Source organism: Triturus cristatus, chromosome 3_1 (genome assembly GCF_964204655.1).
Source record: "Triturus cristatus chromosome 3_1, aTriCri1.1, whole genome shotgun sequence".
NCBI classification, from domain to species: Eukaryota; Metazoa; Chordata; class Amphibia; order Caudata; family Salamandridae; genus Triturus; species Triturus cristatus.
The window spans coordinates 294,213,325-295,366,757 of NC_140583.1; the positions used below are offsets into that span (position 1 = coordinate 294,213,325).

Below are 1,153,433 nucleotides of genomic sequence, written 5' to 3' on the forward strand. Positions count from 1 at the left end.
AATTTTGCTCGAAGCATTGCTTCCGAATTAACTGCAATTCCGTTTTCTTTCACAACCCTACAAAAAGAACAGTTCCTACAGTGAATTTCAAACATTGCTACACTTAACAATTATTTAAATTTTAGTGGATTTTGACATGTATTTTTTCAAAACAAAAATAAATAACATCCTAATTTCAATTGAAAATGCACATTTCAAAGAGGAAATGTGATCTAATGAGTGTTTGATGCCCAACGAGTAGACTAGACTTTCGATACATTTTGCCTCCTCATAACCAAATTATGTGATCATTTACCAAAGTTTCTTCGCATTCGTACGTAGTTATTAAACATCACTCCCTCTACTGCCACTCTTTAAAACCAATACTCTGTGTAGGGATTTTGTGCTTGTTGCCTTCATTACATTCAATGGAAACGTGCATAAATATAGCTTTCTTCATTTCAACTTCAAAGTTAACATGTAACAAATAGACTCTCCCCATTAGAATTTGATTGGTTAAAAAATGTATTGGTTCGCCAATACTAAATAATAAACATGAGGTTATCAAAATAAAACATCACGTATATAACAGTATATTGTAACACTACAGGAAAGCAAAAGTCAATCGAAGCTGCCATTGTTCTGAGAGGAGGCTCCTGCACATTCCTCGCTCTCACTTCTGCTTAAAAGGAAAAAAACATACAGGTTCCTCAACACATGTAAAGAATCACTGCCAGGGAAGCAGCTTCGCAATGACACAATGAGCTACAGAGATTTCAAATCACAGGATATGTACGAAAATCGCTTCATTAAAAGGTGAAAAGTGCAATACGGATTGTACACCAACGTCGAAGAAACGCGCCGTTCTACTTCAAAATCAACTTTGAACAGTTGCTTTATCATGAAAAATATCCCCCCTCCCAGTTTATGGCATTAACATTCATAAGGTTGTTTATAAAAAGCATATTCACAAGGAATCAGCAGATAGAATACTGAATGAAAAGAAGACTTCACTCTTTGGGTACCAGGAAGGCAATACTCAATGCTATTGATAGTGTGAGGTGGCAGGACACTCCTTTGTGAATCAACCCGCTACGTCCCCATTTTGTTATTGCAATGATTCAGGGAGATGAAAACTAAGGCGAGGATCATACAAAGCAAAATGACTAGAGGTGGGCATATGTAACGGTGTGCACTTAGGAAATTCATGATTCCAACTAGGTTCCACTTTTCATGGTTGCAAATGCTGTGCACTGTTGTATTTTTCAATGTATACTATGAAAGAGGATTGGCAAAAACACATTTCTTTATACGCAAAAACAAAATAGACATTTCAAATCACTTATTGCGCTCAAGCTTTTGAAATCAAAACTCTCAAATCTAACTGAGCTTCTGTAGTGCTATATGACTGCCAGGGCTATATTCTCTGTAAATGGTTCAAATAAATAATGCTTACAAGATTAATTACTGCAGAGTGAACACTGAGAATAATGCTGCAGGTGGTGCTTATTTTCTCCTCCTACTTGAAGAGCTCAAACGTAATGCAACCTTTTTCATGAAATCATCTCCTCTGAGTGGCCATTTCTGAAATCATAGATTGATACGTAGGCTGTGGGAGCACAACCCATATAAGACAAGTTCTGATGATTCGACTGAACTTCGCTCCCAAACGTTCAATTGGAAGCAATGATCCATCTCAGCCTTTGGTCACTGCTTCATCGTAGTCTTCCTTTTAAGTTAAGCCCTTGACATACAGGTCACTGTAATACCTCAATTTGAAAACTAAGAGACCTTACTAGGATAGTGTAAGTTGGGAAGAGTGCTGGTTTCTGAAGAAATGAGTACCAAAATATAGAATATAGCTTCCACTACGTTTTATGTTGCTGAGCTGAGAAAACTGGCAGCAATTAAAAGGTTAACCAAAATCGCAATTCCGTATAATTCAATATACAGACTTACTACCTTGAGCTACATACAAGATCCTGCTTACACCGAGCTTTGTATCTATTAGTGTGCAGTAGCAGCAGCCCATGAATCTCATTAGTCTTTTGTATACTTTCATCTCATTACCATTAGTGTCTAAAAACAATTGTAGTGATATATTACTTTAGGTATACACAGTTGGGCTAATTATTTCTGTAGTCAAGATTTAGTTGCACAAATGAAATCAAGTTCTAAATTACTGCCACAGTCAAGTGATAACTGGTCGGGGACAAAGATGCTCAGCAGGACAGGTACGCTTTAGCGATTTCTTTTGAATGGAAGTAACATGCTGAGCAGCATCACTATAAATGGATGTATGTACCAGACAGCGATACATCCAAAGCTTTGCATCCAGGTTCATAGTGATGAATAAAAGAACAGGTTGGTCTAATCGAATGAACTGATAAGTCCTCAGAACCACAGAAACAATCAGTAACGCTGGGGCAGTTGATCCGATGCACTGGGTCAAGGCTTGCAGTGAGGAGTGAGGTTGCTTTGGGCTAACAGTGGCAATAAACACATCCAATCTTCAATACTTATGTTAATGAGCTCTTTAAATTTTTTTTAAAGTAAAATAGTAAGGGGTGGTAAGCTTGAATTAATCTCAGCTGCTAGTAAATATTCTGGGCTGCATGAAAGTCCATTGTCTTTTGCTCACTGTGCCGCTAAAGAAAGGTACGAAACATATGGGAATCAGGCTTGTTCTCTGAAGGCCCCTTTCCCTCACAGAGCAGCGACTTGTTTGATTTTGTACGCGACCTTCACAAAAACTTCGGTTCTTTATTCACAGGTCTTTATATTGCAGACTGAAAGACAGAATACTTCAAATTTTAATAGCACCTCCCCCTCCCCCCCAGTTAAAATGTTTCTTCTGTTGACCAGGTCCATCCTCTACCTTCACTTCCAACAGAAGAAAAGTCTGAAGGGGCCTTTTACGAAGTAATTGGCAAAAGGAGAAACCACAGGTGACAAACAGACCCAAATAACAGTCAATCCTCAGAGTAAAGACTGGACAAAATAAAAGGGTATAAAGTACGCAACAAAAATAATTCTCCAGTGGACGGCGATTTATTTCCCCCCATCATCACTCTGTGACTTTAGCCTAACAAAAGCACCATGACATCTGATGAGAGGATTGGAACCGAGGGAATTATCCTAAAGTTTTTATATACTGTTACTTTTGAAGATCTCCGATGTGTTTTATGTGAAGATGGTAAATGCTGTATCACTAACACTCAACCAATAGTAAATAGCATATTAATAACAGACTTGCAGTTCAACTTGTCCAAGCCAACACTGAACCGCTTTGTGCTCTTCTCAAGAAGTCCACCGACCTAAACTGGTCACCTGGACATATTTAGAAACAAGAGCCCCAGCATGCATTTCACGAAAGAAGATCAAACCACCGTCGCTCTCCTCCTATGTCCTGTTGATTCCCAGATAACACTATGACAGTGAGATGTTCTATGAAATTTCCAGGATGCCCAGACTCTTCTACTGATAATCCACCTCCTCCATCCCGCAGGAGTACTGAACTTGCACAGAGTAAGAAAGCCCTCTTCCTTCGGGCTACATTTTGTGACATCGATGGGAGAGGGGATAGTCATGAAGGTATACGGACACTTTACTAGAAGGTGTGTGTGTCCTGAAAGGATGCTGGGGCAAGATCAGCGCTGCGATCACTTAACAGTAGGGATCTTTAAAAAACACCTCTAGCGATCACAGTTTCCACTTCTGCCCCACCAAGAACAAACCAGCAGCAAAAGGGGCGTGAAATACTTGCTGAGTACACTAGCAGTTGAGGGGAGAAAAATAAAAAGCTCCAGCACATACATCTCTCTCTCCTGTTCCAAGTTACACAAAATGTTTTTTTGTTTTCTTTTTATATAAAAAAAATAATAAAATAAGTGAAACACGCAGGTAAAATTGTACATTATATGCAAAAAATGTCCAACACTGGAAAGGCGTGGTGAGCACAGCACAGAGACCCGATTCTGACATGGAGGGTGCTCCTTTGAATGTTGAAGAGTGCCGAGCCTTGTACTCAGCAGGTGGACGGATCGCAGCCGGCGAGCCCTTTGACAGGCAGGAGAAAGTAAGTCTTTTCTCAACAGGAATATGAACTGACTTGGCTTGAAAGTCCTAGCGCGCTTCCCAGTCAGTTCCTGGTGATCCAAAGTCACTACTAAAGCCCCTGTGGTTGGGGCAGTGCCCCGGCGCGGTCTCCTGTCCCAGGTGGTCACGCTGTGGTGATAGCGTTCAGGTCCTTCATCAGCCCCTCCAGGTGGGCCATCTCTTTGGTGAGCTCATCTGGCTCGTAACTCTGTAAGGGACAAAACAGTGAAAATTGTCAAGAAAGAGAGGATATAAACGTAGAGAGACTAGCGACAGACTCAAGCAGTCACTGAACTGTAGGAGGTTGTATAAGCATCAAAAAGAAAGAGGAAGAGTGGCATAATAAAAAAAAGGCCATCACTGGAAGAGGGCCTACTGACAAGTAGAGCACATCTTGAACTGTCAGAAGGTCATGATACCAAAGAGTAGGGGGCACAGGGTCATGAAAAAGAAGGACAGGTAAGAAGAGGGAAAATATTAGGGGAGGAATAGCACAAACAGATTAAAGAGAAAAAGGGGGCAAAAGGCACAAAATAATTATAATTTCAAATATAATTAGTAGGTGATGCATTTTCTAAACTGATTTATTTTCGTGTTAATCTAACGCAATAAACTTGCCCAGAAAACAACTGACAGTAAGTAGCCTAGCATTAACGAGTATCCTCCTAACATTACAGGTGGCGGAGGCTGGGTGAACACCAGGCATCTTTTGTTCAGTCAAATCAAACTTCGGATCTTTCATGATATCCAAGTTGTAAAGCAGAGATTAAAAAGGCTATTTTCTTGACAACCCCAAAAATATTAACTAGTGAAACATAATGTATGGATGAATTGACTGAAGTGGGCAAGTCGGTCTAGCAGACATAAAAAAGCATAGCACAAACTGTGTGGAGAACCGATCTTCTGCAGATTTTTCTGTTGCCCCCTAATGCGATGAAGTAACATCTGCACTATTAACTCGATATCCACCCATGCTAGACTTTAAGAACTAGCTTTTGGATGTCTTAGTAAAGTTGTCAGCCTTTGATTTACCTCTTTACACCCTGTCCCCAGATCAATGGTTCCTTGGATATTAGTGGGCTGCTTACTTTTTTTTTTTTTTTTTTTTTTTTTTTTTTTTTTTTATTCCTCATATACCAAGGTGGGCATTCCAGATGGAGAAACCCGCCCCCTCTCCTCTTCCCGCGTTATTCCAATCTCGATGTTTAGGGGTCTGAGGAGAGATGGGAAGGAAATACCCCTCTAGTAGCAACTGTTTTCTTATTCCACTCCATTCCATTCAGGCCATTTGACCCAATGTTTTGAAGGCAAAGAACCAACAGTGCCCAGGTGAAATCATTGGAATATGCTCATCTATTCCGCCATGCCACAAGGGCCGCCCAGATCTTATCTTGGCTGGTACTATCACAGGCCATATCAAATTCGCTTATATATATAAGGTACTTCAGGCAGTCTGCAAAGTTTGGGGCATTTTCACTCTTCCAGGCTTTACATATTTCTCGTCGCGCTAGGATGATGACATAAAAGATAAATTTAGAAGCCAGATCATTCTGTTCAATGTGCGATGTTACTCCAAACATGATCATCCTAGTAGTTACTACTAATTGTCTGCCTAGAACCTCAGCCAGGAACCCTTGTACTTTAAGCCAGTAATTTGTTAACATTGGGCATTTGTTAACATTGGGCTTGCCCAGAAAACAACTGACAGTAAGTAGCCTAGCATTAACGAGTATCCTCCTAACATTACAGGTGGCGGAGGCTGGGTGAACACCAGGCATCTTTTGTTCAGTCAAATCAAACTTCGGATCTTTCATGATATCCAAGTTGTAAAGCAGAGATTAAAAAGGCTATTTTCTTGACAACCCCAAAAATATTAACTAGTGAAACATAATGTATGGATGAATTGACTGAAGTGGGCAAGTCGGTCTAGCAGACATAAAAAAGCATAGCACAAACTGTGTGGAGAACCGATCTTCTGCAGATTTTTCTGTTGCCCCCTAATGCGATGAAGTAACATCTGCACTATTAACTCGATATCCACCCATGCTAGACTTTAAGAACTAGCTTTTGGATGTCTTAGTAAAGTTGTCAGCCTTTGATTTACCTCTTTACACCCTGTCCCCAGATCAATGGTTCCTTGGATATTAGTGGGCTGCTTACTGATCGCTCTTTGAAGAGTCCTTCCTTTATTGGCTCTTTCGTTCTAATCAGGTGTCCTCATCTCGCTAAAACTCATGGCTGCCCCATGGTTGCATCTTTCCTCTACCGCCTCATAAATACACGTTGCTTTCAGGTAGGTCTTACCTTTAATGTGTGATAATTATCTAGCAGCACTCATGACTCCAATCTCGAATAGGTCTCCCTCGGGTGTCATCAACTGCTTAATGCTTCACAGATCTACTACTACCCTCCCAGGTCACAATGCCTTCAATGCTTTTTGGTATTCTCACTCTAGTGCCATGCCACCTGAATTTTCCAATGCCGTGCACATATGGATATGTCCTATGTGCTGTCTTCTAGTGTATATAAAGAAGGGCGCCCTGTAAATGTTAGGTGCTCCTAGAACAGGGAATGACTCATGAAAAAAACAACATTCCTAGGTAGCAATGAATTTAAATTTATAGGTCTAAATTAACATAGGAACCTAATCAAATTGAATCAGTGTACTCTCACAAAGATAAAAATATATAAATCATTGTATTAATTTTAGATAAAAATCTGGCTATGTGTACATAAATGTACTGCAGACAGGTCACATGTAACAAACAAGACAACATAAATCAATCAATGACAGATAGTGATACACAAAATCAATACCTAACAATATATACAGTACAACAAACAATGGATTGAGAAACAGTTAGAAATGTTTTTTTCAGTAGAGCGATGTAATTTTCTACGCGCGTTTCGGCATATAAAACGCCTTCTTCAGGAAAAGCCAAAGAAATTTCAAGTCCTGGACGGGCGTCGATACGAGGGATTATCAATGAACGGCAACCGGTGGCAATTACAGTAAGTTATACCAGATATAGAGGAACCTGATAATAAAGATTGAGGATAATCATGTGGGATCCTAACGTTGTATCTCTGTAAAGATTAAGTAAATAGCAGGAATCTCTAAGTATTCGCGTGTTCCGTGGCTGTAATTAAATCAGTCATGGAGGGCGCTTGAGAACAAGTCACCGAGAATTAACGGTAACGACACAGATTGGGATGAATTTTGTCCTTTAGTCTTTTCGATAATATATGTATATCTCAAGATAGGATAGAGGACTCAGGCATCGATTCAGGGGTCTATACGGATAATGAAGGGTTCGATACGTGATGTCACACGCCCCTCTTACATTCAGGACGAAGATAGACATGTGCTGTCTTCCCAACAATTACTCATCAACTGCATATTCACTCAAGCCCTATTTCCGCTTGATGCCTCACGAGTTTGAAACTGCCTTCATACATCTTCTATAGTTGATCTATCATGGAATGATGATTCTATGGTCTTTCTCCATCATCCTCCCCATGGCTCAAATATCCAGCGTCCCTTCAGCCTCACACAAAACAAGTGCGTGTCCCTTTAACGCCTCGTAGGTCTCTGACAGACCTCAGTTTCATCTTCACTTTGAAGTCTTTACAGGTATCTGCCAGCACAAAGGTTCACCTTCTTTTTAATACTTTACATGAGCATAGCTTACCCTGCAAGTCATATTGCTTTAAAAGCCTTACAGGCATCCAGCGGCCTTACAGAGCAATTTCTCTTTAACGTCTTAAGTACCCAGCTGCCTTCAGCATTACGTTTCCTCTAGTATTTCATAGGTTTCCAATACCCTTCATCAGTGATTCTTGTAATGCCTTTTAGCTGCTCTTCTGGTCTCACCGGTCATCTTTCCTTTAATGCCTCTTGAACTGCCTACTGTCCATAGGGGGTATCCTACCTTTAATGCATTACAGGTGCAACAAATATATATCTACTGAATCCAGGTGTAATCCTCCCCCTCTGAAGCCCACAGGTCTCGCTCTGATCTGAAGTCCCACCTTCCCTCTTACGTCTAGGCAGGTATTGACCCCAATCAGAAAGCTTGATACAAACCGGGCCTTATTTTACAAACCAGTTAAAACTATGTGTGTATCCTCCCCATTGGACAAAAATGCTTATGTAAATCGGTTCCTTGTACATTTCAAAGATGGTGTGCTTTTTATATTAATTGCGCTATTTAAGCGTGTGGTTACATGAACAAGAACTGCTCGATTCTCAAGCATAAACGCTATCCTTCTATTGGGATTCCTTATACCATCCAAGCGTTGGCCATAACGAGCAGATACTTACGCTCTCAGAATCCTCAAGCATCCTGGAGGTCTCCTGCACATCTGGGGCACTAGGAACAATCACTGGCATGGGGGGGCGTGCTCTTCCCAGAGTCCCGATGGAAGCGGTCTTCACAGGAAGAACCTGTGGGTTTACACCTTAGGGATAAAAAGATTCATGTTTATTTCAAGCATTTTATCTCAGGAGAGAATTCCAGATACACCGGAGATGCAAACATCTGCTTACATGCAGTGTACACTAGACAGGCAGCAGGGAGGTTAGCACCTACAAGGAATTACAAGGACAGAGATGGAGAGAAAAACCATGGACTTCAGATTTGACACTTACTTGTTTGAGGGAGCAGTGGTGTATTCGGTAGGGCAGAGTCATGCGCAGCGCTGATGGTAACGGGAACCGCTGGTACAGCAAAACTCTTGAGAGGATGGGAGGGTCGGACATGGGCTGTCGGGACATTCGCGACACACTCTTCCTCTTGAGCAGCAGCCATATATGAAGCAGAAACAGGTTCAGAGTCCTGATGGTCTGCACAACAGGTCTGTGAGGAGGATGCCGGCATAGAGTCTGTGCTGGGCGTGTTACGGATGGACTCTGTCAGAGACAAGTTGTAGGGATTTAGCATTGGGCGTCATATTAGTACAATGCAACTACTAAAACTGAATGCAAGATCTAGATGAACCTCCCACCAATTATTTGCAATGTCACAACTGGCACGGACTACTCCAAGGGACGTCCATCTGGCACATATGTCTCTCACCTGTTGAGTTGGCCCTGTCGGAGTGAGACCCGGAAGATCCGGGGGGTCGAGGGCTGCTGGGATTGAGGAGGTAGTTGCGGGTGGGAGAAGCCAGGCTGCTGGAGTGGAAGTGATGATGAGGGTGATCAATGGAATGGATGGGATGAGCACTGATCATAGCTGTGGACGGACAAGTCAGAAATGCTTAATCCATGAAAAGAGATGGATAAGTAACAGACAATGAACAAAAAAGCAAGAGTTGCACCGGCATGTTGACGTTTAATAGTGTGCACTTCATACACTCCCATAAACAAGGGCCCAGTGACAGAACTGGCAGAACACCACCCATGCATTTTGCTTTCATCCAAAAACGGTTGGAAGGAGAAAAAACATTTACATTTACCCAGCCTGGCAGGAATTTCACAGGAACCGAACAGCCATTGCCCCCAAGGAGGCATACATGAATGGACAGATGTGCACATGCACACACAACACCATGCACAAAAACAAAACTGTGGATTTTATTAAAAACAAAACTAAGGATTTAATTAGCAACAAAATTGTAGGAATAGGCATACACAGACAGCAACTTCTCTGGTGAAGAGAGCAGAAGAGGTAATGTCAAGACAAGCACAGTGACATGGAAGAGATATGCTGGAAACATTTACTGTAGGAATGAAACTGGAGGCTGAAGACAAGGTGCCTTCTATCTACAAAACACATCCTCAATGACAAGTAAAACTAAGCACAGGAAGTGGTTTATTTTTTGATTAAACAAACCTCTTCGGTTTAGAATTGATCAACTGGAGAGTAGAAAAGGTACACTGGAGAATTTCAATTCTATACATCTGAGGTTCAGTTTATAGTACGTGAATGTGCCATTCTTCCATGACAGGCACATTGGTGGAACAAATTATAATGGACCCCTTTCACAGTGCTGCTCATTGGACAGCTCGTCTTTTCCTAAAGGGCGAGTAATTTGAGATACTACAGCACTATGCATTTTTCTATCATCTCCCTAATACTGACAGGCTCATTCACCTGCTATAATACAAGAATATTTAGCCACAAGGCGATTATGCTTAAAACACCCATCACACATACCTCTTCTTAATCCTAGCGAAATGCCACATGAAAGTTCGACCACCAACTCTGATCTTTGTTTTGATTGCTTTCCATGTTAAAGTATGCTTCTGGGGCTTGAGAAAGAAACCAGTGCAGAACATGCTGCAAGTCTTTGCATCAAAGCACGAACTACAGATGACTTGGAGGATTATAAGAATGCCTACCATTTTGTATTGATTCTACTCCAAGGACTTTGCAGCGCTACCAAGTCCGGTTGTCTTGGGCACTCGCATACCTTCACAGCAGAGCAAAGACTCAGCTGTTCTCCTCACCTTTAAGTACTTGAAAAAACTCCAAGGATTGGTTCATTGTAGGCCTCCAAACTGGGGGTGGAGACGAAAACAATATTCTCTTGTGCACTAAACTCCTCCTTTACCAGGACACTGAATCCACACAGTGGTATCTCCAAATAAAGCAACCACATGGGGGAATGGAGGAAGCTAAAATCATCACGACTGCACAAATGAACTTCTGGAGAAGAAGAAAAGTTACACTTTTCAGTTTGCCTTAGACTGTACGTGTTGATTAAATAACTTGCATTTCGAAATGCTCTTTTGGTGGATAATCTTTCTAACTGCAGATTCCTCACCTATAAAATATATCCCCAGGTGCCACAACAGATTCAGAGAATTTCATATCAGTGGAAGTGACAGAGCGGAGTCATACATAAGCCTCGCCCCAGTGCACTGTGGCGGAGGCTATTAGAATGACTTAGGCTAGGTTTGCTGTGATTTTCCTAAGAGCTTGAGGCAATCGAGGCAGTGATAGAACGCATACAGGCGACCATTTGTCCCATTGCAGTGGAAATACATCTCCCAGTGACTTTCTTAGAGAAAACTCCATTGTACAGCAGTTTTTACACTGCGCTTTCTCAATGGTTTTATATGTATCTAACTGGGGCACAGCCCACTGATAAAAGATGTGCCTTGCGACCTTTGGATGGAGATAGCCCTTGTGATCTGGCAGTCATCTGTTCAGTGTGTCTGCTCTAGCATTCAGAGATCCTGCTAGATGGCTGACAACCAGATAGATAGTCTGCTGGTCCAGCCACCTCCAGAGGTGTAGGGCCCACAGGCATAGGATACAGAATCCCACACTGCCCTGCTTGTTGGAATCGTACATGACGGTCATGTTGTCAAGCCTCCACTTGATGGATGGAATGAAGGCTTTCAGGGCCAGGCACATCACCCAACGCTCTAGAACACCGCTAGGTACCACTACAAAGTCCTCTGATCTCCCCAGGTGCATCTGCCACGTCTGCGAAGTCTGTGAAGCCAAGAGAATTTCTGTAATAGCCTCACTGAATGATATTAGCTCAAGAGAGGGTGGACCTGGTTGAAGGATCTCATCACACAAATTTGCCATAGGTTCAACAATAAGTGACAGTAAATTTGACACTTGCTGCCCTTAGCACTCCTACTGCAAAAAAGACACTTTCTTCTATTGGTGTCCCAAGTGTCGAGTCTAACTCAATTCCAGAGATGGATCCAGAACACTGGCATTCTGTTATCTTAGGTACAGCCCATCATCAGTATTGTGAGAGGGAAGCAGGTTGTTGGCTCCTCATCATTGTCATGGAGGACTGGTGCCAAGGCAGAGGCTCAAGATTGGAGTTAGGTTGCAAAGTGACTGGCTGCACTTTTGAAATTTTGTAGGAAGACATTGGCTTGGGACAGGCCAATGACTACTCGGGGTCAGACCCAGTGCTGGTGGATTCAGCACCAACACAGAAAGGACTGGTGTGGACTCATGGGCAAAAGTCTGAACAGGTGCCAGAATGGGTCTACGGACGGGTTTACCCGTGGTCAGTTGACACAAAAGGAAGTGCAACTGGAGTCTTTGGAGGGTTTGTGAGGCCAGAAAGCATGCCAGAGGGAGCCAGAAGTGTCAGTAAGAGCTGTTGCAAGGCCACTATTTGCTGCTATTTGTGGACGGCCAGGGAATCCTGGACGTGCCAGGACCAGCTGCAAGACCGGATCGATGTCACTTGTGAGCTATGATCTTTCGATTGACACCCTTGCGATTTCCCACATGATTTCAGGTGGTGGGATTGTGTTCAATCATACTTGACTTTCTTGTGCATCTTCGAATTACCAGACTTCGAGGGGGAATGGGAACTCATGAGGGACCACCTCCTTGAATAGGATTGCACACAGCTCTGTAACTTGGAGAGAGGACTTATGCTTCAACAGTGACCTGTTTATTTTGTTTGTTAATGTAGAGTTCAGTCTCCCGGATAACCCTTTGGTGCATTATGGCATATTTATCGCACAATTTTGAGCTGTCACCAAAGACGCACACTGTGCTGGTCTGTAACTGACACCTGCTTCTTGAAGTTACAACAAACAAATGATGGACGGAATGCTGACAATGCAGACATTCTCCCCCAGTCAAGAGATCTGGGTTAAATCCATCGTTCTTGTGCCCACTACACCACCCCAGTTTAGACATGGCCATATGCAAATCAGTCTTGACCCTGTGCCTCATGGGAACAGTCCAGCCCGAACTGCCAAGCCATGTCTTCCCTGGACCGGAATCAAGCATCCTAGGACCGGTTTCTGGCTATCAGCCGTCATCAGCCAGGATAGCTTGACTCCAGTGGCGTAGTGAGCACGGGTCCCACGTCTGGGAATACCCATCCCACTTAGGGCGAAAAGCGTTACAACAAACAAATGATGGACGGAATGCTGACAATGCAGACATTCTCCCCCAGTCAAGAGATCTGGGTTAAATCCATCGTTCTTTTGCCCACTACACCACCCCAGTTTAGACATGGCCATATGAAGTTACAGCACAGCTTGAAACCTGTTGCTTTGGAGGGAGACATCAACCCTGGCACTGTCTGATGTAGTCTAAAGACAAAGTAAGAAGGGGAGCTTCAGTTATGCGTTGCAGGGCTGGGAGAAAAAGGAAAGGAGATCAGTGCACATTGGTGGTGCGTATTCGCTTGCTCTGCCACTTCCGGGGTGTTACAGAGTCACAGATGAGCCACATGGCACCACCTTCTGGCGAGCAATAGCATTGCTGTATATTTGCCAGAATCAGTCTGGCACCATGAATATTAGAAAAGGCTAGGAATCTGCAGATAGAAATATCCATGTGTAAATGCCATTAAAAAAAATATCTGGCACAAGGGGATGAGTGAGGGACATAGCTAGATTCTTGTAGACAAAGGAGATCACCCTTCCACAAGCCATCAGATTACCTGTTTTAATCTCTGGAGATAAAAAAATAGGAGAGAGGGTGGGTGAAAGAATAGTAATTTAAGCCCACATTTGTTTGATGGCAGGGTCATTAAAATGAAATGACCAAGGACAAAGGAGCAAATTTCCCGCTCATGACTCAACTTATTCATAACATTCAGGGCTAACAGAGTTCCACTTGACACTGGTCATCAGCATTCCAGATTAAGAATGAATATCATCAAGGGACCCTGTGGTCTTTAGATTGGCTCTCAGAGATTCATTCTGTGCAAACCAGCTTCACGAAAAGGACTGCACCAGACAGAGGGGAAAAGTGTGCATCCCTACTCAGACTTAAACAAGCAAACACTGGTGTGGGCGTTAAGGCAAAATCGAGTTTGGCACAATAATACAACATACGTTTCATGAATGCGGACGCAGCACAAACCTTTTTAAGTGAACTTAAGTCTGGTACTTGACTCTATGCAGGCTGCAATTGCATGCCATAACCAACACTTTACAACACTTCTTGCTGCTGTTTCCATAACAAATGCTTTTTACGAAACAAGGTTGTTATGCCCAACCCTCGACCTGGAGGACCAGTGGATAGTCCTTTGACTATGCTTCGGCCAGCATATCTCCCCGGGTTACTGAGACATTGAAGCCCCTCAACCACTTCAAGTTGGTGATCCTAGGAGGAACCACTTTACCCACCTTAATGTGACATTAGTGTGTGACAGGCTTGGAGAAAGGACGTTCAAAGATTATTTTTCTTTGCATTCTGAGTTGTATTAGATAATTTCTCCTACTCCCAGTTCTTGCGTTCCACCTTCTACATACCCTTTCATCTTTCCCGGTTTCTTTACTCCCACTGCTGTTCAGTCTGTTTAACTGTGTATGGTGATTGCATGTTCACTAAACATATAGAAGTGTCCTTCCTAGACTAAAATTACTACTGATCTGCAAATAACTTTGGGCCAAGTTACTGATTGGTAACTCTTGGTGTAATACAGTGTACTCGTACTGGTTTGATGTGTACTTACTAATAAAAAACATTTAAACCTAAAATCCAGTTCCGTATTTCATTTTACAAAAACAACCATGCTGCATGAGCTAACTGGCCAACTGGAATACAACAACCAATAATCAGCAGCCACAAGACCCCTCACATTACTAGAGAAACTCCTAAAGGGCCTCTCGATAACCCACCACTTAATCTCCCAAATCTACAACACCCTGCAGGCTAACAGTCCTGAACCACGCCCCCCTGACAAGAGGGTTTGGGTAGAGGACCTGGGTGTGGTATCGGATTAACAATGAGAAACCATCCACACATGCATTACCAATTTTGCAAAGCATGCACAAGGGAGGGAAGTATAATAAGATTATTTACAGATGGCACTGCACCCCAGCACAACTTCACATAATGAATTACTGCAGATCCAGGTAAAGCTGGAGGGATGGGGACCATTTATCCTTTCCTGTGGTCTTGCCCATGTTTATGTCAGTTCTGGAAGGATGTCCTGACCGCCAGTGCCACCACCCATTTTTAGTGACTATGCATCAATCCTACTGGGGCTGCCTCAAAAGAATACTCCCTCAAAAAGAAGAGAATCTCTCACCTTTTCCTAGCAGCAAAACAGACCATACTGAGCCTTGTAGCTAAAGGCCTCACCACTAACACCACACTGTGGTTACATAGGATATGGCAATCAGTAGCCTACAGAAAGATAGCATATGATCTACAAGACACATCGGATAAGTTTACGAGAATTGAATTTAAAAAAAAATCTGGAGTGTGTGGTTACAACATTGGATTGTTGTTTCCATTGTATGTAGTTAGTACAAATACCATATTCAAAGCTGTATTTATTGCTACAACATCATGCAGCTAAAAAGCAACTTCCCACATCTTCCCCCAGGCCTTCCGAAATGAAAAGCTGCGCATCTATAATTCAATATAAAAGTTACTCCATAGGCCATCCTGAACTCTTATTCCCTCTTCATGTGACTGATATTTTGAGGAGTACCTTTTTTGAAGAATGCTAGCATCTTGCACAAGAAGGAATATGCTACTTACCAGTATGCATCTGTTCTTGGCATGTAGAGCTGCAGAGTCACACACTGAGGATAAGATCGCCATCTGGTGTTGGGCTCGGATGATTGCAGGTTGTTGTTGTCTTCGGAAGAAGCCTTTGGTCACGAGGTTGGTGACTCCTCCCCTGGACAACAGTGCGCATGGGCATCCACTCCATCGGCAGATTGTTTTTCGCCATGATGGGAAAAGATGGAGTATATAGAAAAGAAAGAAAGGATGTCCATGTGTAATGTCTAAGTAAGACGGATGCTGGAACAGATACAGGTCCCGGGGAGGCGGGCGGGCGTGTGTGACTCTGCAGCTCTACATGCCAAGAACAGATGCATACTGGTAAGTAGCATATTCCGTTCGAGGCATATGAGCTGCAGATCACACACGGAGGATAGATTATACAGCAGTGCTCCCCTTAGCGGTGGTCGCCTGTATCCGTTGCAGCAGCTTGAAATAAAGTTTTTAGGACAGCCTGGCCCACGGAGGCCTGTTGTTTGGCCTGCACGTCAACACAATAGTGTTTAGTGAAGGTATGCGTGGTAGACCATGTGGCTGCCTTGCAAATGTCTTCTAAGGGAATATTGCCTAAGAAGGCCATAGAAGCCCCTATTTTACGCGTGGAGTGCGCCCTAGGGGGAACTGTAAGTGTACGTTTAGCCTTGAGGTAGCATATTTGGATGCATTTAACTATCCACCGGGCTATTCCTGATTTGGAGATCGGGTTGCCTTTGTGTGGTGGCGCGAAAGCAACAAAGAGTTGTTTTGTCTTTCGAAAAGGTTTTGTCCTGTCGATGTAATAAAGCAAGGCTCTTTTAACATCTAAGGTATGTAGGGCCCTTTCAGCTACCGAGTCTGGATTTGGGAAGAAGACCGGTAGTTCTACTGATTGGTTAAGGTGGAAAGGGGAAATCACTTTTGGAAGAAATTTAGGGTTTGTCCTAAGAACCACTTTGTTACGGTGTAGTTGTAAGAAAGGTTCCTCGAGTGTAAGGGCTTGTATTTCACTTACTCTGCGGAGGGAAGTGATTGCGATAAGGAAGGCTACCTTCCATGTTAGGAATTGCAATTCACATTTGTGCATAGGTTCAAATGGGGGACCCATGAGTCTTGTTAGAACCACATTGAGATTCCACACTGGTGCAGGTGGCAATCTTGGGGGAAGAATTCTTTTGAGACCTTCCATAAACGCTTTGATGGCTGGTACCTTAAAAAGGGACAGGTGTTGCCTATTTTGCAAGTAGGCTGCCAAGGCTGCTAGGTGTAAACGTATAGAGGAATACGCTAGATTGCATCTTTGCAAGTGTAGTAGATAGCAAATGATGTTTTGGATGGAAGCATCCAATGGATGTATGTCATTATTAGCGCAGTAGATGGCAAATCGTTTCCATTTAGCGGCATAACACGCTCTAGTAGTAGGGCGTCTGGCTTCTTTTATGATATTCATACAGTCTGGAGGGAGATTGAGGTAACCGAACTCTAGGATCTCAGGAGCCAGATCGCTAGGTTCAGTGTTTGAGGATCTGGGTGTCTGATTTCTCCATGGTTCTGGGTTAATAGATCCGGGGAGAGGCGTAGCTTTTGATGTGGAACTAAAGATAGTTCCAGAAGTGTGGTGAACCACGGTTGACGTGCCCAAGTGGGAGCCACTAGTATTAGTGTTAGTGACTGTTGTTTCAGTTTGCGTACCACAAATGGAACTAGTGGGAGAGGCGGAAAGGCGTACGCAAATCTGCCTGACCAGTTCATCCATAGGGCATTGCCCTTCGACTGTGGGTGTGGAAACCTGGCGGCGAAGGTTGGGCATTTTGTGTTTTCGGGAGTGGCGAACAGGTCTATGTCTGGTTGTCCCCACTTTTGGAAGAAGGGGAGTAGAACCTTGGGGTGTAGTTCCCATTCGTGGATCTGTTGTGTGTGGCGACTTAGGAGGTCGGCCACTTGATTGTGGATCCCTGGGAGATGTTCTGCTAACAGGTAGATGTTCTGGGGAATTGCCCATCTCCAGATTTGCTGTGCCAGTTCGGACAGTTGGAGAGAGTGTGTCCCTCCCTGTTTCTGTATATAATACATTGTCGTCATGTTGTCTGTGCGTATGAGGACAGTTTTGTTCTTTAGGTGAATTTGAAAGGATTTTAGTGCTAGGAACACTGCTAAGAGTTCCAGGTGGTTGATGTGGAGCAGTTTTTGTTGGCTGGTCCATCTGCCCTGAGTGGTATGGTGAAGGAGGTGGGCTCCCCACCCCGTGAGAGATGCGTCTGTAGTTAGCACAACTTGTGGAAGAGGCTCTAAGAACGGTCTCCCTTTGGACAGGTTGATGGTGTTCCACCATTTCAGTGATCGAAGTGAGCGACTGTCCACCAACACCAGATCGGTAAGTTGTCCGTGAGCTTGGTTCCACTGTTGTGCTAAGCATTCCTGTAAGGGACGCATTTGAAGTCGTGCGTGTGGGACTATGGAGATGCATGACGCCATCATGCCTAGGAGCTGCATGAACACTCTTGCTGGAAGAGATGGATGAGTTTGAAATTGAGAGATGAGATTTTGTATACTGGCTATCCTGGCTGTGCTGGGATAGGCAATGGCTTTGGATGTATCTATGGTTGCTCCTAGATACTGATGTAAGTGGGAAGGTTGTAGGTGGGATTTGGGGTAGTTGATAGTGAATCCCAAATCGTGGAGAGTTTGAATCGTGCGATGAGTGTGGAGAACGCATTTTTGGTATGTATTGGCTTTTATGAGCCAATCGTCCAGATAGGGGAAGACATGGATCTGTTGTCTTCTGAGATGCGCTGCCACGACTGCTAGGCACTTGGTGAACACTCTGGGTGCTGTTGTTACTCCGAATGGGAGAACTGTAAATTGATAGTGTTGCCCATCTACCACAAATCGTAGATATTTTCTGTGAGCGGGATGCATAGGGATGTGAAAGTATGCGTCCTTGAGGTCCAATGTGGCGAGGAAGTCTCCCTGTTGTAAAAGTGGGAGGACTTGTTGGAGAGTGGTCATGTGAAAATGATCCGAATGTATATACTGGTTTAGTAGTCTGAGATCCAGTATGGGCCTTAGTGTTTTGTCCTTTTTGGGAATGAGGAAGTATAGAGAATATACCCCTTTTCCCTGATGTTGAAGGGGGACTGGTTCTATCGCATGTTTTTGTAACAGGGATTGAACTTCTTGTTTGAGGAGAGAGAGATGATGCGAGGACATTGGACGTTGTTTGGGCGGTATGTTTGGGGGGGATTGTATGAGTTCGAGGCAGTAGCCAGACTGGATAATTTGTCTTACCCACCTGTCTGTGGTGATGGAAGTCCAGACAGGCAGGAATTGTTGGAGTCGCCCCCCGACCGGAGTGGAATGGTCTGGGGGGAGTGGTGGCAAGTCACTGTTTGGTGGCTGGTGAGGTGCGGGTGTTGTTGTTGTTGCCCCGCCCTCGACCTTTGTTATTGTTTCCCCTATAACCTCCCCGGAAATAACCTCTGTTAGGGGATGTTTGTCCAGAATTTTTAAAGGTGGACGTGGTCTCAGTTGATGTGTTTTTGGAGCCTCCTCTATAAAAGGAGCGACGAAAGGAACCCCGGTTTTGATGAGACTGCAGTGCTCCCATAGACTTGGCAGTTTCATTATCCTTTTTCATTTTTTCTAATGCAGTATCCACTGCAGGGCCAAATAGCTGCTCTTGGTTGAAAGGTTGAGCTAGAATTGCGGTTTGAACCTCCGGTTTAAAACCGGAAATACGGAGCCAGGCATGTCGTCTGAGTAAGACGCTAGTATTGACCGCTCTAGAAGCAGTGTCTGCTGCATCTAAGGCGCATTTAATGGAGGCATTAGATATTAATTTGCCTTCTTGGATGAGGTCAGAGGCCTGGGACTTAAAAGGTTCAGGCAGATGTTGCATAAGGTCCTCAAGTTGGTCATAATGCGCTCTATCATACCTGGCTAACAGGGCCTGGGTATTCGCAATACGCCAATGGTTAGCCGCCTGCGCGGCGACCCGTTTGCCCGAGGCTTCTAAAAGCTTAGACTCTTTGTCTGGGGGAGGCGTTTCTCCAGTTGTCTGTGAGTTAGCGCGCTTCCTGGCATTTGATACGACTAGGGAGTCTAAAGGGAGCTGGGCCTTAATGTATGCAGGGTCTTGCGGGGCTGGTCGGTACTTTTTTTCGATGCGTGGGTTGAGAACCCTAGCTCGAACAGGGTCCTTAAAGACTTCAGTAGCATGCTTTATAACCCCTTTGATCATGGGCAGTATGTGAACAGTCTTTTGTGACTGCTCAAAGGTATCAAGGAGAAAGTCCTCTTCAAGGGCGTCTGTGTGCATTGTAACGCCGTGGAATGTTGCTGCCCTATTTATAAGTTGGCCGAACCCTAGGTGGTCATCAGGAGGGGAGGGCTTGGAGGGGTAGGTAGTGGGGTCAGGCATGTCAGGTATAGGATAAGACCAGTCATCCATGGGTGCTGGGTCTGGGAACGTAAAAGGGTCGTTTGGATCAACAGGATCATTAAATAAATCAGGGTCCGCCCCTCCCCCTAAGTCATCATTATCATCCTGTGGAGGAGGTGAATGATAGGGAGATGGTAAAGGTAAAGGTAAAGGAGAATCAGGAGGAGGAGGGGGGGACGGGTTAGGAGGTAAAACAGGAGAGGAAGGACGAAGTGGTGAAGTAGCACAGTCCTTTTTCCGTATGGGAGCTGGGGGAGGTGTAGTGTCCAGCTTCCGCTTTTTATATGGGATGGCAGTCACATGTCCCGTGTTAGGATTGATGTAGATCCGCTTCTGAGTAGGATCTGGTCGAAAAAGTTCATCTGGCTCCGAAGGTGGTGTCTGTGACGTCCGCTTCGGGTCTTTATGAGCTTTTTTCGGCGGGGACGCAGTTTTTGGCGTCGACGATTTTTTCGGAGCCGACTGAGTTTTCGGTGCCGACTGAGTTTTCGGTGCCGACTGAGTTTTCGGTGCCGACTGAGTTTTCGGTGCCGACTGAGTTTTCGGTGCCGACTGAGTTTTCGGTGCCGACTGAGTTTTCGGTGCCGACTGAGTTTTCGGTGCCGACTGAGTTTTCGGTGCCGACTGAGTTTTCGGTGCCGACTGAGTTTTCGGTGCCGACTGAGTTTTCGGTGCCGACTGAGTTTTCGGTGCCGACTGAGTTTTCGGTGCCGACTGAGTTTTCGGTGCCGACTGAGTTTTCGGTGCCGACTGAGTTTTCGGTGCCGACTGAGTTTTCGGTGCCGACTGAGGTTTCGGTGCCAACTGAGGTTTCGGTGCCAACTGAGGTTTCGGTGCCGATGGACTTTCAGGCATCGATGTTGAAGAACGTCTCGGTGCCGGTGGAGACTTCGGTGCCGAGGAACGTTTCTGTGCCGAAGGAGATTTCGGTCTTGGAGCCTGTTTCGGTGCCAACAGTGGGTGTTTGGGTGCCGAGGGTGTTAAAGGCACAATCAGGTGAGGTTTGCTCGAGCCCGAGCCACCCACAGGCTTAGATGTCTTCGGAGCCGGGCCCGAGGGCGGGGCTTCTGAAGAGGATTTCCGGTCGCGACTGGGCCCAGCTGGCGGAGTCTTGACCAATGCTTTTTTGGATGGGGCAGGGGCAGGGGGGGTGGTACTCACACGCTGCCCTGGAGTGATGAGGTCATCGGAATCGTCGGCCTCGGACACGATCTCGAGATCTTCGGTGTCGTCTTCGGGAACATCTTGAGCAAAGATGTCCTCCGGTTCTGGAGCTGGTTTGGCCATAATATGGCGTCGAGCTCTTCGGTCCCGGAGGGTCTTCTTCGAACGGAAAGCGGAACAAGCTGGACAGGTGGACTCGTTGTGTTCCGGCGACAGGCAGAGGTTGCAAACCTCGTGGTGGTCACTGTGGGGGAACTTCGCTCCACACTGGGGGCATTTTTTGAAGGGTGTCCTGTCCATCAGCCGCTTCCGGAACCGGTCCGAGTTGATGTCGACGTCGATGGAATGAAGATTAAAGAGTTAAATCGATTGCTGGAAGTTTTCTGCTGGAGCGGAAAAAAGTTCATCCGAACCCAATGGCGGAAAAAAACAATCTGCCGATGGAGTGGATGCCCATGCGCACTGTTGTCCAGGGGAGGAGTCACCAACCTCGTGACCAAAGGCTTCTTCCGAAGACAACAACAACCTGCAATCATCCGAGCCCAACACCAGATGGCGATCTTATCCTCAGTGTGTGATCTGCAGCTCATATGCCTCGAACAGGTATGTTTCAACATTTGAAAGCAGATTGTACCATCCCTCTTCATTCCTTCTGCCCAGGGTACACATACTCAAATGCCTAAGCCTCTTCTAAAAACTCTATAAACCATTTACTAGCACTGCAGCCCTTCTGTCCCATTTCTACATATTCATCTACTTTGAGAGCTGACCTCCATGCCATACAGAAATCCAGATGTGGCCTATTCATAGATGTGTACACCGATAGTGCAGTCTTCATTTGTGTGCGCAGTTCGACCAGCTTTGCATCCCAGTGTTATTTTTAACCTCTCCAAGGCATCATTGGATAAATAGCAAACCTCATTCAGCATCCTGAGGTCATCGCATATGATAATTCCACAATCACTCTGTTAGGTGACTTTTGAGGGCACCTCCTTTTCGCAACACCAAGTTAATATGAACACCTTCAACCACTTCAAAGATTTTCCATGCTGGCCATACTGACTGCCACAACTACCTCGAGGACCACCACTGAAACATCGACAAACCCAGAAAATTGGTTACAGAGAAACCACCTCCCTTGGGCTGGAGCGTGATACAGTTGGTGTACTACAGACAAATTCAAACTACTTCTTATCACTGGCAGCTAATTACCACATTCTAAAACTTAGCTGCCTTTTGTATCATCACAAACTTCAAAATCAACCACCAATCTAACAGTTTTACCTGCTGGCGCACAACTCCATCAAAGAATGAATCAGCAATTACCCCACCCAGCATCCGGCAAGCTAATTTCCACCCAATTGACATTCAACTATAACTGAACTAAAGTTTCACATTTTCAACCACTTAGTTGCTCAGAAGACCCCTATCCAACTGCCACATCAACCAAACAAAATCTCAAACCTGCAAGCATCTTTTTGCCCCCACCACTCCTCAAACCCCCATGATTTTTTTTTTATTTCTTTTTTAATGAATTTTTATAGCGCAACGTATACCCTAGGGTGTCTTGGCGCTGATAGCTAGGCATAGTGCGGGATTAGGTGGTAGAAGAAGCATATTACAAGTTGAAGAGCCAAGTTTTCAGAAGTTTTCTCAAAGTCAGCAAAGAAGAAGGGGATCTGATATGGAGGGGCAGAGTATTTCAGAGTCTAGTGGCTCCTGCAAGGAAGCTACTGCCGCCTAATTTTTTTATCTGAACGGAGTGACTGTGTAAGTGCCCAGGGATCTAAGGTTCCTATTGGGAATGTACCAAGTAATGGCATTTCTTAAGAATTTAGGTCCCATGCCATGTAGGGCCTTAAAGGTGAGACCAAGGGTTTTAAATCTTATGCAATTACTGACAGTAAGCCAGTGTATTTCTTTAATGGCCAGGAATACAGGCTGATGTTTAGGAAGATTGATAAGTAACCTGGCGGCTGACTTCTGTAGAACCTGCAATTTATCGAGATATTGTTTCTGCAGATTGACATATAGGCCGTTGCAGTAATCTATTTTGGACAAAATAAGGGAGGAAATGTCTGTTTTCCTGGCACTGACCGGAATGTAAGGGAGGATCTTTCTTATGGTTCTTAAACCAATGTATGAAGAGGATATGATAGAGTTAACTTGTTTGCCAAAGTTAAGTTTGTCGTTCAGAATCACTCCCAGGCTTTGAACCTTAGGGGTTGGAGTTGGAAGTGAGCCCATCTCTGCCGGCCAGCAGTCAGGGGTCCAAAAGTAAGGATTGTTACCAAAGAAGATTACCTCGGTCTTCTCTGAATTTAACTTTAAACAATGTCTGTCCATCCAGATTTCTCTCATGCAATTGTGAAGCTGCATGCTAGTATTAGTATTATTGACCACAATTAGTGTCTCATCTGTATAAGAAGTGAAAGACCGAAAGACTGTATCAAAGGGGCAAGCTCAGCCACATATAGGTTAAAAAGAGGGGTTGAGCGAGGATCCCTGCGGCACCCCAGATGGTAGTGAGAAAGTTTTGGCACTGAACTAGTCAAGTGTCACAGTGCTTTCCCTATTGTTTAAGAATGACCTGAGAAGACCTAAAGCTGTACCCTTAATACCCATTGCCTGGAGGCAGTGGCATAGTGTTGTATGATCCACCATATCGAAGGCCGCAGATAGATCCAGCAGAATCAAAGCAGCATTTCCTCCTTCATCAAGGGTAGCTGTAAGCTTGTCTGTGGCTTTGAGCAGCGCTGTCTCAGTGCTATGATCTGATCTAAATCCACGTTGAGTTGGATCCAACAAATTATGTTCCTTCACGAATTGGGTGAGTTAAACATTCATAATTTTTTCAATTACCTTGGCGGGGAAAGGAAGTCTAGAAATAAGTCGGTAACTAGACGGAATGTCAGGATCGAGATTAGATTTTTTTTTTTGAAGTGGTAGAATAGAATCCTTCTTCCAAACTAATAGAAAAATACCTGGTAAAAACATGTAATTGAAAATGTTGGTTAGACATTTGGCTACAGGCTCATAAAATTTGTTTAAGCACCGACAGAGGACATGGATTGCTCAGGGATCCTGATTTAGTAGACAGAATAAATGTTCTACCTGATATACAGAGACTTCCAAAAAGCTAGTCACGTTAGGCTGAGAAGTGTCCTTTACCAAGGTTTGCTGTGACGTCGGGTAATAGTTCCCTGAAGCATTAAAAATATTATAGATGTGTTCCACCTTATTCCTACAGAATAGGGTGATGTCGTCACAGAACGTTTGACTGCTAGTATTTCCTTTGGCTGCTGAGACTTTAGTGAGTTTGCTGATAGATTTGAAAAGCTCCCTAAGTAAATTGTTAGAGAATTCTATTTGAGCTGTAAAATATATTGTTCTTTCTTTAGAAAATAAATGTTTATATTTGGCCGGCGAGAGTTAGTACATTTCCTTCTTATGAGTCTCGTAATTAAGTCTCCATCTCCTTTCGTGTTGTCTGCACTTTTGTTTTTCTAGGCGGAGCGCCTCTGAGTACCAGGGCTCAGAGGGTTTAATTCTCCTGCATTTATTGGCTTTTCAGGGGTCAAATTGTGAAAAGGCATGATTTAGCCATGTCAAATAATTCTGAGCGGCTGTTTCAGAATCAGGTGAAGAAAAGGGCAGATCCTCTATTAGTTGAGATTGAAGTTGGCTCAAGTTTAAAATTCTTAGAATCTTGATAGAAGGTGGGGCTGTTTAGTGAGCTGAATAGGGATTTCCTTGGGTTCTCTAATCTCGAAGATGACAGAGTGGTCGGACCAAGTGAGAGGTAAAACCTCTGGATTTGTAACTATATCATGATTGCTAAAGATAGCATCCAGAATATGGCCAGCAATGTGGGTAGGGGTCTGATTTTTAAGTTCAACTTTTACAGCCACATTAACAGCACAATCATCTCAGTAACTGCCTAACATCTAAATTAATACCCCCATTGCAGCAAGCTAAATTTTCATCTGCGTCAACTATCATCTTAGCTACCACCTATAAAGCCCAAGCCATTGTATGGGCATGTGCCAAATTCATTCATTCACGATCAATAGTTTCCCATTACCTACCCAGACTAACTTCCCCATTAACACCCTCTATCATCCCACCACCGCATTAACTCCCTTAACTAATCAACACTACCTCACATCAACTTTCAGAGAAAAATAAGCTATTCAGTGTACAAACCTAGTTCATATTCCGAAACGTGTCTACTGCCAACTATGTCAGGGCTTATTTCAACGATCTCATGAAATCAAATGCTTGTGTTTGCATTCATAATCTTTTTTCCATTTTTGTAGTACTTAAATATCCTTCTGTATTGTCTGGTGTAAATGATTGTTTCACTCTATTATTTCGCTCTCAAAATATTCACTTTACTGACAACCTCATCTTTTTCAAACCCTAAACAGTATCATACACCATTGTTATGTAATGTCTTCTGCCCATCAAGGTGTCAAACTCACGTTGTGGAGGTTGAGACTCAAAAGGCATCATCATTTTGGGTCTCATGCCACGCCTTCCTGCCAGTGTAGACATGCTGTCTTCAGACTCGTGCCCTGAGTAGACAAAAAAAAAGTAATCAGGTTACAACTCTGTGGTCACCTAACACAACACAGACACCAAAGGACATTTTAGGGTAATCATAGGAAGAAATCGTTGCACTGGTACTATGTAACTATAGACTGCCACATCAATTTTTCATATTGAGTTGTTCTGCTGCAACATTTTGCTGCTGTTGATTTTGCTCCTAATAACTCAAGTATGGCAACCATAATCCAATACCTATGGCATTGCCAAATCAGCAAACACTTTACAGTGGGACCAAACCTTTAGAAGGAAATCAGAGACCCACTGCTGCAAAAAAGTATTCTTCTTTAAATTATTCGTATAGAGCTGACCCAACGTAATATCAAATGATCAAATGGATGGATAGTCACTGAGGTAAATTCAGTAGCTGAAGAAAATCTTCAGGACAGTTCTGGTAAACCTAACATGAATCCTAGTAAAATAATGATATAGTTATCAACATGATTGTGTAGTATGCAAAAATATGAACAGCTGCCCAAGTCACGTTCATACATCCCTACTACCTAGCTAATACCACAACAGAAGATACCTTGGACTAAACTGAATAAGGTCACAGGCTCCTGTGTCCCCCAACTCAATTACAAGCTTCAACAAGTAAAGACACACACGCTACCATTAATTTGGATATAGACTCCCTGCTCCCAAAGGTAAAAACCTCAAGCCACAATGCATAACATTCAAATGTTTTTGCACATAAGGGAAAGGTGCTCCGCACTTGGAGAGCTGCTTTGACGATTATACTTTTCCCTAATGAAAGTGGAAGATGTATAGGAACTCTTTGGAGCATGACCTAGGTATATTAAAAAGATGGTAGAAAAATGTGGGTTTATAAACTGCAGTACTTGGTCCTGATGGACTTCTGTCTGAAGGATAAGCATAAAAAGAGAAAGTTTCCTTAAGGTTAGGGGGGCGCTAGAGGGCACCAAGCAAGATGACCGCACTTGCTGTTCGGGGGCAGATCCGGCTAAAATCCTGTAAACTCGGGAGCGTGGACGCGCCCAGCACACAAAAACGAGCGTCGGAACATATTGGCAGCCCATATATGCTGACAGAACTGAGAAATTTGCTGGCGGTCCGGCGGAAATCGCTGAAGAGCTTCACCACGTCAGAGCATAAAAAGGCAGCAGCCGGCCACTGAAGAGCGGACCAGCGCGAAGCAGTGGACTCTAGTGCTGGAAGCTTGGCGGGACGGGAGGCCCCTATGCGAGGTCAGAGAGGGCGCCTGATGCCGGCCCGGGGCTTCCTGTCGAAGTGAAGGCTGTAATCGCTGCTGCTGCTAAGCGACCCAATGTGGGAGTGAGCGGCCGCCGGAGGTACGACTCGCGGGCCTGGGAATGCGGCCGCTCCGGACCTGGTGAGTGATCAGCATCTCACGAGGCCGGCGCTGCGGAGGCGGAGTGGTGTGTGGCTGGGGACTCCCGTACAGACATTGGCAGTAGCTCGGACCCCCGTGCGCAGATTGAGAGGAGGCGCTGGCTGCTAGACTGAGGCTCCCTTGCGCCCAGAGCGGTGCGTGATTGTGGACACGCTGCTGTGGCTGAACGCTCCATGTGAGGGTGAGCGGCCGCTAGGGAGACGTGTTGCGGACTCGAGATTGCTGCCGCGCTGGACCCGGTGAGCGCGCTCCGGCTCCTTGGGCCGGTTGACACTTCCGCGTAGCTGCGGATAGGGCTGGCGACTGCCTCTATGCTGCCCGCCCTGGGGGGGAACATTGTGTGCTGAGAGTGGGGGTGTCTGGGGGAACGGACTGCCGCCCCCCCCCACCCCCCCATGTCTTTCCAGAGACTAGAAACGCAGAAAGAGGCCCGGCTGCCATTGCTGAACCCTTTGACTCTCACTAATTATACCCAACTGTGCCCTGGTCACCCCTGTGTGGACTTTGAGCGGTGATCTTGCGGGGGCTGTGGATTAGACGTTGGGGGCACTGCCGTGGCATGGTCACAACTCACCGCTGAAGAGGTCATCACGCAGTTTTTTGTTCTTTTTTTTGCTTCATTGGCAACACTGAGGGTGCTGAGAGCGAGGGGGCTGCCCATACCAGAGGGGGCAGTGGGGGGAGAAGGACACGGCGGTAGCCCTCCTGCTTGGCATTGGCCTTGCGGGCAACGGCCCAGTCTGTGTCCACGCAATTGCTTGGGGCCTTCGCTGGATCGTACCGATCCCCCACCCCCCCGGTAACCATGGGGAAGCCAGATGCGCGCCAACCGAAGCTAACTTTTGAGGCGCAAAAGGGTACCCGATCTCACACGGATCCTGAGGAGGGTCCAGCGGAAGCTCCGGCACCTTCAACTGCAGACCTGAAGGAGCTACTATTGGCTATGGAATCTAGCCTCGCATCCATTGAATCTAAAATGGATTCCATGAATGCTCGTCTTGATGGGGTTACACAGAGTGGACAAGCATGAGGATCGCCTGGCGGAAGCGGAAAGACGCATCTCGGATTTGGAAGACTCCTCCACCGCGACATCGACGAAAACGCTTGAATTGGAGTGAGTCCTGAAAGTCATAGCGGCTAAGAAGGAGGACTTGGAATCCCATTCTAGGAGAAATAACCTCCGCATTCTGGGAGTACCGGAGTCCACGGCGACAGGCAGGATGGAGGACTATGTGGAACGCCTCCTGGTCACGCTGTTTGGCAGGGAGGCCTTCTCGATAATTGCCAGGATGCTAAATTACCGGGATCGGGAAACAGCTTTACGCCTTTCACGCGAACAGGGTCAGCTCCGCTATGAGGGGATGAACATTTCGCTCTATGCCGATTTCACCATGGCCGTGAAGGACCAGAGACGGAAATTCCTCCCGGTGAAGAAGCGGCTGCAGTAGCTCAATATTCCTTATGTGATGCTCTTCCCTGCCCGACTCAAAGTTACGTATCAGAGCAAACACCATTTTTTCAGCTCTCCACAGCTAGCGCAGGAATTTCTAAAGACCTTGCCGAGGCCTGGGACGGGACATTCCTCCCCGCCCCGCCGAACGGTGGATGGAGGGGGCACTTCTGATATAGAGTGAATGGAGAGTGCTGCGCCCTATGAGTGCATTATCCCAATCAGGGATCGCTGAACCACATTCCACGCTCCAGGGGCCGGGTTGTTGACAATGATGGGAGACAGAGGTTGGAAATTGTGAAAGTTGCCGCCACTTTGGAGAGGTCGCTGCTGGCCCCCTTCCCCACATGGGGAATTGAGTGTAGTTCTGGAATCATGGTGTCTCGGAAATAGCGCTTTAAGGAACTCTGACTCATGATCCAGGCCCAGCGGATGCCATAGGCAGCTCAGAATGACTACAATGCTGGGAAAGCGGACTGCATTGAACTTATCTGATACACCAGACAGTAGCCGAGTAAGCACCTGGTTGCCCTCTAGACGGCACCCATGGGGTGAACCCTTATCAGAGCAGAATTAATTTGTTGATAATGTTAATGGTTGAGCCACGATCCCACGTTGGGGTCATGGCCTTATGGGTAACGAGGGAGGGGGGGGGGGGGGAGGGCTGACAGTCACGGCAGGATTGGGCTGCTGAGGGGGGAGGGGGAAGGGAGTTGTTTCAATTGAGCCATAATGGAGCATACGTTCCGCCACGTGCCACTGTTATATTATTAACCTATACACCCAGATACCGCTGTCGACTTGAGTCAGGTCTTTCCTCACCAATGACATACCTGTGGGGTTACAATGACTGACAGCACTAGACCCCCCACTTATCATTTCCTCACTTGGAATGTGAGCAGACTGAGAGAACCCCGTAAGACACATACTGTCCTATTTAGACCGGCATGGGATACACTGTGCGATGTTGCAAGAAAAGCATTTCAGTCCCACTGCCCCCCCCCTCCTTTGCTGCACGATGGGCCAGTTACACCTGCTTCTCCTCATACTCATCATACGCTCGGGGAACATGCATCCTCATACGGAAATCTCTCCCCTACACCCCAATAGGCTCTATTGCGGACAAACAGGGGCGTTACGCTATCTTGTGGGGCAGGATGGCTAATCACTCTTTTACATTTGTGTCTTGCTATGGGCCGAATAATGATGACCCAGAGTTTTTCCTGATCCTGTGGGGCAAGATTTTAGAGATAGGGTCCACACATCTACTTTGGGGAGGGGATTACAACGTCACTATTCACCCTGACATGGATAGTTCCCACCCGCAACCACATCATTACTCACATGCGCAATCTACCCTCAAAACGATCATGACTGATTTCGGGTTAGTGGATGCATGGCGGCATATGCACCCTTTGGGGAGGGAAGGCACCTGTTACAATACGGCCCGTGCATCCTGGTCCAGAATTGATGCGTGGCTTATAACTGCGGGTCTTGCCCCCTTGGTTACAAACACCTCACATCTTCCCCAGACATATTCAGATCATTCTCCAGTGCTCATCGCTCTCAATCCACCGCATGTGGAATCTCCATTTCTTTCTTGGAGACTGAATAAGCTGTCCCTGCTGGACGCTGTATTCCAGTGGGAACTCGAGCAGGAGATCACGGATTTCTTTTCTCGCAATGTAGATTCGGTCTCGCACTACTCCACAGTCTGGGAAACCTTTAAAGTCACCATACGGGGCTTATGCATGGCTAAGAGTGGAGGGATCTTAAGGGACATACGTTCCACCTTACGCAGACTGGACGCTGACCTTAAGCGCATAGAGGCTGCAATACAATCTAGTCCCACGCCGGAGTTACAGGCTCAATTACGCAGTGTACTTAGTGAATATCAGGAGACGGCCGAGAGTGAGTGTAGGTTTCGCGGGAAATATTTTAAGGCTCTCAAGTACGGTGAGGGGGATAGACCAGGTAAAGTCCTCGCGGCTTTTTATTCGTCCTCCGCATTTCTCCAACATGGTCCTTGAGGTGGTGGATGATGATGGGCAGACGCACAGAGACACATGTGAGATAGTAGCGACGTTTCGCAGGTTTTATGAATGTCTGTACAAAACTCACAGAGACTGCCCAATTGATTTTTCCTCCTTTTTTGATGATACCGCAATCGCTTGGTTGGGGGATGGTCAGAGGGAATTCCTATTGCGACATCACGAAGATAAGGAAATAATAGAGGCCATAATGCAATTGCAATCCGGAAAGGCGCCAGGGCCGGATGGCCTTCCGGCCGAATTCTATAACGTTTCACCTATTACTCATACCGATACTGCGGCAAGTATATGAGGAGGCTCGCGAGACTGGGATACTTCCTCCTTCTATGCGAGAGGCGCATATAATTTCTCTTCCTAAGCCGGGCAAATCACCTCAATACTGTGACTCGTATAGGCCTTTGTCTCTAATAAACGTGGATTCCAAAATGTTGGCTAAATTAATTGCTAACCGCATCAGTCCTCTCATGCCGGCCCTGGCACTCCCTGACCAGTCAGGATTTGTGCCTACAAGGGGTACATCTTATAACCTGAGAACGTTGTTTGCGTTGCTACAGGACATTGACCCTGACGTTAGCGCGGCTGCCATATTTCTTGATGCCACTAAGGCGCTTGACTCTGGAGTGGGATTACTTAGCGTTTGCGTTGCAGCGGATGGGCTTCCCCGCCCGATTTTTGGCCTGGATAAACTTATTATCGGGTGTGCGAGCAAGAGTTATGGTGAATGGAATCCAGTCGTCCCCCTTCAAGATTACACGTGGCACTCGTCAGGGGTGCCCATTATCACCTCTTCTCTTCGCCATAGCCATCAAACCACTTTCAGCCAAAGTGCGACAACACTTTCGGGATCATGCATTGGTATACCCAGAACGGCAGATCTTCATTTCTTTATTTGCAGACAATCTTACTTTATATTTGCGGGACCCTGGCATTAGTCTAAACCCCATTCTCCGTCTGTTGATTCGGTTCGGCCACCTCTCCGGCATTAAGGTGAACTGGGCGAAGTCACAAATGTTCCCCCTCACAGACTCCACTTCTGTGTTTAGGCCAGATTACCCGTTGGAGTGGTGTGCGGATACCCTCAGATACCTCGGTACACACGTCTACCGCTGCCGGGAGGAGTTAATGCGCGCTAATTATGGTTGTACGCTTGAGGACATATCGGACAAGGTCACCAGATGGATAGCGCTGCCTCTTTCAATGGCAGCCATGATATCCTTGATTAAAATGGTGGTGTTACCTAAACTTCTCTATCTTTTCACCAACATTCCTTTTGCCCCTAGTCGATATTTTTTTTAATGCATTAACACTCAGATGATCCGGCTAGTTTGGGGTGGGAAGCAGCCCAGGCTGGCCTGGGAGGTTCTCACTCGCTCTTATGATTCGGGTGGATTTGAAGTCCCAGATATAGAATTATATTTTTTATGCGCCCAGGCTCACTTCGCTGCCTATTGGATGCACCCTCCTCCGTACACGCCCCATTTAGCAATAGAAGATGGGTACATGAGGCCCACTCCTTGTACAGCGTATATAAGCACTCTGGCTGTCCCTAGGCATATGGCGGCTACCACAGTACAATGTACCCTTAGCGCCTGGCGGGAATTAGCGCACAAAGTGCACTGTCCGGTACTTTACTCGCCTCTGGCGCCTTTAATGGGGAGGCACGACCTGCCAGTTACGGGGGAAGGGGGGTGTCGTTGAATGCTGCGCAAACTGTCTTGTCTCACTTGGGGCCAATTGTATAAAAATGGGAAATTCCTTACCAGCGAGGAGTTCTTTGGTGATACCTCCCCCACGCCATTAGACCTATTCTATTATGTGCGGCTCAGGCAAGACACGCGCTCTGCGACGCAGTGTTTTCCAATGGAGCCTACCGTCATGATTCCTCTACATATGCTGCTACAACAATCATCTCCGGCCCGGGCGGTATCAAAGAAGTATCGTGTAACACAGGGGGAGTGGGAGAGAGATCCGGCTCCGGCTAATGGAAAATGGGAGGCGGAACTAGGCAGTTCCATTACGACTGAGCAATGGGCCTTTTGTTGCCGGAAGACTGGCAATATATCTGCCAATAGTAGGTTGCGGCTGATACACTATAAATATATTCATAGGTTGTATTACACGCCGGCCCCGGCTTCACCGGCTGCATTTGTGCGACACAGACCGCTGTGATAGATATGGAGCAGAAGGGGCGGACTTTGGACACTGGGCTTGGGGCTGCCCGCCTATCAGGGACTATTGGAGGGAAATACTATGCGCGCTGGATGAAATGACGGGAGTACACGTGCAGGAAGATCCCCTCACGGTCCTTCTCGGCTATACCGAGCGTATCCCTGTTAAGGTGCAGAGGTACGCATCACTTGCTCTCCTTATGGCGAAGAGACGAATAGCCAGTTAATGGGGACGGGGTCGTGCCCCTAAATTCAAGGACTGGCTGGCTGACTTGATTTATTGCTAGGAGCTGCTCCACATTTTTGCTGACTTAATGCCACCATCCTCACGTCCTAGAGATATTTGGGCTCCTCTTCACACATATTTGTTAGCACACACCACACCTGTAGACACAATCCTTGAACCGAATCAGAGTGGGGGACATGTAGTGGACGGCGAGGGGAGACTGGGACTGTCCGGGAGATAGGGCTGCGCTGTCTACCTCACTGGGTTTTGGGGACTGTGCTAGTCCTGAAGGGGACATAAGACCTGGACTGGAAGGAGAATGATGGGTAATGGAGTAAAAATGCTCTGGCGCGTTTGGCGCGGATGGCTTTAGTATAGGGGTTTATGGTTTTCGGAGGGGGTTATGTTTTTTGTTGATGACCCGTGTTGACGATTGCCCATATGCTTGCCCACCAGACGCGGCCGTCCCCATGGGGTTGTAGGCGACTTGCTGTGTTTCCATCCTCGCCGCCCTACACCATGAACAGTGAGTGCTGCAGTGCCGGCCCGCTGGGATGTAGGCATATTGCTGTGATACTAAGATGCAGTGTCAATAAAGGTCTTTAAAAAAAAAAAATAAAAAAAAAAAAAGTTTCCTTAAGGTTAACCTTAGGGCCTGAATACCAGTCAGGCTAAGAGGTATAACCATGGGAGATGTATTCCATGTGATACTGAGTGATCTGTTGGTCCAGAAACTACCAAGCTCCACAATAATTCTGGGTCCAGAAACACTAGGGGCAAGGGCTGCAGGTAAAGTTGTAGCTTGTCTAAACACCTGACGCCTGAAATCTTCTTGGGGGAGCAAACAACGCTCACCCCACCATCTTCCAAGACTGGGGACTCCTCTCACAGACAATCAACTCTTAATTCTGGCTCAGAGCAGGCGGCAAATAGGAAAATGACCCAGAATTATATCCTAATTGTAATACATTCCGTTATGTTTACTGTATGCTTTAACAGTGCAAAGGAGTGCAACTAATTGCGGCCACCCTGCACTGCTCAACTCTTAATTGGGACCTTAGTTTGAAGGCTACTTTCCAATGTCAATTTGTTGGTACCCTGCCACAGTGGTGGGAACGGAAACTACTTCTACCTCATTTTATGAGTTTACCATGCCAGTACCATGTACATAAGCAAGACTTTTTCACCACTTTTATTCCTGAAAAATGAGCCAATCAGTGTGTTTTTGGGTGATGGTTGAGGGATTGGTGAGAAGGTTTTAATTAGGTCTGGCACTTTTCCATGCTTATGTGCAGGGAGATTCCACATCAATTAAGAAGGGAAAAGGCAGAACCAGATAGATTAAGTACTGCTAAACAGATTGCGGCGATCTTTTGGGCAAAATCGTGCACTGCTTCTGGAAGAAGTCTCAGGAGCACTATTTGGCAGAATGCATGCAGAGTGTAACACAAGACCACGCAGCATGTCTTTAACTCGTACATACTCGGAAAATGTCTCTGATGCTAGCTCGATCCTCAACTATAAATCATTTCAACCAAAGCAATAAAGGAAACCCGTCTCTAGGTTCAGCTTTTCAATGAAGGAGAAACTACAATGAATCACCAGAACTTTTCAAACAAGCTTATAGCTTTGGTCACAAATTGGAGGCATTACAGAAATAGTGAGGAGATGTTTATATGAGGGCCCGCAAGAGGCTACATTGGCAATGGTTATGTGCAAGGACCTAATGAAACATCATCCTGGTCACCAGCATTAATCCTCTAACACATATAATTTGTAAAATTATCCAAACGAACTGTAAGACTCTAAAAACAAGTTGCAATTTACCTGTCCCAAGATTAGCCAATCACCTGACATGCAACATCAATTGGTACATTCTTGGCCAAAACAGGTTATTAAGCCAGAATCCACAAGTTGGCATTTACAATCAGTGAGTACTATCTCATATATAGACATTACTGTATGTGCACACAAACCGTAACAAGCAGCCTTAATAACGTATCTCCATCTTAACCAACCTGCACCTGGACAAAACTGGCATGCCAAAACTTTGTGTTGATCAAACAGTTCAAACGTTATAACGGGTGGGAGTGTTCAAAAACAGTTATTCGGTCGCAAACTGGAATTTACCACTGAAGAAGTTTCATCATATGTAACTCCAAAACTTATGTTAAAAACATTTATGGCGTTTATTCCATCATTTGGAGCATTTTCATGATTTAGTGAAAATCTAACTAGCCATTTGGGAGATATACACCAAAACAGATGTGTCTAGTTTGTGTAACAAAGTATGCTTATTTTTCAGTTTGCTAGCGGTAGGTTGCAAGTACAAAGAATGCCATACTTCAGATCTGCAACACTTTGCTCATGAGCACTGAGCACGCACAAGACCTACCCTGTCCACTGGTCATGAACATCAGGTAGAAAAACAAAAACAAAAAAACATGAAGCAGCAAAACGGGAGAACAGAATATGCTTTATTAATTTGTTGTGCAGGCCTGGGAGACAGCCATATTTAAATTTCTCTTCCTAGCATTGCTGGCAGGCTGGGAGAGATCTACGAAAAATGCTTCAACCACTCCCAGTGTAGCCTGGCCAGGACCGAGGGAGGAGGGGTTTCACATGTCTCTTGGTCAGCGTGTTTTAAAATTAACTCTCATGGCCTTCCTAAGCATCGAAGAGGAGTTGTTGCCTCTGCCTTGCTTAATGGCCTAAGAGGGGTGAGCATCTGATCCCCAAACACTAAGCACCTTGCCCATGCACAAGAAAGAAAAGAAATGGCCACTACTCCAACCTGTACCACACAAGTGAGAGTTAACAGACGCTTCATAGGGCACATGGAGGGGATGCAGGACACAGAGGGGCATGCCGAGTTGGGTGGGGACTACAGAGGGCCTGGCAGCAGTCAGAAGATAAAAGGCACCCTCTGAGGAGCTGCTTGGTGGAGAGGTACAGGGGAGGCTGCAGGGGTTAAATAGGATAGGCAGGGAGTCAGACGGACATCAGAGGGGCAGGGGCACAGAGGAGATGCACTGCAGCATAAATAGGACAGGATGGCAACAGAGGGGATGCAAGGGGCAGAGGCACATCAACCATCATATATCCCAAAATACAACATCATAAATGAACACAAGAACTATCATATGCCACCACAGCTACATGGCCACACACCACACATCATATGCCTACACACTCACTATCAATCTCCATCACTCATAGATCAACAGACCCAATGTTGTAGGTCAACAGACCCACCACACCCACTGTCATACACAAACACAGAAACCATTCTACATCCAAATAATCATCATCATAGAACACAACCCTCATCTACAAGCCGCCCAGCCGCAGCGCCAGCTTTACCAACGCCATCACTGACCTAATCGCACCCCACGCTCTCGCATCCACAGACTACATCCTACTCAGAGACCTAAACTTCCACCTGGATAACCACAATTCAAACACTGCCTTCCTCCTAGAGAACCTTGCCAACATAGGACTGAAACAACTAGTCACCGCCCCCCCCACAAACACAACCGGACACACACTCAACCCAGTCTTCAGCGGAGGAAACGAATAGTTTACCTGTCGGTGTAGTTTTGCAGCTTGAAGATCTTTCTGGATTCACTATGCTGTGCATTATTCCGCGGTCTGGTGGTTGGGTCCGGAATCGTAGTCTTTCTTTTGTAGCCCAGATGGGTGTCGACGTCCCACCATTTGGTGCACTTCTCATGACGTCGTCCTGCTTCCTGCGGAAGTCCCACCTCGGGGCGCCATCTTCGGATTCTTTTTTTTTTGGTCTTTTTTTTTTAACCCTAGGCAATTTTCAGTATTTCTTCTCAATCATATCCTCTCTCACATTTCTTTTTAAGTCTCCTTTTGTTCTCCATTCTGTCTTTCCCCCCTCTTCTCCATCCTCATCTTTCTGGCGGAGGTGGGTGGGTTCGCTAGTGAATCCAGAAAGATCTTCAAGCTGCAAAACTACACCGACAGGTAAACTATTCGTTTTGCAGCATGAATCTTTCTGGATTCACTATGCTGTGCATCAATTTTGTAGCGGTTTGTCACTTTTGTGGCGGCTGGGTGGAAGATGAGCATTGGTCGTTGAATATATGTTGAAGCACCTTTTGTCCTACTTGTGCTTCCTTGTTCATTTGTATATCCACGCAGTAGTGCTTAGTGAACGTGTGCACTGAAGCCCATGTTGCCGCCAGGCATATGTCTTGAATGGGTGTGTTTGCCAGAAAAGCAATTGTTGCTCCTTTCTTCCTTGTGGAGCGGGCCCGTGCCCTTTCCGATAGTTCTTGCCCTGCCTGTTTGTGGCTGAACTGTATCGTCAGTGCGATCCATTGCGCGATGGTGCCTTTCGTTAATGGTCTACCCAGGAAGCTGGTTGCGAAGGACACAAAAAACTGCTTAGTTTTCCTGTGCTCCTTGGTTCGCTCGATGTAGTGCATCACCGCCCTTCTAGCGTCTAGAGTGTGCAGTGCCCTTTCTGCGCCTGTGGTAGGGTTCTGAAAGAAGCTTGGTATTTGTATTGTCTGGTTCATATGGAATGCCGACACCACCTTCGGCATGAAGTGTGGGTCCGTTCTCATTACGACCCTGTCCTTGTGTATCTGGATGTAAGGCTCTTGCAGCGTTAGCGCTTGCAGCTAACTTACTCTGCGCAGTGAGGTTATTGCCACCAGAAAGGCTGTCTTCATTGTTAGCATTTGAAGGGAGGCCTTGTGAATGGGCTCAAAGGGCGCCTTCATAAGTTCCGTTAGGACTAAGTTGAGGTTCCACGCCGGCGGCGGCATTCTTTTTGGTGGTGCTATCCTTTTTGCCCCCTCCAGGAACCTCTTTACAACTCTTGATGTAAAGAAACTTTCACCCGTCTCACCTTGTGTGTAGGCAACAATCGCTGCGAGGTGTACCCTTAGTGAGGATGAACATAGTTTAGCCTTTTGTAGGTGCGTGAAGTATCTCAGCACCGTTGATTCCCTTGTCAACTTATTTTGCAGTTTATTTTTCCTGCACCAATGTGTGTATCTCTTCCATTTTTCCCCATAGCATTTCCGTGTCGTCTGTCTCCTTGCCTCCCGGAGCACTCGCATAGTGCTTCGAGGTAGCTTAAGGTGTGCGAACTATGTCTTCAGGAGCCATGCCGCTAGGGCGAGGTTCTCTGGCTCTGGGTGTAGAACCTCTCCGTTCTGCATGGAGTGTAAGTCCTTTCTTTTGGTGAACTTGTGTGGTGGTCCCTGTGCCATCTCCACTATTTGTGAGTACCAGGTCTGTCTTGCCCACTGTGGTGCCACTAGGATCAGCGTCATGTTGCTGGTCCTGCACTTGTTGAGTACCCTGTGTATCAGTGGTATTGGTGGAAAAGCGTAGGCAAATGTTTTTGACCAGCTTATCCATAGGGCATTCCCCTTGGATTGTTTATCTGGTTGTCTGGATGAGAAGCGTTGGCATTTTGCATTCTGGTGTGTTGCAAACAGGTCTATTGTCGGTGTACCCCACCTTCTGAATAGCCTTTGCGTTTCCTGTCCATTGAGCTCCCACTCGTGGGACGCTGAAGTCTGCCTGTTGAGCCAGTCTGCTTCCACATTGTCCTTCCCTGGTAGGTGTATGGCCAGCAGGTCTATGTTGAGTGGGATGACCAATCTCCAAATCTCCTGCGCCAGGTTGGATAGGGGAAATGATTGTGTTCCTCCCTGCATGTTGATGTAGAACATCGTTGTTGTATTGTCTGTTTGTATCCACACCTTCTGGCTGTACAGTTTTTTCTGGAAGGCTTTCAGGGCTAGGAATACGGTCTTCAATTCCAGGTAGTTGATGTGTCTGACCGCATCTGCTGGAGTCCACAGACCCCTCACTTTGAGCTTGTCCATATGTGCTCCCCATCCTATCTGGGATGCGTCTGTGGTGATGGTCACCGTTAGGCTTGGTGGTGTCAAGGGCTTCCCTATAGTTATGTTCTCCCTGTTCCACCATGCTATCTCTTCTTGCACAGCGTGCGTTACAACCACTAGATGCTCCCAACTTCCGCTTGCTTGTGACCATTGCTGTTACAGCCATTCCTGCAAAGGCCTCATGTGTAGGCTTACATTGGGAACTAGGTGAATGCATGACGCCATCATCCCCATGATCTTGCTCGCTGTTCACTGTCAGAGCTTGCCCCTTCTGGTAGAGGCGCGTCTCCTTCAGCAGGGTCAGTGTTCTCTTGTCACTGGGCATCACTGTTCTCTGTAAGGTGTTGATCTGTGCCCCCAGGAAGATCTTCACCTGTTCTGGTTCCATAGAGGATTTCCCCCAGTGTATTGAGAATCCCAGCTTCGTTAGTGTGTTCGTGACCCACTGTGCGTGTTCCTCGCATCTTTCGCGTGAACTTGCCTTTATTAGTCTGTCGTCGAGATAAGGGTATACATGAATCCCTTCCCTCCGCAGGTACGCTGCCACTGCCGCCAGGCATTTTGTGAAAACCCTTGGTGCGGACTTTAGCCCGAATGCCAAGGTTGTGAATTGATAGTGTACCTTGCCGATAGCGAACCTTAACAGACTTTTGTGCTGCCTGTTCATTGGGATGTGCAGGTAGGCATCTTTGAGATCCACGGTGGACATGAAGTCTCCGTCTCTCATTTGCGGGAGTACCTCTTGTAGGGACGTCATTTTTAATTTTTGCGTCCTTACGTACTTGTTTAGGAACCGTAGATCCAGGATGGGTCTTAGTGTTAAGTCCACCTTTGGTACCAGGAAGTAGTTTGAGTACACTCCCTTGTTCCTTTCTTTGAATGGTACTGGCTCCATGGCATCCTTTATGAGTAGCTCTTGTGCTTCTTCTACGAGTTGCACTAGCTCCTGTCCTGAGTGTTCCCTCCTCTTTGGTTTTCTGTTTGGTGGTTTCCTTTCCAACTCTATGCAGTATCCGAACTGTATGATGTTGAGTATCCATTTGTCTGTTATCTTTTGCCATTCCTGAAGGAAACGTCTCAGTCTGCCGCCTACTGGTGTTGCATGCTTGTGGGTGAGCACTCTTTCCCGTGTGAAGTCACTTTGAGGTGGGTTGGTCTCCCCCTCTGCGTCTTTGGCCTCGTCTGTTCCCCCTACTTCGAAAGGACTGGCCCAAGGCTGGTACTGCCAGTTTTGATTCTGCTGGGCCTGCTGCCCGTGATTGTCGCCTTGATAGCCCTGCTGGAATGTTTGGTGTGACGTTCCCTGCTGGTTTCCTCCTCTTCCGTAAGGTCTCCGTGTCGGGGTACCTCTTCTCATTCCTCTGAATTGCAGGGCCCCCATGGACCTTGCTGTTTCGTTCTCCTTTTTGAGCTGGGTGAGTTTTTCATCCACTGGTGCTCCGAACAGCATCTCTCCGTTGAAAGGGGTGTTCAGGATGTTGTTCTGAACTTCTTGCTTGAAGCCCGAAATCCTGAGCCAGGCTTGCCTTCTTTCTATTATTCCAATTGCCATCAGCCTGCTTGAGGTTTCTGCTCCATCCAAGGCTGTTTTAAGGCAAGAGTTTGCTATATTCTTTCCTTCCTCCACTAGGTGGGCAGCTCTTTGTTGGTATTGCTCGGGAAGGTGCTTGATTAGTTCCCCCATTTCGTCCCAATGTTGGTATTGGTGCCTGTTCAGTAGGGCATTGGAGTTCGCCATGCAGCAGTGCATTGCCGCATTTCTCTCTATTTTCCTCCCAGTCAGGTCCATCCTCCTGCTTTCCTTGTCTGGAGGTGGTCCAGAGGTTGCCGGGACATTTGCTCTCTTCCTGGCAGTAGATGCAATGATTGAATCTGCTGTGACGGATCCTTTGATGTATGGAGGGTCCTGGGAGGAGTGTTTATATTTTTTCTACGTCCTAGGTGTGATGGACCTGCATGTTGCTGGGGCCTTGAACGCCTCGTTCCCCTGGTTCATGACACTCTGGAGCATGGGGAGGAACTGGCTCCTAGTTTGGATGGGGAGCAGTGTCTCCAGTAAAAAGTCTGCTTTTGGCTTTTCTTCCTCCAGCTTAACACCAAAAGCTGCAGCCGTGCTTTTGACTACCATATTGTAAGCCCCAATGGCATCTGGTGGTGAAGGCCTCGAAGGGTAAGTCTCCACAGGCTCTTCTGGATTTTCGGCGTCGAGGTCCTGCCACTCCAGGTCCTGTGTCGTCGACGGCGCCGAGCCGTAGTTCGATTGTTGTTCCTCATATTCTTCTCCCTCATAGTAAATGTCCTCTTCTTCCTCTCCGGGAGTCTTCGACAGTTCTTCTGCGTCGAACTCCTTCTGTTCCTCGACTTCGACGAAGATCGATGGTGGTTTCGTTGGGATAGTGAATTTTTATATCTTCTCGTCGAACTCCCTTTTCCTTTGAAGGATGCTCTCCATCTCTGCCTCCTCTTTTTCTTTTCCATTTCGGAGGCGTGTTCGGCGTCGAGCGCTGGTCTTTTCGATGGAGCTTGCGTCGACGCGACCTTATCTTTCGAAGTCGAACGCCCACTTTCTTGGCCTTGCTTCGACGACCTTTGCTTTTCGGCGGTCTTCGGCACCTGGGAGTCCTTCTCGAAGGATCCGCCGGGCCTTTCGTCCTTGGCTCCGCTCGCGGTCGTCGAAATCTTCGGCACCGGTGTTCCTTTCGAGGACTTTGACTCTGTTTTTCGATAGTCTTTAGTGCTCGACGTCTCTCCTACCTTGTCAGACGTCTTCTTATCGGTCTCTACGACCGTGAAGTCATCCTTATCGGCCTCTACGACCGTGCAGTCATCAAGTCCCTCCGCGACGTTGTCTTCATCGTCGGTGGAGAGGCCCAGTTCGTACATGCCCTCCATGTTGTAGTTGGCTCTCCTCTGTCACTCTCTCACCCGGAGCGTCTTCGGTGTGAAGGCCGAACAGGCGTTGCAGTCCTTGCTCTCGTGGTCAACTGGCAGGCAAAGGTTGCAGCCCGGATGTTGGTCCTTCTGCGCGTATTTATGGTGGCAGTTACGGCAGAATTTAAAAGGTGTCTTGTCCATTCAGGCGCTCAGTGTCCCCGAGTGCGCATTCTCCACTGGACGTCGAAGATCTCGAGGTTCTCCTCCTTCTTCGTCGTCCTGGCTTGTTGTTCTTCCTTTCTGTAGTCTTCCTCAACTTCTTCTTTGATTAAACTCGTGCTTTTTCTTCTTATCTTCGCAAAAAACTCTGGAGCTTCTTGGTGACGATCCAGACCCAACGGCGGAAAAAAGAATCTGAAGATGGCGCCCCGAGGTGGGACTTCCGCAGGACGACGTCACGAGAAGTGCACCAAATGGTGGGACGTCGACGCCCACCTGGGCTACAAAAAAAAAAGAAAAAAGACAAAAGAAAGACTACGATTCCGGACCCAACCACCAGACCGCGGAATAATGCACAGCATAGTAAATCCAGAAAGATTCATGCTGCAAAACAGTGTCTACTACAGCCACACCACGGAACTCCTCTGGACAGATCACCACTGCATGGTACACATGCACGCCACCGTACACACGCACGCCCACTGCCTCCCCCGCAGAAGCTGGAACAAAGTCATTGAAGACCAGCTCACCTCCACGCTTGTCAGCACCCACCACCAACTACGTCAGACGCAAACACCGCAGCACGCAACCTCCACTCCTGGATCACGAACTGCGCCGACACTCTCCCCGCCTCAGAAAGCCACAAGAAAGCAAGCTGGTTCACCCCTTCACTCCAAGAATCCAGATGCTCCTGCAGACGACTCGAAAAGACATGGTGGAACAACAAAACCCCGGAAACACGCGCCACCTACAAAGCAGCCACCACTGCACAACACCAACTCATCAAATCCACAAGGAAGAAATCTCTTGTAGATCGAATCTTCACCAATGCACACAACACCAAAGAGCTCTTCTCCATTATCAAAGAATTTGCCAAACCCTGCAGTAAAACAGATGTCCCACCCTACCAAGACCTCTGCAACAGACTCAGCTCCTTCTTCCACCACAAGATCAAGATGAACTTTGACAACCAAGACCACCTCACCGCTCCAGCACGCCCCTCAAGCGACGCCACCCAACAGACCCTGCACAAATGGATCCCGCTTACGACAGAAAACACCTTGAAGACAATTAAAAGCATTTACTCTGGAGCACCCTCAGACCCCTGCCAACACCACATCTTCCACAGAGCCACCTCTGCGATCGCACCTGATTTACGTCGAATGATCATCTGCTCCTTTGAGACCACCACCTTCCCAGACGACTGGAAACACACCGAAGTCAACCCTCTCCTAAAGAAACCATCCGCAGACCAGACGGACCTCAAGAACGTCAGACTCATCGCCCTGCTACCCTTCGCAGCCAAGGTCACTGAAAAGGCCTTCAACACCCAGCTAGCAAACTTCATCGAAGCTAACAACGTCCTGGACATCTCCCAATCGGATTCCGAAGCAATCACAGCACCGAGACCTCCCTACTCACCGACATCCGCTCCCTCCTCGACCAGAGCGAAATGGCTGCCCTCATACTCCTGGACATCTTGGCTGCATTCAACACCATCTCGCACTGCACCCTAGCCACCAGACTCCACGATGCCGGCATCCGAGGCAAGGCCCTCGACTGGATCCGCTCCTTCCTCACTGGCAGATCTCAGTGGGTCAGACTCCCTCCCTACCTCTCGGAACCGACAGAGACCAACTGTGGAGTACCCCAGGGCTCCTCCCTCAGACCCCCCCTCTTCAACGTTTACATGGCCACCTTCACATCCATCGTCAGGAACCACGGGCTCAACATCGTCTCACAGGCAGACAACACCCAGCTGATCCTCTCCCTCACCAACTAATCCAACATCACCAGACACAACTTCCAAGAAGGGATGAAAGCCGTCGCCAGCTGGATGAACAGCTGCCTGAAACAACTCAGAAAAGACAGAAGTCTTCATCCTTGGCTCCACCTTCTCCACATGGAACGACTCCTAGTGGCCCTCCGCCCCCGGAAATTCCCCCACCCCGACAGACCACGCACTAAACCTCGGCATCCTACTAGACTCATCGCTCACAAGGAATCGCCAGATCAACGCAGTCTCCTCAACCTGCTTCAACATCCTCCGCATGCTTCGAAAGACCTTCAGATGGATCCCAACCGTATCCAGAAAAATTGTGATGCATGCTCCATCAGCAGCAAACTAGACTATGGCAACATTCTTTACGCCGCAATCAACAAGAAACTCCATCACAAACTACAGACTGCCCAGAATGCCGCAGCCAGACTGATCCTCGACATCCCCCGTCACAATCACATCACCCAACAGCTCAGGGTCTCCACTGGCTTCCAGTCGTAAGAAGAATAACCAAACTCCCACATTACTCCAGTTCAGGAAGGACCTCAAGACCTGGCATTTCGGATGATCCCAGCCCTCAATGGAGCCACCTCCCCCTTGAGACTGTCATGGGTGAGTAGTTGCGCTTTACCAACGCGGATTGATTGATCTATCCGCAAATGCAGCATGACACATCCCGAGAGCAACCTAAAACTTAGATCCAGCCACCAACATGCGTTCTTTTTAAATCATTTTTTTCCTACTTTAAAAAGTCTTTGCACAGGTCATCAACTGGTTGAATGCAATTATAACTGAATTAAGAAAGGGCACAGTCAGGGTATTTGCTATATCATATGCGAATCTGGAGGGTATTCAGCATAATAATGGCAGTAAGAATGCCTCACCACCTTGTCACCGATTATTGTGACCAGTGATATCGACTACAATGGTTAGCACTCAAAGTAACGATCCCTGCACACCATAAATAATGTGAATCCACAAAAAATACTTACCACGGTAGGAATTTCGACGTTGGTGGATTGGGCCATCCATGGCATTATCAACAGGAGTAACATCCTGGGAATTGCGTGGTATCGGGGTGTCAGTCATAATTGGGTTTGGGTCGGGTGATTTGTCGGTGGGTTTCAATTCCAACCTCTCGTGGTGGATCCAGAGGTCTGGAGGTTTCACATCCTTGGAGCTCCCTTTGTACTTATGAGACCCATTCACAGATTTACATGCTGCTCTTTTCCTATTTAAAATAAACATGTAAAATAAACAACAACAAAATTTAGGGGACGCATCACAGAAAAAGTTAACACTCACGACCCATATGGCAGGGGTCAGAAGTTTAGAATTATGAAAAATTGCAAAGCAGTTTTTTGGAAGCATACCATTCTGTAATATCACCTTATCTGAATTTATTGGAGTAATGCCGAAAAAACACTGCTATCGAGTTAAGAGGTAAAGGGTGTATGGGAAGCAGAGAAAGAAAGACTTGTAAATTAAGTTGAGAGCATAAAAGAAAGTAAGTTTGGAAACACAACAGGAGAAGGGTGGGAGAAAGTCGCAGAGGTGCTGATGAGCAGTAAAGCTGAGAGGGTGAAAGGAGACAGTGAATTCGGATAAATGACGGATGTAAGAGGGTGAAGGTTGTGAGCGTGACGGGAGGAAGGAGGCATAGCCACAGAGCGATTTGGTCAGAAAATTACATCAGAAACTACTGCTCCTGGTATTTAGTCCCTTTCAATTAATTGTTCTCTGCCTAAATCCAGCAGACCGTCCCAGTAATCCGACAGTTTTTCACAGGCAAGAAGGTATCCAGTTCAGAGATGAGAGATGGAAGGAGTGATCTGCAACTACTTCCAAATAGTTTCATATGGTATTCGAAAGGCTGGCCTCTAAAATAATATGGTAACCTTCTCCTGCACAATCCTTGCCCACAATATGACATACAATAGCAGTAATCATACATTTTCATGGGTGCTGGTTCACCAGACAAGAAATCATTTCTATTTGCAAGGCATTCAAGGGAAGAACACCTTGAGACAAACCAAAAAACAAAGCCAGGATTCAAATTAACCCGCAAAAGTCTCAAAGCATTATAACCTACCCAGCCTCTGACAGCACCCACCAGATCCAGTAAATCTAACTGTAAAACTAACCGAAAAGTATCCTTCAATGTCTGCTACTGGAATCTAAACCATTCACCTTATCTGTATTTACTGGTGTTGCTTTAATAGCTTGTGAAAGTAGTGCACCAGAATATATACCTACAAAGATAAACCTGTAAAACTATTCAGAGTCAATATATTTTGCACTATTCTGAGATCGCTCATATACGCTTAATTTTTAAGATATACAAAACACGCTCTGCAAAATAGCAGAATAAACAAAATAAAATGAGTATCATAATTCGCTAAAAATAAATGACAAACTGTAAAAGCTGAAGGATGCAGTTTACAAAAAGAAAGACTTAGTAAGTACTCACCAATAATTTGGCTATTTAACATTAAGGCATGTATCAAGAGCTTAAACTTTTTTTTGATTCTGGTAGGATTAGCTTCTTGGTAATTAACAATCGTTGATTTATAGAAAAATAAACGAGGGGCGAAATATCTAACATGTGTATTGTAAAAGTGGCAGATAATTCCAGGATTGAGAGATGTGCAATACAACTGATACTTTCCTTAAATGCACCCAACAACCTTTCCATTTTGAGAAATTTCACAGTATGCTTATTGCAGTCATTCATCTTTTCTTCATGGAGAAAAACTTATAGTCACAAAGGTTTAGAGACATGAGCCAATGCTCATAAACACACATTTCCGATACAATACCGGTGAATTTGGAAATGCTGCATAGCATTGTGAATTTGTTCAATAGGTGAAGACACCTGCTGAAGTTCACTGAAGCAATGTGAAAGTCACAGTGGTAACCAATGTGAATCCTGGCGAGTGCAAATTATTTTAGTCCCTAAAACCAAATTATTTTGGGTTAAGGTAGGATCGAAATTTTATAACTTCGAAGTTAAAGCAACAATTAGATATCTTAATGCATCTGCATAATATATCTGGGGGCACAGGCATAACTTTAAGATGATGCTATGCAAGCATGTTACTTTTATTTTATTCCTGAGTTCATAATTTGCTCATCCGGAATTAATTTCTTAAAGTATGCTAATATTTACTAACTGCTATGCTCCAAATACTGGCTTATAATAAAGAATTACTCAAAGATTTAGGGTACCTGCATTGTATGTACAACATTTGTTAAATGTTATTGATGGAGGACATCATAACACTGAAGATGCAACCATTTGATTCCCTTACATATCAACTGAAACAACTTTCAAGCAAAGGAATCTCTCCCAAAAACTCTTCTTGCTTAAACCAATTTAACTGGAAGTTTTTAGCTAGAATTTTGGAATTTATGGGTCTTTACGAGAATCCCACTCAAACACACTGGGACACAGGAAAGACAATCTAATGGCAAGTCTCTGGGCTGGGTACATGGGTATGAAGGCTGGGAATGGCTATGTCAGGAAACAAAATCAAATATGTCTCAAACAAAGGGCATGATGCCAACTAGCAACAGTGCTAGGCAGGCCACTACTGCATCTGCGGTGCTAGAAATGTAACTAAGATTTGGTGTTGCAAGTGGAGCGAGATAGTTCTGATATCCCACTCTGCAAGGTTCATACTTTTTCTGTTGACAGGATGACGAGCGGAGAGTGCACATGATAGCGACTACCACTGCGATGAGGACCGTGATAGCAGCAACACAGACAATGATGATCAGCATGATGTTGTTATCCATGCCAGTGGGGCTGCCATGGGGGCTGTTATTGCCTGCGGAGAGAGAAATATAAACAAAATGTCAGTGCACAAACCAGCAGCCCTGCACATTACAAATATACATCATCAGTAGAGACCAGATCACATCCTTCCAAGGCACGTGCAGCACATGTACAAGCATAGGAAAAGTTCAGTGCCATTATCGTGAACACTGTCAAATAATCATTTAAGGCATTCCTTGACATGCAAATGTTTTAAGAACATTCAGTCCCCCTATAATATTCTAGTACAGGCATATCATTCAAGTGGCAGTGAGCAAGGACTGAAGGGAACTGAAACGCAGATTAAGTGTCAACAACTCTACGGGGAGACACTTAGCAAGGATTGAAACTTTCACAGAGACCAGCTAGATGTGGTGATTGGAACGCAATCATCTTGGAAGGCTATTTCAGCGAGATTGAAATGCTAGAAAACAAAGACCAACTCCACAATAAGCAGGTTAAATGTTTTTAAACTTCTCCTGGACCTGTTATGGATTACATGAACAGTAACTAAAGAACAAGGGACAGGACACAGTAGTTTTAATGTCTTGCTATACACAAGCGCAACGAATAAGAGATTGGTATAAACGTGTGTTTCTTTGGCCAGTAGGGCAAGATCAATTACTTGTAAATCCTATTCAAGATAATGTTAAACATGGAGCGAGTGGGCTCGTGACATTGCTGGCCTTTGGTGAAAAAAAGGAAAATGGGGTCATGCCAATGAAAAGTTTGTAAAAACCGGATGTAAATGAAGGCTGCATGCCCCAGGCACCTCACGTTAGGCACCTGAAAGCAAGCAAGAATTTACAGGTAGAGGCTAGGAGCAAACCATACTTTTACAGGCTCTACATACAGAGGATAGAGTCCTCTGAAAAAGACGATTATCACACAAGTTCACATCATGAAGCTAAGTCCTACCTCAAGGTGAGTAAGGTTTTATGTCACTCTCTGTTAACATACTCCCTACTTTAATATACACATTCCTCACCACCCGTGGACCTCGAAGGCATGATACGAAGAAAAGGTACAGCATCAGAGAGACATTACCGCTGGTGGATGCTCTGTTGTCAAAACCCATATCTGGAGGTCGAATTCCTCTTCCCTGTGATCCCGAGGCTAAAGAAAAAAAAATTGGGACTGTTAGCTTGATATTTAGTAGTTCGTCAAAACTCACAAAGACAACATTGGAATACTAGGGGCCACCTCTAAAAGAGATAAATGTCATCTCGAAAAACAGCAAGTCCAATTTTGATCCTTGCTTGATTCTTTACAGTCCCAAATAACAAGAAAACGTGCAAGTTAAGTATGATTCATAAAGCACAGTGTCTGCCAATGAATTGGACACAACAGTAATGCCCTACTTGCCTCCTTGGGCAAGAGCGTTCTGGAAAAGCATTATGCAGTAAACTCGTCCATTACAAATGACCATACAGGCAAAATGTGACTGTGGTGCAATACAATTGTATTGTAATTACATTAATATAGCGCTTACTATCCCTGATAAGGCGTCAAAGTGCTTTTTTAGCGAGTATCACGCTACTCCGGAACCCTTAAAGGATTAGTGGTGAATTAGTATAGCGAAATCTGAAATCAATTTGAGCAGTAGATATGTTAGTCTGCTATTTGGATTAAGAAGGATAGTGAAGGGATATAAGAGGGAAAAGGTTTGCATTTACATAGCGCTTGCTACCCCTGATTAGGTGTTGAAGCGCTTTTAGGTAAGTAGCACGCTACTCCGGAACCAAAATAGATAGGATTAGTGGTGAATTAGTCTGGGGAAATATGAAATTCATTTGAGCGGTGGACATGTTAGTCTGTTATTTGGATCGGAAAGGATAGTGGAGGGATGAAAGAGGGAAGTGTTTGCATTTATATAGTTCTTGCTACCCCTGATGAGGTGTTGAAGTGCTTTTTGGTGGGTAGCACGCTACTCCTGAAACCAAACAGGATTAATGGGGAATTAGTATAGGAAAATATGAAACTAATTTGAGTGGTGGACATGTTAGTCTGTTATTTGGCTTGAAAAGTAATAGAAGAGGGAAGGGTCTTGAAAGTTTTTTTTTTCTTTTTGGGGAGTTCATAGCAGCAGGAGGGGGTTTGAAGTGAGTTAAGAGGAGGTGGAGGGGAAGAGTCAGAGTGAAGTTTTGGACGGGCTAGTTTGTGAATAGTAAAATAGATATGAGATGATGCAAGGAGGGGTAGAGTCTAGAAAGGGTTATTTTGGGGATCATAGCAGTTGTATTGGGTTTGGGATGAATGAGAGAATGGAGGTAGAGGATATATTTGAAAGGGTGAGGAATAGGGTAGTGCATTGGAAAGAGTAGTAGAATGAGGTTTGAGATGAGTTAGAGGATATATTGCAAGAGATATAGGATGATATCTGGTAGTGCATTAGATTTGCTGAATTAGAAGCTCAGTAATAAATATAAAGATCCATAAGTACATGGAAGGTAACTATATGCCTTAGGAAGGTAATATACGTAGAGTAAAGTTGCATTTAATAAACCCAGACTTTCAATTGTAGATAAATAGTTATGATAAAAGATTTAGCACTAGATATATGAAAGTATTTTACAGTCGCAAACGGTGCGAATCGCAAAATTTGGCCATTTGCGAATACAAAATGGCCTTTGCTTATGTGCGAAAGGCTTTGCATTCGCAAGTTAGGCAATCGCAATTTTTTGTGATTACCTAAATTGCGAATGCAAATAGGGAATCGCAATTTGTGAATCCCTAATGCACATGTAAGAAGACTTTCCTAAATGCGAACTGTGAATTTAGGAAACGCTAATTACCATCAACTTCAAGTTGATGGTAACCATGTGTGAATTTTGAAAAAGGCACAAAAATGCATTTTTCTAAGTGCCATGTTGGGCACACATTTCCCCATAGGCATGTGTGCACTTTTGTTATATCAAAGCCAAAAGAACTTTGTCTATACCGCCTAGAGCATATTCTACTCGGAAAATAGGAGCATCCATGGCCTTTTTATGCAACATTCCCATAGCTGACAAAAGCAGCTACCTGGTCCAAGTCACGCACCTTCTTTATGGGCTCTTTGAACAAGAGAGCTTGCACTACCTGCAGTAAGACTTTCAGGTGGCTCTTCTAGAGCTGCTCTAATGTAGGTGAAAAATATAGCATTTTGAAAAGTAATGGCAGGGTGTATCCCTGTTGGAGAATTTAGAGGACTCATCTGTCCAATGTAATCCGTCACTGCCCCTGGAAAAAAGTGTTGGATCAGACCTCCTCCAGGGTGGTTGTGATTTGCTAACAGCAAACTAAAGTGGTTTGGAGGTTGTTGCCGCAAGGATGATGGCGGAGCGGAGGGTACAGAGAAGATCAGTGTCCTGATCCCCACTGCCTACCCCTAAAGGGCTGGGTTGGGTGCGGAGGCGGTGGGGGGGGTGGGGGGGGGGGGGGGGGGGGGAGGGACCTCCATTGTTTATAGTCCAACCATCTGTTAAAGCTGTGAAAGGTATTGGTTTGCTGAGAGGAGTGCCTGGCAAGAGCACAAAGGCCCAAGGAATGCGACATGGCCTTTCCTTCCTTAAAACGTTACAGTGCAGAATCTACTTTACTACCAAATAGACGAGACCAGTCAAATATGATATTAATAACAGAGGTCTGGACATCCCCAGAAAAATAAAAGATCTCATCAAAAATAGAAACTAGGACCACACTGGTACGCGCTGCTTGGCCTCAGCAACAAGTGGTGTTCAAGCCAGACCAAGGGACATACTGAGACCCATACTGGCCATTCTGAATGGTTTGTGCCAGGGAGGCCAAAATGTCAAAGCCATGTCCCAAAGGCCGTGCGTTTATCAGCCGAGTAAACAAATGGTGTTGACTGAATTCAAAGCCAAGGTGGCACAGAATAACACATGTTTCCAGAATGCTTCGATCCTTTTTGACTCTGTCCGGGGAGTTGTGGAAAAGAGTTAGGATTCTCTTTGCCAGTAGACCCCTGTAGCACCAGACTCTCGGGAGTGGGATACTGAGCCAGAAAATCAGGGAAGCCTAGCTTCAGCCTGTGGCATTTGACAATCTGCCGGTTCACCGGTGGGCATGAACAAGGCTTTGTCCATGTGCCCATCAAAGTATTAGTCAGGGCCACATTAAAGGGAAACGAGCACAGGGGAAGCCTGTTCTGGTTGCAGAACCTCTGTCAGTAAGTTAGTTTTAACCTCCACAAAAGGAAGTTTTAGGCCCTAAACTTCTAATGCAGGTCTAATGACCACAGCGAAGAAAGCACTTTCTTGGGTTGGAGGCCCAGCTGAAGTAATCAACCCAGTTCCCGGGGATGCATCAAGCCCATTGGCCTGCCACAAGTCCCAAGTCTGAATTGTCGCCATCAGCACGGTCATCTCCAAATGGCTGCGGGATATAATCACTCTGAATCAAACAGTTAGTAGAACACCTGAGGCTGGTGTGGTGAGAAGAAACATTTTACTTACCCAGTAGACATTTGTTTGTGCCATGTAGTGCTACAGATTCACATGTTGTGCATGATCCTGCCATCTAGCGTTGGGCCTGAATGTTTGCAAGTTGTTACTCTTCAAAGAAGTCTTTCGAGGGATGAGGTACTAAGACTCCTCCTCTTGCATGAAATGCGCATAGCCATCGACGCAATTCTTTGTGAGGACACATTTTAAAAACAAAGTGATGTATAGAGAGATGTCCTTGCAAAAACAGAAAAGTAAGCTAGAAAGATTACTGCATTGGCCACAGGTATACGGGGAGGAGGGTGGAGCCACAGAACTACATGCCACAAACAGATACCTACTGGGTGAGTAACATTTCCCCTTCGAGGCATGTATGGCTGTAGATACACATGCTGTACACAGACTGTAAAGCAGTCCTTTGAAAAGCAGTAGATAGCAGTGGGCTTTGCAGAATATTGAGAAAGTGTATGAAGTACTGCCTGGCCAATGTTGGATTGTTGGTGGGTTGGCACATCCACACAGTAATATTTGGTAAAGGTGTGTAGTGTAGCTGCTTTGCATATGTCAGCTATTGGAATGTTTAGCAGGAAAGTCATGGAGGCTCCTTTTTTGCGAGTGGAGTGGGCTCTAGGAGGAACGGGCAAGGTAATCTTAGCTAAGCACAGCACGTCTGGAGGCACTTTACTATCCATCTTGCAATGCCTGATTTGGAAAGGGCTTTCCGTTTGTGGGGTTAGGAGAAAGCAACAAAACCTGTTGTGTTTTTCTCAAATGCTTAGTTCTGTCAATGTAGTACATGAGGGTTTGCTTAACATCCAAAACATGGAGCGCCCGTTTCGCAACCCTATCAGGTTGTGGGGGGAAAAAAAGGGAATTCAATGGCTTGGATAAGGTGAAACTGAGAAACCACCATGGAGAGGAATTATAGGTTGGTGAAGAGGACAACCCTTTCCCTGTTGACCTGGAAAATAAGTTCTTACAAGGTTAGTACCTGAAGCTCACGGACACATCTGAGCGAATTGATGGCAACCAGAAACGCCACCTTCCAAGATAGAAAATGAGGGGGACAGGAATGGAGGAAATCGAAAGTCAAGACAATGTTGAGGTTCCAGGTGGGAGCTGGTGGAACCAGAAGGAATGACCCTCCATAAAAACCTGATGACTGGAATTCAGGAGAGCGAAAATGTGTTGGTCTGTTTTGAAGATAGGCAGCGACTGCAGCGAAGTGTACCCGTATAGAGGTTTAGGCCAAACCCGATCCCTGCACTTTGGCTGAATCTCTTCTACTTGGCCACATAACAGGCACAGGTGGTAGGCCATACAAGCTTCCTTGAGAATTCTCATGCATTCAGATGAAAGATTATGGTACCCAATCTCTAGGAACTCAGGAGCCAGATTGCAAGATTGAGAGACCTGAGGTTCTGGTGCCTGATTTCGCCATGGTTCTGCGTGAGAAGGTCAGGCCTGTTGGGGAGCCTCTGGTACAGAACCACCAAGAGCTTGAGCTGAGTCGCGAACCAGGGGTGGCAAGCCCAGGTAGGAGTCACCAGAATGACGGTGAGAGGTGTTTGCCGAAGCCTTAGAACCACAAAGGAGAGTCATGGGAAAAGAGAAAAAGCATAGGAAAATCAACTTGACCAACTCATTAAAAGTGCATTGCCTCTGGACTGTGGGTGTCGATATCTGGAAGTGAAGCTTAGGCATTTGAATTTTCTGCTGTGGCGAATAGGTCTATCTCTGGCAAGCCCCACTGGAGGCGGACTTGAGGGTGATTTTCTCACTTGTGGACTTGTTGATGCATCCTGTTTAGGAGATTGTCCACTCCCAGAAGGTACTCTGCTAGCAGATCGATTTTGTGTCACAGAGCCCAAAGCCAAATGCTCTGGGCTAGGTGAGAGAGTTGGTGAGATCGGTTGCCCCTTGCTTTTGAAGATAATATATTGCTGTCATGTTGTCTGTCTTGAGGAGGACTACCTTGCCAGTCAGGTGGAGGACGAATGTTTTTGATGCAAGGTAAACAGCTAGTCGTTTCAGGTAATTTATGTGGAGACTCTGGTGGCTGGCTTCTCACTGACCTTGGACAGTCAGATCCTGTAAGAGCGCACCCAATCCCGTAAGGGAGGCGTCTGTTATGGTCCCCTGTGGAACTGCGTCGATAAAAGACCGCCCCTGCAACCGGTTGTTAGCGTTACACAACTGCAGAGAGAGCGACAAGTGTTACAGCCGATGAACACTAGATTTTCTCAATGACTCTCCGCTTGAGACCACTGGTGTGTAAAGCACTCCTGCAACTGACGCATCTGTAATCTGGCATGGAGGATTGTAGCAAAACAAGAGGCCATCAAGCTGAGGAAGTGGATAACTGTCATAACTATGACTTGTCGGTCTGGTTGGAAAAGAGGAATGAGTGTTTGAAAGGACTGTTTCCTGTAAGTATTTGGATAGGCCATACCAACCTACGAGTTGAGGGTTGCCCCTAGGTAGGGCTGGATCTGGAGTAGTTGGAGGGGGGATTTTGTGGCATTGATATTAAAAGCAAGTTCGCGAAGTAGGGTGATGGTGACCTGTGTGTGCTTGCAGCATTTCTGATGGGTGGCACTCTTGATGAGCCAGTTGTCCAGATAAGGTAAGACGTTGACGTCTTGCCTGCGCAAGTGAAGGCAACAACCATGAGGCACATGGCGAAAACCCTGGGCGCTGTGGTGACTCTGAAGGGGAGCCCCTTGAATGCTGGTAGGTCATGGAGGCATCTGGGGAGGTGGACTTTGTGCCTCCATGAGAGTGAGTGCAACAAAAGAAGCCACGATTCGCTGGCATTTGAAGGGCGCCTAAAGCCTTTGCTGTCTATGTATCCTTTTTGATTTTTTACAGCATCTGGTCAACTTGCAGGCCGAACAGATGTTGACAACTAAACAGCAAATTGAGTACATTTTGCTGGACGTCCGGCTTAAAGCTTGAGATTCAGAGCTAGGTATGCCTGCCCAGGAGGACACTGGAGTTGATTTCCCTCACAGCACTGCCTGTGGCATCTCGGGCACTTAGTATGGTGGTATTAGAGACCTGCTTCACTTCAGCAACAATCTCGTAATCCTCCTTTCGGTGCTCCTGTGGGAAATGATAGCGGAGCGCCTTCGTCTTATCCCATTGGTCATAGTCATAGCTAGAGAGAAAGCTGACAGAAATGGCAATCCGCCAGTGGTTGGGCGATTGTGCAGCCACTCACTTATCAGCTGCATCGCTGCCTTTACTACCCTCATCTGTTGGAGAGGCATCACCAGCAGCTGGCAAGTTAGCTATCTTACAAGCACTTGCAACCACAAGGAATCGGATGGGATCTAGCCCAGTAGATTAGTAGGGGACGCCTTATATTCTTGTCCACCCTGGGCCTGATAACCCTGGCGTAGACGGGATCCTGAAACAAATCAGGGGTGTGATGGAGCATGCCCCGGAGCATGGGGAGGTACTGGGTAGAAAGGTGAGTGGAGGAAAGGGTTTCAAAAAGGAAGTCCTCATCCAAAGGCTCAGTATGGAGATTCTACCTTATGGAAGATGGCATTCCTATCAATCAGTTAATGGTACGAGGTGGACTCATCGGGGGCAGGGTTGTGCAGGGTAGAACTCTAGGTCTATGTTACCTGGTGGATCAGCATCATAGGAAGCCCAGGGATCCCCTTGTAGAGATGTATCAAAGGTATTCCCTTCTCTGTGTCTGAGTGAGGAGACCCATGAGTTGTGCAAGGATGCGGGTTGCATGATAACAGGCAGAGAAGGGGAAAACTGTGGAGAGGGGCTGGGTGGGGAAGGAGAAAAGGGCAAAGGGGCTAATAGCCATATCTGCTATCTTGCAATGCTTGGGCGAAAGGGTCAAGTCCAAAGCTTCTTCAAAAAAAAGCTGCAGCTTGGAGGGTTGAGCACCAGAACCCAGAGGGCCGGCTCGGATGCAGCCCATATGGGGATGGATGAGATGTTTCTAGCTGGTGGTGTTCTCCTCTTGCAGCTTTTGGTGGGTTGGTTCGACAGCATCTGAGCTGAGGCTGGTCTTCGATGTTGACTTCAAGATTCTTGGCTCCGAGGCTGTTTACGACTTAGACATTGAAGGTGTCAGCTCCAGTGGGCGGGCCGGCGCAGTGTGTGCTGGCGTTGACTTTTTTTCTGTGCCAAACCGATGCTGGGCAGACATCTGAAGGTGGTGTTCAGAGGAGACCATGGGCCAAAGGCAGTAGTGTTCCGACAGCCGTACTGGAGGCCCCAGAGCAGCAGGACGATCCTTATCCTGGATCTGCTCAACATAAGAGCAGTGGCAAGGGAAGTCTGTACTTATAGTGCATGCTGCGCTGGAAGGAAGTCCTCGATCCAAATCAGAGCTGGAGCTATCAGAGGGGGAGAAGGTCCCCTCATCTGATGCCCAAGGTTGAGGGTGATGTACCCCCTCATGATCTTCAGGGGCCGATGGGGTCTGGTGTGTAGTCTTCACTTCTTCACGACATCTCGTGGCGTCAAGCTTGAAGGTCATGGAGGATCTTCTTGGATCAGCAGGCCTTGCAGGTAACTTCGTTATATCTGGGAGACAGACACAAATTACAGACTTGATGGAGGTCAGTCCTAGGGTACTTCGTGTGGCAGCGAGGACAGTAATAAAAAGGCATCCGTTCTATTACCATTGCGACATGGTTAAGGGACAGGAGACAGAAGGAGGGCCTGAAGTGCAAAGGCCCACATGGGCCAAAGTCGACCCAAGAGTTCCCCGGAGAAGCTTAAGCCATCGACCAGAGACAAGAGACAAATGGAAAACGTGTTCAATAACAATACCGACAGTGGGGAAGAACCGTGGAGAGTGAAAAGAGGACTGCAGCAGTGTCAAACCAGAACACGAGAGCACATGTCCGAACCAGACGGCAGAAAGAAAACAAACTTCAATGGAGTTGATGAACATGCGTATTATCAGCAAGAGGAGTCATCGCAGCACTTCAGGACTCAAAAGACTTCTTTGAAGAAAAACAACTTGCACACATCTGGGCCCAACACTGGATGGCCGTAGTATGCACAGCTTGTGTATCTACAGCAACATATGCCTCAACATGAATAGAACTGCATGAATGGGTGTGCCTTTCTGACTCCGCTCTACAGTTGGCTGGTTTCATTTTTAGTTTACTACTGAACCAACAGATTAGTTTTTGACTTTCTAGAAACGGAAGGCAGCACATTGCTCATAGCTGGTATGAAGTGTTCACGCATCATATTAAAAGCAGAATTGAGAGAGAAGAGACTAGTATAAGGAGCAAGGACTCATTGAGTCAAGGAGGAAAAATTAATATTGTGGATTGAGATCTTATAATCATCCTTGGTGGGGAGAGAGGTAAGAGGGAGCTGAAAGTCCATCGGACATTGTCTGACCAGGCAACTAGATGGATGGTGTCAATCCTCATGTAAAAATTTATAATGAAAACTGCATCTAGTCTGTGACCTTTGCTTTGGGTAGGGTTGTGTACTGAGTGAAGCCTATATCAAGACCGAAGGTAGTAAAGAAGGCGGCTACTCATTGGAATGGATATTGTGACGCAAGTCTACTGATACTGTAAAGGATGATGTCATTGAGAAGAGAGACGCCACTTTTTTTTTTACGTTGTTTAATATTTCTATACTCGTTACTGGAGGACAGAAGCAAACAGTTTTGGTGTGTTTATAAGAGGTAGTAAGATTAAAATGCATGACACACACAACCTGATACAGCGACAGGTTAGGATGGGTATAAATGAAAATGTTCATTTGTTTGATGACGTCAGCTGAGGCCCTGAGAACCACTGAGACATCATTCACAGGATGGCCCCTTCAAATGAAGTGGATTTGTAAGAGGATTGCCAATCTGCACACAAAAGGGATTAGATTATTACAGAGTGTGACTCATATTGGAACAAGTAAAACGTTTCTCATTTGGTGGTGGCACTTGAACTGCACATTCACAAATAAAGGTACGTGCAGCACAAGCTAATTGTACGTCAGGACAATAAAGCGTAGCCATTCTCATGATCTATAAAACTTGATCATAATCCCAAAACAGATTAAACACATTATTGAACGAGGAACTAATAAATTAAAAGACAAAACTAATTGAAACATTAATTCTAAAGTAGAAAAATAACTACGAGGATGGTGTTAAAGCTACAATTATTTCGTCGTTCCCACACCTTTGAGTTTACTGGTATAATCATCTCATGAAGCCAAAATGTTGTTTAGAAACATTTTAAAAAACATTTTAGATTTAACCGCTAGGTGTCAGAGCGCAGAAAGCTGTACATATACGAACATGCCAACGTTACGATTGGATATTGGAATATCCAGCTAATTAAATTTTGTACATCTAAACATGATGCTCACGAAATTTGAAACATTTCGCATTGCACATTTTGCGTTACGTGACTACAGCAAAGGTTTGTATTACGTAATTTCAGGTCACTTTTCCTCACGTGAAACTGGTTTGAGCAGACACTCTGCTTGAACAAGTCTTCTAGTGGTATCTCGTTGGTTTGTTTTTTTTTGAAACGTTAATCCGTCACGTGTACCTACTAATCCGCCACGTGTTACAGTCCACGTCATTTTGTGTAATCTTCGCACACCGCTGATTTAAACCTGTGACTTGTAAACTATACCAAGAGTACTACTGCAGCAGGAGCGTTCGCACTTTTAAAGACCAAGCTTCACTTTATGTTCACAAACCAATTGGTGCATTTTTGTCTTGAGGCTGACAAGCGTTTATGGCCCCAAAACACTCGCCTCTAATCCTGATCTCGATACAGACCTAGCACTGGTGATGCACGTGATGTACATGGAGCTTAGGCGTGGCCGTGACCCACCCCAGGACCATCGGTTTTGTGTGCAAACCTGCACCGCTCATAGCCACGGAGAAAGCATTCTGAAATGCCTTTGTCATGTGAAGCAAATCTGTAGAAATCTTGTCAAAAACAAAATATATCTGCTACCGTGAGGCTGGGGGCAAGCAGCGCTGGGAAGTGGCAGGTCGACTGCAGGGGTGTGTGCGTTTTAAATTCCAATTTAAACAGGACATTCTTGGAAGGCAGGGACACAAACAACTACTGTCCGAGGTCCAAGCCCAGAGAACAGTGAGAGGAGGCCACTGAGGCCTACTGCGGGAGGGTGAATCTCCAGGGAGAGTGACTGAAGGGCACGCCCCATACCCAAAGCACCCAGAACAATGCCAACGACTATGCATTTTAGGGGAGTGATTTGTGTTGTCAGGTGTGATGCCATTAATAGTAGCTTGGGGTGAGGAGCAGCTGCGATTCTAACAGCAATTAAAACAAGCATTTGCAATGCAATAGGTCTCGCAATTGCGAGAGTTTGAACTCTTGGCGTTGTAAATAACAATGCCTTTTATTTGTGTGTTGAATCCGTGCAAGCGGTGCATACACACGCACTTTGTACTTATAGTCTTAGGTTACGAGAAGCAAAGCTGGCAGTAAAAGAGGCGCAGTTACTGCCAGCCTTGCTTCTCACAAGCAACAACTATAAGTACAATGTGCTGTTTAAGCACTGCTTTCAGGTTTTCAAAACACAAATAAAAGGCATTGTCATTTATAATGCCAATAGCTCAAACTCTTGTAAATGCGAGACATATTGCATTGCAAATGCATGTCAATCTGATATTAGCAAAAACAAATCCACATAAGCCTGCATAGATTTGTGTCTTATAGAGACGATGTGTAGTCATTGCCAGATGCAGTCAGGCTCTGAATGTAAATTGTGCTGCAAACCTTGTTTTGATTCGATAAAGTTTCTTCAAAATTAAAAAAAAGGTGTTTCCTAAACACGAAGTAGCGTTTTACTTTAGGGCATCACATTATGTCACTGTTTCGAGACACAATTATTAAAAAAGAGTTTTTAAAATGCACTGACAAAATATTCTTACCGCACTATGATGACAATTTTATTAGTGAACCCAAGTCCGTGTACCCTATGTTTTAGGCCTCAGCTATCACACATGGAGCAATTTTAGAGGCCATATAAACGCGCATGAGTTTTTTTGTGTACAGCATAGAGTTCAAATTAGGCCCTTCCCCAAATTGTGCAGCCCACATCCCGTAGGCAAGTTTGCCACAGCTCTTTTAGAGACCCCCCCACTATCCCCAGTTTTTTTCGTCCCACTTAAAGCCCTGAATATGAGAGCGGATTTTAATGTGAAAGTTCCCCTTTCTAGCATAGACAATGCAGCGCCACCCCACAAAGCAAATAGTTTCTCTCAATACCTACACAGGATCACACAGAAAGTGGTCCTAAATCACACACAAACACCTTCATGCCATCTAGTCATAAAGACACGTCAAACTTGTTAAATATTATACAGTAATTATATGAAAAATGTTATAACTCATAACCGACGCTCCACCGGTTATAATTGCTACAGACATAGTTCCGATGTGTGATACCACAAAATAACAGCCTCTAGCATGCACATACATCAACGCACTTGTATTGTATGTGTAAGTGTATGCATCAGTGTACTGGTATACACCCATCTCTATGTGCTGACTGATTCGCACGTCACCATTTAACTTATCGCTGTAACGTCTTTGCCCCAACTTAAACATATTTAACAGTACTTTCGCCAAAAAGGCGGCAATGGTCCTTTTACGTTGGGGTGCACAGCGTTTGCAGTGTGTATACTCACACAGTGCTTCTCCTGCTGGCCTAGTAGTCCATGGTTTGCAGGAAACACAAGGGGTTTCATACTGAAGAGGCATGCACAGGGCTGGATTTAAACATCATGCGGCGACCCTTTGCCCATTTCTAGTCAAAAGCATTGTGGTAAATAAACAGAGGCAAGAGAAAGAGGCGAAGGTGAGGCGGGCTGCTGCTGGCGAAGCATGGAGAAAACCTCACACAGGCGCGGCAGAAAAGCAATCTAAACAGGGGCTCCAGGCTCCATTTTCAGCAGGCTCCTCGACTGGGCATCACCGGCGGCAGGAAGGCGTGGCGGAGCCCGGTGCAGCCAGCATTCCTCCGGGAGGACGAGAGCATCACCGGCAGCGAGGGATGGCAAGGCGAGGAGGAGGAGACAGGGAGCCTCAGCTAAGATGGCTAACGGCGAGCAGCGCTCCCTTCCGCGCTGAGGCAGATTAGTCAAGGCGCAGGCACCAGCCTCCAGCCGAGTGTGCACAATAATTCACAGTCGTGCGGCACTGATGGGCGTTTCATTTAATTACGCCTGCCCCTCACACCCCAGACATGCATGTAGCTGGCCAGCTCCCTCTACCACGAGCGCGTGCGCACACACACACACACACACACAAACACACACCCTTAGCTATCATGCCAGGATGCAATAGCCCCAAAATAATGACATTATCGTGCTTACTTTGGAAGACCTTGTCTGCAGGCAGTTGGCATAGCAACGCATAAGAAAGGCCATTTCCTGGATAACGAACAGGCAGCCTCCCGTCCCACATTGTAAAATAAAATATAAAGAGGTTCTCGACCTTAGGAGGCACCAGGCATCGCTGCTTCCTCTGCAGGCTGCGGTGCCGGTCAGGGAGCCAGATGCAGCCCGGATGGATGCTCACCGGTGCCTCCTTCCGCAGCCCTTCCCTCCTGGTACTATAAAATATTCAGCCCACAGAGCAGTCACGAGCGCAGCCGGGGCATTGTTTGAGTGCGCATAAGTGAAAGCGCGGTGGGAGAGCGTGCGAGACGAAGTGAGCGTGCACATCTGTTGGGACGGCCGCAAGCTGACATTGCCAGAGAAGAGACCGCATGAGCGTGCACATCGGCTTTCTGGGCAAGTGCACATCTTCTGTCCCCCTTCGGCAACCAAGTCGATGGCAATAGATCTTGCCAAGGTGAGCAGCACATGCGCTGCGTCGCTCGGCGAGACCTAAAAAAGAGCTATTTTTTTCTAGATTCGAGTTAAAACCATAACTTTCAATTATCTTTAGTTTTGGAAGGGAATTTTAATATTATTTATATATACATAGCTCTCTTTAACAACTTTTGATTCCAGTGAATGTAGTGATTTTGCAATTATGTACACGGAGTCCTCGACAAAAACAAAAACCTTGTGTGGGCCCTCAGGTCTGCATAGCAAGGTCAGGGAAGGGGGCAATGGCTGGGCCCTGCTCCCAACCCCTGTGAACAACCCTAGACAGTGAACATTCTCCAGGTGGAAGGGAGCACCCAAGGGGCCCTGCACCCAGAACCGGGCTTACATTCAAGCCTAGCGCCAGGACATCCTGCTCGTGGATTCATTCTTTCATACCACTCACACCAGTTGTGCCTGCCACCCAGGCCGTGGGCAGTTGCACTAGGGACTTCTTACTTGTGTTTTTGCAGGATTTATGAAAGTTCTAAAAAATTGTAGCTGAAAATTCAAGGCAAAATGCCAGTTCATAGGATTCACCAATCGAAGACTGCATCTGCGAATCCCGCAGTGAAACCAGGAGCTTTATTTCATTATCTCAATTCCTTGGAATGTTCTCCCCCCCCCCCCCCACCTCTCCCCAGCTACCTAGGGTCAGAGATGTTGCTCCTGACTACTTAAATGCCTCCTTCACTGTGCCTGGCATCCTGCAAAGCCAGCAGCAACAAATATTTTCTGTTGCGACCAGCTGAGGGGCAAAATGTCAACCTGTTCAGTCGCATTTATTTATTTCTTCTAATTTACCATTCACGAACTGTCAAGACATCACTCTTATTTATCCAATGGAAGCCCAGGCAACTTTATATAAAGGAAATGGCTCAAAATCTATTGAACAGATTAATGGCAAACCACAGAAGTTTTTAGCCCGAGAGATCTGGCCATCTGCCAAGTTTGGTGTAATTTCATTCTACAGTTTTGGCTGAAGCAGAGAGCAAAAACACCTATCAGACCAAAAATCAAAACTGCTCCTTTGTGACAAACACTACTTTTTCACCTCTGGGCAGATCGGATTAAACCTTGAACTATAGAAGATGCAGTAACCGGCTAATTTTGTGGGGATCCGTCAAACATTGTAAAACTGATTTAGCAAACCCAATAAGATCTATTCCTAAGGAAAGTGAGATTTAGCCGTAACTAAAGTCCCTATTTCTAAATCTATAATATATATTTTAATCAAAACATCTTATGTTTCCTTTCTGAACTATTTGTATTGTGTACAACGTTGCCCTTTAAGTAGTTCCAATACTTCAAACGCATCTTTCCTTTTTTAATAAGAAAATAATTTGCTCTTTACCAACATGGGTTTTAGTTAGATAATTGAAACTTTTATCACTACGTTCACTTTTGTTTGTCCAGAAAACTTTTGTCATGCAGAAATCGGACTATCACGGATTCATTTTAATTAGCTCTAGGTAAAAAACAAAGCACTTTCCTAAGGCTTCCCACTAGTTTACAAAATATTCTCCAAATAGTACGCTTTAGAAATTGGGGGGATTGGGGGAGGAATTGCTTCCATGTTTGGGCCACTGCTTGCAACTGTATTCCAAAATCATGCGTTAGAGTGAAGAATTAATCATTGAGAACTTCTAGTTTCTTACCTATCGGTGTAGTTTTGCAGCTTGAAGAATTTTTTGGATTCATATGATGTGCATTATTACGCCATCTAGTGGTTGGGTTTGGAATCTGCTCCCAAAAACATTTGTCCTACTACTATTTTTGTGTTTCTTGTTGGTGGATGTCGACTTACCTCCATTTGGTGCTCTTTCCGGCGGCGTCGTGCTATCTTCAGTAGCTCCCACCTTTGGTCGCTAGCTTCAGATTTCCTTCTTTATCTCCCCTCTCATCTTCTTGGCAGGGGAGGGTGGGTTCGTTTGTGAATCGAGAAAATCTTTCAATCAGCAAAACACGACGTTTTGCAGCGCAAATCATTTCTGGTTATACATGCTGTACATCAACTTTGTATCAGTTTTTACTACAGTGGTGGCTGAGTTGAAGATGAGCAATGATATGGTAAAAACCGATGTTGTAAGACCTTTTTTCCTACTTAAGCTTTTTTTTTTTATTAATCTGAATGTCCACACAGTAGTGTTTTGTGAATGTGTGCACTCATGACCATGTTGCTGCCATACAAATGTTTTGAAGTGGAGTATTCGTTAGGAAAGCAATGGTAGCTCCCTTCCTTCTTTCTTGTTGAGTGTGCACCAGGATTGCTTTGCAGTATCACACCTTCATTTCTGTGGCATAACTGAATTGTTTGTGCAATTCATCTTGCAACCGAGTACTTTGTAACTGGCCTTCCCTGGTAACTTCCATTATCTTATGCAGTAGTAGCTTTAAGGGTCCGAACTCCAAGTCTTCAGGAGCCATGCTGCCAGACTTGAAGACTCTAGCTCTGGATAAAACACTTTTCCTTTTTGCATTGACAACAGGTCTTGTCTGATTGGTATGTTGTGAAACATACCCTGTGACAGGTCTATCACTACTGTGAACCGAGCCCGTCTTGCCCGCTGTTGTGCAATGAGAATTAGTGTCATGCAGCTTATCCTGCATTTTGCACCTTGTGAAGTAGTGCTATCGAGGGGAAATGCATGCGCAAATTTCCCAAACCAGTCTATCAACAGTGCATTCCCTATTGGTTGGCGCAGATCTACAATTCAAGTTTGACAGAGGTAGGACTTGGTCCCTCCTTGTTTGTTTATATAAAACATGGTGATTGTGCTGTCTGTTTGAACCAATACTGATATCTCCCAGAGCTCCTTTTGACAGGCTTTTAAGGCTAGGAATACGGTCTTTAGTTCTTGAAGTTGATGTGCTGTACTGCATCCTGTTCCTTCCAGACTCCCCCTGACTTTGTGATTGCTCATGTGTGCCCCCATCCCTCTAGCGTGGGCTGTGTGAAATTCCTTCCGTGTAGTATATGTGCTCTGTTCCGCCACGCTGTATTTTCGTCTATTTTCTGCCCGACAACCAATAGATCTTCCTAACTCCCTGTTGATTGTGACCACAGACACTGCAACCATTCCTGAAATGGTAGAACGTGAAGCCTTGTGTTTGTTTTTAATGGAACGCAAGAAACCATCATTCCCAGCAGCTTCCCCACTGTCCTCACGGTCAGAGCTTGTCCCTTTGGGTAAAGCTGTATCTCCTTCAGAAATGCTATTGTTCTCTTCTTGCTTGGTAAAACTTTCCCCTGTATTGAATTTATTCTTACACCCAAGAATATCTTTTCCTATTCTCGTTTGGGTGATAACTTTTCTCTGTAAATTGAGAACTCTAGTTGAAATAATGTTATCACCTGTTGCATATGCTGTTTGCATTTTTGTATGAATTTCTTCTCACCAGCCAGTCGTCCAGATAGCGATAGACATGTGTTCCCTGCCTCCACAGATGTGCCCCTAGTTGCTAGGCGCTTTGTGAATACTCTTGGTGGTGACTGTATTCCACAGGCCAATGCTTGAAATGGTGGTGTTTCTTGTTTACGATTAATCTGAGGAATCTTTTGTGCTTTGCATTCACGGAGATGGGTAAACAAGTGCCCTTTAAATCTATTGTGGCCCTAAAATCCCCCAGTTGTATTTCTGGTATTACCTCCTGTAGTCATTTTTAACTTTTGAGTTCTTATGAATTTATTTAGACACCTGAGGTCTTGAATTGGTTTGCCTGACCCATCTAGGTTTGGAATTAAGAAATATGTTGAGTAGTTTCCCTGGTTTCTTTCCAGTCTTGGCACTAACTTTATAGACCCTTATGTCGGCATCCCCTCTACTTCCTTGAGTAGGTGGGCTGACTCTGGTTTTGAATGTACCTTTTTTCTTGGAGCTTTACTTTCAGGCACTTAGTTTAATTCTATGTAATATCCAAATTATAATAGTTTTAACACCCATTTTGTAATCTGCCTCCTACTGGTGTTTAGTGTAGGAGCTCTTGTGTTTGAACACTTGTTGTACTCATGGGTGTTGGCTGAGTGCCCCTTGTGAACTCTGAACAATCACTTGCTCACTGCCCCCCCTACCTACCACTGTGGTTGTTCTCTTCCGCATGGACGTCCGCAAAAGCACCTTTTACCTTGTTGGTGCTGCCAGCTGTGTGATTGCTGCTGCTGTCCTGACTGGTTACCTCCCTGAAATGACTGTTCTGTTTGGTGAGATTTTGCTGCCTGGAAGGAGCCTCTTATTGACTTTGCAGTCTCATTATCTTTCTTCAATTGATTCAGGGTCTCGTCCACTGCACTCCCTAATAGCTGTTCTCCATTGAAGGGTGTATTTAGCATATTAGCTTGTACCTCCGGTTTAAAACCTGAGATTCTTAGCCAGGCGTGGTGTCTCTCCGTGATCCCCATCATCATCATCTGCCTTCCTGATGTTTCTGCCACATCCAATGCCGATTTTAAACATCAATTGGCGATGTTTTTACCATCTTCCACAACGTGAGCTGCTCTCCCTTGGTACTGCTGTGGGAGGTGTTTCATCAGCTACCCTATTTTTTCCCATTGCCGGTAGAAATGGTGATTTAGCAGTGCGTTGGAGTTTGCGATTCACCACTGGGTTGCAGCACTTCTTTTTACCTTTCGTCCCATGAAGTCCCTTCTTTTCAGCTCCCTATCTGGAGGAGGTCCTGTAGTGCTTAGGACATTGGCTCTTTTGCTTCCTGTATATGCTATAATCAAATCTGCTGGTACAGTTCCTTTATATAAGTTGGGTCTCTTGAAGAATGTTTGTACTTCTTCTCAGTACTAGGTGCAACCGCCTTACATGTAGCTGGTTCCTTGAAGACAGCCTTTGCATGATCCAAAACACTTTACAGCATTGGTAAAAATTGGCTCCTTGTTTGTGTAGGCAGAAGAGTTTCAAGAAGAAAACATGATTGTTGCTTTTACACTTTCAGTTGTACACAATATCTCTCTACTGTCTTCTTTATTACCCGATTATAGATACCAATTTTAGCAGGTGCTAATGGTCTTGAAGGGTGTGTGTCTACCCCTTTGTGAGTCAGTTTCTAGATCTTGCCATTCTACATCCTGAAGCCTCAGAACCATGTAAACTTGTTCTTCCTCCACCTCTTCGAAGATTTCTTGTCTTGATCTTCATGAGGCTGAGGAGTTACAGGGGGCACTAGTTCCTTGAGGTCTTTGTCCCTTTGCTTTTTCAAAGTCGATGCTTGGGATTCCAAATATTTGAGCACTTTCGTCTAAGTCTTTCTTCCTTGGTAGGATATTGGCCATTTCCGCCTCTAGTTGTATTCTCTTCTTTTCGATCTCGGCATCTTGATGCTGGCTAATCTTCGTGTGTTCATTTTTCCGACTAATTTTTAGAAGACAATGTATTCACTGAACCTTGTTGTTCTGCCTTTGACCTTCCCTGTTTCGATGCAGAAGTGTCTTTTCCTCGCCTGTTCTTCGATATCCTGGATTTTGACGGTGTCCTTTTCGAAGGATCCAAGGGCCTCTATCTTTGGACATTCTTGCGGTCGTGGAGTCTTTCAACGCCGACGAAGTCTTCAAACTTTTAGCCTCTGATTTTTGTGTCTCGGCTACCAACTTTAAGGACGCTCAGTCCCTTACCTCTGATTTCAAAGTTTTCTTACGGCTTTGGTCGGTGTCCACGTACTAGATGTCAGCCTCAGCGTCCCCCTCTGAGCCTTTGGCAACGTTCTCCTCCTCGTCGCTAGATAGGCCCAAATCTTGTAGAGATGGTGTTGAGTGTTGGCTCTGCATTATATTGTGGGCTGTTCTCTGCTGCTGCCTTACCATTAGTCTCTTTGGGGCAATACTCAACAGGTGTCACAATCTTCGCTAGGATGATCCACCAGCAGGCAGAGGTCGCAGACCAGATGCTGGTCCTTATTTTGCAAATTTATGGTGACCGTTCTTGCAAAACTGGAATGGTGTCTTCTCCATCACAGAGTACAGGGAGAACCCTGCACGCACATCTTCAGCATTAGTCAATGAAAATATCTTGCTCTGGTCCCAGAACGTGTTGTGGTATCTTACATCAAGAACTACTTTGCTCTGGTGGAATTTTGGGGATTCTGCCCAGATTTTCGGTAAGTTTCTTCTTCAGGTCGGAGGAGGTCCTCTTGAATGCATACAGACACAATGGAGGAAAAGGGAATCTGAAAATGGCGACCAAAGGTGGGAGCTTCCAGAGGAAATAAGACGACTTCACAAGGAGCACTAAATGGAGGTATGCAGACACCCATTAACAAAAAGCATAGTAGTAGCACAAACGTTTTTGGGAGACCATTCGAGACACAACCACTCGATGGCGGAATAATGCACAGCATGTGAATCCATAAAAGATTAATGCTGCAAATGTAAACCTTACTTAAATCTAGAGTCCATGATGGAGAAGTAACAACATCGGATGTAGCCTTCAACTTCTCCAGCCAAACCAACAATCTTCCTTCTCTGTCTTTCAAAGTCCTGGCAGGGAAGGTTCTACAAATCCTGCAGTCTTTAACCTTGTGAGTTGGGTAAAGACAGTAAGGCAAATGCTACTTACCAGTATGCATCTGTTCTTGGTATGTAGAGCTGCAGATCTACACACTGTGCATAGATCGCCATCTGGTGTTGGGCCCGGATGTTTGCAGTTGTTTTTCCTCTTGGAAAGTCTTTGGAAGTCACGAGGTCTGTGACTCCTCCTTTGGATTGTATTGCGCATGGGCTTCGGATCCATCCTCAGATTGTTTTTCGCCAGAAGGAAAAGATGGAGCGTAGTAATAACAGTGAAGATGCCCATGTGTGTTGTATCTAAATAAGATAAACTGAAACAGATAAAGGTAGCCGGGGAGGCGGGTGGGCGTGTGTAGATCTGCAGCTCTACATGGGAAGAACATATGCATACTGGTAAGTAGCATTTGCCGTTCAAGGCATATGAGCTGCAGATTACACACTGTGCATAATTATATAGCAGTACCCATCCTAAGCGGCGTCCACCAGTATCTGTTGCAGTGGTTTGAAACAATGTCTTGAGTACAGCCTGGCCCACACTAGCCTGTTACTTAGTTTGCACATCTACACAATAGTGTTTAGTGAAAGTGTGCGGTGTTGACCATGTAGCTGCTCTGCAGATATCATCTAAGGGGATGTTCCCTAAAAATGCCATGGAAGCCCCTATTTTACGTGTAGAGTGGGCTTTAGAGGGAACAGATAGTTTTCGTTTTGCTTTGTGGTAGCAAACCTGAATGCATTTGACAATCCACCTAGCTATCCCCGACTTGGGAGATGGGGTTGCCTTTGTGTGGTGGTGAGAAAGAGACAAACAGTTGTTTGGTCTTACGAAAGGGTTGTGTTCTCTCGATGTAGTAGAGTAAGGCTCGTTTGACATCTAATGTGTGGAGAGCTCTTTCTGCAATGGTCTGTGGTTGCGAGAAGAATACTGGTAGTTCCACAGATTGGTTTAGGTGAAAAGGAGAAATGACTTTACGGAGGAATTTTGGGTTAGTACGGAGAAGAACCTTGTTATGGTGCATTTGGAGAAAAGGTTCTAGAATGGTAAGTGCCTGTATCTCACTAACCCTTCTGAGGGAAGTGATGGCTACAAGAAAGGCGGTTTTCCATGTTAGGAATTGAAGTTCACATTTGTGTAGAGGTTCAAAGGGAGGCCCCATTAGTCTGGTGAGAACGATGTTTAGGTTCCACACAGGTGAGGGTGGTACTCTGGGGGGAATTATTCTTTTGAGGTCTTCCATGAAGGCTTTTATGGCAGGGACTCTAAATAGTGATAGATGTTGCCTGTTTTGTAGATAAGCTGCTATTGCTGCAAGATGAAGTCTAATTAACGTGTAGGCTAGATTCCATCTTTGTAGCTGTAGTAAATAGCCTATGATGTGTTGAATGGACACATCTAGGGGATTGAAGTTATTGTTGTGACATGGTATGGCCCATCTCCATATGCTCTGTGCTAGCTGAGAGAGCTGCAGAGTGTGTGTGCCTCCTTGTTTCTGTATATAGTACATGGCTGTCATGTTGTCGGTGCAGACTAAGACAGCCTTGCCCGAACATGAGTTTGAAAAGCTTTTAGTGCTAAGAATATGGCTAGTAACTCCAGATGTTTGATGTGGATTAACTGTTGCTGAGGTGTCCACCTGCCCTGCATGGTGTGATGTAGTAGGTGAGCTCCCCAGCCGGAGAGCGATGCGTCTGCTGTCAGTACTATCTGAGAAACCGGGTCCAGGAACGGTCGCCCTTTGGAAAGGTTTGTGGTGGTCCACCACTGCAGAGAGCGATGGGCCTGACCGTCTACCAACACCAGATCTGTCAATTGACCCTGGGCCTGGTTCTATTGGTGCGCTAAGCACTCTTGGATAGGACGCATCTGGAGTCGTGCGTGGGGTACTATGAGTATGCAAGAGGCCGTCATTCCGATTGGTTGCACGAACACTCGAGCTGGAAGAGAGTGTTCTGGCTGAAATTTGGCACGGAGAGCCTGAATGCTTGCTATCCTGGCCGGGCTGGGGTAGACTAGCGCTTTTGCGGTGTCTATGGTGGCACCGAGGTATAGTTTTACGTGGGATGGTTGCAGATGGGACTTCATGTGATTTATTGTGAAGCCCAGGTCGTGAAGCAATTGGATAGTGACGTGGGTGTGTTGTACACATTGGTTGTATGAGCTGGCTTTTATGAGCCAGTCGTCTAGGTATGGGAAGACATGAATGTGTTGTCGTCGCTGCCACTACCGCTAGGCACTTGGTAAACACCTGTGGTGCTGTGGTGACTCCGAAGGGGAGCACTTTGAATTGATAGTGTTGGCCGTCCACTACAAATCTGAGAAACTTCCTGTGAGCGTCGTGAATAGGAATGTGGAAGTAGGTGTCTTTGAGGTCTAAAGTGATCAGGAAGTCATTTTGGGAGAGCAGTGAATGTACCTGCTGGAGCGTGACCATGTGGAAATGGTCTGAGTGTATATATTGATTTAGGGGTCTGAGGTCTAGGATGGGCCTTAGAGTGTCGTCCCTTTTTGGTATGAGAAAATATAGGGAGTAAACTCCCATATTTTGTTGATTGGTAGGCACTAGTTCTATCGCACCCTTTTGTAGGAGGGAGGATACCCTCCTGTTTTAGTAGTGTTAAGTGTTCCCGTGACATTGGGTGTTGTTTGGGTGGAATGTTGGGGGGAAGGGGAGGTAGATGTTAGTTTGAGGCAGTATCCTGACCGAATTATCTGGATTACCCATTTGTCTGAGGTGATGGTAGTCCAGACGGGAAGGAAATTGTGGAGTCTGCCCCTGACCGGAGTGGGATGGTCTGGGGGGAGTGGAGGGAAGTCATTGGGTAGGGGTGGAGGCAGAGCGGGAGGTGTTTGTTTTGCCTCTGCCCTTGTTATTGTTGCCCTTGTAGCCGCCTCTTTGGTAACCCCTTGTAAAGGTGGATTGGGTAGGGGCTTTATAGGAAGTGGAAGCGGTGTCGGAGGAGTAGCCTCTGGATGTGCTTCGAAAGAAGAGCGGCGAAAGGCGCGCCTGGGAGGATGCGATTGTAAGGCTCCCATAGACTTAGCCGTATCTGTGTCTTTCTTCAACTTTTCTAGGGCCTCATCCACTTTTGGGCCGAACAGATGTTCCTGATCAAAGGGGTGGTTCAGAATGGAAGCTTGCACCTCTGGTTTGAAACCTGAAATCCGTAGCCAGGCATGGCGACGGAGGAGAATGCTGGTATTAATTGCCCTAGAGGCGGTGTCAGCTGCATCTAGGGCACAGCGGATGGAGGTATTGGTGATGGTTTTGCCCTCCTGGATTAGCTCATTGGCTCTATTTTTATATTTGTCAGGGAGGTGTTGCATTATGGCTTCTAGTTCGTCATAATGTGTCCTGTCATATCTTACCAGAAGCGCTTGTGTGTTGGCGATGTGCCATATGTTGGCAGCCTGGGATGCAGTGCGTTTGCCCGATTCGTCCAACAGTTTGGACTCTGTCAGGTGGTGGTGCCTCGCCTGATGCCTGGGAGTTTGCCCGCTTTCTTGCAGTAGACACTACTAGGGAATCTAGTGGTGCTGGCCCTCTAATGTAGATGGGATCTGTAGGGGCGGCCTTATATTTTTTGTCGATGCGAGGGTTGATGACCCTGGATCTGACCGGGTCTTTAAAGACCTCCGGCGCATGTTTGATAACGCCTTTGAGCATGGGCAGAATGGAAGTGGCCCTGTGTGTTGTATCGTACGTATCAAGAAGGAAGTCCTCCTCCAAGGGGTCAGTATGGAGATCCACACCGTGGTAATGTGCAGCCCTTTGGAGTAGTTGGTTGAACCCCATTGAGTCTTCCGGTGGGGATGGTCTCGAAGGGTAGAGATTATCCTGTGGGACGTTAGGGATGTCTGGAATGTTATAGTCGTCCCGTGGGTCTGGGGAGCCTGTAGGAGTGGGGTCCCCTGTAGGGTGATCGTGGGGTTCGTCCCCTGTGTCATCATATACATCATCCTCATCATCATCATCCGGAGAAGGTGTGGGGGAATGATGGGGTGGGGGAGGAGGGGGAGGTGGAGGTGGTGGAGGAGGGGGTGAAGGTATTCTCAAAGGGGAGGTAGCAAAGTCTTTCCTCTTTGGAGGTGGAGCTGGGGCAGGCTTGTCCAGCTGTCTCTTCTTGATGCTGAGCATCAAATGTCCAGTTTTAGGGTCCTTGACCAGTGTTTTTTGTAATGGATCAGGCCTAAATAGTTCTTCAGAGAGTGCCCTCTCCGTCGGTGCCGAAGGCATCGGGGCCGTAGGTTTTTTTTTTTTGGAGTCTGCACCAGTTCGTTGTTTCGAACTGTGCGGCTTTGGAAGGACTGGTTGGTCACTCGGTTCTGAGATGTTTTTCGGCTTCGAGGAGTGGGTGTCGATGGTTTTGTGTCTTTTGCTCGGCTCCGAAGACGTTGTCGGCATCGAGGAGCCGGAGCTGGTTTTCGGCGCAGAGTGCTTCCATGTAGAGCTCGGTGCCGAGGAGGAGGCCATTTTCTTTTTCGGCGTCGGTGCGGAGGAGTGTTTCTCGGCACCGACGGTGGGCTGGCTAGAGCCCGAGCCGCCTGCAGGCTTGATAGGCTTCTTTACCGGTCCCGAAGGCGCAGTGTGGGAAGCAGTGTCCTTGATCGTGCCTAGGACCGAAGGCGAAGGCGTGACCGAAGCCTTTTTCGATGCCGTCGAGGGTGTGGGGTGGGAGGGGATGTTGGTACTCATGACCCTCTGTGCCAGAGTGATGTCCTCGACATCTGAGTTGTCGGCCTCGGAGGCGCTGACGAGGCCTTCCTCGGTGTGCTGTCCTTCTGGATTGTCGACTCCTTCTCCGAAGATGTCGTCTGGGATCGCTGTCGATGTGTGCCATGGTTCTTCTTGCCCTTCGGTCTCGAATGGTTTTCTTGGACCGGAAGGATTTGCACGCCGGACAGTCTCGAGCCTCGTGTTCAGGGAAGAGGCAAAGGTTGCATACCTCGTGGAGATCGGTGTGGGGGAATTTGGACCCACATCGAGGGCACTTTTTGAATGGAGTCCTTTCCATTAGCCAGGACCAGAGCTTGGGTAGGCCCGAAGGCCGTCGTCGACGACCAGAATCGAAGATCTAGATTGATGAGTGTGGAGATCGCGATCGCAAACAATACCGCGAAAATGGGGGGAGGATTGCGCGTCGATTGAAGAACTGGAAACTGTTCGGAACCGGAGCGCGAAGATCACATCCGAGCCCGATGGCGGGAAAAAACAATCCGAGGATGGAGCCGAAGCCCATGCGCAATACGATCCAAAGGAGGAGTCACAGACCTAGTGACTTCCAAAGACTTTCCAGGAGTAAAAACAACTGCAAACATCCGGGCCCAACACCAGATGGCGATCTATGCACAGTGTGTAATCTGCAGTTCATATTCCTCGAACATACATTTCTTGTGGGGATCTTCAAAACGTAGTCTCTTCTTCCCACAAGGCAAAAACAAGATTTTCTTAGAAGAATCAGACATAGCTACTCACAAAGTTCAACCAAAGATGTAGAAAACTGAGAAGAGCTCAGGGAGACTCCCTGTCACACGACGTGCGATAGAAAATCTGGGGGTTTGCCTCTCTGTGGAGTGTTCTAAGAGGGTGCTGCAACCTGATTGGCTGTGTTCCAAATTTGGTTCTTTTTACAAAATGGACTAAGATAGGCTAATGTAGTGACTTTGCTGTCCATAGTAGCCTATTGTGTAATGTTCTTTATGACTATTATATATATATTTTATTGTACCGCAAGACTCCCACCTCATCGGCGGGGATGATTCATAGCATGTGAATCTATAAAAGATACCCCAATACTGGATAAGTAGTCTTTGCTTAACTCTTTTTAGGTATCTATCACAGGAGCCTATATCACATACATAACCCTCAATAATACCTCCCCAACACATATAAAAGGTTCTCTCCATTTTCTGCTCCATTTCTTCTCAGATTACAACTTCAACAGGAGCTCTTGGTGCTGAGCATTAATCTATGGGTGAACGGCTGTTAGAACATGACCTAGTCATAAAAGGGCAACGACCATGATTAGCTTGTGGTGATCTCATCTTGAAAATCATTTACAAAAAAGTGAGGCAGATACATTTTTTTTAACAATGATAAATTAAAAACTTATTCCAGGACCACGTTAATGAATAAGGACTACTATAATGTTAGGAATAATTAATAAACGTTTGATAGACATCTACAAAGATAAGGAAAATGTTACTTACCCTTTAAGTATCTGCCCATAGTGTGTCATGCTGTACATTCAACAGTGTTCTCTAGTGTTGGGCTCAAACATTACAACTTGCTTTTCTTTGAAGCAGCTTTGAGTCACAAAACGTGCTGCGACTCCTCACTTAGTCTACAATGTGCATTAGCACAGACTCCAAGTAAGACTGTTTTTGTTTCTGTGAAAGGTGAAAGTGGAGTGTAGATTAAGAGTACTATGATGGGCCGTGCGCTTTGTAAGTTGTTAAATACTGTGAAAGTGAGAGACTTATGCCAATAAATGCCAGGTTCCGTGAAGGAGAGTGGGAGCATGTGACTTTACATCACTATACACCACAAACATATGCTTGCAGGGTAATATTTTCCATTGTTAGTATGTTTGGCTGTAGATATGCCTGCTCTGCATCAGCTGTAAAGCAGTGTTATTTCAAAAGGTGAGAGCGGGCTGATGATGCAGATGTTTGGAATAATGTTCTCAACAAAGTCTGGCCAACCATAGACTGCTGATGGGCTAGTATGTCCACAGAGTAGTGTTTTTCATCGGTGAATGGTGTAGATCAGGTATCTGCCTTGCAGATGTCTGCTAAGGAGATGTTACTTGGAAAATCCACAGCGTCTCAGTTCTTACATGTAGAGTGTGCAATGATTGTACATTTAGTTTTGACATAGCAAGTCTGGATGCATTCGACAATGCACCTTGCAATACCGGTCTTGGAAATGGGGTGAACTATTATGGGTTTTGTGAAAAGCTACAAAGAGCCGGTTAGTTTTGTGGTAGGACTTAGTCCTGCCAATGTAATAAATGAGTGTCTGCATGACGTCCAAGGTGTGCAATGCCCTTACCACTATTGACTTTGGTTGTGGAAAGAATACAAGCAGCTCAGTAGCTAATTTGAAAAGGGGAGTCTGCTTTGGGCAGGAACAGTGTATTGATTCTAAGGACATCCCTGTCCTTGTGCACTTGAATGATTGGTTCCTGAAAGGTGATTGCTTGTAACAAACTGATATGCGTGACACAACGTATTGATGTTAAAAAGGCCACATTCCAAGAAAGAGACTAAGCTGCAAGTGTGGAGGAGCTCAAAAGCAAGCCCATAAGTCTTGCGAAAACTACATTAAGGTTGCACACTGGGGCTGGAGGTGTTCTTGTGTGTATCAGTGTTTTGAGTCACTCCATAAAAGCCTTAACCACAGGAATTCTAAAAACGGTTGACTATACCCTTTTCTGCATGTATACCGTACAAAGGATAGGTGAAGGCATGTGGAAGTACAGGCAAGACGTACCTTCTGAAGGTGCAGAGGTATTAGGTGATGTCTTGCACTTTGACCTTGAAGGGGTCTAGTTGCATGGCAATGCAGCAGTGGACAAACTTGTCCACTTGGCTGCGTAAGTGGGTCTACACGCCTTGCGCAAAAACATCATGCACTCTGGAGGGAGGTTTATGTAGCCAAGGTTAAGACCTCAAGTGACAGATTGCTGTGTTGAGCTGTTTGAGGTCTGGATGCCTGATTTAGCGTTGTTGTGAGAGGGGGCCTGCCCTGATCGGCAGCTTCTCGTGAGGCTTGATGGACATCTCTAGAAGCACTGAGTACCAAGACTCTGACGCACGTTGGCTCCACCAGGATGAGGGTCAAGAATATCTGCCCCATTTTCCTCCACACATACAGGACAAATGGGAGAGGAGAAAAGCGTAAGCAAATATACTGGACTAGTACATCCATAGAGTAATCCACATGGATACCTGGAGGCTTTTTCTGTGAAGCGAATAAGTCAATCACTGGGATTCTCCACCACTGGAAGTGCCTGTGGAGGACTTTTGGGTGCAGTTACCATTCTTGGACTTGTTGGCGACTCCACCTTAACAGATACACAGTCATTGTCCACCCCGGTTAGCGTTCCACCAAGAGATGGATCTTGTTGGGGTTTGTGCAGTGCCAGATCTCCTGTGCTGGGGCAGACAACTAGGGTTTGGGCATCCCCTATTTCTGTATTTAATACGTGGCGGCCATTCAGTCTTTATGAGGACCACTTTGAATGAATGAACGAATAAATAAAGGTATTTGTAAAGATTACAGCTGCACCAGGGAGTATCCCAGCACTGGCACTTTGCTATGACCTGCTGGGAAAAGGCTTTGAAAGCTAGAGGGATGACCAACAGTTCTAGCTAGGAGATAGGTCTACCCGGGCTGAGAGTTGCCCAAGTACCTTGCAGAGTCATGTTGCTGTGATGTGTACACCATCCAGTGAGCGATGCACCGGTGTTAACAGTCACCTGTTAGAAAGGGTTCAAGAACGACTGGCTGAGCATCTAGGTTCTGCTGTTCCACTACTGCAGAGAACGGCGAGCATTGGCCTTTAACAATACTAGATATTCCAGCTGACCCTCCACTTGTGACCTTTTGCTCATAAGACACTGCTGGAGTTGGTACCTGTGTAACCTAGCGGGTTATGCTGGATGCTAATATACACAAGAGCTTCATTATAGTTCTTACTGTTCGAAAGCAAGAGAACAGAAGAAGCAGCAGCAGTTCTTGGAATGCCATCACCCTCTGATGGTTGGGTTATGAGTTCAGGAAGGGCTGGATCTTTAAGGGTTGAAGGTGGGACTTGTCGCAATTATGGTGAACCTTTGGCTGTGAAGAATTGTTATGCATGTGTGGTAGTCATTGTTGCCTGCTGCTGCTCTTAGCCAGTTGTCGAGTTACAGGAGAACACAGAAGCCTACCTTTGTATATGGGATGCCACCACTGTCAGACACTGGGAGCTACAGTGACTCCTTAGGGAAGAATTGTGAATTGGTATTGTTGTTCACTCACCAAGAACTGAAGGTATTGGAGATGAGCAGGGTGCTTGGGGATGAGGAAGTATGCCTTCTCAAGGTACAATGATGTCATGAAGACCCCTTGGTAGAGCAGCGGCATAAGGTGGTTATATAGAGGAGCCCTGCTGAACTACTGCTACCATCCACTGATCCGAGGTGGTTTTCTTCAAGTGAGGGTGAAAATCCGTGACCTGGAGCCCCCCCTCTCCTCCCCCGCCTCACCCATCAGTGTTGTGTGATTTGGGACAGAGAGTGGGAGAAGAGAGTTGCAGCATGAGTGAGTCAGTGCTTGGAAGCAGAAGCTCCTTTACCAGAGCCACCTCTGCCCCTGCTCTTGCCATTGCTATCCTGTAAATATCCCTTGAGTATCCTCTGCCTGCCTAGGACTTGTGAAACATCTGCTGTATGTGTAAATAGATTTGTGACAGGCCAGAGGGCAGGTCAGTGGGGGAGGAAGTAGTGGCAGTGAGTGTCTGGGTGTGAGATGCTGGAGTGGAGGGCTTGATGTCTAGGCCTGATGCTTCTTGGGCACCAGATGTGGTGACTCGAATGAGAGCTCCTTCACTAATGTCAGCATTCGTTTCTTGGGAACTGGGGACAAAGTGGTTGAGGCTTTTCCTAGGGCAGTTGTGGTGGATAAAGAGCCTCTTGTGCCTGGAGGTGAGTTTTTATGCCTGGATTGGAGTGTCTGATTCTCTGATCTCGTCATCTAATATGCTCAATTTCGGCCTTGAAGTTGGAGCTTTGTTGCCTTTCTGAAGATAAGGGGTGATTATCATTGAGGCTTCACAACCTGAGCTTGATGGACTCCAAAGCATTATTTGGGTGCCAGTCAGAGCTTGAGAGGAGTCAGAGGCTGAGATTTTCTTTCTGCCCTGCTAATGGCTCGCTGACCACGGGAGCAGTGCTCTGCCTTGGTGTGGGTATGCTTAAATAAGCAGGGTTACGGCACTAGGCTTTGCGCTGGAATAATACCCACACCCCTCAGTGCCTTAGTTGTGTGTGTCCCTCTTGATGTCAACTCTTAGAACATCCCGTCGTGATCTTCATTGGAGGCTCTGGAGTCGCAGGCCTCGGTCCAGGAGATGGGAGTAGAGTACTGCTCCCAATGATAAGAGATCAACTGGGCAGTGATTGTTATCAGTCATCAGTCTCAAAAAGTGGAGCAGCTTTCCCCAAAAATCCTGCAAGGATTACATTTTGATCTCAGAGCTATTGCTGAACACGTCCAAACCTGATGGCAGAGAAAAACAATCATAGGTGGAGTTGGTTCCCATGTGTATTGTACACTAAGGGAGGAGTCACAGAACATCTAATGATTTGAAGCTTCTTTAAAGAAAAATGTATTGTAATGTCTAATCCCAATACTAAACGGCATGAGTATGCAGAGCATGTGTATCTACAGCCAAACATGCTACAAGCGTAATGTTTCCTAATTATATATGACAGTAAATTAGTATTTTTAAATACAGGACATCATGGCCGAACTATGCTCTAATTTCTAAAATGTCTGATGTAACTTGACTTTTATAATTTGAGAGTTAAATTTAAGTCAATCTGGTAGCTAGTTCACGTGTCAGTAAAGGACAAGGATGTTGTGCATTTCAAGGCAAATTGTGGCCTGTGCATACAACACATTTCTCAATCTCAAAAATGTGGCAGAGAACAACACAGGGTTAACCAGAGATTGCATTGCAGTACCTAGAAATTACTCTTGATAGAGATGAGCATGGCAATATATTCTAGCACCAATATCTTTCTCTAACATACTAAAAGGTGGATAGATGTTGCAGACCAGACACTGTCTGCTCTTATCACTCTTGTTTCAGCGAAGCATGTTTACAAATCAAGTTCTAGGCATCTCAAATTTAGGAAAACAATTCAACCTACAACAAAGAACTCGCAGAAGCATGACAAATTCGTTTTTACATGAAATGGTGGCATTTTTGAAAAACAGCTTCATGCAAAACAAAGTGTAAAGAAGATAAAGATGTAAAAAACAGAATCTCCCTCTTTTGAAAGCGCTTCTGGTAACAGTGAAGTGATGGCTTGGTTTGTTAAAATCATCACTGTAAGACGAGGGTGTGATAGTGGAGACAAAGCATTGCATTACCTTGATCATTGGGCATTTTATCAGAAGATTCGGCTACCAGGATAAGGCCAGCATGAAAAATTTGAGAAACAAAGAAAAGAGGTCAATCTAATTCTGTAAGGATATTACTACAGGAAGCTGATTTTCGACAAAGTGGCAGAGGTGGTGATGTGCAAACATCAAGCCTACCATTATGAAGATACAAAGAGACCAGTCCTACCAAACACACCAAACAGTGATTATCTACAACACCACACCTAGCATTTTTACAGATTAGAAATAGTAAAAAGTATTTACCTGTAAATTTGAATATCCTCCCTCCCCATACCTTCCTGGGAATACTGGCAAATCACATAGAAATTACCAATGACAGTATAAAGCTAACCCTAGAGGTAATTCTAGAGGTAAGACTGCTTTCTGTCAAAACATCTACCTCGTTCATTTATCCCGACCCCCACATTAGACTGAGCATAGATAACTATACTACTTCAACTCCAATGGGATCATGAGTGCATCAGATGTGAATCTATAGAGCAAACTAATGCCTGGGGACTAGAACTAGATTTTTAGGACGCAAGCAAGCATGGAAAAAGGATTAAAAAATATATGTCTAGTGTTAGGCAAACACGCATCCAAAGCACATGCAAATCTATAGCACTACAAGCAGCAAACTAATTGTGACAGGTAGGAAACCTTTTTTATTTGCTTCATGCGTAGCGGTAGATCACATGCTTTGCAAAGCCTGAAAGCTTGCAGGTAGAAGTGGGAGACGTGAAAAATAAATATTTGCCAGCTTGTTATTTCGGGCACGCTTGAATGTCCACACAGGAATGTTTAGTGAACATGTGGAGAGTTGACCAAGTAGCAGCTTTGCAAATGCTTGCTAAAAGAATGTTTCAGTTGGAAAGCCATAGTGGCCCCACTTTTATATGCAGAAAGTGTCCTAGGTACAGATTGTAAAGTATGGGTGCCATAGCATGTTATAATCCACCTACCTATTCCCAACTTGGAGATTGGGATGCCAAGGTGTTCCTGTTCTAATACAACAAATAGCTGTTTTATTTTCCTAGGGGACTTGGTATTATCTACAAACTACAATATAGATCTAACATGTAGAGTATTGTAAAGAGCTTTATATTGGTGACTGTCACTGCGGAAAGAACCAAGGCAAATCAACAGAAGGATTACCATGGAAAGAAAATACAGGTTTAGGAAAGAAACCATGGATGGGTCCGGAGGACAACCCAATCCTTTTGAAGCTGAATAAAAGGTTCTTCCATGGGCATTGTATGAAGTTCACTGACTAAATTGTAGTGGACATGAACTGCGGGACTTAAATGGATGTCTCATAAGTCTAGTTAGGACTATGTTAGTTTCCCACCTGTTCCTTCATGGAAAGGTGAGGGAGGTGGAGCCTTTAACCCTTCCATAAATGCCTTAAAAGCTTGCTTCTGAAAATAGTTTCACTATGCTCGCTTTGGAGGTATGCTGTAATTGCTGCTAAATGCAGTTGGAAAGCAGAGTATGCTGACTTTTACAAGTGTAATAAGTTACATGTGATATTTAGTACAATGACTTTCATTCAAACTATTTTAGCAATTTACAAATCTCTTCCATTTGGCAGTGTAACATGCTTGTGTTGCAGGTTTCTTAACTTCCCTCAAGATTTCCATGCATTTATCTGGAAAGTGCAAATATACAAATTCTCAAATGTTTACAGGTGCACAAAATCACATAAGCTTGCCTCTCTCACATATGGTATGAGCGTTAATGGAGGAAACCGATAAATATCCTTGAGCAGCTGATCCATGCAGCACTGCCTGGGCAATGCAGGTGAGGATACCAGGATGTAAAACTTTGTCATCTGGCATTCTCATATGTTGTGAGCAGGTCAATTGTTGGAGTGCTCCAATGCTGGAAGTATTCATGAGGCACCTTTGGACTAATCTCTCATTTATGTGTATGCTGATGACTCCTGCTGCAGTCCACTCCGGAAGATGTTTTGCCAAATCCTTTGTGCAATATGGGACAGCTGTGTTAATTGCGTACTACCTATTTTTGAATGTGACATATTGCCATCTATTCAGCTAAGAACTACTTAGTTGTGAATGTGAAGCACAAAAACACAAAGGGATAGCTAGGCGGTCATAAGTTCCAACACAGTGATGTAAAAGATGTTCTTGCAGAGACCACTGACCCAAACCGGTGAGGTGTAGAATGTAAGCACCCTAAACTATGACAGAAGCATCTCTGTTGAAGGTCACCTGCGGTTGAAGGTTGAGAAACAACTTGCCCAGTATTAAGATCATTATATTTCACAATTGTAGTTTGTGCTGAACAATGGACTGTTATTACCATTTGTTCTACCCAGTTGCTTGTGACTACTGTGTGGACATATCAAAGAGCAACTATGCATTTGTTACTACCATAATAAAAGAGGGCATCATACCTAGTATCCTCAAAACTATTCTTCCCGTCAGAGGATGTGACATGCTGTAAAGGGGAAAAAGTATTTTGAATGCCATTACACTGGACTGTGGTAAGTTTTGCCAGTCAATCCACTGAGCATGGCTGACAAGAAAGCTTGTGCCTGTTGGATACAAAGATGTGGGTTTTTTCTGATAGACTTTGAATCGTAACTGAGGGCGAAACAGTATTTGCTGAGTGTAAGTAAGACACTGTGCTTGGCTGCGCCCATTTATCAGCTGGTCAGACAATGGCTGGAAAAGACTGTATTGTTAATGCACGGCCACAACTTTCAGACCTTTGGTAGACATCCTTTGAGCCGTTGTGACGTTGAGCAACAGATCCATCATATGGTAATGTATTCCCCTTAACAAAAACATTAGGCACTGGCAGTAAGCAGGATGATGGGTATATGGACATAGGTATCGTTGTGATCAAAGATTGCCATGTAATCCCCTTGTTGAAGAAGAGGCAAGATGTCTTAAAGAATGCTCATCTATTAAAGACTGGATTAGACTTAACAATTTAGCACTGTGAGATCGAAGGAAGGCAGCAGAATCTTGCCTTTCTTCAGAATAAGAAAGCAAAGCGAAAACACCCCTTTTCCTTGCTGTTGTGAAGGGATGAGCTCTTTGGCTACTTTTTAGAGTTCTGCTTGGACCTACTCAATGATACAAAGTTCTTGGGCCTGTAGGAAACCGGGTTTGTGTTGCCGTAGTCCCCTCACGTTTTGCCTGGTATTTGATGATGTAACTTTGACTGAAGTGCATTGGGTTCCTGCTAACCAGATCCCCAGTGCCAAAGTTCTTTCCCAAAAACAAGGTAAATGGTCTATTGAACCCCAATAAGCCAGGCCTTTGGCACCTCTGTAAGTCCCTAATAAGTGGTACCCCTGGTACCTAGGTAGTAAAGAGGGTCTCTAAGAGGTACAGCATATGTTGTGCTACTCTAAGGGACCCATGCCTAACAAATGCAGACTGCCAAGGTGCTCTAAAAGGAGAAAACAAAACATGGCACACACCCTGTATGCTGTGTCCCCTAACATTGCATGTCATATTTATAAGCTGTCCCTCCAGAAGGCCTTACAGCCCTAAGGCAGAGAGTATTATATTACATGTGAGGACATTTCTGCATGAGCAGATATGCCTCATTTACTGACAATACAAGTGAACAGGGTAGCCATTTTAAGGTACACTGGTCAAACAGTTTCCCAGCTACATAATGGCTTCACTGGAACCTATGGTGTTTGGTAACAAACACCTCGTATTAATAAACCCAAACTGATTCCAGTGATGGATTTATTAATACATGCACCCAGAGGGTACATTAGAGGTATCCCCTAAAAGCCTACTGACCTCTAGTGTACTGGTGTTCTGGTCCTGTCCAGCCTGGTACCACAGACTCGTTTCTGACCCCCTGGAGGTGAGCGCTCATGCTCTTCGAGTTCAGGAACAATGCCTGCTCTGGCAGGAGGAGTGCTCCAAGCAGGATGACTAGCAATGAGCATATCAGGCATGAGGCTTCAAAGGTCTCCACGCCTTAGATATGTGACCTTGGCTTCCTCCAGACAAGGGACATGCCACCCCCTTCCCGAAGGCCCTTTTGGCACCCGGACAGGTGGGAAAATTAGCTAGTCAGGAGGTGTGTTCACCCTCAGGCTAGTACCACCCCTAAGGTGTGCTACCAGAAGTGAAAATGACTAGGAAAACTCCACTATCGTGGGTTTTGGTGGAATTAGGTCCACTGGGTCAGAGTTATGCCCACGTCCCACAGGTAGTGGTGATATATATAGGATGTAGTCACCCTAAAGGTGGGTAGCCCATTAGCTACTACCCGATACTCTCTGGAACCCCCCTAAATACAGTATTTCTGTGGCACCCCTGATGCCAGGACTTCAGATTCGACAGACAAAGAAGGAGTGGACAAAGAAGATTGCCGACACATGAACAGACGAGCAACTGCTGAATTGGCGCCAACACTGCCAGATGCACCCGACCCTCATTGAGATGCACACTGGTCCTGCTGCTGTGCAGACTCCAGGGAACCCGTAGGGCTGCCAGTGCTTCGTAAATCGCCAGAGAACTCTTGGAGTAAAGAAGCTACTTCAATGGACCTGCAGGCACCAACGAAGCAAGGTCCGGTTCGCCGTCCTGCTGCTTATATGGACAACCAACACTGCAGCCGCCCAGGAAAAGGGTCACAATGCTCCTACAACAGGTCAGATCCATCCTCCCTCCAAGGTTGGGGGATGCCAGGACCGACTGGAGCCTCACAGACAAAATACCTGGAACACTGGACCCCTTGCAACTACCAATACTTGTTGTGTCCAGCCTGGACAACACTGATGGAAGACCGACCTGTATGCCAAGGGACTTCAGGGACAGTAAGAACCCCATTGAGAGTGGCTCAGCTGTCCTTTTTTACCCCTTTTCTGCAGAACCAAGACACATCGTCAGCCTCCAACCGCCACCTCAAAGTACTGCTGCACCCGTGCCCCACAGACTGAGTCCGAAGGAGGTGACCATGCCAATGGGATCCTAAGATCCTCAAAAGCTGAGCCCACCCTTGAATTTGCCCAGACTGGACTCCCAGTCGCTGCCTGCAGCCTCTTTATGCAGGCCCCCTCAACCGAACATGTCTCCTGCTGTACGATCCAGACACCTAAAAGTATCACTACTCCCAAGTCCCACGGCCCAGGGAGAAGTGGACCAAATGTCCCTATGTGCCCGAACATCTCAAGGACTAGGCGCTATGTGGGTTCGCCCGGACTGGGGCCCCCAGCCCTAGCTTGGAGCCTCTTCACAACCAGACCATTCCCCATTGAAGTGAATGCTGCACCCAACACTGAAATACACCTCTACACCCGGTCGCCCCAGTTCTGCCCAAGGTGACCTGTTGGTATTGCCTTGGACCTTGACCCATGCTCACCTTAAGCCCGGGAGAAGGGTCCCGTAAGTCACTGACAAGTGCCCAGACGCAGTATATATTTTTTGCCCATGGGATAACATTACAGCTCCAGAATTTGCACTATGTGAACTTTTCAAACCTGTAAAAATTCCTAACTTGAAAAGTACTTACCTGATTCGAATGATCTTGGTATCTACATTCATATAAACATCTGGGTTATTTTATTATTTTATAAATTGGTGTTGAATTGCTTTATTGAGTGTCTCTCTCACTTATTGCCTTTGTGTCAGCAATAAGTGCTTAGCACTACCCTCTGAAAAGCCTATCTGTTCGCCCACATTATCACAAAAGAGCATTTAGGTTATCATTCGTGCCTCTGTAAACCAATTGGGGTTTACCTGGACACTCTACACAGTGTACCTCGTTTTGGTCCACTATATGAAGAGCCAATTTCCTACAGAGCTAAGCTGTATGTGTGGGACAGGGGTGCCTGTACCTTGGGCACCCACTGCCTTTCCTCATCGATTTCCATGGAAGTCTCTTCTTGATATTGCCAGAGTTTCGTCTGATTATCTGCGTGAAAGGATTTCTGTAGTAACTTGTACTGGGATTTAGATGCAAAGGAACCTTCTTTGAAGGCTGCTGCCTCTTCCCTGTTGACATCTTTCTTAATTTATATTTTCGCTAGAATCTCATAGAACTGGGGACTGAGAGAGATGGATTCCAATGAGTTGTTTATTCTCTGGTCTAAAGCCTGAAGCTTCAAGCCAAGCATGGCATAGCATGGCTTCTGAGTAAGATGCCAATACTCACCTGTCTGGAAGCTGTATTTTCTGCATCCAAGGCACAACATTTAAGATGACTGTAGTCTTGAACAATCTCTTTTGCTCTCTTCTGAAAAGTGTCATCCCTCTTACGTCTGGCAAATAATGTCATGGAGTCTGTGGTACACCATTGTGCAGCAGTTCCCAAGACAACCCTGTTTCGCTGCTGCATTGATCTTCTTACTTTCCCTGTCTGGATCGCATGTGCCCGGTTTGTGAGCTCATTTGCATGCAACCACCAGGAAATCCCTTTGGGCCCATGGATGGAGAGGGACTTGAGTTGCAAGTTTATTGTTTTCTCCTCCAAAGGAGTAACCACCGAGTCTTGAGGGGATCTTTGAAATTTTAAGTAAAATATTTTAGGATTGTTTTTAGCATGAGAAGTAACGGAGGAGACTGTTCAGTTTTTTGAAGGGTTTCTACCAACAAATCGTTCTCTTAACATGCATTGGAACTTTATGATTTGCAGCTGCTCTTGCAATAAAAGACTGATATGCAGTGGGATCATTTAGCAACAAACTACGGAGACAAGATTACAGAGATGAGTAACCCTGAGGATCCATTCTAAAGTTCTGCCAAGCATCCTCCTGATCATCAGCCCTTAAGCCCAGTCTCTTGATTAGATGAAAGTGGATCAGAAGAATGTTCTTGATTAGACTCTGAAAAGGAATTATCTGATGAAACCTATACTTGGGATAGAGGCAGAATGGAGTTTGCTTTTTTCTTGGAAATATGGTAAGTTGTTATTTGCATGTGCATGTAGCTGTACTGGTAAAAAATTGGTCCGGACAGGAGTTGGCAACATCGGGGAAGCGAGTAGCGACTCTGATTCAATCCTTCTTGTTTTCTCAAATATGCAGAGAACTCTTCAACGCTGGGCAGAGACCCAGAGTCTACAAAGTGATGGTTTGGTTTGCATACAGCTTGTTCTTTAGCGATTTCGAATAATTCTTTAGGTCTATTTTTAGCATTGTCCAGTTTCACCCTAAAGTATTCTGCTTTGGAACTATGTATATGTTTACCGTAGGAACGTCTTGATGTACTCAACTGTTTGAGGTTAGTAATGGAGGGAGATATTCTCCATGACCTTTCAGCAAGGCTTAGTCACACCCTTCCTCATTTAGGCAGCCATTAAACCAGGGTTTGGATCCCCTAGTTGGTATTCTTTTTAGAATACCATTCTAAAAAGGAAACGGGTCCTAAGGAGATCCCACTCCTTCTTTGAATGAGTTACATCTACCTTGGGGGTTAGTAACTTCTTAATTGTTAGGGGCCAGAATTACAGTCACAAACCATTGGTACATAAGGTACCAATTCTGTATTTGGAAGGCACACCCACAGCAGGCCCCTTCAAAGTACTGCCTCTGTATCAAGTTGCAATCCCATTTCAGGAGTTAGTACAAATAGGAAACTTTTTTTTAAGAGCACAAACTCCGACTCACGTATTTGCAGCCACAGAGAAGTAAGTACATCTGGCTATTAATAAGTTCCTTGAGTCACCGTAGGACTGAAATGGATTAAAAGCTAGCTTCGAGAATTTTAGCATGGTATGGAAGCAAAGAAAAAGGTGCAATAATTTCCAGGATACTCTTGGAATAAGAAGAAAAAAAAAGAAAAGGTCTCACCATAGCGGACTTTCAAGCCTCTCAAACCTTAACTTGGATAATAGACTGATTAAAAAGAAAGAGCAGCTCAGTGACCATTTGGAGAGCCACATGCCTCATTACTGTTGCAGGACAGATATTGGTAGGTGAACATGTAGATCTAGCAGCAGAAATAAGGTCAGCCACTGCCGTTTCAAAGATGGATGCATATAGTGCGAGCAAGCCATGGAGTCGACTTTGTTTTCTGTTCTGATCTTATTGTTTTTATCAGTGCAAAAGTTAACTTTTCACACAAGTCTTGTGAAGCATTTAAAAGTTTTAATTAGGTGTAGGCAAAGATAAACCTTTGATCATAGCAAATAATTCTCTAGCTAGGTTTGGGGTGTGTGTAGTAGTAGTGATGTTTAGTCAAATGTTCTATTAATATTTAGATAGTGCATACTTCTATGTTATCATGGTGTCGTGATTATTGGCTGGTGCTCTTTGGTAAATCAATCAATAAAAATTTGTTTATCAAAAAATATTTAGATAGTGCTTGCCGGTATGATAATCTGGCCGAATAATATTTTAATCTACATTTACTCTTAACTCTTCAAGCTTAGATGTTTAACAATGGTCAACACCTCGTTTAAACAACCTCTTATATAGCCAAATTTTACTAGGTGCCACCTACCTTTAGGAGTCCTGAACTGAGCAGCCTCAGACATTGGCCCCATTCCCTTGGAATTGCGAGCTTGAATCTTGAAGAAATATGTGGTGTCAAGGGTCAACTCCTGGATCTGGTGAGTGAGTCTATTGCCCAACACTGGTTCAATGACCCAGTCGTGCAGCTCAGCATTCACATCAGTGCTGTAGTAAATAATATATCCTACAAAGTGGACAAAAGGAGAGATGTTAACAGGAGGCAAGAATGAACTTGTGTGCATGAAATGCCAATACAGGCCACGTGATCAATGCAAAATTTGAGTCTGTGCAAAAGGACAGCTCCTTACTGCTCACACTACGTATTTGCGATGCTTGGGAAAATCACATCTGTCCAATGTCATGTTGTTTAAATAGTGGACCCCTAGCACCCTGACAAGCATTTCATACATCAACATGTCTGCCATGTTATAGTCAGCAGATTTTCCACATTTTTGCAACAATGGTCCTGTTGTTCTCTTTTAACATTCCTCGGGTACTGCCTCCAGATAACTACAGCATTCCCAGAGTCCACGGCTGAGCCCCAGAAGCACCAAAGAGTCCTCCGTGGCTTGAACAGTACCGTAAAAAACACCTTGAGAGGGGATAACCTTATTTAGTGTTGCCCTATCGCCACTGAGCCCTACATGCTCTGTAGAGTGCTACAGCATACGATTGGTATGGGAATTATGTTCAGACACAGTAGCCACTGGCAAGCTTTCAAAGTGATGGGGCATAAAAAACCCTGTTACAACTTGTGTTCTTTAATGACTCTTCCACCATAAGGGCTGGTGGTTAATTTATTCTCAGAAAGGAAGTGATTGGAATGAGAAACGTAGCATTTCACGAAAGGAACCGCAGTGGGCAAAATGTGGCCGTCACCTGACCTAGGTAAGGACAATATTGCAGTCCCATTAAGTGAATAGTGGGATTCTAGATGCAATGTCTCTTAAGGACTTCCACTGGTATTTTGACTACTTACTGTTCTCCTCAATTTTGCAGGTCAGCTGGTACATTGGCTAAATGCACCCTTATTGAAGAGTATGCAAAGGCTGCCTTTTCTAGATGTTTTAAGCATCAGATGATGTCTTGAACCGAGGCCTATCAGGGCTGCTTGTGGAGACTGCGGCAGTATGGGGCAAACTGTTTTCATACTGGCTGTGCAATAGGCCTTTGTGGTGAGCATATGGCCCTCCTTAAGAATTTGCAAGACTTAAGGTGACAAATCTGATTATTCGGGCCGTAACTGTGGGATGTTGCAGCAGACTCGGATGTCAGCGTGTGATGAGGTCTGAGGGAAGTCATAGCTTTTCGTGGGAATGTATGGAAACGTCCAGAAGTACGGAGTACCAGGGCTGTCTGGGCCATGCGGGTGCTATGAGGATGAGCATCATGGGTCATGCCATATTTTTGTTACTACATACGGCATTGGTGGAAGTAGAGGATAATCATTAGCAAATATGCTGACCAATTTGTCCATGAAGTATAGCCTTTGGACTATGGGTATAGGTACCCTGAGACAAATGTTTGGAATTTTGTATTTGTGTGTGGCAAAGAGGTACACTACAGGAGTCGTGCAGTGGTAGAAGCAGTGTTGAAGTACCTGAGCACTGGTTTCAAAAGTATGTGTTTGTTGATACGTCCTGCTCAGCAAGTCTGCAAAGAAGTTGTTCACACTGTGGAGGTGTTTCACCGGGAAGAGGACTTGGTGAATTGCCCAATGCCAGATTGCCTTCGCTAACCTGAACCACTGTGGTGAGTTTGTGATACCTCGCATCCAGAGGTAGCAAAACGTGGTCATGCTATCATTGTGAATGAGCACTCTTTTGTGCAAATCATGTTTTACACTGAGCAATACCTGGACTGCCATAATTTCCAACACAGTGGTGTGGAGACTCCGTTGATGAGTAAACCACTGATTTTGCATGGTCAGGTGGCTCAAATGTCCTCCCAACTCTTTGAGAAAGAAGACTTTATTGATGGCCACTAGGGGCTGAATGACTCGCTCAGTTGCTCCATCACTACAGTTTGTGCTCAACACAGGCTCTACCAATACTAGATCCTGCCACTGGCTAGTCTTATGACCACTGCCTTGCAAGGCACTCCTGCAGAGGGTACATATGTAGCCAAGCACTTGGTACTATAGCATGGAAGGTGCCATCATTTCCAACATTTCGATTATCATTATCACCTTAGTTTTTATGTGTGAATATACATTTAGTTTCCTTAAATGTAACCGGCCTTAATAGCATATATTTGTGTTCTAAACCTGTCGAAAGCACATACCCTTCACCAAATCAAATCTAAAACACAAGTTTGAAAAGACAAATGAGAAAGCTATGTGATGCATTGCAGATTAGTTCTCCATTACACATTGCTACAGAAATGAATTCTACAACAGTGGCCACCTGGTTGTAGGTTGCACATCATGAATCCAGCTAAGCCAAAAGAGCAGAACATGAAACACCTCTGAAGATCAAGTGACTTACTCAAGAAGTGAGAAGATGAAATATCCATGAGAATGTGACTGCCCCTTGTTGTGTCAAAAAGTATCATGATTCACAGTGCTAACGAACAATATTCCTACATCTCACACTTACCCGTGATCTTGCCATTGGCCTCAGACGGGGGTTGCCAGTTTACAATTATTGTGCGCGGTTTCCCTTCTTTGCTCACCACTGTGACATCTTTCGGTGGTGATGTTGGAACTAGTGGGAATAGAAAATATAAACAGCCATGCATAAAAGAAGGTACAAATAGGGAGCTGGCTCTTTAAATAGTGGACCACAAAAAGAGTTTCACTGTGTAAACAGTCCAGGCAACCCTTGTTGGTTTACAGAGGCAATAATGATAACACTAAATGCTCTATTTTTAGGCTTATCAGAGGATAGTACCAAGCATTTGTTTTACTCAAGGAAGCAATACATGAGACACTCACTCGAGGATAAATCCAAGATCAACTTTGAAAAATAACTTGTGCTTTATATACATTTTTATACAGAGAACTTCGTTATCAGGCACTTACTTTTTTTAAAATTGAATTTCACAGGTAAGTAAACAATTTACTTAAATGTGAAAAATGTGTTGCATACAGTTATTCACGGTCAGTTTATGTGGGTCTCCTTTGGTACTTAGGGTTGAAGGGAGCAAAGTTCCAAAGTACCATCAGCAGTTACTTGCTACCTACCCATGGGCATCCAGATATAGAGATGCTGGTCCGGTTGGTAGCTGTGCGCGCTACGCCGGTGGAAAGAAGGGAGGCCACCTAGAAACAGGCTGCAAAGGGGGACTTGGGTACAAGTCTGGGGGCTCCCAATGGGTGGCTCGGGTCACAAGGGTCCTGGGAAGAAGGGGGCACAGCCGGTTAGTTGGTATTTGACCTGGGGCGCTCAGGCTTAGAGTGGATAGGTCAGCTGGGCTCTGTGCGTCCAACGGTCTTGCGGTTGTCAGTCTTGCTGGTTGAGGATGCAAAATCAGGGCAGCTGAGCGACTCTGGAGGTGGATCTCTGCAGTGCTGACATCCCTCGATGGCTGCTCGGTCTCGGTGTAGAGGGAACCAGTTGGGACTCTCAAGGGCTCAGTTTTCTGCAAGGGGTCTGGTACCCCGGGTATTGGGCCTGTGTGTGCCGCTTGGTCCTGGTGTCCTCTCACTGGGTGGTGGGACAGATCTGTGATTTCAGAGGCACAGATACCTCTTCCTGGGGTGCTGCTGCGTCGGGCTGGCCAGGGAGCGGCAACTCGTGTACCGGACTTTGCTTCTTTGGTGCCTGAGGTCTGCAGAGGAGAAGCACCTCTACCCAAAAGAGATTGCAATAGCCCTTGGCAATTTGCGAATGGCTAGCAGTCTCCCAGGGTTCTTGGAAGATGTTCAGCTGCAGGATGAGTCGCTGGTGATAATTGCTGAGATTGGTGCAGACAAGCAGGGTTTGGCGCCAAAAGTCCACAGCAAGTCTTCAGTTCTAGTTTTTCTTGCAGCTTTTCTTTGTCCTCTTCTTCTGGTTCCGTCAAATCCAAGTTCTGTGCATCAGGGGTGCCTCCTAAACCTTAAACCTAGGGTCGTTAAGGGGAGTGACAGGTAGTAGCCAATGGGCTACTTACCTTTAGGGTGACTACTCCCTATATATGACCACTTCCTGTGGGAAGTGGGCATAACCCTGACTCAGAGAACCTAATTCGCCAAAACTAAGAACATGGAATTCTAAATTTCGTGTTCACATTAGGTAGCCCACCATAGAGCTGAAACTAGCCTGAGGGGGAATCATGCCTCCATGCCTAATTTTTCCACTTGTCCTGGTGTTAAATGGGCCCTGGGCAGGTGATGTCATTTCCCTTGTCTGGGGAAGCCTTAGGTCACATATCTCAGGCAGCAAAAACCTTTGAAGCCGCCTGCCTTGTATGCTGATCACTTAGCCATACGGCCGGAGCAGGCATTTTTTCTGCCTTCAGAGAGCGCCTGCTCTCACCTGCAAGGGGTAAGAAACCTGTCTGTGGTGGCGGACTGGTCTACACCAGTCAGCCAGTACACTAGTAGTCGGTAGGTTTTCAGGGGGGCCCTCTAAGGTGCCTCTGAGTACATGTATTGATAGATCTATCAATGGAATCAGTGTAGGTTTAGTAATACGAGAGGTTTGATTCCAAACAGCTCTAGTTTCAGTGAAGACACCATGTAGATGGGGATCTTGTACATACCAGTGTCCAGCACATGTTCGCAAAATGGCTTCCCTGTTCACTTATAATATCTAAGAATCGACTTAGACATCACCGGGCCATATCTGCTCATGCAGATACGTGCACACATGTAGTATAGTGCTCCCTGCCTTAGGGCAGTAAACCCTGCTGTAGGGGAGGTGTGCCATGTCGTGTCTTTACTTTTCTCTGCACCATGGCACGCAGCCTCCAATGGAAGTTTGCATGTTGGTGCGGAGTTGTCTCTTAGGGTTGCACAATACATGCTGCAGACCTCTTTAACCTAGGTACCAGGGGTACCATTTACTAGGGACTTACAGGGGGTACTAAAGGTATTGCCAATTGGGGGAACAATTGGACAGCTTTAGGGAGAGAGAGCGGGCACTGGGGTGCTGGATAGCAGGAACCCAGCGCACTTCTGTAGAAATTGCATTAGATACCAGGCAAAAAGTGGGAATGACCATGTCAAAAAAGGGCACTTTGCTACAGTACACACTGCAGAAGTTCTGAGAGGCACTAAGAATTTTAAAAAGTGATCTGAAGGAAACAATAGTCTCTGCAGTGGTACGCTACTTACAGCGGGCTTGGGATATTAGATCAAAAGGGCTTTCTGCAGGGAATCTGTAACCTTGATTAGAGAAGGTATAAATTCCATATGGGCGCACAATAACATCTCTTGGCACCAGTGGGATAGATCCAATATTGTAGTGCTTTCCAGACCAAATATATTTTATCCTACAGAATAATTGAGAGCAGGACATAAAATTCTAACTTGTACCCTTAGTGCTGCTATTTGTAGGGTTTGAAAATAAGGGACTACCAGGTGTTACTTGACAACTGCAGAGTAGCCTAGAATAACGTATGTTTTATAGTGGTCATTTTGCTTTTACTCCAGATATCTATTATGTCATTTGATTTTTTGTCTATTTTATTAGGGTTTAACTAATTGATTGTGGACCATGTGACACTGGTACGACTCCTAGTATCACGAAAAACTCCTACTGGCATGGACTTTTTAGACAACATGACGGACCCTTTTTAGCCCACTTTTAGGACTGAGGTTTTTGTTGTTAATGGTTCTACTTGTCTAAGCAGCAGGGGCATAACGCAGGCCCCCTCACCTCCTGCGGTGCGGGGGGCCCCCAAGCTCCAGGGGGGCCCCCTCAGCACAGCACTCAGGCCAGAGAGCTCCTGATAGAGTCCAGAGAGGGCCCCTCCAAGTACCTTGCAGGGGTGCCCCCCTCAAATTTCGTTACGCCACTGCTAAGCAGGAGGATGCTGCATTATTTAGGACCCTATTTGATGTCTATATATGGGGAATTGTTCCTTGTATATATCAATATCTGCAATTTTAATGTGCACTTTTATGGCAATTTGGACGAAAAAAGATTAACTAACACAGCAGACATTCCGATGAAGAGCATTACTGCTATCTGCGCTAGGTCTGTGTGATCTGTATATCCTTTGACGTAGCAAAATCAGAGAGAGGTGAAAGATTACCTTCATGGCGATTGTCATTTTGTTTATTCTTTAAAAAATCTCCAAACCTTTATTTACGAGAATTCCTGAATACATGTTATCCCAGTTTCCCTTATGCCTCAGTCTTTCCCACCAAAATTCTACATGATTTATTCAGACTTGTGAGCTTGCAGCAATGAATGTGCTCCGAGGATGTGCCTGTGCGAGTTGTGGACAGAGGGAGAGCAAGGATTAGAAGTGCCAGAATCAGCATAAAAGTAGTTTTTTCATAGTTCTGCTCGTCTTCCTTTCCAAATCGTTGGACATCTCACTGCGCAGCCTAAAATACTAGGTGAGTGAGAGCGCATACTCTCCTACAGCGGTGAAGAGAATTAGCAGACTTTTACTCAGATGTACACAGCAGGGTTACATAAAAACTCTGCTAGATTCTGTGGAGTTTCGCAAATGGGCGGAAACAGGCATGTTGCGCTGCTCGAGCGGCAAGAGTACGTTATGTGCTGAAAAATCAGTACAAACTGCACCATGCAGCGTGTCAGAGGGCGCAGGTACTCAAGCTGATTTTGCTGCCGCTCTAGTAGATTTTCTACCCAAGTGGCTGACTTCTGACAAACAGTTGTGACCACCCCCATTAGAAAACTCTTGCACTCTTGCTTGGTGTCCTCCTAGCACCCAGGAATCACGCTAGGGGACGCCAAATCTCTCACACTCGCCAACTAACCGTCACAGAGCTGCATGCAAGAAAATCATTCTGTCAGATGGTGATTGGCAGAATTTGACCAGAACTCCGCATCAGAATATTTTGCCCACCTGGACCCTCCTGCCCCATATACAGATCACCTTACTTGGAATAATCTCAGTTCTGTTTCTCCAGAAGCCTGCTTTGTTGCCAGTTCTCCACCTGGCTGCACCAGGGGCCCCCAAGCTCTCCACATTTGTGCAATATTTCTTTTGGAAATAACGACACCTAAGCCCACAAAGGACCTCTGATAGCGGTCTAAGTTCCTTCCAGAATATTTAACAGAGCTATTTTGAGGTTAGGATTATAGTGTAGTGTCTTATTTTGAACAATGCCCTCCCAAATCCCTTCCAATATTTCTGGAGTATTCAACACCACCAGATAAAGAGCAAGTCACCTGTATTTTCCTCGCATATGGGGGATTTTTGTCTACTAGGCACCACAGTTTCTCTATTGTATAGTATACTTGATATTAATGTTTAAACTGTACTAGCCTGTATTGGACCGAAATTGCTATCTCTCTGGGTGCCATTAGTGCCGTGTGCTCCTTCCATTTCAACTTTGGTGATATTTTTGGCAAGATTTGTACTTTGACCGAACAGAATATTTAAAAGTCCTCATCTGTAGATGTAATTTAGGAAGCAGAGTCATAGGATGTAGAACAAATCTTAATGAAGGCTTTATGTGATCTGTGCTCAATGCGTTGTGGAGCATGCTACAAGTGAACATTTGTCAGCAAAACTGGAACAGTTTATAGCCTCCTAAATTGAAGGTATCAAAGACTGAGTGAAGTCCTGTGGTACCAAAGACAGACAAAACTACTGCTGCCTGACTGGTGCCCAAAGCCGACATGTATGTCACCAGTAACAATTACCAATTTTGTTCTCTGCTTTAACTTTCTTCTATGCTCTATGTTTCTGTGCAAAAAGAATCCTATTCCAATTCGGTTTCTGAAACACTCAAACATGTATTTTTCTAATTCTCTCTCTCTCCATCAACTTGCTCTGCAGCAGATATGGACTTGTACAGAAAGGCGTTTTTCCATACTATTCCTAGCAGCTGCACAAGTCCCAAGTAACACTACAATTAAATGGTACAGAGACATGAGGAAAGCAAGCTAAATATCATCTTAAATGGATTTTAACATAGGCAAATCCACCTTCTTAAGAGACTTACTGCTAAGAATCTCTTCTACCCAAATGTTTCAGAATTGCTTGTGGTAGAATTCCACTACAGGAATACCGCTCCACGGCAGCACCTTGTAATTTTATATACTTATTGATTCATGCATTGTTAGAGTGCTGTCCAACCACAGGGTATCACAGAGCTGTACACATAAGCAACAACTGTGATGTTTTCAACTCTGACACTGAATAGGTAATACATTTCAACACACTAAAGAAAATACTTTTGTTTTGTATTCTTTGGAAAAAAATTATATTCTCAGCACATCTAGTGTTGACAGGAAGCCAATCCCACAATAAAGAGATGAACTGGAGAGGGTTTGAGTTCCAGCTTGGTAAGTTACAGGAGTTTTACCAATGATGCTTCAAAACAATGTCAGGTACCATAGAAACTGAAGTTGTTCAACACAGTGTTTTCCCAGTCTGGCAACTCACGGGTACCAATAGACACTGCCAACTGAATACCTCAAATGTCACAGCTTTCTTGCAGCTACAAACTCAAGGGTCCCCTTCAGTGCCCATCACTTAGACATAAATGATTTCTGTGACCTCGGCAGCATAGAAGGAAAATAACTCACTGTGTGCCTGTACTCCTAAAGACAGAGCACAGGATGTACACTGGTTAGCCAATGAAACTGCCTACTACATCCTGTGCTCTTCTTGAAGCTCGTCCTGAAAGGAGCACACATTTTTTAAAGCCAATTACAAACGGCAAAACGATAAAACCTACACATGGCGAAAGAAACAACGCAGCATCTGAAAGGCTGAAGAAGCACATTTAAAAATACATGTGTGATGTTGGATCTGCAGCAAAAGAGGATCTCACAGGGGTTTACTGGTTGTCCAACAGGTGGGAGAAGGCAGGTTCACAAGTAAGGAGCATTTATAGTTCCAGTAATGCTCCATTAAACATTGGACTGTGAACACATTTTTCAACAAACTTTCCAATTCCACTTCTTGGCATATGCAATTCCCAAAAAGTTTGAGTCATTTCTTAACATAAGCTCATGGTCACACTAACTGCAAATTGTATTTTATCTGCAGAGGCACTGTGTGCAATTACAACAGAAGTTTAAAGAAATGTACACAGTTACATTTCAGAGCTGGAAGTGCTACTGACCCATATAACACTGAACTCGTGCATGTAAATATGCCTATTTGAAATGTAACTGTGTATATTTTCTATTTTTTTAAGATAAACTTCTGTTGTAAATACTTTGTCCTGAAAAAGGTGTTGTTTATCAAGTCTTATCCACCAAAACGCTGAGTCGAAGCCTTGTAATTTGTAACAGACTATAGAATCTTATGATATCTGTTATTAACTTATTTGATGGTGTATATTTAATTTTACTGATGGATGAACTTTACTTGTCATATATATGGATTAATGTATTTGCTTCATAACAAGAATCACAGGGAAAATATGTTGTATAGGAAAGGAATTTTAATAAATTAGGCATTTTGACATATAACTATGTTCAGTTTTCAGATAACAGAGTGACTGGGAGGAAGGATGTATTGAGCCTGAATGAGATTGTATAAAATTATCTTTTAGACTGGAGAACTAGAGTGAGTGACAAAAAAGGGACTTTTTTCTGTTATTACCATATATCAACCCTGCCCCTTTTGGTTGTAAGGGCATCTCTTCCATTTTGTGGGGATTCTAAATACGTGCCACCCCTGCCCGCTGACATAAGTTGATTTCAAGGCTGTCTTTGCCCCAGACGCAAGAGCAAACTGGTTGCGACTAATGCATACAGTTCAATCACAGACTGGGTAGGATGAGAGAGTCAGTGAGGAATATGCAGAGTCTCTACCAGAAAGAAGGTTACCAAAAGTAAGTAACAAGTTCTTCTGAAAGAGACTTCTATCTGCAGAATCCTCACCTCCTGAACAGGTACCAAAGCAGTATCTACTTGGAGGCAGGTCTGTGAATGGACTCAAACCAGAAAGTCCTGCAGGACCGAGCGGGCAAAATGCCTCTCTCGGTGAACTTGACTGTCCAGACAATAGTGCTTCATGAACCTATAAAAGGACGCCAAAGTAGCTGCTTCCTTAGAAGGGTGACGTGAAGCAAAGAACACTGGTAGGGTGATAGCTTGACCAATTTGGAGCGACGCCATAACCTTTGGTAGAAATTATGCTCACGCCTTCAGAACCAGTTTGTCTGGGAAGAAGGTAGTGTTTTGACACAAAGAGCTCGACACTGACTGACACGTCGTGCCGAGGTGATGGCGACGAGGAGCACAGTCTTACTAGCTAGAAACCGCAAGCGATTGCTGTAAAGCGATGCAAACAGAGTGCACATCAAGTAAGTGAGGACGAGATTAAGGTCTCACTGGGGCATTACAAAGGGAGAAGGAGAAAATATATGATGTAGCTCTTTTGAAAACTGAATCACAACTGGTAACTTAAACATGAAGGGATGATCTGCAAACAGTTAGGAGGCCAAAAGGGCATAAAGATAACTCTTAACCGTGCACAAAGCAAATCCTTGGCAGATAAGAGATTAAAACAGAGCTTCAGATAACTTGTCGTGGAGGGAGGGGAGGGGGGTATTGTTGACTCCAGGAACAAACTTTTGACACGGACCGCAGCAAGTTATGGTACCGGCGAGGAGTCTTTTTATGTTTGGAGATGTAAATCTTTGCCTCGTGGTTCCTAATGGCCTTTGGGTTCATTGACGAGCATTTGCTGCAGGCCTTGGAGTCATGATACGACTCCAGATGCAACAGACATAGCTGGTGGGGATCTGCCATAGACATTTGCAACAGAGTCTACAGGGCTAAAAACATACTGTTTTTGAGGGAGATCTCCCTTGCACACTGAAGAAAAATGTCTCTGAGAGACACGTAGGGTGGTCCTGATCTGCATCTGGTGGCCCCAAAAGAAAGGAACTGGTGGTCAGCAAGCAGGGGTGACACCTATATAGGCTCTACATGTTATTTCAAGCGGGGGACAACATCAGTGCAGAGCTGCACAGAGCCACCTAATGGCGCGAAGAGATTGCTGAAAAGTTTCCAGATGCAGTATGATGCCTGAGGAATATACGAAAGGAGATGAATCTACAGGTAGAAGTCTTGATCTGAAAGTTAGGCTTCAGATTGTAAAAATGGAGATTAAGATTATGTAGCCCATTGATTCATAGAGTGCACTATTATATGGCTCATACTATGAGACTAATAATATATCATTAAGAAAAGAAGGTGAATCTTCATTTAAAAGGAATGTCAAATCTAAATTTGAGACATGCACGTCATTTAGGGATTGAAGCTACAACCCCTGGATTGCTCAAGACCCCAGCCTCAGGAGGTGGCAAAATCAGGAATAGAATGGCAGCTCGTCCTTATGGACATAGGTTGGGACTCCACACTCTTTGCTTTCTGTCTTGTTTATTACACTAATAGATAATATATTATTCACTATTAGTGTAATAAAAATGGAGCACAGTTAAGCTGAAATATGACATTCCATGGCAGCTGAGGCAAGTAAAAATGCCTTTAAACGTTTGTTGTGTACTTACTTGGGAGCGAGAGAATGTTTGTGAGAGAGAGTGTCTAAGTGTGAATCTTTGTGTATGTGTGTGTGAGTGAAAGTGGAGGTCAAAGGGTGTGTGAGGTCGCTTTCCCGGTCCATAGCATTTTAGTGAATGGACACCCATGATTTGAGAAGAGTCTTCAATCAATGACTTCCAATTACAAAGTGTCCAATGTTAAGAATACCTTCTTGGAAACACAAAAATCATTTCCAAGGTGCAATCCAAAATCTCTAAATATGATCACATGACACATCCTAAACAACATGCACACTGTCAGTAGAAGTAACAACTCTGGCTCCATGCGTGTTACAAATATTACAGAAATACAATTCCAGTATAGCACAACAGCCACTCCTGCACTTATCCCAGAATGATTATTTCTTGAAAACAGTCAATGGATTACTATTATCATGCTGACTGAGTGAAGAGAGATAATTCATGAGTAGAGTCGAACAACATACCTAATTCAAATGTTGTTCCATGGGCAGTCATGCTCCATGTGCTCGACCTTCTACCTTTGGTAACCATTACAGAAAATTCATACAATGTATTTGGTTTTAGTCCAGTAACTAAATATCCCAGAATTGTTGTGTTTGCCATCTGAAAAACAAGGAAGTTACAAGAGATATTTGATCTCTAATAATCATGATCATTGCCAATTTTTAACATTTTCCCATGTACCAGGACTTATCAGTGACTCCATAGACACCTTACAATACACAGTCTGTTATGCTCAAGCCCATCAGTTAATCTATACTTAAGGTACACGTGTACATATTAGACACAATTTACACTGTTAATCAACAATGTCTTTTTTCACAAAGGGACACTTATGATTCCTAGACAGGCAGGCAACCTTTCTGCCTTTAAACAGGGATGAAGCTGTTTGCATACAATTATGTCCTCTCCACAGGCTGCTAAATTCCACCTCTATACATAACTTTTTAATACCGATTGGCTCTATACTTCGGTGTAAGCTCCTTGGCTCTCCACCTCAACACATATTCTGCTGGTCATTGCATATCCTCAACTGAGCATGCTTCTACTAAGCTACTTTACGATTTACATATGGGCATATCGGGTGTACACCTCTTCCCAGACCAACTTATCTCCTCCATCAATTCTCCTCCTGCTCCCTAATGTTATTCTTCATTTAAAAATATGCACAGCTGCAGTTTCTTCATTTCCTACTTCACTAGTTTGTGGCAGTCTTTTGTACCTGTTCCCTCTCTAGTACTTTTTGTGCAAATATACCCCTAACGGTTTCTCCCGCTTTCATCAGCTGATATTGTACAGCCTCTTAGGCAAATGCCTTTACTTACACACGGCTCTGCCACCTTACACCAAAATAACCTTGCACACACCTAGTTCCTCCACTTACACCAAACCTCTATATGATGCAGTCCAAATACCAAAATGTTGCTGTTTGTAACCATATGCACATGCCAGTCTGCTCTCCTTCAAAAAAGGACCATCTGCATAAAACTGTCTACAAACTCTCTACACAAGCCCCTCTGCCCTACTCCACCTTCTGCACTGGCCTCTTTACTGCTGCTGCCCTTAATCTGATCCTTGAACATCCACCCAGCCTAACCTAATCCTCACCTTGTACTTTGTGTTGGCCGGGATGTTCGTTTTCCAGCGAACGGTATAGAAGCGGGCATCATTGTTCTTCTGGCTCTTTGGCAGCGAGTTGTCCGCCCAGGAAATCCTTATCGTATCATGGGTGAGTATTGAAGCTTGAACTCCCACAGGAGGCATCATGGGGGTAGGATCTGGCACTGGAGTGTATGGAGCATTAATAACAAATGAATCAACTTCGGATGTGTCTGGGCAGACGGGAAATTAAGGGGAGAATGGTGGGAAACAAAAAGGGCAGGAGAACAGGGCAGAGAGAGCATGCATATTTTGGGGGAGTAAGGCAAGGGAAGTGGGATTGATAGGAAGGGTAGGGGGGAGACAAACATATATGACAATACAAAAAGTGGGACAAATTATCAAACCAGAACGAATAGCAATAATAGAGAAATACGAGAATCCAGATGAGGTGAAGGCAAGCGGAGGAGAGAAAAAAAGAGTCTGGAGTTAGTAAGCAGCATTAGTACAGAAAGACTCCAAAAACATCCTCAGCCTGCCCTTTCCACTATGCTGTCCCTTCTGCAGCAACACAACAGTTCTCTTATAAACTGGTCCCTAGACTTGCCAATTACTGAATACATTTTAGTTCATGTTGGTGCCTGTGCACCAAGCTTTGAAAACAAAGGGTGTATGCAGAAAACATGCCACCACCAAGAGGGCTGAACTACCCGAGACAGGGCAGAGACACATGCTGAGGCCACACGACACTTAGCAAGGCACACTCCATAAGCAAGACAGTCTCCGTTATGGGAACAAGGCCAAATAAATTGGTTTCTCATCCCTACGGGTTTGTCAAAATCCTTATCAGGTGGCAGCCAGCACTACATAAGACATTCTTTAGAAATTGAGAGAAGTAGACCAGCACTCTTCCATAAAACATATGTGTAGTAGGCTGTAAGAGGAGTGAAGTCTATCATAGTGAGGGGTTGGGCCACTTAGGGTTCTGTGTTATGAATACATAGTTCTACAAAATGGATTCTTGGGACATTCAATGTTCAGCAATACTAAATTCCAGAAACATCAAGTGCTTTTTTAAATTCCCAATGTTACTTCTGCTCTTTTTGCCAAAGATTAATAGCTGAAAGTCAACACAAGGCAGCAGCCATCGTCTCCCTTCTAGGTATTCCCTTGACGCATTTTAAGTAGAAAGAAGATACTTTGTGTGGAGCACACCTTGCAATAGATCCACAAAGTAACCAAGCAGAGGGCCCATTCTGAGAAGCGAATATCAGAAGACCTTCTATGCATGGACAAAAAGTGTACATTCCCTGTAGTAGTAGTAGTATCCAAGGGAAATTTTATACTTTCACATACCTGTATTGGTTCTGGTCACTGCGCTCTCATAGAGAGGAATTCCTTCACCCACATTATTGTAGGCCTTCAGCGTGATGACGTAGTGTGAACTGGGATCTGTGGAATACACAATGCATGCAAACACAGAAAAACATTATCCTGGATGACATAACATAGGCTCGGTATGACAAATCTGAACAAAATACATGCACTGATCTTGGAGAGTTGCTTGCAGAGTGGTCATGTCGGGAGGAAGTGGGGCAAAGAGAAGACCGGATTTTCCACTGAAAGCGGTGTATGAAATTATTGGAAAGCAAGTATACAAATATATCGCTGTGTGTCCACAGCCTATGGGGACTGCAAAGAGAGGAACTAGATACACAGCATGGTAAAGCTCAATGTCTGGGTACCCACCAGGCACATTTGTGGGTGGGAAGACTGGGCACTACATGTGGTGAATGTCTGCAGCTGGTATGAAGACTATGTACAGTACATCACTCAGTGCGCGTTCTGGGGGTGTCAAGGACCCACAGAGGATGATTCCAGGGGAGGGACTTCACAAATTAGACAAATGTAAATTTGACATATATAGCTGACCTATGACAAAACACTGAAACAGGTGCCAGTTCTTGAAACCTTCCAACTACAGGCCCCCTTTAAAAAAAAAATCTTACAAAATACAAGTCTTCGTCTTTTAGAGAGCTGAGTAGAGGTAGAACATTTCACCTGGAATACAATAGTTCTGAATTCTGTCTGTTTACCCAATGTACAAAGTTATGTTAGCAGAAACAATAACACTATGCATACTGAAATACAAAAGGCTGAAATCAGATATCTGGCAGCCAGAAATGGAATATGCTACTTACCAGTATGCATCGGTTCTTGGCATGTAGAGCTGCAGATCTATACACTGTGCATAGCTCGCCATCTGGTGTTGGGCCCGGATGTTTGCAGTTTGTTTTTCCTCTTGGAAAGTCTTTGGAAGTCACGAGTTCGGTGACTCCTCCTTTGGTTCGTATTGCGCATGAGCTTCGGCTCCATCCTCAGATTGTTTTTCGCCAGCAGGGAAAGATGGAGCGTAGTAGTAACAGTAAAGAAACCCATGTGTATTGTATCTAAATAAGATAAGACTGGAACAGATACAGGGGAGGCGGGTGGGCGTGTATAGATCTGCAGCTCTACATGCCAAGAACAGATGCATACTGGTAAGTAGCATATTCCGTTCGAGGCATATGAGCTGCAGATTATACACTGTGCATAGATTATATAGCAGTACCCAACCCTAGCGGCGACCACCGGCATCCGTTGCAGTTGTTTGGAACAGTGTTTTTAGTACAGCTTGGCCCACACTAGCTTGTTGCTTGGTTTGCACATCTACACAGTAATGTTTTGTGAAGGTGTGCGATGTTGACCATGTCGCTGCTTTGCAGATGTCATCTAGTGGTATGTTTCCTAGGAAAGCCATAGAAGCCCCTATCTTCCTTGTAGAGTGGGCTTTAGGGGGAACAGATAGCGTTCGTTTTGCTTTGTGGTAGCAAATCTGTATGCATTTTACAATCCACCTAGCTATCCCTGATTTAGAAATAGGGTTGCCTTTATGTGGTGGAGAGAAGGAGACAAATAGCGGTTTGGTTTTCCTGAAAGGTTGTGTCCTTTGGATGTAGTAAAGTAAAGCCCTTTTAACATCCAGTGTGTGTAGAGCCCTTTCCGCAACGGTTTGGGGTTGTGAGAAAAAGACTGGTAATTCTACCGACTGGTTTAGATGGAATGGAGAAATGACTTTGGGTAGAAATTTTGGGTTGGTGCGGAGTACAACCTTGTTCTGATGCATTTGGAGAAAAGGTTACTGTATAGTGAGTGCTTGTATTTCACGAACCCTTCTGAGGGAAGTGATGGCCACTAGAAAAGCTGTTTTCCATATGAGAAATTGCAGCTCACATTTATGTAATGGTTTGAAAGGGGGTCCCATTAACCGTGTGAGAACTATATTCAAGTTCCAGACAGGTGAGGGTGGTACTCTGGGTGGAATTACTCTTTTGAGGCCTTCCATAAAGGCTTTGATGGCAGGCACTTTGAAAAGTGAGAGGTGCTGCCTGTTCTGTAAATAAGCAGCAATTGCAGCGAGGTGTAACCGAATGGAAGTATATGCTAGGTTACACCTTTGTAGATGGAGTAAGTAACATATTATGTGCTGTATGGATACATCTAAAGGATTGATTGTGTTGTTGTGGCAGTAAACAACAAATCTTTTCCACTTTGCCGCATAGCACGCTCTAGTAGTAGGGAGTCTAGCTTCCCTGATAATATTCATGCAATCAGGGGGAAGGTTAAGGTATCCGAATTCTATGACCTCAGGAGCCAGATCGCAAGGTTGAGCTGAGCTGGGTCCGGGTGCCTGATCTCTCCATGGTTCTGGGTTAGGAGGCATGGTGAGAGGTGTAGCTTTTGGTGTGGTACTACTGAGAGTTCCAGCAGTGTGGTGTACCACGGTTGTCTGGCCCATGTTAGAGCTACTAGGATCAGCGTTAGGGAATGCTGTTGTAGCTTTCGCACCACTAATGGAATTAGTGGGAGAGGTGGAAAAGCGTATGCAAATTTGTTTGACCAGTTCATCCATATCGCATTGCCTTTGGACAATGGGTGTGGATATCTGGCGGCGAAGCTTGGGCATTTTTTGCTTTCGTGGGTGGCGAATAGGTCTATGTGTGGATGCCCCCACTTCTGAAAGAACGGGTGAAGAACCTGTGGGTGAAGTTCCCACTCGTGGATCTGCTGCGTCTGTCTGCTGAGCAGATCTGCCACGGTGTTTTGGACTCCTGGGACGTGTTGGGCCAGGAGAAAGATCTTTTGTGGAATTGCCCATCTCCATATGCTCTGTGCTAATTGAGAGAGCTGTGGAGAGTGTGTGCCCCCCCGTTTTTGAATGTAGTACATGGCAGTCATGTTGTCTGTGCGAATGAGGACTGCCTTGCCTGAAATCTGCGTCTGGAAGGATTTTAGGGCGAGGAAGATTGCCAGTAACTCCAGATGGTTGATGTGGAGTAACTTCTGTTGCGGCGTCCCTGTGCTGTGAGATGTAACAGATGAGCTCCCCAGCCGGAGAGCGATGCATCTGTTAGGATTATTTGTGGGACCGGGTCCAGGAACGGTCGACCTCTGGAAAGGTTTGTGGTGTTCCACCACTGTAGAGAGCGATGGGTGCGACCGTCTACCAACACCAGATCTGTCAGTTGTCCCTGGGCCTGGTTCCACTGGCGCGCTAGGCACTCTTGGAGAAGACGCATTTGGAGTCTTGCATGGGGCACTATAAAGATGCAAGAGGCCATCATCCCTATCAGTTGCATAAACACTCTTGCTGGGAGAGAGTGTTGACATAGGAATTTTTGACGCAGAGCCTGTATTTTTGCAATCCTGGCAGGATTGGGATAGGCTATGGCTTTTGACGTGTCTATGGTGGCACCGAGGTATTGTTTTGTGTGTGATGGTACCAGGTGGGATTTTTGATGGTTCACCGTGAAACCTAGCTGGTGAAGTAGTTGGACCGTAGCGGCGGTATGTTGCACACATTGTTGGTAGGACGTGGCTTTTATTAGCCAGTCGTCCAGATACGGGAAGACGTGAATGTGCTGTCTTCTGAGGTGTGCAGCCACTACTGCTAGGCACTTGGTGAATACCCTTGGTGCTGTTGTTACCCCGAACGGGAGCACCTTGAACTGGTAGTGTTGTCCGTCCACCACAAATCTGAGGTACTTTCTGTGAGACTGGTGTACTGGGATGTGAAAGTATGCGTCTTTCAAGTCCAGAGTGGTGAGAAAATCGTTCTGGGAGAGGAGTGGAAGAACCTGTTGAAGGGTTACCATGTGAAAATGGTCTGAATGTATGTAAGTGTTTAGAGGTCTGAGATCTAGGATAGGTCGTAGAGTCTCGTCCGTCTTTGGAATCAGAAAGTACAGGGAGTAGACCCCTAAATTTTGTTGATTTATGGGGACCTGCTCCATGGCTCCTTTTTGCAGGAGGGAGATCACCTCTTGTGTTAGTAGCGCAGTATGTTCTTGAGACATAGGGCGGTGCCTGGGTGGAATGTTTGGGGGGGGGGGGGGGGGGGGTAGATGTTAATTCTAGGCAATACCCTGACTGAATAATTTGTGTCACCCATCTGTCTGAGGTGATTGTCTCCCAGACGTGAAGGAAATGTTGTATTCTGCCCCCGACTGGAGTGGAATGGTCTGGAGGGAGCGGGGGAAAGTCATTGGGCAGGAGGTGTGGCAGAGCGGGCGGTATTTGTTTTGCCTCTGCCCTTATTATTATTGCCTCTGTATCCGCCTCTTTGATAACCCTTTGTGAAGGTAGATTGAGGAGGGGATTTGTAGGACGTGGATGCACTATCCGAGGAGTAGCCTCTGCCCGTGCCCCAAAAGGAAGAGCGGCGAAAAGAGCGCCTGGGAGTATGTGACTGCAGGGCTCCCATGGATTTCGCCGTGTCCGTATCTTTCTTCATCTTTTCGAGGGCTTCATCTACTTTGGGGCCAAATAGATGATCTTGGTCGAATGGGTGGTTTAATATAGAGGCTGGTACCTCCGGTTTAAACCCTGAAACTCTGAGCCAGGCATGGCGACGGAGAAGGACACTAGTGTTTATGGCCCTGGAGGCTGTATCTGCTGCATCTAGGGCACAGCGTATAGAGGTATTAGTTATTGTTTTTCCCTCTTGAATCAATTCATTAGCCCTAGTCTTGTACTTTTCAGGGAGATGGTGCATGATGGTCTCTAGCTCATCATAATGCGCCCTGTCGTATCGGGCCAACAGCGCTTGCGTATTGGCGATACGCCATATATTGGCAGCTTGTGACGCAGTGCGCTTCCCTGAGGCGACTAGGAGCTTGGACTCTTTGTCAGGTGGTGGTGCTTCACCTGACGCCTGAGAATTTGAGCGCTTCCTAGATGTAGGTACCACTAGGGAATCCAATGGTGCAGGGCCTTTAATGTACGAGGGTTTAGGACACTGGCCCTGACTGGGTCTTTAAAAACCTCAGGTGCATGTTTAATTACGCCCTTTAACATAGGTAGAATGGCAGTAGACCTATGTGCATCGTCAAAGGTGTCTAGGAGAAAATCTTACTCCACTGGGTCAGTATGTAACTCCACCCCGTGGTAGTGTGCCGCCCTTTGTAACAAGTGGTGAAAGCCTAAGGAATCTTCAGGTGGGGATGGCCTAGATAAATAAAGGTCATCCTGTGGGACATCTGGGATGTCCGGATTGTTATAATCGTCCCATGGGTCTGGAGATCCAGTAGGGGTGGGGTCTTGTGGCACATCCGCTGGATCATAATAAGGGTCTCCCAAATCATCTGGGACAGGAGACAAGGTGGGGGAACGATGAGGTGGAGGGGGTGGAGGTGGGGAGGGTGGAGGAGGTGGGGAAGGCACCCTGAAAGGAGAGGTAGCAATGTCCTTTCTCTTTGGAGGTGGAGCTGGTTTGTTCAAGTGTCTCTTTTTCGAAGACAATGTCAAGTGTCCAGTTTTTGGATCCTTGGTGAGTGTTTTTTGCAGAGGATCCGGTGTGAAAAGTTCCTGCGACACTGGTTGTTCGGTCGGCGCCGAAGTTTTCGGGGCCGACGGCTTTTTAGGCTTATCTAAGCCGTGCTTCTTTGGAACCTCCGATTTTTTGGTCGGTGCCGAAGGCGGCTTCGGCACGGGAGTGTCGGTGCCGAGGGTCTTGTGATGTTTGGTCGGTGCCGGAAGAGCAGGTTTCGACACCGAAGGCTTGGGTGCCGGGTTCGGTGTGGAGGTGGAGGCCGATTTTTTCTTCGGTACCGAAGGGAGTTTTTCGGCACCGGTGGTCGGCTGGCTCGAGCCCGAGCTGCCGGAAGGCTTAATAGGCTTCTTTACCGGGCCCGAAGGTTGGGTGTGAGAAGCAGTGTCCTTGGTCTTGCCTAGGCCCGGAGGCGAAGGTGTGACCGAAGCCTTTTTCGGTATCGGCGTGGGCGTGGGAGGGGGTATTGTACTCACGACCCGCTGCGCCGGGGTGATGTCCTCCACATCTGAGTCGTCGACCTCAGAAGCGCTGACGAGGTCGTCGTCCTCCTGTTCGATGTTCTGCTGTCCCGGAGCTTCGACGTCGTCCCCGAAGATGTCGACTGGAGCGGAGGTCGAGGAGTGCGCCATGTTGCGTCTAGCCCGTCGATCTCGAATGGTCTTTTTAAAGCGAAAAGACTTGCAGGCGGGACAGTCTCGGGCCTCGTGTTCTGGGGAGAAGCAGAGGTTGCACACCTCATGAAGATCGGTGTGGGGAAACTTGGACCCACATCGAGGGCACTTCTTGAAGGGAGTTCTTTCCATCAGCCGAGACCGGAGCCGGAATAGGCCCGAAGGCCGCCGTCGACGACCGGAATCGAAGAAGTGCCGAAGAGAAAGGTGAGTAAGATGATTTATTATCTGAAGAAGCTCGATGAGCGAGGATTTTTGCGTTGATCGTTGAACTGGGAAGTTCGGAACCGGAGCGCGAAGTATTACATCCGAGCCCGATGGCGGAAAAAAACAATCTGAGGATGGAGCCAAAGCCCATGCGCAATACGAACCAAAGGAGGAGTCACCGAACTCGTGACTTCCAAAGACTTTCCAAGAGGAAAAACAAACTGCAAACATCCGGGCCCAACACCAGATAGCGAGCTATGCACAGTGTATAATCTGCAGCTCATATGCCTCGAACACATACTTCATACGAGAGCAGGGTTAATGACTAGAACGAAAGATCAGGAGCTTGAAGCAGGTGACTGACATAAAAGCACTACACTAGAGCTAGAAGACCCACAGGGATAAGCAAGAAGGTCAATGCCTAGGATGTGGATTCCTGATTCTTATCTCTTGGGTACAAGTTTAGGTAACCAGATAACTCAGTTCTGTGATATACAACAAGGAAACAATTTCTGTACTGTGCAATATGCATAAAGAATGCCAAACTGTGTACTAATAAACATTGACTCTTACCCAAGTTTTCAATGGTGTAATAGCGCTGCTTGTGGTCCACCTTTATAGTTTGTGCGTGGGGGCTGCCAACACCATAGCCAATAGCATAGCCTCTGACCACGATATTCTGATTTTCTGGTGGTGTCCAGCTAACCACAATGCTTGTGATCAGGGGGCGTACATGAAGGGAACTTGGAACATCAGGCACACGGGTTTCTAAAATCAAGAGTCATTTATTCAGAGTAAGAACAGATATAAATAAAGCTTTGCCACTAAGCCACTTTACCTACGTTAGTGTGCAATTATTTACATTAAACCTATTTTGCATTACATTCTTTTTAATAAAAGGCTGTAGTTTAATATCTCAACCAAACTCAATTTAGGTCACACAAAGTAGTACATAATGTCCTTGGTGCTCACTCCATGAACAGCTGCAGAATGCCCACATGGTGTTTACAATGATGTAATTACATGCTGGGATTTTATTGAGCCCATACAATGTTTAACGTGAAACTAAAGTGCTATGGATCAAAAAGGTAGGCCTAGATGGAGGTTTACTGTTAAAGGAGGCTACTTGTAATCTATCCCCATATTCTTGTTCAAATACACACGTTTTTATGCCACCATGCAGGTAAGCAGACTTGTCGAAAACGAAGAGGCAAATCCATTATTGTGACAATTCCTGACAGGCCAACTGTGTCTGGCCTCAGTAAATCACCAATCTGACAAACTCAAATGCAGGCATTAAAAACACATAGAATGATGTTAATTAAATAAATGAACAGTGATGTTGTCACTACAGAAACTCAAATTTCAAATCCCTGAATAATTTAGTTGACCAAAAGGGAAGGTAAAAGGAAGCTACAACAGACAATATCTTGGCCAACATCACCTGGAGCTTGCAGCACCTTATTGAGCAATCTTCAGTCTAGACTGATTTGTATATAGCTGGGTCTGAACTGAGGTGGCGAAGTGAGCTAAAGAATGATGATCGATTTAACCCAGATCTGTGAATGGGGTGAGTGTCTGAAAAGTTTAAGCGCTCCATCCATCATCTCCTTGTGTATGCAATCTTCAGTCTATACCACGAAACTCCGGGTATCACTTGAGTTAGGATTGTATAATCTGGCAAGGTATAAGAGCATTTCTGTACTTTGTGGTCTGCTTACCATCTAGATCACTTTCAAAGGTTTCTGCAGATGCCCACTCTGTGGCTGGTCCAGTGCCATTCACGGTCAATGCTGCTACACGGAAGTTGTACTCTGTCCCCCTTTCCAAACCTGCAGTCATCACAAAATGGAAGTTACATTAGACATAGGAAGACAAGCACTCGTACAAACTCAACAAGTATGAGATGGGGACAAGCAACCTGTTGGAAGATTCAGCTGTAGAAAGAAGATAGGAGAACAACTTGACTGCCATGTAAGGAAGAGAACTAGGGGAAGGTAAGCTACATGCAAGAACGCCATGAGTGGAGAAACTGCAAATGTGTGGTAGGTGTAAGTTTGGCGTGAAGACGAAGAAGATTTTGCAAGAAGAATAAAATGTTAGAGAGAGGATAACGGGAGAGTCATCATGGGGTTAGGCAGGGTGAAACTAATTTAAGTTAGGGGGAAATAAGAGGTGTCATGTGTGAGAGGGATCAAAGGCAAACAGGAAAACATGCTATTCCCTTCCTCAGACTTGTCCCACTGCCATGGCATCAAATGCAAAGTAAAGTTAAAATGCATTATCTATGCCCCGAGAGTCCCTAGATGCTCTCCCAAAGTAGCCATAATGGTTATCATTACATGGTTAACAAAGGTCCTAGAGCTGCTAATTTGAATGCAATCATGCAAAACGTAAGGCATTTGTATTCCTATTAAGCAAACAATGAGGATCAGGAACAGAATCACTAAATTAAGCGCTTTATAGAGGAGAGTATGGTCCTTCTACAAGATCAGAGCAACTCCCACAGTTTGGGAAGAGGAGGGAAACAAGCAAAATAATCCCTAATCGTTATTTGTTGGAGGCACAGAACTATGCACAGTCCGCTATTCATAAAAAAGAGTAACAATCACTCAGGGTACTTGCAGATGGAGCCTTGTCAGGAGCTAAAACTATTTTAAGGAACAAAAATGAAGGAGAGGAGCATACCAAATTTCAGCAGAAAGAGGCAATATATACGAAGGATGGAGTAGAGAAGCTTTATTTGGACAACACTGTAGTAACATCGAACACTGAGCTTTCCAGGTCAGGATTTCAGTAGGAGCGCCCCAAAAATACGAAAATCTAGGCTGGCCGCAAAAAGAGCAGCAGGAGTTGGCAACTCACCGTCTATCTGCTGGAACAGCTGTGCCCCACCAATGCTTTCAGTCACGTCACTTTTGCGGGACACCTTTCTGTAGCGAATTTTGTATCCGGTGATCTGACCATTGTGTGTGCCTGGAGGTGGTGGTTGCCAGTGGACAATGATACTCTGGAAAAGAAAACGCCAGAAAGCATTACACAAAACTACCAATGAATTGCAGATTCCTTTATATTCTAATCATAAAGACTGGCCCAACCTGATAAGCAAACTAAACAAGACCACTTCTCATCATAGATATCAGATGGTAAGGCCACAACCACACAATACGTGCAGCTAGAGAAGCAGCACTCTGCCTTATCTTACTTGGAAGTACAATAGTGTATTTATATTACTATTGCCTTTGATGAGGACAGACATGCAGAGAGACAGACCATACTGTGGCAGAACAAAATGTAACACAGTTGAGCCAGAATCTTAAACAGAGGAACAGAAAAGTGATTAAAAATATAAAAACCTGTACAAAATGCAACATTGTTATGGATTAACCATCAACATGGTGGAAAAATGTACGGATGTATACATGTCACTTTTTAGGACTGTGAGAAGACTAGTAAACGTTAGTTGTGTTAAGGCAGGCACAGAGAATTTCAGACCCATTCATGTCACTGTTTAGAGTAACGTTTAAAGTTGATCGTTTTAGATCCTACCAGTGAATGCTCCAATTTCTCACAAATACTCAGGTAGTGCATTAGACAGAGAAAAGCCTGATCTAATTGCAGATGGTGTATATGTCTTCAGCAGAAGAGTGATAGTTGGTGTGATAAAAGTTGACTATTTTGTGACTTGAAAAATGTGGGAAATGTTTGAGATCAGACACTATTTCTGTGGAGTTCAGACAAGTCCTCAAAATCATGTTAGCCTCTAGTTAACTTGACCAGCTACTGCATCCAGAGCACCATTAACCCTTGTGGGAAGATAGATTTTCAAAAGCTGGTCACAGGGTATATCTATCTCTGTTTCAAAGTCCCTTAGTAGTGCACTGGCTTATGGGCCAGGAACTGCACAAAAACAAATCTCACAACAGCACTTGAAACTTAGTAAATATGACCAAAAGGAAGGACCCATCAAATGCATATCTATGAGGGAGCCCTGGACATCGCTGGAGAATCTTGTGTAATGCATCCCCTTGTGACAACGAAGGACAATACCAGTACCAATTGCCCTCTCCAGACAATCTGAATATCCATACATTTGCAAATAACTTTGGCATGTTCTGTCCATCATGGATTGTGTGGGCAAAATAGGCCCTAAGGTCTTCCACCTAGATCTCGTTGTCCCCAAGGTCATGTGTGTAGCAGCCCTGCAAACTAACAACATTTAAGAAGCACAGTGCAAAACCGACTGAACACAACATGTGCATGCCAAAAGTATCAATCTACTTGTATTCCTTATCCAGAGGAGAGGTAGGAAATGTGTTAAGGTTCACCTTACTGGTCAAGACCTATACAATAGGACTGAGTGGGGTGCTTGGTAAGAAAATACAGGACAGCAGATGTCAGTCTGTGACGTCCGGTTATCAGCATATTCACAGGCAGGCAGGAGCAAGGCCACAATCAAATGGCCAACAAAGTATCAGTTAGGACATAATTAAAAGGAAGCCAGGGTTTGGAAGTTGCTGGCCCCTGCCACAGTATCTCAGTTAGAACATTTGTTTTGGTCTCAACCGAGGATAGCTGCAATTCTAGTGCCTACGCTGCCCTCTGGACCACCACTGCAAATGAGTAACTTTTTTCCATTGGGGGCCAAAATGGCGAGACAAACTCCCCATCAGGCAAGGGCATCCAACCCACTGGCATTTTGTAATTCTATTGATAAAACATTATCGGTGTAGTGAGGGGGTGAGTAAGGCACCCCAAATCCCCAACATCATAATCACCAACATCTTGGGATGTCTCCATCTCTGGCATAGGATCAGAGTCTGAATCAAAAAGATAATGCAGCCTCTGCTAAAAAGCGTGATGTAAAAGAGGCACTGGGTCAAAGTCAGGTTGCATGACGACGAGTTGCGCTTTTATGATCACATAGTGATATTGATCGGTCTCGAACCAATAAATTTGGTGCCTGCATTGGGTCATCCTCCAGAACTGGGACCCAAGTGGGCAGACGAACAGCGCTGTAGAAACATTTGTCAGCAGGAGCCAGACTGGAGGCTTCTGCAGTAGCACAGAATCCAAAGGCATGCCGAAAGCACAGAAAATGTGCAGCATGGCCTCCTTGAAGGCATCCATCTGCTGTGAGGTCAACCACAGCCAGGGAAATTCAGGACATGTCGGGACCAGATCAGGCATCTGTTCTGTGGTCGAAGACCTCGAGGGGGTGCCACTAATATTGTGACATTCTTGCACTTTCTCTTTGCAATCGGAACGGCGGGATGGGTTCGAGACGCACGTAGTTTCCTTGTGCTTGCACTTGGAGTTCGACTTACTGGAGGATTTGATCGGCTGTGAGTCCACACCTGTGACTTGGACTATGACCTACGCAACGGCTACCACTTCCTTTGTTCTACGGTATACAGATTCATCTCCCGGTCTCAGATTTCTTTTGGGTGCATGCGGGGGCTCTTTTCATGCAATGTAGTCGTGCCCCGAGCCGAGAAACCAAAGGCACACCTTGTGTGGATCTGTTTTATGTAGTTGCAGAATGGCTTGTGAACCATTTATTTTTGGTGGGACTATAGTAACCTAACAAACTGGTGAAATAGTTTTAGACAGTCGGAAAACCAACAAAGTTAGGTGCGAAACTCCAGACGCATGCCGGAAGGCAAAGGAAGAAAGAAATGGATGTCATCACGCAGGGACACCACCTAGCGGTATATAGGCACACTACTATTGAAACGTTTTGTGGATCCAATCTGACGCCCGGGAGTAGCTATCACAATGTTGTGTTGGCACCACACTAGATACCTTTTAATTTCAAGGTCTAACCCTTTCTATTGGATGGTTCACATTCTTCCCTTATGATATTAAATGCCTTCTCTGGTAACTGCAAGTGACGGAACTCAGTAGTCTCAGAAAGCACATCTTCAACTGCAGTTCCATTCGATTAGGTTTGAAAACCTTAGCTCCTTGCATGGTGAGCTTTTCATTATAGCAACGAAGGAGTATGCAGTTCCTGTAGGGCGGGGAGGAAGAGAAAGGAGGCTAGGTTGGTCTCTTCAGCATCTGTGTTGGAAGATGGCTTTTTTCCTTGTGGCTATTACTTCCGCCCGCAGGGGTTCACATCTCCTGAGGCGGAAAGCCGGGAGACGCTCTTTTTAGATTGTGTATTTTGTGTATTTTAAACTTTACCTGCTGCTATTTGCTTGGTTGCACCTCGAGGGCTCCGTGTAGCGGATCAAGCGCTCACGTGACGCCCTCCTGCCGGCTGGCCACGCCCACCTTCAGGCCACGCCCCTTTCCCGCCCTTCTTAAGCGCCAGTTCTCGAGCGCTCACTGGGTTCACATCTCCTGAGGCGGAAAGCCGGGAGACGCTCTTTTTAGATTGTGTATTTTGTGTATTTTAAACTTTACCTGCTGCTATTTGCTTGGTTGCACCTCGAGGGCTCCGTGTAGCGGATCAAGCGCTCACGTGACGCCCTCCTGCCGGCTGGCCACGCCCACCTTCAGGCCACGCCCCCTTCCCGCCCTTCTTAAGCGCCAGTTCTCGAGCGCTCACTGGGTTCACATCTCCTGAGGCGGAAAGCCGGGAGACGCTCTTTTTAGATTGTGTATTTTGTGTATTTTAAACTTTACCTGCTGCTATTTGCTTGGTTGCACCTCGAGGGCTCCGTGTAGCGGATCAAGCGCTCACGTGACGCCCTCCTGCCGGCTGGCCACGCCCACCTTCAGGCCACGCCCCCTTCCCGCCCTTACGGCCACCTATAACAATGTGCCATTTTAGAACGCGCAGCGGACGAGCGCAGCGGGAGCGCCGACTTCGCGCCGAAGTCGCGCATAAGTCAAGCCCGTCTGCGCCCGTCCGCGGCCGATCGGGGCCAGGGGCACGACACCATGCCAAAATCCTGTCCTATTCGCCCAAGGACCTCATCGCCCTTCAAGGCCCTTGGCCACTCCCGGATTCCGTCCATAGACTCGTCTCTTCACTAGGCCTTGCCCCTACCCTCCCCACACCTCCGCTACCCCCGCTATGCACCCCCCTGTTACCCTGCCCCCCCCTCGCCGATCCCTGTCCCACGACCCCAGCACTGTCTGTCATCCTACTTAATACCAGGTCAGCGGTCAAGCACTACCACGAGTTGTACGCCCTACTCGACACCGAGAAACCGGACTTACTGCTCCTGACCGAAACCTGGTACTGTGACTCCTCCCTCCCCGCCCTCCTGGCTACCCTTCCGCCTTCCTACGTGGCCCTACGTGCCGATCGTTCGGCGGGCAGGGCTGGCGGAGGGGTCGCCTTAATCGCCAGGTCAGATTTGCATTTTCTATCACTTCCTTTTCCCCCTATGCTCCCTGCTGACTTCTTAGTAGTCCGCTCCCTCTTATCCTCCCCTCCCATCACTTGCCTTCTTGTGTACCGCCCTCCTCAGCCCTCACCTTCATTTTTACCTGCTTTTCAAGACCTACTGGCCAATCTGGTGGTCAATTATGCCTCGGTTCTGGTGCTGGGGGATTTTAATTACTGGCCCTCAGACCCACACGAGTGCCCTGCCTCAAAGGAATTTACAGAATCCTTACTATCTTTCAACTTCGTGTCACATATAACTGTCCCCACTCACTCTCACGGGCACACACTCGACCAGGTCTGGTCTCTCAACCTTCCATTGGCCTCGGTGGCTGTCTCTCCATGCCCCTGGTCTGATCATGCCCTCATCTCCTTCTCCATCCTCCACAACCCACTTTCCAAAACCCCGCGTGCCAAAAACACCTGGGCGCGGAACTGGAACAGGCTGGATCTCCCCTCCTTGACCTCCCTGCTCCGCAATTCCATTCCCTCCTTCTCTGGCCTATCATCTGCCTCTCAAGCCAAGGCCATTAACACCTGGCTGGCTGGAGGTTGCGACTTAGTGGCTCCCCTACGTCGCATTTCCATTCGCCGACTCAAGGACTCCAATAGATGGTTTAACGACCACCTAAAAGAACTCAAACTGAGCGCCCGACGGGCGGAGAGGCAGTGGAGGAAAGATTATAGCCTTTCATCTAAAACCCACTTCCTGGCATCACTGGCTAAATATAAATCAGCAATCCTGGCTGCAAAAACCGACTACTTCTCCACGAAAATAACGTCTGCCGACAACAAACCCAGGGTAATCTTTGGCATTGTGAATGACCTGGCATTCTCTGACCGAACTTCGTCCCAAATCCCTCCCTCCCAGCCCCTCTGTGATCAACTCAATCACTACTTCTCGGACAAAATCACAACTATCAAGGCTAATATCCCATTACCCTCGTCTGCTTTTGTTGATCCCTCCCCCCCCACCGTCCAGAACCCTCTCACCCTCATCCCTCCCCTCACTCAGGAATCTTTTCTGGCAATACTTCCCAAAGTAAAGTCGGGGTCTCCGGCGGACGTCTGCCCCGCACGCATCTTACAGCAAATCTACTCTAGCTGCCCTGATCCCCCTATCGCCTTTCTTAACAGCTCCTTGGCTCAGGGTGTTGTGACCCCTGCACTAAAGGCCGCCACCATAGTGCCTCTGCTGAAGAAACCCGGCGCGGACCCTTCCATCTCGGCTAACTTTCGCCCCATCTCCCTGCTGCCCTTCCTGGGCAAGGTGATGGAACGCCATGTCACCGCGGTACTGAGCGCTCACATCGAGGCGAATGGGGGGCTGGCCTCTCGCCAGGCAGGATTCCGCCCCAGGCATTCGACCGAATCGGTCGTAGTCTCAGTCCTAGACAACCTCAGAAAGGGTATGGATGACAACAACCACCAGGCACTGGTCCTCCTTGATCTCTCCGCCGCCTTTGACACGGTGGACCATACCATCTTACTTGCCCGTGTCAAGGCGGCTGGCATCGGGGGATCAGCTCTGGTCTGGCTCTCCTCCTTTCTGAGGGACCGCACTCAGGCGGTCCGACTAGGCGATTTCACCTCCACCCCTCTCTCTGTCACCTGTGGTGTTCCCCAGGGCTCCTCTCTCTCTCCCTTACTCTTTAATCTCTATATCTTTCCTCTTATCTATGCACTCCAGCAGCTGGAGGTCACTGTTTACAACTACGCGGATGACCTCCAGCTCATCTTTGATCTGTCCCCCTCTCCTCTCTCGGTCTCTAATTTCCAGTCAACTATGACATTCATCAGGGACTGGATGAACCACAACCATCTTAAACTGAACCCTGACAAGACCGAGCTGGTTCTCACTGGTGGTTCATCCAGCCCCTGGAACTCTCTTTTCTGGCCCCCCTCTCTTGGCCCGGCACCATCCCCCTCCACCGTGGTCAAAACACTGGGTGTTAAAATGAATAATCAGCTCACTCTTCACTCACAAATCAGTTCCGTGGTTTCCTCCTGTTTCCTCACTCTCCGAACTATCCGCTCTGTCTCCCGCTTCTTCTCTCCCCAGGCACTTAAGATCATCATAGCCGCCCTGGTAATCTCACGATTGGACTACGCCAACGCCCTCTATCATGGCATTCCAGCGTACAGCCTGCGTAGACTCCAAACCATCCAGAACCAGGCGGCCAGGCTGATATACAGCCTTCCACGCTACCACCACTCCACCCCCCTTCTAAAAAAGCTTCACTGGCTCCCCGTGAAACAACGCTCCCTTTTCAAGATCGGATGCATGGTTTTTCAGGCCCGCCAGGGCACTGCCCCCGCTTTCATCGCCTCACTAATTAAACCCTATGTCCCCGCTAGAAATCTCCGGTCTTCCTCCAAGTCCCTTCTCCAGACCCCCCGCTTCTCACGCAAAAAGTGGGGCGGTTCTAACTTCTCAACTCTGGCCCCTACTTTCTGGAACTCACTTCCAGACAATCTCCGTTCTGCAACTCAGTATCTCTCCTTCCGTAGAGACCTGAAAACTTTCCTTTTCAGCCAGGCTTTCCCCGCCTAATACTTACTCCACCCTTCCATGGTCCTTTTTCCTCAGTTACTGAACCTCCAGCGCCAAGAAACCGCAAGGTGTACGCCGCGCTCTACAAGTGTTTTAAATTAGAAATTAGCGAAATCGCCGCACTTTGCTGTCAGGAGCCATACACAGTTTTTCATGCATCTAAAGTAGTTATGAGGAATCCGAGATTCCTCCCTAAAGTGGTTTCAGAGTTTCATGTGAACCAGACAATTTCCTTACCTACCTTTTTCCAGCATCCATCTACTCCAGCCGAGAGACCTCTTCATTCCCTTGATGTCTGAAAGGTTTTAAAATTCTATCTGGATTCAACTAATGATCTAATGAGATCTGACCAGTTATTTGTAAATGATGGCTCTCTGTGCAGGTCTAGCGTCTTCCAAGCAGTCCTTCTCCAGGTGGATGGTTCCTGCATCTTACTCTGTGACCAAAAAGCGAATACGCATCTTTTCAGTAAGCCTAAAGCTCACTCAACCAGAGGGAAGGCAGCTACTGCGACCTTGCTTCGTAATATACCCATTGTTGAGATATTCAAGGCTCCCACCTGGAAATCAGTTCATACACTCACTAAACACTACTGCCTGGGCAGTCTTCCCTTCGGAACCTATTTTCTTAAATCTGCACATCATTTTTCTCTGTCTCTTCCACCGCGTTCTATAGGGATGTGCTTGCTAGTCTATTCAAGTGCTTATGACTATACATGGAAATCCCCTAGGAGAGAAGGAACAGTTTCTTACCTGTAACTCCTGTTCACTCGTAGGGGTATTTCCATGATAAGCCAGAGCAACCCTCACTCCTCCTCGGTGGAATAGACAGAGGGATCCATAACATAGAACATGCATTCATTTCTCATCACCCTCAAAAAGAACTGAAGTAACTGCCCGTGGCTGTGCAGGATGGGATACTGAGGGTCACTGGATTCTTAAAGGCACAGCTTATATTTTTAGGACATATAATGGCAGCCTATAGGGCTATTCTGTCCTCTCCTTTCATCTCTATCATGAACAAGCATTTGCAATGCAATAGGTCTCGCATTCATGAGAGTGTGAGCTATTGACATTGTAAATGCAATGCCTTTTATTCGTGTTATTTGTAAAACAGATAAAAGGCATTGTCATTTACAATGCCAATAGCTTAAACTCTTGCTAATGCAAGACCTATTGCACTGCAAATTTGTTCAGCACCCATGCTATAAAAAATAATAATAAGCGTTAGGAGAGACCTTGTCCTGCCAGCAACAGCAGGCAGGACAAAGCAATTTGAGAAAATAGCGCTCGGAGGCTGAAATTAAAGCCTACCGAGTAGCCTACCTACATAACAGGGGGTGTCACCATGGGAGGTTACATAATGAGACTAGGTGGTACTAAGGAGGGACTACTAAGCTTATTGACCAATGACCAGCCACAGTTTACAGTGTACAATGACACAAGTCAATGAAAAATATAGGCGGAGAGTGGGCACAGCTTCAAGTACCTGAATACAGCATGCCTTGCAGAGCAGCGCATGCACTACCCAGGCTCGACCTAAAAAAAACACCTGTGAGACTGCAAATTCCAGTTTACAGTCCTAGCGCTAGCCTTTCTGACATAAGATCGGAACCATTATCAGGAAATTGCCCTTAACGCCTCAAAGTAGATGTTTGGAGAAAGTCAATTCATTTTGAACTTATTATGTTATCTTCACATTTTTTAGGAACATACTTTGCAGCGTAAAATGACCAGTTTCTGTGCCGGCCTCTATCAATTTACAGAAAGATACCGCCATCTCAGGCTACATGACAGTTGAACACTGCCTTCCCAATGGAGACCCAATCCTACCTCCCTGGGAACTGAAAAATTCGGACATTACTGGAGTATTTGCCTAAATACCAGCCTTCATTTCTAAATTACATGTTTTAAAGACCTATAAAATTGCGTTTGGATAAATGGCGCAACAGGACATTGCCTAACATGCGTTGTCAACTTCTGACAATGCCAGGATCACAAGGCAGTGTAATGGAGGACATTTCGTGTCTCTGGACCAATGAACTTTAAAGTGTGTTTACATTTCTCACTGACCAAAAAAGGAAAGATCCTCAGAGAAGTTGTGGGACAAGGGATTCTGTTGTTTAAAAAATAATATATGACAAACTCTCCTTTGATTTTTTTTTCTTCGTTTTAAAACAGCTAATGACCATAAAACACCTTCATTCTCCTGAAAATAATAAAAATCGACCTTTCTGTAGTGCTTAGTATGATTTGAATCGCCTCAGTAATGCCTAATTTAGAACGGTCAGTAAGTTAAATATCTGTTAATTATGCAAGGGCCAGATTTGAACCTGTGACCCTCACAGTATGTATAGCTGTCTGCGGAAGGTGCATTCACCCACTGTTTCTTAGCAGCTTTTTGAAGACAGCCTTTTTGAGGAAAGGACATTGGTCAGGAATTACTGCATGAACCAACGTATTTGCTCTCCATAGAAAAAATGCTCATGTTTACACCTCTATGTGTGCCTTGCCTAGCGCACAGAAACTGGATCTGCATTGGTCTCTACCATGTACATATTAGTGTTTAGAATGCAGTATATATTTGATTGCAGTCTAAAGCATCAAATGTTTGCCCTTTATATCATCACTTTCTGATGAAAGTTTTTACGCGCCCGCTGTTCCTGACGGCAGTGATCACATACATGGGGTGGTTTATGCGGATTAAAATAAAAGAAAAACAATGTTCATTCAATCGAAAATAAATATGGAAGCTGTGTTATGTTCAGAGGAATTAGTTAAACTGTTTCCAATTTGCCATTGCTGACGGGGGAGAGAGAGGGAGGGAAAATGAAAGTGCAAGCGCGCCATGCGCGCGTTGTGCTGAACGCGCCAGCCATATGCATGCACATCTCCTGTACCCCTTCGCTAGCAAAACCGACAATAGATCTCGCCAAGGCGAGCAGCGCATGCGCTGCGTCGCTAGGCGAGACCTTCAAAGGGAGTTTGGTGAAAGGGATTTCTCTGTGTGTTAAACACCACACAAATTGCACAAAATATAGTACACTGGCTACATTTTTTCACTTCAAGATGAAGATGCGGGCAGTGTAGCCTATGTATTTAGGCTGCATTACTGTCTCTTTATCTCTTAAGTGTCTTTGCAAGCCTTCCTGAAGAAAGGCGAAAAATACCCACATAAGAAGATATAGCTTAAGAAGGGCTCTGGCATCCGAGCACGTGGGCGGGATTATTCAAGTGCTTATGACTTTACATGGAAATCCCCTACGAGAGAAACTGTGGTTATGTTTTAATTTAAATCTGAAACACTTTCAATGCCCTATAGATTGTCTTCAGCGCTAGGTCACTGATGTGCCTGGTCACCTAATGACTGGACCACAGTCCTCTTATCCTGAGCTGTCCCATATGTGTCCCCAGACACAATGTGATGCATCAGTAATGAGGGCTGCGATAGAGATGTCATGACTGGCCGCCCCCTTCAACATATTCACATTGCTTCACCATTTTATCTCTTTGCTGACTTCATCTGTTACAATCACTACATCCTTCCATCTGCCCATTGTGACCCAGGTTGTTCAACTACTCTTGAATAGGTCTCCTATGCAATCTCGGTTTAGGATAAAATGAGCACAAGAAGCCATCATACCCAACAGTTTCACACCTTTCCTAAACATCGAAGATGACGTCTAGTAATGGCGAGCTTAGTCCTGCACTGCCTGAAGCCTCTTCATGGCAGGGTATGCTATTGGTTTCACTAGGTCCAAATCTGCTTATAGGAAAATGCTTCCTTCTCTGGGTCTGGAGAAGATTTTTCTAATTCACTGTGAACCCCAGCTGATACAGCGGCCTCACCACCTTCTGAATGTTTCTTTGACATGTTTTCTAGAAAGCTCACCTTTACCAGTCGTCCAGGTGAAGGTACACATGAGTGACCTTCCCAAGTGCTAGTGTTTTGGTTCGGATTTTATGCCTGAAAACAACACCTTGAACTGATAATTTACCCTCAACTGAGAAATCTCCTGTTTGATTGGTGCATTGGGATGTGCAAGTCGGTTCCATTAAGTCTATGGTCACAAAGTAGTCACCATCCTGCAGAAACTGTATGGCTTCCTGGAGGGTGGTAATTTGGAAGCTTTGTATTTTAATAAATCTGCTCTCAAACCGCATTTGAGGGGAAATGAGAAAACAACACTTCCTGACAATACCAAGCTTCTACAACCACTCCCAAAACCAAGAAGAGAGGGAGAGATTTTACAAAAGTACTGGAACGAGAAACAGGACTCGGATTAATGAAGATTACTGGTAAGTAATTCAGATATTACCTCTTCATGCGTTCCTCTACTTTACTATATGCAAGAACACCCAAGCATGAGAGAAAAAACACATTTGACAGAAATCATGCCGCAAATGTCTTTAATAACCAATTAGAAAAAGAAACCGCATGACCCAGCCAAAATTCGCTAAAGTTTTATCTCTGATTAGCAGTAAAAACTGCCTTACCTAAAGCCAGCTCCGAACCCCGGGTTAAATTCAATCTGTAGTGCTCAACAAATGTCGCCGTGGGTGCCCAGGTTGCCGCAGTGCAAATGTCTGAAGGAGAATCAACCTCTTCCTGGTTAAGAGGCAACCATACCTCGAGTTGACCGAGCCTGAACAGGACCTGGGGGAGTCTGGTTAGCCTTGGCATAAGAAATGGAAACTACCGCCTTTATCCACCAAGCCAAATTAGAAAAAGAAGATTTCTCCCCCCAATCTGCATGAGCAAAGTTAACAAAAAGCGCATCAGTCTTCTTAAACTCAGAAGATCTAGCCAGGTAGATCTTAACTGCTCTGACAACACTTAAAAGTGAATCAGTATCAGAGAGCGAAAGAAGGACAGGTAAAACTATTTCCTGAGACTACGAAACTTAAGAGTTAAATTCAGGCACAAGATGACGGCCAAGCCTCAAGCTTTCTCTCTAGGTATACCATTTCTATAGTGTCTGTTTGAATGTCTGCCTGAAGCATCTGTATCTGGCCCTTTCAGTGCCTGTTTGGCGGCATTGTAGATGTTTTCAGAAACATTGTATGCAACACCCATGTTTTAAAAGATTACGTACCCACTTGCATGCGGTAATAGACCCCCTGCTCCCAAGCATTTAGTAAGTGCTTTATCCTACCCACAAGATGGATTAAGAGTATGGCGGTGTGGGGGATAGGGGTGGAGGAGTGGCAGCATGGAGGACTGAGGGGCTGAACCCCAGAAGTGTTACTTCTTGTCTTGCCCTGGTCACTAAAAAATGTATTTAGTTGTTGAGGTTACTGCCACCGTTTAGCTTGGCTGAAATACCTATCTGCAGGATGCCTTTGAAGCGCAGGATTGCAGAGTGATCTCCCCTGTCCTCTTTTGTCAGTGATTACTCCCCTTTTAAAGGAATACTTGAAGGACTGCAGAGCCCCCATAGCCTTAATCATGTCAATAGTTTTGTTACGCTCTCTAGGACTTGGCCTACATCTGGACCATATAGTGGTTGCCCATGAATGGCATGTCAACAATGTTTGCCTGGACTTCTGGTTTCAAACCAACATGGTTAACCAGGTGCCCTTGAACAGTACAGTGCCCAGCTTGTGCCTGCAGAATTTATTGCCAATATATGGGACAAATGAGCAATGCCCTTCTCAATCATGGTCTTGGCCCTCTTCTGGGACTCGTCAGCCAGGTGGTACATAGGGCCCTCCATGTCCTTCCTGTGCTGATGAGCATACATGTTTCTGATCACCACCTCCAGTCTTACTTTATTTGTCTGGTATTGAGGCTGGCGACATACTCCCCTCTCTGGCTGTAGAGACTATGAGGAAGTCTAGTTAAACTTGTGACTCGTCGTATTCAGGGCCTTGATCGAATATTTATTTTAATTTGCAGCTTGGATAACTTTGTCTCGCGACATATCCAACAGCTTTTGACCTTGGGGCGCCTTGGACTTCCTTAGAAAGTCTGATTTTTTTTTTTTTATGAGCCAAACCTTCGACCACCAGATCAATTTACTCAAGGTCCGAGTCCGCCTGGTGTTCATGCTGAGCTTCCTCAGCCCTGAGCTTGATCAACCTCCTCTAAGAAACTCATGTCCTCCATCAACAGAGCATTTCTCTTCTGTCTCTCAAGTTGGGAAAACCACGTATTGGGCGAGTAATACTGGGTCCCCTTAGTGGCTTCCACCTCCTTCTGTCACTCCAGCTTCGGTAGAATGTTAACACCAGCTCTGGAGTGGGACCATCCTTAGTATTTTATTGTTCCTTGGGATATGAGTTGTGGCAGCTTGCTCTGGTTTGTGGCCGGGGCGCAGTACTAAGAGGCTGCAGTATAAACAGCGCACAAGCATACCATTCATTAGACGCAAGGTCCTCAGAAAGGTACAGTATACAAGCTAGATGTTAGTCCAAACTTGAAATGGCAGCCTGGCCTGAATATGAAGATCATGCCCCTACTACAAAATGGGGTCAAGGAAACTCAGGGACTCCACCTGCAGAGTATTTCATTCTCTCACTATATCACAGTACTCTCCTCCGTGGATATCATGAAAATCTCAATCTAGCATCGATCCTCACTGATCCCGTGATTTCATCGGGAGGCGTCTCTGAACGCCTACGATTGTGCTCACATTAGTGGGTATGGTGGGCTTATTGTTGACGTATTTAGGCGACACCAGCAAGAAAAGTAACAAAATGTAATAATGCAGCACTTTCAAACTTGACCACTAGATGGCGGAATTATACCTAGCATAAGATTCTACGAGATAGATGATGCTGAAAAAATATTGGTTGCTGATACCAGTTTTTTTTTTTTAATTCAGATCATCATACTGAGGCACCCAGGATAAAAACTGGATGCATGCAAAAAGAACTTCATGGAATCGAAAGCTGTGACATGACCTTCGGCCCACAAAGCAGCCAGAAAACGTTTAATCTGTATGTGATATGAAAGTGTACAGCTCTTGTTTTTTTGATCTAGAGATTCAGGAATGACATAACATTGTGAAAATAAATAGTTGTCACCATGTATCGTAAAATCGAAGATTGGCAATGCCAATGTGGGAAAGTAAATTAAGAATGAGGACCAAATTGATAGAGTAACAATTATCAGGGTGAAAAATGAAGAGCAAAAGGGCAAGGGGTGCACAAATGGAAAGAATTTTAGAGGACATGATGGACTCCATCTAAGCAGATCTACTGGATCTCACAAGAGAGCACCATGCTCCCTTCTGCAGAAGGGCGCGCCCCTCCGCCTGAAGCAGGGGTGCTCGCTGCTGAGGGCGTGTGGCCGCGGCGAGATGCGGGGGGCGGTGGGCTGCAGCTCCAGGCAGCGGCTGTGCTGCATGAAGGAAGGACGGTACCCGTTTGTCTGAAGTGATTTTTGGGAAATGCATAATCCTCCCCCGACAGGTGATGTGTGGCACGTCACTGCTTGGCAGAGCCAGACTCTTGCTAGAGCCTCATGTACCACTACCCCTACAGTACCCTCTGTAAGATGCCCCCCTGGTGTACCCCCTCCCTGCTGAGCTGCTGGTGCTGAGCCTGCTGATGTCTCTGGTATGAGTCGGGCTGCTTAGGGGAGGGGTCTTAGCCCAGTCTCAGGGGTGGTGCATCCAAAAGGCGACGCTATATGCTGAAGCCTGGACCGCGCCCAAGGATTTGTCTTCATATATTTTCATAAACAATTTGGGCAACTCCTTGTTAACCTGCGGCCTGGGAAGGTGCTGCTCGCCGAACAGGAGATGAGGAGAGGCTGCTCACCTCAGGTTTGAACCCGGGGTTAAGGTGCCGGGCGTGGGGACGCTACTGTTGATTCTGCAGGAGGCGGTGTTGGCGGCATCCATCATGCAACAAAGGTTGGCATTGGAGACTATTTTACCATCCAACACTAGCTCCTCCCCTCTCTTCTACAACTGTTCATGGAGATGGTTAAGGAGCTCCTTCATCTTCTCCCACTGTGCCTGGCCATATCTAGATAGGAGGGAGACCGAACTGGCTGTGCGCCAAAGGGCAGCTGCTCCGACCGCCACCCTCTTGCCCACAATGCGTATTTCTTTTAATTCTCCCTATCTGGACGAGGGGCTTCGCCAGTGGCTGGGAGGGCGTACGCTTGCGGGCAGGGTGGACCTGTCCCTAACCGACACCGGTTCACCGGCTGGGGGGGGGGGGGCGGATATGGGGGGTGCTGAACGTCCCTCCTATGGTGACTACTCTGGTCTTGATGAGCTCAGGTTACTTCAATGGGGTAGACTTTGACATCCCTTTAAGTACAGAGAGAAAGTGGACTGAGTGTTTCGACTCGGAGAGCGTCTCCCTAAGGAACTCTTCCTCCATTCGGATTATATGCATGGCCACCTTATGGGACGCAGCCGCACGCTGAATTCAAGGTACGCAGCTCATCATCGGGGTGCAGCTCGGGCAGGACGGTGGTCTAGTCAAGGCCATCAGGAGGATCCTGGTTGATCATCCCACAGGTCTTCAGAGGGCCCCTCCCACAGTGGCTGGTCATGGGGATCAACTGGCTGGTAGGAACTGCCCTGGGGAGGACCGGAGACGGGGATTGAGGGAAGTGTGTAGAAGAGGGACAGGACAAGTGGCTGTTTCTTGGGTACAGTTTTCGGTAAAGGCGGCGTGCAAAGAGGTTCTTTCTGGAAAGAACGCTTCCTCTTCCTCCTGAGAGCGAAGGGCTCCAACAGTGGTGCTGGAGCTGGTAGAGGCAGCTTGGTATCGATCTTGCTCGTGAGTGGGTAAATGAAGAGACCCCTGCCTGGCATCCAGGTCCTGTGATCTCTCCAAGACTGGGGTCTCGACATTCGCTTCCATGGGCTCCACGTTGCTAGAGGCTTCCTTTTAATTGGGGACCTCTGTGAGGTTTTGGAGCAGACTGTGACTTTGGAATTGAAGTGGATTTTAGTGCCTAGGAAGCTTTTGGCACAAAAGGATGTGAGTGAAACGTCTAGGGTTTCAGAGCCAAGATCGGCTTTGGCATCCACATCGGTTTAGGGCTGGTTGATTGCCTTCGTTGGAGGCGTCTTAGTTCCTGAGGACTTTTCTCTGTGCCAACTGGAGCTGGAAGGCAGCCGTGGTCTGTGGGTGGACTTGCCTCAACTGCCAAGCTCCGGCTTGATGCCAGACTCCTGCTGGAACAGTGCTAGGCATTGGCGTGAGGTGTAAATGTCTTGGGTTTCCCCTTAGATGCTGGTATATTCATGGCTCAGCACGGTTTAGATCCGAGGACCAGTCTTCGGCACCAGGCTAAAGTCGGCTGGCTGGTCGACTTTTCACTCAGTGAATGCGGCTCCGGGCTGAGTGACCATTGCACAAGGGGGTAGCCCTGATGGGCCAGTTTCCTCCTCTTGTTGGTCCTGATGATGTCCAGGATACCGGTAAGGTCGTGTTGCTGAGTGGTGCTGGGTGCACGATGTTGTTCTCTGCGGCACCAAAGAATTTGCTTAGCGCAGAAGACAAGGCACACGGAGCAGTAGTGGTCATCGTAGTCGGGGAGAGGTAGAGATTGCACACCTGGTGCTGGTGAGTCCACAGGTATTTTGTGTAGCATCAAGGACACTATTGGAACGGTGTGCATTACATTACCGGTCGCACATTTTCTGGCGGTGGTCAGTAGGAAATAGCGTTGGACCCACAAAGTCTAGGCCTAGGAGCTTTTTCAGTGACTGTGCTCCGCGAGGCATGAAGGCTTTTTGACAAAACCAGAGACCGTGACGTAGTTTCAGTAAGTAGAGAAGAGACATTGACCATATGAGTATGAGGAGAACATGGCAAACTCAGAGCCTATTGAGTGAAAGCAAAAACCTGATTGCAAAAAAAATAAAACAATCTGACATAAAGTCGGAGCCCATTTGCACTGTCCATCAACAGGCGGAGTCGTAGCATATCCCATGACTCGCAAAACTTCTTTACAGTTACAAACGTCAGAGTCCAAAACTAGATGGCGTGAGTATGCTAAGCTAGTCTCCGTTCCTTGAAAGGGTCCAAGGTATAGCAAATCCAATGGCTTTTCCATTAATTGGACATATCTGTTGGCTCTTCAGAGGTCAACTCCATAATGATTTCCTGTGAATTTCTCTCAATTCTGCAAATGTTCCCAGTAATAGATAACCATAAATTGAACAGCCAATGAAAGAGCAGAGATATTCTGGTTTAATGCCCAGTCTTAAAGTCTCGTTGCCATGCAGCACGTCCATCTGATTGTTTACAATAAATATTACAAAGATCAAACAGTTGTAACAAACATTAAGCTTTCTTAGAGAAGAAAGAGAAGGACTGTCTTCAATTCGAAAGTGTTGACACGAAACTTCCAGTCTACCTTTGTATTTTCAGTCTACATGTGCATTTGCGAAGAGTCTGCGGTAGTGTCAGCTCAACAGATGATCCCATGCAGAGGGACACATTTGAGTCCAGCATCCTCTAATAAATACATTCTTCCTATCCTACTCTCTTAAGTCCCACTATCCCAAAGTATTCTGCTTTACATCATAGGTTGGATGAAGAACCAGGATGCCTGAAAGAGAGGCCCTTACCATGAAAACACCAGAACGGTATGGTAACGGAGCCTACTTAAGAACAAGCATTGTCATAGCCAATAGGTCTCGCCTTTGGGACCTTTTAAGTGTTTAGCTATAGCTAGTGGCTTTGCCAATGGTGTTAACGTTATGTTGTAGAGCAATGTGGACGGTGTCTAGCATGCTGAAAAGTTGTAATAAAAAATTGCTATAAGCATTTCTGTTTCCGACTAAAGTATAACGTTTGGACAGTTGATAGCTGTGCTTGGTATGACATTATCTTTTTTTGTGTGTAGTAGATTTGTGTTGTTGGTATGTAGTATGGCTACAGGTTTTTGTTGCAGAGGGGTGTTAAGAGAAGGTTTATAAATTAGAGTAGAGAGTGTAGTGCTATTGGCATTGCAAATGTTTTTAGGAGTGAATCTATGTGGTGTGTAGTGGAATTATGTGGTATGTTGTGCAGTGGATATATGTGGTTTGAAATTATGCGGGATTTAGTGCATAGGAATTATGTGGAGTGGGATTGTGTAATTATGTGGCATGGTGTGAAGTGGGATTTTTGCTATGTGGTATATGTTGGTTTTATGTTGGGTGTATTTATGTGGTAGTGAGTAGAATGTTATTATGTAAAGTTGAATGAAGTGGTGCTGAGTGTTATGCTGTGTAGGGTAAATATGCTGGAGGGTTTTGAATTGTGTGTATTACAAAATTAGAATGTGTAACTCCACCAGGGTCCTAAGTCATCAATTGTACGGACCTCCCCTGAAGCAAGGAGGTGACTTTTCAATAAAGGCAAGTACAACAACTCCCACAAAAAGTTTGAACCCTGGAGTACCATCACTTCCTATTCAGGAGCAAAAATGTTAGGAACCGGCTGGGTGTGTGGCTTTGTAGTTTAAAGTGCCTGGAAATCACGTTGGCATGTTAGGAACCTGCGGGGCGTGGGGCTTTGTTGTCAAAAGTGCCTGGAAATTAGTTTGGCCAGCTCCCATATGCTGACTCTCACTAAATAAATGTGAAACATGCCCCCCACACCCTCTAACAAATAGTTGCTCATCCCCAGTATCACAGAAACTGTAACTCACCAAGATGGTCCATGCTAGTAAGAGGATGTTGTCTAATGGCTACAGCCGTGGACCTTGAAGCTGAGGAACGAGGTTTGAGTTTTACAGGGACGCTCAAAATCCTGCGATTCTGGGCAAATCACTTAATGTCCCCATGCCTACCAAAATGAATGCGTTCGTCTAACTCAACTGGTGCTCATGTAAAGCGCTCTAATACCTCCGGGTCGAGTTCACGCTATATAAAACTCCCCCCCAAATAGCGCTATTTACACACTTGTATATCTATTTTTGTTCTAATTTGTATGGAAACACGCATACACATGGATGTATGCTTAGCAATGTAGGCACAGATATACATACATATAGTTTAAACTAGAGTGTCTCCCAGGTCAACCCTGTCCACAGAGCAAACAGCTTGCGAAGCTCCACGCCCAGAGCAAGGCAGGTCTGCAATACTATCCTAAACAAATGGGAAGGTGTACTGTTACAAGAAGTCTTCACTTCCGGTCTTGGTACGTCACTTAAAATCCCGGGAATGCCAGGAATCTGTAAGAGGGGACAATGGAGAGAGCCAAGGGGGTAGAGAGATATGCTCAGTATACTTGCTCCTGCTTTACTTCTCCATTTCCCCCTCCAAAGAGTTAACATAAACAACGTGCTGTACACCACAGTGGGATCGCTTCCTCTAAACAAAAGTTTAAACAAATAATATCTTAATGATGCCACCCCCCTCCGCCGTCCACCTTTTGATATGGATTGGTCCTTGACACATGGGTGGGATCCTCCGAAGACATCTAACTCTAAAAAAAAAAAAGTGATTTCTTACATAATGCAAACGCTTGATGTTGATTGAATCCCCACCCATGGTCAAAGAAGCAGCACGGACTCGCTACGGTTAAAGGAGAAGTGGTTCTGCCTTTTGTTGCCAACATTGTGAAGTGGTCGCAGTTAACGTGTGGCGCAGACGGCAGCGCATCATGGAGTTTAAATGTTGATTGAAGCCCCGACCATAGTCAAATAATCAGCGCAGACTCACTACGATTAAAGGAGAAGTGGTTCTGACTTTTGTTGCCGACATTGGGCAGTGGTCGCAGTTAACGTGTGGCGCAGAATAGCAGCGCATTGTGGAGTGGTAGAGCAGAGTCAGCTCTCACAAATGGAAATTCCTCCGTTCTCTTCGTGTTTATTTTGGTTGTAATGCAAGGAAAACCACCATTTTAAATGTTTAATAAGGAAGGAAGGCAGGACTAGCGCATAGTCACATGTACTTATGTGCACGCTTACTGGAAATACATTGGAAAAATTAAAGTAGTCTTGTGTGAAAGATAAAAGCACGGCGGCCGTGAAGCGGCACTGCGGTGATTAAGGGAAAGGAAACAGGAACGCTTGCTGTTTACAAGCACTCGTGCTTGTGCTGGCATCCGCCTTGCGGGAGCGAGCAGCGGCAGCGCAAGAGCCCTATGTTTTCAATTACCACGCGCGCCGCTGCTCGCTCCCGCAAAGTGGATGCCAGCACAAGCACGAGTGTGCTTGAAAAGGAGCAGACCGATGGCTAAAGGCCCTCCTAGAGCAGTGCATGCGCGCTGCCTAGGCGAGACCTAAAATGAAGTAATTATTGCGATGGGTGGTATTTTAAACCTTGTTTGTTTACTCCCACAAACTAGTTCAGATTACTCCTCAGCCATTTCAGGATTCTTAGATGAATCGGGGCAACTCTAAGTCACTATATTTAGTTCCGCTGAATTGCCTGTTTAGTGCGAATTAAAACTTTGACAAGAGTTGATGCACGCGTCCCTTCACTGCTGCTCTTCTCAGGAGTGTAAATATCAGAGAAAGGAGATGGAATCTAGTGACCACTCATATATCAGTCTGACCTATAAAAACAGTTCACATGATCGGTATGCTATTTTGAAGAGGCCCTACCTATGCTGCAGTCTTTGCAGAGACTCCGTATAATATATAATGTGCATCAGAGCTCGTGAAGCAATATATCAGGTAGAAAAATCTTTAGGATCAGATTAGAATTTGCTTTTGGCAAAGAGCTACTATTACTATTATTTTAATGTAACTATACACTGCTTCATGACTGCTCCTACAGAAAAAAACTCCAAGTGAAATATTTATAAACAAAAAATTAAAACGAAACTGTGTAATCCAGCTTGTTCACTGGTTTAAAAAAACAAAACCAGACACGGTGCGCAAGCAAAAGTGGTCAATGGTGCTGGCAGGCCACACCGTCTGCCTTGCACCTTTTAAAGCTGTATGTACTGGAGGCTCCGCTGGGCAATGATGATGGTCATTGGGGTTACACCTTTGAATGAGGGTCACTAATTAAACAGCTAGACAGCATGGAAAGAAATCATCAGAAAAGCAGTGCAACCAAAAATCACATAAGGGCAGAAAATGCAAACATTAAAAAAAGAATCCTATGCATTTAATTTTAAACAGTCACAAGCTGATAACATACAATGCGGAATGGCACAAAATACCAAAAATAAAAAGGTGAGGCAAATAAATTACAATAAAGCAAGTGAGAACATTTAGACAAAGGAATGAGTAGACTAAATTCGGGCTTATAAAATGAGAAGACAGAAGTATGTAAGTGAGGTATCACTCTAGGAATCCCCACCCCTTGCTCTGACAACTCACTACGTACACCAACTTACTCAGTACATTTCCAGCTGTGAGGTTAAGGGACAAAAATATCAAGATGAGCACTCTTACCTTGGAATTGCGAACTTCAAGAGTCAAATTTTGGGGGGCCGCGCTGGGAACTGGAACATAAAAACAGTTAGTTAGAATGACCCTATAAGGCTTAGTAAATACATCACGTTAATGCTCGACTTCCACAAGAAATGGTCTTGGAACCTTCAGGAGGTTGCTCATCTGATTTAGACTGCACAGAAGTCGGAAAGGTGCACCTAAATTTTGAAGTGGGAGCAGCCTGAGCATATGCATACAATAAATGTTTTCGTGCGACAAAGGACTCTTTAACAAAGGCAGCTCTTCTCCAAAGCTAATATGTGCTCAGAAATGCCTCATCTGGTTCACACAGGTAAATACACCTTTATCGAGTGTTTCATTTTCGATGCAAAGTCAATGGAAACAGTAAAGGTATCTCTGCCGAGGGATGTCACAAAAACCTCACTTACGTCTGTGAATATCTAGGCCCCCCATGCCACATCCCTCAAAGTGCTAAGGACTGGAGCATTGATTTGATCGAGAATTGACCTCAATCTCTACAGCAAAAAACATCTTCTGTACATCTGACTGATTACTCAGCCACCCTATAGAAGCAGCCTGGGAACAGGGGAGGTCCAACTGGTGAAACCCATCTTCATGGGTTTCTCGCTCTTTTTCTTCATGGGTTCTTGTGAGACAGTTTACATGCAACACATCAGGAATATTGATTTCAGCCCTATTTTTTATTTTTATTTAAAAGGACCACTTTCTCCTAAGCCATGCAAGCATTATTTAACATACCATCAGAGAGCGTTCTGACCACCGCATCCTGTGTAGACACACCAGGCCCATGCTTGTTGAAGGCGACAACACGGAACGTGTACTCGGTATACTTTTTCAGCCCATTAATAGTGTACGAGTGTCCGCCGACATCAATATCCTAAAGAATGAAGGAGTATGATCAAGATTTAAATGCATCTATAATGTGGAAAAAGCAGATAGTCCCCATCCAAGCACTAGTGCTCAAATTCCACAGCTTCCACGCAGAGAGGCGTACTAATGACTACATAGTACTAAACAAGTCTTTGTACATATACCATCAACCATCTAAAACGTCCACCAGGCCGACATGCTTTCTTAGGGTACTATCCCTCTAAAGGCCTTTGTTCAAGGTACTAATCTACTCATTCTCGCTCATATGTAAGCCAGCTAAGCAGTCTGTGACTACTCCAACACCACTCCTAGTTCATACATGCACATTCATATTACTCCACCCTGTTCTCGCTCCGTGCCACTTCAACCAACTAACCTACCTTAACAACCAACCCCACCAGCTGATTTGCTTTGTTTCTTTCACATTCACTCCTTTTCAATGCAATTCTACTTTTCATAATGTGTTCTGTATTCACCTTCCTACTCTTAATTCTCTGTCTCACCATCCCAAATTATTCTGATTTCCATCACAAGTCACCCACTTTGGCCCATTCAACATGCTCCTTCAGCTCCAAACATCTATCTGTTCATTCTACAATATTCCATAAACACCTAGTTCAATAAAACACATTCCAATCAGCGAAATCTTATGCTAGCTATTCCAGTTCAGCGTGTCATCATTATCCCAGTCTATTACTCAACACACAAGTCCAGTTATCCTTCTGCTGCATGTCTTCTGCCAATCCTCACCGATCCAGCCTGCTCATTCATCTGTCTCATCTCACCACTTCAGTTGTCGCTTTCTTCTCTCGAGCCTCACCACTACAACCTGCTAATTACTCTGTTCCCCCATCACACCAAACTGCTCTTTTTTTTGTCTCACCTCACAACTGTAACCTACTCATTCTTCTATCTCATCTCACCATTCAAACTATTTCATTGGTATCTCGATCCTCACCGCTGCAACCTGCTCAGTCTCCTGTCTCAACTCACCACTTCGACTATCTCATTCTTTAGTGTGTTCACACAACTCCACCCATGCCATTCTTCTCTCGATCCTCAACACTCCAACTCTCAAGGACTATCTCACTTCACCACTAAAGCTATCTTGTCTCTCAACTCCCAACAATTTGGTTCTTTTATCTATCCTCACCACTCAGCCATCTCATCCTTCTCTCGATCCTCAGAACTACAACCCGCTCAAGCTTCTCCCTACTCACAAATGCACCCAGCTCATTCTGCTCTTACTTTTGGCCACTCTCACCTGCTAAGTTGCATATCAAATCCTCATCAATCTGACCTGCTATAATCCAACCCACTATGCTCTTTCCAAAAACAATGTTCTGATTCCTCTCAGATGCCTTCTATGATATTCAGCTGATTCTTCTCTAACGTTTGGCAACACAACAAGTTGTTTTTGCTCTGTTGCTTACCAGCTCTAACTGCTAATTCACCTCTCCTTCCTTGGTACTCTAGCCAGGTTATTTCTCTGTATTACATACCACTCCAAATTACTCTTTTCTCGCTAGCTCAATCACCCCATCTCCTCAGTTATATCCTACTACAGCATAGTTTTCATCACTTCTTCAACTGTAATTTCTTTCTTGTATTCATTGTATATACCCTCAAACACTTCATACTATTCACTATTTTTACCTGCTCGTTTTCTGCCCCTTTCTCCATGTAGTACAGCTTGTAACTTTGAATCTCGCCATTGCCAGAGAGCGGGGTTTCCCAGCTTACTGTGATTGAGGTGGGAAGAGATGAATAAGCCCGGAGGTTGGGTGCCGGACCTGGAACCTGAACTGAAAAACAAATCAACAAAAACATCTAAATTTCACGTCATATATTTATGTTTGAGAAGTACTGTCGTAGTGCTAAACCTCTATGTCAGGAGGAGTCTGAGGGCACTGAAACATCTTTATTATTGAGCAACGAATGGCAGCACAAACACAAAGCAACAAAACAAGGTCTATCTAAAAGGCAACTATACAAAGCGATTCTCCTTTTTCGATCTCATAATCCCTAGTCAGTTGACAGCTGCTCTCTTTTGCCAACTGTAGTATCCTTGCCCTACGTATTAAGAGCCACTGCTTAGCTTGACTGTGGGATGTCATCTCAGCGGAATGTTTGTGAGTGGTAGGAATGTTGAGTATTTCACCCTGGTGGTGTGCAATTTACCTACATCTTATCTTAGTCTACAAGGACCTTAATTAAATTAAGCTACCTATGAGGACTCTTGAGTCTGCGCTTCTTCTGCGGATTCTATTCTGGTGACGAGATTAAAGAAAAGAACTCTAGTGTGAAAGAAGAAAACAAGAATCAGATGGCCCACCAGTGTCTTCATCATCAGACAGCCTCATGTTAAAGCAGAGGTTGGGAGAACAGCACTGTGAAGTGGTGCTGGGAATACAGCAAGCACGTGGGTGCTGGGGAGGGAATACAGAAAAAAGCGGAGAAAACAATCTGGAACAAAGCCCAGCATCATGAAACTGTTAAGATCAAAAGCAAAAATATGCTCCATACCCACCCAGTATTAACTGGCGTGTCAGCAAATCTGCCACTTGCTTGGGCCAGCGAGTTGTCAAAAACAATAAGACACAGCTCCACTACAAAGAAGGAAAACGTTTGACTGCTTTGGAAGTGGATAACTTACCATCATTTAATTGTAACACCGTTCTGTGCAGTTGTACAGGTTTATTTTTGTGTGCTTTGTAGGTCTTGTCTGATACAGCGCATGTGCTGTCACCTGTGAGACATTTTGTTAGCTTAGAGTTGCCTTAGAGCCCGCCTATTGCTTACCATTGGATCGCTTCACTGTCACACATTTGCTTGCATGGAATTTATTAACCAATGCAGGCTTCTTCTCCTCTTCTTGAGTTTGACTCACCCCTAGAGCATGGCTAAATTGCTTGTTTCCTTCCACTGCTGCTTGCGTTGTGACAGCTATTTTTTTCCATTTTCTAGAAGCACCTTGTGTAAGTGCATGTGTCTCTTCGTCTGCTTGCCCCATCCCACACACGCCCTGTCCTTGTGTTGTTTCCAGCCCACTCGAAGTTTGCCCTCCTCCTGCACAACAAAAAAAATGCTACAACGCGGCCACCGCTGCCCATGTCACAGCAATTTTTGTTTTTTAAACTTTTAGCAATGCCGCACAGAGAAAAAAAGTGTTCGATGACTGTTATGCAGATCTTTGACTGGAGTGAGTGTTTGACATTGATCAGCATTTCAACTGTATTTTTGCAGCTGTGGTGCCTTACAGTATTAAGTGGTGTAATGTCTTATGCTGTTGCGTGAATGGGAGCAAACTGCGAAACAATGGTAGGTATACGGTTGTGGTGCACTGGATCACAAAGCAGCGCAATGGCTGTTATTGCGCATGGGAACATGTAATGATGTGATGGCTGTTATGGCGCGTGGGAACAAATAATGACGGAATGGTTGTTAATCTATTATAATGTATGGGAGCATAGGTGTAATGTTTATGCTGTTGACCACATTGCATTGCAGTGACGCAGTTGTGGTGTGTGGAAGCATGTATTGGTCCTGTGGTTCAATTAGATATTTTACCAATGTATGTGCTGAATGCTATTGTTAGCCCTTAGTAAGGAATAGTGGTGAGTGTTGACTGCTGCTTAGGGTGAAGGCTGAATGCATGGGAACCGAGATCCATGGTAGTGGTATGATAGGCTGATAACAGCAAATACTTTACAGCATTGGTCTGGTGTCTTTTTGCATATAAGTTATATCTAGGTTGCCTTCTGAGTGGGTCAGTGGGAAGTATAGCAGTATTACACTTATGTGTTTTTAAGAAAGGGGGTGTGTTATATCCTTTCCTGAGAATCACTGCTTAGCCTGGCTAAGTAATGTCATGTGAATGGAATGTGTGGTAAGATGGAATGCACAGTATTCATCCACGGTCTCTGGCGGTGGCAGTGTCAGTTAGAGAAGGATGTTGAACAATAATGACGGAATGGTTGTTAATCTATTATAATGTATGGGAGCATAGGTGTAATGTTTATGCAGAAAGACATGTTGAGCAGAAAGACACTTTTGGTGGGGCATCATTTACTTACATCCTATTTTGACCTGAGACCTAGTTTAATAAATTAGCTACCTACATGTCTGTTGGAGTCTACACTTCTTTTAAAGATTCTACACTACCTTGACTTTCATCCCTAGAACCAGTTGGGCTTCTTCCTTCAGCTCCAAAGTACTAGGATACCGTCAAAGATCAGCAAAATATTATCCAGCTTTACTTCAGCTTTAAATAACGGAGGCTGTAATCCTCATATGAGAATGGCTCTTTCTATATTCCCTGTGTTGAAAAAATTAATTTTGTACCGACGTTTGCTGACTTAAATATTTCCCTTCTATCCTCTACTGTTCTACGGTTGATTCACTGCATGATTCCCACACAACCTTCAATATGCTCTGCATATTTATATTTGATTCTGCATGTACAAGAGAACTTTAGTTACGGTATTCAACCATTCCAAATTTTAAATGAGTATTTGGGTGCATTCCAACCGTTACCTAGGATTCACAGGCACATAGCGTGCACTATCATCTGGTATGGATAGCTCACTTTTTCTTATGGAAAAGTGTGATATATATATATATATATATATCATTTGAGGAAGGCTGATTGCCGAAACCGGTCATGATGAGGTCTCTAATAAACGTCTAGTGAAGCCCCGCAGTGTCCCTTTCTGAGAGGGAGTATGTATGTATATGTATATGTATATGTATATGTATATATATATATATATATATATATATATTCACTGAAAAAACCATAGGTTTCACACATGTTATAGTTAGCTGGAAATTTTACTGATAAAAAACCAATGAAATTCCCCCGTTATAGTTACTGTAGGCAACTATAACTCACGCGACCGTAATCCTCTGCTGATGCTAATACTGTTTTTAGACACTTATTTGCCCATGTCTTCTTCCATTAAATTTTAGCTATACATATATTACAAATATTTTTTTTTCATAAAGACACATATGTCATCAGCAGAGGATTACGGTCGCGTGAGTTATAGTTGCCTACAGTAACTATAACGGGGGAATTTCATTGGTTTTTTATCAGTAAAATTTCCAGCTAACTATAACATGTGTGAAACCTATGGTTTTTTCAGTGAATTTGTACGGTTTTTTAAATGCTAAGTTACTTTACGCCATTTGTGGCGTGCGCGCCCACTTAACGCAGTTCGTTCCATGCGCGCACGGTGCGCTTCGCGCACCGTGCGCGCACAGTGAGCACGCGGTGCGCTTCGCGCACCGCGTGCCCACATTACGCTAGATGGGCCATGAACGCACGATGCGCTTCGCGCACCGTGCGCACATGGAGGACATATGATGAGCAAACTCTTAAATCTGCTTTTCATTTATTTTTTTTTATTTTTTTTACCGTGCGCTTACCGTAAGCTTACGGTACGCGTACCCCGCGATTTTTTTTAAAATCAATAAATGTTTTTTTTGTACTTTTCTGTCCTTCTTTGACCCCCTTACAAATGTTAGGGGGTCTGTAACTCTCCTCATTGCCCCCTTTCCTTGTTTTCTCTGTTTTTTTTCTGAGTGAAACACACAAAATGGCGGCCGCCGCTTCCTGGTTTCGGCCGATTCGAATGTTTACTAAGATCTAAGAGCCAATCAGAATCGCGCTCGCGCACGCCATGTTTCTTCCGTACGCTTACCGTAAGCTTACCGTACGCGTACCCCGTGATTTTTTTTAAAAATCAATAAATGTTTGTTTTGTACTTTACAGTCCTTCTTTGACCCCCTCACAAATGTAAGGGGGTCTGTAACTCTCCTCATTGCCCCCTTTTCTTGTTTTCACTCTTTTTTTTTTCAGAGTGAAACACAGAAAATGGCGGCCGCCGCTTCCTGGTTTCGGCCGATTCGAATGTTTACTAAGATCTAAGAGCCAATCAGAATCGCGCTCGCGCACGCCACCGTACGCTTACCGTAAGCGTACGGTAAGCGTACCGTAAGCGGGCTCAGATATATATATTGATTTAAAGGCTATTTTCTCAGAATCTACTGAACAGATTTACACCAAACCTACAAAAGGCACTTCCTTGACCTAGGGACTACCTCTCTGCCAAATTTTGAGTAATTCTGTTCAGCCGTTCGGGCTGTAGCTCGTTCTAAAGGTCCTATGGAAAAATGCATGGGAAAAACGCGTTTTGGGACCCCCCTTTTATCTCAGCCCCCGCTTGACGAATCCCCCCGAGACTTTCAGGGTAGGAGCGGAGCGTAGCGCCCCACCTATTTTGAGAAATTCGCGAGGATTCGTCGACCGGCGCCAAAGTTATTCAAAATAGAATGTTGAGGTTTTCCTATGGAAACGTGGTCCTAACTATAACTACCTACTGGCGACCGCCAGTAGGTAATATATATATATATATATATCTATCTTTGCTGTAAGCGGGTGGTGCACAATAAACTATTGTGCAAAGTCCCCTAGTGTGCCGCTTTATTTCCTTTGGAGTTCTGGAGGAGATCGTTTGGTGAGGAAAATATATATATATATTTATTTTCCTCACCAAAAGATCTCCTCCAGAACTCCAAAGGAAATAAAGCGGCACACTAGGGGACTTTGCACAATAGTTTATAGTGCACCACCCGCTTACAGCAAAGCTTCTGTGATTCACCACAAACAATCTTCGGAATGACGGGAAATATATATATATCTATCTATCTATATATATATATATATATATTGCCACCCCCCCCCCCCCCCTGTCCCCCGCTCCCAAAAAAAGTATTCTTGTATTAACTACTGGGCCCAGTAAGCCACAGTAGATGAACAGTTGGCTAAACTGTGTAATGGCTTCATTTGAATTTGAGGTGATATACAGTACACAGGCTCACCTTCAGGCTGTGTTGCCACCTTGAGTGGGATGGAGCTCTCTCCTGCCCCATGCTTATTCAGAGCCACAACACGGAAGATGTAGATCGTCTCCGGCATGAGGTTCTGGATGGTCACCTGCATTTCCCCAGGATGACTTGTGTTCTCCACACGGTCTCTTGATTAACAAAATGATTGGAATGAAGGACAGAGCAATGATTAGAAAAACCAAGCTGCAAGGAGAAAGAACTGCAGACAAGACAAAGAGTGCAGATGGCATGGCAGTGAATGTATAACCTCTGCTCTACCGTCTAGAATTATAGCTGTTCTGTCATACCAACATTAAAGCTTCCTCAAGTCTGACAAGAAGGCTCGAAATCAAACTACCAAGAAATAGACATCATACCATAACATGTAAAGCTCTTAGATCTAGTTGCTAAAAACAATAGAATAACTATGGACTGTGAGGACACAAATAAAATGTAGGACACTGAAGTGACCAATGTAGGTTTAAGTACTTTTTAAGGTACATAATTTATTCCGTCGTACCCAAGATCTATTTATTAGGTAAAAACTGAAATTAAACATTCAAAACCTGGCTGCTTACTGTTAGATCAGCATTAGGGCTAGTAAGAAAGTTCAGTCAACTTCACTCCTAACCAATACTTTTTTCAGTTATAAAGTCAGATTAAGTGGTGGTCCATATTATAGCCAACATACCGAGTCATAATTATCAGTTCAATGTCAATATTAATTTATAAAATATCACTACTTGGGATGACGTGAACTTAGTACATGTCCGTTGCCAGGCCTTCAGCAAGACCAGCGTTTTTCATTTTCATGCTCTTTCACTACAAGTAGCCTCAATAAATGTAGGTAACAAATGAAGGGGCTTCCTGCACCATTTCCATTCCATCCTTTTCTGCACGCTTTCACACAACAGATGAGGAGCAAGAGCAGTCGCCATACCCACTGAATAATATCTCTCTCCGTCAAGTGAAATTCTTCTGCATCGCATCTTACAATATTCTTGATCAATCACTTTTATGACTGATTCAAACTCCACATCTATCTCTCCGTCCTTAGCGGATTTTCTGAAGGGCGAGGGGGTCACATCACCATGATATTCATGTTCAATCTCCATATTCATAGTATGTAAATATGGTCTCTCACACTCTCCCTCTCTCTAAGGGTTATGCATGGCATCTTCTGTCCCCAACCCAATGGATTCTAAGTTATTCGTACATTGAGCTCTCTCAATCAGAGGGTAGGGTACTGTACGTCCATGCGCTATATTTTGGTCACACGGGCTTAAGGGGATTAGGGACCTGTGAAGCAACTCTATTTACTATAGAATTTTTAATAAATAAATATCAGAGGGAGAAAAAAAAGACAGACATCTGCAAGGCTGTCAAACTTTTGCCATAAGAGAAATACTTTTAGAGGAGGGGTAAGTTCACGGCTGCACATGCTTCCAAACACAGGCAGCTGTCTTTGTATTAGTACCTGTATGTTGAGTGGGGAATGCATTTTTACAATTATTGTCCATACTGGTCTAGCAGGACCGCTTCTACAAAGGGCAATGCAGTCTAACTACATGAAGAGAAGTAATGCAAGGCATGGGTCATACCTGTTGATGCCTTCTTTGCCATAGAAGACAGAGTAGGTGAGGTTTTCTCCTTGAGGCTCAGCAGGCGTTCTCCAGGTCAATTTGATGAAGCGGGTAGAGACGAGGGAGGCTACAACATCTCGGGGAGCTGATGGCAGGGGTCCGGCAGGCACAGGTGCTAGATGGTCAGTAGTGGCACTGGTCAGTGAGGTAGGAGGGAATGTTGGGATGGCAACATCTGGGCACGTGCAAATATTGGGACACAGGGAGCGTAAACACCACCATGATTTAAACAAACAAAAAAGAAGAAAGAAAAGAAATAAACAAAAACCATGATGGAAAACAAAATAAACAGAACTGAACGTGAAGGCCGAGGAGGTCATGCAAGGGAATGGAGACACACAGCTACACCATAACTACTGGAAAAATAGGGGGAAAGCTCTGCGTGCTTTTCAGAAGAGCCATGGGGTCACACATTTAACTACTGTATGTACAGTGGGAGGTGGAGGAGAGAATGGCTGAAATGAAATGCTTTCAAAAAACACTGAGTAAAATTAAGCTTATCCACTGAAGAGAATTCCTCTTTGGGAGCCATAGAGCATTACACAATCACAGGCCTCCAGTGACATGCCATCCAAGACACAATTCATTAGGAAACAAAAATTAAGAAGCATAGGCCAAGGAATCGGCAAAAATTGCTGATTTTCTCTTAGCAGTGAAACATAAGGCCTGAATATGAGGCACACTTCAAGTACTGGAATGAGATTACGTGAGGTCCAGGACCACTGGGAAGGCCCATGGTGTCTGAACCCTCTGTTGTCTGGTAGGGCTAAGGTCTGTAAAAAGGGGACCTCATTTCGACAACACTGCTCCGTGCCAAGTTAGGGCTGCGAAAGGCAACTATTTTAGGCAGACAAACGTAAATAGGTCTAAAGCAACAGATTCTCAGGTCAACTTCGATAGGTATGGGCAGAATGGGTTAGCACACTTCCTCTGGCTTAAGAGAGAATGGTCTATGCACTGTTATGATGTTTGTAATGGACAGATGGACCACGCACCTTCATATAGCACTCCATACGAAGTAGATCTATTGGCTAGAATACTCTTGTGCTAGCAACAGCAGGTCTGTGAAGCACAGCTACTGTGAAAGATCAGGTTGTGTGAAGTAAACTACAGTGTTTAATGTACGACAATGTGAGAAACTCTTCGACGGTTAGGGAGAACATCGTTGGTGGACTTTCACTGGCAGGGTGAGGTCCTGCAAGAATATCCTTTCCAGAAAGAAGGTCCTGTCACAAAAGGAATGCCTATATTTGCAGAGTCAATGTGTGTAGTTGTTAATTTTCTAAAATGTTTGGTTTCTGTAACTAATTTTTTTATTCTGCTGAAGGCCCTGTACCTGCCTCTGCCCCCATGCGCTTCTGTTTAGGAGGACCAGTGCTTCTCTATTGTACAGACCACAATTGTAACATGAGAGTGGCTTGGCGGCACACAAGCCTACTAGTTTATACATGGAGACAATGTTTTTATTAAATGTGTCCACAGAAAATGTCAGGAAGTGCATGTTCGCCACAGTGCCTGCAGAGCACTGTGCTTATTTACAGTAGTCTGAGGAAAAACATTGATTTCTCTCCAAGTGCTTTCTTTCTCAGCACTGCTAGAACAGGGCAACCAATGTGCCACTTACATTCCGCTATGTCCCACAGCCTCTGATGATGCGTCAAGTATAAAGTAATATTTCCAAGGTGACAGCATCACTATACACTATTTTGGGAAGATATCTCCAACTTCATGGGTAACTACTGTGCAGCTAGTAGTGTTCTTTTTCCGATGTAATCAAATAATTTACAATGAAATACACAATATAAAACAATAAGACACTTAATTTAAAATATTACAGAAAAATATGGAAACCGGAATAAAAGAAAGCCTTTGAAAAAAAGCTACACAAACAATATTCATGTCGAGTCCACTTCAGATCCTGGTTTGGCTGATTGATATAAGATAATTATATACTATGGAACGGAATTTCAGGGAGCTACCAATCAATCTACTTGTAAGAGCACAGAAAACATACCGCAAGGCTTTATATATAGTTTTATACCACTTGGATCAGAATAGACAAAGGTATTTTTTTTCGAAGTTCTAATGAATAAGCGCACAGAAGATGCACGTACTCGAGGGTCTCGTCTTGACCCTTAGATTATCGACATAACTTGTTTATTAGAAGACGGAAGCCATGAGCCTTCAAATTGCAGAAACTGCATATTGGGTAAATTAAATCTTAAAAACATTTGTTAGGTTTGTATCGATATTTAGAGTCTCCAAATATTTTTTCCTATATTTCATATATGTGGATTGTAGGTAGATCGAGTGTTCGAGATTGCTCAATTGCCCAAGATCCTTCACATAATTGGCGTACTTTATTTTCAGCTTCAGCAACGGTTTGCCATGTGATCTTTCTATAGCAGAAAGTTCTGAAACTGGTGGTAACTACTAACTACTTCATTTGGTAAAATGTGGTTTCCAAAGCCTACTTTAACAAGAGAATACACAATGTTATTTTAATCCAGTCAGCTGCAGTTCAGTAAAATAAAACCTGTCTGTGCTTAATATCGCAGTTTTGCCATATCTAAGTGCAGTGCAAAATAGAAAAAAAACTGGGCTGAGGCTCACCCGACTAGGCAATTTACATGATCACAAGCCTCCTTAGCAAAGGCCTGGTTTGAAGGCAACCCTACTCCGCTTGCCAATAATCCTAAATGCTCAAGGTATTAGTTTGAAAGTGGAACAGTAACTTCCTTCCTAAAAGCCTAGTATTTGGGAGACAGCGCCTGCTCTAATTTCACAATTTCAAAGGAAGCAAGCAATGGGACAAGAGAGATTAGAGCTCTTAGTAAAAAGAAAGAGCCATACAATCCTAGTTCTAGAAATTAATTTGAAGTGTGATTGGTTACTGAAAAAGTCTAAATTGGTAGTACCTCCTCTCTAGCGCCAAGATTTTACAGATATTCTGGTGCCAGGTCTTTAAGCTCTATTAAAAGTGAAAACCATTGGCTTTTTAAACTCCCGAGATAGGTTGTTCCACAATGGCCCCTTCGACATTCAACATGCGGTGGACGCAATGGATCGCATCTAAGACTTGAGCTCCGGCCTTTAGTGTTTCAACTCCTCAAGCTTTCTTAACCCTTTTCTCCAGTGTTCAGGTCTGTCCTCCTGCTCTGTTTTTAAGACTGGACTCGGACAGATGCCCGCCCTGTGCTACAAAAGAGGTACTGACGCTGTATTGCAAAGAGGAGTCTGTCCCACGACACAGACGTGAGTCCCGGGCTCACTGTGCCACTGGAGTCAAGCTATCCTGGCTGACGAGGGGTGAAACCCCGAAACCGGTCCTAGGATGCTTGTTTCCGGTCCAGGGAGGACCTACCTTGGCAGTTCGGGCTGGACTGTTCCCATGAGGCACAGGGTCAAGACTGATTTGCATATAGCCAAGTCTAAACTGGGGAGGCATGGTGAGCAAAAGAATGATGGATTTAACCCAGATCTCTTGACTGGGGGTGAATGTTTTGATTTGTTCTGCATTCTGTCCATCAATTGTGTGTCTTTTGCTTCCACGACACAAACCAGCATTGAGAGAGTCATTCTCACTTTGACCACCACTGGCTTCGGTACTACAAGGGTCACACTCGGGCTCATGACCCGTACTGAAGCAGCTAAACGTCACCATTTGAACCAGCTATACAAATATCTATTAACTTAATATTTTTAAGAAACTGTGTTTAGTGTCCAATAAGCCTTCCCCTAACAATGAAATTTACTCTGATTATGATGCCCTACTGAAGAACCATCATCAGCCCTATGAATTTTCATAGATTGCTTAAGAGAGATTAGCAGGAGGGGCCAGTGGGCCCACCCTGCTAATCACAACCTTTCTTGAGTCATCCAAATAAACATTAACAAAGGATTTATTAACTCTTCTCACTGCTCCTGTAACAAGGTCAAACCATAATCCTAGCAATGACCCTGCTATGCACATTATAATACATGGATTTCATAAAATCTAACCGCGTTGCAGTGGTATGACTTGCCCCCAGTCTGCACTAACTACATTGGCTGGATGGAGAGAGGACTCTTTAGTAACGGACATCAAAATTATTTGAATAGGAATAAGGTGAGATTATAAAAAACAGGGGAAAGAGGGCAAGATTTGGACTCCACTAATCGCCAAAGATATATGCCCTGTTCACACCTGTTCAGTCACAGGGCCGGCTTTAGGGCAGTGTGACTGGTGCATCCGCACATGGCACTGACCTAAGGGGGGGGAGGGGGCTGTGTTTAAAAAAAAACATATGGGTTTAAAAGCACAAGCTTCGGAGTTGTGTGTGCCCAGTAGTTCTCAGAAAACCATACAAATGTCAAGATAACTGGTGATTAATGTTCCTGCTGGAGAGTGATCGCGTTTTGTCTTGTGGCAGTCTTGACTCAAAGTACCCCAGAGGGTTAATGTGCCTGAGGCAAAGACGTGCCCCATGCAGATCACATAACTAAGTGCGAGTGGACTATGAGCAGCGTTATGGGAATAAAATGCATGTCAGACAGGGGCTGAGGAGAGGTAATGGGCCTTGTTGGAGGGTGGTAGTGAGAGAATTTGTTAAGAAGAGGTTTACTGGGAGGGCGTCTCGCTAAAAATGACTGTTGCATCGGGCACCCCCAGCGCTAAAGCCAACCCTGTGGAGTCATATCCGTCAATGCGACCCTGTTCTCTAAACACTATCCAGAGCTGTTCATATGTGCACACAAAGATTTCAATCTCCACCAAAACTAGCAAATAAGTGGTGATAGAGACGTCTCCAATTGCACGATTGTTCCATTGAAAACAGTTTACAGGCACTTTATCACTTCCATAAGAGCTGCTACTGAGCAGCATCCTTCAAAAGCACATGTGTCTTCCATACAGGATTCAGCAGGGGTGCACCTCCATACTAAGGTGCATCTCTGGCAGATCTGCCTGCCCTAACTCAGAGGTGGAAGCAGCAGCAGGTTGCTTCAGCTAGGATCCCCTACATCGCCCGTTCACCCGCATTTAGCAGGCTTGGGGCATTTGAACAAAAGGCTCTTTCTGGCTGTGCCATGGCTGAGGCCTCCCCAACCTGTGTGTTCATAGATTCTTTCAGACAGGGCTATGAAATCTCCCAAAGTTTGATCATTTATCCGGTACTGTGGCCCTGCATCTTTCCTTCTCTGCTTTTCCTTTACAGCAATTTAAAATATAAAAATATAATATTCTTTTTTCTCAGTTGGACACTTTTTTCCAGAGCGTGCTTTATTTTATTCGTTTTGACCAAATGTTTACAACAATTTTGTGCTATGTATATTATGTTGAAAGCAATACAATTGCGCTTCACCAGTGCCTAAAATAAAATACTACACACAGGCATACAGTATGAACTAGCTTGTACATAATGGAGGGGCTGCGCCCTAATCAGCATTTTACAGCATAAAACAGTGACAGAAAGCGGCACCTCTCTACGCAACAAACGCTTTTTCCAACATTCACACAGAGCAGACCGAATTGCTTTGTTGCGTGAACACAAATTAAAATTGGGAGAAACCTGGAGACAAGCATGATTCACAACTGGCATGATAGGCTGAAACAGCCGATAAACAAATACAAACTCATTGCAGAGACTGCAAAATAAGATATCTCAAGCAGACCCTATTAGAAACCCACTCAAACCTATTGTTTTGGTAAGCATCATCCTAAAAAGGTCAGGGGGAGGAAAAACTCACGCATCTTGCCAGTACGGGGTTACACTGAAGGTCACACACAGTATGATGCTCCAGTGACGGGAGAAGAGGGACGCTCCTATCGAATGGGTAAACACCACCGCAACCGCGAACTCCCCTCACAGTTCTGTTTAGCCTCATTTAATAGGTGTTTAAATATACTGTGCGACCAAAAGGTCCAGAACAAAGGCTACCAGAGGGGAACGCCCAAGTCTTCACTATCAGAGGAGCGTTCAAACGAACAGGCGAGACCAGACGCACCACATATGCTAAGGTTTGTAAGAAGGGCGCATTTCTTACCACCAAAGTTGTGAGAAGTTCTTCTTGTTCCTATTTTTAACTAAGCGCCCCGTTTTTACTTTACCCTTGCAAAGTTTTTCTGAGGGTTTTAAGATCATTTGCACCGTTTAAATAAATGTCTCTGTAGTCGGACCCAGCTAAAATGCGTGCAGACCTTCTCAAGTTTACCCATCAGCAGTGCTTTTCCAACGTTATAAGAACACGAACTGTTCCTGAGAGTCATCTCCCATGTAGAATCATGTGGTTGCTGTCAAATTATAGTCGGCATACATTTTTTTTTAAATCAATTATTTTCCAAGCAAATAAGTCACAGTGCACAAGTTTGCAAAGTGACAAAATCTGCAACGTTTTCCATAGAAGTGCTTACAAGCTGACACACATTTGATGTGATGAAGAGCAGCACTCAGCGGGGATGTGTGCAGAGAAAGGCCTGCCCCAAGCCAGAGAGGATCTGAGAATGGACGCCTCCCAAGTGAGGAGCATGCGGCTCCCAGAGGCCCACACACTGGGACAAGCTTGGCCTGCAGATAGTTCGGCCAGGGAAGCAATAGATGCACAGGTGAGGGGGGGGGAAGGGGGGTGTGGGGAGTCACTGGTAAACCTCAATCAGTAATTGATGCAGTGCAGGGAGCCTGGGTTGGTTCCCTTGCATGGAATCAGTGCTCAAGCACATACCCCAGAATTTCAGGACGTGCCAGAGAACGTCTCGAGAACATACATATACCTCCCCAAGACAAAACTTGCAGGGGGCAAGGAAAAAGAGAGGAGACTGAACCTCACAGCAGCCTTAGAGATCAGTGAGAGGTGAAGGAAATTGCATTTCTATACCAATTAAAGGCAAGGAATTATGTCTTGACAGTGGGTTCTCCGTTTTCAACCAATCCTTGTACTCTGGAGGGATCAGGCCAGGAGTGAAAAGCGAGAGCGGTCTTGTTCCGAGTAAGTAGCCAAAGGTGTACGAAAGACAGGGCCATCTTTACTTACCAACCACTTTAAAGTCCAGCCAACACAATATGTTAATGGCATCTTAGTACAATTAACAGACAGTAGCTTACCTCTGAAGAGTATTATGATAATAATTATCTACATATCTACCAATCAATATTTTAAGAGCCTATTAATGTCACAAACCTCTCTACAGGAACTAAAAGGCAGGAAACAAAGCTTTCTAAATTATTTACAAAAAACAATTAAGCAGTGACATTAACGCCTGCAGAGCCCACCCTTTGGCAGAGAAGAGTTTAGCCTCCACTGAATCCAGGTGATACAGCGCAAAGTTTCCATGTGATTGGACACGTTCCAGGTCAAACAAGGGAGAGTGGGAATGGGTGGGGAGCTCATCTGTCCGCAGCACCTCCGGCGCCCACGGAGAGTATCGTAGAACCACGTCATTCACACACTCATAATGCATAGATAGGCTCAAAGGTCAGTTGCACCCTTCCTCACAACTGCTCTCCATTAGAAATAACAGGAAGGTGTACCGCTGTTTCTGAAGGGACCACACCGACTTTACACAAAAAGATCTGGACACACGCAGGGTGTCCCCTACAACAGGAGGAGTGTCCCCGGCCGACTCAGCCCTCCGAATATCTGCAGGCGATATGAGGCCAGAGGAAGGGAAAGGTCCTGCTCAGACCCTGCATTCCCACGGTTGCCTGTAAGCAGAGCACAGAACCTTAATGTGTGACCCACTCTCGACCGGCAGTGAACTACTGAAGGATCCCCGGGTCTGCATTGGAAAGCTGCTCTACGGCTACGTCTCCAGCTTACTTCTAGACAAATTATTCAAGTATCCACACAAGGTACGGTAGTTCCCGACCCCTGTTGGGGCTGGGACACTCATCACACCGCAACAGATGCTTCAATGTTTCTGAGATATTGGGGTGAGAGAGAGGGGGGGTTGGGATTTGGGCAAGTTACTCTATGTTTTTGAGAGTCATTTCTCTGCAATCTATATGCAGCATCCCAATTCAGTATGCCACTTCTGTACTATCTTCCATTCACCTACATCGCCACCAAATACATCACTAGAAATGTTCACACAACCATATTGTGGGGGCATAGCAACACCAGACGCGCAGGCGTACTATGCGGCCTCACAACTTCTTATCCTAAATGACTGGTGGTACGGAGACAGATGCGATCCTGCCTATGCAGTTGAATGCTGGCTGATGGGTAATATGTCACTCCACACGATCCTTTATACACACTCGACTTTGAAAGTGCTGCCGCCAGCGACTGCCGTGGTCTTCAAGATCTGGATATGGTCACTACACCACATGGGGTGGTGGGGTAGGCTAACGATGGAGACACCCCTCTGGCATAATGGTCTTCTGCCTCAGCTGATGGGACTATCTGGTTCTTCTGGCTGGGAGGCTATAGGTATATCCACAATAGGAGATGTTCTTCACGGTCAGATCTTATAGTACTTCCAAGAACAGTAGCAAGAGTATGAAATGCCCCAGTCACAATTCTATAAATACCTTCAAATTTCGTCATGCCTTCTCCCCATATCTCGCACACCAGGAAGCTCTGCCTGATTTCAATTCCATTGAGGCTAAAGTGTTCATGGGGGAACTCGGTGCACACAAGATCACCAAGATCTATCGTACATTAATGACAAATAACCCCACTTCACTAAGTAAAACACGCAAGGCTTGGCAGGAAGACCTGGGCCCCCTCGATGAAGACGACTGGGCAGAGGCATTAGAGTCCCCACGTGGTGCTGTTATTACGGCACGATTAAGATTCATACAATTTAAATACCTACATCGCGTTTATTAGGTATAGGCTCTGGCCTGCTGGGTTGAGTCCCCTCTCTGCTTGCGCTGCCAAGCTATGGATGGCACCCTCATGCACACCGTATGGCAGTGCAGTGCACTCTCCAGGTTCTGGCGGGGTGTAATCACAGGTCTATCACAAGTCCTGGGCTGGATATCCCTACTCGCCTCGGCTAGTCTTGCTCCACATTACTGATGGTATCGGGGGCAACATATATAAACGCCACCTATTGCTCCTGGGCCTCACTCTGGCGAAACGGGATATAGCCAGGGCATGGTAAGATGCCTCCCCGCCACGTGTTGGGTAAGGAAAAAGGGCCTTGATTTTTGCATGGGGCTGGTACTACCAATATATAAAGCGAGAGGATGCCCCCAGAAACATCCCAAGATCTGAAAGAGATGGGCAGACTATCGGCGATTACACTTGGAGCCTATCTCAACTGTATCGTTAGACTAGCGATGGGTGAAAAGGTGTTGCTGTGGGTGGGAAAACATGGCTGTTAATGTATAGTTATGCGACTGGGGTGGTGGGAAAAGACATGCACTGTATTGTATCTTAGATATATGACACTCTTGTTTACTGTTGGAGAAATGTGTTTGATTGTATTCAATTTTCAACTGTTATACTGCAATCAAAAAGTCAACATCATCAGTGCTACTTTGTACATTGTGCTACTGGATAACCTGGCCTGGCCGGGCTTGGTACGGCTGTTGACAATAAAATGTTGTTGTGGGGAAAAAAAGTATCCACACAAGTCAGATTTTTACAGAAAATGCTTATTTTATGACATGATTATTATTGTGCACAAGCATGAATTCCTCCCTGGGCAGGGCCAAGCAAGAAATGCACAAAGGACTAAAGTATCGTACAAAATAGGATCCCAATTTACAGAGACTATAAGACTCACGTGCTAGCAGCATGGTTTGGGATGGCCTTACTGCCTTCTCCCAAAGAGGCAAAGGACAGAGGGTAATTTATACATTGGCAATGGGTATGCAGCTGGCATCATGTGGAAACACATAATGGACTTTTACACCAGCAACACAGTGAGACTGCACCAGCAAGAGATAGGGCCTCTATCCACAGCCACCAATACAGACCGCCTCTAGCCCAGCAAGTACAGGTCTGTGATTTTACACCACACTGAACCTTTAGCCAATTACCACACTGGGTCTTTAATGGAGTCAGTACCACTGTGGGCCCAGTACTGCAGCCAGCACTACTGTGGATCCAGTCTCACAGCCTGCACTACACTAGGTCCACAGCCAGCACCACACTGCCCCCTGTTCCAAAGCCAGCGCCGCACTGGCCCCCGCCCCACAGCCAGCGCCGCACTGGACCCCGCCCCACAGCCACTGCCGCACTTGTCCCGCCCCACAGCCAGCGCCGCACTTGTCCCGCCCCACAGCCAGCGCCGCACTGGCCCCCACCCCAAAACCAGCACCACACATGCCCCACGGCCAGCAGCACACTGGCCCCACGGCCAGCAGCTACACTGGCCCCACGGCCAGCAGCTACACTGGCCCCACGGCCAGCAGCTACACTGGCCCCACGGCCAGCAGCACACTGGCCCCACGGCCAGCAGCTACACTGGCCCCACGGCCAGCAGCTACACTGGCCCCACAGCCAGCAGCACACTGGCCCCACAGCCAGCAGCACACTGGCCCCACAGCCAGCAGCACACTGGCCCCACAGCCAGCAGCACACTGGCCCCACGGCCAGCAGCACACTGGCCCCACGGCCAGCAGCACACTGGGCCCACGGCCAGCAGCACACTGGGCCCACGGCCAGCAGCACACTGGCCCCACGGCCAGAAGCACACTGGCCCCACGGCCAGCAGCACACTGCCCCCCCCACCCCCCCCCCACTCAGCCAGCTGATGGGTGCAATGCTTACCAGCAGCACACTGGGTCCTGTTGTGCCGCCCGCATCAACCTGGGCCTCTAACAGAGCAGGCAACCTCGTGCTCTCTAATGCACAAGGATCACAATGGGATTTCTAACACAGCAGACACTATAACAGAGCAGACACCCCCTTGGAGCTCTGTGCAATAGCCTCCTCCCCACAGGACTCTGCTATAAGCAGCAGTTGGATATGAGTCTTGCTAAAGAAGCACCAGCAAGGCCCTCTAGGTCAGATTAGAACCAGCCAGGGCATACTAGTCACCCAGCAGCAGTGTGTGAACTACCATGATCCCAGCAAAAGAAGTAGAGGGGCTATGCCAACAATAAGCACCAGAGAGCCTTACACTACCTCTATGATACTGTCCCTATTGTCTCATTGTTCATGGCTCTGTGACTGGCCCCCCACCCTGCCCCCCTTCCATAGAACCCACACTGCCATAACTTACCATGCTCCAGGATAATGAGCTGGGCTGCTGCCTGAGCATTCCCCACATCGTTCTTTGCGATGCACTGGTAGAATCCCTCGTCTGACTTCACCAGGCCCAGAACCTGAAGGTTGTAATCCTTCTAAAAAACAGACAGACACGAGGAGTAGTTGAGGAGATGAGAGTACGGTATAGGTGAGTGCAAAGAGGGAAATTAGCCAAGGAGAATGACAAGAAAGGCAAAAATAACTTTCTATGGGGCACCGCAAACATTGGATACAAAGCAAACTTCGTCTGTTATAACAGTTGGAGACATTTTGTACCTTTCAGAGTGACATGTGGGTTGATCTTAATGAAAATTTCCAAGACTGGGATCAGGAAAAAAACAAATCAAATTTCGATTAAATTAAGAGCCTAATACATATACACACATTACTTTAAAGCCTACTACTCGTTATTCATAACCATTTTGTTTTACTTTTCACCACAAACTAAAAGTTGCTTATGTCTATTCATAAATGGTCCCCATATACTCAAATGGCAGGAGCCACACACTGGTGTGGATTTCCTAAGCCAATACAGAAGAAAAGAAGAACTGAAGAGAATAGTTGTGTATGTTTGCATGCGAGTTTAAAGAGATACAAGAAGTGAACGTATTCACTCATTGTGTTCACTGATTTTAAGCTCAAAACTAGGAAAGCGTTGCCTAACTGCATTCTCACAGTGCGAGAAGCTACAACATAAAATGGTACTAACTTTCAGTTATTACCATTTTATGTTTGCTTAGCGGGTGGGCGGGGATGCTCTGTTCTCCAAGCAGGGGAGGAGCGGTTTGCCCACTCCTGAGTGCGCAAAGACTGTTTGGTCGGCCCTCTGGGGTGTCCCAACCAGTCATGCCCACTTAACCCTTTTCCATACAGCCTGTATTGCAGCCTGCATGGAGAACATGCCCACACCTCTAGACCCCGGCTAAGTGCAGTGTCACGGCACTCCAGACAAAACACAGCCCTGTATGCAGCATTGTGATTGGCTTGGGGGAGGGAGCCTGGCTGCCTGCTTCCTGTTCCTGTCGGAGGCAGAGGAGCAGAGAAGACGCGGGACCCGGCAGAAAGGTAGGTTTTTAAATATTTATTTTTTAACTATGACCCTACTCCTCGAAACCCCCTTCCCACCCCCGAGCCGTGCCATCCGCTAATGTAGCAAACAAACCATGTAGAAGTAAACAGAACTCCATGTGCACTACCTGCCTTAACCCAACTTTAAGTAGGGTATTTGTTTCAACGTGATAGCAATTAATTAAATTACAGAGAGTGGCTGAAAGCAGTACCAGAACACAAGATTCTAAGGCACTAAATAAGAGTTCGATGGAGTAGCCTCCTGTATGGAATCCCACTTTATGTGATTCTGAGTGGGCCAGTGTTCCAGCAACCGATTTTCCCAGGTGTTGGACCACCACACAGAGTTTTAAGAGGCGCTCTTCCACCCAGTAAAATCGCTTAAGGTATTGGTTGTAGCAGCACTCGCGCCTCTTTCCAAGGCCTTGCTTAGTAGCCATCTCCATATCTTATGTGAGCAACCTAAAAGAAGAGCTTTCAGGAGTACTACAGGTTGGTGAATAGGAGTAAATGTTTTGATTGAACAGAAATTGTGTGGTTCTACAAAAAAGTCCTTACCCTCCCAAAACCTGCAAATATTTGTTTATCAAGTTGCCAGACCTCTTTTATGAAATCTAGCTATTCTAGTATGACAGAGCGTGTCCTTTAGGTCAAACACTTGCTAATGCAATTCTACAAGTCTCCTAGAAAATTGTGGGATTTGTTTTTCTCTCGCAGCAGCACACATGAGAGGTGGGCATTCAGGAGGGATGTGTTACTTTATTGGATTTCCAGCCTAAGCCGAAATTTTTGAATTTATGGGCTGGAGAGACTCCAAGCTCCAACAAGTTAATTTAAATATTAATTGTAATTTATTATATAATTTTTATATATGATATTGCCAATGTTATATTTAATATGAAAATAATTTTTAACATAATTTACTTAATGCTACCCTTCCTTGAACCCTAATATGCCCTTAATGCTCCTTAACCCTGTCCATCCCTAAAGCCAAAAGAAACCTACTATTCCGTAACACTAGTTTCCTGAACTCTAAACAATCCTTACTACCCATTTACTCTAACTTTTAGTGATACCTAAGAACTTTTTCTACTGCTTATCGCCATCCTTTCCTGAACCCTAAAAAAAAAATCGTACTCAATTAACACTATCCTTCCTTGGACCACAAAAACTCCTTTCTACACCTTAAAACTATCCTTCCCTGAACCCTAAAAACCCCTTGCTGATCCTTAACACAACCTTTTCCTGAGCAGTAAAAATCCATTTTACCTCCTTAATAATGCCCATGCTTGAATTGAACCCTTACTACCCAGTAACATTGCAGTGAACCCTAAAAACCCCTTAATTCTACCCTTTTGTGTGTATGTAGTATTGCTGTATCGTGAACCTAACCAAAAGGCAGCAGAGCGCTGTACAGTTTCAAGAACAAGCATCAAGTCCATGAGTGATAGGAGGGCTACCCTTTACAGCGCCCTATAACGCAACGTTACCCATCTATGAACCCTAAAACACCTTACAGCTCCTTAAAGTCTCTTCCCTGAGCCCTACAAACCCATACTACCCCTTAAGGCTAACAATCCCAGAACAAGCACTGGCAAAGTTGGTTGATCTCACCTTAGGAGGTACCACGGAGGAGGGGTGTATTAAACGAATGAGCAAACAGAAACATGGAGGAGAGTTTGGGGGCAGAGTGTACAGAAGCACAGACTAAAATAGGCAACATGGGATGGGGTGGCACTGAAGCATGCAGATAAACAAAAGTAACATGGGGGCTCAGAAGCACATGGACCGATTGGACAACATGAGCGCAGGTTGGGAACAGAAGTGCACTGGCATGAGAAAGTGACGGGGGAGCACAGAACCTCACAGGCGAGAGAGACAGCAACATGAGCACGTGTAGGGGACAGAAGTGCATCAGTGATAGAAAGCGACATGAAGAGCAGAGGAGGCAAAGAAGCAAATGAAGACAACTGGTAACCACATGCCCCCTTATGGAGTGCTTAAAAAAAAAAAAGTAGCACCTAAAACGAGAGCAGTGGAAGGAATCACAAGTACTTAAGGCCATGCTTCAGGGGAGGCACAAACACAATAAGAGAAAGTAAAGCCCACAGAAGCTAACCAAGAAGAAGCAATGAGAGTGATAATACAACCAACCAGTGGTAAACAATGGGAGGACCTTAACTCTACTGTAACTTATTTATGCCTACCACCACTCCTGGGGTATAGGCCATCAACCTGGACTCTACAGTCATCTCTGTGCTGGGATTTTCTTTCAATCTGTCTCCAGGTGTAACCCATCTCTTTGCAGTCAGCCTTGAGGTTTCGGCTCCAGGTGTTTATTAGCCTTCCTCTTTTCCTTTTCCCTTGAGGGTTCCTACAGTTACCCATCCCTCTATCCTAAAAAATACCACTACTCCCTCTAAATGTTACCCTTCCATGAGCCCTCAATACTACAACCCCTTAAACTTTAAAACCCTATTCTGACCCTTAAAACGATCCTTACCTGAACCCTAAAAACCCTTTAGAACCTTTTTCTGGACTTTACAAACCCCTTAACAATAGCCTTACCTGAACAATGCAGACTATCACTCAACTAAATCCTTTCCTATACCTTACAAACTCCTTATTAACACTGAACCAGGGACTCTAGTAGGGGGAGACTAAGAAGAAATACTGGTAAGTATTGTGAATCAAACAACTGATAACCCCTGTAATTTCTCAATTATAGGGCGATCTTCGGGGAGCCACTTGTGATCTCTTTTATTTCAATGGTCACCTCTTTCACTGTCGTTATCAGACTCTGGTATCTGGAACTCAGGGGAAGGCCTGCTGGGTGCTACCAGGGATATCATTATAAGGCCGGGGCATCAAGCTACATGAAAAAGCAAACCTCTTTAAAGAGCTAAAAGAACGTTTTAGGACATCAGTGGAAGCATTTTCAGAGCTACATTCACACTGTACATGTTTATGTACAGTGGTACTCTGCTGTATTGCCATTTGGGAGAAATGATCACTGCCTCACTAATGGAGTCATTTACAGAATGTCAAATATTTTACTGCTGTTCAACAATTTGATAATATGGCTACAACAACCAGCTACCATGACATTTTAAAGAATTTAGAGAGAAATGTATGAGCATTGTTGCAGTCTTTTTCACCGCAGTTATTGGTGTAAAATAAGCACCTGCTTGTGCTCTGATACTAATAGGCACGAAATGCTCAACTTTTCTCTAAATGCAAAAATAGCTTTAAATGCACCGAAAAACATTTTCAACACATTTTACCTGAATTCTTATAGCTTCCCACATATTATAAATGACACCCAAGGTAGAATGTACATGAATGACAAAATACATAAAGTATCTGTGACTGACTACTTAACATTTTTCAGACTAATGGCCTATCTAGAAATGGTAAACTTACCTTTTCAGGTTTACCCGCGTTGAACGCGCAAAATCGCGCTGTATTTCTGCACAGTTCATTGGCCTTTTTTTCATAAGTTTGACTCACGGTAACTGCGAACGCACGCATTTACAGGCACATAATTCATGTTCCAACGCGCTGCGAGGCAGTAGCTCGGTCAGGTTTTCCCTGAGGGCGTTAGCGCGTTTTGGTTGGTGCATACCTCTCTGTGGCCCTTTGGGTTACCCACATCTGCGCAGCCTTGGCCCTGCCCCTAATTGGTTCAATTCTTGACCTGGTCAGTTGCTGTGCGCAGCACGTTTAATAAGGGGGAATTTCTTCATCTGTTTTGATACTTGTCTCCCCTTGGCAGATGGAGAGACAGACAAGAGTATTATTAGGAGGAAGACCAGGAGTACATGCCCTGGGATGATGATTTTTTCTATGCCGTGGACTCCTCCATCTATCGGGTGGTCAACGAGGTTGTTGGTCCTATGGAGCAACGGCTGTCTGACAGAATAGTGCAGGAGTGCAATAGATTGGCCGCTGCGTGCGCGCAAACCCCCCTACGCCCCCTGGTGAGCGTTCTGGGGAGGGGCCCCCACCGCCCAAGAAACATCGCCCAGAAGAGGTGGACGTGGATGCCTTTGCGCGTCTTAAGACTGCATTTCTGGTGAAAACATCGTCGGCCGTTCCCCCTCCTCCTCCAGCGGATGCCCGTCAGGATATTCCGGTTCCTCCTTCCCCCGGGACGGACAATGATGACACCCAAGGGGACACGGACGAGGAGGGGGGCTCCTCACGTCCTTGGCGCCCATCCACTACTCCCTCTACTTCCGCGCCAGAGGAGGACGCAGACATGCTTAACCCTGATGAAATCATGCATCCCCTGTCTGCGGCCTGGGTTCCCGGCGACAAGGTAGTCATATTTGTCACGGGTCGACTCCACAAACCTCTCGAGCAGGAGGCTAGGAGTTGTTTGCGAGCGGAGTGTCCGAGGTCTTCCCTGCCCAACAAGATTGCTTCCATGCCGGAATTGGATCCTAAAATGGCCACTTTTCTGGCTAAGTACGTGAAGGATCCTAGGAAGGGTATAGACAGATCATGGCGGTCCTGTCAGGACAAGCTCCTCGACGCTATCGGACCAATGACTAAGATATTAGACATGGCGGAGGAAGCCAAGGTGTCATGGTCTTTCATTTCCCCAGAAGTCCTCTCAAATTGGGCCCAGCGGGCTATTATCTTCATGGGCAACGCAGATTGTGCCCTTTCAACTGAGCGTCGTCGCTCGCTATTGATTAAACTTGACCCGAAACTTGGGGATCTGGCCTCCTCAGAGGCAGGAGCTGTGGCCCAGGGGGGCCTGTTCGGTGACCCTTTTATTAAGGAGTTAGGTAAATTTGTTTCCACATTTACCTTGCTGGACAAGGCCCAGTCCAGTATTAAGAGGGTTTTCAACCAGCGACTTTTCCGCGGGGCCGGTCGAGGCAGGGGCCGCTCATCCGGCTGCTGTTTCCAGCAAAATTCAAGGGGACAAGGCTCTGGTCGCGGGCAGTACAATTCAACCGCAAATTACACAAACTTCTATCCAACAGCGTTTCAGAGGCCACGGAGGTTTCAAGTCCAATTCCGGCGGAGGCAATTCCAGCGGTAAGTGTCCTCCTAGCATCGCAGGTTCACATCGGGGGTCGACTAGCGGCGTTTCTAAATGCTTGGACAGATGCATGGGTGCTTCAGACCGTTTACGGTTTTCATATAGTTTTACGGAAACCCTCGGCATGAGGCTCAGCCTCGACCGCTAACATTCACTTCCCCAGAAGCACAGTTGATCGATGAGGAGGTCTCCGAGTTGCTCCGCAAGGGAGCAATTTGCCGATCAACTTTGCACCCTCACGGTTTTCTCAGCAATATTTTTCTGGTGGACAAAGCCGACAGAGGTCTCCGGCCGGTTATCAACCTCAAGGAATTCAACGGTTGGTTGGTATACCGCCATTTCAAGATGGAGGAAATCCATCTGCTCCGTGACGTCCTTCTGTCTTCCGATTGGATGGCACTACTGGACCTGAAGGATGCCTACCTTGTGATTCCCATCCACCCGCCCCATCAACGATTCCTCCAGTTTTGTTGGAGAGATCTAGTATACAAATTCACTGCACTTCCATTTGGTCTTTCCTCAGCCCCTTGGTGCTTCACCAAGGTGCTTCACCCCACAGTGGAGTTCCTCCGAGCACAGGGCATTTGCGTTATCGTTTATTTAGACGATCATCTTCTCATGGCGCAATGTCCTCAGACCCTATCGAGGCAGCTCCGCCAGATGGTGACTCTTTTATAGAGTCTAAGTTTCATCATCCTCAACAAAACCAAGTCGGTTCTCACACCTTCTCAATCTAACGTTTCTAGGGTTTGTGGTTGACTCCATTCACACGACGTTAAGTTTTCTGTCGCGGAAGATGGCAAAAATTTCCCACGAATTGCGGCAGACAATTTCCAGGCCTTTCACCTCTTTAAGTTATCTATCGTCATCGATCCAGGCAATCTTTCCGGCCCCCCTGCATTATCTAGCCCTCCAATGCCTCAAAGCGTATCATCTGAGGAGAGGATGGTTGTACGACCATTCGGTTCTCCTCTCGGCAGAGGCCAAGGAAGAGACTGCATGGTGGCTGTCCCATATGGAAGCATGGAACGGACGCACGATATTCGTCTCTATTCCAGACCTTGTCAGAGTCAGACGCCAACAGGTCATGCTGGGGCGCTCGGTGCGGGGATTTTTCCATCGGAGGTGTTTGGTCCTTGGACGAACAAGACCTTCATATCAACTGCTTGCATCTTCTAGCGGGAACTTTTGCTGTTTGATGTTGGTCCAAGGACAGGGTGCAATCCTGCGTCCTTTTGAAAATGGACAACATCTCCGCGTTTCAGTATGTCAATCGCTTGGGGGATCCCCGATCCCGGGCATTGGTGAATCTGGCAAAAGACTTTTGGGGGTTCTGCCTGGATCATCATATCTCTGTTACGGCTGAATATCTTCCGGGCCTGAACAATCAGGTGGCGGACTGGCACTCGAGACATATATATGACTTCAGCTTTTGGAAGCTGGACTCTCAAATCTTCCAGTGGTTGAACACTCTTTGGGGGCCTTTTTCGGTGGACCTCTTTGCTTCTCAGCTGGATCATCAGATCCCTCTGTTCTTCAGCTGGAGACCGGATCCACTGGCTCTGGCCACGGATGCCTTCCTTCAGGATTGGAGCGCAGAACGGGGCTATGCGTTTCCACCTTTTTCGATGATAATGAGGACGGCGGCTCAGATCCGCCGGCAGAAGGCGGAGGTAACCTTGGTAACGCCTTTTTGGAGGTCTCAAGTATGGTTTCTAGTTCTTCTGGAACTTTCCAGGGATTTTCCAATCCTAATCCCCCTGTGTCCTCAGCTACTTATGAACCCGGATGGAGTTCCTCATCACCTGGTCACACAGGGGACACTCCGCCTCATGGTGTGGCGACTTTCCAGCAACGGTGGGCGCTGCCGGGCCTTTCGGGACAAGCCGAGACCCTCTTGTCCAAGGCTTGGGCAGATAGCACCACAAAACGTTACCGATCCGCCTGGACGAGATGGGTTTGTTGGTGTCTTCGAGGGGACCTGGATGCCGTGGTCTCAGGCGTCGTTCCTATCCTGAACTTCTTAGCAGAACTGGCGTCAGAATGGTTGGCGTATCGGTCGATAAACGCGATCAGGTCAGCAATTTCGGTGGGTCATGTTCCGCTAGACGGAGCTCCAGTTGGGGAACATCCGGTGGTCTGCAGACTTTTGCGTGGTATCCAGTTGTCGTTGCCTCCGGAACCTCGTTATTCCATCCTGTGGGACGTCAATCTTGTTTTGAATTAGTTTCTTTCTTGGCAGCCGAATAAGTATCTTTCTTTGAAGGAATTGTCTTCCAAACTCGCTATGCTTCTGTGCTTGATCTCCTGCAGGAGAGTTTCAGACGTCCGGGCTATGGACTTCTCGGCACGGACCTTTTCCCCTGAAGGGGTAGTTTTCACAGTAGGCCAGCGTACTAAGTCTCATTCCCGATCAGTTTCGTACCCGGCTTTTAGAGACATCCCGAAATTGTGTGGTGGATTGTCTGAAGGCGTATGAGGCCTTGACGCTAGAGCTCCGCCCTCCGGGCGAACAGCAACTCTTGATAGCTCTCAAGAAGCCGCATAAAGCGGTCTCTTCTTCCACCATAGCTAGGTGGGTGCGTTGGGTCATGCAAGAAGCAGGTATTGATATGAAACAGTTTGGGGCCCATTCATCTAAGGGCGCTATGGCCTCGAAAGCTTTCGCGCTGGGAGCACGTCTGGAAGATTTAATGCGTGCAGCTGACTGGTCTTCGGACTCTACTTTCAAAAGGTAGTATTTTAAACCGGTGCTGGATGTGGCGCAGTTAGTAGTAAGTAAGCTTTGAACTAGCATAATACAAAGCCTCCGGTCCTGACATTGAATCGGAATTTGCCTAGCATTGTGACAGTAAGTTCCAATTCTATTAAGGACATGGAGGCGAGGATTATCCCACCCGTGGCACAGTAGTGCGAACCCACACGTATGGTGGTAAGTAATCGGTTTATCCTTTTATGGTGGTTCTGGTAAAGTGTTTGCCTTTCTTTTGGTACAGTTCTTGTAAAATGTTTCGCATTGTGCATTTCATGTGACATTGGAGTTGTTTCTCGATCTTACGTTGTTTTGTCTTTTCAGGAATCGATGGTTCAAAACAAGACCAGTGATGAGATGGCGTGAGTTGCGCGAAGGAAGAGGAAGTGAGGAGACAAGCATGGGACAATGTACCTGGAACACTGGAAATACAGAAAGGACTATGTATTGGCATTCCTCCCTGGTTGTAGGGAGTTTTAACTTTTTGTAGTATTGTTGATTTCTTTGAAGATCTTTCTGGCTGCTACGAGTTTCTGTAGTAATAAAGCGAAGAGAGAAAAGCATAAGCCTCGCCTCCATGTCCTTAATAGAATTGGAACTTACCGTCACGATGCTAGGCAAATTCCAATTCTCCACTCCACAGGTTTAACTCATAGCAGCACAGAAATTTAAATTCCATTAGCGGAGGTTGCATTCCACCATTACCATGTAACACCTAATCAGTACCAAAGACTTAAGGAACCATAGCTGCAAAGCTAAATGAGAGGTCAAAGAAACCAGAAGCTCATCTCTCTCAGAAATGCAAAACTTGTAACCATGGGCTCTAGAGAGGACCTTCACACCTGCTATACACCTGGTGTGTGAATACAATTAGAGAGAAAGATCTTGTTATAAATTCATAGATTGACAAGCACAGTAGAGGAAGGCGTGTGGAAATTTAACAGTGTATGTCTCTTTGGTAGTGTATACAAACTTAGAAAAAAAGGCAAAATATTTTCCTAGTTAACATACAGAAAAAGGAAAATGTTCCTTTCCTAGTAAGCATTTGTTGGTGGCATGTAAAGCTGTCGACGTACATGTTGTGCATACTCATAGAATCTAGTGTTGGGCCCAGATATGTGCAAGTTGTTTTCCTGCTAAGAAGTCTTTCAAGCCATGAGGAACAGGGACTCCTCTTGAGGTAATGCGCTTGGTCATCAACTCCATGGTTAGATTGTTTTTCCACACAGAAGGTGAGGATGAAATGTGAAGCAAAGCAATGTATAGAGAAATGTCCATGCAAAGAAAGAAAAAAGTGAGATAGAAAGAAGACTCCAATAGTCACAGACATCCTGGGAGGAGGGTGGGCGCATGTGAATCTACAGCACTACATGCCACAAACAGATGCTTACTGGTTAAGTAATATATTTTTCGTTAGAGGTTTGTGTAGTTGTAGATACACATGTTGTGCATAGCCTGTAAAGCAGTCCTCCCAGAAAGTGGGGGCTAGCCTGTGGAAGTTGCTGTAGATGAGAAATTGTACAGAGAACTGCCTGACCAACACTGGCTTGTTGGCAGACTAGCTCATCCACACAATAATGTTTTGTAAAAGTATGTGGTGTGGACCAAGTAGCTGCTTTACAGATGTTAGGTTAGCTATAGGGATGGTCCCCAGGAAGGCTATAGAGGCTTTTTTTCTGAATGGAGTGGGAACTAGGAGGAACAGGCAAGGTACTTTAAGCTTTAGCATAGCATGTTCCGGATGCATTTTACAATCCATCTTACAATGCTGGATTTAGATAGGGTCTTCTCTTTTTGGGGTTTGGAGAAAGCAACAAAGAGTTACTGTGTCTTCCTAAATTGCTTAGCTCTGTCAATATAGTACATGTGCGCTTGTTTAACATCCAAAGTATGGAGAGCCTGTTATGCAACTGAGTCAGATTGAGGGGGGAAAAAAACAGGAAGTTCAATGGAATAATTGAGGTTTAACTGTGAGACTAACGTAGGAAGAAATCTGGAGTTGGTGCAGAGGACAACCCTATCCCTGTTTTCGTGGAAGAATGGTTCTTTTAAAGTTAGTGCCCAAGGTTCACTGACATGCCTGTATGAAGTGATTGCGACTAGAAATGCTACCTTCCAAGAGAGAAACTGGAGGGGCAGCTGTGTAGGGATCTGAACAGAGGACCCTAGAGTCTTGTCAATACAATGTTGAGGTTCCATGCCAGGCCGGTAGGACCTGAAGAGGAATGACTCTTTTGTGACTCCTATAAAAGCTTCAATGACTGGAATTTTGGAGTGGGAAATGTGGTACCTGTTCTGAAGATCGGCAGCTACAGCAGTTGGGTGTAGCCGTATGGATGTGAAAGCTAAACTACAAGTTTGCTAGTGAAGTAGGTAGCAGACAACATCTTGCCCTTACTTTGTCTGCTAAAGTGTCAATATGTTTTGAATGACAATAGCAGGCAAACTGCTTCCACTTGGCAGCATAACAAGCACGAGTAATAGGCCTGCTAACTTCTGTAAGAAATCTTATGTATTTGGTGTATGATTAAGATATCCCAAATTAAGGACTTAAGGAGCAAGATTGAGAGTACTGGGGTTTGGGTGCCTGATTTTGCCATGGTTCTGCGCGAGACAATGCGGCCTCTTAGGGTGCCTCTTGTGAGGCACCAGAGAGAGTTTGAGGAGAGTAGTGAACCATAGTTAACGTGCACCAGGATGATGGTGAGAGACATCTGCTGAAGCCTCCAAACCCCAAACGGAAAGCGCAGGCAAATATCCCTGACTAACTCATCCATTGTGCATTGCCCCTGGACTGTGGGTATGGGTACCTGGAGGCAAAGCGTGCGCATTTGCGTTTTTTGCCGTAGCAAAGAGGTCTATTTCCGGGAGTCCCCAAAGCCGGAAGTACTACAGGAGGACTTGCGGGTGGAGTTCCCACTCGTGGACTTATTGCTGCATCCTGCTTAAGAGGTTGACAAAGTTGTTGTCCACTCTCGGAAAGTATTCTGTTTGCAGATGGATCTTGTGTCGTAAAGCCCATCGCCAAATGATCTGGACTCAGTGAGAGAGCTGGGCAGATTTGGTTCCCCTTGCTTTTGAAGATAATACCTGGCTGCAATGTTTTCTGCCTTGATAAGGACCACTTTGTTAGTCAAGTGGGGAAGGAAAACTTTCAATGCAAGGTGAACAGCTAGTAATACCAGGTAACTGATGTGGAGGCCTTGGAGTCTGGGTTCCCACTAGCCTTGGACAGTAAGATCCTGTAAGCGCACAGACAACCCCACAAGGGAGGTGTCCGTTGTAATGGTCCCCTGCGGAACTGGGTCGAGAAAAGGTCATCCATGCAACAGGTTATGTTCCACCACTACAGAGAGACAACTGCGGCAGCTTATCAACACTAGATCATTCCAATGACCCTCCGTTTGGAACGACTGGTGCGCCAAGCACTCCTGCAACGGACACACATGTTACCTAGCATGGGGCACTATACCAATGCAGGAGGCCATCATGCTGATGAGGCGCATGACTGTCATGACCATGATTTGGTGGTCTGGAAGAATTATATCCTGTAAGCGTTTGGATATGCCATGCCAACTTGGTGAACACCCTGGTTGCAGTGGTGACCTCAAAGAGGAGCACCTTGTAAAATCCAAATATGTTAACAGATGGCCACCAAATATTATAATCCTTACTGCTCTTCTTCATGACATGTTAATACCTGAAACCAGCAAATCCGGACAGTCAACATTATTAATACAAAATTACAACTATTAAGAATGTTAAGTTGCCTTTCACAAATAGGCAGAGAGACTTTACAAAAGAGTGAGAATGGAAACATCACAGGCCAGATTCTGTAGGCTACTACTGCAAGAGAAACAATGTTCGAGATACCACCCATTTTTCTCACCAGTATGCAAAGTTGTAGTTGCAAGCAGTTAAAACACATCACAAAACTTGGGAAATAGTGGCGCAAAGAAATCGCTTTTGAAATAAATAGGTTTTTGAGCTCTAGTGGTTCCACTGGAGATAGATTTGATACTTCTCCATCAGTTTGACGGTTTACAGATAGTGTGGATTGACGTCTACCTGCCGGCTCTGCATGTTTCAGTGAAGCCACTTTCACAGTTCTTCAGCAGTCTTTGATTAGGAGGACTGCCCCAGGGATTTCCTGAAGTGATTGTCTTTAAGCCAGTTGACTCAGGAGTGTGAGGAAATTTCCTTTTCTGCATTGTCATCACCGCTGTCTGCTGCATTCTCTTACTGTTTTTAGGTCTCGCATGCGAACGCAGCGCGAAGCGCTGCTCGCAAGCGAGATCTATTGTTGCTGACTTGCCTCGGAAGTGGGACAGGAGATGGGCACGCGCATGGTCTCGGCGGATTTGAGTTGGTGTACGCGCTTCCAGCCACGCGGCGTGCACATCTCCTGTCCCCCTTCCCTCGCAAGCCAGCATGCAGTTTCACTTTCGTCCTCACCATGTGCAAGCTCACGGGTCTCTTTCAGTCAGCCGATGTGCACCCGCAGTGTCTCTTCTCTGGCGATCTCAGCACTTTTGCGCGCTCCCCCACGCTTTCAATTTCGCAAGTACTCTCTGCTGTTGTTTCCCTTTATTTCCGTCTCCCCCTCTCTCTCTCGCCGGCTCTGTTTCTCCCTCTCGCTGTATTTTCCTATTTGTAATAAACTCTTTTTAATGATCTCTTTTAGCTCCTTCTCTTCCAGTCTTTCTCTGCCTCGCCGTAGCTGTCTCTCCTCTCTCCACATCCTGCCCTCCTCTGTCCCTCTCCCCCTCCCCCCCCCCCCCCCCAGGTCTCGTATTCCCTCTGTCTGCCGTCAAACGCCCTCCGCAGGGTGCCGAGCGCCTGGAGGCGGGAGTTAAGTTTCACACACCGAGAAGGGAAGGAGATGCGGCGGCTGCCAGCGCTCCGCACACCCGGCATGTGAGTACCGATTCAGTCCTTATCCGGTCCGTGCCCCGTCCTGGCCCCCTCAGCCCCCCTATGCTGCCCGCGTGGATCCCGAGGCACCTTTTGGGGGTCTCATAGGGAGGTGAGGGCAGCCTCGGCCCTCTGGTGGGGAGGGATCGCCTCCCTACCCCTAAACTACAGCGAGGATCTAGGGCAGAGCCGCGTCCTTCCAGCCCCCCCCCCCCCCCACCAGGTACCCTCCTGTTGTCAGCCCTGGGTGCCCCGACCCTCCCTGCCAAGGCTGCACACTACAACATGCAATTTATCTGAAAGCTTCCATGTCAATTGCAAGCAAAACAAAGCCGTGGCTGGTAACACGCTATCCTTTAAACTGCAATTGATTTAATTACAAGTGAGCAAATGACGCACGAAGTGAAAAAGACGCGTGCAAATACTGAAACGCAGCATACTCACTTTATAGTGCACCATACCACCCCCTGAGCTGCCAGATGCCACTTCGGCTACTACCGCTTTCGCCACCGCGCTCGTATGTTCAGTGTTTGTTGCCGCTCATCGCCTCAGCTACCGCTTTGCCAGCGTTCGCGCATGCGTAAGCCACTGACTCACTCACACCTGTGGCTCTAAAGAGAAGGCGGAGGAGTAAATTGACAAACTAGACCACATACTACTAAATAGCTAAACAGGTGTGATGGCCATATTGGATGTAGCTTTACTTGCTCCGTGATTAGCTACCCAAGTGACCTTGCGGACGTGTCCCTTTTATAGGAGTTTGTCAACTAATGCTCCATCTTGGCCACTGAGCTCCCATAAAAGCAACTGGAGAGAATTGTTATTAAGAGAAAACGAGTGGACTAAGAGGATCCATGTAGCAATTGTGCAAGTAGACATGGCTGGTAACATGCTACCCTTTAGACTGCGATTAATTTAATTATATCACTTTATAGTGCGCCATACCACCCCATGAGCTGCCAGCCCCCACAACACTTTTCACCCTGGACTCTACGTTTAAATAGCCGCAAGTGTAAGGCGGCAGCTACATGTAATTAAATAACTGCTCTGGTGGCTCCTTTTTTACCATCATCTCGGACTCTGCATGTTTTTCCTTTGCCAAGCGATCAGCGGAGCTCCTTTCAAGGAGGGCGGGGGGCTTCAACTTCATTTAATCTCCCCGTCCTGTACCCCAAAATCAATTCCAGCCAGAGTATCGTAAGATTGCAGCAGCCATGTCGAGCTGTATGTGTAAAGGGCGGCAGCTACATGCTACAAGTAAGTGACTTAGTAATTAAATAGGAGCATTTCTTTTCAGCATGAATTTAAATGTTTTCCATCTTGGTTGGTACTTTTGTGAGCTCCGTGATTATGTACAAAATGGTATGTCTGAGCTGCTTTGTATGTGTTTTGAGGAATGCTATCTTTGACCTTCTGCAGTGTTTATGTTCACGAGGACTTCTAAGAAACATTGGCATCTCTGCAACTACATGTCCAAATGTAGCTCCGGGGGCTTTGTATATAATTTCTTTTTTTGTGTGCCGTTTTTTACAGCGTGAAATCGACCCCAAAATACTGAGGTGCTTTACATGAGGGATAGTTACATTACACAAGGGCACATTCATTTTTGGTAGGCACGTGGAGATTAAGTGATTTGCCCAGAATCACAGAAGCATTTGCAATGTAATGTGTCTCGTATTACTGAAAGTTTGAGCTATTGGTGTTGCTAATAATAGTTCCATTATTGTTAGCAACGCCAATAGCTCAAACTTTTAGTAATGCGAGACCTATTGCATTGCAAATGCTTGTTTAGAGACTGCAACTGTCACTCAGAGTGAATAGCCCTAATGAGGTGTGAAAACTGCTAACATGGCAGAGACAATCGCCTGGGTATTGGGGGGGGGGAGGTCAGGAGGGATTTGTTTCCTTGGCAGGATGGCCAGTGCCCAGAAACTTGTTTTACTTCAAAAAGGCCTCCCATGTCACAAGCGGATATCAGATGACACCTGAACGGGCACCTTCATTTGTCCTATCAGTCAGGCAGGCACTAAATCTAAATCCAGTAGTGGAAAAGCTGCCCCCAGGAATGGTTGGGAATGACCACAGAAGAGGGGCTGCTCATTACATCTGGGTGGGCATGCAGGCTCTGTACAAGTCTGCATATTTGATTTAGTGAGCAGAAGGTGTAACAGGATAGTTTGCAGTAGGGCACACAGGAACTGCTGGAAAAATGCTCAGGGTTACCTCTGACAACTTTAACTTATTGGTTAGGGAGGAGCTAGGAGTGACTACCACCTACAAGCTAGTGCCAGGCATAAATTTGGGACCCCAAGTAAAGACCCTTGGCCTCATTCTAGACAAGGATCTGGCAATGGCTTCTCAGGAAAAGAAGGTTGCAGGCACCTGCTTCGGCCTCCTGAGGTCTCCTCAGCAGACACTCAAATGGCTCCCCAAGGAATGTTGGAGGACGGTGGTTCACAGCCTGATACTTTCTCATCTTGACTTCGGCAATTCACTTTATCTGGGCAGCCCCTCATATTTCATCAGAAAGCTGCATGTTGTTCAGAATGCTGCAGCCATAGCACTGATGGGCCTGCCCAAAATGCGATCAGCACGTTCAGCATTTGTGCAGCTTCATTGTTTGCCTATAAACAAAAGAATAGAATTGAAGGCTGTATGTATTGCCTATAGGATAAACCATTCCCCTGCTCACACATCCCTCAACATCTCATCACTCCATACAGTGCCGTTAAGAGAGCTGAGCTTTACTGACTACTCCTAGAATTAGGAGAGCAAGAGGCAGAGGCCATTCATTCGGGGTACCTGATCTCTAAACTGAGTAGTTTAAATCCTCACTTGTCCTCACCTTGTTCTGTCAGTGCCGGGAAGCCTGCTGTGGGTAGCTGTGCGCTCTATGAGAACTTTTTTAATAACAATACCCTGCTGTTTGAGACTTGCAATAAGAACCAATGGGCTAGACCTCATCCCACTTGTACCCAGTACTCCTAAGGCCAGTTGACTGGCCTCCTGTGTGGCAACAGGGACACATCAAGCTGAAAGAGACCTTTTTCCCCCCGAAGTAAACAGCTGACCAGTACAAACTGCATCATGCTGGTGGGCTCTGCTGGAGTGAGTCTTGAATCCCCAAGTGCTGTTTCTGAGGTACCGGGACTCTTGACTGTGTCTAACTGCACTTCTACTTTCTCCTCCAACAACCCAGGACTTTCTCTAAGAGCTCCGGAGGACCAGGACTAACCTGCCAAGCTAATCCGTCCAAAGCACACCTTGATGGGATGACAAACTATTTTCCTCCACTTGGAGCTTCTCCGCAACAGCAAACTCATTTATGCTGGACCTCAGCAAAAAGGTATCCGGCTTCGTGGAGCCCTAGTCAGCCACAGCTTGCAGTTTTGCCCTACTGTAGGATTCCAAGCTCCGAAAGAGAAACTCCAAAGGTAAAAATCTTGAATGGGCGAAGGCACCAACAGTATTTGGCTGGTAATAGGACTTTCGAGAGTGAAATTCAATTTTTCCCCTCTCTGAGCTTTTCCCGCTAAAACTAACAGCTTCAACGAGACCACATCCAATACCTATCCAACATTGCGGAGACCTCCTCCGATACAACTTGCAGCCATGCATCGCTGAGTTATTCTGACTCCTAGAAATACGTCCCAAGATAAAATCAACAAACGAGTGGAATTTTATTGTGTTGTTTTTCAATTTAACTATTATGGTGTTTCTAAATGCTTTATACAAGTTCTCTATGTTAAGCTAACAGGGGTTGAGTTCAGGTTTGAAATACCAAACCCTTTAACTGGACCAAACAAGATAGGGACCTTATTAATTGTTGTGGACTACCATGCACCCCAATTAATAATTAACTTCCTCACAACGAGGGTGGAAAGTTTGCAGCGACAGTACCAGCAGTTACGATTGTTATGATACACCTGAATCAAAATGTGCATAATTTGGGAAAAAAACATGAAATAACTTTTCTCCTGCTAAAACAGAATAAACTGAAGAGGAGTGGGAGTAAACTGTATATGAAGCCTAGACGATGAGAAACAAGCACTAAAGTGAATAGACATATAAGGATTACATTAATACGACAAAACAATTAGCTCAACATCCAACGTTGGTAGGGTAATGGGGTGTTTCCACATTTCGAAATGTAAAGACGACACCCCCAGCAATTAAAAACTGAAAAATGTAGAAAACCAAATAAAACCACTGATGCTGTGACCATTGTAGGAAGCTGGTTCTGTATATAGTATACCAACGTAAGGTATAGTGTGCACAAAGTCCAGTGAATCCCCAAATGTAGTCTATAATACCTTACTCTCTATTTGTGGTAGTGTGGGCGAGCAGTAAGACTTTATCGGAGGGTAGTGTTAAGCATTTACTGTACACACTCAGGCAAGAAATAATTTCACACACTCACAGAGCTCTGACCAATTTGTTTTGTATGAAAATATTATCTAGTTGTATTTTATTTCTAGAACCAAGCCAGGCCTGGTGCAGGTAAGTGAAATACTCTACAGGAATAATACAGTAGAATGCAGTGGTATGTAATTGGTTTGGATACAGGTAGGACAATTATTCATAAACTGTTAAAATTACTTTCTAATTACTGTAGGATTACTAATTAGATTACTTTTCAAGTTACTATTTCCACTCAGTGTGATATGCCTAGATATCACACCAGGGCATTTCCAAAACAAAAGGTAAGTAAATCGGTTTTTTAAAGTATACAGTTTAAAGTTTCATACAATTTTCCAACTCAACACAAAGTTTTTCACAGAAAAGCAGTCAGTTCAATCCTATGAGTGGGGGTGGGGGGTGGGGGTGAGGGGGGGGGGGATATGAATCGGTTTATTTTTAGGAGTTGGTTTTCAAAGGTTAGAACAAGGGTTCCTCCAGGGTCAAGGATGCCCTCCAGGAGCACCCTCAGCAGCACTAGGGCGACTGGGTGCAGAGTGCCAAGGCGCAATGTTACCCAATGACAGATAGGGGGTCTCCGGTTGAGGACTGCTCACGAGAAGGCCACAAGGTTGAGGTAGCAAAGCTGCAGACTTAAGCTCAGGACAAAGGGGGGTATAAGTTAGCACCCAAGGTGTACCCACAGCGGCACTAGGTCGGCCGGGTGCAGGGTGCCGTTTTGGCATCGGGTGCCCTGTTACTTTCAATGGAGATTCTCCGGTTTGAACAAACACTGCAGGCTCAGGATTGCCAGAGAAACCGCTTTGTGGTGTTGAGCCACTGAAGCTCGGGCCGTGGGCTCGGGCGCTGACTCGTGGATTTGGTCATAGCCAGAGTCTGTGGGTGAGCAAATCCGGTGTTCAAGGGAGAAAAAGTCTGGTTGGGAAAGGCAGGGCAGGTCTTCTGGGATCTAGGGGGCTGCTGGTTGCAGGACACACCGGGATTCCGCTGGAGCAGTTTGAGGTTGAGACAGGCCCGTAGGGCTGGGGCTAAATCAGTTGATGTCCTCCTCTTCTTCCTTCAGCACTGCTTTATGGTCAATCTTCTTTTTCTTGCTTATTGTCTGAGGAGGCAATGTTCAGAGTTCGCCCAAAATATAAAATTTAGGGGCGTTTCAGGTAGGTACCAATGGGTCCCTTCCTTGGGGAGGGTACACCCTCCGATTATGCCACCCTCCAGTGGGAAAAGTGCTTAAGCCTCACTCTGGTTAGCTGGGTCCCCCCATCTTCAAGATGGGTGGACTAGGAGCTGTGTGTTGCCTCTCTTTCCCCACCTGAGGGGTTGGGTCGGTAAAGATGGGCACACCTCTCCTCCTATCTTGGTTTTCCAGCTGATTCTCCTGCCCAAAGTGGAGGTCAGAACCGGATGGGGCTAGTTGCTGGGAGCAGCAAATAGCTGGGGCAGCTCACAAAGGCGGCAAAACCTTTGAAGCTACCCCTTCGTCGACCCTCTCCATCCTGGGGGGAGGAAGCTTGGCACCTTTGCCCAGGACCTGCTTTGTTTAAGGACCCCGAGAACGGGAGGCTCTCGACCTAGGCGTTCAGCAACATATCTGGGGATGGCAGCTGGTGAGCAGCTAGTCAGCCAAGACACTAGAGTCAGGTAGTTTTTCAGCCGGCATCTCTAAGATGCCCTCTGAGTGCATTTTGCTATAAATCCTACACTGGCATCAGTGTGGGTTTAATGTGATGAGAAGTTTGATATAAAACTTCCCAGTTTTCAGTAAAGTCATTATGGTGCTGTAGAGTAAGTAATGACAAACGTCCATACCATATATTCTTTATGGCTTTACTGCACTTAAAATGTCTAAGAATGAACTTAGACACTGTAGGGGTACAGGGCTCATGCACCTGTACCCTCATTAGTGGCACAGTGCACCCAACTAGAGGGGTGGCTGACCCATTCCACAGGCAGTGGGTTGTAGGCATGGCACGCAGGGATGTGTGCCATGTCAACTCTTCACTTTTGTCTGCACTAAAACATGCAGCCTGTAATGACAGTGTGTGTGTGTCAAGGTACAGGGCCTCTAAGGGTGGCACAATATGTGCTGCAGCCCTTAGAGGGCTTCCCTGGGCACAGTGCCCTTGGTATTTGTGGCACTTTTTAAAAGGGACTTACATGTGGCCAGAGAGTTAGCAATTGGGTGTGCAATGGTACAGATTTAGGGAAAGAACATAGGCCTTGGGTACCAGGTTGGCAGGAGCTCAGAGCACACTTAGTCAAATAGCATCAAAATCACAACAACCATGCAAAAATGGGCACTTTCCTACAACCATAAATATGTGAATAAAAAAACCAATGAGAACTAGATCCCATCAGAATCAAGGCAGTGTCAACTAATGCACTGTATGAAAAACTTAAAAAGCCAAACACTGCCCCTGTATTGTTTCGGACCACTAACAAGGACTTTGCTGGTGGGCAAAGACTCTGATCTTGTTGATCTGAAATGTAGTGAACATACCTGCGAAAGATATTTATCAACCAGGATTTGCACATTTAGGCCACTGTACTAAAGCAAGCTCCTGATGAGACACCTTTTAAACTCTCCCATGAACCAAAGATGTAGACTGATACCAGTCCTTTCAGAACTTTGAACTTCACTGCTGATAGGAGTTGTAATACACACATCAACACTACAGTCACCGGATTCCTCTGATTTAAGGGTTAATTTAGAACATGTACTGGCAAAGATAAAAGGTTTTGTCTTTACAATGAGAGCTTCAAGCTACTGGTGCTGCCATAGATTATGTGTAAAATATTGTTGAAAAAAAGAAAAACATTTCAAAAGGTAGGTAAAGGTAAAGCAAACGCATACCTTGAAGGTGTCACCTAACTGTACACTTAATTCAATATCTTCATCTTTTATAAATGTCATGAATTTTTTCACTCTAGAAGCTTGTTAATTTACAAAATAATACCTTTAAAGGAAAACGGTTGTTAAAGTCTTATTTACTTTTCACAAGTTTCAGAACTGAAATAGGCTACGGTAACTTTGTTCTTAGCAGGTCCTCTGCAATAACCCAAGTAGAAGATTTATCAGCCGCCAGAAGAAGAGACGTCTTCTATTCAATCATGCATTTTACATCTTCTGCCTCAAACGCCAAATGAGTGACTGCTGCAGCCCATCCTTCAGGGATGATCAGGAAGGTGCCCTGGCACTCCAACCACCTCCAGAGACACAAGCCTTCTGGCATAGGACCCACTCGGTCCTGCTTGTTGCAGTACCACATGCCAATGGTGTTGTCTAGGAGTACCTGTACCAGCCTCCCGTTCAGGCCAGACACATTCCTCACAGCTCCAGTAGATTGATGTGAAGTTGGTCTCCACTGTAATATTCAGTGGAGAAGAGATCAGGCATGGCATAGCCTTTTTGAACAATTTGCAAGACCTATCTCCTAGACATAATAGATCGGCAACCCAGGAGAAAGTGCAGGATCCTGCCTCCAACTGGGTGGAAATGTGCCACTAAAGGCAGACTAAAGTGGTTTGTTGGCTGCTGTAGCAGGAGAAGTGGATTTAAGGGACTGATGTCTCTGCAGGACTGCACGCCATCTGCTGGTTCCACGTCCGCAGGCCCATAAGGACTGGTTTGTTAGTTGCATCACTGGTTGGGACAGGCTATCCCAGCCTATATGACAGCTCTCTGGAATAGCCCTTACATTTCCTTAACTGGTGAAGAAATTGTTTGGCAGGGGCCAACAGCCCAAAGGAATGTGCTGTAGCTTTGCCATCTTTAAAGCGTTCCAAAAGGAAGTCCGCCTTCCCCCCAAACAGATGAGACCCATCCAAAGGCATATCCATTAGTGAAGCCTGCACAATGACAGGAAATCCAGTGAACCTCATCCAGGCATGCCTAAGGAGGACAAGGCCTGTACTGACTGCTCTGCGAACGCAGTTTGTAGTATAAAAACAGGGCAGATAATATACATAAAGCCTTGCCCTTTGTGTAATGTCTGTGGCAAAGAGACCCAACGGTCCTGTGGGTGTGTTTATGTATGTGTGTGTGCACTCACATGCACCTTATTTCATACATTTAATAGTTACATGGGTGTAATACTGTGCCGGGAGTGTTAAAAGGCTTTTGGCATTTTTGAGCTCGGCATGGGTGGCACTATGCTAGTCCTATACTTAAAATCTTAAAAACTCTGCTAGAAGAAACAATTTGAGATGAGCAGTTTTACAGTGGCAATGGTGTTGCAGAATGTTCCATATAAAAGTACCTGCTATCCACCCAAAACTTGGGGGATGGGGGGGGGGAGGAGGAGAGGAGAGAGAATATGAATATATATGGTCCTAACTATAACTACATACCGACAATAGCCAGTAGGATATAGATATCTATCTACTGGCGGTTGTCGGTAGGTAGTTAAAGTTAGGACCATGTTTCCATAGGAAAAGCATTTTTTGACTTCCCTTTAACTTTGGCGTCGTTTGACCAATCTTCATGATATTTTCCAAATAAAAGTGTCAAATTGGGTCTTATTGTGCATGGAAGGTTTTAGGGTGATCCACCGAGGGGGAGGGGGCGTGGGGGGATGAGCAAGAAAAAAAAACGTGTGTTTCCCCTGTTAATACCCATAACATCTTTAGACATGCTTGCAGCCCAAACTGCTGGATGCAATTCCACCAAATTTGGCAGAAAGGTAGATTTTGTTACGGAGATCACGCTTTTTGTTATTTGGTGTTAAATAAAAACCAAATTTGGATACCTGGGCAGAGCACAAGCACAGATCTCTTGGTGGGATCTGATTGGCTAACCAATACTTCAACCAGGAAGTGTTAGCAGCTATCTTCGGACCACTATACATGATAGCACCCCATTGCAATGCATTGTAGTGAGTGGCAGGTTTTGAGGGTCACAAAAAGGAGAATGTATAAAGGGTGATACCAGATTTTAGTTACAATATAAATATTTTGTTGGTGGTACCATTCTCATTTTAGGAATTGTAGTGTGTTCTAAGGGGAATTCACCCTGTGAAAAAGGCTTCTGCTGGGATTTCATTAATCACGTTTGAGAGAAAACTGTTTTCTCATGAGTTTTCCATAGAGGTTCTGGTCAGTCGTATGAAAATGAAGTCTGACATTCTCAGTAATGCATATAGTTCCAATAGGAGCAGCCCGTGAGTAGATTCCCTTGTGTTTTACTGTGTCTAAAAAATAACTAAGGCTCTAACAGTGTTCCTTATGACAAAAGTAACACCTGAAGCCATGTTGATTGAATCCAACTGGTAAAACTTAAAACATTTAATTTAGAAAGGAACAAAAGGAGGAGGTTCAGTTTGTCGTAGAAATTATGGTTAGTGCTGTAGAAAGAAAAATTAGGACAGAGTTTAGGTGAGTTCTCAAATATCTTCCTCTTCTATTACACTAAACCATTTTGGCATGCAGACTGAAACATGCACTTTAAACACCAGCAGCAGACTGCCAGTTAACTCCATGGTGATCAGCAGCTTTTATTACACTGGGTTAATAAACAACTAGAATGCCAACATTCAGAATCTATGCCAAAAAGTGTGGCACGTCTGATCGTCATCGTGATGGAATCAAAGTGGAGAACTTAAAGCATTTTCTACTGAGGACACTGCAGTAAATGAGGAAATGAGCAAATCAGGGAGATCCACAACAAATAACTCTCCCAAGATGGCCACAAGAGAAAAGAAGAGCCTAAATATAGTCCAAATATTAACTAAATTTAGCCCAAGTATAGTCCAATGAAGGAAGAGTGCAAAACACTTAATTGTTTTGGTTTTTTTTGCAATTTTATATAGCGCAGATATGACCCGAAGGAACAGAAGTGCATTACATCAGCACAAGTTAAACAAGAACATATTAATTTTGGTTTTAGGCATGGAGAGATTAAGTGATTTGCCCAAAATCACAGGATGTCGATCTGATCCAGAAACTTGAACCTTGTTCCCAAGTTACAAAGTCTGGAATTCTGGCCGTAACGCCATATCCTCTCCTTTAAGAGTAATAAATAATTAAGTGGTTAACTGGATACAAAACACATTTGGATAGCAAATTATTAAAAAGTGCTAGGCTACTATTCCAGAACACAGAAAATATGCCTTCACTTAGTTGTTTAGAGCACTAACCAAACGTTCTATGGGAATAAGACCCTCTCATGGAGGAGGGTGCAGAAGCAACAAGTTGACCGGGCAGGACGGGGAGCAAGTGGCAGCACAACAGACTATGGAGGGCAGAGGAAAGGAGGGGGGGCAATAAACCACCATGCAGTGCAGACAAGAGAGGCTGCAGGAATGTAAAAGACTATTAAGGGCAGAAGGAAGTGGCAGTACAACCAAACATGCATACAGACCAGATGCAGGCCAGAGACTCATGATGTTTATAGGCCCAAAAGGGCAATAGTTCATATGTCTCCTGCCTAAAATGTCCTCTTTTTAATAAAAAGCCAATGGGAAAATCTGTTCACCAGGGTTTTAGTCTTTTTCCCCAAAAACTTCCATCTGACCAAGTTCAAAATGTTGGGAAGTAAGGTGCATTGGATCACAGAGTGCAGGAGGAATGGGAACAAGGCAGGAGGAATAGGAACAAGGCAGGAGGAAGTGGATAGGGGTTTGGCACAAGGAAAAAGGAGGGCCAGGAGAAAGGAGGCGGGAGCAGCAAGCTGACCATGGAGGGCAGGCGGGAGGGGCAATGGACAAATAACACAATGGAGAGCAACAGTGAGAGGGGGTCAGGGGCTGCAAGCTGACCACACAAGGCAGGTGGGAGGGGCGGTGGCAGTACAGAAGACCATGCATGTCAAGAGGAAGGTTTAGCAGAAGCACAACAGCCATGGAGAACAAGAGGCAGGGGCAAAGGACCATGGAGGATAGAAGGGAGGGGTAGGGGCTGGACATAGACAGAAAATGGCAGGGGAAAGGGCTTCGCAATAGACCACTCAGGGCAGGGTGGAGTGCAATTGCAGCACAACAGAGCATGGAGGGCAGAAGGGAGTGGCAGCAAAATGGACCATGCAGCAAAATGGACCATGCAGGACAAGAGGGAGGGGCATGGAACATGGACAGAAAGGTTAGAGATCGCAGGGACAGATAGCAGCCATCTGACCAGGCTAAGAAGGTGGGTGGGGCAATGGCAGCTCAACAGAGTAGATAGGAGGGTGGCAGGTTCATGGAGTATGGTGGGCAAAAAGGAGGGAACAGGCGCATGCACACAGACGTTGGAAGGCAGAGCGAAAGAACATAGGGGAAGCAAGCTAAGCACAGAGGGCATTGATGGGGCATAGAATTTGGCAACAGAGGGCAAGAGGAGTGGACTGGAATATCAAGCTAAATGGAGGGCAATGGCAGCACATCCGACCATGCAGGGCAGGAGGGGGTGCATGGACTCTGAAAACAGATTGTGAGGAAGTGGTGGATGGGGCAGTAAGTAAACTGTTTAGGGAAGGCGAGAAGGACAGTGGCAGAACAGCCACACACGGCTAAATAAAGGAGCCTGTTCATGGACTTGGACAAAGGATGGCAAGGGGCCGGGGAGGGGGGCTGGACAATGAGTTAAACCCCCACCCCACTGTGTGTTGTGATGAACATCTTACTTATGGTTAAAAAAAACTTAGTATTTCACTGAAAAAAACAAAGGATACAGGGACATTCTAGTTAGGCTCAGATTTCACTCATAAAAAAACAGTGAAAATCAGCCGTTATAGTTACATGAGCTAACTATAACTTATGCCACCGCAATGCAATGCACTGCTTATGACCTCACATATTGCATTACTCATTACATCACTGATGACATCTCAAATGCCATCACTGACATCATCTAGTGAATGTTTTCTAAACTTTTGAGTGTTAAACATATATATTAAGGAGCTACAAAAGTTAAATTACTATACGTTGTGTACTACTAATGAGTGATACAATTTCTAACATATTATGTGAGTTGCTGTGTGACTGTGTGTATCCGTGTGTGAGTGGATGTCTGAGTAGCTGTAAAGTTGTGTGAGTGGCTGTATGTGCGAATAGGTGAGTGTGTGAGAGTACTTGTATAGTCAAATAAGTGAGCGCGAGCATAACTATATGGGTGTGTGAGTGCCAGCATTGGTGAGTGAGGGGCTGTGTAAGTGGCTGTATGGGTGAGTGGGTGTGTGAGTGGCTCTATGGGAGGGTGGGTATGTGTCTCGTCTGTATTGATGAGTGAATGGGTGAGTGAGTGGGTGTATGAGTAGGTGCATGAGTGTCTGTATGGATATGTGAGTGGTTATGTGAGTGGCTATATGGGTGAGTGACTGTGGGTAATTGGTTGTATGGACGACTGAGTGGATGATTGATTAATTAATTGGCTGTGTGACTGGTTGTATTGGAGCGTGAGTGTATTTGTGAGTAGTTGTATGAGTGAGGGAGGGCACATGTGTGTGCTTGCATGGGAGTGAGTGCATGCGTGGATGGCTCTATGAGTGGGTGAGTGTGTGAGTGAATAATGGTGATTGAGTGGGTGGGTGGGTGGTTGTCTGAACGGCTGTATGAGTGAGTGGATGGTTGTCTGAACGGCTATATGAGTGAGTGACTGGGTGTGTACGTGGCTGTATGGGTAAGTGGGTGTTAGGCTAAGTGTGTTGGTGTGTGGTTGGCTGTACTGGAGAGGGAGTGTGCATGTGCGAGTGGCTGTATGGATGAGTAAGCGGATGGGTGAGTGCTTGTATGATGTGTGAATGGGTATGTAAGTGGTTGTGTGTGAGTGTGTGCATGTGAGTGGTTGTATGGGTGAATTAGTGGATGTGTCAGTAGCTGTATGGATGAGTGTGTTGTGAGTGGCTGGATAGGTGAGTGACTGGTTGTATGAGTAGCTGTATGGGAGAGTTAGCGGTTGTATGAGTCCTTACTAGCCTGCGCTTTTTATTTAAAATGTAATTAAAAGTTGTTCTTCCACAATATGGAAAGTTACAGTCATATGTAATGGTTTTGCAGTAGTAATTAATTTGTGTTTAGGAATGCTGTTCCTTTTCCAGTGAGCATCGACCGAGAATATATGCCTTTTGCTTTTTTCCCCAGTTTCTTACAAAATTTTAATGGTGTCATTGGCACACACTAAAACAAAAAGGCCTGCATGGGCTTTGGGTTTGAAAAAAGACAATGCAGCTTGGGGCCACAGTTCTATTAGAGCACGCCTTGACTTGACCTAAGACTTTAGGAAAGAGCCTGGCCACGCTTTAAAGCTGTCCCGAGAGAACAAGAGTCAAGGCTCTGTCCAAGAAAAGCCTATCCTGGCCTAACGGCTCTAGAAAATAACCCAGTGCGAGCTTTAATCAAATCAAATGAGAGCAGTATGGAGATTAGGCTTTATTAAAAGAGCCCAAAAAAAGTCCACGGATTAATGCAAAGCAGAAGCACAATGTTCCACAGTACGGAGCCTGCCTGATCCTAGTAAACCAAAAAACTCTGGAGGCAAGGTGCAGGCAATAAAGACGATGGTCCAGTTTAAAGCTTGGTCAAAGAATATATTCCTGGGCCAGTGCATCACAAAATAACAATCTAGTCTACGATAAAGCACTGAAAAAGATCCAAGACCAAGGAGAGAAGGGTGAAACAAAACAGCCAATATGGTGAAAAGCTTTAACAGACATGATACACGGCTACAGGGTGACCATTCAACAGATCTGATCACAGAATAAAGTTTTTGACATACACAACAAAGACGGGTAAGGGAGTAATAAAAAAACCCAGCCTGAAGCAAAAGACCCACAGTACAGGACATAGGCATATACTCAAGCACAGAAAGAAGCCATCTGCATTAACCATCAACACAAAGTCAATTACATGCGTTGGGTGAGTGTACAACTGTATTGTGCAAGAACTTAATCTACAACATGATCAGTGGAGGTACTCACCACAATCTTAAAATAATCACTGGGGATCACCATGTCGCCATTTTTAACCCATTTCACAGTGGGTGTTGGTTTACCAGACACTTCACACTCAAAGATGATATCCATGGACTCACGGGCATACAAACTTGCAGGGCGTACTAGGAACTCTGGCGGTACTGCAAAGAAAAAGGTATTGCACACTGTAGGTAAGCTCTTCAAGACACATTACCCGCTTTAAATGTTTTTTGTTTTCAAATTCAGAACCAACACTATTGTAAGCATAGCCAAGATTTTGCTTTGAGACGATCACAGCTTCTGTGAGGACTATGGAATGACAGGGAATGAAGACATACTTCTGTTATCCAACTGCTAAGCAGAGGGGCTTAGTAATGAAGGTCAGTGGGCATGAGGACGCAGATCTGCAATGTATAGGTCACACAATCCTCTATGTACGATCCTGTGACAAACTTCCAGCTGATACTTTAGCCCCAAAATGGGCTGCTACAAAACTGCTGATATTTCAACTGACTTGCACTAGAAAAAGGTCTCCAAGCAAAATGTACTGACAATGAATGTCAGCTAGTAATTAATTCAATTACTTGCATGTGCATACGCTCATAGGAAATACGCTGCACTATGCTATGTAGTCTTTATTTTATGTATGCTGTGTAAGGGGACATTCAGTAGAAATATCAGGGTCTCAAAAAATATTCAAACAAAGGTACATTCTAGAATTTCTACTATTTGCAATTGTTGGTGGAGCTGGAATGCACCTAACAATTCCGGTTTAACTGACTTGCAGATAAATGATACATTTTTCAATCAATCACTAACATTTTATTATCAGAAATGCAAAAATGTAATAGCTTATAGAAAATAGAAATCATTTAATTGACATGTTTTTGAAAAGCTGCTTAAAAAGTAAGGACATCCTATTCAGTCACACACCACAATAAGCAGCTGGTTACCCCATCTCTTAAGTTAAAACCTAAACCTTTCGCTTGACTTCTCAGATGGGGCTCAGCAATGAGTACTGGCCGATCTTCTACAGAAGCACAATTTTGCTTATCAGCATATGGATTATGTTACTTACCCAGTAAGCATCTGTTCTTGGCATGTAGAGCTGTAGATTCACATGCTTTACATACTCCTGTCATCTAGTGTTGGGTCCAGATGTTTGCTAGTTTTTGTTCGAAGAAGTCTTTCCAGTCACAAGGTAAGGTGACTCCTCCTTTCTGTGATAATGCACATGGGCCATTGTTAGATTGTTTTCCCGCAAGAGGGTGAGAAAGGAGTAAGTAAGTGTAGTAGAGATGTCCATGTGTGTGAATGTATAAAAAAGAACGGCAACAACTATAGGTGCCGGGGAGGTGGTTGGACACATGTGAATCTACAGCTCTAAATGCCAAGACCAGATGCTTACTGGGTAACAATCAATTCGAGGCATGTGTGCTGTAGATACACATGCTTTGCATAGACTAGGAGCTAGATCGCTCAGTTTAGTTCTTTGGGATTTGGATTCCTGATTTCTCCATGGGTCTGAGTGAGGAGCCTGGAGGGGAGATGCAGCTTTTGATGTGGAACTACTCACATCCAATAGGGAGGTGTACCATGATGACAGGTCCATGTGGGAGCTACCAGAATCAGATCAGTGTAAGGGATGTTTGTCTGAACCAGGCACAGAATGGGAAGAGAGGAGGAAAAGCATAGGAAAATATCCCTGACAAGTTCATCCAAGTTCATCCATAGGGCATTGCCTTTTGAGAGTGGGTGTGGGAACCTGGAGCCGAAATGTGGGCATTTTGCGTTGTTGATTGTGGCGAACAAGTCTATTTGTGGGAATCCCCATTGTTGGAAGTATGGAAGGAGAACATGGGGATGAAGTTCCCACTCGTGAATTTGCTGCCTCTTTCTGCTGAGGAGGTTGTCGATCTGATTGTTTGCCCTGGAAGATGTTCTGCCAGATGATAAATCCTTTGATGGATGTTATGTTATGTTATTTAATATTTATAGAGCGCGCAGATGCCACAGCCAAGCGGCGTCCCGGCGCTACAAAGGACGAGCAACATAACAGCCAATATATCAGACCAGCCAGACCACTAGACCAGAGGAAACAGGAATGTTTTTACAGCTTTCCTGAAAAGAAACAAGTCAGAGATAGAACGAATACTAACCGGCAATGTATTCCAGAGGCTAGCTGCCAAAACACTGAATGAGCGACCGCCCATTTTGGCTTTTTTTTTAAACGGGGAACTTTAGCTAAAAATTGTCCCGTTGAACGTAATGTTCTGGCAGGAGTATAGTATGATATGGCCTGAGCTAGGATAGGAGGGGAAGACAACTTCAGAATTTTAAAAGCCAGACACAGTACTTTAAATTGTATCCTCTGCTTGACGGGCAACCAATGAAGATCGGAGATAGAACGCCCGACTGAGCAGAACTTTGGCAGCCCGATCAGCATTCGAGCAGCTGCATTTTGCACACGCTGAAGGCGTGTGAGCTCTGCTTGATTGGTGCCCAATAAAAGTGCACTGGCATAATCCAATCTGGAAAGGATCATGGCCTGCACTATGAGTTGCCTGGTGGCAGCGTCGAAGAATTTAAAAATAGGCCTGAGACTCTGAAGAACGCCAAAACAGGTACCCGCCACTTTCTTTGTGTGGGGGATGAATGATAGATTGGTGTCGAACAGGATCCCAAGATTCTTCGCCTGGGATACTGGCGTAGGAGTTTGGCCAAGCTCTGACGGCCACCAGTCGTCTCCCCAGAGATGGATTTCTTTGCCCAACACCAGCACTTCGGTCTTAGCTGCATTAAGTTGGAGACGATTATCGGTCATCCAGCTTGCCACCTCTCTAAGAGCACTTTGAAAACTAGAGGCATTCAGCGCAGTGTTCCCATTCAGTGCGACCGCTAACTGAGTGTCATCGGCGTATGACACCATGGTTAAACCCCATTTGTTGGCAACCTCCGTCAGCGGTCTCACATACAGGTTAAACAGAGTCGGACTAAGCGCCGAACCCTGCGGAACTCCTTGGGAAATAGGGCGGGGAAAAGACTCAAAGGGGGGAGTGCACACTTTAAAAGTACGCTGGCTAAAAATGAGCGAAACCAGTCCAAGGCAGTGCCATCGATTCCGGCTTCTCTCAATCTCTGGAGCAAAATCGAGTGGGAAACAGTATCGAAAGCGGCACTGAGATCCAAGAGGATCAGTGCCGCCGTCTGTCCAGAGTCTAACAATCCTCGAAGATGCTCAACCATAGCCACCAAGGCTGTCTCAGTACTATGGCCTGCTCTAAAGCCATTCTGGGAGGGATGGAGGATACCTATATTTAAGAGATGGTCAGAAAGAATATTATTGACATGAGCCTCAGCGATCTTAGAGACCCATGGGAGCAAAGAAATGGGCCGATAATGTTCTGGTTTTGCTGGATCTAATGTAGCCTTTTTCAATATCGGCATCACCATAGCTTGCTTCCATTTTATAGGCACCGTCCCAGTATTAAGAGACAGCTTAATGAGATTGAGGAGAAACGGGAGGCAGAACTCCGCGGATTCCCTAAATTGTGCAGGTCTGAGAGGGTCCATCGGAGAACCCGATTTGACCTTCACCACCAGGGAATCAAATTCTTCCTGAGATGGCACAGGAAGCACTAATAATGAACTAGCGATGTCATACATAGATTCTACAGTGTTGATGGGTGTGGTAAGAGGGGGAAAGGATCTATAAATCGAGTCCACTTTTTCCACAAAGAATGAGGCTAGTTCTTGGCAGTGAGCCTGAGAGCCATTCCCCTTTGCATCAGTTTTCCTATTAGTTAGATCTTTAAAAACCTTAAAGATTAATTTGGTTGGATTGGCACAGTTCTTAAACTCTAAAGAGTAGAAAGAGGCTCGTGCTTTGCAGATAGCTCGATGGTATAGCTTAATGCTGGCTTGATAGGCCTGTTTAAGAGTAGGGTCATATGTCTTGCGCCAGGCTCTTTCTGCCCTTTTACAGGCGACCTTAAGGAGTCTGAGAGATTCATTGTACCATGGGCTAGAATGGCCAGGCCTGGTCTTACTCCAGCCTGCCGGTATTAAAGTATCTAGGGCCTGAGTCACCCAATTACAAAAATAATCATACCCAGAGGTAACATCAGTGGGAAGATCTGGTAGATGTTGTGATAAAAGCTGATGAAAGTTCTCCAGGTTCAAGTTCCTCCAAGGTCGTTTAAAAACAACAGGTGTAGGGTTTCTAAAAGGAGGGACGGTAGAAGTGATTCGAATATCAATCAGATAGTGATCTGTCCAGATTATCGGTTTGGGAGGCAGTATTTTCGCGTTATCTATATTCGTCAGGAAGGGGTCCAAAGTGTGACCCCCTACATGAGTAGGACCGCGAATTAGCTGATGTAGCCTTAGTGCCTCAAGATCTGTAAGAAAACTACACACCGCAGAGGATTGAGGAACATCCATATGAAGATTAAGATCACCTATTATGTTAAAGTTAGCTGATCTAAGGGCTAAGGAAGAGACCACCTTAGGGAGAGCTGAACGAAAAGCATCATCAGGACCAGGAGGCCTATAGATAACCAAACCAGAGAAAGTGAGCTGGGAGGTCAACGAAATAGCAAAGTGCGCACTTTCACAGCCCACTATACTAACAGCGTTCCATAAACAAGGATAGCATGTCCTTACCACAGCCGCAATCCCTCCCCCTCTAGAATTACGGTGTAGAGTGTACATAGTGTAATCTGTAGGTAAGGCAAGGTTTATCGCCGCCGTAGCATTGTCATGTAACCAGGTTTCAGTTAAAAAAAATATGTCCGGTTTTTCATCGGTGAGCAAAGTAAAAACATCTAAATAGTGACATACTAGGGACCTTACGTTCAAGTGGAATATTTTAAAAGTAGTTGGTCGGTGAGAGACCGGAGGACAAGTTGCAGTGTTAATGTTATTGGCGCTGGGTGGGGGCTGTAAGGCCCTAATAGGCATGGGAAGCTCAAACCTACACCCAGCGCATCGCACAGGTCCGGACAGAGGGTCAAGAGCCTGATGCACGCAGCCACTCACCCTATTTCTGTAGCTACGTAGGCTATTAACCGACAGCATGCTCAGCCTCCTGCGTAGCCTGCCCTAGCCCTGCCGAGGCGCGGACGAGCGCAGACGGGCAGGACTCTGGCGCGACTCCGGCGCAGGGAGGGCGCCCACCACTGCGCGTCACCGCTGCGCGTGCAGATGGCTGGGTTAAATGCACCGTCGGCGCCTAGACTGCCCGCCTACTCCCCCAATATGGCGCCCAAAAATGACCCGGCAATTTCCCAAGCCAAGATGGCGTCCGCAAGCCACCAACACTTCCCCCAGTGACTGGAGCCGCAAAACAGCGGTGCTGATTCAAATTTTAAAGTGCAGGTAAGAGGATCAAGAGGATCTAAATGCACATAAGAACAGGGCATAAGAAACAATAAACAAAGCAAATGTAAAAACGGGAGTTTTTTTAAAATTTTCAAAATAGCGCTGGAGTCAGAGGCAGGTTGTAGCTCTGTGACCTTGTCCAATTCCCAGTTCCCAATTCCCAATGGCTTGAGAGAGGCGTGACAGTTGGAGTGAGGTAAGGGAAGTATTCTGAGATGAGCTGCGACTACTGCCAGACATTTGGCAAATACTCTGGGAGCAGTAGTCACTCCAAACTGGAGTACTTTGAACTGGTAACGTTTGTCTGCTGTTACAAGTCTGAGGTATTTGCGATTAACTGAATGAATTGGAATATGAAAATAAGCGTCTTAAGTCTAGACTAGACATAAAATCTCCCTTCTGTAAAAATGGCAGTACCTATTGAAGGGTCACCAGGTGAAAATGCTCTGAAATATATATTGGTTTAACTCTCTGAAATCAAGAATAGGTCTTAAGGAGCCGTCCTTTTTGGGGACCAGAAAGTAAAAAGAGTGAACACCTGAACCTTGGAACTGTAGTGCAACTGGTTCTATGGCTCTCTTTAGTAAGAGTGATCACCCACTTGCCGGTTGTTACAGATTTCCAAATGGGGAGAAACTGGTGAATTCTTCCCCCGACAGGTGTGGAATGGTCGGAGGGAAGCATGGGGAAGTTAGGGGATGTGGTGCCCTTACCCCTGACTTAGAAGATTTTTCCTCTACACCCTCCTCTAAAAAAGCCTCTTGAGCAAGAGAACTGGTTATTAACTTTGTAGGAGGAAGCATTCAGGTCTGAGGGTGTGGTTTTGGCCCCTGCTAGGAAAAAGGAGCTGCAAATGGAGCCTATATTTGAAGGAGACTGGAGCGCTCCTATGGACTTTGCCATTTTGTTGTCTTTTTTCATTTTCCCAAGCGCCTGATCGCCCTCAGGACCAAAAAGATGGTCTGTCAAAGGGAGTTTGGGCGTAAACCCGGAAATCCTTTACCAAGCATGCCTTCTGAGTAGGACGCTAGTGTTGACATCTCTAGCTGCGGTATCAGCAGCATCTAGAGCACATCTGTTTGAAGAATTGGAAATTGAGATATTGGAGCAATTGCTCCATTTCATCCCAGTGCGCCTTGTCATATCTGGCTAAAAGGCCCTGCATGTTCGCAATGCCCTAGTAATTGGCAACTTGAGCAGCTATGCATTTGCCAGAAGAGTCTAGCAGCTTGGATTCTTTATCCGGGGGAGGAGCGTCTCAGGGGTTTGGGAATTAGCCCGCTTGCAAGCATTGGACACTACCAGGGAGTCTAATGGTGACTGCCCCTTAGTAAATACCGTATCTGTTGGCGGTGGGGATGGGGGCGGGGGGATTATATATATTTTTTTTAATCAACTCCACGAGTCCAGATGCGTGCACGCACAGGATCTTTAAACATTTCGTCAGCTTGTCTCCTCATACCTTTAAGCATAGGGAGTGTTTGGGTCGACCTGTGAGTGGGTCCTAGTGTCCCAAAACAAAACAATCCTCTTCTAAAGATTCTTTGTAAAGTACCACCCCATGGTATTCTGCGACCCCGGAAATGAGCTGCTGATAAGATACATTGTCTTCAGGTGGAGATAGCTTGACAGGGTAAAGGTCTGGATCATTGTCTAATAGAGGGTCAATTGTGTAATCCTTCCATGGATCTACTGGGAATTTCATGTCCCCCTCATCATTGTCCTTGTGGCAGTCAGGCTGAAATAGTGGAGAATCCTGAGGTGTGATGTGCAAAGGATTTAAAGTCAGAGAAGAGGGTGGTGGTGGGGATGGATGAAAAGGGCTGGTGCCAACATTACTCTTCTTTAAAGGAATCTTGCAATGACTGTTGTTATCAGTAAGCTTGTGCTTATGAGGCAGCTTGGTATGAATACGTCCCGTATCTGGGTTAATATTAAGTCTTTTTTGTTTGGGATCCAATTTTGTAGGAACAATGTCTAAATGTGGATCCGAAGTTTCGGCGCAGATGGTTTCGGTGCGGAGATGGGATGGCCTGTGGGCGCAGAAGTTTGCGGCTTCGAGTGCCATTTCTTTCTTCAGCGTGGAGGGTTTCGGCCCTGAGCGGATTTGGACTTCGAACCGGAGGGCTTTGGTTCTGAAGAGGATTTGGATCGACTCGGTCCCGAGCCAGAAGGCTTGACTGGATGTTTCGGTGCAGAGCCAAAAGGCAGGGCTTCAGAAACGTCGTCTGTGCCGACCTTGGCCAGAAGGCAGAGGTGGTGCTGAAGCCTTACGTTTTTGGGATTGGGTTGATGGGACAAGGGGTCTTCGGTACTCACATCACCCGGTCCCTGCGGAAGTTCTTCGATGTCAAGGTCTGTCTCGAACTCAGAATCCGACTACGGAACGGAGAAGGCCTCTTCCTCCTCCGCCGCTGATGCATCAATTTCTTCTTGCCTGGACTGTTCACTGGAGATATCCGGCGTTTCTTCGATGTTTTGACACTGCATCTCTCGAAGTCGAGCCAGACGATCATGAAGGGTTTTCTTCAACCAAAACAATCTGCAAGCGTCGCAGACTTCCTCTTTGTGCTCCGGAGACAAGCACAAGTTACACACCTGGTGTGAGTCGTTGTGTGGATACTTTGCGTAGCACTAAAGACAGAATTTGAACAGAGTCTGTTTCATCGACGGAGAGCTGGATCGATGTGGTTAAGCCCAAAGGTGGTCCACAAAGCTTTCCGACCGAAAATTTAGATTTCGTTGACCGAAACGATAGGCAGAGAAGTGGGAAACACGTACGAAACAATACCATCGAGGGTAGAGTGGATTGCGCACAGAGGGGAACCCGAAGATCAGTTTCGAACAGGACAGCAGTAATGCATGTCCGTACCCAATGGCGGAAAAAACAATCTAACAATGGAATCAATGCACATGCGCACTATCACTGAAAGGAGGAGTCACCTTACCTCATGACTAGAAAGACTTCTTCAAAGAAAAACAACTTGCAAACATCCGGACCCAACATTAGATGGCAGGAGTATGCAAAGCATGTGCATCTGCAGCACACATGCCTCGAACACTCTGGTTCCCCAGGGCCACTAACACCCTCAAATCATCTAATAAACTATTTATGGATTTTTCAGGCCTGCAGAATGAAGTTGACTTTAGAGTAACGTATTTCAACAATCACAGTGGATTTACCTGGGGCTGAGGTTCAAGTTGCCCACAGTTTAGTACCGTAAAATACGCCAGAAGCGGACTTTGTTATAAAAAGCTGCGCTATATATGGTTCGATACTAAAAGAACCCGACTTAATTAGAATGGCAGTAATTTCTCAATATTTGCCAAAGACAGACCATGTTACAGAAGTGAAAACAAAGTAATCAAACATATCTACGCATTCCAATTTGTCCGTTTATTTTTAATGCTTCTTGAAGAGAATAAGCATTGTTGACAACTAGCGCTTTACATCTGCCAGCATTCTTCCAGGTTTCTCATTTGGCAATAATCTTGTAAGGAAAAAACTAAGCTGTGCAAAGTGTTTTCTGTATGGAAAATTAACACTAGGTCATCAGCTGTTAACAGTTGGGTAGTCAGCATTACATTGTAGCAAATTCTTTGAAGGATCACTGATAAAAATGTTTAGGGGGAGGTGATCAAAAATGCACTGGGCTCAGTTATAGGGCCCAAGGTTCTAATTAGGGTGCCACTGCCCCAGACAGTGTAGCAAAATGGCAGTGCTAATAGCCTGGGCGCACTGCTGTTATTATTTAGTATACATTGGCTTGCTAAACGTATGTGCTCTGCTGAAAATAGGAACAATGCACAACTATGTGGTGGACTTATTTTAAAAAAGTGCTGTTGCTGCGCACCACAAAAAATAGCTCAAACTATGCAGTGGATATCAAGAATGCCTTAGGTGGCATGTGGGAATAATGGTACTGTTATCTCTGCACCGTGTCAAATTGAATTGGGGACTTGTCAAGGTTGCCCACCCACCGCTACCTTTTGCTTTGGTAATAAAACCTCTTGCCCCCTACACTCAAAACGGGATGCCACTAGGATGGGCTCTAGTTTGGAGGCCTGCCCTTCTACGTCTCCTTACAAGCGGGTGATCTTCTCTTTTACATGTAGGGTGAGCGCTAGGACATGAAGTGGGGCTATGAGCACGCTGGCAGATTTTAGTAACCATTTAGACCACCGGGTCAACTGTGACAAATCCACTAGACTCCCTCCAAAATAAGATGACATCTCAGTTGGGAGTCGGCCACGTTGGCTGTCCCTGCCTCTGTCCAGCATGGGTGGGGTCGCTTTATCAAAGATGATATTCCTTCCCTGTCGTCTTTATTGCCTTGCTGCCCTACCGATTCCCCAAACCCCTCTTTAGTGAGTTGGATAGGATTTTGATCTAACTCATTTGGGTAACAGAACACTGCTGAATGGCCCTGAACAAACAGCGCCTTTCCACAGGTGAGGGTGGATTAGCGATGCCAGACATGGAGCTTTACTACCTCACACAGCTGAACTGAGCGATCTACTGGAGAGACGGACCGTGGAGCTTGAGATTTATCTCCAACGTACCACCCTACTGGCATTACTGCTCACATCACAAACTCAGCTGAAAGCCGCCTACTCTGTACCCTGCAGTTGGTATGGATTTAGGTGCTTCAGTGCACTCAGATAAAGTGCCAGTATGTGAAATACCTCACCTTGACAGCTCTACTACACCTCCCGCACGCAGGAGAGTGGGCTGGACTACATAACTGGGAGCAGAGGGGCATGACATTTCTGGTAGACTGGTATGTGAATGGGCAACTGCAGAGCTTTCATGACTTGATGGATGATTTTGCCTTTTCTCGCGGCACTTCTTACTCCAAGGCCTAGTGGTGGCCACTATTCGGTGAGCGTGGGGAGGAGAGGGACTAGAACCCCCTGACCTTAGTTGTCTGAAGGCTATCTACACCACGACTGGCCGGGTGTGAGCGATCACTCTTCTTTATAGGTCCCTTCTCTCACAAACCAATTGTGGACTATCCCACATCAGAGACCACGGAACAGAACTAGTCTAATGTCCTCAGTAATAGTCCTTGTACTTCCCGCAATACCCATTGCAAGCGAATTCAAAATTACTTTAAAAGGGTGTACTTAACCCCGAAGCGTATCAATAGGATGTTCCTCAAGGCACGGGTAGCCTGCCCAAGACGTCAGCTAGGCTGGTGGACTTTTATCATATGGTAAGGGACTGTCCGATCCTCACACATTATCAGGACACTGCACTGCTCCTTATCAATGCTGCCACACACAGAACCTAAATAGAACCCCAGCTGTCTGTTTACTGGGGCAATTTCCTAAACTCCAATCCATGATCATTATCTCTACATTTGGTGATCTAGCTCTCATCCTGGCCCGTTGACACTTGTTCCTTCTTTGGAAATAAGCTACGGTTCCTCTCATACAGGGTTGGAGACAGGAACTGTCCAGGTGGTATGAATGCGACAGTGCATTGATGAAACTGGGAGGTACAGAAGGGTCGGCGTAGCCCCGACCACACACAGGCATGGGATGAGATACTGTAGGAATGCCGACTCATAGCGGAGGATGGGCGATTGCTTTCGATCTTGGGCAGAGAATCTTCCAGCGAGGGATTAGATGATGGTCCTCGGTGAAGAAGCCTTAATATGTGTATCTACCACACCCCAACCACGCATGGCTACAACAGCAACACAGTGTGTACATCTTATGATGACAATTATTACCCCCACAGCACATAGGTTCATTATCCCAGAAAGACCTGACCCTTCAGTGGTTGTTTGATTACTTGTGTTCAATTAGTTTCTTGTTTATTTTTGTCCCCCTCTTCCCATATTTACCCTGTCGTACTCTAAGAATTACCCATGCAGTTTGCCTGTATGATGTGGCACTATAAAACAATACTCCTGATTGAGGACTGCCATTCTGGCTTGTCTACAGATATTTCAGTATACAAACCTCTGTTTTGTAGAGGCTAACGTTAGCTTCACGCCTGTGGGAGTATATTCTGTACAATACTATTACTAATGAGGGATTGTATACCATACCTAACTACATTGTAAAAAAACAAAAAAATGAAGCACGATCAACTAGGAAAGAATATTGTATGGCGACCATGACAAAGATCTCGTCAACCCAACTCAATGAGGAGAATTGCTGTATTCGGATGGCAGCAGAAAATCTCCCAACTATTTACAGTGGAATCACTGAAGCTTATTTCACGAGCAGAGCCCATACCCAATTCCAAAGTTTTATTAAATAAAACAGTCAAGTGTGTGGCCCAGGTCATGACACTGAAAACAGTACAAAATCTCAATTTTTATGGCTAATAATAGATTTCTCATCTAATTTTAATTAAACTGAGCTAAAGGGATAGACAGATATTCCCATTCAGAAGGCCAAGATGTGCTGCTATGGCCAAATTCATTAAGTGGGGACAGGGGACTTCCTCTGAGATATTTCCGTAGCAACCGCCAATAAAACCAATCATTTTGTGCCGCAGGCATCTGAAGGTTTACACACGACAGGATAACAAAGACTTCTCTGTTTGTGACAATGATTATTTTGTATTTCTTCCAAAAGAGGTCTACATCTCCCTATGCTCCACAGTGCATCTGACAATTTCCAATAGTTTAGTCTGCTTTTAGCAACACTGCTGAGTCAGACCACCCTAACATGGAAGGCTTGTTCCCATCCATATAGAGAGTCTCTTAGATTTGATCCAACATATTTTTTAAACCAGACACAATATTCATTAGAAAGGAAAGGGACTTACTGATTTCTTGCAAGGTTTTCAGATGGGCACTTATGAGTTACACTGTGATATCCTAAGAACATAGCATCTAGCATCAGAGTCCCATCTATTGCTTAACCTCCCAATGGATCAAATACATCTTTCTTTGGTCTTTTCTCCTGCAGGCAAACTGGATATTCGTCAGTTCTGTTTAAGGAGCTCAGTGATACCACAGGAGTATGGTCACTCCTGTAAGTAACTAGATTAAGAATTAATCAAGTGTACTTTGGGATGTACAGCTACAGAAGAGAAGCCTTGCTAGAGAATCGCCATGTGCTGCCCTGAATTCAATACTTCAAATAGCAGCAATGCAACTTAGTTTCCAGGAAGGACGGAGGCCGTCTGTTTCTTGTATTCAAATACAAATGTGCCCTCTACATTTATGCCAGAAAATACAAAGTACCCGCTTGAAAGGAATTCAATTCTCATAGAATGATCAATATTATAAGTTCCTCCTTCAGTGTAGGTTCCTTATCGTCTCCTTAGAAATATCTAGTACATTTAGCATCAGAGAAGCTTTGCCTTTGGGTCCAGGTTTATTTTGTACATAGAATCTTTGCAGAATATGGATCATATTATGATGTAAATAAAGTACCTGCGCATTCCCCACTGCTCAGCATCATCTGTCTGCCATTATCAAAACAGCCACTCTAAATAAAACTCATGCCAGCAACACCCCTTACTGCTCTTCCCTGTGATTATTTAATTCCTTGAAATAACAGGTGCAACAACCTTACTTATAGGAATGATGGTAAGCCCATATTTCTTGGAAACACATGACATCAAATAAGGCAACCCACCACTTGCTTTAATTTAATTTAATCTGACAGGGTTCTGATTCAGAAGAGGAACCCCACATTTGTTTAAAATACACCACAGCATTCCCACATGTAAGCCTGTCTAGCAGCTAAATTAATGTTGACAGTAACTGAATATATGAAAATACGAATTCTGCAGTTATGGAATTTAGTGACAATGATCACTACCATTTCATCTTGTCTTATCCGAATAGCCTTGGTGTGTCTCCTGAAGGTAAATTTGACACAATGCCAAAGTCCTGAAATTCTCAGTCTTCATCCAATTATTTTCTGTCTTCAAGTCCAAAATGGGTCTGAATTAGAAACCTGTACCAATTCTCAAATTGGGCTGAATTCCTGAATCGAGCCCTTTCTTTTCAAACAGAAACTAACAATGCTATTTTCCCTATGCTATTGGGGAGAGGAGTTGGGCTAGGGCGGTCAACCTTTAATCTGGGGAACTGGGTTTGAGTCTCGGCAATGACGCTGAACATCCTGTGATTCTGGGCAAATCACTTAATCTCCCGGTGCCTAACAAAAATGAATGTGTCCTCATGTAATGCAACTGGTGCTATGTAAAGCGCTCGGATACCCAATTCGGGTCACGTTTGCGCTATATGAAACTCTGTAAAATAAAAATAAAACTATCTGGATTACTTCCTTGGAGGGATCCCTGGTGGAGAGGACTCCAACCAGAGTTAACAGCCATTCTACACTATTTCCAGCACCCACCTGTATCTGGTTTTATTTTGCAACTCTATAATGTGATAGCAAATACTTCATTCGACCATAGAAGCCAATGGTAAAGGGGAAATACATGTCACAGCTTTACTCAAGACAAAGGTTTTCATTAAGGCACAAGTTCTTGCTCAATTTGGGCACCTTTACTAGGAGGATGAAATTACGGCCAGTAAGAGATTTGAAACCTAAACCGCTAATGAAAGTGAAGGATCTCCTGAACCAGTTCCACCTATATCTTCATATTAAGCATCTCTTCATCAGTGTGATAGCAACCGTTTCCTGATAAAAGGTGTTTGAGAATATGCCAATAGGTCTCAAGGTTTCAAAGAGGTCAACATCTCAATATTAGTCCATGACAGGAACTGTGTGTGGTTAAGTTTGTAGAACGTCCTACAGCACTAATGAGCTGATTATAGAGAATCATGCCTTCATTTAAGATCTCCTGACTGTTCGCCCATTTCTCTCTCTTGTAGGAGTCCAAAAAAGGAAAAGTCAATGCCACCCAATAGGGCTGAAGTGCTTGCAGGTTTCATGGAGAAAGAGAATGACCTGCAGCCATTTCTCCATGTAGCATCAAGTCTCTTATGCTTCTTGTTAAATGGTACTATAGGTGTCATTTCTCAAAAGCAGAGATAATGAATGAGTCTGGCTGAAAATCTGTTCTCTAATAATGATGAAAAGTCCTAAGTTAATTCAAGAATCGAAGGAGTGACATCCCTGGAAGGTGAATAAGGCCATGAATATTTAGAATCTGACATACCATGTGGGTATCTGGACTTAAACTAGCTCTGAAGTGGCGAGTGACCAGAATCAATATGATATTTTAGCACATAGATCTGTTTCGACTTTGAAATGTCCTTCAATGCAGACCTTCTGGAGTTTTTTGGTGCCTTGCTAGAGTGCCAGTCATTGACAGTGAACATGCGGTCACAGTGAATGACAGACATCAAAGGAAAATGCCTTGATTTTTTTGGGAGGATGAGCCAACAGGGGGTCTTATGACAAAGTCCTTTGAGTTTCTATGATCAGCAGAGTCGGCCCTCTTACCTCACTCCCTTGTCCTTTCTGAAGTGGAATCCAGTCATCTTTATTCCTGCTATTGGAGCCAGATTTTTTTCTCTTCTTTCGAGAGTCCTCATTAAAAAGGTCAGACAGTGCTTGCACGTTTAGGGAAATTAGAATATGGAAGGCACACAATACAGAGACTGTGTGGATCAAAAATATATTTTTTTTTTTATACAAGTGCTTTGTAAAAGACAGTGGTGACTTTCTGATGAAAGAAGCATTTATTTCTTGTCTGCAAAGGGTATAAAACACCCAAGATGATCAATGAAGATTCTGAAAGGGTTTTCAGTGAAAAGAGCCTTGTATAGGCCAACCTCAGTGCTCCAGGATCACAGCAAGAGGCGCCAAAAAAAAGAAAACTGACCTAAATGCCATAGGTAGAGAATGATGGAAAACTGGAGGAAAGTACTTTCCTAAAGGAACATTCCAGTATTTCAGCTTTTGAGGCTTCAGCCTACATACCTGTGCTGTCCCCATATCCTTGTATTTTTCCTTTAAAAAAAGGTTTGTGAATTATGTGTTCTGGAAACTACTTCGTAAGTGGTGACTTACTGCATTAAGATTTCAATGTTTTGTTGTTCTTTAAAGAAAAATAAACACATTTTGGAAAACAGTCTGTAGATGGGTTTCCAAAATTAGATTCCATTTTTTCATTAGGCCTCAGAGGCTTTGCAAAATGTTTAAAATAGAAAAAACATACATATTTGGACTTCTGGTCAGGTAATCCACTACGTTAAGGGGTCATTCAAGTTTTGCTTCCTGCTATCACAGCACACATCAGCGGGTCACTTCGTAACCAGTTGTCTTACACTGAGAGTGAGTGCATTTTGCTTTATCACATGCACAGCTGTATAAAAGTGCATTTCAGGGGATGTATTTATTTTTATTTCTTTATATGTGTAACTTTTATAAATAAACAAAAAATCAAGGCAACTTTCTCAAGGCTAGTCAGACTGACTTTGCCAGTGCTTTTGTGGGTCACCTTAAGAAAAAAATATTTTTACACACTGGCATGCATTTTTACAGTGCTATGGGCTCCTACTTGTGGGTGGATCTAATCACTGCTCAGGGTGATTAATAAAGATCCCCTAGAAGAGAACAATTCTATCCAAAATTCAGCACATTAATATTACCCTTACAATCCAATCATTCACCTTCCATTACAGATTCAGCAAAGAAAGAAACAAATCAGCCTATTCCATCACTTTTGCTTTCCACATGTGGTTATATTATGTTATTTTAAATTTCTAAAGTGCACGTTCACCTGCAGGTCTCTTGGCGCTGGAATTGGTAGTGGAGTAACCGGTGTCAGAAAAGTTCTGTCTAATTGTGCGCTTGAGTGAAAAGCCAAGTCTTCAGCATCTTTCGAAATCGCAGATAGTCGGTTTCGAGTTTTAAGGTAGTAGGCAAGGAGTTTCAAAATTCGGGGCCAGTATTGAAACCGTGACCCTCCCGTCCGTTTGCATCTGAATCTGGGGACTACCAATAGATTCATGTGCATGGATCTTAAGGAACACCAGGCGAGGTATTTGAGAATTCTTGAAGAAATATACTCGGGACCAATGGCATGTATAACTTTAAACGGGATGCAACCTGTTTTGAACTGAGAGCGCTGCCCCACCGGGAGCCAGTGAAGTTCTTTTAGCAGCTGTCTGTGGTGACATCGTCTGTCTTGTTGGTAAATAATTCCGGCAGCTTGATTCTGTACCATCTGCAGACGGTGTTTCTGATTTTGCAGGAGGCCAAGATACATCGCATTTCCATAGTCCATTTTTGATAGAATCAGGACAATAGTAATTTGGATGCTGGCATCTCTGCTGAAAAATCTTCTGTTTTTCCGCAGTTTCGGAGTTGGAAATAGCATGCAGAGATAACTGAACCAATCTGCATGCTCATGGAGCGATCCAAGTCTATCTGTATGCCCAGGCTTTTAATCGTGGTCTTCGGGGTGAGTGCAGAGCCTATCTCTGGGGGCCAGTGTGCAGGAGTCCAATGCAAAAATGTGTTTTTGGGGAGAATGATTTCTGTTTTTTCTGAATTCAGTTATAACTGATTGCTATTCCTCCAAGTCTTGATGAATAGCATGGAGTTTCTAAGAAACTCCTCGGATTTTGTTGACTCTTCAATGTTAAAATCAGCTGCCTATGTCGAACTATGGTACAGCGATACACGCACTGGAAAAGCAAGTGGACAGGTGGAACAGATTGCCACTCTCAATTGCTGGACGAATCGCTCTGATAAAGATGGTGGTGCTCCTTAAATTTTGGTATTTATTTAATATTTCCATCCCATTGCCTAACCATTTTGTTGACGCTATCATTACTCATCTTATTAGGTTGACACTGGGGGTCAAGCGCCCCAGAGTTCGTTGGGAAATCATGACACTCCCATACCACAAGGGCAGGTTCAGTGTCCCCAATTTTCAGATGTAATATTTGGTTGCACAATGCAGCTATGCTCACACTTGGTTCCACCCAGATGCCTGGATTCTCTATTTACGCCCTGAGGCAGATCTAGTTCTACCAGACACACTACAAACGATCTTGCCCGTAGGCTTTCCCCGGGAACCACTCGACATTCAAACGGTCTCCACGACCAGCTGGGCCTGGCTGAAATTGGTCCGAATGTTAGGTTCCCTGCCATTATACTCCCCGAAACTTTCACTCCCGAACCCACGGTGGATTCCCATTACGGGGGAAGGAATAGTGCAGCGTACACTTTCACGATTCGACATGACATCCATTGGGGACCTTTATATAGAGGGGCAAATCTTCTCTATCTCTGACGGAGACAAATTTGCGGGGGCTTCGTTTATGGACAAGTTTAAACTTACGCGACTGAGTGCAGCAGCTAAGGCCAAACTCCCCAGTTACCCGGTGGAGCCTGACCCGTTCTCCCCATTAACCATAGTCCTAGACAGCGACACTGTGGAACATTTGATTTCTAAACTATACAAAACCTGTATGGAGATAGCTCCAGTGCGGGATGCTAAAGTACGTGCCGCATGGGAGGCAGATCTAGGTCACCCAATCACCGACGACCAATGGGTTGAATGTTGTTTACAAACTAAGAAGATATCACTCAATAGCCGCCACAAACTCATCAATTTTAAATTTTTACGTCGCATCTACATTGCACCTGTGATGGCCCACAAACTAGACCGAGACAGATCCCACTGCTGCCTAAAATGCAAAACCCCGCAGGCAGACTTTGTTCACCTCACATGGACCTGCAGCAAAATCAGCTCATACTGGAATGACATACATCAATTGCTGGGTGAAATTTCGGGCTTAGTATTGGCCCCACTCCCGGAAGTGGCCCTATTGGGATATGTGAAAAATGTCCCGAAAGCAGTTCGGAAATTCATTGCTATTGGGTTACTCTTGGCGAAAAGGGAAATAGCGCTGCGGTGGGGGCGGAGGGTGGCACCGACAAGTAAAGAATGGATGCGTAGCATGGCATACTGTAATTTGAACTATGATTTATACCCTCTACATTGCCCAGGACATCCCGCCCGCGTGCCATCTGGGGCTATACACAATAAGCAATACACAGCAACAACGCAGGCTGCTCCTGATGCACGACTGGAAGCTGGCCTGGAACCAGCGGGTATAGGCTGACCATGTACTATCCTCACGATAAGCTTGAACATTTAGTTTATGATGTTAGGAATACAACTGTTCATAGCATAAGGCACTGCTAGATGCGCTGATTTAGGTATTGGGATTGCACAGAGGGAAGCAGCGCATGTGGTAAATGTATTTTTGTGTTTTCAAACTGTTAACAATGATGAGAGTCTACGTATAGTGGGACAATGTTCATTGCTAGGAACTGGAACTGGTACGCTGTTATGTTTGCAATATGAAAAGTACAAATAAAGTTTTGGAAAAGATCAGCTGCATATCGTCAGCATAGTTGTAAATCTTGATCACCATCTGACAAAGACTAGATGTGAGCAGGCGAATGTGAACATTAAAGAAAATCGGAGAAAGAGAGGCGCCCTCCGGAAGTCCACAGCTCATTTTTATAGTAGGGTGAAAGCCACACTGATTGCTTATGGTCCTCTAAAAAAGATTTGAACCAACTCAGAACAGCACCTCTGAGGCCAGCTGCAGAAACGGACCGCAGGAGTAGCTCAAAAGAACAGACAGTAGGAGTAGGACGGGGCGGTTACAAATTACAGATAGGGGGGTGTGGTCAGCAGCCAAACATGGCGGACACACCTTAAGAGGGCTCCCGGGCCCACGTGGCCTTCACCTGCTTTAATCTGACATCCATTTCTATTGAGTGGGGCAACCCATCCCCATGCTCCGGGGCGGTTGCGCTGCCGGGAGGCCCCATCTCACTCCCTCACGGACTCCCTCTGTAGCCCGCCCCGCCTGAGAGGCCTCCAGGGATCGGTTTACGGGGTGGTGGAAGGCGGCAGACGGCGCTGGCCTGCGCCTGAAGTCGAGGTGATGGTGGCCGCATTCAAAGCTGCAGGAGATCCTGCAGGGTGCGGGCTCGCCCAATTCCAGGGACTGCCCGCTTTACGGGCACTGCTGAAGTGCAGAATCTCCCGTGGTCATCCACGTGGAGGAGAGGACGGGCTGCCAGCCACGGGGACAAGTTGCAAGAGCGGCGCAGTCGAGGGACAGCGGCGCTGAGGCCGCCTGAGGTGAAAGTTGGCAGCAAGAGGTTAAGAGGGCACATGACCGTGTGTCCCCACCCCTTGTCCACCACCACCCCCCCTGCCGCCTGTCGGCATGACTGCATTGTGAGTAGGCCTCCAGGATGTTGAAGGGCCCCCCTTCAACATCGGTTGTCTCATGCTGTACCTGCAAACTCCTCCAGTCTGCCTAGCGGATCTTTTGCCATGCAATCTTCAGGACCGATTTGCATGGGGCCCAGCCGCAGGTGGTAGCCCTGGGGGACCACTCACAAAGCAGCCATGCAGACAGGCTGCAGGGGGTGGACAAGAGGTAGGGACACACGATCACTTGCCGTCCCTCTTTGCTCCCTTGGTCCCCAGCTCGGCAGGCAGTGAGGTCGTGGAGTGGTTTACGGCCCTTGCAGGCGGCCTCTGAGACGCCAAAGAGAGGAAGAAAACGCAACAAAAGAAAATGCAGCGCTATGCCCTCCCTGCGCCCATACACAAAGACAGCGGGCAGCTCTGGGCGAGCACGACCGGACGAAGAGGCCCAGGAGCAGCCACTCTGGGAGATCATGGCGGCCATCCAAAGCATCCAGGGCACCCTGGAACCAAACGTTTATTCCGTTGTGGTGGTGGTGGTGGTGATGATAATGTCGCTGATGAAGAAGAAAGACAGCCTCTGCAACACAAGATGACAGTCATGGACATCAGCAATGCCATTGCGCAGCTCCAGAAATAGACACCTCCCTACTTAAGGACAATGCCACCATTCAGGCACGTCTGAAGGACATGGAAGGAAGATTCAGACAAAACAATATCTACCTGGTGGGGGTTCCGGAGAGAGCGGAGGAACCATGCACAGATCGTTTTGTTGAAAACTTTATCGCTACTCTAGTTCAACCTAGGGGCCTATCAAAATGTTTATCTGTTGAGAGAGCACACAGAGTGCCAATGGCTGCCCCCAGGACAGGGATGCCCCCTTGCACTATCATTGCACGCATATTCAAACATTGCAATAAGGATGCAATTATGAAAAGAGCAAACAGAGTAACTGCAGAGGGGAAAAAGTTTTTTTTTTTTACTCTCCAGGGGCAGTGCTGGAGGGCTGGCGCACTGCAGCGATTGGCAAGAGACAAAGGAACCAGCAGCCAAAACGTAACAACGGTAAGAGGGCTAGGGGGTAAACAAGGGCCTTCCGGTGACCGTTCGCCATGGCGTGGAGGGCCAGGTGGGGGGATGGGGGAGCAGAGATGCGGTCGGACCAGGCAGCGTCTGTACCGGGCTCCTGAGGCAGGTCAAGCCAGCCTGCAGCTCCACTAGCAGCAATGTGGCTCAACGAACTGCGACTGACCTCTACGGCATCCTGCGATCTGCGGGGGGACTCCGGGTGAGAGAGGGAGCCAGTCTGCAGGGACATTGATATCCGAGACAGATGCGCAACAAATTGTGATCATGTTCTAATGCATCTTGCACCTCACGTGGGAAGGTCCCTCCACATAGAAACACCTTGGGGGGTTATGGTTGCGCTGGGCCGCCTCAGCCACTTTAACCCCCCCAGTTGTAAGTTAACTAACATGTTTCTGTTTTTTCAGGGGCAACAGGCGCCTTGCCAGTTGGGATTAGGTGGGCAGTTCAGTTGCCACCGGGCAAGGGAAGCAGGGAAAGGGGGGGGGGGGGGGGTACCTTTGCTCCACGTGTGGTAGTTATAGCTGTGGTACAGAGCACCAACAGTCAATTGTTTGTAGTAGTTAAAAAGAACGGACAGTGGAATAAGGCAGGGGTGTGGGTAAAAAGAGCGGACAGTGGGAATAGGGTAATGATTTGCTAAAAAGAACAAACAGAGAGTAGGACAGAGGGACAAAAAACAGACATTTGAAGTAGTGCGGGGTTCGGTACAAAGGAGAGACAGCGGGAGTAGGGAGTGGGTTGGATAAAAAGAATGGGCAGCGGGAGTAGGGTGGGGAGGTTATAAAAAGAGCAGGCAGCTGGAGTAGGGTGGGAGTGGTTAATAAGAACAGACCGCAAGAGTCAGGTGTGGGGTGGAAAATAACAAAAGGCAGCAGGAGTACAGTGGGGGTTGGTGAAAAGGACGGATAGCCGGAGTAGGGTAGGGTAGGGGATGGATAAAACTCAAAGACAGCAGCAGGAGGGTGAGGTGGGTAAATGAAAACAGAGGGGTGGTTAAGGAAGAATAAACTGCGGGAGGAGGTTGGGGTGGATAACAAGAACAGACAGCGCGAGGGTGGGTAAATTTTTTTTACCGTGGGTAGAGAGCAAGGGAGTGGGCAAAAAGAATAGACATTGTTAGGATGGCTTGGGGCGCGTTAAAAGAACAGACAGCAGGAAGAGGGCAGAGGATTGTTTAAAATAAACGGACATTGCAACAAGGATTGGGGGATTAAAAGAATGGACAGCGGGAGGAGGGCCGGGTGGGTGGGTTAAAAGAATGGACAGCAGGAGGAGGGCGGGCGGGTTAAAAGAATGGACACTGTGAGGAGGGCCGGGTGCATCGAGTAAAAAGAACAGACAGCGGGAGGAAGGCCAGGTGGTTGGGTGAAAAGAATAGACAGCGGCAGGAGGGCTGGGTGGATGGATATAAAGAAAGGACAGCAAAAGGGTTCAAAAGAACGGACAGCGAAAGGGTTCAAAAGAATTGACAGCGGAATGGTTAACTGAGAGGGGTGGGTAAAAACAACAGCCCGGAGCAAGAGGGTGGGTGGCTGTACAAAAATAACAGACAGCTGGAGGGGGTTGGATAAAATGAACGGACAGTGGGAGGAGGGTAGTGGGATGAGTAAAAAGAACAGACAGCAGAAAAAGTTAAAAAGCACAGACTGTGGAAGTAGGGCAGGGGGTGGGTAAAAAGAACGGACAGCAGGAGTATAGCTGGGTGAGTTAAAAGAATAGGCAGCAGAAGATGGGCAGGGAATGGATAAAAAAGAACTGACAGAAGGTGAAGAGCACAGGGAGAGGGACTAGAGACATATGCACTCTAAGAATGCAGGTACCAAAGTAAAAATAAATAGAGAGTACCTACAGGAGCCTGCGGCCTGTGGAAGGACACTGACCACAAATGCGAAACTGTACTTGCAATTTTAATTATGCAGAGTTTTTACTCTGCTTTTTGGACATCTTGTGTACCTTGTACCTCTTGGGTATGCATTGCTCCCACTTATCTTTTCTTGTTTTAGCTTGGTCTGTTGGCTTTCATCAATGCGTGCGACGTTTCTTATTTTAGTTCTTTTTTTTTCTTTCGTAACTTTGTTTTTAAACATTTATTGTTTATTTAATCAGTATTCGGTTCTTGATATTGGTCCACAAGCCAGAAGTCTGCTGACAACCATGTCAGGTTCATGTTTCTGTACACCACCCTCCACCCTTCAGGGAAATTGCAGCATACTCCACTCTTCTATTTTGTTCACATCTACACACACTTGCCATTTGAGTGGCCATTAAAGAGCATGGTGGCGGGGGGTGCTAATGGAGCACCAACAGCAAGTTTGTCTGAACATTGGTCGGGCATATGCACAAGAACCTACCCATGCTAAACCAATCGTGACTCTCCCGCTCTGATTTAGACAAGATGTGTCAATGCTTGCAACACAGACCTTCAATTGAGTTCTTCGCTTAAAACACTGTATGACTAACTAATTCCACGGCCACCACCTTCAATTAAGTACTAATAAATGTCCATTGCCTCTCTAAACACCATCAGGACATGCATGACTTTCTCCTCGATAATTATGTTCATTGTCTAAAATAGAGAGTTCACTCAGCTCTAGCCCTTGTAGTACTCCTCCATCAAGAATATGAATATGGACAACCTAGTGCTCCAGGGTAATGGGGTTGCAACTATTTGCAAAGCAAGCTTTTTAGTATTTTTACGGACATACCCTCTTCTCTGCTTCAAAATCAGTATAACCTCTAAATTCACACTGACCTTCGGTGTAATCTATTGCTCTTCTTGTATTTAATCTCCTCGTTCACTTCTTTATGGTTAAAACTTACTTTAAAAAGGCTAATGCAAACCCAAAAATTCCAACTAACTACCTCCTCATTTTCTAACCCCTCTCTTTTCTAAAACTACCCCATGAATTAAACTACCAACTTACCCTGAATCCAGCTCATGCAGGCTTTCACCCTTGCCACAGTGCAGAGCATGTGCCAACAGCGGCGCTGATGACATTGGTTTACTTTGACACCAGGGAACAGTAACCCTGGTCTTTTTAGACCTTCGTCAAAACTCCTTATATACCTACGGGAAGAAGGGGTCATGGATGTGGCACTTGCTTAGTTTGCCTTTTTTCTAGAAAACTGCGCTAAGACCACTGGTCTTCCACCTTTTCAATCACACTTTTTAGATGCTGTATATGGAATACTCCGAGATTCAGCGCTTAGTTCTGCCATTTGCCAGCATATAATTTGCATTCCTGGCCAAACTAATCAGGGGAAATGGAGAGGAATTTTACAGCTACACTGATGAGTCTGCTCCCTTCATCAGTTCTACAAGATGTTCCCTCTTCCAGCTTTAACCAAACCTTGACGCAGCTTTCTTTGTTCAATTACAAGTCTATTGAAGATTCCGCAGGTAAGGAGGGCCCATACAAGAGGGCGGTACTTTAGGTTCATAAGCAACAGCAGACCCCCCAACGAAGTCACTGTTTTAGCACTAATCAAATAGCTTTTCATTCATTACCAAACTATCCCACCCTGGCTGTACAATGCACACACGGTGCAGAGTAAACAACAAACAGGAATCTTCAATATCTGGAGTACCTACACACACAAGAACATACACAAAACACACATACAGTATGGGCGAAGTGGGCGGATTTTTAGGGAATAACGAACCCATACTTTTTTAATTTAGGGAAAATACTTCCTCTACTTTTTGTGAAAAGACAACTGTCGCCGGACGGTTCGTTCTGACAGCAGAAATGATTCAGCCGTAGTGTAAGGTAGGCAGTCTCCTGTACTGTGAAACTGAGGGAGGTACACACAGCTAAACAAGCCTTTTTTTCAAGGTACCTGCTTTACTGAATGAAATGTAAATGTGTGCAACTGGTTAATCGGCATATGTAAAGGGTGCTTGGAAGTTGATATTGGCTTTAAGTGATGGAATCACTTGAAACTACCTGATGACAGATATATTCTTTTTGAGGTACTGCAAGGGAGTCATCAGCTCAGCTGTGAAGTGTGTACTTCTAAAGAATAGTTATATATAAACTTTGCACTGTGTTCAGTCTGGGTGTTCCTAAAGATCAAGTTATTTATCTTCAGTAACGCCTTTTCTGGTAGAAACTCTTTCTAGCCATAGATACCTTACCTTAGAATATTCCTCAGGCATCAGACTGGATCCAGAAGTTCGAGCAATACCCCTGCATGCTGGTAGGAGGCATTGTTTGGCTCTACGTCAGCAGCACCGAAAATGACGTGCACAGTGCCTATACAGGCGCCACTCTGGCTCACGGATGTGAGTTCCTTTCGCGACTTTCCACACCATGAGTGCGGAGCCACGATGAAGAATGACATCTGGTGTGAAATTCTAAGGCCATTAAAAGGGTGACCCTCCTACCAACCAACATTTGTACCCACACCCAACTCATTCATCCGGCGATACTGTATCACTTATATTTTCTCATTTTCCTTTATCCAAGGTGACATTTGATGTTTTGCTTTACTTCTACTCCTTTGACCTGTGATTTATATATTTTGTGTTTGAAAAGAAAAATCACTAAAGTTATTTAATTTAAAAAAAGGGTGACCCTCACACTGTAATCTGTTCTCAGGACAGGAGATACGGTAAGGAATCTGTGGCTAGACAGAGTCCTTGCCAGATATGGTGCTACTGAAGGTAATTAACTTGTTAATCTGATTGAGACTTATAGCAGCAGATTCCACATCTTAGAATAGATATTCAAGCAAAGCCTCCCCAAAGGTGGGTCTGTGAGGCCGATTTAAACTAGGAGGTTCTGCAGGACGGAAAGGGCGAGGTGTCCATCACAATGGACCTGAATGAACAGGCCGTAGTGCTAGGTAAACATGTACAGAAATGCCCATGTTGCAGCCTGACAGATGTCCAGGGCAGGGACACCAAAAACTAATGCAAAGGTCGCAGCAATGGCTGCGGTGGAATGAGCACACAAGCCCTCAGGGAGTTGCTTCCTGCCCACTGAGTAGCAGATCTTTATGCACAGTACTATCCATATTCAGATGGTCCATTTTGGCCAAGCCTTCCCTTTCTTGGCCCGTATGTACCCCACAAAGAGTGAATCGTTCACCCAGAATTATTTTATGCGATCAAGGTAGAATGCCGCCGCTCTGCTTGGGTCCAGATGGTGGAGTCTCTCATCCTCTTTTGAAGGGTGAGGTGGAGCAAAGAAGGTAGACACTGTAAGGTTCTGGCCTACATGGAAAGGAGTCACTAACTTTGTGAGGAAGGAGGCAAGTGTCCGGAGTACCAACTTGTCTCAATAGAAGGTAGTGTAGGGAGGTTGGACAGAGAGTGCCTGCAATTCAGTGACGCTACTGGACAGACGATGTAATGGCCACTACAAAAGCAGTATTCATGATTAATACCTTGGGAGCAGCTGTGCAGTGGCTCAAAGGGCGCAAACATCTAAAAGGTCAGAACAAGGTTTAAGTACCACTTGGGCACGACGAATAGCCTAGGAGGAATCATATTTTGTAAAACTTTGTGGAACCCAGCCACTGCAGGTGACTTGAACAACAAGCATTGGCATAGCCAATAGGTCTCGCCTTTGGGACCTTATAAGTGTTTAGCAAGAGCTATTGTGTTCTTAGGAACACAAGCAAAATCTGCAGGCACGACCAACTAAAATTAGAACACAGTTGTTCTTCCCTGTATGAGCAATCTGTGACCTGGCACAAGTAAGGACATAGTTGAAACAAGCCTATATTGCTGGGGGGCGGGGGGGGGGAGAAGGGCGCCACTCCACTGTTTCATAAATAGAGCAATTATGATTTGTTAAATATGAATTGATTAAAGAAAGACGGGGGCTTATTTTCAGTTCCCGATTAATTTTCCGGAAACTGTGTGTTGCATGCCAACTCTTAGAAAGTAATTTGCAATTTTGCTAAGAAACTCCACTGATAACAGCCAAGGCGGCCATGAACTTCCAACTTGTTATGTAAGTGCCCTGTCTAACAGAATAACTTTGTGTGCCCTGCACATCCAAACAACCAAAATGAGATGACAATGGAGCAGTCAGTCATTAGCAGATGCTACCATGATAAATTCACTACTTTGGACACTTTAAACTTGTATTAGTGTGCTGTGCTACGCGTGGTTTCCAAAACCCTACTAACTACATACTGTTTAATAAACCAAAATGCCACAGCTGCCACACTTCCTACAATGCATGTGAGTTCCATTTACACCACTGCTTCAGATTCCTAGACAATGAGCCGCCCCTGTAGTATCTTCCCAATAATCTCCCTACACCTTTCCCCAAACCTCTAGCTACATGTTACTACATTATCCTGCTCCTGTAAGCATACCAGTTAGTAAGGAGTGCATAGAATTATATGGGGTCACAGAAATCAGTTATATACATACTGATGTGAAAACTTTACACTTCTAAGTGTTATTCAAAGCACCTTCTTGCGTGCGCGCACACACACCAATTGCGGTATTAAAATCGAAATGATAAACACAAACGTACCCATCTAAAATATGGAAAACACTTGGAAGGACAACTGCAGGAGAAAAGGTTTTTATTTTATTATAAGGGTGGAATTTACTGAATTAAAATCTCCCTCTTTTTATCACCCACCAACTCCTCAAATACTGCCTATGTTAAGGAAAGATGGCAGAATATGTCCCAATTACAGAAAAAGAGAACACAAGCCAACCTGCAGAAATGCCCAAGAAGAGGATAAGAATTTGCATTATTAATAGTTATATAGGAATCGCTAGGCAGTAAATGTTTTGGGTGCACGGAGCTTTCTGGGGCACCAATTCCTTCCTAGAAGGTTGACAGCAGTAACACACAAACACTCTTTCGGTGAAGAAGCATAAGGTGGTGCTTATATTTTTTATTTCAGACACCCCACCTGGCAGGCAGATGATGTCCTGTACCAGGAGGGGGGATAAAACGTCTTAACTGCCCCTCGTCCTGCAGCTAGGCACAGGAGAGGAGTGTACCACGCAGCGTGTTTGGCGTTTGATGCCGTAATCCTTAATCCCATTTACCTAAAAGGGATCGAGGAGGGATACAGTACTATAATGCACTGTGGTCAAGCCTTCAGTCTGTCTTTGTTGTGCTACCAAGGGCTCAAGGCTGTCAGCTAAGAATGCCGGCGCACAGTCTATGGGCTCGGATCAATATAATATATATATATATATATATATATATATATATATATATATATATATATATATATATATATATATATATATATATATATATATATATATATATATATATATATATATATATATATATATCTTTTTTTTTTTTTTTACAACGCACAGATATCTTGGAGCAGTTAATCAACATCTGCCACACGTAAACACAAACGCGAGATCATGTTGTTTCTGTTCATATATGTAAAGCCACCTGTCCAACCATGCTGTTACACCTCTACCGAAGCTTTACATTTAAAGACCGACATATACATTCCCTCTTTGAATTTATTTTCCAGCGTTTGCAGTCACGGAGACCAGGTTGGCTGTATCGTGCGAGCAGCGCCTAAACACAGGCTGTTGTGGATGCAAAATGCGAATCATATGTTGCTGCCTTCTGATTTTACATGACCTTCCTGTTTCTGATTTCTTCGATTTTTATAGTTGGATGTAAGCAATGGGGATGCTGTTTCAACATATTAACCTCACACAAAATAAACAAACAGAGGGGAAACCACAGTCCATTTTCTGCTTACCTTAAAAATATCAGCCACATCCTTCCCTGCCAGTTATGAGCTCTACTCTACAGCAGCCCCCCTGGTGGACTCAGAATTTCACCAACCCACGGCGGGGAGCCCAGGCTGGGTGGCGCGCAAGCATGGTGTGTTTTTCGCTTCTCTACTCCTTCTCGTCGGCTCCCGGGCTGCTTCGAGCTGCTGTGTAAGACTCCGCTCCCAGTCACCCTGGCACCAGCAGGAAGAGCATCTTCCGCCTCTGCTGCTTCTGCCTGAGCATGTTGCCGGTCCCTCCTAGGGAGCACGTCACAGCTCGCGCGCGGTAGTGAGAAGGTTCAGCTCGGAAATCATATAGGAAGCTCGCGCAGCGCACTTCCTACTTCCCATCTGGGGCTTGCTTTTCAGCTACAGGTGATTAACTTAGGCTGGCGAAGGCAACCGGAGCCGTTTTTAAGAAATTTATGATTTACGCAGAGACTAGCTGCTGTTTCTGCGTGTAGCTTCTGTTTATTAATAAGGTTCTGTGAGAGTTATTAATGTTACGCACTTACAGCAGAAAATCTGCATCAATTCAATTAGTCAGTCAACCCAGGAAAGTGAAACAAGCCCGGGAGTAGTGTGCACACGCTAAAAGGATTATTTTTTTCAAAATCGCGAGTGGTGTGCGGGCGTGCACACTGCAAAGAATTTCAGGAATGCAGCAGGCACAGTGCGGGGCCGCTGCTCGCTCCCGGGTTTCCTAGGCCAGGGGTGAGAGAAGGCGGGACATGCACCCGCCTTTAGTCAATTGCGTGCTGTCTTTCTTAGAATGACTCACGCAAAGGCCAATTGCGTGTAGCAACAAAAAAAAAGCACTCCGAGTTCAAAGCCCTTACTAGAAGCCTCACAGAGCAACGCATGCACGCTGGCTCAGGCGAGACCTAAAAAAGCTTGGTCCAGCAACCGCAAAAATGATGAAACGGCCGATAAGCAGACTTTAATTGTGTACAGAGCAGAGCCCTGCTGTGCCAAAGATAGAACAAACAGAAGAACCTGAGAAAGGGATGAAGAAAGAGGATGCACACTATGCCACAAATCTATCCCAGTGACAGGTGTATACCGACTTGGAGAAAGGACACATTAGTGCTAGAGTAACATCACAGACTTCGAGAGGTAGGTCGAAAGCTGTTAACTGTCGCCGCTCAATCTCTACGCATGAAGATGAAGGGTCTGCAGGTTCAGGTGCAGGACTCCCCCAGTTGCTGCAACAGAAGCTCCTCTTGAAGAGCCAGGCTGAATGGGTAACCAATGTTCATGCTCAACTTCTTGGGATACCAGACTCGCTATGCCCTATCCAGAGACACAAGAATGACTTGGGCATGGTCGTTCCTGATCTTTTTGAGAACTCCACGCAGGACTGATATTGGCAGAAAGGCACACAAAAGTCCGGAGATCCACTTGAGATGAAAAGCATCTCCAAGAGGTAACTGCCTTGGAAACTGCTGTGGACATTGTGCATTGACAGAGTTGGCAAACCGATCTAGCCAAAGCTCTCCCCACTCTTGGAGACTCCATTAGTAATCCGCTAGGCTTTGTCAGCAGCGGTTGTCTGTCCCGGCTCTTAGAAAGCATGCCAGGCGTTGAACCACCAGGGAAATGCCCTGGCTTTCCAGCCATGTCCAGAGATGAAGCATCTCTTGAGAAAGGAACCACGACCCTACCCGATCTTATTTGTTCAGTACTACATAGCGTGTCTGAATACCTGAACCAGCCTGACCTTGATTGATGGAAGGAAGAAAGGCAATTAATGTCTGGAGCTCCAAAAGATTAATGTGAAGACCAGACTGCGCCAAAGACCAGAGTCCTCGGATCTCCTCCTCTTCCAGATGGCCACCACATACCAGGAGTGACGCATTGGTCACTACAGTCAGCTCTGGTTGAGGAAGGGAGAGGGGACTGCTAGTGACCCAATCGAGGTTAGTCAGTCACCACTGCAGATCTTTTGCAGTTCCTGCCGAGATCTGGACCAAGTTGGGGAGATTCCCCTAATTCTGTGCCACCTGAAACTTCAGGTCTTACTGCAGATCCCACAGATGCCAACGGGTAAGTTACAAGCAGAATGAAGGAGGCTATGAGGCCCAACAGCCTCATTCTCACCGAAATCAAGGCTAGAGGATGAAACATCGCAATATCCCGGACTCGCCACTCAGGACGATAGACCGGAAACAGCACTGTGTCCAGAATGGTTCTGATGACAGGGAGCATCAGAGAGGGTGTCAGATGTGACCGGCACGTTGATAGTGAACCCCAGCAAGTACAGGAGGTTTACCATAGTCTGGAAGTGGGGAGGCGACTGCCTGTGGCGAGCCTCCCTTTAACAGCCAATCGTCGAGGTAGAGGGAAGACTAGAACCCCTGGCCTCCACAGATGTGCCGCAACTACCGCCATCACTTTGGTGAACAGCACAGGGGTGATAGGCCAAAGGGGAGCACGGCAAACAAAGTGCTCTTGGCCCACCATGAACAGCAGCAGGTAACATCTGTGTCTAAGCATGACAGGCATGTGGAAATATGCGTTTGGCAAATCCAACGCTACCATCCAGTCTTCCAGGGCAGTCAAGACTTGAGCAAGCATAGGCATTCTGAATTTCTCCTTTTTTCCAGAAGGGATTGAGAAGGGCAGTTATAGGCTAGGACAAAAGTCTCTATCCTTTTTGGGCACCAGAGAGTAGCTAGAATAGCAATCACACCTACTTTGGATGCTGGCACCCTCTCAATGACTCCCCTGGCCAGGAGAACCAACACTTCTTGACAGAACAAGGAGAGGTGTTCCTCCGTCAGCAGGTCGTAAGTGGTTGGCAACAAAGGGCAGGGAGCAACCTCTTTAGACAATCTGTAAAAGCCAACAGTCTGATGTTACTGACCTCCAGTGCTACAGGTGATGCCGTATCTTGCCCTGACTGGATGCCCATGATGGTAGGAGGAAAAATTAAATCTGTTTGGAGGCTGTGGCTGCTGAGGGGGTGGGAGGTTGGCCTGACCTTTAGCTTCCTGTCCCACCTGTCTTTGGGAACCACGTCCTCTGCCACAAAAAGGCTGGAAAGCCTGTTGGTCGTGGCGGCTGGGAAAATATGGATGCAATTGTAAACCCCTTCCGTGGCCTAAAAAGCAGAAGAAGGCAGGCTCAGGGTTAGCGACGGACCATGGAGAAGTCCAAGGACCTGGCCGTTGTTCAGCCATCCTTAAAGAGCTCCAGCGCAGAGTTCACCTTCTTTCCAAAAAGACGAGAGCCATCAAAGGGCATGTCCATAAGTAAGGCTTGGACATCCCCTGAAAAGCCAGTGGTTCTCAGCCTGGCATGGCTCCAAAGGCCACCAACTATGAAATCCCTCTAACCAGCAAGTCTGCAGTGTCCAGTCCACATAGTACGGTGAACTTTGCTGCTTCTGTCCCATGAGCAATAGCCTGGGAGAGTATGGTTCAGCCCGCCTCAAGATCACAGGCAGCACTTGAGCAACCAAACCCCAGATCGTGAGGGAGTATCAGCCCAAGGCATGCGGTGCTCACTGATCACAGTGCAAGGCAGAAAGAAGAGAACATCCTCTTCCCAAAGGTATGCAGCCTATTGGATTCCCTATCAGGTGGAGTGGTAGGTAATAAACCAGGATAGGCCCTAGAATTGGAGGCTTGGACCGCCAAGCTCTTTGGGGAGGGATTGTGGATAATGAAACTGGGGTCCTCAGGAAAGGGTGCAATGGCAGCATTCAATGGTCTATTGCACAGGAGCCCCAATGCAGGACATTGGCCAGACCATGAGTAGGACATCAGTAATGGGTTCATTAAAGGGGAGCAAGGGTTCAGATGTGGCAACTCCCGGCTGAAGCATCGCTGTCAAGACATTTGCTACTGAGGGCGGGCCACTGAAAGTCCAAGATGGCAACCCTATTCAACACCACAGCAAATGGGGAATGCTCCTCCGTAGCCACGGTAGGGTGGAGAGACCAAGCCAGTGTCCAGTGAGGTGTCAACTCTAAGCGGGATCCGCCAGTTCCTCATGCCAGTTGTCCTCCGTATCATCTAGGGGGTGCTGGTTGGCAGACCCTTCCCATTTATCTCCCTCTCCTAGCCTTTTGAATGAAAAAGGCACGGTCTCTGACCCTGGAAGCCATGGTCCCTTTGGTCTCGTAGTTGGCTCCCTTCAGATTCAACACCGGATCCATGGGGCCTGACTGACACTGAGGGGGAACCCACTGGTGAGAATCCAGTGGGGCCCCCTCCTGAGCCAGTGGGGCCCAAAGGCACTGCAGAAGGGGGCCAGATATGAGATCCAGGCCTCACAGAATTCTTACAGCTAGGCAGGGCGCTTCCGCTCTAGGAAAGTCAGCGAAGTAAGCAGACCCTGACTCAGACTCCACCAAAGTGTATGGCATGGAGTGCCGATGCTACAGCTCCTTCACTGAAGATTTAGACGGTGAAGGCATAGGCTCTCTATCCCTTTCACACAAAAAATAGCTCCCACACATTGCCCCCTCTGCAGCAATGGTTCCCCCTGCTCTAATGCTAGCAAGGAATATGAGCCCTAATGTCCGTTTTGTAAAGATACCCATGCGCTGCCCATGGAACGCCCCCTTGATGCAAACTATCCAATGAAAATTCTGACTTGCTTGGATAGTAAATCCAAACATAACACTTTGCATCAGGTTTGCATCACAAAAGTAAAGCATTAGTAAATCTGGGTCCTAGAGCAGCACTGCGCAGCCTTGCATTACGTTTAGGTACAATCCAGTCCAAATCATGATTTGTGCAGGATTGTAAATACCAACTCACTTTGCGTCAAGTTTGTGTTAAAAAAGTAACGCAAACCTGATACAAAGTCTTTGTAAATCTGGGCCTATATAATTTGCTGCAGCCTGTATTATGCGGTGTGTAATGAAGTTATAAAATAATCCCATATTCACAGTGCTTTCTGACAAAGACAGGGTCCTTATAGCACTATAAAAAAAAAAGTCACTATTACCCACTGCACCAAGTAGGATTCAATTCTGTGACTCTGGTCAGACACATCTGCAGTGACTGCACTGACCAACTGAGATTTAATCCTGTTAGAGTGCCTTTCCAACAGAATAATTCCTTGCATGCTGGTTATTGACCCTGCCACCACAATGACTGACCTCTGCCCCATGGTACTTGAAATCACAGTTCCAATGCTTTTTTATCCTCTTTGGCTGCATGTAAATGAGGATCGCTTGGAAACGGGACAAATAAACAAGTTTGCGCTTCCAGGCCATCTTCATTTATAAGATTTACAAGTCTTTACTGAGACATTTGCGCACCTCTGAGAATACATCCACGGAGCCCCAGGGGGCCACGCCCCCCAGTTTGAAGACCTCTACTCTAGGGTAAAGAATCTGCAGCTACAAGTCTCTATCAGATACCTATATTTTGGAAGCAGTTTTTTTTATCGTAAACCTTTCTGCGCCGTTTTTAGCAGCCTATCTTATACTGTTTATAATGCAAGTTTAAAATAATGACTTTTATATTCACAGTGCTTTCCGTCACAGACTGGGACCTTGTAGCACTAAACATACACAAGTCACTAGTCTCTACAGCACCAACCAGGATTTAGTTCTGTAGCTATCTGGTTACACACACACATCTGCATTGCATTAACTAATGGAGGTTTTATAATGTACAACAGTGTATTTCTCACTGATTAACTCAACTGCCATTTATTTTTCATTTAAACTCTGCATTATTTTATTTGTAGTTATCTGATGGTGAAAGACCAAAAAAATGCACAGAATATTTTTTTACCACACTTTTGCCTTCACTCACTCAGCCCACCCCACCACCACTGCTTCACAGTTCCCATACGTTTTTTTAATGCACTTCAACGGCTTCACACACATGCATGAACACGTGCACAGCAAATCCAGAAATCAACCTTGCACTCCCAGCGCTGGCTTTCCACCACCCCAGTGAGCGCTAGAAATCCACCTCTCTGCCCAAAAGCTACAACCACATACATGTTGGTAAGTCGAGGAACACTCCATCCCTGGCCTTGCCCTCTCCATGGAAGAGTGGTGTTAGTGCACAGGAAAATGACATGATCAAAAAATGCACCATAGCAGAAGATTATTTCTCGCTTTACCATATTATTTTAAATAGCGAGATGGCTCTGGTTTTATAAGCTGCAGGCCTTGCCGTTTTCAATCAGGGTGGGGTAGTTCAGCCACTCAATCTACTGAGGTCATGTTGAGTCGGGTACATTGTAAAGTGCTCTCACGAACGTCAGGGATGAAGACTAAGTCCGGATATTGAATTGGTCTGCGCCTCAGACGTTGCTCAGCTATTGGATACCACAGGCCACACTTTCCGCACGGTGCACAATCGAAGCGCATAGAAGTCAATGCTGAGGCAGAACAGCGCAGATGGACAGAAGTCTGTACTCCCAGGCCGCAGGCCGTGAACAGAGGTACAATTCTGTACGAGAGAGGCGCGGAATAAGAGGGTCAAAGGGTCATTAGCCGAGTGCACTGCTAGAGACAGATATGATTAGCACCGAGGGGCCACTCCAGCCGGTCAACGCCTCTTCCAAGGCGAATCCCGCTCTAATGCAATTACTGGGGACGATGCGTTGAAAGCTCTCGGCCTGGGACTTGAGTGACAAGAGGACACGCCCCTCCCAAGACACGAGGAAACGGACGGGCTCTTGGTCATGCATCCGAGGCCGCGAGGGGTGAGGGGCGGGCAGATGGTACATACCTTGCATGGTCAGATCCGCTTGGGCCTCAATCGTCTCGTTGGAGTTCTCCGCTATGCACGTGTAGGTCCCAGCATCGTCTTCTGTGAGGTCGCTGATCCGCAGGCTTCCTCCCGCCAGCAGCAGCAACCTATCAGAGCTGGAGGCAAGAGCGAAAAGAAGTCAGCTCCTGGGAGCATGCGCAGAGAGGATGAACTGTATGCGCCTATGGAAGGGAAAACACGCAGCGCAGCATGGTGTGCACATTAAATTCTTCAACAATACTACTGACTGTGTAATTAGTATCTGTGAAACAGAAAGCAGACATTATTTATTACACTATCTATACACTAGCTTATTTCTCATTTGATTAAAAAATAAAATATATTGAATACAAAAATAATGAAAAATAAAAATATCTGCATGGCCCAAAGTCTCTTAGGAGGTGCTGAATACAGGTGTGCTGAACAGCAAGGGGGCTTGCTCTTGACTGCACCTCATGCCACTTTCTTCTACCACCCTACACTACCTCATTCTTGCATGCATTATCTGCACTTCTCCCTTTGCCACGGTTTCCCATCTTTCTCTTGTTCCTTCTCCCCACCCTTTCCTAGCATTCACTCTCTTGACGTGGTTTTAAGTTTCATGGTGAAAAATAGGTTCTGGTCAACAAATTAAAGTGCTGGTGTCCTGCACCCCCACAAACTGCGGAGGCTGAAAGGCCATAGCTCAAGTAACACTGATCCTGCACTCAGACCCCGGAAGTGGCATCAGGCACACTGCATTGGTCAGGTAGAGCTATTTCTTGGATATCGAACAGCACACCTCAGTAATGCTCTCACATTCCACTGATGGCACGCCTGGTCCAGCCAAGATCTACATCTCACGGGCTCAAATATCACAGCAGACAGGGAATTTTTTATGAACTTTTTTTATTGATTTCCTTGTCATATGGTAAGAACACGACACTGCAAAACGTCACTGTTTCCATAGGATATATAAAAATAAAGAAAACAAATTCACCTTTCCATCCTAGCTCTCGCTTCTGTGCTCCATATATTTCTCTGTCCATTACGCAGAGGCAACATGGAAATGACCCCACCACACCCCGTATCGTTTGGTGTTTATGTGGTCAACACTTGGCACAATGAAGTGGCTCAAGTTGAAAGCCTCTGTCCATACCCTTAGGCATACTTCTCTTAGAAGAACTGATGTGCTTTCCAATATTTGGCAAGGTTTCTAAGTAAAATGGATTCTCATTCCTACCACTGTCCACTCTTCCCTTGTACCACCACGACTAGGGGCAACAGCTTTGATGAGGGATTGAGTGGTTGCTTCAAGTTCAGTTGTAATGTCTAGATGACATCTTGCCTATACCTGTGGATCAACGGGATGAGCCATACCATATGAATGAAGTCGCCGGTCTCCACGTGGCATCTAGTGCAAGACAGGGAGTGACTAGTCCAGCTCCCAGATTCGTTTAGGAGTCTAGTATGTCCTATGGTATACTAATTAAGCTCAATTATGTGGAGTCTGGCTGATATTACTAGGTCTCAAAGACACATCAGACCGTCCCTCTAGTCGTATTCCTCAAGAGGGCTTGGATCTCCCTCCCACTCCATTGTTAGCACTGCAAACTAGGGGCGTTTGAGATAAGTGTCTGATATAATCTTGGAATTCCCCCTCTATCCAGCTGTCCAAAGATACATTTGGCCTCTAGAGGGTTGAATTCGGGAAGTGCACAGAGTTCTGTTAGGCATGTTTCCTGAGTAAGTCACAATTCCAAGTACCTACAGAATTGCAACTTGGAGTTTGTATTTCTCCTGCAGAGTTCAGATGGTTCCTCTCCTAAACATCACCTAGGTTGGAGATTCTGATGCAATCCCACTTGTTAAACTCTTCTACACTGAACATACATCTTAAAAGCTTATCTATTTAACAGGCCAGCTAGCCCTCAAATTACCAAGATTTTATCAACTTAAGTCTCAGTGATGAAAGAGCTCACTAGCATTTGAGTGCACTCTATTCTGCTTTCTGCTGTTCAAATAAAGTGTGCATTAAACAATTGTTGTGTTGGGAGAGCACGCGCATGTCTAGTCGGACTGAAAAGTCCCAATTGTGTTACTGGTATTATCCAGTCCCAGTAATGACATTTTTAAGTGCACATTTTGATTCTTGGGCTGCGCTTTGAACCTGGTTATCTCCCCTGTGCTCTTGCATAAACAATGCAAGGATCTTGCTCTACCCACTAGGATCGGCGGCGGACTTCAATGGAATAAGGAATCTGACGCGAGCACTCAAGGTAGTCCTGAGTTTAATAAAGTTAGTAGCTAATGTCATTCCATCGAAGGTTACATTCAGGACTGCTTAACTCTACCAAATTATAATTTAACATTGATTTCTTCTTGGCGGAGAACACCTCTCTGCTGATAGTGTGTTAAAGGCCAATCAATTTGAGGAGTGGGAACCCGACAGGTCTAGTACACTGCCTCTGGGGGTTGGGAGCCAGGGTACTATTGTGAAGCTTTTGAACAGTATCCTTAGACACCTTTCACAAACGTGCAAGGGACCCGCCTCAAGAGTCATCCACTATGAATTAGAATTCTCCAAACTGTAGGTGCAAAACAGCAGCTTCAAACCAATCTGTTAAACAAGGGTGGCCTTCAACACGCCAGCGCAAGAGGGTGGCTTCAAGCTGCCAGCGCAAGAGGACGGTCTCCAAGCCACCAGCGCAAGGGGACGGTCTTCAACTCTCCACCGCAAGAGGGTGGCTCCAAGCCGCCCGCGCAAGAGGGTGGCTTCAAGCCGCCCGCGCAAGAGGGTGGCTTCAAGCCGCCCGCGCAAGAGGGTGGCTTCAAGCCGCCCGCGCAAGAGGGTGGCTTCAAGCCGCCAGCGCAAGAAGGTGGCTTCAAGCCGCCCGCGCAAGAGGGTGGCTTCAAGCCGCCAACGCAAGAAGGTGGCTTCAAGCCGCCAGCGCAAGAAGGTGGCTTCAAGCCGCCAGCGCAAGGGGACGGTCTCCAAGCCGCCAGCGCAAGGGGACGGTCTACAACTCGCCACCGCAAGAGGGTGACTCCAACCCGCCAGCAATAGACAGCAATAGCAAACACAACAATTCAAGAGAAAAGTATTCGACCAGAAAGTGTTCTCTTAACTCAAGAGAGGAGCCAGTAACAATACTGCAAAAAAGAAGCAAAATAGCGCCCTGGGTACAATTAAGCTAAATAACAAACATTTCCATAACAGTTCTAGAGAGTACCCTAAACCAGTTATTATACGAGAGCACCAGCCGACCCAATGCATGAACAACGCAAGCAAGACTGAACTTAAAAGTGTTGAAAGAAATCTAACACTGAATTATAAGACAGTGACCTGAGTGAAGCTACAAGAGTGATCGAGAGCAGCAAAAGCCCAGTCCTCAGCAGCACAAGACAGAAGAACAATGCCTAAATTCGGCCTACACAGTACAGGACAGACTCTTGAGCCCAACATAACAAGAGAATAACAAGAACCCAGCTTTCAGAAGGCCATGAGAGAACCCGAAACCCACTCTTCAGAAGAGCAAGAAAGGAGCCTGAACACAAGACATAGGTTCAAGAGAGACAACAGAATCCGGCACACAAAAATACACAAAGCAGGATTAGGTAATGACAGTAAATCCCCAACACCAAATACCTTACTACAGCAAAGTCAATATAAATATCATTTTAAGTAAACCATAAAGAGATTTTTGTTACTCATTACATAGTGAATGTACAGCCGTCAACGTGAAACAACGCAAAAGAGAAGACCAGTGCAAGGGAGCTTCCCTGAGCCTCAGCCAGAGCAAGTGACTGGCCTAAAGACCACAAACCTACAGGTGAGCACTCCAGGTGTACATAAAAGCAGCTTTATAGTCAATCCATCTGGATGCAGTTACAGAAAGTCAAAACTAGGATCCTGAAAGGAAACTTAAGATAAAAGCATGAACAAGCATTGGCAATGCCAATAGGTCTGGTTTATGCATGGAAGTGCCTGTGATGTCCCTGATGGAGTTAGGCACTCAATAAGTAATCATACATGCATTGTGTCACTCATCTTTGCACATATGCATCAATTCACTGACTTATTCTTGCACTCCCCCTCTGATACAAAAGTAATCAAACAAACAAAAAATGAACAACATAAACAATATAAATTAAATAAATACAAGTAAAAAAGGATATGCTGGCAATAATGAAACTAAACATAGCATCAGGTGTCTTTTTTGATGAGGTATTGAAAGGAAAAGTTACTTACCTGAAGAGAGTTCTGCATCGTAGGAATCTTCATTAGAGTCATAAACCTTGAATAATTCTGTGCTGCCTGCACGTATTCCGAAAAACCTTAAACATACATTTAGAATGCAGGAAAATATCCGTATAGTGTTCATCACTGGACGTCATTTTCCATATCAATTTCAGTGTGGACTGTCTGAGATGTATTTCCCTGCAGATTACTGTAGAAGAGTATCAGAACACATCTACTGTAAAAAAGTACCTTTTAATATTTGCAACACATTGCCATAGAAACAAACTTTTGCAATGCAATAGGTCTCGCATTATTAAAGTTTTAGATATTGGCATTGCTAATAATAATGCAACACCAATAGCTCAAACATTCAGTAATGCAAGACCTATTGCATTGCAAATGCTTGTTTCCTCGTGCATTTGCACCACACTTGTACTATCCTTGGTTTATACCAACCGAGGGGTTCAAAAGCTTACACTGACCATCACTACAAACGTCACTGCAGAACTGCCTGGCACAGAGGAAAAATTGCTCGAAACCGATACTAAATAGCCAGGAGCCGATGTCATCTTGCTGGCACCCGTGCGATGTATGTGATCGTGCCTCATGTCTGCATTGCTTATCTATGAATAGCCCAGAGGTAAACTACATCCCTTCGCCGTACTCGAATGGGTGCTGTGCAGCTCGTACGGCCCAGGGAGGGGGCCGCCTGGGCGGCCAAGGAGAGGACACATGGCAGCCGAGTTGGAATTCCTAGCTGCTCTTGCGCAGTTTGGAGAGGACTTGGAGGTAAGAACCCCAGAGATGCTGCTGCTGATCAGGAGTGTTGTGGGTACTTGTGAATGCTGCCAAGGTGTGCTGTGATTGCCAGAGAGGAGCACTTACTTTGGCGCGCGTTGATGGACCGGCAACGGGAGGCTAACATAGCCTCGGTCATTGACCCCTGTTACGCTTGACTATTTCAGCAGCCATTGACGCGTGCTTTTATTACAGAAACCAATGTGAAAAGCTGTCTCCGTGGAGCCGAGGGGGTGGGCGGTGGTGGGGGAGGGAAAGTGAAAGTACCGCTGCGTGAGGCTTGCGAGGACGGAAGGTATGGTATGTATCAAATATTTGGGAATCCAGTAACAGACCGTCGCCGCTACCGGTGGCGAAATGTTCTTCCTTAGCAGCTAGGGTCACTGTTGCCAGACCCAGATTGCCATTGTGGAAGCATTTGTAACTTTATTCTGCTTCTAAACCAACTGTGTGCAATACATCCCACAGGGACAGATGGAGCATGTATTTAAATAATGTGAGGAAAAGTGTCCGGGCGTTAACTAGTCTGAGGGGGCGCCTGGAATTCATGTCCTCAATGAAGCGCTTTTCCCCCCCAAGGTGAAATGTACATACATGGAAAACACGTGTGAAATGTGCAGGTACTGCGATCATGTAGCGCTTGGTACTGAAGTTCGCTAGTTTCGATGCGCTCCCAGTTCTCGCCTGCAACGCATGCATTAGGGTCAGGATTTAATCGAATTTTATGGGATGTCGTTTTAATCGGGGATATAATAAGTGACTTAACAGGAGTGCTCTGTGTTCAAATGCGTTACATGTACATATAGTATGGTCTCAGTAATAGCATGCTCATGTATGCCGTACTTGAAAAGTTATATTAAATTACATGACGATGTTTCTATAGCGCTCTAATAATATCAAAATAATTGGTGCTTAGAAGAGGTATACGGGTGGTCTGAGACTGGAAATAATGGAGCAGGGACATTTGTCATCTAATAGGGACATGACATGATGACTACGGGTATGACGTGTTTTAGTCAAAGGCTGAGCGCGTGGACAGACCCGTAGAAACAACTTCATAAACTCAGTGCACCCTTCTCACAACAGCTAAGTTCAGATCTCTGAGACTGGGGTCTTGTTAGGTCTCGGGGAAAGCGAAAGTAACGCTGCATGAGGCTTGCAAGGACGGAAGGGGGACAGAAGAGGTGCACATCGCGTGGCTGTACGTGCGCGTACACCAACTCAAATCCGCCAAATCCTGCACGTGCCCATCTCCTGTCCCACTTCCGAGGCAAGTGATCAACAATAGATCTCGCTGGCGACAGCAGCACTTTGCGCTGCGCTCGCCAGGCGAGACCTATAAAGATGCCCTTAAGAGAAACGCCTTGACAGGAAAATACAGCCTGATGGTCAAAAAAAGGAAAGCCGAAAAAAATATAGCCTGTACATTTAAGCGCCCTAGAGAGACTATCTCACAATGCACTGTAGCGGCAGTTGGCCTGTGAGCTTCACTTCTTATTTACGCAAAAAAACACAGGATATATATATATATATATATATATATATATATATATATATATATATATATATATATATATATATATATATATATATATATATATATATATATATATATATATATATATATATATATATATATATATATGTGTGTGTGTGTGTGTGTGTGTGTGTTTATAACTTCAATGAAGATTCCTACGATGCAGAACTAGGTCTACTAGTAAGTAACTTTTCCTTCTGCATCATAGAACCTTAATTGAAGTCTTAAACCATGAATAGAGTAACAAGCTAAAGAGAAAAACTCTGTTCAGCGTCTGTCAGAGAATTCTAAACATACCCTATGAGACCATAATCATTTGGCTTGAGTCATATCAAATAGAAGTAGAGGAAGAGACTCATGAGGACAAGATTAACTATTTGAATAAGTTTCTTAATGTTTCTTGTTCAAATTTAGACTCAGCCTTCGTATCCATGTCTAGGCAGTAATGTCTCATAAATGTGTGTAGGGACCTTCAAGTGGCAGCCTGGCTTATGTCTAAGATGGGGACATGCCTCATCCAAGCTGTGGTTGCAGCTTTAGCCTTTGTTGAGTGACATTTTAGCAGAGGATGGTTTGCCATCTGGTAACAGAGAAATGCAAGTGACTATCCATCTAGCTATGGATTGTTTGAAAGTCATTAGACCTTGCCGCATAAATCCATATTTTTGAATAGATGATTAGATTTTGTAATGGACTTTGTCTTGTCTAAATAAAAGCATAGCACTCTTTTAAGGTCTAGTGAATGAATAGTGTCCTCTCGCTTGGAAAAAAGGTACACAGTGTGATAGATTATTTGATATGAAACTCAGACTACCTTCGGCAAAAACAAAGAATGTGTACAAAAAGATGAACGATTGTAAAGGGTTCAACAGAGGAAAGAGCCTGCAATTCACTAACTCTTCGAGGTGAGTTGATTGAAACTAAAAAGGCAGTTTTCCATGGCAAGTGTTGCAGTCGCCTTCAGAACAGCTTCAAAAGGAGGACCCACTAGCTTTGATAAGGATCTCTTTACTGGCGGGAAAACATTTTGAGTCTTTTCAAAGAGTCTTTGAATACTGGCACCTTGAAAAAAATATAGTTGCATCTGTGTTCCCCTCAAAGCAGTGATGGCTGCTAAATGGACGGTAACGGAGGCCAACTGGAGTCCTGATTGGACAAGGTATAATAAATAAGGTAGGATGAACTTTTCCTATGCTGTAATGGCATCATGGTTCCTAGCACGACACCATAAGCAGAATCTTTTCCATTTAAAGGCAAAGCATGCTCTAGTGGAAGGGCATTTAGCCACTCTCAAAATGTTCATGTAATCTGCTGGAAGATTTAAATGACCGTATTGTGTGACCTCAGAAATCATGCTGCCAAATTCAATGATTGAATGGTTAGATGGAGAATTCTGCCTTGAAGTTTGGAGCGGAGGTCTGGTCTGAGTGGCAGACGTTTGTGCTGGGCTATGGATAATTGCAGGAGATCGATGTACCACCACTGTCTCAGCCAATCTGGAGCTATTAGTATCATTATGATAGGAGACCTGAATACATTCTGTCATACTCGCGGGATCAGCAGAATTGGTTGAAAGGCGTACACAAATAGAGTTGACCAATCTATCAAAAGGGCACTGCCCAGGGACTGTGGTTCTAGCGCAGTCTGGGAAAGTTTTGTTTTTGATGGTGGCAGATAAATCTAGTGTTGGTATGCCTCAATCTTTGAAGATGGATACCACTGTATTATTGTTAAGGACCCACTCATAATTCCCTTTGTGGTAACAAATGAGAAAATTCACCTCTACATTTTGAATGCCTGGGATATGAAAGGCTGTGATAAAAAGTCCTCTGGCTAGAGCCTAATGCCACATTGCTTGAGCTTGAACAGAAACCGTCTCGACCTTGTTCATTTATATAAAACATTGAAGTGGTGTTTGTCTGTCTGAGTCATGATGGCTTTCATTCGAGAGATAGAAGAAAAGCTTTGAAAGCTAGGTGAACAGCTGTCCACTCTAGCAGATTTGTAATGATAGACAAAAAACCTTGAATGGCAAGAGGTGCCTGTAATAATAATCTGAGCTGGTGTTGGTTTCTGAAAGGGAACTCCTGACAAGGTTGTGATGGTTTGCCCACCATGAGAGAGATTGAAGTGCATTGACAGAGGAGAATTTGATCTTCCCAGAGACCTGTCCTTTGTGACCAGTGATCTTGCAGCCACATCCGGAGAGGTCTCATGTAAAGGCCTGCGTTTGACACTATGGAGATGCAGGATCCCAGAAGAGAGGCTCCTTGACGCGGACCTGTTCTGTTCCATGAGATGCACACACTTTGTTTGAATTGATAAAACTCTCTTCTCAGAAAGATACACTCTTATTTTTGCTGTGTTTAAAGTTGCTCCCAAAAAAGTGAGACACTACATTGGAGTTGATATTGACTTTTCTGCATGGACCTGCAGGCCTAGTGATGCCAGGAGATGTGCTGTCGTTGCGTAGTCTTATTTATTTATTTATTTATTTATTAAGCTTGTATAGCGCACAGATACCCCAACGGGGTGTCCCGGCGCTTGTGTGTGAACGTGTATACTGCTCGCTGTAAAGTGAAGATTTAGCAGAATAGATAAGTTTTCAGGGCTCTCCGAAAGGGAGGTTCGTCTTGAACGCTCCTAATGTACAAGGGAAGGTTGTTCCAGTGGGAAGCAGTGCAAACTTGGAACGTTTTCCCCCCAGATCGAGCCTTTTTAGCCCTTGGGGTAAAAAGAAGATGTTGAGAGCTCGATCGGAGTGAGCGGGCGTTACTGTAAGGGCGGAGACATGAGGACAGATGAGCAGAACCCTTCCCGTTGATAGCACGGTGGGCAAGGGTGAGGGCCTTAAATTCCGACCTTTTATGTACTGGGAGCCAATGCAGCCTGAGGCGGTGGGGGGTGATGTGTTCTCTAAGGGGGAGACCACAAACCAGGCGGACTGCGGCATTTTGAACTGTTTGCAAGCGCCTCTGGAGACCTTTAGATAGTCCCAGATAGAGGCCATTGGCGTAGTCAAGATGGGAGGTGATTAGCGCCTGCACAATTGTTTTCCTAGTTTGATTAGGGATGAAGTTGATGAATTTTTTCATCATCCTTATTTTAGAAAAGCAGGCCACAGATACAGATTGAATCTGCTTCTTGAAGGAGAGATCACAATCCCAAATGACTCCCAGGTTTTTGACGGAGTCCTTAGGCAAAGGAGGGGCGCTCAAGTCTAGAGGCCACCACAGAGTAGAATCCAGTGGAGAGGGCTGGTGAAAAAATATTACTTCGGTTTTGCCAGCATTAAGCCGGAGGCAGTTGTTATCCATCCAGTTGGCAATGCTCCGAAGACAATTTTTTAGTGGGTCGAAGGTAGACTCAGAAGGGGAATCATATGAGAAAAGAAGCTGTATATCATCCGCATAAGATGTGGCCTGTATTCCAGATTGGGAGATGATCTCGGCCAGCGGGGAAAAATATATGTTAAACAAAAGAGGGCTTAGTGAAGAGCCCTGAGGGACGCCCCACTTAAGGGGTCGACTGCATGAAGTGAAGGGGGGAGTGAATACAGCCTGAGTCCGATTGGACAAAAAGGAGGCAAGCCATTCCAAGGCCTTGCCCTGGACACTTTTTGCCTGTAGTCGGTCGAGGAGGATAGGGTGAGATACGGTGTCGAATGCTGCTGACAGGTCCAGCAGCACCAACACCGCTCTAGAACCCTCGTCAACTTTCCACCTGATAGCGTCCGCCATCTCCAGGAGGGCAGATTCGGTACTATGACCCGGCCTGAAACCATGCTGGGAGGTGCGGAAGGCGCCGCTCCTCTCAAAGAAACCAGCCAATTGGCCATATACAAGTTTCTCCAGCACTTTGGCTGGGGCAGGGAGCAAGGAAATGGGGCGATAGTTTGCTGGTTCAGAGGGGTCTGCGGTAGCCTTTTTGATGATTGGAACCAGTCGAGCATGTTTCCAAGAATCTGGAAAGATCCCTGACAGGAGAGAGTTATTCCATATTTCGTTCAATACTGGACTGGAGCAAAGGAGCAAGGGATTTGTACTGCTTCGCTGGCCACGGGTCAAGGGGGGAGCCGGATTTGCACTTGAGTAGTTCCGCCAGAGACTGTTCTAGGGAGATCGGCTCAAATTTGGAAAAGACCTTATCCGGATTAGAGCTAGTTAAATCTGCTATCAGTTGAGGTGGAGTGATGTTGCTGGGAAAGGAGTTCTGAATGAGAGCGATCTTATCTTCAAAATAGCTCGAAAGATTGTCGCAGAGAGCCTGGGAGACCAGTGGTTGGCGCTTAAGGGCCATGGGGTCGGTAAAGGCTCTGACCGCGTCAAAAATGACTCTAGATGAACCCTTAGCCCTGGTGATTTTCTCCTCAAGGTGTGATCTTTTATGATCAATGATTTTTCTTCTATACTCCTTGAGGGAGGTTTTGTATTTGGATCTACTGTCAGGAGAATAAGATCGCCTCCAATTTCTCTCCAGCCTCTTGCAGGTAGATTTGTGTAGCCGCAATTCCTCAGAATACCAGGGTGCCGAGGGAGAGGTACGAAGGGATTTAATAGGTCTCATAGGTGCTAAAAGATCCAGAGCCGAAGTGACCCAGTGGTTGAAACTGGCCACGCGAGAGTCCAGATCGTGGGCCTCCCCTGGGGAGGTCGTGGAGAGATGAGGGCCTAGACTCTCAAGAGAGATTCTCCCCCAATTCCGCCCCATGGTGTTGGACTGAGGTCTGGAGCGATCCGCCAAGCGGGAGGAAATGGAGAAAGGGATTAAAAAATGGTCCGACCAGACAACGGGGGTGGGCTTACCTAAAATAGTGTCAGTAAGGTTGGTACATATCAGGTCCAGAGTGTGCCCGCCCTTGTGTGTAGGGCCAAGGACGAGTTGCTTTAAGCCACCATCAGATAAGGCTGACAAAAAGTTGGAGGCATTAGGTTCATTAATATTGTCAGCATGCAGATTAAAATCACCCAAGAGGGTGAAATTGGCATAGCGGAAAGATGCCTGTAAAGCAAGATCAATGAGGGCCGGAAGATAGGAGATTTTAGATTTGGGGGGACGGTATACCAATAAGCCTGAATAGGTAAAGTTAGCGGCCAGTTTAATGCAGAAAGGTAATGCCTCAATGCACTCTATTTGAGGGTGTGGGAAGGAGGAGATCGACCAAATAGATCTGTATATAATGGCCAATCCTCCACCAGGGTGTGAATTCTGCCTATTAGCACACAGAATTTTGTAGTCGGGAGGAATAGCGAGACAGAGGGCAGGATTGGTGTCATCTCCCAACCAAGTTTCCGTAAGGAAAAGGATGTCCCACTTGTTATCCTCGAGTGATTGGGCTATGTCTAATGAGTGTTTTACTAACGAGCGACAGTTGATGAGTCCAACTTTGATAGAAGTGTTCCTGCCGCTCACAGGTTGACGGTGTACGGGCTGACGTAAATGGCAAGCGGGGTGAGAAGTATCATCAGTATGTCGTACGCAGCAGGGTTTGAAAACACGGGATGTCGGGTCGTCCGACAGTGCTTGGAGTGCCTGTGACCAAGAGCATGAATTTGAATTAAGGCCTAAAAGGGTTTCCCGGTTGTAGATGATGGGATTGATGAACTCCGGCGGCAAGGGGATAGAACTTGTTTATCTCTGTGAAAAGAATCTGCTCTTATCAGTCAGTCCTCCAGGTATGGATATATACGAAAATACCTTTCCTCCTTCGCTGAGCCATGCACTTGGTAATGGTACAAGGAGCTGACTTTAGGCCAAAAGGGAGTACTGCGTACTGGTAATGGTGTGATCCTGCCACAAACTGTAGCAATTGCCTTTGGTGAGAGATGATTGGGATGTGGAAGTACGTATCCTTGAGGTCTACTGCACTAAGCCAATTGTTCTTCCTTCCGTGTGGTTAGATTTGGTGCAGAGTTATGCTGAAATTTTCTTTTTTTATGAATTTGTTGAGGAACCTGAGGTCTAGTATTGGCCGAAAATAGTTTAATTGATTTTCCTTTTGGACAAGAAAGTATCTTGAATAAACCCCTTGGTTTTTCTGATATTGCGCAACTTTCTCTATTGCTTTCTTTTGCAGTAATAGGGAAGTTTCTTTTTTGAGGTTGTCCTAATGGGCTGTAGTGACCTGCTGTGGAGGCACAGGTGGTGGAGTACTTGAAAAGGGACGAGCATAGCCACATTGAGTGATGTTTAGCACCAGTTTGTCTGTTGTGATTTTTTTCCCACTGCTCTGAGAAAAATGTCACCGCTCCCCCCACAGGGGCTGTGCACCTCATTATTTGGAGAGAAAGTTTTTCCCTTTGTCTGAGAGGGCTTATGCAGAGAGGTGGTTCTTCTTTGAAACCTGTTCTGGAATGGTCTCTGAGATTGCCTTTGTTGTTGCTGGTACTGATGAGGCCATCTAGGGGTTTGAACCCTATTGTAGTAGCCTCGTTTGTATCTAGGTTTAAATTGATTAAAGACCCACTTTTTCTCTTCAAACCGGACTGCTTGTAGCGTCTCAGCTTCATTTTTCATGCGTACCATCTCCTCTTCTGTGTGTTGTCCGAAGAGAGATGACGCCGAAAATGGTAAATTAGCAATTTTCAATTGTGAGCCAGGTTTCAAGGACAAAGTCTTCACCAAGATGGAAGCCTCATTGAGAGCCCAGGTGAGAAGGCAGTGGCTGGCCGTTCTACAGAGTCCACTGCAGCACTGATGGCCCGAATAGAGATGAGAGCCCTCTTCAACCATCTCCAGGTAGTCTTGCTGTCTTTGGGATGGTAGATCATCGCTGAACAATTTCGCGATAGTATCTTACTACCAGAGCCGCTGAATTGGCATTGAGCAGATGGGTGGAAGCAGTGCCGTACATTTTCTTGTCTATAGCGACCATTCTTTTGCTTTCTCGGTCCAGCAGAGCTGTAGTTTCTGGAGCATAGGCGTGCCGCCTCACCACAGTTACGATGATCGAATTCGGTTTTGGATCAGATTTGAGAAACTCTGGATCTTGGTGTGGGGGCTTTTATTTTTTAAGTAGCCTCGGTGTTGCCTCCTTAACAGTGGCTGGATTAAGGAATTTCTCCTGTACGATCTCCATAAGACCAGGAAGCAGTGGGAGAAGAGGTGTAGATGGAGTTCTGGGATTAGAGTCTCTAGTATTACTGGCACCGAAGGTTGAGGAGCGGTAAATTGAATGTTAAGTTTAGTGGCTCCCTCACAAGAGCATCTAGGAATGTCAGAATGTCTTCCACCGGTGAAATTCTAGATGGTGACTGGGCCAGAGAAGTGGGCATATACGAAAAAGCAGTATCTGGTGATGTTGATTTTGTGGATGGTGCTATGGTGATACTGTTTTGGAGGAGGCGTTTTAATTGGCGAAAGGAGTCTTCCATTTGCGAATTGGTCACCTTGAGGTCGCCCTATTGCACTGTCATACAGGAGAAAGATTTGAGGGCTGCAAGTGCACTTGAAGAGGATCTTCTGATGGTATAGTAGGACGAAATGGTGAAAGATTTTGGTCTGAGGCGACAGCGCAGAAACGAGGCCTTCCGCCAGTTGCTGTTAATGTTCCATCATCGTACAAGCTGCAATATTTGTTATGTCATCATGAAAACCAAGGTATGCTTTGTGAACAATCTTTAAGACTAAACAAAAAAGCTTGCTTTTTCAGGAATTAGTTAAAAGTTAGCATAGAACTTAGAGAAGGTTTGAAGACCATATCAAATCATTAACAATTTTAGAGTTTTTGTTGCGGTTTACATTTTCCATAACATGTTTCACTGCAGTCCTTTTCATATTCCGTGTTGTTACAATTCACTTATTATGAAATTTTTTAATAAATGGCCCATTTCTTAGAGCACACCTCAAGTGTGTTATTCATTAATGGAAGAGAATATGTAGTTCCACTGTGTCTCTAAGCACATCTTGTGGGATAACAACCATAAAATACTTCCTACACAATATTGCTCTGTGTTTTGCGTACGAGTTGCAGTCCAACTGAATTTCTAATTTATATTGGCAAATTGACAAAGTTCTTGCACCAAGAGGTTAGCAATTTGAACCCTGCAACTTTGCTGGAACACAGCACTCACGTGGAACATGGCAAAAAAAAAACCCCTTCCACTGTATGCCTCAAACACCAAAATGGAAGAAAAGGGTCTGGGCGAAATAATAGATTCCAACCTCTCACTCCAAGTGCTTTCTACACCATGATGATACAGCACTAAATCTTTCTTCGCCTGGAATTCCCCTGAAGGGTCCACGCTTCAAGAGCTCTCGTACTGTTGCATTTTAACAATACCAATGGAATATACATTGACTGCAATTAATTTAGAATGCCCAAACTGGACAAGTGCTAAACCCGAGCAGACATGACTACAATTACATTGCCCCTAAGGCTCTACGGTACCTTCTGGCAGCAAAACTAATCTCACTTAAAGCTCTCTGCATTGCCCAGCGCGTAATTCAAGGATTAGGACCCATACTTCTACAGTCAAAACCCAGACTATTATATCAGAGGAGGGACTCAATATAGGTTGTTGTTCTCTCTTCATCATCACGTCTTAAGTAACACGTCTGGGAAGCTCCTTTTCTAGAGATATGGAAGCTTAGAAACATCTCCCCAAGACCAATAAGAATGACCACTTAGCACCTACAATGAAAAAAGCACATAAATTGCTGTTAACTAAATGTACTCTTAACTAACCTCAACTTACAACCAGCCTGCATCTGTAAACTGTGATCCTGTTTCTCATGCTATACGATCCTCACCTCTTATAATACTGTGCTACAACATGCCTTCTGCAACATGATTAAAGCACTTCTCCAAGTCAGAGGCACCTCATCAAAACACTACATGAAAAAGCCACACTTTTCTATCTGTGCATACCAGAATGAGGTACTCTAACTGATCCACACAAACACACCTTGAAGCCTCATAAGCAGTGATAAAGAACTACACAAATGCCACTATTGTACAATATGAACCTTCATATATTTGTCTGGGTGCCTCCATTTGTGAAGGACCTGCCCCAGTACTCCAATTATGCAGAGGGCGGGCAACATTCCTTGAGCAGTTAATACAACAGTGCAATGCCTCCAGCACTGCACACAAGGAGCCTGTTCCATCTGTGCACTTAAGTCACCCAGGCCTGTCAGTGTACACATGCCGTAACACAAACCCAACACAAAGGTGCAGCAAACATGCAATAGAGACCATTAAACACTGAACTGTGAGCAGCAGTGCACGTTTTCTCCCACGAAACATACCAAAATTACATAGCCCTGTACAGCACAAGTACCTCTATTTTGCCTAGTAGTGTTGACTGAAAAGTAAAGTTTAGCATTCAAAAGTTCTCATCTGGGAAAGGCCAAGAGTAGACATGATGCCACTTTAAGTGTCTCAGACCAAATATGAAATGAGCGTTCTCCAACACATCTCACTTACCTTTCTAGAGCTATTTCCTCCTCGTTCTTGGTCCAGTGGATGATAGGAGCAGGTGAACCAGCAGCAGCACAAGGGACAATAACACTCTGACCAACAACTTTGGTTATAGGAGTGGGTTGAACGAGGAATGACAAACGTCTATCTTCACCTGTATCTGTAGAGAAGGACAGCATCATTTTTAGACAATTATCCAAGATTTTGATTTCATTAGCGTCAAGCTGCAACATCCTAAACTGAACACACAGTACCAAAGTGTGACATAAGCATTTCCATTACCATTTTCAGCTTTGAACTTTGTTGTGAAACAGACAGCTTTGGATCCATACTATGTAGCACATATCTTGTGAATGGATGGCCATGTCCATAGTAATAAATTACAAAAACTATGAGTAAATTAACAGATTAAACAGCAACGCTTTTACTTTCAACAACATTTATTCATCCATTCATTAATGTCAATAGAAAGCAATAAGGTTCAGAAAATAAAAATGCCTTCTCGCTTCTTGTAATTGGCAATGTAGCCATTGGAAATTATTTTAAACGAGAAAAAAGAATTACATGTCATTGATAACCAACCAACATGAAACATATGTATACAAAGTCCCTGGGTTCTCGTCAAATAACGATGGAGCAAGCTGTCCAAAATCACAATTATTTTCCTCAACCAGTCCCTCTGTCAAATACACAAAAGTATGTCGTTCTTCCTGAACACTGTCACAAAATCTGCAGTGTTGCGTTTTTTTTATGCACAAGTGAGAAACAAATTACGGTCACACTGAGGTATAAAAGGGGAAGGTGGGAAAATATTTACAAGACCTTTTAAAATCTGTTTACAGTCAAAGATTTGAATAAGGAGGCCTGGTCAGACAGCCCCATGAAAGCAGACAAGGCAGAAAGATATCCTTTTAGAGTGCCCATAGCAGAGCCCTGCTGAACAAGGGTCAAAATAAAAAGTAAAACATCAGAAAGGAAAGCAGAAAGAGGATCACTAGACTTTTCTGTACAATATGACAAACGTTTTCCATCGGCAGATGTATGCTGTCTTGGTGGAGGGATGCCTGGCTGCCAGAATATTATTACAGACTTGGGGAGGAAGGTTGAAAGGTATCAACTGCTACTGTTCAATGTCCAAGCAAGAAGGTGAAGAGTTAACAGGTTTGGGTGGAGGTCCCTCCCCTGCAGCTGCAACAGGAGACCCTTCCTAAGTGGCAGCCTGATAGGAGGACAGATGTTCATGTTCAGAAGCTCGGGATGCCAAACTCTCTGTGCCCAGTCCGGAGCCACAAGGGGGACTTGGGCCCGGTCGGTCTTGATCTTCTTGAGAACTCTGGGCAGGAGTGGGATGGGTGAAAAGGTGTACAGCAGGCCTGAGCTCCACTCGAGATGAAAAGCGTCTCCGAGAAAGCCGCCTTGGAATCTCCTCAAAACTGCTGACATTGTGCATTCTCGGCAGAGATGAACTGATCTAACCAAGGCTCTACCACTGTTGAAAGAGACCTTGCGCCACCTCCAGGTGGAAACGGCATTCGTGATCCGCTGGGCATCAACTGCTGAGTTTGTTGAAGACGTTAAAGGGTTACGCCCTGCTGTTCAAGTCTTATCCAGAGACGCTGGGGACTCTTGGCAAAAGGGTTCATGACCCCACCACACCCTATTTGGTATAGTGCCACATGGCGGTGCTGTTGTCTGTGAACCAGTCTTCTCTTGATGGAGGGTGAAAAGGCTTTCAAATCCAAAAGGATTGCTAGGAGCTCCAACTGGTTGATGTGGAGACCAGATTCCAAAGGAGACTAGTGTGCCCTGGTCTCCACCTGTCCCAGATGACTGTCCCATCCCAGGAGGGAATCATCTGTCACTATTGTGCACTGGAACTTCAGGTCCCACTGCAGAGCCTGCATATGTTATCTGGCATGTCTCACTAGCAGGATGCAAGTGGCCATGAGCCTCAGCAGCTTCAGTCAGTCTCACCGAAATCCAGGATAGAGGCTGAAACATCTGTATCATAGCCACAATATCGTGGCCTGTCATGTGTGACTTCGGCATGTTGATAGTGAATGCAGGAGGTCCGCTGTAGTCTGGAGGTAGGAGATGACAGCCTGGGGCGCGCCTGCCATCTGCAGACAGTCATCGAGTTAGGGTTAGACTGGCACCCCTGATCTGCGTAGATTAGCTACCACCACCAACACCTTGGTGAACACCAGAAGGGTACTGGTAAGGTCAAAAGGGAGCAAGGTGAACTGAAAATGCTTGCGGCCTACCATAAACTGCCGGGAACACCTACTGGCAGGCAGGATGGGGATGTGAAAATAGGCGTCCTGCAAGTCCAACACTACCATCCAGTCTCCTGGGTCAAAGGCAGTCAAAACTTGAGCCAAAGTGAGCATCCTGAATTTCACATTTTTGAGGAAGTAGTTGAGGGCTGGGAGATCTAGGATAGGACAAAGGTCTTTGCCCTTTTTCGGGACCAAAATGCAGTGGGAATAGCAACCACAGCCTACTTCAGGCACTGGATCCTCTCCATGGCTCCCTTGGCCAAGAGAGCAATGAATCCTCATGGAGCAGTGACAGATGATCCTCCATCAGCCAATCATTAGATACAGGCAAGGAGGAAGGGGTAGACTCGAATGGGAGGGTGTAGAGCACCTTTGGCGATCTGCAAAGATGTTATGAACTGTCAGTGGTGGAGATGATGGCGGATCCTGCCACCAACTAGAAGCCCATGATCTAAAAGGGCAGGATTAGGAAGGTTTGGAGGCTGCAGCTGCCGGGGGGTGGTGGCTGAACCAGACCGCAGGCTACCTGACCCACAAATCTGGTATGGATTGTGCCCTGGTCCAAGTAGATGCTGGGAACTTTCATGGCTCGGTCACTGGGTTAAGACTAGCGTGGTTTAAAGTAGCTTCCGTGGCCATGAAAGGCAGACTAGGGACGTGGTGCAGCCAAGAGGCCCAATGACTTGGCTGTAGCCTGTGAGTCTTTAAAGTGCTCCAGTGCAGAGTCTGCCTTCTCTCCGAAGAGACGGGTGCCAACGAAGGGCATGTACATGAGGGAAGCCTGGGCATCCCCCTAAAGGCCATCGTCGATGAAACTGATCTGCCCAGCGAGTTGGTCATGTCCAAGCTACAGCATATATTGAACTTTGCTGCCTCTCCTGTCTGTAACTGCTTGAGAGAGAATGGCCCAGGCCTCCTCTGGGACTTGTGCCAGCACTTGCGCAACAGTTTCCCACAGCATGTGGGAATAGCAGCCCAATAAGCATGCAGTGTTCACTGACCGCAAGGCTGGCTGAAGAAAACATTTTCTTTCCCAAGCCATCCAGCCTCTTGGATTTCCTGTCTGGCAGAGCAGCAGGGAACACGCCATGGGAAGTAGAGGCTTGGACCACCAAGATCTCCGCGGTAAGGAGCTAGGTGAGAAAATGTGTGTCCCCTGGAGTGGGACAGTGGCAGTGGGCAGTCCTATTCACGGGAGCCCCTGTGCTGGGTTTGAACCAGGTTCCCAGAAGGACGTCTGTGAGGGCTTCATTTAGCGGGAGTAGGGGTTCAGAGGAGGAAACTCCTGGTTGCAGCACCTCTGTCCAGATGTTAGTCTGGACTACCATGGGGGTAACTGAAGTTCAAGGACCTCAGCCGTCCTCCGCACTACCACTGCGTATTTAGCGCCCTCCTCCGTAGCTACGGTAGGGGGAAGAAAGCATTTCAGTATCTGGAGACGTACCCAGTCCGCTGGCATCATCAAGTTCCTCGCTCCAGTCCATACCCTGCTCCTACTGGTATTCTAAGGGTTCCAATGACCCCTCCCATTCCTCACCAAGGCCTAGCCCTTCAGAAAAGGGCTTAGGCTCCGACCTTGGACACGGGGGGTCCAGTCAGAACTGGAATTGGCATTGGTCGACGCAGCTCCATGTCGTCAAGGATCAGAATTCCAGCAGTGCTGGGAGCGCCAGGCCAGTGCCAGGTAAACTCGTAGTGGCACGACCTGCGCCGGTCTGGATCCGTAACTGGGTCCATGTTGGCACCCCAGAGGCGCCGGAGTGGTACCAGATGGGGCCTCCTTTAACCTCCACAGGGCCCGACCAGGGGTCAGGCCATTCAACAATAAGGGGCATGGCCTCATAGAACTCTTTAATTTGAGCTGGGCTCGTACCAGCTCCCGGCAAACTGGGGGGGCGCCGAGTCTGTCAAGGCGTAGGTCCTGAGGAACCAGGCCTCTAACACTGAAATGCCTTCATCACGTCAGCTAACGGACAAGGAGATGCCAGAGCATGCTTCGACTTCTTGTTTTTTTGTGCCCCTACCTGAATGCCCTGATGATTTGGAGTGGGACGAAGAGGACTTATGACTTTTGGAATGGTCCAGAGACCTGCCTCTCGAGCAGGGACGGGACTTCTGAGGAGTCGCATATCAGGTCGCCAGCAGCTTCAGGGACCTCTCCCTCAAAGTCTTGGGCACCATGGCCCAGCATTCAGAGCACGACTTGGAGTCAAAGACTAGCTCCAAACACTGCAAACACACGAGGTGTAGGTCAGTCACCAACATGTTGCAGTGATAGGCGCCAGAGGATTTAAAACCGGTCTTCCTCAATTACATCTTCAACGCAACAGGAGGAAACCTCAAAAAAGCTCGCCAAAATGTCGCAACAATTCTATCAAAAACTGACAGAGGGGTAGTTATTCTATCGGATCAGCGCTGGCTGGTGCGGAAAGAAAAGAAATAATGTCAACTCACTGAGGTGGTGCCTATATAGGTGATGCGGACATCATCTCAAGCACAGACGACGCAGACAAAGCCATGTGGAGCTGACCAACTCCACTAATCGGCCCCCAGGGGTACTTACTGCTCATGAAAAATCTTCTAGATTCAGTCTGATGCCTGAGGAAATTCAAAGGAAAGGAATCTGCGGCTATATTTCTCTATCAGATACTATGTTATGGTGAGACATCACCTCAGGTGTGGGTGGCCCGGCAGCTAACTCCGTGGCCAATTCAGGAGCAATATCTAGGCCTCTAGCTGATGAGAGGCCCTAAAAGTAGCAGGGGATCCTGCCCTGGGTATTCATAGGGGAGACCTACCACAGGTTCTGAATCCATAACAAATATTTCATGAAAGTGTGCCTGGTAAGCTTCCTCCTCTAGGGCCACTATGCTTCTCTACAGGATTAAAGTTTTGGTTTTATGTCTGTCTGTGGCGTCAGTGACTCCGTACCTAGAGCTGATGGAGGCAGTAGTGGGGGAGGTGGCGGTGCTGGCCATGAAGATAACTGTGGCACCAAGAATCGCAGTGCTGGATCAATGCAGGGCAGAGGAGCCGGACCTGAAGGTGCGGCACCAAATGGAGTCCGTTGAAATGGCATGAACAGCAGGAGCTGTGCTGGAGCCATCGAGTCCAAAGGGGCTCCGTACAGCGCTGATGCCTTTGTAAAGATTTTATATATGGCATTGAGGAATGTCAGAGCCTACCATCGGAAATTCAGCGAATTGATGCATCGAAGGCCCTGGTGCAAGAGCATGTGCAAAAGGTTCCCAGTGTGGTGGAGGTCTGTCAAGAGCCAGTCCTGGTGGAGGAGTGGGGCTGCACGGAAGACCCTCCGCTGGGATTTCGACTAACTCTGGTTCCAAACACAAATGCCCTGTGGAGATCAGGGAACATTTGGGAAACTTGCCTTTGGATTTTTGGCATTTCTTGTGGTGTCTCCTCTGCTTGGTGGAGGAGGAAAATGAAGAACGGGAACAGTGTTTAGAACTCTTCCTTGGCCCGAGCCATAAAGAGCTTGGCATACTGCTCCTTGTTAGCCTTGGGGTTCATACTGAGACAGGGAGATCAAGATCTGGTGTCAGGGTCAGAACCCCAGCACCACAAACCTATTAAATGGGGTCTATGATGGACATCTGTCCATAATACAGACAGGGTCTAGAATCCGATTTCTTAGGTGGAGACATTGGTACTGCCATTTGAATGTTTGCACAAGGAAAAACTCTTCAGAGATTGAAGCTCCAGATCTGCGTTGAAGGAGTAGAAAAGGGGAACTGATGTTGATGGGCGGGAGCTTTATGGACTCAGGGATGTCGCCTGATGTCACTTCCAGCGCCCTCTACTGGCGGCATCGAGGCTATGAAGTTTTCTGGATCCAGCCTGATGCTTGAGGATTGTACTTGATACTACGATGTCACCTGGAGATGAAGGAGATACCTCCCAGACTACGGGTTAAAATCACTTGACATTTTATTTTTAATTATTGAGAGTACATACTATAATCCTATGAATAGGCCATAGTTGGACTAACTTTCCACACTCGTTAGGGTGATCTAGTAGGTCCTCGTTATCCCAGTTTCATTGTGAGGCCACTTTAGCTATTTATGTATTAATGTTTGCTAGACATTTATAGGAAATTAATACAAAACTGCAACAAATTCAGTATCTAACGCTCTGTTCGAGATCTAACAAATAAAGAAAAACAAGTGGCATCTAAAGCTATAAATCCATTAAGAACAAATAGAAAATTGAGATTTCAAATGAAAAAATATATAATGAAAATAGAAAATCAAAATATAGTAAGTAAACTGAACCACAGGGGTGAGGCAGGAGTACAGGAGGCAGAAAATTCAATAGAATACTGTCCTGAAAAATTAAATTGCCAGAAAAAACAAATGTTCTGTAAGTGGATTAGCCTAGTTTCCTCATGCCACCATAAACTTTAGATCACCTGGTTAGGAAAGACTGGAATGTGAAATCATCATGTTTGTAAGGGATTACCTCATAATATATTATATACCAAATGAAGCTGAAACATTGAATTCAGACAGTTGTTCAGATGAGCTACTGAAAATTAAGGCTAGATTTGATTAAGTTTTTAATGAAGGTAGCCATCTGAAAAAGTCAACTGCACATAACATGGTGAAGAACAGATATGTGGTTGAGAGCAAAAACACAGTGGTGGGCTGATCATTAGCATTGTGGGGTTTCAATCAAGTTGGGTTTGTAGGGTAGTCAAAGAAATGGGGTCACCAGATCATGGTGTGACTAATCACGCACTTGTAAATACAATGCCTTTACAGATAGGTGGGCGCAGGGGTGTCGGTTGGATGAGTGGTAGAGAGTTGAAAGGAGTTAAGTCTTTAAAGCAGAATATGGTTGGGCTTGTTGGTGTATGGATGTGTTTGCTGCTTGGGGGTTAGGTGTCTAAATAGGTGCCTAGTTATGTGGCATTTTAGTCGAGCAACTACAGCAATTAAGCAACATGTCACAATACATAAATCCACACAAACACATTTGACAACCAGAACACTCTTTATAAGCAGCATTCCAAGTATAATTTATGCACCGATGTGTCCAAATGACTGGCAGCCCAACTCAATTAAATCTCAAGATGCATGAGCATCAATTTCAAGATGTGCAAAAAAGTACCTCAAAAGGCACAAGAATGTATCTCAAAATGCATGATCCATTTAAAACAAAAGCTATACATATCCTGTGGAAGAAGATGTTCTCTATATAATAATGCTAGTGTGCATGTTTTTCTTTTTAATTCTTTGACACTAGTCATTAGAAGAGGTTACTCCATAAAGACCAGACCAGATCTTACATGGCATGAACATTAATTTGGAGGTAACTTTACATTGGTTTTAAATGCTTGTCTCATTATAACTGGTTTGCTCAAAAAGCAGTGGTGCATATTTGTAATTAAAGAATGAATTACTTACCTTTGCAGAAGCTTTTTCCAGTGGATACAGTATCTACCTGCAGATTCCTCACCTTTTGAATATCCCAGGAACCAGCTTGGACCAGAAACTTTGACAACTCTCCCACACTGGTAGTGGCTCCGGACTTCAACAATGTTCCACACTTGGCACCGTGTGATGTCACTGGAGCCATAAAGCACCCCCAGCCGGGATACTGAGTGGAGATTGAAGATTTTGCTCCAATAGAATAAGCACAAATACATTCTGGGGGATCCTCATCTGCCATGGAATGGCAGATCTTGATGTACAGGATAATCCATCTGAAAAGAGTCTGCTTGAGGACTACCTTGCTGTTCATAGTCCCAATAAATCCCACAAAGAGTTTGTCACGCAGTCTGAGCTCTCAAGGTCTGTCCACATAGAAACTGGCAGCTCCTTTAGGGTCAAAACAATGAAGTCTTTCCTCCTCTTTAGTTGCATGTGGAGAAGGATAGAATGTGAAAAAAGATTGATGGATTGTCTCAAGTGGAAGGGAGGTACCACTTTGGCAGGAAGGCTGCCTGGTTCACAACACCAACTTGTCAGGAAAGAAAAAAGTGAATGGTGGTTTTTCCCTCAAGGCTTAGAGTTCACCATGCCGACTTGCGGATATGATTGTTACAAGAACGACTGTCTTAAATGTAAACGGTATGTAAATGTTAACAGTAATGAGCAATTGAGAAGGGGTTCGAACAGGGAATAAGTGATAACTAAATGGAGTCCCACTGGGGCCTAATAAAAGGAGTGGGCGGGAATTTGTTTGTAAGTCCCTTAGTACATTTCAAAACAATAGGGGATTTGAATAAGGATGGTGATCAGGCAAACATACAAAAGCCGAAATAGCCGACAAATAACCTTTAACTGCGGGAACTGTGCAGCCCTGCTGGGCTAAAAGAGCAAAATAAAGAATATCGGAAAGATGGGCTTTTAGAGTTTCCAAGAAATTATCTTCGCACCACTTAGTAAACCTACTCCATCTGCCAGCATAAAGAAATAGGGTGAAGTATCTTCTGTAAGATAATATAACATCCACCATGATGGTGTAGACTCTGGAGGTGGGGCTATAGAACTTGCCCAAGTATTTGTGAGAGGTCTGCCCTATGAGGGAGACAGAGTGGAGGGTGCTGTGCGAGAGTAATCAGGTCTGAGTGCCACACGCCTTTTGGCCAGTACGGGGCAATAAAAATTACTAGGGGCCGGTCGAGGCAAATCTACCTCAACACAAAGGTATCAAGGGTATAGGAGGAAACGCATAAAGATGCCTAGATCCTCAGATCAGTCAAAAAACATCCCCCAATGCTCCCTGCATCGGATACTGGAGGGTGCAGTATGTTGGGCGATAAGCATTCTGCTGAGTGGCACATAGGTCTATCTGAATCCGTGGCGCACAGCAACATTTTGAGCCGGCCTGGCCCCCTCTCTAGAGTTATGAATATCAATTAAATTGGAAACAGTGGATTTTGCTTTGTGGTCCAGAATGTTTGGTCTTGGATCAATATTGGATTCAGTTAGGTCGTCCTGAAATGTGTGTGTGTGTGTGTGTGTGTGTGTTGCTTTCTCCACACAAGAGCGACAAGCACCACTGTGATAAATGTTCCAGGGGCCGCTTGTGACATTTTTGACTTTCCTGTCTGAGAAACCGAGCCGGGGTCTCCACGCCTATGTCTTGTGCTTTTCAACTTCCTGTTCTCATTGTTATCGCACAATGAGGCACCCTGAGCCTTGACCAACGCTTCTACATCAGAGCCCTTACAAGCTGCTCCAAGCCTCTCTCTCTCGCACATAACCCACACCTCCGAATGTTACTAAGGGATGTTTGACCGTGGGACACTTCAGGAATAAAACGCAGATAAACAACACAGAACAAACACAAAAATAGAGTAGACCATCTGTGCCACCTTACCTGTGAGCTTGCTTCCCTCTCCGGGTTACATGCATTGCCGTTATCCTCTTTCTACTCTGCCCATTTGTGTGTTCATTTCCATGTGTGACTAGTGAAAGTGCTCCAAAGCTGCCATCTGAGACCAGAATAAAAAATGCAATAGGTCTCGCCTTTCATTAAGTTAAAGCCATTTGCTTTGCTATACAATACCATTAGCAAAGCAAATGGCTTTAACTTAATCAAAGGCGAGACCTGTTGCATTTTCAATGCTTGTCTTTATTTATTCTGCTTTTGGGCATCAACTACAGGTGAGCCTTGCCAACCCTTGATGCCAAACTTAAACCCACAATGTCATCTTAATTTTTTTTTTACTCATTGTAGAGACATGTCTCGTACGAAACTATTCTGGGGCTTTGTCTTGCTGCTTGTGCCAATCCCTTCACTGAGAGGTGGGTGGACATCATGTGAATCTAAAAAAGCTTGAAGCTGCAAAACTACTGTTTCAGGTAAGTAACTTTTTCCTTTGGGGGTATGAATCCTTGCACAGATTATGAAGCATCATTATACTTCGCATGGGATTGTATGAAGTATATTTGATATTTACTGGCTCATTTGTGCTCCTCCTCCTTTGAATCTTAAATAACGCTTATAGCTACAAAACTATAGTTATACATTGTTACATGTAAATAACATTTTCCGTTTGAAGCTTGTATCTTTCCTGCATTTCCATGCCTTGCAGACATTATGAAGCAGTATTAACTTTGTGGGGATGCGGTAAACTATTTATGTGGTTATAAAAAAGTTATTTACTAACTTTCTTGTTCGCTTGTGCACCCGGACCTCCCTGTTTGCATGGATCTCCATACAATACTGTCACATTAACATGTAGATAGATTACCATGTGGCTCACAAGCATATGTCATCATTGTAAACATTTGCTAGGGTGTACCAAGACTGAATGATTTGAACTATCCTGCTTACAATGGTTCATTTTGATACTCAGACACCCATAGCGGGCATGGCATTTAAAAAAAAAAAAAAAAAAAAAAAAAAAACTCACTTTCATTTGTTTTGCCTCCTGTAAAAACATAAATGACTGTTCTCCTTGCATCTACCATGTGTAGTGTCTTTTCTGATTGAGGGTTTGAATATTAAAAGAAAACGGGAAACTGGACTGATTGGTTCACATGGAAATCTGATACCACCTCTGGAATTAAGTGATGGCTCATTTTTAATATTTAATACCTACAATTTGGTCACCTTACACAAGGATGTGATCACTATTAAAAATCCCATTTTAAGTGTCATAAACTGGACTCCTTTTTGGTGCGTCAGTTAAAACTAGGTTTCCTGAGCTCTGCCAGTACCAGGATTACGTTCCGCATTGAGCTGGGATCGAGCGTGGTGGAGAAATACTCTTCATTATCTCTAGAAATCTTTGTATTACTAGGGTGGTGAAAGGATTCTTTACCGAGGCACCTCACGTATGTGCAACTAGGGAAGGGAGGTGCACTCTGAGGCATATGATAGTTTTGCATCAATTAATTGTATTAAATATATCAGGTGTCTGACAATGATTGTGTCCCCTGTCAGGATATATTGTAAGGGTTCTTACATGCACCAGTATATAGATTTGTTTCAATTGGCTGCACAGCATTTGTGTGGTAGGGGACATTTTGCCACCCTCAGGGCTTCCATCTGGAAGGCAAGATGGCCAAATTGTAGGCTGGATGCGCCAGATGGCACACTTTCTACTCTTGTAGGGTTAATAGGATTTGAAACACTAGTATTTTTATCATTCTGATGGCTGGCATTTCTATATAGCCTATGAATCATGTTTGGCAGACCCACTGGGAGGCTATTCTTTCTTTCTTTAAATCTTTATTTCGGCAATATTTCAGCCATAAAAGAGTACACAACATATTATACACATTAAAATTACAATGTTAAAAGAGCATCTAAAATGACATAGGCAAATGCAAATCAGGAGTGTAAATCAATGTCAGTATTAATATTAATTTTAGGACACACATTGTATCTGTAACTAGCGTTACACAAGCAAAAAACATGCCCGGCTACTAGGCAGTATTAGATAGTATAAAACTCCTTTTAATCCAGAAAGCATGCAGATACTTGGCTAAGGCAAATACAATGTGACCTGCAGTTTCAGTCTAAAAAACCCTTAGTGCGTCCGAGCATTTCCTAAATCCAAGGTTCCTACAGATAGGTACGATCCAATTCTGCCTTGCTCTGCTATAGAGTGGACAGAAAAAAAGAATGTGACTTTCATCCTCTTTGGAGGCTATTAGGATAAGAGCCATATTTGTCTGCTTCTCTTTTTTTTTTTTTTTTATTAACATTGCAATCAGGGGAATCGGTTGTAAAGACATAGGCAACGATCCCAGACCACTATATCCACAGTGCATTCCATTGTAATAGGTGGTTATATACCTGGAATGAAAGCTTTGGCATTCTGCCTTTTCATGTGTTGCGAACAGCTCTATTTATGGTGTTCCTCAGGTTTGGAGGACTGTCCCTTGGTCAAACTCGCATATGGTCAAGATATCCTTTAGCCTGCTTAATATGTCTGCTTCTACATTTCATTGTCCCAGCAGGTATATTACTAAAAAAGATCTTTCAATGAACTGCTCAACTCCAGCTATATGTTGCTAAATTGGAGATGATGTTTTTGTGCCTCCATGTTTGTTTGGATACATTTCAGTTGTGTTGCCTGCTTGGATTTGTACTACTTTCTCTCAAATGTGAAAAGATTTCAGTGCTAGGAAAACTGCATTCAGTTTCAATACATTGTTGTGTTTTGCTGCCTCTTTGGGAGCCCAATGTCCTTTGACATTAAGGTCCCCCATGTGCATCTCAACCTGGGCTGGATGAATTTGTGGTGATGGTCGCTGCGGGGAGTGATTGCTAGATCTGCCTACCTTGTGTTAAGGTTTGTAATGTCAACCAGTGTAGTTCCCTGTGTAATTAATTTCTTTTACTAGATCTTTCCAATCCAATGTCGACTGTGGTCATTAACATAGCAACCACTCTTGGATGGGCCTGATATGTAGAATATGGTGGAGGGAGTTAAGGGAATGCACAAAGCTATCACCCCGGGTTTATTTGCTGCAACTCTTTTGGATCGATCAGAAAGGCTTAGTTGTCATTCATTATCTAGTCTGTGCTGTTCTGGCACAATTTGAATGAGTTTGCCTTTAAAGTCAGTTTTCTAGGTGGGGGTACACAAGTGTCCCCTGCTTTCACCTTTGAGTGGCCACCATCATGAGAAATTTCGTGAAAGCTCTGTGCCGACTTTATCTCAAACAGTAAGACATTATACCGGTAAAAGGAGTTCTTCACTGCAAATATAAGAAACTTCTTGTGGCTGCTGTTCATCGGGATGTGGAAATAGTTATCCTTGAAATAAATGATCACTAAATTATCTCTCTTATGAAACGGTAAGATGGCTTACTGTAGGGTGGTCATCTAGAATTTCTGTATTCTGATGAAACTGTTTAGGAATCGTAATCCCAGGATTGGTATTAATGTCAGATCATGTTTGGAGGAAGAAGTGAAACAAGTAAACTTAGTTTCCTCTCTTGGTAGTTTTTTTTATTGCCCTCTTCCTCAGGAGGTCTTGCACTTCCTGATGCAGCAGATTTAGTTCTTATGCTTTGCATACCCTCTATTTTTGGCTGGATGTTTGAAGGCATTTTTCAAACCTCTGGCTTGTAGTGTTCCCATCGTTTCCGTGGTGTTGTCATTGTTTGTGACCGGTTGTAGGAATATGTCCACTACTGTAAGAAATGTGATTATTATTTTAGAGGGGCGACTACCCACCTCAAGGAATGTGTTTAGGTTTATTATTTATCTAATGCATAGCTGCCCAGATAGGGCTTCTCAGTGCTGCAGACTGAAAATAAAGCCAATCCTAGGCCTACCAGGACTTAAGAGACCACTTTATTGCTGTTTCCTAAAAGGAAGAGCATTCCAGTGTCTCCCTGCCAGATATTTCAATAAGCGTATGCCTTGTCTTGATCTGTTAAATATAGCCAGAATGGCTAAATTAAAACGAGCAGAACGCTTGGATCTGGAAGGGTGGTGCAGCTGAATCAACTGCCTGAGATGGATCAGGCTAGATCCAGAGAAACACAATACAGACCATTAAGTTGTATTATTTTTTCCACTGGTAACCAGTGTAGGCCTGCAACCTGAGAAAATATGGATTGGTGTTTGAAGATGTGTAAAAGACGCAGGCTGCAGAATTCTGGATCACCTGCAGATGCCTAATGGTGGAACATGAGGCACCAAGATGTAGAACATTCCCATAGTCCGGGGGTGAGATAATAATTACCTGGACTACAGTCTTTTGGATAGGAAGAAGCAAAGTCCAGAAGAACTTTTGGAGACTTCTCAGAAGTTCAAAATAGCATCCATCCAATTTGTTGACCTAAATATCCATGGAGAGATTGGCGTCCATCCAGATCACAAGATTCTTGACCACCGGCCAGGCTATAAGAAGTGGGCCAAAGTCATTCGGCCACTCATAAGGAGTCCATAGCCGAGATTGGTTCCCTACCACCAGGACTTCGATTTTCATTCCATTGAGCTGCAAGCAGTTTGCCCCATTCAGTTGGATACTGCTGAACATCAGTTCCTATGTTGGTTTGGGGCACTACCAAGTTCAGGCAATAAGGAGAAAATCAGCTGGATGTTATTGGTATAGCATAGCGACATGAAACCAAATGATTCCGCCAGATCTGCTAAAAGGCATACATAAATAGTAAAAAAAAAAAGACAAAACCCTGAGGAACTCTGCAGTTGCCTAAACAGTCTCAAAAAAGAAGGGATCATCAATGGTGTCCGGCTATGGCCAAACTACAGGGTCCAGAATAAAAGTGTTATTTTGACAAGTCGAACTGCAGGGTCTAAATTGCTACAGTCAGGCTATAATGTTAGGCTTAAAGACATGCTTTACACTGTCATAATACAAAGACATAATGGGTACTGCAGGCCATTAGTGATATTTAACATAAAGGCCCTAGGTACATTTTGAAACATTCACTATGGACTTATAGGTAAGTTAAATTTACCAATTAGGATGGTGCCTTTCGGACCATGTTTGAAGTGGGAGCATGAGTACTTTACCACTGGTTAGGAGGGTTAAAATGTGCGGAGTTCTAAAGCCAGCAAAAAATTACAGAGTCCTGTAAAAGGCGAAACACACAAGATTATCATGCAAAAAGGCAGATTTCCTTCAATCGGCTTTCCCAACAGGCTCACCTGTGAAGGGCATGTTAATTATTAATGTCTGCACTTCAGGGCTGTAGCCTGAGAACCTGAGGCAAGCTGTCTGCTGGCTGTATCTCTGGCCCTCAGTGAGGACATCAGACATGTATTTGTAATAGTTTTACCCTACTGTATGACAGCTTTTGACTTCTTTATATATTGTTCTGGCAGGTATTGCCTGAGCTCCTTGATCTTGTCTCATTGCTAAAGATCTTACTGCAGAACAAGGCATTTAAGATGACAATACGCCATTGGTTGGCTGTTGACTTCTCCATCTAAGTCTGCTGCCTCCAGCGTTTTGTTCTCCTTGTCTGATAGTGGGTCAGGTACATTATCCCTCTCCCTGCAGTCGGCACAAGGAGCAAATAAACTGGAGCATTACCCTTTATCTATATTTGGCACTGGCTTGAAAGCTTGTATAGCTTTTCCTACCTTGGAGTGGCTACCTTCGAAGATGCTAACTCTTTTCATTCCATTCAGCTGCAAGCAGTTTGCCCCATTCAGTTGGATACTGCTGAACGTCAGTTCCTATGTTGGTTTGGGGCACTACCAAGTTCAGGCAATAAGGAGAAAATCAGCTGGATGTTATTGGTATAGCATAGCGACATGAAACCAAATGATTCCGCCAGATCTGCTAAAAGGCATACATAAATAGTTTTAAAAAAAGACAAAACCCTGAGGAACTCTGCAGTTGCCTAAACAGTCTCAAAAAAGAAGGGATCATCAATGACCTAAAAACTTTAACTGTATGAAAAGGAGAACCAGGCCAATACTATACTCCCAAGCCCAGAGCTCTGCAAGCGTCTGAGAAGTAAGTAATGAGAAATGGTACTGAATGCTGCACTGAGATCGCGTAGAATAACTACCACCAATCGACCCTGATCAAGCGCCTACCTCAGCTCTTCCGAAACGGACATGAATGCTGTTTCAGTATTGTGGAGTGGGAGCAACCCAGATTGAAAAAGAGTAAAATAGATTGTCAGTTTCAAAATAGCCAGCCATTTGCATATTGGTGTTTTTCTAGCACTTTGGTGGGAAAAGGTAATAAAGAGATAAGCCTGTAATTCCCGATCTTTGAAGCATCTAGTGGCACTTTAAGCAATGGCTTCACAGCGGTGTGTTTTCATACTGACAGCAGTACCAAGGTAGACCTAATTACATCCCTTGTCAGGGTGAATCCTCAATATCATTAAATTAACCGGAGCTCAACCTCCTGGTAGCTATGGGACATAACAGACAGACTTGATTTAGGGCAATGAGTAAAGTATTTATTCTGTACCAAAAACAGTAATAAAGTTAAAATGCAGTACAATAAAAGTTCCAAATTAAATTAGAAAGATCGAGTAAAATCTCAAAATCAAAACACCACCAAAATAACTAAAATCCATTAACAGGACCTGGAGATTTGAATTTTTAATGTTTTATGTAGAAATAGTGCCAGTGATGGTTCATCGGCATGGTAGATCGAGGCGCAATTTGACGCTGACCATGATGAATCACAGATCGGATACACCAACCAGGTCTGCCCTGATCAAAGATTTTATCTTCTGACTTTAGTCCTTTAAGCCCCAATCCACGTCTAAAAACCCCCATGACCTCAGGGGAAGCACTTAAAGGCTAATAGGGTGTCCGGCAAAGGCCAAACTACAGGGTCCAGAATAAAAGTGTTATTTTGACAAGTCGAACTGCAGGGTCTAAATTGCTACAGTCAGGCTATAATGTTAGGCTTAAAGACATGCTTTACACTGTCATAATATAAAGACATAATGGGTACTGCAGGCCATTAGTGATATTTAACATAAAGGCCCTGGGTACATTTTGAAACATTCACTATGGACTTGTAGGTAAGTTAAATTTACCAATTAGGATGGTGCCTTTCGGACCATGTTTGAAGTGGGAGCATGAGTACTTTACCACTGGTTAGGAGGGTTAAAATGTGCGGAGTTCTAAAGCCAGCAAAAAATTACTGAGTCCTGAAAAAGGCGAAACACACAGGATTATCATGCAAAAAGGCAGATTTCCTTCAATCGGCTTTCCCAACAGGCTCACCTGTGAAGGGCATGTTAATTATTAATGTCTGCACTTCAGGGCTGTAGCCTGAGAACCTGAGGCAAGCTGTCTGCTGGCTGTATCTTTGGCCCTCAGTGAGGACATCAGACATGTATTTGTAATAGTTTTACCCTACTGTATGACAGCTTTTGACTTCTTTATATATTGTTCTGGCAGGTATTGCCTGAGCTCCTTGATCTTGTCTCATTGCTAAAGATCTTGCTGCAGAACAAAGCATTTAAGATGACAATACGCCATTGGTTGGCTGTTGACTTCTCCATCTAAGTCTGCTGCCTCCAGCGTTTTGTTCTCCTTGTCTGATAGTGGGTCAGGTACATTATCCCTCTCCCTGCAGTCGACACAAGGAGCAAATAAACTGGAGCATTACCCTTTATCTATATTTGGCACTGGCTTGAAAGCTTGTATAGCTTTTCCTACCTTGGAGTGGCTACCTTCGAAGATGCTAACTCTTTCATACCTTCTGTGGCCTGGTCTTTGACAATAGGAATCATGGGACTGGTTCTTTATCTGGGATGTCAAAAGTGTCTCTAGTACGAAACAAGCCTCAGACTGAATTTCTCAAGCTAAATCCCCGCAGGTGTATGTTAACCTCTTGACCACTGCATTATACAAAGAGGTCGCCTGGAGTTGAGGGACGTGATAGAGGACCTCCGGAGAATTAACTTATTGATCCTGCCATATGTCTTTCATCTCATGCGTGCTTATCTCCAGTAAGTGTTAATCATATTTCACACACAGCTCTTTGTGCTTCTCCTTTTATGACCGTTATCACTGGGATTCTAGCTCTCCTGGAGTTGCATCTCTAGGACTAGCTCTAGGTCAACTACCGGTACGCTCTATCTTTTCACCAGCATCAGTGTATCTTCCCCAGTTTTGAAAGCTTTTTGAAACCGACACAAAGAGCGCAGGATCGTTAGTGACTTTTGGTTTCCACCCCAGGGCCCCTTTGGTGTTGCATCAAGTGTTTCTAGAATAAAGGCTGCTTTAGAGTCTTGGAGCGAGAAATGACTTAATTTTGGCCTTCTGCAACCATGGGGCATTGTAAGCACATACTTCTTTACTCTCTGCACATGCTCTGTGTGCCTTTTTCTGCCAACTTTCTGGTTTCCATTTCAATGAACAATGTCTCCTCTACATCAGATTCATGCTCTCCTTGGGCCTCTTCTGCCTCCTTTAAGACATCTTTGTCACCTGCCAACCCAGGTCCCTGAAGTACACTAGCCTTTTCTGAGATAAGGTGTACCGTGGCTTTCACAGTTCTTAGTACAAAGGCCTCACATGCCTTTTAGTCTTTGGGCTTATGATCCTTTGGTAAAGAGACTGAAAAACATATTCATGTTTTTCAGTGCCAATTTATGGTGTCAGTTGAGGAAATATCTATACAAAGAGGCAAACAAATAGATAGCACCCTCCCCGTTCCACGACACCATCATCAAAGCACAACATATCTTTTAAAAACCGGTCTTCGTGTGCGTTTTAGTCCAGTTTTCAACTTATGGATTTGCCACAGATTTTTCTACTCTGTTCTGTGCCCTGGATCGTGGCACCGCCTCTAGTCTTTCCTATGAAGATCATCAAAATGAAGCCATCAACATGACATCTGAATGCAACGGAGGAAAAAAATCTGATTATAGCAACCACCTATTGGGGCACTGTGGATTCATGTTCACTCAAACACCCATAAGAAAAAAGGGCAAGATAGAGAGAAATTCGGACAAGCATTGCAATGCTTACTGATGCAGCTCATCTTGATGAGATTCTTAATGATGCTTAATTACTGTATGCCTCAGTGGCCCTGGCAATAACATTTTAGGCCTGTAGCAAAATCTACAGATTTATGACTAACTACATGTGCCACAAACACCAACATTAGCAGCATACTCTGATGACCTCTAATTCAAATGGATCAAAAGATACAAAAAATCTGCATGTTAAGTTAACATTATTTCTGCAGGTGAAATGCTCTATTTGACTTGCCAGTCTAATAATCACCTGTTCAGACTTTTGGAAAGCTGAGAAAGTCTTCCCAGAAGACATTAATACTCCTAGTGCATCTTCTGATGGGTTAGTGCTATTATGCTTCATATTCAGCATGGGAAACTACTTCAGTTGGAAAACTGACTTTACTCAAAGACTTTCACCAATGGAGCAAGCTAGGCTCAAAATTAAACAAATGTGAACTATTTGAATATGATACTTATGTCTGTAGATAATTATTGCAATGCTGAAACCAGTTCATAATTACACAACAATGTCTTCAAAGGAGCAATTTTATGAAGAAGGCAGTCAGAATTTAAAATAACCACAAACATTTTACATAGCTCTTACTGGTCTTAAAGCATCTTAATATACTGCACTGAAGTACTTGACAACTAAGGTCAGAAGGGTAGACTTACATTTGAAATCAACAGAATAGTGGTCAGCAGAAAGTTGACTATCAGAATCATTGCCGGGGGCCCCGGACAACAGGCTCTAGCATTAATATTTAAAACCATCGGGGAAAATGTACCTACATTCTGAACCAGAAAGCAAACGCAAGTTAATCTAAGGGTTACAACCTCACAGTTAACACTACCATGAAAGCAAAAGGTTTTACTGATGAAGCAAAATGCCTTCTGGAAATTGGGCAAGATGGCCAAAGTACAAGGACAGATGCATGCACTGCGCTCAGGACTTTAAAAGGTACACGTGAATATTAGAAGGGTATTGGGCATAGTAAATTAAAAAATGTAGGGCATATAACAAATAGCATGATTAAGCTCTTTAGAGAGCATTTTGATTAACTTGATTAGCGTATAAAGGATTAACAAACTACTCCTGATCTTTAGAGTGTATTTTCATTTAAACGATTAGTGTATAAACAACTATCCCAACACTCCCCCCGGCAGTAAAGTATCCTCAATTAACCTAAATGGATACAAGTACAACAATTATCATGATAAAAGCTTAGGGTTCTTTTACATGCAACATCATTTCTCGGGCTAAAATTTACCGATATGTCAGCTTTCCCATTTGTTGCATACCACAATACATACAATGAAAACAATCAGTGCTTTTCCATCCGTTACAATGCATGGCACACCTAGGCAAATTCAATAAAGAGAAAAAACAAATCTTACCTGGCAAAACTTTAAGCTCCACTTCATCACTGTATTTAGAAGAACCAACATTCTCCACCATGCAGCGATACTGGCCCTCATCGCTCTGGGTAGCATTGCTGATTACCAGGGCTCCGTTGGGAAGTTTAACAACACGCTCATCAAGAAGCAGTGGCTCTCTATCCTGCTCCCATCTTACGAAGGGCACAAGATCAATGTTTATTTCACAGTTCAGGACCACACTGTCTCCTGCATGCACAGATGAAGGCTCAGGCTGACCAGTAAACCTTGGGACACCTGGAATTGTGAGAATACAAAACATCAACTGACTGAAATATGTATGCTGTAACACCAAAAAGAAAGTGTTAAACAACGCGAAACAAACCCCCTACTATAGGACAGGCCAATTTTTAGAAGTGAATCCTGAAGAACATAGAGACATCAGGAGGGAGGGAAATCTATAGCAGAACAGGGGTTTCTACTACCTTTTACCACAGAGGAAATTCAAAACCTGTAAGAAATGTAAAATTGCTAGGCCGTTTGATTATAACACCCACAGGACAGTTGGTTAAAAGATCGTATAGGAGCTAAAATTGTGCAATGAAAAAACGAAGGGATCTCTTGGACAATTACCATAAACCCATTGATTCCTATTCAGTATTCCAATAAACATGTAGGAGAGGCTGAAAGGCTCTGAAATAAATCTCGGTGTCTAGGTCTAGCCAAGGCTCGCCACCAGTAGCGAATCCCAGGATGGCCCTGCCAAGAAATTTCTATGTATTCCTGAATTGGATTCCTAACCAACTTTAACAGGCACATGAGTCAGGCCTTTGCATTTCAACCAAACTCTTGATCCTTGGCTTAGGAGATTCCAGATGTCCTTCCATAGACAGTCATACCACAGAAGTTGTAATAAAATTACTTACCAGTAACTCTGGGCCCGTGGTCCCTTTGGTCTGCATGTTATTACACACTGAATGTATCCAACATCATGAGGTTAGATGTGCTAGTAAAGTAATAACATTGAAAACCACATTGGTCGACAAACTGTCTAACCATTTAGAGCATTTCCCTACCAACTAACCTCCAGTGGCCCTTCTAACTCAAGCCACTGATTGACCTTTTTTATCGCACCAGCCCAGTGCCAACTATCATTCCTCAAAAATACAAATAAAGGGTAGAATTAATTAAGGACAAACTACCTTTGTGAGCAATCAGATATTTGTAGTCCATGGTCTCAAGCCTCCTCTTAGCTGCCATGTGCCAACACCATAAACAGGACTGGGAAAGGCTTTGTTAAAATGATTTGGTCCCTTTATATTTTGTGTGGCAGCACACCATGAGTGTGCTGCTACACAAAATATAAGCAGCCTCTTCAAGCACAGGTTCAACACCTACACTGCTGAACGCCCCTGCCCTTACCTCAAACACTTTATTCTGCCATTCCCGACGGGAATATGGATATGCTCCAAGCACAAATATGCTACTAACTTACCAAGAGAATAGATGTGAGTGAGCAAACCTCATTCAAATAGGTTGCACAAAATTTCCTGCATAAAGTGAGCAATGCTAACAAAACAGTCTGGAATAACCTACGCAGTGTACAATGGGAACATGCCTTTGGAAGGACACTGATTTTGCATTAACTGTGGTCGAACAACAAAGTACTGGAGGAGGCTATACCTCTCTATCGCCTTTGGAGTTACTGAATATCACCAGGTAGCAAAAGTAGGGTTTACCACGTTGATGCCATGGGTAACATTCAAGAGGTGACAAAAAGATTATCAATTTTCATAGAGGGTGTATGTGTTCCAAATCGAATTGAGGGTCTTTTGAGACATCTACACTGTGTACAGATTGAGTAAGAATTAAGTTATTGGTTGGAACATCAGAAGAACAATTTTCTTGTTTAGAAGAAATTTTGTTTTTTAGAGAATAAAGAAGGTGGCTGTTTACGGTGCCATATTTTCTTACAGCAAACTAAATACAAAACATTTAAAAGGAAGACGTTTGTCTATCCTTCTGAACAAGGTGATAGCGGTTTATGAAGGCTGTTTTTCATCTCACAAGGAAAATGGGATTAGATCATAAGTTACAATTGTTTAACAATTAAAGATTCAGTGTCAAAACAGAGCTGCCACGGCGGTGCACAGAAAGATGCTTCCTAGCGGAGAGAGGTCTGTAAGAATGTACAAACATTTTGTAGTCCTGTCACCCTGTGCCAGAAAAGCTTAGATACAATTAAAGGAGGGCTCTAAAACATTAAGTGATTTACAAGATGTTAGTGGTAAAAGCAAAAACCTTTATTCTTCTACTGTGGAGTCCTTTCTGGCAGCATACACAACAGCAGTGTCTGTTTCTTACAAATCCAAGTTAGCAGATGCTGCATTCCAGAAACCAGTCTGTTAAGGTGAGCAAAGGAAGGGAGCGCCAAAATCTGATCCTCTTGCTAAATCAGGTAATTCAGATCCTGTTAGAACATCTCCACAGTAAGGCAATGACTGTTTGTGTTCTCCAATTTCTTGAGAATCCTGTAAAGGAGTGGCGTAAGCAGAAAAGCATAGAGGAACTCCATCAACCAGTCAAAATATTGTGTTGGCATTTGAACAAGGTACTATTGCCACAACAACAGCTCTGTTGCACCGTGCTGACCATATCAGATTTTGGTAAAAGACATTTGTGTAGATGGTTATCTGAGCCGATTTGATGTATCCTGGAGCATGTAAGCCTAGTCAGATTTTGTGGAAGACTGGACGTTTATGATTGTTAAAATGAATGGTTGTAGAGGAGTCACTGATCTAAGAGTCGGTGCTGTGCCTTAAGGTCATGTAGGTGCTCCAGTCCCGTCAGTGTATGCGTGTCTTTCACTACTGCTAAGTGGATACAGTAATGCTGTGGAGTTGGACTAATCATTATTTAGTTCTGATCTCTATTCAGCTTGATTCTCACAACTACTACAGGACAAGCATTTGCAATGCAATAGGTCTCGCATTTATAGGAGTTTGAGCTATTGGCATTGTAAATGACAATGCTTTTTATTTAAGTTTGGGTTTTTTAAAACATAAATAAAAGGCACTGTCATTTATAATGCCTATATGTCAAACTCGTATAACTGCGAGACCTATTGCATTGCAAATGCTTGTTTTCCAAAGCATTCTGGGAAAGATGCCAACTAGAGCAAACTGTTAAAGAACACAGAGTGTAGAGGGACGCGAAAGAAGGATTGCAGGCTTTGAGGAAGAGGAGGGCCACGGACAGAGATCATGCGGTGAGAAACAGGAGGGGGCAAAGGCAGATATGGAAGACGACGATCCACGGAGGAGGTCAAGCCGTGGGGAGGCACAGGCAGAGAGCAGACACAGAGCAAGGGGAGAGGAGGAGACAGGCAGCCAGAAACAGGAGGGGCACAGACACCGTGAAGGGCAGAGGGAGCTAGATTGTAGGCGCTATGAAAGAAGGAGACGAGTTCAAACATTGGGAGACTGTGGAGAGAGGCACTGTTCAGGGCAAAGATATGTATTTAAAGGAGACACAGGCAGAAAGAGGTGAAACCGGGAAGAGGCAGAGGACAGATAGGGGGAAGGAGACAGGAAGTGTGAAAACAGAGCGTGGAAGGGGCAAAGATGCACGGGCAGGGAGAAGAGTGGCAGAGGCGGGGAGAAGAGTGGCAGAGGCGGTGAGAAAAGGGGAACAGGTAAGCGAAAGGCAAAAACAAAGTGTGCGGGGAGGGGGAAGGGAAACATGCATGTCCAGGACAAGCAGGGTTGTGCAGAAAGTGCCGATTCTGCGTGACAGGCACCGCCACAGCTCCGCCCCTCAGTCTCCGGCTCACATTTCACTTTAGTTCCTGTCCAAGCGATTGTTATAGCTAAAAAAACAAGCATTGGCCGGGATGCCTTTTGTTCTCGTCCATGTGCAGTACACGTCATGGCAAAAGTTACGTATGCGTGTACGGTCTGCGGTAAAAACAAGGCAGTGCGCGATTGGCTAAAATGCAGACAGAAAAACAGTATTTGCAGGGATCACTTGATCGCTGTGCAGGCTAACGCTTTGAAATATAATTCAAATCAATATTTTCGGAAAAATCTTTGCATATAAAAATGGTGTATAGCAGCTAGCCAGTGTATAAACCACGGTCAAAGATCTGCAAAATATGCAGCTAACAGACAACCAAACTTTAGAAATGGACACATCACAAAGCACCCTGCACCACACACGCACCACACACACCACCCACCCCTCGGTGATCCGCAACGGTTACGCCTCACCTCCATGCGCGGCTAGCCGAAATAAACAACAAGCAGGTGAGCTTAACTAGCCCAGGTGCAGTAGTCACTGCACCTAAAACGCAAAGTGGATAGGTGTACAACCACAGTATCACGACACTATACTGGTGTACACCTCGTGAAGTAGATGCGCGGAAATGACTGCGGTCTGCGGGAGGCGGGAGTCTCCTATATGACGTGGTTGTGATGTAATTGCGCATTGCGTTCTCTGCCATAGGTCGACTCTCAAATGTCGTGCTCCAATTATCGTTCTCTTGCAGTCACTGCTATCCGATCCAAATACCTACTGGCAGGTGGGTTTATGCGAGGTAGTCGATGACGGCAACATCCTCACAGGTTTTTAACAGGTTTATAACAAGCCCGGCGGAGCGTGGCGCGCGCGCGCTTGGGGGCGGGGGAGCGGACCCTTTGAAGTGCTCCCAAAAGGCGGATTGCATGGCGGCACGATGCGCGTGATTGTGCGCGTGCTAGCCATGCAATCCGCTTTTTGGGAGCACTTTTCAAACCCGCTCTCTATAGTCTCGCTTTGCGATCGCTTACGTGATAGCAAGGCGAGACCTAAAAAATCGCACAGCATAGTGCCTGGGTCGTTTTTGATGCACTCCAGATTAATTCTTACCATGTTGCTGAGGTTGACTGTAGTACATATAGCGTGGCTCATTCAAATCATCCAGGTGACATGAAGCCATGGTAACGATAGAGGCAACCCCTCATTCTCTAAAGCCATGTTGGCTGAAAAGCACAGCTGAAAAACATACACAAAAAGCACAGCTGAAAAACATACACAAAGCTTTCCTTGATACAGGAAGACTTGGGTGCTCTTTATGAAAAGAACGGAAAAGCTATCTTTACTTTAGGAGACTCCGTCCGTTTCCTTTGTGCGACTCGGGCCCCCAAATGTGACTCAGGAGGTATGTTCAGTCTTCAAAGAGCTCTCCTCCACAAGTCTGCTTACTAACCTGCTACAAATTTAGCTTATTTTCCAATGAAATAGTTCTTAAGATTAGGCACTCAATCCAGACACAGGCTTTGCCTGAAAGATAGCAAAGTCCATTTAATTCCAGTGCAGAATAAAGCAAGAATCTCATCATTTGCTCGATTGATGGTGGAAGATATGACAAACCTGATTAAGAGGACAAAGGACACAGGCTCAGCACAAGTTATCTTTAGTTGAAAAGCTGTCTTGCAACATATAGCAACAGTGTCTTGGCCAAATCCCTTTGGATCTGGGGGTACGATTTCATATTCTAAATCACACCAATCTAATTAGCCATCTTTACGAGACGGTAGTGAAAGGTACTGCCCTTGACATACCACTACCCTTGACATACAACTGTTTTTCTGCCCAGACCCGGCTGTTCTCCATCGGCATCAATTCAAAGTCTAATCATGCCTGTTTATCAGAGTTCATTGGTATGGCTCATGGAAAGCCTGGTCCGGAACCATTACCTACACAGATTCTCCTGCAAACCGACTCCTCAAAAGCGGTTGCATGTAAGGTATTTAAGGTTCTATCTTGCAGAAATTTCAGAGTGGGTGAATAAAGCCATTTGAAACTTAATGGAAGCAAGATCGAGATTTATCTGTGATACCACGAATACCTGTGCATCTAACTTCTAGCAGAAGGTTACTGGCCCCGGACCTCTGCCTTACTATGAAGTGAGCTTTAGCTAGGGGGTGCTTTTAAATGATGAGCTTTTGTTTGCTCCTCACACTAGCTATATAGTCATGGCCTGCCCAGTGCAGTGCTTTGTTACCAGAGGCTCAGTAATACCTGGTACGATCGCTACAGTTTGTTCCAGGGTAGACTACTGTATGAGTCGTTATCTAGGTTTGACCCAATATTTGATCCCTTAGCTGCCATACCATAAAAATTATGGTCCTTGGCTGGTCATCAGTGCCATTAAGTGCTCACAAACATCCCGTGACATGACTAGTCCTCACTGACTGCTTGACCACATGCACATTCAATTTAAGTCGCAGTAAGTAATCAAAGCCAGATAGTGAGTTGGTTTGCGAAAACTAAATTTTTCATCTGTCTACTTTATAGTGTTAGCTGTGGCTGGTGTGCCTTCAAAGTTCGGGCTGTGGAACTAGCTCCCCTTAGAAGTCTCCAGAGAAAGAAACTCAACAAAATGTATATATTGACCCAACTCTGAAAGATGTAGCAAAGGGAGAGTTAGGATTTCAGTTGTCTAACAGCTAGAGCAGCATTTTAGTAACTTTTACTCAGATCATCCCAAGTCTTTGGTTTGTCTTTAATATATATATAGCATTGATGAGGGGAGAGGCAACTGACCACTCTCTTTGCACAAAGGGGATGTGATCAAGGCAGACTGTGCAGGAGGATTTCCCATCACTATGGAAATGGACTACCCATGTCCTTTCCAAAAGCTTCCGTGCCAACTCGAAGCACATCTATTTTCAGAAAAAGAAAACAAAACCTGTCTGCTGCATCACTTCCCCTCCTTACAAGCAGTACCTCTCCCCTCCCTTGTCTTTGTAAATTATCAAGCAATAAGAGGGTCGAGGTAGGAATTATCCAGAATAAAATACATGAGAGGAAGAGATTCAGCCAAAAATGAGTAGAAGCACAAAAAACTAGAGCAATGAAGAGCAATTCTCCTAATTACTTCCTTACAGAGATCAGGATTACAGTACAAAGCCAGTGACGAAAAGAATTGTTGTATAGGCCTGCTAGCAAAAATAGTATTTTATCACTGAACAGCGTATAAAGAAAACAATTAGAAGAAGCAGCTCCAGCTAGCTCTAATTTCAGGGGTTTATTCTAGTGAATGGCTGTTATTTTTCTAAACAAGCTGGCACGGTCTAATTCAACCCATTCCATTATGTCCAAAGATGGCAATTTCACCAAGACAGGACTGCAAAGGAGGTATAGATAAGCAATCGGGCATATGGTTGTTTAGGCCTAAATATGCCTTCTTTATAGGAGAAAAACGATTCACTATAGATTTACTGTGCAGAGCTATGAAAATATTTCTCTTGCACAAACAGTAATGGCCCAGAGATTTTCAAAATGACTGATATTTCAGTTTTCACACCTTAACTCTAAATCAAAGAGGGATAATTCATAAGGACCAAGGGGCCAAAACTGGTGGATAAAGAAGTATAAAGAAGAAAATGTTGAATACCCTAGCGAGGTGATTTACTTTGAAGAACGTTTAATTTGTAGTGCTGGTCTAGTGAGCACATACTCTTTCAGCCCCTCCCACAATCTCAGCAAGAGCATCTGAAACTCCATATGTTCTTTCAGAGAAGGCGCAGCCCGAAAACCTGCATCTCCATGGTAACGCCCACAACTATGTGCAGAGACCAAGTTCACTGTGCTCTTGGGTAAAATTGTCATCTATTTCTAATATGCTGAGAGGTAAAGCAGGACATCATTTTTAAAGGATCTCATCCAGTCCACAATTTACGGGTTTTATATGGACTGCTTATCATTACTGTAACTGATCACGTGGATAGATTAACATTAATATTGAAAGGGCAGGAAGTATTCTGCTCAATAAACTAAGAATATGTAAGCTCATGCTTGGCAGTGTGGGCATCAGTGGCATAATTATACCCACCAATGGTGTAATTCTGGCCCTGGCGTTATTGCTCCTCTTGCATATTGCACATATCCCTAGCATGATGGCACCCATGTTCTCCCAACCCTAGCACAGTTGTGGTTATTCTTGGAATAGGGTGGGCATCCATGTTGTGATGGTGCCCTCACACATAATGCTTACCCTTGTATAATGGAAAGGATTAATAACATACAGTGGGCATTCATTGCCTCCAGCAGCAAGCCATCCCTGCCGGAGGACGTGACATAATGGTGGCAATTCTAGAACAGCCAACTGCTGCATAATGCTGCTACTAGTATAAAGATCATAATAACTCGCCTTCTGTGGACATGAATGACTATTCTAAACCAGCACTTGTCATAACGATTGTTCTACCTTAACTGGGGAAACGCTTGGGATATTGTGAGTTTCCATTCAAAAAATGGTACTAGATGAGCATGCAAGGCAGCATCTATCCCTGTATTGCACTAGTACATGCAATCACTTGATGAAAATGACAATTTGATGTTTGGGCAACAAACATGTGTTTCCAAAAATTCGTTTATTTGATGACACAAAAATGTCTCCTCGTGAAAACTCATAAATATGTAGAAGTGTGCTTATTGTTGCAACATGAATGGCATATATTTGAAAGCAAAAGGTGGTTATTTTCAAACAATAACGGCATTTTCGGCGGCAATGCTCCCTTCGAAGATTTGACTTCACTTCTACGAGTGTCGCTCGGGCTTTAGATTCACCCTTTCGAGTGTCTAGGGGTCGACGACTCCCTTACCTTCTTCGACGTCTTCTTAGCGACCGACGACCACAAAGTCCCCTGGTCCTTCGGCAATGTTGTCTTCCTCTCCACTGGAGAGGCCCAAGTCTCGGAGCGATGGAGATGGACCCTGCCCCTGCATGGTGTGGTTCGCCCTTCTCTGCTTCTCTCTTACTCTGAGTGTCTTGGCTGTGAATGCCGAGCACGCGTTGCAGTCCTCACTGTTGTGGTCGAGCAGCAGGCAGAGGTTGCAGACTGGATGCTGGTCCTTCTTGGCGTATTTGTGGTGGCAATTGGTGCAAAACTTGAAAGGTGTTTTGTCCATTCCAGCGCTCGGGAGCCCCCTGCGAGCGCATTTTCCGTTGAACGCCGGGATCTCGGTCTAAACCTTCTCCCTTGTCGTCCCGGTTACCTGACCTGAAGTCTGGTGAAGCTGAAACTTTGATTTTTGTCTATTTTCTTCTCTTTTCATGGATTCCTCTTCCAAAACTCTGGAACTCTTCGGTAACGATCCAGACCCAACGGCGGAAAAAATAATCTGAAGATGGCGACCAAAGGTGGGAGCTTCCGCAGGAAGCGCGTCAACGTCACAAAGGACACCAAATGGTGGGATGTCGACGCCCACCTGGGCCACGCAAAAAAAAAAAAAAAGAAAGAGAAAGAGAAAGAACTACGATTCCGGCCCCAACCACTAGATGGCGGAATAATGCACAGCATAGTGAATCCAGAAAGATTCACGCTGCAAAACTTGTAGCTGGCACTCGCAAGCTCGACCCTAAAAAGGGCCCATGAAATAAGGAGGAACCCGAGTAAGGCCCATAAATGTTACGGTGGAGGTGCCAGAAACACAAAAAAGAGGAGCAAGACAGAGTAAGTTAGCCAGAATGCGAAGAGACCGGACACAAAGAGAAGAAGCGGACCCTGACAGAGAAAGAGAAGTCGGGCACAAAATAGGCATAAAGGTGCAAAACTGACTGATTAATGTTGCACAGAAAGCAAGTGGAGAAAGGAAAAGAAAAGGTCATGTCTGACAACAGACAGAATTTAGGGGCGAGGTCCAAGCTCAGCACACAAAGTGGAAGGCCCTGGAGTGCAACAATTACATCATTAAGTAGTAGTACTAATATGTTAAACGTATTATTTTAATGTAGTGCCAGTACACAAATAGGTCTACGTGAATAAGAAACACTGGCTTTTTTAGTTTTGATATTAACAGTGATCTCTTAGCTGCACATGAATTGGTCGAGGGTAAGCATGGCAAGGGTTACAACATGAGACGGCTCACACCAGTCAAAAGTGAGTAAGGGAAAGTGCAGTGGAGTTGGCCAGGAAAACAGAAGAGGGCACACAAGTAGTGAATGAGGAATTCTTGTTCTGCTCTTGATTTGCTTTTCTCGCCCTTGCAAATATGGGACATTCCAATGAGGAGAAATCGAGAGAACTGCTCTTGGTGTACAGTCCGCTCAATGGTGCTCCCGTGAGCTGTTACATCTTTAAGGAACTTTTTGTTTCCTGCTTTGTGCTGTGTTTAGACCTTTTGAGTAATCTGTATTCACGAAGTAATCATCTTTGGATGTGCTTGACCCATTGTTAAAGATTTCTGTTTGGAATATTCAGATGGTGACATTAAAATGATTAATGGTCTAATTCTGGTAAGAGTGCTTTTTAGTATGCATAAGAGATGAAGGTGATGCACCTTTATACTCTAACTCCTTTTTAGTTTGACACACAGGGGAGGGCCAGGAGCCCGGCACACAAACGGAAGGGCCAGGATCAAGGCAAACAAAGAAGAGCCTGCACACAAAGCAGATGTGAGGGACCTGGTTACGAAATAAAGGAGTTGAGGAGCCTTGCACCCAAACAGGAGATAACGTGGATACACAAAGAAGAGGCCGAATGTAGCACTGAAAAGGAAAAGAACAAAGGAGCAGGAGCTATACAAGCAAAGAGAAGTTGGGTCAGAAAGGAGCAAAAGTTGGAATTAGAAACAGATGAGACTGAGAAAGAATTTGGAAGTGGCACATTTGGGAAAATGAAGAAGGGCCAGACTCAAACCTATAGAAGTAAAGGGGAGAGGAGGTGGTAGTGCCAGGCATAGAAGGAGGACAGAATGAGTACAGAATAATAAAACCAATAAAATATAGAATGAGGTGGTGGTGAACCTAATCATAGAAAGGGAAGAATTCTAGAGAAGCTCAGCACAGAAGGTGACGGTGCCAAAGATAGGAGGTGCCAGTTGGTGACAAAGCCCAGCATAGAACGAGGAGGTGAGTAGGACTGGCACAGAAGTGAAAAGGAGAAGTCAAGATGCGGAAGAGGGGGGAAAAAAAAGCACAAAGATGGGCAGAGAAATACAATAAAAAAATAAAGAATTAGTTGATTTAAGGACACCAGAGAAACATACTGATTCACATCTTTTTCGGAACTTGTAATTTAACACGTTAATTTCAAGCATAAATCAATACATGAGTAATGGGGGTGGCAAATGTTGCTTTCACCAAGGGGATCCCGGCCAGCCCTGCAAGACGAAGGTGAACAGAAGCAGATTTCACCCTTTCACCCAGAACAGCTGTTACTATTCAATTAGCAACATAATCTGAAATTCTAGTTTGGGGACAATTACAGTCTATTCCTATAAAAGCCAAGCAATCCACTCATCTATGCCTAGGTATGAAAAGATATATAGCAAGATAATTCCGCTATACAAATATTGGGGAGTCGCATGTACATATCAGCTATTGATTGGAACAAACCAAAGAAAAAATGCAACTGAACCAGAATACAAACTACCAAATTGCTCAAGGACAGGTAACTCAAGCTATTATTCCGCCTTAAAAATAAAGTACATAACATGTCAGAGTAAAAACATAGCTAGAAGACCAGGAGAAAATCTGCAGAGATCGAAATTCATCATTTGTAATAAGCAGCTGTTTTAGCATGGCAAATCCTTTCATAGAAGTTCTTTTCCCTGCTTGCTTAAGGGACAGCCGGCACTAGGATTGCTCTGTCTGGCTCCCCCACCCCCCAAGGTTGGGCCCAGTAATCCCAGCATGTCCCATGGCGCCCTGGAAGGAGACATGACAAAGTCCACATGACCAAGTATCCCCAATCAAACTACAGCACTATATATACATCTTTATACCAACGTTTCCCAAGATAGCATCTACCGGACATCAAGATCTTTACAATGAAGCTTCCCCTGTCTCCATCACCTCAATCTACACAATTTTGTTTAAGAAGGCTTCCCCTTACCATCTGCAGGCTCCTGAACAGACACTTTTATAATCAGGTTTTTGAAATCTGTCTTCAATTAACACTTTGTCAGTAGGTCTCATAAATCTCCCCACTCAAACTAATATATGTCTGTATAACCAAGCCTACCTTGACTCCAATACACATCTATATAATCAAGTTTGCCTCGACTCCAACATAAGCAACTATATAACTAATGCATGAAATTCATCTTCACTACAACCTACACATTTTTATAGCTAGGTCTTCACAAATCTGTTTCCAACCAATGTATCAGTTACACATACCTATCAATCTAAAGTCTGTCTCTACTCTAAAACACACATCTTTATAATCAAGGTTTCCAAATGAGAAACCTCAACACTTTTCGAACCAATCTTACAAGTATGTCTTCATCCCAACGTATAGAACAAAACTTCAAGCCTGATTTCACATTGATGGTCTAGCAAATATATTTAATCTAAGCTTTAAACATCATGGGTATCTCACCGTGAAATGTTTCCCAACATATAGCCCAGCATATTTTAACAAGAGGCAACAAGAAACCTAATCTTGCAAACATGGATTTGTTCGCTGCTGCTGCAGAGGTCAAACAGGAACCTAGGTTCACAGCTGCTGCACAGCTCAAACAGGAGGCAAGATATTAAGCCCTAGGCTCAGCAGTGTGTGTTAGAAGAACTCCACAAACCTATTGTAGGTAACATTACCTTGAATTGATCGAGTGAGAGCTTTAATCCATAGACTGTATGACTGCATTTGGACTATTATGAATGGATAAACTACTAATTTTATAAGTATCTATGACAGGCTGCAGGTGAAACTCCAATGAACAACCTCTGTTTGAACATCTTCAGGAAAGAGTTTATATATATGACATTCTGAGAGGAAACATGTGACCTAACAAGATTCACACGGTTACACCCAAATTACATCAGAAACGGATGTGCCATGTAATGAGTTAACAAGGTCTATCTTGATCAGAAAACAAAAGTGTCGGTCCTATATAGAGTAACCAATCAATGCACAGCACCATCTTCCATACTGTGCACTGACTGACTCATAACCATGTTGGTCTTACAGCAGAATCTTAAGTCTTCAACACGGACCAAAGAATACCTGCCTTTGTCCCATAGCACAATCCTATGTCACTATCTCTCACTTACCAATACCTGCCTAGGTCTCTTAGCAGAATATTGTGTCCTACCCTCACCTATACTTGCCCATGTTCTCACAACAGAATCAGATGCGCACCTTGGTTCTTAAAGTATAATCCACCAAAAAAAGTTAACAAGCCAGACCCACTACCGAAGCATCAAGCAGTCTCTTTTACGGTACTTGCCCAAGATAGGCATATGCCAACAGTGCCCACAGAAAAGGAAATTGTTAATTTCCCTTCATCACCAAAACTTCAACAGTGCCATTATGCTTCGTACTCCGCCAAATATTTGACTTTTGCCCAGTACAACAACCAGTTTGGCTAGGCTTTAAAAAGTGACACTTCACCTCCTATGGCCTCGGTGGTAGAATGCTTGGCTGATATTGTCAGTAAGCAGCACCATTGTGCTTCTTTCAAGCGTGAAAACTGTATTCCTTCTAGATGAGTGCGTCCTACTCTCCTCCGGATTCTCATGTTTCAAGGAAAAGGGAGGGGAATGTAGAGAGCAGCAATTGTTAACTTGACAGGTTTCTCTGCCACACACACAAAAATACACAGAAAATTAATTGTTCAGGCTATAGAAAACTCTGCTGTGCGACACCGGAGACTACCACATTTTCAGACCTCAATTATCTTGTGCTGCACAAATGAGGGCATAAATCAACAATTTACTCTTTCTGTGGTATCCCACATGAGATAAGGTTGCCAACCACATACTAAATTTAAGGTTTATGTTGCCTTCAGCTAGGACAAAGTGAGGGTACTATTTTCTTTTGGCAAACGTGGGACATGTCCTGCTCGACTCCTTAAGTCTTCAGGAAGAGCATCCTGCCACCTCCAGCTAGCAGCTGGAAAAAACACATAAAAAGAGGCCAACTATGGAAAAAGGCAAATACAACTTATGATAGTGGGAAAAGTGATCCCTCATTGGGACTGGTATATCCCCTGCAAAGTATGTAGGCATATTCCCCGCCCAAAGTTCTTAAACACGTATATATATATGAAATCCTTTTTTATTTCTTTTGGCCGTGGCATCACGCTAATCTAAACATGTGTGCAGAGGAATAAATCTGTCCAAGACTAGCAGAGATCCTGGACCTTTCCTGTGACCTGGAGGGGCACGCCCAGTGTGCCCTCAATGTTGACACTGGATTACGGTCTCTCTCGTGAGTTTACCGCATAGAGCGTTGGCGGTAGTACACTGTGGAATCCAGGCACCTGTGAGGGAAAGCCTGCTTTAGCCCTGATGGTTAGATACTTTAAAAGCAAAGGGCACTGACTGATTGGAAGTTGGCTGGTAGGATCTTGCCTCAAGCTTGCTGAACATCTTTTGAGCCTGGACTTTCGTGGATCCCACTGCCGCTCCCGTAATTTCGAGTGGAGTGCTGCCACGTTTCTTTCTGGCTAGAAATAAGCCCAATGGATTCGGTAGACCCTAAGCGGATGATGACCTTGCCTGCAGGATCGCGTGGTCCACAAATGCTGAAGAAATGCCTTGAAGCCGTCCCTACTACTCCCCGAGACCGAAGGAGATCTAACCCACAAAACAACCGGGTTCACAATCAAGCATCTGACTTTTAGCAGGACAGTAACCCTCCACTTTATAGTATGTTACTTGCGATCAATTAGTAATAGATAATTATGTATGCCAATATTGTTTAAACTGTTAACTATTTCTTTATTTTGCATTTTCAGTCAGGACTGTGTCAAAGTTCCCAAACATGTGGAGACTGAACTATATGCTGGATGGAGAGGATGGGGTCCACCTTCATTACTATATTATATTACATTATTGCTTTACTGCATTTTGTGTACTTTCTATTCAACTACAATTTCTCACTGTAAGTAAATTTATTTTGAGACTCATATGTTATGCATTCACAAAGCTGGTTGACCATGCACATCTTTGCTGCACCTGTGCTCTCAGTGATGTTCACTGCCTACCTGAGGCGATAAGGAGGCTTACAAAGCTAATTATTCCTCACAAACCAAGTACCAAGTCCTGTGTTCTGGTGAAGACCTGCACTTTCGACTTTGATAACGTTAACCATGACCGGGTCCTTGAAATTGTCCATGTATTGCTTTTCAGCATGGGCAGACTGGACAGATCTTCAAGTTTAAAAAACAGACTTGGACAGAAAATCATCCAACTACACGGAGCTTAACATTGTGGTGTTGCACCGCATTCTGTATGACTGCATGGTAAGCAGTGATGTCATATGGGGGATGGAGCCTTGAAGGGTAAGACTCTGGGTTGGGTTAATCAATGGATTCAGATTTTCTTACTAATAGGTCCCCCAGGTTTTGCCAGTTCCCTTAGTATCTACTACCAGAACCCTTATTCTATGGTGTTGCACGTTTTTTTTTGCCATTACTGTTTAATCAGTATTTAATGCACAAAGGTTCAGCACTATATAGCATATATGCATCATATCAAAATTCACAACAATTAGCACACAAATAAATCATCCAAAATGTATAACTCTTGAAGTGGTTCTTCTTTATTTTTCTTTAAAATATTTTCTTAATTTTCCAGAAATCAAGGGATCATAGCCATAGCCAAAGCGTTTCGTCTTATAACGAGACTTCTTCAGGGCTTCACAGTAAGACAGAGCGTAATTTCATATGCTGTTTTTACAATTCTGGTTTTGAGAATTCCAACGTTCCAAAACTTCTATGCAGTATACAGTTTCCGCAGTAGCATGGTAACCTGTAGCATGTGAGCTCCTTATGTTTCAGATTTTTTTTTCAATCTGAAACATAAGGAGCTCACATGCTACAGGTTACCATGCAACGTTGGAATTCTCAAAACCAGAATTGTAAAAACAGCATATGAAATTACGCTCTGTCTTACTGTGAAGCTCTGAAGAAGTCTTCTTATGAGACGAAACGCGTTGGCTATGGCTATGATCCCTTGATTTCTGGAAAATAAAGAAAATATTTTAAAGTAAAATAAAGAATAACCTCTTCAAGAATTATACATTTTGGATGAATTATTTGTGTGCTAATTGTTGTGAATTTTGATATGATACATATATGCTATATAGTGCTGAACCTTTGTGCATTAAATGTTATTGTAGGACTTGTTCCTAAATAAGGAGTATAGAGGGGAGTACTCCTTGGTTCTTTGCGCTATTCTGTAACCCCAGACACTGCTCATCTGCTGGGTGCGGATTCTAACAGCCTCTACCCTCATTTCTGTGTTACTGTTTAATCAGTACATGATTCCCCTGGCTTGCCTTACTGAACCAATGGGACTAACATTCGTTTCTTTATGAGGTTGACATTTTAATCATCACCAGACTAGAGTGTGATTTTAGCCAGCCTATGTGATACCTACTGAACTGTTTGTCTGAAGCACATGTGGGTTGAAAGCAAACGTTTTGAAATTAAAGCGGTTAAAACCAAAAAAATCGTTGTTCCACAAAAACTTTCTGCTTGCTCCTTTACTTTGCAATATTTTGGGCTAACTGTTTAGGACCCACCCCCACACTGGTCCCAGTCGTAAAAAGCCTCAGTGTTAAGATGGACTACTCCTTGCCTCTTAATGATTGTGTTAAGATGGACTCCTCCTTGCCTCTTAATGATCATGTCTCATTTGTAGTCAAATCCTGCTTCTTCCAGCTTCACTGGTTAATGTCCTTTACCTATACACACCTGCTCAAAAGGTTCTCACCTCAAAACCCTTTTGCTTCATCCTGGCTCGATTATTGTAATCCCATTTATCTTGGCCTGCCTCACATCCTCATTAACAACCTGCAATTTGTTAAAAATTATGCCGCAAGACTAAGTTGCGATCTCCAAAGTAGATCCCGTATCTCCCCTGCCTTAGCCCGTTTGCACAGGCTTCCAGCTATAGAGAGATTTCTATGGTACAAAAGACCATCTATACCCCTTTGAGGTATCCTCTTTGATCTCAGTTCATACATTATCATTGTTCATGGGTATGGAGATAGACCCATCATTGTAGCTTGGTGGTTCTCAAGTGCCACTGAAAAACAGTTGGCGGCCAATCTGAATCTCCAGTTTTGTTCCTCCTGTCCCAACACCTGGATTCTGGATGGCCTAGCCTCATCTCCCTTTGCACCGGTGAGGTACTCAGATATGTGGTCTCAGGTCTGTCTCGAGACTCCATCTTCTGATGCGCCCACCAGCACTTGCTCTGATAGTCTTCTTACACCTAAGGGCTTGCATGCCGAGCAGGTTGATACCCTGTGTTTCGGAGATGAGCACAGGTTGCAGACCAGGCACTGGTGGGACCTCAAAAATTGAAAGGGCATCTTCTTCTGAATGCCCAACAATCATTCTCAATACGACCTGAAAAAGAAAAAGTCACAAGCCCTACATAGTCGCTGATCCAGTTAAGAATATTTCTGTCTCTGTGGGTCATACCCTTGACATCTGTCACCGAAGGTCCTGGAAAAGACCTAATTGATCCCAGAGCTGGCACTGGTATGATGATTGACCGAACCTTAAGGTATAAAAAGAAAAATACAATCCGAGGTGCAATCTTTGTCCTGGTGGATTGAGAACTGAAAGGGGTCATAAGGTATCTTGTGACTTAGACCTTCTCTGAAGACAAACAAATTGCAAACATACACACCCAACTCTGGACGGCAAGATTATGAAAAGCATATGCATCTACAGCAACACATGCTACAAACATTTACCAAGCAGAATGAGAAGATAGGGACCGTGAGGTGGATCCACTGTAGCCTTATGGTTGTTGCAAGTGCCAAAGTTTAGGAGGGTCTGCACTGGTAGCCTCTCCTTTCATTATTTGGCATCCTACCCTTCCTTTAGGACTCACATTAAACTTTGCTTTTAGACATGCTCTGAGATCCTCATTTGCACTTCTGTAGTTCCCACTTCTCCTAGTTCTTAATACCATGAGGGCTCTTGGTATCTGCATGCTTTTGAAATTAGATAAATAACTAGCATAAGTGATAATGAGTTGTTAGATTTATCTCACGGTGACTTTATTGAATGCGCCCTGTAGCCAACCACCAGCTGGTGAAACACACAGTATTAGATTTATAATAGACTCAATGTGGCAAAACATCTTCTCTTTATGGTTTAGCAAGGAAAATGAAAAAGTGTCAAGAGGTGTGAAGGGTTTGAGGGGCAGCCTTTAATAAAGCTGATGTACATTATCACTTTGCAACTAGCAGAATGCTCAGTGTTGGAAGAACTTAGGAGATGGGGAAGGGCAACTGTTTTGAAATGTTAATTCTTTCTCTTCAAGCGCCAGTCATTTATGAGATGTTACCATGTCTTTCTCATTATTAAGGGATTATTAAGCCAACGATATGTACCATGAGCCTCTGTCATCCACTACTACCCCTTCATTCCCTGAGAATGGCAAACATTTGCTGACTGCTCACAGATTTCAAATCCTTATTAATTGGCTTTTAATCAACTTACTTAATCCAGGTACTTCCAGCAGAACTGCATGAAGTCTTTTGAAACTCATATAACAGAAAAATAAGTAGGCATTCTATGCAAAGATGCAAAGCATTTGATGCAAAGAAACATCTGCCCATAAAGAGAAAAGATGATCAATTGAGGATTTAAGGCCACTATTGCATTCAAACCCGTCCATTGCATCTCCCATCGCAAAACATGAGTGAATACTATTCTAACATCCTCAAACACCTAAGTTGTCCGTGCCATTTCTCTGCTACCATAAAAATGGCTATTTGTTACAGAACGATCCTTGGGAATATCTTACTGTAGCTTGCTACTGTGCATATTTTTCCTCACATTTAAACGCCCACAACTTTAAAATATATATTAGACTCGAACTATAGCAGTGAGTGGGTGGTGGCACTGATAATGCATTAAACTGAAGCAATCACAGCCTTCAGACAAAGATCACTGAAAAGGAGTTCTATCCTTTGTTAAGACTGTCAAAGCTTTGTTCCCACAGGTAAAAATTACTAAGAGTCCAGAAACTACTCTATGTATATTAATGGGAAACACACAAACCACCCTCTATTGAAATTCATCATTCAGGAAGCAACTCTGTATTCATGTGCATGTGATATTTGTACAGAGAAAACCTAGAAGAAAGGCAAAAGAGTGCTGTACGTAGCCAAAGATACAGTCAACATATTAAAGGAGGGGTTGCAAGCATTTCAAAGCGAGACTGTACTGTTTCTATTATCACTTGTAATGCTTTTTGAAGAGGTCTATTGTCAGCTATTCCCTAACTTGGGGCAGTCTTGGCAGACACAGGGATGTCGTTCCATATCTTCGGGACAGAGATTGACAAGGCTTGTTAACTTGAGCTTTTTTTTTGCATTTCTTTGTTTAGAGCGATATGGATCCTAGTTGCGGGTGTGCTGAAAGTCACTGGAGATGGAGAGACAGCAGGGTTGTCAGTAATTAAAAAAAGGTTTCTGGGGAAATCTGCTTCACTACGTTTAGTAGAGAGAGCTGGTACAAGGCCGTCTTGGTTTTCCTATTAAGATGGGTTCTTGGACACTGACCTTACCCTCAAATGAGTGACATGGCACTGGGTGAAAGCTTGGGTTTGAATCTGCCCAGGTTCATGCCATTACAACACATTTGGACCAGTAGTTGCTTACTGTTTTTGGTGAACAGCACGAATTCTAATTTGGCAGGTTTAATCTTAAAGTAGGTTCTGGACATCTTCATCTGGATGAGGTGGAAGTTCTAAGAGCTTTTGTTAATCTAATAGCAAAGCTCAAAAAACCTCTTAAATTTACCAACAAGTTCGGACTAAGCAGCCAGAGTGTAAATGTCATCAGCACTTACATTTTTCGCCTAATCTTATACATGAAATGCATACAGTCACATAACAAACACATTTTTGTCTATCACACCCATATTACCCTGTAACAGCTATAGTTATCCATGGCCTTCATATTATAGACCATTCATAAAACCACTATAACGGTCTGCAACTATCTATTCCAGTTGCCTCATCATAATATTTTTGCCTTTATACTCTGAAATCCCCTCCCCTTCTTTTATTTTTTATTTATGACTGCAAGTGCCCCTTTTCCCAGGAAGAACCAGTCAAAAATATCATGGCTCCCACCCCCTTCTCCACTAATAAGAGCAGGAAAACCTAAAAAGGGTTCACTCCACCATTATACAGTCAGCTGGTGACTGAGTTACCCCTGTACCAAATATTGCTTACTTATTTCTTACTATGGGGATCCCATTTGCAGCACTTCTGATACACCGTATTCTCTTTCTGGTCTGGTGTACCAAAACGTCCTGTACACCCATGGCGATACCCAAACCATTCTAGCCTGCATCATGGTAGAGAACCTTGCTTACCTTCTGGACCCCCAGATGCGTTTGTTGAATGAAAGACCGCTCTCTGTGCCCTTTGCTTCTATCGCAAACACAAGGGGATGATTGACGGAGCGCTGAAACTTTTCAGACACTCACCCCCAGTCTCTATTAGATCTGAGTTGAATCCATCATCATTCTTTAGCTCACTTCACCACACCAGTTCAGACCCAGACATATGCAAATTAGTCTTGACCCAGTTCCTCATTGGAATAGTCCAGCCCGAACTGCCAATCCAGGTCTACTTTGGACCGGAAACTAGCATCCTGGGACTAGTTTCGGGGTAACACTTTGCTTCAACAGTCATGGACTGGCAACTGCACTTTGGAAAGGAGCCAGTCCTAACCCCAGGATCATGAACCACTAATCCAAAGTAATTTCTGTTTACAAGGGTCGTAGCACAACCTTTGGAAGTCCCTGAGAGCTTCATCCTCTTACATCCAGTCTCCTCCTACAACAGTCCCAGAATGAGACCATGGCACTAGTGTGTAAAGTACTAGTTCTATAAATGTGGAATGGTTAGGGCTAAAAAGAACAGACTGTCAACATTCTTCCTTATTTTAAAGTTCTACTATTTGAACGTTTTATGAAAAGCCATATATTGTCGATTATACCCCATACTGGACATTTACATATACTGTGATCACAAACATATTGTGGGAAAACCTACACACCGTTTCCCTTGAGATGGGCCTTCATTGCTCAACCAAACTACCAAGAAGCATTAAAAGGGCTATGGAAGCCAAACTTTCCCTCGAAGACAAAGTACCCAGCATCGTGATCAGTATGCAGCGCGTGCGGGCTCTACTTTAAAAATTACTTGCGAGGCACTGGGAAGAGGTATATCGCTAAAAGTAAGCTGTCAATACAGATAGGTTTGTATTTATTGTGAACAAATATGAGAATCATGTAATCCCCAGGAGTATGCACAATAAATGAGTTACACTGATTTGCCAGTCTCATTTTCTGCATCAGCTGAACCAGGAAACCCTGGTTACTACATAAAGGCTACTTCTACTGCTAAAAAGTTAAAACTTCAGAAGAGATGGCATTTGCAAGCGACAAGCATGTATGCGCCACTTCCGTCCTGTAGTAGCTCTGCTCTTTCCCCCTGAACTCACCTGCCACCATCAGCTTGGCCGTACGGCTCACGATAGTTCCCAGGCTCTCCACTGTGGCCACACACTGGTAGTTGCCCTCATCTGGCTTGTTGTTCTTGAAATGTACAACGTTGCTGATAAGCAAGGAGCCATCTGGAAGCAGCTGCCGCCGATCGTCCGAGCCGAAGCTGAGGAAAGTCCCATCCTTCTTCCACTCAATCTTCGGAGGCGTCTCGGAGTGCGCCGAGCAGTTCAGTGTCACCGAAGAGCCGCGAACAGCGACGGTGTCCTCGGGCTCCACGAGGAACCGCAGAGGAGTGAATGTCCGTGTGATCGGCCCTGCAGAGAGGAAGAAGCAGACATCAGCAAGAGTCCACAGACATTCCATGCGAGGCTGAGGGTCACCCAGCCCCACAAACACGTTGCAACTCCTCGCCACCCAAAACATGATGGGAGTTGTTCTCCATTAAGCACCAACCTCCTCTCACCTGCTTCCCGTCTCTTATTCCCCCCCCCTTCCCTGGTGCTTCTACCCCACACCCCCGCCTTTGTAAAACATTATATTACTTTGAGATAGGTCTGTGCTGTACAGCCACTTCTATCCATACTATGAATTTGTGTAACCAATCAAGTGCATACACCTCGGCCTCCTTTCAATTTCTAAAGGAAAAGTGAACAATTAAGGATCACCATTCAAATGCAGGGGAAAAAAAAAAAAAGAACTGGCAAAACCAATACACCTAGATTTAATGTACTAATGCCTGCAGCAAAAGCAATAAAAGAGTGACAAGAACCAAACGGAGGACTGAACTGAAGGCTCCCTAGCGACTGATACAGTCTTGTTTTTGTCAAATAATGGTTGAATAGCAAAATAACCTTCAATATAGCCCTTTAGTGTCTATGACACAAAGATAGGAAGGTCTAAAACAAGGGGTTCACTGGCCACCCGACCTACTATTGGTAAAGAAACAAAACTAGGATGACACTTAAGCCAGTGGTGTGTTAAATTCAGTCCTCCTTTGGATTTTATTAAATCAAAAAGTACCCGGTACCGAAGCACTTACGAGAAGCCACTGGGATGGAATAGGGCAGAAGAGACCAGGAGCGCATAATGAAAGGAGGGGAGGGCGGGAGTTACGAAAGGTTGAGGGGCCGCGGAGTATGCTAGAGAAAGGGGATGGGAGGGACATGAGAGAATGACAGGTGTGGGAGCCAATAGATCTCGCCTATGCAGTAGCTATTAACTTTGCCAATGTGTTTTAGCTATATTCTACACCAGCATGGCCAGATGTTTGCGATATAGAGGGGGAATGGAGGCGAGGGGCTCCACACAGCGGTGGCGGGGCAAGACAGAGGGGGAGGTGGGGGCGGGGTGCGACACCGCGAGGGTGAGGCGAGCATTAGGGGGGCGCACAGAAGCACAGTGGGGCGCACAGAGGGGTGCACAGAAGGGCGCACAGAGGAGCTTAAAGCCGAGTACAGTGTCAGAGTGACGTATAGTGGATGAGCATAGAGTGGCATAGTGGAGTGTCGCAGATTAGAGGTGAGTGTATGTCGTAGAGTGAAGCAAAGAAAAGTGGAGGGTCGAGGCGTGGAGAAAAGTGGAGGGTCGCGGCGTGGAGAAGATTGGAGCGCCCCAGAGTGGAGAAGAGTGGAGAAGAGTGGAGCGACGCAGAGTGGAGAAGAGTGGAGTGGAGAAGAGTGGAGTGGAGAAGAGTGGAGTGGAGAAGAGTGGAGTGGAGAAGAGTGGAGTGGAGAAGAGTGGAGTGGAGAAGAGTGGAGCGCCGTAGGGTGGATTAGAGTGGAGCGCCATAGAGTGGATTAGAGTGGAGCGCCGTAGAGTGGATTAGAGTGGAGTGGATTAGAGTGGAGCGCCATAGAGTGGATTAGAGTGGACCTCCATAGAGTGGAGTTGCATACACTGGCAGAGAGTAGGAGTATCGGAACAGGGCACAGCGGAGCGGTGTAGAGGGGAGCGAGCGGCATAGAGGGGAGTGGTGCAGTGTGCAGTGGATTGGTGTAGAATGCAGTGGTACAAAGAGTGCAGTCGTACAAAGGGTGCAGTCGTACAAAGGGTGCAGAGCAGAGTTTGCTTTTCTAACGCTGTTATATTCTGGAATATCAGCACAGGTAATTTACAAACATTTACATTTTGCTGTGTGCTAGAAAAAAAAATACCTTTCAAAGCAAGAATGTCACATAAATCATCTCCCTCAGAAGACAGACGGACAGTTGACCTCTGTCTTTGAATACACAGCAAATGAGACAAGATGAGAACAAGATTTAAAGGCCTGTTTACAAAAAGTGAATACTGTGGAAGAATACAGTAAGCAGGGTATGCTCCACAGGAGAGACAAACTCAAGCTGGACAGCCTAAAACAAATAAAGCCAGCAAATAGAAAGCAAGCAAATGTGAGATACAAACCACAAAGGCAATGCTAAGCAATGGGTGGAATACATTCCCAAGGAAGCTTTCCGAATGCTCCCCTCCCCCCCAAAAGAGGTCCTTGGCAAACCAGAAAAATGAGCTGTCTGGTAGGCTTCAACCTAAACGTGGAGGGCTGAAGGGAACAGAGAGGCGCAAGAGAGAGAACAAGAAATCCATGGGAGCGATCCAGCAGGAGCAAACAGAGGGTCATATTTGTAAAGTAGTCCCTCATGCATGTTAATGTAAGCACTCAAGCGCAAGAAGAATGATGCAACCAAACAGCCAATAACATTACTCGAGAGAGAAATACAAAGAGATATTATTGACAAACATTCAAGCCAATAGCTGAAAGAAGCTGGTCGAAGTAAGCCAGTAGTTTAAAGGGGTGAATCAAAAGCCCACTCTTTGTATATTGTGAACAATAGGACTTTTAGACAGATTAACTATCAAAAACAACATCTAACAAGCATGATTTCTCCTGACTGCGTGTAACTCTCAAAGTGTGGGCAAAAGGGGAACAAGAATGAATTAGTGGGTAATGCTCATGATGCCAATTAAAGGGCTGTGGAGGTAGTGGTCAAGATGTTGAACTTGTACAGTGATATGGAGAAAGGGATAGAAACATTGGGCTGGTGAGAGGGGTGAACCGGCGGCCTGGTTTAGAGTTTGGCAGACCGGTACTCCATCACAAAGATTAATAGATATCCCGGACGCCTTATTACATATGCTTTAGAATACAATGCACTTGTAATAAGGGGGACAGGATATTGGTCACGTTTGTGATGCAGTACCCGTCCGTCAAACTAGAAATCAGGCGTCTAGTAAGTCCTGATCACCTAAAAGGGGTATGGTACAGGTCTCTTCATTTGAGTTTGTGCAGGGTGCCATTCCTGCAGGACGACAGTGCAGAAATAAACAAAAAAGCACACCCGGCTAGTTTTACAAATTCTTCAGCAGTGGTCTTAGTTCTGAGTAGTTCCAGACGTGCAGTAGATTTGCAGTTCCAGGCTGCAGCTAATGCAGTGCTTAAACATTCAGGTACTCTCTATACGTGGTAACAGAAATAAAACACTCAAGTGGGTTTTTCCTTTTTATCAAATGCTTTCAAACTGTGTGCCTCAACTATATTGACACCTCGTACCTTCTGTGGTTGTGGTCCCTGAGCCTGTGAGGGCACCCTGTGCAATCAACCGACTGTATATTTTGGAGATATTAAGTGCACAACTAACTACCTTCTCACACCCAGGATTGGAATGTTACTTAATAGTCTGCTAATGTCACCTGTATGCCACCCGGCGCTACGAGTCAATGGGGCCATAGCTATTTAAAAGTACTTTATTTCTATTGTTCATGAACATTGGGCATGATCAAATCTGTTGTGTACGACAGGAAGCCTGGACCTGCCCAAATCTAAGACCAAGGGACAGTGTGTTCGTTCAATGAAGTTTGAAGTTGTGCATAGCTGAAAGGGAATAAAGAACAATGGAATAATTACAATGCAATTCTTACACTGGCAATATTTCTAACTAGAGTACAGCCATCTAGGCTACTGGCTGACCATTAGCACTTGTATAGCTCACTGTGCCTTTAAATATGGCCTCTAGGTGCTGTTCATTGCTCCTGTACTCTAGTCTTCCTAAATTGATCTTAGTGTTACTTCAAAAGGTTTCGTACAGCGATCACTCCCATACCTACCCCCCCCCCCCCCAGATTCCAAGACCCTATAGGATAAATGTCTTCCAAAAAAAATGGAACAGTCGCCAATCTAATTAACACCATGTGCTCTAGATAGGTTGCACTTTTATCTGAATTCTCTCCGCTTGTAGCTGTTAAAAGTCCATGACTGTTCCTCTAGAGTAAAACTTAAGATGCTGTGCTTATCTCTAAATCGCCATGGAAAAATTACAATTTGAACACGGTCTTTAACAAAGATGGTTGTCGGGTTTATCAAAAAGTAGGCCGCTATGAAATTCTTATGACTAAAGTTCAAGAGATAAACAAACCCATAGACGTTTGGGATGCCACCATAATTTAAAGCAAACCTTGTGGACTCCGCCCCAACTCAATTCTTGCTCTAAACTTCAGTAGTCTTTAAGACGGCAAGTCATCTAAATGTCTATACAATGCTCTTTGGATATGGTTACGGCATATATGAGGCTTGTTGCAGCTAAACCTTGGTGATGCAGGCATTTGACTAGTTCTCATCAAGTGATCTCTACTCTGCTTCTCGCATTGCCCACTCCCTCACCTGGCCCTTACTATCAAGTGCCTAGATCAGGCCAGTACCTCCTTTCACACAACTGTTTTAAATTGGGGGTCTGTGCACTCCTTTTTGCTCAAAGTCATCCCATGCCTCCTCACAATTCCGGCGGACTTGGATCTGCATGCTTTGTCACAAAGTTTTCAGCCTTGGATACAGAACATCTTACTCACAGTACTCGTTAAGTCTCTGTTTGAGTACAGTGTTCGGTCTGTAGTCCTGGTGGCTTTCTGTTCTCACAATCATATTGTGTTCTCTGGTAATGAGTGCATCAGGCTTAAAGTGTTGGTACAACTGGAGAAAGGGTAAAAAAAATCTGACCATATTAGGTCATATTCTTTCCAATGACTACACGTCTGCACCTGCAAGCCTTTATTAAAACCATTTTCCTTAAGAAAGGGCCAGAATTTCTCCTCCTCCCCCAAGGGTAACGAACATCATCTATGTGCAGAGAATTAAGCTCTGTAATTCTGCAGATGAGACAACGTTGGCATTGTAATAGGCGCTGCAGCAGCATCACTTGCTATCATTCTCAATTGTACACAGAGCTCTACTTTTCAACTTTAATTACACTTTGAACATTCTGCTAATTAAAATTCAGTTTCTAGCAGAGAGCACAGAGCACTCAACTTTCAGCGCTTATGCAGTGAAGTGGAGAGGAGGACAATGAGCCAATGTAATTCCACCAATTGTAACATTAACATCATCATCGTCAGTGGCATGGGCTCAGCCGAGCGATGGGCAATTAATTGTAGGGGAGCAGTGTGGGACAGCCAAGACAGCACCACCTAATGAAAAAACATAGCCTGGCATTAGTCTTGGCATTGCAGGCAATTGTACACTGCGGGTGGGACCCGATGGCTGACATACAAGACAGCCTTCTTGTCTTAAGTGTCTACTCATAGTAACTCACACAAAGGCTAACACTTCGTGCCTGAAAAAACAAGCTGTCAAGAACAGCAGGACATGCCCTGGCTGCTGCTTGCAGGCGTCTCACAGGTCAACGCGATGCGAGTGAGCATCTTTGGCTTGAGCACTACGGGTATGTGCCACACACAACCCTGCACTACTGATTTTATCAATGTGCATGAACATCTTTGGGAACAGACATTTGCCTCCCACCACTCTACAATAGCGAGTTTATCCACATGAGCGAGCATCTTTAAGGTGACTACAACTAGCGTGTGCCTCACATAACCATGCACTGCTGCGTTTATCCATGTGAATAAGCATCTTTGGGATGACCACCACAGCCATATGTCACTAAACCCTGAAATCCTGTTTCTATGCATTTGAGTGAGATTTTTTGGGATGACCACTATTAATTAGCATGTGCCTTGCCCCACCCCACATCACCATATTTATCCATGTGAGTGATTTTTGTTTCAGGAAACGACTATGGACATCTGCCTCATGCCACCCAACCTTGTGAGGGAGCATCTATGAGATGGCCGTTAAAGGGCTGTGCCTCCCACCACCCTACAATGCACGGTTTATCATGCTTCCCTGTTATATGCTTAACACCACACCAAGTAATAGGTAATTAATGAATGAATGACCATGGTCGGCCCTGGCCACCAGAAGGGACAAATGCTGCTCTACTTAAAATACTTAAAACAATTAACGGTAACTGCAGTTGGTGCTTGCCTGTGAGCAGCTCTGCATCAACCAGTTATCAGAAGTGCCAACCTATCGCAACCCTTAAGAGTGAAGCAGAAGAAATGCTCAGATGCAGGGATCGAGAGCACAGAGGGATGCAAGAATACAGGACTGTTAAGTAAAGTACTCAGACGCACATGAGTGAAATACTCCAAAGGGATACAGAGCCACCAGCAGTGAAATACTCAGCAGGGATACTGAGATATAGGGAGAGAACTACTCCAAAGCAGGAAGGAAGAACTGAGGTGAAATACTCAAAATCGTGTATACTTGTGTGAGATTAAATATTGAAAAGTAGGGGGTGAAACACACAGATGCCACAGTACTGTGCTGAGAGGCAGCATACTCCGAAATAGGGATACAGAGCAGTGAGATTAAATACTCACCAGCAGGAAAAGGGCTGTGACATTAAAGATTAGGAAGACGACATGACAGCGGAAAAGGTCATTATAAATGGATTTTGTGTGAGAAGGAATGCTCAGAAGCAGGGTGAAAGATGTAAATTAAAATATTCAGGAATAGGTATACACAACTTTGAGGTTATAGACTCAGGACCAGCAGCACAGTAATGAAATTAATACTCGAACCGAGGGTGCATATTTGACAGATTACATACTATGAAGCAGGAACAAAGAAACTGTAAGATTAAATACATAGATACAGGGGCACTAAATAAGTGGAAGATGGGGCTGCCGACCTGTGAGATTACATTTGCAGAAGCAGGGCTGCAGCCCTGTGAGATTAAATGCGCAGAAGTAGGGCTACAGACCTGTGTGATTTATCATGGAGAAGCAAGGCTGCTGCAGCCCTGTGAGATTAAATACGGATAAAAACGGGCTTCACACGTGTGAGATTTAATACACAGAAGCAAGACTGCAGACAAGTGACATTAAATAAACAAAAGCAGAGATGCAGACCTGTAACATTAAATATGCAGAAGCGGGGCTGCAGACCTGTAACATTAAATAAACAGAAGCGGGACTGCAGACCTGTGAGATTAAATACACAGTAGCACAGATGTAGACCTGTGAGATTAAATATACAGATAAATGCACTCTAAAGGGGGTGGTTGGGGGGGGGGGGCAACCTCCAACCCCAGCCTCCCTAAACTGTCACTACCCACACAGAAGAGAGGTAGGAATGGAGGATGTGGTTTAATAATCTAGTGCATGTGGCATGTGCTCAATGCTAGAAAGCTGCCCTCACTCACAAATTGTGACATGCTTCATCGGGCTTGCTAATACCCCCCCCCACTTCTGCAGACCAACCCCCCCCACTTCTGCAGACCAACGCCTGAGGTGGAACAAGGGGGAGCGGAAGACAATACAAACATAAAAATATTTGCGGGTTCAACAAAACAGTAAATGTGCAGTTAGTGATACTTAAATCTAGCTCGAGTATATCGCGGTTCTGCTTTATTCCTGGACCACCCGGCCAGGGTTAAAAAAGAATAGGATGGTGGTGAAAGAAGATTATTAGTACCTGTTCACCCCTCCTTACTGCATGTGCGTCAACATGTTTCAGCCGGTTTACCTTAGCCCTCAAAAGGAGGTCTGCACGGCTTTCATCAGGACATCTAGATCCAGGGCTCGAGTCGGGGTACCACGCGGGTGGACGGCGTCCCCCCACTTATTTTACCGGGTTTTAGCGGGTGGACGCCGTCCACCCTGCCCAAAAGATGGAGCCGGTACCCAAGCCTGCGCGCGCGCTCAGCACTCACCAAACCTAACCTTCTATTGTCGAGAGAGGGCGAACAGAGCTCTTTAAGTTGTTTCACGTTGATGGAGCCGTTCAGTATGACAGACGGGCGCTCGTGGCCGTATATTAGAAAAGGTCAGTGTGTGTTTATGCATTTCAGACGGAGACCGGCAAATTTACTGTGGGCAATAAATACGCACCGAACAAGCGCATCTTTAATTTCCCCGCTCCTTTGAGTGTCAATACGGTGACTAATTCCAACGTAAACATTCTCCTTTTCCCTTTGAACCTGCCCCCATGCCTTCTAACCTTTGTTAATTAGTGGGGACTCCATCTCGTGACGTCACTTCCGGCTGTGAGGTCACTTCCGGTGACACCACCTAACTTGGAGCGTCCCCCCACTTCTTTTTTTAGGACTTGTGCCCTGTCTAGATCCCCTTAACAACCCTCCTGCCCTACTTTAATTTTGTAGGTTAAAAATGGGTATTTCTCTTTTCCATTTAGGGGATATTTAACACACACTCCTGTTGTATTGCTTTTCTTGGCTAACTACACGGTGCGAAGAGAGCGATGCTAGGCAGCGGTCTCACCTTGAAGAATGTGTGACTACAGGGAGTCGCTCCTACTCCCACGCCATTGCGAGCTCACTTACTGATGAAATTTGATACAACAGGAGTGTGTGTTATATATCCCCTAAATGGAAAAGGAAAATACCCATTATTAACCTACAAAATGTAGGTAAGACAGGAGGGGTCTTAAGGGGATATAGAGGGCCTGATGAAAGCCGTGCAGACCTTCTATTGAGGGCTGAGGTAGACCATCTGAAACATTGACGCACATGCAGTAAGGAGGGGTGAACAGGGACTAATAATCTTCTTTCACCACCATCCTATTCTTTTTTAACCCTGGCCGGGTGGTCCAGGAATAAAGCAGAACCGGGATATACTCAAGCTAGTTTTAACAATCACTAACTGCACATTTACTGTTTTGTTGATCCTGCAAATATTATACGTTTGTATTGTCTTCCCCCTTTCCCTTGCTCCACCTCAGGCGTTGGTCTGCACGGGGGTGTTAGTTAGCAAGCCAGATGATGAAGCTTGTCACAATTTGTGAGTGTGGGCAGTCTTTGCTTTATTTTGTAATTTTTATTATAAATATACTAGACTAGAGAGGGTCCGTGTTCATTGCATTTGGATTTTTGAGGCCACTTCTTCCCAAACTTGCGTTGGTGAGGATCGATGCTGTGAGGACGGCGACTTGGGAGACTTCTACTAAGAGACCTGTCCTGACCCATTTATTACATTTAGCTAGAATAGGTAACTATGAGAATAATGATTTTATATTGATTGCCTTTCCATTTGAACTAATTTTAGATAAAGTACCATCATTTTAAATACAGTGTTGGTGGTTATTTCTTGTCAATTATTGAGTACTCTATTGTGATTATTGTTGTTTAAATCATGACTCAAGACAGTGTCAATTAGGTCTCATCGACCTTGTTGTAGATGCAGGGTGTTTAGGAGGTTTCCTCTCTCATGGTTGGTACTGATAGAGTAATCTGAGTGTATGTTAGTGAAATGGGCCCAAGCGTATGGTGAGTGTATGTGCGTGTATCTGTGAAATTACTCTATCCATGGAAGTAGGGAGAATTTATATGCCCTGATCTGCACCAATTTCCTGGTAGCAGAATTTGATGGTTTTGATTATTGTCTTGATCTGATTAGATTGCTTGTACATTGGCTTTTTGATTTATTGATTATTGATTGATGTTGGTATATGTACTAATACTATATGTCGGAGTCGTAGTGTTGAGTTTTATGTAGTGCTTCTGGAATTTGGGAGCTGGTGACAGTTCTGTAGTAGGGCAGAGGGAAGTATATACTGTTCTCGGGAAAGACGGGATTGTTGGAATTACCTGTACGTATGCAGGAAAAACGTGTGACAATTGAAGTTGCGCGTCACATTGTCTGGGTTCGGAATTAGTGACATCGTCGTGTGTTACTATTAGGGATATATTTCTAGTATAAAAGGAGTGTGTAGGATAGCGAAGGTTATCTGTGAAACTCTGGTCTTAAGTCCCAGGGATCCGTAAGGTTTGCCGTTAAAGCTTATCACGGGAGGAGTAATAGGTATTCTCTGAGCTTGTCTGAAGGACTGGGCAGAGGTAAATGCTGCTTGGTTAATGTGTGATATAATTCTGTAGTGGGACAGACTGTTCGCTGTTCTCGGGAAAAGCAGGATTCTGTGTGTATGTATTATATTTTCTTGTATGAAAGTGAGTGAATGTATGAGCATTTAGTTAATTGTGAAAGCTCCTAGGAACAGTCCAGGAGGAAGCAGTTACCGGATGCATGTTAGAAGGGCAGAGTAGAAGAATGTGCTACTGTGTCAACGAGAGTATTAATTCCGTAGTGGAGCAGAAGTGAGTGCTGTTTCAGGGAAAAGACGGGATTCTTGTGAAAAAGATTTTCTTTACTATTCTATGGTTAGCGAAGCAGACAATGGAGATGTTTATATGTTGTAACTAATAGATTTTGTAAAATTTGACACGAAGTCTACTGAGAAGATTTTGTAAAAGAGGGGTAGACGAGTGACAGGAGACAGGAGCAGGAGCGACTGCAGCGACTGCTGACGTTATACAGACCGCGCTCTGATTGGATAGTCAATCAGAACAGTGCTCGCGCTAGGATTGGTGCGTTGGTGTGAGTCGCGCTGTTATTGGATTAAATATCGTACTGTACAGTTGTATTACAGAAGGGATTAGAAAGTTTTGGTAAACGCAGAAATGTATTACCAAGAAGAGAAAAAGAAGAAATCCTTGTTCGGAAAAATAAAGAGATGGTTTGACAAGGATAAAGATGTTAAAACAAGAGAAGGTGAATTGTTACCTCCAACGAAAACGCCTGCATCCTTTATGGTTGCGAGATATGGGTATCATACCTGTATATGGTTGGAGAATTGGGCTTGATATACTAAGGAAGATGGTGTCTTAGCATTCCCAGAACATGGTTCATTTAATTTGGCCGTGTTGAGAAATTTGCGAGAGAAAATGATGGGTCTAGAGCCTAGACCAAGGCCGTCACAGTTTGAGGCTTTGGTGGAATAGGAAGAGGAAGTACATGAGCGAGAAAAACAGAGGTCTGGAGGCAATTATAGATACATGTTTGGGAGGAAACATGATCGTGAAACTCATCATGATCGAATGAGGAGATGGCGAGATGCTAGTATGTCAGAGGGATTATATCCTATGAGAACAGTTGACGAGAAAGAAGAAAGGAAGGGTACGGAGAGGGTTCCTGAGGCAGAAGTGAGAAGATATGGAGTTAGCGATTATGAGGATGAGGTCTTGAATGACAGGATTTACAAGAGACCACCTCCATATAGACCAGAACCAGAAGAGAGCACACCAGTTGTTTCTCCGATAAGAGATACATTGCGTATCATTGAGACAGAAGTTGTGACACCTGAATTAAGAAGTGGTAACCCTTTTAGAGAAAAAGAGGGAGAGAAAAGATGTGGTGATGAGAATACGAGAGAATTAGCCAGAACTACATCAGAACTGACTGAAAAGATTAGGGAGCTGACGAAGAATCTAGAAGCTATTACGGTGCCTGTAACTATAGGTCCGGTTATGCCTGTTTTTGATAAACAGAGGATGGGTGAAAATGGTTTGGTGGTTCCATATGTTGGGAATAAGATAACAAGTTTGGCTGGTCCCTCAGGAGATTCAGGAAAAAGGACAGAAGGTAATGATGATTTGAGACAATCCAGACGTGACACATGCAGTAGAGGATTAGAGGTACAGTCTAATTCGAGATTGGATACTAGTGATGCTAGTTGTTCAGGGATGTCAATGTTAGAACCACAGAGGATGCCAGAAAAGGTGGTTCCAGTGAAAAGAACTACTGAAATAACAGCTGAAGATTTGAATGATTGGATGAGAGTCCTTCAAAAGAGGGATAAAGATTCCCAGGCAATTGATGTGGCCAAGTTACGCATAGAATTAGAGGAGCTTGTTGTAGGGACAGTTCCTACAGACATTCTAAAAAATCATCATGATGGAGAATTGTTATTCATGTGTAAAAACATTACCTGGAGAGCTAAAAATACGCATGACAGGTTAAGAGCAATAGCGAGAATAGCGAGTGAGCAAGGAGTTGACATTGATAAGGTGAAAGCATTGCAGAGGTCTTACAGGATGGATTTTACAGACAAGGATATTGAAAATTTGAATGGTAATGGTAGAACAGGGCAGATTAAAGAGATGATCGCCTTATTGCGAAAATGGGGTGACGTAGAAAAATGGAAGGATAGGTGGTATAAGATAAGGGAAGAATCAGTGGACAGGACTTATTCAGCATTTCCTGTGAGAGAAAAAGGGAAAACAGTGGATGCTTATCCTATGAGAGAAATACCTGGAGGAGGATATGTACATGTTTCCATGGACCAGACAGGATATTTTATCATTTACGAATGATTTCCCTCGACTGAGAGAAAAGCCCGTCGAGTGGTATAGGCAGGTAGACAGGTTTGTGAAATTGTCAAAAGTGCTGTGGATTGACCTGAATAGTCTGTTTGATATAATTGTTCCAGCAGATTTGTGGGCTGAGTGTAAAATAGTTGTAAGTTGGCCTACTGAGGAATATCCAAGAGATCCGAGAACAGGAGCACCAGATCCAGAGGTAATGAGGAAGTATGATCAGGTGATTGTATACCTGAAGAGTAAAGTACCTCCAAAAGAGACAGACTGGGTTAAGATAGATCGAACACATCAGGAAGCAAAAGAATCAGTTCATGCTTTTTATGAGAGGCTGATACTGGCGTTTAAACAATTCAGTGGGGATGAGCACCTGGGTGACAAAGATTTGAGTCATTTTGTATACAGATTTGTATATGGCCTGAGACCGGAGATAAGTGAGAGAATTCGTGAGCATACAGTGGATTGGCAGAGTAAGAAAATAGATGAGATTCTGAGACATGCAAAATACTTCAGTGATGAAATTGAAGCAAAACAGAGAAAGCTGATGAGAAAGCAATGTGGGCACAAGTGAAGGTTGCGGAGAGACAAGAAGCACAGTTGGTGGAACAGGCAAATAATTCAGGGAATAGGCCCAGATATGCAGGGAAAGGAAAGGGGAATCTTGAGGAAGCAAAGAAAAAGTTTCCTTGTCACAACTGTGGCCAACTGGGACATTGGAGATCTGAATGTACCAATCCACCATTAGCTAATAACGAGAGTAAAACCTTAAATCAACAGGTGCAGAACGAGGGGAATAATCAACAGCAGCAACAACAGAAGGTTGTGAGACAGCAGAGCCAAGAGCCAAAACCGCCCTTGCCGCAGAGTAGAGGGTCACAAAAGTGCAATCAGGATTCGGGATTCTACAATGAGGAGCAGGTAAACAAACCAAGGCGTTCTAACCAGGTACAACAGTATTTGTTAAAGAATGAAGGGAGTGAGTCTGAAGGTGATTATTGACGGTGCCGAGGAGAGGAGGAAGAGTGCATACTTGGTGCAACTCTAGAAATAGACCAGGCAGGACCATTTGTAGATGGGAAAATAAATGAAGAAAGTGTTACTTTTTTAGTAGACACAGGTTCGACGAGATCAACTGTCAGGTCAGCAGATATTAGAAATCTTCCTCTCTCGGATGAAGCAATCCAAGTAGTTGGTGTAGCAAATACACAAATCAGGACACGACTTACTGAACCAGTAAGGGTACAAATAGGGAAATTTTCGGAAATGCACAGATTTGTAGTCTGTGACACTAGTCCAGTGAACTTGTTGGGCAGGGATCTGCTATGTAAAATGAACTGTACAATTTTTTGTACTCCGGATGGAATAGCTTTTGAAACACAAGATGAAGATGTTTTGTACCGAATGACTCTAGATAATAGAGAAAGTGAGATGATTGGTACATATGCTGTGTTTAATCCAGAGGATTTGCCTCAAGAGCTGAGAGACACAGTGAAAAAGACAGTTTGGGATTTTACTGGAGAGGATGTGGGATTGATGAATAATGTAGATCCTGTGAAAATTTCAGTGAAAGAGGGAATTACTTATCCTAACATCCCTCAGTACAAAATGACACCAGAAATAATTGAAGGAATAACTCCTATAATTGAGAAAATGATTCAGCAAGGAGTTTTGAGAGAACTACTGAGTAGTCCGTGTAATTCACCGATAATGGGGCTAAAGAAACCTAATGGGAAGTTCAGGATTGTACAGGATTTGAGAAAAGTTAACCAAATTGTGGTGGCATGTTGTCCTATTGTGCCAAATCCGTCAGTGATTTTGTATCAGATTCCACATGATGCTGAGTGGTATACAGTGATTGATTTGTGTCATGCTTTCTTTTCAATTCCATTGCATCATGACAGCCAGCCGATTTTTGCATTTAGGTTAGGCCAGCGTATTTTAGCATGGTGTCGAATCCCACAGGGGTATACAGAGAGTACTTCGATATTCAATCAGTTATTGAAAAAGTCATTGGAGAGTTTGATCATGCCTGAAAACTCAGTACTAGTGCAGTATATTGATGACCTACTCGTGGCATCAAAGACACGTGAAGCTTGTGAAGTAGATACCATAGCTTTATTGAATCATCTGGCAGATGGAGGGTTAAAGGTATCTCCAGCCAAATTGCAATTTTGCAAGAAAGAGGTGCATTATCTTGGACACAATATTGAAAAGGGTCTGAGAAAAGTGACTGATGACAGGATCAGAATTATCAGAGAAATGAAAGCCCCAAAGACCCAGAGAGAAGTGAGGATGTTTCTGGGGATGGTGGGTTATTGTCGTCAGTGGATAATTAATTTTTCGCTGATAGCAAAGCCACTGATTAAGCTTACAAAAAGTGAGATGAAAGATCCATTGGAACTAGATGGAGAACAAATGGCAGCATTTGAGGAGTTGAAGAGCAGAATGTGTGAAGCCCCTGCTTTAGGTATGCCAGACTATGAAAAAGAGTTTGAGTTGTACTGCAGTGAGAGAAATGGATGTGCACTTTCAGTGTTAATTCAGAAACATGGATTACTGAGAAGGCCTATTGCGTACTTCTCATCGACACTTGACCCTGTAGCTGTGGGTTTACCAGGTTGTCTGAAATCTGTAGCTGCAACATGTAAAAGTCTGGAACAGAGTGAAGGAATCATAATGGGATATCCTGTAAGGGTATTTGTACCTCATAATGTGGCAATTCTTTTGACAAGAAGCAGAACTCAGTATATGTCACATAGTCGGCTGACTAAATATGAGAAAGTCATTCTGGGAGCATCAAATGTGACTCTTGAGAGATGTGTGAATGTGAATCCAGCAACATTATTGCCAGATAATGAAGGTGTGGGGATAAAGACAGAAGATGATCACAATTGTTTGGATGTGCTGGATTACTGTACAAAACCGAGACCAGACATAAGAGATCTTCCATTGCCTGAGAGTGATCATGTACTGTTTGTGGATGGATCATGTCTGAGGAATGATGATGGTGTGCTGAGTGCAGCATATGCAGTGTGCAAAGTTTCAGAAGTTATGGAAGCATCGCCATTGAAAGGAGTGAAATCTGCACAAGTTGCTGAATTGGTGGCATTGACGAAAGCTTGCGAAATTAGGAAAGATTTGAGAGTGACTGTGATGACTGATAGTCAGTATGGATTTGGAGTTGTGCATGATTTTGGCCAGCTTTGGCTACAGAGAGGTTTCTTGACGTCGAGTGGGGCTCCAATAAAGAATGCTGAGGTGATTGGAAAATTGCTTGAGGCGATACAGCTGCCTAAGTAATTAGCAGTTGTAAAATGTGCTGCTCATGGACAAGGAGATGATTTTGTGACAATTGAAAACAGATTGGCAAATGACATTGCACAGTATTGTGCTAAAAATAATCACTCGATTAATAGGGAACGAGAAGGGGAAATGTCTTTTTGTTCTGTGATGTTTACTAATGTCCTAGAAACGTGGGATGAGGTGAAACAGTTGCAGGATGAGGCAGGAAAGGAAGAAAAGAAAGACTGGATCAAGGCAGGTTGTGCCCCAAGAGAAACAGATCATGTTTGGGTCTATAGAGATGGTAGACCAGTCATGCCTAACTCTATGTTGTCAGCAATGGCAAGGATGTATCATGACCAGGGACATTTGGGAAGGGATGCGATGATCAGGTCTTTTAAACAGATTTGGTACAATGCAAAGTTCAGGACGATTGCAGAAAGCATTTGTCAAAGATGTTTGATTTGCCAGCAATTTAACACTGGGAAAAAGACAGTGGTGAGTCTAGGAACAATAGGCAGAGAAGGTGGTCCTTTTACCAGAATGCAGATTGATTTCATTGAAATGCCGCAAGTGAACAGATTGAGGTATGTTCTAGTGGTAGTCTGTTTGTTCTCAAGATGGGTGGAGGCCTATCCGACTAGGAGGAATGATGGAATAACAGTGGCAAAGTTACTGTTAAGAGAGTTGATTCCTAGGTACGGATTTCCAGTAACGATTGAGTCTGATAGAGGTGGACACTTCTATAATGAGCTCATGAGTTTGATTTGTGAAGCATTGGGCATACAGCAGAAGCTACATTGTGCTTACAGACCAGAGGCTTCTGGTGTTGTTGAGCAGATAAATGGCACAATCAAGAACAGGATTGGTAAGATGTGTTTAGCCACTGGAATGAAATGGCCTGATGTCTTGCCTCTCGTGCTAATGACTATTAGATCTACTCCAGATAGAACTACTGGTTTGAGTCCACATGAGATTTTGATGGGACGTGCAATGCGTCATGCATTTGTACCTGTCAATAAGTTGATGACAATAACTGATGACATGATTCTGGATTACTGTAAAGGCCTGGCTGACGCAGTTCATTCTGTGTTTCACCAGGTTGGAGAAGACGCTACTACACTTGAGAAGAAGCAAGCTCATGATCTGAGTCCAGGGGACTGGGTGAGGATTAAAGTGCACAGAAGAAGAAATTGCTTGGTTCCAAGGTGGGGAAGACCAAGACAAGTCATTCTGACTACGACAACTGCAGTGAAGTGTGCTGGTGTGAAAAACTGGGTACATGCAAGTCATACTCTGAGAGTTCCAAACCCAAAAGATGGGACTGGTAAAGAGTATTTTGAAGAGTCAGATTCCAGTGATGATGAAGAAACAGAACCAGTAAGGAGAAATCACAATTCTGGAAGAGCTGAAGGAGAAAGAGTCAGGTGATTCTTTCTTTCCAGGAGAAGCTTCAAGAGAAACATTGAGTTTCAAAAGGGAGATCAGATTCTGTGAGAGAGCCTGAAGTTCCAACAAGCAGTGGAAAAGAAAGAAGAGAAAAGAGCAGTTCCACAGAGACTACTCCTGAATCAGATGAGGAGGTTGAAAATCCACTTGAGATTACACTTGAAGTAGGGTCAGAAGAAGATAGAGAGGGACAGATTGCGGAAGACCCCCGAGGAGGAGTAGGGAACATTCCTGATAAGCTAGGTGAAGGGACAAGTAGACAGCAAGAAGATTGCGTGTCGGAGATCCGAGGAGGGAAAGAAATAGGGAAGTCTCAAACAGTGGTGATAAAAAGTGTGGAGCATAAGAAAACTGCTGAAGAACAAGAGGCATTTGAAACAGAATCGGATGAGAGTGAAAATGAGAAATCAGAAGGTCGAGTTCTGAGAAAGAGAACTTGGATTGGAGAAAGAAATAATAGAGATAAGACCAAAAAAAGGTTGTAAGAGGAGATCTTTGGCCTAACAACAGAGTAAAGAAGCTGAGATACAGACTGATAAGAGCAAATACATCGAAAGCTGAACAAGTGAATGAGGTGTCGAGTCAAAATGAAGTGAAGAAAAAGGAGCAAAAGGAATCAAAAGAACCCAAGGAGATAAAGAGAATTAGAAGACCCAACCAAAAGTACAGATCACCGGAATGGTCTTATGTGGCACTGTCTGAAGGAGGAGAAGAAGAAGAAACAGTGAATCGAGACAATCCGGAGGGGATCTTGAGAAAAGTGGTTGAGGAAAAGGAAAATTCTGTTGGAATCTTAAAAGTTAACCTGACTGACATTGGAGAAGAGTCGGATGCACAGGATGTTGTTGATGATCTGATACAATTTGATATTGCTGAAGAAGGAGTGAAGAGTGATGAATATCCAAATTGAGTGAGCTGAAGAAATCACTTGGTGAAAAGTGAAAAGGAGAAAGTCTGAAATTTGGCTGGCTGAAGTAATCCAGAAATAAAGAATTGCAGTAGTGGAGTAGTAGAGGCTAAGTCAAAAGACACAGTCAAAGTAGTAAAATGGATAACATAGAAAATAATCAAAGTAGATGTGCCTTTTTGAAAAGATGGTGTAGAATGTGCTGTTGCTGTACTGGATTAATAATGCTACTATGGGGTGTTTTAGCTTTATTAGTTACATTTAGAGTTACAATAGGTACATTTGAGATACATACTGAGAATGAGACTAATGTAGAGAAGAATTCACAAAAAGTAGTCCCAACTAGAATTAGTAATACTTTCATGCATAAAGATAGGTCAATTAATGATTTTTCTAGTAATGTTTTTTCAAAATTGCTATATGAATATGTGAAGACAATGGAAGTAAGGGATTACTACGTATGTATGCAGTTACCTGCATCCGTTTCAGAGGGTGTTACTTATCACCATTTACCAGCTACGTATGGAATTTCATGTAGTGTGTTGAGTAGTGTTTTCTATTTGTTAGGGAAAATAGATTATGTGATGTCTAACAAAGATAATATTTTTGGGCAATTGCCTATGAACAAAAGGCTGAATCCAGCTAAAGAGGCTAACATTTTTGGTGAGATTTTTTATTGAGAAAGAAGAATTAACATTAGATTACATTTTTAAGAATAATTTGACTTGCGGTTTGAAAGAAGAGGAGAAGGCTTTCCTAAACATGGTAGAGGAAAGGAGAATGAGCATGCATGAAAAGGCAGGGAAATACAAAGTGAGTGAGACAATTTGGGACATTGAGATGGGGAAAGAATTGAGGAATGGGGCTAGTCCAACGTTAGCTCTAGATGCACCACAGAAGGGTAAACTATGCATTACAAGGAAGAAATCCCAATATGATACATATTTTGTTGGGACTAGTGAGTGTCATGATACATACTTCATTGCGACAGGATGGGGTTTCAAGGGAGGAGAGGATCCAGTTTTCCCAGGAGTGTATTATGTTTGTGGGAACAAGGCTTATTACAGGTTGCCTGACCATTGGTATGGCACGTGTTATGTGGGCCTGGTCTTTCCAAAGATCTTTCATATAGATAGAATAGAAGATGTAGAACATATTAATTTATTAACACGTTTTAAGAGAGAAACTTGGTCCGAAATTGTAGGTGATATCTTTGGAGCTTTAATTCCAGCAGTGGGAATTTCTTTAAATGCATATGGAATTCGGAAATTGTCAACAGTGGTGGATCGCTTATCGACAAGTACCGCTGGAGGGTTTCTTTTGGTGAATACGGAGATGATTGCCGTACGTGCCATGTCTATGCAAAATAGACTTGCCCTTGATATTTTATTGGCCAAGGAGGGTGGAGTTTGTGGAATGCTGAAAGTTCAACATTGTTGTACTTACATTCCTGACGAAAGTAAGGACCTAAAGGTCTATATCAAAAATATTACTGATTTGCATGAAGAATTAGTACCACTGGAAGCTGAAAGTATCTGGACCAAAATAGCTAATAAGATAGTTGCTGTTAAGAGTTTTATTGCAAAAATAGGTAGTACTATTATAGGTAAGATATTGTTTCCTTTGACTTGTGTAATTGTTGCTTTATTGATACTAAGATTGGGGTGTTTGTGTTGTAAAAACAGGGGAGGGAAAAAGAAATTAATCAAAAGAAATATTGAAAAGAGAAATAAGAGGTCAAAAAGAGATCCACAAGAAATATAATTAGAAGAATTGAGGGAGAGTGTTTACTTGGAGACGAAGAGGGATGATGAAAGCGAGTCTGGTGTGTAGTGTTGTGAAAAAGAAAAAGACATTTCCAATTTCTCCTAAAATGGGACTAAATTTGACTAAATTTTTTTTTTTTTCGGTTGTTTATTTGGTGATAATATCACCAAAGGGGGGATTGCTGGAGCAGAGTTTTCTGTTGAAAATTTATCGGGTTTTTTAAGCTCCGGTTTTGTCTATAAGTCGTGATTAAAAAATACTAATTCATAATTATTAATTATTTGTTTTGTGTGAAAATTCTAATTAACCAACCTGATTAACAAGAGAAATTACACGTGGGAAAGCATACATGTTGCTTAATAATAATGTGCAGGTTTTATTAAATGAAAGTTGCTAAGTGCTGTTTGTTTTAAAGCACAAAACGCTTTTGAAATAACGTGTACTAATGCTTAAATATGTTGCAGATGGCTAGTTAATTACATACACATAAGGGTATTAGTGGGAATTAACACTGTTTAATCATTGCGATGATGTAGTAACGTTATTTGTATTTCTTTCGATTAAGATGGTTCATTTTGGCCTAAAACAAGATGGCTACCGTTTGCAGACTGTATTCGAGTGATCGAATTTTGATGAGAGGGCCTAGCTGAACATGGTCGAGAGTCACCTGACCACAGTCTTCGCCTGGTTTAAAAGTTTTCCGTGAGGACAGCAGTTCTGGCCGTAAGTCCAAGTGCCTTGGACGAGGATAAGGTCACAATGAACAATGACAATGATGCGGTGGCTCTGCTAGAGATATCAAGGAAGAGCGGCTTCGAAAGAAACATTTGTAAACTCGAGTTTCCTTCTTCCGTCTTTTTATTTTTGTGATTTTTCTGAGCGGAGATTTTCCAAATGTAGCCATGCTACATCCTTTCCTGCTTGCTCTGCTCAGCGGCTCAACGGAAATTTAGAACATTTTATGTTGCTTTATTTTGTAATTTTTATTATAAATATACTAGACTAGAGAGGGTCCGTGTTCATTGCATTTGGATTTTTGAGGCCACTTCTTCCCAAACTTGCGTTGGTGAGGATCGATGCTGTGAGGACGGCGACTTGGGAGACTTCTACTAAGAGACCTGTCCTGACCCATTTATGACATTTAGCTAGAATAGGTAACTATGAGAATAATGATTTTATATTGATTGCCTTTCCATTTGAACTAATTTTAGATTAAGTACCATAATTTTAAATACAGTGTTGGTGGTTATTTCTTGTCAATTATTGAGTACTCTATTGTGATTATTGTTGTTTAAATCATGACTCAAGGCAGTGTCAATTAGGTCTTATCGACCTTGTTGTAGATGCAGGGTGTTTAGGAGGTTTCCTCTCTCATGGTTGGTACTGATAGAGTAATCTGAGTGTATGTTAGTGAAATGGGCCCAAGCGTATGGAGAGTGTATGTGCGTGTATCTGTGAAATTACTCTATCCATGGAAGTAGGGAGAATTTATATGCCCTGATCTGCACCACCCGCACTGAGCACATGCACTAGATTATTAAGCCACATCCTCCATCCTACCTCTCGTTTGTGTGGATATTATATATACAGAAACAGGGCTGCAGCCCTGTGAGATTTAACATGCAGAAGCAAGGCTGCTGCAGCCCTGTGAGATTAAACACGCATAATAAGAACTTTACACCAATAAGATTAAATATGCAAAAGTGAGGTTGCAGACCTGTGACATTAAATAATCAGATAAGTGGTAAAAAGCTGCAAGAGATAAATTGGTCAAACATGTATACTAGACTGCAAGGATACTTAAATACGCAAAACGAGGGTCTACAGAGCTATTGAAAATGATATTGTGGGAGACAAGGGGATTCAACTGTGAAGACTGAAGTGAAAGCCCTCAAGGAGTCAAGTTTTGGGACGTGAAGGGTAAAGTACAGTTAGTCCCTCTTATCCTGACATGCCAAGCTACAGAACTTGTTTCCATGCAGCCAGGTCTATGGCAGTAATGAATGAATGAAAGGCAGATCTACCAGCAACAGACCCCAGGCTGTGAGAAGAGACAGTCTGCTGAAATGTTTTAAAACTTGAATGGGAAAAAAGGTGAAGTATGTGGGCAAAAATAAAGAAGTCTGCAGAAACTGACCTGAACACATAGATTACTGTTACTCAGTCAAATGGTGAAAATAATACAAAAGTGTTCACTAAACAGCACCCACTGCACTGATTTGGAGCCTACCCGAGTGCTTTCAGAGCAGGTTAACTGAAATCTAAGCTGCCTCCATCTACCTGCAGACACCTCTCCTCCGCCTCCTTTGGTGTACAAATGGTCGCGCAGCGCATCTCAAACATCTTCTGTGTCATGATAGGTCTCAGACCCTCTGAGTGACAGGGATTGAGAGCACACACGTGCTTATCACACAGTCCTAAGGGTGAGGAGCCTTCACTGGATGACTGTAGGAATCGGGTTAGGAGAACTCCCTGCATGAATTAACTCTACGATACAATAAAATCAGTACTCCAAACATTCAGTCCCTCTGACTCATTCTGATACTCAGGCACACTTTCTACCTGTAAATTCATGCAAATATAGAAATCTGTAGGGAACTGTGAAATGCACCGAGCAGGTATGGATCGTTCCCTAAAGGACATGGGGCAATATTTGCTGCCATAAGGCTCACATAGTGAGAAACAAGTCAAATTTTGCTCTGGGAAAGTTAAAGGACTAGCAGCAATCCTTGCATTAACAGTGGCATAACGCAAAATGATGGGGTCTGACTTCAGAATGGGTTCAATAGTCCCGGAAAACCCCTGTATCTCCAGATATTCGTAGGTAGTAGGGCTGACTGGGGGGGGAAGGCTGAAAGGTAGGGACCCCTTTGAGTCACAAGGGCCTGCGTTAGAACTCTGGTTATTAGTCTCGTTGTGAAAGTCCTTTATACCAAAAAAAAATTAAAAGCACATCAGGCAGTCCGTATATACAATTTAGTGACTGAGAAGTCACTTGATAGCAGCTACACACAATAGGCGAGTGATTCGATTAAGGAATTCAGAGGCTGGAATCAATAAAATGAATTTCAAACAGACAGATGCCACAGAAAACATAAATAAGATTTTCCTTTAACCACAGTAGTCCTTTTAATTAACTCTGGGCTTAAATATTTTTTTTCTTTTTGTATACTTTTTACATTCAAGGTTCCGATCACCGAATATCTTTGGAAATACCCTCGGTGTTTGGTTTTTTTTTTTTTTAGCAAAAAACAGAATTGACCATATTTACATCACTTACATATACTGAAACATTTACAGCAATAGGACATGTTTTTCACATAAATAAACATATCTTCACCATCAAGCACAATTAGAGAAGTGCAATCACTTCACATAAAAAGGTACTTTTCAACTTAACTATTCTAGTCCTACTGATTTGTGTGTACTATTGGGACGTTTATCATCCTCAATTTAAGCTATTCCCAAGGTCCTACAGAGGTCAGAGACTTTTTACAAATTGTTGTCTCGAGTGTGAACTTTCGAACTCAAGATGCCCAACAATTGGCATGTTATTGACCTTATTTGCTCTTAACCTCTTTATACATAAGTGCCAACGCGTTTTGACCTGTGTGAGGTGAGGGGGGTGGGGGAGACCAGGACGCTGTGTTTATGTGAAGGTCTTCGTCAGGGTAGGGCTGCTTTCTGGTAGGACATCTATTACCTTGTTCTCATGTCTCGCTGTGGTGCAGTTGTTCACAGCTGAGTCGTGGTGCAGAGGAGACTTCCGATATTAGTGGCCTCCTTAGCTTGTCTTATGGATCTGTTGCCTTCTACATGTTAACATTCTCATTTTTCCGTCGATGTGGCGGCATCCATTTAGATTTTTTTCAGTCTTCCGACTTCAGATATGTATTCTTCTACACTTCAGGCGTCACTTGAATCATCTACACTCAACTCCACTTTGATATTCGAACCTAACCACATACTAATCAAGAAACTCCTGAAAAGCAGCACTCATTCTCCTGGACCTTTCTGCTGCGTTTGACACAGTCTCCTACTGCATCATGCTCATAAGACTCCACAACATTGTAATCCAAGGAATGCCCCCAAATGGATCACATCGTACCTCACTGGCAGAACACAAAGGATCCGGCTCCCACCTCCCAGCCCGAGAAGATCAACTGCTGAGTCCCCTAAGGAATGTCTAGCAGCCTGACCCTCTTCAACACCTACATGCTCCCCCCCTCATCCCCGCCGCCCGGACCACACGTCAGATAACACGAACTGAACAACATCTCCTACTCCAATGACACACCGCTCATCCTCACGACCCGAAAACCGCTACACCACAAAAGCTATCTTCCACAGATGCAAGAAGAATAGGGTCTTGTTCCCAAAGATATGAGGATTTCATCTTTGGGAACACCACTTTCCCATGTAACGACACACGGTGGATTGCAGAGCTCGGCACGCCCCCACCACAACAGACCACGACCGCAACCTCAGCATCATCCTGGACAGCAAGCTATCCATGAAGAAACAAGTCAACGCATTCTCATCCACCTGCTTCCACACCTTTCGCATGCTCCGCAAGATATTCAGGTGGCTCCCTGGTAAACACCACACAGACCGTCATGCACGCCCTCATCACCAGCAAAACTGGACTATGGAAAAAAACTAAGTAGGAATCACGGCACGCCTTCTGAAAAGACACAGACAATACAGAACTCAGCGGAAAGACCCGTACTTGACCTCTCCAAAAAGACCCACATTACACCCCAACTCAAGGAACTGCACTGGCCTCCGATTCAAAAGAGATATCAGTTCAAGATAATGACCCACGCCTACAAGGTCTTACACAACGAAGGACCAGCATACACCAACAAAGGCCTGACCTTACACCAACCGGCCAGACATCTACGATCAGCTTCCCTCTCGCTTGCAGACAGCCCACGGATCCCCCGAGCCAACAGCGGAGGACGCTCCTTCTCGCACCTTGCTTGCTGGAACTGCCTCTCCCTGCAACTCAGGACAGCACCGTCGCTCCAGCAATTCAGAAGAGAAATAAAGATCTGGATGTTTGAATGATCAAACATCCACGCAGCCGCAAACAGCTCCAGTGCCTCGAGACCCCCAGGGGTGATTCGCTGCGCTCTATAAATGACTGATTGATTGAACCACACAGAATTGCTTTTTAATTGAAACCCTTGCATCTTGGGAGTTGCAGGTTTAGAATATCCCACACTGGCACTGCCATCAACTGGACTCTAACCTCCCAATGCACCTCACTACATTTTACATGATTTACTCGTCAAAATGAGCCGAAGTAATCTAAAGGGAACACTCTGAGGCTGGAAAATGCATGAACAAATTAAATGAATAATGGTACACCATGCACTAGTGAGCGCAGATTCACCCAAGGAAGGCCACGTTTACATTTAATTTCTTTTGTAAGACATTTTAAACTGTTATGCTGCGCCGATGTATAAATAAAAATCGATTTAAACTGCAACCTGCAGCACTGAACACATGCAAGGCGTTAGGTTTGCACAACCGCACAATGGCTCGGACATCACTTCCTAGGTTCACCCCCGCACCTCAGGTAACTGTATTTATACATTGGAACCGCGTGAACTCACAGGTTTCCGCTATCAGCAGACTGCACGCAGGGGGTCACGCCGGTCTCTGGAGACGCCCACCACGGGTCCTATCAGCGCTCCGCAGCTCCCTGCTTAAAATTCATGTGAAGATTCGGTCTTTAGGAAGAGCTGAAAGCCAGGTTGGGAGAGTCAGATAAGTAGCTCGGCTTTAAGGTTTCGGGAAAGCTTTTCTTCCCGTATGTCTTTGAAATACCAGACACCCCACAGTCTGCTGCTCGCCATGAGCCATGCAGCGGCTGACAGCACCGCGTGTGGGCAGTGACAGCGCTGGGGGAGTCGGGGTTTAATGGGGTAGCCCTTATAATCCATAAGACAATGTGTGGCAACTCTTCCTCCTTGAGAGAAATGTCACTGGGGCGGCCACGATGGGGTATATGCAATAATAGCATCGCCAGGAAACTGACAAGCACATTGAGTGTTCGGGCCCTCCCGCAGCAGTTCAACACATGCAAGCATGCCTAGAACTGGAGGTCGATCTCAAGGCTCCAAGACTAGAAGGAGAGGACAACTGTGCATTGCTTGGCACAGGCAGGGTCGGACTGAGACAGAAAACTGGGCCGGTCACCAAAACAAAACTGCCCTCAATTAGTGAATCAGAGAGGTAAAGAAAAAAAAACCAGGACCACATTTCCAAATCGGTATGTTTTGGACTTGTAATGACATTCTGTATAGGTCTTTGCAGGGCATGGGAGACTGCACGCATGTGTGCTTGCTGCAATCAATGTTTGTGGTAATATCAAAGGAATCAACAGTAAAAATCGGCCCACTGAACCATAAAACAGACACACGGAAATCAAAAAATATCGGCCACAAGCTGACCTGTCAGACCAGCTTTCTGGTACTACCAGACTGACCCTTGGCCAGTCTGACCCTGGACACAGGCCTGGTAAACTGCTATTTACAGACTATATAGCTTTGTGCCCAGAAATAACTGCTAGAGCATACCTATTCAAGAACAAGCCAGAGCCTCGTCCGCAATCACTCAAGCTGCCCCAAAATGGCCAGACAGAAAGTAGGAAGGGGTGGATCAACAGACTTGAGCTTCAACAGTTGGACAAGCATTTTCAAATCCAATAGGTATGGCGTTGGTGGCTAGCCTTTCAATTTTGGCAATCCTTGTTATTAGGGTCTGATTTTTGTAAAACTTTAGTGTTGGCGAATCTTCTGTTCACTCATAATATATTTGCCATTAGTGTGTGTGTGTATATATATGGCGGTCGCCAGTAGGTAGTTCTAGTTGGGACCTATTATCCATAGGAAATCTGCAACACGCTATTTGGAATAACTTTGGCGCCGGTTGACGAATCTTCGCGAAACTTTCAAAACTTGTGGCCCGCTCCGGTCCGCTCCTATCCTGAAAGTCTTGGGGTGATTCGTCAAGCGGGGGGCCGAGAAAAAAGGGGGGTCCCAAAACATGTTTTCCCCAGGCAATTTTCCATAGGGATTGTTAGTCGCAGCTACAGCCCAAACTGCTGAACGGAATTACACCAAATTTGGCAGAAAGGTAGACCTTGGTTCAGAGTCGTGCCTTTTGCTTAAATGGTGTAAATCCGTTCAGTAGTTCTTGAGAAAATCAAAATCACATATAAATCTATGGCAGCACTGGATCCGCGCACCCTGCCGAGCACGAGCTGTATGCTAATTGTCTGTCAACACTACAAACCAGGAAGTGTTGGCAGCCATCTTGTGCCTCGGTAGAACTGAGGCACAAGAAAACAGAAGAAAAAACACGCAGAACGCAAAAAGGGGGCAGGATAGAAACACCCTGACCTCCTAGGCCTGCTCAGGGGGTCCCACAAGGACCCCCAAGGCCCCCCCTCAATAATTTTAAAAAAATAAATAAAATCGGCAAAATTTGCGCTGGGTGCGCAGATCCTGCCGATAAAAAAAAAACGAAGCGCGTGCTCCCGCGCTTCGATGCTAATTAGCCCCCGGGGGGGCAAAACCCCGGGGGCATGTTCAAAGTAAAGTGGGGGGCCCAATCCCCATCCCCACACTGCCCCGGGGACCGCCACTCCCCGGGGCAAAGTATGAATAATTGCGGGGGGCATGAGGCCTCCCCCCCCCACCGCAGCCCCGCGGACCACCAATCCCCGGGGCTTAATAGTTAATGTTGGGTGGACCTCTAAGGCCCCACCCCGAGCCCCAGGGACCGCCACCCCCTGGGGCTCGACAATTTACATTGCGGGGGTACTATGCCTGCCCCCCTCCCCCGCAACCCCGGGGACCGCCACCTCCCGGGGCTTTTTTTAAACACAAAATACCCTGTGTGGGGGGACTCAAGCACCCCCACACGCACCGGGGACCGCCACCTCCACGGGGCCCTACATATGTAAATTGGGGGGTCCGTGACAGACCCCTCCCCCCAGCCCCGGGGACCACCACCGCCCGGGGCTTTGGAAATTGGTGGGAGGGGGGCCGTGTGGCGCCCCCACCCCCCCCCTGGAGCGCCACCCCCTCAGGACCGGCTCCTGCAGTGTCCCGGGGTGCCCACCCCCAGGACACTACTGTTTGGCTCCCGCCCTGCCATAGCAAACTTGGTTTGAATTTTGAAAGAGAGCAGGAAACCTGCTCTCTCTTTCAAAATTCAAACCAAATAGCTTTTCCACACGGGGAGCTGCATGTTAGCAGCTCCCCATCTGGAAAAGCAATGCCGGCTCCCGCAGGAGGCGGGAAGCCGGCAGGACCGTGGGGGGGATTGGGGACCCCCCCCATAGCCCCCAACGGAGAGGGCCAGCCCCGGGGGATGGTGTCCCGGGGCTATTAGTGGCCTGGGAAGGGGGCCACGCGGCCCCCCTCCCCAAAAGAACAATTTAAAAAAATGTTTTAAATAAATAAATTAGAAATGCCGGCCCCGGGGGATGGGGTCCCCGGAGCCTTAAGTGGCCAGAGGAGGGGGGCAACGCAGCCCCCCTCCAAAAAAAAAATATAAACTAAAAAAAAAGGCCATGCCCCAGGGGATGGGGTCCCCGGGGCTTATTAAGGCCACGGGAGGGGGGGCCACGGCCCCCTTCCCAATTTTTTAATTTTTAAAAAACAAATTAAGTGCCAGGCCCTGGGGGATGGGGTCTCCAGGGCCAAAAAGGGATAAAAAGAAGGGGGCAACGCAGCCCCCCTTCTTAAAATTTAAAAAAAAAAAAGAAATACCGGCATCGCGCCGGAGACCACGCCCCCTCCTTTCAGCACTCTTCAAACGCACCCACTGGCGCGTTTGCGGAACGAATTCCCCTTGAATACTGGAGGTCCCTGGGGGCCATCTAGCCCACCAGGAACCTCCAGTATGCGATAGGGGGCTGCGTTGCAGAGAGGTGTTCTGAGGCCACGCCCCTTTTTACACCTCTCTGCAACGCAGCTCTGTGGCGCTTAATGGAGGTAGCTGGTGGGCTAGTTGCACCCCAGGGACCCTCAGGATTCAAGGGGGTTAATCCCCCAACTTAAAAACGCGCCACGGCGCGTTTGCACAGTGGTGAAGGGAGGGGGCGGGGCCTGAGTTGACATGTGTGCAAACACACCCTGTGGCGCGCTTTAAGTTGGGGAATTAATTCCTCTTCAATCCTGAGGGTCCCTGAGGGCCAACTAGCCCAACAGGTATCTCCAGTATGCGCCAGGGAGCTGCGTTGCAGACAGGTGTTCAGAGGCCACACCCCTTTTTACACCTCTCTGAAACGCAGCTCTGTGGCGCTTACTGGAGGTACCTAGTGGGCTAGTTTGACCCTAGGGACCCTTAGTATTCAAGGGGACTTAATCTCTCAACTTAGAAAGGCCACAGGGCGCGTTTACTCAGTGGTGAAGGGAGGGGATGGGGACGGAGGTGACGTGTGCAAACACACCCTATGGCGCGTTTTATGTTGGGGAAATAATTCCCCTTCAATCCTTGGGGCCCGTGGGGGCCAACTAGTCCACCAGGTGCTTTCAGTAAGCGCCACTGTGCTGCGGTGCAGAGAGGTGGTCCAGGCCGTGCCCATTTTCTCTGCCACGCAGCTCTGCGGTGCTAACTAGAGATACCTGATGGGCTAGTTGTACCCAAGGGACACTCAGGATTCAAGGGGACTTTATCCCCCAAATTAAAACGGCCACAGGGAGTGTTTGCACACGTCAGCTCAGCCTCCCACCCCTTCACCAGTGTGCAAACGCGCCCTGTGGCGTGTTTTAAGAGGTAGTTTTAATCCCCCTGCCCTATTATATACTAGGGGCTTACAGAGGAGGCCATGCTAATAACAGGGGTACCCAAACGCATAGTGTTCCCTAGTGTATGTAGGTGTTTTAACTGTATTCTGAGTGTCTTTTAGCATAGCACTGGCTCTAGGACTGGTTAATCAGAGTCCGTTACCACCAGTACCCATCTGAAAAAGTTGAGGGTACAGGATGATTTTGCAACAAAGACTCTTTCTCCTCCTCTGTTTGTTCTTTCTGCACGTCTTCCTTCTTCCTGCACTTTTCTTCGACTTAGAGGACTTCTGTTGCTTCTTTCTGCATTTCTTTATCTTCTTTGTGTGTTTTTTCTTCTTTCTTCACATGTCCTACCTCTGTAGGCATAGTTAGAAACTAGCATTTAAAAAACCTTTCAAATTCACTTAAAAAACCATAGGTTTCAGGCACGTTATAGTTAGGCATTAGCATTTAAAAACCTTAGAAATTGACAGAAAAAAACATAGGTTTCAGGGGTGTTCTAGTTCGCTGGACATTTCACTCGTACAAAACCATTGAAATTCCACCGTTATAGTTAGTTCAGCTAACTATAACTTGCGTGCCCGCAATGCACTGATGATGACGTCACATATTACATCACTCATGACATGGTCAGTGACATCACTGATGACATCATCCTTGTAATAGAGTGGCAGACCTCCTCTCACCCTAATATAACCTTTGATACACACATTCAAAAATAGAAACTAAAATTTTCAAAAAAATGGACATACCAATATCAGTTACAACAACCTATTCAGTAATTCCAAGATCTACATACACATCCACTCATTCACCAACAGTCCTATATAGTCACTCATACATGTACTCACTCTTCATATGTACTCATACACCTATACATCCTGTTACACACCGCCACTCATTCATAGTTAATCACACACATAGTCACTCATGCTAATAAAGAATCAAATATCCATTTACTTGCATATACAGTTATACACACACCACTACACTTCTACAGAAACGTACACATACCTCTTAAACAATCACTTATAGAAACACATAATTATTTATACAGGAACTCTTCCAATCTCTCACATATACTCACTTATATACACCAATACTCACATATACTAGTTTAGAACATATGTCGTTACTGATAAAGACACTATTGAGACAGTCATTCACTCACTAACACACCCATACACACACTCATCCACCCATAGTCCTGCACACATGCTGTCTTCAACACATACAGTGAGTCACTCATTCATGCATCTATGCGCTAAGTAATACCCCCACCGAACAATACAGACACTCATACTGATACTCAAAAAAACAACTAATAACCCATATACACACTCGTGTAGCTACTCACCAACCCATGCAGCCACTTATACACAAAGTGAGAGACTGATACAGATATTTACATATTTAAACATTACTCGCTAACCCATGTATGCACTAAGATACACTTAGTCAGTTATACAAACAATTTTACACAAAAAAACATCGATTTAGACACTTATTTACCCATTTATTCTTCCATCGACATTCAGATATACATGTATAAAAAATATTTAATTTTCAGAAAGACACATTCACTGGATGAGGTCAACAGTGATGTCATTTGAGATGTCATCAGTGATGTCACGAGTGATGTCACTGACCATGTCATGAGTGATGTAATATGTGACGTCATCATCAGTGCATTGCGGGTGCGCGAGTTAACGATGGAATTTCAATGGTTTTGTACGAGTGAAATGTCCAGCTAACTATATCATCCCTGAAACCTATGGTTTTTTTCTGTGAATATATATATATATGCATGAATGTATATGTATATACACACACACACACACACACACACACACACACACACACACTAATGGCAAATTTGGCTAATGGCAAACATGTATTGGCCTCAAAAGCACATATTGTCTTAGTAGTCCATGGGTATCACTTTGTGAGTGCATGTTCTCCTTGTGATAGAACAGAGTGCAATCACTCGCAGTGAAGTTAGCAAATGACGGAAGCAAACTGAATCACTACAGCACCGTGAGTAATAGTGTGCGGAAGAAATAAGTTAACAATAGACGAAGACGCTATATGAAGAGGGCTGACTGAAAGCTCCTATAAGTATATAATTTATAATTTTAGTTAATTTAAAAGGTCTTGGCAGATTTAACGCTTTAAAAGGAGCAGCAGGATGTATACCACTTTCCGTAAATCCATTTATCTAAGAGTTGCTAGTTGGAGCTTTAAAATCCCACGAAAATTTCAAAGAGAGGAGGCTGGATCCAGCCTCGTGTAAATGCAAGTAGTTCTCTATCACTGCGAGTACACGGATGTCAAGTTTTGTCTCATGTTGGCGTGTCTTCCTTTAACCAGCCGTCTCCAAAAATATTACTCAAAGACAGCGGCAAAGATGAACGGTATCGCGTCCCCTCGAAATATCCTCGCTGTACGCGGTCTAAAATCATCAGTCCACGACATAGGATACATTGAAGGGAAAAAATCTACTAAGAATAACAATTATTGAATGAAAAACACAAAATGCTGGGAGCTAGGCTTTGTCCCACGTATGATGCTGTAAAACAAACCTCGATAAGAGAATTAACTGAGCAAAGAGGCTGAACGCTTCTGAGACACGAGCGCCGAGAAAGCCGCTCCAGACCAGCTCGACAGTGTGGCCAGGCTCTGGCCTGGAACGACCCTGCCACGGTTTGCTTATAGGGGGCGACATGGTGCTTTTAAAATAGTCCCAGCGGGTCTTGTCGTGGTAATGGGAAGTGCCAGGCCTTCCCTCAGCCGTGTCATTAACAAGCTGTCTCACCGAGCACCGCTTTTACTGTGCGAGCAAGTCACAACTGCACCGGCGCTAACAGATTGCCTGCACCCCTCTGACTGCATCGGCAGCATTGGCAGATTAACTCTAATGGCGCCCCGTGCCCCCTCCTACGCGCGAGAGGTGCTAAAACATTCCGCCAGGATTTGGGAAGGATGGGCTAGGGGTGACAACCGACGGCGGCTCCATCTTGTCGGAGCTGTGAAGGCACGCTCCCCGGGGGAGGCGCGAGGGCGCTCGTGCTCATTATCACTGGCTGCGCACGCGCGTCACACCAGCGCCTTCACAAATACCCGGGCCCATCTGTCAGGCGGGATAGGCCCAAACCCGTTCGCACCTGTTACCGTTCACCATTCTCTGGCATCTTTGGCCTCCGAAGCCAAGAACAGATTGAGGCACCGAACACGACCACAGCTTGTTTTATGCTCACTCACCAAAATGCAAGGGAAGTGTAAGCGGCACAGTGCACCCCCAATATCACATCAGTGTTTCACTGTATCAGGATTTAAAAATATTTAGGAAGGGTAAAAAAATAAAATTAAAATACAAATCTATTGGTTTTGCCAAAGCTTGTTGATCTTATGGCTGCCTAAATTACCCCTATAGGACCAGTGATAGCAAGGGCACTGCCAGGGATGCAAAAGTGCAAGTCAATGTTAACAGCCGGGACCCATAACTGACATTTACATATGTGAACGGATTGCTTTATGTGATACGGAGCTTCTCACAAAACGGCAGGACCATTCACTACCAACAAACACCCCACATGTTGCCCATCCACGATATTGTTCTCTACTTCCACATAGACAACTCAACCCTTGTCTCCTCACCAACACTAATCGCTACCTTTGAATCAACAAAAACCTGCAGCGTGAAGCCGTTCACTACAAGCTATGCTCAACCCTCTCCAACTCAGTCCCACCGGAAACACGAGCTCCGGGTGTGTCACTGTTGGATAGGGGTGCTTTAGCTTTTCAACATTTCTGCACTATCACATTCTCCTGGTTTCACTCACAAGGGGGATAGGTGCACAAATTTCGCAACCCTCGCTTTAACGAAACAGAGCATTGCACCAGATCAGGGATGGAAAGCAAGAGGATGAAGAATTTTAAGACATCAATGCAATATCTAGTGATAAAGATTTGAGTGAACCACATAAAAGAAAGTACAGATGAATAACACAAACTATGTACAACACAGCACAAACTACACACACATTACCTTCGTTACATTTAGTTAAAAGACAGAGCAAAATCTTTGGAGCTCTGCTCGAAAATATCAATCACTTGATAAAATATCAGAAAAAGGGCCATTATTGGTCTTCTGTACTAGAAAGCTGTTAGCAGAACTCTTCTGCACTGTAGCGCACAACATGGGTTTCCCAACCTGCTGCAGAGGATCGCACGTCATTTTCTGGGACGACAGACATTCATGTCATCTGCTGGCCATGAGTCGTTCATTCACTTGAGGTATCCCTCCAGCGCTACCATGACAGATTAAGGCTCAAGGCGCTAATCGTGGTGATTAGTTTCATAGCCAAGCGATCCACTACTTTTCATCATTAGATATAGGCAACACTAATTGCTTTGTTGAGGATGTGCACTTACTTGGTAACATCCGTTACATTTGGAGATTTAGTGCCTATGCAATATGTACTGGGGTCTGGTCATGAAACTGCAGCTCAGGGCACAGTGGACGAACGGTACGGACGTAAAGTAGAACTGTTAATAGAATGCAGGGATGGCTGAGCAACGGGTGTATAAAGGTCCTAGCTCCAGTTATCGAGCTCCCTCTCACTTCTAGTAGTCAAGCACAGTTCATTTCTGCCATGTTGAAGGGCTTGAGGGATAAGAACACTCAGCAAGTGAATAGACATGAAAACATGCAAAAGGCTAGACAAGACACTACTGACAATATAAATGACTCAAAACGCAGTCAGTCAGTATTTCTTTATTCGATGATTAAAAAACATCATAAAAGCACACATATACAGACAGTTAAAAAAACTATTAAATCATTATCCAGAATCCTGACTGCTACTACACATAAGTAAAAAAGAAACTAAACCACACATTTCATTTAAAAGGACAATCAGGTTGGTTCTCTAGTTGCCCTTAATCGTACCGCAACTCTAATAAAATTCATAATACTACAAAGTGTCAGGGGGTCGGTCGCTTTTTGCAGAAAAATTAGTGCATCTTTAGCGTGTGCTACTTTAGCTTGCTTTAAAATTCCTACTTAAAACGCAATTTCTTCAAACTTGCCCAACAGCATTAAAAAAAAGTTTTAAAAAAGTACGTGTGCTACTATGAGATAATTCCTTGTTGAGATGTCATTCCTGACAACCCTTCACAGTGATCATCTCAAGAAACTACGCCTCGTCCTGCCTATGAGGTTATTCTCTTACAAGTTCCTCAAATCTGGGAGAGGTGATTCACTACCGAAACAACACAAATTATCTTCCTTAAGAGCGCCCCTTTGCTAACGTCAGATTTAAAAAAAAAATGCAATTTTCGTTATTCTTTCTATGGTGCTTTTAGTCTGTTCATCATGGGTCCAATCCCGGGACCATGGGCAATGGTGTGCACAAAACGGGAAAGACTAGTTTATGCCAAGTTCACAGAATGCAACTTGGTGCGAGTGACTGTTTTTGTGTTAGCACCAAAAGTGGTTTTGCCTGTTTATTAGTAAACTAGGTTGGTACTCAAGAATGCGTGCAAGGGTTTAAAGAAAAGACACGAGTATTGTGAGTCTACAAGAGCATGTGTGTGGATGTGTCAGGGCAAATTTTAAAGAGTGCCCTTAATGCCAGCCTGCATTACAGAGCGCATGCTAGGTTGGGGGTGTGCCTTGGACGAGCAGGATTAGGAGCGTCAGCAGCATAATTGCATGTGCAGCTGAGAGCATGTTAATGTGCACGAGTAGATGGCAGCCTGCCAAGTGGATGACAGCATGTGTATGAGCGAATGGAGGGTCCAGGAATGGGCGGTGTAACACCCGTAATGATGAATGCCGTATGGTATGAGGGAGGTGCTGTGTGACACGTGATTGTTATGAGGTGGATCAGGCCTGGTTCTAGAGGGAGGGTCAGGCGGGCTAGGCCCACACAAGGAATACCCTGGCCAACACGGGGCCATTCAGAACTGAAAAACAAGCGTTTTACACCTTAATGTTACTTAGGGGCGTGCAGCCCCGTGGGCTCTGCCTTATCGTTTATTTTAGTGACTAACACCATTGACGTAGGCTACTTTCATGCCTAGGGAGAGGTATGAAGTCAGCAGCGTTTATTAGCTGCTATGATGTACAAATGACCAGTATTATAGATATACTGACAACTGAATTATGATTCTTGGCTTATTGAATCGTATTTTTAAACTTCAGTGCTTTGCAAAGTGAAAAGCTGCCAAAGTTTTTTAAAAACATGAAAAGCTGTAAAGTGGCTCTATGTGGCAGCAGAAACATTTCTGCTGCTGCACATGACCAGGAGCATGCTGCAGTCTGAAAGTTCTGCAACTTAAAAGATTTGGCAAGCAGGTACCTACCCTCCCCCTAAGCCGTAAGTACTTCAAAGAAAGCGAAGTACGTAGCGTTTTGGGTGCTGATTATTGTGCTAAAAATGTCAAAAGTCGGACAGATCACAATGCTCAACATATAAAATCGATTAAATACTTTGTTTTTTTAGCCAGTACTGACTCGCCTCCATGGCCCACTCAAAAGAAAAAATTCTAGAGCCGGGCCCGAGGTGGAAGTCTGAGACTGGATGTATGAGAGCGAAAGTGTTAACTTATAAGCACATAAACAAGCTAGACTTGTTTTGTTGTGGGCAAGCAAAAGCAGTAAAAAAAAAAAATGATGTACACGAGTGGTAACATTTTCGTGGCTACATGCTTTTGAGAGTAATGTTTACAAAACACATGCCATAGACCTAGTTTTGAACCTCTAGTAATTTGCAGCAACAAAGGCTCCAAACCTTGACGCCTCTTCCAACCTTCACATCAAAGTAACAGAAACCCTATAAGTCTCCCTGAACAAAACCCAGTTCTGCAGGAAAGTCATATACTATGAAAAACTTTAGAAAAAAAAGAATATCTAGAAGGAAAGACGCAAACTTGGGTTTACAAAATACAAAACTCTTTCCATAAACACTCACTTCAACCCACTACGCCACAAATAAGTTCCCTGGCTGCTTTTTTACGTAAGCATCCACCCACAACATCAGACTTCTCCAACGAGAAGCTCTTGAGCTACTGTTAGCTCTCCAGATGAGAGTAGCTCTCCTGTGTGCAGCCTAGCCTACTAAATCAGAAGCTTTTGTTTGGTTAAATTAATATATGTATACCAGAACTGAAAAGTGTGCATCCGAGATGGAAATATGTGTATTTTCAGAACCCATTGTTTCCAAAATATATGCAAAGCTGATATTTGAATGTTAAATCATGCAGCATTAGGAGACTTATTGGCTAATATTATTACCCTGGTTTATTACCTTGGTGCCAGGGGCATTGCAGCTGTGGCTTTTATGTATTACCTTAGTAGAACATTCTAAATTCATAAAGCCTTTTTCACATTACTGCTGGCAATCCTGAACTTAAGTGATTATGGCTGGTAATCTTGCATAGGGCGGCTACTAATGCAATTTTTCCTGGCGTGTGCCACACAAAACACATTAGTAGCTCTGCATGAATTTCTTTGAACATAAGTAGCACTTTTTAAGGAAAAGGTTGGCGACCCCCTGCACAACATCAAATTTCTGGTATCCCTGCTTTAATCTACAGTCTATACTTTTCCAGGTGTAAAAAACGTCTTAATTTCAATAAAACGCACAAACCCAAGTAGAGGAACATAAGACCACCTTCTTAACTACTACAGTTCAGTCTACAGCCCTTATTAATAGTTTTAACACCACTAATGTGTAGGCAAAACAAGGTATGAACTCGGGTCTCTAATTTATACCTATTCCCTAGATGTATTCCCGAACAATATATCTAGGAAGGACCAAGGACCCACAACAACTTGTAGCTGCTCGACAAATCATAAAAAGAAGATTAGCGCACCTCCTAAAAAGTATTAGAAGGTAAAGCTTAAAGACCAATAGTCAGAATATATGGCTACTGCTAGCAGTCAATCCAATAGTCTAGTATTCAAAACTCAGCCTATAACCATGTATCCGAGAACGAGCAGACTAAAGGCCAATATAAGTGCTCCTGCCTATATGATGACAAACCTTTCAAGTCAAGACCTACTATTAAAGAAAAAAAAAAACAACCCCACCATAACACATTAATGGTCTAATTTACAGTTTGGCATACAGGGTACTCTGCCACAAACGTGGCAGAGTACCCTATTTTAGAGTCAGATGGACGGTCATGTGTCTTCTGTTGGTGCCTCTGTCGGCTGAAGCCTTACACTTACAGCACAAAGGTCGCTGAACGTTGACATAAGTTCATATGCCTGCCCACCCGAATTATTCTGATGTACTTTTTTTCCCTTCTGCGGAACACCTACAAAAAAGCCGGCGGACCAAATCAGAAACAAATGACTCCAATAACCTGGGGGAAAATTTCCAGGATGTCAGGGTCATTAGTATAATGTTGTAAAAAAAAAAAAACTCCAGCTTGAGTTTCTCTTTGTAGAAAGAGTTTGGTGAGCAGCATCATGAAACATGATGGCCGCTCGAGATGTTTTTAGTGCCTTCAGAGGAGTCACTATGATAGTGACTGCTCTAAAGGCATAGAGATATCCGCCAGACGTTTGGATATCTCTAAATATGGTGGATCTTTCAACATATATGTGCCACTGAGAGGTTTTAAATGAGGTAAGCACACATCATCATTCATTTGTTATGGGTTATGGTGGCTAAATGAGCTGTATGTGTAGAATAAACATTTAGAAACGTGGGTATTATGATAAAAAAATAAATTGTCAAGCTATGATACAAAACAGACTGACATGTAAATGATTTATAGGAGACTGTAGGCCATTTTTCTATTTCCAAGATGAAGTGGGTCATACGAAATTAAGTAATGAGCATAAAAGAATCATTATATGTGAGTAGCCATATAGGCATGTTGGTGATGTGGGTGGGTACATTAAATATATCCGTACAAGTGAATCATATTGTGATTTTGTTGTATTACACCGTGGAAGCATAATATAGAGTATGAAATTAAATGTTATAAGTCTTTAGGCAGGATCGATTTGATTTTTAATTAATGTGTGAAAGTTTTACATTTTAGTAGGAGGGGGTTGTATTTTCATAAGACTGGTTTGTTTTTGTAGATTCTGCACTGTATGTATTTTTTTCTTGAATTCTGCTAAGAATATTTATCTAAATAAGTCCTACCGAAGGTAGATTTATATTTTCATTCCACTGAAACACGACGACAAAGAACGGTTGCATAATCCATTAGCACTGACTAAATCTTATGTGAAGAATGATATGTTTGCACAGTGACATGAAACGGTGGATGTGTAGGCTTGACGGCTAATTTTATAACTCATTAGGTCGAGCCTAACCCAGCGCTTGCGCTGGTCTGGCGGAGACCTTATGTAAGGAGGGCTTCAAAAAATGCTACCGCCGGCTACCGCATGCAGTGCATGTGCACGGGCTTGCACTGCAGGCTGTGGCCGGTGGTAGCATTTTTTCTTTGTGAAGAAATAGATGCTTGTTTCTATTTCTTTACTTTTGCTATAATCGGGCACCGGCGCTCTACTTTTAATGTTAAAAATAAAGCGCCAATGCCGCGATTATAGCAAAAGTGAAGATATAGAAACAAGCATCTATTTCTTTACAAAGAACAAGCATTGGCATAGCCAATAGGTCTCGCTTTTGGGACCTTATAAGTATTTATTTATGCAGCACAATTTCTTTGGTGCAACAACTGTTGCATGGCTAAACACTTACAAGGTCCCAAAGGCGAGACCTATTGGCTATGCCAATGCTTGTTTTTATATTTCTTCCTGTTTTACATATGGTGAATGATTATGTGATTTTGTATATTTGATTGTGTTTATGTAAAAAATAAATTGATATAATCATTGTAATAAGTATTTGTATATGGAATTTCAAGTAGTTTGGGTATTGTGTTTTAGTGTTTATGCAACATTTAATTAAAACTGTATGAGCTTATATGTGACTGAGTGACTGTAAAGTAAATAGTTGATCACATAGGGGAAATTGTTGTTTTTTTTGGTAATAATACACGGTTTCCTTGGTATTGAGGGGTTACTAATTTTCTGTATTTACCTTTTCTGTAGCTCAGTCATAATCGACAATAAATGTGAGACTTATAAAAGAGCAAATATATCAAGCAAAAACAGAAATAGACCCAAATACACTATTCCCCATAATTAGGGTGTTGTAAGGCCCTTGGACTTCTTGGTACCAATACAACTACACTAATGATAGCTCGGCCCGAGTAGCAGGCTGTCTCTTCTGCCTATTTCACCTCTTTCTCACCATGCCGAGCTATTACTCCAGTCTTCAAACATACTCTGTCCCTCTGATTTAAAAAATAAAAGCTCCCATGCGTTGCCCCTTCTTTGCAGCAAGGGTGCCCTCAGCCCTAACGCTAGCAAGGAAAATGAGCCCTCCAGCCACTTTTCTAAAGACAGTCATAGCTGTGATTCAGAGAGCTCATCATTCTCCTGGGCCCCAGTGCCACTGCTCTTGCTTCACCAATGATAGCTAGTGCATTGTGTCTTCTCTGCCCTGTGTTAAAAATAGGGGCCCGCGTCTTGCAACATACACCTACCTCTCTGCCATCTCGGATGCCCAGCTAAGGTGTCTCCTATGCTTTAATTTTACCCTCTCTTATGCCATTGGTCGTTGGCCCAAAGTAACATTGGCACAGCAAAGGTGTACTAGGCCCTGAAGCAAGCAAGGAAAGATAGTAAAACAGCCATAATTGTCGTTTAGTTGGCCCTTCACACATCTGGGCCACTTACGATGGCATGCTGTTTTGTATCAGCTTAGTCTCACCCCAGAAGTGAAGTCAGAGCCACATTCCGCACATTTCAATGCAGATCAACTTTATGGTATATTGACCAGATTTGTCAATTTTTTCGTGCCGTGTGCAAGGGACGATGTCCCCTCTAAAGACTGTAGGGTTTAAACCTTGCAAGACTTGCACGGACTGTCACAAACAGATGTGGGTGACAGACCGCGCCCACCAGGTATGCCTGTGGTGTCTAGGGTCTTGGCACAACTCAAAGTCTTGCAGTGACAGTGCCAAAATAAATGTCAAGACCATCGGGGACTACAAAGCCAAGCTCTATGTCGCCAAACACCATCTGAAGGTGAATAAGGGACGGTCTCAGTCAAAGTTGATGATGCAAACCTGTTCCCATTCTCAAGGCTGTTAACGTCAAAGATCCAAATTGACAATGTGGGACTCTTGTTTCTTGTCACTCGCAACAGGAGAAGTTGTGTGACCGCCAAGGTGACTCTCAATCAAATTCGGCATCTCCTACTCCGAACCAATGCCACAGCTTATACTAATCCAACCTGAATTTCTGGCTCCAACTGCAACGCCGCAGTAAGTTTCCCAATCGGCCTCTATTTGGATTACTGTTGGATGAGTTTTTGGTGCGGTCTGTGAATCTTTCCCCGCTGCAGGGTCGGCACAGACAACGCAGCCGATGCCCAACCCAACTTCAAAGCCAGCACACGATCTTTGTCAGTCCCCCTGCATGTCGACGTCAGAACAGACACCGCCAACTTCACTTCCGGAGCGAAACGAAGCTGCCATACAACACCACCTACTAGCACAAAGGAGAGCAATTCAAAGGGGAATCTAAGATTTTAAGTATCCATCATTAATAAGTACTCGTATAGCAAGTGCCTACACATGCATACATGAGTAGGAGTGTGCATGGCAAAGTATTTTACCAACAGTGATAAAGCGGATGTATGTGGGCGGGTGTGGGTTGGGGTGTGTGTTTTTTCTAGGCGAGCTGCATGGAGGTCTGCCTCTCAGTTATTTCTACTCATATTTCTGATTAGAGGCTGTTGGCGGAGGCATCGCTGCAACATTGTTTAGTAGAGAAGCAGGCTTTCATTCACTGGAGGGACATGGTGGAGGAGGGGGGATGGAAATACTGGGACGACATTTATGGTTGTATACCATTTAATTAGCATCTAATCAATGTCAGAGCCGCAGTTTCTGCAGCAGAAGGGATACAGTTAACAGCAACTGCTTGCATGTTAGATTTCTCTTCTGTTAGAGGAGGGGCCACCAGGGCTGGACTAAAGAGAGGAAAGGTGACCTGGTACCGAAGAATAAGCTGATTTACCTACAGAGAATGTTTCAGGATGCAGATCAATTCAGAAAATAAGATTAATTTCTATGGGCAACTCCCAGGACCACAGATCTTACTTCAGAGGACAAATGGAAATGCTATGTGAATACAAAAACATTCCACAGGCCGAGGAAGGAGGGCCGCTTTCAACTCCTTGCTCATAATATGGCTTTCTTTCTTCAGACCTTGCTTCATCACAAGCCTCCTCTTCCCTGGCTTTACACCTTAAACACAGGTTTATACTCTAAACCAGTGCATGGCACAGGCGGCCCACTCACTACCCCACCAAATAGGCACCGAACTATCCAGAGTATCCAAACAGACAAATAGTAGTCCTAACACCAGAGCACTAGAAATAGGGCATTGCCCGATTCATTCCTAGGTAACCCCAAAAACTAAAGGTGTGACTTATCAATAGGAGATTTGCTTATGTACTTCCGTACATCGTGCAGATCTTTTTCTTGAGTGGCGGTGAGTTTTTACAATGGTGAAGGGATGCTAAGGCTATGTGCTCCAGTGAGCTAGAGAGCTTATACTCTTCACAAAGACATTTTAGTACAAACAACATACATAACCAGAGACAGCCAATGGTGCAGAATGGAGTGCAGAAGGGACCCTTTCACTTAAAACGTACTCTTAAAAAGTAGACCACATTGGAAGTCTCAATCCCAATGTGCTATTCTGCAGAACTGCGCTGCTGAAACGAATGCACCAGGTAGGTCCCATCACTCTCCACCAGAGAAGAATGCATCACTCATGGGATGAAAAGTTAGCTGAAAACCATGGGCCCAAAATTCTTACAGCAGCCTACTTAACCCCACAGAATCAGTCCCTTAATACTGATCACAATGACGGACTTCCTATTTTCCTCCCATCAATCAGTCGAATATCTTTCGGTCCCTGTGTGTGACCGGGACATGCCTTTGAGAGACACATTCCTAACTGTATGAAGAGTCCATGCTGTCCTTTAATTAAACTTCCCCTTAAATGAAAGCACTTCAGGGCCGAAGAGAACATACCAGGAACTATGTTGCTCCAAAGCTGGCAGAAATGTAAAAAGGTGATGTAGACTTCTTCTCAGAAACAGATGTCAAAAGGCTATAATAATATGCAGAAAACTGATGAGAATGCAAAAACCTAAGAAACATTTCCACTTGGACAAAAGTCTGACTCAGCTGGGCAAAGCTCCATCTGACAGAATGTTAAGAAAACGTGTGGGGGCGTGGCTTGGACGGCAGAGCGAATGGCTGCCTGATCCTGCCGATGTGCCGTAACGGAGCAAGCGAAGGGAGAATACTCCGATAATAGCGAGTCGCACAAGAAACAAGCATTGGCATAGCCAATAGGTCTTGCCTATGGACCTTATAAGTGTTTAGCTATGCAACAGTTGCATAACTAAATACTTATCAGGTCCCAAAAGCGAGACCTATTGGCTATGCAAAGGGGCTGTGTGGCCGCAAAAGTGATCGCGATCACGATCAAACATCAAAGTGGCCGTGCGGCCGCGAAAGTGAAAGAATCGCGGTAACGCGCGGCGCGTGCGCCCGCGCACATGCACTGTACCTCTAGGCTGGCCTGGTAGCACATTTTGGGGCCCTCTCAATAAGTCTCGCCAGACCAGCGCATGCGCTGGGTCAGGCGAGACCTAAAAAGGACACATCCTGAGGAGTCGGAACACTCACGCCGAAGATTGGTACCACCACGGAGAGGCATGAACGCTCATAAGTACTAGCAAAAATAGGGATGCGGGACCCCCTTACGGAAGGTTGAGACAACCAAGATGGCGCCCACGAGAAGCAACGAAAGAAACTGACCTCAGCAACACAACAACGAAAGAGAAAAAACCTGCCGGAAACAACTTCAAAATAGAGACAAGGCGGCGCTCCGTTATCAGAGGTGAGCGGGGACAAGCTGTGGGAGCAAACGCTTAGTAGAAAAACCAGTGCGCAGTGTGGGAGCAGTGCAGATCTGAAAGGCCCCCCCCCCTCCCCGCACACAAGAAACGCGCATATCGTGATATCCATCCTCGCTAAGGGACACCGCCCGGAGCAACAAGACGGCAGGGCAGAACCACGTACAGTGGAAACGAGGAAGGGGACAATGGGTGAACAGATGAAGCGCGAATCGAGGGAAAGGAGAGACAAAATGGCGGCGGGTGGAGTGGAAGAGAAAATGAAAGCGAAACTGAGGCAAAGCGCTAACAAGTAAGAGGAGACCGAGGAGAAAAGCCCGAACTTACCACAAACACGGGGGGAACTAAGGACAACGAAAGCGTAGGGTAAGGATAACAAACCAAAGCAACCAATACAAACAAACAAATAAACCGAAAAGAAGAGCACAAGGAGGCGAAGGGGGCAGATCTCATAAGGCTCACAAGAGCATAATAACGCACACGAAGAAATAATCAGCGCAAAGAGGGGGCGCAGGCTTAAAAAGAAAGAAAAAAGAAAGCAAAGACACAACAGGAGAGGATAAGACAAAGGGATAAAGAGCTGAAAAGAAAATTAACAAGCAAAAAAAAAAAGCAGAAAAAAAAAAACATAAAACCACTCACAAAGCACATATTCCCAACATGGAAAGAGTATGAAAGGGGCTAACTAGTGCGACCTTGAGACCCCTGCCCCCCTCCCCCCGGCACATGAGCGTCTGAGGACAAAATAACGATACCTCAGAAAAGCTGCTACTGATACGCAGCGAAAGGAGAAACAGCGCCCAAGCTAGAACGGACGACCAAATACAAGAAAAATACAAGACTTTGAGGGTAACACAGGACGGAACAACAACTGAGAACAACGCTAGATAGGGGGGGGGGGGAGGGGAGAGAAGAAGAGCCTGGCGACGAGATAGGCAACAGGTAGCCCGAAGGAAACATCCAATAACAGAAGAACAAAAACAAGATAACACAGTGAGCTGAAAGGAAAAGGGCTGAGCTAAGGGACTAGAGGAATCAAGACGGAAGACAGAGACACGAGACAAGGACCCTAATAGCGACGCAAGAGAGGAACACGAGTGCCAACAACAAGAAATATGGCCGACAGGGAGAGCAGACTGCATCAGCAGCAAAAGAAAAGCAAGGGAGAACCACTGACATCTAATTCGCCAATCAAACAAAGGCCGGACATAAATAGTACGCTAGAAACGATGCTTAAGAAACTAGCAGAGGTGCATGACTTGGCAAAATCAACAAAGCTCAACACGGAAACAATCCAACTAGAGATTGCTGCGGTTAGAGCAGATCTGAACTCTGTGAACATCAGACTGACAGCGGCGGAACAGAGGATTAGCGACACAGAAGACACTGGTCAAGGCATGAGGAAAGAAGTAAGATCACTATCTGAAATCACGAACGCCGTACAAAAACAAGCAGCAGAGATGGAAGATAAGAACCAAAGGGGTAACATACGAATACTTGGGATCCCAGAAGGGGCAGAGGATACGGCAGGGTCTTGCTCCACATTCCTCGAGGACCGAATACCAAAGCTCACCAATCTAAAATTCAACCGACAATTTGAGTTAGACATATGCAAACCCTTGAGGTTACAACACGCGGAGGAGATTTTTAACTACGCTAGGAAGAACCACCAGATCAACTGGAAGGGCCACAAAATCATTCTAACTCAAGATTACTCGAAGCCCACCGTGGACACAAGGAAAGGATTCCTCGCTCTGCGACAAAAACTCAAACACAGGAACATACAATTTTCGTTTGTTGCCCCCACAAAATTCAAAATAATAGACAAAGGGAAAAATCACTTCTTCACGGACCCTCGAGAACTTCACAAATACCTAGAGGGCCCAATGTCACAACCCATGGACACCGCGATACATGGTACAGCAAAAAGAGGCCCGTCGCCAGAACACAATAATGGAGATACTGGGTAAAAGATTTTTTTTTTTTTAAATAAGCTAAGAAATAAGGAAACAAGGAATATGTCCAACACTACTACCTTGAATAACCACCAACTGCTGCCTCAAGACAACTACCTCAAGAATCACTAACTGCTACCTCACGACCTCAGGAAAAAACCCAGGGGAACAAAGAACAAGGTACCAGGAAAAAAGGAGACTGAAAGTGTAAAACTGGGGAAGCTCTGGGCCTACAAGTATCTTTTCCTCTGTTTAGAGACCTTGATAACACTAAATACATGAAAGACAATGTTGTCCGCAAAACAAAGGAGTACAGCAACTGGAAGCGATGAGACAATAAGCTCCGGGAGGCAGAAAGGCGATCCTGCCGTTGCACCTTCCGTATCCTAATGAAGAAGAGGGGAGGGCTGGGGGGGGCTTACGGAGGGATGGGGGGGGATTATAGAGGGGGGGGGCAAAGTTAGTACATCTCAGGTACTCACTCTTTTCCTTTTCCATTCTTTCCTTTTTATCAAACTTTATATACTCGATCGAATGCCATTGTACTGGTCCGAACAGATCTAGAAGGGAGGAACCTTGGCCAGAGATACCACTGACAAGTATACAGAATGGCTGCGCCTTAGAAATACAAATGGCTGGTAGCAAAAATCTCACACTAACTAAAGATCTTAAAATAACATCACTCAATGTTAAGGACCTAAACCACCCCATTAAACGCAAGAAAATAGTAAACTACCTAACAAAGACCAAGAGTGACATAGTCCTGCTACAGGAAACAAAACTAGATGAGGAAGACACCAAACTAATCAGAGCCAAATGGATAGCGCAGATTGCAAGCTCACCTGCAGATAAAAAGAAGAGGGGGGTGCTGACCCTAGTATCCAGGTGCTCGAGGCTAACAATACACTCCCACACACAAGACAAAGAGGGCAGACTGCTTGTAACAAGACTCTCCAGAGGGGAAGAAAGACTGCACGTAGTGAACATATACGGCCCCAACAGATGATCACACCTTCTGGACAGAGGTATCCGACTCCCTAGACAAATTGCCACAAGATGAAATCATTGTCGTTGCAGGGGACTTCGACTTACCGCTAGACACTCTAATAGACAGGCAGTCTCCGTGCAAATACCGCTCCACCAACTCCCACGCAGCACTACAAAATATATGCTCTAAATTCAATCTCAAAGACGCATGGAGGTTACACCACCCAGTCGAAAGAGATTACATCTTCTATTCCAACCCTCACAAGTCATACACGAGGATAGATTACATCCTAATCTCAGGGAGCCACACAGATATGATCTAAGAGTCTACTATCGAACCAAGGCTAGTCTCTGACCATTCAGCCATTAGTCTAAAACTAAGTGGCACACACAACGAAGCAAACCCTAAAAGATGGTGCTTTAGGAATGACACCATCAGAGACCCTGGCAACAAAAAGGAAATCAAGGAAGCCATAGAGGACTACATAACCAACAATGACAATAGAGAGGTTAGCACTAATACCCTATGGGAGGCACTAAAGGCAACCATTAGAGGTAAACTAATCAGCATCAAGGCAAGAATAAACAAGAAAGCGAATCTACAGTTGACACAGCTAGAGAAGGATATAAAAAAGTTAGAACTCAAGCATATAAACAAATAAGACAACACAACAATCTATACCCTAACACAACAGAAATATGCATATAACAAAATCATAAACGGAAGAGCGGGACTGTGGTTTGACAAATGCAAGGCTCTTAACCTTTGCGAGTCTAATAGAGCAGGGAAACTGCTGGCATCATACCTGAAGCACAAACGTAACCAGGTAGCGATCTCATCAATCACAGACAGACACATCAAAACATACACAAGCCACAAGGAAATACTCAAGACATTCAAAGACTTCTATTCAGACCTCTATAGGAGTCAAAAGACACTCGACAAGGAGATGTGCAAAAAATTCCGAGAAAGGCTGAAACTCCCAAAGCTAGATCAAGCGGACACCGCAAAACTAGGACAAGAAATCAACCACACAAATAGAATTGGCAGCTAAATCACTTTAAAAACACAAGGCCCCGGGCCCAGATGGCTTCACAGCCGATTTCTACAAAGCCTTCCTATCCCAACTAACCCCAACTTTGAAAAACGTTTTTAACCAAATAGCAACGTCTGGGGTTGTCCCACTGTCTATGACAGAGGAGACAATAATAGTCATACTGAAAGAAGGTAAAGACCATCAACATCCGGGGAACTATATACCCATATCAATGCAGACTGTAAAATATATGCCAAAATCCTGGCAGCCAGACTGAACAAGATCCTACCAAAAATAGTAAGTAACACCCAAGTCGGCTTCATGCGGAACCAAATGGCGAGCGACAACACACGGCTATTCTGTCATGTACTTGAACAAGTCTCAGAGCCAGACGCCGGCAGTGGCCATAGCATTGGATGCAGAGAAGGCCTTCGATAAGGTGTCGTGGGCTTTCCTAGAACAATGCATGTACAGTTTCAACTTAGGAGAGGACTTCGTCAGAATGACAATGGCCCTATACCAGACCCCCACGGCCCGTATCACGATAAACGGTTCACTTTCTGACATGTTCACGCTACAACAAGGGACCAGACAAGGGCGCCCACTCTCACCGTCACTCTTCCTCCTGGCTCTTGAACCTCTAATTAGGGACATAAAATTAAACTGGAGCATAAAGGGGATAAACTTTAAGGGAGTGAACATAAAACTGGCAGCCTACGCAGACGATATTCTGATAATGACAGAGCAACCCCAAGCATCAACAAAAGCGCCAATGGCCATGATAAAAGAATACTCAGAACTCTCAGGGTACAAGCTTAATAATGACAAATATGAGTGCAAGCCACTGAATATTTTCTGTTCCAGAGAAGTCCTGGGAGATTCAGGGCTGACCTGGCAGACAATCCACATCAAATACTTAGGTATACTATTTGGCAGCGACCTATTAACCACAATACAACACAATGAGAAACTTCTACTGATAAAGATAGAGAAACAACTAGAGGACTCGTCACCAAAATTTATGACGTGGTGGGGACGAAACGAAACATTAAAAATGATGATCACACCCCTGGTAAATTATCTATTGGGGATGAGCCCCATCTTCCTAACAGAGGACTTCCACCAAAAGGTGGATAAAATGTGCACCAAATTTCTGTGGAGAGATAAGAAAGTGAGGATAAGCATAAAAAAACTAAGACTACCAAAAAAACAAGGAGGGGTGAACCTAGCGGATTTCAAGCTCTTTCAACTCGCTTTCATTGCCAAACAGGGCAAACAGACACCAGAATACACACCGGTGTGGTTTCAAGTAGAAAAGGCCATTCTGAACAGCCTGAACCCACTAGCCCTACTAACAACAAACGCATACCCACACGCGAACAACCCTATATTGAGAAATACCAAAATAGCACTTTTAAAAGTAGACAAAAAAAAATGGAGGTCAGTATCAAAGGCTCGAAATCAGAAGCAATATGGGGGGAAAACAATCTTAAATACAAAGGGAAAACCCTTAGATTCGACGCATGGATAGAGAAAGGCATCTCGCACTCGCATCAACTAGAAAAGGGAGCAACACCAATCACATTCTCTGAATTGAAGACAACCCATAAGCTAGAAGACCTAGATCTGTACAGGTTTCTAAAGATAAAAGACAGCCATAACAAAATCAAAAATAATAGACACCACGCCCTAGATCTTCCAATACGTAGCGAACATAAACAAACTAGGCCACCAAGCATCAAAAATATACAAAACACTTTGACGCCTCAAGTCCAAACTGAACAATATAACAAAGGGATACTGGGACACACTCATACAACCCCCGCTAAAAGAACAGGAGTGGGAAAGGATATGGGCCTCGGCCACATGAAATAAAATCCCCCCAGTTCTCGCCCAAACCAAACTATGGCTGCTACACAAAACATTCTGGACCCCAGCACGGCTACACACGCTAGGCCTCAGAGATAACCCAATATGCTGGAACTGCAACATGGGGAGGGGGGGGGGGGGGATTTGGAACACCTGATCTTTCAATGCCCAAGGCTCAAGATCTTTTGGGATAAGGTGATGGACTTTATAGACAATGTTTTTAAGTGCAAGATTACAAGGAACTTTGCCTCACTCATCACAGCGTTCATTCGAACAGACCTCCCCACAGAGGGAGAGAGAGAACTCATGGACCTACACAGCGATCAAACTGGTGCTAACTAACTGGAAAGACTCCTCAAAAACATCCTACAAGAACTGGCTCAACCGGATCATCCACCTTAGGGGAGCAGACAACCTGGCAATGCAATACACCCCGTGGAAGGCGACATCCAGAGGCCTATGGGAAGCTTTGGACAAGGCGCTAATCCCTTATGACCCTCTGTAAGAAACAGCTCCAATCAGGAGCCATATCAAAGACTAGAACAAAACGACGACCTATCCATGAGAGTATATACAGTTGTGCTTCTATCCTATCCTCCTCCTCAACTTATTCCAATCTGTCCTATACACTCCCACTTTAAGACCTCTCTTTTCATCATAAGAATTTAGCCAGCAATGGGGGAGTCGACCAAAAGGTACCATTATACTAATCAATATAATGTTTTGTATGTTTATAAAACATCCTGTATAAAAACAAAAAAAAATTAAAAAAGAAAACGTGTCTGTTCTCTCGTGGCCACCTGCATTGTTTTTTCCACAAAACAGAAAATGTGCTTTGCCATTAAACAAATTAATAAAAACGTGGCTCTCTTACTTAATGAAGTGGTATCCCACTCAATGGCGTAGATTAAGAATGTTGATGAATATCAAAGAAGAGCCTCGCATTTTTAAAAAAAGTTTTTTTTCTAATAATACTTCTTTCCACTGGTGATTCATTATCTCCAAGATAAACACTGATCTAACTACTACCCATCTATTCATTTTCTTTTCTTAAAGAAAAAAATGCGAAATTTACTTTGCCTCTAAGGGACAAGTCCATCCTGACTTGAAATCATTTCCTCTTCATACCGTGAAGACACCACTCACTTCATTAACTCTCCTAACAAGGTTGCAATCTTCACACATAACTTTTAGTCTCTTACTATGCTGGAAAGAAGATATTTAACTCTAAAGATTTACCTTGTTTTCTATAGGTTTTAGAAGATTGATTATACTTTTTTTTTTTTTTATTCGGAGACATGTCAAGTTTTTTTTATTATATGCCTCACGGTATGGGCTATCTCTGACTATGTTTGTCAATCTATTCTTTATTACTCAATGTATTACCAGTTGAATATGCATCTTCAGTGAGTGACATTGCACTCAACTTAAATTTTATTACCAGGCCTGAAATTTAACAACTATAAAAATCAAGCCCATTACGATAGAAGGTACGCACTTTATGCCTGACTGGCCTAAAAGACAGAACCCCCCACCACCCAATTAGGACCATAGGGAGGCCTGTGGATAATAGATACGAATTCGCAAAAGTGCTAAACCGATTTTCACAATTCAGAAGGTTGCTAGGAACCACAGGGTTGACTCTAAACTCTTCTCTCACATTAAATTACATCCAAACACTCCCAAACAAACATTCATGCACCAGCCTGCAACAAAACTGACAAGCAAGAGCATTAAGAGACCACACATGGTGTGACAGCATGGTATACAAGTCTGAAGTTACAACAACAATTAAGGAATTTCGTGGATTTCGATTTAACAATTTGTATTATCCTGATATTTATACAGAATGATTTCTTCATATAACAAGATGACTTTAAAACGAATGCCTTGATGCACAGATCCATTTACCTTTCCCTTTAAGTAATAACCGAAGAACAGCATTTTTAGAGCGTTTATTCAGAAATAAATTCACCGCACACTGCATTGTGCTTGTCCTTTGGGAGTACTGAATCAAGGGTAGACTGGAATGACCATTATATAAACAAACCCTCCGTTTCTATTGACTTTGGACTTCCTCTCAAATTTAGCTCTGCTTTAGCACTATCGCCTGAATCCATACATAGATTATTAATTCTGCTGCGAATTCGAGGGAGCGCTTTTGTTACAGACACTTGGAGAAAGGGATTTTGTTGTGACCAAAGAATTCAGTCAAGAGGAATCTTAAGTGTTTAGAGGAGTATAGGATCTATAGGCTGAATGGCGCACATACAGCAGAAATTCAATGTTTTATAAAACTGTAAAATTGAGGGCGAACTCGTTAAAAGAAGCCAAAAAGTAACCTGAAAAGATTCTCGAAGTTCAAATGGCAAAAGTTTAAAGCAGGCTGGTATAAAGCCTAGTGTTCACAGACCAGGGAGTGGAGATGGCATATGAAGGAAGGAGCAGCAAGGCACCATTGTCCCCTAATGCAATAGTAGTGAATGAAGACACCTCCTTCCTCTGTACTCATTACATTGTGGGTTTCTATGATCCAGGCTGCGCCAGCTAAGTCTCCTGGAAGGAGTCGCAGCCAACACGCAGAAGAGTGAAAAGCATACGGACTAGATAAGTTGCTGAGGCGCTTCCCTCTTACTGGTCAGTGGTACCTACCTATTAACATTCGTGCAGGCTACTACGGTCAACAATAGGCAAGTGTCAAAGAAACTGAGAAAAAGTTACTCAGTAAGCATTCTAAAATTTCGACCATAGACCTCAATCAACCACTAATTGGTGTGAGTCTGGCTAGCTTATAGTGAGGTGGTTTGTACAGTTCAACAGGGAGAAATTGCTATGTAGATGGGGACCAGATCTGCTCTTCCATCTGGGATGGGAAGAGCAGATACCAAGTGCACAGGACTTTCCCAGCCACCAAGTCAAGTACTGCTTCAGCTCTTGAGGCACCAAAAGTAAGGTTGGTAAAGTTCCTGTAAGGAGACCCAAGCGAACCCCTTAATTTCTTAAAATTTCAAGCATTTCTTGACAGGCTCCACAAATGCATGGTAATGTAGCTTTAGCACATCCGAAGAATGAATAATACATACCCAGATCAGGGGAAACATAGGACTTGAAAGCTTTTCTATCAACCATATTGCCGTTGTACGCCCATACTGCTGATGAATATTAGTGTCCTTTTTCAGAAAAGTACTCGGTGCTCCATTTCCTATGAAGAGTCATTTCGGCCTTTAAAGATAAGAGCGCCTCAGTAGAGCCGATGCGCCCATTATCATGCCGTACATCTACACATCATGGGTCTGATCTGTATCTGGGTTGTAACAAAGTTTTATTTGTAAAAGTGCTAAACACCAGCTCCACCGCTACTGTGGAAGAAATTCCACTTGTGTTTTCCCTTACAAATGTAGCGCTTTCTCTACAAATCAGATCTGCTGTTATCCCTCATAGCTAACTCAGGCCCTACGCCTTCCGATAGTCTGGAAAGGGTTGGATGATGAGGCCTCAGCAGCATTTTACAGTGCCCGATTCTGCTGCTCTAACTCTTTCGTTTTCTTTTTTCAGTCCAACAAAAGGAAGGCCATGTCAGAGATTATAGTTGCCAGTAATTAGACACCCATTAAGGTATCTGGGCTTCCTCTAGTCAACCCTCGGAACAACTGGTACAAGAACAAAACTATCAGCTTTATTCACAGAGTGACCCTAGGACTACCAATGGGTTGGCCAAGCAGGATAGGCTGAAGATCAACTGACCTTAACTTGGGACTGAACCTCAGGGGGATATTGATGAAATCCCCCGCAAAAATAGCTACAATTTTATACTTTTAGAGCAGTATATATAATGTACTGAGTCCATGTGAGAGAAATAAAAGCACAGCTTACTGAGAACAGACACCCGGACTCTTTTCTATCAGACACCACACCACTCTATGGGACACGATCACAAAGGGGCACCTTGTGGCAGGGCAACTGAAACCTAAACCCCCCACAGTAATATGACACTTTTGGACTGGTATGGAGTGTATCTGGCTGTCCCAAATGCTATTCTCAGAAGGAATGAAAGGACCCAAACCAAAGTCTGTAGATCTAGGCTCTTACTCTTCCTATGTGCTCCTCCTGCATCGAGTCACGTGATTCGCCTTTGAAGAATCTTCCAGTATTTAATCATTCAAGGTGACAAATGCCTGCAGGCCAGGCTTTGACAGTCACTTCAGAAAACTGTAATAATTAGAATGAAAGTGACCTCATCTTGCAGGAAATGAATTCCAAATAATGCGCAAGGGCGGCCCCCATGACCATGATGGGGAAGAATGGTGAAGAGGCGGAAATGCAAATAGTACAGTGTACACACAGCACCCCGGCCTTGAAACCCAGAAAAATATGCACACATATAGACACACACCCTTTTACAAAACTCCTCATGGTAAAAAGCCAAATTACATTATAGCCCCTCAAGGCATTTAGGTCATTAATCTTCATTGCCACACAAAAATGAATTATTGCGCAGTGGGGACTGAGCGTGGTAAAACAGCAATCATATAATACAGAAGCGCCTCAACCCAAAGCTTTCTGCCCTGAAGAACAATTCTTACCGAAGGTGGTGTGAAAAATGCAGCTGGTCCTATTGCAATGCGCTCTGTGCTGCGTTCACAGGCTGCACTGTGGACAAGATTCCATGCCCTGTAAAGTGTTAACAGCTCCAGAATGGTTCTGATCCAGTTTGCTTTGTGCAGTGTACAGAGACCAGTGTTGTCCTGGTACCATGCTTTGTGCACTGTCCAGAGGGGCAGCGTACTCCTAATCAAGTTCACCATGTGCAGTGCAGAGTCGGAAGGCAGAAGTCTGTCTGATCAGTGTGTGCCTGGTTCCATGACTTGAGCAGTGTTCACTGCCTACAGTGGGATCCTGGTTCGATGCTCTGGACACTGTTCACAGGCCCAGTGTGGTCCTGATTCAGTGTACCATGTGCAGGATTGACAGGCATCAGAATGGTCGTGAGCCAGCATATACTGTCCACTGTTAACATACTGCAGCGTGGTTCTTAGCCAGGGCTTCCTAGTAATTGTGATTCTTTGCCGAGTTCAATATTTATAAGATGCACTGTATTTCTGTCACAATGCCATGAGGGAGTGTTCATAGGGACCAATGTGGTTCTGGCCAGAGTCTTCACTGCTTAAAGGCTGTAATACGAGTCCGATGCTGTGTGCAGTGTTCCTCCTCGCGCCCTTCCAACCGGACCCTTGAAACCTTAAGCCACTATCGTGTCTCTCAGTTTCAGCTCCAACCTCAGTCCATTCTGACATCTCCACCTCTTTCAGCTTCTCATACTAAAGCAGCGCAGACAACACTCTAGTGGCGGATCAAGGCCACTACACTAGTGCTCCCTGCCCACCAGACCTATATAACTGGATAAACAGCACCAAACACAACAACCTCACGTGTGAAATGGTTCTCATTCCAGCCATGTGCTTAAAGGGGCCATCTATAGCCAACGAAGTCCAGAACCTCGCAGTTCACATGGGTAAAAAACAGGTAGTGAAGTCCTCACTCCTTACACCCAGCATAATACGATTAACCCTCTCGGAGCCTGAGGCATCTCAATCACTTGTCATATACAGGACATACTCCATCCACGCAGGGCCTGCAGCAATCAAACTAGCAGAGTGCACTATGACCCCACCAATGAGAGCAATGCTCAAAACAAATGCCAATAACAACACTGTTCACAGTCAGCAGTGGAAACTGTATCCGATACTGCGTCCAATGTTCTAGACAAAGTGGGTGTTTGCCTTGTACAATCTCTACTCATTTATAGTACAGTATTAACGTTTGTATTTCGAATAAATAAGGCACTCGAGACCCTACAGATTTCTATTTACAGTATTGCTCCAGGATCTCCCCCCACCTGCCACCCCAGTGACACACAGGGTTCCTTCATGCCATATAAGTGTTTACAGACTGCAGCATGCTTCTAACCCAAAGCCAAGTTTTAAATTGAATCATTGTACTGGCCCAACGCTGAGCAGTGTTTGTAAGCCGATGTGTGGTGATGATGCTGATGATGGTTCACAGGCTGCAGTGTAATCTACAAGATGGTGTGCAGTGTGGCTCTGCGGGTCAATATAGTAATACAACAGGAACCGTTCAAAGAGGCAAACAGGGCTGACCTGAGGCTTCACACAAGGTTCACAGGATGCAGAGGAATTCATGCACTAGATGACCTTGAAGATTATTGGCTTTAGAGTCCATGCTCAACTGTGAGTTTTTGCCAGGCCCCACGGCAGATTCATGGTGGACATCTTTATATCATAGTCCCTTGCAGGGTTCAAAGCCTGATCTCGAAGGGGCGATATCCCTGCATTGCTCTAAAACAATTGAGGAAAATGTGACGAAAGTCGTTGAAAGAATAGCTGCCTTAAGTCTGAGAGCAAGCTCTGGAACTGCATCAATGGCGCAGGAAAAAGGGAACCGGTGTTAGGGCTCTAGTGGAGGCACTATAAGGCTCCAGTGACGTTACGGAGTCGTTTCTATTACCGAGATAGAGCCAGATATTGAAAAATTGCCAGACCCAGTCTAACACCAGAGTATGCAAAAGGTAATGAATTTGCAGGTAGAAGCATCCATCAGAAAACGTTTTTCACTTCATGTGAGATTTACAGGAGATGACCCAATAGCTCATATATATAGTTTGCAAGCAATTCACCCATCCTTGCTAACCTAAATAAGCAACGGCAAAGCCAATAATTCTCTCCTATAAGGCCTATTGACTTTGCCAATGTTGTATTAGGCCATATTGTACAGCAGGGATACTTCTCAGTACGGCCTGGTCATGTGTGGCCCTCCTGACCTTTAATTGCAGACCCCTGGTGAACAGCAGTACTAAATGGGCTGCTATTCACTTCACAGAGCACAAACATTCAGGAAGTCATGAAACAATTGGGCATACATAAGTTAACTAAAGTAAAGGTAAAGAAGAAAATAAGCTGTCCTAGAAAAATTATCTTTAGGAAACACCTTTAGTTTTAAATACACCTTGCACTTAACATGTAAAACATGATAAACTCTCTGCAAACTTCGAAAAAGTGTATTTTATTAGCATGCATGAGCTTTTTACCTTAGTAGATCAGATTATATCACTGCATTAAGAGACATTTATTAGCAGAGATAGTTTTCAAACATGATCTTAGAAACATTCATGCTCCCCCCATTCAATGCCATTAGTGAACCAAGAGGTAAGTAATTTGTCAAGTGCACCTTGTGAGTAGCCTTGGTTGTTATAGAATTGGAACACCATTATAGTTTATTAAATAAAACACAAGAGAAGGTTTTGTATCGCATACATCCCTAAATCATATATTTTAAGGAGCTCTCATATGTGGTAATGAAGAAACAGGAGGCAAAGTGAAATTAACCAACTGCCTAGAATCACACAATTTCATCAAATGGGGTAGCCAGGACTGATACCAGGTTTTCTGGTTTCACATTTTGCTATTCAGCCACCAGATGAGTATCTCTTTCCCTCGCATGTTTTACAATAGAAGTTAATGCTTTGACTTTAGATCTTGGTGCATAAGAATAGAGTTTTGGTGGCAGACTGATGTCACATGAAGGCTTGGTTTGTTGTCCACATCACGCATCTGCTTTGCGTCCCCTTACGTCCACCTTTCATCACTTCAACCCTCGCACTGCTGGCATCAGTGCTGCCCTCAGGTGTGCCACAGACAGTACTTTCTAGCCCCCTGGGAAGATGTTATGAGTACCCATGCTGTACAGCATCGCTGATGTTGTACAGCATGGCTTAAAAAAAAAAAAAAAAGTACTACGATGTGTTTATCGTACCATGTTGCATGTGGGGGCACATGCGCTCACCACATGCTGCAATTTTTTTTTTATTTGCCGTTCCAGCAGAGGCGCAACTAGAGCCAAATTTCGGGGGGGGCTGAGCAAAAATTTCGGGGGGGGCTGAACTTTAAGCAATAGGCAGAGTGGAGCTGCAGGGGCTCTTAGAAGGGGTGAAACACCAGCGAGGCCCCATTAACATGCAAATGGTCTTTTAAAGACCTGTGAAGTGCTCGGGTGCGGCTGCTTTTTTGCCCGGGAAGGTGTCTCATCCCGGGCTGCCACACACGACGGGGGGGGGCTGAAGCCCTGTGAGTCCAATGGGTGTTGCGCGCCTGCGTTCCAGGAGGGTTCAGTTATTTAAAAAAGAAACAAAGCAAATGCACTTTTTTTTTTTGTTTTTAAATGGAGTGTGAATGCGCTTTTAAAAAATGAAAACGGATCAGTGGGTTGAGGAGAAGGCAGGGGATTAAGCAACTCAATAGGTGGAGAAGCAACACAAGAGAACACACGGACAAAGGGAGAAACACACTGGCAAAAGAGGGCAACTTGGGGCGCAGGAGAGGAAGAGCAACACGAGAGTGGGTGGGGAGAGGAGCACATGGGCAATGGAGGGTAACATGGGGGAGAAATGCACAAGAAGGAGAAGCTGGAACACATATCCACTCTGATAGCGTGCTTACACAAAAAGAAAAAATTATAACCTAAAAGCGAACAGTGGAAGCAAAGAGGGCAACCAATCAGAGCGATAGTAGGGAGGCAGAGATCCATGGGAGGTACAAACCTACGATTGGCAAGCTGAGAGACTAAAAGTCAATGAATAAGAAACAAATGAATGAGAGTGACAGTAAAGCCAACCAATAGTACACAATGGGTGGAATGCAATCCCCTGTATTTTCTTTGTAAGCCCACTCAGCACACAATATGTCTTTTGGTAAGCTCGATCAAAAAAAAACACATTCAGACAACGCATTTCGCACCGACAGGGTGGGCAGTGCATGCAGCAGAAAGTAAAGGTCTCAGTAGGATTTCCAGCTTACTATTTAGTAGTAATCACCACCTCCTTCATGTGGGTATGCGTTTACCATATGTGAAACAGGCATGTTACGGCTTGCATTTTACATGGCATAAACGAGGCCTGGCGAGTGTTAAATATTTAATTAAAAGTTCTAGCCTCTTCTCATGGTGGCAGCTCGGGAGCAGGCCAGATTTACATTCTGCCACAGTGTGGAGAGCAATCTTCTCCTAACCCTTAGTTGATTTCCCAGTGGCCGCGAGAGTCCAAAAAGGACCACTCATTTAAAATGCATCCTCGGCTTCCACAAGAACCCCCTCGCTCTCGTCGTTCAGTATGCAATCTGTGCTACAACCAAGACGAGCCACAGATGTACACAACTGCTGCCCTCTGCACAGCAGTGGTATTCTAAAGCAATAATTGAACACGCCTTATCTTCGTCCTTCCATGAACCCCAAGTGCCTCCTTTCCATATCTGCCACCTCTCTCCGCATTAATGACAATCGAGCCATTTTAGGAGAGCTCTGAAATTCTGCAACAATAAACTTGACACGTCTAGCAAAGGACAAGGTTTACTTCTACAAATAGCCAATCTATTTCGAAGCCTGGAAAAAGGCCAGGGACTCAATTTATAAATCGTACGAAGCGTTTTTACGCTTCAGACTAATACTGACACTATGTGTACACAGACTGGATGGGGGATGTAAATACAAGCAGTTCTCTCCTCCCTCCTCCACGGATAAAACATAAACATGTTTTTGACATCCTGTCACAAACATGCAAACAGCGCGCATGGCGTGCCTGCAGCTGTCTACGCACTATCGGGAACATTCAGGGGAGTCTCCACCGAAGCCGCGCTCTCAGCACCTACTCCCTCAGCTCGAGGTGTACCCCCAGAGTAAAATGTGCACAGCCAGAGATCAACTTCCAAAGAGGCTCGCCTGTGACCCTGCGTAGATGTACCCACAAACTCACTATCAACAAGCCTGCTCAGTCAGAGCCGCACCCCACTCAGCCACCGGGGTGTACCAAGCCCTGTGCCACGACAGTTGTACTTCCACACAGGAGAACTTCCTCCCAACGTCTGCTCAGCCGCAAAGTCAGTCTGTATTCAGCTCCTTGATACCGGTTCATAGCTCACTGTGCTATATCATAACTGCAGCTTATTAAATGCAATTAACAAAAAGATCGGACATAAAAGCATTAACCAATTGTGTGTGTGTGTGTGTGTGTGTGTGTGTGTGTATATATATATATATATATATATATATATATATATATATATATATATATATATATATATATATATATATATATATATATATATATATCTTTGTAGTAGTAGGAGTCAAAACTGTGATTAGACAAAACTCAGATCTCTCCAATGAGAGCATTAACCACAAGAGTTCTCTTAGCGTTATATTTGCCCATTAAAATTGCAGAGGACATGAGATCTGCAGATTTCTGAGTGGGAATCTGTAGGGGGAGGGGGGGAGGTGGATTGTGGGCCTGCAGGGCTTCTAGGTAATGGAAAAGGTAGCCAACTCCAATGCCTCTGAGCCTAAACAGGGCTGACCTGTCGCCTTGCAGCAGCCCTCCAAGCACCCACACCCCTCTTAACCCCAGAAGCCCCTTTAACCAACCAGGACGGGAGCCTAATTTCGCAGGCTCCTGAGGTCCCCTGAACTCCTGCCACAATTCGAAAAATTCCATCGGTATTGCCGTTATCCATCCCCACCACCCCCGCTGGTCCAGCTCCTATCCACTTGGGACCCCCATCAAGTGACCCCCATCAAGTGTCCCTCTGTTTCATTATCACGTTTGTCCTAATTAACAAGTCCTGACAGCAAAATAAAAAAAATAATAGTCAAAGTATAATTTGACTGTCAGACCCTCCTTTTCAAGACTCCACCCCTCTTAGCTCTGTCCCCCCTTTTCGCTGCCACACCTTGACCACGAATTTATGGGTTTCAGGAGTAAATAACTTACACCTCTAGCAATGCTAATGACTCACACAGACGGCGAGGCCTGCACAAAGGCAGCTTCCCCTTACCACTTGTGCCATCATCACATAGTTAGCACCTTCAACACCTATCCTATTGGTGTAGCCCCACTCATCAGGGTGTACATGGCGGGAATAATTAATGTAGACCTGTCAAATATTGAAGATATTTCTGCATTTGAGTAGTGCCTAAGGCACTTTAACTTATGTCTTCCTCCTCCCCCTCGTTTCAAAGAAGACCTTGATTTTGAGGCTGCCACCGATGCTCCGAGAGGTTGTAGAAGCTATATAGGACATCGGCTGTTTAGACCCTCGAAACAATTAGCTAGTAACTTGCTTGTCTGTATGTGTTTGAAGCTTGGTGCATGCTGTGTGACATGTTTGCAACCCGTGTAAAGGGAGCCCCCACCGTGACAGACGGTGGCACCCTGTGAGATGGAAGCTCTATTGCTAACAGCAGCGTCCAATCGATCCGCGCCTTCATCGTCCATATCCCGCCATAGGTGTCTTTATGCTCAGGACATCAGTCCTCAGCCCCTGAAGACGTGCTCCGCGGTCACCCCAGCAGCGCTGTCTAACCCAGCATCAATCTAGGCTTGTCTGCAGGCCACATCCATGTGACAGCCAAGCACGGGAGCTCCGGAACACATTAAATCACTTACAGAAACATATGGGGCTCAGAAACACCATGCGTACGAAGTGATGATCTCTTCAAAGACCCCTGGGACAGATTCATTTTTCCGCAGGCGTAGCTGCTAACACGGGATTTACCTACGTGAGAGGGGGCGCAGTGGGGTCTGAACAGATGCCCCGTGACAGGGGCCGAGCGGGGAGACGAGCACAGCTCTGGGCGGAAGCATGCACCGTCGACCGACAATGCGCGAGAACAAACAACACTTGCTCTGACATTCACTGCTCGCAATTCGTTTCCCTTCCACATCCCCGAACCAGAGAACATCTCGGTCACAGTACAATCAAATAATTAAAGCCTAATCCCCGAGAAATCTACCATTAACAGTCGTTTAAGTGCTTTAGGCAGCGCTTGGCGCCGTTCAAGCCCCAGCACGCTTTCCTCGAGCGGCGACTCCGATCTCTTCAGAGCACTTTATCACTAGTGTAAGCCGCTACCCACTGTTTACAGCCTCCATCGTTCCCAATCTCCACTTTCTTTAAGAAAACAAGGACTCTGAATGTTCCGACCGGTGCCAATCGCATCTGCAGCCCCCACAGACCGACGCTGTTAGACGCGCTGTAATGGCGGCCCTGCTCGCCGCCGTAACGACCCCTGGTTCGAGGGTAAAAACAAACAACGGCGGCTGCTGCGCAGGCATCAGATGACGAAAACGAAGAGCGTCAACCCTGCCGTCCTCAGGAGGGTATGATAAAGATGCACAATAGTAACCCTACATTTATGGTTCTCCCGCACTTTTCCTTGAAAACAAGTCTTGGGGATTGCTAATAAATGTGGCACTATTAAATCTGCATAAACCCTTGCCCACCCGCAGCGAAGCTGAGGTTCGACAGGCCAAATTCGAAGCAGGCGTGTGCATGGTAAAATGTTGAAAAGGCGGGAGGGGTGCGGGAATAAGCATTTCCCATTTTAGCAGCTTTCGGGTACAGCAAGAACCCCTGAACGGATTTATACAAAACATGGCATGAATTTGCACTATTTAGCACGTTTAGCTTACCCTATTTTTAAGTTTTATTTTGGGTCTGTGAGATATGCAGATGGAGGACATTATGAAGATGTGGTGAGTGACGAGCACAAGTGTCTAGCAGAGTGAGAGACCGCAGAAGAAAGTGGTGTAAAGTGGAAAACAGAGTGCCGGAGACATTCTGAAGGCCATTACACTTTCCACAGACATTACTAATGCTTAATTGTAATCTCACTTACACATCAGATGTCCCCTGCACAAGGCACACTAGGTGGACTGTGCGGACACCTCACATTACAGGCAAATTCCTTCAGGTGACGTGGCTGGCACATGCCCTGGCCAGGCGTGGGACCCCTACCCACTGGGTCACCCAGCCTTACAACCAGATAAAGGCGGCAGATTACAGGCACATTCCTTCAGGTAGCTGGCACAGGCGCCTCTCGCTAGGCGTGGGAATTTACAGACATTACCATCCAAAGGCTATTTCGGGCACAACCCTGCTGCGAGTCCGAGTCTCTAGCAGACGGGCCTCACTCTGAAAACTGGAGAGCTGCCAAGGCCCTGGACTCCCGGGTGCCCATCCTAACCTCTGCCGATACTGATTAAGATAGCTGGGCCTGGCATGAGAGGCCGTATAGCTGGGCCTGGCATGAGAGGCCGTGCCAGCTCGGAGGCGTCTATTCCGAAAACAAAAGCTCGCCGATCATAGCCCCACCAGGTCGCACAGAGAGCGAAGCAAATAAGACACATTTTTGAGATTTTTTCGATGCAACACCTGCCTCAAAATCAGATATGAGCGACTCAAATATAACCTTAGCAGATAGGAGGTGCTCTTCCAGGTGGCATTGTTGGCGCAGTGTCGATGAAGCACTATTTTAGGGTGCATTTTCCATAATGTGTCTGCAAATTCGATTATTTTTACTGCAGAGAAACGAAGACATCTGTCGGGTTTGATATTTCTCCTCGCCTGCTGCTGGCAGGCAAGAGCATCGAAGAGCCGTGCCTTTTTCCAAAGGACACCATGTCCCCCAGTGATGCGGCAGGTGTTCTACATACAAACGACAGGCCACAAATCCAGGCCTGTCGGTTCTGGCTTTGCGCAGGATGGGAATCTACGTGCAACTTCAAGGAGTGCGATCTATGATAGGGAAGCTGCCTGTAAGATCTTATTAGGAGGGTTAGCTCGGCTGTAGAACGCGCTTGTAAGTTCCGATGACAATGAAAGCCAACTCTGCTTTCTAAGGAGCAAGCCTCTAACATCTAGTTACAATAGGGCTAGCTCTAAGAAGTAAACATCAAAGATCTAATAAAACATAGGGAAAAACCTTATCCTAAGAATGAAGCTTGTAAGAAAGGATAACACTGAGGACCAGCTCTACTGTAATGAATACAAGAGCTGCTTCTGCTAAGGAAAAGGCCAGGAAGGTCGAATTTCTACACTTGTTTTCTCTCAATCTTGTCTGGCCTATTGTTGTTGTGTCTTTCTTTGTTGTTATGCAACATTTTCCTTCTTTTTGGGCTGACATTAGCTTCGGTTGGACAATTTGTTTTTAACTTTTTATTGTAAGATGATGTTGCTCTATGTAGGTATGAATACATTCCATGCTTTTATCTGCACGCTGCCAGTATTTAATAATTCATTATTGAAAAACTGATAACAAGGGTTGCTCTGTGTAAGGAAGCAGCAGGTAGGCTCAAATAGCACTGAAAGCTAGCTCGGCTGTCTCTGGAATAGTCTGTACAATCTGATAATGATGGCTAGCTCCACAAAGAATTGAGTGCAAGGAGCATGTAGGAGCTTAACAATAAGAACTAGATCCGCTGTCTAAGGAACAAGCCCAGAGGTTCCTGTAATTAAAACAATGACCCTCCGCGTTGATGCCCCCTGAACTCATTTTTACTCTACCCATCTCCCCCCTTTCAAACAGCCAAGACCAGGCTTTCGGACTGCATCTCAATTTATGCATGCATGACCACATTAAACTCGAATTGTAAGTTCTTCCTGGATCCTAGTGAAAGCCAGGAATAAACGTCCTTTACACCATCAACAAGGCCAGCCAGCAAAAACCCTCGACACCTGGAGTACCTAGCACCCCACTACGCGCCTTAAGGAAACCTCCCCATGAGGTCTGCTCACCTCGTCAAGTGACAGATTTCTAAGTGGAGAAACATGGAGGCAGATCCTTGAGATACCAAAGACCACGAATGTGGAATGCTCCTAATCTCCTAAATCTGAGACCTGAAAGCAAATATGTTCAGTTCAGCAAACATGTGAAAACGTAACTACTTAGATTTAGGCATACCTTCAAATCAAAAATGTACACACACATGTAAGAATAACATCGGAGTCAATTGCTGCAATTCGGATCAGACTCAATGCCCCACTTTAACTTTTTCTATGAACTGATTCTAGCACTCTGAAGCACCTACCAGTTACCTAAAACGTTCAACACGTATAATGTAAAAAAATAAATGTACGCTAAGTGTTCTGAACACCCAACACAAATAAGTAGGGGTTGATCATATACGGATTTTAACCTCATAGCAACACTTCGTACAACAAATGGTATGAAATATGGCAGTATTGTATAAATGGAAACCTCAGAAGAATTTGGAACGTCATCCCAGGAGCAACAAGTGTTCTGCAATGTCACACCAAAAGCCAATGATTGGGCGCTAGCAAGAGCCCATTAAGAACAGCAACTAAATGAAACAGCCCTCGAATTTAAGACATTAAAGTGGTTAGTCATTAAAATTCGTGTTGCTAGACATGTCAAAGAAGTAAAAAGATAACCTGTGAGGAATTAATAACCTGTGAGGAATTAATAACACTGTTAGCAGCTGCCTAGAGAAATGTGAACAATACTGCAATGCAAGTGGGAGGGCGAGACCTTGCAACCGGGGGTTTTGGACTTTGAGGCACTTCAATAAGAACCAAAAAAGAAGGGCACAAATACATCCCAAAGTCAGTTTTAATGGTGAACAAAGGTCTGCATTGCGGAACAGAGGCCTGCAAGGCAAATTTCGGACTGGAAAGCCAGAGGGACAAGAAGTATTAGAAAGATGCCTGTGAAAACAACATTTCTGTGGGGGAGGGCAGGAGCTAAAGGAAAAAAGATCTCTGATAGGAAGCAAAATAACAGAGAAAAGGTGACAAGGAGATGCCAAAGAAAAAAGTTTTTTTTGCGAGAGATCATGTAGACAAGAGGTTTTATCTAGGAAAAAAGATTGGAGAAAAAAGGTGAGTGGGGCAGAGATAAGAAATCTTGGGTGGGGAAGAAGCACTGAGGACTAGACATCGATAGAGGGGAGACTGGGTCATGGAAGGAGACTAGTAACTTCTGAATGGTGGCTCAGAGGGCACAGTTTAATTCAGAGAAGAGCCATCTGTAGCAGAATCAAGCATGGACACTAGAGGGTTTAGGAGAGAAACACATGGAGACTGAAGTTCTATGGCGAGGTAGCACTGGGGGTAACAGCTTCATTTAATAGATCTTCAGATCAAAGGAGGCTCTTATCTGAGCCTGTTCCTAGTCACAAGAAATTCACTCATATATAGAACATTACTATGGTTTCCGATGGACACCAGGAGTACATGAGGGTCAGCCAGAGTGATTTGTTTCCTCTCGCACTATAGACACTAACACACAACACTGACTCTGCTCACTGACTGCCCAAATACCATTGAAGAAGCTTTAAGGTTGTCTACTGGTACTATATAAAACACCTAAAAAAAAATACATCTAGAAGGAAGAGACCACAATGGCAAAAGACTCGTGGAAGGTGAAAGATTAGGGACACAAATGTATCCTACAGAGTGGAAAATACAATATAGTTAGATAAAGCAATGAATCTTCTGAGGCAACTACGTGTAATTGAATGCAATGCTGGCTCATGGGTGTTGGAGATATGACAGTTTTAAGAATAACCAGCAAGTAATACATAATTTGCTTACGCAAACTAAACTGGGTCTCTCCTGGAAATCTGGTACGGCTCTGCAAGTCATGACTAGTGTTAGAAACATCAACTACACTGTAAGAACTATAAGTGTGGTGGGGTGTGTTATATAGTGCTCTTAAACTAATAAGACAAGGCCATCAGATCAATGAGTGGCAAAGTACTGCTGGGGTACTACAGAAGAAGGGTCATCAAAGCAATGAGTGTCAATGTACTACTACAGCACTGGTTCCAGCCATCAAAGCAATTACTGTTGGGCACATTAAAGGTAAAACAGTCAACTCAATGAGTGACAATGTTCTGCTGTTGTACACCACAGCAGGTAAATCTGTTGTACTAGGCACAATCTAGAAGGGATCATCAACAACTGTTAATGTAACCTGGTGTTATATTTACAGATGAAACGGATGAAAAAGAAGAAGACCAGACTGGGGGACGAGCACATCTGGACAGTAACTACCAGCATATCACACAAAGGGTGGCTTTAGCAGGCTGGATACAGTTTTTAGGCTTCGCCTAGGATATTGTATGAGCTGTTCGCAAAATCTTAAAGCATGCTTAGAACCCTCCCATTGCTTGGCATTGGTTAGCTCCCATGTCACTTGTGTTTCCTTGCTCTTATTGGTTAGTGCCCCAAGCTTCCTCCCTGGTTTCAGTGGATATCCCTTGCGTGAAGCATGGACCAAGTACAGTCTATTGTTTGCAGCCAGTCCTTCCACTGGCCACGTGCTCCTGAAGAGAGCGCGGGGTGCTGTGCAACATGGCTTAAAGGGAGGGGGAGTGATATAACGTGGACTTTACTTTACTTTAAGCCAAGTTGCATATAATATGTCTAAAAAAACAAACAAACATTGACAGAGCCAATAGACCTCGCATAGGCGAAACCAATTATCTATGCCAATGCTAGTTAGAAATGTTCTCTCCATTGAACACTCTAAGGATGCGGTAATGTGTAAGAGCGTCATACCAAAAGGCAGAACTTTACAGGAGAATTCACCCCTTTGTGTCTGCTTCCAACTAAGCACAGGATGCCGATAATGAATAGTTTAACCAGCGAGTCGGGTTGCAATGTGTGTAAATCTGAAAGCATATAAAGAGAAAGCAAGATCTATTGCGTGTTTACATCTTTTTCTTGCAATGGTTTCAGAGTCAGTACTTGCAGAAAACGTTTTTTTTTTTTTAACTACGAACAAATATTTTCAGTAATTACTATTACATCTTTAGACAGCAGCGGTGGGGGAAGAGAAAAACATTCACTATTGCATTAGTTAAGAGTAAGAACATCAAAGGAAAAAAGTAGTAGTTAAATTGTCGACCGTGGATGCGGGAGATCCAGGGTCTAATCCCGGCTACCTCACGCGATCAAATTTGATTCTATGCAAATTCATCCACTTGCACTTACATAAAAGACCCGGCTGCTGACACCGAGTTATAGTTTTATATACACGGCCGGGGGTGAGACAGTTTTAACAGGTTGGTGAGTTAGAAATGGAACTCTTTCTAGCACACGATGTAAACAGCAGTGAGCGCACACAACGCTAGACTCAGCGCCGGGGCCACTGGGGCTTCGAGGGGGCGGTTTCAGTTCACAGATTCTTAAAACGTGTGCCAGAGCGCTGGTTTCGAGTCGGAAACACATCGGTTACACACCAGCAGTGACGTCTGAGCGCACAAACACATTATTCTAATGCTCAGCATCCAGTGTAAACGCCGCGGAGGCGAGCTCCCCGCCTCGCCTCCCCCACGGCGCGCTCGAGATTGGCGGCACCGCGGCCTGGCTGGAATGTGCAGTATTAAATGGCCACCGAGCCCCTCGCTAACCACAAACCATACAAACCAGTCGCATGGCCCCTCGTCTGGAGACTGGAGCCGCGCCAAGTGCTCGGCTCCCTCCCTCCCCCACTGCGAGCAGCCAAAAGGCCTAAATGAATCCAGACTGCTGCAGTGACGTGCAGATTCCGGTGGAAAGGAGGGAACCAGGCGGCAAGGCACCGACGAACCCCAAGGCGGGAGGATTTCACGGGGCTCCTCGTAGCCAGTCGTGGTGTGAAGAATATTACATGAGACACAAAACATGCGCCAGGGTCAAGGAACAGAACCTCCGAGTCTGGTAGCTGATCATTGGCACCTACCTGCATGTAGTGGGCTCGAACAGCAATAGAGTGGCGCCTACAAGAGGCCACTTCCAACATTCCCACTATAGCACGGTAAGGACACTACATCATAATACAATGAACAGCTGCCACTGCAGGGTGATGGGATCGAAAGCAAGGAGTAAGCCTATTCCAGCCTCCCTACCCAGGTACAGTAAAGATGGCACAGCAATCTCCAATGGCAAGTAGCCACAGGAGGGGGATGAGACAGACAGCACGCTGAACTCAAGGAGTAACTGGACAACAAGCCTATTCCAGCCTTCCCACCCAGGTACAGTAAGTACGCCACAGCAATCTCCAAAGGCAAGTAGCCGCAGTAGGGTGATGAGACAGACAGCACGCTGAACTCAAGGAGTACCTGGACAACAAGCCTATCCCAGCCTTCCCACCCCGGTACAGTAAGTACACCACAGAAATCTCCAATGGCAAGTAGCCACAGCAGGGTGATGGGATGGAAATCAAGGAGTAATTGGACAACAAGCCTATCCCAGCCTTCCCACCCAGGTACAGTAAGTACGCCACAGCAATCTCCAAAGTCAAGTAGCCACAGCAGAGTGATGGGATAGAAATCAAGGAGTAATTGGACAACAAGCCTATCCCAGCCTTCCCACCCAGGTACAGTAAGTATGCCACAGCAATCTCCAAAGGCAAGTAGCCGCAGTAGGGTGATGAGACAGACAGCACGCTGAACTCAAGGAGTAACTGGACAACAAGCCTATTCCAGCCTTCCCACCCAGGTACAGTAAGTACGCCACAGCAATCTCCAAAGGCAAGTAGCCACAGCAGGGTGATGAGACCGACAGCACGCTTGACTCATGCCTATTCCAGCAATGCCCCTTCTGGTACAGTAGATGGCACAGCAATCACCAACAGCCAGAGCCACCGCAGTGTAATTTGATAGTGAACGAGTTGAAGTCAAGGAGCACTGGTGCATCATGCTTATTCCAGCAATGCCAACTATGGTACATTGCAAGGACACCAGAATGACCTCATGAATTTAACAGTGGCCTGCATCCACCTTAGTCACTTAGATGGTAAAAATGTTGAAATAGAGGATTACATGGATCACTGTTTTCTTATAATATGCAGATTTACATCTACCCACTCAGGAAATCATCTGTCTTAAAGCTGCCAACATTCCCCTACTATCAGTATCTTTCCACCGTTTGAGATGGTTTGTTACTACTCTCACTGGCACTACGCAACTTCCAGCTTCTCCAGCTTTCAACACTACTGGTTCAAAGAAAAACTCACTATAGCAAGCCTTTAAGGACCTCAACCAAAACTTCTACTAAACTCTCACTGCAACGAGCATAATAACTCGTGGAACACAATAATAATGGATATCCATGAAACACTTGCCCCACTGAAGCCCAGAAAAGCTACAAGCAGACTTACACCCTACTTTACCCTTAAACCATACATCCTGAAGTCCTGAACTGCTGTGGGGGTGAAAAGTTGTACAAAAGTCTTTACTGCAGCCAGTCATAACCTGATCTGTTAGTCATCCATCATCCCAACCAACCTTTGCATGGCCAATGTCCTGGGAAGCATCAACAAATATAGATGAATTCCTCGCCATTTCAGAAATTGGTTCTTTCACAAAAGCCAAAAGGACTGCCATATCTCAAAGTGTTGTACAGAGAAAAGTTAAACTATAAGAAGAACCTGGACTATAATCAGCTCCCCTAAGCAATAACAATGTATCCAACATCTTTACTTACCATTCCAGAATCACGATTTTCTTGTTAATCCCTATCAGAAATCTTGTACAAACTCAAACTAAAGACTTCCTTGAAAGCATTCCTTATACTTATTGCTACCATCAAGAATAATGCTACCCCTTTTTTCATTTGTACACAAAATATCATGCCTTCTGTCTCAAAAGTATATTACACAAATGCCCACACACATCTTAATTATTCCACTGCTTAAAAATAAACAAATAAAACATTACAGGTCACCATGTTCCAAGTCGTTATTGGCTAATCACCAAAACCCTCCTCTCCAAATCCTGCTCACTGAAAAAACAGCCATGATTCAAGTTAAAAGATCATAAGTATGTTCTACTAGAAACAGGTCTTTCAGCTTAGCTGTTGATCTGGAATTTACACTACTTTCATAGTGGAATAAAACTTTGACCTGATGCATTCACCTTTCATCTGCCTCCTACAATTCCCAACCGTGTGGACCACAGGATTCTATTCAAATGTATGTGCTTCGTCACCAACAGCTATGAAAACTCCCATCAGTGGTCAGTATTCCCTTTTATCGAGATTTAATTTGGTTTTAGCAGCTAAATACTGTGTCACAGACAATAGCAAAAATGACCGTTTTTCTAAAATCTACCCTAACGTATTTTCTCTCTTTACTAATTATGCACCACTTTGGCATTCATTTTCAATACTACACAGATATTTTTTTTCACCCGATACTTAAAATCAGTATCACAATCATACATGTAATTCTGCTTTTAAATGCTGGTTGTAACTGGTTTTAACTAAAGAGCTATGTTTCATCATAAGACGGAAAAACTATTCTTGGAAATACCCATATTGCTCCTTCAGTCAAACTTTCTCACTTAATTAAAAGTTCATCAGAAATTTGTTGAAAACTTTGGGGTACTAATTAACCCTAGACCAACCAAGCTGGCAGAAATCCAAGCTGTGGTCAGAGTTTGTTTCACTATCTTAAAATTCGACATTATTTTCTAAGCTTCCAAAGCCTCATCCACTAGAGCTTTGACTAGGCCTACGGTAAATCCTGGTATGGTTGCTATAGTGGTTGGCTTAGACTGCAGACATAGAAGAATACATCACATTCCTATTGCACAACTGTCTTTCAGTATGCTTCCAGGTAACCAAACACTGCATTTAAAATGTTGCACATCTTTCACAAATTCATACACGATAGGCTGCATCTTTTTGCCAACAGACTTACCTTATACAACCCTGGAGGATCCCTAAAATATGTAAACAGAATACTCTTTCTACCAGCTTTGTGTGGTAGTAAGAAGCAGATGAGGTGAAGCGAAGTCATCTAGTTTTCTTGCACACCTAGAACATGTAGTCTTAAAAATCTATGCTTACTTGTGATTTCAGAAACAGTTAAAGTGGTTTACTCTCTATAATGTGCCAAGAATTAAAGTTGTGTACTATATGTAGCAGAAATAAGACCATGTGTTTTTACTCGGTAAGATCTGGTTGACTTTGCACTAGGGTACTCTGAATCAAAGAGAACGCCAGGTAAGTAACGAATAGTTTCTTACCTGTCGGTGTAGTTTTGCAGCTTGAAGATCTTTCTGGATTCACTATGCTGTGCATTATTCCGCGATCTTGTGGTTGGGTCCGGATTCGTAGTCTTTTCTTGTTTTTTTTTTTTTTGTAGCCCAGGTGGGCGGCGACGACCACCATTTGGTACAACTTCCGTGACGTCGTCGTGCTTCCTGCGGAAGTCCCACCTTTGGGGCGCCATCTTCGGGTTCTTTTTTCCCTTTCTTTTTTTTTTAACCCTAGGCGATTGATTAATCCTTCTTGTCCATTTTTCTGTACGTTTTAATTTCTTTGATCTTTTTTTCATTTCACCCCCTCTTCCTTCAGCCTCATCTTTCTGGCGGAGGTGGGTGGGTTCGCTAGTGAATCCAGAAAGATCTTCAAGCTGCAAAACTACACCGACAGGTAAGAAACTATTCGTTTTGCAGCGTGAATCTTTCTGGATTCACTATGCTGTGCATAGACTTTGTAGCGGTTTTCCTAATTTTGTGGCGGCTGGGTGGAAGATGAGCGTTGGTCGTTGAAAATGTGTTGAAGCACCTTCTGTCCAACCTGGATTCATCTGAATGTCCACGCAGTAGTGTTTCGTGAACGTGTGCACGGATGCCCAAGTTGCCGCGAGACAAATGTCCTGGATGGGCGTGTTCGCCAGGAAGGCAACAGTGGCCCCCTTCTTCCTTGTGGAATGAGCCCGGGGCCCCTCCGCTAGCTCCTGTCCAGCCTGTTTGTGGCAGAATTGAATAGTGAGGGCAATCCACCTCGCGATGGTGCCCTTAGTCACTGGCCTACCCATGAAGCTAGAAGCAAAGGACACAAACAGCTGCTTCGACTTCCTGAGTTCCTTGGTTCTCTCAATGTAGTGCATCACCGCTCTTCTGGCATCGAGGGTGTGCAGGGCCTTTTCTGCGTTTGTAGTCGGGTTTTGGAAGAAACTTGGTATCTGAATACTCTGATTCATGTGGAACGCCGACACCACCTTGGGCATGAAGTGCGGGTCCGTCCTCAGGACTACCCTGTCCTTGTGAATCTGAATGTAGGGTTCCTATAGCGTTAGCGCTTGAAGCTCGCTCACCCTGCGTAGTGAGGTTATGGCCACTAGAAAGGCCGTCTTCATCGTCAACATTTGCAGTGTGGCCTTGTGAATGGGTTCAAACGGCGCCTTCATGAGCTCCGTCAGAACCACGTTTAGATTCCATGCCGGTGGCGGCAACCTTTTCGGCGGGGCCATTCTTTTGGCTCCCTCCATGAATCTCTTCACCACCTGCGAGGTGAAGAAGCTTCCACCCTTTTCACCTCTGGTGTAGGCAACGATCGCCGCTAGGTGTACCCTTAGGGAGCTCGAGCAGAGGTTACTCTTTAGAAGGTGTGTGAGGTACCTCAGCACTGTTGAGTCCCTTGTCATTCTGTTTTGCAGGCCTTTTTTCCTGCACCACACAGTGAATCTCTTCCATTTTGCGCTGTAGCATTTTCGTGTAGTTGGCTTCCTTGCCTCCCGTAGCACTCGCATAGTGCTCTGAGGCAATCTTAGGTATGCGAACTCTAGGTCTTCAGGAGCCATGCCGCCAGGTTGAGGGTCTCTGGCTCTGGATGCAGGACCTCTCCGTTTTGCATTGAGAGCAGGTCTTTTCTCCTCTCGAACCTGTATGGATTGCCTTGTGCCATTTCTTGAATTTGTGAGAACCATGTCTGCCTTGCCCACTGCGGAGCCACTAGGATCAGAGTCATGTTGCTGGTTCTGCACTTGTCGAGCACTCTGTGCAACAGGGGTATCGGTGGAAAGGCGTAGGCAAATGTCCTCGACCAGCTTATCCATAGGGCATTTCCCTGGGATTGCTGATCTGGTTGCCTGGACGCGAAGCTTTGGCATTTTGCATTGTGGCGTGTTGCAAATAGGTCTATTGTGGGAGTTCCCCCTCTCCGGAAAAGCTTCTCCGCTTCCTGGCCATTGAGCTCCCACTCGTGCGATGCCGAGGTCTGCCTGCTTAGCCAGTCTGCCTCCACATTGTCCTTCCCCGGTAGGTGAATTGCCAGTAGATCTATCCTGAGAGGTATGGCCCATCTCCAAATCTCCTGCGCCAGAGAGGAGAGAGGGAACGACTGTGTCCCCCCCTGTTTGTTGATGTAGAACATCGCCGTGGTGTGGTCTGTTTGAATCAACACCCTCTGGTTGAACAGGTGCCTCTGGAATGCCTTCAGGGCTAGCAGGATTGTTTTCAACTCGAGGTAATTGATATGGCGAACCGCATCTGCTGGAGTCCACAGACCCCTCACTCTGAGGTTGTCCATGTGCGCTCCCCATCCCTTTTGCGATGCGTCCGTGGTAATGGTCATTGTTGGGTTTGGTGGTGTCAGGCTTCTCCCTGCTGTCATGTTGTCTCTGTTCCACCAAGTTATCTCCTCCTGCACTGCGTGCGTAACAACCACTAGATCCTCCCAACTTCCGTTTGCTTGTGACCATTGCTGTTGTAGCCATTCCTGGAATGGTCTCATGTGCAGGCGTACGTTCGGCACCAGCTGGATACACGACGCCATCATCCCCATCATCTTGCTCACTGACCTCACTGTCAGAGCTCGCCCCTTCTGGTAGAGTCGCGTCTCCTTCAGTAGGGCATCTGTCCTCCTGTCGCTGGGCACCACTGTACTGTTCAGGGAGTTGATTTTTGCCCCCAGGAAAATCTTCACCTGCTCCTGTTCCAGCGATGACTTCCCCCAGTGAATCGAGAACCCCAGATTCGTGAGAGTATCTGTAACGCGTTTTGCGTGCTTCTCGCACTTCTCGCGTGAGTTTGCCTTGACCAGCCAGTCGTCTAAGTAGGGGTAGACGTGTATCCCCTGCCTTCGCAGGTGGGCCGCGACCGCCGACAGGCATTTTGTAAAAACCCTTGGCGCCGATTTTAATCCGAAGGCCAGGGTTGTGAACTGGTAGTGTTCCTGGTCGATGTTGAACCTTAGAAGTCCCTTGTGTCTTCTGTTTATTGGGATGTGCAGATAGGCATCCTTGAGGTCCACGGTGACCATGAAGTCTCCGTGTCTTATTTGGGGCAGTACCTCCTGCAGCGAGGTCATCTTGAACCTTTGTGTTCTGATGAACTTGTTTAAGTATCGCAGGATGGGTCTGAGGTTTCCGTCTACTTTCGGCACCACGAAGTAGTTTGATTAGACCCCCTTGTTGCGTTCTCTGAACGGCACTGCCTCTATGGCTCTCTTTTCTAGGAGTTTCCGTGTTTCTTCTCTGAGTAGGGTCAGTTCTTGAGCCGATCTTTGCCTTCCCTTTGGCTTCCTGTTTGGCGGTTTTTCCTCCAAATATACGCAGTATCCGTACTGCATGGTGTTCAGTATCCACTTGTCTGTGGTTATACGCCGCCACTCGTGAAGGTAGAACCTCAGCCTTCCGCCTACTGGTGTTGTATGCTCGTAGGCTTTTGATCCTTCTCTCCCCCTTGATGTTACTGTTTCGCGCCTCACCCCTGGGGGCCTGTCGAGGGTAGGCGTCCTCCTGCGTGCTGAGTCACTTTGATGAGGGCTGGTCCCCCCCCTCTCCTTCTCTGGCCACGTCCGTTCCCTCTCCCGCGAAAGGACTGGCCCCGAGGTTGGTACTGCCAGTTTTGCTTCTGCTGACCCTGTCCGTGACCTTCACCCTGCTGACCCTGCTGGAACGTCTGGTGCGACGGCCCCTGCTGGTTTCCTCCCCTACCGTAGGGTCTCCTTGAGGGATTGCCTCGCCTCATTCCCCTCAGCTGTAGGGCCCCCATGGACCTCGCCGTTTCGTTCTCTTTTTTCAGCTGGGTGAGCTTCTCGTCAACTGTTGCTCAGAACAGTGTCTCTCCGTTGAAGGGGGTGCTAAGGATGTTGTACTGCACCTCCGGTTTGAATCCCGAGATTCTTAGCCATGCATGCCTTCTCTCGGTGACCCCTATGGCCGTGAGTCTTGCTGAAGTCTCTGCCCCGTCCAACGCCGTCTTTATGCAGGAGTTGGCGATGTTTTTGCCTTCATCTACTAGGTGTGAGGCTCTCTGGCGGTACTCTTCGGGGAGGTGCTTTACTAGCTCCCCCATCTCGTCCCAGTGCTGGTACTGGTGTCTATTGAGGAGTGCATTGGAATTCGCCATGCGCCAGTGCATTGCGGCGTTCCTCTCGACCTTTCTTCCTGTGAGGTCTATCCTCCTGCTCTCTTTATCAGGTGGTGGGCCCGAGGTTGCTGGTACGTTGGCCCTTCTCCTGGCCGTGGAAGCTATGATGGAGTCGGCGGTCACGCTACCTTTGATGTAAGGGGGGTCCAGGGAAGAGTGCTTATACTGCTTCTCAGTCCTGGGCGTGATCGACCGGCAGGTCGCTGGTTCCTTGAAAGCTTCTCTCCCCTGATTCATCACACTTTGTAGCATGGGGAGGAACTGGCTCCTCGTCTGGATGGGGAGCAGGGTCTCGAGGAGAAAATCGGCTTTCGGCTTCTCTTCGTCGAGTTTAACGCCGAAGGCTGTCGCTGCGCTCCTGACCACCATATTGTACACCCCGATGTCGTCGGGTGGCGAAGGCCTCGAAGGGTACGTGTCCACGGGCTCCTCCGGGTTTTCGGTGTCGAGATCATGCCATTCGATCTCGTGGCTGGTCGACGGTGCCGAGCCGTAGACCGACTGATGGTCTTCTTCCTCTGCTTCCTCGTCATAATAGGTCTCGTCTTCCTCTTCGAGATCCCTCGTCAGGCCCTCGGTGTCGAATTCGTCCTCGACGACGTCCGTCGATGAAACCGTTGGAATCTTGAATTCCTTCATCTTTGCGTCGAACTCCTTCTTCCTTTGAAGGATGTTCTCCATTTCGGCCTCGAGCCGCCTCTTCTTTTTCTCCATCTCGGAGATGCTTTCGGCGTCGACCGCGGGTCTTTTCGCCGAAACTTGCGTCGACGTCGACCGTTCTTTCTGCGTCGATCGCCCTGAATCCTGGGTTGTCCTCGACGACCCTTGCTTTTCGGCGTCTTTCGGCACCAGGGAGTCCTTTTCGAAGGATTCGCTCGGCCTCTTGTCCATGGTTCCCCCTTCGGTCGTCGAAGTTTTCGGCGCCGGGGCTCCCTTCGTGGACTTTGACTCTGATTTTTTCGAGTCACCCTCGTGTCTTCGAGGTATTTTCTGTTTTGCGCTCGACGATTCTCTTACCTCGTCTTCTTTTTTCTTGTCGGTCTCTACGACCGTGAAGTTTTCGGCTGTCTCGGCGATGTTGTCCTCCTCGTCCGTGGAGAGGCCCAGATCGTAGAGAGACGGGGCCTTACCCTTGCCATCCATGCTGGCGTTGGCTCTTCTCTGCCGCTCCCTCACCCGGAGCGTCTTCGGCGCGAAGGCTGAGCAGGCGTTGCAGTCCTTACTCTGGTGTTCGACTGGCAGGCAGAGGTTGCAGACTGGATGCTGGTCCTTCTGCGCGAACTTGTGGTTACAGTTTGGGCAGAACTTGAATGGTGTCTTGTCCATTGCGCTCAGGGCATCTGAGTGCGCATCCTCCAGGGTCGTCGAAGAAAAAGGGAGCTGAACCTCCTTTCTTCGCGCTCCTGATGAAATATCTTCCTTTCCTGTGATATCTCTGCAGTATTTGTCGACGAAACTCGCTATTCTTTCTTCTTCCTTCAGTTGTAACTCTGGAGCTTCTCGATGACGATCCAGACCCAACGGCGGAAAAAAGAATCTGAAGATGGCGCCCCAAAGGTGGGACTTCCGCAGGAAGCACGACGACGTCACGGAAGGTGCACCAAATGGTGGTCGTCGCCGCCCACCTGGGCTACAAAAAAAAAAAAAAACAAGAAAAGACTACGAATCCGGACCCAACCCCAAGATCGCGGAATAATGCACAGCATAGTGAATCCAGAAAGATTCACGCTGCAAAACTCTCATGTTCACTTGCAGAGTGGCCAGGCGTTCAGTGGCTTGGCAACAGCAATAAAGTCCCCCATGATGTCCAACACACAAGAGTAAAACGTTGTTCACATTGGTAAAGAGAGACAGCCAGGTTAGTAGCATTGTGTCGAGTACTGAGGGTACAATCCTTTCAGTACATGCCTCGAGTGTGGTCTATAGACCCTCCTTTCAGTAAAATCCTATAAACCTTCCACAAAAGAACTGCCTCTAAACCCCAAGCATGTAGTAAGGTGTGAAACATGCCTACCGTGTTAAAGTAGCCCACTAGATGGCCAGCCTCTATTAAAGGAATATTTCAGAAGTCAAACTTTGGACAAAAGTCAGTCATTCTTTCCATCGGTTAAAATACTTTATTTCAGGAGTAACTGACCACCTCCATTTTAAACAAAGCTGCTCTCTGAATTAAAACGTTGTTCTTGCCACAAGATCTTGCGCCAGCATTACGCCGACTGACAGTTCTTCCCAAGGGCGAGCTGCATACAGGTGATTCCCTTCAGCTGGGGCCACGCTGGGAATGGGATGAAACCTTTTCTGCGCCTTGACCCTAACCAAGTATGCTTCACGTAGTAGTCTACGATCCACATTCATCTTTAAGCAAATAAAAGACACAAGTATCAATCCAGGCTAAGCCTGTCAACTCTACAGTGATGGTGAAGTAGGCCAGGAACTAAACAGCTAGGCACATTGGTGAATGTACCAGACTGACTAAGACCACAATAGCAGATGAGCAGCCCTGAGTAGGGACCCTGCCTCTCAGGCATCTGAGCTCCGCAACAATGAGCCTGCATGCTACAGGTAGAGCCTCCCTTAGCTACATAGAGCACTAAGCCAGGACCAAATGTGTGGTTAATTTACTTGATGCTTCCCATTCCCCCTCAATACCCTCACGCAGTTGAGGTTCAGCAACCATGAGGATGACCTTTGTTCTAGGTACACTATTCAAACAGGAGGCGTTCAGTTTGTTGATAAAGGGGTCCAATAGCTCCTGCACCTTTTGAGTAAGCTGGGAGGCAGCAAGACGGACACTTGGGCAAAGTCAATAGGTCTCACCTTTTGATCCACTCGCGATTAAGATCAAGACCCATTTCTGTAGTCCAGTATGACTGCTCTAACCCAAGGTACCAAAATCAACATACCCCCTTCTCAACCTCCCCGACTCACCCCTCTACCAGAAAATCCAATCAAAATCACTGTAGTCTAGTCCACCCTTTATGGAGACACAGCTTCTATTTTTGGTACTTTTACAAAAGATTGTTTTTACAAACAGTGCTACATTTCGAGGCACCTTTGCTTCTTTTCTTGCTAAAATGTGTCTTGGTATCCACCTGCTGCAACATATGAAGCAACTCCGATTTGTGTGAAGGCCAAGAGCAGCCTTCTAAGTAAAGGGTGACTTAGAATTTGAGAAAAGGAGTAACAACACAGCCCAGTGTTGTTCTGACCTTTGAATCCTCTCCATGGGTAGACACCATCCCCACTCCTTTATTATGAAGTAGAAGCGGTCTTGGATATATTGCCGCTAGAATTTAAAGCTATTTAGGATCAAATCTTGTAAACCATATCGATCAGAAACCTTTCATTTTGACGAGAGAGAACACGTTTAACTGTTCTATTTAATGAGTTTAATAAGGATGCATCACTTTCATAAGCAATAAGTCTCATCTGTCACCACTATTATTAATAGAAGCAAGTGTGTTAAGTTGGTAGCAACTGTCATACAAAGAGCAAGGCCATGACTCCCAACCACTACTAACACTGAAGACATTCGGGGTCTGCCCTTCACTGCAGGAATAGTATTAGTTACCCTTGAAATTGCAGAAAGCTCTCTGTAACCAGCAGGATCTGGGAAAAACTAACATACACCTAATAGATTAGCTGGTCAAATGCTGTAAAAACATAGGGTAACACGTTTCAATAAGTGGCTGAGCAAATCACATTGCAGATCTGGTGCAATATACACAGCTGACCAATAACATCACATATGTAAATACAGTATGTATGCACGGGTGAACGAACAAAACAGTAGATCTAACAGTGTACAATCGCAAAGAAAGTGCATCTCAGATCCGACATTGCATACGAGGGGTGTTTGATAGCATGGCAGGACTAACCTCACACCGATTATTAGCACTGAAGAGCTACTCCAGAATCAGGTCCATATATAGTGCACGAAGGAAGTAGCACTGCAACGGTAATATAGTATCCATGGAGACCAACACAATTTCGGTTGTGATGCAGTGTATATGTCTCAACAATTGGTGCATTATTTGAGAAAGCGCGACATCGTCTGGTGAACATGACGAGGGCACATGATTGTTTCAACGGCTCTACATCAGTACTTGAATCAATCTTTCTTTCAAGTACCCCAGCATTTCAAAAGCTTGGGTATTTGTAGAACCCTGTGGCGCTGGAACCTCCAGTAAACAGGAGCTCAAGGGTCACATCTTTCTCATGTCTCAAAGCATGTTGAAAAGGTTATATGACTTTACCACGTAGCCTTTACCAGACAAGGTAAGTATATTTAAAGTACATATATACTATATACACTGCTCATTTCTGCATGGCAGTTATAATTTAATTCATATTGTCTTTTCCACTTAGTAAGATTCCTAATCTTTCATGGATATATATTAGATGCTGACATACATACATACCTTCTATGTACTTATGTATCCTTATATGTATTACTTTACTATTATATTACTCTCCAATGCACTACCCTATATCTCACCCCATACCTCTCAATCTATCGTCTACCTCCGCTCAGACTACTATGATCCCCAAAATATCCCTTTCTAGACTCTTCCCTCCTCTACCCCTCCCTTGCATCATCTCAAAACTCTTATTATTCAGACCTCCCAAACAAGCCTTTCTAATCCCTTCCCTCTGATTCTTCCTCTCCACTCATCCCACACCTCCTCCTGCGATCTCCAAATACACACTTTCTAGACCGCACTCTCCTCTATCCTTTTTCAATCCAACTAACAGACTCACATGTCGACCCCTCAAATTAATTTCATATTTCCCTATACTAATTCACCACTAATCCTTTTTGGGTTCCGGAGTAACATGCTACTCGCCGAAAAGCAATTTGAAGCCTCGTCGGGGGTAGTAAGCGCTATATAAATGCAATTTACAATCACAATAGCTTTTCAGTCTTATAAAGTATTAATGGACAGCCAGCAGCATAACGGGTACAAATAGATGGTATAGAAAAGTGAAAGCATTACAGACCATACACATAGCCGACTAATATCACAGCAAGCCTAAAACAAAATACATGGCTTAAGATTAATAAATACCATTGCAGTATACGCAAGTGAAGACAGAGTACCACAGAATGCATGACCAAACGCCAATAGTACAGCAAATTAAAGTTTAACGAATAAATGAGCACGGGGTCAAACCTTAAATCTGGCTGGACATTAACAGGCCCCATTCATTATACAATTAAGACTTCGGTGTGCTACAGTGTGTCATGAAGTTGCACGAGATGGTATGAGACACTTCTAAATTAAAATATATATTCATAATTTCTCAGGGTGATGGCGTACAGCGCATTCAATTCATTGGTTTATAAGAAGATCCCTGGTCCTAAAGAGTATTACAAGGGTAACCAATAACGAGCCTGCCACAACAACGGAATGAGCAAAGCATTTCTAGTGTTCAAATTGTGACGTGCACATTAAAACGCATAGGTAACCTGTGAAGATCATCCAGCAGGGCTCAATTCCTCCATCGGGCAGCCCCCCTCCCTCCCCCCTATTAGTTTAATAGTCCTTGAGTATGTTACCAACTCCCAGATTCACCATCATCTCATTACAGTTTAGCACTACTGCTGTCACCTTTACCCATGTCCTTCTGCTGTTCTTATTCAGCTTCAAACGGATGTGAAGGAAAATAAGCAGCAAAGTGGAGCACATGGTGAAAAGCAAGAGGAAGGTTTGCTCCATTAACATCCCCAAAGCTCCACCTTTTATCTATCTCGCTACATGTCCGCCTCTGTCAACCCCCAAGACGGATAGGTCCACCAACCTCCCAGGAGGCCCACCTCCATTAACCTGCCCGCTATGCCACCTGCATCAACATGCCACCTGCATCAACCCCCCTCTACAGTGCCACCTGCATCAACCCCCCCTACAGTGCCACCTGCATCAACCCCCCCTCTACAGTGCCACCTGCATCAACCCCTCTACAGTGCCACCTGCACCAACCCCTCTACAGTGCCACCTGCACCAACCCCTCTACAGTGCCACCTGCACCAACCCTTCTACAGTGCCAACTGCATCAACCCCTCCACAGTGCCACCTGCTTCAATCTCCCTCGAGTGCTGCCTCTCGACAGGCCAGATCTGAGGTTTGTTTATGTTCTGCTGTATGCTGCTCGTGCCATGCTGACCTTTTTTTTTTTATCTCGCTCAAACAATACGCTGATGTTAACAACCAGGGGTGAAACCTACTCTGTGAAAGGAGGACACGCGCGGTGACGTAATAGTACCACTCCACGTCCCGGCATACCTTGAGGCCGCGCTACCGTCCGACCAATCAATCATAGTCGCAATTCTATTTGCACACACACATTCGCCCCCTGTGCACAATTACAGAGGCGTAATGTTCTGTACCAGCGGCGGCACCGGCGTCCCAACAGCTCCACGCCACTAATAACAAGGGCCATTCCTCAGGCACACAGAGGAAGGGGAGGGGGCGGGCTCTGGGAATCCCATGGCACCCGTCTCCATGGCTACGCTGGCTAAGCAAGGAGCATCCAAATAAGCAGGCGACTGATTCTCCACGGTCACTTCGGGGGATGGGGGAGCAGCCGAGAGGCTGTCTTCACGTGAGCCTCACTCCAAGGCAGTTTGTGCCCTCGGTGTGCGGGCCCCTGCTTTCTGAAGCTCAGTCATCTGGCCTCGGCACATGCTCACCCAAACACAGATGCAGTGTAGCTAGTCTGATGCATGGTTACCGGATGTTGGGTCCGGGACCAGATGCTGTAAACAACCCCTGTAGCCAGCGGGATATCTTAGTCAAACATGTAAGGGGGTACACGTCTGAGATTACACCCAAAAAAAGCAACGGAGTACCCAGTAAAAAATAAATCACTGCACCGATCCTTCACTCCTCGAGTAATGCAGTAATACTATGTAATAATGTCATTACTTATATATATATTCACAGAAAAAACCATAGGTTTCAGGCACGTTATAGTTAGGAATTAGCATTTAAAAAAACCTCAGAAATTCACTGAAAAAACCATAGGTTTCAGGGGTGTTATAGTTAGCTGGACTTTTCACTTGTACAAAACCATTGAAATTCCCCCGTTATAGTTAGTTCAGCTAACTATAACTCGCGCGCCCGCAATGCACTGCTGATGACGTCACATATTACATCACTCATGACATGGTCAGTGACATCACTCATGACATCACTGATGACATCTCAAATGACATCACTGATGACATCACTGATGACATCATCCAGTGAATGTGTGTTTTTCTGAAAATTAAATATGTTTTATATATGTATATCTCAAGGTCGATGGAAGAATAAATGGGTATATAAGTGTCTAAATGGATGATTTGTTTTTGAAAAATTGATTGTGTAACTGACTGATTAAGTGTATCATAGTGAATACATGGCTTAGTGAGTAATGTTTAAATATGTAAATATCTGTATCAGTCTCTCACTTTGTGTATAAGTGGCTGCATGGGTTGGTGAGTAGCTACATGGGTGTCTATATAGGTTATTAGTTGGTTTTTTGAGTATCAGTCTGAGTGTCTGCATGGTTCGGTGGGGGGTATTACGTAGTGCATAGGTGCATGAATGAGTGACTCACTGTTTGTATGTGTTAAACACAGCATGTGTGCAGGACTGTATGGGTGGATGAGTGTGTGTATGGGTGTGTTAGTGAGTGAATGACTGTCTCAATAGTGTCTTTATGAGTAACTACATATGTTTTAAACTAGTATATGTGACTATTGGTGTATATATGTGAGTATATGTGAGAGTGAGAGATTGAAAGAGTTCCTGTATGAATAAGTATGTGTTTCTATAAGTGATTGTTTAAAAGACTAAGTATGTGTAAGTTTCCGTAGAAGTAAGTATGGTGGTGTGTGTATAACTGTATATGCAAGTAAATGTATGTTTGATTCTTTATTAGCATGAGTGACTATGTGTGTGAGTAACTCTATGGATGAGTGGCATTGTGTAACAGGATGTATAGGTGTATGAGTACATATGATGAGTGAGTACATGTATGAGTGACTGTATAGGACTGTTGGTGAATGAGTGGATGTGTATGTGGATCTTAGAATTACTGAAGAGGTTGTTGTAACTGGTATTGGTATGTCCATTGTTTTGAAAATTTTAGTCTCTATTTTTGAATGTGTGTATCAAAGGTTATATTAGGGTGAGAGGAGGTCTGCCACTCTATCACAAGGATGATGTCATCAGTGATGTCATCAGTGATGTCATTTGAGATGTCATCAGTGATGTCATGAGTGATGTCACTGACCATGTCATGAGTGATGTAATATGTGACGTCATCAGCAGTGCATTGCGGGCGCCCGAGTTATAGTTAGCTGAACTAACTATAACGGGGGAATTTCAATGGTTTTGTACAAGTGAAAAGTCCAGCTAACTATAACACCCCTGAAACCTATGGTTTTTTCAGTGAATTTCTGAGGTTTTTTAAATGCTAATTCCTAACTATAACGTGCCTGAAACCTATGTTTTTTTTCTGTGAATTTCAAAGGTTTTTTAAATGCTAATTTCTAACTATGCCTACAGAGATAGGACATGTGAAGAAAGAAGAAAAAATGCACAGAAAGAAACAAAAGAAGTGCAGAAAGAAGCAACAGAAGTCCTCAAATACGAAGATAAGTGCAGGAAGAAGGATAACGTGCAGAAAGAACAAAAAGAAGAGCAGAAAGAAGCCTTGTTGCAAAATCATCCTGTACCCTCAACTTTTTCAAACGGATACTGGTGGTAACTGAGCCTGACTAACCAGTCCTAGAGCCAGTGCTATGTTAAAAGACACTTAGAATACAGTGAAAACACCTACATACACTAGGGAACATTATGCGTTGGGGTCCCCCTGTGATTAGCATGACCTCCTCTGTAAGCCCCTAGTATATAAGAGGGCATGGGGATTAAAACTACCTCTTAAAACAGGCCACAGGGCGTTTTTGCACACGTTAACTCAGGCCCCGTCCCCTCCCTTCACCACTGTGTAAACACGCCCTGTGTCCATTTTTAGTTGGGAGATTAAGTTCATTTGAATCCTGAGGGTCCCTGGGGTCCAACTAGCCCACTAGGTACCTCCAGTAAGTGCCACAGAGCTGCGTTGCAGAGAGGTGTAAAAAGTGGCACGGCCTGGACCAATTCTCTGCAATGCAGCTCAGTGGCGCTTACTGGAAGCACTTGGTGGGCTAGTTAGCCCCCAGGGGCCCTCAGTATTGAAGGGAAATTATATCCCCAATTTAAAACGTGCCATAGTGCGTGTTTACACACGTCACCTCAGGCCCCGTCCCCTCCCTTCACCACTGTGTAAACGCGCCCTGTGGCTGTTCTAAGTTGAGAGATTAAGTCCCCTTGAATCCTAAGGGTCCCTAGGGTCAAACTAGACCACTAGGTACCTCCAGTAAGCGCCACAGAGCTGCGTTGCAGAGAGGTGTAAAAAGGGGCTTGGCCTCAGAACACCTGGCTGCAGCGCAGCTCCCTGGCGCATACTGGAGATACCTGTTGGGGGCGTGTTTGCAGAGTGCTGCACGGAGGGGGCATGGCCTCCGGCACGATGCCAGTCTTTTATTTATTTTAGTTTTTTAAGAAGGGGGGCTGTTTGGTTCCCCTTCTTATTCTAATTTATTGGCCCTGATGACCCCATCCCCCAGGGCCAGTCTCCTAATTATATTTTTTTGACCCCAATCCCCAGGGCCGGCCACTGTTTTTTATTATTTTTAAAAAATATATATTTATAGACACACCTAGGACATGCTGGACAAACCGTACGTACCTATCACCATGACGATTTGCGTGATATTCATTAAAAGGCGACTATGCATGCAATGAATCCACGTGGAATGTATTTACACCACTAGTGAAGCTCTGACATGTCTGATGCCCTACCGTGCCTAATCCCGGTAGACACTCTTGTCGTTTATTTATACAAACTTGGGTAGCTATTGACGGGCACATTTAATACACATGCACACCAAGCCATTCAAAGGGGATTCGACAAAAATTCGACCAAAACTATGCAAGAAACCCCCCTCACGGTTAATAAAACACACATCCACTGCCGGATGTGTAATACTTTTTATTTTACTCTCTGGAAAGGGGACGAACATCACTTGAGAGTCACAGCGCGCTCCTGACAGAGCCCAATGCTGTGTTACACCCACCATTGCCTGCCGTGTGCCTCACACCTCTGTGTTGTATTCCACTAGCTAGTGCATATGCTATGACACTCTCTAGCCCATGTGCACTGTAACACCACCCCGTGAATATGTCATGCCACACTTGTCTTCGCACGGGTTATATTGCCCCATCTAACGTGCCTTTCTCGATGCCTATGTTATAACGCACAGTGCTATGCCATACATATTACAATCTGGGATCCATATCTTTGTCACAGTGCATATGCAACCTTACACTCCCCAGCACATATTTTATATTACAACTTTAGAGACTAGTTAGGTTACACAACACTGCCCTGTGCATATTACACTCCAAGGCGCATATCGCATAGCACGCGCTAGTGCCTGTGCTATCTCGCGCTCTCCAATGAATCTGTCATTGCGCACAATGTATTGCATATTATATTTCACGCCCGGTTCATCTTATATCACACTTTTTGGTGCATAGTTTATACCATACACTATATCTAGTTTTCATTTTCAATCGTGCTCTCAGGACTATGTTCTATATAACACTGTGTTCACCTACCCTTTTCACGGGCATTACATTTTGCGATAGGGGGTGGAGGGTCAGGGGGTGTTTCTGCCAAGTGAGCCCGGAGTCACAGTCACAAACGTCCTCTTCTTCCTGAATAAAAGTGAGATTATGCTGCATACTTGTTCATATTTTAAGTAGTTCGCACAGACACAATGTTTTAAAAACAATAAAGTTCCTAATACCCGCCTTCTCTGAACAGTTAGCTTGCTGCCCCATCCCCTTCCTCCCTATCCTCTGTTGTGTGAATCCATGGACTAGCCTCCTCCCTCCTGCCATGCATGGTCTGATGTGCTGCCACTGCCCTCAGTATGATGTACCAGTCCACTCCTCCTGCCCTCCATTGCCCAATTCTATGCCCCATCATTGACCTCCTGCTTAAACTCTGTGCTTAGCTTGCTGCCCCTATTCTCCTTCCCCCTGCCCTCCGATGTCTTTGTGCATGCCCCTGCTCCATCCTTTTTGCCCACCATGTCCCATGGACCTGCCACTCCTATCTACTCTGAGTGTTCTGTTGAGCTGCCACTCCCCTCCCACCTGCCTAGCATTGTCAGATGACTGTAACCTGTCCCTGTCACCTCCACCCTGCCTGTCCACATGCCATGCCCCTATCCTCTTCCTCCTGTCCTACATGGTCCATTGTACTGCCACACCCTTCTGCCCTCCCTGGTCTGTTGTGCTGCAGCTGCTCCTCCTGCCTGCCCCGTGTGGTCTGTTGTGAGGTCCCTTCCCCTGAACTTTCTTGTCTGTGCACAGGTCCTGACCCTCCCTTCTATCCTCCATCGTCCTTTGTGCATGCCCCTCCACCCTCCTTCTTGCCCATCATAGCCATTGTGCTGCCACTAACCCTCCCACTTGCCATGCATGGTCTTCTGTGCTGCCATGGCCCCTCCCACCTTCCCTGTGTGGTCAGTTAGCTGCCCCTGACCCCCTCCCACCTTCCCTCCATGGTCTGTGTGTATGCCATCACAGTCTCACTGTTGCTCTTCATGGTGTGTCTTGCTTCTAGTGCCCATCCTGCCTGACCTCCATGGCTATCTTGCTGCTCCTGCCCTGCCCCCTTGCCCCCAGCCCTACTCCCTCCCTCCTGGCTTGTCTGTTCCATTGTAATGCCCCTGATCCGTCCCTCCTGCCCTTTATGGTCTGTTATGCTGCAGCTTTCTCTCCTGTCTGTCCATTATGGTCAGCTAGCTACCATTGCCTCTTGCCCCTCTGTTCTCTGTTGTCCATGTGCATGGTCCTGTCCCCTCCCTCTTGCTTTCTATGGATTGTTGTGCTGCACTCCCGTGTGGTGTATTGTGCTGCTGCAAACCCTGATGCCTGCCCTGCAGGGTCAGTTTGGTGCACCTCTCCATGTCCCTCCTGTCCTCTGTTATCCAAGTCCATGTCCCTATCCCATTTCCTTCCATGATCCAATGTACCATACTTGCGAACATTTTGAACTTGGTAAGAGGGAGATTTTGAAAAAAAACTGGGGTATTGATTTTCCCCTTTGAGTTACATTGAAAAAGAGGATATTGTAGACAGGAGACAGATCAAATAAAGCCCATTTGAGCTTAAAAACATTGGACGTTTCCTGGCTGAATCGGGTCTGTTGGCATGTATGGTTGTACTACCATTGCCTCTTCCTTCTGCCCACAATGGTCTATTACATTGCCACAGGCTTGAAGGAGGGTAGATTTTGTATCACAGGGGGCCCCTGGCCCGTTCTGTCCACACCTGAAGTATGAGACCCTTGTCCTTGCCCTGCCAGCTGCATTTGTAGGCCGTATTAAATTGACCAGCGGGTCCTGTGTTGCTATATAATTATCCTGAGACATCCTTACCACTCAGCCAGTATAAAACCCCTGTGTAGGCCCTTCTGTTCAATATGTAGGCCTCTTTGTTAAATTGACCATAGCTCTGCAATTTTAGTGTATAGCAGTCTGAAGGCAGGTCTGCGAGGCCTTCTGCTCCAAACCAGTAGCCCCCACCCTACCCGAGTGCTCCGTGCTCGGTATCAAAGTTCAACATCCCCCTGAAGCTGTCGACATACAGTAGGCTGCATCCTGGACTGGTACTTGCTTCCTGGGCAGGTTTCCCGCTTTTAAGGAAGTGGCAACCGCAGAGCGTCAAGTTAGGAGAACTGAGGAGATTTTATACATGAATATATTGAATTCCCGTACAATACCCATTATTTTCTGCTTGCTCTATGGAACTTACGATAAGCGATTGGCCTGAGAGACTGACCTTTTCACCCAGTCCATTGTCAGCATTAAGTGGGTAAATGACGAAATGTCTGGTAAAATCTGCAGATGAAGCTTTTGGGTAGCATACGTAGGTAGATGTAGAGTGCAAAGGAGCCCACAAAATGATATAAAAAGGGAGCACCCACAGATATCGACGGACTACCTCGCCGTCTGTATGTAGGTTAACAGGCAGTGCAGGTTTTCCCCAAGAGCTGGGAGCTCTTGTCTTCCTTTGCTTAAAATGTCTTGCTCTGCTTTGCTTGAAGTATCTTATTCTATTTTACCTATATGAAATGTCATGTTATGTTTAACCATTGTTCTCTTTACTTTTGCATTTAAAAGATTTTGTATTGTAATTGCAGGAATGCTTGCTCTAAGAGTAAACGTGAGTGTTCCTAGGTAACATTTTCCTTGGTGTAACTTGTTTCTCATGATGCATTTATAGATGTGTTTTCTCTCTCTCTCTGTCAGTACATTAATTGAGATACAGAGAATATCATGACAGCTGTATGATTATCTGGATTCTGTATTTTGTACTTTATGTCTCTATTCTGCGGTTTCTTTGAAGTTGCATCTTCTCATTAAACTGCCATTGTATTCTGCCTCCAATTCCATGTCTCATATGTCTGTTTTCTTCATTTTTGGAGCAAGCGTTCCTAGGTACCCCGGCTCAAATTAAGGTGCCCCTTTTGTCCCTGACTCACTCTCCTGCTCAGTTCTGTGGTGGCTCCCGGGGATCTGGGGACCGCCCCTAGCTTCCTTGACCCGTAATAGATCTTGCCTCCAACAGCCTCTCTTGCAAGTCCTGTATTGTTGGTTTGTTGCCCCTGCCCCCCTTTCCACTGCCCTCCATAGTCTGTTGTGCTTCCACGGCCCTTCCTGCCTGCTCAGTGTGGTTAAATTGTTGCCTTTGCACCCTCCTACCTGCCTTCAATTTTCAGAGTCCGTGCCCCTGGCCTCTGCCTCTCAACAGTATCCTAATGAACAACTAGATTGCTAACATTCTATATTTATTACAAAAGTGTGGAACGCCTGACATCATCTTGATGTAATCAAAACTGTAATACCTAGAGCATTTCCTTTAGAAATTACATATATGAGAGGGTCTTATTGGCATCAAAATTATGGTTAGTGCTCTAAAAGGCTAAAATAAGGACATATTTTCTGAGTTTTCAAATAGCGACAAAGCACTTTTAAATTATTTGTTATCTTTATGTTTTTTTATCCAGTTGACCACTTGATTAAATGTTGCACTTAGGGGAGATGATGTGGTGTTACTTCCAGAACTGCAGACTTTGCAACTGGGGAACCAGGTTGAAGTTTCTGCTTCAGCTCGACATTCTGTGATTCTGGTCAAATCACTTAGTCTCCCCATGTCTACAACCAAAATGAATGTGTTCTTGTGTGATGTAACCAATGCTCATGTAAAGCACTCCAATACCTGACAAGTCTGCACTATATAACACTGCAAAAACACAAAATAATAAGTGTTTTGCACACTTCTTTCATTGGGCTATATTTGGGCTACATCTGGGTGATTTTGGGCTACATTTGGGCTCTTTTGTCTCCGGTGGCCATCTTGGGAGATTTATTTGTTATGAAGTTTCCTAATTTCCTCATGTACTGCAGTCTCCTCAGTAGGAAATGCTTTCAGTTTTTTACTTTGATTCCATCATGAAGGTATTCAGATATGTCACACATTTGCCATAAATTCTGAATGTTAGCACTCTAGTTGCTCATTAGATCATTGTAGTAAAACTACTGCACCATGGAAGTCTGCTGCTGGTATTGAAAGTGCATGTTTCAGTCTGCATGTCAGAATTTTTTTAATGAAATAGAAGAGGATTTGAGAAGTCACTCAAAATGTGCCCTCATTTTCTTTCTTCAGCATTAATCATAATTTCTATGGCAAAATGAACCTCCTCATTGTGTTCCTTTTTAAATTAAATGTTTTAAGTGTTACCAGTTTATTCCAATCAAGATGGCTTCAGGTGTGCCATACTTTTGTCATAATGAAGACAGTAAGCGCTCTAGTTGTTTTTAAGAACATTCTGGGACATTCTGTCATTGGGCTATACTTGGGCTACATCTGGGTGATATTTGGGCTACATTTGGGCTCTTTTGTCTCTGGTGGCCATCTTGGGAGACTTATTTGTTATGAAGTTTCCTAATTTCCTCATTTACTGCAGTCTCCTCAGTAGGAAATACTTTCAGTTTTTTACTTTGATTCCATCAAGAAGGCATTCAGATGTGTCACACATTTGCCATAAATTCAGAATGTTAGCACTCTTTTTGCTCATTAGATCACTGTAGTAAAGCTACTGCTCACCAGGGAAAACTGCTGCTGGTATTGAAAGTGCATGTTTCAGTCTGCATGTCAGAATTTTTTAATGAAATAGAAGAGGATTTGAGAAGTCACTCAAAATGTGCCCTAATTTTTCTTTCTGCAGCACTAATCATACTTTTTATTGAAAAATGAACCCCCTCATTTTGTTCATTTTTAAATTAAATGTTTTAAGAGTTACCACTTTAATCCAAGCAAGATGGCTTCAGGTGTACCATACGTTTATCATAAGTAGGACTGTTAGCGCTCTAGTAGTTCTTTGGAACACTCTGGGAAGCTGCAGTAGAACACAAAGGAATCAACTGACAGTCTCTGCCCTTGTTGGATGTACATGTTTTACTGAGAATGTCAGACTTCATTCTCACATGACTGAGAAAGATAATGTGAATTTACAGAAAATAAGCTCTCAGTTTAGCCTATAGATCACCTTCCAAACCTCTGTGGAAAAAGCATGAGAAAATATTTTTCTCTCAATCATGATATCCCAGCAGAAGGCTTTTTCACATGGTGAAATCACCTTAGAACATACCACAATTCCTAAAATGAGTATGGTACCATCAACAAATGATTTATAATGTAACTAAAGTCTTAAAACCTTCTATTAACTGCAATGCTTTTTAATGAGGTGCTATCATGTATATTGGTCCCAAGATGGCTGCCAACACTTCTTGGATGAAGTGCTGACAGCCAATCAGATCTCAGGATGAGATGTGTGGTTAGGCTCCGCCCACATATATATATGCTTTTAAATGCTATTTTCTCAGGATCTACTGAACAGATTTACACCAAACCTACAAAAGGCACTTCCTTGACCTGAGGACTACCTCTCTGCCAAATTTCAAGTAATTCTGTTCAGCCGTTCGGGCTGTAGCTGTGTCTAAAGGTCCTATGGAAAAATGCATGGGAAAAACGCGTTTTGGGACCCCCCTTTTATCTCAGCCCCCGCTTGACGAATCCCCCCGAGACTTTCAGGGTAGGAGCGGAGCGTAGCGCCCCACCTATTTTGAAAAATTCGCGAGGATTCGTCAACCGGCGCCAAAGTTATTCAAAATAGAATGTTGCGGATTTCCTATGGAAACGTGGTCCTAACTATAACTACCTACTGGCGACCGCCAGTAGGTAATATATATATATATATTTTTTTTTTACCGGAAGGCATTGTTTCAGTAACAGCTCAGCCCCAAGGTTCATCGCCACGTCTTTGATCTTAGTGAAATATATCAACAGTGACACATAGTTGCTAAAGGTTTCCATGTCACGAGCAAAACCATAACCCAGTGCTGGAATTTTAGCCAACAGAACTTGCAAGCTTGTTATTTTCAATAGTAAATGCAAAACTTCAAGTCTTTGGATGTGAAGTTGTTGGCGAAAAAGGCTACACTCATTGAACGTGCAGCACACAGTGTGCTTGGCAGCTACGACTGTACGAAAAGAGAAAGGCACACGACTTTTTAAACACTCAAAATCACTCAATGTTTTACAGATTTGTGGTTATTGGAGTCATCTACAGTACCTGCTGTAGACAGATGTAGCTCAGTGCAAGCAACACGCATGTGTTATCAACTAAACAGTTTTATATGTACAAAAAAAACACTTGTCAGAATCCCATATCCTATGTGAAAGGGCAAAGGAATGATGCCTAAAGAATATATGGAGGAGAAGTAACTTGGCCACTTATGTTTGAATATTAGCAGCCAGAAACTAACACTATTTTTATGTGTGTGTGTATGTATATATATATATATACATATATACACACACACACATTAAAGGGCAAAGGAATGATGCCTAAAGAGTATAAGGAGGAGAAGTAACTTGGCCACTTATGTTTGAAACCTCCGTCAGTCTGGCTTTTCAGCAGCAACACGTCAACCTGGAACTCACTACCAACCCAGAATATTAGAACCAACCAACAGACCCCAACACGAGAAGTAACTTGGCCACTTATGTTTGAAACCTCCGTCAGTCTGGCTTTTCAGCAGCAACACGTCAACCTGGAACTCACTACCAACCCAGAATATTAGAACCAACCAACACACCCCAACACGAGAAGTAACTTGGCCACTTATGTTTGAAACCTCCGTCAGTCTGGCTTTTCAGCAGCAACACGTCAACCTGGAACTCACTACCAACCCAGAATATTAGAACCAACCAACACACCCCAACATGAGAAGTAACTTGGCCACTTATGTTTGAAACCTCCGTCAGTCTGGCTTTTCAGCAGCAGTACGTCAACCTGGAACTCACTACCAACCCAGAATATTAGCAGCCAGAAACTAACACTATTTTTATATATATACATACACACACATATATATATATACATACACACACACATATTAAAGGGCAAAGGAATGATGCCTAAAGAATATAAGGAGGAGAAGTAACTTGGCCACTTATGTTTGAAACCTCCGTGAGTCTGGCTTTTCAGCAGCAGCACGTCAACCTCACTACCAACCCAGAATATTAGCAGCCAGAAACTATATATATATATATTACCTACTGGCGGTCGCCAGTAGGTAGTTATAGTTAGGACCCTGTTTCCATAGGAAAACCGCAACATTCTATTTTGAATAACTTTGGCGCCGGTCGACGAATCCTCGCGAAATTTTCAAAATAGGTGGGGCGCTGCGCTCCGCTCCTACCCTGAAAGTCTCGGGGGGGATTCGTCAAGCGGGGGCTGAGATAAAAGGGGGGTCCCAAAACGCGTTTTTCCCATGCATTTTTCCATGGGACCTTTAGACACAGCTACAGCCCGAACGGCTGAACAGAGTTCCTTGAAATTTGGCAGAGAGGTAGTCTACAGGTCAAGGAAGTGCCTTTTGTAGGTTTGGTGTAAATCTGTTCAGTAGATTCTGAGAAAATAGCCTTTAAATCAATATATATATCTGAGCCAGCTTACGGTGCGCTTACGGTGCGCTTACCGTACGCGTACGGTGACGTGCGCGAGCGCGATTCTGATTGGCTGTTCGATCTAAGTAAACATTCGAATCGGTCGAAACCAGGAAGCGGCGGCCGCCATTTTCTCTCTCGCACTCTGAGGGGGGCAGCATAAACAAAGTCAAAAAACATCTAAAGGGGTAGTATATTTAGTTCTTAACCACCCAGCATCGATATAGGTGTCCCCCAACAACCCCCAAGGCCAAAAAAACAATTTTAATTTTTTTCGAAAAATCGCCGATTACGCTTACCGTACGTGTACGGTTAAAATTATTTAAAAAAAAAAAATTATCCACACTTTCCCCACCCCGTGTGCAAATGGTGCCCGAAGGGCACCATTTGTGCATGGCATATATAACTCAAGGAAACTTAAAATGAATATCTTTCACAACGAAGCACATAATATGTCTCCCATGTGCGCACGGTGCGCGAAGCGCATCGTGCGTACATGGCCCATCCCGCGTAACGTGGACACGCGGTGCGCACAGCGCACCGCGTGTCCACCGTGCGTGCACGGCACTAACTGCGTAAAGTGGGCGCGCGGTGCGCGAAGCGCACCGTGCGCGCACGGAACGAACTGCGTTAACTGGGCGCGCACGCCACGAATGGCGTAAAGTAACTTAGCATTTAAAAAAACGTACAAATTCACTGAAAAAACCATAGGTTTCACACACGTTATAGTTAGGAATTAGCATTTAAAAAACCTTGCAAATTCACTGAAAAAACCATAGGTTTCACACAAGTTATAGTTAGCTGTACATTTCACTCGTAAAAAACCAATGAAATTCCCCCGTTATAGTTAGTGCAGGCAACTATAACTCACGCGACCGCAATCCTCTGCTGATGACATATGTGTCTTTATGAAAAAAAAATATTTGTAATATATGTATAGCTAAAATTTAATGGAAGAAGACATGGGCAAATAAGTGTCTTAATACAGTATTAGCATCAGCAGAGGATTGCGGTCGCGTGAGTTATAGTTGCCTGCACTAACTATAACTTGTGTGAAACCTATGGTTTTTTCAGTATATATATATATATATATATATATATATATATATATATATATATATATATATATATATATATATATATATATATATACATACATACATATATATACACACATATATATATATATATATATATATATACACACCTCAGAAAGCAGTTGAAAACATGGCTCTTTCCCAGATACCTACATCCTGTAACTCAACTCTGGAACTTAATCCAGAAAGGTAATAGAACCTTTATGTTCACTCTACAGCTTGCAACCCAGACATAGAACAACCCAGACATAGAACCACCCAACCACCGCACTACTTTGGAAAAACAGGTAAGATAAGTGTTGCTGACCTATGGCTAGCCTCAGTATTATATAGTAGTGTCAATTCAAATCTAACCATTCAAACCCACACTAATACCATAGAATTCAGTGGTCAACAGATAACTATAGCTTAATCGGATTACACTCATATAAGACAAATATGCCATGGGTCTTGTCCATCACCCAGTACTGTACCAGCCAATGAACCATCATCACCAACTGAATAGGCATGGAATAACTGACGAGATTTGTCATATACTGCTGGCCAACCAGAGAACTCTAATCAAATATCTCCAACCACTCTAATCACTCCCAACAGGCCATACACTGTATGACCCCTTCTTTACATCTCACAATGACATTCAGACCTGGGATGGCAGTAATAAAGCCGAGCCCAGCAGATCTCATCATCATTTCACTCTCACCCCATACCAGCACAGGACTCAAAACTTTAAACAAAATATCTGTCTGGACAACCCAGTGCAATAACCAGCCAAGAAGACTATCATAAGAAATACCATAAAGGGACCTCCAGAGCTGCTCAACGCTGCCAGTGTAAAAGAAACCATAAACTGTGTACTACTCTTTCACACCCCTTCATCACCACACTGCAAAGCGCTGTCTCTAATAACAAGATAACCGTACCTATTCATCACATACAACATGGAAAACTACCCACATAGTTCAAAAGGCAAAGGAAACAACCTCCCAACCACACACACTGCACGGCGTAGCTTGCTGCCCCATGTAGGGAAGCACTTCTGTGCCCCACATAGGAGTAGTACATGCTATATAAATGATGCAATAAACACATACATACAATAATGAGAGATGAGCAGTTTCACTTCAGAATTATAAGCATGAGCTACAAAGAATGCATGCAACATAATGTTGAATAAAATGTCAGTACTGGTTTATAGCATCATGACACTGGGCCACTAGGAACCTATGAAGGAGTAGGCTGAAATGGGATTCATATACAACCATTTTTAAGTTAGGTTGGCAACCAGAGATAGGTATGGATCGCCAGTAAAAACACAGAAGCATAATTTGTTCTACTGCATAATGACCTTTAAAATGCATTCCAGTGTTTGGATAGCTACCACGTGGCTCCTTGCCATGTGTGAAAATCAAGGGGCACTTCCAGCCAGTGCGGGCTTTGTAGCCAACATCACTTGCCACACCATTATTGAGACCACTTACTATGCTACATAGAAAATCCCAGTGAAAAAGTTGTGGACGCAAAGTGCTGGCTAGAAAGCCAAGAGTACATGAATGCACCAGCCACTTAGCAAATGTGCAAAATGACTTTTTTTTAATTGCATCAAATGAATAACCATATGCATGTACTAGCAACTCTCTCCCATATGTTAACAGCACGTTAAACATGTTTCATTTATCTTGAAATCCCGATTATGAATTCACAAGTTGGAGCCCTACCCAGGCCTTCTGACGTCAGTAAATTGAATACCACTGGACACTAGGAACATCCACTACTTAATGTGTTTCACGTGGCAGTATGAAGAGTTAATATACAAAAGGCATACCACAGAACTCCCAATGGGAACGTTTTATCCTCCTTTATTTCACCTTCCAAACAATGAAAACAAAAATCCATAAATGTCTACGGGATATAACACGCTAACACACACTAACACACACACACAATGTTCCTCTCTATTGACTTAAGTGAACTCACCATCTACAATCACCTGACTTCACCATTCTTCATGTTGCTTCTGTATCCTTGCTCTGATGTACTTGTCCCTACCCTGATGCCAGCATCTCTGTCCTGGTGCCTGTACATCTCTTCTCCATATCTGTGTCTCTCTGCCCCAATACCAGCCTCCACCTGTCTATGTATCCCTCTTTACCTGACGTAGAGTCAAAGTCTGGAGGTATTTAAATTTTGTTTCATGGCTCCAAGTCTGTGTAATTTTTCCTAGAGTCAAAATCTTGTATCCCAGTGTCCAGATCTCCTGTCTCTCACTATCAAGTATCTATGAATTCAAGTCTTAATATCCTGGTTCCCATGTCCTGGTGACTGGGTATCCAAAGTCGGGAGTCTACTAATCCCTGACCCCACTGTATCTCAATGTACCACAAACGGTCACTCCTTGTCGTAGAGTCCAGGTTTTCTTGCCACTGGTTATGTCTCTCCATTTCCTGGTTCCCATGTTTCACTGACAGTATCTGTGTCTCTGAATTGTGTCTTCCTGTCTCTTCGTCTGTCTTGCTAGCCCAGTATCCATGTCTGTTTCCATCTGCCAGCATCTGCAACTCCCAGTCCTCTTGAAAGTGGCTTAGCATCCCAGGATCTGCATTCTTGACACCTTGTCCTAACATCCTGTCCCAATGTCCGCTTTTTCCCCTGCAACCAACTCAGTGTCTTACTGTGGTAGTGCCTGTGTTGTTTTACTTCCCAGATTTACCTGGCCCAGTGTCCAGGTTTCATTCTTGCAATCCCATTGTCCCTGTACAATCGCCCCAATAGCACTAGAACAAAGTGTTGTGTGTGTGGCTTCCCATGGAGGAATTTTGATCTTGTGCAAGTTCAATGTAGTGGAAAGGGAGCACTTATCAGAGAATGTGATCAAGGGTATGCCCGGATATGGATCCCTTACTTTCTGTGTCACAGGAACCTAGCTACATCTCACTGACAGTGACGTAACATAAGCCCCTGCAGCGAAGGTGGACTCTGAGCTTCAGGGGGCCCCTCAGCAAAAGTGCTAGGTGGTGGGCTGGGGAGGAGGTGACCCTCCACGCACTTTGCAGGGGGGAGCCTCAAGTGTTATCACGCCACTGCAAACGGACAAGACCCAATAAGGCCAAACTGGTCTGGGGTTGCTTGTGTTCCTTTCAGGGGAGGGCATTGTCTCACAGATCAAGTTACAATCTTTCATCACAAAAAAAGGGGTCCGAGGAGATTTGGAGACCTGCAAGGGTTGACTCATCCATCTATAAGTCTACCACAATCAAGAAACCCTTGGGACTAAGAAAAATACAATTGTTACAAATAAAGATCTAGCTACAGAGGGGTATCCCTTTAAAAGGACGAATTCCCTTATTCACCAAAGGTGGCATGCTTCATTGGGAATGTTCCAAAATTCGACCTTTTAAAGGGATACTCCAACGTAGCTAGGCCTTCATTTGTTCCGTAGCTACGCCTTCATTTGTTCTGTAGCTAGGCCTTCATTTGTAACAGTTGTATATTTTAGATTAAAGGGCTTTTGATTGTGGTACACAAGTTACAATCTTCCCATGAGGACCAGGGTCAGTAATTATTTTCATAAGCCGGACCTTTCTCTAGAGTGGGTGAAAATCGATGGATTGGAGTGCTACCCGAGCGATCGCCAGTGGTTAGAAGGTTTGAAAAAAATCCTTCCACCTCCTTTTGTGATCCTCATTATGAGCACGTTATAGGATGGTGAATTCCCCATCAATAGTTCAGGCTGCGTATCATCACACACAGCAGCAGGTCAGACCAGCATTTACATGTCTATAAGCATCACATGATAGAGGAAGGTACAGGTTCCCTGGGATGGGAGCACAGGCAAGATGGAAGGTGGCCTCCAGATTAACCTCAAAGGTAGAATGAAATCAGTCCTAGTAGCCTAGATGACCGTGAAGTAGATGAAGCTGTCCTACAGTGGTGTTCTGCTGTGGAAGTTGTACACTTGCTGATCTGAGAGACAGGGTCAAACAGAAAGAAGCAGGGCACGAGATGTCTCACTTAGGACAAATGGACCAACAGCAGCTCACTTGGAAACAAAAGGACATGGGTGTTAACACCCTTGAAGAGACTATTCTGCTTACAACAGACTGGAAAGGGCAACTTACTCAGAGTGGTAGCTCACTGGATACAAACGGTGTCTCCTTCGATATAGACAGGTGAATACACAGTCTCACTCAGGAGAAACACTGCAAAGGAGGCTCAGTTAGATCACAGAAGAGTAGAGCAGGTCACACAAAAAGGACAGATGCAAAACTACACCCTCTGAATAGAGGGCACTTTTCAAAGATGGCCGCGAAGCAGGATGTTCATCAGAGACGGGTGTGCAAGGTCGAGAAAAAAGGGCACCTCTCTAGGAAAACCAAAACACGGGATGCACAGCAACAGCCTCCGAGAAGGTTGGACACACCAGAGTCATAGGGGGTCTGGAACACCCCAGAGCACACTAGTTCTAAACGGTAACCGAATGGCAAGCACTAACCAGCCTGTGAAGCTCGACTGCAGGTCTGAGAAGGGAGTTTGTCCGCACCTGCAGCTGGGGGCCGAAAGGACGTCGTTAATACATGTTAATGAGACGCCAACAGATGCTGAACAAATTGATTTGCTCCGATCTGGTCAAACGACCATTTAAAGAGGGGGAGCGTAAGGGTTTAACGTCAAAGTAAACAAGCGAATCCGCACAAACATCTCTGCAGTTATTCACTGGAAAGGAAGATGGATTCGAAACCAGGGTAGGCTCTCAAAGTGCTGTTGACACAGGCAATAATAGGCCGGGTAAAGTAATGAAGCGTCTGGATCTGTATGGAGAAAGGGAAAGCAGACAGAGCAGATGGGCGGGTGCAAGTGAAAGCAATGACAAATCCAACAGGTTTCCCTTTTGTGTAGTAAATGCACTCAGGGTAAACATGATCATTTAGAGTACGCACACACCCCAACAAACCTACACATACCAAGACCAACATAAACACTAGCATCCGTTTTCAAAATGCTAGGCAGACTTACATGCACTCATTCAACAAGGCTACAAAATGCACAGGCATCCATGCAGACAGACAGCCAGACAGACAGTCTTGCAGAGCAGGAGGGCACAGGGTTAAATGCCTCAGTGGAGCCCTTGGTGATGCACCTCGTGGGAGCCCCAGGCCCACACGGATGTGTAATGGGGCACAAGTTGAAGTAAAATACAGAAGACATATCATCCTGGATTATCGCTAGCAGTAATTTGCATGCTGGGATTTTTAAGCCCCTACTTTTGGCAGTACAAGCGAAACTGTAAGACACAGGATGGCAAATTCTGTTGGAGGAATAAACAGAATTGGATGAACACATCTTTATAACATTTCATCGTTAAAATGTTTATAACGAGAAATTTTTTTTCCTCCACTTTCCGCATCCCGAATAAAAAGTGCGTCTTAATTCAACGATTTCACACACCTTCACTTACAATGCTCCACTCAAAGCTTTTCATGTCAATGAATAGTTAAAATTTCATTCGATTTTATCTCAATATTATCAGATACTTAGAGGTCCACTGGAATTAACCACAGTGCACCAAAATACAGTAGTAAAAACGTTGAAAACGTTCAAAAATCTGTGTTGCTCGATCCGTTTTTTCACTTAGCATGCATATAGTCCAAGGGCGTAATCTTACTATCATGAGTGCTCCACACCAAATGTGAGGTTGCGAAGTGCTCAGATTTGGATAGAATTCCTAGGCTCCGTTCAGACTGCATGGCCGAAAGGGCGTGGTTTGTAGTTTGGCCTACATAGGTATGTTGGGTGAGTCGCATATGGTTTTAACGACATAGTTCAAGCACAGTGAACCTAATATTGTGCATATAATCCTGGGGTGTAGTAGAAAGTGCAAGAGTAGATGGTGCTGTGCATGCCGGCACTACCAACTCTGGAGTTTCCAGTTTCAAATTTAGAATCAGATGTTGATCTGCATCAGATGGGTCCACAAGGGTATACCGCCTCTACTCCGCTGCATCGAAAGGCCGACCCCATTGGAGGCACTGATTAGCTACCAAATGAGTCTACTCAGCAGCAACAGAGAGCAAGCTCCCTGGAGGCACGGTTAAATAAATAGCCAAGTAAGTGATAGAGTCCACCTAGGTGCGACAGAGGGCCAACCAATCAGAAGTGTCAAATCACTAGTTGAGTACTACATTAAGTTCATCCAAGAGTGATAGATGGCACAGCCATTGGGGGTACCCAGAAACAAACGAGGCGTGCGGAGGTAGGCAGATCTTTAGGCCCAAGATCTGCTAAGCTTAAGAGGCCCAAACAACCTCAACATCTCCACCCTTAAGGGATGTGTTTTGGTTATCTAGTGGCTTCCCCTTCCAATGTCCCAAGTTTAATAAATGTGGGGGGGGGGGGGGGGGAGGGAGAGAGAGAGAGAGAGAGAGAGAGAGAGAGAAACAGAGAGAGAGAGAGAGAGAGAGAGAAACAGAGAGAGAGAGAGAGAGAGAGAAACAGAGAGAGAGAGAGAGAGAGTGAGAGAAACAGAGAGAGAGAGAGAGAGAGAGAAACAGAGAGAGAGAGAGAGAGAGAGAGAGAAACAGAGAGAGAGAGAGAGAGAGAGAGAGAGAGAGTGTGTGTGTATATATACACACACATACACACACACGTGCAAGATCTAGGTCGGCAATGGTGAAAGGGCTTAACAAGAAAACTATAAGAAATCTAAACCGCTTACCTCCACTAAAATGCAGTTAAGTTGTGCACTGTAAATATTGTGTCTGGGTTAGGAAGAATAAGAAGAGTGTTATCTTTCAATATTGGAACTCTGCGCAACATAAGCCCAGGAATTGCAACTGTGCCATGTACTACAGGGCTCCTCAGTTTTCCGAGGCTTAATAATGTGCATTTATTTATTCATTATCTGAATAAATTACAATTCGTAAGAGAACTCTGCAGTCGTCGAGTGAGGTACCAATTCCTGCAAGTATGGAGATGACCTCTGGCCTTTGCCTTAAATGAGTCGCTGGATATAGTTTTGAGCAAATGCAAGATGAGGAGGAATATGAGCTTGCATTTGTTTTTACTCAAAGTGGCTTGATAATATTGCAATTGCTTTCTCCACACTCAAGTAGAAATATCAGCGCAATAAATTATGAATAAGTTAGCACTTGACTTGATCGGTAAACAAATGGAATTAGTCTAAAGGGAGAGAAATGAGGGCCATGGGAGCCTTATGCCTGAAAGAACTGATTTTAAAGTGAACCATGCAGTTGGTCTTTAGTCCTTTAAACTAGAAATTGAGGGTCAACAAGGCAAACACTTCCACACTTCTATAATACTGGACATTTGGGGTATTTGTTATTTATTTATTTTGAAGAGGGAGTGATTTGAGGACCATGCTGCCTTCATGCAGGGGGACTTAAGAAGCTGTAAAATCACTGAGGCTTTACAAATGTCACAGACTTAGACCATTGGATAAGATGCTCTGCATATCTGGCATAACATGGAATTGCTGCGTATGGGAGCAAAACCTTGAATCAATGAACACTGGTTATCTTCACAGTACCTGCTTAACCCCTTCGGTGCTCATGACGGAACGGTTCCGTCATGAGCCACGGTTGAGCTGTGCTCATGACGGAACCGTTCCGTCATGACCACGCCCGCGCAGGAAAAGATCAGCACAGCAGGGGAATCCGTCCAGCATGGAAGGGGTTAAGGACCCTCTCCTTGCAATGCACATTGTACATAGCGGTGGTTGTTCAGAAGGTGGTTCTGCCTTTGTCCATGCCTGTGCATCATCGCATTATGTTTTGGTCGAACGACATAGTTCCGCAAAGAATGAGAACAGCTTGCACACAGAAACAAATACCAGGATCATACACAACTCAATGATGACATTTCATTCGTCCGAGGTTGACTAAACGAGCAAGTCAGCAGAGGCAACCTTAAACAAACACATCCTCCCAGTTGCTTGGCCAGCAGATTGTAGTGGCCCACATGTTGGTAATGCAGAGTGAGAAAAACGAACATTAAATCCAACACAAAGTTACTCTCAGTAGTTCTGGGATGGAGGGTTTTTAGTAACTCAGGAAATGTGGCGCTATGCAAGTATACGCAAGTGTAATTGAGCACAGAAGTATATAGAGCAACTAGGTAAGGGGATAAGCTCTAGAACCCCTCGATTCTGGGTAGGAAAATCCTACACCGTTACAAATTTCAACATTAACCTGGGCACACATGAAGGTAACTATACAGTGTGTATGTGTTCACACAATCTTAATTATAAACAATGGTCAACGTCCTTGTTGGTAGAGAGTTGCTTTGTCTTTTATTCCATTTACAATGGAAAAGCAGTCCTGTGTGCACGTGAAAGCACACCGTGAGGCAATGACTGCCAGACGTGCAATATATAAAAATAAGATAACCCTGCTATAGGCTGCAGGTGGTGTACAGAAATCTACAGCATTAGCCTCCATCTAGACAGAGCATGCCACTGCCTGGACTTCGGGTTAACTGGCTTATACAGTTCAGCCAGATCTCCCTTTCCTTAAACATCGCAAGTGATCATGAACTAATCCACTATGAGTAGGATTCATTTAAGCTTCTTTAGTACAGCCTGATTAGAGTGGAATTATTGGATTTAGAGTTGGCAAGTGTCACGCAGAGCTGTAAATCTGAATATTTCAACTGGCACAACTGAAGTCTGGTATACATATGGGTTCCAGGCAATATTGGTCCTTTGGTGATGAAATATTTCAATCAGCAGGCCCATTAAACCACTGTCAACCAAACACTGACCCCTCTATTGCTGTTTCTTCAAACATGAGCTGTGTAAGAGTAGATATCTTTTTTTATTTTTAGACAGTTGGGATTGAAATGTGTATTGTAAACATTGTACTTCCACTGCTTCTTAACTAATGTTGCTTTCTAAAATGATTTAAACATTTCTAGGATTAAAACCGTTACTACTCCCTTCCACCAAAACCAATATTGCTGGGTCAACTAGTGGAAGCAGAAAAAATGTAAAAGCCTCAGGTAAGGATGTGTGTCTCTTCACTGGCTACCGGTAGTCAGCTGCATCGCTTTTAAAGTGGCATTTCCAGCGTTTGAATATCTCAAACGAACAGTCACTTTGCACTTGTGAGGAAAATTACCATGGTCCTTTTCAAAATGAATGCTTAAATCGGGGAAGCAAATACTTCCAGAACTAATCTGTTTTAGAAGGGGAACAGCCGATTTTCCATGTTTGGACCTCAGATTTGGAAACCGATGACGGAAGACATTAAACAGTTGTCCATTTTTTCATATCCAGAAGGAAGCAGAGATATTTAGTTGAATCTTCACTCATCGTTTTCGTATGTTCTGACTTTGTGATATGCGCAGGGAGGAGTTTTGGAATCTGAATTATTATTTCTGCTGTGTCTACTAGTGACTACCGATTTTGCAGAGTACGTCTAATGAATAAAATAAATGAAATATTACCAAGCCGGAGCGAGGCTAGCAGGACGCCAGAGGAAGGGTCGCCTCTCCTAGAAGATCATCAAGCGCCTCCTTCTTCAGCGTTAAGCGCTAGATCAATGCAGCGATACGTGGTGACGCCCTTCCAACAAATCATGCTGTGTTGAGGACTTCCTAAAAACATATTTAAGGGCTGAGAAGAGACTTCAAGCTGATGCATGGTGTGCTTTAGAAAACATAATAAATACATTAACTGTGGTATTATGGAGAATCTGGAAGGTTCAGTAGCGGTCATCCAAAACAGGTCAGCAGCCCGGAAGCAATTATTGTTGTGTTAGCCTACTCATCACTACCGTTTCTTCGACTCATGAGACTCGTGTTGCCAGAGCAGATAGGATGCTGCAGACGTTCAGCTAAGAGCAATAAGGAAGGAGGGAGATTTATTCCTGAAATGGACTATAATCTATTGGGCCAGTACGTGCATAATAGGAACCCATTAAAGAATGATATCTTACTGCTGAAGACTGTTCCAATAAATGTTTCTAATGTAATACATTTCCCACTCCTGTCCATAGTGGAGATCTAGAAGTACCAGTACAGAGTAAAGGTCAAATGCTATTAATATTGCTCTGAACCTTAATCTGATGAGATTAGGATAAATGGATATTTTATATTCCCTCATAAAAGTACTCAGAACAAAATATAGAGGAAAAAAAACAATAGAAGTGTTAATGGGTCATGATGAGGTTTCCATGTGTAAGGTTCTGCAATAAATAATCACTGATTTATAGAAGTCATTAAATGCTAGAGTTAAGCTGTTTCTAAGGACAGTAAATAATATGTGAAGCTATTACCCACATTAATGTTAGTCAACTTACCGCGCTCTGAAGAGGTGGGAGTCAGGCTCTATTCAAATTATAACACTGGGTGATCCAATACAATCTGCTTGGAATCGTGGGCGAGCAGCCGCCTGGCCAGCATCAGAGTCTCCAAAGATCACAAAATGTTGCTCCTTTACTCACAGGCAAGCGCTGGTAGGCGTCTACTGAGCCAATGTGAACCTCGTTCGTAGGTGTCGTCCTGCTTCCAGAGCAAAAAGCATTTGCAATGCAATAGGTCTCGCATTTACGAGTTTAAGCTATTGACATTTACAATGGCAATAGCTCAAACTCTTGTAAATGCGAGAACTATTTCAGTTGAAAGAATCGGCCACCATTGTCCGGGGCTGCTTGAAAGTGAAAGCGCGCATGGTGCGCTGAATGCAAGGAAAGCAAGTCATGCCTGCAGTAGGAGAAACTCTTTAAAGAAAATAGTGCTTACAGACTAAAGAAGACATACAGGGTGGCAACAGAAGTAAAAGGGCCAGTCACCATGGGAGGTTACACTAGAAGACCAGGAGGGACTAACAAGTCTATTAACCCCTTCCATGCTCATGACGGAACGGTTCCGTCATGAGCCACGGTTGAGCTGTGCTCATGACGGAACCGTTCCGTCATGAGCCCGCCCGCGCTCGAACCCTTCAGCACCGCGGCGGAATTCGCCCAGCGCTGAAGGGGTTAATGAATGAGAAGCCAGTATTTACAAAGGACAATGACAAAAGCCAACGAAAAATGTGGGGAGAGAGTGGGCGGGGCTTCAAAGCCATACTCCAATACTTCATGCCTCGCAGCAGAACATGCTCTGCCTGTGCTCGACCTAAACAGGACATGACATTCACTGAGCAGATTCCTAGGATATTGCAGAGTGGCAGAACCGCAGATATTCATTTTATACAGAGCCCTGGTTGAAGACTACTTTACAGTCGCCAGTTCCTCAAACATTTCAGAGGAGAGCCCATAATGTTAAAAGGACAGCTCCTCAGGAACCATGTGGTTAAATTAGAGTATTGCAACAATCAAATTTATCTAAGGCCAGGAGGGCACTTCTTTGGGGGAAACTGTGTTCCCTCTAATGAAAACGGAATAGGTCCAAAACACAGAATTGGTAAAGCCACCAGAAAGGCATTTAATGGCATCCGAGGCACTACAAATGTAGAGATGTCCCCTTCTGATCAACATCAAGAGTCCCTTACCTCACACAGAAACCTCTCCACCCGCCCATGCATGAGGATGGAGCTCTCCCTTCAGTTTTCACTTCCGCCCTTACTCCAATAAGTCTGTGGACAGAGAATACAGTAAGCAATTCAGCTTGCGTGCACTGTGCCAAAGAGCTGTATCTCATTTGCACCCCTCTGGAAGGTATACCTGAAGAGAAATATTGACCGTATCGAAGCCTTCATGTGTTTTCAGAATTTACTTTATGTAAAGTGGCAAAGATCTCTGCACCCTCTCACAAAGGACTAGTATTAGACAGCTGTGCTATTTAAGCACCTGAACGAGAAGACGATCATACTGCTGTTTCTGTGGCTCACAGCCAGGAAGTGTCTGCCAGTCTGGCAGAACCCGAGGTCCAGGTACACCACTGTGGATAGTGTCAGCATTCTTGCTTTACTATAGAACATGGGGATCTTCAAGAGGGCCTTATTCAGTAATATGGCTTAGGGTTGTGGTCTCTACCTGGAAATTACTATCAAAAGGGTTGAAGCTGCAAGATTTGTGAAATGTTCAAAGTAAATTCCAATGATCCAAAACAATACTGCTGCACCAGAGGGGAGAGAAAAAAAATGTACGAAGCACAGAGAAGTGATTGCAAGACATATTGTAAGGGCAGATTAGAGATGACCAGATGGGCGAGGATGGCAGTGGTGGAGAGAAGACCTAGACAGGGGAGAGAATGAACAATGTACATGGACAAGCTTCCTGCACCCACATCGCAGGATTCCCTGCACAACAGAGGCCATAAGTAAAACCAAGATGCAATCCTGTCGTGCTGTGCCCAAATATCCTTCAAAGCGCTACTCAAATCTAGAAGCATTCATTCTATGCTATTCAAAAAGCTTCAAGTCCACTTGGTACTGCACACTTATGAAATATAGCTGCAGCATACTTTAATGTCTCATGTGGCCATTCATAGGTTATTATTGGCCTTCAACAGCACTCATCTGTCACAAAAAGCAGAAATTAATCTCTACTAGAATGACATGGCGAACGTGGCACACATGTTCCAAAATGTTATTAAAGGTGTGTTTGTAAGGCTACTGGCGCTTACAGAAGCAGTGTTTGGGATATTGCTCAAAGTTACGTTGAATGGCACGCCAAGGATTGAAAACCTGAAAGGCCGCACTGTCCTCTGTGCAGCACTTTGTATACAAACCTTGGCGGAGACTGCTGTTCCAAGCCCAGAAAGAGTCAGGGTTCCCGTAACCCAAGAGTGCACGGACAAATACATCGAAGAGCAGCCTTCTGGCACTCCTTACACAACTCTAGAGCCTCCAGACTACAGTGTGAGCTTGAAACGGATTCAAAGCACACAACACATCTTGCATTCATAGAGGGGTCAAGCTAATATTATTCTCACTTCTTGTTCGGCTTCAGAGAGACCTTTAATCATTGGTCAAAAAACAGCCCTTTCAGAAAAATGATCGGCAAAACAACATTAGGAATAAATTCTCTTCCTATCTTTATATCTGAGAAACAGAATAAGAGGCATCCCTGGCGTTAAGACCGCTTTTGCCAAACATAGCTTTTCACATTCACATGCAAGGCGGGTTAGTCTGGGGGCACAGTGATTGTTACACGGAGGGACCTGCAAACTAGAATGGCAAAAAGCCTTGAAAATGCAATCTTTCCAATATAGAACATATAAACTCTACTGCTAAGGAAACGGTTCACTTACTAATCTGGCCAAATATAATATCACGTGCTGGGCTGTTTTAGAACATACTGGATGGTATAACAGATCAATCGCTAATCACAAGATACCTCAGCAGACCAGCCTTAACTTGCTGCATTAAACGGTTGATCCCGCATCGAGCGACTGTGGGCACGGAAACTAATGAAGTCTTTAAAAAAAAAAACAGGGACTAATAGGTTAAGTCTGAAAAACTTTAAGTCTTGAGGTGAAGGCGTTTATTATAAATTTACAAAATGCCAAGTGATCTAGCTTTTCATAGCTTTAGCTGCTATTGCAGTATTCTTGGAGATCTGAGCATGCATCCTGCATGTTCAGCAAACAATGACATATTGATTAGACAGGATTCTATTAAAGTTACAAAGTAGAGGCCCTGATGGGTACTGTATTAAAAATTGACAAAGAAAAATGAACAATATCCAGAAGCCATTACAATTCCATTGGACAGAAAGTTGTACAGGCAATTTAGATTCAGCTCTATTCCGGTGAATTCATTCACAGCATCCTGGGGGAACTCCCCCACTCGACTGGGATCTTGTCCAGGAGGTCTTTGAGCTCCGGAGACAATAGCACACATACTATTTTGCATGTCCACTTTACAGTGCCCCAAGGTTGAGATGCTTTAGCCCCTCTTTGCAAGAGCCTTGGAACTCGTCGACAAAGTAGCACTGCGCATCTTAAAATCGGATACCAGCTTGCTGGCAGTATGTGCAGTAGCCACGTTTTTAGGCAAGATGTGGGCTATTCGAAAAAAAATTCTAAAACCAATATTTGAGTATCTTAAGCGGAGGATCTCAGAGCCTACTGACCTTAATTTTTACCTGCTGGTGTTATTTTACATAGTTTATTTATTTAACACCATTTTATATGTTTTTTTTACCCGATACTGTAAGCGCCTTAACTTTATTGTACTATTTGCATTTGCACTTGATATGTTTCAAAGCCAGGGGGATCCTTGATGGGGTCAAAGTAATTTTGACTGGGATACTTCTCTTACAGCACCTTCATAAAGTAATGGAAAATAGAGTGATGCCATTTCAAGAGACTTTAAAGAGCACCAGGCAGAAATGGCTTAGACATCTTTTGCTACCTGGTCATGTTAGTATTTATATGTTGAACTTTTAATAGCAACATTGGTGTTCATTTGTACTCTTGTCATGTGTACACTAGTTTTTAAAGAGATATGTAGCTATCTATCAACTGTTCACCTTTGTATTTTTACATATTGGATACTGGAGCAAAATTGTGAGTGTGGAAAACGTTTTGGGCATTTCAGCCGAAATAAAGTATGATGAGGATGACTATTAAATAAAGATGTTGGCAAAGCAGAGTCAAGTCCAGCCCCCCATCACAAGGTATTTGCAGACAACAACAACGTAGTGGACGGTCTCTTTTTTAACACCATAATAATATATGCATTACCTTCCAAAAGAAGAGCTTTGCAATTCTAGGTCAGCACTGGAGGAGAAAATGATGCTTCTCTTTGCTTTATTTTAAACAGCAGCAGAGAAATCAACAAACTACACTTCCCATGAGTGCTCAAGAAAAGTTGGGGTTTAAACAGCCAGTCAACAGTATGGTCCAAAATGACTGACACCATCTTGGGCTTCCGCTTTCTTAGCTGCTTCGCAGCCCATAACTCCAGTGTTCTCTTTCACTATATTTTGATATGTGCAGATCATGGTACATTATGCATTGGCTGTTGCGCTTAGGATGATGTGGCAATACGCTCCTTATGCTGCTAACCCCCCTTTTCCATTTCAGTTGCCTGCGGGCACCCGCTTCATAATGGCCCAGTGCACTTAGAAGGGGTGGCCCGAGGTGCAGTCCTGAGGTGTGGTGAGGTCCTCCCACTAGGTAGTGGCGCCAGACGTCGCTTGCACGACCCTTACCCTCATTGAGCTTTGCTGCTCCACAGCAGTACCGCATTAACAGCTGCGAAGCAGAACATCTACAGGCAATCCCTGCAGTTAGCAGTAAAGGGAGTTATATACTCCTTCAGTACATTGAGTGGGTCAGTGATATAAATAGAGAACCCAGGTTTGGCACCACCTTGTTAGTGCCTCCGTCTTTAGCTCGACACCTCCTGTGGGAGGTCAGCATTACATTCATTGTAAGCGCACTGCACAGGCAAAGCAGTTACCCGAAGACAATTTAGTGGGGGTTGTGTCCTCACAGCTTTACTGCTGTCATTACACTGCCTTTCATACAGAATCTTCCTGTTCTTAGTCTTCTTTACACTAATCAGAGAAATAGGATTTTATTCCCCTTAGGACTAGGGTATGTCCGAGGCAGTGGATAGCTCTGTAAAGAAGGCAGTGATCGATGCGCTTGGATCCATTGGAAAGCAACTTCTTTAATTGGCTTTGTAAAAGACCCAAACCCTCCGTTGGAGGACTGCCTTGAGTTTCCTCCCAGAAACCCATGAAACTCAGAGCCCTCAGGGTCAGACTCCTGTCAAGTCTCATGCCAAAAGGAAAAGACGCTGCCCTGCTTAGCAGATGCATTTGACAGGCTCAAGCAGACATTCCTGACACAAGTCAACCTTTACTCAGCAGTGGCAGCTACCACACAGTAGCACGCGTGGGGTTTGGGGTGGGGGTTGGGGGGTCAGGAATGGAAAAATAAATTAAAAAGTTACTTACCTTGCTGTCCTCTTCTGTTCCTGCTTGGCGGATCCTGTGTTTGCTTCCTGCTTCAATGACAACACTGCAAAGCATATTTGTGATTGGTCTGAGCGCTGTAGTTCGGCACTCAGACAAGCACTATGAGCCTGTTCATGTTGCTCACCAGGCTGTGCATTACAGTTTGGTGGGGAACATGCAAAGTGTGCATGACTGTTTGGCCTGCCAAACCGTCATGCACACTTAAGTGCCCCAACCACTCCACCCCTGCTGGCTGTGACGACAGCCAAGCCCTGCACCGTAAACCTGCCCAACACGAAAATAAAATGATAATAACAGTGTTATTTCTATTTTTCTTTTATCCTCTGCTCAAAAAGCAGTGGGGCAGCCGCTGCCTCTAAGGCCAGCTTCTGAGGAATACCTAGCGTGCTGCTCCAGTAAGTCTCTCCATACGTCACTTTACCACTGGTGACAGCTTCTGAGGAATACCTAGCGTGTTGCTCCAGTAAGTCTCTCCATACGTCACTTTACCACTGGTGACACCCTGGCCAAGTTAATGCAGACACTGCCCCCGTCGATAGACCCCAAGCACCAAAAGACAGACGACCCGAAGATCAAACATCTTCTGCCATGTTGGAATTGGATGATGTATACCGCCCATGGTTGTCGGAATGGTTATCTGGGAAAAAAATGGCATTGTATGTGGCCAGCCCAAGATGCGTAGGCCCCTCGACTATAGTCAGCTGCAGGCTCAGAGCAGAGTGCCCTCACCCGACACAGCAGGCCACCGTTGCCTTGACACCCAATATTGATCACTGTATGGCTATCATTTTGGCTAAGTTAGAGATCATTAGATGGCCCTGGCGTTCATACTAGGACAAACCTCTGGATACTGCAGGACCCTAAATGGTTATACTGAACATGGCAGAAAATGCCAGAGTCGGGCATGCGCATCTCCGCTGAAATTCAATTGTCAGGAGCGGCCTAGACAACCAACATTTTCCTTGACTAATCCAACAGTGCTATGTTACCTGAGAGTAGCAGGTCACTGCTCCTAGTGGTAGATCCAAATCTGGGCAATCTGGCTATCTCGGAAGGGGGTCCTGTGGTCCTCGTTGGAGAGCCTTTTCCTTAAAGAACCAGACACATTAGTGTCTACTCTTGCCTCCTTGGACATCGAGCAGTCATCCATTAAGAACATTCTGTACATAAGGTTTTAGAAGAGGTTAGAAAACAAATAAAGTGTTTCTTTGGCCGCTTGTAGTTTTAAAGCTCTCAAAGAGGTCATGCATTCAGAGGAGGCTAGCGTTAGGATCAAACACGCTTCAGGATATTGGTTTCCTTCAAGAAGAAACACCCAAGGCCACTGCAATAGAAGACCCTTCAGGGGATCAGTCTCCTCTTGCTCTGGATTTACCAGCAAGTATTCTCCAATCTACCTTCGTAAAATTAGGAGGGATGTTAGTGGAGTTCATTCATAAGTGGCAGAAGATAAGGACAGAAGCAGGTGTCCTGCAGACAATATGGGGCTTTCACATAGAATTTTATGGTTTGCCACTGCAAGGCAGCAACCAATTCGGATTGTATTCTCGGACTCACAAAAACTATTGATAGACCAGTAGGCAGCAGCTGTGGAACTTAAGGAAGCTATTTTAAAAAACAGAATCCATCCCAATGGGTTTGTGAACAAATTATTCGTTATAGAGAAAAAGGACAAGGGTCAGCAACCCGTAATAAACATACAAGAATTCAACAAGTGGCTGATATTCCACTATTTCAAGATACACGGCATTCACCATTTACAAGACATTTTAGGCGAAGGCGACTGAATGGTACGCCTGGACTTAAAGGATGACTAACTGGGTGTTCCTATCTTCCCTCACCATCACAGATTCCTTCAGTTTATTTGGCAAGGAGTGGCAAACAAATGTATGCTTCTCCCCTTCGGACTCCCTTCTGTACCATGCTGCTTTATAATGTTCTTCCAGCAGGTAGTAGAGACCCTAAGAGCAAGGGGGAGATACAGGACGGTCAATCCAAGGACGTACTTCTGATGAACCAGTCCCAAACTTTTCAGAGCCAGGAGCTTTGCCTTACAATGAATCCGCAACAGCACCTGGGTTTCGTGATCAACGAAAGTAAATTGGAAATGAAGCCCAGTCGTGTCATGTCTGTTTTTGGGATCCATCAGACTCGGAACAGGCCACTTTGAAACTCCCAAAGAAGATGATGTTTCCACATGATAGAGGAGATGGGAAGGACATTAGTAAAACCCAAGATCTCACTACGTCAACTGACCAGAGTAGCGGGATTGCTCGCTTTTCCATCCAGGCCACCTTTCCTGGGCCACTGCACTATAGGGTCCTTTATCGTTGAAAAGCAATGCAACTCAGAAAAAGAACCAAGATGTACGGAACAAATTTCAGTCTCAGCAGAGGTCAGGGAAGGGATCCATGGTAGGCGCAACAATATGGTTGCACAGAATGGGGAGTTTTCTGGTTTAACCCTCACTGAGTCAGATGCCAGCAAATTGGGCTGTAGAACCCGATGCAGGCTTAGCCACAGGAAGGCAGTGGTCTGTAGCATAATTTGACCAAATTTGTCTTGAGCTTCTACTAACAGGTTTGTTTTCAGTCAAATCCTGGAAGAGTGAAATGCGGCATAGTCCTAAAAATGGACAATATGTCACTGTTCACTACATAAATTAACTGGGAGGCATCAGATTGAAAATAAAGACAGAAATTATCAAAGGCTTCTGCCATTATTATCTGAAGAACCAGATAGCTGTGACAGCAGAGTTTCTGCAGGGGAAGGAGACTCAGATGGCGGATTGGCATTCCAGATACTTGCAGGATTCCAGTGCATGGAAACTCTGACAGGAGGTCTTCAGAGCAAAAATGTAGAGATGGGGACTATGTTCTGGGGATCGGTTTGATTCGGCTAATCAACTTTCACATTATTTCAGCTCCAGAGAGCAGTTATGCATTTACCCTTTTCTCAAGGATTTCAAGAGTGATGACAGTGGCCAAGAGACAGGAAGCGGCAATCATCCTGCTAACAACGGTGTGGAGATATCCGGTATGGTATCCACTTTTGGTGGAACTTTCCTGGGATTCTCCAATCCGTCTTAAATTTTCAGATCTTTTCATGAACCCCGTACGAGCGAACCATAGAATGATGGAATAAGAGATTTTTCACCTTATGGCTTGGAGGGTTACCGGGAATGCAGGGCCATACCAGGGCTTTCTAGACAGGCTGCCGGTCTCATCCAATGTGCATGGGCTGACAGCACAAACTAATGATATAAGCCTGCATGTAACTATGGACCCATTGATGTATGGAACGGCATCTGGATCTTTTAAGGTCCAGTTTTCTCCACATCTCAAATGTGCTATCAGAATTGATGAAGAAATGAAGGTCGTAAAGTTAACTAAATACTTTTCTCTCTGCAATTCCAGTGGGTCACCTACTCATGGATGGGGTTCAGGTGGGAGAGCACCCAATAGTGCGTGAATTTGTAAAAAGGATACGTCTTTCAAGCCCTCCAAAACTCAGGTGCTTCTATCTCTGGATTTAAACAAAGTTCTGAATTTGCTATCATGTAATAATTGCTTCCAGTTAAGGAAAGAACTCGCCGATAAATTAGCCATGCTCCTATGTTCAGTATCTTAGAAAAGAGTCTACAATGTCAAGGTCTGGACATTCCAGGCTGCATATTTATCCTGGAGGTTGCTACCTTTACCACGTTCGAAGGACAAAAAATAATATTAGAACTATTTCTTACCCCACATTCAGAGATTGTTCAAAACTGTGTGGGCGAGTGTATGAAAAGCATACGAGTGCATGAGTGAGGAAATTTGTCTCCCAGTGACCAATCAACTGATGATTAAGATCAGGAAACCTCTCACAAGTATCTTCTCTCAACCACTGCCCACAGAGTCGGATCGGTGATTCAGAAAGCTGGGATAGATGCATATATCTTTGGTGTACAGTTGCACAATTTGCTTTCGTGTAATTCAGCTAAATTGTGGTAAAATTAAAAACATTTAGGCACATTTATGTGAAACGCAAATCTATCATTTCCCGCTACCTTTTAGTGTGAAATGCATCAGAGTCCATTTTTTGGCTCAAGGACGTACTTAGCATTTAAAAAAAAAAATGCAAAAACAAAAGCACAGCGAACAGATACTCATGTTATGTTGCTCCAAAGCGTCCAACTTGAACAGGTGCAAAACTGGGGAATTATAATTTTAGGAATTTTGCGTAGTAAGTAACACAAAATTCATGAAATTAGGCATTTTAGACTGGAGTAATTTAAATTTAACCCAGGCCTAACCATGACCTCCAGGGCAGGGGTGCACGTTTGGAGGATACAATGAATGCAGCTGTCTGGTCCTCAGAATCTCATTGAAGAGGTTCTATTTCAAACAGGTTGGCGACATTTTGAAATGGCCTACGGTGCTGACCAAGAATGAAAAACATTTTAACAAATGTGAAGCAACGTTTTAAAGACATGCTGGCAAGGATAATCTCACGTAGGGAACATTCCGATGGGATTTATTTGGAGTTATACCATGAGTGATGATGTTAGGAGTAAATGAAACATTACCGGAATCCTGAATGACCTATTTGTAAATGATGTGGCTCAAGCATGTGACTTAGGGAATTCTTTTTTTCTTCTTGTAATAGGTACCGATCAGAAACAGGAATGAAGTCAGAGTTAACGATGATGGGTCTGACATCACACGAAGGTTGAAGAAGTCCGGCATGTGGCCATGGCTTTTTTGGGTTTTACGGTTGACTGACTGGTTGTATAAAACTATAAGCTTCCACAAGAGCACCTGCAGTTTATGTTGTTTTTTTCTGCAGCTGCTAAAGCTAGGAAGAGAAGCTCACCTCTGTGTCCGTAGCAGAACTCAACCTTTCCCTTACATTTGCTAGGACATTTTTCAACAATAAACAAGGATAAATCAAAGCTGCAGCACGGAGTCCTTAAATATTATCTGAAAAACCGCAGAGCAGTGCTTTTCTAAGTGCACCCTGCTGAAATTGTTGATATTGCATTTCTGTCTATCCGGTTGCAAATGTATTTATTTATTTATAAAGTTCTATATATATCTTGAACATGACCCAAGAGGGTATCAAGGCGCTTTACAAGATGTCAGAAAGAAAGAAACAGTAAAACAAACAACAAAATTCCATGCTAAACAAGATGTGGTGGGTCCCAAAAAGAGGCAGAGGCCACAGACAGGACCAAGTCGTGACAAAATATACAAGATCATAGTAGTCGAGAACTATACTTCGGTATAGCAAATTTTTAAGGCTACTAAAGTGCAAGAGCCTTACAGCAAGAACTTTTTCATTAGTACCACTTGGACTTCCTTTTTAAAAGGATACCATCGAGGGGCTCAGTCGGATTTCAGGGGGCAGGGATTTCCAGATTCTCAGGGTAAATTTAGAGAAAGCTCTATTGTAAGTCTTCTTTTTACAGAATTTCTGTGGTTTCAGCAATAAAGTGCTCGAGCTTCCAAAAGATCTATAGCCACCAGAAAGATCCAGTTTTTGAGCTAGGTGCTAAGATGTAGGGCTTTATGGGTCATGTATGTGATTTTTAACTCAATCCTTTCTTTAAATGGGAGCCAATTTAGAGCCAGTAGATCAGGAGTGATATCTTTTAGATGCTGCGATGCCTTGCAGCAGAGTTAAAGAGGCCCTTAAAGGGGCTAGTGTGGATCTAGGTAGGCCACAGAGGGTTGAGCATCCATAGTCCAACCTGGAAATCATTAGGGCTTGAAACGCTGAGTTGAAGTTGTCGAATGAGGGCAAGGGTTTAATTTTCCTTAGGGTGTTCATTTGGAACTTGGCTCCTTTAGTGACAGAACTGAAGTGCTCCTGCGTGTTCAGATTCTTGTCAAGGGTTATTCCAAGTGATCTTGTGGAATCTATAATGTGTGGAAGGCGGTTAAGAGCTGTTAGTTGCTTCATCCATTCCATATATCAGGGGACTGTTTGGGTGGGGACATTTAAGAGGAATTCTGTTTTTTTGTGCATTTAAGTTTGAAATGGTTGCATGTAAGCCAGTTTTTATTTTTTTGGAGGGTTAAGAACTCTTTTCAGCATTCCTTTCCAGATAAAGAAGCAATTATGTTTTTTCAATTAGCATTAAGCACCAATACACACCATTTCAAACGTTAGGTATATGGATAACTTTCAAATGTGTTTTGATCGGCTCAAGAAAGTTTACTTTCTTTTGACTCTCGTCTGAACACATGGATTATCTGATTAACCTCCAGTCAGGTTTCCCCATCTACAATATGCCAATCCATGGTAAGTCTAGTTCACTGAAATTGGCATGTGTCCCTGCAACGTGCCCCAAACAGTGGCAAATTCAGTGCATCCTTTCTGATAGTGATGGATTGAATTTAATTACTGACATATAACATGCCTTAAAAGGTTTGTGTAAGTGGAACTTAAATGCCAAGGGAACCTGAAGCCCATCAAGTTCTCAATAATGAGAAAGCTCAGACGGCCTACACTGTTTCAGCACATCCCAGAACAATTTTCACTCCAGTGTGGTGTGGCTCACTGGTTAGAGGCGGCAGACCCAGAAGCAGAGGTCGGCCCGGGACCAGGGTTCAATACCCGACGCGGCAGGGTCTTGGGCCAAGGTCAGCGGACTGGATAATTCTCGCCTCGGTGCCTACTCTAACCATGGATCCCACTCAGCAACTCTGGGCAATGGCTTGCTTAATCTCCACTTACGGCCCCATCAGCGCCGGGGATGCTTGTCTTCACCTTGGAGATGCCCAGTAGGGACCATCTCACAGGGAAAGCCAGGATGGGTTCCCCAGCGGTATACAGCGCCGGGACGCCCCGTTGCTGGGGCAGCTGTGCGCTTTACAAGTATACAACAACATATACAACATATGTACCACTGCACTTCTGCTAGTGTGCCCTAAAGATCCTCTCTGCCTCATTGTAACAGGAATAAGGAAAATCAGGATAATAGAGGTTTGATGGGAAAAAAACAACTTAACCACCCTCATAATTCCCTAGCCACAACAATGTCAGGGACCAGAAGACCTGTGTACAGGGCCTCTGCGAGTTTTATGCTTTATGTAACAGCATTGTAGTTTGGAGTACTGAAATCCACGTTTAACTGTGGAATTAGCTTCTGAAATCTCTACTTGAGAAACAAGACCCCACTATCAGCATCATTTAGAAAACCAGTCTTCTTTCATTTAAAGATACATTTTCATAGTTGCCCATTGCCTAAATAAAATGAAGCATTTGAACATACAAACAAGACTGGATTTATAAGTAAAATGGCTGGATAATCGAGCACTAAAGTTGCCTCACACTAAGTGGATTCCATGATTTAGCACTTCTAATATTACCTGTTCCCTTTTTTGCTTAAAAAAAGATGGTGTGGAACACAGAAAATCTACATGAAGCATCATCTTACAGGAAGCGGCCTGGTGTTTTTAAGTAACAGATCTCCATCTGTGAAAACCTTTCAGGCAGTAAAGGGAGGCGGTAACACTACACCAACAGGGTACTGCATAACGTTTGCAGGACATATACACAGCAATGCGAGGCCAGTAGGCACAAAGAGCACCCAGACAAACTTAACTACAGAACAATGCACGAACAATGTAGCGCACATCAATTTTCAGCACTGGTGAGAAATGTATGCATGCCTGCCCTAATCTAAGTGAGCGAGCTTTGGGGTTAGGCAATGCAGTCACACAGCCTGCAGTTCAACAACCCATCCACAGCTGCCAAGGAGCGCCATGTCACGTCCCTGGTTGGGCGTGCGGAGGTGGGAGCCAGTACTTGAAGAGCCACTTACCTCTTGTTGAAAAACAGGGCAACTGCTTAGTAATAATAATAATACAGCCATTTGTAGAGCGCAAGGACGCTGGGAGTTACTGCGCACAATGCCAACAATGGATCCAGGAATAAGGCATACAGAGGTGGCACTGGGAAGAGTTCCTGCACACCGATAGGATGGTGGGGACAGACGCAAGTGGATGAAACGTTACATTACTTTACAAAATAAACAAAGGCCGATTACCGGTAAGGTAATGGCTAATCGAGATTAAATCTGCGCCCGATAATAGGAAAACTGTGAAAATGTTGGACACAATTTTGAAGGTGAATGTGAATTAAGAAATCCATATAATGACATTAAAGATACGTTTTTTCTTCGGAGTCGCAAGACCGAAACAAATGAGTGAACGAAAAAAATAAGAACAACCAAATACAGAGCATTGACGTTGTTAAGAAAAGGGTTTTCTGCTAACTACAAGGGAAGAGAAGGGAAACAAATTGCTTTGGCAAATAGTGTCTCACTTTAAAGTGAGACATTAAAATCACCGATATCAAATCAAGCTTGTTGTGACACAAATTCTGAAAGACACACTGTAAAGAGAAACAAAAAGAGGGGGAAAGGGAGAGAGAGTGTGAATGTTTGCTGTGTGTCGAGTGTGTGATAGAGAGAGGAAGGAATAGTTTTTCAACCCAGCATAATCTACCCTATTCATAGGCAAGACCCTAATGAACAAGCTTTTGAAAATACATTAACTATAGTTTAATATCGGTTTCAATATTTCCAGATTGGTTCTGGTATTATGATTTTCAAATATGCAAGATTTTTATAGTACATAATATTACTCCTACCACTAATTCGCATGCTGTGATCAATTATGATCATAACAACACTCTTCTTACAATAAAAAAAGAAATATTAAGAGAATACCCTACTCAAATGATGCTATTAACTAAATTACAGATTTTGAAAAATCAGTTCTCAGAATGGAAGTCTCAGGTGTCATAGTCATTCTAGCCCCTGGAACTAAAAGGTTAAATTAGCTCAGACAAGATCTGCTCTTTTTCTTTTCAGATGTGAGCCAATTAGATTTCAGCTATTAAGAAAAGCGGTTATATATCATTATACATGAAGGCATCGCATGCCAGGAACTGTGAAGGTGCATGCGGTGCATATTGCATACCCAATACAAAAGATCACAAATTAAGTGCATCTGGCTAGAGCAGTCCTTTATACTGCCAGTTCTTGCACCGATGTTAACGGGACTAGAATACTGTCACTGTGTATGTTGGTCAAGTTGGCAAAAGTGAAGATCGCCTTCGGGCAACAATTGCTCTGTTCACTTGAGTCTTTTTCACCCCTTCCTTATAACACTCAAAACGTTCAGCGCTGATAGGATTGACAGGGAGGTTGCAGGACTGATAGGACGACATATGAACGTCAGAGACGATTTTAGATGTTGGTGGTATGTATTGGGCTCTGAAATGGCATCCATGCTCAATGGCCAAAAAAGAATCCATGTTGCTCAGGCTGCCAGAATTAAAAATGCATGAGGCACTCCGAGATGTATATACACTTTCAGTAAGTGGTTTTAGTTAAGTAGATGGCATCCAATTTTCCATTAAAGCTTCACGCCTGTAATGTCCACTTCATCCACATCTTCAATGCTACACACATTCGCGCCCATGAGGCGGGGAAAGGATGGCTGGTTATCTGAATTGACATACTCGAAGCTGGTCCGACATCAAGGTTGGTGACAATGGAAAAAGAGTTCCCAAACCGTGCAGATGGAATTGGAGCCTCCATGTCAGAAAGCATCCAACAGCTACTCCTGGTAGGTGGATTCACCCTTCTCAAATTAAATAGATACACAAAACTAGTTAAATCGCCAACCACCCTATAGGACTCTGCAACAAAGTAATAGCAGTTAAGTAAATTTTTTAAACCCGAATCCAAAACAAAATCCTACACATAATACACATACTTTCTGAAATCACTATGATATTCTAATATTTTTAAATAATCATATTTACAATCACCATTTTTTCACCTATCCTCCTAGCTCTCCCTCCCCCAAACTCAAAAAACAGTATGGCTAACCTGGTGTAAATTAAACCCACGAGTACAGCTGCACAATTTAAAAAAATGATCCTAGATTTGGGAATATTCATGGCTTCATCCACTCAGTTTACATGCAAACCCGTATAGTTTTGCAGGTCTGATCATCTTTGCTAACCGATGTTTAATGACTTCCAGGTCCGAAAAAAGTATTTTTTTCCAGTCTGAGAACAACTTGCTTCCTATCTGTTAGAAGCGGAAGGAAGAATGTCTGATCAATCTAAAGTGACATTGGTAATAGCAGGGTACAGAACTTGCAGTCAATGGACCAGTGATTTTGACAGATGCGTAGGCCCACAATTTACATCTGGGAAGCAGATCGCACATTTCAGTTGGCCTATTCCAAAACCCTCGAAATCCTCTACAATACAGTTAAATGAACTTGATGATAAACTATTTTTCAAACCACATCTGAAAGAGAAATAAAATATTGTGACTATCAAATATGTAGAAAAAAAAATGTCTTAAGTCTCATGGTCCCATTCTGACAGCGGCAAAAAGGGACGGAAGAAATAAGCATTGGTGGGTTGTGCTTCAACAAAGCCTTGTGGCAAACCAAGATGTAGGCTTAATTGACGGTATTTGCATATTCCAGTGTAGATGAAAAATGAAAGTAACTTCCTGACAACACAATGGTACAAAAAGATAAAGTCTGGATGGGGCAATATTACAGGTCAGGACTGCTTTGGTATCATGTAAACTCGCAAACACTGACAAAGTAAACAATAATTAGCACCTTTCAACTAAATTTACGCTAATTTACACTTCACATCCAAGGCCTTCATCAACCACATCATACACGATTTTTTTATCTTCAAGACAAAAAAAAACAAGCCACTAGCACCTTTGTGCCACATTCACCTCTCATATCCAGGGACCTGATTCACATAACTTTCCTTCAACAGGTCAATAAATACCTGCCAATTGTAATACAAATAAATTTAAGACTGGTTCCCCCATATCAGTCACGTGATCACTAAGATCTGTTGCCACACTACATAATCTTTCCAATAAACTTCTGCTCCCAAATCTCACCAACTAGCATGAATTTACTGAAATCCTACCTGCCATGCAGTTGCAAGGTTATCCAGTCTTCTGCGTTTGAGTATAGTGGAACAAGTAGGAGGGCTTGCATGAGCAACTGACAAACCTGCTGCTCATCATCCATGGATGCTCCTACACAGTAGAAGTATCAATGCAATAAATAAGCAATTTAGATCCAGCCCACAATGACCTCATTAAGTTGATGAATGAGACTTGTTCCTGTGTTCTACTGGTGTAAAAAGGGGAGGGTGAAGAGACAACATTCCATCAACACCTCTGCGTTAAGCCATATAAAAACCTCATTTACAATGCAGTTCAGAGGAGGTTAACAGGACATCCAACAATTAATTATGTGGCAAGCCGAGTGTAAAGGTCTCGGTTCGGCAGAGGTGATCCCAAGGAGCTCTGGCCAGGATTGATTTTTGACACACTTGTGGGCTTTGAAAAAGCATGCTCATGGCTTCGGCATGCAAGAGCAGGGATCTCGGTCAGTGACTGCATGAATGAATGTGGAGGGGAAGGGGAGCTAAATTGCATTGAGCAGGAACATGTGGATGCATAGGGGACGATCGAGAAGGAGGAATGCGAGAGGGACTGCAGAAACAGGATTTGCTTCTTCATCTAGATCGTGATCTGAATAAGGTTAACAGAAAATTTAACTGGTATCGCCGCCTCCTTCCATATGCAGCTATCTGAACATTGCACAAGAGTAAAACGCCAGCGATGGTTATCACTGCAATGGTGCCGCAGGCCACATATCAAGCTGCTAACATGTTTTCCTCCTAATTAGTTTCCAACGATTCTTTTCCCAGTGACGCGGTCTTGGGCTCGGAGAGCTTCATCACCGACACAAAGACTGTCAGAATATGCGCGATGTGTTCAGCAGGGTGCAGAACTCCCACAGAGACCTACCCACAGGTGAACTGAGATGTGTTCTGCGATTAGACACAGAAGACTGCCAATCAAAGTAAATTCACTCTTTTCAAATCCTCTTTTATAGGTCTTCGAACCTTGATCAATGTTTTCATTGCTTAATAGCCCCCAATCAGGAAGGACGTCAAATCGCAGGTATTTATTGAGACACGCCATACAAGCACAAAAATATTGACTTTGAACCACAGGAATACCAACAGAGGTTCCTTGAGAAGAAAGACCAATTATTCAAGTAAGAACAATATTCTCAATGCGAGAAAAGGGATAAAAGCACTCCTGAAATGTCAACACAAAAGGCACAATCGAAATGCCGGAAGGGCTGAAATCCCAGCAAAGGTGGACGTGTTTATAATTCATTATGCAATGCCCCGAGTGTTCAAGAGAGAAAGCCATACTCCTAATTACAGTATATTTGCATTAAACAGGATGATGGAAGACTACATCATAAGCCTTGACATTGGATTTTAGAAAGCTACAGCATCTAGGTCGGCTATAAATAAACAGACAGTGCAAGTGTGGGGCAACACAAAGAAATTCTGTGCTACTGAGCTTCATCGTTGGGGTGAACTGCCAATATAATGCCACAGGACACTGTCCGAATGCACAGACGAGGTCTGTCAAAAATGTCCATTGCGGCTGCACCATTTCAATACCTTGTCAATGTCTGTCTGGGGTGCACCACTGAAATGCGATGTCAGACACTACTGGACCACACTACCAATATAGTCAGAGGAACACCATTGCAACACACAAATGATGACAGACTTCACCAATGTTATGCACTGCTAATGTCTACCAATGAATGCATTGCTAGGCCTGTTATTGGCACAGCTTTGGCACGACCTCCACAGGCACACCAGCGATACTCTACAAAAGCAAGTTATTGGATTATATTTGGCGTGCACTGCCAGGCCCTCCATGGGCACACAGCTGGAATGCCCGGTTATTGGGTCAGTGGCACGCAACTGAATTAGACAGCTAAAATATCCACTCGTACAAACTGCTGGAATGCACTGCAGCTGAGCTCCTGTGGGGCAGCTGTACACAAAAGAACTCCGTATGCAACCTTCCCATTTTGCTCAACACGAGCAGAGGAGAAAGAGGGGAGGGAGGCTGCATTAATTCCAGAGCAGAGAAAATGAACAGCCAATGAATTATGCATGGAAGGTTTCTGCTTCATGTCAGCAGCTTTGCTGGAGGAAGTGATATTTATGAAGTCCCAAAGGAGGTGCTGAGAAGTTAAAGATGGGCATAGGAAAGATGAGCATGCCAGTATCAAAACCCTCACTGAATGAGGCAGACTAGGTTCTTCAGTTGTTCTGAACCACTTTCGAACGGATATTGCAGGAATGGAAAATATCTTCACTTCAATGAGGTGACCACCCATACTAAAATATAGGACTCAAACGTAGAGCCTGTCACGTCAATAAGAATGCTCAAAGGAGAAATTAACTCTAGTGGCTCTCAAAGAAGACAGAACATGGTTTGAGCCATCTATGCAGTCTTAATAACACACTTTGCCTCCACATACCCCTTCAAGCCAAACCCCCGTGCAGAGGCCCACCTAAAGGAGGGATGGAACCGTTTTTTGTGGCCCACTGAGATAACTTATGGACACTAGTCAACATCTCTATAGCCCTGGACGCCAACTACTTTGGACTATGAGTATTAGGTTGGTTCAGAATTCAGGGGTCTCCAAATCATCCCTAACTATTCATACTTTAGTGTTGTAACAGTGTTCATATCAGACATGATTACGTTAGAGGCCACATTATGTAGGACTGGACTACCAGCAGTAATCCCCTCAGTGCACCAGGCAAGGTTGCCAGCAGTAATGTAAAAAGGTTTTGTCAATCTGGAATACCACTACATTGGTAACACATATCAACCATTGCTGCAATGCCCATGGCACCAAGGTATTGATATTAGTAACTGGTCTCCCCAATGCCACAGAAATTATCAATCAAATATCAGCATTACATATATTTACAGGTAGCTGGAGAGCTACCAGTAGCTCACAAGCTACTCGCTGGAGTCGGCCTGGCTCAGACTCGTCACTCAAGCAGATAGCCCTTCTTCTACCCAACTTAAGCCTTTCTTCACCGTCGCTTTTTACTGCATACTCTATGCTACGTTTTCTCCGGTTGTCTTCCTTTAGGGGTCTATTTTAATCAATTCCTCTCCCATCTGTACCTTCAACACATACCTTTTTAGTTTTCTGTGCTACTGATATCTTAGTCTGTAAATAATACATCAACAGCACCCCAGCTTAAGTATTCGCTATTAGACATAGATTTCTGGATGCAGCGGCAATGATTAAAGCTTAACCTGCAAAACCAGAGGTGGTTATTTTTGGGAGTCATTTAGGTGTGTCAGGTTTGAGTGTTCAAAAAGCTGACTTTAATGGGGGATGTACCAGTGCCTTGTACTGCTCAAATTAGTATAGTCTTCGCTTTCTGCTCTCGCAAACTTAGGATACTGAAATCAAACTTTCCATTCATTCTTTTTGAATGATTGCATTCAGACTATATGATGGGAAAAGGTGCACCTTGACCACTTTGCACCCAGCTTCCTCTCAAAACTGCAGAAGATTCTAAAGGCTACTGCAAAATAGTAAAAACAAGCATGGCAAAGCTAATAGTGTGGATTTAAAGTACCAGCACATGCAGTGTTACTAGACTAATGCAAGACACAAGGTTAAGACAAAGCAGCAGCTATAACAGTAAAGTAGTAACGAATGCAATTCAATGTATTTTTTTTTTTTTTTTTTTTTTTTTTTTTTTAGAAACGGAGAGGGAAGAATACAGCCAAACAGCCGACAGAATTATGTGCGAACGGTATACTCCACTACTCTCAAGCCGATGGCTTAAAAAGCTGGTCGAAGAACTCTAAAATTTGAAAAGGGTGGAACTAAAAGTCCACTCTGTGTATAGTGTAAGTAATAGGTCTGTGTGACAGATGCACTAGCAAATCTCAGACCTAAAAACCATAAGAGACCACCTGTCACTCTTTGGCAACCCTCGGCTCCCTTAAGGTGGCTAGCAGAGTAAACTAGATCAGTGGTTCTTAACCTGGGGCCGTAAGGCCTATTCAAGGGGTCTGCGACAGTTTTGTAAAATGCAATAATAGTACATTTAATATATTCAAATTAATAAAATATATACACATGAAGAAGCAAAATTAAAAATGTCAAAACCTTTGCTATATTTGATTATTTTATTTTAATTTATTTTGATTAAATATAAAATAGAGCATCACATCAATAAATCGTTTTCAACCAGCCATGTGCATATAGATTATCAATACAGCGGAGTATTACAATTGTCCCATGGAATTTAACACACTTCCCATTTCAACTTAAGTGTTGCAGGACAGGTACGATCTGTGAAATATTTAACTAGTCTGAGTTTCGACAATGTCGCTGAGTCTTTGGGGGAAGCCAAGGCCTCCAACCAGTCTTCATCCTCTAATATCCCCAAGTCTATGTGCCAACTTTCTCGAAGTCGTTGGAGGTGGTTAGGGGAGTTATTTATTATTTTTTGGTAAGTCAGGGTGATTGCACTACAGTTCAGGTAGTCAGTTAATAACCTGTCCTCCAGTGGGGTCGCTTCCGGGAGGTCACTTCCTAGCGGTATGGCATCTTGTATGGCATCTTGTATGGCGTGCCTAATTTGTAGGCATCGGAATGTTTCCGAATTTGCTAGGCCATATTCTCGATGTAGGTACACGAGTGAGATGACAACTCCTCTGGTCCACAGGTCTCCAACTTTTGAGATTTCCTATATGACCCCATCTGTCAAAACCTGGGAAGTTATGTAGTATTCTGAGTGCTTCAGTGTACCAGAGTGGTGTAGTTTGGGTTATTTTGGCATGCTATCCTAAACTGTTGTGTACCTGGTGCCAAAGTGCCACTGTGTGCGTCATGGGGCCAGTCATGTTGTGATGTTTGGGGTTGGTATACAGTGCTTGGGCGTATCCATCCGGTCCCAGAATGTGTCTGTCTATTCGATATGCAGGTTCATCTTGCGGGCGGTGCACCCATTGATTGATAATTGCTAACCGTGCCGCCCAGTAGTAAACCTGAATATTAGGTAATGCGATCCCGCCATAATACCACCCTCTCACAAGCTTTTGCGTGGCTATCCTCTGAGGTTTTCCGTTGCAAAGCAGGCTCCTAACCTCATTTTCTATTGCTCTGTAATAAGATTCGTGCACCCGGTATGGCGTCATCTGTAGCGTATAGAGGAATCTCAGAGCGCCATAATATTAAAGAGAGCTGCACGACCTAGTAAGGAGAGTGGTAGCAATCTCCAGTGTTTCAGGTCTCTTTGAAGTCGTTGCAAGGGAACTAGCAAATTATGGGCGTGAAAGAGATCAGGGTCTGTAGTTACGTATATACAGAGGTATCGAAAATCTTCTGCCACAACCGCTACCTCACATACTGTTTGCAGAACTGGGGTCGGACCTTACAGTATTAAACATCTGTTTGGTGTATACTGGTTTAGTATTTTTGTGTACTGTTTTGCGGGTAAAATCATAGAAATTACTTATTGTCTCAGTGGGGTTCCCGGGATTCCAGTAATTATTCAGTGGGGGGAGGAGGGGCACAGAAGACAAAAGATCAAGAGCGACTGAACTAGGTGTACAAAAGGAAGGTCCCCTCCACCCCTGAAAATCAATATTTAAATGCATCATTCCTGCTTGGCTCCTCAACATCGACAACAAGCAAACTGGCCATCAAACTGCAAATCCGTTCTTGTTTTTATGCAACCCAAAAATTAAATGTGACCTTCTATGCTCAAGCCACATAACAATCATTTCTTCCCTTTAGCCTTCAAGGTCACAGGACCGTCCACATTTTCGCAGAGCTGTTAAGTCATTCTTTACAACTGTGCCTTCTCTGCTGCAAAGTCACCACATGAAGAAACAACAATTGTAAAAAATATAGTAGATTAAAAAAAAAATTCGTCAACATAAAACAAAACGAAGGGCTCGATGCTGAATTTCATGTAGCTTATCCTGCAGTTAGCACTGGAGCATTTCCAAGTAAGTATAGTAGATGGGAATCTCGCAGGCGTCCTGGTACCAGTGTCATGCACACTTCCTGTCCATCGATCAACCAGCTGTAACACACAATAAGGCAGTCTCCTGCCATAGGAGCACTGCAACGTGTCACTGACTAATTAGACACACATTGGTGACAGTACGTGAGATCTGACCATATGAAGTAGCTACTGGGTGTGAGAACCACAACTGCAAACTCACTACCTCAAGAGGAGAAACACAAGACCAAACACCAATACACATCTCAAATGTTTAATAGCTGTTCTGCACGCAAATAAAAGGCTCTACCACGTTTTCGTATCATTCCAAATACAGATCTAAGTGGATTATGAGAGAAGGGCGTCGCAGCTTTGGCTGGTCCATTTCCCTTCTGCAAGGAGACCTTTAGAACTAGACAAACTGAAGATAAGGGGTCAAGACCATCCCACTTCCTTTGTTACAGCTGTAATGCCTCTCTCGAAGCACATCAACATCTTGTAGGTCTCTTCTGCCGCTTAATACAGTTCAGTCACTTCACAATTTCCACTGCCAGCCTCTTCCAAAAACATTAGAATCCAATGGTCACACTGGCACTGGGTCCCGACTTGAAATTTTCTTGAGCACGTTTTTAAGGAACTCTTAATGGTCAAAGTCCATTTGCCATTCATTGATGGCCTGGGCCAAACAAATGAAGACTTAAAAAAAAAAAAAAAAAAATTGTTTTAAATAACAAAGAGACGTCCAGTAATTTAATTAGTTTAATGAAAATAATTACTGAAGATGCATTTTTCGGTTCTCCCTAAAAGGCAATATTTGGGGAGCATAGAAGCAATACCAATGTTTTAGCTAACTAGTTTTCATCAGGTTACAGCGACTAAGCAGAGATAAAAATACCTGTGGTGCCGCCTTATATATTATGGTGACATTAGGGAGGACAGGGAAAGCGTTCACAGTGTTGCATACTTCAGCTGTTTCTGGATTTCAGACCTATCGTTGGCATGTGAGCTTGGATTTTACTTAACTGGAATTCGTCCTACTAAAGAGTACATTGCCCAAGAGATTTCCTTGTGGAACTGGAACTTGCCATTTGATATTATCCCAAGTGTCTCTTTTCTCTGCGTATGTTCGAGGTATGTTTCTATAGTTTTACAGAATGTGGGTGGGAACATGTAGACCTTGTTAAAAGCCAACAGGTTCCTGGGTATCTTTTTTACCAAGTTCAAAATATTAGTGAGCAACTACTTTTACAAGCAGTATTTTTAACTACTGAAATCTATCAACAACTTTTACTAGTATGTACTTCTAGAGCACTCATTTTGGCAGCCCTAGAAAGATAAAAGGACACCTCGACCACGCTGAGATTTGAATCTGTGACATCAAGGATACAAAAACACCTCATCCACTGCAGGCACTGAGGCGTCGGCTGGAGTTGAAACCTGTGAATTGTGGGTTGCACAGATCTTTGCAGCTTGAGATGGACCGCGTGGCTGTGTGGTTTTCCCATACGCCTGCAGCAGGACCATCATCCTGCAGAAGATGCCCCAGCTGAATTGGAGCCAGTGGCCTGTACATTACACGCAGATTTCTGCAAAGGGAGATCAATCTGATGAGTTCTTTTATTGGGACCGAATTTAAGACGTGCAGGTTTGCACCATGAGCTGGGCAGAAAGTATTCAACTTAAACTCCCCAGTTAATATTTGACATAAATCCGTTGAGCCAAGTATTTTAAGAGTGCTAGGAGTATCCCAGCCTTGAGACACAAGCGTTCATGGCAAGTCGAGAAGGCGGACCACAGCAAATCAGGAAGCAGGACCCCTGTAAGAGCACTGTGTGCGCGCCTCATTACAAAGACTCCAGTATGCAAGGTAAGTACTGATAGAGGTGCACTGTGACGTTTTAAGGTGGCCCAATACCGGGACTGTGGTGTAAGGAGAGTTATAGGCGAGAGGTGAACTCTTAGAACTCTGTGGATAATTCAGTAAAGAAAGAGCCGTTCATGAAGTGCATTAGGAGAGCTTTGAAAATGTGTTGGCATCTTCCTCTGTTTACAGGCACACTACTGAAGTAATCGCCCATAGGTTTCTCTGTGCTGAAAAACAACAAATCAGACTAAGGCTAAAATAATTTTAAAAAATTAAAACTAAATATGCCTTCAGTTCATCAAACATTGGAGTATATTTTGGCTGTGTAAAGTGTGTAGCAAAGAATTACATTTCACTAGATCCAAGGACCAGCAGGAGCAGTAATATAGAACTCTTCTACACAGGTTGTTCCAAAATCTTAAAACGGAACAATTGCAGCTGGATTTTTTTTTTTTTGCACTTCGTTTTTACTCTGGAAATAACCTACCTTCTGATAAGACACAGACAACCTAGAATGTTCCATGTTTTCCAATAGGCCTGACAATTCTTGCACTGGATGTTGTATTTGACAGTGCTGACTTTTACTACAGCAGGGCGCTATCAGAATATCGTTGAACTTGATTCCATAGTTGGCCACGAAGAACCCAACAGTATCCATGAAGGTCACCAGGAGGGAAGAGGGACTATTGCAGTACTCCACAGCTAACTATCTAGAAAAGTAGTTCAAGATCTGAAAAACTGGGTATGACTGTAGCGGAAGGAAGAGAACGAGCAGTATACAGTGCCCGTGAACTTCATAATTTATTAGATGTTGGTGAGGACTTGATATTCAATGATATTTTAGGTTGCTGAGAGGTTGAGTGGACAGGGTATGCCTTATCCACACTAGACTGCACTGTGTGCATCTTGAATGGTTGCAGGCTCTGTGCTGCATTTTGGCCTAAAGCTTTATTCGTAAACGCAGAGAAGGTCATTGGAATCAACTTGTTGAGAGGTCGGCTTTTCCTATTATTTTAGAGCTGAATTAAAAGACACTCTAACATAGAACATCCTGAAGGTGGGTCAGTAGATGTGGTGGATGAATAGTAGGATGGACGGAAGGTCTCAAATTTGTTTTGAAGTAAAAGTTTCAGTGATCAGAAATACATAGAGATTTATGTAAGCACAGTAATGGCTATATTTGCTGCATAGCAGCCTGCAGAATGAGCACGGAGTTGTGAGACTTCTTCCTGCATATCCCTCTGGGGCACTTTTGAAAGTGCTTCAGTGTTTGGGCAGGTCATATCCTGTGACGCCATTTCAGAGGATACTGCTTTAAGAGCAGAGGGGGCACAACATGTAAAAGAAAGTATCATGTGTAAGTATATAGGGCAGGGAGACATTTTGAAATTGCATTCAAAACCTTTAGAAAGCTGCAAATTTCTTAATTACAAAAAAAAAAAGAATAAATGGCTAAAAAAAATGGCTGATATAGCTCTCTAATGTTACATCTCTAACGGCTAAACAAAGTGATTGTTTCAAAAAATGTCAAGAAACTGGGTAGAAAAGATGCCATGGGCACTAAAGCTAGTATAGAAGATGTGCCTTCTTGACTGTCTTACCACTCATGGTTAAACAGTAAGAGATAGCCATATTTTGGGACGCAGGGGGCTACTCAAACATATGGGCCTTGGTGCCGCTGCACATGCTCCACAGAACTACACCCGCATGCATGGGTGGAGGCAAATGTAAAACAAGCATTGGCATAGCCAATAGGTCTCGCCTTTGGGACCTTATAAGTGTTTAGCCATGCAACAGTTGCATAACTAAATACTTATAAGGTCCCAAACGTGAGACCTATTGACTATGCAAAGCGGCCGTGGGGCCGCGAAAGTGAAAGTGATCACGATCAAACATCAAAGCGGAAAGTGAAAGTAATCACGGTAAAGCGCGGAGCGCGCGCCCACGCACATGCTCTGTAGCTCTAGGCTGGCCTGGTAGCACTTTTTGGAGCCCTCTCAATATGTCTCGCCAGACCAGCGCATGCGCTGGGTCAGGCGAGACCTAAAAAACTGATCACTTCCAAGTTTATCATCTATGCTTATGCCTTCCTTTGAACACCAGCTATGCATTCACTCAGTCATCTTATTACCTTGTCAACAGAATTGGCAGGCTGATGGCCAACCAAACCACAGCTCCACATGTGCTTGTACTTACTGCTGAAACAGAACTTCTTTCTGCAAGTTAGGGGTGGTGTAAACCCAGTGTAAATAAAGCTCAATTAACAAATTACCAGCAGTTCATTGAGGTAGGGGAAGACTGGTGTACCTGCCCTCAAAAAGGTTGGCTGCGACCACCGTCACCCCCTTTGTGAACACCTGTGGGGCACTGGTGAGGTCGAAGGGGAACACAGCAAACTGAATATGCCCCTGGCTCACCTTGATCCGTCAGTGGCATCTGTGGGCCTTTAGAATGGGGACATACAGGTCTAACACCACAATCAAGTCTCCTGGTTCTGGTGCAGAACCCAGGCCAGCGTGAGACTCCTGAACTAATCTTTCCACCAAAAGAAATTGAAGGGTCAGAGATCTAAAATAGAGCGAAAACTTCTGCCCTTTCTCTGCACTAGGAAATACCAAAAGTAACATTCAGTTCCAATTTCTGGGGTGATGACTTTAGCCAATAGACCTTGAACTTTCTGTAGTAAAACGGACAAGTGTGCCTTCTGAAAGTCGCTATGATGTGGGTGGAAGATACTGCAGGTCAGCAAGGAATTGTATGGCGTAACCGCACTCCCCCTCTCCCCAAAGTACTCGCAGAACTCACCAGTCGTAGGCTACGACCCATCACCCTGGAGAAAAAGACAGATTCTGCCTCCTACAGAGTAGTTTTGTGCCACCAAGGGCAAAGTAAAGCTGCTCGGAGGCTGTTGCCAGTGGGGTTGGGGGTTGTAAGGTTCATAGTCCCTGCGGGTCTTGATGTTGTCTGTTGGACCCCGGACCCCGTAAGGACTTGGGTGTCTGTTTCAGGAGTGGTAGGACTTGACACTGCATGTATGCAAAACCCCTGGCAATGCCTCAAAAGGGGGTGAAACTCTTAGGGATACTGTCTTGCAGGCATGGGGAGACCAAAGGAGCAGGCTGTGGGTCTGCTTTCTTTGAATTGCTCTACTGCGAAATTTGCCTTCTAGCCAAATATGCGAGAAAAAGAAAAAGCATATGCATGATCAGCACCTGAACGTCACCAGAGAAGCATGTGAATATCATCCATGTGTGTCGTCAGAGGGGCATACTAGTTCCGAACTGCTGGGAAGAGTTCTATGACAATGTCTCATAATGCATGGGAGCACCTACCCTGCAAGCAGCTGAAATTGATTAACAAAAGGGAAAGGATAGTAAAGGAGACCATACATTTTCCCAATGCGTTAATTCTCTTAGACTCTATCTGGGGAGGGGTGAATGTTGAGAATGGGATTAATCCGGCAACTAGAGCTTGAAATACCAGTCTCTCTGGAGTAGGGCGCTGCAGCAAGAAAGCTGTGTCAAGTGTTGTCATGCTAACTGTCTATTTACAGGTGGACAAGGTTTCATCAAGGTAACTGAGCGGGTTAGTTAGGGCTTCCTTGAATGTCAGGAAGGGCTCAGACGATGTCTGCCCATCTTAATACACTACAATGAGGATACTGTTTTCACTTAAGACAGCAACTGCAAGGCCAAGACTTCGGATGCTTCCCTGATATCTGTAGAAAGTGAAGCAATCTCTTCTATTGAAGAGCCAATTGGTGAACCCAGCCCCATGTCAGTGGAAGTATCCAATCCAGTGGCCTCTTGTACATTCAAATATAAATTGTCATCATCATATTATGGGGGCAATTCATCACCAACAGCCACCAAAAGCTGGATGACTGATCACAAAAGTTAAGAGTGCTGAAGGGCAGTATCTATGTAACAAGGCTATTTTATCAGAGTGAACTGGGTCCGGGTGTGTTGGAACTGTTCAAGAACGCAACCTCAGTCAAAGTGGATTTGGTTCAGAGTTGGACAAGGCAAGAGAATCAGCATATTCTAGTGTCAGCAGAGTTAGGGCCAACTTCGCAGTGGCTGGAGACAGCGTGGATCATGGTACTAGACGTGGAATTAGTTATGGAGTTAGAGCTGTATTCGACACGGGTTCAGGAGGTACATACGGCACAGTGGTGTGATCAGCTGCCAGTAACTCTAATTGATGCCTCCACGGATCCATTGGGTCCAAAGGCGCATCACACGGTGCCAGCAGGGTCTGAGATTTTTGCAACATGGTTTTTGAGAGTGAAACACTGGTCTGTGCTCTTGACATCAAGCAAGCTTTAGGAGGTGTTCTTCATAATACAGCTTGGCTTTGAAATCTCGTATCACCTTTGGATGCAGAAGGGCACACTCCTCACATGACTTGGGACCCTGGTCCAAACCTAAACACCAGGCACACACCTCATGGTGATCTGTCACAGACATCTGCTAACAAAAGTTCCTACAAGGTTTAAACCATGTAGTTTTAGGAGGAGGCATATTCTTTTGCACACTGGAAAATAATTTTGAGAAAAAAACTCGTCAACTGACAAGTTAAGAGACAGCTCTGGATCTGCATATTAAGGTGCGGACAGAGAGGAACTGACGTCAGCGTGCTTGGGTGACAACTATATGAAGCCCCAGTAGTCAGTTAAGGGGCGGAACAAGGTTGACTAGAAGCTGCAAGATTCTACCTACCAGCGCATAGGGGCTATGCTGAGAAATCTTAGCGTCCAGTCTGGGGATATTCTAAAGGAGAGGAATCAAAGTATCCATAAGAAAAAAGCACATTTCAACGAGAGTATTACTGAAAGTGGCCCTGAGAGACAGGGAGCCAAGGAAGGTTTGCAAGGACGCCTGGTGCAGCCACAGTACTGCCAGGGGTAGGAGAGACATCTCTAATTGATGTTCAGCAGTAGTGTAGTTCACCCAGCCACGGCCCAGCCATGTGATCCGCATCTGTTAAATGATACTAATCAATTGAGGCTGGAAATAGATTGAGATGCCACACAAACTGCTGCTGCAGCCCAAAAGACAAATCGATCTCTAAAATCTACATCATGGATTGCAACAAGGCCTCCGGCGGATTGCCACGCAGCTAATTGACCTCAGACGCCTTTTTGACGGAATGTTTCTCGCCTTCTGAATCGTTTAACCTCTTAAAGTCCCCCACTCGGCGGCCAGTGAATGTCCTGGGTACTAATGCGTAAAAGCAGCTTGTTCCTGGTTATGTTTTCCTTCTCAGCCCGCTATGGCACAAGTAGTGTGCAAACAGTGCGAGACGAGTGCCAGAAAGGTTACATAAGCCCACAACCGCTTTAAAGGTGTCAGACGGCCCTCGGTAAGAGGGATGAGGAGGATTCAATGACCAGATACCAAATTCACATACGAGCAGTCAAGCAGGACCAGAAGTCATCTGATCTAATGGACTCACATTATTTCCGACCAAATCGCTTTTCTTAAAGGAGACAGGGATAACATGTGGCACATCTTGCTATAGAGACTTCAAAACAACCTAATTCAGAGGTATACTACCCGCAGTCTGCAATATGGATCCTCGTAACTTTAAAAGCTATACCTAACCAACACGCTTGTGTGCTTCGCCAAATAAAATACTCCTGGATCTGGAATCAACTGTACATGGGTCACTCAGAATGGATAACCTGCAGAGAAAATAATTGGGGTTTGACTTGTGCAGAGGATGGGGCTACACATGATAAGCGAGGGTAGGGTAGGACCCAAGGCAAAATACACCTACTACATAGAAGACTTTCAACTGCTCAAAATACGAAGTTTTATTATTTTCCCCAAAGAAAAATCATTTAGGCATAGCATTTTGAGAAATAGTCACGAAATTAATCGGACACCTTTAGACGAAACACCTAACAAACAGAATACTGCTTTCCATGCATTTATAATTAGAGATAATTTTCGACTCATAAAGGCGTGTAAACAGTACCATGTTAGGTGGACTGTGGGGGATTCTGGGATAGGAGAAAGACAAAAATATCCAATTTGATAGAGCCAGTGAAGTTGGGCAGCACAAATGAAAGCCTACAGGGCATTTCATTGGGCATACAAAGAGGTGGATAGCTAAGTTCAGACCAAAGAAGGAGCTTTGAGGAGGTTAAGATGCTTAGTGATCAAAATCATGCTGGAAATGAAGGAACAGAAGTATAGAAAGAACAATGTGAATGATCTTTCGACTTTATCCTGCGAATCATCTTTTTAATCGTGGTCCTGTTCGGTCAATCAACATAGAATGAAGCGTTACCTTAACGAATAAACTGGGTTGTTGTCCTATTACCGAGCTAACTGTGAAGGGTGAGTGATTCTGCAACGGTTCACACTGCAATAACAAAACCTTCTGTTATCTTTTTAAAAATACGATAGCACGAGGAAGTGCAGCAAAATCGGTCAAAGTTTTATAGGAGACAGTGGAATCTGAATTTGAACGTAAAGCACATTGATTTCAAGTCTGTTGCCCCTACCCAGACTGCAACTCTTGAAAGTGTTTAACTGAGGTAACTTGTACCTTAATATGTTCCCAGCACATCCTACAAAGAGTTGAGGAAACTACTTTAGGGGCAAAATTGAATACCACAACTACTGTTTTAAAGGCTTTATAAATAACCACTGCATGCGACTGATTGCTTCAATGCCCAGACAAGAGAAACAGAGATAATGACTTTAATAGGCAAGAGCAACCAAGAATGCCACCAATTGTGTCAGAAAAGGGGGATCCAACACAGAGGATGAATGCCAGTTTGTTGACAAGAGTAATGAACACTTGCTGCCAGTTCCCATAGAACAGAGCATCAGGATTCACAGGAGCTCACAGCTAAAAAGAGTGGACAGCGTCTCTAAGGGTTCCCCTCAGGAAAGCCCAACCTACAATACTTAAGATGATGCCACAACTCAGGGCCTGATTTAGATCTCGATGGCAGGTTACTGCATCACAACAGTGATGGTTAGCCCATCCGCAGAAATATAAATCATATTATATCACATGGGATTTATATTTCAGCAGACAGGATATCCGTCATTTTTGTGACGAGTAACCGGTCCGCCAAGATCTGAATCAGGCACTTAGAAAACTGAACATCAAGGATCACATTAACTCTCCAGAAAGAATAACCAACAGTTTCCTATGTGTGCCAACAGTGCAGCCAAATGTTATGTCCTCTCATACAAGGATAACCAACAGAGTTCCAGGCCATGTCGGTGCCCATATTAACGAGCATCTAGGCATATACCGACTCACCACAAGAAATGGAAAACTGCAGTGGTTGTACTGTCTCGCAGATTTGAAGTGCAGAACCTAACACACACTAACAGAGCTCTGACTTGTACCATCTTTCATCTCTACTAAGAGGGCCCTTTACCGACTATAATTAGTAGACACCACCACTGGGTTATGTACTTGCTCTATTTGAGACAATCAAAGTGCGCATGTACCAAGATACCAATACAAGTCACATGGTTATGTGGCTATTCCTACTCTTAGGAGAATAGCAGGTCCCTCAGTGCTTGTACTATCTCAGACACAGAGTGCATTCCCCTTGTCTTTTCAGACAAAAGTACACCGTTCTGTGCTAATTTTTCCTCATAGTTCTAATCGCAGGGCCTTCCGATGTTCCAAGCGCAGGTAAACAAGCATTTGCAACACCACCTATAGGCTTTGTAAATGTTTTAGCAATGGCTAAGTTAGGGAAAAAGCGTTATGATGTGTCAGCACTGGCCAATAAAAAAAAATTGACAAAAACAAATTGCTCCTGCATAGACAACACCTATTAGCTTTGCCAATGGGGGCAAGGGGGGGGGGGGGGGGGGGGGGGGGGGAGGGTTGTAATCTGAACAAAAACCAAAATCCTCCCACAGCTGTCTGAAGCAAGCAATATTAACAAAATGAAACCAGCTGCTGCTGACCAATAAAAGCAAGAACAAGCATTGGTATAGCCAACAGGTCTCGCTTTTGGGACCTTATAAGTATTTAGTTATGCAGCACAATATCCTTGGTGCAACAACATCAACTGTTGCATGGCTAAATACTTATAAGGTCCCAAAAGCGAGACCTATTGGCTATGCCAATGCTTGTTTTCTTTGCAGCCAATGCCATTCTAGACGTACAGAGCACAAAAAAAGATAATAAGTTCTCGTTTTCTTTTACTATCTTACATTCTTAAGTCGCTCCTTCGTTCCTTTTCTTTTTTTTTTTTATTTCAAATCGTTTTAATTGAAATAAAACAGAGAAAAAAAAAGACAATACAGTAACTCTTCCGTACATAAAGGTTCGAGTCGGTCAATGTCGAACAATTACAGATAACGGAAAGTAATTAGCAAATAGCAAATAATATAAAGTAAATCAACTCCTGCTTGCATCATCGATGTACAGATATATATATATATATATATATATATATATATACAATGCTCAATTGTGGATGCGGCGCTTCTGGGCTCAAGAGGGTAATCGCAAACGTACTCTCAAACATCACCGATCAATGGATCCAAACCGCAATATAATATCTCAAGGCGGCTCATAGTGAAAGGAGGATGCGTCCAATGATTTCCAAAGCTTTCTATTGGATGGGCTCCAAGTAGATGCTTGTAGAGCCGGATTATTAGAACCTCTCAGGAATGATAACCACTCCTGCCAGATTTTGAAGCTCACCTCACTCGCATTTTTCCATTTGCATAGAACCACTTTACACGCCAATGTTAGCATTAAGTCCAAAAGCTGACGATCTTGAACAGTTGATATTTGTGGGTCTAGCGCCCCTAAAATGACATACACAAAGTCCTGTACAGGCCTTATCTTGAACACGTGATAAATGCAGTCAAATATTTTCCCCCAGTAATCCCCTAGAGAAGGACAGTTAAATAGCATGTGTGCAAGATCACCAGAGCCTGACTGGCAGTTCCAACATGTAGGAGAGTCCCTTAATTTACATTTGAAAAGCTTAGCCGGCGTCCAAAATGCTCTGTTGACTAGCATGTATTTTGTTTGGAATAGGATGGGTGAAACTTTGTGTGTAAGGGCCAACTTATGGATCACATCCCAGTCAAAAGTTATGCCTGTTAGATTCGGCTCAGCCTCCCATTTCGATTCCACCATTTTGTGTTTTGTCTTGGGTAAGGGCAATAATAGTTTGTACACCCTCGAAACGAAGTGGCCCGTGTACATAAGACGTGGGAGATTAATTATTAACCATGGTGTATATGGAGAGAAGTTACGAGCGGTTAGCATCGCTTTGATTTTCAAGAATTCATAAAAATCCATCGGGGTAAGATCATACTTCCGCTGCAAAATCGAGAACGGAAGTGGAGCCTTATCATCATACAGGTCCCTCACCAAGTTAATGCCCTTCTTGGACCAAGACTCCCAGAATAGTCCACTGCCATTATATTTGAGATGGGAATTTCTCCACAAGGACATAAACGATGACTTAGGGAATGTCAACTTTGTTTTATGTGTTTGGTCGAGTCTGAGCAAAGCCCGTCTAGTATTTAGCATGATATATTTGGAGTGTGGTAGATGTGACAGGTCCATAGTGAGAAGGGCTTCCAGAGGCGCGTGATCCACTAGCGACTCCTCAATATTAACCCATATTGGTGTATAAGTTGGGGATTTTATCAACCACTGAGCTCCCTGTTTGCAAAGAAACGCTGTCTGATAGTTCCTGAACGAGGGGAGACCCAGGCCGCCTTCGTTCCTTTTCAACAAAAGCTGACACCGAGAGGGAGCATCAGCTCCTGTCTTTTTATGAGCAGCCGTTTCCTGGTTAGCTGATCATTGACTCCAGAGCCAGGTGCACGAGGCCGAGCTCAATAGAGCTGTGTGTTTTTATTGCACTGACGTGACGGGTTTCCTTACAAGTTTTTTCGTAATAGCAGCAAGGTTAGCAGATTTATGGGAGATTTTAAAATGAAAGTAATGTAGAGCGCATGGGCGTCGCTTCAATTGACGATATGTTTCTAAATTTCGAATCTCTTACTTTTGGGTCTGTAAAATGTTTATTGCATCGGAGACTTGAACACAGTAATGTCAAATAGAAAGATGTTTAATGGCATTTTACTCCAGTTGACAAAAGCGAGTTTGAAGTGACGTTGCCTTGAGATTATGAAGCTATTTAGAGCTTCTGACTGGAGGCTTGAAAGATGAATATTGTCGAAACTGTAGTGTATTGTTTGCTCCCAAAGTTCCACAGCACTTGTTTGCTTCCGGATTTCGAGGTGACATCTGTTGACAAATTCTGCTGGGGGTATGGATGGCAATGCGTCCGTGAGACTAGCCCTGTGGTGGGGGAGGGACAGTTGTGAGAGGCGCCATGAGGAAACAATCTCTCGGCATGCTGTGGCGGGGGAGCGCATTCCAGGTGGGGGAGCGGACCCTTTGAAGTATGATGCCGAGGCTGTGGCTACACGTGCACGCGCCAGTGGGCTGAAGCGCTTCCCCAAACGGATTGCATGGCGGCACGATGCACGTGATTGTGCGCGTGCTCGCCATGCAATCCACTTTTGGGAGCACTTTGAAATGCCCCTCTTACTAGAGTCTCACATAGAGATTGCGTAAACGCAATAGCTAGGTGAGACCTAAAAAGGAGTGCGACAAGCGAGCCTACCAATGGCGAGTAAGAGAAAGAAGAGAGACAAGCAAGACTACCAATGGTAAGTAACGGGTGAGATCTAAGGCCCATTTTTAATTTTTGAGATAAAGTGAACAATAGACTCGCAAGAAAATGCATGTGTTGTCTCAGGCAAAGACCTAGAAAAGGAAGGAGGGTGTTCTGGCTGTACCCTCGTTCAGAGTCCTGTACTTATACAGGTTCTAAGGCAAAACTGCATGACCACATACTGGGACAGGCTCCCAGGAACACACTCATGGCCTTATAAATGTATTGGTTCTTAGACAAATGCTTCTACAGCTTGAGGTAACTACTTGCTTCCTGGCAAGAAAAAAGTCAATGGTGCTTTCCCTGGTAGTCCCCCTGATGCCCCAACAGCGCAACTGCGAGTTTTCCTTTCTGTGAAGTAGTACTAGAAAATAGACAAATAAGCACCTGACCTAAATCTCCTCTCAAACTAACCAGGACGTTCATTTAAACCTGCCTGAAACACGCTACATGAAATTCAGATTTGGCATGCCTGTCTGGCAAGCTCCAACACAACTGCACCAATGGTTTCTCAAGGGGAGCTAGACCCCAGTGTCAGTCTATACAGTGCAATACCCACCCCAGCAGGACCCCATGTCACGACACGTTAGTGTGATGTTTGTACTGTGTGTATCTATGTACTTCAGAACCACCTCACCGGTACCCCCAAAGAGAAAATGGCATAGCCTTCAATCATTTTTGAAACACAGTATATAAATGTCTAACTACCTTAATTTCTCTTTTTAAAGAGACACAAATCTAGACATGGCGAAACCTCTACATTCAGACGGCAAGAAAACCTGGCTGGTCCTCACAAGTCAACTGTACAAACTCCCATGTCACTGGGCAAGGAGGTGCCTGCATTGTAATTTTCTTTATACAACTGAGGCAGAGAATCAGTGAGCACTTGCATATGGTCCAAACCATCCTGAGCTGCACATTACCTGTGCACCAATAGTGCTTTGGCGCCTCATCAGGGGAGTGAAACACTACATAAAAGCAACTGTAAACAATGCAATCACAAAGACGTCAAGCGCATATGGTTACACCACAGCTGGAGTCTTGCACTGCACATGATGGGATTTTAAGGCTTTCTGGAGAGGACGATGTAAAGGTTGGATCTCGAGCCTAAAGACTTTAGAAGCGCCAGACTACTTCAACTTCAGATAAATGTCAGTCAATAAGATATAAGCAATTAGGCGCGACAGTGCAAACTGGGGACTCTGGGAGGGCCGACTATAAAGAAAAGGTGTTTACTTTGGGAAGAAGGGAGAATTTACAATGATTTATAGCACCTGCTTAAGCACTCGTTCCTTTCTGACTTGCAACCTGTCTGAATGTATTAGCACCTTGCACGTGGTGTCTGGCACTCAGGCAGGCACTGCAGCACCCGAGGTAGAAATCTTACAGTAGCACAGATGGCAGCGCTACGCGCCGACACAGCAACAGCTATTCCAAGAATCACTTCTTCTGGGACAGGAGTCTTGGGGCTGCTCTATACAGTCAGTTTGAGAGTTGTGGTTTTTTTAACACAGCCAGCCATACATGAAGGGTCCCAAGTGGAGGGAGAGAGGCTAGACAGAAGCACAATGACTCCCAGCGATACCTTTAAACATCTCTGTGCACCCCTCTAAAGTGGCATATTAGACTCTGGTAGAACATACCTACTCAGTTCCCTAAACAGTTTTCAAATTTTTGTTGTTGTTAGTCAGTCATAATTCCTTTATTGCATAATTGAAGTATTTGCAATATGTGTATAGAAACAGGAGAACAAATCAAATCTTATACTGGTACTCAGCAGTGCATCAGTGGTAAGTGCTTTCCAGGCAAAACCACCTTCACATCTTGTTTTTTCAGTGACAATTTCACCTAGCTCCTTGCTTACCCATGAAGGGGCTCAGTGTTCTAGGGTGAAAGCGCCTGCAGGAGACTGCACGAGCACCAACAGCTGTTACTTTGAACTATAGCTTAACACCACACTACGTGTTCACAGTGAAAACCTCGCTCAACTCCTTGCTTAACTATGAAGGGGCGCAACGTCCTCCTAGGACAAGATTGCCTGCAATAGACTTTGCGAGCAGCAGTGCCAGATAATGTGCACTACGGCACAGTATGTGCGGTAACAACACAGTATGTCCTCTCAGTGAAAACTTCATCCAGCTGCCTGTTAACCATGAAGGGTGCACAGAGTAACCTAGGGCAAGTGTGACCTGCTGAAGACTTCACGAGCACAGCTCATACCGACAGCTCAGCCAGGCCTGACTATAGCCTAAACCACAGTATTTCCTAAGTAAAAACGTCATCCAGCTTCTTTTTTAACCATGAAGGGGGCAGAAAGAGACCTAGGGCAGGAGTGATCTACTGGAGACTTTACAAGCAGCGGTGCCTATTCCGCTGCACATCAGTCTAGCACCACAGTATGCGCTCTCAGTGAACGCTTTATCCAGCTCCTCGTTTAACCATGGCGTTGCATGGCGTCCTCCTACAGCAAGAGTGATCTGAAGAAGACTTCACGAGAACCAATGGCTGATACGCTGCTGCGCATGTGGATGGACTGAACCACCAGCTCTGGCTGTCGTTACTACTTTCTCTTTTTACTCGGTCATCTTTTCTCTAGGACTTTTCTTGCCCGTTCCATTAATCTTCGTAGTGGACAATTGGTAGTGAAAGGAAAAGTCTGGAAATGATAACTGAAGTAAGCACTCTTGGGGGAGTTGTTGAATATCAGGTATATTTATTGGTAAAGAGAAGACAGCTTAAACAACCACTCCAGTCAGATGTCAGAGAAGATCTGCCAACCGTCCAGGAGTGGAACACAGAGTGAGAGAACACAACTAACATTCCACAAGTGGGGGGAGGAGCCAAGATGGCGACCGGAATGGCAGCGTAGGCTCCCGGCTCCGTGGACCTCCACATCCCGCACAGATATCCTGCATGAGATCCTTAGCCTGCGCGATATCCCCGTGTTGGTGAATGAGAGCGGCAACCGATCGTGTGACTCCGAAGTTTCTGGCGGCGGTACCGCCGGAGAAATATCCATTTGAAGTTTGCGGCCTGTGCAGCCCTGGAACCGGGACCTCGAGTGGACAACATGGCCGGGCGGCAGTTCAACAACAGCGGCCTTTGGTGACTGGGTGGAGTCGGACTACCGGAGCGGTGCGAATATCGGCCTACATTTCGCCGTGGTCGTTCCTACCACTAAGCGTAGCGGAACGAGTGCATGCCCGAGGTGGCAATTTCAAGATTCTCCGGTGATTGCCTCAGCCTTCGCCGGTGAGCTGCCCGGACGCCGCCCGTAACTCGCCCTGATTCTTGCGGGCTGCTCCCGGATTTTCGCGGGCGCTGGTCCGTGGTGGGGATGACTGTTGCCCGTGACCACACACCGGATAAATTTTTGCCTGCCCCCGGAACCCTGTTCCCAGTGACATGGAACTTCGAGGCGCTTGTCCCTGAGTCCCGGTCCCACTCTGGGTTGGACCTACCCGGCGGCCATCTTGATAGGACGAGGTCTACCATCCTGTCCACTAGGTCGCAGCAAGATCGGGAGTGTGCAACTATGAGGAGCGTAGCAGAGCGAGCGCCGGGAGCTGTGCTGGGGTACGGTGACCTTCTCGAAGCTCTCGGTGCCCTTCATTCCACCTTGGTTCATGGCGCCTGGGTATTAGGGAGTAAGCTTGATGGGGTGGCATCAGCGTCGGAACAGTTGCGGCCTGCCTGTCCCCAGGTACACAGGGACTTCCTACACTGCACACAGGAGGATAGTGTCGTGGCCGCCCCTGTGAATAGCGAACAGCTGGAAACTCCGGACAGTGAACTAACGTGTGATCGGCCGGCTGTGGGTTTGGTCTGTTCCGGAGGTCTTGGACCTGAGTGGGGGGTGGTGGCCTTGTCCCGTGCGCGGCCTCCGGCGACCCAGGCAATATACAAGCAACGGTCGCCTGCCCTGGCTGATTCCGCCTTCCTGGACCTTGTGTGCAGTTCAGATCCTGGGGCAGCACTGGGAAAGACGACCCTCCATAATGCTGACTGTGTTGGTATTCAGAGACTTCCACCCTACCTGTGTGTGTCGCTTCCTGGTCTTTTTTGGACGCTCCTCTTCCTGGTAACATTGTACATGGCACTGGGTCGATGGGTATGCATGGGTGGATTCGCAAAGAGTGGCCAAGGATGAGGCTAATCCTTCAGAGGTGGTCATTCAATAGGCGGGCGGGCTCAGGGGTTGCGTGCTCTCACGGCGTAACTGTTAGTGTAATAGGTGCATAATGCTCCCCATTTTTCTTTGACATGAGCGATTTTGTGTTGTTTATTGTTTGCTTTGGGGGAAAACATATTGTGCGGGAGGGAGAAGCCGGGGGCAGGTTTTGAAGGCCCTCCTCCAGTTTATTAATACTCTCTCTACCCCCCCGTCTGGTGGGGTTTCTTTTCTTACTCCTTTTTCTCTGTTTCTTCTATATTTCGGGTCTGGTTCCGGGGCGACAGGCACACTGCTGGGGGGGGGGGGGGGGGGGGGGGCCGTACTCATCTGCAGAGGTGCAGGGTGGGGGGTTGGGGGAGGGGATTCTTTAGTCTTTACCCCCCCTTTTTTTTTTTTTTCTCATGGCCTCCTTTTTCTTCTCTTATTCTTCTTGGTCTTTCTTCTCTGGGATCAGCGTGGTAGAACTCCTTCGTTGTTAATCACCGCATTTTCGTGTGTGCCACAATTTCCGTGGTGTTTTCTGGGTTTTAGGGCAGGGGACTGCAGGCGCAAATGGCTGTGATATTCCTCCACATCCTGAACTTCCTGTTTCAACGCCATTGATTAGATAGATTGCTGTTTATTGTTGACGTTTATTATTCTGCCTGTCATTTTTTGCTGCTGGGAAACTGTTTGGCACCTGATCCTTCCATCCTCCCTTATTATAAAATGAAAACCATTTGTATCCTGGTCTCCTACTTGGGCTGTTCAGTGGCCGAGAGTGTACTAGCATGGAGATTCTGCTCCCCGAGGTGCTGCCTGTGATAAAATTTGATTTCTGTTACTCTGACTGCTTAGCGGCCGGCCCCGGGGGTTGTAGGCCCATACTTGTTATTGGTTGAAATGTCAATAAAGGTTTTTCAAAAAAAAAAAAAAAACATTCCACAAGTGACATGTCAAAGTGAACAATATGAACACTACAATAACATAACTGTGGTAAGTTAATGGGGTAGAATGTGGGCTCTTTAATGGTTCTACTTTCTTATCTTCTTCATCTTTGTATTCTTACCTGGTGGTGTCCCTTGGCTAAGATTGTGGTTTGTATTACGTTCCATATTCTAAACGGTGTGTGTTGGACAGTTTCAATCCTGCTGCTTAGGCGTTTGGATCTCTTTTGAACCACAACATATTTGGCGATGAGGATGGGATGAATGTGGTAATCTGTCTGGAATCCTCCGTCAATTCGACCTGATAAGCCACCTTGAGATGAATAGTGGTTAAATACCTTGGCCAATACCTTATGTACCACGTGCAAAAGGATGACAATGAACCAAGGTATTTATCTCAAAGCAGCATAAAGAAGGATATCATTACCTTGTTATCCAAGATCGCTTGAGAAAATTTAGAAAATGCCTCAAGGATTCCCTCTGTTATAGATGGGCAAAGTTAACGGTTAAGTCAGACATGAAGCAATGTCCATCCACAACACGATACAATGCAGTTATTTGATGAGAAAATCCTTAATCTCTCAAGCATATCTGCAGTGTTTAACACATTCTTATACTCAGGTGAGAACACCTCATGCCTTTCACTGGGACTAGCAAGCATAGATCTTCTTAAGTAACTTCAACTTTAGAATGTTGCAAAGAAATAATGTTCTTATTTTAAAGAACATTCACAATTTACTGTACACCTGCCTGGACGGAGGAAGGTAAAGAAAAATCTGTGCCTTGTCATCACACTAATGTACCTAGAAGTGTGGTCAGTGCCTTCCTTCTTAAAAACATGCAATCGTACAGCAGTCCATATAAAGAACAAGCTGTCGGAAATCGCTCCCTCAGATGACAGAACCAAAGAGGTAGATCACTGGAAGTTCAGATTCCCAAACTCTGGAATTTCTAGACACCCAGGGAGCAGAACATAATTACCTCAGTTTAAGAAAGCTGAACTCTTCGAGAAAAATGGACAGTGAATGCTCCTAGCCCTTAGATTTGGTGGTACAGAGTAAAGAGTATCGAATAGTGGTTATTCCCCCATCTGATTGGTCTCCTGCTAACCCAAAATCTGGACTTTTACTCTGAGCTTTTCACTCCTCTTAGGTAACTGTGAGGCGACGTGTGGAGCTACAACAAATTCCTACATAAATAGATCATTAAAAATGTTAGTCTACAATGCTGGCAGCCAGATTTAACCCCAGCATTTTTTCTCTGGGCCATTTACTATGTGTGCTAGGGTTCGACAATATCAACTGTGTGCTACAACCATCTCTGTTAATTTACAAAACTCAAGAATCAAGAGTACCTTGTGAGAGAGGAGTCATGGTTTATTGTGTGTGCACACCCCAGTCACCATGCCAACCATTATTAGCTCGTCATCCATCACCTCATTAAAACTATTACCTCATCTGGATTATTACTTTGACATGCCACAGCATCAACATGGCCTAGCGCCAACATTATTTAAACTGGAGGTAGAACTATGAATATTCCTGGACGACATGAAGACAGGTCGATGTCATAGCCATGACGAGGTAATGGCAATAATGAAGTGATGTTGATGGCATGGTGGCTGATTCAGATGCAAATGAAATGAGGCGATTTGAGCTTGAAAATAAACAGAAAACACTCATTATTGAACGCTAGACATTAACTTCGAGATATAAGGTGAAATTGTAACCACATTTCCCTTGGTTTGTCACTAATGATTAAAAAACGGTGGCCCTGTGCAACTCTGAAGTATTTCAACTAGATTATGTCAGTTACCTCCATCCTGATTTAGCCATTCTATTCCATATCTATTTGAGGCCATTCAACCAAGCATTCACGGCTGTGAATTCATCCGATCTGGGATTTTGTTTAAATTATTGTTTACCCGGACCTTTGATGTTTGTATTTACGTTGTGCTTCTCCATAATTTTAAGTGATCCTTTAAAGTAACCGATGCTATCCTATGGAGCGAGATATTGGTTACCAGACATGCTAATCTTTGCCACCTGATGTAGCTCTATTTACATTTCTTATGTGATAGGCTTGACGTACCAGACTCGGGTTATGTCTGTGTTTGGTGTCTTTGGTAAATGCGGATATGAGCACGAAAACAAAAATAATAATACACTGAAGCAAGTGGTCAAGTGGGAAAGTCCGGGGACAAAAGTAAGTTCCAATGACCTAAAATCTACAAATCTGACTAGGGAAGGGTACGAAAAAACATTGGCGGGTAGAAAAGAGTGGACGTATGGGCAGTGAAAGGTACGTGGTACCCGTGTAAGGGTCTCCGAGTAAGCAAGATATATGCACTGACTATGAGGGGTGCAAAATATGAAAGTGCAGAAAATACCCAGGTGACCCAATGGTGTGTAAAGTCCCGAACCATTCACAAGCAAATCAGGAAACATCTGGAGACCGAGCTATATAGACTTGCTTTCAAATAAACTCTTCACAAATCGGGGTATGGGACTTAAGAACACTGGGTACTCTTCTGAACGGACTCCAATACCGAGCCTTCTTCCTCGGTAACAGTACCTTTCCGTTCTTGTATTTTTCGGCTGCAACAGTAATAGATATTTTGGAGAAATGCAGAATGGGGCAGTTCCTATCTGGCTGAGGGCGCCATCACTCCATCACACGCCGTGGGGCTGTCTGTTCTCACATCCCCATTTAAATGACATCCGACGAGGCTGCGCCGCCTGCTCGGGGCCCGGGCGCCTCTCGCGGGTTGCACGGCGGAAGCCAAGGCCGCTCTCTGTAGTCACGGCACATCGCTGGAGGGCACTCAGATCCGCGGCAGCCCCGAGGAATGGGGGGCGAGCTGGCTTCAATAATTAAACACAGCTCCGCAACGCACGCGCCGCGGCGGCCAGGAGCGCGAGCCAAGGCCTGTCCTCCCGGCACCAGCGCCGGCTGCTCTCCGCACACTACCGCCGCCGCCCAAGGGGCTATCCAGCCGCACACCAACTAGCTCTTTTTTAATTACGTTAATTTCTATTCAATTAAAAAATAAATTCTGACTTTTTTTATCCGAAATTTTATTGCGGAAAATATTGGAGTCGCACAGGAAAATCACATGGGTGCCCGTGGTAGCTCCGGCTGACGCCTGGCATATCCAAAAACGCCGGCACGGCTGTTCTAAAACCTCAAACTGAAGAAGGAACCGGAAATAGCAGATGGAATGAGAGGCCTACTCGGATTAGAGGTATTCCAGGGCATCAGCAGTCTCCAACATGCCACACACCACAGAGCTGTAGGAACATTACTGATATATTTGAGCGTGCTCTCACCAAAGTTCAGAAATAGCACAGATAAGGACTTTATCTACGCCACTTCGCCAAGCTCTCACCTGTGCGCAGGGCGATCCTCTGGGTATCTAACAGGGTAATCTCCTCTACAGCAGGCCCTAACCTCATGAGCTGCAGGAGCATCACTGACGTACTTGAGCCCGCTCTCACCTCGGTGTAGAAATAACACGGATAACGAATGCATCCTAGCAGCTCCGCCAGTGGGTGCATGGCTATCCTCGGAGTACATTACATGGATAGCCACCTCTAGGGCAGGCCCTGACATCACAAGCAGCATCAGTATGATTAATGTAGGGTAACGTGCTCTCGCCAAAGAGTAGGAATAGCACAGATAATGAATGCATCCAAGCCACTTCACCAGGCGCTCGCCTCCTCACCTGGGTTCAGGGCTGTCCTCAGCGTACAGAACAAGGATAACCGCCTCTACAGCAGCTTTGGTAGCCAATATACCTGCTTCGTGGTCATGTGTTATTGCATGCCTAACAATTAGGGTTGTTGGTTGCTCGGTTATTTGCCCAGCAATTCAGGCATGTCTGCTAAGAATAGTCAAACATCAGCGCAATCATATAGCGCTAAAATCTTAGGTATGAAAACCAAGAACCGAGCACGCTGGATGGAGTTACAAAACTTAGTCAAATCTGAATTTTTCACCCATTTTTGTGAACGTGACAGACTATTTAAACATTCTATGGCAGCTTCTTCCACAATCCAGCTGCCTCGGTATAAAAGATTTGTCCCTGAAACAAGAGAGTTTACATCTCCGGAGAGTAAAAACGTGATTGCCCAACATCTCCAGGAGCAACATATAGATCGAGGCAAGAGACCATCTGTCGTTCAGGAAAACTGTAAAAACCGAACTGGAGTAAATTTCAGATGCGCAGTGATGGGTATGGTGTGGTTTGGAGCGCTCTATTGTACTTATTCATGTAGCGCTTTTTGTCAATCTAGCGCTTTTTGTCAATCATTACCCGTTCGAAATCCGGAGGTTGTTTCATTGACCTGGGAATGATAAAGGCCGGGTCTAAACTTTGAACGTGCATTCAATACACAACCCTAAGCTAAGAGAGCTACCCTTGCATTGCTAACTCACAGGCATCTGACGCCCCCCACCCGACACTTTCGCTCCTTGGTTCTATTACGAGCCTCACTACTGCCCCCATCAACGTGCCTACGAGACAGAGCCCGTTCGCTGGAAGCCCATCGGGTAGTGAGTGCTTATTTTGCTGCCATCTTTAATCATTAACCCATTTAGATACTACCCTCAAGATTCTGCCCCCTCCCTGCTAGCCACCACACCCACAATACTGGCCCCTCGCCCAAACCTCACTTGCCCCGATTCTTAACCTTATCAAATCCTCAAGCACAACCCCCATGAGCGCATTTCTTTTCAGGGCCACTTCTGCGCATCCTTAGACTTCACTTATTAGAGTAAACGGCGCCCTGAGTGGCTACCAAGCCGCTGGTGGCCTGGCGCTGGAGGGGCCGTAATCTAGTGCAAAGACAACCGCCTGATGAGCACCCAGTGACGGGCTGTCCAGGGCGCTGCAGCTGGGAGGTCTTCAGTCAGTCATCCTGACAGCGAAGACGGACTACTTCATGTGCACCGCCGCCATTTCTCTAGCCACCGGCGCTAGGAAGGAAGAAAGCATTTAATGAAGAAACATGAAGGATTAGGAGGAGAAGCAGCAACTCCCTCTCAGGGAGGAGGATCACTCGGGGGCGCAGGAAACGAGGAGGAACAAAACACTCAATATTCACCGACCCTTACCTCGCGGCAGAAAAAAAAAATCCAGAACTATCTCCAAGCTCGTATAAGTCTCAAAATCTCCCTCTCCACGATTTTTAACATCTAGCAAGCAGTATGCTACTTTATAAAGTAGAATAAAACCTTGACATATGTATAAAAATAAATAATGTAATGGATAGGTCACAAGCTTTGCAACATGTGGACAGTGATGCTTCTACAGAAAGCATTTGGCAAGCTATGATAACAGCGCAGCCAACATCAAGGACAAGCACTAACAAAGGGAATAGGTCACGTCTTCAAGAACTATTGGCTTAGAAAAAGGGTCTAGTCATGCTGCACAGCATCCCCGGTGCCCTGCAGCATGGACTTTAAAGGACACCTCGTTATTGTGTAGGTGCGCGTACCTACAAATTGGCGCAATCAATGTTTTTTTTCTGTTTGCCAGTCGGAAATGGATTAGTTTAAAATAATTTAAAAAAAGGTGAGCAGGTCGAGAAAAACAGGAGCGGGTGTGCAAATTATAACATAGGAGTACGGGATGGAAAAGCAAGGAGGGGGTGGCAACCCTAGGGCGAGAAAGCTACACAGAAAGGATTGCAACAGGCAGCAAGCACAGCCGAGTGGATGACGTACATGAGCAAGACACCAGGAAAGCACAAGCAATCCGAGTGCGTACACAAAAAACAAAACAAGCATTGGCAAAGCCAATAGACTTTGCCTACAAAAGAGCTATTGGCTTTGCCAATGTGTTTTAAACATGTTGTAAACCAGCGTGACTGCTGTTCAGTGGTACACAATGCAGCAGCTTAGAGTACAGTGGTGTACATTAAAGTGTTGTGTGGTGCAGACTGCAGAGGTGCACATTAAAGTGTTGTGTGGTGCAGAGTACAGTGGTGTACATTAGTGTTGTGCAGAGCGGCACAGAGTACAGTAGCGTAGAGTGATACAGAGTAGACAACAGTACCATAGTTTGCAGTAGTGCAGAGTAGAGCGGCATAGAGTTCAGTGGCATAGAATGTTGTAGAGCACAGTAGTGCAGAGTAGAGTAGCATAGAGTTCAGAGGCATAGAATGTTGTAGAGCACAGTAGTGCAGAGTAGAGTGGCATAGAGTTCAGTGGAATAGAATGTTGTAGAGTGCGGTGGCACAGAGTGGGGTGGCGTGGCGCAGAGTGGGGTGGCGCAGAGTGGGGTGCAGTGTATGTGGTAGGGTGGAGCAGAGTGCAGTAGTGTGGAGTGGACTGGTGTACGAGGCCTTGGTGTAGAGTGTTGCAGAGCATAGTGAGTGCAGCGGCACAGAATTAAGCAGCGTAGAATGCAGTGAAGTAGATTAAAGTGATGAACGGTAGAGTGCATTGGCATACAGTGCAGTGGCGCAGAGTAGAGTGCCGTTAAGTGGAGTGGTGCAGAGTAGACTAGAGTGCCGTAAAGTGCAGTGGCATAGACTGAAGTGCTGCAGAGTGCAGTGGCAGAGCGTAGTAATGCAAAGTAGAGCGGCATAGAGTGCAGGGGCATGGAGTGGAGCGTCGTGTGAAGCAGAGTAAAGTGGCGTATAGTGGATTGGTGCACAGAGCCTTGATGCAGAGTGTCGACGAGTATTGCAGAGTATAGTTACTGGGATTACAGCGGTACAGAATTCAGCAACTCAGGGGCGTAGATTAGAGTGTTGTAGAGTGGAGTGGCGTAGAGTGGCAGAGAGTGCAGTGAGTGATACAGAGTGGAGTGGCGTAGAGTGCAGTGATGCAGAGGGGCGTAGAGTGCATTGTCAAAGTGCAGTAGTGCAGAGTAGAGTGGCGATGAGTGCAGTGTTGTAGAGTGGCAGCGTGTGCAGTGGCGAAGAGTACAGTGAGGTAGAGTGGCGTAGATGGTATAGGGTAGAATGATACAGAATAGAGAGTCACAGCGTGAAGTGTCGTAGAGTGCAGTGGGGTGGAGTGGTCCAGAGGGCAGTGGGGTGGAGTGGTCCAGAGCGCAGTGGGGTGGAGTGGTCCAGAGCGCAGTGGGGTGGAGTGGTCCAGAGCGCAGTGGGGTGGAGTGGTCCAGAGCGCAGTGGGGTGGAGTGGTCCAGAGCGCAGTGGGGTGGAGTGGTCCAGAGCACAGTGGGGTGGAGTGGTCCAGAGCACAGTGGGGTGGAGTGGTCCAGAGCACAGTGGGGTGGAGTGGTCCAGAGCACAGTGGGGTGGAGTGGTCCAGAGCACAGTGGGGTGGAGTGGTCCAGAGCACAGTGGCAAGGGCTGGTGTAAAACAGAGTGGTGCAGATTAGAGTGTAGTGGCGTAGAGAGGAGAATGCATGGTGTGGTAGCAGGAGGCAGTAGTGGTTAACAATCGCACCTTGTTAGAACAAATATTTTATGTGATTTACAGTACTTGTCACAGATTTACGGAATGGTGCTTTTTGGGTATCCCACACCTTACTATCAGAGGTGTGTGTGCACACTGGACCAAAAAAGAACCACTGTGTGTACATTATCAAACAAGGGAACCATAGCACTCAATCATTAGTCCAAAAACTGTATCAAAAGGTCCAAACAGTTGGGATTTGTGTTGAGCACAACTTTTATTCAAGAAATCGAGGATTTTCTGTTCTTCAATACATTTACCTTTTCATAATGTTCTTTGAACTTGACAGCAGCCAAAACATTTTTTGTTACGCAGTGGCTTTTTCAAGGCTGTGAGATTATTATGAAGTAAAAACATTTTTAAAATGTCTAAAGAAAAGCAGAGACAAGCGTATTGGGTGAGTAGATCAGTTCTCCAAAGAAGACCTTAGGCTGTCAGGCATATGGTTCTTAAAAGAGGTTCTATCTGGAAGGTTACCACTAAAATGTACCACATTTCATGAACAAATGTATCAAATATATTTTATTCCTTTTATGAATATCCCTTGTGATATAAAAACATTGTCCCTTCAATCTTAACTTCTGCTTTTAAAGTCCAAATAAAGTCAAACTTCACAGTATGGTAATATTCTATGAAGATAGGACCGTATGATGCGATCGGAGGTCCCCATTGCACTCTTGGTAGTGGCAGTGAATTGTAAAAACTGTGGTGACCTCGGATCCCATCATAAGGTCCTACCTTATGAAATATGACCATACAGCAAATTTTGAGAAAGAATCGGGGGTATTAAAACTAATGAAATTACAAATTAAGACGGCATGTAGATTAATGAGTCTAGTCCATAGAAAAAAACACCGGTGAATAATTCATATGCTTGACAAAGATATTATCATTGGGAAAAGTGGTACATTATTTGTCTCAGCCTCGAAGAAATGTGGTCCCCAGAACCACGTTTTAGCTAGCTCCAAACATCTAAATTTGCTCTGAAGACTCACTTCTATGAGACCAACAAGATCTTTACCTGTTTAAATACATGAATTTTCCATAATTAAAGACTGAGAAACTGTACCACTGAAATATATATATTTTTTTAAGGCGGGAATTATGATTTTTTGTACTTTATAATTAGAAGATGGTATATTTTGGTGATAAATTATCACAGAAATAAACAGTTTTAGACTGAAAAAACAGATGGGCAGTTGGATTTTCTGGCTTTTTTTTTTTTTAAAGATATGCAGAGTCGTTTAGGTTGGTAAGAACCTGTTTATTATGTATGTAAGGTTTTTAAAAGTGGCCGTGGGGTACTTTCAAGGATGCCTCCTTCCCTGTTGTCTGGCTGCCCAGTTCACCTCATCCTACAGGTGTTTACTGAATATGCTTTTGGTTAGGAATGATCCACTCTTAAGCCTCTCCCTTATGATTCGCTACATGACCATGAAAGCAAATGCTGTGAACTAAATAAACCCAGTGTCTATTTCTTGAGGGAGGAAAGTATACGGAGAGTGAAACAAAAACTAAAGAAAACAGAATGATTATCCTGAGCCCCGAGTAAAGATGAGCTCTTTCTTCTATAGAAGCAAAGGTATAACTGTAGAGCATGTGAGGCTAACGACTAAGGAGCCGGCAAGTGGGAATCACAATGCACATGTGAATGGCACATCACCAGCAAAAGAGTTGTACCCTGTACTGTTGAAAAGAGTAAGACAAATCCCAAAAAGAATCAACAGCCATGTTTGAACTATCCTAAAGAGAAGATTGTTAGGTGACAGAACAAGTACGAAGTCCAACCTCAGCTAAGAAATGAAGACCAGCCCAGCTCATGTGCTTTTCATATTTGCCGTTCACAAATCCCACTTGTCTCTAGCTTTACCCTGGCAGAGTACGCTAGTTTACAGCAAAATACTTTTCCTCTTGTCTGTGCTCTCATATACAGTTGACTTTTAGTTGACACTGTACCTTGGCAGTGGGTATCGGTACCCATTTAAGGCTTTCATGAGTATGCAAATAACACAAGTCAAGCTTACAACACTGTTTTCCCATATAACATTCAATGTCTAGACCAAAAGAGTCAGCTTCACCACACGGATATGCTACGCAGTCATGAATCCGAAATTGGTGAAGACAACTCCTTCGGACTTCTTGTTTGCATTCCCAACTTTGTATGAGAATTTTGAGTCGTCATACAAAGTTGCTCGGGTGTTGCTGAAGGGTTCTGCGAGAGGGTATTTTGAGAGGGCATTATTGAAATAAGGTGCAGCACCAAGGTGTGGTTCGCAGAGGAAAAGTGTAGCACCGAATCATTTACAGAGCTAATGGGGGAAATCATGGAGCAGCGCAAATGGGGGCAGAGACCCATCAAGGCAAATTGAACAAAAGTAAAGTACCGGTTTCTTTCCAGTCAAAGGCATCCAGAATTAAGATTTCTTCAGAACATTTGCTTTGTTGATGAACTTGTCAATAATTAGCAAAATATTGATGTACTTGCAGTACAATCCACTCTGCTAACTACACAACATCTACTCTCCTTGAAGTATGTTGCACTACCCAGGGGAGACTGGAAAATATATCATACTAATAGGGTCAATAGAGTGCCACCCTCCCTTTAGATAAGTACGCCAACTTCATGAAGAGTTTTATTACATTAATTATTTTTAGAGCTCTTCAACCTGAAATGTGATAACGTTTAAAGAATGCAGCTAAAAATTCTTTAAAAGTGCACATTTGTGAGAGAAAACAAAAAAAGCCCTAGTTTTTGTTGATGAACTGTACCACAAAACATCTTAGGAAGTAATTTCACCCATAATCAAGTCTTGTGAAGATGAAGAGGTTGGCAACTCCATGGAATTTGTCACCTATTCAAAATTTCGCCATTGGAAATATAATTCCACTCACCCCCAATGCAGAGCAATGCATACTTCTCAACCACTGGTGTTTAGACATGATCAAAGAACGGTCGCAACAAAACATTTTAAGCCTACATTTTCAACCAATTTAAGAACCAGAATAGAGGTGTCCATCGATGCATACCTTTTCATTATTCTAGTTCAGTATTTTGTTCACAGAAGACTCTTGTTGTGTACCTTCACCAATGTCTGTCCTCTTGCAGACCATTACTTAGATGAATGGAGACTGGAAACCCACCACACCTGGACTCATGCAGGACAAGGGCTGAATTGGGAGATACAATTCATGAGGAAATGTAAACACGATGGATCAACAGACTGAGCTGCCTGAAGGTATGAGCTTCTGTGCAGTCTTCTAATGTCAACAAGCTCTACTATATACTTTGCACAAATGTGCATAAAAACACCATGTCATAGCTCTCACCAATCACAGTGCACCCTCGCGTTTCCTTTCTGAATCGGAAGAAACAGAAATACTGAAATGATGTTAACTTGAATTTGAATTAATCCAGCTATTTTTATTTCCAGTAATTTCAGACCCGACACATAAACAGAGACTGCAATATGCTCTATGTGCACAGAGTAAGATGTTTATTGGCTAAATACCTCAACTGGAAGATGAACACAATCTACTTGAAGGGTATTGAGTGTATAGGAAGCAGTGGCACCCAGCAGGTTGGCTGGATTTGCTTCCAAAAAGAATAAAGAGAATTCATTATTATTGAAGATTTGGATTGATCCTGTTTTCTTCACGACATTATCTACTGGATTTTTGTATATGTGTGCACAGGATTACATTGAACCTCAACTGGAAGAATCGGTTGAATAGTTGTTAGAAGTGTGCATTGAAGTGCTTCTCAAAAGAGGACCCACCGACTTAAAGTGGGGTGTGGAGTCAACTCCTCGGAGGGGGGTGGGGTAGAGAGCAGAACTTTCCAGCTATCAGGACTAGAACACAAAACAAAATATGACCATGTGAGGCTTGTCTTTGATTTCAGGTTGCATAAGTGGCATTGGCTTTCTTTCCATCTGCCCTAGGGCATTGGCCTTTGGGTAGCATGTTTATGTGTAGATATATATATATATATATATATATATATATATATATATATATATTAGCAGAGCTTGATCAATGTTCAGTTAAGCAGTGATTTACAGAAATTAATTTGAAAGTGAAAGGGGTCTGATAGGTGAAGATCGTTGTAATGTCCTATGTTTATGAATGTGTGCGCTTAGGGACTTGTGCTTTCTTTGGAAAGGGTGGTCGGCTTGAGTAAAGTGCTGTCTATACACTTATCACGTTACAGGTCGGTAATTCTGAAGCAATGTTGCGTTGCAAGGATGTGGTTGGTTTGGTGTTGGACAATGGAGTTGGCTTGGCAGGGCTTTGGAAACCCTATGGCTGTGTTGGCTTTACATGCGAGTGCACTGCAGGAGTTGTACCTGCAATATTGACATTGATTGTCTGATGAGTATCATACCCCAAGAACAAGCGTTTCTTTGCCTCGCCAATCTCGAAAATCTTTAAATTCCTTTACAAAGTCAGCGGGAGCAGTGGAGTCTCCTGGGCTCCTGAAGCAGACGGAGACGAAAGAGTCCAAGGAAGGCCACATCCACAAGATGAATGCGATGGCTGCTCACACGGTTTATCGCTCAGCACGTACCTTGGGGCTGTCTCCATGATGCCTGCGGTGGGGGCAGGGAGGACCGGGAAGAGGCCTTTGGGAGATTAAGACAACACAGAGGCGCGCGAGCTTCACTCTGCACTTGAAAGGTATGCTGGAAAGGAGGCTTGCAGTCATTCACGGAGGCTCTGGTTAATGTAGCCAGCTACCACCGAGCAGGGGGGAGTGGGAGGCGGGCTCTGCAGTTTGTGGCAATGAAATAGAATACCAGACATCAGGAATCTATTTCCACCCAGATCTGCTTTCAGCGCCTGCTGGGAAAAGGCCGCCACTGGATCTGCAGCTCTGCCATGAGCCCACCTTCTAGCTCAGCACTATTCCCTGCTCGGAATCCAGGCCTGCACAGAGCCTTCCTGCCCGGGAAGCACAAAGGAATAACAGCAGAGAGGCACACAAGGGCATCAGCTCTGCTGCCCACCATGGATGCACGCAGGTTAGGCATCTGCTCAACCGCGGATACACACGGCTCGCCGGCGGCAAATTCATAATATCAAAAGCCCCGTGCCGCCATTCTACAACAGGCTTCTGCGGCCGTGCTCTGTCCTTTAATGGCTCGACACTCATGTGATAGTAAAGGAAAAGCGCCGCACAGAGGCAGCGAATAAGACGTGTAATCAAGGAGGCCAGGACAACAGACACTGATGCAGTTAATAAGAGTGAAGAGCAGTGTTGTGGCACACAGACTGGCACTGGCGGGCTCCAAGCACGGACATGGGTGTAGGAACCCCACAGGATGAACAGTGATGAGGCCGCTTTAGGTCGAAAACGGTCTGGCGTTTAGTGTACTTGTAAAAAAAAAAAAAAAAAACATGGCCTAACAGGCTACACTGTTCCTGTGAGGCTGAGATAAGACCAATAAGCCATATGTAGAAGCACATTGAGGCAAGTAAGCTTTGGCAACAATATCATCTCCTGCCTTTGGGACCTATTGGCTTTGCCAATGGTTTTTAGCCATGCTGCACAGCATCCCGTTGGAGAAGCACATGAGCAGAGAAGGCGTATAAGCAGGGTGGAGTGAGGGTACAGTAAAGAGAAAGCTTGTGCAGTGCTTGAATGGAAAGAAAAAAGTACCACCTGAACAAACAAGCAGAGAAAGGAAACAGTAATGCGTCCATGCTCCAGGGAGAGAAACACAAGAGGAAGGAAAGCCCACACATGCTCTGGAATAAGAAGCAAGCAAATGAGTGACAAAGAGGCCAACAAATGGAAAGCAGTGGGCAGACTCTGAACCGACTAGACACTATGTCTCCTAAAGGACAACGCATGTGCTGCTTAATAGGGAAGAACTATAAACGATGGACTAGAATGAAGTCAAGAGTAATTGCCAATGGCTCACAGTAATTCAAGCATGACTTTTTTTTTGGTCTGCCTACTGACAGCTTTAGCCTTGTCCCACCGCTCATGGTAACTCAAGGTACAAAATACAAGCAGAGACGGAATCCGATCATCCCCATTCAGACACTGACTTTGGTTCAATGGGGTGTCTGTGGCATTTATATATCAGCCCGTGACATTTTCCTCATGTCCACTGGAGTTTGGGACACCAAGTTGTCCTCCTGAGCAAGTACCCATGCTTAAAGCCTTCCAAAAGCCTAGAAGGAGATGAGCAAGGGAGGGCTGCGGCTGTAGAGTTGCTTATCTACTCCTTGCTGCTAGTCCCACCATCGCTGCACCTAAAAAGGCAGTTTGTTTTTACTTCTGTCAAAGGCCTTAAAGACTGTACTGCTAATAAATAAAAATCTAAAGATGCCTGCCACATGAACATGATGGTGTTGCATCCATATTACAGACGGGGATTCCCCACAGCAACCAATAGGTTTTGCTTGTGAGGGCTGTTCCAGAGAGCACCGTCTGGACAGTCAACAAGGGGGTAGCTGCAGATCATTCTGTGCAGCATGTTGAACAGAGGCTGCACCCGGAATTTCAATACCCGCAGTTGATGAAGTGTCCAGGGTTTGTATCACCTACTCACTTCAGCTGCTTGGACGAAATGTACATCTGCTGCTGATTCCTAGTTACCCTGCCTGTTCATCCTCTATGTCTATCCTGGTAGACATGCTATGGTACGCAGAGCTGACAATGGTAGCCCAAGGCATGGCCACCGATCATCCTTGTGTCCTGTGATAGCAGTCCCACCACACCCTGCCATAACTAGCAGCCAGGTTTGGGAAACTAGAACTTGCAGTCCGCAGGCATGTTCCAGAGGCATTAGAGAATGATGCAATGGATGGTGCAGTGGCAAGACTTCCCTCGCTAGCAACAGGAGTAGTGAGGACAGTGGGTGCGCAGCTGCTTAGCAGGAGCAAGAGGAGTATAAAGAGTAGTTCCTAGAGCAGAAGAGCAGGCCCAAGTTCAAGGTGCTGCCCCGTCACCACAGGCTCTGAAAATCTGCCAAACCAGACACACTGTAGGGGTAGCACAACTCACTCTAGCTGTGAAAAGGAAGGTGTTTGACATGACCAATGGCATCAAGATGTACAGTGAGCGAGCTGAGGGGGATCCCGGGTTGGCTGAAGCATATCTAGTAGGCATAGTGTTCTGTATTGACATTTATTTAGCACTTTCCTATCCACTTGTGAGGCCCACAGCGCAAGCAGCATACAAAAGTGTAAGTATACACCACTCTAGTAGGTACGGACTGGTTTCTAGAGTGCTGAAACTTGCACAAGTGTACATTGCCATAACATCATGTACACACGAGCCGTAAAAGCTGCAGAGGTGTCTGCTAATTCCCAGGACCAAGGAACGCAATATACAGATACAATATACCACACCAGTCATATCACAAAATACATATTGAATCAGTCATTCATCACCAATCATTAATCCATCCATTCAAGCTCAGCCTTCCATTCTGCTTACCCATGACACACTTTTTAACTCAACCACTCACTGACCCACACTACCACGCCGATCAATAAATTAACTCTTTCACTAGGACATAGCTCTTGGCTTTGCCAATGCTGCTTGTATTTTTCCCGATGAATGAAAGAAGTATGTTGAAAGAAACACTGACTAAGCACAGGACGGCCTGGCTTTGGCACAGGCAGGTTCCATGGTAGGAATCAGGCTGCAGCACACTCAATGCTAGCTCAAAGGAGCTACAATCACATATTGCAACAAGCATTGGCATAGCCAATAGGTCTCGCCTTTGGGACCTTATTAGTGGTTAGCCAGAGGTTTTGGCTTTGCCTCTGTTCTTAATCTATGTTGTGGAGCAGTGTGGCTGCTGTGTAGCATGTTAAAAAAATTATAATAAAGAAGACTGGCCACATTATTTTGTAGGCATGTGCATGCACTTAAGTATGCTTAATAGTTTGCACATTGAAATGTTGTTACTTGGCGAGTACACATCCTGAAAGCCACTGCAACCTTAAAAGGAATCCTACTTATTGAAGTGTATCCGGCTTTTTTTGGATCCAATACCACATGGCTTTCTCCTTGGTGTGCTCTTGAACGTACCATAGGGGTTTAGGAGTATAACGATGCTTAAAAAATATGACTGCAAGAATTTTCAGGAAGGGGAAACACCACAAGACAAAAAGAGCTCTAGAAACGCACGGTTGAGAAAACAGAACTGAAAACGAGAGCTTTCGAAGGTTTCTAGGTGGCAACATGAGGTAACACATTCCTAGGAGACGAAAGGGCAAAGGGGCATTCCATAGTGCCACACCCTGTGAAGGTAGTTTTTTTAATGACTGTTCAGACTGTTTCGTGTGAATTTACTACCAAAAGCAGGAAACCTTAAAACTGACTGTTCGACTGGCAGTTTTCACTTAAATCAACAATGCACTCGTTATTCGGTTCACTTTGAATGTAAACTGCAGATGGCTTAACTCTGTACAGAGTTGCCTTCTTTTGGGTAGCCCGGGATAGGCTCTGGTTATGAGAATTTGCTAGATGTGTATAGTACTTTATAATGTGAATGCGGAGTGTGTAAGTTGAACTGTACGAAACCCAATTACGCTGACCTGATCCCATGCATAAGTAATGAGCGTTTGACGTAATCTTCATGCTGGTAGCTGGTTTTGAATTTAGAAACAGTAACTGTGTGCAACCCCAGATAATATTTATAGCGTCCAACAAGCTCACACACCGATTCGTTGTCAATAAGAGAGACGGGTAGGTTAATGTTCGTTCTCCACTAATGTGGACGCCTACTTAGGTTCATGCACCTGCTGCACAAATGTTTATTTGCGCGTAACGTCACGGTTACTTTTACTGTAGGTTTCCTGGACATTGTGATTTGTGAGCCGCTTAAGCACGCCGAACTTTAAGTGCTGTACAATGAATACGAACTCAATAAATTACTCAAGCCTTAAAATCAGGGGGGTCTGGCAAAGCAGTCAAATAGCGTGGAAATTAGGAGGAGAAACAGGGGGGAGGATGAAAAGAAGACCCTTTCGACCACAATTAGAATATCAATAACGACGGCCTTATCTATTCTTCAAACAAGCTCGATCTAATTAATTACAACTTTTACATAGATTCCCCGCTGACATGTTTAAGCAGTCTGTCTCAGTTTCATACACCCTAGATCTTATTACGCTAGCGCTGAGCTAGGCGAGTCCTAAAAATGAGGTGGAATTGCAAAAAAAAAAAAAAAATGCACCTGCCCTATGACTCTAAAATACCTCGACAACCCTCAGTTATCCTCACCCCCTACCCGCAATTGTATAGCATTTCTTTTTCAGTTTTATTTAGCGGGAACGCTACGATCAGAGCGCATTACATGAGCACCAGTTACATTACACACGGACAGATTCATTTTAGGCACGATAATATTCGGTGACGATGCTTGAGCCTCCCGCCAGACTCGAACCTGGTTCCTCAGCTTCATGGTCGTCCGCTCTAGCCTTTAAAGCCACATCATCATTGTCTACATCAGCGGGCACACCGAACATGCTGCCCCTCCAGAAACTGTCAGTCTCAGCATTCAGCTGTCCAACCACCCCGCCCAACACTGCAACAATAATTGTTCCTGCAGTTATGCCTCATTTCTGCCTGCTTCCATGGTGGAGAGTAGTAAGCCTCTCATGGGGGCGGAGGAGCATTTCAGCAGAGGCGCGGGAGAGTTGGAGAGCCTAAGGTGCTGTCTTTTGTACATTTGTAATGGGGAGTACATTCAGTAGTGGAGAGGGAAGAGTCCCTCTCCTGGACGGAGGCGGGTGCACTTTCCGTGGAGGACGGAGGCGGGTGCACTTTCCATAGGGAAGAAAGACGCACGCTGCTGGTGGGTGACAGAAAAGTGCCCTTCTTGTAATGGAATGAAATACTTTGCTTATTGAGGAGGGGGGAGTGTGCAGCTTATAGGGGGGGGGGGGGGTAGTTGCTTCTGCGTGGACAAGAGGGAAGTGTGCTTCTGTGGGACGAGATGGGTCGGCACCTCTGGGGAAGGAGCGGGTATTTGTAGTGGCCGCGAGGGGAGTGCACATTCTGGTGAAGGGAGCGCGCTTAGCAGAGGGTGCTGCTAGTGGAGGAGGAGAGGGTGCACGTCTAACGGAGGGAGGGGGCTCCTGCCAGCGGTTGAGACAGGGCTGTGTCCGTCGCTCCTGCACGAGTGTAAGTTGTGGCGAGTTTCTTGTCAGCACTGCGGCTCAATGGGGCTGACAGCTGTGCACCCAGCCGGGCGTGTCACGAATAAACTCTGGAGCCTGGGTGGAGGAATGCAGTGCTTGTGAAGAGGCCAGTACTGCCTTAAAGTGTCGCTTCTGTCCCATTGATGTATAGCAGCCCTGCTGACGAGCGTTCTTACAGTGAGATTTAAAATCCGGTAGCTCTGATGAGAACCGCCACTGCCAACCACCATAGTGTAGCAGCTCTTCTTAAAAGTGTTGCTATTGTCTGATTAGAAAGTGCGGTCCCCCTCATGAGAAATGCAGGTACTGCCCCATAAAATTATAACGTGGCTACTGAAATGTACTGGCGTTATCGCATTAAAATAGAGCCGCCTTGCTGACAGACGTTTCTCCCATTAAAAGTATGTTAGCTCTACTGAAAAGTGCTGGTACTTTCCCAATAAAGTTTAGAAAAGTGCTGCTTTTGTCACATAAAAACGTAAAGCCACCTTCATGCACATTAAATGTGTCGCAGTCCTTTCAGGAAGTATTATTATTGCCACATTCCGAATACTGCAGCCCAGCTGAAAAGCATGGGTGCTTTATGATTAGTATAGCCGTCCTGTGAAGTGTTTGTACTATCACCTCAAAAGTAAAGAGGAGAGGTGTGGTGCAACGCCCAGGGCAGCTTACTTTGGAGCTCACAGTTCGATCCCCGGCTCCGGCGGCAGCTCAGCTTAGCACCATGTGACTCTGGGCAAAAGCTCACTTAATTTCCACAACGGGCCCCAGCACATTGAGACCCGTAAGGGTGAGTAGTTCACGCTTTACAAAAACGGATTTATTTATGTATTTATTTATTTATTTAAAGCCACCCTGCTGAGGAGTGCTGGTACTGTCATATTATTTAGAAGCACTTGAACGTGAAAAATTATTTTAAAAGTATGCCAGCCCTGCTGGGAAATTCTATTTTAAACCACCCCAAAAAAGCCATGCTTTGAAGGGCACGTGCTGTCTCCATAAATGGCTTCCATAAATTGCACACCTGATTAAAAGTGCGAGCACTTTACCATGCATGTATTTGAGGACTGATAAGAAGTGCTGGTTGCATCATTCATGCACTGCGGCCCTGTTGAGAAGTATGCGCGTTCCCCAGCTCCTAAGTGGCTCTGTTTAGAAGTGCTACCATTGTCCACTAAATGCTGTTACCACATCTTAAGTTTAGTGGCCCTGTTCCAAAGTGCCGGAACTGGGTCATTAATGTCAAAGTACGCTATTAAGTGCACGCACTAAGCGCCTGCCAGGGACTGCTAATGCAACGTGTTGCTTTCAAAGGTATGTCTACCTCCCCCTCCATACTCCTTAAAATATGAAGATCAGAAAAGTTCCTTTTCCAACTCGTGTTTCCTCTAAATACACTTCATAGGTCCTGCTTATAGGAAAGGAAAAGGTGGAAACCATGTAGCAGGAATGTTGACTCTGTCAATGGTAAAGCTGGTGACCGTCTGCAATCTGTACAATAATGAGCGACAAGAGAAACACCGAATGTTAAAATGGGAGCCCACGGGACATCTGTGCCCCAGCAGGGAGCAGCAAGGGGGGCATGTAGGTGCTGGTGTGTTGAGTGAGCGATCGGAAAACACCTGGTAAAGCTGGAGACATTGCAGGGTTGTCTGCTTGGAGGCAGTAATTGTAGGTCTGCGGTTCAGAGAGAGCTGGCTGTGACCTTGCTTCAGTATTGAGCGTGCAGTTAGTAGAGCCGGCGATCTACATGGGTTATCAAGGGGCAGGGATGCAGAGAGAGAAGGGATACACGGAACTCCCGGTGAGCTAGAGACCATTAAGCGTCAGGGGCTCAGATGCAAGAACACCGGGAAGGTTAAGGGTAGAGAAGGGGCCATTTAACTTCTGTGCATCGAAAAGAAATAACAAGCAGAGTTCAACAAAAAGATAAACAAAAGTGGAAGGACGAGGGAGGGAAGTTCGTTTCAGGAGCGCATGGAAAAAATGCAAACGTACGATCGCCGGGTAGAGAAGCACATCAAGCACGTTCAAAAGAAAGAGGTTTAATCGTGGACACCAGTCACAGTTAATGTAGAAATCTGGGATTTCCTTGCTTCCTTTGTAATAAGGCACACAGTCTCCTTATTAACAATGTGCGGCTTGAGCCAACACACAATCTGCTCAAATTGTCCTTTACAGATTCAATCAGGACTCGGCGCAGCAGAAAACAAGCCCGGGAGTGGTGCGCGCGTCTGCTCATTTTCAAGCACTGCACTCGTGCTTGTGGCACGCCCCTGCTCGCTCCCGCAAGGTGGATGCCGCGCACGAGTGTGAGCTTGAAAATGAGCAGAGCGACCGCTGAAGGCCCTCTCATGCAGCGCATGCACGCGGCGTGGGCGGGTCCTAAAAAGCACCTCGTAAGTCGCTTTCAAAAACTCAAATAAGGGAGGGCACAAGTGTGCTAGTTGCAAATAGATCATATATATGAAACTATTTTAGCAAAAATTACGGTTGTCCATGAAAATGGTGCTGGCCATCTTCAGTGACAAAAACCCCAACTGGAAAGGGTATGACAAAATCTTACCCTTTTACAGGCACAACATTTTACCCCCCCCTCCTCTCCCCCCCCCCCCAACGCCAACTCCCCCCTCATCCCCCCCCCCCCAGTCATTAGGTGGCCAAATGTGCCCACCTTACTAACTAGTGGCCTTTAATTAGTGTCCTTTGGGCCCCAGAGACAATTTGGCAAGTGATTCAGAGCCTGGGTCTTCAAGTGTTTTAAAGCACCAAGCATGTTTTGTAAAACTGAAGTCACTGCTGGAAAGCAAATGTCATTCCATTTTATTTATTTATTTATTGTTGCATATTAATATAGCGCGAACTCGACCCGAAAGTATTGGAGCGCTTTACATAGCACCGTATTTACATTACACATTCAGGCACGGGGAGATTAAGCGATTTGCCCAGAATCACAGGATGTGGACGCGACCTCGAGGCTCGAACCCTGGTTTCCTGCACCAGAGGCGGAAGCGCAGCAGACGGACCAAATCCTCTCAATTGATGCAGCTGCTCAGGTGTGCCACATACATTTGGCTTTTCTTGGTTTAAACGCAACCCAGACAAATTTGCTAAAATCACTGCTCCTGTAATCAGCTAAACCATTAGGAATTCAGCAAATTACTTGTGGCTCTTGGAGTCACAAAGACGCTGGTTCACTTAAAAAAAAAAAAGTGGGTGCCACGGCACTTTTGTCACTACCTAAATGTTTTTTTTTTTACCAGTCAGTGGGTGCTTTGTGACCCATGTAATCCGCAAAGATGTTAGAGTCCAGCAGTGAGTAGGTGCGCTCCAGGTCATGTAAAAGCAAAAGGGGTTACATAGAAATTGGTGCATACTTGGTGGCTCCTGGTATTAAAGAGAGCCTAGCATGTTTCAGTAATAGAGCTCTTCCTAAAATCACAGAGATTCTGGTGTGCAGTCTCTAGGTGCTGTGTGGCTTTTGTACTCACAGATCTTGGTGCAGAGTATATGATGGATGCAATGCAGATGGTGTAATCACAAGTCTTGTTATCCGGCAGTCAATGGGCTCAATGCAGCAGTCAATAGATGCACGACATTCTTAGTGTCCAGTAGTCAACAAATTGAACATAGCCCTTAGTCTCCAGTGGTCGATGGATGCCACACATCTCTTGCAATCACAGATCTTAGTATCCAGCAGGGAATGGATCCCACACGCCAGTGGTCGATGGATGCCAGACATCTCTTGCAATCACAGATCTTAGTATCCAGCAGGGAATGGATCCCACACGCCAGTGGTCGATGGATGCCAGACATCTCTTCCAATCACAGATGTTAGTTTCCAGCAGGGAATGGATCCAACAAAGTTTTTAGTGACCAGCGGTCAAAGGATGCCGGGCATCTCTTGCAATCGCAGACCTCAGTGTCCAGCAGTGAACTGAACCCACACAGTTCTTAGTGTCCATCATTCAACGGTTACCAGGCATCTCTGGTAATCACAAACCTTAGTATCCAGGAGTAAATGGGCACCAGGCATCTCTGGTAATCACAGATCCTAGTATCCAGGAGCGAATGAGCACCAGGCAGCTCTTGTAATCACATATCTTGCAACCCAGCAGTGAATGGATCCAAGCCAGTTCTTAGTGTCTAGTGGTCAATGGATGCCAGACATCTCTTGTACCCACGGATGTTAGTATCCAGCAGCGTAAAGGTGGCATGCAGCTCTTGTAATCACAGTTTTTTGTAGTCAGCTGAAACCGAGAGGCTTTTTTAATTAACCAGACGTTGGTATTATTCACTAGTGTGTGTGGTGCCGAGTACTTTATTGCCCAGATATCGGTACTAGTCAGCAGTAAAGAAAGCCCTGTAAGAATGTTATCACTTAGATGCCTTTTAATTAACAGGAGATTTGTGCTGTGCAGGTTGCATTACCAAAATAGTAGCAGTAGATGGAGGTTGTGTTGCTTTTATGACACAGATGCCAATATTATTTTGCAGATGTGTGCTGCACGAGTTTTATCACTCAGATGCTGGCATCATTCTGCAGCAGGGGCTTGCTGCACGGATTTTGGTATCGCCTAGATGTCTGCTTTAATCAGCTGCAGCCGAGTACTGGGCTCATGTTAGCGCTCACATATCGTTATTATTGAGAAGAAGGGTGCTGTGCGGGTGCTATTACCAATATGTCGGTATTCTGTACAAACATGTGGAAATCATTTTGCAGTAGCTCTGTGTTGCAGGACTACACCCAGGTGTCGGTATTATTCAGCAATAGATGGGTGGGGGAGGGCGCATTGTTATCGTTGAGTGTGCGGTACTTGAACCCAGCCAAAAGCTCTTATCTGCGCGGTGAGCGTGCACACGTGGCCTCATACTTCTCAATGACTTCCTGCATCTTTAATAATTGTTTCCTCACAGGAAATTCTCTGCAATTTCAAGCCAACCAGTCCCACATAAAAGGCCAATCGAGTCCAAGGAAGCTGCCAGCACCAGCCGAAGAGCGCACGCAGGAGGATTTGCAGCTGCGGCCTGAAGCAATAGCGCCAGATACGGAATGCTTTGACGGGGAGACCTCGGGGAAGGGGGGGGGGGGCACTTTCCAAATGCAAAGAAAGCACCGAGGTGGGGGTTACCCCAGCCCTTTGGCCACGCTATAGCACGCTGCATGGGACCTTAACTACCAACACCAAAATGGGGCGGGGAGAGCAGAAAACCTTCCCCTTGACTCCCAGGCCACGGTAAGACCATGCTGAAGGGCTCGTGACAGAACAACACCTCCCACAGACTCCCCATGGCCTACAGTCGCAGCATGGCTCCTCAATCACATAAGAACCACATAATAGTTGAGAGCACAAAGCACCTCACACTGCCCAACGGCCCCCGGGTAAGGGTACAGTGTTGTGCCTGCAGAACTTTCAGGGATGTAACTTCCATTTGTGCAGCAGGTGCACTGGCGCCAGTGCGCTGAGGGGTCCACTGACCCCGATTAATGTCGCACTTTATACTCCAAACAGCATCCAGATGTCCCTTTTTAGGTCGAAGCCTACCAGACAGCACAGCGGTCTGGTTTTCCAAAGACATCTTAGGGACATTCAGAAAGCAGACATAGGAATGCATTCTGTTCATTGTTGACTGTTGGCTTTGTGGTTAGTAACTCGCATGTTCTGGCTTTCTATTTGCTTGTTTTATTTGTTTTAGTCTCCGCAGCTTGAGTGTGTCCATACAATTGCCCAAACCTTGTTTACTGTTGTGAGAAGTTGGCCTGGTATATGCTGTCCACTAGTTATAGTGGGCACCTTGTACCAGTTCAAATAACCCTTATTGATGAATAGGTTTAAAGATAACCTTTATTAAAAGCTATCCTAGTGGTTGCTATGGAGAGCAGGATAAGTCTTGAAGGAGTGTAAAGCAGCTTGGTTTACCAGATTATAACCTCTTGAATCATTAAATGAAAGGAGATCCACACAAGGTATACATAAAATATATGTATTTATTTCTAAACACTCACTACTAATCTCTATATGAGATTAGAGTCCAAGATACACAATAATATAGTTCCAAAACAACAGTAAATAGCACAATATACAATGGGCCCCAGGGGCGGACCTAATCATATATAAAAATGTGGTATAAGAACCACGACTTGACTAGACACAGTGCCTAGAGCACGTAGAATCGCTGGGACCCCAAGGAACCACCCAAGGTAGTGACACAGGGGACGGGTGCAGTGTGAGAACACAGGCGCGAGCCCCGTACTATTCTATGGGAAAGTCGCAGTTGGAATTTTAGAAGTTAAGGACACTTAGGAGAGGACTTTGAGCAAACCCCTTTAGACTTAAGGGGTTCTAGGGCCAGCACCCACGGGAGCATCGAGATACCTCACCCAGGGAAGCCAGGTGCATAGGTGTCAAATGGTGTTGGGAAACGTCGTTGATTTCAATGGCGATCTGCTGCAAAGTGCTGCTGCCGGGAAGAAGAAAAGTGTCTGGTGTGATCCAAGCCTGGATCAAACATCAGAAGAACCTGAAAACAGAGGGGACAGAGTCTGGGTCACTTGCCAGTGACCAGAGGCATGATAGACGAATGCCCACCGATGTCGGGTGTTTCAGGTGCGAAGAGGTGAAGCTCGACTCTGCAGCCACGAAGACCAGGAGGCGTCGACGATGACCAGGAGCTGGATTAGTGCTGTCCCACGAAGGATGTCGAGTGCTGCGGTGTCGGTGCTCTGAATCCAACAAGCCTTGGCAACAGCAACCCACGCAGGAAGAGAAAAGATGCTTCGGTGCGGACCAGCAAGGTCCTGGGGACTCCCAAAGCGATGGAGAGTCAGGGCATGTCTGGAGCAACCAGGAAGGCCCAATCAGAGTTAAAGTTGCCTTCACAGGGACCCACCAGTTGACAGACCAGGGATTGCGAAGGGACCTAGAGAGGAATCACACAATACCAGCCCACGGGACACTCGGTGAGTGTAGGCCAGTAATCTTCGGTGGAGACACTGCTCGGGGTGTGGACTACAAGTAGCCCAAAGCACAGCCTCAAGGATCGACGAGAAGCATATGCACTTGCAAATGTGCACGGTGTCCAGGGGTTCCGGTTCCACGGTCCCCACGAGGGCTACGGGTCTCAGCTTTGCTGGGAACTCGGGTCGGCCTCTGGAAAGTCTGGGAACCCACCTCCTGCATTGCAAATTCTTTGAAGTCCAGCGGGAGCTTCGGAGATGCAAGCCGGTCAGATGAGTCTTTGGTTGCCTGCCTTGCAGGGGAGTAACTCCTTTACTCCAAGGGAGATTCTTCAGTCGTCTAGCGCCTTGTAGATTGTCGATGTTCCGGGATTATCAGAGTTTCGTCCAGGTAAATCTAAAGTCCTGTAGCTAGGGATTCCTATCTTATACCCAAGGAAGGGGTGGGACAAACTCTAGGGACCCACCTATAGGAGGGTCAGGAAAGAGGGGTTGCTACTCCCATTTCCTTTGTCCAGTTTCGCGCCAGAGCAGGGGCTGGTAGCACCTGCAACCGGTTTGAGCTGGACTATGCACTGGGACACCAAATGTGCCCTCAGGGCAGACTTCAAAGCACTCTTGGAGTGCACCCACCCAGCCTCAATACACTAAAGCCTGTCTGGAAGGTGGTGACACCTCCCTGTGACAGGAAATCTATTGTCCAGGCCTCCCCTGCCTGAGTTTCGTCCAGCAGCAGGAGGGCAGACTCGTGTCTGTCAGCATCCATTTTGTGATGCCAGGGTATGTTAAGCTAGTACCGGGTATACCGGTGCTGTCATGTCTCTCCCTCTAGAAGGGTGGGATCATACTCCCACATCAGTTACTGGTGTGGGGGTATGATTCCAAGGTGTTTGACGCCAAACACGACATTAACTTTTAGCCATGCTGAACAGCAGCCACACTGGTGTACAACATGACTAAAACACTTTGTGAAAGCCAATAGCTCTGGTAAAGGCAAGATCTATGAATTGCATCCTTCCACGCAAGACGAACGCAGAGAATCCTCCGATCACCCTTCACTTTGGAACATAAGAGCACTATCTGTGGCATCCCTCAAGGATCATCCCTCAGCCCCACCCTGTTCAATACATACAGGACGCCCCTGGCAAACATTGTCAGAACCCAGGGCCTCAACAAAATGTCTTATGCACACACCCAGTCCATCCTTTCGCTCTCATAAGACCTCTCCACAACTAGGACCAACTTCCACAACTGCATGAGGAGTGTGACAGATTGGATTTTTATTTTTTATTTTACAGAGTTTTATATAGCACGAACTTGACCCCAATCGGGTATCAGAGCGCTTTACAAAGCACCAGCTGCATTACATGAGGACACATTCATTTTTGTAAGGCACGGGGAGATTAAGTGATTTGCCCAGAATCACAGGATGTTCAGCGTCATTGCCGAGACTCGAACCCAGTTCTCCGTATTCAATGTCGACCGCCCTAGCCATTAGGCCAACTCCTCTCCCCAATGGATGAAGACAAACTGCCAGAAGCTCAACACGGAAGTGCTGATTTTTGGTAATAACACCTGATGGCCCTCTTGTTGTAATACAAGGCCCATTAGCCGAGCTTTATATATTCCATAGATGGTTTATTTAAGATTAGTTACATGGTAAGTTACAGTTAAGTAGGTAAGTAGATGATAGTAGATAGCCTCACCAGGAGCAGCTTCCCTGTTGCTCAGCCTACACACTCCAACTGACACTCAGCACATCACCGAGCACCCAAGCATTCTGTGACATCACCAAACATTCAGCATTCCAATCATCACCAAGCACTCCAGCGCTCATCATGGCTGAGCAGTAGGGAGAATGTAGCTAAGGAAAAGGAATGGCAACACAACAGCTCTGAACTCAGACCCACACCTACAGACCACAACAGCAACCTTGGCATCACCATGGTCAGCAATCTCACCATGAGACACCAGATCAATGCAGTCTCTTCTGCCTACCTTCACATGCTAAGATGGTTCCCAGTCGGTACCAGGAAAACGGTTACTCAAGCTCTAGCCAACAGCTATCTGGACTACGGCAACACTCTACGCAGGAATCACCACCCAACTCCTAAAGAGACTCCAGACTATTCAGAACTCAGCTTCCAGACTCATCCTCCACCTCACCGCCCCACCTCAGAAACATCCACTGGCTCCCCATCCAGAAAAGATGCCAATTTAAGATGCTGACACGCCTACAAGGCCCCCCATGACCAAGGACCAGCATACATGAACCACCGTCAACATCCACCAACCCTCCAGACACCTGAGCTCCGATTCACTTTTCCACGCACACACTCCCCACATCTCCAAGAGCCGCAGCGAAGGAGATTCCTTCTCCTACCTCACCGTCAAGCCCTGGAACAACCTTCCTCTTTTAACTTAATCCTCTCTCCCATATATCAGAAAAGGACTCAAGACCTGGCTTTTCGACTGATCCCAGAAAGAAGCTAGCGCCTGGATACCCTTGGGGGTCATTTGCTGCGCTTTGCAAATCAGAGTTGATGGATTGACCTATTGGCTTTGCCAATGCTGGTCTCCCTTGCACCGAGGACTATGACATAATGACTATGCTACTGAGAAATGTATGCATGCGTACTGCTTTCCTCAATGTTAAATCTTATGCTTTGTATCCAACAATTTCAATGTTTGGAAGTGGTATGAAACATGCCAGGAAAATGTTTGTTTATGCCAGAATAATCTTTAGTAATTTCCAACTGCTGTGTATCACAAATGGAGGATACAAAAGCCAGGTGTATAAATAGGATATCTTTATTGAGGCGTGCTTCCTGGATAGATGAGTAGGAGAAGATAAGAAGGTAAAGCGTAGCCCAACCAGGAGCAGCCTCCCTGCTGCTCAGCCTGCATTCACCAACTGAAGCTCCAAACACACACAGGCATCCAAGCATTCTATGAGGTCATCACACATTCCAGCTGAGCAGTAGGGAAGAGACAAGAAGTAGTTTATGACACATCCCCCTTCCTTAGGGAACTAAAACCGCAAAGGAGTGCAATAGTGGAAATGCCATTATAAATGTTACATCACAAAAGGGAAACAGAAACATTACAAAATGTACATGCATGAGAAGAAACACACTAAATAAACATGCATGAAATGTACGGGAATCATTAGGTAAGATATATCAGAAATAACATTAGCATGAAAAGAAACACTTCAAAGTGCATATAACAATAGGTGTAATACATCATGGAAAATAGAAGAACAATTACGTGACAGAATAACTAGGTGTAACACTTGAGGAAAAAAACACTACGCCCCATCCCCTCCCTTGGGGAAGAACAAAATTGCGAGGGCATGACTTTGGGACACACACTGTCTCCACAACCTCCCTGAAAAAGGATATACTCTATGTTTGAGAATACGACTGGGGCGCTAACCGCCCCTACAACCTACATTTAACATAGATTAGGAGCACAAACCGCTCCCACAACCTCCCCAAAAATGGGTACACACTTTGCTTGAAAATTAAACTAACTGGAATTGTGAGAACCTGTACATGACAGGGTACACTATACTCAACCTCCCCATATCAGGGTACCATAGGATATACGTCACCCTAGAAAACTGACCTCCCCATGGCAGGGTACAACTTCCCCAAACCAGGGTACACCGCAGAGTAAAATGTAAAAGGGCACAAAACAGCAACACAACAACTGACCTCCCATGGCAGGGTACACCGAAGGGTATAAGCCACCCTAGAAAACTGGGCACTAACAACCCACACAACCTCCCCATACCAGGGTACACCATAGGGTATTCGTCACCCTAAACTAAATTGGGGCACCCACTGCCCCCAAAACCTCTCTGTAAATGGGTACACACCTCAACCTTCCCATGTCAGGGTACGCTACATCCATAACCACTGCATGAGTGGGTACACACAGTACAATAAACTAAATTAGGCACCGACCGCACACTAAACCTCATGATGGGGTACACCCCCCCCCATAACCTCCCCAAATGTGGGTATACAATGCACTAGAAAACTGGATAGGGGTGTCCTACAACTGAAAAACAAAACATGACCGTAAGCACACACACACTGAAACAGGACGTGGCTTACAATAACAAGCATTATAATAAAAGCAAAGTCTCAAGCTCCGGTGAGCGATCTTTCACCAGTCGTTTAGACCCACAGAGAAACCCTTGTCCAAAAGTTGCATGTAGAGGTCGCCTTTCGATATATTGTTGCGCAGTAACTTCATTTTAGTTAGTGTGTTGTATAGCGTGAGAAACCGGATGTCTACCCCACGATTGTGACGAAAGTTGAGTTATGGACAAGGTCTATAACAAAAGAGAACCTGTAGCAATACCTGTGGAAAACCAGCCAAGGGATGTAGACGATCTGTACGATGTGACCTCCCTGGACACAATTCTTCTATACGTCACGAGGACACGAACTGGAGCTAAACATAACTTAGCAACGTTCCCAAAACTTTATTGAGGGAACAACGTGGTTGGCTTAGCGTGTGGAGCACATAGAGGAAACAGTAGGAAAACAGGAAGAATACGAACCGCAGTGGTGCTCCAATGCCAAAATGGTGGCACACACCGGTGACGCCACGCCGGGTGGCTCCCGACTTCACCGTGCTCCAAAACGTCCAGAACAGCCATGAGCCTTGAGAGGAAGCACACATCATAGAAGCATTGCAGGTTCGGTAAGGATGCGCGCGTTGAGTGTGCGCGCGGTGTGGCTCGTGAGATATTTGAATGGCAGCATTTCAACTGCCATGGTGAAGCGGTAACCACTTAATGCATCCAAAACAGCAAAATAAAGTGTCCTCACTCACCGGATAACATACAGCCACAGTCTCTGCTTCTCCAAACGTGCGGATATGCGGACTAAAGATTCCAGTCCAAACACAAGTCGTTACGCCAGTTCCTCTGGGGAAGTGCTTAGGCTCACACGCGGTGCCACTTTTCTCAGAGGTAGTCGCGCCTTCACATTAGTGTGGATGGCGAAAATACAGGATCCTCGCTATTCTCTTCGCAACACACCAGGCTGCCCACACAGTAGAAAGCACAAAAGATGCAGACAGGAGCAGGGTATACTAGATCTGTTGCGCCCCTGAGCAGCTTGTTACTGGGGAACTCTTCAAAGACTGTTAAAAGGTACAAGTCTTCAAGGACAGAAAGATGGCAGTAGACTCCTAGTGTAGTAAAATAACTAACGCCCAGGCTGTAGGCTGTCCAGATGGTAAAGGACACTGGTGGGGCTGACCAGGGCGTTTCTTTGAGGTTTCAATGTCTTGGTTCCTTAGTTACTTTGTAAAGGGCCTTCCTTACTCAACGGGTAGGTTCTTCAAGATCGTCGCCACATTGTCGCAAATGGATGATACACAAGCCAGGTGTATAAATAGGATATCTTTATTGAGGCTTGGTTCCTGGATAGAGGAGTAGGAGAAGATAAGAAGATAAAGCGTAGCCCCACCAGGAGCAGCCTCCCTGCTGCTCAGCCTGCATTCACCAACTGAAGCTCCAAACACACACAGGCACCGAAGCATTCTACGAGGTCATCACACATTTCAGCTGAGCAGTAGGGAAGAGACAAGAAGTGGCATAATTTTGCCCTTTTTGCTCAGTGTCATAAACTATTAGACCAGATAGCGTAACGGACATTTCAATTTGGAAAAAATCCTATTGCAGTAGTACTCTAACAATGTAAAGAACTAGAGTTAGAGGCCGTTTGTGTCACGTGAGCTTTTTTCTTTTTAGCATAAAATACATCCCTGTGTCGATTAGGATAGGACAGGATCAGACTGGCCTAAAGGCCAATCAGGCAGTGCTCGATGGGCAGGCCTGAAAGATCAGTGTGTGGGACTTTTTTTATTTTTTTATTTTTTCGGAAGGGGTTGGGGGGGGAGATAGCAAGCGGTGGGCCTGTTTTATGGTCTACTGGGCCAATATTGCCTACAGAAAACAAATGCATGCAGTTTCCTATATCTTTCAAAATATACAGCATGTCTTCACAAGTCCAAAACTGGCCTGATTTGCAAATGCGGGACACTATTTCTGGTTCGCTAATAGGGGACACTTATTTTGGTGCCTGGGCCTATTTTTTCTGTCTCAGTTCGACCCTGGGAAGAAAAGATGTATTTTGAGCTAAAAAAAAAAATATTGCAAATTACCTGTCCAGCTAATCGTATATTTTTTTTGATGGTATTTTGCATAATATTCAGAAAGGCAAATTTACCGGAATTTTACTGAGGGGCAGTCTGAATCTGTGAGGTCACTGCAGTTGGAGGCTGTGGAAGGCTGCGGCTTCGCGGGTCGTCAACTAAGCAATTCAACTACATTCCTATGTGAACATATCTCACAAATCTGGCGACGAGCTCGGGTCATACCGTGATGGAGCTGGAAAAATTCAAGGACTTCATGGTTGGATGGCACACCTTCCTGAAAATATTCTGATACTGTAGGCGATCTACACTTTCTATTCAAATTTTGTTTTTTTTAAATTATTGTTCATTTTTGTGTATTCTAACTTCTGGGAGAGTAAGAGTGCTCTGTCTCAAAAATGTTCAGCATGCGCACCGCTCTCCAAAGTGGTCGATTTAATGCAATGTATTCTTTAATTTTTCTGTTTGGAATATAGATTGAACGTAGCAGACATTTACATTAGGACATTTTGGATGTTGGCTGCTTCCAGGTGTTGATAATAAAGGAATTTAAGCATGTATGTATGAGGAGCATAACTTACATATACCACCCTATACAACTCCATCACTACCAACATACTACTAGGCGAGTATAGCATTTAAAACAGTTCACAGTGCACTATAGTGGCATCAAGTGTCAAGTGTTTAAATCTGGGTTTCAACAGCACAGCTGTCAAATATATTTATGACTAACTATATACACAAAGAGGGGCTTTCAACCACTTTCATCAACCAGCCTCTAACACCAAAATGGCTTGTGACTTTGTCAATGACAGCTTGGCTCAGACGAGTGGAGTTTTCATCCTCGTCATAAGCTAAAGGTACGTTTTATGTTCTTCCACGTGAACTTGTGTGCTTACACTGAACTGCTAAAGGAACTACTTTATATCTTAACTCTCTGTGTCCGCTCCTGGGGGGCTCTCCACTATGTGTTTCACTCTAATGTGCTAATACTGAATGCCTTAGCACATTAAACTGAAATCTGTTGGCTGTGTCTATGCTTAGTTTGCTTCTTATAAAGCTGTGAGTAAGGAGTTTAATTTCTTGAATTTGTGAACCTATCCTGTGCAACAGCAAGAAATAAAAACATGGCAAACCAGCAAGTCTACTTCCATTGTAGGTTTTATACCTGCATTTTGAGAAATACGTGAAAAATATGAAGAACAATGCCAACCATGCTCGTCCTTGTGTCTGGGAGAATGTAACTTTAGTGTGGAAGCAGAACTGAAACCAACCTCAATAGTATGGATCCAGGCTGTGGATATTCGCCATTCAGATAATTTCTGTTCCAAAACTGGACAATGCCTGCTACAGTCATTTGTAGTAAAGTGATGTCACTTTAGTGGGAGTAGTCATATACCATTTAGGAATGTACTCTTTTTTCAAAGACCTATCAGAAGCATGCAGCGGGTCTTCACCAACCTCTGGAGGTGCCTAAATCCCATAATGCCTCTCTTCACTGTCTCAGAAAGCAGGGCATAGAGTATTGCTTTCCAACACAAGCTGGCAAAGCTATACTTGCAGGGAGTTCGGCTGCCCTTGGAGAGAATAACTCACTTTGTTAAAATGAAAGAGTAAGAATGAATTTTGCGGATTACAACTAAGGTTAAGGGTGAGGATGTTTACACCACGATCGTAGTAAATGTATCTGTATCTTCGAGAGTACATCCTTCCTGGAATTCTGCATCCATTAACACCACAATCAGGAGCTGGATACACACCTGTTTGTCGTTGGGTTCAAGTACTGGATGAAATCACTGTCAAAACGATCTCCCTTTATTTTGTGAAGGTGTACGTGACAAGCATAAACAAACAAAACGACAATAAGTGCACATACTGATCAGTGCATAACCGTCCTTCTCAAATGATAGACCTATATCTAAAACTTTTGATGGAGTAAGGTCTCAGCGGAAGACAAAAGACTAGTAAAACAAATATACAGAGACTAAACAGGAGCAGAGGAAAGAGAAGAAACAACAACAAAAAGAAAAGCTTGAGGAAAACATTGACGAACCATAAATACATTGTGCACTAAACACCGCTTTGATTAGTTCAGTTCCCAGTGCAGACTCCAAGTTCTGGAGGGGATAGACTCATGAATCCCCTATGTGGAAACTCACACCCTTCCTTAATCATCGCCAGGTTGGCTGCTGCAGTTGACCAAGATTTCAATTTTCAACCTCTTAGCTAACCCACCAATCTGTATACGAGTAAGTTATGGGAGGCCATATTTAAAAATAGTCAATGCATGCCACAAACTAACCAGTCTGTGCAAGCTTTCATTTTCAATGATACCTCAGATGAACCAGAGCTTATTTGGCAGTGGTTACACTTCACAGGCAAGAGAGAATGTTTTAACTTTAAAAATGCATACATGTGCACAACAATGGATACTGACGTTTGCAAAACTGAATTGGATTTGCAGACTGCACAGTCAGCTTACAGTAGCGATAAATCATGGGTGCCAAGGAGAGACTCAGATTGCCAAGTGTATTTATGAAAATATTTTTTTATGCTCCCAAATGAGTCGATGTAAAACCCTATGAAGATCTGCCTTTTAATCTTAAACTGAAACACACATAAGCTAGCTTAGAGCAATTAGCTAAAACGTGGGCGGCTTGGTTTACAAAAAAGGGAGAACTTATACACTTTTTTGAAACCTACTACTACTACATATCTTATGTTGTTGATACGCACATTTAAACAGGCCCTCTGATTTACTGTACCACTGAGGTAAACTGAGTAAGAACCACTATTTAACAGGCGGTACAGATTTACAGTGTGTACATTTCGTGATTAATGAGGGAGTGGGAAAGCTATGGGCCCCGACAGCTTTATAGAAGACGAGTGCAATCATCATAAAACTACTGCAGCTCAGGTGATCGAGAATTTCACGGTATAAGATGCAGGATAATCCATTATAACAAGGAGAGTTGATTCCCCAAAGGTCTACAGCTAGTGATATTGTTGATACTAAAGAAGACAGTCACGCCACTATCATTTTAAGTTCACCATTTCTTTTTTCTTCAAAAGATAATGTTTGGCTAGGCAGTCAGTTTGATGCACGATGGATCAACAGGGCACATTGAATTTAAAAGATTTGTTCACCTCAACAGCTCCACTGGTTCAACAAATGCCTTAAATGAAGAAAAAGTTAATGGGTTGATTGCGAACACCCCCTGATAGCCTGAACAAGTCTAACTTAGAGATAGAAGCATTTGAGCTTAATGAGATTTCCAGTGTTAACATCAAAGAAAAGACTGGTCTCGTCTTTCCTCTCACACACCACTGAGACACATTTAACTCAAAGGTGCTCATAAGTGAGCGTCCATGTTGACAACAGCATTTAAACCAATCCCTCATTTATTCCCACTGGTTAATCAATGTTGTGTAAGAGAAGGTTTGCAAGGACAGAGTCTACCTCTATACTAAGTACCTTGTTTATGACTTGCTTGTTAGTTTGCAAGTACCTAGCTTGTTTGGGAAAAATCACCTGAACAGCGATCCCTTTATGAGATCACTATTTACAAGAAGGTAGATTTCATTCCAGAGCTGAGGCACTGCTCTGAGAAGGTTGGTGAATGGGTTGCAGACATCCTAAGCACACTCTAGTTGTAAACTTTGTCCATTTTCTCACTTCAGTTTATTGCGTTTCTGTGTCACTCCCACCCAACCTACTCAGTGTGCCTGGAGACAATTGAATTTCCATGCACCAATCTCCTCGGAAGCTTCATCAATTCTCCCGCAGGTTTAGTAGAGTGGAGGGTTTACGCTTTGAGGGAGAGGGCTGCTGCTCTTCCCCGCACACACACGAACTCCATGAATCCAGCAATAGCAGGGAGGGCGGATCACACACTAACTAATCACAACATTGATCAAGCTAAAAATTAACAGCGATTTTTTTTTGTTCTTGATGCGGTAGCAGGAATATTGCATGTGTGCTATACATCCACAGGGCCCTGGCCACCATCCCACGGATCGGCAGAACCACTGCTGGAGGAAGACACTTCTCTTACCTCACTGCAAAGAGCTGAAACTCCCTACCTGAGCACCTCAGGCAATCTTCATCTCTGCCTCAATTCAGGAAGGACCGCAAGACCTGGCTCTTCGACTGAACAGCAGATTCCCGCATCCGCCCCAGCTCCTTGAGACTCTTACGGGTGAGTAGTCGCGCTTTACAGGAACGCAGACTGACTGATCGATTGAGTGAGTTGAGGTGTAGAACATTATAAGGCAGGTAGCTTTAACTCTGAGAAAAAGTCACACAGATTAGCTGCCAGGGTTTAATCTAAATTTGACTCAGAATGTCACTTACTGAAATACTTTGAAAATTATAAATCAAGTGAGCTAACCCATTCCCTCTCTTTAATCCATATTTATCCTAGTCAGTCTGTCTTCACTTACAAATTTGAACGCTTCATTCTCTTCAGATGGGCAACTTGCACTAATGTTGAAAGGAGCTATGGTTCTAACCACAATGTGCAGTGATCACTGTACAGCAGTAACAAGAAGCCTCTGTCTCAAATATTCAAGAAACAATGGCAAACGCCACATCAACTGCATGCCCTAGTTTCTGAACTTTAAAGGATACTGAAAAATACTGCTGCCCCCTTAGGTTTCAATAAAGTTACTTTGGCCAGATTGTCCTTTGGTTCCTCTATATGATGAAACTAGAACACAGGGCTGAATGTGTTTTTGGCGCGGCATCTTTTGCAGAAGAGTCTAGTACAGACATCGATAATAGCTTCCTGTCCTTTATTTTTATCTTTTTATCACAGCTCCATGTTAGTTGCTGGCGTAAAACAGAGTACCATTACGTTGGCTAACAGTATCATCTAAAGGAATGGGACAGGAGTATAACCTGGATATCTGTGGGATCAGTAGGTGCATGAGCGCTGCCTCGACAGACTAACAACCCTGTAAGACACTATGCACTGCTGCCTTTCCATTTAACCCTTTAGTATGCAGACACGATCACCAACAGGCATGATGTGGCATAGTGATTTACTCCAGGTACTTCCTGGCGAAAGAAGAGCAAAGGACACAAACCGCAAAAAAGCAGGGAGCAAAAAACCTGATCTAGTATCTACTTTGTCTATGAGGATATCAAAGACGCACAGGATTAAGAATGCTTAGGCTGCTGCAGTATATAATCTACCTTCAACACTTCTAGGAAAGATTACAACTTGAAGCTTTGCAGTCGAGAATCTGGTACAGCGCCAACACACAGTAGCCAATCAAAGCAATTGGTGGGAAATACTGGGATCTCAGCGGGCCCCATAACTCTAGCATGACAGAGGATCTGATGGAGCAGTCCATTCCTTGCTGACAAGCGAAAGAGGTGACACCATATCAAATATGCCCAGCTCTATGACAGATTTCCAGGATAGCCACTAAGAAAATGAGCTCCGAATCGAATAAATGCGGGGAAATTTACCTTTTACGGATTTTCCGGATATGGGACATGCATCTTGCACTCCTGGGTCTACACTGGACATTCATGAATTCTATGACAGCGTTCCCAAAACAGTTAAGAAAACATACGGAACCATCTAAATACCAATACAGGAGAAATGGTAACAGCTTGGGAAGCTGCTGTGCCAAGATATCCCATTGGTGAGGTATATGGCAGGCAAGGAAAAAAATAAATCATGCTTAAACGAAAACACGGGTTATTAACAACTATCTAAAAAGCTGTTCGAAAACAAACGGCTTGCATCCGTGAGCAAATCGATGGCCCTGCTTTCCAGCATCAACCCGTAGGGCTTGGCCAAAAACTCTGCAACGCAGACGACTATAAGCGCTCCAGAGCATGCGGCCCTCTGGCGACCCCACAATGATTTTACCAACATTTGTAATGGCTCTAGTCCTGTTCATGTCAGACACCCGAGTCCTTCCACAGCAGGAAGATGCTTCCTCCAGCTGCAGGTGCTCAGTTTCCATAGCAGCGCTCCTCAACTCTCTATGACATTTTATACCTCGGGAGGGTGAAAGGTGAACGCTGAAAGCAGATGGCATGTTTCATTTACTACTCCACTGACAGAGACCTGTGGAGGTTCTGGCGAGGTTCGGAAAAGCACAGGTTACAGCTTTGCGATCTGGGGTCAGGACAGGCTCTGGTTACAAGGCAATTAGGTTCGAGGGAAGTCATGAGGAGTGGGGAGAAGCGGAGGCAGAACAATACTTCAATATCCCAGAACATGATTTATTGAAAAGAAAGGTCTGCATTCGAGAGAAAAAAATGTAAACCAAGCATAAAAGCTTCCAATGAGATAATTAAATCACACTAAAAATACCTCACTCCTGCAGTATCTGTTTGCCTCAAGTTTTAACTTTCGTTAACCCTGTGTAGTATATTGGTTGGGAACATTACTATGTCACGTGTGGAATGTCCATCATAGAATGATATGATGTCAGAGAATAGTACATAAATGGTAGCTATGGAATGTAGAGGGGATTCTAGATGTGCCGTTGTTGAGGATGCCAGCACCCTCTTACTTGTATGCAGATTACTTTAATTAAAGAAGAATTGATCCATACAACGCTTCCGTCTTTACTACAATTTTGGCGACGATCTGGCGAGTACTTTCCACGTGTTCAAACAAATTCATCGCAGTTGTCACATCGTAATGTGTAACCGAAGAAAAAGTGAAGGCGTGTTGTAAAGTTCATCTACCGAAGGATCGACAAGAACAGATGGTGTGGACTTCGGGAGAATAGTGGAAGTCGTGAGTTAAAGGGTACTCAGCTGTACTTACAGTTTGAGTTACCGTTTCCTGCACGCTCCGAGAATATTTCGAATCCCGCAACTTCCCCGAACGCCATCTTCGTACAAACGAAGCGTGTGACGGCAACGCGGCATTCTGACGTTGCTCTAAGCACGTAGGAAGGAACGTCAGACCACGCAAGTCACTGACACGGCCATTATCGTTACCCTAGCAACGCCGGCAGCATCGGAGCAGCGTTTTCAAGCGCAGAACAGCGAAAAAGGTACTTTTAAAATACAAAGCGGCGAAAATTCTAGAGGGTGTTGTGCAGGGGTAAAAAAAAAAAAATAACGTGGATAAATGCCTACCACGACGAATGCTAATGTATCCTCAGGGGATATTACTGGTCATCCCATGCAAATTAAATCTCCTAGAGAGTTTCTACCGATCCCAGGTGAGCCTACAGTTGCATGGATTGATTGGAAAGAATACTTTATCAACTATGTTGCAAATTTAGAGGATGTCAGTGGCACCTTTTCACCTGAGAGGAAAAAAAGAATCTTAATGTTATGCCTTGGTCCAGAAGGTCTACGTGTATACAACCAGTTACAGAAACAAGACAGAGGTGGTGATCTAGATGTATTCAAAGCGGCTATTCTGGATCTGGATGATCATTTTTCGCCTAATGTATGCATAGCAGTCACTAGACATTCATTTTTTCAGCGGAAACAAGAGAAACATGAAAGTATTGAAGACTATGTTGCAGCTTTAAAACTAATTGCTATAAAATGTAAATTTGCTCAACTTCATGATGAATTTGTACGCGATCAAATCGTAATGTATGCAAAGAACAAAAGCATACAAGATAAGTTATGGGTTGAAGGGGAAAGTTCATTGAAAGACATTATCACAATGGTCAAAAAGGCCGAACTTTCGGATCGTTGCGCCAAAGCTACATTGGCTAGTGAAAAAAAAGAAACTGAAATTGTGGGTAAAATCTCGGATAGTAAAAGTACTTACAAGTCATTTAAAGAAGTTAAGATGAGTGATAATAAGAAAGACAATGTAGAGAGTAAGAAAGAAAGTAATTTAATTTGTTACAGGTGTGGTAGCCAATTTCATTCCGCCAATTATCAGAAATGCCCAGCAAGATCAACAAAATGTGTTGTATGTGGTATCATTGGTCATTTCGCTAAAGTATGCCGGAAAAAAAAATATGTGAAATCAAAAGGGAAAGTTTCCTGTATTCAAGAACCTGATCTGGATCTTAACTCTACTTCTAGTGAAGAAGATGTATGTTTGCTAAGTAACAAAAAGAAAAATGTTGTTCTTAACATATCTGATAACTCTTCCTCTAAACCATTTTGTCAAATGTCGTTAGGTGGAGTATCTGTTCAATTAGCAGCTGATTCTGGTTCTCCCTATACAATCGTTGCTCAACGGGTATGGGAGGAACAATTTGTTTCACAAATAGGTAATTGGCTTGAACCACCAGACATTAACCCAGAAAGTTATACGGGAGAGAGAATTGATATTCTAGGTTTTAGGTTGCTAGTTTTTAGATTCAAAGGCAGACATGCAACATGTAAATTATACGTTGCCAAAGAAGGACCGTCCGTCTTAGGTTGGAAAGACCAAAAAAGCCTGTATATCATTCTTGATCCTAATAGTAAAGAGCAGGTATTGATCTCGTGTGATGGTGAAGACACTAAAAAATGGGTCCTAAATGAGTTCCAGTCAGTTTTCTCAGGGCAAATGGGGAAACTTAAGGGCTTTACACATAGAATCAGACTCAAGGAGAGTGCTGTTCCAAAAATACACAAAGCACGCAATGTACCCGTGATTATACGAGACGAAGTTAAAACTGAACTTGATAAGTTATTAACTGCTAACGTAATTGAACCAGTCGAAGCTGCAGAGTGGGTTTCTCCATTGGTCGTTGCCCGCAAGGCCAATGGAAAAGCCCGTTTATGTGTGGATTTGAGATATTTGAATAATCATATATTGGTTGATCAATATCCACTGCCCAGAATTGACGAAATGTTGTCACTTACACGAAAAGCAAAGTGGTTCTCCACTTTGGACTTGTCAGCTGCTTACCATCAAGTAGTATTAGACCATGATAGCAGACATTTGACAACATTTTGCACACCTTTTGGGTGCTTCAGATTTAAACGAATGCCTTTTGGCTTAGCGTCTGCGGCTGCAGTTTTCCAAAGGCTAATGTCTAAACTTTTTGGTCATATGTCAGAAGTTATATTCTTTCAGGATGACATCCTGATCATGGGTGAGAACAAGTCACATCATGATGATGTTCTCAGAAGAGTATTAGAAATTCTAGAAACTAATGGGTTGGTTGCTGAATTAAGCAAGTGTAAGTTTTCGGAGAAATCGGTCACGTATTTAGGTCATGAAATTTCCAATGAAGGAATCAAACCAAAAGCAAAACTGGTAGATGCCATTGTCAATGCTCCTGCACCAAAATCTAAAGATGAACTTAGATCTTTTTTAGGATTGGCAGAATTTTATTCAAAGTTTGTCAACCAGTTTTCTCAGAAGACATATGAAATGCGTGTGTTAATGAAAAACAAGAGTTCATTTGTGTGGAGTGAGGGGTGTCAGAGAGCATTCATGGAAATAAAAGAAGCTATTACTAATGCACCCACTTTACAAGGTTTTGACCCATTAGCTGATACGCTTCTCACCACTGATGCAAGTGGCACTGGGTTAGGAGCTGTGCTGTCTCAAGTTTCTACTCAAGGGTCAGAAGTGGTAATAGCTTTTGCCTCACGTTCACTATCTCCGTGTGAGGAGAAGTATTCGGTGATCGAACGTGAGACTCTAGCATGCGTATGGGCTATGGAGCATTTTCGAAAATTTATCTGGGGAAAAAAGTTTATTCTCAGATCAGATCACAAGCCTTTAACAAAACTGCTAACAACAGAAGGATTGTGTAGAGCCTCGGCAAGAATTGCAAGGTTGTCCATGAGATTACAGGATTATATTTATGAAGTTGAATATGTCCCTGGAGTTAGGAACGTAATTGCTGATTTCTTAAGCAGGTTATCGTTACCTCTCAAAGAGATTGATCATAGTTCATGGAATGACTGTTGTGTTGCAGGAATATTTTCGGATACTGAAGGCTTATCTATGGATGAGTGGGAGCGAGAGTTTTCTAAAGAGGAAGTTCTTAGAAGTGTGTTAGAGAAAGTTAACAATGGTTGGTCTTCAGAAGCTAAGTTAAACCCTCAAATCAGACCATTTTGGGAAGTCAGAGATGAGTTGAGTTTTGATGGAAAATTTTTATGTCGGGGCGAAAAACTCATTCCTCCTAAAGCAGTACGTCAAAAAATAGTTGAAATAGGACATGAGGGTCACCCTGGAATTTCTAGGACAAAAAGAAATGTTAAAGCTTTATACTGGTGGCCTGGGATAGACATAGAAATAGAAAGACGCATACGGGATTGTGCAAGTTGTGAGTGTGCTGATAAAAGTCAGAAAACTTTTAACCCCCCTATGTCTTCAATAGCGTGTCCCAAATTACCATGGGAAGAAGTAGCCTTAGACATTATGGGACCAGTTATGTGGCAAGATGGTGTATTTAAACACATTTTAGTCTTGGTTGATTTGTTCTCAAGATGGATTGAGGTAAAAGTGGTTGAACGTATTGACACGGATATTGTCATTAAATTTCTTGACGAGTGTTTTTTAAGAGAAGGACTACCTGGTTCTATCTTAACAGACAATGGAGTACAATTCAAATCAGAAACAATGAAAACGTTCATGAAGTCTACTGGGATTAAGCAAAGATTTGCAGCTTTGTATCATCCCAGGGGGAATTCAGTGGTGGAAAGAGTCAACAGGATCATAAAAGGGACATTGCAACTTGCTAACAAATGTAAAAAAAACTGGAATACGGAACTAGACAAAATGATTTGGTCTTACAGGATAACTGTGCATGATACATGTGGGGAGTGTCCATTTGGATTAATGAGAGGAAGATTTCCGTATTGTAAAATTAACCCCATATGGATGGGTAGGTCAAAAGAATACAAGTGGGACAGTACCAAGGTCAGAGAAAATATATGTATTTCGCAAGAGAAGAATAAATTATATTTTGATGAGAAACATGGTACTAAAGAAGTTTCCCTAAATGTTGGGCAAGTTGTAAGAATTAAAACAGCTAGAAAAGTGGGTAAGTTACAACCTCGTTTTTCAGAACCCAAAACTATTGTCAAGGTGATGCGCAATACTGTCATGTTAGATGATGGTGGAGTGCATCACATGAGTCGGGTTGCTTTGGCTAGATTGTCTGGAACGAATCAAATATCCAAAGAGAGGGGAAGGGGTTATGATTATTGGTGGTTGAGCCCCAGTTCGGGTTCTGATTCTATTACTGAGTCGGGACAAGATGCCTCTATAAGCAGTGACGTTGAAAGAAGGTCTGGTAACAGTGAGTCGGAGGGTGGTAGGGAACAGGACACCATTGTTCAAGATACTTCTTCCCCAACTCTTTCTGTTCCTACTATGAATTCGTGTCTTAGCAAGGAAAATAATCAGGTGTCTACCAAGTGTGGAAGACATGTGGTTACACCTAAATTTCTACAGGACTTTGTTTGTGATTAAAATGTTTCATTTTGTTGTATTTGTATTTGAAGCATTAATGTGTTTATTATTATTAGAAAGGGGGATGTGTAGTATATTGGTTGGGAACATTACTATGTCACGTGTGGAATGTCCATCATAGAATGATATGATGTCAGAGAATAGTACATAAATGGTAGCTATGGAATGTAGAGGGGATTCTAGATGTGCCGTTGTTGAGGATGCCAGCACCCTCTTACTTGTATGCAGATTACTTTAATTAAAGAAGAATTGATCCATACAACGCTTCCGTCTTTACTACACCCTGCTAGTATTTATTGCTCATCACCTCAAAACCAAGAAGTGCAGACCTCAACGCGGCCTTAATTCCCCAGCAGTCGGTATTCATGAGCCAGACATAGTTCATGTTCTAGATCTAATCTATTCTATTCTAGCACAAAAGCAGAATACAAAAATCTGAGATTCATTTTTCTGTGCAGCAAAAGGTTTGTATACTCAGTGAAAGTGCCAGAATGCATCACAATGCATCCACAGAAGAGGTGGTATCAACAACTCAAGACTCCATTCCCCACCCAAGAACCCCACATTATAAATGGTTCAGCAACAGGGCATAGAACAATTTACACATCTGCATGTTAGTTGTTATTGTGTTGTGTCTGACCTTAACTGTTGTAGTACTCCTAAATGCTGTAAACATTTTCTCTAAGTTAAGCCCGTTTGCTTTGTGCTATAGCTACCCAAGGTGCAGCTCAGGTTTAAATCACTGAAACAATTGACTCGACCTAACAGGCTAGTGACTATTGCTTGTGGTGGGCTAACAGCCCCATAGATTAATAATTCACTTTCTGGCAATGGGTAACTGTGTAATATGGTCCAATACTGCCATAGAGGAGTCCTGGTGACAAAACGCAAGGCTGAAGGCAGAGTGGTTTGCCCGCAGAACCCGGAGATGGCAATATTGGAACATATTATACGTGGAAGCCATTATGTATTTTTTATATTACATGTTTGTTTTGGGAAAGTTAATTTGAAAATGCTGTTATCTTCAAACACAGCTAACAATGTGCACTGACTGGAATTAGAATGTTTAGACTTTATTTACCTTTCTTGAATAAATGGTTAATAAAACAAAGGGCCATGATGAAGGGATTAAGCATATTCTATGGCTGCCGTGTTTAATGCAAAATTATAGATTTATTGCATTTGCCACATACATATATATATATATATATATATATATATACACACACACACACATATATACACACATATACATACACACACGTATCAAATATCTATCTATAAAGCCACCATGTCATTGAAAATAAATATGGGCCAATAAATCATGCTATTTAGAGCAAGAGGGCAAATAAAAGCACATTCACACATATATTACTACAGTGCAAATATTAAATTCAAGTTTATTACGACAGTACAGCAAACTCCACAAAAAAAGCTTTTACTACCTCACAGATGGCATGTAACAATCGGCAATGTTAATAAAAAGCCTATTATACTCTTCGCATCTGTGACTGTGTATTGTAGATTTTCTTTTTTCTGTAAAGTCTCAGTACATTGGAAACTATAAAAAAAAAGCACTGAATTTCCCATCCCTGTGCTGCTCTCACGCTATGAAGGCAGCAAGGGGATTGGCCTGAGCGAGCTGAAAAGACGCTCCACTCAGGCCAGGGAGTCTGTGGGGGTTTCTCCATCGCAGCTGTTTAATGCAGCCAGGCTGGAGAAACCTAAGTGTGCATATGTGTTTTGGTCAGCCAAACACATATGCACACTTAGGGAGCCTCCTCCTCCTTCTCCTTCTATTGTTTGTTGAAATCTGCAAATTATGCAATTATGAGGTTAACAATTATAAGGTAAACCACGATGCAAAAGAATTGCATAATTTCACAGAGTTAACATATCGTCCTTTCTTTTCAATAATCTATTAATGAAAGTTAAACAAAACCTAAACATTCCAGTTCCAATCAGTGCCCATGGTTGGAACACCTTCAACAGTCTCCATCTTCCATAGACAGCATCTATTTTACTTACAAAGGCTGTTTTTATTACAATTCGACATTATTGCCTACATAAAACAAAGTATGGATGTCCACAATAAAAAGAGAACCAAAGAGTATAGTTCAGTATTTTGCCTAATATTTTCCGTAAACAATTCTCGATTTCCAAAAATACCCTTTTGAAACTAAGTACTCAAAAGAAACAAGTAAAGTAAACATACATAACAGGTACTATGGCCCTAACTTGCCATTTCTGAGTTCTGGTGACATTTACAAACTACCAGCCCCTTTGGGCAAGGGTGTTTCAATGTATATGATATTTCTATATTGAAAACCTAGCCTAAAGGCAGTGGAGCATGGTACATGGTTAAAGACAAGTATGAAGTCAACAAATGAAGAGGAGAGGTCGCTGGCTTATGGATGGCTAATCCATTCTGATGTAGTGTTCTTTAAAGAGGCGAGTATTCAACTCTTTCGTAAATTGGAGCTTTGTTGGGGCAATCTTGATGGATATGTTCCAGGTCGCTGGTGCATAGATGAGAAAGGCCTGCGCCTTTATTTTCTTTTTTACACTTCTGTATGTAGTCTGTCCGTTTGTGTACTTGCTAGGTGTGTGCTGGGAACCACCAGAGATCGTGAGTTTGTAAGATAAGCGGGGGTGCTGGTCGTGATTGCTCAGTAAATGGCGTAGCTGGTTTTGAAGATTGTGCAGGCTGGCAAGGGGAGCCAATAGATTTCCATCAGGATGGGGGCTGTCTGACTGCTTTACCTAGCCCTCACAACTGTCTCAGTGAATCAGATCACAGGAATATTTTGGGAACTCTTATTTACGATGCAAGGAAGCCGAGCTCAGCCCAAGGTAGCATGCTAGCAGGAGGGTTTATCAAGTGTCTCAGGGGCAGGATGAAATACAGAACTTTTATGGCTTCTTCGTTTACCAGTCTCGGATTGGTACTTCTTCATACCTTGAACCACTCAAGAACTGGACGCACTGCTACTTTCATTGAAAGAAAGAGAAGTCAGAATAGCATGGGCATTCAACTGGTGACAAGATCCATTCTGCACACAGGAAATGTTGCTCAACAATGACACGTCCTCACTTAAACAACATTGAATCTCAAGGTAGTTTTCATTCCAATAATCCAAGAGTCAAGTGACGATCTTTTCAGTTTTCTACTACGCACAACATTCAGGCTGCCTTAAACAGAAACGCTCAATTCCAAATAGAACCAGATGCGACCGAGTTGCCAGTTCCATTGCAGATACTATTATGCAGCTCGAAAGGGACTCACGTCTATAGATACAGTAGCCAATCATCTGCGAAGATGCTAGTAAGTGCACTGCGACTCAGTGTTTTAGGCTTCTCACTGTGGCGATTTGACAGAATAAGATGGGTGATTGCGCGACCACGTTCATGCATCACATCATACCACTGAAGTTATTTGTAGACATAAAAAGAACAGATGTCTGCACAAAAAGATGTGGGGAGAATTATTGACTAATGCTTCTGAGCCAGAAACTTACCAGTAGAAATTCTTCCCCACAAAGCATAGCACAGAAGACAACAGTGAGCATATTTCACGCAAGCCCTGCAACAATAGACAGTAGCCAGCATCCTTCATGAGGCATTCCAAGACAGAAGATTCCCAGCTTGAGGCTTTCTTAAAGCTCTATGGCAGAGCAGCAAGCACTGCAACAGAAGACTTTAGAGCAACTGACCTCACTGGAGCTCTATAAAGGCCGACAATGCTTATCCTCCTCTGGAAGCAGTGAGAAAGAACACAGACAGAGAGCATTACCCAGACAACAGTGACCATTCTTCACAGCAGAGTGTGCCCTACTCCCTGAAATAATCAAAGGCCACTTCTTGTGTATCATCACCACAGCTCTGAAACAAAAGGCAGATCAGCAATTGTCATAGACGTGAGGGCAGCAGGTGAGTGGGTGATAGGGTCCCTTCAATACCATGTGAGTGGGAACATATCACAATGTAACCTGAATGTGTCAAACGTTAAGTGGTGTGATACGGTTTGGAGCCTTCAAGTGCTACTTCACAAGTGGAACTCAAAGTGCTGCAGTGCAAGCAAGTAACTAAGTGAGACTATTACCGTGACAGAAACTGGATATTGAGGAACCAACCTCCACTATCATTTGGCAGTGCTTCTTAAATATTACATCCCACTTGAATCTGCTTTGGTGAGCTGAAATAGGTAACAAGAGTGTGCCCTTAAAGGGGTCACCCAGAGAATGATGCTTTTTGTTGGTAATAGTTAGAGAAGCAAGACAGAGTAAAGAAGCACTTTGTTTTTTAAACTGGCTGGCCTCTTTAGGGGGTATCTAATGTGGCTAAGAGAGCTACATTTGTAGACGTTTACCTTAAGAGAGCATCACACTATGTGACAACAGGGCAGAAATAATGACTGATGACCACCAGGAGTGTGAAAGCGTTTGAACCCTTAACTCAATGCTTTTACCGAACAAGAGACTAAAGATGACCCCTAATCGAACTCAACTATTAACCTCTCATTTTGACTTAAGACCTTTGGCACTAGAAAAAGAAAGAGATACTACATTTCTGTAAGAGTCATTTCTTTGAAAGTCCGCACTGAACACTAGTGACACCACACCTGTGGAGAGATGCAGCTTCTTTTACCAGGAGGCTGAGATTACACTGTCGTTCATATAACATTGACCTCACAGCTCCGCTGTCCTAATGCTTGGTGGACGTTAGGTTTCAGATCAATGCAGACAGACTTGTACTTTCCCTCCTTGCAGAACACAGGCAGTTTTGTTTAAAGTTGTCAAGAGCCCAGGGCTGAGAGCAGGCTTTATTTTCCCTAGCGGTATCTGCGGCTCTTGCACACACAAGCTCCCTTGTGCCTGCCCCAGGTTGCATGGCTTCCCCTCGACACCGGCCCTTCTGTCTCTGCAATGGAAAAACCCTTCCCAACCCTTAACCTTCTACCCATGGAGGCAGCCAATTCAACGGTAAAGCAATCCTGCTCTAACACTTTGGCTTCGACAAGTGGCACATTCTCACACACTGGGCCAGTGCCAGAACTACTCCACTTACACTTTAAGGTTAGAAGTGGTTCGACTCATGGCTTTGGATTCTGAGATTTTGCTTCCTTGTTACAAAAGCAGCAACTATCAGATTAAAACGAGTGTGTGCCGCAGTCATGGTAACCATTTAAATAACTCCCCTTCTCAGGACTCTTTTTTTTAAATAAAAATAAGCATGACAGTACCGGTAGTGCTGGGATATGCTACAGAAGGGCACAAGCAGCGGAGCACCACCCCCAGGGGAACACAGATCACAGCTAATGTATACCAGCAATATGCCACCGAGGAGCATATTCAGTGGTGCCACTTGACAATAGGCTTGCAATCCTTTGGTATTCAGCATGGACCTGGAGATTATGATCCAAGAAAAAGAGTTCTGGCCCAGCAGCTGTTTTATTTACGGAGTTCATGAACTGGACTGAGACAGAACGGCTAGTTCGTCCTTTAAGTCTGGTGGGGGTTGAAGTAGCCGCCTATGGTTTCAATGGTGACGCGCTCTCAATCAACGCCACCGCCTTTACGATTTCTATAAGAGGCAGGTCTGGATAGAAGCGGTCATTGTAAAGAAAAATACTTTACTAAATTATTAAAAGCAGTGACAAATGCAATTTATTGCAAGTTTTTGGTTTATCTTCACTGTCCTGGGACTGAGTTGGACCCGTTCGCCGCAGCCCTCATTACTCAACTACAAACTCGTTAACTATACTATTCCAGAGCGATCTAGGAGTTTTCCTTTTGCAACACAATATCCGTTTGTTAGGTCTCGCCTGACCCAGCGCATGCGCTGGTCTGGCGAGACTTATTGAGAGGGCTCCAAAAAGTGCTACCAGGCCAGCCTAGAGCTACAGTGCATGTGCGCGTGCGTCGCGCTTTCCCGCGATTACTTTCACTTTCGCGGCCGCTTTGATGTTTGATTGTGATCGCGATCGCAATCACTTTCGCGGCCGCTTGGCATAGCCAATAGGTCTCGCTTTTGGGACCTTATAAGTATTTAGTTATGCAACTGTTGCATGGCTAAACACTTATAAGGTCCCAAAGGCGTAGGGTGACCAGATTCTCAAAATAAAAAACGGGGACAGGTCATAGACATAGAAGTAGGACTATGGTTTGCAATATCCCTCGACATAAAAGTAGGACTATTCGACAGCTGTCAGACATAGAAAAGGGACTACAATGACAGCTCCCTCCACAGACCGAGATGAAGCATTACAGACAACAAATCCGCGGTCTTTTATTGGCACCCCTCTCCTTTACACAGCAGCATTAGTACTTTTTATTACATTTACACTTTTAAGGACTATAGCATATATTTGCCAGAAATCAATAAAAAAATCACAGGCTAGCAAACGCCAGATTTACTAGCTTTATCAATGCTCGTTGCGATAGCTGAGCGTCAGCACCACGTAAAGTACAACTCACCAATGTTGCTTAGTTGCTCATGACAGAAAAGCATGGGAGGTAAACTGCGGAATTCTAAATTGCCAAGTGGCAGCCATGGACCAATGTAAAACAAAAAAAACACTTATCTCCAGGTATTACTGCCTTAGGGTCTTAAGGGTCGCAAAGGCTGGTCGACCACACAGTCCTCCCACATTTGCGTGGTCACTGCTGGGATGTCATGTTACCTTACTGGGGTATGTATAGTGCACTCTAGCCATTGGTATCATCTCATAGTGCAATAGTGTGAAGACCTGAGCAAAAAGCTCGAGCAGCGCTGCTCGCCTCTTCCACAGGCGTTAACCCTGCTCCTTTAAGTCCTTTCCAGCTAAACAGTTTGCCGTGATCTGAAAGGTCAGTCAAAAGGTCAAGTCATAGCTTTGATATGGAGAACACAGAGCATGCATCAATTGGTTAGGAATAAAACATGCAATGAGCAATGCATTAATCCTTGCACGGTATGCATAAGGGCTACTGAAAAGTTTATATGGCTATGAATACAAACTACAGGACGAAGAAATATTGTTTTATCTAAAGTAGAAACTTTGGCTGGCACGATGACGTAGGTGGCGCTGCGTGTAAAATGTCTCTCTTCAAAGGATTTCCCTTCTTGCTACAGTGACAACACATGCTGTAAACAGTGCAAAGAGAGCATGCGCGTGCATGCTCAACCGGAACAATGAAAAACAGGGACATTTCTTTGTTTAACTGGGACACTGTTTGAAAACAGGGACATTTGAGTCACTTGGAGAAAAGTGTCGGGACACGGGGACACTTCCCCAAAAACGGGGAACGTCCTGGGAAAACGGGGACGTTTGGTCACCCTACAAAGGCGAGACCTATTGGCTATGCCAATGCTTGTTTTTTTGTTGCCATTAGTGTTGAGGCTCTGGGCAGCTCTTGAGGTTGGCAAGCGGAAAGGAGGCAGAGATTTTATGCGGCTACTGTCCCCAGGGATGAGGGGGCATGGGGAGGCAACAGAGCACTCCGCGGACACCATTAGGACGGGACACTGTCCATAGCATGGCGCAAGAAGCTTGTAACTCTCGCTCGCAATGGCCACATTTTCCTCTCACGGACTTAAGAGGCGTGGCTGGGGGAGGGGCGTGCGCAGCGTTGGGTTACGTGATTTTGCTGCATGGCTGCTTATAAACAGAAGAGGAGTCAGAGGGCGCGCACCGGATCCACCTTTGCTCCGGCTCCCAGTGGCTGCAGCCCGGGGGAGGTAACTCACCTCGTGTAAGGTTTCCCTTTGAGAGACGCCGGCGCTGGCTGGGGGAGGGAAGACAGAAGGGCCTGAGGCTGTTTACCCACAACACTTCCTGATGCCTCCTGCAAAGGCCTTTCAAATACTTGGCAAATAACGATATAGCTGAAAAGTTCCCCTCTCCTGCTTCAACAAACACAATGAGACAAATGACCTAAAATAACGGGCCTTTAACGGAACACTTCCGTAGACAGGTCTGTGTAGTTGTATACGTTTTACATTGTATTTACAGTTTTGAAAAAGCAAAAAATGCAACTTGACTTACACAGGCGCCTCACTGGCGAAAGTATTCCAATGGCACGACCAGAGGAGCCTGGAGACTGCATTCGGTCAATGAAATCTACCAAGATCTAATGTATTACTCTGCTCTCCATCATCCACTCCCAGCCCTGTGATATATAGCGCAACGTATGCACTCGCAAGTAGTCTGTGGACGTTCAGTACAATGCCGTTTTCATCACTCGCAGCAAGCAGGCACTGGTCTAGACCCCATAAACCCTCAGTGTTATGTGGTGAAATGCAATACCTCAAGCGGACTTCCTTAGGATAAACTCACATCCCAATTGTACATCATATGTTTGGCTGCTGGTTTAACTACTAGCATGCTCGGCTTCGGGCAGCAACCCCAACAGACCCTTACTCCTTCAACACCCCATCCTATTACTGTTCATCCGTGTGCCATGTCTACCATTGATCGCACCAGCACCTGCATTTCTCTCCGAAACCCCCTTAAAATGTGCGCTCCTGTAGCTCCCATGGGGCTGCAGGACAAGTTTCAGGAAACAGCCTCTCACGTGGCAATGGAGGAGCACTGAAGCAGAAGAGGGACTTATTTTTAAATAAATTCGAATTTTACACAGCGCTTAAAATAGTTGACAGTTAGTTTCATGGGCTCTTTCCTGGTAGTCCCACTATTAGAGGGGCACTGCCACAATCTAAGCATGAGATTACAACTGATTTTAATGTTGTTTTTAGGTCTTCAGTTTGTATATTTTAATGTGGGTGTCAAGATTACGTTTTGACAATTAGCCGATACTGTATCTTCAGAATATATTTGCATATTTTATGTGCTCAAACACAAAATATACTATCTGTAGCGTTAACTACTCCACATACTATATTGCCAGTGTGTTCTGATGTTATATTAGCTAGGAAATGGTTGAACATCGTGAGCATGCGCAGTGCAGACCTGCCTAACAAGCATTAGTAAATAAATGCATTAGGTTGTGTGATTATTAATGATTCATTATTTTGTCCCCACATCCGTCACATTTAGGAAGCTAAAATAACTAGAGAAAGAGCATCAGAAAGCCTGTTTAGATTATAAACAGAATCTTGCTTACTTCAACTTTCCATGGTAGGAATAACCTGGTGCTGTTATGGTGCTGCATTCGCTGAAAGCAATGACTCTTACACCCCCTCCCCCCCTTTCCTTCCCCCCCCCCCCGCCAAAGCCTACAAGATCTGATTAAGATTCTGCACAGGATTTTTTTTTCCAACGACAAAATCAACGCTGAAGAAGTACACACGATAATAGAATCTTACCAGAGCAACCCGCTGGACTGGAGGCAGTATGCAAAGCTTGACCAATACAGGTAACTGGCGCGATTTCTCTTACAGAACCGCCGTACATAGCACAGCGCGTTTTTTGCAGACCTTCACGTGCCATGTACCAAGGTCAGATTCGGAGCTAACTAAGCGTTGTACCGAAGGGCACAGGAACAGTCTGCAAGGGATTGGTGAATCACTAATTCCTTGGGAAAAAGACATCCAGAGGAAAAAAATGACTAAAGTTATAACATATCTAAAACGAAAATACCTGCATCATAACTTTGGCTCTTCATGTTCGCGCATTTCTTTTGAATAGGGGAGTGCTTTATCTATTCTGCCTGGGTTTAAGTAGAAATGAACGGCGTTCAATTTGACTCGTACACTTGTTTTAAAACGTGTTAACTGAGGTGCTGCCTGCATCGCCGGGAACTAGGTGTGGGCGCACTGCTTTCATGTGTTTCTGAACGAATGAGATAAAGTGTGGGTGGTGGTGGTTTACGGGGAGGCGTGAACTAAAGTGCCTGGTGTGGGGGGAGGGGAAGCTTTGCTAGTAACCGAGCTCGTCTATTATATGATCGATTTAACATGCGTTTCATAGTTGACTCAAGAAAAACGTTGACATGTCAACCCAAGCATGTAATAAAAAGTGAACTACATCAAAATAATTCCATGTCTCAAAGTTATAGCTCAAAGATTTGCACACAAAAAAAAAAATTGCCATTTTAGGGGCATATTATCAAGAAACAGCGTTAAAATTATCGTCTCTTTAGCAGCAGAAAACTGCCGCTACAGCGGCGATAATGGGCTTGATAATATGCCCTGGAGAATTCCCATAGAAGCCCATGTTATGGTGTCAACATGGGCTTCTATGGGAATTCTCTGCGGTATATTATCAAGCCCATTATCGCCGCTAAAGCGTTGATAATTTTAACGTAGTGCTTGATAATATGCCCCTAAGTAAGTCTATTAAGTAGTTTAAGAAGCTTTAAGTTATCTTACTGTTCACAACTGGTTGAGCAGTTCCCAGCGCCAAAGCAGCCGAAGGAACCCTGACTCAAGAAGGAGTAACAGTATGAAGGTAGGGTCCAATTCCTAAACAGCAGGAGCTGTAAGCCTAAACACACATGGCACGCGGTGCGCCCAAAAAAGCAACGCTTCCCAAGATACAAAACACCATTCCTACAAGCATGATGCCATATGCAAATGTTTATGAGTAAGCGTAGTGTGTGCGGCATGCCGAGGAGAAAAAAAGCATTGCCTTTTGCCCAGAATCACAGAATGATGAGCGGTCACCATGACTCGAACACGTTTTCTATGTTGCAAAAATCACCAATAAAATGTAGCGGTAGAAAGCGGATGTGTGCATCATGTCACAACAGTGAACATCACGGGAGCACACTCCCGCTGTATGTAATTAAAACAAGATGGCTGGCACGTCTTTGGAACACAAAATTAAAATGCATTCCCTTTATGCGTTCTAAAGCAGCACCTGCCATCTTATTTTTTTCCTCCACATATGACCGGTCGAAGTGAATGTAAGGAAGCAATAGGCTCGGTTGATGTCATAATACGCCTTCTCACTGCGCACAAGGATCTTTTTTTTTACAAAATGCTATTAAATACACCTACACTTTCAACATAACTTTCTTACATTAAGTTTTAACAAGGCTGTTGATGCCACCACGCGGTGTGAATGCCGTGTCTGTATGTAATAAGAAGCCCTTCGCTGCCATCGTGCAGTGTGTACACAGTATGTAATGCAACTGGTGTTCATGCAAAGCGCGTTGATGCCTTCGGAGGACAAGCGGGGAAAGTAACCACAGATGCATGCTTTAAAGTATAAACTAGCAGCCATGTACCCCCAGACTCTTGGGGAGTCGGGGAGGAGAGAAGATGGCCTCTGCCCACTGGTTAAAAAGCATCGGAGAAACAAAAAAGATAAACTGTAAATGTTGTGCAGGCAAACCTAAACAAAAGAAGTCCCCCTCCCCCCCCCCACCAAAGCGGATGAAAAGGAGTACTTGGACCCTGGGAAACTGATCAGAGAAACACACAAGTAAAGAATGGCAAATAGTATGCAACAACCAATAGAAACGGATGAAAACTAAGTGGCAAGCACAGAAACCAATGAAAAGCAAGGGGCGGGGTGTAAGCCCCTTTTAAGATTTATATTGAATACAATAGATTAAAAGCGCTGTGCAGGCGAAACCTAAAAAGCAATGGAGCACTACACAAGGGGAGGGGTCTACATTAGAAAATTTGGTAAACGGTGCATGAGATGGGTAAACCGGAGAATGAAGGCACCGGGCTTTAGCAGTGAATACTGATCAATAAAATAAAACTCACAAAAAGGAAAACAATGCCAAAAGGGGCACTAGATCTTATGTAGCTGGTTGGCAACAGCCTTCTCAGTGATCTTCTCCAGGAAAGTCAGGAAGACCATAAGAATCCAGTGTGGGCTCTTCATGAGGGGCAGGATATAAACGATGGAAGGTGCAGAGACATTGCTGAAGGATGGCACAGGAACTTCACCAATCGGATCCTTCGTTATTAATTAATTGACATTGTGTGTTAGAAGGCCCTCACTGAATGGAAAAGACCTGTCGGGTCGTTGGTGGAGGGGGTTTCAAAGCAGCTCACTTGGGTACACCAAGGCGTGGGATTACTGTAATGAAGTCTGGTGCTTCTGTACGGGTTATGTGCTGTTGAATCTGGTATTTTTAGGTTGTTGCTTGCTGTATACTTCTACTTGAAGCTTTCAAGCGGTGCATCCAGTGTTCAGCTCGCTCAGTGCTTGCCAGCCTTCAAAGAGCATTGAGCTCCCTATGGAGAATTCACTCGGTCGCTGAGTAGTAGGTAGTCCTAACCTCTTGACTAGATTCTGACAATGCAGATATACTTTCCCTTAACACCATGCATAGGTTACACACTTGCCTCTCATGTTCAGTGCTCTATAAACCCATATGGCGCAGCCTGCACTATGTAAAATAGTTTTAAAAACCTGAAGTGTACAGCAGTACTGGGATAAAAATTCACAATATCTAAATTATTCGCTTGGAAGAATGCACATCTGTTTGCAGAAATAGTGTGTGAACGATCCTGGGAAATTTACTTTATTTTTTCAGCCTGTCACAGGTGAGAGCTGCAAGACAACATTCACCACCTCCACACAAGTCCCCAAACATACCAACGATATAACCCTTGATCAAAATTTATGTATAGGTCCAAATACTATGCATTGCAAAAGGAGCAGATGCCCGCCAACAACCTTTAAAGCAAAAAAGGCAGCTTTTCTCTTGTGGATGCATGCACAGTTACGTTTTTGCACTGAGAGTTTGGGATAAAACTCTAGGTAGGATGAAAATCTGAGTGTAAATTATGATAAGAAATACACATTCGGTTCTGAATAAAATAATATCCAATTAGGTAAACTTTAAGTAAATGCCTACTTGAGCTGAGCGACAGAGTAATTTGGTTGCCATGAATAAAAATGTCAGCCAAATAAATGGTGTTGGAAATGGATCTTTTTGCAGGGTTCCCCCAAAACATTTTGCCTCTCTCCTCCTTTTTCTGACCCTCTGTGTGTTAACTTTAGGACTCTGAGCACCCGTTCCACTACTAACCAGTGCTTAAGTGCATGTGCTCTGTTCTCTAAACACGGAATAATTGGTTTACATCGGTTTAGCCTATTTAGTTTACCTGTAAGCCCCTTGTAAAGTGGTATAGTATATACCTAGGGCCTGTAATCCAAATGCTACTTAGTGGGCCAGCAGCACTGATTGTGCCATCCACAGAAGTAACCTTTCAACCCTGTCTCTGGCCTGCCACTGCAGGTCCTGTGTGAGGTTTACTACAACTTCGACTTGGCATTTAAAACTACTTGTCAAGTCTTAAACGTGCCTTTTATTACACATGTCACCCCTAAGGTAGGCTCTAGGTAGCCCTATGGGCAGGGTGCTGTGTAACTTAAAGTAGGAAATGTACTTTTAAGTTTTACATGCCCTGCTAGTGATAAACAGCAAAATTCGTTTTTCACCACTGGGAAGCCTACTCCTCTCATAGGTTAGCATTAAGAATTCCTTAAAATACGTTTAAGCTGTAATACCCGATAAGAGAGTGGTAGTTTTTTCATGTTTTACACGTTTGGAATGGTAAGGATAAATCCTCTTTAGTGGGAAAGATAGGCGTGACAGAATGTCTCCAATACACGTCTGGGCAACAAGTACATTTGTGAATTCTCTCTAAACAGCCACAACACAGGACACTCAACTGCATCTGCATACTGATGGGTCTTCCTGAGCAAGAGGGAGCTGATGAGCTTACACTTCATATGAATAGGTAGTGTCCTGTCCCCATACGAAAGGTTGATTCATTCCCTTATCGCTAGGCTTGCAGACAGGACTGTGCTTAAAGGGGAACCTGTGCGCTTCAGAGAATTCTTTTTAAGTCACAACCACATCAAAGGCACTTTTGGGTAGAAGTACTAGCTCTCCGACGCCCTCTTGGTATACACTTTGTTGAACCGGTACCCAGACGCTACTGGCACTACAGATGCACATTGCCGGAAGGACTCCTGTGCCACCATGAAGGACTGCCACTTTGCCAATTGCTCTGCTTTGCTGGCCTGCTACGTTTGTGCTATGCTGAACTACAATTATTCTCCAAGGGCTTGCTGGCTTGCCCCCTGTTCGGGAGGTCTCAGGATCATCGAAGATCTTACCTCCTTCCACTGCAGTGGGACTTTGTAACTGGTGAGTCCAGCAAGTGGGTTTTGATACGGATCAGCTTGTGAGACGATTGCCGCCTCAATCTACGTACAAAGACCAGCTTTTCCTTTTTGTCGAGGACTCAGCGCTTTGCTTTTCTACAACCGGTATTGTCTACGAGGCTAAAGTTGTACAGACTGTGCTTGTGCTGATCTAAGTAACCGCCGCACTCCCAGCGGCTGCAGCGCCTGACAGCACGTCTCTACTTTGACAGGTTGCCCGGGTGACCAACGGTGTGTTCAAGGGAGCGAGGTTTGTCAGCTGTCATCACGCATACTGTTGTGGTCCAGATCAGCCAACGACGCAGGTCCTGTTCGAGGCCCACCGACAACTCGATTGAAAGGTACTGAGGAGTTGTACCCAGAAGTTCCAGCCACCAACCCACATGTTCACCTTTTTGTTGAATTTCCCCGGTCCTCAGGGGCCTATATAACAACGAGCCTCTGCCGCTATTATTGCGCACTGTTTTGGTCTTCCACGGCGAAGAAGTAATACGTCTCAGTAACCATATGATCGCACGTGCCACTAGCATGAGGTTTACCTTAATAATGGCAAAACGTCTTTTGTCTAGTTCTGTGAATACTGTGGCCATTTAATTTGATAACCTGAGGAGTATACATTATATTTTTTTGCCGTTTTGGTCTTGTTTTGTTTATATTACTATCACCTATATTTATAAACCTGTGTGGAGTCTTTTTGGAGTGTATTAATTTTGTTACCCTGTGTGTTGCACGAATACTTCACACATTGCCTCTTTAGATAAGCCTGGCAGCTCTGTGCCAAGCTACTAGGGTGTGAGACTATGTTATCTTAGTTGTATACCGTAGCCAATCAGAAACCCAATTTCTTTATCTTTTTTTGTTTGTTTGTTTGATGCGTAATTTTCTTTGATCTCAAAGTATTTTACAAATAATTTTTATAAGCCAAGACATTAGCATTTCTGTTACAGGGTTAGCCATTCGGAACCCTGTAACAGAAATGCTAATGTCGTTGCTTATAAAAATTATTATTAAAATACTTTGAGATCAAAGAAAATTACGCATCAAACCCAATTTCTAACAAATGGCATATTAAGTATAAAAATATTGGTTACTAGCAGTACGGTAATGAAAATCAAAGGGTAATTTTCGTAAAAGAAGAAAGTAGTACGTTTCTAAGTGGATTAAATTCATGCTGGTGGTAAGAGAAATGTAAAATGGGCAAAACATTATATGCGATCACTACACTAAAAGCTGCTGAAAGAACACCAGGCCCTCTAGCCACAAAGGATGTTAAAAGGAGCTTGGGAGAGGCAGAAAATGAAGACCGATCTTATGGGTGCAAAAGGCAGCAGACTAATACCAGCATGCATACGTTGATGCTATGCTCCCATTTATTGTCAACCAGATGATTTAATTTATGACTGTGAAAAGTCCAACAGAGTTATTGTTTCAAACAGAAACAGTTGAAATGGGTTTTTAAAATTTGAGATACTGGTGAAGCCAGTGAACAATCTTAGATTGCTAATACATCACTGAATACTTCACAGCAGGTGATCCATACCCAATTTAAAATGTATATATTTTATTCAATGTGTGTACTGTACGAAGCTCAACTGTAGATCAGTGATACTGAATATGTGGGGTAGAAATGGCAAAAATTGTTTCTTCAGTGTTCATAAGAACCTTTATTAATGAATGTACTTTTATCAGGCAGTGTGAGCATCTTGCCCGTCCGATATTTGTAAGGGAGACTACTTCTAACAAGGAAGCGAAAATGATGTTTAATTAATCTTTCCTTAATATCCTACAATCTATCGGCTGCACCTTTCTGCAATAATACAGCACCGACAGAACATTATTTTCTGTACCATGCTGTACTCCGGTACAAATGCTTTAAGTACCATTAGTGCTACGCAAACAAATGATGGAAGGAATGCTGAATAAATCCTACATTCACCCCCAGTCAAGATCTGGGTAAATTCATATTCTTTTGCTCACCATCCAACCCCAGTTTAGACCCAGCCATATGCATATCAGTCTTGACCCTGTTCCTTATGGGAACAGTCCAGCCCAAACTGCCAAGCCAGGTCCCCCCTGGACCGGAAACAAGCATCCTGGGACCGGTTTCGGGGTATTATCCCATATCAGCCAGGCTAGCTTGAATCCAGTGGTACAGTGAGCAAGGGACCCACGTCTGGGCATACCCATCCCATTTAGGGCGAAAAGTGCTACGCAAACAAATGGACGGAATCCTGAATAAATCATATATTCACCCAAAATCAAGGTGTCACCCTAAGTGGTAAGGGTATGCCCAGACGAGGGTTCTGTGCTCGCCACAAGCTAACCTGGCTGATGAGGGACGTTACCCTGAAACCAGTCCCAGGATGGCCGTTTATGGTCCAGGGAAGACCTGGCCTGGAAGTTCAGGATGGACTATTCCCATGGGTAACAGGGTCAAGACTAATTAGCATATGGCTGGGTCTAAAATGGAATGGCGTGGCGTGCAAAAAAATGGATTTAACCCAGACTTGTGACTGGGGGTGAATGTTTGATTAATTCAGCATTCCGTCCAACATCTGTTCTTTTTGATAAAGTAGCATTAGGGCACATTTGCATCACAAAAATAAAATTACGCAATTAATGAAGATATAATTTAAGTGACATGTGAATAGGTTTGTCCCTAAAGATTTCTAGGCTCCACATGCTTTATACTGCAGTCATCTATTCTATGCAATTGATGTTTGTACTGCACCCAACTCCAAACCTCCTCAAGCAGACTACTGAGATCATCCACATTCAGATTCATTTTGTACATATGAATCCAGTGTCATTGCTGTGCTTTCTTAGCTCCATCACAAATCTGTGGAGATCCTCACACACCCTAAGACATGGTGCTTAGCGTAGCTATGACGCTGCAGAAGTGTCCTACAGAGAACTTTCCCATTCCTGTCCATCTTTCATACTTCAATTCCCAGATTTAACCGTTTCGGCTACAAGGTCATACAAGAAACTTACTAGAGCCTACACACACAAATTCCCAGATGGTGAGAGACTACACAAGGGTCACATAGGGACCATCCACAATATGATCCATCACGCTCAATTAAAGGCATCATTAAGGGGTTCCCGGAGAGTGTACATGTACTTTTCGGTGAAGCTAAGCATTTAGGTACCCAGTTCTGAGGCCCTACTAGAATTTACCGGGGTCCTCCATATTTTTGTGTTTGACACCCCAACTCCCAGGTGCCACTATAGCAGCTTTGAGGCTTTTGGTATCCTTCATGTGCACCTCCACACCTCAATCCTCAGCACCAATATTACAATATCAAAGCTTTTTAGCCACATCCTAATCCACTGTGCTATTACTGGAGACTTGAGATTTGCCGAACCTGCACGTCTCTCTACTACTCAATACCTAGTGCCGTTAATTCAGCTTCAAGTCAGTGAGATTCTGCTTATACCGCTCCACACCTCAAAACCCCTGCAGCATCATGAGAAATCTCAAGTCTGTATATCCCCACTTACAGCATGGCATTCTGCTGCCAATCACTCCAGCCAAGATTCAAGTTCCAAAGCCCTCAGCGCCCAGACTCTCTATTCAAGAAAATGCACGTCTTGCCGCTTGATCACATGCCCAAAACATAACCTCTCTATCTCTCGGATAGAGTCCGATGCTCCCAACAAACTCCAGAAGTGGCTTCTACATCGATCAACTCTATCATTTTGAGCCTGGATGCTCAGTTTCTGCAAACTCCATGCCACAAGTCTGAAAATCATCATGTACACGACCTTTATCTTGACAACAACATTACCATCAACGACTGAAGACTGTTGATTGCATGCTTTGTGCACACTAGTGTTTACACTCACTTGCTATGCCACTTCCAAAGGCAGGCCCCGTCATTGAAGACTTCAAGCCTTTACATGTCCCCCCTGGTGGGGGACTTAGGATTCTTCTTCGTTCCCCAGCAATGCAATCAACAGGATTACAGTTACCCTCCAGCGCTCTAAGCACACAGCATAAATGAAAAATGTGAGCAAACCAGAAAAAACAAACAGTGAGTCATACCTAAAATCTCTCCTTTGAAAAAGTGTGACAGACGAGATTAGAAAAACAATCCGCGCCCTGATGTTCCAAGCATCATGGGATCTACCACAGCCCATCAGTATATCAGATGGGTACAAGCCTGGTGATAGTCTGATGCATTTTTATGTGATGCTAACAGTCTATGGGAATGAAATTGCACTAAAAGAATACGCTTGCTTCCTTCTCCTCGGAGCCAGTACTCACTTGCATAAACAGTAGCAAAGCCCTAAGAGATCTTCCTGGAAAAGCTAACACTGGGTCAAGAGGGCGCTCTCTCAAACCCACACAAGACTGCAAAATAAAAAATATATACAATTAGATCTCAGAGTGCAAGACCAATTCTTGATGAAATACAGAATAGCCTTTTGTAGTAGATGGTCCCTGTTGGGGACGGCATGCGGCCAGAATGGAATTACATTTTGGTTGGCATCCTTCAGTCATTTCAGAGTTATGCTAAAAAAAAACAAGGGAAGAATTACACTAATAAGCGGTTATTGTGGATCGAAGAATTTCCAGTCTTCACATAATTATTGGCTATCTGAGCTCACAAGAACAATCAAATACCAAACAACTTTTACAACACTTTTCTTAATTTATAAACCAGTACATTTCCATGTTTAACTCTAGAAAACAAATCGAATAAGCCTTTAACTATGGCAATTAAGAAGTGAGCTTGGGAACACAAACCCCCCCTCAGCCATGTACGTATCCTGAACGTTTGTGAGAGCCGCAGTTATTAAGAAAAGGAACTTAGGAGAGACGTACACGATTTGAAGCGTCATTCCGTCTCCCCCACCCTCACCACTGTTGGCAAAACACAGCTGCGGAGGCAGTGTTGAAACTTTCCTTCACCTCGTCGGTTTGAATGTCCAGTTACCAGTGCCACACTCTCCTGAGCAGAAAGCCTCCTCTAGATGCTGCAAGGTCTCCGCCATCCATCAAGCGCCCGAATGGCAACATAAAGGGGACAGAGTCCAGCACAGAAAACATGGCGATGGATGTTAGGTCCATGGGCTTCAGATACATTTTCAGCGTAGGCTTCTCCTTAAGGCCACGAATATGCTGTTCTGAGGCTGGAACTGTTTTCAAGCAGTGGTGCAAAAATAGCTTTAGGAGGTTAATGATCTAAGTACCGAGTGACCTGTGTAATGATCCAAGTACCGAGTGACCTGTGTAATGATCCAAGTACCGAGTGACCTGTGTAACCTACAAATATCATGGCTCATATCAGGAATCATGGCTCATATCAGGAATCATGTCCGTCATCCTTCGGAGGTCGACCAAATACACCCTACAGAATGTACACACCTAATAAAAGTAGGCAGCTGATCTAGCAAGAGTAAAACTTTTACCTGGGCTGCTCAAAGGATCCCTGAACAGCGCGCGGATAGGCAGCCAGCATCCCCACGACACTGCATTCTCGCACCCAGAGTACTCCACATACATTCTGCTATCTTCCCCTCGCCGCTTCCTTGTGAAGAGCACCACTCGGCATTATTCCGGGGGGCGTCCATGGTGGGTTAATATCACCAACAGACTAGATATTATAAATAGTAAATGCAAATGGATTCCAAAGAGCAACAGAGACACTACAACCAGTACATAGGCAGTGTCACTGTGGGGCGCAAACGCAACCAAATGAAGCTGCAGTCACAAGCAGCCCAAGTACATCACTAGGACGGCCAAGGCCACACATGAAACGAAGGAGGCATGGCTGGCTCAGAGCGTCTGGGTGCATTTTCCGAACGCAAGACTCAACGTACCAAAACAGAATACATAGGTCGTACAACACAGGGTGCCCAAAAACTTTCTACTCCCACCAATGTAGCAATTTTGGAAGAAGTGCATTCCACTACTGCAGAGCCACCACTTCCCAAAATGCACTAATGTACCTAAGCCGGAGCACTGCACACATCACTCAACACCAACAAACATGACTAAACTATGCAAATTCCCCAAGAAAGAAAGCACAATAATATGCACAAACTTATCATCACAACTTCAATGAGAGCCCTAGTGCTCATCAAGAAGCTCGAAAACTTTACGTTCCATCATTCTTATTAAACACGCCTTCTACTTATTCTCCATCTCTTAACGTCTAGGTCTTTGGCAACCCTAGCAGGTCATGCTACTTTATATCCCTATTGCCCAAACACATTAATAGCAATATAACCACGATTTAAATAATATATATATATTCATGAAACCACAAATACAAACAGGAATTAGGATTGTATAAGTAAAACCAAGATTGAGTTGGTCAAAAGATCACATTTAGTTCACAAATGGTTTTTGGATGTTTACTCTTAATGTTGTAGCTCTCTGGTATACCAGATCCTAAAATATTTCTCTATACACTTGTGGTTTGTAACTCTCCAAGATGTATTGAAAAGCCCTCTGACACGTGCTATATAAAACTGCACATAAAAAAAAATAATGCAATCTGCCTGAGGTAAAGGGATAGAGTAAATCAAATATTCAATCAACTTTCCATTGCCGTTAGGATTGCTAGTCTACAGTTAAATCTTGCACACAAACTTGGACTGTCTTGCTTGGCGAGCCAAGAGCCATTGTTAAAGCACAGTTTACGTCTAAGTCAGTTGTGTAGTGATTGCCCTTATCTAGTGTACTTAATGCACCGAGACCAAGCTGGAGCTAGGGTAAGAAATGTACAGAGAAGATACTTCATTATAGATATAGCTCCAGAAAAACAGCAGCAAAAAATAGAAGATACACCTGGCTGGTCTGGGTCTGCAACTGTAGTTTATTCAAGCATCTAAAAAAAAAAAAAAAAAAAAAAAAAAAAAAAAAAAAAAAAAAAAAAAAAAAAAATCGATACCACACTTCAACCCAGCTCGCCTCCAACCACCTCCCCTATCAGATGAGGATAAGTCCAGCAGAAATGGGGGTTTATCATTTATTCTTTGAATGTCTGAATTCAAGAATTTGCTTACAAAGGTATTTTTCACATAGACAGCAGGTTTTTCTTTTGAGTTAAAGGATCACGCAAATATATGATGAGGTTCTGTGATGTGTGTATTCGGAAATTCCGTACCCTTAATGGTTACACTTCTGAAGGGAAGGATACTTGATATAAAGCACACCACTGGAATTATGCGGAAGGAGAGCACCAAATTATGTGGCAGGGCTGACTAGCTTATGCATCAAGAAAAGAAATTATGCAGCTCATTTTTTGATTGCACTACTTCCTTATTTTATAATTTTTACACATGGCAATACTGTCAGTCAGTCAGTCAGAAAACTTTATTTCGGCAAAGTTGCCATAAAAGTGCAGACATCACATTTAAAAAGAATCAACATATATAACCAATAGTCTTAAAACCTCTCATAAAACAATAATTTAAATCGTGTGTACATAAAAAGTAAATGATGTTTAGCACAAAGATACAATAAAAAGATACATGGCTTGGAGAAAATAGGGAAAAGGCGTTACAATGCTAGGTGTTTTCTTGTTACCCACATAGAAAAAAGGTATTTTGCAGTTACTGTGGCGAATAGGGGTGAGGTGTCAGATTTCATTATCCTATGTAGGTCTCTATAGTTTCTTACACCAAGATTTTTGGCTAGTTGAATGATCCATTTTTTGCGTGGGTTAGTGTAAGCCTTGCAAAAAAATAATACATGGGCCTCAGTTTCTTCATTCAAACTACACCCTGGGCAAGAACGAATTATAGAACCTTGCCATTTATTCGTCCTAGAAAACAAAGGGAGAGATCCATGCCTAAATTGGATGTAAAGTTTCTTGGCAAGTAATGGTTGGATCAAATCCAGTGCGGGCTCAAAGATGTAGCTTAATTTCATTTCGAGGAATACAGAGGTCATGTTAGTGCTAGGCGCTAGGCGTAGCATTTGCAACATTTTGTATTCCTCTATCGCTTTTGCCAACTGTTTTTTTTGTAGGAGAACACAGGTCTCCTCTGGATTAAGCCAAAGATCCTCTCTACCAATTGCGCCTAAAAATTTTTTAATGTATGCAAGCCATGAAATGGTGCCAGCCCCTGGTAGTGTCATGATTGATTTTAATTCCTCCCTAAAGTTGGTGAGTTCTGGTGTGCTCCACAAACGGCGCCAATACATGACCGGGCGGGAAGCAACCAGGTCCGCTATTGGGTGGATTCCAAGATCCATTCTGAGGGGTTGGAGGGGAGTACTCTTGGGTAGAGCTAAAAGTATCATAAAATGATTTTCTGACCTTACTAAGGACTGGACTGCGCTATGGCCCCAAAGTTCAGCGCCATATGTCGCCAATCCTCTTGCCTGGACCTTATAAACCTCTACAAGCGGGCCAATTAACTTTATCGGGCTGTCCCGGTACATCTTCAGGATTCCCCCAGAGACTTGGACCAGTTTCAGATTAGCCTTTAGGATCTGGGCTCCCCAGTCCATTTTGTTGCTTAGTGTGATCCCCAAATAATCAAAGACAGTTTGTGGTATCCGCATGCAGAACCATGTATTTGGTCTTGTTGACATTGATGACCAGATTCCTGTTTCTGCAAAATGTTGCAAAACCCTCCAATACTCGTTCCATTCCCATTGCAGTCTTGGACAAGAGCAGAGTATCGTCTGCAAACATTAGTGCGGGTATTTTTCTACCTGCTAGCCTGGGTGCATCGATATCTGTCAGGGCTAGCAGTTCTTCCACGAGGCCGTTTAAAAAAAGAGAGAAGAGGGTCGGAGCAAGCACACAGCCCTGCCTCACTCCTCTATCGACGGGGAAGGGGGATGTTAGTTCACCATTTTGGCCATACCTTACCCTGGCAAAATTGTCTTTGTGGAGGGTTTCCATAAGATGGCGTAGGTAAGGAGGGACACCCATTCCCTTTAGGAGGTCCCAAAGCTGTCGTCGGTCGACCATATCAAAGGCGGACTTTAGGTCAACAAAAGATAGGTAAAGACTACCTCCTTCCAATTTAATGGATTTCCAATAAATCATCTGGAATCTAAAGAGTTGGTCTATTGTTGACATTTTAGCTCTAAAGCCCGCCTGGAGTGGAGTCAGAATGTTAGTCTCTTCCATCCATGCTTGGAGCCTCCCCAATAAGACGCGTGCAAAAATCTTCTGTGCCACGTCTATTAGGCTGATCGGCCTATAGTTAGCCGGATCCAGGGGCGAACCCTTTTTATGTATCGGAATGATCTCAGCCCCAGCCCATGTATGAGGCGGTGGCGTTCCTAAGAAAATAGCATAAAAAAGATTCTGTAAATAGGGGACCCATACAACCTGTTCGCTCTTGTACAGGTCACCCGGGATCCTGTCGAGGCCGGGGGCCTTATTGGGGAGGACTTTTTTCAGGGCCAATTCTACCTCTCCTAAAGAGCATAAAGCGTTATCACCCATGATCGTAAGGGGGGCTTGCCTGGGTCGGGATTCATAATGATCTGAGCCAATTAGGTTACTGGCGTAGAGGGCTTGGAAATGTCGGCGCCATACATCCTCCCCTAAATTAGGTTGGACTGCAGCTTGGGGGGCTGAGGACACGGTTTTAACCAGGTTCCAAAAAGCCCTGGAGTCCCTTTTTCTTAATGTAATAGAGATTTCCTCCCATCTGTTGAGCTCCCATTCCTTTTTTGCATCGGTGGTCACTTTCTTATAATGGCCCCTCGCCTCCTTAATCAAATCCTTGTTTCCCCCTTTTAGATTTGCTAGGAGTGATGACTTTGCTTCGCTACAAGTTTTAGTAAACCATAGAGATCTCTCTCTGGGTTTTCGTGGCTGCCTCCTTGTTCCCCGGTGGAAATGTCCCTCTAAGGTTACACATAGCTCTGCGTGAGTTGAGCCAATGATACCCAAATCAGGAGGGGTGATTCCCTCAGCAACGGGAACTAGAGATCGCTCTAGAAGTGGGAGGATCTCCCTGTACATATCACCAAGCTCAGTTTGGGATTGGACTAGCTTATCCCATCTTACTCTCTGACCTCCGCCTGAAGTAACCAAAGCGGAAGGAGAATTAATGGTCCTGGATTGTCTTGGGGAGTTGACGTAACCTTTCAAAGTGAGGGCAAGGGGATTATGGTCGCTTTCGGTGCGATTTATCACCTGGAAATCCAGAACCCAGGACCACATATCCAGTTTAATCAATATATAATCAATAACAGAGTTATAGCCATTCCGGTGGAACGTAGGTTTGCCAGGATTGTCCACTGGGAACCTCCCATTGCATGCCCTCAAAGAGTGAGTAAGGGTTAGTGTGGTGAGTTGCAGAACCAAGGGTGTCCATCCCTTCGTGGGATATGTGTTACTAGGGGGAATTGCCCATACTTCATCCTCATCTTGGGTGACTAAACTAGGCACACCATTCAGTGGTTCAAAGTGAATATTAAAGTCACCACCTATAAGCACATGTTCATGACTAGGAAGAATGCACAGCAAGTCGTCTAATTTTGACAGGGTGCTAGATTTTTGGCCATTCTTCACGGGGCGAGAATAGATGTTAATTACATTAACCTCGGGATAATCCCGAAATGTTAGGGCTATACACATAATGTCCAGTGAACCAGTATCAATTACTCTGATACCACAGTCCAGGTGTGTTTTCACCCACAAGCACAATCCACCTGAGGGTCTCCCTCTTGTGGCCCTTACTGCCGACACCCAGTACGTGACAAAGCCGAGGCGATGGCATGCTTGCATTGCCCAGGTTTCCTGGAAAAGGCATATATCGTATCCGTCTATGAACTCCGCCCAGTCCGGACAGTTCAACCGGTTAGCAATGCCTGCCAAATTCCAGGATAGAATTTTTAAGCCAGCTCCATACTCTGTATTTCGAGAAGTGTTAGCACTTATATGTGTGCCCGTGTGAGGCTGTGGAAGTTGGCCAAGAAAGTCCCCCCCGTTCACTGTAGACTCAACAGGAAGGGAAGAGCTGTCGGTCATTAGTTGGGTAGGAGCAATATTTGTGCTGGTCGTAATTTTATTAGGGTCATGTGTGCAAGCCTGGGGTAGTTCTGTGGGCTGGGAAGGCCACTGTGCTGTGGGAAAAGCTGCCTTTAGGCAATCAAGGTTCAGGTAAGCCTTGGTCTGTCCCAGGAAATTTTCCTGACTTCCTACCTGATAGTGGACCTGCCCATGGGATCGGGTGTTTTTAATAACCTCTTCCGGGGGTTGCAGTCAATCAACAAGATCAAGGATGCTGAACCTGTTGTGACATTGAATGGAGGGGCATGGATCATAATAGGGGGCTACTCCAGTCCCAGGGGGGCCCCTACACTTTTCCCTCAAAGCCCTGATTTGGTCCACAAAGCCTATATCAAGGTTGTTAGCTTTGGTAGGGTAGAAAAAGGAGAGGGGAAGAGATTGAATTCCAGCCAGGGGACTAGCCCATCCTCCATCCCCCAGGAACGAGGTCACCCCTGTGTCCCTAAAGGTTATAATAATGCAGTCACCCCTTATGCTTTTCACACTCCTGCCCACCCACTCCACTCTGCGGACCATTATAATTTCCCCATCAAGATGGGGTGGGAGAGGTCTATTAACACGGAGCCAATACATGACTTTGTTCTTCAAAGCCATGTATGGTTCAGTTTTGTCGGCGTGTAGTTCGGGGACACCAGTTAGAACCACTACATAAGGACTACACTCAGGGGGGAGATCCGGTCTTGGTAGTTTTGTTTTAGGGCATACATATTGATTAAGGGTACTATCAGGGATGGGCGCTGGTATGTATAATCGGGGAGAGTTCCTGTCCACCCTGGCATCAATAGGGACGTAGGGGGTTTGGGAGGGGAGAGTAGGGGCAGCAATTCTCTGACTGTTTTGCAGTTGGTCCCCATCGGGAACTGGTATGATGCAAGGTGGGGTTAGCTCTTTTTCTCGTGCGACCAGCTGGGGAACCCGATGTGAGGGTGTGGGTTGACAGAGACCCTTCTTGGGATGGGGAGCCGACTCGCTGCGGTTCGAATCCGCAGCGATGAGAAGTAGCCTTAGTTTTTCTTCAACAGAAGCTAATCGATTGGCTAATGGTGATAAACTCCTTGACAATAGAAGCTCCATCTTGTCCCAAAATGCTTCATCAATTGAACATTTAGAGCATTGATGAGTCTCTTTCAAAGTGAGTTCAGGTAGGCTAGGTGGTGTAATGTCCAATCCCGGTGTTGAGGGAGACCTTCCCTGCACGGAGAAATCACTATGGCCAGTGGTCAGATTAGGAAGATTTTTAGGTTTCTTGTTATTATTATGTCTCGTCGGGCCTCCCTCGCGCTTCTTGCCCTTCGAGGGGTTAGTTCTTGAGCCCTTGTTCCTCACAGACTGCTCCGATTTTGACCTAGTGGTGACAGTGTTCATGAAAATTGGAGCTGGTGGCAGTGGATCACTCCTATGTACAGATGGCTCATTAAGCCCTGGGTCGTTTGGTCTTAATGCCAAAGAAGGCCGGTGCGATGTTACTGCAACGGGAGGTGCCAGTGTGTGAGGAGCCCCCTGTGATTCTGTTGGCCTCTTAGCCGGAGAGCAAACTGTCATAATGCTACCTAAAGAAGAACGTTTCTCTAGTAGTGGGTCTAGCGATAAGCGGCGTTCAGTAGCGGCTATTTCATAAGCCAGGACATTACTGGCACGGGCTATAAAGTTCCCCAATGTCTCTGCCATACTGCCGCCTTTGCTCCTCGCCATATGTTAGTCGACGCCTAGTGAATAACTCCTACCACCAATCGGGCAGCGACAATGGTTATGAAGGTTGCAATGAAGTTACAACTCTTACCGCAATATCAATGATGCTTCCTCAATTTCGTGATGACGACCCAGACACAGTACAGATGAAAAAAGGGGGGGGCCCGGCCCGGTCTCGAACGGGCTCAAACGGGCCCGCCCTATGCCCGGGCTTCGCCCGGCGCTGCCCGCGCGCGTCCCGCGTCGCGGAGGGGGCGCCGGTCTTTCAAGCGCCTCCTGGCGCGTAGCCTGCGTCAGCGGCTTCCCTTGCCGCTCAGGATGTCGGGAGTTGTGGTCCGGCCCCGCAAAGTGACCGGAACTGCTGATGGTGGCAATGGCGGTAGCGGGGGGGCGGAAAGGCAGCAACCCAGCAAGGCGACGAGAAAATGGTGGGAAACACAAGGCCTTGTTACCTGTTACTTGTTTAATTCAGCTTCGCATTTGGCCGATGCCAGACGCGGACCGGACTGTTAGTCTGAGGATCAGAACTCGTAAGTCATTGCTCGTAAATCATTGCTCTATAAGTCATTGCTCGTTGCGGCCGTGCGGCCATACAGGGATGTATCCAATAAATGTAATAAAAACCTTGGTTTGGCTGACTGGCTGCTTTTTCTCCCTCTGATTGGGTCTAGTCCGGGTCTGCTTTTGGGTCGGCCTTGGGTGCAGCGGGAGTGGGAGAGCGGCTCTGGTCCCCTGCTCTGCACCGCTCACCCGTCGCAATGCGTGGGGAAGGAAGAGGAAATTATGAGCGAGCCTAGGGAACTAAGAGCGGGGCAGCGAGGGAGCAAGCGAGAACTGCCGCCGCCACACCAACCTGCGCGGCTTGACCCTGCTCGAACCCTCAGCTCGACCCCAGCTCCTCCAAACGCCGGCCCCGATCGCGGCTCCGCTCGGTCTGCACAGGCGACTGGCTGCAGCTGACTTCGCGGGACTCCTCCTCCTCCCTCACAATACTGTCTTGGCAAAGTTTTCACCTCATTAGTACCAGTGAAACTACCAAATACAGAAATAAGAAATGAAAGTTTACCAATTAACCTTTGCAAAGGGCCTTCCACTTCGAGTGAACACTTTGCGACGTTTTTAGTAACTTTTGATCTGTTTCAGCGACAAGCAATTCATTTTGTTAAAATCTGCAGATTATGCAAGAGATTATCAATTATGTGGCAAACATGACAACCCCATAATTATATGGAAAAAAGCAGAGGCCGCAGAATCCCATAATTCCAGTAGCCCTGGCTATACACGGTTGGGTACATTTGAGGGTTTTGGAATGCTGTACAGGGAACAAAGTCTGAGCAGCACGGTACAACACAGATGAGTTATTCAGAGCAAGGTTCTCAGGTATGGTACAAATATAAGAGATGTAGCCAAGCCATCAGAATAAGCATTCAGACAAAGTACACGGTCAACACTCCGAGCTTTGGACAGGAGAAAACAGTCTGCTGCAAGGAGCGGGGTCACGTCTAGAGACTTCCAGAACCAAACAAATCACAGAGCTCTCATGCTGCCCTATTAAAGGGAAGTCACTAATTTAAACATGTTAGCATGGCTAAAGACTCAACCTATGGGTAGATTTCTTGGAAGCAGAGTGATCTGAATCCACCTCTAGCCACTACATTTATGATGCGGTTTTGGTGCTTGTTAAATATGCTGGTGCGAAAAGCACTGAAGCTTGACTCCACACTATCATTTTATGACAATTAGTCAAGATGCCACTGAACCCCCCCATTTTTGCTTGGTGGCTTATCATATTGGAAGACGAACACCTGGCCAAGCAAAGATCCAAATAATAATTGAGCTTAGACTCCAAGTATTATTATACACATTAGTGCATTTTACGTACATTGGAAGGATGGAAGACTGAGATGCCTTGCTGGGATTCATACTCGTCCTTGTCTTTTCCTGGAGCACAGTCAGTTTGTGAAATTATAACACGTTTGGAGACAGTAGAGGACATGCCATCAAAATCATCCAGGAGGCCTCTGAGAAACCCAAACTTGTATACAATTGAGGAAGGAGGTGGTCAGGGGAGTGGCAATGCACATTGCAATTGGAGGACAGAGGTATGGAAGGCGCAAGCATAAAGCGGAAGAACATACAGTTTCTACAAGCCTGCCATAGGCCAGGAAGCTAAAGGTTGGTGGGGCACCACTTGGTATTAAGCTGCATAGTTCTATGGAGCACAAAGAGGTGCACATAGATGAAATAAAGAAACATGCTTGATGGAAGGGTGAGTGGCGAAGTAATTTAAAATACAGTTTAAGACATACGTTTGAATTCTTGAAAGGCCAACCCATTTTATTCTTCAAGGTCAAAATATTTAGTATCAAAATTGGAGACAAGTAAAGCTTGTTATTTACAAAAGTGTGCTAGAAAGCGCTGTTTTATCCACAGGTACACTATAGGAACGAACCCCAATGAGACAGAGGAAGGGATGCATTCGGTCTGGTACCACAGGAGTGAGGAGCAATTTACACCGTGGCACCAGAACCAGGCACCTCCGATCACACAGGAAGGCAGAAGGACGGGGCTGTGGTGACGACTGGCACTGTGGTGACGACTGGCACTGGAATAGTTTTATTCTCTCATTAACCTTCTTCAGAAATTTAAGTCGATTTACTTTTTCGTTCTATAGCTTCAAGAAAATCAAAACCACCATTTAAATCTGAGAAAATCGAAGTTTCTTAACTCGCAAGCCTAGAGCAACATTTTAAGAATCCAAACATTTGCAGCAGAGCAGCTGTTTTACAAACAATGACAAATGATGACCGGATAGGGCGGCGGATGTTTATATACGCTCAATAATATAAATATTAAAACAGAAATGACCCCAGATGGGCAGCAAATACCAGATGACTGCACTGGTTTATTGTAGAAGATAAACTCGGGTTCCTGCACAGTTCAATAATTCCAGAGTCCTGGAAAGAAGGCAGGAGACAGATTAAAGTTGCATTAAGTGGGGCACAGATGGGTTAATACACCTAATTTGATGGGAATGTAAACTGCGTTATTTGATACGGTCTATTGGGTGGTCTTCAACAAACGCAACAATCGTATTACCAGAAGTCACACTTTTACAATCACCTGGTTTTTGGAAGCCGTTTCTCTATATATTACAATAATAGGTACTGCCCAGTGTCTCACTGCAATAACCTGCTCGATTGCCCAAAGTAATACATTGTAAAAACGTGCTCCATCATCCAGGGAAGTAACCAGCTTCACGAGCTCCCGTTCTGTATATTTATATGTCAATAGCCACCGTTTCACGCAAGTTTAGCCCAAAGAGGCCATTTTGAGTCAAATAAAAAATCCCAGTTTATGCATAATTTACGCGCATTGCGACAATACACGTACCTGGCAGGCTCAACAAAGCCAGTCAAAGAAATCCCGTCTGCTTCTCCTAAACCCAGCAAATGCAGGCGGGCCTAATTTACGGAGAACTCAGGCTAGCGCACAGTGCAGGGCAGTAAACTGCAAAAGCAGCCATGCGCCAGACACAAAGGAGGCCAGGCACAGTGTGCTTCCATGATGGGTGGCCCTCCGTATCAGAACAGGTCTAGAGTCCTAGCACCAGCACCTATCCACGTAATGGACTGCCGAGTACCTTTTATCATATGTGCACCACAGCAAAGTACATACATGGAATTACAGTATTTACACTATGTCAAGGAGCCAAACACGGTGTGCTCCTAGAGGGGAACATCAGGACTCTCATAATAGATCATTGTGGATCTTCCATAATATATCCGAGCTGGTAAGTCATGTAATAAAAGGTGAGGCGTCTACCACACTATTTCTTCTCTGGATGCCGACAGAATATCCAAGTTACACAATATACAGACAAAGATAATAATCAAAACAAGCATTGGCAAAGCCCATAGGTTTCTGCTCTGCAAAATATATTGGTTTTGTCAATGTTTTTTAGACATCTTACACAGCAGCACAAGCTGCTGAGCTGCATGTCAAAGTTAAAAACAAAAAGCGCTACGATGCAACAAACACTGGGTGGGTCAGCGCTTTTTATTTTTTTAATTAAGGTTAAGACATGCTTCACAGCAGCTCACACTGCTGTGTAACATGTCTAAAAAAGTTGATAAAACCATTGGATTTCGCAGAGGCGAAATCTATTGGCAAAGCCAATGTTTGTTTAATTAAGCAAAGATTTCGAAACTGAAACTACAACTGAATCAACCTATCCCCAACAGGTTGGGCTCGGGCTGATCAGGAAGAAGGGAGTGCTTTTGGTAAGGTTTGTATAAGTAATACAGATTTTAGGGCACAGGATAAACTAGGATGCAAGCGACAAATTCCGTATACTCCCATGACTTGCAGGGGTCATCCGTGCAAGCCTGTCCGGTGTTTTAGGCCAGGTATCACTACCAAGACAGTACAGTGCTTGGCCCCATCCCACCCAGCAGCAACACCAGCTATCAGTATCATTACATTAATATTACAGAATGCTTCAGAACCAGGGATTACGTAACTCAGTGTGCGCATCGAAAGCACTGTGGGCTGGTGCGAGAGTGGGGGGAACCGGCCTGCAGATGCACTCGTATGGAGTGCTCGTTCCGAAATGAACCAAGCATTTGCAATGCAATAGGTCTCGCATTATAAAAGTGTGAGCAGTTGGCATTGCTAATAATAATGCATCACTAGCTATTGGCATTGTAAATTATGCCATTTATTTATGTGCTCGTTTTATAAAATAGATAAAAAAAGCCATTGTCATGAACAATGACAATAGCTGAAACTTTTGCAAATACGAGACCTATTGCATTGCAAATGCTTGTTTCAGTACTGCAGGCTTTTTTAAAGTTTTAGTCACTAATCAAAATGACATCCATTTTATCAGTGTTGCCAGTGCTCCTTTATGTTTAATGCCCTAAATGAAACACAATGTTCTAAGCAGATTGCTAAACAGCATCTCCAGCCCCAATCACAATGTCTCACTTCATGCTGGACAGTGGGCACCCTGTTTTTATGCAGCGCCAAGACGGGGTGAACTAATGCACAGACTGAGGTCTGCCAGCCTCCGAGGCTCAAAGCATTCCTTGCAACAGTCCGCTGTGTCAAGGTATTGCCATGTGTACAGCACACACTCTGCAACAGCAAGTGGTTTCAAAGTTGGGGGAGACTTCCCAAACTCTCCGGAGGTGTTCATCGTGTTTGGTGACAGCGTATTTATGCTGACAGGCCAAAAAACTGTTTGTGGTTGTGTGTGTGTGTGTTGAGTCTGTGGTTGTGTGTGTGTTGAGTCTGTGTGTGTTTGTGTGGTTGTGTGTGGGCGCGGTTGTGTGTGGGGGGTTGTGTGTGTGGGCGGTTGTGTGTGGGCGGTTGTGTGTGGGCGGTTGTGTGTGTGAGTGGTTGTGGTTGTGGTTGTTTGTGGTTTTGTGTGTGTGTGGTTGTGTATGTGGTTGTGTGTGTGGTTGTGTGTGTGTGGTGTGTGGTGTGTGTGTGTGTGGTGTTGGTGTGTGGTGTGTGGTGTGTGGTGTGTGGTGTGTGGTGTGTGGTGTGTGTGTGTGTGGTGTGTGTGTGTGTGTGGTTGTGTGTGTGTGTGGTTGTGTGTGTGTGTGGTTGTGTGTGTGTGTGTTATTGTGTGTGTGGTTGGGGGGATTGGGGAGGGCAGAGGTAGGGAAGGAGAATGGAAGGAGGAAAGAAGAGGAAAGGGGATTTGAAATTAGTGAGAAGTGTGCCAGGAAGGCAAAGAGAGAGATAAAGAGTACAGTGGGGATAGAATGTGAGAGAAGAGAAAGTGAAGGGGAAGTGAAGTGAGGACAGCAGTAGGAAGGTGTCGGATTTAGGAGGGGACTAGATAGGGGGAAGGAGAGTGGGGGCATAGTAGAGGAGATAAAATGGGATCTAAAGATAGAAGGGCGGGGGAGACGAGTGAACATCGATGGAAAAAGAGGAAGATGGAGGGTGGAGACCTAAAAGGTGATAAGATGAGGCAGGATCGGGAGGGGCGAGTACAGAAAGAGCAGAAGCTGTGGAAGGAGAGAAAAGAAAATAGAAATGGAGAAGCATGGGGAGGGGGCAGGAAAGAGATGGGGAGGTGAGAGAATAAAGAGTGGGAGAGAAGGACCAGGAGAAAAGGATGGAAGGTGGAGAGAAGAGGGGGGGAGTGGCTGAGATGAGGGTGAGGATGTAGGTGGAAGAAAAACTAAAAAGAGATGGGAGTGGAATGAGATTAGAGGAGAGGGAGGCTGGAGAAGAGAGGGGCAAGACATAGATAAGGAGGGCGGGGGGGAAGCGAGGCCAGAGGAGAGGGAGGCTGGAGAGGAGGGAGGCAAGAAAGATTTGGAGGCAAGCGAGGCCAGAGGAGATGTACAGGGGGCAAGAAAGAGATGGGGGGAGGGGAGGCCAGAGGGGAGGGAGGCTGGAGAGGAGAGGGGCAAGAAAGAGATGGGGGGGGGGGGAGCGAGGCCAGAGGGAGGCTGGAGAGGGGGCAAGAAAGAGATGGGGGGGGGGGAGGCCAGAGGGGAGGAAGGCTGGAGAGGAGAGGGGCAAGAAAGAGAGATGGGGGGAAGCGAGGCCAGAGGAGAGGGAGGCTGGAGACGGGGCAAGAAAGAGACGTGGAGGGCAGGGAGGGAAGTGAGGCCAGAGGAGAGGGAGGCTGGAGTGGGGGCAAGAAAGAGATGAGGAGGTTGGGGGTTAGCGAGACCAGATGAGCTGTGAAGCATCCAGACTGTCCTGAAGGAAATAAGGTGCGAGGTCGGGGTGAGGCCAGAAAGAGTTGAGAGGGGGGAGAGTAGATGAATATGTGGCGGTGGGGACAGAAAACGTGCTAGAAGCGAGCAGGGAGAGAATAAAAGAGGTGTGGAGAAGAGAAGGGTTTTACGCAGGTAGAGGGGTAGAAGGACGCTGCAAGGCGAGAAAAGAACATCGGAAGAGGAGAAAGAGGGGTGAGGGAGAATAGAAGGAGATGAGGACGTATAAGCAGAGGGAGAGAAAATAAGGACAATGAGGCAAGAGTGGAGAAGATAACGAGATACAGATGAGACGATGGCGGTGGAGATGAAAACAATGAGATACGGATGAGAGGATGAGACCGAGGCTGGAGAAGTGAAGGGCATGGAGGGCAGGAGAAGGGTGGGGGAGCGAGCATAAGAAAAGGGAGAGAAAAGGCTTCCGAGGGAATAGTGGAGAGGAGAAGAGGAAGGCCGTGAGGCGCAGAGGGAAGAGGTGAAAGAATGAAATGTGGAAGCGTAATAAGGGAAGAAAGGAAAGTGAGGGAGGGATGGGGCTCAAGGGTGGGATATTGTAAGAAATGAGTGGCAAAGAGAAGTGATGGGAAGGTAGAAAGTGGAGGAGAGAACATTAAAAGAGAGTGCTGTTCTAGAGGGGACACGAGGAAAGGGAGTACAGGGCATGAAAAGGGTGAGTGCACACTTAAGAGTGTGCACCTAAAGATGGGTAAAGGTGGTGAGAGGGAGCAAAGGGAGGGCTGGGGATGTAATGATGTGGAAGAAGTGAGACGTAGGCTGAGATGGGGGTAGAGGAGTATGTGCAATGGCATGGTATAATGAGGGGGAGTGACGCAGGAGAGAAGGAGCATGAGAGAGAGGGACGTGTGGTGGTGTGCACCAGGAGGTACTGGGACAAAGGCAGTCAGAGAACGAGGGAAATGACCACGTGTAGAAAGAGACAGCAAAGTGGGGAGGATGGTTATAGGATTAGAGGCGGCGCAGGTAGAAATGTGGGGAAAGAGGTGAGACGCAGAAGGACTGCATGGTGCACACGGGAAGGAGGGGAGGAACAAGGGAGGGGGAAGGAAGCACACTAGGTGGAAAGGGGGCAGGAGATAAAAAAGGAAGAACAAAAACTGAGGTTGGATGGGCAAAGGAAGAAAGAGGCGACATGCGAACTGTAATAAATAAAACTAAAAAGGAGGAAACAAGTATTGGCCACGAAAGTCATCGAGATCACGATCGCTGTGAAAGCGAAAGTGATCACGATGACGCGCTAAAACATGCAAGGAATGCGCGCATGAGCGCGCGTGCTTGTTGTGCGTTCTAGCAAGCTGGCTAAAAAGCTGGGGGGGGGGGATGTGCTATCGTCGGCCACAGCTTGCGCGCGCGCCCGCACACATGCACAGCAAGCTGTAGCCGGCGGTAGCATTTTTGGAAGCCCTCACTCGAGGTCTCGCCAGATCTGCGCCAAAGCGCTGGGTCAGGCGAGACCTAAAAAGTACCTCCAAAGTGTGTAGCCAGTGGAAGGAAACTAGCCAGAAGCCGGAAACTGTACTTAGTCCAAGTTCCACACCGTGGCATGTACAGCAAAGTAGGACGTAAAAATAAACAACATGCTGAACAATCAGATGTATATTTGAGCGATTTTGGAATAGGCAAAAGGTAAGTATTGGGCAGGTTCTAAGCCCCTTTTAAGTTGTTTTTTTTGGGAGGGGGGGGTAATACAAGAGATTTGGCAAGCGCTGCACAGGCGAAACCTAAAAAGCTACCAAATATATATATTTATATCTCCAATTAGGAAGCCTTCAGAACAAGTGTCCAGGACATTTCAGGTAGCAATCACACAATTGTATAGGTAAGCTAGCAGCTCTCAAATAAATTATGATGTGGTTAAGGTGGACCAGTATAAAGATAAGTAGTAAGAGTCTTACAATTCACGAAGAAAAAGTTTGCACCACACACTAACTAGTCCAGGCTAGAAGACCACTGCTCTTAAAGCATGTAATGGGTTTCCAAGTACTTGGACATCATGTAAGATTACACACATGGAAGTTCAAACAAAAATGCTGCTTGGGCAGGTAGCCGGTTCAACCAGGACACTGTATCAAAGAAACAAACATAGTGCGCCCGCAGCTCCATTACGTTTAATATCCATGTGCTGGATCACTACGCCTCTGTATCACGGTTACTGCTGGACAGTCATATAGCCGCCACCCAGACTAGTTACCGCCACCCTATTAGGTAATGCAGGGTAGGTTCAGTAAGGCTTGATCCATGCTATGTTTTCAGTATAATCACATAAATGTATGTAATTAATGTAAATGAGATTCCTTGAAAAAAATCTGTGACAATATTGAAAATGTGAGTTGGATCCCGCACTCATGGACCAAATTCGGACGAACTGGATGTAATGGGTCGATTTGTACTTCCATTATCTCAGTGCCATCCCATCAATGTGCTTGGTTGCTGTGCACCTTAATCACTACCACAATGCAGGAAAGCCTACTCAGCTGTTAAATCGCAGAGTGGCAGCAGTAGCCACAGTGCGTGCATCTCCATTATGTAATGTGTTGCTGAGTAACACTGTCATAATCTTGCGCTGGAAAGCTGTACATCCGCGTCACTAGTCTATGTACGTGCGGTCTATTCACTAAACAGGATATCCATGTAAAAGGGTTTTACTTGCATCACAGGATGAGTATATGCACCAGAATTTTATAATGGAGTGGCACGTATCTGCATCAATTACACTGTGCAGCTTACATGGGTCGTAGTTACGGCAAACCCACAGAACATGGGTGCATGTACCACTTAGACAAGCAATCGAATACTGGTGGGCCTGTGTTCAATTCATCAGCTAGAGCACTATGTACTGCACCATAGTCCAGTACATACATTTTATACACAAGAGAATGATTTTATTGCATGATAACCATGTATCACAACGCTAGAAAGTGTATTAGTACCATGTATTAAAGCACTGAATATGAATTATTGCGTTACTGACATCTAATGGAGCATCGAGTACATAAGTCCTGTGTGATGAACCTGAAAGAGGAATCACATTCATATAGTAAAACAATAACACATGCATCACATCTGTGTAAAGGAAACCATAGTGTATGTGCGAGATGTCCTGATATATGTTCAATCAATCAATCATAGCATTTATAAAGCGCACTACTCTCCCGTGAGGGTCTCAAGGCGCTAGGGGTGGGGAATGCTGCTACTGCTCGAAAAGCCAGGTTTTGAGGAGTCTCCTGCAGGTCAGCAGGTCTTGGGTCTGCCGTAGGTGGATGGGGAGGGTGTTCCAAGTCTTGGCGGTGAGGTGGGAGAACGATCGGTCACCGGTGGTCGCTCTTCGGATGCGGGGGACTGTGGCGAGGTCGGCAGAGCGGAGCTGGCGGGTGGGGGCATAGAAGCGGAGTCGTCTGTTGAGGTACGCTGGTCCGTTGTTGTGGAGTGCCTTGTGTGCGTGGGTGAGGAGCTTGAAGGTTATCCTCTTGTTTAAGGGGAGCCAGTGCAGGTCTCTCAGGTGGGGTGTGATGTGGCTGCAGTGAGGGATGTCGAGGATCAGGCGTGCAGTGGCGTTCTGGATGCGTTGCAGCCGTTTCAGGAGTTTGGCCGAGGCTCCTGCGTAGAGGGAGCTTCCGTAGTCCAGCCGGCTGCTAACGAGGGCATGGGTGACTGTTCTTCTCGTTTCGGTGGGGATCCACTTGTAGATCTTGCGGAGCATGCGGAGGGTGTTGAAGCAGGAGGAGGAGACGGCGTTGACCTGCTTAGTCATGGAGAGGGTGGAATCGAGGATGACCCCTAGGTTGCGTGCGTGATCGGTGGGTGTTGGAGCTGTTCCCAGTGAGGTTGGCCACCAGTTGTCGTCCCAGGCCGAGGGGGTGGATACGAGGATGAGGACCTCCGTTTTGTCAGGGTTCAGCTTCAGCCCGCTGTTCCTCATCCATTCGGTAACGGCCTTCATTCCTTCGTTGAGGTTGGTTTTGGTGGTGTGGGTGTCCTTGGTGAGGGAGAGGATCAGCTGGGTGTCATCGGCGTAGGAGATGATGTTGAGGTCGCGGAGTCAGGCGACGTGGGCGAGTGGTGCTATGTAGACGTTAAACAGTGTTGGACTTAGGGATGAGCCCTGGGAAACGCCGCAGATCTCGGTGGCTTAGGAGCGGAAGGGGGGGAGGCGGACGATCTGTGTTCTGCTGGAGAGGAAGGAGGTGGTCCAATCCAGGGCCTTATCTTGGATCCCGGCGTCGGGTAGGCGTGTGTGTAGTGTGCGGTGGCAGACTGTGTCAAAGGTGGCTGACAGGTCCAGGAGGATGAGGGCCGCGGTTTCTCCTTTGTCTAGCAGGGTCCTGATGTCATCTGTGGCGGCGAGGAGGGCGGTTTCGGTGCTGTGGTTGCTGCGGAACCCTGACTGGGACGGGTCCAGGATGCTGTTTTCCTCGAGGTAGTGGGTCAGTTTTTTGTTGATGGTCTTCTCGATGACCTTCGCCGGCAACGGGAGCAGGGAGATGGGCCAGAAGTTCTTGAGATCATTGGGGTCCGCCTTGGGTTTCTTGAGTAAGGTGTTGATCTCGGCGTGCTTCCAGCTCTCCGGGAAGGTTGCTGTCTCGAAGGAAATGGTGCGGGCATGTGTCTGACGAAGAGCCGCGTTGTTCATGATCTTGATGGTGTCGTCTATGTTGGTCCAGGAGAGCAGGCGGTTGGTGCGGATGGTTGTCGTGGGGGTGGAGGTCTCAGTGGTTGTCGGGGTGGTCGTGGCGTTGAAGCTTTCGTGGATGTCCGCGATCTTGCGATGGAAGAAGGTGGCCAGAGCGTCGCACAGGTCTTGCAAGGGTGGGATGTCGTTGGTGTTGGAGCTGGGGTTGGAGAGTTCCTTCACGATGTTGAAGTGCTCTTTGCTGTTGCGTGCGTGGTTGTCTAGGCGGTCTTTGAAGGAGGCCCTTTTGGTGGATCTGATGAGGTGATGGTGTCTGCGGGTGGCGTCCTTGTGGGCTGCCGAGCTGTCTGGTGTTCGTTCACGGTGCCAGTTCTTCTCTAGCTTTCGGCAGGTTTGCTTGGAGGCCTGGAGGTCTTCAGTGAACCAGCTGGCTTTCTTGCTGGTGTGGCTGTTGGAGGGTTCCTTGAGCGGGGCGAGGGTGTTAGCGCAGTCGTCGATCCACTGTCTGAGGTTGCAGGCGGCAGAGTCGGGGGTCGCTGGAGTCGACGGGTGGCCTCTGGGCGAGGGTGGTGGTTAGCTGGTCTTCGGTGATTTTGCTCCAGCATCGGCGGGGCATCTGTAGGGTACGGTGGTGCATGGTGGGTTTCCGAAAGGTGAAGTGGATGCAGCGATGGTCGGGCCAGTGGAGTTCGGTGGTGTGGTTGAAGGCGACGTGGGGGCGAGGTTGTCGATCAGGGTGGTAGAGTTGGTGTCATTGTTCTTGAGGTGTAAGTTCAGGTCCCCGAGGGCGATGTACGTCAGCTGTGAACATATATTCAAGACACAACACATGCACCTCATCAATGTGACCAGATGCCGCATGCGCATTTAAGTCCAGTATCTGCATCACAGCCATGTTATCAGATGTTGAGAAAATAGGACTAGAATGCCAGCATTAAGTGCATTTCATTTAGCACTGTTGCAACTTGCAGCATACCTTTGATACATTCAGCACAACAGGCTGCCCATCTGCATTTGGCAACCTAAAATAAGCCCACTGCACCAGTGCCTGGCTTCTGTCATAGAAGCACTAATGAGCCCATTCCCAGGATACAAACCACACCATTTCCAGCCACTGAACGCTGCCAATCAGCAGGTAAGTGGCCAAGTTACAGTCTATATATACCCGGGGCGAGAAGATCACTAAAAAGATGGAGCAGTACAAAATGCTGCAACAGTACTGTCTAAATCACGTGGAAGTGAAAACAAATTACGTGGCACATCGTGAAGAAAGGCAAATTACTGCTGCTATAATTTACCACGCAAACACTAAAGGAAGAAGGAAAGCTATATGCTTTAAAGAAGATTCTATTCACATTTTATTTACTAATAAGTTACCATTCCACCTGGAATGTCAAAATAGGAATGCCATTTTGTAAACCCTCTTTTCTACTCCCAAGTGTAAGACTGTGTAAGAGACAGACAGACAATATGCATCTTTTATTCAGTGCATTCCAGCTTTGTATAAAATGTGTTTTTCCGTTTCAGGTTTGCACTCTTTACTCACACTACAAGGCATCTGAAACAACTTTTCAACAAGAACAGCCATAATGCCTCACTTCGAGACACTCAAAAGATTCGAGACATCCAAAAGGTAAAGGTGCACTTAAGATTTCTGTAAACACACCCCACCCTTTGAGAGAGAGCCCGCTGAAACCACATGGGCTCCTAGGGCTTCCCACATGGCCTCATCTGGTAGGCCATCAGTGATGTCATAAATGATGTCATAGAACATGTCATGAGTGATGTAATATGGGAGATCATAAGCAGTGCATGGAGGGGGCTTAAGTTAGTTAGATCTTCTTACTGTAACTAGTGAATTCTGTGGTTTCTTTTAGTTCAAAACGATAATTTTGTCACGCACATTCACCTAACTTTAACGTTACTTTACACTGGTGGGGGTTTTTTCCAGTGGATTTCGAAGGTTTTTTTTATTTTTAAACAAAAACAGATCTTTTTATCACACCTAACTATAAAGTTACTTTAATCTATGCTTTTTTCAATAATTATATATAATCTCTCAAAGCTCCATGGTTCCCACCTGTGGAGACGCACTCTGACATCCACGGAGTCTCAATGTGGAGGCATCCATGGGGGATTGACAAGCCGGATGTGCGAGTGGAGGCCCATTGGTGGGCTTGAAACGTCTCAGACAGAGGCACACAACTGAGGCACACACTACAAGACCCACAAACCAATGCGGACTCATTTGAGTCGCCCATTGGAGGGTCATTATTTTCAAGTGGGAGGTGTGGCCTCTATGTCAAAATGACTGTCGCGCCTCTGTAGAGTGCAATGAGCACGAAACGCATATGGTGTGAAACGCATATGGTGTGAATCGACAGGCATGCTGTAAACTGGATCCGCCCGCCGATCCGGCTTTTACCTCATGAAGGTTGCTAAAGTGGATGTCAGAGTGCTTCTCCACTGGTGGGAACCTTGGAGCTTTGATATATATATACACACATATACATACATACACACACATGCCTATTTATCCGAATAATTTCGTAATATTGGGCACTTCATTGCTGCCCTTGCTAACTTTTGCAATTTAAGGTACAATCACACATGTTCAGCAAAGTTTGACTAAGGGGTCCTAGGGCACTCCCTCTTTCAGAACACTTTTTATTTTGCAATTGTTGCCCGACTGGCTTTTAAAGATCACAATTTCAGCCACTGTGGTCTGTAAATGACTGCAGGATTACAGGGGCATTTTCAGTAAGCACACACTCTCGTCTCTCACGCCCTTCCAACAAAGAAACTAAAGATGTAGATACTGGGCAGACACCACCCTTCACACTTACACAAAGATTAGTGGCATGAAGAAGTCCATTACTCTACATCCCCTTGGTGTTACCACGAGGAAGGAATTTATGGGATCGTTAACCTTTCCACTCGAGCTGCAAGGAATTCAGAGGGACCATATCTTGACAACCATCTACACTTACCAAGGAATTCTTTCAATTCACCCAAGACACTCTTTATGGAAATTTTCAACTTTTAATTAAGGAGGAGATGCAAGAAGTGCTGACCCCTATATATTACAAGACATCCAGACTTCAGGTTTGTTAACTGTTTTGTTACTGCTAGTCTGTCGCCATGCTGAATCCAATAAACAGAACTGCAGCAATGTGTTACACAAACATTCTATATGAAAAGCATGTAAGTGATTGGCATAGCTTTGCTAGGCAGTGTAAACACCATTAACTCCATCACCAATAATTGATATTTAAAGGTGTTAACCCACTCCCCCCACCGCCATCAAAAAGCCATGTGACAATCACTGAAAGAAACCAAATTCAAGAAAGGATATGGTTGAGATCTACTTAAAAACACGGAAATTAACCAGTTATGAATAACCATAACCGGCCTAAAACAACACCGATAAAGACCGACATTTCTGAGAAGCTCCATTTAGTATTTGTTTAAAACATGCATTCATCTATTACTTGAAGAGCTCAATTAGGACCCTGCGTGTAAATTTGTAGTGAGTGAATCAGTTCAGTTTTTAGCTTAGTCATGAACCAATTTGCAATATTTAATTCTAAAAAGAAAGTAAATCAACTGGTTGAGAAGACTTATTGTTTGCAAACTCAGACCTAGTTTGCGAACCGAATCTTATTCTACTGGTCAAGGAGAACTGAGATTCAGGCAGAAACAATTGAGTCCACAGAAGCTGACAAGCTTTGGTTATCAGGTGCCACTGGAATTATAACGCCCCCATGGTCATAAAACAACAAAAAGAAGCATGGTGCAGAATCATGGGTGACCACTTTCAGGGTGATGACATTAAGTAATTTGAACATGCAAACAAGAGTTTTGAGTCTGAGACATCACAACTCTGGCACTGGGTTCTGCACCCCACTAAAATCGCGACTGCTGCCAGATAGCTTACACACTTTGAAAAATTGGTTAGGTCTTAAGAAGGATCGAAAGGACCGAGTTCTAAAACCTACTGGGCCTTACACAACTCCAAGGACAACACTCCCCACGCCTACTAAACAAGATGGACGAGCAATTTGGGTAAAGACATCTACCCAAGGAAATGGGGCCTACTGTGGCAGGCATACCCAAATCCCTATGCAGTATCCCCCAAAGAGAATCAGCATAAAAAGTAATCTTCCAATGGTACCTCACCCCAGCCAGAATGCAACATATGTACCCCTCTACCTCAGGCCTTTGCTGCTGGTGCAATGAAGAAATTGGCACTTTAAGGCATGTGTGGTGGTGGAACTGCATGTTAATTCAAACTTTCTGGAAATAGGCCTTGGGGCATATGAAGGCCATCCTGGAATACCCTATTCCAGCTGACCCCGCTGTTGCTGTCTTAGGGATGTAACCAACTAGGATGTAATGGATGACGGGTCGGACTGGACACACGCACGGTATAAGATGGAGCAGACAAGCAATTGAGAAAGAGGATGTAGCCTTACAGCTAGAGCGGTCGACCTCAAAGCTAGGGAACGGGGTTCGAGTCTCGGCAACGACGCTCAACATCCTGTGGTTCTGGGAAAATCACTTAACCTCTCCGTGCTAACAAAAATGAATGTGTCCTTCTGTATCGAAACTGGTGCTATGTAACACGCTCGAATAACCAATGTTTTAGGTGTCGTTCGCGCTATATAAAACAAACAAACAATAAAAATACATTTGATTGCCCTTCACTTAAAGCTAAAACAACTCAACTCCCAAGCTTGTTATGGTTCCGTAGGATGTGGCAACTCCACGCCATGGAACAATTCACCACAATTTAGCCAACATAGACAAGAAGTTCACCCGCCACTGGCAACCTCAAAGACTTGATTTTGAGGCTTGAGGACAGCACCGTCATGCCACAGATGCTCAGGGAACTGCAACTCTTTTGAGTATGGCTTGGGGATAGGACTAATGCCTAAATTCTGGATGATAAAAGGCCCCCTTCTACCCTTTAACTCTAACTCTCCCTCTCCCTCTCCTCTCCCTTCGAGTCAGTCTACCCACATTGCTTTTACTGTTAACATGTCATGTAATCCTGCTTAGAGGTTAGATTGCGTGGTTGACTGAGGGGGCAGGCGAGCGGAAGTGGAACTTTTAAAGGGGAAGGAGGGCTGCTATTCATGTAACTACTATTAGCACCCTAATAAACGCCTCGCAAATGCGTTGCTTTTTCGTGCAAAATCAATAAAAAGATTTGTTTATAAAAAGAAGTATTGCTTCAGGGAGCACTTGTATAACTGATAACCATAACCTGACAACATGAGTGATTTCAGCATTTACATCTCACAAATAAAGTCCCTTATCTTAATAAACATATGCTCTTCCTCATTCAGATCTTGGATATTCGAGCATAAAAAGAGCGTACATGGCCTTCAAATACTCGTAGCTCAGTGTTCACCTAGCCCATAGCGATTAAAAAACAAAATGCTATGCCCATCTGAAATATTAAGATTCAAAAAAGTGGACCGGAGGAACCGATTAAAACAATAACCGACGTAAAGTGTGGCTTAATAGAGCATAATGTTTGCCAGCAATGCCCACTGCATTTTGTTTTCAAGAACGTACAAAAACTATTTCCAGATGTAATCACAAAAGCTTACCCACGAGGGTTAAAAAAGAAGAAATAAAATTCCGTTCGAAAGCACACCCTAATCCTTCTCCTTCCGTGACTATTTTTTTCAACTTTCTTTTAGTACTTGGCAAATTATCACGCAGCCGTAGACGCATTTAGTTTTGTCGTGATGACATGTTACACTCCTACATTCACCTACACCTACCATTGTTTTTGTCCACACACTCCACAATAGAGTTCCAGGAACGTATAAAATTGGCACTGCTGCCGTAGGCGGGTCTTCGGCTCTAAACAGAGGACAAAAAACACACGGCACGCAATCAGGAGACATTTAATTAGACTAAGTGGTGCCATTGCTATAAAAGGGAGAAATGGCAGGCATTCATTAGCAGCTCCAAATGCAGCTCGGCCACACCTTTTCAATTAGAGGATTAGCTTGGAAGTAAAATCCTTTCTGCTGATCCGACATCGCTTAAGAAAGCATACAAATGTGTTTGTCTCTACGGAGAAAACTGCATTCTTGCCCAAAAACCTGTTACTATACACAAACCGCAAAAAATCTCTGCAAATGTTACTCTCTGGAGTGACTAAAGTTCTCCATGAGAAACTGTTGCGAGCACAGCTAACCAGAGTCAGTTGGGCTTGGCCCCAGAAAAGCAAAAACATAATGGAGTGGATCCAGCAAAGAGTATCCCTTAAAGTCCACTCACCACTACCTATCTTGAGAGATACACAAACTGCGCTTCCATGCTGAAGGCAGCCTCTAAACTTCAACATCAAAGTGAGAACGGAGAGTGTGACTTGTGTAAGTGAAGGAACCATCTTCAAGCGGCTTGGATTTAGAATTACCCTCACTTGTATAGAGAAGTAATTTAGGAAAATCTCTTTCTAAACAAGCACTAACATTTGTTTAAGGTTATGGACCACAAAAGGACTCTGTGAGTGACAGATTACCATACAGTACGGATCTAAATTGAAGGCTGATCTGTTACGTTAAAGAGGCAGTGAACTACAATATTCAAAAAATGCATTTTTCATTTTTTCCAAATCAAGCTCCTCTGTTAGTGCAAAGAGGTTCCAAACGCTGGTCTGCAGTCCTTGTTCCAGTAGTGGTTACTATACCCCAGCCTCTCTTATCTAAACAGTAGAATTTAAACTAAAAGCACTTTGTTCTTGATGAAAGGATTGGCACAGACAGCATGTCTGCAACTTAAGATTCTCACAATTCACGAAATAAACATCTGATGTTGTTTTGTGGAAACTATGATTTTCAAGATCAGGGAGCACCAGAAGGCTACTCTGCTATAGCCTGAGACACCTTATAGATGACAGAAAACTTGGAAATCCCAATTGCCTAAGCTGGATTCAAGCATGCACACTGAAGAAAGCCTTACTGCATCTTATCTCCCTTTGGAAGAAAAACACTTCTCACTCTCTTCCTCCCTACTTGGCACAATTCTGTGAAGGATTTGGGTCAATGCTCAAACAGTCTGGTATTGCACTAATGCAGAGGAATCATAACCCACAACACAGCAATCATTCAGGTTCTTGGACTTTGAATGAAAGGACGAAGAGGGCAGTTCAGACTAATAAGGTAAAGCACGTTTAGGCATTTTCTTCTCACGTTGAAATGGGAGGAGAGAGGTGTATGAGAATGAGGACTACCAATATTTAGGAACTGCTTTTCGAACCAAAGATAAAGCAAAGTATGCTGATTCAGCCATTATCTATACACCCATTCTGTGCGGCCTGATTTCAAAAGCAGCATTCCAAACGCATGGCAGCCGGGGGAACAGAAAACAAGCATTTACAATGCAATAAGTCTCGCAACTGCGAGTTTTGGAGCTATTGGCATTGTAAATGGCAATGCTTTTAAAAAAAGTAAAAGCGGGGGCGTGGTCTCGCTATCAATGGACTGAGACGCGCGTTGCTGGGGCTCCGGGCCGCCGCCGGTGAAATCAGCAATTATAAGCGGTGCAGAAGCAAAAGGGGCGCCCCGCTTGGGGGTGGAAGCCTGGCGGAGAGGAGCGAGCGGCTGCTTGACGGCTCAGGGGCCCCGAACTTGCGCAGCTGAGGAGAAACGCCGTGCGGTTGAGGAGGCTCCGGCCGGGGGGGGAGGAGCGTGCCCGCCATTTTGTGAGCTCCGACCCGGCGCCCCACGGAGGAGACGGGCCCTGGGCTCTCGCGTGGGGGGCCGCTAGCGAAGCTCCGTGGGCAGAATAGCGAATCGCGGGATCGGCGGAGGCTGTTGGCACCCTGGTCTTCCTGCCCGGTTGGCTCGACGGCTATGGAGTCTGGTCTTCCCTGACAGGGAGGATTGCGCCCGCCATTTTGAGACTGGCACCCGGAGACGCTGAGAACCTCCGATTTCGGACCTGACGGTGCCACGGTGGAGGTCGGCCCTGTGGAGGTACCTGGGCTGGGGCGCGCCGCAGCTGCTGAATGGGGAGAGCCTTGCTGGGGAGGCTGAGTCCTGTCGTCACTGCCTCTCTGCTGCCGTTGCGGGCCCCGACCCTGCGAGGACCTGGTGAGCTGCGGGGCGGAGGGGCACTGCTGCTCTCAGGGGCTTCCATCTGGCGCCCCGCTGCTCTGGAGGAGTCTGGTGAGCGACCCCTTACTGCAAGTTCTACCCTGCCGGCGAACTGAGGGTAGCCTGGGGTGGGGGCCTGAATTGCAGACCACAGAGGGCCTGGAGCCTGCCGACTGGACTGCCCTGGTCTTGGTCCCACGGTACCTGGCGGGATGTAGACCTGGAGTGGGCCCACGCTGTCGGTGATTGGAGGGGACCTCGCCCTGGGGGGCCTCTACCGCCGCCGGCTCCTTGCTGCCCAGACTGTGCAACCCCCTGGATGCTGACTGTGGGGTGAGCCGGGGGCCCCTGAAGGTGCGGGGACACAGCTACCAGCCGGGGAAAGGCGCTAGACAAGGGCTGCGCAACGCGGATAGAACGGGGCGGGAGCCCTGCGTCGACAGCGCCAGTGGAATGAGCTGTGTGGGGTCCGGTGGTGGGGGGCCCACCGCCATTCTGGAACTTTGAAGCACCGGTTGTGGCGGAGCAAGTGAGGCCCGGTGGCGGAGCTTTGCAGGGGCGGCGACTGGAGGGCCCCGCACCCCGTAATCAGCCCCATCCCTGCCTTTGCCCCGGGCTCTGGTTGCCCGCTAGCCCAGCAGTAAATGCCCTGTAGCGCTGAAGGCCTTGGTTTCGGATCCCCTGGCTCGGAGAGGTGAATGGACTCTGGGCTGGGCACAGATGCATCGGACTGGCTGGGGGTCCCTACGCACCTGACCATATCTGGAAGCGGTGGCTGGGAAGAGAGGGCTGACGGCTCGGGCGATCTGGGGGTCCTGGTCTCGGCTGGCTACTGTTGACCTGGATACTCCCGCCCCCGACATCACTGGTGGAGACTTTCTGGGCCTCTGCGACGGGCCCTCACGGCGGCCTACGAGGGGGGACGCTCTTGCTCTAGCCACACGCCTTGAATACCTCACACTGGGGTGTGCGCGATGCCCACTTCTCGGCACTGCAACTTCATTTTTGGGGCGGTGGCCCGGAGCTGAAACCCGGTGAACTGAACCTGTAGAGATGGTGATGATGGACCCCCCACTCCTATTCCTGGGAGAATGACATCTCCGGGATAGCCTGTGCCGCTGTGCCTGGCCACTCCCGACTGGAATAGGCCTTGTTGGCCATGTTGGCTGTTTCAGAGTTTCATTTTTTCTCCCCGACCTTACCCTCTTTCGTCTTTCCCTTTTCCCCTTCCAACCCCCTGGCGGGGGGGGACATGAGGGCTTGTGGGGGAGCCTTGCGGGGTTAGCCCCCCCCAGATGATTAGTGTCAATGACGACCCCACCTTGCTGGAAGATTGTCTCCCTTAATGTGAAGGGGCTTAACTCACCTAGCAAAAGGCACCAAATCTGGAGATACTTGTTGCAACAGAATCCCGCTATAATTTTCTTCCAGGAGACACATCTCCTCAAGTCTAATGTGGCTCGAATGGCTCACCCACGTTTCCCTCACCAGTTTTGGTCTTCAGCAGCCACCAAGACAGCAGGGGTAGCCATTTTCTGCAGGGCGGGCTTTCTTCAAGGGGACTCAAAGGTGCTTCGGGACACTGAGGGTCGGTTTTTGAGGGTGGAGATTGTGCGAGGACACCGCGCGCTTACGCTTTGTAATATATATGCCCCCAATCAGGGTCAGGATGCCTTTCTACGCAGGTTAATAAGGGAACACATTGAGCCGGTGAATTCGGACCTCATTGTTGGAGGCGATTTTAACTTGGTAGGGATGCGGATCTCTATCGCTGTGGGGGAGCCTTCCACGGGGTCGGGGCCATGTCTGCAACAGTGAAAAAATCCCTCACTGCTTTAAATCTGGTGGATGTCTGGCGCTACCACTCCCCGGGGCTGAGAGACTACACATATTACTCACATGCGCATCGCTCCTACTCCCGCATCGACATTCTTTTTGTGTCCCATTCTATGCTTCAGGATACTCTGTCGGCGTCTCACTCGAGCATCTCGGTTTCGGACCATGCCCATGTGGAACTGCTAATCTATGAGCGTCTCACCCGCTTGCCCCGATCGCGTGGTTGGCGGTTTCCAGACCATATTCTGCGGGATCCGGTGGATAGAGAGGAAATTCAGGCAGCTATACTGGAGTATTTAGAAAATAATGATTTACCGGGGACTCCCCTCCCTCTCCTGTGGGATGCCTTTAAGGCTGCGATAAGGGGCACCCTCACGGCTATAGCCGTCGCTAGGGCGCGAGAAACTCAACTCTATGAAACCAAGCTTGCACGCGAAATCAAGACGCTGGAAAAGATGGACCAGGAGCGGCCTCTGGCGGCTCACAAGCGACGTCTAGCAGTCCTTCGGGGCCAGGTCCGAGTGCATAGAACGAATAAGGCTGAACACGCACTACTTGCACTCCGACAGCGCTTTTATGAAGGAGGTGACAGGGTAGGCACTGTCCTAGCACGGCGCTTGCGTACACGGGCGGCCAAGGCCCATATTGCAAAACTGCAGGGGGCATACGGAGCTTGGGCCATCAAGGAATCAGCGAAGCTCCAAGCCTTTCATGACTACTACTCATCTCTCTACACTGGGGATTCGCCGGAGCCAGATTTGATTTCAGCTACCCTGGGCGCATGCGATTGGGAGCCGCTGAGTAAGCACCACTCTGAGCTCTTGGAGGAGTCTATCACGCTAGAGGAGATAGCTGGTGCCCTGAAAGACATCCCATTGGGAAAAACGCCTGGGCCTGACGGGCTCCCGGTCTCGTTTTTTCGTGCCTTCCTACCGCAACTACAGCCGTATCTCCTACGTCTTTTCAACTCCTTTGTGGAGTCTGTTGGCCCCTCTTCAGATATGGCGATGGCTGAAATAGCCCTCATCCCGAAGCCCGGGAAGGACCACACCCTCTGCTCCTCCTATCGCCCCATAGCCCTGTTGAATACCGATCTCAAGCTGTACACCAAAATCCTTGCTAAACGGCTCAGTACCCATCTACCCAATCTCATCGACCCGGACCAAGTGGGGTTTATACACCAGCGTCAGGGTGCGGACAATGTACGTCGCATAGCCCATATTGTAGGGAAGGCTAAGCACTGGGGAATACCGGCCTGCCTCCTGTCGCTTGACGCTGAGAAAGCGTTCAATCGGGTGGACTGGGGGTTCCTCCGAGCAGTTCTGTGGAAGGTAGGACTAGGACCTAAAATGGTGGCACGCATTATGGCTCCTTATACCTCGCCGGTGGCTAGGGTGCGGGTGAATGGTCAGCTCACGCAGCCCTTCTCTATCCGCAGGGGCACCCGACAGGGTTGCCCCTTGTCGCCCCTGCTGTTTGCCCTAGTGGTGGAGCCCCTAGCCATCCTGATTTGCCAGTCCCCTGATATTAGGGGTGTCTCCCTTAGAGGTGTAGAGCACAAGATTGCCCTCTTTGCTGACTATCTCCTTCTCACGTTGTCTGACCCGCTACGCTCGCTCCCGGCGGTACACTTGTTGCTCCAAGCCTATGAATGCGCCTCAGGGCTTAAAATTAATCACACAAAGACTTGGGCGCTCAACATCACGATCCCAGAAGAGGAAATCACGGCACTACAGGCCTGCGTTCCCCATCAGTGGGCAAGCAGATCGGTGAGATACCTTGGCCTCAATTTGACACCGGACCTGACTACCTGGACACAGGCCAATTGGCAGGATTGTAAGCGCTCCGTCCTTGACGATCTGTGCACATGGAAAGCCCTGCCACTTTCCTGGCTTGGCAGCCTTAACGCAATTAAGATGTCCATATTGCCTAAGATCCTCTACCTCTTTCAAACCTTGCCGACCTCCATTCCGGAACACCAAATTCAAGGGTTGCAGCGCGAACTGATCACATTTATATGGGGAGGAAAGACGCCGCGATTCTCTAATAAAATTTTGAAGCTCCCCAGGGACAAGGGCGGCCTTGCCTGCCCCAACCTGCTAGATTATTATTGGGCGTCACATCTCCGCTTCATTCTCGAATGGCATGGGAGAGCGAAAAAGTGTGGTTTCACATGGATAGGGCAGTTACCTGCCGCCCGCTCTGGGACCATGCTTGGCTGCTCCGGGAGGCGCGCCACCGCAGTGCGTACATGGCTGTCCACACTAAAACGGTCCTCGAGATCTGGGACATGGTGGCAGTTCGTAGAGGCCTCACTACTTTCCCCTTCCCCTCACACACCTATTGCCCGCAAACCGCAGTTCCCGCCAGCGTGTCGCCCGCCCTATTTTGAGAACTGGACTGAATCCGGTTGCAGGACAATACGGGACTTATTTCTGAGGGGTGGGGGGGGACTTTAAAACCTTTCCCCAATGCAAGCAGGAATTTGGCTTAACAGAGAAGGACAAATTCCAATACATACAACTTCGGCACTGGATACAGGGCTTCTCCCTGACGCAGGCAGCCACGCGGCCCTTCACGCCGTTCGAGCGGTTGGCACGCACATTGGGCACATATAAGGGTTTAATCTCTCGAATATACAAAGTGCTTCAGCATACACAGCATCTCGATCCCCATCCTTATCAACTGCTGTGGCAGAACATTTCCTGCTCAGGTGTTACCCCTTCCCAGTGGAAGCGGCTCTGGAGCGACATCCCCAGAACCTTTCGTAGCATACCCCAACAGGAATCAGCCTACAAGGTAATGACCCAATGGTACTACACCCCCGCCCGACTTCATAAGATGTTTCCCAAGGTGTCTCCTCTCTGCTGGCGCTGTAGTCAAGCACTGGGAGATTTCCTACATGTTTGGTGGGCGTGTCCCCTCCTGGCTACCTATTGGAAAGAGGTCCTTAGCCACATCAAAAGGGTACTGGGATATCCCTTACCAGAGGACCCGCTCACGATCATTTTGGGTCTCAGGCCAGCAACCATGCGAGCTATGACGGGCCGGGACTGGCACCTAAGCCTCCACATGCTGGGTGCAGCGAAGCAGACAGTAGCATTATACTGGAAGAAGGCGGAGACATCTTCCATAAATGTGTGGTTCACCAGCTTGTGGCATGTGGTGGCGATGGAGCTGCTCACGGCCCGCCTTCAATTCAGAGAAACTAAGTTCCGGAAATTATGGAAACCCCTGGTGGATCACCTGGGAAAGATGGAGCATGCTAGGTTACAACCGCCACGGCTCCGGGCTTTAAAGTTGTTTGACGATGTGATACGCCCTACTGACCCGGGGGGATTCTGGAGGTCCGCAGGGCTGCCGCCCTCACTGTTGGGAGAGCCGCTAAATTCAGTTGAACACACCAAGATCATTACCTTCTGATACACTTTATACACCGCCACCACAGAAATATGGGTTCCCTTGGGGTGGCACTTCTAGATTAGTAGAGGGACGCTGGATCCCGGTAGAGAGGGGTCCTACATACTCTGCCTCCCCGCCATGTCCGCTCCCTTTCCCCCTCCCAGTCTTCCTCATCTCCCCTGTCGCCTCAATCCCCTACTTAAAAGTTGTTTTTCTTTCTTACTACACCTTGACTTATGAAATATAGTGGATAGATACTGCAACTCCGATATAGCACTACTGAAATGTTAAATACTGCCTGCCGATTGTTGTGTATCATAATGCACTGGGAGGTGTGCGCAACACCTGGAGAACGAGTTTAGAGCACAAACATTTTAGATCCTACGCATCCTTAACGGACTTTCACCTGGTAGCTTCTGGAAGAGAAACGGCGGATGAGGCCTTCATGCACAACCCATTCGTGCTGATGTTGATAGCTAGGATACACTTTCAGATGCGATTGTAAGGTATGATACTTAAGCTTGTACAAGCGTGGTTACAACTATGTCACAGGGGAATCTGAATGGATCTGTAGCTGTCATGATTGCTCTGTCTGGCGAACTGTGTTGTGCCTTGGTTAACTCGGCAATACTGTACTTACCTCGGCGGGTGCTCGTAGTATGGACTATGCAGGGCACAGCGCCCGGTGGGCGGGGGGACAACTACGCAATTGGCATTTACAACTGGGCTGGTGACGTGAGGTGCAGGATTTCAATGTCCTAACGTAACTGTCCTTGGCTGATAGGACTTTTGCTGCCGGCCAGTGTGGTTGTAGGCGAACAGCTGTGTAGTGTTGCCTTTTCAAACAATAAAAAGTTGGTTGTAAAAAAAAAAAAAAAAAGTAAAAGCCATTGTAATTTATAATTAAAAGCATCACCTATTGCATAGCAGATCGCGGTGTTTATGAAGACGGCGCCGTGCTGATTAGTCACTACATCAGAATTCCCAAAGTCAACAAAAGGGAATCTATACACTACAACAACACACCGTGATGTGAAGTTTGCAGCAGAATAAGGTCACATCAAGGCCAAAACTGACAACCATATTTTCAAGAAAGCAGAAACTCACAACCTTACCCAATGTACATCTCTACAGAAAAACCTCCCAAACTCGCCACAGCCTGTGCAATAAATATCTGGTGTGTTGACTAAGCACATTGTGGCGGGCTCACCTACAGACAGTCAGAGCAGATGACGGAATATTGCGGGCTGCAGCGCCCCGGGTCACTCCTTCCTTACTGGCACCTGTGTGTTGTGGGGTGACTGACTGTGCATCTACACAGCAGCACCAAGCATGCTGGAAATTGTAGTCCAGTACGTCTAATGGCAAAGGTTAAACTTTAAGCTTCAGCATGCTTGAACCTCCCGTCCCACCCTTTCCCCCCCTCTCATGTGCCTCAAACTGTTGGGCTAGCTATTGAGTCACCCGTGCGACCAAAGGGACTTACATTTCTGGCACCACACCTGACAACGGAGTGCTACGTATATAACAAGAGTAATTCTGACAAAAAAAATTGTTTTTAATATAGTATTTTCATATAAAAGTTTTGTTGTTTCTAGAAGCTGTATAACAATTGTTATCCAAATGAATGCTACACAATTTACCGAGCCGAGAAGGATTTATAGCGGAGGTGGCCTTGCAAGGATTTACAGCAATCACCTGCAGGTCAGAGCGTGTCAGCAGCGAGCGTTTAACTCTTCAAGATACTTTGCAGGTTGCATCTCCACCTGAAAAAATGTAAGGACCAGCTAATGGTCCGGAGGTACTTAGAGTATTAAATAAAAAAGTATTTTGAAGTCACACGAGATACGGCAGAATACGGGTTTGAGCAAAATGTCTCTCGAAGGGAGGAGACCTTTTCTGTGAGAACCAGCCTCCCACGGCCGAAACTTGGGCAACATTTTTACATAAGAGGAAATTTCCTAACTTTTGAGTATCGCCCAGGGCTACTCAGTGGAAATAGCTCAGGAGAGAGGAAGGTATCGTCCCTTCAACTTACTCAAACTGAAGACACCAACCCGGTAAGAGTGAGTGGAACACTTACTGAGTGCGCTCAGGATAGGTCCCTGCGAGAAGAATAAGTAATATGAAAGGCAAGAAAGTGACAGTCTTCTATCGTTCAAAATAAACATTACTCTGTCACACAAGAACAAAAACTGTAAAAGAAAAGAATGCACAACCACAGAAAAACGAACAGCCTGCCAAAGTTAACGATGCATTAAGACAGATATGAAAGAATCGGCCAGGTTGAAGTAAGGAGGGTGCAGGCTGTATTCATTTACCCCGGGGGTGCTGGTAGGCAGGTCCTGCCCTGGTGTTGAGCAGGGGAGGCTGAGCAGGAGCGCCGACAGCAGAGGGATAACCAGCCCGGGAGCTATCACTCTTGAGAGGGTGGCACCGGGGTAGCCAAGAGAGGCAGAGCGCACAGGAGCCAACAGGGCTGGTTCCGCTGTAGCAGTCTGCTCGGGTAGCGGGCACAAGAGCTGGCGTGGCTGGGTCCTCTGCTGAAGTCTGTCTGGGCAGGCAGGCACAGGAGCTGACGGGGCTGGGTCTACTGCAGCGGTCTATTTGAGAGGAAGGTCCTCTGTTGGCGAGGGCTGGGTTCTCTCTTGTGGTTTGCGCACGGCTGCAGGGTACTACTTATGGCTGAGGGCAGGGCTCAGACTGAGGTGCGGGGGTGCCGTGGAGAGCGCACTGCCTGCCCTGGGAGAGGCACAGCAGACTCTGGCGACGGGAGCTATGTAGGGGCTGCCTATGCTCTGGGATCTGGCCAGAGGTGCTGGACGGGCAGAACAATTGGACCTTAGCAACGAGGTAGTAGAGCATAGCTGCCAAGGTTTCAGAATGGACGCCGGGAGCGGAGCACACACGCCCAAGAAAACGGGTGTATGAAGCACTTACTCTGGAGACGGTGAGAGGCTGGTCAAAGTCCTTCCCACCGATGAGCCTGAAGCCCCAGGGTCCGGGCCCATCGATAACGATACGGATCATGCCAGACATGCTCCTTTCACTTTACAATAGATGCCGCCCACATATCACTCGTGGGGTGGGCCGGCAGCTATGTTTTTTAAAGTGAAAGCAGGATGCCAAATGAAACAAGAGATTTATCTGGTCAGTGGAGCATGAAAGCTGCTCGGCGCGAGGAAGGCGCAGCGTTCACGGGATGGGGAAGCGGGCGGGTGTACAAAACACTGAAAGTTCGATACGGCTGCTTTAAAAAGCAACAGCCAAAGAGCAGCCCACCTCTTTCCTTCTTTCACTTAGTTGCTTCCCTGTGAAATGGATCCAAAAAAGAAGAAGCTCGCGAGTGGTGCGCGCGCCACAGCGAGCCATGTGGTTTAAATTATCGCGCCCGTGTCTGGGCACGATAATTGAAACCACATGGCAGCGGTGGGCGTAAAAGACACCAATAGGCCATGGGCGGAGCAATGCGCCCGCCTTTGGCCAATTGCGTGCTGTCTTTGATATAAAAAAGACGCACGCAAAGGCCAATAGTGTGGGCCAAAAGGAAAAGCACACACACAAGCGTGTGCGATTCCTAGGTCCGTTTTCAAACCCCGTACAAGAGGTCTCTCGCTGCGCGACCAGTGTTACGCACTGCAACGCTAGGCGCGAGACCTAAAAAGGTAGCAAAAGCTTGAAAAATATATACACTGTTGAGGTACTACAAACGATTAAGTTACAGACAGGGAAGGATGCACACTAGCTAAATCTACAGTAAAATACATATTTTCTCTGGCAAGGTAACTTCAAAAGAGAAAGTTACAATTACTGGAGTCTTCCGTAGGAGAGAAGGAAAACAAATCACTAAAGTGTTGCCATGGAAGGTGTAGGATCAAAAGTCCCTAACTTTGTGTTGCTCGGCCCATTCTTTTAACATTTCTGACTAATTCGAAAAGTTTTCCTATACAGAATACACCTGTTTCAACGCCCTAAAACATGCTCTCATTCAGAATAAACTGCACACTTCTATATATCTTTTAAACACTGTTGATTACCATCTGCACATCCAAGTCATTTGACTGGTAGTGGAAGCTGACTGTTAGTTGTAGGGTAGAGACCTTCTTTCATGCTCCCATGGGGAAGCTGCTGAAACCCTTGTAAATCTGATTTGTGTAGTGCGTCGAGAGAGATCGAGAAGAGAGAGAGATTGTTTTTGCCTGTGTTACAAAAAATTATGTTCACTCGTATTTGCACGTAAAATCAGCATGGGGCAAAGTCCCTTTTTACTCTTTGCACTACATTTGCGTTGATTGGATGGTTTGATTTGCTAGATCAGCAAATGTTTGAGATCTTTCGTACATATACCATGCTATACACTGCATTTTGAGTTGAGGTACACCAAGCTGGAATTCCCTTATATATGTGTAAGGGCAAAGTCCCTTTTGCCTTTGATTCAGTTTGACAGGTTATGCATTTGGGCACAACACAAATCAGACGTTTCTGCTTTAGAGAAAAGCGCCTCTTTTTTTCCTCAATGGGAGAATGCACTACACTTGTGTTAATTGGATAGTTTGATATGATGGACCAGCAAATATTTGAGATTTTTTTTTATATGTATAGCATGTTGTCGACTACATTAAAATAGCGGTCGCTTACACCCTACTGGTCCCTGTGCTTCTTATCCTTACCCCACTTCCATCACAGGCTTCTTAAGTTGCTAGTTTCGCTTCGATAGAGTTCCTCAATGGAGCAGTTATGAACAATTTGTGCTCACCAGATTGAATCAGAGCAGTACTGACAAGACAGCCTGTGGGCTGCAAAGAAGAAATACCTTAAAAACGGTGGTCAAGGTCACTGCTATCACCAACACTGATTCGCCCCACTTCCCTTCTTTGATCAAATTTCACAGAAGAATTTTGAAGCCCAGCAGCAATTCCAGATAGAATGAAGCACTGCCTGAAACACTCAACATGCCCTGGTGGCAATAGGAGATGGTGACCCTCACCACAGCATTAGAGACAACTCAAATACCAAAGGGGAAAAAAAGGCCATGATCTTGTTATGTCCTGCTATAAGGAGTGAGAGAAAAGAGGCTCTAGTACCTTTTGGGATGAACCAATACTGTTGAATGGGTTGCCCAAGAAGCCCTTTCTTCCCCTTACCTCCTCTGTGGATGGCTTCCCATAGTTGTGTGAGCTTCAAGGTTGATGACCTTGCCTTTCTCTCTTTGTGGTGCTCAGGTCCTGCCCCAATTAACTACAGAGCCTGAATCACTATTGTGGCTGAACAACCTCTGACTTTTTGTGGATCGTGGGTGCTCTATTTGTGGATCTTGGGTGCTGCAGCACCCAAGAATCCTGGCTGCATTTCTATGTTTCAAGAGACCAGGATACTCCCCAGACAGCTGCAGAACCTATCACACATCACGCATAGCTACCACTACCTGCATGTGCCAGGGATTTCAACAGAGACTCTAGCGCTCAGATGAAGATCCCTGCATACCACTGTTTAGACTTTACTGAAATAACCAAGCAGGACTTTCTTACCCTCTTGCACAGACCAGACCATGCACATAATTGCTTAGCTAGAATGCTGATACAGTCAATCAATCAAATAGCATTTGTAGAGCTGCACCCGTGAGGGTATTCAGGTGCAGAGAAGCCAAGTTAATCAAAGAGCCAGATCTTGAGTTCCTTCCTGAAGTCCGTAAACGAGGGAGATGTGGGGGGGGCGCATTCTAGGACTTAGCAACGTGGTGGGAAACAGTCCTTTTGCAGATGCTGTTGAGAGCACAAATAGCCCACCAAATAATGAGTGAAGTCACATTTTTCCCCTGACAGCATGTGCTTAACATAATTTACTGCACAGCTACAAAACGTCGTACTAAGCGGACCATTTACTGAAAACAGTCTTATAATTTCTCTTAGGTATTGTCACTTCTTACTATTCTTTTTGTGGATCATTCCAAGGTAACCTAATCAGACTGTACCCGAATCCACTCCCAAAAGAATCACATTTGTTGTAGTAAGTGGTTTCCGTGGCAACGGGGTTCTATGACTTCCTCATGACTTGGAGAACTGGTCTGATGTATGCAAAGAAACAGCATGACACCAGGTAGTGTCCCCAAGTTTTCTTGAATCCTGCACTTTGCCTGGCCTGGACTACACTACCACATGCTAATGACACTTCAATCTGCAAGTTTGACAGATTTCAGATATCCACTACAATGGTATCTACCACCGAGAAAAACAAATAAGTGACAACAGGTTGAAGCCATATTCCAAGGAAACTCAGGCCAAAATAAATACTATCTCTTAGATGTTTCGTTAATGTTTTCTTTGTTTGATTAAACTATTCTCATGGTTATAGAAGTCAATAATTTAACATGATCCTCGCCATCACCCTTTCTCTGGAATCTTGGGTACTGTGCCAATGAGAATGGTTTCCTCTTTCAGTGGAAGCTGCAGGTGAGTTAGCTCTTGCTATTCTCCCAATCTAACAGAGCTTCTGAGCTCCCTTTAGATGTAAATGTAAGTAAGTATATGAGGATATGGTATTTCTATAGCGCCCAGCCAAAAGGCAGCGGACCACTGTTCATGGTCAAAGAAAAGCAAAAAGTCAACAAGTAATAGGAAAGGAAGCTGGGTTGTGGCAGATTAATGCATTGTGATGGGGTGTTCTTTAACTAAATGAGTCTTCAACTCTTTCCTACACTGGAGGAGCGTTGGAGCAGTCCTGGTGGATATAATGATGTTGTTCCAAATCCTTTGTGCATAGATGGAAATTAATGCTTTCTTATGTTTTCTTTGTTTCACTTAGTCTGCAGTTTGATGGCGTCCTAGCTGCAAGTGTGCCAAGAAACACTAAAGATAGTGAGCTTGTCTGCAAGATGAGTGGGGGTGCTGGTTGTGACGGTTTATAAATGAGCAGCTAGTTTTGAAGATGTGGGAGCCGACAAGTGGAGCCACTGAAGTTCCATGAGGATGGGAGTGATAGAATCACATTTCTTCAGGTCCTGGATGAGATGTGCTGCAGAATTTAGGATTGTATTTTACAGCTGCACGTAAAGGGCTGAAGCAGCTGCAAAATAATGCTGCCCTAATAGGTGCAGCGTTTTCCGAAACACTAATGGGCATATTTAGCTGGACAGTCTCTGTCGGACCTTTTTTTGCTACATTTGGCATATATACAATCTATCGTTTTGTTTTCTGCTGTGGAAATTTAGTGGCGGTGCTAGGACTCCCTGTTCTTTTGCCAAACTTTTTCCAGTGGTGGAAATAATTGAAACAGTAGGCATGTTAAATTGCTAAAGGTGTGTGAGCAGTCAAGTTTGGTAGCCGGGGGGGCTTGCTGTAGAGCTCTATATTCTTTAGCTGGTGACTGCTCATTTAGAACTGGAGCAGAGACCCTCAATCATATAAACCTCCTGCTCCCCACGCCTCATGCGCCACCTAAAAACATTGGCTTCCCCTGTTCTATTTCATCTCTAAACCACAGCTGGGTGATTAACGTGGAGCTAAACATTGAAACGAGTAGGGCACTGTCACTAACCAGATAGAAGAGTAAGAAGGCTTGAACAGCAATTCTAGAGTCGCTTGTTGGAAGAAAAGGTTTGACTTTCTTTAGAAAGAAAGCTGGTACCAGGCAGTCTTTGTTTTTCCTGGCAATGTGTTCCTTAAGGATGAGACTGGTGTCCAGGATGAATCCAAGTGACATTGCATTTTAAGGATAGTTAGGTGTGAAGCTGTTAAAATTCATGTAATTGAGACGGTTTTTTACTTTATCTTGTTTGTTCTTCTTGTCAAATAATAGAAACTCTTCTCTTGAATGGGATGAGCTTCATGGATATCCAGGTCTGGGTGATGTGCAAGCAGTGTTTGAGGAGTTGGATACCTAAAGCAGAGATTTCCAAGTAAAGTTGTGTACCATCAGCATATTATGAATTTTGATGCAGTTATCCGTGAGCAGAGCACTCAGTGGCTCCATGTAAAGTTTGAAGATGACAGAAGACAGCAGGAAACCCTAATGGATAGGGATCTTTAGTGACCTGAAATGTAAATGCGGAAAGGAAAACGGAGACATTAATGCTTGCCTGCCAACTATACTGACCTACCCTCTATCTCCACATTCTGAACTACAATATGTACAAACTATTTTGTCAAAAAAAACTACACCACCCCAACTCCAGAGCTAAAATATCCTTCAATAGGCTACTGTCAAAGTAACCTGTCTGGCTTTCAAATGTGTTCAGCCTAGACATTTACACGTGTGTACAAAAGTCCATCCCTACCTTCTTAAGAAGGACTTAGACACATGAAGCACTGCCACCTTCAACATCCCGAAACGACGATTACAAGCTTCAAAGTTCTGAAACATTGTTTAGGATCTACATCTTTTTGTAAACTGAATATTTTGCATGACGGAATACAAGTCAAAACAAAAAGCCTTTTCACAATCCTCTCTTCATGGCTTTCCACATTTCATTGTTTAGCTGTATGTTAATCACCCAGCTGTGGTTTAGAGATGAAATAGAACAGGGGAAGCCGATGTGTTCGGGTTCCTATGAACTGTGGAGGATGAGGATGCGTGGCGAGTAGGAGGTGAAAATGATAGAGGGTCTCAGCCCCAGTTCTAAATGAGCAGTCACCAGCAAAAGAATCTAGAGCTCTACAGCAAGCCCCCGGCTACCATAGTTGACTGCTCACTCACCTTTAGCTATTTAACATGCCTATTATTTCCATTTTTTCCACCACTGGAAACAGTTTGGCGAAAGTACAGGGAGCCCTAGCACAGCCACTAAACTTCCACAGCAGATAACAAAACGATAGATAGTCTATATGCCAAATGTAGCAACAAAAAAAAAAAAGGTCACACAGACTGTCCAGCTAAATATGCCCATTAGTGTTACGGCAAACGCTGCCCCTATTAGGGCAACATTATTTTGCAGCTGCTTCAGCCCTTTACGAGCAGCTGTAAAATACAAGGAAGTGATAGGTAGTATAAATAAATACATAAAATAATGAATCTCCCCTTCAGAAGCGATGCAATAAACCATTTTGTGAGATGTTTTTCATCTGTTACACAAAGAGCAAGCCTCTCTAAAGAGCAAATCTGCCTACAGCAGATTTAAAAACTAGGACCATATATTGATTTAATGCACGGGTGCAGCTGAAAGCAAATCTTTGCATGCCATTTGTCAAACACTAAATAAACATAAATAGGTCACCCTCCCCCAGCGTCAAAACGACATACAACTGCTGCAGAAAACTGCGAACCTCGTAGCCAAAGCGGCAGTTAACCGTTAACTCCCGCCATTAGAGTCTCGCACGCAAAGCTCTCGTGCTTGGTGATGGGGCATGTGTTCTCACGAACCGTTAATTTCTAGCCAGGAGGCCCTTAAGCCGGCACATGGGCAGGAGTCCTCCTGCAGGGCGGCTCAGGCGGAGAAACGCCGCGGCACAGCAGCATTGCGCATTAACGCCACGAGGAATTATCCCGTCACCGCACCACCACCGCGAACAGCAGTCAGCAGCGCCGGCTCGCGGGAAGGCAGCGTGGCAACGCACGGAGGGACGCGCGTCACCTGCGCCGAGCCCGTGGCAATAACTCATACGTCTGAGGTACCAGGCCGAGGCGTACCGAACCCCAGCCACTAGGTATCGCGTAGAGTGAGGGTGAACGGCGCACTCTCCTCTCTGTCCGAGCACCACAGCAGCTCGAAGGTCTCCCAACTGCCTAAGAGCACCCCGTGGGGGCAGGCAGTCGACAACACCAACAAGAAAAGAAACAAATCAGTTTCCTGGTTCTCTTTCACGGCCCGCGAGACAGTCAGAAGGAACGATTTCTTGCTAGACTGTAGCTGCGTCAGCATCTCATGGCAGATCCATCCCAATGCCTCAACGGAGATTAACGTGCTGAAGATGGAGCCACCAACATCTGGAGGTTGTTTGGAGGACGCCCTGAAGGCTTTTTCGGATAGGCCAGCAGCAGGAATGGGGGAAAGGGCCATTTTATTTTCAGGGGGGAAAAAGACTTTGGATTGGCACCTCCACAACGCCGCATCGCACGAGCTGAATGAACCCACTCCGAGGATACACACATGGTAATATGTGAGGCAGATGTATTGGGACCAGGCTAAGACTACAGAGATACATACATGCTGAGATTCAGGCATCATTAATGTATCACATTTACAAAAGGAAACCTTACAGAAGATAAAATCATGCACTGCACTATTCCTTACATATTGCAGAACATCAACCGCAACAAAAGGCAAAACGAAAAATTCAACAGCATCGAAACATGGCACAGAAACCCCAACAGGCGTCATACGCTGCACATTTTCCAAGCAAAGACATTAAAACACCCACAAAAAGGTGACATCACGCGCAACGTGCCCAACAAAGCAAGGGTTACAAGCACAAAACGCCCCACAATGTTGAACAGAAGGCCCAGCATTCACAAAGAACGCTTTGTTAACACCTCAATAGTAGAGAATGTGGATTCCTTTCTTTGAAACGCTCATGCAATGCCCGACACCTACTGATACGATGAGAGCAGATCATATATAGTTACACTTCAATCAGTTTCATCACAAGCATGGGACGTAACCATGACAACTGACTCGATATTAGCCACTGCATTCATATGCTTAAGATACAGTCCTGTGACTTTACAACTGGCACGTGGCAACCACCACTAGCCACCTAGAATAGGTTTCTCATACACCACTTAACCATGGGACTAATGAACAAATAGTCCTATACAAACAATTGGAAATGCAAAGACAATGCAAATACGCACCCTCAGAACTCGCTCATCGACTAGATACTACCAGATACACAACGTAGGACCCAGACACATCATGGAGGAATGCATCCTTGAAATTTCCTTCCCTCCCTGAAAAAAACTGACACAAGGTATAGAGGTATGGTAATGTCAGGACGTCTCCAGCCCCCTTATTCCACCAACCATTGAGAAGACTACGCTTACCCATACTCTCCGCATCTACTGAAGCAGAAGTGGAGGTCGGTCCTTCTCCCACATTGCAGCAAAGACCAGGAACAGCCACCACATGCGGACCATCACCTCACTTTCGGAATGCCGAATGCCCTCAGGACCTGGCTGTTCAAATAAGCCTCCGCGGCCTGCAAGCTCCTTGGATACCCTATCGGGCGATTAGCAGCACTTTACAAATCCTTATTGATTGCGAGTGGTTACTTTACTGGCGTTATCCTCAATCCTGAAGAGCGTATTAATTACACAAGGAAGTGACACCAACATAACCGGATTTTAAACTTGTTCATAAATGCTTCATAAGATGTTGTGATGGAACTCTGCACTCTAGGTGCACTTCCTAAGGCAGATTACTTTAGTGTTTTAGTCTTCGTAATAGCTAGTTTCAAGACAAAGGGTGTCTGAGCTCCAAAAAGTAGCCTTACTGTCACGAGACCACCTATGTTGTGGTAAACTCTTCAGTGTGTCTCTATGTAAGGGCTTTATGAATGATCTATAATAATTTGTAGAGACTCCTTGCTTCAATGGAAAGAAACTCAAGCGAGATCAAAATGGGTGAGATAGGATCTAAATTTCTTGTTGCCAACCAAGAAGCTGGATGTGGGCTACATGGAGTATAGGGGGTGTTAGGTGTAGTTTGTGAATCCCTAAAGGTAGTGAGTTACTGCAGTCCAACTCTGAAAACACCCTGGAGGGGGCTGGAGATGTTTGGGGGTGGTGAATTTAAGATAGAGGGATTTCGGTTGAAGCAGGTTTAGCTTCAAATAACCCAGGCCAGCTTCTGGGGAAGAAGTTATCAGAAAGATTTTAATGCTGCGATCCTAAAGGTGGTATAGATGATCAAGTAGTCTAGAGGAGGCAAGGAGTCCACGCGTACATTGAAGAGTGTCAGTGAGCCTTGAGGAACCTCTTGATAAAGCATACTGGGGCTGGAGAGAGTTGCCAGTTTTAATGCTTTCACAACTGTTTCCCGTTAGTAAGAGCAGTAAACGAGAAAGGCACCACTGAGAGCCAGAGCAATAGATAAAAAATGCACCACAGAGACAATCTCTTCCTAAAGATTTTCAGTAGACTAGAGTGGTTCTGGTAGTCGAAGTTCTCGGACAGATCAAGGGAGATGAGGTGGGTCAGAGCTACCTACATTTAGAATGCAAAGAGCATCAGATACTATTTTTAAGTTGTCCTGTCTGCTTGACATCCTGGCTTGATTTCCATGCAACTTTCTAAAACTTAGCCAGGAAGGGGGACAATTAGAAATTGGGAGTATACATACTCGTTGGATACATACTTTTATTTTAAAGTAAATGCGAGACCTGATTTATTTTAGGCATTCTGAGACCGTCCCTTGAAACAGAAGTGTTGATCAGGTTTTATCAATACAGCGTAATCGCTGAACTATTTCTGCGTTCTCAAAAATGAAAAGAATGTTTGATTTTGGCAATGTTGCATGGCTGAATTATTTTGTCATGTTTCAGGACTTTCAAAGAATGAGCAAAGTGAAGGTTAACTTTTCACACCTCCACAAAGAAGGTGAATGAATTAATATTTTTCTTTGCAGTTATTTGTGATTATCTAGGAGAAGGAGAGAGCAGGTTGCTTTGCGTCATCTAGGTCTATCCATTTGGCCTTGAAAATATGTTTTTGCACTAATTTCTTTAAAATCGATGTGTCAGGTTTTCATTATAGTAGATTTTGACCCCAAAACTGCTCTGAAGATTTTGAGTCCTTTATTAACTTTTGTGTATCACTGTGCGGGTATTCTGTTTTGTTTTTATAATTTTGGGAGCCATCTGGTCCATGATCCCCACCATGGTCTTAGTGTGTTGATCTTTAAGCCTATTAACCTCTTATATCGGAGGGATGGACCTGTGTTGATCTTTAAGCCTATTAACCTCTTATATCGGAGGGATGGACCTGTGGGAGTATATAACTTCAGAAGCCAGTCTGGAAATAAAGTGAGAAAGGGGCGAGGGAGTGATCAAAACAATAAAGAGGGCCCACAAAAATCAACAATGACTACCATCATGATTATCTACTCTATTACTAGAAGAACAGGACTAGAGACGTTTGCAGTCATGGGGGACATAAATAGGTGCATTAGGTTATTTATTATTAAGTATGAAGACAATGGACATACAGCAGAATTTCGCAAAGTCCTTCAGGAAGTTATTACTACCCCTGAAGATTAAGCATGCAGTGATAAATTCAATTAGTTGCTCAACAAAAGCTATTTTGCCGTCAAGTGATAGTAGGTGGTGTGAAATTTTGTAGGGAGTTTGGTCTATCGTTACTATTTTTATTCAAGGCATTGAAAAGTTGAGAATTGTTCATTTTCTTAGACTGGTGTTTTATTGAAACTTTGTGGCAAACTCCACAATCAGTTTTGTTAATTATAGCAAGCAGTATAGTAGAGTAATTTTGTGGGACCAGAGATCTAACATTTGTGGAGAGGATTCGTTCAGCCATGTTTCATTGAGAACAACTAGATTCTGGTTCTAAGAGGTTGAAAGGGCTGCTATTTCCGGGTAATTTTCACAGTGTACCTGCAGTTATACAAGAGGCACTTGAGAGGACTGCATAGTACGTCTATTAAGTTGTGGTGATTTCCACATTTACCATGATAAATCAGTAATTTGTTGCTTGTGCTCTCAATGGTGACAACGTAGGAGACCAGTGTTCTAACTGTGGAAGTTTTCGAGTCATATCCTTGAAGCAATTCTTCAATGTGTTTTGAGTAAGGGGCTTTCTGGTTCTGCTAGTGATGGGTTCTTTACTGCTGCATGGTCTGGACTGGAGGGAAAAGTGTGGCCAGAAAGTAGTTGGTGCAATCGTGAGTAAAGGCATAAGCTATTGACATTCCTTCCATTAGGAGGATGCCAATCCTGGAGAACTTTACACTTATTCAAGGGAGTAAATGAAAGGTGTTAAGGGATGGAGAATAACAGGGGGGGAGGGGAGTGTGTATAGATGTTGAGAAGGAGGAGATGATGTTCAATGTATGTACTGGATATGAATAGAGGAATTTAGCATTGGAGAAAGAGGCATTAGAGGTTGTATCAAACATGAAGAACTAACAAATTAGATTTCGTTAAAGTTAGGGAGTGCTAAACAAATCTAATACAATGAAGTAAAGTGGGGCCCAGAAAATAACTATTACAAGTGCAAGCAGGGAAAGTGAGGTGTGAACATCAAGGTGGCACTCCGTGTCGGATGTGAAAGAGCTAGGGATGCTGGCATTGACAGGATGTTATTATTGAAATGGGAAGAAATGTTTATTGGCAGGCAGTGGGGGCTTTATTATTCACTACTGTGTAATAATTTCCACGCAAATGATGTTTAACAGTATTAAAACCGCCACATCAAACCCACCCACCTCAAGCATATTGCTCCTCTTAAAATATCTACTGAGAGAACCTACATGAAAGACATGCAGTTTGCAACTGCAGAGATTCTGCATTCAGGTTAAAGGTATATTACCATTTACACTGATGCTTTGAGACATAGGCACAATATGCGCTCTGTATTTCTAAACTTTATATTCCACAGCCAGCTTCAATATGCTTATGCCAAAAAAATAGTAAGATAGATTTTACATAGAGAAAAAAGAAATCTTTTTACAAATTTCTGGCACGATAACTACAGACAGCCTACGACGGGGAACCGGCGCAGCAAGTTCCCAACCCAGCCTCATCATGCACCTGTATTTCTAATCAGACATACAAATTGGGTCATCGTCACTTTCTGAGCAGCGTGGGCTCCCTTCAAAATCTGTGCTTTTGTGAAAACACAAAAGCACTGTTGAAACCACCAGCTAGGTATTTGCATTTATCTTCCCAGGACTGGCGCCAAATCTAGGCAGGCCTGGGTTTTACTAAACACCATCTCTGCTGAAGTCTGAGCTTCGTAGTAATTGTATTATAGACACATTCATGTGGCCCCCCAACATGCTCACCGTTTTGCTGCGCCAATGGTCCCAATTTAACTCCATTGCTGCTCACCGAGGATCTCTTTAGTAGAAATTCCTAAACTCCTGCCTAATACGTTCTTCTGATCGAACATGGAATTGGTTTCTTCTCCTACTGCTTCCTGTGTCAAACTTGTGCAAAATGACTTTTGTAATTTGAAGAGCTAACGCCCAATATCAAAAGACCATAAATAATTATCGGAAAGTGAAGGCTGGCAGCAACTGAGTAAAGAAATTCTAAAGACTGCAGCCACACGGTGGCTTGTAGAGGTGAGCAGGTGTCAATCGAGAACGAGATTGGAGTCCAATAGCACGCTACAAATCCAGCCCACCACCACACAAGAACTTTTTTCGAAGAGATATGAAAACCAGAGCGTTCCAATACTTATCTTAGGAGATATACAACACGTTTAGCCTGCTACTTTTCATCAAAAGAAAGGACAGGCTCTACAACCCAAGATACAAGCCGGAAGCTACAAATAGAGGAGGAGAACAGAGGCTCTCCAAGGGGTTTGACCATGACCTCAAAATAAATTACAGGACAACATCCTCCAGTCCGGTATGCAATTTAAGTAAACACTGACTGTGTTTTGAGGTCTGAGACTTGTTGAGTAAAACTCAGTAATACAAATTTAACACAATTGTAAGTTTATTTATTATTCTTGATTCAAGAGGATCATTATAGGCCAAATGTTTACTGACTCTCCGGCAAAATCTGTCTATCAGTCATTGTACCAAAACTGTGAAAGCATTTACAACTCTAATGAGTACTACAGCTCGAATCCCAAATATATTTTGTGAGCATTATTCATGATTAATACAAAAAATACATAATCTTCCTCCATACATTTGACACTGTTAAAGATGTCCATATTTGCATTTGTGAAATATACATTATATGGCCCTGATGAAGCAACATGTGGTGAAACACGTGTTGACCTCAGTAGAACCTCTTGAATCAAGAATAATAAATAAACTTACAATTAATTAATTACTTTTTGATTACTGAGTCGTACTCATCAAGTCTGACATCAAAACAGTCCGTATTCACATAAATGCTGGATGAGTCACCTGTGTCACACGCATTTCAGAATTGAAGATGCTCCTCTGCTTAGAAATGTAATGCTATTTTCAAAACATTGAGTCTTATTGTTCCGTGACACCAGTCAGCCCCCCACCACTGTGTTACTCTCACATTTAGGTGAGGTAGAAGAAAAAAAACAGTATTCTCGTTTTACCATTCAGCTTTGTGAATTTCTTAGTATTTATATAAAAAAAACGAAAATCTTCAGCACCAGGAAGGTACAAGTTCTTAGTGTGGGTGTATGCATATGCATTGTGTGTGTGCATTTTTATGCTTTACCAGTGAAAATAATGATGACCCAATATCAATGTAGATTATATGTACCAATAAACACATTCAAAATGCTAAATGGAGATTTAAGTGAAGATTGAAAACAGAAGTGCAGCTAACAATCCATAAGGGGAAACAGAATGTTTGGATTTGGTTTACCTCTCATGAATGGATAGTTGATAATTAGGGCTTCCGATTTTATGGTATTTTGTTTTAACATTTTCGTCTCTATTTAAACATATTTCCCTTTTTGCCATCTTATCTATATTCAACTGTATTTATTTTGCTTTTTGTGAATTAAGTCATGACAAATATTTTCATATTTATTGAACCAATTATTGTGCAGGCAATCTTTGATGCCTGTTGGGGTTTAGTACATTAAGCAGCCAAAAAGAACAAAATAGACCTACATAAAAAATACTCGCAGTATACTACAAATATATGTAGAAATATTTTAATTATGTTAGGATATTTCATCCTGTTTGTTAACTCCCTAGTCTGTCAGCTCAGCTGTTAGTCTGGAATTCCTGAATGACAACATGGAGAATCATTCAAAATAATCTTAATTTTCTATATTTTCCACTTTAAAAAAATAAATATCAACTAGAAACACATTGTTTTCTGTCTGTACGTAATCAGTAAAAACGGGAAACTGGGAGGCTTATTGATAATTTCATTGGAATTATGTGATTTTACAGCTGCGGTGTTTACTGCTTAACTATGGACTTTCCACACCTCCCATATTACTGCCTGCATAATTTTCAGATTTCAACAAAACCTTGTTTTAGCTCAATTGGACCAAGATCATAGTGCCAGAAAATGTGTCAAATAATTTGCCTTTTCTGGCCACATAATGCAAGATAATACAGATGCATAATTTGGTCCTCCAATGCCACATAATCCTAACAACCGTAACTAAAGTAAAGCTCCCCAGAGTGGTTAGGAGGCTGTCATTATGATGAAAACCAGATTCACAGGGTCTCGTGAAATATTTTCCACTTTTCATGATCCTTGTACTCAATTTCATGCAATAAAAGCACAATAACATGATTATATTTATATACACACACACACACACACACACACACACTTTATCATAAACAGATCAGACCTTTGACATCAACCATACGTTTTCCCTATGAACTAAGGTCTGTAGTCTCTATCACTGCGTGTCATACCTATATATATCTATATATATCTATATTACCTACTGGCGGTCGCCAGTAGGTACTTGTAGTTAGGACCACGTTTCCATAGGAAATCCGCAACATTCTATTTTGAATAACTTTGGCGCCGGTCGTCGAATCCTCGCGAATTTTTCAAAATAGGTGGGGCGCTACGCTCCGCTCCTACCCTGAAAGTCTCGGGGGGATTCGTCAAGCGGGGGCTGAGATAAAAGGGGGGTCCCAAAACGCGTTTTTCCCATGCATTTTTCCATAGGACCTTTAGACAGAGCTACAGCCCGAACGGCTGAACAGAATTTAATGAAATTTGGCAGAGAGGTAGTCCCCAGGTCAAGGAAGTGCCTTTTGTAGGTTTGGTGTAAATCTGTTCAGTAGATTCTGAGAAAATAGCATTTAAATCAATATATATATCTGTGGCAGCTTACGGTGCGCTTACCGTGCGCGTACGGTGGCGTGCGCGAGCTCACATCTGATTGGCTGTTAGATCTTAGTAAACATTCGAATCGGAAGAAAGGAGGAAGTGTCGGCCGCCATTTTGTCACTCGCACTGTCAGGGGGGTGAATAAAAAAGGTGGATAATGTGAAAAGGGGGCAGGCTCGACAGTTCCTGACCCCCTAGCCTTGGTCAGGGGGTCCTAGAAGGACCCTCAAGGGCAAAAATGAATTTTTTTTTTTCCCGAAAAATCGCCGAATGCGCGTAGCGTACGCGCACGGTGTAAACTGCGAAATTCGCAGAATTACGCGTACCGTGCGCGCACGGCAAAAAAAAGGAAAGCTTAAAAAAAAATAAAAAAAATTGTGAGGTAAGGTTGGCTCTTATAAGAGCCGTTGGGTTAATACAGGGATAGAGGAAAGAAAGAATGGGAATATTATAATGGTCTACAAACATGCTGGTCTATCTTATTGTTAATAAGGGGAAGACTGATCTCCCCATAAACAATAAGACCACCACATCTTGTACACCTCATTTCAACCCTCCCAAATCGAGGGTTAATGTCCACAGGAAAAGAAGAAGGTGATGCTCCCACCTCAGAGGAAGGGCTCAGCTGAGCTGCCGATGATGTACTCGGCTGAGCATCTGAGGTTGGGCTCTGGTGACTTACTGAAGAGTTTTCTCCAGTATGTCGAGCAAAGGTCCTGGGATGTCTATCCTGCAGGTGTCTTTTCATAGAGTGATTTCCAAAGGAACATTTCTTCCTTGGATTTCCTCTAGATAAAACACGGCCACAAAGTGTGCAAGTGACCAATTGAGCATTCACCTTTTTCTCCCCCTCTGGAAAAGTAAAATACTCCCATACAAAAGAAGTCTTTTGTTTCCTCCTTCTCTGGATCATGGTGGTGCTGCTGGCCTCACTCTCAGAAGAGCTCTGCTGTTCTGCCATTGTATCCCAATGTCAATCCAGCTACTTCTCCTAAGGGATCTCAAGCAGTAATGAGGGGAATGGGTGTGGTGTTTGAAGTTTCTGGAACTGAAAGTAGTTTAAACCAATGAAAAGTGTTCTTTCAAGCAGTAATGAGGGGAATGGGTGTGGTGTGGGAAGTTTCTGGAACTGAAAGTAATTTCAACCAATGAAAAGTGTTCTTTGTGGATCACATGACCTACCGTGCGCGCTCCGTAAGCTCACGGTACGCGCTCGTAAACAAGTACGCATGCGCAATCGTGACGCTTACGGAGCGCTTACGGAGCGCGTACGTAAGATGCACTCGCGCATGCGCATTACACGCCCCTGCGTAACCGCGACGTTGCTTCCGCGTGTACGCGTACGTCACGCACGTATCACGTAGGCGCGCTGTACTTATGACGTGCTGAGCACGTAGCGTCAGCTTACGGTACGCGTACCCTATTACGTACGCGCACCGTACTTATGACGTACGGAGCGCGTACCGTCAGCTTACCGTACGCGCACGGAAAAAAATGCATTAAAAAAAAAAACCTTTCCATAATGCAGGATATAGTACATATATTATTTTATACATAGGTTTACAAAAAATGTCAAAAAAAAATTTGCATTTAAAAAACCGTACAAATTCACTGAAAAAACCATGGGTTTCACACACGTTATAGTTAGGAATTAGCATTTAAAAAACCTTGCAAATTCACTGAAAAAACCATAGGTTTCACACATGTTATAGTTAGCTGGAAATTTTACTGATAAAAAACCAATGAAATTCCCCCGTTATAGTTACTGCAGGCAACTATAACTCACGCGACCGCAATCCTCTGCTGATGGTAATACTGTATTTAGACAATTATTTGCCCATGTGTTCTTCCATTAAATTTTAGCTATACATATATTACAAATATTTTTTTTTCATAAAGACACATATGTCATCAGCAGAGGATTGCGGTCGCGTGAGTTATAGTTGCCTGCAGTAACTATAACGGGGGAATTTCATTGGTTTTTTATCAGTAAAATTTCCAGCTAACTATAACATGTGTGAAACCTATGGTTTTTTCAGTGAATTTGCAAGGTTTTTTAAATGCTAATTCCTAACTATAACGTGTGTGAAACCCATGGTTTTTTCAGTGAATATATATATATATATATATATATATATATATCTCACAACAGTCAAGATAAAATAGGACAAAATAACTCATGTGTACCAAAAATAGATTCACACATTTATTATTACGAAGTTTACTACACAGTAGAGACACTATGAGAAAATCACTTTACTGAGTAACAGACTGCATATTACAATTACTTTACACTGAAACAACTCTTCTAGTAGTCAGGGGGCATAACCAATGTAATTTTACCTCACCATAAAAATGTAATCTTTTATAAACTGCTTTTGGCTATATTTTTAGCCGAATATACACGAACAAATAGCATCAACTATATCATTTTCCATGCGGACGGCCCCCGGCGTCACGGTATGCATAGCATGGCCGGAGCCCGTCCGATTTGAGCACGCGTGGAATTCACCCGCACAGCGGGGGAATGTGCGTCGCGGCGTAGCAGATATATGAAGAATGTTATATTGTATTTATTACCATTGTTGAGTGAGGAGTGTGGCATCATGACCCATTCAGGCTGTCTCTGTTGTGCGTTATGGCCCCCACAAACATGTAACAATGCTAATAAATAGCGTATTACACTTTGTGCAATCTACATATAACATGTTTCAGTGTTTTGACTGCACAAAATACAGTGGTATAAAAACATTTTACAGGCAGCCATTCATGAAATTTGGAAAACATTTTAATACGCTTTTAACAATAAAGAGTTCGGAACTATTGCACCGGTCATAACTTTTCATCACAAACAGATCAGACCTTTGACATCAACCGTAAATTTTCCCAATGAACCAACTCAGGCCTGTAGTCTTTATCACTGCGTGTCATACCCAACTCAGTCCTACTGTGTCGAACATCAGCTTTCCCACAATGCAACCATCAGGAATACAGTCATAACATTTAAAATATATACACGACTACATCTGGCAAAACAACACGAGACTCCTGCTAAGAAGGGAAATAGATGTTTCACAATGGAAAATCTTCTGCCCCCAGAACGTGTTAGTTGTCAACACCAAAGTCTCAATCTTTGAGATTTTGAGTAACAAGTTACCTGTCTACAGCGTTTAAAACAATGTAATATGCATGAAGCCTTTAGGACCCGATTGTTTTTAAAAATGATTTTCACAATAAATAACCCAGGCCTACTGCCTCTGTGATAACTATCATAATAAGCAGGGCAGACCTATGATACTAAACATAACTTTTCTCAATAAACCAATGAGGCTTACAGCCTTTATCACTGGCTTGTCACCACAACTACCTCCAGCCCACTACTGTGAGTGTAAGCTTTCCCACAAGGCAACTATCAAACCTAAATCCTCACGCTTCACATGGAGCGCGAGCAAGATGGGAGGCCGACTTGGAATCCCCTATAACCGACGACCAATGGGAATTTTGCTGCCAGCAAACAGGAAGAATCTCGGCAAGCAGTAGACTGCGAATAATACATTTCAAATACCTTCACCGCCTTTAGTATACCCCTGTACGACTATGCCGGTTTGGGCTCAGGGAAAATGATAATTGTGACAGATGCGGGAAGGAGGAAGCAGATTTCTTACACCTAGCATGGGAATGCGCCCCTATTCAGTCATACTGAACCGCAATAACAGACCCATAGCCAGATGACAGAGCTACGCATATCTAACACCGCATGTAAAACACTATTGGGGCACACAAAAGACCTTGGGGTACCATTCAGAAGGTACATATCGCTGGGGCTGTTCCTAGCTAAACGTAGGGTGGCTTGTAAATGGGGGAGAGGGAGAGCCCCAAAGTTTAAGGACTGGTTGCGCGACCATGTCTTCTGCCAGGAGCAGCTGACGGTGTGTGGGGAACTGATGTCACCCGGGTCTCGCCCACAAGACATTTGGGAACCCCTAAGGGCATATAAGCGGGAGCAGTCTGCTGCAGAGTGGGAATCAGGGCAAAACACTGTAGACTTGGAGGCCGCGCTCCCAGCAATGGGATGAAGAGTTAGTCGACGGGATTGTAGTAAGTTGGAATGTAAAAAGGTAGAAACGTTATCCAACACATGTCCCCAGCGGGCATGGTCTGTAGCCAAACTGATGTATGTCAGCCGCAAACTCTGCGATTTTCTGTGTATACTATGCTTTCTATTACATTGATTGTGTATTGTTACCTTGTGAGGCTGACAAGATGTCGGCTCATATTTGTCTGTCTCTTGTTGAAAATTAATAAACAATTTTTTTTAAACTAACATAAATCCATAAAATTACAAAGATAAGGGTTATTTAAGATGAATACTATTGACAAAACAAAATAGAATGATCAGTGTAAATTTTCTACATTCAAGGCTTGTCAGAGTGGATTATCAACACCAAAAACACTCACCTACAACGGTCAGCTGTGAGATTGCATTAAAAAATCCTATTTACAGGCTTTAACAGTAAAATAATAATCCGCCCTACTGTGTTATCGTTAGCCTATTGGCTTAAATGCATGCTTTTCACAATAAATAAGTAGACCTGCCGCCAGTGATAACTTTCCATTATATTTAGATCAGACCTTTGGCACCGGACCTAACTTTCGGAGTGAACCAATGAGGCATATTAACTTAATAATCAGTTGATGGTCATAACCATCTCAGGACTACTGTACTGAGAACATTTTTCCCCATATCACTATCAGTCATAAAATACAATTGTATACAAAATCACAGTCGGCAAAAAATACAGTACTCAAAATAGAACCACACACGGATTAGCCCTATGCAATCTTCTTCCCCCAGTGTTTGTCAGCTGGAGGGCCTGGAAGTTCAGGCTGGACTGTTCCTATTGGAGCAGGGACATGACTGATTTGAATGTGGCTACAACCAAATTGAGGTGGTGTGGTGAACAACAGAACAATGGATTGGAAGACTATCCCGAGAAATTGCTCTCGGTTAGACTTATTGTAAGCATTCCTCCCATCACCTTTTGTATTGTTGATGCCCCAATCAGTGCAGCACTACCTGAAAGGGCATTCAGATATTTTGGATAAGTTTAGTGCTTAGTTGAGGAGCGTGCAAAGAAGAGATGCAAAGTATGAACTGCGGAGATCGTTCTTACCTCCAGCAGCACTTTGAACTAACTATGTCTATATGATTGCCCCCATCCCTTTCTTCTTGCTCCTTTTTAGGTCTCGGCTAGCGTTGGCTGCGCAGACATGCGCAGTCTCGCTGGCGAGATTTAATGAGTTAGGGTAGATTTCACTAGCGGGGTTTAAGCCCCGCCCCTCTTTTCCATTGGCTGGCGTCACCGTTTATGCTAAACGGTGGCCAGCCATTGGAAAAGAGCGTCTAGTGACGTACACTTTTCTCTTTTAGAGCTGTCCCAGTTGGACTGGCTCGGTTGCCTTACGTGTGTGGTAAAAGCTTTCTTATCTTTATGGGGCCATGTGTTTCAAACATATGGCCCCATAAAGACAAGAGATCGGCTACAGCGCGGTCCTCTTTCGGGACGCGTTGCTCTGCCTCGTTTATACTCTACACTGGATGACCCTTTAATCTATAGGGGAAATGGTGCTTACTGATCAAACAAACCATGCACGTACACATTCCCTGTACTATCTGACGCGCATGTTGACATTTATGGACAGTACTGGTGTCCTTGTATTAAAATACAATAAATGTGTAGTGGAAATAGAAGACGTCGCTGGCGGAGCCGGAAGTCTACGTACACTGCATGGGGCTGTACAGCCGCTGGCGTGCCGATGATCCTGCCCGCCGCCTCCCTCACCCCTTCCGCCCTATCAGCCAATCAAGCACACGGAATAGTGCTCCCGGTGCTGCGGCTTGAATTGTTTCATTCCCGGCAAGGGGCACATTTACTGTCTGAAGGAGGAAAAGCATGGAAGCCTCGCTGCAGCGGCAAACGCAAGACACTTGCACAAGGTTTCAGAGGTGGCGAGTCAGGTCCTACCTGGCAGTGCCCTCTGGTACACCGCCCCCTCCTCCTCACCACCTGGCAGCCATCTTACACAGCCCAACGTAACACCATGAGAGCTGGGCGGGACACGGTGTAGGCCACAGCTTCTGGCGACTGAAAGAGGACGGACTAATGTAGGGAATCTTGTTATTTTTCTACCACTGCATTTTAAATGTTTGCTTATTTTCCTGTCGCTTGATAAAACCAAATGCGACAGCGTATGTAGTAACTTAAGCTGGGCGTCTTTCCAAATGTTTTGGAGGAAAAATAATAATGTTTTCGTTGTAATTAGTCATTAACTGGTTTGAAGAATTGCATTTAACAAGATGGCGGACGCCTCGCTTTTAGTACAGTGAAGTCCCTTGCCGCAAACATCTCCAATTTCGAACGTCCCAAGGCAGCCACCGCTTTCCTACCAAGGGGGATATTTTATCCGAAGCATTAGATGCTGATCACGGGTGTGTGGGTGGAAGTTAGGAGACCTGTCCAGGGTATGCTTTTTTGAAGTCATTCTTCACGTTATGTGGAGAGCTAGCAACTAAGCAGCACTAGTTTTTTCTTTGCATTCAGGGTCACCCACTTACGGTGCATGACTAAACGTCTTGTGCAGCCAGCGAAGTACTCTGAGCTGGCCAGCCCCAGAATGCAGCAATGCGCGCTGAAGTGCTAGAGAACAACCACCTCGGCATGTTTTTTTGTTGTTGTCCAGAATTGCAAATCAAACACAATTGTTTTCCACGTCACTTCAGCCAATGCTTTTGCTTTCACTGCTGACGTCCCTTGAACTCACTTGGCTGCGTGTCACACACCTGGACTCTGGATGCAAGCTGTTCACCTGGACGTAAGCAAAGGAGAGGGTTCCAAAGCGCATGCGCATTGTTCTCGCTCTCCTTGGTGGCCCACCCAGCTAGCAGCGAGTAGACGTGTCTGGCATTGGCTGCCAAGACCCTTCCTTAATCGATAGTTGATGTGAGGTGACGGCGCTGGCACCCTCGACGCTCTTGGGGGTTACGTTGTAGTCCCGCGCAGAGCTAGAGGCTCACCAAACTGCAGATACCTTTTTGCAGCCAATTGTGTGAACAACTTTATATTAACTATTGTTTACTTAAAAAATAGCAGGCATTTAGGTATGCTTTCCTCCAATCCTCGTGTAGTTGCTTCTCTGGTCTTCCATTCCTTCCTCATGCTGCTTTCGCCTATCTCATCTACCTTCACCTGTGTTGCTTTCGCCTCTCTCCAGCCCTCCTGTGTTGCGTCCTCCCCCTCCCTGTTACTTCTGCTCCACCCCATTTGCTTCTGATCCTCACTTTACCGGCTGACTAAAATATAAACACTTTTGCACGTTTTGTTTTCATTTTAGTTACAGATTCAACTCGGTTTTGTAACTAAAAAGCACAAAAAGCGCAAGCATTAGTTTGCAGGTGCACATGTGTTGTAGGAGGGCCTACAAAATAACAGGCAGCCACATCACAGTTTTTTTTTTTTCAGGGTAACCTTTTCCCACTCTGCATACCATTGCTGAAAATCAATGGCATAGCCAATAGATAAAGGTGAGAACTACTTTCTTTGCCAATGCTGGATTGTCAATGTCTATGCTTTCATGTACTTCCAGTGAGCGAAAAAAGAACAAGCATTAAAAATGCAATAGGCCTCGCCTTTTATCAAGTTAAAGCCATTTGCTTTGCTATACAATACCATTAGCAAAGCAAATGGCTTTAACTTAACCAAAGGCGAGACCTGTTGCATTTTCACTGCTTGTTCCAGGAATGCATTTAAGTCTGACACAAGCAACAACATACACAACTCGCATGCTATTCTTTCACCTGCCATTTATCTCCTGTTCCCTGTATGAATTTGATGTGGCCCAGCGCTACAACAGCCAGGCAAGCGGGTTGGAGCCCACCAAAGCCATTCTACAAGAAGTGTAGCCCACAGCCTTTCATTCCATACTTCATGGCAATGTACGGTCTTCCACGATATGTTACACGACAGGACAAACTGGTCCACAATCTTCTACGGCCAGCAGCTGCTGCTGCAGGAACGCAACCTTCCTAGTAGATCAACCAGTCGTGGAAGGCCCACCCATCATGCACGTTTGTGAACAGTCACAGCACATCGACTGCCACTGCAGAATTTAGGAAATCATGCAACATCATACCCGTCTACATATCTGCAGCTGGCCATGCAGGGTCACCGCCTACCATAACACATGACAAACAGACATTAAGGGTTGCCATCTCCCCATAACACGTCTGCTTGCGGGTCTTTATCTTGGCCATGTAGGGACACAACTTACCCTAATGACAAACGGCCTTTTAGGTTGCAATTTGCCAAATACAAGTCAGTGTAAAGTGTACAATCGCCGACCACACCAGTCCATTTGCTAGCCATGCAGGTTAAGAGAAATCCAAAAGCTCACATTAAAAGATTCGCTGATAAACGCTTCTAAGTCAGCAGTCAAACAAAGCAGCCATCAGACGAGCGGCTCTCGGCGCAATGGATTGGACATCCCTAAATTCACACTGCACCTACGGCCCACCGGAACCGCAGCTCACGTCACACACTGAGACTTGGAGCAGGCGATTGACAAATGAGAAAAAAACTGCTCAACGCCCTCTGCACATACTGCATCACCTTCCAGAGAGGGTGAATTCCGGAAGCGCACAACCCCTCTGGGAATTCTGCACACTGATTAAATAACGCTGCAGGTTTCATACAGAGGTCTGAGCAGTTTTGAATAATCGTGTGGGGTTTTGTTTACAAAAAGCTGCAAAAAAGGCATTACATTTCTGCAGCCTTTTTTTCTGACAGATTTGTATAGAAGTCATCAACTACACCAGGTGATAATCGTATTTTTGTGAGTCTGCAGGATAATACTGCACAGAAGACGAAAGAAAGATTTTTCTAAAAATGTGTTCTTGCAGCCAAACGACAGTAAGACTAATGGGGACGAACTGCCATAGTTGGTCTGGCCCTCACACCGCAAGGGAGGGCTCCATGCCATCTGCAGGCTTGATGCGACAGATGTTCATAAAGATGGAGGATTTTTTCACCAAAAATATCACCTTGCACCACTTGAGACCATACAGAGGGTTTGCGCATAGTTTTGGAAAACAGACGATATGAAGCCTACCAACCACCCCTTATGCGAAAATGAACTTCTGACCTAATACCCTTAAAAGACTTCCAAGCCGTCGCAATGTGCCACACCTGAAGATACTAGATAGCACACTATACAATTAATCAATGAACAGGTAGGTAGGACAAATGCTGCCTCAAACTCATTATTACAGCTCACTTATCGCTAGAGCACTGACATGCATTCTGGCACTGATAGGCGGCCTATGGCAAGACTAGGCCTCTCAGAAACTTTTTTCACACAATGAACACCACAACACACACACAAGCAAGCATACAGATCCACCAGTAATCACTGAACGCAAATTTGAATGATACAAGGCCATTCTACCAGCAGCTTCGTGACATTCAAATGCAAGATAATCCAACACAAATAGCGCTACCACCCCAGCTGAGGTACTCAAAGGATACTTTCAGAATATCTTTGCAACATATGCACCAATAAACTATATTTGAGAATGGTCAAACTTCACAGTGAGATTAACAAAAATCGTTCCCTCCTCATCCAGCACAAGGGGTCTTAGCCAACACAGAAATATGAGTCTTTGTCCAAGTCTCTAAGCTTGGGGAAAAAACGAAATATAGAACTAAGACTATAAAGATTTTTAAAAAATCATCAATGTCCAAATATATTCACCTACAAAAAGTGCAAGACAAAACTACAAAAAACAGATTGTAGAGAGTAAAAATAACCTGCAAAAACAAAACGTGGAAATTCCTGTTTCGAATTTGCAAACATAACAACATAAAAGGTTTGAGGATTTGTAAATAAATATTTTCTGGCACAGAAGAACTACAATTCCAAGCATTAGTGAGTCAGCTTGGATCAACCACATAACCAGGTTACATGGGACTTTTCCCATGACCTACTCAAAAACAGACAATTTAAGCCAGGTTCTCGACTTAAATCGACTCAGCTATGATAGCAAGCTGTTGCGCCCCCGTAATAAATGAAGCAAAAAGTCAGATGGTTCTCTAGGCCCAAACGGTCTACTAGACTTTACAAATCAGATGTCAACTTTAGGTCCCAAAGTCGACTCCCTTGTATAACCAGTGTACATCAAACCAGATACAAGAGACTTGGGGATAAACTATTCTGAACCCTTTTTTTTTTTAATGCCCCTAAACCCCGCTCCCCCAGGGCGTCCTGCAAACTATTGGCTGATCATGCATTTGGACATAGAATCAAAGTTCTTCTCAAGCTTATTCCTTCAGGACCTGGAAGTATGGGGAGAACAAACATAACTGGCTTGGGCCCAGGAAGAGGCAACATTTCCTAGCTATGCCCATTTTAATTGACAAGTCCCAACAACAACAACAAAAAAAAAAAACCATCAAGGAAATAACTTTTTTCAAAATTAAATCAGTGGGGTATTTTTCCAATGTTCCTATGCGCAACAACTATTGTACCCTATGGGGTGATACGCTGTGCTTTATAAATCCTGATTGAGTGATTCATACTCTTTACACCTGTCAAACCATAAAGTTGGAAGAAGAAATGTACCTTCAAGGAGAATATTTACAAAAGGTAAGAATCCAGATGTGTTTTGCCCCGCTATTTAATTTACATGTAGCAGACTCAAATAATGCACTTAAACCAACAAACTGCCATCCTCCTCAGCTACCTCTACATTCATGTACAATACACTGATGGCATAATTTTATTAAGCAAAACTCACAGTGGTCTACAAGGTTCCATTACTACCTTTTCAGCCTATATCAAAACATGGAAAGGAAATCAAAAACAAATTTAAAAAGAGAAAAAGCTGATTGCTTTTGGCTCCCATTTTAAAAGAGTTGGCAAGTGGTATGTGGAGGAGAAAACTGCAGTCCCCATACACCTATCTTGGAGTAGCTTTGGATAACAGGCCATTTCAAGGATCACCTCAAATCTTTAAGAGCAAAGGCACGATCCTTGAAGTTTGCATTTAGATTTCTGCACAGAAAATTGCTAAATCCATCATTAACTAACTTAAGAGATCCAAATTGTTGGAGGAGAGAGATGTTAAAGCACTGAATACTCTATAAACATTTTTTACATGTAACTATTTATGCTTAGAAAACACAAATCACAAGCCCAGATACGTTTAGGGTTCAGTCTTGTAGAAAAACTCCCTAGACAAGGGTATTTATAAAAATCTGCAAGAAATTGCTTGAGACTCCAAGAAAACACCTCAACCAACCAAATCTAGGATGAACTTTCGAGCACCAAAGCACATAATTTCTAGCAATCATATTGGTGCTCAGGTTTGGGCACGACAAAACTCTACTCGTGGTAATCCCCAAACGCTCTAGCAGTATTAAAAAAAACTGGTAAACAAATAAGTAAAAATACTCTCGCATTTCAAGACAAGGATGAATCTGCAATTAAGTCCCATATTTGGATTGTGATAACTTCATGTGATTAATTAATTCATTCAACAGCAATATTTGAAGACTAATTTTTCTGCACATTTAAAAAGAAAGTTTATGTCTTACAGAATGGGCAGCCTCTGCACACAGGAATTTACTCTGAAATTGAAAAGGATATACGGTCCACTCCAACTTACAGGCTCTGTGGCTATAAAAAAGAAATCATTCTACATAAAATGTGTGTATGTCCAGGTTTATTAGAGCCTCGTAGAAACCTCTTATGCTCAGTCATTAATAATCTGCATATATGAACTTGCAAGCAAGATCAAATTCTGAGCCCGAATAGCCATCCTGCACAGTTCAAGTCCAAATTTGTGGTGAAATGTATGAATCACATTTCCCTGATGCAGTCAATAAATCTGACATACCAATCCCTTCATGATCATCTACATAGCAATTTAGAAAGTAAAATTGGTTTGCTTTAAAGACATTTTTGTCTACAAGTATTTATTACATGATGAATTGTTTTCCAACATTAACACGAAATACAAATTATTGTTTTCAATATGCAAATTTATGGTCAGGTTTTTTTGCTCTCTGCTTTTATAGGTTTGTTTTGAAACACGGATAAGCCATGCAATAAAGAATTACGTATATCTTTGCACCGAGAAAGTGTGATGGCTACATTTAGAAGCACATTTCGCAGATGGATCCAGTGACTGCTAGTTATTGAACAACGTTCATTTATTTGTATAAACTCTCTGCATTTTCTTAACAGTTATGTTTTCCATATTGAATAAGTCTCTGACTACCACTATACGATGATACCCAAAGCCACTATTGGAGATTTTCTGGCTGAGGTTGCTAACAAAATAGCAGAGGTGTGGAATTTTTTTAATAAGCATAAAGCTCCTGAAATCTGCTTGTCCTGTAATGAAAGCCACTTGTCCTACCTATGCCCTAAATCAGCTGCATAGCCAGAGCTGATACACCACTACTTTCTTTTAAAAAACTGGATTTTATTTTTGCTACATAAATATGTCTGCAGAAATAGGGTCTTTTGAGAACTCTTGGAAGTGACATAGGTGTAGATTATGAGCAATTTGTTATGTTTCTCATTTTAACCATATGCTGCTCTTGATCTAGGGAGGTGGCTAAATCACTTGAATTGAACTTTCTGAAATATAGGTTACATTCAGATCTATGTTGCAGGTGCATGAATCCACTTTTCTAGGATGTTGATTGAAACTTGTGACCAGTTACACAAAATGAATACACGGAGAACACTAATTTAGTGAGCTCTCTCACTGGGCAGAGAATATTTGACTTGCAGGGTAATAATGCACACTTGCTCATCTTTGTATTAGGTGTATTTAGCCATAGATGTGTGGCTTGTGGTTAGAACCAGTGACCTATTGACTTTGCAGTCTGTTAGTAGGTCACTGAACTAGTTCACAAAGGAGTGGTGATAGCTCATTCACATTTTTACTGTAGCAAGCTATTTAATCCGTAATTCTTTTATATAACACTCATTTTGCTGCCGCATTCTTCCCATATTTTTCTATATTTTGCTTTCCCCATCATGTATACTCCTGCGTGCATGGTGCACCGCTGGTGAACCGACAACTAGAGCATAATCGTCTTCACGGATCTGCTGAGTTTTAGTTCATGGTCGTAAAGAGGTCTATCAGAAGACAGTCGCAAAGAAACCACCCATGAGCTGCACACATGCTTGCAGATGCACGTATTGTATAAGTGCCTTGAGCAAACACACATTCTTCAGATGCAAACATACCCACAACAGTCACACATCCATCCTCCACAACACACACACATTCATGCAGACAAATACCCTATATACTGCCCGAGTTCCCCATCATGATAGTCTCCTTGCCGGATACACACGCATACATAACCATGCATAGTCACACACATACAGCCATCCAGAAGCATAATAATGGTGCAAGAGGCCCTAGGCAAGGTAACGTACCCCAGTAAAACTCAGTGGGGTATTTAAAACACTCCATTTTTGGGGCCAATGGACCTCTCACTCACTTGTGCCCTCATTCTTATTACACTGCATTTGCATACGAGTGTACTACTGATACAGACACCAATTTAATTATCTCAGGCACATGCCATGCTGGAAAGAGGTGCACTGACCAGCGTAAATAATCTGTGAAAGAAAAAACACACCTCACGCAGATAAATCCACGCTGCAGACACCCGTGCATGATGCACAACCTCCTAACACATACTACAACAGATGCATAACTGCAGGGGATGGTGACAGCAGGGAGGCGGATGGGGAGGATGGATGTTTAAACTCCCGTCATGAAGGAGATGCTGTGGGATGAGGGGTAGTGCAGAGGCTGTCCGTGTGGATAAGATGGGCAAATGCTGGGATGGTCGATAGTTGATGGACAGAGGACGAGTAGCTCTGCATTCATGAATGGAGGAGAGGAAATTCTACAAATCCAACGGAGCGCTGTACAGGGCCAAAGACAAATAGCACAAGCATACATACATGTTATAGGAAGTAGCATTGATAGAACATGTTCTGGAGATATTGGGTACAAATAAGTGCAACTAGGCGGATTGGGGGATTGTAATGAAAAGGATAGCAACATTTCACTAATTTAAACACTAATGGCTAAACATCTTTAAGAGACTCCGGCGGCCTTAGATGGAGGCGATAAGTAACTAATAAAATACTAGTCTCGGAGACACTATACTAGACTGTCACACATGGATTGTATCTGGAAAAAAGGGAGAGGTCCCACAAAGGCTGTAAATGGCCAACCTGCGCAGTTCTCAATCCCTACAGTGACACATAGGCACATCCTGCCGGCAGTCACAGATGGAGTCTTACTCTCCCCTCACTCTCCGCTCTCTTACTTTATTACTCCATCCCAGCTCCCAGCCAGTGCATCTTGGGAGCTTTGGACAAAGGTATCACGGAAGCACTGCACAGCTGAGGGCTTAATGAGAGACGTGTCAGAGGCCTTCAGTGATGGACGGACAGAGATAAGAGGTCCGGGATAGTAATTACCCTTCTACCACACATGTAATTTCTCCGGGCCCACTGGATGTCCATGGACTCTCTCTAGGGAGAGGCAAACGGAGACTGATGTTCCAACACACACCCCACCAAATTCCTCAGCGAACAGCACCACAATAAATGCCAGGGAGTCCACACACTGGCTAAATTCACCAATAGGATGAAAAGGTTTTTAAGAGGGTGTGCTCAGGATACAAACTGCCAATCATGGTGAAGAGTAAAGCCATGCAATTACAGACCTTTATACATCTCTCCTCGTCATAGGATTTCTTATGGGCAGCCTGACTGGCTGTGAACGCGAGTCTACTACAGTTCTACCTATTTATAACGTAATTAAATTCCAAGTTGTCCATCGGGCAAATTTAACATTAAGACTTCTTGTCCCCAGGGAAAATCCCCATGGCTCGGGCGTGGGTAATAGAAATTCCCCACCCCTGAAAACAACCCTTAGTTGAGAATCACATGTTCTAGGTTTCAGGAATGATGTGTCACAGATGCAATACCGGTTTAATTATGGTTTGGTTTTCTCTACCTGCTCCACCAGGCATTTCTCCATCCCATGTATTTATTGATTTATTTACACACTCCAGCAACATCAATGTCCTCATCTATCTGTGGTTCACATGTGCCAAGCTTCATATTCTGCTACATACTGCCTCTGCTGTGCACTCCTTTATCCTCCACTACCACCATTTCCTGTCCTATTATTCATTTCCTCTAAGCCCTCTCTTTCCTTCACTTCTTCTACACCACCCTCTCACCTTCACTTCCTTTATGCTCTCCTCTATCCTTCGTGTTTCTTATGCCCTCTACCATAATTTGCTTCTTCTATGCCCTCCTCCATCTTTCGCATTACCCATGTTCGCCTGTGTACTTCTCTTCTATGCCCTCCTCCATTTATGCTTTCTCCATACCCTCTTCCATTGTATTATATTATGGCATTTGTACAGAGCCAACTACCCTTTTTAGGGTACCGAAGCGATGGTCCACGCAGGTAGCACGCCACGAGACGTGTGGGTGTATGACTGGATGAGTGCTGTCTTTACTTTGAGTATGTGTGGGAAGTACTTCCATGTCGTGCACGAGGAACACTGAGGTCAGCTGTCGTGTCACAGTATGCGGTGCCTAGAGGGGCAATGGACCCGGAAGTGAGAAATACATGAAGTTTTTTTTAATGTGTGTTATACTTTCAACTTTTGCCCAAGACAGACTGCGTTATTGTCACTCTTTGGCCTTCTAGGATGTCATGGCTCAGAATATGTGACTATTTGGGGCCTGAAGAGTGACTAAGTTAGAGTTCTCTGGTGATGTGTAGATCTCTCTGGCCTCAGAAAACCTTTCCAGTAGCAGCTGTGTGGTTATTTAAGCAGACCTGTATAACCTGCATCTGTGCCACTCAGTGGTCAGCAAGGCTCCACAGTTCCTTTCATAAATATAAGCCTGTCCTGCTTACTAAGAGACCACGTAATGAATTGGTGTCTATTATATGGTGACATGAATTGTATCAACTAGAATCATGAACACCCTTGAACATATCACCAGAGAGTCATCATAGTCCATCAAACTAATTCTTCTTTTCTTCTTATGTTTTTCGTGTAGAATATGTTCTAGACAGCCAACATGTTTCATTACTTGATAACCCAATGGCTGTCAGGGTTAGAGAGAATACATACAAATATAAAATCAGTCCATATGGATTAAAACAATAGAAAATTATAATTTCCTTTAGCTAAGGACGAGAAGAGAGTATGACCAAACAAGTATCACCTATAGTGGTTGAAATTGGGTATTTGCAGTATGCCAGTAAATTTGTTGCTACGGGATACCCACTGTCTATTTGCTAACCCTGAAATGATCTGTTTTTCTTTCTTTAAGTGCTCTTATGGTATTGTACACAACATATTTAGAACTACTTGTCATTTTTGCCACTCCGGAATTCTGGGCTAGAATAATAATGATTTTCCATCATATTGATCCATATGGTCTGATTTTATATTTGTATATATTTGTTCTAGCCCTGACGAAGTTATTAATAAGTAAAAAAACACACATTGGCTGGCTAGAACATGCTCTGTAAGAAAAACTTGAGAATAAAGGAAGAATTGATTTGACGGATTATGATGACTCTCTGGTGATCTATTTGGGAATTTGGGCAATTGCAGTCAAAACTGAGTGATTTTCCTTTTCCCTATTTTGAGACCTTTTCAGTTACTGCTCCCCTTTGCTGAGTACCTGACCAAGGACACTAAAGACTTGCTGGGCACTTTTGTTACAATTTAAATAGAAGTGTGCCAACACTACTCTAGCATCTCAACTGTTCACTGAATTATATAAAAATTGATGTTGTCATGACTGTCAAAGACTAGAGTAGCTGTCCTTCATCTTGTTGGAGGGAGAAGATAGGGTAAACTTAGTTTACTATGCCTCTTACCAGTCGGGGAAGATGTGGTTAGAGATCCATATATCAATAGACAGGATGCAGGTCTTCAGGTGCGGAGATGCAGTGGGCACTTCTGTATTTATTGGAGAGGCACAGTTATATTTTACGTATATGGCATGGTCATCATGAGGTTATTTTGGTTGGATCTTCCCATTTTGGGTTGAGTGCATGTGTCTGTCGTCTTAGCATAATGATGTGGTCTGAAATGTTCCTTAGTTCTCAAAATGTGCTTATTCTGGTTGTAGGGTTATCGCCAAGAGCCAGTGGCTGATGCAACTAACTGGGGAGCAACAATATTTTCACTTCTCTTCTGAACTTTTTTTAATGCTCCTCGAGGCTTTGAATTTTTGCACAAAAAAAAAAAGAAGGAGTCTCAGAGCATGGCGACTCATACTGGAAAATCTTATTGTTCTCTGGCACAATAAACGTAGTGTTACCCTGGAGCGCAGTGCCCTTTTTGTCTGTATTGTTTACATTAAATTTGTAGAAACAGTTGTACTTTTCCTTGGGATGATCTACGGATAATTAAAAGTGCTTGAAGACTGATTGCATAGCTAGTCAGTAAAATGTTTGGATGACTTGTGTTACGTGTTCTCTAGATTAATGGTGGAACAGAAGCCTGGCTGCAGTGTTTTTTGATTTTGTTAAGCTTTAAGATCACAAGTATGAGGATACTTTGCAGTTTATGTTGGTATTCAAGATATCGGTAGATGCGTTGCAAGGTGTACATTGTGTGAAAGGTGTTCCTTTTTGCGTCATTGGCATGTGGTTTCAGAGACAAATCTGAGTCCATGGTTAATCCTAGGTTGCTCTATTCTCTTGGTGTCTCTCGCTTCCACCTTTTGATTCCGCTGTGCCCTCTTCTAGTCTTTACTTTCAAGAGATCTTCCTCTATCCATTGCCTCATCTATCTTCATGTACCCTTCTGTTATGCTGGGATTACTACAGCAAAAACTGAATCCATCCTTATCTTCCTCTGTGTCTTGTAGTGTTCTGTGTTTTATCTACGACCTTTTGCATCTATTGTACCCTCCTCTAAAAGGTGCTGTCTGCTATGACACCGTTTCCCTTGCATCTCTGAGCTCTCCAGTACCCTGTGCATTTCATGCTGCAAAATACACAGGACTTCCTTTGTGTATTCCTACTACTTTTGTTTCTTCGTGTCCTGATGCATGTGTTGCTTCAGAGCCCTGCCAGCATTCTGTGCTTCATCTAAACACTCCTGTACTTCTTGCTTCCTCAGTGCTCTCTAGTAGCCCGAGCTTACTGTGCGTTCTCTCACAGCCCCTTTTTCCTCTGTGCCCTCCTTAATCCTGTGCATCCACCTAGTCCTCCTGCATCCTCCTTGCTCCAGGCTTTGTTACATGTTTCGACCCCTCTGTGCCCTCCTCTCCTTCCACTAATCTCTCGGGTACCCGTTACTACTTCTGAACCCTCCAGCATCATTTGCTTCCACTATGCTCTCCAGTATACTCGGCTTCCTCTAGCTCTCCTGAATGCCAGGCTGCTTCTGTGCTCTCTTGTAGTCCTTCCTGCATACTCTGCTTGCTCTGTGCTTTGATTCCTCTGTGCCTGCCCTCCAAGTTCTCCTACATCCCTACCTCTGTGGTCTCCAGTAGCCTATGCTTCCTTATCACCAGCATCCTTTACTTCTTCCATGTCCTATTGCGTTCTTAGCTTCTTTGGTATCATCTTCTTATCCCTGGCTTCCTTCTGGGTGAGGCTGTTCTGTGTCCTATTGTACATGGAACAGGTTCAGCTAAGGCATCCAAGCCAGGGTTTGAAGGGAAGGTACAAGCTTTATATATACTGCATAGCTATTGATCAGCCCCTTTTAGTCACGGCCCATAAAAGCATACAGCCCTCCACCACAGATCCCTCCCTTGCTTTTCGTTCATGAGGTCAGTGCTTTTGTGATGCGAATTGCTCCCCGCACAATGCTCTACTCACGCTTTTTACAATGCAATCCATCAATGACTGAGCTGCGTTTTAGGTTGTCACCCCTCGCAACAAAGCAAAGCCCTCCCGCTGGCAGAAGACCCCTGCTGCTCCACACAAACGAGAGATGACAAGGACCACAAACTACGCGCATGGGTGCCATCTCACAACGCTCGCGAGGCAATGAAGCACTGCAAAACCAAATAATAAAAAAAAAGATGTTTCCACAGATGAGAGCCTACAAGTGTTTTCCTTTGAGCCCCTTTCCCTCGAAATCAAGGACCCTCGCGTGATGAAGGAGACTTACAGCAGTGGGTGTTGCAGTGATACGCCTAGGAAGCCGTGGGCATCGACCTGCCCATTCAGTTTGTCACACACACTAAGTGCAACAGCCCTGTGTGGACAGTGAAAACCGGGCTTTTCTATCTTTCACTGCCACCTCTGCTCCCAACCGCGTCCCCCTTTTTGTGGCATCCTTCGTCTGGCAGTGCTAATTTTGGACAGCAAGGCTTCATTCAGCCCCTCGGGTGAGTACGGGAAAGCATTTGTTGTTATATGCAATAAAAATCACAATCATTCCCCGCAGCTACCAAGAGCCCCGTAATGATGGAGATGCGTGCTTTAACTGAGTAAACTGAAAACGTCAGAGCGTAATATTCAAGGCAAGGAGTAGTGACCGCTCCACCGCCGCAGAAAGCACTCTGGTAGTGGTTACCTGTCGCGCCTTACTCCAGTTCTGCTCGGTCGTATTTAATTTATGGCAGATTTGAGTGTGACGTCATCCAGCTAAACAGAGCGAGGTGCACATAATGCAGACCAAAATAATAATAATCTTAAAATGCACATACGGAATCTGACGAATGCACTGCTTCCTCCCATGTGTAAATGCGACCAGACGGTTGCGCTCGCCTGCCTGCTTCACAGTACTGCGGGGACATCGCGCTGGCAGTGCGTATAGTTGTATTTCTCACACATGGAAGTCTGAGACTGAGGCTTCGTCCAGGTACTAAGTTACAACGGGGCGTTCAACAAAAAACTATGCACTAAAAACGAATCTTCAAACGGACCCACACACATCAATCACTGTTGATCACCTACATATGTTCCCAATAAAGTGTTTTAAGTGTATATCGCCATTGTAACACAGTGGAAAGGCATTTAACAAACATGGACAATAACATGACGCTTCCAATTCCTTAGACATCACCGCCCCTCCCTCCTTCAGTCTGTGTCCCTCCTCTTTACCGCATGTCGCCTCTTCCCTCCCATGACTCTTTACAAGTGGTTTCTGAACATAAATAAACAGGGAAAGAATAGCCCCGGGTCAGATGATGAGGCTGATGAAGAGACAGATCGGCGCGGATTTCCACACAGCGCCAACCAAGGGCACCGAACTACAAGAGAGGTCATTTTAATGAGATGGGGGGGGGGGGGGCTTTACAAAATGAGAGGATTACACAAAAGCGAACACTAGTAGACCCGCGAGAACATCATTTCAGTATTCCTAAATGCGCCTTGATTGACAACTCCGAATACCTCCAGTAACCTCAGATTGCATCCATGCTGACAGTGCATGGTCCACACCCCCTGCCAGGCCCCTCCCACAACCACAATCAAATGCTTTTCAGACGACGGCCACTAGCTGATTCTAAGCCTGCCTCCGATGCCAATTCCCATGGCTCTCATATCAACTTCTCACCGCAGCCTACAGTTTCCTGCCTTTCGTACGATTTATGCTAGCAATCCAGAGACCCTCTCCCATCACAATCATAGGGTCCCCTCATTAAATGTAAACACAATGCCTTACTGCTCCGTCCCTTTCCCATAAACAGCATTAGTTTATTTTGCAGCCGCAGTCATTTGAAGACGGTCAGCAGTCCAATGCTACCTACAATCGCAAAGGCCTTCTTTATAATCTGCCAAAATATATTCCGCGTACACAGATCCACCACCGTTATGTTAAATTTCTCATAGCATCCGAAATCACACCACAGCTCCCCGCGACAAATTAAAAGGGCTCACGGGGAGCTCAAGCTAACAATTGCAATCAGAAAGTCTAATGCCCAAATAAAACAACGACCCCGTCCCCTGGACAAGGACTACCAGAAGCCAGGGGTCTACAAACACACTTAACCGTGGCCCTTACAATATTGCATTTAGGTGCAAAGCATCCTGAACACACAACGATTTCAGAGTTCAAACGAACCCACACACAATACCTTCAGCACCACAAGCCTAGGGATAACATTAAAAGCAGACCAGTAGGATTCAAGGGTTCACAGCATCCCCACCGCAGTCCAGGGGTGGGAAGAGTACACATCTCCACAAATCAATCACGGGTTTTTCGAACCTTCATAACCTAGGTTTCCAAATGAAAACCATTACGATCCTAGATTTCAGATCACCTCTCACCGGAACCGGAGAGTGTTTCGCCCACAACCCTTGGGTGAATGCTATGCAGCCTCCTCCCTCCCCTTAATATTCACCGGGTTGAATAGGAGTGGACCCCCTCCCCCACATCACTTCCCCAAGGATCCTTACCTGGCTGGTGCTGGCCGCTTCTTGCAGCATTCGCCGGGTCCTGGCCCACTAGCAGCAACAGGAGGAGGGGGAGAGACCCCCAGAGCCCCCGCGCCGCCGACATTACCGCCCGCACACCGGGCCTCGGCTCTGGCTCTCACGGAATTCAGCTGGCAATCACTCCATCCCGCACTGCAAGCAACCTGAGGAGCCTCGCGCTAGCTCCAGCCAACCCTCCAGAGTGAGGGGCGGGGCACACACGGGGAGAGGGCGCAGGCGCGAGACGCAGGAGGGGGGTGGGTCACGCTATGGCACACTGCGCATGCGCGAACAGGACCGCCACATACAACTATACGCCTGAGAGGAGGGCGCAACCACTAGACAACTCAAGATTTAAGGAGTGGGTTCCGAACCTTTACCAGACCACCAGTCTGTTGTACTTTGCTTTTAGTCTCGCGCTCGAAGCAGCGAACACTGTTCTGCTACTAATTTACAATTCTAAATCTAGTCAGAATATTTTGGAAAAGTGTGATTTTCTTCCAGAACAGGCGATGAGGCTAATTCGAGAAGTCCAATTTTAGGGAATGCGGCTGACACTATGGGTTGGGTTGCGCGAAAATTGTGAGGCTGGGCGTTGCAATACTAATTCAGTTGCATATCGCCTGCTGCTCTGAGGATACAACAGCAAAGAAATAACGAGGATTAACGTGAGCCACGAGAAGAACCTCCGCGCATGCGCGGAACAGAGGACGAGCAACATGAGAGGACCCAGCGTGAAGGGCAGGGGGCAGCAGAGGGCACGAAGATACACTGCACCTAACTCCTGCTTTTAGGATGAGTCTCGAACGTATTTTAGGAAGCCAGGGTAGTCCTTTGTGTTGTGTGTCAGTGATCCCGGTGGTCAAAAATCCTAGATGGCTGCTTTTAACGATAGTGATTATCACCCGGTCGTTAGTCTAACCTTAAGGGACTGCTGCCCTGGACACGACTTGTCATGCGCGGTAGTAACAGATTCTTAATTTGTCCTCAGTCGGAAGGGCAACGCTGCTCCCCAGCCGCATTCCTGATGAAGTTTGCAGGGGTAAAGCGCCGAAGCACGCGCGTTGTTTGCTCGCACATCCACTACGGCGTTAATGGTCCTAGCTGGTATCGGGGAAATACCATTGTTCGGACTGCAAACATGAGTATTAAAGAGCGATTTTTTTTTCTAAAACACGACTGGAAACGGGACGGAAATCAAAATGCTGAAACTGGAATGTAGTGTGCTAAACTTTCTATTTTATTGTTTTGCTTTACGTAATTGTTATACTGTATGTTGAGAATGTCATCAGTATTATAAGGCGAATTTTTATAGGTTGCAGTTGTGGTGTTTAGGATACCTGGGGACTCCACTATGGATAGGGTTTCCAGATCTTGAAACCACAAACCGGGACATTTTGCAAAAACAAAAGGACTACAATTTTACATCATTGGAGCAGCGCAGAATGACAGTTTTCATCAACATACTAGGAACACAGAAGAGAAGAGGCACTAATTAAATAAATAAAATCTAATTTCTATAACCAGCATCATACCTGATAATTCAGTTGGTTACTTATAACAGTTGCGAACTAGCACAACTTTAGAACGCCTCTCACTGTTTTTAGTTGACCCCCCTCTAAAAACCGTGGCATGAGCTAAAATTGCTGAAACCTCTTGGGACAGCTGGTGGAAAACTGGGACTGTCTCAGGAAACGTGGGGAGAATGGTTGTCAGTTGGTGATGACCTTTTTGGATGTACGGTTGTTACTTGCCTGTTCCCTAATAAACCACCTTACTTACCTTACTAGGTGTACAGCGTCTTACTACAATTTGGCAATGATCTGGCATACGATACATCCACGTGTGTTCAGGACGTGGTTTGGGGAACAGGAAAACGTAGCGGATGAGGCTGGCAATTACTGCTGGAAGAACGCGAGTGTGGACAGCGGACACTCCTGTGAACAAGACATTGCAGCAGACAGAGGCCTTCTACAGCGCATGTTTGAGCCATGGTGAGGTGCACATGTCCCGTTGACCAACTTTGGGGGCAAGTGAGATGAGCGTGCACTAGCGATGGTTGGCATGCCTGGACGCAAGAGGAGTGCGCTGCGCGTGAGGGAGGCATTGTGCGATAGCAGCTACGTCACTACGTGACATGCCTGCTGCCATCCCCCCTAGCACCTTGAGAACCTCCTGGGTGAGTAGCGTGCTTTACAACCCCCTGATTGATTGATTGATCTTGAAGGTACTTTCCGGCCTTTGTGTGCATTGGTGATGATCAAACCAGGCTCCAGCACAACTCTACCCTGCTGCGCGACGTGCATACTGCAATCTTTTTAGCAATTGTTTTCGCCCTTTGTGTGCTTTGTGATGCGGACACCAGCCTCCAGTACAACACAGTATTGAATACGTCAGCATTTGGGCATTGTGAGCATCGTTAATGCGCACATCATTTCAGTCTTAAACCGGATCCTGTCGCTTAAAATTTAGCCATTGTGCGCATCAGTGATGCGCACACCTGCAACATTAGTCAGTAGAAGTAAGTCAATTTCCATTGTGCGTATCAGTGATGTGCACATCTAATGCAGCATTATAAGCCTGTATACATTGTGCGCATCAGTGATGCGCACACTTACAACGGCAGTAATTGGCAATGCTCATTATGTGTACACCTCTGAGATAATTTAAACCAATCCTAGACAGCAGTGATTAGTGACAATTTGGCTAGGGCTGGTCTTCTGATATTCCACCCAAGGATATAGCATTGTATTAATACTGTATTACTATTGGTACATTGACAGTGTATTTTTTGCTTTCCCAGCTATGAAATACACTTTGTTAGAGTTCCAATATGAGCATGTAAAACAACGGTTTGACCCATCTGGTACCGTTTCTTCCAAGGACGGGAGAACCTCAGCAGAAGTGGTGGGTTTGAAAAGACTACTTTCTTAATTATATTTTAGCTATTGTCGAAGAGAATGATGAGGAATTTTCAGCTAAAAGGAAAAAGAGAATACTGTTGCACAATCTGGGACCTGATGGCCTAAGGATGTATAACCAAATGGAAAAAAAATCAAGAATTGGTGGGAGCACAGATGTGTCCAAGGAGGCTATGGAGGACTTAGATGCTTAGTAACCCATGGTATGCGTAGCCATTGACAGACTCAATTTTTCTAACGGAAGCCAAATGAGGCCGAATCCATAAAAGATTATGTGGCAGAATTAAACAAAAGTTAGCCATAACATGCATATTTGGGGAGTTACATGATGACCTAATAAGAGACCAAATTGTGATTGTCGCGCTGGGCAGGTAATACGGGACAGCACAGGTTTGTTAGCCACTATTCTTTATTGTGTAAGGATAAACAAAAATTTCGAGAACGTTGTCCAGGCAACGTCTTCCTCAAGGGGATCGGTCTTCTCCTCCTTGGCGTCTCTTCGGAACGTAGGTCGTCGGGGCCAGTAGGGACGTGTTGCGAGGGAGAAAAAGAACTGCACTACCGTTGGTACTAAACACTGTCTATAGTAGGGGGTAGGTGTGAGGAAAGTTTCACCCAGTCGGTTCTCTGGACGGTGCAGGGAAGGGGCCTTCCCCAGAAAGGAACAGGAGTTTTACGCAGCGCAATTAACTCCCGTTTGTAGTGGGAACTCACTCTATAGGCTTCCCCGCCTCCCTGGGATGCCGTTTCTGCCCTCCCAGTTCCCCGAAAGCGAGCACGCACCTGTTCGGCTGGGCGTCACGTGTTGCCGTTGGCCTTCTGGCTACCCCTCGGTTGCTGCCTCGGCGGTGCTCAGGACTCCCGCTCCTCCCGTCTGTTTTTTGCTCTCCGGCTCTCTCTTGATCTCCCGCAATCCGCCTTCTTCCTCCTTCCGGTCAATGATGAACTTGTGACAGGCTCCCGGCATCTTATCCGTCATCGACGCTCTGTACTCCCATCCTCAAGAGACAGGGCCGGATTCGTCCTCATCCGTGGAGTTAAAGGGCCAGCTATGAGGGGTATAGGAAACCTCACGCTCTCCAAGAGGTATGTTCGTGTCCGTTAGCTGAAAGGGAGAAAAGGGGCATGTCATGCCCCGCCCCACAGATCAAAGGAGTCTAATGATTGTGTTCTATTCCTGTTTTGTTTTCACAAGCACGTGTCTAGAGGTATAGGGAAGAGGGATCACAAAGGAGGGTTCTGAAAGGGAGGGGTCGCTGTTGAGCTCTTCTGGTTTCTTTGCCTCCCAGCGTCGCTGGCGGTCGTTTCCTCGGGCGTGGTCCGGCCAGTCGTCCCTTCGGAATAAAAAGAAACACCAAGGCAATTATTACCCGTCTTTTCCTTCCTGTTGTTTTCCCTCCCCTTTTGTTTTAGGATCGTTTGTGGATACCCAACCCCTTAATTCCTCTATGGTGTGGGCTTTCCTGTTCCGTCTTCCCCGGGCCCTTATTTTCAGGTGAGTCCCGCTGGAGATGGGTTAGAGCCCGCCCGTTCGCCCACCCCTTCTTTACCCTACGGGTGGTTGTCTATAGGCCCGAGTAGGACTAATGAGCGCCACCAGCCCACGAGGGACCTCCCTGTTTTCCCGACCACTTGCCTGAAGCCGGGGCCCGGTACAGGGGTCCCGGCTGCCTCGTCCTCTGGTCCTTCCTCTGGGCACGTCCCGGCGTGTCCTCGGGTTTTCGCTGTAGTCTCTCCCTTGTTCTGCTTCTCGCTCCTCTCCTCGCTCTGCTCCTCGCTCTTACGACGTCCCTCGTCCTCTGTATCTGCTTCCGGTGGTTTTGAGTCCTCCAAGCCCCTCCCCTTGGGTGTGAGAGTCAGTACTGGTAGTAACGACCTGGTGCCCCCGGGGTCCTTCGGCAGCTCCCTCTCGTCACAGGGCCTTCCCTCCAGGCATGGCCGATCGGGCCATGTATCTACTGGGCTGTGGGAGAGGAAGTCCACGTTTGTCTGCAACGCTCCGGGTCGATGTGACACCTGGAAAGAAAAAGGCTGTAAGGCTAAGAACCATCGGAGGATGCGAGGGTTGGTGTCTTTATGTTTGGCCAGCCAGACAAGGGGGGGCATGGACGGCCCAGTAGATAGTATTGTAAGGCTTGGACCGCCCAGCGGATGGCCAGGCATTCCTTTTCTATGGTGGAGTACCTGAGTTCCCTGGGTACTAGTTTGCGGCTGAGGTATACCACTGGATGGAGCTCACCCGACGGGGTTGTTTGCGATAGGACCGCCCCAAGACCGCGGTCTGATGCGCCTGTCTGTAATGTGAATGGGCTTTTGAAGTCAGGGCACGTGAGCACCGGGTCGCTACAAAGTCCCGTTTTGAGGCGGTCAAAGCTGTGTGTTTGTTTCGGGGTCCATGTGGTGAAGGAGTTGGGGACTGATTTTTTTAACATGTCCGTGAGAGGGGCCGCTTCTTCAGCGAAGTGGGGGATGAACCTCCTGTAGTAGCCTACTAACCCCAGGAACGCCCTAATGCCCTTTTTTGTGGTTGGTTTCTCTAGGGTTGAGATGGCCTTGACCGTATCTATCTGGGGTCGGATCTGTCCGTTTTGTATATGGTAGCCTAAATAACAAAAGTTGTCGGTGGCTAACATGCATTTTTCAGGGTTGGCAGTCAGACCCGCCTCCCGGAGACTGGAAAAGACGGCCTGAAGATGTTTAAGGTGTTCCCCCCAAGTGGTACTGAAAACGACTATGTCGTCCAAGTAAGCAGCAGCATAGTCTTGATGGGGTCTAAGCACGATGTCCATGAGGTGCTGGAAGGTGGCAGGGGCTCCATGCAGGCCGAAGGGGAGGACCCGGAAGTGATACAAGCCTGAGGGGTTGGCGAATGCCGTTTTCTCTTGGGCCTGAGGGGTGAGCGCTATTTGCCAATATCCCTTGGTTAAGTCCAGTGTGCTGATATATCGGGCTGTCCCTAACCTATCTAGTAGTACATCGACACGGGGCATGGGATATGAGTCAAAGCAGGAGACGCTGTTGAGGAGCCTAAAGTCCACACAGAAGCGTACCGTGCAGTTGGGTTTCGGGACCAGTGCAATAGGGGAACACCAAGGACTGTGGGAAGGTTCGATGATTCCGTTCCCTAACATGTCTGCTACCTCCTTTTCCACTATTTGTCGTCTGGCCTCAGGGATCCTATAGGGTCTTTGTCTAATCGGGCTAGCCCCGTCTGTTAAGATGTCATGTTGAACGAGGGGGGTTTTCCCGGGCCTGGCCGAAAACACGTCAGAATAGGAATCGAGGAGGGACTGGAGGTCGGTTGTCTGTACTGGTGTCAAGCAGGACCCTTTGGGGACGTCTTTGATGTCCTTGGTGTCGTCTACTTGGGGAAAGGGTATCTCTAGTGGTTTGCTGTCAGTGAGAAACAGATTCGTAGGGGTTTGAGTCCTGTCTTCGGGATCAGTGGTCCACTTTTTCAACAAGTTGACATGGTATATCTGTCCTTTTTTTCCTGAATGGGGTACGGCTATGCGATACGTGACGGGTGTGATTTGTGCGAGCACAACTGTCAAGAATTCCTGTCATGCGAGGGGAGGAAAACGGTAACCAGCGAAAACGGACTACATCTCCCAGGATGCTTAGCGGTTGAGAGGTTATGTAAACAGGAGAGCTGTTACATAACTCAAGGAAAACACGCCCTTATGTAAAACAGGAGAGCTGTTACATAACTCAAGGAAAACACGCCCTTATGTAAACAGGAGAGCTGTTACATAACTCAAGGAAAACACGCCCTTATGTAAACAGGAGAGCTGTTACATAACTCAAGGAAAACACGCCCTTATGTAAACAGGAGAGCTGTTACATAACTCAAGGAAAACAACGCCCTATAAAGGGAGGAACCGGGAGGTACAACGCTGTCGGATATTGTGTTTACAACCGACGTACCTGCTTAGTGAAGAGCAGTGTTCCGGAGTGGTGCTCTAGTAAGGCAAGAACGGAGGTAGGTCGAGTCGTTACTCCCTGGGCCGTGTCTTGCCCCATCGTCACCTGTGAAGGACCCGGAAGCTCTACCGGATAACCATTGAGCTTCGCTTTTTGACTCGGCTGAGTCAAAGCGCAGTGGCGCTTTTGCTGGTTGGAGTCGTAACTCCCAGCCCGACCAGAGATACAGGGACTGCCAGCTGTAATGCACACCAGGAGGTGTTTGCCGCGTTACAGACTCGGAAGTCCACAGGAACGATCGAGCGGCTGCTCTCGGTTCAGTCTTCTTTGCTTGTGATTGGGGTATCGGTGACGCATCACCAGGAGGTGACTCCGCGTCCCGGTGCAGTCTGAGGAAGAGGTTGAGCGGCTGCTCCCTTCAGGTAGAGACCCCGGCTGGGTGTTTCCCTGACTCCTCGATTCTCCCCAACACTCTTCGTGCCCCTCACAGCCTACCGATTGGCATTGTCGGCCATTTCATTTCTGCCCTCTGTTGGCATACGCCGGGATCGGCGTATATGCAGAGGACGGTTAGGACCATCCGTGCTGTGGGCTGGTAACGTACTTAGCCTGGAGGATTCCAGTGACTATAACCTTTGTTTATTCCTTGTATTATTTTTGCCTTCATTAAAATAACTAAACCTTCACAAGTGGTTGCGTTCTCATTATCGTGTCTGTTAAACGATCCTGAGACGTTCAGGGCGTTACAAAATATCCGACCGTCCAAGTCTCCGGCCGCCTCGCCACTCTTCTTCATCCCGAAGGCTAATGGGGAGCTGAGAGCCTGTGTGGACTTTAGGGCATTGAATGCGATAACCGTAAAGAATCGGTACCCCTTGCCTCTCAACAGTGTACTCCTGGAACAGGTCAAGAAAGCTCGTATCTACACCAAGTTGGATTTGAAAGGGGCATACCATCTGGTGCGCATGAGGGACGGAGACGAGTGGAAGACCGCCTTTAAGACCAGGTTCGGCCTTTTTGAGTACCTCGTCATGCCGTTCGGTCTGTGCAACGCCCCGGCAGCCTTTCAGTACTTTTTGAATGAGGTATTCAGAGAGGAGTTGGATATCTACGTGGTCGTATATATCGACGACATCCTCATCTATTCGTCCAGTGTGGAGGAGCACGTACACCACGTCAAAGCTGTGCTCCAAAAGCTGAGGGAAAACATGCTGTTTTGTAAACTCAGCAAGTGTGACTTCCACGTCACATCCGTGGAATTCCTCGGAGTGATGCTGAGTCCAGAGGGACAGGAGATGGCAGAACGAAAGATCAAGGCGGTGAAAGAATGGCCGGTGCCCCAAAGCGTGAAGGACGTCCAAAGTTTCATTGGCTTCGCCAACTTTTACAGGCGGTTTATAGATGGATTTTCAGGATTGGTGGCCCCCAATCACACAGCTACTGAGGAAGTCCAAGGAGTTTGTCTGGTCCCCTGAAGCGAACAAAGCCTTTGAGGCCCTGAAAAGCGCCTTTGGTAAGGCACCGGTGTTGGCTCACCCCGATCCGGATCTCCCCTACGTGGTGGAAGCGGACGCATCGGATGTGGCGCTGGGGGCTATCTTGTCCCAACGCAACCACGACACAGGGGTGCTTCATCCCGTTGCGTACATGTCCCGCAAACTCAACGACGCCGAACGCAACTACCATATTGCGGAGAAGGAGCTTCTCGCAATCAAGGACGCCTTCACCGAATGTAGGCATTGGTTGATGGGGGCAAGACATGTGGTATCGGTGTACACGGACCATCGGAACCTACAGTTCATGACGGCCACAAGACACCTTTCTCCCAGACAGCTGCGGTGGATGATCTTCTTTGCGGGGTTCAACTTCCGCATCACATATCGGCCGGGGACGGAAAACCGGAAGGCGGACGCCCTGTCCCGTCAATCTGCAGTTAAGGAACCATTGCCTGCGACCGAGCATTCCATCATTTCCCCGAGGATGGTATTGGGGGTTATCCAACCGGATACTTTCCTGAGGGGAATAAAGAGAGGGATCAGGTCATTCGCATGGCGGAGGTGGCTCCTCAGTCACAGAGAATGGCAGCTGAAGGACGGGATACCCCTGAAGGGCAGGTGCCTATTGATACCCACGCCTAGGCTAAGGAAACAAGCATTCATCTGGTGCCATGACTCTCCATGCGCAGGTCATTTGGGCTTTGAAAAAACGGTGGCTAGCATGGGACGGCATTTCTGGTGGCCAACCATGAGAGTGGATGTCAGGAGGTGGGGACAGGAGTGTCCTACGTGTGCTACCATGAAGGCCGACCATGGCCGAACCCAAGGGCTCTTACATCCACTTCCGACCCCGGATAGACCATGGGATAGCATATCACTGGACTTCGTGGTGGGCCTACCGGTAGACCAGGGGATGACGGCAATACTGGTGGTGGTGGATTACTTGACGAAAATGGGGCACTTCATCCCCTGCAAGAGAGTCCCTACGGCCGGGGAATTGGCGTCACTACTCCTAAAGAATGTGGTACGACTGCATGGATTACCTGGGGTGATCGTGTCGGACCGGGGGTCGCAGTTTACTGCGCAATTCTGGAAGACTTGGTGCACTGCGCTGCATGTTAAGACCGCCCTGTCCACCAGCTACCACCCTCAAACGGACGGCCAAACCGAGCGCCTGAACCAAACGCTCAAACAGTATCTGCGATGTTTTGTGGACCAGGGCAGGGAAGAATGGGTCGACTTGCTATGGGTTGCAGAGATCGCCTATAACAACGCCACTCACAGCTCCACACAGTCATCTCCGTTCTATAGCAACTATGGCCAACATCCCAGGTTCTTGCCATTTCTACATCCGTTCAGAGAGGACAGGATTCCCGCCACAGCGGACAGGGTGGCACACATAAAAGACACGTTGATGCGCTCAAGGGCTGTCCTAATAGAGGCCAAGAGAAGATACAAGGCTGCGGCAGACAGGAAGAGAAGGCCCGGGCCACTGTACCGCACTGGAGACTACTTCTGGATATCCACAAGAAACATGAGGTTTCGAAAGAACAGTGTGTTCCATCCCAAGGTGTGCTTGCCCCAGTCATTGCGGATACACCCTGTCTTTCATGTATCATTGCTCAAACCAGCACCCTCCAAGCCGTCTGGGACACCTAGGCCGGTATGCGTGGAGTCGGAGGTGGAGTATGAAGTGTCGGGCATACGGGCGTCCCAATGGCACAGGGGGAAGCTGTGGTACCTGGTTGCGTGGAAAGGCTATGGCCCGGAGGAGCAGTCATGGGAACCGGCTGAAGGGGTTCATGCTCCGCGCTTGGTCTCCTTGTTCCATCGGCGTTTTCCTGCCAGCGCTGGACCCGTGGGGAGCCGCTGAGAGGGAGGATGTACTGTCAAGAATTCCTGACATGCGAGGGGAGGAAAACGGTAACCAGCGAAAACGGACTACATCTCCCAGGATGCTTAGCGGTTGAGAGGTTATGTAAACAGGAGAGCTGTTACATAACTCAAGGAAAACACGCCCTTATGTAAAACAGGAGAGCTGTTACATAACTCAAGGAAAACACACCCTTATGTAAACAGGAGAGCTGTTACATAACTCAAGGAAAACACGCCCTTATGTAAACAGGAGAGCTGTTACATAACTCAAGGAAAACACGCCCTTATGTAAACAGGAGAGCTGTTACATAACTCAAGGAAAACAACGCCCTATAAAGGGAGGAACCGGGAGGTACAACGCTGTCGGATATTGTGTTTACAACCGACGTACCTGCTTAGTGAAGAGCAGTGTTCCGGAGTGGTGCTCCAGTAAGGCAAGAACGGAGGTAGGTCGAGTCGTTACTCCCTGGGCCGTGTCTTGCCCCATCGTCACCTGTGAAGGACCCGGAAGCTCTACCGGATAACCATTGAGCTTCGCTTTTTGACTCGGCTGAGTCAAAGCGCAGTGACGCTTTTGCTGGTTGGAGTCGTAACTCCCAGCCCGACCAGAGATACAGGGACTGCCAGCTGTAACGCACACCAGGAGGTGTTTGCCGCGTTACAGACTCGGAAGTCCACAGGATCGATCGAGCGGCTGCTCTCGGTTCAGTCTTCTTTGCTTGTGATTGGGGTATCGGTGACGCATCACCAGGAGGTGACTCCGCGTCCCGGTGCAGTCTGAGGAAGAGGTTGAGCGGCTGCTCCCTTCAGGTAGAGACCCCGGCTGGGTGTTTCCCTGACTCCTCGATTCTCCCCAACACTCTTCGTGCCCCTCACAGCCTACCGATTGGCATTGTCGGCCATTTCATTTCTGCCCTCTGTTGGCATACGCCGGGATCGGCGTATATGCAGAGGACGGTTAGGACCATCCGTGCTGTGGGCTGGTAACGTACTTAGCCTGGAGGATTCCAGTGACTATAACCTTTGTTTATTCCTTGTATTATTTTTGCCTTCATTAAAATAACTAAACCTTCACAAGTGGTTGCGTTCTCATTATCGTGTCTGTTAAACGATCCTGAGACGTTCAGGGCGTTACAACAACGTAAGGGCCCTGCCAGCGGGCCAGGAGTTTGTTGTCAGAAGAGGGAAGGAGGAGTAAGACCTTGTCTCCCACCATGAACTGTCGAAGAACGGCCTGTCGGTCGTATAGTTTTTTCTGATTCTGTTGTACTGCATCTATGTTGCACCTCACCCTGTCCCAGAGAGAAGAAAGCCTGTCTTTCAGTTGTGTTGCATAGTCAAGTAGAGCCCTGTTTTCGTCCTCCTCTTCTTCCCACCTTTCAGCTGCCATGTCCACTAACGTCCGGGGCTTCCTCCCGAAAACCAATTCAAAGGGACTAAAACCGGTAGAAGACTGGGTATGTGTTCGGATGGCGAATAACGTCAGAGGTAGTTGTCGTCCCAGTCCCGTCTGGTCTCTGACACAGTTTTTTAAAGTATTGTTTTAATGGTCTGGTTATACCTTTCTACAAGGCCGTCTGGGGGTGGTAGACAGAGGTGCGGATTTGGCGCACCCCTAGCAGGGAGCAGATCTGGGCCATCAATTTCGACATAAACGGGGTTCCCTGGTCAGTGAGAAGCTCTTTGGGGAACACCACCCTGCTGAAGAAGGTCAACATGGCCTGAGCGACGCTATTTGTGGACATGCTGGTAAGGGGGATGGCCTCCGGGTACCGGGTCGCATAGTCGACCAGTACTAGGATATACTGATAACCCCGAGCTGAGGTGATAAGGGGACCGACCAAGTCCATCCCCACCCGGGAAAAGGGAATGCCAATCACTGGAAGAGGGCATAAAGGCGCTCTGGGTATATCAGGGGGGTTGGAAACCTGACCCCTTACGCAGGCTGCGCAGTACCTCCTTATATCGGAGAAGACCCCTGGCCAATTAAACCGCCGCAAGAGGTATTCCTCTGTTTTTTCTCGACCATAGTGGCCCCCTCCCGCCTGTTTATGGGCTAAGTAGAGAACCTGGTTGCGAAATGGTAGGGGGACTAGGAGCTGTCGGAGGGTTTCGTTACCTTTCTGTATCACAACCCCTTTGATATCACAAAACAGGGGCCTACCTGATCGTCTTTGTCGTCAATGGCCCGGGCCCACGCGTGTACCAGCGCTGGATCCTCTCTCTGTTCGGCCCTAAAGCTGCCTGTAGGCCCTGGTTCTTCGTCTGCACCTGAGGGGGTAGAAGGGATGTTAGCACGGCCCTGTAACACAGTTATCCTGTTTTGCTCTCTCTTTTCTCGAGGTGTTTTCTTTGTTTTGCACACACCTGATTCTATGTCTATGGTTGACAGTGGAGCTTCCGTGAGCCACCGTTGGGTCTCTCTCTTATCTATCTCCCTGGATAAGAGAGCGGTGAATCCCCCATAATCGGTACCTATGATCATGTCCTCGACCAGGTGTGGGATGACCCCTACTCAGATCAAGGCGGTCTGTTCTCCGAATCCTAGGGTTACTATAGCCACGGGATAGCGTTTCTGGTCCCCATGTACACATGTAATGACCACTCCTTCTCCTTCTTGCCACTGGTGTGCCTATACCCGTTCCTGTGTGACCACGGAATGACGACACCCTGAGTCAATGAGGACCCGGGTATCGGTGTGATTCACCTTGAGGGTCAGATGGTAAGCTTCCTCACCATCTCCGGCCCATAGCACCCTGCCTTTGGCATATCCAACTTCCATCGGTTCAATTGAAGCGGGTTTCTGTGGACAGTTGCGGGAGATGTGGCCCCATTCCGCGCAATGAAAACATTGGGATCCCTGACTACCGTCTTTCCCTCCTAGTCGAGGAATGAGTCTGGGATCAATGAGAGGGCGTGGGTTTAAGGGGACAGGGTTTGGGACGGTTGCCCTCCAGCGTTGTATGATGGAGGTGGGAATTCTAGGTGTGAAGGGTCGGGCCTCTGGTGACCGTTGGTGAGCGCAGGCCAGTTCTATGGCATGAGGTACGGTCAGGTTAGAATGCTGTTTTACCCAGGCCCGGGTCATCGTAGGGAGACCGTCCATGTATTGTTCCAAAAGGATCTTGTCAACTATTTCTTCCTTACAACTCATATGGGTCTGAAGCCATCGGGTTCCTAAATCTTGTATCCGATAGAAAAATGCTCGGGGGTTGTCCTGGGGCTGCCATTTCTCTTTCCGAAACCGACTACGGTACTGTTCTTGGTCGCATCCTAGACATTCCCTGATGGTTCTTTTAATAGTGTCATAGGGCGTGGTACCAGAGGGATTAGCGGCTTGATAGGCTGTCTGTAGTTCGCCTAACAGTAATGGGGCGATGTATTGGCCCCAACGTTCCATAGGCCACTGGGCCGTACTCGCCACCCGTTCGAAGTTCGTAAAAAAGAAGTCCGGGTCTTCGCCGGTTCTGTACTTTTGTAATACTGAGCTGGGTACGTTCGGATGCACCTTGGTGCTGGCAATAGTATCGGTCAGCTTTTGGATAGCCGTATCTTGGACCGCTTGATTTTGTACCAAGAGACCTGTTTGGGCTAGCAGGGCCTCTTGTAATATCTCCCTGTCTTTTTTGGCTTCTGTAGACTGGGCCTCGACGACCAGTTGTAAATGGCGCTGTCCTTCAGCCAGTTGGGCCAACATTTCGTTCAGACCTATGGGCTGCGTCATGGCGGTACGTGAGTGTCTTTCCGTGACCAAGGGGGACGATGAGTCATGCGCGGGCATGGTGGTTCGGACCTGGATCCCACTTCTGACACCACTGTCACGCCCCGCCCCACAGATCAGAGGAGTCTAATGATTGTGTTCTATTCCTGTTTTATTGTTTTCACAGGCACGTTTCTAGGGGTATAGGGAAGAGGGATCACAAAGGAGGCTTCTGAAAGGGAGGGGTCGCTGTTGAGCTCTTCTGGTTTCTTTGCCTCCCAGCGTCGCTGCGGTCGTTTCCTCGGGCGTGGTCCGGCCAGTCATCCCCTCGGAATAAAAAGAAACACCAAGGCAATTATTACCCGTCTTTTCCTTCCTGTTGTTTTCCCTCCCCTTTTGCTTTAGGATCGTTTGTGGATACCCAACCCCTTACTTCCTCTATGGTGTGGGCTTTCCTGTTCCGTTGTCCCCGGGCCCTTATTTTCAGGTGAGTCCCGCTGGAGATGGGTTAGAGCCCGCCGGTTCGCCCACCCCTTCTTTACCCTACGGGTGGTTGTCTATAGGCCCGAGTAGGACTAATGAACGCCACCAGCCCACGAGGGACCTCCCTGTTTTCCCGACCACTTGCCTGAAGCCGGGGCCCGGTACAGGGGTCCCGGCTGCCTCGTCCTCTGGTCCTTCCTCTGGGCACGTCCCGGCGTGTCCTCGGGTTTCCGCCGCCGTCTCTCCCTTGTTCTGCTTCTCGCTCCTCTCCTCGCTCTGCTCCTCACTCCGCTCCTCGCTCTTCCAACGTCCCTCGTCCTCCGTATCTGCTTCTAGTGGTTTTGAGTCCTCCAAGCCCCTCCCCTTGGGTGTGAGAGTCAGTACTGGTAGTAACGACCTGGTGCCCCCGGGGTCCTTCGGCAGCTCCCTCTCGTCACAGGGCGGTTATTGCCCTTGTTCCTGCTCATCCAGACCAGGGGAGCGTGGTCGGTGTATAGAATGAATCGGCTCCCCTCCAGGTAGTACCTGAGATTCTCCACGGCCCATTTGACTGCCAGGCATTCTTTCTCAAGAACGGAATAGTGTTGTTCCCGAGGAAAAAGCTTCCAGCTAATGAACAGGACCGGTCTTTCCAATCCGTCCTTCGAGAGTTGTGACAGTACGGCTCCAATGCCGACATCAGAGGCATCAGTGGGTAAGATGAAAGGGCAGCTGTAGTCTGGGGAAATGAAAACAGGACTGCTGGTAATCGCCACCTTCAGTTTCCTGAAAGCCTCTAGGACTGACACGGAAGAGGAGACCAGGGCATGCTTAGGGGTGTATTTTTTCAGCAGGTCGGTAAGGGGGGCGGCTATTTCAGAGTACTGAGGGATGAATCTTCTATAGTAACCAAGGAGGCCTAGAAATGCTCTCACTTCCTTCTTGGTAGTGGGAAGGGGTGTTGTAGTGATAGCTTTTATCTTCTCCTCTTGGGGTTCTATGCACCCATCACCGAGTAGGTAACCCAGGTATTTCACCTTATGAAATCCCACTCGGGGTTCTTGGCGTTGATATGTAGGCTTGCGTTCTGCAATTCACGGATTATCTGTTGACAGTGTTCAAGGTGTTTCTCCCATGTGGGGCCAAAGATGACAATGTCATCCAGATATGCCAAAGAATACGCGCGATGGGACTGCAGAACCCTATTCATCAGCCTTTGAAAGGTTGCGGGAGCCCCGTGAAGACCAAAAGGGAGGACGGTAAACACAGAGACCGTTGGGGGTGGAAAAGGCATTTTTTTTCTTGGTCAGATCTTTGTAGTGGTACTTGCTAATATCCTTTGGTAAGGTTTAAGGTGGAAATAAAGCGGGCGTCTCCCAGTCTTTCTATGAGTTCATCTACTCGGGTAAGCGGCTAGGCATCAATTTTAGATATAGCGCTCACCTGGCGGAGATCTATGCAGAACCAGACGGATCCATCCGGTTTAGGGACCATCACAATGGGAGATGTCCACTCACTCTGTGATGGACGGATTACCCCCATCTGTAGCATGTTGTTGACCTCACTAGAAATGGCCTCCCGTCGAGCGGCGGGTATTCTATACGGCCGTTGCCTGACCACCTTCCTGGGGAGCGTTTCTATACAGTGTTCTACTAGGGTGGTCCTCCCGGGGAGGTCAGAAAAAAGGGGAGTGAAGGTCTTTAGCAAGTCCAACAGACCTGTTTGTTGTTCAGGACTTAGTTCCTCGTAGGCCACTAGATTGCCAAGGGTAGATGAGTTGTTTTTAAGGGGCAAAGCCAGATGTAGATTGAGGGGGGGAGGGCCTATCCACTTCTTAAGTTAGTTGATGTGGTATGCCTGGTATTTGTTGGGGCCGAGCTGGAGCCGATAGCTGGTCTCACCGACTGGAGCCCCTACCTTAAAGGGACCTTTCTGTAGAGATGGACCTCAGCAAGGCCTACCAGTGATAGGGGTTCGCCCTTCTCTTCACAAAAGTCCTCAGACCAGAAAATAGAAGTTGGCACAGAAGCTGAAATAGTAAAAAGATATTTTATTAACCTCATGAGGTGCAACTACATTCACACAACACCTTCCGTTAGTGTATGAAGTAGCACAAGGAGTAGAAGAACCATGGGACATTTATACCCACACAGGAGCTCAAAAGAAGGCGGTACAAGCACACATGGGAGAGTTACATACATAAATGGTCATACAAAGAATGCACAGTCAACAGTAAAGGAGGAGCCAGCAGTTGCTGACTTTGGTAAAAACAACCTGACAGTTGCAGACTGGAGCAGGTGCATGGGCAGCTACAAACTCTTCTGCACATGTGCAGAGTAGCAGAGGCTAAGTATAGCCAGTTCTTTGAGCAAAGCACAAGGGCAAGCAACAGTGAAGAAGGAAAAAGCACATGATTGACAAAATGGCTGCCGGAAACAATATGGCTTCATCTAAATGCTAACAGCGATCTCTGCCAAAATTCCACAGACGACCCTTTTAGCGTTAGCTGAAGACATCTATAAGCTAGAAGAGTCTAGGTATAAATCATGTATGTCGATTCTCATCATCAATCTCTTTATCTAGTACACGCTGGGCATTCATTTGCTTAACATCACGTCTGGTAGGTGTACAAGCAGTGATACAGATGGAGCAAAGCATTGGACCACATTGTATACATAGGCAGCATGTCAGTAGAATTGCAAGTAATATGCACAGCACTGTTAATAGTTTCCAGACCCAGGTAGAGACCAATGTCCAAAACCAACTGGCCAAAGTCCATGTGCCAGTATCAGGGTGAATCTCAGCAGCTATTCTGTGTAGCTTGGATATTGCATCAAAAACTGAAGGGGCATGATCTGGAATGTACACGCAACAACTACTTCCGATGATGCGACATGCATCACCACGATCAGGCAGAACCACGTCCAGGACCATACGGTTTTGGAGCGCCACAATCCTCTGAGATGTTTCCAAGTGCCATAGCTGTCTGGTTGGTCACAGCTTCCACAACATGAGTTAATCGTCTGATTTTCCTGCTGTTCAAGGCAGCACCAACAAAAAAGAACAGCCCCAAATTAAAGTCAACATATTGCTGCAGTGCGGTGTCAGTCTGATCCACCTCATCATTACTTATTGTTCTTTTGTATCTGTTCTTAGAAATGTCATTAAACAGTCGATAGTCCTTGTGATATCATGCAGGTGCCAGAAACACAGGAGGTAGCAAACAGACTCCAGACCATCCAACAGGTAGATGGTGTCATGATTGCCGGGAACGACGATCTGCCGCTGTATACAAATCACCTGAAGCGTCTAGCTGTCGCGCATGCGCGATGGCGGCAGGCCAGTAGAAAAGCCTGACATCCGGAAGGCTCGGGGCTTCGCGTTCTAGTGTTTGCCCCGCAGGCTGTTCCGTGGACTTCCTGTTTCCTGTTTCCTGTTTCCTGTTTGCTCCTCTGGGAGTGGGCGCTTCGGCGTCCGTTTTGTGAGAACTGGACTTCCTTGTTTCCCCGTCCTCCTTGCGGGTGGTCGGAAGTACGTTCCTTTATCGGACGTATGAATGAGAGGCTTCTCTCATTTAGCAGAGCTCTGTTTTATACTTTTTGGTACCGCAGTCCTCTTTTTTGTCCCGTCCCTCCTTACGGATTAGTTGGCCTCGTCTCTTCCGGTTTGGGTCCTGGGTGCACAGGGATCAGAGCGCTCCGCCCACCTTGCCGGATTTTGTCCCGCGGGCCGGCCGGGTGTCTCTGCCCTGTCTCCCTCCAACCCAGATGTGAGCTGTGGTCCTACCAGTGACCCCTGAGGCAGGCTTATATCCAGCTTATGCCATATTCACCCCTCCTTCTTCACGAGCTCTTCTCCTGCTGTCTTGTCCGGAATCAACCAGAAGACGTCTCTCCAGGTGCCTTGTGAGACTCCCTAACCTTTGATGACCTCCGGATTCCCCGAGTAAGATAAGTGGGAAGGGGACTTTGGGATTCATTAGAATTTCCGTTGGTGAACTAGTCTAGGGTTTTCCCTTTTATGTTATAGGGTCGAACTGCATCCACTCCAGTATTGAAGGGGAATTACGATTAGCCTTTGCCTTTGCCTGACCTCTTCCGTTCTCCTGTGCAACCCTATAGATAGCGGAAGGCTTCTAGCAGTAAGGTACTCAGATAGGAAAAGCTACACAAGGGGGGCGTTCCCAGGGTCCCCATAGGTGTGTTAGAGTCACTTATGTTGTTCTTTTTACCATTTACAGAACACTGTTTTCACGGACATAGACACAGTTCCATAGACACAGCAGAAGGAAGAAGACCGCAGCTCCTGTGTTTCCCCCTCTATCCTTGTTTTGTTTCCCCTCTTTCCGCCACCACCTCTGTGCTCTAGGGCTTGATAGAGGCAGTAGGTTGGGGTGGAAGGTTGGGACTTTCTCTACATTGGAAGTTGGTGTTGCGTGACGTCCCTGCAGAACTTCGACCGGGTAAGATCATTACAGATGGTAGTATATCTTGTTTCCGCATATAAAGTATGTATTATGTGAAGACGTAAAACTGCTGTTATTGGTACCATCAGTAGTCCTTCCCACTGGAATTTTCCCCACACTTCTCACACATAAATCTGCTTGGGCTCGGGGGGGGGGGGTGGGGCATGAGCAGAATGGCCGCACTTCTGTGAGGCTCCCGCAGGCTGTCTCGCTAATCCGGTATTTATCCTGTCACATTCAATATAAAATGATCGTAACTACGGGTGAAATGATCCCAATCTGCTGCTGGTGTTAGCAGAGCGGAGAGCTGGCTGACTGATGATCCGTTCTGCAGGCGATCGGAAGCTGAATGTGTAGACCGAGGAGACCGCCCCTGTGCTGTGCTGTGGATCTGTGTGGTGTTGAGGCGGAGTACACGAGAGGCGCGGTCTCCGAAGCTTAGAAAGGCCGGGAGGCGAGATTGCTGATACCAAGGAGGAACGATTGCCTGCACTGACCCCCGGACCGACGCTGATTGGAGTGTAGTCCACGTCTGTCCTCATTGCATGGGGTAAGCGGCCCGGCAGAGACGCTGGAGGGGGAGGACACGAGCGCGACAGCCAGAAGTGACCGAGGCGCCATAAGTAACGGCTGAAAGGCGGCGGGCCCCGCCTACCCCGCATTGCTGCAGTTCCAGTGTTCGGGGCGACGGCGGTGAGCTCGTGTGGGGTGATTCTGGCCCAAAGCATAGCAGAGGCTGCGGTGGCGACCAGGAGGTGCCGCTAAAGGTTGACAAGAAGACTACTTGAGCAACGCAGGAACCACGGTACTGCCTGCGCGGAGGGGCGTACTATCAGGGAAACAGCTGAGGTGACAGTGTCTCAGCGTATGCCCATCGTTGTCCCGCGGCAGGTGTGCCATCACGCTTGACGGGTGCGGCGGGAGCAGGGGGAGCCTCTGCTCAGTGTCAGAGGGAGCGCGGTGGAGGGCTCGTCCCTTTGCGCCCAATTGGCGGATGATCTTCAGGCGTGAGTGAGTGCCAGGGTGCATGGAGAAAGAACCTACCAGGTTGTACCTACTCATTAGCCATACCGGGAACTAGCTGTAGAAGCAAGAAAATCTACACAGATGGTGTACGGGGAGACCCGTTGTTGGTAGCCCGCAAGATCAGCGTGCCTGCTTGGAACTGCTTCTAAACTTACTGTCATTACAAAAAATGGGGTTTTCCCAAGAAAATCAGAGACCTGGGAATCGAATTGATACAACAAACAATGGTCCTGACTCAATACTTAGTGAATCAGCAGTATGTCATCCAGTTAATTCTTTGTTAAGTTTAGAGCTAAATAACATTTCGCCAAGCTCAAAAAACTCAATTTTGACACTTCACCATGAAGCGAAACAACATCCACTATTTGATTAAACAATATTTATTTATTTATAACAATTTTTGATTATATAAAGTTCGGCGCATGGTTGCTCCAGAGGGAACGTGCATAAGATAAGGGTGCTAAGAAGTGAATGTGTAGGAAGAGAAATTCCAGAGAGCGATGAAGAATAAGGTGAGTAACAAAATACACGGTTTACAATTCACCGTACAAAGTGTCCTGGTCACGTATCAATAAATACAATCACAATTTTATGTACAGAATTAAATTCATATTTTTGCACGTTGGGTGGGGGGACGTGTACCAGGCTCAGTTATGAGGGGGTGTCGACGTTTCGACCCGTCTTAGGGTTCAAAGATAATTTGATGCCTTGACCGTGCGGGTCTTCTTCAGGACAACAAGGGAGGTGGGCAACCTGACGAGTTCCTCAGCGGACTTAAGGATCTAGCTGGAATCCAGGGGTCGTTCAACCATGGATCGCTAGTGGCAATAGTGTACTGACCATGTGTGTGGTCTGGTCGGATTATGTTTCACAAACACCGGAACTGCGACGCGGACTCAATCCGTTCTGCAGTGTTGTCACAAGGAAAAGGACTTCAACTTAAGTTTCTCATTTCCAGGGCGCTGACCATTCTGTCTCTAGTACAGAGTGTGCTTCTCGTGGCGTCTCAACCGGCGTCTCAACCGGATGAGACGCCGGTTGAGACGCCACGAGAAGCACACTCTGTACTAGAGACAGAATGGTCAGCGCCCTGGAAATGAGAAACTTAAGTTGAAGTCCTTTTCCTTGTGACAACACTGCAGAACGGATTGAGTCCGCGTCGCAGTTCCGGTGTTTGTGAAACATAATCCGACCAGACCACACACATGGTGGGGAACAACCTTTACAACGCAACTTTTACAACGCACTACCATTACAACGCATTTTTTACAACGCATAATCCATTACAACGCATGACATTACAACGCATGACACTACAACGCATTTTTAAAAACTACCTTTACAACGCATTCCATTACAACGCATACTACCATTACAACGCATACCATTACAACGCATAATATTACACTATACTATCCAACACTTACCCTACTGATGCACCCCCTGGAGTTAGAATAGTAATTTTTACCCCTATACTATCCAACACTTACCCTACTGATGCACCCCCTGGAGTTAGAATAGTAATTTTTACCCCTATACTATCCAACACTTACCCTACTGATGCACCCCCTGGAGTTAGAATAGTAATTTTTACCCCTATACTATCCAACACTTACCCTACTGATGCACCCCCTGGAGTTAGAATAGTAATTTTTACCCCTATACTATCCAACACTTACCCTACTGATGCACCCCCTGGAGTTAGAATAGTAATTTTTACCCCTATACTATCCAACACTTACCCTACTGATGCACCCCCTGGAGTTAGAATAGTAATTTTTACCCCTATACTATCCAACACTTACCCTACTGTTGCACCCCCTGGAGTTAGAATAGTAATTTTTACCCCTATACTATCCAACACTTACCCTACTGTTGCACCCCCTGGAGTTAGAATAGTAATTTTTACCCCTATACTATCCAACACTTACCCTACTGTTGCACCCCCTGGAGTTAGAATAGTAATTTTTACCCCTACACTATCCAACACTTACCCTACTGTTGCACCCCCTGGAGTTAGAATAGTAATTTTTACCCCTATACTATCCAACACTTACCCTACTGTTGCACCCCCTGGAGTTAGAATAGTAATTTTTACCCCTATACTATCCAACACTTACCCTACTGTTGCACCCCCTGGAGTTAGAATAGTAATTTTTACCCCTACACTATCCAACACTTACCCTACTGTTGCACCCCCTGGAGTTAGAATAGTAATTTTTACCCCTATACTATCCAACACTTACCCTACTGTTGCACCCCCTGGAGTTAGAATAGTAATTTTTACCCCTATACTATCTAATACTTACCTTAAATGTAATTTAATATTATGCGTTGTAATGGTATGCGTTGTAAAGGTAGTATGCGTTGTAATGGTAATGCGTTGTAAAGGTATTTTTTAAAAATGCGTTGTAGTGTCATGCGTTGTAATGTCATGCGTTGTAATGGATTATGCGTTGTAAAAAATGCGTTGTAAGTGCATGCGTTGTAAAAGTGTGCGTTGTAACGTCATACATCCACACATGGTCAGTACACTATTGCCACTAGCGATCCATGGTTGAACGACCCCTGGATTCCAGCTAGATCCTTAAGTCCGCTGAGGAACTCGTCAGGTTGCCCACCTCCCTTGTTGTCCTGAAGAAGACCCGCACGGTCAAGGCATCAAATTATCTTTGAACCCTAAGACGGGTCGAAACGTCGACACCCCCTCATAACTGAGCCTGGTACACGTCCCCCCACCCAACGTGCAAAAATATGAATTTAATTCTGTACATAAAATTGTGATTGTATTTATTGATACGTGACCAGGACACTTTGTACGGTGAATTGTAAACCGTGTATTTTGTTACTCACCTTATTCTTCATCGCTCTCTGGAATTTCTCTTCCTACACATTCACTTCTTAGCACCCTTATCTTATGCACGTTCCCTCTGGAGCAACCATGCGCCGAACTTTATATAATCAAAAATTGTTATAAATGAATAAATATTGTTTAATCAAATAGTGGATGTTGTTTCGCTTCATGGTGAAGTGTCAAAATTGAGTTTTTTGAGCTTGGCGAAATGTTATTTAGCTCTAAACTTAACAAAGAATTAACTGGATGACATACTGCTGATTCACTAAGTATTGAGTCAGGACCATTGTCTAAACTTACTGGGCACGAGACGAGCCAGGGGCTGCTTGTCTGTTGCACTTGGGACGGCGCCTCCGTGCTGCGGATGGGGAAGCTGTTACACAAGGTTGAGGTGCTGGGTTGCGGTGTGCCTCCATATTGACTGGCTGGAGGCTGGTGTTTTAATTATACGCTACCATTGAAGAGAACAACTCTTTAACCCAGTAGTAGATGGCGGCTAATATAATTAACGACCAGATGGGGAAGACGGACGCCCGCCAATTGCGGCTCACATTTGATGTCAAAAAATCGGCAAGACCGCCTCAGGCATAGTCTGATGTGAGGACGGAGTCGGCGTCAGCGCCAGCAACATTGGAACCCGCGACAGGTGATGGTATGGACGCAATTCTGTTGGAGATGCGGCGGGGGTTCACAGACATCGGAGGCAAAATGGACACAATGGTGATACGCATGAATGCAATAGCCCGCACCCTGGAAGGTCATGAGATGCGGTTGAAAGAGGCTGAACAACGTATATCCACTGTCGAAGACACTGTGGAGCAGGTACAGAAGACAACAGCACAGCTTGATAAACTGCTCAAAATCATCGCTGCAAAAAATGAGGACATCGAAGCGCGTAGCCGCAGAAATAATATACGCGTTTTGGGAATACCAGAGAGTACCAACACGGGGAGGATGGAGGAGTATATTGAAAAGCTTCTAAGGGCTGTAGTAGGCATGGACTTACTCTCTCCTCACTTTATAGTGGAAAGAGCTCATCGCTCCCTCGGGCCGAGACCCCCTCCTGGAGGCACACCCAGACCTATCATTGCACGCCTACTGAACTACAGAGATAGGGATGTCGCGTTGCGAGTTGCCACAGAGCGAAAGGACATGACGTATGAGGCGGTGCCCTTCACGATGTTCCCAGATTTCACGTTGCATGTGCGGGAGGAACATTGCAAATTCCTAGCAGTGAAACAAAAATTGAGACTGGCGGGGATAGACTATGCCCTCTTGTATCCGGACCGTCTTCGTGTCACGCACCAGGGAAAGCAGGCGTTTTACACCAAGCCGCAGCAGGTGGAGGAGTTCCTGAAGAAACTTCGACGGCAGCCAAAACCGGCAACACAGCCGGAGGATCCGCGACGATCTCCCTCTCCGAATACGGACTGATGGCAGTGGAAAGATTGGAAATCGGCAAGGTTGCGGACCCGTGCGGGGCTGTGGATTCTCACTCATGTGCATCTTGGTAACAAGTAGTAGGGACCATGCAATTCACACAAGTGGAAAGAACTACATGTAGAGAGAGAACTATTGAGTGATGACTATGAGACATGGACACAGACAGCCACCCTCGAACACTGTCCAGACACTAGAGAGAAAAGAGGGCGCAGCTGGACGGTTTCAAGGAATTCGTGAGTCACTTAGAGGTGTTACCCCATCGGGGTATACCCTCTTTTGTTCACCTTTTGGTTATTGCCGTTAGACCCTTCCTGAATTTCTTTCCCGAGGCGATATACCGGGGGAGGCTGAGTTTTGTACACCACAGGAAGAGCTAATGGGCATTGGGAGGGGGGAGGGGATACATACTTCTGGCATTTTGGGATGCTTCAGTGGGTGGAAGAGGGAGAGGGACGGGTGTTTCAAGATGGTTTTGTAGAATGGCAGTGGGTAGGTCCGTGCAAAAAGGGAATTTATCGAAGACAACAATGCTTAGGTACAGAGTATTCACAAATAACGATCCGGTCGGGATTGATGGATGGCGGGGATGCAGGGAGATAACGGCACATTGAGAGTACTGATCTGGAATGTTAGAGGGCTGGGAGATGCCCGGAAACAGAGGCAGGTGTTAGCATACCTCGACAGGCAACAAATACAGGTAGCAATGCTGCAAGAAACCCACATAGATCCAATGGCAGGTAGTAGTTTTGCGAGTAAATGGGCAGGCCACCGTTTATTTTCGCCCTACTCGTCATATGCTCGGGGGTAGCGATACTATTCAAGAAGCAGGTGCACTTTGAACAGATAGGAGTGGTAGAGGACTCGCAAGGCCGATACATTATTGTCTGGGGAGGCTGGGGAAAGACTCTATTACATTTGTAAACTGCTATGGCCCCAACCCGGATAGCCCACTGTGTTTTTACTGGTCTGTGGAGTTAAATACTGACCATTGGATCCACTCACATAATATGGGGGGGGACTTCAATGCTGTGCTTCAGCCCCACCTGGATAGATCGCACGCAGCGCCGCACCACTATACCAACGTTACAACAAAAAATGATGGACGGAATGCTGACAATGCAGACATTCTCCCCCAGTCAAGAGATCTGGGTTAAATCCATCGTTCTTTTGCCCACTACGCCACCCCAGTTCAGACATGTCCATATGCAAATCAGTCTTGACCCTGTGCCTCATGGGAACAGTCCAGCCCGAACTGCCAAGCCATGTCTTCCCTGGACCGGAATCAAGCATCCTAGGACCGGTTTCTGGCTATCAGCCGTCATCAGCCAGGATAGCTTGACTCCAGTGGCGTAGTGAGCAAGGGTCCCACGTCTGGGAATACCCATCCCACTTAGGGCGAAAAGCGTTACAACAAAAAATGATGGACGGAATGCTGACAATGCAGACATTCTCCCCCAGTCAAGAGATCTGGGTTAAATCCATCGTTCTTTTGCCCACTACGCCACCCCAGTTCAGACATGTCCATATGCAAATCAGTCTTGACCCTGTGCCTCATGGGAACAGTCCAGCCCGAACTGCCAAGCCATGTCTTCCCTGGACCGGAATCAAGCATCCTAGGACCGGTTTCTGGCTATCAGCCGTCATCAGCCAGGATAGCTTGACTCCAGTGGCGTAGTGAGCAAGGGTCCCACGTCTGGGAATACCCATCCCACTTAGGGCGAAAAGCGTTACAACAAAAAATGATGGACGGAATGCTGACAATGCAGACATTCTCCCCCAGTCAAGAGATCTGGGTTAAATCCATCGTTCTTTTGCCCACTACGCCACCCCAGTTCAGACATGTCCATATGCAAATCAGTCTTGACCCTGTGCCTCATGGGAACAGTCCAGCCCGAACTGCCAAGCCATGTCTTCCCTGGACCGGAATCAAGCATCCTAGGACCGGTTTCTGGCTATCAGCCGTCATCAGCCAGGATAGCTTGACTCCAGTGGCGTAGTGAGCAAGGGTCCCACGTCTGGGAATACCCATCCCACTTAGGGCGAAAAGCGTTACAACAAAAAATGATGGACGGAATGCTGACAATGCAGACATTCTCCCCCAGTCAAGAGATCTGGGTTAAATCCATCGTTCTTTTGCCCACTACGCCACCCCAGTTCAGACATGTCCATATGCAAATCAGTCTTGACCCTGTGCCTCATGGGAACAGTCCAGCCCGAACTGCCAAGCCATGTCTTCCCTGGACCGGAATCAAGCATCCTAGGACCGGTTTCTGGCTATCAGCCGTCATCAGCCAGGATAGCTTGACTCCAGTGGCGTAGTGAGCAAGGGTCCCACGTCTGGGAATACCCATCCCACTTAGGGCGAAAAGCGTTACAACAAAAAATGATGGACGGAATGCTGACAATGCAGACATTCTCCCCCAGTCAAGAGATCTGGGTTAAATCCATCGTTCTTCTGTGCTTCAGCCCCACCTGGATAGATCGCACGCAGCGCCGCACCACTATACCAAGGCGCAAGAAGCGCTCCAAGGCATTATTGGGGAAGGTGGTCTAATAGACAGCTGGCGGCACTTATATCCACAGGGGAGGGAGGGCACCCTCTTCACCTCATATAGGGGGACCTGGGCAAAGATCGATTACTGTCTGCTGTCGAGGGGGCTAGGATCAAACATACGAAGTGTGACACACTAGAACCTTCTCGGATCATTGTCCGGTGAAGGTAACGCTACTCATGCCGGGTTATGACACTCCTAGGCTGAACTGGCAGTTGCAACCCATGGCCCTACTGGATACGGTCTTTCAAGCGGAACTGGGGGAGGAGATTCAGGATTTCTTAGGAAGGAACAAAGGCTCGGTTGACAGTGTAGAAATAATATGGGAGGCGTTCAAAGTGACCATAAGGGGTTTCTGCCTCTCCAAAAGCTTTGGTGTACTACGAGACCTGCAACGAACACTACAAAGGCTAGAACAAGAATTGAAGGGTCTAGAACGACAGATGGAGGGAGGAGGGGCTGGGCACATACATAAAACCTTTCACGAGAAGCTAACGGAATATGAGGAAGCGGCACAACGAGAAGTGAAACACAGAGGGCGCCACTGGGTAGCTCGCAAATATGGAGAAGGGGAGAGACCAGGGAAGGTATTGGCGGAGATAACCCGACGTCCCCGCTTTGCCTCGCAAATATTGGAAATCCAGGTTCCAGGGGAAAAGCCAAAACGAGACTCGATGGATATTCTACACATATTTTGTACCCATTATCAGGGCCTGTATACATCTCAGAGATAGGGGGCGCTAGAGTTAGATTACTTTTTGGGGGACGTCGCACTAGGGTGGATCAGTGATACACAATCAATCAATAAATCATCGTATTTATATAGCGCACTACTTACCCAGAGGGTCTCAAGGCGCTGGGGGGGGGGTCCGCTACTGCTCGAACAGCCAGGTCTTGAGTTGCCTCCTGAAGACGAGGTGGTCCTGGGTCAGGCGGAGGTGGGTGGGGAGGGAGTTCCATGTCTTGGCGGCGAGGTAGGAGAAGGACCGCCCCCCTGTGGTGGCTCTGCGGATGCGGGGGACGGCGGCGAGGGCGTGGCTGGTCGAACGGAGCTGGCGTTTGGGAGCGTAGAAGTTGAGGCGGCCGTTGAGGTATCCTGGGCCTTGGCTGTGTAGGGCTTTGTGTGCGTGGGTGAGGAGACGGAAGGTGATTCTCTTGTTGACCGGGAGCCAATGCAGATCTCTCAGGTGTCCGGAGATGTGGCTGCGACGGGGGATGTCCAGGATGAGTCGTGCTGAGGCGTTCTGGATCCGCTGGAGTCTCTTCTGGAGTTTGGCGGTGGTTCCGGCGTAGAGGGTGTTGCCGTAGTCCAGACGGCTGGTGACGAGGGCCTGGGTGACCGTCTTCCTGGTCTCGGTGGGGATCCACCGGAAGATCTTACGTAGCATGCGCAGGATATTGAAGCATGACGAGGAGACGGCGTTGACTTGTCTGGTCATGGAGAGGGAGGAGTCCAGGATGAAGCCCAGGTTGCGTGCGTGGTCTGTTGGTTTGGGTGCGCTGCCTAGGGTGGGGGGCCACCAGGAGTCATCCCAGGTGGAGGGTGAGGATCCCAGGATGAGGACTTCCGTCTTGTCCGAGTTCAGTTTCAGGCGGCTGTTCTTCATCCATTTGGCTACCTCTTTCATCCCTTCGTGAAGGTTGGCTCTGGCGGTGGCGGGGTCGTTGGTAAGGGAGAGGATCAGCTGGGTGTCGTCGGCGTAGGAGATGATGTTGAGGTTGTGCTGGTGTGCGATGTCTGCGAGAGGGCTCATGTAGATGTTGAAGAGGGTTGGACTGAGTGAGGAGCCTTGAGGGACGCCGCAGATGACTTCGGTGGTTTCGGATCTGAACGGGGGGAGGCGGACTCTCTGTGTCCTTCCAGCGAGGAAGGAGATGATCCACTCCAGTGCCTTCTCCTGGACTCCGACGTTGCTGAGGCGTTGTACTAGGGTGCGGTGGCAGACAGTGTCGAAGGCCACAGAGAGGTCGAGGAGGATGAGGGCCGCTGTTTCTCCGTTGTCGAGCAGCGCTCGGATGTCATCGGTGACTGCGATCAGGGCGGTCTCGGTGCTGTAGTTGGCCCGGAAGCCAGACTGCGAGGGGTCGAGGGAGCCGTTCGTCTCGAGGAAGGCGGCCAGCTGCTTGTTGACGGTCTTCTCGATGACTTTTGCAGGAAACGGGAGCAGCGAGATGGGGCGGTAGTTCTTGAGGTCGGTGGGGTCAGCCTATGGCTTCTTGAGTAGAGCGCTGAGTTCGGCGTGTTTCCAGCTCTCCGGGAAGGTAGCGGTGTCGAAGGAGGTGTTGATGATGTCCCGCAGGTGGGGTGCGATGATAGCGTCGGCCTTGTTGAAGACGTGGTGAGGGCAGGGGTCGGTTGGAGATCCGGAGTGGATGGAGTTCATCGTGCGGACGGTGTCTTCGGTGCTGATCGGAGTCCAGGAGCGGAGGGTGGTGGTGGGGGGCGGTGGTTCGGTCGTGGTGCTCGTCGGTTGAGTGCTGAAGCTGTTGTGTATGTCCGCGATCTTGTTGTGGAAGTAGGAGGCGAGGGAGTTGCAGAGGTCTTGCGAAGGGGTGATGTCGTTGTTTCCGGCGTTGGGGTTGGAGAGCTCTTTGACGATGTTGAAGAGTTCTTTGCTGTTGTGTGCGTTGTTGTCCAGTCGTTCCTTGAATGCAGTTTTCTTGGTGGCGCGGATGAGTTGGTGGTGTTTCCGGTTGGCGAGCTTGAGGGCAGTCATGTTGTCCGGTGTTGGGTCTCTGTGCCAGGTTCTCTCGTGGGCTCGGCAGTTCTTCTTGGAGCTCTTGAGTTCGTCGGTGAACCATGGGGCTTTCTTGCTGCCGGGTCTGCTGGGCGGGGTCCTCAGGGGGCGAGCTCGTCTGCGCAGTCGCTGATCCACTTCGTGAGGTTGGTGGCCGCCTGGCTAGGGTTCGTTGTGCTGGTGGGGGGGTTCGTGCTCAGGGAGGAAGCGAGCTGGTCGGCTGTGATCTTGTTCCAATTCCTGCGTGCAGCCTGTTGCTGGTGGTGGTGGATCGTGGTTCTTGCGAAGCTGAAGTGGACGCAGCTGTGGTCCGTCCAGTGGAGTCCGGTGGCGTGGCTGAAGGCTGGATGAGAAGACGGGGTCGAGTGTGTGTCCGGCGTAGTGGGTGGGGGTGGTCACCAGCTGCTTGAGTCCCAGGTTGGCGAGGTTGTCCAGCAGGGTGGTGGTGTTGCGGTCGTTCTCCAGGTAGAAGTTGAGGTCCCCGAGGAGGATGTAGTCAGCGGAGCAGAGGGCGTGCGGGCTGATGAAGTCGGCGATGTCTTCGCTGAATTGTGTGCGTTGTCCAGGGGGTCTGTAGATGAGGGTGCCTCTGAGGGTGGTCTTGGGGTTGATGTGGACTTGGAAGTGCAGGTGCTCGGCGTTAGCGAGGGTGTCATCGGTGTTGGTCGTGATGCGGATGGTGTTCCTGTGGACGATGGCGATGCCTCCTCCGATGTGGTTGATGCGGTCCCTTCGGATGATCTTGTAGCCGTCTGGGATGGCGATGGCGATGTCAGGTGCGGAGGAGTCGTTCATCCAGGTTTCCGTGAAGAAGGCGACGTCTGGGGCTGTGGTGTCGAGCAGGTTCCAGATCTCGATGGCGTGCCTGTGGACGGAGCGGGTGTTGAGCAGGATGCATCTCAGGTGGCTGCTGCTGTTGCTCGTCGAGGTCTTGGGCGCTGCTGGAGTGGTGCAGGTCCGGATGCAGGTGAACTTGCAGGCGGTGCAGCAGAAGGGTCCGTGGGTGCGTCTCGGGGTGGCTTGGTAGCAGCCCGGGACTCGGCCTGCGTTGAGTGCGTTGAGGGTGGTGGCGTCGTACGTCCGGCGGGTGGATGGGGGACTGTGGGGGCCTGGGGTCCTGGCGCTGGGCGCGGTCCAGGCGCGGACGGGCGCAGACGGGCTTACCTTTGGCGCGCCTTCGGCGCACAATCGGCGCGCCCGCTGCGCGTATGCACGGTCGCCATTTATGGCGAAGTGGGAGGGAGGGCGGAGCAGCTGGGAGGTGGGAGCGGGGAGGGCACAGAAGGTAATGGGGCGTGGCCGCACGCAGGCGGCGGGAAGCGGGGAGCGGGAAGCGGGTGGGGGGCACAGAGAGCGGCGCTAAACAATGCAAGGCACAAAAAAGGAAAAATAAAGGGCACAGAACAGAAGGGCAAAACGATACAGGCAGCGCAAAATGAAGAAAACACACGCAAAATATGACGGCGGGGGCGGGGTCGACGGGGCGGGCTCAGCGAGGCTGAGGACAGTAGCGAGGGGACGCACACGCTACAGCTGGTGGCCGTGCGGCGCGGGGGTGTCCTGAGGTCAGGTCACACTCACCTGCGCTGCACGGTTGCCATTTATGGCCAAGTGGGAGGGAGGGCGGAGCAGCTGGGAGGTGGGAGCGGGGAGGGCACAGAAGGTAAGGGGGCGTGGCCGCACGCAGGCGGCGGGAAGCGGGGAGCGGGAAGCGGGTGGGGGGGCACAGAGAGCGGCGCTAAACAATGCAAGGCACAAAAAAGGAAAAATAAAGGGCACAGAACAGAAGGGCAAAACGATACAGGCAGCACAAAATGAAGAAAACACACGCAAAATATGACGGCGGGGTCGACGGGGCGGGCTCAGCGAGGCTGAGGACAGTAGCGAGGGGACGCACACGCTACAGCTGGTGGCCGTGCGGCGCGGGGGTGTCCTGAGGTCACAATGGGAGTTTCTATGCCTTCCGTGTTGAATTGGATGAAATAAAAGAAGCAATAATGCAGTTTAAAAATGGTAAAACGCCGGGGTCGGATGGGCTACCTGCTGAATTTGATAAAAGTTACATAGATATCATGGCGCCAGTGCTGAAGGAGGTGTATGAAGAGTCCTTGGAGGTGGGGATATTGCCCCTTTCAATGAGGGAAGCAGTAGTCACCAAGATACCAAGATATTGGCTAAAGTGTTGGCAAACCGTCTGTCCCTTCTTATGGATAAATTAATACTCCCAGATCAATCCAGGTTTGTGCCGGGTAGAGCGACATCTCATAATCTCCGGACCCTGTTCTCGTTGATTCAGACGGTGGCGCCGGAGTTCCCGCTTGCCGCGGTGTTTCTGGATGCCACCAAGGCGTTTGATTTAGTGGAATGGGATTATTTATTTGGAGTATTGCAGAGGATGGGCTTTCCACGTCTGTAGTTATCATGGCTTCAGTTATTATATCACCAACCCTCGGCCAGAATTTAGATTAACGGGCACTTATCTCAGCGACTTCTGATATCCAGGGGGACCCGTCAGGGGTGTCCGCTGTCCCCGCTGTTATTTGCTATCGCGGTGGAACCACTGGCCTCTAGGCTGCGGCAGGTCCATCAGGATAAGGCGTTCCGTTGTTGCCTCAGACAGTTATTGATATCGCTCTATGCAGATGACATCACGCTCTATGTAAGGGATCCCAAAGACAACATAAATCCTCTATTACGAGAATTCATACGCTTCAGCAGGCTGTCTGGAGTGGGTATTAATTGGGGGAAATCTCAGGTGTTCCCACTTACGGAGGCAGTCACTCCGTTCCCACTTGATTTTCCGCTGGAGTGGTGCCAAGCTGAGTTAAAGTACCTAGGGGTACAGATAACCAGGGATAGGGCTGAGACTATAAGAGCGAACTATGGCACAGCTATGGAGCGCCTAAGCACAAACGTGACGCACTGGATTTCCCTACCCCTTTCGCTGGCGGGGCGTGCGTCTATCATAACAAGCATTGGCAAAGCCAATAGGTCTCGCCTTTGGGATCTTATAAGTGTTTAGCCAGAGCTATTGGCTTTGCTAATGTGTTTAAGCTATATTGTGGAGTATTGTGGCTTGTGTTCAGCATGTGTCAAAGTTTTAATAAAAAAAGCTGAAGGTGAGTGGCCCTGCAGAAAAAGTAATGTGGGAAGGATGCTGCTGCAGCAGAATGTGTATTATGTGGATTTTCTCATAAGATGATGTTCATTTAGGATAAATTGTCTTATGGGTGTTGTAGGCATAGAAGGACTGTTTGAGGGTGGTGTGCTTCTAAGAGGGTCGATTCTATATGGAGCTTAGTTTTATAGGGCACGATGTTCTAACTGTAGTGTGCTTTTCAGTGAATATTGGTGGAAGTGTTTTAAAAGGGGAATCTTTCCCATACGAAAAATAGTTCGAGGGTGGGGGGTTGGGGGAGATTGTTAATGTGAAGGTAAATTTGAAGAGAGAAGCAGCAAAACATGAAATGTGAACTTTATTGGCTGCAATATCGGAAAACTTACCCTAAAAATGTAAGTTTGCATTCACAGTAAAGGGTGAATTAGGAGGGTTATTGGGCGCTGTACTGATGTTAATTTAGGGTGGAGTGGCTTTGTCGCTTGTTTACTAGCTCTGCCGCCAAAAAAGGAGGAGGCAGGAAGGAGCCGGGGGAGGAAAGGAAGGGGTAGGAGAGGAGGAGGCGGGGAGGTGTTTTCCAGCTTTAACAAGTCCGCGAAACCGAAAGCAACATTTGTAACATGACCCACACAGATGGCACCCAGCGAGTCTGCAGTGGTACAATAAAAAGAAATGTCGCCCCCTGGTAAAGATCGTTATTATTGGTAGGAGCTGTAATGTGGCTTTCATAAAGTTGTACATATGGATGCTGATTAAACAGCAAGCTGGCAAGTTTCTTACTGAGATGAGAATGTTGTTCGAAAGTTTCCATTCCGTTTGCGCTGTAACAGTTTCAAATGACTCTTCCCAACACTGCTTATTTTTTCAGACCCACTCTTTAAACATCCATGCTGACATTTAGACAAAGTCCCTCGGCCAGTTGTGATAAAATTGGTGATATCAGCATCTTGTATTCTTTGGCAACGCTTAGAAGCAACCGCGTTAATTTAAAATATGAAACCGGGGCAGTGGTGGGCTGCAGTAACACAAAGAGAACAAGCAGGAAGTGGGATAAGGGAGGGGGTAGGGGAGAGAGGCACGCAGGCTGGCAAATGGTGAGCACTTTCGCGGCCGCTTTGATGTTCTCAGTGGCCGCGCGGCTCACTGTGAACATCAAAGCGGCCGCGAAATGATCACGCAGGCTGCCAAATGGTGCGCACGCCCGGCGCACATGCACTGTATTTGGAGGCCTGAAAGCACTAGTTTGCACTTCCAAATCCCCCGTTTACTAAAGCTCTCGCCAGAGCAGCGCTAAAGCGCTGGCTCAGGCGAGACCTAAAAATGATAATACTCCCACAATTTCTTTATCTATTTCTTAATATACCCTACCATCCTGGGAAATTCTTCTTTCAGCGATTGCGCTCTGAGCTCATTAGATTACTCTGGGGCGGGAAACAACCGCGATTGAGATGGTCCATATTGACCAGGCTGTATGATCAGGGAGGGCTTAACATTCCTGATTTCGAGGTGTACTTTTTGAGCGCCCAGGCGCATTTTGCGTATTATTGGGTCTATCCCCCCGCTGTATGCCAGAAGTGGCGGTGGGGGATTGGCTTGCAGAACCCAAACAACTTAACGGCCTTATACACGGCTCGATGCGTGCTCGAGCGGAGCAGGCTACTACAACAACTGGCACGGTTGATGCATGGTGCCAGATAGCAAAGCACCTGAACATACCTCTCCTATATTCCCCCTAGGTTGCCCCTAACTTATCATTACAGTCTCTCTCTGTTGCAGGAGAAGGGATTCAGCGATCTCTGGAAAAGGGCTCGCATTAGCACGTGGGGAGATCTCTTTTTTGAAGGACAAATGCACACTCTCGATCAGTTCATACAGGAGATGCAGTACACGCCACTAGATGTGTTTTTATATGTGCGACTGCGAAAAGGAATGAGGTCGCACCTCCCCGACTTCCCGCAGGAACCGGAATGTCTGGGTCCACTACATCAGATGCTGGGATCCAAAGATGGATAGCACCTTGTATCTGGTCCATACCACACGATACATACACATGGAGGGCGAGTGATTGGTTCGGCTAGGCAGCATTGGGAGGAGGATATGGGGCGAGACATCACGGACGACCAGTGGCGGTATTGCTGCCTCCAAACAGTGCAGATACCGGCCAGCTGTAAGCTGCGAGTGTTACACTATAAATATTTACATTGATTGTATTACACGCCAGTAAAAAAACTTAGATTCCAGCTGGCAGATAATGACCGTTGTGAAAGGTGTAAGCAGCCGGGGGCGGGATTTATGCACTTGGCCTGGGAATGTGTGAAAATACAGGAATACTGGGACCAAGTGTTCACAGCACTGGAGAAGATGGTTGATATTAGAATGGTCAGGGACCCGCTTCTTGCGTTATTAGGCTATACGAAACAGTTGCCTAACAAATATAGGAAATTCATAACTTTATCCTTTTTGTTGGCAAAGCGAAAGGTGGCATGTAGATGGGGAAGGGGGCGTGCGCCGAAGTTTAAGGAATGGCTTGCAGATTTGATGTATTGTCAAGAACAGACCACCACGTATGCTGAATTATTGCCTCCTGCCTCTAAACCCAAAGATATTTGGGGACCACTGCAAGGTTATCTCCTGGCCCAAGACTCCATGAACACAACCTCGCCATAAATGGCATTGGACTTGAAAGTGAGTGGTAGATGTTGTTGGGAAGCGATATTATGAACTGATGTAAACATAAGATGGGGATATTAATAATACTGCTGGTATGCCACCGCCACCTGTACCTTGTTGTTTGACTGGATATGAAGTTAAACATTAGATATAGAAATGAAGGCTGTATACTCATGTATGGGATTGATTGCACTGCCTGACATAAAACTGCGTTGCTGTATCTTGTTAAAAGTTACAAATAAAGTTTTTTTAAAAAAATCTGCTCGGGCTCTAGTGACAGCTATAACAAATGGTCCATTACCTTTATCAGTTTGAGTATTTGGGTAAACATAATGTGCAGAAGCATTTCCTTGTCAGTACTCCTCCATCTCCCATTTAGTCCCTTTAGCTTGCGGATCACCTTCTTCATCAAGATAACATGCTTTATTAAGGTAGTAGTTTAATCTCCCTACACCCATATCAGTAATATTAGCCACTTGAGAAGCCAATAGAAGTGCAAACCAGGCTTGACAAGAGCCGTTGTGGGAAAAGGGAAGAGGAATGAAAGGTGTTCCTCCCTTTTTCTGATGAGCTGGCATCATTCCACACACCCAACAGTCAGTAATGTTCGTAGCATTGTGCGTGTGGTGCAACATCTGAATGAACGTGCTGTTCAGATAAGACTGTCTATGTTTTTGCTCATGGTAAGGGAGAGTAAAATAGTGGTGTTCAATGGGAGCTGGAGTAGTGACAGTCAGTATTTGTCGAGCAGGAGCCACTTCCTCTACAACCCAAGTTATCACTGCCATAGTGGTCATACTGACAGTAAACCCAACAACACACATAATCCTCTTGTCGTAAATCCTTGCAGCAGTTGATGCTTTCTCCATAGGCACATTCATCTTGTTGTTGAAGTAACAAAACCATTGGAGCTCTAAAGACCTGGCCAGCCGTTGGTTTCTTCTCTGAGTTTGAGATGGGTGTCACTAATAGATCCCCCCCCCTTTGCAGCTCAGTTTTTCACTAACCCAGGACGGTTGCTCAACCAGTCTCTTACAGCAATGTTGTTTCTCTCCGGGGTCGTAGCTGATATCGAGATGTACCAGGGATCGTGTGGTCTGGGAAGACTTCCTCAGATTCCTCAGGTGATATGGCTTGGCCTCTCTCTGTGTCCAGGATGTGTCGATGGTCGGCAAGTGCAGCAGGTTCCACCAAGGCAGATGGCACCTTTTTGCAGTGCGTGGAGTGCCCCCAGTTCTTCCGATTGGTCACTCGGACTGCAGTTCTCGTAGCGAGGAGGACTTGCTCCGGGCCGCGCCACCTAGGCTCCAAGCTGCTCGATCTCTGGAAGACCTTGACCATCACATGGTCACCGGGCCGCAGCTTGTGGCCTTCACCTTTCGACCAGTCAAGAAGAGCTTCTCGAACCTGTTGATGAATAGAAAGCAGACTATCAGTCAACTGCGATAGATAATCGTTCATCATAACACAAGGTACATCATGTATGGGGCGTGGCTTAGGAATCCCCCAAATATTCATAGGCCTACCGAATACCACCTCATACAGTGTGAGGCCAGATCGTGTATGCGGTACTGATCTAATGGACAGTAATGCCAAGGGTAGTGCATCAGGCCACTTCAGAGATGTGGAAGCCTGGATTTTAGCTAGTTTAAACTTAAGAGTAGCATTATATCGTTCGACTAGTCCTGCTGATTGTGGGTGGAAGGCAGCATGAAACTTCTGCTTAATCCCCAATCCTTTCTAGACATACTCAACAACTTGCCCAATAAAATGGGGTCTGTTATCACTCCACAAAAGTTTGCAAACACCAAATCTAGGGAAGAATTCCTTTAGAAGCACCTTCGCTGTAGTAAGAGTTGTATTATCTTTCGTAGGGTATGCTTCCATCCACTTACTAAAAGCACATACCACTACAAGAACATACTTTAAATTATTACAGCGTTCAAGCTGGATGTAATCCATCTGCAAAACCTCAAATGGCGCAGTTGGTGTAGCAAACCCTCCTGCTGGAGTTCGTGTCCCTTTTCCAGGATTGTGCTGGATACAAATCAAGCAGGACTGCACTATCTTTTTAGCCATGCCAGCAGTTTCTGGATGATCCCAAACTTGCGTAAGCAACTTCATTATTGAGGATGCTCCAACATGTGCTGGCCCATGTGCCATATGAATCATAGGATGTAAATAGGCTGTGGGCAGTCTCCATTTAGTCATGTCTTTATTCCTCCAACAGCCCTCATCATCCAATGTTCCCTCCTTAGACCATTGCTCAAGTTCTTCTGTAGAGGCAGATCGCTGCATATCAAGCACTTCCTGCCTGGTATCGTGCCAACATTCAGCCTGTGACTTCACTACGTATACTGATGTGTAGTGCTTGACTGCATTGCATTGCTATCTTCTTCGGATATGTCAAGGCAGTCAGGAGATTATGCACTAATTCTCCATGCACTTTTTGCGTTCCATGTGATGTAAGGAAGCCTCTTTCCTTCCAGAGTAGCCCAAAGTCATGAGCCACTCCAAAAGCATAGCGGCTATCTGTATAGATATTAACAGACAAATCAGTACTAAGTTCACACGCTCTTGTTAGTGCTATCAGCTCAGCTGCCTGGGTTGACTTCTGTAGAATACGAGCTGTCTCAACTACAGTGTGAAGCATTGTAATTGCATATGCAGCTGAAGTCGTACCATCTGGTAATTGTAAACAGGACCCATCAACCCATAATTCTCCATCAACCTTTGAAAGGGGTGTGTCTTGTAGGTCAACACGACCCATTGTCTGTTCCTCAGTAAGGAATATACAATCATGAAACCGGATATGGCAACAGAGTAGCCGGGTTAAGGGTTGAACATCTTTTCAGAGTGATAGGAGGGGCCAAAAGTGTCAGTTCATATCCTGTCAAACGAGCACTGGTTAAATGCTGCGCTTTAGTTTGGTTCAAAAGGGCATCAACTGCATGGGGTACTAGCACAACCAATCTATGTGACAGGACTATCTATTCACTCTGACGTATGGACACAGCTGCTGCTGCAACAGAGCGAAAACACCCAGGCAACGCACGATCGACTGGATCAAGAACAGCTGAAAAATATGCACAAGGACGCTGCTTATCTCCATGTGTCTGTACTAGAACTGAGAGTGCACAACCGTCCCTCTCGTCTACATAGAGTGTAAAAGCCTTAGTGTAGTCTGGAGTGCCTAATACTGGTGGTGAACATAAAGCTTGACGCAACTGCTGAAAAGCATTCTGACATTCAGTAGTCCATGGGAGGGGCATTGGAGTGTCTTTAGTCAAGAGGGCCAACAAAGGTTTTACAATGTGTGAAAAGCCCAAAATCCATTGCCTACAAAATGAAGTAAGACCAATAAATGCACGAACATCTTTCTGGGTACGAGGCACAGGCGTGTCTAAAATAACTTGAATGCGGTCTGGTGTGAGTGCACGTCCCTCCTTAGACAGGAGGTGACCTAAATAGGTAACCTGCTGTCTACAATATTGCAATTTCTTTCGAGAAACCTTGTGATGGTGTGATGCAAGAAATGAAAGCAATAACAGAGTTCCTTCTTCACACTGTTCAGAGGTATCAGCTGCCAACAAGATATCAACGACATATTGTATGAGAGCCACCCCTGTTGGTACAGGGAAAGAATCAAGCTGTTGTTTTAAAGCTTGGCTGTAAATATTAGGACTCTCTGTATACCCCTTGGGAGCCGTACAGAATCTGAAGGATCGATCATTCAAAGTGAAACCGAACAAATATCGGCTATCAGGATGAATAGGAATCGAGAAGAAAACATTCTTCAGATCAATCACAGAAAATGTAGTTGCAGTTGGAGGAACCACGGTAAGGAGTGTCATGATGTCAGAGACGACCGGGTATTGGGGCACTACAATTTTATTAACCCCTCGCAAATCAATGATAAACCTGTACATTTTAGTATCATTATCTTTCTTTAAAATGGGAAGGATAGGACTATTGCAAATATTGTAAGGGACTTCTTCCACAACTCCTACTGCAATCAGATCTTGAACAATACGTATTAATGCTTCTTCGCCTTCTCGGGAAATTTTGTATTGAGGCAATCGAGGCAATGAAGCACCTTCCCTCACTTGAATATGGACTGGTGGGATAACCATTTGTCCCAAATCGGTATCTGATGTCGCCCACAAAGTACTAGGGAGTGATGCCAAGGCAATATCTTCTCTAATGAGATAGGACTTCTCAACCATGGGATAGTTATCATTCAAATTAACACGCAAGCCTTTTGGGATACAACGTATCGTAGCCCGGAAATGCTTGAGCATATCAAGACCCACAATATTGTCCGGCATGTTAGGGGAAAGCAAAAATGGACATGGAGCAGAAAATTATCAACATGAAATGCAAGTGGTTGTGAGAGTGGGCTAAGGGAAGGAGTCCCATTGAAACCTATCAATGTGATTGTTAAGCCAGACAGGGGAGCCCTTGGAACCAATTGTTTAGACAGAGCGCTACAAGTAGCTCCAGTGTCAACCAAAAACCGATCAGTGGAACCTAAAACGTGTGCAGTAACATAAGGACCCTACTGATCTACTGGGACTTCAACTGATTCCTTACCCCATCCTAGGCATTCCTATGCATAAGCAGAATCTTTCAAATCAGCAGTCGGATAAGCAGACATTTGATATTGATTACGCCTATCAAAAGTATTAGAAGAATTCTGAGTATGATCAACAGCTTCAAACCTAGTGCGACAATCCATACCACCCCTATATCCTGAATTCCCTGAACGGCCTCTCATTTGTCCTCGACCACGCTGATACTGCTGAGTACGCAATTGTGGACAATCAGCAACCCAATGTCCAAGCTCCTTACAATTAACACACTGTTCAGAAGACAAAGTAACTCAGGGAAAAGAGGGTTCGCCAGGGCGGTACATCGCACGTCCGCCTCTGCCACCACCTCTATAGGATGGACCATACACCTGAGTAACATAACCTTCTTTTTTAAATCTTTAGTCTATTTATCCTCGTTACCCTTAGCTTCCAATTCCTGACGTTCATAATACTGAGCCATAGTCAAAAGAGAGACTGGAGATGACGTAATCCATGAACTCTCGCTGGCTTTTAGGCGACTAGCTATTCCTGGCAGCATGTTCGCGATAAATTTATCGACAGATGCCTGCCCGTGTCATCTGTCAATGACTGGCCACTAAAGTCGTGGAATGTCTCCTCAAAACGTGTAAAAAAGTCAGAGACCGATTCATCTGTCTTTTGTTTACAGGATGCTAACATAGTCCAATCTATCTTTTTAGGAGCAATGAGAGTTTTCAATTGAACAATTATAGCTCTTGGAAGGTCTAAAATCAGTTGTTGCGGTTTCTGTGCTGGCTCCCGTTCTCTATCTGTCCTCTCTAATTTCCTCCAAACATTTCCAAAAGCTGCCTGATCATCTACTTTACGAATAGATCTCCACATATCAGGGGGTAGGATAAGCCCAAAAAACATATCAATATCAGGCAAAGTCATAATACAAGAACCAATAGCTCCTTCAACTTCTTCGTAAAAAGCCGCCAAATTTTTCCGCGGGTCTGGCAAAGCAGTCTTAAGAGCCATAACATCTGCTCTACTCCAAGGAGTATAGACCCAATTATAAATAAAATATCCCTTCGCATCATCGGACGTTTTATCGTCATCCTTTCCTGTACCCTTAGGAGGGACATACAAAGGCGCAGCTTCACGCATTGGTTTCCCATGAACTACAATAGCCTTATCTGTCCCTGGGTTGCCATCCTGCGACACCGAGGGCTGATTTGTTTGTTCAGCTGCAGCGGCTGCCTTTTCCTCCTCCCGCAAACGGAATGCCTCAGCTCGCAGTTTAACCAAGCGTCTAATTAAGTCAGCCACCTGAGAAGGGAGAAAAAGACTGTCACGCAATTGTTTACAATCGTTTGCTATATCAACAGGCTCTAGTTCTGTGGAATGCTTTCTAAACCGTGCAATTACTTCTGTGGTAAATGTTTCTACAACATATAACTGTTCCCTATCCTGCCATTGTTGTACATCAGCTACAAGATCTGAAGCAGAAATGTCATCACGAGCTGCTTTGCGAGCAGCTGATCTAAGAGCGGCTGCACGATCAGCCGGTAGAATTGAGCGAGTCTGACGCTGAGCATCGGATCCTAACTTATCCTGATCTGTAGGAGAAATATCATCATCAGAATCAACAGTAGGGGCAGAGGGAAAAGTGTATGGAGGCGGGGAGAGATCTAACAAAATGGAATCGTCTTGTGGTTTATTAAGTAGAGGGTAAAGGGGGCGCCGGACAGGGTATTGGCCATTTACCTGTAAACGACGCTCCCTATCCTCTCTCTCTTTTATCTCCTTCATTTCTTTATTTTTCAGTTCCAGCGCTTTCACATAGATATTTTTGCATTGTTCTTTTTCTACCAAAGCTTACTCTCTTCTCACACTTTCACGCGCTTCTTTCTCCCACATTCGTACACAATCAAACATAGCCTGTCTACTTTTACGTTTAAACACACATTGCTCCACATACTGAATCTTTTTAAGATCAAATGACCCATTTATAGGCCATCGCAACGTGCTGTACATTATAGAAGAAATACCATTTTTAATATACATATCCCTATTTGGTGTCCCCTCTGGGGGAGCCGGCTGATTCCGTTCAAGATCCATGTTGGTACCTCCAAGAAAGCAACACATTCCACAAAGTGTGCTTGAAACAGGCATGCCAAGAATATTGTAGTATATACAATATTATACGCAAAGTAGCACTTAACTCAAAGTGTGCTGTCCAAGTTTTTCAAAATGTTCTCATTACCTGCCTATATAAATTGCAATGTATATATATCCAAACAAGTCAAGTTTTTGGCCAAATACTAACAAACAAATGTCGATGACCTTACCAAGCACAAACCATCAGCTTTCAACTGCCAAGTTCTGAATCGACCACATGGTGTCATACCTGTGCTCGAGAAGGAGTCGCGGCCGCATGCGTACTTCCGCATCCCTCAATATAAAACTCCTCGTTTTGGACAGCATGACGCTTCGCGTTCTAGTTGTGGAGACGACACGTCACTTCCGGGTATGCCCTTCCGCATCCGGAGCTTGATCGTCCGAGGAGAAGCGTCGCACCTGGATTCCTGATTCTTCCGTTTTGAATCTCTGAGTGAGCGGCCTGAACTGGAGTCCCTAGAAGCTTGTCGGACTGGTTCTTCGCGGGAACTTCACCACATACAGGCGGTAACGCGCTCCCGCGCATTTAGAGGGGCTTGTCCCTTCGTTGAAGTTCTCGCAGCAGGCTGTTTTGAAGCTCTCGTCAGTTACACTTCGTCCTTCCCTGAATCATAGTCTCTCGGGGTGGGAGATAGGGGCTTGTACAAAGACGTTGTGGCATCTGCATCTACTTATATGATTAGCCGCTACACATTTCTGCAACCCCAATTCCTGCTGTGCTAATCCCTACATGTTGTAGTGTCTTATATGTTTCTAAAACGTTACGAAAACGAATGCCCTTTTTTTGTTATGCTTTCCTGTGATGCTCGGTATGACAAGGAGCCATTAACAAGCATCAGAGGATTCCAATAGGATTGTGCCAAGAACAATCTACCTTATAGCATATGAGTGGACATTATTGGTTGTGCTAATAACAACCAAAGGGTTTAACGCTGCCACTTGACCGTCCTTGACACCGCTCCTTAAAAAGGGTAAGAAGAGTAGAGACACTCTCTATACATTTGGTTACAGCACATAAGAGGTATATACTTAACGCTATTGTTTCTTCGTAGGAGTTTCACACTGGTCGTTTAAGTCATTTGTCCTTTTGATTGACCATCCGAGGAAGAGAGGAGCATTACAGGTAGATCCTGGGTTACTTGTTGAGTCATTGCTGGTCTACTTATTAAGCTAACTGTCTGCTAACGTCGCCTTTTGTCTGCAGGACTTCATTTGGATCTCAGTGGTGGCTCTCGAGGTGCTGGAAGTGCGCTGGACCTGCCTTATTTCTCATTCCCTTGTCTCCCATCTTCCCCCCATCCACTCGTTCTGCTTTGTTGGGCGGACTGGTGGTGGAGGGACGTGGGGAACGGTCTTCTGTATCCTGCTTCCTGTCCCCGCAGAGACCTCAGGTGAGCCTGACACATGGTCTCTGCACGGCGAACACCAGAAAGAATCTTGGAGGGTCAATATCAGGAGAAGTGGAAGAAGCGCCGGGGCTGCGAAGATACGGGTCTCCTCACGCAGTGATCACCCGTAGCGAGATTCCAATCCTCCATCAAGACCGCTCCTTTGGGTATCCGAGTCGCCGATGAGCCCCATGTGACAGGTGCCAATTTGTAGAGGTGGACCTCAGCAAGGCCTACCAGTGCTAGGGGTTCGCCCTTCTCTGCACAAAAGTCCTCAGACCAGAAAATAGAAGTTGGCACGGAAGCTGAAATAGTAAAAAGATATTTTATTAACCTCATGAGGTGGAACTACATTCACACAACACCCTTTGGTAGTGTATGAAGTAGCACAAGGAGTAGAAGAACCATGGGTCTTTTATACCCACACAGGAGCTCAAAACATACATAAATGGTCATACAAAGAATGCACAGTCAACAGTAAAGGAGGAGCCAGGAGTTGCTGACTTTGGTAAAAACAACCTGACATTTACAGACTAGAGTAGGTGCATGGGCAGCTACAGACTCTTCTGCAGATGTGCAGAGTAGCAGAGGCTAAGTATAGCCAGTTCTTTGAGCAAAGCACAAAGGCAAGCAACAGTGAAGAAGGAAAAAGCACATGATTGACAAAATGGCTGCTGGAAACAAGATGGCTTCAGCTAAATGCTAACAGCGATCTCTGCCAAATTTCTACACTTCATCTCGCTTTTGACTTTGGCAAGAGAGGTAGGTAGGAGCACGAGTACCCAGTTGTTCACATGCAATGTTCTCCACTTTTTCCCTTTATCATAAAAATGTTTTTGGAGCTTCTGACTCCTCTCTAGGTTGGCATGGGCTAGGTCCCGTAGTTTCCCTATCTGTGACCGGAGATGTCGGGTGTATTCAAGCAGTTCGCTGGTGTTATTCCTTTCTTTCTTCCAAGCCTCTCTTGTCATCTCCAACAGGGTTTGAGGCTGCCGACCATAGAGCAATTCAAAGGAAGAACACCCCAGGCTGCTCTGGACCTGTCCTCGTATGACAAAGAGAGCGTGGGGAAGAAGGCGGTCCCAGTTTTTTCCTTCACCCGAAAGCATCTTTTATAAGGTCAGCTTAAGTGTTCCGTTGTATCGTTCAACTAAGCCATCGGTCTGTGGATGATAGACTGAGGTCTTGATGTGTTTTACGTCCAACATCCCACAAACCTGCGTCAGTTGGGTGCCTAGGTCAGTTAGGATCTGATGAGGGAATCCTACGCATGAAAAATATTCTAGCAGCTTGTCCGCTATATTAGCAGTGGTCAGGGCTCTGAGAGGGAAAGCTTCAGGAAACCGGGGGCAATAGTCCACAAGAACAAGGACATACTGGAACCCTTTGGTTGACTTTGGTAAAGGACCGATTAGGTCCATACCTACCCTTTCAAAGGGTTTGCCCATAATGGGTAAGGGCTGAAGAGGGACCGGAGGGGGTCGGTAAGGATTTTTCTTATGGCATACTGGGCATTCTTGGCAGTATTTTTTTATGTGAGCATAGATACCCGGCCAGTAAAAGAAACAAAGAAAGTTTTGTGTGGTCTTTAGGGCTAATAAGTGGGAGTGAACAAAGAAAAGTATTTGTTCACGGAAATCTTTGGGAACCAATAGCTGAGGGTTCTCATCCCGCCCAGCCACTCTATACAGTAGACCATTGGTTATTTGGAAACAGGGATAGGAATGAATGGGTCTAGCCTGGGAGATGCAGGCTTCCTGCCATGCGTGGGACAACGTAGCATCGTTGTTCTGGGCCCAGCAAAAGTCCTTTGTCGGTCTGCCACGGTTCCTGAGATAGAAGGGCTCTAGGGATGTTGCCTTTGGGGGCAGAGCTTGTAGGCTGTTCTTCTCGTACCTTGTTCAAGAACAGAGACAGGAAGTTGGAATTGTCTGTGCCCAGAATTAACTCCTCTGGCAGGGACGAAAGAACACCCACTGTGACCATGGATAGAGAACCACTGGGGCATTTAAGGGGTACTCGGGCTGTGGGATATGAGCGGACATCCCCATAGACACATCGTATCAGGACCTGTTTCCCCGGGACCACCTGACAAGGTCTGATTAACCTACTCTTGATCACGGACTGCCGACGCCTTGAGTCAAGAAGGGTGGTGACGGGGGAACCATTAACAGTCAGACTTACGTAAAAACAGGTCCTCATTTCCTCGGTGCACATAAGATTTCTGGGAACATAGCTGATGTCCACGGGCTCGTCTGTTTTCTTCCATGTGGCCCCACTCTCCGTAGTCGAAACACTGAGGACCACGGTACAAGGTGCTCATTCGGGTTCCTTAATAGACCTGAGAGCCTTCCTGGGTGTGGGTACTGTTCGAGGTGTCTTTTCAGGTTCTCAGGTGGAAATGCGGGGCTAAGCACGAGAGAAAGAGGTTGCCATGTCTACAGCCTGTTCCGCATTGAGGTTGGTGTGCTGTCTCAGCCAGCGCTGGGTGGAATAGGGGAGGGCCTCTAGGAATTGCTCCAAGTAGATGGATTTCATGGTGTCCTCCTTGGTACGGTCATTGGGTCGGAGTCACTTGGTGGCGAGTTTCGACTGAAAATAAAGGGTCTTGGGATTGTCTCCCGAGCACCCTTCTCCCTCCTGAAGTGGAGTCGGTAGGCCTCTGCATCCATGCCCCAGTGGTCCAATATGACCGCCTTTACTTCCTCGTAAGGCGTGATTCCTCCGTCGTTTGCGACCTGATAGCCTGCCTGTGCTTCACCTGACAATAATTGGGTGAGAAAGAAAGGCCATTTCACTATTGGCCACCCTGCGGCCCTGGCTGCCCTTTCGAAATTTAGTAAGACGGCGTCAGGGTCCTCGCCAGAAGTAAATTTCTGTAAAGAGACGTTGGGTGCTGCTGAAGAACCCCTGGTTGTTTTGTGACCTGCTACCTCCTGGGGTGGGTCTTCCGCTGCCCTCCGTAAGACATCCATCTGGGTTTTCATTAGGTCCTTAAATGTCTCGCGGTCAGCTTGGGCGGAATTCATCTGACGCTCCACCGCCCATTCCAGCTTCCTCTGCCCCTCGACTATGTGCTTTATTAAAGCTTCCATTTCGGGCTCCCAATGGACATCACACTGCCCGCATTCTCCACCACTTGTCAAGCTGGGCAGGTAATACGGGACAACACAGGTTTGTTTGCCACTATTCTTTATTGTGTAAGGATAAACAAAAAATGCGAGAACGTTGTCCAGGCGACGTCTTCCTCAGGGTGATCGGTCTTCTCCTCCTTGGCGTCTCTTCGGAACGTACGTCATCTGGGCCAGTAGGGATGTGGGGCGAGGGAGAAAACAAATAAATGCACTACCATTAGGGCTAAATACTGTCTATAGTAGGGGGGAGGTGTGAGGGGAGTTTCACCCAGTCGGTTCTCTGGACGGTGCAGGGAAGGGGCCGTCACCAGAAAGGAACAGGGGTTTTGGGCAGCGCAATGAACTCCGGTTTCTAGTGGGAACTCGCTCTATAAGCTTCCCCGCCTCCTTGGATGCCGTTTCTGCCCCCCAGTTCCCCGAAAGCGAGCCCACACCTGTTCTAGCCAGTCCCTCCAGGAACGTGACTGGGCGTCGCATGTTGCCGTTGGCCTCCTGGCTTCTCCATGGTTGCTGCCTCGGTGGTGCTCAGGACTCCTGCTCCTCCCGTCTATTTTTCGTTCTCCGACTCTCTCTCGATCTCCCGCAATCCGCCTTCTTCCTCCTTGCGGTCAATGACGAACTTGTGACAGGCTCCCGGCATCTTATCCGTCATTGACGCTCTGTACTCCCACCCCCAAGGAGTGGGGCCGAAGTCCTACTCATCCGTGGAGTTAAAGGGCCAGCTATGCGGGGTATGGGATCTTCACGGTCTCCAAGAGGTATGTTCGTGTCCAGCAGCTGAAAGGGAGTAAAAGGGGCGGTTCCGTGAGGCAGGCAGAGCCGACCAGGGTTCGTGGGGACGGGAACCCGACAGTGATGTATTCTATTAACAACAGTATTCAAGAACAATTGTGGGTATGTTGAGAAGCACCTTTGAGTGAGATTATTGCTATAATGAAAAAGAGAGAATTGTCAAAAAGGTGTGCAACGCCTACACTCAAAAGTGGAGGAGAAAGTGAAGCTGTGTGTAAAGTGGTCACTACAAAAGATTGTGATAAAAAGAATGACTAATGAGGAGGGAAAGTACAGAGCAACAAACAGAATGAAAAGTATACACCTAAGGATAGATGTCCTTTTTGTTTCTGGTGTGGAAATAAAGGTCACATAGACCATCAAATTAAAGTGTTCATTCTGTGAAATCATAGGGCATTTTACCAAAGTGTACTGGAAAATGAAAGGCAGGAATTATTCAGTTAAATGTGTAATAGAGAATGATGAGGATGCAGAACTATTGAGAGAAAGTGAGTCACAGAGTGATGACATATTTTAAGCATTGAGGATGCAGTGTTAGAAGTAATGGGTGCTACTAGGAAGAAATCAGTATGTAATATGATCATAGGGGCATTGACCTGCTAATAGTGGCTGATTTGTGCTCTTCCTACACCATTATTCAAAGATCCGTATGGGAGGACAAATTTGCCTAGGTGTTGGAAGAAAGATTGGAATCCACAGATGTGCATCCAGTGAAGTTTCAGGTGTAAGAGATAACCTGTGTTAGGATACAAATTGGTGACGTTCAAATTTAAAGGAAGAGAGGCACAAGGAAAGTTAAAAGTGACGGAAAAAGGACCTTCTGTATTGGGATGGATTGACCAAGGTGCCTTAGGTAGCATGCTAGATCCCAACAGTAGTGATAAGGTAATGATGTTGGGTGAGCCGGTAATCACCATGGAACGAGAACTTGTTAAGCGGTTCCCCAATATATTCTCAGGCAGGGTGGGCGAGTTCAGCAGATTCGTACACAGGAGGGGGTTGTGCCAGTTAGTCACAAGGCTAGTATTATATCAATAGGTGTCAGGACCAGTGTCGTGGAATATTTGGATGACTTTGAAAACAAAGGTATAATCGAACCAGTAGAGGATGCAAACTGATTGGCTCCTGTGGCGGTAGTGCGGAAACCGAATGGCAATATTAGAAGGTGCAAAGAACTTGAGGAAAAAATATTTGAGATTAGTCATTAAGTGCAGCTGAGCTTAGTTAGACTCAAGAAAAAGTTGAAATCACCTTACATGAGGCCAGGTGTCGATATGGAGACAGAAAGGTTTGCTAAGAACTGTCAGTATTGTAGCAATGCGGACAAAACCCAATCTACATTTCGTCCTCTATTAGGGGATAGGAGGTGCCCTGAAAATCCTTGGGAGGATCTTAGCATAGATATACTGGGTCCTATTCTTGATATGTGGGGATCATCCAAGTATGTGATTGTTGTTATGGATCACTATTCGAAATGGCCGGAATGTGAAGTGTCTACAAATATTGATGCTGATACCATAATATCTTTTTTGGAAAAAAGATTTTTACGAGAAGGTATACCAACATTTTTTATAACTGACAGTGGACCACAATTAACTGCAGAAAAATGTGGGACATTTTTAGCAAGGAATAGAATAAAAGAGAAGCACAGTACAAATTATCATCCAACCGGTAATGGAATGGTGGAATGTTTCAACAGGGTGCTAATGGGAAGTGTACAAGCAGCTATTAGTGCTGGCAAGGATTGAGAAAAAGAAATGTGCAAGACCATATGGGCATATAGAATAACAGCCACTGTGACGGGGGGAGAGAACCTTTAACAAAAGGTAATAGAGCCAGGATGGATTTGAAATTGTGCAGTAAGTGGTCCCCAGCTGCTGTGAAAAAGAATTTGCTGAAGATGTAAGATATATACAAAGAATATTATGACAAAACATGGTGTGAAGGAAGTATTTTTTGAACCGGGCGATTGGATGAAGGTGATAATCAGTGCAAGTTTGGTCAAGGTAACAGCAAATTTTCAGAACCCTTGCAGGTAAAAGAAGTGTACGCAAGATTGGCATTGTTGAGTGATGAAAAGGTGTGAATATAGTGAATGTATACCTAATTTCGGGTACATAGGAAATACAAGTCACTGGGATCAGAAAAGTCCTGAGGAATGCTGTTGTGAACCAACATTGTGGGCACTTGATACACAGCACAAACATGTTGATGATTTGGCAGTAAGGAGGGGTGAAGGAACTTCTAATACTTTCCTGTCACCACCACCCTTCACGTTTTTAACCCTAGTCAGTGGGTCTAGGAATACATTTTTGCACAAAGACACCACTGAACTAGTTTTAACCTTCACTGCACTTCTTCTTTCGGTGATCCCAGATTTACTACTATAGATCATTCTTTTCGTGTTTGTATTGTCTTCCCCTCCCTTTTGCTCTATCCCACGTGTTGATCTGCGCGGGTGTGTATCGAAGCAAGCCCAATGATGAAGCATGTCACAATTTTGTGAGTGAGGGCACCTAAACCTCACCCACTACTCCTCTTTGTGTGTTACAGTTGTGGTAGAAGAGGCTGGAGTAGTGTGTATTTGCTTTTCTCCCCTTCCATACGGGAAAACTTTAGCAGGATGTCTTGATTCAACAAAGTGCTGAATTGGAGGCATGACAAACATTAGGTGAACTTTCTCCTGTGTTATGAGTGGATGTGGGATGAGAGTGTGCCTATGCTAAATGCTTCTGGTTCCAATTGGGCAAATACGCTGAATGCTTCTGGTTCCATGGGTGCATCTAGGAATGTAACAGTTCAAGTTCCTGGGGCAGAGAGTTCTGGACTTAGTTGTGGGGTTAAAGCTACTTAGACAGACTGATCAGTGGTGTTACCTTCAAAGTTTAATGATTTTGAAATGGGATGATCATTGTATTGTTCCAAGATCAGGGTTGCTACCCATTTGTGGGGAAAAAGGGAGTGGGTTGTCACTTAAATGAGCATACACTATGATTGTCATACTGTTGGACTTTAATGTCCGCTCATATGTGAGAAAGTGGCTCTGTATATACTGTTCCCAAATAGGTACAGGGTGTACAGAGTCCACAGTCCCCAGAGGTTTGGCAGAGGCTAAAGTTAGATATAACCTTACTCTCTAAAGTGGTAGCTTGGTCGAGCAGTAAGGCAGTATCAGAGGACAGTGTAAAGCATTTGTTGTATACACTCAACCAGCAAATGGTCTCACACACTCAATAACTGAACTCTAGGCCTATGGTTTATATATAAAAAATATATGCTTGTTTTATTTTAGAACCAACAATAGACATTAAAATATACTTTCTCAGAATGAGATGCTTTATATAAATACTTTTGCAATCTGCAATTGACTTTTGTAGACAGTTACAAGTGGTTGCAATAGGCAACACAATTCTAAACACAATAATGCATTGAGTTCAATGGAAGTTTCAAGTTATTTGCCACAGATTACTTTTAGGATTACTTTTGGAATTCCAGGACTGGATCCTAGATTCAGTCCTGGGTCAGAACTTGGAATCAAGTGATAAAAGTCGACTTAATTACTGTGATGATTTTTAGACAATATTTTGCTATTTTAAAAGTTGACACTTAGAAAATATTTCATAGAAAACAGTCAATGATTCCCTATGGCAGAAAATTCAAGTTGCAGGTATAGTAGGTTCTCGTTACTTTTGTAATCCAGTACTGGGTGCCTAGACTCAGTACTGGGACCTTTATCCAAAACAGGTAAGTAATTACGTTTTCAGATATTATACGTTTTTTAAAGAATATTTAAAGATTGCAGAAATTGACAGAAGAAATTTCACAGAAAAACAGTCAATGATTTCCTATGGAAGAAAATTGGGTTACTGGTAAGTACAGTTGTAAGTATTTTTCAGAGTCAGTGCTGGGCACCAAGATCCAGCACTGGGAGCTCACCTAAGAGCAGGTGAGTATTTTCGTTTTCGTTACTCGGCTGATTTTTGGTGAATATTTTAAGTTTTGAAAAGTCCACACTTAAAAGAAATTTCAGGAAAAGCCAGTCTATGTTACCCTATGGAGAAAATTGAGGTATCGGTTTAAAGGTAAGTACTCGACTGGCAGAGTTAAGGTTCTGGGCATAGACTCAGGGGTCTCCCAGGGTCAGGTATGTACAGTTGGTTCACCCTCAGCGGCACAAGGGCGGCCGGGTGCAGAGAGAGTTAGGCCCAGTGTTATCCTACGAGCGGTATGGGGGCCTTGGTTGGTGGCTGCTGACTAGCAGGCCACGCGGCTGTGGGAGCTGGGCTCCGGGTCACTTACTCAGGGCAAGTGGGGAAGTAGATAGGTGTAGAGGTTGCACTGCCAGGGTCACTCGGGCGGCTGGGTGCAGGGTGCTTTTGAGCCTTCGGGCGCTCAATTGATTTCAATGGGAAATCTCCGGTTTAGAAAAAGACTGCAAGCTCGGGGACGAAGATTCTTCAGGTGCCACCACCACTTTGAGAGGTAAGTTGGGTAGTTGGAGGATAGGTAGGTACCCCGGGATTGGGCACAGGGGGCAGCGGGGCGCCGGGGGCAGGGGTGCCTTTTGGTGTTGGGAAATCTTACCCTCTGTTGATCGCGGATGGGGGGGCACCTTGTTCTGAGGCTGCAGGCTTCTTCAGGAGTGTCGAGGGAGGTCCTTGGGTGCCGGACTCGGGGTCACAGTCGACGTGGGGTCGTCCTCGTGGTCTTTGTTCACTCCGGCACAGGCCAGGCTTGGCTGTTACAGAGTGTGGTGGGTTCGCGGTTCCGGGCTGCTGCCAGGGATTAGAAGTAGATTTTGAGTAGAGCCTCTACTCATGGGAGTCCCAGGGGTTTAGAGTCAAAAGGTAGCCATGTCCTCCGGGGTTTGTGAGGTTGCTGGCCACAAGAGATGCCGGGTTGCAGCAGGAGCAGGTTCGAGGGTCGACAGGCCGGTAGGGCTGGAGCCAAAGCAGTTGGTGTCTTCCTCTTCTTAGCAGCTGCAGGGCAGGTCTTCTTTCTTCTAGCTCTTCTTCGGATTTTGGAATCTGGGGAAGGAAGGTTCAGGGTGCCCCTAAATACTAGATTTAGGGGTGTTACAGGTAGGTGAAAGGCAGGGACCAATGGGTCCCTGTCCTGGGGTGGGTACACCCCCTATCCTGCCTCTCTCCTGTGGGAGGGGGGCAGTATCTTAATCCTGATTGGTCAGGGCTCCCCATCTTCAAGATGGCGAGAGCCCGGGGATGTGCTTCACCTCGCCTCCCCCACCTGAGGGGTGGCGTTGGCAGGCTGGCACTTCCCCTGTCCTTATTTGGGGTTTCCGGCCAAGCTTCCCACCAGAATGGGGGGTTGCAGTGGCCTGGGGAAGCTCACAGAGGCTGCATGCCTTTGAAGCTTCCCCCTGCCCATCCTGGGGGAGGAGATTTAGTACCTCGCCCAGGATGTGCATTGTTGCAGACCCAGGAGAGCAGGGGCTCTCCTACCCAGGGGTCCAGCAACATGTCTGCTGTGTGGCAGCCTAGGCAGCCTCAGAACAGACGTGGATTGTAAGTTAGGTTTCAGGGGGCCTCTCTAAGATGCCCTCTGTGATGCTTGGTACATTAAATCCCACACTGGCATCAGTGTGGATTTAATGTGCTGAGCAGTTTGATACCAAACTTCTCAGTCTTCAGTGCTGCCATTATGGTGCTGTGGAGTTCGTGTTTGACAAGCTCCCAGCACCATGTACTCCTAAATGGCAGTGCTGGAGCAGGGTTTTCTATTGAAAATTTATTGAGATTTAAACTCCAGTTCGTGTTTATATGTCATTATTAAAATTACTGATAATTAATTATTAATTATTAATTTTTGTTGAAGTTTCTGATTAACCAACATTACTAATGAAAGAATTACACGCAGGATTGCATTTATGTTGCTTTATTAATACGTGAACTAAGTTGGTGAGCAAATTAATTAAATAAGTGTTGCAAATGTGCTATTTGTTTCGTGTTTGCGCTTAAAAATAACGTGCTTTAATGCTTCTATATGTCGCAGATGGCTAGTTAATTACATACACATAAGGGTATTAGTGGGAATTAACACTGTTTAATCATTACGATGTAGTAACGTTGTTTTGTATTTCTTTTAATTAAGATGGTCCGTTTTGGCCTAATCCAAGATGGCCGATATTTACAGCCTGCATTTGAGTAGATGAAATACGACGGGAGGCCTCGCTGAATATGTTTGGAAATCACCTGACCCCGGCCTCTGACTGTATTAAAAGTTTCCGTGAGGACAGCAGCTCCAGACATGCTGCCAGTTGCCCTTGGAGAAGAATAAGGCCACAATGAACTCTGATAAACTTGCGGTGGCTTCACTATGATTCCGAGGAAGAGCATTCATGTATGTAACATTTTTTTAGTTTGAGCTTCCTTCTTCCGTGTTTTTATTTTTGTGATTTTCGAGAGCGGAGGTTTTTCTAAATGTTGCGAGTCAACATCCTTTCCTGCTCGCTCTGCTCAACGGCTCAACGGACGTCCATAGTTTGTTTGTAACTTTTAATTTGTTAGTTTCCCTATAAATATTGTTAGACTAGAGAGGGTCTTGGGCCACTTCTTCCCGAACCTATGCTCGTGAGGATCGACGCTGATTGAGAGGACGGCGACTCGGGAGACTTTACTGAGAGACCTGTCCTGACCTAAATGACACTTAGCTAGAATAGGTAACTATGAGAATAATGATTTTGCTATTGATTGACTTTCAATTGAACTAATTTAGATAAAGATAACCTTTGTTTGAATTACAGTGTCGGGTGGTTATTTCTTTGTCATTTATTGAGTTTCAAATGTATTTCTAATGTTTAAAAATCATGACTCAAGACAGTTTCTTTAGGTTGCATTGACCTCGCTTTAGACGCAGATTGCTTAGGATTTCTCTCAAATATTCAGTGTGGATAGAGTAATAGAATGAATGTCAGTGTGATGGGCCCTAGCGTATGATGAGTGTATGTGCGTATGACTGTGGAATTACTCTGTCCGTGGAAGTAGGGAGAATTAATATGTTCTGATCTGCAGCAGTTTCCTGGTAGCAGTATGATGGTTAAGATTATTGTCTTGATCTGATAGATTGCTTGTACATAGATTTTTGGATTCATTGAGTTATTGATTGATGTTGGTATATGTACTAATACTATATGTTGAAGTCATCGTATTGAGTTATATGTAGTGTGTACGGCTCCTGGAACGTAGGGAGCTGGTGGCGGTTCCGTAGTAGGGCAGAGGGAAGTGAGTGCTGCTCTCGGGAAAGACGGGATTGTTGGCCCTGTAGGTATGTGGGGAAAAGCGTGTGACAATTGAAGTTGCGCGTCACATTGTCTGGGTTCGGAATCAGTGACATCGTCGCGTGTTACTATTAGAGACATATTTCCAGTATAAGAGGAGTGTGTATGGTAGCGAAGGTTATCTGTGAAACTTTGGTCTTAAGTCCCAGGGATCCGTAAGGTTTGCCGTTAAAGCTTATCACTGGAGAAGTAATAGGTATTCACTGAGCTTGTTTGAAGGACTGGGCAGGGGTAAGCGCTGTTTGGTTAATGTGTGTTATAATTCTGTAGTGGGACAGACTGTTCGCTGTTCTCGGGAAAGGCAGGATTCTGTGTGGATGTACTACATTTTCTGGTGTGAAAGTGCGTGAATGTATGAGCATTTAGTTAATTGTGAGACTCTTTGGAGCATTCCTAGAGGAAACAGTTATTGGATGCATGTTAGAAGGGCAGAGTAGAGGGATGTGCTACTGTGTCAACGAAAGTAAAATTCCGTGGTAGAGCAGAGGCAAGCGCTGTTCTAGAGAGAAGCGGGATTCTTGTGAAAAAGACTTTTCTTTACTATTCTGTGGTTAGCGAAGCAGACAATGGAGATGTTTATATGTTGTAACTAATAGATTTTGTAGAATCTGAAACGAAGTCTACTGAGAAGGCTTTGTAAAGGAGGGGTAGACGAGTGACAGAAGACAGAGTAGAAGCGACTGCAGCGACTACTGACGTCAGACAAACCGCGCTGTGATTGGACAGTGGATTAGAACAGTGCTCGCGCTGGGATTGGTGCGTTGGTGTGAGCCGCGCAGGGATTGGAAGGAGTACAGGGTGACGTAGATGCTCCAGGATTGGTGCGTTAGTGTGAGTCGCGCTGTTATTGGACAAAAGATCGTACAGTTGCGGAAAGGACTAGAGGGTTGTAGTAAACGCGAAAATGTATTATCAACCGGAGGAAAAGAAGAAGAAATCCTTGTTCGGTAAAATTAAAAGATGGTTCGACAAGGATAAGGACATAATAACTAGAGAAGGTGAATTGCTACCTCCGATAAGAACTCCTGCATCCTTCATGGTTGCGAAATATGGGTATCATACCTGTATTTGGTTAGACAACTGGGCTAAGTACACTAAGGAGGATGGTGTTTTAGCGTTCCCGGAACATGGTTCATTTAATCTGGCCGTGTTGAGAAATTTACGGGAAAAGATGTGTGTAGACCAAGGCCGACACAGTTTGAGGCATTGGTGGAATGGGAAGATGAGGTGCATGAGCGAGAAAAGCAGAGGAGTGGAGGCAATTATAGGTATATTTTTGGGAGGAAATATGATCGTGAAACTCATCATGATCGAATGAGGAGATGGCGAGATGCTAGTATGTCAGAGGGATTATATCCAATGAGAACTGTTGAAGAAGCAGAAGGGAGGAAAGGTGCAGAAAAGGTACCTGATGCTGAATTGAGAAGGTATGGGCTAATGATTATGAGGATGAAGTCATGGATGACATGATTTATAAAAGGCCACCTCCATATAGACCTGAACCAGAAGTGAGAACACCAGTTGCTACTCCAATAAGAGATACTTTGCCGATCATTAAAACAGAGGTTGTGACACCTGATGTGAAAAGTGGTAGCTCTTTCACGGAAAGAGAGAGAGAGGGAGAGCGAGAGAGAGAGAATCACATCGGTGATGAGAAAACAAGAGAATTAGCCAGAACCACATCTGAGCTGACTGAGAAAATTAGAGAGCTGACGAAAAATCTAGAAGCTGTTACAGTACCTGTAACCATTGGTCCGGTTATGCCTATTTTTGATAAGCAAAGAATGGGTGAAAATGGTTTGACGGTTCCCTATGTAGGAAATGGTTTGGTTGGTTCTTGTTCTTTGGAGGAATCAGGAATGAGGACGGGAGAAAATAATTTGAGACAGCTGAGACATGACACATGTGGTGGAGGGTCAGATGTACAGCCTAATTCAGGACTGAATACTGGTTGTTTAGAAAGATCAATTTTAGAACCACAGAGGATGGCAGAACGAGTGACTACAGTGAAAGGTCTACAGAAATAACAGCTGAGGATTTGAATGATTGGTTGAAAGTTCTCCAAAAGAAGGATAAAGATTCACAGGCAGTGGATGTAGCCAGGTTGCGCATAGAACTGGAGGAACTCATAGCAGGGACAATTCCTACAGAAATGTTGAAAAATCATCATGATGGAGAGTTGTTATTCATGTGCAAAAGTATCACCTGGAGGGCTAAGAGTACACATGACAGGTTAAGAGGAATAGCGAGTGAAATGGGAGACGATATGGATAAGGTGAAAGCTTTGCAGAAGCCTTATAGGGTGGATTTCTCTGATAAGGACATTGAGAATCTAAATGATATTGGCAGAACAGGGCAGATAAAGGAAATGATTTCCTTATTGCGAAAATGGGGTGATGTGGAAAAATGGAAGGATAGGTGGTACAAGAAAAGGGAAGATTCAGTGGACAGGACTTACTCAGCATTTCCCATGAGAGAAAAGGAAAAGACAGTGGATGCTTATCCTATGAGAGAGATTCCTGGAGGAGGATATGTACATGTCCCATGGACTAGACAGGATATTTTATCATTTACGAATGATTTTCCTCAATTATAGGCAGGTAGACAGGTTTGTGAAATTGTCAAAAGTGCTGTGGATTGACCTGAATAGTCTGTTTGATATAATTGTTCCAGCAGACTTGTGGGCAGAGTGTAAGATAGTTGTAGATTGGCCTGCTAAGGAGTACCCAAGAGATCCGAAAACGGGAGCTCCAGACCCGGAGGTTATGAGGAAGTACGAGCAGGTTATTGTGTTCCTGAAAAATAAGGTACCCCTGAAAGAGACAGATTGGGTTAAGATAGATCGGACACATCAGGAAGCAAAATAATCAGTTCATGCTTTTTATGAAAGGCTGATACTGGCTTTTAAACAGTTCAGTGGAGATGAACACCTGGGTGATAAGGATTTGAGTCATTTTGTGTACAGATTTGTATATGGCTTGAGACCTGAAATCAGTGAAAGGATTCGAGAGCACACAGTTGATTGGCAGAGTAAAAAGATTGATGAAATCTTGAGACATGCAAAGATTGAGATTGAGGCAAAACAGAGAAAGCTGAAAGAAAAAGCAATGTGGGCACAGGTGAAAGTTGCAGAAAGACAAGAAGCACAGCTGGTGGAACAAGCAAATAATCCAGGAAATAGGCCTAGATATGGTGCGGGAAAAGGAAAGGGAAATCTAGAAGAAGCCAAGAAGAAGTTCCCGTGTCACAACTGTGGACAATTGGGGCATTGGAGATCCGAGTGTACCAATCCACCATTAGTGAGTAATGAGAATAAATCATTGAATCAACAGGTGCAGAACGAGGGGTGTAATCATCAGCAGCAACAGCAGAAGGTTGTCAGACAGCAGAGTCAAGAGCCAAAACCGCCCTTGCCGCAGAATAGAGGGTCCCAAAAGTATAACCAGGACTCAGGATTCTACAATGATGAGCACGTAAACAAACCGAGACGTACTAACCCGGTACAGCAGTACTGGTTAAAGAATGAGGGGAGCGAGTCTGAAGGGGACTACTGACGGTGCCGAAGAGAGGAGGAAGAGTGCATACTTGGTGCAACTCTAGAAATAGACCAGGCAGGACCATTTGTAGATGGGAAAATAAATGGGGAGAGTGTTACTTTTTTGGTAGACACAGGAGCGACGAGATCAACTGTCAGGTCAGCAGATATTAGAAATCTTCCTCTCTCGGACGAAGCAATCCAAGTGGTTGGTGTAGCTAATACACAGATTAAGACTCGTTTTACTGAACCAGTAAGGGTGAGAATAGGGACATTTTCAGACATGCACAGAGTTGTAGTCTGTGACACTAGTCCAGTGAACTTGTTAGGTAGGGACTTATTGTGTAAGATGAATTGCACAATTTTTTGTACTCCAGATGGAATAGCTTTTGAGACACCAGATGAGGATGTCTTGTACAGGATGACTCTAGATAATAGAGAGAGTGAGATTGTTGGTACGTATGCTGTGTTCAATCCGGATGATTTGCCTCAAGAGATGAGACACACAGTAAAAACAGCGGTTTGGGATTTTACTGGAGAAGATGTGGGATTGATGAATAATGTAGATCCAGTCAAGATTTCGGTGAAAGAGGGAATCACTTACCCTAATATCCCACAGTACAGATTGACACCAGAGATAATTGAGGGAATAACCCCTATAATTGACAAGATGATTCAACAGGGTGTTTTGAGAGAGTTACTGAGTAGCCCGTGTAATTCACCGATAATGGGGCTGAAGAAACCTAATGGAAAGTTCAGGATTGTACAAGATTTGAGAAAAGTTAACAAAATTGTGGTGGCATGTTGTCCCATTGTGCCAAATCCGTCAGTGATTTTGTATCAGATTCCTCATGATGCTGAATGGTACACGGTAATTGATTTGTGTCATTTTTTTTAGTTGACATGTTTTTATTAGGGTTTTGCATATATTACATCACAAGAAACATTCACAGTTATAAACCTGAATCACTGTACTGTAACATCATAGGCCGTTGAGAAAGCTATAGGGTGTGGAAGCTGTAGTCCATTAGCTGTTGGGTCTCCCGTGATGGCCCGAGAGACCTGTCTTCCCTTATGCTGGTTCCGTCTGGCCCCCATGTCTACCGTCCTGGTCTTGCCTATATCTTCCGTTTCGAGCAGGGGTAACGTTACCTCCCCATCTCGGTCTATGTAGCGTTCCCCTTTCTTTTTTTTGTTTCTCAGATTCCCTATCATGTCGTGTAACAAAAGCAACGGTATATAAACCACTAACCGGGACTATCTTCGCCTACAAGGCGGCTTGGAAAGGGCCCTGGGGTAGGGGGGGGGGGGGCCCAAAACTGAGTATGATATGGGAGGGAGGGAGGTAGTGAGTGAAGTATGGGAGGGGGGGGAAGGGGGACGCGAGACCGGCAGATGAGGTGCTTCTGCGACGGAGTATGTATGGGTTGGTGGTAGGTGGTAATTGATTTGTGTCATGCTTTCTTTTCAATTCCATTACATCATGACAGCCAGCCGATTTTTGCATTTCGGTTTGGACAGCGTATTTTGGCATGGTGCCGTATCCCACAGGGGTATACAGAGAGTCCTTCGATATTCAATCAGTTGTTGAAGAAATCATTGGAGAGTTTGATCATGCCTGAAAGCTCAGTACTAGTACAGTATATTGATGACCTACTTGTGGCATCAAAGACGCGTGAAGCTTGTGAGGTAGATACCATAGCTTTACTGAATCATCTGGCAGATGGAGGGTTAAAGGTATCTCCAGCCAAATTGCAATTTTGCAAGAAAGAGGTGCATTATCTTGGACACAATATTGAAAAGGGTCTGAGAAAGGTGACTGATGACAGGATCAAAATTATCAGAGGAATGAGAGCCCCAATGACCCAGAGAGAAGTGAGGATGTTTCTGGGAATGGTGGGTTATTGTCGTCAGTGGATAAGTAATTTCTCCCTGATAGCAAAGCCACTAATTAAATTGACCAAAAGTGAAGTGAAAGACCCATTGGAACTGAATGCAGAACAAATGGCAGCATTTGAAGAATTGAAGAGCAGAATGTGTGAAGCTCCTGCTTTGGGAATGCCAGACTATGAGAAAGAGTTTGAGTTGTACTGCAGTGAGAGAAATGGATGTGCACTTTCAGTGTTGATCCAGAAACATGGACAACTGAGGAGGCCAATTGCGTACTTCTCATCGACACTTGACCCCGTAGCTGTGGGTTTGCCAGGTTGCCTGAAAGCAGTAGCTGCTACATGCAGAAGCTTGGAACAGAGTGAGGGTATAATAATGGGATATCCTGTAAGGGTATTCGTACCTCATGATGTGGCAATTCTTTTGACAAGAAGCAGGACTCAATATATGTCACACAGTCGGCTGACTAAATATGAGAAAATCATTCTGGGAGCATCAAATGTGACTCTTGAGAGATGTGTGAATGTGAATCCAGCAACTCTGTTGCCAGATGCAGAAAATGTGAATGTGGGAGATGATGTTGATCATGATTGTTTGGATGTGCTTGATTACTGCACAAAACCCAGACCAGACATAAGAGATTTGCCATTACCTGAGAGTGATCATGTGTTGTTTGTGGATGGATCATGTCTGAGAACTGATGATGGTGTGCTGAGTGCAGCATATGCAGTGTGCAAGGTTTCAGAAGTTATGGAAGCTTCGCCTTTGAAGGGAGTTAGATCTGCTCAAGTGGCTGAATTGGTGGCATTGACAAAAGCTTGCAAGATTGGGAAAAATCTGAGAGTGACTGTGATGACTGATAGTCAGTATGGATTTGGAGTGGTTCATGACTTTGGACAACTTTGGCTTCAGAGAGGTTTCTTGACGTCGAGTGGAACTCCAATAAAGAATGCTGAAGTGATTGGAAAGTTGCTTGAGGCGATACAGCTGCCTAAAGAACTAGCAGTTGTGAAATGTGCTGCTCATGGACAAGGAGATGATTTTGTTACTCTTGGTAATCGTTTTGCTAATGATATAGCACAGTATTGTGCAAAGAACAATCATTCGATTAATAGGGGACGAGAAAGGGAAATGTCTTTTTGTTCTGTGATGTTTACTGATGTTCTAGAAACATGGGATGAGGTGAAACAATTGCAGGATGAAGCAGGAGATGAGGAAATGAGAGATTGGATGAAGGCAGGTTGTGCCCCAAGAGAGACAGATCATGTTTGGATCTATAGAGATGGAAGACCAGTCATGCCTAACTCGATGCTATCAACAATGGCAAGAATTTATCATGGCCAGGGACATCTGGGGAGGGACGCTATGATTAGGTCCTTTAAGCAAACCTGGTACAATGCGAAGTTCAGGCTGATTGCAGAGAGCATCTGTCAAAGATGTTTGATTTGTCAGCAGTTCAATACAGGAAAGAAAACAGTGGTGAGCCTAGGAACAATAGGCAGAGAAAGAGGTCCTTTTACCAGAATGCAAATAGATTTCATTGAAATGCCCCAAGTGAATAGATTGAGGTATGTTCTAGTGGTAGTCTGTTTGTTCTCAAGATGGGTGGAGGCCTATCCGACTAGGAGAAATGATGGAATAACAGTGGCAAAGTTGCTGCTAAGAGAGCTGATTCCTAGGTACGGGTTCCCAGTGACAATTGAGTCAGACAGAGGTGGACACTTCTACAATGAACTAATGGGTTTGATTTGTGAAGCATTGAGCATACAGCAGAAGCTACATTGTGCATACAGACCAGAGGCTTCTGGTGTTGTCGAATAGATGAATGGCACAATCAAAAATAAAATTGGTAAGATGTGTTTAGCCACTAGAATGAAATGGCCTGATGTCTTGCCTCTAGTGCTAATGACTATTAGGTCTACTCCAGATAGAACCACAGGGTTGAGTCCACATGAAATATTGATGGGACGTGCGATGAGACATGCTTTCGTGCCTGTCAACAAGTTGATGACAATAACTGATGACATGATTTTGGATTATTGTAAAGGCCTGGCTGACGCAGTTCATTCTGTGTTTCACCAGGTTGGAGGAGACGCAACTACACTTGAAAAGAAGCAAGCCCATGATTTGAGTCCAGGGGACTGGGTGAGGATAAAAGTGCACAGAAGAAGAAATTGCTTGGTTCCAAGGTGGGGAAGGCCAAGACAAGTTATTCTGACTACGACAACTGCAGTGAAGTGTGCTGGTGTGAAAAACTGGGTTCATGCAAGTCATACTCTAAGAGTTCCGAATCCGAAGGATGGGACTGGTAAAGAGTATTTTGAAGAGTCAGATTCCAGTGATGATGCGGAGACTGAACCGGTGAGAAGAAAAAAGAATCCTGAAAGGGGGGAAGAGTTGGAAAGAGAGTCAGGTGATTCTTTTTTCTTACCAAGAGAAGCTTCAAGAGAAACATTGAGAGCTTCAGAGGAGAGTTCAGATTCTGTAAGAGTGCCTGAAGTTGTTCCAACAAGCAGTCGAGGAAAAAGGAAAGAAAAGAGCAGTTCCACAGAAACTACTCCTGAATCAGATGAGGAGGTTGAAGATCCACCTGAGATTATTTCTGAAGAAGTAGGGTCAGAAGAAGATAGAGAGGGACAGATTGCGAAAGACCCCCGAGGAGGTGTAGGGAACATTCCTGATAAGCTAGGTGAAGGGACAAGTAGACATCAAGAAGATTGCGTGTCGGAGACCCGAGGAGGGACAGTAACAGGGAAATCTCAATCGGTGGGGAAGAAGTCTGTGGAGCATAAGAGAATTGTTAAGGAACAAGAGGCGAATGAGACAGAATCGGATGAGAGTGAGAATGAGAAATCAGAGGGTCGAGTTCTGAGAAAGAGAACTTGGATCGGAGAAAGAAATAATAAAGAAGTGAGACCAAAAAGGAGTGTAAGAGGAGATCTTTGGCCTAACAAGATAAAGAGGCTAAGGTACAGACTGACACGAGCAAGTGCAAGTACAAGTTCATCGAAAGCTGAACAGGTGAACGAGGTGTCCAGTCAGAATCAAGCAAAGGGTGATAAACAAAAGGTCTCAAAAGAACCAGAGGAGATCAAGAGAATCAGAAAACCTAACCAGAAGTATAGGTCACCGAAATGGACGTATGTGGCACTGTCTGAAGGAGAAGAGGCAGAAAGTCAAGGAAATCCAGAGGGGACCTTACGAGAAGTGGTTGAGGAGGAGAAAACCGTTGGAATCCTGAAGGTTATCTTGACTGACATTGGAGAAGAGTCAGATGCTCAGGGTATTGAAGATCTGATACAATTTGATGTTGCTGAAGAAGAAGTGAAAAGTGATGAAAATCCAAATTGAGTGAACTTAAGGAGTCACTTGGAGAAGAGTGAAAAGAAGAAAATCTAAAATTAGCTGTTCGAAATAATCTAGAGTTCTAGACATTCAGTAGTGGAGTAGTAGAGGCTAAGTCAAAAGACACTGCCAAAGTAATAACATGGCTAACACAGAAAATAACCAAAGTAAATGTACCTTTTTGAAAAGATGGTGTAGAATGTGCTGCTGCTGTACAGGATTATTAATGCTGTTATGGGGTGTACTAGCTTTATTAGTTACCTTTAGGGTTACAATAGACACTTTTGGAATACATACTGAGAATATGACTAATATAGGGAAGAGTTCACAGAAAGTAGTGCCAACTAGAAGTAGTAACATTTACATACATAAAGATAGATCGATTAATGATTTTTCTAGTAATGTTTTTTCAAAATTGTTGTACGAATACGTAAAGACAATGGGAGTAAGGGATTGCGTCCGTTTCAGAGGGTGTTACTTATCATCATTTACCAGCTACGTATGGGATTTCATGTAGTGTGCTAAGTAGTGTTTTTTATCTGTTAGGGAAAATAGATTATGAGATGTCTAACAAAGATAACATTTTTGGGCAATTACCTATGAATGCGAAGCTGAATCCAGCTAAAGAAGCTAACATTTTTGGTGAGATTTTTATTGAGACAGAAGAATTAACATTAGATTACATTTTTAGAAACAATTTAACTTGTAGTTTAAAAGAAGAAGAAAAAGCTTTCCTGGACATGGTAGAGGAAAGGAGAGTGAGCATGCATGAAAAGGCAGGAGAATATAAAATGAGCGAGACAGTGTGGGACATTGAGATGGGAAAGGAGTTGAAGAATGGGGCCAGTCCAACTTTGGCTTTAGATGCATCACAGAAGGGTAAACTATGCATTACCAGAAGGAAATCCCAATATGATAATTATTTTGTTGGGACTAGTGAGTGTCATGATACCTACTTTATTGCAACAGGATGGGGTTTCAAGGGTGGAGAAGATCCAGTTTTCCCGGGAGTGTATTATATTTGTGGGAATAAGGCTTATTACAGGTTGCCTGACCATTGGTATGGCACGTGTTATGTTGGCCTGGTCTTTCCAAAGATTTTTCATATAGATAAAATAGAAGATGTAGAACAAATTAATCTACTAACACGCTTTAAGAGAGAAACTTGGTCAGAAATTGTAGGAGATATTTTTGGAGCTTTGATTCCAGCAGTGGGAATTTCATTAAATGCATATGGAATTCGGAAACTGTCAACAGTGGTGGATCGCTTATCGACAAGCACCGCTGGAGGGTTTCTATTGGTGAATACAGAGATGGTTGCCTTACGCGCCATGTCAATGCAAAATCGACTTGCCCTTGATATTCTATTGGCCAAAGAGGGTGGAGTCTGTGGAATGCTGAAAGTTCAGCATTGTTGCACTTACATTCCTGACGAAAGCAAAGATTTGAAGGTCTATATCAAAAATATTACTGATTTGCATGAAGAATTAGTACCACTAGAAACTGAAAGTATCTGGACTAAAATGGCTAATAAGTTACTTACTGTTAAGAGTTTTATTGCTAAGATAGGTAGTACCATTTTTGGTAAGATATTATTTCCTTTGACATGTGTAATTGTTTCTCTATTGATACTTAGATTAGGGTGTTTGTGTTGTAAAAACAGGGGAGGGAAAAAGAAAATTATGAGGAAAAATTCTGTTAAGAAACAAAAGAGGTCAAAGAGAGACCCACAAGAAATAGAATTAGAAGAATTTAGGGAGAGTGTGTACCTCGATTCAAAGAGGGATGATGAAAGAGAGTCCGGTGTTTAATGTTGTTTATGAAAGACATTTCAATTTCTCCTAAAAATGGGGACAACATTTTTTTTTTGGGTTGGTTTTTGTGGTGATATATATCACCAAAGGGGAGATTGCTGGAGCAGGGTTTTCTATTGAAAATTTATTGAGATTTAAACTCCAGTTCGTGTTTATATGTCATTATTAAAATTACTGATAATTAATTATTAATTTTTGTTGAAGTTTCTGATTAACCAACATTACTAATGAAAGAATTACACGCAGGATTGCATTCATGTTGCTTTATTAATACGTGAACTAAGTTGGTGAGCAAATTAATTAAATAAGTGTTGCAAAAGTGCTATTTGTTTCGTGTTTGTGCTTAAAAATAACGTGCTTTAATGCTTCTATATGTCGCAGATGGCTAGTTAATTACATACACATAAGGGTATTAGTGGGAATTAACACTGTTTAATCATTACGATGTAGTAACGTTGTTTTGTATTTCTTTTAATTAAGATGGTCCATTTTGGCCTAATCCAAGATGGCCGATATTTACAGCCTGCATTTGAGTAGATGAAATACGACGGGAGGCCTCGCTGAATATGGTTGGAAACCACTTGACCCCGGCCTCTGACTGTATTAAAAGTTTCCGTGAGGACAGCAGCTCCAGGCATGCTGCCAGTTGCCCTTGGAGAAGAATCAGGCCACAATGAACTCTGACAAACTTGCGGTGGCTTCACTATGATTCCGAGGAAGAGCATTCATGGATGTAACATTTTTTTAGTTTGAGCTTCCTTCTTCCGTGTTTTTATTTTTGTGATTTTCGAGAGCGGAGGTTTTTCTAAATGTTGCAAGTCAACATCCTTTCCTGCTCGCTCTGCTCAACGGCTCAACGGACGTCCATAGTTTGTTTGTAACTTTTAATTTGTTAGTTTCCCTATAAATATTGTTAGACTAGAGAGGGTCTTGGGCCACTTCTTCCCGAACCTATGCTCGTGAGGATCGACGCTGATTGAGAGGACGGCGACTCGGGAGACTTTACTGAGAGACCTGTCCTGACCTAAATGACACTTAGCTAGAATAGGTAACTATGAGAATAATGATTTTGCTATTGATTGACTTTCAATTGAACTAATTTAGATAAAGATAACCTTTGTTTGAATTACAGTGTCGGGTGGTTATTTCTTTGTCATTTATTGAGTTTCAAATGTATTTCTAATGTTTAAAAATCATGACTCAAGACAGTTTCTTTAGGTTGCATTGACCTCGCTTTAGACGCAGATTGCTTAGGATTTCTCTCAAATATTCAGTGTGGATAGAGTAATAGAATGAATGTCAGTGTGATGGGCCCTAGCGTATGATGAGTGTATGTGCGTATGACTGTGGAATTACTCTGTCCGTGGAAGTAGGGAGAATTTATATGTTCTGATCTGCAGCAGCAGCACTGCACTTACAAGGGCCCAGGAATGGACCGGGGTACTGTAGGGGCACAGGGCTCCTGACTCTGTGCCCACACCACTGGCATAGGGCACCCAGCTAGAGGGGTGGCTGATGTATGCCAGGGTAGTGTAGGTTGTGGGCATGGCACACAGGGATGTGTGCCATGTCGTCTCTCTGTTTTGTCTTGTACCCAGACACTCAGCCTGCCAGGGCAGTGTGTGTGTGTTAGGGGACAGGGCCTCTAAGGGTGGCACAATGAGCGCTGCAGCCCTTAGAGGCCTTCCCTGGTCACAAGGCCCTGGGTACATAGGGTACCACTTACCGGGGGCTGACATGTGTCCAGGGTTTGCCAATTTGGTTTTGAGGTTTTTTTGTCCAGGGAAGGAACATAGGCCCTGGGCACCTGATTGGCAGGAGTCCAGGGCACACTCAGTCAAAGTACATTCAGCAATTCAGCAAAAAGTGGGGGCATACCATGCCAGAAAGATGGCACTTTCTCATATCATATAGCTGTCAATTTCAGGTTAAATTGTACTACTGTTATTTTACAGTCTATTAGTAATTATAGTGTTACTGTCTCAACAATATGCGGTTTAACATCTGTATTCGTGTTAGGGTTCACTGTGTGTAAATTATCTAAAGAAGGGAGATGTGGTATCTAGGATACCTGGGGATTCCACTATGGGACATTGGGAAGACGGTTGTGTCAGTTGGTGGAGGCCTCTGGGCTGTAGGGTCGCTACCTGCATGTTCCCTATAAACGACTTACTTTACAAGGTAAGTAGTGATGACGTGTAGAATACCACAATGTCATTTCCCTGTTTCTGGAATTGACTAGTATGCTTTGTCCTGGTCATTCTGGTTTTCCAACCTGAGAGATACAGATGTGGGCCTCGAGTTGTGAATTAAACACTTTCCAATGAAGACTACCTGCTGCTGCATGAATCCTTCTTACTGCTCTGACGAGCCCATAACATATTGGCGATGAGGACCAGAAGCCTTTTGGCAATATTTGACCCACTGACAGTGTGGAGAAGTCTGTTCCTCCAGTCCAGGATCGATCACATGGTACAGAGTTGAACGGAGAGAAGAAGCATCTCCTCTTCTGAGAAGGGAGAGGCAGCTGGAGAAGAAACAATCCTTCTATCTTGGATGCCTGAAAAAATATGAATATTTTTGCAATTGGTTATTCTGCCAATCTAAAGGCTGCTTTGGAGCCAATACAGAGCTTAAGTGATAGAATCTGGAATGTGTCCCTTTAATAGAAACCTATACCTAAAAAAAAGTTATAATTTTCCCACGGATGAGTTTAAGGTGCATTTACTTTGCATTTTATGTGTGTGCATTATATTTTACATGCAGTCATCTGTGGATGAAGTGCCAACAAAGTAGAGAATATTTTATTCTTTAAGCCTTGTCTCTGATCCTGCCCCACCAACTCACTGACTCTGCTTCCACTGCACTCAGGATCACAGATCCCATTCTATTCTTTTTTCACTTTGACCACTAGATACAGGTGAATACAGAAAACCTAATATTTAATAAAGTGAATGTGCTTAATAGTAGAGCCCACAAACCAGCATCCTGTCTTCATGGATCCCTATCACTAACTGTATAGCTAGAAAGCAGAGCCAGGTATGATGGATGCACAATGAAAGTTCATTGCAACATATTAAGCCCATAAATGTGTCTGACGGCCGCCTGCCCTCCCCAGTGTGTTTGTGTGGTGGAGACCGCAATTTGAAGAATTCAAGCAACACAGGAAGGTTGGATTTGTTCTTTATTAATTACAAGAGTACACGTTGGAGCCCATCCTCCTGCGTCCTTCCAGTCATGTGGTTCTGCCGTAACTGCCCGAACAAACAGCTACTACTCGCAAGAGCATTGAACATGGAACCACATTTGGAAGATGCTAACCAGAGCGCAAGTATACGTAACAGCACAACACTGAATAACATGGCATTGAACATGGCAATCAAAGGTAAACAGGGAAGGAAAACATATAGTGCAACTGTGGAATACCACAGTCTGTCGCCCATTGCTGACACCGGGGAGGGTATGAAGGCCCCTCTGGTGCTTGCGCAAGAGGGATGCTTTTATTTTATTTTTTAGCTTGGGAAAAGATTCCTGGGAAGCACTAAGCTTTTTTTGGTTATAATGAAGATCAGCGCGCAAAGTGAACATAAAACGAGCCAATGGCCTAGCTTTACTTTCACTGCATAAGTGCATGGTGGCATATCTCTGCCCCCCGGGGCATTGATTGCTTTGGGTGAGGTGCCTGCCAGCACTTCTAAAATTACCTACAGTCTCACTTGGAGTAGAGGAGCTACTCCCCTGCAGTTCACAGGCACCGACATGCAGAGTCCAGTCCACCGCCTTGTAGCTCCAGTGCTGGACCGATGCCGCAGATGACCAGGAGAAATTAATCGTGCTCTGGAAGGTCAGATCTGTCTCTCCACCGAGTATGAAGATACCAGGACCAACCGGAGCCATGCAGCAGCAACCACTGGGGTACCGGATGCCCTGCACCAAACACCAACAGCGAGAGTCCAGTCCGGATTGGCACTGCACCAGGACCAAGCAGCCATTTTAAGATGTCAGCATCACTGAGACCCACTTCATGAGTGGCCCAGCTGCCTTGATTTTGACCCTGCCAGCTGTTTGTCCCTGACTTTGAGACGCATCTTTGCGCATCCAGCCCAGACGACCTAGCCACTCTGCACTGAGCCATCCCATAAGGGTCCCAACGAACCGGCTGTGCCCCCTTCCTCCAAAACCCTGGTTACCCAAGCCCCTGTTTGGGAGCTCTCGGACTTCTCCCCAACTCCTCTGTGCAGCCTGTTTTTGGGCGGCCCCCCCTTCTCCATTGTGCCAGTGATGGAGCAAGGTTTCGTCTAAAAGAAACATGCTTGTATGCAATCCTCTCAAATAACATGTAATCACGTAACCAATCTGTTTTGTAAATACTAATATTGCATTACACGTGACATACTGTATCTAGGGGAAGCTTTTATATGTGTATTACTAACAAGTAACCCGAGTGTCTTAAAATGGCCGCCAAAAACGCGGGAACTTCACTGCGCATGTGTCTACTGCATCTACGTAGTATGACGTCTTCTATGCTTGGGGTGAAACTTTGCAGCGGTGCAATAGCTCTTAATATGGCCGCTTGAAACTCACATGATAAGGCGCATGCTATTGCTTAAACTAAACCTTGTAAGTTGTACTAAACACCAATGCGAAAGATTAAAATAAGTAAATGGGGATAGATTAGAGATAAGTGGTATACAGTGAAATCATTTATTTCCTCATTCTAACGCGTCTTTTTCTGTCTTTATTATTAGTTCATATTTGGGCCTCGGAGGGTGACTAAAATCCCTACCCCACCTGACTTGCACACAGGCGCACAGAAACCTGCCGGAAACCATGATGGCACAGTTGAAACACAGCCAAGGTCACACTGGACAGAGACTCCTGAGAACTCAACCTATTGACCCGGACAAAGGAAAAAACTTAAAATAATGTTTCAAAATGAATTGATCACAATGTGAAATGCGGGTGGGACTAAAGATTTGGGAAAGTAAAATAAGGGGCAGAAACATAGAACAATGGTCTTAAGAAAAATATTACTTTTAGTATGGTGTGATGAACTCACCTCCTTGCCCTGTTCAATCAGAATAGGGGAAAACACAATATTGAAACATTGCGGGGTGGTACACGAACACAGATTAGTATAATTGAGGTAAGTTAGTTAGTTAGATGTCACTGACCCGTCTGAATCTGACCCAACACATATGCTGTCCCAGACGCTGTCTCAGACCTTGCAGATGCCAGAGACCCTGCTCGAGAGACCGAAATACTGATCGATAAACCAATCATCTAGAAGGGGAATTGAGGTAGAAGATTGAGGAGAGTAGTGCCAGAGAGGGGTGCGACGCTGGCGTTGCACATAGGAGAGGTCACCTTCCTAGTTCTGAACCTGTCCTGATCCTCTGTCTTCCACCTGTCCCGGTGGACTCCATCTGACCCATCTTCAAGGAGTTGGGTTCATCTATCACCTTAGGTAAATATAATTCTGTGAAACCTGTCTTTGTACCTGCTCTCTCTTTCCTCCCTTTACAGGTACTGTCATCACAATATTTTATTGAGACTTATTATCGATCCAAACTTGATTTCTTTCCTGAATGAAACTCGATTTTAGCATTGTATTTCATTTTTGACTCACAAAATTATTGATTAGATAAAGGTTTTAAAAACTTTTCGAGTTTGTGGTTATTTCAAAGATAAAGTTAATGTCATTTCTACTTTAAACTAACTCAGCAACCTAATTCATTGAGCAAGGGAAATCGAGTTGGTAAGATTTGGTAAAGGTGATTATCAAATTACAGGTAAATTACAAAATTGATGACAGTGGGTTTTTACTAGCTTACTTGTATGAATGTTATGGGCCCAAGTGAGTATATGGTATGTGTGAGTAACCCAAGCTGGTAATCCGCTCCATCAATTTTTACTTGGTAGCAGAAGCATGGTTAGGTTCTAGTTAGTTAGGTAGAAATATTGTGGATTGAATTATTGATTTATGTATTAACCAAACCCGTTTGTTATGTTTCATGTTGTCTAGAAATTCCCGGGAATATTGAATAGCGGGTGGTAAATGGAAGCCACACTGCAGTGAGGTTACTTGTCAGGATTCAGAAAGGTGCTGACGGTTACGCAGAACTAGAAGCACTGATTTTAGGGATTATTTCTTCTGTATGAAAGTGAGAATAATGGAGGGTAGGTCCCTAAAGAGAGTGTCCATTTTTGATTATTTCGGTATTACACTTAACGACAGGATGGACTGGGGAACCCAAATAAAGAAAGCCAACTTAAAATTAACACAGTCAATAGGTGGCATCTTGAAAGTTCACAAAAATTGCACCCATAAAGCGGTTGTCCCACCAGCAGAAATCTATAAAACCCAAGCAAGGGGAGCTTCACTGTATGAAGCTGAACTTTGGGGACATTGCCCATCCAATATGTTATCTGTTACAGAGAATACTTTTATTAGGCAGTTGTTGGGCCTCCCAAAAAGTACTCCCTTAATTCCACTTAGGATGGATTTGGGTATTGGACCTATAGCTGATCTAATTGCCTCTCGCCCTCTTCTATTCTGGCGTCACTTGTGGAGCACGCCCGAGCTAGCTCCCTATAGGGAGGAATTGAGGGATGTTATGTCCATATTGGGAGCAGGAAATCTACCTTGGCTGTCATATATTAGGAGTGCATGCCATTCACTGGGTAGGGCAAATATGTGGCTAACCCCAGAAGAGACCTGCCCCTCCATCCCCAAAAAGTCCTTATCCCTAGCTTTTAAAGAACACAAACTTGCCCTATTGACCCAGAGTATGAATTCATGCTGCCTGACATCTAGGTTTCTGGATGTCAAGCAACAGTACAAACTGGAACTGGCTCTGGACAGTATTCAACCATTCATGGCAAAGAAATAGTTTTTACAATTTAGGCACGGGACGCTCCCGCTCCGTGCATTTACAAACAAATGGAAGGGAGCAATCAAATTAGATTGTCCTGGGTGCATTTTTTCTGGAGAAACAGAACTTCATGTTATGTTTTTCTGGCCTGCCTATAAAAGGTCTAGATCCAAGTGGGTCCTCCAACTTAGTAGAAATCTGGGGCTTAGAAATTATATTGAGGTTTTTAGGCTACTTAAATATGAGACACATCCACTATTTATAGTCGCTACTTCGAAAATTTTATTTGCGATGTGGTGCATACGTAGAGGCATCATAAAGGGAAAAGAGATGGGCAATAATTTGAGTGTGTTCTCCTACTAGAAATGCTACTGTACTATATTTGTACATACCTTCACCTAGAGAAATGCTTTGAAATTTCTTTTTTTGAACGAGTAATTTTAATGTTTTTCTTTAAAAAAATTTTTTTTTTAAATGTTTCAATTCTAATTGTTTTAAATGTTTTTAAATTTTCCACATAGGAAATCCTGGGTATACTTGATACATAGGGTCGCCAATTTTAGGGGGTCGAGTAGTAGGGTTGATAGCAAATTATACAATAAAAATGTAGCATACTATCCTACATCCACTTAATGATATCTTGTACAACTATTTTGAGCCCTTACTTGTTGTCTATAATAATTATTTGTATTTTAAGTAATGTTACAATTATTTGTACTTTTATGGCTGTACAGCTGAAATAAAGTTCTTTGACTGACTGAGAATAATTGATAGCAAAGGAGTTTGTTGGTGAAACTTTGGTCTTATATCACCTAGAAAGGGTAAAACTGAAGGAGTAACAGGTTCTCTGATGTTTATGTGAAGAGTAAGCAGAAAGGTTTTACTCGTAGTGTGTGAAGAGTAAGCAGAAAGGTTTTACTCATAGTGTGTGAAGAGTAAGCGGGAAGGTTTTACTCGCAGAAAAAGAAATTTACTATTCTTTGAAATTTAGAGAATCTGACAAAGTAGCGAATGTTTATATGTTGTTAATTAATGCTAAATTACATGAAAAGTGTTGAGAAAATAAGTTGTCGTATTACCTTGTAAAGGAGGGGTCAGTTGCGGGTGCTGCACTGACGTCACAGAGAGCCGCGCTGGGATTAGTTGCAATAGCGGGCGTGTGACTGATGTGAGAATTGTAAAGGAGCGGTCAGTGGTACTGACGTCACTGAGAGCCGCGCTAGTATTAGCTAAACGCACAGTGAAAAACAAACCCTGATTGGTTGCAAGCCTAGAAGACGCACTAGTATTTAAGTAAAAGTGAACATTTGATTAGCTGTAAACATAGAAATCCCAAGGATAATAATAGATAGTGAAACTTGTATGTTCGATCCGACTTTAATAGAGACCTATCCAGATAGAAGATTTATTGGATATGCTTACGAACAGTATCTTGACCAGAATTCACACGCAATGTACGGAGAAAAGACGAAAATGTAATTTATGCAGAAAATGTAAAATTATGTTAAGAAGGATAAACCCATTAAAACTAGAGAAGGAATTCTTATCCCTCCCCCGAAAACGCCCGCATCATACATGATGGTGGAAAGAGGCTATCATACCTGTGTATGGTTAGAAAATTGGATAGAGTACACAAAAGATGATGGAATATTAGCTTTCCACTAGAATGAATTAATGAATGAATTAGAACCCAGACCCAGATTACCACAGTACAAAGCATTAGAAGAATGGGAGACTGAAGCATTTGAGCATGATAGGTCATGAAGTAACAGAAACCTAAGTAGGTATTATCCAAAATTTCCCCGTGAGACCCGAGATAGTCAGATGAAACAGTGGAGACAAGCCATGGTGGCTGAAGGATTATATCCTGTACTAGCGACTGAGGAACAGGTTGGAGGAAAATGCACAGAGAAAACAAAGCACTTAACAATGACAGGTAGTGGAGACTCAGAAGATGATTATTTAGAAGATATTTTATTGAAAAATCCTCCACCTTATCAAGAAGGCCCTGATAGAGCAACCCCGAGTGCCCCAGTTCTAGATACGCCTTTAATTCCACAGGTTGTACATGACAAAACAATGGAAAGGGTACTTCAAGAAAGAGAAAGGGAAGCGATAAATAAAAATAGAAGTGAATTAATACAGAAAATTACCCAGTTAAACACGCATCCTGAAGCTCTGACTATACCAGTGGCTATAGGCCCTGTTGTCCCATTGTACGGGGATACATCAAGTTGTCTTAAAACACCCGTCATGACTACACCCATTATTGAACCTAGAAAAGAGAAAATAATAATTGACAACCAAGCAAGTAAGTATGAGTCAGTGATTTCATTAATGGACTTACCGATAAGAGGGCAAATAACTGACACACCCAGGAGAGTCACACCAGGTTGCTCGAAAGAAGTATGAATAGAGACAACCAAAGGGACGAAGAGTGCCACATTAGTAACCCCAGAAGAAATAGAAAGATGGGCACAAGACATAGAGAAACCAAACCCACCACCAAAAATATTAGATATTTTCAAATTAAGAGTTGAATTAGAAGAAATGATAGCTGGGAATGTAGGACTGGATAGGTTAAACACATATAGCGAGGAAGAATTGCTGTACATTTGCAGAAGCATAACCAGAAACACAAAAATATTTCATGAAAAATTAGTGAATTTAGCCTCTGAAATGTGAATAGAAATAGAGAGATCCAAAGTACTGCAAAAACCTTAGAGAGCAGAATTCTCTGATAAAGATTTGGAAAACATGAACATGTCAGGAAGAAAATTGCAGGTTAAAGAACTTATGACGATATTGCAGAAATGGGGAGATTTAGACAGATGGAAAGTCCGGTGGACCAAGAAAAAGGAGGAAGCAAAAACGAGTCGAGTGACATCTGAATAGTTAATGAAAGAAACAGAGAAGGCAGGAAGGTTGTACCCAATGGAGAAGTTCCAGGAGGGGGTAATGTACATGTCCCGTGGACAAGACAGGATATTTTATCATTTACAAATGATTTCCCAAAATTGAGAGAAAAACCAGTAGAATGGTATAGACAGGTTGAAAGGTTTGTGAAAGTTTCGAAAGTTTTGTTGAAGGATCTGGATGGTCTGTTTGACATAGTGGTGCCTCCTGACTTGTGGACTGAATGTAAAATTACAGTCGATTGGCCTAATGATGAGTACCCGAGAAATGAAAAGACAGGAGCCCCGTCAGAGGAGGTTATGAAGAAATATAACCAGGTAATCACTTTCTTAAAAGGGAAAAGTCCCCCAAAAGAAACAGATTGGATAAAAGTAGATCGAACAACCCAGGAAAAAGATGAGTCTGTACATGCGTACTACGAGCACCTCCTACAGGTGATCAAACAGTATAGTGGATTTGAGAGTATTGGGGATAAGGAAATGACTCATTTTGTGTATCGGTTTGTGTCAGGGTTAAGAAAGGAAATATCCGAAATGATTAAGCAGCATAATTTGTGCTGGCAGGCGAAGCCCATAGATTAGATCTTAAAATATGCAAAATACTGTGGAGATGAAATTGACAATAGACAAAATAATTTCGAGGAGAAAGTGATGTGGGCTCAAGTGAAATGAGCAGAACAGCAAGAACTCCAGCTACAGAATCAGGCAGGAAATACAAGAAGAGGCAAAGAAAAGGATCCCTTGTCATGGGTGCGGAAAATTGGGGCATTGGAAGAACGAGCGTAAAAATATACAGAATAATAATGGCCCAAATCATAATTTAAATCCACAGACATAGAATGAGGTGATAATGAGTCAACCGCAGCAGGTTGTAAACCTACAGAGTCAATTGCCACCTGCACCTTTGCCAATTTTTGTGAGTCAAGCCAAGTACAGTGCGGACACCGGATTCCAAGAAGGAAGTGGTAAGAAAAATTATGTAACATCACAGTTTCTTTTACATGATACTTATTTCGAAGTCCAAGATCAATGATGGTGCCTGAGAGGGGAGGAAAAGGAGTGCATACTTGAATCATCCTTACCTGTTGATCAGTCAGGTATATATATCGATGGTAAGGTAGAAGGAAACAACATTACCTTTTTATCGGACACTGGTGCTACCCGCTCTACTGTGAGAACAGCAGACATCCCAAACCTACCCCTCTCGGGAGAAGCAATCCAAGTAGTAGGCGTTTCTAATAAACAATTTAGGACCCCAATTACAAAACCAATGGAGGTGTGCATTGGAAATTTTAAAGAGATGCATAAGTTCGTAGTGTGTGATTCTAGTCCTGTGAATTTGTTAGGGCGGAACTTGTTGTGCAAGATGAATTGCACCATATTTTGCACACCGAATGGTGTTGCCATTCAAACTCCAGATGAAGACGGAATATACAAAATCATGCTAGCTAAACAGGGAGCAGAAGTAAATGAATTATTTTCCACAATAACCAAAAATGACCTACCAGAAGAGGTCAAAACGACAGTGAATCCTGAAGTGTGGGATTTTACAGGAAAAGAAGTAGGGTTAATGACAGATGTAGACCCTGTTAAAGTGGCTGTGAAAGAAGGTATGGTCCATCCAAATACTCGACAATACAAGATGAGTCCTGAAGTAAAGGCTGGTGTTGCAGCAGAAATTGATCGAATGGTCGAGCAAGGCATACTAAAAGAAATTATGAGTAGTCCCTGTAATTAACCTATAATTGGCATTAAGAAACCAAACGGAAAATATAGGGTAGTTTAAGATTTAAGAAAGATAAACAAGATTGTTGTACCATGTTGCCCTATAGTACCCAATCCTGCAGTGATTTTGTATCAAATACCATGGAATGCAATGTGGTTTACTGTAATTGATGTATGCCTTGCTTTTTTCTCCATCCCACTGCATCCTGATAGTCAGTTTCTATTTTCCTTCAAATTCGAGGATCGTATTTATGTTTGGAATCGCGTTCCTCAAGGGTACACAGAAAGTCCTTTGATTTTTAACCAAATTCAAAAAAAATATCTTGAGACATTAGTATTACCCCGAGAGTCAGTCCTGGTACAGTATATTGATGACCTACTGGTCGCATCCGAAACAGGGAGTGACTGTGTAACTGATTCCATTGCCCTATTGAACCATCTAGCCAAAGGTGGACATAAAGTGTCCCCTGAAAAACTACAATTTTGCAGAAACGAAGTAAAATATTTGGGACACCAAATAGAACGAGGATTAAGGAGAGTGACCACTGAGAGAATAAAAATAATAAAACAAATGAAACTACCACAAACCCAGAAGGAAATAAGAATGTTCCTTGGTGTCGTGTGATATTGCAGACAATGGATTGTAGGGTTTTCTCTACTAGCAAAGCCCTTGATACAAATGACAAAGAAACGAGCAAAAGACCCAATAGAGTGGGATGATCAGAGCATGCAATCTTTTGTGAAATTACGAAATTGTTTGTGTGAAGCACCTGCTCTAGGTATGCCAGATTATTCTAAAGAATTCGCATTATTCTGTTGTGAGAGAGATAATTGTGCCCTATCAGTCTTAACACAGAGACATGGTCTAATGCGACGTCCTGTGGCATATATTTCTGCTACTTTAGATCCTGTAGCATCCGCATTGCCGGGATGCCTAAAAGCTGTAGCTGCAACGTGCTTGAGTCTGGAACAAAGCGAGTCTATTGTGATGGGACACGCTGTAAAGGTGTACGTCCCCCATGCAGTTGAAATTCTTTTAACAAGAACTCAAACTCAGTATCTCACTCCAAGCAGATTAACAAAATATGAGAGGATCATATTAGGAGCAGAGAATGTGACCATAATTTGATGTACTGTTCTTAACCCAGCTACCTTGTTACCAGATCCATACAATGAAGAAGTGAATGATGAAGCTGAACACCAATGTCTTGACGTAACAGAACTCAGTACTAAACCCCATCCAGAAATACAGGATGAGCCTTTGAAAAATGCGAAACATGAGCTTTTTGTAGATGGCTCATGTATGCGTCATGAGGAAGGAGGTTTGAGTGCTGCTTATGCTGTGTGTACATTGACTGGAACAGTCGACGCATCCTTTTTACCAGGAGAAAAGTCTGCACAAGTAGCCAAATTGATAGCTTTAATTAAAGCTTGCAAAAATGGGAAAAATTGGAGAGTAACCATTTACACTGACAGTCAGTATGGTAGGGGGTTGTGCACGACCTTGGCCATCTTTGGATGCAGCGAGACTTCCTGACTTCTTCAGGATCTCCCATTGAAAATTGAAATTTTGTTAAAGAATTGCTTGAAGCAATACAATTACCAAAAGAAGTGGTAGTGGTAAAATGTGTCGCACATCAGTCAGGAAATGACCGTGTGACTGCAGGAAATCGTTATGCTGACCAGGTTGCCCAACACTGCGCAAAATATCGAATGGCAGTAAACAGGAAAGTTGAGAATTGTGGAATCAGCGGCCAACTTATGCTATTGTCAGGATTACAAACATGGAGAGAAGTAAGAGAACTGCAAGATGAAGCAGAGACAAAAGAAAGAGAAGAGTGGGAGAAAATTGGTTGTCAGAGAAGAGCAGAATATGGTGTATGGGTTTACTTAGATGACAGGCCTGTATTGCCAGACTGTATGCTTGCACCGATGGCTAGGATGTATCATGGAGACACCTACATAGGCAGAGATGCAATGATTAGACTCTTCAGACGAGATTGGTTTAATCCAAGATTTAGGAGCATTGGAGAGAGTCTTTGCCAAAGATTCTTAACATGCCAACAAATGAATCCAGGCAAGAAAACAATAGTCTGTATGGGGAAAATCGGAAAGGCTGAAGGTCTCTTTATAAGACTTCAAATTGATTTCATTCAGTTGCCTGTTTGTCGAGGATTAAAATATGTACTTGTCATCATTTGTTTATTTTCAAAGTGGGTGGAGGCATACCCCACCAGAAGAAATGACAGCTTGACAGTGGCCAAACTCCTATTGAGAGAGCTTATACCTCGTTTCGGTTTTCCAGTAACTATTGAATCAGACCGAGGGTCTCATTTTAATAATAAAATAATCTGATTAATTTGGGAAGCATTTAAAATTGAACAAAAGCTGCACTGTGCATACCGCCCAGAGGCATCTGGAGTGGTAGAACAATTGAATGGCACAATTAAGTCAAGGCTGGGAAAGGTGTGTGTATCCACTCCACTGGACTGGCCTGATGCTTTACCTCTCGTTCTGATGGTACTTAGAAGTATTCCAGACATGAATACCGAATTGAGTCCCCATGAAATAATCATGGGAAGAGCAATGAGGCAGGCATGTATACCAGGACACAAGCTGTTGAATATAACTGATGATTTGGTACTGGAGTATTGCAAAGAGTTGGCTGACCGAGTGCGTTCTATATCTCACCAGGTTGGAGAAGATGCAGTGCCCAGGGAGCCGAACTAAGCGCATGATCTGAATCCCGGTGACTGGGTTGTAGTGAAGAATCACACTCGAGAATCTTGCCTAGCACCAAGGTGGGACAAACCACATCAGGTTATATTGGTTACAACAACAGCAGTAAAGTATGCAGGTTTGCCTAATTGGATTCATGCAAGCCATACTAAAAGAGTACCAGCACCTGGTGAGGAAGAACCTCAACTGACTCAAGCAGTTGAGGGGGCTAAACGTTACACAGCTGAATGATCCCAATTAATAGATCCTGACGTAGCTGACCAAGAACAACCAAGCACCAGTCAGGATGATTGCATCCCAATAGTAGATATACCAGAAGTGATTGTAAGAACCAGAAGCCAAACTAGATTAGCTAGTCAGGAAAAGAGTGATAGGTACAGAAGAACGCGCTTGGGAAATAGAAAACGCAATTGTTAGGGAGCCTGAGCAGGACCAGATAAGGAAAGCGCAATCTACTCAGACAGATGAAGTTGAAGTCATAACCCAAGAGTCTGAGGAGGGACAGTTAGGTTTTAGAGAACACGTTCAGGCAGATGAAAATCAAGAAACAGAAAGACCTGAGCAGGACCAGATAGGAGAAGTCAAACAAGTTCAGGTAAAACAAGAAGAAAAACCAATCAAAACTGAACCTGAACAGGGTCAGACTAGGGAAAAAGAACACATCCAGGCAAGTGACTAAAATAATAAGCCATGGACAAGGTCAGGTAGAGAGAGATTTGGAAGACATAAATAATCAAGTTGTGCCACAAACTAATGAAAATAAAAGAACACTTGAAGAAAGTGAAATTGCAGTGCAAACTAAAGGAATCAGGAAAGGTGATAATTGGCCTAGTGTTATAAAGAGATTGAAATACCATCTTAAAACCATAACAGAGGAACCAGAGCAAGTAGATGAAGCATCAAGTCGATCTGGACCATCAACTGAAACAGCAAAACGAAGAAGCTCAAGATTGAAAATAATAAATAATAAATTCAAAGGTCCTGAATGGACGTACGTTATTCTTGAAGATTTCGAAAATTTAGAAATAATTGGAGAAGATGATGAAAGCTTAAATGCGGAACAAATTGATGAAGAAGTGAGTCCAACTTGAAAATAATTTTCCCCCTTTATATTCTGTCACAAAATTAAAATCCTAAAGTAAAGAAGAGAAATGTTCCTATCCCATTTGAAAATGGCTGACAATAGAACTGCTGGAAAACCGAATTGTGTAAAGAAATGTTGTAGATATGTATATGTAGCATATTTTTAGTACTTATAACATGATGGGTACTAACAGTGGCCATTCCCTATTTGATGGTTACAAATGTACAGAATAGCACTGATACACATGAAAAGGTAGCTATCATCAAAGGAAATAGGGTAGCATTAGAAGCACCAGATGAGTTAGAGTTATACCACACTGTGAATAAGAATGATACAGACTTAAATGTTTTTACAAACCTATTAGTACAATATGTAGAGACCATGGAGGTTAGTGATTGTTACATATGTATGAAATTACCCGCATCTGTAGCATGTTAAAAGGATCACTGGAAACAATGAAGACAATAATGGACTAACGTTTAAAAAGAGCTAGTTTTTCTGAAATAGCAGGTGACATTTTTGGTGCATTGATAGCTTCAGTGGGAGTTCTTCTAAATTCATGGAAATTTGTCAGTTTTCTACAGTAGTTGATCGGCTATCTACTGGCACTGCTGGATGAGTCTTGATGATTAACACTGAATTAGTTGCGGTCAGATCTATGGTTATGCAAAATCGACTTGCTCTTGACATATTATTGGCAAAAGAGGGCGGAGTCTGTAAATTATTGAAAACGCAACATTGTTGCACGTATATTCCTGATAAAAGTGTTGAAATTGGAGGATATATTAAAAATATTACGAAATTAGAAGAAGAGTTAGAACCACTGGAAGTTGAAAGTGTATGGAAGAAATTGACAAATAGTATTTCTAACATAGGTAGTTGGTTTTCCAACATAGGCAAAGGTATTCTAGGTCAAATAATACTGCCCATAATGGGAATAACACTATTAGTATTAGCAATAATGTTTTGGCACAAATGCTGCAAAGGGAGAAAGAGATATGAAGTGAATGAAAGGGCCTAGAAAAGAAAACTCAAAGAAATATAGCTGGAAAAATTAAAAGGAGACTTTTACAAAAGAATAAGAGGATTACAATGCTAAAAGGAAAAAGAAAGAAATGAAGGGGTTGAGGAAAAAATTGAGATGTGCTAAAGTTGGCATCTGATTCTGTAGAAATTAGTGATGGCATTAAATGCCATCATAGAGGGGATTGATGGAGCAAGGTTTCTTATAAAAGAAACTTGCTTGTATGCAATCCTCTCAAATAACATGTAATCACGTAACCAATCTTTTTTGTAAATACTAATATTACATTACACACAACATACTGTATCTAGCGGAAGCTTTTATATGTGTATTATTAACAAGTAACCTGAGTGTTTTAAAATGGCCGCCAAAAACGCGCGAACTTCACAGTTCATGTGTCTACTGCATCTACGTAGTATGACGTCTTCTATGCTTGGGGGGAAACTTTGCAGCTGCGCAATAGCTCTTAATATGGCCGCTTGAAACTCACATTATAAGGCGCATGTTATTGCTTAAACTAAACCTTATAAGTTCTACTAAACACTAATGCGAAAGATTAAAATAAGTAAATGGGAATAGAGTAGAAATAAGTTTTATACAGTGAAATCATTAATTTCCTCATTCTAAAATGTCTTTTTCTGTCTTTATTATTAGTTCATATTTGGGCCTCGGAGGGTGACTAAAATCCCTACCCCACCTGACTTGCGCGCAGGCGCACAGAAACCTGCCGGAAACCATGATGGCATAGTTGAAACACAGCCAAGGCCACACTGGAAAGAGACCCCTGAGAACTCAACCTATTGACCCGGACAAAGGAAGAAACTTAAAATAATGTTTCAAAATGTATTGATCATAATGTGAAATGCGGGTGGGAATAAAGCTTTGGGAAAGTAAAATAAGGGGCGGAAACATAGAACAATGGTCTTAAGAAAAATATTACTTTTAGTATGGTATGATGAACTCATCTCCTTGCCCTGTTCAATCAGAATAGGGGAAAACACAATATTGAAACATTGGGGGGTGGTACACGAACACATATTAGTATAATTGAGGTAAGTTAGTTAGTTAGATGTCACTGACCCGTCTGAATCTGACCCGACACGTATGCTGCCACAGACGCTGTCCGATATGCTGTCTCAGACCTTGAAAATGCCAGAGACCCTGCTCGAGAGACCGAAATACTGATCGATAAACCAATCGTCTAGAAGGGGAATTGCGGAAGAAAGATTGAGGAGAGTAGTGCCAGAGAGGGGTGCAACGCTGGTGTTGCACATGGAAGAGGTCACCTTCCTAGTTCTGAATCTGTCCTGATCCTCTGTCTTCCACCTGTCCCGGTAGACTCAAACTGGCCCATCTTCAAGGAGTTGGGTTCATCTATCATCTTAGGTAAATATAATTCTGTGAAACCTGTCTTTATACCTGCTCTCTCTTTCCTCCCTTTACAGGTACTGTCATCACAATATTGTATTGAGACTTATTATTGATCCAAACTTTGATTTCTTTCCTGAATGAAACTCAATGTTAGCATTGTATTTGAATTATTGATTAGATAAAGATTTTAAAACCTTTTTAGTTAGCGGTTATTTCAAAGGTAAAGTTAATGTCATTTCTACTTTAAACTAACTCAGCAACCTGATTCATCGAGCAAAGGAAATTTATTGACAAGGAAATCGAGTTGGTAAGATTTGGTAAAAGTGAATATCAAATTACAGGTAAATTACAAAATTGATGACAGTGGGTTTTTACTAGCTTACTTGTATGAATGTTATGGGCCCAAGTGAGTATATGGTATGTGTGAGTAACCCAAGCTGGTAACCCGCTCCATCACCAGCTACCAACTTCACCAGCACCCTGCTCATTGTAGAACCCGGGCAGTACCTGAAGAACTGTTGGTAGTATTTTGGCCTTTGGCCCAGTACAACTGCGAACCCTGAAAGTGAATCCCCGAAACTGACTGTACCTACCTTTATGCATCTCTGACTTTTGCTTCCATAGCATTGCATTGTGAGTAAAGGCGCACAACTTTCTTAACTGTAAGTATTGCTTACCTTTGAACTAAGTTCTTGCTTTTTTTTTTTTTTTTTTTTTTTGTAAAAACCTTTATTGACATTTCAACAAAAGACAAGTATGGGCCTACAACCCCCGGGGCCGGCCGCTAAGCAATCAGAGTAACAGAAGCAAAGTTTAATCACAGGCAGCACCTCGGGGAGCAGATTCTCCATGCTAGCATACTCTTGGCCCCGGAACAGCCCAAATAGGGACCAGGATACAAAAGGTTTTCATTTTATAATAAGGGATAGAAGGATCAGGTGCCAAACAATTTCCCAGCAGCAAAAAATGGCAGGCAGAATAGTAAACGCCAACAATAAACAGCAATCTATCCAGGCAATGGCGCTAAAACAGGAGGTTCAGGATGTGGAGGAATATCACGGCCATTTGCGCCTGCAGTCCCCTGCCCTAAGACCCAGAAATCACCACGGAAATTGAGGCACACATAAAAAACAGTGATTGGCAGCAAAGGAGACCTACCGTGCTGACCCCAGAAAAGAAGACAAAGAAGAATAAGAGAAGAAAAAGGAGGCCATAGAAACAAAGAAAAAAAAAAAAAAAAAAAAAACTAAAGAATCCCCTCCCCCAACCCCCCACCCTGCACCTCTGCAGATGAGTACGGCCCCCCCCCCCCCAGCAGCGTGCCTGTCGCCCCGGAACCAGACCCGAAATATAGAAGAAACAGAGAAAATGGAGTAAGAAAGGAAACCCCACCAGACGGGGGAGTAAAGAGAGTATTAATAAACTGGAGGAGGGCCTTCAAAACATGCCCCCGGCTTCTCCCTCCCGCACAATATGTTCCTCCCCAAAGCAAACAGGAAACAAACACAAAATCGACCATGTCAAAGAAAAAATGGGGAGCATTATGTACCTATTACACTATTAGTTATGTCGTGAGAGCACGCAACCCCTGTGCCCGCCCGCCTATTAGACGACAACCTCTGAAGGATCAGCCTTATCCTTGGCCACTCTTTGCGAATCCACCCATGCATACCCATCGACCCAGTGCCATGTCCAATGTTACAAGGAAGAGGAGCTTCCAAAAAAGACCAGGAAGCGACACACACATGTAGGGTGGACGTCTCTGAACACCAACACAGTCAACATTATGGAGGACCATCTTTCCCAGTACTGCCCCAGGATCTGTACTGCACACAAGGTCCAGGAAGGCGGAATCAGCCAGAGCAGGTGACTGTTGCTGGAATATTGCCTGGGTCGCCGGAGGTTGCGCGTGGGACAAAGCCACCACCCCCCGCTCAAATCCAAAACCTCCGGAACAGACCGGACCCACAGCCAGCCGATCACACGTTGGCACATTGTCCGAAGTTTCCAGCTTTCCCCTATTCACAGGGGCGGCCACGACACTGTCCTCCTGTGTGAAGTGTGACAAGTCCCTGTGTGCCTGGGGACAGGCAGATCGCAACTGTTCCGACGCTGAAGCAACACTATCAAGCTTCCTCCCCAATACCGAGGCGCCGTGAACCAGGGTGGAATGAAGGGCACCGAGAGCTTCGAGAAGGTCACCGTACCCCAGCCCAGCTCCCGGCGCCCGCTCCGCTACGCTCCTCTTAGGCACACACTCCCAATCTTGCTGAGACCCAGTGTACAGGATGATAGGCTCCATCCTAGCAAGATGGCCGCCGGGTAGATTCATCCCAGATTGGGACCGGGACTCAGGCACAGGCGCATCAGGTTCCATGTCACTGGAAACAGGGTTCCGGGGGCAGACAAAAATATATATCCAGTGTGTGGCCACAGGTAACAGTCATCCCCACCACGGACCAGCGCCCGCGAAAATCCGGGAGCAGCCCGCGGAAATCGGGACGCGTTCCGGGCAGCGTCCGGGCAGCTCACCGGCGAAGGCTCAGGCAATTACCGGAGAATCCTGGAATTGCCACCCCGGGCATGCACTCGTTCCGCTACGCTCAGTGGTAGGAATGACCACAGCGAAATTCAGGCCAATATTCGCACCGCTCCGGTACTCCGACTCCACCCAGTCACCAATGGCCGCTGTTGTTGAACTGCCGCCCGGCCATGTTGTCCACCCGAGGTCCCGGTTCCAGGGTTGCACAGGCCGCAAACTTCAAATGGACATTTCTCCGGCGGTACCGCCGCCAGAAACTTCAGAATCACACGATCGGTTGCCGCTCTCAGCCACCAACACGGGCATATAGCGCAGGCTAAGGATCTCATGCAGGATATCTGTGCGGGATGTGGAGGTTCACGGAGCCGGGAGCCTACGCTGCCGTCCCGATCGCCATCTTGGCTCCTCCAAGTTCTTGCTTTTGAAACATATATAAAAAGAAGTGTTATTTTTCTAATTTGGTCTCAGATTTATTCTTTGAGTGCTTGTACCAGTTCTTCCCCTTTGAGTACAACAAAGGCTTAGCACTGACCTCTGATAAGCCTAACTGCTCGCCCACACTACCACAAAAGAGAACGTTAGTATTATCTATTTTAGCCTCTGAAAGCCAATTGGGGTCCCACTGAACTCTCTGTATAGCGTACTTCTTTTTAGTACACTATATAGAGAGCTAGCTTCCTACACCAACACTTCCCATAATCGATTCAGCAATGCTACAGCCCCAGCCGGGTCCTTATCCACATCTTTTAAGAACAATGGCATATCATCAGCATATAAGGCAATGTGAATAATCGAATCCCAGACCTCTGAGTCCCTGTAATAAGCACTGGACCTCGCACTACAGGGCAAGGACTCAACCATGAGCGCAGGACAGTGGGCACCGCTGTCTCGTCCCCCGCTCTACCGCGTACGCTTACAAAATCATTCTGTCAGTCTTCAATCAGGCTGTGGCGCTCAAGTATAGCAGCCTAGTCCAGCTCATAAAACTGGGGCCCCAACCCCTCCTTCTCCATCACATTTAAAAAAACCCATATTTTATTGTTTTCACACAGAAGAGACACTACAGCTGTGTTAGAACAGTGCATACAACACAGCATTATAGCATTTAACAGTCAGGAATCAGTGTTGTTATTGTATTCAGTATATTCAATCCAATAAACCAATCTCCCTCCCCTATCCTATTAACTATTGGAAATACAGACTCACTATTGTGTTAACATTACCGGTTGGCAGCGACCAAGACTCAATATGGATCATGTATCCTCGAATACAACTTACACAGACTTTCTCAACATACACTAATAAGGTTCCTGCGGGGTCTGTCAATAAAGGTGTCCATAGTACAATGGTATTGTTTCATAGCTAACAGCACTTTACTGCAGTGAGGGTTCGGCAGAGACAAACTGTTCCAACATTGCGTCCCATTCCAGTGATATCAGGGTTTTCCTTAGTCCTTTATTTTCCTCTCTTCTTATCACCATACTTTCAGCCCTCCCACCAGACTACTTTGTTATGCCATGTTAATGCCACCGGGGCTGTACAGACTTCCAACGCATTGTTATTGCCCGTTTCGCCAATATTAGTACCAAATTCGCAAACCTGTCCTGTGCTCCCTGTGTCTTTCGCTTTTTACATAGTCCCATTATGCAGTATTCCACTGTATCTTTCCCTATTCCCGGTGTCACCTCATTAATGAGTTTGTAAACTGTCGTCCAGAAGGATGTCAGTCTTAGGCATGTCCATAGCATGTGTAATAACCCAGCAGGTTGAGTATGGCAGCGAGGACAAGCATCTGTTTTGCCCAGGAACATTTTGCTTAGTCTATGTGGGGTCAAATACGCTCTGTGCAACAGCATGTATTGTATTAGTTTGAATTTAGGGTTACGTTATACTTTTTTAGGATATTCTATTATTTGCTTCCATTCCTTGTCCAATATTACACGCCCAATATCTGCGGACCATTTATCTCTAGCCTCCTTGCTGCATGTGATCGTATACTCCTATACAGCCATTTGGTTTGGTGTCCGCCATTACCCATGAGATATATCATATATACGAGTTCATGTGTTTGAGGTTCCTTGCCATCAGGTGACCAAGTGCATCACACTTATCTACTGATACTGGCATGCAGGATATATAGTGAGTTAGGAACCCCTTGCTCTCTAACAAAAGTGTTGTGGTCCATAAGCATGTGATCCGCAAATAGCATTCCAACAGTGGTAACTCCCTCGTCCGACCATTTGGTCAGGCCCTTAGAGGAAATCATTCCAGTCGGTGTAGAGATCCCCAACAGTGGGATATTAGGAGCATAGGGGCACAGGCCCTTGGTATATTGTATAGCCTTTTTACAATAGGATATGCCTACCTTCAATAGTGGCGATGCCAACGATAAGGGCCTACTTTTTGGCAACAATAGTCTGTGTAGTATGCCTGAGACATGCCGATCCCCTGTAAGTGGTGCTCGGCCAGCCAGTAAGATAGACACTGAAGCTGACTGGCATAACAGTATGCCTGGAAGGCCAGAACACCCAAGCCTCCCCGGTCTGTACACAGTTGTAGCTTTGCGAGTCCCACTCTCCTTCGACCTCTACTCCAAATCAGCTCAGTTAGCATTGTGTTTAGCGTTTTAAATATGTGCGTCAGGATTATTATCGGTAAATTGGTGAAATAGTAAAGTAATCGCCGGAACATAACCATTTTGGATATGGCCACTCTCCCTGCGACTGAAAGTGGCAGCGAAGTCCAGAATGTGATTTGCGTATTTAGTGCCTTGATTGCACGGCCTTTGTTACCCTCTAACAGATCCTGTGGCTTCTGCATATTTGTATACCAAGATATTTAAATGTATTGGGTGCAGTAAGGAATGTGCAATGCCCAAACTTAACACGGTCTAAACGGCCAGTGTCCTTGAAATAATAAGCGTAGGATTTGGGCTAGTTTATGGTTAGGCCAGATAGTGTTTGAAAGAGTTGGAACAACTCGGGAAGAGGCGTATTGTGGCCACGTAGGTTGTTGAGGTATAATATGATGTCATCCGCATAAGCAGAGAGTATATTGGTCGTGTCCGCTAACATAATACCCCTATCTCAAGCGCCAAAATGAACATCAGGGGTCACAAAGGGAGCCCAGTCTCGTACCCCTGGCCACAGCGTAAGGTCGTGAGATATGGGCTCCTGTCCGGGCCCGTGCTGTGGGATCTGAGTACAACAGTCGGACCCAGTTTATGTATTCATGTGGTATATCGAATAGCGAAAGGGCTCATAGCATATAGTTCCAGTGTAGAGTATCAAACGCCTGTCGCAGGTCCAGCGAGATACAGCCTGCCTCAGCATTTCCCGGGGGTATAGAGGTGAGTATCTGATGTAGTTGTCTAGTATTTAGGGAAGTACTTCTGCCTGGGGCAAAGCTGTACTGGTCAATGTGTATCATGTGCGATAAATGATGGAGTAGTCTACACACCAGTATTTTACTAAGAATTTTGTAGTCTGAATTTAGCAGAGAAAGGGGGCGGCATCCCGACGTCTGTTGGATCTCGTCCAGGTTTCGGCAATGATATAACCAATGCCTGTCTTGTGGTGAGGGGTAATAAACCTGTCTCCAGTGCTGCATGGTATACTTTTTTGAGGTGGGGGACTAATTGTGCTGAAAAAGTCTCATACAATTCCACAGGCAGGCCATCAAGCCCTGGGGTCTTGTTACGTGGAAGATCTTTTATTGCTGATCGAATTTCAGCTTTTGTTATAGGTGCTGCCAGTGTCTTTTTCTGTGGGTACTTAAGTTTGGTGAACTCCAGGTCATCAAGGAAGTCAATCAGTTCCTCCTCCTGGAGCTCTTCAGGTGGAGCATATAATGCTTCATAAAAGTTTCTGAAAGCCATATAAGTGTCAAATTGTGTATTTACCGTTGTTCCCTCTGGTGTATGGATCTCATGAATGGGGGTAGGTGATGGTGCGTCTCTTATAATTCCTGCCAACAGCGCTTCCGCCTTATCCGCCTCTGCATGTTGTTTCTGAGTGTAAGTGCGGTAGTTGATCGTCCTCAGTTGCTCTAAGAGTTCAGCATGTTTTATATGTGCTTCCTGCAGTGCTGCCTTTTGTGCAACATCTGATACCGTAGCATTTTCCAGCCCACCCAGATGGTCTTCAAGCTCCCAAAGTCTTTATCTACCATAGCCTGCACTCCCACCTTAGTTCCAATGGCCACCCCACGAATGACTGTTTTGAACGCCTCCCACTCCACCTGACGTGTACTGGCAGTATTCACGTTTTCTGTAAAGTAATGCGATATGGCCGTGGAGAGGGCAGTGCATAAGACGGGGTCTTCCAAAGCAGCTGGCTGCAATCTCCATGTTGGTATCGGCATGGGGACCCTTCCCCACTCCAGCGTCAATTCCAAGGGTTTATGGTCCGGCAGTGTCTGCCCTAGAAAGGTGGCATGGATAATACGTCCAAGTAGAGGTATAGAACAGAACACAATATCAAAGTGTGCATGCAACATATGCGTTGGAGAATAAAATGAGTATTCCTGACTTGTCGGGTTGTGCACCTGCCATGCACCACCAAGTGCCTAACCTGTCGCCCAGCTCGTTAGTGCCTCGGATTGCTTCTTACTGCTGGTCCCCGATATTGGTGGGTGCAAGCGGTCAAGGTCTCTATTTGGTATCGTGTTAAAATCCCCACCCACCACCCAGGAATAACCCTCCCATTCTGCCAATACTGTGTTTAAGGATCCCAGATATTTATCTTGGTCCACATCTGGGGCATATATGCTTCCAATTACCAGTGGTTCCCCTTCCAGTGTACCTCAGACCAGCACATATCTACCATTTGGATGTGTCCTTTGTAATGAAACTATGAATAGAGTACCGCTACTGATCCAAATTGCTGCCGCCCTCGCAAATACAGAGTAAGATGTACAGAATAGTTGGGGGCGTGGCTAAGATGGCCGCCGCGACGGACGTGCCTTGCTGAGGCTCCGTGACAGGGCTTTCACCTCGCCCGGTTTCGGAGAGCCTGGCTGGGTCGGACCTACGCCTGGGGGTCCCTTGGGGCGTGGAGAACCTGGTGCCCATGCTCTGAAAGCAGCCTCGGCTCTGAGAACACTGAAACCCAGAGCTCGGAGCAGAGCGGAGGCGCCGAGCGCAAAATGGCGCCCGCGGGACCCGCGGCTCCCCGGCCTGGCTGCTGATCCGGAGGGGGCGCGGGCACAGCGAGTGTACCGGAGGAGGCGTTCTTAGACCTCCGATCTTGTGTGGACAGCCTGGATGGTCCAGAGGATGGTGGAGACAGCGAGGGGGCCGTTTGCTGGTGTAGGCGTCCAGCGTGTGGTGGGGGCCCCCCCTGTATTGGGCTCGCCGAGGACACACCGCGGCCCACACGCGATGGGGGAAATCGGAGGCGCGCATTGTTGGAGAACGCCGCCTCCGCCTGAACTGACCTGCGGAGGCCCCATCTCGGGTCGGCCTGGAGGGCCGTGCGGCGCATTCTCGGAGGCCTGGAGGCGGGCGTGCTGCTGGACCCCGGGCGGCCGCCGGGGCGGAGGTGAGCTCCTGCGCTGGTGAAGGGGATTGGGGGCAGCGCCGGGACGGTGCTTTGCGGGGGCTGCTACCCCTCGCAGCCACGAGGTGCCTGCCTGACCCTAAGATGGCGGCTCAACATGCTCCAGCCTGGCGGTCTGCACGAGAGAGCTGAGGACCTCGGAGGACGGGGCATTGCTTACTGTGGTCCCGGGGCGCTGCCCCGGTGCTCGCCTTCACTGAAACGGCCCCCCATGGATTATTTGGACATTAGGGGAGACCGTGGAGGACTCGAGGTGTGCCGGCCCTGATCTGGCATTGTAGCGGCGACATCGCCAGCCCAGGCAGGAGGAGCTACCCTGGGGACGGAGTGAGGGACGGGCCCCCGCCGACGGGGGGGACCGCTGACATCCCGGTGGCTGCGTGGCGCCGGCGGCCTCCGCCACCAGAGCGGCCACATAATCCTCCACGTCCCCACCTACCCTACGGGCGACACTTCCCTGCAGTGGCACCCGCCTGCGCAGCAACGGAATATTGTGCCGGAGGATCCAACATCGGCTACAATTACGCCTCACCCCCACTAAAGAGTCCACTTCGTGCCTGCGGGGCCCCCAGCGGACAATATGGGCAAACCTAGAGCGGCGGCACCTGCCCCGGGGGCAGCGTCGGAGGTCCCGGCCAGCCAATCCGGCGGGGCCTCCAATGCCTCTGGATCATCGGGGGAGCCCTCTCTATCGGATAAGCTCGACAAGGTACTGGCGGCAATAGAGCAGTCGCGGCTCTCCCTGGAGCATCAGCTGGGCACCCTCACTACGGACATCAGCCTCCTCCGCGATGATCATCAGAAACTGTCGGATAAAGTCTCGGACAATGCAAAAGCGGTCACCGACATCCAACCTATGGTGCAGGCACACCAGGACTCAATGCACACCCTGATGGGTCGCATGACCACCATGGAAGAATGCATTGATGACCTGGAGGGGCGGTCATGGCGCTGCAACATTCGCGTCCTTGGGTTGCTGGAGGGAATTGAACGGTCTGACGCAGTGGAGTATATGGAGACATGGACTAAATCATTCACCCCCAGTGATGACCGCACAGCGTACTTCTCCGTCGAGAGGGTGCACCGAGTTCCGGCGCGTCGCCCACAGCCAGGAGCCCCGCCGCGTCCCATGCTGGCCAAATTCCTACACTTCAGAGATCGCGATGCAGTGCTCCGGGCGGCCCGGCAGTCGGGACCAATCCGTGTCGAGAACAAAACCATCATGATCTTTCCTGATTATTCACGAGCGGTCCAGCGCCAAAGGGCTTCCTTTCTGGAGGTGAAATGATGCCTACGAGCGGAGAAAATACAATACTCCCTGCGGTTCTCGGCCCGCCTGAAAATCATACACGATGGCGATACTCACTTCTTTACAACACCTGAAGAGGCGCATGACTGGGCGGATCAGAACTGTACTGCGGGCCATCGGGCAGAGCGCACCCAGGAGCAACGCGTGAGAGCAGCGGGCCACAGGAGGTGCCCCCGTGCTGCTTCCACGCAGCTTGGGATCCCCGGACCTGGAGCAGATAGTTCAAGAGCGGCGCCAGGCCCTGAAGGCGGCGGCGGTCCTTCGTCCTGCCTCCCCAGCAACAGACCTTGAACGCGCCCCCCACATATTCACGTCGGAGGAGGAAGGGGACAGTGAGGCGACGCAGTCCGGTGTGGACTTGGTGGCTCTGCCCTCGGTCACCCCGCGAACAGCGGACGACCTGATATGACTGGACCCTTGCAGCAGGTTGTGTATTAACAGCGGGGGGTGATGTCTTCAACCCATTGTTATTGCTGGCTCCCGCGCGCGTCCCCTCGCTGCCCCGGGCCTTAATACCCCCAGGTGCGGATCGACTGGCCAGAAGCTAGTCATAGATAGCGTGCACAGCCCACACGTTGAGCCCCTAGCAGACACGGGCCGACACCCCCTAAATTCTGTTTATGCTCTCGTACCAATTGAGAGCTAGTTTGGACGTATCGCCTTTGACGATATGTCCCCCGCGTTGGGGCACGTTATTTTCGCCTCACCCCAGTTTTCCCTTCCCCTTGCACACAAATTCTTTGCACTATGTCCTAGTCTACAAGTCGTGGAGCAGCTGCACTGACACACTAGGGGTGCGGTTATGGGGGAAATGGATCACAGCTGGGGGAGCCTGCTGGCCCATCCTGCGCTATGCGCTAGACATACGCACTGATGGCACACACTGGTAAAACCACAATACTTACACTGAATGTGCGCGGTATGCATACTGCACGCAAGAGATATTCCATATATGCGTACATTAAGCGACACCAAGCACAAATTGCGTTTTTGCAGGAGACACACCTCACAGCAGGGGAGGTAGCGAAACTGCGCAGGCGATGACGGGGAACCATATGTGCCACAACTTATTCAGCCTTCGCCCGGGGCACCCTTATATGGGTGCGTCCTGGGGTTCCCTTTCAGGAACAGTCTCATATAATAGACCCAGATGGCCGGTACGTTTTATTGCTAGGCCGGCTGGATGGTCAGGCAGTATTACTGGGCAGCATCTATGGGCCTAACGCCGAGCAAAATACATTTTGGGAAGCGCTGTCTACTCCCTTAAGCACATATACACAGGTACCCTGGATCCTGGGTGGAGATTACAACTGTGTGCAAAACATAGCACTGGACAGGTCCCACCCACCCCACCCGACGTCCCCCATTGTAGTGCAGGCAAAGCGGTTTGCAACATGGGCACAGCACTGGTCCCTGGCTGATGCTTGGCGAACCCGGAACCCTGCCACCAAACTCTATTCGTTCCACTCCAGACCACGTGACCTTAGAGTGCGCCTGGACTGTTTCCTTTGCTCCCCGGCCATCCTACCTATCGTCTCAGACACTGACTATCTAGGTAGAACCATATCCGACCACGATGCCCACACGCTAACGATCCGATGGCGCCTGCCACACCCTCCGGTCCCTAATTTGCGCCTCCCTAGGGATAGTCTGGACGTCCCGGTTTTTAAACAAACACTAGCGGATCACATCCGCCATTATTTCCAGGAGAACACAGGCATGGCCACTACGCGCGCGCAGGAGTGGAATGCTTTCAAGGTCGTAATGCGGGGTACCTGCATTCGCCACATCACAGGAGTCCGACGGGTCCTGGAACGGGATATCCAGAAGGCGGAGCAAACGCTGGCAGAGCTCCCCAAAGAGATCAACCCGGCTAACGCCACGCCGGCTCAGATAGCTAGCGCCGAGACTGCCTACGCGGAGGCGCTGGCAAGTCTGCGCCGGTATAATTTTGCGGCATATGCAGATCGGGTCCACAAAGAAGGCGACCGGACGGGCACGTTGTTGGCTTGGCTTGTCAAGCAGGACTCGAGCCTCCCACCCATCATGGCCATTCGTAACCCTCAAGGCACTCTGTTATACTCGCAGGACTTGATCCTCAAGGCCTTCCAAGAGTACTACGCAAGATTATATGCCGGCCCCCTCCCCCCGGTATCGGACGATGTCCTGTTCGAGTTTCTAGACCGCTTCAGGCTGCCTCGCATAGACCGTGACACACGCCAAGATCTCAACGGACCTATCAGGGCGACTGAGATTAGACATGCAATGAAGGCATTGGCTACCCACAAGGCTCTCGGTTTGGATGGCCTTCCACTAGAATTTTACCACGCCTTTGCGTCCCAATTAGTCCCTCAGTTGGAGTCACAATTCCAGGCAGCCCTAGACGTGGGGGCCTTACCCCAATCCATGTGCAAATCAGTCATAGTATCACTCCTCAAGCCAGATAGAGACCCACATCAACTGGGCTCCTACCGACCCATAGCCTTACTGCCAGCAGATTACAAAATCTATGGGAAGGTCCCGTCGGATAGGTACGCTACGATTCTTACGTGGCTAATCCACCCTGAACAGAACAGATTCGTCCCAGGCAGGCATACCTCTTATAACATCCTGCGGCTGTTCCATATACAGGACCAGATACGGGATTGGTTCTCCCGGGCAGCGTGTCTGGTGCTGGACCTCGAAAAAGCTTTCGACACTCTCTCATGGGCCTACCTGTTTCAGGTCCTGCAACGCATGGGCATAGGACCCAGACTGCAAGCCTACACTCAGCTCAGCTATTCCGAGCCCAGCTCCAGAGCGAGAATAGGCTCCCTCATTTCGGAGTCCTTTCCAGTCCGCCGTGGCACCAGACAGGGATGCCCACTCTCTCCCTTGCTATTCGCAATGGCGATGGAGCCGTTGGCGACTCTGCTCCGCGCAGAGGGCGAGGAATAGGGCATCCCAGTCGGCGATTCTACCCACTCAGAATCGTTATACGCTGACGATGTACTTATCTATGTCCGGCATATTACAGCTGACTTAACCCCTATATCGCGTATCCTGCACGACTTTGCGGAGGTGGCAGGACTCAGGGTCAGCTGGCCCAAATCCACTGTCTATCCCCTAGTGCAAGCTGTGCCCCACTGTCAAATACGAATGGGGAACGTGGACATCTCGTGGAGCCCCCAAGCGGTTCGCTATTTAGGAGTTAGACTATACCATACACCGCAAGATATCTATGAGGGGAACTACCGCAAATTGATGGGTAACATCCGCTCCTCGGTCCACTTTTGGAAAGATCTTCTGCTGGCAGTCACGGGGAAGATAGCGGTTGCAAAAATGATCCTCGTCCCGCGCCTGTTATATCTCTTCTCCAATCTTCCGGTGGTCCTCCCATGGTCTCTATTTCGCGAGCTCGACACCCTGCTGGGGACCCTCATCTGGGGCAATGGTCGCCGGCGTATTGCTCTGGCAAAACTGCAGCTGCCCCTTGTCCAAGGTGGACTAGCGGCCCCATCGTTTGAGGCGTATTTCCTGGCCGCCCAATTGCAGTGGGTGTCACGCTGGACAGCGGGCCGGGCACAGGGGGAGCTGATCACCACGACAGGGCGCATTCAAACCCCTACTATACACCACATGTTGCTGCCAGGAGCGGCGCCGCTGCTGACTAAGCCCCTCCAAGTAATGACTGCGTGCGCCTGTCTGGCGCGGGTTCATCGTATGGACCGGGATATGCCCCTGTACTCCCCACTTCTACCATTCATAGGGTTCCCCAGGGGCCGGGTGCATTATACGGAGGGAATGCTGCAAACATCGACGGATCACGCCGTGACAGAGGTGGGGATGATGTTTTTTGAGGGACACTTGCAGACTTTTGACGCACTGGTCGACGATTTCGAACTTCCCGGGGGACAGTTCCTACGGTATAGACAGCTCCTCACGGACTGCCGCAGGCAGTGGCGTACGATTGACACGGAACCCCCCACACACCCGGTCATCCATGCGATACTACAGATGGGGCCTGGACGCCACCTAGTCACTTGGATCTATAAAGCCATACGGACTCTAAGGCAACCCACACTTGCACCCCTCAGAGAGTACTGGGAGACCGACTTCCACAGACCACTACATGACGGGAAATGGGCCAGGGCCCTTGAGCACACCAAGAAGGTTTCCCGCAATTACCGCTTCAAGAATATACAATTGCACATCCTGCATAGGGCATACCTCACTCCCGAAAAACTACAGAAATATTTCCCTGACAGCTCGTTTGCTTGCACAAGATGCCTGCAGCCCACTGCTCCTTTCAAACACATGTTCTGGGATTGTCCGACACTTCACAGTTATTGGCACGTGATCCACACCGCCCTTCGCACGGTTACGGGGTTACAGGACTTACACACATGGGAAGCTAGCGCCCTGGGTATCCATAGGCGGCACAAGCATAAGAAAGTGGAGAGGCGGTTTGCTTCCCTGGTGCTCCTCCTGGCCAAACGGTGCATCACCATGCACTGGAAGACACCGGAGGGGCCTCCTCTGGCGGGATGGGTGGGCGCAGTCAAAAAGTGGGGTAAAGCGGAGGAAGCGTTACTCAGAGCGGAGGAAGCCCAAGGACGTCGTAAACACCCGATTTTTATGCCCTGGGCCATTCTAATGCACTCCTTCGCGCAGGAAACAATAATGGTGGCGGGCCCACGAACGAGTGGTCCCCCAGGGCCATGAGCGGCCCATGAGCACACCCAGGGAGACATACAAGGGGTCCAGGCGCCCGGCGGGTCGTAATTGGGACCTGCGATTGTTCCTTCATTATGCCTCCACACGGGCAGTGATCAGCGCTCCCGCCTCCCTCCTTCCCCTCCCTGCGCCCGCGGACAAAACCCCAACAATATACCCTGCATTGGTGCAGCTCTCAGGCGCAAGATAACTGCTGCTCAACATTCATGACATAGTGCATCCCCCCAGTTCACATATCCCCAGTTTGTTGACGGTTGACATATGGCTGCAATCCCATAGCCTCTACGGTAAAATGCTAAGTAGGCACACTTAGTGGCCCCTGCAGGGCGCGGTGACCACCATGTGCACTAGCTGGGTGTACCTGGGCACAGGCCCCGGACGCCTGACTGCCACTTATAGACTAAGTGGAGACCCACATGCCCTCGGCTCGCACGCTCCAAAGTCCACACAGGGTGCGATTGTGCGTTCCTGTTTGTAGGCCCATATCAAATCGCATTACCAGATGTGCTATTGTATGTATTGTTTTTCTAAATGCCAATAAAAAGTGTTTAAAAAAAAAAATGTACAGAATAGTTGTCCCCGCCATTTTTTCCTTAGATTAATGGCCTCAGCATGTGTGAGGTGCGTTTCTTGCATTAACACAATGTGGGCCTTTCGTCCTTGTATTTCCCCGTTGTAGACATAATGCAAATTATGTTGTTGTGTCATATTGCTCCTTATGCAGTCTTGGTGGCAGATAATACATATGCCGTGAGTGATTCTGGATGAACTAATAATAATCCCCAATACTAGGTTCCCCCGTCAAACAGCAGAGGACCAAACTATGATAAAAATAAAAACTATTAAGTCTAACGAATTAGACAACGTTGAAATGGGGGAGAGGGAAGGGGTGGCAACCGTGGTCAATAAGGAGCATAGCGTTGCAATACACTGGGGTAGGCGGATATCCAGCCAAGCCCGGGCCCAATATTAGTTATGTGTATACAGTGCCATAGTTATGTATCCAATCAGGAGCAGTTATAATTACCAGCAGTAGGTCCCCCAGGCTCCTGGTAATCAATTACATCAGCCCAGGTAGTCATTCACAGTCTGTTGAGTGATAGAAGGGTATTTTCAGAGTTTGAATGTGCAGCAGAATCTTCTGATGAGTCATGCGATCCCGCCGTCAAGTGTGCGTCTTGCTCGTCCATAGCCACAACCGCCTGTAGCACGGATTTCTGGCCTTCGATTATTTGCTCTTGGGATGGGCCTGTTGTAGCATCCGGTAGAGATGGCTAATTACGGTCTGTTTTCCCGTGTTCGGCCTTCAGAGCTCCATGTGGTTTCATCCTCGAAGTCTGGAATGGGCTTTGCGATGCGTTCGGCGACAGCGTAACTTCCATCCATTCCTCAGCCGGGCTATCAAAAAAGTGGGATTTCTGGTCATGGATCACTTTCAGCCTGGTCAGGAAGAGGAGAGCATATTTTAGGTTGTGCCCTCTGAGCTGCGTTTTGACCTCCTGGAACGATGCTCTCATTTTTTGTACCATCTATGGAAAATCTGGATATAGAGAAACTCTTATTTTCAAATTGTATCGGGGCATTTTCTCGGAATTTTCGGAGTAAAGTGTCTCGATCTTTAAAGTTTAGAATACGTGCTATCATTGGTCTACGTGGAGCACCAGCGGGGTGGGGCGCGCTGGTGTTCTGTGTGCTCTCTCCACACTAAAGAGCTCAGTGAGGCCCTCTGGTGTTATCACATCTCTGTACCATTGTTCAATGTAGTGGGTGGGATTCGAGCCTTCACTGCGTTCCGGCAGACCCACAATTTGCACGTTGTTGTGGCAGGCCCTCTCTTCCGCGTCGTTTAATCTGTCCTGTAGGTCCAAGAGCTGCCGCCGCAAGTGTTCAGTTTGTTCTGTGTGGGTCTTATGCTGTGGCATTAGCTCTACAAGATGCAGTTTGTTGCTTCGGACTGTATCTGCTAGTTTGCTATGGTCAGCCTTGAAAATTGTGAGACCAGTTGCAAGTGCACTTACTTGCTGTTCGATTGCCTTTCGTCAGTCTCGCACCTCTTGTAAAATCAGGTCCAGTTTGTCAGCCTGTTAAACCACAGCAGTCGGCGGTATACAGTCTGGGTCTGAGGCACTGTACGTATCTTCCTGATCTGAATGGTCAAGCCTCCCCGAAACCAGGGGCTAATTTTGCTTCCCCCTTGTGCGCTCCATCTTGTACCGTAGGTGCTGCGCAATGCGAGGGATGTAATGAGTGTTGTCTCGCCCCAGTTCGTGCCACACTCACCCCGTACAGCGCTGCTATATCTTATTAGTTTCAGCCCAAGCAGTCTGCAGACACAATCCACATAGGCAATTTGGCTCCCAGCTGTAGCCCAAGTTCCCAGCACTTAGTTTAGTGAGGCACTGTTCTTATAGTCAGCAGGAACCCCTTGACAGTGGACCATACAGCTTCCTTAGGGGCACCAAACAGTTCAGGGTGTTGGCCTTGCACGGCCTACTCAGGCATAGCTCTTACTGTTCGCTGCTTCACCAACATCCGGAGAAGTCAGGAAACCGCTATGCTGACCAAGTGACGGTCCCAATATCTGTCCCAGGTCGCTGTTGTGGTCCCAGGTCGAAGGCTGTTGGCCTTCCAATCCTATCTGGCTGCCGGAGCGTCCCACTGGGTTTTCTACTCGCGGCCCGATACCCACACTCTTCTGCTATCTTCGCACCAGCCCAGACCAGCGCTGCACTCACCAGTGTTCAGAGGGAAGGGGACATTATTGTATAACCCCCAGATTTCATTCTTTCAAGGGGGGGGGCGTCGACATCCTCCAGTCCGACAGCCCTCACAGTGGGTAGCACTCGTCCATGCAGGCAAAGGAGGCCGACCCGGTTCAAGTACCAGCCACGCCCTGCGTGGAGTTGATCAGCAGGGTTACTTCTACAGCGCCGATCTATGTCGCCGGTTTTCGATCGATGAGTCGTCGATTCGGGCGAGTGCCAGGGGGCAATTTCAGCTGTGGGTCTATCTGGACTCCTCCGAATACCCACCTCTGTGTCAGCCGCCTCCGATTTCGAACTGCGCAGTGCAGCTGCCACCCTCTCTGTAGCCCGGGCCGCAGCTCTGGAGACACTGCCCACAAACACAGCGGGCGTGACGACAAACACCTTTTTAATCCCCAGAGCGCCGTACTGGATTGCCGGGGGTCTGCTACACAGCTTTGAGGGTCAGATGGCCCCGTATCAGTGCAGGTAGTGTCAGGATTCAGGGCCCGGTCCGGAGCTCGGCTACAACACGCCGCCATGCTTGGCGGTTAGCCACGCCCCCCCTCCTTCTCCATTATATGATGAAGAAACCCTAAGTCCAGACCTTCTCGACATCTATCGCCATGACTACTGCCGCCCACTTATCAGAAGTGGCATCCGCAAACAGTGCCAAAAGTCTCCAGACAGTGAGCTTGGTGCAGCGCCCTGGGATAAATCCTGCCTGATACACGTGTATCAACCGAGTCATGTAGGGCAGCAGTCGTGTGGCTAGAACTCAACTCAGAATGTTAGAATCAACATTAAGTATCAATAATGGCCTATAAGCCTTCGTATCATCAATCAATCAATCAGGATTTGTACAGCACAGCTGCATCACCCATGAGGGTCTCGAGGCGCTGGGAGATCATGCTGCCTCTTCTCCTAACATCCAGGTCTTGAGGTCCTTCCTAAACTGCTGGAGCAATGGTGAGGCTCTGAGGTGCAGGGGAAGGTTGTTCCAGGCCTTAGCCACCCGGTGGGAGAAGGAGCAACCTCCACTTTTCGTACGGTGGATTTATCAGGTGGCTACTAGGAAGGTTGGAAATTCATTCTATTGTTGAGGTAAGGTGGGCCTTCGTTGCGTAGTGCCTTGTAAGTGTGAGTGAGCAGCTTGAATTGGCATCTCTTCACAAATGATAGCCAGTGGAGTTTCCAGAGGTGAGGGGTGATGTTCATCCATTTGGGGAAGTCAAGGATGAGTATGGCTGCTGTGTTCTGGATAGTCTGGAGTTTTGGCATGAGTTTGGCAGTGATTCCTACGTAAAGGGAGTTGCAATAGTCTAGTCTGCTGGTGACAAGAGCTTGGGTGACTGTTTGCCTGGTGTAAGTTGGGAGCCATCTGAAGACCTTCCTGAGCATTTGGAGGGTGAGAAAGCAAGTGAAAGAGATGGCGCTGACCTTCTTCTTTATGGCTAGCTGGCTATTGAGGATGATGCTGAAGTTGCAGGCGTGTTCGGGTGGTTTGGGGGTTGAGTCCAGCTCACGTGGCTACCATTCGTTATTCCTGAGGGTATCCTTGCCTTTCCCGAAGATTAGTACTTCTGTCTTGTCGGTTCTGAGTTTGAGGCAGTTGTTCATATAAGCGGCCACAGCTTTCATACATCTTTGGAACTTGTCCTTGGTAGTCGTTGGGTCGTTGGTCAGGGAGAGAATGAGTTGGGTGTTGGTGTAGGAGATGATGTTGAGTCCGTGGCTCTTGATGATGTTGGCTAGTGATGTCATGTATACGTTGAAGGGGGTTGGGCTGAGGGATGAGCCATGATGGAAACCACAGCGTGTTTTGAAGGAGCAAGGAGTAAGGAGGTAGGCTGACCTGCGTTCTTACTGTGAGTAGGATGTGATCCACTGCTCCTTGAATTCCGATCCGGTGGAGTCTGTTGATCAGAGTGTGGTGGGATACGGTGTTGAAAACTGCTGAAAGGTCAAGGAGGATGAGGGCTACTGATTCTCTGATGTCTAGCAGCGTTTGTGGCTGCGACAAGGGCTGTCTCAGTGGTGTGGTTTGCTCTGAAGCCAGCCTGGGAGGGGTCTAGAAGGTTGTGGTTCTCCAGATGTCTAGTGAGCTGGATGTTGATGGCTTTCTTGATCACCTTGGCTGGGAAAGGGTGCAGGGAGATGGGTTGGTAGTTCTTAGGTTCTCTTGGGTCCGCAGATGGATTCTTCAGCAGCAATTTCTCATCAGCATGTTTCCATTTCTGCAGGAAGTGGGCCGTGGTGATAGAGAAGTTGAGGATCATAGTGAGTTCTTTTCTGAAGGGTTGGTTACCGAGGTTGAATATATGGCAGAGGTCTTCAAACATTTTGATATCAAGACCACTTGTCAAAATGTTTTAGGCGTAAGAACCCCCTTCTAACTAAAATTTCTAGAACCTAGTACTCCTCATCATCAACAACCATAAACACCCCCAATTCCCACAGCAAATTATTTTTACGGCTGGGAAATATTATTAAACAGTGTTAAGCAAACCAAAGGTCAATGAGCGTGCGGGTGTGGTCAGAGGTGTAGCTAAAAATAAAGGGCCACATTTATGCGGAATTGGCGTAGGACCGCGCAGCAAGACTTCTTCCTGCGCTGTCCTACGCCAATGTGAAAGGGCAGGAATGCACCATATTTATGAAATACTGTGCATTCCTGTCCTTTCCTCTTGCGTTGGCGCACACATTGCTGCCTAGCACCAAATAGGAAGGATTGTTTTTGTGCAGAAAGGGGCACCTTCCTGCCTGAAAACAATCCCAAGAGGCGTTTTCCTCTTTCTATGTGAGCTGCAAAATGTAGCACACATGGAAAGAGGAAAAAATAAGGAGAAATGAAACCATTTCTCCTTGTTATACCTCCACTGGGGAGGAGTAAGTTTTTGGTGGTGCCCCAGGTTTACATAATTTTGTAAATATGGAGCAGCATCAAAATCCATGGGTATTAATGCCCCGTACTCCAAGTGTACTGGAAGCAGGTGATGCGGACGCTGTCGCAGTCGGGGGGAGTGTCGCTGGTACCGGAACCTAGACACTGCCTGCTGAATATATGGGAACCTAACGACCTCATGCGCCAGGCACAAGGTTGGGCTACGCTAGGGATTATGATAGCCAAGTGCAACATAGCCCAAAAATGGGGAACAGGGGAATCGCCGAAGTTAACCGCATGGGGAGCCGACATGGACGAGGCCATGTTTGCTGAAAGGTCGACCTTCATCAGGCGGGGTTGCCCTCGTAAATGGAGTAAAGTATGGAGGGCGTGGAACAAATTCAGAGGTGACATCTGTGACCCGCCCTCAGATCAAGATGACGATGCCTCGGACTCAGACTGATGTGGGGAGACCCCGAGGTGTGTGCGCGGGGAGGTGGATATTAAAGATGTATAGTACTGGGGAAATGCTTCCTGAGGGATTGTCTCTAATAGTTGCTACTATACTGTTCTATATTGTGGAAAACTGCATACTCAACTGTTGTTTTGTACTGCTGCTTAATGAAAAAATAAAAACAAATTTAAAAATAAAAAATAAAAAAAAATCCATGGGTATTGCGTGGGTACCCCCCACGCAACGCCTATGAAACACCTCCTTGATGAAGAGTAATGCAATGCAGTGAGTTGCCCTGTTTTGTCTTACTCCATATCTATGAGGCCATGCAAAGCCATACAGGGTGACTTTGCGCTGCCTCATATGTATGGTTGAGACACTTGAGTCGCTGGAGCGTCAAAAAAAGTGATGCTCTGGTGGCGCAAGCCTCTCATAAATAAGTTTCAAAATATTCTGTATGTTTTTAGGTCTTTCACCATCAAGTACCTACATATAAAATAATGGGCAGCGTGAATGAAAAATAAATAAAGTTGTTACTCAGTGGGAAATGCCTGAAGTACATTAAGAAACCTCTATTAGTTAATGCACTGCAAGGGTCTGTATGTAACCAGGGAGCCACAAAATTAAATCTTGGTCGGTGCCTAGGAGAATAGTGACTTCTGTATTTTTAGTTCTATAAGGTCACAGCCTGGGACAGAAAGCACTGTGAATATGTAAGTCAATATTGTATACTTGCATTGCATTACACACAGACAGACTGATACTAAATGTGTAAATAGTTTTATAATAAAATGTTGCTTTCAAAATACAGAGCTTGGTAATACCAGGGTGTATGTAATGCATTAGTTTTTTACATAACTGTCCCTTCAACACCCCCTTAGTGGTACTAAGAGCTGTATAAATGGTTAGGATTAAAAACAAGCACTTCACGGGGGGCGTGGCTAGCGCCCACGGAAGATGGCGGCGGAGCCCTGCCTCTCCCGGGACGGCGGCCGGAGCAGCGTCTCAAGCAACTTACCAAGGACCTGTGAGTGCTTTATTTTCGTCTGCATCAGCGCCGCTCATGTCGGTGCCCATGCCGCTGTGAGCGTTTTCAAGTGTGGCAGCGTTTTGCCTCATTTCTGTCATGAGCGTTTTTTCATGGCTCCGTAATTTTGACGTCCGCCATATTGGACTCGACGAACTTCTCCTCAGACGCGACAACAGGTGACGCCTCAACGCCGGCGTATGCTACTTTGAAGAATCCTTTACTCTTGCTCACCTCCTTTATGTGCTCTGCTCCCATTCTTTTTTTTGTTTTTCACTTTTTCCACAATTTTTATATTCTAAAGCAGAAAAGGCACGGTTCTTGTCAACGTTCTGCTGACAGAGTGCTGCTTGCAGTTTTTGGTCCTCCATGCCGTTATGATATGTCTTTTCCAGCAGCAAAAGTTTCTCTATTGTTATTTATCGAGCACTCCTCAGATTTTAATGACATACCTGTGACATTTCAAGTGTTTCTGAGGAATTAATTTTGTGTAACTCTCCTGCAGCTATTTGCAAAATCACTCCATCACTATAAACTGAGCACTAAATATATTTTAAAGGCTTACTTAAGTTTCTGCTAGCGTATTTGAGGGAATAATTTTGTGTAGCCCTTCCGCAGCTACATACATTTTGGCAGGGGTCCTCTCGCTCTTCCTCACATTGTGCTTAATTTTGTGTTGTGGACTGCCTCTCCCCAATACTACATTCTTTCTACCATAATGCTTTGGTGTGCCACCTGCGCTCAGTGGAGCTTTACTCTGCTACAGGTGCTCCGGTGTTGAATTGGTTACTTATCCCTTCCTCAGCCACGTAAATACCCCACTCTATTCAACCGCTATTTGCTGTCCTCATCGCATGGACTGGTAACTCGCTCTACTCCTCGTCTACAGTTCCTTCAAATGGATGACTCAACTAATTTACCGTCTAAGGGCACTCTGGTACCGACTACTAGTACACCCTCTGGTGCCAATAAGGCACCCAGCAAAAGACTGAAGAAGGATCCCCTTCTCCTCCTAAACAGTCCTCATCGGTTTCCATGGACCTCTTGTTAGAAGAAATCAGGGCTCTTCGCCCTTTTGTGGAAGAAACAAATTCCAAAATACAAGCTTTGGCTGATAGTTGGTCTCGGATGGAGGAAAAACTTACTATTGCAGAACAGAATATTCAATCTCTGAGTTCCTCCAAGACTCAAGTTGAGGTTCTTTCTTCAATCTCAAGTAACATCTAATCAGCAGCAGGTTGAAAATCTAGATAATAGAAACAGGCGGAACAATCTTCGCATTTATGGTTTACCGGAGGGCTCAGAAGGTTCTGAACTCATTGCCTTCTTCAAACCTTTCCTTCCGAAACTCCTCAATTTACCAGAGGGCCCTCCCCTCAATATTCAACATGCTCATAGACTGGGTCCTGAATCTGCTTCGTCTTCTTCCACCATGAGACGACCGAAAGGAGTTATCTTGTATTTTTTAGAATATACTGATTTGCTCAAGGTCCTGGTGGCTGCTAGGTCTCTTAAACAAATTTCATGGTCTGATAACTCCTTATATTTTTTAACAGGATTATGCAAAGTCTACTGCAGACCAACGCAAAGAATTTCTTGCATTACAACCACGCCTCCGCTTTATCGGTGCTCGATTTGGACTCTTTCATCCATGTCTTTTTAAAGTAACTTACAACAACAACACTATCACCTACGAAGATCCTACAAGACTGAAAAGTTTTCTCAACTCCTGTAGCGCAGAGACTATGGACACTTCCTTACCACGTACTACGTAGTTGGTTATGTTGTGCCTTCGGCTTTAAAATCTATGTGCTCATTTCAGAAATGTTCTATGTATACTAACTGCAGACGTTGTTGTTTACACCAGCTTCACTGATTGACTTTTTTTTTTTTTTTTTTTTTTTTTTTGAAACCGTTTATTACAAAGTTCAGAGAATATACAAAGATGGGCCTACAACCTTCAGGCCGGCCGCTAGCAAACAAGAGGAGCATAAGATACACACAGTAGACCGCAGGCTGCGGCAAAGGGAAACGTACAGGAGTTATCCGCGTTGATGGCCACACCATCCGGACCCCACATGACGGTTTCTTTTTAACATAAATAACAACAAACAAAATCAAACCACAAGGCAACCCACGATCGAAAACAGCAGCATGTGCTCCCCTAGAAGGGGGACCCTACCAATCCATAGGAGTATCAAGGGGGGGGAGAAGGTCAGAACAGGGACTGGGTGGACTCAGTGCCCGGTACCGGAGAGCTAAACCGGCTAAGGGGACGGGGCAGGCGATGGATCGGGCAATAACGGCGGGGCACAGAGTCCCCCGCGGTAGGCGTTCCAGGGGCCCCATACTTTCACCCATGTCCCAGGCTTACCTCTCGCTACATACACCACCTTTTCCCGAAACATGCACCAGTCCATATTTTCCTTCCAGGCCGAAACAGTCGGAGACCTCTGGGAACCCCACAGTTGAGCAATATCACGCTTAGCCACCATATATCCCAGAGTCACCCACCACGTCTGTGGCGCCGAATAGTCAGTTGGTTCCCACACGTTCAACAGGCATCTCCTCGCTTCGGGCAGCAGCGGCACACGCGTAACCACCCGCAGGACCTCATGCACACCACGCCAGAATCGCTACACCTCTGGGCATTCCCACAAAATATGAAGAAAGGTCCCCAAAGAACCACACCCACGCTTACACAACCCGTCCACAGCATAGCCCATACGCAATAGCCTTAGCCCCGTTATATAGATCCTATGGAGTATCTTGAGCTGGACGAAGCGAAGGCGGGCTGGTATGGCCACCTCTTTCGGGGAGGCCACCGCAGAGACCCAGTCCTCGTCGTCCAGTTCCAAGCCATCGGCAACCCAAGCCTCGCGAAGATCAAGCAGCAATCCCGCGCGGTCATTGATCAGTTTTTTATAGATTAACGAGATCGTGCTTTCCGGTACATGTCCATCCAGCACTCTATCCTCCAGAGGGGAGTACTCCGGGATGGAGGCGACGTCCGGGAAGGCGGAGCATAGTGCATGACGGATCTGCATATACCGAAAGTACTCCCTGTCTTGCAACTGGAATTCCGTCTGCAGCATCCCGAACGTTTTGAATCCCCCCCTCGTCCAGAGATCCCCCACCCTGCTGATGCCTATCATGTCCCACTTCTCGAAGCCCTTCGAGGTCCACAGGGAGCCCAACTGCTCAGATGCGTACAGTGGTGACGCCCGGGTCAAACGATCCTTCCACCCCATCGCTACATTAGCCGCGTGCCACACTCGTACCATGACACGCGTGGGGCCCGTCAGACGTGAGTCGAGCGAGCTGGAGTAGAGCGCTCGATTATAGTCACCACCCGGCAGTAGCATCTTATCCATTTCAAAGGCCGGGTTTAGGGCGGGCCCGTAGAGGCAGTGATTAATCGCAGCCAGCTGGGAGGCCCAATAATACCATTTAATATCCGGGAGGGCAATCCCCCCGTCATACCACGGGAGCGTCAGCTTCGCCAGGGCGATACGCGGTCTCCCGTCCCAGAACAGGCGGCGTTGCAAACTCTCCTCCTCACGGAAGTAGCGCGCCGGGACGAGGTCCATTGTATTCTGCAGAGCGTACAGGAAACGCGGCAGCGACATCATCTTAAACAATGCCGCCCGGCCGAGCGGCGAGAGCGGCAAACGCCGCCAACGCGCGACATCCTCCTTCAGGCGCTGGAGGGGGGGGAGCAGGTTTCGATCATACCGGGCCTCCGCGTCCAGGGTGATGAAGATACCCAGGTACCTAAATCCCCGCGGGGCGATCTGGATAGGACAGCCCCGCGGAAGAATAGGAGCCTCCCCAGAGAGAACATACACGCACGATTTAGCCCAGTTGATGACAAGGCCGGAGTTACGACCAAATGATTGCAATACATCAACCAGTACTATCAGTGATTTACGTGGGGAAGCCAGGTACAGGAGAATATCGTCAGCATATAGAGACACGCGGTCCTCATACTCGGGGGTCCAGCGGAGACCACGAATAGAAGGTTCCCACCGCAGCCACTCCGCCAGGGGCTCCAAGGCAAGCGCAAAAAGGAGCGGCGATAACGGGCAGCCCTGCCGCGTGCCCCTGCCCAACTCAAACGGAGCCGACACTCTACCGTTCACAACCACCTGCGCCAGTGGGCCAGAGTACAACAATTTAACCCAGCTGATAAACCCTGGGCCAAACCCAAATTTCGCGAGCGTCGCCCAAATATATGGCCATTCAAGTGTGTCAAACGCCATAGTGGCGTCCAAGGATGCCAAGATGGCCGGCTCCCGTATGAACGGGACACGTGCGAGCACCCCATGCAAACGCCGCAGGTTGAGGGCTGTGTTACGATGGGGAATGAAGCCGGACTGGTCCTGGTGGACCAAGTCACACACCACGCCGACCAGCCGATTGGCCAAAACCTTGGCGAGAATTTTGGGCTCCGCATTCAATAACGAAATGGGTCGATAGGATGTGACCCGGTCCCGTGGCCTCCCCTCCTTGTGGATAACCACGATGGTAGCCAGACGCTGGTCTAGCGGGAGGGAACCCACCGAGTGGGCCGCCAGGAACATAGCACGGAGATGCGGCGCCAGCGTATCCGGTCGCAGCTTATACAACTCGATGGGAAGACCGTTAGGACCCATGGCCTTGCCGGAAGCGACCGAGCGTATAGCGAGGGCAATTTCTTCGGAGGTTGGAGCGGCGTCCAACAACACTCTGTCCTCCTCCGAAAGGGAAGGCAGCGCGATATCTCTGAGCAGGGCATGGGAATCCTCTTCAGAGCGGGAAGACACGGGGGAATACACCCCACGGAAATAGTCCGCGAAGCAGGAGACAATTTCCTCCGGTTCAGTGACACACACACCATTCGTTTTCTCAATCAACGGGACAACTCGACTCGCTCTCTCTTTTTTATCCAGCCACGCAATCAATTTACCAGCCTTATCACCCACATCATACAATCTCCCCTGTTGCTCTCTACTGAGGCCCCTGGCCGCCTCCGTGACGGGGGCCTTATAGGCCGCTTGCTTGAGTTGGAGAACATGTAATTTGTCATCCGTCACCCCACATTCTAGATCACCCTCCAACTCGGTTATCTCAGCTTCAACACGGGTCACCTCCTCCCGCTCGCGCCTCCGGGAGTGGGAAATCAGGGACAGGGCCTCTCCTCGGAGTACTGTCTTGAACGCCTCCCACAGTGAGACCGCCGATGACACAGACCTCACATTCTCGTCAAAATAGCGCTTAAGGGATTTAATCAGCTCTGCGCGAATGGTGGGGTCACGCAGGTACCAGGGATTGATCGGGGCCACTCTACCCTCTCCCCTCGGCAAAATATCAAAGTGCAACAAGAGCGGGGAGTGGTCTGAAATACCCCGTGCCAAATGGCGCACCTCTCCCACCCTCCCCACATAAGCCGCTGGGACCAGGATATAATCTAGCCGTGAGAGACTACCATGAGCCCCTGAATGGAAGGTGTACTGTAGCTGCGTGGGATGCTTTAAACGCCAACAATCCACCAGCCCCAGGGTATCCAAGAGGCCAGATAACCACGCTTGGGCCCGGGGGAGATCCCTAGGGGGGTGACGATCCACAGTTCCGGAAACTACAGCATTAAAATCCCCCCCCACCACCAGAATCCCCTCCGGAAGGCCAAGGAGGAGGCGCCCCAGGTCTGCAAAGGTGGTCGTCTGCAGCCCCGGTGGGACATATACTGACACAAAAACGACCACTCTGCCCTCCATTCTGCCCACCACAACCGTGTAACGTCCCCTATCGTCATGGCGCACCTCATCAATCTCCAACGGGAGCGAGTTTTTAACCATAATGCCCACACCCCTTGAACCAGACGTGAAGCCCGAATGGGCCACAAGGCGGTAGCCCCGTCGATTCAGAGCGCAAAAGGAGTTGCCAATGAGGTGCGTCTCCTGCAGAAAAACTATATCGGGCGAAATTCGCTTCAAGAACTGCAGGACCACACCTCGTTTTATCCTGTCCCCCAGTCCATTAACATTCCAGGACAACAAACTCAGTCCCCTACCCCCCATCATAAACAGAAGTCATCACTCATCCCCCAGGGAGCACTGTAGAGGTAACACAATGATACGTTTGCCTTGTGGTGTAAACGAACAACACCCCACCCCAACCCACCCACTCCAACAAAACTCCCCCCTCCCTGCACCCCTGCATGAGCCCGGACAGCCCCCCCAACTTGCAGTGTGCCTGTCGCCCCTATAGAATGAAACTAGCTAGACCCCCTAGAGGAGGAAAGAGTACCCCTTCTAGACCCCACACAACCTCCATGGGAGGGGAATGTACAAAGACAGACGCTCGATCGAAAGTAGCATCGTATTCGTCCAGAGTGAGGCCCAATAGTGACCCCTCAGTCCCGATCCAGTGGGCCGTCTCCTCCCGCCGCCCCCCCCCCCCGCCATCTCGATCACGATCCCCAGACAGAGTGTCCAGCCAGTCCCCGGCCGCTTCGGGACGATCAAAAAAGTGCGTGCGACCATCCACCTCCACTCGCAGCTTGGCCGGGAAGAGCATGGCGTACTTTAAGTTCAGGTCCCGGAGTCGGCGTTTGACGCCCAGAAAGCTCAGTCTTTGCTTCTGGACCGCTTGGGTGAAATCAGGGTAGAAGTTCACCTCCATATTTTCCAGCTTAACCGGCCCATGTAATCTGGAAGCTTGCAGGATAGCGTCTCTGTCCCGAAAGTTAAAAATCCGGGCAATGAGAGGTCGCGGAGGGGCTCCGACCTTCGGCCTTCCCCCGGGAACCCTGTGGGCCCTCTCCACAGCAAAAAATTTACTCAGTCCCCGAGGCTGGAGATGGGTAGCGATCAGGTCCTCCACAAATAGATCCGCCGCCGCTTCCTCCCGTCCCTCGGGTACTCCGATGATTCGGATGTTATTCCGCCGGGCCCGACTCTCGGAATCCTCGAGGCGCCGATCCATAAGTGCGCTCGCCTGACTTAGCCGGCGTACCTCCAGTTGTAGTGCCGCCACCTCAGTCGTAAGGCCCGATGCGGTTTGGGCCAAAGAATCAACTCGATCGTTGGTCTTGGAAAGATCGGCCCTCACCAGGCCAACATCCACAAGGACCGCGTCGATCTTCTGTGCCAGGGTGTCGAACCGCTGGCCCACCGAGGCCTTCATCTCGGAAATGGCGCCCATGATGTCGTGGAGAGTCAGATCCGTGGGCAAGTCCGGGGCATCAGAAGGGCCCTCAGGGGACTTGTGCGGTCCGCCGGGAGATCCCCTCTGGAGGGTGTAGCGGTCCATGCTGTTGGCCTGATGGACGGTGCCACGCCGGGTCGACTTGGTCTTTGACCGATCCCCATCTTGTTTCGTGGCCATCACCGCTGATCCCACAATCGCACCAGCAACGCCGTAAAGGGCAGGCAATCAGGGCCACGAGCTCCGGGGGGGCCACCCCAGATCGGCGGGGTGGGCCACAGCAGGCAGGCAGGCAGGGTCCCCAAGCGAGGCCACACAAACACAAAAGGCTCCGCGATCCCACTTGCAGAGACGGTGAGAAAGCGAAAGCGAAAGTGCGGGGTACGCGACTCGCCAGGCCCGGCCCGCCGTTGTTGTTCACTTTGCCACTGGGTCACCCCCCAACGCAAATCCGGGGTTCGGCGAGAAGAAGGCCGCAAACTTCAATCGGTGCTCACTCCGGCACCCGAGGTCCGATTCGAGAACGGAAAACGGGTACCACCTCAGCTCAGGCTCACCAACACAGTCCCCTCAATCGAGGCAGGATGAATTCAGGATAAATGTAGGAGGTTGCGGAGGTCCTCGGGAGCCTCGCACCTACGTGGCCATCTTGGTTGCGCGCTAGGCTCCTCCCCTCACTGATTGACTTTAACTTTTTTTTTTCCTTACACTTTCGACTTTTGTCATGTCATGTGGCTCATCTGTTGTTCCTGTTGTTTGTTCCGCATTCCTCCCTGCCTTCCCTCATGGAGTCCGTGCGTCTCATCCTTCCATGTGGCTTCATCCTCCACCACCTTTCATATGTCTTGGAGTTTTTTTTAGGTATGTTATCTTTCCCCTTGGTACTTCTCTTCATCGTAATTGCATGTTGCTCTCCTTCTTTTTTTCGATTTTTTTCTACTTCTTTCTACTGCATTGCTCTATACCTTCGAGATTTCTTTATTTTTCCTCTTTTCCTTCTTCTTACTCTCTTGAGTTCTATTGTCTTTATTTACTCATTTGTATCATATATTTCTCTGAACTTTATTAGCATTACGGCTGATTCATAATGTTATTCGCATTGTTTTGATATCTTATGGTTCTAAAAATTGTAACGTGGAATGTTGAAGGCTTAAATTCTCCTATTAAGAGACAGCGAGTGCTAACATATTTATCCAAAATAGATGCTCATATTGTTTTGTTGCAGGAAGCACATCTTAAGGAAACTGAATCTTTAAAGCTTAAAAAAATTGGGTTGGCGAAATCTTTTTCACCTATCAATGGTAAAACAAATGGTGTCATAACCTTATGTCATAAATCGCTACACACTACACTTCTTTCACAGAATACAGATGATGAGGGTAGATGGTTGCTTACTAATTTAAAGATTGGGGGGGTTCCGATTTCTTTATTTAATGTGTATGCTTCTACTCATGGGGATACTTCCTTTTGGTATCATATTTACAGAATGCTGGCTCAATACCCTGCAGCTGATTTAATCTTAGCTGGCGACTGCAATCAAGTGATTGACCTGTTCCGCGATAGGAAATCTAAATCATCCTTTGTACCAACCAAAGCACACAAAACGTTCCTACAGTCGGTAAAGCATTTACACCTAACTGATGCTTGGAGGTTATGCAATACGGCTGAGCAAGAATACACTTTCTACTCTGCACCTCATCATACCCAATCACGTATTGACTACATTTTTACCTTACACAATATTTCCCAGTCCTTACTTTCCGCAGATATAGGCCCCATAATTATTTCGGATCATGCCCCTTTTTCCATTCAGTTGGATCTTTTACCCCACTCAGAACATCCCAAACAATGGCGCTTTAATAATTCCTTGCTTTTGGATCCTAATTTTAATGCTTCCTTTCTATCTTTTTTTCAAGAGTATTTTCATTGCAACACTACTGACACATTACCTCTTCATACAGTCTGGGACGCCTTTAAGGCTTCTGCATGTGATTTCATTATCAGATACCTTTCCAATCAGCGAAGGATATGCAGATTAGAAAACATAGAACTTCTTTCCAAGATTAGGAGGTTAGAACACTCTTACTAATCTTCCAAGTCGAAAGAGTGTCTTACTGATCTTATTAACGCTAAGATTCAGCACAATAAAGTTACGACAGACAGCGCATCTTTATTCCTATTAAAGACCAGTGCGAAATTCTATGGAGGACAAAACAAGTTAGGCAAATTATTAGCCAACTACCTTAAAACCAAACAGAATAGACTTCATAATAAATCTATAATAGATTATAGCAATAATCCCAAAATCAAAGACGCTGATATTTTACAAGAATTCATCAATTTTACACCAGAGAATCACCCCACTGAGGAAGATATGTCTTTTTATCTTTCCTTGATCCACAAGCCTACAAGCCCCTCGCCGACCATGGAACACCTTGAGACTGACATCACACAAACCGAATTGCTTACTGTTCTTAACACTCTTAAGAAAGATAGAGCTCCACGCCCGACGGTTTTACTGTTGAATTTTATTTGAATTTTACCCACATGCTTCTCCAAAAACTGCTCACTCTCATTTCTTCTTTTGTGATACAGGCAGTTATTCAGGAACCTTTTTGGAGGCCATGATCTGTTTAATTCCAAAAAAGGAAAAGACGTACGCTATTGTAAAAACTACAGACCCATTTCACTAGTAAATATAGACTAAAAATCTTTTTCTAAAACCTTGGCCCTTCGAATTGATTCACTTCTCCCTCACTTATTAGGCAAAGAACAGTCAGGCTTTTTCAAAGGACGTTCTATTACTGACAATACTTGTTTGCTTTTCAATATAATTTCCAAATCATCGAACAATGCGGAGCCTCTCGCTGCCGTCACCCTAGATTCAGGAAAGGGTTTTGATTGAGTCTATTGGCCTTTCATGTTCCGCGTACTGATGTGGTTTGTTTTTGGCCCGAAAATAATTTCCTTGATTTCCTTGCTCTACTCAAACCCTAAGGTGGCCATTTTTGAAAACGGTCTCACTTCATCTTATTTCGCTCTGCATAGAGGAGTGAGACTGGGGTGCCCCTTGTCGCTTTTCCTCTTTAATTTGGCATTGGAACCTTCCCTGTCTAGAATTAGACAAAACCAATCTATTACTGGCTTTGTCTCGAATGACCTACAAATTAAACTGGCAGCTTTTGCTGACGATGGTCTTTTGTTTCTTTCTCGGCCTCATCTTACCCTCTTTAATTTAAATTAAATAATGATAAGTGCGAAATTTTACCCCTAACTAAATATACTTTTAAAGCTGACTTTTCGATCTCCAACTTTACTTGGTGTCCTCAGCAGATTAAATACCTTGGTTTGTGGTTTACCCCGTCCAATAAATCGTCAATTTCTCAAAATTTTGATAAATGCATAGATAACCTGACTACCCTCACAACTAAATGGCAACCCCTATATCTCTCGTGGTGGGGACGCCTTGACATCATCAAAATGATGTTAACTCCTATTGTTCTTTACATCATCTCTAACATCCCCTTATCCATACCAATAGGATTATTTCATAAAATTAACTCTATACTCATATTCTTTTTGTGGCTAAATAAAAAACCCAGAATGTCTTTATTAAAGTTATCACGCCCAACATCTGAAGGTGGTGTTAATTTGCCGGACTTCCCCAGATTTCACAAAGCCTTCGTACTAAGACACCTATCCAAATGGATATCTGACACACCTCTTGCCTTCCCGTTATGGATTGACCTAGAGATATCTTTTCTTTCTCCCTTTTCATTTCAAGAATTTCTGTCTTTCACTCGCAAACCACAGAAATTCTGTTCACCTATTATTAATCACTCCTGCAAGGTTTTGAATTCTCTCCTTACTTCTGTGCCTTACGATATTGATTCATTCCTTTCTTCAACCATTTGGCATAATAGATCCATATGCATCAAAACTAAACCCATCTACTGGAAAACATGGAGAGACAAGGGTATAATATGGGTGCACCAATTGTTTGATAACGATACCTTCCTTACTTTTTCCACTGCATGTTCTCTTTTCCAGTTGCCTTCCTCTTTTCTAAATAATTGTTTAGCCCTACGCACTGCTATTTTAGAGTCGTATTCCTATTTCAGATCCCTAACTCCTCTTTCTCCACCACCAGACTCTACTTGGCTTAGCATACTTCGCAACACATCAAAAGCCTTTACTTTTTACCTTCGTCTATCACAATCTTCGATTGACAGGAACAAAACAAGCACAGAGCTCTCTTGGGAAACCGACCTAGACACACATTGGCCTATTCCCTTATGGGATAAGATTTGGTTGAAAATTAAGAAATCCTCTAGAACAGCCACTGCTACACAAACCCTTTTTTTCATTTATAACAGACTCCTTCTTTTACCAATTTCTGTACATAAGATGCATCCTGCAATTCCTGACACTTGCTGGTCTTGTTCATTCATGCATGCTGATTTAAAGTATTTATTATTTTCATGCCCACAGGTCCTAGACTTTTGGAGTCAAGTTTGGACACAGATTAACTCAATCTTTTATGCTAAAGTTCCTCTGACCCCTGGTAATATCTTTCTGGGCAGCGTCGCCACTGGTTGGGATATACGGGCAGCTCAACTACCAATTATTGATTTGCTGTTGGCAGCAGCGTTCCAACACAATCACTATAAACTGAGCACTAAATATATTTTAAAGGCTTACTTAAGTTTCTGCTAGAGTATTTGAGGGAATAATTTCGTGTAGCCCTTCCGCAGCTACATACATTTTGGCAGGGGTCCTCTCGCTCTTCCTCACATTGTGCTTAATTTTGTGTTGTGGACTGCCTCTCCTCAATACTACATTCTTTCTACCATAATGCTTTGGTGTGCCACCTGCGCTCAGTGGAGCTTTACTCTGCTACAGGTGCTCCGGTGTTGAATTGGTTACTTATCCCTTCCTCAGCCACGTACATACCCCACTCTATTCAACCGCTATTTGCTGTCCTCATCGCATGGACTGGTAACTCGCTCTACTCCTCGTCTACAGTTCCTTCAAATGGATGACTCAACTAATTTACCGTCTAAGGGCACTCTGGTACCGACTACTAGTACACCCTCTGGTGCCAGTAAGGCACCCAGCAAAAGACTGAAGAAGGATCCCCTTCTCCTCCTAAACAGTCCTCATCGGTTTCCATGGACCTCTTGTTAGAAGAAATCAGGGCTCTTCGCCCTTTTGTGGAAGAAACAAATTCCAAAATACAAGCTTTGGCTGATAGTTGGTCTCGGATGGAGGAAAAACTTACTATTGCAGAACAGAATATTCAATCTCTGAGTTCCTCCAAGACTCAAGTTGAGGTTCTTTCTTCAATCTCAAGTAACATCTAATGAGCAGCAGGTTGAAAATCTAGATAATAGAAACAGGCGGAACAATCTTCGCATTTATGGTTTACCGGAGGGCTCAGAAGGTTCTGAACTCATTGCCTTCTTCAAACCTTTCCTTCCGAAACTCCTCAATTTACCAGAGGGCCCTCCCCATAATATTCAACATGCTCATAGACTGGGTCCTGAATCTGCTTCGTCTTCTTCCACCATGAGACGACCGAAAGGAGTTATCTTGTATTTTTTAGAATATACTGATTTGCTCAAGGTCCTGGCGGCTGCTAGGTCTCTTAAACAAATTTCATGGTCTGATAACTCCTTATGTTTTTTAACAGGATTATGCAAAGTCTACTGCAGACCAACGCAAAGAATTTCTTGCATTACAACCACGCCTCCGCTTTATCGGTGCTCGATTTGGACTCTTTCATCCATGTCTTTTTAAAGTAACTTACAACAACAACACTATCACCTACGAAGATCCTACAAGACTGAAAAGCTTTCTCAACTCCTGTAGCGCAGAGACTATGGACACTTCCTTACCACGTACTACGTAGTTGGTTATGTTGTGCCTTCGGCTTTAAAATCTATGTGCTCATTTCAGAAATGTTCTATGTATACTAACTGCAGACGTTGTTGTTTACACCAGCTTCACTGATTGACTTTAACTTTTTTTTTTCCTTACACTTTCGACTTTTGTCATGTCATGTGGCTCATCTGTTGTTCCTGTTGTTTGTTCCGCATTCCTCCCTGCCTTCCCTCATGGAGTCCGTGCGTCTCATCCTTCCATGTGGCTTCATCCTCCACCACCTTTCATATGTCTTGGAGTTTTTTTTAGGTATGTTATCTTTCCCCTTGGTACTTCTCTTCATCGTAATTGCATGTTGCTCTCCTTCTTTTTTTCGATTTTTTTCTACTTCTTTCTACTGCATTGCTCTATACCTTCGAGATTTCTTTATTTTTCCTCTTTTCCTTCTTCTTACTCTCTTGAGTTTTATTGTCTTTATTTACTCATTTGTATCATATATTTCTCTGAACTTTATTAGCATTACGGCTGATTCATAATGTTATTCGCATTGTTTTGATATCTTATGGTTCTAAAAATTGTAACGTGGAATGTTAAAGGCCTAAATTCTCCTATTAAGAGACAGCGAGTGCTAACATATTTATCCAAAATAGATGCTCATATTGTTTTGTTGCAGGAAGCACATCTTAAGGAAATTGAATCTTTAAAGCTTAAAAAAATTGGGTTAGCGAAATCTTTTTCACCTATCAATGGTAAAACAAATGGTGTCATAACCTTATGTCATAAATCGCTACACACTACACTTCTTTCACAGAATACAGATGATGAGGGTAGATGGTTGCTTACTAATTTAAAGATTGGGGGGGTTCCGATTTCTTTATTTAATGTGTATGCTCCTACTCATGGGGATACTTCCTTTTGGTATCATATTTACAGATTGCTGGCTCAATACCCTGCAGCTAATTTAATCTTAGCTGGCGACTGCAATCAAGTGATTGACCCGTTCCGCGACAGGAAATCTAAATCATCCTTTGTACCAACCAAAGCACACAAAACGTTCCTACAGTCGGTAAAGCATTTACACCTAACTGATGCTTGGAGGTTATGCAATACGGCTGAGCAAGAATACACTTTCTACTCTGCACCTCATCATACCCAATCACGTATTGACTACATTTTTACCTTACACAATATTTCCCAGTCCTTACTTTCCGCAGATATAGGCCCCATAATTATTTCGGATCATGCCCCTTTTTCCATTCAGCTGGATCTTTTACCCCACTCAGAACATCCCAAACAATGGCGCTTTAATAATTCCTTGCTTTTGGATCCTAATTTTAATGCTTCCTTTCTATCTTTTTTTCAAGAGTATTTTCATTGCAACACTACTGACACATTACCTCTTCATACAGTCTGGGACGCCTTTAAGGCTTCTGCATGTGAATTCATTATCAGATACCTTTCCAATCAGCGAAGGATATGCAGATTAGAAAACATAGAACTTCTTTCCAAGATTAGGAGGTTAGAACACTCTTACTAATCTTCCAAGTCGAAAGAGTGTCTTACTGATCTTATTAACGCTAAGATTCAGCACAATAAAGTTACGACAGACAGCGCATCTTTATTTCTATTAAAGACCAGTGCGAAATTCTATGGAGGACAAAACAAGTTAGGTAAATTATTAGCCAACTACCTTAAAACCAAACAGAATAGACTTCATAATAAATCTACAATAGATGATAGCAATAATCCCAAAATCAAAGACGCTGATATTTTACAAGAATTCATCAATTTTACACCAGAGAATCCCCCCACTGAGGAAGATATGTCTTTTTATCTTTCCTTGATCCACAAGCCTACAAGCCCCTCGCCGACCATGGAACACCTTGAGACTGACATCACACAAACCGAATTGCTTACTGTTCTTAACACTCTTAAGAAAGATAGAGCTCCACGCCCGACGGTTTTACTGTTGAATTTTATTTGAATTTTACCCACATGCTTCTCCCAAAACTGCTCACTCTCATTTCTTCTTTTGTGATACAGGCAGTTATTCAGGAACCTTTTTGGAGGCCATGATCTGTTTAATTCCCAAAAAGGAAAAGACGTACGCTATTGTAAAAACTACAGACCCATTTCACTAGTAAATATAGACTAAAAATCTTTTTCTAAAACCTTGGCCCTTCGAATTGATTCACTTCTCCCTCACTTATTAGGCAAAGAACAGTCAGGCTTTTTCAAAGGACGTTCTATTACTGACAATACTTGTTTGCTTTTCAATATAATTTCCAAATCATCGAACAATGCGGAGCCTCTCGCTGCCGTCACCCTAGATTCAGGAAAGGGTTTTGATTGAGTCTATTGGCCTTTCATGTTCCGCGTACTGATGTGGTTTGTTTTTGGCCCGAAAATAATTTCCTTGATTTCCTTGCTCTACTCAAACCCTAAGGTGGCCATTTTTGAAAACGGTCTCACTTCATCTTATTTCGCTCTGCATAGAGGAGTGAGACTGGGGTGCCCCTTGTCGCTTTTCCTCTTTAATTTGGCATTGGAACCTTCCCTGTCTAGAATTAGACAAAACCAATCTATTACTGGCTTTGTCTTGAATGACCTACAAATTAAACTGGCAGCTTTTGCTGACGATGGTCTTTTGTTTCTTTCTCGGCCTCATCTTACCCTCTTTAATTTAAATTAAATAATGATAAGTGCGAAATTTTACCCCTAACTAAATATACTTTTAAAGCTGACTTTTCGATCTCCAACTTTACTTGGTGTCCTCAGCAGATTAAATACCTTGGTTTGTGGTTTACCCCGTCCAATAAATCGTCAATTTCTCAAAATTTTGATAAATGCATAGATAACCTGACTACCCTCACAACTAAATGGCAACCCCTATATCTCTCGTGGTGGGGACGCCTTGACATCATCAAAATGATGTTAACTCCTATTGTTCTTTACATCATCTCTAACATCCCCTTATCCATACCAATAAGATTATTTCATAAAATTAACTCTATACTCATATCCTTTTTGTGGCTAAATAAAAAACCCAGAATGTCTTTATTAAAGTTATCACGCCCAACGTCTGAAGGTGGTGTTAATTTGCCGGACTTCCCCAGATTTCACAAAGCCTTCGTACTAAGACACCTATCCAAATGGATATCTGACACACCTCTTGCCTTCCCGTTATGGATTGACCTAGAGATATCTTTTCTTTCTCCCTTTTCATTTCAAGAATTTCTGTCTTTCACTCGCAAACCACAGAAATTCTGTTCACCTATTATTAATCACTCCTGCAAGGTTTTGAATTCTCTCCTTACTTCTGTGCCTTACGATATTGATTCATTCCTTTCTTCAACCATTTGGCATAATAGATCCATATGCATCAAAACTAAACCCATCTACTGGAAAACATGGAGAGACAAGGGTATAATATGGGTGCACCAATTGTTTGATAACGATACCTTCCTTACTTTTTCCACTGCATGTTCTCTTTTCCAGTTGCCTTCCTCTTTTCTAAATAATTGTTTAGCCCTACGCACTGCTATTTTAGAGTCGTAATCCTATTTCAGATCCCTAACTCCTCTTTCTCCACCACCAGACTCTACTTGGCTTAGCATACTTCGCAACACATCAAAAGCCTTTACTTTTTACCTTCGTCTATCACAATCTTCGATTGACAGGAACAAAACAAGCACAGAGCTCTCTTGGGAAACCGACCTAGACACACATTGGCCTATTCCCTTATGGGATAAGATTTGGTTGAAAATTAAGAAATCCTCTAGAGCAGCCACTGCTACACAAACCCTTTTTTTCATTTATAACAGACTCCTTCTTTTACCGATTTCTGTACATAAGATGCATCCTGCAATTCCTGACACTTGCTGGTCTTGTTCATTCATGCATGCTGATTTAAAGTATTTATTATTTTCATGCCCACAGGTCCTAGACTTTTGGACTCAAGTTTGGACACAGATTAACTCAATCTTTTATGCTAAAGTTCCTCTGACCCCTGGTAATATCTTTCTGGGCAGCGTCGCCACTGGTTGGGATATACGGGCAGCTCAACTACCAATTATTGATTTGCTGTTGGCAGCAGCGTTCCAACACAATCACTATAAACTGAGCACTAAATATATTTTAAAGGCTTACTTAAGTTTATGCTAGAGTATTTGAGGGAATAATTTCGTGTAGCCCTTCTGCAGCTACATACATTTTGGCAGGGGTCCTCTCGCTCTTCCTCACATTGTGCTTAATTTTGTGTTGTGGACTGCCTCTCCTCAATACTACATTCTTTCTACCATAATGCTTTGGTGTGCCACCTGCGCTCAGTGGAGCTTTACTCTGCTACAGGTGCTCCGGTGTTGAATTGGTTACTTATCCCTTCCTCAGCCACGTACATACCCCACTCTATTCAACCGCTATTTGCTGTCCTCATCGCATGGACTGGTAACTCGCTCTACTCCTCGTCTACAGTTCCTTCAAATGGATGACTCAACTAATTTACCGTCTGAGGGCACTCTGGTACCGACTACTAGTACACCCTCTGGTGCCAGTAAGGCACCCAGCAAAAGACTGAAGAAGGATCCCCTTCTCCTCCTAAACAGTCCTCATCGGTTTCCATGGACCTCTTGTTAGAAGAAATCAGGGCTCTTCGCCCTTTTGTGGAAGAAACAAATTCCAAAATACAAGCTTTGGCTGATAGTTGGTCTCGGATGGAGGAAAAACTTACTATTGCAGAACAGAATATTCAATCTCTGAGTTCCTCCAAGACTCAAGTTGAGGTTCTTTCTTCAATCTCAAGTAACATCTAATCAGCAGCAGGTTGAAAATCTAGATAATAGAAACAGGCGGAACAATCTTCGCATTTATGGTTTACCGGAGGGCTCAGAAGGTTCTGAACTCATTGCCTTCTTCAAACCTTTCCTTCCGAAACTCCTCAATTTACCAGAGGGCCCTCCCCTCAATATTCAACATGCTCATAGACTGGGTCCTGAATCTGCTTCGTCTTCTTCCACCATGAGACGACCGAAAGGAGTTATCTTGTATTTTTTAGAATATACTGATTTGCTCAAGGTCCTGGCGGCTGCTAGGTCTCTTAAACAAATTTCATGGTCTGATAACTCCTTATATTTTTTAACAGGATTATGCAAAGTCTACTGCAGACCAACGCAAAGAATTTCTTGCATTACAACCACGCCTCCGCTTTATCGGTGCTCGATTTGGACTCTTTCATCCATGTCTTTTTAAAGTAACTTACAACAACAACACTATCACCTACGAAGATCCTACAAGACTGAAAAGCTTTCTCAACTCCTGTAGCGCAGAGACTATGGACACTTCCTTACCACGTACTACGTAGTTGGTTATGTTGTGCCTTCGGCTTTAAAATCTATGTGCTCATTTCAGAAATGTTCTATGTATACTAACTGCAGACGTTGTTGTTTACACCAGCTTCACTGATTGACTTTAACTTTTTTTTTTCCTTACACTTTCGACTTTTGTCATGTCATGTGGCTCATCTGTTGTTCCTGTTGTTTGTTCCGCATTCCTCCCTGCCTTCCCTCATGGAGTCCGTGCGTCTCATCCTTCCATGTGGCTTCATCCTCCACCACCTTTCATATGTCTTGGAGTTTTTTTTAGGTATGTTATCTTTCCCCTTGGTACTTCTCTTCATCGTAATTGCATGTTGCTCTCCTTCTTTTTTTCGATTTTTTTCTACTTCTTTCTACTGCATTGCTCTATACCTTCGAGATTTCTTTATTTTTCCTCTTTTCCTTCTTCTTACTCTCTTGAGTTTTATTGTCTTTATTTACTCATTTGTATCATATATTTCTCTGAACTTTATTAGCATTACGGCTGATTCATAATGTTATTCGCATTGTTTTGATATCTTATGGTTCTAAAAATTGTAACGTGGAATGTTAAAGGCTTAAATTCTCCTATTAAGAGACAGCGAGTGCTAACATATTTATCCAAAATAGATGCTCATATTGTTTTGTTGCAGGAAGCACATCTTAAGGAAACTGAATCTTTAAAGCTTAAAAAAATTGGGTTGGCGAAATCTTTTTCACCTATCAATGGTAAAACAAATGGTGTCATAACCTTATGTCATAAATCGCTACACACTACACTTCTTTCACAGAATACAGATGATGAGGGTAGATGGTTGCTTACTAATTTAAAGATTGGGGGGGGTTCCGATTTCTTTATTTAATGTGTATGCTCCTACTCATGGGGATACTTCCTTTTGGTATCATATTTACAGATTGCTGGCTCAATACCCTGCAGCTAATTTAATCTTAGCTGGCGACTGCAATCAAGTGATTGACCCGTTCCGCGATAGGAAATCTAAATCATCCTTTGTACCAACCAAAGCACACAAAACGTTCCTACAGTCGGTAAAGCATTTACACCTAACTGATGCTTGGAGGTTATGCAATACGGCTGAGCAAGAATACACTTTCTACTCTGCACCTCATCATACCCAATCACGTATTGACTACATTTTTACCTTACACAATATTTCCCAGTCCTTACTTTCCGCAGATCTAGGCCCCATAATTATTTCGGATCATGCCCCTTTTTCCATTCAGCTGGATCTTTTACCCCACTCAGAACATCCCAAACAATGGCGCTTTAATAATTCCTTGCTTTTGGATCCTAATTTTAATGCTTCCTTTCTATCTTTTTTTCAATAGTATTTTCATTGCAACACTACTGACACATTACCTCTTCATACAGTCTGGGACGCCTTTAAGGCTTCTGCATGTGATTTCATTATCAGATACCTTTCCAATCAGCGAAGGATATGCAGATTAGAAAACATAGAACTTCTTTCCAAGATTAGGAGGTTAGAACACTCTTACTAATCTTCCAAGTCGAAAGAGTGTCTTACTGATCTTATTAACGCTAAGATTCAGCACAATAAGGTTACGACAGACAGCGCATCTTTATTCCTATTAAAGACCAGTGCGAAATTCTATGGAGGACAAAACAAGTTAGGTAAATTATTAGCCAACTACCTTAAAACCAAACAGAATAGACTTCATAATAAATCTATAATAGATGATAGCAATAATCCCAAAATCAAAGACGCTGATATTTTACAAGAATTCATCAATTTTACACCAGAGAATCACCCCACTGAGGAAGATATGTCTTTTTATCTTTCCTTGATCCACAAGCCTACAAGCCCCTCGCCGACCATGGAACACCTTGAGACTGACATCACACAAACCGAATTGCTTACTGTTCTTAACACTCTTAAGAAAGATAGAGCTCCACGCCCGACGGTTTTACTGTTGAATTTTATTTGAATTTTACCAACATGCTTCTCCCAAAACTGCTCACTCTCATTTCTTCTTTTGTGATACAGGCAGTTATTCAGGAACCTTTTTGGAGGCCATGATCTTTTTAATTCCAAAAAAGGAAAAGACGTACGCTATTGTAAAAACTACAGACCCATTTCACTAGTAAATATAGACTAAAAATCTTTTTCTAAAACCTTGGCCCTTCGAATTGATTTACTTCTCCCTCACTTATTAGGCAAAGAACAGTCAGGCTTTTTCAAAGGACGTTCTATTACTGACAATACTTGTTTGCTTTTCAATATAATTTCCAAATCATCGAACAATGCGGAGCCTCTCGCTGCCGTCACCCTAGATTCAGGAAAGGGTTTTGATTGAGTCTATTGGCCTTTCATGTTCCGCGTACTGATGTGGTTTGTTTTTGGCCCGAAAATAATTTCCTTGATTTCCTTGCTCTACTCAAACCCTAAGGTGGCCATTTTTGAAAACGGTCTCACTTCATCTTATTTCGCTCTGCATAGAGGAGTGAGACTGGGGTGCCCCTTGTCGCTTTTCCTCTTTAATTTGGCATTGGAACCTTCCCTGTCTAGAATTAGACAAAACCAATATATTACTGGCTTTGTCTCGAATGACCTACAAATTAAACTGGCAGCTTTTGCTGACGATGGTCTTTTGTTTCTTTCTCGGCCTCATCTTACCCTCTTTAATTTAAATTAAATAATGATAAGTGCGAAATTTTACCCCTAACTAAATTTACTTTTAAAGCTGACTTTTCGATCTCCAACTTTACTTGGTGTCCTCAGCAGATTAAATACCTTGGTTTGTGGTTTACCCCGTCCAATAAATCGTCAATTTCTCAAAATTTTGATAAATGCATAGATAACCTGACTACCCTCACAACTAAATGGCAACCCCTATATCTCTCGTGGTGGGGACGCCTTGACATCATCAAAATGATGTTAACTCCTATTGTTCTTTACATCATCTCTAACATCCCCTTATCCATACCAATAGGATTATTTCATAAAATTAACTCTCTACTCATATCTTTTTTGTGGCTAAATAAAAAACCCACAATGTCTTTATTAAAGTTATCACGCCCAACATCTGAAGGTGGTGTTAATTTGCCGGACTTCCCCAGATTTCACAAAGCCTTCGTACTAAGACACCTATCCAAATGGATATCTGACACACCTCTTGCCTTCCCGTTATGGATTGACCTAGAGATATCTTTTCTTTCTCCCTTTTCATTTCAAGAATTTCTGTCTTTCACTCGCAAACCACAGAAATTCTGTTCACCTATTATTAATCACTCCTGCAAGGTTTTGAATTCTCTCCTTACTTCTGTGCCTTACGATATTGATTCATTCCTTTCTTCAACCATTTGGCATAATAGATCCATATGCATCAAAACTAAACCCATCTACTGGAAAACATGGAGAGACAAGGGTATAATATGGGTGCACCAATTGTTTGATAACGATACCTTCCTTACTTTTTCCACTGCATGTTCTCTTTTCCAGTTGCCTTCCTCTTTTCTAAATAATTGTTTAGCCCTACGCACTGCTATTTTAGAGTCGTATTCCTATTTCAGATCCCTAACTCCTCTTTCTCCACCACAAGACTCTACTTGGCTTAGCATACTTCGCAACACATCAAAAGCCTTTACTTTTTACCTTCGTCTATCACAATCTTCGATTGACAGGAACAAAACAAGCACAGAGCTCTCTTGGGAAACCGACCTAGACACACATTGGCCTATTCCCTTATGGGATAAGATTTGGTTGAAAATTAAGAAATCCTCTAGAGCAGCCACTGCTACACAAACCCTTTTTTTCATTTATAACAGACTCCTTCTTTTACCGATTTCTGTACATAAGATGCATCCTGCAATTCCTGACACTTGCTGGTCTTGTTCATTCATGCATGCTGATTTAAAGTATTTATTATTTTCATGCCCACAGGTCCTAGACTTTTGGACTCAAGTTTGGACACAGATTAACTCAATCTTTTATGCTAAAGTTCGTCTGACCCCTGGTAATATCTTTCTGGGCAGCGTCGCCACTGGTTGGGATATACGGGCAGCTCAACTACCAATTATTGATTAGCTGTTGGCAGCAGCGTTCCAACAGATAACAAAAAATTGCAAAGATGCTTCCAAACTCTCATACTTAGCTAGATGGTATTCTGTTTGCCACAACCACAGATTAGACACAACCTTTGTATTTCCTATGTCTCTTGCCAAAAAAAGTCTACAATTATAGTCTCCTATCACGCAATTTTTGGATGAAATCCTTAGAAATCCTTCTCCCCTGTTCCTTTTACACAGGAAGTTGTTAAGCCTCCTTGAATTTCATTACAATGTGTTTATTATTACTTACTGTATTACCCAGCTATACTTGTTTTAGTTTCATGTTTCATAGTGTTTAAGCCTTGCTTTTCATTCTCTAATTGCAGCCATCAGTATGAGTTTACGTGTTAAGTTCAGCCCTTAAATTGTTATCGAATCTCTTCTAACTGTAATTTTTGATGTTATACTTTGTGATACAGTGTTGTTATTTCTCTCTTTATATTTAATAAACTCATCTTTTGAAACTAAAAAAAAAAGCACTTCACAGCCCAGTTGTTAACTCTTTGCACAACCTCTCAAAATAAACCAAATGTTTGTCATCACATAGGTTGGAGTGATTCACGGGGTCCCAAGCACCCTTTGCACTTGCAGATTAACAAAAAGGGCACATTTGCATTTCTTTCAGGCGACCAGGCACACTGGCATGAAACCTTTACTCAGCACATGAGACTCAGATGAAGCATTTCAACGAGCGAAATTAGGGCTTTCTTTTTCCAAAACGAAAACAAACATTTTGGAATCCAGGCACAACAGTGAGGCTGGGGAATGCCCCTTCCCAGGAATCCATGGCCCTCCTGGGGGTCGCGCCCCACATATTGAAGACCTCTGGATTGTGTGCAGGGGTCTGCTGGGGAGTGGATGGATCTTATGATGGATGCCTTTTCGTTCTTAGTGAGGATGTTCCACGAGGTGAGCTGGTGTGGTTGTGTGTCAATAGGCATGATGTGGTTGATGCTGTGCTCGGCAGGAGATTGGGATGCGAAATCTTGGTAGATGGTGTTGATTTTCTTGCCTTAATACCATAGAGGCTGGTAAGCTGCCCAGGGTCAATGCCGCTCCATATAGCTCCACCACTTTGGGGACAAGGACATCAAGATACGTGGCATAAAACACCACCCTGAGCCCATCTGCCCCTGGTGCCTTTCTACGGGCCATATTCTTCACGGCAGCTTTAATCTCCGGAAGTGTTTATCGTTCCCTAACACCTCAGCCTCCTCCCAGGTAATCGTGCACCCTGACCATATACTCCTGCTAGTAAAAGCAACTGAGCTTTTCAACATGTCTTCCCAGTACTTCTTTGGTGTCCAGTGGCATCGTAGAGTCGGGTTCCGCAGCCTGGCCCTCACCAAGTCTCTCAGCGCCGCCTCCTGAATCTTAACGTCGCTCAACAAAGTTTGCCGTACTCCCACCACCTCTGCAATACAGTGTCCCCATATCGTAACTTTTAAAGCGTCCCACTCAAGCTGCGGTGTGGAATCCATGGCTGCGTTACCCTCAAAGTATTGCCTCATCTCCTCCTCAATCGACTGCTGAAACACTGGGTCCTCCAGTGCTTTGACCTTCAAACGCCAATCCGGAATGCGTGGGCGTTCCAGCTCCCATTTCAAGGAAAGAAAAATCGGATTATGATCGGAGAGCATTCTGGCTAGACACTCAACATGCTGCAAAGCCATAAGCACCCCGGGGATACAAAGGAATGTGTTGAGGTGGACATGCAGCTCATGCATACATGAAAAAAGAGTAGTCCCTGTCTTTCAGGTGAGTGCACCTCCATGAATCAACCAGTCCCCACTGGAACTGCCAATTTGCAAATGTCCATACTAACCAGACAACCAGGGAGTTGCATAAAGGTGGATGGAATCTATCCAGTGCATGGTCAGCAATTCTATTGAAATCCGCTCCCAGAAGTACAGCTTGCAGCATGTATGGGGCCGGGACCCTGGACAACTCGTCCAGAAACCCTGCTTGGTCCATATTAGTGGCATGGGTACTGACCAAAACCAGTTTCCGGACAGCAAGCCTGTCCATGAACATTACATACCTCACAGCTGGGTCCACTAGCTCCCCGGTCATCTGAAAAGGAACCCCGGTCGTATGCACAGGAGTACCTCCTTGCAAAGGCCGAGTACGCAATAGCACAGGTAGGACCACACCATTTATGAAATGCCAACCCTCTTGCAACAGTTAAATGGGTTTCCTGCAGAATGGCAATATGAACACCATGCCTCTTGAGATAGGTATGCTCTTTGTAATGACCAAGCATATTATTTAGCCCCCAGACATTCCACTATATAAACCTTTATGTCATGGAGGCAGCCATAGTTGGACAAAATGTAGGGAGCCCAACAACCAGGCAGGGGAACCTTACATGCCCAGGAACATGGCTCAGGGATAACATAGGCACGGCCAACCCAACAAAAACTTACCCAACTTCCCAACCCCTGGACAACAAGGAAACATCTCCACATCCAAACCAGCAAGTCAAACACACATGTAAACATCACCCACATACAAGCAGTAGGGGGGTACAACAACCCTGGTGCCTCCCAGTGTCACATCCTACCATCCAGTCAGAAGCAGGCAGATCACCTATACTCCCAACCAGCACTGCGTCACATGCAAAGTTGTAGAAGCCAAAGTCCACCCTGTAGCTCCCAATCACACCTTCACTCACTGTAGCAGCAACCAGTCGCACTCAGAGAAGATCATCCCCAGTGCAGGGTGTAATCTGGACCAAAACAGCATCCCAGTTCTTGATAGAGACCGAGGCTCAGTCAGAGTCCCTGTTCTTGGTTCTGTCGTCTCCTACAGTGGACAGAGGGCTCGCCCCCACCACCCTCAGAGTCACCATCACCGCTACTGCTTTCAGTTGCTCATGATAGGCCTAGGATTTAGAAGGGATCGCCCTGCTATCACTGCGCATCCACCTTCTGGATGATCTCCAGGAGGGTTAACCACCAGCAGCATTGGGGATATTGGCCGATTACGGGTGATGGTCAATCCAGTCCCATAGTTCCTGCGGTGACATGAAGAACTGCACCCTATCTACAGTTACAACTTGCAGTCTCACTGGGAAAAGCATTGCATATTGAACCACAACTGGCAACGGCTCTTTTTAGCCTCCAAAAAAGTGTCCCTTTGCTCCTGAACATCTCTCGTAAAGTCAGGGAATATCATAACCCTGTGGTTGTCAACAATCAGGTACCCCCTCGGCCTGGCTTGACTCAAAATATGATCACATAGCAGTTTGGCCACTATGGGCCTGGGGACTGCACCAGGCAGCAGGGATCAGGACACGGTGTGCTCACTCCAATGCAAAGAAAGGGGAAAGATGCTCAAGCGCCAAGTCTATTTTCAACTATAACTCCAAGAAGGCAATATATTGGGCCCCTCGGCTCGTTCCGGCAGGCCTATCACCCTGATGTTGTTCTCCTGGTCGTGTTTTCAGCGTCCTCTGCCCTATATTTGAGAGTCTAGACACACTTCTCCATGTCTGCCTGGCGCCCTCACAATAATTCCAACTCTGATGACGTCCCCCAAGGTATGCTCAGAAGTCGTGACGAGCTCTGATAGCCATGTTACTCATCTCGCAGAATCCCCATATCCGCCACCATGGTATCTATTTTCAGTTTAAGGACCTCTTGTGAGTTTGTGATCGCCTGCAGGATAGCATCCAGTGTGGCCCCACGTTATCCCCCAGCGAGAGCTGATGCATTCTGGCGGTCTACGTCTACATCGCTGGTCACAGGAGTAGTGGGTCATCAGGGATACACCGAATCCCTTTTCAGAGAGAATTTGCCCGTAGCGCAGACTTTCAGGGGTGTTTTAGAGCCCTTCATTGCGTGCCCACAGGTAACACCAGGCATTCCACCAGCCAGGCAGTAGGCTGTCCAATCCTCCCCAGTCATCAGAAGGGTGGTGTCTGCTTGAAAACGCAGGCCCAGGATGTCACCCACAGGGGTTTGGCAACAGTCATGGGGGGCCTCCGGAGATAAGTCGCCACAGCCCCTTGCGTACACCTATCCTCTAGGGGCTGCGGGATCTGCGTACCCCCCAGACACAGCACAGCGCCAGAGGAATCAAAGATGGAGCCATCCACCAACTACGGCCACCATCATGTAGGCCCAGTCACTCCACTCTCCTCATAGTTCTTGAGTCCCCACCGTCTCACAGACCCTGGAACCACCACATGCAGGGCTCACCTCGCCAGTATCCCAGAGCTCACCTCCATCTCAGCCCAGTTTGTCAGCCGTAAGAGCCATTCGTTGCACTCCTGATCCGCCTGCTGTTGGCTGCAGCAGCCCGTCTCTCCACTGCTACGCCCTTTGGATTCACAGGCCATTGGGTGAATTCACTGTTCCTCTCTGGGGTCCAAGTCAGTTGCAGGAATGTGTGTGCTCAGGAGATCGTTGTCCTAGCGTCACCTCTCAGTTAGTTTACTGCCACCAAAATCACCAGTCAGGTCTGCGGTGCTGCTGCCATTTTGCAAGGCGGGCACTGCGTTTCAGGCCTCTGTCCCCTGGGCCGGATTCTGTGCCGGGGGACATACAGGGCAGCAGCACCAGGCTGCTAATGTGGGACAAGGGCTTCCCATACCCAATATCAGGCTGACCTGCTCAGGATGACGAGAGGATGCCCCTGAAGGTGGTGCTCGGCCGGGAGTGCTGCAACTTCGTCATACTCCATTTGCATCAGGACATGACCCTGCAAGATGTTTGATAGTTGGCCATCTATTAAGCACATAAGGTCAAACTTTATTCATAATCAAATAACTCTTAAAAGCCTCGTAACGCTCTCTCTCCATGACTGGACTCTGACAATGTTTAACAACATCAACTAACGCAACCACACACTCAACATCCGAAATACATTCTTCTTACAGTCTGAGCAGGGTCACGCTACTGGTGACGCCTGTGATGGGTGGGTGTAAGAGTGTATGTGAAGCACATTCTTGGAACACTAGAACTTGTCCAGCAGAACACTACACAATCCAAGATTGATCGCAGGATACACAGGAGTGCAGAAAACATCATTTTATAAAATGAATAATTGTACTAGTAGAGCCCATCAGACAGCATCTTGCCTTCATGAATGCTGGTCTCCAACTGAAAACTAGCTGGAGATCTAGAACCAGAGTGCAGAGACAGATATGAACGATGCACAAAGAAAGTTCATTGCAACATATTCAATTCTCATCGTAAACAATAGAACTATATATTCTACAATTACACTATTAATTATATAATTATTGAGGATGGAACACAGTGCTCATTAAACATGTAGCAGTGCCAAGAGAGTGCTGCATTGTCAAGCGCAAGCTTGTTCTCACTTCAGGAGGATAAAATATCATTATGGTTGGTGAGGAAGGGTTACTAGTCCAGAAAGTATTACATTTCCTAAAATCTTCAAAATATACTCTGTGAGTATCTTTTGCCAATAACTGTTGTACTGCCTAATTTGAAAAGAAACATATAGACTAAGCCTACAAGTCGAATTTTAAGCACGACTCGCTGTTTTGTGGCTTCCCCTTCAGCGTTTCTATATGTGTAATAAGATAAAGGTGGTTGCGGATCATAGTGTCAATCATTATTAGAATGTCGGCATGCTTAAATGTACAAGGCGGCCATTTTGGATACAATTATGCATGGCCATTACTTGGATCGTCAATGTTCGTAAAACACTGTGGCAAACCATTGTTATTTGAAAAATGCTCTCACAACCATGATACTTCTACGAAATTTGATACACTGATGTTGGTTTTCTGGCCTTTTAATATTAATGGTGACAGTTTAGGGCGTTTGCTCTACATAGCGGGGAAATGTTTTAGAAAATGTAATCCTTTTGTGTTTTTCTTCACTTTTCTACTGACTCTTGACAGTGTAGCCAGTGCAAACAATTTGATTCAACCACCTTTTACAATATCCAGGAAAACCTGTCCTGTACTGGAATAAATGGTGTAAAGGCATTTGGAAATTACATGGTGGCAGTGGATTCTACCAAGTTTGAGTCAATGAGGCTTAATACATTTCTTTTCAACCATTTGGGTGATGCTGGCCAGCAAGTATTCAATAATTTACCAGAAATTGAATTTTCTTTTTCCACTTTTGGAACTTGGGATCAGTATAATGAAGCTGTGGTACAGGTAGCTAGACAGTATTCAGTAAAACAGTGATCTTACAACAATACTGGTTTGTTTTCAAATTAAACAGGGGCATGACGAAAATATAGAGGAGTATTCAGCAAAATCTCAAATGTTGTCTGCCAAGTTTGAATTTTGAAACTGTTTAGATATTTACTTATGTGACCAATTTGTTTTTAATTGTTATTCATGAAAAATAAAAGTACGTTTTCTCAGCTATGGAAACTCATCCATGGATGAAGTTTTAGACATAACTAACAGCATTGAGCGATCAATACTTTCTTCAAACCTTTTACTGAGGATTGAACAGAATTTCTCCAGTGTGTATGTAATGTGCATGAAGAGTATGATGAAACTGTGTGTGTAGTAACAAACAGCAAAGTTTGTTAGGAACCAAAGGAAATAGAATGTGTGGTAACTGTTTCAGACATCCACACTTCAAAGTTTCATGTTAGAAACAGTGCTTCATGACTGGTGCAAGAGAAGGGATGCAGTTTTTACAAAACCTAGGACACTTTCAGGCTGCGTGTAAGAGTTGAAGATACAAAATGAAGGTTAGTCATGTTGAAGAAAAAAATTAAAATATGTGTCTTAGTAATTTATTTTGAATGCATGAATTTGATGGTGAATACATGTAGGGTTAAGTCACTGGATGAGACTGCAAAAGATCTACTTTGTAGTGCATTGGTGAGGTCAATGTGAAAGTAATGGCAGACTCTGGATCACCCATTACCATTATAGTGGGTGCAACATTTGAGGAGAAGTGATCAGATGTGTATTGCCTACAAATGCCAACCCCAAAGCTCATGGTGAGTTTGATATTGATATGCTAGGATAACTTCCTGATGTTTTACTATTCAAGACTTGAGAAATGTATTTTAAAAGTGTTCTGTTACTCTGAAAGTGATAGATATTTTAGGATGGCAGGTTCAAGCTAGATTGGGAATCATACTCAAACCGGGATCAATTGTCCTGGGGGATGTGCCAGTGTTGTGTGTTGAAACCACAAATAAGATATATATTCGGAAACACTTCTAGGTAAGAATGCAAAATGTTCTGATGATAAACCTGGAACTGTAAATGGATTAAACACCAAATTGAGCTCAAGGCTGAAGCAAGGCCTATTGTACAGAAATAATGCCAGTACCACTCCGTGTCAGGTCCAAATTGAAATCACTCTTTAATAAATTGTGTGATCAACACATAATACAACTAGTGAAGTCTTCACAGCGTGTCTCAGCTGCAATTATTACACACAAGAAATAAGGAAGTATCCATTTGTGCGTGTTCTTTCAAGCGGTGAATGGAAATATTGTTTTTGACTGTCACCCTTTGCCCCTATACAATATATCCTAGCAACTTTAGGTGAGACCAAATTCTTTTCTACCTCTGATTTATGTTCACCGTATCATCAGGTACTACAGGCTTGCTATTATAGGTTGTAGGGTTGACATGTATAGAATACCACTATGTCTCTTCTCTTGACATCCTGGAAACCTGGAAATGACTATGAGGTTTTGTCCTGCTTATTCTGGATTGCTGACCTGAGAGTTGCTATAATGGGTCTGGAGTTATGAATATTACCTGTTGTAATGTGAATCGTTCTTACTGCTATGATAAGCACAGGGAAATACGTCCCAACATCAGATCACATTCTCATTGCCTCTTAAGCGAGCTAGTGTCATTCCTGTTGCGATTTAGCAGGGGTGTATTTGTTTCTGAAATAATGACTTCAACAGTGCTTAGGGCTGAATAAGTTATTTCGTTATTGTGCTGCCAACACCAAGGGTGGATAGCTCTGTGCCTGCCCAAGACAGATTGTCATCTTGCCCCAGAGCTGCATGACTTCACACAGTTCGCAATTAACCAGAACAGGGCACATTCTAGAATCTCAACAGTGGCCTTATGAAGGTGCCACAGACGCAGTACATTGTAAAAAATGCAAATAAATGATGGATCTGTGGATGTGGAACTCTATATAAAATTCTATTTCCTTGGGTGCGTCAATATCTAGGACCGGGAGTGGTGTAGTGCCAATACAGACTTTGGTGCTCCCCGACTAGTACGGTCTCTTTTATTTAGGAGGACTCCTACAATGATACTGAAAAAGTCTCAAAATAATGACAAAGATTCTTGTTTCAATGCTTTATATAGGAATTCATTGATAGAATACAAAAAAAGGTGCCAGGAGCATTTAGCAACAACGCATATAAATCACAAGTACAAAGAACTCATTACAGTTCTAAATGAAATCTGCCATAGATTAGCCTTTTAAGATGAGGATTAGGGAGTCTCCCTCTTGCTAGCATAATCCACACTCTTATATAGCATTGTAGACAAAGATGTTCATACATTCTGCGGGAAGACATGATGCTCAGGGTTTTGGAGGAATAGGAAACATCCTACAAGAAACATTTTACTGCAGAATACCTTTGAGGATACTAAAAGTATATATATTTATTTATAAAGGTTTGTATTGCATGATCAAGACTCTAAAGGGTATCAGAGCGCTTCACATTATAGGGTAGGTAGGATAAAGTTGTAAGAAAAGACATTCGTTACATATATGAGAGTAGCAACGTCACCCTGGAGTTCATGGTTGCACATCAATGTAGTGGTCAATCACGGCATCGAGATAGTGGGCAGGTGAGTAAACAATAGGACCTAAGGTCACTTAGAAACGTGTTCATTAGTATTGTTTTCACTTCTTTTTTTGAAAGAAGGGCTAGATGAGATTTTGCGGACATCCGGTGGCAGAGAGCTCCATATCTTCGGGGCGATGCCCGAGAAGGCTCTTTAACTCGTCCTCTTCTTGCGGAAAACCTGTGGTCTCAGTAGCAGTGAATTTGCACTTCGTGAGGATCTGCATCCCCCCGATAACTCTAGCTTTTGTGCCAAATATATGGGGGTCTTGAGATGTAGGGCTTTCTGAGTCATGCAAGCAATCATTAGTGTATTCTAGCTTTGTACGTCAACCAGTTTAAGGTTTTTAGTGCTGGGGATATGTGAACATTTCTTTTTGTACTGGTTATCAGTTCGGCCACGGCATTAAGGGAGGCCCTTAGCGGGGCCAAATTGTATTTAGAAAGACCGCAAAGAGTGGAAGTTCTGTAATCTAGCCTCGGCAATACAAGAGCTTGGACCACCATCTTGAAGTTGTCCTGTGTTAGGAAAGATTTTAGTTTCCTTAGTATACTCATCTGGTATTTAGCTCCCTTAATGGCATTGCTTATATGATTCTGCATATTCAGGTGTTTACCTAGTGTGATTTCAAGGGATTGAGCAGATTCAATAATGTGAGGAGAACAGTTGAAAGGCTGTTAGCTGTTTTTTCCAGAGGTCGATCTTGGGAGAGTGTCTAGGAGGAGCGAGGAGGAGGAATTGATTCACCTTGACTCTTTGGGATCTGTTTTGGAGAAATGAAGTATACCATTGCAGTACAGGCCTTGATAGACCCATTCTTCATTCAAGAATGGAGAGTAAGCTGTCGTGTGTAACAGTGGTGAAAGCAAAGGACAAGTCAAGTAGAGTCAGGACACATGATTCATTTTGATCTAGCATTTTTAAGATGTCGTCCAAGATGCGAATGAGAGCGGATTCGGTGCTCTGCCCTCGACAAAAACCAGATTGATGTTGATCCAATAGTTGGAATTCCTCAATGTGTGTGTAGAGTTGAATTTGCATGCAGTTTTCTAGGATTTTCACAGGAGTGTCTAGTTCAGGGGACTGGATGGGGTGGATATCGCTTAAGGAAAGAGTAGAGCTAGGAGAAGTTGGAGTCCCCCCGTACGTTAGTTGAGGTGTGCGAGTGACATCATGGCGATTAGGGTGAGTTGAGGGGTGCTGTGGGCTCTTATTGCTCACAGATTTCTTGAGTGTAAGGAAGATATTATCCCTTTTAGAATAATTGTCATTCGAAGCTTGAATTAGGATGATCCCATTGTTGTAAAGGGATATGGTAGCGTTTGCATTGAGAAAGGGCGAAGGCGAGGCCGATAGTTTGAGGCCATAGGAAGTTTTCCTGGTACCCGTTATGCAAAGCATGGAATAGAAGACATTCCTCCATCTTGCACGTTTTCTCAAGTAGAAGATGGGGTCATTGGTTAATTTACCCTTATTGGTTTAGAAATATATATCTGTGATAAGTGTTTCAGGGCTGGTTTTGAGTAGCTGATATTTATGCTTTTTATCAGCATTTTTAGATAGATTAGGAGGGTAGTTAATAGTGAAGGCATGGAGGCCTGCGGGATCTAGTTTTTTATGTCCATTATGAGGATGGCGAAGGTGTCACTTTGTAATAGTTACAATACTATATTATTTCACACTGGGACAGAATAAGCCTACAGGAGAGAGAGAGAGGAGGGAGAGATAGGAGTGGAGGATAGGCTTTTATTCCTCGTTTTATTTTTTTGGGGTGGTACATTGAGATTCAACCATTCTCACAGTCAAAAAGTCAAAGTGATTTTTCAATTATTCAAAGAACCATAGGTGTATTGAATAATCGTTTATTCAATACACCGGACCCTGGCTTGACTGAGACGCCTCTCGCTGACCCTCTACTCATTAGATTGTCCGATTCATCGCGCATTGCCCGCATCCTGGAATATGAGCTTAAATTTATTACCTCAAGATTCCCTGAATCAGCGCGCATTGCCCGCTTCCTGGACTATGAGCTTTATTTCACTTACCTCCAGATTTTGACCGTACAATTCGAATAACCGATGTATTGATCCCTCAATTTTGTCGACTATACAACTAAGCACCGCTTGAATATTGCAACCCGGTCCTGATGATGATCCTAATTAAACCGGATCGAAACGCCGTCGACCTGTCAGCTTAATTGATGGCACAGTTTTGTCCTATGGTTCTTTGAAGAATTGAAAAATCATTCTTTGTTGCTTAAAATTGAGACCAGAACCTTTGTTTTCATTGTATAATTACTCACCTTCACTTCACTTTGCGCCGTCCCTTGCTGATCTCACTTTGTCACTTGCGTCGTTATTCTTCGTGTCACGTACACTTTTAAGCACCAAGTACAAATTCGGGTTGTTCTTATGCTAATTGATTTTGCTTGCAGTGCTGCTACAACTGTAACATTATCCTGCTCATTTATGTTGATTTGTGCCCTTTTGTATTAATTGTATCTAATACTGGATGCTTTTTGAAAACTTTTTCTAAACTTATTGTTTGAGAGTCTTCCCTTTTCTTAATTGTAATGTTTCGTACATGCATCTTTAACTGTCTTTTTTTAAATGATACCAGTTGAGATTTTTTGTTGTCTCTTGCATATCTACCCTAGTCTCAACAAGGTTTATGGGTTTTTGCTACTGTTGCTCATTATAACAGACACAGTACAGCACAGGCGAAACCGTAAATGTATATAACAATAGGCAGTAGGTTACCAGATACCTCCAGGTCAACAAAGATGCAATGCACATGAGGGTTGTAGCCCCGATACAATTTGTGGGTCAGCGTTGTTACAAAGCGCTCTGCGATTGCAATAATGTTCAGCCGTTGATGGTAATATTCAGTATGCCTCAGCAAAAGTCCTGTATTCATGAGCTGGGCACTTGTGTAGTTGGATTGTCAAACGCATAAATCGCGACTTACTGTGCACTGCATAGTTGCGAAACAAACACTTTTTTTCACCATATATCTTGAGCGCAAAGCATCAGTTTTGAAATATAGACTGCAGCACATCAATAATCAAGTTTGGCACTTAAAATAAAAAAATCTACACTTCAAAAAATCTGCACACTTCAAAACATATAATTATGTCAGTCGATTATATTTTCAAGTACTTGAAATAATCAAGTTGAATGCCAGCAGAGATAACAATCAAATATCACTTAAAAGAGAAATTAATTGGATCAAAAAAGATAATAGTGTGTGCTCCACAGTTTTAAACGATTAGATCTAAGGGCCTGGTAAATTGTGAACTCTGTAAAAACATCTGTTTGCGCAGTGCACGTAATTATAAGTGCTGCAGTGTTTATCGCACCCACTAATTAAAAAGTCCGCATCCCTCATTACATTTGAGCAGGTCACGCCTGCCAGAGTTTAAAGAGTGAAAAGGAGGCAGAACAAACCAGAACATGCAGATTTCGATGCTGTGAGCAATTTTCGTGCATTCATTATCCCAGCTGACCCAAGGGCACTCAGTCAGATCCCAAATGTCTTGTTTTTTTTATACCTGCTTGATTGCATTGTTCGTTACGCCATTCACTCTACATTACCAGTTCCCTGTATTTCGTCACACCAGCAGACAAGCGTATAGACACGTTAGACTCAACAAGTCTTATACATAAGTAAACGTACCAGAATGAAGCTTGCGAGTTTCCTACGTCTGTGCACAGCTCATTTAGTCCAAGATGTTTGATTTCCCTTTTGTGACTTGCAGTTTAAATCTAATAAAGGGATAAACATTACTACAAATCCCACAATGCAAAGCTGAAACCTGGACTGGATGAGCTACTCACACATGGACCTGGGAAACTCGAGAGCTCTCTTAAAAGACAGACCACCACAGTATGTTCATACTGCTTCATATACCGCTAAGCAGTAGGCTGAGGGTTCAAATGCTGGGTACAAATTCGCAGGTAGGTGGATTGACCTACGATTATGGCAATGTATTTTTGGACTTTCTTTGTCTGCACGAGAAACTGCTTCATTGTGCAAGGCCTCCTCACCCTGCTTGGGTTACACCCAGAAGGTATTTGAGAACCACCCCTCGCCCACCCTCTGTATGCCCAATGGATTCCTGATCTCCAACCTCCTGTGCCTGTTTCTATCTGTCTCCTGCTAACTTATTCTGGCTTTCTGGCACAACTGTTTCTTTCTTATATTGCACCTGCTTCCAATGTGTAACAATTTAAAGCCATGTGACTACGTGGATTCGTATCTGGAGATCCATTGGAATTAGTAAGATGTACCGTGTATGGGCCTGTGTCTGAAGCGAAGCCTCTTTAAAGTACTCGGTGATAGCAACATGTAGGGACTTCGAGGCTTGTTGGCATAGCGTTTTCCCATAATGCCTTCTGGACACATCTGTTGTGCCTTCTATTTTCTCTTGCTTTGAGATGACATTAGTTCAGGGACGGACATAGGTTCCTTGGTGATTATTCAGTGTCTTATATTTCTGGATGCCACATGTGCTTGAAAACAGCTGGGCCGGCGAGTGGTGAGAAAAACTGCAACTCTGCATTTGGGTATCTTCTGGTCAGGTGCTGTGCCTTTCCCCTCATTGGTTCATCCTCACTGCCAGGACGCTGCTGTGGGTGGGGAGAAGGCTGGCTCCCTGTGTCATGTAAGTGGACATCGGTGGCATATTGTGAGACAATCCGTTGCAATGAGACAGCTGTTCCACCATGGATCTCATGCACAAACCTTTGCAAGATTATAACAATGGGCCAGCACAGGTAGCCGCCTCATATGCCTTTACTTGGTGAGACAGAAAGCTGAAGCAGATGAAGTGCTTTCAATCAGCAGATATTGTTAGGCACTCAGTATCTGTACCTCTTCAATCTGAGAGAGTTCCAGCACTTCCCAATAAGAGAGCATACTTTTAATGTGAGGGCAGCAGTTTTCATGAGCAAGGACGTACTCTGAATACCAATCACTGATACATTTTTCCATTTTACATTGAGCAGAAATTAAAGGATCAGGGGCTGCAGGTATGATAGAATGATCCCGATAGATGCCCCTTGGTATTATACCAAAAGGCAAGCAAACATATATAAGGGACTTGAACAACAACATGAATAGACAGCTTCTCCTTTCCCAGGATGTGGGAAATGCTTACTAAAGTGAAGGGGGTCAACAATACAGACTTACAGATTAAAGTCACATATTATGTTGCCCATTACCAACTTTTGGGTGCTTACCTTTATTGAAGAGAAGTTTTTGTTGCATTCCAATGATTAATGCATGGGTAGTTCAGTGGTCGCGCAGGCATAAGATATATCCAGAATGGCATCTTAATAACGGGTAAACTAGAAAGAACATGACAGAAGACTGAGAATGGTTTTAAGTATATTCGAAGAAAATGGATTAACAGTGCAATATAAAAATGCAGAATCATTATGCTTTCAGTGACTTAATTTAGTACAAGAGTTGGGTAACTGGGTAATGCGTTCAAACAAAGTTTGGTTTTCCCATCATGAAAGATTCTATCACTATCCAGTCAACTTGAGCTGAGAACTTCTCTTGGTCTTTCAGAATTGTATGCAAGATATGGCAAAACAATTACAAACTATTGTGAAAACAGTTCTATTCAAGTGTATTGAGAAATGCAATGAAGCTTTCGAGGTTGTAAAGCAGCCAATTTGTAGTGCAGGGCCTCTTAAAAAAGTACAACCAAAAATTGAGAAGCTGGTTGAATGCTAATGCAAATAATAAGGGAAAATGCACGACGTAACATCTCACGGTCTAGTGGTTATCTAGACGTCACACCTCATCCACGGGCCAGGCGTGGCCTGCGGGGTTCCTAATAAAAGGAGCCGCCCGCTCGGGGGCGTGGTCTCCAATCCGGGCACTGGTGTGGGCTGAGTGTGTCCGCCGCCGCGGAGCAGCGCGGCCAGTAATTAGCATTCCAGGGCCCATGTACGGGCCGATTACACTGGTGACGTGGCAGGACGTCGGAAGACCCGCGCCCTAGCTACCGAGCTCCCACTGCGCGTCAGAGAACAGAGGAAAAGAAAAAAAAAACAAAAGGGTATCGGAGCGCCGACAGGCAGCGCGGCCACGTGCACCAGGCCTCAGGGAAGGCACCCGACTGCGCAGCATTAGCATTGCCAGAGGGGGAAAAAGAAAGACAGTGAGTGCAGTCTCACACGTGCCCCAGAAACAAACAAGCACAAGGAACACCAACACACTGAGCCCCAAAGGAGGCTGCTGGAAACACGTGGCCCCAGGAATAAACAAGCACAAGGCAAACCAACACGTTGAGCCCCAAGGGAGGCTGCTAGAAAGGGGGAAAAGCGAAGGAGAAAACACAGGCCCACAGTGCACCCCACCTGGGGACTCATTACTGCCAAGCTGCAACAAGGGACAAACAAAAAGGGGCATAGAGTCACGCAATACAAGGCGTTGCCACTCGCTCTTGGCCACCACAACTGATATTACAGGCAAGCAAAAGCGAGGTAGGCCACCTGCCCCAGGGAAACAATGGAAGACAACGACCAGGGGGCAGTACCAGGCCCAGGGGACGCACAAGGTCAAGCTGCCGCACCAGCCAACGTGCCATTCCAAAACGCGGCATCTGGAGTTTTGCCCCCGTTCAGTGAGCTGGAGGACCCTGCAACGGACTCTCCCCGATGGAAAATCTGGATAGAGCGACTCAACAACTACTTTATCGCAACCAGGGAGACGGACGACGCAGTGAAAAGATCCCTACTCCTGCATTACGTGGGAGACAAAATATTCAAACTATTCAAGCACCTGCCCAACACGGGAGCAGCCGCTGATTACAACGTGGCGGTGGCCGCCCTCGATGCCCATTTTGACCCCCAATTGAACCCAGATTTTGAACGGTTTAAGCTGTGCCAGGCTCGACAGAGAGAAGGAGAATCGATGGACGTATTTTATGCCAGGCTTCGCGAGCTCGCCAGCACATGTACAGAAGATGATCAGCCCAAAGAAATACGCGCTCAACTGATTCAAGGGTGCCGAGACAAGACGTTGAGAGGACTCATCCTGCGCCAACCGAAAATTGCGCTCGAAGATATGCTAGTACTAGCAAGGTCACATGACCTGTCAGCAGCCAGAGCAAACGAGATGGACAAGGCGCTCACAAAACCCCCAGAACGGGCTGAGAATATTTAAGTAGAACGGCGGACGCTCTCCGAGCTAAGCCAAGAGGAGACTCGTTCAGAAATCAAAAACCTGAAGGGACCAAACCAAGGTGTGGGTATTGCGGGCATTAGCCGCACGCCGCAAAGGACTGCCCCACGCAAGGGAAAACGTGCACCAATTGCGGGATTCCCAACCATTTTTCCTCCGTATGCCGAAGACGCAAGAGAGGCCACGAATTTCGAAACCGTAGGCCCCTGACAAAGGCAGTACGACACCTGTCGGTAACAGAGGTGAGGCCGCCAGAAGACTCAAAGATCAAAGGGAGGAGATACCAGGAACGAGTGAAGAGTCATCGGACGATGATGAGGGAGAAGCGTACCTAATCTCATTCGCGCGGGAACTCAAGCTACGCCGCAGGCCTCAACCAACGTGCGTGGTCCACGTGGCAGGAACGGAAGTGCAGGCAGTCATCGACACGGGGGCCACAGTGAATGTCATGGGCCTCCAACAGTATCGACGCCTAAAGCCCTGTCTTCCGGTGAAGCCATCCAAAACCAAAATCTACGCGTACGGAGCAGACACGCCCCTTCCTTTGAAGGGAAGAATCACAGTCCCCGTCAAGGCAGATGACCTGGAAGTCACGACGACAATACATGTTATCGATAGGGAGGCAGACACCCTGCTAAGCAGCAACACCGCCGAAGACCTGGGTCTGATCTCTTTCGCAAGGAGGGTACAGGTCCACCAGGTAGAAGAGCTGCTCAGTCAATTCCCGGAGCTATTCCAAGGACTCGGACGCATCAGATGTAACCCGGTCAAATTACACATTGACAAGACCGTCATCCCGGTCGCTTTGCGACACAGGAGAGTCCCCTTCCACCTGTGGCCGCTCGTGGAGAAACAGCTAGAGACCTTGGAAAGACAAGGCGTCATTGAAAAGGTGTCCGGCCCGACGCCCTGGGTATCACCAATGGTCATCGTGGAGAAGCCGAAACAGCCGGGAGCGATACGCCTCTGTATCGACATGAGGTTACCAAATAAAGCCATACGAAGGGAACGTCACATCACGCCAACTATGGATGATATCATCGCGGATGTAAACGGGTCAAAGTGGTTCTCGAAAATCGACTTAAATGCAGGACACCACCAACTCCCGCTATCCAAGGAAAGCTGCTATATCACCACCTTCAGCACCCATCTAGGTCTACGAAGGTACAAAAGGCTCAACTTTGGAATATCGTCCGCGGCGGAAGTGTTCCAAAACACGATACGAGAAATGCTGTCCGGGTTACCTGGCGTGCTGAACGTAAGCGACGATATTCTCATTCATTCGGCGACGGCCGCAGAGCACTACAAACATCTCCGCAACACCCTGACACGCCTCAAAGAGCACGGGGCGACCCTACACAAGAACAAATGCCAGTTTTTCTAGCCATCGCTGGAGTTCTTTGGGTACATGTTCAACCAAGAAGGCATTCAGGTGGACCCACGAAAGTTACAGTCAATTAAAGATGCACCCGCGCCAACAACCCCAACGAAAGTACGCAGTTTTCTGGGTATGGCAACATACTGTGGGAGATTCATCCCCGGACTAGCCACGCGAGCAGAACCCCTGAGGGCCCTCACGAGGTTGGACGCAAAGTGGCAGTGGGGACAGAAGGAGGAAGAGGCGTTCCAAGGCATAAAAGATGCCCTTCTAGGGTAAGCCAAACTCGCATATTTTGACCCAGCAAAAAGAACAGAAGTTCTCGTGGACGCCAGCCCCGTAGGGCTTGGCACTATGCTGGCCCAGGAACAGGAACCAGGACGATGGGCAGCGTTATCGTTCGCCAGCAAGTCCCTCACCCCGACCGAAGCCAGGTACGCGCAAATTGAGCGAGAAGCGCTGGCCATTAGATGGGCCTGCAACCATTTCCACCTGTACCTCAAGGGACAACCGTTCACAATGGTCACAGATCACCAGCCCCTCGTGCCACTCTTCAAAGGGACGGCACCTCACCCGCCGCCGCGTATCGAGAGATGGGCAGTCCAGCTGCAACCGTATGAGATGGAGGTTGTATACCGACCAGGAGCAAAGAACCCCGCCGACTTCTTGTCCAGACACCCGGTCCCGGCCGACACACAAGAAGACAACGCGGATGTCGAACACTACGTACACCTAGTGTTCACAGCAGCCTGTCCGGTGAACATGACCCTAGAGGACATCAAGGAGGCGGCTACCGAAGACGCTGTTTACAGTAAAACCCTGAAGGCAGTCCAGCAGGGGTCGTGGACAAACTACCTGCGGCAAGCCAACTCCTGGAGACCGGAAGAGCGAGAATACTCCACGAAAATGTGACACATACGACATGAACTCAGCGCTACAAGCGACGGGATCTTACTCCGAGGACCCAGGCTGGTGATACCGCGGGCCCTGAGACACAAGGCGATGCAACTGGTCCATGGAGGACACCAGGGAATCACAAAAATGAAAGCCAGAATGCGAGAGAAGGTCTGTTTCCCGGAGCTGGAGAGCATGGTGGAAGAGTACGTCCGGCGATGCCCGCTATGCCAATTGACCGGAAATCTGGAGAGACCTGCACCGGTGATCACCGAAGACGCATGCGCCGTCCCATGGTCACAAGTAAGCATAGACTTTGGGAGCTTCCCCGGAGGAAAACACACGCTGGTGTTAGTGGATGCCATCTCGAAATATCCCATAGTAGAACCAGTGGCATCCACGGCATTTGCCCAGATAGAACCCGTCCTAGAGAAAGTGTTCACCATGTTTGGGTTCCCACAGGAGATTCGTAGTGACAACGGGCCACCCTTTCAGGGAGCGGAGTTCACCACGTTTCTAAGACAGAGAGGGATACGTCACAGGTGAATAACACCCCAGTGGCCACAAGCCAACGGCGATGTGGAACGCTTTATGCGCACGCTGAACAAAGTGTTCTGCATCCCGGGCGTAGAGCAAGCGGACCCGGAAAAGCGACTACACAAATTCCTGCGGGAATATCGAAGCTCACCACACTGCACCACCCAAAGGAGCCCGTGGGCACTGATGCTCCATGCCCACGGAGAGACCTACTCCCTACCTGCCCAGGGTGGTCGCCGTCCCCAATGGAGGCCGAGGACGTGCAAGCCAGAAGAGCCCGCCGAAACCAACGGGCAAGCCTTCACCGCCGTACCACGCCGAGGACACTCCGCACAGGGGCCACCGTCCTTCTGAAGGACCGCCGCCCTGGAGAAAAGTTCAAAACGAACTATGAACCGGGGCCCTGGACATTCACCGCGAATCGAGGGACCATGGTAACAGCCCAAAAGGGAGGAGAGGAGGTATCCCGAAACGTGTCCTGGTTTAAAGAAGTGCCCCCAGTACACCCCGAGAGACTCATGGAAGGGCCAAAAGGTAGCGCACCTACACCGACACCCGAAGTTACCGAGGCCACCACGACACTGGCACCCAGCTCAGGCCCAGAGAGCGGACCTCCCTGCGAGGTTCTCTGCAAAGGTACAGCCTGAGGCCAAATCCTCGCCCCAGCCAGCGGCTGAAGGACTTTGCCTGCTGAAGACATCCCGTGGCTGCCGACGGAGTGCACGCAAGTACCACCACCTCTGTGGTTTGAACTGTTTGAACGATTTGAGTTTGTGTTTGTTGTTTTCGTTGACTGATTTGGATAGGGATGTAACATCTCACGGTCTAGTGGTTATCTATACGTCACACCTCATCCGCGGACCAGGCGTGGCTTGCGGGGTTCCTAATAAAAGGAGCCGCCCGCTCGGGGGCGCGATCTCCAATCCGGGCACTGGTGTGGGCTGAGTGTGTCCGCCACCGCGGAGCAGCGCGGCCAGTAATTAGCATTCCAGGGCCCGTGTACGGGCCGATTACACACTATAGTATTTGTAAAGAAAATGGCCACACAACAAATGCGATAGCTTTTGCATCAAGTCCACTGACAGAAACAGTGGGAAAAGGTCCGACATACATTTGAGTAGGAAGAAGGGTGGGGGAATCAATTATTTCAGTTTTTGTGGCCATCTGAGTTTGCTAGGTGTGATTGTAAAACACTGGCTAAGTTGTTAAACACTAAATGGAATGTTGAGAGTTTCTGGGCATGTGGCTAAGGTGTCTGATAAGCTACAGGAATTCTGGTACAGTGTGTGTTCCAGGTGCAAGTAATGTCACAGAAGCTTTATTTTTGCTTATGAAAGATGAGATCATTAAAAATGAAAGGGGGGCGTGGCCAGCCAAGATGACTGAGCGCACCTAAATCGCTGATGCTCCGCGGCCTTCTGATGGAAAAAGTCACCTAAATGCACAAAATGAAGAAACAATTTTGATACAGAAGAGGCGCGGAGAGACCAGAAGTAACAGAGGCACAAGAACTTACCGGGGCCCCCCGCCGACATATAATGGGAATCGTCGAGGCTGAGGTGCTACGCTGCAGCCCGGGGGGCAACAGGAAGGCCTCGAGGAGGGCAGAGGCCAGCGGAAAGGAGCTGGGCTGGTCGGAGGGATGGAGGGCCGGCCCGACAGTGGGAGACGACAGGAAGGTGGAGGCGCCAAAGATAAGCGGGACCCAGGAGCAAAGATGAGAGCCCCATGCGCGCCTGAGAGGCATAACAAACGGAGATCACCTCCGACACAGCGGGTGCTGCAACCCCCGGGCGGGAGCTATGGCTGATTGGCGGCAGGAGCGCCGAGGAGACAAAAGAGAGAATCCCCCCACCACCTCCCTCCAGTCCCACAGAGGCCATCGAGGGAGCACGTGGAGGCTGTAGCCTGACTTTAAGATGGCGACCCAGTGAGCTGCAGACGGCCCGAAGCACTAAAGGCACAGGTGGTGCGGGCGGAGTTTGAGAGTGGTGGCCTGGAAGAAAGCATACACTGAGCAATGAAGGTGCTGGGGGGCCTCGCAGGGAAGACCCTCGAATTTCTAGGCACCTGGCCGTAACATGGCGGCCACTCAGGGGGCTTAGACCAACATCAGGCACTAAAAGAAGCACCCACAGCCACTGGTGACTGAGTAGGAACTGTCTTCATTCGCAGTGGTTCTGCACAAAGTCGACCATATAAAACATTGAAGAGAACTAACCCCTTCCCGCACGGTCATACATAATGCGGGAGTGACTCCCTAGACAGGGAGCAACGGCTTATATGGGGGCCCACCAAGTCTTTTGTCTGGCATAAGGGTGGGAGATCTGGCGCTACACAGCCCTTGGCTCGCTGCAGAAAGAGCCACCTCTATGTGGAGAATACCAACAGAGGACATGGGGATGCATGGACGGAGGGGCCCCATCCGGAGCACTCAAGAAGACGGATGGGGACACTGAGCACCACTGAGTCCCGGCGGGGGCGCTCAGTGAACACTGTAGACCCTATGCTACCCAAAAAGACGCATACAAACAGTGTCTCCAGCTACTTTTCCCTTACGGAGACGAGATGGACTCCAAAAGAAGGCATACAGGAAGGAGAGATGGCGCTCACCAAGGATGACCTGCTAGCCTCCTTGAGAGACTTCAAGAAAGAGCTCAGGGAAGAAATTAAGGCAGACCTTGAGGGTTCAATGGAGGCACTCCGTTCTGACATTCAAGGCTAGCTAATGATGCTACGACAAGATGTCGACTTCATGGGCAGTTGCACTCTACAAGTAGAATCTAAGATGCAGGAACTGGAGTTTAAAATGGCAACCATTCAGGCGGCTCAGTCGAAAGATGAGGTATCTTTTCAGGGCTTGAAGTGTGATCTGTATCAAGATGTGTCACCAGCGACACTGGCGTACCGACAACTACTTTGTCCAATCATGGATAAGCTACGATGGGATCACATAAAATACTGGTGGACTTATCCCTTTGGAATCACTTTCTCTCTACACAATAGGGGTGTGGCGCAGCGGCCAGGGTGCCTGACTCCGCAGCACAGGGTTCATGGTTCAATCCCCAGCTCCGGCGGCAGGTTAGCCCAGCACCATGTGACTCTGGGCAATAGCTTGCTTAATCTTCTAGACGGCCCCCAGCGCCGGGACACCTCTCCGGAGGTAGCTGTGTGCTTTACAAATGCTGGCATTTACATTTACAACAGGCACCACCACTGCACCTCCTATGTCAAAGCAGAAGAGCTTCTTGGCCTGGCACTTCCTGAAGATCCAGGAGATGGAGCTAAGGAAGGCGATATAGGCAGAAAGATGGCAGAGTAGAGACAAATGGAAAAGGACAATGGCATAAAAGAGCAAAATCACAAAAGAGGAAATGACCCCGCATGGGGGACAAGGAACAAATGGGGAGATGATATGGAATGGTCCATGTACTTTTTGCCAAGTTCTATTGATAAGGGACTGCACCTGCTGTACAGGACCACTCACAAGGTTGGAGGTGTCCCTGAGTGGTGAGAGACCAGATAACTACTGTGGGATAAGACAAGTAGGGGGAAAAGGTGAGACATCCCTCTGGGATCGGGGAAGATACAACTACTCAAAGCGATTTTCTGTGGATGGATGCCGGGGCTGGCCTCATAGGACTAAACTTGAGGTTGGTGCGTGTTTGGGGGGGGGGAGGGAACCAATATCAAACCGATGTGAGGACAAATGGAGTGAGAGCTGAGATGGCTTCTTGGGGAGGGGGGTATAGGTGGGGGGCATACACTACTCAAGGCCTTTTGTGAGACCACTCAGGAGCAAGTGACTTAATTGCAACACTCTATAGCGCACCATAAGCGGTCATGGACCAATACGTCCATGGTAGGTACACAACAAATGTACTTTATTAATGTATTTTATGGGAAGTTGGGTCAGGTTGACACCAAATGTTCTGATTTAGGATTTTTTTGTTATCATGGGTGGGAATGCACAGGGGATCTTAACCTCACATGGGACATGTACGGGGCGACAGCAGGCATGAAGGGGTGAACTTATGCGACGGGGGGCTGAAGGTAGGCGGGCACAAAAACTTACACCTTAAACACAAATGGTGCTTACCTCGCTCACGTAGAACGTAAAGGGGCTTCCCTGGCAAACACCAGAAATTGTGGAAATATCTCCTAGACCAGAGGCATGATGTCATAGTGCTGCAGGAAACGCACATGAAAAGGGCAGAGGACCATCGGTCGAAACAGAGGGCATACCATATTATCTATCGCTCCTCGGCCATGACTAAGCACAATGGGGTAGCACTGCTCTTTCATGGATCCTTGAGATTCCAGCCGTATAAGAAGGGCAGGATAGTTATAGTCAAGGGGAACTGTAGGGCCGCTGATGCATCTTTGCCTCCATCTATGCGCCCAACTCTAATCAAACTACTTTAATTTCTAAAGCCCTATCGTGGTTGGGGTGGGTTCGCGGATGGGGACATTTTCTTACTAGTTGATTTCAATTTAACATAGGAGGCGGGCATGGATAGCACACAACCCCAAAGGGCAATGTCTAGCACTTTCACTAACGCCCTAAAAAAAGATTTTAACGTGTTGGTGCTAATAGACACGTGGCGCACGATGCACCCAATGGATAGGGGCTACATTTTCTTTTCTCATACACACAGGTCTTATTCTAGGATCAACTATGTCTTTGCAAGTAAGTCCTTAACCCCAGCATTGTAGGCCCCTTCCATACATCCTATCACTATATTATATCATGCACCATGCACACTGACACTGACCTGGGATAGTCCCTCCTCAAAATACAAGAGATGGTTTTTGCCAGTGGCTCTTACTCAGGACCGCTTATTGCACGATTAACTAAGCAAGTACATTAAGAAATATTTTCTTAGAAATGACCCCAAGGATACCTCACACGCCACTAATTGGGATGCCTTCAAGGTAGTCCTCAGAGGACAATGCATCACACTTAATGTGGAATTGAACAAGCGCAGAGTATAAGAGATACAGGCATTGGTGGCAGAATTGAAAGAAGCAGAAAGGGAACACAGGAGACAACCTATTTTAAACCTGCAAAGAAAGGTAACAGTCCTCTGGGGCAAATTAAACACCATACATAGCAATAGAGCAGAGTTGACCCTCCTACACCTCAAATGCTCCACCTACGAGAAAGGCAATAAGGTGGGAGCTCACCTAGCCAGACTGCTGAGGATAAAAAGGGAAAGAGACTAAATAGGAGATATAAGCACATCAGGGGGGGGGCTAAAGCAACCACGGAGGCAGACAACGCATACGCTTTTGGCCAATTTTACCAAAATCTATACCAGGCAGAGTGCTACGAAACAACTGCACAAGCGTGATACTTGGAGAACGCAATACAGAATGATAAACTGGGAACACCGATAACACTTAAGGAAGTTAGAAGTGCTATAGCTAATCTAAAGTCACATAAATCACCAGGCCCAGATGGCCTGATGACTCAGTTTTATAAAACATACAGGGCTGAAGTTATTCCACATCTGGTAAACTTATATAACTCTATGGCGGAGAAGGGGAGGGTGATGAACTCAATGGGTAGGCCTTTATTTCGGTGTTGCCCAAGCCATGTATGGACCCTCAACTATGCGGCTCCTACCGAATGACAGCGCTCCTCAACCTGGACGCCAAAATGTATACTAAACCACTGGCCTGTAGGCTGGAATCACTAATGCCAGAACTGATTCACCCGGACCGATCCTGGTTCATTCCCGACAGGCAAACTCATCACAATATGCAGAGGGTCTTCCACCTCGTGGAAAAGGCAACTAAAAAATCAATACCAGGGGTCCTCTTGGCGCCAGATGCCGAGAAGGCCTTCGATTACATGGATTGCCCCTTCTTTTTTCAGGTCTTGATGAAGTATGGGTTTGGTGACAGATTTATGGCCATGATAAGAGCAAACTATGTATGCCCTAGTGCCAGGGTCCTTGTTAACGGGTGAGCTGAGCATTGTTCTCCTTGGAGAAGGGGACTCGCCAGGGATGCCGCCTCTCCCCACTGCTTTTTGCCCTAAGTATAGAACCCCTGACGGATAAAAATCCGCATGACGCCTGAGATACAGGGCATTAAATTCTAAGGGGATGAACACAAGATCTCCCCATTTGCGGATGATTTGCTCCTATTAGTCAAAGCGCCGGAAACCTCACTGGCTAGGGTGATGGAGGAACTCCAGCGGTTTGAACGAGTGGCTGGTCTATGGGTTAACCTTACTAAATCCTATCTGCGGAACCTCACATTGTTGCAGAAGCTTTAGTTAATTCCACACCCTTTCAATGGGCTGAAAAATAAATTGCTTATTTGGGAATAAGAATAACCCCTAAGCTTCTGGACCTCTATAAGGCAAACTATAACCCACTTATCCAACAAATAAGAGCGTATTTTCATAGATTGGCTCCCACGTATCTCTTGTGGATAGGCCGACTCGATTAAGATGATGACACTGCCTAAAGTTCTATAGCCCTTCCAGGGCCTCCTGATTGAGGTGGAACAGGCGTACTTCACCGTATTGAAATCGCTTTATCTGGGGAGGAAAAAGGGCAAGATTATCATTCCGACAACTCCAGCTTCCCAAAAATAAAGGGGGCTTGGCACTCCCAGATATGATTCTATATTACAAAGCAGCTCAACTCCGAGTGATCGCAGAATGGTCATCCAGGGTGTCAAACAAACAATGGCTGTATATGGACAGGGCGGTGGCGTGGAGTAGAATATGGTACCTTCTGTGAAAACCTAAAGCGGAGAATCTCCCTAATGTTTACCTAAGTACACCTACTAAAACTACCCTCAAGGTGTGGGACGACATCCACAGGCTAGCTGCCCCCACCACTTTACCCTTCACAGTTCACTCCAATACATTATAACCCAGCATTTCTCTCAGCAGGGGCTCCGGGACCTTTCGATGCGTGGAAGAAAGGGGGATGCCGTACGATCTTCGACCTATTTCATAACTGGGACATACTCACATTTGAGCATTGTCAGAGGGAGTTTAACCTCACAGCCAACGAATACTCCCACTACACTCAGCTGCGACATTGGGTCCTCACCCGGGGAGTCCGCGAAGCTGCAACTAGAGAGCTCACGCCAATAGAGAAATAAGCGAAAATGGAGAAGGGTACAAAAGGCACAATCTCGCACCTCTATAAAAAACTACAGTCCTCACTGCATACTGAGCAGTCCAGACACAGGCTATTCTGGGAGCACACTTTGGGGGTGAGTATCACAGACAAACAATGGGACAAGTTATATATGGACATACACAAATTCAACCACTCAATGGGAACGCTGGAGGCCCACTATAAAGTACTTAATGACTGGTATATGTACCCTACGAAACTTAAAAGGATTTATCCCGAGACGTCTGACTTATGCGGGAGAGACTGTGGTCTTCAAGGGGATTTTAGGCATTTCTGGTGGGACTGTCCAACAATCTGTCCATTCTGGTCAGAGATTCTGGCACAAATTAAGGATATACTGGGTATCCTATTTCATCCTATTTGGGGTCAACACTGTTGGGTCTTAGTTCTGACACCCTCAAACACCAAACGGTTAGTAATAGAACCATTCTCTGGCTGTGTCTTGGGGCAGCCAAAACGGCAGTAGCAGCAGCATGGAAGCAGAAGGAGGATTGTTCTTTGACCCAATGGCACGCTCGCTTATGGCAGGCTCTCCCAATGGAAAGAATGGCAAGCGTGTTAGCGGACACCTTTAAGAACTTTGAGTACACTCGGGGTGGAGTATCTATCGTGTGGTCTTTCCCTGTTTGCATGCCCTACATGTACCCAGGCACTTCACTTCTTCCAATTTTAGAATCCAGGGGGGAGAGAGGGGAGCTCAGGACGTCTGCGCTGAGTCAGCCCTTTGAGAGATATGGCTGCGTCGCGCCGATCTCCTAGGTAAGCCGCCGAAGAGGCCCTGCCGGATGAGCTGGTGTGCAGCAACCCAGCGCGAAGAGAGCGCCGATAGCAGCGCCCCCCAACTGGGGGAATTCTTAAACATCATAGCGTGCGAACGAGGAAAGAAATCCTGCTGGCCTCCTAAACACCTGCATGCTGTAGGCCAGGAAAAAGGGTCCGATCACCATCACCAAACCCCCATATGCAATTTGGATCAGCTAAACCCTAGCGCAGAAGCTCCGAGGGTTACCCCCACCAGGGAGAGACAAGTAATGAGCCCAAATAAAAAGCTCAGGCATCCTGCAGCCGAGGAGCCCGTGGTTGAGCCCAGTGATATTGGACATAGATCCCAAGCAACATTGATGCCCAGCACACGCAAATAGAGACTTGTTAAGAAGGGTGCAGTAGTACTGCCAATTATAACCTGACGGAGCAAGCAGATGAAATACTCAGTGACTGCTCATCTTGTGTTCCTCCTCTCCCTCTAATGCTTCTCTGATGCACAACCAGCCCCAAGGACCCTGTCTAGTGGTGAGGCCCATAGACACATGCAGATAGAACAGAATAACGGAGAGCACCTCCCTCCCAGAGTGGGAGAGGTGTGCAGTTCAGCAGAGGCAGACACAAGCACACCCGGTTAGGAAAAGGCATAATAGCAAAGAAACAAAGGGGAAGAAATCAATCATCGTGCCTAAATCCACCACGGGGCTGCTCATGACAACCGGCAGGCAACAGCAAGGATTCATAACAAGGCAAGGCTAATCAAATTGACAAGAATACAGTGGCGGTGGGCCGCGAATGGGGCGCTGCCGGAACCAAAACACCAGCCGGGGAAGAAGACCAAGCCCTAGACCCTACACTAAGAGGCATAATGTTGGCAATCAGGGACCTGAGGGGTACTCTGGAACCAAAACTGGACTCTGCAATGGAGGAAGTTAACTTACTTAAGGTGGATTTCCGGAAGCTCGCAGGCAAAATGTTGATAGCCGAAGTAGCCTTTGGGAGCCTACAGTCCAAAACGAAGCACCTGGAAGGGCAAGTGCCAACTCTGACCAAATACCAGACAGAAATATTGGCCAGGCTGGAGGACCAGGTAGGCAGAGAGCGCCGGAACAACATCTGGGTGGTAGGCATCCTGGAGGGTATGGAGGGGCAATCAGTGGACCTCTTCCTTGAAGACCTAATTCCAAATACACTCAAGCTTAAGCGCCTGTCCACCTTTTTCTCCACGGAATGGGCTCCCCCCGCACAATCATAGCTCGCATACTGAACTACAGGGACAGGGTCGCAATCCTGCAAGAGGCACGTTTGCATGGCGACCTCCAACATGAAAATGCCACCATTCGCTTCTTCCCCGACTTCACGCTCCAGGTCCAGCAACAAAGAAACACCTTTGATGCAGTGAAATGGACCCTTCAGGAACAAAATGTGAAATACACAATGCTGTTCCCAGCGAAACTTAAGGTTCTTGCCAATGGGAAATTCTACTCCTTCATGTCGCCGAAAGCGGCATTTGACAGGCTGGAGGGCTGGCGGACAGTGAGGTGGAAAGGGGCCAAAGCACAGACACCCACCATGAAGAAGCATGACTCGATGAGGCGAGACGTTGGCTCCCCGCCCAACGGGTCTGTCGAGATACAGAAACCAGATAAGTGACCCTCGGTGGGGATTATTAACAATTAAAGAATTTTCCCTCCTTCCTTTCTGTCTAGGGTGGGGGTGGAGGGACACGGAGATTGGAATGTGAAATGAGACAGCATAAAGGGGCATCCAACATTGAACAGTCAACTACCGAAACAAAGACTCAAGACTTTCTCTCAGAGTTCATTCATTATTACAGGGTCTGTTAACAGGTATACTCTCACGGGAAGTTCAGGAGTATTGTTATATCCACCAGTAATAATACTCTTGACGATGCTGGCGGTTTGCTCACTACCCCTCAACAGTTGTTACCATAGCACAGTTTGGGCGACAGGCACTCTGCATGTTGGGGAGGTGGGGGGTTTGTAACTCACCAGCAGGGATGCAGGAAGGGGGAAGTTGGGGAAACTGTTTAAATTTGTTGTTAGCAATCTAGCTGTTGCTCAAGACGGATATAGTCGCAATACGATGCATGTGGACACTAGGCCAACCACTTCACAATTCCAAACCGTCATGTCCAAGATATCAAGGAAATCTACCAATATCTGAGCCTGGACCTAGAATGTGAATGGGCTTAGGAACTAAATTAAACAAACACTTGTCCTTCAACATATCAAGCAACATTCCCCTGATGTAGTAATGATGCAAGAGACACACTTGAAAGGGAACCGCTAAAAGGCCCTAAACCGCTTTGGATATAAACTGGTAGCTCACTCCAGGTATTCAACAGATACCCGCGGTGTGGGCATTCTGATACGAAACGCATTGCCCTTCAACATAGACAAAACTTGTTACGATGATGCTAGCTGCTGCATGGCTGTGGCAGGCAGATGGGAGTGGCGCTAATTGCACTTTGCCAGAGATTACACCCAATTATTCTCCAGAAGATTAGCACGCTCTTGGTGGGGCTTCCCACAGGTACACTCTTAGTTGGGCGAGACGCCAACACAGTTATGGATCCCGACCTAGACCACTCTCACGCGCATATAGGGCAAAAGAGGGAGCAGACCCTTTTGAGCTTCCTGACGTCCATGGGCATGGCAGACCTCTGGAGGACGCACAACACCCACAGACGACAATATACATACTTATAAGTGCATCACAGCTACCTCAAGAATTGATTACCTAATCACACAGCACGGCAAGGTAGGAGGCTTTACACAGCTGACACATATGGCAAGGGGCATCTCAGATCATTCCTCAGTTAGCGCTACCCTCCAGGGACTGACCACAAGCAGTACAGCATTCCCGAGAATCGACCCCTGGCAATTACCAAACACTAAGGGACAAACTCCACGAAGGGACCGACCTTTACTTAAAAGAAAATGAAGGATCAGTCAAATCACACCAGCTTATATGGGAGGCCTTTAAAACAGTGTTATGGGGTCAAGCCCAGGCGCTGATAGGGGGAAAGAAAAAAGAGAAAGCATTAAAAATACGGACATTAGAACAGGAGATTATCACAATAGAGAAAGAGGCAACAGCCTGCGGGAGCGCTGCCCAACATAAACTAACCTTACATCAGCGGGAGCTACGTGCTTTGGCTGACAACGAAGCGCGAGCATACGCTCCAGCAACAGAACACAGATTGTATGATGTGGGCGATAAGGCTGCTAGGCTACTAGCCTGACTCGAAAAGAGGGATGGGGAGCGATCTTGGGTGGTCAGTAATAGGGACAAAACTGGGACACTCCAAACATCCAACGTAGGAATAGCAGAGACCTTCGCTTCCTATTACGAAAGTTTATACTCGCCTGTAAGTGAGACTGATTGTGAGGAGCTGCTGAGAGATCTCTCACTACCAACTCTGTCTGCTGACAGACATAAGGCCTTGGATGCCGATCTTACAGAAGAACTGTCCAGCGCCCTTGGCTCCTTGAGGTCAGGGAAGGCAGTAGGTCAGAACAGACTTCCTGTTGAGCTCTACAAAAGCCTCGCCTCTAGAATAGTACCACCATTAAAAAGAATGCTATTGGAAGCTGGGGAAGAGGGACAATTGCCCGCAGATCAGCACACGGGTACAATCGTAGTCATACACAAGTCAGGTGAACCCCCAGACCTATGCAGTTCATACAAGACAATCTCATTGCTAAATGTGCAAGCAAAGGTGTTGGTGAAAGCTCTAGCTAATGGATTAGTGACAGTCATCACCACCATAATTCATGTTGACCAATCCGGCTTTATGCCCCACAGAAGCACCCGCCACAACCTACGGACACTTGATGGAGTCCAACACTTGACAAAAAACCTTTCACCCCAACAGAGACACTGATGGCACTGGACGCCTCGATGGCCTTTGATAGTATAGAATGGCCCTATTTATGTGCTGTGCTTTCCAGGCAGGGCCTTGGCCCTAAGTTCTGTGGATGGGTAAAACTGCTTTACCAGGGACCAGTGGCCAGAGTGAGGGTTAACAGTGGACTATCCAGACATTTCCTGCTGCCGATGGGAACCACGCAGGCCTACCCCCTACCGCCATTGTTATTTACTCTGGTGTTGGAGCCACTGGCACACTAGATTAGGACTGACCCCTTGATCTGGGGGTATCACGGCGCGGGGGAAGGGAGGAACAAGTCTCTCTATATGCCGACTATATAATCCTGTATCTCTCAAGGCCATATCACTCCATAGCAAGGGTTCTGCATGTCTTCGAGTTGTTTGGGAGCTACTCGGTATACACAATAAATTAGACCAAGTCAGTAGTGTTCCTACTGTCGTGTCCCCCTCTGAAACTACCGGCAAGGTGTGAAGCCCCAGTCACTGTGGAAGGTTTTTAATACCTGGTATTCCAAATAACCCGCGACTATCAATTGTTCCTTCAGAGAAACCTCACCCATCAGCTGGATAGACTCCACACAGATATAATACATTGGCACACCTTGCCCCTGTCCCTAATGGGCAGAGCCCCCCTATACAAAATGATGGTCCTACCATGTCTCCTATACATCCTACAGAACACTCCATACCCAGTCCCCCCATCCTTCTACAAGCGTGTGACGCAAGAACTCTGCACATTGTTATGGCAAGGAGGCACACCTAGGACAGTCCTACACAAGTTGCAGAGAGGGGTGTATGAGGGCTACTTGTCCGTCCCTGATGTTAAGCTCTACTACTGGACCTCACAACTTCTGGTTATAAATGACTGGGTATATGTGGATAAGGGGAAACTGGACTACAGAATAGATAGAGATGCAATGCCGGGCGGAAACTACGAGCCATTCCTCTACATCCGCAAGACATGCCCAAAATGGCCAGCACATACAGCAGCTGTTGTTACATGTTGCAATGAGGCAAACAGGTTCCTGGGACAGCAGTGTTATATTCCATATAGGTACCCCAATATAGGCTAAGGTAATATCGTAACCTTTCACCTATATTCTTCCCTACATTACATACATAACGGTTCTTAGGGACTGACCTTTTACCTAGATACGACACTGCACACAGAACGCGGGATTTTCCCTGGTAAAGCCCTCAAACATTATGCATGAGGATTCTTGGAAACTCAGCAGGACTATCATCTTCTGTATAATATATATGTATAAAGTTCATTCCCGACGTCATCCTTAGTACGACAAGTGGAGCAGCAAGGTAGAACCCCCGAGGAGACCTTTGGGTATATAAACATCAGATCTTGCTGAGACAAACAGAGGAGATCAGGATTTCCCTGCTGACACACACTGAAGTGAGACGCTGAGGCTCAAGCATGCAGATACTCCAGCTCGCAGTGGTCTAACATCACTTGCGGAGTGTCCAACTTGAGATCAAGACGGGGTCCCATAGTCTCTCACTTCAGGTAATGGGGTTGACTTTATCCTATAGGGATTCTTGGCTCAACACCTACATACATGCTAGGTACACTTAGGTACATCTAGTTAGCATCGGTGGAGTATGTATTTTTATTGTCATGTATTTTATATACTTGCCTGTATTCATGGTTATAGCAAAATGGTAGAAATCTACCATCCTTTTACTTTCTTAGTGCTTCTAATCATATCTGTTACTGTCTCATGGTTGTTTCAGCACCCCTATCTTACACCAGAATAACAACAGTTCAATAAATGCTTATTGAAAAACGTCCATACCGTTTATTCTGTGTATCTCTCTGAGATTAAGTGAGCACGAGTGAAAAAGTAGTACACTGTTTCCACGGTCCTGATGGATCAGGGTTGTCATGTTCGATAGTTGCCAAGAACTATTCTCTCCCTGATAAGAGGAGTTTCTAGTGGCATTGTGAGCTAGCTGGTACACAGGCCAACATACCCGGTGGAGGTGTTTAGAATCAGTCTGACACCAATCCTACAGTGTATGTTGTCTGAATGCGCAGATCCTATATAGCTTTTATAGGAACTATGCAACAGCAGGGAAAGTTGACTGGCATGACGCCCCTATGGTTCGGAGACCGGCTGAGGGAGGTGGCCACACTAGTGTGATTCAGGGGTTGATAGACAATAGGTATTGAACATCTTGGGGATGTGTGGAGGAATGGTGCACCTCTCCCCTTTGACGAGTTACAACAAGAATATAGCCTGACACCGGTCCAGAGATTTCCCTACCTGAGACTCACACATGCCCTACAAAGACACATACAATGAGGCACGTCCATTCCAGATCCCTCCCCTTTGGAAGACAGGCTGCTGGTCGACCCCATCCATGATAAAGGGATGTCAACAATATTCCGAAAAGTCATAAACAATGCACCAGACCCCCTGGCTTTCCTTCGTAGTGCCTGGTAATATAGAGGATGACAACTGGACAGAGGCCCCGCAAAGCCCCAGAGAAATTGCAACCTCACACGATTCAGGCTGATACAAATTAAAATACTACACCCCTCCTATTAATCACGCACACTTCTTCATAAATGGGAAAAGGCACAAACAACGCTGTGTGTCAGGGACTGCTAGCAAGAGGGCTCCTTTTTTCATATCCTATGGGAATGACCCAAGATCAACTCATTCTGGCAAAGAGTCACAACAATAATGTCAAGGGTATCCAGGAAGAAGGTCTCAATGGACGCCAAATGACTTCTAATAATTAAGGGAGGGTTGGACTGGCCTAGGCGTACTAGACTACTAAACGGAACATCCCCGGCGCTGGGGTGCACCCCCCTCCCCTCAACCAGTGACAAAGTGGGAGAATGATTTGGACTGGTGCCAAGAGCGTAAGAAGTAGTATACAAAAGTAGGGGGTACTAGAAGAAATGGGAAAACATATGGTCTCCTTGGCGCAGATACAGAAATGCATAGAGAGGCCTGGGACCTGCGATACTGTTCCATTTATTTTACAATGTACGATAATGTGTCTGTTATAACTCGCCTTCTGGTCTTATACTATGCTTATTCATATGACGATTGTGTGTGTTTCACCCCTCCTACGCTGTTTTCTAGTTATCAATCAACCTTATGGTGTACATGCACATAAGCTTAATAATGTAGTGTCTTATGGGCTTGTTTAATAAAAAGATTTAAAAAAAAAATAAGAATGTGTTTATGTAGAAGGTAAAACACTAACAAGCATTTGCAATGCAATAGGTCTCGCGTTTGCTAGAGTTTGAGGTATTGGCATTTAAATGGCATTGCCTTTTATTTATGTGTTCGGAAAACCTGCAAGCAGTGTGCAAACACGCACTTCGTACTTATAGTCATTGCTTACGAGAAGCAAGGCAGCAGTAACTACTCCTCTTTTACTGCCAGCCTGGCTTTTCGTAAGCAAGGACTATAAGTATAAAGTGCGTGTTTACGGACCCGTTGCAGGTTTTCAAATCAGCTGAAGGGGGCAGGAAGAAAGACAACCCGGACAACAGGAGGGGAGTGGGAAGAAAGACAACTCGGACAACGGGAGGAGGGCGAGAAGAAAGACAACACAAAGTACAGCGGGAGGGGGCGGGAACAAAGTGAACACAAACAACGGGGACGGAAGGAAAGTGAACACGGACAACGGGAGGGGGGTTGGAGCAAAGTGGACATGGACAACAGGAGGGGTGGCGGGGGCAAAATGAACATGGACAATGGGAGGGGGCCGTGAGCAAAGTGAACACGAACAACAAGGGGGGGAGCAAAGTAAAACACGAACAAGAAAGTTACAAAAGAAGTCGAGGGATCACCCCTACTACCACAAGTACTTAATTGCCAAGGCACCGTAATCAGCACACAGATGGTCCATACAACAGTTACCACAAAAACCAAGGGTCAGGACAGAGCAAGGAGGCACAGACAAGGTTGATACCTGACCAAAGAGGCACAGAGCAAATGTCAAGCAGAGAGATAGCACAGAGTAAAGCAAAGAGAAATGGAAGGTATGGCAAAAAATGCCAAAGATAGACTCATACTGAGAGTGAGAGACAGATTGCGAGAGACAGTGTGAGGAGAGAGAGAGTAAAAGAGAGAGAAAGAGAGAGCGACCAGGAGAGAGGCGAGGCGGAAGCCTGGAGGTGCTGGAGTCAGGACTGAATGGGCCTTGCCTAGTCGGAGGACCAGGCACAGCTTAGTCCTGGAGGGGGCTAGGAAGATATCTGCTTAATAGTACTGTTAAATGTGTAACAAAGAAATCGATGTGACAAAGTGTGATGGTTAAGTGTACTGTTTAGGTGTATAATAGTCCCCCATACTATGGAATACACATTCCATAGCAGGCAGAATGATTACACCAAACTGCCAATCGCATAAGATGGGAAAAAATACTCGTCTGGCTGCAGCAGATCATTCTATTATTTGTAAAGAATTGGTAACAAAAGCTCTGACGGAAACAGCTAACCTTGCGAAAACAGCCTACCCTGCCTGACTGATCTAAAGATCAAGAGAAATTTAACATCAGAAAATCAAAATTTAAGTATGCTCTTTGCCCACTATCTTCAAGTTAGTTGGCCATACAGCTACCACCTTGCACCTACATCATACTGAATGTATTTTTGCCGCTGGATTTTTTTTTACTTTTCAAAGAGTGGCACTATCTCAAATGTTCCAATCATATCCAGGCTGTAGTCTTTGGTGCGCAAGAAAAGCAACAGCATCCACAGGCATAACAATCATGGGTATTTCATTTTTGCATGTAACCAACCACTCCATATCGATGGTTAACATTCCTTCATGTGTACTCTGGATTTGAGCGTTATTACCGTGGATGTTTTTAGATTTTAGACAGGTTTAGCACTTCTGACGTTGCACACGCTTCACAGGTGCCCAAAGAGGTGAGAGATGTTCACTCTGACTTTTGCTATTTGAAAATGAAGTGGTTCATCCACAACAAAAAATGTGATTGTCTGGACTCCCATCTTGCCTTCATTACATTGTTTTACTCGTCAGGTCGTGTGGTGGGTGTGTTCAAATTCCGCAGAGGGATTACAGCTTGCCTCGCAGAGAAGCGCATGCGCGCTGCCTCTAGGTTCGACCTAAAAACTGTGAAAACATCAAGGGTGGAACTGGTAGCTTAATAAGAAATTGTGATTGTTTTTAGGTTTATTAATTCTTTATTGGTTTTTAACATAAGAGTAACGCAGTAAGCTATTACATTCTAATTACCCTACTGACGTAGGGGTTTCAGTAATATTCAAACATTTAACTAACTCCAACTCCCTCCCCCCATTGGTCTCCTACCCCCACCAATAGTTTGTATTAACTAGGGATTCTTCTCAAGAAGCCACAGGTGGGTGGACATGAGTCTCAAGAGTCGCAGATATTTGGGGCATGTGAGCTCTCTGAATTCAGACGAGAGCAGCGCTAGGAGTGGCTTCTAAATGTCAGAAAAGGAGGCTCCTTGATTCGTTAGGGAAAGAGAGATGTGTTCCATGCCCAGGATGTTCCACATTCGTTGCAGCCACACCAGGTGTGTCGGAAGGTGGGCGGATCCCCAGTGTGTGAGAATATTTTGTAGGGCCGCTCCCAGTGCCAATCCCATCTGGCAGCCTCTGCGTGATCTTAGAGGGAATATCAGTGGATTGGGTACACCCATAAGGGTGTAGGCTGGGAATCTAGGAACCTGTGTGTTGAAGTATTTATCTACATCATCAAGCACTTGTGTCCAGTAGTTAGCAAGCTTGGGACAGTCCCACAGAATATGCATTAGAGTGCCGAGGGATCCACAGTCCCTCCAGCACTGGGGATTTCTTGCAAGGTTACCTCTGTGGAGTCTGGGGGGAGTAAGGTACCAATAGGTGGCTATTTTAGTTGCCGTTTCTATGCTTGCCACATTGCGCTCTGTGTGCCTGGCCCTATAGTATATGTCTTCCCATTCCTTTTGTGTGAATTCCCGACCTATTTCCATTTCCCACCTCTTTTCGCCTGGGGATTTAGTAACCGCTTGAGGTGACCTCACTAAGTTGTAAATCTCTGATATGAGATGGGAGTCTGAGTTTTTGGATAAAAGCCATTTTTCGGACATTGTTAGCTGTCGTTGTGCTTGGGGAAGAACCTCAGGGTGCATCTCCAAGTGTCTAATTTCCTGATACTGTAGCGGGTGCAAAGGAGGCACGGAGTCAGAGTGTGCAGTTACGGTAGGGTTTATTGGTTGTAACACCTTTTTCCTGTGAGTCCTGGGCCTATAATAGGGAAGGGGGACTTCGGCTTCCTGCTTAAGGGTTGGTCGCTGGTGAGGACTCTTCGCTCGGTATCGGCTCCCGTCCAGGATGTCGGCTTCTTCGGGCCGGTGCGGCTTTCTCCGGTCCCCGGTGTCGGCGTCCCCAAAAGAAAACAAGAAACACCGATGTCAGGCAGGTGTGCTGGGGAACAACTACGGTGAAGGGTCGGGAGTGAGGAATACACACAGTGCTCTTTAGGTCCCTCAAGTGGCGGTGAGGTGAGGGTATGGGAACGGGGAAGTGCGATTACTAAGGTTTCTTTAGCCTCCGTCGTCCCGCCCAACCATAGATACGGTCCCGTACCTGTAGGTGCCACGCTTCTCCGGAAACGTGGCGGGGCGAGTCGTGGGGTCGTAGGCCTCCAGGCTCCGTCGTCCCGGTCTCTGGTCTCTCGTCTTCTTCTCGGTCTCGTCTTTCCTCTACGCACGCTCTCCACTCTTCGTCTGCTCCGTCCGCTCTCTCCACTCCCGGTTGCTGACTTCTTCCTGGTTCGGGACTCCTCCTTTTATCCTCGTCATCCGTGTGGGCGGGGTGCGTGTCCAGCTCAGCCCAATTAAAGAAACACGCGTCCTCTGATCTGCTCGCATGCAGCGAGCTATCCTCTCTGGCTCGTACTTCTGGTTGCTGGGGACAAAGAGGGGAGAGGAGGGGATTCACACGGACAGTTAGTATAGGTAGGCCATCACCCCCTCTTAGGCCGGGCTCCTCGTGACACACCACCCCCCTTGGATTCTCCCGCTCGGGGAGAGGATGCCTTGATAGGTAGTCCGCACTGTTGTTCTCTATGCCTTTCAGATGGTGTACCGTGAACGAGAAGGGTTGGAGTGTAAGGAACCACCGCAATACCCGGGGATTGTGGGACATGGTCTGGCTCATCCACTGCAGCGGGGCATGATCCGTGAAAAGGGTGAATGGGTGGCCCTCCAAGTAGTATCTAAGCTTATCAACGGCCCACTTTATCGCCAAGCATTCCTTCTCGATCGTGGGGTACTTCACCTCCCTGGGGAACAACTTCCTGCTTATGTAGAGAATGGGGTGTTCTATTCCCTCCACGGATGTCTGAGACAATACCGCCCCTATTCCACAGTCGGAAGCGTCAGTGTGTAATATGAAGGGTCGGGTGTAATCTGGTGAGGCCAGGACGGGGTTGGTGGTTATCACCCTTTTCAAGGTGGAGAACGCGTTCCACATGGCTGGCGTGGGGGAATGAAAGAGCTGGGTGCTTGTCCCTTTCTTAAGGGTATCAGTGAGAGGGGTGGCTATTTCTGAAAACGAGGGTATGAATCTCCTGTAATATCCGACGAGTCCCAAAAACGCTCTCATGTCTTTTTGGTTTGAGGGAAACGGGGTATCTGAAATGGCCCGGACTTTCTCTATTTGGGGTTCGATGACCCCATGGCCCAACACATACCCCAGATATTTCACCTTGTGGAATCCTACTCTCGATTTTTTTGCATTCACCCGCAGGCCCGCTTTCTTTAGGGCATGAAGGACTAGGGTTAGGTGGTTGAGGTGGCTCTCCCATGAGGGACTAAAAATGATTATGTCGTCAAGATATGCGGACGTGTAGTCTTGGTGGTCCCGTAGTACCTCGTTCATCAGTCGTTGGAACGTCGCGGGAGCTCCATGTAGGCCGAAGGGCAAGACGTTAAATTCGAACAACCCGCTTGGGGTGGAAAAGGCAGTCTTCTTACGGTCTTCCTCTCTCAGTGGAACTTGCCAGTAGCCCTTCGTCAGGTCTAGCGTGCTGATATATTTGGCTTTTCCGAGGCGCTCGATCAGCTCATCTATGCGTGGTATCGGATATGTGTCAAAGGAAGAAACTTGATTTAGGGCCCGGAAGTCCATACAGAACCGGGAGCTGCCATCCGGTTTCGGGACCATCACGATAGGTGATGACCATTCGCTACGGGAAGGCCTGATTATCCCCATATGTAGCATTTCCTGGACCTCCTTCTGTATGGCAGGTCGCCGTGCAGCGGGTATCCGATACGGTCGTTTTGCGACGACCACTCCTGGGGTAGTCTCGATGCGATGTTCTATTACTGTGGTTTTCCCGGGGACATCGGAAAACACAGAGGAGAACTGTTCCAATGTGTCGTGTAGGCTCCTTTTCTCGTTTTGTATGAGGTCTTCGCTGATGACCAACTCCTGTAACGTGGACAAGGAGGAGCCGGTTGTCGGTAGGGCTAGATGTATGTCTTGAGGGGGGGGCCCAATCCATTTTTTAAGTAGATTTATGTGATAGAGTTGGGTCTTTCGGGGGGCCATCTGCAATTTGTAGCTGGTCTTGCCTACGGTGGCGATTACTTTGTAGGGTCCCCTCCATTCGGTCTGGAACTTGTGGGTCGCGGATGGTAACAACACCAAGGCCCAGTCGTCCACCTCCATCCTCCTCCATTTCTTCCCTTTGTCATATGCAGTCTTTTGTCGTTGTTGACTCCGTTCCAGATTGATGTAGGCCAAGTCACGTATTTTCCCCAACTTGGTTTTTAGGTCCTGAGTATACTCCAGCAGACCTTGGCTCTCCCCTGCTTCCTTCTCCCAGACCTCCTTTGTCATCTCAAGCAGTGTTCGGGGTTGTCGCCCATACAACATCTCAAACGCAGAACAGCCAAGGCTACTCTGCGTTTGTCCCCTAATGACGTATAGGGCCAGAGGTAGAAGATTGTCCCATTCTTTTCCACTCACAGCCAGCATCTTCTTTATCGTGGCCTTGAGCGTCCCGTTATACCGCTCTACCAGTCCGTCGGTCTGGGGGTGGTAGACCGATGTCTTGATATGCCGTAGGTCCACCAGGCTGCATACCTCTTTTATCAACCAGGACACGAAGGGGGTCCCTTGGTCCGTCAATATCTCCTTCGGGAAGCCCACTCTGGAGAAGAGCTCAATCATTCTCTCCGCTATGGCTCGTGATGTTGGGGCTCTCAAGGGAAAGGCTTCTGGGAAGCGGGTTGCATAATCCACCATAACCAGTGCATACTGGTTCCCTCTTCTGGTTTTGGGCAATGGGCCTATCAGGTCTAGGCCTACCCTCTCGAACGGGGTCCCTATGACGGGAAGGGGTCGTAATGGAACTCCAGGGGGCCTGTGGGTGTTTTTTTTTCTGGCAGAGCTCGCATGCCCTGCAGTGTTGTTTGATGTCTGCGTAAATGCCTGGCCAGTAGAAATGTCGCAGGACGTTTTGTGTCGTTTTTTCCGTACCAATGTGGCCAGCGAGGAGATGAGAATGAGAATAGAACAGGATTTGTTCCCTAAAGGAGAGCGGCACTAACAGCTGTAAGGGCTCCTCCTTTTTCCCCTGGCGATACAGCAAGTCATTGTGGATAAGGAAACGGGGAAAGACTGGAGAGGCGTCTCCCTGGGTGTGGTGAGCCTGTTCCCAGGCATTATATAGGGAGCGATCATTGGCCTGTGCGAACTTGAAGTTCCTATCCCCTGCCCATGGCTCTGGTGTGATGTATGCTGGACGGGACGTCTCTACTCTCGCCTTGTCCTCGTGGGGGGGGGTTTGTATATGTGTGGAATGTGTGAACAGGTCCAGGAAGTTGGGATTGTCCGTTCCTATGATCAGTTCCTCTGGTAGCGTGTCTAGTACCCCTACCTTCACGTGGTGTTGTCCACCCTCCGGGGTTTCTAGGGAGACGTGAGCTACCGGATAGGGCTTCGTGTCCCCGTGTACACATTTAATGCAAACCCGTGTTTGGGGAACCACTTGTCGGGCTTCTATGAACACCCCTCTTATCACGGACTGTCTACACCCAGAGTCTAGTAGGGCCCGGACCGGTCTCCCATTCACCCTTACACTCACGTAGAAGGAACTGCCCAGCTCCGCTGTGTAGAGAACCGGTTTGGGGACGTATCCCACTTCCATGGGTTCTTCCAAGGGCCTCCGGTGGGGACACAATCGGGCAATGTGTCCCCAAGCTCCGCACTCAAAGCATTGAGGTCCCTTGAAGGGGATGGGCTCAGCTCTCACGGGTTTATGCGGATAGGCTTCCCCTGTCGGTCGGGTTTTCCTTTCTCCTTTATGCGGCATGAGCCGGGAGAGTTTCTCATAGTCCCCAGGGTTTGTGCGAGGTTGCGCTCTGGCATAGGAAGAGGCCATTTCAATGGCTTGTGCGGTGGTCAAGTGAGAGTGTTGCCGTAACCATTTCTGGGTGGCGAATGGTACGGACTCCAGGAACTGTTCTAAATAGATCTTGTCCATTATCTCGTCTTTTGTGCTGGAGGCCGGGGTCAGCCACTTGTCTGCAGCCAGTTTGAGGCGTAGAAATAGCGTTTTGGGATTCTCCCCCATGGCGCCTCTCTCCTTCCGGAAACGTACCCGATATGCCTCCGCATCCATCCCCAGATGATCTAGGATCACCGTTTTAATGGTGGCATAGGGTACATTGCCAGTCGCATTGGCAACCTGATAGGCTGCCTGAGCCTCGCTCGTCAGCAACGGAGCCAGAAAGAAAGGCCATTTCTCCACAGGCCACCCACATGCTAACGCGGCCCTTTCGAAATTCAGCAGAAAGGCATCAGGGTCCTCGCCTGCCACATACTTCTGCAACGAGATCCCGGAGGGTCCGGGGTTAACGGGACGAGGGGGTGGAGGGTTGTCTGAACTCGGGTCCCTGAACGTCGTCCGTAGGCCTTTGAGGTGGGCGGTCAACGTTGATTTTAAGGAATCCCGGTCCGCTTGAGCGGCGTGCAGCTGTTGCTCTACGGCCCATCCCAGCTGTTCCTGCCCCTTGACCAAATGTTGAATTAGTTCGTCCATCTTTGCCGTACAGATGGGTGCTCCTACGCCCGCATTCTCCACCACTTGTAGCGGGTGCAAAGGAGGCACGGAGTCAGAGTGTGCAGTTACGGTAGGGTTTATTGGTTGTAACACCTTTTTCCTGTGAGTCCTGGGCCTATAATAGGGAAGGGGGACTTCGGCTTCCTGCTTAAGGGTTGGTCGCTGGTGAGGACTCTTCGCTCGGTATCGGCTCCCGTCCAGGATGTCGGCTTCTTCGGGCCGGTGCGGCTTTCTCCGGTCCCCGGTGTCGGCGTCCCCAAAAGAAAACAAGAAACACCGATGTCAGGCAGGTGTGCTGGGGAACAACTACGGTGAAGGGTCGGGAGTGAGGAATACACACAGTGCTCTTTAGGTCCCTCAAGTGGCGGTGAGGTGAGGGTATGGGAACGGGGAAGTGCGATTACTAAGGTTTCTTTAGCCTCCGTCGTCCCGCCCAACCATAGATACGGTCCCGTACCTGTAGGTGCCACGCTTCTCCGGAAACGTGGCGGGGCGAGTCGTGGGGTCGTAGGCCTCCAGGCTCCGTCGTCCCGGTCTCTGGTCTCTCGTCTTCTTCTCGGTCTCGTCTTTCCTCTACGCACGCTCTCCACTCTTCGTCTGCTCCGTCCGCTCTCTCCACTCCCGGTTGCTGACTTCTTCCTGGTTCGGGACTCCTCCTTTTATCCTCGTCATCCGTGTGGGCGGGGTGCGTGTCCAGCTCAGCCCAATTAAAGAAACACGCGTCCTCTGATCTGCTCGCATGCAGCGAGCTATCCTCTCTGGCTCGTACTTCTGGTTGCTGGGGACAAAGAGGGGAGAGGAGGGGATTCACACGGACAGTTAGTATAGGTAGGCCATCACCCCCTCTTAGGCCGGGCTCCTCGTGACAGATACCTATAGCGCTCGTATTCTGGGAGCTTCTGTTGCATTCAAAGGTCCTCACAGGCCAGGGGGCCTGTCTCATCAAAGAAGTACCATATAGATCTGCGACCCTTCCTTGTCCAGTGAGCGTAAGTCTCTTCAAATAGGCCAGGGGTGAAGCCCAGGTTGCCCACTATAGGTGTTAGTGGTGAGGGAAATGTTGTTAATGCACTCTTCACCGCCACCTTGTCCCAAGCCCCTCAGGAGGCCCAAGTAATGTAGGAGAGGTATAGCCTCGAGGGTCTTGACCTTTTGGGGAGGAATGGAATCTTCCACAGTGATTGCCCAGCCACTGCCCTATCAATGAACAACCAATGCTTTTCTGACTCAGAACGTGACCATTCCTCAAATGTCCTGACCTGGGTCACCCAGTATGATTCCTGTAGATTAGGGATCCCCAGATCTCCCTCTATTGGGGCTCTATAGCATAAGTTCCTGTGCAGTCGGGATTGCTTGTACGCCCATATAAATCACTCTACCTCTCTTTGTAATGAGCTCAGGGTGATCGGGGGTGGCTCCAATGGGAGAGTCTGAAAGAGAAACAATATTTTGTGTAAGATTGTCATATTTATGGCTGCTATCCTGCCCAGCCAGGACAGTGTGTGCGACCTCCCGCAGTGCAGAGTAGACCGCGTTTGATTGAGCAACATGGTGTAATTCAGGGAGATGGTGCTCTGATTAGACGCAGTGAGCTGTGTTCCAAGATATGAGATTGCTTCTGTAGCCCACTGGAATGGGTGAGCTTGTTGCAGTCCTGTCAGCAAGGGATCTTTAAGGGTTAAATTAAGGGAAGAGTACTTTTGAATATTAATCTTAAAGCCTGCCGCTAGGGAAAATACTCTAATTCAGACAGGAGGGCCGGGAGGGAGGTTCGAGTGTCCTCCAGCATTGCGATGGCATAATCTGCGTATAGACTAAGAGTGTGCTCATCTCCTCCAATATGTATGCCAGTGACAAGGGGATTGTCACAGATTCGTTGGGCCATTGACTCCATATAAAGAGCGAAGAGTAAAGGGGAGAGCGGCCACCCCTGTCTGGTACTTCTTTGAATGGGAAAGGAAGTTGATGTATAACTGTTGACTCGCACTGAGGCCCCTGGCGTAGTTTAGCTGCTTAAGACCCAGTTTGTGAACGTGGCAGGGAACCCAAAGTGTTGTAACACTTTCCGGAGGTAGGGTCAGTGCACACTGTCGAGTGCTTTCTCCGCGTCGATGGAGAGGAGCATGCGTTCCGCCTCAAAGCGATGTGCTTTATCAATAATGTGGAGCAGTCTCTTGATATTGTCGGCACACTGCCAGTTGGGGACCAAATCTGCCTGGTCTGGGTCAATCAGGCCAGGGAGTAGGGGGGGCAGTCTTGTTGCAAGAATCCTAGTGAATAGTTTTAAATCAACACTGAGAAGCAAGATCAGCTTATAAGAAGTGCACTGGCATCTATCCTTCCCCGGCTTTGGTATAACTACAGATGCCTCTAACATTGTTGAGGGTAAAGATGAGAAGGTTCCTATAGCGTTGTACAGTCGGGTGAGAACGGGGGCCAGGAGGGAACAAAAGGTCTTGTAGAAGAGGGCGAGGAACCCACCTGGGCTCGGGGACTCAAGTAGCTTTTGCTCAGAGATGGCGGTTATCACTTCTATTCTAATAGGGGACTCAAGCATTTCAGCCTGGTCGGGCGTAATTTTGGCTGTCGCTGCATTTTGCAGGTATTGAATAGGCATGTCTGGGGGATGAGGTTGTGCTTCGTAAAGCTCAGCATAAAATTGACTGAAAGTCTCAGCAATTTGCTGATCTGAGTCCTCCTCCACTCCCATAGGAGTGAGTATTGAGGTGATTCTTGTGGCTTGCCTTCCTAATTGCAGTCTTTTGGCCAGTAGCTTCCCACTTTTTTCTCCCTCAGCGTAAAAGGTATGGCAGAGCCTGAGCACTGCGTATTCTGCCCTATCTATATCTAAGGCGCTTAATTGGATGCGTGCGGCTTCTAGCTGCCGCCAGATTCATGGGGCCCCTGTCCTTTGGTGAACGCGTTCCAGTTCTTGTACCTGTTTCGAGAGAAGGTCTCTTTTGTCTCTACGGGCAACATTGTCGGAAGCCACAATTGCAATAAATTCCCCCCTAACAACCGCCTTCAAGGTGTCCCAAAGAACAGCCACTGGGACGCTGGTGTGTCGTTTATCTTCAGGTAATCTCGTGTAGTCTTGGAGATTTGCTGGAGCACCTCAGGGCGGTGTAATAATGTGTCCCTGAGGCACCAGCATCGTGGTGGGGAGCAAGCCCTACGCAGAGAGAGGGTTAGCAGTACGGCCGAGTGATCTGAGAGGGAGCGGGGTAAGATCTCTATTTGCTGAGTGCTTGATTGGATAGTATGTGTACCTAAAAAGTAGTCTAGCCTCACGTATGTTTTATGGGAGTGGGAGTAAAAGGTGTTCTCCAAATGTCTAAGAGGCCCATTTCCCGCAAGTTCTGAAGTCCGTCTCTTGAGATGGCACCAGTCTGTCCCTGTCTCTGGGCAGATCTGTCAACTGTGCCTTCGAAGACTATTTTTAAGTCACCTCCCAGTAATACAATCCTGTCAGAGGACCCACCAATCTCTCGTACCGCCCTCTGGAGGAATCCCTCCTGACCCTCATTTGGGACGTAGACTGAGCCTATAGCGAGAGTGTGCATCCCTATTGTGAAGGAGTAGGCTAAGAGTCGACCCTTAAGGTCTGCTTGTTTGGGACCTAGTTACCCGGGAAAGGACGCAGAGGTGAGACTGGCCACCCCTGCTGATTTAGTGTTCATAGACGAAAATATTTTTTGAGGGAATTTCATGGGGCGAAGCCTATGGGTTTCGCTGGGGAGAAGGTGTGTCTCATGGAAGAGGCAAATGTGTGCCCCAGAATGTTCAAGATAGCGGAGGATAGCGTGCCACTTGATGGGATTGTTGAGCCCTTCAACGTTCAATGTGAGTATTTTAAGAGAGTGTGGCATGTTGATGGTCGAGTAGGGGGTCTAAGAAATGTACTACTATTGAAGGGCAGAGCCAATGTGGCTCTCCGAAGGAAAGAGCAGCTAATCCATACTTGTGAAACAACCCTTAGCCAACCTGGAGGGTCGGTTCCAGTGAGCGTGGGGAGACGGGGAGACCTAACAATCCCTACATAACACAAAAAACAGTGAACATTACACAAAGGATACTACGATTCTTCTGGTTGGTAAGTACCACGGGTAAAGGGTTGATCAAGTCGAGATTTCGTGCCCCCCCCGGACCCTCCCGGGCCCACTCCCACCACAGAAAGGCTGTAATATGACCCAGAAAGAGGAGCCTTGTCTCATTCTGCTTCAGTGTTCGTTCATACCTGGGACCTCTTGTTGGGACGGTTGGGCTGCTGGTGGGAACTGCGAGGCGAGTGCCTGGTGTTTGACTTACCGCTGTCTCCCGCCGCCGCTGCTGGTTCTCGTAGCGGAGGGAGCAGACTACAATACCCAGAATCCCCGGCAGTGTTCCCGCCCCTACACACGCCCACTTCCGTGCCCGGAGGCGCCAAATACGAACAGGCTCCCTCGGTGGAGCGGGAGCCTTGTCTCATTCTGCTTCAGTGTTCGTTCATACCTGGGACCTCTTGTTGGGGCGGTTGGGCTGCTGGTGGGACCTGCGAGGCGAGTGCCTGGTGTTTGACTTGCCGCTGTCTCCCGCCGCCGCCGCTGGTGCTCGTAGCGGAGGGAGCAGACTACATTACCCAGAATCCCTGGCAGTGTTCCCGCCCCTACACACACCCACTTCCGCGCCCGGAGGCGCCAAATACGAACAGGCTCCCTCGGTGGAGCGGGAGCCTTGTCTCATTCTGCTTCAGTGTTCGTTCATACCTGGGACCTCTTGTTGGGACGGTTGGGCTGCTGGTGGGACCTGCGAAGCGAGTGCCCGGTGTTTGACTTGCCGCTGTCTCCCGCCGCCGCCACTGGTGCTCGTAGCGGAGGGAGCAGACTACAATACCCAGAATCCCCGGCAGTGTTCCCGCCCCTTCACGCACCCACTTCCGCGCCCGGAGGCGCCAAATACGAACAGGCTCCCTCCGCGTCGCAGGACGCGCACAGGCTGTGCGCGGGCTAAGCCCGGGCAAAGGGCGTGCCCTCTTACGCCCTCAGAGGCCTGAGGAGGCTGGGCTGGGCCTACTTCTTTACATTTAGTGATCTTATTTTGACAACTTGTATTGTAAGGTTGGGTGGTGTGGGACAGCTCATTGTTTGATTCTGTGCATACCTGTGAAGGGGAGACATTAGCTGGTGTTTATTTACTGTTTAGCATGTCTAAAGTCAGGAGCAAAACAGGTTTGAAGGCGGTGGGCATGGGGACACTCGATGGCTATTTGAAACAGGTAGAAACGGCCTTTGCCAGGGAGATTGATTTAGTTGAGCGTAGATTGTCCTTGGATCCCATCAGCCATTTAGCTCCTCCGTCTTTTCCCTCCCCTATCGATGTTCCATCGGTCTGCTCGCACCCCCATATGATTTCTAATGGGTCAGTAGCAGCAGACAGTGCCACGATTTCTCCTGCCCCCTTACTTGGAACTAGCATAGCTGCTTCTCCTGTGGCTACTTGCACCAGGCTATCGAGGGCCGGACCACACATGGCAACCAATCGCAGTAAAACTGCCCCAACGAAAAGGAAGGCTAAAAATACTCTTCATGGTAGCCGGCAACAGGCAAAACAGCCTAGAAACAGTAAGTCCGCTTCTGGGTCGTATCAAAATGAAGCCATACTCCCTCCCATAGTTATTGAGAATCGGGGGGAGGGTAGAATTGATTGTACTAATTTAGATATTGAACATAGTGATGAGGGAAGTATGCTGGACTTAGTTAAGATTTTGGATGTACGCCTTAGGTCAATTACTTCACCCCTAATGGCCAAGTTGGAACTAATAGAAGAACGACTGAAGTCCATTGAAACACACCTTAATACTAAGGACCCAAAGAAGGGGCCAAGTTCTTCAGTAGCTTACGCATTAAGTGTAGCTTCAGCCCCAGTAAATAACTTGTTGGACTCTTTAATCACCCCACCTCAACAACCGGTACCCCCAGCAGCTTCCCAGGGGGTAGGACCTAGTATTCCATCTTTTGTGCCAAAAGTCACTGGAGCTACTCAGGGAGAGCAGCAGGGTCTCAGGAGTTCTGTGGGGAGATTAAGTCCTTTGGTAAAATCCCCTAAGAGTACACCGTCGCTACATTTACCAGCAGAGGCATGTCCACACACAATAATACTTGCCAATGTCCCTAAAATTGAGGGCAGTCAAAACGAACATTGAACCTCATTAGAAAATAAGGCCCTCCACTATTTATCCAACAAAACAGTTAAGGGACAGCATTTGTATAATAATTTCTTGATGGTTAAAAGGGTGCCGTGGGTGGGTAAGACCAAGAAAAGCTTAGAAGGCGACTGCGTCGTCATAAGCTTTAGATCTCCCAGGCTGGTGGATAACATTTTGAGGCAGGCTGGGTCAGTTAGAATCTTAAATGAGCATGTAAATGTACTCCCTTTGGGGTTCTTTTATCCCCCACATAATATCAGGCAAGTGTGCACTGACCCACTTATAACGAGAGATTCTTATGAATTCACCGTCCCAGTCTTTAACAGATTTGATACTTTCTCAAATCTGGGCGAAATTGAGTGACTAGGGACTCAAGAAGACACTTTTTTCCCTGTTACCCAGTTTAGTGTCCGCACTACAGTCACACCGGTAAGAAATGTCCCCCTTGTAGATGAGTGTGATCTAGGCTCCAGGGGAACACCTGTAAAGCTGGTAACATGGAATGTTGCTGGCCTCAAACACAAAATAGATGACCCAGTCTGGAGGGAATTTGTGGGTCTGGGTGACATTATAGGTTTACAAGAAACCTGGGATACAGGGAATATCCTGACATTGGATGGGTATTCTAGTTATTTTATTCCGGCGGTTCCATCCAATATGGGGAGGGCGAAGGGTGGACTGGTCACCCTAATTTCCGCCACTATCCCCGGCACTCTTATTCAACTAGATACGGGATCACGTAACTGTTTAGCTGTACAAATCTCCCTGAGTGGAGTGGCAGACGTTTTAATTATTAACTTTTATAATTCTTATGACAGAGTCACCCCGACTGATCACCTGTCCATGTTACATCTTTTTTTGGCAAATTATAAGGAAGCCAACAAAAAAGAATGTTTTATCATAGTTATGGGGGATTTCAACATCCATGGTTGCCCTGATAAATGCTTGTCATTAGACTTGTTAGGTCCGATAGAACAAGGGGATACTCATTTTGAACATTCTGCACAGGGAGATCTCCTTGAAATTATTTTGGCGGATAACGGTTTGATGCTCCCACCAATGGTGGCTGAGGAGATACCTACCTTCAAGGGGAATGGTAGTCACTCAGTTATTGACTACATCTTCATTAGTTTTACACTGGGAGTTAGGATTCTTGGATATTCACCGGTTTGGTCACAATTTAGTGACCATAACCCAGTGGTCCTCAGTGTCATGGATCTGATCACAAAGCCTGAGATAGCTAAAAATAGAAAGGACAAATTAGATATCCGTCCAACAGATCAGGCCCGCAGGATTAGATGGAGTAGAGTCATACCGGGAGACTTTCATACCAATTTAATAAGGAAGGTAGGATCTGCGCTGGACACATGTTTGAATATGGAAGCAGATGATGAAGAGGTTTTAGAGGCTTACTCAAAAATTTGTTCTCAGGTTTCAGCCGACCTTAGACGTACAGGTATAGCTAAGGATCCTGCCGAAAAAGGGTGGTTCGATCATAACTGCTCGTCAGCTAATAAAAAGCTGAAGGCCGCCCTGAATGGTAAGCCTGTGAATCGGGCCACGGTGGCCTTATTAAGGAAAAACTATAATAAAGTTCTGGTAACCAGAAGAGGGGAGATACGGGAGGATGCCTGGGAAGAGTTAACCTCCGTGGATGTCCTTAGGAGTAGCGCCAAATTTTGGGCTGTTGTAAATAAACCCTTTTTTCATGACCAATGTAATAACCAACTTGATTGTGGTATTCAGGAACAGTTGTGGTACTCTCATTTTAAGGCAGTCTATGAAGGGGAAAATTTTGAGGAGGTGAATATGCTTACCCCCATTTTTCACCCTTACACTCTAACGGTTACCGAGAGTGAGGTGGCAGACGCTATCGGTAAGTTGACGAGTAACAAGGCTCCGGGTCCCGATGGTGTTCCTGCTGATCTTTTTAAATCCGATCTCAAGACCTGGTCTACAGTTTTTTTTTTTTTTTTTTTGAAAAACCTTTATTGACATTTCAACCAATAACAAGTATGGGCCTACAACCCCCGGGGCCGGCCGCTAAGCATTCAGAATAACAGAAATCAATATTTATCACAGGCAGCACCTCGGGGAGCAGAATCTCCATGCTGGTATACTCTCGGCCACTAAACAGCCCAAGTAGGAGACCATGATACAAAAGGTTTTCATTTTATAATAAGGGAGAATGGAAGGATCAGGTGCCAAACAGTTTCCCGGCAGCAAGAAATGGCAGGCAGAATAATAAACGTCCACAATAAACAGCAATTTATCTAGTCAATGGCGCTGAAACAAGAAGTTCAGGATGTGGAGGAATATCACGGCCATTTGCACCTGCAGTCCCCTGCCCTAAAACCCAGAAAACACCACGGAAATTGTGGCACACATGAAAACGCAGCGATTAACGATGAAGGAGTTCTACCATGCTGATCCCAGAAAAGAAAGACAAAGAAGAATAAGAAAAGAAAAAGGAGGCCATGGAAAAAAAGGGTTAAAGACTAAAGGATCCCCTCCCCCAACCCCCCACCCTGCACCTCTGCAGATGAGTACGGCCCCCCCCCCCCCCAGCAGCGTGCCTGTCGCCCCGGAACCAGACCCGAAATATAGAAGAAACAGAGAAAGAGGAGTAGGAAAAGAAACCCCACCAGACGGGGGGGTAGAGAGAATATTAATAAACTGGAGGAGGGCCTTCAAAACATGCCCCCGGCTTCTCCCTCCCGCACAATTTGTTTTCCCCTAAAGCAAACATTAAGCAACACAGAATCGACCAAGTCAAAGAAGAATGGGGAGCATTAAGCGCCTGTTACACTAACAGTTATGCCGTGAGAGCACGCAACCCCTGAGCCCGCCCGCCTATTAGATGACCACCTCTGAAGGATCAGCCTTATCCTTGGCCACTCTTTGCGAATCTACCCATGCATACCCATCGACCCAGTGCCATGTCCAATGCTACAAAGAAGAGGAGCGTCCAAAAGAGAACAGGAAGCAACACACACAGGTAGGGTGGAAGTCTCTGATCACCGACACAGTCAGCAGTATGGAGAGTCGTCTTTCCCAGTGCTGCCCCAGGATCTGCACCGCACACAAGGTCCAAGAAGGCGAAATCAGCCAGAGCAGGCGACCGTTGCTTGAATGTTGCCTGGGTTGCCGGAGGCCGCGCACGGGACAAGGCCACCACCCCCCACTCAGGTCCAAGACCTCCGGAACAGACCAGACCCACAGCCAGCCGATCACACGTTAAGATACTGTCCGGAGTTTCCAGCTGGTCACTATCCACAGGGGCGGTCACGACACTGTCCTCCTGTGTGCGGTGTAGGAAGTCCCCGTGTACCTGGGGACAGGCAGGCAGCAACTGTTCCAACGCTGATGTCACCCCATCAAGCTTACTCCCCAATACCCAGGCGCCGTGAACCAAGGTGGAATGAAGGGCACCGAGGGCCTCGAGAAGATCACCATACCCCAGCACAGCTCTCGGCGCTCGCTCCGCTACGCTCCTCATAGTCGCACACTTCCAATCGTGCTGCGACCCAGTGTACAGGATAGTAGACTTCGTCCTGTCAAGATGGCCGCCGGGTAGGTCCAACCCAGATTGGGACCAGGACTCAGGGACAAGCGCCTCAGGTTCCATGTCACTGGAATCAGGGTTTCGGGGGCAGGCAAAAAATATATCCGGTGTGTGGTCACGGGCAACAGTCATCCCCTCCACAGACCTGCGCCCGCGAAAATCCGGGAGCAGTCCGCAAGAATCAGGGCGAGTTACGGGCGGCGGCCGGGCGGCTCACCGGCGAAGGCTGAGACAATCACCGGGGAATCTTGGATTAGCCACCTCGGGCATGCACTCGTTCCGCTACGCTTAGTGGTAGGAACGACCACGGCGAAATGTAGGCCGATATTCGCACCGCTCCGGTTAGTCCGACTCCACCCAGTCATCAAAGGCCGCTGTTGTTGAACTGCCGCCCGGCCATGTTGTCCACTCGAGGTCCCGGTTCCAGGGTTGCACAGGCCGCAAACTTCAACTGGACATTTCTCCGGCGATACCGCCGCCAGAAACTTCGGAGTCACACGATCGGTTGCCGCTCTCATTCACCAACACGGGCATATAGCGCAGGCTAAGGATCTCATGCAGGATATCTGTGCGGGATGCGGAGGTTCACGGAGCCGGGAGCCTACGCTGCCGTCCCGGTCGCCATCTTGGCTCCTCCTCTGGTCTACAGTTTTAACTAACGTTTTTAACAGGGTATGTGTTGTAGGGATTCCGGGCACTTGGTCTGAATCTGTTATCATACCCATTTTTAAGAAAGGTAATAGAGGCGATCCCAGTTGTTATCGCCCCATTTCTCTTATTGACTCTGCAGTGAGGGTGCTGGGGCGAGTGGTTCTAGGTAAAATAAGTGCCTGGTTGGAGGACACAGATACACTTTCCTGCCTGCAATACGGGTTTAGGAAGGGACGAGGGACCATAGAACAAAGCCTCAACCTCCATTTATTAATTGGAAAATACACTATTGCCAAAAGGGGTACGCTATATTTAGCTTTTATGGACCTTTCCTCGGCCTTTGACCGAGTGAATAGGTCCAAACTTCGGGGATTGCTCCTTAAACTGGACATAGATAAAAATATTGTGTATTTTCTTGCTGACCTACATAGGGACCTAACAGCCACAGTCAGATATGACCGGCTAGGTAACTGCACGGGCAAGATTGGGATCACTAAAGGGGTTAGGCAGGGGTGTATTTTAGCCCCCTTGCTTCTTACTCTCTATATTAATGATTTGGGTGCGGCACTCACGGGGGCGTGCCAAGACATTCCAAGGGCTGGCAAGTTTTCCATTCCAGCATTATTATATGCGGATGATGCCGCTTTAATAGCACTCACAGCAGTGGGGCTGCAACGTCTTTTAAATGTAGTTGCTAACTTTATGAAAGCGCTGGATTTAAGTGTGAACTTTTCGGAATCTCACGTAATGATTGTGGGTAGCAAGTCCAAAAGGTTTAAGACCTTGCACTGTGAAGGGAATGTTCGATCCAGGGTTTCAAGATTTCCTTATTTGGGGGTAATTTTTGATGACAGGTCTACCTGGTTGCCCCAACTAGTTGCTAAACGTAATGCCTTTGCTAGGTCTATTCTGGCTGTTTTGGACTTTGTCCAAAAGTTAGGGGCAAAGCCTTTAGAGGCAGTGTTGAAAACCTATGATGCTAAGTGTATTTCAATAGCTATGTATGGAGCCGACCTATGGGGGTTGAAAAATGTAAAGGCGCTGCAGGTAGCAGAGGATAAGTTCTTGAAATCTATCTTATCCCTTCCCCAGTCAACACCTGGATATATTGTTCACCAGGAGTGCGGGGTAGAATATCTCTCAGACCGCATCGCCTTAGCCCCGCTATTAAAATGGATTTTAATGTGGTGAAACCCTGGATTAGAGTTGAATCATGAGATTCTCAGGGATTGTTTAGCCCTTGAGCATGGTAATACCATCCCCTGGTTGAACTATGTCAAAAAATTAACTATTGAAATGGGTCGTCCAGAATTGTTTGATCACCCACAACATTTATTAAAGGGGGATGTGAAATGGGTGAAAGACACATATAAACAGTCGGCATACCTAGCAAGAGAAGAAAAGGAATTACGTAAACCAACAGTACGGGCTCACCAGTTGTTAATTACCTCCAGTGGCTTAGAACCCTAACTGAGAATTGTAAACAATATGAATCACAGATATCTGTTAACTAAGTTTAGACTGAACAAATTCCACCTTCTCCTTACTGATCGTCCAGGGTGGACGAAAGCAATGGATTTGGAGATTTGTTCCTGTGATAGCTTCTCTATTAAAGACACTGTGCACTTTATTTTCTTTTGCAAACACCTTTGCCCTATTCGGAAAAAGTTAATTATTCCTCTCATTAAAGATAGAGGTCTCAGACAAGTTAAACCTGCTCTTTTGAATCTTCAGTTGTTGGAAAACCCTTGGGTGATTTTTAATATAGCTAATTTTTTATCAATAGCATTGAGACTGAGGAAAAATATAAACTGGTTATAGAGTACATAGTGGGAAAATATGAACTCGGTCAGAGCCTCCTGCTTTTGCTTTTGAAATGTGTTTGTATTGTTGTATATACGGGATTTTAGTGTATGGCTTATAATAATGTGCAGTATTGCTTTGTCACATTTTATATAAGTGGTCTTGATTTCGTTGTATTTGTTGTATTATGTACTATACTTTTATGGTTTTTGATATGAACCGAATAAAGTACTTTTGACTGACTGACTGACTGACCCAGAAAGATTAACAATGCAAAAGCGTCAGGGGCTCAATAAGGCGGTTGAGGCCATTTCATGCTGGGCCCGCAGAGTCCACCTCCAGGAAGGCCAATACCGCCTGCCGCTCTCGAGCAATAGTTTCCGGGTCTGGACGCAGCCGAGTCTCAGAGTGGCCCACCATCTTCCATCTGTGAGTGTCACGTTCTCTGCCCAAACCTGCATTCGATGGGGGGCCCTCTAGAGTATCATCGGTGAGATTCAGCAATTGACGAGCCTCCTGTACGGAGCATGTTTGGTAGATTTTGCCATTTAGGCGGAAAATACGTTGGAACGGATAGCCCTAAGAGTATGGGACTTTGCTGTCCCGCATTTGAGACATGATCGGGTGGAATGCCTTCCTTTTGTGCAACGTGGAGGCTGCAAGATCCATGTATAAAGTGGGTTGATGCCCCTGATAATGGATTAGGTGGCTGTCCCACGCCTTTTGGAGGATACGTTCATTCAATTGAAAGACGTGGAGACATGTGAGAATATCAGCCGGGGAGCCGGGGAGGGCTTTGTTCGGCACCACTCAGTGAGTACGATCAAGCTTAATTTCCATGTCTGCAGTGGCCCCTAGAATGGACCTAAGGAGCCTGCCAACGAATGCTTCAGTGTCCTGGCCTTCAGCTCTGTGCGCACTGCCCCTGATGCATATATTGTTGCACCTCGATCTGTTTTGTAAGTTTTCGGCGTGAGCCTGAAGGTCCAGGTGCTGATCTTTGAGGCGGATCACCTCCTATTGGGGTTGCTCGATCTCTTTATCTCCATTTGAGCTTTGCGTTTCCAGTGTGTCGACTCTGTCCCCCAGCGCATCCACGTCCCTTCTCACCTCTCTGAGCTCCTGTGCTAGCTCTGTCTTCATGTTTTTCAGGTTTTCCCGTAGTGAGGCAAAGAGCGTTTCAATGATGGAACGGGTGGGTGGGGCTTCCGCGTCCCCCAATTCAGCAGAATCCTGTGCTTTGGGAGGCTGCGTGGTGTTGCCAGTCGATATAAGGAGGAGATCCTTGAGTGAGCGGTCCTTTTTCCCCTTGGTTGCCGCTATTTTAGAGTCTTAGCCATTGGGGGAAATTAGGTAGGTACTAGAGAGTGGCGACCGCCTCTGCTTTTACCTTAGGGCGCCCCCTGGGAATGAACCAGTAGCGGCAAAGCAAGCCCGTTGGCTGAAGTTGGATAGAACCCCGGTGCAGTGTCAGGAGAGGCGCAGGGGTGAAGAGGAGGCCTTTCAGAGCCCAGGATATAGCCTTGTTAAGCGTGCGAGTGGGCCTCTGCGGTCGGTCTTCAGGGTCTCAGCCGCTGAGCATTATCCGACGTGAGAGGCACCTACTTAGAGGACCCCGCCTGTGGGGAGGAAGGAATCCCAATATGCCGTTGCTGAACAGGAGTTTCTGTCCCCTATGCGGCCAAGTCTGTACAGGATAGCTCCCCAGGTCCCTCGATGTAAACCAGGGCATCTGGCAGCGCTGCCTCCCCCGGTGTGGGACTGGGACAGGGGCCTCCCCCACCTCTCTCGGTTCTGGGCTGATTAATCCCCAAGGGTTGGCAGTCTCACAGGGAGGGGCCCAGGCGCAAGACGTAGAGGTCAGGTAGGCCTCAGTTTCGTAGCAGCTGGCTCACAACTCACACTCCTGTAGTGTACCGGCTGGGATCCTCACCAGGCCCTCTCCTGTTCCACAGGTTCTGTCTGTGTGGGATTCACCCGTAGGCCTTCCGTGACTCTGGGCTGTCCTCGCCGTTTTGCTATGCGTTTCCCTGCTCCTCCCCCTGGTTTAGTTGACCACAGAAGTGCCTGAGTTCCAGGCTGTGTAGTCGACCGCGTTTCAACCTGGATAATTTCAGGTCATCATCAGGACATAGGTCAGTAATTATGGGGTAGTGCTTCTGGTAGAAAACAGAGGCGTCGCATAAGGTTGTAGATATATTGGTAGATGACGCTGTGTGATTCAAAGAAGTTCCAGCAAGAAATTCCAAGGGGAGGAGGGCGCGTAATGGCAGGACGGCCAAAGCGTGTGATTGGAGGGGAGGCGCGAGTCCAAGGGTAACAGGTACTGGGCGCAAGGGAAGAGTTTTGAGACGCGTACCAGGCAGAGCGGGGTGAATTAATCCAGAGCAGAAAAGGAGAGTCATTCAATCCTAAGACGAGGAACGAAACCTCTGTGAAGCCGGCGGATACTACAGCGTATACTAGAACTCAGGCACTTCTGTGGTCAACTAAACCATCTAAATAATTTTGTACATAATTGTATATATCTGCATTGTTTGTTGACCACTGTATTTCTTTCCCATTGCGCCGTTCATGCTGTTTCTTGCACCCTTGTGTCACTGCGCCGTTCACAATTCACTGGTACGTTCAGTGCCCACCTTGTGTGCTATGGTCATTGTACAAATATATGTACTGTAGTGCTTCCTAACCACTTACAGAATTGTATAAACACTTTATTCTTTCAACCCTTACCTCACGCTGTGGTCTCCCTTCCTTTTTCCCGCTCCTTTGTGATTTATCTCACCCTGCAAATTGTCTTCTCTTAAAAATACCCTCCAGTTGAGGTGTTGTTTTTGTTGCAGAGTAGAGTTTGGAACCTGAGGCCCTCATTACTAGTAACCTCTTAATTCTGATGATGCCGGTAACAGCAAGTACCGACTCCATTGGAATTATAAGCTACAGCAGGATTGTCGGTACATTATTACAGCAGGATTTGCTCTGATGGGATTGCAAATACAGTTTTAAAGCAGCATTCACTAGCGGGATTGCAAATAAAATAATAAGGCACTGGGCCAGTAGCCAGAAGTATATCTTTAGGTTGGCAAGCCCTCAGTTATGACCAAACAATAAAGCTGTGCTCTATAGGTGTATTCTTTCCCAAATACTGATTGTACTACTAAATATCAACCCCAAGAACATCGTGGTATATGAATTTCGAGGACACAATATTGAAAGGTAAGTGCATTTAGGGAAGTATAGATTTACTATTCCTAACTCAACATATACATACCTTGAACATATATATATATATGTTAAAAATGCTAGTCAAATTTGCCAATAAGGATGTCGAAAGATTAAGTTTAGTGATTGATGACACCACACAGCAATTGAAAAGTCTGTGTGGACAGGAAGAATTTCTTAAGGAAATGGAGAAAATGGACAGAAGTCTAGAGAAAATTGAGGATGACAAAAACCAAAAAACAACGCAAATTCCAACACGATTTGGTGGATTATCAGAAAGGTCGAATTTTGACCTTTGGAAAGAAATATGATCAATTACGTACGGGAACGTCAGTTCCGAATAGCATGAATCATCAAAAATCTAGCAACAATTTAGACGATCAATCAAGCACTGACAATCAAACTGGAGGAAGTGTGACGAGTGGGAGCGAATCCTCAACTACAGTTGACAGCAGCTCAGTAAAAAATAGTATTTTAACAGAGTTCAGTTTAATGGCCAAAGGAAGACAATCGTCCAACAAACAAAGTGGGTTTCTCAGTCGTGGACGAGGAAACTGAGGTGCAAGAAAGCCAAACACAATAACATCAGGAGAATTCGGAAGCCCTGTGGGAAGCAGAACAAAGGGTCAGATCAAGAAAAAGTAATGGATGAAAAAACAGTGATTAATGTGTCAGAACGGACATTGAGTACCATGGAGGTAGATCTTTTATCATTAGGACTTACTTTTTGTCCATTTAATGACTTCAATTACACACAAAGTCGTATTGATTTGTTTTATTTCACTCGTAAATTACGCATTAAGAAATGGTATGCCACTAAAATTGTAGGTAATATTGAAATGAATATGGAACAATCTAGTGAGGTAAAAATGTCTGATGTCGAAATACTTCATACCATGAGAGTATTGGCAGATGAAAGTCAAGTTGAAGATGACCCCTTTGCAAACTTAATGTATGAGAATGTCCCCCTTAATTTGAGTGCTAAAACGTGTTTCAAGCCCAAATCGATCTTCATTCTCCAAATTAAAAATGAGGCGATTTATGTGTTTGAGAAAGGAGTCACGCATGAATTATCCAAATTAGCCAATAAAAAATGGTATGGGTGGAAAAATGTCAACAAAGGGCAGATGATTGCAATTGAGAATTTGAGAAAAGACAACACCATAGTTATTAAAAAATCAGATAAAGGAGGGAATGTTGTTGTGTTATCTAAACAAAAGTACATTGATGTAGGGATGAGCCAGTTAGCTGATAAAGATAACTACAATAGAAGTAACAGAATGGAATATGAGAATTCTGTTAAAGCATTTCAAAAACGTCTAACTGAATGGAGAGACAAAAAGTTATTGGATCAAGGGGAGTACTGTTTTCTTCTCTGTAAGTTTCCCAAACTCCCTGCTCTGTACTTACTCCCCAAAATTCACAAAAACATACAGAATCCTCCTGTGAGACCGATTGTCTCTTCAAGAGGAAGCTGTATGGAAAACATGTCAAGATATGTAGAATTTTTTTTGCAATCATTCGTCAAGGTGCTTCCCTCATATGTGAAAGTTACGGGTGATTTTTTAAGACGTTTGGAGAGATTTGAATGGAAAGAAGAGTACTCATTGCTGTCTTTAGATGTAATGAGTCTTTACACATGTATCCCTCATAATTTGGGGCTACAGGCATGTAGACATTTCATGAAGGAGAGATCAATTTCGTACCTATTTCACACTGAAATGATCATTGAAATGATGTCCATCTGTCTAAAACAGAATTTTTTCATGTTTGACAATAAAATTTACAAGCAGACCCTCTGTACTTCGATGGGGACCTGCTTTGCTCCTTGCTTTCCGGGCCTCTATCTGGGGTACTGGGAGGAACTGATAGTAAGCAAATTGGATTTCTTTAAAGACAGAGTAGCACTATGGGTTCGTTACATTGATGATATTTTTTGTGTATGGAAGGGGAACGAAGAAGAAGCCAGTGAGTTTGTCAATGTGCTTAACAAGAATGATTTTAATTTACGATTCACGAGTCAGTGGTCCTGTGATACACTTGAATTCCTTGATCTTAAACTGACAGTACAGAAAAATGGGTTGGAAAGTTCACTGTTTAGGAAGATTACAGCAGGGAATAGCCTACTCCACGCAAGGAATTGTCACCCTCATTCTCTCATTAACAGCATACCACTTGGAGAACTTTTACGTGCTAAACGTAATTGTAGCACGTCTGAAGGTTATGCTAAAGAGGAAATGATCATGACGAAAAGATTTCTCGCGAGAGGATATTCGAGATCAGCAATTAATAAGGCTAAAAGGGAAGTTAGTGAAAGAACTAGAGCCTCACTATTAGTAGAGAAAATTGATCTTGAAGAAGAATCTAAAATCAGGTTTATTACAACCTTTAGTAGACAGGCTCATGATGTAAGAAAAAGTCTAACTAAATTCTGGCCAGTGCTACATACTGACAAAGATCTTGTTAGCAGATTACGTTCAGAAAGGCTAAATCTCTTAAAGATACGCTCTGCAGAGCAGTGGAACCAGTTGAAGTAAGGAGTCTGGGAATACAGGGGTTCTACCCATGTCGTAACTGTAAAGCATGCAAAAACAGTACACACAAAAAAGAATGCAAACTATCGCCTGACTGTAAACCTTTTCAAATTTCGAAACACACATCATGCAACACCGAGTATGCAGTGTATGCCTTGTTTTGCCCATGTCAAAAAGCATACATCGGCAGCACAATTCATAAGGCAAAGAAAAGGGTGTTAGAGCATTTACGCGCAATAAAAAACGGTGACAAGCAATATCTTGTTGCGCAACACTTTCAAAGTCATCATGGGCAAAACAACGCCCTTTAGAATTTTTGTGTGTTGGACTCGGTAAGATTAAATGAGAGAGGTGGCAACAGAGTACAAGATCTGAGACGCCTCGAGTCAAAACTGATTATTCAATACAGGACTTTAGTTCCCATAGGACATAATTGTGATGAAGAAATGGAAGTACATTAGGAGATCATAACTGTTTTGAACACTGGTTGCGAAAATCTGCTTCTAGGCTAATGTTATTCTAAAATGGAATTTTTTAGATATTTGAATTTTAATTGGATGGCAACAATGAAAAAAGTTTTTTATCCTGTCTTAGTAAAAAAATGAGCTTAGGTTTCTCGAAATGTTTTGTACTGTGGTATGGTGTAGAATGTTTTTTCACATGTAAGATTATTTTTTTTTTAATATCTTTTTTGGTTTCAGAGACCAGATTGGTTGCCTTATGGAAGAATGTGAAAGAGCTAAAGTATCTGTTGAGTTTCCCACAAGGGAATGAATCAGGAGAGTTATAAGATCGACGGGTAGGATTTTTATATCAATGAAGGAACAATGCTTTGAAATTTGCAATTTGCCCACTTGGGCAATACGGACTTTGCAATTTAAGAAATATAGCTACAAAATTTCCGCTGTAAATAGACCACCAGGTGAAGCGGAATAATTATATTTTTTGAAACCAAGACGATTTAATTACAGTCTTAGTAGCTAATCACTGTATTATGAATTTTGTACTAGTAAACTGGCGATGACATGTTCCTTACCTTGAGTTGATTTGCTTTTATTGTGGACTGTTACTCTCAAATGTACAATGATGGATAAGTTGATGGCAATTCAAATATGGCGGGACACGCCGATTTGTTTGTACTGTTAAGACGGAGTGAAGCAACTCCGGTCTGGGAAGTCTGTTTTCTATGTCACCTATTTGAAACACGATCACATGTTTATTTAAATGAACACCTTATGTTACTACGGCACTTGTGAACAAGGGAGTCAGTCCCGAAACGCGTAGAGTGGGCCGTTTCTGCACAATAAATTACTGCATTTAAAAGCCTGAAGAGTCCGTGGCTGCTGCTTTTTTTCGTATTTTGGAAAAGATACCAGCTCTGGTGCATATATATATATGTATATATATGTATATATATATATATATATATATATATATATATATATATATATATATATATATATATATATATATATATATATATATATATATATATATATATATATATATATATATATTGTGTAGGTACATATAAGTCGAGTAAGGTATAGAAAAACTATGCTTACTTATCCATATTTTGAATTTGATAATCTGTCTTCGAAATTCTGTGCCATCAATAAACCGATTTAAATATTTAGGTTGCACACAGTGTGATTCTATGTAAAGGAATATGTGGATTTTTTAAGGTACATATTAAATCACACTCAATCAAATTTTCACAATCCAACTTTAAATCCTATCAGTTAAATGGGATTTAAAGTGAAAGGATGTAAAGTTGTAAAATGGGTTGACTCGCAGCATTTGTGTATTTTGTAAACTGTGCATGTTTTGCACTGTGCAAAGCTCATCAAGTTCTTTTCTGTCCTTTTTCTTTTTTTCTTTTTTTTAAAACACAAGCTGTCCTCAGCTGAGGGATATCCCTCCCCAAACCTCTTACCTGAGGTGTTTAATGTCCAGCCTCCACACTCAAAACTTTGAATCACATCACACCTGGAGGGCCCGAAAGGATAAGCCTCACATCAAGTAAAGTTAGGCAAATACATCTGCTTCATAAAGTGTGGAGTTTCCAATTACAACTAACTTTGTAAGTGAAGTATTAACCTAACTCGCCACTAATTTAAAATAACTTTACAGAGAGCTTGGAGTATATCCATCAAGAACATTTTGGGAAATGAGTGGCGAACAGTGTGCTTTAAACATTTTGAGGATGCAACGATGGTGAGAATCTAAATATAAATTTACTGGGGAAGCTCCTACAATAATTTTCACTGTAAGGTTGTGACGAAAGATGAATAGTTCAATTACATTTCAACAAAAGCACAAATCCAAACTGCATAGATTTGAAGCAAGCTTCTACACTCCATAGCAGGCAGAATGATTACACCAAACTGCCAATAGCATACGTTTGGAAAAAAATACTCGTCTGGCTGAACGAGATCGTTTTATTATTTGTAAAGAATTGGTAACAAAAACTCTGACAGAAACAGCTAACCTTGCGAAAACAGCCTACCCTGCCTGACTGATCTAAAAATCAAGAGAAATTTAACGTTGGGGAAAAAAAATTGCGTTTGCTCTTTGCCCACTATCTTCAAGTGAGTTGGCCATTCGGCTACCAGCTTGCACCCACATCATACTGAATGTATCTTTGCCACAGGAGTGTTTTTGTGTTACTTTTCAAAGAGTGGCACTGTCTCAAGCGGTGCACTCATATCTCGGCTGTAGTCTTTGGTGTGCAAGAAAAGCAGCAGGTATGACAATCATGGGTATTTCGTTTTTGCATGTAACCAACCACTCCATACGGACGGCTAACATTACCTCATGTGTACACCGGATTTGAACGCTTTTACCGTAGATGTTTCCAGATTTTACCCATGTTTAGCACTTCTGGTGTTGCGCACGTTTCACAGGTGCCCAATGAGGCGAGGGATGTTCACTCTGACTGTTGCTACATGGAAATGAAGTGGTTCAGACACAACAAAAACCCTGGTTGTCTGGACTGTACTCTGCCGCCTCCCCTCGCGCCTTCATTACATTGTTTAACTCCTCAGAATAAAATAAACTCTAGGGACATCTGCATCACCACCTGTACCCAGGCACCTAGACTGCATGCACATCCGAGGCGAACTGTAGAAAAAGGAGTGACTCCTTGTTAGATGGCGGGGCCAACAGACCACCTACCTTGGTTTGATTTTGCTACCATCACAACTCTCAACATCCATAGAATATCATATAGCCTGAGACCTTGATTCTCAACAGCAGCAGTTTTCCTTTACTCCTCAGACTAAACAGCTGAGGAAAAAACTATCTGCATGGGAGTTCCAGCTCCCTGCTGCTGTGAGAGTGTCAGGGGAACTTTAACAGACAACACCATGATCGCTGTTCAGATGCATAAGTAGCTACAAAGCATGAATGCCAACAAATATCCATGTTTTATAATGAAAATGTATTTTTAATTGCCTAAAATCATTTTGGAATAAAGCAGTAAAATAGACCCCCTATCTAACTCGATGCCCTGGTGTAAACTAGGTGTGTGATAATAGCATCTGTAGGGTGTTTTCCATATCACTTCTACAAACTAAGAATTAGGTAACTATGCAGGACATCTGCCTATTTGGGTGATGGTAGCCACACTGTTAAAGGACAACTCTGCGTTATTTAGAGGGGACATTTCTAATTCTGTTTTACTACAAAAGTGCATATTTTACCACAAATACCATGCTCATATATGTAACATATTTGAATTGCAAATAGTTGGTGATGGTGACTACACAGTAAATGAGATATCTAAAATGAACAGTTTACAAAAGTGACCAAAGACAATTTGAGCAGTCAGTCCGCCTTAAATTAATTGGTGCTCGTTTTGTGTACAAACCACTCTAAATACAGCCTTATGATCACATAAACATAGCATAAAGGCAAAGAAAAAAAGTTGTAGATCAAGCACTGCTAATTCAGAGTGGTAGAATCTTGTGGGAATATCCGCGTCCCAGCAGGAGAGGCGATTGGTATAAAACCTTAATGGTATTATCTGGGTTGTCATCAGGACTGGTAGTGGGCACTTTTTTGGGAGGACGATGGAGGAATTAAGTTGATAAGCAGATTGTACATAAAGATGTGGAATTCTTATATATGGAATTTTATTATGGGGACCTGGTCTGTGAGCTTAATTCTTTCAAATTGTGGCAACAACAAAGGAACAGATCCTTGCCTTTGTGAATGCCAAGATTCAACTGGTGATGTGTCTTATTTCGGTTACAGATTCAGAAACATATTTTTCATAGTTCCAGTGAGGGGAAGTGTATTGTCTGCGGCCTGCGGGGACCCTCTGCAACCCCCAAGAGGAACCCCTGAGAATGGTGCCTGGACGGGACTTCAGTGTCACCCCCTCCTCCGCCTGCGCCCTGCTGCGAGGGGGTTCACACATTAGCGGGGGCCCCCCTTGCCCTCCTCCTGGTATAAAAGGCCTATGGGCGGTAGCAGCCCAAGACCAGCCCACACCATCACAGGAAGGTGACCCCTGGACACGAGCACCGGAAGAAGGTAGTACGAGGATACCCCAGCAGGGCCTGAAATGAGCAGCATGGAGGCAGACGTGGGGGGTGCGCCCCAGGCCTCGGGGAGGTGTGCTCAGGCCGCGGGAACAGCAGCGCCCCCGGTGGGCTCCACAGGAGCCTTCAGCATGGCCTTACTGCAGGTAGGGTCACCCATCTGCTGGGAGTCCCAGCCTCCTGCTCAGAGACTTGGCTATTGACAGTGCAGTGGAACCGGGACTCAGGGCAGTAAGATGCCCACTGCACCCGGTAGGTGGGTGCAAAGTGAACACGGACAACGGGAAAGTTACAAAACAAGCTGAGGCAAAAGAGAAAGTAGTGCCCATACCAAAACATATGGGCCATATTGAAAGAAGAAAACACTATAGTTGGCCCCTGGGTCTAATTGAATGTTTCGGTATTGGGGTATCCCTTTCTGAGGACGATTCCCCTCACCCTGGCATGCTGCATCATAGGGGATCTCCTCGCACTACGAGCCTAGTCATAGTGCGGGCTGCAACCCCCTGACTGAGAGGGAGGAGCTCAGGGATGATTTAGTGGAGATGGTGAGGTGTACTAAACCTCTCAATGAGCAGAGAGTAGGGAGTGGGGTAAGTGAAACAGAAATGTGAGTGACTAAAACTAACTCTATGATATGCTACACAATTTTAAAATTGTATTCATAGGTTAGGATTAAAAGGTGCAACAAAGACAGAGGAAGATTCAATCTGTCAAAGAATTGAAAAGGTCGACATGTATCAGCCTAACACTCCCCGTAGGGAGGCCGCGGCTTTCATCAGGACCAAAGTGTGTGTAAGAAGTGATGTGCAATAACCACTTGGATAGCCTTGAAACAGTCGGAAAGTGTTTATACACAACCAGTAGGTGTAGTGGTGAATCACTCAGGCGTAGATTGTACTGGTCAACAAGCTCCCCAAAATGTAGGGTGAGCACAGAGATACCTGAAACCTCGGTATGACAAACTCAAGGCGGCATCCAATACCTTTTGGGCGAAAAAACGTGGCCTCGTTTATTGTTTTGTTGCTTGTTTTATTTTGTTTGTCATACCGATTCACTGCCACTCTCCCAATCTCTGCCCAGCTGCCTCTCTCAACCTTTTGCCCACTTCCTCTTTCTGTTTGTAGCTGCATCTGCCTTCCCATTACTGTCTCTCCTGCTCTTTCTCTCCTGATTTCTATTTACTCTCCTTTCTTTATCTTAATCTTCTCTCTTTTTCTAGAACCTCTTCTCTCTATCTTCTTTGTACTTCTCAATATCTTTTATTCTCTCTCTAGTTCTCTTCTCTATAGACCATGTACAGCAAATTAAACTTTCTTTTGGCTGTGCAGGGTCATTAGCAGTGCCTGCCACCTTTGTTTGACCACTGTGCTTTTTGGTGTTCCCCAATCCCAGAAGCTTACCCTCTACGCGCCTCCTAGAATTAGAGAAATCCCCTACGATCATGGAACAAAGAAGTTAATGCAATGTGGCTATCATATCCCCGCAGCATGTTGTTTGCTTGTTGAACAGAACAAACTCTCTTGGACCAAATTAAACAATTATATTCTCACTCTCACTCAGAGCTGTTTAAACTCTCACCATAAAGTCATACCAGTACCACACATGAATCATAAACTTGAACCCAGAGAACAATTGCATAGACACATGTATGTATAACCAGAATTACAAGAAAATTAATTAAAAAACATATTTTTATTGACAGTTCATCATAGTATGAAGTTCTCCTTGATCAAAATCAAATCACATATATCAAAATTTTACACAACAAATAAGTACACAAAATTAAAATATATGAGAGGCAACTAACATGTGAAACATTAAAAACTTCATCAAATAGTTATTCCATCCGGAATCATTCAGATTTCTAAAGGCCCACTATCGGCAAAATCCTTCGATAGCACCTCTAAGTCAGATATTGGAACCTCCCACCGAGACAATCTTATTGGTAATCTTCGGTAGTATAATGGTGTGCCGAGAATCTTTATTTCTTTTATGCGGTCACCCTTTAGGTTTGCCTTTTCTTTCAATTTGTAAAAGGATGCTCGGTCGTCAAGTGATCCGCCGTGTGGTGCTTCCCGAGTGCTGTAAGTAACTGAAAGGTAACTAGTAAATCTGTGCAAAGGATCTTCCACTGCAATGTTTCAGAATTTGTAGTAACTTTTGATGTGGTGAGCTAAAAACAAAATTAGGTTTTTTTGTATAAATGTTGAGAGTCGATTACTGTATTACTTTATATTTAGACACCAACAAGAGAACCCAAGCTAAATTACAGCTAGTGCAGAATGCACTGGCCAGGCTCGCCCTGAACATTCCTAAACAACAGTCACTGAATAATGAGTTATGACACCTTCACTGGCTCCCCATAAGGAAATGTATTATGTTCAAATCTGCTTGCTTAGTGCATGAGGCCCTCTATCAGAGCTGCCTGATAGACTTAGGGCTATGTTTCATAGCTACGTCCCTGTTAGGAATCTTTGCTCTGGTCACCTTTATCTGGTGACAGTGCCCAACATTAGAGTTCATGCCCCCTTTAGGAAAGCTTTAAAGACCTGGCTCTTCACACAATAGATTATTTGATAGACCGTGTGTTCACTACTCTGGGCTGTACCATTATCACTGCGATCTTAGCTCCTTGACACCTTTGGGCATTTGCTGCGCTCTACAAATACCCTCCATATCATATCATATCATATCATATCATTGTCCATGATCCACAGGTACATGGATATGGGGTTTGAGGAAAAGTGTTGGATTAAAGTGGTTAGAGGGGTGAAACAAGGATATGTTTTGGCCTCACTATTTTAGTCTTAGCAATGCTGGCTTCCAAATGCACTTTTCATGTTTAATAAACACTGCATTAGATGAATGACAAGACAGAGAGAGGGAATTAAATCATATGGGGAAATGGATACAGAGAGGTGGAATGTAGGACAGAGATACAAGATGGGTGTATGGGTTAAAAAAGCCAATTGTAGATAGAGATTGACTAATATAATGTTATACTGAGAGTTACGGTGGATGAATGTGTGAGCGAGTTGAAATTGTGGTCAGATGAGTCTGGAGCCACTTCGGTATAAGATAAGTTCCTTATTCCATGTTAGGACCTTAGCTACTGCCACAGCTTTATAGCTTTTGTTGGAATGCTTCCCCCCTCCAGCTCTCATTGCCAACCTTGCCCAGTACACATTCCTCCAATTGTGCACACAATCTGCCTCCTCCTCCCCTGTAACCCTGACAGTGGTCTTTCCTGCCAGTCTGTTTCGTTACCAGAATTTATACTGGATATTACGGATAACTACCTCTAAGTAATATAATCTTCGTCGTCATTGTAAATGGTTGATTGAGGTTTTAGCCTATAAAGCTGTGTCGTATTTAAGGATGCAAGGTAGCCAGTAGTATAGGTGAAACAGGATCACGTTTATTCACAAGGTAGTAGTCTCATGTTACAGGTAAAGATGCTAATAAGGAAGCAGGAAGGTATCAGGAAAGCCCCACCGGGAGCAGTATCGTGGCAGCTCAGTCCACTCACTCCAACTTTCATTCACTCAGCTGGGCACACATCAGAATTCTAATGACTTCACAGCCACTTTGGCTGAGCAGCAAGGGACATAACACTAAGGAGAGAATGTACGGCATAGAAATGCAGATACAACAAGCTGGTCATAAATTCCTTAACTGTGAAAGGTATCTGGATGAATCACAAAAGTATTGCTTATATAAAGTCATTTACCTCCTCCTTGGACAGGAGTGTGTGGATCTGGAATGCAAAAGAGAGAGACTGTGAGGCAGATGAACACGATGGAAAGGTGGCCAAAAATGAAGATGATGAGCCTCAAGGGGAGATGAAAGGATAGTCAGAGATTGTATGGGAGCTGGTATGAAAAGTACAAAGAAGTTGCAAGAGAACGAAAATGGAAAGATCTCAAACCATAAGGTTTGTACATTGATGTTAAAGGAGCTTACCACTGGTCTACTATATGGCACTATATGGAGGCCTGGATCAAAAGCTCCACAACTCTCCACTCTGTGGCAAATAACTTCATAAAGTGGAAGCTGTACTGTACTACTTGTTCCTCTGGCCTTGACAAGTCAAATACTCAGACCATTCAGAAGTAAAACAATGAGACAAAATGTGAAATAGTGAAAATAGAAAGTAAATATCAGACATGGACAAGAGGGCAGTCAAGCACCAAGAGAAAATGTGAGAGAGACCACGGTGTCTGGATGAAGGAGTGGAGATGGATAGACAGGAGGGATCTGGTGGTGTGCGTATATTATTGGATCAGTATGCAAATAACACACATGCATAACACCATGCCCCACATGTGGGGAACAACCTTTACAACGCAACTTTTACAACGCACTACCATTACAACGCATTTTTTACAACGCATAATCCATTACAACGCATGACATTACAACGCATGACACTACAACGCATTTTTAAAAACTACCTTTACAACGCATTCCATTACAACGCATACTACCATTACAACGCATACCATTACAACGCATAATATTACACTATACTATCCAACACTTACCCTACTGATGCACCCCCTGGAGTTAGAATAGTAATTTTTACCCCTACACTATCCAACACTTACCCTAATGTTGCACCCCCTGGAGTTAGAATAGTAATTTTTACCCCTATACTATCCAACACTTACTCTACTGATGCACCCCCTGGAGTTAGAATAGTAATTTTTACCCCTATACTATCCAACACTTACCCTACTGATGCACCCCCTGGAGTTAGAATAGTAATTTTTACCCCTATACTATCCAACACTTACCCTACTGATGCACCCCCTGGAGTTAGAATAGTAATTTTTACCCCTATACTATCCAACACTTACCCTACTGATGCACCCCCTGGAGTTAGAATAGTAATTTTTACCCCTATACTATCCAACACTTACCCTACTGATGCACCCCCTGGAGTTAGAATAGTAATTTTTACCCCTATACTATCCAACACTTACCCTACTGATGCACCCCCTGGAGTTAGAATAGTAATTTTTACCCCTATACTATCCAACACTTACCCTACTGATGCACCCCCTGGAGTTAGAATAGTAATTTTTACCCCTATACTATCCAACACTTACCCTACTGATGCACCCCCTGGAGTTAGAATAGTAATTTTTACCCCTACACTATCCAACACTTACCCTACTGTTGCACCCCCTGGAGTTAGAATAGTAATTTTTACCCCTACACTATCCAACACTTACCCTACTGTTGCACCCCCTGGAGTTAGAATAGTAATTTTTACCCCTACACTATCCAACACTTACCTTACTGTTGCACCCCCTGGAGTTAGAATAGTAATTTTTACCCCTATACTATCTAATACTTACCTTAAATGTAATTTAATATTATGCGTTGTAATGGTATGCGTTGTAAAGTTAGTATGCGTTGTAATGGTAATGCGTTGTAAAGGTATTTTTTAAAAATGCGTTGTAGTGTACTGCGTTGTAAAGTCATGCGTTGTAATGGATTATGCGTTGTAAAAAATGCGTTGTAAGTGCATGCGTTGTAAAAGTGTGCGTTGTAATGTCATACATCCCCCACATGTCAGCCAGCCAGCATTTGACGCACTCTCTGGGGATTACTGAGGATGCGCATCACAGAGAGGCGTCAAGCTACCCCCACTATGACTCTACTCATCTTGAGAAGTTCTTGCCAGTAGCCCTTTCAATCATTGCTCAACAAACTTGCCCAGGAGTGTAGAGCATCGATCTTGAATGTCCATGCAAGGTTTTTTTAAGAACTATGTTCCTTCAGGATTTAATCAGAAGTTTCATGTCCAGACCATTGCAAAGTCAGCTGAATACTAAAGATTTGCTGACAAAACTGAGACCGAAAGTAAAATCACAACCACCCCTATAGCTTGCTGTTCACCTTGTCTCTCTCTTGATTAGACGTCACAGCTTGATTAGTAAATTTTTGCTTTGGGGGCTTTTAGCTTTGAAGCCAGTTATTTAAAGAGCCAGAACTAGCCAGGTTCTGGACCTGATAGCTCTTATTATTCCAGAACCAATTCTGGCCCAATCCCTGCAAATCCCCCTGAATGTGTCAGGGCTCAGTGTGCTGACACTGGGATACATATTGGAAACTGATGCAATGACACCTGCACACATTGTGTGTGCACTGTGCTGTGTAGGACAATAGCCCGCATTGGCTTGGGTGATGGGAGGGACTTTTGTTAGGTCTGGCCTTGCCTCACCAAATTGTTGTATTTCCCAAAACATATATATATATATATATATATATTCACTGAAAAAACCATAGGTTTCACACATGTTATAGTTAGCGGAAATTTTACTGATAAAAAACCAATGAAATTCCCCCATTATAGTTACTGCAGGCAACTATAACTCACGCGACCGCAATCCTCTGCTGATGCTAATACTGTATTTAGACACTTATTTGCCCATGTCTTCTTCCATACATTTTTAGCTATACATATATTACAAATATTTTTTTTTCATAAAGACACATATGTCATCAGCAGAAGATTGCGGTCGCGTGAGTTATAGTTGCCTGCAGTAACTATAACGGGGGAATTTCATTGGTTTTTTATCAGTAAAATTTCCGCTAACTATAACATGTGTGAAACCTATGGTTTTTTCAGTGAATTTGCAAGGTTTTTTAAATGCTAATTCCTAACTATAACGTGTGTGAAACCTATAATTTTTCAGTGAATTTGTACGTTTTTTAAAATGCTAAGTTACTTTACGCCATTCGTGGCGTGCGCGCCCACTTAACGCAGTTCGTTCTGTGCGCGCACCGTGCGTGCACAGTGAGCACGCGGTGCGCTTCGCGCACCGCGCGCCCACTTTACGCAGTTAGTGCCATGCACGCACGGTGGGCACGCGGTGCGCTACGCGCACCGCGTGCCCACGTTACGCTAGATGGGCCATGTACGCACGATGCGCTTCGCGCACCGTGCGCACATGGAGGACATATGATGCACTTCGTTTTGAAAGGTAATATTTTAATTTTTCGTATATTTTATAAGCCATGCACAAATGGTGCCCTTCGGGCACCATTTGCACACGGGGTGGAGAGAGTGTGGATAATTTTTTTTTTTATTTATTTTTTTTAAAAATTTTATTTTTTTCAACTGTGATAAGCCATGCACAATTGGTGGCCTTCGGCAACCAATTGCACACGGGGTGCAGAGAGTGTGGATGATGTTTTTTTTTTAAATTATTTTTTACCGTAAGCGTACGGTAAGCGTAATCGGCGAAATTACCGAAAAAATAAAAATTCCGTTTTTGGCCTTGGAGGATCTTTGGGGACTCCCTCAACATGCCTATGTGTGTGGGAGCTGTCTAAACAGCCCCTTTACATGTTTTTGGGCTTTAAATTTTAAAAATCGCTCTCAGTGCGAGAGAGAAAATGGCGGCCGCAGCTTCCTGGTTTCGGCCGATTCGAATGTTTACTAAGATCTAAGAGCCAATCATAATCGCGCTCGCGCACGCCACCGTACGCGTACGGTAAGCGTACCGTAAGCGCACCGTAAGCTGGCTCAGATATATATATTGATTTAAAGGCTATTTTCTCAGAATCTACTGAACAGATTTACACCAAACCTACAAAAGGCACTTCCTTGACCTGAGGACTACCTCTCTGCCAAATTTCTAGTAATTCTGTTCAGCCGTTCGGGCTGTAGCCCTGTCTAAAGGTCCTATGGAAAAATGCATGGGAAAAACGTGTTTTGGGACCCCCCTTTTATCTCAGCCCCCGCTTGACGAATCCCCCCGAGACTTTCAGGGTAGGAGCGGAGCGTAGCGCCCCACCTATTTTGAAAAATTCGCGAGGATTCGTCGACCGGCGCAAAAGTTATTCAAAATAGAATGTTGCGGATTTCCTATGGAAACGTGGTCCTAACTATAACTACCTACTGGCGACCGCCAGTAGGTAATATATATATATATACATATACATATATATATAAAAAAAAAAAAAAAAACTACAATACCGCTTTCCTTGTTTCAATGGAGAGAGCCAGTGAACAAGAGCATTCGCTCGAAACGCGTTTGGCAGTCACATACGAATCTTGGAGGGCTGACTGAATGATTCTGCTGCTGGTGGCTGTGTGCATCAACCTCTGCTGGTGTGACGTTCTCTTTGGGGCAACCTGTGGTTTTTTTGTATAGCGGCAAGCCTAGCCGCGAGAATGTCCCACTGCCATGTTGCGGGTCCATGGCGTCCGATTTCGAGCGCCTACGAGGAGAGCAGAGGGCCTAACTGTCGGATTTATTGGCAGGATTACCAGCAGCCCTTTCAGTTTTTGTGCCCACTGGGGTTGACATTTTAGTGAACTCTTCATTTTGGTTTGCGGTGCCCAACCGGGTTTTTGATGGAACTGGTCTAAGCAACGATGGGCAAAACTACATAGACTATGATGCCTCGTTTGGCTGACGCCCATGTGGGCGGGACTTACATTTTGAATAAAAGGTGTTTCCACTACAATACCGCTTTCCTTGTTTCAATGGAGAGAGCCAGTGAACAAGAGCATTCGCTCGAAACGCGTTTGGCAGTAACATACGAATCTTGGAGGGCTGACTGGATGATTCTGCTGCTGGTGGCTGTGTGCATCAACCTCTGCTGGTGTGACGTTCTCTTTGGGGCAACCTGTGGTTTATATATATATATATATATATATATATATATATATATATATATATATATATATTCACTGAAAAAACCATAGGTTTCACACATGTTATAGTTAGCTGGACATTTCACTCGTAAAAAACCATTGAAATTCCCCCGTTATAGTTAGTTCAGCTAACTATAACTCGCGCGACCGCAATCCACTGCCGATGACGTCACATATTACATTACTGTATTCACTAAGATACTGTTAATAAGTCAGTTATACAATTAATTTTACAAAAAAAAAACATCCATTTAGACACTTATTAACCCATTTATTCTTCCATTAACCTTTAGATATACATATATAAAAAATATTTATTTTTCAGAAAGACACATATTCACTGGATGATGTCATCAGTGAATGTCATCAGTGATGTCATTTGAGATGTCATCAGTGATGTCATGAGTGATGTCACTGACCATGTCATGAGTGATGTAATATGTGACGTCATCAGCAGTGGATTGCGGTCGCGCGAGTTATAGTTAGCTGAACTAACTGTAACGGGGGAATTTCAATGGTTTTTTACGAGTGAAATGTCCAGCTAACAATAACATGTGTGAAACCTATGTTTTTTTCAGTGAATTTGCAAGGTTTTTTAAATGCTAATTCCTAACTATAACGTGTGTGAAACCTATGGTTTTTTTTAGTGAATTTGTAAGGTTTTTTAAATGCTAATTTATGTATGTATTATTATATTTTTTATATATTCATTTTACAATAAACTACCTATGTATATAGTTATAGATTGACTGTATCCTTTAATATGGAATGGCTCAGCTCTTTTATTTTGAATTTGGATAAAGTTGAACAGCATAGTTAATATCTTCTATAAACTTATAAACAGTTTAAAATGTTTTTTTTTTTTTAAGGGTTTTTCACCGTGCGCGCACCCCGCGATTTTTTGAAAAACAATAAAATGTTTTTTTCACCCTTTGGGGTCCTTCAGGGACCCCCTGACAAAGGCTAGGGGGTCAGGAACTCTCTACCCTGCCCCCTTTTCACGTTCTCCACCTTTCTTTTTCACTGTCCCACACAAAATGGCGTTCGACACTTCCTGATTTCGACCGATTCGAATGTTGACTGACATCTAACCACCAATCAGAATTACGCTTGCGGACATTTGGTGCGCGCCCCGTGCGAGCACGGTGCGCGCATATAGATATTTATGTACTTTTAACTGCAATTTTCTCAGAAACTACTGAACAGATTGACACCATATATGCAAAAGGCACATGCCTGACCTGAGGACTACCTCTTTGCCAAATTTCAAGTAATTCTGTTCAGCCGTTCGGGCTGTACCTTCAACTAAAGGTCCTACGGGAAAATGCATGGGGAAAACGCGTTTTGGGACCCCCCTTTTTTCTCAGCCCCCGCTTGACGAATCACCCCGAGACTTTCAGGGTAGGAGCTGAGCGGAGCGCCCCATTAGTTTTGAAATTTCACAGAGATAAGTCAACCGGTGCCAAAGTTAATCAAAATAGAATTTTCAGATTTCCTATGGGAACTCGGTCCTAACTATAACTATCTACTGGCGACCGCCAGTAGATAATATGTATATATGTATATATATATATATATATATGAGATCATGTAATGTCCTGGGTTGGGGGACGGCGCTCTTCGGTCTGGGGGGTGCGTGATACAGCCGGTAGGACAACCGGTATAGACAAGAAGCAGGAGACCTCTGAGCCCAGAGGTCAGGAGTACACACACTCAGACGGAGTCCAAACGTTTAGGTTTCAGTTCGTTTTTAATTCAAAAGAAAGTTCATCAGCACAGCCAGTCAACAACAACACTGGCCCAACGTGTTTCGGTTCTCACTCGAACCTTGATCACGGGTTACCTAACACAATGGCCAGACATTGTTTATGTCAATTATTGCTGCTACTTCCTGTTTAAGCATTTGCAAAGCATGCTGGTCATTGTAGTCCGTGTTTTTTGTGCTGGTGAATTCACAAAAGCAAAATGTACCAAAATTAAACTCAGGTAACTAGGAGAGAGAAAGCAAGTGACAAGGTTGATCATAATTACAATCCTTAAGTGGAACGCTATAATCAACGCAGTAGCAAGTAACATAATGCATCAGGTAATCAGGTTAACATAAACATTGTGTTAAACACACTTGTTGTGTGCAGACTGAAACGTGTTCTTTACCCTCGATGCATTATGTTACTTGCTACTGCGTTGATTATAGCGTTCCACTTAAGGATTGTAATTATGATCAACCTTGTCACTTGCTTTCTCTCTCCTAGTTACCTGAGTTTAATTTTGGTACATTTTGCTTTTGTGAATTCACCAGCACAAAAAACACGGACTACAATGACCAGCATGCTTTGCAAATGCTTAAACAGGAAGTAGCAGCAATAATTGACATAAACAATGTCTGGCCATTGTGTTAGGTAACCCGGGATCAAGGTTCGAGTGAGAACCGAAACGCGTTGGGCCAGTGTTGTTGTTGACTGGCTGTGCTGATGAACTTTCTTTTGAATTAAAAACGAACTGAAACCTAAACGTTTGGACTCCGTCTGAGTGCGTGTACTCCTGACCTCTGGGCTCAGAGGTCTCCTGCTTCTTGTTATATATATATATATATATATATTGTAAACCAAATGCCCTGAAGCTTTTGAAAGGAGCACTCGACCACGTCTCAAACCTTGCGGTCCATTGTCACCTCGTTGCAGCTCGCTCCTCATTGCTGTAACACTCTTTGAAGTTGCCGACGCGTTTCGAGGCATCACACACCTCTTCTTCTTAGGCAGAGTTAAAACATTGATGGCTCACCTCAGGTTCATTTTATGCGCGCCATTAGTGGGCGGGGCCTAGTGCAGTATTTGGAAAGGCATTATAGGATTCGTAGTCCTTGATGGTGAGTATTAGTAATTTACTATAGAAGTTTCAATGTCATATTAATTATTGCTTTTCTTAGCCTTAGTAGGCACAGTGATGAGGGGCCAGCTTATTGTGCATGAAAACGTGGTGCTGTGCAGAGTCGATCCATTTCGCTCCACAGCCTTTGTATTCACGAATGGTGCAGCTTTCCACGACCAGGCTGCCGTGACGGTAATGTATATATATAACCAAATGAGTAGGAGCGTGTGATACACATTGGGTGAGGGCTGCCGCCACGGATTGCTGAGGTGGGGTCCACGCAGCTTCGAAAATAAGTCTGCATGGGAATGGATGCTAACCAAGAGGAGAAGTAAAAAATGCCATTAAACGCCCACTGGAGGGCAGATAGAAAATATATGAAAGATCACAAGGTCCACAATGCTTGGTTATTGATATCCACCAAGGAGGTCTACTAGGGGGCCAACACTACAAAACAAGGAATTTAACAGCTGGTCATTATTAGCCATGAAAACTTCGGATTTCCATTGAGACCCATGGAACACCCCTACATTGGCATACACGAGGTGGCAGGCACGGTGTGCATGCCAATGCACAACATGCATTTACAACATTGTGGCGTGTGCTGTTCATAGCACTGCCTGCCACAATGTTGTACATGCGGGATGCGACCCACTAATTGGCGGTGCGGGACCGCCGCACCACTGGCGGCCGGTCCCATCCTAATGGACCCACTAGTTTCCTTAGGAAAAGCAGTTTTTGATTTGGCAATAGCTTTGGCGCCGTTTGACGAATCTTTGTGAAACTTTCAATATTAATGGGTCGGCCCTTTCAGTTTCTGTGTTGAAAGTTTCAGGGTGATTCGTGAAGAGGGGGCCGAGAAAAAAGGGGTTCCCAAAGCACATTTTCTCCATGTTAATTTCCATAGGAAATTTTGGAACAGGCTACAGCCCGAACTGCTGAACAGAATTACACCAAACTTGGCAAAAAGGTAGCCCTTGGTTCAGTAAGCACCCTTTTTTTTAAATGGTGTAAATCCGTTCAGTAGTTTTGGAAATATTAAAGCAAAAAGAAATATAGATATCTGGGCGGAGCCTAACCACACATCTCCTTCTGAGCATGAGCTTCATTCTAATTGGCTGCCAACACTCCAAAACAGGAAGTGTTGGCAGCCATCTTGTGACTCGGTAACTGAGTCACAAGAAAAAGGTAAAAAAAAGGTAAAAACAAGAAAAGGGGGCATGGTAGAAACACCCTGACCCTCTAGGCCTGCTCAGGGGTCCCACAAGGACCCCTAGGCCCAAAAAAAGCATATTTTGTTTTAAACTGCCGAATTCGCGCTGGGTGCGTGAATTTGGCCGGAAAAAAAAATGAAGCGCGGGCTCCCCTGCTTCATTTTATATAAGCCTCCGGGTGGGCCAGGTCCCGGGGCAATGTGTAATTAATTTGCGGGAGACCGCGGGGGCCCCCGCAGCCCCGGTGACCGCCACCTCCCTGGGCTTAGTTAATTGTATGCGGGGGGCATGTGGCCCCCCCATAGCCCCGGGGACCTCCACCTCCCGGGGGCTTTAAAAATAAATGCGGCTGTACGCGGACAACGTCCTGCTTTTCTTGGCTGACCCGAAGAGCTCCGGCCTGCGTTGCCTAAAGGTGCTACAGGCCTTCGAGAGCACCTCGGGCTTGAGACTCAACCCGACGAAGTCCACTCTGATCCCCCTCCATCCCTCGAGTGCTTGCTTTGATTGGCAGTCTAATATCCCTTTACGGAGGCAATTGTTCAAATATCTTGGGATCTGGGTGACTCTCCTACCGGAGTTGGAATGGGCCCTCAACATTACACCCCTGTTCATGAAAGCCAAACATGACCTCAAGCACTGGCAATCTCTCCACCTCAATCCCCTTGAAAGAGGGGCACTCTTTAAAAGGATGATCTTCCCCTGTTTCCTATATATTCTACAGAACATCACCTTTCACCTTCCGGGTAGTTGGTTCCGAGACTTTGATGGGGTAATTACCAGGTTCCTGTGGGGGGGGGTGGGAGACCACGTATTGCCGTGGCCCGCTACTGGATTCCTCCCTTTGATGGAGACATGGGTATGACAAATCTTCATCTCTACTACTTGGCCACCAGACTTATTGTCATCCATGATTGGTTAACTAGTGGCTGGTCTGACCCGGCTTACCGGACCGAGCTTAACACTATGGACTTCCCGCAAATCCAAGCCTAATTATATGGGGCTCCCATTCCACAAACAATTCCACCTATCACCAGAGCGGTTCTGGTGGCCTGGCGCTCTGCCCTGTGCTATACGCGATGAGACAAGAGACTTACCCAACATACACCTCTGTGGCACGGCACATGGCTGCGTGAAACATCGTCCCTCGAGGGCTTTCGGCAGTGGGATCAGGTCGGGATCTCGATACTTGGAGACGTCTGGGTGGGAGACCACGTCAGGGCCTTCCCTTATCTGCAACAGCGTCACTCCCTTCACACCACCCAATTTTATAAGTATCTACAACTCCGCCACGCCCTCACTGCGCTCATTCCACCAGGCACTTCGCTTTCTGAGTTTAGCCCGCTGCAGACTCAAGTTATGATGGGAAACTTGGGCAGAGGGGGGGTGTCCCGGATATACCATTCCCTCGTGAACAATGGCCCTACCACCCTAGACTCGCTACGACCCCGTAGGGAGGAGTGGTTGGGTCCCCTTGAGGAGGCGGACTGGAGCGACGCCCTTATGGCCCCATAAACTCTGATGACTTCCTCTACACTACGTCTCATCCAACTTTATTACCTTCACATGGCTTATCTCACTCCTGCGCGTCTATACAGGGCAGGTCTGCGCTCCTCCCCAGAATGCAAATGATGCGGCCAAGCTCCTGCCGATTTCTACCACATGCTTTGGTTATGCCCTGCTCTCGCTCCATTTTGATCGAGTGTGGAATCTGACTTACACAAACTCTGGGGTGGCAGGTCCCTCACAATCCTATACGCCTTCTTCTGGGAGTTTTTGATGGTCTGGACGGCTGTAGTGCCGACAAACGCTTTCTGGGCACAGCGGTGGCAGTGGGCAAGCGAGACATCGCAGCGGCCTGGGCTCAGGCCAAACCTCCTACCATATGAAAGTGGCAATGGGGGTTGGATGGTGCGTGGCTCAAGAAGAACCCCTCTTTGAGGCCCGGGGATGTCCTGAGAAATTTCATAAGATATGTGGCAAATGGCTAAATCTATTGTCGTGAGTTATGTGCTTGTTCTCTCTCCTATATCGTTACACTACTCTTCAATGGAGGGGCTAGCTTGACAGCTTGGCAGATTTTTGTTGTCTGCTGGAGATGGACTTTGATTTACTGTGCAATCATATGCTGTCCTTTGTATGCTTGTTTCTTTTAAATGCAAATACATTTGATTATCAAAAAATAAATAAATGCATGGGGCGTCCCAACCCCCCCCACGCTGCCCCGGGGACCGGCACCTCCCCGGGCTTATTTAATTGTATGCAGGGGTAAGAGCCCCAAACAAGCCCCGGGGATCACCACGTCCCCGGGGCACATACTCATTTCAATGCGGGGTGTCCCGGGGACCACCACCTCCCCGGGGCTTTGAAATGCTGGGAGGGGGGCCTTGAGGCCCCCCTCTGAGAGCCTTTGATGGCCCTGGGGACGGCCACCCCCCAGGGCCAGCTCCTGCAATGTCCCGGGGTGTCCACCCCCTGGACATTGCTGTTTGCTATGGCAGGGTCATAGCAAACTCTGCTTCATTTTTTTCTTCCAAAAACCGAAGCAGAATTGCTTTTGCACAAGGGGATCTGCATGTCAGCAACTCCCCTTGTGCAAAACCAATGCTGGCTCCCGCAGGAGGCGGGGAGCCGGCTGGGACTGTGGGGGCATTAGGGCTACCCCCACGGTCCCCAACAGTGAGGCCAGGCCCCGGGGAATGGGGTCACTGGGGCCAGAAGTGGCCCGGGAGAGGGGCCACGCGGCCCCCTCCCCTTTATTTATTTATTTTTATAATGGCCGTGCCCCGGGGAAAGGGGTCCAGGGGCCAATAGTAGCCTGAGGAGGGGGCCACACGGCCCCCCTCTATAATTAAAAATAAAGGGTGGCCAGGCCCCAGGGGAAGGGGTCCCCGGGGCCAGAAGTGGCCTAGGGAAGGGGGGCCACGCGGCCCCCCTCCCGTTAGCACTTGCTCTTTGGACGTGCTGTGTAACGGACTCGTTAGGGAATATGCTGTTTCTCTTTAATAACACACAACACACAAACCGGCAAGTGTAATGATGCTAAGGCACAAGCCCACATGGACGGACAGCTCAGTGTGAGGAAAGCCTGCTGCAGAGACCACATGTTCTAGCGCTCAGCCTTTCATCATTTAGGAGCAGGCAACCATGCGGCTACATCAGTTTGGCAATTTTAGACTTTAAACTACTCCTTAATTTGAGCCGAGGTCTACCAGTGTACACATGGGCACTTAATCATTAGCACTTGCTCTTTGGGCGTGCTGTGTAACAGACTCGTTAGGGAATATGCTGTTTCTCTTTTATAACACACAACACACAAACCGGCGAGTGTAATGATGCTTAGGCACAAGCCCACATGGACGAACAGCTCAGTGTGAAGAGAGCCTGCTGCAGAGACCACGTGTTCTAGCGCTCAGCCTTTCATCTTTTAGGAGCAGGCAACCATGCTGCTACATCAGTTTGGCAATTTTAGACTTTGAACTACTGCTTAATTTACGCCAGGGTCTACCAGTGCCCAGATGGGAACTTAATCATTAGCATTTGCTCTTTGGGCGTGCTGTGTAACAGACTCGTTAGGGAATATGCTGTTTCTCTTTTATAACACACAACACACAAACCGGTGAGTGTAAGGATGCTAAGGCACAAGCCCACATGGACGGGCACCTCAGTGTGAAGATCAGTGTGAAGAGAGCCTGCTGCAGAGACCACGTGTTCTAGCGCTCAGCCTTTCATCTTTTAGGAGCAGGCAACCATGCTGCTACATCAGTTTGGCAATTTTTAACTTTAAACTACTGCTTAATTTGCGCCGAGGTCTACCAGTGCGCACATGGGCACTTAAATATATATATATATATATAATTATATTACTACCTTCGTTTCAGTAAAAAGAAGAAAGAAAAAAGATTTGTGACAACCTGTATGATGTTTGTAAATTGGACTGCCTCTTTAAAAGCACTAATTGGACAGTTGTCCGCCTTCAATGTCTATAAAGTCACGTTTTCTAAAGAGCTAAACGAACCCGCCGATGAGAGACAATGAGTGGCATATGATTAAGACTAGTGCAGTCGAAACGCGTAATGCCTTTGTTGTCATGAATTAAAGCAATTTTAACCAGCGCTGTTGGTGTGGCCTGAACTACGCTGTTGGAAGGAGCGTGTGTTTCTAATGGAATATAATTATATATATATATATATTCAGCATAGGGTTACGAACAGCTCTACAGTAACCACACTGCACTCCAAGGGTTTTTCTTTTACGGCTTCCTTTATTGATGAGTTCACATCAACGCGTTTCGATGGCCTCTTGCCACCTTGTTCACGATAGTGAGCAACCATTAATTTCTGATTTTAAAAAACACTTATCACAAACGACATAAATGAGGGACTACCACATTTTCATCAACACAGTAAAAGGTAGGGAAATGCTGGCACCATTTTGTAATGGTTTTCATTGCATTACATTCTGCCTGTTTTCTCCATTGCCATTCTGAAAAACTGCTTTAACGCAGAGTTTTCAATATTATAAACACATAATATTTCATCATAAGTGTCTTTACATGGAATTACATAATAATCACATATAATTTTGCGGAAAAATCAAACATTGGTAAATTTAAACCTTTCATCATATTTACAAGGTAGTTCATGTTTAAGTATTAATCGGCTAGTGCCTCTTATTACATTTCTTGTTTTTCCTCTCCCATCCTTCTACTATTGGTTAGGAACCATACTATTACATTAAGGTGTATATATATACCTTTTTTTTTTTTTTTTTTTTAAAGATTTTATTGTGCACAAAAAGGGTTACAAACACGGGCCTACAACCACCAGGGCCGGCCGCTAGTAGTCGAAGTGTTCCAGCATATCAGAAAACAATGACTGGCCCACAGGGGCTCCGCACTATCACAGTAGATCAGACTGCACATAAGGGAAATCAGAATACACACTTTTAGTATAAATAACAACAAAAAAGAAAAATACAAAAATACAACAAACAAGGCGAAACGACTTATGAAGGGCGGCGAACACCAGCCGGGGGAGTCAACACCCAACCACCCGAGGGCGGTCAATAAAAGAAGACCTGAGAGGGAGGGGGGGGCCACGAGAGAACCAAATCTGTACTCCAAAGTACGAGATGCACAAGGAACCCTCAAGGATCAGGGGGACGAGGCAACCCCGGACGTATCCACCAAAGGGGGAGCACAGATAGACCCACGATACGCGTTCCACTGCCCCCAAATTCTACCCCAAGCCCCCGGTTTACCACGAGCCACATACACCGTTTTCTCCCTGAACATGCAGCAGTCCATGTTCTCCTTCCAGACGGATACAGTGGGAGGCCGCTGGGAACCCCAAAGCTGTGCAATATCTCGCTTTGCAATCATGTTCCCCAAGGCCGCCCACCGAGCCTGAGCCGCATTGCAGTCATTGGGCTCCCATACATTCAGCACACAACGACGCACCTCCGGCAGTAGAGCGACCCCGGTGACTCGTCTCATAATATCATGCACCCGGCGCCAGTATTCCGCCACCTCACGGCATTCCCATAGGATATGGAGAAAGGTAGCACTGAGCCCGCAGTCACGCTTACAGAGTCCGTCGTCTGAAAACCCCATCGAGACCAGGCGGGGGCCCGTCACATATACACGATGGAGAATCTTAAGCTGGACCAGGTGGAGACGGGCCGGGATGGCCACCTCCTTAGGGGATGACAGTGCAGTCTGCCAGTCCTCATCGTCCAGCTCCACCCCATCTCCCGTCCATGCCTCCCGAAGACGCACCAAGAGGTCAGCCCGATTGTTTATCAGTTTTTTGTAAATCAGGGAGATAGTACTGTCGGGGACGTGGCCATCGAGTATGCGGTCCTCGAGAGGCGAAGAGGAAGGGACCGTGGTCCCCTCCCCAAAGACCGAAAGCAGGGCGTGCCGAACCTGTGCATAACGGAAGAACTCTCTGTCACTAAGTTCATACTCGCGCTGAAGCGCCGCGAAGGATTTAACCACACCTTTAACCCACAGGTCCCCCACTCTGCTGATGCCGATCGTATCCCAGCGCTCGAAGCCTTTAGTTGTCCAGAGGCTTCCCAAGCGGTCTGAGTCGAATAGAGGAGTGGCGCACGTTAAACGCTCACTCCAGCCCATCGCTACGTTAGCCGCCTTCCATACACGGACCGCAATCCTGGTAGGGCCCGTAAGGGCCCCACCAGCAGACCGCGAGTAAAGCGCTCTGTTATAGTTACCGCCGGGGAGCAGGAACTTATCCATCTCATATGCCGGGTTCGAACCAGGAGCGTACGTAGCATGATTAATGGCAGACAGCTGGGAGGCCCAATAGTACCGTCTAATATCAGGAAGCGCGATGCCCCCGTCATACCAGGAAAGAGTCAGCTTGGCCAAAGCGATACGCGATCGCCCGTCCCAAACCAGTCTCCTCTGCAAACTCTCCACCTCCCTAAAGTAGGCCGCAGGAATGACATCAAAGGAGTTCTGGAGTGCATAAAGGAATCTGGGAAGGGACATCATTTTAAACAGCGCCGCGCGACCAAGCGGAGACAAGGGCAGCTTACACCACCGAGCCGTATCTGCCCTCAAACGCCGGAGTGGAGACAGGAGATTCTGCTCATAGCGGACCGCCGGATCCAACGAAACGTACACCCCCAGGTATTTAAAGCCGGACTGAGATATTTGGAGCGGAAGCCGAGGTGGCAAGAGAGGAAGACCACCAGAGATAGGATACACACAAGATTTGGACCAGTTAATTATCAGACCCGAGTTTTTCCCGAAGGAAGTAAGGATATCAAAGAGAACATTGAGCGACTTCCGCGGTGAGGTGAGATACAAGAGAATATCATCCGCGTACAATGAAACCCGATCCTCGAAGCCCGGGGCCCACCGGAGCCCTCTAATCGAGGGCTCCCAACGGAGCCAGGCAGCGAGCGGTTCCAGGGCGAGAGCAAAGTGCAGCGCGGACAACGGGCACCCCTGCCTAGTTCCCCTCCCGAGAGCGAAAGGCCGAGAAACCCGCCCATTGACAACCACCTGAGCCATTGGTCCAGCATAAAGGAGCTTCACCCAGCTAAGGAACCCCTCCCCAAAACCAAACTTCGCCAGGACGGCCCAAAGAAATGGCCATTCAATGGTATCAAAGGCCATCGTGGCGTCTAGGGAAACCAATATGGCCGGTTCAGCGAAGTACTCAGCCCTAGCGAGGACGCCGTGCAGACGCCGTAAATTGAGAGCGGTATTACGATGTGGGATGAAGCCACATTGATCCGGATGTATCAAGTCACATATAACGCTCAGCAGGCGATTGGCGAGGACCTTAGCAAGGATTTTGGGTTCGGCATTTAGCAGGGAAATAGGCCTATAGGAGGCACAGCGGTCACGTGGCTTACCCTCCTTGGGAATCACCACTATAGTAGCCAGACGCTGGTCGTCAGGAAGGGAACCCCTCCCGAGCGATTCCTGAAACATATGACGGAGGAAAGGCGCGATTATATCCGGGCGCAACTTATATAGTTCAATCGGCAGACCGTTGGGGCCCATAGCCTTGCCCGAGCGGAGGGAGCGAATCGCAGTAGCTATCTCTTCGACAGACAAAGGGGCATCCATCAGCTCGCGGTCCTCGATGGATAAGCCGGGCAGGGCAATATCCCGAAGCAGAAGACGAGAGTCGTCCTCATCTCTATCAGACACCGGGGAGTACACTGCACGGAGGTGGTCAGCAAAACACTCAACAATCTCACCAGGCTCAGTCACACACACTCCATCCGACACCCGAAGCTCCGGGACCATACGATTCACTCTCTCCTTCTTGTCCAACCAGGCAATCAGCTTACCCGCCTTGTCTCTGGCGTCATACAACCTACCCTGCTGCTCCCTATACATAGACTTGGCAGCATCAGTGACGAGAGACTTATATTCAAACTGCTTCAGGCTGAGGGCATGCAGCCCATCCGGGGTGACGCCCGCCTCCAAGGCTGCCTCCAGCCCCGATATTTCAGTCTCCAGCGTCACAACCGCCTCTCTCTTAACCCTCTTGGCCTCCACTATCTGGGACAGGGCATGCCCGCGGAGCACTGCTTTGAAAGCTTCCCACAGGGACACCGAGGACAACACCGACCCCTCATTCTCAGAAAAATATTGATCAATCGACTTAATCAGGCTATCACGGATCTTGGGGTCTCGCAGGTACCAAGGGTTAATAGGAGCGATCCGCCCAGCGGACCGCGACCCGGTGTCAAAAAGCAACCACAGTGGGGAATGATCAGAAATACCCCTGGCCAGGTGTTTGACCTCTCGAATCCGAGTAGCCTGGGCCGCGGGCATAAGGAAATAATCCAGTCTGGAGAGACTCCCATGGGCCCCAGAGTGAAAGGTGTACTGACACTGTGTCGGATGCATTAACCTCCAACAGTCCACCAGACCGAAGGTCTCCAGGAGCCCGCCCAGCCACGCCTGGGCAGCAGGGAGGGCCCTGGGCGGATGACGGTCCAGGTCACCCGAGACAACCGAATTAAAGTCCCCACCCATAAGCAAAAGACTGTCAGGAAGCCCAAGCAACATACGACCCAAGTCTGAGAAGGTGGAGTTCTGGAGGCCCGGGGGAACATAGACCGAGATCAAGGAAAGGGACTGCCCCTCCCACCCCCCAGTCAGAGCCACATAGCGCCCTCTATCGTCTGGGACCACCCTGGTGATCTCCAACGGAAGTGAAACTCGCAAGAGAATGCCCACCCCTCTCGAACCAGTGGTGAAACCAGAGTGGGCCACAAGTCGATATCCCCCCCTGTTCATAGCCCGACAGACATTGCCAACCAGATGCGTCTCCTGTAAGAACACCACATCAGGAGTCAGACGACGCAGATATTGCAGCACAACACCCCGTTTGATACGGTCCCCCAATCCATTGACGTTCCAAGACATCAATCTCAACCCGTCCCCCCCCATCCCCTCCAGTAGATCAAGGGCCCCCTAGCAAAGAGCTCAACACCCAAGGATGAACCATAGCCAATACTTCGCCTTGAAAACAAAAAACACAAATCCAAACAACCCCACCCACCCACCAACCCCCCCCCCAACTCCAACACCCCCCACCCTGCACCCCTGCGGTCCAAAAAACCACCCCAACTTGCAGTGTGCCTGTCGCCCTACAAACCCCATTCTACGAAAAGACCCCAGAGGAGGGAAGGGACCCGTCCCCGCCCGCTCCCCACACACAACATAGTGAAACAAAATGTACAAAAGAAGTAGAACCCAGCCGAACAGTACAACATGGCAGAGTCCGGGACCATAAGTCACTCCAAAGGAGACCCGCCACCCTCGGTACCGGCAGAGGGCCCAGTCCGGTCACCCCGGTCCGGCAGCGAATCCAGCCAGTCACTCACAGTCGCAGGAGAGTCAAAAAAGGTAGTCCGATCTTCATGTTCCACTCGGAGCCTTGCAGGATAAAGCATAGAGTACTTGAGACCGAGGTCCCGGAGACGCCGCTTCACCCCCTGGAAGCCCATCCGCTGTTTCTGGACAAGTTGGGTGAAGTCCGGGAAAAAGTTAATGGACGAGTTCTCATGTCGGACCAGGCCATGGACCCGTGAGGCCTGCAGAGTCGCGTCTCGGTCTCTGTAATGGAAAAGTCTCGCAACGATAGGCCTCGGGGTGGCACCCGGTCGCGGCCGGCCACCTGGGACTCGATGGGCCCGCTCCACAGCGAAAAACTTACTCAGGCCAGCGGGAGCAAGATGTTCGAGGATGAGCTCCTCGACCAGGAGATCAACCGGGCGGTTATCGGAGGTCTCCGGAACGCCTATGACGCGGATGTTATTGCGGCGGGCCCGTCCCTCGAAGTCTTCCAGCCGCCGGGCCATCAGATCATTGGCCGACTTGAGATCGCCGAGAGTGGCCTGCAGGTCCGACACGTCCGTACCAAGGGAGGACGTCCGCACATCCAGCGATTGAACCCTCTCGTTAGTCTTAGAGAGATCCGCCCGGATTAGCGTAATGTCAATGCCCACCGTGTCGATTTTACGGGCCAAGGCCTCGTACTGCGTAGCGATGGTCTCTCTGATGCCCTTAATGGCGCCCATGATGTCCTGCAGGGACAGATCCGGAGAAACGGACGGGCCACCACTGGTGTCCTCCGGGGGGACAGTGGCCGTCCCGGGGGATCCTTTACCCTGAGTGTAGCGGTCCATGTTGTTCGTCTGGACCGGTCCCCCACGTAGGGATGTTTTGGTCTTACGCCTCTCGGGGTCCCCCTTGCCTCCCATGAGAACCTCGATCGCCAAAGGGGACCACCGAGGAAGCGTCGAGGTGGCACAGGCCAGGCAGACGCGTGTCGCACCACAGGCCGCAATATGGCGGAGCGAAGGGACCCCCGTCAATAAGCACACTGACGAAGCCACCGGCATCAAGCGAAGGCAAAATGAGAGCCCAGTCGCACCAAGCAAGTCCACAGTCCAGCCCCTCAAAGACCAAAAGTGAAACCGAAAGTGATGTGACGGCCACTGGCACAGCCCCGCTGCCGTTGTTGTTCAACTACGCCCCGGCTCCACAGATCACCCTCGCATCGGGCACAGCCGTCGGGTGGGCCTCAAAAGTTCAAACCACCATAACTCCGGATTGCCAGGTCCGATTTGATTTCCGAAAGGAGTTTAGTGTTCAGCCAGCATTCGTCTCCCAGATTCCATCAACCAAATCAGGATAAAGTCAGGATAAATTCCGAGGAGCAGCGAGGGTCCGGGGAGCCCTGTGCTCACGCGACCATCTTGGATGCGCGCTAGGCTCCTCCACCTTTTTCTTTTTTGATTATTCATTTGTTCACAAAGTGCTAGTGCTTATTAATGTAAACATATACTCCAGGTTCGGATCTCTCTCACTAAAGTGCTAGTGCTTCTAGTCAATCAATGTAAACAATTACCACATTAATATTAGTTTTTTCATACAAATTTAAAAATGCTTATGTAAAATATATACTTATTTTTAAAAAAAGAGAAAGTTCTATTTTTTCAAATGAAAAATTACTTTGAAACATTATTTTATGAGAAAGCTATAGTCTCTAAACCTGTGAATTAAAAAATATATATACATGCTTCTAACCCTAAAACCAAAAAGCGTCTGAGTCCCTCTTTACATTTTAAAACAATTTAATTTCCTCTTTAAACAAATAGTCCATTGATGTACGACATCTTTCTATTTCAACACTGTAGGGAAGTATTAGAAGATTTCTATTCATTATTATCTTCTATTTCCCTCTTCCCTACTTCTTTCAGTTACTTTGACTTTTTACACTTCTAAATTCAATTTCTTTAGCAATCTAAACATTCCTTAGTACAAACAAGTATGTAGGTCTTCATCTACATTCAAGCCTTGCTGTTCCTTACAGTCAAACTCCAAAATATAATAAGTTTCTAATTTACGGAGTTCTCTCTCTCTATCCCCTCCCCGTCTTTTCTTAGGGATCTCTGCAATACAACTGTATTGTAAACCTGTGGGATCCCTTTGATGGAATGTTTCAAAGTGTCTTGCGATTGGATATGTTCTATCCTTATTCACAATCGCTCTTCTATGTTGCAAAACTCGTTTGAACACTGGTAAGGTGGTACTCCCTATGTACATTTTTTGGCAGGGGCATTGTAGAGCGTAGACCACAAAACTAGATCTACATGTTAAAAAGCCTCTAATATTGATGGTTTTATTAAAAAATTTCTTAAAATGCATCCGATTCACTCCATGCTGGCATGCCTTGCATTTAAAACACTTTTTAAAACCCATCTTCCGTGTCAGCCATGTGGGTGGTCCTGATTTCTTACTTTCAATGAATTCACTGTTCACAATACGATTCTTTAATGATTTAGATTTGCGAAAACTGATCTCAGGATGTTTCTTCATTTTTGGGCCAAGTACTGCATCATTTTTTACCAAATGCCAGTGTTTATTTAAAATGGTTCTAACTTCTCTATGGTTTTTATTATATGTTGCAATAAGCCTGCAATCACCTGGCCCTTGTTTGAAGTTTTTCTTTTTCCTTCGTTCTGACTTTGAGGGTTCGAATAAAACTTTTTCCTGTCAAGTTTTCTTGCTTTTAAGGCTGCCCCCTTTATCACGTCCTGTGAGTAACCTCTTTGTAAAAATCTTTGGCTCATTTCCTCTTCTACTTTTAAATATTCTTCAAAGCTACTACATGTCCTCCTAGCTCTGTGAAATTCACCAAATGGAATACTCCTAATTAGAGGGGCAGGATGAGCGCTCCCAGCATGTAAGATCGTATTCCCTGAGGTAGGTTTCCTAAAAACAGTTGTTTCTAGTTTTCCATTGACTGCTTTTACTCTTATATCTAAAAAGTCTATACAGGATTTGCTATATTGACCAGTGAATCTCAGATTAAGTACATTACAATTTATCTCGTTAATGAAAGATTCAATTGATTCTTCCGTGCCCTGCCACAGCACGAAAACATCATCAATAAATCGTACCCATAAAAGTATGTTGTCATTCCAATGTTCCAATGACGGGCCCCTGAGCACCTGCTCCTCCCACCAGCCAAGATGTAAACTGGCATAACTGGGGGCGAAGCAGGTGCCCATCGCTGTACCCTGTTCATGTTGGAACATTTCCTCTCCAAACAAAAACATATTTTTGGTTAAACACCATCGCATCATCTCTAAGATCATTTCGTTGTGTTTAAAGAATCTCAAGGATCTTCTATTCAGATAAAATTCAGTCGCCTTTAAACCATCAGTGTGTCGTATGCTTGTGTAGAGAGTAGTAATATCAAGCGTTAATAAAAACATACTATTCTCATCCCATCTAATATCAAATATACATTTTAAAAAATCAGTAGAATCCTTGATATAAGAGGTTAAGGTCTTCACTATAGGGTTAAAAAAATAATCTATATACTTTGAAGTGTTCTCAAAGAGACTTCCGCATGAAGAAATAATGGGTCTCCCTGGGGGTGACATGGCATTTTTGTGGACTTTTGGGAGCATGTAAAAAACCGGGAGAGTTGGATTATTTTGTTTAATAAATTTATACTCATCCCAGGTCAATAAATCCTCTTCCTTCCATACATCTAATCTGGCGTGAAATTGTTCTTTTACCAAAATAAACTCTCGCATATCAATCCTCTTGTAACATTCAATGTTATTTAATTGAGTAAGGGCCTCTTTTTTGTACAATTCTCGTCCACATAACACAACGTTACCTCCCTTGTCCGAAGGTTTCACCAATACTCCATCTTCTTTAATTAATTTCTCCACTGTTTGCTGTATTCTTACTTTCTTAGGATCTATTTTCTTCTTTTGTTCTGCTAAATTACTATATAGTAATTTTAGATCCTTAGTAACACTTTCAGAGAAGATGTCCAAGTTATCTCGCGTTGTTTGTGGTAAATACTTGGACCGTGGTCAAAATGGTGTATAGTCGCTACTCAATAACATAAATGTTTTCTCTTTGTTTGAAGTCTCTATCTGCGAAGAGTCTATAGAAACAAATTCATTTTCATTACAAAGTCCCATCAAATCACCAAAAATTCCAGCATCCAAGGCATTTAGGCCACTCAAATCTGTTACTGGCACAGTTTGAGTCTGATCTATAGGGGGGTTTTAAAATTGCTTATTAGCAAATATTTTGGCAAGGTTCAGTTTCCGTACATACTGGTACAAGTCCATTCGCCAGTAGGTAGTTATAGTTAGGACCTCGTTTCTATTCAAATAGCGTTTTTTCTGTTGCCAATATCTTTTGCGCCATTTGACGAATCTTCGTGAAATTTTCAAAACTGATGGCTCGCTTTGGTCAGCTCCTGTATTGAAAGTTTCGGGGTGATTCGTCAAGTGGGAACAGAGAAAAAAGGGGGATCCCAAAACATGTTTTTCTCATGTTAATTTCCATAGGAATTTTGAAACAGGTTATAGCTCGAACTGCTGAACGGTATTACACCAAATTTAGCAAAAAGGTAGCCCTAGGTTCAGAAAGACACCTTTTTTTTTAAATGGTGTAAATCTGTTGAGTAGTTCCTGAGAGAATAAAAAAGGAAAATATCGATATCTGAGCACCAAGGAGGAGTCGCAACTCCTCCCGGGCATGAGCTTCACTCTGATTGGCTGCCAACACTCCAAACCCGGAAGTGTTGGCAGCCATCTTGTGACTCGGTAAAATGGAGACACAAGAAAAAAGATTAAAAACAAGAAAAGGGGGCAGGGTAGAAACACCCTGACCCCCTAGGCCTGCTCAGGGGGTCCCACAGGGAACCCCGGACCCCAAAAATCATTAAAAAAAAAAAATTGGCAGAATTCACACTGGGTGCGCGAATTCTGCTGAGAAAATTAAAAAAACGAAGCACGGGTCCCGCGCTTCGTTAACTGGTAGCCCCCGGGTAGGCCAGGTCCCGGGGGCAATATTTATAATGTATGCGGGGGCCCGTGGGGGCCCCTGCACCTCCCCGGGGCTTTCTTTAATTATATGCGGGGGCATGCAGCCCCCCGCCGCCCCGGGGACCACCGCCTTCCCGGGGCACTGTATAATTATATACAGGGGGACATTACGGGCCCCTCAAGCCCCAGGGACCGCCACCTCCCCGGGGCTTAGTTAAAAAAATTAAAGTGTGGGGGGGTCCTGCTACCCCACACTCCCCAGGGGACCACCACCTCCCCGGGGCACTAAATATTCACATACGGGGGTCCGTTGCGAACCCCTGGGCCCCGGGGACCACCACATCCCCGGGGATTTAAACACTTGGGAGGGAGTCCCCCCAGGGCCGGCTCCTGCAATTTCCAGGGATGACATTGCAAACTCTGTAATGGTTTTTGGACTTGAGAGCAGGAAACATGCATGTCAGCAGCTCCCTTTGTGCAAAAGCAATGCCGGCTCCCGCAGGAGGTGGGGACCTGGTGGGACTGTGGGGGCATTGGGGCTCCCCCCACGGTCACCGACACTAAGGGCTGGCCCCGGGGGATGGGGTCCCGGGGGCCAGAAGTGGCCCGGGAGGGGGCAACGCGGCCCCCCTCCTCTAATACATTTTTTTTTAAAAGGGCCATTCCCCGGGGTATGGGGTCCCCGTGGCCAATAGTGACCCGGGAGGGGGCACTCGGCCCCCCTTCCCAATAAATATTTTTTTTAAAAGAGGCCGTGCCCCAGGGGATGGGGTCCCTGGGGCCAAAAGTGGCCCAGGGAAGGGGAGGTCACGTGGCCCCCCTTCCCTATTAAGATATTTAAAAGAGGGGGCCATGCCCCGGGGGATGGGGTCCCCGGGCCCGAAATTGGCCTTGGAAGGGGGGCCCGCCCTTTCTTTTTTTTTAAAGGGTCAGGCCCTGGGGGATGGGGTCCCCAGGGCCCCAAAAATGTGACTGTTTGGCTGCACTGGCTTTTGCACAATTATACATTTTCTGCATTAGTCACATAATTCATCATCTGCTACCTAATCTGCAGATTTGTGCAATAAAAGCCTTGTTTCTAGCTCAAACGGCTCAAACGTTACCAAAAATGCAGCGACAACTGTTACATCGTGGTGGAAGGCCCTTTCCAAACCTAGAATGGTCACCTGTTACTTATTGCTAAATGTTGGTGTTAAATTAGTACTAATGGTGTGCAAGCCACTCTTCCTTCCCTCTGCGCCTCTCTTGCCTCTTTCTGCATTTCTGTTGCCTCTTTCTGCATGTTTCTTCCTTTCTCTGCACTTCTCTTGCCTCTTTCTGCAAATCTCTTGTACTTTCTGCACCTCTCTTCCCTCTTTCTGCACATCTGTTGCCTCTTTCTGCACCTCATTTGCTTCTTTCTGTACCCTTCTTATGCACCTGTCTTGCTTCTTTCGGCACCCCTCTTGCCTCTCTCTTCACCCCTCTTCCCTCTTTCTGCACTTATCTTGCTTCTTTCTGCACTTATCTTGCTTCTTTCTGCACCTCACTTGCCTCTTTCTGCACCTCTAGTGCCTCTTTCTGCAGTTCTCTTGCCTCCTGTACTTCACTTGCCTCTTTCTGTAACTCTCCTGCCTCTTTCTGCACCTCTCCTGCCTCTTTCTGCACCTCACTTGTTTCTTTCTGCACCCCTTTTGCCTGTTTCTGCACCCCCTTCCCTCTTTGTGTAACTCTCTTGCCTCTTTCTAAACCTCTCTTCCCTCTTTCTGCACCACTCTTGCCTCTTCCTGTCCCCCTGTTCTTTCTTTCTTCACCGGTCTTGTCTCTTTCTGCACCCTTAGTGCCTCTTTCAGCACAACTGTTGCTTCTTTCTGCTGTTCTCTTCCTCTTTCTGCACCCTTCCTGCATCTTTCTGTACCCCTATTGCCTCTTTGGGCACCTCTCCTATCCCTTTCTCCACCCCTCTTGCCTGTTTTCCCACCTCTGTTGGACCTTTCTGCACTGCTCAGTCTTCTTCCTGCACTTCTGTTCCACATTTGTGATCACTCTTACCTTTTTCTGCACCCCTCTTCCTTCTTTCTGCACCTCTCTTGCCTCAGTCTGCCCACCTGTTCCCTCTTTCTGTACATCTTTTCCCTGTTTCTGCAACTCTCTTGCCTCTTTCTGCAGTTCTCTTGTCTCCTTCTGCACCCCTGTTGCTTCATTCAGCACTTTCTTTACTTCTTTCTGCACCTGTCTTGCTTCTTCCTGCACCCCTGTTGTCTCTTTCTGTACTCGTCGTCCCTCTTTCTGTACCTTTCTTGCCTGTTTCTGCATCTCACTTGCCTCTTTCTGCACTTTTCTTGCTTCTTTCTACACCTCTGTTGCCTCTTTTTGCACCTCTCTTGGCTCTTTCTGCACCTCTGTTGCTTCTGTCTACACTTCTCTTGCCTCTTTCTGCATGCCTATTGCTTCATTCTGCACTTTGTATGCTTCCTTCTGCATCTGTCTTGCTTCTTTATGCAACCCTTTTGTCTCTTTCTGCACTCATCTTCCCTCTTTCTGTACCTTTCTTGCCTGTTTCTGCATCTCACTTGCCTCTTTCTGCACTTTTCTTGCTTCTTTCTACACCTCTGTTGCTTCTTTCAGCATTTATCTTGCCTCTTTCTGCAATTCTCTTGCCTATTTTTGCAACCCTCTTGCCTCTTTCTGCACCCGTCTTCCGTCTATGTGCAACTCTCTAGCCTCTTTCTACACCTCTCTTCCCTCTTTATGCACCACTCTTGCCTCTTTTTGTACCTCTATTGCTTCTTGCTGGACGTCTTTTGACTCTTTCTGCACCCTTCGTGCCTCTTTCAGCACCTCTGTTGCTTCTTTCTGCACTTCTCTTCCTTCTTTCTGCACTCCTCGTGCCTCCTTCTGCACCTCTGTTGCTTCTTTCTGCACTTCTCTTGGTTCTTTCTGCACTGCTCTTGTCTCTTTCTGCATCCCTATTGCCTCTTTGAGCACCTCTTTTGCTTCTTTCTGCACTTCTGTTCCTTCTTTCTGCACTGATCTTGCTTCTTTCTGCACCTCACTTGCCTCTTTCAGCACCTCTGTTGCTTCTTTCTGCACTTCTCTTCCTTCTTTCTGCACTCCTCGTGCCTCCTTCTGCACCTCTGTTGCTTCTTTCAGCACTTCTCTTGGTTCTTTCTGCACTGCTCTTGTCTCTTTCTGCATCCCTATTGCCTCTTTGAGCACCTCTTTTGCTTCTTTCTGCACTTCCCTCTCCTCTTTCTGCACCTCTCCTGCCTCTATGTGCACCTCTGATGTTTCTTTCTGCACTTCTATTGCCTCTTTCTGCACCTCTCTTGCTTCTTTCTGTAGCTGACATGCCTCTTTCAGCACCTCTCTTGCTTTTTTCTGAACTTCTGTTGACTCTTTCAGCACCTCTGTTACTTCTTTCTGCACTTCTGTTTCTTCTTTCTGCACTGATCTTGCTTCTTTCTGCACCTCACTTGCCTCTTGCTGCACCTCTATTGCCTCTTTCTGGACTTCTCTTGCCTCTTCAGTACTTCACTTGCCTCTTTCTGTAACCCTCTTGCCTCTTTGTGCACCTCCCTTGCCTCTTTCTGCAACTCATTTGCTTCTTTCTGCACCCCCTTCCCTCTTGTGTAACTCTCTTGCCTCTTTCTATACCTCTCTTCCCTCTTTCTGCACCACTCTTGCCTCTTTCTGTACCTCTGTTCCTTCTTTCTTCAGCGGTCTTGTCTCTTTCTGCACCCTTTGTGCCTCTTTCAGCACCTCTGTTGCTTCTTTCTGCTGTTCTCTTCCTCTTTCTGCACCCTTCCTGCTTCTTTCTGTACCCCTATTGCCTCTTTGTGCACCCCTCCTAGCCCTTTCTGCACCCCTCTTGCCTGTTTTCCCACCTCTGTTGGTTCTTTCTGCACCTGTTGCTTCGCTCTGTACTTCACTTGCCTCTTTCTGTATCCCTCTTGCCTCTTTCTGCACCTCTGTTGGTTCTTTCTACACTACTCAGTCTTCTTCCTGCCCCTCTGTTCCAAATTTGTGATCACTCTTACCTTTTTCTGCACCCCTCTTCCCTCTTTCTGCACCTCTCTTGCCTCAGTCTGCCCACCTGTTCCCTCTTTCTGTACCTCTTTTCCCTGTTTCTGCACCCCTGTTGTCTCTTTCTGCACTCGTCTTCCCTCTTTCTGTACCTTTCTTGCCTCTCTCTGCGTTTCACTTGCCTCTTTCTGCACCTCTCTTGCCTCTTTCTGCACCTCTGTTCCTTCTTTCTTCACCAGTCTTGTCTCTTTCTGCACCCTTTGTCCCTCTTTCAGCACCTCTGTTGCTTCTTTCTGCTGGTCTCTTCCTCTTTCTGCACCCCTCCTGCCTCTTTCTGTACCTCTATTGCCTCTTTGTGCACCTCTCCTATCCTTTTCTGCACCCCTCTTGCCTGTTTTCCCACCTCTGTTGGTTCTTTCTGCACCTCTTTTGCTACGTTCTGTACTTTACTTGTCTCTTTCTGTACCCCTCTTGCCTCTTGCTTCACCTCTATTGGTTCTTTTTGCACTACTCTGGCTTCTTCCTGCACCTCTGTTCCAAATTTGTGATCAGTCTTGCCTTTTTCTGCACCCCTCTTCCCTCTTTCTGCACCTCTCTTGCCTCAGTCTGCCCACCTGTTCCCTCCTTCTGTACCTCTTTTGCCTGTTTCTGCAACTCTCTTGCCTCTTTCAGCAGTTCTCTTGCCTCCTTCAGCACCTCTGTTGCTTCTTTCTGCACTTCTCTTGCCTCTTTCTGCACCCCTGTCGCTTCATTCTGCACTTTCTATGCTTCTTTCAGCACCTGTCTTGCTTATTTCTGCACCCCTGTTGTCTCTTTCTGTACTTGTCTTTTCTCTCTCTCTGTACCTTTCTTGCCTGTTTCTGCATCTCACTTGCCTCTTTCTGCACTTTTCTTGCTTCATTCTACACCTCTGTTGCTTCTTTCAGCAATTCTCTTGCCTCTTTCTGCACTTCTCTCGCCTGTTTCTGCACCCCTCTTGCCTCTTTTTGCACCTCTCTTGCCTCTTTCTGCACACCTATTGCTTCATTCTGCAGTTTGTATGCTTCCTTCTGCATCTGTCTTGCTTCTTTATGCAACCCTTTTGTCTCTTTCTGCACTCATCTTCCCTCTTTCTGTACCTTTCTTGCCTGTTTCTGCATCTCACTTGCCTCTGTCTGCACTTTTCTTGCTTCTTTCTACACCTCAGCATTTATCTTGCCTCTTTCTGCAATTCTCTTGCCTGTTTTTGTACCCCTCTTGCCTCTTTCTGCACCCGTCTTCCGTCTTTGTGCAACTCTCTAGCCTCTTTCTACACCTCTCTTCCCTCTTTCTGCACCACTCTTGCCTCTTTTTGTACCTCTGTTGATTCTTTCTGGACGTCTTTTGACTCTTTCTGCACCCTCCGAGCCTCTTTCAGCACCTCTGTTGCTTCTTTCTGCACTTCTCTTCCTTCTTTCTGCACTCCTCGTGCCTCCTTCTGCACCTCTGTTGCTTCTTTCTGCACTTCTCTTGGTTCTTTCTGCACTGCTCTTGTCTCTTTCTGCACCCGTCTTGCCTCTTTGAGCACCTATTTTGCTTCTTTCTGCACTTCTCTCTCCTCTTTCTGCACCTCTCCTGCCTCTATGTGCACCTCTGATGCTTCTTTCTGCACTTGTGTGGCCTCTTTCTGCACCTCTCTTGCTTCTTTCTGTAGCTGACGTGCCTCTTTCAGCACCTCTGTTGCTTTTTTCTTCACTTCTCTTGACTCTTTCAGCACCTCTGTTACTTCTTTCTGCACTTCTGTTAATTCATTCTGCATCCCTCTTGCTACTTTCTGCACCTCACTTGCCTCTTTCAGCACCTCTGTTGCTTTTTTAGACACATCTCTTGCCTCTTTCTGCACCTCACTTGTATCTTTCAGCATCTGTTTCTTTTTTCTGCAGATCTCTTGCCTCTTTCAGCACCCCTGTTCCCTCTTTCTGCACCTTTCCTGCCTGTTTCTGCACCTCTCTTGCCTCTTTCTGCACTTTTCTTGCCACTCTCTGCACACCTTTTGCCTCTTTCTGCACCTCTGCTGCTTCTTTCTGCACTTCTGTTGCCTCTTTCTACACCTCTCTTCCCTCTTTCTGCACCACTCTTGCCTCTTCCTGTACCTCTGTTCTTTCTTTCTTCACCGGTCTTGTCTCTTTCTGCACCCTTAGTGCCTCTTTCAGCACAACTGTTGCTTCTTTCTGCAGTTCTCTTCCTCTTTCTGCACCCTTCCTGCATCTTTCTGTACCCCTATTGCCTCTTTGGGCACCTCTCCTATCCCTTTCTGCACCCCTCTTGCCTGTTTTCCCACCTCTGTTGGAGCTTTCTGCACCTCTTTTGCTTCGTTCTGTACTTCACTTGCCTCTTTCTGTACCCCTCTTGCCTCTTTCTGCACCTCTGTTGGTTCTTTCTGCACTGCTCAGTCTTCTTCCTGCACTTCTGTTCCACATTTGTGATCACTCTTACCTTTTTCTGCACCCCTCTTCCTTCTTTCTGCACCTCTCTTGCCTCAGTCTGCCCACCTGTTCCCTCTTTCTGTACATCTTTTCCCTGTTTCTGCAACTCTCTTGCCTCTTTCTGCAGTTCTCTTGCCTCCTTCTGCACCCCTGTTGCTTCATTCTGCACTTTCTTTGCTTCTTTCTGCACCTGTCTTGCTTCTTCCTGCACCCCTGTTGTCTCTTTCTGTACTGGTCGTCCCTCTTTCTGTACCTTTCTTGCCTGTTTCTGCATCTCACTTGCCTCTTTCTGCACTTTTCTTGCTTCTTTCTACACCTCTGTTGCCTCTTTTTGCACCTCTCTTGGCTCTTTCTGCACCTCTGTTGCTTCTGTCTACACTTCTCTTGCCTCTTTCTGCATGCCTATTGCTTCATTCTGCACTTTGTATGCTTCCTTCTGCATCTGTCTTGCTTCTTTATGCAACCCTTTTGTCTCTTTCTGCACTCATCTTCCCTCTTTCTGTACCTTTCTTGCCTGTTTCTGCATCTCACTTGCCTCTTTCTGCACTTTTCTTGCTTCTTTCTACACCTCTGTTGCTTCTTTCAGCATTTATCTTGCCTCTTTCTGCAATTCTCTTGCCTATTTTTGCAACCCTCTTGCCTCTTTCTGCACCCGTCTTCCGTCTATGTGCAACTCTCTGGCCTCTTTCTACACCTCTCTTCCCTCTTTATGCACCACTCTTTCCTCTTTTTGTACCTCTATTGCTTCTTTCTGGACGTCTTTTGACTCTTTCTGCACCCTTCGTGCCTCTTTCAGCACCTCTGTTGCTTCTTTCTGCACTTCTCTTCCTTCTTTCTGCACTCCTCGTGCCTCCTTCTGCACCTCTGTTGCTTCTTTCTGCACTTCTCTTGGTTCTTTCTGCACTGCTCTTGTCTCTTTCTGCATCCCTATTGCCTCTTTGAGCACCTCTTTTGCTTCTTTCTGCACTTCTGTTCCTTCTTTCTGCACTGATCTTGCTTCTTTCTGCACCTCACTTGCCTCTTTCAGCACCTCTGTTGCTTCTTTCTGCACTTCTCTTCCTTCTTTCTGCACTCCTCGTGCCTCCTTCTGCACCTCTGTTGCTTCTTTCAGCACTTCTCTTGGTTCTTTCTGCACTGCTCTTGTCTCTTTCTGCATCCCTATTGCCTCTTTGAGCACCTCTTTTGCTTCTTTCTGCACGTCCCTCTCCTCTTTCTGCACCTCTCCTGCCTCTATGTGCACCTCTGATGTTTCTTTCTGCACTTCTATTGCCTCTTTCTGCACCTCTCTTGCTTCTTTCTGTAGCTGACATGCCTCTTTCAGCACCTCTCTTGCTTTTTTCTGAACTTCTGTTGACTCTTTCAGCACCTCTGTTACTTCTTTCTGCACTTCTGTTCCTTCTTTCTGCACTGATCTTGCTTCTTTCTGCACCTCACTTGCCTCTTACTGCACCTCTATTGCCTCTTTCTGGACTTCTCTTGCCTCTTCAGTACTTCACTTGCCTCTTTCTGTAACCCTCTTGCCTCTTTGTGCACCTCCCTTGCCTCTTTCTGCAACTCATTTGCTTCTTTCTGCACCCCCTTCCCTCTTGTGTAACTCTCTTGCCTCTTTCTATACCTCTCTTCCCTCTTTCTGCACCACTCTTGCCTCTTTCTGTACCTCTGTTCCTTCTTTCTTCAGCGGTCTTGTCTCTTTCTGCACCCTTTGTGCCTCTTTCAGCACCTCTGTTGCTTCTTTCTGCTGTTCTCTTCCTCTTTCTGCACCCTTCCTGCTTCTTTCTGTACCCCTATTGCCTCTTTGTGCACCCCTCCTAGCCCTTTCTGCACCCCTCTTGCCTGTTTTCCCACCTCTGTTGGTTCTTTCTGCACCTGTTGCTTCGTTCTGTACTTCACTTGCCTCTTTCTGTACCCCTCTTGCCTCTTTCTGCACCTCTGTTGGTTCTTTCTACACTACTCAGTCTTCTTCCTGCCCCTCTGTTCCAAATTTGTGATCACTCTTACCTTTTTCTGCACCCCTCTTCCCTCTTTCTGCACCTCTCTTGCCTCAGTCTGCCCACCTGTTCCCTCTTTCTGTACCTCTTTTCCCTGTTTCTGCACCCCTGTTGTCTCTTTCTGCACTCGTCTTCCCTCTTTCTGTACCTTTCTTGCCTCTCTCTGCGTTTCACTTGCCTCTTTCTGCACTTTTCTTGCTTCTTTCTACACCTCTGTTGCTTCTTTCAGCAGGTCTGTTGCCTCTTTCTGCACTTCTCTTACCTGTTTCTGCACCTCTCTTGCCTCTTTTTGAACCTCTCTTGGCTCTTTCTGCACCTCACTTGCTTCTTTCTACACTTCTCTTGCCTCTTTCTGCACCCCTGTTGCTTCATTCTGCACTTTCCATGCTTCTTTCAGCACCTGTCTTGCTTCTTTCTTCACCCCTGTTGTCTCTTTATATACCTCTTTTGCTTCTTTCTGCACTTTTCTTGCCTTTTTCTGCAGTTCTCTTGCCTTTTTCTGCACCTCTGTTGCTTATGTCTGCACTTCTCTTGCCTCTTTCTGCACGCCTATTGCTTCATTCTGCACTTTGTATGCTTCCTTCAGTATCTGTCTTGCTTCTTTATGCAACCCTGTTGTCTCTTTCTGCACTCATCTTCCCTCTTTCTGTACATTTCTTGCCTGTTTCTGCATCTCACTTGCCTCTTTCTGCACTTTTCTTGCTGCTTTCTGCACCTCTGTTGCTTCTTTCAGCATGTCTCTTGCCTCTTTCTGCAGTTCTCTTGCCTGTTTTTGCACCCCTCTTGCCGCTTTTTGCACCCGTCTTCTGTCTTTGTGCAACTCTCTAGCCTCTTTCTACACTTCTCTTCCTCCTTTCTGCACTCCTTGTGCCTCCTTCTGCACCTCTGTCGCTTCTTTCTGCACTTCTCTTGGTTCTTTCTGCACAGCTCTTGCCTCTTTCTGCATCCCTCTTGCCTCTTTGAGCACCTCTTTTGCTTCTTTCTGTACTTCTCTCTCCTCTTTCTGCACCTCTCCTGCCTTTATGTGCACCTCTGATGCTTCTTTCTGCACTTCTATTGCCTCTTTCTGCACCTCTCTTGCTTCTTTCTGTAGCTGACTTGCCTCTTTCAGCACCTCTGTTGCTTTTTGGTGCACTTCACTTGACTCATTCAGCACCTCTGTTCCTTCTTTCTGCACTTCTGTTCCTTCTTTCTGCATCTCTCTTGCTACTTTCTGCACCTTACTTGCCTCTTTCAGCACCTCTGTTGCTTTTTTCTACACATCTCTTGCCTCTTTCTGCACCCCTCTTTTCTCTTTATGCACCTCTCTTGCCTCTTTCCGCACCCCTGTTCCCTCTTTTCACACCTTTCCTGCCTGTTTCTGCACCTCTCTTGCCTCTTTCTGCACCTCTGTTCCTTCTTTCTTCACCAGTCTTGTCTCTTTCTGCACCCTTTGTCCCTCTTTCAGCACCTCTGTTGCTTCTTTCTGCTGGTCTCTTCCTCTTTCTGCACCCCTCCTGCCTCTTTCTGTACCTCTATTGCCTCTTTGTGCACCTCTCCTATCCTTTTCTGCACCCCTCTTGCCTGTTTTCCCACCTCTGTTGGTTCTTTCTGCACCTCTTTTGCTACGTTCTGTACTTCACTTGTCTCTTTCTGTACCCCTCTTGCCTCTTTCTGCACCTCTATTGGTTCTTTTTGCACTACTCTGGCTTCTTCCTGCACCTCTGTTCCAAATTTGTGATCAGTCTTGCCTTTTTCTGCACCCCTCTTCCCTCTTTCTGCACCTCTCTTGCCTCAGTCTGCCCACCTGTTCCCTCCTTCTGTACCTCTTTTGCCTGTTTCTGCAACTCTCTTGCCTCTTTCAGTAGTTCTCTTGCCTCCTTCAGCACCTCTGTTGCTTCTTTCTGCACTTCTCTTGCCTCTTTCTGCACCCCTGTTGCTTCATTCTGCACTTTCTATGCTTCTTTCAGCACCTGTCTTGCTTCTTTCTGCACCCCTGTTGTCTCTTTCTGTACTTGTCTTTTCTCTCTCTCTGTACCTTTCTTGCCTGTTTCTGCACCTCACTTGCCTCTTTCTGCACTTTTCTTGCTTCATTCTACACCTCTGTTGCTTCTTTCAGCAATTCTCTTGCCTCTTTCTGCACTTCTCTCGCCTGTTTCTGCACCCCTCTTGCCTCTTTTTGCACCTCTCTTGCCTCTTTCTGCACACCTATTGCTTCATTCTGCAGTTTGTATGCTTCCTTCTGCATCTGTCTTGCTTCTTTATGCAACCCTTTTGTCTCTTTCTGCACTCATCTTCCCTCTTTCTGTACCTTTCTTGCCTGTTTCTGCATCTCACTTGCCTCTGTCTGCACTTTTCTTGCTTCTTTCTACACCTCAGCATTTATCTTGCCTCTTTCTGCAATTCTCTTGCCTGTTTTTGCACCCCTCTTGCCTCTTTCTGCACCCGTCTTCCGTCTTTGTGCAACTCTCTAGCCTCTTTCTACACCTCTCTTCCCTCTTTCTGCACCACTCTTGCCTCTTTTTGTACCTCTGTTGATTCTTTCTGGACGTCTTTTGACTCTTTCTGCACCCTCCGAGCCTCTTTCAGCACCTCTGTTGCTTCTTTCTGCACTTCTCTTCCTTCTTTCTGCACTCCTCGTGCCTCTTTCTGCACCTCTCTTGCTTCTTTCTGTAGCTGACTTGCCTCTTTCAGCACCTCTATTGCTTTTTGGTGCACTTCTCTTGACTCATTCAGCACCTCTGTTCCTTCTTTCTGCACTTCTGTTCCTTCTTTCTGCATCTCTCTTGCTACTTTCTGCACCTCACTTGCCTCTTTCAGCACCTCTGTTGCTTTCTTCTACACATCCCTTGCTTCTTTCTGCACCCCTCTTTTCTCTTTATGCACCTCTCTTGCCTCTTTCCACACCCCTGTTCTCTCTTTTCACACCTTTCCTGCCTGTTTCTCCACCTCTCTTGCCTCTTTCTGTACCTCTGTTCCTTCTCTCTTCTCTGGTCTTGTCTCTTTCTGCACCCTTCGTGCCTCTTTCAGCACATCTGTTGCTTCTTTCTGCTGGTCTCTTCCTCTTTCTGCACCCCTCCTGCCTCTTTCTGTACCTCTATTGCCTCTTTGTGCACCTCTCCTATCCTTTTCTGCACCCATCTTGCCTGTTTTCCCACCTCTGTTGGTTCTTTCTGCACCTCTTTTGCTTCAATCTGTACTTCACTTGCCTCTTTCTGTACGCCTTTTGCCTCTTTCCTCTGTTGGTTTTTTCTGCACTACTCTGGCTTCTTCCTGCACCTCTGTTCCAAATTTGTGATCACTCTTGCCTTTTTCGGCACCCCTCTTCCTGCACCTCTCTTGCCTCAGTCTTCCCACCTGTTCCCTCTTTCTGTACCTCTTTTGCCTGTTTCAGAAACTCTCTTATCTCTTTCAGCAGTTCTCTTGCCTCCTTCTGCACCTCTGTTGCTTCTTTCTGCACCTGTCTTGCTTCTTTCTGCACCCCTGTTGTCTCTTTCTGTACTCGTCTTCCCTCTTTCTGTACCTTTCTTGCCTGTTTCTGCATCTCACTTGCCTCTTTCTGCACTTTTCTTGCTTCATTCTACACCTCTGTTGCTTCTTTCAGCAATTCTCTTGCCTCTTTCTGCACTTCTCTTGCCTGTTTCTGCACCCCTCTTGCCTCTTTTGCACCTCTCTTGCCTCTTTCTGCACACCTATTGCTTCATTCTGCACTTTGTATGCTTCCTTCTGCATCTGTCTTGCTTCTTTATGTAACCCTTTTGCCCTTTCTGCACTCATCTTACCTCTTTCTGTACCTTTCTTGCCTGTTTCTGCATCTCACTTGCCTCTTTCTGCACTTTTCTTGCTTCTTTCTACACCTCTATTACTTCTTTCAGCATTTATCTTGCCTCTTTCTGCAATTCTCTTGCCTGTTTTTGCACCCCCTTGCCTCTTTCTGCACCCGTCTTCCGTCTTTGTGCAACTCTCTAGCCTCTTTCTACACCTCTCTTCCCTCTTTCTGCACCACTCTTTCCTCTTTTTGTACCTCCCTTGCTTCTTTCTGGACGTCTTTTGACTCTTTCTGCACCCTTCGTGCCTCTTTCAGCACCTCTGTTGCTTCTTTCTGCACGTCTCTTCCTTCTTTCTGCACTCCTCGTGCCTCCTTCTACACCTCTGTTGCTTCTTTCTGCACTTCTCTTGGTTCTTTCTGCACTGCTCTTGTCTCTTTCTGCATCCCTCTTGCCTCTTTGAGCACCTATTTTGCTTCTTTCTGCACTTCTCGCTCCTCTTTCTGCACCTCTCCTGCCTCTATGTGCACCTCTGATGCTTCTTTCGGCACTACTATTGCATCTTTCTGCACCTCTCTTGATTCTTTCTGTAGCTGACGTGCCTCTTTCAGCACCTCTGTTGCTTTTTTCGACACATCTCTTGCCTCTTTCTGCACCTCACTTGCCTCTTTCAGCATCTCTGCTTCTTTTTTCTGCAGATCTCTTGCCTCTTTCTGTACCCCTGTTCCCTCTTTCTGCACCTTTCCTGCCTGTTTCTGCACCTCTCTTGCCTCTTTCTGTACCTCTGTTGCCTCTTTCTGCACTTTTCTTGCCACTTTCTGCACACCTTTTGCCTCTTTCTGCACCTCTGCTGCTTCTTTCTGCACTTCTGTTGCCTCTTTCTGCACACCTCTTTCTTCTTTATGCACCTCAATTGCCTCTGTCAGCACCTCTGTTGCTTTTTTCTGCAGATCTCTTGCTCCTTTCTGCACCTCATTTGCCTATGTCAGCACCTCTGTTGCTTTTTTTCTGCAGATTTATTGCCTATTTCTGCACCCCTCTTTTCTCTTTCTGCACCTCTCTTGCTTCTATCTGCATCCCTGTTTCCTCTTTCTGTACCTTTCCTGCCTGTTTCTTCACCTCTCTCACCTTTCTGTACCTCTGTTGTCTCTTCCTTCACTTCTCTTGCTCTTTCTATACCCTCTGCTCCTCATTCCCACCTTTGTTACTTCTTTCTGCACTTCTCTTCTTTCTTTCTGCACCCCTCCTGCCTCTTTCTGTACCTCTCTTGCCTCTTTGTGCACCCCGCCTACCTTTTTCTGTACCCCTTTTGCCTGTCCCTCCACCCCTCTTCCCTCTCTCTGCACCTCTGTTGGTTCTTTCTGCACTGCTCTTGCTTCTTTCTGCACTTTTCTTGCCTCTTTCTGCACTTCTCTTGCTACTTTCTACACCTCTGTTGCTTCTTTCAGCAATTCTCTTGCCTCTTTCTGCACTTTTCTTCCTTCTTTCTGCACCCCTCCTGCCTCTTTCTGCACCCATGTTCCCTCTTTCTACACCTTTCCTGCCTGTTTCTGCACCTCTCTTGCCTCTTTCTGTACCTCTGTTCCTTCTTTCTTCACCGGTCTTGTCTCTTTCTGCACCCTTCGTGCCTCTTTCAGCACCTCTGTCGCTTCTTTCTGCTGGTCTCTTCCTCTTTCTGCACCCATCCTGCCTCTTTCTGTACCTCTATTGCCTCTTTGTGCACCTCTCCTATCCTTTTCTGCACCCCTCTTGCCTGTTTTCCCACCTCTGTTGGTTCTTTCTGCACCTCTTTTGCATCGTTCTGTACTTCACTTGCGTCTTTCTGTACCCCTCTTGCCTCTTTCTGAACCTCTGTTGGTTCTTTTTGCACTACTCTGGCTTCTTCCTGCACCTCTGTTCCAAATTTGTGATCACTCTTGCCTTTTTCTGCACCCCTCTTCCCTCTTTCTGCACCTCTCTTGCCTCAGTCTGCCCACCTGTTCCCTTTTTCTGTACCTCTTTTGCCTGTTTCTGCAACTCTCTTGCCTCTTTCAGCAGTTCTCTTGCCTCCTTCTGCACCTCTGTTGCTTCCTTCTGCACTTCTCTTGCCTCTTTCTGCACCCCTGTTGCTTCATTCTGCACTTTCTATGCTTCTTTCTGCACCTGTCTTGCTTCTTTCTGCACCCCTGTTGTCTCTTTCTGTACTCGTCTTCCCTCTTTCTGTTCCTTTCTTGCCTGTTTCTGCATCTCACCTGCCTCTTTCTGCACTTTTCTTGCTTCTTTCTACACCTCTATTGCTTCTTTCAGCATTTATCTTGCCTCTTTCTGCAATTCTCTTGCCTGGTTTTGCACCCCCTTGCCTCTTTCTGCACCCATCTTCCGTCTTTGTGCAACTCTCTAGCCTCTTTCTACACCTCTCTTCCGTCTTTCTGCATCACTCTTGCCTCTTTTTGTACCTCTGTTGCTTCTTTCTGGACGTCTTTTGACTCTTTCTGCACCCTTCGTGCCTATTTCAGCACCTCTGTTGCTTCTTTCTGCACTTCTCTTCCTTCTCTCTGCACTCCTCGTGCCTCCTTCTGCACCTCTGTTGCTTCTTTCTGCACTTCTCTTGGTTCTTTCTGCACTGCTCTTGTCTCTTTCTGCACCCGTCTTGCCTCTTTGCGCACCTATTTTGCTTCTTTCTGCACTTCTCTCTCCTCTTTCTGCACCTCTCCTGCCTCTATGTGCACCTCTGATGCTTCTTTCTGCACTTGTGTGGCCTCTTTCTGCACCTCTCTTGCTTCTTTCTGTAGCTGACGTGCTCTTTCAGCACCTCTGTTGCTTTTTTCTTCACTTCTCTTGACTCTTTCAGCACCTCTGTTACTTCTTTCTGCACTTCTGTTCATTCATTCTGCATCTCTCTTGCTACTTTCTGCACCTCACTTGCCTCTTTCAGCACCTCTGTTGCTTTTTTCGACACATCTCTTGCCTCTTTCTGCACCTCACTTGTATCTTTCAGCATCTGTTTCTTTTTTCTGCAGATCTCTTGCCTCTTTCAGCACCCCTGTTCCCTCTTTCTGCACCTTTCCTGCCTGTTTCTGCACCTCTCTTGCCTCTTTCTGCACTTTTCTTGCCACTCTCTGCACACCTTTTGCCTCTTTCTGCACCTCTGCTGCTTCTTTCTGCACTTCTGTTGCCTCTTTCTGCACATCTCTTTCTTCTTTATGCACCTCCATTGCCTCTTTCAGCACCTCTGTTGCTTTTTTCTGCAGATCCCTTGCTCCTTTCTGCACCTCATTTGCCTCTTTCAGCACCTCTGTTGCTTTTTTTCTGCAGGTCTCTTGCCTATTTCTGCACCCCTCTTTTCTCTTTCTGCACCTCTTTTGCTTCTATCTGCATCCCTGTTTCCTCTTTCTGTACCTTTCCTGCCTGTTTCTTCACCAATCTCACCTTTCTGTACCTCTGTTGCCTCTTCCTTCACTTCTCTTGCTCTTTCTGTACCATTTGCTCCTCATTCCCACCTTTGTTACTTCTTTCTGCACTTGTCTTCTTTCTTTCTGCACAACTCCTGCCTCTTTCTGTACCTCTCTTGCCTCATTGTGCACCCCGCCTACCTTTTTCTGTACCCCTTTTGCCTGTCCCTCCACCCCTCTTCCCTCTTTCTACACCCCTGTTGCTTCTTTCAGCAATTCTCTTGCCTCTTTCTGCACTTTTCTTCCTTCTTTCTGCACCCCTCCTGCCTCTTTCTGCACCCATGTTCCCTCTTTCTACACCTTTCCTGCCTGTTTCTGCACCTCCTTCTTTCTGCACCCCTCCTGCCTCTTTCTGCACCCATGTTCCCTCTTTCTACACCTTTCCTGCCTGTTTCTGCACCTCTCTTGCCTCTTTCTGTACCTCTGTTCCTTCTTTCTTCACCGGTCTTGTCTCTTTCTGCACCCTTCGTGCCTCTTTCAGCACCTCTGTTGCTTCTTTCTGCTGTTCTCTTCCTCTTTCTGCATCCCTCCTGCCTCTTTCTGTACCTCTATTGCCTCTTTGTGCACCTCTCCTATCCTTTTCTGCACCCATCTTGCCTGTTTTCCCACCTCTGTTGGTTCTTTCTGCACCTCTTTTGCTTCATTCTGTACTTCACTTGCCTCTTTCTGTACGCCTTTTGCCTCTTTCCTCTGTTGGTTCTTTCTGCACTACTCTGGCTTCTTCCTGCACCTCTGTTCCAAATTTGTGATCACTCTTGCCTTTTTTGGCACCCCTCTTCCTGCACCTCTCTTGCCTCAGTCTGCCCACCTGTTCCCTCTTTCTGTACCTCTTTTGCCTGTTTCAGAAACTCTCTTATCTCTTTCAGCAGTTCTCTTGCCTCCTTCTGTGCCTCTGTTGCTTCTTTCTGCACTTCTCTTGCCTCTTTCTGAACCCCTGTTGCTTCATTCTGCACTTTCTATGCTTCTTTCTGCACCTGTCTTGCTTCTTTCTGCACCCCTGTTGTCTCTTTCTGTACTCGTCTTCCCTCTTTCTGCACTTTTATTGCTTCTTTCTACACCTCTGTTGCTTCTTTCAGCAATTCTCTTGCCTCTTTCTGCACTTCTCTTGCCTGTTTCTGCACCCCTCTTGCCTCTTTTTGCAACTCTCTTGGCTCTTTCTTCACCTCTGTTGCTTCTATCTGCACTTCTCTTACCTCTTCCTGCACACCTATTGCTTCATTCTGCACTTTGTATGCTTCCTTCTGCATTGTTATTGCTTCTTTATGCAACCCTTTGGCTCTTTCTGCACTCATCTTCCCTCTTTCTGTACCTTTCTTGCTTGTTTCTGCCTCTCACCTGCCTCTTTCTGCACTTTTCTGGCTTCTTTCTACACCTCTGTTGCTTCTTTCAGCATTTATCTTGCCTCTTTCTGCAATTCTTTTGCCTATTTTTGCACCCCTCTTGCCTCTTTCTGCACCCGTCTTCCATCTTTGTGCAACTCTCTAGCCTCTTTCTACACCTCCCTTCCCTCTTTCTGCACCACTCTTGCCTCTTTTTGTACCTCTGTTGCTTCTTTCTGGACGTCTTTTGACTCTTTCTGCACCCTTCGTGCCTCCTTCAGCACCTCTGTTGCTTCTTTCTGCACTTCTCTTCCTTCTTTCTGCACTTCTCGTGCCTCCTTCTGCGCCTCCTTTGCTTCTTTCTGCACTTCTCTTGGTTCTTTCTGCACTGCTCTTGTCTCTTTCTGCATCCCTCTTGCCTCTTTGAGCACCTATTTTGCTTCTTTCTGCACTTCTCTCTCCTCTTTCTGCACCTCTCCTGCCTCTATGTGCATCTCTGATGCTTCTTTCTGCACTTGTATTGCCTCTTTCTGCACCTCTCTTGCTTCTTTCTGTAGCTGACGTGCCTCTTTCAGCACCCCTGTTGCTTTTTTCTTCACTTCTCTTGACTCTTTCAGCACCTCTGTTACTTCTTTCTGCACTTCTGTTCATTCTTTCTGCATCTCTCTTGCTAATTTCTGCACCTCACTTGCCTCTTTCAGCACCTCTGTTGCTTTTTTCTACACATCTATTGCCTCTTTCTGCACCTCACTTGCCTCTTTCAGCATCTCTGTTTCTTTTTTCTGCAGAATTCTTGTCTCTTTCTGCACCGCTGTTCCCTCTTTCTGCACCTTTCCTGCCTGTTTCTGCACCTCCCTTGCCTCTTTCTGTACCTCTGTTGCCTCTTTCTGCACTTTTCTTGCCTCTTTCTGCACACCTTTTGCCTCTTTCTGCACCTCTGCTGCTTCTTTCTGCACTTCTGTTGCCTCTTTCTGCACATCTCTTTCTTCTTTATGCACCTCAATTGCCTCTTTCAGCACTTCTGTTGGTTTTTTCTGCAGATCTCTTGCTCCTTTCTGCACCCCATTTGCCTCTTTCCGCACCTCTGTTGCTTTTTTTCTGCAGATCGATTGCCTATTTCTGCACCCCTCTTTTCTCTTTCTGCAGCTCTCTTGCTTCTATCTGCATCCCTGTTTCCTCTTTCTGTACCTTTCCTGCCTGTTTCTTCACCTCTTTCACCTTTCTGTACCTCTGTTGCCTCTTCCTTCACTTCTCTTGCTCTTTCTGTACCCTTTGCTCCTCATTCCCACCTTTGTTACTTCTTTCTGCACCTCTCTTCTTTCTTTCTGCACCCTTCCTGCCTCTTTCTGTACCTCTCTTGCCTCTTTGTGCACCCACCTACCTTTTTCCGTACCCCTTTTGCCTGTCCCTCCACCCCTCTTCCATCTTTCTGCACCTCTGTTGGTTCTTTCTGCACTGCTCTTGCTTCTTTCTGCACTTTTCTTACTTCTTTCTACACTTCTCTTGCTTCTTTCTACAACTCTGTTGCTTCTTTCAGCAATTCTCTTGCCTCTTTCTGCACTTTTCTTCCTTCTTTCTGCACCCTCCTGCCTCTTTCTGCACCCATGTTCCCTCTTTCTACACCTTTCTTGCCTGTTTCTGCACCTCTCTTGCCTCTCTCTGTACCTCTGTTCCTTCTTTCTTCACCGGTCTTGTCTCTTTCTGCACCCTTCGTGCCTCTTTCAGCACCTCTGTTGCTTCTTTCTGCTGGTCTCCTCCTCTTTCTGCACCACTCCTGCCTCTTTCTGTACCTCTATTGCCTCTTTCTGCACCTCTCCTATCCTTTTCTGCACCCCTCTTGCCTGTTTTCCCACCTCTGTTGGTTCTTTCTGCACCTCTTTTGCTTCGTTCTGTACTTCACTTGCCTCTTTCTGTACCTCTCTTGCCTCTTTCTGCACCTCTGTTGGTTCTTTTTGCACTACTCTGGCTTCTTCCTGCACCTCTGTTCCAAATTTGTGATCACTCTTGCCTTTTTCTGCACCCCTCTTCCCTCTTTCTGCACCTCTCTTGCCTCAGTCTGCCCACCTGTTCCCTCTTTCTGTACCTCTTTTGCCTGTGTCTGCAACTCTCTTGCCTCTTTCAGCAGTTCTCTTGCCTCCTTCTGCACCTCTGTTGCTTCTTTCTGCACTTCTTTTGCCTCTTTCTGCACCCCTGTTGCTTCATTCTTCACTTTCTATGCTTCTTTCTGCACCTGTCTTGCTTCTTTCTGCACCCCTGTTGTCTCTTTCTGTACTCGTCTTCCCTCTTTCTGTACCTTTATTGCCTGTTTCTGCATCTCACTTGCCTCCTTCTGCTATTTTCTTGCTTCTTTCTACACCTCTATTGCTTCTTTCAGCATTTATCTTGCCTCTTTCTGCAATTCTCTTGCCTGTTTTTGCACCCCTCTTTCCTCTTTCTGCACCCGTCTTCCGTCTTTGTGCAACTCTCTAGCCTCTTTCTGCACCTCTCTTCCCTCTTTCTGCACCACTCTTTCCTCTTTTTGTACCTCTGTTGCTTCTTTCTGGACGTCTTTTGACTCTTTCTGCACCCTTCGTGCCTCTTTCAGCACCTCTGTTGCTTTTTTCTGCACTTCTCTTCCTTCTTTCTGCACTCCTCGTGCCTCCTTCTGCACCTCTGTTGCTTCTTTCTGCACTTCTCTTCGTTCTTTCTGCACTGCTCTTGTCTCTTTCTGCATCCCTCTTGCCTCTTTGAGCACCTATTTTGCTTCTTTCTGCACTTCTCTCTCCTCTTTCTGCACCTCTCCTGCCTCTATGTGCACCTCTGATGCTTCCTTCTGCACTTCTATTGCCTCTTTCTGCACCTCTCTTGCTTCTTTCTGTAGCTGACGTGCCTCTTTCAGCACCTCTGTTGCTTTTTTCTTCACTTCTCTTGACTCTTTCAGCACCTCTGTTACTTCTTTCTGCAGTTCTGTTCCTTCTTTCTGCATCTCTCTTGCTACTTTCTGCACCTCACTTGCCTCTTTCAGCACCTCTGTTGCTTTTTTCTACACATCTCTTGCCTATTTCTGCACCTCACTTGCCTCTTTCAGCATCTGTGTTTCTTTTTTCTGCAGATCTCTTGCCTCTTTCTGCACCCCTGTTCCCTCTTTCTGCACCTTTCCTGCCTGTTTCTGCACCTCTCTTGCCTCTTTCTGCAATTTTCTTTCCTCTTTCTGCACACCTTTTGCCTCTTTCTGCACCTCTGCTGCTTCTTTCTGCACTTCTGTTGCCTCTTTCTGCAAATCTCTTTCTTCTTTATGCACCTCAATTGCCTCTTTCAGCACGCCTGTTGCTTTTTTCTGCAGATCTCTTGCTCCTTTCTGTACCTCATATGCCTCTTTCAGTACCTCTGTTGCTTTTTTTCTGCAGATCTCTTGCCTATTTCTGCACCCCTCTTTTCTCTTTCTGCACCACTCTTGCTTCTATCTGCATCCCTGTTTCCTCTTTCTGTACCTTTCCTGCCTGTTTCTTCACCTCTCTCACCTTTCTGTACCTCTGTTGCCTCTTCCTTCACTTCTCTTGCTCTTTCTGTACCCTTTGCTCCTCATTACCACCTTTGTGACTTCTTTCTGCACTTCTCTTCTTTCTTTCTGCACTCCTCCTGCCTCTTTCTGTACCTCTCTTGCCTTTTTGTGCACCCCACCTACCTTTTTCTGTACCCCTTTTGCCCTTTGTCCCTCCACCCCTCTTCCCTCTTTCTGCACCTCTGTTGGTTCTTTCTGCACTGCTCTTGCTTCTTTCTGCACTTTTCTTGCCTCTTTCTGCACTTTTCTTGCTACTTTCTACACCCCTGTTGCTTCTTTCAGCAATTCTCTAGCCTCTTTCTGCACTTTTCTTCCTTCTTTCTGCACCCCTCCTGCCTCTTTCTGCACCCATATTCCCTCTTTCTACACCTTTCCTGCCTGTTTCTGCACCTCTCTTGCCACTTTCTGTACCTCTGTTCCTTCTTTCTTCACCGGTCTTGTCTCTTTCTGCACCCTTTGTGCCTCTTTCAGCACCTCTGTTGCTTCTTTCTGCTGTTCTCTTCCTCTTTCTGCATCCCTCCTGCCTCTTTCTGTACCTCTATTGCCTCTTTGTGCACCTCTCCTATCCTTTTCTGCACCCCTCTTGCCTGTTTTCCCACCTCTGTTGTTCTTTCTGCACCTCTTTTGCGTCATTCTGTACTTCACTTGCCTCTTTCTGTACCCCTCTTGCCTCTTTCTGCACCTCTGTTGGTTCTTTCTGCACTACTCTGGCTTCTTCCTGCACCTCTGTTCCAAATTTGTGATCACTCTTGCCTCTTTTGGCACCCCTCTTCCCTCTTTCTGCACCTCTCTTGCCTCAGTCTGCCCACCTGTTCCCTCTTTCTGTACCTCTTTTGCCTGTTTCTGAAACTCTCTTATCTCTTTCAGCAGTTCTCTTGCCTCCTTCTGCACCTCTGTTGCTTCCTTCTGCACTTCTCTTGCCTCTTTCTGAACCCCTGTTGCTTCATTCTGCACTTTCTATGCTTCTTTCTGCACCTGTCCTGCTTCTTTCTGTACCCCTGTTGTCTCTTTCTGTACTCGTCTTCCCTCTTTCTGCACTTTTATTGCTTCTTTCTACACCTCTGTTGATTCTTTCAGCAATTCTCTTGCCTCTTTCTGCACTTCTCTTGCCTGTTTCTGCACCCCTCTTGCAACTCTCTTGGCTCTTTCTTCACCTCTGTTGCTTCTAGCTGTACTTCTCTTACCTCTTTCTGCACACCTATTGCTTCATTCTGCACTTTGTATGCTTCCTTCTGCATCTGTATTGCTTCTTTATGCAACCCTTTTGTCTCTTTCTGCACTCATCTTCCCTCTTTCTGTACCTTTCGTGCCTGTTTCTGCATCTCACTTGCCTCTTTCTGCACTTTTCTGGCTTCTTTCTACACCTCTGTTGCTTCTTTCAGCATTTATCTTGCCTCTTTCTGCAATTCTTTTGCCTATTTTTGCACCCCTCTTGCCTCCTTCTGCACCCGTCTTTCGTCTTTGTGCAACTCTCTAGCCTCTTTCTACACCTCTCTTCCCTCTTTCTGCACCACTCTTGCCTCTTTTTGTACCTCTGTTGCTTCTTTCTGGACGTCTTTTGACTCTTTCTGCACCCTTCGTGCCTCTTTCAGCACCTCTGTTGTTTCTTTCTGCACTTCTCTTCCTTCTTTCTGCACTGCTCTTGTCTCTTTCTGCATCCCTCTTGCCTCTTTGAGCACCTCTTTTGCTTCTTTCTGCACTTCCCTCTCCTCTTTCTGCACCTCTCCTGCCTCTATGTGCACCTCTGATGCTTCTCTCTGCACTTCTATTGCCTCTTTCTGCACCTCTCTTGCTTCTTTCTGTAGCTGATGTGCCTCTTTCTGCACTTCTGTTCATTCTTTCTGCATCTCTCTTGCTAATTTCTGCACCTCACTTGCCTCTTTCAGCACCTCTGTTGCTTTTTTCTACACATCTATTGCCTCTTTCTGCACCTCACTTGCCTCTTTCAGCATCTCTGTTTCTTTTTTCTGCAGATCTCTTGCCTCTTTCTGCACCCCTGTTCCCTCTTTCTGCACCTTTCCTGGCTGTTTCTGCACCTCTCTTGCCTCTTTCTGTACCTCTGTTGCCTCTTTCTGCACATCTTTTGCATCTTTCTGCACCTCTGCTGCTTCTTTCTGCACTTCTATTGCCTCTTTCTGCACATCTCTTGCTTCTTTATGCACCTCAATTGCCTCTTTCAGCACCTCTGTTACTTTTTTTCTGCAGATCTCTTGCCCCTTTCTGCACCTCATTTGCCTTCTTTCAGCACCTCTGTTGCTTTTTTCTGCAGATCTCTTGCCTCTTTCTGAATCCCTGTTTCCTCTTTCTGTACCTTTCCTGCCTGTTTCTTCACCTCTCTTACCTTTCTGTACCTCTCTTGCCTCTTCCTTCACTTCTCTTTTGCACTGCTCTTGCTTCTTTCTGAACTTTTCTTGCCTCTTTCTGCACTTCTGTTTCTACTTTCTACACCTCTGTTGCTTCTTTCAGCAATTCTCTTGCCTCTTTCAGCACTTTTCTTCCTTCTTTCTGCACCCCTCCTGCCTCTTTCTGTACCTCTCTTACCTCTTTGTGCACATCTCCTACCTCTTTCTACACCCCTCTTGCCTTCTTTTGCACCCCTGTTGGTTCTTTCTGTACCTCACTAGCCACTTTCTGCACTTCTCTTTCTTCTTACTACACCTCTGTTGCTTCTTAGAATTAGATTAAGAAAGACTGGATTTACCACAATGCAGTGAGCGATAACACGCCCATAGGCGGGACTTTATATACAATGCTTGGAATACAATCACCTGCGCTGCTGTAACCCCTCGTGATGCCATTCCCATGACAAAGGGCGAGAGGACGCCCGAAACGCGTTGGGAACTTTTGGCAAGTTGAAACTTTTTCCGCAAAGTTGTTTTACAATGCTGTCCTGCCAATAAAGGAATCCGTGACACGCCATGCGTGGTATCTTCAATTGTGGGAACTGTCGATTGGAATATATATATATAGGCTTTTGATCAGTAGGCTTCAGCCATTGGTCTGTTGAATTGTTATTCACATTCTGCCCACCACAGCATGCAGCATGGGACAATGGGTCAGTCCAATTTACCCGTAAACTATTTTCACTGTGAGTGAATGCACAAGGCTTGCACTTTATTCCCATCCACTTGGAAATAGTTGTCTCTTCTTCAGTGACATACTATTTTAAAGTCTGCTTTCTTAAAATGTATTTTTGCATAATATATCTAAATATGCCATTTATTTTGGCTGTGCTTCAAGTGACCAGTCAGATGGTGATTTATTTCCTGTTTCCTTTTCAGAACTAACCTACCTGACATCGCAAGCTGTCTGGTTGAGAAGGACCTATTGTGAGCCCATAGTGGGCTTACAGCTGCCTATTATACCACTGGTTGACTTTATTGTCACTCATATTTCCATGCCTCTAATTTGATGATTTGCCTTCCTCTTCTAGTGTTTGTCCATGAAGAGCAGACTACAAAGGTTGGTTTTGTTTTATCTCCTGCATTCCACATATTGCATAAAAGCACAAGCTTTGCTTCACAAAGTGTTAAATGGCACTAGGCGAAGGGCCATCTGCTGCACTCACTTTACTGGTGTTGAAGGTGCACTTCGTATGATACTTCTCCAAGAGGCCACTACATCTGTATGCACTCTCTCACCCGCAACGGTCACACTTATCATTATCCTGTAACTGAAAGGTATGTATCTTAACTGGTGTGTAATATAATCAGTGGAGGTACTTTTAGATTATTATATGTAAGCGGCTGCTGGCAGAGATGCGCCCGGTCTGCTGACAGCTATATTCCCATTGTTTGTCTGACAGGGATATGCCCAGCTTCGCTTCCCATTGTGTGCGCGAACCTGTCGGGACCCCCTCAAGCGATGCCTGTGTGCTGTGATATAGGAGGGAGACCACATGTGTAGGAGAGGTGCATTGAAGTAAGGTGTGTAATGGAGTCAGAGTGGGTGGTTCATGGGGAAACATAGGTGTGGCCGCTTTAAGACTTTCTCTCAGCCTAACATACAGAAATAGGTGCATGAGCGCTACACCCCGAAATAAATGTTTTTGAGCACGAAAAATTTAGTTGGTGTACAGGTCTCCCAAGATCTTAACATTACCTTTTTGCAACAATTGTCGGTAACCTGATTCTTGATGCACACCGAGATCCAGATAGCGGGGGAGATGTAGCATAGGTGGATACAGCATCGGTATAGCCAGTTTCTTAGCTAGCCTCTACCAGGCTGCAGTGGTACGTGCTACTGTAGTGGGATCTACATCTCTTTCCTAGGATCTTGTCGCGATGAACCCTGTCATAGGAATTGGATCCATATAGCTCTGCTCAATGGCAAGGTGTGGCATATAAGGGGGAGGTTGCAACCTGTATGCAGTAAAGTGTGCCTGTGCACATAAATAATATACCTCTATGTCTGGGGCTTCAAAGCCTCCCTGTGATAAAGGCCGCCTCAATATCTCTCATTTTAGCCTGGGTTGCTACCGCCCCAAACGAGTTGTATCAACTGTGATTTCAAAGTTTGAAAACAATTTCGCCCAGGGTAATATGGTATATTGATAAATAGAAAAAGTAGTTTAGGCAGGATTACCATTTAGATCAGGGAGATCCTCCCTGCCATGGACAAGGGCATGGCAATCCATCTTGTGATCTAATACGTTAGGGTTGCCAGACCTTTCCCATAGTTCACACGCATTAGCTCTGCTCTATCCCTAGAGACCGTTATTTCCAGGTACTTTACTTCTAAAGTGCACTATATTACATGGTATTCTAAAGCATAGGGGAGGACAGCCTCGGTGAGGGGTAACATCTGGGATTTCTCCCAATTAATATTGATCCCAGAGAGCTCTCCTAAAGCGATACATTTGCGTAGTATGGGGTTGAGACTAACTTGCGGGTCCCAAACATATAGTGTACCGTCATCTACGTAGGGAGACACCAATATATGTCTCGTACGATAACAAATTGCATGTTCTCATTGATATTGGTGTAACTTAGCTGCTAATGGCCAGCACGAACAGGAGGGGGGATAGTGACTACCCCTGTCTCATGCCGTGTAAGATTGGGAAGAGAGCCAAGCTTACACCATTAAGTAGCACCCTCGCCTCTGGGTGATGGTATAGCAGTTCTTCCATGAGAGAATCTACGGGGCATTCCCATTCGCTTTAGTACCCCAATGAGGTAATCCCATTCAACCAAATTGAACGCCTTGGAGGTGTCTAAGAAGACCGCGACTGTCTCAGGGTCTATATCTTGGATCAGCGAGAAGAGGGTGCGGAGATTGTGTGATGTCGCTCATCCAGGAATAAATCCTGCCTGATCAGGCAATACCACAGAGTCCATGAGGAGGCTCAAATGTTTAGCCAGCACCTCAGCTAGGATTTTGACATACAGTTTATCAGGTAGAGAGGTCTATATGGCTCGCACTTATCTCCTGGCTTACCGGGCTTTAATAAGGAAGTGATCACCACCTCTCACAATGGTCTAAGTAAGGATTCGGGGATCCCTGGCTTCCTCATGTACCTTTTAAGTATGGGGGTCAGGTGTTCCACATACGTTTTGTAAAATTTGGCTGGAAGGCCATCTGGCCCTGAAGCTCGATTTGATCTCATCTGCATCACCGCCAGCCTAATCTCATTCTCTTCTATTGCAGCGGAGAGAAACTCCCACTTTGCCGCCCCCAGCCAGCCCAGGGCGAGTTCTTCCAGGTATGGGGCCAGCGCAATCGGTTGCTGTCTCCTTGTAGTATAGAGGGAGGAATAGTATACCGTGAATGTTTGGAGTATGTCGGGTGTGTCTCTGCAGATTGTGCTGTTTGGCTCTTGAATTTTTAAAACATAGTTAGAGAAACGGGGTTTGCAAATTTGGTCAGCAAGTGCTTTTCACATGCCTCTCTCCTTCACCATATCTACGGGCTCAAAAGTATTTTCTCCAAAACAGACATTCCCATTCTGCAATGTCTCTATATTCGGTCATTATGCCTCTGAGTGTAACTTGTACATTCCTAGTAGGTGAGTCAACCACCTCCTTCTCCAGTCGATTGAGAGTAGTGCATACTTCACGCAGCACCCCCCCTCCCTTTGCAATGCAGATCCCCGTGTGGTGACTTTGGAGGCCTCCCATATGGTTGCCAGTTGAGGGACAGAATCTATATTTTGCTGGAAAAAATCACGTATTTCCTGTCCTACTTCCTCTCAGAATGCGGCATCTAACAGTGCCGTTGACGAAAGCCGCCAGGCTAAGTAATGTGTGCGGTTGGCCGGAGGGGCTAATGTCATCTCCACCGGGGATTTGTATGGACCACGTGTAGTGCACCGCCGAGTAATGGGTTTCTTCCTCTAGTGTCAGATGGAGGTGTCTCCATGAGTCCAGGAGAGAATTCTCAGCAATAATGCTCCGCACCTGACGCTGGGTGGCAGTATAGTGATGGGGTTAGGGATGTGACCTATCGTGTTGTGGCTCTAATGCTATGTTGAAATCTCCCCCCCATATAACATATGTAGACCCGATGTCCATCACCTTCCCCCATAGAGTGGTGAAGAAAGCTGGGTCGTCAGTATTAGGACCATAGCAACACACTAAGGTGACGAAATATGACGTCAGTTTGCCACACAGGAGGCTATAGAGATCCTGTGTATCCTGGAGGGACCCCATAGCCACGTACGGCGTGTGTTTTTAAATCAGAATCGCTGTACCTCTGGCATATGTAGAGTAGGAGGCAAATCATCTGTGGACATTCTTCTTTTTTTAACAATATTTTACAGACAAACATATGTAATGCCAGCCTCTCAGCACTCACATTATAAATGTGAGATTATTCACCTTACCAATATTTGTTAAAGTTACTGCTATAAAGGCATTTGAGTAAAATTGTGACATTGTAGCTGCCTGCAACTGGAGTGCATATTTAGCTGATGATTTCTTCTCGTTGCCTTTGCAAAGAATATTAGCAAAATGCATGGCACAACTGAAAGGTATTTTTTAAATCACCTGTAAAACATCCACATCAGCAAATGTTTTTCAAATTTATTTTTCTTGATTGCAAGCATATTGTAGCCACATTTAGGTGGCAGCAGTTTTTCTGTTGTGTCTCTTTATTTATGTGGCATATGTGTGCAGTTGAATTCTTTTAAAAAAAATAACAATAGCGCCAACATGTCTAGGACAAGCCTTTTGGCTTTGCTAATGCTTGTTTTTCCTCTCCAACATACTTGGCTCCATGTACTTCAGTTCAACCTTTCAATGTATCTGACTTGTATCATAGCTCAGAGCAGGTGTTGGAACTTAAAAGCAACCCTGCTGGATACTGCCAAGCCTTGCCACTAAACTCAGCAGACCATCAAGCACTCAAAAGTTCAATCTGTATGTTTTTTTACAAGCTGACGTAGAGTTAACTCAAGATAAGAAAGTGTTTACTGTCACAAGCTTTACACTGTTAGGTTTACCAGTTAATTATCCCACTAATGACCACTAATATAACAAACAATACAAAGTTAATTATTTCTGCCAGTTAGTAATTGGTGTCACTGAAGTAATTCACTCAGACGCAAGTCAATAAAAAGTGAGTTTATTAATAAAAACAATGTGCCTCTAATCTATGCTCAGCACCCTCCAACTTCCATCAGAAAATCACCCACTCCAATATTCTATTTGAGCTACAAGACAATATTCTAAATGGGCTCCCTGGCATAGAATACTCCAAGAAGGAGGAGAGGAAGAGAAACAAGGATAGAGAACATACCAGCTACAGAACAAGTTACAACACATCTCCTTACCCAAGGAATACAGAGTAATGTAAGAGGTAAAAATAAAAAAGAAGTAGATATCAGTACCATTTATAGTCTGTTTGCCATGTAGGTAGATGTTACGCTCAAGCACACCTACCAGTGGTAACTGCAGTTGATTCATTGCTATTAGGTGGTTGGCCTCCAACTTTAGGAATCAGAGACACACGGCACCTGGATATTCTCTCCTTACTCCATGTACATCCATCCTCCAAAATTACCACTTTGCATTTAATGCATTTAATTCTTACAGGTTCGGAGAAAGACATACATTTGTTTTGTGAGGTAGTAGGCTTATTTTTGACTAACAATTACCCCAGTTGTCAATCACAGTGTTCAGCTCCCCACTTGTTGTCACACCATCTTTTGTATCTGTTTTGGTGCTATTTCACCTTATAATAACTTCACCTCTGTCAACCCACACTAGAACCAGGTTCCCTTATCTTCAGTGAGCAGAAACAGCATTAGGTGTCGTGTGATATGAAAACAACATCTCCCTTACAGCTTTGTCTGCTGAATCACCAACTGTATATTCTAATTAACTAGCTTCCTTTAGCATTTGGTAACTCTTTCAACATGACCATTGGCTTTGGTGCGATGAAGACGAGTTTGGAAATTAATATGGACAGTCTCTTTAAAAACTGTGTCATCACGTCCCAGGCAAACTGAACACAATTGTCAGTGACTATAGTGTCTGGTACTCCTTCGCTAGAGAATGTATCGGACAGAAATTCCAAAAGGTTAGCGGTATTGATATTATTTATAGAAGTGGTGGTAACCCAATGGGAATGGTAGTCCACCATCACAAACATATATGTGTTTATTACCTTGGATACACTAATGGGCCCCATAATTTCAAAACCATGATTATTCAATGGTTTGGAAGGTATTTCTACAGACGAGAGGCCTTAGAGATGATCTGGGCCTTGTCCCTAGAACTGCATTCGAATAAGTCACTCACTTTGTTGTCTACTGTGAAATCCATGTTTGGGAACCACTATTCTGCCCTGATTTTGTAGTTACTCATGCTGCTACCCAAATAACCTTCATGGGCAATATCAACAATACGATCTCACATACCTTCAGGTGGTACAATTTTGTCAGATTTAAAAACGAAGTTACCTATGATAGACAATTAATCCCTCACATTTTAAAATGGTTAGAGGAGGAGGCAAGATGGCCGCCGACTATCCGTAGGAAGCAGCAGCCCCTAGACCTGCTCCCGATAATTTTTTATTGGGATACACTGATGTGATGGAATCTCAATTGGAAAGTTTGGAGAGTAAGGGGGAGTGAATTGGGTCAAAGAAACCGAGAGGGCATTGAAGAGAAGAGATGCTCTGGGAGCCAAACATCTTTGCATCATGGCTGATTAAGAGATTGGGTAAGAAGCGGACTGCACGGAGCAAGCTGACGGCGTTGATAAAGCTGGTGGTCAACTGTGTCTCAGAATATCACCCAAGGGGCAGAAGTGACCTCAGTCGTGACAGTCGTGACATGGCCCCGAAAATACAGAGGGCAGTGAAGGAGGTCGCAGGAAGACAAGAGGTGCCGGGGAGCGACTCTGATATACCAGCCGCAAACCTAAGAGCCAAAAATCACCGGAAGGGACAGGCACGAAAAGAGGCTGCTAGACTGCGTGAGGAGGAGCGCTTGGCTGCAAGCGAGAGGCGAAGACAGGATCGAGAGGTCGAACACAGTAGGAGGAAGGTGCTGCCTGGAAAAGGAGCATCCAACAGAGTTACAAGTGGCGAGAGGCAGAAAGATAGCTCCTTTCGGCAATCGACATTATATGAATCTTTTACCTTGGTTCACCCGGAGTTAATTTTGGTAACTGCACCTGTTGACGGACTTGCAGAGGGAGAAGCTACGGGAGAGACGCTGGCGGTAACTCTGGGGATGACGGCGGCTCAATTGGAGGCCCCAGCAGCGCCTGCGGAGATGAAAGCTGTGGAAGGGATGCCGGTGCCAGCAGCAGCAGCTGCTCCGTTACTGGCCTCAACAGAAGTTACAGAGCTAGTCGACATCACTCCTCTTATAGGAGGAGCAGGCGGGGGTGACGTGATTGACGCGCAAGCTGTCAGCGCGCAGTCAGACTTTGCGGAGATTCAAACACCGGCACCGACACCAACAGCAGCAGCGGATGTCAGGGGAATAGGAGAATCGCTCGGTGAGGCTGATTTGTTGGCTGCAACAAAAACTTCGGAGGTGGAAATAAATTTGCTGGAGGGTAGCCCCAGGCGGGGTGACAGGCAAATAGCTGGGAGCGCAGGAAGGAAAAAGGAGACGGAGACGGAGGGTTAGAAGGATGGTGCGCTTGCTACAATAAATAATCAGTCCCTTGGCTCTGGCTATGAAGAGAATGGGTCAACTCCTAAGAATCAAGATGCATCGCTTAACTCCCATGAGAAGCAAAGGAAGGAGGATGGCGGTAAAAACGGTGGGAGTAGCGGCGCCATTGCCACTACACAGAAAGATGTTCAAGCTGTGAGTAGTTCTACAATTCATGATAATTTAATCAACTGGGACTGTGTGACTAACCAGTCACAGTCAGCAATTGGTGGCGCATTAGTCGTAAGGAGTAAATCCACAAGAGACACCCATGCTGGAAACAGAGGTATTAGAGATACTCAGTTGAGATCTACGGGCTCACCGAGCGACGATTGCTTTTACACAGGAGTTGATGAAAAGGATGGGGGGCTAGAGGACACAGGCTCCAGTACTGGTTCATCTACGGATTTCTCGGTGGAGAGCTACTCAGAGGAGTTAGACTCAGAGGCCTCAGAGATGTCAGAGGCGATGGTGGGCAAAAATACTGCTTCAAGGAAGATTCACGCAGTGAAGTCAAAGGTAAATCCCAGCAGACCAAGGGGGGGGGGCCGCGAAGGAGAACAAACAAAATGGGGTATCCACCACAAGGAGATATTGCAAAGAGGTTAGTGTGGGAGGCGTCAGCTACCTCACAATCGATCTTGGGGGGTGCCTCAGGCGGAAAACAGCTACACCCAATCCAGGAAAAAGCCGGAGGGCAACCTACTGGTCAAATGGAGGGGCACACGAATAAGTTTGAGTTGTTACTCACAACTCTGAAACAGATCCAGGGAGAGGCTCGCTTGGAGAGCAAAAGGGCAAAACATGCGAATAAAAAAATTCAGACCTCGCTCCGCAAGGTCGATAAGCTATATGAAGAAGTATCTAGCAGACTTGAGGAAGTTGAAGAGAGAACTGGCAAAGTGGAGGAGGAGGTGGTGACGCTGCAAGAGTTTAGACAAAAGCAGGAGAAAACAGCACTGGATGTCCTCTGGAAGCTCGAAGATCTTGAGAATTGGCAGAGGCGTAATAATATAAGAATTCTTGGTGTGGAGGAAGGGAGGGAAGAGGGAGACATGCGGGCTTTTGTGGTGGAGTTGTTGAAAGGTGCGTTCCCGGAGATGGACAACTGGGATTGGGATAAGGAGGTGCAGCGCGCACATAGATTCCCGCTGGTTCAGAGGAAGAATATTTCAGGAGCCAAATCTAGAGCCATTTTAGTCTATGTGGGGAGCTACTTACTGAGGGAGGAGATAATCATGAAAGCCAAACCAATGAAGAAACGAACATATAAAGATATGTCCTTCTTTGCCCGCCCAGATTTTTGCCACAAAACAGTTGAGAGAAGATGGCAAATGAGGCAACTTATTACACCGTTCCAGAACATTGGGTGTGAAGCGTATTTAATGTTCCCATCACGTCTTAAAGTTATCATTAACGGACAGACCAGGGTGTTCTTCTCAGAAATTGTGGCACAGGAATATTTAACTTTCTTGAAGGAAGAGAAGGGGCGAAGGGGAGAAAGGGACCAAAACAGGCAAAGTGATCGAGTTGCAGCTATCAGGAACACAGAACGCCTGACATAGTGTCATCCCTAGTGACATAGCAATATCCCCAAAAAAGGGGGGAAAAAAGAAAAAAGATGTTAAGAGTAAAAAGAAATGAAATGAAATGAAATGAAAAGAGGAGAGATAGATTTGACTACAAAAAGTGGGATTATCACATCAGTGATTTGAAGGCTTAAGATGCGTGGGCAGGTTGGGGGTGCTTCCCTGGAGGACCGGCTGTCACACTTAGGTCGGGATCGACCTATTTGCCAGTAAGGGGGGGGGGGGGGAGGGGAGAGTGGGTTGGGGCACTTGGGGGGGTACAAGGCACGGTGTGCATAGAACAGGTAGGGTTAAAGAGGCAAAAGAGGCAAAACAGGCAAGGAGGATATAAGGAGAGGGTAAGAAAGCTGTCAGCAGGTTCAAGTAACTGGAAAACGGCGAGTATATGCATACAGAGGGAGGCTAATCTAGGGGGGGAGGGTCAGAAACCAAAAAAGATAATTCGAGGAAGGAGAAAGGAAGGAGAAAGGATGCGAGTAATGATATCCCTGGGTCCTCATGGGTTTTAGGTGTGTAACGTGGAACGTGTGTGGGCTAAATGATGCACAAAAAAGAATGAGAATTTCCATTGCCTTAATGCAAATGAATGTTGATCTGGTTTTCATGCAGGAGACACATATAATGGACACACAGGTGTACCTGTTGAATCAGCTGGGATTTTACTTATTAGTGAGCTCCAAACAGGGGGTGAAGAAGAGAGGGGTAGCTATCCTTGCTAGGAATAGGAATACTGCGGTAAGGAAGAAAGCGCAGGATCAGTGGGGGCGGTGGGCTATGGTAGAGTGTCTCTTGGATGGGGTATGGACCACGCTTATATCTGTATATGGGTCCACGGAAGATGATCCGGAAATCTTTCAATTCTTAGATGTAGAAATGGCTACCTGGGCCCCTAGAGTTATTATAGCAGGGGATTTCAATATTAACGGGTCAGATGGGCTAGGGCAAGGCTCCTTTGGTAAATATAAAGGAAGGAAGAAAAGAGTGAGCCGGGCATTGGAAAACTTAATTGTAAATAATGCCCTAATAGATGTCTGGGGGACTAAACGGATGGCTGACAAGGGGTACACATATTATTCAGCCCCACATCAAGTGTGTGTCAGGTTAGATTATTTTTTGGTCCCTAGCTCTGATGTCTCGAATGTACAGATAGGTAAATTACCAAGGATATTTAGCGATCATAACCCATTAATACTCACAATTTTAAGTAAAACAAATGAGAGACAGCGTACTAATTGGACGTTTGAAAGGGGGCTGTTAAAAGATGAGGGTTATGTAGGACACATGACTAAGTGGATCAAAGATTTCTTCCTGATTAATAGAGGTAGTGTGGCAGAGGGGGTGGTTTGGGATGCCTTTAAGGCAGGAATCCGGGGCGAGACAATGAGCTTCAGCTCCTATAAACAGAAGCAAGAACGTTTTAGGGGCGAGGAGGCAAGGGGAAAAGTGATCGAGGCGGAGGCAGAACTAGAAAGTTGTCTTTTGAATGGTATCCAAATTGACAATGCATGGAATGAGCTACTCAAGGTTAAAGGGGAGGCTGAAAGGGATGTGGCTATTAAAGCGGCAGAATTGTTCACGTCAAAAAGGGAGAAGTGTTATGAGTGTAGTGAAGCCGTAGGTAGACACCTTGCTGTTCGGGCAAGACAGCAAGAGTCTGCGGGAATAATAAGGGAGATAAGGGATACAGCGGGCGGGCTACATACGGACTCGGAGGAAATTAGAGATGTATTCAGGAGCTTTTATGAGAGGCTATACACTGATGATCTGGGGGATCTTGATAAACGGGCTTTGAATGAGTATTTTGAAGGGATACCTGGGGTAGCATTGGAAGAGGAGGACTCGGAGTGTTTGGAGGGGACATTGCAATTAGAAGAAATAAAAGAGGCAGTTTGGAATTTGCCGGCGGGCAAGGCAGCAGGACCGGATCAAATCCCGGTTGAATTTTATCGGGTTTTCTGGGGGGCACTGAAGGAGGTTATAACAAATCTAATGCAGCAGGCGCAAGCAGGATCCTCAATCCCTGCATCGTGGGGGGGTGCGGTGATTGTGTTAATACTTAAAAAAGGGAAACCTCCGGTGGAGCCTGGGTCTTATAGACCAATCACTTTAATGAACTCCGATGCCAAAGTATTTTCTAAGGCATTGGCAACAAGACTAGCAGGAGTGATTGCTAACACTGTGAGCAGAATGCAACATGGTTTCATTCCAGGAAGGGGGACAACTCATCATATTCGTAAAGTGATTACTCTATTTGACGCGACGGAAGTTACAGGAGACCCGATGGCTGTTATGCTACTGGATGCGGAAAAAGCGTTCGATCGGGTCTCCTGGGGCTATCTATGGGGGGCATTGGAAAGGTCCGGTGTAAAGCAGGGATTTATCAAATCAATTAAGGCATTGTATCTGAATCCTGTTGCCTCCGTTCGGGTTAACGCAGGGTGTACGAGGCAATTTCAAATAGGTCGCGGAACAAGGCAGGGGTGTCCTTGCTCACCACTGCTGTTTGCCATCTACATGGATCCATTTATACGGCGAATTGAGGCATGTGGTTTGGTTAGGGCTCTCCCTACTCTAACTGGGCAGTGTAAAGTTTTAGCCTATGCTGACGATGTCGCAGTGGTCACACCAACACCAACGGAGTCCATTAATCAAATCGAAATTGAGGCCACAAAATTTGGGTATATCTCGGGGTATAGGTTAAACATGGGAAAGACTCAAATAATTAAAAACAGATTTGCTATCTGTACTGATAACCGAGTTATTCGCTCAGGAACATATTTAGGAGTCTCTATATCGGCTGATTTGGATTCTTTAGTGGAAAGGAATATTGCCCCATTAATGAAAAAAGTAGAAAAAGACCTGGACAGATTGGAGAATTTGCATTTGAGTTTAGTGGGGAGGACAAATATAATTAAAATGTTAATTCTCCCTAAATTTTTATATTTATTTAGGGCAATCCCCTTGCTGTTTGATGCTAGGTGGTTCAAAAAGATAGAACACATGCTTAATAGATTTATTTGGGGAAAAGGGAAGACACGAAGGGCACTAAGATTCATGACATTGCCAAAGGAAAGGGGAGGGTGGGCAGTGCCCGATTTAAGACTGTATTATTGGGCTGCAACGTTTCAAAATATGTTAGGGTTGGTAGGGGATGCGGAGGCTGAAGGAGGTAGCGATCTAGGCACGGTTGCAATATTTGGACTGGTTTTGGGTATGGAGGTAGAAAATGTGTTTCTAAAATTCACGGAGGCCAGCTATTACAAGCGAACAAAATTCAAGACTCTTATGGCAGCATATGCAGTCTGGAAAGCATTTAGGAAAAGGGCAGGCCTGGGGAGGTATAACCGCTACACTAGATTCACAGATAACCCTAATATCCCAGAAGAGATTTTCGCGGACTCGGTGTTTACAGAGTGGGTAGGTAAGGGAGACAAGAGCATTGGGGACGTTCTGGGGGACTCAAGTGTCTGCCAATTTTTAGAAATCCAGAATAGGTACAATTTGCACAACAATCACTTCTTTAAGTTCTTGCAAATTAGGAGTTTCTTGATGAGTAAAGTGGGCGGATCTCTGGGGTTTGGTAGAGACTCGGTAATGGAATTGATACGAATAGGGAAAGAGTGTACGATTAAACGATTTTATTCTGAATTAACGAAAGGGAAGCAGGATGATTTCGCGAAATGGAGTGATAAGTGGAAGGATAGTCTAAGTGTTAGTCAGGATTGTTTTGAGTTATCCCTGGAAAAGGGGCATAGACTTCTGTGTTCTGCATCATTGCAGGCTCAGCATTATAAAACGTTGTATCATCTGTACTACACCCCAGCTAAATTAGCTCAGTGGGGAGGAACTGTAGGAACAAATTGTTATAGATGTGGAAGTGATGAGGCAGATTTAGAACATGTATTTGCCACATGCCCCCATTTATACTCGTTGAAGAAGGATATTGGGAATTTCATAAAGACTGTACTAGGAATAAATTATTTCTCCTTAACTCCCGCAATTATTCTATTAGGCATAAATGAGGAGGAAGGAGGGATGCAGTCAGGGGGGGAATTCTTGTTTGTAGCGGTAGCAGTCCTTAGATTGTGCTTAGCCTCTGTATGGCTAGATCCTCTCCCGCCTACATTTCATCAATGGCTTGCTAAACTGCTCTCGATGTATCATCTGGAGAAAGAGATATACGCTAGGAAAGGTAAAAATGGGAGGAAATTGGGCAGGGTAATCTGGGATCCCATCACTCGATGGAAGGAAGGGAATCTCTAATTTAGTTTAACGAACCGAATGGGTCTGGTAATATGTGTTCATATATCTTTTCTGCTGACTAGAAGTTGTACAGATAGTGTTTCGTTAGAGTGGGGGATATTGTTTATGGTAATCAATGAATGAAATTTTTTGCCCTTCTCGCATTTATTGTAGATGGAATTTCTCACTGCTGTTACGCTTCTCTTTTGAAATAGTGCACTGTGCCTTGTACATAAATGTTAAAATGTTTAATAAAAAGATTTAAAAAAAAAAAAATTAAAATGGTTAGAGATTTGCAGGTAAATCCTTGCATTTATCAGGCCACTCATCAATATTTTATGTTTGACTAATGTTAATGTTTTGTAATTCTTCACACGTCATTCCCATTCATCCTTAATCATAGCAGGGATGTAACTAGCAAGAACAGATTCTTCAGGCAAACTCATGACTTGTACACAACCATCCAAAGGCATGTGGGATAATCAGTTAGCAGCATACTTCTTTGCCCAGGGAACAGATTCTATTCTGAAGTCCTAACCTTAAACGGTTAATATCCACTTAGAGATGCGTGGAGTGGTTTTCTCAATGCCTTTGGTGGTGAAAATAGAAACCAATGGTTTATGATCTGTCCTCAGTGTGAAAGGCAAATCCCACAGATAGAACTTAAAATTATTGATTGCCCAATAGCATGCCAAAACCTCTTTTTCTATAGTTGAGTAATTTAACTCTGCATCTTTAAGTTTTCTTAAAGCACAGGCTACTAGTCTTTCCTTTCCATCAACAATATGAGATCAATTAGCACCTAGGCCTCTGTTACCACCAACAGTGGTTAACAAAGTCTTGAATTTGAGTCAACTTTTCCTATAATAGGGGCATTAATAATTGCCTCTTTGATCTTAGGGAAGGTTTCTTGACATTAATTGGTCCAGTCAAAAGAAATACATTTTTAAGTAGGACCCTTAAGGGGGCACGTGGTCTGATTTGATTTTATATTGGTAAAGCGCAAACTAATGCCTGAGGGCGATTAGGCGCTGATATCCACATTGGAGGAGAGTTGGCAAAAGAAGGAAAAGAAACTGGTCCATGAGGAGGAAAGAATAAGGTCTTATTGATTAAAATGGCAAGTTTTAAGAGCCTTCCTAAACTGGAGCAGTTCTGAAGAGTTTTTTTTAGATGGAAATGCAGTGAAATTCACAGTTTAGACATAGTAATGATGATACTTCTGCCGCCCTGAAACCTAGGTACCACTACGAGGTCCGTTGTAGAGGAGTGAAGAGCTCTGGCGGGGGTTGGGGGTGCATACCAATGGAACCTGTGTCTTAGATACTCGTGTTCAGAGTCATGTAAGGCCCAAAAGGCGATGAACAAACCTTTAAAATCAACCCGCTTCCTTATGGGAAGCTAGTGAAGCAAAAAAAGTGCCTGTTTGGCATACTGGTGTCCCGGGATCCATACTAACAGCTGGACTGAGGCGTTCTGGAGGATCTGTAGTTTACACAGTCCTTTCTGAAGATTAGCAAACAAAGCATTGCAATAATCTAATTTAGACAGCACAAGGGTGGAGGTGCCTGTTTTTGGACCTCATGAAGAATAAATGGAAACACTTTCCTAAGCAATTTTAGAGTCAGGAAGGTGGAGGAAGTGGTGGCACTAATCTGGTTCTTGAAAGATAGAGTGGTATCAAAAATGATTCCCAGGTTTTTAGCTTTTGTGGCGGGTGCAGCAAGCACACCTAATTCTTGTGGCCACCAACTAGGTGACCAGAGGATGTATTCTTACCGAGCAGGAGGACCTTGGTTTTACCCGAGTTCAGTTTTAGGCAATTCTCAAGCATCCACCTGCTGACTTGCTGCATGCAGTCTGGGAATCTGGTTGCCGTATCATGTATGTTAGTGGTCACTGAGACGATGATCTGAGTGTCATCAGCGTAAGATACCATTGAAAAGTCAATGATGTAAAAAGGCAGGCCAAAGAGGTAACATATAGATTAAAATAGTAGGACCAAGTGAAGAGCCTCAGGGTACACCTCAGGGTAGCAGGAAAGAAGGTAAATTTGTCAAGCTCGACGAATTGCTCTCGTTCGAGCAGTAAAGATTTTAGATATGACAGAGCCAGCCCTCTAACACGTAACAATGAAGACGGTCAATCAAAAGACTCTGGTTGACCGAGTCGAATGTTAGAGGTCTAACAGTATTAGTGCGGCATTCCCTTCCTGGTCGACCATGTATCTGAATTCTTCAGCGTCTGCAATCAGAGCCAGCTCAGTACTGTGCTCTTACCTGAAGCCATACTGGGTAGGATCCAAAAGATGGTTCCTTTTCTATTATTTTTGCAGGGATGGGAAGGAGAGAGATGGGGCAATAGTGTCTAAATTGGTATTTCTCAGTGAGAGGAGAATAGAGGCCTTTTCCCCAATTTTGTAGGAAATTAATCAGTCCTAAAAATAAGATTGAAAATATCGGTGAGGTAGATGGCTATAGTCTCTGGGGCCAGATGGATTATTCTATGTGGACATGGGTTTGATGGTGAACCGAGCTTCGTAGTGTGGAGAAGTCTCAAAACCTGTTCCGGTGAGAATTGAGGGTAGGATGACAATATCACTGAACTGCACTCGGACGTACTTGCAGAAGGGTATTGGGCAGGGTCAATAACATTGCCGAAGTTGGAAGACTTAGGTCAGCAAAACTTTTCGTGCACTTGAATATAAATACCACTAGGCCCAGAAATAATTTTAGTTCTTCTTTACTCATAGGAAATGGTGCTACTAGTCCACTAAGGTTTCATGCCATTCTCTGAAATGGTATGCCCCATGTATTCAACTGATTTGATCCCTAATTTACACTTCTTCATTTTTATAATGAATCCCGCATTTTTAAGTAACTTCCCTATGAGTGGAATTGTGCTTGGCTTCTGAACTTCCATGGATTAAAATGTTGTCCTGGAAACACAGGACATTTTGTATAAATTGTAGTATATGTTGCATCACTTAGTGGAAAAAGCTGTTGCGGATGCCTACCCATAAGGTATCCTGCGGGACTGTCATGCTCCAAATTGTGTTATGAAAGGCGTGAGAGATTTAGAATTAGGATAGAGGGCTACCTAGTGATAGGCAAAGGAAAGATCCAAGTCACACAAAAATGTGTAATCAAGGAAGAGGCTCAATATTTCAGTGATTTTAGGTAAAGGGTGCCTGTCACTCCATATGCTTAGAATCTTTGAGGTCCATATATAAATGTATACTGTTGCCTGGCCAACTACAACGAGCATTCAATCTTTTCAATGACCACCTGTGGTTCTAGTGAGTCACATTCTTTATCAAGGGGTTCTCTCATTAGTAACAGGATTAGTTGCGCCTTATGCACTACTGGAATGGTATTAGGTTTCAATTTGATTTTATGGAGAAAGTCCTTAAGCAAACCCAGCTTTTCATCGAATACTTCTGGGAATTCCTCACATACTTCCATTCCTGTGACAGATCTGTTGACTGGAAAAAATTGCTCAACAGCATTTGGACCAAGTTTGATCCCTAAATTCTTTTGGTGTTTCTAACCTTGAAGATTAGATCCTTGTTTAGAAATGTATATGTTTGTTAAAGCAGTTCTATTTTTGAATATGGTGTGCATTATCAAAATACCCACCAAAGGTGTGGGATCTTATTTCTAACCCTTTGGCTTACTGTTGGGTAAACTCCCCTTTAAATGTTACTCACCACTTACCATATTTGAGGAACAAGAATTGGTGAAAATATTGATTGTGACAGCATCTATGTTTATGTCACGTATGGGATATATAGATTTGGAATTCATACTCATTGTGTTAATTTGGAAAATAATGTTTCTCTCTCTACTTCCTCATTTTTCATTATGTATACATTTTGTTCACCAATTCCCTACATACTTTGGCAAAATACCCTTTCTAGCTACATTTCCTGCACACCACTCCTCGTGCGGGACATTTAGGGTTGTTGGCTACATGACTGGCCTGACAGGTCGGTGTGTGGGCCAATTTACTGATGACTCGGCCTGCCCTTATGGGCGGAGTGGCCCAGGCCCCCCAGCTTTTTGAAGACATAAAGAGAAGCTGTCAGCTGAACAAAAGTCAGCCTGGCAGATGCCTTTTATGTTCAGGTCAGGTAGCTAGGTATTATACAAGCGCTAAATTTGCAGGGGCCTTCCTGCCTGAGCTGAACTCTGTTGGGCTGAGGATTTCACAGCCCTCTGGGAATCACCTCCAAAGCCCTGCAAAGTGACCTCATGTCCTCCGCCTCATGAAGAGGGGGCGCATCACTGATAGCCTCAGACATGGGTGCTTCCGTTTTAAACCCTGAAGTGCACAGGGCCGAGTGTCAATCAGGGACACTTCATCACAGAGTGGGGTGGGCTCAGCAAATCGCACTGATCCCATCCCACAACCAATGGACAGCTGCCTCCTCCGCTAAGGTGGAGGAGCGTTGCCCCACTGCTCTCAGAGCAGGAAAAATGAAAAGTTAATAACCTCATTATTATCATTGTATTTTTTGCAAGCTGAGGAGAAGGTGGCCTTGAGAAGGGACCGAAGCTGAGGAGAGACAGCAGGCGTGAAAAGGTAAGTGTTTTTTTAATTTTTATTATTTTGTTCCCCGTACCCCTGCCCTGCCACCCCGTTCCCTGCCAGCTGCCACTGCTGCCTCCTCTCACCGGCTAACCTAAAGTCAGCGTATGAGAGGAGGCGCCAGTCCCAGCCTTCTAGGAACCTCAGGGGCTTCCCAGCCATCACCCAAGATGACCGCTGCAACCCAGTACGTTATGTTTTTAATGTTTAGTGCATTTGTGTGTATGTGTAAATGTATGTGTATTACTGTGTGCTGGTTTGAGTGGGTGTGTGCCTGTGTAGGCACTTGTGAATGGTGGTTGTGAGTGAGAGTGCATGTAAATGGGTGAATGTATATATGTGTGTGCGTGTGTGGGCCCGCCCGTCCCCCACCTGCTCAAATTAATGGCCGCTCCTGCTTGTCTGGCTGTTTGTTGGCCTGTTCTATGTTCTAGTGAGTCAGCTTTTTACTACTCATTTCCCTTATATTATCACAAACATTGCCTGCAGCAATCACAAATGCATGCAGTCTCCCACACATCGCAAAACACTTATACAGTGTGTTTTTACCAGTACAAAACTGCCCTGATTTGCAAACTTGGGCCACTCTTTTAGCGCTTTGGTTCCCCCTTTTATTTTGGTGCACGGACCAATCTCCTGTCCCAGTCCAGCCATGCACCCAGCTCTGCCAATGGTACATTAAAAACCTGAGCTCTTTTATGATGATTCAAAAGTAGGATCTGCAGATTCCTCACAGATCTCTTCTGTAAGTGCATTAACAACAGTGAGCTGTTCTACCAGGACCTTGAGACTTGCTAGATACACCCAGATCTCTGCAGCAGAAGTCTAACTTCTTGTGTTATTTTAAAGCGAGAACGACATTAAGACTTAATTTCGCTGGAGGAAGTAGAGATGTCAAAAACGAATACATATATATTGGCAGGACCACAGGCTATGTGCATTGACTCCGCCTCTCGTGACTCTGCCCCCTTTCTAGTCACGTGACCCAAGTTGTAGTCCAGCCATTTGGTTCTCTGGAATATTGGATTATTTGTATTATATATATCTGTTTTAAAAAATATTTACTTCTGGTGGTCCAAAATCTGCACGAAGTCGGAGAGGTTCTGGTTGGAAGTTCTAGTACTAGTCTGGTTCTAGTTTAAACAAAAATTGAAACAACTCTCAGTATTCGTTTACTACACGGACCTTACTTAATAACTGTTAGATTAGGTTTTTTCTTCAGGCTTTTTGTCAGTAAAATTGCTCCATTCAAGATTTGTGGTAACACCGCCACCTCGTGGACGAGACTGTAAAGTCTACAAGATCTATTGGAAACCTAGCTCAGCAAAACCCTCCCGATTGTTCCAAGTAATGTCCTTTTAATTAAGCTAATTGGGCTAAATCACTAGCTGAAAAAAGAGCTGTTTGTAAAGAAACACTTGCACTCTATGGAATAGTTATTCAAACTTTTTTCTCGGAGTCGCCCTAAGCAAAATGTTTTGAAGGTAACCCCCACCACCCTTACCCCAGTGCGTAACGATAATTGAGGGGGGCCCCCTGCAAGGTATGTGGAGGGCCCCCCACCGGACTCTATCAAGAGCTCTCCGGCCTAAGTGCAGTGCTGAGGAGGACCCCTGGAGCTTTGGGCCCCCCGCACTGCGGGGGATGCGGGGGCCTGTGTTACTCCAGCCTTACCTCCAAACCTTATGGGAAGGATTGGGTGAGTAGGAGGGAAAGGGATGCGTGCAGGGGCCATGGCTTATGAAATCATGTCAGGAGTACTTTTTCCATAGCTCATAAACCACGCTAAATATGAGACTTGTAAAACTGCAAATTAATCAAACAAAACAGTTTTCGACCCAAAACTACTGCTCCCCATATTTGAGATATTGTGAGCCCCTCACACTCCTGGACCCCAATGCAACTACACTTGCTGCACTAATGATAACTGCAGTCCTGAGTAGCATGCTATTGCATCTACCTATTATACCCCTTTGCCATTGTGCCGGACCATCACTCTACTCTTGAAACAGGCCACTGCTCCTTGCAGAAAAAAAGAGCTCCCAAAAGGGAGACAACAGTCTCCCTTTTTCTGCAAGGGTGCCCTGGGTCCTAATGCTAGATAGGAAAATAAGCTCCAATGCCACTTTTTAAAATGGAGACCTTCATAATTGTGATGCAATGGGCCGCTATGACCCCGGTGTTGCTGTACCTGTATACACTAATGTTGGCTACGGCCTTGCAAAGAGAGCAGTCTCCTCTGCCGTTTAAAAAATATGGACTCCCATCTAGCCACAACCCCTTCTTTGCCATCTCTCTGAGGCCAAACAAAGGTGTCTCTGCTGCTTTACTTTTTCCCTTCCATGGGCCATTGCTCTGAGGCCCAAATCAACACTGGCAAGTGTGCAGTAGGCCCTAATGCAAGCAAGGAAGAATAGTTAACAGTCTTAATTAAGGTTTAGGTGGCTGCTCATACCCCTGACCCCTGGTGCCACTGTACCTGCAGTACCAATGAGTATTTCTGCCCTGTTGTGTTAAAAAGCAGGAGGGGTGACTTGGGCTCTAATGCTAACAAGGAAAATGGGACCCCACCAGGGCGGACTGGCCGTAGCAAGCACCAGGCGTTTCCCCGGTGGGCCGCCAGGGTGGTGGCTGGTTTTGGGCCCCTGGGGGGGGTCATTTCTGTTACCGTGGCCGGCAATATGGGCCCCCTGTAACAAAATCGTCCGAAACCGGCCCTAGCAAACAGCCCTGCCGCATCCTCCTTTCCCCCCAGAGGGGCTGGCCGCGCAGTTTGCCAGGGCTAGTTTTGGTTCCCAGTCCAGCCCTGGCCCCCACTCCACTTCATGGTAAGACAGCCATAATTGAGCAGCACTGGCCACTTACACACCTGACAGCAGTACTTGCTGCACTAATAGTTGGTCCTTATTATTATTATTTTTTTAAAGCTCCCTTATATTATCCCCTTCCTTGGGATATCTCTCTGATGAAGCGGTCTCTGGCCATTTGTAAACATAATAAAAATGAGCCCCCACACAGTGCCTTTTCTTTTGGGCCATTGCTTTGACAATATTCATAAATCTCGCTCTTTTCCTCTTTCTCCTGGACCACTACTCTGAGGCCCCAGGGGCGAGAGGATCAAGGATCTGCATCTGGATGCAACCCTGCTGTCCTCCTCCTTGCCACCCCATGGACTCACCTTTTACAAAAACAACTGCCCCTGACTGGCTAATGCTGACTTTGAGGTACCTCTGCCTGAAAGTGAGGGTGGGTGGCAGTGCAGGGAGTTAAAGAAGAAACAAGTCTTCTTACCAGCCATTAATTGATTGAGTCACTTAAAACCAGGGGCATTGGAATTATGAGTTTCTGAAGCAGCAGCGTTTTTTGCATAGTAATGGGTTAATCACTTTTGCTACATAATCCATCATCTGCTGCATAATCTGCAGATTTTAACAAAAAACTGTGATTCTAGCTCAAACGAGACGTAAGTTACTTAAAACTCTGCGACATGTGTCCTGGAGTAGTAGAATTCCCTTCATAAAGGTTGATTGGCCATCTTGCAGTTGCTTATTGCTGTATTTGGGTGTTAAACTGGTACTAATGAGGCATAATATTTCCTCTGACAGTTTTGCCATGAGTAAAAATGACAAAATAATGAAGTAAAGCTAACCACAAAATGTGCCACATTACGCCACAAAATTTTCCTTTTCGTGTTGCATAACTGAGTCAACTCTGCTGCATAATTTGGTCCTCTCCTGCCACATAATTCCAGTGGCCTTGCTTAAAGCTTTATGGTGACAAAAATGTATTCTTTTTGAGAAGTAATGTAGGGGTGTTATCAGCAGATTTCTGGAATAATGGAGATAATTATAAAAATGCTTGCATTAGGAAGCATCTGATTACTCAGTACTAAAAACTATATTTTTAGAGGGGCTTGTTTTTATTTCAAACACCGCATCATGTTGCAGCGTCCAAGCTAAGACTGTGTGTAATGCAAGGTTAAAATAATAACTTACATATTCACAGTGCTTTCTGTCTCAGGCTGGGACCTTGCAGAACTATAAGTACAAAGGTCACTATTCCTCAATGTGCCACCATTCCCCAATGTGCCAACGAGGGTTCAATTATGTGTTGCTCAGGTTTCACACGCACGGACATCTGCAGTGATGGTATTAGCCAACTGAGGTTTCATAACCTTAAAAAGTATATTTACCACAGGTTAGTTTAACTTGTTTTTATTTTTCAATTGAACTGTTTGCACATTATTTTTTATGCAGTTAGCTGACTGTGAAAAAACAAATACTCAGACTATTTAGTTCTTTTTTTGAGCCACCGTCTTCACTCTCAGTGACCTCCCCTTTCCTTTTTTATAATCCACTTTTCAAGGGCGGCGTGTAAACGAAGCAAGCCTGGAAATGTGGCAAATGATCAAGGCAGCAGTTCTGGACCGTCCTCATTTACATGTATTTGCAGAGGCATTCGTGTCCCCCCATCCACCCATCCACGTACCCCCAGGGAGGCGCACCCGACAGTTTGAAGACCTCTGCTCTATGGAAGAGAAGGCCACTATGATGACATGGCATCCTCTGGTAACCTTTCCACTAAGGATTATCAACCCCTAGGATCATAGGACAATTGTAATGAAGAAGTATACATAGAAAGTTGGTCATTCTGAACAGTGAATGTTCGGAACGGACAATGTTTAGGCCAGGGCATGTACATAAAGTGAGTAATGTTTCCCTTCTCTGTCATCCGGCCAGTTCATTTATAGTATCTGGTAAGATTACAGAACAAGAAAGGAATGTGGTTAGGGTTACGTTTGGGACTGCACATTGGTAAGGAGACTCAGAAAACAGGGAGGCACAAGTACAGGTACTTTATTTAGGAATGCTCTACAAGCTTGCCACAGTGAGTTGCTAACACGTTATGTAGGTCACAAGGTTCAATTTTCTTACCAGCTGGCACTAAGGGCTCAGGTAATGTGCCAACCCAAATCAGAAATCCAGTTCGACTTCAACCAATACATAACCCACTAAGCAATGTTTGTTTAAGACTTTTTTCTGTTAACTAGCAGTCTGATAAGGTGGGACAGGGGCTATGAGTGGACACCCAAATCCTCTTTTGTAAAGGAACAACACACTAAAAAAACTAGGAAACAGAGCATACATTTAAAATATTTATTTTAAAATCCTAACCAATTGCATATGATTGAATTGTAATCACACAGAAAATAAACAGTAATGCAGCAAGCAATTTATAAGCAATGAAAACAACAGGAAAACTTCTAACACGGTTACTGTATTTTATAGTCCTAAATCGTTCTTTATACAATTTTTTAGATGCTTTGTTAGTTCTAGCATATTAGTAGTTAAACTTTCTTATTCTGAGTTTCTAAGGTGGATCAGCTTTGCTTGCCTCTTTTCAGAACAGTAAGTCCACATTAATTCCTTATTGTTCTAGCTGGATAGCAAGTCTGCTCTCTTGGTCAAAACTTATGGATAAGCGCACAGCCTGTGTAGGCCACCCACCATATAGGAGCCTTCAATTGGAATATGTGCTGAAGCAGTGCCCCTCTTGTCCAATATCCCAGGTGTGAAGCTCCTCTCTAACCTGTGTCCAGTTACATGACTGGGAACCAGGTTCAAGTCTCAGCATCAACATCCTGTGATTCTGGGCAAATCACTTAATCTTCCCACGTCTATAATTCAGTGTCTTGAGACCCTCACGGGTGATTTGTAGTGCATTACAAATCCTGGATTATTCTTATTATTATTTTAGCCATTGAGCTTGTTTAACACCATCACAATAAACAATAAACAAGGCTGAGCTCATGTGTTTGCTGAACACTGATGTTAGACCTGGCATCTTTTGGCGTGGTTTCCCCTGTCTTTTTGCTTCTAACCTCCTGTTTTTGACTGTGTACTGAACTTCTTTTTTGCTGGTTTTGGGACTCTGGGCACTTTACCAATGTTGGCTAGTGCTAAAATGCATGTGTTCTGTTTCTAAAATGCAATGGCATTTGGCTTCTCCATGATTCGCATATTTGATTACTGGTATTTCCCTAATACAGTGCACTACATATGCCTAGGGCTTGTAAATCAAATGCTACAAGTGGGCCTACAGCACTGATTGTGCCACCCATCAGAGTAGCCCTTCAAACATGTCACATGATTGCCACAGCAGAGCATGTGTATGCAGTTTAAAACTGCCATGTCGACCTGGCAAGTTCCTCTAGTTAACAACATCAACAATGGAGCGAAATTTCTCTCCAGTCCGGGGCACAGCCTGCTCCTTGATTCGCAATGAGTGTTTACTATTAATCCAATTTCAAAAATGATTGTTCAGAAGTACTCCAATGAATTTCATGAATGTGATTTATTGTCCATGTTATTTCACACGTAAGATCCAGTTGCATTCGGAAACGTTTCTCATGCTACAGATATGCCCATCCGGGCCTTTTTCTGGGCACGCAAAGAATACAACGAACATCCTCAGTTATAAATCTTGTTATACCCAATACATTTTGGGCCATTATGGGCCCTTCTTCAGGGGTTCACTATGAGTAAAAGAACCTTGTGATTAGATTATCAGCTATAAATCAATGTTTATGCACATGCAAACGATATAGACTTGTTATGCAAACAAAATGCCAACATTTTTCAGTAACCCAGTACAGCGTTTTTCCCTCTAAAAAACGAAACTGTGCACTGCAACAAATTTGCTTAAATGAGCTATACCATACTACACCGCCCAACCTCATTCCGCTTTCCTACTATAAAGTAACCCCACCAAAATATGACCCCTCGCTTTACCCTAGGCACCTCCCTCTTAGTTCACGATGCTTAAGCAAAAAACACCTTGAACCTCTTTTCCTACCTTAATAACTTTTTGCGGTGTAATCTGTTTCCCAACATGTGCTTCTCTGAAAAAGAGAAAACGTTCCAAACGTTGCTCATGTATCCCCCCTCATTTAATTAGAAGAACGTAACTCCACCCCTCGCCATGAACCAATGGCTACAGCCCAACTCTTGCAATGCCGATCCTGAATGACTACCCTTCCCATAAAGCCTTCCTTTCACCATCGGATAATGTGGACTCTGCTGTTTTGTGGAATATCAATATTTGCTCTGACCCAAACTTGAGAGAAAACTCTCTCCGGGCAATTATGTCTAAGTACCCGCCCTCCTTGTTGATGTAAAAACAACGCTGTTACTCGAATGTTACCGTTCTCCATTAAAAATGCATGGCAGCCAAAAAACAAGATTTGATAAGATGTTTGTTTCTATATGTCCGTAAACCAGGATGATTCCAACAAAGTGCCTTCATCGTCATTACCAGGATGTTACAGCTTGCGTGTGCACTTTTGTTCATATTTATCTGTTTGGCTATGGGTGCAGCCGGACCAGAGTGAAACTTCGCTCCATTGTTGAAGTTGTTCATTAATGCGTGATAACAGGGTGGATCTTGATGTCCCAGCTGCACGCCAAACAGTTTAAAATCATGAAAAGATTGACATCATGGTAAAGAGAAGTGTAAAACATGGTGTGCACTGTAGTACTTTTTTGTGTAAGTTCCTCTAGTTGCCAGGCCCAAACTTTCCCTTGTATTACATGTAAGGCACCCCTAGGTAGGCCCTAGGCAGCCCCATGGGCAGGGTACAAAGTATTTAAAAGGTAGGACATGTGCTTTTAAGTTTTACTTGTCCTGGCCGCGAAAAACTGCTAAATTTGTTTTTCCCTACAACAAGGCCTATCTCTCAAATAGGTTAGCATTGGAGCTGCCTTGTAACTTTTTTCAAGTGTAGCTTCCAAATGGGAGCAGATACAAAATTGGAGTTTGGTGTCTCTGTACTCACAATTTAAAAACCCATCTTTTAGTGAAGTTGCTTTTTAAATTGAAGTTCTGAAAAAGCTACTTTTAGAAAGTCAGCATTTTCTTACTTTAACCATTCTGTGCCTCTGCTTGTCCCTAGAATACACGTCTGGGTGGGATGACAGTTTTGCTTTGTGAATTCATTCTAGACAGTCACACAACAAGGGAGTTGAGGTGTGCTCTACATCTCCTAATGGCCCATCACTAGGCTTATGAGCTTTCTTGAGCTTGAGTGGCGGTAGGAATTGACCCTTGCACCTGAATAGGGCAGTGCCTGTCTCCACACAAAGAGTTGCATACCCCCCTGTAGTGTGTCTCGAGCCAGGGCCAAGTTGGGCAGGGTCTTGCGCACTACAAAGACCTGTCTTTGAAGTCTACCTACTTCAAAGGCTAAAATGGTTATAAGTACTGGACCTCTGACACCATATACTCAGAAGACTTCTGGACTGAGGACATTTTGCCAGGAAGAAGAGGTGTTGTGCTGCCAGGAGGGACTGCCACCTTGCTGCTTGCTTTGCTGTGTTGGCCTGCTGCTTGCTGATTCTTCCCTGGGAGCGAGAGGACTGGGCTTTACTCTCTGCATCCTGCATTCTAATGTTCTCCAAGGGTTTGACTGAGCTTGCTCCCTGTTGTTGCAGTCTCAGGGACATCAAAGACCTCACCTGCATTTTGCTACCAGCACCTGGGCTCCTGTGTTCATTGTCCTGCGCTGCCAAGTGGTGCCAAATTCAGTCCTGGCCTCTTAGGGGAGAATTTGGTTGTACAACCAAGAAATCGATGCATCGACTCTGAGGCGTCAGTTCGAAACTGGTGCATACTTGTGAAATCTAAACATCGTCACTTTCTGTCCCAAAGCTGTTGTCCCCGCTTGCCGAGTGCTTTACACATCGACTGCCACTTACAACGCAGCGCCTCCAAAGAACCACCACAGTGTGAGTCTCGAGTACCGCTTCACCGAAGTCTGTGACACACCACTCTGACTCTGAAGCAGCCCCGGCCCTGTAAGGCCTTTGACCGATGCATCCCCATCAGCCCAGTGGTTCAACTGTGATGCTGTACAATCGACGCATCACGCTGTTTACACCAACCCATCATCGATGCTGCGTCACAATCAGGAACCGAGGTCTCGCACCAGCAACCGACGCATCACTTCAACTGTGCAACGCATTGCCCCTGGGCATTAAAGCTTCTATGACCCTTTCACCCCCTTACGGAACCAACAGACCTCCTGCATCCGCAATGCCTCCCCTCCTCTTTGTCATACATCGTCTTTGATATCTAACGCAACCAACGTACCGTAAGGGGTCTGCGTAACTTCTGTATCCAGCTCGCACTCCATTGCGGTTGGACTGAACTTTTGGATTTGTCTTGGTCTTTTGTGTGAAACTATTAATCATCCAATAGAAATATCATCATTGAATTTGAAAGCATGGTTGCAATATCACATTGTTGGACTGCTAGTACTGAGGAAGGCGAAAGCTGCAACACGTTTACTGTCAATAAACTACTGGAATGTCATCCTGTGAGTGCTCTGTGTTTTTCCTTATGGATTAAAAAATGCATATATAGTGGGCTCACCACCACGTAGCAGAGGCACCGGCCATGAGTACAAGCAAACTGCAGGTGGACTTTGGAAACGTATATATATATATCCATAAAACCATTTCTCCGCGATTCCCTACCACCGGAACCAGAAAGGGAACGGACACCTCTTTTTGCGTGCAGTTGCTTTATTTATCAACGTGCTCAGCCGCCATATATATCTATATACAAAAATGCTATTATTCCACCAGGTAGACCAATTGTGTCCTCATGAGGAAGTTCCCTTGAGAACATATCAAAATATGTTGACCATTTTCTGCAGCCTCTTTTGCAAGGTTTACCATCTTACATTAAAGATACAGGTGATTTTAAAAAATTCATTAAAGATATCACCTGGGAGGATGGATACCTATTAATGAGCATGGATGTATGCAGTTTATACATGAGTATTCCCCAAAACAAAGGAATTGATGCATGTAGACACTTCCTTAAGGGAAGATCTTTGTCATTTTTGTTGCATACAGAAATGATTATAGAAATGATTTCAGTCTGTCTTAAAAACAATTTTTTCTTGTTTAATAAACTGATGCACAGGCAGACCCAGGGAACGGCGATGGGAAGCTGCTTCGCCCCCAGCTTTGCAGGTCTCTACCTCGGCTGGCAGGAGGAGCAGATTGTCAGAAACACCAGACAATATAATGACCACGTTGTCCTCTGGGCAAGATATATTGACGATATCTTTTGCATTTGGAAGGGCACTGAAACTCAGGCACGAGATTTTGTTTCTGATCTGAATTAAAATACATTTAATTTACAATTCACTAGTGAAACCAACAGTAGCTCCATTGAGTTTTTGGATTTACGATTGGAAATTCACAATTATAAGATATGTAGTAAATTATTCAGAAAAACTACAGCTGGTAACAGTCTGTTGCATGCCCAGAGTTGTCATCCAAAAAATTTGATACACAGCATTCCATTTGGTGAGCTATTACGCGCCAAAAGAAATTGTAGTACAGAAGAGAACTATGTTCTTGAAGAAAAGATCATGAGTCAGAGATTTTTAGAACGGGGCTACAGCAAAGCTACAATTACTTCAGCTATTGAAAAGGTAGCTAAAATTGAAAGAGAAGACATGTTTCTTAGAAAGGAAAGGGTTCAAACCAATGATCAGATACGGTTTATCACAACATATCATAATCAAGCATGGGTTGTAAGAAAAAGCCTTAATACTTTTTGGGAAGTATTAAGGACTGATGATGATCTTAAACAAAATATAGGTGACTATCCTTCAATTACCTTTAGGAAAGCCAAATCTCTGAAAGATGTACTAATGACAAGTACGATAAAAGAAGCCAAGAAACCTAATGCTATACAAGGTTTCTTTACTTGCAACAAATGCAAAGTGTGCAAATTCAGCCAAAGTTGTAAATCTGTGAAATTATGCAATGAAAAACGGGCATATAAAATCTTGAAGCATTTGACTTGTGATACAGAATATGCAATTTATGCACTTAAATGTCCATGTAATCAATTTTATATTGGAAGTAACATCCATAAAGCAAAAAAGAGGATCTTAGAACATTTGAGAGCTGTAAATAAAAATGACAAACAATATCCGGTGGCCCGCCATTTCAGTTCTAAACACAATCAAAATGCAAACCGTCTCAAGTTCTGTGTGTTAGATTGTGTCCCCCAAAGGGAAAGGGGGGCAATCGAACATTAGAATTGAGGAAGATGGAATCAAAAATGATTATTAAATATAACACCATGTACCCGATAGGTTTGAACCAGGATGAGGAAATGTCAGTACATCTAAGATAAAGAGATTGTCCATAACTGCATTCGTCTACAAACAGACAGAATGTCGAAATTAAGAAGACTTGAGTCATGATAAATAATCGACCTCCAGAAAAAAAAAACAAATAGGCTAAACAGTGGGGAGGAGTTAACAGTATATCTGGGGATCTAGAATGTACGTGGATGTATGTAATCAGTACTCTAGGCTTCATATGAAGTGAGAACATGAAATAATAACGTTGAAGTTTATCTATTTTTTTTTTTTTTTTTTTCTTTCTAACCAGGGTTCGATAATTGGGTGCCGATACACGGCGGGATGAAGTAAACTCTAGAGGGAGCACTAGCAACCTCGTATAGGAGGTTGCTAATTGCGATCCACGGCGAGATTAGATGAAATTGGTGTTGAAACAAAGTTATGATTGATTCAGTTATATACTGTATAATGAAATGAGAATTTATCGTAATCAATGATTTAAATACATGATATTTGTGTACAACAGCATTAAATGATCAAGAATGTAAACCATTACAAAATGGCGTGCGCGATAAGCTGGCCGCCATCCCTCTTTTGTTTCAATGCCCAATTATGTGACGTTAAAAACATGGCACCTCTCAGTGCAATTTTAAAACACTGACGAAGGATTGATTCCGAAATGTGTTTGTTTTGCTGCGCTAAGAAATAAATCAAAAACTGCTGTAACTTATCCCCGTGAGTGCTGGTATCCTTTCGTGACAAGAGAGGAACTTTGGAGCGAGAATAGTTTGCAGAGCACTGCCGCGTAAGAGCACCCGCCCTAAGAGTGACGCGCTACATCGGTGCATGGGAGCAGTATAAAACCTACTGGCGGTTGCCAGTAGGTTGTTATAGTTAGGACCAAGTTTCCATAGGAAGAGCATTTTTTGTTTTGCTTATAACTTTGGCATCGTTTCATGAATTGTCATTAAATTTTCCAAACTAATTCTTTGTCCATATCAGCTTCTATGTGGGAAGTTTGGGGGTGATTCGTCAAGGGGGGGCCGAGAAAAAAGGGGGGTTCCAAAACGTGTTTTCTCCATGTTAATTTCCATAGGAAACTTTAGACAGGGCTACAGGTCGAACGGGTGAACGGAATTGCCCCAAATTTGGCAGGAAGAAGGGTCTTGGTCTAGAAAGCATGCTTTTGTTTATTTGGTGTAAATCCGTTCAGTAGTTTTGGAGAAATATCGAAAGTTACAGATATCGATATTTGGGAATTCTGCCCTCTGATTGGCTGAGGCGTTACGAGTACGAGTTTGCTGCTTATTGGTTATGAGCGCTGCGAGCGGTTGCAACTAGGAAGTGTTGGCCGCCATTTTGTGATTCCATTGAAGCGAGTAAGGATGAAAAAGGGCGAAAAGAGTAGGAAACAGGAGGATAGGAGCACTGTAACCTCTGTGGGGGAGTGCGAAGCGAAGTAGTCACACCTACTGGTCTGAAAGTGCGGTGTTGCTCAGAGTGACATGAGGCTGAGATGAGATGCTGCTACAGTCGGGTATGAAACCTAGAGCCTAAACCGGGAGGTCATTGCTGTAAAGTGATGTGCTGTGGTGTTTGTAGGATACCTGTGGAAGTAGTGTTAGTAGGCGTTTATACCATACAGGGAGTGGGAAGAGAACTACTGAGATCCACCGTGCGTTTATACTATACCGGAAGTGGGAAGCGAAGTACTATGCCTACCGGTGTGAAGACTCGGGGATCAAACCGAGCTGATTATTGTAAAGTGGTGGGCTGTGGGCGCTGTAGCATACTGGCCACTGTAGTATAACTGTAAGTAGTGTTAGTATGTATTTATACTATACAGGGAGTGGGAAGCGAACTACTCACCCCTACTGGTCTGAAGACTCTGGGATTAAACCATGAGCTCATTGCTGTAAAGTGATGTGCTCTGTGTACTATTTCAATGTAAGTCATAGTACAATGTTAGTATGTAATGATACTATAATGTAAGTATGTAATGTTAGAATGTAGGGTTGTCATGAGGGGAATCTTGGGGAGTTTGTACACGGTGCTGGAGAAGACGAATGCCTTGGTGTCTGGCCCTGTTGGTGGCTGTTTAAGCTGTCTTCTTTTCCTGCAATAAATCTACTTATCGGATCCACTGCTGTCTTCCTGTTCACTACATAAATTTGACGATGAGCAGGAGGAGGTGAAAAGACGACAGCACTCACCAAGATTTTGCGCTTGCTTGCGTTGTGCTGAAGACCCGTTTTCTTGGTGAATCTGTTTCTACTCATCCCAGGGTCGTGTGCTGAAGACCCGTTTTCTTGGTGAATCTGTTTCTACTCATCCCAGGGTCGTCAGCTGATCGAACTATGTGATCCTACCTCTGGTATGATTTATATTTTTTAATTTTGGGCTTCCTCTGCCTCTTCACTACACTCTGGTTGCTGTACCACACGTGTGCAAGTAGTGTTAGTATGCGTTTATACTAATTCTGTAGTTATACATTAAACAAAGCATCATGGTCATACAATGTCCCGGGGTGTACAAGCGCATGACATTTATGTTTGCTATTACAGGGTGGGAGCATTGCTTACACCCTGTGATAGTAAATTAGTGTTTGCCTCGTTGAAGCGAGAGAAGGAAAACCTCGTATCGTTTCAATAAAGCGAAACCGGATGGTAAAAATTGAGAAAACAAAATGAAGCGGGGTCTCACCCGTTCATTTAACTGAGCCCACTGGTGGGTAATGTTCCGGGGCCAATCCTATTATTATATTGCGGGGTCTCTGTAGCACAGTAGTACATGTGGATCTTAATCTCACATGTAAATTAGGCGCGGGAGGGCATAGAGACGTTTCGCAGACAGGGGATCGACACCTCCCCGGGTATTGTTTACGAATTGTTCGGGGGGCTTCGAGGCCAACTCAAGACCGGGGATCGGCAACCTCCGGGGCTTTATTTAAATATGCAGGGTGGGCATCACCAGTCCTTAAAGCCTTGGTGGCCCTAGGCAGTGCCTTATTGGTTCTGAAATCACACGGGCACTACTCATGGTGTTTTAAAGTGATACACTCATAGAACTCTTGCCATTGTACAATTACCTAGGCTTCATTAATGTAATAGTCTGTTGGTTTATATTTGGTAGGTGCACCGGAAAATTAAACAAAATTTCCCTTATAACCAACTATCAACCACCGATTTTCACAATAAACTACAGACAAGTGTTGTCAGAAAAAGAAGACCCATTCACTCAGTTATTTACTGGTAAAAAAAAAAAAATTTAATTAACACAACACAAATAAATGGAAATGTAACTTTATTCGCACAACAGTAAAACATGAAAGAAGTGGGTGGGACTCCTCCGGAAGCAGCGTACAAAACCTGCAAGACAAAAAAGAAACATAAGTATGTGTGCCATGTCTAAGAGAAAAAAAAAGGTAGTGAGAATGAACGGAGGAAAGTGAGAATGGGACAGAGAGCGAGTGGGTGAAAGGGAGAAGGGGAGGGAGAGTGAAAAGAACAGAGGGAGGAGGAGACAGAGCGCCGGCCTACTGCACCCAGCCCTCACTGTTCACCTCCCGTCACCCCTGTGTCTGGGACGCTGGGGTCCGCGAGAAAGAGTGCGGTCCAGCAAGTCCTTAAAATTGAACAGAGATATGAATGAGGCCAGAGATTACATTATTATCTATGGCAACATCACTTGCCTGCACCTGTGAACCCAGGCTGCTGCACCCCAGCCCCTTTCTCCGCTCTGTGCTCAATTGCAGCTCCTGCGCGCCGAGGCTTGACTGCTCACCTGCCAAGGACGTGCGGTGTGAGCTGCAACTCCGGGGTGCCGCTATCAGGGTGGCCCAGCAGGTCTCCGGTCGGGGACGGTGTCTTGATACCACGGTGGAAGGCGTCAGAATGCCCAGGGCATCATCACGGGGTGAGCACCCGCTCCGCCCATTTTGGCTCCACTAACCCAGTGTCTGAAAAGGGAGAAAAAATATAATGTTGGAAACGTCTTGAGGTAAATGAAGGTTTCTTTCAACGTCAATAGAGAACACCAGTTGAGTGCATCCTTCCTTCTTGAAGTACGATCTTCGAACTGTTAGTGGTAATCGTGGTTCAAAGAGGAGTTGGAGTGCACGAGAATACACAAGGTTAAATAATGATATGTTATGCCAACGTTCACATACAAAGGAACAGAGCGAATGGTATAAGCATAATGTGCGGGTGTAATGCAGTGGCGCAAGCCTGTGTGCATGTACACTGAGTAATCAGCTCACTACAGTGCCCCAAAATCCAACGCCACGTGTCTGTAGGGCAGTGCTGCCCGCTGGCTCAGGCCTACAGTACGGTCCAGCAGGTCCTTAAAATGAGACAGAGATGTGACTGAATGAGGTCAGAGATCACATCGGTACGCAGGGTAACTTTGGTTGTTCGCACCTTTGCACACAGGCTGATGAACCCCACCCCTCCCGCAGCACTGCGCTCAACAAGTGTCTGTAGGGCAGCGCTGCCCGCTGGCTCAGGCCTACAGTACGGTCCAGCAGGTCCTTAAAATGATACAGACATGTGACTGAATGAGGTCAGAGAACACATTATTAAGCAGGGCAATATCGCTTGTTTGTACCTGCGCACCCAGGCTGATGCACCCCAACCCTCCCGCAGCATCGCGCTCAATTGCAGCCCCTGTGCACCCAGACTCCACTGCTCACCTGCTGTCATTGTTGTGTGTTCAAACATGATGGGCAGCAGTGTTCACAACTCAGGTGCAGTGTTGATTGCAACGATGGTGTACGCCTTATGGATCCCTTTTTTTTATTGCGCATTGTGATATGCGAGGTGGATGCGGCCATATCACAGGCAGTGTAGAAGAACTGGGACATGTGGCGTCGTCGTTATCCTATATATATGTACGTAAAGTGGGCTGTGCTTGCGTACGCTGGGCGAGTGTAGGGGTGTGAATAATAGTTCTGGGGACCTGGGTGTTGTTCAGTTCCTGTCTGGCCAGGAAGTGTACTTATGTGTGTGAATGGGCAACATCACATGTCGTTGTCAAGGTTGTGGATATGCGCAGATACTCATGTCAATGGTGTGCGGTATTATTGAAAGTGTTCCTATCGCACACATGTGAATGTGCTCGGATGGAGGGAGGATCAGCAGTGAGGCTACGTCATAAATAGTGATAACGTTCGTTATAGTCAAGCAATGCATGCCAAACGTGAAGCTGAAAGTCTCACATATGACACACTACTATACTGGTAAAGCCTGACAACAGAGAATACAGCCATACAAATGTACACATTACTGTTTACTGTTTGTCACATGTGATCTAGTTTGTGCGCTCTGCCATTGGCTGATGATACCCCTTCGGGCCAGCAATACACAGGCCGAAAGTCAGCACAATAATGTGCACACATACACACACACCAGGGGCATCGTGTAACACACATTTGATTTTTGATGTTACGTTTGAGATGCATGGCCATCACACGTGGAAGGCTAATGTACAGACCATGGATATTGATCAAGATGATCGTTGCATGTTGTGTTGTGTGTAATAGAAGATATGTGTACACAGCAAAAAAACTTTTTTTTAAAAGCTCTCTAAGCAGAAGGGGTGTGTCTCATCAAACGCGTTAGAGAGAATGACTAAAATGGGAGGGGTCCTCCAACTGTTACAATGGGAAATGTTATGAACTAATCAAATGCTTTTTTTTAAGGTCACATGGCAATCGCGCATCGAGGGCGCAAGGAGGCCCGACAAGATTTTGAGAAAATATATTTATCATAATATAAGTTTATTACAGTTAGAAATATATAAATGTTTAAAATATTTTGGATTATCACTTGCTCTCATATACAGTTTAAATTTATTTAGATATAGTTTTGAAACATAAAAAAAAAATGAGGGAATGGAGTACCCGGCGTGACACCATACGTCTATGACGTAACACAGGGCCTGGCAGCGCGCACTCGTCGCATACACAACGCGCAGCGGGCGCGACCCCATACGTACATGATGTAATGCGTGGCTTGGTACTGCGTACCCGTCGGATACCTATGTAGCAGCTGGCGCAAACTCATACGTATATGATGTTACGCGGGACGCGGTGCCACGAATCCGTCGGAAATGAAATGCGCATTCTTTACGAGTTTAGCAATATGGCAGATAGGATTCGCGTGGTGATGGAGCTTGGTACACTACCGGTATGGGAGTGCAGTTTAAAAAAAAAAAAAAAAGATATACATATTTTTGGGGGAAGATATAAAACATTACTTAATTTTTAAAGTTAAAAAAAAGAAGTATAATAGAGTTCCAAAATATTACAAAAAAAATAGAAAAAATATAGGTTTTATAAACATTAAAATATGAAATTAACATTTAAAAAACCTTTGAAATTCACTGAAAAAACATAGGTTTTACAGACGTTATAGTTAGGAATTAGCATTTAAAAAACCTTTGAAATTCACTAAAAAAAACAGAGGTTTCAGGGATGTTATAGTTAGTTGGACATTTGACTCATATAAAACCAGAGAAATTCGCCTGTTATAGTTAGTTGAGCTAACTATAACTTGCGCGCCCACAATGCACTCCTGATGATGTCACATATTACATCACTCATGACATGGTCAGTGACATCACTGATGACATCTCAAATGACATCACTGATGACATCATCCACGTGATAATCTGATGCACATACTGATGCCCTAATAAAAACTTTGATACACCCATTCTAAAATGCTGTTTCCTAGGTCTACACGCACATCCAGTCACTTATACATGTAGTTACTCATCAATACAGTAGTATAATATGCACTCATACATCTATACATGCAGTCACACTCTACCGCTCATCCATAGAGTTACTCACAAACCTAGTCAGTAATGCAAAGAATCAATCACATATCCATTTACTCATGTATACAGTTATACACACCAAGTCCGTTATTTATAGACACACCATATCACTTATTTCTAGAGATACTAACACATATTTACTGTCTTATACAATTACTGATACAAGCAGACACTCATTTATACACAAACTCTTCAAATAACTTACTCTCATGTATAGTCATTTATATACTCCAACACTCACATATAGTGCCTTAAAACATTTGTAGTTAGTCACACATATACCACTGAGACATTCATTCACTCACCAACACACCCATACACACAGTAACTCATCCATGCAGCCCTTCCCAGATGCACTTTTGAATCCATACAACCAGTGAATCACCCACTCAGACATTTATGCACAGAGTCATGCACCCACCCACCCACCCATACAGACACTCAGGGACGCATTCAGATACTCAGACAACAAATCAATAACCCGTATAGATACTCATGTAGCTATTTAGCAACCCATGCAGTTGCTTACACACCAAGTGTGAGACTAATACAGATTTTCACACAGTGTAGCCACTAACCCATGCATTCAGTAAGACACGTTCAATCACTCACTTATACAGTCAGTCACGCACCTACTAAATAATTCCTTCAGGCACTTGTAAATGCATTCATTCTTCAATACACCTTGGCATAGATATATATGAAAAATATTTAAACTTTACGGAAACACACATTCACTGGATGATGTCATCAGTGATGTCATTTGAGATGTCATCAGTGATGTCATCAGTGATGTCACAGACCATGTCATGAGTGATGTAATATGTGACATTATATATATATATATATATATATATATATATATATATATATATATATATATATATATATATATATTCGCAGATCTCTCAGTTTGCAACCGGTTGGTAGAAAATGAAGAGGCACACCAGGAAATGGCACAATAGATTTATTGTGCACCAAACTTTCAGGACTTTAAGTTTGCTGCACAATAAATCTATTGTGCCGTTTCCTGGTTTGCCGCCTCTTAATTTTCTACCAACCGGTTGCAAACTAAGAAATCTGCGAATATTCAAGTGGCTGCTTCTACCACTGGCTGGCACCAACGTCGTAGGAAGGGAAACCGCTCCAGTAGCGATTTGGTGGAGATATATATATATATATATTCACTGAAAAAACCATAGGTTTCACACACGTTATAGTTAGGAATTAGCATTTAAAAAACCTTGCAAATTCACTTAAAAAACCATAGGTTTCACACATGTTATAGTTAGGTGGATATTTCACTCGTAAAAAAACAATGAAATTCCCCCGTTATAGTTAGGTCAGGTAACTATAACTCGCGCGACCGCCACTCTATCACAAGTATGATGTCATCAGTGATGTCATGAGTGATGCCACTGACCATGTCATGAGTGATGTAATATGTGACGTCATCAGCAGTGGATTGCGGGCGCGCGAGTTATAGTTATCTGAACTAACTATAACGGGGGAATTTCATTGGTTTTTTACGAGTAAAATATCCACCTAACTATAACATGTGTGAAACCTATGGTTTTTTTAAGTGAATTTGCAAGGTTTTTTAAATGCTAATTCCTAACTATAACGTGTGTGAAACCTATGTTTTTTTCAGTGAATATATATATATATTTATATATATATATATTCACTGAAAAAACCATAGGTTTCAGGGGCGTTATAGTTAGCTGGACATTTCCCTCGTACAAAACACTAGAAATTCCCCTGTTATAGTTAGTTCAGCTAACTATAACTCGCGCCCCCGCAATGCACTGCTGATGACGTCACATATTACATCACTCATGACATGGTCAGTGACGTCACTGAAGACATCACTGATGACATCTCAAATGACATCACTGATGACGTCATCCAGTGAGTATGTGTTTCTGTAAAGTTTTAATATGTTTACTATATATAGGGAAAGGCCTGTTGAAGAATGAGTGGGTGTACAAGTGTGTGAATGGATGATTTTGTAGGTGTGTAACTGACTATAAGTGAGTCATTAAATGTATCTTACTACAGACTAGTGACTAAACTGTGTGAATGTCTGTATGTGTCTGTGTGTTGCTGTATAAGTGGCTGCATGGTTTTGTGAATAGCTATATGAGTGTCTATATGGGTTATTGATTGGTTGTCTGAGTAGCTGTATGGGTGCCTGAGTGTTTGTGTGCGTAGGCTGTGTGTGACTCTGTGCATAGATGTGTGAGTGGGTGATTCTATGGTGCATGGTTTTAAGAGTGCAACTGTGATGGACTGTATGGTTGGGTGAGTGTATGTATGAGTGTGTTAGTGATTGAATGTATATCTCAGTTGTACATGTGTCAGTAACTACATATGTGAAAGGCAGTATATATGTGTGTAAGAGTATCTAAGTGGGTATATGTGAGAGTGTGTGATTGTGAGAGTGGCTGTATGGATGAGTGTGTGCTTGTATCAATGATTGTATAAGAGCGTAAGAATGTGGTACTATTTTTATGAGTAAGTGAACTTGAGTGTGTATAACTGCATAGGTGAGTAACTGGGAGTTTAATTAATTATTTGCATGACTGACTAGTTGTGAGAGTACCTCTATGGATGATTGTTGGTGTGTGAGTGTCTATGTAGGTGTATAAATGCATATGATAGTCTTGTACGGAGTGACTGTAAGTATGAGTGACTGTACAGGTGAATGAGTGGAGGTGTATGTAGACCTAAGAGTTAATAAGTGGGTAAGTAGTTATTGGTATTGGAGTATCTATGGTTTTGAGAATGGGCGTCTGAAATTTTGAGTCGGTGTATCAACGGTTAGATTAGGGTGTGAGAAGATGCAGTAATTTATCACATGGATGACGTCATCAGTGATGTCATCAGTGATGTCATCAGTGATGTCATCAGTGATGTCATTTGAGATGTCATCAGTGATGTCATCAGTGATGTCACTGACCATGTCATGAGTGATGTAATATTTGACGTCATCAGCAGTGCATTGTGGGGGCGCGAATTATAGTTAGCTGAACTAACTATAACAGGGGAATTTCTAGGGTTTTGTACGAGGGAAATTCCCAGCTAACTATAACGCCCCTGAAACCTATGGTTTTTTCAGTCAATTTCTAATGTTTTTTAAATGCTAATTCCTAACTATAACGTGCCTGAAACCTATGGTTTTTTCAGTGAATTTCAAAGGTTTTTTATTTATTTATTTATTTTATTTTTTTTTTGAAACCGTTTATTACAATCTCAAATATATACAGGTACGGGCCTACAACCTTCCGGCCGGCCGCTAAAATGACAGAAATAAATGACATATATACAATAAGGCACTTGGCGTTACAGAGACGCTAAAGCAGGAGGTATCAGCAACGTGGGCCACATGACTCTGAGCCCACAATACGGTTTCGTTTTATACAACACAACAACATAAAACCACACCCGCAAGGCAACCCGAGAGCGAAAATGACAACATACGCTCCTCAAATGGGGGGACCCCAACCATACACTAAAATCGAAGGAGGGGAAGGGGAATAGGTCTGGGACTGGGAAAACTCTGTGCCCGGGATTGAGGGAGGGGGTCATCTAGGGGGACGGAGCTGGTGAAGCGGGAGGCAACAATGGCGGCTCGCAAATACCCCCGCGGTAGGCGTTCCAGGGGCCCCACACCTTCAGCCACGCCCCAGGCTTACCCCGCGCCACATACACCACCTTCTCTCGGAACATGCACCAATCCATGTGTTCTTTCCAGGCCGACACTGCCGGGGGCCTCTGGGATCCCCACAGTTGAGCGATGTCACGTTTAGCAATCATATAACCCAGCGTCACCCATCGCGTCTGCGGAACCGAGTAGTCGGTCGGTTCCCACACATTCAGCAGGCATCTCCTCGCTTCAGGCACCAGCAAGACATGCGTAACCGCTCGCAGGACCTCATGCACACCACGCCAGAATCGCTCCACCCTCGGACATTCCCACAGAATATGTAAAAAGGTCGCCAATGCACCGCACCCACGCTTACACAGTCCATCCTCGGCATAGCCCATACGCAGAAGCCCTGGCCCCGTCATGTACACCCGGTGAAGTATCTTAAGCTGGACGAAGCGAAGGCGAGCCGGGATGGCCACCTCCTTCGGGGAGGCCACCGCGGAAATCCAGTCCTCGTCGTCCAGCTCCAACCCATCGGCAACCCAAGCCTCGCGGAGCCCAGTCAGTAAGCCCGAGCGGTCATTAATCAACTTCTTGTAGATGAGGGAGATCGTGCTGTCCGGAACGTGGCCATCTAGCACTCTATCCTCCAGTGGGGAGGACTCCGGGATGGCGGCCACGTCTGGGAAGACAGAGCCCAGTGCGTGACGGACCTGCCGGTATCGAAAGTATTCACTGCCCTGCAGCTGAAACTCCGCCTGCAGTGTCTCGAAAGTTTTGAATCCTCCCCTCGTCCAGAGGTCCCCCACTGTACTAATGCCTATCGTGTCCCACCTATCGAAGCCCTTCGAGGTCCATAGGGAGCCCAACCTCTCAGACGCATACAACGGTGACGCCCGGGTCAAACGGTCCTTCCATCCCATAGCTGCATTGGCCGCGTGCCATACTCGCACCATGACACGCGTGGGTCCCGTCAGGCGGGAATCGGGCACGCTAGTGTAGAGCGCTCGATTGTAATCGCCACCGGGCAGGAGCATCTTGTCCATTTCAAATGCCGGGTTTAAGGCGGGCCCGTAGAGGCCGTGATTAATTGCAGCTAATTGGGAGGCCCAGTAATACCGCTTAATATCCGGGAGGGCAATCCCTCCGTCATACCACGGGAGCGTCAACTTTGCCAGGGCTATACGCGGCCTCCCGTCCCAGAACAGGCGGCGCTGCAAACTCTCCACCTCACGGAAGTAGCGCGCCGGGACCAGGTCCATCGAGTTCTGGAGGGCGTACAGAAAGCGCGGTAACGACATCATCTTGAACAATGCCGCCCGGCCGAGCGGCGAAAGCGGCAAGCGCCGCCAGCGCGCGACGTCCTCCTTCAAGCGCTGGAGGGGGGGAAGCAAATTCGGCTCGTAGCGGGCCACTGGGTCCAGCGTAATATAGACGCCCAGGTAACGAAACCCCTGCGAGGCAATCTGGATCGAGCAGCCCCGCGGGAGAACAGGAGCCTCCCCGGAAAGCACATAGACACAGGATTTAGCCCAGTTGATGACAAGACCTGAGTTACGGCCGAAGGAGCGCAGAACATCGACCAGGACAATCAGTGATTTACGCGGGGAGGCTAAGTACAACAGGATGTCGTCGGCGTAGAGGGACACGCGGTCCTCATACTTAGGGGTCCAACGGAGACCACGGATAGAAGGGTGCCACCGCAGCCACTCCGCCAGGGGTTCCAAGGCCAGTGCAAACAGGAGCGGCGACAGGGAGCAACCCTGTCGCGTGCCCCGTCCCAGCACGAATGGGGCCGAGACTCGACCATTCACCACCACCTGCGCCAATGGGTCAGAGTACAACAATTTGACCCAGCTGATGAATCCCGGGCCAAATCCAAATTTCGCCAACATCGCCCAGATGTACGGCCACTCGAGCGTGTCAAACGCCATGGTGGCGTCCAAGGACGCCAAGATGGCCGGCTCCCGCACGAATGGAACACGCGCGAGCACCCCGTGCAAGCGCCGCAGGTTAAGGGCCGTGTTGCGATGGGGAATAAAGCCGGACTGGTCTTGGTGGACCAGATCGCCCACCACGCCGACCAGCCGGTTGGCAAGCACCTTGGCGAGGATTTTAGGCTCCGCATTCAAGAGCGAGATCGGCCGATAGGATGTAACCCGGTCTCGCGGTCTCCCCTCCTTGTGGATAACCACGATGGTAGCTAGACGCTGGTCCGGCGGGAGGGAGCCCCGCGAGTGGGCCGCAAGGAACATCGCGCGGAGGTGAGGTGCCAGTACATCCGGTCGCAGCTTGTACAATTCGATAGGAAGGCCATTCGGGCCCATGGCCTTGCCCGAGGCGACCGAGCGTATGGCGAGGGCGATTTCATCCGAGGTGGGAGCGGCATCCAACAAATCCCTGTCCTCCACTGAAAGCGAGGGCAGCGCGATGTCCCGCAGCAGGGCATGGGAATCCTCCTCCGAGCAGGGAGAGACCGGAGAATATACCTCGCGGAAATAATCCGCGAAGCAAGAAACAATGCCTTCCGGCTCAGTAATTCGTACACCATCCATCCTCTCAATCAGCGGGACCACACGACTAGCTCTCTCCTTTTTATCCAACCACGCAATCAGTTTGCCAGCCTTATCACCCACATCGTACAGTCGCCCCTGTTGCTCTCTGCTAAGGCCCCTGGCCGCCTCCGTAACGAGGGCCCTATAGGCCGCCTGTTTAAGGTGTAGAACATGCAGCGCCTCGTCAGTCACCCCACTCCCCAGACCACCCTCCAATTCAGTAATTTCGGCCTCCACCCGGGTCACCTCCTCCTGTGCGCGTCTGCGGGCATGGGAGATAAAGGAGAGGGCCTCCCCTCTGAGAACTGTTTTAAAGGCTTCCCACAGGGAGATAGCCGACGGAACGGACCCCACATTCTCCTCAAAATACCGTTGCAATGATTTAATCAGGTCAGCACGAATAGTGGGGTCACGCAGGTACCAAGCATTGATTGGGGCTACCCTGCCCTCTCCCCTCGGGAAGACACCCAAGTGCAATAGGAGCGGGGAATGATCTGAAATACCCCGCGCCAGATGGCGCATCTCTCCCACCCTCCCAGCATAAGCCGCAGGGACAAGGACATAATCAAGCCGCGAGAGGCTACCATGGGCACCCGAATGGAAGGTGTACTGCAGCTGGGTGGGATGCTTTAAACGCCAGCAGTCCACCAATCCCAGTGTGTCTAAAAGGCCCGCTAACCACGCCTGTGCCCGGGGGAGGTCCCTAGGGGGATGACGATCCATAGTCCCAGAAGCCACCGCATTGAAATCCCCCCCAACCACCAGAAGCCCCCCCGGGAGGTCAAGGAGGAGGCGCCCCAGATCTGCAAAGGTGGTGGACTGTAGCCCCGGTGGGACGTACACAGAGACAAAGACAACTACCTTGCCCTCCATCCTCCCCACCAAGACAGTGTAGCGTCCCCTCTCATCATGGCGCACCTCGTCTATTTCTAGCGGGAGCGAGGTCTTGACCATAATGCCCACCCCCCGTGAGCCTGATGTGAAGCCCGAGTGGGCCACCAAGCGAAAGCCACGGCGATTCATGGCACAAAAGGAGTTACCAATAAGGTGTGTCTCCTGCAGAAAGACCACATCAGGCGAAATCCGTTTCAGATACTGCAGGACCACACCCCGCTTGATCCTATCACCCAGTCCGTTAACATTCCAGGACAACAATGTCAAATCCCTACCCCCCATCACATAACGAAGCCATCAGTTGTCCCCCCCAGAGCATCTCAAAAACAACAATACAATAACGGGTTTGCCTTGCGGTAGAAACGAACCACACCCCACCCCAACCCACCCAACCCAACAGAACTCCCCCCACCCTGCACCCCTGCATGAGCCCAAACAGCCCCCCCAAAGTGCAGTGTGCCTGTCGCCCCATAGATAAGAAAACTAACTAGTCCCCCAGAGGAGGAGGGAGATCCCCCAAGGGACCCCACACGACCTCCACAGGAGGGGAACTTACCCTAACAGTCAATAGTGACAACAAAGCAGTCCAGAGCAAGGCCTACCATTAGTCCCTCAGTCCTGATCCGGCAGGCCCTCCCCACCAACCGCACCCCCCCCACCCCCCTGGCCCCGATCTCCGGGCAAAGTGTCTAGCCAGTCCCCGGCCACCTCGGGTCGATCAAAAAAGTGCGTGTGGCCATCCACCTCCACTCTCAGCTTAGCTGGAAAAAGCATCGCATATTTGAGATTCAGGTCCCTTAGGCGACGTTTAACACCAAGAAAGCTCAGTCTCTGCTTTTGGACTGCCGGAGTGAAGTCAGGATAGAAATTGATGTCCATATTGTCAAGTTTGACCGGCCCTTGTAGCCTGGAAGTCTGTAGGATAGCGTCTCTGTCCCGAAAATTGAAGATCCGGGCGATGAGAGGCCTCGGAGGGGCTCCAACCTTAGGCCTACCCCCGGGGACCCTGTGGGCACGCTCCACCGCAAAGAATTTACTCAGCCCCCGAGGCTGGAGATGGGTGAGAACCAGGTCCTCAACAAATAGATCCGCCGCCTCCGCCTCGCGTCCCTCCGGCACCCCGATAATGCGAACGTTGTTCCTCCGGGCCCGACCCTCGGAATCCTCCAGCCGACGATTCATCAGGGCGCTCGCCTGGCCAAGCCTGCGCACCTCCTGTTGGAGGGCCGCCACGTCCGTTGTGAGGCCCGTGGTAGAGTGGGCCAAAGAGTCGACCCGGTCGTTGGTTTTAGACAAATCAGCCCTCACGAGGCCCACGTCCACGAGGACCGAGTCAATCTTCTGGGCCAGAGTGTCGAAGCGCTGGTCCACCGAGGCCTTCATCTCGGCGATGGCGCCCATGACGTCTCGGAGGGTCAGGTCCGTGGGCAGAGCGGAAGCATCAGTCGGGCCCGTAGGGGACCTACGTGGCGCCTCTGGGGATCCCTTCTGGAGGGTGTAGCGGTCCATACTGTTGGATTGCTGGGCCGCGCCACGGCGGGTCGATTTTATCTTAGCCCGATCGCCATCTTGTTTTGTGGACATGGTTTCGATCCCCAAGACGAGTCAGTCTCCTCAAGAAAGGGGGGGGCCGACAATCCAGTTCAAGGGGTCCAGGGGGGAGCGACCACCGCTCCGCAGGACGGACCGCAGCTGGCGGACCGGCAGGGCACCCCAGCGAGACCACACCACCGCACACCGCCCCGCAACCCAACCTCGCCTGGCAGCAAGGAGGGCGCAAAAGCGAAAGTGAAAGTGCAGGGTACGCGAGTCACCCAGCCTTGCCCGCCGCTGTTGTTCACTTTGTGTCCGGATCGCCCCACAACTCCAGTACGGGGGGCCCGTGTGGAGAAGGCCGCAAACCTCAATCGATGCTCCTGCCGGTGTCCGAGGTCCGATTTAAAAACGGAAAACGGGCGTCACCTCTGCTCGGGCTCACAAATACAGTCCCCTCATCTGGGACAGGATTCTGTCAGGATTTATGCAGGAGGTCGCGGAGGTCCTCGGTAGCCTCGCACCTACGCGGCCATCTTGGTTGCGCGCTAGGCTCCTCCTCTTCAAAGGTTTTTTAAATGCCAATTCCTAACTATAACGTGCATGAAACCTATGGTTTTTTCAGTGAATTTCAAAGGTTTTTTAAATGCTAATTCCTATCTATAACTTATCTCTAAAGATATCATGAAAAGCATTCTTTTTTAAAAGTAGGGTGCACATTAGTTTTGTGGAAAAGCATCTTTGTGATTGGTTAAGAAAATGCAGTTTTCAGGAGGAGCCAAGATGGCGACCGGGACGGCAGCGTAGGCTCCCGGCTCCGTGAACCTCCACATCCCGCACAGATATCCTGCATGTGATCCTCAGCCTGCGCTACATGCCCGTGTTGGTGATCGAGAGCGGCAACCGATCGTGTGATCCTGAAGCTTCCAGCGGCGGTACCGCCCGAGAAATGCTTATTTGAAGTTGGCGGCCTGTGCAGCCCTGGGGCCGGGACCTCGGGTGGACAACATGGCCGGGTGGCAGTTCAACAACAGCGGCCATTGGTGACCGGGTGGAGTCGGACTGCCGAAGCGGCGCGAATATTGGCCTGAATCTCGCAGTGGTCGCTCCTATCACCGAGAGTAGCGTGACGGGTGCATACCCGGGGTGACGATTCCAGGGGTTTATCGGCGATCGCCTGGGCCCTCGCCAGTGAACTGATCGGACGCGGCCTGTGGCTCGTCCCGATTTGCGCGGGCTGCTCCCGGTTTTCGCGGACACTGGCCCAGGGGGAGAACGACTGTTGCCTGTGGCCGCACACTGTATACACATTTTGCCTGCCTCCGGATCTTTGTTTGCAGGGATATGGAACTTGCTGCGCCCGTGCCTGAGACCCGGTCCCCATCTGGGATGGCCCTGCCCTGCGGCCATCTTGATGGGATGGACTCTGTCATCCTGTACACTGGGTCACAGCAAGATTGGGAGTGTGTGGCGCAAAGGAGCGTGGCGGAGCGAGCGCGGGGGACCGTGCTGGGGTACGGTGACCTTCTAGATGCTCTCGGAGCCCTTCATTCCACCCTGGTCCACGGCGCCCTGGTATTGGGGAGGAAGCTGGATGGTATTGCGTCAGCGTCGGAAAAGTTGCGGTCTGCCTGTCCCCAGGTACATAAGGCTCTGTCTCACCTTCCACAGGAGGAAAGTACCGTGACCGCCTCTGTGGATAAGGGACGGATGGAAACTTTGGACACTGTGGCAGCGTGTGGTCGGCTGGCTGTGGGGTCGGTCTGTTTCGGAGGTTTTGGACTTGAGCAGACGGTGGTGACTTTGTCCCATGCGCGGCCTCCGGCGACCCAGGCAATCTTCACGCAACGATCGCCTGCTCTGGCCGATTTCTCCTTCCTGGACCTTGTGTGCGGCGCGGGCCCTGGGGCAGTACTGGGAAAGGTGATCTTCCATGACGATGACTGTGCTGATGTTTCGAAACGTCCTCCCCACATGTGTGTGTCCCTTCCTAGTCTTCTCTGGACGCTCCTCTTCCTTGTAACTTTGGACATGATGGTGGGTCGATGGGTATGCACTGGTGGATTCGCAAAGAGTGGCCAAGGATAAGGTTGATACTTCCGAGGTGGTCAATTAATAGGCGGGCGGGCTGGGGGGTTGTGTGCTTTCACGACGTAACTAATAGTGTAGCCAGTGCATAATGCTCCCCATTTCTCTTAGATGTGGCCGAATTTTTGCTGTTTACTGTTTGCGCTGGGAAAGAATATATTGTGCGGGAGGGAGAAGCCGGGGGCATGGTTGAAGGCCCTCCTCCAGTTTATTATTTCTCTCTCCCCCTTTTCTGTTAGGGGGGTTTCCTCTCTTTCCCCTTTTTCTCTGTTTCTTCTATATTTCGGGTCTGGTTCTGGGGCGACAGGCACGCTGCGGGGGGGGGGCCGTAGTCATCTGCAGAGGTGCAGGGTGGGGGGGTGGGGGAGGGGCTTCTTTAGTCCTTTACTTTGTTTCTATGGCCTCCTTTTTCTTTTCTTACTCTTCTTTGTCTTTTTCTGGGGTCAGTGCGGTAGGTGTCCTTCGTGGCCAATCATTGTTTTTTCATTTGTGCCTCATTTCAGTGGGGTTTTCTGGGTCCTAGGGCAGGAGACTGCAGGCGCACACGGCTCGTGATATTCCTCCACATCCTGAACCTTCTGTTTCTGCGCCAGTGACTTGATAGCTTGCCATTTATTGTTGACGTTCATTATTCTGCCTGCCTTTTTCGCTGCTGAGAACTTGATTGGCACCTGATCCTTCTATCCCTTATTGTAAAATGAAAACCTTTTATATCCTGGTTCCCCTCTTGGGCTATTCGGTGGACAAGAGAATACTAGCATGGAAAATCTGCTTCCCGAGGTGCTACATGTGATTAAAATCTGTTTGCTGTTGTTTTCATTGCTTAGCGACCGGCCCCGAGGGTTGTAGGCCCATACTTGTCTTTATTTGCAATGTCAATAAAGGTTTTCCAAAAAAAAAAAAAAAAAAAAATGCAGTTTCAACGTGGAGTACATATCATAGGATTAAATTTGCTCATCTCAACCACACCTGCTACTTGCATTTGGAAGGCACTGTTCGAACTTAAAACAATCGTCAACTTTTATTCTGCACGTGTCGTTAAATGTTCAAGAAAATGTTACAAAAAAATATCGTTAAGTTTTAAAAAATTGATGAACTTTTAACCTGCACGTGTTGTAGAATGTTCTAGAAAGTGTGTTGATAGAATACGTTGCACTTCTGACTTCTATGTGTTGTTGAATATTTAAAAAACGGTTCATATGGAAAATTAAAAAGAAACCAATAGAGAAGTTTTGAAACCTAAAAGAATCAAGGAACTATTCTAATTTATTGTTTACATGTATTTATGTGTGCAGCAACAAAATTATAGGCACAACAGCACTAGGAAGAGGAAGAAGCAGAGAGTGGGGGGAGGGGGTGGGAGATGGGCAGAATGGCACACATGCACAATTAAGTACAACATACATATAGACTAACAATGGCCAAAATGAAACACACCAACAAGGAGCACAAGTCACACAACCCGCCAACATCACACCACTTAACGAGCATAGAAGTGAAAACCATGCTGCATTCATACAGGATGTGTACAAAGGCCAGTCGTTGGTGTTGTGAGATGTCTGCGACCGTGGTCATCATGGATGAGATGCCCAGCATGTGGCACATGGTCGAGTTCACTGTGTGTTATGTTGCCAAACGGCTGCTCCTCCCTCCCACGAGCCCCCACACTTTTGTACGGTGCGTTGTTGTATCTCGTGCACTCGTATGGCACACCATTGTAATGCCTATTTGCGCATGTCCTGCTACATTCCAACTACAACATCCCAGTGCCGTTTGGAGGTGGTGCATGCCACTTTACAACATCGACTGCTGCGGCTCTTGTAGCAGGCCACACCAGAACACAGAGACACACTTACCGCACTTCCTGTACACGGACATGTCTGAGACACCCCGTTCCCCTTGCCGGATAGGCACACCCCTGCACTGACCTGTGAACCCCAGACCAGCACACGCCAGTTGTGCATGCAGTAGGATGCGTGCGTAGCTACACATCCAGGCTCACTGCCTACGCTGAGGTGACAGCACACTGTGATGTTGCAGGGCTCGTGCCTATCATGCTAAGACAATGACCACAGGGACACACTAACTAAGATGTGGGTTTGGGGGGCATTGGCGGTCCTGGAGTTGTTGAGATGAGTCTTCTGGCCCTCATGGGTATCCCTGTATCATGCTCATTGACTCTATGGCACCTGTGGGTGTTCTGGTGTGGCTCTTGGCTGTGTTCCCTTTCATGGTGCAGGTAGTTGTCCTGCTTAACACCAGCAGAAAGCAGGTGTAAAATCCCTGGTGCTAACGTGTCTTATCGCCGGAATTTGTTTCGCATTGCAATTGGTGTGAAAGTTGTGATGTGATTTCTTTCGTGTGCAGAACAATATACGAACTGAGCAGTGTATCTCGTCAAGATCCAGCACCTGACGCACTATTCCCAATCAATATAAATACAATGAGATTTCTTAATAGATTTTGTGTGTACACTGTAAGTGCAGCCAATACCTCAGTGCAATTCAATACAGGATTTTAGTATTTAGAATAAATCGGAAAGGTGCACCTCGTGTCTTTTTGCACGGGAACGGCTACTCTCCATTTCATTATCAGCACTTTAACGGAAGTAAAGTTGAGATAAATCTAACACACTATTCAGAAGTTGATGCAAACTGCAGATATCACCAGTATTCCAGCGATAAGTGCCCCAAAATTTAACACCATAGTGGACTCCATCAAATAACAGTAATAAGAACAAGAAAGAGTCACACAGCAGTTAAGAGAACAACTAAAAACGTTATTAATTTTTTTTTCAAACTTTATTTTTTATAATAATAAATATGTAAACGATAAACTATTTTCAAACTTAATTTTTTTATTAACATATATATGAACAATAAACTAATAAACAAAATGTAACAACAATAATACAGAACAACAAGGCGTAACACTCCTGTGGGGACCATGGATGTCGACGACAGACCTGGAAAATCAGAAAGATTGTTAAAAAAAAACGAACATGGTATTCTCAACAAAATACCACAAGAAACAAATCACAGATATATAAAATGCATACAGCTAACAAAATTTTATAAGTTTAACTTACAAAAACTGTAAATGTTGCCGCTTTAAAATATTTACCGAATCTGAGGAACATTTTTTGCAGAAAGCACCACGCCCACAACGTTTTTCTTCAGTGGTGAGGACATTTTTTACTTTTCCCAAGGGGCAAACATAGACCAATGCCACCTTCGTCACTCGCAAGATTTGCCAAAGAGTTCTGTTACGAGGGTATCCTAACAAAAAATACTCGCGTGGCACAGCAAGTATGATGAAACACCTAAGGACCCTTTATCCAAACAATCTTGCACGAGAAGAGTGCAAACAGATGAGAAACACTCCTGTTCTGTATCTGTAAAAAAGAATCACAAATAAATGTATATTAATAACTTTCAAATTTATACTATTCCATTACTGTACAAACACATTTTATATAAAAACTGACTAAGAAACTATAGCCCTGAACCACAAGTGTGACGATCGTTAAAACACTACATGCATAGTGCACACTACTTTGAAGCAGTTCATGCCCTAAAGCCTACCTCACTAGGGGCCTCATGTAGGTAGCCAAATACCGGTCGGTAACGGCCGATTTTCGGTAATTATACCGTTACCGACCGGTATTTTGGCCATTGGTATGTAGGGGTACAAATTTTGCTTTCGGAATTTACCGAATCGGTAAAATTACCGATTCGGTAAAAATACCGAATCGGTAATGTTACCGAATCGGTAACTTTTCCGAATCGGTAATTTTACCGATTCGGTAAATTCCGAAAGCAAAATCGAGATGTAGGGGGAGTGTGTGTGTGTGTTTAAGAGTCGGTATTTACCACCAACTTATAGTTGGTGGTAAATAATGAATGTATGTGCAAATGCATTTTTACGCGCGTAGCAGTGTGCAATGTGGCATACATACATGCCCTTAGGGCATGTATGTGTGCCACATGTGCACACATGGCCGAATCAGGGGTGCAACAGGGTGTCAATGTGACACCCTGCCACCCTTGTATGTGTTCCCCCCATTACCGAATCGGTATTTACCGATTCGGTAATGAGGCATACCTTCCCCTCAATGGGAAGGTATGCCTCATTACCGAATCGGTAAATACCGATTCGGTAATTACCGACTAGTAACGATTCGGTAAAAAATACCGACTCATTACCTACATACCAGTTACCACTTCTAAAATACCGATTCGGTATCGTTCGGTATTTTAGAAGTGGTAACTGGTATGCTACCTACATGAGGCCCTAAAAGACTACATGTTAACTGACTAAATGATTTCAGTACTTTAAGGAGACACACTGGGTGAGTGACAGGGTGTTTGCTAGAAGAGTATGAATACTAACTAGGGAATTGAAGGTGTGAAACACAACTGTGTAGGTGATTAGAGGACTGCATCCATACTGCATAGGCATTTAAAGCAGTCCATGTGCTAAGGCCTGGCTCACTGCTTGACTACTTGGGTACTGACTGAATGATTAGAGTACAGCAAGGAGAGTGCCTAGGTGAATTTATAAGTGCTAGGCTTTTCGCACAGGGAATGGATTCGTACTTGGTACTGAATGGGTCACTAGAGGAGTGCAAAGGCAGTGACAAGTGCTGGACTGTATGGATACTGACTAGGAAATTGAAAGTGTGAAAGACAAGTGTCTAGGTGGTTAGAAGACTGCATGCATAGTGCATAGGGGTTTGAAGCAGTCCATGTGCTAAGGCCTGGCTCAGTGTATGAATACTTAGGCACAGACTGAATGATTAGAGTACTGCAAAGATAGTATCTTGGAGAATTTATAAGTGTTTGGGTTTTAGCACAGTGACTGGATTAGTACATGGTGCTGAATGGGTCACTAGAGGACTGCAAAGGGGGTGACAGGGTATTTCCTGGAAGTGTATGGATACTGACTAGGGAATTGAAGGTGTGAAAGACAATTGTGTAGGTGGTTAGAGGACTGCATGCATAGTGGATAAGGGTTTGAAGCAGTCCATATACTAAGGCCTGGGTCACTGGATAAGTACTTGGGTACTGACTGAATGATTAGAGTACTGCAAGGAGAGTGCCTGGGTGAATTTATTAGGGTTTGGCGCAGTGAATGGATTAGTACATGATGCTGAATGGGTCACTAGAGGAGTGCAACGGCAGTGACAGGGTGTTTGCTGGAAGTGAACATATACTGACTGGGGAATTGAAGGTGTGAAAGACAAGTGTGTAGGTGGTTAGAGGACTGCATGCATAGTGGATAGGGGTTTGAAGAAGTCCATGTGCTAAGACCTGGCTCAGTGCATGAATACTTAGGCAGTGACTGAATCATTCGAGTACTGGAAAGAGAGTGTCTTGGTGAATTTATAAGTGTTTGGGTTTTGGCACAGTGAATGGTTTAGTACATGCTGTTGAATGGGTCTCTAGAGGACTGCAAAGGAAGTGACAGGATGTTTCCTGGAAGTGTATGGATACTGACTAGGGAATTGAAGGTGTAAAAGACAAGTGTATAGTATGTTAGAACACTACATGCATACTGCATAGACATTTGAAGCAATCTATTTGGTACTTAGAAACTGAGTAAATAATCAGACTACTTCTAGGACAGTGCTTAGGTAAAACTTTTAAATTTTCAGTTCTGCCACAGTGAACAGAATAGTACATGGTACTGCACCTTTGTGTCAAACCCTGACTCATTTTATCAACGCATAAACATAGACTAGCTTACAAAAACTTGACAACATGAGAGGTTTTAAATTAGTTATCTGTCAGCAAATACACAATGTTACCAAATGCTTCTCTCACAGTGGTTCCCAAATGCACACAGACTCACAGTGTGATTCTAGATAACAACCACTATACCTAGGAGTTTACCAAAAATCATTCACTACTGTGGAAGTGGTAAGGGAACTGCACACAATCTTCATATTTCAGGACTGCACTTTTGTGTCAAAGCCTGACTCATTTAATCAAAGCATAAGCAAAGACTGACTTCTAATGCTACTAAAACTTGACAACATGACCGGTTTTAAAACAGTTATCTGTCAGCAAATACACGATGTTACCAAATGCTTCTCTCACAATCCTTACCCAAATGCACACAGACTCACAGTGTGATTTTAGACAAGCAACACTATCCTAGGAGTTTACCAAAACTCATTCACTAGTCTGGAAGAGTTAATGGTACTGCACACAATCTACATATTTAAGTACACCACATCAGTGTCAAAGCATGACTCATTTAAACAACGCATAAGCAAAGACTGGATTCTAATGCTACTAAAACTTCACAACATGACATGTTTTAAAACAGTTATCTGTCAGCAAATACACGATGTTACCAAACACTTCTCTCACAGTGGTTCCCAAATGCACACAGACTCACAGTGTGATTCTAGACAAACAACACTATCCCTAGCAGATTACCAAAACTCATTCACTACAGTGGAAGTGGTAAGGGAACTGCACACAATCTACATATTTCACGACTGCACTTTAGTGTCAATGCCTGACTCATTTAATCAACGCATAAGCAATGACTAGCTTCTAATGCTACTAAAACTTGACAACATGACAGGTTTTAAAATAGTTATCTGTCAGCAAATACACGATGTTACCAAATGCTTCTCTCACAGTGGTTCCCAAATGCACACACACTCACAGTGTGATTCTAGACAACAACCACTATACCCAGGAGTTTACCAAAACTCATTCACTACAGTGGAAGAGGTAAGGGAACTGCACACAGTCTACATATTTCACGACTACACTTTAGTGTTAATGCCTGACTCATTTAATCAACACATAAGCAAAGACTGGCTTCTAATGCTACTAAAAGTTGACAACATGACAGGTTTTAAAACAGTTATCTGTCAGCAAATACACGATGTTACCAAATGCTTCTCTCACAATCCTTACCCAAATGCACACAGACTCACTGTGTGATTTTAGACAAGCAACACTATCCTAGGAGTTTACCAAAACTCATTCACTAGTCTGGAAGAGTTAATGGTGCTGCACACAATCTATATATTTAAGTACACCACATCAGTGTCAAAGCATGACTCATTTAATCAACGCATAAGCAAAGACTGGATTCTAATGCTACTAAAACTTCACAACATGACAGGTTTTAAAAGAGTTATCTGTCAGCAAATACAAGATATTACTAAATGCTTCTCTCACAGTGGTTCCCAAATGCACACAGGCTCTCTGTATGATTCTAGACAAACAACACTATCCCTTGCACTATACCAAAACACATTTCTTCATCTACAAGGAGTACTATATTTTACTGCAGAAACATAACTCATTTCACAAATTCATAAACAATGACTGGTTTCTAATTCTACCAAAATATAAAAACAGCATAGTTATCTGTCTACAAACACATGAAAAACACAAATGCTTATCACAGAATGGTTTCTACATGCACACACATTGTAGAGGAAAAAAAGTACTCCCTACACTTTAGCAGGAGAAATACATTAGTCTGATTAAAATCAAAATAGTCTACATACATCCCCTCACAATTAAATAACTCATCTTTCAAGTTCTTTTGTAGATTAAGAAGTATATCAATCACTCACCATATTTTCTTTTACAGAATCTCTGCACTGTGCACCTCTCAGCAAAAACAAAGAATGGAAAAGTTTCCCTTTCATTTTCCACACATATACATGTAAACATCAAATCACAATCCTTCACACATAAACTCAAAAGCAAACACACATTTCTATTGGTTAAACATTTCAACCCTTTCCAACTGAAATACATTTCAACCCTTCCCCCAATCTGCCTTCTGCCTGTTACCATAGAAACAGGTCATGGAACACTGCACTGAGCTCACTGGTCACAAGTTCAGCACACAATGTTACTAAACAAGACAGGAAGTGTGCTTGACTTTTCAACATATCAGCTTATCATATATAATGTTCCTTACAATCTATTTTTGTTAACCAATAAGAATCATACCTTTAAAAAACAGAAATATACACCCTACCTTTCAGTGTAGAAAATAGTCATACAACCAATGATTTCTTGTCTTTTTTTTAAAAACATTGACGTGGATCCGCACACCCAACGCGTGAGAATCCGTGCACCCAACGCGTTAGGATGCGCGCACCGTGCGTGTATTTCGCCATTTAAAAAAAAAGGGGGCCTCAGAGGGTCCTTCTGGGACCCCCTAAGCACCTCTAGAGGGTCAGAGTATTTCCACTCTGCCAACTTTATATGTTTTACACACTTATTCCCCTTGCTTCTTCAGCCTCGCTTCTACCGAGGCAGAAAATGACCGCCAACAGTTCCTGGTTTTGAATGTAGAGAGACACTCGACAGCCAATTAGCATTCAGCGCGCGATCGGGAGGGTGCGCGCTCGTTTCGGGGAGGGTGCGCTTACGGTGCGGGTAGGGTCCGCAGATCCTCCCCGGCCATAGATATCACTAACTTTTTTACCCTAATTTTCTCAGGAACTACTGAACAGATTCACACCATTTATGCAAAAGGCACGAGTCTGAACTGAGGACTACCTCTTTGCCAAATTTGGTGTCATTCCGTTCAGCGGTTCGGACTGTAGCTGCGACAACAGATCCTATGTGAAATAGCATGGGGAAAACGTGTTTTGGGACCCCCCTTTTTTCTCGGCCCCCGCTTGACGAATCACCACAAAACTTTCAGGGTAGGAGCGGAGCAGAGCTGGGCAAAAGTTTGGAAAATGTCGCGAGGATTCATCAACCGGCGCCAGACTTATTGGGAATAGAATGTTGCGGATTTCCTATGGAAAATAGGTCCTAACTATAACTATCTACTGGCGACTGCCAGTAGATAATATATATATTTATATATATATATCCAAACCAAGCCATCCCCTCCTGTAGGAAAGACGAGAGTCCACACAGGTAAGTTGATCAACCTTCTTTATTTTCAGTTTAAAAGCGAGCGGCATTATGCATTTCAGCACAGCGTGCCTTCCTCAGATGCCTTGCTCGTTTAGAAATGCACTGTCCACTACGGGAAACGGAGCGTCTCACTGGAATTTGCAGAGACACTCCTTCCACTTTTAAAGGGAAGATTTTTCGAACTCGCTGCCCCGAGCCCAATTGCTGCAGTAACACACATGGAAGTCCTTGCCCGAGTGGGCGGTGACTGCAGCTCCCTTGGAATTGTGGATCCTGTAGTGCAAGGGGGCTGGATCCGCTGACCATCACCCAACCAACAGTGCTCTCTGCGCATCGGGGTATCCTCGCCTAAGTAAGCAGAGACATCGCAATGAAGTCATCACCCAGTATTTACCGGCCAAGCAATGCGCTGAGAGTTGCGGCGATCCGGCGTCTTCCCAAGCACTTTGAGACAAACCAACAGCTGCCACAGTCCGCCGGATTCTTAAGGGTGGGGGCTCTAGTGCGAGTGGCCACGCACAAAACATCCAAACCAAGCCATCCCCTCCTGTAGGAAAGACGAGAGTCCACACAGGTAAGTTGATCCACCTTCTTTATTTTCAGTTTAAAAGCGAGCGGCATTATGCATTTCAGCACAGCGTGCCTTCCTCAGATGCCTTGCTCGTTTAGAAATGCACTGTCCACTACGGGAAACGGAGCGTCTCACTGGAATTTGCAGAGACACTCCTTCCACTTTTAAAGGGAAGATTTTTCGAACTCGCTGCCCCGAGCCCAATTGCTGCAGTAACACACATGGATATATATATATATATATATATATATATATATATATATATATATATATATATATATATATATATATATTCACTTATTCACTTATTCACTTAAAAAACCAGGTTTCACACATGTTATAGTTAGGTGGATATTTCACTCGTAAAAAAACAATGAAATTCCCCCGTTATAGTTAGTTCAGGTAACTATAACTCGCACGCCCGCAATCCACTGCTCATGACATCACATATTACATCACTCATGACATGGTCAGTGGCATCACTCATGACATCACTGATGGCATCATCCTTGTGATAGAGTGGCGGTCGCGCGAGTTATAGTTATCTGAACTAACTATAACGGGGGAATATCATTGGTTTTTTACGAGTGAAATATCCACCTAACTATAACATGTGTGAAACCTATGGTTTTTTCTGTGAATTTGTACGGTTTTTTAAATGCTAATTTATTTATGTATTATTATTTTTTTTATATATTTATTTTACAATAAACTACGTATTACATTTTTTGGGGGGGTTTTTCACCGTGCACCCCCGCGATTTAAAAATTTTTTTTTTTTTAGAACATTTCTGCCTTCGGGGTCCTTCAGGGACCCCCTGACAAGGGCTAGGGGGTCAGGAACTCTCTACCCTGCCCCCTTTTCACGTTCGCCACCTCCCTTTTTCACTCTCGCACTGAAAACAAACAAAATGGCGGCCGACACTTCCTGATTTCCACCGATTCGAACGTTGACTAACATGTAACCACCAATCAGAATTACGCTCGCGCACGTTAGGGTGCTCGCAAGCTGCACGCACAGTGCGTGCTTATAGATATTTATATGCTTTTAAATGCTATTTTCTCAGGAACTACTGAACAGATTGACACCCGACCTGCAAAAGGCACTTCCCTGACCTGAGGACTACCTCTCTGCCAAATTTCAAATAATTCTGTTCAGCCGTTCGGGCTGTACCTTCGACTAAAGGTCCTATGGAAAAATGCATGGGGAAAACGTGTTTTGGAACCCCCCTTTTTTCTCGGCCCCCGCTTGACAAATCACCCCGATACTTTCAGGGTAGGAGCTGAACGGAGCGCCCCATTATTTTATTTTATTTATTTTTTATTTTATTTTAGTGTTTTATAGAGCGCGAACATGACCCATGAGGGTATCAGAGCGCTTTACATGGTTAACAGGAAAGAAAAAAACATCATAGAGAAACAGTGCAAACAGTAAAGTATCAAAAGCAAAGAAATATAGCATAAAGGGGGGGGATGAGGTAGCATGGGGGCAAAGGGAGCACACATGAGAACTAAAATTCAAGCTAGGGTTGGCAGAGACCATGGCCCCCTTGGGTCTCGATGGAGTCCGGTTATAGGGTTGCGGAAGGCGCAATAGTCATGGTATCAGGCAGCAAGTCATATCTGCTTAGAGGAGGACTTAGTACAGGAATTTACCCATGAGGAAGGTTTTGGCTTCCTTCTTGAAGCGAGCAAGAGTGGGGATTCTTCTGATAGCGGGCGGGAAGGAGTTCCAAATTCTTGGTGCTGCCCCGGTGAATGCCCTATTGTAGGTTCTTTTTTTGCGAAAGTGGGCGGGTCGGAGCAGGAGACTGTTAGTGGATCGAGATTTCCTGTTTCCTCCCGATAGCACCAGCTTCTGTGAAAGGTATGCAGGGGAGTTTGCGTATAAGGCCTTGTGTGTAATGCACGCCAGTTTCAGCTGTATTCTGGCCTCTAGAGGGAGCCAGTTTAGGGCTTTCAGATGTGGAGAGATGTGGTCGAATTTCCTGGTGCCGGTGAGTAGTCTGGCAGCCGCGTTGAGACAGGCTTTTAGCGGTGCCAAGGAGCGCTTGGGTAGGCCTGTGAGGGTGGAGCATCCAAATTCCAGTCTGGATATGACTAGAGCTTGGACTGCCATTTTCAAATCTGGAGCATCGATGAAGGGTTTTAATTTCCAGAGGTAGCTCAGGTGGAATCTGGCTGCCTTGGCCATTGAATTAATGTGGTCACGCATGTTCAGGTTGCAGTCAAGAAATATGCCCAGTGATTTGGCGGAGTCCACGATGGTCGGGGGACAATTTAGGGCTGTGATGGCCTTGAACCACACCTGTAGCTCCGGGTTGGCTTTGGATGGGGAGATCAGGAGAAATTCAGTTTTCTTGGCGTTGAGTTTTAGTTGGTTAGTAGCAAGCCACTGAACGGTTAGTTTCAGGGTTTCGTTCAGGGCGAGGACCTCCTTGAGTGAGGAGATATTGATGTAAATTTGGGTGTCATCCGCGTACATGTGGTAGGAGATATTGGCGGAGCGTAGAATTTCAGTGAGAGGCTCCAAGTAAAGATTAAAGAGGGTAGGAGACAGGGTTGAGCCTTGAGGGACTCCAACCGTGACCGGGGTGGGAGCGGATAGTTTGCCGTCAATGAGGAATCTTTGAGATCGGTTATGGAGGAAGGACCTGAACCATTCAAGGACAACGCCATCCAGACCCATCCTGTGTTTAAGGCGTTCAAGTAGTTTTTCATGATTGACCGTGTCGAAGGCGGAAGATAGATCTAAAAGGATTAGGAGGCATGTTTTGCCTTGGTCCAGGGCTTGGAGGGCGTCGTCCACAATGTGGAGCATGGTTGTTTCAGTGCTGTGCCCTGGTCTGAATCCCGATTGGAAGTCGTCCAGCAGGTGGAAGTTGTCGATGTGTTGACTAAGCTGGTATTGTACGCATTTCTCTAACACTTTGGCTAGTAGGGGTATATTAGAGATGGGTCTGAAATTGTCTGGTGCGGCGGGGTCAAGCGTTGGTTTTTTTAGAATAGGAAGGACTTGGCCGGCTTTCAGGGGGTCCGGAATCGATCCCTGCTGGAGGGAGGCGTTGATCATCGCGGTCCAGCACGGAACAATGGCACGGGAGGCCGCAGCGAGGCAGTTGGATGGTAGCGGGTCATTGAAGTGGTTGTTTGGTTTTAATGTAGAGAGGATTTTAGCAATGGAGTCTTCGTCGTAGATTTTGAAGTCAGTCCAGCAAGCTTCGTTTTTGGGTAAGGTCGAGGATGAGGGTGCATGGGGAGGCAGTTGGTCATGAGGGGGTTGAGCGCAAGAGGCGGTACTAAGTTCGATTCCTAGGGAGGCAGTTTTTTCGGCGAAGAAGGAGGAGAATTCATCCGACGATATAAGAGATTTCGGTGATTCTTTAGGGGTTTTGGCCAGCTTGTTTGATTGAAGTTTAACCAGTTCAAAGAGCTTGCGGGGCCTATTCGTGGCATTCCCCAGTTCGGATCTGAAATAATCTTTTTTTGAGTTGAGGATGTGTCTGTTGTAGGAGTTTCTTGCCTGCCGGAGAAGTTTGAGGTGCTCGGTAGATGGGTGCTGCCTCCATATTCTTTCGGCTTGACGTAGGGATCTTCTCTCTGAGTTGAGGGAGGCGGAGAACCAGGGGTTTCTGACTTTGATTTGTGTTCTCTTTAGTTTCAGGGGGGCAAGGTCGTCTAGAATGTTCGACATAGACGCCGAATAATGGTCATAGAGGACATTGATTGTGGTAGTGTTCGAGGTCGGGTAGAGCTCAAGTTTGCAGCGAGCCTCCAGCTTCGTAAGGTCCAGATTTTTGGTGTCCCTGATCCAGCGTTTGGGAATCATCGGTTGTGGAGGCTTAGTCTTGATTGATCCGGGTAGGATGAAGGAGATGGTGTGGTGGTCGGACCAGTCACAAGGGTCGATAGAGATGAGTTTGACTACGGAGTCCTTGGATATGATCCAGTCCAGGGTGGCTCCTTTTGAGTGAGTTGGTAGGGAGCAGGATTGAGTCAGGGCTTGGTCATTTAGGAGGTCTTTGATGGTATTGACGTGAGGGTCATTGGGGTCATTCCAGTGGAGATTGAAATCACCGAGGAAGATCTCTTTGGAATTAGAGGAAATTTTTGAGGTGATGACTTCCAGTAGATGATCGGTGAAAGAGTCATTAGAGCCAGGGGGGTGGTAAAAAATGTGCAAGTTACAAAGGTGAAGGGCGTTGTTGGTGAGGGAGAGTGAGAGATACTCGCAGGAGTCGGTAGTGAGCGTTCCGAGTTCCTTGACCAGGAGGGAGGATCTGTAGATGCAGGCGAGGCCTCCGCCCTTTCTGTTCGACTGCCTGTCTAGCATAGCAATGTTGTAATTAGGAGGGACTAATAAGTCCAGACAAGGGGAGGAGTATTAGTTTTGAAAATTTCGCGAGGATTCGTCGACCGGCGCCAAAGTTACTTAAAATAGAATTTTCAGATTTCCTATGGAAACTCGGTCGTAACTATAACTATCTACTGGCGACCGCCAGTAGATAATATATATATATGTATATATTACCTACTGGCGGTCGCCAGTAGGTAGTTATAGTTAGGACCCTGTTTCCATAGGAAATCCGCAACATTCTATTTGGAATAACTTTGGCGCCGGTCGACGAATCCTCGCGAAATTTTCAAAATAGGTGGGGCGCTACGCTCCGCTCCTACCCTGAAAGTCTCGGGGGGATTCGTCAAGCAGGGGCCGAGAAAAAAGGGGGGTCCCAAAACGCGTTTTCCCCATGCATTTTTCCATAGGACCTTTAGACACAGCTACAGCCCGAACGGCTGAACAGAATTACTTGAAATTTGGCAGAGAGGTAGCCATAAGGTCAAGGAAGTGCCTTTTGCAGGTCTGGTGTAAATCTGTTCAGTATTTCCTGAGAAAATAGCATTTATAAGCATATATATATGTGGGCGGAGCCTAACCACACATCTCATCCTGAGATCTGATTGGCTGTCAGCACTTCATCCAAGAAGTGTTGGCAGCCATCTTGGGACCAATATACATGATAGCACCTCATTAAAAAGCATTGCAGTTAATAGAAGGTTTTAAGACTTTAGTTACATTATAAATCATTTGTTGATGGTACCATACTCATTTTAGGAATTGTGGTATGTTCTAAGGTGATTTCACCATGTGAAAAAGCCTTCTGCTGGGATATCATGATTGAGAGAAAAATATTTTCTCATGCTTTTACCACAGAGGTTTGGAAGGTGATCTATAGGCTAAACTGAGAGCTTATTTTCTGTAAATTCACATTATCTTTCTCAGTCATGTGAGAATGAAGTCTGACATTCTCAGTAAAACATGTACATCCAACAAGGGCAGAGACTGTCAGTTGATTCCTTTGTGTTCTACTGCAGCTTCCCAGAGTGTTCCAAAGAACTACTAGAGCGCTAACAGTCCTACTTATGATAAACGTATGGCACACCTGAAGCCATCTTGCTTGGATGAAAGTGGTAACTCTTAAAACATTTAATTTAAAAAGGAACAAAATGAGGGGGTTCATTTTTCCATAAAAAGTAACACCACATCCTCTCCCCTAAGTGCAACATTTAATCAAGTGGTCAACTGGATAAAAAAACATAAAGATAACAAATAATTTAAAAGTGCTTTGTCGCTATTTGAAAACTCAGAAAATATGTCCTTATTTTAGTCTTTTAGAGCACTAACCATAATTTTGATGCCAATAAGACCCTCTCATATATGTAATTTCTAAAGGAAATGCTCTAGGTATTACAGTTTTGATTACATCAAGATGATGTCAGGCGTTCCACACTTTTGTAATAAATATAGAATGTTAGCAATCTAGTTGTTCATTAGGATACTGTTGAGAGGCAGAGGCCAGGGGCACGGACTCTGAAAATTGAAGGCAGGTAGGAGGGTGCAAAGGCAACAATTTAACCACACTGAGCAGGCAGGAAGGGCCGTGGAAGCACAACAGACTATGGAGGGCAGTGGAAAGGGGGGCAGGGGCAACAAACCAACAATACAGGACTTGCAAGAGAGGCTGTTGGAGGGAAGATCTATTACGGGTCAAGGAAGCTAGGGGCGGTCCCCAGATCCCCGGGAGCCACCACAGAACTGAGCAGGAGAGTGAGTCAGGGACAAAAGGGGCACCTTAATTTGAGCCGGGGTGCCTAGGAACGCTTGCTCCAAAAATGAAGAAAACAGACATATGAGACATGGAATTGGAGGCAGAATACAATGGCAGTTTAATGAGAAGATGCAACTTCAAAGAAACCGCAGAATAGAGACATAAAGTACAAAATACAGAATCCAGATAATCATACAGCTGTCATAATATTCTCTGTATCTCAATTAATGTACTGACAGAGAGAGAGAGAAAACACATCTATAAATGCATCATGAGAAACAAGTTACACCAAGGAAAATGTTACCTAGGAACACTCACGTTTACTCTTAGAGCAAGCATTCCTGCAATTACAATACAAAATCTTTTAAATGCAAAAGTAAAGAGAACAATGGTTAAACATAACATGACATTTCATATAGGTAAAATAGAATAAGATACTTCAAGCAAAGCAGAGCAAGACATTTTAAGCAAAGGAAGACAAGAGCTCCCAGCTCTTGGGGAAAACCTGCACTGCCTGTTAACCTACATACAGACGGCGAGGTAGTCCGTCGATATCTGTGGGTGCTCCCTTTTTATATCATTTTGTGGGCTCCTTTGCACGCTACATCTACCTACGTATGCTACCCAAAAGCTTCGTCTGCAGATTTTACCAGACATTTCGTCATTTACCCACTTAATGCTGACAATGGACTGGGTGAAAAGGTCAGTCTCTCAGGCCAATCGCTTATCGTAAGTTCCATAGAGCAAGCAGAAAATAATGGGTATTGTACGGGAATTCAATATATTCATGTATAAAATCTCCTCAGTTCTCCTAACTTGACGCTCTGCGGTTGCCACTTCCTTAAAAGTGGGAAACCTGCCCAGGAAGCAAGTACCAGTCCAGGATGCAGCCTACTGTATGTCGACAGCTTCAGGGGGATGTTGAACTTTGATACCGAGCACGGAGCACTCGGGTAGGGTGGGGGCTACTAGTTTGGATCAGAAGGCCTCGCAGACCTGCCTTCAGACTGCTATACACTAAAATTGCAGAGCTATGGTCAATTTAACAAAGAGGCCTACATATTGAACAGAAGGGCCTACACAGGGGTTTTATGCTGGCTGAGTGGTAAGGATGTCTCAGGATAATTATATAGCAACACAGGACCCGCTGGTCAATTTAATACGGCCTACAAATGCAGCTGGCAGGGCAAGGACAAGGGTCTCATACTTCAGGTGTGGACAGAACGGGCCAGGGGCCCCCTGTGATACAAAATCTACCCTCCTTCAAGGCTGTGGCAATGTAATAGACCATTGTGGGCAGAAGGAAGAGGCAATGGTAGTACAACCATACATGCCAACAGACCCGATTCAGCCAGGAAACGTCCAATGTTTTTAAGCTCAAATGGGCTTTATTTGATCTGTCTCCTGTCTACAATATCCTCTTTTTCAATGTAACTCAAAGGGGAAAATTATTACCCCAGTTTTTTTTCAAAATCTCCCTCTTACCAAGTTCAAAATGTTCGCAAGTATGGTACATTGGATCATGGAAGGAAATGGGATAGGGACATGGACTTGGATAACAGAGGACAGGAGGGACATGGAGAGGTGCACCAAACTGACCCTGCAGGGCAGGCATCAGGGTTTGCAGCAGCACAATACACCACACAGGGCATGCAGGACGGGAGTGCAGCACAACAATCCATAGAAAGCAAGAGGGAGGGGACAGGACCATGCACATGGACAACAGAGAACAGAGGGGCAAGAGGCAATGGTAGCTAGCTGACCATAATGGACAGACAGGAGAGAAAGCTGCAGCATAACAGACCATAAAGGGCAGGAGGGACGGATCAGGGGCATTACAATGGAACAGACAAGCCAGGAGGGAGGGAGTAGGGCTGGGGGCAAGGGGGCAGGGCAGGAGCAGCAAGATAGCCATGGAGGTCAGGCAGGATGGGCACTAGAAGCAAGACACACCATGAAGAGCAACAGTGAGACTGTGATGGCATACACACAGACCATGGAGGGAAGGTGGGAGGGGGTCAGGGGCAGCTAACTGACCACACAGGGAAGGTGGGAGGGGCCATGGCAGCACAGAAGACCATGCATGGCAAGTGGGAGGGTTAGTGGCAGCACAATGGCTATGATGGGCAAGAAGGAGGGTGGAGGGGCATGCACAAAGGACGATGGAGGATAGAAGGGAGGGTCAGGACCTGTGCACAGACAAGAAAGTTCAGGGGAAGGGACCTCACAACAGACCACACGGGGCAGGCAGGAGGAGCAGTTGCAGCACAACAGACCAGGGAGGGCAGAAGGGTGTGGCAGTACAATGGACCATGTAGGACAGGAGGAAGAGGATAGGGGCATGGCATGTGGACAGGCAGGGTGGAGGTGGCAGGGACAGGTTACAGTCATCTGACAATGCTAGGCAGGTGGGAGGGGAGTGGCAGCTCAACAGAACACTCAGAGTAGATAGGAGTGGCAGGTCCATGGGACATGGTGGGCAAAAAGGATGGAGCAGGGGCATGCACAAAGACATCGGAGGGCAGGGGGAAGGAGAATAGGGGCAGCAAGCTAAGCACAGAGTTTAAGCAGGAGGTCAATGATGGGGCATAGAATTGGGCAATGGAGGGCAGGAGGAGTGGACTGGTACATCATACTAAATTGAGGGCAGTGGCAGCACATCCGACCATGCATGGCAGGAGGGAGGAGGCTAGTCCATGGATTCACACAACAGAGGATAGGGAGGAAGGGGATGGGGCAGCAAGCTAACTGTTCAGAGAAGGCGGGTATTAGGAACTTTATTGTTTTTAAAACATTGTGTCTGTGCGAACTACTTAAAATATGAACAAGTATGCAGCATAATCTCACTTTTATTCAGGAAGAAGAGGACGTTTGTGACTGTGACTCCGGGCTCACTTGGCAGAAACACCCCCTGACCCTCCACCCCCTATCGCAAAATGTAATGCCCGTGAAAAGGGTAGGTGAACACAGTGTTATATAGAACATAGTCCTGAGAGCACGATTGAAAATGAAAACTAGATATAGTGTATGGTATAAACTATGCACCAAAAAGTGTGATATAAGATGAACCGGGCGTGAAATATAATATGCAATACATTGTGCGCAATGACAGATTCATTGGAGAGCGCGAGATAGCACAGGCACTAGCGTGTGCTATGCGATATGCGCCTTGGAGTGTAATATGCACAGGGCAGTGTTGTGTAACCTAACTAGTCTCTAAAGTTGTAATATAAAATATGTGCTGGGGAGTGTAACGTTGCATATGCACTGTGACAAAGATATGGATCCCAGATTGTAATATGTATGGCATAGCACTGTGCGTTATAACATAGGCATCGAGAAAGGCACGTTAGATGGGGCAATATAACCCGTGCAAAGACAAGTGTGGCATGACATATTCACGGGGTGGTGTTACAGTGCACATGGGCTAGAGAGTGTCATAGCATATGCACTAGCTAGTGGAATACAACACAGAGGTGTGTGGCACTCGGCAGCCAATGGTGGGTGTAACACAGCATTGGGCTCTGTCAGGAGCACGCTGTGACTCTCAAGTGATGTTCGTCCCCTTTCCAGAGAGTAAAATAAAAAGTATTACACATCCGGCAGTGGATGTGTGTTTTATTAACCGTGAGGGGGGTTTCTTGCATAGTTTTGGTCGAATTTTTGTCGAATCCCCTTTGAATGGCTTGGTGTGCATGTGTATTAAATGTGCCCGTCAATAGCTACCCATGTTTGTATAAATAAACGACAAGGGTGTCTACCAGGATTAGGCACGGTAGGGCATCAGACATGTCAGAGCTTCACTAGTGGTGTAAATACATTCCACGTGGATTCATTGCATGCATAGTCGCCTTTTAATGAATATCACGCAAATCGTCATGGTGATAGGTACGTACGGTTTGTCCAGCATGTCCTAGGTGTGTTTATAAATATATATTTTTTAAAAATAATAAAAAACAGTGGCCGGCCCTGGGGATTGGGGTCCAAAAAATATAATTAGGAGACTGGCCCTGGGGGATGGGGTCATCAGGGCCAATAAATTAGAATAAGAAGGGGAACCAAACAGCCCCCCTTCTTAAAAAACTAAAATAAATAAAAGACTGGCATCGTGCCGGAGGCCATGCCCCCTCCGTGCAGCACTCTGCAAACGCGCCCCCAACAGGCATCTCCAGTATGCGCCAGGGAGCTGCGCTGCAGCCAGGTGTTCTGAGGCCAAGCCCCTTTTTACACCTCTCTGCAACGCAGCTCTGTGGCGCTTACTGGAGGTACCTAGTGGTCTAGTTTGACCCTAGGGACCCTTAGGATTCAAGGGGACTTAATCTCTCAACTTAGAACAGCCACAGGGCGCGTTTACACAGTGGTGAAGGGAGGGGACGGGGCCTGAGGTGACGTGTGCAAACACGCACTATGGCACGTTTTAAATTGGGGATATAATTTCCCTTCAATACTGAGGGCCCCTGGGGGCTAACTAGCCCACCAAGTGCTTCCAGTAAGCGCCACTGAGCTGCATTGCAGAGAGGTGGTCCAGGCCGTGCCACTTTTTACACCTCTCTGCAACGCAGCTCTGTGGCACTTACTGGAGGTACCTAGTGGGCTAGTTGGACCCTAGGGACCCTCAGGATTCAAATGAACTTAATCTCCCAACTAAAAATGGAAACAGGGCGTGTTTACACAGTGGTGAATGGAGGGGACGGGGCCTGAGTTAACGTGTGCAAAAACGCCCTGTGGCCTGTTTTAAGAGGTAGTTTTAATCCCCATGCCCTATTATATACTAGGGGCTTACAGAGGAGGTCATGCTAATCACAGGGGGACCCCAACGCATAATGTTCCCTAGTGTATGTAGGTGTTTTCACTGTATTCTAAGTGTCTTTTAACATAGCACTGGCTCTAGGACTGGTTAGTCAGACTCAGTTACCACCAGTATCCGTCTGAAAAAGTTGAGGGTACAGGATGATTTTGCAACAAGGCTTCTTTCTGCTCTTCTTTTTGTTCTTTCTGCACGTTATCCTTCTTCCTGCACTTATCTTCGTATTTGAGGACTTCTGTTGCTTCTTTCTGCACTTCTTTTGTTTCTTTCTGTGCATTTTTTCTTCTTTCTTCACATGTCCTATCTCTGTAGGCATAGTTAGAAATTAGCATTTAAAAAACCTTTGAAATTCACAGAAAAAACCATAGGTTTCAGGCACGTTATAGTTAGGAATTAGCATTTAAAAAACCTCAGAAATTCACTGAAAAAACCATAGGTTTCAGGGGTGTTATAGTTAGCTGGACTTTTCACTTGTACAAAACCATTGAAATTCCCCCGTTATAGTTAGTTCAGCTAACTATAACTCGCGCGCCCGCAATGCACTGCTGATGACGTCACATATTACATCACTCATGACATGGTCAGTGACATCACTCATGACATCACTGATGACATCTCAAATGACATCACTGATGACATCACTGATGACATCATCCTTGTGATAGAGTGGCAGACCTCCTCTCACCCTAATATAACCTTTGATACACACATTCAAAAATAGAGACTAAAATTTTCAAAACAATGGACATACCAATACCAGTTACAACAACCTCTTCAGTAATTCTAAGATCCACATACACATCCACTCATTCACCAACAGTCCCATACAGTCACTCATACATGTACTCACTCATCATATGTACTCATACACCTATACATCCTGTTACACAATGCCACTCATCCATAGAGTTACTCACACACATAGTCACTCATGCTAATAAAGAATCAAACATACATTTACTTGCATATACAGTTATACACACACCACCATACTTACTTCTACGGAAACTTACACATACTTAGTCTTTTAAACAATCACTTAAAGAAACACATACTTATTCATACAGGAACTCTTTCAATCTCTCACTCTCACATATACTCACATATATACACCAATAGTCACATATACTAGTTTAAAACATATGTAGTTACTCATAAAGACACTATTGAGACAGTCATTCACTCACTAACACACCCATACACACACTCATCCACCCATACAGTCCTGCACACATGCTGTGTTCAACCCATACAAACAGTGTGTCACTCATTCATGCACCTATGCACTACGTAATACCCCCCACCGAACCATGCAGACACTCAGACTGATACTCAAAAAACCAACTAATAACCTATATAGACACCCATGTAGCTACTCACCAACCCATGCAGCCACTTATACACAAAGTGAGAGACTGATACAGATATTTACATATTTAAACATTACTCACTAAGCCATGTATTCACTATGATACACTTAATCAGTCAGTTACACAATCAATTTTTCAAAAACAAATCATCCATTTAGACACTTATATACCCATTTATTCTTCCATCGACCTTGAGATATACATATATAAAACATATTTAATTTTCAGAAAAACACACATTCACTGGATGATGTCATCAGTGATGTCATCAGTGATGTCATTTGAGATGTCATCAGTGATGTCATGAGTGATGTCACTGACCATGTCATGAGTGATGTAATATGTGACGTCATCAGCAGTGCATTGCGGGCGCGCGAGTTATAGTTAGCTGAACTAACTATAACGGGGGAATTTCAATGGTTTTGTACAAGTGAAAAGTCCAGCTAACTATAACACCCCTGAAACCTATGGTTTTTTCAGTGAATATATATATACACACACACAATCATGCAAACAAACACAGCTCACAACATTTAGCGGGTTGACACCATTAATTTATCCTGAATAGTATGTCCAACAAATCGAATAGTATTCAGGAGAAACTTTAATATTTCTTTGGTAGAATATGGTAAACAATACAAGCTTAGATATTAAATAACTTGAACGTTCAGGTTAAAAGAACCTAACCAGGGGGTGTCAGGAGGACAATTGTTTCCCGATTAACACCCAAGGAAAGAGGAAGAAAGTGGGAGACCACTTCCTTTCTTGAGTCTCTCACTCACCAGGGTTTCCCCACGGTGACATGCTTCATCATTGGGATCCTCTCAGTCCTCTACGGGCTGAGGCGTGCTGCAACTTGCGGATTACGTAGGAGCACTAAAACAAATTATGTAGGATTCGTCAACCGGCGCCAAAGTTATTTAAAATAGAATTTTCAGATTTCGTATGGAAACTCGGTCCTAACTATAACTATCTACTGGCGACCGCCAGTAGATAATATATATATATGTATATGTATATATATACACACACACAATCATACAAACAAACACAACTCACAACATTTAGCGGGTTGACACCATTAATTTATCCTGATTAGTATGTCCAACAAATCGAATAGTATTCAGGAGAAACTTTAATGTTTCTTTGGTAGAATATGGTAAACAATACAAGCTAACATGTTCAGACCCTTTTGGTTTGTTCATGGCTGGTGTGTGTCATTTTCTAATATCTATTTATTGAAATCTCAGTTCCTGCTGTTACCATGGATGAATGTTTCTTGAAATTCCAGCTAAGTATTTTTCATTTTTGTTCCGTAATTTCTTTTTTATGATTGCTTATCTTTATATGATATAATCACTTTACTATTTATTCTCAGGGAGATGTGGCCATCTTATTATCTTAGCCTTTTTCATTTATGATGTGGGAATTCTTGTAATCACCAAATAATCCTTATGTGGGCAATTTATATTTCCAATCTCGTTCGTTCTAAATAATTTCCCTTTATGCTTAGTTATACCATTCCGTATGGCTCCTAATTGGACTACAAACCATAGTTTGTCTCTTCTTATATTAATTGTATCTTACTCTGATAGTTAATTCAATTGGAACACTTAATTTTCCTCTTTCTGAGTCATCTGTGATGCTTGGATTCTCGCTAGTACCTGATTACCGATTTCTGGCCAGTCATAATTCATTCTAACTGCACTCCTCATCTGTATTCTAACCAAACTCAGTTGATTACATAGTATCATCATTTTGTTCAATCTTTGTTGTGATGATTTGGTTACATTTTGCCATTAAATAGGCATTTTCTTAATGCCATTTTGTGCTCTTAAGCCTTTTACTCATTGGACATATTGTGTTTGCTATGCACTTTAGGCGACAAAGACATGCAAGTCTATGTACCACACATTTGCTTGTACGTCTTATTGTGGTTTCAATCTCATTGGTTTTAGCATCTATATCCATATATATTGGTATATTGCCTAATTTTGCAGGTTTTCATTCTGTGCTTTTCCAAAATCCTCATTCTGTGCTTTTTTTACCAAACTTTGGGGGCATTGTGTATTTTGTTTTTGTAGTGACTTCACACTACATGTGGAAAGTGCTTCCTGGATGATATGCCCTGACCATCCCTTAATATTTCTCCAAAATTTCTATGGTTGTCTTCAGATGTTACAATATGGCTTTAATGGAGATGCGGCTGGACTTCTCTGGTTGGTATCTCATGAACATACCCCAGCTCCCAATCTCCTGGGCTTCCAGGTTGGCGGCCACCAGAAACCTAGCATTGTATTTGATCTGAAAATCAACTTCATCAACTGAGTGGTCAATATTTTCAAACACTGACAAAGTGCTGCCACATCACAGCATCCAGGCTCATTCTTGTCCTGTTTAGCTGCATCCCTCCCACCAGTGCTTCTTCTGGTGCAGGGTGCTTCTCAGCATCCTTGTGTCTGGGTTCACTGTTTCGACGTTGTCCGGCTGGCACAGAGAGTCTACACCACACATAGGCGCTGGAAGTCAGGGTTCGGGGGATGCTGCAGAACCCCCAAAATAACCATGCTGGAGCTCCAAAGGTGAATAACAATAAAGATGCCTTCAAATTTTTCTTTTATCTTGTCACATTTTCTGTGTCTTCAGAGACAGGGCTAAATGTCAGACTATGTCTGATAAGCTGCTGCTTATTCTTTTAACATTACTACAAAGTGACAGTGTTTTGTAAAGTGAATTATGTGACTATCTTGCTGGTGCTAAAGGATTGCTGTCATTTATTTTAACACACAACACAAGTTAAACACCTACAAATGAACAGAACAAATATTTTAAAATATATCAGCAATTAGGAAAATACAAACGAAGCTCTTTTTTGATATTCTGAAGTGACATGGAAACAAAGATTTTAATAGCATCAAAACCGATCAAGATACTTGGTGATGCGCAAATGAGATATATACATTGAAACACAATTTACACACATTATCATTTGTGTGCTATATGTGAGGTCTGTGCAAAAGTAGTGGCCATTACAATAGAGAATGCTCTCTGCAAAAGATTAGAGAGAAAATGTAGAAAGTCCTATGATGATACGAGTAAGGGGAAGTCCCCTTACTGCGGTAAAGAATTAGCACTCAGAGATTAGCACCACTAAAGCCTCCTATTATGCACCTAAAATAGATAACTTGGCCAGAGAGATTTTTCATATTGTTAAATCACTAAACGAGCCCAGGCTGCATAGATCTCTACCTGAAGCCATGGTAGCACTCTGTAATGATCCAGCTAATTAAAAAAAAAAAATAAGATTGCAGATATCTACTTGTCACTTCCGAACAGGATAAGGGAGCCAGAACCCATCTCCATCTAGGAGCAACCTGGGAGTTCTGGAGAATGTCTCTCGACCTTTCCTGCTATTACTGCAGATCATTTTACAGAATTATTTAGTATGGTTAAGTCAGGTTCACCCCTTGACCCCTGCCCCTGCCCCTCAAACATGCAGTAGTGAAGCCTTTGCTAAAAAAGCCCAGCCTGGACCCGAGTGGCCAAGCTTCTGGAGAAGCATGTGAACCAACACCTTTTCCTAGAAGCTAATACAATTCTCCATCACACCCAAACTGGTTTCAGGCCACTGCATAGTACCGAAACAGCACTATTGGCAGTATTAGAGGAACTTAAGATGCTTCTGGACCAAGGAGGCTCTCTCTGCAGCCGTCATACTTTTAGATCTTAGTGCTGCGTTCAACACTGTAGTTTTTACTCGCTAATGTGGGTATAAAAGACAGTGCGCTAAAATGGTCTGGGTCGTTTCTTGAGGATAGGAGCTTCCAAGTGTTATATAAAACATGTTATTTAAATGTGGAGTACCTCAGGGCTCTACCCATTTTAATCTCTGTATGCGTCCCCTTGCTGAGATTGTACAAGCATTTGGACTCTCAATAGTCTCCTACGCAGACGACACCCAAATAGTACTGTCCATCTTTCCAGAGCACTGTTCGAAATCACAACAACTTGCAGAAGACTGATCGAACAGCCACTGGTGATATCTTGACTCTACTATGGTAACTCTCTTTACCTGACTTCCTCTCACTATGTAATTATAGGTTACAAGTAATACAAAATTAGGCGGCTCACGTCCTTCTAAATATTCCTAGACATCAGTCAGTAATGTGTGTTGGCAGAGCTCCACTGGCTCCCGATTGAACAACGGGTGCAATTTAATGCACTGCTCAGAGTGCCTATCACAAAAAAGGCCCTCAGTTACTACAATCCTTAGTGCAGCCCTCCACCCCTGGTAGGGCCTTCAGATCGGTAAATGCACAACATATGACTATTCCTAAAATGTGTAAAGTCAGATGTGGAGGGCGCACCTTTTCTTATTTGGCTGCTAAGCTTTGCAATTCCTTGTTGATTAGGCTTTGCCAGATGTATCAAGAACCCACTTTAAGAAAATTGCTGAAAGCTTGGATTTTCGTGATCTAGTCCAACTTCGGGACTTAAGTACTCAGATTTACTATTGGATCAGTGCCAGCTGGATAGTAGTGCTGGGAGGCCTATTGGGTAGCCATGCGCTTTACATAACAAATTGAATAGAATAGAATAGAATGTGCTGTCGGTAAATGACAGCATGCTAGAACACCATGCGCTGGTCATTTTTTTGTGACAGTGTGCTCCAATATGTACCATCAGCTACATTACTACTCAGTTGCAGAATGGGCTTGGCTCATGTGCTACACTTGTTCTTTGGTGGACGCTTTAATTTTTCACCATACCGGTGAGTTCAGTGATGTAACATTGACAGTAGCACTCTTACTCTGAAAATATGTTCCAGCACTACTGACACCACGTCTAAGAACTGAGACAATGTGGTTGGATCTCACAATGTTTCAACCAGCATGCAGAAAATTGGATGGTGGAGCGGCTCAGCATCCTCATGCTAGCGTCCCATTGCTCACTATTGACACATTCATTTCCAGGTCTGCATGTTGCAAGCTAAAATCTAATCACATACAAGCATAAATATACAAATACTGAAATAGCTAACAAGAACATTTTCATCATATGTGGGGGATACTTTCCTCAGGATAGTAACCCCATGTACTCACAGGGCAGAGTCCATGAAGGGCTCAGACCAGTACACTTATGTTTTTGCAGTATTACTACAAACAGCTCCAGCTGACTGTCGAGAGACAGCATTGTATACCATATTCCACATTGCTGCTCAAAATTGGAAGGCTTTCATGTCAGTGTAAGTTGCCCTTCTCTTATATATTGCTTTCCCCCCTTTGTGTGTTTGATCCGCTTACAAGAGATTTTTGGTGTGGGTAGATTATTCACTTTTCCTGTTTCGAACACAGCATTGAAAAGGTCCTCAGTTACTACAATCCCTAGTGCAGCCCTACACTCCGGTTGGGCCTTGAGATCGGTTTAAACAACCCCAATTTCCTGTCTTGGAGGGCCACCTATTTGTCACTAGAAAAACTTCAGCAGACATATGGAAGATACAACATCTATCTCGACAGACTACTATAAACAAGCACAGGCAATGCCTCCTCAGCGCCCGACATCGCCATCGCTATCCCGGACGGATACAAGATCACCCGGAAGGACCGCGTCAACCAGACAGGAGGAGGCATCGCCATCGTCCACAAGAACACCATCCGCATCACGACCAACTCCGACGACACCCTCACAGCGGCAGAACACCTGCACTTCCAGATACACACCGACCACAAGACCACCCTCAGAGGCACCCTCATCTACAGACCCCCGGGACCACGCACACAATTCAGCGAAGACATCGCCGATTTCATCAGCCTGCACGCCCTCCCCTCCGCTGACTACATCCTCCTCGGGGACCTCAACTTCCACCTGGAGAACAACAATGACAGCAACACCACCACCCTGATGGACAACCTCGCCAACCTCGGACTCAAGCAACTGGTGACCACCCCCACCCACTACGCCGGCCACACGCTTGACCCCGTCTTCTCCTCCAGCAAGGACGTCTCCTTCAGCCACGCTACCTGACTCCACTGGACGGATCACAGCTGCGTCCACTTCAGCTTCAGAAGGACCACGATCCACCACCACCCACAACAGGTCGCCCGCAGAAGCTGGAACAAGATCACAGCCGACCAGCTTGCCACATCCCTGAACCAGAACCCTCCAGCCAACTCAACGAACCCCGACCAAGCCGCCAACAACCTCACGAGGTGGATCAGCAACTGCGCAGATGACCTCGCCCCACTGAAGACCCCCCCCGCCGGACCCGGCACCAAGAAAGCGTCCTGGTTTACCGACAAACTCAAGAGCTACAAGAAGAACTGCCGAGCCCTCGAGAGAGCCTGGCGCAGAGACCCTACTACAGACAACATGACTACCCTCAAGCTCGCCACTCGAAAACACCACCAGCTGATCCGCACCACCAAGAAAACCGCATTCAAGGAACGGCTAGACAACAACGCCCACAACTGCAAGGAACTCTTCAACATCGTCAAAGAGCTATCGAACCCCAGCGCCGAAGACAACGACATCACCCCCTCGCAAGACCTCTGCAACTCACTCGCCTCGTTCTTCCACAGCAAGATCGCAGACATACACAACAGTTTCAGCACACAGCCAACACCCCCTACGACTGCACCGACACCCCCTACCAACACCATCCGAGCCTGGACCCCGGTCAACACCGAAGACACCACCTGCACGATGAACTCCATCCACTCCGGATCACCAACCGACCCCTGCCCTCACCACATCTTCAACAAGGCCGACGCCATCATCGCACCCCACCTGCGGGACATCATCAACGCCTCCTTCAACACCGCCACCTTCCCCGAGAGCTGGAAGCACGCCGAACTCAGCGCCCTACTGAAGAAACCATCAGCGGACCCCACCGAACTCAAAAACTACTCCTTCCTTTTCCTGCCAAAGTCATCGAGAAGACCGTCAACAGACAGCTGGCCGCCTTCCTCGAGACTAATGGATCCCTCGACCACTCACAGTCTGGCTCCCGGGCCAACCACAGCACCGAGACCGCCCTCATCGCAGCCACCGACGACATCAGATCCCTGCTCGACAACGGAGAAACAGCGGCCCTCATCCTCCTGGACCTCTCCGCGGCGTTCGACACGGTCTGCCACCGCACCCTAGTACAACGCCTCAGCAACATCGGAATCCAAGAGAAGGCACTGGAGTGGATCATCTCCTTCCTCGCCGGAAGAACCCAGAGAGTCCGCCTCCCTCCGTTCAGATCCGAGGCCACCGAAGTCATCTGCGGCGTACCCCAAGGGTCATCCCTCAGCCCCACGCTGTTCAACATCTACATGAGCCCCCTTGCGGCCATCGCACTCCACCACAACCTCAACATCATCTCCTACGCCGACGACACCCAGCTGATCCTCTCCCTCACCAACGACCCCGCCACCGCCAGAACTAACCTACACGAAGGGATGAAAGACGTAGCCGAGTGGATGATGAACAGCCGCCTGAAACTGAACTCAGATAAGACGGAAGTCCTTATCCTGGGATCCTCACCCTCCGCCTGGGACGACTCCTGGTGGCCCCCTGCCCTGGGCAGCGCACCCAAGCCCACAGACCACGCACGCAACCTGGGTTTCATCCTGGACTCCTCCCTCTCCATGACCAGACAAGTCAATGCCGTCTCCTCGTCATGCTTCAACATCCTCCGCATGCTACGTAAGATCTTCCGGTGGATCCTCACCGAAACCAGGAAGACGGTCACCCAGGCCCTCTTCACCAGCCGACTGGACTACGGCAACACCCTCTACGCCGGAACGACAGCCAAACTCCAGAAGAGACTCCAGCGAATCCAGAACGCCTCAGCACGCCTCATCCTGGACATCCCCCGACACAGCCACATCTCCGAACACCTGAGAAACCTGCACTGGCTCCCCGTCAGCAAGAGAATCACGTTCCGACTCCTCACCCACGCACACAAAGCGCTCCACAACCAAGGCTCAAGATACCTCAACGACCGTCTGACCTTCTACACACCCACCCGCCAGCTACGATCGACCAGCCATGCCCTCGCCGCCGTTCCCCGCATCCGAAGAGTCACAACAGGAGGAAGATCCTTCTCCTACCTGGCTGCCAAGACGTGGAACTCCCTCCCCATCCACCTCCGCCTGACCCAAGACCACCTCTCCTTTAGGAAGCAACTCAAGACCTGGCTGTTCGAGCAGTAGCGGACCCCCTCCCCCAGCGCCTTGAGACCCTACAGGTGAGTAGCGCGCTATACAAATGCTTTGATTGATTGATTGATTGATTGAATTAGTTTTGCTTGTATGTAAAGGTATGCAAGACTGATTCCCATTTCCAATACTTGTTTCTTTAGTCCTCTTTCTTTAAGAGGAGGTTACACTTCTGCTCAGTGGAAAGATATGGGATCTTGCAACGATGGCCGAAACCCAGTCGAGACAATTTTCTAAAATTGGCTCCCTAACAGCCAAAGTAAGTTTTACCCTGGTATGAGTCTGGACACAAACCCACAGTTGTTGGATGACCTTGTAAACAGTTGCCTAGGCAAAATTAATTAACTTTTGGGAAGCTGTACCACTTGTCCTTCCCCAAACTGTCATTTCCAACATCAAATGAACCTGAAAGTCGTAGCAGGCTGGACTACGGCAACGCCCTCTACGCAGGAACCATGGCCAAACTACAGAAGACTTCAAGGCATACAGAACACCTCCGCACGCCTCATCCTCGACATCCCCTGCCACAGCCACATCACTGCCCACCTAAGAGATCTGCGCTGGCTCCCCGTCAACAAGAGGATCACCTTCAAGCTCCTCACCCACACTCACAAAGCACTCCACAATGCCGGACCAGCATACCTCAACAAAGGACTCACCTTCTACACCCTAAACCGCCAGCTTCGCTCCGCTGACCTCGCCCTTGCCCCACGCATCCACCGAATGACCGCCGGTGGCAGATCATTCTCCCACCTCGCCGCCAAGACAAGATCTGGATAGATTCTAGCGCCGGGACACCTCCGGTGGAGGTAGCTGTTGCGCTCTATAAGTGTTAATAATAATAATAATAACACCCTCCCCATCCACCGGCGACAGACCCAGGACCTGCTGACCTTCAGGAGACTTCTCAAGACCTAGCTGTTCGAGCAGTAGCACCACCCACCCTCCCACCCCCCCTTAGCACCTTGAGACCCTCACGGGTGAGTAGTGCGCTCTACAAATGCTCTGATTGATTGATTGATTGATTGATTGATTGGAAAATTCATTAAACCATCGCTCTTGCAATGGAGCTACCCGCTCAATACAAATATCAATTCATGTTGGGATGGAAATGTCCCTCGCATGGTGATGGACGGGTATCCATTCCTTGAGTGTCAGAGCTGTTGCGACATCTGGATCCTTGGTAATTAATTTCTGGTCATGGGGGAACAAGAATCATTTGTGTGTGCTATGACCTAGGCCTGTCTCACGTATTGTGGTCTGGTTAGAATAGAGGGGCACACCAAATGATACCCTCAAAATGGTAGAGGGTTACTGCCCTTACAGGAGCTAAGTAGCACACGCGTGGTGGTAGCAGTATACCATTTTCGTAAGGCTGAGATCAAGTGATGTGGCCAGGCCTACTGACCTGTGCCAGGGGCTGAAGACTACTGAGCCACTGGTAGGAAATTCTGCGGCTGTGTGTTCAGCTCAACCTTGGCCTACATCAGACTAAATGTGGGGAGTCAGTGCAGACCTGTTCAAGTACACTCCGCTGGCATGTGTTTGAGGCAGAGTGTGCTACAGTACAGGTAGACAGTGCATGCCTATTTGAACGCACCATGCTGGGTTGTACTTGGGCCAGTGTGCTACAGTACAAAGGTGTTCTGTACACTTGGGACACAATGCTCTGAATGGGTGAGTTTGATTTATGACAATTGTTTTATAAAATATTACACATTTATTAATTGGAGTGTTGGTTTCTTTAAAAGTTGTTTACATTAACTGTTGTCTTAATTATTGCTGATTATTCGTAAATGATGATTAATTATGCCAATGAGAACTATTGTTGCTATGATGAAGTGTACATGGGGCAGTTCGTCCGGTACAGTACGCCGCACTGGTATGTATGTGTTTTACAAGAAAAGGCGCAGTACATAAAGGATGACACACATGTTTGCGTGCAATGCCAGGGATGCATGACTGACTGTGAGGGGTACAGTGCATGAGGGCGGGTGGGTCCCATATTGGAAACCCCAAGGTTTGCTGGAAGAAGAGAAGCACACCAAACAGATTTGTGACTGCATTCCTGAGAGCTGGGTTTAATGCACACTGCCGAAAGGAAGTGCAAGGCTCTTCCCTGCACTTTAAAAGGAGATCTTTGATTTTAAAGACTGTCTACTTGTCAAAGCGCCCTGGGCCCATCTCATGGTGGCTATGGGGTTGGTAAGAGAATAATAAAGAGTAGGGCTGGGGGGCTTTTGTAACCCTTTGAAACAAAAATCACTGAGGCTGACATCCAGGAGTGATCCTTTAGTCATTAACATGTCCAGTGTTTGGGGCTGTCAGATTTGGGGACACTCCTGCTGTGATAGACTACTCCATAGAGGAAGTGCAAGACAAAGAATTTAGCACTTTAAGGTGGACAACCCCTGAACTACAAAGACAGAAACACTGAGTCACATCTGTGTCAAGAAAAGGATTCTAAAAGGGGAGCTACAGACTCCCAAATTGTCAAACTGAAGGTGTACATATGTGTGGAGAGGCACGAGCTGGTTTGCTGGGTGTGGGGACATCACTCAGGAGAATCAAAAACACTGGCCTGGAGCACCAGCTTCTGCCTGACCCAAACAAGTCGACCTTGTGAGGAGAAGGACAGAGGTACAGAGTGGATCTTGCAGAGAAGATCCTGGGAGCAGAGCGCGGGATTCGGTCTATCTGGACCATTGTACCCATCGGGCTGCCTGTCATTGTGAGGAAAATATACCTCCCCTTCCAAGTGGGCGCCATGTTGAAGAAAGAGAGCCGTCGCCCAGTTGCATCGCTATATCGAGAAGAGGGCCGTCGCTGGAGGTAATGCTGTAGTCTGGAAGGAGGGATCACCCTGTATGTGCTGATATGGCTCCCATGTGCCAGAAGGGGGCCATTGTGAATTGACTGGGTTGTCAACCTGTACCAGTGTGCACCCATGAAGAAGCAGCGGGATGTGACCCAAGAACAAAAGAGCAACAATTTAACTCCCTGAGTCTAGGAGCACCCAGACCTGCCACCGAACCATGGGGGAGTCCTACTGATTTCATAACCAGAGGATCGTCGCGAATTCTGATCACTGCCTGGCAGAAGGAGCATGATTGGGGACTCCAAACTACAACTCCAATGAGAGCAAGTAAGACTGATTACCGAAACGTTGGGTCCTGGGAGAACTTGCTTTGATCAAAGCGCACCAGCGCAGGTACGCTGTGACTTTGCAAAGCCGTCGTAGAACTTCTAAGACTTGAACTCACTAGTGAAGCCTAGCTTGGAAGTCACCACACAATAACCACAATTCTTAGCAGTGGAGTGGGACTGGAGAGCTGCCCCGGTTAATGCTAGCGTTCCTGCCTTAACAAGACTGATTGTTTGTGGTGTGCTGTATTGTACTTTGTGATTGTAAATAAATACCTCTCTTTTTATAATAGCAAGTATTTGACTGAACAATCATTTATCGGGGTTGCTGAATGTATTTCGAGTTGTGAGCCTGTGGTCAGCCTACACCTACCTCCTCCCAGAGAATCCTTGGACTGCTTGACCCAGGCTACTGCTGAAAGTAAGGTGTTGAAGGGGTATTTGACCCAGTTGCTCAGATACCTTAGTATGCTGGCCCCTGGAACGTCAGGAGAGAAAGGCCTCAACCCCCACGGCTGGGCCCAGTAATGCCTGCTTTCCGCGTGGTCCTTTTAAAGGGGTTCTGACAACCAGTCATGAGGAAAGTGACCCTAATCACAGACACTGGTGACAGAAGTTGACGAGTTTGCTACTTCTGGCATTGGGCCTGTTTTTTTTCCTTCTTGAAAGAAGGGCAGAGCAAATGTATTACCTTGTAAAAGCCTGTTCGGTGTAATTCCCATGTATCATGGGTTCATTACCCAAGGGAGGAAGGAAGTAGCTGACGTGAACAGAAGTAACAGGAAGAGAGAAGCTACTGGTGACAAGATAGAGTAGTCAAACCTGATGAGGGTCAGACACTGATATCTCATATTGTACATAAGATGAGAACTGCAGGGCCATTCTACACACCATGTTTGGAGCATGTATCCAAACCTCAAAAACTTTACCACATACCTCCATATAAGACAAACCACAAGCAACCTCCCTAACAATAATACACTCACAATGGGAAGGTAGTGTGAATTGGAGCATTTCAGTGCCTTGTCAGCTGTATGTTTCCATATATTACTTCTGCAGTATAATATGATAAATTCTACTGAAATTCTGCAATTCTGCAGCTCTAGTGTTTCTGTATAGTTATGGATTTTCCGTGTAATCCATCGTCTGCTCCATAATCTGCAGATTTTAACCAAAAATAAATTGTTTCTATCTCAAACGGATCAAAGGCTACTAAAACATGGGGTCATGTGTTCCCGCCTGGCCCTTCACAAAGGTTGACTGGTCATCATTCAGTTGCTTACTTCTGCATTTGGTTGTTAAACTGGTACTAATGAAGTTAAATCTTTGCCCAGACAGTTTTACCATGTGTAAAACTAACAAAATAATGAAGTAATACCGAACATAAATGTTCGAATTATGCCGCATAATTTGGCTTTTCTTGCCCATAATTTGGTCTTTCCCTGTCACATTATTTGGTCCTCCCCTGCCACATAGTTCCAGTTGCCCTATATATGATACATCCCATATAAAGAGAGAAGTGAGGGAAGGGGGGTAAAGTGACTAAGATGAGTGAGACTGTAGGGGAAGTAAGAAAAAGCAGAGTCCAAGAATGAAAGGCTGTAAGAAAAGACGCTGAGGAAAGGGCAGTAAGAAAGGATGAACCGAAAGAGATCGAGAATGTAACATTTGAGAGACAGCAAGAAAAAACTATTGTACTACAGAAGAATATTACTCCTGAATACTAATGCAGCGGAGTTTACCAGCTCCATACATTCATACACACAACACACATTTGGGCCCATATACATTTCATACACACAAGGAGCTGGCAAATATCCACTAGTCATCAATTTTATTTTACCCTAGGAAACCTTTACACCAGTATTCTTACCTTTCCTGTCTCCTGAGTAAATGTACGTTCGATAAGATCTAGTAGTGGATTAGAATAGGGAGGAAAGACAATAATGCATTTAACTTTAACTCAAAGAACCTCAGACTCAGGGGGAGTTTTAAAAGTTTATCTGAATTAATAATTTTGTGAGTCAAATCAAAATACACATGAATATACCAGAAATCTCCATCAGGAATATAGTACAGTTAGCTTATAATTCAGTTTGCATTAATAAATTCATGCAATGACAGCACCTGATGAGAGAATGAACAGAGAGCAAGTAGGGAGCATTTACCCTACAGATAAATTTACCTAGAATGGTGTGAGGACCCCGACATCAAAGAGTCAAGGACTCAGGACAGGTTCGGGAGAAGGAAAGGTGACCTCTTCTAGTGCAACGCCAGCGTTACACCCCTCTCTGGTGCTACTCTCTCAGGCTCGGGCACGTCCGGACACCTTCCTTGATGTGCCTCCTCGGTTGTTACGCAAATTTTCCCTAGTGTAGGATTCTTCAGTCAGATTGCAGCAAAATCGGGCAGCATCTCAGCATAGCATCAGCATCTCAGCATCAACTGTGTCTAACTATCTAGAACTTACCTCTGTTATACCAAATTCAAGTGTATGATCCACCCCCAAATGTTTCAATTCCATGTTCACCCGCAATTTGATTGGGCCAAGTAGTGGGGTGAGGACATCACACCATACCAAGTGCAATACTTTTTCTTTAGTCTATTGTCTAATCCCCCGCCCCTTAATTTTAATACCCACAAGCTTTATTCCCACAGATATTTCATATGTGGATCGGTAGTCTAATTTACATTGTTGCATCTCTTTTCCTCTCGTAGTGTCAAAAGTTGGGTTCTCATGTCCTTGCTGGGCTTGAGCTTGGCAGTCATTTAATTTTCAGTTCACTTGTTCAGAGCAAGTAGGTATTCTGCGCATGTGTAGAAGTCACATGGAACCAGAGACGCGGTCCCCGTCCAAGGCCTAAATGGGAACTATTAATAAAGTCAAAGAAGCACACGTTAGAATACAACCTTCAATGAATTCACTGTATACCACTTACTTCTACTCTAACCCCATTTACTTAGTAACTCTTTTGCATTAATAACTTAATAGAACTTGCATGGGTTAGATTCAGCTCGGCATGTGCATTAGTATGTTACTTTGAAGCGGCCATATTTATTATTATTATTATTTATGTTCTTTTATAGCGCAGGAACTCAACCCCCGAAGGGGTATCTCCGCGCTTATGGTTACCAAAGAGCACAGGTCATTATCTTATGCTGGAAGAATACATAACAAGAGCCTAACAGCCGGCGAATAGAAACGTTTTCAGGGATTTTTTAAAATTAGAAAGGTTAGTGATGTTTTTAAGAGCAGGGGGCAGTGAGTTCCAAATAATTGGTCCTTTGTAGGACAGGGCACGTCCTCCCTGCCTGACTTTTTTTATCCTGGGAACTATAAGTTGTTGCTGACTGCTAGAACGCAGGGTTCGACTAGGCGTGTAAGGTTTGAAAAGTTCTTTTAGGTATTTTGGTCCATGGCAGAATAAACAACTATGAATAATACAGCAGATTTTAAATTTTACCCGCTGTATGATTGGTAGCCAGTGAAGTTTTGCCAAAAGGGGGATTGACGGAGATCTTGGCTGGGCGTTGAGAACTAGTCTCGCAGCCGTGTTTTGGACTACCTGTAGTCTTTGAAGTTGTTCCTCATTAGCCGCGACCAGCAAGCCATTACAATAGTCGAGTCTGCTGATTATCAAGGCTTGGACAAGGGTCTTCCTATAGGAGTCTGATAGAAATGGGAAGACTCGGCGGAGCATCCCAATGGTCTGAAAGCATAAGCCTGCTACTTGATTAGTGTGCTCTTTAAACAGAAGAGATTTATCAAGACGCACACCAAGATTTTTAACAGTCTGTTTAGGAGTAGGAGTAGGTCCTAAATCAAGAGGCCACCAGTCCGGAGACCACAGGAGTGTAGCATCTCCAAACAGCATAACCTCTGTCTTCCCCACATTACACTGGAGGCGATTGTCGGCCATCCAGTGGGATATTGCCCTCATTCCGTCCGCAAAAGATTTTTGGATTGCGGGCGTCAGGTTTTTGAAGGGGAACATAAGCTGAGTGTCGTCAGCATATGAAACAGGCGTGAATCCATAAGATCTTACGATATCTGCCAGGGGGGCTACATACACATTAAACAGTGTGGGGCTTAGACATGAGCCCTGTGGCACTCCCTTGGTGAGCTCCCTAGAGATAGAATGGTGGGAGCCCAATCTCACCTCTTGTTGGCGTTCTGAAAGAAAGCTTTCCAGCCAGGAGAGAGCCACACCCTCTATACCTCTTTCCCTTAGACGATCAAGGAGTATCTCATGAGACACAGTGTCGAAGGCTGCGGATAGATCTAACAGCACTAGAATCATTGAATTGCCTCCATCCAGTGACATTTTGATGTTGTTAGTCACTGAGAGGAGAGCAGATTCAGTGCTGTGATTGGGCCTGAATCCAGATTGGGAAAAGTCTAGGCCCTCCGTTTCCTCAATGTATTTAGACAGATGAATGTTAACATGTCTCTCTGTCATCTTGCCGAGAAAGGGTAAGAGGGAAATGGGTCGAAGGTTTGAAAGATCGGTCCATGGAATCGCAGCATTCTTTAGAAGCTATTGCGCAGCTGCAAAGATTTCCCCCCAAGCGACAGAAGAGCATCACACCACGTGATGTGGTAGACGCATGCGCAGAAGATTTCCCGCGTTTTTGCGGCTATTTTTAGGAGACTCGAGTTACTTATTAAGACAGCACATAGACAAGCTTCCCCTAGATACGTTTATGTAAAATGTGGTGCAAAATTGGTACTCACGGACAGATTGGTTATAGTATTACAGGTTATTCGAGAGGATTGCATACGAGGAAGTTTCTTTAGATGTGAAACCTTGCTCCATCAATCCCCTCTCTGATGATATTTTATGCCATCACTATTTTCTATTTTAATCAGATGCCAACTTTAGCATTCTACCATTTTGATGTCTTCAAATCTTTTATTCTTTCCCTTATTTTTCTTAAATTGTGATCCTTTCATTCTTTTGTAAATATTTCCCTTCAATTCTTCAAGTCGTATTTCTTCTATTTTTCTTTTCCTACCTTTCTCATTCACTTCTTACCTTTTTCTTTACTCACTACATTTGCGACAACACATTATCATCAGAACTAGCAAAGTTATGCCCATGATCGGCAATAATATTTGATCTAAAATACCTTTACCTATGTTAGAAATCCAACTGCTAATGGTGGAAAAACTATTTGTTATTTTCTTCCATACACTGTCAACCTCCAGTGGTTTCAGTTCTTCTTCCAAATGTGTAAATTTTTTAATATATCTTTCAATTTCTACACTTTTATCAGGTATATATGTGCAACAATGTTGTGCTTTCAACATTTTACAGACTCCACCCTCTTTTGCTAATAAGATATCAAGTGCAAGTCGATTTTGCAAAACCATAGGTCTGACAGCAACAAATTCTGTATTGATCAGCAGAAATCCTCCAGCAGTGTCAGTAGATAACCGATCAACTACTGTTGACAATTGACAAATTTTCCGAGAATTTAGAAGGACCCCCACTGAAGGTATCAATGCACCAAATATATCACCTACTATTTCTGAAAAACTAGCTCTTTTATATCGTGTTAGTCCACTATTGTCGTTATTGCTTCCAGTGATTCTTTTAACATGATAGATTTTAGGGAATACTATTCCAAAATAGCAACTCCCATACCAGTGATCAGGCAATCTAAAATAGGCTTTGTTACCACAAATATAATAAATTCCAGGAAATACTGGATCAGTTCCTCCTTTTAGTCCCCAACCCCCAATTACTAAGAAGTTGTGTTCACATTCACTGGAACCAATAAATACGTTGTTATATTCTGTTTTAAGTCTATGGAGACAGATTTTCCCTTTCTTTTCCAAGTCCAGAGACATAGCAGCATGAGTCTTGCCAGTTACTAAAAGATCTTCCTTTTCAGCCCATTTAGGTATCTGAGGTTTCGGTTCAGAGGCTCTTCTTTGGAAATCCTGTCTCCTATTTTCTACTAAATTCAAAAATATATTTTCTTCTTCGTGCAATTTATATGTTAAGTTGCGTTTATGTGCATCAGCTATATCTATTGTCTTCATTGTTAGGAATTGTTCACCCATGAATTGTGAGTCTCTAGTACTAAGGACAGGGTTCATGCTCTTTCGAATGGGAACTTCTGAAAATATTACATCTACATTTGAATAATAATACTGCAGCTTTCCAGTTCTATAGAATAAACCAGCTAGTACACTACATGAAATACCATAGGTAAATGATGATAAATTACTCCTTCAGCTACTGAGCTTGGTAATTTAATGCAAACATAGCAATCGCTAACTTCCATAGTTTCTACATAATGTACTAAGCGATTTGCAAATACATGTAAATCAGTTTCGTTCTTATCTACAGTGTGGTGTAAAACTAGCTCATCTGGTGTTTCTAAGTCTACTCTATCTCCTTTAAGGTTTGCAACTTCTGTGTGTGTGTTAGTACTATTCTGTTTGTCAGTAACCATCAGATAGGGTATAGCTATTGCTAGAATGGTGTGAGGACCCCGACATCAAAGAGTCAAGGACTCAGGTCAGGTTCGGGAGAGGGAAAGGTGACCTCTTCTAGTGCAACGCCAGCGTTACATCCCTCTCTGATGCTACTCTCTCCGGCTTGGGCTCGTCCGGCCCTTTTCCTCGGTTGTTCTGCGAATTTTCCCTAGTGTAGGATTCTTCAGTCAGATTGCAGCAAAATTGGGCAGCATCTCAGCATAGAATCAGCATCTCAGCATCAAGTGTGTCTAACTATCTAGAACTTACCTCTGCTATACCAAATTCAAGTGTATGACCCACCCCCAAATTTTTCAATTCCATGTTCACCCGCAATTTGATTGGGCCAAGTAGTGGGGTGAGGACATCACACCATACCAAGTGCAATACTTTTTCTTTAGTCTATTGTCTGATCCCCCGCCCCTTAATTTTAATACCCACAAGCTTTATTCCCACAGATATTTCATATGTGGGTCGGTAGTTTAATTTACATTGTTGCATCTCTTTTCCTCTTGTAGGGTCAAAAGTTGGGTTCTCATGTCCTTGCTGGGCTTGAGCTTGGCAGTCATTCAATTTTGAGTTCACTTGTTCAGAGCAAGTAGGTATTCTGCGCATGTGTAAGTCACATGGAACCAGAGACGCAGTCCCCCTCCAAGCCCAAATGGCCACTATTAATAAAGTCAAAGAAGCACACGTTAGAATACAACCTTAAATGAATTCACTGAATACCACTTACTTCTACTCTAACCCCATTTACTTAATAACTCTTTTGCATTAATAACTTAGAAGAACTTGCATGGGTTAGTTTCAGCTCGGCATGCGCATTAGTATGTTACTTTGAAGCAGCCATATTAGAAGCTTTTGCGCAGCTGCAAAGATTGCCCTCCAAGCGACAGAAGAATGTCACACCACGTGATGTGGTAGACACATGCGCAGAAGATTTTCCACGTTTTTGCGTCCATTTTTAGGACACTCGAGTTACTTATTAAGACAGCACATAGGCAAGCTTCCCCTAGATACGATTATGTAAAATGTGGTGCAAAATTAGTACTCACAGATTGGTTATAGTATTACAGGTTATTCGAGAAGATTGCATACGAGCAAGTTTCTTTAGATGTGAAACCTTGCTCCACCAATACTATGGCAGGCCTTGAAGCACTGGAGTCAGCTATTTGTTCACTTTAAGAACTATGTGTAAAATCTGTAGCTTTTAGTGACAATATTTGAGAGAATGTGCAATACTATGCAAATTGTGGTCTATGTTGTGCCCCCGTTTTCTTGGTGGGTAAAGTTTGGCGCCTGCTTTTTGTACGTGGGGCTGTTATTACGTTTTGGCCAAAGAACGTTTTTTGATCCCAGTTCAGAAAGTCATCAAGAATGGGATTGTGTGAGGGAGTGATCGAAGAGTGGCTAGAAATAAAATACAGGATAGACATTGGCAGTCAAAAGATTGTGAGAGCCAGAGAGGAGTGGGCAGAGCAGGGCTAGTGCCACATTAAAGCCAGTGAAGGCGCCTGTCTTCTGGAGCAATCTCAAAAGGCCAAAAGAGAACACCAGAATGGAACGAAGGAATGATCTAAAAGGACATTGCTGCAAGGGGAAAGGGAGCATTCGAAAGACAAAATGTCATTTTGCCTGAGGTTCTCGCATCATTGCATGATATAGAATGCAAGAAACAAAGATGGAATAATCAACAGAGAACCTTGGTCAACATTCCAGTTTAATACTTAAACCCATAAATCCATACGGTAGCAGATGTATCTACTAAAGAACAGCTATATTTCATGTAACGGTTCAATTTGAGCTTCGCCCAGGGAAAGGGGCTGTAAGGCGAAGCAGAGGGTGTGATAAAAGACGTGTGTTTCTGGTTAAGTGAATGCAGGAGACACAGGCCGTGCGATGGAGAGGCGGCTAGAGTGGCCACGTGGTGATGCGACAGATGGGGAACGCACCATAGAGGCGGTAAAGGCGGACGAACTGTCCGAATGCGGAAGCAGAGAAAGCATCCGTGCGGTGCGGGTGAACTTTCCCTCACCCCTGCCAGGGAGCAGCGCTCCCCTTCTGCGGGCGGTACTGCTGGGAAGAGATCAGAAAACAGAGGCGCACAAAAGGGCTCCCTGTGGAGTCGGGTCAGACCTGCGCCCACATCAAAGGCTTCAGCCGAGAGCCTGGGACAAGAACACGCAGGCAAAACAAAGAGTGGGAAAAGCAATAAGAGTGAGGAGAGGATAAATAACAGGGAAGGGGAGAGAAGAAGGCGGTGCAGCGTTTAGCCTAGTGTTTAGTTATTTATTGCATTTTTTAACTTAAAGCTACACGTAGCGCCCAGAGGGTGGCGGGGTGGTTCTCAATAAAGTGCGCTAGCGTGTTTAAGGCGAAGTCCCCAACTACGACTTTCCATAATAATGCGTGCAATTTTGATAGGGTGATCAGGGTTCCCGGATTTGACAGGACAGCCCCGGTTTTGGGCGTCGGTCCCGGTGCCAGTGTTCTCCAAGTGGAATACATGTCCCGGTTTTGAGGAGGGGGTCAGGTCAGCTAGAGCGCTTCCATTGTAATGCTGCTCATAGATCTAACCCTGACCCTGACACTCTTTGTGATAACTTTTTACAGAACGCTCCAAAGGCAGCATCTGTTTACCGAAAGTAACTGCTCCATTCTCTCAACTTCATTCAGAGATGGGTAACAGCTGAGCTTGACATGTAACATGCCACACAGCATGTAGCATGTTTTTTGACAAATGTCATTTAAATAAAAAAAAATACTTTCGTTTGTAATATGTCCTTCAAATCAGGCATGGATAAAAGCAAGAAGTAAGAGTCCGCACGGAGCAGTTGAGGTCAGTGGGCACCACCATATCAGTCGTTCCCCTTGCCAAGGTTAACAACCCTAACCCAGTCTTCACTTGGTCTTTGCAATGTTTTTATGCTGTATATGGAGATTTAATATGGAGCTGAACAGAACAGTTACCTTTATTGCCCTTGGTTCATGTTGTCCAGTTGGTAACGCTATTAGTATAAATGTCACGTGGATAAAACATGGTTTATAGCTTTCGTGTTACTTCAGACTTCATCAAAGATGGCTCTTATTATAGTGCTCCCTCTATGAGAAGGATATGTACTCGGGGGTAATGAATTCAAGATTATATTATCCACTAGGAAGTGGGGCACACGATCCCACATTGGTTAAAAAATAACAGGAAAGAGGAAAACACAAGCAATCAGCAAACCCTGAGAAGGAGGCAAGCAATCAGAGTGTTAGAGTAACCTCTAGAGGTGAAGAACCAATTTGGGAATCCCAAAGGGTTGTAAACACTGCCCACACCCACTCAATGAGTGGCATGCTTCATCATAGGGCCGCTGCTACTCCCTGATGCAGACCAACGTCCAGGGAGGAGCGCAAAGAAAAAATGGAATATAGAAAAAAAAAATCTATAGATAGGGATCCCCAATGCTAAGATTAAAATTCTAAAACTGTCTAAGTGGGTATCGGAAACTTTTATTGTGGATCCCATTTGGCAGGATTAAAATTAAATTAGTAGAATGGGTATATGGGAAAGTAACAACACCATTACCCTGTCTGCTCTATCAACATGTTTCTGCCCAAGATTGCCACCCGGAAGAGTCAATTGCATTCATCAAGATACAGATCCCTAAAGAAAGCACTAATAATGTTCCCTCCTAGTCTTGTCACTATCTGGTAGAGGACTCATAAATGGCTATACTTGCCCTTTCTGTCGACACACTCTGTCTGCGTACCCGTTTCATCAATGATGATCCTAGCTCGGGGACAGAGGAGGACACTGTCCTATAGTCACATTTACTATTATTATAGACTTACTTCTATGTCGGTAGAATGTCCCAGTTCTTGCTTTCAACAAACTGGTCACCCAAAATTAAGATTGCAACTGACTAAATAATTGTATGTTTCCCTACTAGCAAATTGTGCCATACAGCTCATGGCTTCTTCTTTTAGGCTCCTCCATGTTAGTCGCATGAAAGGAACACTCTCTGCGTGAGACAAACAGAGGTGGTTTAATCCTGCCTCCTGATTTTCCAAACACTTTAAATCAGTGAATGAAGTGTGTGATGAAATCAGGAAGTGTATACCTCTTATTGCCACTAAACAGATACATTTGTTATGATATGTTATAGGACACTTGTAAAGCACACGTTTACCATCAGGGGCTGTATTATAGAGAGTTCCCTGGAGGCGCAACGTGCGCCAGCTTTGCCCCTGGGGCTCTTTGGTATTACAGAGGGGAGCGCAGATGATTGTAATGCTTCTTCTGTAATACCAATAGCGCTGGATCACATAAAGCGTCAGCACTATCTCAAAGGGGCGTTCCCTCGTTTGCATGGGGGCGTGCCCCATGCAAATGAGGGAATCCCTTTGCCTCTGTGTGTGTGCCGTATTACAGACGCACTTTTAAGTAGCTAACAGTTCCTGCTTGCATGCAGTGCGATTTTGTAATCCGTGTAAGAGATCCCGGAAACAACTGTTCCTCATCTCCTTTAAGTAAGTAAGGGCTTATAAAGCACACAAATGCCGAGGTGTCTTGGCGCTGGAGAAAGCAAGAACGGTCTAGAAGTCAGGAGGGGCTTGATCGCTATTGGGTAGGGAAAAGCCAGGTTTTAACCTGGCTACTAAACTAGAATCTGGACTATAAAAGCTTAATATTGAGTGGAAGTTTATTCCAGAGCTTGGATGCCAAGAAAGAGAGACATCTGCCTCCCCATCTGGCCTTCTTGACTCTAGGGACGTGGACCAGGGCTTTATTGGCAGATCTTACCATACTGCGGGGGGCCATGCCATTGGAATCATTTATGGTAATCGTCAGACCCTCCCACCCCCCTTAGAGGCCTTTATGAACCAGGCACAGCACCTTAAACTCAGTTAGCTGCTTAACTGGAAGCCAGTGCAGATTTCTGATGGCACCAGAAATGTGACTATATTTTGGAATGTTAAGCAGGGTACGTGCAGCCGCATTCTGTAGGGATTGAAGTTTCAAAAGCTGGTGTTTGTCAATGCCTAGGTACAAGGTGTTACAATAGCCTAAACGGGAGAGAATAAGAGCCACCATAACCGTTCTCCTCAGTTCCATGGGTAGAAAAGGTAGGATTTTATGGAGCATTTTTCAAAGAAAATAAGAGGCTGATGTCAGCTGATTGATCTGCCCTGAGAAATTGAACTGAACATCACATATAGAACCAAGATTTTTCACTTTGGTACCAGGGACAGGACAGACTCCTGCCACTGCTGGCCGCCATAATTGGGCCCAGATAGGAAGACCATTTCTAAATTCCATGACCTCGGTCTTGTCCGTGTTTAATTGTAAGTAGTTCTTATGCATCCATTTCATGATGCGGCCAAGACAGCTATGGAATCTGTCCGCTACCAAGTCTGCCATTGATGAAATGGAGATCATAATTTGAGTATCATCAGCATACAATACTAGCGAGAAACCGTGGTCCCTGACTAATTTGGCCAATGGGGTCACATAAATGTTGAACAGCGTTGGAGAGAGTGCTGACCCTTGTGGCACTCCCCCAGGGAGATAGAATTTGCCTGATTCTAGGGTGTCCCAGCACACCCTCTCTTCTCTGGTGGTGAGGAAGGAGGTGAGAAGGGTATGGCCGGTCTCCAACTCCTACTGCCTCCAGCCGTTGCATAAGTACAATGTGATTAATCGTATCGAACGCGGCTGACTCACCGTAAGAGACCAACTCGACAGCAGAGACTGGGAGATGTCCTGGTTAAGTACCACTACTACTTTGAGAAGGAAGCAGTCTTGAGAAAAGTCAGCAAGCTTAGCAACACATGCTTCCAAGAACAAACATGTTCAACTATCAGGATGTTTCCCAGGCACCACCTTCATGTAGGGCAGACTTCAAGCCGATCACCCAAACATTGAGAGAAGATGGTGTCACGTACCAACGGACATATCCTTTTGGCATCACATTTGTAATAGAAGGAAGGTTCCATTATGTATCAGAGAGATGTCAAGCTATTTGCCCACCAATGGTCATATCCTTTTGGACTCTCATTTGAACCAGAAGGAAAGTTTCACCTTGTATCAGAGAGATATCAAGCTATTTGCTCTTTGGGCGTCCCAGTGCCCTTTGACTGAAGGGGGCTGAGATACAAAGAGGTGAGGCCAGTCTACCATTGAGGAAATCTGATGTGAATGGATGGAGATGTCTGAGGGGTTGCATTGTGGCTTAGCGATGCTCCGGTGAGCAAGACCGTCTCTAAACCGAGCCGTGTTCCAGCCCGCAGAACAGACTGTCATTGGGAAGACTTTCTGACTGTGCATGTTATCTCTCCTTATTCCCTTCATTTCCTTACATCTGGTTCTTCCTTTACCATGTGCAGCAACCTTTCATGATGTCACCATCAGTGGTGGCATGAGCTGGTAGAAATTGACAAGATAAACTACATACACAGTAAGAATTCTTGGTCGGGCTTAGTCCAGGGTCTTATCCAGTTTGCCCCCTCTGTCGTCTAGCTCAAAGCATGAGCTGCCCCATCTGATGGCCTGGGGGGGACTGGGTCCCTTACTCCCCAAACTGCGGCAGCAGGGGCACCCTTTGGACCCATGGTTCAGTTATTGTGGGGGAATGCACATTCTTTGTTGTTATTAGTTAGTCACTTATAGGTTTGTTGTGATGTGACTGGGGAGCTGACGCTGTTATTTATTGTACCTGCTAGCAATCTGCCTACACTTAAGCCTATAACCCTTTCTCTTATTAACCCTAACTGGCAATTATCGTCTTCTTGATTGCCAAGGGCTTGAATGCCCCAAATAAAAGAGGAGCAATTTGGAAAAGCCTTATAGTTAAGCAGACATAGAGCATACCCCACTGTTTTCCATGCTTATGTGGGCTAGCCTTACTTTTTAAACAGAACTTTCCCTTCATGATCACTGAAAACAAGGTAGACAAGGTGGGTCAATACCAAATTTTCATTGGGACTCTGCAGGGCCACCCGATTATGCTGGCCTTGAAAAACATCCTTAACACCACCCAGAACACTTGTTTTTTTACATTCCTGTCTGTTTTGGCAGGAGTAGGGAAGTTATCCTCACTTGGGACTTTAATGAGGTGTGGGACCCCAGAAGGACAGGGAGGTGGGGCGGTTGAGATATACTAGTGCTTTCTCAAGGAGGTGAAAGCATACCTTGTCTCAGTTGGGCCTGCGAGACGTGTGGAGACAGCTACATTGCACATATATAGCTTACGCATACTAGTCGCACTGTCATCGGATGCATTCCTGCATTGAATATGCATTGATTAGCACTATGCTGTTAGCTGGAGTTCACTCCACAGATATTGGAGTGATTGCTGTTTCCGATCACATCCCAGCCAATATACGATTGGAATAAGTAGTCAGAGAACAATGCTGTACTTGGAGGCTACACCCATGCTAAGAGACCCAGTAACACTAGAATAATCAGTCAAAGGTGGATGGGATGCCGTTTACGTGGTGATCAGAGGCCATCTTATAGCAGACGTGGCTCACAGGTAATGCCTTCATAAATAAGTGGGACAGAAATTCGAATAGGACATTTAGAATTTAGAACAAGGTGAAGGCTCAGGACCCCATGCTTCAGATTACGCACACGTTGATTGCAGCTTTGGCCCAGCTACACATGCATTACACTTACAAGGCTGAACTCACCCTCTTACACCTGAAGAAAACAGCCTATGTCATGGTGGATGAAGGGTGGGCACACAATTGGGTAGAATGCTGAGGATCCAATAGGAAAGGGAATATATTAAAGGGATCTAATGGCAAAAGTTGGTGAGGATGCAGGGAAACTTGGCAAATATCATCGCTTTTACTCCAACTTTTACTGCAGAGAGGCTTGCTCTGAGATGCAGCAGTCAAAGTATTTAAACGATTTCTGATACCCCTGAATTACTGATATTCAAAGGGAGGCGCTAGAACTCCCCATACCCTGGAAGAGGTAAAGGGGGCAATTAAACCATTAAAATTCAAAAAAGCTCCAGACTCAGACTTGTTCACGTTCAGTGTTATAAAATATTTTGAAACAAACTTCCATCCAAGTTGACATCCCTGTTCAACTTGCAAGGTGGAGGCAATTATCTCAGTCCTTCCCTAACCAGGCAAGAATGCCTGATCATGTGGCTCTTAGCGCCCCATAGCACTTTTGACATTGATACAAAGCTCTGCCGCGCTACTGCAACGCTTTCGATCTACAACCCAGTTTTGAGTACGACTTTCACAACTCACCTAGCTTTAATGGACATGAGGCGGGGACAATTTTTTTATGTAATAGTAGACATGCTTTCAAAATGCTATGAATCACCAAAATCATATACTCTGTACAAGTGTTAATGTTCCGCTCAAACAGCAATTGTTTGTAAATGTCACAATCTTGACCACACCCTTCAATATGTCTTTAAAGGACAGTGGCCAAGATATTGATATCCAATAATAATGGCAGATGGTGAACTGCACTGGAGCTGGCACATTTTTCAGAGCTGGGTTCTGGCCTGTGGCATCTGTTCACTAAAATCACACGGCTTCTGAAAAATCTTGGTGTTGATACAAGTCATTTTAGCAAATTTGAAGAACCCCTTCTTCAGTAGAGTATGGGGTAAAGCCCAATATCCATTTTTGTGTTATAACGAGGCCCGTGGTGTTCTTTGTACTATATATATAAACACACACACACACTGCAGTTTTTAGTAGCGTGAATGCTGCCCATGGGCAGTGGAGTGCTTTACATGAGCATCAGATTACATTACACAAGTTCAGATTCATGTTATTTTAAGTACAGGAGATTAAGTGATCTACCCAGAGCTAATACCAAGACTCAAACCTAGTTTCCCAGAGCCAAAGTCGGCAGCTCTGGTCGTTAGGCCACATCCATATTTCTCAGCTTGTGTGAAAGTCATACCCTATTCCCTATTAGAATGGTATTGTGAAGTAAAAAACACAGCAACAAAAAATCCTAGAACTTTCACCCGGAGTCTTGCTTGGGAATATTTGCAAAGGTTTGTTTGGAAATTGAACATAGGGACATTGTTCAGCACCTTTGCACCAGTGGTGCTGAAACAATTTTCACAGTCGGGTGCTTACATCATTGTTACATCACTGAAGTTTTAGTGATTGTGTAAAACCCTAGCTTCACACAAAGTATAGCAAATGTATTCATCAGGAGAAAGGTAAGGGTGTAGCATGCAGCTGGTGGTGCATTTTGGAGCACTATGTCACAAATATATTACTAAAGCATCGTGCTGTAGCGCACTGTCATTTACAGACAACACATGTTCCATTGAAATGGCCACTAAATTTGCACAGACATACAGTTTTACTGATAAAACCACATAGCACACAAATGATAATGTGTGGAAATCGGGGTTCAGTGAATATTTATCATTTGTGCATCACTGAGTAAAAGTGTCTTGATTTGATCCTATCACACTTCAGAAATACAAAAACGTGCCTAATTTTTGCTTTACTAACTGCTGATATATTCAGAATATATGTATTATTCATTTACAGGTATTTACATTTTGTTGTGAGATATGAAAAATGACATCCTACAGTATTTCAGTTCACACTTACTGTATCCTACTATGATTGTCAAATAGTTCACTTTAAAAACTTTGCAGGCAGAAAAATAAAAATAAACACAAATTCCATTTTTTAAAAGAATAAGGGTCAATTAGTCTGGCGACATAGCCTGACATTTGACCTCTGTCTTTGAAGCACAGCAAATGTGACAAGATAAATACAAAATGCAAAGGCATTTTTATTTAATGGCTTTTTAGAGACACCACAAATCGCTGGAGAATCACCAGTGTGTCACACCCACAGTTTGAGAAACGTTGCTCTGTATTAAAATCTTGGCTACTCGCCCCAATGAGATTCTCTCCTCCCTGATTCATCCAATCCAAAATGGGTTTGTGAAGGGGTGGAAGACTCATGATAATATTAGGGCTGCCATCCACCTGGTCGGCAAGACCTAGTTTATGAAGATCCCTGCAATCTTACTGTCATTAGATGCAGAGAAGGCTTTAGACCAGGTGGATTGGTCCTTTCTGTGCCTCGTCCTTCAGCAGATGGGAATTGGACTGCTTTTCCTGAATATGATCTTTTCTAATTATGGGGCTCCATCCTCCAGGGTAGCTCGCAGTGGCCGCACTTCACAAGCTTTTAAGTTATAAAGGGGCACTAGGCAAGGGTGCCCACTCTCTCCTCATTTGCTTGCCCCATGTACAGAGCCCCTGACCTGTTGGATTTAGGCTGCCAGGAATATAAAATCTTCCTATTTTCAGACCATGGCTGTTAACTTTTCGACCTCCACATTCCTCTTTACCCGTGGTCATGGCCCTTATTTAAATCTTTGAATTGATGGAAAATTAATTATGAAAAGTCCGAGGCATTGAACCTAACCTCATCAGATGCAAAAGCAGCTGCGCTTGACAGTACATTTCCCTTCCACTGAGCTAAGAATTCCATCAAATACCTTGGCGTAACGATCCCCAGAAGTCCCAGAGAATTATTCTATGCTAATTACCCCCATTACTGACCACTATGAGATGGGACCTGGAGTCCTCAAGAAATTTGATTATTTCATGGATGGCATTTACCGAACCCGCTTTAAAACTAATAATATGAATGTTCTCCTAAGGCTTCTGTATAAGTGTCAGGTCCTCTGGTGTGGGTGGGCAGGGGTTTCTTGAAATAGATACATCACCAACTGTTGGGGTTTGGGTAAAGTGGTAAAGCACCTAGAATCCCATAGAAACGTTCAATGAAGGGTAAGGAAGCAGGGGTGTTGACTCTAACTAATATCCCTCTTAACTGCACAGCAGCTCAGTTGAAGGTAGCGGGGGAGCGGTCCATGGTGGAGTCTGAAAAGTACTGGATATACATGGACAATGCCTTAGCTCGCAGACCTTTGTAGGAATAAGGGCTTGATTTAGATCTTAGCAGAGAGGCAACTCACTTGCAACAGGGACAGAGTTCACTCCCTGCCAAGACTATAGTCCGTCCATCTGATTTAAACTACTCTGTCTCTGGTTCAAACTCTCTGATGGCCCGATGGAGTAAGGGACGTTGGAGAATTGACTACCACCTAATTTAGATGTGTGAACTTATAGCTGTTTTTCAATGCCCGTCAGCGCCAGGAGAAACCCGCAGTAAGGGCCACTGAAAAGTGCTCAATGTGTTTTTTTATTTTCATAAAGAAAATCAAGCTTAGGGATTTTCATTAAAAAAAAATTAAATTGTAACTTTGCCTATGGAGCCATCTGGCAAAGTTACAATGCACTGGCAGGAACCGCCTTGACGGCGATTCTTGTAATTGCTTGAAATGTCAGCCGGGCCGACAAACTGAATAATTTACTCCATGGCCCCGGCAGAGGAGGGGCCGACTGGCCTCATTTAAATCGACATCTTAGTTTGGCTTGAAAAAAAACATAGGCCACTAAATACCTTTTTGAGCACTCATGTAAGCACAACATTGAGTGGTTGAGACACTTTTGTTAAATCCAGAAGCTTAGTATAATTTCCCTCACCTTATATTCCCGTTCATTATAATTGTGATTTTACTTCTGCTGTGGTGGGCCATGCATTTCAGAACTGGCGAGATTGGAATGTAGGATGATATCAGACATGTTCAGCTCCTCCATGCCCAAAACATTCACACAATGCAAAGGAAATATACATCTATCTGAAATCTGAAAATTAACTACTACACTACGCACAACATAGTCATTAGGTTACTAACCATACCATCTGCTCTGCTGATACTCAAGATAAAACCACAGTTGCTTTTTTCCAAATTAGTGGGTACTAAATGACCCATATATTTGCTGTTGAGCAAATTGCCCCTCCGACAATGAAACACAACAAGGACTGGGAATGAGCTTTGGGTAAGCAAATCTCACAAAAAAAGTAGTAGAGGATGATATATTCACTGTTCATCTATGTCAGTAATGGGCAGAAAAAAATATTATAAGTTATGGTATAGCTGGCAATACACCCCTCTGTGCTTACATCAAATGTTCCCAAAAGCAAACCTTAAATTCTGGAGGAGTTGCAGTGCCTTTGGGGACGTGCTGCACATTTGGTGGCATTACCCAAGGGTTTAACCCTTTGGGAGGAGTTAGCGGGCTCAGTGAAGGATATATTGGTTTACCTGCTCCCTCCTTTCCCCAGAAGTTATGTTACTAGGCCTAAATCACAGTAACCTTGAAAGAATGTCTTAAAATGACTGGCATATGGTATTGCAGTGCCTAGGTGCGGAAAAGCTGACCATAGCTTACAGCAGGAAAAAAAGAGATACACCACCGCTTACTCATTTGTATCACAGACTCAGGACTATTCTTGCACTTGAACCATTAACTAACAATATGGATGACATTCCATTACTGTTCGAGGCTAAGTGGGAACCAATATATAAAATTATATGTAGCAGCCTGGCGAGCAGCACCCTCCCCCCTTGATATAAGGCCTTGGGCTTCTTCGACAGAAGGACTGGCGCACCTCAACAAGGGACAGATTCTATGAAGTTATAGACTGGCAGGCATGTGCAGTGGGCTGATGGGCGCAAAGTTTATGATTTAACTTCTGAAAGATAAATAGATTATTAGTGCCCTGGCAACTGCCCCTGCTACATGGAACTTTTCACAATGGGCCATACGTTTTGTGTGAGTGGACTACTTTTTCTTTCTGCCCTCTCTTCGCCGCCAGCTGGGACATGGCGCTGCATGTACTTCACTTAATGTTCCAGTGCATCCCTCAGCAACGCCTCCCGCACCTCACAGCTTTTTATGTTTAGTGTAATTGTTTTTGTGATCATGTCGCCTCCCGCAGATCGGGAGAAAGGGAGAAGTGCTGTGCAAACAGACTACTGGACAGTGTTTGATTGGCGCTGTGATCATGTCTCCTACCCACCCTGTAATAAAATGGGAGTGATTGAGATTCTCTTAAAGTTTAACAAAAAGGTTTAGCCTAGTTTGAGAGCCTTTTGCAGGGCCAGCGTCTTATCGACCCCATATAGTTCACCTCCTCTCTGGCTTTGATTACACTTTCCATCTCATTCCCCTAACACTCCAGGAGCCTGCGGCATATATGTAGTGACCCATGAAAAATGCAGATAATAGCAAAAGATCTTGCTGCAGAACTGTCTGTGCACCCCATTCAAAGAAACATAGTGGGTCAGTGCCATCTTTAGTGATGTGTGCGTGGTTTTCAACACACAAGTTCGGTTACCAGAAACACTGCTCAGTAGGTAGCGTGCCTGCGGCGACGAACTGCATTTAATAAAAAGATTCCAAAGCTTGAATCTTAGCTGGGCTGCCTCAACCTGTTCTCTTGCACATATGGACAAAATGAGTAGCTATGAAAGGGAGTGTAACAAAAGCTGTAGAATCCCAGGGTTGAGTTGGCGCTTGGGGTGAATTATAAAAATTCTTTTGTCCGCCAACTTCTTTTTATCTTCTGGGAAACAGCAGTCTGCTGTATTTAGCCTGCTGCAACATAAAAACCAGCTTCCAATATTTACAGCAATGAAAAGACGGGTCTTTCAGGTAAAAAACATGGACGAGCTTCAAATGAAAATGAAATAAATTCAGCAAACTGGATTTTTAAGAAAGGGAAAGAATTAAACTCCATACAGATTGTGGGTAGGGAGTGGGGATTATGAGCAAATATCTAGATAGCCATTGACACTCGTATAAAGCAATAAATCTGCAATAATGGATGTGAGTCGTTCCGCTATCGTTCCAGCAGGTAGCCACCAACCACAGAACAGAGTGAATCGCACTTCCTTCAGTGGCGGCTCCTCCGCTAAGGCAGAGGAGCATCGCCCCACTGCTATGCGGGGCAGGGCGGCCTAGGCTACTCATCTCACAGGGGGAGGAGTGGTGAGCACTTAAGTGCGAAAGGCGGTTTGGCTGCCTGTTTCAGGGGGCCAAACTGTCATGCGCGCTTTGCATGTTCTCCACACAGGCTGTATTACAGCCTGCTTGATGAACATGCCCATGCTCTCTGTCCCCATCTCAATGCCGAACCACAGCACTCAGATCAATCACGACGCTGCTAATAGCAGCGTTGCGATTGGCTAGAGGAAGCCCGTGTGCTTCCTGCTTCCATTCCAGGCTCGTCAGAAGGGAAGCGTGGAGAGACTTGGCCGGCCGAAGAGGCAAGTGTTTTTTTTTCTTTTCTACACCCCCAGGTCACCCCCCCATCCCGACCGTCACCCTCCCTCCCCCGCCCCGCCACCCCCGATCAGTGCCAGCAGCAACTGACTTCCTTTATTGGTAATGTGTTATTGAGTCTCAAACCAATCGCTCTAGGAAGCAAACAAAAACTTATCTAGCAAAAGAAAAGTTGAGGAAACTGCTTCAGAAGCACACTGGGTCTTGTGTGTAATCATACCCACTGTGTTTCAGTGAAACTGTGGGATGGAGAAAGGGGCAAGTACACAACATGCTACCACCACCGCCATGCACCTGTGAATAGCAGGAAGACCAGCCTCTGGGTGCAATCTAAAAGCCCTAATAAGCTGGGGGACATTTCTTAAGCTCACTGCTGAAATTTATATTTTACAGTAAACGTGTGGCATGGTAAATTGCGTCTCTAAGTTTAGTCTGAGCAAAACGTGGAAATACAGGTAAGTCTTATTTGGCAAGTGGCACAGGTAAACAGGAAGTGAATCAGCAAGATTCGGGAAACTGGGAGATTCAAATGAGCTCGGTGGTACAGTGAGGCACCAGGAGTCTAGCTCCACATTGGCTGCAACTGCTCTTATCTACAAAATGTGTACCTTGGCTCCCCCAAAACTGTTCGAGAGCTGGGAAATGGCCTCTTAGTAGTGGAAAATAATTTATCCATGTAGAACAAAAAATGACCGACACATATGCAGTGGGCATGCACAGTTGCTACTTATTTTATGGACAAGAAAATTCGTGATATTTAAATTCACATTAATTTGCATTAAAGTTACAGACGTTTTTAAGCAATGTAGAGTGTAAATAAAGCCATTTAGTGCATGAAATAATTGTTGATGTTTGTTTGTTTTTTCAAATGCACCTTTTTTTGTGAAACGGCTTTGTCGACATTCTACTTAACTACACAACTGTTTTTTAATTTGTTTAATAAAACATACTGTATTTCATTTCGTTTTATAAGTATAGACTACTGTATTTTGTTTTGTTTCTTTAAAAAATAGAGCTCCAAAAACTGCAGTATGCCATCAATCTCTTGAGGAACTGCTGGATGCAAATGTTTTTGACAATGTGCATTGAAGTGTACAGTAGCATTTATTTCCCAATAACCGACAATATATCAGGTAAAAAGAAATATATTTCCAATATATTTTTTGTGCTACACACAAGCTCCTTTTTAGGTCGAGCCTCGAGGCAGCACGCATGCACTGCTCTGTGATGCTTGCTGTATTCCCTCTGTTGGCTTGATTACAAACATTGCCAAAGCCAATAGCTCTGGCTAAAACCTTGTAAGGCGAGACCTATTGACTATGACAATGTTTGTTTTTCTTTGTCAGTACTTGAGTAGTCAGATTGTATATTGTGTATTGATGTAATAATGCTCATTGTGTTTTAATATTGATATGCTGGACATGCTCTGACTGCTCAGTTGACATGGTTGTCACTGTTTTTGATAAAACGTAATAAAAGGAAATACACAAAAAAGCAAAGGGTAAAACATGTGAGCTCCAACTAGAAGAACCCCCTAGACAGCAGGACTCTACTCACGGCATTTAGTTACCACCTCCAGTTTGTCTCTTAAAAAAAGCCTTCCACCGATCCAATTCCTAAGAGACATTTAATTTCATACTTAAACAAGCATTCGCAAAGCCAATAGGTCTCGCCAATGGAAGAGCTATTGGCTTTGTCAATATGTTTTAACCATTTTGTACATCAGCGCAGCTGACGTACAGCATGGCAAAACATAATGGCATAACAAAAAGAGTAGCATAGAGTATATTTGAGCGTTGTGGCATAATGTTGTGGAGGGAGTAGAGTGTCACAGAGTGGAAGGGTGTGGAGTTGAGTGGCATAAAGTAGAGTAGGGCATCATAGAGTGGAGTGGCATAGAGTGGTGTACAGTGGAGTGAAATTGAGCAGAGGGGAGTGCCACAGAGGGTGTGGTATAGAGTGTTGTAGACTAGAGAGACATAGAGTAGAGTGACGTAGAGGGGAGTAAATTGTCGTAAAGTGCAGTGGCATAGAGTGGAGCAGTGGAATAGAATGGAGTGACATACAGGAGAAGAGTGTTGTAGAGTGGAGTAGAGTTTTATAGAGTCAAGTGGCATAGAGTGTCAGCTTGGAGTGGCGTAGAGTGGAGAAGTGGAATGGGGTAGTGTGTTGTAGAATAGAGTTGAGTAAAGTGGCATGGAGTGGCGTAGAGGGAGTAGCATAGAGCATCATAGAGTGGGGTGGTGGCATAGAGTGGAGTAGAGTGTTGTGGAGTGGCATAGAGTGGAGTACAGTGTAACAGAGTTTAATGAAATAAAGCATCATAGAGTGGAGCATCGTGGAGTACTGTGTCATAAAGTGGAGTAGAGTGGCCTAGAGTGAAGTGGCATAGAGTGCATTGGTTTTGAGTAAAGTGTTGTAGAGTGCATTGGCGTAGAGTGCAGTGACATAGAGTAGTGTGGAGTAGAGTGGCATAGAGTGCAGTGGCACAGCGAAGAGTGGATTGTCACAGCATGCAGTGGCACAAAGTGGAGTGGTACCGGGTGGAGTGCAGTGGCGTACAGTGTAAAGGTGCATGATAGAGTGGAGTGGTGCAGGGTAGGTTGGAGTGGTGTAGGGTATAGTGTAGTGACATAGAGTAGATTGGCATGGAGTGCAGTGGTGCAGAGTAGATTAGAGTGAGTGGAGTGATACAGAGTAGAGTGGTGTAAAGTGTAGTGGCATAGAGTGCATTGGCATGGGGTAGATTGTTTCAGAGTAGAGTGAAGTGGTGTGGCATGGAGTGGTGAAGAGTAGAGTGGAGTGGTGTAGAGTAAAGTGACTAACAGTGCAGTGGGGCAGAGTAGAGTGGCAAAGAGTAGAGTGACATAGAGTTCATTGACGTGGAGTGCAGTACAGTGGCATACAGTTGAGCACTGCAGAGTAAAGTGCAGTGGCATAGAGTGCAGTGGTGCAGAACAGAATGTCGTAAAGTGCAGTGGTGCAGAGTGGAGGGGTACAGAGAACAATGGCACAGAGTACGGTGGTGCAGAGTAGAATAGAGTGGTGTAGAGTGCAGTGATGTTGTGGCCACTGGTGTAGAGTGGCGTAGAGTGCAGTGATATAGAGTGTTATAGAGTACAATATAGTGACGTAGAGTGCAGTGGTGCAGAGTAGTTGGTGTGGAGAGCTGTGGCGTAGAGTGCATAGGTGTTTGAGTACAGTGTGGTAGAGTGCTTTGGCAGAGAGTGCTGTAGTTTAGAGTAGGGTGGCGTAGAGCACAGTGGTGTAGAGTAGAATGGTGCAAGTAAAATAGAATGGAGCAGAGTAGAGTGCAGTGGCATAGAGTGGAGTGGTGCAGAGTGGGTAGAGTGATGTAGAGTGCAGTGGCATTAAGTTCAGTGGTGTAAAGTAGGTTTTTTCAGAGTAGAGTGATGTGGTGTGGTATGGAGTGGTGCAGGGTAGAATGCATTGGCATAAAGTAGTGGCATAGAGAGCACTAGCGTGGAATGGTACAGAGTAGAGTGCATTGGCATAGAGTGCAGTGGCACAGAGTGCAGTGTTGCAGAGTATAGTGACATAGAGTGGCCTAGACTGGAGTGATGTAGAGTAGAGTGGAGTGCTAATTACACTACTTTTTGTAACTTTAGAAGGTGAACGCGTGTATACACGGGTGTTTTTAATGCATGTAATTCATTTGACTTATAGTAAGCGTGCGATCATGGATTGCTACGGAAGGACCATTCCATGCTAAGTATGTATATGAGTTTCCTCTGGATACTCACGAAGATCAGTCCGCTGTGATTGTCTGTACACATATATGTGCTCATTGTACTATATATACTTTTTATGTTTTGTAGATAAGGTTCCTACAAATATGGAAGAAACCCGGTTTGGACAAAGTGTGAATAGGGTATCGTATGAGTGATATATAAACGCAGTGTGTAAGGAAGCACTATAGGGACAAATGCGGGTTCAGTACGTCCCTGAAGAAAGCCCGGTACCCCTCTTGGGGCCACGATAGAGCTGAAACATGTCGACCTAGTGGATATTTAGCACGATAACAGGGCCATAATTGCCTATTTAATTATCCTTCCATCACCAACGAATAAAAATTGTAAAAATAACCAGCAGATGGTAGGGATTTTTACTCTTTTCCTTTTTCACCTTAGTGTCCTACTAATATTGGTACTACAGCCCAAGACACAGCCTTGTTCACCATTAGAGGATTCATTGGCGAACGTGGGATGGCCGATGATGAAGCCTGATACCTGGGAAGTGTGTGAAGCCATACTGTATATTTTTAGCAAAATATTGGAATTTGGAGAGTAGTCAGAACTATCCTTCGGTGAAGGTACACCTACGTAGCAAGGTGGAATGAATGGACTTGATGATTGAAGGGCCTGATTGCTTTTTGGTGGAAACGACATTGTAAAGGGAGAGCACAAATGCCGGTCCCTTACCCCCTGGGCAAACTTGCTCCCACTTCATCTGACCCATCAGTGATTGGGTCATGTGTGAGATATACAGTAGAGTGGAGTGGCCTATACTGGGGTGCTGTAGAGTGAAGGGACGAATAGTACAGTGATGCACTGCAGAGTAGGCTGGGGTAGATAGCATTGGCATAGAATAGAGTGCTACAGAGTAGAGAGGCGTAGAGTGCATTGACTTAGAGTGCATTGGCAGAGTGTTGTGCAGTGGCACAAAGTAGAGTGGAGTGGTGTAGAGTTCAGTGTCATAGAGCGCAGAGGTGCAGAGTAGAGTGGCGCAGAGAACAGTGGTGCAGAGTAGAATTGAGTGGCATAGAGTGCAGTGATGTAGAGTGCAATGGTGTAGAGTGGCTTAGAGTGCAGTAGCATACAGTATAGTGTTACACAGTGGAGCACAATGGCATAGAGTGCAGTAAATAAATCCAGTATTTGTAAAGCGCAAACTATTCACCCTTACCGGTCTCAAGGCGCTGGGGGCCATTGTGGAAATGAAGTGAGTTATTGCCCAGAGTCACATGGTGCTGAGCTGATCTGCCGCCGGAGATCGAACCGTGAGCCCTGTGCTCCGAAGTTAGCTGCCCTGGCCGCTGCCCCACACCTCCCCACTAGTGGTGCAAAGTGGATTGGTGTAAAGTGCAATGGATAGTGTTAAAAGAAGTGGCATAGAGTAGAGTGGTGCAGAGTAGAGTCGAGTGGCACAGAGTAGAGTAGAGTGGTTTAGAGGGGAGTGGTGCAGTATAGACTGCAGAGGCGTGGAGTGCCGCAGAGTAGACTGTTTCAGAGTAGAGTGTTTCAGAGTGGAGTGAAGTGGCATAGAGTGGAGTGGTGCATAGTAGATTAGAGTGGCATGAAGTGGATTGGCATAGAGTGCACTGGCGTAGAGTGAAGTGGTACGGAGTAAAGTGCATTGGCGTAGAATGCAGTGTCAGAGAGTGCAATGTTGCAGAGTAGAGTGGCAGAAAGTGGAGTGGCATAGAGTTGAGTGGTACAGAGTGGAGTGAAATGGCCTAGACTGGAGTGGTATAGAGTGCAGTGGTGAAGAGTGTAGTGATGAATAGTAGAGTAGAATGTGTTAGAGTGCATTAGTGTTAGAGTGGGGAGGGCAGAATAGAGAGGCGTAGAGTGGAGTGGGGTAGTGTGGAGTGGTGCAGATTAGAGTGCAGTGATGTGGAGTGGTGCAGAGCAGGGTGGAGTGGGGTAAAGTGGAGTATGCATGGTGTGGTACCGCACTGCTCTTCAGTTGAAATGACCATTACATTTGCACAGAAATGTTTTTACTGATAAAAGTAGACTGCGCACAAACAATAATACGTGGAACATCACCTATTGTATTGACTTTTTTTTTGTTTTTTAAATATTTGTTTCCGCCACACTCCAGAATTACCAAAAATGTGATACATGTGTGTGTCTCTAATTCTGATATATTCTGAAATAACTGAACTGTTCATTTACAGACATTCAAATTTTTGTTGTGTGCTAGAAAAAAATAACATTGAACAGCCTTCCGTCCAGTCCACCCTTAGTAGCCAGTATGATTGTCACATAAATCCTCCAATTTTGAAGACAGAGAAAGAGAAGTAAACACCAAACTTCCTTGGGAGGCGGACCCCGGCATTTAACCTCTGTCTTTGAATGCACAGCAAATGTGACAATATATGAACAAGAATTAAAACCCTGTTTACAGAAATCGAGCACTGGTTGATGTCTACCATACATAGGGTATGTGCTACAGGAGGGACGAACTCAAGCTGGACAGCCTACAGCAAATAAAGACAACGACAAGAAAGGAAGAAAATGTAAGTTATAAAACACAAAGCCAATGATAAACAATGGGCGAATGCATTCCCTGAGAAGCTTTCCAAATGTCCCCAAGATGTCTTTAGCAAACCAGTCAGCTGCGCTGTCTGGTAGGTGTTGCCCTAAAAAAGACCATACCCAAATAACTGCATATGATTAAAGCATGGTTTAGATGAAATAAAGTAATCAATGTATAGAATACTGTATGTAAATTAACTTAATTTCAATACTCTGGCCAGTAAGAAAATTATACCAACTACATTCCATGACCGAGGACCGCATCGCCTTTTCCATGCGCTTTCTGAAATAAAGGAGCTTTTAGAAACATGCTGGTAAAACGTGATGCCCAAGCAATTGTAAAGGTAGTCCAGGGACTAAGCACCTTTCTCTCCATATAGAAAATAGCTTTTTATGTAACTGTGGTAGGCAACGTATTACATCTGTGGGTTGTGTTAAATATATGTTCGGAATTCAGTCTTAATGTGATCTAGTGTAGGAAAGGGTGTGGTGTTTTAAGTGAACAGTGTTTTGTGAGCAAGGTGTTACCCAACTAGTTGGTATAGCTCTGCTGTTTTTGGATGTGCACATACTCTTCTGTCAGATATGTACTGTGGGATGGTATACATATGCCAGACAATTTGAGGTGTGTGCTTTTGTGCGTAACCTGAGTCCTATGGCACAGTGACCTCTGAGAAGTGAATCTGGGCAAACTCATTGCACTTGCGCGTTTTCACATAATATGTTTATATGTTTGTGCCACCTACTTGTAATGGAAAATCACTTCTTGGTGCTTAGAGTCATTCCAATTAAATCAGCTTATGCACCAAAACATTGTCCTGCCATTTATTTAAAGTTGTGCTCACCTATCCTTAGTACTAATTAATGAATAGCATAAGTAATGTTGAATAACAATAGAATTTGCAAATGTCTCAATTTCTATTTACAATATAGCCAGGATCCCTCATTGGATACAGGGTTGGCACTGGTACAACATATATACATTTCCTGGGCATTAGGCATTTGTACTATTCAAAGAAATATGCAAGCGACTTGGCACAGCCCACTGGTCCCACCCATCAATCTCACTACAGATTAAAGCTGGTGCATTGATTTAACAAAGGTACATTGTTGCTTACTCTACTGCCTCTCTTCACCACAAATCTAATCACAACCTGTCAGGGATCGAAACCTCAGAATGCTCTTGAAATCATGTCAGTTTCAGGTTATGTGCAATATAAATACAAATAACAGTAACAATAACAATAACACTACTTCTCAGGCAAAACTATGTTGAAGCATGTCTTGGGGTGCTTGTGTTTCCTTGCTTAATGGTCATTACCCATCAGTTTGGACTAGAATGTCAGTACGATGGTGGTAGTCAAGACTGATTTGCAGAAGGGTTCTGCCTGTAGTAACACAGTTAGCAAAACAACAAAAAGACTGGAAGGCTGCCAAGAGTAATTACTAGTAGATGCAATTATTTCAAGCCGTTCATTGTGCAACCTTTTTCTCACTGGGATACCCAACTAGAATGAGTATGTGAATATGTGGGTACCAAGCTGACTGTGCCTTTGGACTTACTGATAAAGCGAATCAAAGATACAACATGTCTAGGGTTGTATGTATTTCCATTTCTGTGATTGCATGTGCTTCCTTGGAAAGGGGACATAGCTGGGCTATACTATCCTTTCTGGGCATGATCCAGATCTAATTTGGATGGGTCAGTTCCTGTCTGTAGTGGTGCAATGAGCGAAAAAAATACTGGAATCACTAGTTGCGGGATGACTTCAACCATACTTTTACTTTGGCTTTTTTTCACAGCTGCTTGGCAATACAGCCAACTGAAAACTCCAGCATACTGTGGGACGCAGCCTTGAGATGACCATCAAGATGTTTCTCACTTGCGGTGGTGAAAATGTGGCTAGGTGCAAACTTGGGGGATCTCGCATGCAGCAAGGAAGGGCTTACACCGGCGTATACGGCCAGTAGCTGATGCCAGTCTTGTGTCTAATTCTGCTACTGTCTTTTTGCTGTGTCCGACTGTCATTGTTCGCTGTAACTTGAATCTTGAGTATGTGTCATTCAGCTAGTCTACTTCTCAAACAACAGTAGGTGGGCACTTGTTCCATTGTACTTCACAGCGGTGAGTATGCCCTACCATGGAAGGTAAATTAGGAGAAAATGGGGTTTCCACTTCCAGGTTGGAGGCGCGCACAAATATACTTAGACCTATCAGGTCTACTTCCAGTTCAATACTTTCAATTAAGATTCTTACAAAGTTTCAATCTGATTCAAAATCCATTGTGTTTTATTTCATTCTTACTGACGTTCTTTGTTTTTCACAAATTCCTTCTTTGCTGAGACGTCAATATATTACATTTTCACAACAACCCAATGCATTTCGGGTCAAAAAATGACCCTTCCTCAGGGGTCTATAAATGGAAAAGACAAAGAAATATTTTGAGCTACTCAGCCATTTTTTGACATAAAACAAATTAATAATTTTTTTTTTAACATCTATTGTAATTGCATCACTGTCTGTTGAGTAAACTGTGTCACAACAGTCTAATTATCATGCATTCCTAATTCTCCTCAGTTCCCATCATAATGTAATACTAAACTATCTAGATCAAATTGGTTCCAACGGTATCACTCTCAAACAAAAATCAAATTGTAAAGGTCACCTGCGATATAGCAATCTTAGTTAAAAAAAACAAGTGCTGTTGCTCATGTTTTCTACGGCGGTGATAAAGCCACTATTGATAATATGGTGCAGTGTTTGTTATAAAACAGTGCGCTCAAATCCTTTGTGTTTTACAATGTTTTTCTGTCAGCGTTTAGTTGCACATAATGAAACCAGCTTGTGAGCCTATTTTAATCGTAAAAAACTTCCCAGGTTACTACAACAGTAATATTGTAGCGGTACTCTGATAGTGTTCCGCATTGAGCACTTACTTCCGTGTGAAAAAGTCTCCCGCGTCTCAGTCTTCCAATCAAAATCGGGTTTGTAAACCTCGGCGTAACCTCACTATTTATTTGCTAACTGATTGGTCCAATCGCGGTACCGTGGTTGGTCCCGATCAGTGCAAAAACGATTTAATAAACGATTTAATAAACATTCGTTAGACACTGCTAAGCTTCCTAGATACTTTAAAATCGCATCGGTGATTGTCAACGGTAACATTACACCTTATAAACACTCAAATATTCAGAAATCGTTTCATAATGAAAACATAAATTTTAACTAGCGTATATCAAGCACAGTAATATAAAATTATTTTGGAACCCTATATAAACAATATTTTCATGGAAAACCAATCGAGAATATAATTACAAGGTAGTATTACAAGTTCAGCCATTTTGAATTGGGATGATAGTGTATCATGTTCATGCAGGAGTGCAATATCCCTCTCCTCATTTACTGTTCAAAGAAAACAGGATAATTCTATCCTGTCATTAATTCCTGACGGTTGCATGCTGTCCATTTTACTGATCCAGAAATATTCTGCTTTAAGTCTTTGTTTGTGCACATCTATAGCTGGGTGTGGTTTAATCACTTCCAATACAGTAAATCGTAGCTGTGAGATGTTATGACCTGCTTCCATCCAATGAATGGCCAGTGTAGACTTCTGATTCTTATTCCTGATATTACTTTTGTGTTCAGTTATTCTTACTTTTATCTTACGCTCCGTTTGTCCTATGTACAACTTCCCGCAAGGACACTTTATGCCATAGATTACTCCTCTAGTGTCGCAGGTGCTTGAATGATATAAGGGAATCTTTTTCCCAGTCATAGGATGCATAAAATGTTGGCCAGTTATCACATTGTTGCAATGCGTGCAATTTTCACATCTTCTCATTCCCTTGTGTGTAATATTCTCACTCTTAGTGTTTTGGCTCTTTATTAATTCCTTCAAATTTTTAGATCTTTTATAAGCAAACGTGATTTGGTTAGCGACTAGTGATTGCAGGTCCGGTTCCTCTGTAATAAGAGACCAATGCTTTTTCATGATTGTTGTGATCTGAACAGTTTGCACTGAGTACTTCAATACACACACTGTAAGTTTTTTATCTGTTTTTCTTTCTTTTTAAGTAAAGACTCTCTGCTCATGGATAAGACTTTAGTTTTTGACTCCTGGAGTACAGTTTTTGGATATCCGCGTTTCGTGTATTTTTGGATCTGCATATCGATAGTGGAGGACAAGTCATTTGGATCTGATGTAATCCTTTTGTAACGAATAAATTGAGACAAAGGTAAATGTGTCTTCAGTGAATGATGATGAAACCTTTCATAGTGAAGACCACTATTCCTATCAGTATCTTTGATGTGTACATTGGTGCTTATTTGACCATCCTTTATGGTTATTTTTACATCCAGAAATGCCAATTCATTTTTGTCCATTTGGTGAGTGAATTTGATCCTTTCATGTAGATGATTCAAGACATAAATGTCCTCAACAAGTTTTTCTTTAGCTCCTCTCCAGATTATAAAGATATCGTCTATATATCTTTTAAATACCATGATGCCACTTGTCCATTCTGGGTTATTCAGTATATGATCATTTTCGAACTTCGCCATGAAGGTATTTGCGTAGGATGGTGCCCCCGCAAAACCCATGGAAACTAGAGCTTTCAGCCCTCAATTGAGCACAGTGAATCAGCTATTGAAACAACTAGAGTATGTTAGTAAACGTGAAATTAATCAACGTCTACACGCAACAACTTTAATTCATTACCACAGAAACCAACGCATCCCTAGAGGCCTCAGAATAGCCTTAAAACCCATGCTATGCAGGACCTATAAAGCTTTCCTCAATAAATGGTACCAGATACTCAATAAATGCAGCTTGGATCTGATTTTATTGATCGTCGAGGAGCTTTCTAAAGAGTTAAAAACATTGGAAGAAGAGCTTGAGGGAATTAAGCGCGAACTCAACACGCACGAAGATTTGGCAACAACATTGGAAGACATTAACAAGAAACTGGATAGATATTCTAAAGAAATAGAGGACAGAAAGATTAAGAAATATAAAAGAGACACTATAGATTATAAGTTAGAAGAAGTTTATAGTTGGGCGGATGTGTATAATCAGAGAAACTGGCAAAAACCACAAACCCATGTAAGCTCGTCACAAGAAAGTGTTGTATCCGAATCAGAGACTGCACAAAATAGGAGACCAATTGGTAAAAACACACAAACTGAGCGTAGAGATCAACAAACCAAGGTAACTTTTTTAGAGACCAGTCTGGCCGCAAACAACGCTCCTTCGACATCTGTAATAATGGGAGATCTCCAAAAACAAGGAGGGGAAAAAGAAAAAACAAAGGAAACGGAGACAGAACGAGAATTGCGATCAGCCAAAAAGAAGACAACCTTGTCATAAACATATCAGACACACAATTAACAACAGCCCAAACTAACCTTCTGAAGAAAGGTTTCACTTTTGTGCCAGTTTACAAGTCAAATCCTCAGGAAACAGAAATTTCTGTTTTTAAATTTTTGCGTACATTGCGCTTAAATATTTTTTTCTCCAACCTTCCACTGCCAGATAACCTCGAGAGTACCACGAAAGAATTCAGAGTTAAGAGCACATTCTGTGCTCCTACCTCACATAAGACTATCGACGCGTATGAGAGAGTTATCACCACTGAGATGAAGGAAATCAATTATTCAGGTGGCACCAAAAGTAACTTCTCCAAGAAAGAATGGAATACCTTGAGATCTTTGAAAGAAATGACGAACATTACCATACAGAAGGCGGATAAGAGGGGAGCCCTAGTGGTGATGAACACGGAATTCTACATGGAGAGTGTACGTACACACCTACAGGATGCCAACACGTATCGTAAATTGGAGCAAGACCCCACTGATACTTGCGCAGAAACATTGAAAATGATCTTGGAAAAAGCACTTGAGATGAAATGGATAACGGAAAAGACATACCATTTTTTGAACATAAAGTATCCAAGGAGACCTCAATTTTACATGCTCCCGAAAATACACAAGCATGCCACCAGACCACCTTTCAGATCAATAGTGTCCGCTTGCGGATCAATTTCTGAACCTTTAGGACAATATTTAGATTGGTTCATGCAACCGTTGGTACAGAATTGGAGCACCCACATTAAGGACACTACTGCATTTTTTAACTTATTGAATAACGTTGAAATTCCAGTGAATGAGGAGATATGGTTGTGCTCTATTGATGTAACATCTTTGTACACTTCTATCCCTCACAATGAGGGGCTAGAAGCTATGGAATGGAGTCTACTGGAGAATGAGGTCACAGGGACAGATAAGACATTCATGTTGGAACTACTACACTTTGCACTATTCCATAGCTACCTGGAATGGGATAATGAATTTTACGAACAATGCAGTGGAACTTCCATGGGTTTTGCGGGGGCACCATCCTACGCAAATACCTTCATGGCGAAGTTCGAAAATGATCATATACTGAATAACCCAGAATGGACAAGTGGCATCATGGTATTTAAAAGATATATAGACGATATCTTTATAATCTGGAGAGGAGCTAAAGAAAAACTTGTTGAGAACATTTATGTCTTGAATCATCTACATGAAAGGATCAAATTCACTCACCAAATGGACAAAAATGAATTGGCATTTCTGGATGTAAAAATAACCATAAAGGATGGTCAAATAAGCACCAATGTACACATCAAAGATAGAAATAGTGGTCTTCACTATGAAAGTTTTCATCATCATTCACTGAAGACACATTTACCTTTGTCTCAATTTATTCGTTACAAAAGGATTACATCAGATCCAATGACTTGTCCTCCACTATCGATATGCAGATCCAAAAATACACGAAACGCGGATATCCAAAAACTGTACTCCAGGAGTCAAAAACTAAAGTCTTATCCATGAGCAGAGAGTCTTTACTTAAAAAGAAAGAAAAAACAGATAAAAAACTTACAGTGTGTGTATTGAAGTACTCAGTGCAAACTGTTCAGATCACAACAATCATGAAAAAGCATTGGTCTCTTATTACAGAGGAACCGGACCTGCAATCACTAGTCGCTAACCAAATCACGTTTGCTTATAAAAGATCTAAAAATTTGAAAGAATTAATAAAGAGCCAAAACACTAAGAGTGAGAATATTACACACAAGGGAATGAGAAGATGTGAAAATTGCACGCATTGCAACAATGTGATAACTGGCCAACATTTTACGCATCCTATGACTGGGAAAAAGATTCCCTTATTTCATTCAAGCACCTGCGACACTAGAGCAGTAATCTATGGCATAAAGTGTCCTTGCGGGAAGTTGTACATAGGACAAACGGAGCGTAAGATAAAAGTAAGAATAATTGAACACAAAAGTAATATCAGGAATAAGAATCAGAAGTCTACACTGGCCATTCATTGGATGGAAGCAGGTCATAACATCTCACAGCTACGATTTACTGTATTGGAAGTGATTAAACCACACCCAGGTATGGATGTGCACAAACAAAGACTTAAAGCAGAATATTTCTGGATCAGAAAAATGGACAGCATGCAACCGTCAGGAATTCATGACAGGATAGAATTATCCTGTTTTCTTTGAACAGTAAATGAGGAGAGGGATATTGCACTCCTGCATGAACATGATACACTATCATCCCAATTCAAAATGGCTGAACTTGTAATACTACCTTGTAATTATTTTCTCGATTGGTTTTCCATGAAAATATTGTTTATATAGGGTTCCAAAATCATTTTATATTACTGTGCTTGATACACGCTAGTTAAAATTTATGTTTTCATTATGAAACGATTTCTGAATATTTGAGTGTTTATAAGGTGTAATGTTACCGTTGACAATCACCGATGCGATTTTAAAGTATCTAGGAAGCTTAGCAGTGTCTAACGAATGTTTATTAAATCGTTTATTAAATCGTTTTTGCACTGATCGGGACCAACCACGGTACCGCGATTGGACCAATCAGTTAGCAAATAAATAGTGAGGTTACGCCGAGGTTTACAAACCCGATTTTGATTGGAAGACTGAGACGCGGGAGACTTTTTCACACGGAAGTAAGTGCTCAATGCGGAACACTATCAGAGTACCGCTACAATATTACTGTTATAGTAACCTGGGAAGTTTTTTACGATTAAAATAGGCTCACATGCTGGTTTCATTATGTGCAACTAAACGCTGACAGAAAAACATTGTAAAATACGAAGGATTTGAGCGCACTGTTTTATAACAAACACTGCATGAGCACCATATTATCAATAGTGGCTTTATCACCGCCGTAGAAAACATGAGCAACAGCACTTGTTTTTTTTAACTAAGATTGCTATATCGCAGGTGACCTTTACAATTTGATTTTTGTTTGAGAGTGATACCGTTGGAACCAATTTGATCTAGATAGTTTAGTATTACATTATGATGGGAACTGAGGTGAATTAGGAATGCATGATAATTAGACTGTTGTGACACAGTTTACTCAACAGACAGTGATGCAATTACAATAGATGTTAAAAAAAAATTATTAATTTGTTTTATGTCAAAAAATGGCTGAGTAGCTCAAAATATTTCTTTGTCTTTTCCATTTATAGACCCCTGAGGAAGGGTCATTTTTTGACCCGAAATGCATTGGGTTGTTGTGAAAATGTAATATATTGACGTCTCAGCAAAGAAGGAATTTGTGAAAAACAAAGAACGTCAGTAAGAATGAAATAAAACACAATGGATTTTGAATCAGATTGAAACTTTGTAAGAATCTTAATTGAAAGTATTGAACTGGAAGTAGACCTGATCGGTCTAAGTATATTTGTGCGCGCCTCCAACCTGGAAGTGGAAACCCCATTTTCTCCTAATTTACTTATTCAGAGATAGTGTTTCGAGACAAAACACTGGGAGGAAGCAGCACACAATAATAGTGGACAAAACCAACATAAATATAGTTCACACGAGTGCCAGATGGATTATTAGAAAGAGTTCAACCATGGAAGGTGCCATAGGTGCAGGGTCAACAAAAATAAAGTGCTGTATAGAAAGCTTGAATTAATCTCAGCCACTGGCGATCGCTTGGGTCATATCGTAATCCATCATTTTTCACCCACCATGTCACCTCAGTTTGGACCCAGCCATATGCAAATCAGTCTTCACCCTGCTCCAATGCAACAGTCAAACCCCAAACTGCCAGGCCACGTTGTCCCTGTACTGGAACACAACCGACCCAGGACTGTTTTCGCCCTTATTAGGGCTCATCAGTCAGGTATAGACTTCCATACCCCAAGAGAAACCTCCGCTCAGCCGACCTCGCCTTAGCCATGTCCCACGCTTCTAAAGAAACAGAGCAGGTGGAAGGTCCTTCTCCTACCTCACAGCCAAGACCTGGAACAATCTCCCCCTTCACCTACGGCGAAGCCCGACGCTGCACCAATTCAGGAAAGACCTCAAGACCTGGCTCTTCGAGTGACCCCATGGAGCTGCATACACACCCCTCCCCCAGTGCCTTGAGACCCTAACGGGTGAGTAGTGCACTTCAAAAACTCCGATTGATTGATTGATAGTGTGGTTCCACTGGGGCAGTGAGTACAAGATTCATGTCTGGGCACACCGGACACACTTAGGGCATGAAAAACGAAGTGATGGATGGAATGCTTGAATTAATGTCGGCCATTTGCAATCGCTTGGGGCTGCATCCCAATCAATCATTTTTTGATCCCCATGCAACCTCACTTTAGACCTAGCCATAAGCAAATCAGCCTTGACCCAACTCCAATGGGAACAGTTTAGCTACAACTGCCAGGTGCAGGGGCGGCTCCTGTATTGGGGTATTAGGTATTTCTAACCACAAGTGATGGAAGAAGTACTCCACCAGCACCGAGGGGTAAGAGAGGTATTGTAAGGAAGTGGATACACCCTCCCAAATTAACTACAACAAACATAAAGTATCCAGAACCATCAAGCTCAAAAATATACTTATGTGGCGTATTCCGCTCGAATGCAGGAAAGGAGGCAACTCCTTTTTGTTAATTAACCCTCACACCCCCTATTGGTGTCATGCTTCATCATAGGGTTCACCCTGTCTCCTAAAGGTCAGGGTGGGCTTGACCGTGTTTCAGGGATCGCTTACAATATGTAGGCCAGGGGATCTAAAAATAAAAATCCTACTGGGTTCATCCCTTTATTCACGGGAATAAAGCAGATATTAAAATAAATATATACAAGGGGTCGTTTGGAAGTAATGGTCCTATGAGTCTAAGGATGTGCCAACATCTTTCAGCCCTTGTTTAGTGGCCTGTTCGGTCCTGGGATTTGTTCAGGGAAAAACAAAGTTCCCTCCCTGGTATTAAATAAGGAATGTTCCTACATAGTTTTATTTGACGGAACAGAAAGCTGTTCCCTCGTGAAAAGTATATGGAGGGTATACTTATCTCTCCATCCAGAAATAATCCAGAAATTCCGCCTGTAAGGAAAAATTGAAAAGAGATAAAACAGACAATTGTTTGCATTTCATTACATCAATTTTTTTATAATTATGCACTCCCAATATGCTCAGTGTGCTTTCATTCCTTTCACTCTGTGATCTGTGACCATGTGAATGAGCTGATTTTGGGTATACATAACCCCAAACTGCCTCTGGCAGTATGCGTCCAGTGCTAGCATTCAACTTTCACTCATAAACCGTGAGCGCCTTATTCCAAGTTAAAACAGAAGCAAACTCCAATAATCCAACTACACTTTATGATTGTTTTAGTGGAACTATGTACATATGCAACACGAATCACTCTACTTTTTAGTGTACTGCCCATCCTCTTTTCTGCCAAAGTTATGTTGGGATATGCCCTTACCTGATTGTGGTGGAAAAAGCGATTCTCATGGAGATCGGGAAGGGGTAGCCTAATAGTCAAACACTGTTGAAAAGTGAAAAGCCTCAGCATTAACAATAAATGCCCCCGTAACTGAATGGAAATTTTTTACCTTGGTTCTGTAGTTTCTCACATGGACGGCACTTACTACTGCAAAGGTCCTGCCCCTCTTGTAAACCTATTCGACTCCCGCATCTCCCGGCATTAGAATTTTGTGTATTGACTGTCTGGTTTTGGAGTGACAGGGACTGGGAATGTGCATTCACTGTAGACAGCCATTGTGGGTGGGGGTGAGGTGGTGGGGGGGGTGAGGTGTGCCTTTTTTGGACAAAGTTACCTACCTCTGCAAAATAGCGACCCCCATTTCTAATAGCTACCCTTGGATTTTTCTTAATCCCTATCATTTTAGTGATGTAACATCGATGGCAGTGCCCCACTCTGAAAATTGTTCCACCACCATTGCAGCCTCCATGGTAGTAGGATATGGGACAGTTTGTAATGTGTTTAAAAAATTCAAGCCTACACATTCACAATTGCATTATAAACCTTCTCAAGTTTGCTTTAAAATGCACTATTTGCCACTTTTTAAAAACAATTTCTTAGGGGAGAACCCTTGCAAGTCCCCCGTATGTTGGTAGGGCTTGTTTGCGAGATAACACTCATCACCAACTTTTATGCCCCACCACTTTGAAATGTCACCAGCCAACATTGCATGGGCAAGAACCTATGTTGTCTGTGCAAGAATTTGTTTGTAAGGAACCTTAATATAAGAAGGTTGTAGGCAAAACCAGAGCAAACTGTTAAGGTTCAATGGTATAGATTATGTGACATAATGCATCAGGGTGAGCATGGTAAATACAAGGGAAACAGGCTTTGGTAAAGTCAATAGAACCTGCCTTGGTAAATGTCTGCAATGGTTATGTTTTATTTCATTGTTATTGCAAACATATGCCGCAAAAACAAAAGAAATGTGCTACCACCTCTACGTGACCACTCTATGCTTGCAATAAAAATGCTAAGATTAAAAAAGATTGCATGTACAAAGCATTACAAGAAAGACTGCACTTGACCGCGGCGGATACCAGCCGATTCACAAGCCCCCCGTTCCCGAATGAAGCTCTATTTACTAGAGCCTTAACCGTTCAATCAGTGTTTTTCCCGCCGAAGTTATCCCGGACACGGCACCTGAGTTCGAATTTGACTACAATTCAGACCCGCATCTGTCCTATCAGTGGCTCCCCGCCGATGCCTTCCTAAACACGGCTCCTGAGCTCTACTCGTTGTGACAATTCAGATGAATTAAACCCCGGTTCCCCGGATACGCCGATACATAGCAATACACGGCTCCTCCGCTCTCCCAGCACCGCCTTTATCATGCCAACCCGGTCCTGATGATGATCCCAAGTTACTGGATCGAAACGCCGTCGACCAGTCAGCGCAATTGATGGCGCACTTCTCATGTGGTTCTTCGAATAACTGCCTATTAATTACCAAAAAAATGCGAACTTCTGACTAGAACCTCTGATTTCACTGTATATTTGTTCACTTCACTTTGCGCCGTACCTAGCTGATTTCACATTGTCACTTGCGTCGCCACACCGTTGTGTCACGAACACACTCGAACACCAAGTACAATTCGGGTTGTTCACGCAAATTTATTTTGCTGCAGTGCTGTTACAACTGTAATTTGTCCTTTTTATTTAATGTTCCTTTTTCCTTGTCATTTCTGTTTGCTAGATACATGATGCCATGTGCAAATTTTTGAAAGAAAACCGACTGAGAGTCTCCCCTTCTTTCTTGTAATGCTTTGCACATGCATTCCTAACTGTCTTCTTTAAATGATACCAGTTGAGAAATTGTTGTTGTCTCTCATACACTTACCCTATTCTCAACATGGTTTATGGGTTTTTGCTCCTGTTATTTGATACAAGATTAAAAAAGATCACTAATGTGGCTGTTCTACTAGTGATTTTGTTTTTAAAATAACAGGCCTTTCCTTTGTGCTATGCTTTTCAATATTATTTGTAAATGAGACCCTAAATCGCCAACTAACAAGCCCTTGCAGACAGCTACAATAATTTATCGCACTGGGTACCGAATGTGGCAACATAAGTAGCCAGTATCTAAAGTTAACATAAAAAAATAAAAAATAAAGTAAGCACACTTTGAACCAGCTGTTACTGGCAGATAGGAACTGTGTGCACAGTCTTTGTGACATCACTCCGAGTGAAGGGAGCCAATGGATAAATGGGCTAGCCCATTGCCCTAAACTGTGGTGGGTGGAAGCAAAGCATGAAATACAATTTTACAGACTTACTGATGCAGCCTGTTGACTAAAAGCCCTTTAGTGTAAGTAGATTATGTATTTTTTTGGAAAGACAATAGTCTAGCAAGACAGCTAAAGCATTCCCAAAGGCCAGACTTAAAAAGTATTCATGATTAACCGTGAAACATATATAGGCCTTTCAGAACTATTGTCCCTCACTCGCCACCAGGTAACTTATCAATAGAAGGAAATAAACACATGGGAGTGGTACATGAGGGACCGGGGCCTTCAAAACACGAAAGCGGAAGTGGAAGGAAAGAAACAGGAAGAGGTGCTCCTCTGGAGCAGCAAAGGGCGGGCAGATATCCTCTTTCCACGAGCCTTTCCGGTCGCGCCTGCTGGCTCCCCATCGCTACCGTCCATTGAGGAAGTGCTCCGCCCAGTGACGTATACAGACCGGGAGCCTCCAGTGGCTGCCCTAAACCGTCATGGACCTAGCCCAAGCAGCAGGTGGTTTTTATATCTGCCAAAAGTTCGTGTTTTTTCTATACATTCACAAATAAGACATATTGGCACAGCATCATGATGCTGCGATTAACAGTGGCATAGCCATTAAATGGCCCCTGTGGTTACTTTCTGCCAGTCCTTGATTTTCACACAAATTATGTAAACCGTGGACGTGTAGTCATATTTATGAGAGGAAAAGTAACAGTAAGGGGTCGTTTTCTGAGCGTTAGCCGAAAAAACAGAGCTGATGGTCACTTTCATAACTTCTGGCTAGGGGTGTGTTTCTTTTTGTAGCGTCTGTTGTTATTTCATGTACTTTACATCAACAATTGTATGTATCACATTTATGTACACATCACGCAATTGTCAGGTGTTTCATTTGATTTTTTCTTCCCCCTCATTTCGTCTGTATTGCTTTCCATCACAAAAAAACTGATAAAGCTTCTTTAACAAAAATAGATGCTTTACATTATAGCATTGACACAATACATAGCATTTATCAGTGAGGGCGAGCATAGGAGGCTCTGGATGTGAGTGTTCAACAAAGAGCTGGAACACAGCAATTCCATAGTTATCGATTTGGAACACTGTGTGGTTGATTATTGAGATTTTGGTAAAAGGAGGTGCTCATTAAGTAAGTAGGGAAACAAAGCACATGTCACCGGAAGACAGTACCAGTACAGGTGTCTGAATAAATAGAAGAAATGAAATCTGGATGGCACACCTTCTATTAAGATTTGTTATTTAATATAATATCATATAATGTGTATTTGTAAAGTGCATGTTCACCCGTAGGCATCTTGGCGTTGAATAATAGATGTTTATTGTTACCCAACTCAATGGTACTCATTTCATCGACCTCAGATGGATGAAAAGCTGAGTGGATCCACTGGCATTTGAATCTGTGACCATGAGGTCAAACACATGCCCCTATAGTGAACGCACTAGTCCATTAAGCCACCAGACCCGATCATGTATCATCATATATGATTATAGAATGTAAGCTGCAAAATTATTTACAGTAGAAATCTGTACCTAATAGCACATTTGTCAGTTGATGTCAAACACCATGTTACAAATATAAACATAGACCGTACAATGTTAAGAAGCTGATAAAACCATCAAGGAGTTTTTTCTGTTTTAACATACAGGGAGAAAATGCGGCTGTGAACGTGAAGGACTGACCTTGTAAACTGGAGATTGTGGTTCTAACCCTGGCTTTGGCACTTATTATTATTATTATTATTATTATTATTATTAATGGCATTTATTAAGCGCATGGTTGCACAAAGAACAGTGCATCCCGTGCTGAAATCCCACTAACATCTCACGAGCAAAGCTCACGGTGGTGGAGTACTTGGACAATAAGCTATACTGAATTAAGCCTTGGGGAAAAGAAGGGTTTTCAGCCTTTGTCTAAACCTAATTTCGGACGGTTCCATCCTCAATTCGATGGGTAGATCATTCCAGCCTTTACTGGCCAGATGTCTGAAGGACCGTCCTCCCATCCTTGCTCTGTGAATCCTTGGAACTACCAATAACATGTTGCCCATCGACCTAAGAGGGCGTGAAGGTCGGTAGACAGGAAGCAATTCCTGGAGATAAGAAGGAGCTTTTAGATGAGCAATGCGATGGGTAATGCACATCGTTTTGAATGTAATTCGTTCCATTATTGGGAGCCAATGCAGAGAGCGCAAAGCATTTTTCCCAGAGGCCCTCCTAGGGAGATTCAGAACGAGCCTAGCAGCTGCGTTTTGGACGCGTTGCAACTGCATTAGACCTTTTTTATTGAGTCCGCAAAGGAGGGAGTTCCCATAGTCTAAATGGGAGGTAACCAAGGCATGTACCATAGTTTTTCTGGTGCTAGGAGGCAGTAGGTCCAGAACCTTCCTCAGGACCTTCAAAATGCCATAGCATTTACCAGCAACATTACCCACATGGTTAGTGTAGGCTAGATTAGAGTCGAGGAATATGCCGAGGTTTTTAACTGTGTCTACCGGGACAGGGACAGAGCCTAGTTCTATGGGCCACCAAGCAGAAGTCCAAATGGAAGGGCAGGGGCCAACAATAAGAACTTCCGTCTTATTACCATTGAGGCGAAGATAGTTCTGCTTCATCCACCCATCAAGTGCCACCATGCAAGCCGAGAAATTCTCAGCCTCCACAACTGGATCACGAGACAAGTTGATCACCAGTTGTGTATCGTCTGCGTAAGATACTATGGCAACACCATATGACTCCACCAGTTTGGCAAGGGGTACCATGTACAGATTGAATAACGTGGGGCTCAAAATCGAGCCCTGTGGAACCCCTTGTCTAAGACATCTTATACTGGATTTGCATGGTGGACAATGCACTTGAAATCTCCTGTTATTAAGAAAAGACACCAACCACTCATGGGCAGACCCGGTTATGCCCTTCTTACTCAGACGGTCCAGTAATACGGAGTGAGAAACGGTGTCAAACGCCGCACTTAGGTCCAGTAGGACCAGTGCGGTCGTGTGACCCTCATCCGCCTGACACCGCAGCAGTTCCGTAGAAAGAAGGAGAGCAGTCTCCGTTGAATGTTTGGCTCTAAATCCCGACTGAGACGAGTGGAGGAGCTTATTTTCCTCCACAAAGCTCACCAGCTGTCGGTTAACCAATTTCTCAACTACCTTCGCACAGTAGGGGAGGAGCGAGATAGGTCTCAGATTGTCTAGTTGTGATATTTTGATATGGACTTTCTTTTTTATCGGGACAACTTGGGCCAATTTCCAGTCGTCCGGAACCAGACATTCTTGAAATGAAAGAGAGGCCAAGTTACTTATGTGTTCCGCTACCTGGGGTAGATGACTTCGAAGAATCCTTGCTTAAACCACATCAAGGGGAGAGCCAGAGTGGATGTCTGATAGGACCCAAAATGGCATGTCTGTGGACAAACCAATTTGATTTTAATGTCCAATATCTGAGGAAGGATATCTTTGTAACTTCTTTAGACATTTTCTAGGTAAGGAAACATGGCTGTACCCCAGCAGGCGGATATTTGTGTTCGTCCTTTCCTGATTACAAGTGCAGTTTGGTACCATTATACCCAACCATCTGTGGTATTTCTGCTATGTAGGGTGGATGCTTGGAGTTCAGTCTGCTGTGTTCTGTTGTGTATGAGGCATAGAGGTGGAGGTGGTATTATGAGCGCGCTGATACTTAGCTGTCTGGCATACCTGTTATTTAGTGTGTTTGTGAGATGTTCTGTTTAATGTATACAGTAGTAGGTTTTCAGAGTTGTGTACTACTGAAATGTATGTTGTGGCATGCTATGTTAATTGGTTTTTGTAGGGTGGACATATACCTGATAGGTGTTGATGATGCTACAGGACAGTAGTGGACGCTAGAGGGCGTTACATATCTTCCATGGAAGCTCAAAGTGTGAAGAGGTAAAATTATAGGTTTTCAAGTGTCCCGTGATTAATCTAGCAGCATGAGTTCAATCACCTGCAAATGTTATAGCCGAAACGACCAAGTATTCACCCCCATCGGTGAGGTATGGCATCATTTTACCTAGGCGGGATAGATGGTGCGAGTGTAAGAGATGATTAATGGGATCTGAGGAAACAAGCTGAGGGATTCTGACCAGATTCACTGGAACAAGGGAGGTACCCACTGCTGTGGACCAGTAAGAGTAAAGCAGAAGCTGGTATCCATTGCTGTGAATCAGGAAGAGTAAAGCAGAAGGTGGGATCTTGATAACCATTGCTGTGGCCCAGGAAGAATAAAGCAGAAGTTGGGATCTTGATAACCATTGCTGTGGCCCAGGAAGAATAAAGCAGAAGCTGGGATCCTGGAATCCATTGCTGTGGCCCAGGAAGAAAAAGCAGAAGGTGGGATCCTGGTATCTATTGCTGTGAATCAGGAAGAATAAAGCAGAAGGTGGGATCCTGGTATCTATTGCTGTGAATCAGGAAGCATAAAGCAGAAGCTGGGATCCTGGTAACCATTGCTGTGGCCCAGGAAGAATAAAGCAGAAGGTGGGATCTTGATAACCATTGCTGTGACCCAGGAAGAATAAAGCAGAAGGTGGGATCCTGGTATCCACTGCTGTGGACCAGTAAGAGTAAAGCAGAAGGTGGGATCCTGGTATCCATTGCTGTGGCCCAGTACGAGTAAAGCAGAAGGGAGGATCCTGGTATGCATTGCTGTGAATCAGGAAGAGTAAAGCAGAAGGTGGGATCTTGATAACCATTGCTGTGGTCCAGGAAGAATAATGCAGAAGGTGGGATCCTGGTATCCATTGCTGTGGCCCAGGAAGAGTAAAGCAGAAGACAGGATCCTGGTATCCATTGCTGTGAATCAGGAAGAGTAAAGCAGGAGGTGGGATCTTGATAACCATTGCTGTGAATCAGGAAGAATAAAGCAGAAGGTGGGATCCTGGTATCCATTGTTGTGGCCCAGGAAGAATAAAGCAGAAGCTGGGATCCTGGTATCCATTGCTGTGGCCCAGGAAGAAAAAGCAGAAGGTGGGATCCTGGTATCCATTGCTGTGGCCCAGGAAGAATAAAGCAGAAGGTGGGATCTTGACAACCATTGCTGTGGCCCAGGAAGTATAAAGCAGAAGGTGGGATCTTGATAACCATTGCTGTGGCCCAGGAAGAATAAAGCAGAAGGTGGGATCCTGGTATCCATTGCTGTGAATCAGGAAGAGTAAAGCAGAAGGTGGGATCATGGTATCCATTGCTGTGAATCAGGAAGAGTAAAGCAGAAGGTGGGATCCTGGTATCCATTGCTGTGGCCCAGGAAGAATAAAGCAGAAGGTGGGATCCTGGTATCCATTGCTCTGAATCAGGAAGAATAAAGCAGAAGCTAGGATCCTGGTATCCATTGCTGTGGCCCAGGAAGAATAAAGCAGAAGCTGGGATCCTGGTATCCATTGCTGTGGCCCAGGAATAATAAAGCAGAAGGTGGGATCCTGGTATCCATTGCTGTGGCCCAGGAAGAATAAAGCAGAAGGTGGGATCCTGGTATCCATTGCTCTGAATCAGGAAGAATAAAGCAGAAGGTGGGATCTGGATAACCATTGCTGTGGCCCAGGAAGAATAAAGCAGAAGCTGGGATCCTGGTATCCATTGCTGTGGCCCAGGAATAATAAAGCAGAAGGTGGGATCCTGGTATCCATTGCAGTGGCCCAGGAAGAATAAAACAGAAGGTGGGATCCTGGTATCCATTGCTGTGGCCCAGGAAGAATAAAGCAGAAGCTGGGATCCTGGTATCCATTGTTGTGGCCCAGGAAGAATGAAGCAGAAGCTGGGATCCTGGTATCCATTGCTGTGGCCTAGGAAGAATAAAGCAGAAGGTGGGATCCTGATATCCATTGCTGTGAATCAGGAAGAGTAAAGCAGAAGGTGGGATCCTGGTATCCATTGCTGTGGCCCAGGAAGAATAAAGCAGAAGGTGGGATCCTGGTATCCACTGCTGTGGACCAGTAAGAGTAAAGCAGAAGGTGGGATCCTGGTATCCTTTGCTGTGGCCCAGTAAGAGTAAAGCAGAAGGGAGGATCCTGGTATGCATTGCTGTGAATCAGGAAGAGTAAAGCAGAAGGTGGGATCTTGATAACCATTGCTGTGGTCCAGGAAGAATAATGCAGAAGGTGGGATCCTGGTATCCATTGCTGTGGCCCAGGAAGAGTAAAGCAGAAGACAGGATCCTGGTATCCATTGCTGTGAATCAGGAAGAGTAAAGCAGGAGGTGGGATCTTGATAACCATTGCTGTGGCCCAGGAAGAATAAAGCAGAAGGTGGGATCTTGAAAACCATTGCTGTGGCCCAGGACGAATAAAGCAGAAGGTGGGATCCTGGTATCCATTGCTGTGGCCCAGGAAGACACAGCAGAAGGTGGGATCCTGGTATCCATTGCTGTGGCCCAGGAAGAATAAAGCAGAAGGTGGGATCTTGAAAACCATTGCTGTGGCCCAGGACGAATAAAGCAGAAGGTGGGATCCTGGTATCCATTGCTGTGGCCCAGGAAGTATAAAGCAGAAGGTGGAATCTTGATAACCATTGCTGTGGCCCAGGAAGTATAAAGCAGAAGGTGGGATCTTGATAACCATTGCTGTGGCCCAGGAAGAATAAAGCAGAAGGTGGGATCCTGGTATCCATTGCTGTGAATCAGGAAGAGTACAGCAGAAGGTGGGATCCTGGTATCCATTGCTGTGGCCCAGGAAGAATAAAGTAGAAGGTGGGATCCTGGTATCCATCGCTCTGAATCAGGAAGAATAAAGCAAAAGCTGGGATCCTGGTATCCATTGCTGTGGCCCAGGAAGACAAAGCAGAAGGTGGGATCTTGATAACCATTGCTGTGGCCCAGGAAGAATAAAGCAGAAGCTGGGATCCTGGTATCCATTGCTGTGGCCCAGGAATAATAAAGCAGAAGGTGGGATCCTGGTATCCATTGCAGTGGCCCAGGAAGAATAAAACAGAAGGTGGGATCCCGGTATCCATTGCTGTGGCCCAGGAAGAATAAAGCAGAAGCTGGGATCCTGGTATCCATTGCTGTGGCCCAGGAAGAATGAAGCAGAAGCTGGGATCCTGGTATCCATTGCTGTGAATCAGAAAGAGTAAAGCAGAAGGTGGGATCCTGGTATCCATTGCTGTGGCCCAGGAAGAATAAAGCAGAAGGTGGGATCCTGGTATCCATCGCTCTGAATCAGGAAGAATAAAGCAGAAGCTGGGATCCTGGTATCCATTGCTGTGGCCCAGGAAGAATAAAGCAGAAGGTGGGATCCTGATATCCATTGCTGTGAATCAGGAAGAGTAAAGCAGAAGGTGGGATCCTGGTATCCATTGCTGTGGCCCAGGAAGAATAAAGCAGAAGGTGGGATCTTGATAACCATTGCTGTGGCCCAGGAAGAATAAAGCAGAAGCTGGGATCTTAATAGCCATTGCTGTTGCCCAGGAAGAATAAAGCAGAAGGTGGGATCCTGGTATCCATTGCAGTGGCCCAGGAAGAATAAAACAGAAGGTGGGATCCTAGTATCCATTGCTGTGGCCCAGGAAGAATAACGCAGAAGCTGGGATCCTGGTATCCATTGCTGTGGCCCAGGAAGAATAAAGCAGAAGCTGGGATCCTGGTATCCATTGCTGTGAATCAGGAAGAGTAAAGCAGAAGGTGGGGTCCTGGTATACATTGCTGTGGCCCAGGAAGAATAAAGCAGAAGGTGGGATCCTGGTATCCATTGCTGTGAATTAGGAATAGTAAAGCAGAAGTTGGGATCCTGGTATCCATTGCTGTGGCCCAGGAAGAATAAAGCAGAAGCTGGGATCCTGGTATCCATTGCTGTGGCCCAGGAAGAAAAAGCAGAAGGTGGGATCCTGGTATCCATTGCTGTGGCTCAGGAAGAATAAAGCAGAAGGTGGGATCTTGATAACCATTGCTGTGGCCCAGGAAGAATAAAGCAGAAGGTGGGATCTTGATAACCATTGCTGTGGCCCAGGAAGAATGAAGCAGAAGGTGGGATCCTGGTATCCATTGCTGTGAATCAGGAAGAGAAAATCAGAAGGTGGGATCCTGGTATCCATTGCTATGGCCCAGGAAGAATAAAGCAGAAGGTGGGATCCTGGTATCCATTTCTCTGAATCAGGAAGAATAAAGCAGAAGCTGGGATCCTGGTATCCATTGCTGTGGCCCAGGAAGAAAAAGCAGAAGGTGGGATCTTGATAACCATTGCTGTGGCCCAGGAAGAATAAAGCAGAAGGTGGGATCTTGATAACTATTGCTGTGGCCCAGGAAGAATAAAGCAGAAGCTGGGATCCTGGTATCCATTGCTGTGGCCCAGGAAGAATAAAGCAGAAGGTGGGATCCTGATATCCATTGCTGTGAATCAGGAAGAGTAAAGCAGAAGGTGGAATCCTGGTATCTATTGCTGTGGCCCAGGAAGAATAAAGCAGAAGGTGGGATCCTGGTATCCATTGCTGTGAATCAGGAAGAGTAAAGCAGAAGGTGGGATCCTGGTATCCATTGCTGTGACCCAGGAAGAATAAAGCAGAAGGTGGGATCTTGATAACCATTGCTGTGGCCCAGGAAGAATAAAGCAGAAGGTGGGATCTTGATAACCATTGCTGTGGCCCAGGAAGAATGAAGCAGAAGGTGGGATCCTGGTATCCATTGCTGTGAATCAGGAAGAGAAAAGCAGAAGGTGGGATCCTGGTATCCATTGCTATGGCCCAGGAAGAATAAAGCAGAAGGTGGGATCCTGGTATCCATTTCTCTGAATCAGGAAGAATAAAGCAGAAGCTGGGATCCTGGTATCCATTGCAGTGGAACAGGAAGAATAAAGCAGAAGGTGGGATCCTGGTATCTTTGAAATGAACCAGGTACTTCAGTCAGGTGTTTCTAGTTTTCCAAAGAAAACAACTTCTGTTTTGTCCAGGTTGCACTTGAGCTGATTAACCCTGAGTCAGTTGAAGACCTTCGAGAGGCAGGAATTTATCTTTGCCCCATCAAAGTCGGCGCCTTTATCACACGAGAAGATAAGCTGAGTGTCGTCAGCATAAGAGACAATCTTGGTGCCCGCTTCCTCTACTAAGGATGCCAAGGAAGAAGGATAAATATTAAAAAGGATAGGGCTGAGAATGGAGCCCTGAGGGACACCAACATTGATGGCAGGGACCGGAGAGGAAAAGGGTAGGAGCCGGTTGTCCTGGGATCTATTTTCCAAATAAGAGGACATCCACGAAAAGGCTGTCCCACCCACAGCCATTGCTGTGGAACAGGAAGAGTAAAGCAGAAGGTGAGGTTCCTCCACAACCAACAGCTCTGTTTTTAATGTCTTAAACGTGGGGCAATGACTGACCACCCACTCCTAAACCTTCCTTATATAGATTTAGAAGGCTTCGAGCAGTGACTCCCCGCCACCTAGACATAAGAGCAGTTTGGTCCCATCCTCCTACGTTTAGAAGCAGAAGTCCTAGTGTGAATGAGATTAGCCAGAGGTTAGCAATAAATATGAAAGATTGGTCATGGGGCCACATGATAGCTGGCAATATAGCATGTATGGATAGAGTTGGATGTAGAGAGGTTCTGCTGGATGTTTGCATGTGTTGTTTCTTATTGGCAGGTATTACTGAGAGCTACAGTTAATACAGAATTTATCCATGTCTGAGCTACATTGACTGTATGTGATATGTTCTACTTAATATGTTTAATTGGACAGTAGAATGTCCCATCGGAGAAATACAGTCAGCACAAAATATTTCTTGCTTAGCTAAGAAGGGTATCATAAAGTCATGATGAGCGCTAAAAGAGAATATTTACCTGTTATACCAGAGCTTTCACATGGGAAGGCCTCAGACTGATGTGTTAAATAGTACATTTAAATATCTATACTGTGAAAAACAACCGTCTGGATGTCTTCCTAATTAAATTCCTTACATATATACATACTGTTAGACCTGGAATCCCTGGTTGGCTGAGGTAGGTAGCTTAGGCCAAGTAGGGACCCGCGTTCCAACGTCAGGGAAACGAAGGTCACCTTCTTAGATAGCCCGGCTTACCCCCTAGTAGCTTGGCACGAGCAGCCAGGCTTATCTTCAAGGCAAATGTGTAAAGTATTTGCAATCACGTTCACAACAACCCAATGATGACGCCACAAATAGACTTCACATGAGTTTTAAAAAACATGTTTAAACTTTATATAAAAAGATATATGATAAGACCACAAAATATAAAGCCAACATAAGAGTTTGTTTACTATTTCTCCTGGCCCGTGGTTAGGCCAACCAGCCCTTGTAAGTTCTGGCGGTATTAATGAGCACTTCTAAACATTCTCTTGTAATCCTAATATCATGTTATACAGTTGGTAATGCTAGAATCAGACACTTTTGCAATGTGAAAATACTGTAAGGCATAACGCAGCAGTCAGACACTCTGCAAGGTAAAATAATGCAATGAGGAATACAACCACCAGGTATGTCGTTATGCAGAAATAAGGCAATGCGTAATACACTAATCAGGTAATTCGTTATGCAGGAATAATGCCATGCGTCATATACTAATTAGGTAGTTTGTTATACAGGACGAATGCAATGCGTAATACTCTAATCAGGTACTCCGTTATGCAGAAATTATGCAATGTGTAATACAACAGTCAGGTACTCCGTTATGCAAAAATGGAATAATGCGTAATACACTCAAGCACCGATCACTGTGCCTTAGGCGGTCTCTCCGCCTTTCCTTCTGACTTGCAGTCAGCCTCTCAATAGTTGCCCCCAACACGGGTATGATGTAATCAAAAAGTGCAGCTCCTCACTCCGGCCCCTGTACTGCCACTCCCTTGGCAATACAGGCTGCGATACGAGCCAAAACAGAGGCTCGTGCTGCCGGAACGAGAGAGAGGCAGAGAGCGTCTCCCTCCGAGTCCGCGCCCCGCCCCAGGAGTCGACACATGTTTACCTGGGGGGCGCAAACTCACTCTCCTCTCCTCATCCAGCGGCTGGGCCTCCAATGCAAACTTTGTGAATTGGCAACGGAGGGCTCAGGCTGGTGACTCAGCTCTTCCAGGACTGCCGGTCCGGGCCGCTACAGTTACGAAGATCTCAGTCTGCCACAGAGCACACACACACAGCGTTGCTGAGTCTTCCTTAAGCTTCGGGTGCACGATCACTGGGCACTCAACACACAGGTCTCAGGTTGCACGAAGATCACGCGCACAGCTTTGCTGAGACTCACTTTAAGTCCGGTGCACACAATAACACGGCAAATACTCACGTAGGTCTCACGGTGCCCAACGCACCCGCACACAGCGTCGATGAGACTCAATTGGACTCCAGGTACCCACGATCACAGGGCGTGCCTTACGAGGGTCTCAGGCTGCAACAAGCACGCGCACACAGCGCCGTTGAGACTCTCATGGAAACTTGTGTGTTCCTGTGTTTCCGCAACAGGGAGCCAGCTCACCTCGGGCCCTTGGGAATAAGTTACTTCAGGACACAGCACACAGCAAAGTCCTTTCAAGCAGGGGGACACAGCACACAGCAAAGTCCCTTTAGCCTTTCCTTGGTTAAAACAGCAAACTGCAGGCCAGAACACACAGCAAGGGTCAGTCCTGTCCTTCAATCTCTTCAGTTGTTTCTTCCTTGGCAAAGGTCCTCTTGACCACGTAGTAGCTTCAGTCTTGTTTACACTTGATCAAGCCATTCTTCAAAGTTCAGGGGCTTTAGCTCTCATAGTTATACCACTCAATGGCTTTGAAGTCTTTGTGTTTCAGGGGCACTGACCCCCGTTCAAACCAGTTCTGGGTGCCTCCCTGCCAGTGACCACTTTCTTCCTTTGATTAGTGGGGGTCTGGATTCTCAATCACTCAGCAGGAGATGGGACAATTGTTTTATAGCAGCAACTCAGGCCTCTTCACCTCTAGGGGCTTCTCTTCCCCCCTACACTCCAGATGCAGGTCAGCCTGTTGCTGTCTCACCTCCTCCCCTGGGTCAAGACATTCCCCAGATCCTATCACTTTCAAATACAGACAGTCAATCCACAGCCAGGCAGAGGCACACAGAAATGTTAGAGCAAAAAAACTCAGCCACTTCTAAAAGAGTGGCTTCTAAACACACAATGCAAAAACCACCTTCGTAAAAAGATGAGTTATTACATTGTGAGTTCAGGCATACTAAATGTCATCTTTCCATCTTAAGCCTTTGGGAAGATAGGCTGGAAAACATATAACACAGCCTCCCAATTCTGTCCTATGGGCAAGATGGCCTTTAAACAGGGAAAAATTAGATTATTTCACTGTTAGGACATGGCACACACCTTAGTACATGTCCTACCTTTCACATGCACTGCACCCTGTCCAGGGGGTACCCTAGACCTACCATAGGGGTGTCAGATGTGCATAGAAAGGGAAGGGTAAGGTCTGGCAAGTGAGTGCACTTGTCAGAACAACATGGCAGTTTAACAAACTGCGCACAGGCCCTGCAATGGTGCGAGAAAGCAAAAGATACACAATTGATGGACGGAATGCAGAACAAATCAAAGCATTCACCCCCAGTCAAGAGATCTGGGTTAAATCCATCATTCATTTGCTCACAATGCCACCCCAGTTTAGACCTGGCCATATGCAAATCAGTCTTGACCCTGTACCTCATGGGTACAGTCCAGCCCAAACTGCCAAGCCAGGTCCTCCCTGGACCGGACACAAGCATCCTTGGCCCGGTTTCGGGGTTTCACCCCTCTTCAGCCAGGATAGCTTGATTCCAGTGGCACAGTGAGCCCAGGACCCAAGTCTGGGCATACCTAGCGCACTTAGGACGAGAAAGCAAAAGACACACAACTGTTGGACAGAATGCGGAACCCAGATCTCTTGACTGGGGGTGAATGTTTTGATTTGTTCTGCATTCTGCATTCCGTCCAATAATTGTGTGTCTTTTGCTTTCTCGCCATAAGTATGCCGGGTATGCCGAGATGTGGGTCCCGGGCTCACTGTGCCACTGGATTCAAGCTATCCTGGCTGAAGAGGGGTGAAACCCTGAAACAGGTCCTAGGATGCTTATTGCCGGTCCAGGGAGGACCTGGCTTGTTAGTTCGGGCTGGACTGTTCCTCTTAGGCACAGGCTCAATACTGATTTGCACATGGCCAGGTCTAAACTGGTGTGGCATGGTGAGCAAAAGAATAATGGATTCAACCCAGATCTTTTGACTGGGGGTGAATGGTTTGATTTGTTCTGGATTCCGTCCTTCAATTGTGTGTCTTTTGCTTTCTCGCCTTTTCTTCAAGCCGATTGCTCCTGCACTTTTCAGCCTCTCGCCTCACCTCCCTCGTTCACCCACCTCCCATTTCTCACCTTCCCCCTCAGGTGCTTTCCCGCCTCCCCCACTCCTTACCTGCATGTCCGTCACATGCCTTCTCCCACCTCTTGAGCCCTGCCCATCCCTAGTCAACCTTGCGCTCCCCCCCAAAGACCTACTTAATGGTGGCCGCTGCATAACTGCGCAACGGGTGCGCAACTAGCATACCAAATGGAAGCCTGTCTGCACCCGTTTGCTTTTGGACCGCATCCAGCGCCATGGACCCTGGACTGACTGAACTATGCGGCGACATAGTCTCCAGCCTATATGCACTCAACACCGTATGCCGCCACATCAGCTGCTTCCGAGCCTCACCTCGCTCTTCGGTAGGACTTTTTTATGCACTCACTGCCATTTCACCTTCACTAACTCACAATCACGATGTGCCACACACACCTCACTCCATCTGGCATGCATGCTCCTCAACACCAGATCTCTCAGCAAACATGCCACTGAGATCTGGGACACCATTGAGACGCACTCCCCGGATATCTTCTTCCTGCCAGAGACCTACCTAAACCCTACATCGGTACTCTCCATCACCACAGTCATTCCACCGGGTTACAAGATCTCCCTCCATGACACATTGAACAAACCAGAAGGAGGACTCACCATTAAAAGGACTCCATCACCTGCACCACCTCCACCAACGAGGATACAACCTTCATGGAAAACATGCACTTCCGACTTCAGACCGGCAACCACAGCTCCATCAAAGGCACCCTAGCCTACTGACCACCCAGGCCATGCGCCCCCCTTCAGCTATCTCTCACAGACCTCATCTCCTCCATCACCTCCATCACCATCACCTCCAACAAATTTATCTTTCTCGGCGACCTCAACTTCCTTCTAGAAGACCGAAATGATCCCAACTCCAAGGCCCTACTCAACAGCCTTGAGATCTTAGGACTAACCCAGAACGTCCAGGGCCCCAGAAACAAAGCAAGTCACACCCTCAATCTCATCTTTACAGCCAGTTACACGGTCAAGTTCAATCAGTTCACTCGCTCACCTGGACAGACCACTCCATCGTCCACTTCTTAAATCGATGCCCACCAACCCCCTCTGCCAAGACTACCTACAACCTCAGATGCAGCTGGACCAACACCCTCACTGCTGATCAACAAATCCTCATCAGCTACTTGCATGCCGACATCAAAGCCTTCAACAACTGGATCACTACTAGCGCAAACACCATAGCCCCCCTGAAGAACATCAGACACTCAAGAACCAACACACGAGTCAGCTGGTACACCGAAGACCTCAAAAACTCCAAACAACCCTGCAAACAGCTGGAGAAAAAAATGGAGAACCAGTGGGGAAACCACCGCAAGAAACACTTACAAATCTGTACTCAGGAAATACTGCACCCAGCTCAACAAGGCAAGAAAAACAGACCTAGCTCTCAGACTGGAAACCAGCTCCAACAACTACAAATAGTTTTTTAACACTGTTGAAGAATTCTCCAACTCCACAGCATCACTAACTCCAACACCTCGTCGCAAAACATCTGTGACAACCTCTCCAATTGCTTCCACAACAAAATCCTCAGCAACTATAGCAACTTTGACAACTGACGCAAGACACATGAACTCATCAACTAGCTGCCCACCACCGCCACATTGGACCACCAGATTACATACTGAAAACCCCTCACCCCAAAAGACACTGCCGAAATCATGAGAACAATCCACTCCGGGCCCCTGTTGTGAGGTTACTTAGGCCCCGGACACAAACACCTCCATTTTACATGCTCATGTTTAAAGTTAACACCTTATAAATGATGACTTTTAACACACATTTGCTTGCACGCCTATATGGGATAAATTTTTCAGAAAATGGTTTTGCTTACACTTCTTTGTAGGCACATTATTAAACCTTGGAAATCTTGAAAAATGGCTAGGTACAGTCTGCAAAATGTTGTTGTTTGTTGTTTATTCGGCAAAATAAATAGGTTCAGTTCATTATATATAGTCGAGCAAGGCTGTGTTTAGGCAGAGGATTATACCCATTTATAAAAAATCTTCCCCGTTGGATCCAGCCAATTACCGCCCCATAAGCTTGATTGATGTCTTACAGAAGCTGTTTGCCCGAGTCCTTTTAACCAGATTGCAGTCCTGGATGGAGAATCATCAAATTCTAACCTCCCTCCAGGCGGGGTTCCGTGCAAAGGTTTCTACCATTGATCAATTATTTAGATTACAGTTGATCTACTGGAAGTCAGTCAGCATGGGTGCTGGTAATCTTTACTTGATTTTTGTGGACCTTCGGTCCGCTTTTGATATGGTCCAAAGGGAAAAACTATGGGCCCTTTTGCTAGAGATGGGTGCTCCCCCCTACCTTTGCCACTTATTCAAACGCCTCCATTCTGGCACCTATGCAAGGGTGAGATATGGGAGATGTGGGGAAATTTCTGGGCCATTCCCGGTTGAAAAGGGTGTGAGGCAGGGCTGTGTCATGGCCCCCACTCTTTTCTCCCTTTTTATCAATGGGTTGATTGAGTATCTCCTGTGCACCGCTAACTTGGACTCCCCTGTCCTGGCGGGGCGTAAGGTTCCGGCCCTAATGTTCGCAGATGACACGCTTTTGTTATCTAAATCTTACATGGGCATCCAGCGTACATTAGAGGCCTTCTGCTCCTTCTGTAAAAACAGGGATTTGGAACTGAATCTATCAAAAACTAAATTTATGGTTTTCGGTTCCAATTCATTTAATTGCCCCCACCCTAAGTTGGGAGACGTTGAGCTGGATAGGGTTGCCACTTTTGAGTATCTGGGGGTGACCCTTAATGACAAAATGAAATGGGGGTCCCATTTGGCGAAGGCCAATTTGAAACTAGCTCAATCAGTGGGGGGTATCCTGAAGGTGTTTAATAACACCTCTTTTAAACCTTTGGGCCCCCCCATGGAAATTTATAAATCTCAAGCTAGAGGAGGGGCGCTCTATGGCGCTGAACTATGGGGATATTCCATTCCCGCTTCCCTCTCTTCAATTGAGAATTCCTTTATTAGGAGACTGCTGAAACTACCTGTCAGCACTCCTTTAACTCCTTTGAGATGGGATCTGGGTCTGGTTCCCATAGAAGAGATTGCCCTGAACCGTCCTCTCCAGTTCTGGAGGCGTCTTTGGTCAACGCCTGAGTTGGTAAGCTATAGGTATGACCTTGGTGATATATTGGCAAGGGGAAAATCGGATAAGATCCCTTGGCTTACCTATATAAAGAACCTCTGCTACTCAATTGGGATGGGGAACCTATGGTCCGCCCCGGAAGAGACATGCCGTGCACTTTCGAAGAAATCATTGCGGGAGGTCTTGAAATCATATCGGAAGGGAATTCTATTCCACTCCTCTCTGGGTAGGCTTACCGACACCTTTCTGGATATTAAGTTTAGTCCCCAGTTTGAAGTTTTCCTGGACGTTATCCAACCACCTTTGGCAAAGAAACTCTACATCCAGTTCAGACACGGCTCGCTACCGCTGAGGGATCTCACACATAGATGGTCCAATGTTTCGGATCCCGTAAGCATGTGTCCTTTATGTACTGATACCTGTGAAACAGAGTTGCATGTTGTCCTTTTCTGCCCTTTATATATCATTGCAAGAAAAAAGTGGATTGTCCAGTTATGCAAGTCTAGGGGTCTCAGGGACCACAAGGAGGTGTTTAGAATTTTGAAATACGATACTACTCCAGTGATAGTGTTTGCAATGGCCAAATTTCTTCTCTCCATGTGGTTTACAAGGTCCAAATTTATGATTTCTGCCACTCATCTCCCCTGATTTTAGTATTTCCTTCATTGCCACCACAGTACTCTGAGGTGTAGTGAGTACATTTTTGGCCCTGGATACAATTTTTAATAATCTGTCTTTGTGGAAAAACCACGTTTCTTCACTGTGTAATTTTTTTTTTATGTAACAATTTTAATGTTTTAATGGATTACACTCTATACAATGTCTATTTAATCATGTTTTAATGTATATTACTATTTATGTCTTTTTATGGTATTTTACCGAAATTAAAGCTTTGACTGACTTGACTGATTATTATGAACTTCTCCCTTCCCAGGCAAAGAAAAATATGCTAACAGACACAAAATTGATTTATTCAGCCCCCTTTATTTCCCAGTTGTCAGTACAAGTGTATGACTTTTGAAAGGACAATATTGAGTTAAAATCTGTTTGGGGGAGTAAAGATTGGCAAGTTCAAGGCAATAAGGCTTTGTTTAGAGAGTGTCTAATACCACACCAAATGATATTACTGAACAAAACTGTGTGGCAAACATCCTGCCCTGGCTTGGCCAAAAATAAAGGATATGAACACACCAAACATTCCCACATTTGCACGTTTTGGGATTTGTCAACAATTCACAAATTACACGGAGGAAAAATTCAACAACATGCTCAAAATTGGTACATATAATTCTTCACATCCCATGCCAAAGGCATGGCTGGTGTGGCCAATAGATACTAATGGTTGTCATGCATGTTTCTGAAACAACATGAAGGGATTGAGTATAAATAGACCAGACCGACGTTACTCGCAGATACAACACTTGAGAGTAGTAACAACATGTAGCATGGGAAAATTGTGCCTTGAATGGCAGAAACATTCCCCATTAGATGAGGTGAAAGGACACGTGTCTCTCCTTTCTGATGACATGGATCTATGGGATTTTTTGTTAGGTCCCAGAAAACCACGTCAAAAACGTTTTTTGTATGCAATATACAAAAAGGTTTCATAGTAGGAAGCTGCTGAGCTGATACATGAAATTGACAGAGAGAATATAGAAAAGGCTCCAGCAGTAGTTGATAATGGTATGACTACTTTATCCACTAGAACGTATTCTCTGAGCAATATTGTGTTGTCAGCAACTGACATGTCCCTCTTATAACAGGGACAGAGTCAGTTAAGATCCATCATTTTATTAAGCTGAACTTTACAGACTCTGCGCAATGGGCTCGTGTCCTAAAAGCATTTGAACACAAGTGATTTATTTCTGCTATACAGTTTAACAAGAGAACAGAAAATTATAGCAAAGAAGGACGTGCCATACAAAAAGGTAAATATAGAATACCTAGAGAAACTACTGTTCACTGTGGCACAAACACTGTCAGCTAACTGGATAATTAATGGGTTTATATCCCTGCCAATTTTGACATTCCACTTTGCGAACTCCTTACAACACTAACAAGTAGGCAGATATGAAGCGTTTGGGTAGAGATTCGTACACAAGATATGGGTCCCACCTTTTGGATACAGGTGTAGAAATGGGGGCACCAAAATGTTTCTTAGTGGTACAGACTGTGAGAACACTTTTGGCCATTCTCTAGTTTACAGGGAGGCTACACTTAACAAAGCATATAAAATGTCCAAAGCAAACTTAGAATGTTACCTGAAGGGTACCTCAGGTGCTGTGATTTGTCTGGCATTCAGATTAATTTCAAATGGGAGTTATTTGATGTTGAATGGCCAAAGTTGATGTGGGATGAAACCATGAGTGCTCTATGTAATGACGGTTCCAGGGTTGCGGCTTGTTCTACAAATGTGCTTTTCCCCTCTTGCCCGTACAGTTGCAGAAGGGACAATATAGCCTTTGAGTTCTATTTTTAACGTAAACTTTGATGGTCTGAACAGACCGAAAGCCTTATTGTTTCAGAAGGAAATTTCCTTAACATCCGCAAGGGAGTCGTTTGATCCTCAAGTTGCAAGGTCTTCTTCTGAAATCCAGTCACTACTATGCACCAACCTTCCACGGTGGTTTGGAGAACTTGTGCACTGCATTTTTTACACCCCAAAAACTGCAGGAGTAGTATACTTTTTATAGTGATAGGATCTGGGTTTGTTAACACTTTCCAGACTGTCTTCTGAGTGATTCCATCTTTCATACACGGCTTAGTTTCCATCATTTTTGGAGGCATACCGCTTGTCCTGTCTCTGATTGTCGGAATCTTGGTTCTATTTTTTCTGCTCCGCAATGGATGTTCCACCACGCGGCTGAATGGGAATTCCATTACCACAGGTGCTACTGTGTCATGAGCGCATGATAAGGTATACTGGCGTACCCTTATTTCAGAAACGAAATGACAACTGGTCCTTGTCTTTTTGGCCTATATGATTACATTGCGTACAGCCCGTGTTCCACTGTCTGCAGTGCACTTTCGAGTGTGCCCTGGATATATGTCTCTGAATTCAATCGTTCCAAACTATGGATATAGAACTGCTGATGGGTTTAGTAAGAATCCACCTGAAAATATGTCCTGCAGAGTTGCTGTGGCTGCAAAATGCATATTATAAGTCTTCCTTGCTTACTTTGGCTCTTGGATTTTCGAATACTGGCTTGTCCTCTGTGGATTCACTACTGGCTGTCACACTTTCAGCAGCTGCTGATTGGCTTGGATACGACCATTTTTGCTCTTTGGAACTTCTGTCTGGGGTGCCAACAGAAACATTGTCGGCGGAAGCTGGAAACAATATTGTTTCGACTAACTCTCAGAACATTTAAACAATTATGGTTATGGCCTGGGCAAAAACACCTCCATTTTACATGCTCATGTTTAAAGTTGAAATTTTTTTAAACAAGCACTTTAAACACAAATTTGCCTGCGCGCCCATATGGGATAACATTCTCAGAAAATGGTTTTGCTTACACTTATACTTCTTCGTCGGCACATTATCAGGCCTTGGTACGTCTTGTACAAGTACTATGTACACTTTGCAAAATGTTGTTTGTGTCGTCTGTTCGCCAACAGCTCTAGGGGCAGACCAGCATTTCGATGGATTGTTGAGGTCGCCCCGGGCTAGAATTCTAGCCCAGCTGAATTCCATTAGTATCCTGAGAAGGATGGCAGCCTCTTCTACACCAAGACCAGCTACCAGATGACACACGTGCAGGCAACCAGGGAGTTAGACCACTCAAAGGTATAATGGCAGACCGCACACCCTATGCCTTATAGCATAGGCAGCGCTAGGTAGTAGTGCAATTAAGTGTATTCATATAATCCAATGCAAACGTACAGTGGTTGAACTATTCATCCTGGTCACCATTCTTGAAATGCTGGTAACATTCTTTTGCTCCATTTTATTAATCATTGAAGCTCACATATTTTACACAAGAGTACAATTGCTTCAAATACATTTTTGAAATGCCAATATGTGTACTGCTTGTGTCTCTCTTTGGGCATGCCTGAGTTACTAACATAAGGGTAAGATCTGTTCCATGATTTCTTTGAGGAGTCAGGGTTGTCATGTTCTGAGGTTGCAGACATCATCCAGTACCTTGTATAGTTTAGAAGTTCAGATAGTGCAATGTGAGCTAGCCAAGAATTAGGTCAACATATTCTGATGATATGCGCAAACTCAGTCCCGCATAGTTTTGATGCTTATGTTGCCCAAACGCACAGTCTTACCGAAATAGTAGAAACTGTAGGACACCCCATCCTACTTCTGCCCCAACCATATCTTCAACCTAGGAGGAACTCTGATCAGCCTCTAACTCACCACCATCATCAATGCATCCTTCCAAAGGGAAACTTTCGCAGACAACTGGAAACATGCACAAATCGCAGCTCTCCTAAAAAAACCACGGTTGACCCAAAAGAGCTCAGCAACTACAGACCCATCTCACTCCTGCCTTTCCATCCAAAGCCATGGAGAAAGCTATCAACAAACAATTTGTCTTCCATCTCGAACAATAAAACCTACTAGACATCTCACAGTCTGGATTCCGCAAAAACCACAGCACAGAAACCATGCTCATAGCAGCAATTGATGACATATGGGCCATCATGGACAAAGGTAAAACCTCTGTACACATACTACTCGACCTCTCCGCAGCCTTCAACACCATCTCCCACAGCATCCTTAACACAACACTCCACAATTCCAATATACATGATCCTGCCATGAGCTGGTTGGTTTCCTTCCTCACCAACAGGACCCAGTGAATCAGGCTCCCGCCCTACACCTCTGAAACTAAGAACCTCAACTGCGAAGTCATTCAAGGATCATTGTGTGCCCTACCATCTTCAATGTATACATGGTACCAGTTGCCAACGTTATAAGATTCCACAGAATCAGCATTGTACCCTACGCAGATGACACCCAGGTATTCCTCTCGCTCACATATAACAACCACACCACCAGGACCAACTTCACCACCTGTATAACAAATGTAGCAACCTGGATGGAACAGGACTGTCTAAACCTCATCTCAGATAAAAGTGAACTGCTGATCTTCGGGAACAAGATCTCTCCAAGAGGCTCCTCCTGCTGGCCCACAGACCTGGGACCCATGCCAACCCCCACTGACAACGCCAAAAACCTTGGCATCATCGGGAATGACAGACTCATGATGGCCAAACAAGTGAATGCCGTCAACTCCTGTTTCTCGAGCCTACCTATGCTCCACAAAATATTCCATTGGCTCCCCACTGACACCAGATGCACAGTCACCCAGGCTCTAATAAGTAGCAAACTAGACTACGGTAACGCACTCTATGCTGGCATCACAAATCAATGTATACAAAGAACGCCACAGCCAGACTCACCCTCAACTTACCCTGTAGCGCACACACCACGTCCCATCTCAGAGACCTACACTGGCTAAAAATTCTGTAGTGATGTCAATGCCAATTCAAACTACTCACCCACGTATCTCTCCACAAAGTTGGACCTCCCTACATCAACCAATGCCTCAACTTCCACCAACCCAACAGGTGACTGTGCTCAGCCTCACTCCATCTCGCACGAATACCTTGTATCTGCAGGAGCAAGTCAGGAGGATGCTCTTTTTCCTACATCGCGACCAAATTCTGCAACGATCTTCCACACCACATCAGGACCTTCCCGTCCCTTCTCGAATTCCGTAAGAAACTGAAGACCTGGCTATACAACTAGGTGCCTGATCGGCTTTCTCATCTTCTCTAGCGTCTGGATACTCCTCGGGTGATAAGCGTGCTCTACAAATCCACATAAGATAACATAGCATAGCAACTACTCATTAAGAACTCTGTCCAGACTGCACATCAGAGATCACCAACACTCAAGCAGTTGATGATGCTCTCTTCATCTGGACATGGGTGACCGCAGCAGATTAATCCTACTTAACTTTTTAGGAGCAATCAACAATGTCAACTGATAGCCCCTTTTCACCTCACTGCCTTCCAGCATGGTCTACGTGACCTTACGTCCAGAAATAGCTTTCCTCTTCCAATCCATGAGACTGCAATTCTGGCATTTGGAATCCTCCAGACTGACACCACTTCATGCCACTTACAGAATCGTCTAGTAATCATTCTCTCACCTGCCACCTTCAACCTCTAGATGGAACCATAAGTCAAGAAATCCACAAATGCTGTAAGTCAATGTCATGCAACTCAACCTCAAAGTGTTGGTGGCTAATAACAGCTCGGATGTAAAATCCTACCTTGCCTCCCTCTAAATCTAGAAATAAGTATTTTATCTAAAACTGAACTACAGTAAAACAATTTTATCCCTCCATACCCATTGCATAGGAGCCCAGTCCCAGAGAGGCTGGCTTTTAGAACTGCATCTACATATCTCCCTACAACTCACTTACAACCCCAGCTTCTATGAACTGCCTGTAACTAGCCTTTCCCCCTCTGCAAAATAACCTTACCTCCTGGCCTCTAAATGGTACAGTGTTTTCTCTGTGCTCCCAAACACACCACCCCAACCCCTCTGAAGGTTTTTTCCCATGAAACTGCAATATTATTGAAGGTCAGTAGAAGTTTGACCAGGCGATCCTCACCCTGAGGGAAGGACATTGCCACCCATTTGACATGCATCGTTTTCAATGTCTTCTAGAGCATCAGCTACAAGTGTGCCACACTATTGATGCAGCTCCGGCATTCCATGCCCTCTCAACATTGTTTCCTTGTCTAGACTTTTTCACTTACAACTCATTGCTCTCAGGTGTATTAGTCGGATTAGTTGAATAGATGGAAATACACAGAACACATTAAGTTGTGACATGAATGCCTAAAACTGGAAAGTGTGTCTGCAATGACACGGAGTGAGGGTCCCACTCCACATACTATAAAACCTGAACATTTGATTTTTCCAACTTCTCTCCATTGGCTAAGTCGAATCTCCCAAAGTCAGTCCTACTGGAAATCCAGTATTGCCACAGTAAAACCACTCAGAACAAGCTTTCTGAGTGTGCCACCCTAGACTCTGTGACAAGCTTCTCGGAGTTCTCAGACTGGCCCATTCCCTTCATAAGTTCTTAAAATACTCATCCTGACCACAATCCATTTGAGCTCACATAAAACAATTTACAAGGTGCATTAATGCTGCCCGCACCCCTTTGCAGGCGGTGGGAGAGGGCTGGACCTAGGCACACCCAGGGAAGAGAATTGACACGACCTGCATTGGGAGTTAACGCGTGAACTGCTCCTAGCCTGGCATCTTCCTTTCTACTCTTTGTCCTCCGTCTACAGTGAGTGGCAATTTCCCACCCATCCCTTTAATGTAATAGCTTTCGATGAGGTAGTTGGAAATACAGAAAAACAAAGATGACAGACACACCCATAGTGACTTTATTCAACTTAAAATTGTTCAGAAATGACGTAATTGTGGGTTTGGGGCTGTGGCTGGGTTTGGGGCTGGTTGCAGGTGAAGCGTGGCCTACTGGCGCCTTTTACCCTCTGGTTGCACCCGGGGCTGCTCACATTGTAGTATTTTCATTTGTTGGGAGGGTTGCGATGAGGATCAACCGCAGCTTGTTATTTGGAATCAATGTGTACATTCCTGGATACTACACAGTATAAAGCCATTTTACCACCTGTACGTGATGGTTATCAATTGTTATTGAATTTGGAAAAGCGCACTGTATTAATGGGGTACATATATGTCATACCGGCCACATAAGTCAATTGTATGCACCCAAGTCGCCCTGCGGAAGTTAAAGTTGGCAATGATTTCCAAATATTTCTATTTGGATTTTTCATGTAATAAAAATGAGCTATGGTCACTTTAAAACTAAACAGTGGCCCTAACATTCCGCGCCCCCACCTTCCTACTTGCCCCAATGCATCCTTATATTTGAGACTGCTCGCTTTGCATACATACCTCTGCTATCATCATCTAAAGCGATTCGCCGCCCCTCAGGCCAGGTGTATGTTCTGCAAATGCCTAAAAGAAACAAACGTAATACTTATTGGATAGGTGGACACTTCAGCGCGTGGATTTATTGCGGAAACAATAGCCTCGGTACCAGCCAATCAAACCGCAGAGAGCACAGCTCGCCAGCTGTGAAACCCCAGGTGCAGATAGTTCTTGTCAGTACTGATGTAACCATAGAAACGCAGCGTTCCCGCGCTCTGATGTTAAGGCAATACATTCCACGTTACATCACGGGAGGGTCTGTGGTTTTTTAAACAATTATCGTTATACATGAACGGTCCTCTTCTTTACCCTTAAACCTCCTCGCAGTGGGACATTTTGTGTGATGAGTGAACGCAGCGCCGCCACACACAGACGGGAGGCAGGATAAAAAGAGCTCACTTTTATCACCAAAGGATGTATACATGTGAGAAACTGAATTAGAGGTGTTCCTCCCGGCGCATGAAGCTTTGAAGTTCGAAAATTGGCTTGCGAAGAAGAGAAGCCCTGCCGAGAACAGTCTGCAAAAAACAGCTTAAATCCACGCAGCAAGATAACCATCTTATTGCATGGATTTAAAAACCTGCAGAACCTGCCTGGAATGACACAGAAGCATGCGTGGGGACACAGGATCTGAAACCCGCCCGCACGCCCTAAAGGTTGAGTCAAGTCAGGCCAGGCACCCGCCTTACATGCCACGACTGCCGCCGCCTCCACTGTGCCACTGGAATCAAGCTATCCTAGCTGAAGAGGGGTGAAACCCCGAAACCGGCCCTAGGATGCTTGTTTCCGGTCCAGGGAGGACCTACCTTGGCAGTTCGAGCTGGACTGTTCCCATGAGGCACAGGGTCAAGACTGATTTGCATATGGCCAGGTCTAAACTGGGGTGGCATGGTGAGCAAAAGAATGATGGATTTAACCCAGATCTCTTGACTGGGAGTGAATGTTTTGATTTGTTCTGCATTCCGTCCATCAATTGTGTGTCTTTTGCCGCCACCACTGTTAGCCAACTCGCTGTAACGACAAAGTAAATATCATGGTGGAGTAAGGTGCACCATCCCTAGGCCTGAGGCTAACTCCCTCAACTGGCATTCTCCTAGGCACAGATTGCTTCTGTCCTACATGGCTGCAGCGGCAAGGGCCCAATGGCATAGTAATTGTGCTCATGGGAGCAGGAAAAATGAGTACCCAGACTCTAGTAGTTACAGAGAAGTATTATGAGAAGAGAAGCATCTCCCCACTAACATAACAGGAGGTTTGAACTCTATTAAAGACACAGAGGCGAAGAGTAACAGCTAAGGTCCCTTTTACTTAAACTCTAGCAGCAAAGTACCATAAATGAATCACAAAACAGATCAAAAAGGAGAAAATGTAATAACGCATGTTTGGGCGCAGATTCTTAGTTAATAATTCTATGATTCAAATTCTAATAGAGAGTTGCAAATGCCATGCTTTTTACTGTGTTTAATGTAATGAGGTTCTGTTATCTTGACATGAGTGAAGCGTTAGGCCTACTCTTGTATTCAGATTGCACAGTTCCAATGTATGTGGTTTCCAGAGCTTGACACAAACTCACCCCTCCCCTCCCTGCCCGCGTACAGCAGAGCTCAAATGTGACCAACACTGTTTATTAACTGAATGTGCAAAATTCAGTTGGTTCTATGGTCTTGCTTGCTTTGTAACATCTATAAAATGTAATGTTTTCTGTCCCTGATGTTCCAGGAGTGTACAGATTTACAGTTGTATACAAATGAAGGCCACTTGGCTGAACTAGATGGTGTTTATGTTTTGAATGCAGTAGTGTTTTCTGTGTAAAGCATAGTACTGCATATTCATTAGAATTAAGACACATGTCAGTTTTACCATGTGATGTGGTTTCTGTTTATCTGTTGATCATGATATGTAACTTTCTTTGTCACGCCACAGCGACTGCACAGTTTCCCTTCTGAAAATGGACCAAGGTTCATCATTTTGGAGATGAGCCAGTGCTGTGTCCCTATTTCTTTAAGGCAGGCTTCATACCAAGACTTTCATTGATTGGAACTTAGAATACCTTTCTTGTTCCTTCTCTCCTGTCCAATTGAGCAATCCCGTTGACAATTGCTCCCTGATTAGGATTTGCCTGCTGCTAGATTGCATTTGGTTCTGGCTATTCATTAAAACAAGGTATAGTTTCCGTTGCCAATGATTTTTTGCATTTATTTGCAGTGAGAGTTTTATTGATTTTCTTAACTAGCAAATGCCTTTTGCCTTCTGTATTTGATTCTTACATTTAATGAGCCTTCATAGTTCATACTTTAGAATCCAGTATTGTGTGGATTTTCCTGAGTGGATTTTTTGTTTGTCTTTGGGTAAATTTTTTGAAAAATATATAGTTGCTACCTGTAATAGACTCACGCATAGCCCTGATCCATCAGTCTGACCTTTGTATGTGAAAAGTGCTGACACGCCAGTGTTATACTCCTGCTCCAACGTCAACTATGAAATCAATCGGGATGCAATGTCAAGTGTAAGTATATCGGAAGACCTCAGAAAGCATCACAATAAACCAGTCTAGAGAAGGACGAAATGCTCAAAGCTCCTTGTGCGGCTACGTATCAAGACCAGAAACAGCAGAACCTAAAGTCAGTGTTCAAAAGCTCCATCCAGGAGAAACATTGTGTGGATAATATTCCCTTCATCTGAGAAAATTTAGGGGCATATTATCAAGGACGGCGTTAAAAATGTATAGCCGGTTTAACGGCAGAAAACTGCCGCTAAAGCGGAGATAATGGGATTGATAATATGCCCTTGAGAATTCCAATAGAAGTCCTTGTTCTGGTGTGAACATGGGCTTCTATTGGAATTCTCCAGGGCATATTATCAAGCCCAATATCGCCGCTTTAGCGGCAGTTTTCTGCCGCTAAACCGGCGATAATTTTAACACGGTCCTTGATAATATGCCCCATCGTCTCCATTCATATTAAGAACAGCAGAATTTAGGGGATGATTTGTAAAATGGCTGGCAGCCGATATCTCCGCCAGGTCGACAGATTAAATAACTCCATTGCTCTCAATGGAAGCTGAATTTTGAAATAACTACCAAGCTGGCGGTAATTTTTAAAGCATTGGCAGGAACCGCTATCAAGGCGGTTCCTGTCAGTGCTTTACGCAGTTTGGTGCAGTTGCCTGACCGAGCCTTTCACCAAACTGTTTCTTTTTTTATTTTGAAAAAGTAAATGCTGAAGCAGGATTTTCTTTTTGAAAATAAAAAATGAAATGCGCTCCTTTCCCATGACTGGGGGAGCATTTAGCAGTTTCCACTGCTCCTTACTGTCAAGGTTTTTCTGGCAGTGATGGGCAGTGAAAGTTGACCTCTCATTTTGCTCCTCCAAATCAGGTAGGTGGAATTACAGTTCTTACTCCACAGGGCCGTCAGAGGGGTTTCATCATGATGGAGAGAGAGTAATCTCCATGATTAAACCTATGACCAGCCAGAGATTAAATTAGACAAGGGCACCACTAAGTTGGCCGGGAGAGAACACCGCTGCTGTTGCAATTGAGTTCCCTCACTGATGACATATACATTAGATTTATAGTCAGGATGTATCATTTCCATCCAAATGAACATTGTTTCAGATAATATTCCTTTCATCAGAGGAAACACAATTTTCATTCAAAGTACAGGAGAAAAACCAGAGCATTATCTTTCAGGATAGAAAGCGAGGGACAGTGTTTGCTCTTTGTCTTTATTAGAAACCAAACTTCTTAACTCGTTAATGAGGACTATTTGCATTCTATTACAAGACTGGAGGCTCAATTATAACAAGTTTGAAGCTTTGTTAAAGTATCACATGAAACATGTTGAATTGGTTTGAAATTGAGTCTTAAACGTAGGTTGATTTAAGCAATCTGCTGCTTTTAGATGTTCTCCAAAGGTCCAGTGGAAAGATAATCTTTGGATGCCATACTTCTTGCTGAGTGATTATCAAAAAGGGAAATATCAATACCCACTTCAGCCATGATCTATCCGACCCATCTCACAAGATTAGAGAGAGTGTGTAAGGAAAGGCCTCTTTTTGCATGATCACCCCCAAAGGATGGGATGCGTCGTGGGCTTGTAACAGCTCATCGAAGGCTGGACGTATGCCGGTTCTCTTTCCTTCTAGGCTTATCAGGGCTCTGCAATCTGTGCGTCACCGTAACAATTCACGGGTGGTACCGACAGTAAGTTTTTATTGGCTGCACTCGGACGCTTACTTCTTTCAACAATATTCAAATATTAAAAAGTTGTCTGCAGGTTTGGGTTATACATTCCCACCAAGTGTTTATAGGACACAGTGCGCGCCAAACCTCATTCTATGATGGACCTCCACACTATGTTGGGATTTCCTGCAGGTACGGTCATCCTTTGTTGGAGCTACAGGCCAGAGATTGATTCAACGTTTAATCTTTATGCTACACTGCGTGTATCTGCAGGTACAGGTATTCGTTGTGGGAACAGCGTTTGGAGACTTTGACCAAACACAATTTGTGGAATCCAGCATAGATAGTGAAGGAACGTATGACTGTTTCAAAATACAACGTCTTTTTACAGTCATCTAGAATCTTTGTCTTCGCATCTACTACCGGTACGCTGTGCTTTGTGGTGCCGGGTTTCTTTGCCTATGCCTCATAGCCTTGAAAAAGTCACTTGGACGAAACATGTGTCCGCTGTCAGTGTGTGTTTTTGTATATGAACCTCTGAGAAGAAAAGAATGAGAGAATAAAGAGAAAGAAATACCTTAACGGACTTCCTTTGATTACTGTATTGGTCGATGCCTATTTTACAATATGGACTAATATCTCTGTGTGCCTTGGCAAATGTGCATTTCAGAGAATAAAAGCTTACCTGTTGTATACATCTTCGGATCGAATGGCCTTCATTTTAATTGGCAACGAGTTGATGGTCTTAGTCCACCGATGGGAGGAAGGCACTTATTTGTTTATTTATTTAATTTGGATCCTCTAAAAGAAAAATAATCTAGATTATTACTCTAAGTGGATGTATCATGCATTTGTTGAATCTCCTGATACTCAAACGGTCTTAAGGTTTTTGGAACGATTTGTTGTATTGGAAGGGGTTCAAAAATCTTCGTTAAAGAGTGGGTGCAAACAGCTTTAGCTTCAGGGCTGGATGTACCAAAATCTTTTGAGCAGAAAGTTTGGGCCTATAATACTTCTCCTCACTGCACCACTGGGGTGACCCCTTTTTCATTATTGACGGGTAGGAATGTTCATACATCTTTGTACCCTATGTGGTGGAGTGAAAAAACGCAGAGAAATTCTGAAACCATGCCTTCCAAGGATATTGTAGCTGCTAGGTTATTGCACAGCAGGCTGACATGAAAGAGAGTGTTGATGGTGGACATGGTAAACCGTTTGGTGATTTATCCACAGGTCATTGGATTATGATTAGAAATTGCATTAAGACAAAAAAAGGGGATTCCACGTTTTCTGCTCCTGTGCAGGTGGATAGAGTCAGTAAATGTTAGGCACTCGTTCTGGGAAAGGGTTGGTGGAACAAGAGACACCTTGTCAAACTGGCTCCTGATCAGGTTGCTATTATGTATAAGAAAAGAGAAGTGGTACAAAATGCATACCCAGATTATGCACACTGGCTTCTTCATAATCCCTAGTCTTACTTGGACACACGTCTTCAGGTCTATACGGGTACATCACTTCCGGAATCACGTGTACAGCTCCTGGTAGCTCTTGCATGAGTTTGGTGGGTTCTCGGGTCAAGGAAATTCCAAAAATATTTGATGACTATGTATGCAATTGAGGTCAGTGTAGTAGGTGGTCGTTTGCTGTTCCGATAATAAGGGGGGAGATACGCGCATGTCGGGAATGTTATTCCCGTGCTGAGCAGTATCGCTCAGCACGTCTTGTATGTTATAATGCTTTGTTGATATTCAAAGTTATGTCATGTTTGCTGCTCAGAATGTCCGCTTGGTTCCCGTTAAGCAGTTATGCTGTCGGGATCCGAGTGGGCAGGATGTGCTGCGTCGTGGGCTTGTAACGGAGAATAAAAGCTTAACTGTTGTACACATCTTCGGATCGTATGTCCTTCATTTCACAAGACCTAAGGCAGGGTGCTGTATATTAAAAAGTAGGACATGTGTTTTTACAGGTACTGACAGTAAAAAACACACATAGTCATTTTTACTTTGTAAAGATTAGTAGCCTTTTTGGCCAGTACACAGTTACCCCACTGACAACTCAGTAGTGATAACTTCTGAATGGGACTACTAAGGATCATACTTCAAGGTGTCAAACAAATCATTGCATTATGGCCAACTTGATGCCCAGGTCGAATTTATATAACTTTTGCACAAATGACAACTTTAGAAAGTTGCTCCTCTGTTGTCCAAAGTTATCCAGTGATCGTTTATTGTCCTTGAGACAGCCTTATTCCCTCCTGGAGGATGAGTGACAGAAAAGAACACACACGATCTGCAATAGAATAGGTATGACCTGCTCCTTGCAGCATTGCCAAACAGGGTGTGAGCCCAAAGGCAAGCTTCAAATGGGAAGCCGCCTTTGAAAGGCAAATGGTAGTCAAACACGAAAGGGGCTGCTCTTTTTTTTTTCAGCAGATAGGCTGGCATCTCTGACAGAGTGGGGTAAGCTGTTGCTAGACCAGTGTGCCTGTGGGTATGTAGTGCCCACGGAGCCACACCTCTGGAATGGCCTAAGGAGCCCCACACACCTAAAGAAGGGTTCTGCCTTGTTGGGAGTTGGGCAGATACTGCACTTTGGGCTAGCTAATGTCACATTTCACCAGAAGTCATTCCTATGTGGAATGGGACCTGGTAGCTCATTAGCTAGAGGTCACCCTATATCCTAGGAACAGAATTGGAATAAAAGTGGCAAGCATAAAAGTAGCAACCCTGGCACCCAGACCTCAGATCGTTTCTGTTGAAAAGAAAGGACTGACGAAGCACTGCCCTGCTGTTCTCTAAATTCAGAAAAGAAAGGCTGCACCAAAGACTAGATTCTACCTGCTGCACCTTGGGCTAGCAAATAAAGGACTGTGTCTATGGAGTTCTGCTCAAGGAAAAGTCATCTATGAGCCCCAGAAAAAGAAGTTGAATCCAAGGGTCAGTTGACTGACTCCATGTTACTACCATTGGGCCTTAAATACTCAAGAAACCTTGCTTGACGAGTTGGTAGCCTCGCTGAACACCGAAGTGCTGTTTAGCATACATAGCCCCGGCCCTCAAAGGTTGCACCTGTTCTGGAGGAGAAGGGAGAGGGGGGTTTCAATGGAGACCTCGAGTCTTATGTTTAAGGTTTGTCTGCTTGTTCTGAAATGAATAAACAGTTCTATAAAACAAAAAGTTGCACCAAGTCGACTGGACACTGGAGAGTCATCGGAGTGCAGTTTGCTCGCAGAGGAAGAAAATTACTGGCAATTAAAGGGATCTGCTGGTTTTACTGTAACTAGAGAACAACAGACCAGTGGCCACTGTTTTTTGGATGGACTTCCCCGGACTTTGAGGGATATCGACCCCTGTGGTCAAAGTCGCTCCACTGTGTTCATGGACTGAGGCGTGGCCTCATGAAAACCTCCAAACTGGCTCAGCATCTGAAGCATCCTTGAACATCCTTTGCATCAGGACCACTCCATTATTTCCCATTAACCCTGGAACTGAACTCGAGACTGCTTTAATTTTGAGGTAACTGTTAAACTGGACCTCATTGGTCCCAGTGACTGGCTTCCTGCCAAAGTTGCTTGCTACAAGAGTGCCTTTATAGCCATTTTCAAGCTACTTTTCATCGCTAACCCCAAACTGCAAATCGCAGTTGATTACAATGATTTACTGCGCTAAATGAAAATCTGTGATTTATTGTTTCTTTAAGAATTTATGTCCCTGGAAACCTCTGGTGGATTTTTGTCTTTAAGGTGACTATTGAAAGAAGAAAACATAACCTACTTCTACAAATTGGTGTCAGATTTCTGTTGTGTTGTGTTTTCTTCTTATTTAACTGTTTTTGTACTTTAAAATGCTTTACACTTTTTCCTTTGATACAGCTTGACTGCTCTGAGCCACTGCTACCTAGGACTGAGATAAGATTTTACAAATGAATCCTAATTGACCTGATATGAAATTGGGACTTTATTAAATGATGACTTCACACAAACACACCATATAATTAATCTCTTTCCCCAGAAACAAATCGGGGCATATTGTTTCTTCAAAGAGATAAGAAATTGTGAAGCTGAAGGACGATGAAAAGCAGAAGATTGGCTTTCATAAAATTAAGAAAAGTAACCACACAACTACACACATTTTCTAACACTCTGGGAAAGCAGGATAAAACACAGAAGTAGACAATGGTTTAGTTTGTCTACTAATGTAAAAGGTAACTCAATGCCAAGAAAAAGGTTTGTTATTCACATCAAGAGCTCGGACAGCAGAAACCCTCCTGAATGGTATAAAACAAACTAATATAGTCAAGGCTGCTGTTAACAGTTTCAGTCAGCGATAATCATTGTTAGGTCATTACAAGATTAAATTCAATACAACCTTTACATCCCATACAGAGGAACATTTTGGCTTCGGAGAAACCCATAGTTGTATTAATTCTAGAGCTCTGCAGACCAAGAAGTGTTGTGCAATTTACCTAGAATGGGGCCTTAAGACATTTCTGACCTGTAAGCATTGACTGTTCTATAGGTTTTCTCTTCTAGACATAGAGACACTAACAATGTACTGCCTATACTGGAGAGGCAGATATGGGATTAATCTGTTGTTCCATGCACCATCTAATCCAAAATGTCCAGGCATATTTACACAATTCTACTTGAAAGTCTCCTCTTCTTCAGACATCCAACATCTCAAACACTGCTTGCACGTTATATCCACACCTGGATGTCAGTGCCTACCTGAAGCTCAACCCCATCAAGACAGAATTCCTATTATTTGACAAGAACAATAAACAACAAACAGTACAAACCTAACTCAGTGACATGAACATTGACGTCTTTGAACCCCCAACTTTCATCAAGTGCTAAGTCACTTGGATCCCTGAACACCAAACTCACTTGCAAGATACACTTAAAAACAAAGAATGCCTGGTGCCAGCTCTCCCTTCTAAATAAAGTCAAACCATTTCCTCTGGAATGCAACTTCACAACTGCTGTTCAAGCCCTTGCACTGCTGCAGCTGGATGGTGTTAATGCCCTACACCATGGCCTTCCAGACACCACACTGGTACCCCTTAGATGCATCCTACATGCTGGAATACGTCTCATCTAGGGCCCGAAGGTATATGATCACATCACCTCCATCCTGATGGAAATCCATTGGCTCCCCTTGCCAGCCCACACCACCTTCAATATCACAACCAACTCCCTGCTTAGCTTACAGAAAGGCTCACCATCTCTGATGTATCTCAGCACACTCACAACCAGGGCACCATCAACTGCAGATTAATAAGTGTAAAAAAAGGGAAAACACAAAACAGCTGGCATTTTCCATCTATGTACCCAGGATCTGGAACAACATTCCCATATCCATCAGGACCACCCAAATGCTGCTCCAATTTAGGAAAGAGTTAAAGACTTACCTCTTTACAGAACAATACATCACAATGCATTAACTATCCATTTCCCATCTCGATCTCCTCTTACTTGTTGACTTTATGCTGGTCTATGATCATGTACATCACTATACTGCCTTTTGGCTAGGTTATAACTAGAGAAATCATTTATACATACATGCTTATTTATAGCTGGTTCTGGTTGAAGGAGTCTAGGAGTTATTGGTAACTGCCAATACTTCCTATGACATTTCTTGGCCCTTGCAGAACAAGGTCGTTGGCACAGCCCTGAGAATCCTGGAGAAGAAGACGAAAAACTGCTAGTGATTTCGTAAGATCTACTGAGAACTCTAGAAGCTGAAGGTACCACACCTGAGCTAGCTATAAGGGATTACTAAGACAAGGGTTGCCCACACCCTTCTGATACCCCGGTGCCTCTAAAGAAAGGGAAATTAATGTTGAGTAGCGACTTCAGCCATGAAGGGCCCAATAATGAAGCAGAGATAGAAGAAATCTCTTCAATGAATGTAGATAAAAGACCTACAATCCTGGCTAACCGCCTTTGAGACAACATGTCTGTCTTGAAGAGCGAACGTATTTCTTCCTTATGAGTTTTATCTTCTCTCAGAGAAAAAGAGATTCTTCAACAAAATCTGTTATAAACCCCAGGAATTGAATTGGTTGAGATGGAACTAGGATGGATTTCTTTAGATTTTCTATCTTGTAACCCTGAATCATCAGTAATATCATTTGTTCTAAAGTAATGCTTCCCTAATTGGGAAGACAGAGGGCATGTCTGCAACCCAACTGTTTTGAGGAAAAAGGTTTAAACATAAATGACCAGCTGTTAATTGGATAAGAACCTCCTTTGCTCCAGTGGAATCTTACTCTGTGGAAAGAAGGGAGACAAACCTCCACTGTCGCTCAGTCCAGTGGTATGCGTTCTTCTATTAGCATAGAATGTTGGACAATAGATATATATTTTCTGCCCTCAGCTTGTTCCTGTTAGTTTTGTCCACTAGCTTCCTAATCCAATGTGCTAGAAATGGTGAAAGAACCTATTTCCCCTACCAGGTATGGGTAATCACCGTCAGATCAAAGTGAGGGTAGTCTGAAGAATCCAGGGGCCAGATGTACAACCTGCCAAATAGTGCCTCGCAAATTGCGTCGCATTTGCGACTCTCAATTTGCAAAATGCTATTTGGCATGTACAATAGTGTGTTTAACACTGTTTCCGATTACCAATGGGGTCGCAAATTGCGAGGCTCATGGATTTAATGAGCCTCTCACAATTTGCGACCCCATTGGGAATGACAGGCCCTCCCAGGGATGGTGGCCTGCTGGGCTCAGAAGACCACCATGTCTGGGACGGCTTTTAAATAAAGCAGTTTTTTTTTAAATTCAGCCTGTTTTCGTTAAAGGAAAAGGGGATGCATTTAAAAGAAAAAAGAAGAAATGTTTTCGTTTTATTTTTTAAGGGCAGGCAGTGGTCCCTGGAACTACTGCCTGTCCTTAAAAAATAATATTGCATGCATTTGCAAAGGGGAAGGGGTCCCATAGGGACCCCTTCCCATTTGCGAATGCATTACCACCTTCTTGAAGTAGGTGGTAATTTGCGAGTGTTTTGCAACCGCAATTGCGGTCACAAAACATTGGTACATAGCTTTGCGGTTGTTATTAGGAAGGGAACGCGGCTTCCTAATAGCGAGTCGCAAAACAGTATTTTGCAAGTCGCATTTTATTGGCGAATAGTAAAATACTGTTTGTACATGGGCCCATGCTTTTTAGCGTGTTCAAACGGGTCTTAGACGCATTTGTGCATGCTAAAAAGCGTCGTACATCTGGCCCCAAATGTAACCCTGTCACCCGCTAATGGTTCTGAATCTACAGAATCCCTAAGGTTGTCCTTATCTCTATCGTAAAGCTGCAGAGATGAGGAAGCGAATGAATCGGAGTAATTAAGAATCAAGGATACATTCCTCTTAATCGCTTGCTGCTGTCTTGGCAGGAGTATAGTGGGAATCACTATCTTTTGAATGAACAGGAGCACCGTTTTCACCCCTTAGCTGAGGCGCCTCTTTGAGGCCATACTTTTACCATCGCTCTTGAGAAGAACCTGTTTCTCCCTTCACCATGGGCTAAATGGCCTATGAATCTACTAAAAGATGCAGCGATAGAATGGCTTATGAAATCCTGCATCGACGGAAGGGATGCTGTCACCGCTGACTGCATTACATCAGGTACTATAACTTCTCACTCTTTGACAGACTCCTGTCTGGACTAGTCTTCTTGGCCAGCCTATTCACTGGAGGATACAAACTCAACATGGTCTGACTTCATAGGGGAGTTAATCATAGAAAATGTCCATCGTACACTTTTATCCGTTTCCTCCATAATGCTAAACAGCAAACCCAACAAACGGAGAGAAGTCTTATATCTCAACAGGAGAATGCAGAAGAAAAAGTAACTAGACTATGACAATAGAACAACATTTCTTAAAATATTTGCGCCCTCCTTTTTTATATATTCACCTTAAGGTACAAAGTATGCTACAATTCTGTGAGAAGAAATATCTAACATTGGTGTAAAAAACAATGCTGCGGAGAAAGAAGAAACTAAAAAAGCAGCCGCACCAAAAGCCCTTTGACCGCTATGTGGTCAAAAGAAACAATGTTTAAAGCCTAGGAGGGTAGAAGAAAAAGAATCCCCCTCAGGCGACAGGAGTGTGGCGATGCGCATGTGGAGAAACATGCTGAAACAATGTTGTGCAGTAAAATATAAAAGCTGATGCATCTCCCAAGAATGAGCGGCAGAGGCCTAATGGCCTCAACGTAGACAACAGAAGAGGAACGCGCTGCGCACAAAGTGCCTACTAAAAAGACAAAAACGATGAAACAACCACATTTTGAAACAAACACTCACATTCTAAACAAAAGGTATAAATAACCATTGGAAATTATAGTAAAATGAGCACTCAGTCAATTTAATGTTAGTACAACAGGAGTAGAAAATCACGCATTGCACCTATCTGCTAGAGCAGCATAGAAGAGGACATTTGCTCCTCTGCAGATATGGTTATACTTGTCATTGTGTTCTGATTAGTTACTGCATTGTGCAGTCATTGATGGACTGAAACGCTGATACTTTATAGATCTATGCTTTGTTAAGTGTTTTTCCATTCATGTTGGTTGATTCAGTTATGGTATTTAGGCTGCCAGAGTTTCAGTAAATGGGACTTTAGTCATAATTGAGCCTCTGGTCTTGTAATGGAATTGGGGTCTAGAGAACCCCTCTCATGCTTCTCAGCATTTCTCTAGGATTGGAAAGGAAGGAACCCTTGGATTTGCCAACTGCTACTAGTTGTGGGTTCTGTTTTAGGACTGGATCTCTCTCTCCTTCATTGAGTCAATTCCTATGTAGTAGTCTGTCACATACACATATTTAAGGGTGCTTTGTTGCTGTTCTAACTTTGCTTCCTTTCTCGTTGTTTCTTCTCTTCCATTATTGAGATCTACCATTGTTTATTGTCCTCCATTATGACATCTGTCATTCAAGGCATCGATCTGGAAGCTGAGGGAACAGATGAGCATGATGAAAGGTGGTGTGCACAGGGTTGTGCACTGACATGTTTCTGTAAGCGCAAAGAATGTTGCAAGTTGTCCATTCCATGTTATAAACATGTTGAGCCCCACTCTTTTAATGTTTATATGGCTCCTCTCGCGGACATTGTTCTACCCTTTGGGGTACACATAATTACGTATGCCAACGACACCCAATTAGTGGCGGCATTCAATCACAAAAGCAGCTCCCCAACCTGCCTGGGCCCTTGTCTCGAGGAGGTGATGAAATGGATGTGCCATTCCCATCTTAAATTGAACGGGGACAAGACCGAGTTCATGTTGCTCGGTAATCCCTCCCCCTCGAGATTGCTTCCACCTGGCCAGCGTGTATGGGTCCTCTGCCTGTCCCCAAACCTGAAATAAAGAGTTTGGGTTTCTGGCTTGACTCTGAGCTTAGCTTTAAAACTCAAGCAAGGAAAACGGTTGCTTCCTGCTTCGGCATTTTAAAATTGCTGCGTAAAGTGTTGCCTCTGCTTTCCCCTTTAGCAAGAAAGCTCGCGGTCCAGGCACTTGTCTTATCCCGCCTGGACTATGGCAACGCCCTCTATCTCGGTGCACCCGGTACGGTTTTTAAGAAACTTCAAACTATGCAAAATTGCGCCGCACGGATCCTGGAGGGTGTCCCTAGCCGACAATCAGCTAAACCCGCCCTCAGGTCTCTACATTGGCTTCCTATTCAGGAAAGGGTCCATTTTAAAGCCCTCTGTACCACCCATAAGATGCTAGGGGGTGAGGGACCGGATATTATTGCTTCTTTTGTCCGGCACTATCAAGCCAACAGACAGCTACTCTCAAATGACCTTCATTTGGCATCTGTCCTTTAGGAGGTCCAGAAGCGGTGGCCGGCTCTTGTCCTGTAATGCCGCCAAATTATGGAATTCCTTGCCGCTGCAGCTGCGTAAAGATTCAGACCATTCCGTTGTTATCCCCCTGATAGACCATGATTCTGACACTAGAAAGACAGACACATTTACACAAATGTTGATCAGCTCCCTGGCTCTCTTTCTTTTGCATACTCTCTCCACTAGTCCACCCCAACTTCCTCAGATTCCTCCCACAAGCACTGCATCCTACATATTGTTATCTCCAGTTGTGAGTCCCCTCTCGGCAGCCAGAGGGCCGACAGGGGCTACTCATCCCGAACCTTTGTTGTTGAAGTCGTTTGCGCATAGTATCCTGGGGTACATCCTACTAAGGCTCTGCAAACTCGGCCAACTACAGCCCTTTCTGTACTTGAGTTTCAGGGTGACTCTCGAGGTAGCAAGTGTAAGCAGTCAAAGGCTTCTCAAGGAGGTAGCATAGGGGCAAGAGCTCAGCAGTCAACCAACAGACACACTAATTCCATTGTCTACTCCAGAGTTATCTTAGTACAAACACAGCACTTATAATGCAATATGTAATAATACACAGTGGGACTGAGATGCAGATGAGGCACAGTTGTAATTGCAACTGTGATACCTAGCAAAGCGACTTATCCACTATGGTGCCCTCTCCTTATTCTAGGAGTTGGTATAGTGCCTGTAGGCTGTAGCCCATCACAGGTACAGTTCATTAGACCTCCACTCACTCGGAGCAGTTTGCAATTCAGTTTAAACGTTTATAAACAAAATAAAGTGATTGTGTAGGCAACAGCCACTGTTCGCACTACAGGATGCAGTCTGGTATCTACTTTACTCTCTTGTATGAGTTGTTGTGTTATGGTCAGGGGATGCTGACAGGCGCCCTTTGCGTTGGGGGTCTCACCACCTGACACAGGAACGCTGCAGGAGTTTCATTTGCTACTGGAGCAAAAGTGAAGGAACAGAATGTCAGAACGGCTCTACACCCATCTGTAGTGTTGTGGGCCCTGGGCCCACATGCTACTACAGTAAATGACACTGACACCATGGGTGTCATTAGTTAACTGACCACGAGCACGTGGGCACTTTTATTGGAAGGGTCACGTCACTCATGACTCCTGTGGTGGATGGGTGCGGGGTGTAAATGTAACCAGCCCTCGAGGAAGTGGCTGGCAAACTAAGTGCCTGCTGAGACACTAGAACATGTCCAGCACGACAGTACACCATCCATGCAGATGCAGACCTCAGGCCAAAAGCCAATGGGTTCGTGTTATACAGTTGCAGCCTCGGGCTGAGTTCAAAAGCATGCTGTGCTTCTCAGAGTAGTTGCACTCTCCGGGTTGGAATTGGCTCCTGTTTCAGCTGTGACAGGAGCTCCTCCTCCGGGGTTCGCTGGGGATCTTGCAGCAGCACCAAGCATTCAAGCATTACAGCAGTGCTGGACAGTATCAGATGACTTCTTAACTTCATTTCTCTATCTGGTCAACTGTGCTTGCCATCATGGGAGACCAGGAGACCCCTTTTTACATGGATCGGCTCTGGGTTCCCTCCCTTTGAGTAAGCAACTTCTGAATGGCCCTCACAGGAACACAGCTGGCTTCTCTTCCTGGACAGTCTCTACTCCAGCAGGGGCAGACACTCTTCATTCCTCTCTGAGCATGCAGGCTTCAAGGTGTAAGGAAGGCCTTCAGCTTCTCGAGCTAGTGTGTTGACTTCAGGGGATGTTCCTTCACATCATGCACTGTCATGCAGACACCACACCCTAGGCCCACAGCAGTCCTTTGAGTTCTCTTTGGAGCACCCCCTTTCTTTGTGATGAAAAAACGTGGAACTGAAGCAAAGTGGGGTGGTCAGGATCTCAAGTTTATATACATTTTTCAGCCAGGGGAGATGGAGTCACACTCTAAGATTTCAGAAACAGTTTTTAGTGGTTTTCTTTCAAATGCCATTCTCTGATTGTACCTCATAGTTTTTGTGGAAGGTGATAGCAATCACAGCACGTAGCAACAGGGCTGGCTCCAAGCAGGAGTATCCAAAACAATGGCACAATGAAGTGTGTGATACCGGCACATGGCTGTCACCAGCAGTCCTGAAGCAGTAATCATGGTCAGAAGAATGGCCTAATCTTGAACAACAGAAACTGAAGTCTTACCCCTCACCCTTGTTGGCTGTCCTGAGAAAGAACTAATCAGCAGCTTTGTGCTACTAATGTCCTCATTTAGTTTCTAGGGGATGCACTGTCTCCATCCGCCCCACTTCAGTGTCTGGGACTCCACCATCCAGCCACAGATGTTTATGCTGATCTAGCTGGTGTGCCAACAGACTGTCTATAGAATCCATTGGGTGTTAAGCTGGTGCACCGGGAGACTGAGAGGCAATTTTTAGGGCAAGACTACTAGTGAGTGCAAGCACTGTCTGTTGTGATGCATATTGTGACTTACTATCAACACTGAGGATTTCGGAGCCCACCTATTGCTTACCATTATGTCTCTTTCGTTGTCACTCTCATTTGCCTTCTTCTTACTCATGCCCCAGCTTGTCAATTTTGTTTCTGTCTCTCTCATGGAACTTTGCCTCTTTCCAATCTTTTTTACTGGCTGGCATCGCTGCTTCCACTGCTTGATCTTAAAGTACTACTTTTCTCTTCTGTGTGAAGCACTCCATGAGAGTGCATATCTTTTCGAGCTGTCTCCCTCGTGTACTTATCTGACCCTGCCCCTGCACTCCTTCACTCACCCCTCCCTCTTGCATTAGCCCATGTGTTTCTCCATATTGCTTCCTCAATTTTAGAATGTTGACTTATCACTGTAAGCACACTGAACTCTCTACCTGCACTTAGATACTTTCCACTGCAACGGCAGTGCACACTGGTGCCTGTAAGCCCACCCACCGGTTGAAATATACCTTTTTAGGGGTACACTGGTGCAGGGTCACCCTTTTGTCCACAGGTTCAAAAACCAACAAAGTAGAGATCAGCACTGAAGTAGGAATAAATAACAAGTTTATTAATCACTCATGAGTGGGACCACGTCCACACAGCACTCTCAAGTGCTGGAGGAGGTAGTACACTGAAATCACAGAACACAGATCTTTTATACAGTTTTTCTGCAGTGTAAGCACGTGAACAGAAATAGGAAGAGCAAGTTTTGGAAATAGTTATGAACAAACAAGGGCAGATAAAACTACATGGTCAGCAAAGTGGGAGGGGGAGCAGAAATGCTTATGGCAGCAACAAATGATTGACAGTCAACAGATGTACTAGCAGCTAAAAACTCTCAGCATATACATTGCTTTTAGCTAAGTCAGGAAGTCAACTAAAATAGATAGCACAGGCAGGAAAAGACGAGTAGCAGAGGACAGGAGAATTATGAAGGAAAGGAAATGAGCACCTCATCCAAAATGGCTGCTGCTTATGCCAAATTAAATTGTACACGTTTTCCACAGACGGCCCTTTTGGCATAAGCTAAGACATTTTCTTATGCTTTAAAAGGGGTACGATAGATGTTATACAAATCAATTAGCATCATGTTGCTGACTTCTTGTTCTATTGCTAAATGGGAATTTACATTTTGGACATTTGTTTTAGATGGTAGACAAGTAGTACCAGTGGAAATACAGAGGGAACAAAGCATCTGTCTGGTCGACTACAGAGACATCGATTGCATGTTTTCCCCTACTACCAGCATAGTGATTGAACAATTGCAAATCTTGATGGTAGGTTGGGGGAGCTAAAAACACAAGTGGTAGAAGAAAGGCTATGTAACAAATACCAGACCTGCCTGGAGGTAGGAAGTAGTATGCCTTAGTTCCACGAACAAAATAAGTGTGTCATGATGCAAGGAAGCTGCTTCGGCCTCTCGTAGACATCTGCAACACTGCAGTAGAGTTATTATGGCCCACTGGGACATCGCCTGTACTTTGTACACAAAGGGGGCGGCCAGTGGTCATGGCAACAGAGATAACAAGGGGTCCATTTTCTTTAGCCGACCTAGAATTTGAATACACATAGTTTGTTGCTGCACTTCTTTTACTATATTCTTCCATTTCTAAAGCAGTCCCTTTTGCTTGTGGGTCCCCATCTTCGTTGGGGTAACAGACTTTGTTCATTAGAGGCATATAGAAGTTTGAACCAAGCTGGGCATGAGCCATTGTGAGAGAATGGCAGTGGTGACAACGGGATTCCTTTTATGTTCTGATGAGGAGGAATCTTGCCACAAATCCAACAGTTAGTAGCATTGCTTAGCTGGTGTGTCTGATGCAACATTTGAAGAAATGAATTGTTTCTCAGATTTTGCCGGTATCCCTGTTCATGTTGCGGGAAATCAAAATGATGGTGCTCTTTTGCAGCAAGTGATGTAACAGTAATGTTTGGTAAGGAGGCTCCAGGCATTACTTCCTCCACTACCCACATTACAGCAGCGATGATGACAGCAGTCAAAGTCAGACCAAGGATGCAGATTAAACAGCCGTTGCACATTGTCGCAGCGATCTCCTTCTTCTTAGGCGAGCTCATTTTCATCGGCAAACAACAAAACAGATGGTGCCCTATGGTCCTGGGCAGGCGTTGGTTTTCTTCACTAACATTGAGACGAATAGTCACTAATAAGCTACCCCCCTTTGTAGTCAGTCTTTAACCACCCAGGACAATGGCTCAAACAGTCTCTTTCTGCGATGAAATGTCTTTCTTCCTGGATCAAAGCAGATATCTAGATGTACCAGGGATCTTGTGGTCCGGGAAGACTTCCTCAGATCTTTCAGGTGACACAGCTTGTCCTTTCTCGGTGACCAGGATGTTGCGGTGGTCTGTCAACGCAGCTGGGCTCACAAGGGCATGCGGCATGGAATCGCCAGGCCACAGATCGTGGCCTTCACCCTGAGACCTGTCTGGAAGAACTTCCCGTACCTGCTGATAAATAGAAGACAAGCTGTCAGTTAACTGGGACAAGTAGTCACTCATCAACACATGGGGTACCTCATTTAAAGGGCGAGGCTTAGGGACACCCCAAATATTCATGGGCCTCCCAAAGAGTATTTCATGCGGTGTAAGGCCAGACCGTGTATGTGATATCGATATGATGGAAAGCAGAGCTAGGGACAGTGCATCAGGCCATTTCAAAGACATGGAAGCCTTTATTTTAGCCCATTTAAATTTCAGGGCGGAGTTGTAACGCTCCGCCAGGCCTGCTGACTGTGGGTGAAAAGCGACATGAAATTTCTGCTTAATCCCCAACCCTTTCATGACATATTCTACAACTTGCCCAATGAAATGAGGTCCGTTGTCCATTTACAGGACCTCAAAAGGTGCAGTTGGTGTCACAAACCCTCCTGTTGGAGTTTGCGTTCACTTTCCAAGATTATACTGGAGACAGACCAGAAAAGGCTGGGCTATCTTTTTAGCAGTGCCGACAATATCAGGATGATCCCAAACTTGCATATGTTGTTTTGCTATTGAGGATACACCAACATGTGCCGGCCCATGTGCCATGTGACTCAAGGGATATAAGTAGTCTGTGGGTAACTTCCATTTGGTCATATCTTTATTCCTCCAATAGCCCTCATCAGCCAGTTTTCCCTCCTTAGACCATTGATCTAGTTCATCAGCAGAAGAAGATTGTTGCATGTCCAGCACTTCCTGCCTGGCATCATGTCAACGTTCAGCTTGTGACTTCACCACATACATGGAGGTGGTACTTTGCTGCATTGCAGTCTCACGGGCTGTGTGATCCACAAATGCATTTACCTGCTCCTATTTTATTAGTCACTTTCTTGTGTGCACTACATTTAACAATTGCTACTTTCTTAGGATAGGTTAGGGCAAAAAGAAGATTATGCACTAATGCTCCATGCACTATCTGTGTCCCCTGTGAGGTGAGGAAACCCCTTTCTTTCCATAAGCGACCAAAATGTCGGTAAAAATATTGATAAGTAAGTCTGTACTATGCTCACATGCTCTTGTTAGTGAGTGTAGTCTGGAGTTCCTAATACTGGTGCAGAACAAAGAGCTTGGCGTGACTGTTGGAAGGCATTCTGACATTCAGTAGTCCATGGGAAAGGCATCGGAGTGTCTTTAGTCAAAAAGGGCCAACAAAGGTTTAATAATGTGTGAAAAACTGCCTACAAAAAGAAGTGAGGCCAATCAGTGCACAGACATCCTTCTGAGTACGGGACACAGGAGTATCTAAAATAGTCTGAATGCGATCTGATGTGGGTGCACCTCCATCCTTAGACAGGAGGTGACCTAAATAGGTAACTTGCTGTCTACAAAATGCAATTTCTTTCTAGAGACTTTGTGATGATGGGAGGCAAGAAATAGGAACAATAACAGTGTTCCTTCTTCACACTAGGTAAGGACGCCAGTGCGGCATCCTCATTGATAAGACAGGATCTCTCAACCATTGGATAATTGGTATTTAAAATAACACGCACACCTTCTGAAGAACAAAGTATTGTGTCACGGAAATATTTAAGCATATCGATACCCACAATGTTGTCTGACATGTTAGGGGAAAGCAGAAATGGACATTCTGCAGTGAATTTATCAAGCCTGAATTCAAGTGGCTGTGAAAGTGGGCTAGGTGTAGGTGTCCCATCGAATCCTATCAATGTTAACATTGTGCCGGACAGGAGAGCCCTAGGAACCAATTTCTTTTAGACAGAGCACTACGGGTAGCCCCTGTGTCAACCAGAAACCGATCAGTAGATCCCAAGACGCTTGTATCAACATAAGGACCTATTTGATCTACTGGCACCTCAACCGGTTCCTTACCCCGTCCTAGGAATCCCTATGCGTAATCAGAAGCTGTAAGGACCTCATCAGAATAATCAGACATTTGATATTGATTTCGTCTGTCAAAAGTATTAGAGTAATTTAGTCCTTGTTCAACTGCCTCAAACCTGGGACGAGCTCCTGTACCTCCCCTGTTTCCTGAATTCCCTTGGGCGTCTTGTCACACTACCTCTTCCCTGTTGGTACTGCTGACCTCGCAAAAGAGGGCACTCAGAACGCCAATGCCCAGTCTCTTTACAATAAGCACACTGATCAGGGGACAAATTTGCTCGAGGGAAAGGAGGCGCTCCAGGTGTATACATTACAGGTCCTCTTCTTCCACCTCCCCTAAATGGTGGACCATATACTTGAGCCAACATAACTTTTGTCTTTAATCCTTTAACCTTCTTATCCTCCCTGCCTTTTGCTTCCTGTTCCTGTTGCTCATAATATTGGGCCATAGTCAAAAGGGAAACTGGGGGAAGACGTGGTCCAAGAACTCTCGCTGTCCTTTAAGTCACTAACTATTTCTGGTAACATATTAGCGACAAATGTATCAACAAACAAATGTTTACCAGTATCATCAGCCAATGACTGACCACTAAAATCATGGAATGTCTCCTCAGACCTTGAAAAGAAGTCAGAAACGAACTCATCCTTTTTCTGTTTACAGGACGCTAACGTAGTCCGATCTATTTTGATGAGAGTCTATAACTTAGTCACAATAGCTTTAGGAAGATCTAATATCTCCCTCTGAGGTTTCTGTGGAGGCTCCCTTTCCGCATCTATTCTTTCTAATTCCACCTAGGTATCACCAAATGCCACATTGTCATCTATTTTACGTATTGTTCTCCACATATCAGGGGGCAAAATAAGTCCAAAGAACATATCAATATCTGGCAAGGTCATAGTGCAGGAGCTAATGGCTCCTTCCACCTCCTCATAGAAGGCAGCAGGATTTTTCCGGGAGTCGGGCAAAGCAGCTTTAAGAGCCATCACATCAGCTCTACTCCAAGGAGTATAGACCCAATATATAAAATATCCCTTTGGCTCTAATTCCTGAGAAATGTGTCTATGATCAAATATTACCCCCCAAATGAATTCTTCTACAAAATAAAATTGCTCTGCACTGTTCCACTGTTGAACCATAGTTATAATGAGTGATGCCGCGTAAGGCCGTCGAGCCTCCTCCCTAGCAGCGGCTTTTAATTTATCTTTTTCTGCTCTAGTCAGAGTAGAGCGAATCTGTCGCCCATCTTTTTTATCTTGTTCTTTGTCATCTGAAGACAAATGCTCATCGTCCGAAGCCTCATCAGGGGCACTTGGAGTGGGATTTTTATACGGGGGTGAAGGCGTTCTAATAGAATGCAGTCAGCCTAAGGTTTATTAAGTATAGGATAAATAGGGCGTCTAATAGGATACTGGCCATTTACCTCTAATCGACGTTCCCTATCTTCTTTTTCTATTTTTTTCCTTTATTTTTTTTTTAATTCTAGCGCTTTTTGATATATCGTTTTTTGTTGTTCTTTTTTTGCCATAGCTTCTGCTCTTTTCACTCTCTCTCGTACTTCTTTCTCCCACATACACACACAATCAAACATATCCTGTCTATTTTTTCTTTCAAATAAACACTACTCTACATATTGAACCGTTTTAAAATCCAATGACCTATTCACAGGCCCTTGTAGATCAGAATCTTTCTTTGTGTATTTGGTCCACAGTGTACTGTACATTATGGAAGAAATACCATATTTGACATATATGTCTTTATTAGGTTTCCCGTCTGGGGGAAACGGCTGACTTTTTTCTAAACTTTGTTTTGGTACCACCAGAACAGCAACACCACCTACAGAGTGTGCTGAGAACAGGCATGCTTCACCAAAAATGTTAAAATATTATCACTTCAAATACTTCAAAAGGAGAAAAATCGCCACATTACCTGCCTTCAATTTTTGCAAAAAGTGAATCACAAATTCAAACAAAAAGCCCAGGCTTAACAAGTCAAGAGTGCCGCTTTAGCGACCTTACCAGACAGAAGTCTCCAACTCCCACCTCCTTCCTGATGCAGCGGAGCGGGTAGGTGAGCCGGACTGCTCTGAGCGGGAGCAGCGACACTACGTTGAGTGTCCATATACTCCGCTGCGGTCTGATGAAGCCGCACTTGAATCCTTAAGAGGTTGGCTGCTTTTCTCCGGGGGAACATCCTACCAAGAGAAGAAGTGGTATGTAGAACCACACCACACACTGTAGATAGGTTTCATTTAGTCACTAGGTCCTGAGGAATCGCCAACTGATCTATTAGAGACATTTTATAGGCGAGAAACATGTTGACCACTAAGGGGTAGAGCGTAATTTTTGTCAGATTAAAACAAAATAGTCGCCGTCCTTCTTCTTTTTATTTTTTAATCAGGTTGTGACCTCTCCAAAATAAAAATAATGATAGAGGATTCCCTTACCTGTTTTAACCCACACACCACATCTACATCTTACCAGGCCCCTCACACCCACAGCACCTATACGGCAAGGAACAAAAGATCTCCGATAAAGAGCCCCTTTATGGGTGCCCATCGAGCATTGCAGCGCCGGCTCGACGAGGAGCAGACCCATATGATGAAGCATGACACCTAGCTTGCTGGGTGTGTGAGGGTCCTACTTCCGAAAGAAGGTATTTCCCACCTCCCCACCACTCTGAGTACTCACCAGGTGGCCAACTTGCCACCCAGGAACACCGTACATCTTTTGTCTTCTAGTTCTACCCAGGGCAAGTACGGTGGACCTTTATCAAGCCCTCATTGTCCCCCTTGTTGTTTACTATGTGCTGAGAACAGGCATGCTTCACCAAAAATGTTAAAATATTATCACTTCAAATACTTCAAAAGGAGAAAAATCGCCACATTACCTGCCTTCAGTTTTTGCAAAAAGTGAATCACAAATTAAAACAAAAAGCCCAGGCTTAACAAATCAAGAGTGCCGCTTTAGCGACCTTACCAGACAGAAGTCTCCAACTCCCACCTGTTGATCTCTGGTCGACCTAATGGTCTCTACAAAAGTGCGCCAAAGAAAACCCCAGTTGAGACCGGCACCACCTGGAGGGTCAAATCAGGAAAACCGGAAAAGTCACATCGTCCTGCAAAGACAAAGGTCTCCTCGTGCAGTGCGCTTCCTCAGTGAAATTCCAATCCTCCGTCAAGACCACTCCTTCGGATGGCCGTGTCTCCAATGGGGTCCCACGACGGGCGCCAACTGTGGAAATATACCTTTTTAGGGGTACACTGGTGCAGGGTCACCCTTTTGTCCACGGGTACAACAACCAACAAAGTAGAGATCAGCACTGAAGTAGGAATAAATAACAAGTTTATTAATCACTCATGAGTGGGCCCACGTCCACACAGCACTCTCAAGTGCTGGAGGAGGTAGTACACCAAAGTCACAGAAAACAGAGCTTTTCTACAGTTTTCTACAGTGTAAGCACGTGAACAGAAATAGGATGAGCAAGTTTTGGAAATAGTTATCAACAAACAAGGGCAGATAAAACTACATGGTCAGCCAGCAAAGTGGGAGGGGGAGCAGAAATGCTTATGGCAGCAACAAATGATTGACAATCAACAGTTGTACTAGCAGTTACAAACTCTCAGCACATACATTGCTCCTAACTGAGCCAAGAAGTCAACTAAAATAGATAGCAGAAGCAGGAAAAGACGAGCAGCAGAGACGGGAGAATTACGAAGGAAGGGAAATGAACACCTCAGCCAAAATGGCTGCTGCTTATGCCAAATTATATATTACACATTTGCCACACACCCTGCCTGTCATTTGCATGAAGTATGCTGGTCGCACCGCATTGGACGTCATGGTTAGTGGCAGCTCCTCTGCTAAGGCGGAGGAGCTTCGCCCCACAAGCAGGAAAAGACGAGCAGCAGAGGACGGGAGAATTACGATGGAAAGGAAATGAACACCTCAGCCAAAATGGCTGCTGCTTATGGCGAATTATATATTACACGTTTTCCACACACCCTGCCTGTCATTTGCATTAAGTATGCTGGTCGCACTGCATTGGACGTCATGGTTAGTGGCAGCTCCTCCACTAAGGCGGAGGAGCTTCGCGCCACTGGTCACTGATCAGTTCAAAACAGAAAAATAAAATGATAATAACGCAATGTTATTATCATTTTATTTACCTGCACTGGCTGAGTTGGTTGGGGGGCGAGACACGGCTGGGTTGACCAGAGCAGAGGGAGGAGTTGTTTGCACATGACAGTTTGGCTGGCCCTCTTGAGCCGGCCAACAGTCATGCATACTTTGCATGTTCTCCACCAGCCTGTAATGTACAGCCTGGGTTGAGAACATGCACAGCTGGGAGGCTGTGTGCTTCCTGCTGCAAGAGGACAGAGGAGAAGCGGCGACCGGCAGCACCCAGGTAAGTGCCTTTATTAATATATTTTATTCCCCCTCTCAGCTTTACCCCTGCCTTCCACCCGCCCTTCACCCCTACCCTCCCCCTGCCCTACCAACCCCGTTCGGCAGCAGCCGCTACTGGTTTTAATACAGCTAGAAGACACTAGAGCTCAATGTGAAGGCCAGTTTGTTCCAGATGTAGTGTCAAATAGCTCCAGGTGGGGTTATCGGGGTAGGGGATGGTGGGGTTGCCAGTCTGAGAGAACCCAAGGAGCCTTGTGCCCTGAAGAATGGCTGCAAAGAAGCATGCAGGAGGCACGCACTGTGTGCAGGACCCTGATGGAGTGGCGTGAGAGAAGCGAGACCTGCACTCACAAGCTGGATACTGACATCACGTACGTACACCATACTCCGTTTCCTGTGGGCCTCGAGGCTCAATGTGGAAAACATGGCCATCTGCAGTGCACATCATACGGGTGCTGTGAGTAACCAGGACCAGTGGCGGCTCGTTACATTTGGGAAATTGGTGAGGCGTAAAAGGTGAGAATGTGTGACATATGGCGAGTGAGCATAGCGAGTGACCCCGCCCGCTTAAGGGGATGTTCTCCCCTCGAGATTTTTTAAAAAAAAGAGTTGGCAAATGGATGATGGATCAGGTGGCAGGGCAGCGTATGTGCATGCAAGCAGGAAGCTGTAGCGCAGATTGTGGTATCCGTCCTGCTGCCGGGTATGTTGTTTATACTCAAATGAGTCATATTGTTTATGCTCAATGAATTATCGAATTCTTAGGATTCCAGAGTGTGTGCACCTGTCCATGAGAAGGCATGTACATCTGTGCTTAATTTAAGCTGGTGTTTGTAGGTGGGGGCCTCCAGCCACTTATTTATGGGGACCAAAACTTATTTTTACTCATCAGACTTTGACATAGAGCAAGAGAAAGAGGTACAAAGGTGGGAAAGGAGGATAAAGACAACAATGGAAAAACAGTGGTGATGAGGTATGGAAATAACACGAAAGAGTAACATAGAGAGGTAGATGTAGTATATTGATGCCCAATGTGCTATGATGATGATGATGTGTTAGGGGGTGGTTCTGGGAAGTATGACGTAATGTTAGAGAATAAAGATATGTTTAAGTGCAGCTCCCGTGTTAGGGGTAATCTTTCTGCATGTTCCAGTGCTGGGGAAGATGGCAACAAAGGTGGGATTATGTGGCCATGGAAAATAAAACTGCTCCACCCGAGAGTGTGCAACGGTACGGCAAACTGCTCTTGCATGCCGCATGTGCCCAGAATAGATGTAAAGCAGAGCAGTCTACGACTGGCACACGTGGAGTCAAAACCCTGCTCCAGCCCATATACGTCTGCAGAAGCAAACAAAAGCCCTGCAGAGGAGCGTATTCACAGCGCCCACCAATACCGCCGGTGAGGTTATTGGCAGGGATGCTGCGGTGAACCCCAAACATAAAGCAATTATCCAGACAAAGCAAGAAAATAGCCATAACGCCAACAAGTTAGAAGGAAAAAGAGCATACTCACACTCAGAGGAGATAAAAGTATACCGCGACATTTGCTTCTGCTCGCGGCTGATGCTCTCAGAATTTGTCCAAGTTGCAGTGCACAGCGAATTAAGCTGATTGACATGTGCTAGCAAAATGGCAGCAGAAGGAAGAACGAAATACAAGGTAGCCATGTTGAAGCCACCACCTCCATTCGACACATCCAAGAAATAGAACATTGGTGCTAGATGGATGGTGTGGATTGAAACCTTCGATGACTTCTTAGATGCACTATAGTAGAAAGATGATTAGAAAATCATTAAATATTTGAAAAACCTTCCAGGTTATTATGTGAAAGAAGCGCTAAAGGAAATTTTACAGACTGATGCAACGTCGAACCGAAAGGTGAAAGAAGCACTGGGAGCCAAGTTCAATCCAATGCCGAATGTTTGTTTCCCCATGAAGGCAAATATCCAGCTCTAGGTCAAATCTGTAAGGGTTGTGGGAAAGAGAACCACTTCATAACTGTGTGTTGAGCTAAGAAACAATCAAGTGCATGACGTCAGAGAGAAAAGATGGACATGAGGATATACCACTCTCCATATGCCCAAAAAAAGAAGCAACATCAGCTATGACAAGCAGAGACCAAGCAAAATGAATCATCATTACAAAGGTTCCCTACCGTTGCTATCGAGCACCAGTGAAGATGGGTGTGTGCTAATGATGTCTACCAAAAGATAGTGTGACCATGTTAGGTTAGCTCCATGTGAAGCAAACCACAGTTTAAAAACACTTCAATGAACAGAGCACCGAAGTTTTTTCGGAGACTGTGCCAGAATTACGTTAAATGTAAATGATCACCCCAAATCCCTCATTATCAATAGTGAGACTTCAGTCAATATCATGCCAGTGCAAAAGTTCATCAGTCTCTTGCCTTAATCACGCCTCACTCCTTCAGACACAAAGGTATACACCTGGGCAGTTTCTAAACCACTAAGAAGCCAAGGGTCCTTCATAGCGGTAATGCAGCAAAAAAATAAGTTGGTACGAGCCACCAATTTGTCCAACAGCAACCTCCTCAAGTGCATGTCTGCTCAGTTTTACTACAGCGGCTAATATGTGGGTAATATCTCTCAACTACAACCTCCGTTCTCAGCCTGATATTATAAGCCATTTCCCGTTGTTGTTTGATGATTTGGGATAACTAAAGACAATGAAAGTACAACTTCATATCAACGCAGACATCCAGTTGCCCAGCAGCACCGCAGAGTTGCTTTTCATATGCATGAAGCTGTGGAGAAAGAGTTGACAGCATGTTTGAAACATGACATCATTGAGCTTTCCACATGCTCCACACTATGGATGTCGCCCATAGTAGTTGTACCAAAAAAGGACAGTATTGAAGCAGTGCACATTTGTTGTGATATGCATTAGCCAAACAGAGCTATTGAGAGGGAGAGACACCATGGTCCTCACATAGCAGACATGATCAGGCAACTGAACAAAGCTAAAGTCTTTGCCCATCTTGACCTAAACAAAGGGTGCCACAAACTTGAGTTAGAAGAAATCTGCAGATATATTACCACATTTTCCACTCACGTTTGTTTTGTTCAGATAGAAGAGACTGAGTTTTGGAGTGTTGGTGGCTGCTGAAACATTTCAGGATTTTATCCATTGAATAATCTAACCTGTGGCACATGCTTTCAATTACAGTGACGATATACTGGTCTTTGGAAGAACATAGAAAGAACACAACTAAGCCCCCACTCAAATGTACCAGTTACTTGCTGATGCAGGTCTCACTTTGAATGAAGCGAAATGTGAGTTTCACAAAACCAAACTTAAGGAACATATTCTCTGAAGGAGGAATGGCTCCAGATCCAGACAAGGTGCAAGCACTGTCAACCACTAGCCCTGTACACCCCCCCACCCCACCGCCCAAGATATTACCATTGTGCGATCCTTTCTAGGCATGGCCAGCTATTGCTCAAGATACATTTGCAATTTTTCTACACTGAGTGCCCTATTGAGAGACTTGACAAAGCGTAATGTTCCATTTCAGTTGTCTTTTGAATGCGATCAATGTTTTAAGGAAATCAAACTTGCAATTTAGAATGCAACTGAAGTGGCTTAATTTGACACCAAGCTGTATACCGAAGTAATGGTAGATGCAAGCCCGGTGGGGCTGGGGGAAATGCTTGCTCAACACTTTGGCCATCTGAATGCGCAGAGACACATAGTGGCCTATGCCATTCGAAGCCTGTCTGAAGCAGAAAGTGCTTATTCTTAGCCGGAGAAGGCGAGTTCGACTGTGGTGTGGGCCTGCAAACAATTTCATGTATTCCCCTATGGGAAACGATTTACTGTTATCACGGACCACCAGGCGCTGCTCACTATTTTTAGGACCCTGAGGCTAGGATGCCTTCTTGCATCGAAAAGTGGGGTTGAGGCTGCTAGAGTACGATTATGAGATTGTACACAAACCTGGTAAGGATCAGAACCCAGGCGATTATTTTTCATGGGCGCCGCTACATCGTCCTAGCTTGACATCCAGGATGGCTGAGGGATATCTCAATTTTATTGTGAAGTCCAGCACACCAGCGGACCTGTCCGTGAACCAAATCATTACTGCCACCAACACAGACCATGACCTGTCTATTGTTTAACAACTAATTGAAACCCAATCATAGAGATGATGCGCATGGCCTTTGACTGATTATACTATTTTCCAGAAGTTCCATAACATACCGGATGAGTTAGCAGTCACACAAGAAGGCGTAATACTGAGAGGCTCAAGAATCGTCATACCTGACAGACATGACAGACCGAGGCAATGGGTCTTCAAGTTGGCCCATGAAGGACATCGGGGCATTGTAGACACCAAAAGAGACATAGGGCCTCATGTAGGTAGCCAAATACCGGTCGGTAACGGCCGATTTTCGGTAAATATGCCGTTACCGACCGGCATTCAGACAAGTGAGATGTAGGAGTCCAAAAACGACTTTTCGGTAAATATGAGGCGGTAAATACCGAATCATATTTACCGAATTCTAAAATACCGAATCAGATTTACCGAATACATACTTAACGAATCGGTAAATATGAAGTGGTAAATATGAAGTGGTAAAAATGAAAATGACATGTAGGAGCACTCGGTAATTAAGAAATCCAAGAAAATCGGTAAATAAGAGTCGGTAATTAACACGGATTGAAAGCAGGTGGTAACCATCAACAGTGCATATAAGCAATCCCAAAATGCAACAGCGTGGACAACATGGCCGCTATGTATGTCATTGCAAGGCGCCTACGTCTACAGGCAGCAGGACTGAGGGCTTGGCGACGGGAGGAACGCATCTACAGACAGCGCATCACACTATTCCACCTGACTGATGCAGAGATACATGAGAGGTACAGGCTACACCCCGAAACCATCATGGACTTAATCAGGGACCTTCACCCACTCCTGGACCAGCCAATAAGAAGGGCGCACGCCATACCCCCACATGTGCAGGTGCTCTGCAGCCTACATCTGCTGGCATCCGGCAGTTATCAGGTGGTGATAGCTGCGGTGGGTGGTGTATCCCAGAGTTGCCTGTCACGTTTCTTCAGGAAGTTCCTGGATGCCATGATGCAGAGAATGCACCACTACATCAGCTTCCCCAACACACAGGCTGCACTGCAGAAAACAAAAACAGACTTTTATCACATGGCACAGTTCCCCCATGTCATCGGCTGTATTGACGGTACACACATCCCAATCTGTCCACCAGCTGACACAGAGCACATCTACAGGAACAGGAAGTCCACCCACTCCATCAATGTGCAGGTGATCTGTGATGCAGGGAACATCATCACAGATATTGTTGCAAAGTTTCCTGGGAGCACCCACGATTCGTACATCTTCCAGAATAGTGGGATCTACACACGACTGAGTGCCGGAGAATTTGGAGAGGGATACCTGCTAGGTGAGTAACAGTGACGCCCCTTGCAACCTGCAAATCATAGTGTAAAGAAGCATGTGACTGATGTTTCCCTTTAACTCATCTAGGCGACAGTGCATATGCATGCCGGTCATTCATCCTCACTCCCTACCTACACCCATCAACCCAGAGTGAGAGACGATACAACGTGGCACACAAAACAACACGCAATGTGGTGGAGCGCACGTTTGGACTACTGAAGAGCAGGTTCCGCTGCCTCCACAAGAGCGGAGGCGCACGCCAGTACACACCCATCACCTGCTGCAAGATTATTGCCACTTGTGCAATGCTGCACAACCTTGCCACGAAAAAAGGTACAGATGTGGAACTAACATATTTTGAGGACAACGAGGATGAGTCAGGCCAGCCACAGGGCAACGCAGCTAGAGTGCCAACTGCAATCGATGGGAGAGAGAGACGGACAGAGATCACATGCAACTATTTCTGAGTAAGTAAGGGGACACAGCCAGTTGTGATTAGTCATGACGTAGTTTTAATGTGGCACCACGCCATGAACACATGAACAAGCCAATCTGGCAATATACCATCTATACAAGGAGTATGTCCAGGGTTACGTCACCCATTGGGAAGTGGCTAAGCAGGGCCACATCAATGTTTGCGCATACGCGCTGCAGTGGTGGATGGCACGGCCTGTGCATCCTCACTAGAGCCAACCCCAAGCCGCCTGCTGCTCCTGCGTCCTTCTGGGACGGGGGGTGTGATGCTGCTCCTGCTGCTGGTGTCGATGCTCTCCGCAGCATCCCCTGCAGCAGTTGTCGACGCCTGACTAGTAAATAGCACCCCTAGTGCACTTGTCACCTGCACCATCCCCCGAGACAGGTCGCTGCAGCAGTGTGTTAGGCCCTCCTGCATCGTCACAGAGCGCCGGCACAGTAGAGAAGTCGCAGTTGCCAGTCGGTTGAGTGCTCTGTTGGTAGTGTCCCTTCTCTGCCGTTCCCGGCGCCGTGCCTCGATGTCAGCATCTAATTTGCTGCACAACTGCTGGATTGACTGGGACATGTCCCGAATGCCCGCAGCCATGCCGCTGATGTTATTGTCCATGTTGACTAATGTAGTTTTCATCACCCGCATGTGCCTCTGGACTGTCATGACTGCCTTTGTTTGCAGGCGCTGTTGTTTCAACATTTGGCCCTCGAGACCCAAGAAGACACCATGGCCGTCAATGGGTGCTGGTGGACTCTGGACACGCGACCTGCGGCGCCCTCTTGCTCCCGTCTGTGCTGCCTGTGAGGTGTGGGGCACAGTGGCATGGCTCCCTTCCTGGGGCCTGGTGAGTTCTTCAGGGCCCATGCTGTCGTCTGACGAGGTGTCTAAGGCTCGTAGCCTGGCTGCTGGACGCCTCCTCATTCCCACACCTGCAAGCGGAGATGTGGCCGGTGATTCAAACATGAGTGGCGATGCTGGCTCTGGGTGAGGTGATGCTGGCTCTGGGTGAGGTGATGCTGGCTCTGGGTGAGGTGATGCTGGCTCTGGCTGCGGCGAGGCTGCCTGTGTTGGTGGTGCGGCTGCCAGTGGGCCTGCTCCCTGGTCTGAACTTGTGCTGGCTAGAGGTGATATTTGTGGCCGGTGTGCCGTCTCTCCTGCAGCATGCCCTGTCCTGCATGATGTCACATCTGTGGACAGAAATACAACATTGGCTCAGTGTCCCCGAAGGGCTGCATTGAAAGCGTCACAATAAATAATTTCACATTCCAAAATGTCCTCTGTCTCCTTGTGCCTCGAGTGCGTGACATGCCTTGTTGCCCTGTAACATTTACGTCATGGTTGGTGTTTCCCTGACTACATCTCCCGGAATGCATTGCCTGTCTGCACTGACACGTGTGGACTGCAGTGTGATTCTCGTTTCACAATGGGGGATGTGGGATAGGGATAGGGGGTGCTACATTGCTGTGCTTTCGTCTTACCTTGTTGTGTGGCGGCTCTGGCAGAGCTGTCGGCGTCCCCAAGACCCACGACGCTCTCTTGCTCGATTGTGGCCCCCACCAGCTCCTCCAGTTCGGTGAGGGCAGGTGCCCTGTTGGTTCCTCCTCCAGTCTGGCTGGCCTCCTTCTGGATGTCGCCCATCTTCCTCTTGGTTACAATCCTCAGGTCATACCAGCGCTTCTTTAGGACCTCTATGTCCCTGTGGGTCACTCCCACAGCATTCACATGGGCCTGGATGGCCAGCCATATGTTGCGCTTTTCAGCCTCAGGCACTTGCAGGGATTGCCTTCCAAACAGCTTCTGGTGCTGCTTCACCACCTCCTCCACCAGCACCTGGAGTTCCTTGGGGCTAAATTTCAGCTTCCTCCTCCTTTCCCCTCCGTCTCTCTGTGTTCTCTGGCTGGACATGATTTTCGTTTTCCCGCTCGCACAGGCACCGGCTCCCTGCCTCTCCTCTGCACTCCAATCCTCTCCATGGTCGGCTAATTATGTACACCTGCCTGGGTGTGGCCACTTCCTGGTTGGGTGGGCTGTGGTTGCACAGGATTAGCTGTTTCGTCAAGTCATGTGATTTTATTTACCGATTCCGTACATACCGATTCGGTATTTTGCGATTCGGTAAATACCACCTCGGTATTTTCCGATTCGGTAAATACCACCTCGGTATTTTCCGATTCGGTAAATACCACCTCGGTATTTACCGATTCGGTAAATACCACCTCGGTATTTACCGATTCGGTGAATTCCGATTCGTGATTACCGAATGTTACCGAATCGGTAACTGTTACCGAATTTTTACCTACATATAATTACCGATTCTAATTTACCGATTCGGTACGGCTCGGTATTTAAGAAACGGTAAAATTTATTTACCTACATGAGGCCCATAGTGTGGTTCCCTTGGCTAGATGAGCGAGTAGAAAAGAAGCTGCAAGCATGTCACATCTGCAATTGATTGACCCCAAGGTGACACAGGACCCAGTGACTATGTCTGACCTTCCTGCCCAGGCCTGGGAGAGAATTGCAGTTGACTTCTTTGGACCATTAGGAGATGGGCAACATCTCATGGTAGTCATTGATGAATATTCATGTTTCCTTTGGTGGAAACACTGTCCTCAACAACTCATGATAAAGTCAAAGAAAGGCTTGATGTCATCTTTGCAACTTGGAGTGTCCCCTGAGATCCTCAAATCTGATAATGGCATGCTCTTCAACAGCAAGGAATTTGAAGAGTTTCTTGGACAACTCAGCGTCAAACACCAAAAGAGTACACACCTCTGGCTCCAAGCCAATGGTGTAGTCGAAAGATTTATGTACACCCTCAAAGGGTAATTCAACGAGTGTCCATGGAAGGAATTGACTTGAGCCAAGCTATGTGCCAGGCTCTCCGGGCTTATTGATCAACTCCTTACTCTATAATGGGTGAGAGCCCAGCTACCTTGTTATTTGGGAGAGCCATCAGAACAAAAATGTCTCAATGGACACCAGATCGATCAGTGAATGCCGACAAACTTTATGCCACCGATGCTACACATAAGAGTAAAATGAAAGCGTTCGGTGGTCAGTGCCGCCTTGCCCAGGAAACAGTCTTTGACAAAGGAGACTGGGTATTTGTAAAACAAAGACAAAAACGAAAGACAGACACCCCTTTTGCATCTGAGCCTCTGCTGGTGGTGGCGTGCAAAAGACACATGGAGACAGCACACTGTCATCGAAAGTCCATTACTTGAGACACATCACTCTTTAAACACCTACCTCGACACTCTCCAGCTCTTGAAACTACGTTGGAAGCGACCACACCCGCTGGTCTGACTCTGGAGCCTGAGCCTGTGCCGCTGTTGGCTGATGAGGGTGAACCTCGATCACCTCGGATCACCCAAGCCGGCAAACAAGTGCGAGCGCCTTGCAGACTAATTGAGGAGATGTGATTTCAAACGATGCCTGACACTTTTTATTTAACAAGGGGAGATGTAGTATATTGAAGCCATACGTATCGGAGCCCTGCCTCTACCAGTAAAGTGTCCATGCTCTTACCTAATCATGCAACTGAAGATATAACGAGCAAGCTTTTGAGAACTAAAGCAAGATAAAGGTATTAAGATTGATTGCCTTCTATTCATGGTGACAGCAGAGCCTCTACAGTTTCAATGAACTGTAAATGGGGGAGAGGGTGAGGTGAACAGCAGAGATGAGGGAGAAGGGAGCGGAGGACATTGAGTAAATGAACAAGGGGCAGGAAAGGGGGAGAAATGCATGGAGGGAACCGGAGAGAGTAGGATTGAGTACGAATGACTATGCATATTTAGCAAAGTGAGCTGCGACTTATTTACTAGTGAACCAAGAATTCTAAAAATCATTATACACAGAGCTCTCAAGTTTCACAAGTCTATCTGTGAGTAGTTCATCCAAACCAGGTTTTGGAAATTTAATGTAGGACTTTTTGTTCTGTTTAATACATTATAAAATCAGGACTACAGGTCCCAGAATGTAAATCTAAAACCTGGAATGTGTGAAATATCACACAAAGATCTGAGGAATGTGAGTGCTCTGTACAACAAAGGATGAGTGTAAAATAAAAGAGGTGTGGGGGGGAGGAGATGGGGAGGGCAGTATATGCTGAAAACTCTTGTAAATTCGTCTCATTTTTAAAAATAAACCCATATGACGGATCTCCGCCTCAAACCCCTCTGGCAGTGCTCAGGCCCAGCAGCTTTGCTACCTCTGTGCTTTCCGGAGGCTTGTATGGCAGACTCTCCCAGGCTGGCCCTGACCCGGGATGCGGCATATTGTAGATGCCCCACGTTTTTCGCGTTGACACCATGAGACTTGACTCACATGAAATAAAGTTGTAAAAACGTATCGGTGTGACGCTGAAAACCGCAACTCCTGCGAGAATCTATCAGGGATGGTTGAACCATGCCCCCCCCCCCTCTCCCCCCCACCGGACTAATGGAAGGATAGTCTCTCAAAGCTGATCAAACCACAGAGTTATTCGTATCAAAGATACTCAGGGTACTCAAGCACTAGCAAAACAAACAAGTCTGGAATTTGGCTTCCTCAATGCATGTTTTTGGGCATGGATTTTGGAAAACTTTATTTTTGGGGGAGCTCTCAGGCCCTAACTAATATAAAACAAGATGGGCAAAAAAGCTAAAATATTTTTTGGCTTCAAAAGTACACATCCGTAACAGTCCTTGAAGAGAACTACATTGTGTGCGGATGCGCTCCTTGTGAAAGAACAGAATGATGTCACCCACAGTGAAGATAGCTAGTGCCTGAAGTGTGCTTACCCACTTTCCCAAGATGTATGCTGTAGTGAATGGATGAAAAATATGAAGGAGATAACAGACCAATTAATTGAAGAGGACTGGCTGAAAACCCCTGTAAATAAATTATAAGTATAGGTTTGGTGAAATGCAAAGGCTTTGGCTAACACCAGATCTAAAAAGATACAAAGACCCTCAGGGTTTCTCCAGATCACTTAAACCACAGAGTTATCAATGTTCATTGAAAGGAGGTGTCAAAAATCCCCAGGGACCTGGAGAGATCCCCAGGGACAGTCTTACCAGAGACATCAACACAAGCTGATTCATGCTCCAGTCTGCAATGATAATCCCTAAAAATGAAAAGTATCCAGGCTGCCATCTACAAAGCCATACTGTTGTAGATTGGTACCCATACAGATGTGGGTAACATTACACAAAATGTATCAACTTTCATCCAGCAGGGTCTCTCTGAGACAGTTTTATTATAAAGTTATCAGCCTTCACTAGAACGTGAATCTGTAGTCATCTGAGGGTCACAAGTTCGAATCCCAGCAAGGCAGGCTTTGCATTCTGTCCTACTGAGGTTGGTAAATTCTGAGCAAAAGTGTCACTGTACCTGTTTTACTACTGATAGGTACTACCTTGCTGTCACCTCTGACCTTTGTTAACAACATGGGCTCCTATTTCACACCATCTCTCTCCCTCCCATCTCTTATCATCCCTCTTCCTCTTATCTCTCTGATGCCCAAATCAAGGTGTCTCTGCTTCATTTCTACCCCTCCCTTGGGCCATTTCTCCAAGGCTCAAAGAAATACTGGCTCAGGAAGTATGGAAGGCAGGCTATCTACTCTACTCACTCAACAGGGCCATTACTTCTAGGTCAGATGTCCAAAGCAGGCTTTCTGCAACTTTGTGAAAACAGTAACAACAAAAAAAGCACTTTAAGTTCCCCCTTCTCCTTTGTTGCTTGAGCCCTGTTTCGTGCACAACAATGGTGACCTGGACCCTAATGCTAACAAAGAAAATGCCGCCCATGTTCTTTTTCATAGTAAGACTGCCATAACTGGGGTCCAGTGCCCACTCACTGAGAGTGGGGGGTGGGGGAGTCTCCTGTGCTGTGAAACAGACAGGAGAGAACTATAGAAAAACATGCCCTCTCACTAAGATACCGGCTAAAAGAAAAAATGTAAATGTGTGCAATGGCTAATCACCAAATATAACAGCTGTTTTGGAGTCAATGTAGCTTTTAATTAATGGAGTCACTCAGCTTCAAGGAGACAAATATCCTTTTGAGAGGTAATAAATATGTCTATTAAAAGGAGTGCACCCTTTTAATTGGCACAAATACAAATATTTACACTAGTTATAGTCTGAATGCTCATCAACAAAATGTATATTTTTAAAGCACTTGTTCTATCTTAAACAGTATTTTGCGTTAGCCTGTTTCATATAGTGTAATACAATTTTAAAATGATGAGATTTGCATGTGGCTTATGTCACAGACTGAGACCTCGTACAAGTCACTATTCCTCAGTGCACCAATTAGGATTTAATTCTGTTACTATCGGGTCACACAGGAGGACATCTGCAGTGCGTGTTTATGGCCTTTAACTGCTGCATGTAAATGAAAACAGCCTATAAACACGTCTTTCGGGCTTCCAGGCTCTTCATTTACATGTAATTGCAGACCCATTTGCTCCTCCCAGGAACACATCCACGGCACCCTAGAGAGACGCGTCCCATAGATTGAAGACCTCTGCTCTATAGGGGGACATAGAATGTGATCTGCAGCACTACTGCATCTGCCATCATCAGTTGACATCAAGAATTTTGAAGTTAAGAGCCTTGCCAGCTTCATTGTTGGCTTTGAAAATCATGTTGGCTTTGTGATACTTTTTGGCACTATGGGTTGACATCAAGGCATTTATCAGCGCCACGTTTAACATTGATCTTTCATGTGTCAAGGGTTTGGTGTCCGAGCCTCATGAGCAAAGCCCATTAAATTTTTCATGGATCAACCAGAAGTTAAAGTGGGAAAGTGGGAGAAGCTTCCCTTGGATGAGCTTGTTTGTGGAGAGGATAGTGGCGGAGATTGTGGAAACCGTGCCATTTTGTTTTCTGCCCCTACCCTTTGCTCGTGCCTGAAGAGAATGGTTGAAATCTCTATTGAAAACAAGGGTGATGAGGACAGTCAAACAGACTATGGTCACTCCTTTATGAATGCAGGCAAAACTCTTATTTCTTTGATTTTGTACATGTAAAATCACTATTTGTTATTTTGTCAAGCCATAGATCACAAGGCCACCAAGACGTCACCTCTAACAATTGATGTATCTTTATCAATTGATAAAATTGCTCTGTAGCCAGTGGATTAAGATTATTAATCATGGAACCTATTCTAATTCTATCCGTTATTTTTCAGTCAAAATCTTTCTAAAGATGAATTTATGTGGTTCTTTAGATTTACCTAATTGATTTCCTAAACACATCTGGTCCTGAAGGTGTTTTTCTTGTGACCATTAATGTCCAGCTTTATCTAAGGGCCTGATTTAGATCTAAGTAGGGGGTTTACTGGATCACAACAGTGATAGATATCCTGTCCGACAAAATATTAATGCCATTTTATCTTATGGTGTTTATATTTCAGCAGGCAGGATATCCGTCACCATTGTGACGGAGCAACCTGTTCGCCGAGATCTAAGTCAGGCCCTAAATCGTTCCGAAGAAATTATAGTTTTTTCCTATGCCGTACCCAGGTTCCTTGGACTACATTGTTGCCCCGTTGTTTTGTTTGTTTGGCCTCTTTAGGTAGCAATCAGCTTGTGGTAGCCTTTGTAACGCTCTAGTTCCTGAGCACTCTATGTAAACAGTGGACATGCAGTTTTACTAAAGCAGAGTCCGCTAATTTTACTGCCAGGTTGGTCACCCATCGAACAGTGATAATAATATGGATTGGTGTTACATATTTGATTTTATGTGCAATGTTATGGTTTTATTAGTTTATCATTTTAATTACCTTGGTTAGGTGGCTTATTTATGTCTAATTGTCCAATGTATGTATTCATTTTGTTTGTAACAACCACGATAAACTTGACTGAACTTTAATTCTCAATGCAATTGTTCTCTATTGCTTGTCCCCTCCGACCCTGCAACTTATTCTGGTGAGTTTGTTCCAATGTACATTTGAACAACAAGCTTGTGGCAGTGTGCCACTAAACTAAGGTGACCCACCCAAGCCAGGATATGAACTGCGATGTGATTATTCTCCATGCCTGCATAGAGGGAGGGATCTGGAGACTGAGTGAGGATTTTACTACAGAAAAGATGCAACTCCAGACCCAATATGTGTAAATAAACCTGTAAACAGTAAGTTGTGGAGGATAAAGTAATATAGAAGAACAAGCATTGGCAAAACGCCAATAGGTCTCGCCTTGGAATTGCCAATATGTTTTAGTCATGTTGTACACCAGTGCGGCTGCTGTTCAGCTTGGCTAAAAGTTAGTGGCGTATAGGAGACTGGCGTGGAGTAGAGTGGCGTAGAATGGAGTAGAGTGGAATGGCATAGCCTGTCATGAAGTGCTGTAGAGTGGAGTGGAAGCTTGTGGCATGGTGTAGAGTGGCATTGTGGCATGTTGTAGAGTAGAGTGGCGTAGATTAGAGTGGTGTCAGAAGAGTATCATTGAGTAGGGTGTTGTGGAGTAGAGCACAGTGGAGTTGTGCCGAGTAGAGTGGTATTTCGTGGAGTGGTGTGGAGTGGATTGGTGTAGAGTAGAGTAGTGTGGAGGGGCGTACATTGGATTAGAGTGTCACAGAGTTGAGTGGCATAGAGGGCCGTAGAGTGGGGTGACATAGAGTGGAGTAGTGCGTCGTTGATGGAGTTGCATAAAGTGTCATTGAGTGGAGTGCCATAGAGTGGGGTGGAGTGTTGTAGAATGGAGAGGCGTAGAGTGGAGTAGAGTTGACTGTCAGACTGGAGTATTGTAAAGTGGAGTGTTGAAGAGTGGAGTACCATAGAGTGGTTTAGACTGAAGTGGCATAGAGTGCAGTAGAGGAGTGTGCTGTAGAGATGAGTGACATAGAGAGAAGTGGTGAAGAGTAGTGTGTCATGGAGTGGGGGGGTGTAGATTGGAGTGACATAGAGTGGAGTAGAGTGGCGTAGAGTGGCATAGAGTAGAGTGCCATTGGGTGCAGTGCTGTAAAGTGGATTATGCATGATGTGGTAGTGCACTGCCATTACAGACAACACATTTTCAATTGACATGACCATTACATATGCACAGACATGCGGTTTTACTGATAAAAATATACAGCACACATATGATAACGTGTTTTTTTCTGCTTTCCTAATTCCGATATATTCTGAAATATTTGCACAGTTCATTTATTGACATTTACATTTTGTTGTGTTCTAGAAAAAATACTTTCTGTTCACATCGCCAATTGGCAGATAAATCCTCTCACTTTGAGTCAGATAAAGAAAGGAAAACACCAAGTTCTCTTGGAGCCTGACATTTGACTTCTGTCTTTGAATGCAGAGCGAATGTGACAAGATAAGAACAACATTTTAGGCCTGTCTACATAAAACAAGCACTTGTGGAAGAATAAAATAAACAGGCAATGCTCCAAAGGTGGGACAAACTCAAGCTGGACAGCCTAAAACAAATAAAGCCAGCAAATACAAATCAAGTAACTGTGAGTTACAAAGCCAATGGTAAGCAATGGGTAGAATGTATTCTTAGGTCCGCTTTCAGAATGTCCCCAAGAAGTCTTAAGCACACCAGTCAGCTGCTCTATCTGGTACACTTCAACCTAAAAAGGATTGCTGCTTAATGGGGATCAATGCAGGCTTTTTGCAAGGAGAAGGAGGTATTCTCTTTCATGAACCTACAGCAAGAATCGTACAGGCTTAACTTTTGACTAAAACAAAACTATTCCTCATCTACTTTTTGCTGGAGTAAGATATATTTTTGGGGGTGGCAGGGAGCAAGAAGGTAAAAACAAAAACTAAAAATAAAGTAGCACACAAAAGCTTTTTAAAAACAACATTTTCATGGCTAAATAGATTAGGGAAAAGCTTAAAGCATCAAGAAGTCAGGGAGAAAATTAAGTCTAAACAGAAGAAATGGGAAAGCAGAGGATAGGGAGGAGGTGGTCAAAGATCCACAGGAGTGAGATACCTCAATAGGTACATGGACATGGGAGGGGGCAGAGATGCTCACAAGGGAGCGTGACAAAAGACTTGTACTCACACTGGGTTCTTCACAAAGAAGACAAGCATTGGCACAGACAATAGGTTTTGCCTATGCAAGAGCAATTGGCTTTGTCAATGTCTTGTAGCCACAGTTTACAGTGGAGTGGAGGGGAGTAGAGTGGAGTGGAGTAACATGGCATAGAGTGGTGTGGGTGGTGTAGAGTGAGGTAGAGTGGCGTAGAGTGCAGTGACAGAGAATGGAGTGGAGTAGAGTGGCTTGGAATGGCGTAGAGTGGAGTGGCGCAGAAAGTAGTGGTATAAAGTGAATTATCGTAGAGTGGAGTTGCCTATGGTGGGATAGAGTGGAGTGGCATAGAGTGGAGTGGTGTAGAGCTGAGAAGACTGGCATCGAGTAGAGTGGCATTGAGTGGATTGGCTTAGAGAGGAGTGGAGCAGAATAGAGTGGAGTGGAGTGGAGTGAAGTGGCATGGTGTGGAGTAGAGTGGAGTGAGGTAGAGTGGAATAGAGTAGAGCAGAGTGGAGTGCCATAGAGTAGAGGTTCGTAGAGTAAAGTGGCATTGAGTAGAGTGGCAGTGTGTATAGTGTAGTAGGTAGAGTGTGACTGTGTAAAGTGGAGTAGACTGGATTTGAGTGGTATAGAGTGGAGTCGTGTAGAGTGGCGTTCAGTGGAGTGGACTGGTGTAGACTGCCTTGGTGTAGAGTGTAATGGTTCAGAGTTGAGTGGTGCAGAGTGCAGTTGCATAGAGTGCAGCAGCGTAGAATGAAGTGCATAGAATGCAGCGGTGTACAATGCAGCATCGTAGAATGCTGTAGCGTAGATTAAAGTGGTACTAAGTAAAGTAGAGTGGCCTAGAGTGCTGTGGCGTAGAGTACAGTGATGCAGAGTAGAGTAGAGTGGCGTAGAGTGGATTAGCGTAGAGTGCAGTGGGATAGCGTGCAGTGATACAGAGTGAAGTGGTGCAGAATACAGTAGAGAGGCATAGACTGCAATGGTGTAGAGTGGCATAGAGTGCAGCGAAGCAGAGTGGCGTATAGCGGATTGGCGTAGAGCGCAGGGACATAGCATGCAGTGGTGCAGATTGGAGTGGTGCAGAATAGAGTAGAGTGGCGTAGACTGCAGTGTTGCAGAGTAGAGTGGCATAGAGAACAGTGAAGTACAGTACAGTGGTGCAGAGTAGAATAGAGTGTCATACAGTGGAATGACGCAAAGTAGAGTGCAGTGATGCAGAGTTCAGCGGCATAGAGTAGAGTGTTGCTGAGTAAGCTATAATGGCATAGAGTGCAGGGGTGCAGAGTAGATCAGTGTAGAGTGCAGTGGCATAGACTGCCTTGGTTTTGAGTAGAGTGGTGAAAGTTCATTGGTGTAGAGTGCAGCGGTTTAGAGTAGAGTGGGGTCTCTAGTGCAGTGGCATAAAGTAGAGTGATGCATAGTAGAGTAGACTGGCGTAGAGCCCAGAAGTGTAGAGTGGAGAGGCACATCATAGATTGCAGTGTCATAAAGTGCAGTGGTGTAGAGTGGCGTAGATTGCAGTGGCATAGAGTGCAGTGCTGCAAAGTAGAGTGGCGTAGAGTTGAGTGGTGCAGAGTGGAGTAGAGTAGGATAGAGTAGAATGGAATGGAAGTAACGTTGAGCATCATTTTATTATAACATATGGAACACAATTACAAATATAGCATAGTAAAATCTGCACTTAGTGCTGCCCAGCAAAACTATGGCTGTGACACCCTAAAAGGAGTTTACCCCATTCAGCTCTAAAGTCAGAACAACATCACCAACTCAATCAATATAAACATAACAAAAGAAAATCATCGTTCTGAAGATAGCGAAATAATGTCCCACAACCAACAGTGAGGTGTCTCGAAGCATGCTCGAGTTAAATAAAGTATTTGGCATCCAAGGAGTAACCTATCCAGGCCTGTCACTAGCTTTTGTAGGACCCGAGCTCTAAAAAAATGATAAGTTAGACTTTGTCCTGGTTCTTATCCAAGGAATCTTTGATCAACTTTCCAGTGGGTCTGGGTGTGGTAGCACCAGCTACTATTGTGGCATAATATGTTTCTGAATACACACTGCGGCAGTGACATTTGATCAAACTGGATCTGCAGGCTTCATTTCAAATGAATTAACCACTTTTCGTCTCAGGCACCTTTTTAAATGGTGCTTTTTAAAGTTCCCTGAGCATGTTACACTGGATTAGAAAACACTTCTACAAGGGCTCGGGGAGGCTTGTCATGAAATGTGTAATAATGTTTAGAAAAGTGTGTATTTTAAAGCAAACTGAGAAAGTAACTTTAATCTAAACAGGGTATGAGTTAACTGAGGAGATATCTTTGCAAAACAATAGTGCGATACCTGGCATATCTCACTCAAAGAATATTTGGAGAAACATTTGGTAAATTGTAAATTTTACACTTTACTAGCCCACCAATAGTCAATCAATCAATCAAAAGTACTTTATTTGATTATAGATATATAATCATGAAAGTTATAACCCACCAAAACACCTATATAAATATGAAAACATTTTTTAATTACGTCGCTGCATGGGTGATTTTAAAAAGGCCACAACAGCAACAACAAAAAATCGGAATTTGACAGCATTTGTGAAAAACACACTGCAGTTCCACAACTACAAATGCTATGTCTCATAATCCATGAAGGCTAGGTACAATGGACAGCCTTTATGAATGGAATATTTACTCTTTATTAGGTGTAAAATAAGGCATTGCTCTGTTGTACCTAGATCATCATGAAATCTTAAATGTGTTTCGCAAAGTAGTCATTATCGGAGACCCAGTCAAGAATTTGTTTGTGCACAATGCTTCCGATAACCTTGACAGTAGAATCTAATAAGCACATGGGCCTATACCATTGAGGATCCTGTCTACTCTCCCTTTTGAAAATGGTAACTATTATAGACTCGGCCCACGAATTGGGCATTTTAGACCTACTAAAATAGTTTAATACATTAGTCAGGAGGTTTATCACAGATCGATATTAGATTTGTAGAGTTCTGTGGACACACAATCTGGCCAGGTACCTTACCAGAAGGACTGTGATATATGGCCAATTCTACTTTGTAATGACCAAAACCGATAGGGTCGGACAAGAACACCGCATAGGAGAGCCAATATTCTGAGAGAGATTTGAATTAAGACAATAGATTTTGGTGAAGGGTTAGATCCACTGATTTCTTTTGTCTTTAATATGTTTCTACTGTTTATGAGTAGGTATCAATTATGTTTTCCTGCTCAAACTTAACCAGCAGGCGACGTTGTACAGCGATCTGATAACCTGATGAGTCATGTTCGCGCTTTATAAAACTTTTCAAATAAATCAAATAAATAGCAGTAATAATAGACAAAACTTGCTGTGAGGCTATTTTTTCTTTCTGATGGATTTAACCGTTCGCCAAAACAATTTGGGATTTTTACACTCACTGGCGATCATAAGGGACTCCTATTTACTCCTTTCTGATTTAGATTTTTTGCCTTTTAGGGTATCTTTGTAAGGAATTCTAAGAATAGCATTATCCTTGGCTAATTAGAAAAATCACAGCAAAGGCATGTGTTAGCTAGGGAACTCTCTTTGCTGAAGAACCTAGTTTCCTTGTATCAAACTGTACTAAAAGGTTTATTAATAATTCCCTAGTAGTATTGCTCAGCTCAACAAAGGAGTTAATAAAACCCACATGAATAGCTTCAGGAGAGAAGCAAATCAAAATAGACACTGGTGATTTCTTGCCAAGTTAATCAAAAAGATGCTAAATAAAGCATGTTTCCAAGCCAATTTAAGACCCTTTTTCCCGGCTGAAAGACCAAAATTGTCTTTAGAAGGTACACAATCAGAAGCTAAGGGGATTGAAAAGGACACAACCTAAGGATTGTGGTCCCCAAATCCCTATCAAGTACCTCGTCAACCAAGAGTTAAATTACCATATTCAGTGATATAAATATATAGTCAATGACTGAAATACAGCCACATCCCAAAAAAATGTGGGAATAACATTTACAAATTTACAAATCTTGGACTCAAGCGCATTTACTACATCCCTCTTGGCCATGTATTTTGAATGTTTCCATCTCTGAGAATTGGATAATAGCTCGAAATCAAGAGTGGAAATGAAATGATCAAATAAAATTACAACCTTCTGGCTAATTAAGATCATTATTAATAATCTTAAATTAAATAAAAACAAAGATCTAAATTGAACTTTATAAAAAAACAGCTGAATTCCACTTTGATCAACTTCAATTTGGGCAATGTGGCAGGATAACGTTAGTCTAAACAAAGTTGATAGGCCCCCGTTGGCTCAGCCGGACTTAAAAGGTGTATCAGATTTTGATTAACAAACATAGCTATGACAAAATAACTGAAGCAGCCCGGGTCTCCTGCAATACTAAACATCGATTCAAGTTAATTTATTAAGTAATGCCAGCAATGTTCCTGCTTAACATCAAGTCACCAGGGGTGGGATTGAAAGTAGGTAGGTTTAGCCCAGGGTATTACTTGTTGGGTGCTAGTCACAGCAGTGCCACTTTTAGACAGTGACACTTCAACCCTGAGAGGCGCGGGTGTCAGTCTAACTGCCTAAGGTCAGACAAGACCTTGAGTTTGTTTTGCAGGATATATTGTGAGCACATAACTGAGCAGTAAGAGCTTGACCTGGTGTACCATGACAAGTGTTAAACAGCACAGCCGGACGATAGAAAATGCCCCTCGGCCTCGGTAGAACCTTCATTGGAGTCTGGTCACTTGCTCTATTCAGATGTTGAAGCAGCAGATTCCAAGCATAGACCTCCTTCTTAAGGTTAATCCCTACGCAGTCACCAGGTATGTATTTTCTGGAGGGGTCAATCCATGCAACTCTTCTGAGGAGTGAAATCTGATCAGAATTGAAAACCTTAACATGGAAACGGATCGCTAGCCATTGCACTACTTTATTTTTGATCTGGTCAGAATCCTTAAACATCTCAGAGCACAGAGTAGGTACATTCAATAAGTGACTAGATAAGGACCAGCTGCACGTGGGTAGCTGAGGTTCATATGTGCAGTCAGATGCAAGTTAATACTGCCCTATAGGTTGTACTGGGGTTAAAACCAAAATGCCGGGTTGTGGAAAAGAATACCTTAAGGCGTGAAGGGACAAGGTAGCAAAAGAGGGGCAATATATTTGGTTAATCGAAAATCAGGCATGATAGAATTAGCTCATGCCACTATAGATTGGTCCGTGGGCAGTGATGGGTGAAGACCATTCGCTGGAATCAAGAGCCGTGCATTAGTCTGCATTACGGTGGTCAAGGAATTGCCACGCAAGGACAAAACCTAAGGCAAGGACACAGATATACTAACTGTGGCAGATTACAAAACTACAGGGCTAAAGGCTTTATCCAAACGTCCCTCAATACATGTTAGCCTCTCAACAGGGAGTTGTATCATCCTTTTGAGCAAAGCGCCCAATTTAAAAAATAAATCATTAGCGGATTGACAATTGGAAAAGAGAATCAGCAACACAGTCCGCAGTAGTATTAACACCCTTGTCACATTTGTGCGCCGAGGTAACAGCCCTCCTCGTCTGAGTGCAAGGGCTAATGGAAATAGGAGAAGAGTTCCAACAAACATCTGGCATGGACAGTGCAAGTGGACAGAGTCATCAATTGGAAGGCAAAGTTCTACCAACTCTATCTCTGTGAATCTCACACCCACAGCCCACCCCAAGAGATAGTTAACAGTAGTACCCTTGGAAGAAGTGCTAGGATTGGTGATAGACTTACCAGTGGTTTCACACTTACCTAGCATGAGCCACTTCAAAGAGAGCTAGCCCAGCTGCAGAAGAAGGTGTTGTGCTATGTGTGCAATGGCACCTCCCAGGAAAGGGCACCTCCTCCATAGCCACAGTGCCACCCTGCCCTTGAAATGCACATGAAAGGGGTCAAGTGTCTCCTTAAGAGGGTCTCAATTAGTAAGAAAAAGCCACAAGGGGCAGAAAAATCCTCCTTGGCAATTTTGATCATTCTTGATTGCAGTTAATAGTTAATGTAGAGGTTGAAAAGGAAGGCACCAAAACCACCTGAAATAAGGTTTGAGAAGGAGTTCAGCTTATGGTCTTTCAAAAGAAAGAATCTAAAGGGAATCTTGGTGAAGAAAAAAAGACAGCAAAAATGTAGAGGCAAAAAGTACAAGACAGTCATGAAACGTGAGGAAAAATAGGGCATCCTAACACACTGGGACGTAACTCTCCTTAGGTATGCTGTAAGCTGGTAATGGCCTCACAGCAAAAATGTTAACATGATCTTGTATTGGGACCCTCAGGAGACAAGCACTGGAGATGCTACCATTTTGTATAGGCATTGAGATAAGGTTAGCCACAACAAAACTCTAGCCAACTGTGATTTCAAGACATAACAAGCAGAATAAAAAGAACCCCAGGTTTGACATCCTTCATTCCACTGGGCCTTCCAAACTGTCTCTTCTTCAACCCCGAAATCCATGGCTCGCTTGGGATTCATCGTGGGGAGGCTGTTGCTGGCTGTGACGCCCTGCGGAAATCTCCTCCCTTCTTGCCCGGGATGAGAGATTATGTGGATTTCTCTATGAAGTTGTGAGGACAAAGGAGCATGCTGCTGCCTCCACTAAGCCCACTTCCAAGGCCTAAAAGTGTGCTGCCCTTCTGAAGCATCAGGCTTGTTGGAGGATCAATCAAATATTTAAAAAGCTCTTGATGGATTCAGGAGTCACAGATTTGTTGAGCGTTATATTCTGGGTGGGGTTGTATCATGAAGGCTAGTGTTGTGAACCTGGATGCTAGGGAGCGGATTTATGTAACTGCCTTGGAACAATTATATTTCTAATTTTTTTTTTTTATTAATTTACTGCATGAGTTTCAGTAAAGGCGTATTTGGCTTAATGAGAGGCTTCGGGCTATAAGCATGGCCAAAGGGCTCACAGAGATTAGCGCGCTTCGGCGGTGATTCTAGGTGTGGCCAGGTTATTAATGCCAGGTCTAAACCACAGTAACTCCCTGTTGAAGCGCCCGAGAGGAAGTCTCGAAATTACCATTATGTGTGTCCACCGTCTCCTGCTGTTCCAGAGCCTCTGCAGACTCAGGGCGATATTTACAATAAAATGTCAAAGCGCGGAGCTGCGCCAAGTTAAGCAGAATTGCGCTCTGACATTTTCAAAAATGCAGGTATGCGCCATATTCACAAGAATACAGCGCACCCCTGTGTTTCCTGAGCACTGGCGCAAAAAAAGCGGCCTGGCGCCAGCACAGACACCCTGCCGCCATGTTGCAAGGGGGCCTGCGCTGCAGTAACAATTGTTTATGTGCAGGAAGGATACCCTCCTGGACATAAACAATCAATAATGGTGATTTGCACCTTCTATGTGTGCTGCAGCATGCAGCACACATTGAAAGAGCAAAAAACTAGGAGAAATTAATAATTTATCCTCGTTGCGCCATTCTAACGTCTGTTATTCCATGGCATTTGTTTTTGGCACTGCCTCAGCCTTGTAAATCTCGGGCAGCGTCAAAAAGCAATTGGTGTTGCGGTGGAATGCCCACAGAAACACCCATTGCATGCATCTTTGCTGCAGAGGACTGCGGCGGTAAGAGGCATATTATTAAGGTGGTATTAAACGACGCAAAGTGGCTTAGCGCCACCTTGTAAATATGGAAAATGGCACTGCGCCACCGGAGCGTCAAAAAAAGTGACACTCCGGTGGCAGAGAGGCCTTGTAAATATGCCCCATTCTTTTTGGGAGCTGGGTGTTACTGAAGGCAATGTAGTAGAAAGTAATACATTTTAATTCGATTTTACGCCTGAAGCTTAAGGTAAAACACTGACACCCATGTTTTAACAGTTGTTCTTGCCTGAATCGTTCAAATTAAAGAGCAGTCAGTCATTTAATAGACACAAGTTGCTTGCTGGCGTCTAAAGTAAAAAACAGTGCCCTTACCTGACGATTGTTTTTAGACATTTAACAGACACACGTTGTTCGCTTGTGCCTAAAGTAAAATGCCTGAAGAGTGTTTTCACAAAGATGCAGGAAATTAAAATGAAGAACAAGAAGATACATTATTTTAACACTTTTAATTTAGAGAAATACTGGCTATTTATGTAGGAGATAATTTTTGGAATTGCCTATGCACGAAGCACAGACTTTTGAGTTGGAGTCAAAGACTTTCCTCACAGATTCTTTGTTTAAACGCTCGAACGTTGTGCATATGTTTGCGACCAAGATTATTGCTTCGTCATTCAGTCTTGAGTGGAATCAACTCCAATCAGAAGACAGAAAACACAAATTTTGCTAAAAACAGATCAAGCTAGTAAGTTGGGGAAATTATGGGGGATATGTACTATGAAGTGGCGGAGCGTGTTGTTAGCCGCCGGGGCCTAACGATACGCTCCACCACTTCGTAAACGCAGGGCTGCTACATATTTACAAGAATGCGGTGCAGCCTTGCGTTTCCCCCTGCGATGTGGCTAAGTTTAACAACTTAGCGCCAATGCAGGCACCCTTGCAACAGAGTGCAGGTGTGTCTGCGTGCAGGGAAGGGAAGGTGTCGCTTCCTGCACATAAACAATCCTAAAATGCCATTTTGTAACTTTAATGTGTGCTGCTTCATGCAGCACACATGAAAGTTACAAAATGGCATTTTTAAAAAGGTTTATTTATGTACAGGAAGGGACACCTAGTCTTAATAAATCTGTACTGATGCCAGGGCACCTTAGAGGTCCCCTTGAATCCTACTTGTCTTGCAGTGTGCTGCCTGACTGGTATCTCCCAGCCTGCCACCATAGACACGTTGCTAATCCCTGCAGGTGACAGCCTATGCTCTCTGAGGTCAGAAACAATGCCTGTCTGGAGGCAAGTGATTACACCTCCTCCTAAAAGATGACTAGGGAATTTAGCATATCAAGACCAGAGGCATCAAAGCCTCCCCTGCCTTTGGTATGTGGCCTGGCTTCCCTTAGAAAATGCAACCTACTGCCCTGAGGCCCATTTGGCACCAGAGCCAGTGGTAAAATTAGGTAGTCAGAAGGCGTGTTCACTTACAGATTAGTCACAACCCTAGGTGGGCTTCCCGAAGTGAACAACGAAAAAAGGGTTTCACCATTTTGGATTTGGTGAAACTAGGAACTCTGGGTCAGGTGTATGGCCACTCTCCCCAGGAAGTGGTCATATAAGGGGTGTATTCAACACAGAGGTAAGTAGCCTATTGGCTACTACCCTATCCTCCCCTTACTGTAAATTCAGTATTTAGCGGTACCCATGACACCAGGAGCTCAGATTCGTTTACTGGGAACTGAAGGAAGGACAAAGAAGAGCAGTCACCACGAGAACTGAGGACTTTACCACTACATGGCACCAAACCCTGCCTTGGTGCTGGAACCTCGACAGTTACACCAACCCTTCTCGTTTAAAAGTTGAACTTGTCCCAAAGCTGTGGACAATCGTCCATCAACTTCAACAATAAATCAGCATCTCCCTTGGGGTGGATGAGCCATCCTCTGCACCTGCAGGCACTGAAAGAATCTTTACGGTAACCCTTGCTGTTGGCCATTGGGCCCATCGAACGAGCAGCAGGAGAGGAGGAATCCGCAGAGGCTCTAGGAGGTCAGCCCCATCTCTCTGGCAAATTTCAAGACGCTAGACCTTCCTGGAGTGCCCCCTGTACCAATGTCCTGACTACCGTGACACTCGTGTCCAGCAAGACCTATTTGTGTCCAGTCCGGACACCACCACCGATTGACTTTGAGAGAGACAAGCTCCACACCAAGAGTGACCCTGCAGTTTCTTTTCCCTCCTCTGTAGGTATATCGAGAACCGTGAGAGCCTCAAACGCTAAAGTGGCCCACCAGCCAGCACCTCTGCAGCTAAGCTCCACAGCCTGAGTACACATCTTCTGCCTGTGTCCCCTTTGGGTTCCGCTGGACTTGTCCCCAAGTCCGACTTTGCAGACTATTTTGTTGATAGGTCCCTTTAAACTTTGACAGCTAACCGCGCTCAAGCCTTCCATCGTGAGCAGCACCTCTGCACTCGGACAGACCAGGGCCGGTAAACCGAAACTGCTGGTAGTACTTGGGACCTTGGCACCCAAGCCCCTTAGGTGCTAAAGGTTACCCTCTACAACACTTTGCAAATACATGTATGTAGTGCATGTCTTTTCCTTCTATAGGATAACATTACCGCATTCAAGGCTCATACCTCAAATCTGACAGCTTTGTCCAAGTCACACTCCTCCTCAAAAAACTAGGAACGGACTGCACAGTGTCTATAATGAAATTGTACATTTTTTAAGTGAATCAAATTTTAAGTGAATTCTTACTCTGTCAGCCTGCCAGCCGACTTTTTCACGTGATCCTCTCTGGTCCACCATGGCTTCCATAGCCGATTATGTGTAGAGATACTCACGAGAGAGCACTCACTTCCGGGAGGCCATCAGACGTCCACCATTTTTGAGGGATTGACAGACTAGTCTTTACCCTCGGCACCTCCCTGGTCAGGATTTAAGACCGGGATGGCGCCGACGGCCGCTGGCCTGCCGAAGGCACGCCTAAGGCAAACCCGTCTGCGTCTGTATGTGCCCGACCAGGGGCCAAAAACCCTGCCCAATTAGGTTTGGACCCTGTTAACTTGATCAAATATTCTAAAAAGGAACCCTAAGGGCAGCAGCTCACCCCTCTTGTCTTCATTCACTTACCACCAATAGCCTCTTGAGTTGCCACAACTGCGGCCTTTCCTCAGCAATTTTAGCTCAGCAGGGAAGCCGCGAGGGGATTAGGAAGGACCATACCAACCACTGGAAGATGAGGCTAATCAATTGTAGATCCCTCCCAAAACATTCCATAGAGATTAGAATGCTGATAGAGGAACAAGATCTCGAGGTACTGTTCCTCACTGAAAAATGGCTCCGAAAGAGCTCCACACCAGATATTATATATGCACTCCCCCCAAGGCTTCCAGATCCCTCGACTTGACAGAGTGGTTAAAACAGGAGGTGGTATTGCCATCATTTGCAAATCTCATCTGGGCTGTGTCATTACTCCCCTGAGTTTAGTCAACTGTGAGGCGTTGGCTTTTAGATTGTCCCTCACCCCGACATCCTCTTTCTCGGCCAGTCTCATTTATAGGCCTTCAGGGACCTGTACCCCTTTTATAGAGGCTAGTCCCGATGTCCTGGCCAGCATGATCAAAAAGCGCCTTTACTGTACTAGGTGACTTCAACATTCATCTGGACGACCAAACCATTACATCATCTAAGAGATGCCTTGCTGACCTTGAGGGTCTTCAACTCACACAATTGGTGCGTTGGGCTACTGTAAGAAAGTGGTTTTCTGTTGCAGTAACCCCCCCCCTTCTTTTTGAGTAATAGCTGATGCACTTTTCCTTGTTGTGCCCTGGGCTCCTGCCAATCGGGTGCCCAGGGCCTGTCTTCCTTCCCTAAAAACTGCCTAACAGCCAAAACCCAAGTTGGCAAACCCTGGCCACATGTCAGCCCCTGGTAAATGGTACCCTAGGTACCCAGGGCCTTGTGACCAGGGAAGGCCTCTAAGGGCTGCAGCACTCATTGTGCCACCCTTAGAGGCCCTGTACCCTAACACACACACACTGCTCTTGCAGGCTGAGTGTCTGGGTACAAGACAAAACAGAGAATCGCCATGGCACACATCCCTGTGTGCCATGCCCACAACCTTCACTGCCCTGGCATACATCAGCCACCCCTCTAGCTGGGTGCCCTATGCCAGTGGTGTGGGTACAGAGGCAGGAGCCCTGTTCCTGGGTCCTGTAAGTGCAGTGCTGCCATCTAAGAGTACATGGTGCCGAGTCCGGCACCCAAGGACCGCCTCTGTGAGCTTCCCCAGGCCACTGCAACTCCCCACTCTGGCGGGAAGCTTGGCCGGAAACCCCAAATAAGGACAGGGGATGTGCCAGCCTGCCAACCCCACCCCTCAGGTGGGGAAGGCGAGGTGAAGCACATCTCTGGGCTCTCGCCATCTTGAAGATGGGAAGCCCTGCCCAATCAGGACTAGGCTACTGCCCCCCTCCCACAGGAGAGAGGCAGGATAGGGGGTGTCCCCACCCCAGGACAGGGACCCATTGGTCCCTGCCCTTCACCTACCTGTAACGCCCCTAAATCCAGTATTTAGGGGCACCCTGAACCTTCCTTCCCCAGATTCCAGATTCCAAAATCCGAAGAAGAGCGAGAAGAAAGTAGACCTGCCCTGCAGCTGCTAAAAAGAGGAGGACACCAACTGCTTTGGCCCCAGCCCTACCGGCCTGCCGACCCTCGAACCTGCTCCTGCTCCAACCCGGCATCTCTTGTGGCCAGCAACCTCACAAACCCCGGAGGACCTGGCTACCTTTTGACTCTAAACCCCCTGGGACTCCCATGAGTAGAGGCTCTACTCAAAACCTACTTCTAATCCCTGGCAGCAGCCCGGAACCGCGAACCCAGCACACTCTGCACCAGCCAAGCCTGGCCTGTGCCGGAGTGAACAAAGACCACGAGGACGACCCCACGGCGACTGTGACCCCGAGTCCGGCACCCAAGGACCTCCCTCGACACTCCTGAAGAAGCCTGCAGCCTCAGAACCAGGTGCCCCCCCAACCGCGATCAACAGAGGGTAAGATTTCCCGACACCAAAAGGCACCCCTGCACCCCGCAGCTCCCTGTGCCCAATCCCGGGGTAACTACCTATCCTCCAACTACCCAACTTACCTCTCGAAGTGGTGGTGGCACCTGAAGAATCTTCGTCCCCGAGCTTGCAGTCTTTTTCTAAACCGGAGATTTCCCATTGAAATCAATTGAGCACCCGAAGGCTCAAAAGCACCCTGTACCTAGCCGCCCGAGTGGCCCTGACAGTGCAACATCTACACCTATCTACTTCCCCACTTGCCCTGAGTAAGTGAACAGGAGCCCAGCTCCCACAGCCGCGTGGCCTGCTAGTCAGCAGCCACCAACCAAGGCCCCCCTACCTCTCGTAGGATAACATTGGGCCTAACTCTCTCTTCACCCGGCCGCCCTTGTGCCGCTGAGGGTGAACCAACTGTACCTACCTGACCCTGGGAGACCCCTGAGTCTATGCCCAGAACCTTAACTGTGCCAGTCGAGTACTTACCTTTAAACCGATAACTCAATTTTCTCCATAGGGTAACAATGACTGGCTTTTCCTGAAATTTCTTCTAAGTGTGGACTTTTCAAAACTTAAAATGTTCACCAAAAATCAGCCGAGTAACGAAAACGAAAATACTCACTTGCTCTTAGGTGAGCTCCCAGTGCTGGATCTTCGTGCCCAGCACTGACTCTGAAAAATACTTACAACTGTTCTTACCAGTAACCCAATTTTCTCCCATAGGAAATCATTGACTGTTTTTCTGTGAAATTTCTTCTAATTGTCAATTTCTGCAATCTTTAAATATTCTTTAAAAATCGTATAATTTCTGAAAATGTAATTACTTACCTGTTTTGGATAAAGGTAACACAGTAATTAAGTCGACTTTCATCACTTGATTCCAAGTACTGACCCAGGACTGAATCTAGGATCCAGTCCTGGAATTCCAAAAGTAATCCTAAAAGTAATCTGTGGCAAATAACTTGAAACTTCCATTGAACTCAATGCATTATTGTGTTTAAAATTGTGTTGCCTATTGCAACCACTTGTAACTTTCTACAAAAGTCAATTGCATATTGCAAAAGTATTTATATAAAGCATCTCATTCTGAGAAAGTATATTTTAACACCTATTGTTGGTTCTAAAATAAAACAAGCATATATTTTTTATATATAAACCATTGGCCTAGAGTTCAGTTATTGAGTGTGTGAGACCATTTGCTGGCTGAGTGTGTGCAACAAATGCTTTACACTGTCCGCTGATACTGCCTTACTGCTCGACCAAGCTACCATTTTAGAGAGTAAGGTTATATCTAACTTTAGCCTCTGCCAAACCTCTGGGGACTGTGGACTCTGTACACACTGTACCTATTTGGGAACAGTATATACGGAGCCACTTTCTCACAGCTACTCACAAAAAGGGCCATATTCTGGACCCTATCTTCTCTAATGACCCTATATTGGAGGCTCTCACCCCTATCAGGATGCCCTGGTCAGATCACTCTTTTATTCCAATTCTTTTTCAAAAAACCCCTGCAGTCAAGTACCTAGGTGGCTTCTCAGCCCTAAGACGTAAATGGCCACGGCTAGCCCCTGAATCCTGGCCCATCGACCTAGAGGCGACCACCCCACGAGACACAGGAGATCTTGAGGAAACCAAAAAGAATTGGTCACACTGGATGACTGGAGCTGTGGATAGGAATTTTAAGAAGCCCGGTCCAATAAAACCAAGATTCCCCCAACAGGTCTTCTTGGTTCAGCCCTCAGTTGTTCGTTCAAAAGAAAAACTGCAAAAAGCTAGAGAGGAGCTGGAGAAAAGCGTACTCCCCTGAGCTCAAACTCGCATATAAAGCAGCTTTATTGCAATATCATAAGAACATCAGAAAAGCGCAAGCCGCCTTTTTTGAAGAAAGGATTGAGAAGTCTTCCAACTCCCCTGAAAAAGAGCTGTTCACGATTGTAAAGTCCCTCACAACTGTAGGCTCAGATACCCACACTCTCCAATCCTCAAAAGAGAGATGTAACAGCTTAGCCACGTTCTTCAAGAGTAAGGTAGAAAATATCTACAACTCCTTTCACTCAAATATAAGCACAAAGCCGCTGGCATCCACAGACTCTATGCCCATCCCAGAATGCCCCATCAGCACAGAGCAGCCTCTCTCTTCCCGGCTCTGCTCAACTATCCTAAACTGGGTGAAGAACAGACCATCTCCCTTCTACGGAGCATCAATACAGGATCACCCATAGACCCCGCTCCTCCACATATCCTCGCTCAAGGGGGGGACTGTGTCTTGGCGCAGCTTACCAGCCTCATCTCCTTGTTTCTCGAGAGGGGCATAGTACCCAAAGAATGGAAGCACGCTATAGTAGAACCTCCGTTGAAAAAAAACACAATTAGACCCCACCGCCATGGCAAACTACCGACCCATCTCATTGCTGCCCATTCTGGGAAAGGTCGCTGAGAAACACATGAACAGCGTTATCTCGCAATTCATGGAAGACAATGGTATCTTACACCTGACACAGATTGGATTCCGGCCAGAACACAGTACGAGTCAGCATTACTTGTTGTCACCGAAAACTAAAAAGCATACTTGACCAAGGAAGAGCTGACACCATCCTGCTATTAGATCTGAGTGCGGCCTTCGACACTGTAGAACACGAGAACCTCATCCAAAGGCTTAAAGACATTGGGGTCACAGGTACGGCCAACCAATGGGTGGCTTTGTCCCCAAGTGATAGATCATTTCAGTGTATGGAGTCAGGCATCTTGTCAGACACATTTTCGGTCCCGTGGGGAGTACCTCAGGGATCCTCCCTGAGCCCAACCCTTTTTAATATTTATATGAGCCCTCTGGCTCACTTAGTGCCGGAGTTTGGACTTTCCATCGTGTCATATGCAGATGATTCCCAACTGGTGGTCTCGATAGCGGACACCCCCATCTTTGACCATAGGCAACTGGCCCCTTGCCTAGGAAAAATAGGAACATGGATGGCCGACTGCAGCCTTAAGCTCAACAGAGACAACACTGAGCTTCACTGAGGGAGCTACAATGGCTTCCAGTCCTGGCCGGGATCAAATTCAAGTCTCTCTGACTAGTCCATCACCACCCCCTTTTGTACCGCTTTGTTCGCCATAAGTTGGCAGGGTATGCTCAGACGTGAGTCCCTTGCTCACTTTGCCACTGGATTCAAGCAAGCCTGGCCGAAGACGGCTGAAATGCCAGAAACCGGTCCTAGGAAGCTTGTTTCCGGTCCAGGGAAGGCATGGCTTGGCAGTTCGGGCTGGACTGTTCCCATGAGGCACAGGGTCAGACTGATTTGCATATGGCCATGTCTGAACTGGGGTGACAGAGTGGGCTAAAGAACGGTGATGGATCAAACCCAGATCTGTTGACTGGGTGTGAGTTTTTGATTGGTTCTGATGCTCCGTCCATCACCACCCCCTTTTGTACCTCTCAATATACCTAGGCACCAGTCTATAAGAGCTTCACTGAGGGAGCTACAATGGCTTCCAGTCCTGGCCGGGATCAAATTCAAGTCTCTCTGACTAGCCCATAGAGCCATGCATGGTAGAGGCCCGCATTGTTGCAATCCTTGATCTCCCACTACTCTCCCCGCCGCTGTCTCAGGTCAGGAGCGAATTTTCTTATGAACACCACCAGAGTCAAGAGAACAAGGTGGGGGCTGGGGGGGTCATTCTCACACCTGATTCCTAAAATCTGAAACAGCATGGACCCTGATCTACGGTTAATCAAAAATGAGCAGGCATTTAGGAAAAAATCTTAAAACATGGCTGTTCCCTTAAACTCTCACGCATGATAGCTGTCCTCACCTGTTTTTGCCCTGGGATGCCTGCGGGTAGCCATGTGCTTTATACATTCTCTAAACCTAAACTTAATGACCTCAATATCCTCCGACCTATAACCAACTTTCCTTTCCTAGCCGAAACGATGGAGAAATGTGTCCTGCTACAACTCAACCAACACATAGACGAACCTCCACAACACATTCCAATCAGGATTCAGAAAAGGCTATAGTACAGAAACTGTGATGCTCAATATTTCAGATGACATTCACAGATGCCTAGATGAAGGCAATTCCTGCCTCTTAATCCTACTTAACGTATCTGCCGCATTTGATAGGTAAATCACCATTCTTTACTCGAGACACTCAAGAACCGCACTAGTATTAACGGTACAGTCCTGAGATGGTTCACCTCCTATCTGTAACATAGAAACAAATAAAAATAAACAGCTGTCTCTTGAAGCCTATTCCTGTTCCACAAGGTGTACCTCAAGTCTGAACTCTCTCTCCAGCTCTTTTTAATCTCTTAATGGAAGCCCTCACTGTTATTCTGAACCAAGCAGGGATCAACTATCACCTATATACTAACGACACTCAACTCTACTACAAATTTCAATCACCCAGTGACTTCCTGCATCTGAACACCACACTAACTAAGATACAAACATGACTTAATACCAACCACATACAGCTGAACCCCAACAAAATTGAATTACTACTCATATCCCCCAAAAATAAACCATTAGCAATCGAAAAATGGCTCAAGAATCAGCAGGCACGGGCATGGCTTACCGTGTAGCAAGATGGCCGTTACCAAGGAAGGCTTCACCAAGCCGACCCCGAAAATCCCCTGAAATCCGGAAAATCACCCTACACTAGGACACCTAAATGTGGGTATGGAAGCCCGCTGACGCCCGCCAGAGAAACCAAAAGGAATAAAGTCGGGCCCTCTATATCGGAATGAGAGATGTGGTGAGCAAGGCTCTGGGAAACTGCGGTATCCAGTGACGACTTCCATCAACGCGCGAAAATGGCCAGAAGGCGAGACCGGCAGCATTGGAATGGAAGCACGGCTCGGAGTGGAAGAGCGCAGAAAGGACTCTGGCTCGCAAAGCAAGCGGTGCACCCCAGCAGGCAGAGATTAAGACTCAGCCCGAATAAACTGCCCTAAGGACTGGCGGTGTCAGTAGCAATGTGGGCAGACACCGGAGTCTGTGAGCAGGATCACCGCACTGGTCCCTGGATCGAGACTAAGAAGTGGCTGAGCCAGAAACGAGCCCATGCAGAGGATCTACCCGGCAGACGCGACCCACCTGGCTTCAGTGGTTGACGTGAAGAAAATACGGAGGTAGGGCCTGGTGGGGAGAGAAGCTGGGGCACAAGTCACACAGAGCAACGAGAACCGGCTTAGAAGCACTCCACTTTGTGGGCAGTAGTGAACAGGCCCACGCTCCACATGCACTCGACGGTCAGGGACTCTCCCCCCCCTTTCCTGCAACAGAGTCTCCCCCAAGAACTAGGGATGATCCAGTATACCATTGAAGCGTTGGGTACAACTGGCGCCCTACGCGGAGTGAACTGGAACAGCTGGGAGGCGCAAGGGAATACCGTGGACAGGAGGCCTGAGCAGCGAACGGCATGGAGGGGCGGGTGTGACCGGGTACCACAGGCAGGAATCCCGACAAGCCACCAGGAGCAGTGAGTGTGCCTGGGCAGGTGGCAGCAAGTACTGCTTGGGTCCTCATGGAGAACAAACCCCCGCCCCACTCCTGCAAATAGAATATAATGAGACTGGCAGAGATGGGACCGGCGGAACCAAAATATCGCACCATGATGGGAAGCAAAGGACCCCGCAACGGGCACCAAACAAAATTGGATAGGTACACTAAGCTGAGATAGTTGGCTGGCAAACTTGCAACGGATGTGGATTCGGACCCCAACTCGCAGTCCCCAGCGGTGGTGGCGGACCCTACCCTGCAGGATGTCATGATAGTGCTACAAGGAGTACGATCGGATCTTGCGGGGAAAATTGATACGGTTACTATGGAAGTTTCATTAATAAGGGCAGACTTATAAAACATAGGCCCGTGACGGAAATAGAGGAGGTCACAAACTTTCTGGCAGTTGACACAAAGACGCTACAGAAAAAAGTGTAAGACCTTACTGTTATAACCTGATTGCTGGCAGCCAAGCTGGAAGACCAAGAAAGTCGATCCCGCTGCAATAATGTACGTATTATAGTGGTCCCCGAAAGGGCATAGGGGCCGGCGGTGGACCTATTCGTTGAGGTCCTCATGTTGAAATCGCTCCAACCAAGGGGACTATCTAAATATTTTTCGGTAGAAAAGGCCCATTGAGTTCCAGGCACCCGTCCAAGACTTGGGGCCCTTCTACGACCCATAATCACCCAAATTTCCAACTTCTGGGACAGAGATGTGATCTTACAAGCAGCTCGAAGTGCCCCACCTCTTAGTGTAGAGCATGCAGTTATCACCTTCTTTCCGGACTTTATCGCAAAGGTACAATAAGCAAGACAAACCTTCATGGAAGGGAAGAAAGCCCTGCGGTTGAAAGAGATAGAATATTCAATGCTTTTCCTGTCAATGCTTTGAGTGATGACAGAAAGTAAGGTGTGGAGATTCACTACCCCTGAGGAGGCCTGGGATTGGCTCGACGGATGGCGAACCATGAGAAAGGCACGACGTACATGGAGAGGCAAAGGGGGAGAGACACATAATGCAGAGACAGCATCAGTGGATTCTGGTCGAGAGTCTCCTCAATCTGGAAGCTCCCCAACCATCCCAGAAGACTAAAGAGGTGGGAGCAGCATCATTCGGTGAGATCAGTTGTGAGAGAACTCTTGGGAAAACGAAGAACACTTGAGAGATTAACAGACTACAAACCAGAAAAATGCAGATAAGACTATGCTTTGTAATTTTTTCCTCTGGGGAACCTGGAGTTTGGGCGGCCCTTAGGGTCATATCTCTGTACTAAGCAAAGTGAGATCGGTAGTCCTAATAGTGGGGATCCGGAATAGCGCACAAGTGGCTGTATTTATGGGTTAAGTCCACCCGATGCTTGAAAGTTTAGTTATTGCGCAACAAGTTGGGGGGGGTTTGCCCACCATGCAGGGTAGCAGGGAGGGGGGAGTTATACAGTTTGGGAATTGAAATTTGAGTGTTTATTTTATGGAGTTTCAGGTGTACAGATTCAAAACACAAAGGGAGACCAAGTTGAGAAAGGGGGGGAGGTTGGTAATGCACTTCACTACACAATCAATGCAATAACAGTAGCCCAGACGGGAATCCCACTAGACGAAAAAGATGTCTGCACAGATCTCAGAGATGCACCCTGTAACACCACACACTGTAGTAGACCCTACTAGTCGTGACCTGACGATTATAACATGGAATGTCAACGGACTAGGAAATAAAATCAAGTGGATGGTGGTGATGCAATACATTCGGCGACATACCCCAGACATAGTTATGTTGGAAGAAACTCACTAGATGGGCAACACTTGTAAAGCCCAACTGGCAGCACACGCCGGGTTTACCACGGGACCACGGGGAGTGGGAATGCTACTTAAAACAACACTATACTTTATATCTCGTAGGACATGGCAGGATCGATAAGGCAGATATGTGGCCCTCACAGGAGTATGGGAGGGTCGGGTCCTCAATCTTTGTTCGGTATATGTACCGCCCAGAATGCATGCGGGAACCATGCCGGAACTCAGCACACTACTCCTGGACCTCCCATGTGGAGTATTGGTACTGGGTGGAGAGCTGAATGACGTGATAGACCTATAAGATCCGCAGGTACGAGGCAAAGGATCAAGCAAGGCAGATTGAAGATAGAAGATTGCAGGTTTATTCCAAAGAAAGAAGATCCCATCCAGCATGGGCAAAGGTGCATCAGCTCTATCTCATGTTATATTTCAAATGATAACATTCCAACTAACAGTAATACACTTGTCACACAAGGCTCAGGGTATTATGACATACATTCCCTAGCAACCATGGCATCAATGGAGATGTTACAGCGACAATCAGATGCCACACACCTTCCCTATATTAATAAAAAGAAAAAAAAACAAATAACTGTAAACATGCAAAGTAAAATTTGAAGGAGCAAATATAAGAAATTTACTGTACAACGTCTTTCAAATATGAAGGTTTGACTTTCACCCTAGAGGACAACCTGGGAGCATTTACAGACAACTCTTTGTTCCCCACCGGGGTGCGAGTGCTCATAGAAAAATCCACCTTATGATCTGTCACGCTGGAGTGTAAGGTACCTTTGTTTGGAACAACTCTTCCAAGGTTCCAAATTCGATGATCTTGTGTTTTGACAGCGTTATTGAATAACTTAATCACTCTAATTGGTTTAGAAAATGTCACATTTCTACCAGGTTGTTTGATTACAACCATATCACCTATGTTAACTCGGGTGCTTTTAGCAGCTTTTCTAGAGTCAAAAAGAGATTTCCTGGCTATGGCTTTCTCAACCTCTCTCTCTCGCCACAATTTTGTGTCAACATCTACATCAGGCGTTTTTTCCAATGCTCGCACCCAAGAAGGTTCAACCAAAGTACATGGAGTTCTGCCTTTGAACAAAACAAAAGGAGACTTCCCAGTGGTGCTATGTGAGGTCAATCTGTACATGTGGACCTTTTTAAGGACTTACTTTTTCCAGTCAAGACCAGATCCCTTCGCTAAGGTAATAACCTCCTTTAAAACATGGTTAAACCGTTCAATCATACCATTGCTCTCAGGGTGATATAAGGAGCATTTCTTGTGTGCAATACCACGTTTACTCAAGAAGACCTCCATCTCTCGTGAGACCAACTGAACACCATTTACAGTTAAAATAGTATAGGGAAGTCCTTCCCTAGATATGAGACTCTACAAGAAGGCAATTACATTTTTCGTTTCAATACCACTGGTGAAACAGACTTCTGGCCATCTAGAAAACATACCCATGGCAACTATGACAAAGGTTTGTTGTCCATTCCTGTGGAAAGGTCCCAGTATGTCAAGTGCTATTTCCTTCCATGGACCACTTGGTAATTTCCTTATCACCATAGGTTGTACCCTCACCATCTTAGACTTGTCACACACGGCACACTCCACACAATCTCTAAGAAGTCTTTCCACCTGTAAATCCATGCCGGGCCACCAATATGACGTCCGAAGCCTTTATTTAGTCTTAGACATCCCAAGATGAGAAAGATGAGCCAGGTCAACAAGCTTGGCGCGGAGATTGCGAGGAGGAATCAATCTAGTGCCTCGATATAGAAACTGGGAAGATACACTCAACTCCTCCTTCATTCCCCAGAATTTCTGAGCTTCATCCAAAGCTTGCCTCTTTGAACACCATCCCTTATTAACAAGGGATACAAACTTCATTAAGAGTGGGATCAGAGGACAGCTCACTGCGCCACTCATCCTCAGAGACAATCTTTTCATCAACAGTGCACACATGGGTATCATCATTATATTCATCATACCATTCCTCATTCTCATCCACTGAACCTACAAGTCTGGACAACGTATCAGCTATCCCATTTTCCACACCGGGTATGTACCTTATTTCAAATTCAAACTCCTGTAAGGCAACTACCCACTTGGTAATCCTGCTAGAGATATAATCTATTCCCTGTTTTGTAAATACCTCACACAGGGGTTTGTGATCAGTCCTAACAATGAATTGTGTTCCCCACAAAAACTTTTTGAATTTCCTGATGGCCCAAAATACAGCCAAGGCCTCACGCTCGATAACTGAGTAGCGTGACTCTGCATCTTTCAACCCACGTGAAGCAAACATGATAGTCAACATCCCCTCATCACTCTGCTGTTGGAGTACTGCTCCCAAACCTTTACAACTGGCATCTGTGGTAATAAACGATACCTGAAGAGGATAAAAACTTTTGAGACATGGAGCAGAATTGAGTTTTTGTTTTAAAATTTAAAATTCTTTCTCACAAGCATCATTCCATATAAACTCAACCCCCTTTTTATGGGGGGGGGGGGCAAAATATGTTTATTAGCATTTTATCACTCATCACAAAGCAAACTGGCAAACGGTACATCGGGATAAACGCAGACGACTTGACAATTTAAAAAGACCAAAAAGGGATATACATCAATAGGTGTGTACCCCCTGCCATATCCCAGACCACCTAAAGGAGTAAGCACAGTTTCTCCAAGAGCAAGGGCGGGGAGTAGGTCTGCAGTGTGGTAAAACATAATATTCGTCTGTCTTTCTTTTGTGACAGTGTTAACCCAAACCCTCCAACAGAGAAGGTGCCTTTCATAGGGAGCAAGTCTAAACAAAGACTCCCAGAAATTATGAAGAACAAAGAACCGCCCCACCCAACCTAGTACTGGTGGCGGCTACCCGAGTGCAGCTAGGTTTCAAGTCATGGTAGCTTCAAATAGGTTAAAATTGAAAAAGATGCATATCTCTGACTGATGTAGGGCAAACGGCTGACGGTAATCCCTTTGTAAGGAAGGCCACCAGTGGGCTCCATCTATATTCGATGTTCTTATATTCATCCCTGAATATATCGGCCATCCTTTCAAGGCACAGAAGTTTCCAGAGTCTGGAATGCCATAACGAGATAGCGGGAGATTCCTTCTTCTTCCAAGCGCCCGCTATTGCTACTTTCGCAGCCCCAATGCAGGTCCACATAATGGCCTTATCTGCTTTAGTTTGATGTATGTGGGAGGGGTCGCGAAGGCCGAGGAGAGTGTTTGCCATGGAGGTCGGAATAAGGTACCCCAGCATATCTTTAATTTGTGCGAGGATTTCCTCCCAGAAGGGTCGTATCACTGGGCAGTCCCACCAGATATGTTGGCAATCACCTAGTAGCCCACAACCCCTCCAACACATATCAGACGAAACTGGAAATATCTTTTTGATCTAGGTAGGGTAGAGGTACCAGTCTATCATCGTTTTTAGGTAGGCCTCCCTTAGTTCTATGGAATGGTTGAATTTGTGATATCTGACCAGAGCCCCGCCCATTCTCTATCTTGAATGTCCCGCTGTAGGACACCATCCCACATGTACATGTAGCAAGGCCTCTGGGTATGCATAGAGGTCAGATAGTTATACAGAAAGGAGATCACTCCTTTTATAGAGTCCACAATTTGCACGTATTTTTAAAATTTCGTGAGGGGGCGAGTGGCTGCTTCGTGAATGTGAGGTGTAAGCACCCAATGTTTCAGCTGAAGATAGTGATAATTTTTGGTAAGTCCCAACCCATAGTCCCTCTTGCACCTATCAAAGATGAGAATATCGTAATTATGGAAGAGGTGTGTCAGCGCTCTGCAGCCCCCCTCCCTCCACTGGTCAAAGGGTCCTTCCTGTAAGGCCGGAGGAAGGCCAGATTGAAGTGAATTGGAGTATAAGGTGACGGAAATGTGATCCACTGGGCGTTATGTGAAAGAGAGTTCCGTACTTTTAGGGTAGTTCGAGTAGGCGTGCTGATGTAGGCATTCTCTGGCCTATCCCTCTTGGGTCTCCAAATGAGGTCCCAAATTGACCTCCCTGCCACCGCCCTATCCATATGGAGCCAGTGCTTCTCCGACACCCTCTTGGCCCATTCGGTCACCACTCGTAGCTGAGCTGCCTTGTAATAAAGGCCAAAGTCCGGGAGGCCCGCCCCTCCCTCCCCGTGGTCTTCTCAAGATGGAGAAGGAGAACCGCGCTCGTCCTCCCTGCCAAATGAACCGCAGAACCATAGATTTTAATTTAGGGAGAAAATCCTTGTCAAGTTCAACTGGAGGAGCCTGAAAAAGATACAAAGGTTTAGGGAGCACTGTCATTTTAACTGCATGAATGAGATAAAGAGCGGCTTCCATCGTGTAAGATCCACCTGGAGTTCGAAGGTGGAAAGTTAGCTTTATATAGCTCCTCTACCCGGGGTGTCAGTTGAACTCCCAAGTATTGGAGAGGCTGGGAAGTCCAGTGTAGTTGAGTGCAAGTCTCTCAACTTCGGCAGCAGGGATTGTGAGGTTAAGAATGTAGGATTTGTCTAAATTCACCTTGAAGCCCGCCACCGCTTCAAACCGTGTAAGTTCCGTTTGCAGACAGTGCAGGTAGAGAGGTGGCCGGTTCCGTGAGTGAAATGAGCACATCGTCCGGTAAAAGGGATATCTTATGCATTTCCCCACTAAAAGGGATGCCCTTTATCTTTGGTGCGGCGCAGAAGGCCATGGCTAGCGGCTCTATACTGAGGGCGAACAAGAGGAGTGATGGGGGCACCCCTGGCAGGTACCCCTAGTCAGGGGAAAGGGAGCTGACAAAATCCCATTTACCCGTACTCTCGAGTGGGGTTGGACATAGTTAGCCCGTATTATATTAATACATTTATCTGCAAACCCAAAGGATGTGAGTGTAGTAAAAAGAAACGCCCAATCCACCCTATCGAATGCCTTCTTGGCATCTAACCCCACCAGTACTGCCGGGATCTGTTTCTTATTAGCTTTTTCGATTAGGTGGTTGATACGACTGGTGTTATCATGAGTCTGGCGGCCTTTAATAAATCCAGACTGGTCTGGGTGGATAAGCATTGGCATGAGGTCGTTCAGTCGGGACGCGAGGATAGATTAGTACAATTTCGCATCCAAATTCAGAAGGGCGATAGGACAGTACGAAGCGCACATTTGCGGATTCTTCCCTGGTTTCGGAATAACTGTGATCACAGCTTCCGCCATTGAGGGCGTAATCGAGCCTGCCTCTGCCATGGCATTAAAAAGGTGGGTAAGATGGGGTAGGAGGTCAGGAGCGAAAGTTTTGTAAAATTGGGCTGTATACCCGTCGGGGCCTGGGGCTTACTGTGGTTTGAGGGATTTGATGGCTAGAGCCACTTACTCTGCCGTTATAGGAGCCATAAGTCTGTCATTTCAGTCTTGGGAGTCCTGGAGGAGTTGTAGTGTCCGTAGATAGTTACTTTGTGCATCAATGTCCTGTGGTTCCCCCATTTACAGGTGGCCGTAAAAGGCGCCATAAGTTCCCGCTTTCTCTGTGTCTTTGAGTCAGCTCCCCTTGTCCATCCCTTATGCCGCCTATATATTTCCGCTCCCGCTTTTCCTTCAATTGTCGAGCTAAATGTCTACCTATCTTGTTTCCTTGTGAATAGGGGAGTTGTCAGAGTCTCAGGAGAGTATACTCCGCCCGATTGTTATATATGGCCCTGGGTTTCTCCGTCAATGCCGTGAGCGTGCGAAGACACATTCTAGTGGGTTTGTTTTTATGTGAATTGTTTCTGCCGAGGATAGTTCGGTTTCTAAATCCACTCGTTCTTTGGTCCGACGTTTGTTCAACTCAAGTTAAGAGCAATACAGCGGCCTCTAAATACCGCCTTGAAGGCATACCAATTATTAAACACGGAGTTGGCTTCGGGCAAATTCCTGGTGAAGAAATCTGTGATCGTATCTCTTAGTTCTTTACAGAGTACCCTGTCCCTCGTGAGGGAGGCTGGAAAATACCATTTGGGAGATGTGGATAGTAAATTGCCCCATGACAGATAGATCGAAATTAGACAGTGGTCGGACACGGAGAGTGGGAAGATCTTGGCCTCCCGGAGAGCTCCCATTAAGTTTTGGCTAATGAATATGTAGTCGAGCCTGGAGTATGTGCGGTGCACATGTGAATAGAAGGTATAGTCTTGTGTCTGGGGATAGAGGGTCCGCCAGGCGTTTCTAAAGCCCATGTCATGCATCTGTTGTTTAGCCTCTGTGGAGAAGACGCTAGACTCATGGCGATGGGTGTGCGTGCTATCTTGGTCTGCCTGCCATGTGAGGTTAAAATCCCTTAGTAAGAGTGTCGGTCCCTCCGCAAAGTCCTGAATCCTCCCTAAAAGCATTTGAGGGAAAGCTGCCTGACCTGTATTGGGTGCATATGCCAAAATGAATATGCAGAGCCTACCCTTCAAGACGCCTTTGACCATTACCCAACGTCCCTCCTTATCCGATTTGGTATCGGTGGGTTGAAATTTCATAGATATGTGAAAGAGAATCGCGCTCCCCCGGTGTTTAGTGAGTGCAGATGCTCTGTATATTAAGGGGTAGCTTTTGTGGCGGAGGCGGGAATCTTCCGCTCGGGGCAGATGTGTCTCCTGCAAAGCTATTATGTCATGGCGGTAATCAGAGATGTTTCCAGACCTTTTGTCGTTTTGGAGGCGAGTTGAGGCCTGTTACATTCCAGAGCCTACTAAGATTACCATTGGTACCATGACTCAACCCCCTTTTTAAGCAGTAGTCTCATGTTGGCACTAAGTTCTGCAAAATTCTCTATGAATTTGTTATAATATTCTATCATGCCAAAAAACGTTGTTAATTGTTCTCTTGACACCGAGGCACATATGCGAGTAATTGTGTCTACCATATCAGATTTGGGCTAGACTCCATCACTTGAGATAGAGTGACCTAAATAACTAATGGCGGAGACACCAAACTGACACTTCTCAGCTTTAATGGGCAAATTCGCCCTATCCAGCTTTCCAAGTACCAACCCTAGGCGAAGACCATGTTGTTCCTCATCCTTACCAAAAACCAGAATGGTAAATACATACTCCTTTGCATCCCTTGAGAACTTTTTCCATAACGTGTTGGAAAACGGATGCCGCCGACACAAGGCCAAACGGCATCCTCACAAATCTGAAAGTCCCAAAAGGCGTTACAAAGGCAGTAAGATCTCTCGAGGCCTCATGCAACTGGATCTGATGATAGGCAGAGGTGAGATCCATGGTGCTGAACACCTTAGCACCCTCCAGCAACACCAACAGCTCCGAAATATTAGGGAGCGGGTTGTGATCCCCTATAACATTTTTATTAAGCTGTCTCAAGTCCACACAGAGGCGAAGACTTCCGTTGGACTTACGAGCTGCGACAACTTGGGCCAGCCACTCAGTACCTTCCACTTCTTCTATTATGCCTCCTTCCTTAAGTTTCTGTAATTCTCTTTGCATTTCCTCCCTAATAGCTAAGGGTACATTTCTTACTTTGCAGCAAGAGGGCTGGGCTCCAGCACCCAGACGTATTTCATGTTTGAAATTTTCCAGACATCTAAGTCCTTCCCTGAACACATTAGGAAACCTTTCTTTTATGTGATCCATGGTGATAGTACTAAGGGAAGAGGAATGTTGAACCAAATGTACTTTTTCTGTGAGAATAATGGGTGTATTGCTGCTAGGGTCAAGCATAACACCTAAGTCTCCCTGGTGAAACCAGCTTATTATGTTGTCTTCCTTCTCAGAGACGTATATTTTCCCTGAAACATAACGCCGCTCATACTCAATGAGTCCAGAGAAATAACCTTGCAGAGGTATTGGACCCCCCCCCATATGTTAGCGGCCTTATATCCGGTTTATGCAAGGTAATTTTGTGTGCCAGTTTGTTGTGAATGAAGGGTTTAGAGATTATCGTAATCTTTGCTCCAGAATCAAAGAGAACCTTGGTAGGTTCACCTTCTACAAGAATAGTATCAACAGGACACATTCTGGACTTGCACTCCAAAGTATCAACTTGAATAACAATTTGTCCACAAAGAAAATCTTCTTCTAAAACCTCCTCAGCATCAATACATTTCACTTTGGCAGAGGATGTTACAGCTCTACTTTTACACACAATAGCAAAATGCCCCTTTCTTTTGCACTTGGAACATATGTTTTTCAAAGCCGGGCAATTCTTATCATTAGCCAAATGTCCAGATTTATCACACCTGTAACACTTTCTTATGATGGGTTTGTATTTTACTTCACCTCCGTCTACCTTTCCCACAGGGTTCTTAACATCAGCCTTAACTACATGAACATTCAAAGTTACAAGAGCAACCCTTATGTCCCTGCGAACCGGTACTACAAAACAATGTTCACAAGGAACTGATTTGAAAATAATCATCTATTGCATACAACATCAATAGTTGTATTTGAATTAATCTCTCAAAAAAAGACATCAAATCAATGATAAACACAGTAAGCCTACACACGACCTTTTGAAATTTACCAAGCCTCAGCCGAGGTCTTTTATTTAACACAAATTTTTCATTAAATCACATATAAAAACATATTGTATATACACAACTCCTCTCTTTCTTACATTCGCAGTGCAAAGTGAACCCCAGTGAAAAAAACCATAACCTCACGAAAATAACAAAAAATAAAACAAGAGTGTAAAAGGTTATTGGAAAGAAATATAACAAGGACAGTTTATAAACAATACATAATAATCCAGTCAAGGCTGTCTCTTATTTCGTTTGTCGACGGCGTTTCGACCCACTTCTAAATACCGGGTCTCATCAGGACTGTAATTATGGGGACTAATAGAGGGAAGAAGAAAGAGGGCAAGTATAACTATATTAAAATCAATTATCAAATTACTGATATATAAAGTTAGAAACCTTGAAGGCTTGCAGATTTTTGATTTATGGCTTACCAGTGTTAAGCATACAGTCGTCCTTATCGGATCCAGTATGCAAAGGATGTAAAGGATAGAAATTTACGTCCAAACCTGTAGGTAAGGAACATTTATTTTTATTTTGATTTTTGGTGTGAATTCAATTATAAAAATATTCATCGAATCACCACGGTGTAGTATATTTTAATGTACTTACTTGGACTTTTTATTATTCATCCACGGGTAGGGGTCAAATGATAGACCAAATATATTGGGCGATACACGCTTCCCTATAGATAAGGAATGTTTATTTTTAATAAATGTTCAATCATGAGGGTATCCCAAAACAACACCACGGTGTTGTGTATTTCTTTAAAACCACTTACTTGGGCTTTATATTATTATTCCTCCATGAATACGGTTCAGAGGTGCACCCAATATTCAGGGAGATACGACCTTCCCACGATAGTATCAATTCTTATCTCGACATTTCTGTAATGTATCGAAAAACTTTAATCAATACATATCTCGCAACAGAGTCTCCACGCTAAAAAAACGATTCTAATTACTTACATATTGAATTGTTTGGAGAGAAAGAACAGATGTCCTTCAATCCGTGCTGGCTCTACTAAATACGGGAGAAAGGGCACTGACTCTATGGCCATCAATCCAATACGTGGTTACTCCGTGTTATGTCCGTAGCGGAATGAATCTCGCTGGCTCCCGGACCCGGAAATGACCAAAAACTTTATTTGTCAATCCCGGAAGAAAAAGGGCAAGAATGGCAGCCATCTTGTAGCGGCTAACGATGTTCTACTCAACTGTTTAAAAATGATAAAAAATGAGGGTATAGCATGTTCTCTAATCATAGGACCTTTCTTTTGAAAGGACATGGATATTATACTAAAAGCACCATGTCAGGTAACTCCTTTAATGAATTTATGAAAGGGCCTGGTCTATATCTGGAGGGACGGGTAACGACGGCGAAAATAGTGGCCATCTTAGATTGGGAAGAAATAGTTTACAAAGGAGACAGGTGAGTAATGTATTTCATATAATGGCATTTCAATAGATACATCCTGAATTTCAATAGTTTCTGATATAAGACAAGTTAAAAAATCGCTATATTTTGTGTGGAACACTCCTACATAAGACGCCTCTTCAACAAAGAAGAAGGAGAATAATCGCCTATACAGAAAAAACCTTAAAACGATAATCTAAATCTTACAATGTTATCTCATTATTTTTTTCAAAGTTCACATTAAGTCGATAATCTAATTCTTACAATGTTATATCATTATTTCAAAAGTTCACACATTCATATCATTTCATTTCGGAATGGCCACGAATCTCAATACAATGTAATATCATTATTTCCATAATATTTCATTTTGTCACGATCCGCGCTCGGGTGGCGCTGAGTGACGCATCTCCTCTGGACTACGGCCGAGCAACTCGGCGACCGCAAGAACTACATCCCCCAGAACTCCCGGTAGTTCCCGTCCCACGTGACAGTTCACGCCGCCGGAAACACTGAAAAGCGGCCAATCCCGGGGAAGCGGTGCCGATGATTCTCCGAAGCCTTCGGTATCGGAAGACCCGCGTGGATGGTTCTTCTCAGCGGCTTGACTTCCAGACCACGTCTCGACTACTACTTGTTCCTCGCTCGGCAGCCGGTGAGTATTGAGACAGCCACTGCCCGACTTTAGCCCTTCGACTTAGACGCGACCTCGAACAGTCGAGGGAGAGCGCTAAGAGACAGACAACGCCCACGGATTTCCGGGCATCTCCACCTGGGGGTTTCGCTCCTCTGCTCCCGGCTCCTCCTGGAGCACTGAGTCGCAGCACAACGCCACAGGCAGCGCCCACGGATTTCCGGGCATCTCCACCTGGGGGTTTCGCTCCTCTGCTCCCGGCTCCTCCTGGAGCATTGAGTAGCAGCGCAACGCCACAGGCAGCGCCCACGGATTTCCGGGCATCTCCACCTGGGGGTTTCGCTCCTCTGCTCCCGGCTCCTCCTGGAGCATTGAGTAGCAGCGCAACGCCACAGGCAGCGCCCACGGATTTCCGGGCATCTCCACCTGGGGGTTTCGCTCCTCTGCTCCCGGCTCTTCCCGGAGCATTGAGTAGCAGCGAAACGCCACAGGCAGCGCCCAAGGATTTCCGGGCCCCAGCTTTCCCACAGTAACGCGCTCCTCGGCTCGAGACCTTGCTGAGCCTAGAGTAGCAGCGCAGACTCTTGACACAACCAATCTCCGCGACTCGGATCGCCTCAGCGAGGTTCTTTCAGTTCCGTGAAGTAACGGTGCTGGAGAACGTCGTGCGCTCAGAAAAGAGGAGAAGACAACCCTTCTCGTTTCCCCACAGTTAGACGAAAAGAGACGACCGGTAAGAGAGCTACACACAAGGGGGAGCCTGGGGAAGGGTAAGGGAGCCATCACTCATTGTGTGTTTGTCTATTCACAGGTCTCCCGCCCAGCCGTCCCTTTCCGTCCTTCCCTCGCTCACCTACCCCTTTCGTCCGAGTGTATTACACATCCGCCGGACTAGGGGCAGATGGGAGGTGGACCCCTTTAAGCTTCAGCGTCATCCTGAGGAGCGGAACCAGTGGGATCCCGACAGAATCATCGGCCCACGAATTATCTCCTCCCGATCACGCTGTCATAGACCATGACCACCTTAGAGGACGTGGTAGCCGCTCTTGCCCTAGTGCAAGCAGAATTAGTTGCTTCTCGTTCAGACACCGCCGCTCTACATACACGGATAGATCGGCTCCAAAGGAACCCCTTCGATGCAGGGACCCCGTTCCCGTCAGCGACCCAACCAGTAGTGGTAGAACTGCCCACACACGTCCCGTTGGCCCCTCCTGAACGATTTCATGGAGACATACAGAAGGTGCAAGTCTTCATGACCCAAGTCCTGTTGCATTTTCATTGTAAACCAAAACTCTTCCATACTAACCAAGCCCGGGTAGCCTTTCTCATTTCCTACTTGGCAGGGGATGCGGCTCAATGGGCGGTTCCCATAGTCCGTCGTGACGAAGCCCTGTTGTACGATTGGGATGCCTTCCGCATCGCCTTTGAAAGAACATTTGACCGCAGAGCGGATACCTTCTCGGCTGACCGAGACCTGCTGAAACTACGGCAACACCCCAATGACTTCCTAGGCTACCTCAACAGCTTTCGTCGGTTGGTGGCAGAAACCGACTGGCCAGAAACCAAACAGTCTGCCATCTTCTACGGAGGGCTAACGGACGAACTCAAGGACGTCATCGCCCAAATTGATCCCCAACCCCAGACCTGTTCGGCGATGGTAGAATTGGCCGCTCGTTTGGAGCATCGGCTCAGAGAACGAAAAGGGGACCAGAAGCGGAAAGATAAAACACCGTTCCCCTACGACCATGCCCGAGCTTCGGATCAGACGGCCTCCAAGTCTGAGGCCATGGAAATCGGAACGGTGAGAGCCTCGCTAACCCGGAGCGAACGTGATCACCGCCGTAAACAAGGCCTGTGTTTGTACTGTGGGAAGAAGGGGCACTTCCTTCGGGAATGTCCGGTGAGACCCAAGACGAGCAGAACACGCCCCAGGCAAGCGGCTGTGGTCACAGAAGAAGGAATCGCGGGAAACTCCAGAGCTTGAAGGTACCGGAAGGGAAGCCTCCAAGCCACCACTCCATCCCTTCCATGGAATCCGACACCTCTCGAGAACCAGATCACTTCTTCATATCCCTGGAAGCAGTGATCAACCAGCAACCACAAACCATAAGAGTCATGATCGACTCCGGGGCTATCGGATGTTTCCTGGACAAACAGGAAGCAGAAAGGCTGGGGATTCCATTATCGCCCAAGGAACAGCCCAAACTCGTTTTTGCGGTCGACGGGAAGGAACTGGAGTCGGGACCCATCCGATTCGTCACCCCGTTTCTCTGGATTACCATAGGAGGGGACCATGGCGAGTGGTTGCAGTTGAACATAATACAAGCTCCCCGATGCAATCTGATCCTAGGTTTGCCGTGGTTACGGAAACACGAACCTACTATCGAATGGTCCACCAACACCATCTCGTTCCACTCCGCCTCATGCCAACAACGGTGCATCAGCCCTACTCCACACCCGAACACGATCCGAACCTCTGCTCAACATGTGGCGACTGCCGCGGAAAAGGACGTGACGCTCCCTACTTGGTATCTACCCTATAATGAGGTGTTCAATGTGCAGATGGCGGAAGAGCTACCCCCGCACCGAGAGTATGACTGCCGCATCGATCTAGTGCCAGGCGCGGTTGTTCCGTGTGGTAGGATATACGCCCTCACCGGGCCAGAAACTCTCCATTTGAAGGAGTATCTAGACACCTACCTCCGGTTGGGGTTCATCCGTCCCTCCCGGTCGCCCGCAGCGTCCCCGCTCTTCTTCATCCCGAAGACCAGTGGTGAGCTGAGATGTTGCATCGACTACCGCGCCCTCAATGCGCTGACGATTAAGAACAGATACCCCTTGCCACTGATTCCGGTTCTCTTGGAGCAAGTCCGCGAAGCACACATCTACACCAAGCTGGACCTCCGAGGGGCGTATCATCTGGTGAGAATGAGAGAAGGCGATGAGTGGAAAACCGCCTTTAAAACACGGTTTGGACTCTTCGAGTACTTAGTGATGCCCTTTGGACTGTGTAACGCCCCGGCGGCCTTCCAGTTTTTCCTCAATGAGGTCCTACGAGAATTTCTGGATAGGTTCGTCGTGGTGTACATTGACGACATCCTGATATTTTCCACCACCCCGGAGGAGCACATCGTTCATGTCAGGCTCGTGCTACAAGCATTGAAAACCAACCGCCTCTTTTGTAAACTCACCAAATGCGAGTTCCATGTGACGACAGTGGAGTTTCTTGGAGTTCACCTAACTCCCACAGGTCAGGTCATGTCCGTCCGCAAGGTGCAGGCGGTGGAACAATGGCCCCAGCCCCAGTCAGTCAAGGAAGTCCAAAGCTTCCTTGGCTTTGCGAATTTTTATCGCCGGTTCATTCACCACTTTTCTCACCTGGTATCACCTCTCACCAGACTAACGCGAAAGAACGTGTCGTTCCACTGGTCTCCCGACGCCCAGCACTCGTTCGAACAGCTCAAGACGGCCTTTACATCCGCACCCATCCTGAGACACGCCCGGCCCGAGCTTCCCTTCATAGTGGAGGCAGATGCGTCCGACGTCGCCGTGGGAGCTGTCCTATCCCAACGCCATCCAGACACCGGCCACCTCCACCCAGTGGCCTACATGTCCCGGAAATTGAACCCCGCCGAACGCAATTACTCTGTGTCCGAAAAAGAACTTCTTGCGATCCGGGAGGCGTTTGTGGAATGGCGACACTGGCTCATGGGAGCTCAGCACCAAATCACCGTTTTCACGGACCACAGAAACCTCCAGTTCCTGCGATCTGCTCGACATCTCTCTCCCCGGCAACATAGATGGATGTTGTTCTTCGCAGAATACCACTTTATAGTCACCTACCAGCCTGGCTCACATAACCAAAAAGCCGATGCCCTTTCCCGGCAAGGTACGACCAACATGCCGACAGCGGAACCAAAAAGGGCTATCCTGTCCCCAAGTCAAGTGGTAGGAGGGGTGACAACAGACACCTTTCTGAGGGCAGTGAAGCGCGGACTCGCCACATTCGCTTGGAGATCTTGGTTAAAAGGACACAAGGAATGGACCCTACGACATGGCGTCCCCATGTGTGGCTCCAGAATGCTAATCCCCACGCTTCCTCTGCAGAAGCTCGTTTTCCATTGGTGCCATGAACTACCCTGTGCAGGGCATACGGGAGGAACGAAAACCCTGGAGAAGGTATTAAGACAATTCTGGTGGCCGTCAGTGAGACCAGATGTGTTACTATGGGTAAAGCGCTGCGACATCTGTTCCCAAATTAAATCAGACCATCGTAAACCACAAGGCCTCCTACGTCCCCTTCCTACACCCCAGACACCATGGGACAGAATCTCAGTGGACTTCATCGTTGGATTGCCCAAAGACCAAAACTGTACCACTATCGTGGTGGTGATCGACTACCTTACCAAAATGGGACACTTTCTACCGTGTAAGCAGGTACCCACGGCAGGGGCGTTGGCAAAGCGCCTGTTGGTGAACGTGGTGCGACTCCATGGCCTCCCCAGCAGCATTGTTTCAGACAGAGGGTCCCAGTTTACGGCGCGGTTTTGGAAGGTCTGGTGTGCCGAACTGGGCATTCAGTCATCCTTGTCCACCAGTTTCCATCCCCAGACCGACGGGCAGACAGAGAGACTTAACCAAACCCTGAAACAGTTCCTCCGGTGTTATGTGGACAAGGCATCAAACGCCTGGGTGGACTGGTTGTGGGTTGCCGAGGTCGCCTACAACGACTCTGTCCATACATCCACACAACACACCCCTTTCTTTCTTTCCTCGGGGTACCATCCTCGATTCACCCCATTCAAACTCCCTCACACGAATCTCAGCGTTCCAGAGGTACAGGAAAGGCTTTCGGCGATTCGCCTAACCCTCACCAAGGCCCGTGAGAACCTGCGACTGGCCAAGGCCCGATACAAACTTCATGCAGACAAACGTCGCAGACCCGATCCTGTGTACCATAAAGGGGATAGGGTATGGCTATCCACAAAAAACATCAAATTCAAACGTCCTAGCGTCTTTAATCCGAAGTTCATAGGTCCCTATCCCGTGGTGAAACACGTCAACCCGGTATCGGTGCAACTGAAGCTCCCGAACCATTTGCGCATTCACCCAGTCTTCCATGTCTCCTTGCTGAAGCCATCGTTCAGTCCAGTGCGTAAGCTACCCGCTCCCGTATGGGTTCACCATGAACGCGAGTACGTGGTGCAACGCGTGCTGGACTCCAAGACTGTTCGGGGTAGACTTTGGTATCTTCTGGCTTGGAAGGGGTATGGCCCGGAGGAGAACTCCTGGGAGCCCGCTTCCTCCGTCCATGCTGCTCGCCTGGTGGCGGCTTTCCATCGCCGGTGTCCTGGCAAACCGGGTCCTGTCCTCAGCGCCCCGTGAGGGGTCAGGGGGGATGTGCTGTCACGATCCGCGCTCGGGTGGCGCTGAGTGACGCATCTCCTCTGGACTACGGCCGAGCAACTCGGCGACCGCAAGAACTACATCCCCCAGAACTCCCGGTAGTTCCCGTCCCACGTGACAGTTCACGCCGCCGGAAACACTGAAAAGCGGCCAATCCCGGGGAAGCGGTGCCGATGATTCTCCGAAGCCTTCGGTATCGGAAGACCCGCGTGGATGGTTCTTCTCAGCGGCTTGACTTCCAGACCACGTCTCGACTACTACTTGTTCCTCGCTCGGCAGCCGGTGAGTATTGAGACAGCCACTGCCCGACTTTAGCCCTTCGACTTAGACGCGACCTCGAACAGTCGAGGGAGAGCGCTAAGAGACAGACAACGCCCACGGATTTCCGGGCATCTCCACCTGGGGGTTTCGCTCCTCTGCTCCCGGCTCCTCCTGGAGCACTGAGTCGCAGCACAACGCCACAGGCAGCGCCCACGGATTTCCGGGCATCTCCACCTGGGGGTTTCGCTCCTCTGCTCCCGGCTCCTCCTGGAGCATTGAGTAGCAGCGCAACGCCACAGGCAGCGCCCACGGATTTCCGGGCATCTCCACCTGGGGGTTTCGCTCCTCTGCTCCCGGCTCCTCCTGGAGCATTGAGTAGCAGCGCAACGCCACAGGCAGCGCCCACGGATTTCCGGGCATCTCCACCTGGGGGTTTCGCTCCTCTGCTCCCGGCTCTTCCCGGAGCATTGAGTAGCAGCGAAACGCCACAGGCAGCGCCCAAGGATTTCCGGGCCCCAGCTTTCCCACAGTAACGCGCTCCTCGGCTCGAGACCTTGCTGAGCCTAGAGTAGCAGCGCAGACTCTTGACACAACCAATCTCCGCGACTCGGATCGCCTCAGCGAGGTTCTTTCAGTTCCGTGAAGTAACGGTGCTGGAGAACGTCGTGCGCTCAGAAAAGAGGAGAAGACAACCCTTCTCGTTTCCCCACAGTTAGACGAAAAGAGACGACCGGTAAGAGAGCTACACACAAGGGGGAGCCTGGGGAAGGGTAAGGGAGCCATCACTCATTGTGTGTTTGTCTATTCACAGGTCTCCCGCCCAGCCGTCCCTTTCCGTCCTTCCCTCGCTCACCTACCCCTTTCGTCCGAGTGTATTACACATCCGCCGGACTAGGGGCAGATGGGAGGTGGACCCCTTTAAGCTTCAGCGTCATCCTGAGGAGCGGAACCAGTGGGATCCCGACACATTTTTGAATGGCAATGGATATAAGTACAGGGTCAAATCAATTTGTGATGTAGTCCTTCGACACTCGTCATCAATGTCATAGTTCAATCACAATTTATCAATTCACATCATGATATTGTTGTAACAATCCTGTCTGCATGTACGACAATTACAACATACATCAATTGATTTTTATATATTTTGTGAAAACATTATGTTGCCCATTCAAATCTTGCTAATATGGAATTTTTTGAGGTCAAGACATGTGATCCTATGTAGTTTAATCTAGATGTTATACAGTGATCTACTTATTGACAGAGCCCTGTCAAATATCTCAAAAGAAAGAGACAGGTGGTTAGTATAGGCTAATGAATTTTCGCCACTCCTCAAGGTTATTCAAACCATTCTTGATAGACCCACACTTGTCTATCCATTTACATTCTAAAGTCTGGAGAATAAGGGACATATCACCACCCCTACGCGGAAGTTTAGCTTTCTCCACCACTTGCCAAGTTAAATCATTGGCTGTGTGGTCCTTTTCAATAAAGTGATCGACCAAGGGGGCATTCAACACTTTGCACCGGATACGGCTCCTATGTTGGCCGATCCGCGCCTTTACTGGTTGCATAGTTTGTCCTATGTAAATTAGATCACAAGGACACCAAATGCAGTAAATAACATTAGAGGTTGAACAATTCGTTAGGTCATGCAATTTGATCTTGATGTTGCCATGTTCAAAGGATTTTGTTTCTCTTGTGAGGCTACAGGCCACGCAGTTCCCGCATTTATAATGCCCTGTCACCGATGGTAATGACCATAGTTCTTGTATGGTCCTTTCGTTTTTATATACACTGGTGTCTGAGTGAACCAGGTGATCTCTGATGTTTTTTCCTTTTTTAAAAGAAAATAGGGGCATTTCTTTGCAACAATCCAAAGTGTTCAAGGTGGACCAATGTTTTTTGATTATCCGCTGTATCTGCGTGCTCCATGGACAGAAGGTGGTAACACACACAACTTTTTTTATTGGTTCTCTCACTGTTTTCTCTAATAAGACCTCCCGTGGACTAAACCAGGCCCTCTTCATTGAGGTTTTTACCAATCTCTTGGGATATCCTCTTTCACGTAACCTAGAACTTAAAAGGTTTGCCTCTATGAAGAAATCCTGTTTCTCTGTGCAGTTGTGTGTGTTACCACCTTCTGTCCATGGAGCACGCAGATACAGCGGATAATCAAAAAACATTGGTCCACCTTGAACACTTTGGATTGTTGCAAAGAAATGCCCCTATTTTCTTTAAAAAAAGGAAAAAACATCAGAGATCACCTGGTTCACTCAGACACCAGTGTATATAAAAACGAAAGGACCATACAAGAACTATGGTCATTACCATCGGTGACAGGGCATTATAAATGCGGGAACTGCGTGGCCTGTAGCCTCACAAGAGAAACAAAATCATTTGAACATGGCAACATCAAGATCAAATTGCATGACCTAACGAATTGTTCAACCTCTAATGTTATTTACTGCATTTGGTGTCCTTGTGATCTAATTTACATAGGACAAACTATGCAACCAGTAAAGGCGCGGATCGGCCAACATAGGAGCCGTATCCGGTGCAAAGTGTTGAATGCCCCCTTGGTCGATCACTTTATTGAAAAGGACCACACAGCCAATGATTTAACTTGGCAAGTGGTGGAGAAAGCTAAACTTCCGCGTAGGGGTGGTGATATGTCCCTTATTCTCCAGACTTTAGAATGTAAATGGATAGACAAGTGTGGGTCTATCAAGAATGGTTTGAATAACCTTGAGGAGTGGCGAAAATTCATTAGCCTATACTAACCACCTGTCTCTTTCTTTTGAGATATTTGACAGGGCTCTGTCAATAAGTAGATCACTGTATAACATCTAGATTAAACTACATAGGATCACATGTCTTGACCTCAAAAAATTCCATATTAGCAAGATTTGAATGGGCAACATAATGTTTTCACAAAATATATAAAAATCAATTGATGTATGTTGTAATTGCCGTACATGCAGACAGGATTGTTACAACAATATCATGATGTGAATTGATAAATTGTGATTGAACTATGACATTGATGACGAGTGTCGAAGGACTACATCACAAATTGATTTGACCCTGTACTTATAACCATTGCCATTCAAAAATGAAATATTATGGAAATAATGATATTACATTGTATTGAGATTCGTGGCCATTCCGAAATGAAATGATATGAATGTGTGAACTTTTGAAATAATGATATAACATTGTAAGAATTAGATTATCGACTTAATGTGAACTTTGAAAAAAATAATGAGATAACATTGTAAGATTTAGATTATCGATTTAAGGTTTTTTCTGTATAGGCGATTATTCTCCTTCTTCTTTGTTGAAGAGGCGTCTTATGTAGGAGTGTTCCACACAAAATATAGCGATTTTTTAACTTGTCTTATATCAGAAACTATTGAAATTCAGGATGTATCTATTGAAATGCCATTATATGAAATACATTACTCTCACCTGTCTCCTTTGTAAACTATTTCTTCCCAATCTAAGATGGCCACTATTTTCGCCGTCGTTACCCGTCCCTCCAGATATAGACCAGGCCCTTTCATAAATTCATTAAAGGAGTTACCTGACATGGTGCTTTTAGTATAATATCCATGTCCTTTCAAAAGAAAGGTCCTATGATTAGAGAACATGCTATACCCTCATTTTTTATCATTTTTAAACAGTTGAGTAGAACATCGTTAGCCGCTACAAGATGGCTGCCATTCTCGCCCTTTTTCTTCCGGGATTGACAAATAAAGTTTTTGGTCATTTCCGGGTCCGGGAGCCAGCGAGATTCATTCCGCTACGGACATAACACGGAGTAACCACGTATTGGATTGATGGCCATAGAGTCAGTGCCCTTTCTCCCGTATTTAGTAGAGCCAGCACGGATTGAAGGACATCTGTTCTTTCTCTCCAAACAATTCAATATGTAAGTAATTAGAATCGTTTTTTTAGCGTGGAGACTCTGTTGCGAGATATGTATTGATTAAAGTTTTTCGATACATTACAGAAATGTCGAGATAAGAATTGATACTATCGTGGGAAGGTCGTATCTCCCTGAATATTGGGTGCACCTCTGAACCGTATTCATGGAGGAATAATAATATAAAGCCCAAGTAAGTGGTTTTAAAGAAATACACGACACCGTGGTGTTGTTTTGGGATACCCTCATGATTGAACATTTATTAAAAATAAACATTCCTTATCTATAGGGAAGCGTGTATCGCCCAATATATTTGGTCTATCATTTGACCCCTACCCGTGGATGAATAATAAAAAGTCCAAGTAAGTACATTAAAATATACTACACCGTGGTGATTCGATGAATATTTTTATAATTGAATTCACACCAAAAATCAAAATAAAAATAAATGTTCCTTACCTACAGGTTTGGACGTAAATTTCTATCCTTTGCATACTGGATCCGATAAGGACGACTGTATGCTTAACACTGGTAAGCCATAAATCAAAAATCTGCAAGCCTTCAAGGTTTCTAACTTTATATATCAGTAATTTGATAATTGATTTTAATATAGTTATACTTGCCCTCTTTCTTCTTCCCTCTATTAGTCCCCATAATTACAGTCCTGATGAGACCCGGTATTTAGAAGTGGGTCGAAACACCGTCGACAAACGAAATAAGAGACAGCCTTGACTGGATTATTATGTATTGTTTATAAACTGTCCTTGTTATATTTCTTTCCAATAACCTTTTACACTCTTGTTTTATTTTTTGTTATTTTCGTGAGGTTATGGTTTTTTTCACTGGGGTTCACTTTGCACTGCGAATGTAAGAAAGAGAGGAGTTGTGTATATACAATATGTTTTTATATGTGATTTAATGAAAAATTTGTGTTAAATAAAAGACCTCGGCTGAGGCTTGGTAAATTTCAAAAGGTCGTGTGTAGGCTTACTGTGTTTATCATTGATTTGATGTCTTTTTTTGAGAGATTAATTCAAATACAACTATTGATGTTGTATGCAATAGATGATTATTTTCAAATCAGTTCCTTGTGAACATTGTTTTGTAGTACAGTTAACTACATGAACAACAGGTTGCTTATCTTTCTTGATAATTTCAACGCACTTCAAAGAGTGTTCAACTCTCTTTGCAACTTGCAGCACTTCATCGAGAGATGGCTCATATCGCATCCATAGTTCTTCTCTTACCCTGTCAATATTGCATCCAACCATAAATTGGTCCCTAATCCTCTCATCCAGCAAATTTGCAAGAGGATACAAGTTTTCTCAGATGAGTAACATAAGTTTCGACGGTCTCTAACTCAGCTTGTAGTCTCTTGGCGAAATGATACCTTTCTAATATAGTACTGATCTTGGGAAGAAAATGTTTGTCAAGTTTTTTAATGCAAATTTCGAATCCATTAAGACTTTGAGACTCCGTGTCACTCAACTCAGGTAGATGATCATAGACCTCCTGGCCCTCGGATCCCAAACAGTGCAGTAGGAGTGAAAACCCTTGCATAACGTTCAAAAACTTTCTTCCATTTTTGCCACTTTATGGGAGGTTCCCCAGGTGACACTAAGAAGAAAGGAGGAGCTCTGACATTCTGCATTACGTAAAACTAAAAAAAAACACTAAGCACACTTTAAAAGTGAAAATTGAGCAATGTGTTAACTAATGTTAAATTATGAAAACACCCTTCCCTTTTTTTTGGGTGAAACTGTGCTCATGAAAAGCAACTTTGAAGATAATCAAACTATGCTCATCAGCGTGAATGATGAACGAACTGTGGTCATCAGAATGAATGATGAGCATTAAATTCAATGAGCTGTGAATGAAAACTTGAATATAATTAATTAAAACTTCATGACTTTATAGCTATGCTCATCAGCGTGAAAAATGAGCATTCAAACAAAAAGCTGTGCCAATCAGCGTGAAAGATGAATGAAACTGTATACAGAAAAGTGACTTTACAGCTGTGCTCATCAGCGTGAAAGATGAGCGTTTAATAAAAAGGCTGTGCCCGTCCACGAAGAAAACATGTATTAAACCGAAGAAACATACATATAAAGTGTGTGCATCACTGGAGCTCTGCACAAGGAGCGTGGATGGCGTCAAGGGAGAAGATCTCCGAAGGACATGCTGCTTAGCAACCGCTTTCAAGCAAAAAGAGAGGAGCCAACCAAAAGATGGCCGCCGGGTGAATCACGCAAGATTAAAACGTGATGACGTCACCCTCCTGCAATCCAGTTCCACAGAGAGAGAGAGGTGCACGCGATGAGTGCACGCAGAGCCGGAGTAGAAATCTGAAGAAAAACAACAGCTGGTAGGGGCACGCAAGCAGTTCGAGCGAGCTGAAAGATGTAAGTAGAAAGTTGTTTCTACATTAAAGTAAAGCGCTCAAACAAGACACACGCTACCAAATAATATTGTGATATTCAAGAATCACACAACCACCCAGCAACAGAGCTCAGAGGCATAAAGTCACAGCGATTCCAGTAAACGAGCAAACGATGATCTTGAATGTAGCAGGTAGGGTTCAGGGCCACAAAATCACGGCGATAATCCTGAGTGTAGCAAACAGACTCAGGGGCATGCGCAAAGGGTGAAAGTTTCAGAAATACAAAATTTGATCCTGAGAATGGCAAAAGAGGCAAGTAGAAATGTGCAATAGGTGTTGAACACAGATGATTTCCTCATGAAAAAGCGTAGAGTGGGAGGATGATTTGGGCCCACCTTAAAGAGTAATGTAAAAGACAGTACCTTGAAGTTGGAATCTTAAAGAGGCTTCAAACGAAATTGAGCACAAATTGTAGAAGTAGCTTGTTGGGATCTGCTTGCCAATATGAGAGCTGCCAACTACGCCAGTGTAAGATCCGCAGGTACAAGGCTAAGGATCACGCAAGGCAGATTGAAGATAGAAGATTGCAGGCTTATTCCAAAGGAAGAAGATCCCATCCAGGCAGGGCAAAGGTGCATCAGCTCTATCTCATGTTACATTTTAAATGATAACATTCCAACTAACAGTAATACACTTGTCACACAAGGCTCAGGGTATTATGACATGCATTCCCTAGCAACCATGGCATCAATGGAGATGTTACAGCGACAAGCAGATGCCACAGGACCCTTACATAGATAGACTATTGAGCACGGGGAGAGAGATGGGAATTGAGGCACTGAAGGCATTTACAGAAGCCCTCAGACTAGTAGACCTGTGGCGGGAACATAATCCTTTATCTAAACAATATACCTTCTTGAATGCACCAAATGGGGGACACTCCCGACTAGATTTTAATGACAAACTCCGGCGCGGCGGGCGGCTACCGGGGTGCAATGCAGAGGGCAAGGGGTGCATCTGGCCACACAACAGTTGAGGTTCGAATGCTAGGACCTGCTAGAATGAACATCTTACCACCCCGTATAGACCCATGGTTACTTAGAGATAAAGCTATGCAAGACAAAATTCGAGAACAGACTAAACACTACTTTCAGGATAACCTGGGGACAGTAGACTCACCCGGTACATTATGAGAAGCCTACAAGACTGTAATAAGGGGACACATACAGGCCCTGGCAGAGGGACAGACGAAAGAACGAAAGCTCCAATACGAAACACCAGAGAGGGAACTAGCCTGGCTAGAGGCCACTGTGGGTGACTCCGGAGATTTTAACCCCTTAATAGGTATTTCATCTGCATCAAGCAGCAAGAGATGCGAGATATTGCGGAAGAGAAAGCTAAGGAGTATGCTAGAGCAACACATAGGAAAGTGTACGATGTAAGAGACAAGGCCACGAAACTGATGGTATGGCTCGAAAAAGGGACAGGGTAAGAAATTGGGTACTTGAGCTTAGAACCCCCGATGGTGACACATGTGTGATGAATGTGAACATAGCGGCAGCATTCGCAAATTACTATGAACTAAAATAGACTGTGTAGAATTCCTAAAAGGTGCAAATAACCCCACAATAACACAGGAGGAACGTGGAGAGGAAATCTGTAGGGCAATCAGGGCCCTGCAGTCAGGCAAGGCGCCCTGCCCCAATGGTTTACCAATAGAATTATATAAAGGACTGGCAATGTTGGTGGCCCCACATATGCTAGATATCTTTAACGAATCCCTAGAGCATGGCAGACTACCAGAAGACCAAAGACTGGCCACAATAGTGGTTATCCCGAAGCAGGGCAAACAGCTGGAAGAATGCTCCTCCTATCGACCAGTTTCATTATTGAATTTGGAGGTAAAGACATTGGCCAAGGCCTTGGTGACTAGATTGACTAAAGTAATAATGGTCCTAATTCACCCTGATCAATCAGGGTTTATGCCGCAGTGAAGCACCAGACTGAATCTACAGCATTTATACGGGGTCCTACAAGTGACCGAGACTGAACCAACCGAGAACGCAGTACCGCTCTCCCTAGATGCACATATGGCATTCAACAGCATTGAATGGCATTATCTCTTTGCGGCACTTAAACGCTTCAGTCTTGGTCCCAAATTCTGCGCCTGGGTGCGCTGCTATATGCAGGTTCCCTTGCCTGAATTAGGGTCAATTGTGTGGCCTCTAGGAAAGTGGCATTGTACAAGGGTACACGACAGGGATGCCCACTAACCCATGCTCTTCGACTTGCACTTGAACCCTTAGAGGCATGGGTCAGAAGAGACCCATTAATAAGAGAAATAACGGTGGGGGGCGAATGGGAGGAAAAAATCTCATTATATGCGACATACTCTTTTATGCTACAAAACCTCGATCTACGATACACCCCATACTTCATATATTCCAACTGTTCGGCTGCTACTCAGGCTACCAGATAAATTGTGATAAATCCCTTGCATTCGTTTAAGCAGGGGATGCACCAACTATGCCACCCAGCGGAAGCATGATATCGATTAAGGACAAATTCAATTACTTGGGCATTGTAATATTAAAAACAGAAGCAGATTTTTTAATGATAACTCATTCCCTCAGTTACATAGACTACAGAAAGATGTCCTACACTGATGAAAGCTGCCGCTTTCGTTATTCGGAAGAGCAGTCCTCTTTAAAATGATGGCACCTCCAAACATTCAATATGTCCTGCAAAACACACCATATAGGATACCAGTTAAATTTTTTCTCAATGTAGATTCTGAGATGATGCAGCTACTGTGGGACAGGGACACTCCAGCATTGCACTGCATGAATTGCAACGGGTTGTGTACAAGGGGGGCATGGCAGTCCCTGACTTCCGAAAATACTACTGGGACACACAACTGGTCTCGCTCAATGATTGGATATTTGCGGGTAGAGAGGAACCAGCATACCGGGTAGATCATCAGGCGATGGGACAGAAAGGATATTTGGATGCATTATATGGTAAAGAACTCACAAACAGTTTACCAAAACACACACAAATGACCATAAGAGTCTGAGGGGAGGCAACTAAGTTCCTGGGATGGGAAGGCAAACTAAGGGAGCATTCACCCTTATGGAACAGTGACACCCTAAGTGAGGTACGCAGATTGAAGAGATTCCGTGTGTGGGCACTGTTAGGTATCGAATATCTGGGGGATGTCTGGAAGGGATAAAGAATGGTGGGCGTTTTCAAGACATACATACTGACTATCCAATGTCAGACACCAAACAATATCGATACATACAGTTGAAAAACGCCTTAAAGGCACATATCACGATAAGAGAGCAAATACACACCATTGGAGCACAGAGTGCTTTTAGAGCCAATGGTGGAAAAGGCCACTTCTCTTATATATAAAAAGATCATGAATAACACCCAAACCCACTAAGTACTGTACAGGAGGCATGGGACGGAGACACTGGGTTCCTGGGGGACCATGACTGGGAGGAAGCCATACAGAGCCCTAGAGAAGTAGCCATAAGAGCGAGATTCCACCTCATACTGCTTCAAATCCTACATAGATCTTACATGACTCGGACGAGACTATTCTACATGGGCAGCGGTGACTCTGACAAATGTGTGAGAGGATGTGAGAAAGAGGGTACCTTCTTCCATATGTTGTGGAGTTGATCGGTTCTACAGAGATACTGGAACTAAGTTACACAAGTAATGTCTGCAGAAATGGGACAGTTAATCCCTCTAGATGCACGATGGCATATTTCACGTGTGACAGGGGAAACCAAATGGCCAAAATACAGCAAGCTATGGCTGTCACTAGCAGCTGTAATAGCAACACTCCCCCCTAAGATCACGGACTGTGAAAAAGACCTTGACTGGTGGTGCGCGGCTGAGAAAGTGGTTTATCAAAGCCAGGGATGCCGTGGAAAGTGGGGGAAGTATGGACTAGGTGGGTGGAAAATAGAGGGATCTGAAGAAATGTAAAGTGAGATATGATGTATGATGAGTGGGATATATAAAGGGACAGGAACTACCAGATGAAAGACCTATTACTTGAGCGACCTGGAACCAATGAGAAATGCTTAAATTGAAAGTTCATAGTAGATGAAACCTTAAAGACTCCCAATGGTACTTTGATTGTCATTCAACTGTGATGTTTTGCTATACATCTGTAAGTTAAATAAAAAAAGAATCAGTATGCACTAAACTGCTTTCTCTCACTTTCCAACTCCTTAAAGTCCTTGGGCATCACCCTGGAGAAAAAGCTTTCAATGAAGGAGCACTGCAAAAACTCTGTCAAATGAGCACTCAAGACACTAAAACACTTCAAGAAAATCAAACTGTGTATCCCCCCAACAATCTTATGGCAGTAGAGCAATCACTAGTCCTCTCTGAACTTGACTATGGCAATGCCACCATTAGAGGAACTCCAAAATGTAACCTTTGAGAAGCCTAGCAGCTGCATTGGGAACAGCCCTCCTAAGAGCTGTTCCCAATGCAGCTACTAGGATTCTCGAAAAACTACACGGTTCGATCACATCTCACCTGCCCTCAAGAGTCTTAACTGGCTCCCCATTGAAGAGATGTGCTTTCAAAACAGCTTGTATCACCCAACAAGCCCTTCATATATAAAAAAACAAAAACCTAGAATCAAAACTTTCTAGAGCAGGAAAATGCTGGGCATTAAGAAGTTCCAACTCACTTCTTATACATCCCAATCTGAAGAGGAAATGTTTCCATGCGTGCTCTTTCTCTGGAAATGCTTCTACGATTTGAAACTCATCCCCCAAGGATCTCTGGTGAACCCCTCCTTTTCATGCTTCAATGTATGTATTCTATTATTTATCGAGCGCAACTTTCACTCCGAGTAGCATCTTGGTGGTATGCCGAACTGGTACAAAGACAAAAAGCAGGAAAACTACAGAATCAGATGAGTGAGAAAGCTAGAGCATCTGATGCTCCGAAGATCCAGGTTTTCAAGGATTTACGAAAGGTTGGTTCGGTTTGAGAAAACAGAAGATGGATGGATAGAGAATTCCAGGCTGTAGTCCCTAGTACTGCTACAGATTTACCTCCTTTAGAAATGTAGCTAAAGCAGGGGAGTGAAAGAAAATTGGCTGATGAAGATCTAAGGGTTCTCAGCATCACATGTGGTTTGACTCTGGTCCTCAGATACTTGGGACCATCCAATCTAAAGGCTCTGTAGGTGACTGTTAGAATCTTGAAAAGGATTCTTTTGTGAATAGGCAGCCAGTGTAAGGATTTTAATGCGGCTGAGGCTGAAGAGCCTTGTGAACATTTCAGGACTAGGCGAGCTGCAGCATATTGGAGTATTTGTAGTTTCTTCAGGATCGACTTGTTGGTCCCTGCATAAAGGCAGTAGTCCAATCTAGATGTAATAAGGGCCACTACAACTGACTTTCTCGCCACACAGGGTGGTAGGTCAAATAACTTTTTTAGAGACTTAATGAGGTGGAAACAAGTGCCAGCCACGAGAGCACTTCTCGACGACAGGATAATAAGGTGTCAAATTTTACTCCCAGATTCTTCACTAAGTCTAGTGTATTGGGAGGAGGGGGAATATCTTTAAGCCACCAAACGCTGGGTGAGAAAGTGTTGGTTTTTCCCAGCAACATAATCTCTGTTGTTTGGGTGTCACACTTCAGATGGTTGGATTTCATCGCTGTGAGGCATCGCTGAAGGTTTTCTTCCGCTGTGGTAGAGTTTTTATCCAATACAAGAATTAACTGAGTATCATCTGCATAGGAAATGGCTTCAATATTGAAAGATGATATCAAATTTAACAGGGGAGCCATGTATATATTAAACAGTACAGGGCTCAAAGCAGAGCCCTGTGGGACCCCGGAGGTTATGAGTTTCTCTGCTGATTGATAATGGCCAATTGTAACTATTTGTCTTCGATTGGAAAGGAAGGATTTCAGCCAAGCTAGCGCTCATTTGGCGATACCATAAGTTTTAAGCCGGTCCCCCAGACTATCATGGGAGACCGTATCAAATGCGGCCGAAAGGTCTAATAGAATTAGCACCACATTTTTCCCCTGGTCTAATGCAAAGTTGAGAGTTTCAGTGGTATGTAGTGATGTCGAATTCTGTGGAATGCATAGGCCTGAAACCTAATTGGCTTGGATGGAGGATATTCGCCAGTTCTAAGAAGGAAGCCTTTTGCGCATTCACTAGTTTCTCAGTGATTTGACTGAGACAGGGTAGAAGAGAGATGGGTCAGATAATGGCTTTTTTTGAAGGTGTTTGACTGCTGCGATTTTCCAAGTCGTCGGTACTTCTGCTTGTGCGAGTGAAGAATGTATTATCTTATTCATATTTGGGTTGATGGTGTCAATAATAGCATGCAATACCTCTGGGGGACATGGGTCAAATGGGGATCCTGACTTACAGGAGAGAATGACTCGGCGTGACTGTTCCATACTGATGTTTTGAACAGACAAGATGGTTGGTCTGTCATCCACACCCTCTGTATTTAATTCGATGCTTCAAACGGGACCTCAAAGCTCTACTACTCAACAATTTCCTCAACACAAACACAAGCTGATCCATGTTCCCAAAGACCCTACCTTCATTGACTAGACCTGCAGAGGCAGTTGTCTGACTCGTTCTGTCTCTATTCTGTCTTCGCCATGACCTTCATAATGTTTTGTTATTTACTTTTTGTGACTATTTTACACTACCTCAATCTCTATTTTCTTTACTTTATTGTATTAAGACTATTCTGTCCCATATGAATCCCCAAATGTACTTCGAGTAAACTTACTCACATAGTATGCAAAGTGCTCTGATACCTTTGGGTCTAGCCAGCACTATATAAAACTCAAATAAATAAATAAATATGATGGTGTTTTCAGTACCAGATCATGCTGCATACTGATATTGAAATTATATGAAATGGTCTCTAGAGTTTGTGATTATACCATTAAAAGCCTGTAGTCTTTTTAAATCTTTGTGGTACTAGTTTAATTGGAAATGGGTAGGGTGGATGATTGGCCCATTAAAAAGTTGTTGAGACTGTGAATAAAGTATAGATGTGAATATCTTGTTGTTCCAAGGAGAGATTTGTTTTTACTACTGAATAATGGTACTCCGTCCCATTGGATTGTTGGGCCCTTTCTCTTGGTGTATTGATAGACTACACAGAAAGCCAGGGCCAAGAATAGACAGAAGCAGCACAAACAAAGAAAAGTGAAGAAAGACTATCTTGCACTCTCCTACAGGAACCTGACGTGACTGCAGAAGACATTGACAGATGTGAAAAAAACATGACAGGAATACATGCAGCTGTAGAAGAGAGAAAGAGTGAGGATCGCGAGTGAGAGGGAAGAATAAAAGAGACTTCAGTGGGGAGAAGAGGGCAAGACGAGTGAAGGGGCAAAGTGCGAGTCAAGTGCTCTCTGCCTAGTGCCTCCCGACCTGCGACAGGACCAGACCTACACCAGGCCCCCAAGGTGGATTAAATGGGTTACGACAATTGTTTATGAAAATCGCATAAACAGGAAACTCTCACCTTATCAAAAGCTCCTAAAACAGGAGGCAAGTGCCTAGTAAAATAAACCCATTGGAGAGGTTGATGTTAACTTGCCTCATGCTTAAGTAATCTGTTTGTTAAAAATAAAAAACTGCTACAACAGAAAATACTGTAGGTTCCCAAAAGCCCTCTGAAGCAAGGGGTAAAATGCTAAGAGTATAAACCCATTAGAAAGGTTGTTGTTAGTTCAGATTTACGTTTGAATATACATATTGTTTTCTTGTGTAAAGAAAAGCCCTAACAAAACGATTAATATAAGTACAAAGAGGGTCACCACAGGCCCATCAATTCTCTTTTACATCGAACCGAGGTTACATAGAAGGAAAGAGCAGAACCCTCCTGCAGGGTGACTACAAATCCACAAGGTAAAAGGATATCAGAAGCTGATGGAGGGAGACCGGACAAGGGCAGAGGGAAATTAAGCTTCTAGAAAACTGTACCTGACGTGTGTCCTCTTTGTTACTCTGAGGGTGGAAGCCGAGATGCCGAGACTTGAAAAAGGAAGTTTGAGCAATGACTTATGCTTGGGTCAAGAGTCGACATACACTATCAGCTAAAAACTTGAGAATGAGGGGGCATATTATCAATAGACGGCGATAAATATCGCAAAGCGCACTTAGCGCTTATTTATTTATCGCCGTCTATCGCTGGAAGTTATCGCCCGGTTAACACGTTATTAACAACGCGTATCACTGAGGCGATAAAAAATCCAGCAAAAGCGGCGAAATGCAGTAATATCGCTGCAAATCCAGCGATAAAACTGCAACGATAGTGAAATCCTTGTTGATAGGGAGATGTGGACTTCGCCTTATAATCCACCTCCCATTATACAGATAGGCAAGTCTGAAATTTTGCAGACGTTAGACACCGGCGATAACCGCGCTTAGCACGCCTTTTTAAATCCCTACGCGTGTCCGGGACAGCCTTGTAAATATCGCGAAGGCCCGTTAGCGATATTTTACAATGCAGTTTTACGTGGCACGCCTAACTTGCATCTCATTAGCGATGCAAGGCTAGGCGGAAAGAAGCCGGGCGCTAAGGCAAGGAAACACGCGCTAGCGTGTCCTTGCTAATAAAGCGATAAAATTATCGCTGCTTTTCGCCCGAAAACAGACGCCAAAGCGACGATAATTTTATTGCGGCCCCTTGATGACATGCCCCGAGGACACCAGACATTTAATAAAAGAACACTCCTTTGTACGTTTGGTTTATTAATAAATAGACTTCTTGAGATAACCTTTTCATCTCCTGGTATCTACGACCAAGTCCATAATATTTTTATAGCAATCAGTACGGTGCAACAAGATTACTGTTAATTCTTGCATTTGACATCATTCTATGTGATCCCTGCCAGTTTCTATGTAATTAGAAAAGGTTATTTATCTGGGTGCAGACAAGTACAAGGCAAAGAGGAATCTTTGACTTCCAGGGAGTCTGAGGTTGTGCAAGCAGAGCCCGTAAGCATCCTTTGCGAAGGCCACAGGCTGGCACCTCAGACCTTATCAGCTTGCTGGAGATGCGATAATTACTGAGCACAGAGATAGACAATGACCTTCTTCATAGAGACCTACACTTCTATTGTAAATATACATGAGTGAGAGGCCACCTTAGAAACTCGTACCTGCCCTTTTGGTGTTAGGAAAGCTCAGCTAGAGGCAAGAAGGGAGGGGTTGGAGAACAGAGACGGGTTCCATTGATTCAAAGCAGGGAAATTCTGACACTTTGTTACAATATTGCAATTATCTTTTTAATATTTTGTCTATTAACATTTTTATTTCCATAATGCTATAGACATTATATGCACTAGGATAAGGCATTAATTTTTAATAAAATCATATACAAACTCCTATAGTGTGTTGTTGAGTGTGTTTATTCATGGTGTAAAGAGATTTGGAACGTGCTAACAAGTAATCCTATAAGTCTCACAGGGCAATTTGTTACACAGAGCGTAGCATCATTGTGTAATAATTAGGCAGTTTAAGGGCTACAGTCCACAAGGTTTTCTGTCTGTAGTTAAGTTGGCATTAAACTTGCTCTTTCTCAGAGCGTCTAAAAAGCCTAGTTTTTGAGTGGATGTCTAAAAAAAGAAATAACTTTTTCAGTCATAATTGACCAAGAACCTATGAATCTTGATTGCCTAGCAAAGAAAGCTCCGAGACACAAGATGGCAGTCACCTCCGCAAGTCTTGCTGGAGTCCTGTGTTGCCATGAGCCGTGTAGTTGGTCTTGACTCCACCAGCATGTTTCACACACTGCATAAGTCACACCAAGTGGCACCAACACTCTAGTCATACCACTGACCTCTTCTACTGTGAATGACCAAAGCTTCTTGCGTGTTCAGTATCCAAAGCTGAGCACTGTCCAAGGAGCGTGACAGGAAGAAGCTATCATAACTATCCAAGCAAGAATCCACACTCATGACCAAAGAAGTAGCTCCAGCTTAGGCAGTCCCAATAAGACAACTGGTCAGGAAAACAACTCCTTTTCAGCCTGAAAGAGGTAAATAGGATGGTGCCCCAGGGTATCAAGCTTAGGCGTGAAACCCCTCCACTTGGGGTATGTAGCACAGAATTGCCCCTCCCACAGTATGGTGTTCTCTTGACATGTGACTCCCTATTCTCCAAATGTACCCCTGCTTGGCCTCCCAAGATTCCAAGGTTGTTTTGAGACCACTGAGAGATGGCTGGCATTGTGACCCTGGATGACTTATTTCAGAATGGATTCAAACAGGACGCTGTTTGGATCCTTCATCCATCTAGGGAATGACGGATCCAAACAGCGTCCTGTTTGGATCAGTCATTCCCTAGAAATAGAGAAGTCAATGAGTAAATGCACTCTATACAGGAAATTTTCAACAGATGCAAGTAAAACGAGCAGTATTGACCTTGAGAAACACATAATACATCATAATAACATGTGGAATAATAGTACTTACTGGTAACAGGGAGGGAAAGGACCCCCCAAGAGTTTATTCGCTGGGTGGGATAATCCTTGCCTTCATGTCTTTAATAGAATTGAAACTTTCTGTTACAATAGCTAGGAAGTTTTTCATTCAATGTCCGGACTTGAGGCGAGGATTATGCTAGTCTAAAGCTAGCTCACTATCGAATGAGCCGCATCCGACAGCGGCTTGAAGTAGAATCTCTTAAATGTGAAATTCTTAATTTATCACGAAGTGCCTTCTACTTTGATCCAATTGGGTTTGTAGGTGACACAGAACCTGCCACTCACTCTTCTATAGACACTATACAATTGAAGCCAGGATGAAGAGATGACAAGTTGCCTCAGTAGGAACCACCTGGTGGCTCCTTCCCTGCTTATTGAGCCAACACCTAAAATTAACTGCTCTGGCATGACCATGGAGTTCTGTGCCTCACCTCTACTCACGCATGGAATCCATACCACGCAACGGGGCTCATCCTAAACACTTTGTCCTATTTCCCCTTGTCATCCTCACTTACCACCTCCCCGCACTTCTCTATGAATTGGTATGTTAGACACTGTTCACAAAGTGGCTCCCCACACGGGACAAAATATACTTGGCATCTCTTTATAGGCCACGGCCCTGTTTATTCATGGTTTGTTTCCTCTCTCCAGAGATTCATTGGCAGAGCCTGCTTACAAATTGTATTCAACTGCATAGATTAGATTAAAAATTATGACTTCATCGAGGGCTCCGCTATTGGTTAATGTTAGCAGGTCCATCAATAGTTGCACTTTTTGCTTAAATTGCTAGCTTTAAATGCCCTATCGGATATCTCTCTGTATGATGCTCAATTATTTATAAAGAAAATACCAATAAAATCGGTTTAAAAAAAATATGAAAACCACCCTTTCTCAATTTTGAGTGAACTCTCCTAGGTGAAAAACAAATTGCACCGTTAAGGATACTATAAATTTACTTAACCTAACTGGATCCCAAGACAATCATGACATGCCCAAACAGACTTCTTAGAGCCAAGGGCTTTTATGAGGCTGATTTCTCAAGATGCAGTTGTGGTGGTCCCTGAGCTATATCCTGTTAGTGATGCATAACATGGATAGGCAAATGAATCCTTTGAGTGTTGCAATCTGTCAAGTACTCGAAGCTGTAAATTTCTTTCTAGTTTCCTTCATGATTGCCTGAGGAAAAGCCAACTCCTCTGAGTAGTCATGAGTGCACTTAATAATCACATGAAAGGTGTCAAGCTCCTCCTTAAGTGGGTCCTATTTAGGGGCAATAATGGCAATTCTTGCTTGTAATTGATAGTTAATGCCATTCAAAAAAGAAGAATCCTGTTGTCTGACAACCTTCATGCCTCCATGCCTTCCCAAGTGTTTCTGCCACACATCACTCCGTGAACTTCCCACTGAGTAGCCACGACTGCAGACACACTGGTGCAAAGTGGAAAGTGCCAAATTAAAGAATCAAAGACACGCTGTCTTCCTCTTCAAAGGCGCGAGGCCAAGAGACAATGGCAGTACCTCCAGTGAGTCTTGTTCCAAGAAATAACATATAGGACATAAAGAAGTCATTACTGTGGGTTATTTTAGCTAAATGCCAAATGTAAGGAAAGCACTCTTTGTATGATCACTCCCTCTCCCATATTTCTGGACTGATGCTCCTGGTTTTTCTACTCTGAAGTGCACTGGACTCTGCTGACCAGACCCCAGTGCATGTGCTCTGACCCCTGAAAATGTATGCTCAATTTGCTAACACCTGATTGGTATATTTAACTAACCTATATATCCCTAGTATATGGTACAAAGTGTACCCAGGCTTGTAAGTTAAATGTCACTAGTGGCCTGCAGCACTTATTATGCCACCACTGGCGTGACAAAGTGAAAACGTGGCTCTAGGTCTGCCACTGCAGCTTTTAACTGCCAACCAGATATGGCAAAATAACCCTTTTGCCATGTTAACACCCTTCTTTTTTAATATTTATAAGTCGCTCAAATGGAAGGTCTTAGTAGCCCAGGAGACAGGATGCTAAAAATTAAAAAGGACTTGTTCCTTTTATGCGCTACATGTCCTGACAGTGAAAACCTGCAATTGCCATTTTAATTTTGAAAGGCTGGTAGTCCCATTGGCAAACAAAGGGTTACACTAGCCCAACTGCTAATTTCCATTCAGGACCAATAAATATAATACTTCAAGGTTCCAAATGAATTATTACATTATACCCGATTTATTGCTGGAGTCGGATTTCAGGTAACTTTTAATATAAAGGTGACTTTAGAAAGTCACCACTTTCATGTCACAAATGTCAAGTAGCCGTTTCTGATTCAGTACAGCAGTTTTCACGTGAGCATAATGTAGTGAAGATCCAGACTAAACCATGTATAAACGTGAAGTTTATTAGTGAACTTCGACCAGACAATAACAGCGAGCCTTCAGGCACAGGTACAACTGCCAGCTGACCAGCGGCATATACAAAAATTCTAACAAAAACCCATTATTATATCATTAAGATTCTAGGCTTCCCTTGCGGGGACTCTCACGAGAACCCTCACGAGGGAAGAGAAAGGAAGGAAACACTACACATCTTCTCCTTTACAAACAAAACAAAGCATTAGTTACAAATATAATCTTTTAAAATAACCAGACGTTTGATGATTCTTTCCCAAGGATGCTGGTAGTGCTGGTATCTTTCTTTTGTGACACATCATGCGAAACAACCCCTTCACTTCCTTTGACAGAAGGATCCTGTGGAAAATCAGAAAAGTCATCCAAAACAGACAATTTGTTAACAACAGAATCAAATGGAACAGGTGCCTCAAGGTAGGGTTGTTTGCATAATGCAACCCTTTTGATGTTCCAACACTTTCCATTATCCAAAATGACAGCATTTTTTCTTAATTGAGCAATGCGTTGAGGCTCAAAAACCTTACTTTCATTTTTTGGAATAAATACAGTTTTCTTGATTCTGACCCACTGACCAACAGACAGTTTAACCTTTCGGGTATTATGCTTTCAGTCATAGAGTTCTTTGTACTTGTCATGTTTAAGACTCAAATTATTCATAACATCAGAAGAAGACCAACTCACTTCCCTGCAACTTTTAACCCAACCAAGAAACCACTTGGCTTTTGGCTTCCTACCCCTCATCAGTTCAAAAGGAGAGAATTTTGTAGAGTCAACAACAGAAACTCTATAAGACCAAAGTGTTTTTGAACAACTGAGTCTCCCAAGGAACATTGAGAGAAAGGAAGGAATAACTACACATAACCTGCTGCCCTCTTGCTGGGAGGTGGGTGTGGCTCTAAGAAAAGGGGAACAAAAGGCCTGTTGGTGGGCAAATGCAAGTCACACTTTAGCTTGCCTGCTCCTTTGTGCAGGTAGATTGACTGGCATCTCTTCCAGAGGTGGAAAATCTGTGGCAGAACCTGTCTTCCAGGAGGAGTTTCTCATTATACTGGACACGCTTCATGGGTGTGGCCGTAGCTCTGACCAAGGTAAGGAAGATTCTGACATTTTGGATTTGGGCATAGAGATGCACTGTGGGATTGTTTAGTGCCAATCCCCACGGCAAATGATGTAAGAGTGGGTAGGGATGCCATGTGGGAAATTATCCACCTTGGTTATGGAGTCTTCCCCGTCCACAAACTCGAAAATGGCATAAAAGTGGCACTCCTGGCTCACAGCCTCAGAACATTACTGGACTCTAAAAGAACAGAAGAAGGAGTGCACCTGCTGAATCTGTGGGACTCAGAAAGGAAGGATACACCAAGTAAGACTGCATCTGCTGGACCAAGACAGGACTTTAGAAAGAGAGGGGCTGCTCCTGCTGTTGACTTCGTGGTGAGAGAGAGAGAGACCTGCTCCCCCTAGTACCAAAGGCCAGTGAGTAAACTCTAAGGGCTAGTTGGCTAACCTCTTTTTAATATTCAGGAACACAAAAGCTTACCTACAAAGATACCACTGGATTTGCCCTGGGGCGTAACGTAGGTCCCTGTGGAGCAGAGATGGGCCTAAACCTTCAGGGTCCCAAACCTTTCGGTGGGGGGCCCAGTCAGCCTAAGGGCAATCAATCAGTAGATTTGTAGAGCTCTTCTTTTACCAGTGAGGGTATCCAGGCGCTGTCAGGGTCTAGTTGATTCACCGAATAGGCATGTCTTCAGAAACGTTCAGAACTCTGAAAGAGATAGGGAGGTCCAAAGATAAAAGGGTAGCTCATTCCATGTCTTTGCTGCTAGATAGGAGAAGGAGCGACCATCACATCTGCTACGTCGGATGTGGAAAGTGAGGGTTAGAGAAAGGGATGCTGAGGGGAGGTGTCTGGTGGGCTGATGAAAGTTCAGGCGGTGGTTCAAGTTGGTGGGTCCACAGTCATCGGAGGAGGTGAGCTGCAATCCCTACATAGAGAGCATTGCCATAGTCCAGTCGGCTGGAGATGGGGGCCTGGGTGATGGTGGTTCTTGAGCTTTGGGATAACCATTTTAATATCTTACGAAGCATGCAGAGGATGAAGTAGCAGGAGGAAACCAGTACCTCTATCTTGTCCGAGGTGAGCTTCAGGCAGTTGTCCTACATCCAGTTGGAGACGTCTGTGTAACATTGTTCTTAATATATTTTCTATCTCAGTTATTACCTTGTAAACTGTATGTATATATGCTGTGTGCTTGTGCTACCTTTTGATGGCAATGAAATCCTGTTAGCTTGCTGAAAGTCAGTTGCACCTGGCTCCAGCTAGCTGGTGGATGGGACTTTTCCTTACTCTGGATTAAACATATTTCTTCTGTATCCTTCATCTACTATGAGTTATTATTCTTAATTTTACACTGGCGACGATGGACAGAAACTTACCCAGCAGTTTCAGATACTGATGAAGAAGGATTTGTCTCAACATCACATATATATATATATTTTTTTTTTAAAAAGGGAAAAAGAAAAAGGAACAACAAACTGAGGATCTCATCTCCTTTGACTTAGTAAAGGACTTCTACAAACAGCCACCTTATCACATGAGTATTTTCACCAAGTTTTGAGCTTCGCCACATGCCTCACTCTTGTCTTTACATCAATTCTGAGTTTAAAGGGTTGGGAGGCTTCGATGTGGGCTCTAACTGCTTTAACGTCTAATTACAAGATTTATATCTTCGTGCATGTATAATTGCCTTGGTGTGTATTCTTAACCTCATGTAAGACTGTCAGCTGTTCTTCATTAATAAGGCGAAAGCTTCTATCTTTGCAAAAGAGATTCAAGTTATGTTCCACTTCCTTCTGCATGGTCATGTTTTTCAAAAGGTGTAATTACTTTTGAAGATAGTAAGCGCCATTTCTCTTTTTTTTTTTTTAATGTGTTTGGACATCGCCACTACCTGGGAGCCTAACGTTTATTCCTATTTCAGTAAAAAACAAAGGTTATGACATTTTTACTTGGAACGGCAGGATTCATCTTCTTTCACACGTCAGCTTCACACGTTCAAAGATGCTGTCTTCACGTATATCTTCAAGTGATGCACGTAACGTAGCGGCCATTTTGGACTGCCATTGGAAAGTGTTGGTTAGCGGTATAGTTTTATTAATTTTTCTTTGCCTTTTACAATAATTTATTCACAACGTCTAACAGAGCTCCGTTTTCATGGGAACGTTAGCGGTTCTTCAGTAATCGTTGATGATGTTCACATTTTTCAGATATTCTAAGGTGTTCACGGCGATATTCCAAGGAGTCGAGTGCAGTATTCACTGTGGCGTTAATTTTGAACTACATCTAGTTACATTCTTTCACAGAATTTCAAGGATTTGAATGCGGTATTAATTTTATTCTAAACTCTATTGCTATTTTGTTTTCCTGTTATTTTATTCATTCTAGTTTAGGTGAAGGTGTCATCATCAACCATCTGGTTTACGCATGTTCCTCTATGGTTGTGGATCAAGCAGTTTTTGTATGTTGTGACTTGGACATAATTTCTTCACACATTATATTAATATTAACTATTAACGTGACAGGGAATTTTACATGTTTTTCTTCTAGATTTATGCACATTCTTTCATGGTTGTGGACCAAACATTTCTCGCATATTGTGTTTTGTGTATCATTCATTTACACTTTATTTTATGTTTAACTGTTTAGAGAAAGTAGATTTTAACTAAAAATTTTACTTCAGCATACAGAACGTGGCCACACCACCGTTCTTTCTTTCAACACCAGGTGATCCCCCCATCAGGTGGCAAAAGTGGAAGAAAGTTTTTGAAAGATACGCGAAGGTGTGTGGCACTAATTTAAGTGGTGAAAGAAGAACTGCCCTTCTTTTACAGTGCCTGGGGTCTGAAGGGCAAGAGGTTTTTGATCATCTCCCTGACATTGATGACTCTACTTTAAATGAATATGAAATATGTATTTTGAAACTAGATAGACATTACTTACCGCAAGTGAGCACTATCCTAGAGAGATATCATTTGGTCGTAGGAGTCAAAATGAGGGTGAAACTGTTGAAAATTATATTACAGCCTTAAGGAAATTAGGAGCATCTTGTAAATTTGGTGCATTACTAGAAGAAAGAATTAGAGACCAGTTTATGTGAGGTTGTAATGTACAAAAAGTTAGGGATGATATTTGGCAAAAAGATGATCCCTCCTTAGAAGAGGTTATCAATATTGTAAAACAAATTGAGCATTCACAAAAGTGTGTGGAAATCATCACAAAACATGAAAACAAAGGGGAAACTGTGCAAGAGGTAAAGATCGCTACAAAGGGAAAAGTAGTTAGGTTTTAAAACAGAAATTAATGGCTCACGTATGTCTCAGAAGTCCAGTTTTCAACCCAAATGTTTTCGTTGTGGGAATCCTGGTCATTTGGCTAATGACAAGAAGTGTCCTGCCTTGAGAGCTACATGCAACAATTGTAAAAAGAAACATAATGTGAAAATGAGTTCAGTTTCTCAAGGCATCTTCTCAGAAAGTGATTCTGATTCTGAATTTGACTGTGGACAAATAGTTTCACAGGTTTCTGACAATGGCAAGAAGGGGCCCATTGATGAAGCATTGGTTGAAGGCAAGTGCACCTGTGTACTGTTTGATTCTGGAGCTAAAATTACGATTGTGTTGAGACACTTTTACATTCATCATTAACAAGGTAAAGTCAAAGTTTTTTTTTAAAACACATATTAAGCCCTTTGCTTATGGAGGTGAGCAAATTAAACTCATAGGTTACATTCAAGGGTTGATTGAATACAAAGGAAGGTTTATCTCCCGGAAAGTGTATATTTCCCATAAAGGGGATAGTATCTTGAGTTGGTTTCACCAAAAAGATCTAGGAGTTATGTTGGATCCAAACAGTGATCCCCCCATCTTGTTAAAGGAAAATGTTCATGTGAACAACATCAGTGGTGATGATAGTGATGCCATGTGCACTTCTAATCTCAAAATGTTGTTTCCCAGTGTTTTCAATAGTAAATTGGGTTGTCTCTGAGATTATGTACAAAAAATTAAATTAATGTCTGGGGCAGTACCTGTTACAAGTAAGGGTCGCGGTGTTCCTTTTTCAGTGAGAGAGGAGATGAAGAATCAATTAGACAAATTAAAGGATGAAGGTATCATTGAAGAGGTGGAAGGAACACAATGGTTGGCACCTGTTGTCGCAGCACGCAAGTCTGATGGCAGTCTGCGCTTATGCATAGACTTGCGCACCCTCAATAAACAGGTCATTGTCGACAGGTACTCTCTTCCAAAAATTTCTGGTATGCTTATGTTATTGAAGGATTCTAAGGTATTTTCAACAGTAGATCTCAAATCTGCTTATCATCAGATTAGGTTGGATGACGATTCTAAAGACTACACTGCCTTTATCACCCGTTTTGAGACTTTCGGATTTCTCAGGTTGCCTTTTGTGTTAGTATCGGCAGCATCGGTATTTCAAAGAGCACTTGAGAAAGTTTTGCATGGACAACCTGGTGTTAAGATTTACCAGGAGGATGTTTTAATTTTTGGGAGTGATAATGAGGAACATGATTTAAGGCTAAGAGAAGTATTAGAGAGGTTTAGCCAGCATAACCTCATTGTCAGGTTAGAGAAGTGTAAGTTCAAGAGATCTTCTATTGACTATCTTGGACACACAATTTCTGGCAGTGGTGTAGAACCTAAGCGTGAATTAATTGAGACTATACAAAATCTAGTCTCACCCACAAGTAAGGAAGAAGTAATGACATTTCTTGGTATGACAGAATTCTACAGTAAGTTTGTTAAAGGTTTTGCCGAGAAAACTATTAACATGAGGATGTTGTTGTGTAAAGGGGTTAACTTCAACTGATCTGAACTGGGCGAAAATGAATTCATTGATTTAAAAAATTCCCCTAAGAAAACTCCAAAACTTAGGAGTTTTGATCCATCTTTGAATTCTGTTTTGATTACTGATGCCAGTATGAAAGGTCTTGGTGCCGTTTTACAACAAGAGAAAGGTGACTCAGTCAATGTGATTTTGTTTCTCTCTCGTAGTTTAAAGGGGGCAGAGCTGAGGTATTCAGTAATAGAGAGGGAAGCCCTAGCTGTTCACTGGGCCACAAAGAAACTCAAAACTTTGCTTTGGGGCACAAAATTCACTGTGAGAACCGATCATAAACCTTTGTGTGAGGTATTCAACAAAAAAGGATTTGATGCTATATCGAGCATGATATCCAAATGGTTTGTAGCTCTTCAAGCTTATGATTTTAATGTTGAATATTTACCTGGAGCACGAAATTGTATTGCTGATACCCTCTCAAGACTAGTGCATTATGATGAGGATAATGTGAATTTTCAGGACAAAGAGATGAATGAATGGGTGTGCAATATTGAGCATGATGGAATAAAAGAAGACAAGTGGCGTGAAGAGTGTGAATCTGATGAAGAGTTTGTAGAACTGTGTTCCCTAATCAAAAAGGGTTGGTCAAAAAAGGCTCATGGTAACTTAAAGAAATTTTGGAATGTTAGGCATGAGTTATCTGACACCAAAGAAGAAGAAAAAGTGATTGCAAGAAAAAAAATGTTGATGCTAGGAAATCAGTAAAGACCACTGTTGTTAAGGTGGGAGATCTGGTTATGCTCAGAGCTCCAATGGAGCGTAAAGCTTCAGGTTTGTTTCTAAAGCCTCACAAAGTTATCAAAGTTTTAACAAATGCAATGAAGACAGAAGATTCTTGTATCTGGAATCTTAATAGGGTTGTTGTCGTAAAAAGAAATTCTGTGGAGTGGGATAAAGATAAACCACAGATCAATCCATCTAATGTTAATCCCAGTTCTTCTCAGAGGGTGAGAAGTATGAGAACTAGAACAAAACCTTCAAGGTTTGAGGACTTTGAGATGAATTATTGAATGTTTGCTACGGTCTTAAATTAGTTTATGAAATGTGTAAGACTTTCCTTAGTCTTTTCTTAGTTTGTTTTTCTTTCCTTCTTTGTGTAGAAAGAAGATGTGTAACATTGTTCTTAATATATTTTCTATCTCAGTTATTACCTTGTAAACTGTATGTATATATGCTGTGTGCTTGTGTTACCTTTTGATTGGCACCATGGCAATGGAGTCCTGTTAGCTTGCTTAGAGTCAGTTGCACCTGGCTCCAGCTAGCTGATGGAAGGAACTTTTCCTTACTCTGGATTAAACATATTTCTTCTGTATCCTTCATCTACTATTAGTTATTATTCTTGATTTTACAGTCTGTCATGCAGTTGTGGAAGTTGGTCTTGGTGTTGGTGGTGTCTTCAGAGAGGGAGAGGGTGAACTGTGTGTCATCAGCATAGGATATGATGTTGAGTACATGGGTTTTGGCGATCATGGCCGGAAGTGTCATATAAGTGTTGAAGAGGGTGGGGCTGAGCGAGGGTCCTTGAGATACTCCGCAGATCACTTCCTTGGGTTCGGAGGTGCAGGGGAGAAGACTTCCCCCTATCTGTGAGGATGTGTGATATGGAAGACTGGGGGGTTGGTGAGCTGACCATTGATGACCTTCTCCAGGACTTTGGCGGGAAACGGGATCAGCGAGATGGGTGGTAGTTCTACAGATTGCTGGGCTCTGTGAAGGTTCTCTTGAGGAGAGGTCTGACCTCCTTGTGTTTCCACACACCGGGAGAGTGGTTGTGGCGAAGGATGCGATTAGGGTTGGTAGTGAGTTGGTGGCTGATCTAGTTGCTTCCTAGGTTGAAGACGTGGTGTGGACAGGGGTCGTGGGTGCTCCTGAGTGGATTAAGTTCATTATGGCTGTGGTGAGCTCTTCCCATGTGGTGAGATGTTGGTCAGGGGAGGCTTCCGTAGGAGTGAGGAGGCTGAGGAGGCCAATAGGTTGGGTTCCGAAGTTCCTGTAGATGGTGGATATCTTGTTGTGGAAGTGATTTGTTAGGGTGTCGCAGAGTTCTTGTTATGGAGGGATCATGTTCTCGGTGGCTGTTGGGCAGGAGAACTCACTGACGAAAGTGAAGATTTCCTTGGTATGGTTGGCACTAGCCTCGATGCAGTCTGCCAGGGCATCCTTTTTGCATCTTTTGAGTTGTGTGTGATATTTGTTAAGGGCTGTTTTGAAGTTGGCCTGGTCTGTATCATGTCTGCTGGTTATCCATCTTCTCTAGTTGTTTGCAGCTGCGTTTCATTGTACTGAGGTCTGGAGAGTAGCAGCAGGCTTGTTTCAGTGGTCTGCAAATTTTGGCTGGTTGGAATAGGGGCAACCCTGTCAGCGGCGTTGGTGATCCAGGTGTTGAAGTTCTCAACTACCTGTTTCATACTGTGCATGCTGCCATTTTACTTGAGCTGTCTGTGATCTGCATTAGCGCTTGCACAGTGCTTACGTGTCTGACGGCAATCATTTTGCCTTGGGGGGGACAGTGATTTTGTCAATACAGCCATTTTTACAAAGATTGCGGCAGAATACACTCCAATAAGTTCTTCTCGGAGAATGTGAATTGGGGTGTCACCGTTCTTAGTTGGGAGTCCATGAACCTTCAGGAAGGTTTCCAAAATTTGAAACCAGGCAAGTATATATCTGACACCTTTCTGAAAGCACACGTGTTTGACCTGAACAAACAGAATTGCATCTCTTATTTCCTGTACACATACCAGTGGTACACTCACATTGTATTGAATGCATCAATCCTTAGTACCTCCTTCCTCCTTTTCACTTGATAAAGTTACCCCCAAATCTGACTAGGAACAATGGAAGGAAGGTTTTGGGGCATATCTTGATGCTATAGACGGAGATTAACTTACTTCTAAGAAAAAATAGACACTTTTGCAGCACTGTCGAAAAATCTTAAAACATACACCCAAGGAAGTTGTTCTTCTCAGGCATGAAGCCGGTGAAGGTGACCGTGAAAATGTGGATACCTATGCTTCTGCCATCAAATAATTAAATATGAGGTTCAGAGCACACAAGAATGTAACAATGGAGAGCCATAAGGTTTGTAAAAAAGCTCAAATTTCTGACAAATCGATAGCAGGTTTTGTGAGATCCTTGTGAATTCTAGCTGTATCTTGCGAATATAAGTCTTTAGTAGAAGAGATGATCAGAGATCAACTGGTGGAAAAGACTAACAACAAAAAGATTCAGGAGGATTTGTTGTTTACACTAAATTTGGCTTTGGAAAAAGCTACAGAAACTGCTGTTAGAATTGAGAGCACCATCTCGTTCATCGAACAAATGGCTCTAGAGCACAATAAACCACATACCCAAAGAGTGTTATTGGTGAAGCCAAACTAAAATGAGTAGAAAAATAAAATTCCTGGGAAGAACAAATCGTCTTTTGAGTGTTATAAGTGTGGGAGTTCCTCACATGTGGGTAACTCTGGGGCTTACCCAGCAACTGACCGCACATGTACTAAATGTAGGAAAAAAAGGGCATTTTGCATGGATGTGTAGGTCCAATACCAATATTTGGTCCAAAAAGATTCTCAAGATAGACACCAGTAAAATATATGATAATTATTGTTATTATTAATTTTATTTCTAAAGCGCGTTGTTACCTAAATAAAGGCATACTGGTGCTGAGACTTAACAGTACCGTAACACAGCATGCCTGCAATTACACTACTTGCCAGCAATTACATGGTAAACAGCCAGGTATTGAGTGACTCCCTGAACTTGCCGAGATCCACCAACTTTCACAGAAAAACTGGCAAGCTTTTCCATAAACATACTGCTTGAACCTTAAACGCTCTGTCCCCCTCTTGAGAAAGTCTATATTTATACCTTGTTAGAAGGCTAGCTTCTGTTGAACAAAACAGGCGGCCAGGGCAGTACCTTTTAAACTTTCTTTGCAGATAGATAAGACCCATATTGTGGAAAGTCCTATGCAGAATACAAAGAGACTTAAAAAGGATCCTCTTAGCTACCGGTAACTATTTCTTTAGCACTAAAGAAGCCGATACAATCTGTGGCAATGACGAAGCCAGCCGAGCTATAGCATTCTGTTTACACGCCAAATATTTTGTCAGTCGATCTGAGGCACCCAGAGACAATGAGTTATCATAATCTAAACAATTAAGTATAGACACCTGAACAATCAAAGGTCTCTGTTCCTCCAGGAGAAGGCGAAAGAGTGTTCTCAAAATGGTTAGTAATGAAACACAAGTAGAAGATAACCTATTTACATGAGTGGTCAAAGATAGATCACTATCAATGAATACGCCCAGATTCCTAACCTCTGACTAAGCCACCGGTCGGAAACTAGAGTGAGGCGGCCAAAGTTTTCCAGCGCTGAATCTTATTTGCAGCACAACAAAGTACCTTTGTTTTATCCCCATTGAATTTGAGGGAGTTTAGAGTCAGCCGTTTAGTAACAGTCTGTATAATTGTATTCAGACAGGGAACTTTCATACCGTGCAGGAGTCTTTGGATTCACAGATATTATTTGTTGTGTATCATCAGCATGATTCAGAAAAGCTATCCCCAAATGATTATGAAGTTTTGCCAACGGTCTAAGTAGATATTTAACACAGTGGGGCTCATAACAGAGCCCTGGGAATTCAACAACTAGTGATGAAAAACTATGTTTTAGTAATAGAAAATGTCTGTGCGCCTGAAGCAGCCGCTTTCGCAAGCATAGACAGAGAGGCAGTGTTGTGGGAGTAAATGGACCATATATAATGGCCTGTATGTTTGTTAGAGATTGAGAACATAGAAGTTAAAATAATAGGGGATTCAGGATCGCCATTTACTTTAATTATTACGAGAGTTTGGGAGCAGTCTTTTAGCAGGTTTTTCTTAGAAAATTATTAATTCATCCTGTAGGGTATGGAGGCAAACCTAATGAAGTAGTTGGAAATTTTGACTCAAAACTCACATTTAAGGACAGCATGATGAGCGTAGTGTATGTGGCCAAGAATGATTCATGCTTGTTGGGGTAGCTCGATCAAACAAATTTGGGGATTTTGTTAGATCCCACCAATGTATTTTTTTGTAACTTTTTTTTTTTTTTTAAACAAGCTCAAAAGATAGTACAATGATATTCATCATGGCATGCACAGTTAAAATTCCAATTACATCATTAAGGAGCATATGGGAATGGAGGGAGTGGACAACAGTATGCAAACGATAAAAGTATATACCTAGGGGACCACCCTTCAAACGTCGACTCGGGCTCTTGTGGTTGATTCGTGACTCTCCAGTGACCCCCGTAGACACGCCATGAGATCCCAACAATGTTGAACACGTTTATTCAGAAAAGATTATTGTAAAGTTCTTTCAGTCAGCTGTGAGACATGGGCGAGTGCCTACCTTGAAGTGTTCCAAGAGAATTGGGTTGTTATAAAGCGTTTGTGCTCAAAATTCATTTGAGAGACAACACCTGCCCTACTCTGCACAAGCATAGCAGGGTGCCAATAGGTCTGGGGTCCGAGTTAAAGAAGGAACTCTACAAACTTTGTGCACAAGATGTTCTAGATTCATTGGAAAGTTCTGATTGGTTAGCTTCAATTGTTTTAGCCTGCAAAGCCAATGATTCATTACGCATGAGCGTGGACTTTTAAGATTTAGATTCTCAGATTTGGGTAGACAAGCATGCCCTTCCCAATATTATGGAAATGTTGACAATCTTGAAGGGAGGAAACATGTTTACTTTATTGGATATGACCTGAACTTATCATCAAATTAATTTGCAGCAGGAATCTAAGCATCTCATATCCTTCATGAAAATTCATGGGTTTTTTTCAATTTAAACGTATGCCATTCAGGTTAGCGTCAGCCCCATCTGTGTGTCAGAGAGTGGTATAAAATTTGTTCAGAGATACTGATGGAATTTCTGCCTTTTAGGGTGATGTGGTGGTTTATGGATGTGATCAAAAGCAATACGATGAGAAGGTGCATCAATTTTAAAAGTAGAAGAGGTCAGGCTTAGTGCTGAGAAATGTAAATTTGGAACTCTGAGCATAGATTCGCTAGGATACAAAACATCAACCTGTAGTATTGAACCCAAATATAGTCTTGTTAATGCTATTGAAGATTTTCCTCTACAAGATCCTTTATGGGTATGTAGGAATTTTACGCTAGATTTATTCCAAAATGTGCAGAAAAAAGTGTTCAATATAAGGAAATGTTTGAAAAAGAATGACTAATTTGTGTAGAGTGAATTGTGTAGGCAGGAATTTAACTTAGTGAAAAAAAGTAATAGCTCAGTCTATTTCCTTGAAAATGTGCGATACTCACGATGAGAGCATTATTGTGACAGATGCCAGTCAGAAAGGTTTACGGGCGATGTTGCTTCAGAGGTGTGATGGGAAAGAAGAAGTGGTCACATTCGCCTCTAGGAGTCTGAGAGGGGTGGATGCAACTTATTCTGTGGTGGAAAGAGAAACACTGGCCAGTTGGTGGGGCATTAACCATTTTAAACCATACCTATGGGGTACTTGTCTCACTGTGCGGGTAGATCATAAACCCTTTGTAGATCTTTTCACCACTAAGGGGTAGGTAAAGCCACTCCAAGTATTTCCAGATGACGATATAGATTACATGAATATGATTACCGTATTGAATATGTACCAGGAGCCAAAACGTTCTTGGCTAATTATCTTTTGCATCTTCCTGGAGAACAACAGGTAGAGGAAGATTATAGTTAGGATGACTGCGTATCGATATGCACTGTGGAAAGTCACACTGAGAGAGCCATGTCACAGGATGAATGGATGTCAGCCTTTGATCAGGACATGGTGTTGGTGGAAGTAAGGGATGGCATTCTTCAAAGTTGGTCTTGTTGGTAAAAGAATAAGAGTTCCAGGTATAAACATGTTTTTAAAGAGATGACCATCATTAATAATCCTATATTTCATTCAGATGGGTTGGTTGAGCCTTTTGGGATGAGAAATAAATTCCTGTCGCTGGATCATGAGGCCCACAAATGTATGCACACAAAGAAGAGGAGCATTATGGAACATTTTTGGTGGCCAGGTTTGGTCAGGAGTGTTGAATATTTTGTGCATGATTGCATGATTGCAGGCTGTGTGCCGTCAGTGCTAAATCTCAAGTTACTGTTCCTAGTCCGATTGAGGGTATAGCTGTTTCTAACCAGGTTTGGAGCAAGTTACCTATGGACATCATAGGTCTTGTAGAAGTTTCTGGACATCTTCAGGAGTATGATGGTATAGTTGTCATAGCTTTTTTTAGTCAAAGGGCAGAAGTCAAATTTGTGAGAGCAGCCAGTAGCTCTAAAACAATAGAGTTTTTGGAATCGATTTTTGCAAGGGAAGGGATTACAGACAACATTTTGACTGACAATGGTAGTCAGTTTACATTCACCCAATTTGTTGAGTTTTCCAATCATTTAGGCATGGGACATTTTAAAACCTCCTTGTATCATCCCAGGAGTAATGATCTAGCAGAAAGGTTTACTAGAGTCATCTAACACAATTTGCAACTTGCCATGATAAGTGGGTTGAATGGTACTCTGTACCTAAGGAAAGTTCTTTGGGCCGTAAGAACAATACCCATTGTGGATATTGGGGATGTCACCTTTAGTTTTGCTAAGGGGCAGAATTCCTTCATCTATATTGTTGAGGAATTGGAAGGGGGAGTTTTCCATTTCCAAGACCAAGTTGCAGGATGTGGAAAGGAAAAGTTTGCAGGCTCAACGCAAGTATGTGGGCAAAGACGGCAGGAGTGTTAAAGTATCAGTTGGTGACTATGTGAGGATTAAAACAGCAAGGATATTACCAATAAGTGAGTCTAAATTGTCTGTTACCAAAAGAGTGGTGGAGTTAGAACAATGTAGTAAAATTAGACAACGAAAAATGGTGGACTAAAGTGGGAATGTCCGTGGCTCATTGCATTCCAGATGTTGACAATGGAAGGAGAGCGGTGGAGTAAATAAAGAAGAGAGTAAGGAAAGTGTGTGAGTGGAAGGAAAAGCAAAGAAACAAATGTAGGTGGTAGTAGGTTGAGAACCTCTCCCAAAAAATATTTCAGGCAAATGTCATGATTTTGTAATGTAAGTGAAACTCTATGAAATCGTTTTAATTTTTGACACATGTAATGATCTAAATGTGAGTAAAAGTAATTTTTAAAATACATTATTTTTCCAAATCAAGGTTTTTGATTTTTTTTTGGGGGAGCAATACATGAAGAAAAATAGTTGGGGCTCAATTTTTATGGGGACCATTGTAAAGGGGGGGGGTGTTGGGTTAAACATGTTAGGTGTGTTAAACTACTGTGGAATGTAGGCTCTTGCCAGGTTCTGTGAAGTAATGTATATTTTGGAATGAAGTACTTAATGTCATTGCAATTAGTTTCCCAGCTGCTGGCGCGCAACCTGCCTGTTCTGACTGTGGAAGGGCTTATTCCCGTTGCAGGACCTCACAGGGGTCTGCCGTTTTAAGCTGGAGGAGGGGGTGACAGCAGGTCCCTATAAAGCCCCGAGATAAGAGAGGAATGTGTATGGGTAACGCCAGGCCTGCGCCTAGAGTGAAGCCTCAAAGTACACAGCGAACAATAAAGTTCCAAGCTGTTCTGTTATGGAAGCCTAAAATGGGAGGTCACCATACCAGTTTGGGTGGGACCAGGCGTGGTTTTACATTGGCGGGAATCAATGTAAATAGGCTATACCAAGGGCAGCCAGTTTTGCAAGTTTGCTAGTGTAACCCTTTGAAAGCGTCAAATTGACAACTCACATGGCAGAGGCTTCACCGTGAGACAGAGACTATAGTCAACTGCGGGTGGGGAGGGATCAGAATAGTTGCATTCCTTGCCACCTCTGCTAGGTGCTATGGTTTGTGATGTTTCAGGTTAATGTGTCAGATTTTACACAACCAAATATCTGCTACCTGTCGCCCGCAGGACTAGGACACAAAACCCCTGACCAGAAGGACCAAGTGGTAGGTTGAATGTGGCCAGTTAACGTCCAAGCCCAGCCTTAGCAGACTTTCAAGAGACAGAACACAGCTCCAAAGAGGAACAGAAAGGGAAAGACAGACAGAACTGTGATCACACTTGATGCAGGACTTAGAAGCTTATGAAAGACTGCTGAGCTGGGGGTGAGACTGTGGCCCCTGCCAAACAAGAACTGATTCTTTTGTCAGTGAAAGAATCACAGTGGAAGGATCTCATGGTGTCTCCCATGGACACAACAGACCACAGGAGTCTCTTATTCTTAAGCTGACCAAATGTAATTGGGTTGTTATTAGACTTAGTGAAGATTCTTTGTTGAAACTGGGAAGTGAGTGACAGAGGCAACTCACACTCACTGCGAGTTGGTATCCTGTACAAGGGCTCTCAAATGGAAAGCAAGGAAGCTGATGTCAGCACCAATGGCTGAACTGGCAGCTAAGAACGATGAGGTACCGTCTGTCGGTGCAGGCACATGTGGAAGAACCAGAAAAGACTCTGTCATGGAAACACAAGCCAGAGACACCCCCACAAAACAAAATAAGCCCTGAGTCAAATGATGTGTACCTGCAACAAATGATGGACAGAATGCTGAATGATTCAAACATTCTCCCCCAGTCAAGAGATCTCAGCTAACTTGAACCCAGTGGCACAGTCAGCAAGGGACCCACGTCTGGGCATACCCATTCCACTAAGGGCAAAAAGTGTACCTGCAACAAATGAAGGACGGAATGCTGAAGTGAGTGGGGTGATGCGGGTTCGTTTGGGGAGGTTGAGGATGAGTCTGGTCATTACTTCTCTCCCCCCTTCCCTTGAGCTGCTGGTCTCAGTTAGGCTTGGTAGATCAGGAAGGATTATGGGTAGACTATGCCCATTCCACTCCCTGAGTGGCCCTAGGTCATATCCACTTCTACTTCCTGTTTTGTGTCCAATCAGGAGGTGGGATCCTTTCATATATAACTACTGTGAGAAGGACTAAGGACAATGGAGATGAACCGTATATAACCGGGGCAGTACTGCCTGCCATCGTTCTGCATTGATTCCTGATGACAAATTCTCCATCTCAAACTTGGAGATCTTTGTCCCTGGGAAACAAAAGCTGGTAACCACGTTATCCTCCATTCCATAGGGGCGTTTTGGGGATTAGGGGCCATATGTATGAACACATTTTCCCATAGACACAGAATGGGTAAAACCCTTTGATACATCTGGCCCTAAGTTAAGATTCCCCAGTAGAATTCGTTTGATATTTTCCAATATTTCAATTCATTATTTTTTCACACCTTCATCACTGTCATTGGAACAGCTGTAAATGCTCCCGCTAGGGTTTTCAACGCGTCATACAACTGTTTAATACATTGTACATGCGTTTTTCAGCAAATTCACGATGACATGCGGTTATTATTACTTGTTGTCCTCCCCTTTGTTTGGTAGTAAAAGGACGTTGTTGACGTTTCTTAAAACATCATTCAAAATAAAAATGTTCATAGACAACAGTAGTTTCTTTAAACACGCAGAACACATTTCACTAATTGCTTGTGACTAGATAGTTATCAACAGATTTAGTGTTTATTTCGGAATCCTCGATTGCTCTTACGTGTTGCTAGGAACGTTGATGAGGGGGGCACGTCTCGTCTTTCACGAGTTCAAGCTTCTATAATTTGCTGGACAACACAAGGATAACCGTCACTGATACAAATGTTTTGACTTCTTCTGCCACCTAGTGGCTGTGTCGAGAACACTCTTTAAAAACGTATAAAAAGACACTAGTTAAGTTCATTTCCTATCAATGGTTTGGTAAGAAAAGACAGTAGTCCTTCCACCTTCATCGCAGACTGCTTGTTGATTTATAACACTGCAGCCGTGCCGAAAGGCAGTGGTTATTCTGTAAATACTTGTAGTGATAAGGCCTCGGAATTCATAACAAATCTCTGTTGCGATACGTATATGCTGTTTTCCTCCTCATTTCATCATCCTGGTAGGCAAGTGTGTTTTCCTGCACAGGCCATATTTGTCACCAACCCCCTGACGTGTGGTCTATGTGACTTCTGTGGGCTCCACAGCAGTTCTAGAGTCTGCTGGACAGTAGGAGTACCACCAAAGTTGGACCTCTTTTTACACTGGTGCAGCATCTTAGTGAAAAAAGAAAAGTATGTGATTGTGAACTGTGACGTAGGACGTAAGCTGTTGGGGTGGAGAGTGGGGAGAGTGTGATGACAATGGATATGGGGTCAGCATGCATTGAAAGAGCCCTGAGTATTCACCGACCAATAGCTGTAATGTAAAAACCAAAAAATACAAGTTCCAGATTGCAAAGCACATCTCTCAAAATATTTCAACCTGGACTAATATTTTACACATGGCATGGTGTCAGGCCTACGACGATCCTTAGAGGTGATACAATATTCACAGTATTCCCCAATTCCCTGGCATTTCCCCAAAAGGGATAGGGTCATGGAGTGGCCAGGTGAGCGGTAGTATGTAGGAGTTGCGAATGGCTTGAAGGAGGATCTGAAATGAGTCTGGGTTACCCGCTTCCACCTTTCCCAACTGACCATATTTTTTTTATACCTGTGATTCACGTAAGGTGAATTTCTGCAATTTGGATCACAGGTTTACATTCACCCCAGAAGGATGCCTCAAAATCAGGGACATTTGGTCAGCACACATATCACTCGGACGTCTCATGGCGCTTGCAGACAGCTCTGAAAGATTGCTTGATTAGTTGTCAAACAGCCATGACTTTAACTTCTTGCAAAAGCAATTGTGATCTCTGATAGTGCGTAGATTTATGGGCAGTTTGTTCCAAGACATGGGGGCAAGAAAAGAAAAGGACCTACCTCCATTTCTAGCGGTGCGGATTCTGAGAGGTGTGAGTAATGATTCGTTGCTGGATCTCAGGGTCCTACAAGGCTGGTACCAACTTAGGTTTTTGGACCAATATCCCGGGCCAATTCCGTACATATTTTTGTGTCTTAGACAGAGAATCTTAAATTTGATTCGCTTTCTGACTGGAAGCCAGTGTATAGATCTCAGACTGGGGGCCGAAGGAGATCTAGGCGATAGGATAAAAACCAGCCTAGCTGCGGTGTTCTGCAAAATCTGAAGCCTTGTTAGAAGGCCTTCTTTGATTGAGGACAACAAGGCATTTCCGTAGTCCATGCGGTTTATTATCAGTCCCTGGACTAGTGGTTTCCTGGCCTCAATCGGAATCCATTTAAAAACCTTTTGTAAACTACGCATCACTCCAAAACAGGAGCCAATTATATGTTTAATCTGACTTTTCATTGATAGTTTGTTGTCCATGTGGAATCCTAAATTCTGAACCGTCTGTTTTGGGACTGGACTGGTGCCAAGGTTTGGGGGCCACCAGTCATGAGACCAATGTTCTTGAGCCTTGCCAAAGAGCACAATCTCGGACTTGCCTGCGCAAAGAAAGAATGACGTCTGCTTGGAATCAACAATGGCGTGTGCACGGAATCAACAATTTACAGCATTGGATACAATTAACTTCATTTCATATTAATGAAAACATAGGGGCTGATTTTCAAGCCCCTTGCACCTCCGGTGCGTCACGCTGCATGACACCTAGGCAGCACAACCTGCTGAGTGATATATTACAAGCACACATAAAGCCACCCTGCGTGACTTTACCTGTACTTGTAAATATCGCCCCTTTTCAGTCAACACCTTGCGTGTTAGGGGCGTGACATGGGTGTTGCTGTGGGTGTTCCGACGCACGCAACAGCCATTTCCACTGATGCATTTCCAGATTTACGAGGAATCTTAAATCTGGAAATGCCTCAGAGTGCTACGCCCCCCTCGGGGTGGAGTAGCAAAGTGCAACGAGGAGAGATGTTTTCATTTCTCCTCTTTTGTTTCCTCTTTCAATCCGTGATGCATTCTACAGCACACTTTGGAAGAGGAAACCACCTCAATTGATTGTTTTTGTGCAGGAAGGTGCCCCTTCCTGCACAAAAACAATCTCCCCACAACGCAGGCATCAATCCACCATGGTGCAAGGGTGCCTGCGCCGGCGTATGGCAGCAGTTTGTGCACCAGCGCATGGGTAAGCACAGAAATGCGACATATTGTTGTAAATATGTTGCATCCCTGTGCTTCGAAACTAACGCAGTGCGGGGCAGCAAAATGACTTGCGGCACCGCGCTGCATTAATTTCTTGTAAATCTGCCCCATAGTGCTCAGAAATGTACCTATACATTCTTTATCTGGCAATTTGTAGCACTTGAAGTGTCTGTAATTTAGTCACATAGTTTTTTCAGTTACCATGCAATTACACATACAACCCTTTACGAAAAAACATTACGGGGCTAGGAAGTGCTGCTTACCTGATTGGTTTAGGTGCTGTACCTGTCAGTACCCTGTTAAGAGGTTTACCACATACACAGGGCAGGTACTGCACTCGCTACTAGTGGGCCGCAGCACTGATTGTGCCACCCACAAAAATAGCCTTTTAAACATGTCTCAAGCCTGCCATTGCAGGCCTGTGTGAGCTCCTTTGCGCTTATGCTCAGGTTCGACCTTTCTAAATCATTGGACAGTACTTAGGGTGCCTTTCACTTACACTAGAGCACCCCTAGGGTGAGTTCGGAGGGTTGTAGCAAGTGATAAGTGAAAAGCAGGGCAGGTACACATGTGTGTTCATTGCCCAGGTGGTGAAGAACCCCCGTGTGTGTTTTCTCTACCTATGAGGTTTGTTCTTCCCATAGGTTAACATGGGGGAATGGCAGAGATTACTTTAAGCTGCAGTGGTGACTTACAGCGGAGCAGCCACATGTTGTTTACTATCATTGGATTCACATTGATAAATCCTCTTTTGTGGTAAAGGTGGATTTGTCATTAATAGCTTCTAGAAAGTGGGCATTTCCCAGCACTAAACTCTTTTGTGTGCCTTTTAGTTTGACTCCAGTCCGCACTTGAGGCAGAGGGAGCACATCTGTGCATTTCCCAGAGACAGCCATAAACAATGGGTATTCAACTGGAATTACAGACTTCTGCCATTTGAGGACTTGGCTGAATAGACTGGGGGGGAAAGGTTGCTGACACAGCCTCTGGGAAGCCAGGTCATGGCCCCACTAAAGATTAAGATCTGCATACCAAGGCCTGATGGCAGACAGGACTGAAATTTAGGGGAGACATCTGTGATTCAAAGGGAACCCCACTGAAGCACCCCCAACCTCAAAGGCACACTACTGTATACTACTGGTTCCATACTGCAGCAGGGCAGAGATACACTTGAGGGGACGTGGTGCCTGACATCCTGGACTTGGTGGTGCTCTCTGCCAGAGGAATCTGTTGTGCACAGATTGTCAAGCCAACGTAAATCGAACGGCCTGGACGATGGACACCAGTGTGGTGTTGGCCTCTCTGTTGGAGAGCATGATGTCTCTTCAACAGGAGGTCCACACCTCTAGATTAGAAAACCAGGAATTGAAAAAGGAGATGGGTACCCTGCGTAGAGAAGTGGCGGGCCTGTCTAGAAAGCGCCCATCAGAAGGCAGGGGTATGGGGTCGTACATTAGAGAGTGGACGCTTCCCCCTCCAGCACAGGCTGGTTTGCCGCACTCATCCGACCGCACTCAAGGGGCGGGGTACTTTACTGGTTCCACGACTCCCACACATCCTGCGGACCCCACTCCCACCGTCCATGTGATACAGAATACCAGCATTCCCTTGGCACCACCAGAACGCTTCTATGGAGACCCAAAGAAATCCGAGACAGGACGAGATTGCCGACTCGGGTGATAGACAGAAGACGATCTCTTCAGTCATAGCCAACACCATGCAAACGTCAGTAGCGCATTTGAACGTGTTCATCACCCTTTGGTTATCGTCTGAACACCCACTGGAGTTACCTGCCTTGCTCGATTCCGGAGCCACCGGAAACTTCATAGACCAGACCTATGCAAAAAACATTGGGGTGCCATGGGTGAGAAAGAAAACTCCTGAAGTCGTGAAGGCTGTTAACGGAACGGCGCTCACCTCGGGTCCAGTGCGATACCATACCACCCCTCTTATGATGCAGTACGGTGAGGACCACTTCGAGATCATTCAGTTCGACATCATCGATGCTCCACAGTTCCGCCTCATTCTCAGCATGCCCTGGCTCACCCTGCATGATCCTGTCGTTCGTTGGGCAGCCCGCACTGTGTCATTAACCTCCGACTTCTGCAAAGAGCACTGTACAAAACATGAGGTCAAACAGGAAGGAGCAAGAGAAACCTTGGCCGGATTTCTGGCCACTGGACGGGAGGAAGAACGGTTCTGCTGTTCAATCACCCTACCGGATGTGTATCAGGAATACCTACAGGTATTCGATAAGAAGAAAGCCACCCAACTCCCCCCTCATCGGGTGTACGACTGCCGCATCGACTTAATGCCCGGAGCAGCCATTCCTTGCAGCAGGGTCTACGCTCTCACTGAACCAGAAACACAGTACCTCAAAACATACCTAAAAGACAACTTGGCTTCTGGCTTTATCAGGCATTCCTCTTCACTGGCTTCCTCTCCTCTTTTTTTTATTCCTAAGAAAGACTGTGACGAACTGCGTCCTTGTATAGACTACAGAGCGATAAACAGGGTCACTATCAAGAATCGCTACCCGTTGCCTCTGATACCGGTTTTGCTGGACCAACTGAAGGGCGCTCGTCATTTCACCAAGCTGGATTTACGAGGGGCTTATCACTTAGTGCGGGTCCGGAGCGGCGATGAGTGGAAGACGGCTTTTCGCACGAAGTTCGGGCTTTACGAGTACTTGGTAATGCCTTTCGGCCTCTGTAACGCCCCAGCTGCATTCCATTATTTTATGGACGAGGTACTACGAGGGTTCCTAGAAACATTCTGCGTAGTCTATATTGACGACATCCTCATCTACTCCTCAGACCCCCTTGAACATGTAACCCACGTGAAGGCTGTATTGGACCGGCTGCAACAATACTCCTTGTACGCCAAGCTAGAAAAGTGTTTGTTTCACGTCCAGGAAGTCACGTTCTTAGGATATGTGATTAACGCTCAAGGGTGTCAGATGGACACTAGTAAGGTGGAGGCGATAACACACTGGACAACCCCTCGTAACGTCAAGGCAGTGCAGAGCTTCCTGGGGTTTGCAAATTACTACTGACGGTTCATCAAGGACTTTTCCAAAATCATACACCCCATCACCCGTCTGCTGAGAAAAAACACCCCCTTTCGCTGGGGCGAAGACGCCGAGAGAGCATTTCAGTTCCCGAAGACAAGATTCACAGAGGCTCCCGTCCTGCGGCACCCTGACCTCCAGCTCCCCTTCATCGTTGAAACAGACGCCTCACAGCATGCCATCAGCGGGGTTCTGTCGCAACGACACCCTGAGACAGGACAGGTGCACCCCGTAGCCTACTTCTCTCGGAAGCTCGCCCCTAGTGAAGCCAATTACTCCATCACCGACAAGGAGCTACTAGCCATCAAAAGAGCTTGTGAGGAATGGAAACATTACCTTTTGGGGGCACATCATACTATAGAAATCTACACGGACCATCGTAATCTGTTATTCCTAAAAACAGCCAAGGCCCTCACACCACGTCAGTTGAGATGGACGCTCTTCTTTTCTGATTTTGATTTCGTAATAAAGTATCGCCCAGGACCGCAAAACGGAAAAGCCGATGCATTATCACGTCTAGATGACCCTGGAGAAGGCGTATTGCAGGAAACCGTAGCCGCTCCTTCAATCCTTCCTGAATCTGCCTTCCAATATACCTCCCTAGCCCTAGTGTCATCGCAGAACTACCTGGAAGAAGTAAAGGCAGCCCTAGCAGATCAGGACATTCAGGCATGGGTACAAGAAAACCCCGAACACCGGACGACGACAAGGGGGTTAGCATACCACTTCCAGGCTTTATACATCCCAAACATCCCGCTCCAACAACAAGCGCTGAAATGGGTCCACGATTCAACGTTAGGTGGACATCTGGGGGAGTATAAGACTATCTCTTGCCTCGAGCGTTCCTTTTGGTAGCCTACATTACGGAAATACACTAAAAAATACATAAGGAAATGCTCTGTGTGTGCGCAGGGGAAGGTTAGCCAATCTAAACACGTAGGGCTGTTGCGGCCACTACCTATTCCTCACCGACCCTGGCATACCATCTCGATGGACTTCATCGTAGAAATGCCCCCTTGTGACAGGTATACTACCGTCCTGGTGATAGTGGATCATCTGATGAAAATGGGACACTTCATTCCATTAAAGAAACTTCCCACCTCCTCCGAGATGGCACTCCTTCTCTTACAGCACGTGGTACGAGCCCATGGAATACCCAGCGTTATCATCACAGACAGAGGAACTCAGTTCACCTCCCGGTTTTGGAAAACCTTATGTGAGACCATGGCAGTGGATGCCAGGCTTTCAACCAGTTACCATCCCCAGACAGATGGTAAGACAGAACGTTTAAACCAAACACTTGAACAGTACTTCCGATGCTTTACCCTGCAAAACAACACCGACTGGTACACTATGATTTGGTTGGCGGAATTCGCCTACAACAATGCTGAGCACACTACCCTAGGATGTTCCCCTTTTTTCTGCTTGTATGGTCATCACCCGAACATGCTGCCTTTCGACTGGCCAATAGAAACCAAACTACCCAGTATCAAAGAACATCACGCTCATCTCCGAGCCGTTTTGTGTGAAGCCCGAAGGCACCTAATCACAGCACAAACAACACATAAACGTTATGCAGATAAAAGGAGAACAGAGGAACCAGTATATAAGGAGGGAGATAAGGTGTGGCTTGCCACAAAGAATCTCCATTTAAAAGGGGTTGATAAACTAAAGCCGCGATACATAGGTCCCTATAGTATCGAAAGAGTAATTAATCCCGTGGCCATGAAATTGTCCTTGCCCCGTTTCTGGCGCATCCACCCTGTGTTCCACGTCTCCTTGCTTCAGACCTGCTCCACAGATGTTAGGCTACCAGACCACCCCCTCCCTGTAGAGATAGATGGTCAAGAAGAGTACGAGGTGAGGGAGCTCCTGGACTCCCGGCTAGTAAGGGGAAGGGTTCAATATCTGGTGGATTGGAAGGGGTTCGGAGTGGATGATAGGTCCTGGGAACCGGTACAAAACCTCCACTGCCCTGTCTTATTGGAACGCTTCCATACAGCTCATCCTGGTAAACCGGGACGACCGCCGAGACGGCGATCCTCGAGAGGGGGTTCTGTCATGGTTACCCAGTTCCCTTGCCGAGCGCCCCCTGGATACAAACCGTGCGCCTGGTTCCGAGGTGGACGGCGCGTTAAGAACTACATGCCCCATAACTCCCTGGGGCGCGAGAGAAAACCACGCACTGTTTCTCTTCCGCAAAACCCATAAAGCGCCTCCCCCCGGAAGGGGCGGCGCTTGACAATCTTGCCCTCAGTTGTGGTTCCTGGTTCTGGCGGAAGGTATTCCCCGCCGGATCGACTTGTTCACCCAAGAAGGTCCGCGAAAGTCGTGGAACGGATTGAAAGCTCCAACCTTGCAGCAGATATCTGAAGGGACCGGCATCTTCCCGGACGGTGCTCCTCACCCGCACTTGGAGGCCCGCCGCGTCGAGGGACTCCCAGGTATTTAGGCCCCCATCCACTAGGACGAAGGAAGACGCCGACACATTTTTTTCCACGTTCCCAAACTCTATGAGAGAGAGAGAGAGCCCGAAAAAAGCCTTGCCAAGCTCACTGTGCCTGAACGGTGAATTTTGGAATGTACTTGGCCGAGCTACGGCCTCCAAAGCACCTCCTGCTGTGAAGAGAACAGCGAGACTCCAGGTGCCGACACTTCCTTTAAGCTGTACAAACTTACAGCGTTAATGCGCACGTACTGTGCCTAGAGAACGGCTCCCCCGCTCTGAACACATAAAGTACTGTCAGATATATACAGTGCCTTTGCCTCTCCAGGGGGGACCATCCTTTTTGCTCCTACAACTCCCTCAGTGTCTTTGAAGAGGCTCCACCCCACCTTTGTTGAAGTCTGAAGTGAGTGGGGGTTTCTCGTAGGGGTTGGGGGCTGATAGTAGAGCGATATCTTATCCGATAAGTCCCTACTCTATTCATCGCCTTTTCTCTCCTTTGTATAGTGGTCCCTCGGAAAGAACCTGGGAAACCTCTAGACACCCCCATTGAGAAGCAGGACAGCAGGGGAACTCCGAGAGGCCGTGACTCGTGTTTCCACTATTCCCCTTTTTCCCCGGAGTGCTCCCTTCCACAGGAGTGCTTGCCCCTCCTTGAGAGCTTGCGCCCAGGGGAAGAAGGGGGCTTCTCGTCCATCATCGTCCCCGCTGGCTCCATTTCCAGGTTAGTGGCGTCCTTATCCTTAGCGCTACTATCAAGCCGTGACATACCTGTTTCATACTGTGCATGCTGCCATTTTACGTGAGCTGTCTGTGATCTGCATTAGCGCTTGCACAGTGATTACGTGTCTGACGGCAATCATTTTGCCTTGGGGGGGACAGTGATTTTGTCAATACAGCCATTTTTACAAAGATTGCGGCAGAATACACTCCAATAAGTTCTTCTCGGAGAATGTGAATTGGGGTGTCACCGTTCTTAGTTGGGAGTCCATGAACCTTCAGGAAGGTTTCCAAAATTTGAAACCAGGCAAGTATATATCTGACACCTTTCTGAAAGCACACATGTTTGACCTGAACAAACAGTTGTAACAGAGAATCTGCATCTCTTACTTCCTGTACACATTCCAGTGGTACACTCACATTTTATTAGAATGCATCAATCCTTAGTACCTCCTTCCTCCTTTTCACTTGATAAAGTTACCCCCAAATCTAGGAACAATGGAAGGAAGGTTTTGGGGCATATCTTGATGCTATAGACGGAGATTAACTTACTTCTAAGAAAAAATAGACCCTTTTGCAGCACTGTTGAAAAATCTTAAAACAGACACCCAAGGAAGTTGTTCTTCTCAGGCATGAAGCCGGTGAAGGTGACAGTGAAAATGTGGATACCTATGCTTCTGCCATCAAATAATTAAATATGAGGTTCAGAGCACACAAGAATGTAACAATGGAGAGCCATAAGGTTTGTAAAAAAGCTCAAATTCCTGACAAATCGATAGCAGGTTTTGCAAGATCTTTGTGAATTCTAGCTGTATCTTGTGAATATAAGTCTTTAGTAGAAGAGATGATCAGAGATCAACTGGTGGAAAAGACTAACAACAAAAAGATTCAGGAGGATTTGTTGTTTACACTAAATTTGGCTTTGGAAAAAGCTATAGAAACTGCTGTTAGAATTGAGAGCACCATCTCGTTCATCGAACAAATGGCTCTAGAGCACAATAAACCACATACTCAAAGAGTGTTATTGGTGAAGCCAAACTAAAATGAGTAGAAAAATAAAATTCCTGGGAAGAACAAATCGTCTTTTGAGTGTTATAAGTGTGGGAGTTCCTCACATGTGGGTAACTCTGGGGCTTACCCAGCAACTGACCGCACATGTACTAAATGTAGGAAAAAAGGGCATTTTGCACGGATGTGTAGGTCCAATACCAATGTTTGGTCCAAAAAGATTCACAAGATAGACACCAGTAAAATATATGATAATTATTGTTATTATTAATTTTATTTCTAAAGCGCGTTGTTACCTAAATAAAGGCATACCGGTGCTGAGACTTAACAGTACCGTAACACAGCATGCCTGCAATTACACTACTTGCCAGCAATTACATGGTAAACAGCCAGGTTTTGAGTGACTCCCTGAACTTGCCGAGATCCGCCAACTTTCACAGAAAAATTGGCAAGCTTTTCCATAAACATACTGCTTGAACCTTAAACGCTCTGTCCCCCTCTTGAGAAAGTCTATATTTATACCTTGTTAGAAGGCTAGCTTCTGTTGAACAAAACAGTCGGCCAGGGCAGTACCTCTTAAACTTACTTTACAGATAGATAAGACCCATATTGTGGAAAGTCCTATGCAGAATACAAAGAGACTTAAAAAGGATCCTCTTAGCTACCGGTAACTATTTCTTTAGCACTAAAGAGGCCGATACAATCTGTGGCAATGACGAAGCCAGCCGAGCTATAGCATTCTGTTTACACGCCAAATATTTTGTCAGTCGATCTGAGGCACCCAGAGACAATGAGTTATCATAATCTAAACAATTAAGTATAGACACCTGAACAATCAAAGGTCTCTGTTCCTCCAGGAGAAGGCGAAAGAGTGTTCTCAAAATGGTTAGTAATGAAACACAAGTAGAAGATAACCTATTTACATGAGTGGTCAAAGATAGATCACTATCAATGAATACGCCCAGATTCCTAACCTCTGACTAAGCCACCGGTCGGAAACTAGAGTGAGGCGGCCAAAGTTTTCCAGCGCTGAATCTTATTTGCAGCACAACAAGGTACCTTTGTTTTATCCCCATTGAATTTGAGGGAGTTTAGAGTCAGCCGTTTAGTAACAGTCTGTATAATTGTATTCAGACAGGGAACTTTCATACCGTGCAGGAGTCTTTGGATTCACAGATATTATTTGTTGTGTATCATCAGCATGATTCAGAAAAGCTATCCCCAAATGATTATGAAGTTTTGCCAACGGTCTAAGTAGATATTTAACACAGTGGGGCTCATAACAGAGCCCTGGGAATTCAACAACTAGTGATGAAAAACTATGTTTTAGTAATAGAAAATGTCTGTGCTCCTGCAGCAGCAGCTTTCGCAAGCATAGACAGAGAGGCAGTGTTGTGGGAGTAAATGGACCATATAAAATGGCCTGTATGTTTGTTAGAGATTGAGAACATAGAAGTTAAAATAATTGGGGATTCAGGATCGCCATTTACTTTAATTATTACGAGAGTTTGGGAGCAGTCTTTTAGCAGGTTTTTCTCAGAAAATCATTAATTCATCCTGTAGGGTATGGAGGCAAACCTAATGAAGTAGTTGGAAATTTTGACACAAAACTCACATTTAAGGACAGCATGATGAGCGTAGTGTATGTGGCCAAGAATGATTCATGCTTGTTGGGGTAGCTCGATCAAACAAATTTGGGGATTTTGTTAGATCCCACCAATGTATTTTTTTTAACTTTTTTTTTTTTTAAACAAGCTCAAAAGATAGTACAATGATATTCATCGTGGCATGCACAGTTGAAATTCCAATTACATCATTAAGGAGCATATGGGAATGGAGGGAGTGGACAACAGTATGCAAACGATAAAAGTGTATACCTAAGGGACTACCCTTCAAACGTCGACTCGGGCTCTTGTGGTTGATTCGTGACTCTCCAGTGACCCCCGTAGACACGGCCTGAGATCCCAACAATGTTGAACAGGTTTATTAAGAAAAGAGTATTGTAAAGTTCTTTCAGTCAGCTGTGAGACATGGGCGAGTGCCTACCTTGAAGTGTTCCAAGAGAATTGGGTTGTTATAAAGCGTTTGTGCTCAAAATTCATTTGAGAGACAACACCTTCCCTACTCTGCACAAGCATAGCAGGGTGCCAATAAGTCTGGGGTCCGAGTTAAAGAAGGAACTCTACAAACTTTGTGCACAAGATGTTATAGAGTCATTGGAAAGTTCTGATTGGTTAGCTTCAATTGTTTTAGCCTGCAAAGCCAATGATTCATTACGCATGAGCGTGGACTTTTAAGATTTAGATTCTCAGATTTGGGTAGACAAGCATACCCTTCCCAATATTATGGAAATGTTGACAATCTTGAAGGGAGGAAACATGTTTACTTTATTGGATATGACCTGAACTGATCATCAAATTAATTTGCAGCAGGAATCTAAGCATCTCATATCCTTCATCAAAATTCATGTTTTTTTTTCAATTTAAACGTATGCCATTCAGGTTAGCGTCAGCCCCATCTGTGTTTCAGAGAGTGGTATAAAATTTGTTCAGAGATACTGATGGAATTTCTGCCTTTTAGGGTGATGTGGTGGTTTATGGATGTGATCAAAAGCAATACGATGAGAAGGTGCATCAATTTTAAAAGTAGAAGAGGTCAGGCTTAGTGCTGAGAAATGTAAATTTGGAACTCTGAGCATAGATTCGCTAGGATACAAAACATCAGCCTGTAGTATTGAACCCAAATATAGTCTTGTTAATGCTATCAAAGATTTTCCTCTACAAGATCCTTTATGGGTATGTAGGAATTTTACGCTAGATTTATTCCAAAATGTGCAGAAAAAAGTGTTCAATATAAGGAAATGTTTGAAAAAGAATGACTAATTTGTGTAGAGTGAATTGTGAAGGCAGGAATTTAACTTAGTGAAAAAAAGTAATAGCTCAGTCTAGTTCCTTGAAAATGTACGATACTCACGATGAGAGCATTATTGTGACAGATGCCAGTCAGAAAGGTTTACGGGCGATGTTGCTTCAGAGGTGTGATGGGAAAGAAGAAGTGGTCACATTCGCCTCTAGGAGTCTGAGAGGGGTGGATGCAACTTATTCTGTGGTGGAAAGAGAAACACTGGCCAGTTGGTGGGGCATTAACCATTTTAAACCATACCTATGGGGTACTTGTCTCACTGTGCGGGCAGATCATAAACCCTTTGTAGATCTTTTCACCACTAAGGGGTAGGTAAAGCCACTCCAAGTATTTCCAGATGACGATATAGATTACATGAATATGATTACCGTATTGAATATGTACCAGGAGCCAAAACGTTCTTGGCTAATTACCTTTTGCATCTTCCTGGAGAACAACAGGTAGAGGAAGATTATAGTTAGGATGACTGGGTATCGATATGCACTGTGGAAAGTCACACTGAGAGAGCCATGTCGCAGGATGAATGGATGTCAGCCTTTGATCAGGACATGGTGTTGGTGGAAGTAAGGGATGGCATTCTTCAAAGTTGGTCTTGTTGGTAAAAGAATAAGACTTCAAGATATAAACATGTTTTTAAAGAGATGACCATCATTAATAATCCTATATTTAATTCAGATGGGTTGGTTGAGCCTTTTGGGATGAGAAATAAATTCCTGTCACTGGCTCATGAGGCCCACAAATGTATGCACACAATGAAGAGGAGCATTATGGAGCATTTTTGGTGGCCAGGTTTGGACAAGAGTGTTGAATATTTTGTGCATGATTGCAGGCTGTGTGCCGTCAGTGCTAAATCTCAAGTTACTGTTCCTAGTCCGATTGAGGGTATAACTGTTTCAAACCAGGTTTGGAGCAAGTTACCTATGGACATCATAGGTTTTGTAGAAGTTTCTGGACATCTTCAGGAGTATGATGGTATAGTTGCCATAGCTTTTTTTTGTCAAAGGGCAGAAGTCAAATTTGTGACAGCAGCCAGTAGCTCTAAAACAATAGAGTTTTTGGAATGGATTTTTGCAAGGGAAGGGATTACAGACAAAATTTTGACTGACAATGGTAGTCAGTTTACATTCACTCAATTTGTTGAGTTTTCTAATCATTTAGGCATGGGACATTTTAAAACCTCCTTGTATCATCCCAGGAGTAATGATCTAGCAGTAAGGTTTACTAGAGTCATCTAAGACAATTTGCAACTTGCCATGATAAGTGGGTTGAATGGTACTCTGTAACTAAGGAAAGTTCTTTGGCCGTGAGAACAATACCCATTGTGGATATTGGGGATGTCACCTTTAGTTTTGCTAAGGGGCAGAATTCCTCCATCTATATTGTTGAGGAATTGGAAGGGGGAGTTTTCCATTTCCAAGACCAAGTTGCAGGATGTGGAAAGGAAAAGTTTACAGGCTCAACGCAAGTATGTGGGCAAAGACGGTAGGAGTGTTAAAGTATCAGTTGGTGACTATGTGAGGATTAAAACAGCAAGGATATTACCAATAGGTGAGTCTAAATTGTCTGTTACCAAAAGAGTGGTGGAGTTAAGAACAGTGTAGTAAAATTAGACAACGGAAAATGGTGGACTAAAGAGGGAATGTCCGTGGCTCATTGCATTCCAGATGTTGACAATGGAAGGAGAGCGGATGGAGTAAATAAAGAAGAGAGTAAGGAAAGTGTATGAGTGGAAGGAAAAGCAAAGAAACAAATGTAGGTGGTCGTAGGTTGAGAACCTCTCCCCAAAAATATTTCAGGCAAATGTCATGATTTTGTAATGTAATTGAAACTCTATGAAATCGTTTTAATTTTTGACACATGTAATGATCTAAAAGTGAGTAAAAGTAATTTTTAAAATACATTATTTTTCCAACTCAATGTTTTTGATTTTTTTTGGGGGGGGGGGCAATACCTGAAGAAAAATAGTTGGGGCTCAATTTTTATGGGGAAGATTGTAAAGGGGGGGTGTTGGGTTAAACATGTTAGGTGTGTTAAACTACTGTGGAATGTAGGCTCCTGCCAGGTTCTGTGAAGTAATGTATATTTTGGAATGAAGTACTTAATGTCATTGCAATTAGTTTCCCAGCTGCTGGCGCGCAACCTGCCTGTTCTGACTGTGGAAGGGCTAATTCCCGTTGCAGGACCTCACAGGGGTCTGCCGTTTTAAGCTGGAGGAGGGGGTGACAGCAGGTCCCTATAAAGCCCCGAGATAAGAGAGGAATGTGTATGGGTAACGCCAGGCCTGCGCCTACAGTGAAGCCTCAAAGTACACAGCGAACAATAAAGTTCCAACCTGTTCTGTTATGGAAGCCTAAAATGGGAGGTCACCATACCAGTTTGGGTGGGACCAGGTGTGGTTTTACATTGGCGGGAATCAATGTAAATAGGCTATACCAAGGGCAGCCAGTTTTGCAAGTTTGCTAGTGTAACCCTTTGAAAGCGTCAAATTGACCACTCACATAGCAGAGGCTTCACCGCAAGACAGAGACAATAGTCAACTGCGGGTGGGGAGGGATCAGAATAGCTGCATTCCTTGCCACCTCTGCTAGGTGCTATGGTTTGTGATGTTTCAGGTTAATGTGTCAGATTTTACACAACCATATATCTGCTACCTGTCGCCCGCAAGACTAGGACAGAAAACCCCTGACCAGAAGGACCAAGTGGTAGGTAGAATGTGGCCAGTTAACGTCCGAGCCCAGCCATAGGAGACTTTCAAGAGACAGAACACAGCTCCAAAGAGGAACAGAAAGGGAAAGACAGACAGAACTGTGATCCCACTTGATGCAGGACTTAGAAGCTTATGAAAGACTGCTGAGCTGGGGGTGAGACTGTGGCCCCTGCCAACCAAGAACTGATTCTTTTGTCAGTGAAAGAATCACAGTGGAAGGATCTCATGGTGTCTCCCATTGACACAACAGACCACAGGAGTCTCTTATTCTTAAGCTGACCAAATGTAATTGGGTTGTTATTAGACTTAGTGAAGATTCTTTGTTGAAACTGGGAAGTGAGTGACAGGCAACTCACACTCACTGCGAGTTGGTATCCTGTACAAATGGAAAGCAAGGAAGCTGATGTCAGCATCAATGGCTGAACTGGCAGCTAAGAACGATGAGGTACCGTCTGTCGGTGCAGGCACACGTGGAAGAACCAGATAAGACTCTATCATGGAAACACAAGCCAGAGACACCCCCACAAAACAAAATAAGCCCTGAGTCAAATGATGTGTACCTGCAACAAATGATGGACAGAATGCTGAATGATTCAAACATTCTCCCCCAGTCAAGAGATCTCAGCTAACTTGAACCCAGTGGCACAGTCAGCAAGGGACCCACGTCTGGGCATACCCATTCCACTAAGGGCAAAAAGTGTACCTGCAACAAATGATAAACGGAATGCTGAATGATTCAAACATTTTCCCCCTGGGATCTGGGTAAAATCCATCGTTCACCCCCCCAGTTTGGACACGGTCATATGCAAATCAGTTTTGCCCCTGTGCCTCATGGTAACAGCCTAGACTGAACTGCCAAGCAAGGTCCTTCCTGGATCGGAAACAAGCATCCTGGGACCTGTTTTGGAGTATGTCACCCATCATCAGCCAGGCTAGCTTGAATCCAGTGGCACAGTGAGCAAGGGACCCACGTCTGGGCATATCCGGCGCACTTAGTGCAGAAAGTGTACCTGCAACAAATGAAGGACGGAATGCTGAAGTGAGTGGGGTGATGCGGGTTCGTTTGGGGAGGTTGAGGATGAGTCTGGTCATTACTTCTCTCCCCCCTTCCCTTGAGCTGCTGGTCTCAGTTAGGCTTGGTAGATCAGGAAGGATTATGGGTAGACTATGCCCATTCCACTCCCTGAGTGGCCCTAGGTCATATCCACTTCTACTTCCTGTTTTGTGTCCAATCAGGAGGTGGGATCCTTTCATATATAACTACTGTGAGAAGGACTAAGGACAATGGAGATGAACCGTATATAACCGGGGCAGTACTGCCTGCCATCGTTCTGCATTGATTCCTGATGACAAATTCTCCATCTCAAACTTGGAGAACTTTGTCCCTGGGAAAAAAAAGCTGGTAACCACGTTATCCTCCATTCCATAGGGGCGTTTTGGGGATTAGGGGCCATATGTATGAACACATTTTCCCATAGACACAGAATGGGTAAAACCCTTTGATACATCTGGCCCTAAGTTAAGATTCCCCAGTAGAATTCGTTTGACATTTTCCAATATTTCAATTCATTATTTTTTCACACCTTCATCACTGTCATTGGAACAGCTGTAAATGCTCCCGCTAGGGTTTTCAACGCGTCATACAACTGTTTAATACATTGTACATGCGTTTTTCAGCAAATTCACGATGACATGCGGTTATTATTACTTGTTGTCCTCCCCTTCAAATCACGTGATTCCTTAGTTTGTTTGGTAGTAAAAGGACGTTGTTGACGTGTTCTTAAAATATCATTCAAAATAAAAATGTTCACAGACAACAGTAGTTTCTTTAAACACGCAGAACATATTTCACTCATTGCTTGTGACTAGATAGTTATCAACAGATTTAGTGTTTATTTCGGAATCCTCGATTGCTCTTACGTGTTGCTTGGAACGTTGATGAGGGGGGCACGTCTCGTCTTTCACGAGTTCAAGCTTCTATAATTTGCTGGACAACACAAGGATAACCGTCACTGATACAAATGTTTTGACTTCTTCTGCCACCTAGTGGCTGTGTCGAGAACACTCTTTAAAAACGTATAAAAAGACACTAGTTAAGTTCATTTCCTATCAATGGTTTGGTAAGAAAAGACAGTAGTCCTTCCACCTTCATCGCAGACTGCTTGTTGATTTATAACACTGCAGCCGTGCCGAAAGGCAGTGGTTATTCTGTAAATACTTGTAGTGATAAGGCCTCGGAATTCATAACAAATCTCTGTTGCGATACGTATATGCTGTTTTCCTCCTCATTTCATCATCCTGGTAGGCAAGTGTGTTTTCCTGCACAGGCCATATTTGTCACCAACCCCCTGACGTGTGGTCTATGTGACTTCTGTGGGCTCCACAGCAGTTCTAGAGTCTGCTGGACAGTAGGAGTACCACCAAAGTTGGACCTCTTTTTACACTGGTGCAGCATCTTAGTGAAAAAAGAAAAGTATGTGATTGTGAACTGTGACGTAGGACGTAAGCTGTTGGGGTGGAGAGTGGGGAGAGTGTGATGACAATGGATATGTGGTCAGCATGCATTGAAAGAGCCCTGAGTATTCACCGACCAATAGCTGTAATGTAAAAACCAAAAAATACAAGTTCCAGATTGCAAAGCACATCTCTCAAAATATTTCAACCTGGACTAATATTTTACACATGGCATGGTGTCAGGCCTACGACGATCCTTAGAGGTGATACAATATTCACAGTATTCCCCAATTCCCTGGCATTTCCCCAAAAGGGATAGGGTCATGGAGTGGCCAGGTGAGCGGTAGTGTGTAGGAGTTGCGAATGGCTTGAAGGAGGATCTGAAATGAGTCTGGGTTACCCGCTTCCACCTTTCCCAACTGACCATATTTTTTTTATACCTGTGATTCACGTAAGGTGAATTTCTGCAATTTGGATCACAGGTTTACATTCACCCCAGAAGGATGCCTCAAAATCAGGGACATTTGGTCAGCACACATATCACTCGGACGTCTCATGGCGCTTGCAGACAGCTCTGAAAGATTGCTTGATTAGTTGTCAAACAGCCATGACTTGAACTTATTGAAAAAGCAATTGTGATCTCTGATAGTGCGTAGATTTATGGGCAGTTTGTTCCAAGACGTGGGGGCAAGAAAAGAAAAGGACCTACCTCCATTTCTAGCGGTGCGGATTCTGAGAGGTGTGAGTAATGATTCGTTGCTGGATCTCAGGGTCCTACAAGGCTGGTACCAACTTAGGTTTTTGGACCAATATCCCGGGCCAATTCCGTACATATTTTTGTGTATTAGACAGAGAATCTTAAATTTGATTCGCTTTCTGACTGGAAGCCAGTGTATAGATCTCAGACTGGGGGCCGAAGGAGATCTAGGCGATAGGATAAAAACCAGCCTAGCTGCGGTGTTCTGCAAAATCTGAAGCCTTGTTAGAAGGCCTTCTTTGATTGAGGACAACAGAGCATTTCCGTAGTCCATGCGGTTTATTATCAGTCCCCGGACTAGTGGTTTCCTGGCCTCAATCGGAATCCATTTAAAAACCTTTTGTAAACTACGCATCACTCCAAAACAGGAGCCAATTATATGGTTAATCTGACTTTTCATTGATAGTTTGTTGTCCATGTGGAATCCTAAATTCCGAACCGTCTGTTTTGGGACTGGACTGATGCCAAGGTTTGGGGGCCACCAGTCATGAGACCAATGTTCTTGAGCCTTGCCAAAGAGCACAATCTCAGACTTGCCTGCACAAAGAAAGAATGACGTCTGCTTGGAATCAACAATGGCGTGTGCACGGAATCAACAATTTACAGCATTGGATACAATTAACTTCATTTCATATTAATGAAAACATAGGGGCTGATTTTCAAGCCCCTTGCACCTCCGGTGCGTCACGCTGCATAACACCTAGGCAGCACAACCTGCTGAGTGATATATTACAAGCACACATAAAGCCACCCTGCGTGACTTTACCTGTACTTGTAAATATCGCCCCTTTTCACGCAACACCTTGCGTGTTAGGGGCGTGACATGGGTGTTGCTGTGGGTGTTCCCACGCACGCAACAGCCATTTCCACTGATGCATTTCCAGATTTACGAGGAATCTTAAATCTGGAAATGCCTCAGAATGCTACGCCCCCCTCGGGGTGGAGTAGGAAAGTGCAACGAGGAGAGATGTTTTCATTTCTCCTCTTTTGTTTCCTCTTTCAATCCGTGCTGCATTCTACAGCACACTTTGGAAGAGGAAACCACCTCAATTGATTGTTTTTGTGCAGGAAGGTGCTCCTTCCTGCACAAAAACAATCTCCCCACAACGCAGGCATCAATCTACCATGGTGCAAGGGTGCCTGCGCCGGCGCATGGCAGCAGTTTGTGCACCAGCGCATGGGTAAGCACAGAAATGCGACATATTGTTGTAAATATGTTGCATCCCTGTGCTTAGAAACTAACACAGTGCGGGGCAGCAAAATTACTTGCGGCACCGCGCTGCATTAATTTCTTGTAAATCTGCCCCATAGTGCTCAGAAATGTACCTATACATTCTTTATCTGGCAATTTGAGGCACTTGAATTGTCTGTAATTTAGTCACATAGTTTTTTCAGTTACCATGCAATTACACATACAACCCTTTACGAAAAAACATTACGGGGCTAGGAAGTGCTGCTTACCTGATTGGTTTAGGTGCTGTACCTGTCAGTACCCTGTTAAGAGGTGTACCACATACACAGGGCAGGTACTGCACTCGCTACTAGTGGGCCGCAGCACTGATTGTGCCACCCACAAAAATAGCCTTTTAAACATGTCTCAAGCCTGCCATTGCAGGCCTGTGTGAGCTCCTTTGCGCTTATGCTCAGGTTCGACCTTTCTAAATCATTGGACAGTACTTAGGGTGCCTTTCACTTACACTAGAGCACCCCTAGGGTGAGTTTGGAGGGTTGTAGCAAGTGATAAGTGAAAAGCAGGGCAGGTACACATGTGTGTTCACTGCCCAGGTGGTGAAGAACCCCCGTGTGTGTTTTCTCTACCTATGAGGTTTGTTCTTCCCATAGGTTAACATGGGGGAATGGCAGAGATTACTTTAAGCTGCAGTGGTGACTTACAGCGGAGCAGCCACATGTTGTTTACTATCATTGGATTCACATTGATAAATCCTCTTTTGTGGTAAAGGTGGATTTGTCATTAATAGCTTCTAGAAAGTGGGCATTTCCCTGCACTAAACTCTTTTGTGTACCTTTTAGTTTAACTCCAGTCCGCACTAGAGGCAGAGGGAGCACATCTGTGCATTTCCCAGAGACAGCCATAAACAATGGGTATTCAACTGGAATTACAGACTTCTGCCATTTGAGAACTTGGCTGAATAGACTGGGGGGGAAAGGTTGCTGACACAGCCTTTTGGGAAGCCAGGTCATGGCCCCACTAAAGATTAAGATCTGCATACCAAGGCCTGATGGCAGACAGGACTGAAATCTAGGGGAGACATCTGTGATTAAAAGGGAACCCCACTGAAAACCCCCCAACCTCAAAGGCACACTACAGTATACTACTGGTTCCATACTGCAGCAGGGCAGAGATACACTTGAGGGGACGTGGGGCCTGACATCCTGGACTTGGTGGTGCTCTCTGCCAGAGGAATCTGTTGTGCACAAGTAGGAGACTGCCATTGGAAGGGACTGTGCACCCTGTCTGAATAGTGGCTGGCCTGAGCTGATTACCTGCTGCTGTGTGGCACCCTGAAGAGTGCTCTCCAAGGGCTTGCCGGCTTGTCCCCTGTTCTTTGTGGAGCTCTCAGGGACATCAAAGACCTCCTGTGAGGGACCTACACGTGTTCCACCTGGAGAGTGGTGCAGACTCAAATGCCTACTTCATCTGTTGGATTCTGACTGCAGCACTGTGTGGGTGTAGAACTAAGATTTATGGCTGGAGACCAGATTGCCTTGTGCGGAGCCCCCAAACTGTGCCCCCATCTAAGGAGTGTGGCCCCTGCATTGTTGGGCGTCAGCAAGCCACAAGCATCTTGTTGGTGGTGAGCGGATTTACGGGTTGCGGGATATCGTACATGCCGCATCTCTCTTGTGCGATGCGCCTACTGCATGCTCATTCCGTGAGGTGTCCGGAGTCAGGGCGCATCCATAGTAGTATCTCATTCTACCTAATGCTGTACTACTGAACCTGTGACTGTGTATGTGGGACGGTGTATGTGGGACTGGATTGTCTGGTGCGACTTGTATCATCATGCACCAGACATTGTGCCTCATTGTAGGAGAAGTACTGCAAACCCAACTGTGGGTTTATTGTGGCTGAATTGTCTGGTTCGGAGAACCCAACTCGTGGTTCATTGTGACCGGACTCGGATCAACATGCACCAGACGTTGTGCATCACTTCCAGCTGCATCCCAATTCACTGAGTGTTCCTTCTTACACTCAACTACCCTCTCCTCACCCGGCCCAATAACCTTGTGTTGCCTGGTAAGAGCTACCGGATCAGGCAAGGGTGGTGAGAGTAAGTGACTGGGCTGAGGAACACTTCCAAGAGCGATCCGAAGCAGGTCAAGAAACTGCATGACCCCCCTCTGCTACGCAGAACTGGGCTGGTGGTGGAAGGTGAATTGAGGGGCTCTTGATTGAACTGGGACAGCCTCTAGTCCGTTTCTGCTCTGCATAAAGAGGGTGAACCTCCCAAGTGGTGGCCAACCCCCCCATTTAATGACTGTTGCCTGGTTACCCTACCTTCAGCCTTCTCCACTGGGCCCCTGACTAAGTGTGGCTCCAGCCTTAAATCAGTATATTAATGGGTGGGCTTTTTTTACTCTAACCTGTGAGCAGATTAGTGGGGGTAACTGTGAGGTGTGGGAGGGATTGTGCCACAGGGTCCACATTCATATTATCAACTGACCTGCTGGATATCATTTGCACCCCATTACGGTGCTGAGAGCGTGTGGATGCGAGTGTGCTTTATACAGACTTGCCGATATCCTTTGCATCGCCTTACGGTGCTGTGTGAGTGTGGGAGAGTGTGCTGCATGAGAAAAGTCTGCTAATAGAAGCACTACGCAGCTGTGTTGTTTTACTTGTTTGTGTTTCATTACCTAACTAATTCTCCGTTTTAACCCCTTCAGCGCGGCGCGGATTTCCGCGCCGCGCTGAAGATTCCGTGCGCGGGCGGGGCCATGACGGAGCGGTTCCGTCATGCGCACAGCGCAACTGACGCACGTGACGGAACCGCTCCGTCACAAGCGTCGAACGGGTGAACATTGGTTTTACCCATGCAGATTTGGCCCACGGTGCTGCTGTAAAGTGTTATAAATTCCTGTGTGTATACATTCCTGGTATCGTTGTGACCTGGATTTCAGTCTCGAAATGGGTGGATTTGAATTGTGTTATTTGCCAGGTTGGGCCCAGTTCTGACAACTTATCGGACCACATAAGGCTGCTGGGGTAAAATAATATTTTTCTCAAGAGTGCATATTACTGATGTCATTTTAACACTGTAGGGCCTAGTACTGATAGTAATATTTCCAAGTGTGATTTATGCCCAGAAATACATGATGCTCATGCTGTGTTCATTTATTAGTATGTATGTTGAATGCAATCTTTATTTGCATACACCTTGTGTGAAGTCTCTTTTATGACGCTCAGTGTAGAGTGCTGTGCCAATGCTTTCCACATTGCCTCTGTGATAAACTTGATTGCTCAGTGGCAAGCTACCCAGGTGTGAGTGCAGGTTATGCAGTGAGTGTATTCACTTAACCGTAATAGGAGTGATAGGTTCTGTCTGTCTTGGGCACTGCGTCAGCCAAGCAGAAAGTACCAGTTCCAACACTTACCTTATATAAAATTATTTTGTCCTTATTGAATCCTTTACGATAAACAATTCTCAGAAACTTGGTTGACGCTCTTTAACCTCTTTTCATTCTGGAACACTGTGTTCTATGGGACAAAAACAATAAATGAGACACATAGTTATGGGCTTTCCATAAAACTAGGTTCACATCTTAATAACGATTATTTAGAACAGAACTGTCGGATCAGATTAAATACTGTGACTATAATTGAGCAGATGAAATTATCGTGTTGCAGAGAAAAGTGACATAAAACAAATGTGCATTCAACACACATTCACTTTCAAATGATTAACATGTGTAAGCTAAAAGAGGCATACCTAGAAAAGGAGAACATAATGATCATAACAAGCATTGGCATAGCCAATAGGTCTCGCCTCTGGGAACTTAGAGATGTTTAGCCAGAGCTATTGGCTTTGCCAATGTCTTTAAGCTATGTTGTAGAGCAGTGTGGCTGCTGTGTAGCATGTTGAAAAGCTACGATAAAAAGTGTTGTAAGCATTTTTGTTAACGTGTCAAGAATGGCAAAATAGTAGAAAACTCTGATTATTCTTTTAAAATCTCTCACTTTCCTGTTCTAAAATGTTGCCATGTATGATAAACACACTGAAAATCTGCGGATGTCATACATAACCAAACTGAAATCTTTCCAGCTATGAAACCCTAATTATTGTTTTTGAAGAATATACACATTAATAGGGAGGAATGAACTGAGCCCCAAGATGTCCACCCTTCTCTCCCCTCTGCATAAAACTCATATTATGGCCTTAAATGCAGAAGAACCACGCTGAAACGAGATCGCTTCAGTGCCTGCTGCTATCCTGCTCATTGAAAGATGGACGGTAGTAGCTAATGCAATTTGAAATATATGTATTTAATATACTATACAAATATATGTTGTCGAAGAGAATTTTGTTCGATATCAAACTATACTTCACTTAAATCCCAACTTATTTGAGCAGATTTTCAGAAATACGTTGCATCCGAATAGTTACTTTTCAGTTAAAGTTACCAGGGTGGATTTATTAGAGTAATTTTACACATGGAGCCCGTGGCATCAGAACATTAGAAGTCGCTGCACAGGTCCGGGAGTAACGCACTCTGAGGTGACCATCTTAGAGACAGGCAAGTTTGGGTCATCTGGAAGATGTTGATCCCAGCATCTTATTAAGAGCGAACATGACTTACCTGATGTTAACATGGCAGTTAACATGGCTACGACTTTGAACATCTGCAAGCAGCTGAGCATTTATTTGGCAATGAAGAAAATCTACGTGGCTTTATCTGTGTGGCGTAGATAACATAAACTAAAGAAAGATCTAGGTAAAATACCCAGCGTTTCTTAGTTCACTAGCAATAGCACGTAAACCTACTGTCATTACAGAACAGTACATTCACCCAATGTTGTCCAGCGAAATTCTTGCAACCGCGTTCATGCAAATAATATTCCGAAATAACTGCGTGTAAGCAATATTCAAGAGTACTAGATTCATCCCTAATTTAATTGAAGACTGCAATCTAATTGTCTAGGATGAAATGATTCAATAAAATCATATAGTGTTGCGCTTTAGTTTGTGAGCCCCCACTCTTCACCTTCGCACCCAGTGCGACTGCATAGGTCACACCACCACAAAGGCAGCACTGTAAAAAGAAATGCAGAACATCTATGAATATAAAACAACTTGTAGAAAGATATATAACTAAACATAAATGCACATTAGTCATGCTGTGTTGGTATGCGATCTAATAATATGCGGTGTTTATATTGTAAAGGCATTACTAACATGTTGAACAGCAAATACACATAATATACCAGTGCCACCCTGGCAATTCCTTCGGATTTTGCGGAGTCTGCTCACTGCAGCCCTGTACAGGCTCCTGGGAGCTGAGGGCAGCACAGCGGCCAGCTGACGTCCAACCCCTCAATCAGTCAATCAATCAAACATTTGTAAAGCGCACTACTCACCCGTGAGGGTCTCAAGGAGCTGGGGAGGGGGGGGGGGCAACTACTGATCGAACAGCCAGGTCCTGAGATGTCTCCTGAAGGTCAGCAGGTCCTGGGTCTGTCCTAGGAGGATGGGGAGGGTGTTCCATGTCTTGGCGGCGAGGTGGGAGAAGGATCTGCCACCGGTGGTTGTTCGCTGGATGCGCGGGACGGTGGCGAGGGGGAGGTCAGTGGAGCGGAGTTGGTGGATGGGGGTGTAGAAGGTGAGTCGCTTGTTGAGGTATGCTGGTCCGGCGTCGTGGAGTGCTTTGTGAGCATGGGTGAGGAGCTTGAAGGTGATCCTCTTGTTGACGGGGAGCCAGTGCAGGTCCCTCAGGTGGGCGGTGATGTGGCTGTGGCGGGGGATGTCGAGGATGAGGCGTGTGGAGGCGTTCTGTATGCATTGGAGTCTCTTCTGGAGTTTGGCCATGGTTCCCGCATAGAGGGTGTTGCCGTAGTGCAGCCTACTGGTGACGAGGGCCTGGGTGGCTGTTCTTCTGGTTCCGGTGGGGATCCATCTGCAGATCTTGCGAAGCATACGGAGGGTGTTAAATCAGGAGGAGGAGATGGCATTGACTTGTTGGGTCATTGACAGAGGGGAGTCCAGGATGAACCCCAGGTTGCGTGCATGGTCAGTGGGTGTCAGCGCAGATCCCAGTGAGGCCGGACACCAGGAGTGGTCCCAGGTGGAGGGGGTGGAGCCAAGGATGAGGACCTCCGTCTTGTCCGAATTCAGTTTCAGGCGACTGCTCTTCATCCATTCGGCGACAGCCTTCATCCCTTCGTGGAAGTTGGTTTTGGTGGTGGCAGGGTCTTTGGTGAGGGAGAGGGTCAGCTGGGTGTCGTCGGCGTATGAGACTATGTTGAGGTCGTGCAATCGGACGATGTTGGTGAGCGGTGCCATGTAGACGTTGAAGAGGGTCGGGCTGAGGGATGATCTTTGGGGTACGCCGCAGTTGATCTTGGTGGCTTCGGATCGGAATGGAGGGAAGCGGACTCTCTGGGTTCTGTTGGTGAGGAAGGAGGTGATCCAATCCAGGGCTTTGTCGTGGATCCATGCATTGTAGAAGCGTGTGCGAAGGGTGTGGTGGCAGATGGTGTCGAAGGCGGATGAGAGGTCGAGGAGGATGAGGGATGGTTTCGCCGTTGTCCAGCAGGGTCCTGATGTCGTCGGTGGCGACGAGGAGGGCAGTTTCGGTGCTGTGGTTGCTGCGGAATCCGGATTGGGATGAGTCCAAGGTGTTGTTTTCTTCGAGGAATTGGGTCAGTTGTCTGTTGACGATCTCGATGACTTTCTCCGGAAACGGGAGCAGGGAGATGGGCCGGAAATTCTTGAGGTCCTTTGGGTCTGCCTTGGGTTTCTTGAGTAGGGTGTTGATCTCTGCGTGTTTCCAGCTTTCTGGGAAGGTTGCGGTCTCGAATGAGCTGTTGAAGATCTTACGGAGCTGGGGTGCGATGATGGAGCTCACTTTCTTGAAGATGTGACGGGGGCAGGGGTCTGATGGTGAGCCGGAGTGGATGGTGTTCATGGTCTTGATGGTGTATTTGTCGTTGATGTGGTTCCAGGAGATCAGACGGCCGGTGTGACTGGGGGGTGGTGTGTCTGGGGTGCTGGCAGCTGTTGGAGAGGTCTTGTGGATGCCTGCGATCCTGCGGTGGAAGCAGGTTGCTAGAGAGTCGCAGAGGTATTGTGATGGCGGGATGTCGTTGGAGCTGGGGTTGGCAAGCTCCTTCACGATGTTGAAGAGCTCTTTGCTGTTGTGTGCGTTGTTGTCGATGCGTTCCTTGAAGGAGGTCCTTTTGGCAGTTCGGATGAGTGGGTGGTGTCTGCGGCTGGCGTTTTTGAGGGCTGCATGGTTGTCCGGTGTTTGCTCGTGGCGCCATTTCTTCTCTAGTCTTCGGCAGGTCTGCTTGGATGTCTGGAGGTTGGCAGTGAACCAGATGGCTCTTCTGTCGTTGCATCTGTTTGAGGGTTTCTTGATCGGGGCGAGAGTATTGGTGCAGTCGTCGATCCATTGCCTGAAGTTGCGGGTGGCTGTGTTGGTGTCGGTGTGGTCGGTTGGTGGGTTTCGGGCAATGGTGGTGATTACTGGTCTTCGGTGACCTTGTTCCAGGTGCGGTGAGGGATTCTTTGCTGGTTGTTGTGTGCGGCGGTTTTCATGAAGGAGAAGTGGATGCAGTGGTGGTCGGTCCAGTGGAGTGCGGTGGTGTGGCTGACGGAGACGTGGCTGCTGGCGGAGAAAATGTGGTCAAGCGTGTGTCCAGCGAAGTGGGTGGGTTTTGTGATGAGCTGTTTGAGGCCGAGGTTGGCGAGGTTGTCCAGTGGTGTGGTGGAGTTGCTGTCATTGGTGTTCTAGAGGTGGAAGTTCAGATCTCTGTGGAGGCCAGGGCGTGTGAGCTGCCGGCGTGTATGATGGAGTCGATGAACTGTGCCCGGGATCTGGGGGGTCTGTACACGAGGGTTCCTCTGCGGGTGGTGTTGGGATCAATGTGGATCTGGAAGTGCAGGTGTTCGGCGGTGCTGATGGTGTCTTTGGTGTTGGTTGAGATTCTGAGGGTGTTTCTGTGGACGATGGTGATTCCTTCTCCCGGTCTGTTGGTGCAGTCCCTGCGGGTGATCTTGTAGCCATCCGGGATGGCTATGGCAACGTCGGGTGCCAATGAGGTGTTCATCCAGGTCTCCGTCAGGAAAGCGAGGTCTGGGGAAGATGAGTCAAACAGGTCCCAGAGTTCCATGGCGTGCCTGTCGTCGGAGCGGGTGTTGAGTAGTATACATCTGAGGTGGTTGTTGCCTGCCTTGGTGGGGGGGGGCAGGGCATGCTGGTGTACGCTGGCTGGTAAAGCTGCAGTTTCGGCAAGGGATTGGTCCGTGGGTGTGCTTGAGGCGGTAGATTGGCCGGCCTTTAGTGCATGGAGGAGGTTGGCGTCATAGCGGCATCTGGTGTCATGGTGCTCGGGGGGGCCAGGGGGTCTGGCGCTGGGGGCGGTCAAGGCGCAGACGGGCGCAGACGGGCTTGACTTAGGCACGCCTTTGGTGCGCCGCAGCGGTCGGCATTATGTAGGGGAGGGGGGGCGGGACTAAGGAAGGGAGGCGGGAGCGGAGGCTGTGTCGGGGGGCGGGGCCGCAGGGGAGCAGCGGCGGGAAAAGTACATAGAGCGGGGAAGACAATGAGTCAGGCGCGCAACACCCATTGGACTCACGGGGCTTCAGCCCCCCCCGTCATGTGTGGCAGCCCGGGATGAGACACCTTCCCGGGCAAAAAAGAAGCCGCACCCGAGCACTTCACAGGTCTTTAAAAGACCAATTGCATGTTAATGAGGCCTCGCTGTTGTTTCAGCCCTTCTAAGAGCCCCTGCAGCTCCACTCTGCCTATTGCTTAAAGTTCAGCCCCCCCCGAAATTTTTGCTCAGCCCCCCCCGAAATTTTTGCTCAGCCCCCCCCGAAATTTGGCTCTAGTTGCGCCTCTGCAATGAGTGCACATTAACTGTGTGGCACAAAGGCAAAAAACACAGGGACCAGGTAGGAACTGATGGGGAGAGAGGGAATAAGCACAAATACGGAATGGCAGAGGCGGGCAAAAAACGGGAGAACGACCTGGGGAGCGCTGCAGGCACAAACTTCTGCTGGTGAGGGCTTCAAACCAGAGCAGGAGCGACTGCTGACCTGAGCTGCTGGAGAGTGCTGGCCTGGACCAGAGGTCAGGGCATCACCCACAGTACTATAGAGACCCTGGCCACTGAGCCCGGGTATACAGCATTACACATAAAACTACGAGTCCCAGAATGCAATGCACTGTAGATGGAAGAAGCCAGAGCTTAAATAGCTGCTTCTGTGGACACTCACTGCCAGCCTGCCAATACCTCAGCCTGCCTTCTTCATTGCTGTCCAGTGCAGTGTAGCGCCCCCTGGGAGCCCTGAAGACCAACAGACGACTGAATGGCAGGGTCAGATTACCGTGACGAGAGTGTCCCTCACATGCACCCACTATGGCCCATCTAAAGGTATGGAAAGAGGAATGCACCAGGATTGGCTTTGGAAACGGTCAGGTATTCCACAATAGCAGGCTCCTTGACTCATCTGTTGTTTCGGATTGGCTACGGTGATCTTGCCAGATGTTAATTGGCTGTAAAAAGAAGCAGCTCGAATCAAGAACTCCGACGGGCCTTTTATTATTGTCTTTAAGGCAATCAGAACCTTTGAATTAGAATGCCTCTGAGCCTAAGCCCCAACAGTCCACATGATTGGCTGGCCACGGATTGGCCACGGATGACAGCATCACATCTGCATAAATAACGTAGGGAAGCTTTGCTCTACAGCCTATGACAATTGTCCCAAAGATTACTCTCTAAAAAAACATTTGTATGTTAATTAAAAAAGTTAGACCAACATATACAAGGTGTCTTCAGAGTTTCTTTATGGTAGACGATTGCATCCAGCTGGCATGCAGAGGGTAAAAAAGAGAGTGTATGAAATAGTGAGACTCTGCTTAAGACTGGAGGGGAGAGGGGTGGGTTTGAATATTAAATGGTAACATTATGTATTTAAAGCGCAAGTGTGGTCACCGTGTGCCGAGTGGGGAGTCTCCCTTATATCTGTTAATCATACTGCGATGAGGAAGCTGGACGAGGGTAATAAGCTATACTGTGCTCATGGCTGAATACATATGTGACTGATCAAAGTACTCCTACCCCATAAGGGTTTATAATTTGTTTGGGACTGGAAAAAGCTTAATGTAACAGAGTTTGGATATGTCTGACATGTGGACATTACCAATTTGCTCCCGAATCCACTGCTGCTTGAATTGCTGGTTGTGAGTCTTTAGTTTAGAGACACAAGGGCCACTGCAGGCCCTCTGGCAGCCCTCCTCAATGTTCTTACTCCCCTGCAGAGCTGCCGTTGTGTTTAGTTAGGGTGATCTGCAGCAGACAGCATGTAAATGCTGACGATAACTGCCCCCTCTTAAAGTCGTCAGCCTGTGTGTAACCCATCCTTCCTTCCCCACACAGGCTGCACTGTTGGGTAATCCCCCACTCTATTGAATGTGTTATATGGCATGACATGGTATTCACTATGTCAGCCTAGCCACTACATTGTAGCTTAAGACCAGGTGACGGTAAGAATGATGATAGCTGTTTCTTTTCCGGCTTCAAAATAATTGTTGGACCTAAGAAGTGTCTGGCCACACGATTTTGGTAGCTCAGTACTATGCGCCTTGCAATTGTATAGTGTGACTGATGCTGTTTTAGACACATCCCTTTAGTACCAAAATGTGTCAAAATAGCTACATGACTAAACCAGAGAATGTGCCACATCATTTTTCATTAACAGCACAGCCTACTGCGTATATCCACTTCCCTGTCATGTCGATTTCATTTATTTTACTGCATATTGCACTCAAATTTAACAATAAATTAATTGAATCAGACGTAATAATTTAATCAAACATCAATGGCGGACCTTAATGAACCTCTAATTCCAGTGACTATGCTGATGGCCGTTTACACTTCATGTTGCTGGAGAGGTGACGTTGGTGCAAACCTTATCTGCTTGTGTTATGTACACGGAAGAGAGTGTAGTGTCCTCTGTCAACTCGCCAATAAGTAGGTTCTCTGAAGTGTTGAATCAGGTACATTTTCAAATGAATCCTGGTAATCCCTTAAACTGCTGCCGCGGGTTGCTTATCTTCTTCAATCTTAATTAAACCCAATTCTTGCCCCGACTGTCTGCCTCGGTGTCCCCACAGAGTCATGTTCGTTTTTTAGTGAAACCACTGTACGAGCTTGCTCATTGATGACACAAAGGAGCGAATGTTGTAACAGTATACAAATCTCGACGATACAATAGCAAAACAAGCATTGGCATAGCCAATAGGTCTCGCCTTTGGGACCTTATAAGTATTTAGTTATGCAGCACAATATCCTTGGTGCAACAACATCAACTGTTGCATGGCTAAACGCTTATACGGCCCCAAAGGCGAGACCTTTTGGCTATGCCAGTGCTTGTTAGTAGTCTCAGACAGGCCATAAGCATCTCTACATTTCCCAGGGAAATGACATTCCATGAACCACGCCCAGGCATCATGTCAACAAGCCAGAGTGACACAGGGCAGTAGAAGAAACAGTGGCCAAGTGCCCACAGCAGAGCCTGACAGAAATAAATGAACTGACCGGAAACTTGAACGAAGTCTGAAAACGGCACCCTGGTGAAACTATCACAAACAACCCTGAAATTGGCTTCTCTAAACATGGGCTAGAAAACCTCATAGGCGCAAGGATGTGTTTGAACCCCAGTCAAAAAGGCAAAAATAAAAATGCTGACAACTTCAACATTACAAGTGCGCCTCGATCCCCTGGGCAGGACTCAAAACTCTGGTCCGAAGTCGATGTTGAACCACAGACAAGCGCCCGCACAATCCAGTCAAAGCCCTAGGCTGCATGCTTATTTACAAAAACACCATGAGTTCCACAATAGCACTGACGCTCCGCACAACCTGTGATAGGCGCATACAATAGTGACCCCAGCAGGTGCAAAGCCACTCACTGGGACCCCCACCACCAAACAAGACCTTCCATTGCATCCACCACAGGTGCACAGCAGCCAGGAGAACACTGACAACTTGCTCAGTATCCCACTGCAACGCAAACAAAACAGAGACAAAACGTAGTGCCCCGAGTCTTGTTATGCATTAGATAGATTACTACCATGCAGAATACAGGCTTAGGATATATCAGAAAGCTCATTACAGCAGAGTTATGTCTGGCTAGAAGATAAGGTGGCAACCCTTGTGCTATCCCTCCGTTCTGTTACTCATGGCCTTACACTGATGGCCATTTAGCGCAAAGACTCAGGAGGTTTGAAGAGCGTTAGAACCAAGAGCAGCACAGCCTGAGTGCCCCAAAGAAAAAGAATGAAAACAACATCAATGGCAGTCGAGCAAGTATGGGGATGCCAATCAAAGAGGCCGTAACTATGTTCTCTAGAAGCGAGTCGGGGGAGAAGACTGGACATGGCCAGCGCCCAGCAAATAACACACTATGTCACCCCTTGCGAACCTCGAGAAAGCTGCCCACAGCCCGAAAGTACCACTATATAGACGCTGAGCTAAGTGAAACTCGTAAACACATTCATCCAGCAAGATAAAAATAATAAGAAAAGCAGGCGACGCCACCCAGTAGCACATAGCACTTGACTGAACACCCCAGACACTCAAGTCAACCAGCCTGCCTTGGACTGCCGAGGGATCCCAGTCCCCCCCATCGGCAACCAAGACATTCCTCCCTCAGCCGGCCGGAGACAAGCACAGGAGACCTCTGTCCTGGGCTAACACAAAGAGGGAAGAGGGAAGGGAGGAGGCTGTCGCACTGCAGGCAGGCACCTCCTCCCTCGCTTACTGTACTCTCTGTCGACTCCCCCTGGTCACAGCAGGAATCATCTTCAATCCGGCAGAACCTCACGTTACTGCTGCACCACAGACCTCGAGGATGTAGCATGCCCAAAGGAGCCACGTGGACTCATAACCCTGCCTGCACCACACGGTAAGGAAGCTGCCACAATCCAAGCTGCTGGAGCACGTGCACCGTGCCTGCCTATAGTGATTGCAGCACAAACAAGCACAAGTGCACACGCCTCGCGCGGCAGCAGGGGGGAAGAGGGAGGCCTGCGCGTTTCCCTTGTGGGAGCGATAATTACTACCATATGGCACCGCTCGCTCCCGCAAGTGAATCGCCACACGTGCACGCGTTGCCATTGAAGGCAATGGAACGCGTGCACTTTTTGGCTGAAAAGCCGAAGCGATTGCTAAAGGTCTTTTGCCTACACAGCGCATGCGCGCTGCGTAGGCGAGACCTAAACATGGTCAAATTAAGAATAAAATGCAATGTTACAGCTCCACCTTGTGGGCAAGTCTTAAGTTCGCCTGTAGACTGGAATCTTCATTTGTGCATGAACATATTCTGTCAGAACTGATGCGGCATACATGAACGACAGATTGCATGCACTCACCGCATATCACCCCTATCACAGCAGCTCCGACCAGAGGAAACGAGAGAACACCTGCACAAACCTTAGAGCTCCCATTGGAGCTTAACAGCTGGTCTTTTCACTGCACGCCGCTGCTCGCTGGCTCCCGGGGCAATACTCCATGGGAGTGACTTTGTGAAACAAGCCCAATCCTACAAAAAAACAAAACAAATTACGGTCGACATTAAAAATTGCTAAAAGCTTACAAAACATAAGCAACGAAGACGGAGGCAATGCAAAAGATGTATCCCAATACAACTGTGTAATTAGGAGGAGGTGGGACGGACGAAAACGATATTTAAATGTAATCAGCTATGGTGCCAAAACTACACACAGGCAAACAGAAACAGAGCAGTAAAGCAAGAAAAAAGTAGTCCTCCAGGCTACAGACAAAGAACTGTAGTGTGATGAGACAGTACTTAGTCCCTGCTGCATGGGAGGAACGGAAGAGAGAAAGGAGGGACAAAGAGGCAGGACTGACCACTGGCAAGCAAAGATTTTTGAAGGACACTAACACACACAAATCAAAAGCTGGGGGATGGCTTTAACCCAACATAAGAAATTACAATAGGTCTCGAATGCTTGACCTATAAATGAGTCCTTCAGGCATCTTGATTTTGCGCCTGAAACAGGCAATCACAGTTTTTGAAATGTGGAGTGAGCACATAATGTGTGAAAATTAAAAGTGATTCAGAGTAGTGAGGGAGATGACGTTTTGGATACACATGTTAAGCATCAAAATAGTAAACACCACACATTTGCACTCACATAGAACAAAGAGGATTGCTAAACAAGTATTAATGCCCAGCTCAATGAGACCCCTTAAGAACCTGTGCCCTAGGGTGAGATGCCCATGCTGTCCCTCCATCCCCACGCCCACACCGTGCAGCAAAAGCAGAGCATGTCTGAAAAGACACTATTCTTTGCGCTGGCATGCTTTTTTCCATGTAAGCAAAGGCTTTGCTGGGAATTCACAGACTACACCCACAGGACGTTACTGCTGTTCGGAAATGCTTATTTTTTGCAAAATGTAGAAATGGTTTCACATGAATTAAAAAAATATGGGAACAGCCATCCCATTGGTACCTGCCCACATCAACCTATACATGAGTGACTAACATCCTTATGACCAGGTAATGGCAGGACTAGCGGTTGATGGCAGCTGATGTCTGGTGTGCGGTATAGGTCTGTCCCAAAGTGGGGACACTGCCCTGCACTGGCTGTCCCCAAAAAAGCCTACGAATTCTGTCATAATGTGCTTCCTTACCTCCCTGAGTGTAAGGGTGTGTACGGCGAGTTTTGTGTATGTGGTTCTAATATGGTAGGGTGTTACATAAGGATAGTTGTATTCAGGAAGTTTGTCGTCCCCCATTTCCTTCATGTTCCCCATCCCATCACTAGTCTTTGCTAGGTTCTGAGTCTACATCACCTTCATTGAAACAGAAAGATGTGTTTTTGTTCACTTTCACTGCATGAAGCCAGTGCCAGCAGGCCAGCCTGTGGCCTGAATTAAGGAGCACATGAACAAAGGGCTGCAGCTAAGAACACAGCCCCTGCTAAACATCTTCACGCAGGACATAGGGTGGCAGTATCCTGTGCCTAACTCTGACCAGGGCAGCTAAGCCCAGCAAGAGTCGCCCACTGACTGCAGAAGGTCTGGGTCAGATACATTAGCTGAATATTATGGGGTGCCAAGGGAGCCAGAGTGACTAGTTCCCATAGAGCTAAACAATACACAATTATATACACTTTGTACAGATAGAATCACTCCAGGTTTGGGGAGCAGCAAAGCTGGCACTGTGAGCCAGTTTCACCTTTTTGCAACAATGCTCTCTGTACAGTATAGAGGACAGGACTTGACTTGGAACAGAATCATTGGCGGTCCCTCCCCTCTGAATCAGTAGGGAACATACGAAAGCAGAAAGAAAGAAAAGCCTGGTGTGCTTGCATCTGAAGAGTACAATGGATAAAGCCTGGTGAGTGGAGAACCTGGTTGAATGCACCTCAAGGACTCCTGTGACCCAGCTTTTTAAAACATTTCTTTGAGGACTGCTGCCTATGGAGAGAAGTCTACCCAAGACCCACTGACTGTCCAGACAGAATCTAACCACGGCAACATGATCACAGCAACCTCAGAGGGAACTAGAGGGAGAGATCTCTGTTGTGCTGTGTTTGTATGGTGCAAGGGGTAAGGTCAAGAACCTCTAGAGCAAACACCTTCTTGTGAGGTTTGCTTGAAGCACTCTACCTCTCTTGTCAGTGTCACTTCCCTTCACAACTGAGACCAGGGCACTGTAGACCTTCAAGCTTCGATCAGCACCCCATCACCAGGGAAGGCCACCACACCCCCAACCACCGCTGTACACATAAGACTGTAGCCCTGTGTATGTCGCCTCAACCACCTGCCCTGCATCAAACATTGTATCTCACGTTCTTGGGCTGGAACCATCCCCACAGCATCTGGTGTCAAGCAACGAGTGTGTCCCTGTTGTCCTCCAAGCCCACCCCGGACGTGACGTGCAACAGCCAGTGACCAGTGAGCCCGCTGCTACACAGCCAAGAGTAGCAAGTGTGCTCAGAGACCACGACCCCCACCATCCCCGCATATCTGACATACATTGCTCTGCCAGGCAGAGGCTCATACAAGCATGCAGATCTCCCCTCAACTGAGGTACCGGCACATGTGCTTGTAGAAGTGCTGTATCAAACGTTAGCCACAGAACCCCAATCAGTGTTGTGCGTATTGTATCAATTTTACCAGGTTATTAAACTTACCGGGAATAGAATGCCCATACATTATAAAAGAAATAGAACTGAGTGGATTGTATCGAGTTTCAATCCCACAACATACTCTAAAGGCAACACTTCACTGTTCGATCTTGCAACCCTGAAAGTCAAAGCCTAAAAAGAAGGTAGTTTGCAAGTCAGTGAGCTCATAGTAGCATCTGATTTTGTGACTCTCGGGTAAAGTTACCATTTGTAACTGATTTACACTGGTTTTCCCAAATTCCATGGCTCTGTTCCCAACTGGCCTGTATCACCGATTTAGGAAGAATACGTCTAGCCTTTACACTATACACTGGCACAGAGTCCTCCTACACGTCGGTGTAATGACTTATGCACGGCTCACCGAGTATTGGGGAGCTGCAATTATTCTGTTAATCTTATGCAAAACTAATGTACTGCAGTGCATTGCAGTCATGAAAAACTAAACTCGGAGCACACTAATTTGTGGCAGTATTGTATTACAAACACAAACAATAAATTGCTTCTCTTCAAAGTGAGAAAAAATGAAACATTGTTCACTGAAAAGCGTATGTATACCTGCTATATTAAAATGCTATCTACAATTTTATTTTGATATAAAAAATGAGGGGTCCAAATACACAAACCCATCCCAAATATGAACAACTTTTCGAGTCATTAGTGGCATGTGACATGCCGAACCAATCCTAATACAAAGTTTACATTTCTCAGATATGCAGACACCACTCTCCATCCATTTTCCCACTCTCCTTATTACTTCCATGAAACCATAATTTTTTCAGTCAGTCAGAATCACCTGAACTTTCACAACAAGACCACCAGTGCAGCTAGACATATGCAAGCCATTCATTAATGTGTTTGCCTGGCTTCTATCCTACACATCATCTTTCGTCTTGTGTCTGCTTCTTGGCTAAAAGCAGTTTACTCTTCTGTGTCGCAGACTACAGACTTAGACACCTCTAGGTGCTCACAATAAAACAAGGCAGAGTAGTGCAAAGTGATTTGCTCAGGATCCAGTGCTTTGTCTTTAAAATAATAAGTGCCAGTGCCCACAAGAGCTGTTCAGATGCTGTAGGAAGCTGGCTCTGTATATACTATACCAAAGTGGGGTATAGTGTGCGGAGTCCAGTGGAACCCAAAAGGTAGGAAGAGGTAAAGTTAGATAGAACCTCACTCTTTATTTGAGGTAGTGTGGTCGAGCAGTAAGGCTTTATCAGAGGACAGTGTTAAGCATTTGTTGTACACACTCAGTCAGCAAATGAATTCACACACTTAAAGACTGAACTTCAGACCAATTGTTTTTGTATAAAAATATTCTTTTAGTTATTTTATTATTCTAGAACCAAGCAAGCCAAGCACAGGTAAGCAATACATACTTTACAGTAGTAACACAGTTGTAGCACAGTTTGGATTGCAATTGTAAATGCACTTTGTTTTGATTACAGTTGAGTTACTGGTAATTGAATGCTTTTGATATATTGTACATATACATTGTATAGGCTTTTTAGTAGAATGCCAAGTAGATTACTTTACAGATTACTTTTCTTACACAGTGCAGTATACCTGGATACTGCACTGGGACATTTCCTGTAAACAGGTAAGTAAAAGCGTTTTTGTTATTGAGTTACAGTTCATACATTTTTCAACTCCACACTTAGAAACGTTTCATAGAACAAGCATTTACAATGCAATAGGTCTGGCAACTGCGAGTTTTAGAGCTATTGGAATTGTAAATGGCAATGACTTTTGAAAAATTAAAAGGTATTGTAATTTAGAATAGTAATTTTCCACCAGTACCATAACTACCACTATTATTATTACTATCGCCACAGAGTAGTAATAGTAATAATTGTAGTGGTGGTTATGGTACTAGTGGTGGTGGTACTGGTGGTGTTAGTGGTGGTGGTACTGGTGCTATTGTTTGTAGTGGTGGTGGTACTAGTTGTGTTAGTGGTGGTGGTATTGGTGGTTGTAGTGGTGGTGGTAGTGGTAGAGGTGGGGGTGGTGGAGATGTTACTGGTGATGTTGGTACTGCTGGTGGTGGTAGTGGTGGTGGTGGTGATACTGGTGGTTGTTGTACTGGTGGTGGCGGGGGTGGTGGTACTGGTGGTGGTATTGGTGGTGTTATTGTTGGTGGTGGTAGTTATTTTTGTTGGTAGTGGTGGTATTGGTGGTGGTACTGGTGGTGGTTATGTTACTGGTGTTGTTGGTGCTATTGGTGGTACTGGTGGTGGCGGAAGTGGTAGTGGTGGTGGTACTGGTGTTGGTGGTACTGGTGGTGGTACTTGGGGTGGTATTGGTGGTGTTGGTAGTGTTGGTGGTGGTACTGGTGGTGGTGATGGTATTAGTGGTACTGGTGGTGGTGGTACTCGTGGTCATGGTGGTAGTGGTGGTGGTAGTGGCGGTGGAATTAGTTGTATTGGTGTTGGTATTTGTTGTGTTAGTGGTGGTCAGACTGGTGGCTGTAGTGGTAGTGGTACTGGTGGTGGTGGTGCTGGTGGTGGTAGTGGTATTGGTGGTGGTGGTACTGTTGGTGGTAGTGGTAGGGGTGGTGGTACTGGTGGGGTGGTGGTGATATTGGTGGTGGGTGGTGGTACTTGTGGTGGTGATGGTAGTGGTGATGGTATTGGTGGTTGTTGTACTGGTTTTGGCGGTAGTGGTGGTACTGGTAGTGGTGGTGGTGGTGGTATTGTTGGTGGTACTGTTATTGGTGGTGGTGGTAGTGATTGTTGGTAGTACTGGTGCTACTGGTTGTGTTCTGTTATTGACTAAAGAGGGACATACTCAAACTTTACACACACCCTAAGAATGTATGAAAGAGGGTAACTGGGAGACATTTATGGAGTGTGGGAAAATGAGCAAATAGGAAGGGAATTGAGAACAAGATTGAGGAAGAAAAGAGTAAAGAAAATTGCAAATGAGGGGAGATGTAAAAAGGAAGACGTGAGAAGGAAGTCGGAGAGGTGGGAGGCAAGAAAGAAAACAAGAGAAGCAGGATGGACCGAAAGTAATGATGAAAAGAGGGTTGCTGTGCTGGAGTAAGCGGCGGGGGAGATGGAACGCAATGCACAAAGAGGGTGAAAAACAATGAACAGAGGTGGAGAGGAATGAGAGAAGAAAACGATGGGACACGGGGGATTGGTGAGTAAAGAGAAGGGAAGAGAATTTTGCCCTGGATGGAAGTATTTCTGTGTGCTTGTAATAAAAGTTTTTTGCAAATGGCGCATACGTACGGGATGTAGCATGATAGTGTAACTTCGAAAGTTTCACGTAACAAACTTTTACCAAAATTCCAAACATTATGCAGGGTATCCTGGCGCAATTTAAATGTCAGCTGTGCCTAGATGGAAGGTGGCCCACAAATACTAAATAAGTGGCAGCAGTTCATTTTCCCGAGATGGAACCTTCTGGAACGGTAAGGGAGGTGAAGAAGTGGAGTTGAGCTACTAGCCATGAGAATCACTGGTAGCAGCCCTCCAGCTGTTGCAGCCCTCCAGCTGTTGCAGCTGTCACACTTCCTTAGGAGCCGGAAGTGTCTAGATTAAATCTTCCAGGCAGTTTCAGCAGAGAGGCCACAAGTTGAATATGCATTAAGTGAGAAAATACAATGCGACTAAACTGTGCACCCGAAAGAGGTGAAAACGAAGGGTGGTCGGACCCAAACAATAATTCCAATGGTGTCAGTTCGTACAACAGAAACCAAAGGCACAAATATGTAAAGATGGGAAAAACGTGAATTAAAGCAAGTCAAGGTAAACTACAGCAAGTCAACATCTGCACTGTGTGAATACAGCAATAACCAGGGTGGGGGGACTACGGCCTGAGCACTTGCTAACAATAGTTGTGATGCAGATGCAACAGGGTGAGAGACAGACATGGCCCAGGAGAACAGTTTGGGTTGGCTCTGGGCTATAGCGCCATATTGGGCAAACATCATGGGCTGTTGTAGTTGTGGACTATAGGTCCTCGGTGGGGCATTGTACACTGATGCACTCAACCTCACGCTAAGGCGCGCCCCCTACAGACCGGATCTGCACAGGGTAATCAAAAACATGGCACAGTTCACACAGAGAGTGTAGATTACTCACTCAAGAATCTTAGAAATGCAGCAGGGAGCAGCTTTGCTGGAACTTAAAGGTATGACGGGGCAGGCCCGGAAAATGGAATGTGCACCGGAGCTCGAGGGGCAGCGATGATGCGGGCATATCATTAAAATATACATTAAATGAGAAGCAGGACATCAGGGGGGCAGGTGAAATCCGACAGACTTCACAGAACCAGAATGAAAGCACTTGTACACAGCTATTTACTACACAAGACGTTTTTACGAGGGAGTAACACCCCTGTGAAGCTGCGCTCCTGTGAGTAGATCAGGATAGAAAGCAGCCTATATCTCAGGTCCACAGTCCACGGCAAGTCACCACCAGACCCGAACGTTGACTTCCTGCACGGACCGGATTTGTAAGATGCTCAGAGGACGTGCGCCCGGACTTGTGTCTAGCGCCGCTAATTTATTGGTAAATGTGCACAGGTGCCCAAAGGTGATCACTTCAGATGCACTCTGTTTTTGCGGGCTGTAAATAAAGTTTACAGCCAAGGATGGAAAATAGACATAGTCGTCACACAGTAAAATAGACGCTCCGGGCACCCTGTTGTCTGCCACAGCATAGACAGGGTGGGACAGCGCGCCTTGAACGCACACATGTGTTTTTAAAGGCGGCTTAGAGCGCAAACAAAGATTTTCCCCCAGGATATCTCCTCCCTTTGAATATGGCGCCGCGCCTGCGCCTAGAGCTTCCTGACACCCACGCACTGACGAGCGCAACTCTGGGAAGTTTGCTTTTGGGTGGTGGGAAGGGAAGGGAGGAGCGGGTACGATTGCCAATGAGGAGCCAGCTTGTAGCATACCCGCTTCACGGCTGTTGTGAAGACTTTTATTATCTGCTTGTTGAATAAACAAGCAGATAAGAAAAGTCTTCACGACAGCCGTGAATCAGGCGAGCCAGTCTGGCAAAAAGCCAAAGGGAGGCAACGAAAAATCCTCCTTTCCAATGGGAAGCCAGCGTTTACCATAAATGCTGACGCTACCCAATGGAAATGAGGGGGGGGGTCTCGAGTCCCCTTCTGGAAACTGACTTGATTACTATAGCTCTCGCAGGCGAGAAGCGCATGAGCGCTCCAACGCCAGGCGAGACCTAAAAACAGTCAATGTTATCCAATGGAGGAAAATAGTGTTATCGGTTAACAGGTAAGTACTTTGTTGTGGGAGTTGATATTCTGGGGTTAAACTCAGAGGTCCCCCAGGGTCAAGGATGCACTCTTGTTACACCCTCAGCGGCACTAGGGCGGCCGGGTGCAGAGTGCTGAGGCCGTATGTTATCCAATGGGGATGGAGGCCTCCGGTTGGTGGATGCTAACGAGCAGGCCACTGGGTTGTGGGAGCAAAGCTCCTGGACTTAAGCTCAGGGCAAATGGGGTTTGAGCCGGCACAAAAGGTGCACCCTCAACGGCACTGGGGCGGCCAGGTGCAGAGTGCTGTTTTGGGGTTGGGAGCCCTGTAGCTTTCAATGGGAAGTCTCCGGTTTGCACATTCACTGCAGGCTCGGGGACAAAGGTCTTCTGGGTGCGATCACCACTTGGAGAGGTAAGTTGGGATGTTAGGGGTTGGTTAGGCACCGTTGGTTGGACCACTCAAGGCCGTGGGGCGTCGGGTGCAGGAGTGCCTTTTAGGATCAGATCTTCTTACCAGCTCCTGGTCGCAGTTGGGGAGACCTTCCGGATTGAGAATGCAGGCGTCGGCTGGAGACTTGAGGCCGGTCAGGGGTCACCGGATCTCGGGTCAGAATCGCCAGGGAGACCTCCTCTTGGTGTTGGGCCACTCGAACTCGGGCCGTGGGCACCGGGTGCAGAGTGGTGCAGACCCGCGGATTCCTGCGGGGCTGGAGTCTGTTGATGAACAAATCCGGTGTTCAAGGGAGACAGAGTCTTTGAGATGGAAGGCAGGCAGGTCCTCTGGGTTTCTCGAGATTGCTGTCTGCAGGACACATCGGGATTACACTGGAGCAGGTTCGAGGTGGGGACAGGCCGGTAGGGCTGGGGTCAAGTCAGTTGGCGTCCTCCTCTTGTTAGCTTCGGCACGGCTGTTCGGTCCTTCTTCTTTTCTTCCTCTAGTTTCTTGTCTGACTCGAGGGGTCTCAAGTTCAGTAGCCAATGGGCTACTGACCTTAGGGTGACTGCACCCTTGGTGTGCTCACCCCACGTGGGGGAGTGAACACAATCCCTAATCCTGATTGGGGAGTGTCTGCCATCTGCTTCACATCGCCTCCCCCACCTGAGGGGTGGGGCTGGCAGAGGTGGGCACACCTTCTGTGCTGGCTAATTTTTCCCACCCGTTTTCCTGTCGAAAAGGAGGGGAGACAGGAAGGGGGTCTGCTCCTCATAGAAGGAGAGGCTGGGGGTCGCATTACAATGGCTGCAAGGCCTTTGAAGCTCCCCTGCCACAGATGGCTCTTCCTGGCCTGGGGGAGGCGTGAACACCTCTCCCAGGAAAGTCTTTGTTTCTGGGCTCAGGGAGCGAAGGCTCCCACCCTAAGGGCCCAGAAACGTGACTCTTGGTGGCAGGGTGGTATGTACCAGGCAGAGAACCCACCAGAGGTGGTCGTTTTTAAGGGGGCATCACTTAGATGTCCTCTGAGTGCATTTTTCATTAAATCCCACACTGGCATCAGTGTGGGTTTAATGTGCTGAGAAGTTTGATATCAAACTTCTCAGTTTTCAGTGCAGCCATTATGGCATTGTGGAGTTCGTAATGACAAGCTCCCAGTACTGTATACTCTTAATGGCAGCACTGCACTTACAGTGTCTAAGAATTGACTTAGACACTGTAGGAGTACAGGGCTCATGCACTTGTACCCTCACCACTGGTATAGTGCACCCAGCTAGAGGGGTGACTGATCTATGCCAGGGCAGTTGGTTGTAGGCATGCCAGGTCAACTTTTCACTTTGTTCTGCACCAAAACACACACCCTGCAAGGGCAGTGTGTGTGTGTAAAGGTACAGGGACCCTAAGGGTGGCACAATAAGTGCTGCAGCCCTTAGAGGGCTTCGATGGCGACAGTGCCCTTGGTACCCATGGTACATTTTACAAGGTACTGACATGTGGCTAGAGAGGTGCCAATTGGGGGTACAAGGTACAGTTTTAGGGAAAGAACACAGGCCCTGGGAGCTTGATTGGCAGGGACCCAGGGCGCATCAAGTCAAAGTGCATCAGTAGTCTGGCAAAAAGTGAGGGGGTTACTGCAACAGAAACCCAGCTTCCTACAGATACCCACGGCCAGTGCTGTAAAATGTCAGCATGCCTAATACCAAGGGTGCGTAGTCCTTAATCCACCTCAGGCCTCTTTCATTCACTGCTAGGAACTCCATGCCTTTTTATCTCACTCTTACCAGTTTCTGCTTTCGCCCTTGGTGACTGATTTTCTGTCTTTATCTTACTCCGTCTCACAGTTTTGTATGTTTTTCCCTCTCTTTTGTTCCAGAAATGGTTGATGAGGAGACAAATAAGTGCCGGCCCAAATTGAGCACTCTTAGAATCATGTAATTTGGTCAAGCACAGATGAGGTATTTCAAAGAAAGTCTCTAGATGCTGAAAATTATAACCTAGCCATAAGGCTAAAGTCTCTCCATAGTTCACTCTTCTCAAACTCTAGAAGATGAAGTCAAAGGAATGGACAAATCATCTGCTGTATGACTGGTAGAGTGAAAGTAGTAAGGTCTTTGATGTAAAATCGTACAAAAGTGGGTGGTGATGGACGGAGCATCAGAACCAATCAAACACTCACACCCAGTCAACAGATCTGGGTTTGATCCATCACCATTCTTTAGCCCACTCTGCCACCCCAGTTCAGACATGGCCATATGCAAATCAGTCTGACCCTGTGCCTCTTGGGAACAGTCCAGTCCGAACTGCCAAGCCATGCCTTCCCTGGACCGGAAACAAGCTTCCTAGGACCGGTTTCTGGCATTTCAGCCGTCTTCAGCCAGGCTTGCTTGAGTCCAGTGGCAAAGTGAGCAAGGGACTCACGTCTGAGCATACCCTGCCAACTTATGGCGAACAAAGCGTACAAAAGTGGGTGGTGATGGATGGAGCATCAGAACCAATCAAACACTCACACCCAGTCAACAGATCTGGGTTTGATCCATCACCATTCTTTAGCCCACTCTGCCACCCCAGTTCAGACATGGCAATATGCAAATCAGTCTGACCCTGTGCCTCTTGGGAACAGTCCAGTCCGAACTGCCAAGCCATGCCTTCCCTGGACCGGAAACAAGCTTCCTAGGACCGGTTTCTGGCATTTCAGCCGTCTTCAGCCAGGCTTGCTTGAGTCCGGTGGCAAAGTGAGCAAGGGACTCACGTCTGAGCATACCCTGCCAACTTATGGCGAACAAAGCGTACAAAAGTGGGTGGTGATGGACGGAGCATCAGAACCAATCAAACACTCACACCCAGTCAACAGATCTGGGTTTGATCCATCACCATTCTTTAGCCCACTCTGCCACCCCAGTTCAGACATGGCCATATGCAAATCAGTCTGACCCTGTGCCTCTTGGGAACAGTCCAGTCCGAACTGCCAAGCCATGCCTTCCCTGGACCGGAAACAAGCTTCCTAGGACCGGTTTCTGGCATTTCAGCCGTCTTCAGCCAGGCTTGCTTGAGTCCAGTGGCAAAGTGAGCAAGGGACTCACGTCTGAGCATACCCTGCCGACTTATGGCGAACAAAGCGTACAAAAGTGGGTGGTGATGGACGGAGCATCAGGACCAATCAAACACTCACACCCAGTCAACAGATCTGGGTTTGATCCATCACCATTCTTTAGCCCACTCTGCCACCCCAGTTCAGACATGGCCATATGCAAATCAGTCTGACCCTGTGCCTCTTGGGAACAGTCCAGTCCGAACTGCCAAGCCATGCTTTCCCTGGACCGGAAACAAGCTTCCTAGGACCGGTTTCTGGCATTTCAGCCGTCTTCAGCCAGGCTTGCTTGAGTCCAGTGGCAAAGTGAGCAAGGGACTCACGTCTGAGCATACCCTGCCAACTTATGGCGAACAAAGCGTACAAAAGTGGGTGGTGATGGACGGAGCATCAGAACCAATCAAACACTCACACCCAGTCAACAGATCTGGGTTTGATCCATCACCATTCTTTAGCCCACTCTGCCACCCCAGTTCAGACATGGCCATATGCAAATCAGTCTGACCCTGTGCCTCTTGGGAACAGTCCAGTCCGAACTGCCAAGCCATGCCTTCCCTGGACCGGAAACAAGCTTCCTAGGACCGGTTTCTGGCATTTCAGCCGTCTTCAGCCACCCCCTTTTGTACCGCTTTGATGTAAAATCGGCAAGGTCAACTGAACAGTGCTCTTCTTTTATGTTTAAGGGTTTGATATACATTTTTCACGCCATGGCATCTATGGGTGAAAGAAAGAACTCAAGTTCTGAACAGATTTGGAAACTCTTGTGGAAGAAGAAATTGCCGGCGAGTATGAACATTTTGACGCATATGCATAATACACCCCTCTGAAAACAAGATTTCAACGGGGATTGGAAATAACATAATTGATTTTGCAGTAACAAACACAGATGTTGAAGATCTAAAGAAAGGGGTGGCATAACATGCACTTTGGAAAAAGAAAGTAAATCCTTGAAGCCAAGAAAGACAGTTGCGGCACTGGTGGTGATTTTTCAAAATCTCTAGTTCTTAGGACCATCCAGGAATACACATTGTCTATCATGCGCATGACTAGGGGGGGAAACAGCCTTTGCAACAAGGTTTTAACCACGTTGTGACTTTACCATGCATTTTTAGGCACACACATTTTTACAACGTGTATGTTTTTACAACGGATGCCTTTACCACGCATTTAAGGTAAGGTCTCTACCCTACAAATACATTACTTTTAAATGAATAAACAATGTGTGGTAATGGCATCCGTTGTAAAACCATGCACGTTGTAAAAAAAAATGCGTGCTAAAAAATGCTTGGTTAAGGCTTGCGACCTATTTCCCTGCGTTGTTCCATCGTACAACCGCTAGTGGTCAAGAGCTTTCGAATATAGACTCTTCGCATCAATGACGTTTACATTGTAGTGAATGATTTATATGTATCTTTTACTTGTGATTTTCAAGTAGTATAATTTCAACCAGCACAATATGATTGTTACTTGAGAGGTTTGGTAACCTAATATCGAGGAGGAAATATTGATAGGTAGTATGTGTATTTTTTCTATACCTAACTTCAATCTACATACCTTAAAGATACGTAGTCGTGGTGTTCAGAACAGTGAACCTATACCTTTCTCTGTGAACTTACCTTTTTCAGATTACTATGACAAGGAAAATGTAGAGTGAGGTATTAGTAACACTTCTGCAATTCAATGGAATTTGGACAATTGTTTTCACATTTAATAAAATGTAGTGCATAATTAAGGGTTTTTTGCTCAACAATGGATTCTATTTTAGGCTTTTCTGTAGCTACAATATGGAAGGTTGGTCATAATAGAAGTATGTATGTTTTTTACTTTCTAGCAACGTCTGTCATTCTCCAAAATTCTCCATCTGTGCCACTGCCTGTTATTGGAGCCTATAATTTAGTTTTCGACCAACAATTCCCATTTTGTAACTAACTGTCACTTTTTTTTTTACAGTTTTGTGGGGTCAAGGTGAAAATGGCTTGGGGTCAGATGTTGGCAGAACTAACTACTGAGCTTTTTTTTATTTTCAATATCCAAACAGAACCTTCAGGAAGGTGAAAGAAGACAAGCAAAGGGACATTAAGGAGCATCTGAGAACATAATAATTGAAGATAATGATTCGGCAAGTCATCCGTATGCTACAGAAGGAGAATATTAAGGAAGGAAATGTGTTTTTCTCTGCGTGATGAACCCGGATTTTTCATCTTTTGATGGACCTTGTATTTTTCTGGTTTACTGGCTTTAGAACACTCTGTATTTTACCCCTGCTAACCAGTAGCAAAGTGCCTGTGTTCCCCCTTTAAACCTGGTCGAATTGGCATACTCCTAATTGGTATATTTAACTTACCTATAAGTCCTTAGTATATGGTACAAAAGAGTATGCAGGGCCTGGAAGTTAAATGCCGCTAGTGGACTGTAGCACCTATTGTGCCATCCACTAGAGTTGTAGTCAAACTTGGCTTCAGGACTATTTGGTGATGCCTGACTGTAGCAATATAAAAGTGCAATTCAACTCGTCAAACAAACACTTTTGACAGGCCAAAAACCTACCTTTTAGTTATTAATAAGTCATCACTATGTAGAACCTTTCACCCACAAGGCAGTGTTATAGAGCTTATATTTTGTTTTCATTTTAGTTTTCCTTTTTGATTTAGCATCTTTTTAAGATGGTGGTTTGACCCCCATCTCTCTCTTCCTTACCTTCCCCCTCTCCCCTCTACACTGACCCACAATCTCCCCCCGATCCTACAGACTCCCTAACCCGCACTTGAAAGTGTAGGCAGGCACCTTCACCTCCACCTCCCCTTTCCCCAACCAAAGCGGATAGCCATCATCGTATACCCAAAATATGACACACTAATTCTCCACTTAGGGACACAGCCCATTCCTGTCCCCACTCCCCTCCACCTGGCAGCTCATAGCAGCACGGGATCATCCCATCTCTCCACCTAGGGCACCCACCACTGTGGTCATAACACAGATCTCACCTGAGAGCATCTCCTAGATGCCATCCATGAAGCCTGTTGTCTCTAGACAAATGCCACCACTGCTTGAATGCTCTAAGTTGTTATACTGATGAAGCTGAAGATGTTACTATCTGTAAACGCCCCATTCCCCCTACTCTCTCCCCCTTCTCCCCCTCCCATTTCCCCCCTTACTCCCCCATCCCTCCCCCCTCTAATACCCCCTCTCATCAGCATACAGATGTATCCACCACGTTTCAAGCAACCTAATGTATCCTGATATACTGCTGTACCATTTCACTGTCATATTCTATCTCTCATGTTACCTAATAAAAAAATATGACACAAAAAAGATGGTGGTTTCTCACTAACACGAGAAAATACCACACACACATTTATTTTTGGTAGACGTTGTTCTGTAGTGTGCACTGTTAGTTCCAGGGACACACATACTAGAATGCAATGTCCTTGCTCTATTATGTGCTTGTAGGGGACAACTCTTTTCCTCCAGAATAACTAAAGATGTTATTCTGCATCTCAAGTAGAATGAGATAAGGCTAGTGTTTTATTATATAAACAGCATCCGTTTTAAATTTAGTGACAGGCTCTTTGTATCAGAGTTATCCTGGAGACTGCTGTCACTGAGATGCAGCTCTGCAGGCCACTTCACCCTAAGAAGTAAGATAACCATGCAGACAGATGTGTGCAGGCTTGCACACTCAGACGGAGTGCATTTGTTATTGCACTGAGGCCGGCTTCCTGAGACATTACACCAAGGTATGGGGTTAGCAGCACACCAGGGACCTGATACTCTTCGGGACCGTTTTTGCTTTGTTGACTCCAAGCCCTTTTACACTTTGGTCCCAGTCTTCACACAAGACCTCTGGGCCTATCATGAGTATATCATACTCCTTCATATGATTATCCTGACCGAATGAACAGTATTTATCCACAACTTCTGACAAGAGGAGAAAGCTGAATGCACAAAGAATGAGCCCTAATAAAGTCTGATGTCATGATTACAGCGAAAGACGAAACACGTGTTTGCATGTGGAAAGTTCAAGCGTCAGGGCCAAAATGGATAGTTAAATAAAGAACTATTGATAACATGACCTCAACACCAGAACAATTTTTTGAGTGCTCAGAGAACTTTCTCAAATCAAATGTGGAATTATTTCTGGTAGAAGAAGATCAGGTGGCTCTCCCTCCTCCAGAGCACCAAACAATATATGGAAACCTATGAAACAGACTGTAATATATTTCTACTGTTTGTAATGGTTAAGTTGTGTGCGCCTACATTCCCAGCCACCATCTTGCTTTCTTTAAGGTATGGGGTTAGACCATAGGGACGCACAAACATTTCCTCCGGGGCTGAAATGCACTGTCAGGGTTATGACTGGACCGCACATATGACCATGGGCAGAGGGTGTGTGGGTGGGGTGATTTGGGGGCGGGCCTAAGTAGGGTGGGATATGGCACTGGTGAGACTTTGGTGAACAAATTGTAGCACATGGACAGAAACAATGAATGGAATTTACACAAAAGAACTTCTTTAAATAAACTGTTACAAAGATTGAGAGAATGCTACATTGTAAAAAAAAAACATGTGAATAGGTTTGAAATGTAACCATTCCAAAGGATGTTCAAGTAATTCATATAAAATGTGCCCCTTGTTGTATAAATCACACTCATTGATAAAGATCTGTCAATTGAATATACATTCAACCCAACATTTTTTTAAATGTCTTTTATTCTGATAAAGTAGCATTCCGATTAGGTACTTAATGCATAGTGATTATTTAGTATCACTGGTAATGTTGGAGAAATGGCAATCAAATTAATATTCAAAGACAGAAAGTAGCTGAAGTACAAGTAGTTCCTTCATATAACACATGAAAAGATTCAGTGAAGAAGACATGCAGAGTGTTCACCAGTGTGCAAGAGTTGCAGTGTAAGTCTCCCAATTTAGATGCTGTATAAAAAGTGTTCCTCTGATTTGAAGGCCTTTTAGTGAATGTAGAACAGCAAGTACAAAGGCACACATGATGCGGGAAAAGTATTTTCCGAGGCACGGAGTTTACGCACTAATTTTACAATTCATGTCCACAATTAATTTCCTGTACTCTGGAACCTTTTCAGAAAGTGCAAGTCTCAGAAGGTGATCCAGATGTGCATCAGTCAGTTTGTTTTTTATTTTATTTTTTAGAATACCCATAGTGGAAAAGGAACAATCACATACACATGTGGAGCCAAACATGCAAAGTATATTCTGTGCCAAGGTAAAAAGAAGAGGGAATTTTTCGGATGGCACACTTTGCTAGAAATCTTCTGGTTCGTTCCCCAAGAAAGAGGACTCAAGCACAGAGCTGTATTTCATGTCAATTAGTTCCATCTCAACTTGTGGTCTGTTCAAACTAAGACGTTCAACAGCATCAAGATTCCTTACACTAACCATCCATGGCTTTTCTATAAGCCTGAAAAGCGGGGGAGAACTTTAAACTGAGAAAATCACCTCTTAGGGACAGATGTACGATGCTTTATAGCGTGCGCAAACGGGTCTTAGACCCGTTTGCGCACGCTTAAAAGCGTGGGCACATGTACAAACAGTATTTTGCAAATCGCAAATAAATTGCAACTCGCTAAATACTGTTTTGCGACTCGCTATTAAGAAGAATTGCTAATAGCGACCGCAAAGCTATGTACCAATGTTTTGCAATTGCGGGGGCAAAACACTTGCAAATTACCAACTACTTCAAGTTGGTGGTAATGCATTCGCAAATGGGAAGAGGTCCCCTTTGCAAATGCATGCAATATTATTTTTTAAGAGCAGGCAGTGGTCCCAGGGAGCACTGCTTGCCCTTAAAAAATTAAACGAAAATGTGTAATTCTTTCTCTTGTAAATGCAGCCCGTTTTCCTTTAAGGAAAACGGGCTGCATTTATTGAGCTTTTCCAGCCCTATGTTAAAGCCTGCGACTTAGGAAAGTGTGTGAGATCACAATAGTCCAGTTGCTCTCTGAACAGGTCAAGTTTATTTTCGAAGGAGTATTTGGCACTCATCAATGAGGACACAAGTGTCTGTCAACCTTGAAGTGCTAGATTTAGAGTGTTGAAATGTGAGAAAATATCACACAGAAAATGGAGCATGGTGAGCCATTGCAAGTCATACAATTCTGGGAAGGACTGTCCTCGATTTCTGGAAGCAGAATAATAAACCTTTCTAGCACTCTACCTTTGCTCATCCACCTAGCTTCAGTATGCAACAACAGGTCTGCAAATTCAGTTTCGCCATCCTTCAGCAAATAATTTAAAAAGTCTGTGGTTGAGTGCTTTTGCTCGAATATAATTAACAATTCTTACAACTTGCTTGATAACATCATTTAGTTGACCTTGTTTTATTTTCACCCAGAATGCTTTCTGATGGATTATGCAATGATAATCAATGAAAGTGGAAGATTGAAGTTTTTTCTTAACAGAGATACAGAGCCACCCTCATGTTCAATTATCGAAGGTGCACCTTCTGTAGTGATACTTACAAGATTGTTCAATGGCAGGTGATGAGATTCAAAGAAATTACACATGATGGTCAATACATTCTCTCCTCTTGTGTGACCATGCAGTGGCAAAAGGCAGAGGAGCACTTTGTTCAGAATGATTTCTTGTTCCAACTACCTCACCCAAACCATTAACTGAGCCACATCACCTATATCTGTTGACTTATCAACAGCAATGCTAAAGAAAGGGGACAGCTTGACTGCATTGATGACCTGTGCTAGAACATTGTCACCCATTGACTCAATTCTACATGTGCATGTGGAATCTGACAATTGTAATGACCTATTTCCTTCATAATGTTGTATTTATTAGGATAGTTGGCAAATAAAATGTCTCCTGCCGAAAGAAACATTCCTTAACCAGCTATGCCTTTGTTTTTTTTATGTTTTGCAAGCAAGTAGCATTTTTGTAAGGATGCTGTGACAGGACAAGAAAAAGACAAAGTGAATATTTGCTTGATTAGAATGTGTCTTTCTTCTTTCTTCTTCTCCTTCTTAGCTTTTTGTCCTTCTATTCCTCAAGTCTCATACAGAGTTAACTTCACTCTTCTCCTCTTATTTCGATTCTGTGCTCCCGTCCTTCGTCTCCTCGATACCCTTGGGAAACAGAAACGAGTATGAGGCAATTAGCACTCTATCCTACTCAACGACAATCCTTCCACCAGTCACCGCTCGTGCCCTGAGCAATATATCACGTCTGTGGTTTCATATCCTTTTATAGTCTTCCCAAGGGTGGTGCACCGTGGTTTGGGTGTAGAGGGAAAGAAAGTGCTGGGGTTTGACCCGGTTCCCCTATGGGGCTCCCTCCAAAAGTGTTCCCTCAAGAACAGACCCCAAAACCCATGAGAGAAAACCAAAATGTCTTACCAGCTCACTGTTAGACAGTACTTGGTTTGGACCGTGACTCCCGACCGGAGTTCTTTTCACCATGGACCGTGTTCCCATCTCCTCCTCCCGTTCCGGGCTCTCCTCCTGTCACGGTCGCTTTGTTCGTTGTGCCGTCCGCCGAATCTGGGCTTCACACCTCCACTGCTCTCAATCCTCTCTCGGGTTTGTCTTCATCTTCCTCCCAACTCCTCCTCTCTGTTGTCTCGTAGCCGCTTGTGTTTTCGTCAGTTTCCTCTGCCCTCAACACATCCGCTTCCAGGTTGCGATGTAGCGCAACGCTAGAGCACGTCTGTCCCGTTGCCCCGGTATGCCTTCCCGCTGATCCCTTGCTCCTCTTGTCACAGCACTTCCCAACGAGGCATGGATGTTCGGGCCATGATGAGACAGGCCAACTGGTCAGAAAGTCTGCAGGACCTGGATGTGACGACCCTGGAAGGAGAAGGGCTGTAAGGCCAAAAACCAATGCAAAATGCGTGCATTAGTCTCCTTCTGCCAAGCCAACCACACCAAGGGGGCATGATCCGTGTACAACACAAAGGTGCGACCCAACAGATAGTACCTGCTGGCCTACATGGCCCATTTGATCAGCAAGCATTCCTTCTCTATAATGGGGTACTGGGTTTCCCTAGGCAACAACTTCCTACTAAGATAAACAATGGGGCGTAACTATCCCGAGTCACCAGTCTGGGAGAGAACGGCTCCTAGACCATTGTCTGACGCATCTGTTAGGAGTACAAAATGTTTTGAGAAATCCGGACCAGTCAACACAGGCTCACCACATAATACCCTCTTCAGGTGGTCATATCTTTGTTGATGGGAAGGAAGCCACTCTTGTAACACTGGCGTAACGAAAATTGAGGGGGCCTCCTTGCATGGTACGCAGAAGGGCCCCCTCCGGGCTCAATCAGGAGCTCTCCGGCCAGAGTGCAGTGCCGAGGGGGCCCCCTGGAGCTTGGGGCCCCTCCGCACCGCGGGGGCTGTGGGGGCCTGTGTTACGCTCCTGTCTTGTATTCGGGGCGGGTATTTCTTGGAGAAAGGGTCAGTCAAAGGAGCAGTAATTTCAGAAAAACTGGGAGTGAAATGCCTATAATAACCAATTAGACCTAGAAAGGATCTGACCTCCTTCTTGGTTGTGGGAGGGGGTAAGTCTTTAATTGCCTTCACCTTGTCAACCTGGGGACGGAGCTTGCCTTCCTGGATATGATACCCCAAGAACCAAATACAGTTGGTGGCCAAGATACATTTCTCAGGATTCGCTGTGAGACCAGCCTGTCTAAGGGTGATTAATACCGCTTCTAAGTGTTGTAAGTGTAGTTCCCAGGTTTGACTAAAGACCACTATGTCATCAAGGTATGCTGCGGCATATGCTCAATGATCCCGGAGTACCAGATCCATCAGGCGTTGAAAGGTGGTGGGGGCACCGGGTAGACCAAACGGTAACACACGGAACTGGTACAGACCTGTGGGGGTAGAAAATGCTGTTTTCTCTCTTGCAGTGGGTGTAAGAGGTATCTGTTAGTAACCTTTTGTGAGGTCCAAAGTGGCCATATAACAGACAGACCCTAGGTTTTTGATCATCTCAACAATCCTGGGCATAGGATAAGTATCAAAGTGGGAGACTTCATTTAATTGGCAGAAATCAATGCAAAGTGGGAGACTTCATTTAATTGGTGGAAATCAATGCAAAAGGATATGGACCCATTGGGCTTGGGGACCAATACCACCGAAAATGACCAGGGGCTGCATGATGGCTCGATAATGCCCCTCTTCAACATGTCCTCTACCTCCTGTCACACAGCCTGTCTCCTTGCCTCAGGTATCCGGTATGGATGGAGACGGATAAGTCTCACTCCGTCAGTACGAATGTCATGTCGTGTTAGGTGTGTTTTCCCTGGCTGAGAAGAGAACACATTGCTATACCTGCTCACTACCTTATGGAGAGACAGTTGTATGTTGAAAGGTTGGAGCCCATAGGTACCTTCCCCTCCGTTTGATCAGTATTATGTCGGGTGTATGTAATGTCTAGTGGGCTGGAGTCCCAAACCACCAGTCATGACAACTTCTACCATTGAACCTAGAAAAGAAATGATAATAATTGATGATCAAGCTAGTGAGTGTGATTCCGTAATTTCACTAATGGATTTACTGATAAGAGGACAAATAAATGACACCCCAAGAAGAGTTACACCTAGCTGTTCAAAAGAGATACATTTAGAAACATCTACAGGAAGTAAAAATACCACAATAGTGTCCCCAGAAGAATTAGAGAGATGGGGACAGGGATTGGATAAACCAAAACAACCAATGAAGATTTTAGATATTAACAAACTGAAAGTAGAATTGGAAGAAATGATAGCTGGAAATGTGGGATTAGATAGATTAAGTGCTTACAGTGAGGAAGAATTACTGTTTATTTGTAGAAGTATCACTAGAAACACTAAGATATTTCATGAAAAATTGACAGATCTTGCCTCTGAAATGGGGATTGAAATAGGGAGATCAAAAGTACTACAGAAGCCATATAGATCAGAATTTACTGAGAAAGATTTAGAGAATATGAGTGTCCCGAAGAAAATTACAGATTTAAGAATTAATGACCATTTTACAAAAATGGGGAGACTTCGACAAATGGAAAGCTGGGTGGATGAGGAAAAAAGAAGAGGCACAGGCAAATCGGACAACATCTGAATTCGTATTGAAAGAATCTGGAAAGGTAGAAAGATTGTGTCCAATGAGAGAAGTTCCAGGAGGAGGATATGTACATGTTCCTTAGACTCGACAATATATTTTGTAATTTACTAATGATTTCCCAAAATTAAGAGAAACCCCAGTTGAATGGTACGGGCAGGTTGAAAGGTTTGTGAAGGTCTCGAAGGTTTTGTTGAAAGATTTGGATGGTCTGTTTGACATCGTGGTGCCTGTTGATTTATGGACAGAATGTAAAAGCACAGTTGATTGGCCTAGTGAAGAATACCCAAGAGATGAGAAAACAGGAGCCCCTTCAGATGAGGTAATGAAGAAATATCACCAGGTGATCACTTTCTTGAAAGGGAAAATCCCACCAAAAGAAACAGATTGGGTAAAAATTGATAGAACAACACAAGAAATAAATGAGACTGTACATGCCTATTATGAGCGTCTGTTACAGATGTTCAAGCATTGATGAAATTTTAAAATATGGCAAGTATTGCGGAGATGGCATTGATAATAGACTTAAAAAGTTGGAAGAAGACGGAGGAGGAGCCTAGCGCGCAACCAAGATGGACGCGTAGGCACAGGGCTCCCCGGACCCTTGCCGCTCCTCGCAACTTATCCTGACATTATCCTGGATTTGTGAACGGATTCTGGAAGATGAACCTTGGCTGAATCCATTACTCTTCTCAGAACGAAAATCGGACCTGGGAGACCTGAAATAGAGCGTCTTGCATTTTGGAGGCCCACCTGGAAGCTGTGCCCGGTGCTTTGGTGAACTGTGGGGCCGGGGAGTAGTTGAACAACAACGGCATCGGAGCCTTGCCAATGACCGCGCCCCCACTTTCGGTTTCGCTTTTGCACTTCTGCATGGCCTGATTGAGGAGCTGCTTCGCGCGGCTGGGGCGTCCTCCGGCCTTTGTACTGGACTGATTTGTGCCTTTTTCTCCACTTTTCCGAGCGGGCTCTCGGACAGTCTGTGTCTGATCTGCTGGCACCCCTTTGCTATCGGTCCTGGCGGACCCCTCCGGTGAGCATCGCTTAACATGGCGGGCAAGGGGGATCCCGAGAAACGGAGGACCAAGACATCCCACCGTGGGGGACCAGTCCAGAGTAACATCATGGATCGTTATACCCAGGGCAAAGGATCCCCCGGGCCGCCGTGGAGGACTCTGGTGGTGGCCCGTCCGTGCCCACGGAATTGTCGCTGCAAGACGTTATGGGTGCCATCAACGGCATAAGGGAGACCATCGCCCTGCAGTACGAGGCTCTGGCCCGTAAAATTGACACGGTTGCCATTGATGTCACGCTAATTCGGGCGGATCTCTCTAAGACTAACGAGAGGGTTCAATCGCTGGACTTGAGGACATCCACTCTTGTCACGGATGTATCAGACCTCCAGGCAACTCTTGGCGATCTAAAGTCGGCGAACGACACGATTTTCCGCCGGCTGGAGGATTTCGAGGGTCGGGCACGACGCAATAATATCCGCGTCATAGGTGTGCCGGAGACTCTCGACAATCGTCCGGTGGACCTCATGGTCGAAGATCTAGTCCTCAATCATCTTGCTCCTTCAGGCCTGAGCAAGTTCTTCGCCGTGGAGCGTGCCCATCGTGTCCCGGGCGGTAGGCCTCGACCAGGAGCTCCCCCGAGGCCTATTATTGCAAAACTTTTTCACTACAGAGACCGGGATGCGATCCTGCAGGCCTCGAGGGTACACAGCCCAGTTAACTATGAGAATGCCTCCGTTAACTTCTTTCCAGACTTCACCCAACTCGTTCAGAAACAGAGAATGGGCTATCAGGGGGTGAAGCGCCGTCTTCGAGATTTGGAACTTAAATACTCTATGCTTTTCCCTGCCAGGCTTCGTGTGGAATATGAAGATCGGACTATCTTTTTTGAACGCCCTGATATTGTGAGTGACTGGTTGGACTCCCTGCCGGACCGGGGCGAACGATCTGGGCGTGCTGGCGGTGCTGAGGGCGGAGGGCCTCCGCAGGAATGATTCTTGGTCCTCTACTTTGACATTTCCTTCTGCGCCCAGCCAGGTTCTACTTCAATTGTATATTTTGTCTATTAATGTGCTGTTTGGATGCGGGCGGGGACGGGTCCCTTCCCTCCTCTAGGGTCTTTTTGTAGCATGGGATTGTTAGGGCGACAGGCACACTGCAAGTTGGGGGGGCTGTATAGTCCGCAGGGGTGCAGGGTGGGGGGAGTTGTAATGGCGTGCGGGTGGGAGGGGGACAGTGGTTGTTGGGTTGAGTGTTTGTTCTTTTCAAGGCGGTGTGTTTGTTTCCTTTCAGTTTTAGGTGTCTGGCTGCGTGTCCGGGGACTCCAGCTTCTTGTGTTGGGATGGGGGGGGACGGGTTGAAACTCATGTCTTGGAACGTCAACGGATTGGGGGACCGTATCAAACGTGGGGTGGTGTTGCAATTTTTGCGCCGATTGGCCCCCGATGTGGTATTTCTTCAAGAGACGCACTTGGTGGGTAATGTATGTCATGCCATGAACAGGGGGGGCTACCGACTGGTTGCACATTCTGGCTTCACCACTGGATCCATAGGGGTGGGCATCTTGCTGCGATCTTCCCTCTCGCTTGAGATTGACAAAGTTACTCTTGATGATAGAGGGCGCTATGCGTCCTTGACTGGACGGTGGGAGGGTCAGACTGTTTCATTGGTCTCGGTCTATGTTCCCCCAGGCCTCCAGACCTCCACTGTCTCCGATGTGGGTCGTATTTTTCTTGAACTTCCTGATAGTCTCTTGCTTGTGGGTGGGGATTTTAATTCTGTGATTTCTGGCGAGTTGGATCGTTACCCTCCCAGAGCCCTCTCTGCCGCCCAGGCGTGGCTCGGCGGGTTCTTGGACACTTTTGGCCTAGTGGACTGCTGGAGGTTGATACATCCGACACAGAGTCAGTACACATTTCACTCCGGGGCTCACGGGAGTCTCTCCAGACTAGATTACTTTCTTATGCCAGCGGCCCAGACCACCCGGGTCCGGGAGGTTAAGCACCTGGCCCGGGGCATTTCCGATCATTCCCTATTGTGGCTCCTCTTCGATACCGGGATGCGATCCGCCGGGCGGGTCGCCCCCATTAACCCCTGGCACCTGCGTGACCCCAAGATCCGCAAGGGTCTCATTAAGTCGCTTGACCAGTATTTTCTTGAGAATGAGGGGTCCGTCTTGTCCTCTGTGTCCTTGTGGGAGGCTTTCAAAACGGTTCTCCGAGGACACGCCCTATCCCTGATCGTGGACGCCAAGAAAGCTAAGAACGGGGAGGTGGTTGCGTTGGAGGCCGAGATATCGGGGTTGGAGGCTGCCTTGGAGACGGCTGTCACTCAGGACGGGCTCCACGCTCTCAGCCTGAAGCAATTCGAATATAAATCCCTTGTTACGGAGGCTGCTCGAACACTGTATAGGGAACAGCAGGGTAGACTGTATGATGCTGGGGATAAGGCGGGTAAATTGATTGCTTGGCTTGATAAGAAGCAGAGAGTGAATCGAGTGGTCCCCGTGCTTCAGATGTCGGAGGGAGTGAGTGTGACTGACCCTGGTGAGATTGTGGAGTGTTTCGCTGATTACTTCCGTGCTGTGTACTCCCCGGTGTCTGATAGGGATGAGGCTGACTCCCGTCACTTGTTGAAGGATATTGCTTTGCCCTGCCTGTCGGTGGATGAGCGTGAGCAGTTAGATGCCCCGTTGTCGGTCGACGAGATTGCTACCGCGATTCGTTCCCTTCGCTCAGGCAAGGCTATGGGCCCCAACGGACTCCCTATTGAACTTTACAAACTGCAACCGGATAAAATTGCGCCATTTCTCCGTCGTATGTTTTCGGAGTCACTTGAACTTGGTTCTCTCCCTGCTGACCAGCGTTTGGCCACTATAGTTGTGATTCCCAAGGACGGTAAGCCTCGGGACCGTTGCACCTCGTACAGGCCTATTTCTCTGTTGAACGCCGAGCTGAAAATCCTTGCCAAGGTTCTTGCTAATCGCCTGCTTACTGTTATCTGTGACCTGGTGCATCCGGACCAATCCGGTTTTATCCCGCACCGGAATACGGCCCTTAACTTGCGGCGCCTACATGGCGTACTTGCAAGGGCGGAATATCTCTCAGAGCCGGCCATCTTGGTTTCCTTGGACGCCACGATGGCCTTTGATACGATAGAATGGCCGTATCTTTGGGCCGCTCTGGCAAAGTTTGGACTCGGGGCGGGATTTATTAGTTGGGTTAAACTCCTATACGCTGCTCCGTTGGCTCAGGTTGTCGTTAATGGGAGGGTTTCCCGGCCCTTCGTTCTTGAGAGGGGTACTAGGCAGGGGTGTCCGTTGTCTCCCCTGCTCTTCGCTCTGGCCTTGGAGCCGCTCGCTGCTTGGCTTCGTTGGGAACCGTCGATAAGAGGGATCCAGTGGGCCCCTGGCTTCGAGGATCGAGTTTCGTTGTACGCGGATGACATTCTTTTGTACCTCACCTCACCACGTCAGTCACTAAATGTGCTCTTTGATATCCTTACTTCCTTCGGCAAGAATTCTGGTTTGATTATTAACTGGTCCAAATCTTGTGTCTATGCTATATCCGGTGGCTTTCCTCTCTTGCCTTCTCGTTTTCCTATTAAGGCGTCCCACTCCGGCTTTACGTACCTCGGGGTGTACGTCTCATTGGACCCGGCGGTCCGCTACGAGCATAATCTCCTCTCTCCACTTCGGAGATTGAGGTTAGACGTGGCCCGTTGGTGTAAGCTTCCCTTGTCTCCCCTCGGTCGTGCGGCGCTTTTTAAAATGATGTCTCTTCCCCGATTCCTTTACGCACTTCAGAACTCCTTTGATATTATTCCGGCGGCCTACTTCCGGGAGGTGGAGAGCTTACAGAGGAGGCTTGTTTGGGATGGTCGTGCACGTATTGCTCTTGCAAAACTGACTCTCCCCTGGTATGACGGTGGCATTGTGCTCCCGGACATCAGGAGGTACTATTGGGCCTCCCAGCTATCTGCTATTAACCATGCAACGTACGCACCTGGTCCGAATCCGGCTTTTGAAATGGATAGATTTTTGTTGCCTGGCGGCAACTTTAACAGAGCGCTTTACTCTCGATCGGCTGGGAGGAACTTAACCGGTCCCACTAAGATTGCTGTGCGCGTGTGGAGGGCTGCGAATGTGGCCATGGGCTGGAATGAGCGTTTGACGGGTGCGACCCCTTTGTTTGCGTCTGAAAGATTGGGAAGCCTCTGGACGACGAAGGGCTTCGAGCGTTGGGACACGATTGGCATCAGTAGAGTAGGTGACCTTTGGGTGAAGGGTGCGGTTAAATCCTTTGCTGCGCTGCAGAGTGAGTACGAATTGAGTGAGCGGGAGTTCTTTCGGTACGTCCAGGTTCGGCACGCCTTGCTCTCGGCCTTCGGGGCTGGGACTGCAGTCCCTGCGTCTTCGCCACTCGAGGACCGCATACTTGACGGTCACTTGCCCGACAGTACTATTTCCCTTATATATAAAAAACTAATAAACGTGCAGGCGGATCTCCTCGTGCGCCTTCGGGAGGCGTGGACCGGGGATGGTGTGGAACTAGACGATGAGGATTGGCAGTCTGCGCTGTCCTCCCCTAAGGAAGTGGCCATACCCGCGCGTCTCCGTCTTGTCCAGCTTAAAATTCTCCACCGTGTCTACGTGACGAGCCCTCGTTTAGTTTTGATGGGTTTTTCTGGAGACGGGCTCTGTAGGCGCGGCTGTGGGCTCAGCGCCACTTTTCTCCATGTTCTCTGGGAGTGCTGTGAGGTGGCGGAGTATTGGCGCCGGGTACATGCTGTCATGGAATGCGTCACTGGGGTCGCTTTGTTGCCCGAGGCTCGCCGATGTTTGTTGAACGTGTGGGAGCCTAATGACTATAATGCGGCTCAGACTCGGTGGGCGGCCCTTGGGAACATGATTGCTAAGAGGGACATCGCACAGCGTTGGGGTTCCCGACGGCCTCCCACCGTGTCAGTATGGAAGGAGAGCATGGATTGGTGCATGTGCAGAGAGAAGACTGTGTATGTGTCTCGGGGCAAGCCGGGGGCGTGGGGTAGAATCTGGGGTCGGTGGAACGCGTACCGAGGGAACATCTGCACGCCCCCCCTCGTGGACACATCTGATGCTGCCTTGTCCCCCTGATCCTGAGGTTCCCGGACTATTACACTTTACCTGTAGACGGTTGTGGCTCTCCCGTCGCCCCCACCTCCCTCTTGCTCATCCTCATTGTCCACCTGAGGGTGGAGTATGTATTGTGTAGTTCCCCGGATGTGGTTAGACGCCCCCCCTTTTTGATGGTTTCCGCCTTGCTTTTTGGTGTTACTTTCTTTTTCTTTGTTTGTATTTTTAAAATCTATGTATCCTGATAATCTCTGAGGTGTACTCAGTAATTCGTTAATTCGGCTGGGCCCCAGGGGGCCTGTTGCTGCCCTGATGTTGTTGATCATGTACATATTAGCGGCCGGCCCTGGTGGTTGTAGGCCCATGTTTGTATTGATTTTTATGTACAATAAAGGTTTTCGCAAAAAAAAAAAAAAAAAGTTGGAAGAAAAGGTAATGTGGGCACAAGTAAAATTAGCAGAACATCAAGAACAAAAATTAAAAGTCAGAATGATGATCAAGTGAAAGGACAGGGTCAGAGTGATAACAATGGGGGAAAACTTAGGGGGCGAATGAGTAGAGAGGAAGCAAAGAAGAAATTTTCTTGTCACGGATGCAGAAAATTGGGGCATTGGAAGAACGAGTGTTAAAATATTCAGAATAATAATGGCCCAAATCAAAATTTAAATCCACATACGCAGAATGAGGTGATAATGAGTCAACCGCAGCAGGTTGTAAATCCACAGAGTCAGTTGCCACCTGCCCCGATGCCAAATTTTTTAAGCAGAGCAAAGTACAGTGCAGACACCGGATTTCCAGGAGAAAGTGGTAAGAAACATTTTGTAACTTCACAATTTCTTTTGCAGGACAGTCACCTTTTTGGAGAAGATCAATGACGGTGCTTGGGAGGGGGGAAAGATGAGTGCGTACTTGGCGCATCCTTACCGGTAGATCAGTCAGGTCCATATATTGATGGGAAGGTAGAAGGAAAATAGATTACCTTTTTGTTGGACACTGGTGCTACCCGTTCTACTGTGAGAACAGCAGATATCCCAAACCTACCTCTCTCAGGATAAGCCATCCAAGTAGTAAGCGTAACAAATAAACAGATTAGAACCCCAATCACAGAACCTATGAAGGTGCGCATTGGTAATTTCAGAGAGATGCACAAATTTGTTAGGAAGAGACTTAGGTGCCGATTAGGATCCTGGAAAAACCGGGTACGAACCGTCGGTCGGAGCGTTTTCTCCGTCCGACTCGTACCCGGGACAAAAACATTACAAACATGGAAGTACGATTCGCACGGAAACACCATTTCCGTACGAGTCGTACAAAACACCGACCGACGAAAATATACATACGAATGTGATCCGGGAATGCTCCGACGTGACGTCGGGACGCTTTCAGGCAGCGTTTCACGACCCAGGAAGTACGAATCGAACCGACAGCAGTCCGGACGGCAATATTTTTACGGCACCCAAAAAGTGCCGGAAAAGTGAAGTATGCCATGAAACGACCAGATGAGGGGGCCCGGTACGCGCCGTACCCCCCCCAGCCCCCGTGAGTACGCGCCGAACCCCCGTGTATGTACACCCGTGTACGTACGAGTCGAACCCCCCGTGTATGTACACCCGTGTACGTACGAGTCGAACCCCCACCCGTGTATGTACACCCGTGTACGTACGAGTCGAACCCCCACCCGTGTATGTACACCCGTGTATGTACGAGTCGAACTCCCACCCGTATATGTACACCCGTGTACGTACGAGTTGAACCCCCACCCGTGTATGTACACCCGTGTACGTACGAGTCGAACCCCCACCCGTGTATGTACACCCGTGTATGTACGAGTCGAACTCCCACCCGTATATGTACACCCGTGTACGTACGAGTCGAACCCCCACCCGTGTATGTACGGTGCGTACCCCGTAGCGCTGGGGGTACGCACCGTACATACACGGGTGGGGGTTCGACTCGTACGTACACGGGTGTACATACACGGGTGGGGGTTCGACTTGTACGTACACGGGTGTACATACACGGGTGGGGGGGTGGGGGTTCGACTCGTACGTACACGGGTGTACATACACGGGTGGGGGTTCGACTTGTACGTACACGGGTGTACATACACGGGGGGTTCGGCGCGTACATACGGGGGCAGGAGGGGTGTTCGGCGCGTATGTGGGCACATGTCTCCATGGTTGCTATGGGAGTTCGGTGCGGACGGTGTTTTTTCCATACGGTTGTGACATTGGACGCACGGGATGGATCGTACTTGCGTGGTCGGACTTCACTTTTCACGTTTGTACGGTAAATCGTCCGGGGACGTGTCGGACACATTTTCCGACCCGAGGACGTGTGGGGAATTATTCCCAATGCGATTCGTATGGAGTTTTTCCCATGCGAATCGTACTTGGCAGTTTGTACGGCATTTGTACGATTCGTACGGTAAAAAGACCGGATACGAGTCGTACAGGGAACATTTTTCCAGGATCCTAATCGGCACCTTATTGTGCAAAATGAATTGCACAATTTTTTGCACACCGGATGGCGTTGTGATTCAGACCCCTGATGAAGACGGTGTCTATAAAATAATGCTGAGAAAACAAGGCACAGAGGTAGACGAGATGTATAAAATGATAACAAAAGATGATTTACCAGATGAACTGAAAACCACGGTGAAACCAGAAGTGTGGGATTTCACTGAAAAGGAACTAGGATTAATTACAAATGTAGACCCAGTGAAGGTGACTGTAAAGGAAGGTGCAGTTTATCCAAATACTAGGCAATACAAAATGAGCCCAGAAGTTAAAGCAGGTGTTGCTGCCGAAATTGATTGAATGGTTAAACAAGGTATTTTAAAAGAAATAATAAGCAGTCCTTGTAATTCACCTATAATTGGCATTCAGAAACCTAGCGGAAAATACAGAATAGTTCAAGATTTACAAAAAATCAATAAAATTGTTGTGCCTTGTTGTCCCGTAGTGCCAAATCCAGCAGTGATTCTGTATCAAATACCATGGAATGCAGGATTCTTTACTGTAATTGATTTATGTCAAGCATTCTTTTCTATTCCTTTACACCCAGACAGCCAATACCTTTTTTCGTTTAATTTTGAGGACCGTATCTTAGTCTGGAATCGAGTTCCTCAAGGGTACACAGAAAGTCCATCAATATTCAATCAAATTTTGAAGAAGTGTCTAGAAACTTTGGTGATGCCCAGAAAATCAGTTCTAGGCCGGTAGATCGACAACTTGTTAATAGCTTCAAAGTCGCGAGATGATTGTGTTACTGATTCAATTGCCTTGTTAAATCATTTGGCGGATGGGGGACACAAAGTATCTCCAGAGAAATTACAGTTTTGTCGGACTTGAGTCAAATATTTAGGACACCAAATAGAAAGAGGAGTGAGAAAAGTGACCCCTGAAAGTATAAAAATAATAAAGAAAATGCAGTTACCACAAACTCAGAAGAGAAATAAGGATGTTTCTTGGAGTAGTGAGATTTTGTAGGCAGTGGATTGTAGGTTTCTCTTTGTTAGCCAAACCCCTAATACAAATGACACGTAAGCAGGCAAAGGACCCAGTAGTTTGGGATGATAAAAGCATGAAAGCTTTTGTGAAATTACGAAATTGTTTGTGTAAAGCTGAAGCTGTAGGTATGCCAGATTATACAAAAGAATGTGCACTCTTTTGTTGTGAAAAAGAAAATTGTGCCCTTTCAGTGTTAACACAACGACATGGTTTGATGAGACAACCAGTAGCATATTTTTCTGCTACCTTGGACCCTGTAGCGTCAGCATTACCTGGTTGTTTAAAAGCAGTAGCTGCTACTTGCACGAGTCTAGAACAAAGTGGGTCCATTGTGATGGGACATCCTGTAAAGGTGTATGTTCCACATTCAGGCGAGATTCTTCTAACAAGAACTCGAACACAGTACCTTACCCCTAGTCGAATGACTAAGTACAAAAGAATCATTTTAGGAGCAGAAAACGTAACCGTGGTCAGGGGTACTATACTTACCCAGCTACCTTATTACCAGATGTACATGGGGAAGAAGTGAAAGATAAAGTTGAACGTTACTGAATTATGCACCAAAGCCCCCCAGACATACAGGAAGAGCCCCTGAAAGAAACTGAGCATGAGCTATTTGTAGATGGCTCATGCATGAGACATGAGGAAGGAGGATTAAGTGCTATTTATGCTGTACGCACATTGGCTGGAATAGTCAAAGCATCCTATTTACCAGGAGTCAAGTCTGCACAAGTAGCCGAATTGATAGCTTCAATTAAAGCATGTAAAATTGGGAAAAATTGGAAAGTAACCATTTACACTGATAGCCAGTATGGTTACGGGGTTGTGCATGACTTTGGCCAGATTTGGATGCAGAGGGATTTCATGACTTCTTCGGGATCCCCAATTAAAAATGGAAAATTTGTGAAAGAACTGTTGGAAGCAATACAATTGCCAAAAGAAATGGCGGTGGTCAAATGTACTGCTCATCAGTCAGGAGATGACTATGTGGTAGCTGGTAATCGATATGCTGACCAAGTTGCCCAGTACTGTGCCAGGAATAAAATGGCACTAAACAGGAAAATTGAAACAAGTGGAATCAGATGCCAATTTATGCTACTCTCAGGAATAGAAACATGGGTGGAAGTAAGACAACTGCAGGATGAAGTGGAGAACAGAGGATGATGTATGGATTTATCTAGATGGTATGCCAGTAATGCCAGATTGTTTACTTTCACAAATGGCCAGAATGTATCATGGAGACATACATGTAGGCAGGGATGCCATGATCAAGCTCTTTAGATGAGATTGGTATAACCCGAAGTTTAGGGCTGTTGCAGAGAGCCTTTGCCAGCGATGTTTAATCTGTCAACAAATAAATCCAGTCAGGAAAACAGTGGTCAGTTGAGGAAGAATTGGAAAAGCGGAAGGACGATTTATAAAGTTGCAGGTGGATTTCATACAATTACCACCCTGAATGGGATTGAAGTATGTACTTGTTATTGTTTGTTTGTTTTCCCGGTGGGTGGAGGCATACCCAACTAGGAGGAATGACAGCATAACAGTTGCCAAACTGCTGCTAAGCGAGCTAATTCCACAATTTGGTTTTCCAGTAACTTTAGAATCAGATAGAGGATCTCATTTTAATAATGAAATAATTCGATTGATCTGTGAAGCATTTAAAATTGAGCAAAAAACGGCACTGTGCTTATCGCCCAGAGGCTTCTGGAGTGGTGGAACAAATTAATGGCACAATCAAAACAAGACTGGCAAAGGTGTGTGCATCCATTCCACTGGAATGGCCAGATGCATTACCTCTTGTTCTGATGGGACTCAGAAGTATTCCTGACAGAAACACAGGATTGAGTCCCCATGAAATTCTCAAGGGAAGAGCAATGAGACAAGCATTTATACCTGCACACAAACTGTTGAATATAACTGATGATCTGGTATTAGAATATTGTAAAGGATTGGCTTACCTAGTGCGTTCTGTCTCTCATCAGGTCGGAGAAGATGCAGTTGCCAGGCAGCCGAATCAGGAACATGATCTGAATCCCAGAGACTGGGTGGTGGTGAAGAATCACACCCAAGAGTCGTGCCTAGCACCCAGGTGGGATAAGCCGCATCAGGTTATACTGGTCACAACAAAAGAGTGAAATGTGCAGGTATACCTAACTGGATCCATGCCAGTCATACCAAAAGAGTTCCAGCTCCTGACAAAGAGGGACCTCAACTAACTCCTGCAGTTGAGGCCGCTGAAGATTGTACAGCTGAAGGATCTTGAATAACAGATCCTGAAGTAGCTGCTCAGGAACAACCGAGCACAAGTCAGGAAGACTGGATACCAGTGGTTGACATACCTGAAGTGATTATTAAAACGAGAAGCAAAACAAGACTAGAAAGGCAGGAAACTAGTGAGGATCAGACAGGGGTAGAAGAACAAGCTCAGGAAAGGGTGAATGAAACTGTTGGAGACCCTGAGCAGGACAAGACAAGGAGAGAAAAATATACTCAGACATAGGTGAATCGAAACATTCACGAATCTGAGGAGGGACAGACAGGACTAGAAGAACACGTTCAGGCTGCAGAAAAACAAAGTGTGGTAAGACCTGAGCAGGGCCAGTTAGGATCAGAAGAACAAGTTCAGGAAGAAGAACAAGTGGAGATTAGACCTGAACAGGACCAGATAGAGGAAGAAGAACACATTCAGGCAGATGATGTCACAAAAATAAGCCCTGAACAAGGACAGATAGAGAGGGACTCTGAAGACAAAAATAATCAAATTGTGCCACAACATAACGAAATTAAAAGAATACTTGAAAGAGACGAGGAAAGTGAAAGTGCAGTGCAAGCCAAAAAGGTCAGAAAAGGTGATAATTGGCCAGGTGGTGTTAAAAGATTAAAATATCACTTAAAGACAATAAGGGAAGAACCTGAACAAGTAAATGAAATCTCTAGTCAGTCTGGGGAATTGATTGCAAAACCCCAGCAAACGAGTCAAAGACTGCAAATTTTGAGCAATAAGTTCAAAGGTCCTGAATGGACCTATGTGATCCTTGAAGATTTTGAAAATCTAGATTTGAATGAAGAAAGTGAAGAAGAATTAATTGTTGAACAGATTGATGAGGGAGAAGTGAGACCTCCTTGAAGATCAAATAAACAAAAGTCATAAAATAGAGCAAAAAAAGGTGAGAAATCTTCTTAAACCAACACGGCTGATGATACGGTTACTGGAAGGCCAAAACGAAATTGTATAAAGAAATGTTGTAGAAAATGTATATGTAGCATAATTTTAGTACTCATATTTTGGTTAATATTAACAATAGCCATCCCTTATTTGATAGTAACAGAAAAGAAAAATAACACAGACACTAATGGAAAGGTAGCTAACATAAAAGGAAATAGAATCGAATCAGAAGCACCAGATGAGGTAGACTTACATCACACTGTGACAGATATTGACACTTCTTTAAATGTATTCACAAAGTTATTAGTTCAGTATGTAGACACTATGGAGGTTAGTGATGGTTATGTATGTATGAAATTACCAGCATCAGTAGTAGAAGGTGTCACATATCACCATTTACCATTAACATATGGTATTTCATGTAGTATTTTATCAAACTTATTTTATAGGACAGGAAAGTTACAGTATCATTATTCTAACGTAGATGTGATTTTTTCAGAGGTTCCTATTCGTAAGAGTATGAAACCAGTTCTTAGTACTAAAGATGCACAGTTTATGGGTGAATATTTCTTAACTATGAAGACAATAGATATAGCAGAAGCACACAAAAACAACCTAACATGTTCATTACACGAAGAAGAAAAGATATTTTAGAATTTAGTGGAGGAAAGGAGACAGGACTTCCAAAGAAAGGCTTCTGAAAAGAAACCTCCGATTCCTCAATGGGCTGAGAAAGAGGGAAGGTATACGGCTGGCAAGACTCATGCTGCGATGTCCCTAGATTTTGAGAAGAAAGGGAAGATCTGCCTCCATAGATTAAAGACTGACTATAACAATGTATTTATCGGTTCCAGTGAATGTGAACATAACCTTTTGGTAATCAGAGGATGGGGCCTAAAAGGGGAACAGATCCAGTATTTCCTGGAATCTATTATGTGTGTGGGAATAAAGCTTATTTTAGGCTGCCTGCATGTTGGTATGGGAGTTGCTATTTTGGAATAGTATTCCCTAAAGTCTATCATGTAAACAGAATCACTGGAAGTAATGAAAGCACAAATGAACTAATACTTAAGAAAAGAGCTAGTTTTTCAGAAATAGTAGGTGACATATTTAGTGCATTGATACCTTCAGTGGGAGTCATTCTAAATTCACTTAAGATTTGTCAGTTATCTACAGTGGTTGATCGTCTATCGACTGATACAGCTGGAGGATTCGTGATGATCAATACGGAAATGGTTGCAATTTGATCAATGGTTTTGCAAAATCGACTTGCTCTTAATATATTATTGGCAAAAGAGGGCGGAGTCTGTAAAATGCAGAAAGCACAACATTGTTGCACTTATATTCCTGATAAAGTGTTGAAATCGGAGGGTACATTAAAAATATTTCGAAACTGGAAGCAGATTTGAAACCACTGGAAGTTGATAGTGTATGTTAGGAATTAACAAATAGTCTTAATTCAATAGGGACTTGCTTTACTAATATAGGCAAAGGACTTGTAGGTCAAATAATATTACCTATACTTGGAATAATAATAATAGTCTTAGCAATAATGACATGGCACAAATGTTGCAGAAAAGGAAAGAGATATAAAGTAAATGAAAAGGGAAAGAAAAGAAAGCATGAAGAAATTCAATTAGAAGAAATGAAAGGCGAGCTATACAAAAAGATGAAAAACCTAAAAGATAAAAATGAAGAAGGAATTGAAAAGACTGGCAAGGGAATTGAGATATGCTAAAGTTGAGATCTGGTTAGGTGATGGGTAATTTTGTGATGGCACAAATGTCATTAGAGAGGGGATTGATGGAGCAAGGGCTCGTATAAAAGAGACTTGCTCGGATGTAATCTTCTCATGTAACTCATAACACTGTATTAATAAAGTATTGTGTAAATTAACATGCAACTTATTACATTTTTAGCAAGATGAAGCTTGCATATGTGTTTTACTAACAAGTAACCCGAGTGTGACTTAAAATGGCTGTTAATGCGGGAAACTGTACTGCACATGCGTCAACTGCATGTACGCAGTATGACGGTCTTTCACTTGGAGGGAATTTTCTGCAGCTGCGCAGAAGCATCTAATATGGTCGCTTGAAAGCTCACATGCCAAGCATCTGCCTTGCTGAAACTAAAACATGCTATGTACTAAATGCCAATGCGGGGTTAGAGTAGAGATAGGTGTATACAGTGAAATCATTTTATTTTTAATTTAATATATTTTCTTTTGACCTTTCTACTAGTTTGTATTTGGGCCTCCGAGCGATGTTAATGGTTGTACAGCACGTGTCTCCTCACGCAGGCGCAGTAATGACCAGCCAGAAGCCGTGATGGCATACTTGAATCTCGTCCAAGGCCACATTCGCAACATGTCCTGGCAACCTGATGGACATCTTGAAATTTGAACAAGAATAGAGCCACATGTATACAAATTGTTGATAAAGATGTGAATTCAGGTGGGAAATAAAGCTTGGGAAAATAAATTAATGGGTGGGAACATTGAACAAAGAGCTAATAGAAAATTATTAAACTTAGCATGGTGTGATGATCATCCCCCCTTTGCCTGTCCAATCAGACTTAGGGCTTCCATGAAACTGAAACATTAAGGGGTGGTACATGCCATTAGAAAGATATACTTGAGGTAGTTTATCTGGTTAGTTAAGCTCATGTTGCTGAGATGCTGAGAGACCGGGATGCTGTCTGAGAGCTGAATAAATGCTGAAGAGGAAACAATCTCCAGACTTAGAATTTGAGCCAATTAATTAGAATAAGATCGCGGAAGAATCAAGGAGGCACATTATTAGAAGAAGATCGCGGAAGAATCAAAGAGGAAGATAGTGTCAGAGAGGGGTGTGATGCAGGCATTGTATCTAGAAGAGGTCATCTATCCTGTCCTGAATCCTGACCTGTAAACCTGTCCTGAAGTCTTTGCCACCCGATCTTTTCCAGGGGACTCTCCCATCTCCTTGGCCAAGAGGTTGGTTTTCACACCATCCTAGGTAACTATAATTCTGTGTAGTATGTCATTGAGCTGCTCTCTCTGTCCTCTCCTTTCTGAAGTACCGTCATTGTGAAATATTAATTTAATATGGGTGACAGAATAAAGAATTAATTGACTTTTCTTCCCTGGAGAAACGGAGTTTATACTGTATTCTTGTTTGGCTCGCATGAATTAACTAGATAAACATTTAAAACTTCTCCCGAATCTGTGGTTATTTCAGAATGGTAAGGAATATAAATAACCTTGATGTCATTTCACCATCAACTAGTTCAAACTATTAGGTCCATTGACCAGAGGAAAGAACCGTTTGATCAGTGAAAGATTAGTCAAATTTTGACAAGTAACTAATCTCCTAAAACATTAAATAATTGACCCCGGTGGTATTTACTAGCCTATGTGATTGTGTGTGTGTTTATGGGCCCAGGTGAGTATATGGTGTAGGAATACCTGAGGTTGGTAACCCGCTGGATCAATATCATACATTTTTTTTTGCCTCAACTGTGCTTTTTCCAGGTTTTGTCGAGTCTCTTCCCATAGGGTCTCAACTTTCCGTCTCAGTTTGAAGGTGACATCAAGGAGGTCCAATCCTTCATCTTCCTGATCATCCCATTGCTCAGCCGCCATATCCTAGAGGGTAAGGGGCCTAACTACCGAAGACTAGTTCAAAAGGGCAGTATCCGGTAGAGGATTGGACATGTGTGCGTATGGCAAAGAGCACCAATGGTAGTTGTCTATCCCAATCCTTACCAGTTTCTGTAACCACTTTCTTTAACATGGTTTTGATGGTGCGATTATAATGTTCCACCAACCCATCGGTTTATGGGTGATAATCCGATGTTCGAATTTGTTTTATTCCCAATATTTTACATACCTGGGGCATTAATCGGGACATAAACGGGGTACCTTGATCCGTCAAAAGTCCGTTGGGAAAGCCAACTCTACAGAAGAACCCAATTATAGCTTGGGCCACAGCGGTGGTGGTCATACTGGTTAGGGGAATGGCCTCAAGATATCTTGTGGCGTAATCCACTGGTACTAAGATATACTGATATCCTCTTGCTGATGCAACTAGGGGACCCTCCAGATCCATACCTACACGGGAAAATGGTATCTCGATAATAGATAAGGGCTGTAAGGCAGATTTCGGTATCTGGGGCAGATTTACTCCCTGGCATCTATCACATACAGAACAGAATCATTGGATGTACGAAAAAACACCCGGCCAACAAAATCTCCTTAATAGATATTCCTCCGTCTTATCTCTCCCGTAATGCCCCCCCCCATCTGCCCGTGGGCCAAGTATAGTACCTGTACCCTAAAGGGAAATAGCACCAATAACTGTGAGACCAGTTTATCTGGGTGTCTTACTCTCTGATACAATACACCTCTGGAGACATAGAAATAGGGTCTACCTGCCCGTCTTCTTCCTCAACTGCTTGGGCCCAGGCATGTTCCAAGTTGGGGTCTTCTTTCTGCACTGCCCTAAAGCTGAGGGTCAGTACCGATGCATCTTCTGGGGGAGAGTAAGAAGTAGACGGGTCTTCAAAACCACTAAAAAGGACATATCTTTGGTTATGTAGCTGTCTCTCTCAATGAGATAATTGGGTTTTGTACCTACCCGCTGTTCATTCCTCCTGGGAAAAAAGCGCCTCCTTCCACCACAAGACTTCTTGTTTCTCTTTAACAAACTTTGTTAGTATCTGAGCGAAACCTACATAATCTGTACCTGAAGATCATCTCTTCCTCCATGTCTGTGATTCCTGCCACCCATAGGTTCTCATGGTGACCGTCCCAGTCCAACTGTATCTCAGCTATGGGGCAATGTTTACTGTCCCCAGGTACACAAGAGATCCATACTTCTTCCCCCCTCAGCCACTGTCCTGGACATACATTATCTGTGTTTATTACTGAATGGCGACAACCGTAGTCCAATAGGACTTTCGTGAGTGTTTGGTTGACCGTTATCCATTGGTGGTACTTCGCTTCCCCCTGGCCTGCCCACAACACCCGTCCTTGTAGATAACCTATTTTCTATGGGCTCTACCGTCATCGCCTTCTGGGGGCAGTTTCTAGCAATGTGTCCCCACTTCCCACATTGAAAACATTGGGGACTGGTTCCTGTCTCTCGAAGGGTGTATCTTGGGGTTGATCTATTTTCTGTGGGACTTCTGGGATTCTCTGAAAGGGTGGAGAATCTCAATTTAAGGGCCACAGGTGTAGGCATCCTAGGCATTGATGGTCTTGTTTCAAGGGGTCGGGATTGAGAAGGACAGGGGTCAGTTTCCCTATGAAATGCACAGGCTAATTCAATGGCCGTAGTGACGGTGACGTTGGGGTGTTGCTTGACTCAGGCTCTTGTGATATTAGGGAGGGCATCCAGTTATTATTCTGGTAATATCTTATCTAACACTTCCTCCAGGCTGGTTGCAGATGGTTGTAGCCAGCGGTTGCCTAGATCTTGTATCAGGTAGAATAGGCCCCGTGGATTGTCCTGAATATTCAATTTCTCTCTACGAAATTTAGTACAGTAATACTCATTGTCATTTCCAAGTCTTCCCAGGATAGTCCTTTTGGTCTCGGGATTTGGAGTTATCCCGGCTGGGTTCGCTGCCTGATACACCCCCTGTGGCTCCCCAGCCAACAAAGGTGCGATATACTGCCCCCACCTTTCAGGAGGCCAGGAAGCAATAGTGGCTACCCACTCAAAGTTAGTAAAGAAGAAGTCTGGATCTTCTCCCGGTTGGAACTTTTGCAGTACAGAACTTCGAACATTCGCGATAGTATCCGTCAGCCTTTGAATGGTGGTATTTTGTACCACCTGATTGTTGGTTATTACTCCAGTCTGGGCCTGAAGTGCTTCTTGGAGACACTCACAGTCCTTTTGAGCTTCGGTTGCTTGACCCCTAATGACTAATTGTATGTGTCTCTGGCCCTCGGCTAACTGCTTCATCATGTCGGTCATAGTTAGGGGTTGGGTCATCCTCTTGTCCTCTCAGGGAGTACAAAATCCCACTTCTGACACCACTGTGACAGGACAAGAAAAAGCCAAAGCCAATATTTTCTTGATTAGAATGTGTCTTTATTCTTCCTTTTTCTCCTTCTTAGCTTTTTGTTCTTCTATTCCTCAAATCTCATACAGAGTTAATTTCACTCTTCTTCTCGTATTCTGATTCAGTGTTCCCGTCCTTCGTCTCCTCGATACCCTCGGGAAACATAAACGGGTATGAGGCAATTAGCACTCTATCCTACTCAACGACAATCCTTCCACCAGTCACCACTCGTGCCCTGAGCAATATACCAAGTCTGTGGTTCCATACCCTTTTATAGTCTTCCCAAGGGTGGTGCACTGTGGTTTGGGGGTCGAGGGAAAGAAAGTGCTAGGGTTTGACCCGGTTCCCCTATGGGGCTCCTTCCAACAGTGTTCCCTCAAGAACAGACCCCAAAACCCATGAGACAAGACCAAAATGTCTTACGAGCTCACTGTTAGACAGTACTTTCTATGGACTGTGACTCCCGACTGGATTTCTTTGCACCATGGCCCATGTTCCCATCTCCTCCTCCTGTTCTGGGATCTCCTCCTGTCACGGTCGCTTCGTCTGTTGTGCCCACTTCCGAATCCGGACTTCACACCTCCACTGCTCTCAACCCTCTCTCACGTTTGTCTTCGTCTTCCTCCCGACTCCTCCTCTCTGTTGTCTCCTAGCCAAGGACAAGAAAAAGCCAAAGCCAATATTTTCTTGATTAGAATGTGTCTTTATTCTTCCATTTTCTCCTTCTTAGCTTTTTGTCCTTCTGTTCATCGAATCTCATACAGAGTTAACTACACTCTTCTCCTCGTATTCCGATTCTGTTCTCCCGTCTTTCGTCTCCTTGACTCCCTTCAGAAACAAAAACGGGTATGCGGCAATTAGCACTCTATCCTACTCAACGACAATCCCTCCACCATTCACCGCTCCTGCCCTGAGCAATATACCAAGGTTTGGATGTCGAGGGAAAGAAAAAGTTGGGGTTTGGCCCGATTCCACCTCTGGGGCTCCTCCCAACAGGGTTCCATCAAGAACAGACCCCAAAACCCATAAGATAAGATCAAAACATCTTAACAGTTCACTGTTAGACAGTACTTGTCTTGGACCATGACTCCCGACTGGAGTCACGGCAGCCACGTCTGATACGCCTTCTCTCTGGTCCTTTTCACCATGACCCGTGTTCCTGTCTCCTCCTGCCGTTCTGGGCTCTCTTGCCGTCACGGCCACTTCATCCGTTGTGCTGTCCTCGGAATCTGAGCTGCACACCTCCATACTCTCAATCCTCTTTCGCGCTCCTCTTCGTGTTCCTCCCAACTCCTCCTCTCAGTTGCCTCAACGTCGCTTGTGTTTTCATTAGATTCCTCCGCCCCCAACACATCCGCTTCCGGGTCGCAACACCGTGTACCACTAGAGCACGTCTCTCCCGTACCCCCAGGGTGCCTTCCTGCTGATCCCTTGCTCCTCCTGTCACGGATGCCTCAGTAACAGTCTCAGATTCTTTCAACTGGACCAGTAAGAGCTTTTGTTGGGATAGAAGGACATTGGAAAGTTTTCTGTGAAGTCAGAATGTCTGGTTTTACAGTGCTGCTCCAGGGTTACATCTTTTGAGGACATTAACCTTTTCTTTGCAAAGGAGACAAGTAGTATTTACTCTGTATGGATCTGGGTCTTTTTCAAGACTTTGTTACCAGGCTAAATGCCATTTCTGTTGGGTTCCTTATGAACACTGGAGGAAACAGGATTTGTGTTCACATCCAATGTCACAACCCCGTCTCACGACCAATGGCATGACCCCATCTCCCGACCCTGTCTTAGTTTCAGAGCTCTGAACACAACCAACTAGGTGACACTTCAGCGCTGCTATTTGTAGGGAACATGTTTGAAAATAAAATTTGTGTTAAAAAATGTAAATGTTCACATTGATTATTTACTTCTTGCTGCATGTTTTGACAGTGCCCAATTTGCACATATTTAGATTAATTCATGCATTTAAGCTTATAACTAGATGTTAGTGATTCACAAATGAAACATCTTGGTATCACATTTCTCCTGTACAGCCATCCCTACTTGGGAGCATTAGTGGAATGAAGAAAGAAATAACATGAGACCACCCTTTCTTTATAAATTAAGTTCACATTCGTACAGTGCATCCCCTACCTCAAATCCATTTCCCTATTCTCCAGACGGGTGAAATAGTAGCTAAGCAAAATATCCTGCCACTTGCAATAGTGAACTGAAGTCTAGAGGCCCTTGCAGGCCACATATGGTAGAGAGGGTCCTGCCCTCTGGTAGTTGTTTGGGCAGAGAGGGCCCTGCCCTCTCGTAGTCATTGGGGCAGAGGCCCTACTTCCCTTCGAAATTCCTCCGCAGGAGTGAAAGTATGGGCCAGATTTACCACTTATTCACCCAGTGCAGCAGCTGCAAATGCTGCACTGCGTGAAAAGGGGAGAGGAGGAGAGTGCCATATTTACAGAAATCCCTTTCCCTAGCGCCGGCGCTGAAATCACCTGCCGTGTGCCACAGAGACCCATTTGTGCCACAGTGCAAGGGTGTCTCTGTGAGTCTAGCGTAGGTTTTGTCCTGGAAGGATACCCTTCCAGTAAAAAATACTATGCATAAACTGGCTTTAACTCTTTTTCCTCTCTGTATGTGTGCTGTAAAGTGCAGCACATGTGCAAATTCGGAAAAGGAAGGAGAAATGAAAGCATTTCTCCTTCGCTGTGCCTACTTCAAAAGGACAACGTTTTCTGACGCTAAACCCGGTCTACTTTATTTAGTAAATAAGGTTTAGCATCAGCAACCTTGGGTGGTTGCATGGGAACGCCAATGCTCCACCAATGGTGCACCCCTTTCAGTGCTCAGAAACGCAAAGCAGTGCTATCCCAGGAACGATTTTCTCTATGTATGTGAGACTCTGTGAGCCAAACACAAAAATAAGTTCTTCCCAAGCCTGAAAACAGAACCCAGCTATTCTATGTGCAATACTGCTGCATGAAACACTGCATCGTACACACAAAATACACGAGAGAGACACATACACGGGAATAATGCACTATACATAAACGGAGCATTAGTCATTTCACTCCAGCTGCCTATGCACATCTCATGTTCTTCCTACTGCTTATCCAAGGTATTATTTTCATCAACATCAACTTGTTTCCAGAGAAATATTTCGCAGTTGGTGGCAATTTCTTTTAAACTCGTAGCACCATTATTCTCAAATATCTATACCGCTTATTTCTATCCCCGTTTCCTTCTTGGACCATAAAGCTACTAAAGGAGGCAGCGTCCCTTTTTTCAAAATGCTGCACTGTCATGAATATTTCAGGGACCGGCTTGTGGCCCACTTTTGGTTGCAGATCTGGGCTCGACAAAAAAACAACCCAGATCTGCAACCAGAAGTGGGTGACAAACATGCAAAATGGTGGATGCACGCTATTAAGCACAGAGGATACTGTGCCAGTCATCAGCTGGAAACTGCAGAAACATAAGTGGCATCTTTTGATGGTGAGCAGTAATTAATGATAGCCCTGCTGGCTCATTTCTCTTCTCTTCAAAATTAATTCTTTTGAATTGACAATAATGCAAGAATAACGCTGTAAAAGTATTGCACTTCATAGCTGGAGGGACGCTCCTACTCCAGAAGCATCTACTACAACACCTAGCAACTTAAACTTTGAACAGCCACACATTGCTTAATTATATAGGCTCCATCCCTTTCAAGGACCCCACACGTTTTTCATCCCACTTACAGCCCTGGGTATGCACAGCGATGGGGCAATGAAAACATGGTCTGCACTCACCCATAGGGTCCCCTGATCTCCTACAAAGGGAGATACGGGGGGTGTCGGGGAAGACACTGAAATTGTGGGAGGAGACTCCCCGGACTCTTAACGGAGCCTAGATCCTGCTTGATAATTGAAATATAATGAATGCTCAAAAATATCTCCAAATCTGGGCTTTGAATAAACGTAAATAAATAATATCAGGGACAGTAGTGACATTGAAAATAAACAAAATGTGAGCTACGGCCTTATAAAAAAAATCCTTATGAAAAAAGAATCTCTTTATTGATACCTAACACAGGCCTCCTCTCCAGTCACAAAACACTGAGGCCACCTTCTTGCAACATACAGTCCTTGGTCTCATTAAGTCGTCAACCCTATAACACAACATTTTGCAATCCAGGCCAGCCATGAATCAAATGAACCATACAACCCTGGACTGCATGGGCATAAACCGGGGGTATGCCTTCCACCTGTGAAAAACATCACCCCGCTACACAGGCATCTGTGAAGGGCTTCACCCACTCATGGGATTGGCTGTGTAAACCCTCCTCCATCAACAGTCTCTGAAAAGCATGTGATGTGGTAAATGCCAGTCAATCCTCTATTTTCGAGACAGAAAAATCTGGCATAAGCAGGTGCGACATCAGGCCAGGAAAGAGTTGTGAGAAGCCAGTGGACTCTGTACAGAAATTGCCAAAGGCACCAGTGACCAGCACGCTATGGGGATGGAATCCAAAAATGTAGTTGTGCTTCGGGTCCAAGTCGGCAGTTTTTACCAACATGAGGGGGAAGTAGTTTCTGAGATAAGCCCAGACCCTCTAGTTTTGGATCCAGCTTGACCTGCGACCTCCAGAGGAAGGCGTGTCCCTGTCCAGGTAGAGCCAGGCACCATAAAGTAGGGCCAGGTACCAGTAGTCGCTGAGGAGCAGGGGATGAAGACCATCAGGCAGCACTGAGTTAGAGCCACAATGGAGAAGATCCTTTGTAGCACCGTGGTCTGCATCCTTCTGCTCAGGGGCAGGTGCAGAGGGGCAAATTGTATCTTCATGGCGGTGTAGTCCCAGGTTCTTCTCTCACGCTCAAGCAGATCCTCTGCAACCCTGGAGTCGGTAAGAGGTTGGGGGCCAGAAGGAAAAAGCATCACTTTCGCAACTACTCATCATCAAATAGCAGTATTTTCTCCACTATAAACAGATATGCAGATCCTAAAAATAGATTTTTAGATCAAACTATGGCGATACATACAAATAACTGACATGGATCGCATGGATAAACACCACTTAACTAATTGAGAACAACAAACTCTTTGCCTCGAAAGTAAATTTCATCCGTGATGAGAAACTTACAAGAGGAAAATAGCAAACAAAATTGCTCACTCCTAGAATGCAGCAACAGCGCCATCTACTGTCTCATGCACTTACCTTTCTACGTGTAACCTAACCATTCTCACTAAATGAATCAGTCATGTGGCCGTTAGGGTCATTCTCGACATTGCTAAGTTAGCATGAGCTCTGCTGCCATGATTCTGCTTTTGCACACATCAGTACATGATTTTATTGTGCCTTTCACATGAGAACTGTCTGCTTTCTACGTTCTCTGCTTCTTCCTGGAGTTTCGTCTGAACCCAATGTGCAAGGTCGATAAACATGCCCCTTGTAATTCTGTTCTGGTCAGTCCCTAGCACCTAGACAAAACATGCTAAACACAGCTGCACTGATGGATACTCGTGTTTTGATATTACAGAGATGCATGTTGTTCACACACACTTGGAGGGAGGCTTTCCTTGGAGAAGAGCTATGCTGTTCCTATGATGTAAACCTTCTATCTAGGCTCTAAGGAATGGGGTCTGCTGACAAAGCCCAGATATCTTCCTTTATATAATAAACCTCAACTTACCAGGGAAGGCTGGTTAGGCCATATAGTCCTTTTCCCACTGTCTGTATATGATGACATCCCCCTTTATATTCTATGGTATAGTAACAATGCTAACTGTTTTAGGTTTATGCATTTTGCTGCTGGTAGTGGCTCGCATACTGCATTATAGAACACGATAGTTAAAATAAACATTTTGAACTATACAGTGACTCTGACAATCCTTATTGTGGGCAAGTACGAGTGAGTGAGCGAAAGGGTAGGTCTTGCTACCGCGATTCCTGAGAGAGCCGGGAGTGTTGTGTTCTGGGTTGTCTAATCATTTGTAGCTCCGTGATTAAGTAGGAGAATGAATGAGACACTATAGCTAGTCGGTTTTGGGATTTTGGGTACTAAGGTGGTAGGAAGGTACAACCTCAATACACCGAGGTCCTGTTTTCCTGTGCATAGTACTGTGTATGTGCAAAATCCCCGCAACATGGTGCCGCCAACGTTTGGTCTGGTTCTCATCTGCGAGACTCCGGAGTAGTGCTTGTGCTTGTCCATAATCCCCTCACTTCTGTTTCCGGAGACAGTTGTGACGGTGTATCCTCCTAGATTGTGATATTTTATAGGTTTTTCAAGCTTGAATTTTAAAAGGTCTTTCTCTTTCTTTTAACCCTTTGTTGCTCTGCCATGGATAGGTTGTTATTCTTTAATATTCATTATGGTGGTTGCCATAACACCCCCTAACCGCGCACCGCTCAGGGCTTATTTGAATCAAATATGGTGTACCTGATGCAGGTGTTGCACTTATCCTTCTTGTAGAAGCGGATCCAACATTCTGCTTCGAGGTATTTTATTCTTGGGTCACCTTTCCGGCAGTCAATGGAACAGATAATTTGTTTCACGAGTATACTGCCACTGCGACTCCACGGGAATATAGACCTTATAGAACTCTTGAGTTTCTGCTAACAGCTTGGCAACACCAACTATGGTTTAATGGTGCCCTTCTACACCTAATAACACCGGTCCGTTTAGGCCCCTTGTCTATAGATGGGGCCACTTGGCCCGTTTTGGCTGGGTACACCCTACACCCAACATATCTCACTACTTCAGTAGCGGAGCTACGTGTATTACACACTTCATTAATACTTATACATCGAGCTGTTATTCAGTTCATGTCGCACAACTTCCAGGTGGGAACACGATTCTTACTACTGTGTTCAGTCTTTTAATGACAACTTATTCTTTTGGTTACAAAATGACTATAGAGACTCTAAAGGTAGTGCACAAAAGAATAAAATGCTTTGGGTTCGAGTGGCGGAGCTTAAAAATGTCTCCCACTCACACATGTTATCCATACTCTTGGCCATCAGCGTGTGGGAGCACATGCTGTTGGCAATTCTTTGGCTGATGAAGCGGCCAAATCTGCAGTAGCCACGTGTTCCGTAGCAGCAGTTAAAAAGTCCATGACTAAGATTGATAATGACGTTTTGGCAGCTATTGCTGCTATGAAGGATGGAACTGTTCCTCCGCAGGGCTTCCCTTCGAAGTATTCTTATCATTTATCTCCAGAAAACGTTCCTTATGCTAAAATGCCATCTGTTGGGGATCGGCTGATCCCCAACATGGACCGCAGACCAGCTTTGATCGTTGCCGCACATAAAGGAATGGCTTCTGCACATGCCGGAGTGTCTGTGGCAGTCTCTATTTTACAGCAACGTTACTGGTGGCATGGTCTATATAAACAGACCCATAATTATGTACTTTTGTGTGACATTTGTCAGCAAATTAAGCCTTCTACGGTCTCACGCCCACCACAAACACAACTATGTATATCCAATTAGCCATTTGGCTGTGTGTATCTTGATCACTGCGGCCCGTTCTCTTCTGATACTGCATATAAATATATCTTGGTTGCAGTTGATTCGTGCACTAGATTCCTTTGGGTTTGGCCATAACGCATTGCTAACGCTCGAAATGTCATTAGAGATTTGCGTGTCTTTGTCGGGATGTTGCCTTTCGCACCTTCCATTCTGACCAAGGTCCAACATTTGCCTCTAAGGCGAACAAGGACACGATAATGTTAATGGGGGTGCAGGTGCAGTTTTCATCTCCATAGAGGCCTGAGGGCAATTCCATAGTGGAGTGATTGAACCGTGACTTAAAGCAATCTTTGACAGTTAGAGTCTTAGGTACTGGCAGGAACTGGTTGGCCCACTTGTATCGGGTTCAATGTGCACTAAATAATCTCCCTGGAAGATCTCTGGGTGGGCGGACCCCATACAAAATGGCATCAAATATTCCCGCTTTTACATTGCTTACTAACAGCAGTTATCTTATTTTGAACAACCACAACTGCTGTGGTTTACAGGCATGGATCCTGTATTTAGTAACAGTTTCACAACATGTTACTTGTTGTAGCAATGTGCGTTTTCCGCCCCACATGGGAAAGCAGATAGTTCCATTTGGCCTTCCATTCCTCCTTTGAAAACAGATTTCAACAAATTAAGCAGGCTCAAAGTGCTATTGTTTCAACAAGAAGTGGCCATCTCTTCAGCTCGAGAGACCTTCGAGTTGCAGGTGGCTAGGACATCTAGAAGATTCAGTCACTTCTGAACACTAACCTCCCACTTCACTTTGGGGAGCTTATACATCAAATATTTAACACGTCTGATACCAAAGGCCTTGCTAATTTTTTTAAACTTGTGGGATCCGGCCTTCTGACTTCTTTTCAGACAATATTTGGAGTAATACCAGCTTTTATTCATTCTGTCTTTGGAGGGTTTCCTTTGTTACTGGCGCTTGCAGGTGGGATTCCGATCCTTCTGCTCCTGCAACGCAATGGCTGCTCATCCTGTGGTAATGCATTGACCAGGCCAATTGCAAATATATCATGATCAAATGCAACAACTTTTTGGATGCCTGCCATTAGCAACGTTTAGCATGAGTTATGGATTAACCCCTTCGCTGCTAGGCCTTTTCCCCACTGTGCTAAGCCTTTTTTTGGCTTTTTGGGGTAGTTTGCGCTTAGGCTCCTGTAACTTTTTGACCACATAATGTATCCATGCCAAATTTGCGTCCTTTTCTTCCAACATCATGGGGATTCTAAAGATACCCAGGGTTTGTGGATTTCCCTGGAGGGGACCCAGAAATTAGCCAAAATACAGCTACATTTTGGTTTTTTGGGGAAAAATGGGAAAAAAGTGCTGCAAATGAAACCGTCGGGGTTGTTCCCTGCAAATGATATCAAAAAAGGGTTTGTGGGGATGAAATCACCATTTTCCCAGCTTTAAGGCAATGACAGACTTTTGTCAGAAAACCAACATTTTTTATGCAGTTTTGGCATTTTTCTGGGACGTAGCCTATTTTTGCTATTTTTTGTGCTTTCAACCTCCATCCAGTTAATGGTAGAAATGGGTATGAAAACAATAATGGATCCTGGAAAGCTATACATTTTAGTCAAGTAGACAACATTCTGAATTCAACAAGGGGTCATTTGTGTAGATCCTTTAAGGTTTCTTTGTAGAAACTAACAGTTAAATATAGGAAAAATTGAAAATTAGTTGAAAAAACAGCATTTTGTGTTAACATTTTCACCTGTAACTTCTTCTAATTATGACAGCTCTTTGAAAGCAATATACCGTTACATCCGCGGGACCTTACTGGTTGTGGGGATATATAGGACTTGTAGGTTCACCAAGAACCCGACGAACCCAGAGCCAAAAACTGAGCAGCGACTTGCAATGGTTTTTTATTATGAACCAGGTATATAGCAATTATTCTGGGAAAATGTATACATGGAAAAATCAGTATGACAGACACCTATGTATTTCGGAAATGGGAACAAAATATAGAGTTTAGAAACAGTAGATATTTGCACATTTCCGAAATTGGGAATACTCATACTAGAATGAGAATTATCGGTCATTTTTCAAAATGACTTCTTTTTTACTTATTGTCTTTCATTTGAAAGGCAGAAATGCATTGAAAGTCAATAGGTAAAAACTGTTGCTTTACAAATCTGAATTCCCCTTCGTCTTCCGATAAAAATGGTACCTCACTTGTGTGGGTAGGCATAGTGCCTACCCACACGCAACGTGAACACACCACATTTTCACAATGAAAAATTACACTTTTTTTGAAAAGTGCCTAGCTGTAGTTTTAGAACCCTACCTCTGTCGGCACCTAGGGAAACCTAGCAAACCTATACATTTTTGAAAACTAGTCACCCAGGGAAATCCAGAATGGGGTGACTTGACTGGCTCTCACCAGGTTCTGTTATCCAGAATCCCTTACAAACCTAAATAAATGTCCAAAAAACCACATTTTCCTCACATTTCTGTGGTGGAAAGTTCTGGAAACTGCGTGGATCCACAAATATCCACCCACCCCGCGTTGCCCAAAGTCTTCCGAGAAAAATGGTACCTCACTTGCATGGGCATGCCTAGTGCCCGTGACAGGAAACGGCGCAAAACGCAACGTGGACACACCACAATATCACAGTGAAAAATTACCCTTTTTTGTCAAGGTGCCTAGCTGTAGTTTTTGAACCCTAGCTCTGCTGGCACCTAGGGACACCTAGCAAACCTATACATTTTTGCAAATTATACACCCAGTGGAATCCAGGATGGGGTGACTCGACTGCCTCCCACCAGGTTCTGTTACCCAGAATCCCTTGCAAACCTAAAAAATTGTCAAAAAACCCTAATTTTCCTCACATATCTGTGGTGGTAAATTCTGGAATCTGCGTGGATCCACAAATTTCTACTTACCCTGTGTTCCCCAAAGTCTTCCGAGAAAAATGGTACCTCACTTGCGTGGGTAGGCCTAGTGCCCGCGACATGAAACGGCGCAAAACGCAACGTGGACACACCACAATTTCACAGTGAACAAGCATTGGCATAGCCAATAGGTCTCGCTTTTGGGACCTTATAAGTATTTAGTTATGCAGCACAATATCCTTGGTGCAACATCATCAACTATTGCATGGCTAAACACTTATAAGGTCCCAAAGGCGAGACCTATTGGCTATGCCAGTGCTTGTTTGTGGTAGTATGGACAAGCAGTTTAGGCTTATCAAAGGGTAGTGTTAGGCATTTGTTGAACACAGGAGTATTAATATGATTACTCACACTTAAAAGAATGATGCTATGCCAAAGACACCTTGTGACTAAACCATGGATAAAGGTTGCCATCAGAAGTGGCACTGTAAAGCCTATAATATATCGAATAATGTTCAACAATGAATGGTGCTCTGCAGAGAGCCCCTTGAAAAGAAAAAAAGCGCAAAAGTGTTTTTGTAATAAACAGAGTGCAGAGAAAGAAAAATTGTGTGGGGAGCGGAAAACATCGGGTGTGCTGAGGCGTATCAAAGGGATGCTCATCTGTGCACCTATGTGCTCTATCGCACATAACAATAACTGGTACAACATGGACACTGCAAGCTGAATACAACTACTGAATACTCCCCAAAAATCATGTGAAGGCCGAAATGTGACAGCAGGGTTTCGGTAAACAGCGTTTACTACGCATGCAATACTTTGCATGCCATTAAAACGCGGACGTTAGTACGCACGCGTTGTTACTTAGCAAACCTTTACTACGCAAGTCGGAACAGCGACTTGCGTTAGGAGGGAGAAGGTGTTGGATTTAAAATCCAACACCTTCCCTAGTGTCCGCATAGACTGGAGTTGGAATAGTAAATTATACTATTCCAACATCCAGCACCCCCTACTGCAATTCGTTGTTCCGAATTGCGTAGTAAAGGTATGCGAACTAACAACGCGGTCGTACTAACGACCGCGTAGTAATGGCATGCGAACTAAACACATGCTAAGTAACATCATATATTCGGTATATAGGGTTTAGGTGGTGCAATACGCAGGAATAAAGGACCGAAGATCTGCGCTGCATGCTTGAAAGTGCACAGAATTCCATACTGCTGTGGCATTCTGCTGGTCATTTCTACTCGCCACAGAAGTCTGTTTTCTTCCCTGTCCGCCCCCCCCCATTTCATAGCAAGAGACAACCATCGCAAAGACTGTCCCTTAGCAGCATGTCCTGCCAAAACAGAAAGCGATCCGGCGTTTGTAGCAGTGTGTATTACGGAATGGGATGTTTAAAGCAGACTCTCTGTGTGAGCTACGTTCTTTGTGACAAGAGATTGTTACTCAGCTGAGAGACACCAGACAGAGGGGAGTAGCAGCTGGTGCTGGCTCCTGGTGGAACTTTATTGTAGGCACAGGTTGGTCTAGCCTGTGGGAACAGCAGGAGCTGCCTGTGCCCTGGATGATGTGGCTGGAAAAACTGTGCAGAGAGAATCCATTCACAGTCATTGGATATGGGGGGGCGGAGGGGGTGCAGGAAGAACGGGCTGCTGAAACAATACAGCCGGGTGGGGAGGGGGCATGAGAGGCAAAAATCAAACGAGAGAGGGGAGCACAGGCAGGGCCCTACACGAGAGAGACACGTCTCACCCGTGCTGCGAATGACAACACTTGAGGAAACTCCGCTCTTGTCGAATGTGTCGTAAAGATCCAGCGAAAACCGGCCGCCCCCCCAAAATATATACAAGTATTCGTTCTGAAGGTGCCCAACAGTGAGTCTGAACAAAAGCTACGCCTGCTTTCCCATCACAAGCTTGGCGATGTTTGCTTTCTATAACCATCTGAACATGTAATTTTTGGGAGTGGCGTCAACGTGTGCGTAGTTATCTACAGGGCTCTAAGTGGGTTGAAAAAACTATGTGTGTGTGGGCGAGGGGGTCTCTCAAAGGTCCTTAACCGATGTAATTAAGGGTGTGGCTTAAAACACGTCCACTGAATATCTGTGCTTAGCTCAGTGTCCCGTGCGACTGGTATTTTGCTGCTTCTATCATTGCATCCAGATGTATAATACAAGAAGCAACATTACACCTACAACAAGCCAGTACTATTGGCTTTGTCAGTGCTTGTTAGTTGCGTAAGATAAATAAGCAACAACTATGGTTTCATTGTATTTAATATTGAAAATGCTTCAGTTCAGAAATGGTGAGAGCGTTAAAGTACTATAACGAGTCTATTTAAAGTTACATCAAAGGCGGTGAAGGGTGGCACTGCTGTAGAGTTGAGGTTTTTTATCATTCCTGAGGGTGAGGGCAAAACTGGAGAGCTCGATAGGGACCCCTCTCGGCACCTGCTTTTTATAACTGCCGGTGCTGAGCACCGGCAAGACCCGGCCCACTTAAAGCCCTGGTTATCTATAAATGGTCTAACAGAGTGACTGGCACCGTGGCCCAGAGAGCCGATGGCCCAACTGAGCTCTAGTTATTGCTGTGTTTTACTGTGTTTTACTAACTAAATAACAGTTGGGGCAGGTAAGCTTTTCCTTTCTTGCACTATGGCCAGTGCACACTTGTGACGCCACGTCAATGTGCAAAAAGTACTTTATAAAATGAAATAAACCTCTAGCTTGAATTTCAGCATTTGTCATACAACCTGCTATGTTTTTCCTTGCAGTCATATAAGCGTTCCATCTCCAAAGCTAAATAAAACAATTGTTGCGGAGGTGAAACAAACCATTGAGGAGAGGGGGGTATCCAACAAGTGCACCGAAAGAGCACGCTGTTATTGGGAAAGTGAAAACAGCATGAGCACACACCATCTTTCCCTTCAATCCGAAAGTGGAGCCAGTCTAAACAAGGAGCGAGTGGGTGCGCGGCTGCAAAAGTGAAAGCAGCTGCAGCGTCCACACGCTTAATCACCCGTGAAAGACATGGCGGCTGCGCGCGTGAACGCAAGCGCTAGGCCAGCCATACATCAGTGTATGCGTTGGGTCAGGCGAGACCTAAAAATTACCCTTTTTTGGCAAAGTGCCTAGCTGTAGTTTTTTTACCCTAGCTCTGCCGGCACCTAGGGAAACCTAGCAAACTTGTATATTTTTGAAAAATAGACACCCAGGGGAATCCAGGATGGGGTGACTTGACTGGCTCCCACCAGGTTCTGTTACCCAGAATCCCTTGCAAACCTAAACAGTTGTCAAAAAAACCACACTTTCTTCACATTTCTGTGGTGCAATGTTCTGAAATCTACATAGATCCACAAATTTCCACCCACTCCGCGTTCCTCAAAGTCTTCTGAGAAAAATGGTACCTCACTTGTGAGGGTAGGCCTAGTTCCCGCGACAGGAAACAGCGCAAAACACAACGTGGACACACCACAACTTCACAGTGAAAAATGACCCTTTTTTGGAAAAGTGCCTAGGTGTAGTTTTTGAACCCTAGCTCTGCCGGCACCTAGGAAAACCTACCAAACCTATACATTTTTAAAAACTAGACACCCGGGGGATTACACGCAAGCTGTACCTCCCTGGAATCCCCCGGGTGTCTAGTTTTCAGAAATGTCTGGGTTTGGTAGGTTTCCCTAGATGGCCGCCAAGCACGGGGCCAAAACCAAAGGTGACCCCCCTTGCAAAACCAGGTCGTTTTGAGATAGTCAATTTTGATGTCGCCTCACTAAGTTTTTGGCCCTTGCCTGTCGCGGTTACTTGGGCCTCCAACACGAGTGAGGCACCATTTTTATCGAGAGACCCGGGGGAACGCTGGCTGGTAGGAAATTTGTGTCAGCCCGGTAAATGCCATAAATTTCCCACACAAAAATGTGTGGAAAAAAAGTGATTTTTTTAGCTAAATTTGAGGTTTACAGGGGATTCTGGGTAAGGAAACGTTGGGGATCCACCAAAGCCATACCGCCCTGGAATCCCCCGGGTGTCTAGTTTTCAGAAATGTGTGGGTTTGGTAGGTTTCCCTAGCTGGCCGCCGAGCACAGGGCCAAAAAACCCAGGTGATCCCCCTTGCAAAACCAGGTTGTTTTGTGATAGGCAATTTTGATGTCGCCTCACTACGTTTTGGGCCCTTGCCTGTCGCGGGAACTTGGGCCTCCTACGCGAGTGATGTACCATTTCTACTGAAATATTTGGAGAAAGGTGGGAGATAGGGAAGTTATTGTTTCTTTCTGCAGCGTGAACATTTTGGCACAATAATGCAAGGAAAATGTGAAAGACATTATGAGGTTTGCAGGACATTGTGGGTAAGATAACGTGTTGGAATCCACAAGAGAGACATCAACATGTACTCCCATGGGTGTTTAGTTTACGACAATATATACAGTTGGTAGGTTCAATCAATCAATCAATCAAGGAATTTATATCGCGCACTACTCACCCGGAAGGGTCTCAAGGCGCTTGGGGGAGGGGGTCTGCTACTGCTCGAACAGCCAGGTCTTGAGCTGTTTCCTGAAGGCGAGGTGGTCCTGGGTCAGCCGCAGGTGGACGGGCAGGGAGTTCCATGTCTTAGCCGCCAGGTAGGAGAAGGATCTTCCTCCGGCGGTGGCTCTCTGGATGCGAGGGACGACGGCGAGGGCGAGGTACGCGGATCGTAGCTGTCGGGTGGGCGTGTAGAAGGTCAGGCGGTCGTTGAGGTACCTTGGGCCCAGGTCGTGGAGGAATTTGTGTGCGTGGGTGAGGAGCCTGAACGTGATCCTCTTGTTGACAGGGAGCCAGTGCAGGTCTCTTAGGTGGCTCGAGATGTGGCTGCGTCGGGGGGCGTCCAGGATGAGACGGGCGGAGGCGTTCTGGATACGCTGAAGTCTTTTCTGAAGCTTGGCTGTTGTACCGGCGTAGAGGGTGTTTCCGTAGTCTAGTCTGCTGGTGACGAGGGCCTGGGTGACAGTCTTCCTGGTCTCAGTCGGGATCCATCTGAAGATCTTGCGGAGCATGCGGAGGTTGTGGAAGCAAGATGAGGAGACGGCGTTGACTTGTCTGGTCATCGATAGGGAGGAGTCCAGGATGACGCCCAAGTTGCGTGCGTGGTCCGTTGGCTTGGGTGCGGTGCCCAGGGCCGGGGGCCACCAGGAGTCGTCCCATGCAGAGGGCAATGGTCCCAGGATGAGGACTTCTGTCTTGTCCGTGTTCAACTTCAGGCGGCTGATGTTCATCCATTCGGCGACATCTTTCATCCCTTCGTGTAGGTCGGCTTTGGCGGTGTCGGGGTCTCTGGTCAGGGAGAGAATCAGCTGGGTGTCATCGGCGTAGGAGATGATGTTGAGGTTGTGTTGGCGTGCGATGGCAGCGAGGGGTTTCATGTAGATGTTGAAGAGAGTGGGGCTGAGCGATGATCCTTGCGGGACGCCGCAGATGACTTCGGTGGCCTCAGAGCGGAACGGAGGGAGGCGTACTCTCTGTGTTCTGCCGGAGAGGTATGAGATGATCCATTCCAGAGCAATCCCCTGGATGCCGGTGTCGTTGAGGCGTTGGACTAGGGTGCGGTGGCAGACAGTGTCAAATGCTGCGGAGAGGTCAAGGAGGATGAGTGCCGCTGTTTCACCTTTGTCGAGCAGGGCTCGGATGTCGTCGGTGGCTGCGATGAGGGCGGTCTCTGTGCTGTGGTTGGCTCTGAATCCGGATTGCGATGGGTCGAGGGATCCGTTCGTCTCGAGGAAGGCGGCCAGCTGCTTGTTGACGACCTTCTCGATGACTTTGGCAGGGAAAGGAAGGAGCGAGATAGGGCGGAAGTTCTTGAGGTCGGTCGGGTCCGCAGTTGGTTTCTTCAGTAGGTTAGTCTTAGATGGAATGTACACCTTGGCAGAGAGACTAAAAAGACAAAGATTCCTGCACAGCCATCTATTCCTCAAGCACACAGACATACTGGTTGGATTTGGCAGGAGGGCGAGTGATGGTTCAGTATTTAAAATGTTATTAACAAGAGATTTCACAAAAATGAAATGCACTGTCAATAATTAAACGGACAAAAAACTGAACCAGTGACTCACAGCTCGTGAGCTGTAATGCCACGGCAAGGCACCAACCGCTTTACAGGCCATTCACACACCTTTCATACGTGATACACACAAGATCATTCACACCACCAGGCATGAAACCAACACATTACAACACTCACAAAAAGGGACAAGGTACACCCTGCTTGAGAAAGACAGAAAAGACAAATATTTCTGTACAACCACCTATTCTTCAAGCACACAGACATACTGGTTGGATTTGGCACAAGGGTGAGTGATGTTTCAGTATATACAGTTGTATTAACCAGAGATTTCACAAAAATGAAATGCACTGTTAATAATTGAAAGGACGAGAAACTGAACCATTGACTCACAGGTTGTGAGCTGTAAAGCCACGACAAGACACCAACCGCTTTACAGGCCATTCATACACCTTTCATACGTGTAACACATACAAAACCATTCACACCGCCAGCCGCGGGCCCAGCACATTACAACACTCACACCAGCAGACAGCACCATTCAAGGGCCCATCACTTTCACACGCCCACATTCCTGACACCGCAACCACGCCAGCTCATGGATTGCGTGGAGTGGCGTTTAGCTAGTAGTGTGTATAGGGACCAGCAGCAACTCACTACTCACACACCGCCAGCCAAGCGCCCGTCCATGCACACCACCAGTCAAGCGCACGTCCACGCACACCGCCAGCCAAGCACCAATCCACTCACACCGTCAGCCAAGCACCAATCCACGCACACTGCCAGCCAAGCCCCAATCCACGCACACCGCCAGCCAAGCGCCAATCCACTCACCGCCAGCCAAGCACCAGTCCACGCACACCGCCAGCCAAGCGCCAATCCACACACACCGCCAGCTAAGCGCCAACCCACACACACCACCAGCCAAGCGCCAATCCACGCACACCGCCAGCCAAGTGCCAATCCACACACACCGCCAGCCAAACACCAATCCACGCACACCGCCAGCCAAGTGCCAGTCCACTCACCGCCAGCCAAGCTCCAGTCCACTCACCTCCAGCAAGCACCAGTCCACGCACACCGCAAGCCAAGCTCCAGTCCACGCACACCGCCAGCCAAGCGCCAGTCCACGCAAACCGTCATAAATTTATTTTTAAACAAGAAAGAAAACACAAACAAATTGCAACTAAATACAAAACTATAACTACAAAAACAACAGCAGTAACTGAAGACATCATTCTATTGCCAAACGTTAAACTGAACTATATAGAACCATACAGACCAGGCATTACAATATTAGACTCATGGTTGCTTGTGTGTAGGGATTAAATCATGACCTTACCTGCACAGGTAACTTGGAAATTGACACGCATGTACTATATAGTAGCTTCCTCTCTGTGGACACCCTCCTACTTGACTTATGGAAATAGATGCCTAACATGACTCGATACTATAGTCCGCTGGGAACTAACTGAGAGAGCGACATGCCTGAAGGAAGGGGGGGGCAGGGGATGGATGGGGGAGAGTTTTGTTCATCTATTGGTTGTTGAGATAGTTATGAGTGAGGTCTGGAACGAGCAACTGAGATGCTGATCCCCGGTATGGGGATATAGAACGCGGATCTTCTGCGACCTCTGACGGGGACGATGACCGCAGTGCCCCCTGAGATGACGGCTACATGTGGTGAGGAGTCGAGAGCAGTAATATATGGCTATAATTATGATTGTTGATAACCACTGTTTGCAACATGATGGTAAATCATATGTATCTTTGTGATGGCACTGCTTGATATGCTGAAATTGAATAAAAATCTGTTTACAAAACAGAATTAGACTCATGGTTGCTCCCAAAAACTCTTTTGAGTGTGATACAATCTGAAACATGTGGGCACACACAGCCCAGGATTAGAAGGACAATCGGCACAGTGCATACGACTCTCCTTCCGCACACCTCTTCGCAAACGGACTCTACATCTCTTAGAGGGATTGTTTTTATGGGCGTGGGAGGAATTAAATCAGCAAAGTGGCAATCTTTCAAACTAGCCACAACCTCCACCACCCCAGCTCTAGGAACACTTGCCTGTTCCACAACAACAAGCCTGCCTATCACAGACTCCTGAAACTGAACAAAAGTTAACTTTGACACAGGAGAACACTCCTTGAACACAAAAAAAGCATTGAAAGTTGCTAAATTGAAGAGATGGATGGCCAACGTCTTATACCAAATGTAAGCCATACGAATAGCAGTGCAAGGTTCCAACCTCTGATCTACTCTATCAACACCACCCATGTGCTTATTGTAGTCTAAAATGCACACAAGTTTGCGCACTTCAGCAATCTGACCCCAAACAGCCACAGGTGAAGTACTCTCATCATGGATGGTAGTCAGCATGTACACATCCCTCCTGTCCACAAATTTCACAGCTAGTAGTTCATCACTACGCAAGGAACTGCACTGTCCCCTCTGAAGTTTTTTGCAAACAAGCTCTTTTGGATAACCTTTACGGTTAGAGCGGATTGTGCCACAAGCAAAAGTGTCCACTTTGAACAATTCCTTAAACAATTGCACTATAACGAGTCTATTTAAAGTTACATCAAAGGCGGTGAAGTAGAAGTTATCAAGGTACAAATGGTGGCCTCTGTTAAACAATCCTCTAGTAAGCTCCCACACAATTTTTTCTGAAACTCCAAAAGTGGACGGACAACCAGGGGAGTCAATAGTGGAATCCCTACCAGTGTACACACAGAAATTAAAAACATATCCTGTCCTACTCTCAGACAACATATACAGCTTAATTCCATAACGTGCCCTCTTGCTAGGAATGTACTGCCTAAAAACTCATCAATAGATATTTCTTTCCCTGGAGTATAGATCTCTGAAAATCGATCTACAAAGTGATCAAGAACAGGTCGAATCTTAAAAAGACGTCACAGTCAGGGTGATCTTGTGGCAACGCCAAAGCATTATCAACAAAATGCAGCATTCGAAGCAAAAGTAAATACCGATCACGAGTCATAATTGCAGGAAATATGGCCGTTGCCATCAAGGAACTGGTAGACCAATATGAAGCCATGGATGGCTTCCTTATCAAACCCATCAATAAAGTCAAACCCAAAAACTTCTTCATCTCTTCCAGATTTGTGGGAGTCCACCGGGTAGCTCTAGAGTGGAGCCTAAGTCTGGCACTGTTGTCCCTCAAAAACTGTTCAGCATACAAATTAGTCTGCTCAACAATCTCCCCAAAAAATACATCATCCATAAACAACTGAAAAAACTGTATAGGCAAAAAATGTTCACAATCCACTCTACACCCTGCATCACCACTAAAGGCAGGCAACACCGCCTGTACCATGTTTGGATCAAGCCAGAGTCCAGCACTTCCAGTAGGCAGCCTAGCAGCCTCAGGCTGCAATCCAGATGGCTCTTGCACCATCGGCACAGCAGTATCCTCCTCTAAAACAGGCACTACATCCGCAATGGGAGTAGCTTCATCCACACCAAGAGTAGCTGCATCCGCACTGAGAGTACCTTCATCATCCGATGATTCCATGTGGAGAGAAAACTCACTGCCTGAATGTTCCCCTCCCTCCTCTCCCACAGAGGCACTGTCAGTCTGATTTTTTTTTTTTTTTTTTTAAAACCTTTATTATTTGCAGTTGCTTCATCTTACAAAGTACGGTCACCGTCCAGGCGGCGAATCAGTGAAACAAAGCGCACGTTTCCTGATGGTGAAACACAGCCATTCAGCCGGCAACCCGGGGGTCCGGCGGCGTTGTGCAGGTTAACGTGTATACAGGAATGAGATGCGTACATTGTCAAAACAACAGATACATGGGGTTTTTTCCTTTTTCCGGTGTAGTTTTGTGGTGTTCCTGATGTGTGTTGTCAGCAACAGAGGATGGCGCTGTGGTCCAGCCCACTCCGCGGCTGTGCCGGTGGCTACCTAGGCCCTGATCTGGATTCTTACAGGACATCACTATCACCCCAAAATGTAAAGGCCTCCGGGCAGCCTAGCGTCGTGCTCATAGTGTAGGCTGAAGCGCGACAAGGATGCTGTGGTATAGCTCACTGCGACATATCTGACAGCGTGTAGGTCCGGCGAGTCTAGTGTGCAGCTTCGTAGCCCATGGTTATGAGTGTGCTACGCGGTGCGCATCCGTCCCACCAGCGCCGCGCCCCCCCAGCCGCCAAGCGTCGGCGCATATCCGGCATGGCACAGAGTGCGCCCAGGGCAAGAGTTTGCCGTATTCTCCGGGCACATCCGCCCCAGGCGGGGAGCGTGTGTCTACATCACATTGTCATCTGTAAGAGGGGGCTCGCTAGGGAGGGCAGCCCCCCGGGGGCGCCGCGCGACACATCCATCGTTAGTTATCCGTGGTGAAATGAGGATTCGATCTGGGAACTTAACCTATATATAAACTACTCCCCATGTATGTGCGGCAATAAAGGGGTGTCAAGGTTAGGGTCGTAAACTCAGGTGGGGTCAAGGGGAGAGGAGGGAGGAGGAGATCATTCTGCGATCGAGCAGGGGGGCCATCATCCGCCAAGCGGAGCACAGAGGGACCGCGCAGCGCGCGCGGGGAGCCGACGGCCAGGGGGGGAATAAAAGGCAAAAATAAACCATTACAATCACATATTCAAATAATGCACCAGTCCACACACAATCCACCAGCTAAGCTAAGGGGTAGGTGGGCCTAAAAGTATAAACAAAATATTCACCCCTGTAAAAGGGGAGCAACCCTTGCCCTTGAGGCCACTCCCCAATTAAAAAATGTAAAAACCCCTGTTGTCTAGTGGCTTCTGCACCCCTTGGGGCAGATGGGCCTAAAAAACATACTGCTGATCTGCCACCCAAAGAGGGCAGAAATGGCCACAATCATCTTCCCATAAAGGGGAGTGACCCTTGCCCAAGGGGCCACTCCCCACAAACAAATCCCTGGTGGTCTAGTGGGCCCAATCCTGACAAGCCCCAGCCCCCAAAGGAGAGCGACCTTTGCCCAAGGGGTCACTCTCCCCCAAAAAATCCCTGGTAGCCTAGTATGCCCTAGATTTTAAAAAAAGGCGAGATCTGCCCCCCCCCCCATGGGGTCAGACAGCCAAAAACATAGCCCCCGAAGGGGAGTAACCCTTCACCAAGGGGCCACTCCCCACAAAGTATTCAATGGTGGTCCAGTGGGCCACTTTAAAATAAAATTGCGAAATCTGCCCCCCGGGGGTGGGGGGGGGCAGACAAAGCCAAAAAACATTGCCCCAATAAGGGGAGCGACCCTTGCCCAAGGGGCCACTCCCCCACAAACAAATCCCTGGTGGTCTAGTGGGCCAAAGATGGGGAGACACAGGACCCAAAGGAGAGTGACCCTTGTCCAAGGGGTCACTCTCCCAAAAACAATTCGCTGGTGGCCTAGTGGGCCCTAGATTTAAAAAAAAGGCGAGATCTGCCCCCCGTGGGGGCAGACAGCCAAAGACATAGCCCCCAAAGGGGAGTGACCCTTGCCCAAGGGGCCACTCCCCACAAAGTATTAACTGGTGGTCCAGTGGGCCATATTAAAATAAAATGTGAGATCTGCCCCTCTGAGGGGCCTACAAAGCCAAACAACATTGCCCCTATAAGGTGAATTAACCTTGCCCAAGGGGCCACTCCCCACAAACAAATCCCTGGTGGTCTAGTGGGCCAAATATGGGGAGAGATAGCCCACAAGGGAGAGCAGCCTTTGCCCAAGGGGTCACTCTCCAAAAATAAAAAACCCTGGTGGCCTAGTGGGCCATAGATAACAAAAAAAGGCAAGATCTGCCCCCCTCATGGGAGCAGACAGCCATACACATACCCCCAAAGGGAGTGACCCTTGCCCAAGGGGCCACACCCCACACAAAATGGACTTGTGGTCCAGTGGGCCAATTTTTTTTTTAAATGCGTAAATCTGCCCCCCCCCCCCAGGGGGGCAGACAAAGCCAATGACTCATGCCCCCAATAAGAGGCGCGACCCTTGCCTATGGGGCCGCTCCCCCCAAACAGGAAATCAATTGCACATCAAAAAAATAAAAATATCCCTGGCGCTAGTGGGCCTTCCTGCTGCATGATCGCACGCTCCTGCAGCACAAACCCTTTCCTTACCTTGATGCCTCTTTTGGTGAAAGTGGGGACAAAATGGGAACAAAGAGAAACAAAGGGAAACCTCCAATGACGTGGAGGAGTGGGTGAGGGGAGGCAGGGGAAGGGCTTCCCCTGCCTTCCCCGGTAGAATCGCGAGGATCGGCATCCCACGGGGGGAGCGCCAGCGCTTCCCCCGTGGGTGGGTGCCATGACGTCTAGGAGCCGTCATGAGCACACGCCCACTGTGTGTCAGAAGGGGATAACTTTTCACTTTGCTTAATTCATTTGCATGCAACCTCCAATACGTCATGTACAGTCCCGGATTTTTACCAGTTAATGGGTCCCTTAGAGGCCCATGAGCAGGCCTGTTCTGGAAAAGGTCAGATGGTGCGTGCTGCTGCACTTGGGATCGTGGCTGAATGGAATATCTGCCCGGCTGCGCAGAACCTCCTACAACGCAGTTTCATCGAATATCACGCAAGTTGTCCAGTTATGCTCTTGGAAGCATCACAATATGAAGAGCATGTCTGTTCCTTCGACATACTTGGTTAGATGGCATCCCTTTTTTCAACTAAAGATAGGGATGACCTTTTGGAACAAATTGCGTTCTTGAGTTCATGTACTTTCATGGATTTCCCACCTCCTTCTTAATATCGTTTTTCAGGAACGACAACGTTTGAAACAACATATATATATATATTTTTTTACTATTTTTTTCCAATTTGTTTTTTTCAAGCGCTTCTGAACTCTGCTTGACTTTGAACTTTGTTTTGGTGTTTTGTCTATATACTACGACCTTACCAAGGGGAGGGTGTTATATGGCAGTTAGCATGAGCTCTGCTGCCATAATGCTGCTTTTGCGCACATTACTACATTATTTTATTTTGCAAGACTCTGTTTGTGCCTTTTCACATGAGAACTGTCTGCTTTCTGCACTCTCTGCTTGTTCCTAGAGTTTAGTCTGAACACGATCTGCAAGATTGATTTTCTGTTCTGGTCAGTCCCTAGCACCTAGACAAAACATGCTTAACACAGCTGCACTGCTGGATACACAGGCTTTGATATTATGGGGATGCATGTTGTTCACACATTCTTGGAGAGACGCTTTCCTTGGAGAAGAGCTATGCTGTTCCAATGATGTAAACCTTCCATCTAGGTTATAAGTTATGGGGTCTGCTGACAAAGCCCAAAGATCTTCCTTTATATAATAAACCTCAACTTACCAAGGGGAGGGTGGTTAGGTCGTATAGTCCTTTTTCCACTGTTAGTATATGATGACACATCCCCCTTTATATTGTATGGTATTGTAACAATGCTAACTGTTTTAGGTTTATGCATTTTTCTGCCAGTAGTGGCTCGTATACTGCATTATAGAGCACAAAAGTTAAAATAAACATTTTGAACCATACAGTGACACTGACAATCCTTATTGTGGACAAGTACGAGTGAGTGAGCAAAATGGTATGTCTTGTTACCCAGTTCCTGAGTCAGTCTGGATTGTTGGGTTCTGGGTTGTCTAATCATTTGTAGCTGCGTGATTATGTAGAAGAACTAGTGCGACACAATAGCTAGTCGGTTTTGGTATTTTGGGTACTAAGGTGGTAGGAAGGTACAACCCCTATACACCGAGGTCCTGTTTTCCTGCGCATAGTTCTGTGTATGTGCAGAATCCCAGCAACACAATCAGGGGTTTGTAAAGTGCAGCTACTCACCCTGAGTGTCTCAAGGTGCTAAGAGGGGGGAGGGGGTGGCTCCGTTGAGTGCTGGGGTCATCCAAAGAGCAAGGTCTCAAGGTCCTTCCTGAACTGGAGCAGTGTAGGGACTTGCCGAAGATAGAGGGGAAGGTCATTCCAGGCCTTGGCTGCGATGTAGGAGAAGGACTTTCCTCCCATTCTGGTCTTGTGGATGCATGGGATGGTGGCCAGAGAGAGGTCAGCTGATCTGAGGTGTCTATTGGGTACGTGGAAGGAGAGGCGGTTGTTTAGGTATGCTGGTCCGACGTTGTGGAAGGCCTGGTATGCGTGAGTGAGGAGCTTGAAGGTTATTCTTCTTTCAATGGGGGGCCAATGGAGATCGCGGAGGTGTCGGGTAATGTGGTTGTAATGAGGAATGTCCAGGATCAGTTTGGCTGCGAAGTTCTGGATGGTCTGTAGTTTGCAGAGTCGTTTCTTGTTGATTCCGGCATAATGAGTGTTGCCACAGTCCAGTCTAGTAATAATGAGGGCATGCATGACCGTTTTGCTGGATTTGGATGAGAACCATCTGAAAGTTTTTCGGAGTATGCAGAGGGTGTTAAAGTAGGCCAAGGATACGGCGTTGATCTGGTGGTTCATCATGAGCGATGAGTCAAGTATGATGCCAAGGTTTCATGTGTGGTCCATCGTGGTGGTGGGGTTCCGAGGACGCAGGGCCACCAGGTGTCGTGCCATGTGGAGGGGGTGGAGCCACGGATGATGACTTCTGTTTTCTCTGAGTTAAGTTTCAGGCAGCACTTCTTCATCCAGGTGGCGACAACTTTCATCCCTTCTGGGAAGTTGTGCCTGGAGATGTTGGGTTCTTTGGTGAGGGAGAGGATGAGTAGTGTGTCTTCGGGAGTTCTGCCTGTGAGATATGAGCACACCCAGTCAAGGGCCTTTCCGCGGATACCGGCATCGTGAAGTCTGGTGGCTAGTGTACGGTGGGAGATGGGGTCGACGACAGCTGAGATGTCCTGAAGGATGAGGGCTGCTATTTGGCCCTGGTCAAGTAGGGAGCAGATGTCATCGGTGGCGGAGAGTAGGGCGGTCTCTGTACGGTGGTTGCTGCGGAATCCGTATTGGGAGATGTCCAGGGCATTACTGGCTTCGGTGAAGTTTGCTAGTTGGGTGTTGACGGCTTTTTCGATTTCCTTGGATGCGAATGGAAGCAGGGAGATGGGCCTGAAGTTCTTGAGGTCCGTCAGGACTGTGTAGGGTTTCTACAGGAGGGGGTTGACTTTGGTGTGTTTCCAGTCGTCGGGGAATGTGGCTGTTTTGAGCGAGCAATTGATCGTCCAGCATAGTTCAGGTGCGATGGCTGTGGTGGCTCTGCGGAAGATGTGGGGTGGGAAGGGTTCTGAGGGTGCTCCGAAATGGATGCTCTTTATGGTCTTTAGGGTGTCTTCTGTTGTGAGTGGGGTCCAGGTGAGCAGGACCTGTTGGGTGGCGTCGCTGGGATCTGGAGACGTACTGAGGTCTGGGTGGTCGAAGTTGTCATAGATCATCTTGAGGTGAAAAAAGGTGCTGAGTCTGTTGCTGAGGTCTGGAAGGTGGGACATCTGTTGTTTCGCTGTTGGCTTTGGAAAATTCCTTGATGATGGAGAAAAGTTCTTTGGTGTTGTGGGCATAGGTGAGAATTCTGTCTTGGAGGAATTTCTTCTTTGTGAATTTGATGAGTTGGTGGTGTGCTGTGGTGGCTGCTCTGTAGGCGGTGCATGTTTCTAGGGTTCTGTTCTTCCTCCATGTCTTTTTGAGTCGTCGGCAGGAGCGCTTGGATTCTTGGAGTGCAGGGGGGAACCAGTTTGCTTTCTTTATGTGTCATCCTGTGGCTTTCTGGAGGGGGGCGAGTGTGTTGGCGCAGTTCGTGATCCACTGGTGGAGGTTGCATGCCGTGGTATTAGCGTCTGGCGTTGTTGGTGGTGGGGTGCTGATGAGGGCGGAGGTGATTTGAATTGATTTGATTTTTACATTTGTAGAGCACATGAATGCCCGAAGGCGTCTTGGCGCTAATGTTGGATACACAGAAGTTTCTGCGGGAATGATTAGCAAGGATATAGCCATGTCTTAACTGCCTTTCTGAAGGCCAAAAGCGTTGGGCTGTTTTTTATGTTGATGGGTAGGAGGTTCCATAGCTTGGTTGTCCTCAGCAGGAAACTTCTTCCTCCCCATCTGTTCTGCCTAAATTTGGGTACTTGGACGAGTTTAGCGTTAGTGGATCTGAGACTTCTACCCGGGACATACCATTTGAATTGAGTTCTCAGGAAATGTGATCCTGAGCCGTGAAGTGCCTTATATGCCAAACACAAGGATTTAAATTGTATCCTTTTGTCCACGGGCAGCCAGTGTAGGTCCTTTAGCTTATTAGAGACTGATTCAGATCTAGGGATGTCCAACACCAATCTTGCTGCTGCATTCTGGAGGCGTTGCAGTTTGGTAAGGTATTGAGTTTGGATCCCTGTGTATAAGGCATTGCCATAGTCCAATCTAGACATGGCAAGCGCTGTAACCACAGTTTTCCGTGAGTCAAAAGTAATAAATGGACATATTCTTCTGATCATTTTCAATATGTGCCAAATGGAGGATGACACCTTATTAGTCTGGGCATTAAAAGTCAGTTTATCGTCGAATATAAATCCGAGATTTTTGACTTTCCCTACTGGGGTAGGGCAATTGCCCAGAATGTCAGGCCACCATTTGGGGGACCAGAGATCGGACATAGTGCCTAGCAGCATGATCTCGGTTTTTTCGCCGTTTAGATCTAAACAGTTGCATTGCATCCAATGGTTCACTTGTATCATGCAGTCCCTAAAGCGATCTGCTGTTTCCTCTATATTGCCAGATACTGATACCACTATTTGAGTGTCATCAGCATATGAGACCGGTGTGAATCCATAATTTGGAATAATTGAGGCTAAAGGGGCAACGTAAATGTTAAAAAGAGTGGGACTCAATGCCGAGCCCTGAGGTACCCCACACGGTGTCCTGAAGGGGTTGGAAGCATATTCTCCCAAGGTGACTGAAAAGGATCTATCTCTCAAAAAGGAAGACATCAGCTGACGAGCAGAGTCTTGGATCCCCAGTTCATCCAGGTGGGCCAGGAGGATATCATGGTTCACAGTGTCGAAGGCCGCCGATAGATCTAACAAGATCAAGGCGGCCTTCCCTCCTGCGTCCAGAGAGTTCCTGAGACCTTCCGCTGCCATGACCAATGCTGTCTCGGTACCGTATTGTTCCCTGAACCCATATTGTGAGTTATCCAGGTAATTTCTGGATGCTATTAGATCCTTCAATTGTTGGTTGATCAACTTCTCCAGTACTTTAGCTGGGAAGGGTATTCTAGAAATTGGTCGATAGCTACTGGGGTCCTTAGGGTCCAGATTACTTTTTTTTAGTAATGGGTTGACTGATGCAATTTTCCAGGCATCTGGGAAGATTCCTGAATGGATTATCTCCAAGAACAAGCCGTGTAGCTGTTCACTGAGTATCTCTGGAAATAGGTGCATTATCTTAGGCGGGCAAGGGTCCGTTGGGTTGCCGGATCTAATGGTTTTTACCACCTGATGTATCTGTTCTATTGTAGGGACCGTAAAACGGAAACCTATTTTGGGACTTGACGTATCTAGCTCTGGATTAGGACAATTAAATGAGGTCATGGTGGTGTGGTTCATTTTAAATATTTCAAATACTTTGGCGACTTTGTCCACAAAGAACTTTCCTAAGTTGTTGCAAAGATCAACGCTGCAGTCCAGTTGATTCCTGACAGGGGGACCTGCTAGTTTTTTGATTGTCACGAAGAGCTCCTTACAGGAGTTCTTAGCCTCTTTGATTTTACTTGTAAAATAATTGTACTTTTCCCTGATAACAAGTTTTTTGTAGTCAGATAGTGTTTGGGCATAGTTATTTTTTAAGTTTTGATCGTAGTTAGCTCTCCATTTTCTCTCGGCCCTCCTACATATTTGTTTCTGTGCCCTAAGTTTTCCTGTGAACCAAGGTTCTGATGTTTTTTTCCGTTTTGGAACAAAGCATTTAGTAGGTACTACCGTATTTACCGCTGTCTTTATCCAAGAGGAGATCCTCTTGACTAGCTGATTGCTGTCTGATACAGGTTCAGGTATGGTCCTGAGGAGTATTTCCTGTAGCAACGGTGTGTTAGTTTTAGCCCAGTCTTGGTATATAACTGACTTCTGGCCTTTGGACAAACCAAGCTGTACCTGGCTAACGGTGATCGAAAATGTGATAGCTTTATGATCTGACCATGGGACGGGTAGTACCTCTATGATTTCAAGAT

At 45.3% G+C, this 1,153,433-nt stretch overlaps 1 protein-coding gene across 10 annotated transcripts; it reads right to left on the reverse strand.

Moving 5' to 3' along the window:
• Positions 1 to 486: 486 nt before the first annotated feature.
• NEO1 (neogenin 1) lies at positions 487 to 553,169 on the reverse strand. Of its 10 annotated transcripts, none has more exons than XM_085643916.1 (29): positions 552,933 to 553,169; positions 274,497 to 274,814; positions 253,033 to 253,308; positions 232,956 to 233,109; positions 216,951 to 217,087; positions 181,908 to 182,062; positions 153,784 to 153,904; positions 142,587 to 142,743; positions 140,980 to 141,134; positions 135,751 to 135,899; positions 133,963 to 134,101; positions 133,204 to 133,253; positions 111,857 to 112,001; positions 110,713 to 110,823; positions 109,565 to 109,759; positions 102,599 to 102,694; positions 101,252 to 101,427; positions 100,108 to 100,246; positions 90,624 to 90,731; positions 88,016 to 88,210; positions 79,563 to 79,595; positions 48,642 to 48,710; positions 47,460 to 47,607; positions 44,770 to 45,008; positions 25,614 to 25,706; positions 9,156 to 9,314; positions 8,729 to 8,989; positions 8,402 to 8,538; positions 487 to 4,285 (listed from the first exon to the last, which is right to left on the reverse strand). In XM_085643916.1, the coding sequence occupies exons 1-29, from the start codon at positions 553,033 to 553,035 to the stop codon at positions 4,202 to 4,204; spliced, it is 4,302 nt and encodes a 1,433-aa protein (XP_085500042.1). In that variant the 5' UTR covers positions 553,036 to 553,169; the 3' UTR covers positions 487 to 4,201. The 10 variants fall into 10 exon arrangements, with proteins under 10 accessions (XP_085500042.1, XP_085500039.1, XP_085500038.1 ...); XM_085643913.1 differs by having other exon boundaries at positions 101,252 to 101,475; XM_085643912.1 differs by having other exon boundaries at positions 142,587 to 142,803.
• Between the last annotated feature and the right edge of the window lie 600,264 nt (positions 553,170 to 1,153,433).

What these genes read in the sequence shown, in the direction of transcription:
- NEO1 (XM_085643910.1), bottom strand. Translation starts at nt 553,035, where the DNA reads ATGTCGGCGGCGCGGGGGCTCTGGGGGTCTCTCCCCCTCCTCCTGTTG. An exon ending in GCTGTTCCAGCAGATAGACG is followed by an intron (nt 110,824 to 111,856) that starts GTGAGTTGCCAA and finishes TGATGACTGCAG; the next exon opens with GTTTGGAAAGGGGGACAGAG. An exon ending in TCATCCTGTCAACAGAAAAA is followed by an intron (nt 45,009 to 47,459) that starts GTATGAACCTTG and finishes TATTTTAAATAG; the next exon opens with GAAAAGAGCAGCATGTAAAT.